Below are 972603 nucleotides of genomic sequence, written 5' to 3' on the forward strand. Positions count from 1 at the left end.
GTTGTGATCTGAACCCAGAAGCATATAAAGAAACGGATCATTACCTTTGGTGCTGGAAATATGAAGCATTCACCAATGATGGCATGTTATACCTCCAGCTCTCTGCTTTTTCTCAGTTGTTCCAGCCTCATCTGGACATGATTTTTCTGCAGGGTTTAATGGTGGTGTGGTGGATCAGAGGCTGCCTCTGGGAAATGCTTGGAAGTGATTGTCCCCTCTTTCTCAGGTGCTAGATCTGCTGAGCAGCCACAAAGCACAATCTTAAAATTTAGACAAACTCAGGATGGAAGTGTGGAGCACCCAACAGAAGCTTGGCCACATCAGGTAGAGAGGACAGACCTTCAGGGAATGTGGGGGATGCCCAGGTCTGTGCACGTCACATGAGAGCTGCTGCAGGGACAAGTGCAGCTCTTGGGTTTCAAGGGGATTAACTGCATGGGAGCTGCGGGAGTGTGTCACGGGAGGGTGCTGCTGGCTGGTGGCTGTTCAGAGCTCGGCAGGACAGTGCTTGCTGTTGGAGCTCGCTTTTACAGAGGCTGGATTGGCAAGCTCAGAGGTGCTGGGGACTGATCTCTCATCTTGCTGTTCTTGTTTGCCAGCTGTCTGGATAGAATATTTGTCTTGTGGAGCACAGTTCATTTCCATGGCTAGTATGGTACTGGCTTTACTGATGCTGAAGGTAGCAGATTTGTCAGCTTTGTGAGGCGAGGTCTTCTGTTTAAATCCTGAACTGGTAAAGCTTGAAGCGGGTATGGCTTAAGTGTCTGCCCTCTCCTGGAGAGGACCCCTGGCTAAGTGCAGGCAAGGCGTTCAGTCCTTCTGAGACAGCTTAGTGAAGGGGGTGAAATGGCAGCCTCTGTTACTGAGACATTTGCATCCTGAGGGTTATCACCTTCAGCTTATTCCATGTGGGCGTTGAGAATAGGTACCTGCTGTTCCCTTCCCAGCTGTCCTTGGAGCTGAGCTGGCAGGGTCTGAGTTAGCTCACAGCTCCCCTGAGCCATCTCATCCGCCTTGTTTAATCAGGAGTGTTGCTGTCTCCTACCCAAGCCCTCTGTCAGGGCAGCGGTGGGCTCCACATGCTCTCCCTGTTGCTAGTTGGACAGTACCTTGCTTTTTGCTGAAATGTCTGGAAATAATCATCGGTGCCTCCAAGAAGCGGTGCTCATTTGAATTGCCTAAGCTCTAATTCTTTCCCAGTTTCCCCAGCCACCCTCACTTTCTTTTCTCACCAGGCTCAGCTGGTGGGAACTAGCTTTGCTTGTGCCTCTAACCTCCGCTAGCTTGGCCCTTGCTCTCCCCCCACGCCCACCCAAGGGCTCTGACCTGCTCCCTGGAGAGAAATGAGTGACATCGGAGCTTCCTCGTTGAGCATCCTTAGATCTTTCTGGCTGTGTTTAATTGTATCCTCTGTCCAACCCCAGCTGCCCTCGGACAGCTGCCAGATGTCCTAACTGTCACAGGTTTAGCTGAGGATTCATGTCACTGTTCCCAGTGTTTGCTTCCCCACACAGCTTTGTGCTACAGTAAAACAGCATCCAGAGACTATGCATCACTCCTCTGGGGGAAGGCAGCGATGTCTGTCTGAGGTGTCTGTGTCCCAGGTATGGGTTGTTTGGTTGGCTTTTTTTTATTATTAGGAAAAACACAACACTCCCATTCATCTCCCTCAGGCTAATGCTGATGTCACATGGGCTACGGTGTGATTTGGTGTCATCATAAAGTATTTATACAGAAAGGATCTTTCGTTCTCTGTGTTCTCCCGAACAGTAAATAGGTATCACCAAGATGCAATGTTGTACTGCTTATAACATAAGGGACTTTCCTTCTGCTTTCCATCCACAGCTCTTGAAACCTTTTTCTGGCCCTATTAAAGAACTGTTGCTCTGCATTAGGTAGGAACCCGAGAGAGATAGTCACACAAATTGTTTAAAGACTCATGGCAATTTGGTAACTGAGATGGAGTTAAAGGATATCTTAATCCCTTGTCTGTTTTTCTGATCTTCTCCCTCTTGACCATAAGCATATTAACGTCTGTCTTTATTAGTGGGGAAGTATTGGTGGACACTGAGTGGTGGAGGTCAACATAGCTCTATTATTAGGTTTTCTTTGATAAAGGATATTGTATCAACTTGGTGAGACATTTTCAATAATGGAACTTCATTGCAGTTCTCCTGTAATTAAATACCAGTTCCCTATTTTTTTCTATAAAAGCCTGAGGCCTTCCCTTATTATGTCACTCTCCCACCTATTGTCAAGCTGTGATTTCAAGAGATGTGTCTGTGCTGTCAATGTCAGCTTAAAATGTGCCCACCCCCCTGTTTTTTCCTGCGCTGGCCTCACAGCACATTGCCTCCTGAGTTTCTGCCACTGCAATTGTTGGCGTGCTGTAAATCTGATCAGGGAGCCAAGCTGGTTCGAACAAGTGCGTCATTGTTTTGTTTTCGTTTTTTTTTCCCTGAAAGTGATGTTCTTCGCAGTGCTGCTGCAGGAAAAAAACTGTGCTGGCACAACTGCGATAACAATGTGAACAGGGCTAGGTGGGGAGGCAGAGGTTCTGCTGCCAGACCGTTCATCTGCTGAAAACACAACAGAGTTGCTCAGCAGAACTGCCTTCTGACTGTCAGAAACCCTGTCAAAGTGGTTCCCACCCCATCTCCACCCCCAATAAGTGATCCAGTAGGCATTGCTAAGCTTAAGGGACTGTCAGTGTTATCCTTTTGCTTCAATTAGATCTACAGTCTCTGACCTGAAAGATCAAGTGAAAAGTCTGTCCTTGAAGGTGCTGTCCACTGAGCCTGCAGGGAAAGACAGAGATCATAGGAACCATTCCCCACTTACTCCAATGTTACTAACACTCTGGGACATGAAATTCCAACCTACCTTTGGTTTAGAGATCTCATGGTCAGGTCAGGTGTCCTGTTGTCCCTTTCCAACGCAAACCGACCCCTGTATTGGAAGGGTTTGGCATTGTGACTGTGGCTTTGAGCGGAAATGAGCTGGCCGATTCTTTGTGTTTGAAACCTGCATGATTTGGTGTTGGTTGGAGCCATTGGTGTCAAAGACAGATGAAATCCAGTGCCTGAACATTTTTGCCAATGTGTTTTCCTGCCGAGGTTTGTGTATCGTAGAACCTGTTTTCTGCCGCCTTGTGCCACTGCTTTTACTCATGCAAGAATAAGTAAAATGCTATTAGATCAGACGAGCAGCAGTTTCTCCACGTGATAAGAAGTGTCACAAAAGGTAGACAGTGGAGGCTTAGGCTCAGCAAGTTAATCCTTGAACTTTTGACCTAACCTGCTGCTTGCTTCATTTCTTTTAGAGAGAAGCAAGAACTTGCTGAGAGAGGCAGAGTGCTTTTGTCCATCTTTGGGTGAGGTTTCCACCTCAGAGTTCAGCCTCAGAGACTTCAGCTCCAATGAGCTTTGTAGCACCACAGAGCTCAAGGTGCTTGAAGGTAAGTGTGGCTGGTTCCAGCACCCTCAGGATCTGAAGAGCCTAGCTGGGTTTTCTACAGTAATGCAGATGATAGAGGTCTGTAGAACCTATTTATGTCTGCTGTTCAGGGCATTCCAGAGGTCATACTGATAATTTGCTGTGCCCAGTTTTGCTGGTGGGGCTGCGTATTAGGCAGCTAAAGGCAGGAAGGCAGTACAGTTTGGAGTAGTGGCCTAGCACTATGGCCACAGTTAAAACTTTGCTCTGAGAGCACTATTGCTGTGCCAGGACAGAGGTAACATGTGTGTGCCTGTCTGCTCTTTCATCCTCCCTCCCCATCTAGTGTCAGGGTAATATAAAGCTGCATGTGAGGGCCAATTATGATACTTATCACTTCCTCTGACAGTGCCAAGATACCAGTTTTTAATGTGGCTCCATTTTTGTTTTGGTGCTGACACACAGCCAGTGAGATTAGGAAAGTGAAAATTGCTCACTTCAAGAAGGTTTGTCTCTCAGCCTCTTTATCCTTTTGGATTTGTGCCTTGCTTTTAGGATATAAAACCCCCTTGTGTTTGCATTAACACTTAGCATTAAAGGAAATCAGGAACAAAGGGCTAATGTTCCTTTAAAAGAAGAAAATTCATGCCCTACTTTAGTAAGATGCTTAAGATTCTTGTGAATGGGGGCTGTAAGGCATATTAAACTGCCCTGTGTTCTGTTTTTCCAATTTACTAATCCTGTTGATTCAGACTTTACTAGCAAACCTGCTACAATTAACCGCTTTGTAGATGCAGTCGTAACATGTCAGGTTGCTGTTAAGACAATGCCTAAGGAGTCTTCAGGGCCCATCAAAGGGTTAAGTTTTTCTCTTTAACATTTCTTCTGAAGCACATGCCAGGTCTCCTATATAGGGCTTTACCAATCAAATGCTCAAGTAGTACCCCTCATTTAATAAGAAGAACCTAGCTACCTGTTGCTTAGTATTAGTAGTAAATATTTATATTGTAGTAGCATCAGAAACCCTGACCAATACTGCAGTAGGGGCACCCAGTAGCTGTGTTGGCAGCTTGCTAGGACACTTGGGACCATGATTCACTTATATGGGCACCTATTTTTATTTGAACTTACATAGCTTGTGAGGATGCTTGTTGGTGTTTCTCCGTTTCAGTAGAAGATGAATGAGGATGTTTTTGTATTAGAATTTGACGCGGATTGCAGTCCACGCTGAACCAGCAGTGCTGGAGGGGGCTAGACGTAGGCTGTCGTTTGTTCTTAGGGTTGGCATATGGGGCAAGGAGTCTGGGGAAGGCTAATTCCTTGTTCTATTGGTGTAGATTGTAAAGATATAGCTCCACGCTGTGTTTTGAGCTGGAGGAGAGCAGTGCTAGAGAAGAGGCTAGAAGTAGCTGGAGCGGATGACTTCAGCAGTGACCTGTCTGAACTAAAGCTGCATGACCTTTAATGTTAACTAAAAGATGCACTCTTTACTGTAGGAAACAAGTAAAATATGGAAAGGATATTGGCTTCCCTAGGTGGGCGAACTCTTCTTGACTTGTTTGTTACCTGGATTTACCAGAACTGGAAGCTATGACTTGTGGGGCTGACCCAAGGGAGGCAACTCAAGGAAAGGAAACAGCCATTTTGAGAAGTCATTCACAGACCTGCCCAGTCCACACTCTGCCTGAGACCTGAACTGTTGGCTGCCATCTCATGCTCTCATGCTTAGACCTACACCTTATACCTTTACAACACAGTGCTGTGTATTCTCTTCTTTCACCCCAGGTGACAGACTGATGGAGGGCCTGATTTGTGGTGCATCAACCAGCTTTTGCAGTTGCCGGCTGGCTTGCAGAGGGAGAGATGTTGTGGTGCTTATCTGCAATGGGGGGTTTCCTCCAAGGTCAGAGAACTCCTAGCTGCAGCCCTTTGCTTCAGCCCTCTCCTGTGGGATGAGCTGTATGGTGTGGTCTTCTGAATTCTCACTTGGTGGACCAGAACAAATTGAGATAATTTTGTGTGTTGTCTGTACTAATGCCTTCAAATGTTTTTTTTCCCAAATATACTGCAAGTTTTGGGTTATGTTGGATATTGTTTAAACTGTTGGCTAGCTAAACCATACAGCTAGGCTTAGATTGTGCCATTTCGGGAGACTCTATATGTGGCAAGAACAGAACAGCTATGGACTGACCATAGATTTACCCTGTCTGACAAGACCCAATATGGAGCAGCTCACTTGACAAGTGTTGGTAAATTGCTTCCTCTTCTGTGGCTCAACACAGGCTAAGAAATCTTGTTTTTTGAACAGAAACTTCCATGACCACCATAAAGGGGAGGTTGCTGGGTTTGTTTTATGAGAATAAAGTGCCACAGTGGCAAAAAAGGGCCTTGTGAAATTTCCTAATGTGGTTTGGATTTTTTAATTTCATTTTCCTCTGAGAGAACTTGATTTTAGAATTGCTAGCTGGTGAAGGGGAAGGCAGGAGCTGAATGAATGACACTGAGTTCAGAAAGCCTTAGAGTATGGGGAAAGAGGACAACTGCCTACTTGATGGTGAAGGCTTTGTAGTCTAGTGGATGGGATAGTGCAGGAGATCGATCTGTGGCACTCTCTTTGCTGCCTGCTTCTCAGTCAATACAAAGGACCTTGGGATGTGGCACAGAGTCAGGGATGCTGTAAAGGGGGCCCAGCAGAGCTTGGTTAGGACTGGTTTGAAATGCAGGCAGAGACTGGTGGTGCTGAGAGTAGCAGTAGGAGTCATCAACCGGAGGCTTGAGCACGGATCAAGACAGGACACAGTGGCGGAGGCTGCTCCTGTGACCTTCATCTCATTCCGTTGCATGAGCTGTGGCTTTTGCTTTGAAGACCAGTCTGAGATCAGTTAGTTTCCCCTCTCCAGCGAACAGCTGCTTCCCAGAGTTCAACTCTGCTTCTTAGAGTGGACCTGAATGTGTCAACAGCCATTGGCAGATCACGGCTGGGATATAAAAGCCTGCTTGAGTGGCTTGGGTCTGACTGAAGCTGAGCTGGAAAGTGACTTGATGCATCCAAGAAAGAGACTGAGCAGGATGCAAGTGACCAGTTGTCTGTCACTCAGTGTGGGCCATCAGGTTAGACTCTGTAAAACAACGGGAGCTGTTTTCCCAGTGCTTCTCTCAGCCCTTTTTGAAAATGAGTTCTCTTTCTGTTAGCCAGCCACAAATAGTATTGTGCACAATTGACTTCCACCTACAAATATTGAGATCCTTTTAAAAAAGGTGAAAATTCTTATCCTGCTCCCAAGCTTATCAGTAGGGAAATGGAAGCAATGATCGTGTTAGTGGCTTGATCAGTCTGTGTGATCAGAAAGCATAGCCAGGATTAGCACAAAGGAAAACTGCTAATTTTGCAGTTGTCCCCAGTAAAACCCTTCTCAGTCAGAATCAAATGAGTGCCTAAATCTGGCTGAAAGGCATGTTCCAGAACCCATGAGCCTTGTCTTGTTCCAAGCAGAACCTGTAATTTAGCATTGAAAGCTTCTGGAATTTGGACATAACAGCAAATTTTTAAGAAAATACTGAACAGGGCTGACTGCTCATCCCTCTTCTTACAGCTCCCAAGAAAGACCAGTGTGAAAGGAAACACTCTAATGCTTGTGAGAGTCATCCTGTAGCAACTGATGTGTTTAATTTCAGAGCAAAAGTACTTCTGAAGGAGAGAGGATTAAAACAGGGGAGGGGAGAAGTTACCCTGCGGGAGATTGTCAACAGATGTTCCATTATAGTTCAAAGAGTGCTAGCAAAAGGCTTCTGCTGCAGGGATATATTAATTCTGGGCAGTTCATCACAGGGAGACCTGTTTTATGACTGGGAGGATACCTCTGGTAACTTAGCTCTTTATTTGAACTGTGGGTGGGGGATTGGGTCTACCTGTAAACAGAGAGGGAGCTGAACAGTAGAAATAAACACATACTTATTTTCTTGCAGCTGTGACCACTGTCCGTCTGATCAAGATCATGCTGGTTTTGTGGTTCAGGGAATTATTTGGCTGATGGGTCTTTCAAAAGAAAAATTATTACAGAGGAACTGAGGCTAACCATTGTTAAGCTGCTGGTGCAAGTGAAGCAGACCTGTGTTGAGTATGTCTTTTAAGTGTATTTATTAGGCAGGAAGTGGGAACAAGCACAAGGAAGGCTGTGCAGGCTGTCAAGCAGATGACTACGTCGATCCCTTTGTCTGTAAAATGCACAAATCTATCAGGTTTGAAACTGTCTAGCACCCTATCTATGCTTCCTTCATGTAATAGTTAATGATTGCTTATAAAAGCTTACTAAAGTTGCAGAATCAGCTATGGTGGGGGATCTAGTTTGCAAGCTATGTATCACCAGCCACAATTAGAAGGGCCTCTTCTGGGCAGGTCTAATTGCTTTACCTTCTGAGACTGTTTTGAAGTTGTGCTTTGGGTAAAGGTTGATTTTTCTCAGATCTGTGAGGAAACACCCCCTGCAACATTAGAGCAGGGAAGAGTCTTCATTCAAATGTGGTTGAAGTTTGAAGACCTTGATTATCTTACAAACCTTGATTATCTTACAGACCTTGATTATCTTACAAAGTTCTGGGGGATTTAAAAAAAAACCCAAACCCAAACGGTTTGGGGGGCCTAATACTCATGGAGACTTTTGTATTAGCAGTCATGGTCTTCCAGCTTTGCTTATCACTTAGCTACATATCAGTAGGACCACAGATTTGGCTGTTTTATGGACAGGAAGTGCATGATTAATTTTTTCTTTGGGGGGGTGGAAGGGAGGATTGGAGAGAAGATCCTTCTCTCACTTCTGCTATGCAGTGAAGCAGAGGTAGCAATTAGATGGCAACATCCCTGGCATAGGCTCAGGAGGTACACTTAGAAAAACTCTCCCCCTTCCACCATGACAAATCCACATTTATACTGAATTGAATGTTGTTATAGAAAATTGAGTAGAAATAATGGGGAGGCGTGTAGTCTCCTGTTTCCTTCCTAGGTGTCTGGGAAATGACAGTAGGCATTTTCTGTTCTCCCCTGGGTATGGGAAGAACATTGCTTGTCTACTGGCTAAAAGCTTCCCACGTGATGCATCATTTCATAGCCTTCATTACTGAAAGTTTACTGCTCTGCCTCCCTGGCTTGCTTCTGCGCTCCTGCTCCCTGGATCAGTGCAATTTCTCTTTTGTTCTCCTTTAAGTGGTAGCAAGCACAGGGGACTATTATCCATGGGAGACCCTCATGAGTTTGTTGGTCTTACCAGATCCACACACTGCCTTGTTCACTCCAATGCTTCTCATGGCAGTTTCTCTGTCTCTGAACACTGTCTGTAGCCTTATTTACAGACTTCCAATGTGACATGATGGTGAAAATACAGAGTCCAAAGCTAAACTACAGGCACTGAGCTATGAAGGACAACTGAGTGGGCAGAGAACTGGCATGTAGCACAGGTAGCCCTGCCCTTGGCACAGCAGCTCTAGCGCTGTCACTTTTAAGGTGCTCAAATCCCCTTCCCTTCAAAACATGAGTCTGGAGAGGGGAGGAGGGGAAGGCAGAGAAGGCAGGTGGGTCTCAAACTCTGCTTTTCTTTTATCTGCGTTTTTTTGCCTCCTATTTATCTTTAAACGTGATTTGATTGATGCTGGTCCCCTTGCTAATTAATAATATGATTGTGCCTTACCCTAGGAGGCATTAAAACTAAGCCTCATCAAAAGTGAGAGCTGGGTTCAAAGGGACATGCAGAAGTTGGCAACAGTTGTTTTCTGGTTCTATCAGTGTGCCTTGCTGCACAGGAAAGATGAAGCCTATACAACTGGCCCATGGTCCATCTCCAACCCTGGCCACCTCAGAGATTGCATCACCTGGCTGGGAGGTCAGAACTTGGCTGGGCAAAAGCAGTAAGCTTCGTGCCTCCCGAGGGTGGCTGCCTGCACAAGCCTGTCCTGCTGCTGCCTCTCCAGCTAATGCAGATCTGCTCTGTGCTACCTCTCTAACAAGGCAGCTCAGCAGTTTGTTCTGCAAAGAATGAATCAGCTCTGAGTGGGGTTGGTGGTAAAAATGCAGAACAGAGGAAACTCCGACACAAACCGCCAGAATAATGCTGACGTCAGACCCGAGAAGACTGGCTTAGTTGTAGCATGTTTGTTCTGTTACTTAGTTCTTCTGTTTTGTGTGGTTGTATGTTGGGACAGGACTGAAATCTCTGCAGGGTTGAGAGTTCACCCCCAAGTCTTCAGATTACTCAGCAAGCACTTTGCTAGGTTAAGAAGTCTTTCTTTGCTCTCCCTTTGCTCTAGATCTTCCAGGGATTTGCTTTTCTAGATTTGTTGTGGGAACTCTTTCAAAAACACCATAAGCCCAATGACCACGTAGTTTCACTCACCGTATTTTGCTTTTGCAGTAGAAAGTCTTGTAACACAAACAGTCTATGGCATGAGCTGGATGATTTTGCCCAACTATTGTAACAGCTAGGAGAGACTATTAGCTCTGGAGAGACTCTTCATCAGGTCTGTAGCAAGAGCTGGGCTTTTGAAACAAACCATGAGTGCTTACCTCCCTGTGGGTCTGAGCTCCAAAGGGAAGAGTTCAAAACAGCTATAAAGCTAAACAAAAAGAAGTACGTGCCTTTCAATTTGCTTTGTCTTCTGTACTATAGAAAGAAGCATGACAGATGATGCTACTTAGGTTTGGATTAGGCTGGCTTTCAGGATATTTCTGTAAATAGAGTTCAGGGCTACAGTTGACAACAGATGAAAATAAGGATATCTATCTTCAATCAGAGGGAAAGGAAGAGAGTCTAAAGGTGTATGTTACATTATTTGGTCTAGTGTGTTTCTCTAAGACAGATTTCATCTGATTTGACCGTATAGAAATTAATCTCAGTCAACCCAGACAGGGAATGACCCTGACAAGAAGCAACACAAGCAGGGGGTGGTGTTATTCTGAACCCTCTGAGCTATGATTTATAGCCGTCTGGCATTTTGACTGCTATCAGCTCTGTGCGTCTTCCTACCCCAAACTGCTGCTGTTTATCTATCACAGGATCCATTGTGATCTACAAAAGCTTTTCAGTTAGATGTTTGCAATGAAAATATAAGGACCAGGACACCTTTGGCATTTGTAACTTTATTGCAGAAAAAAAATCCACTATTAACATATTTTACAAAGAAAGTTGCACTTTGGTGTTGGGTGAGTTTTCTTCCTCACCCCTTTCCCCTGGACAGCGATGCATGGGAAACCAGAACAACCAGCCCCTGCCCTTTCAGTTGTGTGCAGAGACACTTTCCAGCTATGCCAGCCTGCACCAGTTCCAGCCAGGATGGAGTTCTGTTTTCCACCACTAACTTGCCTCTCTTTGTGCCAAAAAACAGTAGCACCCTGCCCTCCAGCAGGGGAAACAAGCCTGTAGCTAGGGAGATTGCTCTGTGCAGACAATGCTTGATACAAAAGCCTTGGAGTTGTGACAATTGCCCTTTAGTTTTCATGCAATAATAGTAGGAGAGAACCAACCCTTCTTCCTTATTTTACTGGGCATCCTTACAATAAACAGATGCAAGGCCAAAGCCAACAGCTGAACCCAAACTGCACTGCAGTCATTTGTCAGCCACTTCGGAAGTAGTAACGCAGGAAGGAGGAACTGCGGCCTTACCCAGTTCATCTATTTGACCCAGACTGGTTCTGCTCCATCTTTGGGCTTTGCAGATAATTTCAGCCCTGCTGATGGGGAAATTCCCCTTTCCTTGCTAAGACAAGCAATAACAGCACTGGAAAAAAAAGGTACTTTTGCTAGTGAGGCCTGGTGTCTGTCCTTTGTGAGTGTTGCTACTGAAAGGACAGGAGAGACTGAGGCTTGTAAGAGCAATGTGGTAGATAATCTCTAGCCCTTGCTGTATCCTGAGGGAGCAACTGGCTTAGTAAAAAAACAAACACTCTAGAGAAGGCTTGTGTTTCTCTTTACCTCCAGTCAAATATGAATTAAAAAACAGGAGCAGGTGTTAATTACATGAAGACTTTCATGTCATGCGCACTCCGGTCCTTCTGAGGCGACGGTACCAAAAGACCCTCAGACTTAGACTCAGAGGCTCTGGTTTGTAGGTTTCCTTGAGGGGCCTCAAGAGCCTTGGATGCAGTCTACAGCAGTGATATTTTGAGGCAAAAGTGCAGATTCTAATCAGCCTAAGATCTAGAAAGGGAAGGGGAGGAAGGCACCTACAGCCAGGATCTGTCCTCATGACAAGACGCCAGTTGGCTCAAAGACCAACATTAGAAGGTAAAGGAGCTTTGACCTTGCATTAGCAGAGGAGGGAGAGTGCAGTACTAGTTTTGTACAACAACTTCCAGCGACCAGATGCTAGCAGCAAAATGGGAGGTACCTGAGGAAAGGCATGTGTCAATCCAGGCAGGGAAATGGACTAAAGCATTTACTGGGCCTGGGCAAGGAGTTTATGCATATGCTGAAAGCATCAAGTACGGGAGACACAGTTTCCTAATTTTGGTGAGACCAAATTAGTGTGTCTAATTGGCAATAGACTGAGTCTTATCAAGCCCTGTTAAGCTAAAATTATGTTCATTTTCCTCCCAGCAACTTCAAAGCAACATCAAGTAGCAAGGGCACTTCTCCAGTGGCCACAAAACTTTTCCATGGTTAAAGAGAAAAGGTATGCATGTAGGAAGGAAGCAGAGCGGTCTGTCATCCTCCTGGTAGGTGTTTCAGGATGGGCAGCGCCAATCCCAGGGCTAAAGCTGAAACAGGAACAAAAAAAGTGCAAGGGGGAAAAAAAAAACAAAAAAACTGAACAACCTTAAAAATACAGAACAAGAGGGAGCCCGAGAGAACTGATCGCCACATCCTTAGCACCCTCAGAAAACAGCAGTCTCCTTTACTAGCACTGTGCTGACACCGCTAGCGTTAAGAGCTCTTGTTTGGATCACTTGCCCACGTCCTTTGAAAGCAGCAGCCGCCAAGAGGGACAGAAGAGATCCATGCAGAACATGATGGCAAAGGTTGTCTTGGCTAATTGGTCACCACACTAAAAGGAGGAGGCACCTCTTCAGGCCATTGTTTCGAGGAGAGCCTGGAGGAAAGGGACAGACTCGGGCTCTGATTCCCAGCATAAAAACTTCAACATTGAACTATTTAAAATGTCTAAAACCAAAAGCCATCTGAAAAGGATCTTTCAGTTGTGTGCAAATCACAGCCCCTCATTCCTCAGCAGATCGTCTGGGACCAAGTCCTCAAGGCCTTCTCTTCTGGGAGGTTCAGCAGGCCAGGCAGAAGACAGCCTGGTTGCTTAGTAGCTGTAGAGTGAGAGAGGGGTGTCCTCCATCATGTCATCCTAGAAGCAGAGAAGAGCGTGCTTTAATGAGATGTCTGCACGATGGCATACAGCCCCAGCCTGCAGGACTGCTGTGCAGGCAGCACAGCCTTCTCATCCACACTGTCACAGCGTGGCTGTCTGCCCAGCAATCCACCCAAATGCTGTCCTTGTGCAATTCCTGGATCTTTGGACTGTCACTTTCCCCTCCTGCTGCAGGTTTTGGAGAGAAGAGATGTATGCTGGAAGAGCCTGCCTGCTGCAGGGATGTGGAAAACCCTGGCTGTGGAAAACTCCGCTCAGCTTGAAAGAGCATCAGCTTGCTTGCTAGCTGCAGAAGGGAATCGGTACTCCTCTGTCCCAGAAAGCGCAGTGAGTTAGTTGCAGCTTCCCCAGAGCTAATCCAGCCTCTGAAACCCTTACATCTTTTTATATCCCCAAAGGGTCAAATGCAGACAGACAGACAACCTCTCCGCAACAGAGCACAGAATCTGCTCTGTCATAGCCACAAAGCAAATACATCACAATACAGCAGGAGAGGCAAGGAAAGTGTCATTTCAGGGGAAGTCTGGACGGAGCTCCCCTTCCTCTCTCTATTTAACCTCTTAGCATTCCCCTGCAGAGTGAGGGGAAGGCAGAGAGCTTCTTTAGTGGTCAACCTTGAGACTTGCTGTCTTGATTCAAACCCTGGATGGAAGGAGAGGGACCTAAGAGGGAACAGGAGTTGTGATCAGCATTCTTGCTGCTGCAAATGCCCAAAGCATTGCTAATGTAGTAGAAGGGGAACTGCAAGCCAGTAGCAAGCCAGACCATGTCAGGCTGGGCTGAAGGCATTACTCACCATGGGCAGGTCCTGTAGGCGCCGGAACTCCATGCGGCTGTTGTGCTGGCGGTATCTCAAGAAGCCCACCAGGCCTAGGATGCCCACCATGACAATGAAGACGGAGATCACGGTGATTACCAAGGGATCAGCCCTTGTTGTATCAGCCAAAGGAGAACTGGGTAGCTCTGCAAGGATACCAAGGAAATGAGGCCAAAGGAGAGTCTTCAAGGGCTGGAGTAGCAAAGCCTTGTCTTTTCTGGTTCTGCTCAGTACAACTGAGAGGAAATTTGAGGTGCCCCCAACCCCTTGCCATGTTTTGCGAGAGCAGGGACAAAAGCAGAGCATTTACCTGGATTTTTGTCATCACCAACATCCAATACAGAAGCTTTCTCGTGGATGTGCTCCAATGGCTGCTCCAGTGTAGGGCTGGTGGGGATGGCAGCTGTGCTGGTAGACGTGGAGCTGGTCACAAGGGGTCTCACTGTCACAGTACTGGAGGCGGTAGCAGAGGATGTGCTCCCTACGGTGGAGATGGGAGCAGAGGAGGTGCTGGGCTCCGTGGTGCTCTCCTCTGTGGCACCTGCAGGGCTCGTTCCTGGCCTGGTTTCAGACCCTTCTGCTGTGGGCTGCACGGTGTGCCCATCAAAAGGGCCCAGCTGAGAGCTGTGAGTTGTTGCTGCAAAATAGGAACAAGCCGTTATTTCAAAGGATAAAGTGCAAGCGCACTGTTCTGTGGGACTGCACAAGATGGAAGCAAGGCTGTAAGGAAGACTGCCGGGACTATAGGAAAAGCAGCTTATTGACAACCCTTTGGAAAACAAGCAGATCCTATAGCGCAGCCACAGCTGAGCCATGCTATAAGCCACAGTGCTTAGAAAGTCCTCTTGGTTTTCATGTGTGCCGATCTGCAATGTCAGCTGACCGCAGCTGGGGACAAAGGACAAGCAGAGAAGCCTCAAAAAGCTCTGCACAGAGCTGGGGAGCAAAAGACTGGGAAAGGTCTCTCATCCCTCCTTACGGGGAGTAAAGGGGGCTGCCCAGGGACTGCGTACCAACATCCCCTGAGGCTGTGTCCTTGTGTCACATAACAGCAGGATCCTGTGACACAAACCAGGGCGAAGGATGCGGTTGTGCATGAACACCATACAAATTAATGGTCAATCAATATCTGCCTTGCAGGGGTGTATGACAGCCTGGCAGGCTCCAAGGTGGGCGAGACTGGGATCGCAGACCCTATAGCCAGTCCCCACACTGCCCAGAGGAATCTGAAGGTGAGGCAGGGGTTCCCACAGTTGCCGAGGGATGGGTGGGCTGATGCTTGTGCCTGCCCATCTCCATGCTTTGTGTTAAGGGAGGGTGCGCTGCCCTGTTCTGCAGGCAGCAGGGAAGGCTCCTGTCAAGCCCCCAGCCCTGGTGCAGGAACAGCGCAGCTGGGCAGCACTGCTGAAGCACATTGTTTCAGATGAGATATATAAAGGACTTCCCTGCACACAATCAATGTCCTCATCAGAAAGCAGCCAGCACAATTAATACCATAATTAATGGGGTTTGCAAAGAGGATGCTGAACTAACAGCACCTCTGCAAGTCAGTCCCACTGAACTGGCCATGCTTAATGGCTCGTTCCCCTTTTCCCATGAGAGTTCACAGAAGTTCCCAGGTTGTGCATCCTTGGGGCAGGACTTTCTACACAGGCAGGAAAGGCAAAACCTCACCCGGCACACTGTTCAGAGGAGGCATGGAGGTCGCACTGCTGGCATCATACATTTCTTCAGTTGTGCTGAAAGGCTCTGTGACTTTGTGGTGGTGCTGGTTTTCTTGCAGAGTACTGGCAGTCGGGGTAGGGGAGGGGATTTCAGTGCTGCTGTTGACTGACAAGCTCATGTTGTGGTGCTCACGCTGTGTAACTGTGACATCCCCAGGGCTGGCAGTGGTGGAAGCCTGCAGTCTCTCTTCCTTGGTGCCTGCCATGGGGGTGGTAGGGATGGAGGCATCCTCCATCTCTGTAGCGTGGACTCCAGTGGTGTTGAGTGTTGCAGCAGTCAAGTTTTTCTCCAGGCTTGTCTCGGGAATGGTAGTAGTCACTGGACTGAAGTCAGAGGTTTCCCTTGCCTGATGCGAGGTTAGCACTGTGCTAAGAAAAGGTGATGGTGTCATCAAGGTCTCTTCTGTCTTCTGTCCCTTTCCTACAGAAAAGAGTTAAGAAATGCTGAGAATTTTGTCAGATATCCCACACTGAGAGGAGAAACAGAGGGAGAGGCCAGGAATTGAACATCTCCATCCCCTTAACTCCAAATCCAGCACAGGTTCACATTTGGGGAAGGCGTTCAAATAGCTCCTCTGTCCTCCTGGCCTCTCTGAGGCAGGGACCTGCTCTAGGGGACCTGTCTTTACCCTCCTCCCCCACAAGCCTTGCGCTCCTCTTCTGTGGGGTCAGCATCACTAACCCCTCTTTTAAACCTTTTTAGAGGATTTGGGTTTTTTTAAATAACCACCTGAGACCTGATTCTGTGAGAAATGTAGACAAGTCTTCCTTGGTTCATTGAGAAAGAGTCAGAAGTGGTGCAGAAGAAATACAAGTAGGGAAAAAGTGGAAGTAGATCCTCTTATCTTCCCTGGCCCAATGAAGTGTAGAAAAGTAATGTTTAAGAAGTCTGTGGCTGGCAAGGGTAAAACGTATATTGCTAGTCATCTTAGTAGTGTGGGCTTGCTGCTAGAGGGAAAAGTAAAATGGGTAGCAAGAGAGTACTACAGCTAAAACAGAGCTGGCGGTGTACTTTGGGAGCTGCCTTCATGAGCTATTTATGAACATATCACCGCCATAAAGTGTGACTGTTGTCATAGAAATGGGGAGCTACTCAGCCTCCCACGGCAGCAAACAGAGCCAGCTTCCCTCGTAGGGAGGGAAGCAAAGAGCAAAGATCCCCCCCGGATCCACAGCCGCTAGACGGTGTGACAACATGCAGGAGGAGGAAAACCACAAGGCTCTTGGACTGCCCATTCATAAACACAGATCCTGCGAGGGTTTTTTAAGGTGTAAACAGGAAGAAAACAGAGAAATGTAGCCACATCAGGATGGACTCTCCGGCCAATTTAAAAACATTGCATGGTCAATATTTTGATGATTTCTGTTCAAGTTTCTACCCAAGCCACAGAGGTGTGATGAGCCAACAAAAAAAAAAAATAAAGGTACTGAAGAAAATCCATCTTCATGCCCACTGTCTCCACAGGGAGAAGCATCCCAGGCAGATGTCATAACCAAGAAACATTCATCCACCAACAAAGCATCCCACGCTCGTACTAAGGCTTTGGGGAAACCTCAGCAGTTTTTAAAAGCTCTTCAGAACAGACACAGTTATCAGAGCTCTTCTCCAGCTACAGCACTTAACAGTCCCTAAAAAAAGACACAATACGTCTCTCTCAGGAGACCTTCGCAGTACCCCAACCAGCTGGAGAATTCAAAACCTCGAAGCAGCCTGTCGGAGCTGTGCTTCCCTGGCCGGGGGCCCCAGTCCCGGGAGGGCTCCTGCAGGGGATGCACAAGCAGGCAGCACAACCCCGCTCGGCACATTCAGAGAACAAGCTCTCAACGGGAGCCCCAGCTGGGGCAACTTAAACATGAAGACTGAGGCATAAGTGATACTCCCTTTGGCCTTGCCTGGATCCAGCTGTCCGTGGCCAGAATGTGCCTCTAAACAAAGCAAGCTGCTCTCTGAAATGGAGCTAAGGTGTAGGATACGGTTATGCCAGTAACACCTGGAAGGAAAAGAGCTGAGCACTGCATTTCCAAAAGCTCACAGCTCTTCATGCGACAATTTCCAACCCTAAACCCAGCATTGCTATTTCTTACGCTGCCTGCTGGGTGAGATCCCAGCAGCTCCAGAGCCCGTGCTGGGCAATGCTGAAGGATCCCGGCTGGGCATTGGCAGACGTTCGCTCTGTAAACACCTGACTACCTGCTCCTACGCAGCAAGAGGCGCACACAGAGCTGAGCTGTCACCGTGGGGTAAACAGGAAAGGTGGTGGCCAGGTGCCCGGCCAGCGGCGAGCCTGGCTATGTGCTGCTTTGAATAGCTGGCCTGTGCCCGGGACAGCCTCTCACGGGGTGGCAAGGCGTGATTGGGGTCATGCAGAGGAAAGACTTGGGGAGAGCTGTCTTGCACAAAGGCCTGAGCAACTCTGAAACAGTCGTGCCAGTTTCTGACTAGGAAAGGCAAGCCAGGGGGAAGGTGGACGAGTCTGGGCCCTACACGCCAGGGCACCTCCCTGCAGTGTCAGGAACTGGCATCCCTGCTGTGGGGCAGGAGGGTTTGTGGGGACAAGCAGCTCCCCTCACCTTGCGAATAAGGACGGGCTGCACACACAGCTCCCCTCTGTCTGCAAGAGGGAGAGCTAGCATGAATAGTATTTCCCTAAGCTCCTCTCTCTAAGTAGCCACGCGGCTCCTTCCTGCAGAATTGCCTGGTGTCTATGACTGCCAAGGAAGCGGTGCCTGGGTGGATGGGCTGCTCCAGCCCCGCATCCCACAGGAACATAGCAGGACCACTGCAGAAAGGATTGTGCTGTAGCGGCAGCCAGCCCGGCTCTGGCATAACACAGCACTGTGGTATGTAAAACCTGGTTTGTAGAGAATCGCAGAAGAGAAGTTAAAATTGTCGGGTATGGAGCAGGAAGGGGAACCTCTCGGGGAGCAGGGACCCCCTCCGAGGCCTTTGAGCACGGCAGGTGTTGATGGCACCTGGATTAGCAGGTCATCCAGCCCAGCACATCACAGCACACCCAGCTCAGGAAACAAAGGAGAGCCTGAAAAAAGGGAGAGCCTCAACCAGGCTGACACAAAGACTCAAGCCATTAAGAGATGATGGTGGGAAGACAGAGAACAAGGCAAGAGCCTTAAGATGGGCAAGGAAACAAAAGACAGCGAGTAAATCCTGATCACTCGGGGACAGACAGATCACCATCACTGGCAGCTCCTAAGGGATAAGGGCACATCCAAAGCCAGCACACAGTCACCAAGCAAAGCATCTGGGGAAATAGCCTATAGGTGCAACTTAGTGCTTGTGAGCAGGTGGGTGTTAAGCATGCAAGCACTAATGACTTTTACTTTAGTTTTGTTTTAAAATAAAAATACTGCCCCGCGGGGAGTATTGCCTTAAGATTTGCTACATCGTTGCTGCAATGCCACAACTTTGTTTCCCCCAGTTTTATCACCCAAACAGGCAACCCATTGCCACCCGGCTCCGGTGCAAACCCTGCACTGGGGTAGAGCACAGCTCTGCTGCAAAGCCGCTGCGGCTGGCTGTGCTGGACGAGACCCAGCAAAGCCCACGCCAGCTGTCATCCTCCAGGGTCCAACCACCGTGGTTTGCTCTGGATCCTTGGTGCCCGACAGGTCGGAAAATCCCCAGCTCCAGCGCTCTCGCTGCTGCTCCAGTCACTGAGCGATGATGCTTTTAGCTGTTTATCAGTTACTTAGAGATGCAAGTCAGAGCTAGTTACTCTGGCATCTTCCTGGAGGAGCTCTGCTTCCTGCACCCCACGCCAGGGAGGCTGTGGCTGCATTGCCTAAGGCATCGCCCTCATCGGCTCCTCCGGAGGAGGGAACCATGCCCCTCTTGTCTCAGATGGAAAGGGAAGGAGTTAGTGTGGATGCTTCACCTTCTCTGGGATCCTCCAAGGCCTGACAGTTGCAGCACCCCAAGACAGCTGGGGAAGGTGCAGTCACCCTTGGATCCATAACAAAGCAACTACTACCGTACTGCAAGTGAAGAAGCAGGACCAGCTGCAAGCAAAAGCTCCGATAGAACAGCATCTCTGTTTCCCTGACGGGGAACCAAGGGTGGGTTTGCTTTGGTTACGCTGCAGCGCCTGCTAAAGCAGAGCTGGCTGGTGGTCCCCTGGCTACAGCTCCGCTCCTGCCCCGCGTCTGTGCTAACCACGAGGCTCAGTCTGTGTGTGGTGAGAACCAGCGATCTCAGACCACATTAGGGCAGGGCTGGTGGATTTGGAGCGGCAGCTCCCATCAGACAGTGCTGACTGCAGTGACCTCTGTCTGGGAAACAAGAGGGGCGAAGGAAGAGAGCGGCCCCAAGGGACGAGGGATGCAGCCAGCAGAGAAGCCCCTGCCTTGGACAAGGGTGGGAAATGCTCCCTGCTCTGCGAGGGAAGGGAGGGCTCTGTGCATCAGCCCACAGCTTCGGCCCCTCTCCAGCGCTGCATGACGACACCGAGGGACCTCCATGCATCAACCCGAGCTCCCACCAGCTCCAGAGCAGACATGGTATAAATATGCCAATAACGGAGAGGAGTGAAGGAAGCCAGCTCTGCAGGAGACGGGGCCATTCCTGCTTTGCGCTCCCTGCCCAAGTTTCAGGGCTGGGGCCAAGCCGAGGGCTGAGGAAGGTTTGCACAACCAGCACAGAGCACCACTGCCATGTCAGGGCAGCCACGCAGAGTGGGGACGTCTCCTCTATCCTCTCCCACAGCAGCCACCGCACCATCTATTTGCTTCTCAGAATAAAACAAGGCAGCAAAACAGAGAGGGGCCTCAGCTGGACCAACCTGCGGATGAGCTCTTGCCACAACCCTCCTGCCCAGCAGTATCCTCTGCACCCTCCTTCCTATCTCAGCCAGAAACAGCAGCCTGAGCTCCCCGAGGGTCAACACAAACCCGACTCCAATCCATAGGCTTTACCACCATTTCTAAAATCCTTCTTAGGGTGAAAGGTAGGAGAGCCACATAAGGTAGCCAGCGGCAGGCTGGCTGCTGGGGCTCGAGGGAGAGCAGGGCAGCGGGGTGCAGGCTGCAGTCACCGCTGGAAGCCAAGGCGCACAGAGACCCAGGCAAGAGCTAAGTACAAAGGCAAGAAAGGATCCACCCAGGATTTCAGAAGAAGTGCCCGTGGGAGCAGGACTCCCTGGTGCGGATGTATCCTCCTCCACAGGCTGTCCCAGTCTGTGGATAGCACCTCACTTCAATCAGCTTCCTACAGAATGCATGTCAAGCCACTACTCTGATTCATTGAAAAGGCACCCAAACCCTTCAAAAATGCTATTTTTGTTCACTAACTGGAATTCAATTTCCATTTAAGTGTAACAGCTCAAGTCACAAACAACCTAGAAAAATGCAAAATTAATATAATGCTTTAAAAGTAACAGCATAAGCTGTAACTTATATGTATTTAAGCAATTATATTATATCCTCTTGCTTAGCAAAGTACTCCATTAAGTGTAGAAATTATCTTTTGTTGCCAGTTATTACATTTTTATGGTTACCAACCAACGGTAATTAAACAACCTCTTCAAGGAAAAAGAGCTTGAGTATAAATGCAAATAAGACCATATAGTGGGATTTAAAACCAAGGCTCCTCATTTCATTTAAAAGCAGAATTGGAGTAGCTGCTGATTAGATACCAGCCGAGCCTGACCTCTTCTTAACTCAGAGCTTGGAATAAAAAAAAAAACAACAAGTGACAGGAGAGCTTTCTGGAGTCCTTCAGGTAGATGCCAGATGCACCCAGGGATGCTGTAGAGCAAACACCCTCATCACGACGAAGCGAGGCTCAGAGACACAGATCCGGTACGAAGGGCAACTCCGTTGTAAGCTCAGCTCCAGTTTGATACCTTGCAGGACCTCGATGGAGGCAGGATGCCATTGGGCTGCATTTGCTGTGGGCTCCAGCGCCCTCCCTGCCAGGGCTGATGCCGGGACTGTTCCCATCCCCGTCCCAGCACAGAGAGGCTGAACAGGCTCTGTCTGCTGCAAGGAGTCCTAGCACGGGGCACAGGGACTGATGGGGCCTCGCAACCCGCTCAGGGACCACAGTGAAGCTCTTGTGTGGCAGCAAGTTAATTCACCGCACCCCACGTGGCCTCTGCGAGCTGAGCTGTGCCCTGTTGCACAGGCAGCAAAACTGGGGGAGGTCTGAACTGGGGGTGCTAAGTGCCCAGCGCGGCCCTGAAAAGCTGCCAGGCCAGGCATGCTGCAAAGCAAGGGCTGTGGTAAAGAACAGGAATAGAAACTGGGTCTCCTGACCGAGAAGCTCCTTCCAGCCTGATAGGCAGGTGGCCACGAGCTGAGCATGAGACGGGGCTCAGATTAGATATGGGGTGCCGAGCGAGCACAGTGCTGGGGAGGGCCAGCCTGGCACCCAGCCTGCCCGGGCAGGCAGGAGGACGTGTCCCCGGGGCATCTGTGGATGCCGGGCCTCAAGCTTGAACCCCTGGGGAGCAAAAAGGGGAGCCAGGAGTGTGCCAGTGCTACCGCCCTGTTTGGTGGCACCACATTTGGGATGGGGACAACCAGCCCATGGTGGCATAGCAGAGCCAGGCAGAGCAAGAGTTGCAAGAGCAGAGACGAGCAGCTCTGGAAACAGCCCAATAAATGCCGAGCACAGGTTCTTCAGTACTAGGAAAAGCCATCAAGCGGCACAGACATGCCCAGAGCATGCAGCGATGCTGGAGCCTGAGCTGGGGAGGGGGGCAGCGCAGCCCGAGCGCCTGCCTGCAGGACGCAGCACCCGGGGGTGGCATGCTCTGCCTAGCCCTGCCACGTGAGACCTTCCCCACCCAGCCGGGGTGGGGAAGAGATGCAAGAAACTGTGCTTTCCCACAGGTTTGCATGAAGCCCCATCACTGATGCCCCATTTAGAGGCAAGGGGGCATATCCTGAATTCCCCTGGCAGGGCAAAAGAGGAGAGCAGGCTGCCTTGCTCAGCCACCACTGTCACACCGGCCAGTTATTTTCCACTGGCTGCATGCAGCTATGAAGCACCCTGCTTGGCAAGAAGGTAGCCAGGAGGCTCCCACATTGTTTGTTTTGTTCCTCGGTGGAGGGATGAGCCGTGATGAAGACCCCTTTGCCCAGTGCTGGGAACATGCATGGCACCCAAGGGCTGGGAAGCCTGCCCTTGTCTAGGGCTACGTAACCCCCAATAATAAAGAAACAGCAGGGAGCTCTGGCATCAGCCAGTCCTGCGCTGCTTACCTTGGAAGTCACAGCTGCAGTGGAGGAAGCACTCACGTCATTAGGAGAAAATTAATTAGCCAGTTGCCTTAATAGCAGCCCCATGTCAGCAGGGAGCCTGGACTCCAGTGCAGTGTGGCATGAGGTGGAGTCTGGATGTCAGGAAATCTGCCCAGCCCCAAGCAGCCCCCAGGACCTTCCAGCTGTGTGGCTGCTGGTTTCATGGGCCGTGGGGCTTGGAGGACTCATCCTGCCCCAAGCAGCTGCAGTTTGGGTCGTGCAGGGTGAGCATGTGCCCTGGCCCTGCCCTGAGCAGCCCTACAGGGCTCAGGACACGGCCCCAGACCCCAGCAGTGCTGAGCCTCACGGGAGCTGCCCCACAGAGTGGGGACAGCCAGCGTCACTGCAAGGCGGCCCTATGGAAACCCCTGCAGCAAGAACTGTGCCTGCCCACCCAGAGGATCCCAGTGGAAAGGAAGGAGGGAGATGGGCCTCCATGCTTTGGATCATCCCTGCTCCCCTTTGCCTGGAGGGATGGGGCCAAGGGAGCTGAAGGAGGCGAGTGCTTTGCCCCTGCCCAGCAGGTCAGGCCTTGGAAGGGCAGCAGGGAGCCAAGATCCACCCCGCACCTGGGGCTGGGGGAAGAGCACGTGCAGAAATGGCATCGAAGGCTGATGGGCATGACATGATGGGGCTGCCTGCAGGGTCGGTGGTTACCCCACACAGGTGGAGGTACCACCCTGAGGAGAGGAGCGAGCTGTGGCTCAATTCTGGGTGCAGGAGAGCTGGAGCCATCCAGCCAGGGTGGGGTTGGGTCCATCCACTCCCCCTCACCGTGGCCAAACAAGGGGAAAAAAATCATGGCAAATCGGCTGTGGGGCTCTGCAAGTGGACACACTGCCCGCCTGTGTGCACAGCCCCAGGCGCCGACAGACGGGGCTTTATGCCCTCATGCTGTTCCCGGCCCTGTGCTGTCCCCTCCGCTTGCGAGGCAGCTCCGGGTGGGAGGGGGAGGCAGCAAAATGCCCAGACCAAAATTACTCGGGGTTTTACTTGTAAGGCTAACGGTGCCGGAGGAAGTGGATTTCCACAGGCGGCGAAGAAAGGCTGCATTGAGAGGCCGGGGTGGGCAGAGCGCGGGGACGGGGCAGCCCGAGCCCCTCTGCGGCCCCGCAGCAAACCCGGCCGGGGAGCGGGAGCAGGCGCTGCCGGACAGGGGGGGCAAAGAGGATCTGCAGCGGGAGCAGGGCAGAGACCAGCTCATGGAGCTGGGACAAGCCCAGTTTTGGGTGGGTTTGTCTAGGGACTGTTGACTTTGGGGCCAATCTCCGGGCAAACCTTTCCCCTCCCCCATCACAGTGCTGCTGGGATTCTCTGGTGTCTCATTAAGGGTTGTGCTTGCCATGGGGCACTTTTTTATTGCTGGCATCTCTTCCATGCCATCTATTTTCACAAAACATTTGCTTTCTCAACTATGGCTGGGATTAGCTAGCAGATCCAAAAACTATGAGAACAAGGGCCAGGCCAGCTGCATAGGTGCCATTTCCTGAGGCTGGGAAGGAACTTTAGGATTGGGACACTAAGCATGAAAGATCCCAGGAAAAACCCAGCACAACCTTAATTCTGGTACATTCCAGCAGTTTGAGTCTTGGACTTTGCAGCAAGAGGGCTCCTATGAGCCAGCTGGGACAGGGGGCTCCCCGAGGGTACCCCAGTGTGCTGGGTTAGGAGACAGAGGGCCAGCACAGCCAGCAGCAGCCCCATGCTCCTCCTCCTCTCAGCGATGGAAATCCCGAGTTGTTCCTCTGCCAGCGAGTCCTTCCTCTGCCAGTGGCCGGTCACCTCCCCGCACCCCATCACAGCGCCGCCACCCTCACGCGGGGAGCGCAGCATTACCCAAGGCTTTGCCCACATAAAGGGGTCTGGTTTGGGACTGTTTCCCCATGCTCAGCCTCAAACTCAGCCAAACCGCATCCGGCACCCAAAACCTCAGCCTGAGTGAGCGCTGCTCTCATTGCCAGGGCTCAGCCCTGCAGGCACCTACGCTAGGGTTTTACCAGCCCGATTAGCTATTATAAACTGAGTTTCCATGTATCACCCCTCGGTCTCTCTTGCTGCTATCACTGTGCTGTGATCTGACCAGGGTCTGGCCAAAGGTTTTTTTCTCAGCCGCAAAGAAGCAGCAGCACATTTGCTTCCCGAGCCCCAGGCAAGCCCCTAGATGCCGGCTCAGACTTTGTCACTGCCAGGGTCGCGGGGGATGGCGGCAGCCCCCCGACTCGGGGCGCGCTCCCAGCCAGGCGGCAGGGCTCGGTGGCATGTCGGTGGCGTGTCGGTGGACGGGGCTGTCAGTGCCACGCCGCAGACTGCGCCTGCCCACGTGGGGACGTGTTGCTCGTGGAGGCGAGCCGAAACACAGCCTGGGAGCGGCTGCCTGGGGCCGGGGTCTGGCTCCTGCTCCGTCCCGGGCACCGGCATCGCCCCCCCTCCCGCAGCACGACGGGACGGGCTCCCTGTGACTGCGGGGAGGCGGCAGGGCTCGGGGCTTTGTCCGGGGTCCCCTCGGTGGGAAGCTCAGCAGCGGCTCGTAGGCACCCAAGAGGCGCAGGGTGGGAGACGGGGGGGCTCGCAGGGCTGGATGCTGGTGGGCGAGCGCCTCCGGGCTCGCCGCTCCCCTCCCTGCTCATCCCCTCGGCTTCCCCGCTGGGCCGGGGAGGTGAAGCCGGCCCGGCTCCGCCGGCGGGGGAGCAGCCCGCGGGGCGAGCGCTGCCTGCAGCTGCCTTGTATGGGCAAGGCCGGGGCGGGCGGCCTCGCTGCCGCCTGGAGCGCGGGGCTCGCCCGGGCCCCCCCCCGAGCATCTCTGGGCGACCTTACCTGCGCGCCCGCCGGGGCGACGGCGCCCGGGGCCGGGGCCACTTCCCCCGAGTTTCGGGGCCAGGCCCGGGGCGCTGCTCCCCGGAGGTTTCCGTCCCCGGGGAGGGCTCCCCAGCCCCTCCTCCCCCAGCTCCGCCAGCGGGCGGAGGAGCCCGGGCCCCGGCGCTGCCCCGACGGCTGCCCCCGGCGCTGCGCTCCCCTCCGCGGCGAGACCGGCGGGACCCCCCCGGGCCGCCCCCCCCGCGGCCCCGGTACCCCTCGGGCGGCCGCTCCCGGTACCTGGCAGGGCGCAGAGCAGGCAGCAGGCAGCGGCGAGGCGGAGCAGGGCGCACCGCGTCCCCTCCATGCTGGGCCGATCGGCGCTGGCTCCGCCGGCGGCACCGGGGCGGTGCCGGGGCGGGGCGGGCGGCACGTGGTCCGGCCCCGGCCCGGGAGGCGCGGAGCGGGGGCTGCTGCCACCCCCCGCGCTCCCGGCACCCCCCGCATCCCCGTCCGGTCCGGCCCCGGCACCCCCGCTCCGGCCCCGCACCGTCCAACCCCCTCCCCGGTCCGGTCCCCGGCACCTCCGTTTCGGGCAGGGCGCTCCCGGGCCGCTCCCGGTTCGGTCCCCGGCACCCCCGGTTCGGGCAGGGCACTCTTGGTCCAGTCCTGCACCGGCCCCGGCATCCTCGGACCGATCACCCCTTATTCGGGCAGGGCACCCCCGGTCCGGTCCTTCCCTGTCTCGGGCATCCCCGGTCCAGTCCTGCACCACCCCATCGCCCCATGCTGGTCCAAGTGACCCCGGTCCAGGCCCTCACCATCTCCCAATCTGGTCCTGCATAGCCCCTGGCACCCCCAGGTGAGCCTGACACCCCCGCTTCTGCCCCATACAGGGATGGGGACAGCAGCCAAGCCCAACATGGGGCATCGCCCTGGGGCCCCAGCATTGTTTCGGGGCACCTGGGTCTGTGGGCACAGCCGGGTACAGAGCTGCTCCAAGCACCCCTGGGTGCTGCCCTGGCCAGGGCTAAGCCGGGTGCTCAAGATGCCACAGCTGGTTTTTCACGGCAACCTGAAGCCCGTGGGGCACCCACTGGCCCCACATCCCTCCCAGCCAGCCTCCTGGGGGCTGGCCAGCCCCATCCAGGCATTGTGAGGGCTGCGCCAGCAGCAGAGTCTGACCGCTCTCTCCTGGTCGGCATTTCTGAAGAAGAAACCCCATTATGAAGCTGGCGGTGGCCAGGCGCCCAGCCAGGCACCCTGCGCCCAGGCTGCTCTCCGGAAGGACCAAAAACCCCCTTGCAAATCCCTTGTCACAGTGCTTCCTCCCAGCCCCAGCCTCATGTGGTGCAGCTGGCCTGAGCCCTCCTGTCCTGCCCCACCAGCTCGCGCGGAAACAACGGGAAGGTTTGGGGCTCCTGTGATCTGGGAAGCTGCCCTTTGCCTGTAAGGTGCAAAGAACATGGGGCCTCGGAATCATCCGAGGACCCCACATCATGGCGTGGTCCTTGCTGACCCTCTCTCAAACTGCTTTGGCAGAGGTGGGACTGTGGGTCCCCTTCTCCATCCCCACACTCGTGTCTGCGGCACCATGGGACAGAGGAGGAAGGTGGAAATGGATATTTTTGTTCCCTGAGAGGTCTTGCCTTCCTTCTTCAATGTGGGGCTCCTTGGTAGCTCTTGCCCTCCGTTCAGAGGCAGGTAGAAGAGACCAGGGCTGATCTGATGCAGAACTGATCACCTGATCACATCTTTTACTGGGTCTTTAAAAAAAAACCCTAAATCTCAGCCCCTCATTGGAAATGTATTTCTAGCTGCTTGCTACTTATTGCCACCCAAACTAGATGTACCATTTTCTAGCATCCTGTTAACGCAGAAGTAATTGGGCTTGTACAAATTTCCCAGTTCTAAGGGGAATTATTTTAAGCATATTAACAACTTTTTGGTAAGTTATAAGAGTCTTCCACTGCCCCCAGACGCTGCAGGGCTGCCTGACAGAGCAAAGCCTCCTTTGCACCAGACAGGCTTTGGCTCTCGGTGCCACAGTGTGCACCACCCGACCCGGCACCTCGGAGCCTGCCAGATCTCACCAGCGAGGGACCAGGGCGTCTCCGCCCCCCCGGCACCCATCCCTGGGGAGGACACGAGCTCCGGGGGACGTCGTCGCTGCTGGCTGCGACCGCGGTTCATGAGTACGTCCGATGCCTGCGAGCTTCTGACTCATGTCTCTCCTCTGGTCTCTCTCTGGAGACGCTGAAACGATATCCATCTCAGCTGGCTTATAGATAGCGGCTCTCAGTCGTCAAGGTTACCGGTCCCTCTGCTTTAATTAAGCGTATAGACACGGCACAGGGGTATCTTCAACAGCTGGGTGACAAGGAGAGCATTGGGCTGGCACTCTCCAAGGGGTTTGTGAGCAGCACGATAAACCTGGGCAGATAAGCCCCCCTGCAGGTCACTGCTATTACTTTAGCTGATCTCTGCACTCATTAGGATTATGACTAACACACTAATGAGGCACCTTCGGCTCACCATAGCACGGAAGGGGCGGCTGGGAGTGAGAAAACTGACCGCATCGGCGTAACGGTGTCTTTGCAGTGACGCTGCTGCTCTCCCACCCTGGAGAAGGGAGGAAAAACAAGAGGCACATTAACATCCTGCTGGTGCACTGCTGTTTTCTCATGGAATGAGCAAAAATATTCCCCTCGGATATCAGGCACCAGCCCCCTGTGTCTGTGTGGGCTACACAGGGGCTCTGACTCGCTCAGGGGGTAGTCGCCCTGGGCTGTTCTCGAGGAGGACTGAAAACATCCTTGCAAATCCATGCAGCATGTCAACCAGACAGGTCTGGGTAGCAACGAGAGAGTTGAGGACTTCTTAGAATAACTTCTGAAAGAAAGTTTTGTGTTCGAAAAACATGGCATTGACTTCTGCCAGTGTCACGCTCTTTCTTGCAGTGGCTTTATTTAGCTCCTGTCCTTTTGTTTCTGGCTGGCGGCCAAAGCACAGAGCAGGCAGAGATGATAATGTTGATTATGTTAATTTAATAGGAAGAAGCAGATAATAGAAAACAAGTGAGTGGAAAACAATGGCAGCAAAAGGGCTGAGGGGAAGTAAGGGTATAGGTAGGCGGGAGGGAGATGTCGGCCCTGGGAGAGCTGCGTAAGCTCAGTGCCTGGGCTGTGTCCCCCAGCCTGGGCTACGAGACGGGTTGAGCATCCCCTGAGCGAGCAGAGCAGCGGCGCAGCTTTGGTCCCGCTGCTGCCGTCACCCCAGCATGGCCCCTGCGCAATCTGAAGAGTGATCACCTCTTTCACACGGCCCAGAGGTGAGCGGTGGCATGAGCGGGAGCCCTGGGCAGAGGGGTGGCAGCTGTGGCCAGCACTGCTGGGACGCGGGTGGTTCACCTGGGCTCTGGGTCCATGTAAATCATCCCATTTCTTGCACTTCAGCCTCTCTGTCCGCTGCCCTTTGTCACTGGGCACCGGGAGCACCGCTGGTGCCCATCTCACCCTGCCCTTGCAGAGAGCTCAGCGGATCCCAGTCTGCCCCGTGCCGCCTTGCAAACCTGCTTTTTCAGGGGGGCTGGGCATGATCAGAGTTGGTCTTGGGGCAGACGGGCCAATCCATCACCCCCAGAGGGCTGCTCTCTCACCTACCAGAAGCACTTCACTGTGGGATGGAGAGAGGGGCTGCTCTCAAAGCGACACGACTCGGCACTTGAAGGGACTTTTAGTTCTCAAGGGAGCTGGTGGCCAACCGACTGGAGCAGAAGAGCTAATCCAAGGTGAGTCATTCCCCACCTCCCCCCCTCCAAGGCTGAAACATTAAACCAGTTTTTTATGAAAGGCAAATTAAATCCCACAAGTCAGAACCAAGAAAAAAGAATTTATCGAAGAGCAGAAGATGCTACTGGGTGACTTGCAGACAGACAGAGGGAGCATTTGCTCAGCAGCCCGGGATATTACATCTCCTCTGTTGCTCCTCCAATGCAAAGAGCACTGCCATTCATCTATTTTTAATAACAGTGACGCAGGCAGTGAACCTGACTTCAGGGCTGGGAGCTTGTCTTCTTCCCCCGGCATATCTGTCCTGACTCATATTCCTTTCCAAGGGCCCTTCACAGCTTTGTAACTCAGCGAAGGAAGAAAGGAAAAACAAAACTGAAGAAAAAAAGCAGATCAGACTGCAAAGCATTGGAGACAGAGAACTGTTCTGGGAGAGGAATAATAAACACTGGGACTTTGCTGGCTCAGGGAGCCGGGGAAAATGAAGGGGCTGGGAAACCTGCATGTATACAGCGTCATGCTGATCCGAGAGCGGGATCTCTCAGGCAGCCGAGCAGGGATCCGGTAGCAGCTGGATGCTTGTAGGTCTTGAAGCTCTGCAGAAAACCCAGGCTGGAGGAAGCATGGGCAGAGCTGACAGTGCCCAAGCCCAGGGTGGCTGGGGGTGGACAAGCTGAAGATCTCCGCTGTGGCAGAGGTCTCTGATTTTGGTGCCACAACGGGTCTCTGTGCTGTTGTGATTGCAGAGGTAAGGGCAGCAAGCGTGAGGAATGTAACCAGAGGAGGGGAGGTTGCTGCACAGCCTGGGGAGGCAAAAAAACGTGCTTTCATCCCAGAGAGGAGCTGGCTTAGCTGGGGTGTGAGGACGGTGCACCAGACGATGCAGGAACCCTTTTGGGCCTTGGCATGGGGCAGGAGAGGTGGGACTGATGGCCATGTGGGCTGGTGGCCTCAATGCTTAATAGGGCTGTGCGGTCTCTTTAGGCATCCACTATGGTCCAAGCTGGTGCAAGTTTCTGCGCTCCAGTGGGTGTTACTATGAATATACCTTTGTCAGATGTTTAAGGTTTTCCCCTAAAAAATTGGTATTTTGGTATCAGACAACCCAAAAACTCAGGGGCTGCTGAGAGGAGCTGTGCCCCAGGCCTGCCCTGAGCACTGGGGTCTCACCCTTTGCCCTTCAGCTCCTAAGGGCTGGAGCATGGTCCGATGGGCTCTCCCCAGGACCAAAGCCACGCAGGCACAGTGACACAGGGTCTGTCCTGGCTCACCGTCCCGGTGCTTGCACAGCCTCACGGCTGGGAGCATCGTGGAGCAGGCTGGAGCAAGCTGGCCGGCTCTGTGCCGCTCCATGCCCATGGTACCGCCAGGAGCTTGGCTATAGCCGTTCCGTGGCACCGTTGCGGTTTGGACAGGCTCTGAGTTGAAGCCAGGACAGCAGATGGCCGTGATGAGCAGGCAGGGGAGCACAAGACCATGGCACTGGTCACAGCACGGCAGCTGCCTAAATGGGAATATCCATCTGCCCCAGCACAAGCCCTCTCTGGTTCCCGAGGCAGGGTGTCTGGCGCTGCTGCCGGCCTCCTGCCTGGGCTCTGCCCAGCCTCCTGGAAGAGGAACGTCGAAGATGCTCAGACAATCCCACAGTTGCCAGGTTGCATGCAGAGATGCCCAGTGCCAGGTTTGGGCTGACGCGGCAGCATGGCTTTGTGCACAAGGACGTGCTGGTTGCCTCATCTGCACCGGTGGTGAGACAGGATCGTTAACCGTGTTCTTCATCAGCAGGCATGTAAATCCGCGTCCAGAGGACAGCATGCAGGCAGCCCCCAGGGAGCCCTCCTTGCTGCCAGGAGGATGGTCATGTCATGACAAGGAGCACGTGGTCCAAGCACAGCCCCAGCTGTGCCTTCCCCTGCTCCGAGCGGTGGGAAATGACCTCTCACCCATGACCAAACCTCACCTTGGTCTGCAAAGGCCACCTGCAAGGCTGGGTGAGGGAGGTGCGGGTGGGAGGATGTGCCTCCAGAGGAACCTGTTAAGATGCTTTTCGAAATCTAGGGGTTTTGGTGTGTGACAGAAAGCCTAAAGGGATCATTTTTCATGGCTGTCCTGTTAAATGTCCACCGAGGACAGGGTCTAGAAAAGGGACAACATGGACATTAGACAAGGGCAAATTCCAGGCACTCCCACTGGGAACCTCTCCTCCGGCTCCCGTGACATGACTCCAGATCTCCACTGATGTAAATCAGAGCAGAGTTTGACCAATCCTATCTAAAGAAGATGTTTTTCTTTGACGGGTTTCATTCCATAAAGTGTTTCATGGGTTATATCACTAAAATGCCCAATCTTGTCACAGTGCTGTGAAGTCGACCCACTGTCTTCGTCCCCTGGGAGGAGAGAGAGACAGTCCCTGTTGCCTGATACTTATTTAATTTTGGAGCCCACAAAACCTCTCTGTTGGGGAAAACACCTGCTCTGCTACAGCGGAGGCAAAAGTTGCGTGGCTACATTGCATCATCTTTCTCCTTGGGAAGGAGAAATCTCCCAAACTTCTCTCCTCCGGGGCACTTCCAAAGCCAGGAGGAAGGGAATTCCCCCTCCTGCCTGCTCACACCCAACTTCTCTCATATGTCTATTTTTATTGCCATTCTGTGAGTTAACCCTTGGCTGCTCTTTTGCCAAACCGGTTACATTTAAAAAGCCAAAGCGATCTGTCTGGGGAAGAGTCGGTCTGAGAGCAGAGAGGAGGAAACCGCAAGCCACAGAGCCGTTTTCTGGAGCAGCTGATCTTTGCATGGGGCAGCAGCCCGCGGGCAGCTGGAGGAGAGGGGAACGCTCGCCGTGAGCAGGGCTTCCTGCCGTATGTACAGGCTGCGTGACCCTTCTGGGGTGCAAGACAGAGATCGCTAGAACGAAGTACGCTGTGACATCTGCAAGACTTTGCCTTTGATGAGTCTCTTTGATGAGTCTTCTAATACAAAAGTTCATTTTCCTCTCGCCGGGAAACAGAGGAAGACTGCAAAAGCCACTTGTCTTCTGCAGATTTTAAGGCCACAGATTTGCTAGGGCAGCTGCGAGGAGGGACGGGGGACTTTCTCAGACAAAGGTTCTGCTGCTGATGTGCGCACACACGTGGTCACCAGCAAAACACGTCTTTTTCCGCTTTCAAAACACAGGCCTTGCCTTTGAGATAAAGCCATAGGAGGGGTCACAGGACTGTCTTATTTCCCTCTCAAAACAGGGACCATCTATGACGTACATCACAGGACCTCGTGCGATGTTAGATGAAACACAGCATGAGTGTTTCCAACTGAGATTTAACTGTACGGAATCACACTGGCATATTTTAAGGATGCTACTTTGCACCAGCCCATGGGATAAATGCTTACTCCTGGATGTTACCAGTAAGACATTTGCAGGCCAAGAGCAGAGACAACGTATATCTTGTTTGGGAAGCAGAAAAGAGGAGAAGTTTATGATGTGGAACCTGGGAAAGATGGACACATTTGCTTTGGTGCTGGGATTAGCTCTCAAAAAGAGAAGTAATAAAAACCTACCACCAGATGTCATCTTGAAGCTAACTAATGGCTTCCACAACAGCAGGGAGGAGGGATACTGGGGGAACAGTGGGATGAAAGGAGAAGGCACGGGGGTTTCTTCAAGGGGGCACAAGGCCGCAGGGACCCCTGCACCCTGGCATAGTGAATGACCACGGAGATGGGGATGTTTCAGAGTTGGCTTTGTAAAGTCTTTTACACTTGCTTGGATAAATCCCAGCAAAATGCACAGCATGGAAATCTAACTTTAAAAAATAAGTTCTAAAAAATGAGTCTTGATGAAAAGCCCCATTCTGGAGCTCAGTTCTGCTTCGGTGTCAGAGAGCAGAAGACACTGACGGATCTGAGTAGTTCCATCTGCTTCGTTACTGATTAAAATATGAGGGATATGATAATAATTATTTAATGGCTTAATTACAAAAGCTTTGCTGCACCCTGTGTTTGAGCTGTCATTACAATAGATGTTTGCATATGGTTGCTATTTAACATTTGGGAGTGTGGGAAAATTTCCTGTGAAGGAAACTGAGAAGGAAAATTAAGAAAACAGAACAACTTTTTTCCCCACACGAAATACTTTTCATCTATTACCTGTGCAGAAATTATTACATTTTTTGCAGTTAAATTTACAGAGAAGGTTTCACTGTAGACTTGGGTGAAATTCTGAGACTAAATTCAATCAATAAATTGCAGAGCAGAGATTTTAATCCAACTGTAAGGGTAAATCTCTGTTCAGTATTATTTGTGAAGTTGGTGCTGATGTTTCCAACCTGAAACACCCTCAAGCACATTTTGGATCGAGCTGAAAAGATTAGATGTAAACTTAATGACAAAAGATAATGAGAAAACATATTACTAATACGGTGTGGCAAGGTTGAGCGATGTGTTCCTGTCCAAGACCCTTTTTAGTTACAGCTCTGCTGTTTTTAACTGTTTGGGATACGGTTATTCTATCCAAGACTCTACAGCAAATGAACTTTGTGTTTTGAAGAGTTTCAGTAAAAATAGCTCAGCCTTTGCCAAGGATGAGGTCAGAGAAAAAAAATCAATCCCTTGCCAATGTAAAACAAAACCAAAACCCCCTTACAACCATTTAATGAGCTGTTCTAGTCCCGCCGTGCTTTCGTATGGATACTTGAAGTTTGGCAGCGTGTCCTAGCAGGAAGAAAGGTATCTTTTTCCATACCTGTTACAAGCTGCCTACATGCGGGTAAGTTATAGTTTGAAAAATAAGTTTATATGCAAAAATCGCAGACTTATTACAGCTCGGCAGCCAAAACCTCAGAAAATTTGAGCTGCATTAAGCCGGCCGAGGGGCTGAGCGGGACGTTCCGTGCAGCGTGCTCCTCTGCTGTGACGGGCACCGCCACTGGGGCACAAGCAGCTGGACAAAAAAGGGAAGAGTTTGAGTAAAATGCTGAAGTCGTGAGAGCCGGAGGGAGGAAGAGACCAGAACAAGGGATGAATCCTGTGGGAAGCGTAGCAGGGGGGCAGATAACGAGAGGCAATAACAGGACGGAGGCCGCCGCGGAGCCCAGTTAGGGCGACTGTAAAGCCGGGCGTTGCCCCAGCCGCGTGTAAATGGCCGTCGGGGTGGAGGGGTGAGGGCTGGTGCCGGAACTGGCTGCGGTGCCGGTCAGGCTTTAGGGCGAGGGGCCGGCGGAACCTGCAGCACGAAGGCCCGAGCTGCGCGGCGAGGCCCCGCCGGCCGCCCCTCTCCACCAGGACGGGGGCTTCTGCGCTTCCCGGACGGGCAGTCGGTTACCCGCCCGCCCACACCCCCAGCCCCCGCCTCAGCGGTGCGGGATCGCAGGGCCTCCGCCGGCGGCGGCGGCTCTCCCCAGCGCCCCGGGCCGCCGTCGCCATGGCACCCGGCCCGAGCCCGCTGCCCTCCGCGCCCGTCGGGGTGCCCGGTCCGCTGACAGCTTCATCGCCTATCGCCGCCTATAAACATACGGGGATTGGCTCGCCCGCCCGTCCGTCACCACGCGCACCACACTCCTACTGGCCAACTCTCTTATTTATAACCCGCCCTCAAAGGCTGACCAGTGACAGCGAGGCGCCCCTAGCAACGCCCCTCTCTTTTTCCTACCATTGGCTCCCGCTCTTGTCTCGGGAGTTGTTGTCTCTCGTATGGTTGGTCAAACTGCCTGCCTCTCAAGTGTCTCCCGACCAAATAGAAAGGGGCACTCACGTGGACTACCTGGGAGTGCCTCCGCCCGGCTTCCCTTTCTCCATTGGCCGAGCGCCGCCGTCCATCCAGCCTCGCCCGGCGCCGATTGGCTGCTAGGGAGGGCGCTGTGGGCGGTGCGGCCGAGGCCCTCGCCGCGGGGGGGGCGGACGCGTGAGGCGGGGGAGGAGGCGGGGGCCGCAACCGAGGGAGGAGGAGGAGGAGCTGTGGCGATCGCGGCTCCGGGTCCCGCAGCTGGGCTCCCTCCTCACATGGGGCCCCCTCGCTTGCCGCAGCGGCGGGGCTAGACCCTCGCCGGGTTGCTGAGGGGTTGGCCGCGGGTGGGGTATGCGGCCATGAGGCCCTGCTGGCGCCGCCGCTCAGGTAACGGCCGGCGCGCGCGCGGCGGTTGGGGGCGCGAGCAGGGAGCGGGGCGGGGGGTGCCCGCGTTTCTGCGGGGTGGCCAGCAAGGGGAAGGCCCTTGGGGGGGGGCGGGGAACCCTCAAGGCGGTGAGGGAGGAGAGGAGCCGCTCCGGGGAAGGGCACCCTTCTGGTGGAGGGGAAGGGGCAGCCGGTGGGGTCCCGCCGCTTCCCCCCCGCCCCGCCCCCGGCAGCGCGGTGAGGCGAGTGATGCGTTTCGGTTAGCAGGTGCGTGGAGGGGCTGCCTTCCCCCCGGGGGCGAGGCGTGAGGGGGAGCGGGTGCTGCAGGACGCCTGAGAGCTGGCTGCGGGGAAAGCCGGCTGCCGAAGCCCGTGCCCTGATCCGGGGGCAAGGGTCTGCCTGAACACGGGTAGGATCTTTGCCCAGCCGCAGGATTGCCTTGAAAATGGTCGCTTTGCCAACAAGCGTGAAAGCTTGGCTCGGGTTTTGCTATTTTAAGTGCTACCCTGTAAGAATAGATGAATCATGTTATAATGACAGGCTCAGCTGTTCAGGTGTGTGTGCATATATGCTTGCTTTATGGCCTTCGGATGAAAAGTGCTGTATAAATGCAGCTGATCACTCTTAATGTTGCATTCCTTTGAGGGTGGGAACTGTATTTGCTTTAAGCACGGGGGGCTTTCCACTTGGGTAGTCTGATAGGTGGTACCTTGATAGTTGAAAGCTAAATTTTAAAGAGTACTGAATGGAATTTTATTTAAGTTTATACTTTTCTGTTTGTCCCATCTAAAAAAAGTCTTACGGTTAATATTTAGGATAATTTATGAGAAGCCTTTATGCTTCAACTGAAATTATTTTTTTTTTTTTCGTAGAGATCAGAGTTCTAGTATATTTTATTGTCTGCAAAATCAACAGACTTAGAGTTCTAGGGACTTAATTAGGCAGTGGAATTTACAACCTAAGATAAGATTTTCTTATGAGAAACTCATATGCCCAGTGGACTAGCCATAAACCTTTCCCTTTAGTCATCATCTTTGGAAATTATTGTTGCATACCATATCCTGATAGGCCAATAAAAATGTCATTTTCTGACTCTTGCAGAAGTATGCTGTACAGCTGTAGACATGGCTGTGTAATTCCGTTGTCCATTTTGGTTTGTCTTCTTGTAAAACTTGCATGCAAAACATGAGTGGCTTGAACTGAAGGCAAAGGGGTGTGTTCCCTGTACCTGCTCTCCTACGGTTTTTGCTTTGAACTTGTTTTGTGCTGTTTTGTTAGGATGAACAGCTGGCAGTAGAAGCGGAGCAGGAGATAGGGACTGAGCAATCCTTACTTCAGTACTTAATATTTTTGTGACTGTGGAAGGAGAAAATTGGTCCCGATGAGGTGTTCCTGGTGGTAGAGGACTCCTGTAACCTAGTTATACCCTCCAATTCTATACATTCGTGCTTTTGCCATTGTAATTCTTCATGCAAATGACTTCACAAATTCATGAAAGAAACGGAGGGTTAAAGGAGGGGACTGTTGCTTCTGTGTCTGCTGCAGAAAAGAATGAAGCTTGTGGTTCACTTGCATCATAGGTTCCCTTTCTGTATTCTTCCTATAGCCGAGAACCATGCATTTGCACAGTGGCAAAGCTTTTTATTGTATCCTTGCAGCCTGGAACAAAAATAAGTGCTCCTCTAGGCAAGATCAAAATATGGTCAGTGTTCATAAAAATTTTTTAAGCCATTTTCCTGCTTATTAGTTCCCTAATGTGTTCATTTGAAGTTGTGTATTTATCAGTAAGTACATCGAATAATTGGCAACTGTATCACACTGGCTCCATCTGTTGTCTGTTGCCAAGTCCTCTTTCTGACTTAAATAGTAAGCTTCTTTTCGTATGGCGCTCTCGCTTTTTCTTAAGTTGAACACATTTCTGGTAGTGGCTAAGCCATTTTTTGATATGAGTGTCCCCTTGGTTGCATTGAAGAACTGTAATAGCTCTTGCAACCAGGAGCGGAGTTAGTTGAAATAACTTTGCCTTTGAAGGCTGGCTTTGTAACACTCCAGGTCTGTCTGTGGCTCACAAGCTGTGAGTTACATGTTTCCCCTTGGTACCCAGGGTGCTTCAGACTGATATGTAAACACCGGCAGACTCCAATGTCTCCCATACCTTAACAACAACAGATTTGGGAAGCCCTGTTCTGGCTTCAAAAATTCATAAACAAATTAGTCCAGGCTGTGTTGCTGTTCTGCTTGTGCAGCTGGTACCTGAAGTAAACATGGTACTGGGTGTTTCAGGGTAACATGAAACCAGTAACACAGACTGGTGTTTCAGCTGTATTTTAAGGGTAGATTACAGAATGTGTTTAAATATTTGTGGAGATGATACTTTTAGCAGGAAAATACATCATCACACAAGACAGTCAATATTTGTATGAATGTAAGATTTTGTTCAAGAGAGGTCAGTCAGGTATGAAAATCAGCCCGCTTACTTTATCTTACTCCTCTTTCAAGCATTCTTGTTCTCTTTTTCTTGCCTGTGCTGTGCTGGGTTGTCTCACTGGCTGCATCGAAACAACCAAAAGTTGCTTCTTGTCTCCTGTGAACCCCCCCAGTGCTAACAGAGCTGTCAGCCCTCAGTCATAAACCTGGCACAGAGGCTGAGGGGGAAACTGATTGATTATTGAGATGTTACAATACCTGTTGGTATCGGAAGGCTTTGATGTCCTTTGTTTTTCTCAAGAGCTAAGCAAGTGTCAGCCTGCTGACACCTGGAAGGCATGAGCTGCTTCTTAGTGTCTTTACTGAGCTCTGTTTTGTTAGGCAAACATAATATATTAAAATTATCCATTTGAAGCAGCAGCTGTGTATTGTACATGGTCTGCTTGAGTGATTATTTAACTCTAACGATGCTCTGTAACTAGGCTAGAGTCTGTCTGCACTGTGGCTTGGAGTGACTAAAACCAGGCTAGGAGATGAGTGGATTTTTGCAAGGTCCTTCTATAGAGGTTTAGTTTTATATTATAATTGGACCCTAGAAACTGTTGGCAATTATACTATGGGTATAAGGATCAAGTGGTTTTCTGTTTGTTTGTGGGTTTTTAATCTTCCCCCACCCCCAGTTCTATTTGCCTTCTAAATATGTGCCAGAATTTATGCCTATGCTTGATGCAAATATTTTTAAACCTACAGCCTTGGCCCTGAATCCTGAGCTCTGCAGTAAGTTAATGGCTAGTCTCTCTTACTGGTTTCAGACTTGGCTACAGTCACAAAATAAATGAACTGGTTTTTTTCAGCTTAGCCTCTTGTGGAGGTTTGTTTGCATTATAAAACCACGATGCAGTTTAGCAGACTTCCAGTTTCTGGAGTGGTGTAGTAGGGCTAATGCAGGTCTCTTCTGAGGAATGTCAGCCCTAGTTGTGGGAAGCTTATGCTATGACGGTACTAGCTAGAGCTAGGAATTATCCCCTGCAGGGGTGATGAAATTAAAGCAAAATGTTACCTAAATGAAAATAGAAAATGGTGGGATTTTCACATTCGAGTGTAATGTCGTAATTAAGACTTTAAACTGGACCCTAAGACTTAACCTCATAAAAGTAGTAAAAAAGACTTCAGCTTTAGGATGAACTGGGCCAAACATAGTGCAAGCTCTGGTACTTGTAGCTACCTTGTCTGTAAGTATTTGGTATTATCTTTCTGCCAAAGACAAGAAGCTAAATTAGGGACAAACCAAGAAACTTTCCTCTGTTAGGAAAGTGGATGATGGCAGTTGAGAACAAAATTGTGGAATGCCTGGTTCTCTTTACCTGTTTAGTTTGATTTCTCGTGTTTCATTCCCAAACTCTGCCCCCCCCCCCCCCCCCCCCCGGGCTAATGACCTCAAAGTCAATTCAGTCTTTGGAAGATTTTGTTCTTTACATTCCTTTGAAGCTTTTCTGAAGTGAATTCTTCCCCCCCCCCCCCCGTTATTATTTTGTTGAGTGACACTTGCCAGCATAATTCCTTCATGTTTTTGTAGTGCTGGGTTTTGAAGCTACCTCAGACTATGAGTTTAAATAGTTAACTCTTGGCAAATGACTTATGTCAAAGCTTTGGCATTTTGTTCTTCAGAAAACCTTTTCAAATTAATAACATGCATCCACCAGATTTATTGCTCTCCAGGCTGAATGCCTAGCGACAGTCTTCTGTGTCTAAAAATGGTTGTTGTTGTTAAGGCCATCTTTTAGGAAACTGTGAGTTTGACATTTGAGTGCAAATATGCACATGTTCTAAAGATACTGGGGACAGAAAAAGTCTTAGTGATGAATTGAAATGTTTTTTGGAAGGATCTTGTTTTATACCCTGAGGCATTAAAGAGATGCTACTAAAGTTGAGAAGCCTTACCCATTTTTGTGTCCATGAAGTACAAAATGTTAAGTACTGGCTAATATATGTCACCTGTTAGTTTTACATTGATGTGTGGGGTATAATTTGATGTGCTATTGTGGGGTTTCCATCTTTAAATATTTGCAGGCTTAGGCATTGGTTTTGAAAGCCAAATGTCTAATTAACCAAATAAATGCTGATAATATTTGTATTTATAGTAATTTCTAAAATTAAAAAAATCAATGCGTTCATACAGTGGAGAAACTGATCTTAATATATTAACATGGATAATTTTTTTTCTTCAAGGTTTGTTTTTTAAACCAAGAAGTTAAAACGTGGTAGGGCATGAAACATTTTGAAGTTGTGCTATTCAGTAATGTAATAAATGGATGAGTAGGGCAGGTATACATTTTGAGAGGTGTATTTCTAAGTGATTTTTGTCTTGGCAGAGTGGGGTGCATTTTTCTTGTATAAGGATGTCAGAAAAATTCGTCTGAAAGCTGAGAATTTATTGGGAAATGGTTTTTAGAGTGTTTAGTGCCTTTTTTTTTTTTTAACGGCTGTTGAGCACAGCTTAAGAGTTTTTAAGCTGAACTTTAATATGAAAAAAAACCACCCAACAACCTTTCAGTTGTTTGCAGGATTTGCAGGATAGTCTCGGATTCTGTTCAGTGCACTTTAATTAACCATACCAGGTAGTAAATTAAAGTACCTCAGACTGACTTGACAGTCAATTAAACCTTGGTTGATTTCATTGAGAATGTGATCATTAGTGTAATTGGCCAAAATGACAGGAGGCCTACTTGGAATTGTGCCCACTTGAAATTTTCCTCTAATTCTGTGTATGCAATCCTGGGCAGAAAACTAGACAAATGGAGCTCTATCCTAATAATTTCCAAGGATTTCTTGTAGCTGTCTGGAAAGAAGGCAAACTCTAACAGGCAAAAATGAAGGAATGGGTTACTTGGGAATCCAGATGGCCACACCTTTTAGGGTTTATGTTGTGTGAAGTACTTTGAATCTCTTCTTTCATTGTGGGATTTGTATAGAGTTTTGCAAAGTTCACCATGTGATTTCAATCAGAAGGACGTGTATGTGTGAGGGAGTTTTTTTGGTTTGGTGTGGGGTTTTTTTTGGTGTTTTTTTTTGTTTTTTTTTTTAAATAGATTGAGAGACTATGTGGAGAGCTGATCTTTTGGTAATGGTATCTGGATGCTTAAGACAGAGTTAGGCCTTTCCTCCTGTTTAAGGTTGCTTACCTAACTTGGTATCTTCCTCCAGTTAAGAAAACAGCAATCTTCCCTATTTCGTTTTTGCATATATCTTGCTTTGCCTGAGAACTTAAACTAATAGTCCTGATTTACAGGTTGCTTTAGTTTGCTGGGCTGCAGTGTGGCTGTGTTGTTTCACTAGATTTAGCAGGGGTGTCTACAAGCTCCAGGGTCCATCTCATATGGCGTTACTGTGATACTGGAGTGTCAGATTCTGCATTTCTGGGGCAAATGCTTGCTCCCTTCCTTGGAAAGTGTCTAGTGCATGTGGGTACTACTCTGATGCAAATAAGTTCTAAAAAAATTGTTTCTTCAATTACAGCAGGTTTTCTGGTCAGTCTCCAAAGATACTTGCATCTCCTGTTCCAGAAAATGAATTGTTAGCACCATAGTTTCCTGTCTGTCCTCCTTCCATAGACAGTTCTTTCTTTATCTCCTTGAAAAGTAACCAAATGATAGTTTGTCCCTTTCCAACCAAAAGAAATTATTTAAGCGTGCCTTGGAAATTCCTGGGCATCTTCTCTAGAGCTGAGGAGGTTCTCTGGGCTATTTTTTTCTCAGCTGGGGACATTTAACAGGCTTTATCTTCCCATGGTGCTTCTGTACCATTTCCAGACCCTCAAGGCTCATGGGGCAAGAATATGAGGTCAGAAATTGGATCCTGATCTTCTGTGTGGCAGTCGGCCACACCGTAACATTAGACTATGTAGTACTATCATCTGAAAAGTGCAGTAGGCTCATGAATGTGGGAGTCTGCATATAAAATTCTGTAGGAATACCACGACATGGGATTTGATAGAGATTAGATTTTCTTAATCAGGCCCTGGTAAGACTCTCTTATACCCACCAACTCCCATTTAGAGAGGTAAGTGTTAAGATATTTGAAATCAACACCCTTAAAAATACGAAGGCTTTTTTTGTTCTTGTTTTTTTTTTTCTTTTTTGGAGGGGACAACCTCAAATTAATTCTATGCAGTTCAACAGAGCTTACTTCTGAAGGCAGGGAAGGACTGTGTTTTTCTGATGTGTTGGCACAGAGCATCTCTGAAAGATACACTGCATACAAAACATGGGCATAGCAGCACTGCTATATATTCAGAGGACAGCTGGTATGCCTCTGTTTTTGAGATGCTCTTCAAATTTAGTGTATTGTTCAGGTTCTGTACATCTGTGTAAATAGAAGTATAATTGCCTGGCCTGCTCCCTGCTTTGTAAACTATTTTATCCACTTTTTTTTTAATTTTACTGTTTCCTTCCCCTCCCTCCAGTTTTTCATTCATGATCAGGAAAAAAAATGAGGGAGAAAGAGAAATCTATCCTCTTTGTGACTGCTCACTTTGTTAAGGTTTTGTAGGGGTTCAGCAAATTGCTGTAAATGAACAGTTAAGTGTGGAAAAGAGGAATAACCTCCTGAGTCTAAGGTTTAAAGAAAAAAAAAAGTAGGCCACCTGTCAGGTTTGCCAGTCCAAGCTGAATTTGATGGGCTCCAGAGTCATCTTGATTACTTCATCATCCTCTTAAAAAGAAAAAAAACCTCCCTTACTGTTGTTCTCCCCTCCTTTTTCTTTTTTTTCCTTTTCTCTTCTCTTACTTCGCAAATGGAGCTTGTTTCCTGTGTTTTGAGTTCAACTGAAATTAATATAGCTTTTAAAAAGTGTGTTTGTGGGGAGAGTAGTTCTGGCAGTTTCTTATACGAATACTTTGTTTTTGTAGCAGGATTGTTGATGTTTTTATAAATTTGGGGGCTAGATCTTTAGTGGATATAAACTTGCGTTCCTACCACTTAAGGAACTGGTCTTGGAACGTTCATATGTGGAAGCTTTAAAAACAAAGGTTTTGGTGCTCCAGCTACTGTTACTGACAGCTAATAATTTTCCTTATGTCAGCTAAAAGTTGATGTGTTTTTTATAGTTAGGGATCCTTTGTTCAGTCCCTAATGTGAAATGGTTTCTTGCAATAGCAGTAGCTTGGTCACCAACTGCTACTGAAGTAGAATAGAATGTTACATTTTGTGGGTTTCCTCCTGCTTAGTTGCTTGCTTTAGCAACCAGAACTTAAGTAAAAAAGAAAGGGGTGGGGGGAAGAATGAAAGTTGTTTGTCACCAGTTAAATTTTGAGTTCCAAACCTATTCATTGCATAATAGCCAGAGCATAGGGTATTTCCAGGAATCTAAAGGAAAAGTTCATTAGATTGTCTGTCTTTACTGATGATGCTGTGTGGTTGGTTGTGGTGGGGTTTTTTTTCTTTGTTTTTTCATGCTCCTAGTTGGATATCTTCTGCTTTTTTTTCTTATTCCCTTAAACTGGTGTAAGCTGTGTTGGAGTCCTAGCAAACTTATTAGATAGGTTTATAATAATGGTAATCTCAATTTCTTCTATTTTAGGATCCAACAAGAGTAGAGAAGACAGCAAATTACTTAAGATGTGAGAAGTTCTCCCTTAGCAAAATAAAACCTTGCTTTCAAGATGGACCGAAGTAAGCGGAATTCAATAGCAGGATTTCCACCACGCTTGGAGCGCGCCGAGGACTTTGATGGCGGTGCTGGAGGAGAAGGGACTGTATCCCAGATAGGAAGAGTTTGTACCTCTTCGTACAGAGCCCTGATAAGTGCCTTTTCCAGACTTACTCGTCTTGATGACTTCACATGTGAGAAAATTGGCTCTGGTTTCTTCTCTGAGGTGTTCAAGGTGTGTGTTTAGTTCTTTCCTCTCTCCATGTTGATTGCTTCATGTTTGGTGCCGAGATTGCACGAGGGTATCAGCAGAAGTACTTTTCACTGAAGTCAACTGTTTGTTCTTGTATTTGCTTTACTCGGGATGAGTGAGTGATGAAGAACTTGCAGGTCTCAAATATGTCCTCTGTCACTCTTCCAGCTGCTTTTTATCACTTGTAATTTATTTGGGGAGTTGCAGAGGCTATTTGGGAGAAACAGTAAAAGCTAAAAAAATTGGTTTATCTTTTGGTCTCTGCCATGTATTTTTGCATTCATGTAGTGTATTAAACACCAATGGCCATTGGTTCTCTCATAGGTAAGTGTGAAGGTCTTTAATTTAGCTAGTTGATTAGTTCTGTGGGGTTATACTCTTTCCTTTGGTAGTCTTTGCCTCCCAACACTAGATGCATGTGTTAGGAGATCTACACATGATTATTGAATTTGAAACCACAGAATTTATTGCACTGAAGTTACAATACAATTAGCTGCTCTTCTCTGTTTCCTTTGCTGCTTGTTATGCTATGCCTCTAATTCAAATAATCAGAGATTGGTTTGAAGTAAATAGTATGAATGAGAAAATCTGATCTTGTCAGTGACTTGCTGCTACGAATCTGGGAAGTGGATAAGATCTTTGGAAAGCAATTTGTGAAACCATACAGGCAACCCCAGTTTTATAGTGCTGGTGATATTTCTGCTGTTCTGACTGTTCTGGTAAGGTTTATCGTAGAGGAGTAGGACATTGAGTTGACTTCCAGGCTTTCAGGCATTGCAAAAATAATTTGTTTCCTTGTCCTAGTTCCTGACTTTAAACGAAGCCACCCTCTAAATTATTTCCATTCCAGTGAAATGCCAGAGAACCTTATCTTACAATATATTATGCCCATTCCATGACACTTCATGTGGTCTTTTCTTTAAGAGGTTAAACCCAAAACTCTCTTATCCAGCTTTATTCTGTGAATAGCTATGTGACTTAGAAAATGAAAATTATTTTTATGTTGCTTTAATACCCAAAGTGTTCAGATCTCCATATATACCTCTCCTCTTGTGTAAAAGCAAGTCACTCCACAGAAGTTGTTCTGTTTAGCTAGATATATGAAATTTAATTTCCACTAACACAAGTTTTTAATTCTTTCAAATGGATGGATATGAAGAATTTTATTTGGGGTGTGTAGGAGACTTGGTACAGATCAGCCCTTTCTAAAGCCAGCTTGTATACCAACTGAAAACAAGGTTTTGTTTTTGGCTTTTTGTCTGTTTTTTCTTCTAATTTTCCTGTTTGGAAAACTTTCTGTAATGCATTTTGTAGCAACTGTCTTTGTATCCAGACATTTCTTAACGTGGAATGAACTGATTTTTACAGTTCTGTGTGCCACTGGAACTCATCTTTACAGCTTGTATGGCGAAGCTGCTGTGAAGTGTGTAAGGGTACCAATAGACTTGGGTCATCTCTAAGTAACAGGGGAATAACAGACCTTGGTTTGTTTGTGTGAACTTCAGAATTCATGATTTGGAGTAGTTTTGTCTTAGGTTTATCTCCATGTTGCTGATTAGACATTGTCTTTTCCTATTCTGTAAATTCAGGATTTTGCCCTCTTCAGTACTTAAATTTTCCGGTGCTTAGATTATGAATTTATACTGTAGTGGTATTGGCAATCATATTCATGTTGGGCCTTCAAAAAGCTTTGTAGTCAAATAGCTACATACTTAGTGAACAGACTTACTGGGTGAAATAGCTATAATATTCTACCATGCATTGGTGAGGAACATCATGGAGAAGCGACCTGAGGCAAGGTGCTTGCATATCCAGCAGAAAGGTACGGTGTTATTGATTGTTAGGAAACGCAAGTAGGTCAGGGGAAAAAAGTGGCTAAAAGGTAAATTTCCAGCACTCATAGTAATTGATTTATTAAGAATATCTTATTTTAAGAGAGCAGTTGGCTTAGTCAGGTAGTGGCATACAGAGGTAAACATCTGTTTGAGAACTTACGTTGACTGAGAGAAATCCTTGATATCCAATTTACCTTCCTGTGCATAATTAAGTCTGCTAACTCTTTAAAAACTTTCTCCTGCCATTCCCCCTTTCAGTAAGCTGAACTAGACATCACGCAGTGTCAGTCTGCAATCAGTGGCATTACTCTGAGAGCGATGGTAGTAGTCTGAGTATCTAGTGTCTGTTTTCCCAGAAACGACTGCAGACCTCCTGCAGGGAGACAATGAGTGATTAAAGCCTTTTCTTTCACATCGGTTTCAAACAAGGTCTCGCTTCAGTTTTGGCACAAAGGGGTGAGAATGCATTACAACCTTATATTAGATGCAGTTCCATACTCATTTAGGCAGGTTTCTGTTCTGCTAGTTTATCAGCCTGACCACCTCTGTCATTAATCCTACTGTGCTGATGATCAGATTTCATGCAAGAACCTTGATGTGCTTCCAGGAAGGAGAGCCTCATGGTTTCACACAGTTAAAGTTCAGTCTGATCTGCAGGCTTCCAGCTAAATGATTGAGCTCAGAAGAATCTAGGATAGTTCTAGACTTACTGCGTAAGTAACTTTACAAGAGCAATAAAGCCTTCCGTTTAAATTAACAGAGGTGTCTCAAAAAAACCCATGTCACCAGAGCTTTTTCGATTTTGTATGTCTATTGTTTTGTGAGTATCATACATTGGGTTCACTCAAGTGATTTAGCAAAGAACGTTCGGACTGTTTTGAGGGTCAACTGACAATTGTTTTCAGTGATTTTTTCCCCTCCATCCTTTTCTGTGGAAACTCTTTTTAAATATAGTCTTTCACAGTGGATAGAAATCTTCTCTTAACCTGGGAATAGGAGTGTGTTTCAGCTTCAGTGTATATATTAATGGTCTTATGTGCTATGAATGATCTTTTAGCACTTGTAGTGTACCTTTATTCATACACAAATTAAACTTTGTGGTTTATTCAGTATAAAGTACTAAACTAGCATTTTGATTTTGTTAGCCATCACTATAACACTTCAAATTCACATTCACCTGAATACTAAGTATTACAGAAACCAGTTTAGAAAAACTGAACTTTGTCAAACTATTAGCAATCTCGTTTGAAGCAGCTGACTGACTAGTGCCCGTTCTAATTTTCAACAGCAAGTGCGGCACACTGAGGTTTGCTTTTAAGACCGAGCTAGGCAGACTCTTTATGTAAATGAACAATGCCCAGCCACGATCCCAAACCTTTAAATTCATAGCTGGTAAGACCAGTAAGGGCTGATGGAGCTATAAGTAATTGTGGGGGAGATAAGCATCATACTGAAACTAAAAACCATATTTGGAAATAATACTATTCATTATAAAATGTGCATGTTGAAACAGCAGTTGGACTAAAATCCAGGATCTTTTTCTATTAAAATATACCTTCAGGTTCAAAGCCAGTACTAAATATTCAAGTTGCTGTCAAGTTCCTTCGGGTGTTCTTGTTGGTTCTGCATTCTGTAGCTGAACTTTTGAGAGAGACTGGAAATGCTTCGACACTTTGGCTGAATGTTAAAAATGGACTTTTTGCACTTTATAATTCACATATACATGAAAACAGGGATCATTGATCCAACATAGAATTGCGCAACTTCAGTGTCCTGTGTGTTTGCATGTTGGGAAGGTTGTGTTGCTGTACAGGTGTGGTCACTGGGGAATTTGAGGGTTTTGACTGTTGAGTAATGATGAAGTCTTTTGATATCCGAGGAAGAATTCATGGTTTTGTCTTGGGCAGTTCTGGATGCTAAAATAGCTGTTTCACTGCAGACAGTTCTTCTGTGCCTAGCCATCTAATTACCAGTGCTCTCAGAAGATAATTCAAGAGGAGGAAAACAATATATGTTCGGGTCACTCTGATTAGGTCTGTAGTGCAGGGACAGTTCACTGCTATTGTAATGATGGGCTTAACTTGAAAGCTCCCCCCTCCCCAATAGCTAGAAAGTTGACATATGTATAACAGGGAGAAAAATAATTTCTATTTGTCAGGGAACATGCTCTGACAAAACTGCTAAAGCTAGTGCAGCCTTCCAAAGATTATCTTTGGGACAGGCAGAGATCAAATTTGAAGACAGAACTCAAGTCAACAAGACCACAGTGTTGACCACTTCGAACTGTGCTTTTAACCTTGTAGGAGTCAAGAGATTTACTATTAGAAATTAGTCATCAGAGGAAAAAAAATCCATCTTATGAAATACTCTAAGCAATATGTCAGTATCTTAAGCATACACCTGGGAAGGTTATTAATGTGAGCAGTGAAAAAGGTGCATAATACCTTAAAAAAAATCAGTTAATGAAATACTTGTTTAATGGTGGATGGGCAAAGACAAGCTGTAAGACCTCCTATTTGAATGGAATGATGGTCCTCAATTCAGCAATTAGTTGTTAGTCTTGATTTTGTATGGTCAGATTTATGTGCTCTGAGTTTCAAAAGTGCTGACTGATCGGGGAAGGTGCACCTGTCTAAATACATACCTTGTGCCTGAGGCTAAGATCCTGTTTCTTGTATTTATTTAATGTCTTCAAGGTGCCCTAAAGATAAGCAGCATACAGCTGTCTAATGTGAAAGGAGAAACAGGGCTGATGTGGAGTTGTGCTTAGGGGTAGTGTGAAAAAACACTTACATATAATTCTTTTTTATCAAATACTTGTAATGTACTTAGGATAAAACCAGTAGTTCCGTTACCTCTAATGTACAGTATCTAGTATCCTTTATGTTTTGTATCATTTATGATACTATGTGTCTCGGGCACATTGTCATGCTGGTGGACTTGATCTCTGGAACGTCTGACTGTGGTAGATCTGAGAGAGAACTCCTGATCTGGCTTTCCCAAAGTGACTCATTGAGAGCTGTCTTTTGTTGTGCTTTATGACTTGATGACCATTCTGCTTGATTAACATCTCTCTCTCTGTTTATCTACAACTTTGCAGGCCTTGAGGAGTCCAGTGCAGAAATGTTTGATGTTAAACAGTAGTCACTTTCTTCTTTTGGCCTCTGACCTAGGTTTGATAGAACTTGCTAACTAGAATAAACAGTGAGGGTAAGAACTGTACAATACAGTAAGTGAGGGACTAACTCATAGGACGTCACACAGTTGACCCAAGAAAAAAAAGTATCTGTCTTGGTTAGCATGAATATCTATTTTCGTGTTATACTTTGCCATGTCTCATGGTTAAACTATATGCTTAAAAATAAAGGCATAATGGGCTTCTCAAACAATTAAGGTTTGGAAGGGTTATTAGATCATCTCCACACACACTGCCACATAATCAAAGGTCATTATATTTTACTGGTAACTGGTATTTTGTCTACAGCATATATTGGCACCATATACAACACTGCTTTTTGCCCCTCTTCTTCCCCCCCCCCCCCCCCCCCATGTTTTTTTAATTCAGTTCTGAACTGAAGACCTCAAAAACGGTACCATGCATTCCAGTGCTCAGTGTTTTATCTCCCTGTTGTAGATTTGTACCTAACTTGAAGTCTCTGGACCTGCTAGTCCACCTGGTTGTTCTTTGTATTGTTTTGGCTGGGCCAGCATCTTTTCAGTACCTGTTCTTTCCTCCCTATAAAACTTGATGTACGCTATCAAGTTAGGTTTTGACCCTTTCGGTGTGTTAAGTAGTCTCAATTTCTGTCTCTTTCCTGTCCCACCCCGACTCTGGGAATGACCTAGTTCTTGCAATATAGGTTTAAGTCTTTCCAACATCTTTTCCAACATCTTTCTCTTTTTAAAGTGGACATCCCAACTCAGAAGGTCCTAGTTTTGTTCTTAACAATGACATGTAAAAACTATCCTTTTGCTTTGTGTCATACTCTTTTGTAACGCACACCAGTTGTTGCTATCATAGCACATTAGTACCTTATGTTTAATGGGTGTGGGTCTCCTGTAGCCTTCAGTCCTTGTTTGTAGTGAAGTTTTTCATTTGGGTATGTTAGTTTTTGCTCAGATGGACCTAAGATACAAAGTGGCCTTCACTATTTAGTGAAATAATGAGAACAGGGCAATGCTATAAACTTAGAAGTTTCAGATTTTTCTGAGTGGCAATTTCGATCAGTGAGCTGGAAGTGAACGCAGAATATTGAGTAACAGGAGGCCTAGCTCAGTTTCTCAGAGTTCCTCAGTAAAAGACTTCCCTATCTTATGCTGCTTTGTCATGTAGAACTGTACCTTGAGCTATCATTAGCCAGGCTTTAATGTAGTTGTAGCGGGTTGTGGCATGAAGTCAGATGTCTTACAGAAGTCTGTGTGTTCATGTACGTATATCGCTATTGTAAAACATTTATACGATTACCTTAATAAATCTTATCACCTAATTTTAAAATTAATGTAAAGCTGGGAAGGGATGTTATGAGAACTACTACAGTATCCTTAGCTGAGCCAGGCTCAAGTATATGTGATCTGGTCTTGGCAGCTATTTTCGGCCTGTCCTTTAAACTTCCATTACGGAAGATTCTAGAACCTCCTTTGGTGTACCCAGGCCATATTTTATTATTATTATATTTTTTAACTAGCCTTTTATAGCTAGACCTTCCCAGTTTGAGTTGTTTCTACAGCTGGTCCTGTCTATTTGCTTATTGACTCTACTAGCAACTCATTACTGACAGAGGGTTCAGTTTTCCTGTGGCATTTAGTGATATATCATGTCAACGGAGGCCTTCTTCCAAGAGTAAAATGTCTGTGAATGTGTGGAAGGAGGGAAGAAGATATTTGAGTAGTTTTATAAATGAGCATGCAGAGAAGGGAATGCCAGTTCAGATTAAAAGGATGACTGCAAAAAGGACATGGAAAAGGTGCAGAAAAAATGGCAAGAGAATCTGCATTCAAGGCAAGGGAGCTGCTGCTTGGTTTGCAGCCCATGCTCAGCACAATCCCACTGGAGAAGGTGTTGGAAACCAGTGGCTCAGAGTTTCCAGACAGCACTTTCCAGAACTGGAATCTTTATTAATAAAGTTGGATTTTGGCAGATAAGCAGGCACTGCAATATTTGAACTGTCAGTGTGTTTTAAATCTAAATGCGAGTCTGTGCATTATTGCCAGTCTTTGCAGGATGGCCAAGAATAGAACAGGTATGGATCTCCCTCTTGCAGGACAAGGCCCCAGCACACTCCCAGGACTCTACAAGCAAGTTCTCACTGTCTCCTCTGTGTGCACCTGTTCGCCACATAAATGGGGTGTCAGTCTTCAGGACTGTCAAACTGATACCTTCCCCCTGAATTCTTTTAACGAGAAAGGGGTTAAATGTCGGCATAAATCAAGGAGATTCTGGGCATTCCGACTGGAGGCAAACTTTTCTTAATCCTAACATACTCTTTGATTATTATTTCAAAACTCTCAATTTGAACACTGACAACAGGAAAACATTCATTTCTTTGTTAATACCAATTTAAGAGATGAATTTGGCTCTTAGGACATCTCTGGCTTTTGCTTTTGAACAGTTTCATTGCTTTGTCACCAGACTTTAGGCCAACATTATATTCTTCAGGGTGACATTAATATCTCCATAAAATCACTTAATTGGGCAGAATGCTTGTGTAGTTTTTATGTGGAGGACGATAGGAAGATTAATTGTGTGTAGGTGTTTTTCTTTATGGTAGCCGAACTTGTATTGCGTCCCCAGACTTACAATGCAGTAACAGGAGTTTTCCTCTTGTCATTAGTAGTGTACTGGAGATAATTGCACTTATTTTTTGTCCTGGAAACTAATTCTTGCCCAGTAGGCATAATTGCTTTCTGCAAGTTTTGCTTACGTCAAGCTTTGGCATTTTTATGACTGTTTAGGCCTTTCTACCACACTGTACATCTTTTTGTGTTTTTCTTTGCTTTATAGATTTGTGGAGTCAAAAGCATAGGGTTGGAAAAAATTTCATGTCATCTTGCTCTTCATCCTTTTGTCCCAGGTCAAAAGTAGCTTTATCTGTCGTTCTTCATGGACATCTCCTTAACCTATTCTTTAAAGCTGATAGTAGAGACTACTGCAATGGAAGATACTGTCTCCCAGGTATCTCTAAAGAATCAATTTTATTGAGCAAGAGAGGAGTGGTTGCGTCATAAGCCACACTGGACTAAAAAACCTCCAGCAGTAGATTAGGCTACTCTGACTTCCTGTGAAGATGATGTGCATGAACAGCCCCTTCATCTGGTTGAGCTGGGAGGGCAGAAACTCTTGGCAGAGGGATGGTAAAAATCTACTGAGGAAGTGAGAAAGCACCTGGAAGATTTGCTTTCCATCATCTATATATGCTTTCCTCATACCTTCTCTATTTAGAACGATTGTCATTTTGTCTTAAGGAACAAAATAGTAACGCTGTCAATTTAGAAATGTGAAGTACAACAAAAATATCTTTCTGCATAACTCATAAGGAAGTATTTCTGGTATTCGGGTTAAAAACATTCTGAAGGCAGTACTGAAGTAGAAGTCAGCTGATAGTGTGAAATTTCACAGGAAACCTCAAATCTATCTCATGCTTTTTCTTTGTCCTTACTGCTTCAGTTTCAAAGTTGTCTCATTTTCTAATGTGTTGTTTTGAACATTTAGTGTAAGGTTTGCACTAGGAAAGGATCCGCTTTGATTGCCTCTGGAATTAGCAGCCTGATCAGGGGCCTGAACAAACGTAGGTGTTCTTCAAAAACTTTGTAAAACATTAGAGATGAGATCACACGGTATCTTTGATATTTGTGGGACTATTTGATAGCTTAAAAGGTATTTTATTTTAGTTACCCTATGAAGTATTTGTAGGAAACTGTCTAGTTGTATGTACTAAACACCTTTTCAACATTGGATATTTGATTTTTCTAGCGCTGGAGAACTGTAACACTTGGTGTCAACACATAGGGAAAAATAAACAATAAAAATTGGTTCAATAACTAGAAGAGTGATTTGGTGAATGACTTTAGTCTTAACATGTTTGGTGTATAAAAATTGATGTCATTACAGTGCATAAACAGTCTTATAATGAGAAAACAGTTGTTTGAAGGTACTCTTTAGCGAAAAAAAGGCATAATAAGGCCCAATGGCTAGAAGCTGTAATAAGAATTGTGCTTATTTTTAAAAGTTAAATGGCTGTGGGAACAGCCTCACCAACTGAAATTGTCTTCCCTCTCCTGTTGATTCATTGGTGATATTTGTAGCCATCCTGGTTTTTTTTAGAATGTTCTTGATTAAGCTTGTCAAGGTGTTGAGAAACTTGTAGCTACCAACAGTTTAAGGCCACCAATTTTGGAAACTAATGGTCTAGACAATTGAATTTATTTCTTTTTTTACTGAAGTGTTTGGGTTTTTTCCCCTTGAGATTGGTGCTGCTATATCAGGCAAAATAAGATACTTCAGGCTCTGCTTATGACATACAGTGGCAGAATAAGTCCTCATAGGTTGGAGAATGAGTAGGGAATGAGTAAGTGGCTTATTCTACATATTGGTAACGTAGATCTAATATTTGGTCTTGTAGGCATGGGGAGTATATCTTGTGACTGAGAAGTGACACCCATTTGAGCAGTGTGTGTCTTCCCTCACCCAGGTGTGGTGCGTTGTTCCTCTTCTAAATTTCTTCTTTCATTCTGACGCAGTGGGATAGAGCCATTGCAGTTGTTGCTGCCCTCCCTGTGTGAGGGAAAGACAGACAGCAAATCTTCTTGTCCACATGTGCCTTTTGGTCTCCCTTCTTATTTCAATGGGATTCAATTTTAAGCTGAAAATCTTCCCCTTTTGACTAGTGGAGGAAACTTTCACTTTGCTCAAGATGACAGAAGCAAGGTATTTGAGGCGTAAGGTCTCTTAGGCGAAGTTACAGTGTTAAAACACGCCACTAATTGTTTGGGAATACAGTCACCCTGTGTATTATATAAACTGGCCAAGAAGGCTAGAATGACTTTGAAACGTCATTTCATGCTCTTGGCTTATATCAGCTAGGTGGTTCTAATCAGTCTCTGTCTACTCTTAATACTTGTCAGGAGTAGGAAGAAGCACCATTCTGGAACTGGGATGAGGCATAAGTCCTGAGGATGCCGGTGCTTTCTTAGTCAAAGTAGAAGTCTTCTAAGTTTGATTTGTCTCACACTGATGTGTGAAGTATCAGCCTTTTGGAACCCTTCTACTAACTGCTAAGATGATTTGCATGGTAACCACTAAACCAGACAGTTGTCTTCCTCTTGCTAATGATTTTTTGGTTATTGAGGTGCCAAGTCGCTGTCATCCTAGTCCTTGTCACTTAATTAGCCAAGGCTTTTATAGGGCATAGGCTGTGGGGAGAAGTAGTAATAAATAGGCCTTACTCTAACAGATCATTACTATAGGAATTAAAAAACCTCATCTGTGTTGTTATTCTTTATGGATTGCACAACGGGGGCAAAATACTCACTTCATCCCCACTCATGTGTGAGTATCATTAAAATTCAGAATTACCTGTCTGACTTGTAGGGCAGTCTTACGTTTAGCAGAATGAGAATGCTTTGAAATACAAAGTAGAAATGAGGGCTAGAACTGGAACAAAAATCACTGAAACAAACATTTGTTATCTGAAATAAGTCCTGACTTTTATTTATTTATTTTCTGGCTAAAAGTCTTAAGATATGCATGTTATAATCACCTTATCAGCTGAGGAAACACTGGGAGTGACTCAAAAGCTGTCACCAGGTAGGAGATCTAATGAAAGCCTTGCCTTTTGTAGTGGTGTTGAAAAATTTTAAGAAAATTTTCAAAATCATACTTCTGTAATACTTTTCCTACAGTTGTACTTGGCATCACTACAAGTAAAGTCTAAAACTATACTGAGTGAAGCAAATTAACAAACAGGGGAAAGAGAGTTTTGCTTAGACTATGTTTCACTTTCTCTGGTTTGGTCAGCCAGCTTCTCTGCTGAAGAAAGAAATCTTTGGAAAATATGGCAGAGCTATCATTATACCCTGACAGTGAAGGATTTGTTTCTTTATTAAAAAGCTGGAACAAAAATCACTGAAACAAACTTGATGCTAAAAGAATACTCAGTCAAAAAAATGAATGTAAATTAATGTGAAGTTGTCCATTTTGAAATGTACTTATCATCTGTTTGGAAACTTGGCCTCTTCTAACTCTTGTTGAGCAGCTGATGTGTTGAATGTCTGAGGTAAATCTTTGTTGTCGTCACAACTAGTGAGAACAGTGGCAAATTCCGTTAACAATAAGAAGGGCACTTTGGTGCTGTAACAAGTGGGACCTTGCAGTAAGAGATAACCCCCTGGCTGGATTTTGTGTTTAGCACAGTGACTTCTGTAGTTCGGAGTCCTTTGGATCTTTGATTTTCTTCTGGAAGAAAAGCTGTGCCGATCTGAGTATCATTGTGCAGGTTCCCAGGGGCAAAGCAGGTGGCAACAGAAATGTTTTGGGGCTTTTTGTCTTGTTTTCAATAATAATTTCTCAAGCACAGTTAAATGATCTGTTTCGTTTTCTGTTGTGGATGGAGATGTGCTGGTTTGGCAGCTCTGGGATTTTCTGTGCTTTGCCAGCTGGCAAACATGCACATTTGTGTAAGCTCATTCATAGCTGATACTGAGAGACAGGTGCTGATTTACTGTTCTTCAAATAACTGTGTTGGCATATGTCCAGTATTAACACAACTGCGCCTAGAGAACAGAGTGCATCGCTTAAGATCATTGTGACGCACCTCTCTGGACACTTATTTGCTGGTATTGGGGGGGGGGGGGAAGTTAAATATGTTTCAGTGATGGGTTTCGCTGTCTGTGTCTGGAGAACATGCGTGTAATGGTAATACATGTGCATGTGTTACTGACTAATATGAAATCTAAAAATGAAAAGTGCAAATTATTATTGATGGCAGTAATAGAAAGAGATGCTGTTTACAGTCTCAGATCCATAGGGAATGCTTCCTCATAGCCCCTTAATAGCTATTGGTAATGATTGGAGAAAGGAACTCCAAAATCTGCATGATATGGCTTCTGTTAGTCTTTCTTCTGTTAGTCTTTACTTCTCCAGCTGTTGGGAATTCTGTATGCAAGTCATCCAAGATGTCCTGTTCGCAGTAGCTGCTGAGGCGATATCCAAATCGTAGGCACTCCCTTCTCCTCTTCTTGTAAGCTGCTTGGGTCTGGGAGTCCCCACGGCTGCTGACCGGATCTCTCTGTGCTCGTCACAGCCTGAGAGCGCTTTGGGGCGGCTGCGTGGCCCTTCGTGCTGGGCCGCAGCAGCAGCAGGCACTGCTCTGCATGGGTGGGGCCTTCTGTTTGATGGCCTTGTTGGGTTAGGGGTTGAGGAGAGGACAGAGCTATGAAACATCCGCTGGAGGAATCGATACTGAGGCAGCATTGCTTTGTTAACTAATCCAGAGCTGACAATGTGTCTAACACTGAGTCACTAATGACAGTTTGTAACTTTCACATCAGCTGCCTGCAATTAAGTCCCGCAAATCCAACTCTTGTGCTTCCTAGCCTTTACTGACAATGAGGAGACACGTAAGAAATTGCATGGTATATTTAATTAGCTACTTTTTTGCTAGGAGAACTTAATTCTTAAGAAGAGCAGTTCCATGAAGGCTTAAATAACAAGAAACTACTTAGACCTTTTGTTTTTTGGCTATAGCCTGAAAGTTATTAAATGTAGCGATTTATAAAAACCTAAGTATCCTCAAGTAAGGAAAATGTACCTCCTTTATACTCCCTGCTCTCTTCTTATTTGTGGTTGTGGTCAAGTCCTAGTGCTGCAACTGTGATTATAGTAGCAATAGTTGTATGCCAGCAGGCTCTGTTCTGAAATGTGAGACTGACTTCCTTACTCATGCACGGTAACATTTATTTGAAAGATTTATAAAGGAAAGGTAAGGAAATTATTTCTGCCCAAAATAAAACTGTCTCTCAAGGTTCCCATACAGATTTTGAAAATGAACCCAACAAATGTGTTTGATGAATAGCGATGATGACATCATTGGTACAGTTGGCGGGACTGTGTGCTCAGTATCAAACTGTTAATATACTGTAAAAGACTGAAGGTGCAATTATATGTCAGGAAAACTCAGCCTGAACTGGTTTTTTGCTTCAAAAGCATCTGCAGATTATGTAAATACCATCATCTTTCATACAGGATAAACCTATAGTAAAACAGGAAATATTTAACCATAAGTATTACAAATTAAATAGGAAAATAAAGACAAAGATACAGTATCTGATTACGTATTATCTTTGGATGTTACAGTAGTAATTTGCTGAAGTCAAACTGCCAGTTTCCCTGGCAGGTAGATAGCAATATCACCTCCATTTTATAGATACAGTTAAAGAGATAATGAAAGTAAGTGAAGTAGCATGCCCAGGGCTGTTCAATGAGCTGATGATAGCTAACATTAAGAATAAGCTCCCAATTGTGTACTATAAACTCAATATTTCTTTTCCATTCCAGGCTATGACATTAGACTTGTGTATAAAGTACATACTTGAGCTGCATACTGAGGTTGTGGTATAACAATGCTCTTCTGCATTTTCTTGCCTGGTACTTAAGAGGTGTGTCCAGGTTCCTTCTCCTGGATCACAAAGGGAATTTTATATGGTTACATTCTGCTGACAGAATTAGTCAACTTCCCCACCCAGGCTGTGCCTGTTTATATCTCATCTCAAACTGAGAAACAATAGTCCTCTGGTTAGTTTGTGCTTTCTTTCAAAATAAGACTGTAGTCTCTTTTTGCCTTTATGATTTGATTGAGATCAAGTTAACTGCAGAGAGATATGCACAGATTCCTATCAATAAATGGTTTCTTTAAAATACATGAATGCTCTATTTGGGGCCCTGGTTCTACGTTACAGTGGGCAATGAAGAAAAACAAAATACGAAAGAAATTGAGGGGTTTTTTGGCACACACAAATGGATTTACAAAGTATCAATGGTACTGCTGTCTCACTAATTATAAATTCACTTTAGTTTGGCAAAAAAAATGGAGAGCTTGTTTGACTGTAGGTGTGGAATATGCTGTAGTAATTGAACTTGCTACTTTGCTGAATTGGTGATGCTAGAAGTTACTAAAGTTACTGAAGTAGGATCTTTCATGACCAATACCAAGCCTTTGTACTAAAGGGAAAATGGTAAAGGCTCCATCTTTTTCTGTGTATTTCTCACAACTGTTTTTAGTAGCAGAAATTAGTGGAGTCACAATTACTGTCAGGCTTTTGAAAGGTTTTCGTTTTTGTTTTGTGCCTAGTTTCTGTACATCTTCTGAACCTGTGCAAAGCTCTCATAACACAGGCTGACTAGTTTTGTTTGGCAAAGTTTTGTTACACTTGGCAGGCTTCTCTCTTGCTACAAGAAGTTAGAGTGTAATGTCATTATATACTACTACTCTGAAAACAACCACAACCCAATCTGACTCCCTAGCAGCAACATAGCAGCTTAATATCATCTGGACTAATGTATTTCTTTAGGCTTCTATTTGTCACTGCAAATTTTCTTAGTGACATGAGATTTTTTACTTGATATAGGCATCACTACTATGAATATGTGTATCTGACTGTGGGTACATTTTAACATTTAGAAAAACATTTGAAATTCCAGTTTTACAAACACTGGGATCTGAGCTGAAAAACAGGTTTGTCTTCTCAATTAAAGGGAGCTTTCTTCAATCAAACATAGAGTTATACTATATAGCATAGTTAGTGCAAACAGCCTAGAAGGGTAACTAAGGTAATGTCTTTATCTCTTGTCATCACGAGATAAAATACTCACAAATCAGATGAAGACACTTAGACTGTTACAGAAAAGAGATTGATAGAAGGTGGCATACATAAATAAAAAGTCATTTGACCTTTGCTATATATGTCACTAACATGAAGGCTGCGTGTGGAGGAAACGTTTGAATTGGTGAGTGTAAGGTTGGTGAGCCAGTATAAGTAAAAATATGTGCAGCATTTTTGTGGATAATACAGTGAGCTCAGAAACAGGAAGCAAACTCAGAGAAGGTCATCTATTGGAACTAGAGAGGGCTGCTTTTAAAATGGTACTTTGGACACATGGCAGGAAAGGCGAAGGTGAAATGGCCAGATGAAGATTGAGGTGTGTAAAAGAATGAAGAAAGAATTGGTGTGGGTGCTAGAGATAGAGAGGCAACATGATTTTATGTAGTATGCTGTATAAAATCTGTAAATAAGCATCGAGGCTGGATACCAGAAGAGGGAAAGGTAAGGAAAAACTGGAAAGCAATTAAATGCAGTTTTGGAAGAGAACAGTGACAAAATACTTCCAAATCATCGTTATGTAGTTGGAAAATAATGAAAATGCAGTGAAAAACTAGGGGCAAAGCTGAAAGTTGTATTGGCAGATTTTTAACATCAATATTAGATGTTCTTCAGATGCTTATTCCAAGGACACCTGGCAAGGTACGGTTAATAGTAAAGGTCAAAAAGGCCTTATGAAAGATGAAATCAGGGTAGACTTCAGCTATAGCTTAAATGCTTCTCCCTCTTCAGTCCAGGCAAAAATTGAAGTAATATAAAGGTTTGGATTGTCAGAAAGCCCTGACATATCTGTATGACTTAATAAATAATTATTTAAATTATATTTAGGGTTTTTTTTTATAATAAAGAATTTCGTAGCTAAGCAGCAAGCTGAAAATTAAAACCACCAATTTTTGCAGGATATTCCTCGTGTGCACTCTGTACAGCATTTATATAGTGACTAGTTCTTTTAAAGGTGAGGCCTGCTCAGTCACTATTATGAGATTTCCTTCCAATACATTACTATTTCTGTACCTGGATCCATGACTTCCTCTACTTCTCACCTTCTTCTAAAGGAAGCAGTAAGGTCCAGGATCAGAACATGGTTTGGAGACACAGTGAGCAGGCAGGCCATGCAGCTAGCCACAGCCAGGTCAAAGTACTTGCAAAGTACTTTGATCCTAGAAGAATCAGAGTGCGAAGAGACAGTTTAACTGCCTGCCAGCAATAAAACAGGGAGGCAATATCTAGTTACTCTGACCTCGGAGATGGAGACACATAGGTAAGCAGACTGACAAGTCAGAAGCGCGTGCAAAGCAGCATGGGAAAGCAGCTGTAGGATTGTCAGAATATTTCTAAGCAGAGACATGATCATCCAGACATCACTGAAAGGTTACTTGCTCTGATATGCAAGGAACCCTAATTAATAATAATGTCAACAGCTTTAAAAGCTTTACAGCAGTCTGCTAGTTGCATCAGTGAAAGGTTTGAATTGCATGAGTGAATCACTGCTTATGTTGAGTATACAGGCATATGCCTAAGGCAAACTGTCTTGTAAGCAAACGTTAAATTAGATCAGCAATATTGCCAAAATATTTACTAGTTTTCCTTCTGGAGTGGTCAGGTGGTTGAAACATCACTTCCATTATTTTGTTGCACAGAGGTGGCCTGCAAGGAGATGAAGGATTAAAACTGAACAGCTTGGTAGGATTTTGGCAAGGGATGCCAAAATAGACTCAAATTTTGTCTAGGGTGTGACTGCCAGGTGAGTAGGCACAGAGGGTAGTGTAACTGATAGCTCCTTCTATGTAGATGATCCGGAGCTTGACCGAGACCTTAAAGATAGGACCTGTCTGTTCCCTGTTGGCAGTCCATTCTTGCCACAGAAATACTGTTTGCCAGCAGTGATTCAGAGGAGAGAACACAATTAACCTTATGTATATTCCAAGTGATTAGCATTGTGTGCCATAATATATAAACTGGTATTTGATTTTATTCATAATATTGGGTATTGTCCTCTTGAGAAGATGTCCCTCCATCTTCAGTTCTGCTTCTTCCTCCTTGCTTAAAGGGTAGCTAGCGAGAGCGGAAGAGTCCCTGTTTTCCGACCTTTCCTTTGGTTTGATTAGGTAATTTGCTGTTCCATCAGATTTGGTAGGAATACACCCTCCAACATCAGAACAATATACAGAAGTTCAAATAAAATCACTGGTGTTACCTTACAGTGTCCTTTTAAGTGAAACAAAGCATAGTGCAGTGTTGGGTGCTGTTTAGAGACCAGTTATATGGACAGAATATGCTATATATGCTAGAAATCTGAGCTATTTCCAAGCATGGGGAAAATGATTTTATAAAACAAATGAACGAAAAAAAAACCAGGCCTCACCACTGAACCTTGTTCAGTTTATCAAGACTGAAAAGACTCCAGAATATCCTTCTGAAATGGAGGATGAAAAATTTTGACTTTGCAAAAGCCGCTCAATTTCTTCTGGATGTGGCATTAGTACTGTGGACAGTCAGACCTTTGAGGTATCAGACCTGAAAATCCAGGAAGCATGCAGGACACAGTGACCCAAAAACTTACCCACCCTCATTTCTGAGGTTTCCTTAGCTGAAGAAGAGTGGTCAGAACAAGGAAAAGGCAAAGAACAAGGAAGAAGGTCCTATGATAGGTTCTACTTTTACCTCAGAGTTGAGGCAAAAGGACTTGAAATTTTGGCACGGAACTGAGTGAATTATAGAAATGAGCAGGAAATTAAGAGGAAGCTAGCAGAGTTAATGAGAAAGCAAATACTGCTTAAGACCACACTCCATCTGAGTTCTTGCTCACCTTCTACCTCTATTCATTCCCTGTTGGCAGACCTTGAAGCTTCTGTGTTAGTGGAAAGCTGATTTCTGAGGAAGTTCTGTTGAGAGCATCGCTCTGCCTATAGGAGTTAAGTTCCTTCAAATTCTTTCCTATTCCCTGCAAACCCCAAATTACTCTGCCACAACACCCAAGATTCCTAACCCTCCTCCAGAGGAAGTGTGCTGATTTAGCCACTGTGTATAGATTCAAAGCTTTCGAATTGTCCTTTTTTCTTAATTTAAATTTGCATTGTTGGAACAAATCTTTGTTTCTTAAGTCTATGAAAGCATTTTTTAAATTTTTTTGTTCCTCAGCTAACGCATTACTGCTAACAAAACTAATGTATAACTAAAATATAGATTTTTAAGTCTGTATATAGACATTGACCTGTCCAACTTACCTCGTTCATTCAAATTGGCTGGATATACAAAAGCTGCATAAATAAAAATTAATGAAAGCACACAATAGACACAAGAAACCTGACAAGTAACAATAAACCTCATCAACTTAACATGCAATCATCCTGCTTAAAACCAATAAGCATGCCAAACAGGCAAGACAGGTTATATGCAGAAGGATTCTAGATTATCTTGTTATAATGCACTAAAGCTGTAGTTTGACCAGTTTTATTTTAAAGCCAGTATTGCCACTGAATGGGGGAGTCCCATGCTTATGAACTCACTGTTGGTTTCTGCTCTCAGTGCTGGTTTCTATATCCTTCTCCACCTCCTTTCTCTGATCCTTCCTGTACTGGGATTATGGGGTGACTGTGGGTGAGGCAGCTGAGGAGCTCATGGGCAGGGGTGGAAGCAGGAGAAAAAGCATCTGCGGGCTATATTTCTACTCGCTCAGTCCCTCGATGTTGTTTACCACATTTCACTGCGATGTTTCCAGTGCTACCCTATACTTCAAACTAGGGCGGGAATAGGCGACTCAGAAGTGTTAAGCCAGGAGCACGTCTGAAACATGACAGCCTTTCCTCCTAGTACGTCCCTGTGCTGAATTCATGGTGCTTTGTGTCTAGGTGAGAATGTTTAGCTGAAATATGCCCCTTGTTCTTGAGGATATGGTGTGCAAATAAAACTTGAAAATGGGTATCACTTGCTGCCTCAGACACACCAGTGAGTCTCGCCTCCAAAAAAACCATACGCAGCGTTTTTCTTGCATCTGCTTATCATGAGTTCAGCTGTTCTTTCTGTAAGTCACATGTCACAGCTAAAGAAGCCTTTTATTGGAAAAGATGAGCAGAGTCCTCCAGAAGAAAAGGAGGCAGGCTGCCATTGTTTAAAATATAGGTATTTTGTATGTACCTACATCATAATGTAGATTTCTGTTTTAAATTGGAAAGCTGATGAGAGTCTTAAATTCTTGCATCGCAGACTTTTCTAAATTTTTTTCTAATCTCCATAAACATGAATGAATTTGCCATGGTGGTAGTTCAGTGCTTTGAGAAGTACGCATTTTCTGCTTATAAGCTGCAGGTGCTGATGTAGGAAGAAAATAATGGGAAGACAATTTCCATGAATACTGCTGATGTGCATGTGGGAATGCTCAACTGCAAAGAAATTCTAAGGCTTGGCAAGTCTTGCGCTATCGTGACAGCTCCTGTCTGATAGTAGTGCGCATCTACATAACATTGGTCTGTTTGCTGGTGACAAATAGGCTAGTTTGAGAGTATCAAGTTAGAAATGGCCACAATCATGCATTTCTGACTGGGGAAGGTAATTCTGAATGGTGCGCTGGTTCTGTGCAGTTGCTAGAGAAATCCTCTTTTTCATGCTGATGGTCTGCAGCCACTACTGAACATCCTAGACTAGGTGATACCATGTCCAGTAACTTCTCTGCTTTGCAGCAGGGGTTGGTATGAATACTTTCTGTTCACTGAATGTATAATCTGGTTCATGGTCTTGATTCAGAAATAAACATTGAATACCTCTGAAATCTGCCCGGTAGCTGTAATCAGCAGGTCCTCTCAACACATTCTGTGGAACAATGACACCAACCACTGCAGTGGGAAAAGAGAGGTATGGGTGGAATGAAGGTGAGTTTCAGAGGTCTTGGAGCAGGAAACTTTCTCTCCCTGGGCAAATAAGTGGCTTCCTTCACTTGTACTAAGAAGCTGATAATTTTTTTTTTTTCCAACTTCTCAAGCTTTCTGTCATCACCAGTTGCAAGAGAACAGCAAAGTACCTTTTCACATTTAGATAGTATGCTTATAGAAAGTAATCTGTGTGATAAAGACTACAGAAATCAGAGTATAGATCAAGTCGTTTGTCATGAAGGATCTCTAAGTTGTAGTACAACATTACTGGGTTTTCAGTCTTGCGTCTCATATCCTTATCATTTTTTGCTTGTATCCTATAGGTAAGGCACAGAACTTCAGACCAGGTAATGGCTTTGAAGATGAACACACTGAACAGCAACAGAGCAAACATGCTGAAAGAGGTTCAACTTATGAATAGACTCTCACATCCAAACATCTTAAGGTATATTGGGTTTTTTCTGAATCATATAGAGTTAGGTTGTCTTTAGTAGAGCTTTCCTATTTCCAGTTTGTGGTTTTTTTTTTTTTTTTTTTTTTTTTTATTATAGCTGTATCTGTTGGGAATGCATTAGGATCAGCTTTTAATTTTATGGAAGAAGGGGAGGAGGAAGAAAAGACTCAAGCAAATTGAAAATCCACATGATTTTGGTATCTGGAGTTTACCAGTAATGAGTAACTTATTTCAGAGAAAAACAAGTTTTCACATTATAAATTTCTGATGAATCAGTAAAATGATATGAAAAGTGAAATTTGGCTTCTTTTCATGAATTTAAATTATTGCAAATTTAACACCATTCAAATAATCTATGGTTAATCTTGCAGATTAACAATGCAAAGTGCCATAGCTTCCTCATATTTTTAGGTTTGTTTTCTAGTTTTTAGCATTTTCTTATTGTAATATTGCAAGGTGGGATAAGAGGGACTGAAGAAAAGAAGCTAGAGTTAAACTAGTCTGATTTATCTGCTCTTGAAAGGAAAAAGGTAGTTCTTGTTTTGCAATAGATTACTGGATGCAGATCTAAAATGTTTCAATGTGTATCTTGTTATTCCTTGAATTTTTTCAGTCTTGGTTACTCTTATGATGATGTGACAAGCAGTTAACATAATTAGCTGAAGCCATAACATTAAGAAGTTTAAAGGTGTGATGACAGTGCACCAAATAACTGGTTCTTCTAAACTGCTGTTGCACAGCTGGGATCCATTTTGATAGTCTCAGGCAGTACAGCTCTTTCTGAAAAGTTTTGGAGACAGAGTGAACTTTAAGTAACCTAATTTCCTCTTCTTCACCAGACTGTTAAATAGTACAGACATAGCACTGATTCCTAAAATCCTTTATAACCAGCTTTTCTGATCCTTGAAATCCTGGCTCAGTGTTCATCAACTGATGTGTAACAATATTATCTTGTTTGCTTCCTTCAGTATTTATGAGGAGACACATAGAAGCATTTGGACTATCTGTAGGGAGCATTCCATTAATTCATGACTATTTCCTATTTTTTTTTCTTAAAACCCCAAAAACCTGTGAACTTAGAGAATTTTTACTCATAGTAAACTGTATTGCTTTTATCACAGTATGCTTATTCAAGTGTTGTAGTAATCTGGCCCTAATTAGAATTCTTAGTCTGTTTTCTCTGCTCCAAGGTGAGGTGAGATCCCAGCATCTCCTCTGGCTCTTTTGTTTGTTTGCTTTTTAAATTATGTCAGATATCTGGCTTTTTAGGTTTCAGGATCATTAATTGTTTCTTATATCTATCCACCACTTCCTTTCCCTCAGAATCCTTAGATAAGCAGTGTATGATCCTGGGGACTGATGCAGCTGCTTTTTTAGTAAGGTTTGTGGAAAGAATAACTTCATAGGATTGGTATTGTCAGAATCATGAAGTCAGTACACTTCAGTTTCTTTATCAACTTCGTGTGGTTTGTAAATCTTATTTTAAAAAACATCTAGCTTTACAACTCTGTTCAAAATAAAGTATTTAATTTGGGCTGGAGTGAGGGAAAGTAGGAAAGGGATACTGTGACAAGCAAAAAGCATTCAGCTGCAGATTAATGTAACACTGCTCCCCCCGCCAATGGAGTTACACAGGTGTTGCTGAGAACAAAAGTTATTGTGCTCAGTTCTGAGTAATTGCTGAAATTTAAATGCCTTGCGATGTCTAAGAGATCGTATTGATGATATACCTGTCCCCTCTGGCCTTAGAGCCTATGAATAATTTGAAGTCAGTGGTGTTGCACAGATGGTCCTGAAGAAAGAACAATAATGTATTGATTTATACATGAAGCAGAAAAGGAATTCCATTTGGTCTCCCAGTTATTACGTAGGATTGAGAGAGAAATCTTTTTTTCTGTGTGCTCAACTAAGCAGTTATGAGTGAATACATAAGAAATAAATTACTTAAATAGAAACAGTTTATCTTTGCGTAATTTGTTTTGAAGAATAAACAGTTGCTTTATGAATTGCTTGATTTGAGGCTTCTTCAAAGAGAGTTCGTTCTCTGGTAAAAAATATTGCAGTTTTCTTATGTATTAGGTAAGTACCCTTGCTGCAGGGAGCAAGGACATTCCTACAGAAAATGCAAATGAGAAAACCATATTTAGTTTTAGTTCTTTTATTCTTTTATTGAATATATATATTGAATAATACACCGTAAAAACTATTCTTTTTCTATAGCAGATAACTTGGTGGTTTTGCGTGTTAGTTGTGTGTCATTTTATTTTTGGTTTAAAATCATTTACTGCAGTGTTTCCAGTCCCTTTATATCTGGGACAAGATTTTGCCCTTTTTAATTGTTACCTGCCTATGTGTCTATATATACCTATATATATATACACACACATGCATGCAAACATCCGTATTTGTGTTTCAGAAGCCTATAAATCATTGGTGCTTCTACTAGTGTTGTAAAAATTTAGTTTAGGACCTGTTTCCCACTTTAGAAACACAGTAAAAATAGTATTTGGTAATCATTTGCTTTTATAGTAAAGTGGTGAGAGGTGAAAATGTCATGTTTTCAAGTAAGAGCAGCTGGAGTAGTATTGCTGAGAGGTCACCAGGAAAATTTTCTACAACAACGTGTTCTTGCTGAACCATTTTCTGGGATTATTTTTGGAAATTTTAAGCTTGTATTAGTATTTAAAGAGAATGATCCTCTTCTAAGAGGTTCTAATGTATAACTTCCCCTTTCCAGGGACTATGAGCTCTCTGTTTGCTGTTAAATGTTATTTTCTTCACTTAATTTCTGTCCTTTGAAGTTCTTCTTCTATATTACTAAGCTGTTTTGTAACTAGCATCAATTATTTATCAATTTATAATTATCAATAAATAATCTATCAATTATTGATTAGTCACTGGATCTCCTCCAGTTGCCTTGAAGGTGTACTCTGATTTTATGTAATATATACATCTGAGCTTCTTCATCCTCTGTAAACTCTAGGATTACCTACTGTTAATTTACGCTGTAAACAAGTTACATTCCTTAGTGCTGATCTGTTGTTTGCCAGTAAGGATACTAGTGGGTTCTTAGGCTGAAATGTTGAGGTCATGTGCAGTAGTTAATTGTAGCAGGTAGAGGGCTGCGAGGTGCTCTGATATCGGATGGCTTGTAAAATTATGAAACTGGATAGATACTGGCTTTACGGCATCCAAAGTCTGCTCTCAACCTGTTTCAACACGTGCAATTGAGTCAGTGTTTTAGAAAGTGAATGTCAGATTCAGCAATGATGCATTTATTTTTGTATATTAGAATCTTCCTTAATCTGGGCATGGTTATGTTTTTGACCATCCTGATGCTTGAGTACCTAAAATTTGTAACTGAATCAATGTTTTTGTCCTAGAACTCTTCCCTGGTTTATATGAACTAAGTGATATGGAGGAGAGAAGAGATTCCTCTTCCTGGTGTATTTGATAGCCCAAAATCATTGTTATCCTTTGGATGATTAAAAAACCCATCCCTTTGCCAGTGTTCCAAAATACATAGCAACTTTTTACAAGCTATCCATCCTGATGTGCCCACAGTTAACTTCAAGATGTTATTGCAAAGATTCTTGTATTTTTGCCATTGGTTGCACAATGTGAATAATAAGTATTGCTATTTGAAACTGCTTTTTTTCTGTGTTGTCCATGTCAATTCATTTTCACAGTTACAAATGCCTTTTGAGGTTTTTATGGTGAAGTTTTTTTTGAGGTGTTTTTGAGGTTTTTATGGCCTGCAACCACCATTCTGGAGTGTGAGTTTGTCAGTACGTGCTGACTTTCTTCCACTCCGTAGCTTGGTAGAGATTACCTAGAGGTAGACCTGTGTTCTTACCTTAGTGATACTTCTGTACTATTTTAGGAGATGGAGTTGTGTCACTGTGTTTCAGTTTCCCTGCTTCTAATGCTTGGTGAAGTATCAGTCTGGTTATTTAGGCTTTAAAAAGAACTCATGTTGCTGGGCATGGAGTGAAATGCTAACTTTAAATATCCCCACTTATTTCAGTGTTTCTGTGCTCAAATTCTGCTCTTGGCCAGCTATATAGATCCGTCTTGATCGGAAGACTGATGTAAGTGAAGAGCTTAGTTTTCACTTACCAAGTCCCCAGTAAGTATACCATCCCCATGGTAGTATCACGAAGATTTTAGTGGTCAAATATATACATATATATATAAAATATATTAGGAAAAAAAATTAATATGTATTTTCCATCAAGAAAATGAGAAACTGCCCTCTATTAAAGGGATTATTTTGGCAAAAATGGAACCTCTTTGTCAGTCTGTTCAGGATATTTTGGAAGAGAAGACTTCAGCTCTTGCAGCTACATTGGCATGATGGTAAAAAGTAAGGGGATTTAGAGGGTTTTTTCTTCCCTCCTTCTTGCTTCCTATTGCCATTAGCAGATGTGATTCCAGAGGCAGAGTAGATTTTAACTGTAACATAGTAATGTTTTGTTCAGTCACTGTCTGGTGATCATAAGAAACTATATATGAAAGATCTGCTTTTTTTGGTTTTGCTTTTTTCCCCAGGGACCAGCTTAGGGACATTTTAGGAGTGGATAGGGCAAAAGCAGACAAATGGTGTTCATGGAGTGCTCTGCTCTCTTTCTGCTATCAACCCCATCTCATATTGTCTCCTATTTCCACCTCACTCCTGCATGCAAGCTAAACATGGAGGCCTAAAAGCTTTTCTGCCTCTGATCTATACTTCTCCTTGCCCTGGGTGTGGGATGTGCTGGCTTTATCACATCTTCCCTCAAAACAGATGGTAAGAGCAGGAGTGGAGAAGTGAGCTGGAGTTCTGGTTTGCACCATGCAGTGTTTACTATAGCTACTTTAATACAGGTTGGCTGATACAGGGTAAGACTGTAATTGCTGGGGTTAAGGGAACCAGAGGTTTGAAGCATTTCTTAGCTTCCTTACTAGCTTGTGTCCCTGGGTTAGATCTGGTACCAGGGTTATGAAAGGTCTGGTGTATGCTTGTAAATGTTTTTCACTGCTTTGCTGCTTCTCTAAATGCAGATGGGCTGCCATAGTCATGAGTTTTTACCCAAATCAAGCTGAGAAAATAGGGCTGGAAAAGAGTCAAGAAATTTCTGTCCTTGTGTCTTAGGCTGGGAGCCTTAGGGCTGCAGCCTGAGAGAACTGATACCTTTTCATTCTGGTAATGTCTTACAGGTGTGTGTTTCTCATTTTCACAAATGAAGTGGTATACTGACACAGATTCTCCATCTCCTGTGCTGTCTCTTAAATTAGTGTATCTTCAATTTTGAGATAGAATTTCAGTCTTTAGTATCACTACTGTTTGCATGAAAAAGTATTTCTTTATTTGCTCTGTACCTTAGGGACTTCATTTAAAACATTCTGTACACAGAAAGCCTTAGCTCATGTCTTAAGTGCTCTCATGGGAGCACTTGGAGATATTGCTGTGCGTTTGGGAGTGAGCGTGCAGGCAGACTGACTCATTGATTAAATCCACCTTCTTGTGTGCACGTGCACACACACCAATAAGCATGCAGTGTGCATATTACATGAACTTCTGTCAAGGAGAATTTTATTTCATCTCCTTTCAGACAAATCTAGCACCCTGGGAACACAGTACCTTTTTTTGTGTGTGCAGTTTTCTCCTGTCAAACCTTCCTTTTTGTGAAATTACTTGTGATTGACTTTGTTACAATAGGCAGGATGGCTTTTGTTTTTTAACATCCTTTGTCCTGTACTGAACAGTGCTTTAAAAGAAAAGAAAAATACATTTACTTCTCTGTGTAATGTCGTTATCCAAAAGGAGTATTTTAGAAACGCTGCGCACAAGACGGCAGAAGACAGGCTGTATGCGTTGTGTATAATATGTTACAGAAGGGATAGATAAAATGCCTTACTTCTATGTCTTGAGTCAAAATGCAAGTGTAGGAAACTTAAAATACATTTTTAATCTAGCACAGTGCCTAAAACATTAAGGACGGTCTTAATGCAGACTTAATATTCTTACTCACCCTCTTTGTTCTCCAACAATCAGTGCAATGAAATAAGCATTTGTCTTTTGACCTTGTTTCTCTTTGTGTTACTGAGCTCATATGAGAGACTTTTTTCACTGGTTTGTTTGGTTAGTTTCTTATTTTTAATGTTATAATCAAACTGCTGAATTTTTTCATACAAGCAGTAGATTTCAGAGGGCATCAATTTATTATGTTGGACTGTAGCTGTCCCAGGTTTATCCACAGAAGAGGAGCATGTCCCAGTGAAGTTCTTTTAATGGGAAGCGTGTGTTCAATGTCTAGATGTCCACAGTGGCTGTATAATGTGGATATTAGTTTTGTTTGATTTATCAAAGAGGCAAAGATTGCAGGCTGAGGCTACAGCTCTTAGTTGCCTCCTTCCTGTCCAGAATTTTCTCCTTTGCAGTCAGACTGAACTGAAGGCAGTTTTGGTAACTGCTGTTAATGGACTAAGAAATATCCAGAGCACCTTCTCTTGCTCTTTTCTAGGAGGGCAGATATTCCAGATTGATAGAGGAATAACCTGGTCTATAGAAAGAGACTTCCAACATCTGAACGTCGCTGACATTTGTTAGAAAGCATTTTGTGGTGGAAATGTGCTGCGCTGTATTTAGTAGGTTGGACTCAAATAGCATCCTTCATATTTGCAGCTTCTGGGGAAACTTTTCCAACCACTAGTTGTGATTTTGGAAGTGCTTCAGCTTTCCTGATAAGGCCAGATACACTGTCTTGAAAATAGACTTCCTTAAATCTGCAAATGGTCTCCTGTTTTGGGGATGACTGGCTCATTGAAGCTGCTTCCAACCAGAAATGCTTATAGGAAGTGTAACCTTTGGCTGACAAGACATTCTGCTGAAGTTCACCTACAAGCACATTTTGGCTCTGGAGACAGTGTGTCTAGCCAACAGGAATAATCTCAGCTGTACTGGGCCAGCATGTCAGCTTCCTACCCACAGAACTTGGAATCTCATCTGGGGCAATCTCAGAAATTGAAATCTTATGTTAAGTCTTGCTTGGTAATTTTATTTCCTGGTAGCAGCTGCATGTATTATCTTTTAGTGAAAATGCTTTCCAACAGTGCTTTGTAGCAGTGCTTGGCTTAACCAAGCAGCTTATTATTGCTTGATAGAGCAGCTAAGGAGAAGTTTTGCAGGAATTTGGATCACTAGAGGTCTATTCTATCAATCTATTTTCCAGAGTCTGAAAACTGAGATTCTTGACACAAAGTTTAAATGGTTTCAGTATGTTGCTTGTAAACTCATTAATTCTGTCTTTATCAGTGTATCTGGTTTCTCTTTTCCTGGGTAATAACTTCTAAATGTGTGGTGTTTATAAATGTATCTTTTTTTTCCATGAGATCATGGTATTGAGCTTTGTTTTTAATTTCTGATTTAAAGTTAGAAATGTGTGTCTGTTTCCCAGTAGAAACCCTAAATGTTTAAGAATTTTTGAACTGTTACTCTTGGTAACTTGAGCCAGTGTGTCTTTTCTCCCTTAAGTGTAGGTTCACAAAGGTAATGAATATGTTTCCATTGAAACTTCCCTCGACCAAAACAGGTTGGCAGAAAAAGTTACGTTCTACCAGTCTTTGGGTGACAGTGATGTTTTTCCTGTTTGGTAAAGATGAGACAAGAAATTTAATTTCACCAAAATCTTGATAAATTCTTAATTGCATTAATATTTTAGAATTAAGTCAAATACAATGAATTCCTAATTTGAAAGTAACGTAATACACTTTTGCAAAGGAAGAGTTGATATACAGATGAAAACATTATTTTTAATTACTTAGCCTTCGCTTTTGTTGAATGAAAATACTGCAGTACTGGGTTAACCTTGTGTCATTAGCATGTTTCATAAAAGAGACAACTTTTAAAAGTTGTCTAATAGTGGAACTGATATCTTGGATTTTCTTCCGTTTTTGCTTGTGAATAAAGCTATCAGAATGCATTAAGGAAGAAACAGATTTCTGCTCTGGAGGAGTCTGGATTTCTTAGTTTCAGGAAGCTTAATTTGTCAATTTGTTTACAAAATTGTTCATATGTAATTGCTCTATGAAGTGAAACTCGGAACAGCAATGTTTTGAGTAGATGGTATGTCTAAAAGAACCCTTCTTCCCTTTCCCCTGAGTACCTCGTCGTACCCTATTGTTCTTCATTAAACAAGAGGAACTGGATTTTCACTGTCTCTCAAATTAAAATCTGCATATCTAATTCAGGGAATATTATTTGAGGTGAGAGCAGGCAATAGATGTTCAAGTACAAGTTCTGCTTCTTCTTTGGTTATAAAAACAGATTTCCACAGCTCAGCTTATGCAAAGGATCTTACCTATATTATTTTTCTTTGGCTGCTTGTAATTTACCAGTCAGCTGTTAGACAAGAGAACAGTGAGGATCATTCATTTCTTCAAAAGCAGCTTAGCTGAACTAGTACTACATGTGTCTTGCATCATTTTGTTTTTCAATTTGGAAGTGTTTGAGGATATAAAAGGTCCTTTTCCTTCAAATTGTTCTCCACAAGATTCCCCTGTCACATTTAACTGAAATCATGCATTTCTACCCCTTGCTTGCAAAGTGGAAATTTCTGAACATTGTGGAAATGACGGACAATGTGGTTTTGCTTGTTGAGACCAAAGACTGAAAATTAGTTAATCTAAAAAGAACCAATACTTTAACTGTGCAGGGAGGGCTCTGAAGTGCATACAATTTAAGTTTTACTGAACTTTCTCATGTGAGATGTTTACTGTTAATATTAATTTGCATTTTGTCACTTTTAAGTTCAGCTTGTATGGTGGTAAAAATAAGCTTTCAGTTGTTCCTCGTGCGTTAAATGTATGGCACGTTCTCTATCACTTTCCAGAAAAATCAAGGGTGACAGTCATTACCGTTAACAGCAGGAGTTTGAACGTTGTGCAGCGTAGGTAACTTCTGTGGAATGGGTGTATACTGGATAGTATAGAAACTTGCTTCGATTCAAGTCTTGGAAATAGGGCGTTGGGGAGGGGAAGTATACTGCACGTATGTGCCTTCCTATTCCTGCGTGGTTAGGAATGGTAGGAAGAAACAGCTTTATCCTTAAGCAGCAAAATGCAAAGGGAAGTAATTTTCTATTTATGCAGACCAACAGTGGATTACTTGGCTTAAACTTCCTTAAAACAGAACTTGGAGACTGTTCCTTTCTGTATAAATCATTACATACTGGCCTTTGCTTATAGTCAAATTAGTAACTTTCCGTCTTGAGTTTGAGCTGTCTCCTGTGCTTTCTTGGAACTGCTAATTCAAATTCTATTGTAGCGTAGTCACATGATTTTGTTTTGTGCTGAGATGTTTAAATAATCAACTTTGAGCTATGCAGTATCCGTGAAGCTGAATTTTTTTCTTTTTCTTTTTCCTTCTTTCTTGGCATATCCACTACTTCTTATCATCTTAGTTTCTTTAAAGAAAAAAAAAAAGAGGGGGGGGAAAAAAGCCCAAACCACTTTTCTTTTCTTGTTTCTTGTAGGTTTATGGGTGTCTGTGTGCATCAAGGACAGCTGCACGCACTTACTGAGGTAAGACTATTTCATGATATATGTACTCAATATGAAACAGTTCTCAGGCCAGATTCTGCAACTGCTGTTCACCTTGAGTGATAGTTTCTTTTATGCTGACTAGTGAGTTAATCACACGCTACTTGCTACTACGCAGTGGGAAGACTGCAGAATCAGGCCTCAGAACTGTACTTTGCCCATAGCCCTTATATGTCTTTTCTCATTAGAAGCGCTTATTAGGATGAAAAAAAATCACAGTAGGAACATAACTTTTCACTGATTAATATTCTAAATGAGATGTGTGGATTACCATTGAGCTGCCCCTAAATATTATGTGTTTCAGTGACATTGCATTGTATTTAAGTCTTATTTATACTCCATTGTGTGTACGTTTCACAGGTGAATCGGGGACGTTTCAGCTGGGTGATATTAGTGTATTCAGTCCCTACCCCTTCCTTATTTGGAATAGCATCAAGATTACAGCTTAATCTGGGTCCCATGAAAAAGAATTATTCCATTGCTATATATCCTGCCCAAGATCTGGGTATCAAATGCAAAACTGAAGTTTCCATTCATGTGAGTCTTCCCACCAAGTTTTACTGGGTTGTGTGTTTAATCCCCCTGTAAACTGCTCAGGAAAAACAAGAAGGGAGTATTCTCTTGTTAGGAATAGCATTGCCTGTTTTGAGTCAAAATCAATTAAATGTTTTTCCTGCTGTTTTAGTTTGAGTACAGATGGAGGGGAAACTCATGTTTTGTAAAGTTAATGTTTCTTATTTACTTCCATTTTGTAGGAGCTGCTCAATTAAAAGATTAACCCTTTCCCACCACCCAAAGACAAGTATATTATTAATTAGCAATTAAAACAGGTTCCTGGTATGCTTGCCAAGAACTACTGTAAAATGAGAAGATTGGATAGCTGTATGCCAATTATCAGGATACGCGTGGCCATCACTTTCTGTAACTCTTGTATGCAACTCTGAAGCAAAGATGCACATATGTTGGCAGTGAATTTCATCATCTTCTGGGGTGACAATCCTGCAATTCTAGTTCTAGCTACTATTAGAGTGATGCACACTAGCTCACAGTGGCCGTATTTCTAGTGTAAGAGCAAAGGTAAAGGCACTTCCAGAAATTACAAGATATAGCATGTGTGAGGGGTCCTTTGATATTAGAGGGACAGTTTATTTGATCTTTTCTTTTTTCTTTCCTTTCCTTTCCCTGTGCTCAGTAGAGAAAAAACGTTTCTAAGATTTGGCATTAGATGGCTGATCAAGTCCTTCAGAGGCAGGCTTTGCTGACATTATTGCCAGTTTCTTTTGGACCTCTGATCAGTTAAAACAGGGAGGTTTCAGGCCCTTCCACTCACTAAACACGTCCTAGGAGAGATGGAGCTTTATAACGCTTCGTTGTACTAAATCTTGGCAGATCTTCCTCAGTGTGGTTTTTTTGGTTTTTGTTTATCTGTTTTTTTTCCCCCTTCATCCCAGTTGTTTGCCATTTAAATGTACTTCCCCACCCAGAAAGCCAAGAAAATGAAACCAGCACAGATGCTTCCTCATGGAGAGCTAACTTTGTAGCTGCTCGCTTTGTTCAGCTATTTTTGAGTTCTTGGCAAGCAAATAAATCTAAGAAAGACTTCAAAGAATAACTTTTTATAGTTATAATTCAGAATAACAGAAGAGATTCCTGAAACATCTTGAGACCAAAGAGGAAAAGTTTTAGTCTAAAGAAGGTTGCTGCAAAATTTTGAGAAACACAATAGCTTTAGTGACCTATTATAAAAGTACATGTAGTGATCACTGCTTATCTTATGTGGACCAAGGTGGGCATTTAATGCCTTCAATAGGAAAAAACACAACCAGAGGCCATCATAAGTTGATGTGGTAGGGAATCCACACACAGTTTTGTCCAATACAGTAGTAGTTCTTTGGTTTTACAGAACTTTTAAAAGTGAAGAGCTGTGTATGTTCCAAGTGGTGGAATTAGTTGTGTTTTCTGGCAACAGTCGTGGCATTTTTCATCTTGAAGTGTATGTAGAGTAATAGTTGAGTTCTGAAGACTTTTGGAGGTTAGAGAAGGGGGCTGAAATGGCTAGGTGAAGAAATTATTAGTAAGACAGACTTGGTGAATCAGCAGTTCAAATATAGCCCAGGAGGATAAACAAATCAGCCACTGTCTCATGGCTTTTTTCAGGTTGTGGTCCAAGAAGGTGGTCTCCTAGCTTCCAGTACTCAACGTAATTGATACTAGCCTGACGCTACTAGCACTCGGAGAACTTCTGCCAGGGTTTCACTTCTTTGGATATGAAACTGTTGATTCAGAGGCCCATTGCTCAATAGGTGTCTGAGTCACTGCAAGGAGAATCCTCTCTTGCACTAGCCTATGCTGGGCCTGTTCTGTAAGGAGCTTAATTATCCCTTCTCGTGTTTTGAGAGTACAGTTGATGATATGCCTAAGTAAAAGGGATACAGCATCACTTAGAGCTTACGTCTGAGGGGATGATGGGAAACCATGTTTATTTGTTTGTATATGTTTCCATGATAGAAGAAGTTGAGAACTTGTGGCAAATGTTCAGTGAATGGATTTAGACGAGTTGTGCTTAATAGCCTCCTGCGCTATTAACAGGCAGGGCAACAACCACAGATAGTTTTAGAGGAGCCTTGAGGATTTTATAAGCCTGTTAAGGGGCTACATTAGTAACATACAGCACTTCATTATTGGAAGGCAGAGTCTGAAGTGTTACAGATTTCTTTTCTTGCATGTTTAGACACATAGGAGGCTAAACAGTGGATCATGCAGAGCAGGTTTTTTGCTTGAGGAAGGTGCTGATCGTATGTAGGCCTTGGGTTTTTCCCTTTTGGCAGCATTTTACATTGTTTTAATTGTCCTCTCTCAAGTGGCTTTTGTTTTTAAAACTGTTGGGCAAGAAGCAGTTTCTGTTTGTTTTGGTTTGGTTTTTTCAAAATAAAAATGGAATTGTTTAATTATAGACTGCACTAGGACTTTGGCCTTGTTCTGAATCTACAGTCTTACCAGTTTTGAAAATCCAATCTTGTTTTCAAAGTTCTGCTCATGCCAGAAGCTATGGCATATGCCTCTTCTGAAGCAGATCAGTATCTATCCTTAGAGTCACAGAATGGTTTAGGCTGGCAGTGACCTCTATCTAGCCTTGCAAGCACATAGTTAAGAAACATTTAAGGAAAGTGAAGTAGATGCTTTAATAGGTGTACCATTCGGATAACTTGGCAGGCGTTAGACTGCCTCAGTAACTTTGAGCTGATGGGCACAGATTTGGTGTGCTCATTTTCTGTAAAACCAGGAACTGGGTATTCCTTTCTCAGTGTTCAGCTCTAATCTGTAGCTAGTGGTTTGTTTCTGTAGCTACAAGACTCTGCAGGGTTGCCTGCTGTACTTGTATGCCTCTCCAACCTAATTTCAGCCTCTCCTTCAAGCCTCTCTCTGTTTTCCGGCCACCTTCCTAATCTGACAAGTGTCTGTTCGCTTCCATTTCTTAATTTCCTGGCACGCAGCATCCTCAGACGTGGAGAAACTTGCATCATAGTACAGGCTCTGGTGTCAGTTAGCATGAGATGCTGCTGAGCACCCAGAGACCAGGTCTGAGCCACTGCCAGGAGGTTAGCAGACAGCATACACTCCAGGGGGCACAAAGCTCTGAGCCAGTTAGCGTGGAGCAGCCATGGCTTAGTAGCAATAGCGTACAATCTTATCCCCTACGCGTTTACCATGGAATGGATGCATGAGCAAGCGCCCGTTTTAGATGGGAGGCAACCAAATTTATTTGTGTGTTGCAGGTTCTATAGGCCTATGCTATTACACTGAACCAGGTAACATAGCATGCAGTCTAGCATATAAAAGCCACTTAACACCTTTTTGCAGATCTTGTTGAACTCTGTTAAGCAGGTTTATCTGAATTTCTAAGAGAGAGGTTATAATTAGATGCATATATATGCACAGAACAAGTCATGCATCTTGATAATTCCTTCTTGAAGGAAATGAAACCCCTGACAGCTGTGTGGATAGAACATGAGGAAGGAAGAGTTATTATGTGTTGATTGGGATATCTTGAAATTGCAGTGCTTCACAAGGAATAGCTAATTGTTACAACAGAAGTTTTATGGCTATTAATTCATACTGGATGGTAGTAAAAAAGTGCACAAATGCTCTGCTGCCACAATCTGAAGCTGTAGCTTTACTTGCTCAGTGCAGGATCTGATATGCATTGGAGCTTTCTCAGGTAGGGAGCGGGGTCGTGACAGTGTGGTAGGAACACACGATCTGTGATGGAGGGGTGGACAGTATTCTTTCAGCCAGCAGCTGGATCTGCTGTCTGCCTGACATGCCTCTCCCACAGTCTTTGTCTTTTTGCCGGTGTACTACCTAGTCTGATTCCATCCCAAGTATCTGGTGTGGTATTAGATGCTTCATGGCTCTGTGAGTATACTTGGGAAGCCTTGGTTTTAAGGTGCTGTATACGTGGCATTGGAACAACGGTGAGATAACTGTAAGGGGCGAGCTGGCTTTTTTGTGTGCCTGGCTCCTCCAGTGCATCCCATTCAGGGAGTTTTCCTTATCAGCTGCCTCACATACTGCACCTTACAGGTGCTGTGTGCAGAGGTGCGTTAAAGTGCCTTGAAGTCTAAAAAGTGTTTCCTGGGTGCTCGGAGTGGTGTTGTCTGCAATAATGCATGCTGACAATGTATAGTATGGACAAGAGAGTTTAATGCAGATGTACGTGGCAAAAAGTGCTGTAAGAAAAATACCTTCACTGCTGCTTTACACTTTTTTTTTTTGAGAATCCACAGAATTCTTTTAACTTGTGCACATTTTCAGTTCAATTAATTTTTTTATAGCTGTGTTGTAAACCCCAGGGAAAAAAAATACTACGGAAATCCTTCCATACATGTTAATTTTTAGCTTGGGCAAGATAATTGCTATTGGACAAATTTTGACATGTTGCACTGTAATAGCTTACTGAATTTGACACTGCTGTTTTTACTATCAACCACAACTCATTGTTTTGAGACAAGAATGCTGTTATGTAGCAGTTTGGAAAAGATTCCCCCCCCTTGCACAGTGTATCCCTTTTGTACTCCTAAAGCTCATCTTAATGAAAGAGCTTTTGAAGAGAGAGAGGTTTTTTTTTTTAATAAGTTCCTCTGTGATAACTGAAAACTTTCCTTCTCTGCTTTTTTTTCCCGACAGCAATAATTTACGTAAACTATAAATGCAATTAGTGGAGTTTCAGGCCTTTGGAGACCTTCCTATTTTTAGTGTTTTTTTTGATAGCACTGACTGGGAAGAAAAAATATTAAAAGCTTAAAATTCTAAGAATTGTTACAATTCTGCTGAATTATCCTTTAGAAGGAAATGAAAGTAAGTTGTTTAAGAGAGAAGGTCCTTCTGATATACAACTTTCACAAGCAGGATGTATCATTAAAAATGTTTAATTTTCCTTTCTTCCTTCCTCCCCTCAGTTTTAAGGCACCTTTCTATAGAGAGTCTTTGATGCTGGAATGGAGAAAGACAGACATCACTTAGGTGTCCTCTTCTAAACCTTTATGCTACAGCAAAAATTGTAGGCGTACATTGCCTTCCAGATGGCAACTGCACACTTGCGAGAGTTTTAAAAAGCCTGGGAACACCATTTCTTCCTTGCTCCCTCCTCCCCCCATCTCCTGTAACACTTGCTAATCCCTAGTGTTATTACACCAGTGCGATTCATATTGTTTGAGTAACTTTAGTTTTACGCCTGTAGCACTGCAAATATTTAACTCGGCTTTGGTGACGACAGTCTGGAGAACTTAGTGTCTTTAGAACTGTAGTTCCTATTATCAGTCATTCTACAAATATTCCATATGGCAAAGGAATTGCTCCCAGTTTAGGTGTTACTGGTTTACCAGCTGAGGTTTAGTACCTGGATAAGATGGCTCTCTGGTGGTTGTCCCTCAAAAAGAGAAAAGCTGCAGTGCTAAGTTGATTACCCTGAGCTTGGAGACAACCGAAGAGAAGATGAAAGTTGTGTTAAAGATGGCACCAAGTAGGAAATTAAAAGAAATGAAGGGACTAAACTTTATCCTGTTAGAAAATGTTACTCATCTGCTGGCTGCTGCCATCCAATTTCTAGCAAAAAAGCAATTAGAGAATTATTAGGCAAGCCATTTACTTCATGTAAGAGTAAAAGTTTAGGTATTATCTAATGTGTACAGTCAAGCCATAACGATTAGAGACTTACAGATCAGTTTGTATCCTTAATAACTTGTGTTTTTCATTAGCTACCCTTGCTTATTGAAACCTTCCTTAGGTACTTTCTGTAGTCGTTCTGACTGTAGTATTGAGAAAAGAAAACTCAAGAGGATGAGCAAAAAAAGCAGAGGGGTGGGGAAACTAGAGATGTTTTGGTCCTCTGTCTCTCCTCAGGTTTGGTCCCTAACTCTGGTCCAATTTGGTCTCATTTGCGTACATAAAACTTCTTAACTTGAGTGTGTCAGAGGTCTCAGGCAGTATGTCAAGTTATTTACTTTATGGTCTTGTGGAACTAGCAACTGCTGTGACTTTCTGGAGGAATTAAGTGAGCAACTGTGCAAACTTTCTCTTGGATGTTTTTGCTGACAGATCTGAGAATGTACCTGTTAATTCTAAATGTCTTTGTTTTAGCGGAATGAGTCTGGATACAAAGTAGTGTAAAAAAGATGGAATTTACTTTGGAGCAACTTTAAAAAAAAGATTAGCATGCTATGATAACAAAGGATACCTTTCAGATGACTTTCAGCAGCCAACAGCTGGCATTTTTAAACTTTGTAAGAACTCTAAGTATGTGTAAAATTCTGCAGATTAAATTGATCCTTATGATCTCTCAGCCAATGAATAGCATGACCCGTGGATTAATACTGTAATAAATCTCTACTTGTGTGCTTTATTCTTTTTGTCCTTAGTTCAGATATTTTTTTGTAGCATTCGTTGGAGCTACAGCTTCATGTAATGTACTTCCTTGGGAACAAGAAGAAGAGGAGTTCTTACAGTGGTGCTGTACTGAGGCCACTGCTGGAAAGTGTAACGCGTAGGGGCAATCTGGGCATTTGAAGGTATAAAACCCAAGTACCAGAAGTGTAAGTTTAGCCTTATGTCAAGTATGTCGGAGACGCTGGGTCCTCTGCTAAACTATGGTTACTTTGTACCCTTCCTGGTATGGATTTGGGTATTAGAACTGAATATATTTAATTCCAGGAAGGTATGGTTTGTTGAAAAGAATGGTATAAAACTAGTGTACTTATTGCTATTATTTGCTTGCCTCTTTTGCCGCCTTCATGGTAGGACTGGAAGTCCGGCCAGCACACATCTGTTATTTCCTCTGTTAATTTGGTTGTTTGGGTTCATTAGCATCTCCCTTACAGGAGTCATTAAGAGTCAGGCCTTGCATATACTTGCTTCGGAATCAAGAGAATATAATTCATCTGGACCCCAGGGATTTGACCGCTAGAGAAGAGTAATGGTAACCTTGTCTGATGCAGCAGTAGTTGCACTCCCCCTTAATGACCAGGGACTGTGTGAGAAGTTTGCTGTAGGACCTGAGGAGAAGAGTAAGGGTCATGGCAGCAGAAGTAGGGTTTAAAACTGAGCAGGAAATAACTCAGGTGTTAGGAAGACTAGGCTAGTCTGTAATGTAAAGGTGAGAAATTATTCCATTTCATTGCAACTGTTTTTTCCAGCACTAAAATAAAATTAATGCATCACATAAGATGTCTGTTAAGACTGTTCACTGTCTGCATACTGCTCTATGTTTCTGTTCTTGAGAAAAAGCACTTATTATCTCACCACAGAAAAATTGTTGCAAGCTAATAGATGCTTTGAAATATCTAGTTAATTCTATCATTTTTTGAAAAAACATAGGACTGTGGACTGTTTTAGTTTTTACTTTGGGGAATAGTGTTAAGGTGAATCTACAAGACGCAAAACCTCTGTTACCATGTGCCTGCTTACTGGCACGTGTGAATATTGGCTCAATCTTTTTGGGTTAAAAAACCAACCAACTGAACGTGGACAGAAAGACAAGTCTATTGCCTGCGCTTTCTACTTCATTGCGCATGAACACCAGGGCTAAGTTATGAAGAACTGAAAGTAGGACCTTTGTTGTCGCATACAGCAGCTATCTTGACATAGGTAATAGGAATTTTGGTTAGAGCCAAAAAGTTAGGAAGTTTCTGTTTATATTCCAAGATTAATGTGCTTATAACATGGCAAACCAAGTTTCTAGCAATATAATTTTGAAATTTTAAAGATCCTGAATTTTAAAGTGATAAGTCTTGGTATGGGCTTCAGATTTCTTCTATCAAAGTATCATTTCTAGCTTTTGCTTAAATTATTGTGACATTAAAAAAGAGAGATCTATAAGTTTGAATATTAGGTACTCGCATGTGTGTATGTATCTGAAATAAGTTATTTTAATAGCTTTGTCCAGGACCACGTGTACACCTTGTGCTTTTTCTTGTTCCTGTGTAGCTTGCAAAATGATTCCTAGTACATCTTCGATGGTTTTGAAATGCAGTTATAATTTTTTTTTTATAAACTTCTTTCAGTGCAGACACTTCCCTTCATCTCCTGGTTGTTCATAACAGAATTTTAAAAATACTTGTCAACACTTGAGCCATATTTGGTCTTAGTTTTTCACTCTTCACAGCATATGGACTGTCAGTTTCAGTTTTGCTGTAACAGTTCACATAGGTTCTCAGTTTAATTTATAAAAAGTGGCTGAATGTACTCTCAGCAAATGTAGATTGATGCTTGATGACCAGCTCTACCTCATTCTTTCTCTGTGCTATGGAAGGCATCATATTATTTCATCTCCAAAGCAGAGTCCTTTTTTTTCCCATGGATTCGTTCTCTTTAGAGGAGTATAACACGTCTGTCTTCAACTTGAGAGATCCACAGATGAAAGGCTTAATATATCTGACACTTCCCAGCTTGCAGAATTGAGGAGACCCATTCCTGTCCCGTTGGTCCTTGTCAAGAAGCATGGGTAGCTCTAGAAGCAACCATGCCCTGATGCAATATGAACTGGAGAGTGCTAGACTAACCAACTGTATTGGTTTGTGGGGAGAGGTGTCTGCCCTAATTATATTTTTTGAAAGGGGGCATGAAAAAGGAAAAAAAAAAATTAAAATCGCATTTCCAGTTATGATTCAGTCTAGATTATCAACTCTAGGAAGACTGAGTGAGGGTTAGAAGGATGTGAGCACCATCATGCTGTTTTGTCAGCTGAAGATGTCTCATTTTTGTTGGCAATAATGCTGTAGGCACTTGTACTGAGCTGAGATGATTGGTTATTCCAAGAGCTGAAGAGTTGCATGCTCTGGTACCTATCACTGTACCTTGTACGTGAGATTTGAATTGGGCTGATTAAAGGTAGAAGTAAACCTGACTCATCTGTATGCACTAGTGGATGCAAAATTAAATCTAAACGTGGTATATGTAATAAGTAAATTAGACTGTACAAAGTAAGTAGAGTTTAACAAGCTTGTAGAAAAGGGAGGGTAGTGTTGGTATTTGGAAAATGCCACACTGTTTAAACCTTATGCTATAACTTTAAGGCTTCATGAATTATTTTGTAATACAAAAAGCAGTGTGTCTTAAGACAGTGAAGTTATTTCACAGAAGTTAAGACAAAGTACATATTCTCTACTTTGTTCATATTATTTTCCTTGGGAACCAAATATTTTTATGAATTAGTTGAAAGGAAAAAAGTCTTCAGTCCCAAACACAGCTTGATGTGCTGCACATACCAAAAAAGTCCATTTAAAATCACACAAGGGGGCCTGGCTTTCAATGACAAGAGGCAGGAAATTTAGTGTTCTGGCTGAAATTCCATCTCCAGTTCATACTCTTGCAGCCTGATGTTGTGGCATATGTGGTGTGCTTGACCCTTCAGTTCTTTCTCCAGCAAAAATGATACAGGCCTCCACAGGAGTTTCAGCTAAGTCTGTCTGATTTGTAGCTTTGCAATTTTGAGTGCTTAAATATCAAAAGTCAGGTTCTTGGAAGGCATGTTATTTAAGTTAGGTGATCTTTCCACTTTTTTTTCCTACATCTGATGGCTATTTACTTTTTCATGAGTGAAAGCTAACCATCTTGTCTGATCGCAGTGATCAAAGACTTAGGGTTTCCAGAAAAACACTAAACAATAGAGATTTTTTTTAACTTAGTTTTTGGGTTGGTTATACCAAGTTAGCCCCACAGAATGCAGGGGCCCCTGTGGCATAGCTTCAGTTTGATAGGAAGTTAAACGCTGCTGTACCTGGTTGCAAAACTTGTTCTGAGGACAGGAGGAAGCTTTAATTACTGAATTTGTGTTTTTCCTGTGGCTGTATACCTGATATGATTGGACCAATTCCCCCAAAATGCATCTTTTTAAAGAGAGTGATCTCCTATCATGTACATGTGCAGAATTAGAATAATAAGTAAGAGAGGTTCAAGTGGGTCCTTGCTTTACAGAAAGGTGGACTTGATGCTCAAACGGCTGCAGTAAAAAGCTCAGTTGGAAGAAACAGCTGACAAAAATGTTGGCTTACGGAGGAGCTGGCCTTACAGGCGCTCTCTCAGGAGGGAAGTGCTGGCAGATCGGTTAAAGGAGAAACCTACTGTGGGTTGGTGGTGACAAGGTAAATTAAACACATTGGGGACAACTCTACAAAGAAAGTCTCTTCTTTTACCAAAAGCAGACAAGCAATGAAAGTTGTGAAAGCACTCCATTGTGCTGAAGGCACAGGGAAACTGCTAGATGCATTTGCAATATGTGGTTAGGTGAGGAGAGAAGGGTGGGTTCTCACAGAGAAGAAAGTTCAGGCGTAAAAAGTATATAATCAGAGACACTAAAGAAATGCTTATGTAAAGACGGAAGCCCAGACTTTGAAAATATGAGTCTAACTTCAGGCGCACAGTCTATATTTATGCATGCAGGTGCTAGATCAGAAGTGATGAGCAACCAGTTACTTCAGTGAGAACTTCTGGACATGCAAGCTTTTGAATTCTAGTCGTCGTCTTAAATGCCTGTGTATGAGCTTAAGAGCTCATGGTTAAACCTCCTTTTCTCCCCCCATTCCTTCTTTCTCTTTCTTCCTTCTCTTTCTTTCTCTTTTCTTTCTTCCTTCTCTTTTCTTTCTTTCTTTCTTCTCTCTCTTTCTTCCTTCTTTCTTTTTTAATCTCTTTTTTTTAATCTTGGCTACACGGGCTATATATTGGATTTAATTCTTTTTTTTTTTCCCCTCTTGTATGAGGATGATTGACTTGTTTCATCACTTCAGAGCCTGTAATAGTGCACAAGGAATGTTTTTTATTTATTGTTTAAATTGAGATAGATGCATCTAAGTATTTTGTGTTCGAGGAAGGCTTGCTAAATATCTTGCTGGTGGTAACCTCTTCCTCCTTCTTAGAATGTTTCAAGGACAGAAGAAAGTAAGATAAGAGGGTGTCGTGTGGGTTTTTTGGGGGAGGGATTTTTACTATCAGTGTTTTGACACTCATTGTAAGCCTACTGGACCATTTGTCATTGTCTCAAGCAAAAAAGAAAAACATTCTTGAACTGCAACCCCTGCAATTCTTTTATTGTTGCTTTCTGATATGTCTAGGTTAATAAGAGCGAGAAGATGCAAGCTTCTCAACTATTATGGTATGAGAGGAAGAGGGAAGGAGAACTGAATACTGCCTTGAGGACTAGATTTTCCTGTTACTTGTGTGTATGAAGAGATGCAGTCCAAATAGATACTGTGATGCTGACCCTTTCACATTTTGTCTGGGATTTTTTTCTTATATATTTTCCAGTAAATTCAGTTTGTTTGTAGTGCTTTCTCTTCCTTCCCCCTCACCATGCTTCACCCTGGACCCCAGGAAACATACTCTTGAATTACCAAGTGTTCTGTAGTTTCACTTCCTCATTTCACTTTACTTATCAGCCATCCAAACCATTCAGAAACTTGAGTTGTACAAGAAAATTCCTTTAATGTTTGCCTTTGCACACCACTATTAACAGGGGATCTTGGTGCATTCTGCAGTTGCCAATAAAGTGTTTGAGCAGCCTCAAATTAAATGGACATTGTGGCACAGCTGGAGTGTTGAGGCTTGGAAAAGCAATCTGAAACAGCTCAAAACCAGTATTCCTTGTGCAGAATTTAAACAAAGTTTGTACTATGAGAGATGTTTGTGTGCTATAACTTTTGCGCTCAGTAGATCCTTGTAGCTGTTTTACAGATTTCAAAAAATGAAGTAAACAGGTTATTTATCTGGAATCTTGCAGACACATAATCTGTGGGCTGCTGCTGCTGGTATCTTTGTGGGGAAGGTGAGAAAGACCTTATATAAATAAGAGGCTCCTTGTCAGGGGCTACAGCTTGCTTCTAGGCAGAACTGAGTGTATAGTATGTTCAAAATGCTGTCATTATGGATAGAGCCTTCTGCTCTTAACAGAAGTGTTATTGTAGAGATGCTGTTTCTCTTGCCTGTGTCAGCAACAAGGTACTTTCTCTTCTGTGCTGTGTGCTAATTTATGCCATTGCTAGGTTGCCATATCCCAGATTCTTATCTGCACTGAAACTAGGCTCTACTTAGAATCCAAATGGTTGTGACTTCAGATTATTAATGCAGGTTTTTTGTTAGACCTTCTTTGCTTTCTGTTTTTTCTACTAATATAATTACAGGAAAAATGGTTATCAGGGTCAGTTTGTATAGATACACTGGGAGTGTTTTCCGGTTCCAAGAAAATAAGCTTATTTCCTGAAGTGTTTCAAACCCTTCATACGTATGGGTTGCAATAGTGCATTGTTGCTATGTGCCTGCAGTTGAAGCCTTACTTAGAGTAATCTGTTTCTAGCAGCCGGCAAGCAAGTGAACATTGAATTTTGATTGAATAGAATGACAGGAACGGGATAAATTCAGCATGCTGACCATAAGAGCTGTTGGATGTAGAGAATTAAAGGAAGACAAATCTTGCCATGTTCTTTTCCATGCCAGCACTTAAATGTTTGGAATGCAACAAATGGTTTTCATTACAGCTCCTTCCTGAGTTAGTGCATGCTAATTCTTGTTTGCCCTTATAGAATAAGCCATGCCTGTAAATGCCTTTTTAGGAGGAGGAGCCAGTGAATCAATCAATGCCACAACTGACACAGAAGAAGAAACCTGGAAGCTTGCCCTCTCCTCTATGAATAGCTGACACTTTTTAAAGGAAGATTATTTTAATCCTGTGATGGTTAACACTTTTTTAAAGAAAACACCTAATTTTTTATTAAAGAACTGAATTGTTTGTATTGTTCGAAAAGCAGAAGAGAAATTTACTTTAGGTTACAGACTTTTTTCCCTTTGGTTTTCAGCAACCAAGGAGCAGGAAAGAAAAGTGGCCTTTAGAGGAAGACTCTTGGCTTTTCTTCTGTCCTTTCAATCAGGCTATTTTTCCTAGCAACTTGAGCCCTTATGGTGTCTCATGAAAAATTGAGTTTTGTTCTGAAATGTGCTTGCTTCACCTGCATGTTCTGACTCTTTCAGTACTTGTGGTTTGCTCCCTGGCAACATTAGTTCACCTGCTGTCCAAAAATATGCTCATACAGCCCAAATTAAACATCCAACTTGTTCTGGTTTTAATGTTTAATTTATTTTGTTTGGTGCAATCAATGTGTTAGATATTTAATGGAAGGTTACTGCTTGGGTACTTGGGTGAGGTGGTTGTGTAGGTTTTTAAACTTTTTTTCTTTTTATGAAGTGGAGGTCTATGAACTAACTTCAAAAACAATTCAATTTAATCTGGTAGTCAGTCTCAGTGTATCAATTTGTAGCATCTCATATTGTAGTTTTGAACATCCTGATACTATCTTTCTTCTCTAGTTCTGCACAGTTGAAGCTAATGAAAACAGTTAGGGGAAATGAGGAAATTTCCAGTCCTTCCACTGTAGCTAATTATGCCAGTTGTGGCAGAAGGGTACATTGGCTTGTTGTCTTGCAGCCAGGAGCCTTCAAAGTAGTCACTTAGAGTGCTGAGTGTGACAGATTACTGTTAAACATAAGAGAACTGAAGATTGGGTTGTGTCCTCCTTGAAATGGGTGGTTCAAAACTTCTTTTTTTTAAACTTCTGCAGGAAGTTGAATGAGTGAAAAGATCACAACTTTCTTTCATTAGGCACGAGATTTACCTTCTTACTTCCAGCATTAGAAATGATACAAATATGCAAGCTCTCTCTCTTTTGCCACTGCTTCAATGCATTTACCACCAATGTCTACAATGTTATTTTGCTTTCCAGGTCTCCCTTTAGAGTCCAACTACGTAGTCTGGCTTGGCTTTTGCTCTGACATCTCTTATGTCTCCACACTGAAGGTGCTACAGCCACGATTCTAGTTTCTTTTTCCTCCTGCTTCTCTGCCTGCTTTCTTCATTGGGCTTCTCCAGTATATTCCTTCATTGCTATCTCAGTGTTTGTCTTGTAGTCTTCTGGGTCCCAGGAGCTCTTATTCTTTACTTACTTCCTTTGGTCTGTCATCCTAAGTGCACTCTCCACACCTACTTTTCTTAACCACGTAATGCGTTGCCTTGCGCAACATTTGGGCTACCGTATAGGGGTGTCTTGTTATTGCTTTTTAAATGGCAAGCAGTGACATTTAAAGCTGAGTAAATAGCAGGCCAACTTTTTTCTGGCTTTCCTGTGCAGTATCTGGTGGCTTATTTATATTAGACCTACATATTGAAACAGCATTGGTTTTCAAAGTAGCATTGAAAACTCTTTGCAATTCCCTTCAGTCTTCCCCCTCAGACTTGGCAATATTTGGAGTCTTTGTTTTTACGCAATAACTGCTGGAATCATCTGAATCTGATGTACCTTTTCTTTAAAAGCTTCTAGTTCTCATATTAGTGTGTTCAAACCTTTATTTTTAATTTTGAAGGCTAAAATCTGACAGCTGAAGTTCAGCATTAGTCTCTTGAAATGAAGTATGTAATGCTATGTGTAAGTACCATTATACGCTGAATTTCATGGCATTCCTCATTTCATATGCTTGAGTCTGATAATGTGACTGCAAGTGTCTTGCAAGGAAGCGCTCCTACTATCCTATTCTTCAGTTAAAATAGCATGTTTCCCTATTCCCCGACTGTTGTGTGGGAAAGGGTTATATACTGCTGCTTTTGCATTTCGTAGCCTTAAGCTGTAATATCAGAAGCCTCCTCGGCGCTCTTTGATCCAGAAAGCACCTATGCTTAGCTGAGCTTCTGGGTAACTTGTCCTTCAAAGAACCTACTGCCCTCTTTCCTCATAAGGTTCGGGAGAGGTGTAACAAATAGTTTTGCTGAACTTCCATTCTAGCAACAAAAGCATGAGCTCTTACCATGGATAAATTTAGAAGAAAAGAATGAGTGTGCAATTTGCTGTGTTAAGTTGTAGTAAATGCAAAAATAAACAACCTAAAGCAGTTACTTTTAGACTCTGGCAACCAGATAAACTGACTGTTGGTGTCCTGTTACATGACAAAAAGCTAGCAGTAGGAATAATGGGTAGCTGTTTCACTGCAACTTGATGATACAGAGTTTGAAAAGGTCTGAACACTGCTCCATTTAGCTGTGAGGTCTCTTTATGAAATGTAGTGTCCATTGCTTTCATTGTCATAGCCTGATCAGATCTCTGCTCCAATTGCTTGTACACTTACGCAATGGCTGTTGTTGTTGTAGTAGAATAATGCTTTGAGATGATGTATGCACTGTAGCCTTAACTGTACTAGCACTGAAATGTTTCAGGGACAAAATAAAATCCAGTATTCTCTTTGGGAGAGGTGCACTCACTATGCTTAGGATATTCTTACCACACAAAGCTGGTTTGTGCTAGTAAGAGATTGAGAAGAGGTATTTTTCTTTCAGTTGCATTGGCAATTAGGAAATAATGTACATAATTTTGTATCTATTCCAAAAAGGCATTGTTGAAGGGCTCTGAAAAAAAATAGGCCATCAGGCTGGCTGTTTGCATTATCAGCCTGAATGACCGGAAGAATTGGATTACTTATGTGACACTGAGGGAGCACTGAACTCTGCCTAGTGCTTGCCTTAGGTACAATTCAGGACTCTGCATGCAAATATTACCTGCTGGCTAGCTCAAATCTGAGATCAGCCAGAGTCTTAAAGATGTCTACAGGAAAATCTTAGTTCAGTTGTTCACTTGGTGATTAGCCTGCTGTGCTTCATAGAAGTATGCTAGAAATTAGAGCCAAAACCAGAACACACGTTTCTAATAAATGAGGTCTGAGCACTTGCCAGGTGGCAGTTTGGGATAGGAGGCCTAGAGGGTTTTGTATATGTGCTAGAGTCAGGTATGATTCTTGCTCTTTCAGCTCATGCATGCTGCGTCCTATGTGTGTGTCAATTTTCACCCAGCCTGTGCTAGAATCCAGTCCTTGCAGTTAAGACAGGTAAATGACCCTGCAAGCCAATTTGACTGGAAGGGTGCTGGGGGAATAGATGTATTAGATGCGCTTAACGAATATTGCAGCAATGGATCAAATCAGTAGGCTACTTTATTGAAAAGGAAAGCATGAGCATGCTCAAAATAGTAGCTAGCTATTGTCACATTTCCATATGTATGTCAATACTCTTATGGGTTGCTTGTTTTATTTTATTAGTATTTCTGGAGCAATTACTGCCATGGTATGGCACAGTTTAACCCTAACCAAAATAGAAAGCCAGGCCAGTGATTCCCTTCCCCCTTGCATTCTCTTGCCAATGAATTCAAGTATGGTAGTGCTATATGGATGGTGTGTTATTGCCCAGTCAGAAAGATGAAATGGTTTGAGATAACTGATAAGTGTCACTTTATAATTGGGTTATTGAGCTACATGCTTTAGTGCCTTCTGTTCCAGGCTGGTCAATACTGTTCTGATTTGAACATAACTGGACGAGAAGTGCTGTTCGCACTGTTCCAAGGAGGCTGGGAATATATATGAAGTTGATGTAGAAATCTTATTCGGCATTTTTTCCTTAAGCATGCTAGCAACTTGTGATTTTAAAAAAGAAAAAAGAAATGGAATTATATTGAGCAATGTTTTTTTTCTTGAGTGCTCTATAAGGTCATCTAGCTCCCTTAGGGGTTCAAATAAAAGCAATGAGAAAGAAAGATCAAAGTTGGAAAAGCTCAAAGCAGCTTTGTTTCCAACATTAAGTCAGGTTGGCTGCAGCTCTGTTTAGTTGAGTCTTGAAAATCTCCAAGGATGGAGATTGCATAGCCTCTGAGTGACCTGTTCCAGAGCTGCTCCGCTCCCTGACACATGAACTCCTAGTGTAACGCACAGGTTGTTCTGGATCTCAGGCTTGCACCAGCCTGCAATTTGTAGTTGCCAGCGTAGTCATCTCACCAAGTCTTTTTCCCACTGGCTGCAGTGCCTGGGCTACAGCAGTCCTAAACATTTGATTGTTATCATTGGTGTGTTAAGTCTTGTTTGCCTTGATTTTTGGAGCAGGCATTTTATTTTGCAAAATGATATGCACTAAGCACAAATTTCTGAGTAATTAAATTATCTTGACTTCAGCACAGAAGAGAACAGTTTGATAGAAAATTATACTACTTAAGAACAGGACAGTGCATTTTAAAATGTCGGTCAGATTACTCTCTAGAGTTCAAGAATTTTCCTTGCCTAATTGTAAAATATAAATACTTTTTTGCCTGTTTGGTCTAGAAATAGTTAATACGAGGAAGCATCCTGTTTCTCTGTACCTTATTTTGAAATCCTTCCTGTATATCATTGCGTTCTTTCTCCTGCTGTTAGTCTAATGCAAAAGATATGAAACAGCATCTTGAAGTAGTCATAAGAACATGAAATTGCTAAATACTGGAGCATTTCCTAGACTCAGGCACCTTTTGTGGGATTGCCTCCTTTGATATGAGAAGGTAGTTGATATCTAAAATCTGGCCCAGATTGGAGCTAATTAATCGTCTTTGAAGACCATTTGAGTACAAAGAAGTAACTCCTGTACTCACCCTTTGCCTTGATTGTTGCTCAAGGACAACAGGTGGATGCACAGCACTGTAAGCAGGCCAAAGGTTCATATTTAAAAGGAGAAAAGCAAATGCTTAGTGAGAATGCTTAGTGCCTGCTGTGTCCATGTGTGGCATGTGTACTTCCCGGCTTGTCCAGCCAGTCAACAGAGCTTCTGGGGGAGAGAGGGGGGGTCCCATCCTGGACTGCCAGTGAAACGTGCTGCCGTGCATGGGCTGGGATGAACCCAGTTCCCAGGGGATGTGCAGTGGTGCCCCACGCTGCTTTGTGGTGCGCACTCCTGGTAAGCTTTGTAGCAGGTAAAATTGGGTTTGTGCCTCATCTGCCCGAGCAATTTAGCCTCGTTAAATAGTTACTTGTGAAACTTGCTTATCTGCTGAAAAAGTTTTTCAAAATTAACTGATGAGCTCAGAAAAAGACAGGGCTTAACTGTAAGGAAGAAGCTGTTTTTTGTAGACTGTTCAGGAGGTCAGCCATGACCCCCGGACTTACTAGTAGAGTCTGGCTTACGTGTGCCCTTTCCTTGCTGTAGCATAGTCTGAGGAGATCAGCTACCTCTACACTGCATGGTGTGTTGTTCACATCTGCCTTGTGCCCCAGGCTCCAAGACACAAAGAAGCCCAACAAAATACAGGCAAGTTCAAAGTTACTGGAATAACAAGAGCTGCAATTACAATTTTTATTTTAACATGAGAATGGTGGCATATTTTGTCTGGGTGAATGACACAGGAAAGTGCAAAGCCTCTTGAGAGAGAGTTGGAGAGCTGTCTGGCACAGAGGAGCAAAGTTGGTGCAGCCTGCCGAAGTGTTACATGCTTGGACCAGGCTTGGGAGCAAATTATCCTGTCTGCTTTGCTTGGATTTTCTTGAGAGAAGTCACTGCACTGCTGCCAGGTTTTCCTTCTGGAGTGAGCTAGTCTTTTTGCTTTGTCACTGGTGAGGGGACTGGGGCTGGGAGTGAAACAAGAAGCTACTCAAACATGGTGTAGCTGCTGTCATGGTATAAAGGGTTTATACTCAAAGCATAAGCCCAGTGTTGCTGTGATGATTATTTGAGCGGTGGAGCTGCCATGTCTTAATCCTGGGTTATATTACTTAGCATCGTTTGGGTGCTGCTTTATTTCACTGTCTCTTGTAGCATTTATCTTGCACTTAATGCAGGTTCCTTTTCATGAAGGCTACCGTTTGATGGGGTTGATGTAGTACTGACCACAGTGGGAATCAGATTGCTGATTAGGACTTGTAGATACAGCAGTGAAAAAAAGTAACTTACAGCAACATGTTGTAATATTTTTTTCTTTGATGCTGCTTAAGTTTAGGGAATTGATATCTGGGAACTTGATCAGGCTCCGTGACCTACACTTGGATCCTTAGCCCTCTCTTTGTTGACTTATTCTGTATGAGAGCCAGCTCTTCATCCTTTTTGCCCTTATTTTCCCCACACTGAAATGAGAGGGTGATATATATTGTAGGTGTTTCTGAAGGATCTATTTAAATACCAGTATTTAAATACCATAGAGTTAATGCAGTGGTGGCTGTTGCATGCATCCTTAACATAAATGCATTGGTACAGGTGGTAAAGGGAGACATTTTCAGCCTCTCTAGATGTGCAAACTTTGTTCCTGCCTAGCCCTTAAGGAAAAAAAAAATGTTTTTAATGTGTAGCTGAGCTGAGGACACTTGTGTAATGATGAATTTTACATTCCTGATCATATATGAAGTTAAATAATTGATTACAAGTGTTGCTTTGTCTTTTCAGTACATCAACTGTGGGAACCTGGAACAACTATTAGACAGTAACCAGCATCTGCCCTGGACAGTGAGGGTGAAACTGGCATATGACATTGCTATGGGAATCAGTTATCTTCACTATAAAGGCATTTTCCACCGAGACCTTACATCCAAGGTACCGTTTAAAAAATTAAGGGAACTTTTTAATGAAGGTACTATAACTGGTTGTTTGGCTCTTTCTCCTTGTCCTGGTTTCAGCTGGGATAGAGTTGATTTTTTCTTCCTAGTAGCTGGTATAATGCTGTGTTTTGGATTTAGTATGAGAATAATGTTGATAACACACCGATGTTTTAGTTGTTGCTAAGTAGTGCTTATACCAGTTAAGGACTTTTCAGCTTCTCATGCTCTGCCAGGTGCACAAGAAGCTGGGAGGGAGCACAGCCAGGACAGCTGACCCAGACTGGCCAAAGGGCTATTCCATAGCATATGGCGTCATGCTCAGTCTATAAACTGGGGGGAGTTGGCTGGGGGGTAGTAATCGCTGCTCAGGAACAGGCTGGGCATCGGTCAGCAGGTGGTGAGCAATTGTATTGTGTATCACTTGCTTTGTATATTATTATTATTACTATTACTGCTACTACTGTTCTATTTCATTTTACTTCAATTATTAAACTGTTCTTATCTCACTTTCACCCTTCCAATTCTCTCCCCCATCCCACTGGGGTGGGCGGAGTGAGCGAGCGGCTGTGTGGTGCTTAGTTGCCGGCTGGGGTTAAACCATGACACTCCTCCTTCCAGTAGAGAACTGCTATTATATAAGGTGTGATCTAAGACATTTTGAGAAAAATCAAAATACAGTTTATAGGATTAAAACCTTCCTCAGAACATGTTGATAGTTTGTATGGGAACTGAAGAAATAACTATCCTGAAGAAAGGTCATTCCTTAATTGAGTTCAGATTAGGATTTCTCAGAAAGCAGCTGCAGAGTTTTTTAGTTCTGAATTATGGTTCAGTAAAGTATTTAAATCCCTGGATAATTAAGCATAACAATCTAACATTTGGAACAGGTCAATCATATAAAGAACCCAAATTGAGGAGATTATTACAAATGCACTTTTAAAATCTCCTTGTTGGTTTTGTTTCCTCATGTATTTCACAAATCTTCAGTAGGAAGAGTGACCTTTCATTACTAATTCAGCATTAAGTGTTGTCCAAAATCCTGGTTTATATTTCTTTCATTTCTAAAGTCAGTAAGTTTACCTAAAATTTTCAAATTTCAAAATTTCCTCCAGAATGGTATTTCAGTGGCAGAGTTTTCAATGGACATAGATTTTTTTTTTTTTTTTTTTTTTTTTTTTTAACTGCTTTGGTGACAACTTGCATGAATTAGTTGGCTGAAATAGTGAGCTAATTCAAGCTCAGCTAGAAATATTGACATAGAAGCAGTACACTCTGGGAACAAATTGCCCCAGTATTCACGCTGGGTCTTGCCATCCGTTGCAGCCTGTGCTGAGGGCTTTGCTGTCCTGTCGGTGCTGTTGTCTGGAGCTAATGAGCTAGTTTAAGCTCACTGGGGACATGCAACATGAAAGGACTCCAAAACTGTTCTTGGGAAGACTTCATAATGTCACTTTAGTCAAAAGCATCCAGAAGAATGTTATCTTAGCCTAAAAGGAATTATTTTTTAAGATTAAAACCAGCTTTGAAAACTAAAAACATAGCACAGTGTGTTTGCAAATGCAAGTGACTACTAGTCCTCCATCCAGTTTTAGCTTTTTTTTTTTTTAAAGCTACCTCAGTGCAATGTTCAACAGATGAAGAATGTGCATTTTAACTGGGGAGGGGCAGGAAGTTCAGCTGGTAAGTGAAAGAAGTATTTTGGCGAAGTCATAAAATACTGCCTTGGGTGTCCTTTCAAGTGAAAGGTGCTGAATTCTGCAAGGAAAAATATAAAATTTATGAAAAATGCCCAGACTTGGAGTCATGTCACTTTGACATGATACACTCAGAAAGTTCCATTTCAGTCACCTTGGAGTGTGCAGATAAGAGATGCGTAAAAATAATTGAAAAGATAACTTGGTGTTCCCCCCCCCCCTTTTTTTTTTTCATTCAGGATGTATTTTAGTACATTTAAGAGTGGGGAAGTAGAGTTACTGCAAGGAACCAAAGTAACTAAGGAGAACTCTGTGCCTGCAGCATTTATCGTAACACATAGTGTGATGGCTAGTCATACGAAAATCCACTTCCTGAGACCTCTGTGAATGCCTTTGTTCAAAGCTTTACATAATCGTATGTCATTCTCCAGAGCTGCCCTACCAATACTTCGATGTTATCTATTGTTGAATGTCAGTCATTTAGAGAACGCACCCGCTGGGAGGAATGCATGATTTCACGGCAATAGCAAACTCATCGGTGGCCACAGGAAGTAGTCAGGGTTATTTAAAAACAAACACCAAACCAAACCCTAAAAATTTACTAGCAGTTACACTATATTTGGGTGGTTCTTAGCACTAAAGGTATAGTGTCTGTGTAGATCACATTGGAAGCTGTCAGGATAAAAGTTTAAGTCAGCAGCTATATTCTGTATTTTCCAGTTTCTTGGTTTTTTTGGGTTGGGTTTTCTTTCTTTGTTTTAATTTAATTTTTTTAATTTTTTGAGGTGATGTATGCACTTGCTTGTTCTGTTTGGGAAAGGAAGTAGATGAAACACCTGGCCTTAAATGCCCAGATACTTGTGAATTTTATTAGTTTATTTTTTATTGATGAAATATACTTTAAGATAAAATCTGATGGGCGATTGACTCTCCTTTTGGGCAAATGTTTGTCCTGCTGGCTGGCTAAGTTTTAAAGAAGTCATTTTGTTCCAAAGCAAAAAAAATTAAGATAATAACCATAGTAAAAACCTGTCACCAAAATTTTCAACTCTGCTTAAGGAGATGCCTTGTATTTTACCAGGCTGGTGCTGGTGGTGGGATAAGTAGTCTTCATTCTTACTAGTAAATAGTCAGTGTGTGAGCAAGCTGAAGGAAGGTGTGATGGGCTCTTTCCTTGGGGGAGAACTTGTGATCTGAATTGAACAAGGGCAGATTCAATACTGTTCTACATTGTCCTTCTTTCTTTGGTAAACTGCAGTAATTGATGTGATGGCTTTATTAATCAAATGAAGGCAAAGACTAGGATTTAGATGTCTGCAAAAGTCAGAACAGACACTGAGTTTGCAGGATGGGAGAGTGAGGTATTTTTCCAGGAAACTTGCTGGCTTTGACTGAACTATGAACAGAATGAAACTGAGACTTTCTGTGCAGGAATGTCTCCATGCTTTACCTATTATACTTAACACAATAGCCCACTGCAAATTATCCCTCTAACATGAATTTTACTATAAAAATTATTTGGGATTAATTTAGACCCATACTTCTGCCTTTCTTCTTCTGTTTCTGGCAAACCTCTAATTCCTGCAGCTTCCTGGAGCAGGTGGAGTGAATACATAAAGTTTATTCTGTCAGTTACGGCAGCAGAGTTGTCTTGCTCTGACAGTAGCATTATATGTTTCTATGTACTGGATGCATAAAAACTCAAAGAAGGAGAAGTTCCTGTCCCCTGCCAATCTAAGACTGAAAAATAAGTGGAGTTTGACAATTAGTATACAGCAGAGTGATCTCTCTTCCTAATTGTGCCATGTGGAGAGTAGCAGGACAGCATTGATCCTGCAGAAAGCCAGAGGGAAGAACCGTAGAGAAGAGTAGATGTAGGTCATTATCGTCGATGTGGCAGCCCACAGGGGATGTCAGCCCTTCCCGCTGCCCTTCTGTCAAAGAGAGGGGCAGCGCTTGTTAGAAGAGAGTGTGCTGCCCAGAAACCTGATACTTACCTGTGTTGTGAGCAGCTCAGTGCCTGGGTTCTGGGCTTGGGCTGCTGTAGCTGATCAGGCTGATCTGCCCCGATCAACAGGAGCAGCCTAACTCGAATCTGTCAGAAGGTAAGAGGGTTCGGATTGGCTGTTTCCAGCCTGCAGATAGTAGGTGTGTGGGCAGGGTGACTTGTACATTTTGGAAGCCAATAAATGTGGTGTCCTCACTTTTGACTTGTCATAAAGAGGTTTACACAGAGATTAAGCCATAGATGTGTTATGACAGTCAGCCTCATTGGCTCATTCCCTGTCCCCTATCCATATCACTGCAAGCCCTGTGAATCGGTTTTGATCCGGGGCTCGTCGTAATGTGCACAAGGAGGATTTGCATCCTGGAATCATGAGGATTTTCTTCGTCTTTCAGTGATTCTCAAGGAGATCTGCTTATGAATTTTAACTCTGACAGTCTTAGTCATAGAAGATGCAGTTCTTAAAACAGAAATCATAATGTGAAACACTGGAAGTGTTTCAGTAGGCGCCAGTGGATTGTGATAAAGTTTTTTTCTTAATCTGATTTGTTTTTGCAGCATTCTGTCTGTTGTTACCTACAATTAAAATAACAGTGTTTGGGAAGGCACAGGGAAGAAATGTCCAGCCTGCAAAAAGAGTATAGCAAAATCCTTTTGTACCTCACCCCTCAAAACAAGTATCTTACTAGTACACAGAGAGTTCCTTCAACACCTTGTTTACACTGTATTTGCATTGGATTCAAACCCTGCTCTGGAAGCACTGTTGATTTCCTTGGCAGCTTACACCAGTGACTGCCCTAATATCAGCGAATTTATTCTTACAGTATCTCTGAGATGAGGGAGATGAATAAACTCAGCCTTACCAGAACAGATTAAAAGCAAGAATATTGGTGAATATTTGGTATATGTTTTAAGACTTTGTTTGGAGTATTTGGCGTTTTACACGTGTTTAAGTTCAAGGCAATGTGCTCACTGACCTCCGGGGCAGTTGGAAGCATTACAGCACTTATAAAATAGTCAAGTTTGACCCCTGGAGGCAGAGAAAGCACAAGATCAGCAACAGTCTCTGAAGGATTTTGTTAAACTAGCTTCCTTGTCACAGAATCCTCCTGTGATGCTGAGGAAGGCCAGAATCCAGATCCTGGGGCAACATTACAATAGTCTTAACCACAAGACAGAAGACCTTCATTTCCAGCCCAGCCTTTCTTTTTCATCTCTTCCTAGCCTTTCTTTCACCCTGCTGTTTCTTGTGGCAAGAGTGGCCAGAGTCCTGAAAATAGTGGTCCAAGTGTTTTAGGTACAGCCCCAATTCACTGTCACTGTGAATCCATTGTGTGCACTAAAAGACACGGGTGCCAGGTGGAAAACTGTCTGTGTGATCATGTAATTAAGGAGTTTACCTTACTGTGTATGCATAAGGGGAAGAATGAACATTCTTACAGGAAGTTTTACATCCCATCTTTTGTGCAATATTAATTTTTTGATGTAGTGTATGTTGTGTGCAACACACAAAAAAAACCTGGAAAAAACCAATGGCATTATACACTTCATTTGCAGGGTTAGAAGCTTGAGATTCATGGCAGAGGTGTCTGCTGCTTTAGTTAATACAGTAACTAATACATGAAGTATTTTTAATTAGTATTTATTGCTACTGTTAATTAGTATTACTAATACACATTGCCTGTTTTTGCTATGGAGCAGGAACAGACAGAGGAACAAGAGAGACTCCTTGGCAATGAGAAGCGAACATCTAGGAGTCTGCCCATTTTTCCAAGACTGATCATACCTGCTTTGTGACTGTCCAGTCCTTTCTGCTAGCGTTCAGTGCCAGCTTCTGGTCAGGCTTTTCATCCTTGTTCAAAGGCTTTTCCTCTTCTTTTCGCTCCCAGTTCCTGCCCCCCAACCTTATTGTTCAATCTCCTTTTCTGGCAGACTGCAGTTACCCTCTTCCTATTGCTCCTGCTTGATGCTTTATCCAAGCTATCGTTCTGCTTTCTGGTCTTTAGTATGTTTAGCTATTTCTAGCTCTCCCCCGTTCTGCTGCTCCAGGTTAGCTCTGTTTCCCCACCACCAGCACCTGTTTGCTACGCCTGCAGTTCTTATGTCCTCATAATAGTCTTCGTTTTTTTTTTTTTTTTTTCCCTGTCTCAAGAACCTAGCTTAAGACCCTGGTCTTGGTCCTTGCCAGCCCCTATCTTGGACTCCTGCTCTGGCTTGTCACCTTATTCACTCTTTCAAGTTCCCCACACAGCAGATATCGTGTCCCAGTCTACTTTTTGCAGGGGTGGCAAAAGGTCTTGTCATGTTTCAAGTTGAGAACATGCCAAATCTGGGTAGGCTAATATTTTTGAAGATTTTTATTTTCATTGTTTCAAAATTTGCTTGCAACACATGTTCTAAGTTTGTCCTCCCAAGCAGCTGAGCTGTCTTAGCTGAACACCCCCCCCCCCCAAAACCCACTACCAAAGCTCTTGATTAAAAACAAACAAAACAGGCAAACCCCCAAACAAATGCCTTTTAGTTTTGCAGAATTATGTCCAATTGAAAACAAGGTCTTATAATCAATAGTAGGTTGTGAGCATTTTTAGGGAAGATTGTGAGCTCCATTGATGATAAAATCTATGAAGAAATTCTAATCTCTAGGCCTATATGCACACACGTGTGTGTGTGTATTCTTGCCAACATATGCTTTCACTTCACAGTAAATGTGTAATGGCTCACCCTTCTTTCATTGAGAGGAGTAGTCTCAGTTACTAGGGGACAGAATCATGCATGTAAACAATTCCTGTAGGTTATCTGATGTAACATAAATTCACTGCCTTTGGGCTTGAAAGTGACATACCCTGACTTCCTAGCTTGTATGCTGTTTGCTTGTTTAACACAAAATAAAACAAATTAAAACCCAAGCAATGAACAGAACCTTTGTCTAATGAGTCTCATACTTGCTGCTGTGGTTTTAAGGTCCCCTTTGTGCTAGAGTAAGCTCTTGCCTGGATATTTTGCACTGCAGGGGAGGGCTTGCACTGAAAAAATTAGCTGTTACAGATGATTATTTCTAATGATAGTCACAGTACTAAACTTTTACTGGTACTTTGGGACCCAAATGGAGCCTGTGCCTTAAACATAATGGTTTTAGTTTCAAAAATGTATCCTAGTATTGTAAAGTTCCCATTGTACATTTAATTGTCAATGGTGTTTCTCCTAGGAGATAGCACTTTAAAAACAGCTGATACATCTTAATTGGCCTTTAAGTATTTTAATTCAGTCATCAGAGGGTTGCAGATGACACTGCAGTAGCGTTCCTGTATTTTCTGGAGTGCAATAAAATCTCTGAGGAGTTTAGCTTGTATGTCATATTGTAAAATAAAATGATGGGGTTTCTTCATCTGAGCAACTTATTTTTAACTCTGAAACTCTTGAGTCTATTTTCATTTTTGTTTATGTAAAAGGGAGAGTAGAATATTGCATTCGTCTTAGTAGGATTATGCTGTGCAAAGCAGATGTTAAGCTCCTGTAACACACAAAGGGGGCTTTATGTTCTTTCACATCTGTCTCTGCATAAACAGCTCTGTTAACTCTTTAGGGCTCATGTACAGAGCTCCTTGCTTCTATTAAGAGACTGACTCAGGAAGGACTGACGGGGTCCCCATTGTGGGGAGAGGAAACCTCGAGAACCCAACTGAAGACAAATACCGCCCTCTTTGACCGTGTGAGCTGCCAACAGAAAGAACATCCCTGTCTGTAGAGGTTCAAAGAGAAAGCTTGGGAAGGTCATCATGTTATACTGCCTTGCAGCTTATACAAATAGTGCAAGAGGGAGTCGAAAGCATTTTCATAAAGCCTGTGTTGTAAAGCTGCTTGGCATTTCATCTCATAGGCAGTTCTTGAGAGGCTCTTTGCACTAGAGAGGGGTTTGAACTCTTGTGTCTCTGTGCCAAAATCCGTTAATGAAACTTCCTCATACCAAATTGATACACGTGTTTTCTTTTTTGTAGAAACTGAGAATTATCACTTTGTCAGTAGAAACAGTACAGTTTGCTCTATTGTACTTTTCCTACTATGATACCACCTCTAGCTTAAATTTAAAAGCTCTTTTCTACCTTTTAGTCTCTAATGAAGCTTTGTCCCTTTTTTGATCCTGATTTATCTTGGCAGTAGTATGTGAATGCTTAGAAATCTCTTTCATTCAGTGCACATGAACTACCAGTTACTGTGGGCTGTATTAAGTCACCTTTTTATGAATTGCATCTTAAATCTGGTAACTAAACTATCTGTGCTGTGGATTTTGTGCAGCGTTGTGTAATGGCTTTATGAGGGTGGGAAGGGTGGAGAAGGAGTATGGTGGTGCTGAGGGTTGGCCTTGAACACTTGGAGAATCTCAGCACAGAATGAAGTATCGCCATCTGCAAAACTTTGTCCTGAATGAGCGGTACAGGCTTGAAAGGTGACATCTGACCACGCTAGTGTCCGTAGAAGGGTTTTACTACTGATTTCGGTAGGCATAGGCTTCCATCCTTTCTGGGTTCCAGGAAATTCGTGCTTAGCTACATCAAAATTTGTACCAGTTGAATTAAATCAGTTTAGTTTTACTACAGTGAGCATTTGTAGTGACACTGACATTTTTTTTATCTGGTGCATGTCACGTGCCCATGGCTGATTTAAGTGTGAATAAAAAAGTCACTCTTGTTCTGGAATATGTATCCTAATGAATTTAAATTCACACTCAGCACTTCATCATATGCAGACAAAATACAGGCTTCCACTAATGAGAGAGAATAGTGTAGCTTCCTTCTTTATGTCATTTAACATTGTGCGGCCCACCACAGTAGAACAATTGATCAGTACTTTATAGCAGAAATGTAGCCCTAGGCTTTCCCCCATTGCCTTGTCATGGTGTACGGGCCTCTCCTCCAGGACCTCTGGACCCTGCAGCGTTGGGGTGTCCGCTCTGCTTGGTTTCTCGAAAGGCCTGGGCTGAAAGGGAGCCTAGCTTTGCTGCAGGCAGCTCCTGCTCATCTGGGAAGGCACTCAGAGCTGTCAGGTAGCATTACTTGGCAGCAAGACTGGATGTGCTATTGGTTTAGTTTATGATTTATCTAGGAATAATCTACTTCTATAATAGTTCAGTGCTGTACCTGAGAGCTGAGACCGCCTGGGGCTTGGTGGGGAGTAAGGTTGTTCATCTTCAGTTGGTGATGTACTGCTGTCTAATGGGATGTGATGGTATACTGCTAAGAAGCTGAAGGAACATTTGCTGTCAGGATGATGTTGCATTTAAGCCTCCTTTTGGTATCAAAGCAGCCCTGTAAATTATTGCAGATCTTAAAGTCAGTAGAAATGTTGCTACAGATTTTTAGTTATGTTGAAAATAGTTCTTAGTCTGGATTGAAATGTTCCCCTGAAATTCTGGAAACCAGAGGTTATTGTAAAATAACCCTAATCCACAAAACCCAGAAGGTAAAATGAACTACTGCAGTCTTGCTACTCAAAATGAAGAAAATATAATGCAAGAAGGAAATCTAGATCTTAAAACTAGTTCTTTTATGAATCATAGAAGTTTTTTTTTTTAACATGTTGAATCATCCTTAATTGCTGAGAAATCCATGGCAGAAAATAACCTGATATTTTGCTGCATAAACTAGTATCAGCATTCTTGTACACTGCAAAATCTTTGGTGTCCTCATAGGCTTGTTTCTGTGTGGTACACAATGAAATTCCACTTGTCTGAATCATTTGAGTAAGATTTTTCAGAAAAGTTTTATCCTTCTCAGTTTTAAGTCCACTTATAGTGACCAAATGTTTAAACAGAAGCAAGCTGAATGAATGTGCTCTTTGATAAAAGATAACAAAGCCCATAACTGAGAAGCTTTGCTGCTCTTTGGGCAAGCATGGTTGATTTAACTTGGTACATGTTTATGAATCCCCAAGCTAACTGTACTTAGTATACTTGAGTCATGCTAAACAAATAAAACTTTGCATCTTAGGAGCCCAGCATGTGTTTCAAGAGGCTGGCATGCGTTTTCTTTACGTGATCGCAGGAGTGGCTTGCTTAACCTTTTAATTGGCAGGAAGAAAATTCACTTCATGGCCTGAGCCACAATCATCTCTGAATAATGTAAACAGCGATGACCTGAACTTGATCTTTTAGATAAGGGACTCACTTTTCTTGGTAGCTGCATTATACAGACAAGCTAATGCTCTGGGGTCAGCAAGGGGCTTTTGTACATCCAAGCACAATAAAGCTAGAAAGTGTTTCCTGCTGTTTAGCTAATTAATGCAGGGTACCACTCTGTAGGAGTCGGCAGTGGTTTTGCTGCCTGTCACTGCTATTGTACTGCCTGCAGAAGGATATGGAGCAAGGCATGTGGTAAGGGAATGAGTTCTCTGTCTTGCTCTACCTATTGCAGGACAGAAAAAAACTTAGGGAAGTCAGCTATCGATTCATTGGGTGAGAAGGAAAAAGATGTGGTACTGGAATGGTCAAAGCATATTTCTCAGAGTTGCAAATAAATAACAAAAATAAATCGATAATACTCTGCATGTGATGTGATGCTGCCAGACCAGAATTATCTGTGTGTGTCCTCAAATTGCCCTCCCTCCTGACACTGGAGGGCACATCTGAGAGGAAAAGATTGACAGCTTTTCCCTATTAGACTTTTCTCTTAAATCATACTTTATGATGCACTGTAGAATAAAGAATTTTATTTGAGACTTTGAAAGCATATATAACTTTGTTGTATCTTGTATTTTCTGATGAAAATTTACTGCAAAGCAGTGAGTTCCTTTTCAGTAGTTAATGTAGCAAAATATACAAAGGCATTTAGAGTCTGCTCTGATACCATATTCCAGTCAGGTACAGGCAAATTGTAAAGAGAAAATTTAAGGTGTTGTAGTGAACAGCATGTCTTGCATACTTGAGCAGTAAGGGAGCTAAATCATCTTAATTCTTGCTAGAACCTAGCTGGGTATGTGCTGCCTGTGGCTGCCTGCTTTCTCAGCAAGTTTTTAAGTGGATTATTAACTAAGTGTAAGGCCGTTTCCAGCATCTTAAGTTTGATTGTGCGGGGCGGGGGGGGGGGGGGGGGTACGGGAAAAGGGTGGTTGCTTTCAGACAAAAGCTTCTCATAGATGAATGTCTTCCAAACAATATCTTGTAGTCTTGTTCCAGATTAAAAATAAATAAAACAAATGGTATATGGGTTTCATGCCCAGACAATAACTCTTCTGGTTTTTTTGTTCTTTTTTCCAGAACTGCTTAATAAAACATGATGAGAATGGATACTCAGCAATAGTGGGAGACTTTGGTTTAGCAGAGAAAATTCCTGATCACAGGTACGTGAACTAACCAAAATACAGCGAGAGCTGCAGTGTGATGGCAGGTCAGAAGCTCTAATGAGCTGGATCCCTGAGGCCATTATTGCAATCTGAAACAAAATTTGCAAAAAATATCCTCAGTCTTCATTCTAGAAGTGCAGGCTGGATGACCAAAATGTTCCAGCATTAATTACTGTCCATTTTGATAGATTTAGTGGTGACAAATATTCTTCAAAAATGCTCCAGTGAGTAGAGGATTTACTCAAGCTTTTCAGTAGATCTTCTAAGCAGGTACTTGGGAATTTTGGTTTAAAAAAAAAAAAAAAACAACAAAAACAAACAAAAACACACACAACAAAGCAAACACAAAAACTCTGGATTGGGATGATTTTGTAATAAATGTCCTCTGTTGATTCTAAACAACTCGAATTAGCTTCTTTCCATTTTCATAAACAATATTCAGTGGCATTCCAGTAGTATTCTCTTTCACCTCTGGGTTAGTTGTTAAGATCCAGGTTTATAACAAAGAGATATTAAAATTACTGTCTAACAGTAGCTCACCATTTTGCTCTCCCTAGGATGAAATTATAATCTTAACTCATTTGAGGAATGCACAGGTGACTGTCACAAGCTATTGTCACAATTGGAAATAGTCCTTTTGTCATCCCTCCATTAGGGAGATCAAGGACAAGGATTTAATTGTTCTCCCTGTATATTGACTTGGGTATTTCAGAGTATTCTGACTGAAATGTGCTGTCAGATTTTCTCCAGTGTGTGCTTCTGCATAAAATAAATAGAAGCCTTCCAGCTCTTTTGGCTGCAAAGAAAACAATAAAAGTTGAGCTTAGCTATGCACTGTTTTTAAAACTGCACATACCCTAAAACTGTATCTTGGGAGGTCTGAAGGCTTGCATTAATGTTGATGAAATATTGATCTCAAAGCTTAACAAAGTGAACATCTTAATTTCCAAACTACTGATAAGTACAGCCAATGTGTATTGTGTACGCTGCTGTGGAATCGCTGCCCTTTAAGGTGCTGAAAGCTTCAGCTGTTTTCATATGAACCCATCACAAAATCAGGAAGGCATCACAGGTGCCTTAAGGTGTTCTTAATACCCAGTTTTGAGATGCCCTGAAAACTGAGAGTACAGTAATAGCTAAAGATAAGGTAGATTGATACTAAAACAAACAACATAATAAAATTGTTACATTAGCCACCATTTTGGTTTAATCTAGTCTTACCTCCATTTTCAAATGCAGTTTTGTTGTTTCCAGCTTGCTTACTAGGAAGCCATGCTATTTTGAGGCCTTCAGAGGACTTTTTTTTTTTTTAATAGGTATTCCTTCAAGCTCAGCTGGGTGGCAAGCTGGGCGCCTTTCTTAAGGCCCCAGAATTCAGCCATATGGAAACGTTGCAAACTTTTCAAATTGGCACTATTCTGATTACTTTAATTTTTCCCTATTAAAGGATTCATCTGGTCAATCTTGACTTTTTTTAAAAAATACAGTTTGCAAGCAGGCTGCGCTGAATACTGTCAGAGCTGCTTATTGGTATACATGTAGGGATGGATACTTGCATGTCTTGCTGCATGAATGGAGAACTTGGCATCTAGCCTGAAACTGATGTCCACAAACCTTTCTATGTATAGATGAAGGAGCCAACTCTGCCAGGAGTTTGGAAACCAAAACTATTGAACAGCCATGACCTTAAAATAAAATAATTTTTTTTTAAAGTGGCCAGGCACTTGGAAACTGGAAATAAAATATGAGTAATTGATTGAAGCTTTCTTTTTCTTTCACCTTCTCCTCCTGCTATCGAATGTTCCAGTGACTCCGGTAGGAAACCAGTGTAAAACACAGTATGTTATGGAACCTACTTGTATAGACTTCCCTCTAGTGAAAGTTTCTGCAGATACTTGGAGTTATGGAAAGTTAGTAGCAATGCCTGAGCATTTATTTAATGGTTCTTCTTTCTCTCCTTCATCCCCTTTCCCCCTTCCCCACCATCTATCCCATATCGATATAGTGAGAAGTTACCAGTTGTGGGTTCACCCTTCTGGATGGCACCAGAAGTTCTCAGAGATGAGCCTTACAATGAAAAGGTAGGTACATGATATAAATGGACTTTAGTAGTCAGATGTTTCCCTTCAATAGCTGTATGCAAGATTTAGAATTTCCATAATATTAAAATTATTATTTTCATTTGTGACATTTCTGTACTCAGTAGGTCATTCAGACTAGGGCAGAGCGTGAGTTGAATAGCTAATATTTTTAATTCATAGTGTGGATTCTTATACAGAAATAGAATTACTGTTAGCATAATTAACTGTTACGCTATTTCCATTCTGAAACACCCCACATGCAGAAATATGGTAATGGCTTGTTGACCTAACACAACTTAATTTAACCAAGTCTCATGAGAAATGTAGTGAGGTTGCTTCCCTGACCATACATTAGTGAAATCTGGGTAGAAATGAAAGGTCTGTATGTAAACCTGTACAATTATTTTAATTAAAAAAAAAAAAAAATCAACATTTCTCAAGGTAAGATACCTTGATAAAAATGTTCTCCTAGGTATTTCTAAGTTTTCCTATTTGTGGCATTGGGAAATGTTTCTTTCAGAGGAGGATCAGATCACACTGGATCTTAGAAACAGTATTTTCAATTAAGCTCTTCTTTACACAGGATTTTCTTTCCCACGTGCAACATAGTCTACTTCAGCCCTGCAAGTGCAGCGTTTCTGTGATAAAGCCCACATCCTGTACCTTTTTATAGCTAGTAGTCAATAATCTGTTTAATTCGTGGTACTTTTAACTTGCAGGAAACAGTGGCTACCTCAGTAATGAATGTAATAATTACCATTTCAAAGCTCTTTAAGAGTTCCAATTGACCTAAATTAATAATGAAGTACCCAAATCTATGGTGCCACATTCTTCACTAACTCTAGGGCATGGAGGACTAAAGAGGAAGCAGGTCTCATACCTCATCAGCATGAAAGGTGACATATAAGCCTGCCTGATATGTAAGGGATGAGGGATGCTGGCTTCTGCTCTGTAGACTTGTATTCTATGTTTTTTTAAATTTTATTGCATGATAAATTCAGGTGGGTGGAAATCTGAGGAACTTTGCAGTTCCAGGGGTAGTCAGGTAAATGATTACTAAGCGTCATGGAAATTTCAATGGAAATTGATGCTGGTATACAGTGTTACTAGATATCTCAAGCTTTGGGAAAGACACTGTTTTCTCCAGAGGTACTGAACTGTGGGAAGAAAAAAATGTAATTTTTCTTAAAAACAGCATTAATGTTCTGAATAAGCTGTGATCATGTGTATTCTAAACCCGTCTTTCTAACCACAGTGATATATAGGCATGTCATGTTTTGGCTATGTTTTTAATTACTCCCATCTGTAAGACATCAAATGCAACTTCACCATTCTTTATGCAAGGAAGGATTTTTTAATTTTTTTTTATGCTGCTTAAGAGTTGTTTAGTGTTGTTTTTCTTTTTTTTTTTCTTGAAAGAGTTTTAAAGTTATCATTGCTATTTGTGCAACAAGAATGCTTTACTGTGAGCATGTGTTTCTTCACATGGAAAATGTTAGCTATAATGCAGTTGCTTAGTGTTGTAAGGCTGTGGCGTTGGTTTAGTTGTTTCACGATAACCGTTTGGGGTAAGGAGAAGCTCAGTGGCAGATAAGAATGCTGAGTATTCATAGCTGAACCATGTGGCTATTTATTTTTTTTCTCTCTCAGGCAGATGTGTTCTCCTATGGTATAATTCTGTGTGAGATTATAGCAAGAATACAGGCAGATCCAGACTATCTGCCTCGCACAGAGGTAAGTGGTTACGTTTATAACATTGGTGGGAGGTGGTAAGTATGCCATGATAATGGCTGGCCTTTAGAACTTCTGGCACTGCTGCCAAAGATACGATGAATAGGTGTTACATTAAAAATAGCCTGTAAAAGGCTTTTGTTCTTCTGTGCTGTTATTGTAAGAAGCTCCATTGAAGACACTTTCACAGGGACTTTGTCCAGCTGCAGTCCTCCTGGGAAATCCTTTCTGGCCCTGACTGGCAGAACATTGAGAGCATTACAGTGACCTTCCTTTTGTAGACTGATAGCTCATGTAGACTTCTTGCCAGATTCAGAACAGAGCACTTTTGGCACACTGCATCCACTAAGCAGCCCCTCCTTGTGAAGGGGGCAGGAGCTATGTTAGCAGCAGCTAAAATAAGCTCACGCTTATTTTTGCATAGACTGTGCTAAGCGCTGTGATCTGAGCTAGAATCGACTAGTCAAACAAGATACTTCTTACTTTCTTCAGTTGCCTTTTGGTTGAGTCCCATCTGCAGGGCAGCTTTTGGCCCTCTATGAGGGGGTCTTCCAAATTGTCTATCCCCCTCTGGTTCTGAAAATGCAAAATTGCTTAGGTCTTGAACTGCAGTAAGAAAGGGATCCTTTTGTTTCTCTGCCCTTCAGATTTTATAGAAGTGCATTTAAGGAACTGCATAATTTGTATTACCAGTCTACCATCCACTGAAAAATTAACCATTTTAATTGATAAATTTTCATCATAGTGAAGCCTCTGGTTTTATAGCAGGCTGTTAATTTACACTGTGGTGAGACACGGGAGTATAAAATACTGCTTCCAGATCCACACAGACAACATTTCAAGTGCAATGGATTGCATTTGAGTCCAGGAAGAAGGATGGGCTTTGAAGTCAGCTCATTCTCTTACAGGTATCTTGTATCAAGCAATCCCCATTGGTAATGCTGCAGTTTGGAGCATGCATGAAGTTTTCTCAAAATCCTCTGTATGTGGCTGCTGAGAGATGGTGTTCATGGTTATTCCTGATAACTCCACGTAGGGACCCCCTGAAAAGAAGATGGTTTGGGCCAGATAGCAGACCTCATTTATCTCTCTATGCTGTGTTTTTGTTTGTACAGAATTTTGGATTAGATTATGATGCCTTCCAGCACATGGTGGGAGACTGTCCCCCTGACTTCCTCCAGCTGGCCTTCAACTGCTGTAATGTGAGTATCTTACTTGAAGCGGGGAGGCCTAAACTGGAGTTCTCTAAATCCCTCTGGCTTTTGAAGATACAGCTTAAAGCATTTACGGAAGAGACTTGAAGAGCCTAGCTATAAAAGCAGCGTACATTCTGATAACGCACAAAGTCCCTTGCAGTTTTTATAACCCTTCCTTTCCCCTTGCAAAAAGGTCTATCTTGTATTTTTGCAATTCTGTGTTCTGTCATGCCAAACAGGTCTGGCACACTGAACAGCTTCTTACAGGCTGCTCAGGCTGATTGTAACCAGTTGTATGCTATTGACACTGGCTGGCCCTCGGGCTGACAAAATCCAGCTGTTATTGTGTACAGACCTACTGAGCTGTGAAGAAAGAATTCTGAGTTGTTCTCACAAACAGAGGGGACAAACAAATCAAGAGCAGGAGCTAAACTACTCTAAGGTTTCTGTATGCTGCCTTTTGGAAAGTGGGATAAGCCTCCAAATCCCTAGCCTGTGTTCCAAAAAAACAAACTTGGATCCAAATGATTTAATATCAGAAAGGCTATAGGCAATGAGCTGTATGGAGTAAATTTTCTGCCAGTTATTCAAGTAAAATTGTGATAGTTGGTGCTGGATACCTTCATGGATCCTCAGTGTGAAAAAGTCCAAGGAAGTAGATCTCTTTTGTGGGTTATCCCATAAGAGAGGTTGCTAGTACCTTTGTATAGTAAACTCGTTTATATGAAGTAAGAGAACCTGAGTTTCCACCAGATTCAGCTGAAGCTGGGAATGTCTAGTTTGCACAACTTAAGTTGAGGCAACTCCTGAAAATTCTATTGCACAAAACTTTGCCTGGGACTCCACAACCAGGCCATGCTGAAGCCAATACCAGCACTGTGTCCAAGTGATTGTTTGTAAGAGAAGTCTCATCCCGCCATGTTCTTGATGCTTATTTTTGTCCCGAGCTCTCTCTTTGCTTTGTATTAGTACAAATGCACATGCTCAAGGGGAGAGCGATATGAAGGTGAGGATGTGAGCAGGTGGGGGTGACTGCTGCTCTTGACACAAGATAGCATAATGTAATTCTAAAAATGTTTGTGGAACTTACTCTGGACAAGCTGCTTCACTCCTCTGATTTCACCTTAGTACAGCAGAGCTTGCTTCAGCAGGACAATGGTACATCTGACTCATGTTTACGAAGTGTTTTGACTACATAAGCGCTAAAGGGTTTGGCTAGAGGTAGGATTTGACTTTGGAAATCTCAACTCCCACCTGTAGACTCCAGAAATCATACTGCATCCAAACACATGGTGCATGATTCAAAGCAATTTTTCAGCACAAGTGAAATTCAGAGTAAAGGTACTCATGAAAAAAGGGGAAGTGACTGATCTTATATTCTCGTGTAAGAATCTGGTGTATTCAAAGAACAAGGACTTTCTCCTACTGATTATTGTCAAATGCTGCCTCCTGTATAATAAATGTCCCTTCCCTGAATTGCAAGTGGAAATTACTGTCTTGTGATCTAAGCCATTAATATGCTGATTTCAGTGTGGAGCATGCTGTAATTCACTTACCACTTACCTAGTAGAAGGAAAAAGCTGGTGAACAGATAAGGCTTTCTTATATAGAATCGCAGAATCGTTTAGGTTGGAAAAGATCTTTAAGATCATCGAGTCTTCCTAAGCATGCTGTGCTTCAGTAATAGGTGATCTGTGTGATAATTTGCTCTTAGACATGGACATTTATGTAGCTTTTTATTATTTAATAGGTCAACAAACAGTGTAAACTGTATAGCTCAGCTGATTAGCTGAACTACTGTGCAAAGCCCTGGGGTTTTCTACAGCCAGGAAACGTGTTTTAGGGCAACCTAAGAAAACCAGTAAAAACTGACATGTATAAGTAGTGGATTCAAATTTCTTTAATTTGCTGTTATAAAGTGTTTTTTTAAATAAGTATCTGCAAGAAAGTCTAAAACTTAAGGCTCCCCAACAACCACGAGCCTACTTGTGTGAATACTTATAGACATAATCGTGTATGATCATGCAAAAAGCTTACCAGCATGAGCTGAGCTGTGGTCAACTGCTGCCTTGAGGAAGAACCTTCTATTCCATTTGAGCAGAATCTGCACTGCTCAGGGATGGAAGAGGCAAATGTTGCTCTGAGTCACTTTTCCATTGCTACTCTCATCCTAGGTCTTACCTAGCACAAATTAAAATAGCCAGAGAGCTCTTCTTACCTCCCGTAGCTTGCAACAGCTCCCTAAGCTTCCCAAATTAGTAAATTTGTCAGAGTACAGAGTGTATGCTTTGGTGTTGCCCTTGCCCTACTGTTTCAATGAAATAGGGAAAGCAGACAAAGATGTTTTCCTATGCCAGGAAATTCCAGCTGCTGCATTAGAACAACTTTCTTGCTGCTCTTGAGCTCTTGAAGTGTGATTTGTTTGTTTGTTTTCTATTATTGTACATATGAATTTCTAGCCCTTTACCCTGTCTTGCTAGGAGGTGTTTTGCATTGCTGATCATACCAGTTCTCTTCAGAAAGATCCATCTCGTAGGACCTGCAAGGCAGTATGAGGGAGGTCTTTGGGGTTTTTTGTTTACAAAGCACCACGGTTCCCTTTGTAATAGAGGTAGGATCGGTCTGGGCTTGTCTGCTCTGAAAAAGCCTTCAGAGGGCTGCAAACAGGAATCAGGTCAAGCAGAATCTTTTTTAATAGTGTAATGAGGTTAAGTTTCAGCTGCTGAATTAGACATTGCTATGTACAGTAGTTAAACCTGTAACATATATGCAGGGTCAATGTTCAAAACGATTAAATGCCTTCTGAGTTACTACTTAAATTAAGCTGCTTGCCCTCTAGTACAATTTTAGTGTTGGAGTTTGTTGAGAGATCCATTTCTACTCGGGTAAATAAATAAATACATACTGATAAATACAAACTGAATCCATACTGATGACTGCGGGGGGGGGGGGGGGTATTTTGTTTGGACAAAGATGGATTTTTTTTTTTTCTGTTGTATTACTTTGCCAAATTATATAACCAATCTTGCTTCCTCACAAGACAGACCAGTACACCGAGTGGTAGGGCTAATTAACAGATGGAAAGATACAACATTTTAAACTATAAAATCATCAGTGCCATTTAGGTGGGTTTTAATTAAAGCCACAAGGACGTGATGGAAGAATTGCAGACTTTTAAAGAATGGCATAGCCAAGTTGCTCTGTTTAATCCTTATTGCTTCAGGCACGTTTTGAAATAACATTGATATATAATCTCTGACTGATAACTAGAGTCCAGAAAGAAATCCTTGAACTATGAAAGCTGTTTAAAACAAACAAACAAAACCCTCTCTGAAGCCCTGAATCTAACAGCTTCCTACCTTTTCAATTTAAAATACGTCCTCATCATAGAATGTTTACAACTTGAGAATTAAATGTGAGAGGTATAAGGTACATAAACTGGGACAGAATACTACTTTTCCCCTGCTTTACTTAGGTTTTTTGCAATGACAACACACTTCTTAAAACTGTCTTGAATTTCCTCAGTTTGTCCCTCTGTCTGTCCACTGTGTAAGCAGAATAGCATGGACAAACCCACATGAACTTATTTGTATTTGTGTGCATTCACAGATGGATCCAAAGTTGCGTCCTTCATTTGCTGATATTGTCAAAACACTGGAGGAGATTTTAAACCGCCTGAGAAATGAGGACTCGGAGAGAGAGAGGAAGTTTTTGAACCTTGACAACAATGAAAGAAAACCCAAAGGTAAGTGTCTGTAATGTACAAATGTTGCTGCAGGCTAACAGCAAGAGGGTACAATGCTTTGTACTTTGAAGACTGGGATTTCAGCTATATATGGTATTATTTACAGCTTATGAATGATTTTACTCAAAGCCTGAAAATGATTCTGGAACAAAGTTATATACTTTGCACTGCAGAGTGTCCTTTGGGAAAGAACAGCTAACTGTTTCTTACAGTGTCTCAACAAATTCTGCCCACAAGCTCTTGAGGGGAAATTTAGAGTTTATTTGGGAGTGGTTTTGTAAGTTGCTAACAGTGTATGAAAATCCATCAACTTTTGCTTTGTCCCTGCCATACTTAGTGCATATACATAATTTCTTTGGTGTATGTTACATGTAGCACTTAGAAGCTTCTTAAATTCCTTCAGGAGGAAGAGCAGAGAAGATGCAAGAGTATTATAAAGTACCTAGAAATACTCTGAAAGACTGGGGAAAAGCTGAATCCCAGATCTGCTTGAGAATGCCTGCCTTGAAGGGCTTTCTCTAAAGCCGTCTAGTGCCACCTGGTGTGGGGAGCAAACTGCAAGCAGTTCTTGTAGGCTGGGGCATATTCTGACTTAGATATCTTTATTATGTTAGTAGACTTCTGGCATTGGAAACCTAGAGTACAGTAAAAAGTTTCTCATATTGTGTATATATAAATACACAATATATATACATATATATCTATCTGTAATATGATTCTAGATTGAAATGAGTTCTGTATGGCAAACCAGATGGAGTGCATGCGTGTGGTAGTTCTCCCACACCTGGAAAGCATCTAAAAGAGGTGCGAGTTAAAAAGGAAAATTTTTTGTTTGGTTGGTTTTTTTTGGTTTTTGGTCCCCCCACCCCATTTTCCTGGCATTCTCCCTTTGGAGAATCAATCATCTCATTTTGCATCTTCTCGGAGAAGTGTTACATGCAGTTCTTTGACCTGTGTAGTCTTTCCTAGGTGGAGTGACTACAGTCTAAACTGTGGCAGTATTTAAAGGGAAAAGTGGAAATCCATATGTGCTTATTCTGGAGATCGTAATCAAAAGGAGATATCACTTCTTTCTATCCATTTGCTATTACTCTACCACAGCTCTTCAGAGGTACCTTGAGAGCCAGTGGCAGATGCGTGTTCCAAACGCTCAAGGAGTTAGCATTTTTTCCTAAAACAACTACAATTTTCCCATCCTGTTCTAGTGATACAGCTTTTATTTAGAGAGAGAGATGTGTGTGTGTGTATGCACATGCGTGCAAATAAATACACCCCCCCCATATGTACAACTTTTAAACTCCTATTCATTAGATTCAAGTTCTCATATATCGCTAGTTTCTGTATTGGATAATATACTCAATGAAGGCTGGGATGGAATTATTTAAACTCTTCATGGTGTCAGGAGGGGCATTTATTTTGGTCTTAGACTTTTCCTATCAGGGTGAAAAAGTCCCAATTCCTTTTGCAGCTATGTTTTGTACTTGCTCTCTTTTATGGTCAATATCATCAAGAGATCTTGGGTAACCTCTGCTGGAAGCCAGGATGATAAATCTAGAAACATGCAAAATTGTTCTTCTCCAAGACCACCCTGTGCCATCTCTGCTGTGTCAGTGTACTGGCAGCGAGGAGGTTTGAAGGGGCCCTAAAATACAGGGTTTGGATAGAAGAGGGAGAGACTTCTTCATTCCTACCAAGTATTTGTGCAGTTTCCTTTCCTTTGTTTTTTCTGAAGACAATATTGTCTGGCCAAGTCAGCATCCCCCATAATGAGGGTGGCAAATTTGATCATAAAATGATAAAGAAGCAGTCCAGTTTCACTACCTAGGGAAGTAAGATGGCATTAACTGAATTTGCATTTCCTCAAGTCTTCAAGATGACTTTTAGCCTGAGGCATGAGTAAAGAGGAGAGAATAGAGAATATTTTAAATGTAGTTTTGACTGCCTTACATTTAAAAGGTCCTGTGGACAGGGCTGCCAAATCTCCACTTTTGAAACCAATAATACACTGAGGAGAAGGGAATGGTGTCCTTGTGTTTGTTCATGAACTTGTAAGGAATGAGCAAACATATGCTTATGGGAGATACTTTGGGACATCAGAAATGCAGCTTTTTCTTTACAGTTGTCATGAAGGCTCTGTGAGTGAGCAGACATGCAGGCATATAGCTCCTTTAAGCTAAGAGTATTTCTTTTCTTCTACTCAGGGTCAATTGAAAAAGGACCAGGAGTAAAACGTTTGAGTTCCCTGGATGATAAGATCCCACCCAAGTCACCCCGTCCACGTCGGAATATCTGGTTGTCACGCAGCCAGTCAGATATCTTCTCCCGCAAGCCTTCCAGGAAGATAAATGTGCAGGATCCCTACTATACGCCAAACAAAGGGTTAGGCCGGAAAGTTAATCCCTTCAGTGCCCGGGAGGACCTCAAGGGGGGGAAGATCAAATTCTTTGACATGCCAAGCAAGTCTGTGATCTCCCTCGTGTTTGACTTGCATTCTCCAGAGGCAGGGGGAAGCCTGAAAGCCAGCCAGTCCCAGTTCCGGCAGGCGTATAGCACAGACTGGCAAGAATTTTCCCTTCTTCCTGGGAGGAGATGCAGATCACTTCCGCTCTCTCCTGAATTGCCGCACAAGGAATATGGCCTGTTTGGGGGACTGTCTTCAACTGTCAGCAGGTGTGACCCAACCCAGCTCAGTGCAGAGGTTCGGCAAAAACTCCTGAGTAGCAGTAAATATGGTGTGTCAGAGATTCCCCCCTTTCAAGCCAAGCCTCACAGGCCAGAATTTCTTCCTGTACCAGGACAAGAGGAGGATATGGACTGTTCAGATGGGCCAGTGGCCCAGGAGGAAAATGGGTTTTGCCCTGTTGAGAACACGTGTGGGGATCCAGCATGTAATCAACCATTAGTGCAGGCCCAGCCTGAGCCACTATCTTACAGAAAGCTCCCAGTTGAGAATTCAGTGAACTCTGAGGGACATGGCTCCTCACAAGTGTTTGTGGGTTGTCTCCCTTCTGAAGAGATGGAGGTGGAAGATGACCTGCTGAAAAATGCTCCACTAGAGTCTACAAAGCCTCTGTTCAGTGGTAGTCCTTCCACTGAGCTGAAGAGGGAGGCATGGCCCTTCAGGGAGCAGGATGGGGACAGTCCTGCCCTGCTGTCTCAGACCTCCTCCAACATCTCAGCAAGTGGCAGCACGCAGTCAACTTGTGACGTATGAAGAGAGGGCTCAAACTGAATGTGTCCTTGAGGGAACAGTAGTTCCCAGTCACTTAAACTCTGTTTTTCTATAGTGCTGGGCTTCATGTTCAAAAGAGACTCGGCAGATGGTAGAAACTGGCTGTCAAACAGATAGCTGCAGACAGTGTCTGGAGAGACTGATGATTTTAACTTTATTTCAAACTGTGCTTATTCCCTTCCCTGATTTGCATTAGGAGGGGGAACTACTCCAGCCAGAATGGCCATGTGGGCCCCGCAGACCTTCCAAGAGGCAGCAGCCAGAGCAGGCACTGTGTGAACAGTTTGACCTGGATTCCAGCATGGTGCATTTCAAGGCCTTAAGCTCCATGTTAGGTAGAAAGAGCAACCCTTAGGTTTTTCCCGCTTCCTCTGACTGACCAGCTGCTCTAAACCACTGCAGATTTTGCATTAACATTCTGCAGCAGTACATGTGAGTTGGAGCCTCCGTTTTAGAAACGGGCAGAGAGATCTTTCAGAGCTATGTTGAGCAGATAGGAATGCTCTCTGGTCCCAGAGCTGCTGTGAATGCTGTTGCAGCATTAAACAAGCTCTTCTTTCAAAAGCAGCAAAAACAAAACCCTCATGCTGGTCGCAATTTGCAGGCTGAATCACATGACAAGTACTTTGCAATTAACAAGAAGAATCTGTTCCCTGGTCTTTCATTTTCCCTTGGGATTTGGTAATGGCGTGTAATACATTAGTGCAGGAAAGCAGGATGCAGTAAGCACTGCTTTCCTCCTTGCACAGCCTTTCATGTACCTCAACCCAAATGTGGAGAAAGATTTGCCCAGGGCACAAGAGGAGAGCCACATTCCAGGCATTGTCATTTCTGGGCTTCTGGAGAAACTGCCAGTGAAAGTACCAGTTGTACTGAGCTTTTGGGGGGTGTGGGCTCTTAGCTCTGAAGAGCCAAATGAACATCATGATCTGTTTCTGCAGAATAGCTAATTAAATGCAGTATCTAGATCACAGTTGACTATTACCACTAAGCTAGAAGGGTCACATTCACCTTCCTCTCTGGTACAACATCCCATCTCATTGATATCACTGCAGTAATGATGGCTCCTTATATAGAACCAGGCTGCCTGACAGAGGACAGGAATCCCCCGCTCAGGGGAAGCTGCCAGCAGTGTTGCAGGCACACAAATGCTCTTGGAGGAGGATAGACAGTAGACCCACAGAAGGGGCTTGAATTGTCAAACTGAAGAAAATTAGCTTGTCCCAAATTAACTTTTTTTCCTTCCGCAGAAAGAAGCTGTTGTCTTCATTGGCTTCTCCAGTCACTGAATAGGATGATCTTTTTTTTTTTCTTTTTCTTCTTCCCTTCTCTCCACCAGCAGGTACATGTGAAAGAAGCAGCAGCATGAGCTTTAATGCTGCTTGCTGGAACCAGCATCAGAGATCCCCGCTCTGGTATGTGATGTACAGGAAAGCTTGTTCTGTGATGATGTTTGTGCACCATCCTGCCCTTTTCCACTATTGTTGTCCCAACAACACGGGATTTTAAAATTTTTTAATTTTTTTTTTAACCTATATTATCATTCCTAACTGAGGTATGCATTGCATGCCTGCTGAGCAGATGGTGATGCAGTGGAGACCAGAATTTCACCCAGGTAGCCTGTTACACTCTCTTCCTGCTCTCTTGTAAGGGTGGAAAATGTAAGCTAGTCTCTGATGGAAGCAAGACTATTCCTACTCTTTTCCCATCTCAAAGAAAGAAAGGATGAAGGAGAAAGCCTTAGTTCGTTCTTGGCTGAGATGCTTATCTTTCCAGAGGTGTAGGTAACTATTCTGTGAGTTATAATTATGACTTTCTCTTGTGAAATATGTGTTACCCTGAGCAGCAGTTATCCCTTTGCAGTGGCTGCAAAGAATTAAATGAGAAACCCAGTGTCACTGAGTTACTGAGCACAGTCCATGCCAGATTAAGCAGCTGTTAGCAGTTTGAAAGAGAAAATGCCTATCCTTACCAAAATCACCCCTTTTGGCCCACACCTCTCTGCCTCTTGAAGGTGCTGATCTGTAGAGCAGTCTGTCTTGTGTATGCTGTCTGCAGAGCACAGAGCAGCTTGTATGGCTGGCACTGCCTGTGTGTAATTTCCTTTGAGGACAGGGAAACAGTCAGCCCAACTCAGTTGCCAGCTAGTTGCCTGCCCGGTGCCTGCTTTTCCCCCCCCACCCCCTTTCCTCTTTCTCTTTTTATCTTTTATACAATTGTAATCTTTCAGGAGGGAAACCATCAGCACCAGCTTCTGTTGTCACAAGATGCATTTAGGTGTGTGACTTCAGACAAACAAGCAATAATAAGGAATAGTTTACTTCTGGATCACCAGGCTGCAAGGAAGCTGTCCAGCATCCTACAACTGCCTGCAGCCTCATCGGAGAGCACACTCACGCCTCTGGCGGCTCTGTGGCTTGCATTAGCCCTTGTTGTCAGCGCTGACACCTCATCACGAAGCCTGTTGCCCCCTCTGACACTGACTGCAAAGCCTGTGCAGTCAGGCTTGGGGTACCTATATGGCACCCACTACAGTGACCTCATCTGTTTTCTTACACCACTGTCTCTTAAACTGTTTCCCTGCTCTCTTACAAAGCAGCATGGCTAAAATTTTCTTTTCTTAAATGTGCATCCTAAGCACAGCCAGCTGACATGCATAGGGCACATCTATCAACTTTTCTAACTCTTTATACTGAGTTGGAGATGTCAGCAAGAGAAATGCTAAGGAGTAGCAGCTCAGGCCTTTCCTGGATTCATGGTCTGCATGGGAAAAGAGGCATGTGTACAAAACTGGAGTAAAAGGCCATTTTAAAATAGCTAAGTGCTTGCTAAAACCCAGTGTTTCCAAGGGTCTGGATGCAGTTGGCACTCACTACGTCTCATCCCTTTGGTTGTGTAAAGCTGAATCTAGGTTGCACCTAGTAAATACTCCTAGGTTTTCTGCCTACCTGAGGGTGCTTTTCTACTGGGGGCCATTTTCTGACAGCCACTGATGAACATGAATACGAACGTGTGGTCAGCAAACTCCTTGTTTTATAGTGATGTGACGGAGTTTTATTGTGATTGGATTTTATCATGATTTTTGACTTTCTTATGGGAGCAGTTCTTGCTCTTTTGAAACACTTTCTACACATTGCTTAGTTCCCCGGAGAGATCAAAGATATTTTTAATTCACTTTAAATCTTTCTACGTTGAATTCATTTAAATGTCTGGTATAAGCTATTTTTGTTGAGGTTGCAGGTTGATAAAATGCAACTAAGAGAATGCATGTGAATTACTGCCCCTCAAAAGCAGTGCAGACAAGGGGCTGTAGTAGACTTGTTGGAGAGGCATTGATGTATTACGATGTGTAACAGAACATTGGTATTTTTTGCCAGTACAACTAAAGACACTTGAATAATTCCTGTTTGCACTTAATGCTATTGTTTATATTGCATGTCACTACATTTCTATGCAAAAGAAATAACCTTTTTTTTTTGGGAGGAGAGGCAGCCAGATATTTGATTAAGTATAAAGATCTTTGCGAGATGATCTATTTTCGTATTTATGAAGGAGTTTTACGTCTTAATATTTTGCAGTCTGTAAATAGCTCAACTTGTAATTAAAGGCTTAGGAAGAAGTTTGTAGCCTGTGTATAATAGTAAGTTAACACTGCCAGAAAAAAAATCTTTGCAAAACAACTTTTCTAATATTGTGGATATTTATGAATATGTAAAGAAAGCACGTCTTGTTTTTATGTTGATTGACCTTCTGACTTTTTTGAACTATAGAAATGGTGTATGTTTTATCGGAATTGCAATAAGAAGTAACCAAAGATGAATCCAGTTAAATATTTTCATAATTTTTTCTTGGTCAGGTTTTGTAAACTTTCCCAACTTGCTTTCAAAATAAAAATAAAATCAAGGCCTGAGTCTTGTGATTAAGAGGGAAACTCTAGGTTAAAAAAGCTGGCACAGATGCTTACTTAAGCGATGGATGACATTAATGCCTGGCTTGAGATCGTATTCGCTACTACTCGGTGCTGAATTATCAACAGGGAGAACAGTCATCCTTATTCAGTGTTATTTCACTCCTGCATCTTACTGAAGTGTTACACTATTAAATCCGTGAGACTCGGACTCTTTCTGCTCTGCCTTATAGCGCTCTGAAGAGTAGGCAGTAACTTGTGACGTACAAGACAAGATGGCTTTTGATAGCACTCAGCCTGCAGGGAGCTTGCCATTGTGGCCGCTCTGTTCTAGCCCTACAGAATAGCTTCAGTAGCACAGCAAGCAGTGCAGTGTAAGAGGACCACATCTGGCCTTAAGTCCCACTGCATCTCCCCTTACTTAGAAGTCTGAAGACCGGCTGTGGCTTGGTTCTGTAGGCAGTTAGCCTGCACTAGAATCGGCTGACCCATTTGGGAGGGGAAGCTTTTTCCTCTCCCTCTCTCCTGTAGGAGCAAAGGTCTTGTCTATGTATGCTGTAACCAAAATTAAGGTAAAAAGTAAAGTACAAATGAAGTGGGATAGCTCTCCCAGGGGCATGTTCTAAATGAACCATGGCCAGTGTCTTTTTAAAAAAAAAAAAAGACTTTTCTTTTTTCCCTTCTTGACTTCCTTAGAAAGACAGGAAATAATTATGAGGGTTATAGGGAATTACCCTACCAGCAGTGACTGAAAGCAGTAACGCTTCACTAAACATTCATAAAAATGTATGCTTTGCCTGAAGAGCTAGTCTGCTTTCATCTGGCATCTGGCAGAAGCGTCACATCTTCCTCCAGTGACTGTTTATAGCATTTTCTATCGAGCTGGTTGTATGAGTCAACAGCTTGGAGCTTTCAGATGTGTTTTTGTAGGTAGACTTTGACCTTTAGCACATGCTCCTTTTGAAAAGGTCTCTCCCACCCTAAACCACCAGGTTAAGTCACAGCATGTAGTGAGGCTGTAGGTGCAGTAAGAATAGAGGCAAGATCTGGGAGGAGGCTGGGGCTCTAGGAAGTTTAAGTGGGAAGCTCTGGCCTCTGTCTCCTCTTGTTTTCAAGTCATTACCCTCGTCATCTTCTGCAAGAAGTGAAACGCATGCTGAAGTAGCTAGCATATGGCCTTCCCAAAAAGGCAACCCTAGGTGGTTTTTTTTTTTTTTTTTTTCAAAACCCATTTTGAGTGCAGAGCACTAAACTGAAACTTGCAGGCCTGGGTGCAGTTGGAGAGGAGCATTTTTCCCTCTCTCTTCTCCAGCCTCACCCCTGCCTTCACAGCCTAGCATGCCACTAAGGAACAACAGGGGGAACTCCAATTGAGAGCAATTTAATCCGTCAGAAGTTAAAACAAAGACAAGAGTAAGAAACCTGCTCCCCTTCCGGTCAGTTCTTGATGGAATAAAGAACTTCAAAAGTTGAGGGGGAAAAAAAGCCCAGTTCAGTGAGGAGTCCTCTAGCTCTATCCACTGGCCCAGGCCAACTTCATCTTCTGGCTATGAGCTTTGGAAGATTTAGAAAACAAGCTCTTCACTATTTGAAGTGGCACCGATTTCCCACTGAGGTACAATTTATTGTGGCAGTCTGGCAACCAGGGCCTTGCACCACCGTCCGTGTTTTTTCCTTTCTTGAGCATCCAGACATAAGCCATGATATAGCCAGTCATGAATGCATCAAAGCCCGCTCGGTGCGTGCCCCCCTGTGAGGGTGGACCATGGGTTTCCTTTTCTGCAGCACATGCTGCTTCAGTCTCAGGGGTGTCTGGGTGATTGACTGAGCCCACCCCAGCGGGAACCTCTGACTTCCCCTCCACTTGGTCACTGTCAGAGGCGTTTCCCTTGGCAGAAGGGCTCGCAGCAGCTGCTACCTGGGCAGCAGTTCCTTCGGTGCTCCCCAGATCCTCTTCCCGTTGTGCACTGGTGTCTGAGCTGACCTCTGGTTCCATGTCTGTGGAGTTCTCCTCCAGTGGCCTGCCCTCAGTGTTGGGTGTGATCTCTGCCAGCTCCGTAGCAGCTGCAGGCTCATAGCAGCTCTGTTTTCGGGGCGGTCCCTCCTCCCCATTCTGAGCTAGCTCCGTCTCTTTTCCTGAGCTTTCCTGTTCAAATGCCTTTGCAGGCTCTCCTGTGTTCTTCCGACGTTTCCATTTGTGCTTCCGTTTCTTCCGCTTCTCCTCCCAAAGCTTGTCATCCTCATCAATTATGAGGTCAATATTATGAGACTGTGGACACTTTACCCCTTTTGGACACCAGCCATAGGCCTAGGGAGAAAAAGAGAAATCTGTAGCCACCAGCCTCCTGGTCAGAGCAGCTTATCCCCGTAACGTGGAGCAGAGCTAATTATTCCCTTGTGAGGCTGTATCGGGAGCGCTGTGTCCAGTTACAGCCCCACAACACACAAGAAAGGCACTGACAAACTGCAGTGAGTGCAGCCGGGAGCTGTCAAGATGTAGCATGCAACATATGAGGAGAGGCCAAGGAAGGTGGGTTTGTTCCATGTGGAGAAAACGAGGCTAAGGGGATGGGGATATATGGGGATATAGTTGCTGTCTGCAGCTACTTAAAGCAGAGGTTATAGAGAAAATGGAGCTAAGCTCTTCCGAGGGGAGCACAGGGAAAGGTGACGTGGTAACGGTCAGGGGAATTTCTGACTAGGTATAGAGGAACGAATTTTTCACAATGAGTGGTCAAGCACCGGAACAGGGGCCTGGAAGGGTTTTGTAATCTCTGTCCTTAGAGATTTTCAAATTTCACCAAACAAGGCTCTGAGCAATACTGAGTTGGTGGTTGGATGAGAAACTTCCAGAGGTTCCCTAACCTATGTTGTTCTGCGACAGTACAGTGCAACACCTGGAAGAGTTCCTTTTCTCCCTGAAGCATCTGAAACCAGTCATGATCTCATCAGATGGGCTCTTTGTTTACAGCTGTAGCAGCACCACAACTCGAGATGCTGTGGATCACGCTGTGCTACAGTGCCAGAAGCTGCCGACAGGTAATCTTCTTTTATATCTCATCAAGATACAGGAGAGGGAAGAAGCAGCATTTCTTGCTCAGAGGACAAGTCAAACTAATTTAGAACTTACAGCCCTCCCAAGACAGCAACAGATGCTGTGACTCACACCATCCCGCTATTTAGGGCCACATAATCTTTCTGAATCTTTGTGTCTAATGTAGCCTGTGGAATTCACAGCCTCCAAACAGAGCATGCTGTTGCCCTTTCCCGTCATGAAGTCACCTGAAGCCTGAAAATCTTCCTTGTACTATGAAGCAAGCAAGGTGCTTTCCTACCACTTCCCGCTCTGGCCACATGTGGCTCTTTCCGTGGAGCCAGGAAGGAAGCAGGGATTCATGTTACTTACCGAAAATTTCTCACAGACAGGCACCTTATTTCCCCCCTCCACATTGTGGCTTTCTTCTTCCGGAGAGCAGTGGCGATAGTCGATGTAACGGGACATGTTGGCAGGGTAGTTGCAGAACTCCACGGTGAGGTGCTGGCCGCTGGAGTCCTTCAGCTTGCAGTTCTCTCGTTTGCTAGAACAAAGACGAGTACACCGTTACTGCGGTTAACTCACCAAAGGTACCACAGCATGGAGCTGGTGCAAACACGCTGCTCTCCACAAGTCTCAGCTCCACTAGCTTCCCGCTCTTGAGCTCTAGCCCCAGTTTTAAAGAAACTGCTGGAAAGAAACTTGGTCCCGGGAGAAGAGCTTTAGTTAAGTAGTTGCTTCTGTGCCGATTTAAAAGCTGGTTTCTCTTATGCCGACAAACAGGCAGGGACACCAGTGTCCCTAGTGAAGCTATAGGAGAAGGTGACACATAGCTCGGTTTTAAACGTTAAGGGCACTAAGATATGCGTCAGTCCTCATAATGTTAACGGACAAAGAGGAAATGCCCCAAAATGAGGTGTCACGTAGAGTATCCAGCACCCGCCGCCCAGACCGGGCGACAGAACAGAATGTAGACAAGGAAATGTTTTCCATCTATCAGAAAAGAACTGTTTTGTCCCAAGAGCTGGCAAAAAGGCCCCAAACCTTTGGAAGTCTCCACATAACTAGAATTGTGGGTTAAAATATTAAGAAGTCAGTCAAAAAAGTATTTTTGTCTTGTCAAAACAAAGCACTCTCATGTTTGAGAACAGCCATCTTTAATGTTTTCAGACCTGTCAGAACGGCATTTCCTGATATAAAACAGTCACTAAAAATACCATTTCTCCTCCGCACAGAGCATGACTTCAGTTTAATGGAGATTCAAGGGGCTGTATCACTGCCAGGGGCTTGTTTAGATTGTGTGGGGAGTGCAGAACCAGGGGCCAGACTGACATACGAAGTGGACAGACATCTCTGCTTCTAGCATGTGTCTGCCTGCCTGGAAGATATCCACGAAGAGCTGGGGGCAGGAAGCAAGACAGGACGCCCTGGAACAAGAGCACAACATTTGCTTGGAAGGAAAGCGATGGGAGCTGTAGCTGGCCGCACGGGAGTGTCACGTGCGGGACGCGTGACAGGGCTGGTCAGCGTCAGGAGGTGCAGGGAGCACTCGCCCTTAGAACTGCACCATCTCTTAGAAAACCGAGTTATAACTAGCGGACCCCGCAGGCACAGCCCTGTTTTCACCTGCTCTCTGGCTGAGTTTTAAGGGTCTCTCTTCTGTGTGCGCTGCTGCTGCGGCCCTGTGGCGCTGCTGGACCAGGGCCATGCAGCGAATCACTTCTTTTTCAGTTAGATCGGGTCACTCTGTGGTCAAAGCCACTGCCAGCAGAAGACAGAAATCCTCTTTCAGCAGCTGCCCACCGAACAGATAAGGCGTATTACAAAATGCACCCTTATGAACTCGGCACCCATCCTAGAAATGGGAAGGGCACGGGGCAGTGTCACCTGAAAAACACCTTTCTTCTCTCACTGGGACAATACAAAGACCCAACTCCCTTGCCTAGAAAAACAAACAAAACACTGACACTCCCTTCGCCTTTCCTCTTGTAAGCTTTAAATACCAGAGCGCCACTCACCATTTCTTGTAAGCGTACTCCAGGTAGGATGCTACAAAGCGAGTCTCAAACTCTGAAGCGTATTTGGTGTCGTATATTCCTGCTGGAAACATTTCCGAGAGGTCAGCGGTGAAGGTGCCGAGGCTGTCTGGGAGGTGAGCATAGAAGCACTGGTACAGGAAGACCAGATCGATCAGGCCGTTATGGAGAATGAGAGGCTTCTTCGCTCGTATGAGCTCCAGAAAAAAAGTCCGAACGCTCTGGCTCTGGTTCTCATTGCCCTGCAAGAAGAAGGATTAGTCAAGGAGCCTTAGCGCCCTGACTTGACGTCACCCCGGGAAGTCCTCAGGGCCTGCTGGAGCGGAGCCCTGCCTACAGCTATTTCTTGCTCTCACCAAACAGAGGCCCAAATATTTGGAAAAGCAACTGCAATGAGTGACAGCCTGGATGTAAAAGAGCAGGGAGGTGAAAGGGATAATGCTGCACCCAAGACCCCAGCGTGAGCCCAGCTTCCCTCAGCAGCTGCGTGAGGGAAACGCCGGGACCGGGGGAAGCCAGCGACCTCCCCAGGAGCCTGGAGCAGAGCAAGCTGGGGTGTCTGAAGGAGAGCTGCTTTGTACCTTGTCGTTGCCCTTGTGGTAGGGAATCCCCTGGGAGTACTGCTTGTTGAAGTCAAAGCCGTGCTGCACCAGGAACTGCACCGACTGGGGTTCCACAATGTAATCCTCCATGCAGAGGAGCGTCAGGTTGTAGATCTGGCAGAGGTACGTGTTCTCCGACTGCGAAGCGACACAGGGACACCTGTCACGGGGAGCTGCCGAAAAGGCCAGGGGCAAGTCCCCGGAGCACGGCTGGGTTGAATCCCATCTCCCAGCAGAGCCCCGGTGCCCGCTGCTCCCTCGGAAGGCGGGAGCGGGGGGAAACGGCCGCCCGACGGCCGGCGCACGTACCTTCTCCGGGAGCTGCTTGAAACAGGCGACGCCGAGAGAGAGGACGGAGCGGGTCCTGGCCGCGCTGCAGACGGCCTTGTACCGCTCTTCGATGCACCTGGGCGGCAGGAGAAGGGGAGCTGGCGGCTCCTGCCCCGGCACCCCCGCCCCTTCCCACCGGCCACCCCGGGAGAGCTAAACCCGCAGCGGGAAGGGAACCGTGCAACCGGTACCGAAGGGACCAGTGAGTTCGGCTCAGCGACACCCCCCCACACACACGCGCACACGACCGGGGCACTCACGGGCTCAGCAGCGACTTCCTGGCGCCGAGGCCGCTCAGCTCCTGCGGGGAGACACCCGTCAGCGGGCCCGGCCGCCCCGCCGGTCACCGCCGCCCCCCGCCCCGCCTCGCCTCACCGTGTCCACGGCGACGAAGGTGGCGGTGCGCAGCGCCAGCACCATGGAGGGCCACAGCTCCCTGAAGTTGTCGCTCTGCACGTCCACCACCGGCACCCGCCACCGCGCCATGGCCGCCCCCGCCGCCGCTCCGCGCCGCTCCCGGGGCCTCCGCCGAGGCGGCTGCCCGCCGCCTTGCCCGCCTCCGCCGGTCGCCCTGCCCGCCCCCGCGCCCCGCGCTGCCTGACCGCGCGAGAGGTTCGGTTCCTGTCAGCCGCCAGCGGGATTTTTTTTCCCTTTTCCAAAAGCCGTTTTCCACCGAAATTTGTTTTTTAAGTAAACGGGCGTTTAGCTCGGGCAGCCCGTTGGGGTCCTTCTAGCGCGGCCGCTGGGACCGGCGGGAGAAGGGGCGGGGAGCTCATTTTCTCCCCCGGAGCGCTGATTGGCTCCGGCGCGCCGGGAGGTCCCGCCCCCTCCCCTGGGCGGCCTGAGGACGGGGGAGAGGGGGCGCGAACCCGCTCCCCCGCCGCCTCGCTTCGATTGGCTCCCGCGTGGCAGGTGGGCGGGGCCGCCCGCTCTGATTTGTCCCCGCGCGGGGGCGGGGCGCAGGAAGGGAAACATTTTCCCGGGAAAGTTTCACGTGGCGCCGCGCCGCCCCTGGGCCCCGGCCCGGCCATGAGCCAGCTCCGGGCGGCGGCGGCTGCCAGGGGTCTCCGGCGGAGCGGCGGGAGGGCGTTCCCGCCTGCGGGGCGGAGCAGGAAGGGCTCGTCGCCCCGCGGAGGTGCCCGGTAGCGGGGGGGCTGGGGCGGGGGAGCGTGGGGTGTCCTCTCCGGGACGTGGGGCCGCTAGCCTGGGCAGCTCCCGGTGCTCGCTGCGTCCTCGTCAGGCCCGGCGCTCGGTGCTCGTCCACCCGCCAGCGGCTCTGTCGAGCTCCCGCCTCTGGCCCCGTGGTGCTGCGGTCGGGCCCCGCACCGCTTCTCCATCCGTGCCCTGACCCCGCGCCCCTCTCCCGGCAGGGGCCCCAGCTCCAGCGCCTGCCCCGCCGCCCGCCCGGCATCTCTTCAGCGACCCGGCTGAGATCGAGGCCCTGCGGGGGAACCTGCTCTGCTGGTACGACAGATGCAAGCGGGACCTTCCCTGGAGGGCGCTGGTAAGGGGCGGCATCGGTAGGCGGGGGTGCCATAGCCGGGAACCGGTCCCTCTGCCTTCAGGGGGTGTTGCTGAGGTGACCGGGGCGTCTCTCCCTGCGCGATGCATCCCTAGCTGCGTGGAAGAGGGGGTTGGAAATAGGAGCGTGCCCCCAGCCGCGCTGCCGTGGCGGGGGGGCTGCAGCCAGTCCCCAGGTACGGGGAGTAAAGCAGGGCACAAGGTGAAACCGCGCTTCTCAAGCACAGCCTCCAAGCCCGAGCGCTTTTCTCTCGTAAACTTAGTCCTGTTGACCTTTAAACCTGTTTTGTTCCTGCTTCTGTGGTACCCCGCAGCAGCGAGCGCGGCGTGGAAAGCTGTTCCGCTTCAAGCCCGCTGAGCGTTGTTACTGGAGCTCCTGCTCGCTCTGTGCTCGGCCTGGCAACAAGCGGTTCGGCAGTGCCGGGGTGCTGAGGCTGGGCACCGGCTTTGCAGCCACCTCTGTCTGAGCGGTGCTGGGAACTGCCTGGCCCTTCTGCGGGATTTAAATCTACCTGCCGCTTCTTCCCGCGCAGAGGGGCTCGGGTCTGAGACAGCTCCTCTGGTGGGATTTTTTGAACCTGGGGGAAATATTTTTATGCAGGTTCCTATGCAGTGTTCAAAACACACCACAGGTAACTTTAGTTTATACGCAAGTCCCCTCTGCGGTGGGGTCCTGTGTCACCCTGTTTCTCTCACTCCATCTTCTTCCCCTTTCAGGCAGCAACTGAGCCGGATGCCGACAGGCGGGCGTACGCAGGTGAGGAGCAGGGACTGTGTCCCAGTGTGCGTGGGGCGCCCTGCTGCGTGTTTGCCCCTGGTGCAGATGGGCGACGTGGCCTTGTGAGGAAACCTGGCTTCGGTTGCCACCCTTGGAACGAGCTGCCTGGGGTGGCCGTGAGAGCCACTGACCCCACTCGCAAGGCTCTGGGGGGGTGGTCTGAGAGCCCACTTTGGGCCCGAGGGAGCTTCCGTGGGGAAGGAGGCGGGTGGAGAGGGGTCCTGTGTGTTGGATGCCACTGCAGTGCTTGTAGCCGGTACTAACATGGCCATGGCACGAGGCGTGGGTGGCGTTGGTGCCTCTGCTCTGATCCCTGCCCTGCTCCCTGCAGTGTGGGTGTCTGAGATCATGCTCCAGCAGACGCAGGTGGCTACAGTGATTGACTACTACAACCGCTGGATGCAGGTGACTGTTCCCCACAGAGTCCCGTGCCCACAGGCTGCCCCTTTTGGAGACCTTGTCCACTGCCTGTGGCAAATCCCCAGCTGCAGAGCACGGCTCTGCTTGTCCCTGACTTGTCCCTTTTCCCTCTGTACCGCAGAAGTGGCCGACGCTGCAGGCTCTGGCGCAGGCATCCCTGGAGGTGAGCGTTGCTGAGGCCGGGTGCTCTCCCTGCCCTCATGGCTCTTCCCTCACCCCATCTAACGCCGCACCATGTCTCTTGGGGCAGGAGGTGAACGAGCTGTGGGCAGGACTTGGCTACTACTCCCGAGGGAAGCGTCTGCAGGAGGCAGCAAGGAAGGTGCCCTGGTGTTGGGGTGTGGGGGGCATTTCCAAAGCCCTCTGTGGCCCGTGGGTTGGTGCTGGCTCCCATTTGCTCTGCCTTGCTGGGGCTGTGTGCTGCTGGCACAAGGCTACGGAGGCTGGGATCCCAGCTTACCGTGGGTAAAGTGGATTGCACGCATGTGTCCCGGCTGCTCCCCTGACCTCAGCACCCTCTCTGCCAGGTGGTGTCCGAGCTGGCTGGCCAGATGCCCAGGACGGCTGAGGACCTGCAGAAGCTGCTGCCGGGAGTGGGCCGATACACAGCGGGAGCCATCGCGTCCATCTCATATGGGCAGGTGAGAGCTGGGCATCAGTGGATGTGTCTCCCCTCTCTGCCACCCAGCCCCGTTCCTGCCAGGGTCCTGCTGCTGGGTCTCACAAGCGAGGGGCTCCCCAGGGCTGTGCTTGGCTCTGGCTCTCCCCTGCTTTGTGGTGCATCTCACCCACCGCCCAGCTTGGCCTGTGGGTTGGCCTCGTGTGTGTCCCCCCCCTCCATCCTGGGAGCACCCCAGCTCCCTGCCTTGCCAGGAGCACAGGCATCTCCCAGTGTGGTAACCCCAGCTCCTCTCCCAGGCTACTGGTGTCGTGGATGGGAATGTGATCCGAGTCCTGTGCCGCCTGCGGTGCATTGGTGCCGACTCCAGCAGCCCAGCTGTCATTGACCGGCTCTGGTAAGAGGAACGCTCACATTCCCACTCTGAGCTGCGGCAATCATGGCTGTGCTTGTTGGTGGCCGAGGGCAGGATCTCTCAGGAGCTGTGGGGAGCTGAGCCTGGGAAGGGAGAGAGGCGTGGGGTGCGGGAGCTCTTGGGAAGCTGGTGCTGCTGGGAGTGGTGGAGAAAGGAGCCGTGTTGCCTCTGCCTACCTAGGAGCATCCCCCCTCGCAGGCAGGAGGTGGGCAAAGGTCCTGGGGCCCTCTCCCCGCAGAGCCCCGTGCCACTCACTGCTTTTTCTCCCAGGGACATGGCCAATGCCCTGGTAGACAGGAGCCGCCCAGGGGATTTTAACCAAGCCCTGATGGAGCTGGGGGCAACTGTGTGTGTGCCCAAGGCCCCGCTGTGCGGGGAGTGCCCCGTCAAGCAGCACTGCCGAGCGCGGCGCAGGGTAAGTATGGCCCCAAAATCTTTCTCCTCTCTGCCTGCAGGCGGCCAGGGGCTGCCAACTGTCCCAGTGGGGTGGCAGAAGGTCACCCCAGCTCCCCTCTGAAGCTTCTTGCAAGCCATCCTTGTCCCAGACCAGTGCTGCGAGCCATTCTTGGCTGGGCATCACATCCTGCATCCTCACCAGGCTGGCGCTGAGTGGTCACCATGCATGGGGACAAGGTGGGCTGGTGGGTGAGCCTGTCCCCGTTCCTGTCCCCCCTTGCAGGTGGAGAAGGAGCTGGCCTTTGCCTCCCAGAAACTGTTTGGAAAACCTGCCCCAGTGCCTGATGTTGAGGACTGTGGTAAGCGCCTGGGGAGATCCCTGTTGTGGCTCCAGCTCTGGACCCTGCAGCGACTGTTACGTCGGTGTTTGCAGGTGTTGGGGGCTGTCCCCTGTGCCCCCCAGCTACGGAGCCATGGGACAGCAGCCTGGGGGTGACCAACTTCCCCCGGAAAGCAGCGAAGAAGCAGCCGCGGGTGGTGCGAACGGCCACGTGTGTGCTGGAGCGGAGGGGCTGCCATGGGGCCCTGGAGTACCTCATCGTGCAGAGACCCAGCTCAGGTAATGGGGCTGGGTGGGAGGGTGGCAAAGGCACCACACGGCCCCTTCCCACCTACACGAGGGACAGAACAGCCTGGGAGCAGGGATGTGATGAGACTCGGTGTCCCCAGATGTGCCTCTTGCCAGCTCATGTCCCCATTGTGCCTCCTCCCCAGGTCTCCTGGCTGGGCTCTGGGAGTTCCCCAGCCTCCCACTGGCTGAAGGTCTGCAGGAGGAGAAGCAGAGGGAGGTGCTGGCAGATCACCTCCAGGCCTGGATGGGGCGGCCTGTGGCAGCTGGAGGACTGCAGCTCATCGGAGAGGTGAGCCTGGGGCCAGAGGCATGCAGCGTGAGGCCTCTGTGCTTGGCCATGGGGGACATGGCACGGGGGGATGAGGCTCCCCCTTCCCTGCTGTCACCCCTCCCAAGCCCTGCCCTGCTCCACGGAGCCCTGGCAGACTCGGTGCACTTGTGAGGCAGCTGAGCAAGCAGTGCATCCCCTGATGCCTGCCCATTTCTGTGTCTTCTCATCCCCTTGGAGGTCATCCACATCTTCTCTCACATCCACCAGACATATGTGGTCTACTCCCTGCCCCTGGATGGGGACGTGACTCTAGACCCTGCCTTGTCGCCGTCCCGCTGGGTGACAGAGGAGGAGTTCCACACCTCAGCCGTGTCCACGGCCATGAAGAAGGTACCGGGGGGACCTGGGCCTTTCCTCCTTTCCCTCCGTCTCCCTGGGGTCCAAGGCATCCCCCCAGTCTCTGTGGGCTGTTCTGGGTCCAGGACGTGGCTGCAGTTCGGCTCTGGGTTCTCTTGTGCTTCCTTCAGGTGCTGAAAGCGTGTGAGAAGCAGCGTGGGGAGAAGAGCAGCCCTGGCAAGGTGGGCATCGCTGGAGGGTGCGCAGCCCTGTTGCTGGGGGCCAGGCCCCGGTGCGCGGTGCTGGATCCCCCCCGGGCTTTGGCGTCAGGCCAAGGAGCATTCCTAGCCTGGGGCAGGGCTGCGTCTGGGGGATTTGCTTGGCTGGCTTTGCCCCTGGATGTCCCCAATACCAGGGTTTCTCCTTGCCTCAAAGGCAATCCCTAGAGGCCATGGGGGCCCTTGGGATTTGGCTTAGCCCCAGCCTGTCTCTCCTGCAGGGCTCCAAGCGGAAGCGGGGGGCAAAGCTGCAGGGAGCAAGCAGCACTCACCCTGGGACGCAACTCTCCGTCCGCGCCTTCCTCCGGGTGCCCACCTCCCCATGATGGCACCTTTGACAGCTGAGACCGCTGGAGACCTGCACTGCAGTGAGTCCTGCCCGCGGCGTCAGGATGGTGTCCCCTATGCTGCTGCGTGCCCGGCCCACAGCCCTGTGTAATGGTCTCCCACTCCTTGCAGAGTCCACCGGCTTCCCCAGCTCTCCTGTGGGAGTTGTGTCTTGATGGGGCCAGCATGGTCCTGGATGTGACCCAGAGCCAGGCTTGCCCTCCCTGCTCACCTGGAGCCCTCCTGGGGTTATTCGGTCCTACACGGCCACCGCTCTGGCACTGCGGACTCGCGGCAGCAGGGCTTTCTCTCCGGCAGCAGGAAGGCTGTGGCCACGTCGCTCCTGCAGCCCTGTCCCCAGCTGCCCACCTGCACCTCCTCCGCCACCCGGTGATTGTGGATGCAGCTGTACCCTTCCTGGCCTCCAGTCGCCCTTTTTATACACTTGTTTTTACTGAACCTGAGCCATGGGCTTTCTAATAATAAATCTCCTAAAGTGTGTGGGTTTTTTTAAGTGGCTTTCTGCCTCTGTTGCACCGTGCTCAGTTGGGGGGGGGGGGGGGGTTGGGCAGCCTGTGTTTGAATATGAGGATGGCCAGCAGAATCCCTACAGCTGGGCTGGGGACAGCAGGGATTTCTTCATTAATGCACCCGTGAACGCCTCAACTGAGCATTAACTGCTGGTGACCCCAAATAAGGCACCGAGAGCACCCCCTCCTGCGAGAGCAAGGATCAGCCCCCGGGGGCTGCACAGCCCCTGCCTGCGGGCTGCTCCTCTGTGGGGCCGGGCAGCCCTGCCCTGGGCTTTTGTAGGGTTTTATCCCCCTTTTTTACCTTTTCCATCAGGCTGTTGCCCACTATGTTCATGCTGTGGCTTTCCCTGACGGCCGTGCGCAGTAGCACCCTTGCAAAGGCACAAGCCCGGGAGGCTCTTCCCAGAGGGCTGCCGAGGGTTTTCCTCCTTCCCCAGGCTTGTGTCCCTGCCTGGGGCTGGCAGGGACAGGGGCCAGTCCTGGGGGGTGGGCAAGTGGCCTCAGTTTAGGGACTGTAGGTCTGGGGACAGCCTGCCTCAAGGGGTGCAAAGGGCCCTTTCATCCTCACCTGGCACTCAGCAGATCTTAAATGGGAGGAGAAAAAAACCAAAGCAGGGCTTGTAGGTTAATTCTTTAATTGAGGGGAGCAAGAGCCCATCACTTGCCCTGCACAGGGGCTGGCTGTGCTCTGGGTGGTAACTGTTGACGAGCTGTGGCGGCCATGGCCCCCGGGTTATCCACTCCCCTCTGTCAGCCCCTCATCCCCTGCTGTGACAGCAGCATCCTTGGCCATGCTGCAGGAACAAGTCCGATTAGATCAAGATGAAATTAAGGCAGAAAATTCTTCATGTGAGGCTGATAACTCCCTAGGAATCCAAGGAGGGGCAGAAATCACCCTTCATCTCTGGGGATGCTCAGAGCCCTGCTGGGCCTGGCTCCAAGCAGCCTGCTGTCACGCTGAGGTTGGCTCTGTGTTGACCTGGAGACCTCCCTTGGTCCCTGCCATCCTGGGTCATGCTGCAGGCACCCGCTGGTATCTCTACAGCGGTGCATTGCCCCAGGGTTGGACCGGAGAGGACGGGGAGCTGAGGGAGGAGGGTTGCAGTGTTGCCACTACTGCTGCTGGTCCATATAGACCTGCACAGCTTTCCACAGTGCCCGTATATTGCCTTCCCCAAAGCCCGGCGCTCCCCGCCGGTCAATGAGCTCCAGAAAGAAGGTCTCCTCGGAGAAGATGGGACGGGTAAAGATCTGCATCAAATACTCCTGTGAAGGGCTCTCTGTGGCATCAGCACCCGTCCGGCTCTTGTCCCCGGGCACCGTGGTGTCCAGCAGGATGCCCAGCTCTGCCAGCGTGTGGGGGTCCTGCCCGGCCCCCTGGATCTCCTCTGCTTTGCCCCCCTGGCTGTAATAGGCGGGGGGGGGCGTGAAGAACCGCACACCCCCCTGCTGCAAAGCCCTGGTCGTGGTGACGATATCGGTGGTGCGGAGGCCAACGTGCTGGATCCCAGCTCCACCATGCTGCTCTAGGAAGGTGTCAACTTGGTTGGTGCCGTCCTCGGAGAGGGACTCGGCGAGGATGAGCTTGCAGCCATGCGCCAGGGCGCCCTGGGCACTCTGCAGTGCGAGGAGCAGCATGCCCACCCCCTGCCCACCAACCACGTACCCCTCAGCTGGCCTCTCCCGTGGGTTCAGCAGGAAGCGGTGGAAGCCGAAACAGCGCTGGTACCAGTCCAGAGCCGCCCGGGTGCCACCCCGTGGGCAGACATACGTGATGTGGTCGAAGTGGGTGATCTCAATCCCGTCCCCCATGGCCGAGGGGGCTCCTTGGATGGGCTGGAAGCCGGGCAGGAAGGGTCCCTGGTAGCGGGATCGGTCCAGAAGGGTATGGCTGATGTTGCCCACGATGGAGCTCGCCACCCCGTAGGTGACAGAGCCGCCATCATCCCTCACCTCGGTGGGGGGCACCAGCAGGGAGCATCCCTGGGTCTGCAGCCGCTTGCAGAGCCCTGGCACATCATCCACTTCGAAGCAGACGTTGGAGGCTGTACCCAAGGCAGGCCGGGGGTCCACATCATAGAGGAAATCATGGGAGGAGGCACCGGCGGGCCCCGGTGCCAGGCGCTCGTTGATGAGGAAGACAGCGGATCCCCGTCGCAAGGCCAGCTGCCGGACCCACGGCGTCTGTCGCACGGCCACCGGCTGGAAGCGAAAGGTGGCGGCCAGGTCCTGGGCCCAGCGCTGCCTGTAGGGCATGTGGAGGGAGATGAAGCAGGGGCGGCTCAGCGAGGCTGCCATGGCTGGGCAGGCTGCGGGGAGGATGCACGGGGTCAGGGGGGGGCTTGCTGGCTGTGGGAAGGAGCCATTCCCCCACCTTGCATGGAGCCCGAGTATTTGCATGCACAGATGCACACGCATGTAAATTTGCACCCCTTAAATGTGTGTATTTTAAATAACTGGGTCTCACAAGCCGATACGCACTGTGCAAGGGACCTTTGGGACCAGCTGCAAAAAGCTGCCCAAGGATGCCGAGCCATCCTGCCACCCCTTTGCTATGCTGCCCTGCCCCACGGCCGCGCCTGGGGTCACACAGGAGGAAAGCCCTGAGCCTTGGCCACAGCGGGTCCCCTCTGGAGCCGTGTGTCCCTGGAGGGGGCTGCAGGGAGGTTAGCAGGGAAATCCAGGTGAAGGAGGCGGGCATGCATGTGTAAGCAAGACTATGGGGACAAGGGTTGTGGGGGGGAACGTCCTGTACCGGCAACCAGGAACATGGAGGTTGGACTGGTAAACACAGAGCAACTGCTGGTTACAGCTAAAAGGCTCCTGTGCCGCCCCAGCCCTTGTCAGTGGGGTCCCACAGATGGCAGGGGGGAGCAGTGGGGTCATGGCAGGCTGATGTGCCCTTCCCCTCCCCAACAAGGACAGCGTGGAGCTACCACGCTCCCCACAACAGGCTTGGGGCAGTGACCTTGCCCTAGGGGCAGGGAGGGTGAAACAGGAGGGGCACTGTGGGAAAAGCAACCTCCCCCCAACCCAAATACCCGTCACACTGAAGGGGGAAAAAAAGATCTGTCCAAAAACCCACTCGGTGTCACCTCTCAAGAGCACCCCACTGAGGGTTCCTGACCCCGTGCCACGCACCAGCCACCCTGGCTGGACCCCGCAGAGGTGCACTGGGGTGGGGGGAGACCGTAATCATTCCTTTCCACCTGCCCCCCCCTGCCCCCCCCAAAAAAGAGCTTTGCACTGAGCCTCTGCCAGGCTGGGGGGGACAGGCTGCACTGCACCCAGGCACCCCACCTGCCATGGGGGAGCAGGGGGCCCAGCAGTGCCCTGTTGGGACCCCCAGCTGCTCCACACCAGCCCGGGGAAGGGGGATCCTGCCTGGGGCCCCTGCCCCGGTGAGCACATGGGCAGGGGACGGCGCTGCCTCCCTCCCTGCCCTCCTTCCCCGCCGCTGCGCCCCGCGGGATCAGCATCGGTCCTGCTCGCGCTCTCCCACCGCACCGCCCCGTCACCCCCAATCCCGCCACCCCCTGTGCCCGTGGGGGCCTGCAGGGCCCCGGCTTGCCCTCGGCCTGCGGCTCACCGGGGTCAAGGCTGCGGGCGAAGGGGATGCCGGGCCAGGGGCCGGCCCCGGAGAGGCGGTTCAGTTTGCTCCTCCCCAGCATGCAACAGGCCATGGCGGGACGGGGAAAGGGGTTGGCGATGCCAGGGAAGCTGCAAAGCAACCTGCACCGCCATGGGGAAGCCTCCCCGGCGGGAGGAATCGGTGGGTGCCGTCCTGGGCAAGGACGGGACTGGCACACGTGGCGTGAGGCCGTGCCGGTGTGGCATGGGAGCTGCCCCGGCACGTATAAAGCCAGGGATGTGTGGCTGCCAGACGCTGGAGGTGCCAAAAGCTTGTGTCGACCCCAGAGGTGCTGGGTTGTGTTTGCAGAACAAAACGCTGCCCAGGCTGATAACCGCACCGCAGGCACCGCAGCTGCTGGCTCAGGGATGAGCAAAGGGAGGAGACGAACCGGCTGGCAGGCGGTGGCTGAGGGTCCCCTGGGACCGGTGATGGAATGGCTCATGTCTGTGCTGGGTCATTCCCTGCCAGCCTGAGTCCCATCGGGGCAGGGCATGCCGCGGGGAATACGTGCCCCTGCTCAGTGCTGGGTGCTTCACGTTACCCAGGGTACGCGGCGGGGACTTGGGGGGAGCAGCGTGCAGATGGGGGGTAACAGCTCTGCGGCGGGTCCAGCGTCGGTCACAGGATGGGTCTGCTCCAGGCTGACCCCGCACAGCTGCGCCTGCTCCCCGATCCCAGCCCATGGCCCCGTGTTCTTGCTGAGATTCCTGAGCCCCTCCAGCCCCGCAGCAGCGATCCCCTCTCTCCCTGCTGCTTGTGGTTGTTTTCGGACAAATCCCCCCCTCCTTCGTGTTGTCGCTGCCCCAGTTGTGTCTGTGTCTGCTCCCCTTCCCTGCCTTATCATGTTTTTGTACAGAGCCCAGGTACGATAAAGTGCTCAAATATTTGCAGAGATGTCCACGTGCGGCCAAAGTGTTGAGCTCCTCTTGTTTGGTTGGGGGGGTGGAATCCCCCGGCGCTGTGATTTCCCAAGGGAGCCCCGGCTCCACCACAGCCCCCCGGGCGCAGGGCTGGGCAGGAGGCACGGGACTGGACACCGGGGCTTGCTGTGGGGCCAAGCACGGCCCAAAAGTGGCCGTGGCACCACGCGGCAGGACGGCACAGCCTTTGGGGTGGCACCCTGCAGGGCAGGGAGCTCCGGCATCCCAGGGGTGCGGGGCAGGCACCTGTCTTTTTGGCTGTAGGGTGACAGAGGCTGCACTGGCAGCTCCCTGGGGACCTTGTCCATGGGTGGCACTGTTTGATGTCACCTCATGGTCCTGCAGCCCTTTGGTGGAAGTGGTGCTCCTGGCAATGCTGCCGGCTCTCCTGTGCCTGTGGGGGGGTTTCGAGTGGCCGTGCCTGGCTTTTCCCCGTGGCACCGCCTGTCACCCCCTGCGCCAGCCCAGCACCAGGCACCGCTTGCCCGAGCATGGCTCGGGCCGGGCTGTCGCAGCAGGACCCCGAAGCTGCGTGGCACCGAGGGGGACAGTGCCTGCCTTGTTGCCGTCCCCCGCGGCAGGCAGTGGTGGCCGGGCCACAGTCCCCGCTCCAGCTGGGCTCTTCTCCTCCCTCCTGGGCGGGGAGAGTGGACAGGAGATAAAAGGGAGACGAGGGCCAGCTGGGCATTGCCAAGAGCCGCTGGGGCTGGGAGCGAGGTCTGGCTGGAGGACGACAGTGAGGAGAAGTGCGGTATTGAGGGCTTGTTCTCGCGAGGGAGAGGGCTGGTGATTGGGGGTTCGTCCATCCATCCTGAGCAGACCCCACAGTCCCCTGCTACCTCTCCACCTCCCTGGATCATCCCCCCCAGCCCCATGTCCTCCTCCTGCTCGTTAATTCTGGAGGGATCTGTGTCTGGAGGGTGTATCTTGGGATGGGCAGGGTTAGGGGGCTGTGGGAAGAAGGGGCTTCAGGCACATATTGGGGGCAGGGGGGTTAAAGGCTCTGTGTACCCCTCAAGAGCTTTGTGGGGCATCAAGGACTCTCAAGGTGACCTGAAGGTGAAACCACCCCTGTCCCACTGACTCCCCTCCAGTGATGGGGGCTGCACCCCTGCCCACCCCTGGGGCAAAGACAAACCCTTGGCCGTGGCTGGGTGTGACTTTTGGGGTTGGGGAGGTGGAGAAGGCCCCTGGGCGGGGTGGGACCTTTATCCCCTGATGCCTAGAGTGGGTGCATTGCCTCTGGGGGAGACTGGGGCACCCTGCAGTCACAGCGGGTGCCCATGAAAGCCAGCAGCAAGGGTGCTGTGCTTGTCAGGAGTTGGGCACCCCAATCCCCCCACCTCACCCCCTTCTCCTCACCCCGCTGGTGCGGGTGTCCTGGCTCCCAGTGCAGTACTGGGACCAGTATGATACCGCCTACCAGTCTTTGTCTGCCCCAGAGGGTTGTGTGGGGAGGCAGTTTGGGGTTGCAGTGGGGCTGGGAGGACCCCATCAGGTTGAGCCCCAGTGCAGAGGGGACACTAACACCCCATTTCCCACTGCCAGGGCCGGGGGTCTGGGATGGGGCTGGTGGTGCTGGCCCTGGCCGCCTGGCTGGGGCTGGCCTCAGCATCCGAGGAGGTGGCCAACAGCAGCCGGCTCTGCCGGGAGGCACCGGCATGGAGTGTCAATGGCTTGAGCCCCATGGAGGGGGCGGCGGGGCAGGTGACGGTGGTGGCCCTGCTGAAGGCCAGCTGACACTTCTGCCTGCAGCAGGCCCACAGGTGAGCCCTGCTCCCCCTACCCCAAACCCAGCCCTGCCACCTTGGGGGATGGCATCGTGGCCCCCCATCCCAGCACCCCCCATCCCAGCACCTCCTTCCCCGCAGCCTCGGGGATCTGCGGGAGAGGCTGGCCCGGCAGGGCACGGTCGATGTTCGCTACATGATTGTCAACGAGAAGTCTCCGCTCTCCCGTGCCATGTTTGGGGAGCTGGAGCACCAGGCCCCGCCAGGCGTCCCCGTCTTCCAGCCGGAGCCGGAGGAGCCCGACGTCTGGCAGGTCCTGGGGGGTGACAAGGACGACTTCCTCGTCTACGACCGGTGAGTGTCCCCCATCTCGGCTGTGGCTTTCCTGGGGGCTTACGGAGCGTTTGATGGGCTTCCCAAGCTCACCCCAGGGCTGGGCTGGGGGGACCCCAGACCTTCCGCCTCGAGCCAGGCCACGGCTTCTCCCTGCAGGTGCGGCCGCCTGGCTTTCCACATCCAGCTGCCCTACAGCTTCCTCCACTTCCCCTATGTGGAGTCGGCCATCCGCTTCACCCACAGCAAGGACTTCTGTGGCAACTGCTCCCTCTACCCAAACACCACCCAGGAGGTAAGGAGCAGGGATGCTCTCCAGAGCGGGGCTCCCTTCTCTCCTCTGGCATTACACATCAGGAAAAAAACAACCTTATCTTCATGTTGGGGACAGGCTCTGGGTTGGCAGGTGTCCTCGTCCATGGTTGAGAAGGAAGGTGATGAAAGGTCTAGAATAAGGAGAGTTAAATAGGTCAGAGCTTTCAGGTTGAGAAGGAACGGACTAAAGGGGTCATAGCCGAGGTCTGGAAAAGCTAACTAGGGTAGCTGGCTGTCCTGATACAAGAAAGGAGCAGGCAATGGACCCAGAGGTGGTAAGCTCAGAGCAAAGAAAAGGACGTAGCTCCGGGCTCAGCAGGCGATTAGTCACTTTCTAGGAGAAAAATCCATCTAGAAATACTAAATGCAAAGTCCCTTTCCTGGCTCAGAAAATCCCTGGACCACAGACAGCTTGAGCCAAGGGATGTAGTTACAAAGACTTGTGCTCTATGTGCTCTAGTCTCTCCTGTCCTCCCTGCACCCTGGAGCTGGGGCTGGAGAGCCTTTGCTTTGACCCACACAGCTTTCTGCATGACGGATGCTGGTCTGCTTCCATCCCAGCTCATAGGCATGCTCGCAGGCTCGCTCTGGGGCCATGTGTGCAGTCACATACCGCACCAGCCCTTGTGTTACTTTCCCCAGGCTAACAGTACCACGGAGGTCCCTGTAACCCTGAGCCCGCTTCCCGAACAAGAGGGGAAGGAGTTGGAGACCCCCATCCACCAGCACAACCCCCTCCATCCTCACCACCACCAGAAGGTCAGCAGCGAGAGAGCCACAGACCCGAGTGGGGACCGTGAACCTGCCACCCATGCTCACCGCCACCATGGGGACCACAGCCAGCCCCATCACGAGGGGAAGAAGCAGAAGGAAGGAAATGAGCACTAAGCCAGGCTGGGCAGCCTTGCGGAAGAACCCAGTAGTGTGCAGACCACGCCAACTCGCTTCCCAGAGGCATGAAAGGACTCGCTTTGGGCTGCTGGTCACCAGCAGCGTTGGTATAACAACCCCCTCCAGCATCCCCCAGCTGGGTCGTACTCCCACGCTGCGACCAGGGATGAAAATCTGCCTCACACCCCTCGAGGTGCTGCATTTTCAGCCCCAGAGCTCGGTTCTGAGCCTTCCTCTGCTGCCGCCTGCCTTTCCGTGCTCAATGAAGCCTGCCGTGCAAACTGGGAGGTCCCCGGTCACTGCTGGCTGACACTGCACAGAGCAGCAGGGCAGGGGTGGAAGGGCCAGAACTGGGATGGGAGCAGCACGGCCAGCATGCCCTGGGTGTCTGGGCACCCCTGGGTGTCCTGTCCGGGGAGCGAGGGGAGGGACAGCGTGTGCCCCGCAGGACCTGATCCCAGGGGATGGGGGCACCAGGACCGCCGGGAGGTCGCAGCTCCCCATGGTCTAAACCCTGTACCCCCATAGCTGTCACATCCTGGGGACCCTCCAAGCCTTGCGCACGGGTATGTGCAGTGGTGATGGGTGGCCGCAAGATGGTGGCCTTGTCCCCTCTTGGAGACCGAGGGGCTGTACCCAGGGCCCACAGCCCTGGGAGGACGGGGGTGAAGATCCTGGGGTCTCTCCTGGGGAGAAGTGAGATCGGAGGGCAATGCAGATCCAGAGTACGAATAAAACCTCTGTGAAGCGACCCCTGCTCAGCTTGGGCTCTGGTGGGACCCCTTCCCCAGGGAGGGTGGGAGGCTCGCTCAGCGCTGGGCTGGCCCTGGGCATTTCTCCTGGCACAGGGAGGGACTTGGGGCTGGATGCCGACCCCATAAAGCCTTCTGTTCAGAGACTGGACGGTAAAGGGGCTGAAGACCGAAGAGACCCCATCTCTTCATACCTTCTGGTTACCTCCTGCCAGGATGTGAACCCAGGGCTTAGTCTTCCCCAGGGCAGGGCATTAACCCTGCACTGCCAGGAGGACGTTAGGCTCGGCACCTGAATCCCTGGCTTGTAGGTGCAATGTTGAGGTGCCTGCCCTGAGCTGCTGTCGTGGGGCTGAAGTTCCCACATGCAGTCCAAGGTCACCTTGGGCATCTTGTTCCCAGTGCCCAGCCTGGTCCCCATTGCGCGCACGGTGCTGGGGGCTGCCCAGCACTCAAGCAGCTGGGTGCTGCATCCCTGGCAGGCAGCTGTGCCTGCCTGCACCCCAGGCCACCCCCACGCCTGTCTCAGCCCCGCAGCCCTTCACTCCAGTTCCATCCATCATCCCACACAGCCCCATGCAACGCTTCCCCTGAGCTCTCCACCTCCTCTTTGGGCCCAACAGCCTGAGTGGGGAGCACAGAGATGGTTTTTCTGCTCCGTGTTATGCGGTGCCATGCTGCGGTGTGTGTCCTGCTGATGATGCCCTGAGCTGACTTTCTGCCCCACGTCCTGGGAGGCTGCACTCCTCCGCCCTGTCTCTGCGGGGGGATGCTCTGCCCAACGACTGGGGCAAGAGCCAGGGTGAAGAGGAGCTGTTCCTCCTGGGGACAAGGGCAACGGGATCAGGTGGGTCTTTCTCACCAGCCCATGGGAGCCAGCCAGGCTCTCCCCAGGGCGCTGGCTGAGACTCTGCTTCCCCTCCTCCATCTCTCTTGCTCCCTCCCTCCTCCTCCTCCTCCCCCTTCCTCCTCTACCTGCTCCCAGCAGTCCACAAGGGCACCTCTGTCTGCTGCTCCTGCCATCAATATTGAGGTTATCTTTTTCTTCTGGCAGCTGCTGTAATTGAAACAAAGCAGGCCGGGCCTCACGGGCTCCGCTCCTCTCGCTCATTTTGCTGGTGCTGCTGAGACAACCAATTCATCTTATCGATGCGTGGTTGGCCTCTTTTCCACCAGATCCAGGCAGAGCCCTCTCCCTACCACAGCTGGTGGGAGCAGTCTGTGTCCCTGCTGGGTGCTGCTCTGACCCAGCCTCTGGTCCTCAGCTTGCAGCAGCTGGGTGCTGGCTGCCAGCAGGAGTTGCCAGGGGGGGAGAGGTGCAGACTGGAAGGATGCTGATGACTTTTATCTCTTTCTTTTGCCTTCTGATGCTTTCTCAGCCCTTTCATTGAATTTCACATCCTTTCCTTGCACAGATCCTAAAGGTGTCCCTGGCAAGTAGGTGACATTGCAACGAGTGGGGCACACACAGATTTGCATTCCCTTGCTGATGGCCAGATCTGCAATTAGCAGTGGCAGATAGAGGGATCACGTCTGGTGCTGGGTGGGTAGTCCAGTGGCACCGTGCTGCACTGCTACCGTTTGGCTACCTCCCAGCAGATGAATTTTTAGCCCTGAAGATTTGGGTTGGTATTTTGCTTTGGGTAGAGAAATTGAGGCATGGAAAAGAGCGGTGACACTGTTTGGGTGAAGTCCTGCATGTCTGAGTAATGGCCAGGGTTTAGGGTGAAGTTGATGCTGCTCCATACATTATTGTCCAAAGGCCTGAAGGGTTTGGGGGTGCTGGGCTTCGGGCCCCCATGGCATTGCTCCCCCCTGAAAGGTGCTGGAGACCTGGAGCTCTTCAAAACCTGTGTCGGTGTCTACGCTTCAGCAATGCTGAGGCAGAGCTTTGCTCCGAGCAGCCTGGAGGAGAGGTATTTTGGGGGAGTTAACAGGCTCTTCACATCGCTGATGTCTGGGGGAATAATGCTGTTAGTAGGAGTCAGAGAGCTCCAAGGAGTGCTCAGCAGCTGGGGGGCTGGCTCAGCAGGGGAGGGTCCAGGGCAAGAAACTGGGGCTGATTTCAGGTCCTGGCAGTGCTGCGCTGTGGTACCCTGGTGTCTGCGGCTGTGCCACCACCCTGGAGGAGGATGCACCGTGGTACCCTGGTATCTGTGGCAGTGCCATCGCCCCAGAGGAAGATGCACCATGGTACCCTGGTGTCCGTGGCTTTGCCACCGCTCCAGAGGAGGACAGACCCCAGTCCTACATCACACACAGCCTGCTGCCTTGGCCCTGTGTGCTGCTCCTGCCGAGGGCCAGGCAGAGCCTCTCAAGAGAGGGGGAACAGCCAGTCCTAATGTCAACAGAGGCCTCTTGTGCAGTGATGCTGTGTCAAGAAGAGGAATGGGTCCCTCCTCCTCCGCCCATTCATCTGGCAGCCGGGGCTGGCGTGCTGCCAAGCCAGGCTGCTTTGGAAATATTTCATTGAGGAGGCAGCTGAGCCTAGGAAAACAGAATGAAAATACACAGAGAGATCACTGTTGTTAGGCAAAATAAATGCAGGCGGCTGCATTTCTCTCCCCCAAGTCCAGCACAGCCAGGCCTCTCTTGCTTCTATGGGGTGAGGGTGAACGCTGCTGCCTGGGGATGGCAGCCATGTGTCCCCATCGTGGGTTAGGAGCTGGGGAATGAGGGCTACAGCAATTGTCCCCAGCTTTGGCCAACTTGCTGACGTCCCTGGTGAGTACGTCCAGACTCATCTTGCTGTAGCATTGCCCAAGGAGGTGGGACAGAGCAGAGAAACAGCTGCAGAAATCAGCCAGCCCCAGTGTCTCGTGTCCCCTGCATGGCCACCAGTGCTGGAGGCTGGTGAAGATGGGGCTGAGGAAGTGCGTCAGATATTGGCCTCGTTCATTCCCATCTCCCTCCCCAGAGTCAGTCACGGGTCCTGGCTGGGCACAAGGCCACCAGTGGGACAGAGCCCAGTCCCCGCGTTTTCAAAGCCCTGTTTCTCAACATGCCGCATCTTTTGTCTGCTGATGGAGAAAGAGCAGAGTCACCCAAAAGCAGTCCCCAGGGACAGAAGGTGGAGGCACCTCTCTGACTTTTGAGCAAAGGTGCATTCAACAGGTTCACCTTTCCTGTTGTTTCCCCCATAACCTCTCTTCTCCCTCCAAGTCTCTCCCTGGCCATTTGCTGACCTACAAAAGACCCATCTCAGTTCCTTCCCTCCCTCCTGGTGGGTCTGGAGTGGTTGGGGGGGGTAGAGCTGGAGCCTGGGCCCCATGGAAGATCAAGGCTCTCGCCCCTCCACGGGTGCTCTCAGTGCCGCTGCAGCACAGCTTCGCGTGGCTTCACCTCCTCGCTGCGTCCACCGAGCACAGTCTGGCCATCACCGTGCAAGAACAAACCAGCCATTTCTCCCCGCTGCTGGCTTCTAGCTCCTACCGTTGTTCACTGTCGATGGACAACGACATGGAGGGAACAATTTGGTTCTGTTATGATTTTGATCTGAGGGTTGAAAGGAGCCCAGTGTGAGCAAACAAAGCCCAACCAGCACCCCAGGAGAGACACATCTCACCAGCCCGACATGTGTGGATTTGCAACACGGAGATAGCCACGGCTGAGACTGGATCCCGCGCTCATCCCTGCGTTTATAGGAGCTTTATTAAAATTCAGGCTCCCTCCTCTCACCCTCCCACCAGGAAAGCAGCTAGCAAGCTACTCCTTTTTTGCTGCCATGCGAGGGGAGATTTGCCACGTCTCTCTCCATCTGTGTCTCCTCAAGACGAGCCGGGCGCGACACCTGGTTTCCAGTCGAAGCAAGGTGCAGTGCCGAGATGCTGTGTCCTGCCTGCATTGGGTGGCTTCAAGCGGCGTAGCCTCGTGCCAGGACTGCCGACGTCTCTGCCGAAGCTTTCCCGCTGTCTGCTGCCGGCTCCTACGCATGGAGAGACGTGTGAGGACATGCCATCCTGAAGGGGAGCTGGGATGGGTGGGCTGTTAAAGCGAAGATCAGCATGGCGCAACCTTCCCTTGTCCCACTGAGCCCCTGCTGACCCACGCTGGGGGCAGTGCTGGGGTCTGGCCTCATGAGTGGGTGCCCGCGTGGGGACCTGCACTGCCGAGGGCTGAGGTGTGTGAGCATCCATCGTGGGGAGTACACCTTGTAAAGGAGCCGAGGAAGAGGATGAACCCAGGGAGCAGCCTCTGAGAGAGAGCACTGTAACGCCTACCGAAAAGACCCCAGTCGTGAGCTGGGGTGGGCGGTTCCCCAGCTACGCTGAGAGCCCTGATAAAGCTATAAAAGAAAATCTGAGTTAATGGCATTTGTTGGGTTTTACTATAGAAGAGATTCCAGGCTGGAGCCTTTTTTTTCTACATGGATGTGCCTGTGGAAATCCCTCTGGAATAAATTGTTGAAATGGATGGTAAGGAATGACCCAGACCAGATGCTCCAGGTGTCCGAACTCCGGCTCCTGAAGCCTGCTGCTGAGCATGGCCTGGGACGGTGGCCGACGTGACAGTGATGGTCCTAGCGGCGTCTGAGGTAGGGCTGGCAAAATGGTGCAGACAACCGTAAAGACCAGCAGTACCATGAGGAGGAGGACTACAAATGGAAACGGTCCGTCTTTCGTCAAAGCTGCGTTTTATGTTTTGTTTTTCCCTAGCCACCCAGCCAATCAGCATGCAGTAATAAGCCCACTCAACCAATCAGCATGCAGTAAGAAGACCACACAGCCGACTAGCACCCAATGATTGGCTAGCCAGCCAATCAGCCCCCTGGCACTGTACCCTCCCAGCCAAGGAGCCATTTGGCATTGTAACCTCCCAGCCAATCAGCCGTGGGGTATTGTAACCTCCCAGCCAATCAGCTGAGGGGTATTGTAACTTCCCAGCCAATCAGCCATGCGATGTTGTAACCTCCCAGCCAATGAGCCATGGGGTATTGTAACCTCCCAGCCAATGAGCCGTGCAGTGTTGTAACCTCCCAGCCAATCAGCCGTGCGGTGTTGTAACCTCCCAGCCAATCAGCCGTGCGGTGTTGTAACCTCCCAGCCAATGAGCCATGGGGTATTGTAACCTCCCAGCCAATCAGCCGTGCAGTGTTTTAACCTCCCAGCCAATCAGCCGTGCCTGGCGCGGCCATGGCAAGCAGCGCGGCGGCAGGCAGGCCTGCCCACCCTGGGGGAGCCTCTCCCAGCCGGGCCGGCAGCCGGTGCCGGGGTCTCACGCCTTCGCCTGGGACGGGCTCCACCACTCCCTTGTTCCCCACCGTTAATTGCGCTCCGTCGCTAAGATTTTGTAGCTTCTCTTTGAGGCTGAATTTGTCCAGCTTCCAGCCTCTTCTGCGTTGTTTTTTAGCTCGTGGAATCTGTACGTTATCTTCTCTCCATTACAGATTTTTTCCTTTTTTCCTGAAAAAGTTAACTTGGTTCAGTGTGTTGTTTCCCACCGCTTTAATTTGTTCCTCCTCCCCTAGAAGACCATTCCCCACCCAGAACGATCTACATTTTAATTACTACTTGCAAAGTGTGTTAAATGCAGAGGGTAAAAGGCTGGAACAACACGAAGGGGCTGTCGTGTACCCTGCCCTCGGTTCTCTGCCCAAGGAAGAGGAGCAGGACCCTGGGTGACGGAGGACAGAGGGACAAGCCCCAGCCCTGGCCTGACTCCAGCTTCTCACCCGGCCAGACCCTGCAACCCGCTCACGTCTCCGAAGCCAGGGCAGACCCGATGCAAAAGGCTAACGGAAGCATTGTTTATGCTTTGCTTTGCCATCATTTATTCATGCTCTTGTAGCCTGCAAAATGATTCCCCGGTTATTTTAGCGTCTCTAATTAACGGGAGGGAGCTCCAGCGGCTGAGAGGGGGGCGATCGGCCGGGGGGCTGCTTTCTGCTGAGCTCAGTGCCGTGGCAGCCGTGGCAGCCGTGGCAGCCAGGATGGATGCTGCACTCCGGCGTGGGGCTGAGTAACTTTCTGGAGCGCTCTGTGCTTTTAGAGTCCGTGCCGGGGAGGCGAGAAACAACTCTTTCTCTTGGAAACGGAGGGTCTTCGCCCAGCAGCTCCTCTGGGCCTAATTGCTGGCCTGCACAGCAAATGCATTTGCTGGAAAGGTGCAGAAATCCCCATGGCAAGGCAGAGGCTCAGCACTTTGCTAATCTTATGGGGGGCTGGAGGAAGGCAGCCCTGGCAAGCCAGAGGTGTAATGTTGTGTGTGCGGGAGAGAGGGAACAGCAGCTCCCGACAGCCCTAACTCTCTGGTTGGGTGTGAAGGGGATTCTGGGTCTGCCCGATCCCAGGCTGACACCTGGTACCCAAGCACCTCGCTCCAGTTTCCTCCCTTCCTTGCTGCTGCTCCAGACCATCTCCTTGTTCCTCCCCCCCTCTGCTCCTGGATGCCCCCTCTCTAGCTGCACGAAGGAGCTTTCCAACCTCCACCCTGGCCCACGGACCCCATCCCCACAGCAGGGCTCGCCGGCTTCCCCCACTCACAGCCCCCCAGCCTCCTGCCGAGGTCCTCCAGGACCCCCAGCCCTCCAGGTCCAAACTCCCAGAGCCTGCGGTGCACGGCAGGCAGAGGCTCTGTGGCATGGGGTGCCCTGGGGAGGGCAAGGCATGGTGCTGGGTGCAGGCATCCTTGATTATGGATCAAGGACGGTCTGAGGTTTTTCTCAGGGATTGCTGTCCCCTTTGGCAATAGGTGAAGGGCAGAGACGCTGCAGCACCCTGAGCATCCCCTGCTTTAAACTTACGCATCCCTGAGCCGATACAGAGACATACAGGCAAGCAGAGCTCTTCCTGTGCCAAAGTGAGGGTGAGAGCAGCCATCCCGCACCTGATCTTCGAATTCAGCCCATGCTTGGAAAGGGGAGATGGTGTCTTTCAGTCGTGCATTTCTCTTTTGAGTGCACAGACCATTGCAGTCAGACCTGAAGGAGGTCCCTGAGATTGTCAGTTCTGGAAAGTTTCATAAAATAACTGGCTGGCTAGTAAAAAGCAACTTCATTAGAGTCCCTGCTGAAAGAGGAGCACAGCAATAACTCAGCACTAATGAGTCAGTGGAGAATCCACAGGGGATTCAAGCAGTTTGATGGCAAAAGACTCCAGCTAAAGCTTACGCTTTGTCGGAGACCTTACTAGGCACTGGAGGATCTAAAAATGGGGCTCAACTCCACAATCTACCAAAGCAAGGTATGGCTTTCCCTTGCTTGCAAAGCCAAATATTTCGTAAGGCAACACTCTCTGCCCCTTCCTTGACATTGGATCCACAGGAATGCTAAGGAATAACTGTCCTGGGCAATAGATCCCTCTGCTCCTGAGTCCATTAAGGCAGGGGAGCTGCAGGCTGCGTTATTCCCCGTGTCCTTTCCCTCCTGCCTCTGCTCTGAACAGCAGCAGAAACATGGGAAAGGCAGAAGCCACCATGCTTCCAGTGAGTACCTAGGGCTGGCGGCTGTAGCAGGGAACTTGGCTGCTGATAAGCCTGGCTTCGGCTGTTTCAGAGCAGCAAATCCTCTGGGTAGCCGGAGCAGGAGCTTGGTGGCCGCCTGTACTCTGCTGTCTAGCTCCTTTCCCATCGTTAATTGGCCATAAAGCTTCTGCTGCTCTTGTATATCTTCATCTGCCATCAGAGGGCTTCCTTGGTGCTCACTGGGTCTTGCAAAGTTCTGCTGTCCTCTCTGCAAAGCTCAGTCAGTGTTACCCATGTTAGTGGGGGCGCAACATTTTCTGTTCACAGTCAAAGCAATGTCGAAGAGGCACGGGAGCATCCAAGAGAGGGGAAGATGCCCAGGGAAAGGCAGTCTTTCTGCTCCGGATGGGGTTTGGACATGGTGGGGAGAGAGGAGAGCAGCTACATGAAGGGGTGCAGGTGGGAGCAGCCAAGGAGGTGGCATCGCCTTGGACTGAGATGTGGCACCTACCAGCGCTTACCCTGTCTGCCACAAAACAAAGCACAGGTGCCAGGAAACCTGCAGCGAACATCTCAGCAGCGTCCTTTTCCTCTCTCTTTGTTGGAGCTCTGGAATTTAATTTCTAGCAAGAAGAAAGCAGATTTCTTGCCCCACAGCACCTGCAACTTAAAGCTGGACTTCTGACAGAGCTGGCACCCAAAGAATTTCTCACGATATTGCATTGCACTGCTGCCTAACTGCAGTGTAGAGCCATGGGGGCTCCAGCCCCTTTGGTCAGTAAATTTTCTAGCCAGGGACTCAAAATAAAATATTTTCTGGGGCCAGCACGAAAAGTCAGCCCTTTGTGAATAACACCAGCGCTGAGGCCAGAACGGCTGGAGTTGGTGGGTCGCAGCACGGGCAGACCCTGACCAAACAGCCTCGACAGTGGGAGGGGAACCAGGGCTGCCAGCGGTAGAGGCTCAGCAAATGGCCGGGCTCAGGAAAGCGTGCAGTGAATTATTGATGTACCTGGTTCCAGGCTCTGAATGAGCAGCATCAGGGGCTGAGCGGGAGGCTGACATTTCGCATCCTTCCCCGGAGAGAAGAGGTCTGTCTATGTTCTCCAGGAGGAGGAGAGTTCCCCCTTGCGAAATTCAAGGCAGTAATGAAATGGACAGGGAGAGACGGAGAGGATTGGGGAGCAACAAATGTTCAGATGAAGAGGGAGAGGAAAAATAGATTGATTTGTCTTTGAAATAACATGCTAATCCCCCAGAGACAGGCTGGCCAGCCACTGCACTGACCTTGCTTTGATTTGAGTCTGGATTATATGTTTTATGCAGTGAAAAGTCAGCTCGTTGGGAATGAATAACATCCCTGCTCGAGCTGAAGTCTAAAATCCTCTTTATTGGCACTGTCTGGGGACGACGTAAGTAAGGACACTCAAGGTTGTCACTAGGTGAGCTCTGCAGAGACTGGCGACAGAGGGACCGGACAAGCTGGGGTGCTGTGTCCCAGCTCTCGTGCAGGCTCACCCTTGCCTGAGCAGAGCTGGTGGCTGCGGGGACACGGGTGCTGGCAGAAACTCACGGGCAGTCGGGCTGCTGTAACACCGGAGTCCGCGGCCTCCATCATCATCAGAGCTTAAGATCCTGCGGACTGGTCTCTGCCAGGAAGGCATGCCCTACCTTGGGGCAGGAGGGTGCTTTGGGGTGGCCCTTTGAGGTCCCTCTGTGCAGCCAGGGAGGGGCAGAGGCAGACGAAGCCCTTCTCATCTCCCCAGGTCCTGCTGCGGCCACAGATGGGCAAAATGCTGTGCTCGCAAGTGCTCCCTGTCGTAACAATACCTTAGGGAGAGCAAAATGCCTTTCGGGGTTAAAGAAATGGGGACGTGATCCCTGGGGAAAACGTAAACAAATCTGTGTGTAGGTGCTGCCCCCCGCCAGGCCCTGCCACCAGTTACCACTGATTATCTTGAACAAGATGAGCGGCAGCAAGGAAGACCTCAGCCTTCAAGGAAAACCTCTTCCTGACCTTCATCGATTAGCATGTGGCTCGTTCTCTAAAATGGAGATCTCTCATTGCAGTAGCTCTGCCTGCTCTCACTACCTGCCTGAGATCTGATGCCTTCCCTCCGAGTCCTGCAAGGGAGACCTTGGGCTTGGAGGTACCTCGTGGCATAGCAAAGGTGCATAATTATTTCCTGTTCCCTAATTGCATCGCCCTGTTATTCCAGGAAATGTACTCCTGCTCTGGCAGTAAGAGCAAATAGGAGATCTCTGCAACAAGGGAGTAACCAGTAATGCTCTGGATGTGACTGAACTGCAGATAGAAAGGAATCGGGCTTAGATTCTCAAAGCGCTGAGAATAACAGAGTAAGAAGCCCAAACTCTGAGATCTGTGAGCTCTGCTCTTCATCAGGGGGTCTGCCACTTAAAATTAGACAGGACAAAAGGACGGGAATGTATTTCTGGGGAAAATCCTGGGATGGTGTCCTGCTGGACACGGCAGCAAAGCATCCAGCCCCGGCAGAGCAGCAGCACTCTCCCCATCGGCCCCGTGCTGTGCTGGTCCCAGGGGTGCTGCCATCACCCTCTGCTGAAGCAGAGGCGGGTGAGGAGTTGGCTCCCTGGATTTTGGGGTGCCGACTCAGGCAATATGTGCTGAAGGACCTCGCTTTAATGCAACCCCACCTAAGAGCACAGCAGAGCTCCCTGGGAGACAGCACTGCCTGTGTTTCCTCATCTCCTCTCCCAAAGGCTGAGTGTGCCCCAGGGCCCGGTATTTTCTCTGCCCCCGAGGATGCTGCAGTGATGTGTGGGATGAGCATCTTTACCGCAGGGCTTTAAAAGCAAAAGCAAACCTTGATGCCCGCTGAAGGGTAGGGCACTGCTGCCTGCTCTGCTACCCGGCGTAAACCCGAAGGCGATTTATGGGTTAGGCTGGGTGTTGGATTTGCGGGTTGGGCTGGGCGTTGGGGAGGCCGGGTACCGCAGGGCCGGCAGCAGGGGCCGTCCCCGGTTCCCGCCGGACGCCTGGAGGGAGCGGTGCCGTGCCCGTGCCCCTTGGCGGCCTCTGACTCAGCACAAGCCCCTTGCGCTCGGCGGGCCTGGACCCCCCTCGCCCCCCAGGGACGGGCAGCCGCGGGGCTTCCCCGCTCCCCCGCTCCGGGCACGGGGGACGCGGGGTCGCCCGTGTCCCGCCCCCCCGCCCGGGGACACAGCCGGGAGGGCACCGGGGCTGTCCCCCGGGGCCACCCCCTCCCCGGCCCGCCCCGCCGAGCCGCCCCCCGCCGTCCCGGCAGGTGCAGGCCGGAGCGGGGGTCCGGCTGCCGCGGGCGGGGGGGGCCGGGGGCTGCGAAGCGCCCCGCCCCGGCGGGGGCCGGCTCCCGGCCGGTGGGACCACCCCCTCCAGTCTCCACCCCCGGTCCCCCCCCCTCCTCCCCGTCTCTCCTCCCCTCGCCCGGCTCAGTCGGTCGCAGCCATGGCGGAGGGAGGAGAGGGAGAGGAGCTGCTCCGCCCGCCGCTGCCCGCCGGCGCCCCGGGCCCCAAGCGCTTGTGCTCCCGGGCCTGCCCGGCGGGGGGCACCGGGGCCGCTCACCCCCGTCCCGGAGCCGCGGGGGCCGGCGCCGGGCCGGGCGCGGGGGCCAGCGGGGCTCCTCCGGCGCTGGCCGGCTGCTGCCCCGCGGCGGCGGCGGGGACGGCGGCGGCGGGGGCGGCGGGGACGGCGGGGCCGGCGGCGGGGCCGGGGGGCGGCGGCGGCGGCGGGGCGGGCAGCCTGCTGCAGCCCGAGTCGCTGCTGGACGCGGCGGCCAAGCGGGTGGCGGGGAGCTGGGCCTTCGAGCGGGTGGAGGGCCGCTTCCAGCGCATCCCCGAGCCCGTCCAGCGCCGCATCGTCTACTGGAGCTTCCCCCGCAGCGAGCGGCAGATCTGCATGTACTCCAGCTTCCAGCCCGGCCGCGCCGCCGCCGCCGCATCCCCCGCCAGCGCCGCCGCGGGGGGACCCTCCGCCGCCGCCCCCGCCCCGGCCGGCGAGGAGAGCCCCGCCGCCGGCCCGCCGCCGCCCGCCGCCCCCGCCGCCGCCCCCGCCGCCGCGCCGCAGGGCGAGGGGCTGCCCTTCCGCCGCGGCATCCGCCTGCTGGAGACCGGCGCGGTGGACAACGTGCTGCAAGTCGGTGAGTGCCGGGACGGGGCCCCTGGGGGCTTCTCTCCTGCGCCCCCCCCGCCGCCATCCCCTCCAAACACTTCAGCCTTTTGTCTGGCGCGGTTGTGGTTTGACAGGAAAATCCTGCCCCGGGGGCAGGGACCGCCTGTGCTCCGCTGGGAGGGTGCCGGCTTTGGGGCTGGGGAGGGCGAGGGGAGGGCTGGGGGTGACCCCCCCTCCCGTTGAGGGGGGTGCGTGTGTGTGCCCGGGTGTCAGCGGCAGCTGCCCGCGGCGTGGACGCCGTCCATCCAGCCCGAGTGGGAAAATAAAGCCAGACACCCCCCCCCCCCCCCCGCCCCCAAAGCGCCCGTCGGGGATTTGTATGGAGGGCACGCAGCCCTGCCGCCCCCCCGCCCCGCAGCCGGGGTCCCCCCACCCCCGAGCAGCCACGGGGGTCCTGGCCCTGCCACCGGGAGATGGGGTTATGAACATAACACATCTCTCTAGCAGCTCTGAGCGTTTGCCTTTGTCTTCTCCATCGGGGGCTTTCCCCCCTTGGAAAATCTCGGGGGGGGGGGCGTCTGCCGCCCGCTTTCCCCTTCCCAGCGCCCTGCACGGGCGCCTTCGGGGAGGCCGGCGGGCGGAAAACGAAGGGAGCGGTTGGGGTGACAAGTTGGGTGGACTGGTGGGTACCACCGGCGGCCTGGCGCGATGCGCGTTTCGGGGATGGAGGCGCGCGGCCTTCTCGCTCTCCTTCGGTGACGAAGGGGCCGTGGGAATGATGGTGGGAATAATGGCATCGTGTTTTCTCTCCATGGGCAGGTGGCTTTTGTGTGCGCTGGCGGAGCGGGATTGTCGGAGAGGAAATGTTGTTCCTCTTCCCTCGTCCCTCCAGTCCCTGTCCCCATCCGAAATCCACCTCATATCTGTATATATTTAAAGAGAAACAAATTGTGCTGTTTTACATAAAAGAATCCGCTCCTGGGTGTCACTGGAAGTGATTGAAATGCGCGTTCCCATTTAAATGACATTAGGCTAGAATTTGTTTTGCAAATGCGAAATGTAAATTAATTTTGTACCAGGGTATGGCGTGAATGAGTGAAGGGAGGGTGGTTTTTGTTGTAAGGAATGGTTAGTTCGGCTGTGTTTATTTAAAGAGCCCTCCTTCCTTTTGGGGAAAAAACAGCTTAAAAAAAAAAATCCCATTTGGTACAGTTTACATTCAGAAGAGCATTATCAAAACATTTTCCGTTTGAGACGTGAAAATAGGAGACAGCAGAAGAATTCTCCTTCCACCTCTGAGGATACGCAGTGAAAATTCCTGTAGCACAAAAGGTTTTTCTCTGAGGATATGATTATACCCTTTTTTTTTTTTTGGATGAATTAATATTTTCTCAGGGCTGCGTTAAGATGATTAATTATTCTAAGTCTCTGTTTAAAACACTTTGAAACTCAAAACCAAATAATTTTTTTAGAAGGAGAGGAGCAGCTCTGCAGGAACTTTAAAATTAAGAGGGGGGAGAAATAATAGCTTATTGTGGGTGATGCTTTATTGACCTGCCCACCGAGGTGTGGATGCAGTGAGCAGCTGGCGTGGGAGTGGGAGATGGCAGTAATGGTTGCCTGAAACCAGGGCTGGTTCTGTATGAAGGAATTTTCTTTTTTAGTGAGGCTTTTTAAAATTTATTTCTCTTTGAAGCATGGCTCTGACGAGGTTTTAGCCAATGCTGTGAAGGATCTGGGTGGGTGAGTGCTGGGGTCAGGTGCGTGCGGGACACGCCGAGCGGTCCCATCCCAAAGTGACGTCCAGCGCTGGCATCCAGCATCACGCGTGCCCCATCTCCCTGCGCTTCCCGCTGCTGTTTTGGGTGAGCCAGAGGACGAGGAGGACGGTCCCGGCTCTGGTGTTTCATATCCCCTGACAAGTCTAAACCATCTCCCCAGCTTTGAAATCGGAGCCCGCGCCCATTGTCCTCCGAACCGTCAGCTTTTTAGATGAAGCAGCATGTTCTGGAAGCGCTCGCTGCAAAGTCGTCGGGTGATTTATCTCTTGTTTTTACAGCCCGAAAGGGGCGCGCGGGATGCTCGCCGTGGGAGTTTGCCTTCGGAGCAGAGGGGTTCGGGTGGGTCTCGGCTGTAGCGCGGCTCCTCTTCGGGTGGCAGCGGGTGGGTGATGCAGGGTCGGACACCTCTGTTTTTGTCCCCGGAGCAGCCCCGTCACAGCAGTCTCTTGCAGCCCCGAGAGGGAGGAGGAAGATTTACATCAAACAAAAGGCTGTGAAGGGCTGCGTGTTTATCCGGTGGATGGGAGGCATAGCTGGGATGTCTTCTGCCAACTTTCCACATCCATCCTGCGGATGCTGCTGGAAGGTGAGGTGGAAGAGCTCCAGCCACTGGAGACACAAACACTTTGTGGCTGCATGTGTGTGTTTGCAATTAAGATAGGAACTTGGTTGTCGGCTTATATGGGAACCATTATGTCTTGGAAAAAAATAAAACCCCAACACTGGCTTACTTGATGCTCACCAGTGCTAAATCAAAACTACTGTTCCCTTCTAAGGATCTCTTTAATGGACACCGCCAGCTCCCGGCATCGCAACCTGAGGTTTGCACAGTTGAGATTTGCTGTTAATAAAGATCAGATGTTTGTACAGTCATGTTTCTGACTCAGACCTGTGAAAAAATAAGAATTGTACGGACGTGAAATTCCTTCTCCCTGTGGTTGGAAAAATCTCTTTGAAAAACTGAAAGCCAAAATCCAAGAGGAGTGGTCTTCTGGAGATGGAAGATGGTGTGGAGGGGTGAGGGTTGTACTCGTAGGGGCAAACTGCTTCGGTCTCTGGCTCCCTCGTGCTTACAAAGCTGGCAGGTCTGAAAAAAACCCATATATGTCACATTATCAACCAATAATTCCTTCATGCTTAGTAAAACTTAAACGAGGCTTAAACCCTGATCTCACTGGAGTCATTAAATTGATTTTTTTTTTTTTTCCCCCTGCTCAAAGAAAGATCTTGGATGTTGAACACAGGCATCTTTGTCTTCTTAAAAACTGCTTTATTATTATGTGTACAGATCCTGTCTTTGTGTGTGTGTGGTGTGTGGGTTTTTTTTTTTTTTCCTTTTAATTTTTAGACAAATGACAAAAGCATGCAGGAAAGGAATGCAGAAATGCCAGGCTTAATATAAAGCATGCAACTGCACTGCATGCCGGGAATCCTAAAGGATACAAAACCTTTAACGACGGCGGTTAATTTTTAACAAGTTCACTCGCATAAATATTTATGAACAAAAGTTTTTACACCATTATCTCTTGGGTTCTTGGAGAGAGAAAAGACCTTTGGTGGATTCTGACAGTAGGCTGTGATCCAGCAGAACAAATTCACGTTTCTCGCCTGCACGCCCCAGTCCGGTATAATACGGTTTGCCTTCGAGTTGTCGTGGCTGCCGATGGGTGGGCGAGTGTCTGGGGCAATTTTAGGTGGGAATTCTCCCTTTTCTGAAGCGTCAAGCTTTGTGGTGTTCTTTGCGTTGTAACCAGCCACTTAGGAACCTATATGGTATGTGCTGCCTATGGCTCCTTGCTCACAGATAAGCCTTTGTGCCCTGCTGGGGAGGTATGCGGTCCAGCCATAAGTACATAAGCAGAATTTACTTTTGCTGTTAGAGTAACAATGAAGCAGGGCTTTAAAATGCACTAGCTTTTAAACACTTGGAGGGAACCTGTTTGTTTTTGGTTTGTGTGTTTTTTTTTTTTTTTCTTTTTTCCTTTCAAACCTGCAATTAATCCTCAATATTTTATCTGATGCTTTGCTGGTCACTCCTGGGTACCTTGCCGTGGTTCCTAGTCCCGTGATTAAGCTGGATGTCCAGGCGCGGGGGATTTTCTGACCCTGCTTTAACAGTCTTCTGCCTGGGCAGAGGTTAAGATAGACCTGATACCTGTAAGTAATACCTGTAAATGCCTTTGGCGTTTTAATTGGAGGAGTTTTGATTTGGAAGCTTTTTGTTACACTGTGATTTTCGGCTTCTGTCGGTCTATATTTGTAATGATGCCTGTTGAAATGCAGCTTCAGAGGTAAAAATACCGATGGGTTCCTATGCTCTTAATGTGGTTGAAACTACTTTTAGGTTTTTTTCCAAAACTACTTTTAGGTTTTTTAGATTTTTTTTTTTTTCCTAAACATGCTCCCTTTTAGGTGAGCATTTGGTTTCCCTCCCCTGTGACGTGGTATGGGGCAGAGTCTAAATTTGTATGCAGTTGTTTTTAAAAGTCTAGGTGGTATGCTGCTTTATAGAGTTGTTTATTTTGGGGAAAACACTTTGATGGGGCTCTCTAGGGCCAATTGCGGTTGCTTTTGTTTTGTGTAAAGATCGGTCTCCTCCTGGGTCTGGGTTTAAGGCTGTATCCAGCGGGAGCAGGTTTGGAAGGAACACCATGGGTCATGAAACAGTGGGTTTTTTTTTTTTTTTTCACATTGAAACCCAGTGTCCCGTGTCAGGGTGCTGCTAAGGGAGTTTAGTTTTTCTGTATCCTCTTAGTTTTTGGGTGGAGCAGTTGTACAACATGTTTCCAATTTGCTAATTAATTTTTAATTTAGTTTTCTTTATGGGTAGATTACTTTATCCTACCATGTATATTAAAATACTTTAAACCACATAAAAGGGGCCGGCAGAAGTTCATTAGCCCTATCATCATGGAAACTGTTGAACACGTTAAATATACATTAAGCCCTTTACATTTCTAATTATTTTTTTCTTCACATACATAATTAAAAGGAAGGATTATTAGGTATTAAAACTTATGATCTGTTTATTGCTGCTCCCTCATAGGTGAGATATTTCTTGAGCGTGTTCTGGACTGTATTACAGAAACTGGAATTGGAGATGATGAAAGCCACCAGAGTTCCTTGCTGGTCGTGCAGGGAGAGCTAGGAGAACTTTGACAGCTGGGATTTTAACTTTTTTTTTTATTTTAAGCACATTTATTTATTGGCTTTTGAGTCTTTTTTAAGAGTATAAACAGACCTTCTGAAGCTGGGATGTCTTTTTAACTGGGTGGTTAATTACTCCAGGCAAAACGATGCTAGCTTAAAGAGGCTAGAGACCTGAAAAATAAAGCACAAGAAATTAAATATTTAGTTTTGGCTTTAAGAACAAATAGGTTTGAAGTGTTTTTCAGGGAGGAAGTGTGACAAGTCCTGGTTTCTGGCTTGAGCAGGCAATAGGAGTTTGTTCTCAGCTTACCTATGCTTTTATAAAGCTTAGCCCAGGTGAGACACTGGCTTTCTCTGCTTCCAACGCACGAGTCATTTACAGCAGATTTTAATTTTGCTCACATCTAGAGGGAATCTTTCAGGAAATATTTAACTGTGCTAAAGCTGCAGTAACATAAACCACATGTGCCTGCGTGCTTTGTTTCTGAGGCTTTGTGCGAGGGAATGTGCTTTGCTGTTATTTGACGCTTGCTTTGATGTTAGATGTTTTATGATTAGTCCCTCTAACCTCAGATAGGACTTTTGGAAAACTTAAATGAGTTCGTCTATCCAGTTGCTCTGTAAAGTCACATTCAGCTGTGAATCGTCTCTTGTGGTGTGTCAGCTTTTAATTTTCTTTGGAAATATATATGTTAAAATCTTGGTAGCATTAGGGTGGAAGAGAGAGTTCATGGGCTTATGTGTTTCCTTGGCATATATGTGAACCTAGCCCTGGAGGAGGACCTGGTCCACGGGGGAGGCGTTGAGTCTTTGATGGTTTTGGGGTTACGTCCTGCTTCCCTTTCCCAGCGGGAGACCTGCTCCCGTCTGGGGTTAGCTCAGATGAATGGTATGGCCAACCTTGTGCTTGCATTTAATTTTTAGGGTTTTTGCATTTAGGTTACATGTGTTTAGCGGTGGTGTAAGTTTTGCATCGCCCCTCCTGCCCTTGAGGCTGGAGTAGCTCATGCGGGTGAGGAGCTGAGCAGGGATTTTGAGAGGAGCAGCATCTCCTCACCCTCTCAATGCAGGTGAGCCTGGGGACTTTTTCAGCAAGAGGCCAAGGCTTGTTGCTGCATGACGATGCTTTGTGCTTAAAGCAGGTGACTTTCCTTCTGGAAATGTAGGGGTGTTGGTGTTTCTCCCAGCGGTGCGAGGCGTTGATTTCTGTTCCTCTGGCCATGCTTTGAGGAGCAAACCTTGCATAAGGTCCCGGGTGAGGTGGTGGGGAAGGAGTCTTCTCTTGCTGCCCCGTCTCTTCACACTGCTTGTTTCTTCTGGTGGGGCCATGGGTGAGATTTGCTGGGGACCTGGGAAGGTGGGTGCTGGTGCTGGAGTCCTCTCCTGGCTTTGCTCAGCAGGAGGCAGGTGATGGTTCATAGAATCATAGAATATCCTGAGTTGGAAGGGACCCACAAGGATCATCGAGTCCAACTCCAAGTTGAACCTGTGTTTCCCCATTGATCTCCCCATCTGCGGCTGGCATGGATGACTTCATTTTGCAAGGAGTTAGAGGTGTGGAATAGCTATCTTGAGGGTATTAAAATGAACTTCTAGTACATCCTACCTTATATTTGATGCTGTCTTGATGAGGTTATGTCATGGGGTTGTCATACTCATGGTCCTCTGGGGATGAGAGGAGAGGAGGAAAGCGGCTCCTCTGAGTAACTAATACCTGCCTTTGCTGAGTCTTGGCTTTCTTCAGCCTCAGCATCAATAGAAATCGATCCGTTTTCCAGTGAAAACAAAAACTCAAAGACACCAAACCTTGGCTACATTGATAAGTGCTGTGAGACAAGTCTACCTTTTGGATGAAGCCAGTTTTGGAGCCAGGACGTGTGATGGCGGCGGGGAGAGCTTGGCAGAGCTGCCAAGGCCCTGAAGATGCTCTCCTGCATGCTCGGAAGAGCAGGACTGAGACCCGCTTAATTTTTGACCTGGCTTTCACAAGGGTAGGGTCTGATGTACAGGCTTGACCCCTGACTTCTTGTGTCTTTGCAACGGGAGTTGGGAAAAGGCCTGACAGCATCTCACAGAGAGACACAGGTCCTGCAAAACCACTTCTTGGGCAACGTGTGGCGGGGAAGCGTCTTCATGGTTTTATGACGAAATGTCCCAGGAACAAAAATTCGATTTTGCAAAGGCTTTTTTTTAATCCTGATGTTTAAACATGAATAGATTCCACTTGGTTGGTGCGGCAGGTGTGTTTTATTAAATGCCGAGGATTCACCTGTGCACGACACCGCCACATTTCTCTCCAAATGGATTTTCTAGTGCCGCGTTTTAAGAGCATTTGCTTTTTTGTCTCAAGCTTACAGCTTAGGATTTTGTGCAGGATTGGGGTTAGTCCTTGTAAAATGGTGCATTTGAAGTAATGCACAAATTAATTAAATCCTGGGCTTTTACTTGTCGCATTCTAGGTGCATGTTGCCAGGGTTTTTTCTTTCTCTCTCTTTTTTTTTTTTTTTTTTCTTTTTTGCATTTCTCACATCATTAAAAACAGAGCCACGAATGTGCTTAGGAGGCAGATCTGCTGGGATGCCAGCTCGGAAAGGTTACATGCAGATATGTTGGTCCAGCTTGTCGCCTGCAAATGTCCTGCTGCTGTCGCCCCTGGGTTAAAATAGGAGAGGGGGGTCTGCATCCCGCTTGCGATGCCCCGCTTATCGCTGGATGCCCATAACGAGCTGCCTGCACCTACGCCACCCAGCTCGTTTGACCGGGGGCTGCTAATCGTTATTGAGGTTCGCTCAGTGGGATGTGGTGTGGTATCTGCCTGGCTGCTGTCTTTGCACCTGGAGACGGTGCCCATGCCCCACAGCTGCCAGCGGGGAGGGATTCCCTGTGGGAACACGGGAGACTTGGCGTCTGGGACCTTGGCAAGGTCAGGACAGGCTGTGCCTCCGCTCCGGATGCCGTCCGGTAGCCCTGGCCTCTATCCTGCAGCTGATGGCGACGTGTGAGCGACTGCTCGGGATGCCAATAATAGCCTTTACTCATTATTGGTGTTATGTGGTCTTTAAAGGCAGGGATCGCAGGAGGTGCCGTGTGCCACTGTGGATGTGCGGCTGCCTTGATGAAGACGAGTGCCCTGTCAAAGGGGTGGCAGAGCAACAAATGGGTTCCTGAGATAAATAAAATTTGCATTAATGAACTACAATGGCTTTGGATGCCAAATTAAAAGAAGTGTGTCTGGAGGATGAAAAATAAATGTATTTTCTGTCTCACTCTCTGGTTCTCGTCTCTTTTGATTTTCTTTATCATCAGAAAGAAATTTTTAATTTTTTTAAAGCCAGTTGTGTTTATTTTGGTAACAGTTCATTGACTGCTCTGTGTACAGAAGCTTTCTCTTGAAAGTATTGAAACTATATTAAAAGTGCTTTTGGCTGTCATCTTTTATTTTGCTTCTCCTTCATTCTTTTCCCAAAGCTGGGTTGTTGCTGTATCAAATGCTCTGAAACTGTCTGGTAGCGTTTTCCCTGCGGTGCTCTGTATAAACTGGAAATAAAAAGGGAAGAAATTGCAGGATTTGGATTTCTGCAGCTTTTTTTTTTTTCCTCTGTGTGTGTGTGTGTCTCCCATTGAAGTCTGAGCAGCTGTCTATCCGCACAGCCCGCCGATGGCATGCACAGATCTGTTTCTTGTGATTAAAAGGAGAAATAATACCCCAGTGTTCAGAGAGGGGCCGGGGGGGGGGGGGGGCAAGCGAGTGCCCAGGGAGCAGCGCTTCTCCCCTCCTGCCTGCCCATGCCTGCTTGGCCCAGGGACCAAGGGAGCTGGCAGCCTGGCTGCTCCTCCCTGCATCCTTATGGCTTTATACCCCCGCGAAAGAAGCATCCCATGCCATTTGCAGAGAGCTGCCCCGTTGCAGCATCTCCACCCCGGGGTGGGCTCCTCCATCCTGCACCGGCGACCTGCAGAGGCCCCGGGGTTTTTATTCTATTCTAAGGATGTCGAAACATTTCGGTGGCGCTGCAGCCGCTCGCTACCGGCGCGCTTTGAAAAATACCCAGCAAGTGTCGAGCATCTGTCTGTGAAGGGGGAGGAAATCCCCCCCGTTATTATTTTCTCCCGATTGTCCTCGCTTGGTGTGGCTTTGGCTATTATGGGTTTGTAAAATAGAACTATATATGACCTTTTATCTTACAAGAAATAGGTTAAGCCATTTTTAAAGAAAGTGGTGGAGTCAGCAGTGCTGCTGAAGGAGCTGCTTTCGCATGGTTGATAGGCTGTGAAGCCGTTCAATGGACTTTGGTTTCAGAGACAATATCTGTTTAAATTAATCTTTGTCAGATACATGCCACTGCAGACAATTCAAATTCCATTTGCTTTCTGATCTCATAACAAAAAAGCACCTTACACTGGTTCTTTTATTGTAAAATTAACTTTTGTCTGTGTGTCCTGGAAACAGGGGTGGCATAAAATCTAGTTAAAAGGCTCTGTTATAGGAGGATTCTGTTTCTTTGTACAAGGCGGACTTTTTTTTTTTGCTTCTTTCCCCTGCGTGCATTTAAAAAGAAGACGAGTGTTTGAGATGGATTAGGGAGAATGCCAGCAGATGGACCAATTCTGTTGTTGCTGCTGGCAACCATCTAAGCAGCCATTTTGAACAATGCTGATACCGGGGTACTGATAACACAAAGATGAGGATGGGATAAATATCCAGCTAGTCCCTTTCTCCCCGCCTGCTCCTCCTCCCTCTCTTTCACGCCGCCGCTGCAGCCGTGTTATTAGAGAACCTGATTGTTTCCAGAGAAATGCTTCATCCTCTTAGCTTGGGTGGTGGATGTCTAGTGTTGCTTATTGCCTTGATTTTCCTCATGGTTGTTGGAGACGCTGGCAAATCGGCCTCTTCCAGGAGTGCCCACTACATGGGTCCTAAGGGGAATGTGATGTTTGGGTGCTTTGCAGTCGTGATGCTCTTTCCTCTACCCTAGTAAAGCATGGGGTGTTTGGTCCTTGCTGTGTAAGCGGAGACAATTTCTTTCCCTCCTTGTGCACATTTTAAGTGCTTAATTACAAAGTGTGATGGCATTTCGTGGGCGGATGCTAGGATTTCAGGAGATGCACTGTGACCTAAATGAGTTTGAGATCTCCTTTATGCCAAACGGATTAGTATGGGGCTGTGATTGCAAACTGAGGGTATCCCCTTTGCCCGTATACTGGTCTCTTCCCCTTCTCCCACTCATGTTGTCTGCTGGCTCTTGTGTATCTGGGCCATGTTCATGTCCTCGACCTGCTGCTCTTCGAGCTTCAGGTACTGATACCTGTTTGGACTGCTGGATTTTTAGCACTGGAATCAGTGGCCTTCTATCTCTTTGTTTTGTTTCCCTTCTCTAGGGAAATAACCCTTTCATGGATCAAGAAACCCTAAGTAAGCTTCATCTTTTCCTAGCAAAAGACAAAAAGGCTGTTTTGTGTTTTGGAGGAGGATTTGGGCCAGGATGAGGATAGGGTTGTTCTGGGAAACCTTCTGGGCTGTGCCCTGAGCTTGCTGTAGCGTAACATGGTCCTGAACGTGTGACCCGCAGGGCTGGTCGGGGGATGCTGCGTAGCCTTGGCTGTTTGGTACAAGAGCATCCATGGGGTGTGGAGGAGCTCAGTACAGCTGTGGAGCATCTTCGATGGGAGAGGTGCCTTTGGGATTTGGGGTTCAGGGTTGCTGTAGGAAGAGCAGGGGTGGTGGGGTGGGAGATGGTTAGTGGGTGGTCTTCGATTGCAGTTTGGAGCCTGAACACACTGTCTGTAGGAAAAGCCTGTCCCCAAGGCCTCCCTAGGCTGCCACGTTGTCTGCTGCAGCTCCTCTGCAGCGTTTCCACCATCTGGGAGTGTGAAGTGGCCCAGGTTGGGGCTGAGCCAGGCAGCCAGGGCAGGCACAGTGACAGGAACGCCATGCAGCGTTTGTCTTGCTGCCTCTGGTTCTTGGTGAACTGCTTTGGGTCAGGGGTTTGCAACTGATTTTCAAATTGCAGGTCTTTAAAACGTTGCTGGAGCTGCCAGGCCCTGCATGGGGAGCTGAAGGTGAGCAGCGGTAAGCTGGTGTGTTCTTGCTGCCTTCCTTACACAAGTCTTCAGACCATGGTCTGAAACCTTCGCCTATTTACATTGCAGCATCTCTGAGACCTTTATGCCTGAGGTGATGCTATTCTTTCTCGAATAGTTGTTCTTTTTTCAGTTAAAATTTTTTTGGGGTCAAAAACTGTACAGATAAATTTCAAATAAATCTCTACGTGTCCAAAGAAAGGCAACGAAGCTGGTGAAGGGTCTAGAGCACAAGTCTTATGAGGAGCGGCTGAGGGAGCTGGGGTTGTTTAGTTTGGAGAAGAGGAGACTGAGGGGAGACCTGATTGTTCTTTACAACTACCTGAAAGGAGGCTGTAGCGAGGTGGGGGTCGATCTCTTCTCCCTAGTAACAAGTGATAGGACGAGAGGAAACGGCCTCAAGCTGCACCAGGGGAAGTTTAGGTTGGATATTAGGAAAAACTTCTTTACCGAAAGGGTAGTCAGGCCCTGGAACAGGCTGCTCAGGGAAGTGGTTGAGTCCCCGTCCTTGGAGGTATTTAAAAGACAGGTAGACGTGGTGCTTGAGGACATGGTTTAGTGGTGGACTTGGCAGTGGTAGGTTAACGGTCGGACTCGATGATCTTAAGGGTCTTTTCCAACCTTTACAATTCTATGATTCTATGATTCTGTATACACATATATCTAATACGCAGTATTACGCTGTAAAATAGCACATGTAAGAATTAAAAAAGGAGTTGGGCAAGCATTTTATGGTTTCCTTTTTTAATTTGTCCCCTGGGTCTGTTGCATTTTGAAGTAAATCTTATGTTATATTTCTTTTTTTCCTGTTGGGAAGTATCTTCTCCCTCTTGAGTCTCCCCTCTTTTAAGCCTGCTTTATTTCATCCATAAGCTGGGGACAAGCCATATTTTACATACTTGCTAAAATAAGGGGCATCCGACCTGAAAGGTGAAAAATCAGGCTGTAAACTCCACTTTGTAAATGTTATGGTGCGTTGGAAAGTTGTTGAGGTCAGCTGAGCTCTCTGAAGACTTGGACTGAGGGACTGGGGGTCTCAGCAGGTTGGCTGTCTCTGAGGTCAGCTGGCATCATTGACAGATGCTTTTAGTGCACTCAGAGAGCTTCAGTGCCTGGTGTGGTCCCCAGACACCTCCTCTTGTGGTGGCTCCTGCTGTGTTGCTCGACAAGTTGCATTAGGAGATAGATTCTGGAAACTGGAGGATGGGTGAGGGAAGAGTGGGGAGGTACCTTCTGCTTTGAAAGGTGGCAAGTGGGACGATGAAGCGTGCTCTTCTTCCCGTTTTTGCTCATGATGAGTTTGGACCTTAAAAGCTCCTGCAGGTTTTGATGGAGAGGAACTGTGACCAATGTGTGACCAAGCGTGATGGTGAGCTCGGTGGCTTCTGGTGTGTTGCTTCTGTTCGCTAGCTTCCCACTGTGGAAAATATTACTCACCAACAGGTGCAAAGCAGGTGGTTGCAAGGATGACCAAGAATGAGCAGTGAGATTTGGAGTGCTTTTAAGCTATGCCCTCTGAAATGGTGCAGAGTGGAGCTTAGCCCCTTGGCTCTTTTCCAGAGCCCCTTAGGTGGCATGGAAGCGTGCGTTGCCTCCCCTTCCTAGAGCTCTCTCCACCTCTTACTTGTCCTGAGTTTGACTCAGTCTGCTTTAGCTTCACAGACCCCATCCTGCTACATAAAATTCAGGTTCTTGATAGTAGCCATTTTTTTTTGAGATCGAGGAGTATGTTCAGACAGTGGTTTATGAGGTTGCTGGTTTCAGAGACAGGACACAGCACCTTGCAGTTAAAACTTGCCCACAGCCCTCTGCAGTGCAAGGACAATGGCTTCTGAAACCATCTCACCAGATGGATGGTGAAGAGCAGCACGCAGCCTTGCTTTCTGCTGCTTGAGGGTCAGGGTGGATGAGGAGGTGATTGGCAAGGTCAGGCTGTTCCCATGCAAGTGAGATATACTGGGAGCAAATATTTGCTTCCCAGTTTGGAAGTTACTGGTTATTTGGGAAAAGATGGTTTCTGGTCACCTCCCAACCATGTTGCTGGGGGGATGTGGAAAGAGTGGATATCTGCAGGTGCATCACTCTGTCCACTTTGAGTCACAGCTCTAATACAGCACAAGCATCCATTATCTCTAAAATTCAGCACAGTGACTTAGTTTGAAAGATTCCCATGCCTTGTGCTTTGCTTAAGCTGGAGGTTATTTGCTGGTGGGTCACGGTGGGCTGCCTTCCCCATGGGGTACCTGAGGGACAGAAGGGGAACTGGAAGTGTGTTAAAACTGGTGCCGTGCTTGCTGAGAGAGGGGGCAGAGGGAAATTTTGCTCTGTTGCCTGCCTTTGTGTTGTGATAAAAGTTTGCTGTTACCTAGGCCCTGGAAAATAATAAAAACTTAGAAAAACTGGGCAGGATAAAGATGAATGATTAGGTGTTCCTAGCCATGGCTCAGCTCCTTGCCTTCCGCTGTAGAAGAGGGGGGGGTGATGGGAGGGAATGACTTAATGAGATTGTCCAAATTTGGGGCTTTTGCTTGAAAGCACCAGTTTTTCAAGAAGGGTAAGCTTCTGGGTACCGAGGGCTCTTCCTGAAATGACTGATGATGCTTCGTTATTATTTTGCGCTTGAGTAATGCATGTGAAATAGGTCTTAGGCAAAAAGGACCAAGCCAAATGAAGTCAGCGCGGGGAATCAGAGTTCTTATACACTGGAAATCTGCTCCTGGGCAAACGGAGAGTTCAGATGTCGCATGCTCCTGCTGCCGACGGCATCGTCACCCGGCGCTGCTGGTGCCACCCAGCACCCCTGGGGGTTTGCGGAGGGGCTTAGAACTGGCTGCTCCTCACGTGGGGATGCAGTGTTTTGGCGAGCATCCCGAACGGGAGATTGATGCTTTCCATGAGCGATCATTCATTCTCTGCATTCCCTGTATCTGAAGGAGGCACAAGGCAGTGGTGAGGTTTTCCCTTGCCTGCCTGCCTGGTTTTTGGCTTGTTTCTGGTGGCTCCTAGCTCAGCCCAGAGCCTGTGGTTCAAGCGCTGTGGGAAGGACTGATGCCCGAGAGGGTTTTTTTTATTCCCCACCCATCCCCACACCCACACACTGCTCAGCCACACTAAGGTTTCCTGGACTGTGAGGTTTGATGAACCATTAACCTAAAAATGCCCTGAGTAGGAAGAAAATGTTTCCAAGGTCTAAAAATCTTGCAAAGCTTCTGAAGTGGGAATGGGAGCGGTGGTTTGCCTTGAGAGGCTTTTCTTGCTTCTGGCTCTGCTGTGACCTGGCTTTGCTTTGTCGGGTGCAAGGGTGTGTTTGGGATCTTGCAGAGACGGGAAGGCAGCCCCAGGGCCGGGTCAGCCGGAGGGGCCGCCTTCCAAGCAGATGTCCTCTTGGCATGAGGCTCGGCAGGTTTAAGACAGGATGTCCCTGTACTCCGGAGGGCTGAAAGCATTGAAATAAGTAACAGGCTGGGAATGTCTGAATCCAGCTACGAATTCCTGGGGAAGAGGATTTGGCAATGGCAGGCTGTATTGGCAGGCACGCTCCGCATCACCGGTGGAGGACAGCACCTTGCTGTCCTGTGGACTCTGCTGGCTGCTGAGCGCAGCATTAACAGGGCAGCATGGCTGCACAGGCCCCTTCCCCTTCAGGGCAGTGCCAGATCTGGCTCCAGCGCTGCAGGAGACCACCACCATCCTTGTCCCATGCTTCTCCTGTTATTGAATGAGGGGAGAAGCAACTAACTCTAAAGGGTAGGGACTCTTGGTGGTGTCAGCCGGATGCTGCTGTGTAGGGCTGCGGTTGTTAAGCCATGGTTGCGATGCGGTGGTATAGCAAAGTAGGGGTCTGGTGGCCATGGGGATGGCCCAGAGGAGGACCTGGTCAATGCAGTTGTGTGTGAAACTGGAAGATGGGGTTGCCCAGGGTGGTGGGTGCAGAGACACCCAGGTGGGAGGAGGTTGGTTTTACTCCAGAGCGGGGTTAGTGGCTGTGACTTAGAGCCTGTCCATCATTGAGTCCCTGCTTGATAGGCTTTCCTAGAGCTGCCTCTATAGCATGGGTGATGCTGCAGCTCAGGAAGGAGCTGACAGCAGGATCCTGACCCTATTTTCATAAATAGTAACAGCATCTCTAAAGGCTTCAAGGGCTTGGTTGGGAACAGAGCGGCTGGATTCCCCTGTGTCTGGCAGTGGTCAGCAGCAGATGCTTGGGGAGGAGATTAAGAAACGGGGCCAGAGCAGAGGGATACTTCCCTGGTTGTGAGCAGCCTCTTCAGCCAAAGGGCTGCCCTGGCCCTCAGCTGTGATCTGGATGCAGAAGGAGATGGCTTGTGACAGCAGCCCTGGCCCCACGTCTCCTGCAGCACCGGGATTATCCCCGAGTCTCCCCGGGGCGTAGCATCCCTTCTGCGCAGGCGGCGGGATGGCCGCTCCCCTGGCAGGGACTGTTGGCACCGCTCTGGGAGGCAGCAGTGATGCAGAGCTGGTGGGGCTAAAGAGACTTTTGGAGAGACCAGCACTTCTCCACCCCACTTCGATGCCGTCCTGGAGCCGCAGGCTGAGGTTTGGGAGAGGGAGCGAAGCTATTAGAGCTGTGGATTTAACAGGGTAATGTGCTGTAGCACCAGACTCCAATCTTTTCCTTTCCCCATCGCGATCTTCTCATCGGTTTGACTTTGCTAAATATTTTAACGCTTTTCTACTTGCAGGCAGAGTTAAATTCCCTGTGCTAATATTTGAACAGGGTTAGTGGTCTGGAGGCAGTGTCTCTCTGAAGGGCTGTCTCGTCTCTGGGGGTCTGGTGCATTGTCTGGCCCTCTCCTAGATGCCCGAGGCTATCCATCCAGGAATAGCCCCTTGTGTAGGGATATTTGCTGGAAAGATGAAGGACTCTTCATCCTCCTGGCTGCAACTTTTTACCGTGTGGCTTGTTTGCTGTGGGCTGCAATGAAGGAGTTCATAGCCTGAGGTGAAAGGTGTGTGCAGAGGATGTCCCTTGGACCACGCTGGATGAAACCCCTGCTGCTTGGTAGCTCATGATGCCAAGTCTGCGAGATCTCTTTGCAACTTGTGTTTTGGGCAGCGTTTTTGCATTTGGAGCATGCAGCTGTTATCAGGAGGCTGGGTGAAAGGTTTTCCTCAGAGGTCAGGAGAAAGTGTTTATCATTTAAAAGGGTAGCTTGGGGTGAGAGAGAAAGAAAGAGAAGCAGCCTAATCTTGCAATTTAAATATATTTAAAGATTCCCTCTGTTCGAGTTTGCTTCCTAGCCTTGATCAGAAGGAAATGCTGTTAGCTACAGAGTGGAATAAATCGAGGGCACCCTTATCTGTGCAAGATAAATTACTATTGTTTAGGAAAGACACTCCAGGGATTGCAGAATTTAATTAAATACACAGGGATTATGAATATGCATGTAAATTAGACAATCTAGATATGACATGGCTACAACTGCAGGGAATTGTTCGAACTTAAAAGTGTAATCATTCTTTTTATCAGGATGTGGGGATGGATAATAAATGAGAAGATTCCCTTTCCCATTTGCCTCTGCCTCAGCTGGTCTCAGGTCATTAAGCAGTGGGAATTACCCGTTGCGGATCAGCCCTTGACAAGCCCGCAGAGATGATGTGCCGGAGCCTTTCTCCACCCTAATGAGCCGCCTCAAGAGCCAACGGAGAAATGAGGGTTGCGGCGAGGGGCTGCCACTGCCCTGACCCAGATAAGGGATTTGGGAAGGTGGGGGGATGCCTTCTGCTGAGAGAGGGGAGGAGAGCGCTGCCGGCAGGGTGCACGATGCCGGCTCGCTGCCTGCTCCCCTGGTACCGCCACCGGAAAGGAGGATCCTCTCCGAAGGACTTGGAAAGATATTTGCTGCAGTTTCAGAGCACCTCCCTAAAAATCGAGGAGGTTAGGAAGTGCAAATACCAATTGATTAGCTTGTCTGCCATTTTTTGGTGCTTTTACAGGGGTGCCTCCCTCTGATTTGATCCCTGCCGTTTAGAAAGTCCAGCTTAGAAATCACAAAATGCTTTTTTAGAAACTAATATCTAGATCAGCGTGAACAAGAGAGGCAAAATTGAAGTGTTTCTTAAGACTGAAGGCTCCCAAGAAATTCAGAACAAAATGTGGGAATGTGCTTGTGCTGCCCTCCCAGTCAGGTCTGGGCTCTTTGTAGCAACCTGGTGTCTGTGCTGAGCCAAGGCAGGTTCTTCAAAGGACATTAACTGCAATATATGATGCTGCCCTGAATGTGTTTAATTTGCAACTCTTAGAGGTGACATCTAATAACAATGCAGAGAAATATTTTTCTTTTTTTTTCACCTGTGTTTCCTTTGTTTGACTTCACCTCCATCTGTGTGGTTCCATTGTTCTGCTAAAATCAGATTTCTCTATAGCTTGAGTCCAGGACCTGCAACTGAAGAAATAAATTGCTACGAGCCCCCCACCCTGTGAATTATTTTTAATTCTTAAAAGAGGCAGCGAGACGGGGACATGATCTGACATTGAACTTGACTAGTCATTAAAAAAGAAAAATTAAGGAGAGACTGGATCTTGATGAGATATTTTCCATTTTTTGTTGTTGTTTCCCCCCATCTTTCCATTTTTGCTTTTCAGTCAGCTGGAGCTGTATGAGACGGACCTGTTCTGATGGGGGGGTTCCCATTGGGGCCCCCGTGGACCAGGGGCAGGAGCGGAGCCTCTGGCTGGCTTCCTTGGGGAGCTGGAGGTCGTCTGCAGGGCCAGGAGGTGATGCTGCCCTGGGTCACCCCTCCATGGGGCATTAGCTTCTCCCACCTCCTCTGCCCCCTCGAACTGAGGGCTTATGGTAATTGAGAGCTCGGTCCTGTCCTGTCCAAGCCACGTGGGAGCAATCCCTATTTATCACTTTGAAATGTGGATGATTTTCCAACCGCTGGCTCGTGGGTTCTGATTAAAAAACCCAACAAGAAAAAAAAACCCACATCTGAAAACGTGAAATATCTAAAGCCTCCATAATGCACATTTTTTCAAAAACCTTGGAAGACCTGCTTTTTTTTTTTGTCAAGAAAAAATATAATAGCGGGAGAATATTTGTATGAGTGCACAAGTGCATGGAGACAGGTTTGAACATTTGTAATAAAATATTTCTAATAAAAATTTAATGTCCTCAAGACAGTGTTATGGCAGCTCATTACTATTAAAGGTCATTTGAAGAGTATTGATCCTAAATGTTACAGCCGAATGTAAACTTTGACTGTTACAGTTATTAATGTATATTTATGATCTATGGGATATGTGTAAAAGGAAAATGAGAATATAAACGGTATGGTGAGCTCATTTGTTTCAGGATTGGCAAAGGCTGGGTTCACGCAATGCACCTCAGTTTTAAGCGTGTCTGTCTTCTTTGTCTTACATCGATTGAACCGTATTTATTTTTATTTTTTTAACTGGCAAAAATCTGTTAGTCCTGCCTGAGAAAGGGAACGTGTACTTGAATTTCTGGTCATGCCCATGTCATGGCCTGAGCTCTGTGTCTGTTGCTAAATGTGTATCAGGTCGCAATATTTTGTACCCAGCTTCGATGCAGACCCAGAAATACGAAGGACTGAACTTTGTGTGTGACCAAATTGCTAGCATAATTAGGAGCTCTGAGAAGTATCCATCTACTCTGAACGTAATTAGAAGGTTATGCTAGTAAAAAGCAATTGCGTTTTTTTAATTAAATTAATTAAAAATGTTAAGGTTGTATAGTGAGAGAGCAAGTGGTACTATATTTATATTTTTGCTCTACTGTAATGCACCTATGTTTGCACATTTGAGGCAGAAGGGCTGTATTCACAATGAATTTTGAGGCTCTTTGTATTTTTAAAAAAAAAAAAAAAAGAAAAGACAAGAAACCTGTGGTGGCAGGAGGAAGATAAACGGTGCTTGTGATATTTCAAAGTCACATTAATCTTTCTTCCTTCTCTTTTTTTTTTTTTTCTTTTTCCTTTTAATGTATGACTTTCTCCAGGGAAATTGTCTCCTCATTGACTGCAGTGGATTAATGTGCACAGATCAGCTCCTGCATTATTTTTCTGTTTTGACAGAGTGGTGATTTTTATATGTGCGTCCCTTTCTGCCAAGATTACAGCTCATGTTCTTGGAGTTTGGACGAGTTCCCTGCCAACAAATGGCAAGGAATGGGAAGCCACCTTTCTGATGCACAATCCTAGGAAGAAACTCTCCGTGGGTGTGGAGGCTGTGGTTTTGGTGGTGAGGATGGGAGCCTACCAGAGGCTGGTGAGGGTGAGTGCTTGGGGCAGCCAAATCCTGGTGTATGTGCTGGGACTCGTGCTGCAGGGTGCTGTGCATGATGGCATGAAGATGCTGATGTGGGTGTTAGCCTCCCGGCAAGGGTCCGGCACTGGTAGTGAGGTGTGGGCATCCGGTAGCACGGAGGAGCCAGCTTTGGGTGGGCTTGTGACTGCATTGAGAGTCCTTCAAAAGATCCTGCTGTTCTCCAGGCTTGTTGATGTCAGCTTATTTTATTCCAAGTTGCAGTTAAATATGCATTTTTCTGGTGAGCTTTCGTAAAGCTCCCCTTAAACAAAAAAGTGACAGCTGAGCCAGCAACCTATGCAAATGGGACAGATTTGGCTTTTTCTTCTCTCCCCATGGCTCCCGCTGTATCTCTGGGCACAAACTTGACGTTGCATTTCTGATGATCATTGCATCCTGTTTTTAATGGTTTGTCTAGACAGTGCTGACATAACTATGAAAATAGTTTGGTGACCTAGTCTAGAATTAGTGTGCATAAAGAAATCAACCCTCGCTTCTGATGTTTGCAATCAGTTTAAATGACTATATTGTAGCACAACTTAAGAGGGAGGCAGATTTGGAGTTGCTCCAAAGAGCAAATCATGAGCAAAACACATCCAAACAAACCCGTGTGGTAAATACGCAGTGGGTAGGGAAAATGCCTAAATGCAGGTTAGCCAAGGCTTGCTTTGGGAGCTGTGTGGTAGGTTTATGGAGTCTGGTGTAAGGCTGGAGTTTCCCCCTTGGTTGGCCCAGAGGTTTTCTGGGAAGCTTGTAACCCAAACTCTAAACTTGGTGCATGTGATGTTGTGCTCTGTATTTGGAGAAGCTTTGTCAGCATAAAAATAATGTGTTCCTTGCAAACGTCAGCTGTGTTATTGAGGGTGCCTTGGATTAGGAGTTTGTAAACTTTGGGATTGATGGTGTGTCCTGTCGGTTAGCTCAAAAATACCTGGCATGTCAGTGCTGGTAACCCTCAGCAGCGTAATCGTACTGAACTTCTACTCTGGTCCTGGATTTGAAGCCAGTTTCTACAGCACTTGACCACTGCCCTAAGGAGTGTGTGACCTGCCTGCTTAGATTACTAATCCCAGGTATTTTAAGATAACGTAAGTCGCCTGAGATGTAGGGACTGTGTGGATGTCTCTACGGACCACCTCCCTCCTGTCATGGGGTTTGTTATTGTGGTGATGACTTGGGCACCCTGGAAGAAGGGTGCGATTTGAATTTAGGTCCTTGGTTGTAACGTAGCAGCAGTGAAGCTTTGGGACAGCTTCAGTTTTGGTGAGGGTATGTGGAGTGCCGTCTTCATTGGGTTTGGTAGCCTTTGAGAGCTGGCTTGCTGCCCTTGGAGGGGACAGCAGCACATCCCCCCATTCCTGTAGTGAAAACAGAGGAAAAACGGTGAAATATGAAAAGTTGAGCTCATTTGCAGGGAAATAAATGTCGTGTGAAAGGGAGTTGTCTGACAGAGCAGTTCAGTGGTTCTGTGCTTCATGCACAGCTAGATAGCACTTGGAGGCACTTCCCAGATGTGTGAAAACTGACCTCTGCCCTCAAGACCTCCCGGTCTGTGTGGGGGCGGGAAGAGGTTTCCAGGCAGTGTGAGCAGAGGAGGAGGAAGGGGACAGGCAGGGTGTGTGCAGGGGTTTCACTTTAGGGTGGAAGGAGAGAGATGGCGTTGCAGATGGAGCCAGGAGCAGCACCTTGTGCAAAGGCTCTTTGGGGGCTCTTGGGTTTGTAGGCACTTAGGATGGAAAAGTCCCCGTAGGTGGCAATGCAGCTGTCCATCCTGTCAGCCTAAGGCTTTGCTTTGTTTGCCCAGTGGTAACTTTTATTCTTGGATTGCAATGTGGAAAACACTAGAGCTGAAAGCGTCTTGGTGGAGAGGGGTGAGAACAGGAACCCATGAACGAGGCTGCCCCGGGCAGCGGGGTGGGGACAGGTATCTGCCTGGTGTGCATTGAAAGGTCTCCCCTCTGGTGTGCTGTAGGATTTATTGGTGCAAACGCCTTAAAATGTTCGTCTTCCTCTTCTTTCCTCTGGAGAAACCCCAGGGCAAGCAAGAGCAAGGAAAAGATGGCCAGTGAAACTTGTGGATGTGACCTAAATCTGGCATTGGGGAGAGCTGGGAGGGTCTCCCAGGTTGATACCTGGAGTAAAGAACCGGCCATGGGCGTTATTGGGGAGGGCAATTAGGGATTTGAACAGCTTTCTGGAAGTGGGAGACCTCTCCCGCTCCTGCCGTGGGTGGATGGGAATTGCGTGCGTGGGGCAGTGCCGATCCCGTGTTGCGCAGGGGGATGTGGTGGGTCCAGGACCCTTGGCCTGCTGCCCTCCTTGCCTGCGCCGGCTGCTCCCTGTGCTGGGGAGAGGGCAGTGGGACGGAGGTGGTGTGCAGCTGCGTGCAAGACTGAGTGTGCAAGGGCTTGGATGCCTGATGATGGCGCGGTGACTTTTCATGCCCTTGAGCCTTTGCAGAAACACAGTCGCGATAACCAAAGGGAACCGGTCATGACATTTCCAGGCCAGTGGGGAGCCTGGCCCGCCTGCCTGCTGTCCTTGGAGGAGGTGTTTCATGACTACCATTAGTTAAGTGCTTGAAGAGGGAGGAAACAAATCTTTACTGAATTGGAAACCTTGTGAAAAGGTCACACTTCTGAAAAGCTGTGCATTTTAAGACTGCTCAGCTCTGCAAAGCTGCCTTTGAACTGGAAGAGTGGGAGTTTAACACCCTTGCCACAGCTCTAGGCGTATTAAACCCACAAAGCGGGAGCTGGAACCAGCCCTGAAGTTAACTCTTGCCAGGTGCATGGCCTCAGGAGGGGAGAGAAGCCCTTCTCTGGCAGGTCTCCAGGGGAAGTCAGCATCAGTGTGAACCCAACCCTTCTACCAGACACCAGAGTATCCACTTGGGAGGGAGATGGTGCAGCTGGGGGAAACTCCTCTTGTTGCTCAAATTTTGTGGACATCGAAGGGCCATGTGAGGGAGCGGTTCCTGGGGAATCGTGCTTCCCCAGTGCCTGCTCCTTCCCTGTCCCCCTAAGTCACCGACTTGTCAGAGTGCCAGGATCATCTCTGTCTGTGTCTTCTCTCCTCTGCAGTGGCAAGATGAAGGTTTGCTTACCCCGATGAACATTGGTACTGAAATTGGTGTTTATCGTCTGCCCTGCTATTAGCATAGGTAAAATCCCTTCATTACAGGCTATTAGTTTGACATCATAGGTGCTAATGGCCCCATTCAGGAGAGCACCAGGCACTTGCAAAATCCCGCTGATGCGTAGGAATTGATTGCTATTGATCAGTCCCTGAGCACCGGCTGGATGTTCTGAAGAGGCTTATAGGGCAGCTGGTCTCTTGTTATCTTTTGGACCTTTTTGAAGCTTATAGATCAGGAGCCCAGGTCCTGTCTGCCCATGAAGCCAGGACCTGGTCAGACGTGCCTGGGCATGGGTGCCCTTGCCCTCTCAGCTGGAAAGTTGCCCTCTGCGCCTGCACTGGGAAGCACAACAGGTAGCCTAGCCCACCGCTCAGGGTCTCCTCACCTCGCACAGGGCCATGTATGTGCCAGTGGACACGTCCTGCATCCCAGCCAAGGGGATGAGACTGTCCTCAGCCACCCACATTCCCTGGGTTGCTATTCTTTGTCTGCAGTTCTAACATAAATCAAACTGGAAAAGTGCAGGGAGAACATTTGCTGCAGTGGATCTGGGCTGTGGTGGTATCTGGAGAACTTGGTCTTTTGTGATCATGCTCTAGCTGAAACTGGTCACCTGCTCCTCATTGCTGCAGGTAGATGCTTTGGGAATATGACACGGTTTCTCTGGATGGATGTTTCTGTGCAACCCCCAATCTGTAACTGAGCTGGAATCAGGCAATGAGCCCTCAGATGGTTTGGGTTTTAGGAGCAGTATCTGTGGGAAGTGGGAGAACCTGCAAATGCTTAACTGACTGTTTGAAAACCCAGAGTGTATCTTGTTGACGCTGGTCTACTCAGGTGCAAAGGCTGAGTGCTCTTTCGCAAATGCAGTCCCATCTCTGTGGTGTGGCTTTTACTTCCATGGCTAGTCCAAGAGAGATTTTGTTGGGATTCCCAGTGTGCATAAAACATTCCCTGCAGCGCAGAGAGCAGTGCAGTATGGTTCCTTGCAGCTGCTGTGCCCTTGCTGTTACTTCTCATCTGGGATGTGGTCCTGAAGGAGTGGGACAGGAGACACTGCAAATAGGACATGATGCTCCCAAGGTAGCCTGATGGCTTATGGTGTTGGCGAGAGCTCAGGGCATTGGGAAGAGCACATGGGAGGGTGTCTGAGGTGAAGACCTGCTTAAAACTAAGAGGAGGGAAAAGCAGGAGCATGGATGGAGTCCAAGCAAGTTTGACCTCTGCTAGTCTCTGCTCAACATCTGAGCCACTGGGCACCGTGTCCAGAGGGACCTCCGACTCCTGCGTTGTGAGCTGACGTCATTTTAATTAAATTGTGTCTACCTGGCTGGGTTCCTGCTGGCGTAAGGGATTTTTCTGAAGAGTCAGCTGGGCTGCATAGGCACTGATCTCACCGCTTCATGTATCCAGCACAGGTTTTCCTATAACACGTTTTCATTCCCCCATCATTTGCAGTAGCCCTATCTTTTCCTACATCCCAGTGAGTGAGGTGGGAAGCAGATCTGGGGAAAGGCAGGGTGAAATGGTGGATTCTGGACGCCCCAATAACCACCAGACCATGGCTGTAATGCGCTTGTGTCTCTGTGTGAGGGCCAGCCCATGGTGGGTGAAAATTTCTAGCAAGTTAATAAATCAGTCAGATGCCTCTCCAGGCTGCATGGCATGAGCTGGGGAGGAATTCTTCGCGGCGATGAGTCACCTGTTTGTGGCCCGTTGGCAGACGGACCGCCGCGCTGCCTCCAATCTGCAGTCCTCCCCTGTTCAGACACCATCGGCTGGAGAAACTGCTGATGTAGCCTGCAGTGTCTGAAACGCGCCGTTGCCATCTGCCTTCCTGACGGAGTTGAAGCAGCTTCTTTTTTTAACCTGAGTTTGCTGAGTCTTGGCTAATTAGCTGCCTTTGGAATTTGTAACATAGAAAAACGCCTGCTAAGTTTGGGATGGAGTGGGGGTGCTAGGGCAACAGGTTTAGTTTTAAAAAAAAAAAAGTCTAATTTAGCGAAAACAGATATGCAGTAGTCTGATGTGCTTCATTTCTAAATTTGAACTCTGATGGCTTTGCTGTTTCCAAATGCAGTGACAGTAGATGTTTCTCTTGGTTGCGACCTTACCCAGTGCAACAGCGTGTTTTCTTAGGGGAAGGAGCTGTAGGTCCTGCTCTCTTGCTGGTCTGTGGGGTGGCACTGAGCTGGGAGAGCCCCGCAATGTGCCAGTTTGAAGCAGGTTGGCAGCGTGATGGGATGGGTGGGAGGTGCATGGGGATGCTCGTGGTGGGTTCATGGTGTGTCCCAGGTGAGACCTGGCTGGAGACTGTCTTGGTTCCCTTTGCTGAGGAAGGAGATGGGCACTTTGGGGGTGCTTTGACTGGAGAGGGTGGGTGGATGTGGAGCTAGGACAGAGGGGGTTGTTGCTTGAGTCCAGAGTAGGACAAGGTGAATCCCAGCTGAAGTGGCTCAAGGTGGTTGATCTTGGAAGACCTATCTGAATGACCCATGAGGCTTCAGGAACCCATCTCAGCTCCACTTTGTGATCTCTTCCTATGATCTTCAGTAGGAGTTAGTGATTTGGAGTGTGGTAGGGATGTTTCTAGGTAGGGTAAGAAGTCTACTTTCTGTAGGAAGGGAACAGCATTCACTGTGGTGTTGGCCCCAGGGTCAGGTGAACAATATGCTCAAGTAGCCTTTATTGCTTTGGAAGGAGTTCAGTGTGTGAGGTCCATCTGGCGCTTTGAACAAGTACATTTATTAAAAAGTGAGCAGGTTTTTTTGATCTTTGGGGCTGAATCACCTGCTTGGACCCGTAATGAACCTTGGCGCTCTATCCCATTTCTCTAGACCTGCTGCTGCCAGTGGCAAGGAGGGCATTTAAGACAGGGAAGGTGATTGAATTAGTTTTCGTTAGGTCTGGGCCTCCTGTCTGCTCTAGACATGCTGCCAAGAATTCATCCAGTCTTATCTTAACACAAACCTTCATCTCGTAAACTGGAGTGACAATTAGATGATGCCTGGGTAGCAAACCTAATAAGAGGCCAAGTAGAGCTGATGTTTCACCCTTGCTAACTGACTAGCAGACTAGCTGAGACGCATCCCTTCTCTAAACAATGTTGGCATTCAGACATTTCACAGCAGCTAATACAAATAAGATCTTCTCCATTTTGTCCATCAGAAGAGGTCCTTGCTGTGCCAAGGGAGGTATCCTGGAGCTTTCTTCCCTGGGAGAGCTGGCTGTGAGCTGCCTGTTAGTGGCTGATGCAGATCCCTGCTTCTTTTCTTGCTGCTACAGCATGCAGGCAGAGGGAGGGTGCTCTGCCCCACTGAAGGCTTGAGAAGGGGAGAGGAGAGGAACACTCAGTCTTCAGAGGACTGTCCTTCTCTGCCTGTATTGACCACATTTCCTAAGGTTTCTCTTTCTCTGTTTTTTTTAAGAAAAAAATCTCCTCCTGGATATCTTTGAATAACTTGTTCCATTTGGGAATGGTCTCTGAATGTTTGTCCTTCTGTTTCTGCCTTCTGGAATTGGTTTTCGGGTTCCCCACTGAGCCTCCGTCTTGCGATCATGACCCTGTGTTGCAAGGCGATCTGTTTTGACGTCCCTCCTTGCCTGGCATCTCAGGAGACTCAAGGAGTGGGAGAGCCTGGCCATTTGCTTTTCTTAGCACTTGCCTGTTTGCTCTTGTGAATCTCCTGCAAGCAGCATGATGAAGGATGAATTGGTGGGATTGGTGGAGCTCTGTGCCCTGCTGCTCTGGGAGGGTGCCCTGCTGAAATTTATGGGGGTTATCAGGGCTTGGGGTGCTGTAGAAACCAGGCTCCTTTCTGATTTAATGCTCATTTGATGTTCAGATGTGTATTATTAATTGCAGCCACCGAAGAGTTGAGAGGGTGGACTCTGCCCTCTGGGGTTGGGATATTTGTGCTGTTGGGACTAATTTCTTCGCACACATGGAGCATTGCCTCCCTGTCTGTGTCCGAGCTGCTTTCTTCCCTATCAGGTGAGTAAATAGGATGGGAGAGACAGCCCATTCCCCACAATCCTTAATTGATGGATTTCGCTCTGGAGTTACATTCTGTGCCATTGGACAAAGAAAGGGAGCCTGTACAATTGCTAGGTGAAAAACTTGTCTCCTGCTATTTTTGAGAATTTGCCTATAATTGTGTATCCCTGCTGTGGCACATTAACTTAAACAAAACCTGCACCTGGCAGGAATATTACAAGGGAAGAAGTTGCAAATGCCTCCAACATCAACCTTCTGCAGTACCTTTTAGCTTGGCTTGTCAGCTGTTGACTGGCAGGAGGTATCGGAGGAATGCAGACGTGTTTTGCTGATGCTCTTGTGGCAGGGATTTAGTATCCTTCCTTTCTTCACTGGTATTTTTGTAGGTTGTCTTCTTTTCCAAATTCGTATTTTTTTTCCCCTGGCCTTCCTTTTCCATCTTTGCCATCTTTGTGTCTCTTCTCCTGTCCCAGTGGCTGTGATCTGAGGGCCTGGAGATTAGAGCAGTACCCTAAAGGATCTGCAAAAGTAGTCACGCTAAGAAAACCCAGCCTGTTTTCAGGAAGCTGATGCTCATGCTGTGGGGTTGCATCTCCACTGGGAAAATGTGTAGAGATCTGCAAACAGAAAAGGGTTGAAGACATTGTGCTCTCATCTCTTTAGCTTCCCATGGTGTCCAGTCAAGCCGGGTAGTGCAGAGAATAGCTCTGTTGCAAAATTGGAAGGACATGGGCAGTGTAGCCTGAAGGAGCACAGAGGATGAAAGTATTCAGCACATGTGATATGCAGCAAGGCATTTTTTCTGAAATCATTGTGCTTTAACTAAACAGTGACTCCCTGGGCCAATATATTCTTCAAGCTGGAGAAGCTCAGAAGATGACAAAGTCTCCAGTTCTAGGGGATATCTGGATGTAAGATCTCAGGGCTACAGGAGAACCTCAGTCCTGTTTTGGCTCATGGACTATGCACCTGATTTCACCCCATGATGACTGGAAGAAGTGATGTGCGCCGGTGGGATGTTGCCTCCCCAGGTCTGTAGTAGAGACCAAGGACTACATGTTGAAAGGAGTTGAGTTCTCCAGGGCAGTTTGTGGAGAGCCTCTGTGAGTCAGGTTGGGGCTCATGGTGGCCACTTACTTTGGCAAGGCTGGTGGTAAAGCCCGTAGTGGGAATGAAGTGTAAGATAGCAGCTCCTCCTTTCCAAGCATGCCGGTATCAGGTTGTTGCAGTTCTCAGGATGCCAGGAGCTTGGCTTTCTACTTGTAATGGTTAATTCTGCTGTAAAAATCACATTCTTGGTCGCTTGGGAATTGTGCTGCAGAAGTGTCTCCAAAATAATAAATGGCTTTCAAACTCAGAAAGAACAAGTGTTATGGATTACACTTCTCCCCCACTTTCTTCTTTTTGTCTAAACCAAATTCATATTGCAGAACTTTAAAAATATACAGTCTAATCTCCCTGAAACCTAAAACCATTGATCTTTCCTGTGGGGCTTCATGAATGTGTTTCATTTTTGCAGTGTAGCTGTCATCTTGAAGATCTGTGATTAAAGTAAGGCTTTATCCCCTCAAAACCCATTTTTATCTGCTGGTGAAGCTGTGGTGAAGCATCGAATTGGTGCAAGATTCATAGCAACTTTTGTATTAGGAAGCAGAAATTACTAGTGCTTGTTTGCCACCAAGTACCTACTTCACCATCAGTGCCCTTGGTAATGTTTAGGTTACGTGACCATAATGTTCTGGGATTGGGAGAAAGAAACACTTTTTGGGATGAAAAAAGGCTTGGTTGCAGATAAATAGTTTTGTTGTGTGTTTGTTTTTTTTGTTGTTTTTTTTTTTCCTGAAGCCCATCCAAACAAAATCAATTTTCAGGCTATTTTGGGCTATGAGAAAGTGTGCTCTTCTCCTGCAAAGATATGGATCGTGTGTTACAATACTCAGCTAATGTCTTCTTTCCCAGTGATTTGGTCCCTGTGAGGACAAGTCCTCAAGCCGATTAGATGCTGAAATGAAAAATCACTGGAAGGAGAAGCTTTGCCTGCGTGTGGTGCTGAACTTCTGTAAAATATTTAGAGGTGTACTGGCAAACAGAGAAGGATCCCACCTGGGGGTAGAGGAGCTGGTCCACGCCATTTCCTGCTGTCGGGATGTCGTCACACATGCGCAAGTCTGCTCATATGTCATAAATTGGCCTGTTTGAACTTTTTTCTTTCCAGGAAACTAACCGAAAGCATGTATCCTAACTGCGAGCGGGGGAGATGTGTTTTCACAGAGTTCTTGTTCCAAGGTTCTTGTTCCACTCATCTGAGCGTGGCCCTAAGATGTCTTTTGGCGAGCTGCTGATCTCTGGCCACTCCACTGCTCCTCACGTAACTGAAACCGTGCAGGGGCTTGTTTCAGGGTGGGAGCATCGGGGTCTGACTCGTGGGTGACAGTGCCAGCAGGGCTGTGCAGCATGAAGGTGTACAGCACCATGTCCTCATAGCATCAACAGTAGAGAAATCTTCTCCAAAGGAAATTGTTGCTTTCGAGTACCCTTTATACCTTGGAGGCCTCTTGCTTTTGCAGGAAGGAGGTGACACCAGTCTGCTCTGCATCAAAAGCTGCTTTAGAGGCTTTACTAGGAGGTGCAGCCGAGGCCAAAGTGTGATGTGGGATCTCTCTGAATTCTTCTTATTGAGCATTTCATATGTACAATAGACTTGGTCTTAAGTTTGCACGTTTGATACTTAGCATCTGTCTAGCATACAGCATGGTTGTGTAAGGTGTCCTGGTTAATAACCAGTGGGGAGAGTACACCGTGCTAAACTCATCCTTCCAGTCTCTTGGGAAGGAGGAGGGACATTTTATCCCAATAGCAGGCATGCTTGTGTTGGGTAGCTGCAGGGGATTTCTTGTCAGAGCCTGTGCTTTTAATGTCAGGGCAGAAGTTTGTGAAACTTACTGAAGAAGAATTTTGCTTTGTTGTACCCTCTGCTCGATCTTCAAGTAGATACCCAAATTATATGTGTGAATGAGGATTTATAGTACAGAACTGGAGAAGTGCTAGGCAGGGCAGGTAGGATGCTGGTTAAATTGATTGTAGTGATCCGTAAATGTAACCCTGCCTTCCAGGTATTTACATAAGTAGAAATCAGAGTAAATATTTGTTTTAGGATAGACACTACCATTATGCCAGTTGATGTATGGATTTGGGAAGAGGTGATGTCACCTGCCAGAGTCATCTTGGTAACATAAGTGGAGGTGAATGTTCCTATTTACCATCTAGGTCTTGGGGTAGATTTCTTTTTTACATGTTGTTGAATCAGTTGAACATGGGGTGTTTTGGGTTTTTTTTTTCTTTCAACTTTGAGATCAGAGTTATTTGCCCTCTAGATTAAAACCCAGCTTTCAAAACCAGAGTGAATTTATGGAGTGTGGTGCATTTTAATTAGAACATTTAATTAGGAGAGAATTCATGAGTGGGTCTTGTTTTAAAACGATCAAAGATGTTAAATGAAAACAAAAAGGAAAGAAATTATGGAGAAACATAAAAGATCATTTATTTTGGGTATCTTCTCTACCCATCAAAGGAGATCACTTTCTGTCCTGTGCTTTTTGTTCCAAAAATAGCTAAGGTGCTGCCTGATTTCTGCAGGTCGATGTTGATCTGTCTTTGTAATTAACTACGAAAACAAATTGCACAGTTGGGAGAGGAGAGAAGTGAGTGTCGGCAGGCTGCTGAAGATAGCTCAGGTGTGTAAAATGGCTACTCTGTCTCTCCACCGATTGCCCTGGAAGTAAAGCCATGGATTTCTTGCTTGTGTTTAATGTCTGTGTCGTCTCCTCAGCCTCTTGCTGATGGTCATTTTGCACACATGGCAGATTCATCTTCTGAGACTTCTGCCCATCTCCTCTCTGAGCTCAGTTAACATCTCCTTGCTTTTGGTATCAAAGCATGAGCAGCCAATGTGGGCATCGTATTTTTCTGAAGGGCAATGAAGGAAGCAAGGAGGTGATTTTCCTGACAAACTGCTTCTGGTTTGCCGCCTCCAAGCAGCAGATCATGCTTGGTACTGATGCCAGGGTGAAGGACTAACCTAGAGGTCCATCAAAGGGTTTGTTCTCCTGATTCCTGCTCAGATACGTGCCTTCCCAGAGATTTCTGTAGAAGCTTAAAACCCAGCATCCCTTTGTGGACCTAAAATACAAACCCATATTTTTAGTACAGAGCAAGATCTGATGTCCTCAGGAAATGAAGTCACTGACTTTACTGCATCACCCGTTTCTGCCATGGAAACAGTTGGTGAATTAATGCAAGTTTTGCACAGGTTTAACAGCCATCCTCCTCTTCAGAGCGAGGGGTGGGAGGAACATTTTCTATTAAACTCAGAATTGTTGTCTTCAGTTATTAATTCCTTGCATCCTAATGTATTTATCTCTGGCTGCAGTGAGGAGTGGAGAGCTTTGAAATCTAGCTAGCTGAAAGGATGCTTTCTGCACCAGAGAACAAAGAAGAAGCATCGCTTTAGTAGGACACTGCATGGATTTAAAGGCTATGTTATATACAGTGTATGAGCAGCATATCGGAGCCTTGCTGCTGGTTTTGAGGATGTGCAGGTCCTTGCATCCTTCAGGACGTGCTGTGTGTAGTGGTAGGGGTTCTGTGTAAATGGAGTGTGCAGCTTCTTGTGCTTCATCCAGGTGAGGTCAGGACCACCACAGGCAGTCACCAAGTTGTCCCGGCCGCTTGGGATTGAAACAAAATGAAGAGGGACTAGGATGGTGGCAGTGGAGGCTGTAGACCCTCCACACTGCCATGCTCTCCTCATCTGTCTTTCCCAGGTGTTATAGCAAGAAGGAGAATGATTTGTCCTAAAAATCCAGACTCCAGGACCTGGTTTTACCAGGAGCAGGATTACATTTGGGATATTTGTGACTCTTAAATGGTTTTTGCACTTGGTTTGTCTCTCTGACAGATTTGCAGTACATCTCCCTTGATAACCCTGGGTACGTAGGAGCACGTTGGAGGGTGCAGCTTGTGTCCCAGGCGAAGCACTCGCCTGCCCGCCATCCGTGGGGTGTGTGGGTGTGAGCTGCAGTGATGGGGTGCTAGTTTGGCCACGTGGCTGTAAGCACCATCCCCTTTGGGTTCTTTTCAGACTGTGTTGTGCAGTTGGCCAGGCTTTCTGAAGCTGTTTCCATCTCCAGTTCCTTGGGCTTGCTCTTGGCCAAGAAAACATCAAGTTCCTGAAATTATAAGCCAGGATCATACTATTTATGTTGGAGGAACAGCGCAGTTTACATAGACGGGCTCTTTGCAAAATCAGCTTACGTTGGCTTTTAGCAGTTGAACTGAACAGCTGTAGCAAGTTAGAGATGTTGAAAGAGTGTCCAGCTTGAGAGCGGTGTGCTCCTCCACCACGGCAGCGGGCTCTCGGCAAGTGGCAGATGACTCCAACCGGGTTTCGCTGGGGTTCAAAGTGGTTTGGGACAGGGGCCAAGTGCCACGCTCCCCGTGAGGAGCTGGGATCCTGGGAGCCTGCTGGGTTGTTTACCCCTGTCCCAGCTCCAGGCCCGGCGGTGAATAACAGGCAGGGCCCCGCTGCCTCCATCCGGCTCTTGTTGAGCAATGCTGTGGCACTGGCTTGACATTTTTGGCCTTGCTGGAGACCAAATCTCCTTGGCGTGGCTTTCTGAGCTCTGCTTTTCCCCTCTCCTCCACTGTGTGTGACCCTTGGGGTGGTCCCGCTGCCACCCCAGCCTTGCACCCCACCATGAACTGGGAGCAAAGATGAGTTTCAGCTTGAAAATCCCTGGGAGCGAGTGGGGACTTGGAGGCCAGTTTGGGTGTGGTGGGGGAATCTGGGAGAGATCAGGCTCCCTTCTGGTCTTGGCCCTGGTCTGAACAGGTTTTGATGCACTGGTCTGGTCTGCCAGCAGGGTCTGGAGGGTGTTTGGGACATCCCTCTCTAGGCATGGCATCTGGCAATGTGTGGGAAGGTGACAGATTTCTTGGACCATGGGACAGCTAGAAAAAAAGACAACTGTTAGGCAGATGTGTTCTCTCTGAAGTGGCTTGAAGGGTCTGTTGGCCCTCAAAGAGGGAAGCTCTCTCTAAATGCAGCTGCCTTCTCTTTCTGGATGCGAATGGTCCCAAAACATCAGTGAGTTTTTGCAGAGTGAGCTCAGGCTCCAGCACCCGGACCCTAAACGGGCACCAGCACTGCTGGAGGAGCCAGTTGCCTCCCGCTGCCAGAGCTTCCCATGGCCCAAGGGCTGGAGGAGGCTCTCACTCTCCTGTCCCTTCCATCCTCGGAGCCACTTGGGACAGGACTGAACCTCCACATAGTCCTGCTTTTCTGCTGACCCCTTTGCCTGGCATCGGTGGATGCGTTGAGTAGGGTACTAGTTTCTCGTACCTGTTGGCATGTTTTCTCTGTAGAAACAGCTTCTCTGTTGGACACCATATATGTGTTTGTAGGGAGCAAGCTGGCCGGGGTCTGGAAATAAGCATTTTTAAGGCAGCAAGGGAAGGAAGATGTTGCAAATATGATTAATGGCAGTGGGTCTGCAACTTAAAACTTCTTTTTGTTGTTATTTGATCTTTCTCCTGCAAACTCAGCAGCTGACTTCTGCAAAAGATAAACACATGGGAGGAGAATGGAGAAGGGCTGTTTGGTCTTCAAAAGCAATTAAATGTTGAACGTCTGACTTGAGACATCTTGAAAAGGCCCAGATTTAAGCAGGAGGATGTTCATCCTTTTCTATAAAGCAGGCCTCATTTAAGGGCTGTCAGGTGGACAGCAGCAGTTGCAAGTTACTTGGGCAAAGTATGATATTTTTATTTTTTCTTTAATGGCAGTGGCTGCATGGAGCTGTGCTGGTCAAATGCAGCTCACATTGGGGCTATGTTCTGTCATATAATCTATATTTAGGTTGTGTTTTGCATTCATTGCTATTGCTTTAAAATAGCTTGAAGTATAGCTGATGTTGCTAGAAGTTGATGGGTGTGATCAGAGGTTTGGGTCCAGGTGTGAGGAGATGTTGTCGATGCCACGAGGTTTCTGAGAAATGCTGAGTCAATGCGTCGTGTTTTTCTGGCATTCAGGAAAGCAGATGAGTCTGGCCACCAGCCTTTCTGTAGCACTGAACTGGCAATGGTCGGCTCCCAGAGGGCAGGGGCTTCTGCTGGTGAGCTGGTGCTTGAGGTGTTCTGGAGATGGCCCTGGATGAAATTTGGCATTCCTTTGAAAGGCAAGGTGGCTGCCACATGCTGAGGTAGCTGGCAGGAGGTCAGGGCAGAGCACAGGCCAGAAGATGTCTCTGCTTGGCTGCAACCAGTTTCTGATAGTGGGATCTGGCCAGAGATGCTGTCTGTCCACGTGGGCTTGTACGGGCTGTTTGCCCTTTCTGAAGGGGGTCCTCCCATGTCCTGTGCTGTCACACTTTGTGGTGGTCCCCATTGTTTAGCCTGATTTGAAAAGGGATCTAAAAAGACTTACTAAAGCAGTGACTGAGTCCATCAGCTGCATCTCTGTGTGAAGAACAGGCTGAAAATCATCTCAAGGGACATGGAAGTAGTTCTTGCTTGACTGATGCCATGTGCAAGGAAGGTGAATGGGGGCTAGGCTGCAGCATCCACTGAGACCCTATGCCCTCCAGTGTCCATGCAACAAAGCAGTCTTGACTTCAGTCAAAACTGAGGAACTGGGCAAAGTTCAGAAAGAGGCTCGGTGCAGACTCTTGTTCCTGGTCCAAGGAGCACAGTATCTGCTTCTGAAAACAGCCAGGGGCAAATTGTCTAGGATCCAAGTCGGAGGCAGAACAGCGGGGCCTCTCACCGGTGCCAGTGAACTTTTGGTATGCTTACTGGCTGAATCCCACATTTGGAAGGTAAATCCTGGGGGGAAATTGCATCTATTACCCAAGCAAACGCTGTTTGAGAGGGATTCCTCTTGCCTGCTGTCTGCCGTCTAAAAGTTACGTGTATTTTTCAGTATAGTCCTCCAAGATCTCTATTAGTCACTGGAGAGACGGGTGCTCCCTGGAGGTGATGCTAACCTGGTCTTTTGGGATACGTATGTGATTTTATTGCAGTTGATGGTAGAGGAGCCTTGTCCACTGCCATAGACCCTCAGCGGGAGGAGATGAATCCCACCATCAGCCATGCAAGTGGGAAACAGACTGCTCCATTTTGCAGTGGATTTAGCTAAAATGGCACACGATTCCCATAGACATGAGTTCTTCTTGCTGGCTTGGCACCCTGAGACCGGAGGAGATGGCCCTGCTACGTAAGGACTGTGAGGCCAGTTGAATCGATGGCTCCCGTTTGAGTGTTGGTCATATGCTCTGTAACACACATGAACATTAGCATGAGCGAACCTTGAGAGCATGAGATCTTACAGAGGCAGGGGATGTGCTGGGAAATCTGGAGGAAGAAATGGGTGGCTTATTCTTCGGGAATGTTTTTTGGCTCTTCACATCTCTTATTCTGCCTTCTCCTGCCTTTTCTCCCCCAAGTTTGCACTTTGTCATTAAAACCAGGAAAGAAAAATCCCAATATGCATATGACATTTTACAAAAGTGCTCTCTGTGCTCTTAAAATCCAACAGTTTCACTGCACGACATTAATCTGTAATCAATTAGAAGGTTTTCCGATCAACAGAAGCTGGAGGTTCTGCTCCCTGGAGCTTAGTACTCTGCACGAGGATGTGGGATTGCCTGGCACTCAGTCTCCTTTCACCTGGAGAAGGAAATTGGAGCAACAATGAATGAAACTCAGTGAGGCAGAGATCAAAAAGCTCCAAACTTGCTTTGTTAGCGCTGTTCCAGCCCTATTTCAGTGTTAGACGGTGGTATTAAACCAGATGGTCCAGATGCGGCTTCCAGCTCAGGAAGTTATGAAGCTGCTTTTGCCAGAAGCAGGGGAGAAGCTCTCACTGTGTCTTCCTAGGGGTTGTCAGCCTCTGCCAGAGACAAGATAGAGGTAAAAGCTGTGGTCCAGTGCAGACTGGCTCGTTGTTTTGGGGTCCTCTGAGATGTGCTGCCAGTGGTAGGATTGGGACCTTGGGTACTGAAATAGACCTAGCCTAATTCCACCCCCAAGACTCGTGAGCTGCTCATCTCTCCCTCCTGAAACCAGCCCAGTGTTGCACAAATGCCTCATTATAATCTACGGGAGCAAAACTTTTGGGCAACAAAACTGCTTTCATGCTGCCTGAAGCTTGCTCTGGTTCCTCTGCAGTGTGGGGACTTCCACAAAGGCCTTCATTCCCAGTTGCCCCGTGGGCTTTGGAGATAGCAGTGACTTGGCGAAGGAGAAGAAGGAAAAGAAAACTTAAGCTAAATATTAGGAGGAAAAGAAATCTCTCCAAGTGGGGATAAATCATCTGAGTATTTGACTTCTTAAAAAGAAGGACTGAAACCTGCTGAGATGTCAGAAACTAGGTTGGACCAAAACTGGGACATGACCATGCAAGGAGGGATTGGTTCTGGATGTTCTCGGCCACCAAAACAGGTCTCTCTCCTCCACGCTCCTAGGAGAGCTGGCTCCGTCGGAAACCTGTCCAGGGCTGGCTTCAGCTTCGCCGCAATCGAGAGCAGCAGCAGAAGCATCATCCTGTCCGATGGCCTGAGCGTCGGGATGTTTCCCTCCTTGGAGGGGGCAGGGGCATAAAAATTACAAATAAAAGGCAGAAGGGCTTTTGAGAGGGTAATAGAGTATAAGATGGAGTATTAAGCCCATCTCCAACCATAATTAAACCTGCAGTTGGAGGGTCTGTCACATTGCTTCAGACCCTTGGAAAAAAGAAAATACTCAGTTGCTAGCTTCATTAGTAATTAAATGTCCAATTACTGTATGTAATGTTTCTGCTTTGCTGAACTCCACAACTGCATTCATAAACAGCCCTAAGGAAGGCCTCTAATCTGTGCCATTGTTCTTCAAGTGGTTTGCACATGCAGAAAAAGAAAAGAAAAATCAGGCAGACATCTATAATATGGAAAGGAAAGGGGGAAGGGGTGGGAAGAGGAGGAAATCAAATCAGCATCTTCCACCTCCCTCCCCCCCTCGAGGTAGGATCTCTGCCAAGCCCACAGAGAAGCCCTCAGGCCCCTCGAGCATGCAAATGTAATTTTCTATCCAGACAACACACTTTTTTTTTTTTTTTATATAAAATGAAGTCCACCCCCATCCCCCCGAAAACCTCCTCAAATCCCTGAATGCACAACAGAAGCAAGAAGAAAATTACAATGAAAGGAGGAGAGACGGGGGGGGGGGAACAACAGCAGCAGCCCACAAACAGAAGGAGAGATGGAGGGAGAATTGAGATGAATATGCAGTGTCCAGAGTTTAAATAGACATAAAAGATAATGAAGGTGGGGAGGGGGGGGAGGAGGGAGGGGAGATTGTAATCAAACAAAATGATTTTGGTCCTCTTCAATCATCCCTGGTTTGCAGGCTGTCATTTTATACAAATTAGAGCCGGGGTAATTTTATGAATATTCACTGGGATTGAAATCACGTTCATTAAAGGGAAGGCACCCTTCTCGGGGCCCACTGCGCCGCTCGGCTTTTGTTCGCCTAGAACAACAGGAAAGCCACTCGCGCGGTAGATGAGCGGCCGGATCCATGCCCCCCTCCCCTCCTCACCCCCAGCGGGGCCAGGGCTGGGGTCCCGGGTGGATGCTAGAGGCGGCTGGGTGCTCCGAGGGATGGGTTTCCCCACCCAGGGCAGGGTGGCCCTCGCCTTTGGGGTGAGAAGCATAGGACCGGGTGGAAATGCCCTTCTGGGGGATAAGAGCCGTAGCCTGGGAAATTGGCTCTTCACCTCGTCTGCAGGGGGGGACCGCAAGTGCTCCAGCCTTTAATTTCCAGGCAAGCCCTTATTGAACCAGGAATAGCTCAAAACCATTCGGGATAAAATAATTGCCACATTTTTACTTTTTTTCTTTTTTTTTTTTCAGCGTGGCTGCTGAATTGAATTCTTCTTCCTGCTCGAGAGTCCAACCCAAGTCTGTGTTGCACATGTCTGGCACCACGCTGGGGACGGTTCCTCTCATACATAACCAATCAAAGATGTATTCAGGGCCGTTGTGAGGAAACCGGGGATGATTATAAGTCGAGAGATCTAAGCCTTTTGCTGACTGCTCACCCTCGCATATTATGAAATTTCTCTTAGAAAGGCAGACAAAGCCTTTTGAGCCCGTGTGTGGTGATGGCCTCCCTTGGATGTCTGGCTTTAACTGCTTCACAATGTCGGCCTCTCCTTTCCGAAAAAAGGCAAACGTATCCTATTGTAGCATGTCAAGTACCCAAACTCCGCCATTCAGCAGCCTGGCGATGGCTGTAACCCATCCTTGGGTTGTCACGGTAATGCAAGGAGATCGCTCTGCCACTTGGTAGCTGCCCGCAGGAGGAAGGCGAAGCTGACCTAGAGAAGAAATGTTCATTTAAATATTTGATTGCGTCTTAGCCCGCCGGTGAGATGGCTTGTCCCTTCTCCAGGACAGCAAGCGAAATCAGGGTTGACGGGGTGTTGTGTTTGGTTATTGTTGATGAAGCCATCTGTAATAAATGGCGGTGCTGCGCTGGGGTTGCCCAGGGAAGGAGATGTGATGGCTGCGGGGGTTGGGACTGTTTTTCTGCTGCTGGTGTGAGCAGGTTCTCCATCAGCTTGGTTGCTGGCGGTGCTGTACATCTGCGTGTCAAATCCAGGTGAGAGCAAGAAATCACCTAGTGTGGACTAAAAGCATTTTTTTCTTTTTAGAGCATATCATTTTTTTTATTTTTTTTTTTTCCTCTTTAGATCTAAAAAAGATGAATTAAGATCCAGGGAAGCCAGTCATGCCAATGTGCACTTCTATGGTTACACAGGTAGTCACAGAGTCTAGCTTCAACCTTACAGTAAAAACAGCTAACTTAACCTAACCAAAGGGAATGTTTGGGTTTTTTGTTTGTTTTTTTTTTTTTCCTGAATGTGGGAACATCACTGGGGCAGAGTGCAGAAAAGTGGTTGCACATGTAGTCGCAGAAGTTTCCTTCTGGAAACGGAGCGACTGTAGCATCTGCCTGCGCTGTGGAGGGTCCTGCCTTCTCCAGACGATAAACCAAGCGCAAAGGGCTGACAGATATTCCCTTGGTTTAGTCAACGTTTTCCCAGGGCTCAGCTGAGGCTGCAGGGGTTTGGTCCAGTAGCACTGACTCTATAAGACCAGCCCTGGTAGAGCAAGGTGTTGGGTTCTGCTCCCAGCAGTGGGTGTGTATCAGACTGGGACATCATCTCAGGTCCCTCTGCCTGCTGCTGGGCCAAGTAAAACTTGGCTTGCTTTCTTCTGTCTGTCCTGCCCAAACCTTCCCATTGAAGATACCGCCCCACCAGTGCAGTGGCTATTCCCCAGCCTGGTGCTGTTAGTGGCAGGGCTGGCCAGGTCATCTCCACCATGAGGGGAGGCCATGTATACGCTCCTCATAGGAGCCACAACGCTATCTCTGCCTGCCGTAATTCAACACAGCTTCGTGTACAAATAATCCTTCAAGGCTCTGATGTGTGAGGCTGTGTGTGCTCTTCAGGGTTGCCGGGCCATGTGGTTCCTGGCTTAGCACCCTTGCTGGGGGTCCCTGTCCCCTGGGTGCTTGGAGGCATCCTCGGCTTCCTGCAGGCCTGATGTAGAGCAGTAAAGCTGCTCGTCTGTTTTTTATCCAGGGTTTTCCTGTTCTGGCAACATGTTGTCTTTGAAACACATCTCAAACCCTCACAGAGAGCCCCCCCGTTGAACTGTGAGGCGCTGGGGGTTGTGCTTAGGGAGCTGATTAGGATCAGAGGCTCCTTGTGACGCCAGGGGCAAAGAGGAAGAGCGGGCTGGTGGCCCGGAGACATGGAGTGAAATAGTTCCCTGTCTGTTGTTCGTGTCCTTTTTGCTTGGATGGGTGCACGTGTGCTGGCCAGACCCTGAAGACCCCAAAGCCCACGTGAACTGGAGCCAATGCTCTCTCCTGTGTGATGGGGGTCCCAAGGGACCTACAGGTGGGTGTGAAGCTGAGGTTCTTGTAAGGGGGAAGGATGTAAAGGTCAACCCTGTAGGTAGCCAGATGGCAGCAGCATCTCTGCTCTTAGATCTTGTTCTTTTGGGGTGTGTGCGTGTTGCATGGCTTGGGCAAGAGCCTCTTGGGCTCTTCCACCAAAAATAATTTTGCCAGCCAGGCTAGGCTGGTTTTCTTCTCATTTGTATCCAGGGACCTTAAAACTTCTGAAGTGTATTTGAGCTTCTAGAGACTATGATAAACTCTTTCTGACCACCAGGATGTATTGGTGAGGAAGCTTCAGCCTGGAGAATCTTGGTTGCTCTAGGGTTGTCTAAATTGGAGATGTACAAGGACTTCTTGAGTTGGGGTAGAGGAGAAGTGGCTGTTTGTTAGGGTCTGTGCTGGGAAGCCTTTTTGTACTCTACACATAGGAAAACATAAATGTTGTTGGTTTTTTGTTTGTTTTTTTTTTTACTCTGAGCTCAGCACTTGTTTGTCATTGTCCTAGTTTTTGAGCAAAGTCAAGAAGAAAGGTTCTCAAATGGTTCAATATTTTGTTATGATACCAGGAACGAGGAGTCTTTCCAACAGAAAAGATAATCCCCTCTCTCATTATGTTTATGACTTTAAAACTCCTGCTGGCCATTTTCTGTGGGGACCATTTTCTGAGGCAGCTTCTTGGGTTTTGAATGGTTTCATCCCTCAGCGCTTCTTTTGAGTGGAAAGTTTAAAGATGCGTCATCTTGCTCGAGCAGGGTGATAAACTGTAAAGCAAATCTGAAGAGCCTCAGAAAAGGGCTGTACAAAATGCAGATGTAGGGGATTAGAAAACAGAACTAACAGAACTGCATTACATCCAGCGATAAGTAAGGTCGAGCTCAGCAGTTTCTGAGCGGTCGCACCAGGGAGGAGCAAGATATGATTGCTTTTTGGCTCCCAGCGGCAGGAGCAGAGGCAGAGAAGTATCTAGTGTTGGCTTGCACCTTGGGTGCTGCGCATTGCAGTGGGGGTCAGCAGCGTTATCCTGTAAGGGTTGGGGGCAGCTGGGAGGTGAATTACGTAGCAGCGTGCTGTTGGGGGCTGTAATCTCCACCAGCCGTTAACCAGACAGGACAGAGCGATAAAAACATCCCACTGGTTTTATCAAGTGTTGTATGCTCCAAAATGGTTGGCATTTCCATGGATGAAATATGGCTGCTGGCAGCTATCTATTGCTGCTGTTTGGGAGATACAAAGGGAGAGGAAGGGCTTCCAACCAATAATGATGCTTTCAGGTAAGGAAAATCCAATGCGTGGCTAGCAGAGAGTGTACCCAAGCTGCCAGTCTTGGAGGACAGAAAGCCCCAAACCAAAACCCAGAAGTATGTCTTTGACTGGTGACTAAGAGAAAATCAGCTCCTGCCTGGACACAGGACCTCCTGGAGCAGGGCAGGCAGGACGGGAAGCCCTGGCTCATGGCTCTCTGATTTATTTTCTCCCATCTCTTTTGACCTAATCAAGGCTCAGTTTTGCAGTTTCCCGAGGGCTCAAGTTGCTTTCTCCTGGCTGAGGGCACCACACACCTTGAGTTTGTTCCTGGAAGGCCTGTGTTGCTGTTGCAATGCTGATCATCCCCTGTCTGAGCAGCTTTGCAAGGTTTTTGTTTTGCTCAGAAAGGAAGCTCCTGTTGAATATTCAGCCCCCACCTCTAGCTCAGGGTTTCCTTCATGGCCCTTTCCCAGTGAGCTGACTTTCATGCCTTCTCCTTTGGCTTGCTCATCTTGCTGGAGAGGCAAAGCTGCCGTCAGTCCCTTGTGTGCTGGGATAAGATCTGTTGATGTATCCTGAGGCTAGAGTTACTTTGTGTTTCCAAGTAGTTCCCAGGGCACAGATTACAAGTGCTATGATAAAAATGTTGAGTCGGATGTCTTTAGTTTTTTCTCCTGTGATCAGGTCTTTCATCACTTGCCTCTCACTAACCAGGGAGCTCTGAGAGTTGGGTGGATTTCAGCATTTCCTTCTACCCCAAAAGCTGTGTAAATTTAGTCCAATGCAGTGTTTGCTGTTGCCCCAGCCTCATGAAGCTTGAAGCTCTCCAGCTCCCTTTGACTTAGGGAGTAGCTGTGCTGGCTCACCATCTTGCTGGAGCTTGGTGGACTAGAGCAGCTTCAAGATGTGCTTTTTGCTTGAGACGAGCCTGTATTTACATTGACTTCAAGCAAGATCAAAGTTGCAGCACATGGGTCCACTTGATGCTTTTCCCCCCCTAGCACGTCTTGCCACTCATTGCTGCCATAACACGTGATGAGAACATGTCTTGAGTGTACAAAAGAGACAGTGTGAACAAGCCGCGGGGGAAACACAGCTCTGTGAAGTAGATTCATTATAGGTGTAAAGCTGATGAAAGGGAACGTTACGCTCTCTCTTAAGAAGCTGCTATATCTTCTCTATCAAGGAAAGTGTCTTCCAGGAGGTCTGGGGGAGTGGAGACTAGTCTCTTGAGTGATAGATGGGATATCCTCTTGCTTAGGATGCCTAGGGTGCAAAGACCCCTGTGTGCCCCATCCTCTTCCTGCCAGGTGTGTCCCGCCAGGATGGGAAGCCATGGATGTGGGTCTCCTTTCCATTTCCAGCTTCTTGTGGGAAGGCACGGGGAACCCTATAAGACTGTTCTGCTGGATCTCTTTTGCTGTTTCTTTCTCCTAGTTTCCTTTCTGAAGACTATCCAAAGACATGACTATTTTGTGATGGACTGTGAAGGACTTGAGATTGAAAGCTGTAAAATGCACATCAGCCACTCCATAAATGTCAGAGATGCTGCGCAGAAGCACGGCTACTTGAGTTTAGCCAGTTCTGTATATCAAGTGATCCCTGCAGATTTATTAGATGTTTCAAAATGGATTTGAAATAACCGGATTTAGTGTTTCTGGCGATTCCTTGAACCGTCTTGTTTTGCAGCCAACTTGCATAAATGTGCCAGTCATGGGCTGCGGTGTATCAGCCAACTTAGCAAATGGTTTTATTTATAGCCGAAAGAGTGAAGCCAAGGAGTATAAATCCTGAAAAAAGTATAAACTGTATCGTGGAAATAATAAACTTCAAATTCATGGAATTTCTAATGTTCCACTGATGGCTAAAAAATCTGTTTAATGGCCGCTGAGTGATATTTGGCTGCAAAGCAGAAACCCCAAAGTTGTCTTAACTCAACAGTGATATTTTTTAGTGTTTCTTTATGTGCTGGCGCTGAGTCTCTTTGCTGAATGATGGAAAGTTGACCTTCTCCACTGCATTTCTGCAATGACCAGATAAGATTTCAGATCACAGCTTTGCTTTTTCTGTTGATGATCTATGGCTGTAGCCCGAGTCTCGCTGCTAGATGTCAGGCTGTTTATCTGGAAGATCGGTTGTGTGCCCAGCTGACTTTGGGAGCGTCAAAGACGTTCAGTGCTGAAAGCAAGTGCAGGGCAGGGAGCTGATGATCGGAGAGTGGATCCTGTGCTTTCGTGGCAGGGCTGGCCAGCCAAAGGAGGTCCAGCCACATCTTCGGAGGTGCCAGTACACGTTGGACTTTGAGAGCTAAGAAGATCTGGACTGTTGAAGAGGCATCCTCCTCCTTCATCTCTCCTCTCCATTGAAATCGCTAATGGTAGTGTATTTTTAAGCTGGTAACTGTTGTATTGTTTTTTGAAGGGTTTCATTAAAGTTTAAGGACCTGGTTGCACATCCTTTCCTCCTAGGTCAGTGTCAGGGCCTCCTTGCTACATGGATTATTTACGTGGGAATGTAGGACCTGTGTGTGCATTCAACAGCTGCTGCTTGGCAAATGTGCATGTAGGTGCATTGTCCTGGGCAGCGTTGGTCGGGGCTTGTTTGCAACAGCCTGAGCTTGGGGTCCCCTTCCTGGGTTGGAGGTACGGAGGGAATGGTGACAGCAGAAACCATCGAGGCTTCATGGTCCCGAAGGCAGGGGGCTGCAGCCTGATGTTTTGGTGCTGCTTCATGACTGCAGTGAGCTTGGGCTGCTTGTGTGGCTGTTCCACCAGCCCAGCTGACCAGTGCCAACATACTCCATGGCAGCCATGGTGTGTCTGTGCCTGCTGTACCTGCAGGTGGTGGTCAAGTCACCTGCCTGGTCGTGGGGTCCCTAATGGGTGGGTGCCCCCTGGCCCCAGACAAGAGCTCTCCCAATATGCCAGGGTTGTTCCTCTTGGTTGCTCATCTGTTCTTGTGCTTTGTCAGCCTGGACCAGCCGGGCATTTCATGCATGTGGCTGCTACTTCCCATTTGAGAGATGGTCTCTAAAAATCTAGTTCTGTTTTATTTATTTAATTTTATTTAATTTATTTTAGGGCTGAGTTCAGCTAAGCAAGTTTTCAGTTTCTCTGGGTTCTGGTGATTGACATTGTGTTTGAACACCACATTCAAAGCTAATACTTCTTGCAGATGCTGAGATAAGTATCTGTAAATCTTTGCATTTACCATTATCCCCAATTTTCTTGTGCAGTGCCTGCTGTCACCGTATAAGGGTATTTATCCTGCACATAATCTGATTGGAAAATAAGGCTTTGAAACAGAAAGGAAAATACACATTTCAGGTGGTGTTAGAAATGTCAGTTGTGGATGCTTAAACAGTCCTGATTGCCTCCAGGCTTTGGGGCATTTGGGTTTTCAGCCCCCTATTGTTAGATCTAAAGCTGCTTATTGGAGTCCGAACAGGTTAGAAAGACATCTTGTTCTTCAGATCCTCAGAAGTCTGCCTTTCCCCCACCACGGGGGATGGCCTTCTTACATCCCAGCCAGTCAAGTTTTAACCCTTGGCTTAGACGGCGCGGGGCCAAACAAAGAACCGCTGCTTTCAGATGGAGCAGAATAAAAAGCTATTATTTCATAATAATACTCTGCTCTTCCCCTCCAAGGATTTCCTAAGGACTTTACAAATATTAAGGCCTAGGCAGTCACCCCCGTGACTGAAAGCTGGAGAAATGGCTGTGTGTGGGCATCTGAATGATTGAACACGAGGCGTGACCTCTGTGCTGGGGTGGTTTCAAGCCTTGAGGTTCCCTGTGCACTTCATACCTATAAGAGGCCAAGGAGTGGCAGGACAACGAGGGCATTTGGGTCCAGGAGAGCCTCCTGATTTGCATTGCTTTGTACTCATTTTCTTAGCCTTGTTCCAGCTCCTTGGCCCTTTCCAGTCCTTGTTGGGTCTTCCATTGAGCTGGTGGCTGTGGTATCAAGGATGCTCTCTGCACAGTCCAGATGAACTCCTTCATGCCATCCCTCGAGCGGGAAAGAGGGAAAGATTTCACTGTTCACTTAGATACCACTATGAGGTTGGTGGAAATCCAGCTGATGTTTCCTGGGCTGGTTATGATGGGGTGGGATTGAAGTATCTTTGTACGGAGACAGGTGCTCGCAGCCCCATGTCCCATTGGTGGGAGGAGAGATGGGGGAACAGGAGGTCTTCCCTCTAATATCTGGTCCTGTCATTGAGCAGGTTAGACCCCATCTCAAGTTAAAGATGGGAACACCTCTTACCAGTGAGATCGAGAGTCTTTGCTCTCTCATCCATCCTTTCCTGCCTTTGTGCTCCTCTAGGGCACAAACAGGAGCTGTTTAGGTTGTGGGGTTTTCTTCCCCCGCATCCTCTTCACTTGCTCCTTAAAATTGCCACTTCCAGGGATCTTGTGGACTCTCAGCTCGGTGTCTGACACTTTCTGCCCAGCCTGGGGCTGGCTGTCACTGGCGGTGAGCAGCAGTGGGTGAGCGATGCTGAGGACCTGCTGTTCCCGTGGATGTGGGTACCACCGCAGAGGGAGCATGTGGTGCTGCCCTCTTTGCCCACGTCTTGTCCCTCTGAAAAAGCTGCCTCTGGCTGGCATCCCAAATGGGTGGATGGATCAGACGCCATTTTCTCCCTCAAACAGTGGCAATAAGTCTCTTTCATTTGTGGGCACGATTAGTTTCTTTGCAAGAAGTTTGGTTGGAATGGGCTGACCTCTCTTCGTGGAAGGAGAGCCCTTGTCCCTTGTGTCCCTGGGAGAAGCCGCAGCATAGACCGTTTATGTTTTTTCCTTTTAACACAGTGACGGCGGCTTTGTTTTCTACATTTGGTTTGCATCTAAGACCAGGACATGGCTCATGCTGTGTCCCTGATCCAGTGTTTAAAGCTTTGCTGTGACTTAAGTTTGGCCTGGGCTCTGCAGGGTTTAGCTTAATTTTTAAAGCTCTCAATGTGAATAATTCCTCACTGAATGCAGATCGCAAGAGGGGATATTGATTTAAAGCTTTAAAGCTGGTGGTTATGGATTAAAAAAAAAAAAAAAAAAGGAAAGAAGGAGATTTACTGTAGTCAGAGCTGGTTGCCTAAATGTTAGTCCCTTACAGACAGGCTTCTGCTGAGCTACATGTGGGAGCAGCAAGGGAGCCCAGTGAATTTTAGCTTTAAATTGTTGGCTGCTGAGAATCAGCCCTGGGATACACTCAACTGCAATCCCACGTGCCAGGGGAGCGTTTGCTGTAACTGCTTAGCCTGGACTTCGTGTGGGTACAGACATTGCTGTGGGGTTGCAGCAGCTGACCTGAACCCTTCCCCAGGCATGGGGGACCGGGGGGAGGATGCGCTGGGTTGGGACAGTGCTGCTGTATGTCCGCACGTAGGGGTCTAGCTGGGGCAGCAGGTGGGGAGCAGTCAGCAGAACAGGGGTGTAGGGGCTCGAAAAGAAAATGATGAGAAAGGAAGCTTTGGTAGAGAAGATGCTACAGAAGACGGAGCGAATTAAAGGCAGGGAGTATGTCCAGTTAGCAGGCAGAGCTCTGAGGTCAATAATGCTGGTTATTTGGATTTCAAAGAGGATCCTATTAGCCACTGTGGCGGAGAACTATTAATCAGTGGGGCGGGAGGCAGGAGCTCAGGCTGGCTGGAGAAATCAGTTTCCAATGTCCTTGATGTCCTGCCGGGCTGGCGCTGCAAAGCTTCCTGCACAATGATGGGTTTGTCTCGGATGAGACGCTTCCAGCCAGAGGCACCGGCCGGGATGGGGAACGCTAAGCCCCTCTGCCTGTGATCAGCGGAGGGGTACAAGGATGTTGTGTCCATGCAGACCCCTTTGCAAAATCCCGTCTTGCTGCTGCTGTCCCGGGAGGTGTTGCTGAGCTGCTCTTCTTAACGGGTGCAAAAAATACATTACTTATCTTTGGCAAGCACCCCATTAAAAGTTTCTTGCTGTCACTATCCGACAAGCACTAAATGGGATTTGGAAGAGGGTTTGGGGAAAAAAAAACAGCGTTTCCAGGTGTGACTGTTTGAGATGCCTTGGAAATAGAATCTCTGGCCTGCCTTTTTGTTCCGATCAGGAGTTTTCACATGTGCCCAGGAGCCATTCCCAAAGGAGCTTTAAGCACAGGACCTGAAGTCACACTGAAAGTTTGTGACTTGAACTTGTAGAGCAGCCTTGTTCTCGAAGCCTGGTGCTAGAACTGCTTTAAAAACCTGTGAAAGAAGCCTCTGACTGGTTGGAAGAGCCATTTGCTGTAGAAAGATGTCATAAATAACGCAGAAAGAGACTTGTGAGTTGTCAGAGATGGGGTCAGAGAAGGGTTGCTTACATAAAATTAAGATGTGGACATGGTAGTTGAGTCTGGAACAAAATGGGTTTGGTGGTTTTTCCCCAAGAAAAGTGGCTGAAACCTCCTTGCTTGCAATATTGAAATTTTTGCCAAAACCTCTTTATCTGGGATTTGATCTAACACTTCATTTTTATTTAAATCCTCCAAATGCCATTAGGAGGAAGATATTCACCAACAAATGTTATATCCAAACTCCAGAAAGCCCAGAAATTTCTTCATTTAGATTTAACCCCCTAGTCTGACCCATTCAGACTTTGTAGGGAGTGATAAACAGAGCTTTACAAAAAAAGGGCAATAAAAATGGTCTTGTGTACAAATAATGGCCATTGCTCCAAGAAACTTTATAGATCAGCAAGATCAAGTCTCTGGCTGGACTGAGTATGCTTAAAATCCCGAATTGTCTGGCTTTTTGTCTGCAGGATGAATTTATAAGAAAAAGGAGAACCCAAGCCTACTATTTCAACACCCCTGGAATTCATGAGTAGAGCTGGGTTTCAGAGACTCCCCTGTCTTGTTTTGGCTAAGTCCTTAAAATGGAAAGCTGGAGATTAACATGGTAGGCCTGGGGTCATCTCGTTGCAGAATATATAGTCTCACACACACAAGATCTTTTTCTTCAGACATCCCTTTCTGGTTGCGATGTTTGAGCCTTTGCTTTGCTCCCTGGCTAAGAGCAGCGTTAATCATAGGACTGGAATTTGTGACTTAACCAAAGAGGCGTTTTAATGCTTTTCCTGTCATCGATCAGCGGGCTGGAAGCCACTGTCTCAGTAGCGTTGTCACGTTGACCTCTGTGATGGTGCTTGATGGGTTCTCGTCCTCCTGGGTGCCTCCCAGCCCAGGAATGCCTTCCAGCATGCCCGCCTTTCTCCTTTCGGAAGGGATGCTCTGAACTTGGACCTCCCAAAGACAGAAAAGGGGCTTTTTGTGCAGCCTGCAAAGGGCTCTTCTGTCTGCAGCAGGGCACGGCAAGAGACCTTCCTTCTGAATCTGTACTGCTAGAACAAGAAAAAGCCCTTGCATCAGAACTTGCTATTTATATTTCTAGTTCTGAGACTCCTCAGCTGCATTATTAATGAAGCATTTACCAATTAAGATAGATGAGTCTGCTCTTGAGGGTGTTTGTTAAGGTAAGGTACCTTATTAGCATATCTGATAGATACAGTGCCAGGTGCTGATTAAAACCTCATCAACTCCCCAGGGACAGAAGTCTTGAGGAAATAAGGTGGGGAAAGTTGTCCCGTTTCCTGGCTTTGGCCATGCTGGGAGCAGGAAGAGGAGCTCAGCACCCCTCCCCAAAGGCACATCCCGGACCTCATGAGCAGCCCGAAACGGGCATGGGGAGGAAATTAATCAGCCCAGATCAGAAATTCCAATAGCTGGAGTGATGCAAGTGTGATTAATGCCTCCTGAACGCAAGAGGTGGAAAGACGCTGGGTTTGCTGCTCTTGCAAGGCTAGCAGTCTGTCAGGCGAGGAATTTGTTTCCGACGACCCTATGGATTTCGGAGGTCTGGAATTGATGCTTGCCTACATTACAGGGTTTCAGCAGCTCGCTAAATTAGGTTTGCAGGCAAAACGATGCTGCGAGGTGCAGTCAGCCCACATATGAAACCAATTTCCCTCTGAAATAGCACTAAAGAGGGCGACCAGAAGAGAAACGAGATCATCGTTAGGTCTCTCATGACCTACAAGAGTTGAGAAGTGTGTATTCGCTTTCTGTATTTATTATAATATGGCAAAGGAACTATATTGTAGGCTTTAATGATCTGCATGTGAAGAGCATCTTAAAATAGACTTAAGATCTTCTTGGAACATACATATGTGTTTATAATTTTATGGCTATAAAAATATATATTTACTGAATACATGTACTTTGTTTCTCCATCTGCTAAATATAGTCATGTATGAAAGTTATATAGAAAATGTAATTTTCCCCTAAATTATCCTGCTGTCAGTCTGCTTCAGTTTCAGCATCAGCAGAGGCGAGGATTGAGTTGAGATGGGCGCTGCCGAGCGGGTGTCTGGAAGCAGTTTGCCTGAGGATGGGGATTACTGGAGGCGGGGTTGGTGGCACCAGCACCAGCACCGCTAAATTATTAAGATTTGCATGAGATAAGACCCTGTTTTCTGTTTTGTTTGTAATTTTGTCAGGGTTTTAACCATTCACGCTTTCAATTTCCATGCTGGATGTCTGCCTCAAACTGTTTGATTTGGGGGGGGGGAAGCATAAAATGGTCCTGCCATTTTGGAGAGCAAGCTTGGAGAAAAATGTTGGTTTTGCCCTGCTGAAGAAGTCCGAGGAGCTTTTCTTGGAGCCTGCCGTCCGTGAAGCTCAGTGCAAGAGGAAGGGGGAGGAGGTGCCCATTTTGCGAGATATCTTTGCCATCCCTCTGCAGACGTGGCCAAACCAATGAAAAGTTGGAATTTGCATGTACTCAGCAGAGCCTTCTTTGATTCCAGCGGCTGGTAATTACCCGAGTCCCTTCACAATGGACAAGGCTCCTTCCCACACGGCTCCCTGGGGAGGCAGGGCTGGATGCCGGCCATCCCCAGCCAGTGACTCCCTGGGGCTAGCTGCACCAGAGCAGGCTTTTTCTCTAATAGTTGCTTTTGGGAGCAGGCATGGAGTGGGGGAGCTTGTCCCTAATCACAGCTGGGCAGGCAGGTGGGACTGAGACTGGCAGGGAACACAGAAAAATAGAGATACTCTAGACAAGGGCAAAAAATGGGAAGGGTTTGGGTTAGCAAACAGAGGAGGGAGACCTTCCAGGGCCAGGGAAAAGCATGGGATGGCATTGTGCAACCGGGACACACCAGGTCAGTTTGTCTCACTCTGATATTTCCTAACTGTGCAGCTTGAGTAACGGCCCTTTGCTGGGTGCCGTGTCTCCAGCATGCAGTCCTTGCAGAGGTCTGCAGAGATGCTTGCGCCACGTTTGGGAGATCAGCAGATGGTTTCTCTAAAGAGAGCCTGAAATGTAACTGTTGCTAAAATCAGTTTTTACAATAACCGCAAATACTTAAAAAAAAACGGATCGTTCCTCTTGCAAACTCCAGCTCAAATAGTCACTTTAAAATAAATGCACTTCTGTAGCATCTGCAGTTGGGCCTGGCTGGAGAGCCTGGAGTCTGCCTCCAGAAAGTGTCACGACGCTAGAGTTTGGTTTTGTTCATTTTTGGAGTGTTGTTGAGAAGAAAGGAGCCAGGCAGCCAGCAGAGTAGTCCCTGGGTAGGATATGGGATGGGGGACTCCACCATTCCTGTTTCCGCTCAGCCAGGCTTGGAGCAGGAATTTGGAGAGCCCTGAGAAACCAGTCACCAGCAACATGTCTCCTGACAAGAGGCTGTTGAAGAAGATGCTGTCTCTTTGTTGTTTATTTATGTGTGCTGAGCCAGGACCCCATCACTGATGGATGTGAGGGCTCCTGGTTCGCTTCTGCCACAGAGCGAGTGGGTCAGTCGAGCTCTCTTGGACCTCCTGCTTCCTGACTCGCTGGTGTCCTGCAACAGCAGCGTGGCAGGACATGCCGCTGTGTGCGGCGATGTGGGAGGACACCATTGCAGATGTGCTGAAGCTCCAGAAATGACCACAGTCGCTGCAGCACACAGAGGGATGTTTCACGTTTGCATCCCTAAATGCCAAGGAGGAACCCGCCTTTTGGATTTGAACTGATGCGTCCAGCTGCCAGGGTAGAAATTTATAGCCATGGGGAGTGCAAAGGTAGCAATGGACCGACTTTAAATGGTGTTGGTGGGTTTTCCTTTCAGAACCATGATTGCTATCAAAGGAGCATCGCGGCAAAATGCTGCTTTCACGCTGCTTTGGCCCGCCTTCCCCGGCCACATGTGCGCTGCGGTGGGGTTGGATGCTTGGGGAAGCAGGAGCAGGTGGATCCTGTGTTTGGGACAAGTTTTTTTCCTCGAAGATATGATTTACTGAGAGACAGCAGGAAGAAGAGTTTGTGGAGGGAAGCCTGCATGAAATGGGACCGCATCGTGGTCTTCCAGCTCTCCCTGTGGGGAGCTGGGTGGCTGCTGTGCTTGCCAGTGTTTTCAAGAAGGATTCCGTGTAAGCGCTTGAGGAACATTTGCTCTAAATTCACAATTGAATTCTTTCTTCTGTTGTACAAAAATGCTACCAATGAAAACAGACAAGCTCTCTGGGTCATTTCCAGATGCCCTTAGTGAGACAGAAGTGTTTATTTTTTATGGGCCAATTTTTGTAGTCTACCAGAACGTCTTGTACTGTCTAATGCCGCATGGAGGAATAGCTCTGCAGAGTGTGTTTAATAAGAGCAATGTGCTCTCAGGGATATTCAAATCAGAGTTAGCTTCCTCGCATGTACGCGCTCGATAGTGTGTGTTATAAAACATCTGGGTCCAAAATTGCACTAAAGAAATCAAATGGCCAAGTCAACCTGAAAGTCATACCAGGGCTCTACCTGGGGAATCACTGTGTGCAGCCCTCTCCTCTGCTGCAGGGACCTTGAGCAGATGGCCTGGCTTTTTTTTATTCCTTTGCCTCCTCCTCCTCAGGATCTGCAAGTCAGGAGTAAAAATCAGCTTTGAATTTTCTGTCAACATGAGGAACTGCAAGTCAAAAAGGGGCTCTCTGGCCACGGTTCCATGGCTGCGTGGGAGGTGAAGAGCCTTTGGCTCTCCTGTCTTTGCATCTGCCCTTCTCCTCCTGCAGTTCTTGGCTTTACCTCCCAGGTCTGGACCGCCCGTTGCTGGTGGTGCTGGAGCAGCGGGTGGCTGATGTAGGAGGACGTTGGCAGTGGCAGCTCCACCACAGCATCCCGGTTGTCCTGCGTGCCTCCAGCCCAGGTTCCTGCGTCTCGGAGGTGTGTAGTGCGATGCTGCTGACTCTGCCCTGCTTTGGGGCTTCTTGCGCCTTCCACCTGGGCTCTGACCTGCTGGGCAGGTAGCTGAGTGTCGTGCTTCCAAGGTGAGAGCAATGGTAGGTGTCTAGGGGAGAGCATACGCGCAAGGAAAGCCTGCGTAGATGCTTCCCCAGAGCCCTCAGTGTGAGCTCTCTTGCCGTTGGATGTACTCCTGGCAGGGCTTTTCCATCAGCCCCATGAGGCATGGGGTTGTTCATCTTCAGAAGGACCCTTGTCTGTCCTCTCTCCTTTTCCTGGGTTCTCTGCGCATTTACCGTGGGAAAGGAGAGCAATGTGACAGGCAGCTGTTGGAGGACTGTGCTGCTGTTTTGGGTTTAGCAGTCATGGCACCAAAGGCTGGGACACAGTCATTTGGATGAGCATGTAGGGGAACGATCCTCAAGATTTAATCTTTCCAATAGGAAATCTGTTCAACAGTGACTTTCATCAATGGCTGCTGTCCTTCAGTAATGTCCCCAGCAACTCCATGTCCCTGTCTGGTGTGAGTTGGTTAGAAGACTTTGCTGGACTTTGCTGCAGCGATGGAAGAGGGCTGTAAGCAGCTCCATCTTGCTGAAGGAGCTGGCAGAAAAAGCAGCTGTCGGAGCTGTGGTGCTTTCTCTGTCTTTGCTATGTCAAGGGAAACAAGACCAAGAGCTTGGCTTTAAGGGTTTCTGAAATTACTCTTTGCAGACTGGGAGAACATCTCCCCCTTGGCTGGGAAAGGCAGCGGGTTGTGTTGTAGATGAAGCCTGTTCAGTGTGGCTGGCGTTGCACCGCATTCAAGAGGGAAACCAGCTATCTCCTATTTTAAATATGGATGGGAGATGCAGTAGGAATCGGCCCTGGAGCAGGCTGCTTGTTCTCGGCGTGGGCAGTTTGCCTGTGAAGCGTGTCAGCGTGGGTGAGGGAGCCAGGAGGGACTGAGAGGCTCATGTCCAACGCTCACATAAGGTTGTTCCCTTGGTGCCGCAGCAGTAATTTGAATGACATCTGAATTACTTGCTGTAACCTGCTTGCGGATGCTGTAAAGCAGTGCTAAGCCCTTTCCAATGTGGCTTTCTGAAAGGACCAAGTCCCGAGGATCTGGAACCCTTCTCTTCACGTTTGCTGTATACGCTCTCAAGCTGTGTCTGTGCACATGGGATGGGCTGTGTCTGCAAAGAGCTGGGCTTAAGCCTGAGCTGCTACAGTCAGTGCTGGTAGGCTGGAGACCCCTGAAGGGGTGTCTCGTGCTCTCGTACATGCTGTGTGTGCTTCATGGGGTGCTGAGAGGAGCAAACTGAAAACGATGGGCTGACCAGAAAAAGCATTTTCCCAGAATGCCACACCTGGGTTCCCCCACCCCATGCCTGATGTGCTACAAACCAAGAACCCTTCTCTGTGCTTGTACATCCCAACTGCACTCTCCCCATTCAGCAGGAGAAGGAGATAAATCAGGGTCCTGCTGGGGAAAGGAGGGGAACTTGCTGCTGAAACAGGTCCCTGTACCAGTACAGTGCAACTCCAGACTGCACTGCTTTGGTCTAATTAATAATATACAGGTGGCACGATGGACCGTACGCAGCACTGCTCAACCATGCAGCTAGGTCTGCCGTGTGCAGTGGTGGAGATGGGTCTTTTCTTGGCCTTGCAGCTGATAGGGAGGAGTCCTGCTGACTCCTTTGAAGATGCGAGTCTTGGTGGGACTGCCCTGCTTGGGAGGCGAGCCCAAACTTCGGTCTGATCCACTTGCCCTCACGTCTGTATGGACTGTCTGCAGGAGCAGAGGTGGTGCAGAACATGGGATGGGGCTGGTGTGACAGCGAATGTCCCAGAAGACTTTGTGCCCCTTCCAGAGGGGCGTCATGCTCACTGCAGCAAGAGACTGGGCAATACATCCCCTGCTTGATCTTGTGTAACTTTTTGTACAGCTCAGGTGCTGTGTGCTGAAGCTAAACTCAACATGGACAGAAATCATACGGGACATGGTAAGACCATGCTTTACCATGCAGTGTAGGTACAGTCAAGAGCTTTCTTCAGGAGCTGGATGGTTGAATAACACTTGAAGGAGAAAATGTTTGTGCTGAGCCCTGGTGCTGGATCCCCTGTTCTGAACACGCCTTGCAATTGTCTTTATTTTTTGTATGTCTGTCTGCAGAGTGAGAGCGATAATTAATGCAGAATTGCTCTCCTGGGTTCTGGCAAAGCCAATATGAATTTTCCAAAGTCAGCTCAGAAGTACTGAAAGCGCAGTTTTAGGCAGGGCCGCGGGTTGAACGTTTCTCCATTTGGCTCACGCTACTTTGATTGTCAAACATCATCTGAAGCTTTTCAGTCAGCATTGAAGTGAGAGCATCAATTTAAACCAGGGAAGTGCTGGACATCAGATGATTATATGTTCCAAAAAATTACCTTAGTTTCACCTTGGAAGAGGGGGATGGCCAGCATCAGATTTATATATTTTTAATGTGGCTTTTCATTTTTAACTTCTTTCAAACAGGCTTTTTTCCTTTATAGATCTGTCTTTCCGCAGCATTTTGCAAATGCACTGGTCATTTCCTAACGAGCCAAACAACTTAAGCCTGCGTCTTAAAATAGCCCAGTGAGGCCCAGAAGGGACGTTATCCCAACTTTGCAGTCAGGGAAACCAAAGCCCAAAGAGGGCGAGAGCTTCGTTTCAGAGGTGCCAGGCAGTCGCACTCCTCATTACAAGCACTGGAAACCGGGATTGTTTTCAGCGGCATTGAGTCTCTGGCCCCTGTGAGCCGGGCAGAAGACCACAGGCGTTTGGAGGGCTGGAGCTCCCGTCTGACCCAAGTGCTGTTCGCCAGGAAAATGCTCCTCTTGGAGAAGCACGGGGGGGTTTGGTGAAAGGGACCGTGTCTGGGACTGAGGTGGGCTGGGTGTGTTGCTGGCACGTCGCCTCCCCGGTGGCATGGAGCGAAGGCGGGAGGGATGCTTCGAGGCAGGATGCTCGGAGTCAGGATGCTCGGAGGCTGCCAGCCGGTGGGGCCGGGGAGAGGTGGGTGCTTTAGGAGGGGACACGGGTTGTTTGACAGAGCAGAGACCACACAATGGCTGGTGGTTTCGCATGTGTCTCTGGAGCAGAGGGGGGTGATGAGATACATACCGTTCGCATGCCTGTGCTCTGGCTTGATGTGGTCTCGCTGAGCAAATCAAAGCTTTTGCTTTGAAGGCGGCGGAGGGGGAAGGGACCGCCTTTGTTCTGCTCTTTGGAGAGCGCTGGAAATCCTTCAGCCCAAAAGACTACACCCTTCATTACCCTCTGGGTTATTGGCCCCAGATTGGAAGTATGGCTCTGTCATGTGAAGTATTTGATTATTTTTACAGTTAATGTTTAACAGAGTTGGAGTATTAGAATTAAACAGGGGACGAGCTTCCAACTTTGCATGGTTAAGGGCTAATAAAACTTCTCTGATCCAGTGTTGTCCTTTCACCAGAGGGGATTTTTTTCATTAGCTTTGGAGTGTTAAAAAGAGATCTGTATTTGAGGCAGATTGATCTGTTGGCTTCAGACAACGTGAACGTGCAAAAGTGTCAGCTTAAATATCCAGTCGGCGCAGATGCGGGCAGCTGAAAATTTAAAGGTGACTTTAATTGGTGACTTCAATGGCAGTAGCTGGGTTCAGCAGCCTCCGCCTTTGAGACTGGGTGATGTCCGCCGCCCGCTCCGGCTGTGAAGGAGCAGAATGCACACTGGGTGAACAATGGACTGGAAGGTGGAGGGTGGCAAGAGGCTGGACTGACCGGCGTTGGCTTTTCCGCTTGCGCCAGCGTCCAACGCACTGTTTCAGCTGTCAACTCACTGCAGGACAGCCTGGAAATGTCAGCTGGCGACCCTTCGGTCATCGCATCTTCCAGGGGTGTTGAGCTGGGATAGTGTTTCCCAAGTGCTTGGTGTGGGGATTGCAAAGGTGTGCCTGGGGCAGCCCCTGGGGCTGGTGTGGTCCAGGGGACAGTAAGAGAAAGGGACAACGGTTAAGGCTGCCTGAGCTTGACAGAGCCTGTGATGGGATTGATGTAGCAATGGGTTTGGGTTTAATTTCTTTTTAGTTTAGTTTACTCAGACTTATGGGTCTGGCAGTGTCTCCCCCAACACACTTGATACCCATTGTGCCTATCCAGCAACATCTCTTGGTGGCACAGAGCTCTCAAAGCTGCACTTCTTACCAATTACGTGATTGGAGATGGTGAGGATGCTAACGTGGGTTTTCATACCTTCATTAAGGGGAAGGCTGAGTGATAAGGGCTTTGTGGTGTCTTAGAGGTCCCACAGGGTGGAGTGGTTGCGGCTGCCCCAGAGGTTTCCTCAGTGCTGTTGCTCAGCGTTGCTCACTTAAAAATCAGGTTGATTTCTAGCAAACCACCAGGATGGAAGGCAGCCATGACTGCGAACTTGCTGCTTGTATTTTAGGTGTCCTGATTATCTGCTGTGCGTTTTCTTTCCCTCTTATCTCCCATGCACTCCTGCCTGCACAAATGCTGAGTATACTGGGAATGTAATTTGCTTCTACTTTGGCCTGGTGTACTGATGCGATTGATAACTCACATTGTGCTGACAACAGCCATTTTTAATCCTTTCCTTACGGTTGGAGAAACAAGGGGGGATGTATGAAAGCAAGGCTGTTGGAGCGGCCGTTGCATGGGTGGAAGATCCACAGATGACGTTTTTGCTTTTGCAAATGCACGTTGTGAGCGTGATGGGAACTCTGCTGCTCATTGTCCTTCCAACCATTTCTCCTTATTGTAGATGATGTGGGAAACTGTGCTGAGGAGTTTCGTGCCTCCGGTTCCACCTGTGAGCATCACCTGCTTGTTGGCTGAATGGCGCGAGACTCTGCTTTCAGCTCTCCTGAGAAGTGTTGGTCTGTCCATCCATGATGAGTTCATCTCTAGGTTTAACAGAGTGGTTTCTCTAAACAAGGAACTGAATTGATTTTAAAGGAATACACCTCTTCTGTAAGATGTCAAGGTCATGATCCATGAGAGCAGCCTGTAGACAGATGTGTTCATCACTAAGATGCACTTACCTTTTATTTCAAAATTTCTATTTTTATTTACATTTCACTTGCTAGGTCCCAAATTTGGTGCTTCCTCCCCTCGAAGACGGCTGGGCCTCAACCTGCCTGTGGAGTTTCCATCTCCTGCGGAGGAAATGCATAGTGTGGAAATTGGTTCCTAGGGGAAACAGCAAGTGGAAAGTGTAATCCAGCGTAGAAGTATTTATTTTTTAAAGACAAGTGGCAACCTCCTGTCCCTCTGCTGCCCCGTGCGCTCCCTGTCTATTTCAAATTTTAATAAATTTCTTGTTTATGTTGAGGAAGCAAATTAATAAGTAATGGCAATTGCTCTTTAGAGAGAGAGGCTGCTGAAGGTTGCAGTTGTTTTAATTTGGTGTGTGTTGTCGCAGGGACTGTTTGCCATTGAGGCGGGCTTATCGGTGTCAGGGATGGTAAAATGTGACGGTTCCCCGCACACACAAGCATTGGCTGTAGTCTTGCAAGTAAGTCTCTGAGCAAGGGTGCCCGTGGCTGTTTGCACAACGGGGGAGTTAAGCTGGTCTTGCTGGGAGCTTTGGGGCTCCCGTCTCCTTTAGCTCTGCGTAAGTTTGAAACCCGTCACGACTGGATGGACACATCTTCCCCACGTATTGCCAGGCAATGCCCAGCATTGCTCTTCCAGGTGAGCATCATTGTTTGGTGCGTGGGGCCGATCAGATCTCAGCCCTCTTTGTACACCAGAAATCCACAGCTGCTTCCTTCAGACACCCACCCGAGGTGATGCTGTGTTCGGTTTGGAGGTGGCCTGGCCCTGGGCACTGTACATACCCCTTCTGTTGGGACACGGAGATGATGGTGGAGCCTGGCTGTGTCTGCACCAGGGTGATGTTAACATCGCTGAACAACTAAACCTGAATGCTCAGAAGCTCTGAGCCACGACGAGAATGATTAGATCTGCTTAAAATGTTAGGAGCCTTGGGAAGAAAACTGAGTTTAATTTCTGCACCTTTCTGTGTGGTTTCAAGCTCATGCTTGCATCTCCTTGAGGTGCCTGTGATAGCCAGGCTTCTCCCGTGACCCCACAGGTTGGGGCTTTTCAACCCCAAATGGTCTGATTGCTGTTACTCATTGGCGTGGGCTGTGGGCCAGCATCCTGGTGGGGGCTGAGATGGCACCTCTTGGAGGAGAAAATGGCCTCTTTGTTTTATCTCCTGGCTGTTCCTCGTCTGCAAAACGTGAGCATGAGGGTGTGTAATGCCTGACGCACAGTCAGTGCAGCAAGCTGTGGGAGTTGTTAAGCAGCCGTGGGAAGCGGGGTTAGAGCATCCAGCGTCAGGGCAGGACGGAGTCCACCCACATGGATCCATTTTCAGGTGTCATCTTGGCGAGGATGACTTTCCCAGCGTTGGCCCTGACCCCTCTCATTACAGCAATGTAGTTTGCAATTATGTGCCCTGTTCAGCCCAGCGGCTGCTGTTCCTGGAAAGCCCGACCACCACAGGAGTTTACCCAACCTTGCAGATATTCCAGGTTGAGCCCGAGAAGGTCGCCTGCGGGGAAGGCAGGGCTGGAGGTTTCCTTCCCGGGGAGGCAGCGGCGGAGCGTGGGCTCATTGCATCCCTTGCTCAGTGCTTCCCAGCCGGCTGTCCCGCACCACTCGCCGTTGCTGCCAGCCCCTGCTGCCTCGGTTCCTGGCTGCATGAAGAGGGACCCTGCTCCTGGCTCAGCACAGGGTGGGGAAGTTGGTGGGTGCTGCTCTCGGGGGAGATCCCCAGCGGGGTCCAGCTCCCCAGGTGCGCTCTGCTGCCTGGCTGGGTGAGAGACCCCCAAGCCGGGATGTGTCACCCACGGTGTATGGCTTCTCCCCCTTTTCTGGGGGTGTCTGTGGACCCTCTTTCAAGGGTCAGGGGAAGATTTCCCCCTCTGCTTTTCAGTCTCTAAGTGGGAGCACCATGTAATACTTGGGTTATGTGCTGATTAGGGCGATTCCTAAAACCCTTTGCTGAGATTGTGGGCAAAACCGCCTTCTCTCAAATTACCAGCTTCCCTTTTCAAAGGGAAGAGAGGAGTCAACTCCCCAGTCGCTCATCTGGTTTTGCTTTTTACTTTGTTTCTGTCCCGTTATGCTGAGCTCACTGCATTTTTGGTTGCTTCCAATTCCAAATTGAGATAAATCTGTTGATAACCCTCTGGCACACGTGGTGCCTGCTGCCAGGGAGCTCTGCCTGGCTCGCCTCGCAGAGGATCGGGGCAATCCAGGAGCAGCAGGAGGCTGCAGGCATGGGGTTTCACTTCAGTGGGGCTTTCAGGTTGTACTTAAGCCAGCCAGCAGATAGTTGACTGGGATATTACAGGACTTTTTTCCCTTTTCCCTTTTCCCTTTTCCCTTTTCCCTTTTCCCTTTTCCCTTTTCCCTTTTCCCTTTTCCCTTTTCCCTTTTCCTTTTCATAAAGGGACTTAATTACTGAAATAGGACTGTGGTTAGAGGAGCTGGAAACTCTCCATCCACTGCCAGAAGGACGTCATGCCACATAATGGGAGAAAACCGCCACTAAATGGTCTCACGTCACACTTTTCCCCTTTCCCTTCAGTCCTGTGTATTTAGCATTAGCTGCACAACGTAGATTTCCTTTTGTTTTAATTGTGACAAATTCCAGAGAGAAGGAATGGATCGCTCCCTCGTTTTTCTTTCTGCTGTAGCCCCAGCCATTCTGATGACAGATCTTGTCATTACGCCGTGTCGTTTTAGATGTTTGCATTGCACCAAAAGCAAACGGAGGAGGCTGCAGTCTAGCCTGTGTATTGAATAACAATGTTTTTCCAGAAAAAAAAAATCTGTGAAATTCTTAATCAGAAACACGAGTTTCGCAGAGGCAGCCTGTACACCGCTGCCTACCCAACGAAGCAACGGCTTGCATCTTTCTGGGTATCAGCTTTTGTGTCCCTTTGTGTTTCTGAATGCTGCGAAGCTGTGGAGTCATCTTGAATGTGAAAAGCTGGAGGGGTCATATTTTCCCATGCGTGGTGGATCCTCCGGGACAGCTTTTCAGTTGCAGGCTCCTTGCTAAAGCAGAGGTTTGTGATGTGCGGCTGGAAGATGCTGGGGACAACGCGTGTCCGGAAGGGGCAAGGGTAGCGCCGAGGGGTTTAAAATCATGGCACAGGAATCTGCGTCTTGTGAAATGCCTGCGTGCTAAAGATGGTGAAAACTGCTGATGCAGGAGAGCGGAGCATCTTTGTCAGGCATCTGTCTCCCAACCGCCTTCCTTTCAAGCAAGGAGGGCTGCTGGGGAAGTCTCGGCTCCACAGACCTCCTGCTGCCTTCCTGAGTTCTCAGAAGGGTCATGTGAAATCTAATGTGATCAAAAGGGGTTTTTAAGTGTTATTTAAAGCATGATGACTGTTCTGCAGAGGGTTTTCATTGTGCAGAATTGGGCGATTTGACTGCTCATCAGCTGTCACCCCAAACTTCGCTTTGGGGTCTCACCAGAGAGGAGATACTGGCAACTGAGAACTTGTATGTGGTTGCTTCACTTGGGTTGTTCTTGTTCCTCTTTCATTTTTCTTATAGTGCCTGAACACACTGCCTTGCTGTTGCCCTCTGAAGTGCGTTGCGCTTTGTGGGCAGCAGTGGACAGTGTATCAGGCATCCCTTTTGTGATACCATTTGTGGGGCTTGGGGAAATGACCGTTCCCAGGAGATGGCAAGGAGTCCAGCTGCTGTGGCACAGTTTGTGGGCTCCATGGAGCTGACTCTGTAGTTGTCTGAGTAATTTTGGGCATGACGTATGGTTTGGTAGGACAAGAGGACACCCAACAAAAACCTGATCCTTGTGGAAGAAGCAGAAAACTCATCCACCAGCAGGCTGAACTGGGCTTGGGAGCTGCCACAGCACGCTTGGATGCTTTGCAGGTCTCTCCGCTGTCAGATTTGGTGCTTCTCAGATACCCTCAACACACTTCCTACACATGATGGATGAAAACCTTGTGACCCTCTAGCGATGCACTTAAGCACTGCCATCCCTCCTGTGAAGGGCCAACAGGGGATGGGGGACCCCGATGTGCATGCAGGACTCTTGCAGGAAGAGCGCAGAGCCAAGATGGAGATGTGGGAGGCACAATGTGACAGCAAGTGTTCCCCCCTCCAAACTGTGGTCCTGCTGGAGGTCCTCATGTAGCTTACCCTTCCCCGGCTCTGTGCAGAGATCCCAGGGAGAGGAATCATTTGCTGCTTTCCCCAGCACCGTGGGGCAGATGTTACACCTCATGATGCCAGGTCCTCCAGCCTCTCACTAGACGGTTCCTCACACTTTGCAGCTTATGGGTTGAAAGAAAGCTGGAAAAACATTTTTTTTTTTCCCCACATGAAATCAAGGTGTGTGCCTGCCTTTCAGCTCAGTTTTTGCTGGACATTGAAATTCAGCATCAACGTTCCCAAGCTTGACACCCTGCCTCATCTCTTCTTCTGGGATTGCTCTGGTCAGGGATGTCACCAAGGGCTGGTGACCAGCCCAGCCACTAGTGTGCAGCAGTTATTTGAATGACTCCCTGTCCTGGAATTAAAGTCCCTTCCTTCAGGAATAATTAATACACTCACAAAGTTTCCCAAAATTATTCTGGAATAAAAAGTCCATAGAGGAGCCTGATCTGGAATAGCAATTGCTGAATAATTTATTCTGCAATGACTAGTTAATTTCCCTATGTGGAGCAGCCCTAATAAGCTCCAAAATTTAAGCTTTATTGGTTTGGGGTGGGGGGAAAGGAAACCACTAAGTTTTTGTGAAACTACTGAAGTGAGCTAAGCTGTTTAAGTATAATAATATTTCTACAATATAAAAAAATGTTTGGCTGTGGTTTCCTCCATGAAATGCAATAGCAAAAAAAAAAAAAAAAAGGTGGGTTTATTATAAATGGGGGCTGTAAAAGTTGTCAGGAGAGGGGGGTCGTCCTGGTGCCTGCTCCTGGGGTCTGTGACCAACTCCCGAATACGGGGTGGAGAGCAGAAATGGCAAAACGGTGTCATCTCAAAGGTTTTTCTACTTTTGGGGGAGCAGTTTCAATGCAGAGCCCTTTTCTGTGCTTAAAAGCGAGGTTTTCAGAAGGAAGTTAATTGACCTTTTCAGCAAATCTGTTGCTGAGGCCATTACCACAAATGCTGTTGAAACACTTCGTAAATATAACGTTCGTTTAACAACGTTGCCAATAACTTAGAAAGTCAGACTTTATCCTCCCTTTAAAAAAAAATAGAGCTATTCTTAGTGGAAAAAATGTCTTTTTTGGGAAGAATTTGGAGCAGATTTTCATACTGAATCTAGGCTGCCTCCTTCCCTCAGAAGGCTTCAGAGGGCCAGGAAAATTATAACTAATAGCTTTCCTATAAATTGTAGAGCTGCTATTTTAAGGTCTGGTGTCTCAGGGAGGAGCAGGGTGGTGTCCTGCTTCCCTCCATTGCTGTGTGATGACCTGGTTTGATTCTGATCTTTGTTAGGCTGGCTGCCGGTCCTGCCCCATGCAAAACAAAAATGTGGGAAGAAAACAAGCCAGGAGGCTCTCAGGCTTGGTTTTGCTTTTGGTTTTCCATATTGGTGGGTTGAGTTTGGGTTTTGGTGTGGAGGTGGCCCGCTCTGGAGCTGGCTTTAAATTGCAAAATATGCATTGAATGCAATTTATCTTTGTGTATTTGGAGACAAAATCCAAAGCTGATCCCCAGCCTGAGGCCAAGACGTACCTGAAGAAGCTGCCAACATGGGAGGGAGGCCACATCTTGGAAAAGCAGGTCAGCAAGGGGAGCAGATATGTAGAGACAAAAGGATGTCCGTGGCTCTGGAGCAACTTCTTCCCTGACGAGAGGGTACCCAGGAATGAGCCCTTAAGCCAGGAGCAACAGGTTAAGGGGTCTGGCATGGGAGGCACTTCGCTTTTAGTGGTCAGGATTATTTCTTTGTGGGGCTAAGGGTTGCATGAATTGCCACATAAAAAAAGACGATGGAGGGAAGAGGGCTGCTCCACTCGCTTTTGACAGCGGTGAAGATCAGTGATCCCATTGTAGTGACACTTGCATGGAAGCATAACAGGCATTTCCTAATTAAAACCCTTTTATGTACTAGAAGCCAGCTTCTCAGCTGTTGGAAATCTGGGTGACTCCATTGAAGTCGGGAGATGACCGCAGCTCAGCCCCGCATGTGAGTTTTGGCATCTCCCATCCGTTTCCTTGAGGCAGCCAGGGTGGTGACAGCACGGGTCTGGGTCTGCTCCGTGGCAGCCTCGACTGATGGGACACGTGCGCCAGCAACAGTGAATTTCCTCCCCATGGATATTTTCTTTCATGCTTGAAAAAAAAAGCCTGCATCTGTTAAGAAAACACCTGACCTATGACAAGGAACCGCGTTGCTCCTTGTTCAGACACAGCCGCTCATGAATGCAGAGAGAAGAGGGATGCTTTTGGGATGGTCACAGAGATGCGTCGCTTTTTCTCCCTTGACGTAGAGATGGTGCGTTCACCACTGCTGCCAAAAAATGTACTGCACATCCTTGTCTTTCTAATTTCTCATGGTTTTAAGAAAGCTCTTTATATTCAAGCTTACCATAAGATATACTGTAGCAGTAAAGACCAGAGTCTTGACAGCATTTTGCCACCAGTTATTACATGAGCAGCACGTTAGCAAAGATGCGGCGAACGCTTCCGCTCTTCAAGCTCTTTCTATTGCTTGTGCTGCTGCAAAAATGGCATTTGGGTTGGTTTGTGTTAAATCTCAACTGCTAGCGGAGGAATTCAGCTTGCAGGGCTGCACGTTAGCAGAGGAAATCAGTCCGAGCTTTAAAACTGGTTGTATTTTTTTCTTCTTCCCCCAAACCATATGTCTTTGGAGCAAGGGTTGCGCATCTGGGTAGATTAAAAACCCGTTTGTTAGCAAGCGGCAGAAGGATGTGGAAGGTGATGCTGGGAGGGGTGGTCTTGGCTTTAGGGCTGGCAGCAAAAATCAAAAAAAAATGGGTCTTCAGGTTTGGATGGGCAGCAAAGAGCGCTGTGGGCTGGGGGGGAAATGGGGGAACAGTTCTGAATATTTTAGGGGAATGTTACAGAACGGGAGCGGCCTGCTGGAGCACGGTCTTGGTCCAGCCACCCCCTGAGCTGGGTAGGGGGAGGGAAAAAACCTCCATTTCAGGCTCCTAGATAAACAAACACCAGAAATCTCATAAGGGTAATAATGGAAATCACTGGGAAATTGAGTTAATACAAGGGCATCTGTGTAAGTGAATGCTCGGGACAGGGAAACGGCTTTGTCCTTTAACTCTAGTAATGCTGGAGCAGATGGGAAGCACGGTCTGCTTCACGCATTAGCTGGCTCAGATAAAGAGCAAGGCAGAGGCTGGTCCTCGTGGCTGATTAGAGGTTAACAGGGATAGAAACCAGCGGATTGACTCTTCATTTGAAGGAGGTGTTGTGGGATCAGAGCAGATGGCAGAGAGAGCGTCCCTCCAGCTTACTCAGCTGCTCAGAGGAGCTTACAGCTCCCTCCAGCACAAACAGCCCCACTTGCATCTCCTCTGTTTACAGCTGCAGCTCGTGCTTCTTCCCTGGCCTACCCAGAGACACAGTATTTCTCCAAAACCTGTGGTCTGAGGCTGTAGGTACGTGTGGGGACACTTGCAGGCACGATGCGTCCTCTCCAACCCAGCCGTATCCCTTTGTTACGGCTCCTCCAGCGTCGGCTCAGCTGCGGGCACAGCCTTGGTGGGGGCTATTAATGGTCTTCGTTAACTCTGCAAAGCCAGAGGTGCTTTCCAGGAAAGCACAGGAGCATGGTAGGGACTGGGGAGGAGGGCTGCGAGGGGAAAATGTACAGCAGAAGCAGCACAGCTGTGTTCTGCTGGGGCAGCATCCTCCGGCCAGCCGTCGCCTGCCTCCTTCACCCCTGCCAAGGTCTCGCTCAACGGCAGCACCTTTGCCTGTGATCACAAAAAGAAATCGCTTTGGGGAGGAGGGAGGATGTAAACTCGTACCAGCTCTGCTCATTGACTCGCTGGAAGCCTGGATTCCCTATTTTGCGAGGGAGAAATGGCAATTGATTCAGCCTTACCCTCTTTCTTTTTGTCTGCCAGTGTTCTGAAAAGGCACATTTTATCTGTGTGTGACAACACCTGCCTAGGGTGCCTCTCATTGAGCCGCGGTGAATCAAAAGAGCAACAAGAAAAGTGGGTTTAATTGCACACATCTTCAGCGGAGTCTTTCTTGCACTGGCAGTACAAAAGGCCAGCCCCGCGCTGGTTGAATGGAGCCCGGGAGGGCTGGGGCACGCCGTACTCTCCGTTACTATCGGAGGCAGATGATTCACTTTGCAGGAGCATTGTCATGTGCAAATGAGTTCATGAGCCCATCTCCTTTCCAACTGCAAGGTCAGGGACTCAGCAGTTGTCATCATCAGCCCGCTGGAGGAATTGATCTAGAGGCTGGAAAGCTTTGGGAGATTTTACTAACCTCCGCTTCCCGCTGCGTGAGCGCACCGACACCTTCCTCCCACGGGTGTTATCTGCATTACAAATATTGACCGATTTTAAGTTCACGTTTGGAAAGCTGCTGTTTTGAGGCATGGAAATGTGACTGAGAATGGCTTATAAATAACACTCGGTGCAGCAATTATTATTCATTGCTAGTTATGGTTTTCACACAGTGGAAAAACAAATGGTTTTTCCACTAGGAGCTGGAGCTGCAGTCCATTTAATCACTAAAGAGCTTGGAATTGCTTTAGTTTAAAATACCTTTCCGCTGTGGTTTGGAAATTTAAAAAAAAAATATTTGGGTCATGTTAACCTAGTGTATACGACTTGCACTGAGAATTTCAGTTTACCTCGTCTACATCTGCTGAGCCCCATAAATATCCGTGTATTCATTCCCATTTGGTTTCGCAGAGCTCCTGTCTGCCTGAAGGCAGAGCTGCCCAAACACAGACCTGAAGTGGGGTTTGTCTGATTAACAGTGGGTTCCTAGGAGCTCAGCACCGGGTGCAAGAGCTGAGCCACTGTCTGCCACAGCCACCCCTCTCCGGCCGGGACACAAGAGGATGCGGCTGGTGCTCTTGGAAGCTGCGTGAATGGACTTCCCATCACATTGCTCCTAGCGGAGCCTGCCCAAAATATCAGCCTCAGTTACTAGGAGGTCACTTGAGGTTTTGGCAGCCAGATGTGGGGGTGAGTTCCTTATGTACAGCATCTGGCTGCATCCCGCCAGTGGTCTTTGCTCAGGGGTGGATGTGGTTGCATGTTTCCCTCTGCAGAGCTGTTCCTTGCCCCTCTTTGAGGTTTCCACAAAGACTGAGAAAAACCTTCAGAGGAGGCAGAGGAGCCACAGTGACGTGAAGAAATGCTCCTTGCGTTACCCGTGCGTTACTGGTCCCCATCCTCTTGCGCAGCAATGCCAGTGCAGCAACCTCAGATGGTCTCTGCTGGTCCAGGGTTAGGTCCTAGAGATGGCTGCTCTGGCGTGAAGGCTGCCTCCCTGGCAGGATTGCGCTAACACTTCGTGAAAGGCAAGCGAGTGCCATGCCTGGGAAGAGTGAGCTACTTTTTCCAAATGGCACAACTTTGTGAATGACAACTGTGACTTCTGCCTGGGCTTGCGGTGTGAAATCTGGAGGATGGCTGTGAGCAGCAACTGCCAGAGGGAGCAGAGCTGAGCTCTCGAGTTCCTGGCTAGTGTTGTAGCTGTGGGGTCTTCCTCTCCTTGCTCCTCCTCGTGGTTGTTGGAGGGCTCTGGATGACAGTTATGAGAAGGGAAGGAGTTAAGCCTCAGTTTTGCTTGTTTCTGGGGTTTAAATTTCCACCTGTGGTCTGCCCATCTCCAAACTTCAGGTATTTCAATGTAACCAGCTTGCGTAATGTCTTTACCTTCTGTGGTTTGCTGGAGGAGCCAAGACTAGGGGTCTTCACAGCTGGCCTGGTGGCGGGTTGGAGCTGCAGGACAGGCTGGTAGTCTCTCCTGATGGGTGGCTCGTGGACATCTGGGTTAAAAATACCCAGCTGAAAGACTCTGCGTGCCTTTACAGAACTGGAAGGGTTTGCAAAGCTCCTTTTGGTTGAGTAGGTTTAGAGATCAAAGAATTATCCATCTTGGTTAAAGATACTTCTGTTCAGGCCTTAACGGTCTTGTCTTGATAGCAAAGCCTCCTGTGCTGGAGCTCCTGCTAAAGGCTTGATCCTTCACAGCCGTTTCAGAGTCCAGCGATGTTTTGTGGGTCTGCATTCCTCCCAGCCTGCAGGGTTTATCAGCTCCAAAGAGGAAAGTGTTGCCTAGCTGATGAGTTTGGAAGTGCCATTGGTGGCACTGGTGCTCACAAACTCCCAGGAGACATTTCTAGGGTTGGTTTTCATTTAAATCGGAGGCACAATATACTACGACAGTAATGCAACATCAGAGCTGAGACTCAGGGTGGGGGAAAAGGTCCTTCCTTTGGTGTTTTGTCCCCGTTTGATGGGTAATTGGGATTAGGAAGGAGATGTGCTCATCGTGCCCTGTGTGCCTGTGAACATTTGTGGCACCTTTCTGTGCTCTTTCTGGGACAGGTATGAACACTTATCTTTTGCAGCCTGGGTCACAGGGGCATCCACTGGGAAGCATCCATGGTAAAAGTAGGGGAGGCTGCTCTGGGGCAGGGAGGAGGCGACGTTGTTCTTGGGACAAAGCTAGGCTCCGATGGTGTGTAATGAGTCTGTAGTTACAAAGATGATAATTATTTCTTTTCCATGGTTTTCAAGCCCTGGCACTGTCGCTTTGCTGGCAGCAAATCAAACATCAAGTTAGCTTATGTTAAGGAACAGAGGATGAAGTCCTAGATAAGCACTCAGCTGTAGGAACGTCTTAAATTGAAATGTGCAGGGGGGACATGGAGGAGAGTATGTTTTTGCTCTCAGCGCTATCCAGACCCTGTGTCTGCGGCCAGGGCTGTGTTTGTCTCTGCTGGAGTGCCGGTGTTGCCTGCCCCACGTGCTGCTTGGGATGTGAGATGAGCGCCAAGGAGGGTGCAGTGACAGCCGTTCTTCTTCAGGGTGACCTGTAGCCTCTTGGTGATTGTAGTATCAGGGTTTCATGTGGACCAGGAGTGAGTGCTTTGACGGATGATGGAGTAACCACACCATAACCCTTTAACCACCACTCTTCTTTAGGACAGTGATACCCATCACTGCTAAGCTGGCGAAGCCATCTCTCACCCATGGATGCTAGGGTTGGCGCTGGGTGCAGACCTGGCCGCGGAGCAGGGTGCAGTGTGGTAGCTGCTGGCTGACCTCCTGTTAATGTAAATAGTCCCAAATAATGCCGCTGTTCCTGCCAGCTCCTCTCTCTCCCCCTCTTGCCGTGTTTAATTTCTAAGCTTTAGATAAACTAGAAACTCTATACAAAACATTTATCTTAAACAGACCTGCTGCCACCACAGCTAAAATCTAAACCGACGCTTGCCTTAGGGCTCAAGTGCCAGATGAAATTGGCAGTTGCTGATGCGCTGATCGGTCCTGTTCGACCTGTAGACCCCAGCTATGAGTTGCGAGGACCAGCTTTCACAGTGGATGGGGGAACACGATGTGTGAGAGCAGCCTGGGAAGTATCTGGGCAAATCTCTCTTGGGGGGCCGGATTCAGACCACGGTTGATGTATTTTCAGACTTACCCCTGTCTGAAACAGGTCGTTTGGTTAAACAAGTTCATCTAGTCTTATACCAGTTAGCCCCAGGTGGGGTCTGGCCCATGATCCTGGTAAAGTAAGCATTTGAAGGCAGTGTTTATGGTTAGTAATTTGTCTTAGAGGGTTTTTTATATATATGTGTGCATATGTGCCTATGTATATACGCACATATACATACATTATTGCTCAGGAACATAGTTTCCAATCCTTTTAACTTGTTAAAAAAGTAAACTAGGGAGAAACTGGCAGCGAGTCGGAGCCGCCTGCCAAGCATTGCAGACCAGAGAAGTGGTAAAACATAAACACTTTGGGGTTATCCTTGGGATTTATATAGTTTGGCTGCCGGGGGATGGACTCGTGCAGAGGGGGGCTGGTCAGCCCCTGGCTGCACTGGTCCCGTGATGCCAAGCCCGGCACCTCCACAGCCATGCTTCCACTCTGGCAGCGTGCGAGCGAGAGGGCAGCGCAGGGTTGTCTGTCCCTCCCCTCCCGCTCTGCAGGCTGTGCCGGGTGGGTTTTGGGCAATGGCAGCAGAACAGGTCTGCTTCTCCCTCCCTGCACTAAAGTGAAAGCAGACCTCCTTGACGCTTAATCAGATTTGAATGTGGTTTTTGGCGTGGCTTTAAAGAGACTGGCAGTGAATAGCTGGTTTTGATGCCATTTATTAAAAACCTCTGGTAGAATTTGTCTCGGAAAGCCTTTGTGAGAGCTGGCAAACGCACAAGGGTTTGATGCAGTTAATGTATTTTAATCTTCACCCCCCCACCCCTTCTCCTTTTCTGTCACTAATTGTAGGGCTCTCAGCTGTCTGCCGCCTTCTCCGGGGGGACGGCAGGCAGGCTCTGCAGGGACCGCTGTACAAACACGGGCTTAATATGGTTGCAGTGGCACGGAGAAAAGTGAGCATCCTCTTCGGGGAAGAGGGCTGGGGTGGGAGGCGCAGGGTACCGGGTCCCAGGTACCACGCCAGGCTCTGACACGGGGGCACCTGGTGGCTCTGGCCACGTTAATTAACCCCCTGGTGCAGCCTTGTTCTCCTTGGAGCAACGAGGCAGACGGATGGGGGAAACAAAGATGTCCCTTTACCAGGAGGCTGGGCAAGTGCAAAGTGTTGGTGTTGGACCTCCTCAGCAGCTGGCTCCTGGTAAGGGCTCCCTGGGCTTTCAGATTGAGGTTAATGGGCATCCAGTCTATTCTCGCTGACTTTATCCCTCACTTGCTTGGTGCATTCACCTTCCTTGGACCCAAGGGACCTTCTGAGCCCATTTCTCACTCTTCACCCATGTTTGGGACTTGTTGGGACTTTTTTTCACGGTTTGTGTCAGAAGGTGCTGCAGCCCCTCGCAATGCAGCGGGGGCTATCGGGAGCACCATAACGTTTGCCTGAACAATTTGGGCTGTCCCTGCAGCCCGACACACAGATTGCACCGATGAGCAGCTGGCTTCCTGGCTGCAGTATTTCGAGGAGAGCTCAAGAGCTTTCAGGGCAGCAGCAGATATTGGGGAGCTCAAGGAACAAACAGTTTCCCCCCCAGCCCGCTGTTCAGGCTGTGCATTGCTCCCATCCCTGCTCCTTGTTCCTGCTGTGTGGAAGAGCTCAGAGCTGCCCTTGAGTGCTCTACCTGGTTGAGGGACTGAAGTTGGAGTAGTGTTGCATTTAATTTGTGGGTTTTTTTGTCTGCCTCATCAAAGAAAAGAAAACCTGTCCTTTTTCTGCCAGCCCTCGCTCACGTGAGTTACAAATTCAGCGAGAGGGAGGCGTGGATGAAGATGACTCCCAGGAGAGAAACAGTCTGAGAGACTCTTAAACAAATGGGAACTGAGCAGCTTTGCTCGTCCCCTGAGGGTTTGGCTGTTAAATAAACTCACCAAAGAGTCTGGCTGCACGTGTGTGTTGGTGCACAAGTGTGTTTGTACGCAGGCTGGGTGTTGCTGGGTGTAATCCACCAGGATGGTGTGCATTGGGTGGTGCGCTCCTTGACATAGTGATGCGTAAGCGGTTTTGGCTGGCCCTGTCCACCTTCCAGAGTTTGCATGGGTGGTCATGGTCAGAGAGAAGCTAACGTTTTCCTCTTCTTTCCCTCTCCAGGGTTCCACCTCAGTGGGACAGTAACAGAGCCAGCGACTGCAACAGAACCAGAGATGACCTACAAGGTGGCCATCAGCTTTGACCGCTGCAAAATCACCTCAGTGACATGCGGCTGCGGGAACAAGGACATTTTTTACTGCGCCCACGTCGTGGCGCTTTCACTGTACAGGATCCGCAAGCCGGACCAGGTCAAACTCCGTCTTCCCATCTCAGAGACCCTTTTCCAGATGAACAGGGACCAGCTCCAGAAGTTTGTTCAGTATTTGATCACGGCACACCACACCGAGGTGCTGCCCACTGCCCAGAAGTTGGCTGATGAGATCCTGTCATCCAACTCGGAGATTAACCAAGTGCATGGTAATTCCTCATCCCTCCCTGGGTGGCTCGGCACTAATTCACTCTGCATTTGGGGCTGGGGTGGTGGTTTCACACTGATGGTGGTGACCTCCTCTTTGCCATGTTCGTCTGTTGCTGCACAGAGAGAGGTGGCAGTGTCAAACTGACGTTAATGCGTGGGTGTTGGGACAACACTGATGTTGGCCATGCATCCCCATTCTGCCCTCTGTTCTTCTTTATGTGTTTATCTGTCAAACAGTGGCTTTAACAGGCAAGAAAAGGCAGAGCAGGCAGGCTGGCGGTGCACAAGGCACAAGTAGGATGGAGAAGCCAAGGGTGGAGGAAGGGAGCACGTTTAGTCTCCAACGCAGAAGGACGTGGTGCTGGGACCCTGGGGAGCGGGAGGTGCAGTGGGGACGCGGCTCCTCCAGTGTGCGGGGACATGGTGTCAGCCCAGCCCTGCACGTTGCTAAGTCAGATGCGGCTGAGCTGGGAGGAGATAAAGCTTTAATCTCCATGGGCGTTAATTTGCTCATAATAAATGAGCGCTGCTGTCCTGACCTACTGCACAAAGGCAGCGGAGATGTGTCCTGGGGCTTTGTGTTTGCAAGATGCTTTTGACTTCCTCCCCTGGAAAGCGCTGGCTGGGGGACGGTGCCCATCCCAGCCCTGCTCCAGTTGCCCATTGGCCCAGGAGGTGGCCCAAGCCAGGTGCTTCATCAGCCCAAGCCAGGTGCTTTCGCTGTGTCTTTCCAAGGAGCCCAAGAGCTGAGGTTGCCCAGGGTCTGCAACAATGAGCTGCTCCCCACCGCGCCTGTCCCACCAGCTGTAGAGCGGAGATAATAAACACTTATCTGCCACGGAAGGGTGTCAGGGGGATTAACACATGCCTGTTAAGTGCTCCGAAGATGAAAAGCCCCATATGCAGCCTAAAATAGGATCTGAACTGGTTGAATCCACATTTAGAGGTGAGGCCATGGGTCCACCTCCACTGTAGGGGTGATGGCAGCTCTGATCTTGGATATTTTCGCCTCCCGTCCCTTTAGCTGGTCGTTCCTGCTTCTACCTTGGGAGAGGCTTTTGTCTCCTCTGCTGGGCCACATCTGCTGCGTGTGTGGTTGTGCTCTAAATTACTGGCTGGGGGGTTTCCTCATTGTTTGGCATTAAGAAAGAATGAGGAGCTGTGGTACTGCAAGAATCTGGTGAGGTCCACTCCCTGCCTGAGCTGATCCACTGAAGCTGAGGTTGGGCAAGATCCCTTCTTGGCTATTGTTTGAGGCTGCTTTCTCCTAAGCAGATTGAAGAAAAGCTTTTAAAGCCCCGAATATTTATTGCTCTAGAGTCAGCAAAAGGCTGGTGATTGAGAGTCTTACAAAGATACAGATGTTGGCTCTGGTTCAATATCTGCCTCTTGTTTTTACAAGTGGTTTTAAAAAACAAAGCAAAAATTCTCTTGTCCCTTCAAACCTGTGCAAATCCATGCGCTCCAGCGTGTGATTTTGAACCAACAGAGATGCGTTGACTTACCCAGCAGAAGGTGACACCTATCCGACACCCGTGTGGCTGCCTAGCTGGGGTCACAAGCAAGTGAACACCTCTACAAGCAGGACTACAGCCTGATGTCATCCTGGGGAAGGATGCAGATCAGCCTTAAGATGAGGTGATCTAAGATGATCTAAAACTCATAGATGTCGCACCCTGTGAAAAGGAAGGCTCAAAAAAACTCACATTCAAGTTCAGAGTGATGTTGTCCAGGGCTTTGGCTCTTGATCCTGGACAGTGTTGCAAGCTTTGCCCTCCCCGTCCTGCCAGTGAAGCACAGCCGCAGTGCAACTACATCGCAGAGCTACTTGAGCAAGGAGCCCAGGGCGAGGACAGGCTGCAGGCATGTGGGGCTGCCTATATGAGAGCAATTTGGGGGCTCCAGTTGAAGGGGATCCAAATTTTTCCCTCATCTTGCCCTTCCCTGCTGCAGTTCACGTGTTCATAGAGGGTCCCTGATCCAGGGATTTGAAATTCTTCAAGGTATGCTTTATGTGGAGCTTTACCGGTTTATGCATGCATTTCTTGGCTGTGTCTAGTTCAGACCCTTGGGGTCACACCTTCGTTCATCTCTGGGTTGAGGCCAAGCTGGCTTTGGGCACCTTCTGCATCCCAAACAGTAACCCAGTGTGTGCGCTGGACACCCAAGGTTATTACACCTTGGAGCAAGAACAGCCTCTCTGGAAAAATCCTTTCTTTTTTTCCCCCCATTTCTTCTGAGGAGAGGTCTGTTGAGCTTCAGATCAGCATGAGGCCTTCCCCACCTGCCTCTGGTCACCCAAAGGGCTGCTCCTTCCATGTTGATGGTGAGCACATGGGATGGCGGAGCCGATTCTGCACCTCGGGAGCACTCCAGGCTCGCTGGGGAATGGCTCTTGTGCAAGGGGATTGTCTGGTTTTGTAAAATAAGGCTTTCAGGGATGCTCCTTCTCCCCCCGCAGAGCCTGAAGGGCAAAGAAAATGACAGGCCATTGTCTGGCATGCTCGTCTCAGGGCGTCGGAGCTTTGTTCCTTGCAGGAGTCTGTAGCCGCAGGCTGTGCACCGCATGCCGATCTTCCCGGCTGCCTTCCTAGAAGGAAATGCAAACTATCCAGTAATGATGGAGTCTCGGAGCGCAGCCAAGGCGCTCGCGTGTTCTCGAAGGATTCAATCTGAGCAGAGAGCCTAGGTGTGCCTGCCGCTCTGCTCCCCATTTGACCTCTGCCTGCTTAAGTGGGTCACGTTTCTGCTCTCGTAGCTGGCTGCAAAGGGCAGCGCGGTCACAGCGAGAGCGTCTCACGTGTCTGACACCTCCACGCTCGGCATCTGAAGTGGCAGCTGGAGTGAGGAGGCGGGAGTGGGTTTCAGTGCTGCTGTGTCCCCTCCCCAGGTGCGTTCCTGCTTGGGGACAAAGTCAGTGGCGTGACTGTCCGGCACAGAGCAAGGCTGCAAGGTTGTCATTGCGCCAGCAAATGCGACTCGTGGCTGCTTGGTCTTTCCTGGTGGGGTAGCTGCTGGGGGCAGCCAGGACCTGCAGCTGGAGAGCTTGGATCCAACAGCCAGGCCTCTGACAGAGAGAGGAGCATCTGGTGGTGGTCACCGTGGCACCCTGCGCCCTTCGCTCTTCCCAGAGCATCAGCCCAGGGCTTGCGTTGGTTTGCTACGGGGCCAGCCTGACTTGAGGAAATGCAAGCTGAGAAAGTGGCTCAGGGCCACCAGCTGTGGTGGGACGTGCCGGGGATAGGTGCAGCTTTGCCGTTTCAGGCAGATCCATGCTCTACCACCATGAACCATGGGAAGGATATGTCCTTCTGCGGTGTGAATGAGGAACAGAGAGCGATTGCTTTGGTGTGCAGTAAGGTATTGCAGAGAGGGCCAGGAGGTATCGGAGAAGGCAAGGCTGAGAAAAAGAGCTGAAATGGGAATGGCAGGCAGAGAGGGAGATTTCAGAGGCAAAAGCAAGCAATACAGAGGAGGAAGGACTCAGAAGCACCAATGAGTCCCGACAGCAGCGCTGGGTTTCCTGCTCTTGCAGCGTGGATCCAACATCCAGCAACAGCGAGTCCGCAGGGTCCAGGTCAACCTTGGGAGGGGGCATTCATCTCCTCTCGCGTTTTGATTCATGCTTGTAGGGGATGATTTGAATTTATTTTAAGAGGAAGACCGGATCAGTGTGGGGGGTACAGGAGGAAAGCTGCTGTCTCAGATACATCCTTACAGCCTGATTGGGATGTCTGGGCTTTGGAGGCAAACGTTGGATTCTTCCTGAGGGCAAAAGCAGTCTGTGGCCAAGGAAGGAGAGGAGGCTGGTGGAGACTACTGCAGGGACAGAGACAGTGGTCATTAAAATCTTTAATTAGAAGCTTAAAGACAGGAGAGGCAGCTCTGAAGAGTGAGAGTGCCTGTGGGCCCAGAAGATTTGGGGCTTAGAGGTATCCTTCGTGCATTATCGGTGAAGTCTCCCCCTTCCATGGGGGAGGAGCAGGAGGTTTTGGCAAGCCCGGTGTTTGCAGCTCGGTAACTCGCCCTGCATGAGCGGTGCTTGGGCACGGCAGGGAGAGCTGCTGCCCTCAGCCCAGGAGACGTGGTCGGGACGGTCTGTCTGCCCCACGGAAATGCCAGAGGGTGACACAGTGTCTGTGGCGCTCAGCTGATGCCATTGAAAGGCTTGGGATGCTCTTCTCAGCCAGAAGTGGGAAAAGCCACAAAACCTCTGCTGTCTCGCAGTGCAGGGGCAGCTCCCTCCGAGAACAAGCCAGCGGAGAGTCAGTGTGAATCACCAAGGGGCCTCTGTGGTCCTGCAGGGTCTCAGGAGCTTTCTTGGAGGAGAGGACCTTCAGAAAACTCGTAGTGGGAATGGTCCCTCAGGCTTTGGCCTGAGAAAACCAGATCTGCTCATGCAAAAGCCGTAAGGAACCCTCTGCCTTATCTTCTCACTTTTGTCCCAGATGTATTCTTGACCACCTTGAGCCCTTCCTTCAACTCCTGGGCTAGTACTGTCCTTCACCCATTGGCCTGTCTTGCTCCTTGTGCACATCAAGTTGGCTGCCAGGTTGGCCATGTGGGAAGTCCCTGCCTGCTTGTCCTGTCACACTGAGCCAGGGCTAATGTTTGAGGAGTCCGCAGGAGGTCTTTAACTTTAAGGTCATCCCACGACAGCATCTGGAGGGCAGCACCAGTAAATCTATTTGAAATTCTGCCTTCCTGCTGGGGAGGAGGAGAAGGTCAGGTCTCCAGGGGATTTGTGTTCCTGGTTGCTGAGCTGATGTGAATTTAAGAGAAAACAGTACACCTGAGTGCTCTTCCCCCGTGTTTTGCAGAGCCGCTGGGGCTGCTGAATCACAGGTGCAGTGCTTGACAAGGGGCTTCAAAGACAGCCGGACCGACGCTGGTACCAGCTGGACCAGAGAGCTCCTGGCCATCGTGCTGGGAGCTGGTCTGACTTCACTTGCCCCATCGCTGTCAGATGGGTGTGAATGTTCAGGCTGCCCTGCAGGCTCCATCCAACCTGCGTCCGCTTGAAAACAAACTGGGAGCCTTGGCAGAGCTTGACTCCTCACTTTGCTGCTATTTTTAATCCCTTGTTAGAGTCAGTTTCCTTTCTGGTGCCTGGTTATTTTCTCTCCAAGGTTTTCTGCTGTTTGTTTATTTGTCCGTGTCCTCCCTGCCCCGAGCTGTTCCTTCACGTCTGTTTTCTCTCCGGATGCCAGCGAGGCAGCCTGGAGGTGTTCAGCAATGCCACCACATGCAGTCATGAGATGGCCCTTGTGAACTGCTGCCACGATGGCCAGCTCTGCTCCGGGCGGCTGTGGCTCGGCCAGCTGGCAGAGCCCTCCCCAGCGCCATTGACCCCAGGGCCAGCGTGGCCAGACCCTGAGGGTGCTGGGCGTGGTTGGCCGAGATGACCACGAGGGAGATGCCAGGGCGGCCACCTGCATCCCTGGGTTGCTTTTACCATCAGTTTACCAGCTCCAGGCACTGATTAAAAATAACAATTATCCGTTTTTCTTTGTGTTGCCACTGCTGCTCCGTTTGAGATGCTCTGGGAGTGCTTCCCACACCGCCTGGCTGATGTAGCTCCCCATCTTGTGTTCATGAGCTTGTGTCCAGGATGTGCTGATGCCTCAGCGTCGGCGTGAGCCACGAGGTCCCACCACCTCCTCAGCCCTGGCAACCTGCTGCTTTCTGGTCCGGGAGTGGCTTTCATTTTCTTCATGTTGGGCAGCTAATTTCTGAGCAAGGCATTGAATTTTCCATGCCTGGCTTCGCTCTATTTTCTAATTTGTAGGTTTTTCTAGTCCTTATTTCTCAGTCTTTGTATCCCCCTGGAGCAGTCTTGCTTGGCTGTCAAACAGTTAAACCCTGAGTCTGCAGCGAGGGGGGGGTCCTGCTTCTTATTTGATGGGTTGCGTTTTTATCTCTGTTTCTACAGCCAGTGTAAATGGGCTGGTGAAACCCTCTTTCCACTCAAGATGTGCGGTGGTGTTTCCTTAAATCTGAACCTGGCAGGCCCAAGATCCAGCACATCTGAAACAGGGCTCTTTGGAGCAGGAATGCTGCTATATGAGAAACGTGTTACGCAGGCGCTGGGCTGTTTTACATGCCGTTCCCTGCTCCTTTGGAGCTGAGACATGGAATCGCTCATCAGCTGTGTCACGGCATGCTGCTGCTGAAGCCCCCACGGTGTGAACATTGGCAAGGGGAAGTGGACAAATCCTGCCATTAATATTTAAACCCGGCACAAATCCCGTTGTTTGCTCTTAAATGTTTATCCAGCTCCCCAGCGTAATTGGGCAGCCCGTTATCTGCCGGGTTGTGTCGCACGTGTGGGAATCTGCTGTTACAACCCTCTCTCTGAATCTTTTATAGGAGAGCAAAATACATTTACAAGCAAATTCGGGTTTTGTTTGGAGGCACGTTACTAATTTGGCTGCGGCCCGAACCCCAACGTGTGAAGTGCTCAATGTGTTGTGTGGGAGGAGGAGGTTTTATTTAGCTGCATGCTGGTTTCCTCGCTTCCTGGGCTTTCCATCACTAACGCTATGTGTGAGCAGCGAGCGCCGAGGGTAGTCCCGGGAACCCCACGAAAATGCAGCCGCTTTTTGCATCTTGCTGACTCCTCCACCTTTATCTGTCACAGCGGCCTCGGTGAGGGACCAAGGATGGGCTGAGCTTAGGTGGCGTGGGTCACCCTAGGCATCCACACCCTCCTAGTCCCTATAGATGCAGCCAGGTGACCCTATAGAGGCAGCTGAGACAACCTAGCTGCAGCTGGGAGCAGCGGGTGTGATGGTGGGGAGGAGCATATTAAGAGTGCAATCATCTGGGGTACCTTGGCGATGGGGCTGGATAAGAGCTCGTGGTAGACAGATTAGTCATTGGTTCCTGATAGGGGATAATCGCTGGCTTGTCTGCTCTTTATCTGCAAGATAAGGATGGGGTTGGGGGAGGGAAGGAAAAGACACAGAAAAGCTGAGACAGCCAGGTCCTGGTGTGGTGGTCCCTCGTGGCTTGCAGCAGGGCTTGGCCATCAGCAGCAGGGGAGCAGGATCAGGGCATGTGCGGGGCTGTAGCCCTCATGCTCATCTAGGGGCTGTGATTTTCTTTCTGCTGCTTCAGCTCCTGTCCCAGTTACGTGGTTCTGTCGACTATAAATTATTCTACGGAGGGACCAGCATCCTCTTCTCCCTTCAGCACAGTGCAGGCTGCGCCTAGAGCTTACTGGAACAGCTCTCGGGCAGCGACTGTTAGCAGAAATTAAAGAAATTTTGTAAAGGACATTAAATACAAATAGCTGTTTCATATTGGGTCAGGAGCATTCTCAGCCTTTGCCTGAGGAGCAAAACTCCTCGGGTTGATGTCCTCTTGCTTACAAGCCAAGAAGAGACAGTTGCCCTGCTGAGAAGGCATCCTGGAGCTTGATTTTCATGAATTGCATTTGAGCTCCTGGTTCAGCAGCCCACGGGGCTGGGGCGTGTGCAGCATCCCGAGCTGTCTCCGTGTGAAAGCGATGTCTGCTCCCCAATCAGATCCCAGTCAAGTGGGGAAGACATCGTTAAGATTTAATTGGGAATGTGTTGGCTACAGCATCCCTTGGCTGTCTGTGCAGTGCCTCCCTCTTCTCACACAGACCCCCTTCCTCACTCAAGAGGGAGATGAGATGGGAGAAGCAGACCACAGTGGAGCAGAGCATCCTCCAGCTGCACCAGTCCCTCCTTGGCACTGGTTTTCACTGAGGGGTTTGTGCAGAGCAGGACTCAAAAGCAGGGAGACGAAAAGCTGAGTTTCTGTTCCCTTCTGTGCTCCTGGCTGCTCGCTGGAGCCGTGCTGCTGCCTGCTCCAGGAAGCCGGGGACATTGCTGGGAGGTAGGGCAGCGCTCGTGGGGAAAAATGGGAATGGAAAGGGGCAAGGCAAGGGGAGGTGGATCCAAGCTGTTGCTTAAAGCACTTCTGGTTTTTTTTTTTTCTTTTTTTGTTCTCTGGAAGATGAAATACAGCCTGTGAACACACATGTGTGCCTGCCAAAGGCCCTGCTCTGGTCACAGTTTGCTCTTTGAAGGATTATTGATCCTTTGCTCTTTCCAGCGCAGGGTCTCTCCCAGGCAGGTACACTGATGCACAGGGACTTGTCCACTGTCCTAAAGCAAATGAGGGGCAGGACCAGGCATTTAACCCAGGGCTCTGGAGCCCCTGTGCAGTGGTACCTCTGTTAGACTGTTCCTAATGTGGGGAAGGGCCTGCAGGAATTGGAGTTTTACTGATGTAAGCATCACAAACCAGTGATGTGGAGCAGGAGGAGGAGCACCCCGGGCGATCCTGGGAGCGAGGGAACACTCCAGGCTCTGCAGCTGCCCTGCCTGCTCCCCTGGGGCTTTAAAGGAAGGCAGGTCCCTGCTCTTCCTCAGCCTCACTTCACGTGGGGCGCAGAGGGAGAGGGGCTAGCTAGGCATTAGCCCTGTGGTCGGGATCCCTCCTGACGGCTGCTGCCACCTCCGTGGAAGGAGAGCATGACACTGTCAGCTAGGGCTCACTGCCTGGTTGGTTTTCCCTCACCTGAGCTGATAAAATAGAGGTGGGTCCATATAAAATAGAGGTAGGTCCACTTCTTCTTGCTGGTGGGACTGCTGACGCTGCTGCTATAAACATGGTTGTCTTTTTTCTCCTCCTCCCCATCCCTGTAGGTGCTCCTGACCCCACTGCTGGGGCCAGCATCGACGATGAGAACTGCTGGCACTTGGATGAGGAGCAGGTCCGAGAGCAGGTGAAGCTGTTCCTATCTCAGGGAGGGTACTACGGCTCGGGGAAGCAGCTCAACTCCATGTTTGCCAAGGTGAGGAGGAGCCGTCTGCTCTCTCCCCTCTCAACTCAGCGCATCACGTAGCCGGCAGCTCGCCGGCTGCCCTGGCAGGGTGCCCGTCACAGCTGGGAATCTTTGCTCCAGTGCCTTCTCGCCCGGTCGCGGAGCAGGCAATTGTAATCCAGGCTTTGGGTCAGGCCTGGGTTGTCTCACCCGCTCTCCTGGCAGGTCCGTTCCGCCCACGCAATGGGCTTGCCGTGATCCCTGCGCGAGGGGGGGCTTTCCCCCATCTCCCCATCAGCACGGTGGGGGGAAAGTCAACCCTGCAGAGCCTACCGAGACCATGGAGAGGTGGCACCAGCCTGCAGGCTCTTCTTTTTCTTTGCAGAAGGGCCTTGTTTTTGTGTTCTTGATTGCTTGGTCCTCTTCACAGCCTAGGCTGTGGCTGTAACTCAGCTGGACTCCAACCAGCCAGGTCACAGCCATTGCATGAGCGTTATAATGTATGACTATACACGTATATATGTATATATTTATAGTCTGGACCCCCAGACTGAGGGAGCTGTGGGTTGCCAGCCAGGTGACCATGTATTAAACGCCTCCAGGGGACTGTGGTTTGTCTCACAAAGGACCTTCTCTCTGTCCTTTCCAGGTTCGGGAGATGCTGCGCATGAGGGACTCCAACGGGGCCAGGATGCTGACGCTGATAACAGAGCAGTTCATGGCTGATCCTCGGCTCTCCCTCTGGAGGCAGCAGGGGACAGGCATAACGGAGAAGTGCCGGCAGCTCTGGGATGAGCTGGGTAAGGGTCAACGCCTTGCAGAGAGCAGTAGCAGGGTTGCTTGGGCTGCCAGGCCAGCAGACATTGTCTCAGAGGCCTTTGGGGCTCTTTTTTTTTGGGAGCAGAGGCCCCGAGAGATGCCAGGAGCTTGCTCTATCCCCTGCTGGGGAAATCCTGTTGGGATAGCTGGATCAGGCCCCAACTGTACAGTTCAACACCTTAAACCAGCCCCTCTCCTGCAAAGGAGTCAAGGATGACGGGTGTGCAGAGTGTGGCTGGTCCCATACTTGCAGCAGCCTGGTGTTGGGTGTGCTGCGCCAAAGCCTTTGCAAAGGAGGGTGCAGGCTGGTGAGCCCCGGGGCTGGGCGTAGCCTGGAGATGTGGAAGTGCCATTCCTGGAGGAACTGTGATCCAGAGGGGAAAAGGCAGGTTCTCAAGTCGCGTCCTGTCTAACAGATTTCTGCATGCTCTAGTGCACGTTTCCAGGGTGAGGGGGGCAGAATGGCCGGCGCAGAGCCTGGCTTTAAGGGAAATGCAGTTCTGGGTAATTCTAGCTAAGCACCTTAGACACCGGCTCAGCTGGCTGACACCATAATATCATTAGAATAAAACATTTAGATGACGTGGGCCCAGGGAGGTTGGTTGTGTGGTGGAGTTAACCCAGCAGTTCTGGGCTCTCCTGGACATCTGGGATCTTGGGTGAATAGTTTGACTTGTGCCATAGTTTCATGAAGAGTGAGTTTGAGCTCCTCTGCAGCCTGCTGGTGGGAGATGCCGTGTAAGGGCAAGGGCTCACGGGCTGGGACCAAAGGGATGTTGTAGAGCTGGAAGAAGGTTGAGGGTGGCCCAGGGTCTGGAGTACCTGAAACTGAAGCTGGGATCACAGACCCTCATACCAAGTGCCCAACAAATGCAAACATAGCTGTGAGACCGGAGAGCCTGGCCAAACAGCACAGACAAGGGCTGAGCCGGGTGGGATGTCTCGCTTCTGTGTGAAGTTCCCTAGATGGAAATAACCGCGCCGGGTCTGAAGAGCTCATCTGTGCTTGCTTGCCAAGAACGTATTTCCAGGATTTTGAGATGCTGCAGCTAAATGATTGGATGAACAAGGATCCCAGAGAGGTGGCCAAATCCAGCAAGCCAGAATTTCCACATGGAAGAAAGCAAACACATTGGTGAAATGTGGATGGATGGGTGTCTAGGCAGGCCTGGACGCAGGAAGCAGTTTGCCCAGAATTACAGATTATTTGGCCAGACTTCAAACCTGCTATCCAAGCCGAGAGCCCTCCTTCCCTTCCCACACACATGAGGCGGGAGCGGTTGGGACTGAAAGTCCTGGCTTAACCATGCAAGGACCAGGTCTGTACGCATAGTTTTGGTCAGCAGAGCGGGAGGAGGCGACAAAATGTCCCCATCAGCAGATGGCAAGGTGGCTAGGGAATGTCAGGGCCCTACCAAGGCTGGATCAGCGTGACAGCAGTTGAAACGTGGTGCCAGCCAACGCACGTCAGAGCAAGCAGCTCGCCTGGCGTAGGCACGTCACACGGGAGGGATTTGGGCATCTCCATACTGAAGAGAAGCCCCTGCAGAGGATGCGGTGATGGTACAAGAAGTGGCTCCAGGGCAGGATGGGCATGGACTATTCCCCCCGTGGGCAGGGATTATTCCCCCCATCTTACAGAAGCCTTTTGGATTTGGACCTGGGCAGCATTTGCTGTAGGAACAGAGCATCCCTCTGAAGGAAGGGTCCAAACCTTGAGGGACCAGAGCTGCAGTGAGTTGGTGATGTTCACCAGTAACAAATATCAGCAATGCAGAGAGACACCCCAAACCATCGCTGGGCAGGCAACGGTAGCCAGGGCACATGGGGTGGTGAAGGCACATTGTCTGTCTGCCCGTGGGCTGCGGATGCCAAAGCCACCCGGCGTTACCACTGCTGCCAAAGGGAGGGATGAGGGGCCTGGTGCTAGCTGCTGCGGGAAGCCCCAGCACAGACTGCATTCCCCTGCCATGTGGAAGAGAAAAACAGGCCTCGCAGAAATTATTTCAGGCACGTGTTTAATAATTAATCATCGATTTTAGCAAAGACTGCATCATAGACTTGCGTGGGATTGGAAGAAGATCAGCCTTAAAGAAGATTGTGGATTTATGCTGGGTAAAATGTAAAGGATTTTGAGGATTTCAGAGTTTTAAAAAAAAAAAAAATTAAAATAAAAAGGGCATCGTTTGCTTGCCTGTGTGCTGCCAACTGAACATCTATTGCCCCGTCTGCTGGGGAGCGAAAGGAGAGACCTGCTGGATGGAGAGCTCTGTGGCGTGGGAGTATTTGCCCTGGCGCATTAGTACTTACGATTAAAGCCTAATTACAAAAAATAGACGAAAAACCAGCTGAAGTGCAGCCTGACCTTAATCTGCCTGGAGACGGGTTTATTTATCTCAGCCACTTGTTTACAGTGGGGAATTTTAGCAGATTAAGCTGGGGAGCGACCCTGTGGGAAAGGGGAGAATTTCTTTGATGGTTTAGAAACTTGGGCGCGGGATCGGAGTGCCTGTCCTCTCCGGGGCCAGCAGCCGGGACCTCTGGGTTGGGAAGGCTCTGACCCCCCCCATCCCTGCACCCAGTCCTGTCATCAAAAAGCATTTTTGTTTAGAGGCTTAGCTTAATCGTGGTCTGCCGCTTTGTTCCCCACTTAACCTTCTGCTATCGGAAAGTTCAGAGGAAGGTTTCTGTAGCATGTGAGCAGACACGGAGTCTGACCCAGTGCGGCATTTCAGCTCAGGACAGGAGTCACTTGTGCTGTCAGCTCGCGTCACTTGACCACAGGGCTCAGAAAACCCCTCTCTTCCATCTCCCAAATAATTGTCATGGCCAAGACAGATGTGAATCCCTCTTCTCTCCTTGTCCCCGCCTCCTCGCCACGTCTTCCCTTCTGCAGGAGAGCCCAGGGGCTTGGAGTTTTGGCAGGCAAAGGATGCCTCAGAGGGCTCCCAAAAATAGGTTGCGAAGTCATGAGGCTTCCGAAGATCGCATCTTAGCCGAAATGTGGGAGCCAAAAATCCAGTGGGTGCATCCCGTTCCTGGGGGCAGCGGAGCCGGAGCACCAAGCCTCGTTACCGCCTGTCAGCCGAGCTCGCTGTCAGAGGCGTGAGCCAAAATCACCAGAGGCCAGAGGCTGCTTTTTACACAAGCAGCTCTGGAGCAGATGAAGAGGGGCAGCAACAATGGGCAGGAGTGCTGGTGGGAAGGGGATATCCAAAACCATTCGGAGCCCCGGGATGCCCAACACCAGGACCCAAGTGCAGGATTTGGCTCATGGCCACCCAAGGAGGTGGGGAGTTTCATGCCCTCGGGATGGGCAGCAAGCAGGCACCCACCACTCAGCTGAGGGCAGTAACCAGAGCCTTAAGGAAGACTCATTTTCCAGAGCTGAGACCTGATTTTTTGGAAGACTCTGTGCCCGTGGAGCCTACAGGAGCCTGGGAATGAGTGGCATGGACCTCCTCTAGGAGGGATGGGCCCCAAAAGCCCCTAAGGAGTCAGCTCTTCTCTTGCATGTGCATTAAGCACTGACGTTGCAGCTCAAAAGTCTTATTCCCCCCTGTTCATCAGAAAGGAGTGGGGTTTCGGTGGGGTTTCCCGAGAGCAGCGGAGCTGAGATGCGGATGGAGCTGGAGGGCTGCTTTGAATATTTGCGGATCTTCGGTGCCTGTGGTTGCTTTTCCCATGCCTGTTCCTGGATGCGATGCTGCTGCCACCATCTGCGTTGTGATGCTGTGACGTCTCTCCTGCCAAGCTGAGCTGCTCCGAGGAGCCAGACGCGCACAGCCTCTATGCCTTATCAATGTCCACAAGTCCCAATTAGCAGAGGGCAGGTGGCGGGACATGTGCTCCAAAAACACCACCAAAGCTCAGCGATAACCCAGAGAACTGGGGAGATACCGGAGTGGAGCCGGAGTCAGGACATTGCTGCTCAGCCTGGTTTTGCCTCGTGCTGCCTGGAAAAGGGACCGGCTGCTCTGGCTGCCTGTGTCGGAGTCACAGCCTCGCTTGGGGCTATCTGGCTCGACGGTGCGGCTGTGCAGCTGGGGAGCTGCCGCACAAAACACAGCAAGCGGGAGACATGGTTTGGGTGCCTGGAGGAATCCCCTTGCCGCGCAACAGAGATGTGTTGGGCGATGTTGTCCTGCCCCTGGCTGTCACTTTGGGAGGAGAATTTTGGCTCTGGGAGTGATGGAGAGCTGTGGCAGAGCAGCTGCCTGGGTGGGGAGAACGGAGGTGCAGAGAGAGAGGCAGGGGAGGGTGTTTTTGTGAGAGGCTGAGCTGTCCTGGGTGTGTGGAGGGATCTGACCCAGGCAGAAGGAGGAGCAGCACAGGCTGCTCAGCCCGGGGGTATCCCCGGGGATGCCGTGCATCACAGCTGTGCCAGCACGCAGCCATCTCACCCCGCAGGGCAGGCACAAGGGAGGGAACATGCTGCATCCTGGCAGCCTTGCAGGGAAATTTGGGCAAAAATGCAATTAGCTAAAGGAGAATTCATGGTTTTGCACTTATTTGGGTTGCTGCAGCCCTTTTCAGAGCAGTGGGTGACCCAGGAGAGTCGGCAAGGCTCAGTTAGCAGCACCAGCGTCAGCCCTGTCCTATGAAATGATGACAGATGTCCTTGGGCCTGGTTCTGCCTCTTGCGCAGCAGACAGCATCGTCAGGCCTGTGAGGTCCTGTGGTTGACTTGGAGGCTGTCAGCGTGTGTGTCCTACTGATGGGCACCTCTGCTTGCGAGATCTGGAGGGCTTCCACCTTGGAGGGCTCGTGCCTGTGAGACATGAAGCCAAGCTCCAGGTTCCTCTGTTGGTTCCTCTGCAGGCTGGCGGCTACTGGGGATTAAAAAAGAAAAAGAAAAAAAAAAAGGAAGAAAATACACCAAATCTCCTTTTTAAATAGTTGAATGCAAATGGCCTGAAGAACAATGGCAGATGAAATAGCATTTGGAGCGGGCTTTAAAGTGCTTGGAACGTGGGTAGGATCAAAATCAGGTTAGTCTTTGGAGATACAGACTCTGCAGCTTGCCAGGGTGTTTTTAAGCATGCTTTGATGTGTAGTTCAAACACTAGATTTGTCCTGGCAGACAGAAGCACTCACAAATTCATACACAGCCGCTCTCTCCTTCCCTCCTCCCCACTGTCCCCCATCTCATGAGATTATAATTTAGCTTTATTACAGAGGAGTTTTACTTTTATTTAAAAGCTGTCTAAATCCCCCTCCTGGGTCCGTGCATTATGCTGAAATGAGTTTATGGATGCTGATGAAACCTTGCAGGCTCTCACGACAAGCGCGGCAGCAGAAGAGCTTTGCCCCGCGGGTGTGGTGGTGGCACCTCCTTGATTTCTTGGCTTTGTTTAGGGGCACTGTGGGTGTGCGTGGTGTTAAACCCGCACTGCAAGCTGGAAGAGAAATCCTGCTGGCTCCGGCAGCTGCGCAAGTGGGGCGAGATGGATGTCTGTCCCCTGGAAGATGGTAATTACGGTAATGAGCTTCCCAACATCACCAACGCGCTTACGCAGAGCTCCGGTCACAGCCAAGGTGAGTCTGGGCAGGGGGTGGAAATCCAGCCAGTGGCCAGAGGGGTTGGGTCAGGGTCAAAACTCACCCCAAAGTTGAGAGACCTCAATTCACTTGCTGGTGATGTCTCTGGGAGGCATGGGAATACAAAACACTTCTCTTTACAGCTTCTGGTTTTAGATACACTTGGAAGTGTTTGGCTCTTTGCGACATCTTGGGTGAAGCCACCTGTGTTTTGAGCATCAAATCATTTTCAAAGGCCATTTTAAAGCAATTTGACCACAGGGGAGTTTGGACTGATATGGTCTGTGCAGGTTTAGGTATGGAGTTTTACAGAAAAACAGTGCTGCTTGAATCGGAGCGGAACTGAGCTCTGAAGCCCTGGCTGTAATGTGAGAGTGAGGAGTTGGAGGTGGTGCAGAGCCCCTCACCCAGCCCTTAGGTCTCACTTCTGGGCTTTGATTCAGATGGTAAATAAGTTATTAACCAGGGATGTTAAACTCGGTTCAAGTGCAGAGCACAAGTGGAGCAACGTAGTTATGGGGTTGTTCCTTCATGCTAAAATATTTTCTCATCCCCTGACAAAGCATTTGATCCCTTTAAAGCACTTTCTCCTCTTCCTTTTGCCTGAAGTAGACATTAATTGAAAGTTACTGCTCTTACCGTGCCCCATCTGCTGTGCTGGAATTGCTCTTTGGTGTATTACGTGTGGCCAAAGTGGAACGAGGAGAGGGGGGCGGCAGCCATGCCATGAAGGAAACGTCACTCTTCTGGGTGAGCCCACCCTGTCGCTGCCAGGACCATATGCCCCAGCTGCCTCCCCGTGCACATCCTTGGGGAGCGGCTTAATTTAAACCTGGCCTTGCTCCATGTCCCGAGCCAGCCCCGGGACTCCCCCCTGGTGTTCCCAGCTCCGCTGAGGATTCGCTCCGGCATTCGGGGCAGGTCACTGGGGCTGAGCAAGTCACGTTTTTAGACATGCAGGGAGTTTCCAAAGTGTGTGCCAGGGATGTCCCCTTGTCCCTGCGCTCCTGCCTCTCCAAGCAGGGGACTGAAAGCAGCACAGACCCTGGAGGTGTCCTGGGGTTAATGTCTGTGCATATGCAAATACTGCTGCAAATTGTTGTGAGCCTGAGCCTCTTTTATTACTGAAAGGAGAACAGCTGATTCCTGAAATCCTTCCTGGTAAAGTGAGCAGGCTTGGTTCTGTGCGTAAGAACACCTGTTTAATTTCTCTCCACCTCAGGGTGCCTGCAATGTTCGGGCTAATTGCTTGTTGCCATCGTTTCCAGATTGTGTTTATCCAGCCGCCCTGGATCAGCTTTGAGCAGTGCCTTTTGTTTTCCCCTCTCATTTAACTCGGCCCATCTTATGGGTTGCAGGACCTAACGTGCAGCACTGCATCCCCTTTGAGGCTTCCCGTTTTGCAGCCCGCTGGCTGCGTTTGACCCTTTTGCTCCAGCGTGGCTGGAGCAATAGCAGGATTGCTCTGGATGGGCATTTTCCTCCCGACAAACCACTTGTCTGGTCTGTCTGGCCAGAGTGAAATGCTCATCCAGCATTCGATAGCTTTGAAAATATCATTGTAGTTACAGAGCAGGTCTGAGGACGAGCACAGACATCTGCTGCAGGTGGGGTTTCAGACGATGCTGTCCCTTCCCTTCCAGCCCTCTCACACAGCCAGGGGAGGTTGCTGGAAGGCGATGGTTTCCCCCATCGCCCATAGGCAGATGAGACATGCTTGTGTGGTTTCCTTCTTGGCTTCAGGTGCTGCTGATCTAAGCAGCTGTGGTTCAGTGAAGCTGGGGCTTTGCGTTGGAGCAGAAGAGGAGAGCTCGTGGTACTTGTGGGGCAGTAACACTGAGGAAGCCCAGTCCTGACCCCCAGCAGCTGCCTGCACTCTGAGCATCACAGGAGTGGGAATGCACCGCCACGTTTCAAGGCATCAGCCTCATATGTGACAGTGGACTATCGTCAGAAAGCTAATGGCAGGGCAGTCCCTGCCTCTTTTCTCACCTCTCTGGCCAAGGCAGCTATTCTAGCAAGTTAATTAGCAATGCCGTCCCAGGAGATGGCAGTCTCCATCAGAGACAGGATGGGCACAGAGGTATCTAAAGGCAATCTGCCACAGTGCAGGAGCCAGAGCCCCTGTGCTCAGCTCCTAAACGGCTGGGGTGGGACCAGGTGGGGCTTTGCTCTCATTGTAAAGACACTGCTCTGCCCAGGGAGGTCATGTCTGGGGGCAGGAATAGGCTGCCCCTGCCCCACTGAGGCACTGACAGTTTTTCTCTTTGCAGACTCGCTGGCCAGGCCCAGACGAACTGTGTTCACCCGGGCGATCGAGGGCTGTGACCTCCACTGGCAGGACAGCCACCTGCAGCGCATCATTAGCAGTGACTTCTACGTGTCTCCCTCCTACCAGCGGGAGGGCGAGAGCCTCCTCTTCAACTCCCAGGGGCAGCCGCTGTGGCTAGGTGAGCATCCAAACCAGCAGCCCCTTGCAAGATTCTGCATCCTGGATTGAAATTGCCTCCCTGGCCCTTAGCCTGAGGAGTAGGGCAAGCAGAAGAACTTGATGCCCTCCCACACCCCAGCCACAGTCCTTATAGCAAGCCCCACATCTTTACAGTCCAGGTTCCCCCTGGGCAGCTCGGACCAGGCTCATCGTGTCCTCTTTCACCTTGCCAGTGTTTGGCTGTCCCCAGTGCAAGCTCTCACTGTTCCCAGTACAGGGGGACTGGACACTTAAAGTCCCTTGAAAGTTGCCTGGGGAGCACAGCTGTATCTTCTGGATTTTTTTCTTCCCTGCTCTCACCCTATTTTTAGTCTTCCCTTAAAGGCAATTAGCAGGCAGTACAATTAAGCCTTGTATGAGCTTAAGGCATACTGGGCCAGTCGAGCCCAGTACCTTCCTGTGTTGTAGACTTTTAGTCCATGTACCTCAAGCCACACAACTTCTCTACTGCAAAGTCATGACCCTGGGCAGATCTGCAGACCCTCGACAGCTACATGTCTGGGATGAGAACATGTGAGACAAAGAGCTTGGGGGGCACCTGATGTGGCTGTCAGCCCTCAGACTGACCCCAAAATGGGAGACGCAAGCCCCCACACCTCCAGGAGGGTTGATGCCTCGTCTCTGCAGCCCAAGAGGTGAATGTATGGACATGGAACAGGTCAAAACCCACCACTGCACTGTCGGCCACTCCAGGAGCCGGGGTCTGCCGTCACCCAGCCAAATGGGAAGAGAAAATTTAAAGCCATCCAGAGATGTGGTTTGTGGAGCAGCCGGCACTAAGTTGCTATTAAGGCCAGGAGATAAGTTAAAGGCTGCTGGTACACCTCTGCTGGCTTAGCTGGAGCAGGAGAGGACATTTCTACTCTGGGATGAGTTCTATGTAGCTGCAGGCAGCAGGTCTCCTCCCCGCGCAGCCATAGGCAGTGGTGGTGGGTTAGTGCTTCCATGGACTCCATCTAGCAGGGGTGTGGGGGCCACAGCTCCCCTGTCCCTAGCATAATCTGGGTTCTGGTGAGCCCTTCGGCCCAGCTGGTTGGTGCATGTTATTTTTCTAATGTATTTGCCATGATTTTTGGATTTTGCGCTTTCGCTTTCTTGGCACCCCTTCAGGGACTCAGTGCTGGGAGAGGAGTGTGATTTGTCAGCAACTTCCAGTGATGAATTCAGTGAGAAGCTGAATATTTCATCCATTTAGCAAATGAACAGAGGGAGCAACAAGAAGCTCTTTTACAGATGTGTTTGTTCTGAAATGTTTTCCTCCTGTATTCCTTGCGGGTGACCTTTGGGACGTGGAAACCCCATTTGTGGAGGTGGTTGTCTGCATTTCCAAAGCTTTCTGAGCTCTTCCAGGAATAGAAATTATCCCTCTGCCATAATTTGAGATCTTCTATGTTTGCCTTTTTTTTTCCCCCCTCCTTCCCCCTTGGTAGGACATTTTGCAAGAAAATGGGATTTTCGCTGCTTGTTATGCGGCATGTCATGTCATCTGCTCCCGCTAATTTCTCACTCAGTCATAATCCTCTCCACAGTTGCTTGTGATTTCAGGTGAGCAATGAGCAGCAGGAGCAAATGAATTCCTGAGCAACTGTGAGTCTTGGGTGGGGGTTCATGCAACTGTTCCTAATAATAAAACACCAGGTAGGAGAGCTGCAGAAGAGACGGGGTATCTGCAGAGCTCGCTCCACGGAGGCATTAAGGAAGCCGTTCAAAACATCACCCCAGATCTTCCAGTGCCCCCAGCGCAGTGCCAGATGCACAGCCTCACCCCATGTATCATCGCCTGTGTGATGAGAGCAGGGCGAGTTATTGGAGGAGATGCTAAGAAGCATTTGGGAGAAATGAGAGGAGTCACTATAAGCCGTGCAGATTTTAGGAGAAATGAGTGGCGGGTTTGTAACAGCCTGTGTTTGGAGCCATCATATTGCAGCAATGCTGTGTTGGAAATGCTTCCATTAGATAAGGTTTGTGGAGGTGGGGATTTAGGTACCGACGTGAGTGCTGTGGGTTGAACATGGTAGGAGTCCCGTTAGTATTCCTGGTAGGCATCCCTGCCAGGAACAGGGAGAAAGGGATGAATTCAAGACAGGGAGCGGGAGTTTAGCTGGGGCATGGGGAAGATCAGTAGAAGAAAATGCCCTGAAGCCTGATGCCATCAGGTTCTCTACCCCCATTGGTACCATACCAAGGATTTCTGTGCTCCTCTGGCTCAGCCATGCCCCCATGTTTGTCCTTGCCTTGCAGAACATGTCCCGACAGCCTGCGCTCGGGTGGATGCCCTGCGCTCCCACGGCTATCCCAGAGAAGCTCTCCGACTAACTGTTGCCATAATCAACACCCTGCGACTGCAGCAGCAAAGGCAGCTGGAAATATATAAGCATCAGAAGAAAGGTATGAGTAGAGCTATGGGAGAAGTGTCTCACGAGGTCTGGCTTGGGTGCCCCAGCTGGTTGAGAAAGTCTTCTCCACCTCAGAGAGTAGCGCTGCCCCATCAGAGCAGCAGAGGTTGATGGTGGGCAGCATTGTATGGGATTACTCACACCCTAAAAAGACAAACTGATGCATCTGATTGCTTGAGCCAAACTGTGTTGATACCCACATGCTAAGGACAGAGGTGCCCATGTACCATCTTCGGGCTGCTGGAGTAGGGATGTTCTTGTTCCCACTGTCACCGTGTCTGGTTGCCTGTAAGGATTGCACAGGCAAGTGATGCCTGCATTAAAGAGGAGCTGCTTGTCTGCAGAGCTGCACTAACTGGCTGCGTGTGCTGCCTCCGCCTTGTATTTGCTGAGTAAATTGTACCAGGAGGCAAGCCCGGTGTTTCTCCTTTTGCAGTTGCAGTTGGCAGGGAGCTGGGGTCAGTTACTGCAGTGTTGCTGGTGGTCAGTGACTCCTGGACCTTGCTACCTCAGCCAGCTTAAGATCTTCAAAAAACAGAGCTTTTAAGACTCACTGGGAGTCTTTCTCATCTCTGGAGAGATTTCTGCTTGTGTTTCCAAAACATTCAGGCTACCATTGCAAATGAGTCCATACGCTGCAGGTCTGACTTTATAGACCCTATCCTGGGACTCTGCAGTCCCTCGTGTCCTCCTGGAATGGAACAAGCCGCTGCATCTTATGTGGCCTTAGGGGCACCTTTTCTTGTTGTGTGCCTACTCCCTCTGATGTCTGTGGCAGCGTGCAGGGTGGCTGCTCTGAGCTGCTCCTTGCCCTTGTGAACTACCATGCCAGAGTTGGCCCTGGAGGTCCCTCCGTCCCAGGCCATGGGGTAAGAAAAGGCCTCTGGTCTCAGAGACCCCTCAGGGTGCAGAACCTGTCTTTAAATTCCTCACTTTTAATGTCTTTCTGTTCCATTTTTTGCAGAGCTGCTGCAGCGAGGAGCAACAACCATCACCAACTTGGAGGGCTGGGTAGGCCACCCTCTGAACCCCATAGGCTGCCTCTTTCTCACCCTGACTGAAGCATGTAGATTAGAAGAGGAAAATTGCCTTGAAATTTCAGGTACCGAGCATTCCTCCTGGCTCCCTTCCCAGTGGCTACGGCTGAACCGAGCCCAGCGGGCAGACCCCAGGTGCAGGTCTGGGGCTTGGGACTCCTGGGCTCCAAATCTGCCCTCTCTGCACCTTTGCAGGAGCAGTCAGGGCAGCGCTGCAGTGCAGAGAGGGAAAGTTAGTGCCCTGAGTTTTCCCAGTGAGGTTTCCCAACCCGGTTTTTCTGGTTTGCAGCCAGAGCAGAGCAGGAGACTGGCTTAGCAGAGCTGGGCTGAGGCATGCTGGCCAGCAGGAAGGCTCTGGTGTCAGCTGTGCACCCTGTTGCACAGGTCTCAGGTCTCCTGCATCTCCTAGTGAGAGCAGGAAGGAGGGCGAAGCCTACATCTCCTGCAGGGAGCTTTTATCCATCTTCTCTGGGTAACTGAAGGCAGGCAGCAAGGGAAGCATGGGTCTGGCTTCTGAAGTTGAGAGGTTTTTCTCTCTGCCGTGGTTCTGCCATATAGGAAGGCTCTTCCAACCTTGCTGCATCTCTCCCCCTTCTTCTAGATGCCGGGGACTCCAAACCCCCAGTGTATCAACATGTGCCCGTCGCGACCAGCAGCCAAGACAGCAGCGAGTCCTACCTGTCCCTGGCCTTAGAGGTGGCCCTGATGGGGATGGGTCAACAGAGAGTGATGCCTGAAGGTCTCTACGCCCAGGACAAAGTGTGCCGCAACGAGGAGCAGATCATTGCCCGGCTGCAGGACCTGGAGCTGGACCCGGTGCTGGTGCAGACCCTGCGGAAGCAGTGCATCTTGCTGCTGGAAGGTGGGCGCTTGGTTCTTCTAACTGGCTTCTGTGTCTTAGCTGGGCGTTGGTAACATCTCCAGGGTGCCCTTCCCAAGGTTTATGCCTGGCTGACCCCATCCTGGCTTCTTCCTCTGTGGGTGTGGTGCTCAGATCTGTAGGATGGCTGCTCTGCCCCATCATCTGGCAAAGCAAGGGTTTGCTGACATCCCTGGACTGAGACTGCCTCAGAGGCATTATGGAGAAGGGTGCTAAGCATGTGGCCTTAGTTTCTGAGGGATTTTGACCTGAAAGGGTTTTTGGAAAAGGAAAGAGCAGTCCTTTGCCCTGGATCCAGCTTGAGTAATGCACTGGGGAGCTGCTGAGCAGATCTTCAAAGCTTTGGGGTGGTGCAAACCGCAGCCACAAATCCTGCTGTGCTAGTTCTGGCTGACGGGCTCTGCTTCCGCCTAGGTGGTCCCTTCAGCGGCTTGGGAGAAGTCATCCACCGTGAGAGCGTTCCCATGCACACCTTTGCCAAATACCTGTTCTCTGCTCTGCTGCCCCACGATGCAGACCTGGCATACAAGCTGGCTTTGCGGGCCATGAGGTTGGTGCTTGTTTTATTCCATCTCTGCCCCCCATTTTGCCGCTCTCCTCTGCTCCGCTGGGAAGCCGGGATGCTTTACAACCCTAGAGCAGGGATGGAAGTAGAGGCAGGCTTAGAGCTTGCCATTCCTGGGATCTTCCTGTGCAACGTGTAGAGCTGCCCGGGCACCAAGCAGCAGTGCAAAGAGACTCTTGCTCTGTGTTTGGGCAATTCCTGGTTTTCAAGCCCCATCAGTAGGGATTTGCATGGGCCTGCTAATGTCTGCTGGTCCAGCCCTCTGCCCAGCCCCTCGCCCCAGGCTGGACCGCCACCTGCCTGTCCTGGTGCCCGGCGTCCTCCGCTGGAGCAGGTCCCAGGCACGAACGGTGCTGTCATCTGTCTTGAGTCCGCCAGGCCTTGGGCACCCTGCAGCCCTCCCTGTCTGCAGGAAGGGCTGTTATCCTGGCACAGATGGGCAGATGATTGCCCCGGGCTCCAGGATGTTGCAAAGCTGGGTGGAGAGCACAGTTGCACTCTGTTCTCCATTAAATCCAGCTCCGTCTCTGGGACTGGGGACATGGCCGATGCTGAGAGCTGCCCCATCTCCCTTCCCAGTGTGTGACACTCCTCAGACATCAGTCCGTGTACTGCAGTTTTTTGGCAGGGGCTGGATGGGTCTTGAAAAGGCTGGAATTTCCCAAATGAGTCAATGCTTGAAGGACCGTCAACTCCAGAGCATCCCAGTGCCCTCTCCCTCTGACAACATTAAAAGTCCCAGCCCAGAGCATCATCTTTCTTGCGGCATTTCCTCAGTGAAATGGGCCATCTCTCCCCAACACCGGGGGAAATTTTGAAATCCCCCTGTCCTGGGAAGAGCTGCTCAGGAGGACAACCAGACCTAAAAGAGCAGCCAAGGGCCTCTGCAGCGCGTGGGGACACCATGCCCCACCAGACCTAAGACCTCCAGCCACCGAGGAGGAACAGGACTGAGTGCCCTGGGGGTGCACGTTGCTTCCTCGCCACCTGTGTCAGTGCCTGGCCCCTGCTCCCAGCTGGGACCCCCTGTGTTGGGGTGTCTCTCACCTGGGCTGGGAAGGTTGGACTTCTGCTGCCCCATAGGTACCCCAAGCCTGCAAGCAAGGAGAGCAGAGATGGTTGGATGCTCTCCATGTCCAGGGGGACAATTTCCCTCCTGCATGCTGTGGCTGGCCACCGAGTTAGTGACACCAGGGACCAACTCAGGGGTTTAAGAGCCGACATGGTTTTGTCACCATGGCTGGTGATGTGAGACTCCTGCTCCCCTTCCTTAGGCTTCCTTCTCCCCTGGGTTTTCCAGGCTCTTAGATATCCCCACACAAGCAGGTAACCCAAACCGGCTGCAGAGGCCCTGGGGAAATGTGCCGCTGCTTCTGATCATAACCGGGCATTTTAAGAAGAACCAGATGATAAAGCCAGGAGTTCTGCCGGGTGCTCTGACATGAAAGGAGCAGGGAGGGAGGAAGGATTTTGCTTTCCCCCCCCCCCCCCCCCCCCCCCCGAGGCTTGTGCTTTTCCTTACAAGTTTATAAATCACTTCACGGATCATTCTCCCCCTTTCAAGTCAGTCTCAGATTGATCCCCATGCCCATGTGTTGAGCATGCAGCCTCAGGAGCCCCCACACGTGCACAGCAGCAGGATGGTTTCAAAGGCGGCGCTGCGGGCAGCTGCCTGCAGGCAGCCCCTGCCTTTCCTAGCCAGCACCTTGGGGAGAGGAGGTGAAGCTGGGGCTGCTGTGGCGAGGTCTAATGTTGCCTCCTCCCATTTACTCTTCAGGTTGCCCGTCTTGGAGACCACGGCACCGTCCGGCGACGTGACTCACCCCCACCACCTGGTCTCGGTGGTCCCCAGCAGATACCCACGCTGGTTCACCCTGGGGCACCTGGAGTCGCAGCAGTGCGAGCTGGCCTCCACCATGCTCACGGCAGCCAAAGGTTGGTGGGGGGCCGGCTCTGGGATGGGGGTGATGGGACGGAGCTGCACAAGAGCGTCAAAGGGATTTTTCCTGGAGAAAAGAGGGAGCTCCTGCTTCTGCTCTCTCAAGCACGGGCAGAGACCAGGCTGGGCACCCCACTGGCAGCCCACCACGGGCAGGGCATGGTGAGCTGGCCTTGGAGCAGCCCACTGGAGTCTGGGATCTCCGGGCCTCTTGTCCCAAAAGGCACCAAAGCTCATGGTCTGTCAGGGCGGGACGGGAGGTTCCCAAGAGGTGCAGGCAGCCCTGCAGGGATGCTCACCACAGTGCTGTGGATTCTGGGTAGTGCCCCTGGGTGATGCTGGACCATGCGTGCCCTGCAGCATGGTCAGCTGCCAGGTCAGCAAGCCCTGACAGACACGTTGCAGGTTCATGCCATGGTGTAGTTTGAAGCTGCTTATCCTTTTACCTCTGCTTTGTCTCTTCCTGCCCTGTGGTAGTGATCTTGCACAGGCTGTAGGAGGGAGAAGACCTCCCTGTGCACCAAACCATGTGTGGCTTTCGGCAGGGTTGGAGACGGGGACAGCTGTGCTGGGTGGCACACCGGGGTCCCATCCTCAGGGGGCTCGTAAAACACCTCCTCACTGGTCTCTCAGGCCTCTTCAGTTCCTGCCCAGGCGCCATGGTGAAGGCGAGCATGGGGTTTTCATTAAACATCCCTCTGTCCAGAAACCAACCCCACCAGGATGGCGAGCACCTTGTGCCCCATGAGGGTTGGCGAGCTGAGCGGTTACCGCTGCCCGCTGCTGTCCTGCACAGTCTGCAGCAGCCTCTGGCCCCCGGTACCGCCAGCCTGATGGGGAAGGTGCTGCTTCCCTGGCGAGGTGGAAGGTAAATGAGCTGTCAGAAAGCTCCAGCCTCGCTGCCTCAGCAGCCTCTTCTTCCAGCTGTCCTCCTCTTGGCTGCTTTTCCAGGGCTGATGGTGTCCTGCCCCTGCCTTGCAATGCCCTGATGGAGAGCTGGTACCTGGCTTATCCTTTAGTTTCCTCTCCCTTCCAGTGCCTAATGGGGATGAGGTTTTTATGCTGGGGGTGTAGGGCCACTGGATTGCGTCTGTTTTTCCCACCATCGTCTTCCCCAGGTGTTCCCCCGCCGCAGCATGTCCTGATATGATCCTGCATCCTCACAGCCTCTCTCGCCCGCGCCCCCACGAGCTGTTTTAGGGAGGCTTGAGTTTTGGTGGCGGTGCCAGCAGCTGCTGTGGGTGGCAGGCGATATCTTTAGCTATTAGTCACCCAAGATGTCTGCGTGTGCCCAGGTGCAGCACTAGGTTTTTCATGCTTCTGTGCGTTATTTGGTTTTCTTTGCGTGAGGCAAGACAGTATGTGTACAGCAAACAGCTTTTCTTCTTTTTAATGTTCATAAATGAAGACTGACCTTTCTGCAGCCGTTCAGCGCTGAGCATCTCCCCAAACCCCTCCTTTGTTGGGAAAAGGCTGCCTTACAGCTGTGAAACTTGAGCCCAGGGTTGAACATCCAGGTGCCTGGAGATGTCTGCTAATGCTCCAGGACGTGTCTGGGATCACTCAGGGTTGTTTGTCCTCTCCATGAGTGGATGGTCTCAAGCGAGGATGGGCGCTGTAGGATGTGTCACTGCCTGGGGAGGACACCCCATTTTGCTGTTGGACTGAAGAGCCTGATCCAGCATCTCTGTGCATCCCTCCATGTGGACGCCCCAAGGGGCTGACCATGCTGAAGGGGCTGTTCACCACCCGGTGCAGGCAGGAGATGGGGCTCGGGGGCAAGGTGGGGGGAGACCAAGCCATCTGACCATCCTTTCCTGCACCCAGGGGACATGCTGCGCCTACGCACGGTGCTGGAGGCCATCCAGAAGAACATCCACTCCTCCTCCTTGATCTTCAAGCTGGCCCAAGACGCATTCAAGATTGCCACGCCGGCTGACAGCAATTCAGACACAACCCTGCTCAATGTGGCGCTGGAGCTGGGGCTCCAGGTACAGGATGGGGGGGGGGGATGCCGGTGGCCCTTCTGCCCCTCATGCTGCAGCATGATAGTCTTCCACCAAGCGGATGACCCCCTGGGGAAAGAGTGAATTCGTCCCTGCATGGTCCTGAGTGGGGGAGCTCAGCCCCAGGAGGCCCCTGTGCCTGCTGAGGAGGCGAGACAGTGCCGGGGAGCCTCGCGGGAAGCTAGTAGCCAGCTGGGCCAGGGGCATTTTTGGGGAGGGCCATGGTGTTGGGTGGCCTCGGTGGAGCCCCATGGGGCGGCCAGTCACCCCAGGTTTGCCTCGCAGGTGATGCGCATGACCCTGTCCACCCTCAACTGGCGGCGGCGGGAGATGGTGAGGTGGCTGGTGACGTGCGCTACCGAAGTGGGTGAGTGCCTCGCCACGTCGAGCAGATCCGGCCCGCGTCTGGTGGGAGCCCGGTGGGCACGGACATCCTGGGGTCGTTCATAGCCCTGGGTGTCTGATCTCTCCTGAGTCTCCCATTTCTTCCTGGGTAACTGGTTGCACTCCCAGAGTGCCAGCTGGCAGGGCTGGGGCCACAATGGTGGCCGGGTTTGGGACTGGGACAGGTCCCTTGTACCCCCAGGCCAGGCCAGGCCAGCGGTGTTCGCTGGGCCCTGCAGCACAGCCAGCCTCTGCCTGTCCCCCTCCGCCCTGTCCCTGTTGGAGCAGAGGCAGCAGCTCAGCACTGCCGCAGGCTGGCTTTGCCCTGGCTCCGGGCACCTGGGGACTCGGAAGAGCCCCGTGGTCCGAGCCAGGCTCCGGGCTGTGCCGTGACCCCAGTGTTTTCTTGCAGGGGTGAGGGCCCTAGTGAGCATCCTGCAGAGCTGGTACTCGCTGTTCACCCCCACGGAAGCCACCAGCATTGTGGCAGCCACGGTGATGTCCCACAACACCATCCTGCGCCTGAGCCTGGACTACCCGCAGCGGGAAGAGCTGGCCAGCTGCGCCCGCACCCTGGCCCTGCAGTGCGCCATGAAGGACCCGCAGAACTGCGCCCTGTCCGCCCTGACCCTCTGCGAGAAGGACCACATTGCCTTCGAGACTGCCTACCAGATCGTCATCGACGCCGCCTCCACTGGCATGACCTACACCCAGCTCTTCACCATCGCCCGCTACATGGAGCACCGGGGCTACCCGCTCCGGGCGTTCAAACTGGCCTCGTTGGCCATGACGCATCTCAACCTGGCCTACAACCAGGACACGCACCCAGCCATCAACGATGTGCTCTGGGCCTGCGCCTTGAGCCACTCTCTGGGCAAAAATGAGCTGGCGGCCATCATCCCGCTGGTGGTGAAGAGCGTGCACTGTGCCACGGTGCTCTCGGACATCCTTCGCCGCTGCACCATGACGGCCCCAGGGCTGGCCGGCATCCCCGGCCGCAGGAACTCGGGGAAGCTGATGTCCACCGACAAAGCCCCCCTGCGACAGCTGCTGGACGCAACGATAAGCGCCTACATCAACACCACCCACTCCCGGCTCACCCACATCAGCCCGCGGCACTACGGGGAGTTCATCGAGTTCCTCAGCAAGGCCAGGGAGACCTTCCTCCTGGCGCAGGACGGGCACATACAGTTTGCCCAGTTCATTGACAATCTCAAACAAATCTACAAAGGCAAGAAAAAACTGATGCTGCTGGTGCGGGAACGGTTTGGGTGAGCCCCGGCCCCCGCCACGCTCACTGGCAGGGTCCGGCCGCAGCACGGGGACTCGGGAGAGAAGAAGGAAGGAAAGCGGAGATCACCTTCCCCCCATCGGCAGAGGCTGCTCTGTTCTGGTCTTCTGTTTCTTTTTTTTTTGTTTTCTTTGGGTTTTTTTGGTTTTTTTATTTTTTTCTTTCTTGGATTTAACCATTTCACACACTGAGAGGATCCAGAGATTCCTTGGGCACAAACCAAAAGGCAACCACGGGGAAAAAGGATGGTTCGCTCAGCCCCCTGCCCTCCCTTGCCAATACCAAAAGCTAACCTGGAAATCTAATACCTCTTTCCTGAAGGAAGCGGTCGCTGGAGGGATCCGAAGGTTGCAGAGTGCAAAAATCTTTAAAATTACATGGGGAATTAAAAAAAAAAAAAAAAAAAGAAAAGGAAAAAAAAAAAGAGCGAGCAAAGAAACCCGCAACACTAGAACCTCATGCGTCACCAAAAGCGATGGCTTTGCAGAGCGCTTCTCCCGCCCGCCCGAGACATGCAAACTCCTCTATTTGTGAAGATACTTCAATAAAAACAAGTTAAAGTAACTGTTCTCAGGGATTGCTTACTAAAAGTAACACAAAAAAAAAAAAAGCATTTATGATACTGTAAATACTATAGTATATGTGTCAATTATTAAATTGTAAAGTTATAATTATTTATAATTCTGTCTTTTATTTGGGGGATACTTGAAATTGTCGTGGGCTGGGGCGATTATTTTTATTATTGCTATTATTATTATTATTATTATAACTATTATTTAAAAAACCACACAAAACAAAACCGCAGACAAAAAGAGGAGGAGGCACGCGAACATTTCTCAGGTTCCCATGGCATCGTCGGCAGCGAGAAGGGTGTGGGGGGAGGCGAACGTCCGCTCGACTCGCAGCCCTGGGATGGACGGACGGACGGACGGAAGGAGGAGTGGCAGCCCAGCGCTTGAGGACAGCAAAGGAAGGGACTCAGGGCGACGCTCGCTCGGACACGCATGGATGCTGGCGACGGAGGACAAGAGCCCATCGCCTCGTACGCGGCCGTCTCCCAGCGGGCCCAGGGGTGCGGGGTGCCTGGGCAGGCGTGCGGGCACCAGGGCTGCCCGGCTCCCAGGGAGGGAGGGGGGCAGGCATAGCCGTGCCGCCTCCCCGCACCGTTCTGCTTCCCAGCTCCGTGGTGCGGCTGACGCTCAGCCCTTCCCGGCTTCGCCCCGCACCCGGGGCAGACTCTCCAGCCCTGGGCTGGCGGCTCTTCGGTTTTGGTTCATTTCTTTGCCAGCGGGTTGGGAGGGCTGAGGGGGCCCAGGGCCGGTCTGGATGGTGACTTGTAGTTAGAGAACGTGGGCTAGTTATCTGCTGTCTGGTTTGACTTTTAATTTTTTGGCAAGTGACTTGTGTCCGTGCTCCGGCCAGGAAACCAATTGTACTCGGTCTCTGTCGCCACCGAAATAGCGGTCTTCAACCAGTCCGTTTCTCTCTTTTTTCCTTCCTTTTTTTTTTTTTTTTTCTTTTTTTTGCGTGCGTGCGTTGTATGTGTGTGTGCGACCTCTTCATCTGATGTTTAATAATAAAAGGGATGAACGTTACTGCCTGTATCTCTACTGCCTTTCTCTGAAGTCGGAGGGGTAACCGCGCTTGCTGGGCAGCCTGGCGTTGCAGGCAATGCAAGCAGGGCAGAGCCCCGGCGGGGATGCGGCATTGCTGCAGCCCCTTGGTACCCAGCTCCTGCGCCCCAAGGAGGGGGACGGAGCAGTGGCAAGGCACCCTGGCTGCTTCAGGGTGCAATTCCCTGCCACACTCAGCGTCAGCAGGTCCCTGTCCAGCTTGGGCTGCTTTCTGCAGGGTTTGCTGAGCCCCAGGCAGACTTGGCCCGCAGGATCAGAGGAGATGGGGATGTGGGCGGGGGGGGGGGGAATATCTCCATGACCGGTGGGATGGTCCCAAAGAGGCTCTGGGAGCTGGAGGAGGGTGACGCTGATGCTAAGGCCATAGCGTCCCTGCCACCATCCCAGCCAGTGTGGCAGAGTGCTGGTGGTCCTAGTGTCTGGAGGGCTCCCGCCATGTGGCCAGCTGTCCCCCAGGTAAGTCCTGCTGGGTCTCCCACCTGCTCAGGGATGCCCTGGGTGGATGTCATGTTGCCTATTCCCACCTGAGCAGGACTGTGGCACGGCTCACCCTGAGCCTGTGGCAGCGGTGGGCTGTGAGCTCCCAGGCTGTGACGCTGCCAGCGTTGGGCAGCTCACCTCCCCTAGCAGGGCTGAGCGCAGCCATAGTGCCAGGAGATGCCTGTTGTGCTCTGGGCTCACATCCTCTCTCACAAGCCCTCGGCACAACACTCTACAGCCTGGCAGGGAGAGGCATCCCCGCTTCCCCATTCTGACCTGTGGGACAGGGCGCAGGGGCTCCCCCCGACTTCACATGTCCCACTGCCAGGCTGCCATCACTGCCCATCTCCTCCAGGGCCATCCAGTTCCCTGTCCCCCCAGCCAGAGCCACACGGCTGCTGCGGAGAAGATGCTGGTTTAATGCTGCAGCCTAGCATGGAGCAAGCCCTGTGACAACACACTACTTGGGGTGACTGTGCCCAAACCAGAGTCCTGTCCCCAAGCCCCCAGGCTCAGCTGTGCTTGTTGATGTGGCGGGAATGAGTGTGCACGGCCTCCACAAAGGCACCCACATGCTCGGGGTTCATGTCAGGGTAGAGGCCGTGGCCCAGGTTGGCGATGTAGCGTTGGGTCCCGAAACCCTCCAGCATCTTCTTTACCAGCTCACCAATCTTCTCCTGTAGGCACAGAGGGAAACCGTGTCAGCCCCATCCAGCCCGGGGTACTCCACCCCCACCAGTCCCCAGCCAGCCTGGGGGACTGCTGGGACACGAGCCAGCACTGCAGGTGGGGAAACTGAGGCAGGAGGCCTTTAACACAGGCTGGAACTAGCGCCCATTGCTGGCAATGGCCACGGCTCACCTTGGGTGCGTAGAGGGCACAGGGATCCAGGTTCCCTTGCAGGGTGACATCTTTCCCTGTCTGTGCACTGCAGCAGGGAGGGAGCAGGTGAGTTGTTGTGTGTGGTGCGGAGGTTGGGGGCAGCCAGGTGCCTGCAGCCCCGACCACAGGGCACACGGGACCCCTCAGTGCGGCCCCTGGTTGCTGTGAGCTCCACGTAGCGTGAGGGCCCAACTATCCCCACCTCTGGAGCAGAAATCTCCAGGCCTGGGATGGCTCAGGGCAGAGGAAGAGGTCAGGGTACCCGGCCCGGGGTGCTGCCCAGGCACCTGAGCGCTCTGCCAGACTCTTACCGAGCTTCCTGGGGCCGGATAGTCCAGTCAAGACCGACCACCTCATAACCGGCGTTGGCCAGGTCACGCAGCGCATAGTGTGCGTCCTTCGCAAAGATGATCTGGGGAGGGAGGAGACAGGTAGTAACTCCGCTATGGGTCAGGCCCCTCTCTATGGGCTAGACTGGGGGAGGCAGGTATGAGGGGATGCACCCCTCTCCAGCAGCCCCCCAGATACCAGGGTCAACCCAGGCAGCCCCAACTCACCATGGGCACCAGGGGCAGCGCCTCCTCCTTCAGCTTGCTCTTGACAGCCTGGGCAACGTCTTGGATGTAAGGCAGGGCGAAGTCCTGAAACTGCTCCGGGCCCAAGTGCCCCGCATGGGACTCAAACAGCTGGAGCGCCTGCCAGGGACATGGGGCTGGGAGAGCCGCACCTCAGTCCCTCCTCCTCCTCCTCCCAGAAGCTGGACTCTGTCTACTCCCTGTCCCCAGTCCCTGCCTTCCTGCGTGGCCCTGTCCCCATGCCCCAGGACACACCTGCGCTCCAGCAGCCACCTGCCCCACTAGGTAGTCAATGATGACATCGGCCAACAGCCGCAGCAGTTGGTGGCTTGCCTCGGGGTGACGGTAGAGCCAGCTCTTGGCCTTGGACATTGTAGTGGAGCCTCCACCTTCTATCATGTAAGACATGAGCGTCCACTGTGGGAAGAGGAGTGGAGTGAGGGAGGGTGATGGAGACGGAAGAAGACACAAAGGGCCAGCCACAGTGCTTGAAACTAGGACCTGTGAGTACCCCAGAGCCTGGGGCACACCTGCATTTAACATCCCCCACCTACACACTCCTATAACACCCACAGCTCTGGGGGTGTCATGCCTGGTGTCACCCCAGAAAAAAGAGCAGGGAAGCCCACGTGGAGGAGCCACATCACTTACAGGTGCCCCGGAGAAGCCAATGAGGGGCACCCTGCCCTCCAGGCTGTGTCGCGTCAGCGTGATGGCCTGGAAGACGTAACCCAGCTCTGCAGTCACGTCCACCTTCTGTCGCAGCTTCAGCAGATCCTCCACCTCCTTCAGGGGCTCTGTGAACGTGGGTCCTTTGCCGGGGACCATGACAACCTCCATGCCCAGCGCCTGGGGACAAGGGAGAATGGAAGAAGCAGGAATGGGGTGGCCCCGAATCCAGCCCCATTCCCAGCTGCTGCTCCCCACCACTGGCCATGGCTCTCACCTGGGGCACCACCAAGATGTCAGAGAAGATGATGGCAGCATCCAGGGGGAATCGTCTGAGCGGCTGCATGAGGGGAAGAGGCAGTGTCAGTGAAGGGCTGGGACCCCCTCCCCATGGAGGACCCAGACAAGCACATGGGGCAGCGGGTCCCCAAGGGCTGCACAAGTTACTGGGGCCACTCGGGGTGGCCAGACCCAAGGTTTCACCCCATCCTCATCTGGGTGGGGAAAGGTGACACACAGATCCCCCAGGGGATGCTCACCTGCAGAGTCAGCTCACAGCACAATTTGGGGCTCCGGCAAGTGGCGAAGAAATCCTGTGCTGCCCGGGTCTCCCGAAACTCTGCAAGGGACCAGCACAAGCATTACGGGGTGCATGCTGGGCCCCCCTCGCCGTCCTCCCCCGCAACGCCTCTGCCTGCTCACCGGGCAGGTAGCGCCCCGCCTGCCGCATGCACCACACCGGGGTGTGCTCCGTCTCCTCCCCGCGCGCCGCTCGCAGGAACGTGTCATTCTTCAGCTTGGGGAAGCCCTTGGGGCTGCAGACGAAAGAGCAGATATGGGTTGTCACCCACGAGGGGTCCAGGTGCCCTGCCAGATCGCCGGGGCAGTGAGTGCCAGGGCCAGTGGCTCGTCCCCACTCCCCGGCTGGTGACTGCAGGAAAGGGCTTGCTCCCAGCTGTGACAAACGTGACAAATGCTCCCCATCAGGGCCCAGGGCCTCTTCCTGCCCGGGATCGCAGTGCCCTCCCCAGCAAGAGGCGATGCCTGGCCCAGGGCCCCGCGAGATTAAGTTATCAGGGCCAGCAGTTGCTCCCGCCTGGAGAGATTTGGGGCCAGTGGGGCGTGGGGACGGGCAGCCCCGCCACTGGCGTCCCCGGCCCCTATCTCTGCTCTGCAGCCCCCCGAGGCCCAGGTGCTTGCGGAGGTGGCAACCACAGGTCCCCAACCTCCCCACTGCGGTGTGACCGCCGACGGGGATCCCGGGCAACCGCGGGGGACAGCCAGCTCCGTCCTGCTGTGACAGGCAGGGGCCACGGGGACAAAGTCCCCAAAACCTCCAGTGTGGGACCAGTGACTTCGCTGCCACACCAGTGGCCCTGCTGATCCATCCCGGTGCAGGATCAGTATTCCCAGTAGCTCACCCGTGCGGGATCAGCCCCTCCAGCGCTTCACCAGTGACCCCAGTGCAGGACCCTGGTGCCAGCACCGTATCCCCAGGGCCACACCGGTGCCTCACCAGTGTCCCCAGGGCCACACCAGTGTCCCCAGTATAGGACCCCAGTGCCAGAGCGCCGTCCCCAGGGCCACACCAGTGTCCCCAGTATAGGATCCCAGTGCCAGAGCGCCGTCCCCAGGGCCACACCAGTGTTCCCCGTGCAGGCCCCGGTGCGTGCTCTCCGCCTCACCGCACTACGAGTCCGGGGAGGGCGGCGGGGCGGAGGGGGCGCAGGCCTGCGCCCCCGCCGCCCCGCCGCCCTCCCCGGCCTCGGTTACTCACAGGAGCCGCTCGCCGCCTTCCATCCTCCTGCGCCGCTCCCCGGCCCCTCCGTTGCCTCCCGACGCGACCCGTCCCGCCCCCGTCCCGCCCCGCCGGCGCCGCCATCTTGCAGTAGTCCCGCCTCTCCGTACGCCTCCATCTTGCCCCGCCCTCTCTGTACGCCACCATCTCGCCCTGCTCCTCTCTCCACCGTACGCCGCACGGGCGCCGCCATCTTGCCCTACGTCCGCCCCATCGGGCGCCGCCATCTTGCCTTGTCGGCGGGCGGGGTTTGCCGTAAACCCGCCAGTAGCGACCTCGCCGGTGCGGGGCTCGGCCGCTGCCCGCCGTCCACGGTAGCCGGTACGCGATGCGTGCGGGCGGGGAAGCGCCGCACCAGGTGCTGGGCCGGCTGCGGTTCCTGCTGCAGTGCAGCGAGTGCTTCCGCCGCGCCCAGGCGCTGCCCGCCGCGCTCTGCTACGTGCCGCGGGAGGTGCAGTACAAGATCTGCAAGGACCCCGCCGCCGCCGCCGCCGCCGCCGCCGCCCGCAGCCTGCTCAGCGTCTGGGACAGCCCGGGGCCGGCGCGGGGCGGCAAGCGGGCGGCCCGGGCCACCATCGAGGTGCGGAAAGGCGGCTGCCTCCGCGCCACCGGCGAGGAGTACTGCAACGGCGCCGGGCTCTGGGTCAAGCTCAGCAAGGTAACGGCGGAGGGGCTGGGAGGCCGCCGCGGCCTGCGTTGCCCGCGGAGGGGCCTGCCCGTCCCCTGACGGCCGCCGCCTGTCCCCCGCAGGAGCAGCTGGAGGAGTACCGGAGCGGCTGCGAGCTGGAGGAGGGCTGGGTGCTGGTGTGCAAGCACGCCGATGGCGGGGACCGGCTGGTGCCGGTGGAGTCCACGGAGCGGATCCAGCGGCAGCAGCAGCTCTTCGGGGTGGACTACAAACCCGTCATCAGGTGCGGGGCCACCGCCCTCTCCCCCCTAGGTCGCCGTCCCTGGCTTCCCCGGCTGCCCCTCGCACGGCAGAGGGAAGGGCAGCCCTCACCGCCCCCGTTCGTCCAGGCACAGCGGCACCAGCCGGTCCTGCCCTGGACTGAGGAGCCCCGGCCCGCTTGGCTGCTTTTTCCGTGGAAGTGAGGCAGCAGGGATGCTAGACGTGGAGTTAGCCGGGTTTGGCTGGGTCACGGCGCTTGTCACCTGCCTGGTGGGGGGTGGGCTGGAAGCGGTAGAGATGGTTGGAAAGGAAAGGGCTGTGGATGGGGCTGGAGGTGATGGAGGATGGGGTGCAGTGGGGCTTTAAACCCCAGTCTTCTCCTTCCACCTACTCCTCGACCACCAGCTCCTTATTTCTAGTGGGATTTTCTCACTCCCCCCCCCTTCTCTGGGTTGTTTCAGATGGGAGCAGGTGGTGGATCTGACGTACTCCCTGCGCCTCGGAGCGAAGCCCAAGCCCATGGAGCAGGATGAGGCCGCAGTAGAGAAGCTTCGGTATGAGCTGTTTCCCAGCTTCTGCTGTGGTTGGGTACAAGCCACTGTCTCTCCCTGGCTGCTCAGACAGCTGCCTCCTGCAGACCGGGGGGAGAGGGGGGAAGACGGGCAGCAGAGAACAGCTCTGCTCGGCACAGTCTTGTCTTAGATAAGCCTGCACAAAGCAGAAAATAGGGCAAGACCAAGGCAAGCAGGACATGGACCTGCCTTCCCTGACCCGTTAGCCTGGCTGCCCCTGGCTCTCCAGACCCATTAGTCCCTTTTTCCTGGTAGGTTTGTGCCCCCAACGTGGACTTACGAATGTGACGAAGATCTCGTACATTTCCTGTATGATCACATTGGGAAGGAGGATGAGAACTTGGGCAGCGTCAAGCAGTATGTGGACAGCATCGATGTCTCGTCCTATACGGTGGGTTAAAGGGACAAGGCTGCATCAGCCTCCCTGTGCCATGGGGCTGGGGAGTGTAGATGGTGCTTGGTGTGCTGCTCTGGGTTGGGTTGTGTTTGAGGATGTGGGAGAGAAGCCTGGGAAGCGTCATGCAGCATATTGTGTAATGTGGCCCCTGGAGGGGCAGTGGTTTGAGAAGCAAATGCTAATATTGGCTGCTAAGCTGATTTTAGGGAGGGTTTGATATTCTGTGCTGTGTGTGTGACCCCAGAGCACCTTGGAGGGTCAGCACCAGTGTCCTGTGCTCTCTGTACTCCCTGTGTCTACCCACAGCCCAGCAAAGAGAACCGGCCAGTTTGACACCCTCTGGCTCTAAGATTCATGACAAGAATAACCACTAAGTGGAAGTTAATCCTACCCCCATCTGATCTTCCTTTCGTTCACTGCCCTCTTCCAGGAGGACTTCAATGTGTCATGCTTGACTGACAGCCATGCCGACACGTACTGGGAGAGTGACGGGTCCCAGGGCCAGCACTGGGTGCGGCTCAACATGAAGAAAGGCACCATTGTCAAGTGAGGCACCTCTCCCCTGCGCGCTGGCTCACAGCTGGGGCGAGCCCTGCAGCCCCTGCTCTCTGCATGAGTCTGTCATGGCCCAAATTTGCCCTGCGCTCCCTGTCTCTCAGCCCTTGCTCTGGCTCTGACTTGAAGGGGTCTTAGCACTGTCACAGGTACCTGGGGATCCCAGCACCAGCTGCGTGTGCTTGATAACACCTGTGACCAGGCAATGAGGGGGAGCAGCAACAGGTGTTCGATGCAGTTACCTTCTCCTCATTTCATGCTTCCCTTTACAGAAAGCTCCTGCTGACAGTGGATACCACCGATGAGAACTTCATGCCCAAGCGGGTCGCTGTGTATGGGGGTGAGGGGGACAATCTGAAGAAACTGAACGACGTTGGCATTGATGAGTGAGTGGATGGAGGTGGAGTGGGTATCATGGCCCTTGCAGGAGCTGGAGGTGCTGGACACCCGGACCCTAAGCAGTCATGCCAGCACCAGCCTGGCTTAAGAGGCCCAGCGCCTTGGGACAGGCATCTTCCATCTCTGAGCTGTGGGTTCACTCTGCCTACAATAGCAGATGGCACAATCATCAGGGCTCTCCTGATCCGATTGTGGGACCCATCGGGATCATGTCGCCTGGACCTGAGTCACCAGCAGGTTCAGGCATTCAACACAGGCCATGTTGTAGGCAACTACGTCTGGGTTCCTGCCACAGGCTCCCGTTTAAAAAGATACAAACCCTCTTCCCTTACAAATGGCCAAGTGGATTTTGGTAGGATGGGTGAGGGAACAGCTCTGCAGCCCTCGTCTGTGCTGTGTTTGCAGGAGCTACATTGGGGATGTGTGCGTCCTTGAGGACATGACAACACACCTGCCCGTCATTGAGATCCGGATTGTGGAGTGCAGAGGTAGGGCTGGGTGTTATGGCCACATCCATAATGCACCTGTAAGATACTATACATTAAGAGTTTGTTCCTGTGGCTTGCATTTCTTGGCCCTGTGGGCTGTCTCAGACGAGATGCAGAAGAACCATGGGAAACTCCAGGGGGACCTAGAGGTTTGCAAGCTCTCAGCTTTCATCCTATCTTTCTCCGTCTTTGTTTTTTTTTTTTTTTTTTTTTCATCTGTAAATGCCTTGCTGTTTCTTCACAGAGGTATTTCAGGCTCTCAGTGCCCAGCCCCAGTGCTGCTGGAGCTGGTTGTATTCCTGGTGCTTTTACTTATAGACCTCCCACGCTGGAAGGCTTGCTTTCTCATGGTCTTAGTGTATCATCCATGGTCTTCCTTGGCAGATGATGGGATTGATGTTCGCCTCCGAGGCATCAAAATCAAATCCTCCCGACAGAGGGACCTGGGGCTCAGTGCTGACATGTTCCAGCTGCCCAATTTAGTGCGCTACCCTCGCCTAGAAGGGACAGACCCTGATGTGCTGTACCGGCGGGCCGTGCTTATTCAAAGGTACTGTATGGAGGGGGGCAGACAAGTGGGGTGGCATTGCCTGCGGGGATTGGTGCCATCTCCAGCACGAGTATGGCTGGAAGCTGTAAAGCTGTGTGACTCCCCTTGGGACGGGCATCCTGGACCCTGGAGAAAATAGCAGAGTCATTTGGGAACAAAATGGGCTCTCTGGGGTAACTCCTGTACACTTTCAGAGGAATTTTGCAGCTCAAGTTCGCAGTGTCTTGTGTGTCACAAGCGCAGCATATCTGTGTGGTGTGTGGGGCAGGTGCATTCAGAGTCCCTTGCAAGGGGTGCAAGGTCCCTGCAGTGCCCAGGGAGTGGGAATTTGGTACCAAAGGCTCTGTGATGTAAAAGACCATGCTGGGCTGGGTTCGGATCAGTTGTTACTTTTCTGCTTGTGTCTGGGGGTGTCTGGTCTGGAATAGGCTTGTGCAGATCCCTGTCCCTCCTGTGTTGCAATACCTTCTTCTTTGGGATTTAGGTTCATCAAGCTCCTGGACAGTGTCCTGCATCACTTGGTGCCAGCCTGGGACCACACTGTTGGCACGTTCAGCAAACTCAAGGTGGGCGATTCCCTCTGTGTCTTGTGGGGCCTCAGTCTGGCAGAGTGATTGCACTTGGGCTGCGGCAAGGGAGGCAGTTGGTGCTTGTTGCCTTTAAAGCAGCTCAAGGGAAATACCTGGCTGAGCTCAGTTCATTAAAGCTGTGAAAGGTGATATTGTTTAGAGCATATTGTTTACATGTTTCCTCATGTGATATTGTTTACAAGTTTCCTCATCAGTGTTTTAGCGGGAAATAATAAATATATTTATTAAATATAAATACTACTATAGAAATTCTATTTAATAAATAATATTTATTATTTCCTGCTAAAACACTGATGAGGAAACATGTAGCTATGGGGTAACAAGTAGAATCAAACCAGAGCGCTTCACCCTGAAAAGGACTTGGACCATAGCAGCACTGGGCACGTGAGCTGGACGCACATCCCCTCTGAGATCTCAGCCCAGGACACTCTGTTCCTGCGCTTGCTGCCAGCAGCTTTGAGCTGGCTGTGTCCAAACAGCAAGGCTTTTACCAGTAACTTCTTTCTGGCTTTAATAAGCTTTTGATTTCCATCTTTCTCATAAGACTGAGTTCGTCCCTCCAGGAGTCTGTTTTCCTTACATCCTCTCCCAGAATACATGTGCTGGACATTGCTGGGATAGCCCCATTCTGTGTGTTTCCAGGCCTGGTGTCAGAAAGCACTGTAATTCCTGTGCCAACTCAACGTAGGACCCAAAGTGGTTGAGGATTCTTGTTTGTTTTGAGGAGCTTGCTTTGACTGCAAATAGGAGGGATAGTAAGACCAATGTTCTGGTGAGAGTAAGGGTGAAGGAGGGTCCAAGCAACACTGGAGTGTGAGCATCAGATGACAACTGATGGAGAGAGGACTGGGCTTGGTATCTCCCTTAAGCCAGAAAGCAAAATCTGTCAGAGGCAGAGCAAATATTGTCAAGGAGAATGCGTCTGTGTGTGGAAGGCAGTGGTGCTGGGAAGGGGAGCGACCTGGCAGTGCAGTGGCTTCGGTAGGAAGTAGGTGACATGTTTTGGACAGCGGGCATGTCTGACATTTTGGACATACCTGTTGGCAGCATATCAAGCAGTTCTTGCTGCTCTCCAAGAGGCGTACAGCTCTCATTACCCAGTGTCTGAAGGACTCGGAGACCAGCAAGCCCAATTTCATGCCACGGCTCTATATTAACCGACGCCTGGCTATGGAGCACCGAGACAACCCTGCTCTGGACCCCAGCTGCAAGAATGCTGTCTTCACCCAGGTACTGTCCCTCCTGGAAGGGTCCCCGCTCCTCTGGGGGAAGTGGGGCATCCCAAAACCAAAATGAACCACATAAAGGTGGGTGGAAGGGACAACTTGGAGCTGGAGATACCTGGAGTCCTCAAGGCCTCTTCACATGACTCATAGGCTCTACAGTTACATGTGCCGATGATCCCGTATCCAGGAATAACATCTAGGAGGGATTTGGGATCTCTGAGTTGAAGTCTCTATCCTGGATGCTCTCTGTGGCATGCAGAGCATAGCAATCTCATTACACTAAAAGGGCAGCAAAGAATTCTTGTGTGACAACAATAATGCAGCCAGATACAGTCCTGTATCGTGGTTTTACAGCAATGCTGATCTTCCTATTGTCATTTCCCCCCTGCCTCCAAAAGATCTATTTTGCTGTATTTGTGCACAAACGGCCCAGACTGCTGTGAGGTTTAATGTGTGTTCAATGTAACTCTGAGGCCAGAAAGCTCCATACAGTGGTTAGCACTGCAATTTATGTTCCCTTTCCAAAAATGAAGGGTTCCTACACCATTTAGAGATCAGCTTCAGTCAGTATTTAAAGGTTTGGGGCAAACCAGATTTCTTCCAATTTCCTGCTTTCACCTGGCACCGGTTCCCCTGGAGAGGGGATACCAGATTTGGTCTTCTCTGCTCATTGCAGGTGTATGAAGGCCTGAAACCCTCGGACAAGTTTGAAAAGCCTCTAGATTATAGGTAAGTGGTGTCTGGGGGAAGGAGGGGACCATGCAGTGCCGGGAGCTATGTCCTCTGTCACAGCAGGGTGTTTGGGAAGCCTGTGTGCGTCCTGTCCTCTGGAGAGGGTTTGCTAGGGCAGGAGCCAGCTCAGCCATGGGATCAGGGCCTGTTCCCCAAGGTGTCACCTTCCTACTGAGGATGCAGCCGACTCTGGAGATTGAGATCGTGTCCTGTCCTAAGCCCAGGCTGGTACACCCTCGTCCCCTGGTGTCCCTGCTGTGCCTGTTGCCTCCCCAGCATCTCCTTGGCTTTGAGCAGCACCTCAGGTGATATCTGGTTCTCTGCAGATGGCCATTGCGTTATGACCAGTGGTGGGAGTGCAAATTCATCGCAGAGGGCATCATTGACCAAGGTAGGGGCTGTGCGAGGCAAGGGCTCCTCTGGAGCAGTCGGGGGTTGATGGGGTGACTCTGTTGCTGTAGGGGCTCTCATTTGCTCCCAGCATTACTACCCATGGAGGAGAGAAGGAAGGCAGGTTGCCTTGTCCTGCCACCCCCAGCCATGTCCTGGATAAGGAGTGCTGCTTGCTGGGATGGGGGCCAGACCTCCATTAGTCACTAACAGCAGCTTTTGCAGTGCCAATGCTCCCTCTGGCTGTCCTTCACAGGCCAGGCAGAGATGTTATTTCTCCTGTCTTATTTCCTCTGGTGCCATAAGGCTCTGACGGGAGCCTTCTGCTCAGCTCTGGGCCAGGTTGGACCAGAATTCCTTATCTTTGCTCCATAACTCTGAGGGTCAGCACATGGGGAGTTCACATCACTAAAAATGCCCTTCTTTTGGGGTTGCAGGTGGCGGTTTTCGGGACAGCCTGGCGGACATGTCAGAAGAGCTGTGTCCCAGCTCAGCAGACACCCCTGTGCCTCTGCCCTTCTTTGTGCGCACGTCCAACCAGGTGCTGCGGGTCGGGGTATTTGAGGCAGATCTTTCTGTGCCTGGCAATGCAGTGCTGTCCCTCTCCCCCTGCGCGCCAGGGATATACCTACTTTTGCTGGTCCAAAGCTTTTCCTCATGAAGGGTTGGGTAGATTGCTTTGTGGCATCTTGTTTCAGGATATGCTGACAAGTGCCTGGATACTTGTTTCTCACTAGAAATATTGCTAAGGAGGGTGGCGGGTTTAGCCCACTTCTGTTGTGAGAAGTGCCCAGAGGCACTGCAGGAACTGAGTTTGTGGCGCTTCACGTTGCGCTGAGATCATGACTTGGAGTTTTGCCTCTCACTCTGTAGGGTAATGGCACTGGAGAAGCCAGGGACATGTATGTCCCCAACCCCTCCTGCAAAGACTTCCCCAAGTATGAGTGGATCGGGCAGATCATGGGAGCGGCTCTGAGGGGCAAGGAGTTTCTGGTAAGCTTTCAACCTCGTCCCTGTGTGGAGTCGTCAGCTCCCTTCTGCAGCCTGTCCAACAGGAGCATGGGAGGGCTCTGTGATCACATACTGGGACAAAAGGTGTTTGGCAGGATTTGGGGCTGAGGGGTTAGGAGAACTCACAGCCTGAGTTTTGGGAGATGCTGTTGGAAGCTTGGGAGAGGGTGTCTGGTCTCTGCTCGGCTATGATGAGCTCTGCATGTGGACAGGGGGAGCAGGGAAGCTCCTTTGTGTCTGCACTGTTGAGCCCTATCTCTATCTTTGGGGATGTTTCCTTTCACACAGACTCAGCAAAATCCCTGTTCTCCTTCAGGTCCTAGCTCTTCCTGGCTTCGTATGGAAACAATTAACAGGGGAGGAGGTCAGCTGGAGCAAAGACTTCCCTGCTGTGGACTCCGTGCTGGTGAGAGGGACTGGGAGGCTGTGCCTATCCTATTCCTTGTGGCACTCAGCAAGGTGGTGATTTGTGTCCCTGTCCTCCTTTTGTACTTGCTTCCTCCTGTGGTGTGTCAAAGAAACATGCATTTAATGCATCCTATAGCTAATACAGAGATGTAGCCATGCTGACTGTAGCTTCAAGCATGCAATGCCCCAGGGTCTGCTAAACAGGTCTAGCGCAGCATATCCTATGCTGTGCTGCTGTCGCAGTCACTCCAGCCCTTGTCTGGGACGGGAGGAGATGGGGGCTCGGGCACACCACTGCCCCCTGGGTATCTCTCTAACAAGCATTCATCTGGGGCCTGGGCAGGTGAAGCTCTTGGAGGTGATGGAAGTCATGGACAAAGACACCTTTGAATTCAAATTTGGGAATGAGCTGACCTACACGACAGTGCTGAGTGACCAACGCATGGTGGAATTGATCCCCAACGGCAGCAGCACCGTGGTGCGCTACGAGGACCGCAAGGAGTTCATTCGCCTGGTGCGGAAGGCTCGACTGGAGGAGAGCAAGGAGCAGGTAACGCTGTCCCATAGCATCAGTGGTCGTTGAGTTCTCAGAGACGTACCCCTGCCAGTCTGCTTCTGGTAAAATGCATCGTGGTTAGTGTCCCTGTGCTCATTAGTGCAATAGTAGGCAGTCCTCTTTGGCGAGGTCCTGGAGCCCGTGGAGTTGTTGAGAAGCAAAGTGGCTTGTAGCAGCATGGCAGACATGGGGTTTTATTCCCAGCTCTGACACAGGCTTCCTGAATGAACTGGGATGCATCTCTGTGGGATCCTGTGCCCTTCTTCAGGTTCCTTAGAGCATTTGCTGAGCAGTCACATGGCTTGTGTCCAGTCAAGTCCCTAGGCTCAAGCACGAGCCAGGGAAATGGGCAAGACATGCTGCTTAACTGCCCCATCTCCTTTTCAGATCATGGCCATGCAGGCTGGGCTGCTGAAGGTGGTGCCCCAAGCTGTTCTTGACCTCCTCACCTGGCAGGAGCTGGAAAAAAAAGTCTGTGGAGACCCTGAAGTCACAGTTGATGCCCTGAAGAAGCTCAGTAAGTGAAGGGCTCTGCTGAAAACTCCTTCCCTGAAAACAAGACCATCTTCTCTCTCTGCTGGGACAAGGAGAGATGTGGGAGGCCGATATTAGCCTTTATTACAGTGGGAATGTGGGCCTGTATACTTCTTGCCTTTAGCTGGGTGCTGATGGGGGCAGGGGTGTCCCTTGTCTCCATGCTGGGCCTCAGTAGAGGCTGCGGCATCCCTAGGCTGCCAGTATCTGAGTCTCTGTGGAGCCGAGATGTCGATCTGGATGTGCTTTCTGGGAGGGGCCTGACTGCATGTGTCCCTCGCACCTTGGGTCTATGTGCTCACACCCTGCAGGCACCTAGAGGTTTCTTCCTGCGTTGGCAGAGGACCTGCTCGTAATTTGTCCAAGAGGAGCTTGGATCTTTAATAAACTCCTTTTCTATATCCTTTCTCCCAGCCCGGTTTGAGGACTTTGAGCCATTGGACACCCGTGTTCAGTACTTCTGGGAGGCACTCAACAACTTCACCAATGGTGAGTGATTTGCTCTGTCCCTGCACATCTTGTGCCATGACAGCCCCTGCATGCTGGCAGGGAACTGAGAGGGGAAACCACCCTCATTGCTGCCTGGGGAACAGATGGGAGTCAAGAAGAGGAAGCAGCTGGGCTGAAGGAACTGCTTGCTAGCGCCAGGGAAACCTGAAAGTGCCTGTACTCCATCTCACATCCCTCTAGGGTCTGCTGATGTCTTTTGCTTTTCCTTCACAGAGGATCGCAGCCGCTTCCTCCGATTTGTCACTGGCAGAAGCCGCCTTCCAGCACGGATCTACATCTATCCAGACAAGATGGGGTGAGTCCATTCTTCTGTAGACTGCAAGGCTGACAGGTCCCACACCAAAGGGATGTGTGATCTGGTCTCTGCCTCACTGGCCTGCTGGTTCTGACCAGTTTGTCACCTTCTCCCCAAGCTCTGAGACAACAGATGCTTTGCCGGAGTCATCCACCTGCTCCAGCACCCTCTTCTTGCCCAACTACGCCACGTAAGTTTTGGTGCTTCCCTACACCTGGGGGATTGTGTGTCTGGGCTCTCTTCTTACCCTTGGTGCTGACCCATAGGGCCCTATTGCCACACTTACGTCCCCCTTGCTGTACCGTGTGGCTTCTGTGATTCTCTCTGTGAGCAGCTGGTGAAGCATAGCCTCCATCTCGGAAAGCATCTTGTCCTCTCGGCTGGCAAATGCAGCAATGGCAACTCCTCCTTGTCTTTTTTTTTTTTTTCCCCTCACCTCCTGCCATCCCTAGAGCCAAGGTATGTGAAGAGAAGTTGCGCTATGCCGCCTATAACTGCGTGGCCATTGACACAGATATGAGTCCGTGGGAAGAGTGATGTTGCAGCCTGACCAAGCAGCATGGACAATCGTTGGACAAAACTGTGCAGTGGGAAGAGATCCCTTGTCCCCCCAGGATATGTATATATATATAATAAACATATAGGTGTGAAGCCTGGCTCCCAGCAGTGGTAACCAGCACCTCTTTGGACATGGATGTTTGGGTCTTCAGCAGGGTGGGAGCTAGCTTGGAGCGTAAATGTGATTGCAATAATGAAACCCTGGCCCAGCCCTCATACATCAGAAAGGTCTGGTAGGTTTTTGTAATGAGTTTCTTCTCCACACGTCCTTGTTGCAGCTCTACAACTCTCGCTTCTCCCAGGCTGTGCTCTGCTCCGAACAGAAGTGGGGTAGGGCCACAAAGCTGCACAGCAAGTTAGAGCACAGGAGGGAGAACTGTGAGCTGCCCCTGAGACTGCAGGGATGCTCAGAGATGCTCAGTGTGTCCTAGCCTGCGTGTCCTGACCCCATTCCCTTGCCTTGTTCCTGCTCTCACCTGAGGTCATGGAAATGAGATCATTCATCTAGATTTAAGAAGAAATGGGGCAGGCTGGTGGCAAGTGCTGCAGGGGTGCCGCTGGCCACCAGGTGTCACAACAGACCTGCACAGCAGGACTGTGGGTGCTGTCAGGAAAGGGCTCACATGCTCTTACATCGCACAAATTCCCATTTCCTCTGACCACCCGTGGTTCCCTGCACCCCTTGCACAGCAGCAGCTGCTGGGGGAGCTGCTCCCCTACAGGAGACAGGAACTGTCTGCTTCCCTCCTGCTCTGTGACCTTCACTTCTGCATCCGGCATGCTGGTGGCCTAGCAGCTGTTCTCCCAGGCTCTTTGAGCCTTGGTTTTCCCCTAAAAGCCAGTATTACAACTAATCTATTCTAGTTCTCATGGAGATGTGCAGGCGGGGCCAAGCTCTTCTCCCAGACAGCAGGGCTTAGAGCAGCGCTGGGATCTGGTCCTCTCTGCCGTGGGGAGGTAGGTGGAGGTTTCAGGTGGACAGGGAAAGCCTGGAAAGCCCCAGGGGAGCAGAGAGAATGTGGGTAACAAGCATTGGAGCTCCTTGAGCAGATGGACACGCAGTGTGTGAGCAAGGAGCGGGCAATGTTCCTTGCTCTTCCCAGCCCTGGGCAGGGCTAGTCATTGCCTACCACTGTGAGCTACCAGATGTCAGCCCACTTTTATACACCCAGCGCCATCTTCAGCCTGTGTGGTCTGTTAGACCACCACTGCTAAGAGCTATTGAGTCACAGGGGCTTCACTGGAGTGGGGCTAATGCTGTGAGTTGGGATTTATCCTGTCTTAATGCTTCATGCCTTTTTTTCCTCTGTTGAAGGAGTCTGTCATCCAGAAATCACTTCCAGGTGTAAACAAAGTCCTTCCCTTCACCAGTTTCCTTTGAAACTGCTGTATTCCCAGACCTGCTGAGGGGGTTTGTACTAAAGGGGACACAGGACCAGGAGAGGGCATGTGCTGCCATCTCCCATCGCGGTGAGTGGAAGGAGTACAGGGTGAGCAGGGAAGCCGTTTCTGGCAGCCCTTGCCTGCAGCAGAGCCTTGTGTGCTCAGCTGGGTGGGTGTGAGGTCCCGTCTGCTGGAGGAGGCTTTTTGTAAATCCTAGAGTTATCTCAGAATTGACCTCTGTGGCTTTGTGGGTGATTTCAATGACCAGCATGGACAGGAGCAGAGCCAGTGTGATACCCTTCCGTGCTGGTGGTTGAGTCACTTCCTAGACTGTCTGTTTTAAATGGGCATGAGCGAGCTAGTCAAAGGACTTTGCTCTGCTGTCTTGGCCTCGGTCAGGAGTGTTGGTGAAGGAGTCTTCAGCATCAAGATGGGATTTGAAATGAGCCATCCTAGCTCCTTTCTGGCCACTGAGATTTAGGTGGAATCGATCCTGCTTTTTCCAGCCTTGCCCACTTGTCTCTAAGGGAGATCAGCAGGAGGTCACATTACTTACTGAGCAGAACTAGAAGGAGCAAGAAAAATTGACTCCTCTCTGGTGTTTTATTGCCGGGCAGGGGACGGTTGGTTCGTAAGTGGCTCAGGGCAGGATGGATAAAATGGCCCTAGTCTTTGGTGGAGGCTGAGCTGATGTCACCTGTGGGAATGGGCAGGCTAAGAGCCAACTGGGGCTGCTTGGGGTGACGAGCTGTGGGGGAATGGGCACCTCTGGCTGAGACATCTCCAACAGGTGACCACTGGCTCCCCTGGCCTTGGTGGAAGCAACTGCAGCTGACAGAGGGTAACTGAGGTAATTACAGAGGTACCCAGAGCAGCTCTGTTTTCTTTCTGAAGGATGAGATGCTTGGACAGCTCTATTCCCTCTCATTGTCCATGTACACAGTCCCAGCCCCCTGTGATGAAGGGAGAGCTGCTGTGCAGAGCAATGCTGGGAGCAGAGCCTGGCTGAAGCGGTGGGATCCTTCCCTAGAAGAATTGTGGCATCTCCATCCTTGGAGATGCTCAAGACTTGTCTTACAGCCCTGGGCAATCTGGTCTAACTTCCAGTCTTGCCCTGCTAGCTTCAGGTCTAGGTCCTCCCTCACCTGAAGGACTTGATGACTGTGGAGTTATGGAGTCTAGCTTTTCCCACATTTCCCACATTTCTGTACTCTTCCTCGCAGCAAGGTCTTTTAGCCCCTGACCTCTCACACCCTTGGGTTTATTTCCTGCCACTGAGAAAAGAGTGCTGCCCCAGGGCTTGCTGGAGCTCTGGTGTGAGAACTGGAACTCTGGGGAAAGGATCTAGCTGGTGATGGGGATTTCTATTTAAAAAATACTTGGCAGTAACAGGACCCTGGCCCTAGCAGGAAGGCTGCAGTTGGGAGCTCATCCAGGGTGATCTGGGTTTAACCCTTACAAGCATATTGAGAAAAACATTGGTTTACCATATATACCATGGTCTTACTGTTCATTTTGTGTTATGGCCATATATGTGTTGGAGAATGGCAGCAGCCACTGCTGCAGTGTTATACTGGGGTGTAGAGACCTGTGAAAGCCCTTCCAGGTGCAGGAAGAGCCCATTGCTGCAGCGAGGTCTCAGCTGAGATCATTTAGTGCATGGTCAGAGGGTCTGGACAAACGTGGCTGCTGGGCAAGGATGCCAGGATAACCCACGGATCATGCTGTTGAGTTTGCTGTGCAAAGGTGAGCTGGGAAGGGGGAGCCGGTAACCCGCCTGGATCTCCTCCATGTGGTCCTCGGTCTCATCTGTGGTTTTTTAAAGCCAATCACAAAATGAATTTCTCCTGTGACAGCCCAGCAAGTTGTGGAAAAGGTCAGCCTGGCTCAGCTCTGTCCAATCTCAGGGGCCCAAAGTAGGTGTTATTTCAGCGCTGGGTTATGTTCCTTCTCCTCTGATCTCTAAAGCTGCAGATAGGAGCTGTCTCCTACCATATTTGACAAGACACAAGTCAAGTGCCCTTGCCCTGGACTCCTGCTGCACGTGGCCCGGGGCGAGGGAGCCCTCCTGGGCAACCAGGCTGCACGTTCCCCACCCAGTCTCAAGTTGGTCGCGATTGATTTTCGAGCCAGTGCCGTCCTGAGGAAGGTGCTGGTGCCTGTCTGCTGCTGAGAAGAGGAGGCACCTGTGTGTGCTAGAGCTGCAGCTTTACAGGGTGGGACAAGCTGGGGGAGGCACTGATGCTGTGACGGCTCTGTGTAACCACTCGCTCTTTCCTGACTTCAGCTTGCTGAACTGTCATAGAATAGCTTCAGGTGATTAATAACGCACGTGTAGTCTAGCTGTTCTTGTTATTCCACTAATACCCTGGAGTATGATGAACTATAAATAGTTTGACAGGATCTGTCTGTCCCTACCTCATGTAGGATCTAAAATAAAGCGGACGAACTTACTGCTCCTGGCCTTCCTGATGGTTTGTCTGGCCTGGCTGGGGCTCCTGCGTCCTCCTGTTGGGTTAAACAGCCATGGGGACTGGTGTCATGAGAGGCAACTGGAGGTGAAGCGAAATTGGCCCTGTGATACCCTTCGCACACAAAGCGGCATCAGGGAGGTGGCTCAGAGCGTTAACTGGCTCAACCCTTAGCAGCAGCTCTGCAACCAGTTTTATAGGGTGACGTGGCTGCGGAGGGAGGGCGCGGCACGCTCCTGGCTGCGGTGGCTGCAGGTAGGAGCAAGGCAGAAGTTTGCATTTCTCTCGCACCGTGGTCCAGGGCACTTTGCTCCTGGCAAGGCCGGTGACCTTTGAGCTCTGCCAGCCCGGTTGTTTCCTGATGCCTAAACGCGGCTCTTTGTGCCCAGCCTGGAGAAATTCAGGTAGCATGGGGTGGAGCTGAATTGCTCCCTGCCACCGCCTCGCTGTGGTATGCGACAGGCAGGCATGACGTGGGGTGAACACTGCCAGTGTTCTGGGGTGGTTGGGTGCTGCTGGGCGTCACGGCCTTGTTCCAGCTGCCAGAATGCCATTGCTGGCTGGGATAAAGCTGCTCCTGGCCAGGGAAACCCATCATCCTCCCCAGCGGGTGCCTGGAGCCTCCCCACCTGCTGCAAGCCTGCCCGGGGCAGGAATCTGTCCCCCAGCCAGCCAGGAGCCGGCTCTCCCCACAGCAGGATGCCCACTCCCCTCTTTTCCCTATCCATGCCGGAGATGCAGCCCTGTGGCCTGATCCCTCTCCGTTTGCAGGGATGCAGGCAGCGGCAGGGACGCTGGAGGCCAGGAGGGAGCGGAGTCCTTAAGCCACGGGGCGAGGGGGTGCGGGTGACCCGAGTCAGCTCCTGCCGGGGACCGAGGGACCGGGGTGGACGAAGCTGGGGTGACGGGGGCACCGCACCCCGCTGGGGAGCGGGGGGACTGCGGCCCCCGAAGGGCTGGGGCGTGGCGGGGCCACGGGCGGAGCGGCGCCCGCCCCGGGCGGAGGCGGCAGCCCGGCAGATAGGGCTGCCCCGGAGGGCTGGGCCGGGCCGGGCCGGGCGCGACCGGAGGCGGAGGCGGGCGCGGCGGCAGCGCCGGGGCGCCGCAGCGGGACAACCCGGGGCACAGCGGAGCGGGCAGCGCCGGGGCGGCGCGGTGCAGGGAGCCCGGTAGCCGGTACGCGATGCGTGCGGGCGGGGAAGCGCCGCACCAGGTGCTGGGCCGGCTGCGGTTCCTGCTGCAGTGCAGCGAGTGCTTCCGCCGCGCCCAGGCGCTGCCCGCCGCGCTCTGCTACGTGCCGCGGGAGGTGCAGTACAAGATCTGCAAGGACCCCGCCGCCGCCGCCGCCGCCGCCGCCCGCAGCCTGCTCAGCGTCTGGGACAGCCCGGGGCCGGCGCGGGGCGGCAAGCGGGCGGCCCGGGCCACCATCGAGGTGCGGAGAGGCGGCTGCCTCCGCGCCACCGGCGAGGAGTACTGCAACGGCGCCGGGCTCTGGGTCAAGCTCAGCAAGGTAACGGCGGGACGCGGCCCACGCCGTGCAGCCGGGAACGGCCCCGGGGGGTCGGGCCCCGAGCGCGGCGACAAGGCGGGGCCTGCTTTCAGGAGCAGCTGGAGGAGTACGCGAGCAGGCATGACCTGGCCGAGGGCTGGCTCCTGGCGTGGAGGTTTGGAGGGGGAGGAGATAAGTTGGTGCCGGTTGAGTCCGCGGAGAAGATCCAGTGGCAGCACCAAACGCTCGGGGTTGATTACAAACCCGCGGTCAGGTATGGCCCCGGCCGGCTGCACCCCGGATAGGGACCGGGCTGCGGGCGCTGGAGGCGCGGGTGGCCGGTACCCACAGAGGACGTGCGACCCAACCATCCCAAATCCCCTGGGCGCGTCCAGCGCAGCCCCCCTCACTCCCTCCAGCGCGGGTGGGACACGTCGCTGCCGAGCCGGCTGCGGGCAGGAGGGTCCCCCCTCGTAGGCTAACCCTGTTTGCTTGTGGCAGCACCTGCGCAGGATAAAGATTATGCTAGGGGGTTTCTGAGGCACTCGGGTTTGGGCTGAGCGATGTCGCGGAGGTAATGCAGTGATGAGAGAGCTCGTATTTGATTTTCATGAGGATTCCCCCGCTCTGCCCCAGCCTGCACCTGGGTGCAGGGACACTCTCATCCCTCCCGCAGCTGTTCCTGCAGCCCCTGGGTGCCATCACTGGTCCCCCACCACTGCTGCCTCCACTCCAGGCTAAAGCAGTAATGCTTGGGCACGCTGAGCACTGACGCATCTTTTCCCTTGCGTGACTCCTCTGCTGGTGCTTCTCCAGCTGGGAACAAGTGGTGGACCTGACGTACTCCATGCGCCTGGGAGAGAAGCCCAGACTCTTAGAGCAGGACAAAGCTGCGGTGGAGAAGTTTCGGTACGAGTGCATCTCCTAGAGCGGTACTGCAGCACCCCAAGGGGCAGCTGGCTGGGCACTGGACATGCCTGTGGGGCCAGGATTGGCTTCAGGGTCGGGAGTGGGGAGGATGGGTGCCATGAGATATCTTTTACATTGATACCGTTCGACACTGCTCAAGCGAAGATGGCCTTTGCTCTGTGGAGCATCGGAGCAACCACGTGATGCTATTCCCACTGGGCTGGGGTGGCAATAAACACCTGTTGTGGTGGTGATGAGATACAGCCGTGCCATCTGCCTGCAGCAGGGACAGCTGCCTGGCACCATCCTGATGCGGTGACCATGAGATGCTGCGGCTGATCCGAGCTGTGGCACCTGCACAGTGCTGGTGGGCAGGTTTCGGGCGCAGCCTGGTCTCCCTGTCGTGTTAACACGGAGCCCCCCTGCAGGTCCGTGCCCCCGGGCTGGAGCTATGAGCATGACATGGAGCTGGGGCGCTTCCTGTACGATCACAGCGAGAGGGAGCTGCAGTGTGGGGACTGGACCAAAGAGCACCTCAGCAGCGTCGAGGTCTCCTCACAGGTGGTGCGTAGCGGGGCTCCTCCGTGGCCTAAAATCAGCATGAGACACACAAGCATCGCCACAGCTGCAGGGAGGAGTGGCCGGCGGTGGCTGTCCCCTCCGCGAGGGGCAGGGGATGGTGGTGGGGTTTTGCTGCTCTAGGGAAGCTATGAGGAGTTGGGCATCTGGAGCAAAACCCCATTGTGTCTCTGGGGTGTTGTGAAGGGTCCATGGCCACGCCCAGCTTGCTCTGTGCAGGAGCCACCATCCACCTGCAGCCCAGTGAACTGAGGGGCTGGCCTGGTCCTGAACTCCTCTGGCCCCACAGGACCTGTCCTGGGGGTGGCCATGGTGTGCCCAAGGATGCTCAGCTCCCTCCCTCTGCTTGCTGCACTCTTGCAGGAGGACTACAGCGCAGCCCATCTGACTGACAACCAGACATTCACCTTCTGGGAGAGCAACGGGCTCCTGGGGCAGCATTGGGTGCGGCTCAACATGAAGAAAGGCACCATTGTCAAGTGAGACCTCTGGGTGTCCCCGGCTGCTCCTAACTGTGCCAAGGATGGGCAGGGTGTGGGGAAGAACACCATCTTCCTCTTGAAAGCAGCTTTCCCTGGGCTGCAGCCAGGGGCTTGGGGTCAAAGGGGGGGCAGCTGCTGCCAGATGCACCCCAGGAGGACATAATCTTGCCCCCAGCCCTGGGACATCTCCAGGGGCATCTTCATGTCCAGACAGCTCGGGAGGGGAGGACAACACTGCACATTGCTCTTCTTGTCCCCAGGAAGCTGTGGCTGATGCTGGATGGGCAGGTCAGCTCCTACATACCCAGGCGAGTGGCCGTGTATGGCGGGGCACCGAACAGGCTGCAGCACCTGAGAACCGTCCTTATTAGCGAGTGAGTAACGAGTAAGGAGCAGCCTGGGTCCAGCTTGGGCCAAACACCCAAGCTGTCTCTGCATCCCGAGCAGACACTAAGGAAAGGGCTGCTGGGGTCAGTCCTGAGTGACCCAGCGGTGACAATGGCTTTCTGCGGGTCCCTGGATGCAGGTTACGTCTGTCCCCACAAGCGTGGTGGCCCCCCGCCTCCACATGCCAGTCAAGCACCTTCATCTCTACTCCTGCTCCTCATCTGTGCTGTGGCAGCTGGGCTCCAGTGTGCTTCCTCCTGCTTGGTGACTTTGGGGGTCTTTCCTCCTCCTCCTGCTCCTCACCTCTGGGGACACACGTGCCACTGCTGTCTCCTTTCTGAGCATCTCTGCCATGCTGTAGCCAAGAAGTCCTAGGGTGCTTCACTTCTCCCTCTTTGCTCTGGCTCTGCAGCACCCTTCTCGAGGCAGGCAGGGATTTACACAGGGGTGTGAAGATCTCCTCCTCCTTCCCCAGAACTTGCCTGTTTGCCTTTTTTATGGCTGAGCAGTGAGATTTGTCCTTGAAGAAGCATCTATGAGACTGCCGAGGTCTCTTCCCTGGTGGCAGGAGCCAGCTCCTCTCTGTATCTGGGCAGTCACAGTGGTTTTTCCCCATGCTCCTTTACGTCTTTGATGGGACCGTGCCAAGGGCTTTGGAAATACAAGTGAATCACTTACCAAATTGGTCATCTCCACAAATCTGTTTCCTTCAAAACACATCACCCTCATGTGACCAGCTTGGCTTTAAGTATGGTTGTGCTGACGTGAGATGCGCCGGGACCCTCTGGGAACAGTGACATGCTCTCAGCCATCACTTCTCTGTTCTGCTTTGAATTTATGCTCTTTTCTGGCTCTTTGGATGTGGCTTCCATCTTCTTCAGGATGTCTCTGTGCCTCTGACAGCCTCTTCTCTCCACTTGGTCCCCTCCTGCCGCAGCCCCAGTGGGGCAGGGGGGCTTTTGCCACGGGTAGCAGCGCATCCTCGGCTGGGGAGCCAGAATGGCCCATGCCTTGCCTGCCGCCTCGCTGGTGTCTGTGCCTCGCAGCTCTGCCATCTCCCTCCGTGCTGTGTGCAGGAACAGCTTCCAGGACGTCTGCATCCTCCGCAACATGAAGACCCACCTGCCGGTGCTGGAGATCCGCATCCTGGAGTGCCGGGGTGAGCCTGCGCTGCCGGACTGGGGCTGCCAGTGCAGCCCAGTCCTAAACCTGCAGCTGGTCCTGGCACCTGCGACTCCTCCTGCCATGCCAGCTGCTTTTTTGGGTCCTTTGGGGGAAAAGCTAGGGAATGAGCTTCATTTGGGATGCCGCGGGCACTGGGGGCTCCTTGCCCCCAGTTGCAGCATCCAAGCCATGCCGGCTGCACAGCTGCAGCCGCACATGCAGCGTCACTGTCCTTTCTTGGCAGACCAAGGGTGCAATGTCCGCCTGCGAGGGATTAAGATCAAGTCCTTCTGGGAGTGGGACTTGATCCTCAACACTGACATGTTCCAGCCAGCCCGGCTGGTGCGCTACCCTCTCCTGGAAGGGGTGGACGCTGATGTGCTGTACCGGCGGGCCGTGCTCATTCAGAGGTAAGGCACCAGGATGGCACCATCCCCGCAGCGAGCCCGGACCCCGAGAAGGGCCGTGCCCTGGCCTCCAGCAGGACCTTGCATGTGTCTTGCTTAAAGTCTGCCAGCTCCTTTCCCACGTGCAGCAGGGACTTTGGCTTGCTGCTCCCCATCTGAACACGGCTGCTTCCAGTGCCTGGGGAGCACGGTGCTGGCACAGGGCAAGGGGAACCTGCAGTGTGGAGTCTCCCATCCCACTGCCTGCAGGGCAGCCCCAGGCTGGGGTCAGCACTGGCCCCACAGAGAGACCCTCTGCAACGAGTCAGCCGCAGCGCTGTGCTGTGGGCTGGGCTGCCCTCGTTTGCAGCTTTTTCTTGGGGGGTACAAAATAAAGCACCTGGCTAGGGGGTGCTGGTTGGGTGCTCCCCTTGGTGTGCCAGGGTCCCTCCATGAGGGAGCGCAGTGGCCGGGCTTGGTGTGTGCCTGGGGCTGTCTGCAGTGAAACACCGTGGGTGTATTGGACTCCACATGTCTGTCAGCCCCCTCGCATCCTCATGCTGCTCCTCTCCGGTCTCCAGGTTCGTCCAGCTCCTGGACAGTGTCCTGCATTACCTGATCCCCCTCTCTGAGGACGGCATCGGCACTTTCAATGCACTCAGGGTAAGCATTTGCTGGACTCCCTGGGGATGGTACAGGTAGGAACATCTCATCACGGGCTTGGCTGGTTTCCCCGGGGATTGTGGCATGTCCCCCTTGATCTCATGGGGACAGACTAGCCCAGGGCTCATGCTGAGAGCTGCCGTGCTGGGCATTGCCAGAGGGATGGGGGAGCTGAGCATCCCCTGCGACATGGGGGACTGTGTGCTTGGGGAGGGGGAAAGAGGGCACACAGCAGCAGGATCAGGCCTCTAACCATCCCTGCTCATCCCCTGCTAGAGCATGAAGCCATTCCTGCTGCTGTCCAAGCAGGGTGCAGCCCTCATCGCCCACTGTCTCCAGTCCTCGGAGAGCACTTGCCCTCAAACCATTCCAAAGCTATACATCAACCGGCACCTGGCCCGGGAGCACCGTGCCAACCCCGCGCTGGACCCCAGCTGCAGGAACACTGTCTTCACCCAGGTACAGCAATGCCGTGCCCCACGCCAGGTACCTACCAATGCAGCATCGCTTGCCCCAGCTGCATCTCATCCCCTTTCCACTCTGCTCCTCTCCAGCTGTATGAAGGCCTCAGATCTTCCAAGAACAATCAGCCCCTGGACTACAGGTAGGTCTTCATGTCACATTTGTGGGGTGTCACCTCGCCGGAGCGGGGTGCAGGGGGATGCCGGGTGCTGCTGGCTCTCTCAGAGGAGGCGGGTGCATGGGGCTGTTGCTTCCCCACAGGTGGCCCCTGACCTACAGCCAGTGGTGGGAGTGCGATTTCATCACCGAGGGCATTGTCGACAATGGTGAGAGCGCTGGGGCTCTCCCCTGGGCTTTCTCGTGCTGGGGGGCAGCTCGGTGGGTCACCCACTGCGGTGGGGTACCCACACTTTCCCGGCTGCTCTGCAGGAGGCAGCCCAACTCTGCACATGTGGGGTGGCCCCTACATCTCCCCTAGGCCCCCAGTGCTGCTCCTGCCCCACAGAGATGGGGGTGGCTTGGCCAGATCCTGTGGCTCAGCATCTGGTCCCAGTGTGTCAGGCACTAGCCAGCCTCTGTCCCCATTGCAGGCGGCGGTTTTCGGGATAGCCTGTCAGACGTGTCGGAGGAGCTGTGTCCCAGCTCGGGTGATGTCCCCGTGCCCCTGCCCTTCTTCGTGCGCACCTCCAACCAGGTTTGACATTGCGCTGTCCACCTGTCCTGGCCCCAGGGGGAAATCCAGCAGACCCTGGGGGCTTGTCCCTCAGTTGCAGTATTTTGGGGTGTTAGTCCTGTCTCAACGCTTGCAGGGCTGTTGGCCGGGGGGGTTGCTGTGCTTGAGGCCAGGTGGTGGAGATCTCCTGGAGGGGTGTAAAGGGCAGGAGAGGCGGGTGGAGGAGTGATGGAGGCTGCAAGAGGGACCATACTGGGCTGGTCACATCTGTGTCCATGGGTCCCAAGCCTCTCTCCTGCAGGGTAACAGCAGCAGCGACACCAGGGACATGTACGTCCCCAACCCCTCCTGCAAGGACTTCCCCAAGTACGAGTGGATTGGGCAGCTGATGGGAGCAGCCCTGAGGAGCAAGGAGTTTCTGGTGAGCACAGCAGAGCCTCCCCGGCTGGCGAGGGAGCTTGGTGGGGGCCACCATGTCTCAGGCAGAGGGGCTGCCCTCGGCTGAAGGAGGAACATGGAGAGGACTTGCATCTCTGCTCCCTCTGGCAGATGCTGTCTCTGCCGGCACTGGTGTGGAAGCAGCTGGCAGGGGAGGAGGTCAGCTGGAGCAAGGACTTCGCTGCCGTGGACTCGGAGCTGGTGAGCAGGGCCGGGGGCTGGCAGGGCAGTGCTGTGCGCTCCTGTGGCTGCTCCGGCTCGGCCGTGATGGCTTTTGCCCATTGGGGTTGCAGGTGAAGCTGCTGGAGGTGCTGGAGGGGGTGGACAGGGAAGCCTTCGAGTTCATGTTCGGCAGAGAGCTGACCTACACAGTGGTGCGGAGCGACCAGCGCATGGTGGAGCTGATTCCCAATGGCAGCAGCACCGTGGTGCGCTATGAGGACCGCAAGGAGTTCATTCGCCTGGTGCAGAAGGCTCGGCTGGAGGAGAGCAAGGAGCAGGTGACTGGGGTGTCTCTAAGGGGACCCTGCCCCTGTGGCAAGCCCTCCTGGTACCTGTGGGGTTGGTGGCTGTGAAAACGTGTCCCCAAAACCAGCTCCAGCTGGGCGGTTCCCCCATGCATCCCATGCCCAGGATGTCCATGAGCCCCGGGGACCCCCTTGGGGGTCCTGCAGTCCCTGCCCCCAGTGCCGTGGCTGGCTGCCCTGGGCTCAGACCCATTGCAGTGATGTGGGACCCCTCCTGTGCCTCCCCCAGATCGCAGCCATGCGTGCTGGCCTGCTCCGCGTGGTGCCCCAGCCTGTGCTGGACCTGCTCACCTGGCAGCAGCTGGAGAAGGTGGTCTGCGGGGACCCTGAGATCACAGTGGCCGAACTGCGGAGGTTCAGTAAGTGCCAGGGCCAGCCCAAAGCTGCTTCCAACCCCCCACGTGAGCAGGGGCTCCCCTCGATGATCCTCATCCTGCGCACGCATCCTGCCCCATCCTGAGTCCCTGGTTGTGAGGTGTCAGGGAGCCTGGGGGAGGATGAGGCAGAGGGATCCTGGATAGGGCTGGGATGCTTCAGGTTTAGCTGCAAACCCCACCGGTCCGCACTCTGGTCCCTCTGGTCCTTGGCAACTGTAAGCAGAGGCGAATGGCCACCCTACAAACTGGGACCCCCATTTCTCCACCTGCCTTTGTGCAGGGTGCCGGCCCCGCTCAGGGTGCCAGGGGCTTGCAGGGACTCACGGAGAGTGGAGGGTCTCCTCCTCCTCTGCCTCCACTCTGGGCTCTTGCAGAAGGGCGGAATGGACATGTCGCGTGTTAATTTGCTTTGCTGGGAGTTTCTAATGAAGCTGTTCCGTGTTCCTCATTGCAGTCACGTTTGAGGACTTTTCCTCCGACGACATCCGTATCCAGAACTTCTTGGAGGCGCTCAACAACTTCACCAGTGGTGAGCGACCCCAAGCCTTTCCCTGCTCTTCATGTGCAGTGAGGTGGGCCAGGGGACGGGGTACCCACTGCCCTGCGCCCCAGGGATGCTCAACAGGTGCTTTCCTGGGATTTGGCTGGGGTCGTCCTACCTGGCCCTTCCTGGGATGCTGAGAGCATCCCTTAGTTCTGCCTTGCACTCCCGGGATGCTTCTGCAAGGGCAGACCCCACTGCGATCGCAGTGACTGGGATGGTCCAGTCCCTGAGACCTGAGCCCTGTCCTTCTCCTCAGAGGATCTCAGCCACTTCCTCAAGTTCGTCACTGGCCGGAGCCGCCTCCCGGTTCAGATCACTGTCTACCCTGAAACAACAGAGTGAGTCTGTCCGTCCTGTGCTGTGCTGGGGTCACTGCACCGTGCCGGGGTCTGACTCTCTTTCCTTTCTCCCAAGCTTGAACGCATTGGACATGATGCCACAGGCCTCCACGTGCTCCTGCACCTTCTACTTGCCCAACTATTCCTCGTGAGTCGAGCTGGGGACAGGGGATGGGGATGTTCTCCCCTCCCTGGGGCTGGTATTGGGGTCCCCTCCCAGGCTCCCCAGGTCCTGGCCGAGGGGACCTCTGGGCAGGTACGGGGAGGGAAGCGTGGGGCTCTCAGTGCCCATCATGACCCAGTGTTCCCCGCTCCAGGGCCAAGGCCTGTGAGGAGCTGCTGCGGTACGCCGTGTACAACTGCATGTCCATCGACACTGACAGGAACACCTGGGATGAATGAGGCCCTCCAGGCGCCCCGTGCCATGGGAGCTGCCCACCCCGGTGACACCGGGTTCAATAAAACTGCAGGGCTGCATCCTGCCATCCTGCCCCAGGTCCTGTTTGTGTCCGTGCTTCTCAAGGGCTGGGACTGGAGCGTATTTGGCCAGTGCTACAACTCGGGGGGCCAGCATGGCACTGTCTGCTGGGTGCTGCGCTGGCACGGGGTGCTGCCGGGTGGAGAGCAGGGCGTGCGTGCAGGGGCTGTGGGTCCTGTCCCCTCCCTGGACACGGTGTGTGTGGGGAGTGCGGCCACAAACTGCCCCCCCTGCCGTGCACCCTGCAAACTGCCCCCAATGCCCCCTGCAAACTGCCCCCCCCAAAGCCCCCTGCAGACTGCCCCCCAATGCCCCCTGCAGACTGCCCCCCTGCTATGCACCCTGCAAACTGCCCCCAATGCCCCCTGCAAACTGCCCCCCTGCAAACCGCCCTCCTGCCATGCACCCTGCAAACCTCACCCTGCAACCTCCCCCCCGCGCCCGCCCGCAGCCCCACCTCCGGCCGCCTGGGGGCGCTGAGCCCCCTCCCGCAGCCGGGCAGGGATCCATGACTCGGCGCTCCGCAGCCTGGGATCCTCCCCTCGGTGTTCTTCTGGCTGCCCTGGCCGGGAGGAGCCGATCGCAGTAAGGCGAGGCAGGGGATCGAGCCTATCGGCGCTCTACCGCCGCTGTCCGCGGTTGACACGCTCGGCTCTCTGCGCTCATGCGCAGTGGGCGCCGGCGCCGCCATTCCTGTCCTGTCAGTGAGGCGCTGGGAGCCGGCGGCCGCCAGAGCGCAGGTAACGGCGAGGCGCGGGGAGGCCCGGCGCCTCCGCGGGGGCTGGGAGGGGCGCGGGGAGCCGACTCACGCCTTTGAGAAGCGCTGGCGGCTAAAGTTGGGCCAGGCTGAAGCGAACCGGTCTTAGCCCGGCCCGGCTCGGCTCGGCCTGACCCGGCCCGGGCCTGCTCGGTTCTGCCGTGGTTGAGTGAGGCCTTGCCCCTGTGCTCTCTCTGCAGCATGGAGTTCCAGGCCGTGGTGATGGCGGCGGGGGGCGGTTCCCGTATGACGGACCTGACCTCCAGCATCCCAAAGCCGCTGCTGCCGGTGGGCAACCGGCCCCTGCTCTGGTACCCGCTGAACCTCCTGGAGCGCGCCGGCTTCGAAGGTGAGGCACGACGGTGGCTTGAGGTGGGGGTGGAGACGACGTGCTTACCCTGGCCTCTTCAGGCTTCCCGCGGCCACCTCTGCCACTCCTGTTTGTGTCGTGTGTGTGTCCCCTCGTTGTTCTAACGTCTTATCATAGATGCTCTCTTGATCAGGATGGGTGCTTTAGCAGGAGCTCTCTTTTCTGCATCGGAGCTCTGCTGTTGGCCCGTGTCACATCCTCTTCTTAACTGTAGGCTGCACCTCCTGTGCCTGCGCCCTCTTCCCCCTCTTCTCCCCTCATGAAGGCTTTTTCCATCTATATGCTTTTCCCAGCGTTGGTGTCTTTACCAGTGTTGTTAACTGGGAGTCTCTCACTTATTTCTTTCTCTGAATCATTAACGAGAGTGGCATGAGAAGTGTGTCAGCTCTCTTGGGATATCGTTTGGTTTGTTGTTTCAGTCTGGCCTGAAGTTCAGGGTTACTTGTTCTGTCTGAGGCATTTAGTCCTTGTTGTTGCAGCACAGAACCAAGTGCTAGGTTTTGGACAGAACGGGGCAGGGGGAAGTGGCGGCCTTGGAATGCTCACCTGTGGGCCTTGTTTCATGGGAGGGCTAAAAGGTATTTCGTACATAGTGAGGTTATTTAGTATTTTCTGGGTTTAGGTTTTTGTTTACTTTTTGAGTGGTGGACCAAATCTTTCTGTGGTGTTCCCCCTGTTACTTATAAAATGTCTTCCTCACACCTTTCATTGCTCTGTTTTTTCATGTTTGTAATTTTCTTTTGCATTTCTGCTTTCTGTTTTTGCTTCTCCTGAATGACTGTGTGATTATTCTGTACTCCATCCCAAGAACGTGGCGGTTTTCCTGGCTGCTTCTTTTGTCTGTGAAGATGTAAAGATCAGCTTATGGTTATTCATGTCAGTCTCTTACAGTTTCAGCGTGAAGGAACAAAAGAAAGAACAAACTTAAGACTTTGTCTTGATTTTGTTTCTTTAAGAAATCCTTAAGAAATCCTTAAGAAATCCTTAAGAAATCCTTAAGAAATCCTTAAGAACTTTTTTCCCTTGGGATTGCTTTTTGCCTATTGTTTGTTGAGTTTGCTTTCTGAATGTCCACTTTTTTTGGCTGTTCTGTCTCTTTTTTTGCTAGGATCATACTTTTATCCAGTGACATGGGCATATCGGTAGCTAAAAGCTTTTCTGTAACCAGTCTTGTGCTCTGTGTGGCTCTATAACTATTCAGAAATAACCATTTCCACTTGATGCTCTTGACCACTAGTAGGTGGTGTTATGGTCAGATCTTTCTCCTTTCTCACACGTAGCTCTTCAGCTTATCTATCCCCTACAAAAATTTGGACATGCAGGGTTATACAAGCAGCTTCAGTAAGCAAGCTGCCACCTTCCTGCTCCTCTCTTGCTTCTGCCCCCTGACCAAGCTGTGTTAATACTCAGTGGCATGAATTCTCTCCCTGGTTCGTAATTCTAAGTATTACAGGAGGCTTTAGTTCCTCATACTTGCTTATATTAGTAAGTAGGCGTTCCAGAGTCTGATTCACTGCGTCCCTTCTGTCCTAAATGCAAGTGCTTCCTCTCTCCTAATAAATATTAGGAGACCTTTGTCCAGCTCACCAGATTTATGCTGAACTGTCGGCTTATAATTTCCACCTGACACCAGTTTCTTCTCCATCGGTTAATTCTTTCCCCAATTCAAGGTGTGCTTTCAATCCCTTTCTCTAGGTTCTTCAGCCTGTTTTGAATCCAAGTTGGCATCTGGTATGGGAGTGGGAGGGGAGCCCTCCTGTGTCTCTGGTACCAAACTGCCACACGATTCTCATGTTTACAGTTCCTTCCTCTCTTCTGTTAACAGATTCAGGATGAGTTCAGTTTTGAACGATACAGATTTATTCTTAGTGTGTTTTGATCTTGCCCACAGAAGCTTCCTAGGCTGAGGACTATGTTATCTCCCATACTTCCCTATTAAAATTCCATATGGAATATGATGTTACAATGTTGGGGTTTTTTTGAGGAGTGGGATATTTTAATTTGAGGGTTTGACTCTTGCTTTTCCTTCCAGTTCTTGAGGCCAGGGGAAAAGGTTTCTTGCTGGTTTGTTTTCTCAGTCTTTTCTTTGCAGAGCTTCTGTTCTCACATTCTTCGTTTTGAAAAATACGCTTTCATGCCACTGTCGATATCCTTCAAATGTGTATTTACCTTTATTCTTTTATAGATGGAATGAGTTTGTTGCTCACGTATTACTTCCAATTCCTTGCCAAGGTGGTGCTGGGAAGTAGTTTAACGATTTTATTGTATTACTGTGGTTGGTGGTGTTGTCTACAGAGGATTATATAGGATCAGGGAGGGCAAAAGACAAAGCTCTAAAGTGTTGGTGACGTTAATGCAGGGTCTCATTGGACTGTTTGAGGATTTATGGTTTGAAGGCACTCACTAATGACAGAAGATGTTTCTGTTCTGTCTTGCTATACTTGTGCCACTCATGTGCATGTGTCCCTTTCAGTAACAACCCTCCACCCACACAAAGCAGGAGAGATTGTTTTCATATTCATTCAGAGTTTAATTCTCTTCTGCAAAACTTACTATTGCCAAAAGAGCTTGGTTCATTGGAGAACCCAATTATGTTACTCAAGCCTTTTGACAGTTCTGTCAGGCTTTGTAAATAAAAAGTGAGTGTATCCTATTTGTGATGATTTTTTTTTTTTGCTTGATCTCATCCCGCTTTCCTCTGTCCTAGAGGTCATTGTGATTACAAGGAAAGAAATCCAAAAGATGTTAAACTTGGACACAAAAATGAAGCTGGATTTTGTGTGCATCAGTGACAACATGGACATGGGTACAGCGGATTCACTGAGGCATATTCACCAGAAAATTAAGGTATTACTGTCTTTTACTGAACTTGACTGGAAGACATTTGTTTATAATAATTTTTTTTTTCATTGTGCTTTAAGAGCTGTTCCAAGTAATGATATTGCGGGTAACTGAATTTCCTGATCTTCAGGAGAGCTGAATTTTGTAAAGGTCACCTCATGGGGGACCTCAAACAAAGACTCTAAATGACTAGAATTGACAGCTAGGAGGGCTGGAGCAGATCCAGGCTGGGCGTTGGCTGCTTCTTAGTCAGCGTTAGCTTTCTGGCAGGTTAATTAAAAGGTTGTATGCGTTCATACAATTTTTGATATGGCCTGTGACAGCTGTTGTCCGCATAGTGCTTGGGGAAGTAGTTTCGCACAAGTGTTAATTGTCGTCTTAGCTTAGGCAATACGCTGATATGTAAGGAAGCTTACGTTCAGTTCTTCACCCTGCCACAGGATTGCCTGCACTGTTAGGCAAGTGACTTGCTCTGTGCTTCAGTTTTCTGCTTTTCCTATGCTTTTGCTGGCTCGGTCATATGGTAAGCTCTTTGATAAACAGTGCCCAAATGTGATAAAGGGCTGCTGTTCTAATAAAAATGCCAGTTTATAGAATTTTAATTTCCAGCTGCACAATTAAAACACTCCCATGTAAGGCAGAAATGCTGCTCGGAGCTCTTGCCACGATCTGGGATGGAATTTTGTTTTTGTCGTTGTCATACACTTAATCTTTCCAATTTATTCCCTGTCTGTTTAGGCCATCTTAGCCAAACTGGCTGTTTAAATAAAGTTTGCAACAGAACATCAATGGACCATTTAAGTCCTGAGGTGCCTTTTTGTCTTCAGGCTCTTTTTGAAGGTAATAAACTGCAGTATAACAGCTGTGTACTCCCAAGAGAGAGATTCTGGTTGAGACAAGATGAAACTTTCCGGGCAAATATGGGTGGTGCAATGAGAGATTCTGCAAGGCATTAATGCACAGGCTAGAATAATTTAGAGAGCGAAGAGAAGATATGAAGAGGAAAAGTAAAATCAACAAAATCAGTTTAACTGAACTGCATGTTTCTGTCATGTGGAGAATCATGCTCTGTTGTAACTCAGTTTGGCAGTATTTTTTAAATATGTGCATGCAGTAAGGAAATATCTCTGCACTGCAAATTGTGACCCTGGCCTTATGGTTTTATTGCCTGATCAGAGCGATTGGTTCGGCTGTCTGGGTGTCCCTCTTTTTGGTAATCCAGGCGAGTTTGCTTAGGGGGAGGCCTGGGAGAGAACAGTAAAGCATGGGGGGGGTAAGAAAATAGACTGTGTCTTCGGAGGCGGCAGTGTTGATCTTCTGTTTATTTTTCAGAAAAAAAGGCTTAGAGAAGATGTGAGGTAGTATTGAAAAACACACAGCTTTTCTTCAGTCAATTGCTGTGTACGAAAGGCAGCAATTGCTTCTGCCCTTTTTATTCCGTGTCTTGCTTGTCTGGCCAGAGAGGACAAAGTGGTCTCTTATTTGAAATAAGCCTATACTAAGTTCTTGAGCAGATTGCTGCAGTGTGTATTTTGGAGTCATTCCTCTAGTAAATGCATACCACCAGTACACTTCTTACAGGCCATACCCTCTCCTGTGTGATATAGGTGAGAGAACTACACAGTAGAGGTAGCTGAAAAGCTGCACTATGTTGGGTACGTCTACAGTGTAGCAGGAGAGGAATCTTGCTGAAGAATGCCCTGGTGAAAACAACAGCTGCTTGTGGCCATAGTTTGCTGGCAGGCTTTTTGCAACCTATGCCAAAAGTCTGATGAGGAGTTTAAACTGGTTGCTGAAACTTCTATTTGTCGCAAATTGAGTTAATTGCCCACAGACAGAAGAGCAAGTATGCTCAATAAAAACGAGGTAACATGGCACCGTATAGACGACTTGCCTGTGTGCAATGCAAGTGACACGGAGTAAAGCCAAGATTATAAATGCACTGTAAGAAACACGTCTAAGGCTGGCTGATCGCAAATCCTGAGATGCGTGTAAATGTTGAACCGCTCTAAAGCATAAAAATCTCATGAATTTCTGCCTCATCTGGCGTTTGACTGAGGGAGTTCCAGCAGTGCAGCACTGCTGCTTGCTGTGCCTGCAGTTGCAGGCCTTTTTGCTGTGTTGCATCTTGGTTAATGAAGCTTGGTACTTTAAAGATTAGATATCAAGATTAGATACACAGAATTGCATTCAGTAGTAACATGAGAATACACATGTGCAAAGCCTGTAAGGGCTGAGGGAAGGTAGTTTGCATTGTTGTTTTATCATTTTTTGGTACTGGCGTTTTTGGGGGCAGGCAAGACTGACTGTCTTGGTTCACAGTAACAAGCAGCTGACTCCACCAGTCTTACTCTTTCCTGGTTGTTCAGAAGTTCATGAGAGCAAAGGAAGCCTGTTCAAGTTTTTGTTTGCTGTTCACCCACTCTACACACAGGATTTTTTTGACATCTTTACTTCAAGAGTTGATATAGTAGATGCACGCTCTTTGCTCTACTGGAACTCTTCCTGTTATTTTTGGCTGTTTCAGCCTACACCTGATTGACAAGGTAGCAGCTTCATTAGTTTTTTTTATATTCGTTACAAGTCTGAATGTATCCTTTTCTTGGGTCCTTCACGCAATAAAGATATAATGCTAAACTTGATTCCTAAAGGCACCTGCTTGAGAAGTAATGAACAACAGAGAACTTGGTTCCCTAAGTTCCACTTTTTGGGTTCCTAGGCCTGGGTGTCAATCTTGCCTGTTCTTTACCAATAGTTCTTTAATTGACTTGTGTGGTGGGGTGTTTTTGTTTGTTTTTATTTAAACGTTCAATTCTGGTGTCTGAGTAGCTAACACCATTGACCAGTTTGTCTTCACAGCTCTATGGCTGAGAACTGAGGCTTAATGAGGTGAAGTAATTTACATTAAAGGAATTTGTAACAGTACTGGAAACTGGACATCTGTCCCAAGTCTCTCATGGTTTTATGCACAAGATCATCTTTTTATACTGTGTGTGTATTGCATACCCCATTTCCCCACCTTGAAAAAGTCAGCAGGACAAGAGATTAAACACAAGTTGAAACTATTTTAAATGGAAACCACAGAAACAGAAACTTCAGTAGAGCTGCAGTCCAATTTCTGAATCACAAGTGTTGAGGGTTTTTTTCAGTGTGTGCTAGATTTACGACTCTAAACAGGTCCTCAATTTGGGAATGCCTTGGTCTAAATGTAAGTAACTGAAAAATCATTTTGCATCATATGAAGTAGAAACTGATAGGGATTTTTTTTTGTCTGCTTTTATATTATTTTTTTTAATTGGGTAATATAACACTTATTGATGTTTTACACTAAGTTATTAATGTCCAGCACTTAAAATGATGTTGTCAAAAAGCAAAAGGTGCATATAGGAGATAGTAATTTATTTCTAAAATGTTTCAGTTTATGCAGGGATATGAAAACAATTTGTTTAAGGACTTTGTTGCAACTGTCAATCGGATCATTTAATTGCTTTCCTGTGGACAATCCCAGCATTTCACTAGAATGCTGTTGGTTTCAGGATCCTGCTATAGTCTGTGTACTTTATGGCAGTTTCCCTGGCTATTATTTTAACATCCAGTCTTTGTTTTTTGATGTACTTTTAATATCATTGTCAATTTTATTGTTTTGGCCCTTTTAAGTTCCTAGTTTTCTGCTCATCTTTTGCAGGACTGATAATGGGTGGCTTTTCAAAATATGAAAATGAAAGTGAAGCTGCAAAGTCTTAATTCTTTTCTTGTTTATATATAGAATTGGAAATGGTGGAACATAGACTATGTAGACCGACAGTTGATGGTATTATTATAATGCTCTTGTTGAAACTGCAGCTTTACCACCATAGGGGCGTTTACAGGTCTCTGTGTCACTTCATGATCTAGCCTGAACAGAGAAACAAGCCAGCCTTCCATGCCTGTAGGTTTGGATTTATGACCTTCCCTGGTCATGAAGAGAGCTCCCCTATTCCAGATGGGGCCTTGGCAAGAGGATGGTATATACAGGAATTTAATGTATTTTGGAAGATGAAGGTCTCCTTCTGTAGCTGAGTAAATTCATTACAAGAACATTGGTTTTATTTATTTATTTTAAATGCCTTCTGACTTCCATTTTCTTTCAATTGTTCACATACACATTTATACTAGAGTAATTCTGAAGTGATGTACTTAGTGAAAACTTCAGTACTTTTTGAGTTACTGCCTTACCCGCAGCATGGAAGTGAGACAGATCCAGCAAGACTTACAAGATACAAAAAGAGGCACTACCGTGGATTTCTTCGGCTGTGTGCCTGTCAGCTTTTGAAAAGCTGTGCAAAGTAGTGGAAAAAACCTTTCACTAAATCTTTTGAAGACAATGAAGAGCTATGATAAACCAAGCAACTTTGATGGATTGTAACAAGCAATGAATCAAGCAATTATATCCTTAGGTTACAAATCTGTTAAAGCAGTACTCACACAATTTACTCAATCCAGTATCTTTATGTTGAACTTTTAAAATATTGCTGTATGTTCATGTCTGTTTTCAAGAATCATGTCAATAAATACTTCGAAACTTCAGAAAATGATTTTTATAGATTAAATAACAAAGCTCTCTATAAGTCTGTAATATGTAAATACCACCTCATCCAATGTACGTTAGTAAAAGCAGACTGTGAGCTCTTTAGGGCAGAATCTATGCTTTCCTCTGTCTCTGAAGGACATATGTTTTAGTCTCCTCCTTTGGCTGGAGCCATGTTGCTATTGTCTTAATCTATTATTTGCATTAAAGAATATTCTTGACCTGTCAGGGAGTGCTTGAAATAAAAAAAAAAAAAAATTAGTTAGCATAGGTGTAAAAAAAATTGGTTTTGTATGAAATGTATACCAAACTCCCTCCTTTATGAAATCTTGTTTTCCACATCAGTTTTTTTTCCTGTCATTTTCTGATTCTGCTCTCTTAAGATATCTTTCCTACTTCATCAATCACATAAGCTGTTGCTCGTCACTGTTTCATCCATTAGAGGCATGGGAGGCACGTAGCCTTTGCATGCTTTGCTAAAGAGTCTGTAGAATTTCTAAGGGGGAAGAAATAATTTGCTTTCTTAAGAGTCAGATTCTCTAAAGGGTAAACTTTCATTAGGGACAAATGAGCAAACAATTTGGATATAAGGATGGCTTTATCTAGCCCTGAGCATGAACAACTGAATGCCTATTCCGTAGATGATGAGAAAACACTAAACTTGCTCTGGATTTGTCTTTAATTTTCTTCACACATGGTGTTTCAAGATTAAGGGGTTTTTAAATGAGTTCAGTGTTTGGCATTTTTAGTAAAACAGTATGTTCAGTATGCTGCTGTAAATTAAGGATGATGTTACAGGTGTGACAGAGCAGGTGCTAAGGTGTAATTTGATAATTTCCATGTTCCTGTTTTTATTTATTTTTATTTAGCATCCAAAGCTTGCTGACTGCCAGGAGCAGTGTGGAAGAGGGCCTCTGTAAGAGGTGTGGATTTTCTTTTTTCAAAATCATGTATAATTGCTTTCTCCTCAATAACTATCTCCAGTCCTTGTTTCCGGTTTTCATTGGTAAGCAGCACTGGCTGGAGCATTCAAATTACTTCAATCTGAATAATAGGGCAATTAGTAAGAGTCCTGGCAGTTTCAGTGGTGATATCTGATACGCTCTCTAGCAAGAGAAGGGATGCAAGTGCTGTCTGCTGCGTGCTGTGGTAGGAGATGATGCAGTTTTGTTTTGTAGGCAGCTCATCTTTCAGTGGTGATTTTTTTTTTTCTTCATAATTGTGGGCAGTAGGCGGCCTTTTTAAAAGTTAACTTCTTTTGATGTCTCTTGAAATTTTATGTAATGAAATCTCCTGGCTCACTTAGGGAGGCTTTTCGTTTGTAGCTGATGCTAGTGGTCACGCTTTTTTCAGGTCATCATGTAAAGTCTCCTGGTATGTCCGTCGGGGCTGTCTAGTGGGGTCATTCCCTCCAGTGTGTTGCTCTGTGACTTCTTCAGTCCAGATTTATGTCTTCATTTATTTGACTTCTACCACCATTTGCAAAGGCCTTCTCTTGCAATTTGGATCTGCTTTGGATGATTCACAGGACCAGTATGCAAAATATATGTGCCATGACCTGCTATGTTACAGCACAGTAATAGCGTCAAGACTTTTGTTGGTAACACAGAACTCATGATTTTGGGGATTAGTAACAAGAAATTGTAATAGGAACTAGGAGCCCAAGAGTAAATTGCGATGTCTCAGAATGTACTAGTTGAAATAGGGTGATGGTGAGCAGCTACTCTGATGGAGGACAGAAAGGTAAACACAAGACTAGAATGTATCAGGTAAAGTGTTTTATTTTTTATACAGATGAGAAATTAATACTGTTGCTTAAGGCAATGGGAAGATTTTTTGTCTGGAATACTGCACAGGTGTGGAACTCAAATGCATCAAATGGGGAACGAACACTAGAAAAGGAGATAAGATATTCAGAGTGGAATATAATTGTGTTTCAGTTTACTGTGAGAAGACATAGGCTGAAAATTACAGAAAGGTTTTAATCAGAGCAGAATAGGATTGTGAAACAGTCTTCCAGAAGGAGTAATCAAGACAAAAATCCCCTAACTTTATACTGGAGTGAGAAGCTGATTTTTTGTTGTGGTTCTTTTGTTTGTTAGTTTGGTTTCTTCTAAATAAACTAAGTAATGTGATACCTGGAATGGCAGGAAGCTGAACTCTGACTTAAGAAACCTCTTTGAGAACTATGTTTCTGTGGCCTTCTGCTTGTACCGTTCATCAAACTGGTGCAGACCTTTTTGTGGGTTGTAGATCATTGTTGATGGGGGAAAAAAAAATAGGTGAGGGTGTCACTGTAGTTTACAAATGAGTTCCTCTGAAATTTAGGCGTCTCTAATATTTGACCATTTTGTTTCTCGTGCCACATTTTACCAGACCCACACGGCTGCTGTCTGGCGCCACCTCCCAGGCTGGGGCCTCTCCAGGCAGCAGGTTGAGAAACCTGGTTAAATCATGAATCTGCGTTTCAGGCTGAAGCAGGAGGTGGATTGGGTGTGCCTGGATCAAGCATTTGTCTTCACTGAGTGTATATTATTTTCATCTTCTGTTAAGCATTTCTCTCCCTTGTGTCACTCAACTATACTCCAGCCAGTGATTAAAATGTGGCGTTCCAGCAGAGTAACAGCAATGGAACAATTTCACATTTTCCTTCCTTGATGAGCCCTTAGTTGTGTTAATGGAAGCCCTGACTAATATGGTGTGAATTAATCAGCATGTCTTCTGCTGCTATCACTGGTGAGTGCTTGCATGTGAAATGTTTCGTCTCAGGTGGTCCACCTGGCTTTCTCGGTTTCGAAAAATAAGATTTGAAAGTAATACAGCTCTTAAAAAGCAAACCAAAACAAACCCTAAAAAGCTACCAAAAAGAAGAAGAAAAACCAACTTTCTTTGAACAAATAAACAAAGATTGAAACTCCAGATTCTCTTGGTATGTGCATCTTTGGGAGCCATGTTGTGGAAAGTGTGATGTCACGGTGGTGGTCTGTATGCTGCTGAGGGTCACTGATCCGTGGAGTCTTGGACGGCATGGCTAAGCGCTTCGCTTCCTCTGTTGAAAAATCTCCTTTCCAAACACATGATGTAAGTAAGCTTGCTGTAACGGCTGGAAGGTGGAATCTGAATCCTTTTGGTACAGCTGAGCGGAGTTTGGTGAGCATGGAAAGAAAAACTTCAGTCCTCATAATGTATAGTTATGTATTTTTTGTACTGTCAGTGGAAATAAAAAACAAAACAAAACAAATGAAATTCATTTGTAAGAGACAAGGTCTCTCTCTATATGAGCAAGACTTAACTAGATATTCTGTTCGTCTATTTTGAACTAGTAAAAAGAATTTAATCAGTTTTTTCCAGCAGGCCTGACAGAAAATACTGTTTACTTGAGTGTCTAAAATCCAAACAAAAGTTGCTGTCCTGCCATTTTTTCTGATTCTCCCTTTCACAGTATTGTTAGTTCTGCGTGGGAAAATCGGATATATCAGATGGCAGCTCACAGAATATGTAGCATCTTTTTTCCTTCTCTGCCTCTGACTGAAAGCTGCCACTACTGAGGCACTAGGCAAAATTTAGTACGGATTGCATGCCTAAGTCCCATTCCCAAAGCACAGCTGATTGTCTTAGTAGAAAGCAGCTATACTGGCAGGTGCTCAGGCTGGCGATGTTGCTGGGGGGGAATGATATAGCACTGCCTGGCTGTGTGCTTGATGAATGTGTTCAGGACTTTGCTCTGATCTTTATTTTTCCTGGCAGGGTAAGAGTTAGAGAATTCAACAGTTGTTGGTTGTTGTTGGGGGTTTTTTTGGTTGGTTGGTTTTTTTTTTTAAAGTTACTCAGCTTTAGAAGAATGTAGCTAATTAAATTAATTATTTTACTGCCAGGGTTTACTATGGATCAGGGCTAAAACACCAGAAGTTTGAATGAGGCAATTAGCTCTGAAGGTTAGGATCAAGAGTGGTTATTAGGGCATTTGCTGTTGTGCAAGTTGTCGGCTAAAGAGGATGCCTTCCATTATACACACAGGCAAAACCTTAGGTGTTTTGCAAGAAGAGTCATTGACAGACCTGAGATGCCTGTCTGTTTTAATTGTTGCATTTCTCACTGCATGTCCTTATCCTTTTCATGCTCCCGGCAACTCGAGGCCTGTGCTCGTTATGTTAATGAATACCTCTTGTTTCCATGTAGAAGTTAGTTGTCGGCATTTCTCCTGTATTACAGTATATGTTTTCATTTAGACCCTATGTGGTTTCTGATGAATTACACAAATTCAGCCTATTCTAGTTGTAGCCCTAGTAAGCTATTTGCACATGTATATAGCTGAAATAATTTGTTTAAAAGTGTCCTGGTAAAAATCTTTTCCTGTTTTTATGAGCTACTACTAGTTTTCATTTTGGGGGAGTAAACAGAAGGTAGTGTTCATTTTTGTAAATCATCCTTCATTTTTCCAACTTAAAGTATATACAGTTGTCTTGTGTAAATAGCTTACTGTGCTATGTGTTGAGGGAAAATTACAGCTTCAGTAAAGGTAATCTCAAAAAACATGTTGCACTTTTTGTCTTTAACAGCACTTTCATGGACACATGAAGGCAAAGAAGAGTTAAACATCCTTTATTATCAGCTCTTTTTGTGAGGCATAAGAAACCTTTTACATTAATAAGTCAAACTCAAGTTTATAGTTTTCAAAAGTTGTTCTGTGATGAATGTTCAAAGAAATGAAACGTCTGTGCAAAATGAATTTGTGCATTTTATTTCCAAAGATAGAGTAAGATTTTAAGAATGTGGGGGGAAAAAAAGTTAGTGTCCTCCAGCTGCCATTTTTCCTTGGTGCTGTCAGTGTGAGAGGGCAAAGCCTTGTGCCACATATGCGCCTTGAAGACGTAACTGTCACCTGTGCCTGGGTGAGGACATGAAGGGTGGCATGAAGGCATCACTGATGTCCATGCCACCCTGGACTCCACAGAGCAGGAGGAGTAGTGTAGGGCAGCGTTCGGTGTTCCTCAATGATGTCCTTGTTTTGAATGGTAAGTCACCATCTGGTCTGATGTTTTAATAATTTTTTGTTTGTAACTTCCAATGTCCTTGGCCTTTCCCCATGAGACTCAAGGCCTCCCTGGCTTCAGGTAGGGTGATACTTGCAAGGAGCCATTCACAGGCTATTCGTACATTTTTCTGGAATAGCATTCCTTCCTTGCTGTCCACAGCCTTTTTACTTTGTTTCTAGCCTGCATGATTTCTACTTGTGTATTTTCCCCATGTCTGGATCTCAACAGCCGTTCCCTCATAGGAGGTTGGGGCTTTTTGTGGCAATTGTGGACTGTACAGCTATGACGGTTACCCTGTTGCGGGTGACATTCCTCAGTGAGTATTCATCCCTTGAAACAGAAAATGGAATTGTTTAGATCAAACAGAATTGTGTGTGTTAGCCTAAGTACATAGTTCCAGTTATTGGGGAATGTGGGAGGGAATAGATGCCAAACGTCAACCCATGGAGCTACTGTGCTAGAGAGGGTTTTTGCAGCCTGGTGCAGTAGTGTAAGATTGATAATGGGAAGGTGGTGCTGTGAACAGCACAGGCTGTCCCAGAGGCTGTCACTTTGCTCAGCACTGTTGAAAGCCATGGGGAAGATCAGTGGACTTGTAGGATGCTGCAACTGAATTTTGCATTTTTGTCACGTTATGTTAACTGGGAAATCCATGTAGGTTATGTAGCTTTCCCTCTGTTCTGTGCTGAAAAGGGGAAAACAATTGTGTATTCCGATTTTCTTGAAGCAAATTTAGGCATTCTTCTGTAGTATAAATCCTGTTAGCTCCTTTGGGAAGATAGGAAAAATTCTGGATGTAGACTAATAGTGCTGGAAAAAGTGGAGGTCTTGAAGTTTTCATAATGTGTTTCTTATGACACCAGTTGCTGCAGACCAAATATCACTGGGAAAATTGGAGAGGTGCTAGAGGAGAAAATAGTATTGCATGGGGGATAATGTCGGAATCTACGGTTCAAAACAGTACTTTTATGTAACATAGCATGATTCGTTTTTACGGGGAAAAAACACTTGAGGGAAGCTAATCAGGTTTCACACGTGTGGACACTCAGTTCAGTGCAGGCTAGTATAAAGCGGCAATGCCATGGAGCTGTGTTTCACAGTGACTGGTTCTGTTGAGCCTGTGCTTTGTGGAGCAGATTTGCGTTTGGGGTTTCTGTTGGAGCAGAGTTGAAACTGGGTTTGGTGTAATGAGTCAGTTTGACCTTGGAAAGAGTTGCGCACCCATTTTTTTTAATTTAAGATCATGCTGATACTAGCTGTGGGATGGCAGAATGATTCCTGAGGACACGTGCTGTACATGTCTTGGTTTTCATGTATAGTTTGGTTTGAGACTGCAAGGAACCATTATGATCCTCTAGGCTGTAAGGGAGTTTGCACACTGTAATTAGGGCTGTTAGCCCCAAAACTTATGTATGACTTAGCGAATGTGTTTCTGAAAGATAGCAAATCTTTATTCATACATTCTAGTAGATGAAGAGTCTGTTATATCCTTTGGTATTTTATTCCGGATCATATTTATTCTCCCTCTTAAAACACTTTGCCTTTTATTTCTACATTGAACACTGATTTCTAGCTACTAAATCCAGTCATGTCTGATTTTTGTTTTGTTGCTGAGAGATCTTCTGCTGTTTAGGTAATTGCGGGCTGTGGGCTTCTTTCTCTTCAATAAGTTGAGCCGGTTGAGCTCCATTAGGACTACTTTTTATTATTATTGTTTGTATGGCTACAGCACCTGACTGCCTAAGGCCCTGCTTACATTAAGTGTTAAGCCTGGGCTTGAGCTCTGGGCTTTGGCAGCAAGCCTGCTGCGCTGCTGCTGTTGAGATTGGAGCCTGACTGCTGCGTTCTCCTTTCTGTTCATGTGAGGCAGAGTCCAAGATCAGCTGTGCAGCAGGTCTGGTAGTGCTGCCGTCCAGGTAGTCCTGGAAACCTGCCTTCCAGGAATAGCAGTGATGAGGAGAGCGCCATTTGTTTCTGGAGTTCTCCTGCCTGTGAAGAAGGGATCTGTTCATGCAGTGTGTTGAGCCAGGGGAGAATTCAGCTTGCCAGGCTCACCCTCTGTGAACTGGTGAATTCAGGGCCTGGGTTGTGGGGTTCTCTCCTGAGCTTTAGTGCGCATGGTTCTCGTGAGTGATGGTGCACGCTTTCTGGATGCCTTTAGATGGGGGAAAAACAGTCTCCTGTGTGGCATGCTTAGGATCTGGACATAAACCCAGGAGATGACGCCTGACCTCAGATAAATGAGAGCGCCTAGCGAGACAGGATAATATGCGTCAGTGTATATCAGTCCGGTGCCCCAGCGTACTGATAGCCTGATAATTGTCAGTTTTCTGTAAGTGTAAGAGTAGCAGATTTCTTTTATTAAAAAAAAAAAAAAAAAAAAAAAAAAAGAGAGAGACAGCAGAGCTTAAAACCACATCCTTCAGAAGATACAAGTAGGTAATAGAGCTGGCATCCTTTATTGATGTAAGGCAGAAGTAGACTTGGTAAGTGAATGGCGAGTGGAAGGGATAGGCTATTAAAAAGAGAGTAAACAACTTGTGCTTGATATGGCAGAAAATGGAACCAGTGAAGAAGGGTGATGTGGTTGGAGGAAGAAGCTGGGAAAATGATTTTTGGAGTACTGTGTGAGTAGGACAAAATTGCGTTAGTTGGAACCAGAGAACGTGGATTGCAAAGCTTATGTTCCAGACCAGGTTTAACATTCAGTGTCATAAGATCAAAGTCCTGCTCTGAAAACATTCTCAATAAGCTTATGAACTTGTGTTCATCTCTACACTTCTGCTTTTCGTTGCTGATAACTGTAAATTACCCTTTTCCACCCCATGTGTCAGTTTGAGCAATAGGTAATAAGACTTCCTCCTGGGAGGAGACAGGATGCCTTCCAGGCTTGAATAGCTTTCCTCTTCCTAGCTTATATGTATGTAAATTAAAAAATATTGATTTTGGATGGTAGCTCTTGAGATACAAAGATAACCTAAAATGGTGTTTTCGTTGTATGATCCCATCTGATACAACGCATAGGATGAGCCATATGATGGGACCGGGGTTAAGTCTTCTCCCCAGCTTCTGGCATCTTTCTTCCAGCTTTCTTTGAGAAGATAAACAGTGATGCTGACAGGTTACGTATGTGAAGGCATTCACATTGCCTTAAGATATCCTCACCTGATGAATTCAGGGCCATCCAAGAAATTAGAAGAGACTCCCTTGGCTCCCGCATTAGACTTTTCTGTTTTCTTTTTTTTTTTTTTTTTTAAAAAAAGAAGCCTCTTTCACGTTACACATTGTCTTTTAGAAAAAAAAAGTTTCTCCATCTTTTAATGAGGAGAGATTGCTGCTGGATTTCAGATTGAGGGACGTCCTGTCCTCGGAAGAGTTACGAAGGTGCTGGTCTGCAGCTAACTTGCTGCTGCAGGGTGAGTGCACAGTAGGGAAATGCTTCATGTCTGCTAACAAAGTACTAAATTGTGATTTTTCTTCTGAATCTTGCTATCAAGGACATTACAAAAGCAGAGTGGGAATTCCCAGCCAAAGGGAGCCATTTCAGTTGGTAGCTAACAAGATCCTACAGACATCAAAAAATAAATGAGGTTCCCTGCTCCAATTACCGCAACTGCCATAGAGCTTCAAAGAGGTCACAGGTGTGGAAATTGGAGGACTCTTAATGGAGACTGAGATAAAAAGGGACTCTCTAAAGCCTTGGATGTAAGTTTCTGATCTGAAGAGTGGTGAGTAATGCAATTGCTAGGAGGTATCTTTGGCTTTGCCTGGAGCATGCTAACAAGCAATCAAAACGCTTGCCCACAGCCAAACTGTTCTTTCCCTTTCCACTCTTTAGAATAATAAAAGCATTACACACAAACCCCACTGTTAATGCAACATGTGGGTGAAGTTCCAGGCTATTGTGTATAAAACTCTCAGTCTTAATTCCAGCAGTAATTATAACTTGTTCCTCTCTCCCCTGTTGTATGGTGACACCACAGGAAATGCTGTGAAGTTCTCTGTTTGTGCATGTGTTAACTTAGGCTGAGTGTAAGAACAGAGTCTATCTAATCTCTTGATTTTTTTTTTTTCTTTACCTGTCAAAATCTCAGCTGTGATACTGTGCAATTGGAAACTTTTTGCATTTAACTTCAATGTTTTGTTTGTCTTCAGTTCTGTTAAGAGCTGGTTCTACTGCTCATGGATATTTTGCTACTTTTCTGTTTATAATGCAATCTGACATTTGTTTTCCTCTTTCTCTTGAGGCTGATTTTGTTCAAATTAGAGATTTCCTTCAACACATGTTTTCTCATTTTCTAGTCTGCCGTTTTTGAGGCCCTCAGCAGTTTAGGCTATGAGGTCCTGCCCTTGTCTATACTTGATAGAAAAAGCATGGTGAATACCACTAAAAATTCATCATTTGCTGCCAGCTATCTGTGGTAACCTTGATATCTCCTGTTTGAACAGAAGGGATCCAGCAATTATTGCTGAATATAAATGAGTTTTTAGCATTGCCTTTGTATGCAGGGTGTGAGAAAGTCCAAGGCTTTTTATTTATGCTGGTATATTACGCCATATAATTGCATCTGTCTTTTGATCTGTGGTATGAACTAGTTCCATTGAAAACATGTTTTCTATTTTTAAATCAGCTGTCTTGAACTGAGTTCTTGAATCATTCTGCTTTTTGGTCTTGTTTTTGTGTAGATTTTCCATATTGTGCTGGGTTTATTATAATTGTCGACATGTTGGTTTTGAGTTTTTTTTCCTTTACTGTTTTTTTTTCTCTATTTTGTATAAATCTCTTGATGTTTTATGTTACAGTGTTGTGTTTATCCAGATTGAGTAAGTAAGTTATCTCATAATATCTGAGCATCTCACAGTTCAGAAACATGTGATGGTGAAGTGCTATTAGCCACTGTCCGAAAGGGAGAGTGGAGATTTGGAGGCCTTAAGTGTGGTGTTTCTGTACTTGACTTGACTGAACAGTCTGTGTTCAGCGATGGCTGGACTGGAAGCCCAGGGCTCCATCTATGGTCAGTAGGGATAGAGAAACATCTCCTTGAAACTTGGATCATAGGCGGGATGATCTCTGCAGGCCCTTGTTTTTCTCCACTGACCAGCAGCTGAGTCTAAATTCTGAATTTGAGTGCGTAAATTGCAAATCTGAGGTTAAATGGGATTACTGAGGCCCAAGTGACTTTTCCAAGGAGTGTCGTGTTCTCCTTGTCTTTTCTGTGGCTCTTGTGATGCTCACAAAAAACATGAGCTGTGCTACCAGCAAGCTGTCCCGATGCCTGAGTAGCACTGCAGGGCTTCCTTGTGTTCCCCAACCCGAAGTCATTTGCTGTTCTCTTCTGTTGCGCTTGGTGTCTGGTCTGTACAGCAGCTTCTGTGGTAGAGCCCTGGTCTGCGCTGAGGGCTCCTCTGTGTCATAAAAGTAGTAAACATGGCACATCTTATATTTTACTACAAAAGTAGTAAAAATGGCACATACTAAGTTTGGCAGAGCGGGAAAATGCCAGAAATTCCAAGCATTTGTTTCATGCCCCATCCATTAGATGGTCCTCCTCCAGTTAAGACTCTTGCCTTGTCCTTCCTGCAGTTGTAATGAGTGTTGAGAGGGCATTTGTGCATGCGTTTGTCTTCCTTTGCAGTGGTTCTGTTTGGGGTGTGTGCTTGCTGGGTTTTTTTAATCAGTTCGTGTTGATTCTTATCGTGTGTTTGTATAATAGTTTGGGGTTGATGTAATCATTGTTACATGTATTTCATTAAGAGATGTATGTGTGCGTGTACTTAGGTGTTTGCATAATTCATGAAGTCAAGTATGTTCACATACCCCTTGTTAGCACATGAGTGCATGTAGTAAGTACGTACTTCTCTTCTCCGTATCAGTGGCTCACTGGGAAAGGTGCACTGTATTTATTTGGCATGTATATATGTAAAAAAACCCCACAAGCTCTACCATTTATTTTCTTTCTTCTACACCCACCCTAAAAACGTAAAGAAAAACACACACTTCTGCTAGGGTTCTAGGATAGTTTATTTTTTCATTCAGCCATTAGTTTATTCGTTCAGGAGTTGTACACTGGAAAAAAAGTGCATCCATTAGACAGTGAGGGCTTTATTTATGAGGGGGGTGGTGTTTCAAAGGGGAGGCTGTCAAGTCCCAAAAGAGCCTTTCATGGTGTATTCTCAGCGTGCTTCTGAGGCCACTGCTCTGCTCATCAGGAGGAGAGGCAGAAATGTGGGCTTTACAGAGCAACTGTGTGTTTCACTGGTCCCTGTGCTCACTGACGTTTATTTACATATTGGGAGAGTAAATGGGTAGAACAGATGGCAACCAGACATTTGGTGGTTCTGTTCCCGTATGCTCCTCGGGGGTCTTGCATTCAGTTTTTGCAAAAAGCTTGTCTTATAGTGAGGAGAAAAAACCCAGGAGCCCGTTCACAACTGTGAAACGCTTGTTGGGTTTTTGCTATAGTGACTGATTAAAGCATTTAGTAAAATGTGAAATAATTACAAGGTTCGTTTTAGAAGTCCGGATACTTGTTCCTTAGGCTAAGTGCATTGGTGTGTCCGTCTCTCTCTTTTTAGTATTATTTCTTATTTTCACCACTGGAGTGAATGCGTTTAGATTTGAAGGCAGCAATCTCTTCCTTCTACAAACTGATTTTGGAAAGTACAGGTCTATTTACACAGGTCTTGGATACCTTTCGGCCTTTTCTTCAAATATTGTAACTCATTTGTGCTCCTGTAAAAACACAAGATCTGAAAACTTTGCAGGATTTTCCAAGATATTTAATATATGTTTCTTCACTATTTACTGTTAAGAAGCAGGAGATTTACTTCCATACCAAGTTGAATTTTTTTCTTACTTTCTTTGTACACACTGGAATGTTGGAGCAGGGCTGTTCCAGGGTGCTAGGCAGCTTGCTTGAGTGGTTTGGGTTGTTTCGGTTTTTTTTCCAATGTGTGCATGTTGTTTGTTTTACAGAAGTGATAATTAAAGCACTTCTCCTGAGCAAAACCGTAATATAAAATAGACATTTGGAAAATACGTTAAAAGGGGAGGTGCAAGTCAGGTTTCGAACGTGTAAAACTCTCAACCTGCACATTGTTCCTTCCTGTAAAGCAGCCAGGTGTTTCTCAGTAAAGTGGGGAGAAATCAAATGAAAATTGAAGAGCTTGACCTTTTGCACAGCATGCCAAATCAGCAGCTCTAAGTTTGTGACATGATGAATTCCAATGACTTATTGGTAAACACATGAAACTGCCTAGCATTTGTAGGAGAACCTGTCAAATAATGTAAATACCAGACCTCAGTTAGCCTCACCTACAAATGTGGAATCTCCTAGTACTAGATAAAGTCTGTAAAGCAAACCTTTCTGTAATAAAAGGTCAATGGTGAACTAGTTCGCTTTGAACTAAGATAGTTTTCAAAAGTAAAAGTAGAATTACTGATCCTCCATGGGTTAATTGACTCAGATTTTGCCAAGTATTTTCTAGTGCCCTTCTTATTAAATAATGTCTTTTAAAAAGACAAAACTAGGAAGCCATGCCACGCTCTGCAGGGAGGCTTACCACAGTAAAGTAGTAGCATGGAAAGTGAAAATGGTAAATGTCAAGAAAGAAACACTATCTTCTTGAGACACATTTAGAAAGTTGATCATTAACAAAAAATAAAGTGGAAACTTGCTACTTTTCTGTAGGCCATGCTGCACAAATATTATGTTAGGATTAGTTTAAATGAAGATAATTGCCGAACTAGTAGATTTTTGGCAGTATGTTCCGCAGCCCACGTGAAATACAGAAAATTGTTTCGAAGTAGGAGTTTTCAGCCAGAGTATATTGATAGTGTGCGTGGTTAATGAAGCTGCTACGTCTCACTCAATATGTGACAATGTTTCTGTGATATATGCAGCAGTTCTCTTAAATACTTTGTGAGGCACTTTGGAATCCTTTGAGATCAAAATTAAATACAAGCCTGTTATTAAATAGGACCTAACTTCCTCCTCTTTTTTTTTATATAGGGTATTGCTGGTTTTAGGAAATGTATTTCTAAACTGAGCCCACCATCGCAGTGCAATTACCGAGTAAATCACATCCTAGATAGTCTTTGCTTTTTTTTCCCCCGATAAAATAACATAGTTTAAATATCTTTTCCAGTGGTTTGCAGCCAGATGCAAAGTCAGCTAAAAAAGATTTCTTCAGAAAGATTTCTTTTCTACATCATTATGTAACTAAAAGTAGCTGTTGTAAATACTGCAGAATTTCATGGCAGTCTTGAAAGCCATGGCTTCTGTGTCCTGGTTCCTTCCCTTAGGAGCAGATGATGGCAGCTTAGATGCTCACATATTCTTTATGGTTCAGAGCTGGATAAGCATTAACCAAATAACTAATTCAGTAACAGCAGGACTCACGAAAAGTGAACTGGTAAAATACAGTAACTATTTTTGGCAGAGTATGGCAGACTCTGTGTTCTTTAAATAAAAAAAAAAAAAAGAAAGAAAAAAAAAGTTACGGGTGTATGTGTTGTTGAGTCCTCAAATGCTAATCCATATGTGGTCATTTGTATCTCTGAAGGGTTTTGGTTTTGTTTTTTCTTCTTTGACAGACTGATGTCTTGGTGTTGAGCTGCGATCTGATCACAGATGTTGATTTATATAAAGTTGTGGATCTCTTTCGGACACATGATGCTACTCTCTCCATGTTGATGAAGAAAACTCATGAACCCACAGAAGTGGTACCAGGACAGAAAGGGAAAAAAAAGCCAGGTATGTAGATAGGAATACATATATTTATTAATAAATGATAGAGAAACCACTGGTATGTATGATATGTTTAGTTATCAATCCCAGAGCGAAAGAACTAAAAAAGGTACAGATACCCTATTTTTCCTCAGATTCCCTGGTGGGGGTGTGACTTGTTTTTTTCCAGCTCAGAATTAAGTATTAGACTCGTGTAATCTTGCAGGCTCTGATCCAAAGCTCACAAGAGTTAAGGGAAAAGCTCCAGGTGACTTCAGTGAGTTTTGGATCAAACCCTAAATTTTTGTTACATATGAACATTAAAACCGTTAGTTTTTTCAAGAGTACTAAGCATCAGCCAGATTATAGCTGGGAATTTTACCGTTGACTGTAGGGACCAGCGTTAGATGGGTAACGAATACTTCTAGAAATTCTCTCCTCTCATGGTATGTACTGAATTAGTCTTCTGAGATCACATCCAGGAGCCCTTTGTTAGGCAAAACTCCCACTGATTTCAAGGACTTGGTTAGATGCTTATCTTGTCCCTCTTACCATAATATCTTAGTTACTGCCTTGTAATCTTTAATGTATCTATTCTCACAACACTGCTGTAAGGCAGGGCAGGGCTATTATCCCCATTTTACTTATATGCTAAAAGTACTAAATACCATATAGTTGTTCCCATACCATACCTCTCATTTTCTTTTAATGATATCTGTTAAATTGCTGAGGCTTGATTATTGCCAGCGTAGTGGGTCCTGGCCCATGAGTAAAGCTCAGAGGCACTACAGTAATACGAATACGAAAGCGTATCTTCAAACTGTTTGAGAAAGGAGTGAAATGCAAGCCAACTGTTGGACTACGTGTGTGTCTGAAAGTGGAGGAAATGTGTTTTTAAAAGAAAGCTGCTTAGACTCTGCATGAAAAGATTTTGTGGAGCAAAACGTAAGGATAGTAGGGCTGAAAGCATTTAGGACTTGGACTCTCAAACAGCTCTAAACCCCCCTGCTTTTGAAAAGGCAATCTAAGTGATGATGGCACATAAAACATTGTCAGGAGCACTACTGCAGCCACAGACGTGAGGATTCAGGAGTCATAAACTAATGGGTCTATGGTTAAACGTCACAGAGCTGTCCCGTATGTGAGCTCTGAGCACGCAGCGTGAGGGTGAGGAAGTCTATGAGGATAAACAAGGACTCTTCGCAAACGTAAACGCATCAGGTTGCACATGCATTCTTAATTTGCTTGGTTTTTAATGTCTGTGTGCTTGACTTTGTAGCATTACTCTTCCTACATGACTTGTTAAAATTTGTGTACGATTTCTCAGATCTGTAAAAGGCCAAACTTGAAAACATTAAAATTCCATCATGTGGAAGTGTTTTGACGCCCACAGTGTTTTTCTGTGGGGCTGGATGCTAAGGTCTCCCTCTCAAAGCTATTCTACTTGAGCTTCATGGCCAGCTCTAGTAAGTTGTTTTCTATGAACTGCCTTGGATGAGACATGTAGCCTACCAGACTCTTTTCAGTCATTTGCTAAAAGCAGGGGAGTGCCGAGACAGGAATTTTGGATTCTCCTTCAGGTTCTGGAGAGGGACAGTACATTTTAGGGAGCACTGGACCGTCCTACCTTTCATTCCTACTTGACTGAATGCACCCTATTGCTGTCAACATTGTCCTAGCTCATCCCTATCTCTTTTCCCATGCTGGCTTCTTGCCACCACCAGCCTCCATTCTTGTTCTCTTTGCTTAGTCTCCTCCTTCAAGGATCCTTCTCAAAAGTCCACCTTCTCTTTCTCGCATATTACTCTCTTCTTTCACTACCAGTCCCATCCACTGTTCTACTTCTGACTTCTCATTTTGACTTGCTTCGTTTATCTGCCCATAGTCACCTTTTTTCTTCTCTTCTGATTCCTGTCTCTGTGGTCCAGTGTCCTTTCATGGGCAGTCCCAATTGCCACCAGTTTTCATGGACTACTTTCTCTCCCTTCCAGTCTGTCTTGCAGAGCCCTCATTTTTATGCTTTCCTTTCCCTTCACCCTTGTGAGCTTATAAGTTTTACTTTCTTGTAAAAAACAGGTTGCAGAAACACAACAGATCAACCTCTTTCCCCTGGAGCAGTCATCACAGCATGGCTATGGAGCCTCATGGCTTGTGTGCTTTGCTTGTACCACCTGATGGTACAGAAGACCTTAGATGGCACCTGCTATTTGATACGTTCTAGGAGCTGAGGAATTGAAACAACCTTTCCTTAAGAATAAAATATGCAGAAATTTTTTCAGCAAAAATAGAAGTCTTGAAAGAGCACAGAAAACTGCAGTTTTTCAAAGATTTATGGTGGAGTCAGATGGCAAACAGTACACTCCTGATACACAGGTCAGCAGCGCTTACTGAATGTCATGCTTCTCTGAAGAACTGGAATACCAGAGGTTTTCAAGGAAAGGGCCACCTAACTGTTTAAGCTTAGGCTGAACACTTTTTTTTTTTCTTTAGCCTTAGAAGTAGCTGAATTGGTTTTTGATGAAGTTTTCAAAATACTCCTCTTAAGGCATGCACCCGGCATTGGAAATTTCATCCCAAACAGTTAAAATTTTATTAAACTTATAAGTAACTGAAGACAAGATACTAACATGGAATGTGTTAGGCAGCTTTTCATAGTATGTGGCATTATTAGCTCCTTCTCTAAATCGTGACACTTTTTAATACTGATGAGCCACTAGATATATTTGCAGCTTTATTGTTTCACTGTTCCTACAAATTCATTCATTTTTTGAGAAGGAGCAAGAGGACTTATTTTGCATATGTCATGGAATCTGATACAGAGTCATTGCTTTCGGGATATTATTGAACATTCAAGAACTGTGATATAAGGAACAGTTTTTAAATTAGCATGAATTGCAGTGTTAAGCAGCTATAAATTCATACGGATGGTTTCCTGAAATGCTTGACATAACTCAGCTGCAAGTTGCAGGGTGAAGTTAATTGGCTTTTATGTTTAGGGGAACATATATTGACAATAATCATCTCATTGGCTTTTTTTTTAGTTGATCAATAAGAGGCATGGCAATAAAAAAAAAAAAAGCAGAGTGCTAGTGAATGGTAGTAACCCAAATAAACAGAGTGTGTCAGGAATTCAGACACCCAGAATGGAGCCATGTGCTTAAAGGTGACCTGCAAGGGATTGAGTGAAAAAGAGCGTCTGAACCTTTCTGTGTATAAAGAAAGGCAGAAAAGATGGGGATGGTGACTCTTTCCTGCTTGTTTTTCTTGTCTTGAAAGCAGCAGGCATGTCATCACTGGTATTCCCTGTGTTTGCCAGAAGACCTCTTGGTGGTCTTGCAGGCTGCATCGTGTGAATTCTCTCCCTTTAATTGAAAGGGTGGGGATACTGAATCTTAAACAAAGGTATCTTTTTCCCAAGTGTCAATTAATTATGTTTGATTAAAAAGCATTTTAGAAAATCTGACTGAAAATTATTTCTTCTCATCACTGAATTGCTCAACTCCCATTCTCTTGTGATGTCATGATTTCTTTAGGTCATTAAAGCCTTCAAAATTGATGGGGATCTAATTTCTAAGGTAATTAATAAATTGCAATAGCTGTGTCAAATCCTTATTTATCTATCATGAGGAGGCAAAACACATCCTACATTCCATTTTTATACTTTAAATGATTTTTTTAGTTACCATCACTGCAGCTTTAACACTTTTTCTCATACTTTCCTTGCAGGGGTTTTATAAACTAGTTATGTATTCATTCTTCCATTTATTTTTTCCTCACTAAGTAATGCCAGTGTTATTTGAAACAGGACTCTTACATCTCTGGGTAATTGATTTTAGTAACAACTTTTGTCTTTTCTAAATTACAAAAGTAATGCTATTTGTTGCCAGTGTACAGGGAAAAACCTAACCTGACCTGGCATCTGCTACTGAAAAAAATATAGTGCTCTCACATCATTTCGCTGTCTGTTTCTTACCTATGACACAACCAAGAGAAACTGGTTTGTTGGCAGTCACACACCTGGTCCCGTTTTCATCAAGTTTTCTTTTTCCCTTTTTCTTACTGCATAAAGCTTTGCAATATCAGTGTAATATGCTACTGTAGGAACAGTCAGGAGATGGGCAGCCACGACCTGAACTTTGAGAGAAAATCTATCACTGTTGTGTTTCTAGCCTGTCAGGAGACCTAGGTTAGGTGGCAGTGGTGATGGTTGGTTAGCCCCTACTCTCAAACTTCATCACCCTCCTTAGCATGAGAATCGGCACTGCTTTCAAGACTTATTTCTGAGTTTTTACAGCAAGTGAGCTTTATCCTAATTGTACTTCATTTGTAATAGTGTTACATGTTGAGGCCTATTTTTGTATTTCTCTGCTGTAGATTCATTTCTAGAGGGGATGGGGGGATTTCTGAAGAGGGTATGCTTGATTGCTTGGATCAAAGGCTGCCAGTAGGAGAACTTCCAACAGCTGTGTAGATTTGACTATATTTTGACAGTGGTTATTGCTATGGTAACTCTTGAAGGAACAGGTAAAAGGAAAATAAGGAACAGGGCTGAACTGGGGAAAATAGGGTTAAAAATAGTTTGGCTGAGGAAAGATCTTAGAGAATTAATTACTTACAGAGTGTGCTGTTACTCCAGTGTGGTTAAAGGCTTAGAAATTGGGAGATTGAATATTTGCCAGTTTGGCCCAAAATAATAGTATTTAGTGGGAGAAAAGAGGTTTTTGTTAGAACTGTACCATGGCATTCTTGTACAGCCTGTGTTCCTGTAAAGATCAGTGTATGATTGCCACCAGAGTGATGGAACTTACTACAAAGTGCAAGTTAGAATAAGCTGCCAGCACTGTATTCAGATGTTGTGGAAAACTGTTCAAAAATAAATGTTTTACGTTTCAGTAGACCAAAGTCACTGTTGATGCACAGTCACTGATTGCAGGAGATGGGAATTGCCACAATAGTATATGTGACTATTAGGTATTCCTGGTTGGCAGTTTTATAAATAGATATTTAAACCAAGTTAAACCACCCAGAAACATCAATTGTAGGACTCTTAGAATCTATACTTTCATGTGCGTTTGTGTATGTGATTTAGGTTTTCTATTGCTATCAGTATTTCTCTGAAATAAGAGATCAGTTGCAAAGTAGTTATGTCTTAACTGAAATCATAATCCTCTCCAGACCACCAAATTCTAATAGCAGGATTTTTTTTATTTAAAAAAAAAAAAAAAAAAAAAAGAGAGAGAGAAGGAAAGCACAACCCAAGATGAAGTGTTGCATGTCAGGACCTGTAGTTGGCATCTTCATTAAAAGGATGCAAAAAGCTTGCAGGGCCAGTGTTTTGAATGTCATGATATGTAGCAGCTACCCTGACTGAAAAGAAGTTAATAAATATTGTGGATAACTTTTGCAAATTCATTGATTTGCTGGGTTAGTCTGAAACCTAGTATTTCATATTTCGGGGGTGGTCGGTGGTCCCATTTGTCTTTCCAGCCTGCATTAAGACAGGGTTATATAATGACTGTGTTTGATTTTCTACTTCAGTGGAGCAGCGCGACTTCATTGGAGTGGATGACACAGGAAAAAGATTGCTCTTCATGGCTAATGAAGCTGACTTGGATGAAGAACTTGTCATTAAAAGATCCATCCTTCAGAAGTAAGATTGAGTCCTTCTAATAGAAACTGAACTTGGGATGGGGGAAAATAACTGTGGACTAGGAGTGATGGTTAAAGACAAAATAGGATGAGAAGGGAAGGGGAAAAGCAGCTTTTTCAATATTCAGGGAGCAGTATTTTATTATTCATTACATCATTACAACAAGCTGATAGGCTTGTCGGATACCTTTATTGTGAAAAATTCCAGGGAAAAAAAGGAATGGTGCAAAGGTAACTCTCCTTGAAATGAAGCCAGTTTTGCTATAGTTCAGATACAGATTAGATTCAGAGATTCAGAAGCCGTAGACCTATGTCCGTAAATGAAATTCTAGTCTCATTGGCTGAGTCCCAGACGGATTTACAGAGTATCTGAGAAGGGCTCTCAGGATTTCACAACGCTCTTGTGCATATAAGGCACAAAACCTCAGCTGTGTTTCCAGGCCCAAAAAGATTCATTAGAGAATCCATGTTATATCCACCATTAAACTGCACTGAGGATTTGGATGAATTTATTAAATTCACCAGACTAGCTGAGCTTCCTGCACAGCATAATTCATATCCATTAGTAGAAGAATGAAAGATGGCTTGTTGCTCTTTATGCTCTTCTGTACAGTGATTTTAGTTTTCTCGGACACACATTGTCTGACATTTTCTGTGGAAAGCTCTGCTGGCTCCTTCCGACCCAGCCTTTGTAGTCTGTCCCAGGCTGACAGTCAGATTTTCTCCTCTGTGAGATTAGACACCTGTGGGGCAGGCATCTGAGAGCTGGGAAATTCATCCATGTGGACCTTGTAAGTCAAGGATGAGGACATCTGGGATCTGCTCCCAGATAATCTCTTCTGTGAAAATGCCCCTGGTGTGTGCTGTAGGCCACAGCTAGGTGTAATCTTTCCTTGAACATCCTGCTACCAGATGCCAGGGAGGTGCTGTGTGCCCATGGAAAGATGACTCCTCTTCTGCCTGAGTTTAAGGATTACCCTAGAAGGAAGGTGGTCAAGAGTGAGCCATGTGTTAACTGCTGCGATGGAAAGAGCCTGTCTCAGCGTGTTCCCACTGGCTTTCTCCTGGGTTTTTCCTGGACGTGGCAGGGACCAAGCTGCAGGCAAGCCTTCTGTACGCACACAGCAGCTGATCTGCATAGTGTAGGAAATTCAGCACTGGTGCATTCTGTGTTTTTGAGCAAAGACTAATAGATCTATTTTGGGCTAGGGAAGAATATTTTATCTACTGTTAGTCATAGGCTTGTCTTTTTGGCTTTCTCCTAGCACTAGCGGGTGGCTGTGATATAGCAACTTAGAAATTGCTGTAACATGTGTGATCTTAGTTGACCTCTGATTTTACAGGTTCATCTAACCAGAGGATTCTCATTCCTGTTACCCTATAGCTAAATTAATCAGGCTTTATCCTGCGGGCAAAACTTTGCCTTCAGGAACACCTGTTCAGATACATTGTCTTCAGCAGATCTTCTTGAGCGTAACTGTTTGGGATTTGGTGCATGTAGTGTTGGGGATATACAGATAGGATAAAAATCTGTATGTCTCCCTGTCTTTCTTACATTTCCATGTGCACAGCTATCAAAGCTAATGTAAAGTGTTAACCACCTTCCAAGTAAAGCCCACAGATGATAGGATAGTCTAGAAGAACAAAGAGAGAAGGTCTGCTAAGTGTTAAAAAGAAGACAAAAAAAATTAAGAAAAAGATGCTTTCGAGAATCAGGCCAGTATCCACCTGAGTGAGCCTCTGACATCTAACATTGGGCCAGTATCCACCTGGGTGAGCCTCTGACATCTGAAACTGCCTGCTGTGGATGCTCATGGGCTCTCTGTTTTACAGCTGCCATCTTGGAGCAACTCTGAGGGAAGCAAAAGAGCGTATGGAAATTGTCAAATATTTTCAAATGAGGCAATTCCAGGGTAGCAACAACTGTGGGAGCTCTAGGAAGACAAAGTGTTGGCAGCTACTGATGTTTTAACCACTGTGTTGTCTAGACCTGCTCAAACCCTGACTTTCTCATGTGAGAAACAAAAGCGACGCTTAAAATGATCTTTGAAGTCTTTTTTTTTAATACATCATAGTAAAGCAAGGAGAGGGAAAAAAAAAAAAAAAAGAGCAAGCCCAATCTCGTTTTTCTTCATGGATCACTTGATGTGACTGACTTTCAGCTACCATGTTGGCCGTTTCTTGATCTCTGGACTTTGTTTTGATGAAATAACAGACTTTGTGGCAAGATGGGAGAATTTCCAGTACACTCATTCGTTCCTCTGTAAAATACAATAGATGTTTTGAGGGTGTTGCTTTTGTTTGTTTTGCTTTTAATGGTCCCTTTGAAGGGCTATGGTGGTCTTGTTACATGAACTCTAGAACTCCTTTAGTGCTTGTTTTGCTCTTCAGATCCTTTTCTTTTTCTATTTTCTTTTTTTCTCTCCCTTTTTAAGGAGGGGAGTGGAAGGAGGGACAGGGAGGGAGTGGTGAAAGGAATGGGAAGAGGGAAAATGAACTTTTCTTTAAAGCTAGGAATCCTATTACTGGTAAAAATCTAGATCCCATGCAGAAATGGTTCAAAGGACCTTTGGCTTCCCCTCCTCACAGGAGGGAAGTTGTGTTGACAAAACATCCAAAGCTGTAGAACGCTAATTTAAATCCTTGAAGAAAAACCTTTTTCCTGACCTTTGCCTTCTTCCTATCACTAGATTTCACGCTCTTCACTTTCCTGCTATAAAAGAGCAGCTGGTGGGGAGGGACAGGGGAAAACACACATTCTCCTGAGTACCTGTTGAGTATTAAATATTTATTTGCTCTTGACTCAGGCATTTTGTAATAACAAAAGTGTTACAGAGTGAAACATTTTAATAGGATTTCTAAGTTTATGTGTGACCTGTTATTCTCTTTCTCAGTTTGGTTAGGATTTCTTTTCCAGATCCGTTGTTTTGATTTGTTTTGGGGTTTTGTGAGTTGTGGATAGCCATTTTGGTTTTGAGAATGCCTCTCCTTGTTGCACCACAGAAAGGAGCCTGGATTTTGCTCCTTTGCTTGCCAGAGCAAATCTGGCACAGCTTTCCATTCAGCTGTTAAAATTGTCTCCCCCCCCCATGCTGTTAATCACCCTGATGACAAGTCCCACAGGTAGGATCCTCCCTCCAGTAAACAAGTGCAAAACAGTATCAAATACATCCATCCAGGCACGTTTTCGTGTGCATCAGGATGAGCTAGGAGACAAATTTATTGGTGGTGCCTAGAGAGACTAATGCTGCTGGAGAAAGCATTTTCAAGGAAATGGTTCCCTGTTTGGGTAATGAGAGCTTATAAAAAGCCATGAACAGCCTGTGCATGTCATTCACTTTGGCAAATAGCTGCAAGATGAGATACTAGAATGAAAGAAATACAGTTTGGGGAAGTTTCAGAGCCAGCTTAGGGCCCTTTGAAGAGAAAAAAAATAAAGTTATGTGCTCATCCCTGGAGCCTGGTTTTACCGGTGACATCTCTGACTTGGGTCTTGGCAGGATGAAGGAGTGAGGAAATGATGAGAATTCCATAGCTGCCACCGTTGCTTTCGGAGGGGGCAAAGGTATTTGTTTTCAAAGCACGATTACAATGGACAGGGAGCTTTTTGCTCCACCTCTGATATTTATGGTCATGCAAAGTGAGACAGTAAAAGACACCTGTTGGAGCAGGTCTAAATTTGGAGCATTTCCTTTTAAGATCTTGTGGGCTGTGTAAGGGTGAGTTCAGCCTTCGTGGGTGTTCTGTCTGCACAGACGCAGGTGCAGGGCTTCTCCTAGAGAATATGTTAATAAATCACCATGACAATTCCAGCTACTTATTACCTCATGTGCTTCAGACAGAAAGGAATACCTCATCTATAAATATATACAGTACTAACATTAGTAACCTTGAAGTAACAATACAGATCTGTTTTTAAGATATTTTAATAAAAAGAGGGGGGTAAGATGGGGGAGGGTTTTTTCTTCCTTTTCCCCTTGCATCATGAGAGTAAAAATGAATGGTGTAGTATAATTTTAAAAGTCAGCGTTGCCAAGTGGGTAGGTAATGGGAGTTCAGGAATAGCTTTGATACACTTGATTTCCTTTCTGTTGCCTTGGGATATTGCCTTTTTTTCTGCTGATAATTTGTTTTAAATAAGTGGATCATATATAAACACACTGCAACTTCCTTAGTGTTTCTGTTCTCTGAAACTGCCTTCCTTGGGAAACTGGCATGTCTGAAATACTCTGCCACTCCTGTGGTGCTTCTTTTGTGTTTGTTTTTTTTTCTTTTAAAATCTACTTCCATGAGAGAGGCTGGGAATGACACAGGTATAGGCAGATGCACCACTGTGTAAAGCATCCTAAACTAGATCATGGGCAGATGTCCTCTTCCAGATCCAGCTGTGCTGGTGAAGGGGGCCACCACCTCCATCTTGCCCCCAGCTGGATGTATGATCAAGTACTTCATAAGCCACATGCATCAAAATGAGTTGCACTACTTTTAATAGATTAAACAGCAGAACTTTGATAACTTGGTTCTTTGTGCATTAGGGAGTGGTCCCCACAAGCAGTGCCACTGGCAGGGAAGGGAGGGATGCAGTAACCCAAGTCAATAGGAAAATTCTGAGGAGCAACTCAGGGCAGACCAGAGAGCAAAAACTCTTTGCTGGGCTCAGCTGTCTTCAGGATGAATATACATGTATTATCTTTGGTGGTGTTCCCGTGTTGGAAAAATCAGTAGTTTTTACTATTAGCAAACATTTGTTACTAAGTTTCCTTTGCATTCAAGTGATATTTTGAGGAATGCCATGGAAAGATGTTGGATATATCTTTTTTTCTCTAAAATGTGACTTTTGGAGAGTGATGCATAGATCTTCATGTCTGTCTTGTTAGTCCAGATCTGGTCTTGCAGTTATTCCAGATCTGCTCTTTTCATAAATAAAAATAAAATTTTCTGACTAGCATCCAGAAAATAAGTCAGGTTCTTTTTGGCTCCTCCATCACAAAAATAGAAATTGTATGTGTTGATTTAGGTAATAATCCTTTTGCAGATGCACAAGCCAGAAAAGAATCTGGTTCCCCTTCCCAGAACTGAATTGGTTTCACAGTACTAGTAAGAATTTAGAAAGTTGTAAAAAGTTATTTTAGCCAGTAAAGCAAGTGGATCTGACTCTGAATCAAAATAAGGGAACTGGGTCTATTGAATAAGAGTGTGTGATTTTTACACACTAACTTCTCGGACTATAACCACACTTTTAAAATGTTGGTGTAGCTTTAATCATATTTCTTTACAAAAGAGGATTTTGCTGAACATTTCAGAAAAAGATACTGGCCTGTGAGTTGTTGTTTGAGCTGTGAGTTGGGAGTAGACGTTCTCAAGATGCCCTTGAAGGTCTTGCTTGCCTGTTTAGAAGTTTCTCAGTTCACTAGGAATAGCTGCTGTAACTAAAAGGCATTCATTTTCTCAGAAAGTTTGCCTTTTTTATTATGCATTTAAACTTTGCTCAATTTGCTCTGCTTTTTCTGTAAATATGTTGGGGATGAGTGTAGCCTTCAACTTCAGAAACGGAGTATTTTTTAAATGATTTATTGTTTTAAAAATGGATGTAGCCAAATATAAGGAAAACATTTTAATTTGGTGTTTTTATGCTTGTACAATAAATGTGAACATACTATCAAAGCAGTTTGTGAGACATCGACTTTATATTTTAAAGAACATACTTACATATACTTACATACAATATTACTGATATTACTGATATTTTACTGCTATTACTGTTGCTTCCACAGGATTTTATTGTGTTTTGCTGCTGCCGTGTTATTTTATTCATTCACTGGGGGGGTTGAAAGGAATGTACAACAGATCCAGGTCCTATTTATAAAAGAAAGGTCATGCCATGTCTTGACAGCTTGTACAGGTAAGAGGTCATGAATCTTAGAATCTGGAATATTAGCAACAACTTCTGTTGAATGTAGCTATAGAAAGACTTATTGGCAACGGATTTAATTTTACTGCAAGATTCTTGCCAGCGTTACAGTACGCATAAGACTAAAAGCAGAGAGCGTGAGGCTCAGCGTTTGGTTTCTAATCGTCAGTAAATGTATGTTGCGCAGATCGTGATTAGTCATTTGTCTGTCTGTCTGCTGCGGTCTCAGACCAGCACTTAGCCCGTGATTCAGTTTTACTTTTCGGAGGTTTCAAAGGAGGAAGAGCTGACTGTATTGCTTGGACACCCTTGAGTCCATGTGACTTGGTAAATGCAGTGCTCTGAGTGAGTCATCAGGTTGGACAATACTGAAGTTGAATCTCGCTCATTGTTACTGTTAGCCAGGCTTGGGTCTTGAAAAGATGACAAATGCTCTGCTCCTTTCAGAAGGATGTCTTAATATTTTAATACAGTTGCCACTGTGTAGTTTTTAGCAACGCTGTGAGTTAGTTTCTTTCGGAGAGTTGATGGGAAATGCAGCCATTACTGGTTGTTTCTGTGACATATTTACCTCCATTGATCCAGATGTAACCTGTATGATCAAAAAGTTCCTCTGAACGGTCTGGTTAGGGGCGAGATGCAGAATGATCAGTTATTTGCTTTTAATGTATGTTTTCAGCCATAGTGTGTATTCATTAGAACTGCCTGTTGAAATCCGAGAGTTTCAGCTTGCGTCCAGCGATCCCAGAATGACCAGTATACGACAGAGGGGCACAGACTCCTTATTGTGCGGTTGGGATGGTACAGAGAAAAAAAAAAGCCAAAGGTCAGAGGAGTTATCCCTGCTTGTGCGAGCGCTGTCAGGCTCTCCCCTACTACATGTCCGCCATGTGTTCCTCATCAGCGGGATGTGGAACTCCATGACGCAGAGCAGACTGGAATGCGGAGTTAGTTAACACCCGCCGTTGGGGAATTTATCAGCCAATGTGGAATATGGGGGGGGGGGGAGGAAACAGCCTAGTTTAAAGCAAAGTAAGGGTGAAATGAGGCATGTGACTGTTCCTCTTCAGTTAAAAGGTCTGATTCTGCTTGGGGCTGAGGTCCTGGCTCCCAAGCCCAGCCAAAGCTTGTGGTTCCCTTACTGTTCCGTGTTACTGATTTTTTTGTTTGTTTGGTTTGTTTTGTTTTTTAATCCTTTAAATTGTCATGCTTAGCAGAAGATTTTTGCAGGGGGCTGGAGGGAAATACCCTTGGGATTTTTGTAACGAACCATTCATCTAGTTTATTGTAAGAAACCTGGACTTTGAAGAGCCTTTCCTTCATCCTGGTTGTTGAGATCCCAAATCACTAACTTGCAGGGATACATAAAAGCGATAGCCTCTCCGTTAAAATTAGTTACACTTGGTATCAATTGAACTGTAGTTGCATAATATTTTTAGTGCTGATTTATTACACTTACTTCATGGCTACTGTGAACTCTAACCTGGATGATTTACTGTGATGTTTAGCACTGCTAAGAATATTGTGAAAGTCATAATGGGAAGAGTCAGAATATAAAATTAGCTGGCTGAAGGTGTGTGTGTGCCCACGATCTTTATTGGGTTCACATTCTACTTTACTCGCAGCAAATATATATCTTTCAAAATGTTTCCATTCATTCAGAATACAATGCTGAATTCCCTCTTGAATAGCCGTTGTGTGGTTCTCCCCAAACAGCATTGTGCTGGCAGTTTCTGGAATTACACAGGAAATGAAGAGCATAGCAAACTTTCCTTTCTCTTGCTAAGACATGCTCCCCGGGAGTTCTTCCAGTAGATCGAGTAAATAGCAGAGATCTATTCCTACAGGCAGCATGTCCTCTATGTTTCTGCTTTGAGAAATCCTCATTTTTGCTGGCTTTAAATCCTTCCTTTCTTCATCAAATTTATTGCACCATTTCCTCAGCTAGAGAAGATTAGATAGAGCTTCCTTTTACATGCAGTAAAACTTCTTACCCACTTGTCTTAGAGATTTCTTATAGGACTCTCCCCTTCCCCAGTCACCAAATACAAAATACTCTGTTAGGAATTAAGAGGAGATGTCTATTAGACCTTGATATGTAAACTGGCAATGCAGAATGCTATATCTTGCACAATTACTCATTCTAAGCATAATTTACATGTACCTGCATATTGACCAGCAGTAGCTGTTGATATTACTTGGGTCAATCATCTTGAAATCCTTTAACCTTTTAAAAAAATATAGGGGGGTGGTATTTATAATTCAGGTTAGTGGAAGCTCAAGATTTTGAAAAATCTGGGTCAGTCAATAGAGAGAGATTTTAAAAGGGAATAATTTAGGGCCTTCAGACAGAAAAAATTTGGCTGATGGACTTTAATTAAACTCCAAGGGTTGGAAGCAAACCAGTGAGGAAGCAAGGGAAATTCAAGTTAAAGCTCAACTTCTAGTTTTTCTGTGTATAAATCCTCCAGCAGCTGGTGATATTTGCGAGAGCACAAGAGACTGTCTTTCAGTATTCCCTTTGATTTTATTTTTTTCCCTGTGCTTTACTATTCCTAAGGTGTAGCATTAAATACCATTTCAGAAGCTATGTGTGTCCCTAACTTCTCTGTCCCATCCCTGTGGTACATGTGTTCATAAATGTATGCGTGCATGTGTAATATATAGCTGCTTTGTTCACTAATGTATGGGTACAGCATTTCTAGAACTAGGTATTTATTTTTGTCAGTTCCCCCCCCCCCCCCCCCGAATAAGCTACAGCATTTCTGAAAATACCTCTGAAATTCCCACTTCTGTGACTTTGAGCCTTAGCCAGGTAGAATAGTAATAACAGAATCACGGCCAGCAGTGCCATAAATTTCAACTAAAGTATCGGGCAAGAAGGCTGATTTCTGTTTGTACTGTTGTTAGAGATATTTATGCAGGGCAGGTCTTTCAGCAAGTGTGATTATTTTCAGAGAGGCCCTCTCTCCATTCTTGCATTAGAATGTGCTGGGGATGTGTGCGGGGAACGGCACCTGACGAACAGCGGCCAGACACAAGGAATAAAATCCCTTGGGAATGAGACTTCTCTTTATGGCCATTTTTCACTTCTAAGGCCACTTGAAAAATATTGTTCTTCAGGTAGATCTCCTTCCTAGATCCCTGGGTTAGCATTTGGGTGCCTGCCATTTTCCCAGACCAAGGAGCTACTGAAGACTTAAGCTTTTCAAGTAGGAAAGTATGCGAGCACATATTTTGCCGCACCAGACGCTATTGAAAGAATAATGGACCCTTCCCACATTCAACTCCATTCTTCTTGCACTCGCTCCCAGACCTCTGGAGCCACTGTGCTAGCAAATGATTACATTCTGCCTCTCTTCCGTAACTCTTCCTAAACAAAATGTTAATTGAGATGTTGATTTGTACAATTTAGATTCCTTTGTTAAGTCAGTCTAGTTAAAAGTAGCCTCTGGCTATTGAGGGGATAGATCAGTGAGACAAATTAGTGCTTGCTGGTATGTTTTGCTGTGTCTTACCCTTTGAGAAAATAGTATATATTTCAGATTTAAGGAATATGTCTCTTGCATGTGTTTGTTTTAGATGTACCCCATGATAGTGTAGCTCTAGAACACAGGATTCTGTGTGTTTTCTGATGTACATTATTACATGAAGGAAGCAACCTGGAAAAAAGTAGACTTTAGCATTTTTTTGCTATGCCCTTAATGTTTGTCAATTGAAAAGAAGGGGTTATGATACTAGGGATGTTAAATAGATTCCAGGCTTTTGTATGTGACAGGGATAACCTTGTGCCTGGGGTAAAAAATGACTTCTCATGTCCTGGACAACTGTTGACTTAAAGGGTTTGCAGAAAAGTTGTCTGACCTTACCTCTCAGTAATCTATTCTTGTCTTTGGAAAAAAAAATAGAAATGTTAATCTGTTTGGTTGTTGTAAAGAACCATTGCAATAAGCAACCTTTGTGTTTACAGAGGAAGAGTTCTCTTGTTCTATAGGTGATCTGGTGCTGGAAAGGGTAAAAGTTGAACGTGGGAATTGATGTGCTATCACCTGTTTGCATTAAGAATGTCTTGTAATTAATATACAGAGAGATCTCACTTCTCTACTGGGCTTTGTGGCCTTGAGAAGTCCACTGAATGTTTGTCTCATACGTTCTTTGCTTTTTAAAATGAACGCAATATTACTTTCCCGTCTCATAGGGGCATAACTCATGAATGTTTACGTCAGTGCTGTAAATGTAAAATGCTGCTCTGAGTACAGGGTATTAACTGTTGGCTTTCCTACATTTAGAATCAGAATAGTAGTTGTTCAAACGACCTGCAGGAAGCAGCTGATAGAGCACTGTGTACAGCACGAGCTACAGATCGTGTTTAAACCTAGATCTTCAGTTTCAGCCCTTGCATTTCTGCACGCCAGACGCCAGTAGTATTTAAATGTATTATTGTGTAGTTTATCATGCGTTACATTGTTATGCGCTGCTATTCTTATCACTTCACTGTCTCTAATTTCCTTTCAAGGTACTCATTCTCCAGTTTTTCATACAAAAGCACTGGACATACAGTGCAAAACGAAATATGTTTTCTTTTGCGTTAACAAGCCACTGCTCCTGAGCGTACACGATCGAATTTGTAGATAGGCGGTTCCTTGCGTGCGCACGAACTGGTTTCACAAACGCTGGCTTGCGCCTGGCACAGCTGGCAGCAGCGCACCTGAGCTAACATGCGAGCGGCTGCGCTGCTGCCAGGGCCGGGCGCGCAGAGCAGCTCCTGAGCTAGCGAGTCCTGCGGGGGCTCAGGGCACGCCGTGGAAGTACCAGAAGGACTGGGCAGGAGCCAGTTCTGCTGCAGAAATAGTAGTATCGTCTAGGCTTTCTCAGGTCCATATCACTCTGGATAAAGGGGAAAAAGTGATGCTTATGTTTCTTAATTCTTGCGTTTGTCTGCTGCTTTCCACTGCAGTTTGGCCACCTGATGGCAGCTTTTAAATTCTGAGATAAGAATTGTGGGTTTGTTACCCGTATGTCCAGCTTTGGTCAGCACTTTCTGGTTCCAACAAAATGCAAATAATCAAACATGAGTTGATCTTTTATAGTTCTTCAAATAGCATACTTTTCACAGTAGAAAAGTAATTCCCTTTAGAAGGTCATTAGTCCAAAGACTAATGGCTTTCATTTCTCCTAAACGTTTTAAAAGCATGACAACAATTTCCTATGAGTGGGCTGCTTTAAAAGATCTGAGTTGATTTGGGCTTCTGTGTGTGATCTGCTTCTTCACTTTTTTAATTAAAATTTTGTGCATGAAGAAAAAGAGTTGATTTTTTCTGAATGACAAGTTCTGGTAATAAAACAAGGTGATACTGCCCTGCTAAATAGTGGCCTCATAAGGGTCACATGCATAAATGGAGATTTAATGAATGTGTAATTCAAGAGTGCCACGAACAGCAGAAATGCCAAACAGCAGAGCTGAAGCACAGCTGAGTAACCTGCTGCAAAGAAATCTGTCACTTCACCTGTTTCTGTGTTTTGAAGTCATGACTGACTGATTCACCGTCTTGAAGGCAGTAGATGCAAGGATATGAACTTGTGCATCTCTGAAAAAAGTGTTTAGTCCTGAGCACGAGTCTTCAAGTGACAGAAAGCTCGTAGCAGCCTGCAGCGCAATAATGTAAAGGCTAGCTTTGCTTGATGCTCTTTCTGTCCATTGACTTCTTAATTTTCCTAAAGGAAAACATGTTGAGTCCCCTGTAGAGGTGACTCACAGATTCTGTTGAGGACTTCTGGAAGGCTTCAGTCTTTTACCTGCCATGTGCCTGCATCACTACTGCCAATTTCGGCTCCTCCTACAATGACAATAAGAAAACTGGCTGTAAGTGCTAATTCAAGTCTCAGTGGAAGTATCTTAGATATCTTGGGATACTGCTGTTTCCTAAGGTTTCTAGATATGCTGACATGTAGCTGATGAGTGTGTGTCATTATTGGTTAGTGCCTGAAAAGTTACCGTGTGGTGAACGGAGCTGTTCAGCATATAAACAGTTGAGATGAATGGGGATTATGGGAAGGTGTGCTGCACCGTAGTGGCTTGAGGCCACAACCAAAAGTGCGCTGTGCATGGGGGGGGGGAGAGTCAACGACAACTGCAGTGCACACAAGTGAAGGATGTTGGAGCCATATCTTTGTAAAGGCTGATCTGATTTCTAAATGTACATCTACTCCTCTAAATTATTGATCCCTGCTTGCTTCAGGCTGGGTAGAGACACAGGTATGGAGAATTAGGTGAAGTTATAGGGTGGAGAGAAATTGCTGAGCTTCGGAAGTGTTCCTTGCAGGTAGGCACTGTCTTGAACTTGTGTGTTATCTCCAGAAGTGGATAATATAATCTTATTTACACTCACAGTTAAATATTTATTCCCCAAATTCTGGGATGTTTTGGCTTTTAAATCTAACATGAGGAAGGACAACCAGAGAAAGTGTACTAATGTGGATCAAAATACTGTGAAAAAGTGTACGAGAACCCATTCTTAGTAGTCCTGTTCGTTACCTTTAGCAAAAATGTCACCCTCGCTGTCACTGTGGCCTGAAGAGAATCCTGTGCTCACATCTCTGAGGAACTAATTTTGTCAGCTGGTTGAGTAGTAAGACTCAAAATTGAGATTAACAGTTATCAAAAAGTAAGAAGCAAGTGGTCTGCTGTTACTTGATCATTTTGTGCTTACTTGCTAAGCTGAGATTTTCACCAGTTACTGTTTTTTTATGATTTCTGAGTATTGTTCATTAATGTAGTTATTTCATTGCTGAATGACAGAATATTTTTACACACTGCTGTCGCTTCTAGCTTCATTTCAAAAGGAGAGGTAATTCTTCTTTCCAGAAGTAGAACTGTTGTGCTGTACAGTTCGTACTTCCAGAAATTCCTTCAGGGCTTCAGTTTCTATTTGATTTTTGGCTGGTTTGCAAGAATATATGATCCAATTGATCCATTCACATTTTTAATCGAAAACATACATAGTTTGTATACATTAAAAAAGGATCATTTGCATATAAGCAAGAGCCCATGAAAGTGTGTTTGAGCATTCCTACCTGCACCTGGGCATAAAAAAATTTAGCAAATTATTTTGTGTGTATCCATTGTATATTTGTTTCTTTTTTATCAATGTACGTCAGAGGTCCGAATACAAATAAAGCATGCTATGCAGGCTAATTAAATCAATGCCTCTGTGGAAGAACTTAGTTTCTGGAATTGCTCTTGTAAATCTGGGATGTAAACAAAAACCTAGTTATTTTTATGTCGTTTCCCTTTGCCTCGTGTATGTGACTCTGGAAGTTGGAGAGTTATATGTTTATGCCTCTTTTTATAGCAGAATATTTGTGTGGCTGAATTTTTATTGAAGCATAATTCCTGGTTTCCTTAAAGCTGAGCAAGGCTACTGTACAGTGGGAACACACATTAATTTGAGTTGCTGTGAAAGGCTGTTCATTTTAAAGCTTTCAAGGCAGCAAATTGTCCTCAAGTGTTTCTTCATTAAGAGTTGTTTGCTGCTTTTGTAGAAACGGCAGCCACGGAAAGTAAATTGGGAGCTTTTCCTGAAAGAAGGATGTGCAAGAAACAGCATTTAGGCCATGGGATCTTACTGTCCTTCCTTCTCCTGCCCCTGCTTACCTGGGGTGATACAGGCACCACTGCATTTTATTCTGTTTTATTTCAGCTGCGTGCTGAGATGAGCAGTCTCCAGAGGCTCCATTTATCTGAGGTTGGCTTTAGTTCGTTCTTTCTTGGTTGGTTTATAGCTTCCTCATAGACTATGAGCTCATTGTGCTGGTTCCTTTAAAATGTAGAACACAAAGATAGTACCTGTCTGAAGAGTTTAGAGTCTAAATGGACTGTACGATTATGGATATGGCCCTTGCTCCCATTAAATGTGAAATTCCAGCTGTTCAGAATAAACGTATTTTTTAGTGAATTCCAATCTAATAATAAAATCTTCTGTTTGTGAGGAGTGCAGCTTCCATGGTGTGAATAATCAGGCCCACTTCTGTTGAAGTGCAAAAACTCCCTCTTATTTTTAATAGCAAATTATTTTGAGAGCAGAGCCCAAAAGCACGGGATTTTTAGAAGTAAACTAGTTTTTTAAGGCTTCCTGTTCATTTTGGATTTGGTTACGTCTCTCTGTTTTTTTTTTTTTAACTGTTCTCTGCAAAAGCAACCATTGTAGACTTGGCCCTTTTTTATATTACTAATGTAGTCTAGAGGGTTAGCACAGGTCTTTATAGTTACAGATTGTTTCTAATACATTTTTTTCTTCATAAACTAAGGGCAGGACTGTACACGAAATCTCTGTTATTGTATTTGTGCTTTGTACTCATGTACTTGTTGACTGTTTTACAAGCCAGTAACGTAGTAGCCACAGGCTAGGAAGCTTGCCCAGAAATCTGGCATATTTAATTAGTGCTAGTAAACAAGCAGAGTTTCAAATTTAATTTTTCCTTCTTTAATTCCTATAAACCTCAAGCCATTTAAAACTTAATTTTGACACTAGTTTCGTTTATGCAGTTGGATAATACTGAAACAGTCCACAACCACAGATGGAATAGTCCCAGTCTCTTCCAAGCAAGAAGGGAATAGAAGTTGTTTTGTTTTAATAGTATTTGAGGTTGCCGTAAAACTGTAAATGATAATCTTCAGGTCATCCACTACCCGTTTTCTTTTTCTTTCAGTTAGGCTAAGTGTTTCAAGATGAGGAAATTGTCCTACCATGGGTTTAGCCTTGTAAAGGAAAAGGATTGGATTTGCTGCCATTCTGGTCTTTGTACAGAGAGCTGCTCTAAGAACAAATTGTGGAAGCATCTGAACTCTGTTACTTGCCATAGCTACTTTATTGCTTCTAGGCTGTGAGGTTTAACTCGCTACCCCAGGTGGCATACGCAACGGAGGCTTCAGTTGCCGTCTTCTTTCTTGCTTTTCAATACCAGCTTGTGATCGGTGGTGAAAATGGTTCTCTGCTACTGCTTTCACTATTAGGGACCACTGAAGTCTAGATGAATTACATTTCTCCTATCTGTTTCGTTGCTGGAGCCACACTGTCTCCAGACACGTAGTGTGCTGGTGTCTCCTTATCACAGCAATAAAATACTTGCTAATTTTGGTTAAAAACCTGGACTTTGTAACTGTAGCTAAAAAAAAAAAAAAAAAAAAAAAATTAGTATTTAAATTGTGGAAATACACAGATGAGCAGTGTCTTATTAGCTGTCCAGACAGCTTTTCCTTCAAGAACGTGGGTTTTTTGGTTTTGTGGTGGGTTTGGGGGGGGGTTTTGGTTTGGTTGTTTTTTGGGTGTTTTTTTTTTGTTTGCTTGTTTGTTTTTGCTTTTAAATGAACAGTGACTGTCTCCTACTTATTCTAAAAGCAGCTCCCACCTACTGCATGAAGTGAGTTAGCATATGCTGGGCTATGTGGAACAGCGCTCTTGTTTGCGTGAAGTTTCTCAGTCAGCAGTAACCATCCCAAGGAAGGAATTTAACCTGCTGCTCAAAGTACCATCTCACTGCATTGAATTTGCCAGGATTTTCTTCCGTCCTCTGCAGTATTCTAATTGTCATAGTATCACTGTTCAACAGGAGTGAAATTCCTCCGGCCCAACCTTAAGCTGTTATTCAGGTCCTAGTAATGGGTGAAAGATGAGAAAGATTTTTGGAAATCCAGCTCTGTCCTCAGTGCAGCGTACGTTTTTGTTCAGTTGGGCTTAATGCTGTAGTGCTCCAACTTTAGCATCCTCCTGAAAGCATTTTAGGTGTAAGCTCAGTTTCTTATAGTAATATGAAGCAGCAACTTCTGTTATAGCTATTAACAAATATGGAAATTTAGAATCATGAGTAATCTGGTCTAGCCAGAAACTAATCCAGTGTGGTTATAACCACTGTAATTACTTGTTTAAAAAATGCAAATTTGGACTTTGGGTGGATGTTAAGCTCTTCTTGTGGTAACAATAGATTTTTCTGTGTCTTGTCTTTTTTTCCATTTTTTTTTTTCCCCTGATACTTATGTTCATCATCCCATGGTATTTCTAATGGCATTTTTGTAAAATGCCAGTTAGCTATTAGAAGAATTAATCATGAAGTTCTTCAGGGTTGAAAAGATGAGAGATGTCTGCAAGTGGCTTCAGTCTGACTTCAGTTCTCCTTTGGTTTTTAATTCTCTTGTCACTCTGCAAAAAGAATGCTACATCATTTTAACGCTTTGTTTTATTGAAGTTCTTATTTGATACTGTCAAAACATTAGCTGATAAATTAAATAGTATAAATTCCTTTAAACTAGAAAAGAACGCAAGTATCTCTCGATTTCTTGTGTGATGTTCCTATCACTTGGCATATTTCTTCACTGCAGAATTGGGCTGTACTCTAATGCTGATGTTGCCCTGAGCCCTGACGGCTCTGTGTGTCCCAAAATCTTGTGGCTCAAGATTTGATGTTGCCCTATATCCAGGCTAGCATGTCTCTGAGGATGTATCTGAATACACGGGCTGAGTCATGACTTCAGTGTAGCTGAGTCGGGAAACCCCTCTGGTTTTCTGTAGGGAAGCAGGATTCATCAAGTCTGAGTGCTGATACCTCAATGTACTTTCCCCTAAAGTGTCTTTTTCTTCTCTGTACCCATTCAGCATTGCCGAGATGTCCTGTGTCCTGACAGTCACAGCCAGGCTCCCTCTGCAGTGGCGGCAGAGCCAGGTTCTGTGCCCACTTGAATTTCTACATGAGATAAAGCTGTTTTCATTAATTGATTAAATATTTGACATTTAACAATTGTTGGGGTCTTGTCAGGATGAAGTGTGGTTACTGTGTTACCAAATGCTGAAGTGTCCAGGTTTCAGTGGAGTTGAGATGTAAATAGGTACGACCGTAAAACCTTATCGTGAATCAGAAGTGAGGCAGAAGCAGTAGGTTCCAGGGGGAAACCAAAGGAAACACAGGTCAAAGCGCCAGCTGAGGAAGCTACAGACCCTCAAGGAGCAGGAGCTAAGTGCAATTCACTTACAGTAAATGAAGGAAATGAGCATTGCCAGATTTACTGCAGAAGACATCCTACACGGGATGGATTTGGATAGGTTTTGGTAATTTAAATGGTAACAGTTGATTTTTTTGCCTCCTTTGGATTCAAAGCTCGTGTCTTCTTGCTTTCTAGACTGTTGGGGGGAGCCAGACGCTGCTTTGTCTAACACACAACATGTATTGCTCATTTCTTTCTTCTCTCCCTCTGTTCTTCCTTCTAACCCTAATGACCTGCTATCGGACTCTTGTCAGGCTGTTTTCCAGTCCCACGAAATTTAACTGTTTTGAATGCAAATATCTTCTCAAGAAAGACTCTTAAACACACACCTTCTGTCATAAGACCCCATTTGCTCATCAAGCAAAGATCCTAGCAAAGGAAAATTAGTGATCGGGTATGGCCTATGCACAGTAACAGGTTTAAAGAGGGGAATTTTAATTTTAATAAACTGATGGTGCAGAAGTAGCTGGTTTTCATGAGGTACCTGGAAGGCTACTCACAATGGGAAGTCCAAAGGTATGTGTGACAGCTTCAGCTTGTCCTGCTTCTGGGCCCTGTAAAATAAAAGGAAATGCTTATAATGCTTATTTCCACTTTGTTTTTTCCACTTCTGCTTTTACTTGGAATTTAAGGTCAGGAGAGGGGGGGATTTCTTTTTGCCCATGTGCTTTAGTAGTCCAAAGGTATGTGGTTACCTTAAATCCCCAAATCCTGCAGATCAGAGATTTTAAGTTCTAGCCACTGGTAAAACCCGCCTCACCTGAGAGGCACAGAAGGCCTTCAGAGCCTCATCGAGCGAGGCTGCGATCAGCCAGTCACGCTGCCGAGTACCATTTTGTTTGCTGTTGAGTCTAGGCCAGTGACATAAAGAAATTGTGGCAGCCTTGCTGTGTTTAAGCTATATATTGGTAGTGACCTACAGCTTTGACCTAGTATTCAGTTTTGCTGTTTCCCATGCATTTACTGTAATTATTTGATTTAAGAAAATATATCATATGTCTACTGCTTAGCCCTTTGGGAACTGGCGTGGGAGGGATCAGCAGGAGCTGCTGTTCTTCGGTAGCCTCTGTACAACCCTCCAGCTTCAGTTGTTTGCTTAAAACTTGTTCCTCTTATGTTTTGTCATCCTTTCAGCCCTGGTGATTTTAGGGAACAGTTATTTACTAAGGTGGATTTCCACAAAGCAGGAAGCAAAATGAGCTGAAAATTGGAAATTATTAGGGTTGCCAGGTGCAGACTTTTAGTTCTTTCTCCTTCTTTAGCAAAGAAAGCATTTCACAAAGCTTGATTAAATCTCTCAAACCACAGTTTAGCCCAGCATAAGAAAAATAAGCTCAAATACCAGATCTGAACCAAGGGACTAAGCCATGTCCCGTTGTGTTGGAATCGAATTGGTTATAGTGCACAATAATCTACTTTATTGTCATCCTGGCCTTAACTGTAGCATAAGATGATTACATTGAATGTGTATAATAATAAGGCTTACACTTTGTATATACTGCTTTAAATATTTTGGCACACCATAGAAAGAACCTTTACGTGCAAGGCTTGATTAATCCTTTTCCTCTGTGTATAGAACAAGTAGCTGCCAGAGCTCAAGGGTAAAACCTATTAATAATGTCTCTGGCAGTCCCTGCCCTCCTTCGCAGTGTATTCTCTTCTGTTCACACCAAACTCCGCACTTACTATCATTTTGGTCTCTCTCTTTTGCTTTCCCAGTTTCTACATAGGAATTGAGGTATTCTAGCAGATTGAGTCTAGTATAAAAGTGTCTAGTATAAAATATGTGCATTTTCTCTTTATTTTCAGTGGAGGACAGGGAAAGAGAGAAAGGGGCAGGGGGGTTGTGGGGAGCCCGGCCCCTGCTTTATTTCCTACAGCTGTTAGCACTCACTATGGCAGAGAAGACCCTTAAAACCAAGTTTAGGGAAATGCTTTCCCCAGCAGCTGTGTCTGGTGTGCTCCCGGGGGGATGCACGTGTGTCCAGTCATGTGGCCGTGCACCCCCAGGGAGCGCTCCGCAGACTTGGGGTGGGTGAGGAATTACTGTTCTGGTTTTCCTATGGGGAAGCTGAAGCAGGGCGAAGAAAAACATTTTACATAAGGTCACGGGATGAGTTGGCTGCGCAGCCATCAGCACCTTTGCTGTTCAGCGTTGAAGTCAAGAGAGATGTTAACGTTAAAGCATGGTGTTGGAGCCAAGATAATGACTCTTTTCTATGGGAGGTCACAGTGGCTTATTGTAAACCATTAGTGACCTTGAACAAATAGTAATCCTGAGTTCTGACTGCTGACCTATACTCTTTATACTAGAGAAAATGATTTAATCTTTGGCTTTCAATGAAAGTTGGTTCCTTTACCAAGAAGTTTTCAGCATGTTTTTGTCAGAAGCAGGTTCATAGTTTGTGTTAGAGTCTCATGGGTATATTAATAATGTAACACAACAAAGAAAAATGGCATGCGGTGAAGGTTTTAAATGAAAAATATTTATTATTCGGAAGGCTTTCAAGCAACTTAGGTCATTAGATCAATAAAACATTTTCATTTGGAAAGTACTTCCCATTCCTGATGAGGTCTCTGTTTAGAAGCAGCGCCCACGGATGGGTGGGTGGGTGGGTTGGGTAGCTACCAGAGCCGCCGGCGGGCAGCTGATGTTACGCTGCAGATGTGGTGTGGTCCTCAAGGGACTAAGGTGCGTCTTACCCTCCGGTCTTTGTAAATAAGGTTGTTACAAAAGTGGAGGAAGGGAAACGGTAAGGGGGTGCCTCTGCGCTGGGAAGCGGAGGTCAGCTCTCTCACATCACCGAGGTGCCCCTCATCGCCAGGACCCAACCAGTTGTTCCACCCGAGCAGCAGCATCCTCTCATTAAACTCCGCTCCCCCTCCTCTGAAGCCCGGTGCAGGAGGCCCCGCCGGCGGGGGGGTCCCAGCCTGCGCCGCTACAGCTGCTGCGGTTCAGCCCGGAGGTGGCAGCATTTCACTGGTGGGCAAAGGAGGCCTGGGGTACAGCGGGGACATTCATTAGGCTAAGTGCTTTGGGAGCTTTTTGGCCAAAAGCAGCGTGTAAAAAAAAAATTAAGGTCATAAGGTGTCTGGGATTTTTGAAGAGCCAACGTAACAGTGGTCTTTTATTATTGGTGAGTTTACAGCCAAGAGCTGTCCCGTAAATGAGCAATGCGATCTACAGATTTTTTTTTTTTTTTTTCCTTTAAAAGTAGGAATGCTTGAGACATTAAAGGTGGTCTGGCAGCTTTTGCTGTGAGACTTCTCTTCGTGTGGATCTGTACGCTGGCTTTGTATCAACGTGAGAGCACCACCTCCGTGCAGACAGTCCAGGGTCAGCACTGTGTCTTTGAACTGGATGGCACGCTTCTTCACACAAGAATACAGCGTGTAGCCTGGGGGATACGGAGAACGTGGTAGACTGTTTGGCTACACGGACTGTGAGCTACATGCAATTGATTAGAAAAGAAATGAGTGTGGAATGCATAGTTTGCACTTAGCCTGCTTTTATTTTTTTATGTATTTTGGAGGGATGGGCAGGAAGATGAACTAACACCCCGTAAGCCCACAGTGGACGTCATTCAGATATCAGTTCAGGAGCCAGGTTATTAGCAGGTATGATTGGCTTTTTACTGTGTCAGTGCTCGGATTAGCGTTAGAGTACGGACAGCCTCAGGTCCTTGAGCTTATTTAAAGACCTTCGTATTTTCCATCAACAGCTGTATGAAGTTAAAGGGAAAGAGGCCATGGGATTTCTCTTTCTCAGCTAGTTTATTTGTGAGGTGGTGAGGTTAATGTGGCAATATCCCATGCTTAGTAGAGAGGCTTTTTGGCTTTAAGCATTGTGTGTGCTCCCTTCAGATTTATGATTTTGACCCCAGCCTGGCATTATCACACTGTCAGTGGGAGTGCAGGACTGGTTTGAACCTCCAGCTCTTGGTGGTAATCTCTCTTAATTAGTTTACAGTTGAAACAATTGTCCGTCTTTTTTGCCTTTAAACAAGGGAAGTTTGCTCTATCAGTGGTTGATTTCCCTGAGGGAGGAAGTCCTGAGAGAGGTTATCAGGGAGAAAAAAGCTCCAGGCTCCGCTTTCAAAGCAATGCCATGTACGAAGCATGCATCAATCCTGTTAGTACTGCTTATTATTTCACAATGGCGTGTTAGGAATTACGGGCACAGACCTTTCTAAGGACTCTTGCAGACCTTTATGCATCCTCATCCCGAGTCAGGATTTTGTGGAATTATGTGCTAATAAAAGCTAATTTTACACATTAAATTGCATTCTTTGAAATTGCTCTTTTAATTGCTGATCTTTCCCTGACTTCTCCACAGATCTCTCCGAGCCTCCTCATTGTCGACTTTCTGCCAGGGAGCCCTCCACGCCTCATCATTAGGGCTAAAATCTCCCATCACTTAACATAACACACAGAGCTTACAACTGGGAGCAGCCCCCTCCCTTGCATGGGAGCACAGACAATAATAGACACTATGGTGGCAGCGCCAATGGGAGTTTTACCATGTATTTTAATGACTTGTGCTTGATTACATTTGCTAGATTGAACCAAAGTTCATTTAGTAATTGGTATGACTCTTAGAGGGTTCACATTTGACATTCCTCGCTCGTTAAAGAGCTCCAACAATGGCTGTTACAACTTTCATCTCAACGGTGACCCTCTCAGATATATATCCAGTCTTTTTCTTTTGATAAACCACCCAACCCGGCATTCATTAACACTTAACCATCTGCAGCCAGCCCCTCCTAGTACCTTCTCCCTTGCTTTGATGATATAATTAAAAGCCTTCTGTATTATCTCCCTCAGAGCGATAAGTCTAGGTGCGTCAGCTCTTGGCACATGCATTGTTTGTTATTCGATTCTCTCTGTATCAGCTGTTCCTCGCGACGGGCTCATTTTTCATATGTTGTAAAGATTAGCTGATGGAGTGGGAGATCAGAGGCATGGGAAGAGAGTGTGGCTTTCGATATTAGTAACCAGATGCTCATTTGAAATGGTGATGGAGTTTGCTGTTATCTGTTAGATTATTTGGCTCCTTTGCTTTTACCTGAAGATAAACTGGTTTAAGCACTAGTCAATGAAAATTAGCATCATCTTTAGTGGCTTGTTATGATAAGAGTGCTCTTATCAGTCTGGTTTAGCGTGGCTATTCTCTCCTTGAATCTGGTTTACAGAAATCGCAGCTTTGTTTATGCATGTGCCCAAACTTGCCTGTTTGACCTTTGAAGCTGTGATTATAATATTAATCTATGGGACTATTCTGTTGCAAATCACTTAGGTGGTCTGTATTTCAGAGGATTTTCATTGCGGGACCTCCCTCTTGTCCAGCATGATGTTCCATTATTGTTAGTATATTCTACATTGAAAGCTAACTCAGAGTGGCGTTTCAGTACATCTTGCTGTCTGGCTGGTCTTTGTGGGGGTTTTTTTGTGCGGGATGGAGCTGCAGCTAGGATAGCGCTGTGCTACTGTCTGCCTACTTGCACTGACTTTGTATAACTTTGTTATAAAGTTGCTTAGCTACAGAAAAACTTGGTACAATACTTGCATGCAGATACAAACTTCAGCCCACAAATCCTCAGTGTCCTGCGGTGTAGCTAAATAGTGTTATTCCAGTTTGCAGGTGGGGAGACTGTATGTGTGACAGCCGCACAGACACTGGCAACAGAACCAGCATTTATTGAGGAGTTCCTGTTTTAAGCTCTTCTGCTTGATGTCTAGCCCTTGCAGCCTTCCCCTGCCTTGTGTTTAAGGGGGGTTGTGGTAGATCTCGAATAGGGAGAGAAGAACCTGGCATTCTGGCGCTAAAGAAACTGTGTCCTGTTTGTCATCTTCAAGCTAAGAATTGGGTTTTTTCCTCCTATTTTTCCCTCTCCTTCCCATGTTGCATCCACTTCTGTTTTTTTAATGTGTTACTTGCCTTGTTCCATTGTTTTGTTTATTTTCCCAGCTTTCCTCTCTGCTCCATTTCTTTCCATTTGTCTCTTTCACCCGTTTCAATAAACTATTATATTCATTATATAAATACAAGGGAGCCCTTTTTCTCAGAGAAGATATGAAAATTCTCCCTCTCATGAATATAGAAAATGTGGAAAACATCCTCAGGATGCAGGAGGGAGTCTGCTGACTTCCAACTGCAAGACCTCATTAAAATTAGTGGATTCCCTATCCTCTTTGCATAAGGAACTTTGCTATTTGGGCTGACTTCCACAGCAACATCTGGGCCACTGATAACATCAGTACTGGAGCATTGCTAGGTGAGCTCATGTTTTGTTAATGAAGTAATCTACTGAAAGTGCATATATCATTTTTTAGTACCACATACTTTACTGCAAAGTGTCGTACTGCTACTACAGGAGCTTTCCTTTCTAAGTGGGACTTAAAGAATTTAGTTATAGTTAATAGTATGCTTGGCTTGAATTGAATGGCATGCTTGAGAAATGCCACCTAAATTATCAAATTTTAAGACGGAAATACTTTGGGTAGTTCAATGCATTAATTGAGAAATGCACTGAAAAATGGCTTGCTAGAACACCTGATATTCTTGGTAGCTTTGGTGTTACTAAATATTCAGTGTGCTAGTACAGGTTTACTATACACACACACACACATATATATATATGTATGTATGCCCAAGTTGTGAGTGATTCCTCTGCTGAGCTAACTAAATAATAAAAGTGATCATGATCACAAACATCTGACTTTAGCCTGTTCTGGAATAAGCGAACAAAGGTTGGATGGAATACGCTGGTAAGATATGTTAATTCAAACTTCATTATGAAATTCAGGCATCAAAGGAGGAAAAAATTAAAATGGAGACAATTTCAGGTGTGGATTGAAATTTCTCTCCTTAATAGCCTCTGCACTGTGAGTGCAGTTGCAGATCTCTTGAACAGCCCAGGGTAGTCTCTGACTGTTGTTGTGTTTTGTCTTTTTTAATTTGCACACTAAATACTCTTCTGGCTTTTGTGTCCTGAGAACTAGTGGTGAGTGTTCAGACAGCCAGAACACTCTCAAATGAGGCTACAGGTGTGTGGAAGGGAAAGCAATACTGGCATAAAATACTGGCTGCTTTGAGACAGGTTCCAAAAAGGGTTTCCACTAAGAGCAGAGAATTCATAAAGAGAAGTAACAGAAGTAATCAATGAGCCTTTTTGATTTACAACTTTGTTCTTAAAATATTGAAGCTATTGGAGATTTCTGATTTTCTAAAATATTAACCTGCCACTGGTCTGAAAGCGAAGACTTCCCTGTTTGCCATTGTTTGGCTAATGATGAGATGGAGTTTTACTGGTCTTTTCCATCTTACTGGGCTGGATAGGGAAACACTTTGTAATTGAGCTGCGGCAGGCATTTGTAATGTGTAGTGTAGGAAAGGTGAGCAGACCCCATCTCCTTCCCCTATTCCCCTCCAGGAAGTGTTGGAAAAAATACAGTAGTGTTGTTGTGTTTGCTAGCAGAACATGCACAGCCTTGCATATTAAGGCAGGCACTTAGCCAGAAGCTTTGAATTATTGTACCCTGACATTACCCACTGTAACTTTTAGCACTCTGGGCCCATTACCTTGGCTTCCTGCCCAGTAATGTGCAATTTCCACTTACATAAGAAGATGTAGCAGGAGTAATGACTCCTTGGAGGAGGTGTTTTCTTTTGCAGCAAATCAGCCCAGGGCCAGCAGGTGTAAGTTTATAGACACAGTCCAATAATGGCAGCATGCACTGTTCTCCTCTGTTAATCCAGCAGTAGATGGAAAGGAACAGATCTACCTTTGCAGACTTTTCACTATCCACTGACTTAATTGCAAAGCTAAGCTCTTGTAAATGGCCATGCAAAACTCTGATTTTCCTTTTTTTTTTTTTTTTTTTCTTCTTTTCCAGGCACCCTAGAATGCACATCAGAACAGGGCTGATGGATGCCCATCTCTACTGTCTGAAGAAATACGTGGTAGACTTCCTTGTAGAAAACAGGTAAGAAACCAAGCCGTACACAAGGTAGTAGGAGGTGTTTGCATTGACATATCGTTCGTACCAGAGCTTTTAAAGGAAGATTTGTTTCATTAAATGGGAAAGCATAAAATAGAAATGTAAAAGAAATGAGTTTTCAAAATGCTTTAACTACACTAAAAAGAATGCCAAGCATTATGTCCGAGTTTCTTATTCAGACCTTTTTAAAAAAAAAAAAAATCTAATAACAGCATAAGTGAAAGATAAAATTTTTGCCTCTTTTCTGCATCCCTTGTTTTCCTAATGTATCTGTGCTTTTTGGCTGCTCATTTCACCAGGGCTCCCCCATTGTTAGGGCTGTGAATACATTTCTGACCTTTGATTTCCCCCACCACAGTCTGTTTTGGCCCTTGCAATCACCTTTTTTCTCCCCCTTCACATCCACCACCACTGCAGGTGGGCTAGCTCTGTAGCATCCTATGTTTTTAGCTTGTGATGTTCCTCCGTCAAAACTCCGAGACCACCCACTGAGAGTAAGAAAAACATCCATTTATGGAAGTGGAGAAGGATCTTAGCTATAATATTTCATGAAACAGACCAAAAAAAACCCTGTTTATCTTTAAAAAACAAACAAATGAACAACCCCCCTCACAGTAAGTAGTTCAGTTTTGGACTGATGTCCCATTCCTAGGCTTTTTGTAGCGCTCTCATGCCCATTACATATATTGAATGCTCACTGAGTTCTCAAGAGTTTTTCTCTCCTTTTAAGTAAGATGAAAGATAAAGGGGCTGACTGAGTGTTGTGTTCATAGTGCTTTTCCTTAGCACATAAACTGGCATGTGAAAAAGCGTTGGGGGGCGGGGGGATTTGTGGTAGTCTTGACCATATACAAATCCGGTGATGCAGTTGGATACATGATTGAAGGAGCTCTTCCAGATTAAGGTTCTGTGAGTGAGTTAAAATTAAGTGGAAAATCTGTGTTAACCCCCAGGGCAATTTCTTACCAGGCATAAGAATAAAGCTTATCCAATACTCTGACTGGCACGTGGGGGCATTGTACAAGTCATTTTAGTTCCCATTTGCGTATAGGAACGTGTCTGACGGGTGAGAAAGCTTCAGGAGCAGCAGATGCTTTAAATCTGGAATAACCCATTTATTCAGTGTATTTTAGAAAGTCGGTGACAGTTTAGACTTCTTGTATTTCCTGTGGTAGCATGACGCAGCGGTTACGCCTTTCTTTTGTCATAATACAACATGTAGGACTCATTTCTTGAAATCCTCTCCATCTAGTTTTGCTGGGATTAGACATTTCCAGAATATTACATATTTCACACATTCAGTTCTTTTTTCCTTGGTATTTCATGCTGTTTTGAATTTAGATCATTAGGTCTGTGGGACAAGGACGGTCTTTGTCAGACATGCCACAGTGCGTGACACAGTGAGGCCTCTAAGCGTAAATAGTGGTAACTTCATATTTCAAGGCTTTATGCTATTTCCATTGAAACTGGTGAGATCTTTGCCTTTGTCAGTGGCAGTATTTTACCTTGTATTAACCAAAGCCAGCAGAGTGAAATCCTGCTCTGAACTCCTCCAGTTGCCCCCAGGTCCCCCTAGAACAAGTCTACTGACATTTTGCAAGTATGACCAATTGTTTTTGTTTCCTATGGAGAGGTCATTCCCTGTCTTCACTATTTTATGAAGCTGTGCTGCTTTTCTGTGACACTTCCATGACAAATACGTAATTACAGCAGCTAGAAAAGCATTTCTTAAGACCTGATAGCAACATCTGGCTTACTAATGGCAGGTAGCTGCTTCGTTCTCTTTATTACACGCATGCTGCTTATTCAGTCAATTGAGAGAGAGAGTCAATTGCAAGTAATGTGCTTAACTGGCAAATCTGTGGAATGGGACTGTTGCCATGAGGAATAACTTGGGCTTTCAGGCTCCTGACATTGGTGGGCATTTGCAGCTTGTTTTTCTTCTCTGAGGAAGGGGAGGACAGCGCATACCCAAAGATCTTTCCATGTTTGGCAGCAATGTGCCAGGACTTTTGAAAGACCCTGTGGAATATTTTTGCCTCAAAAGTACTGACATATACATAATTGTTTGGGTTTGAGGATTCTTTTTAATACTTTGGTTTTTAGCCTAGAGAGAACCTACGGTGAGATTTTGCCTCTCTGCAATTCGGCACCAGGACTGGAGAAGCTCAGATGCCTTGTTTAAGCTGTGCGTGTTTAAAACTAACAGCAGGGACTGAAGTGAACAGTGAAGCTCTTGTACGGTGCCAGGAAGTACTGACACAGTGTACTTCCTCAATATTACAATATTTACATTGTGTTAATATTTTAACAGCAGGGTTTGATGGCAGGCAGAACACCTTTTTTCATTGTTTGTAGCTCAGTGAAGCATTTACATTTTTTTCAAATTTTATTTTGACATACAAAAGCAGAAAAGATGTTGCCCAGCAGTAAAAAATTCAGATCCTACAACTGGCTATAGCTCAGTCTTTTCCAGAGGAAAATTATGATTACTTCCAGGTCAAAGAATTACCTGAAAACTAATGTGGTTATGTATGTGGCATCTGTTGCTTCAAATGGGATAAAAGCCCAGTGTAGTCCCAGCTTAGCTGCAAAGATGTGGGAAGAACAAGCTCTCTCCAAGTCAATGTAGTTTGTATATAGCTGCACCTGTAAGGGTAAATTGCATTCCTCCACTTCGATTGGATTAATATATGCATTGTGTGTAAGGTCCAAAGCCACTAGCAACTAATATGAAAACAGGGAAAAGAGAACGTGGAATGGCTGAACCTTTGTTTTGTATAAGCGTATGAATCTTGCTTTAGGATTTGGGACAACTTTGTTACATGACACCTGTGGAAAAAGGCTGGATTTATTGTTCAGCTCCAGAATGGAGTTGCGATACCAAAGCTGTATCATCAGCTCGGCCACTGTCTTGCTTTGTGGTGCTAGACAGGTCCCTTAATTTTTCTATGAGCTTGTTTGCTCTTCTGGGTGGGATTGTTTGGAGAATAATCAGTGTTTGTTTGGCAGCAGTGAGATTCTACTACAGGGGATGCGAGGAGAGGTCAAAATACTGTTTGGTAGTCTGTAACTCAGTTCGTAGTTCTTTAATACATTTTTATGAACTATTTTAAAAGGACTGAATAGTAGGTTCTCTTGCCTGAAGTTTTATTGCACTGTAGCAAACCAAACATATTCTTGAGTTTTAAAAAGCAGAGATCGCTAGTGCCTTTGAATAAAAGTCAGAGGAAATGGTCTGTTTATTAGAACCCCCACAAATATGTATGTCCGGACAAAAATAAAAAATATCACGCCCCTAATGTTGTTTAAACCTGGGGAATTTATTTTTAGGGGAATTAAACTGCTTTCTCTTTCCTCTCCTAGGAGGAAAAAATGCATTTTGGCAGTTAAAATCCCCATCTCTATCTGTCTCTCAGCCACTAGTTCAACACTGCATCTTAGTGAAATTGAGTCTTCAAGGGTATGACAGTCCTACCCTGTCCGAATTTACCAAAGGCAAATGCTCGTGATTCCACAGTGACGTGGGGAACAGCTGAAGAAATTCTTGCCCCTAGCAGTTTGCTATTCCCTATGGCTGGAATTTACACCCTCCCTTCTCTCCACACTCCGGCATCACCAGGGCAGGGCTGATGATGTGAGTGCTTCTTAATCACCTCCAGTGGGCTGGCAGCCTCTGCCCAGGGGTGCCAGCGGGAGCACTCGGAGCTCCGCCCTGGGATGGACATCTTCATCCCCGCACCCGCAGTGGCTACCTGGCGCTGACGGCTTCTGGGTCTGTTCCCACTAGATTCACAAGAGGTCATGGGCCATACCCTGCTACCAACCAGATTTATCCCGTCTGAACAGGGACTGTGACCTCAATGTGAACAAGCAGCAGCTTGTTTGGGCTGAATTTTCTGCTGATTTTTAACTACCCTGGGTTTTTTTTTTTTCTGCAGAGACCTTTGGTTCTTTCCCAGGTTCCTTTCTGCATCAATGAAGTTCGAGTTGCTGAGGTTGGTCTTGGTTTGGCAGATGTACCGAGTCTGCCGAATTGCATCACATCTTTGCACGGGAGTTAAAAATCTGATCTCAGGAGGGAGGTCAGTTAAAAATCTGATCTCTCTGTATTCAGGCGAGAGCTTTTCTTTCCTGAACGTTTCCTTTTTCGGAATCAAGCTAACCTGAGGGTCTTATAGGTGCTGCACTTTGTGGCATGGGGAAGACAGGCGAGCCACTGGCAGTGTGCGTTGCAGGAGCTGCTCTGCCAGCACAGGGCAGGGATAGTTGAAAGTGAACACCTGCACCGCATGATGAACTGCACAATATTGCTTTTCTTAAAACGACCATTGCACGAGCTGAGCCAGCAGGCTAGACAGAAGCAGAGGCTGTAGCTGGCTGGGGGCACGGCTCCACCCCACAGCTGGCGGGCCTCACACCCCTGAGGCCCTGGGGTGGCAGCCAGCACAGTAGCCAGTCCCTTTTTTGGCACTCTCCTGAGTGCTAGGTTGGAATCCTGCCTCGCTGCTGCATTCAGGGCAGACGGAAGAAGAGAGTCCTTATTCCCTTTCCCCTGTGAACTTCATCTGTAGCTGAGGGCAGGATCTAGGCCTGTGCTTCGTGAGCCCAGAATGTTGCACAGGCATGCACTGATACTACTTTACTGCGTGCCGACAGTTTGCTTGCTAACAATCCCAGCAAAGCTGCTAGCAGAAGAAATGTGATCAAAGTGAAACTGCATGGTAGTTTGTGTTCTGTTTTTCCAGAATATTTCTAAAGCTCTAGCCTGGTGAAATAAGATACCTGATTTGGGGGAGGGCGAGAAGGGAGATAGATAAGCAACCCCTTCCCCTGTAAAGTTTTAATGTGGAAAATTCAAACTTGTTTTGGAAATTTAAGTGTTGAAGATGTGTGTCTATATAGCCTGTGTAGAAGCTTAAAAGCATATTTAATATGCATTTATAATATAGGTATGCATGAATGGCATTGTGCCCACAGTCAGTTGTGCAGGTACAGATGACAACATTTGTTACATGTGTAAGGATTCCACCCTGCTCACAGGTGAAACCTGTAGACACGTGGAGGCTGCCATTTTCACCTCCCATTGAGGTAGACCAAAAATCTGAAACCAGATCAAGACTGCCAAAAACAAAGTAGTATATGGTCCTACTTACTAAGTTACCTCCCAAAAATCACTTTTGTCAAATTTCATCAGTGCAGAGCTTGTCGGGAATATGCCAATCAAACCTTAATTGGTTGGGCACACAAAAAGCTACATTTAAAAATACTAACTTTGCAAAGTTAAGCACTTGGCAGTTAGGAAGTGCCACAGCTGAGGCTCCCTGTGCAACCTTTTTCTTCTGTATGTGCCACCTATTATGGTACAGTCTCCAGTTACATGACTCTGTACTTTTTCTTCCCCTTACTTGCTGCCTGCTGTTTAAACCCTGTTCTGAAGATAAGGTCAATACTTTCCTTTTGGATTCTTGGTGCTCATCACTGATATTATAATGCTCTGCACACACTTCGTTAACTGTCTTTCCAGCACCCGGATGAGTGAAGTAGCAGTCTTTCCTTATTCTGAAGGGGGGAAACTAAGGCACACAAAAGCTGAAGTTTGAAGCATCTTTGTCTTAAGTATGCCATTTTTCAGTCCTTAATGTTATACAGAGAGTTCTTAATGTTGAAAGAATCTTTTCCATTGATAATAGCTGTCACAGGGTGACACTGATCAAATCGAAAGCACACAACCAGCAGCAACCTGCAGAAATTAGATTTACGTTCTGCATTCAGCAGCATCTGTAAACTCCTCTGACAGAAAGGAATTAAAAAATTAAAAATCAATTCTTCAGGCGTCATGCATTCACCTTAAATATTAGCAGTTCTTTTCTCCTCTCGCAGCCCTCTGCCTTGTACATTTAACACACATGTTCTAACAAATGAGGCAGGCATTCTTCTGCCTCATTACACAGCCTTGATTCATCCCCAGGGCATAGTCCATCTTTGCATTGGGTGAAGAAGAGATCAAGATCGGGGAGAGCGGAAAAGTAGATGAGTGTGTTTTTAAGGATTGTGTCATAATGTGTACACACGAGGTCTTAATTAAGATTGTATAAGCGACATAGTTGTAGCTTTTCTTAATGTGAGTGCCCAAACTGTTGCCCTGATGTTCTTCTAAGTGCGTGTGTATATATATTTATATATGTGACACTTTCAGAATTAATCAGTGGGGCTACTGTGACTCTTGTTAATGGAGTAGCTGTTATCAACATAGATTTATCACCTTTCAGGTCAGCCACCAGAAGGAGATGGGATGCTCTAAACTTCAAAGAATATCCAGCTCAGCCTCTGTAACCTTGGCCTGGAGCGTACTTTGTTACTCTGTGGAGTAGTGCATGAGCAGTCCAGTTGCCTTGCAGAAAGAGAGAGAATGGAGCATGCCCAATGTAGAAGGACTCGAAAAATTTAGCTGCAAAACAGGTGTCTTCCAAGCATGTGCAAACTGTTTTTTCAGACTTAGCTTGATGTAGTATGGGCACTTTTAATGTTTACAAATGTAATGCCCTGATGAAAAGACAACCTTGTGCCAAATTGCAAGCATGGAAGTGCAAGAGCTTTTCAGCAGAGCAGTTGAAATATTTTTAACATGGACAAAACAAAGTATTTTTCCGTAATTTTGTTCTCGGAAATAGCTGAGACATTTTTGATGAAGCTATCCAAAAAAAATCAGCTTGAGGCAAACACCTGGCATGGGTAATTTCAGCCAAAATAGTTAAACTTTGGCAAAGTTTACAAACAGATGAAGACAGAAACTTACAATAGGAAATGCTGGGCAATTTATCTATATGCACGCCAATTGCACCACCTCTGAAAGCCAGTCATCTCAGTTTTTCTGAAGGCAGATGACACTGTGTGTTTGCTCAGATGTTATGGCTTCTCTGTTATGCACCAGCGGGGCAGCTGCATTTTCTAACATAAGGAGATCTTTGGACTTCATTTCAAAACACTGTCTGTATATCTAAAACAAAGCTGGTAGCACACGTCTTCCTCTTATATGTTAGAACGTTTTATGTACTTTTGTGGTGTCCTTCCCCCTTCCCCCCTCCCGTCCTTCTAAAAGCAAGGTAGATTTTTTATTGTGTTTAGTAATGTGTTTTGCAAATCACCATTTTGTCCTAAATCCAGTACTTCTAAATTGTTGGGTGTAGAAAAAGCCACCATTTCCATTGTACAGTCACCTGGGAGCTGGGCAGCTCTGTTTGTGGACAGGAGGAATGATGCGTGGTACTGGAAAGGCAAGAATGATAAACAGCAGCGCTGTGGTCGCTTCAAAAGGTCCGAGTAAGGGTTCGCAGCGCCTTGTCCTGGGAACGCTGAGTGCTAGCGTCTTGCCACCAGGGAAATCCACTTACCCTGGGGTGTCCTCCTCTCAGGGTGCACCCTGCAAGAGGCTGAGCTGGAGCTAAAGAAACAAATCAACCCTTCTGCAGTTCTTCCAGCACTGGCTGGAGAGCTGCCTGCCAGAATTCGCCAGTAGAGAAACTCTTCTCTGAACTGAGCAAATTTGCAGTAAGCTTTATAGCCAAAGTCAGTATGATTTGTTTGCAAAGTTAAACATTGGGTTTGGTTGTTTTTGGTTTTGTTTTTTTTTTTTTAACTGCTGAAATAAATAAGAGCAAACCGTGTGAGGTCATAGCACTCTGCCTTTCCAAACTGCTTCAGCTGCAGTCCCAGAGCAAGCTTCTCTTCTCGGCTCCCCTCTGCTCTGTCCAGAAAGCCTCTGCTGGGCCAGCATGAGGAGGGGAGAGGAAGGTTTGCTGTCTCAGTGCTCTGTGCTCAGATCTGCAGCCGTGAGAAGAGCTGCAGTGGATCCACCCTTCTCCACCCCGACAAAAGGCAGGAGCAGTGAGATCTTTGAAAACTGGAGGTGCGAGTGTCTGGCTCTGAAGCTCCTGCTTGGATGGCTGTGTGCTATGCTGTACACAAAGGGCCCTGCAGGTTTATATTAAGGTGCTGCCCAGACTAAACCAGTGCATTTTTTCTTTTTCCCCTCTAAATGCCTTTTTATCATTCAGGCTGTCACCTGTGTTTCCTGGCAAGGGCTGCTGGCTGGGGGAGGTCTGGCAGAGCTGAACACCCAGCTTTGGTGGTCTTTGTGTGGCTGCCTGAAAGATGGCTTAAAACAGAACCTGCTCTGTGAATACCTGCGAGTTAACATGTGTCAGCCGTGTGGCTGGAAGGTTTCTCCTTTGCTGTAAAGAGAGATTTTATAATGAATACTTCCCTTGTGATTAAAATGGGTAAATAAACAAATAGCTCCTACAGGAAGTATACTGTGTGAAGATGGAGCAAATAGATTGTAGCTTTCCAAGCAAGGAAAAGAAAAGGGGGGGAAAAAAAAAACCCACAACCAAACCAAGCTCCTCCTTAGTGCATTTAATGTATTAGAATGTGAAATGGCAATTTGTCTTTCCCATTTCCTTTCCTTGTCAAACATATCCAGCTGTTGGAGCTTTCTCTGCTCCTTACTAGAAATGCCAAGACTTGAAATTTGTTGATGTCCTCCTCCTCCAGAGTATCATTACCTCTATCATCTTTCCGTGGTACCAATCAAGCTCACTCCTGAAAACCTCAGGAGAAAAAACCCTAATGATCCAAACTAGGTTTAAACAAATTACGATTTTCAGCAAATCAATTCTGTAATAAATAAAATTCCTTTTCCTGTTAGCGGACTACCTGGGAGCAGACATATCTCTGGATGCGCTGAATTGGAGCTGATTAACTTCATGAATAACTGCAAATCTTTCTTTATGAGACCACAATATGCCATAGTGGCCATGTGCCTGAGGTACTCGAAGCATGCTTGGTCACAGCACAGTATTCTGTGCATGCAAGCTGCTCCTAATGCAAATTTTTGTGAAGTAAATGTTAAAATTTGTTAATTTTATCCTCTAACTGTTATTTACAGCATCACATAATGACCCTTTGGATTCCCGATGAAAAGTGAATGTAGGGAGGCCATGAAAAAGGTCATTCAAATGTCAATGCCAATATTATAGAATCATAGAAAAATTTAGGTTGGGGAGGGACCTCTAACTGTCTCTAGTCCAACCTCCTGCTCAAAAGTAGGGCTAAGTTTTGTGTTGCTCAGGGGTTTTTTTGCAGTTGGGTTTTGAAAATCTCAAAGGATGGAGACTGGGCCTTGTCCCAGGACTGTACCACTCACTGAAAAGTTGTTTTCTTTATGTCCCAACTGGAATTTCCCTTGTTACAGCTTGTGTCCATTGCCTCTTGCCCTTTTACTGTGCACCTCTTGGAAAAGTCTGGCTGTCTTTTATATTGCTTCTTTTTTAGCAGTGGAAAACTGTAATCAGATCCCCCGGCAGCCTTCTCTTCTCCAGGCTGAACAAACCCAGCTCCCCCAGCTTCTCCTCCTGCATCATGTGCTCCTGGCCCTCTTGGTGGCCTCAGCTGGGCTTGCTCTGATCTGATAATAAACATTAAAAATTGTTAACTATTTTGTTCACTGTTTCATGCAGTGGCAGTTTCTTTGGGTAGCCTTCAGTCAAATTGACTTTTGTCTTCATGTGAGAGATGGATTTTGAACCAAGGAGGAATGATGATTCTTTTATCCATCTATGTGTGCTTTTTTCTTTTTTTTCCTTAAACCATTGCCACTTGGACAGCATCACCCTCAACATTCTTTCGTCAGTGCAGTACATTTTCTTCCACACGGCACTACTTGCATGTAAGATAATACTTGGGGTGAAATGATTATCTTACCTTGCTGGACATTTCCCTGTAAGGATAGAGTCCATATATGTGATACCATGGCATATTTCTCTTGCAGTGGAAAACATAATATATTCTCCTATATTTTCTGTTCTGTTCAGATGATCTGAATTTCTCCCCAAGATTGTGAAACTTTGAAGAATTTTCGGATAATGTTTTCCTTTGTTCCCTTTTCTGGTTTGCTTCTAAATCTCTTTCTCTTCCATACCACTTCACTCACTGACTGATCCTGCTGAAATGCTGAGAGTCCCCTTTTACTCACGAGTTGAATTTTTGGGAGAGAAAATAGTGATTGTTTCCCTACTATTCCACTTTTCATGGTTTTTGTACTCTAGGTGTTAGTTCAATGTCAAATTTCATTGTGCCTTAGCCAGTCAGATGAAACATGAACAATAATAAAGATGCCTATAGCACTGTTGCCAGCTTTATTATTGCATTGAATTACTGTGATGGGAGACTTTTCTCTCTTCTATATGCAGAAAGTTAATAAATGCTACTAATGATCATAGGGCACACATGCCTGAATAGAGTTGCTAAGAGGTATCTTCATTAAGTCAGTGAATCATCAATAGATAATAACATTTTAAGTTTCATTTTAAGTAGCTAGAGTATGAGGTAAGGGCTGATCTTAGAACACAGTCTTGAATCAAAGTGGAGCAACTACACCTTGCTTCACTTAAAGTGAAAAAATAAAAAAAGGGAGTATAACATTTTAAACAGCCACAGGACAGTCTATGAGATATGCTGAGTGCTGTCTAGTTAAGTTACCGGTTTTGAAGAAATCAAAGACCTGAATGTGGAGGAGGAGTGACATTTCCCTAAATCAAAGACGCAGATATGAACTGTAGCGCACACAGCATTTTCCACCAAACCTTGCTGGATGAATACCACCTGGAAAGAACATTATGAATAAAAGTAGGCTCGTGACAAGAGACGGGATTCATTGGCCAAAAAGCTTCGTCTTAAAGTTCTTCAAGAAAGGGTGAAATCACAAAAAAAGTAGTTTAGTCTTACCGCAGGACAGTAGAACACGTTGAAAATGCCACGGCAAAGAGAACAGAAGAGTTGTCCTGCAGGGAGGGGTGGAGCAAGGATTAGTAACCAATAGTGAGGATAGGAATTAATTAAGGTAGAATGATTGCTGGGGAGAAGGATGTAGAATTGAGAATGGGTCCTTTTGATTGCAGACCACCAAGCACGGTGTCTGCATGGAGAAACAGAGCGAAGTGACGGGGACATCTACGGTGCCTTTAATGCAGCCTCAGTGGAGCAGGGTGAAAGGGCTTACCCATGTGAAGCTACAGCCATGTCTATATTTTTTGACATGTTTTATACAGACAAGTCTGAAGCATTTATCTATCTAAACATATACTTGTGCACCTAAAGTTTACGTAGTTCATCAGTTTTATGGATGCACGTCAACTTTATCAAATGCATCATATGCGTGTGTTTGTTTAGGCATAGTATCAGAATGCCTCTGTTCGATGCACTTTTCAGAAAAGGAGCCTAATTTCAAAGGCATTTAGAAAAGAGTTGGTAACTCAGACACAGATGGCTGCAAAGGCGGAGGTGGGAGAGAACAGGGAAAGATGAGTTCTGGCAAGGAATCACATTTGGTGCAGGTGCGCTTGTTTTAGAAGAATGGGATGCTGTCTGGGAATGAATGAGATCCATTCCTCAGCAGTGTGTACAACCTGCCAAACACCCTGGGTGGCCTCCGACGGCCTCAGAGACTTTTGGTCAGAGAGTAGTTCTAAAAATGTCTAAACTTGCTGGCATTCCCATGCAAAAGCAGTATTAGTCGGGAGCTGTGGGGCGTTCCTGGCTGTTTGGCGAGTGGGCAGAGTTAAGGTTACTTAGATGACCCAAGCTGAGGGCGCGCACGCTTTCAAAGGATTTGAGTATGTAATTGAGGAGTTTTAATTTCTGTGGTCAATTTTTCAGAAAGCTGCCTTGTTCCCCAAAGGGTTTTTTGGCAGAAGTGGAAGTTAGATCCCTGCTCCTTTAAGTGCATCCAGACTTGGTGGAACTTGAGAGCAGCTTTTTATGTGGTTTGCATCCATACCATCCCTTCCATACTTTGATCTGGGTCCTCTCTGCATTGTGGTGTCTCTGATTGTCACTTGCGTGTCATCTTCTGCTTCCCCTCCATCGTCCAGAATGCAGGGATTTCGGTGGTGATGCTGCGGTTTTGGGAAGTCATTCATAAACTTGAGCCTGCAAAGCAAAGCTGTGCAGTTGTATCGGCTTGCTCTGCAATGGCTTTTGAAATACTGTCACGCACGCTCTTATGAACGTTGGGAGTAGGCTGCTGTCAGACTTGAAGGTTTTGGGGAGAAAATAGCATGGAAAGACAAATGAAGCACAAATGCAGTCGTGTGGAGTTACCTTTTAGTAGAACATTTCTCAAAGTTTCCTTGCCTTCTCCATAGGCTCCAAAAGTAATAAGAGACACTGACAAGTAAGTAATTAATATGAAATTGGGGGGGATGAGAAATATATTTACTCTTTTTGTGATAGAAATCTTGAGAGTAGAACAGGACAAATAGAACATAGCAAGAAATAACATCTGTTTGATGCTATGATTGGTGTTGCAGGTTATTGAATTAGGCACAAGTAATTGCCTGGTAGTTTATTGGCTTGCCTGGTTACTTTGGAGTTTTCCTTTATTATAATTGGTCTCGGGTACACCAAGCAAAGGCAAAAAGATTATTGCAAGATACAAGAGCAGAATTAGCCTTCTGCAGGGAGGTGGCACACCCTATAAATTTATCATTTGATATTTTTTCCTTTTGTACGTAGTCCTTGTCTGCTTTCTCCACATTCTTAGCATGTCTGAGAAATTCCAGCATTTTTAGCAGTGAATCAGTGAGAAGAAGGGGAAAAGGCCTGTAATTGCTTTTTCCATTGTGCTTGTTAAAACCGCATTGTGGGAAATGGACCCAAACACTGTCTTTTAAGTGGTGTTGAGTATGAGGCAGGTGGTATTAACTCAGGACTGCATTAACTCTTTTCAAATCTCTTTCCTGTTTCCTTGAGGAAACATGCCTGGTGTATATATGTGGCAAGGGCTGTTTGCCTGCCTCTTGCATTGACATTTTAATTTGGTCCATGATATAAATATCATTTCCCTAATCCCCCTTGCCCTGACCCTGTTTTGTCTTTTCTTCAAAGTGAGTTGACTTTTTTTTTCTCTAAGGAGGGGGGAGGAGATGGGAATGGTGGCTGGCTGCTCTAGTTTGGAGCATTAAATGCTTGGGGAAAAAATCTCAGAGTAACTGTTGTTTCTTTCTTTGTATTCACATGGAAATTTTTAATCTCCATCAAAGGATCAGGAGAAAATAACGTTGAGATTCAACAAGAGAGCTCCCAGCTTACATGGAATTTTTAAATGTTATTTGGCTTTATCCTTTAAGCGATGAGAACCATGAACTATGTACCTACAGGGTTCAGAATTAACTTTTCTCTTTCTTCCAACACACCCTCTTTTTTTTTTTTCTTTCTCCCTCCCTTTTTCTTACATCTTTATTGTTCTGCATAAACATGCAACTTCTTTTTGGCCAAAACTATAAGTGCCTTAGGATTTGTTTAGTTGTATTTATGTATACATTTCTAACGTTAATTATGAGCACCAGCCTGAAATACAGCCTCATGTTCTCCTTTTGATGTGATCTGAAGAATCTCTGTTGAAGGCCATGGAGCTAAGATCAGAACCCAACCCACTGTATACTTGCATAGTTGTACAAGAGCTAACATTATCCTGTTTAAAAAAAAAAGGGGGGGGGGGGAAATAGGTATAAAAGGGCTAATAATCTGCTTGTTTGTAGTGGGGAATCACAAATACTATCTGCACCTGTAGATGTAGCTGATTGTGCTAATAATGATAGCAAGGGAGACCCCCTGCAACTAGCCCATGGAGAATAACAGCAGATTTCACAGGTGGGTGCTGACAGCAATGGTAGATTTCATGCTTCATCACAGATTAATAAAACAGGGAGGATATTAAAATGCTAATACTCATTAATACCGTTTTATGGTGTTTAACATTAAACATGGAAAATGAAAATGAATGACAGCCGGTAAATGGAACTGACAGTTGTGTTCAGGGTGTCTGAAGCCAGTAAGAACTAGCTGTAGGAAATAAAAGCTGTGGATGCTCCCATTCCTGCTGTCGGTCAAGCCAAACAGCACCTCCTGGTACCTAGACTTTTGCAAGGTCACATAAACTTAGATTTAAATAGGCTCTTCTATTATTATAAAATATTTGATGACATTTTTTCTTTACCAGCACTGGTGAGATCCATTATTTTCTGTGTCATATGAAAGACAGAGTCTTCAGCAATACATATGTCTAAGAGCAGAAATCAGAGCCCATTGAAGCATAATTGTGAAATATATATTTTTTTAAGTTGAGGTGGTCAACATTTGGTTTTTTTCCCCAAAACTCTTCTTGTGTTTCAGTTGGCTCCATTGTTTCTCATTTCTTACTAAAGTTTCAATAAGCTTCCCTTCATCCCAGAGGCAGCTGCATTTCAGCAACAAGTAAAAGTTGGCCCTCTGTGGGCTGTAATGTATGTAATACAATATAATATGATATAATACACATAGATACAAACTTAATTCTGCCGTATCCCAGACTGTTCCAATTTCATTTGTGGTTAAAACTCACTGAAAACTTCTGCGTAGCTGTGTTTAAATAGGAAACTTAAAGATCTATGGTATTTTCACCTAATGTTCTTCACAAGTAAAAATTTTTAATTTAGCACGAACCTTATCTGTGCCCTTGCTGTCATGCAAAAATCCCAGGAACGCTGGGAAGACGTCGCAGTGCACAGGGTCCCAAGGATAAAGGGATTCTAAAGGCACGGTACTGATTTCTCTCTGATGGTGATAGTACGTGGTAAAGTTACAGTTGCTTGACCAAGTATCCATTTTTATACCTTAACGTTTTAGGTTTTAGATAAAATTAACCTTGAATATCCTAGGTTTATAATGCCTAGGTCTGAGTCTACAGTCTGCAGAGCTGACTGCAAATGACTAACGTGTGCTCTGAGCTACTAGGTACATTCAATATAGACTTTTCCAGGGGGTTCCTTTGTTTATAAAAATTTATCTTCTCTTGAATTCCCAGCTGTTTCTTGGACGTGCACAATGAATTTCAACCGCCCTGTTGTCTTCATTTCCCCCATGTAGGCACTGTCTGTTGCCAACATCCCCCTTTGTTGTGACGTGCTGTGTGAATGGAGGATTCCATCCCAGATATAATTCTAATCTTTATATGCTTAAAATGTGATCAGAATTGACGCCTTTCAAAACTGCTGCCATCTCCCATTGTTCTCACAGGACTGAAGCCACATAAGATGCTCCAGGGATTAATCCCCCCTTCCTTTACAAGCAGCAATTTAATGGCACTTTCAATCTTTAACTGTTTAATTGAAAACCTACTACTTTCTGTCGAGGTGAAAACAAACAGATATCGCTTCAAAATCAAATTTTGGGGAATGAAAGATCATGAAAATGCTCATCACTTGAGCTGGAACTTATGAAAGCATGTTTATTTTGGCAAATGTTTCTCAAAAGCAGGTTCATTTTTATCCTCTCTGCGGTCTGGATTTTCCTGTGAGGTGTCAGAGCATGGTTGCTCTGATTTGGCTTAGAACTGGATTTTTGCCAAAATTTTGTGTGCCTTCCTCTCCTTCTGCCCACTTTCCCACTTTCGTTCTCCTGGTCATAGGTTTTTCCTTATGTTGATCTCAGTGGGTATTTCATTCTTACTTCTTGGTGCTAAAGAAAATAACAAGGTTAGAAACCAGGGTGATGCCAAGTTTTAAAACCTGAAGAGAATAAAAAAAGACTGCTTTCTTCAGCATACAGAGTCTTACACTTATTTCTACTTAATATAGGCATGTGTAGTTCAGGATTTGATTATAAGAATTTTTAACACACTAGACCAGAAGCCTTTCTGGTTTGTTTTTTCCTGCATCTAGGTTACAGGCTAGTTGGTTCTCCAAACTGCTGCTAATTTTTTTCTCTCTAGATGAAGGGCCTTCAGTCCTATCCCTCCTTTGATTTAAATTCCTTTCTTAGTCCCAGCCAGATGTTTGGTTTCCCGTGCTGTTGACAGTCAGATAATATTCTCACGCTATCACTTCGTATATCCACATTTGCAAGATCTGTCACAAAAAATTCCCAAATTTTTGTCACTGAGTGCCTTACTGCGTATTTTTTAATACTTTCCAAAGGCAAATTCCTTTAATGTCACATATAAATTCTGCTTAAACAGCAAGCAAAGGCAAACCTTCCTGTTTTTCCTTTTCCAGTAAGAAGGGTGTGTTTCTGAGCCACATCTTATGGATGACCTGGAGATTTACTCCACCTTTGCTGAAGGAATGTGGCTAGTACTTCAGAGAATTGCAGGAAAGCTTCAGGAGTTTGGCCAAGAAAGAGTAAACCATCGAAAACCAGGCAAAACTTTGTCTTTCCCCTTTCCACTGCTTTCATTTCCTACTGTGTTGTGCTGTCCTCTGCATCAGACTATTTAAGACTGCCAAATACTTGGATATTTTATAGGTAATATATCTTATAAATGCCATGGCCAGCCTCTGAGGGAAACACAGGATTGTCGGTTTTGGATGGAGTATAAAACCCAAGCAGGAAATCATTGCTGAATGGCACAGCTGCGGGCAAACATTGTAAGCTAGTAAACTGCCCATCTGCACAGCCACACGTGTGTCGGAGCGCAGGGCCAGGACGGCCGTGGCAGAGCACGCCTGTAAGTGGTTAGCAGGGAGAGATCTGGTGATTAAAGAATGAAGTGTTTGGCTTCTTTAGTTCCAGAAATACAGCTATCTGAAGGTGATTATAATCTTATTTTCAAGAAGGACGAGAGACTGAAGACTAGAGCTTTTCCTTGTCTGTAATAAAAAATAAAAGCAGAATTTCAGATCTGGGATGGGTTAGATCATCCCACTGCAGGACGGAGGATGTGACACAACCTATGGTTGAGGACTGAAGGAAAAGTTTGTCAAGAAAAAGGAAAACACTGTATTTGTTCATAGGGCTGAACTGGTAATCACATCTGAATCTTCCCGTCAAAGTCTGAGACAGGAAAGACTGTTTTGGTCCTTTTTCTGTTTCACTATCATTGACCCAAAAAGGAGCCTGGATGGGTTATGAGCTGTATGTTTCTTAAAGTTTGAACTGTTTAAGATCCCCCTTTGCTAGAGATTTTGCCAACCAAAATCACTTTCAGGAGACTCATTCTAGTACTTTCCTTTTTTAATTTAACCTATAGTTCGTTCCTAGTTTTGCTGTCTTCCATGCTAAATAACTCCTCTTTCTTTGCGGGTTATCATTTGTTGAGTTCCTCTAGCCAAGCTCTCTGTGTTAGTTCTCCCAATCTTTCCTCTGAAGTTTAGCACTTCCTCTTATACATGCCAAGTTTGAGTTCATTTTCTGCATGATTTTCCCAAGCACTATTTTAAATAATCCACAATTCAGTAACTAAATGCAGATTGTAAAAATAATGAAACAACAACAGTAAAGCTCTTTTAAGACCACATCTCATGCTCTTCAACTTTAAAAACTATTGATATGGGATTTTTTTCCAAATACTTTATTGAAAAATAAAATTATCTTCTAATAGTCAAAATTAAATTACCAGGGTTATAATTCCATTGTACAGTAGATATTTGTCTATTGGGGAGGGTTTTTTCTTGATTCATTGTAATGTATAAATCAGTGCAAGAGGAAAGATAAGGGTCCTTGTTTAAGGCATAGGTGGCTTGGGGTCAAGTCCCTGCTTTATCACAAATCTCTCATGTGATTTCTCTGCCTCCTATTATTGGGGTGTCAAAATGAGTATAATAAAAGTTGAAATCTGTATGCAGGGAAGATGGGTGTATTGCCAGCTGAAGTCTTTGGAAACTTTCTGTTGACTGATGTATTTTGGATTGGGGCACCTAAAGACCGTGAAACTCTTGGGATCTGAACTTGTTAAAATGTATTGATTTCTCTTTGTTAGAGAACTGAGTCTTTAAAATGTTCTTGATGTTTCATGTGAGCAGGAGGACATCATTAATGTCTGTGTCATAAATATTTTAATTTATATATCAGATATTTCAGATGTCCTTGAGTATTTCCCTTTTTTTTTTGTCACAAAGAAAAGGAGCTGCTGTGTTTTTTCCTCTATAGGGACTTTATTCTCCCTTTTCCTGTCAATTGATGCTATTTTTAAAGCTACTTAAAGTGGATTTCAGTTGTCATTAGGATGTTGGTACTATTCTTCATTCCATCTGCACACAAGCATGAATTGCAGGGTGATGCCATATTAAATTATAGGCATCTCTGTTAAAATATAGGGGAATTAGTTCTGAAGATGAAGCTTTTTCCTTACTTTGAATCTTCCTTATATTGTAATGCATTAAGGAAGCATGTGACTAGTGGACATTTTCTTAGTGCCAGATATCTTGGAGTACCTGGCATTTTGATGCATTCTCATGAAAAATGTTCAAAATGTCTCATAATGTTATGCAAAGAAAATGAAGACATGTAAGTTTTAGTGTTTATGGACTGCATGTGTGCTTCTCCTTCCCCAGGACAATCACATCTCTCCGCAGTGAACTGATTCCACATCTGGTTAGGAAACAGTTCTCTTCTCCTACATCATTGCAGCAAGGACTAGACAATAAAGAAGAGGACCAAAAGAAAAAAGAACAAGCATGCCTAGGTCAGTACGAGTATCAAAGATTTGATGAAGGTTTTAAAGCCCATACGCTACAGCTGAATTATAGGGTAGAGTACAGAATTAGCCTGGAACACTAGTTTGGGTTTTTTTTTTTTCCTCTTATACTTCATGATAGCAAATATTATAGTACATTTCTTTTTCAAACACTACTGTGCATTATATAAATATTCTTGTCCTCCCTTATTTTGATGTAAATCGAGCAAATCAGCTAGGTGCTCTATATTTTTTCTTCTGGAATACAGTACAGGTAAATGTGCTTTTGAAAATGTAATTTTAGGAGCACGTTCCTAAAATTGCATAGGGCAACAGACTAAGCCTTAACCTCCCTGCACTGGGAACTGGACAGGATCTCAGATCTTGGAATTTATTTTTAGCATTTCCGCTGTCTCCTTGTGTGACCTTGGGCAAAACATTGCATCTGTCCTGATCTCTTGGTTCCCACCTGCGGAATAAAAATAAGCACTTACTCACTACATGTGATAAAATCTGTTAATGATTGCTAAGTATCTAGCCATTCAGATGAGATGAGGCAAAGATTTCCCTTCCCCAACAGTATTTTAATAGTATTCCTCTTCAGAAAGTATTTCATTAAATCCTGTCTAACTTCATGCATGTGTGTGTTCTCCAGACATTTATAGCTTCATAAAGGAAGATAATAGCTTGCTGAAACCTGCTTCAGATAACTCTTGTTGGAATGATCATAGAGGAGATATGAATGAATCTCTCCATGAAGGAAAAGTGCGCTGCTACGTCCATATAATGAAAGAGGGACTGTGCTACCGAGTGAATACTCTTGGGTTGTATATTGAAGCTAACCGACAGGTGAGAAAAATACAGAACTGCCACATGGGAATACAGCAGTAGTTTATGGGACATTTTATCCTCCAGGAGTGGCTCCCAGCGATACAGCTGAGAAGTGTGTGGGAATTGAACCAGTGCCATGTTATCTAGGCACATCACCCTACTGGTTGCTGGATAGGGACGTGAGGCTAGGAAACAGTTCTGTCACTAATTTACTCCATAGCTTTGATTTAGCTAAGAAAACCCCCACCCCACACATACTTCTGTTTTTTGGGGGTGGCAAGACCTGCAGCCAAAGAGCCAAGAAGTGTGGAAAATGAGGCTGGAAGTAGCTTTGCTAGATCATCTAATCAATGTCCACCATGTCCTAAAAGCAAGATCACTTCTGACTGGACTCTTCCTAACAGATGTTTATCTAAATGATAAAGACAAAGGTTATTAAAGATTTGCAGGAAGACTTAAACTACCCATACATTCAAATTGCCTAATGCTTTCCATTATGAAAGAATTGTTTTATGAACAGGTTTTACTACAGTGGCACTCCAGGTAAACACAGAGGTGAAATGTTGATCTGTTGTAGCTTTCACTTTCACACTACTGAGAATTCATAAAATAAAAGATCACAGGGGACGATTAGAGAAATCCTGTACTAGCTAATGAGTTGATGATTAAAAGCTTTTAATATGTTTGGGGGGTTGGGGGGGGTTTACTACACTGGCTGATGCAATGTACAAGTTCTCACTTCACTCTGCTAGTGATGAACTTTGTTGTTATCAGGAGTGGACAGTTTCCTCTAGTTTTGACTGATACGAGTGCAGTAGGGAAAGACTCCAGATTTCTGGAAGTGGGGCTGGGAGAGCGATAAAGTTGTATTGGGAATCCTGGAAGTGATCACTGCCTTGCCTTTGTTCTCAGATTGAGTTGATTTCTCTTTAATAAAATGAATGGATGAATTTATGCAAATTATAATTGCAGCATGGCAGAGTGAGTTCACACACTGGAGCTCTTTCTCCTTGGTGCCTGTAGAGGAGCATAGAAATAAAGTGATTTGTTTTGCGGTTAGGGACGTGAGGAAGAGAGGAGGGAGGCAGCACTGCTGTCAGAAAAGAAGAACTTTCCCCAGGAATATCAGGAACAAGTGTGCCCAAAGGGTTAAGGGAGAACACCGCTTGCTAGGGGAAGTGTGCGTGTACATTTGGCAGCAGCCACTTCAGTAAAAAGTTATTGAGTTGAGCCAGTCAGACTCCATGTGGGTTTTTTTGTGTTGTTTTTTTTTTTTTTTTTTTACCCTAAATATTCTACATTTTGGTCAGTTCAGGAAATGTGTTTGCTCCTGGGTGGTACATAGAATTAGTGTTTTGAAATCACATTGGGGCCTTCAACGTTGGAAAGGATTTTCTTTGAATTTTTAACTTTTCCAGAATGGTAAAATTTCTAAGGAAACTATGTGGAGGTAAAACATAAAATGGAGCTTAATGAGGGGTTGTGAGAAAGGAGTTCCTTTTTTCAGTGCCACTGCATTTTGTTTCTCTTGCTAATCCTCATAAAAGATACACATTTAATTTTATCGGCTTTTTTTTACTTGTTTTGTTGGTCTCTAAGGAAGGCTTTTGGTGTCTTGTTTGCTCTTACCTTGGTCTTCACAGAGCACATTCTGATTCCCTGGCTGCAAAGCCGGGACCTATAACTTTGCTGTCCAAGAGGACAGACTCACGGAGCAGTAGCAGTCCAGTCCAGTAGCCGTGGGAAGGAATGGCATCCTAACCCATTGCCCTTCTGGTGAGGAAACGCTTTACTCACATCATTTCACTTCCAGCTGGGTTTCTGGATGCCTGCAGCCTGTGTGTGGGCAGGTGGGTTCAGGAGGGAGTTATCTTCAATAGCAGGAAATAGTTTCTTTGTAAGATGAATTAAATCCAAACACATCTTAAACCTTCCCTTGACCCAGGCACTCCCTCTGACTCCTGCCCCCTATCTAACCTTCCTTTTCAGAGCAAAATGCTGGTAGCTTTCTTGGGTCACCCCTCAGGCTGCACTATCATTGACTGATTCTAATAAGGGCTTTGCTCTGGCCAGTAAAATCCTTTATTTATTTCACGACACCACCTTTCCACTGAGGAGGGCAAGAGCCTTTCCTCATTTCTTTCCCTTCCCACAGAGCAACACTGGATAGTAGGAATCTTTCCAGCCTACGCTGTAGGTATGCTTTGGTATGTGTCCTCTCTTGGATCTGTCTGTTGTGGCTGCCCAGCTATGTGCCAGGTGAGGACAACCTGAAGTTTTTAGGAAAAACTTCTTCACTGAAAGGGTAGTCAGGCACTGGCACTGGCTGCCCAGGGAAGTGGTTGAGTCTCCATCCCTGGAGGTATTTAGAAGAAGGGTAGACGTGGTGCTTGAGGACATGGTTTAGTGGTGGACTTGGCAGTGATAGGTTAACGGTTGGACTCGATGATCTTAAGGGTCTTTTCCAACCTTAACAATTCTACGATTCTATGGACATCCCTTCACCAAGCCAGCATCATCCAGGTGGACTGGCCTAGTTTGTGGTGTTTTGGTAAACTGGTGGGTTTCTGTAGTGCCTGCACCTTGGACTGAAGGATCTAACCTACTCTTGTTTTTTAAAAAACAAAGAAAACACAAGTCTAGTGGGAAGGACCATCTTCAATACATAAAGAGCTACAGATGTGGAAATGTCTACTGGGGACAACAGGGAGCCTGAAATGATAGCTCAGAGGTGTGTGCTCATCTGAGCTCATCTCACTCATCTGAATGAAGCATCAACTGTGAAAATTCTTGTCATATGAAAAACAGCACTATTTATCCATCCTTGCATGCTCAAAGGGAAACGGGCTGGTCATATTATGAATATCCAAACAATTGCCTGCAAGTATCATCTCATTTGAGATCTTGAGATACTTTTTTCTGATCTGATCCCAGCTTCTTTAGATCTGTGGGATCTGCTTCTTGAGGTTCACTCCCTAGCCATCAGCTCTTGTTATCCCAACTTTCTAAGGAGGTCGTTTTACACGATTGTACTGTACAGCAGCTGCTTTATAGCAGCTTTGGAAATTGCTGGCAACTCTCAGCCAAGTTTAACAGAGCAATAGAGATCTCAAAGATAAGCTTTCCGAAGAGTTTTGTAAAAATAGGTGCCTGGGTAGAGAAAAGAAAGGCTTAATGAGTGCCGCTTCCTTCCCTCAGGCAAACCCAGTTATACCATCACTGTGCTGAGAGTCCAGTTGACCTCCCAGATGGACAGCCAGTGCATACATCCTGGCTGGCCAACAGCATGTGTGGAGCTCTGCACCAGCCCGGCACACGCTGCCTCGCACTCAGGCATATGATCTGCCATGACACAGACCTCTTAGCACTCGGGCATCACTTTGCCACCCTCTGTATCTCCCGTATTTCTTTGACCGCCGTCTCTGTCCTACCAAGATGCATCATACATTGCATCACCGCTGCAAGTAACTCTGTACAGCACTGTGTCTGTGCATTGCTCTGAGACTCCCACCTCCCCTGAAATCCCCATCCGTGCTGTCATCGCCTCTTCTGTGGTGTGTGACCTTGGCCCCAGCCTGACGCCAGGAGATGCAGAATGCCTCAGGCTGCTCTTTCACCCAGAAAGGGAGGAATGATGGAGTGATATCCCATCCTCCTACAACGCTGGCTCCCCTTTCTTTTCAGGAGCCAGTTCAGAATTGCTCTCCATGGATTTCTTCTTGGCTACCTCATGGGCTGTGTCTTTCTATATTACCACTGCTGCTTTGTCTGCTTATCTAACACCTGCCTTCTCTCTGTCAAGAGCCTTTTCTTCTGCAGCTTTCTACCATCTGGAATAGCCACTTGATCAACTTTAGTTTCTTTCTTCTTAAACATCCGCAATACTTTTTTGTTGCCTGTACCTCAGCATGCTACCTTATTGAGTGGGCTGAACATAGTCACCTTTTTATGCCAGTTTACTGGTTTATATTTGATATTACTTGCTTCCCTCTCTTGCATTATGAATGATGTAAAACACGTTGACTTGCATTTGAAATGGCAGATGCTGGACATTTTAGTGATGTACGGGATGTCACTGTGTTCAGCTGGAGCCAGCCTGCTTGCTGATGATGATCCACTGCTTCTCCACAGGTGGGAAGCTGAGTTGAGAGGAGACATGCAGTGCACTGCAGTGGAAGTGTACCTGTCTCCTTTACAAAAGGGGAAGATGATAAATCACACATATCTGGTTGCAGATTTAAAATGCAGGAACCTACGTTTTCCTTTAAGTTAAAATGTTTATGATAGATGCACTAGTGCAATGGAAACCAAAGCCATCTTTGAGCTGTTAATGTAACATGCAGGTACAGCACTGTCGTGTTAACTTGTGATGTGGGTTTTTTCCATCCAGGTTCCCAAGCTGTTGCTTAATCTGGGTCTGGAAGAGCCACTGGTTCATGGGTCTGCACAGATCACTGACAGAGGCATGGTAAGTGTTCCCTTTCCCCATCTCTGCTCTTTTAATACAGTCTGCACGCCCTTTGCTTCAGGAACTGCTTCTTAAAATTCAGTCCCACTGTTGGAAGTGAAGCTGAGTTCTGAAGTGTGGAATTACAATATAGGTGATACAGCCCAGAGTCTCCTCGTAGGCTCACCCATGGGTTCCTGCCTTTTAGACTCTGTCTTTAAAAATGTTTGGTAAAAATTCTGTCTTACTCCCAAGTCAGACACTGCAGTCTCTTGTGCCCTAATGGCAGTTCATGGTAGTTGGGCAGTTTTCCTCCCAAAGGACTCCAAACTCAGAAGGGGTCAGTATTTTAACTCTGCTTCTTGCTAAAGCATTTTGGTTGAATACCAGCTTCAAGCCTCCTTTTCACCGGTCTAACTAGGCAAACCTGATAAGTGAAACCAGCGAGTACCAGCAGGACTATTCTTACCGTGCTTACCTTACTGCATAAGGCCTACAGAGCTGGACCAGCTAATGGAGTTTTACCAGGCTAATGGACCTTGGGAAAACTGTCCAACTGTCTGCCTATGGGCTGGACCCCAAATTTCTAGGTCTTTCCTCTGCCAAGGATCCCTAAGGGTAGAGCAGAGTACACTTTGTTGATGAGTACTTGAGACGTGCTGTTTGGAATAGGAATAGGAATAGGAGAACACGTATCAGAGAGCTCCGGGTACTTTTGCCAGTTTTGGTTCTTTTCTTCCCTAGGTTGGATCGGACAGCATCATTGGGTCATCCACACAAGTGGGAGAGAAGACATCCATTAAACACTCCATCATCGGCAGCATGTGTACCATAAAAGACAAAGTTAAGATAACAAACTGCATCATCATGAATTCTGTTACAATTGAGGAAGGGTATGTCACCTCTGTATCTCAGTCCCCTAAATTTGCAGTTTCTTTTTCTAGATAGATTCTGAGTCTGTAATTTTTGTCCTGTAAGCGATCCTCAGCCAGAACAGTTGATCCCAGGGGGTGTGTTTCTAAAGACCGAGGCAGAAATAAGTCTCTATGAACAGACTACAAATGCACAAGCGAAATGAATTACTGAGAGGGCTGCAGTCTTGGAACATAAATTTCTTCTTTTTAGAGGAGATTATATCATCTTCAGAATGTGTGAGTAAGTTAAGTGGATGTATGAGTCTGTCTGAGCTTGTGCAGACAGACTTGTCCTTGTGCTTGTCCTTCCAAGCTTTATTTTAGTGGCTGGGTCTATGAGTATAACTAAAACATTTGAGGCAGGAAACATATTTTGAAGTGGTACACTTACCAACTAGACATATTCTGATCACCTTTGAACATTACAGCTTCACCTAAAATGTCATTTTCTTTGGCCCTTTTTTGTCATCTTGCAGCTTTACTTGACCATTGCATATGCTGAGTAATAGAATAAATGAATAAACTTTTCAAAGAGAAAATCTGCCAGCTAGTAGAGGTTTCCTATGCATTAAAGACACTAACTAAATAGGTAGCCTTGAGCTGTTCGTTTTCAAATGTGGGAAAAGTGGCCTATCTGTAATTCTTGATGTCTGCATGCCCCCATCTTTCCATACATGCTGGCTTCCTGTGGATGTCAGTGGAAAGGAAACTGCTGACTGAGTCTGTGCAGGCCTGTATAAATTCCCTGCTCCTTTGCTCCTTCATGGCTTGAGGTTTGCTTAGGACCTCAGGAAAAAGGCCAAACTCTTGCCAAGTTGGCTCTGAAAGTTGCATATCTGAAAAACAAAAAACCCCAAAGGATGTGGGGTCTATGGAGGATACTACTGTTACATAACTAAATTACAGGTAAGTATGGTACCTTACTGCCAAGTGTTTGTCTTTAATAGAAATCCACAATAATTTCAAGCACATCATAAATCAGAATTCTGTTGAGTATAGAAAATAGCTGGTTTCCAGTTCAATTGCAAATGGATCCAGTATGGCTGTATCACAAGCACTGCTGTCATAAGAAGTACCAGAACCTCTCTTGTTTGATCATGAGACCTTCTGTCATTTTGATTAATGAATTGATGCCATGGTCATAATGGTATGGTTTTGCATATGAGGTGAGCAGCTCTACCACTAAATCAGAGAGGTAGCTAAGTATATAAATAGTGCTATTTTTATGAAAAGTCCCAAAGCGGCTTGTGTTTGTCTGCACTGGTATATAGTAATACTCTCTTCTAAATCCTAAATCGAGCTCAGAGTGTTATGTTAAGCATTCCACAAAATTCCATAAACATCATAAAGATGGTGATTTTTTTTTTTTTTAAGAGGGAAAAACTAACTTTTGGGGTAAAATTTTTGTGAATTTCTGGAAAACAATGTCATCCCTGGTCACTCTCAGTGAAAACAATGAGTGAATTGAGTGAAAAACCTCATAGTCCCAGGGGTTTACCCCCTTAGCTGCTCTATGGTTGCTGCACACTGATGCACTGGAGTCAAATTTGTAATTATTCCTCTCCAGCCAGAATTACAATTATAGACCATGGAGCTTTATTTCAAAACATATTGTAAATCATATTGTGTAGATTTCCACAGATACTGAGCTGATAAAGTATTTCTTATTGCATCACAGTAAGTCTTAAGATTAGAGGGGTATGAACTTATATGTAAACAGGTAGTGAGATACAGGAATATTCTAGCTGCTGAGTTTTGTTGAAAGAAGTTTTGCTTGTAACTTAGTGAAGAATTTCTATGTATTTTAACCCTCTTCCATGACTTTGATTAAATCTGATAGATTTTTTGTTAAAATGCTAATGATGCTTACACATCTTGATGGATCCATTTGCAACAGGTGGATAAATTATATGTGGTTTTGTTTTAAACTGCCCGCAATGGACAACTTCTCTTTACAAACATCTCTTCTCCCAAGTGTCTCTAAAATAACTCAGGTGTTATCTAATCACCGACTTCAGAAAACATCTTAGACTTTAATTGGAAAGTCAGTATATGCTGGCTGAGATGGGTCAAAATGAGCATAATAAAGTGCCTTAACAGATCTAATTCATTTTTTTGTTGCATAGCAAATGTCCGACAAGTAAGCCAAGTTTAACACCGTCTAAGGTATTGTATATTAGAAAGTTCTGGAATTGCACTGAGGAGTGGATAAAAACTGTGTCATTTAAAGAATATACATTCTAATGCTGACAGGAACAGCTCCACCACACTAATGAATGTTAATGCCCTAGTCAAATGTGAGTGGTAACTGAAGGCTAGTCCCAGCAGTGTTCCTTGCAGTAATACCAACTGAGAAGGCTGCAGTAGGGCACATATTATGGAAACGGCAAAGCTGTTTAGATAACTCAGAGAAGAAAGAGAGATGGGGTAAATCATTTCTGAAAGTTGGGAGACTGGGAAGAACTAAATGCAAAAATTGCTCCGCATTCTAAGTTCATTTATCAAGAGCTATGATTATACATGGCACTGCCTTGGTAATTCCCTTACCACTTCCATCACCTCTAGCTTCTCTGGGTTGAATCTTACCTTTCTTTCTTTCTTGTTTTTTGTCCCATCTCAGCTGCAAAAATGATCAGCAGCTTCAGTTCACTATGTCAATACAGAAAAAAGGAAAAAAAAAAAAACCACCCAAAAAACCACAAAAAACAGATTAAAAACTTTTATCTCTTGATGGTTTTCCTGTAATGTGATTTGAAGATCCTGGGCCATAGTTCCTGTGGCTTCAAGATCCACAAATTACATCTCCAAACCAGAAAAAAGTTTTGAATAGCCTCACCACATTTGATACCAGCTTCTGAAATGGGTAAATAGATTCTTTCTGGGCAGATGGGAACACCACAAGGTGCTTAGAACAAAACTAGGTTCCTATTGTTAGGCTGTGGTTGGCTCATTTTTGGAGAAACAGAGGTTATGACCTAGATGATGATGAACTTCACAACTGAATGAATGAAGGAACTGGGGTTAGCTTGGACAGTGCCATTGCATACTGTTTGCAAATTATGATCCGTTCTCCACCGATGGCTGGTATGTTCGATACTCTGGAGGACCAGTAGCAGACTTTTTTGTTTTCCCTGGTTTGTAGGGCTTCTGTTACGTTATATATGTCTCCTGTGAAGTGATTTGAGTAGATATGAATCCCCCCTTGGAAGAGATTACAGGGGATTAAAGAAGTTAGTAACACGGGCAAAATAATTGGTAGTCCTTTCTTAATGTGTTTCCCACTGTGCAGCTAATTCTTCCATCAATGAGACAATAAAATAGCAAAGATTACATATGTGCTGAATGATGGACATACTTGACCAAGCTGGGAGGGATGTAATTTATACCACAGCACAAGTGCTGAGAGATGCTGACTGCCCAGGTGACAGGCTGCAGCGGGGAAACGGTTCTCGTTTCCCTCTGGATGGCTCCCCAGAGCTCAGTGACAAACGACTGCACTGAGTTACATAGTTGGAGAAAATCTACTAATCAAGCTGAAATTATAGGTCATTTGAAAACTGTGTATATCTGAATGCTCCTGCAGTAGCTGTACGTGTCCTCCGTCTCTATAGTATCTTGAGGCTGCCCCTTCTGTTTGTTCTGTTTGCATTAGAGGCGGTGCAGTACAACAGGGTCCCTGGGTTCCTGTGGCTTTGGTGCAGGAGTCCCCTCGTTACAGCTCACTTGCAAAGGAGCAGTCTGTAACACTGGCAGACTGACTGAAGCTGGTTATGTAGGGAGATTGTGCCATTTGCAAATGAAAAGTGATGTCTCTGATACATTAACTCCACCCTGATATCTTCATACAACAGAAACTACTGCTGTTGGGGCTTGCAGATGTTCTCACAACTAATTATGCTGACCTGAGCGTGATAACTGTGTTTTATTTGGTATACTCAGGCACACTTAGCTTCCTTGAAATGAGACCTAGATATGGATGGATGAATTCAGCTTCGGGTTCCTGGTTTAGCTTTTGTTTTGGCAATTGGTGGTTGGTTTGTTGGGGTTTTTTTCAAACATTGGCTTTATTTTTACCAGCCTTATAGTTTTACTTAGTTTGTTAGCTTCTGGCAGCAGGAATTGTCTAATTGCTTGGGTCATACAGGACCTTGTGCTGAAGTGCTCTGAGCATTACAAATAATATTAACAGGAAAAGCATGTTGAATCCTTTATTCCATCCCTGCAGACAGAGATTTCGAAATCTCTTGTTTGTTAGTAAAACTGTCTCAGTGTATACACTTACTGAAAGGAGCTTGGCCATTTTGTCATGTGCACAGTATGTCTTTCTTCCTTGGTCGTGGAAAATGACCGGGGAAAGATTCAAGAGGTGCGACTGTAGTAGGGGAAAAAAACCAAACTGATCTTTGGACTACGTAGAGGTTAGTTGAGGAGGCAAGCATGAAAAGCTCAGATAAATATCAAGTCCACAGTAAGCCATGCTTTGAAATGGTCTTGCTGACATGCTGGTAGTCGGTACCATAGGGTCCATGTGGCAGATTTAGTCTCTGAAATGAGGTATTTTTCTGCTTCTCTTTTTTCAAGGAAATGTAGGAAAGCAGTATGCTTCAACCAGTGTTTTTATGGAAATCATAGATAGGCTGCTGTGATTATCAGAGGGGGTGACAGCAAGATGCAAAGAGCTCACGATTTGCATCAAGATTTCACCTCCACAGCTAGGAAGTACCAGATCTTCACAGAGTAACCAAGGAAGCTCAACCCGTCTCACTTATAATTTTATCAGAAAAACTGTTCATTGGGGATGATCATTTTTGGACAATGGAAAAGATACATGAAATATCTGGTTATCTGCCTGGCACAGGCCAGAGAATTTTAGGCAGTACCTGCTGAGTTGAACTCAGCACCTGTTGACTTTAAAAGATGGCAATCTTCTTTGAAAATCATGAACAATTTGAGGTCTATCGACCACGTTGGAAAGCTGTTCCAATGTTCATTTTCGTCTCCCTAACTATTTCCATTTTTAATGTATAGACACACACCTCCGATCTTGAGTGTTTTACAGTCTGCGGTCAAAGATGCTTCATGCGGCACAGGGACTTGCCAGCACAGGTATAGTTCGTGGGATGTAGAATTGCAAGCTCTGAAGGGCAGGTACTGCCTTCCTTTGCTATTTGTATTGCTGATGTTTAACAGTTCTCTGGGTGGAACGCTGCAAGGTTCCCCCTTCGACTGTACAATGGTGTCTTTATCCTGGTGTCTGTCATGTGGATATACTTTGATGTGACGTCTCAAAAGATTCCTCACCATTAAACTCCTCAAGCTGTATCCCAAACTGTGAACAGCAATGGGAGGAAGAGAGCATTCCTTCCAGAAAGGAGTTTGCAGCAGACAGTTGCCAGATAGCGTGATGCAGTGGGCAGTCTCAGTTCAGGAACTGTACGACTGGGATTGCAGATGGGACTTTGTGTGTGTGTGTGCAGGGGCAGGAACTACTGAACAGTAACCTCCTCTCCTTGTGTTTGTAAAGCTTATAGCATGTTGTTGGTACTACATAAAAAACATACTACCCAAAGAGAACTGGTGAAATTCCCCATAGGACACACTGCTAAGGTTACCTTTTGGAAAGGGAAGGGGTTAAAAAGACAAGCAGATACGTTTTGGGTCAGGCTGCACATGATGGCAGCAAACTGCAGAGTGTTGGAGCATCAGGGAACTTGGAATGCAAGGGAAGTGACGCTCAGCGGGTTAGGAAAACTGCAGGGAGGTGATGTGAATATTGAGGACAGAGGGAAAGTTAGACGAGTCCCACGGAGAGATGTGGTAAACCTTGGGGAGTTCTGAATCCCTGGGCAGAAAGAATAGGCTGGATTAAAAATTTGTATAAAGGACTGAAGTACCCCGATTTTCGGAGGAAGGACTGGCACCGAAAGTGTTGTGTCAGCCAAAACTAGCATCTTCCTTGTTCAGTCATACGAAGACAGTAAGTTATGTGTTGGATTTTGTTACAGCTGTTCTGACTACCTGTGTCAAAGTAGATGGCACAGATGCTGTAATGTTACTTAGCGAGGGGACTGGAGAGAGACCACGTGTGACTGGTTAAAGGATACTCTAGTTTACCACATGTCTCCAATTTATTGCTACTTTCTATGAGAAAATGTACAAAGGAAGAAAACAACAAGCAAGCCGAGCTGGATTGACTACTAACTGCAGATTGATTGTGAAGTTTATTGGTTGTTTCCTCAATAGTGCCAAATCAGCACCTGATGTAGCAACAGTCAGCGGTTTGAAGAAAGTTCTAATTAAAACCAGGATGGAACTGAGCGTTTATAGGGGTTCAGCGCATAAGTAGTCTTTTTCCCCTTGGATAATGGCAGTACAAAGGAATGATCCTATTGCCAAGGCAACATTTGTTGAAATTGTAAAATATATTTTACAGCACATTCCCTCATGAGAAGGAATGAGGAGATGAAGTTGTTTCCAGCACCATAGCTTTCAAAGCTGGAAATAAAGATTTGCTTATGCTCCGATTCCCAAACATTTTGTATCTTGAACCATTTTTTAAGATAGCTCTTGTCTTCTGGGCACTTTGTCTCACACCACCAATTGCCCCCCTGCCCTATGCTAGCCCTAGAAAGAAGGATGAGGTTAGAATAGATATCGCAAGAAAGCACATGAAAAGTGAGAACTTGATTCAGAAAAAGCACATGCTCAGCTTCAATATATGGATAAAGTGTACATATAGATAAAGTAGATCATGGATATGGATAAACATGAATGTATGAATAAAGCTAGGTGTAGTCCTTGCCTGTAAAAAGGGCTCTTACTTCTCTTGATTATGTAGCAATTATGTTCTGTCCTTTCTGTCACACCTCCTGGGTTTAAACTGTAAAATTTTTGGTCAGGAACCATAATTCCCATTCTACTATTTAATTCAATGCACATGCTGTATAAGATACTGAATAGAGACAACCCCTGGCCTGCAGAGTTGGCTTTCAGGAAGATAAATTGAAGAAGAGAGGGCAAACTAGGAAACCAGTGAGCAGGAAGCGGTTGAGCTACTTGCAGGGCTAGTTTTCAGTTACTTGTAACTGAAGTCCAATTCCACTGTATCTAATGCATTTAGGATATTTCTCATATAGTACCCGTTATCTTGTGAATGTCTGAACCATTATTACTATCGGCTCCTCAAAAAACGTTTTCTTCTGGCTAGCTTCCTGGTACATCAATCTGTCTTAAATAAATCACCTGTTCTTTAATCTCAGATGCAGATGTTTCCCTGATAGTGCAGGGAGCTCTTCCCAATTTTCCAAACATCTTGTACATCAAATGTTGAACTTAAAGCACAGATCGGCTCTGAAAAGTGGCATTTAAAAACATCTCCTCTCATTCTGCTGATCTGCTTCTTCAGGTGGCCAGGGTTACGTCTGACTTCAGAGCTATAAATAAGCTTCTGCCTCCTGCTAGCCACATGGGTCTAATGGAAGAGGGGTATGGAGATTTTCACAAGCAACTGATTGCTGTTGGGTTTTCATGGGAATCTGGGTGCGAGTGCCTCCAGCGCTCTTGAAAATCTTCCCCAGCCTGGCTATAGAAAAAGAAGAAATTATCACATTGTGCCAGAATTCTGCCTGTAAGTTCCGTAGGGGACCATGGGGTTGAAAAAGTTCAGCTTAGCTCTAAGAAGCCAGGCTCAGTTTGTAAGGGTGACATTTAGAAAATCCTTTTCCTTGTCAGCCTAGCCTGTATGATACGGAAGTCGATTTAAGCAGTAATGCCCTACGGAGGGCTGCAGCTCTCAACCCAGAATTGCCCTTGAAAAACCTCAGAGAAAGTGTCTTTCTACTGTATGTGCCAGTTACCCCGCTCCGTCTGACTGTGCCAGCTAGCGAGCAGGTAAAGCAAACCCAGAGATGGGAGCGAACATACAATTTTTCCGCTTTGTTACCTTCACATAGAGATCGATAGCTTTTCCCAGGCATCAGCTGAGTGTCTGTAAAATTGTGCAGGACATGGCCCTCCCACTCTGCGGAAGAGAATCTGGAGGGAGGTCAGTTTTCCTGCATGTGGGGTTTTCTGGTGTAAAATTCCTTGCAGCGTACTTTCGCTGAAGCGTGCAAAACCAGGCTTGCAGCTACATAAAAGGCCACCAATTTGTTTGTTCCAAGATCAGCTGGATTTAACTGAAGTTTCAGAGGTGAGGCACAACCTTCCAGGCGACCTCCCCCTGCAGCCTAAGTTTCACTTAATAAAACGCATTAGGGTAGGTTTGAGGCAATCCTTTAAGGTCAGTTGAACTTTCACTGGAAAATACGAGTGCTGGCAAGTATATGCAATATGTAATGCAAAATGTTTAGGGTGTGGGGAAGAAGTGTAAAGGAGCCATACCACAGTGATGAGCTTGGCTAGAAAAGAGACATGAAACAAGCTCCTTAGCGAAAACACCCTCAGAGACGGATGAAGAATTTAGGGGGCTTGGTAGAATATTTTTGTTACCCCCAAGGGGAAAAACAGGAGATCAAAGCCCAAATTCACTTAAGAATGCTTGCTTTGAAATGTATCTATAAATTATAGCACGTACTGCTGGCATCTGTCGTAGTCTTTGGTATTTACTTGCGTGTATAACGTGAGATTCACAGTGCCCTGCATTCACTTGTGTGTAAAAGTGTGTGGGTGTAAAAATGTGTTAGTGTGTAAAGCGTGTTGGTGAAGGCAACATTTAGGATTTTCCAGTTTCCCAGTAGTGTTTTTGCCTCTTCCCTGTTATCCCATGGTTTTTGTGTCTCATTCCCGTGTTCACGTGTCCCAGCCACTGGCTAACGGGGGATTCCTTGAGGGGTTGCTGGTAGGTTTTAGAGCTCTACCTGCCTTCTTGCCACCTCTCAGCGTTATTAAGGTGCCTGTTGTGGCTGTTATCTTCTTGGTGAGGGCAGAATGGGATGTTGCTCCCAGGGAAATCCACAGCTGTTACCTCTCAGTCAGCAAAGGAGCTGCCGAGGCATGTCACCCTTTGCTTTTAACTCCTGAATCAGTCTCTCTGTTTTGTAGCTCATCTGGAGGAGCAAGAGACCTGACTTCTTGGCACGGCGGAGCATTACCAACAGGCTGTCCTAAGCTTTGTGCTTCAGGCTCTTTCTTCCTCATGAGTGTGTAGTTTTAAGCGTTGCATTTTAGACAGCTCATTTGCTTTGCTGCCCAGCAGAGATTATGTCGGGTTTTTGGCACAATTGGATTAAACTAGCAGACCTGGATAACTTCCATTGGCATTTCACGAGATTTGCTGTAAGGCAAACCTGTGACATTCATACCTTCCTGAGCTTGCACAACTAGGGCAAGAGCTGCAGTTGAGGTCTTGACCTCAGTTACTTAAGCCCCTTTCTCCCAGGAACGTTCATCACTTTAATCACAGAGTCCTAAATAATCAGTGGGTAGCCTGTAATTAGGGGGCTGTGTCTTGGACTCCTGCAGCCTGCTCCCGGTGTGCTGAGCACTGCGTATTTTGATTTCCCGTTCCCCCAAAGGATGTTTGATCTCAGATTTACACTTTAGAAAATTAAGAAGGGTACGGCACCTCAGTCCCCTGGCAATCTTCCTGCTTTCAGCGGTAGGTGCCTTGCTTTTCCTAAGTATCGCAGTGCTGCAGCAATTGACACACTTGATTTAAGAGTTTGATTTATAGACTGATACTCAGGCGGAAAGTCAGCAGTTCCAGGGCTGCGTAAATCAGCCTGTCTCTGGGACTAATACTTCCTTATTTATAATTTCGACAGGAGATGGAATTCTTTCTCAATTCTTTACATTTCTTTCAGATGTAATCGACCACCCTGTCCTTTGGTTTAAAGCTATGTGACTTTGCCACAAATAGAGGGAGGGGAAAGTAAGCCGAGTCCAGGAATTGCTGTGCTATAAAAGCTCCATATTGTATGCTCTTGGACTTTGCTTTCTCCCAGCTTCCTTCAAGCCCACACAAGAGATGGACTTGAGGTTTTTTGGCTTTCTTCCCCTCCCCCCTCCCTCCATACATACGCTGACCTTTTAGAAAAATAAATAAAAGATAAAGAAGGACCTGGAATGTTGCAGAATGTGTGTACATTTTGCTCTCTGTTGTTTTCTGCTGGGATTAGTTGTTTACAATGGGGGAGAGAGGGAGGGCAGAGGAAGGGAGGTCTGTGGCCTTAACTGAAATTAGTGGCATTTCAGAGTGATCTTGTTAGGTGGTCTGCAGTTTAAAGACCTAAATCCTTGTAATCCCCCCATGCCTCCTTGGCCACTACTCCTTTTGCTCTTGTTCTCTCACTTTCAAAAAAAACCCACCCCAAAGTCAGCCCCTCTGTCTCTCAGATACAGGCACATAACATACACGCACGCTCTCTCTCATATGCTTCCATTCGCACGTTGTACCTGTATAACAAATTAATGTCTTAGCTACATCTGTTCCCACTACAGGACTGGGCTTGTAAAATGCTCTCTCTAGAATGCAGACGCACACTGAATATTTTTATTTATTTTCTGAAAAACACCCAGCTGCCAGACTTTCAGTTTGTGATTACACTTAAAACAAATTCAAATTGAAATTTCAGCCATAAATCAAATGCCCCAAATTAGTTCCTCTTGTGGGTTTGAACATGCTCTTTGGATTTTAAGGTCAGAAGATATCCGTTTTCACCGTGCTGAAAAGTTTAAAAATATACTACATTTTAGGAAAAAAAAATAATATGGTTTGGATTATAAAGCAGTACATCAAATGTGCGCGTATGCACACACACAACAGCGTAAATGAAGCTGGATGCTGTCGGAGCACCTTTGAGGACTAATAGCACCTAGTTGTTAAGCAAGGCAGGAACCGTGGTGGCTGTTTAGCCAAGGAGAATACAGCAGAGTGCCCTGAGATGTGATATTTACCCTGTAACAGAATAAAAGTTTATTCCTTACTCTTCAACTTAAAAAAATAGTAAAAATTAAATAAACACACAAAATACTTCTCTTGGCAGGCTTTATAACATACTTTTTTTTTTTTTTTTTTTTAAAAAAAGGCATTTACAAGTGGTTTCAAAATGGCTGTGTTACATCTGTCAGTGGGTGAAGGGAACACCCACAAATTGTGGTTTTATCTCTTGAAGTTTTGTTCCACTTGAGCAATAAAAGCCAGATTCGCTGCTGGTTTGTGTGATTGGGGTAATCTGAGCGTTGAGTATGGTTTTAAAACTTCTGCTGTTGGTTGGGTTTATAAGTTTTAAGAAACTCCTGGGGTGGCGGAGTTCTTGGGTTTTGTTTTACCCTGGCACCGGGGAAGGGTTGGTTTGCGAGCACCTGGCACAGACAAGTTCAGCTTGGTTCCCTGGCCTGTCCCTCCCAACAAATGGTTTGGCAGGAACACCCCTTATCTTTGATGTTAATGTCATCAGCAGTTTCTTACAATGCTATTATTTCTCCGGGAGTTGAAAAACTATCCCGAAGTAGGCTCTGAACACACATCCAGTATTCTCCAGCCTGAACTCCAGAGCAGCAGCTTAAATCCCCTCTCCGTTGGGGAATATCCTCCTCCGTGAGGATAATGCCGAGAGGTGTAGTGTATTCACGGCTTCTGTCGTGCTCAGAAGAAGTGATAGATGGTGGGAACCTAAAAGTTTGCAGGGGAAAGCTCTCATCTAACTGTCTCGAAGCGATGAAGGAGGAGGTATTTTGGAGTATGCATTTTGGATAGGAGCCATTTCAGTGGGAAAGGAGCAACCTCTCCCATCGCCTTCGCCAGTGCTGTTGAAAGCCAAGTCAGGATGGCAGCAGTGGGCAGTCCTCCCTCCGCCGATTCATTCCCTTGCCCGGCTGCAAATGCAGAGTTGCCCTCGCTCTCAGCGACCCTTGTCGCGCAAGACGATGGCCGGAGCCACCGCGCAGGCACGCGAAGCTATTGGAAAGGAAGCAGATCGTGACAGTGTGAGAGCAAAGGCAGGCGGGGGTCTGCTGTGTATCTTTGCCGCTTTTTATCTTATTAACATGTTAGTAAAAACCTTGCCAAGGCAACCTGAGCTGGTTACTTGTAGCATAATTGCTCATATTGCCTCCTTATAGGTCAGAGGAGGGGGAGTTCAAGCGAGTTAAAAGAATAATTGTGCAGAGGGGACAGTCTATTCAAGGGGGGGTCATAACTGCTAACCACTGCGGCTGAGGTCCGGTTTTATTGCTTTTACTCCTGCAGAATTAATGCTGGTTTTGTAGGGCAGATGGTTTCTGCTCTGACTCACACAAGCAACAGTAATATGTTTAATGGCAAATTCTGTATACTCGATAATAGTGAAGTGTAAGCAGGAAAATACTAGGAATTAATTTTAGGATTGGCAGTCTGGAGTGGGGACTGATGTTTCTCTCTTCTCCTGAGGACCACAGCTGCCTAGCTCTCCATTCAATGCAGAATTGAGGCTCAGGGCCTTGACCTGATACCAAAACCCCTCTATGCTGTTAGTTCAGACTCCAGGGCAACAATTCTGTCCACGAGCCAGCCTGACCTTGCAGGGCAGCTGTGTTTCACTAGTGCAGTGAGTAGTGGTGACGCCTGTGACCAAGGTGGGGAATGGCTGCAGGTCATTAAACTGTGGAACTCGCCATGCAGAAAGTCACTGAAGCCAAAAATTTCAGGCAGAGATCAGCTGTTTGACTGAGGATAGCAAGAATATCCACAGTTGTTGTAGTTAATATTAGCAGAAATACTAGGGAGAAGATACGAAACGCCATGGTTCACAGTAGGATTAATATGATGGAGCAGATTACCTGCATCTCTCGGGGGTTATATATCTCACTTACACCTTCCTCCCAATGAGCTGGTTTTGATGTGTGTTAGACTTAGTATTTTTGACACTTCTTAGCTAGGTGCCTTCAAATTTTCTGTCCTTCAATGACTTCTACCTATCTTTGCACATGTGAAAATAAGGAAACAAATAATTTGCATCATAGCTATTTTTTTCCACTGTAGCTTTGAAAGAAACTACATTTAATACAATTTAACACTACTCATGATGCTGAGTGAACAGCATTTCAGGACATATCACAGATACTAGTAAAGATTCACAACTTCTATTTTACTGCATGGAGGGGCTCTGACCAATGCAGTAACTCACTCAGCATCTCTCAGCAGAGGAGATATGAAGCCAGCACTCGGACTCTGAACTTCTTTCCTATCTGGATAATCAGATCAGCAGATTTGAAAGCTGGTTATCACAGATTCAAATACATTTGGGAAGAAGGTGACTTCTATTAAAGTTCCATCCTATGTAGCATTTCAGACTTTGTGGTGTCAAAGGCTACATCAGTGTGAAGATGTCCAAGGCAGGTAGAGCAGATCCAGTGTGGGTTTCATCGGTTCAGTACTGCAGAGTAATCACGTTTGTGTGCTTGAATGTAACATGAACAAAGCCGACTGGCTGAGGTATTGATCTGCCCCTTCTCGGCACCCTTTCTTAGAGCCTGACAAGCTGGAACATATGAAAATTCTCAGCAAAATTCACAAGGAAGGACTGGGCTGCTGCTCCTCTTTTTAACTGGGGAGCTGAGCAGAGAAGCCACCCCCACAGTTACCCAGACTGTCTGTGGAAAATATGAGACCTGATCCAGGTCCCAAGTCCCAGGCCAGTGTCCTGTCTATGAAATCCTCTGGCAGTATTTATTCTGTTAAGGAAATAGAGAGGAAAGCTGTTCTAACAGGAGGTAAAACTGGAAACTCTTTTTTGCAAACCCATTCTGACAGCTGGCATTTCAGTTTTTCCAGCAACTGGGTGTGAGGATCAGGAGAAGAATAGTGGAGTTTTTGAGAAAAGAGCAGAACTGAACCTACGTACAGGATCATGTCACAGGCTCATTAGATATTCCAGTAGATACCTTTGTTTTGTACCTGTCATTTTAAATTATTTTCTTGCTTTACTGTGTGTTTATGTTGTAGGTGCTGTCTTCAGGGCAGTGTTATTTGTCATAACGCCGTGATAGAGAAGGGTGCAGACATCAAAGACTGTTTGATTGGAAGTGATCAGAGACTGGAAACGAAAGGTAAGTACAGGAGGTGTATTTACAGTGCATTTGTAATCATTTTCAGTATTTCTTCCTCGAGATTTTACTCCTGCTTCTTCATGAAGTGCCAGTAAACAGTGGCAGTTCTACAGTGCCGTGTCCTATAATATTAGGATTTGTTTTTCATGGAAAGTACAGCTTCTTGGCATAAGACTAGCTCAGGGACTTGCTCCTCTGAAGTTGGCAGAAAAGCTCTGTTGTTGTTGTTATAAAGAACGAGATTGGGTGCTGAGACAGTCTTTTCCCAGAGACCACAATTAGATCAGCCTGAAGTTGTCCTCAGCAGAAGGACAACTAGTAATCTTTGTCAGGGTCAGGGGTGATGCAGTCAAATCATTGATCACACAGACATCCTTCTCTTTATAGATGCTATCAACCCACGGTGCCAGCGTGCTCCCATTCACCTTGCTCAAAGGAAAAGCTCAAGGTGGAATATCATACTAGGAGCTGCCGTGCTCAGTACTAAATGCAAGGGCAGCTACGTTCAGATTTGCTTTACTGCTATGAAATGCTATTTTCACAACCACGTGGCCCTCATTTGGGCAAAGTTAAGCCGTCCAGTGGAAGCGTGCGCGGCGAGGGCTCGGTGGTAACCGCCTGAGTGGAACTGTTGATTTCCTGCCCGAGGAGATAATGGGCAGGAAATGGCTGTCTCAGTGACTGCATCCCAAGCAGAGGGCTTTTTAATGAATATTTATAGTTGGGGTTTGGCAGATCCCTGCTCTAGGGTGTGGACTGAGGACAAAAGTGAGTTCCTTTGCAGGCACCATGTGAAGTTATTTAGTCAGATCAGGATTTGTTTGCTCGCTTTGTCTTTATGGGTGGATTCCCAATTGTAAGCGTCCTGACACAGAGCAGGGTTTGCACTTCATGTAGTATAGCGTAACCTATTGTCAGCTATGCATATGACAAATTTTCCTTTAGATTGAAACTAAAAGTAAAAAAGACTCGTGAAAACAAAGTATTGATCTTGCAGTTGCAAGCCTCAGATACTGTAGGAAGCACTCAGTGAGTGTTCCGTGCGCTGTGGTCTTGGTCCCTGTATACCAGCGTCTGTGCCTACTCATGGCTTTGCCCGTCACATCAGTCTGAATCAGTGGCCCTTGCGGTTTCATTGCCTCCCAGTCACTGAAGATTTGTACTATTCGTGATACTCCTCCATCTGTGTCCTCCCCTGAGCACAGAATCACAGAGTCATAGAATCATTTAGGTTGGAAAAGACCTTTAAGATCATTGAGTCCAGCCGTAAACCTAACATTGCCAAGTCTACTACTAAACCATGTCCCTAAGGCCCACATCTACACATCTGCATGAATCACGAGGAGAGCTGAATCAGGTCACGTTTGGCTGTTAACCTGCAATGTGAACTATGAGGAGACGGGGTGTAGATTTAGCTAATATTTTAGGAAATAGGAATATGTTTGATTTCTTTAGTAGATTATATCAAACAGAAATATCACCCTTTGACCTCGCTCACATCTGCTTCAGTAGTCTCTTCCAGGGTGCAGACCCTAGTCTGGTTGCTTTTAGTATGGAAACTGTTCTTTCTTCTTGATTGTCTTTGTCATTTTTGTCTGAATATTTTTCAGGGTCTGTAGATGCATTTGCAGGGAGAATAACAGAGCTGTAACCCATGGTTCATTTGCCTATTCTTGTAGACTCTACTGCTCACCTTTCCGAAGCTTAAACCCACTTCTTAATGAGTCTATGAGCCCCCTAGTTAAACTGTTCAGAAATGTATGATTGACATTGCCAAAGACACATTCAGGTAGATTATGAATACACCATTATGCTGAGCAAGAAAAAATAATAAAGCCTCAGTTCATTTCCCTGCCTCAGTTTCCTAACCATTCTGGAATTTCTTTGGGCTGGGGGTCAGGTTCTCCTCGGTGGTCTGGGATCTGTCTGCGAAGTTCATGACTTATTTCCTGAACTGTGGAGTCTTTCCAGCCCAGCATGTCTCTTCTGACCTTGGCTGGTCCCGTAGTAAACTGGGCCCTCTCTTTTTTGCTGTGAAAGCATGCCATGGCTTCCTTTCCCCTGCCCAAGACTTCCTGTATCTTGTGCCAAGCTTTTGGTGTGGCCCCGTAAGTCTGTTTCCATATTCTCCCTTTCATCAAGACTTTGGCCGTGTTGTTCTGTTTGGTAACTTTTCCTTCTTCAAACTCAAGCCTCCATGGCCAGGTTAGAAAAAAACTAATTCTCTTGGGTTGGAGCCACCTTTTGTTGCAAGCTGATCACATTTCAGGAGACGTAAGCAGTAGCAGCTGGCTGTTGACCCTAGTCTGGGAGTTACATGCTAGAAACCTCCTCAGCAAAGCTGTATACACCTTCCCAGAAACATTAAAAAAATAAAAATACAGCAGTCCCTTATTCCAAAGCATCGGCCAGGATTCATCAAAGGTAGAAATATCCCTGAATCATCCTACACAGCCCCAAGTAAATCCCACAGTTGACTTTGCTGCAGAACTGGCTGTGTGCTCCCTGCTCTGCCATATGAGTCCTGGCCGCACTGCCCAGGTGGCTCAGGGTACAAGAGCTCTTTGAGCCAGTGGTGCACTGACCTCCTTTCATAAAATGAACTCCAGTCCCATGCAAGGAGGATGGCAGGAGAACAGCTACCACAAATGATAGGCAAACGTAACTCAAACCAGCTCTCATCCTTTTCCTTCTGCGGAAGAATATGGGCATATTTAGGGTGGTCCAAATGGTACAGCTGGGAGTAATGGGATTGAATTAAACACAGTTTAGGTTGGCTATCTGGAACGTTTTCCTAATGATGTGGTCTGGTAGGCTGTGGGATAATCTCCCTGGGGACATGGTGGGAGACCTCATCACTTAATAATGGGCTTGGCAAAGCTCTGGACACCTAAATAGAGGGAACACTCCAACACTGGTTACTGGGGTAGATCAGATGCAGCCTATTATTTTCAACCTGAAAGGAAAGTTAGAGACACAGGAGGGCCAGGTAACTCAGCAATGACATCCCAGTCCCGCGTTGACTTCAGCCCTATCACAGCACTGCCCAGAGATGGTACTTTTAAGTGCCTCTTAAAGTCAAGGTATGGAGTTTTACTAAACTTCTGGATTGTATTGGGGCCGGTCCTGTTCAATATCTTCATTGATGATCTGGATGAGGGCATTAAGTGCACCCTCAGTACGTTTGCAGACGACACCAGGTTGGGTGGAAGTGTCGATCTGCTGGAGGGTGGGAAGGCCCTGCAGAGGGACCTGGACAGGCTGGATCGTTGGGCTGGGGCCAACTGTATGAGATTCAACAAGGCTCAGTGCCGGGTCCTGCACTTGGGTCACAACAACCCCATGCAACGCTACAGGCTTGGGGAGGAGTGGCTGGAGAGCTGCCCGGCAGAGAAGGACCTGGGGGTGTTGGTTGACAGCCGCCTGAACATGAGCCAGCAGTGTGCTCAGGTGGCCAAGAGGGCCAATGGCATCCTGGCTTGTATCAGGAATAGTGTGGCCAGCAGGACCAAGGAGGTGATAGTGCCCCTGTATTCGGCACTGGTGAGGCTGCACCTCGAGTACTGTGTTCAGTTTTGGGCCCCTCACTACAAGAAGGACATCGAGGTGCTGGAGCGTGTCCAGAGAAGGGCAACAAAGTTGGTGAAGGGTCTAGAGCACAAGTCTTATGAGGAGCGGCTGAGGGAGCTGGGGTTGTTTAGTCTGGAGAAGAGGAGGCTGAGGGGGGACCTTATTGCTCTCTCCAACTACCTGAAAGGAGGTTGTAGCGAGGTGGGGGTCGGTCTCTTCTCCCTAGTAACAAGCAACAGGATGAGAGGAAATGGCCTCAAGCTGCGCCAGGGGAGGTTTAGGTTGGATATTAGGAAAAACTTCTTCACTGAAAGGGTAGTCAGGCCCTGGAACAGGCTGCCCAGGGAAGTGGTTGAGTCTCCATCCCTGGAGGTATTTAAAAGATGGGTAGACATGGTGCTTGAGGACATGGTTTAGTGGTGGACTTGGCAGTGATAGGTTAACGGTTGGACTCAATCATCTTAAGGGTCTTTTCCAACGTTAACGATTCTATGATTTGCAAGCCATGCCTCCTGAGAGCCATACTATTCTCTTCCTACTGCTTTTATTACCATGCTTAGGAAGCATCCACTTTCCTTCCTCTTTGATACTTTAATTTAAGGAATTTGCTAGCAGGGAATTAACAGATGGGCTTTGTGAAAGCTACCTCACGCAGATAGCAGTTTGAAAAACATGTTGGTACCTAAGAAAAAGGAGGTAATTATTAAAGGGATAGGAAATGGCAGGCAGCAGTTCTGAAAGAACTTAATTGCACGGAGCATTCAATCACCGTTTCAAAGACAGTTATTAGGATCATGCTCCAGCCTTTTTGATGAACCTATTTTTAAAGAGGAGCTCAAAAGCAGCACGCACACATTGAAGTTGGACTGGAGAGAGGGAGTGCTGGTGGTGGGCCAGTCAAGGAATCAGATGAGCCCCAGAGTCAGTGAGTTCAGTTCCCAAAGGAATCTCTAGGCCAGATTCAGCAGGGAGTACGTTATACATCTGGTACAGGTTAGCCAGGAAGAGGCATATACAGTAAAGTGGCCTAACCTTTCTTCAAAGCAACAGCAAGAGCAGAGATGGTAAAGACACACACATAGGATAAAACTAGCAAAATTTACACAAAACTCACCATCGTATCTTTTGCCTTCATCTCTGTTGTCGTTGAGGCAGGAAACTTTTATGTGCGTTTGATATTAAGGAGCCAATGTTGTTTGGGAACAGCTTGAGTCATTGCACACCCAAAAAGTGCATTACAGCAGCGTTGCTGCCACAAAGCATACGTCCAGAAAGGGAAAAAATACTAGCAGCCAGGATGCTGATGTAATCCTAGCTTGGTATCCTAGTACATACTTAGTAGTAGCATTATCTCTGTGACCAGGCTGTAGACTAAGACTTCGCTGTGCTTGTTCCTGTGCAGTTTTTTTGCCACCATATATTTTTATTTTCCTTGGTGTCCTGACACAGTCAACACCGAGAATGAGCAGTACTTGCTGAATGTGGGGGGTTTCCATATGCCTCATTTTCCTGTCTTTTTTCAGTTTGTGTCTGAAACCTTAATTACACTATGCAAGAGACAAGATCCTTCCTTTCTGTGGCCTTCCAGCAACATTTGTCATCTTAATGCTTCACAACTGTAAACAACCTCATTTGCTTATCCTCAGTATGAACATGGTTGGGTTTTCCTCCTATTTTACAGAGACCTGAAAGACAGGGAGATTCTGATCATCCGCCCATTCATTTGGACTGGCCAGCTTAAGTGCTGAAGTTGCATGTTACACGTGGCATTTCCTAGCTATTAGAGACTTGACATTTTAGCCTTAGCATTTGCTTTGTAAATGTTGGGAGGGAAGGTTCAGTCCACTGAAAAAAAACCAGTTTTATTATACGGGATGATGTTGTCCCTTGCATGGATCCTTAGCAGTGTCAGAAACTTGAACTTCATTGTAGAGCTTTCTGGTGCTTCAGCTGCCCCATCTGCAATGGGACAGGAGAAACTCTTTGCCAGGAGGTTTCACTGATGCCCATGGGTGTCAGCAGCCCTGAGATCCACTCCTGGTGCTGGGAGGAGAAGGCTTTAGTTACTGTAGGCTTTACTGCTCCTGCCCCCAGCATCAGCCATTGGGCCCCAGCTATATCACCTGTGTCCTATGTGATCCTGACTCCTGCTTCACAGCTCCCTGCTATGGCTTTGTCCCAGGACCAGTCTCATCCCATTCCCAGCCTTCTCTTTGTTTTTTCCTCTAGTCTTTGTCCCACAGAGATTCTTGTTTTTCTCTCTTACTTGGTTATTCCCAGACACCCACCTGACTCCTCCTCTGGTCTGACCGTAGCTACTATTTCCAATCCCCTTGCCTAACAGTCCCATGCTCCATTTCCCATCTGGCACTTGCTCCCTGACTGCTTTGAGTCAGACTGCATCCCTTTCCGTACCACTGTCGCCGTCGTGCCCGGGCAGGATCATTCTGGGCACAGGAGGGAAGCAGTTCTGTGCCGAGTGCTGCACTGCTCCGTAGGGCAGGGATACAAGCGTGGGGGAAGCCCTGCCTTCCTCCTGCGCTTCCATGGTCGAGAGTGCTCACTGCAGACGGAGTCTCTGGAGCTTTTAGCTGTCCTCCTGAGAACATGTGCAAACTGAGATTTTTTTCCCAGAGGCTTATCACGTAGCCAAAACTGTGTGGTTTCTCACAAGAACAGAAAAAGGCACATATCCAGTAAGGACTGGCTCCCGTTTCCAATCATTTTCCAAGTCCTGTTCCAAGCTTGGAGTCCTAGGACTTCTCAATGAAACAGAGTAAGATTGTTTTATTTTAATGAGGGCCAAAGAGCACATTTTTCTCTAATGTCATCCTCTGAAGGCAGGTACAGTTTATGAAACCTCCACATATGAATGGGTGACTGCCTGTGAGGACGCTTCGCCCCAGCCAAGATTTAGCAGGATAGGGACAGGAAGGAACTGAGGGACTTTCTGATGCTCTCGCTGCATTCAAGTAGGGGCGAGCATCTGCGCTTGCAAGATGCTGAGTACCTCCTGGTGAAGTCTTCAGGAAGTGAAAACACTTAGCACGACACAAGGTCGGGATCAGAAAGCATGCTGCAGTGCAGATGGGAGTTATGAAAGCTTGTGAAGAACAGACACAGACTAAACAGTGCACACATGTACATTGTGCACTAGGGTGCAAGATGAGCTGGAGATGATGTAGGAATGGTGTAAATTCACAGCAAAACTGAGAGGTCCATAAGAGTTGCTCCCTAAAGTAGTTTAACTACTGAGTGTCCACGACAAAGGTACTGCTGGCAGTTAAAACAGGCATCTCTTAAATAGTTGTCATTTTTGTTTCAGTGACTGTGCAGTGACTACATTTCTAACTGATCCTAGTAAGCCTCTTTTCCAAGCTGTATAAAAATGGTTTATGAGTTCTGGCCTTAGCAGTGACATAAAACTTCCCTAGCATATCCATCCAGTGACGCTTTGTCCTCCCCTCTGCCGCTGGGGACTGTCGCACTTGTGCACGCTGTCATTCCCAGCCGGGGAAGTTCAGGCTTCCCAAGTGAGCGGGTTAAACGAGCTGCCCCATTCGCAGCGTGTCGATTGTGAAGTCTACCCATAAGGCAGCAGTTCGTAACCTTGTAGAAATATTTTTACGTGCTCCACGCAGAGAAAATAACCAGTTGTGCTCTGCTAGAGCTCAGCCACATGAAAGAGCCAGGAAGAACACCCCAATAGATGCTGAGAAAGGAAAGGAACCTCTACTGGCACCCAGCGCAGCAGGCAGCAGTGTCCAGGCAAATATGGCATCTCTGCCACCTTAGCAGGAAGCACGGACAGAGTCTTTCAGACTGACGTTTCCGAGATCCCTGCTCGCGTTTGCTGTGAGGTGGTGATACCCCATGGGAGCACATCGATCAGTACAATCCACTCCTTAAACACTTTGCTAGGACTCTGCCCCAATATTAGGACTCCAAGTGTGTCCCCCTCCCCAAGGAGCTTGCTGTCTTAGGCACATCCCCAGCTCTTGGTCTCCTTTTCCCTTGACTAACCTTTCTCCTAAGACCCTGACTGATCACTTTCCCATACACCTCTCTTTCCAGTTCCTTCACTCCCCCATCCATCCGCTCCAAGCCACAGTAAATTCATCTCTCTGCACTGAATTCAGCATTGCCTTTACCTTTACACTGCCAAGACACATCTATTCCCCAGATGGGTTTGAGGGCAAATGGGTTAATACTGGTTGAACTATGAGAAATGCCTCAGCTGAACCAGCTGAGCACCAGCACTGTGCACTGGTGGTTGCTCAGGGTGAGTGTGAGGCAGGAGTGAGATCTTCACTGCCCGCCTGTTCTGGGCTGGAGGCCCCAGCTGTGGGCTAGAGCTGATCTACCTGAAGCTACCGCCAGCCCCATTCCCAATGCCCCTGGGGCGCGTTGCACATCCCACCCCTGGGAGCAGCTGGGCACCCAGCTCCTGGGGAGCATTGCTCCTGGAGACCTGCGGGCTCAGCTGACGGCTGCACAGCGGGGCTGACGTGGCGCTTGGGAGAAACCTGTGAGACGCTCCTGGCCTTTGGGGCCACAGCGTGGTCACCCCTGATCTCCAGCGATCGCGTAAGTAAAGCGTGGCTGGCAAGAGAGCAGGCCTTGACTGGAAAGCCCCACTGCTCTGTAAACACAAACAAATCGGCCCCCATCACCTGCTTCCCTTCTTTATCTCTACATGTAATTTAAAACACCCTCCAGCCTCCCAAAGTCAAGCTTCAGCTGCTTCCCATCCCCTTAAGCCCCTTTAGTTCCTCTCCCCCCCCAACCTGGCTGCTTTTCCAGGGCCAACCATCACTGCAGAGACAAGTTGCTCTTCTCTCCCACTCTCTGATCCTTTCTGTCCTGGGTGAATGTGGTAGGAACCACCCACAGCGTGTTTTCGTGCATGCGTTTCTGCAGCCACCCCTCCCCCTGCCTAGTTTTTTAAGTTAAACTATCTCTTGCTTTAAAGAGAGCAAATACACAGCAGTGGCTTTCATCACTGCTGTATAATAGAGCAGTAATTCTGTGCCAGGGACTGTTTTCTATTTTATTTTAAAGGGTTTATAAAACAGTGTATGTAATTGAGTGAGTAAACTGAACGTTTTCTGGAGCCCCTGAGGGCTGGAACTTCGTGGTGGTCCTGGGCCTAGGCCCTAACCTTTTTTTTTTTCCTCTCTCTTCTTTTTTTTTTCCCCTCCCTTTCCCCTCCTTCCCCTCCTCCTTTACAACCCAGCGTTGCCACCAGCAGCAGCAGCAGCAATCTGTCTGGGGCTAATTGAGCAAACAACAAGGAGATGCTTTCACATGGCTTTTAAAGGAATGCTCCGGCATCCCCTTTCTGTAAGCAGCTTGGCAGGAACCTGCCAGGAAGGCTGGGGAGCGCTGGGTCCCCGGCCCCCGGCCCGCTGGTGGGGTTTGCGCTGGGCTGCGCAGTCATTTCCGCCCCTCTGTTTATTTGCATTACAATTTGTTTTTAGCCAAGCACCAAAAACTGCGCTGCTCCCCAGCTCTCTAGTTCTCCTTGCCTTGTGCGTATGTTTTTAAGGGGCTAGCATACAGTACGTGTAAACAAATGTCTTCCAAAGCAGGAACGCATATATAACGAGTGACAGGTTTTTGATTTACACTCAGTAAAATCTCTGTGGACGCTCGGTTCAAGCACCCAGGCTGACTTCAGGCTGGGCTGCGTCAGCAAGTGAAGCAAAGTGCTAATCAGGAGGTTGAATGTGTTGATCAGCTCTGGATTTGCTTAGCACCAGATGCTCCCAATCTGAGAAGATCTAGTTGAACATGATTTAAGGTTGCGGAGTCCAACTCTAAGGCTTTCTGAAAGTCCTTTCTCTAATCCCTCTTCTTTCTCTGTGGGCTGAATGCATCTGTAACCCTGCCAGTGTCAGATAAAAGGCAGCCTGGTAAGAAATCCCTAATGGGGAGCTGGGGAAGGAGAAGGGAGCTGAACAGCAAAGCATGTGAGGTACTTCGCCCTCCTCCCCCAGAGTTTCAGGCAGAGTTTCTGCATGAACTGAGCTTGCTGGTACCAGCCAGAGCCACTGGCAACTGGCAGCCACGGCTGATAATGAAACGCTATCCGCAGCTCAGCTCTCTGGCACACACAGCGGAGTCTGAATTCCCTTCCCTCTGCGACGAGGGCTTTGGGAAGGGAAGAGGGAAGCAGGGTGAATCCTTATCTGCCTATCGCATCCCCTGGGGGTGCGGAATCGGGCTTTGTTTCTAGCAAAAGCGTTCCCTTTATCACTTAAAAACTTTCTTGGGGATTTGAGGCAGGCACATTCATGTGTTTTCTTTTAGCCTGTACAAGGAGAAATGAGTTTGGTGATTTCATGCAAGTCTCTGAGGTAGTGGTGACATACCAGGCAGGCTGTGTGTGACCGCTTTGGGGAATCTGGGCCACACGGATCAAGGAGGAGACAAAACAGGCAGAGGAATGGGAGATGAGGGAATGCATGCTCTGATTTCCCGTGTGGCTTTGGCTACTTAAACTCCCTCAACTCACTGCCGCTTCAGTTTACTCATCTATAAAATGGGAATGCTCCTATTTGCCCACTCTGGAAAAGCATTTTGAACTCATCAGGTGTAAAATGCAAGATACCATAAGGCAGCTACAAGCATGTCAGTGCAAAATACAAATAGTTGGTACCACCTCTGCAACAAAGTATGTGACCGGACCCATCCCACGTCTGCTCGTTCAGGACAGTGCAGGATGCTGTCTGAAATGAAGCAAGAAGTTCGTTATTAAAAAGTATTGCTACAGATAACCTATATATAGAACCATAAATTGACATGGATTTTATAAGCCTAGATGAAGGCATGTTTAATCTGCAGAGGCATAACGTAATTACTCTCACTGGAAGGTAGCCAGGGTCTTATTCACATCACAGAAATCAACATGATAGGTAGTCTGCTTGGAGGAGGTTCAGGAATGGAGTCACAGGAGTTGCTACAGGGCCTGTTTGAGATATATTGGGAAAGTTGTTGGGGGTGAGGAATGTTATAGCAAGAAGTGCTGCAGGTTGGATTTGAGGTACCTTGGCAAAGCTGTGTGGGGTCCAGGACGGGAGGAGAGAGGCGCTGAAGGCTGGACTTGGGGCTATTGGCAGAGCTGTGCTGGAGAGGTTGTGTGGTGCTACCTACACCACACTTGCCCCTGGCACTTGTACAGTCAGTCCCTCATTTTCCTGAGCCCTGCATCCACCTCTGCTCCTCCTGCCCAAAGTGCTGGAGATTGGGCTCCACGTTCCAGCTTCGAGCTTCAGCATGAGGCTCCAGGATTCAGTTGTCGCTAAATACCCTGAGCAGAGAACTAAATGACTCGATCTGATGCTGAAGATGAGAAGCAGCTCCTTGGTCTCCTTATTTTTGCCTTCATAAAGCGTCTCTGAAAGGCGGTCGTGTGGCTAACCCAACTCTGCCCCCCAGGTTGAGGAGGCAGCAGGATCCATATGATCATGGGGTCGGGGTTGTAGTGGGAAATTATCCTGCCACAGTCCAAAACTCCTTGAAGTTTAGAGAGCAGTTTTTGATCAAACCTTTTCTGGAGCAATGGTTTGCATGGTGCAAAGGTAATGTCTTGAATTTTAAACCAAGAGAAGCGTCGTGTTGGCCCGGCCAGTTTGGGGATTGCCAGAAATTTTTTCATTTAGCCAAAGGTGGCATGTTTGTTGCTTTGCAGCAGTCTTGCAAAATCCACTCCCCTGAGGGGAGGAGTTTTAGGTGGATAAATAAAACACAACTCGTTATTTCCATCATCCTTGGCTATCCACCCCCACTGCTGCGTAAGGTGTGGGAGACAACACAGCCTCCATCAGTGTATCCCAGCACCTCACAGTCCTCGATGCTTTATCCCAGGCCCCTCAGCTGATTGTTATTCCTAATGTGCAGAAGGGGAGATGGAGAGCCTAGGGGCATGGGTCAAACCACCTGAGCTCCACCTCAATAGGTGTCCAGCTCCCAGAGAGCAATTTAGATTCACCGCCTCCCCCCATGGTACCCTGAGGACACCCACTTTGAGCACGCCGGCTTTGTGTCACGCTCTGAGGCCACATGCTTGGGTTTTTTAGGCACAGGGCTTTCAGTTGCGTGTTTTTATTATTTTGGCTTTAGATCCCTTATTTGCAGTCCTTCCCTGGCAAGCTGCTTTTGCATTTTAAAGGGAAGGCTCTTTCAGTACAGTGCATTAACAGTGCTGGGGCAGGGACTGGCACGTTAATGTGTCCACTGGGGCTGTGCAGAGCTCCTGGGAACAGGCAAAGGAGTGACCTTGTAGAAATCACCCCTCCAACAAATTTGCTCCACGGAAGTCTGAGGTGGGCTGCCCACCGTTACCCTCCGAGATGATAACTGTGCTCAGAGACCTTGCTTCACGTGGATGCTTTTGGAGAGGCTCCATCCAGATTTTTCGAATCCAGGAGGGACAAGTCAGGTTTAAATTAAAAAAAAAAAAAGCCCTTTTTTTTAAGCTGCCAGGGTAGAGTTGGGATTGCTGAGAGGATCACACACTGCCTCGGTGATGGCCCCCCGACGCTGAGCAGCCCCTCTCCTCCCCAGTCTCCATGCAGTTTGAGGGCACACAGCACACTTTAGGGTCAGGCTGGATTACTGATCTTTAATTTTATGTCAGATCTCCATGTTGGATGTCGATGGTTCTTTGCCTCGACCTAGGTGTACACCTGTCAGCAGCAGCTGTGACTTCTGTCGGGCCTCTCTTGTTTAGTAGTGACACATACATGTGAAAACTCTCATTAGAGAAACCTCCTGATGTTTAGTCAGTTGTTTAGGCTTTTGCCATATGTGTGGGATACTGTCGGAGAGACGCTGGAGTCCAAAGAAAGGCAGCGAATCTGTATTCGAGTTCCCCAGAATCTGCTTTTCTCATTTGTTTCAAAGTTGCAGATTTGAAAAATGCAAGGTCTGAAGCACTGCTGCAAAACTCAATTCCTCTTCTTTTCCTCCCGCTCTCTTTTCAGCCAAACATGTTAATGAAGTCATTGTGGGCACCGAACAGCTGATGGAGATATAACCCGAGTAGGTTTTAAAGATGATTTTATGGAAGCCAGCAGCAGAACCAGATGTTCAAGCATCATAAGATCATCCGTACAGATCAGTACTGGCATGGTTTACCCTGTCATTGCTCCTTTCCTGTTCAGCTTTATATTTATGTCTTAATAAAGAAGTATTTACAGAGCGGTGTGTCCGTCAGCCCCTCCCCCCTCATTGGGATGCACGCGGGTTTGTGCTGGGTAATATCGGTTCCTGCGCACCCAGCGAACGCACTGTACTTTTCCAGCAGAAGGGAGAGCGGGGACCACACAGACTGTGCCCGCTCCAAAGAACGACTTCGCTGCCCTCCCTGCGATGTAAACCATGTCCCTGCGGTCCTGCACCACCATCCCCGAGCCTGGGAGAAACCACTCGGGACGCTGCTTGTGCATCTCATCGACGCGGCAGGTGGGCAGTGAAACACACCGGTGATGCGGGCTGCTCTTTGCAGCCCAGCAGCTTTGCCAGCCTCCTCCTCCTCTCGCTCTCTCTCATGGTGCTGCCCCATAGCACAGAAGTGTTTAAGCCGCGCCTCTTCTGTAACGCAGTTGAGGAGTTTGGCACCTGTTTCCATCAGGGCTGAGTTCGGTCCGTTACTTTGAATCCTGCCCAAGAGCAAGTATGTGAGAGGGCTGGAGGGATGGGGGAGCGGAGGGGAGCTGGGGCGTAGGCAGTGGGTGCTCTCTGCCTTATTCTGGTGGTTCTTTCGCTTGTCGGTCCGCTGATCCTCATCCCAGACAAGAGGTCCCTCCCCACATCGAGATGATCTGTGGATGACTATACCTACGTCTGTGAGATGAGTCGAGCGTGCTAATGTGAAACGCACAGCCTTGTGGTCAGGGGTTGTGCCAGGATTGTAAAGCACCTGGATGGGATTGAAACACAAGCTGTTCTTTAACGTTTAGAAATTGGACACAAGTTCCTACCTAAAAGCTGTTTATTAGAATCTAGTAGGATTCAATGGGACATTTATCTGCCCCAGCAGTTTGACATCCAGAGGTGCTTACAGCAACTGGCCGAGATGGTATTTCATTAACTGAAGTGATAAATGTGTGCTTCATAGGCACCAGTGTCCCCCGAGGAAAATTACCGTTTCCTAGCTAATTTGACAGGAGAGAGATTATAATCCAGACATGCCCTGCGTTTCATAAACAAAATCCCTCCTTTAAAGGACCAGATTGGAATGGAAAGTATGGGTAAGGATGAGCTTCAAGGCCTTTGACAAGCTGCAGAAAGAAGAAACACGCTGCAGTTCAGCTCCCGCTTCGTGCTAGAGGTTTTGCCGTGCGTATGTGCGCAAACATGTTCCTAAGGTACGAAGCCTTTTTCATCCAAGGATCGCAGAGGCTTTACAAAGGTTAATTAAAGAGAGTTCTCGTCTCTGTGTGCGGCAAGGGAGCGAGGCATCCATTTTGGGTGTGTAGAAACAGAAGCAGAGTGGAGCGTAATCACCTGGCTTTGCATTTTACCAGAAGGCTGTGGCAAAGCCGAGAGAGGTCCGCAGGGACTTCGACTCCCGGTCCTTTTGCTTAAACAAAAAGCCTTATCCCTCTCTGTTTTTAGGATACATCTTAACTTCTGAGAAGTCCGCATCCCCTTACTTAACAGCTAGAGCTTTACCTCCTTGTGCCTTAATTATATGTTGAAGTCTCAGTCCTTTTGTTTAGCTAATTTAAGAAGAGGGCGGGGGGCTCTTTACTGTGTCGGTTAGAATTTAGCATTAATTTAGTGTTCTCTGACACTTGAAAACCTGGCTGGGATTTGAGGCGTTTTCTTTTCCTTTTTGCCTTTTACGACCTGCAGGTGTTTGGTGTGAGATAAAAGTAGATCCCAAAGTGAGATTTCACAGCACAAATTATCAAAGTGAAGATTCACTCTTGATGTAGTCTACGTGTGTGGCAGTAATTATGAAAAATAATTCAGGATAATAGGGCCTTCAGGAATCCCAAGGCGGGCACTGGGAGGTTAACCCTTCCTCATCTAACCTGGTCTCCACGCCGCTGTCATCATCAGGTGAGCAGATGATGGGGTTGAGTCAGGCAACTTTACAAAGCGAGTGAAACATTACGGTCTTCAAGAAAATCGGGGAGACGACCAAGGAAAGGAAGTTCTGTTCCCAGGACGTTTTGGATGTGACTGTTTGGTGCTAGATCATACAGACCTTTGGGAAGGTGTTACTGGTACGGGCTGCTCACCGGCTTTGAGGAACAGGTCGCCTCTCAGCAAGTAAGTCTCCTTGCTTTGCTGCTCTGTCACACCCAGGCGGCTGAGCGTTACAGGCCGTGCCCATCACGGTGCTCTTAGCACCAAGCCGGCGCTTTATAGGCAACGTTTCTCTGAAAAGGTGGAGCTTCCCAGCTCTGTAGACACTGGTGCTTCCTGGACAGGCTTGTCCCGAACGCTTCCTTGGCAGCTGTACAGCTGGGGTTGATGCGAGAAGGTTCTTGCGGTGGCATGTCACAAGCTGCACCTGCACTTGGTGAAGCAGAGGCTTGCCGTGATGCCCAGCGAGGTCCCCAGCTGGCAGCACCTCCGGCTCCTGGGCTTCGCTGAGCGGTGTCCTGCCAGCAGCTCCTAAAAGGCTTTTTCTGTGACCAGGGCAGCAGGTTGGCGTGGGTGCGGAGCCCAGCGGCGGTGTGTGCACACGCCTGGCCCGTACTCCTTCCCGTGGGTCCTTCACCCACTGTGAGGGGGGCACCTGAAGCTCTGCCCCCTTGCCCAGGCTCCTGTGAGCGGTACGCACCACTTGCAGCAGCTCTGCAGCGAGGTCCTTCCTGGGATGTGTGCAGCCAAGCCCATTTGCAAGACGCAGATTTGGGAACAGCGTTTGCTGGGTGGTTACAGATACCCAGAGCCGTGGCGCTCCTCCCTCAGCCCTTCGTGTTTGCTTTGGTAGGTGACTGTTGTCATCTTGCAGGAAGCGGCAGCAGCTCGTCTGCAGTCAAACCGGAGTGGATGGTTCCCATCTTCCTGGCAGCCTTGGAGTGGAGCCACGAGAGGGGGAGGCGAGCAGCCAGCCATTCCCGGGGACAGTGGGCTTCCCACCCCAGCAGTGTTCAAAGGGACACAAAACCTTCTTTGCGCCAGGCTTTGATCTCGCTTTTGGGACAGTTTTTTAGCTCATGGACAAGAAGGGGAGAGGAGTGCGAGGCTGAGCGGTCATATGGCCTCAAGTCTGCAGGTCTGGGTCCCCCGTCACCTGTCATGTTGACGCTGTGTGTGCAGCCCTAGCAGTAGGATGCTCCTGAACCTCTTGGAGCTGGGCATCGCAAGGACTTACCGCTCTTTTACTGCCTCCAGTCCCCAAGGTTTGTTGTGCAGAGCCGTGTTGCTCCTGCTGGCTTCCTTGCTGGCTTCTGCACCTCGCTTTCCTTCCTCTGGCTGCCTGGAAAGAGTGGTTTTCACCATGCCCTGCCCATCCTTTGGGCTTTGCTGGTGGGACCTTCTCAGCCCCGGGAGACCAGAATTTTCCTTATAAAACCCTGCAGGTCTGGGGAACATCAGTGTTTTCAGGAGGTGCTTTGCTGCCTCCACGCCGGCCCAAATCCGCAGCGAGGGCTGGTGGCTGGCTCTGGTCCCTGCCTTGGTGCCTCGCTAGGGGCAGGGTTAGATCGAGCCCCAGGTGGGGCTCGCAGAGGAGCCACCCGTGCCAGCAGCGATGCTGTGACAACCGCACGTTGCACAGTGCACGGTGTAACCCGCTCCCCGGGTACCGCCGGTCCCCGGACACCGCGGTGGCCATCAGTGCTGCCCTCCTGGCACATGTGGCCATTCCTGTGGCCTTTGGTCACCTGTTTGAAAGGACTGAAGGTTGCAGCGGGCAATTGGGGCTGGGTCCGTTGGCATTACAGGCTGCCCGCCATGCCCTGTCCCAGCCCCCCAGTGCCATGGGGGGAGCGCAAGGGTGCGGAGCCCTTCTTGCCGGGCAACCCGCAGGATTAATTTGGGGACGTGGAGGTGCCCTCACCAGGGTCCAGCGCCCAGCAAACCCCCGAGCATCTCCGCCGCAGCCGGCCTGCAGAGGCTCGCTCGCTTTCAACGGGGAGGCTGATTTCTGGATCCTGTCGGTTTTCACTCCATCTCCCGGGAGCCAAGGTCCACAGCCGCGCCTGTGCCTCCCAGACGGGCCGGCAGACGAGAACTTCCTTCCAGGCCCTATAGACAGACATTTTATATACGTTAAAATACGTGTGTATATAAATACGGAAAGCAAGAGCTTGGGAGAGCTTGAGTCTAAATAAACTTGTATGTTTAAGGCTTTTAAAATGCTAATGTTGAATTTCAGGGGAGGGGGGACGCAAGGGGATTGTTGGACTGAGCACCAAGACAGCTGATGAGCTTGGATCGGTGCCTTTACAATTCAAGGAAAAATGGCATAGTTTGGGAAGGAAAAAGGGATTTTCTTGTTTTTGTTTTTAGTAGAAAATAAAAGAAGCTGCCTTCTTATTTGCCTCCCTCCCCCAGCGCCAGAGCAGCAAGCGACTGGTGTTGTATGCATAAGCTATTCCTTTGTGCAACATCTAAATGGTTAATTGTGTTTGAGGAAGATGTACGGGCGAATGGAGGGACCACCCAGCAAGAGACAGACAAGAAAGAGAGATCTCTGAAATGTTTAACCAGAGAGAGAGCAAAGTTGTTTAAAAATATTTAATTTACAACATTCCACACTGCTGATTATAAATTGGCCGTCCAAAAACACTGCTGCATGTGGGGAGGGATCCAGGCAGCATGAAACAAATTCTTGTGATTGTTTTTCCTATCTTCCTCCCTCCTTTCCTTGGGGAGTTTAACCCCACGGCGGGATGCGGATCGCCCCAGGCAGGGAAGGTGGCGGCTGACCGCTGTCCCCCGGGACCGTGGTCGCCGGTGTGAACACCTGCACCCGGGGCTGGGGCGCAGCCGCCTGCCAGCGCTGGGAGAGCTGGAAGGGACGGTGATGACCGACCGACCGGCGATGCTGGCGGTGGTGACGGGCACATTTGAGATGGCCGGTGGGTAACGGCCCCGCAGCCCCTTCCCTCTGATTTTCACCCCAGCACCGGGATTCCCCCAAAGCATCCAGCTGTGCTCCCAGGCAAGGAAAGCTGGGAATCCCTCCACGATGGTTTGGGAGACTCAGGGAGCCAAGCCCAACCAGGCTGCACCGCCTCTGAGAGGTCCCTCACCACCGTGATGGTGCCCACTCTTTGGGCTGATGGTGCTCGGCCACGTTGCCCAACCATTCCCTCCCAGCGGCACCGGGAAGGAGCCGGGACCTGGGCCCTCGCAGGGTTGTTGAGCAACAGCAGCGTCTTCCCCTGCTCCGGCCTTTTTGCAAAGGGGGCGGTTGGTGCCGGGTGCCGGGAAGAAGGGGTTTGGCCACGCTTTGCTCGCGGCTGCCGCTGATCCACGGCTGGCTTGGATGCACCCGGCAGCCCTGGCTCTGCTCCCCCCATGCGAGGAGCTGGGGCTGCTCTGCGAGGAGGGACAGTTGCCTCTGGGTGGTGGCCAGGCCATCTCCCCCATCACCTGGGGATTGCTCCTGCTCCCACCACAATGTCCTTTCCAATATGTTCCCCCCGTGGCGAGGGAGGTCTGGGAGAGGAGGCTCCTGGGCTCCCCCTTCCCCAGCCAGCACCAACCCTGCCACTGTCCACCCTCAGGGATATCACCCAAGGGTTTGGAGAGCCACCATGCCCGCAGGGTGCCAGGGAAGGGGGGAGATGCACAGCCCCCTCGCCAGCAATCCCGCGCTCCAGAGGGGATCTGAGCGGAGCTGAGGGACGGGGATGCAAGAGGAGCCAGGATCTGAAAGTGGTGGCTGCTCTCGCTGCAGATCCCTCCTTGGCATCTCCTTGCAGATCCTGCCTTGGAGAGCAAAAACCTGAGTGCTTTCACACCTCTGCTGTCCCAGGACCATGCAGCCAGCCCCCTGGGAGCCCTGGGGACACCCAGCCAGCAGGGGGGGCAGGGGTCTCGCCTGCTCCTACTAGCTCTCCTGGCAAGAAGGGGGCATGGGGAGGGCTGTGGGGCTCTTTGCCGGGGATTCCCACAAATTTCCTAACCCCTAATCAGCCGGGAACCCTCGCTGGCCACCTGGGCACTTCCTCGCGTGCAGCGAAGGCCTGTGACAGCCCCAGGAGCTGGGGTGGGTTTGGCTGCTTGCCCCGGTGGCGAGCTCGGCTCTCGGTGGCTGAACCACTCCGGGCCCTGCCAGCCCCAGCCGGTGCCGGGAGTGAGAGCGGAGACAAAAGAGCTTGTGTCCGCCTGCCAGCAGCCAGCCCTGCCGAGCGGCCGCCCGCCCAATTAAACCGTGCCCGCTTCCCATGCAGCAGGGGCGCCCGGCGGGCTCGCTGGCCCCCTCCCACCAGCCCTGGGGGACCCCCACCCTGTGGGGCCTCCCCTACCTCCCTGCAGGCGCCGGCGCTTCGGCAGCCCTTGCCGGGCACAAATACTCTCCCTCGGTCCCCCAGCGAGGGCATCTCCAGCAGCTCTTGTTGGAGATGGCTCACCCCGTCCCCAAGCATCTCCTGTTCCCCCCGCTTTCCTCGCACCCCAGGGCTCACAGCACCCGCCAGCACAGGTAGCAGGGTGCTGAGCATCCCTCCCCGCTCCCGCTTCCCCCAAAGGCCGGGTCAGGATGAGACCTGGCAGCAGCAGCCACCGCCACAGGGAGAGCATCCCTGCGCCCCGTCCCAACCCACAGGGTCGGTGTCACATCCACTTAGCCCGCTCCGAAAATCCCTCACCCTGACACCTTGTTAAATACCCACCAGGGGTCACAGTTCCTGGGTTTCTTTTTCCTGCTTTTCCTTTACCCCGCTGAGACGTTTCGGTTGGCAGGAGCTCCCCCCTGCTATTAGGTATCTTTTGGGGAACAAGAAACCTAGATCACTTACAAATTAATTTGGAGCTAAACCTACAGAAAATGAGAAACATGCTGCTTTGCAGGAGAGAGCGCTTGGCCAGCGATCAAGAAAAATACATCCAAACCGCCCGATGCGGCGCGCTCGGCGGCGGCCGGGGATGGGGGCTGCGCGCTCAAGGTAGCCGTCAACTGCACTCAGGCGCGTTTTAATGGGGCCGCGGCCTTTCCTCCCAATTAAAACCGTAGCAAACGAACAAAAGGGAGAACCTGCTCCCCAGCGCGTGAGGAGACGCGGGGAAGGCTGAGGTGGGGAGGGAAGAGGTGTGGGGTGCAACGCTGCGGCACGGGGGTCTGCCTGCCCTGGCACCTTTGCTGGCCTGGATGGGGACTGGCTGCAGGCACCTCTTGCTCCATGGCGTACAGATGGCTTCGCACTGACATTCCCCCATCACTGCGTCCCCAGGGCCACAGCAGCTTGTGCCAGTGCTTGTCCCTGAGCAGGGACACTGCGTCCCCTCACCCCACGGTGCCTTGTTGGCCTTGCGGCCAACAAGGCGCCGTGGGGTGAGGGGACGCAGGGTGATGCAGGGGACCCCAAGCCCCCTGACAGGCAGGTGGGAGCAGCCCCCCGTGCCGGGCGCTCCCGGAGGGTCGCGGACGTGGGGCCGGCCTCCGCCATGCATTGTGTCTGCGGCGCGAGCGGCTGTGCAGGGAGGGGGCCGCGCGGGGGAGGCCGGGGCGGCGGAAGAGCAGTGATAAGATAAAAGGTCTGCTTTCCCATGCCGAGGAGCCGGGGGGGAACGACGCGGGGCGAGCGCCGAGGCCACCCAGGTTTCAAGCGCTCGGCCTCGGCGCCTGACCCCAGCACATTCAGAGAGCACTTCCTAAATTTGTCTCCTGTGTTCCTGACTCACAAGCAATTTCCTCACCCATAAAACGGCGTCGGCATGAAAGGACTGGCCGGGACACCAATTACTTGTCACCGTTTTACCACCCCACTGCTCACCGGTTTGCAGCCCCCGGCGGTGCCCGGCCAGGATCTACGCCCTCCCCGCGGAGCCCCTTTGCCCTGCGTGGCAGCGGGGACGGGGCAGTCGGGGTCCCCTGGACCGTGGGGAAGGTATCGTGGGGTGGAGAGATCCCCAGTGCCTGGCATCTGGCAGAGCAGACCCAGGTCTCCAGTGTTCCTGGGTGTCTTGAAGGCATCTCCCAGCCCAGCCTGCAATCAGGGAGACATTGAGCATCCCCAGGTCCCTCAGCCCGGTGCTGGTGTTGTGCTTGTGCTGGCATTGTCCCCGTGGTATTAAAGATGCCCCTATGTGGCTGCATGGGAGGGAACAAGGCTCCATCATCACCGCTGTGGTGGCACTGGGCTAGTTGCTGAGTGTGGCCAATGGCCCTGCCATGAGGCATGCGGACCCATGCCGGCACAGGGCATCACCATCCGGATGCCTCCACGCCCTGCCTTGTCCCCGCTCCCTGTGCCTGTCCCCAGCACTGGCACATCCCCAGCTGCTCCCATGTCCAGGGGATGGGGACGGGCTGGTGCAGAGGGGCTGGGAGTTGTGGGGGTCTCGGGAGGGTCTGAGCACAGCCAGGATCCTTGGGAAGCCCCCATCCACCTCCCAGGAGTGGGGAGATGCTGTGTGCCTGCAGCCGCAGCCCAGCCTTCCCCAGGAGCGATTACCCACCCTCTCCGCATCAAATCGCTCCCAGCTTCGTGCCGGCAGCGGGCGAGGTTTGCCCAGGGCCCGGCAAGAGCCACGGCGGCTGCTAAACGGGTTTTATGGTGGGATTTAGGGACTTTTCTGCCGGGTAATTGATTTGCCCAGGCAGTAAAAGATCAAGGCAGGAGCTCAGGCGGTGGCTCCTGGCATCTGCCCACCAAGCAGGCCGGGGCACAGGCGGCTTGGGGCATGGCCGGGACCAGTGGTCCCCAATGCCACGATGCACGGCGTGGGGTGCCGTGGCGCCACAGTGATGGGGCGAGCCCTGCGGCTCCATCCAGGAGCCCCCTTGCAGCCCCCCCCCCCCCGCATCCTCGCACCCCCCTCCCCAACCCCACCACAAAACAGCCCCCAAAGGAGACAAAAGGAGCTGTTTGGGGACCTGCCACCTGCTAGTCCCCATCCTACAATACCGCAGTAAAGAGGCACCAAACAAAGGCCTTAAAATCCTAAAGGGGCCCATTCATTAGGGTGACAAAGGGGGAAAGAACTACATTATCATAATTAATCCCGGTGCTGGCGGTGGGTGGCAGGGCCCTCTGTCTTCCAAGGTGGTGTGGGGACGGCCGGTGTCACCACGTCCACACGCTATTGTGCGCCGTGGCCTTGCGGGGCTTAGGCGGTTTTTAAGCTCTGTAAACACCGCGGGACCCCCCCACGGCTGCTGGGGATGCCGTCCTCTCCCCCAGCCCCCCCCAGCCCTGTCTGTTTGTCTGCTTGCTGCAGGCCCCCCCAAAATCCCGGGGCTGGGATGGGTCCATCCGTGCCCCCTCGGCGCACCTGCCCCTAGGACCGCGGGGGACTGGGGAAGCGGCCGGACCCCGGGTCCTGCTGGTGGTGCTGGGCTGGGGGCTCGCTGGCCATGTCCCCTGTGCCGTGTCCCATGGAGAATTACCTCAGGTGGGATGTGGCAGGGACCCCTCTGCTCTCTCCCCGGGGCTTTCCCTGGCCTCGGAGATGGGGCTTTATCCCTTCCCTGCTGCCTCAGCCCTATCTGGGGGGGACCAGCTGGACTCCGACTTGGGGACCAGCCTCTGTCCCCTCCCTTCAGCCTCCTGCTGTTGGGGAGGTGCAGGGAAACTGAAGCACAGTGGGGCACACCGAGATGCGCGGGGGTTTTAAGGGATGTTAATGCCCTGTCTCTAATCCCCTGTGGTGGATGCTGCCTCCCTTCTGCACCCCTTGGGACACAGCATCCCTTTGGGACACAGCATCCCTCGGGACACAGCATCCCCTTGGGACACAGCATCCCTTTGGGACACATCATCCCTCAGGACACAGCCTCCCCTTGGGACACGGCATCCCTTTGGGACACAGCATCCCCTGGGACGCACCCGGTGCCGGCTGCGGCAGGGGGCACCCCGACACCGCTGTCCATCCGGGGGGCCCTCCCTGCACCTCCTCCTCTCCGGCCACCCCAATGGGGTCCCAGCGCTGGGTGCTCTGCAGCCCCAGGGTCCCCGGGAGCCTGCGCCTGGCTTGGGGCCGCGGCCCGGCGGACTGTGCTGGCGCTTGGGAGAGCACCATCTGGTTTCCAACTAACAAACGCCCGGCGCTGGCTCCCGGCAGAGGAGTTGCTGCTGCGGTGGCGGCTGTTTACAGCGCGCCAAGGCTCTGGCATGTCCCCGCCAAGTCCCCTCTGCTTTCCCCCTTGGCCGCAGGGCTCTGGGGCTGCATCGCGGCCGTGCAAAGCCCAGTTCCACGCCCCAGCCCCTGCCCAGCCTCTGCTTGCCCGGAGGATGCCGCTGCCCGCCAAGGCCGTTGTCCCGGACTGCCCATCCCCAAGGAGTGCCCGCTGTGGCGTGGCTCCTGCCCGCAGGGATTTTCCCACCCCCTTTGCTCGATGGGGTGGGACACGCAGTACGGGGACAGGGTGGGCTCCCAGGCCACACCATCCCCTCTCCGGGCGCTTGGTGGGTGCGGTGCCCGGCTCACACCGGCATCTCCCTGCAGCAGGGGTGAGGGTGGGCAGAGCCCCCGAGCGGCCCTGGCACGAGGGCGAAGCCCCAGGCCCCCGCCTCACACCCGCGGCTCTCGCAGCCACCGGTGCCACAGAAACACTGCACAGGGTGGGGGCTGCGCGGAGCCATTTGCCTTTAATTGAATTTATTTGTTACAACCCCAAACAATGTAAAGCAGGCTTCTCCCAGGCTCCAGCTGCCTGCCTGCCCATTAAAATACCATCTAGAACAGCAAATCCCCCCTCCCGCCTTGATATAAAACAGCCGGTCAGCAAGAAGCGGCAAGCAAAGTCTCCCTGCGCACGAGCCGGTCCCCTGCTCCCCATCCCGCTCCCCCAAGGCCAGTGGCCCACAGGGCTCCGAGTCCCCTCCCGGGTGGCTCCAGGGGAAGTAGGGGTCCTGCAGGGAGACCCAAAGGCCCCGGCTCAGAGGAGACCCACTGTCTGGGAGCCCATCGCTGCGGTGTCAGGGCAAGGACAGGCTGAGCCCTGTCCTGCCCACAAGCGTTTTCCAGTTGGATTTTCGATCCCCATTGGCAGGGCAGGATCCGGCCCTGTCGCTGGGGTTGTCACCTCCCCCTGCAGAGCGTGGGAACCCCAAGCTGTCCTTTTGCTGAGCCCCACACCCTCACCCCCAGGCCCCGGCAGACGCCAAGGGGGTCTCCATCGGCCATCCCACGGCTTTTCCAAGGACATGGATGCCGTTTCCCTGCCTGCAGGGTACCAGCGGGAGAGCCCCAGGTGGAAACCCATGGTGACAGAGAGGAAGCGGATGGAGAACTGGGGGGAACCAGCGGTGCTGGAGAGGAGGACAACTTAGCTTTTTAAAATGAAGTTTATAAAAAGCAGCAGCTGCCCAGCAGTAGTGTGGGTCCACCGAGGAAGAGGAATGGTGGAGCTGTTAATAGCAATCAGGCAGCAGAAGTGCTGAATAGCCGTTTCCCTTCTGTATTTGGGGACACGCCAGATGCTACAGGCCTATCGCCGGACGAGGGAGAAACCCTTTACGTGCCGCTAAGGCCCAGGAGAGCTCGGCGGCAGCGGGTCGGGCTGGCGGGGGCCGTGGCCGGGGGGCGCGGAGGAACCGCCCGAGGACCTCAGTTTATTTATGGGGTTTTCCCCCATTTTTGGCCAGCAAGGGGACGCCAGGATGAGCATCACCGTCATCGCTCCAGGGCAGCAGGGTGGGCAGTGAGGATGGGGACGCACGTGGGGTGGGGGCTGCTCCATGTGGGTTTACCGACCCGCCTGGGTGCCCTCAGCAGCTCTTCGGGGCACCGTTCCCAGTGGGAGCAGCACCCGGTCTGCCCAATAAAGACCTGAGAAGGGCATAAACTGAGCAGAGAAATAGTCCTAATTACCCCACAAATTATTGGTGGCATTTGCCCCTTGCCCTTTTGCCAGCCCCCTGCCCCATGGGGCGTTGGCTGGGCTTGGCTCCCCACGGCAGGGGACGGGGCAGCACTTGTGGGCACACCCAGAGAATGGGGTGTCTTCCCGCCCCCCCCCGCCACGGGCCTGGGGAAGTATCTGGCCCTTGGGGAGTGCAACCAACACTGAGGGTGGGGGGACGCCCTGCTCTTGGGGGAGGGGGGCATGTTCTTGGGAAAAGGCATTGGGGGGGATAGCTGGCCCTTGAAGGGGGGATTCCCATCCCTTGGGGTGGCTGTAGGGAAGACGTCCAGCCTTTGGGAGGGGGCTGCCTATCCCTTGGGATGTGGGGGGGGACTGCCCAGCCCTTGGGGGGTGGACATAGTGGGATATCGAGCCCCTAGGAGGGCTGCCTATCCCTTGGGAAGTGGTTATGGGAAGATGCCTGGCCCTGGAGGGGACACCTGGCCCTTGGGGTGGCTATGTGGGGGTCTGCCCCGCTCACGGGGTGCCCATCCTTGGGGGAGAGCTAGGGGGGGCTCCCTACCCTTGGGGGGTGGTTACAGGGGGGTGCCCACCCCGAGGGGCGGCTGCGGGGGATGCCCTGCGGCTGGGGTTTGCTGTGGGGGACCCCCACCCCCGGGGGTGACAGTGGGGGGTGCCCACCCCCGCGGTGCGGCTGGGGGGAGGGGACCTGCCCATCCCGGGGGGTGTCTGGGGGGGGGGGCTGCCGGTCCCTGGGCGGGGGGTGCCGGTCCCGGGGGCGGGGGGTGCCGCTGCCCGCGGGCGGGGCGGGCCGGACCGGGCCGCCCCCGGTGCCGCCGCCGCCCGCGCGCTCCCCCCCGCGGCGGGGCCGGGCCGGGCCGCGCGGAGCGGGGCGGGGGGGCGCCGCCGTGTGTGGCCGCCGGCGGCGGGCGCGCCGTTGCCTAGCAGCGGCGATGGGCGCTGCCGCGGCGGCGGCGGCCAATGGGAGCGGCGGCGGCGGCGCGGCCCCGGCGCCCCCCGCCCCCGCCTCCCCTTTAGAGGCGCGGCGGGCGGCCGGCGGCACACAGCCCTCCGCACCGGCACCGCCGCCAGCACCGGCCCCGGCCCCGCCGCGCGTATGGGGGCCGCCGCGCTCGGCCCCACATAACGGGGGGGTGCCCAGCCCAGCCCAGCCCCGCCAGCCGCCCCGCCATGCCGGCCGAGCCCCCCCGCTCCGCGCCGCCGCTCCGCGCCGCCCGCCGCAAGCCGCTGCCTGAGGTAAGGGGAGAGCATCGTCCGCTCCCGGCCCGGGGGAGGGGGGGCTCGGGCGGCGCGGGGGTGGGGGGGGGGGGGGCGGGGGGTCCCAGCATCGCGGGTGCCGGTCCCGGTCCCGCTCCGCAGCCCCGCGGAGCGTGGCCGCCGCGGGCATCCCCTGCCCGGGCCGGGGCTCCTCTTCTCCGCTCCCCGCCTGATCCTCGCCCTCTCCCCAGGGCAGGGCCGTGGGCCAAAGGGCCCCGCTGTGGCTGCGGGCCCGCTTTCAGGCGCTGCTCTTCGCCCTGGGCTGCCGGATCCAGCGGCACTGCGGGAAGGTGCTCTTCGTGGGGCTGCTGGTGTTCGGGGCGCTGGCCGTGGGGCTGCGGGTGGCCTCCATCGAGACCGACATCGAGCACCTCTGGGTGGAAGGTAAGCGCGGCCCCACGGTCGCAGCCGCCCGTGGGAACGGTCCCGCTCCCGGCCGCGGCTTTGTGTCCCCCCCCCCGACCCCGCGGGCGCGGAGGTGCGGGGCCGGCCCGGAGGCAGGTGACAGCGCGGGAGCGGGCGGGAGGAGGAGGAGGATGCGGAGGACGCGGCTGCCGGTGCCGCCGCCGGGACTCCTGCGTGCCGGCGCCGTGGGATGCCCGCGAGCGGAGCCCCCGTCGTGCGCGGGCTCGCGGCGCCGAGCGGCGAAGGCAGCCCACGCGTGTCGTGTCCCCGCGCGGAGGAGCGGCGGCGTCCCCGCGCGAGCGGACACGTGCGGCGGGGACGGTGCTTGGCGCCGGCCGAGCGCGCGTGTCCCCACGCGTGGGCGCCCCCCTCCCCGCGCTGCCGCTCTCCCGCCGCCGGCCCCTTCCCCGCGGGAGGAGCCCCCGGGGCCGCTGGCAGCCCCGCACCGGGGCAGAGCCGGTGCCGCCGGTCCCGCCGCGGGACCCCCGCCCCGCGGGGCCGGAGCCGCGGGCAGGGTCAGGCCGGAGCAAATCCCCGTTCCCGAGTGGAAGCGGCTGGTTCCCCCCCGCCTTTGTCGCTAACCAACTCCAGCGTGGGTTCTTCTCTCCCCTCTCCCTGCAGCTCCGCTCCCCCAGCGCTGGGATTTGCTTTCCCCATGCCTCCCTCCCGCCTCGGGGCCCCGGGGGGCAGCGCCCCGCATCGCACCCCCGGTCCCTGCCAGGCCCGGGCCGGGGGGGGTCTCCCAGCCTGGGGTCCCCGGCGGGGTGCTGTGCAGGGGCAGATGTTGCTCAGCGGAGGGGTGTCAGCCATCTTTGTGCGGGAGCGCTGCCTCCTCCCCCACGCCCCGCTCCCTGTGTGGTCCTCAGCTACTCTTGGATTTGGTTCAACAATAGAAGCAACTTTGCTCTCCCACCCCCTTTTTTTTTTTTATTTAAAAAAAAAAAAAAGCCCTGCGCTCCCTTGCTACTCGCACACAGATGCACGCACGCACCCCTGCCCAGCAATGCCCGGCGCTCCCACCTGCTCCCTGGTCCCGCGGGGTGTTTGTCCCCCCGCCCCAGGTCTCGTCTCCATCACCCCTTTCCTCTGCAACACGTAGTAGAGAAATCCAGTGGTACCTCCCGGTCCGGCCGGCGCCTGAGCGGTGGCTGCTGGAGCAGGGACGCGCTCCCTCCGTGCTTGCCTTGCTCCGGGTCGTGGCTCCGGCTCCATTGGATTTTTATTGTGCTTTTGGGGTTGCAAGGAGTTGACGTTTCTTGAGACCGTGGCCGGAGCCAGGGAAGTGGCTGCGGTTGTTCCTGTTGGGGGGGGGGGAAAGGGACTTGCGGTATATTGGGGTGGAGAGTGGGACGGGGAAGGGGCCGAGCCTGGGGATGGCTGGAAGTGCCCAGACACCCGGCTTTTCTTGCACACGCGTTTGTACCCCACTGTGCTTCCCTGCTCGTGTGGGTACGGCCAGGAGGCACTGCGGCTGCTGTTAGAGGACATTCTCCCCACTGTGATGTGGCTGTAGCACGGGTGCCAGGGGCCTCTCTGAGGAGCTGTCTCTTTCTCGTGGCTGGGGCATCTTCTCTGGTGTCAGGAGCTGGATTTTGGGTTTTGGTTTCTTCTTTTTTTTTTTTTTTTTTTTTTGTGTTACCCCACAGTGGAACACTGCTGACCTGGGGTGTCCTGCCCCTTCCCAGGAGATGGGTGTACTGGGGTCTGGACACACCCCCCGCTCCAGATCTGCAGCGCCTGGGGTGGAGATGGCATGTGATGCTGGGGTGCTGGGGGTGCTGCTCGGGCACCCCCTTGGCCTTCCTGGGAAGGCTCTTCCCCCAGGAGCGTGCACTTGGGGCAGAGCCCTCCGTGCCTTGCTCCTGGGTGGCACGGCCCCAGCGTGCTCGGGAAGGCTGTCCTCTGGTGTTGGCACTACCTGCAACCACCAAGGGCGATGTGGCCGGGGTGGCTTTAGTCCTGCGGGGTCCCTGATGGGGTTGCGTGGGTCAGGACGTGGAAGGTTTGCAGCATCTCTTTCAGTCTCATGTATCAGTTGTGGGGCTGCCTCCCTTCCCCATAACCATCCACGGGTGCTTGCCTCTCCGCTGGCCTCTGCTTCTGGATTTTCTGGTGGGATCAGAGCATCCACTGGTGTCCTCGGGTGTATCCAGCCCTCCCTGATCTCTGGGCCCCATCCTGGTGTGGGGGTGTGTGTTACTGGGGGGCAGGAGGCCCTGGGGAGCAGGATGCCGTTTCCCAGACTGCGTGGTTGGATCCTGAGCACTTTAAGCTGCTTCTGGATGCTCTCAGCCACCACTTTCTCCCATCTCCGGGTGTACGGCAGGGTGGCCAGTGTACGTGTCCATCTGCAGCGAGCCTGGTACCGCTGTGCCAAGCCAAGGCAGCGCAGCCCTTGCCCCCAGGCTGGCAAAGCTGGGTGCCCCCATCAGCCTGGCCCCAAAGCCTTGGGATCCCCAGGGTGCTGGGGAACCCCAGCTCCTGCCCTCGCTGGGTATGTGTGGGGAGATATCTGCAGGAGCACAGTCCATCCCAGCCCCGAGGCAGTGCCGTGGGGTGTTTAAGGGGCAGAGTATGTGTGCAGGGAGCCCTGGTCCTATCGTCCTAGGCCAGTAGGTCCCAGCCCATCCCTCAGCTCAGAGGCTGGGTGGCTGAGGATCCTGGGAAGCCTCTGATGACCCCCTGAAGCTGGGCTGTGCCTGCTCACCTGCCTCTGCCCAGCCAGGCTGAGGGATGTGGGTTGGTGATGCTCCAACCCAAACTGCCTCACCCAGGTGAGGTCCCAGCCCCGCAGGAGCGGAGCATGACCCTGTGCTGGGCTGTCGCCACTGCAGGCTGAGCTCAGCCCTCCAGGAGCCGGGGACCTGGCGGGTGCTGGTGGGCAGGGGAGGGAAGAGAAGAGAGCTGCTTCCCATGGGAGCGTTTCCTGAGGGGAATAGGGTGGGCAGCCCTGCTTTGGCCCCATGGCTGGGGTCAGCGTTGGGGCCATGCCAGTGGCAAGTCCCCTGATGGTCCCCCTGAGCCTGGGCTGTGACCTCTGCCACCATGGGAAAGCGCAGGGTCCCCTGTCCTGATTTGGGGAGTGTCCTTAGGCCCGTGGGCTGGGGGCTGGCTGGGGGATGCTGGCAGTGCCCTGGGGTTGTGCCTGACCCGCATCCCTGTTTGGGAGAGAGAGGGAGGCTGTGTCACCCCATAAATTGGACTCGACTGTGGAAATGTTCAATTAGGCTCCTCCGAAGCAATTAGCCACTCAGAGGCTTTGAAATCCTGGCTAGCAGCGAGTGTTGAGTTACCTCTAGACACCTGGCAGCTGTTCCCGGCTCTCCCAGGGCGTCTGCAGGGCCGAGGGGCCGGGGTGGCCAGCTCCGGGCAGGCAGAGCCCTGGGTGGTGAATGGGCCTGCCTGATTTATAGCGCCGAGAGCTGGTTCAAAGGAAGGCCGGGTTAATTCCTAACCGGAACAGCCCAGTGCCCTGCGCAGCCGTCGCGCTCTCAAAGAGCTGCTGAGTCTCCGCAGAGAAGACCCCAATCCTCTCCTGGAGCAGTCAGGGATGCCCCGAATGTGCCAGTGGGATGAAATGGGATGCGTGGTATAGGGGCAAGGGGAATTTGCTGCCTTGTTCTCAGCTTGGGGCAGGAAGCCAAGACACCCCCAGCCCCCTTGGCAACAGGGTTTGGTTTTTTTTTTTTGTCCTTCCTTGACCTCTGCAATAGGAGTTTGCATGGGGTGTCCCCTCCCCGGCACCCAGGGCAGGGCTGGGGTGCAGCCCAGGGGCTCCCCCTGCAGCAGGGGCAAGCAGGAGAGGAGACCCTGCCTGGCTCCCTCTTTGCAGAGAAAGGAGCATCAGGGATGTGAAAGCGACAACGAAAAGCCAAAGATGGGGATTCAGTGCCCTCCCTGCCTCTGCCTTGGGGAGACCGTCTGTGTGGCCCCTCTTCCCAGCCCCCACTGCATGTGGTGGGACCCACGGGGGCCGTGGGGCAGCAGCTGTGGGGGGGAGCAAGGTGCTGTGGCCATTCCTGGGTGGGCATGGGGAGAGGTGGGTGGTCTTGCTGCTGCTGGCGGGTGGGTGTTGTGGGGTGAGATGTCGGTGCAGGGGCTGAGGAAGGAGCGGGTGAAGCCAGTGTATGGGGCTGGGGGGCTGCATGGGGCTGGTACCGGCAGCATGGAGGGCTCTGATGGCAGCTCGTCCTTGCGGTGGGGGCAGCGAAACGCCTGCTGGGATCTGGCCTGAGCCGGCCTCACGCCCAAGGGGTGGCTCCTGGTCTGCCACGTCCCCACTCTGCCCGCAGACAGGCGTCCTGTGGGGACAGGGCCCCCGCTCCTCTCTGGGTGCGGCGACACAGGTATTGCCCCACAGGGAGGCAAGGGGCTGCCCGGGGTCCCCAGCGCTGCCCTGGGGCCCCCTCTGCCTGGCCTGGTGGGATTTGTCCTTCTGTGCAGGATCTGGGCATTCTTTGGGACCCTGTGCCCCCATCCTCGGGGCCTTGGAGAAGCGAGGGGCAGCTGGGGCGTTGCTGTCGTGGGGTGCCGAGGTCCCCGTTATCCTAAAAACCTGCCTGCCCAGCTGTGCCCTCTGCTCCGAAGCACCTTCTTCATTGCAGCCCCGGCTGGCTCTGAAAGGATCTTTCTTCTCAGGGGGGAGGGGGGCTCACCCAGCAGCCCCCCGCCTGCCCAAAGATGGGGCACAGGCAGTTCGCCTTTATTTATTTATCTTCGGGAGGCGAGCGTGAAACCTCCTTGCTTTTCCTTTTCCCTTACTTGACAGCTCGGTTGGCTTTTTTGGGCTGGAAAATTTTGCTAATTAACCCAAAAAGACTGGGAGACTCTTTACAGATGGCTGTGGCTTATCTGCCCTTATCCATTTTGCTTTGCCTTTCAACTTATATTTTTTTTTTATTTCCTAGAAAGTGGTGTGTGTGGTTTTGTTTTTTTTTTTTTTAAACTTAGACATATCCGTGGACATAGGGAGGGGGCTCTTTTTTTGCGTTTTAAATGTTATTTGGTGGCTGGGAGGGGGCAGCGCCAGGGCCCAAGAAGAGGGTTTTATTATCTGCCTCTCCCTCGGGCCTGGAAAAGTGGTCTGAGTTCAAAAAATTCATTTCTTGCCTGAATGAAGCCAGCAATGTGGAAAAATTTCACCATTCAGAGGGGGATGAATGTATGTTTCAACCACACATTAAGTGACATTAGCAAGCAGTGGAGTGCCTAATGTGGCCATTTTTCACAGCAGCCAACAGAGGGGGTGATTAGCATAATTAGTACAGGCAGCCCTATACATATGGAAATGGCAAATGCCTAAATGCCAACACCAGTGGAAATTTATGTCAATGCTGACAGGAGTCTTAGCGGTGAATAGTTCCCAACTGAATCCCCTCTCCCCTTTTTTTTTTTTTTTTTTTTTTCCTCCTCTTTTTCGGGGGTCGCGCTGTCCCCTCAGTGCCGGCCGGGGCGGTGCGAGCTGCTGGCTGCCCCCCCCGCCCGCGCTGGGAACCGCTGCCTTGCGATTTGGGGTAATAAAGACATTAATTTAGCTTCACTGTTAAACAAAAGGGTTTGGCCGGGGAGCTGGCCTCAAACGGGCCCTTTCAGCCCCTCCACTGCTGGCTTTTTGAAGGCATCCCCCACTTCTGCTGCCCCTCTTGACTTAGCTGGGTGATGGGAGCCCCTTTGGTGGGGCTGGGTTTGGCTGGAGGTGCCGGGGCAGTGGCGAGCCCACGTTCACCCCTTGGCGCTGCTGGGGACACCCATCTGCCACGCACCCCCCCTTTCCCTGGGGCCAGCCCCGTGCCGTGGGGTGAATGTGGCCGGCAGGACGTGTTTTGACAGGACGGGGCCGCGGGGCTTTTGGCGAGGCCGGTGGTAGTGGCCGGGACAGGTAAAAATGGCTCTTTCAGCGTGCCCTGGGCGAGACTTCCTCCGGAGCAGCATGGGTCCTTTCACTGCCTCCCTAATCCAGCTAATCCGCCCCACAACACTTTGAAGGTGGCCTCCAGCTTGCACGCCGCTCGGCACGGGGAAGCGGCTGGCCGAGAGATGCTCGGGGCGGTGCCTCGGGACCCCCTCCTGCCAGGTTGCGGGATGCGGGATGATGCCAGCATCTCTCTGTTGCCCCCGGGGGGCTTTCATCACCCAGGGGTGGGCATATCTGCCAGTGTGATGTGCTCTGTCTGTGCCGTGGGGAGGCTCAGCGGTCTGGCATTCGCCCCCGTGAGTGCCCCTGGTTGCTGCAGAGAGGGGTCCCCATGGCCATGGCTTTTCCCAGGGGTTCTCAGCATGACCTTGCCTCCCCCCCCAGCTGTGGACTTGAGTGGGGATTTCTAGCCCTGGCATTGGGATGTTGCGCTGTGGAAAGGCGGCTGCTCCCCAGGGGATCCCCCCCTTACTGCCCCCAGCCTTTCCCTTGCTGTGGGGCACAGCTGGAGCTGGGGTCAGGGCTGGCCTGGCCCTGGGGCTCACTGGCCCTGGGACAGGGCTGCAGCATCCCCTGTGCACCAGCCAAATCTGGGACTCCACACGTTCCTCACAACAGGCAGGAGGACAGGGCCTGATTTTTTGGAGGCCAAGCAAGGACGTGTACCCAGGCATGTTCCCGCCCTGCCACCCTGTCCCATCCGGGTCACCCAAGCGGTGGTGACAGCTGCTGGTGGTGCCCAGGTCCCATCTGCAGAGCAGTGGCACAGCTTCCACCCACCCTGGAGGGACACAAAGTGGTCCTTGCAGCAGCATGTGTCTCCATGGCTCCCAGCACCTCCCCTGGCCCTCCCTCGCCTCCAGCCCCTTTGCCCTTGCCAGGCAGGGAGGGCTTGGTGTGGGGCTGGCAGCCTGCCCCGACCCACTGCCCTCCCAGTGCTGCCCGGGCACGCTGCCCCGTGGGAGCTGGGGCTCTGTCCTGGCTGGGAGCAGGAGCAACCCCTTTCCCCTCTGCCACAGCCTGGGGCTGCCCATGGCTGGAGGGTGCAGGGGGGACTGGCATCGCGCAGGGGGTGCTGCGGGCCCTGCACCCAGCGGGGCAGACGAGGGCACAAGCTGGTCCCGCCGGGCAGGGGCGAGCCGGCTGCAGCGCCGGGGCTGCGGCTGTGGGCCCTGTGCCAGGAGGGTTTGGGGAGCGGTGTTGGGGGGGCGGCTCAGGCAGGGTGGCCGGGAAGGGGGCAGGGAGGCTCCCGCCCTGCTCTGTAATTTTGCGGCGGATGCTGTAATTACGGGGAGGGCTCCCCCAGCGTGGCCCACGGGCGGGAGGCAGCCGCACACGCAGCCGCCCTCGCTGCCGGGGACCCCGTGCCCTCCCTGCTTGGGCACGGTGGGGGCCTGCTTTGCACCCTGGGTGTTTGGGGTGTGGGTGGGCATGGGGTCCCATCCACTCTCTGGCCCATGCTGCTGCGTGCCTGTACCCTGTGACCCCCGCAGTGTGAAACCCGCGGCCAGTGGTACCCAGAAGCAGTGCTAACCCCAGGGAGGATGCTCACGGAAGGCACGGCTGCCTCCGGGGACCGTCCTGCCTCTGGGGACTATCCTGCCCCCAGGCCCCGCTGTGAGGTTTTGGGGGGCGTGGGGGTCCCTTTGCTTGGTGTGGGGGTCCAGGGGGGGTGGGGGCGAAGGCAGCCCCCCCTGGGGAGTGGAGCGGGCTGTTAATAAGCAGGACCAGGGCGCCTGATTGGAACCAGAGGGCCCTTTGCATGAAAAAGCCGAGGGCTCCCTTTGTTAATTGGACTAAAAAAAAAAAAAAAAAAAGAATTTACATACAGTTCCTCATTAACGTGCTCATTGTTGGTATTGGGGTGCCCCCCCCGGCCCCCTCCCCGGGCCGGGGGGCTGCGTGCGGTGTGGGGCGTCTCGCCCCGCTCCCGGCCCCGGGCTGGCCGGCGGGCGCGCGCCCGTTTGAAGTGTCCTTGGCAGCCCTGTGTGCGCTGCCTTGTCTTTTCATGTTGCTCTTTGGTTAATTAGGGTGTTGGAATTTGAGGCTTCCTCACGGCCTTTGAAGCTTGCTGACGGCTCGCGGTGCCCTGTTCCAAATTAACACTAATTACAAGGGACGGCTTTTTATTTTCTCTTTTTTTTTTCTTTAATTTTTTGGGGGGCTCCCGCTCCCCCCCCCCCCCCCGTTTGCAGATGTGCGGCTCCTCCCGCAGCTGTGCTCGGCAGAGATGCCCGCGCGGCGCAGCAGGATGCGTCCCCGAGGAGCGGCGGCGATGCTGGGCACCCCCCATTGCCGCGTCCCACCGCTCACCCGGGTTCAGCGTGGGTGGCGCGGCTGAGATCAGAGCAGCTCGGTGCACCTCCTGCCCGACCTCCCAGCCTGCCAGGAAGGGGACGGGTGTCCCCCCCACCTCCGGCCTGTGACACCCACCCTCCCTGTGTCCTCGTCCCCTCGCCCCGGGCGCCGCCATCCCCTCTGACACACATACAAAGGCCGCAGCCGTGTCCCCCCCTCCCCGGCCCTGGCACAACCTCCATCCCAACTGGCATCTGATGGACACCAGCTGCTCCCTGGCCCAGCCAGGAACAATAAAGACGGTCCCCCCCCATTCCCAAAAAGGAGGAAAAAAAAAAAACCCAAAAACACCAACCATATAATAAGTCATTAAAAGGGAAGATTCTGCTCCTTATTTGCGGTCTCGCTCTGGCCTCCTCGGCGCTGGCGGGGGGCCAGGCCCGCTGGGGCCCCCGCCTCTTGCTGAGGGAGCATCCCAGCGCAGATGAATCCTGACCGCTCTCCCCTTCCCCAGCACCCGGGGCTGGGCAGGAGCTGGCCTCCCCCCCACTAGCAGTGCTGCCTCGGATGCGCCCTGATGCCGGGCACCCTGGGGCATCCCTGGTGGGTGGCACTGGGGTGGGGGCTACATGCAGCATCCCCTCCCCTGTCAGGGGGCTGGGAGGAGGGCGGCTGGGTGTTGCACTTAGGGGTCTCAGGATCAGCCTCCTGCCCTCCTCCAGGCTGTGTCGTATCCCCTTCGCTGTGCCAGAAGGGATGGGAGCCCCTTGTTTGATGGGGATGGGGACAGCTGTCCCTGGGATGCCATGTGAAAGGCCACTCGGGGTCTGAGCTCAGCCTCAGCTGTGCTGGCGGGGGGGGGATTTCTCTTCTGCACCAAGGCAGCTGCAAATAACGTCGGTGGCTTCTCCCAGAAACCTCGGCCCTGCTGTGCTTGGAGCTCTCCCGCTGCTGTCGGGGGTGGATCCCAGAGCCTCGGTGGGAGGAGAGGGGTCCTGCAGAGCTCCCCAGCACTGTGTCCCTCCCCTGTCCCCAAGCCCTTCCCGGGGCAGCCCGTACCTGTGGCGGTTTGGGGGTGCCCACCTCTCCCTACACCCATCCCCTGGCCGAAACGCTGCCTGCCTTGGGGCGCCAGGGAGCAGCTGGGCAGGGATGGGGTGGGGTGTCCCCAGTTGTACTCGCTGCATCGGGGTCCGGTTGTGTTGGGCATCTGCGGCACCCACTGCAGCACATGGGTGGGAGTGGGCAGGATGCATCCCATCCTCTTTGCCAGCTGTCTGTCTGTGGGGTTTTTCCAGGGAAAGCAAAGCCGACGAGCCACTCTGGGGCTGGAAATATCCGTGTCGGTGGGAAGGGGGATGCCTGGTCAGGCAGGGGTGCTCCCTGCTTGGGTCCCCTGGGTGTGAGCGCCCAGAGGATGGAGCAGTTGGGGAACCCTATGGCAAGAAGGCCCCCCTGGGTTAACGTGGCACCACCTGATGCTGCGGGGCCTTGCTCCTGCCCATCCCCTTCCCTGGGCATCCTGATGGGCGGGACAGGTTGGTGGGATGGGGGCTCTGCCAGCCTTGGCACTGAGAGGGCACGTTGCGGTCCCCTCCACAGCGGGCAGCCGGGTGAGCCAGGAGCTGCGCTACACCAAGGAGAAGCTGGGCGAAGAGTCTGTCTACACCTCCCAAATGTTGATCCAGACCCCGAAGCGGGATGGGGAGAACATCCTGACGCAGGAGGCCCTGCAGCTCCACCTCGAGGCGGCCCTGGCCGCCAGCAAAGTCCAAGTCTCGCTGTATGGAAAGTGAGTCCGGCTCTGGATGGGGGGAAAGGGACCCCCACCGTGTCCTGCGTGTCCCCCACACCCCTTGCTGCGTCCCCCGTGGAATGATGCCCATCCTCAGCTCCTCCTTCTGCCTTTCCAGATCGTGGGATTTGAATAAGATCTGCTACAAGTCGGGTGTCCCCATCATTGAGAACGGCATGATCGAGAGGGTGAGTGGCAGGGATGGCGTGGCTCCCAGGGAACCCCCGCCACGGGGGATCGGTCCCCCAAGAAACGGGCAGCAGATGGGCCACAGTGGGGATGGGGCTTGCCAGCCCCGGGCACTGCACAGTCACCACCAGCTCCGTGCGGGAGAGCGCAGGTTTGGGCAGCCCAGCAGGGCTGGGGGGGAAGCAGGGGAGGCCTGATCCATCCCGGCTGACCCCTCGCATCTCCTCCTCCCGCAGATGATAGAGAAGCTGTTCCCCTGTGTGATCCTGACGCCGCTGGACTGCTTCTGGGAAGGTGCCAAGCTGCAGGGAGGCTCAGCCTACCTCCCGTGAGTTTGGGGGGCTGTCCTGGGGTGGGGGGGGCTGCAGGTGGGAACAGGGCCTGGGGGGGCTGCCGAGGGGCTGTGCGTGTCCTCCCCGTGCAGCCTGGTGCTGCTGGTTGTCCTGCTCAGCCCCAGGATGGTCCACCACCATTGCTCATCCTGTTGGGTCAACACCTTGGGGACATGTCCCTGTCCTTGTCCGCCTGTCCTCGGTGGCACGGGCAGGGCTGCACCACTGCCTTGGGGGCTGCAGCCCATGGGCAGGAGCTACCCGTCCCTGCCATGCCATGCTGTCACGCCAGCCAGGGATGGGGACACGGGGACAGAGGCCATGCCACAGGCAGATCCCTGCAGGCTGCTCCCCACCGCAGCTCTTTGTGGGTGCCACGATGGTGAGGAGGCACCCACACTCCTGAGCTGTGCCCAGGGACACAGAGGGCACAGAGTCCCCGGGGTGGGTGGCGGGTAACTCCTGGCCAGCTCCCCACACCGCGGCGGTGGGGCTGGGGACCCCGGGCCGGGCGAGGGGAGCCCCCCCACATTCCTTCTGTTTACGCGTGTGTTTGTCCGGGAGAGCCGGGCGGCTTGTGCATTGTCAGCAAACGCAGCCCCACGCTTTCTCATGCTAATGCTGCTCTGAAAGCTGCCCCTTGCCAAACAGATGAAATAGTGGCCTTATTCAGGCTGCTGCCGGACGGGAGGAGGGGGAAGGGGCCGCAGCATCCCTAGCCAGGACTGGGCGACCAGCTTTGCCCCCCCCAAGTCCTCAGGTTCTCCCCATCCCAGCCTGGGGAGCAGCCGGGAGCGGGAGCGAGCAGGGCTGGAGTGGCCGTGCTGAGCGGGATGCTGGTGGCATCATCCATTGGGATGGGCAGCATCCTGGTGCTGGGGTACGTGGCAGGCAGGACGGCACCCGCAGCAGCGGTGAGACCTGGCTCTCCTCACAGCCGGGTGAGCGGGTGCCCGGGCGGGCACCCCGGCTGAGCGCCGGCCAGCCCATGGGGACTTGTCCCCCTTTGCTGAGGGGTGAGCGGGGAGCGGGGCGGGAGCTGGGAGAACAAAGAGCAGCAATCTATGGAAAGACAAAAGGATTTGCCCTGGCTCAGTGAAGCAAGCGAAAGCAGATAAAAGGGGCTCTCTTTGGAAGCAGCAGCAGCTCCGGTTGGTATGTGGGAATCTCGAGCGGCCGGCTCCGGCCCAGCCAGCCTTCATGAATTATTAGGCTGCGTTTCTCCCCAGAGCCCACACTCGCTCAGGGCTTTTTCTTCCCCTCTTTGGAGTGCGGGCTGGGTTATTGGCTTTTTTGTCTGTCCTTTCTGTCTTAAAAAAGAAGCCGAGCAAGGCTGGGAGCTGGCCCCTGGCACCCTGGGCTGGGATCGAGGGAGCAGAGCATCTGCAGGCAATGGAAAAGCCCCTTTTCCCGAGTGCCCAAGTCCCATGGGGTCCTGCTGGACCTCCAAGGACCTGGTCTGTGCCCAGCTCCCAGCACCATCCTGAGCACCCAGAACCTCTGCTGAGCCCCAAAACCTCCAGCTTGGGAGGGAGATGGCAGGAAGGGCTGGAGGGGATGCCGGGAGCCCTTGCCTGCCTGCTCCCCTCTATCAAGATGTTAGCCCGCGGGCAGTAATCGGTCTGACTGCTCGCACAAAGCGGGGCCAGGCAGCGGGGCTGGCTCCCCCCGCTTTGTCCCAGCCTAACAGGATCAGGCACGCTACTTGACTCAGGGCACGGCCCGCTGCGCAGCGCAGGGCACGGGGGATGCTGCAGGCGGCCCAGGGAGTGGGTAGGGGATGCGCTGGGGACTGATGCTGCTCCTCTACATCCTCGCACCCTGCCTTTGAAGGCACCCCCGGGGCCTGCAGGCACGACCCCATGCATGGGATGGGGTGGCAGTGGTGGTGGTGGTGGTATTGCATGTGGGTTTAGGCATCCCTCATCACCCCGGTGCCTCTCTCCCCCCAGGGGCCGCCCGGACATCCAGTGGAGCAACCTGGACCCTCTGCAGCTGATGGAGGAACTGGGGCAATTCACGTCCCTGGAAGGCTTCAAAGAGCTGCTGGATAAGGCAGAGGTGGGGCAGGCTTACATGGAGCGGCCCTGCCTGGACCCGCGGGACCCCCAGTGCCCCCCCAGTGCCCCCAACAAGCAGAGCCAGCAGGTGGGTCACAGCCCGTGGGGAGCAGGAGGGGTGCGGGGGCTTCCTGCATGGTCCTACATCCCTGATGCCTCCCCTCTGCCTGCAGAGCCCCGACATCCCGGCCGAGCTCTCAGGGGGCTGCCACGGCTTCTCCAGGAAGTTCATGCGCTGGCAGGAGGAGCTGATTTTAGGTGGCACGACCAAAGACTCCCAGGGCAAGCTGCTACGGTGAGAGCCGCCGCGGCACGGGCATCCCCAGGCACGGCGCAGGGGCCCAGCCATGGCACTCCCCCCTGGGATGGTTTGGGGCAGGGTCCCCTCACCCTTATTCTCATCCAGTACCCATGGGAACCCGCCCTGGCTGCAAGAGGGGCTGTGGGGCTGTCTGGGAGAGCGTGTGAGGCTGTCGAGTGTATGGGGCTGGCAAGCTGGGCAGTGCTTCAGAGCAAGGAGGGGGGGATGGGGTGCAGGATGCCTGGAACCTCTCCCAAGTGTCCATGGTAGGGCTGGGAGCTGTGGGGTGGGGGACAGACCCATTCCCGCATCCCGGGGCACTGCAGCTGGTCCCAGCAAGGTGCGTGCCTGTCCCCCAGCGCTGAGGCCCTGCAGACTATGTTCCTCCTCATGAGCCCCCGGCAACTCTTTGAGCACTTCAAGGATGACTACGAGATCCATGACATCAGCTGGAGCGAGGAGAAGGCAGGCGCCATCCTGGAGGCCTGGCAGAGGAAATTTGTGGAGGTGGGCACCGGGGACAGCCCCCATGCGGGGCTGGGCAGGGGTGAGCCTGTGTGTGGCATCCTCCTGCACCCAGGTCTTCATGTGGCCACAGGTTCTGGCATGGCTGTCTTGTGGTCTGGTGGGTCCCTAGGGACCCTCAGTGGTGATGCTGACACCCTGGGTGGCTCTGGGGGGCATGTACTGGGGAGCAGGGGGGTTCTGACTCCTCTAACGGGGTGAACCTCTGACAGCTGGCGCAGGACTCCATCCCACCCAACGCCACACAGAGCGTCCATGCTTTCTCTACCACCACGCTCAACGACATCATGAAGTCCTTCTCCGACGTCAGCGCCATCCGGGTGGCTGGGGGCTACCTCCTCATGGTGCGTGTGCCCCCTCTCTCTCTCCACCACCGTCCCTCCCTCACCCCCCCCGTCCCCACTAACCCGCTGCGCTCTTCCAGCTGGCCTACGCCTGTGTCACCATGCTGCGGTGGGACTGCTCCAAGTCCCAAGGGGCCGTGGGCCTGGCCGGGGTCCTGCTTGTGGCTCTCTCTGTGGCCTCTGGCCTGGGGCTTTGCTCACTGTTGGGTATCTCCTTCAACGCAGCCACCACCCAGGTACGTGCTGGGGGAAGAGCTGGGTACTGTGGGGCTGGTGGGACCCTGGGGACTGTGGGGTGGCTGGGTGGCCAGGTCCCCTTCTGGGCAGTGGCCATGTCCCACCACTGACGCTGCCTGCTCTCCATCAGGTCCTGCCCTTCCTGGCCCTTGGCATCGGTGTGGACGACATGTTCCTCTTGGCTCACGCCTTCACCGAGACCAGCCAGCACATCCCCTTCAAGGTGAGCACCGAGCCGTGCCCAGGGGCTACATGGTCCTCTCCCGCCTCCCTGCGGCCCCTCTCATCACCCGCTCCCTCTGTCCCTGCAGGAGCGGACGGGCGAGTGCCTGAAGCGCACGGGGACCAGCGTGGCTCTCACCTCTGTCAGCAACATGATTGCCTTCTTCATGGCAGCCCTGGTGCCCATCCCTGCCCTGCGCGCCTTCTCCCTCCAGGTTCGGCTGGGGTCCCTCTCCGGGGGGCGGTGGGGGAGGCGGGGGGCGGGAAGGGGTGACCGGATCCAGCTTTGACATGTCCCTCTGCCCACAGGCTGCGGTGGTTGTGGTGTTCAACTTCGCCATGGTGCTATTCGTCTTCCCTGCTATCCTGAGCCTGGACCTGCACCGCCGGGAGAAACACCGGCTCGACATCCTCTGCTGCTTCTACAGGTATCGGCGCTGGGCTGGCCAGGATGGGGCTGACCCCATGGATCCCCCCCCAGAAGCATGGAGTAACTCTGCTCCTCCCTCTCAACATCTTCTCCTCCTTCCCTCTCTCCTTCCCTCTCTCCTCCTTCCCTCTCTCCCTGCAGCCCTTGCTCCTCGCGGGTCATTCAGATCCAGCCCCAGGAGCTTGCTGACGCCAACGACAACCACGCCTGCCACCCCTCCCCTTACGGGCACCCCAGCGTGGCCACCAGCACCCAGATCACCACCACCGTGCAAGCCTTCACTCGGTGCGACCCCTCAGGCCACCACGTCGTCACCGTCCTGCCGCCCACCTCCCAGGTGTGCACCTCACCCGCTGTCCTCCTGCCCCCCACTGACCCCCTGGGCTCGCAGGTCTTCGCCCCGTCCAGCTCCACCCGGGACCTGCTGGCCCAGCTGGACGAGGCCAAGGGCGGGCGGGAGTGCGTCCCCCTGCCCTTCTGCCGCTGGAGCCTCGCAGACTTCGCCCGGGAGAAGTATGCCCCACTCCTCCTGCGGACCCGGACTAAGGTGAGGTGGGGACAGCCCCGGCGGTGCCACCCAAGGCGGGTGGGTGGCACGGGACCCCGCCTGACCCCCTGCTGTCCCCACAGGCAGTGGTGGCGGTGCTGTTCGTGGCGCTGCTGGGGCTGAGCCTCTACGGCACCACCATGGTGCACGATGGGCTCTACCTGACGGACATCGTGCCGCGGGACACCAAGGCACACGCCTTCATCTCGGCCCAGTTCAAGTACTTCTCCTTCTACAACATGTTCATCGTCACCAAGGGCGGCTTCCACTACCCGGGTGCCCAAGCCGCCCTGCTCAGCCTGCACCAGGCCTTCAGCACTGTCAAGTACGTGGTGCGGGAGGGCAACCGTGACCTGCCCAAGATGTGGCTCCACTACTTCCAGGACTGGCTGCGAGGTGAGGGACATTCCTCTTCTCCATGCCCTCCCAAACCTGCACCCTCCCCACTGGCCTGGGAATGCCTTTCCTGGCGTGTGGCACCCTGGGGAGGGTGGTCCCATGGTGCCTCCAAAGCGCCCAGCAATGCCAGGCTGATCCCCGGGGTTTCTGTGTGCCCGTCCTGTTGGCACAGCATTTCCCGGGGTGCACGGGATGCTGTGCACGGTGGTGTGCCCCAAGGGATGCTCACCCCTCACCCTTTGTCCCCAGGGCTCCAGGCCACCTTCGACAGGGACTGGCAAGCTGGGCGCATCACCCACGACAGCTACCGCAACGGCTCTGAGGATGGGGCGCTGGCATACAAGCTCCTAATCCAGACCGGCAACAAGAAGGAGCCCTTCAACTTCAATCAGGTGTGTGGGGACGGGGCTGGGGTGACCGGACTGGGGATGATGCTGTGCCCACTGCCCTGCTCATGCCCGCTCCTGCTCTCTCCCCGTAGCTGACCACACGGCGGTTGGTGGACGAGAACGGCATCATCCCCCCTGACACCTTCTACATCTGCCTGACGGTGTGGGCCAGCAACGACCCGCTGGGCTTCGCCGCCTCCCAGGCCAACTTCTACCCGCCGCCACCCGAGTGGATCCATGACAAGTACGACACCACAGGCGAGAACCTGCGAAGTGAGTGAGCACGGTGGGCTCCCCACAGCCCCCTCCTGCCCCCCGGCATCCCCTTGCAGAGGACCCTGCTCCCTGCACCTTTCCTGCCCCACAAGCATCCCCCCAAAGAGAAACTCTCCACATCCCTTGTCCCGTCAGCATCCTCCAGTAGGGAAACTTCCCTGTGCCCCACGGCTCATCCCCCTGCACCCCATGCCCTCAGCATCCCACTGTGCACTCCCCCTGCCCTTCGCCCTCCTGCCACAGCAACACCCCTGCTCCAGTCCATGAGCATCTCACTGCAAAGAAGCCCCTCTGCTCTGTTCTCCCTCTGCCCCACAAGCGTTCTCCTGCTCCCCATGACACCCTACCCCACAAACATCATGCTGGCAAAGAAACCCCCTCCTCCTTGCCCCCATTCTGCTCCTTGCGTGCTCCCCAGCCCCATGGTGCCCAGCCAGGCATCGGGCTGCCTGGGCTGCCCTCAGGCTGGTGTGGCTGGGGTGCCCACATGCTGCCTGCACTCCCATGCTGCCCATACCCCCATACTGCCCGTGCTGCCCCTACCCCCATACTGCCCGTGCTCTCCTCCCCAGTCCCAGCAGCCCAGCCGCTGGAGTTTGCCCAGTTCCCCTTCTACCTGAGCGGGCTGCGTCGCACAGCTGACTTCGTGGAGGCGATCGAGAGCGTGCGGGCCATCTGCCGGGAGGCCGCCCAGCGCCACGGGGTGCTGAGCTACCCCAGCGGCTACCCCTTCCTCTTCTGGGAGCAGTACATCGGCCTGCGCCACTGGTTCCTGATGGCCATCAGCATCCTGCTGGCCTGCACCTTCCTCGTCTGCGCCCTGCTGCTGCTCAACCCCTGGACGGCCGGCATCATCGTGAGTACGCACCCTGATGCATGGGGACGGGGGAGGGGGGGTGACCGGCCGTGCTCCCATCCTGCTGGGTGGCCCTGCGTACTTGCTTCATGGGGATGGGGCAATGGGGTAGCCAGGGGTGCCCTGTGGGGAAGGGACACCCATATGGAGGTGGCAGTGGGTGGGGGACACCTGTATGGAGGGATCAGGGACATCACTTATGAAGGGAACATATGGAGGGGACAGGGGTCTGGGGACATCTGTGCAGAGGAGTGTGGGGGGAACACCCATACAGAGGTGGCAGCAGGAGGGAAACCCATATGGAGGCATCAGGGACACCCCTTATGAAGGGAACATATGTAGTGGGCAGGGTTTGGGGACATCCATGCAAAGGAGGTTGAGGGCCACCCCCAATAGATGGGACAGAGGGACACCCCAAATAGAGGGGAAAGAGACAATAGGGTGAGGCTGCCTTATGTGGAGGGGTAGGGTCGGGCATGCCAGGCAGAGGGGACAGCTGTGCAGAGCCAGCCCTCACTGACCCCACCATTCCCCAGGTCTCCATCCTGGCCATGATAGCAGTGGAGCTGTTTGGCATCATGGGGCTGATGGGTATCAAGCTGAGCGCCATCCCCGTGGTCATCCTCATCGCCTCAGTGGGCATCGGCGTGGAGTTCACCGTCCATGTGGCCCTGGTGAGTGCAGACAGACCCCTGCCTGGCCACGGTGCACCGGTTCCCACTCCCCAGCACCCTCACCCCCTCGGCCATGTGCCAATGGGTGGCCACGTCACAGGTGGCACACGGGGACGAACCCCGCGTGACATCCCCACCCCACGCAGGGCTTCCTGACGGCCGTGGGGAGCAGGAACGTGCGCTCGGCCGCAGCGCTGGAGCACACCTTTGCCCCCGTGATGGATGGTGCTGTCTCCACCCTCCTGGGCGTCCTCATGTTGGCCGGCTCCGAGTTTGACTTCATCATGAGGTGAGCACTGGGGAGGGGTAAACCAGCCACTTGCTGCCCCCCAAAAGCTTTGGTGGTGGGGGCTGGTGAGCGTGGCAGCCCCCCTGACTGGCAGTGGGGATGTGGGGCAGCTGGCGAGGATGTGTCTTGCTAGGGGCACCAACCCCGTCTTGTATGGAAGCTGGGGAGACATGGGGGGGCTGGGGTGTGTGGTGTGGGAAGCATGTTTGGGGTGGGACGGGGTTCGTGGAGGCTGTGCCTGCTTACCCCTTCTGCCTGCGCCCCCCCCCAGGTACTTTTTTGCAGTGCTCACCATCCTGACACTGCTGGGGCTGCTCAACGGGCTGGTGCTGCTGCCTGTCCTGCTCTCTGTCATTGGGCCACCCCCCGAGGTACAAGACCCCCATCCCGCCTCTCCCTGTCCTTCCCCCATCCCATACCCACCTCTCTTCATCCTCCATTGCCCCTCACCCTGTCCCCCCTTCACCCTATACCTATCCTTGCCTTGCCCAGTCCCAACCTCGCCCCATACCCGCCTCAGCCCATCCCTCACCCTGTGCCATCCCTGCTTTACCTTTCTTTGCACCATATCCAACTTACCCCATACCTGCATGACCCCACTCTTGCCTCACCCCACTCTGGAGCACCCCCATCCCTCCCTGACCCATTTGACCCCATCCCTGCCTCACCTCCTGGCTCCCCCACCCCACACAGCCCTCGCCCCATCCTCACACCACCTCCTACTCCCTGCCACCCCCTGCTTCTCCATCCCTGCATGTCCCCGGTCCCTCTGACGCCGTCCCCTCTCTTCTCAGGCATCCCTGGTGGATAACGGCCCCCGCCTGCCCCCTCCGGAGCCGGTGCCCCCATGCCTGGGCCCTGGGGGGCTGTACGTCCGACGTGCCCCAGCCTGGCCCGCCGCCTTCCCTGACCCCTCAGACACAGAGCGCTACACAGAGGGTGTGGGGCCAGGCACCCCCCGGGGACCCTTCATCGTGCCCCCCGCCCCGGCACACATCCTGCTGGAGGCTGGCAAGGACCCCAGCTTCCCCCGCATCACCGTGAGTGTCTCTGCCCGCCATGGCATTGCCGGCTCCCCAGCATCCCCTGGGAGAGGGTCACGGATAGAGTTGGGGGATGGGGGCTCATGGGTCCCCTGTGACCCTGGCGGGGTTGCTGGAGGGATTCTCAGCACGGCTGGGGCCCCTCACACATCGTTTACCCCCTCACCAGGTGCTGAAGCCCTACAAGGACAGCCCGGAGGTCCAGGGGAAGAAGGAGGCTCCCAGCCCACAGCCTGCGCCCTCCCTGCCCTTCGGGGAGCCGTGCCCCGTGCCACCCCGAGACTACCCGCAGCCCTGCCCGCCCGGTGCCCGGCCAGCCCCCCCTGCAGCCCTGCCCACCTACAGCACCCACCTGCAGGGTCCCGCCGGCAGCTACACCACGGTCACAGCCACCGCTTCGGTGACAGTGGCCTTGCACCCCACATTGCCTGGCTCCTACCCCAACTTCAGCCCCGAGGGCTTCCCTGGTGGCGAGCGGGACTGCCTGGAGGAGCCCAGCGTGCCCAGCACCGGTGGCACCACCATGCCCAGTGCCTTCGAGATGCAGAGCATGGGACGCCACGGGGCAGGCGCCCGGCACTAGGTGAGCCTGGGGACACGGGCACCCTATCCCGGGGCTCATGCACGGTGGCTTGGGGCACGGGTTCAGTTTAGAGGGACCCGGCTGACCCCCTCCTTTCTCTCTCCCCACAGCTTGCTGGCTCCTGGGCAGAGCATCTCCCCAGCGCCTGGTGGGCACAGGAGGGTGCAGAGCGGGGTCGCCCGCATCGTGCTGCTAATCGCCGGAGCGGCGATGCCCCCCGGTCTCAGCCAAGGAGGACCGGCCCCCCGTGCCCCCTGTAAAGGGGCTCAGCAGGGCAGGCTGGCACTACTATGCAAGCTGTGTGCAGGCCACGCCGTGCCCGCGTGTCCCCAGCCCGGGGCTGTGCCAACAGTGCCATGTTCCCCGTGCAGGGTTTGGGGTTACCCTGCCCTGGGCTTGTTGCCCCCCTTCCCCCAGAAATGGAAGCACTAACCCCCCCCTCTGTTTCTGGAGCTGCTGGCAAGGTGGGCTTGGTGCTCTGCCAGCTCCCCCCCTGCGGGGTCACTGCCTGCTCCCCATCACCTCCTCCTGGGACCCCCCCCACCCGGGCCCCATGCTGGGGTGCCCCAACAGGGTGCCCTGGTAACCCCCATCCCAATAAGGGGGCAGCCCCAGAGCCAGCTGTGCCCTGGGGTGCTGTGGGCAAGGCCTGGGGCGGGCACTCCCCCACCTTTATTTATTGCAAAGGGAAACTATCTATAGAGAGATATATATTTTTAAGCTTATTTTAAAAGATTTATTTCTCAGCCTGCGGCCTCGCCCAGCTGCCCAGGGTGCAGGCAGGGAGGGGGCAGACCCTTTGCCCATGCAGGGCTGCCCGCTGGAGGCAGCAGGATCCCAGGACAGGGGCACAGACCTGGTTCATGCCCCTGCTCCACGGGGTGCTGGGTGGCCACGGGCAGCTCACCCCCTCCGACACGCTGCCCTGTGCCTCAGTTTCCCCGCCGGTGAGCATGGGAGGGCTGGCGATCGGGAACGTGCCACGGAGCCAGGGAGCCTGTTGCTCCCACCACACAGGCAGGGTTTTGGGGGGGGTCCTTGGGGTGGTCCTTGCTGTGCCAAGCCCCTGAGCTGTCCCACGGTCATGGCCCCTCACGCAACACTCGTGCTCTGCCCCGGTAACAGCACGTGCTGGTGCACACCCACGGCAGCGCAGGCTTACGTGGGTGCCCGCGGTGCCACCGGGCACATCTCTCTGGGAAAGCAAATTTCTCACCATGTCCCCGTGCAGTGGGGCTGTCCCCGAGGCCAGCCCCTGTCCCTGTCCCTGTCCTCGGCACTGTCCGCACCGTTACCCAGCACTTTAACTCCAGCGGTGTTTGCCGTGCCCGCGACCCCGGCCCCCCCAGCCTCCAGACACTGCCGCTAAGCTGGGGTGGCCCTGGGGACCCCGTCCCCGTGCCAGGCGTGGGCACGGTGGGCAGCCCCTCCCCCCCCCAACACGCCATCTAAGTTATTTATATCAAAGAGAGCAAAGGTTTATTTTTGTAGTTTGTACAGGCGGTAGTGGGGACCGAAGGTTTATTTTTAAAGAGTAAATATATATATTATATATAAATTACCTGCCATGTCTGGCCCTCTTTCTTGGGGGGCACAGCTGGGGCAGGGGGCATGCTTGAGACAGAGCCAGCTGCGCGCACACATGCGATGGGGTGGGTGTGTGTGCACGCTGTGGAGAGGTGTGCGCGGCACATGGAGGGGCTGGTGGCCTGTCCCCCCGCGCCGGGACCGCGAGGGGGTCACTGGCGTTGGTGCAGCGGTGCTGGGGGGGTGCAGAGATGCCGGGGCCTCCCCTCCCGCTACGCCGCAGGCTCCCCACCGCGCTCAGCCCCTTCCCCACCGCTGCCGTGGGGCGGAGGGCCGTGCCCCTCCCCAGGGCCGGCTGCTGCAGCAGGGCCCGCGGCCGGCGGGGGGCAGCACGGCCCCGGGGACGGGCCCCGGCACAGGGCCCGGCTGCGGGGAGCAGCAGCGGGGCTGGGAAAGGGGAGCTCGCCCTGTCCCCCCCCATCCCTCAAGGGACCCCGCAGCCCCGCCACCCCTGGGGTCACCGCCCGGGCTGCTTGCGAGCGCCGCAGCGCCTGGGCGTCCTCACAGCTACCCCATGGCCCAGCTCCAACCCCCTCAGTCCCCGCACCCCTTTTTTTGGGGTGACCCGGGCATCCTGCCCTGACCCCAAAGCCGTGGCATGGGGCAAAGGGCTTTGCTGATGCTCTTGGCTGTGGCAGCTCCTCTGGCACCGCAGCCTGGCCCTCTGCAGAGCCCCCGGCCAGGGGCACTGCCACTGCCCGAGCCCCCCGGTCAGGGTGGGGGGAACCTCGGTGTCCGGCCCCTACTTGGCGTGCGGGTCCAGGTGGCGGTGGTGGTCGCGGGGCCGTGTGCCGCGCCGGGGCCTGCAGAGGCGGGAGGGCACCCCGCTGCCCTTCCTCAGCGCGTGGGAACGCCAGGCTGCCGCGATGCTCTCCACCTATGGGGACAGGGATGGGGATGGGGGCATCAGCATGGCCACAGCGTAGTTCACCCCCAAACCCAGCCCTGCAGCATCCTCCAGCCCCGGAGTTGAGCCGGGGCACCCCGGGGGGAGGCAGCAGCTCACCGGGATGAGCAGGTCCCGCTGGTTGTGGCTCTCCAGTGTTGCCAGCTCACTAGGTGCCAGCAAGGGCAGGCGCAGCTCCTGCACAGGCAGGGCGGCCACCTCGGGCACGGGGCGCTCCAAGACGGCCTGTGAGATGTGAGGGATGGGGCCAGTGGTGCCCCGGGTACCAGGGGTGTTTGGGGGGGGGAAACAGCCTCTGTGCCCATCACACAGCCCCAGGCTCAGGGACAGGGCAGCTGTGTTCCCTGCCTGGGCTGGTGGGGGGTTTGGGCACCCCTGGGTGGCTCTGCCTGGGGGCGGCAGCCAGGGACACCCCTCCCCGTCACGGCGGTATTGCACTCACCGAGCTGACGTGCGCCCACTCCCGCACAGCCTGCACCAGGTCCAGCTCGTCCACAGCCAGGCGGTCGCTGCGCAGCACCCGTGCCAGCACCACATCAGAGAGCTCGTGGAAGCCCTGTGTCCGCACCACTGCCTGCCAGCACACCACAGCACCAGGGCACTGGTACCAGGACCCCCACCCCCACCATGGGCCATCAGACCCATCCTGGCACCATCCCTGCCTGGCACCCCAGCATCCCCCCACCTGGATCCCTATCCCGTGGCACCCCAGTTGCCCCAGCCAGCTTCTACCTGGCACCCAGCATCTTCTCACCAAACACCATTTGCTCCCTTTCCTCCCCAGCCCACCCTCCAGCCACCCCATTCTTAGGGGTCCCGCTCCCCTGCCTCATGCTGTGTCCCCCCCAGTGTTTCCCATGCCTCATGCCCCCCATGCCCTGGGGTACCCCGTGCCATGCTCCCCCGTCACCCGCAGCCGTACCGCAGTGCAGCCCTCGATGAAGGCCAGGCAGTGTTGCTGGAGGTCTGTCTGCCCATAGGTCACCGCAGCCTGTGGCACAACACAGACACCTGCAAGGGGGTCCGGGACAGGAGGCACCCCCTGACCCCCTGCCAAAGCCCTACAGAGACACGGGCACTCTCGGGGACCCAGGTGAGGCAAGCATCCCTGTGTGTGGGTGCCATGGTGCAGGTGTGGTGGGGAAGGGGCACCAAGGTCCCCTCCTTTCCTGGCCTGCCTCATGGCAAAGGGTTTGGTGGCTCTACCACCCACAACAGCCACCCAGCCCCGCTGTCAGCAGGAAGCACTTGATTTTCTACTGCTCGGGGACGTCACCCAGCCCCGGGCGGGCGAGGGGCCCTAGCGTTGCTCTCACAAGCCCAGACTGTGGGGACACTTGTCCCCAGCGCGCCTTACATGGGCACAGAGTCAGCTTAGAACCTCCCACATGTGCCCCATGCCCTGGTGCCAGCCCCAGCCTGCCCCATAGCTGCCATCCCCCACTGCAGCAGGAATTTGGGGTGCTGCCATCCTCCCCTAGCCCTACCCAGCGATGCTCACCCCAGGGCTGGCACTGCCCATCTGGGCACCAGGAGGACTCGTCCCTGTCCCCCCGTGGTGGCAGCCCCTGCATGCGGGGTACTCAGGACCAGCACAGGCAGAGCGAGCTTCGCCTCCCCCTCCATCACGGCAGGGGACCAGCATTGACGTAAGCGTGGAGGGAAGGCAAAATGTTTTCTTCAGGTTTGTTTTGTTCTGGGGTTTTGGGGTTTTCTGTTTGTTTCCTCTGGGCCAGTTTTAGCTCTGTTTACACCACGGTGGTCTGGCATCATGTCTGGTGAGAGCTTCTGTGCTCTGGGGCCAGCTTCTCGCCCCAAGAGCATCGTTTCGGCCCGTGGGAGATGGAACAAATCCCCCTTCCCCGGGGAGCAGCCGTGGTCCCACCAACAGTGTGGCAGCGCCATTGCCCCCGCCCCCTCCCCCCCCTCCCCGATATTTTTAGGTGCCCCTACTCTCAGCAGGGTTTTTGGGACAGGCCTCAAAAATATGAGAGCTCCCAGAAACCCAGTGCCTCCCAGTCTCATGCAGATGATGGCAAGGTCCTGGCACTGGGGAGCTCTGGCCAGCCCTGCTCAGGGCAGCATGAGGACATTTCCCTGCCAGGCTGTGGTCGCCCCGGTGTCCCTTGCAGCCCTGGTACAATGATGTGCCCAGGAGCTGGCAGGGCAGCTGCTGGGCCAGGGGTGGGTAGGAAATCCTGCCCCACCATCCATCCAGCCGAGAGCAGGAGGGTCAGGCCAGCTCCTGCCCCAAAGTCAGACAGGTTATTTTTAACCCTCTGTGACCCCACTGGGGTCACACTCACCTGCAGAGCCTCGCAGACCTGCTCCACGCTCAGTGTGTCCTTGATGAACTTGACGCAGAGCTGGAAAGCAGATGGAGAGAGGGCGGGCAGAGCCGGGGCCCAGCCCCGCCACCCTCTCCCATGACTCTCAGCACCCCTTATCCCCCAGGACGTGGGAGGTGGGGTGGAGTCAGCTCCAGCCCCGCAGGGTTTCATAAGGCAGTGATGGGCCGTGGGCAGGCAGCCCGGGCACTGATTCAGCCAGGGACCAAGCTTGATGTGACCAAACCCCAGCCAACCTCATAGCCCCAAGTGGATCACCTAACCCTGGCCACGGTCACTAGCTATATCCTGCCACGGGGGATGGCCCTGCTGCTGGCTGCAGCGCTGGGTGACCCCAGCTTTGCCCAGCCCTGTCTGCCAGCTGCTCTCTGCCTGTGACTGTTGGGGGACCAGCATCTCTGTCTGCAGCCCAAATGTGGGTGATGTACGTGGGACGCAGCCAGACGGGCATGTCTATCAGGGAGCAGGACGTCCCTCTTGCCCATCTCAGTTGCCTCCCACGCAAAGGGGTCAGAGCCCCCGGGAAACCCGAGGGGATGTGACATGCAGGGAGGAGCCGTCAGCTGGAGCAGAAGGGCCCTGAGTCACTGGCGGGAGGGAGATGAGGTCACCCTGCAGCTGGGGACACAGCCACGGGCTTCCCCAGCTTCGCCTTGGTCAGCCCTCTCCCTCCCACCCTCCTCTATGGCTCTCCCCACTGCAGATCATCCCCCTGAGGATGCATTTGCTGGCTGGTGGGGTGGGATTCATGTGGCTGGGGCACTGGATCCCCCTTTCTGCAACACCCCTTATGTCCCTTCCCTGCCCAGCCAGCTGTTTGACAGCCCCGTGCTACATCTGGGCTTTGGCTGAACTCGTCCCTATGGGGTGATGGGGCAGGTCCCCTCCCGCTGCCCCGGCACACAGCAGTGCCTCAGCAGCTCAGCAAGGTCCTTCACCAGCACAGTGGGAAGGGAGGGGAAGTCCGCGCATGAGATGGCAGGTCACGCGATCGGCCTGGCTGTAATTCAGGAATCGCTCTGATGACGTGGCCTGGTCGCCCTCCCCAACACCAAGCAGTTCCAGCTCCCTGGTCCCTCCTTGTCTGGCTCTCATCCCTCCTTTTTGCTCCCTGCTGCCTTCCCAAAACCTTCCTGCCTGAAGCAGCACCCCTGTGGTAGCACCGCAGCTGGGGTGCTGAGTGCTCCCCAGGACGGGGGCTTTCCCTACAGCATCATCCTGCCAGATGACCAGAGGGCACCTGCAGGCAATGACATAGGGGCTTTCCTGCTGCCCTTTGCCATGCAGGAGACATGAGGCCCCATGCCCTTCCCTGGGATTCCCCGGGCCCATGGTGCTCCTGGATGGTGCTGCACCCCATGAAGGGGGATCCCACCGGAGAGACCCTCCAGGATTGAGAAGGAGGGGCTGAGCCTGCGATGGACCCAGGTGATGCACCACGGTGCCGTCCATCAGAGCCACCTCCAGCCAGCAGCCATGCAGAGACCATCTTGGGGTTCTCCTCAGCACAGGGGCACTTGGGGACCACTGCCCCCAGTCTAAGCAGGGCCATACCTTGCACAAGTCCTGCAGGCCGTACTCCACCGATGAGGTCAGCACCTCCAGTGCCTGCAGGCAAGAGAGACCTTGTGAGCATCGGTGCACAGGGCCACGGATGGGCATGGCAGCCCAGGGGCCAAGGCCACGTGTCCTCCTGCCTCTGTGGGAGCTCCCCGGTGGGGCATGGAGGGGGAAGGAGTTGCTGCATGGGAGCATATGAAGGTGTCCTGCTCTGGTGTCCCTATTCCCAGCAGCCAGAGTGTGCACAGCCAGCTGTCCCAAGGTTGGGGCAGACACATGTGGGACAAGGTGCTCTGGATACCCCACTGTGCTAGGCTGAGACCCCACATGCTCATTGCACTGTTAGCCAGCCAGAAAGCATCATGCAGAGCACCCCCTCCACCTTTGGTACCCCAGGAGCTGCAAAGCACCCCCTACCCTGCACCCACCGTCTTGTCCCTCCCATGCCCATGGCCCCCACCAGCCCCATCCCCACTCACAATGTGGCTGTTGAGGGTGACGCTGTTGGTGTAGAGGAACTCGATGACGGCCAGGAAGACGTCGGGCTGCACGTTGCCCAGGATGAAGGGGCCCTGGGGTGGGATGCTGCCCGGGGGGTCCTCGCTGCCTGCCAGCCCCTGGCCGAGCATCCCTTGGAAAGCCTGGCAGCGGCATGCCAGCACACAGCGGTGCGCAAACACCTTCTGCCGCTCCCGGCCCACCACGAATGTCACGTCACTGCGGGGGAGAGGGGACCGTGAGGGATGGGGTGCCTTGGGAAGCCAGGGCACGGGATGCCCTGGGGCTGGGACAGGGCACATGGGCAGGGACCAGCTGGGTGCCCATCCTAGCAGGGCAGTGCCCTTTAGTTTTAAGCCAGGGCTTTTCCCAGCAGAGGCACTGAGTTCTCCTTGCTGGTGGCTCCTTGCAGCCATCTGAATGCTGCAGGCGGGGTGAGCAAGATGGGTCCTCTGGAAGGCACAGACAGCCATGGGTGCCAGCACAGATGGCCATGGGTGCTGGCACAGAGCAGGGCAGAGAAAGGCCTGGGACAGCTGGAGAAAGTGGCTTTCTCTTTTGGCACAGCAAAGCCAGGGAAAGCGCAGCTGCCACTGGGCTCAGCCTCCTTGACTCACGGGCACTGACTCACGGGGTCAGGGATGCGAAGCCTCCAGCATCTCTGCCAGGGGGGGCTGGCAGAGAGCCTGCACTGCATACTGGGGCATGGATGCCAGCTGTCCTGGTTCCCCCCAGCATGGTTTCCCGGCTCTGCAGCCCCAGGAAAGGGAGGCAGGATCAGAGGAAAGGGAACAGGCAAAGGGCAGGGAGTCTCCAGCCCATAGCCCATCCATCCCCTCTCTTTCCCCACCCCAGCAGGAGAGTGAGCAGAAGACATGTCACCCAAGCTTTAGCTGCCACAAGGCCATGCACAAACCTACCACCCAACCCTTGCAGTGTCCCACAGAGGCTGTGCCCACCAGAAGGAAGGGCACCTGAGTCATCCCACATGCATATCGGGATACAGACGGCTCGGGTGTGCTGGGCAGTGTGAGCAGAGCTCAATGGGTCCTCTGCGACTGGTACTGCAAGCGGCACTGACGAACTTCTCCGTGGCTATGGTCCACAGGCCAAGTGGAGGAAGCAGGGTATGGGATGCAGGCTGTGAGATGTGGGATGCCAGCTTTGGTTATGGGATACAGGTTGCAGAATGAGGGATACAGGCTGTGGGATGCAGGGTGCAGGAGGAAAGATGCGGGGTGAAGGCTGATGGATGCAGAGCGCAGCTTGCAGGATGCAGAATGAAGGCTGCAGGATGTGGGTTGCAGGATGCAGGATGAAGGGTGCGGGATGCAAGATGCAAGTGGCAGGATGTGGGCTGGGGTGGCCAGGCGCTGGCAGCCGCTTCCCCACTGCCTGACGCTGTGGGTAGGGAGTTTTCACTGGAATTTCTCTTCTGGGTAGCCAAAATTTCAGCAGGGATGGGGATTTCCTCAGAGAGCACTGGCATTTGTGCCAGGCCTCAGCATGAAGTGGGCAAAGAGGACCACTGGCAGGACCTGTTGTGTCGGTGGGGGGTGCCCGAGGCAGTGGTTCTCTATCTCTGCTCCGGGAGGAGGTGTCAGGGACACCGGGCGCTGCAAGTGGGGGCAGCCAGGCTGCTACCTGCCCTCCGGGGTGTGGGGAGGTTGGAGACATTGAAGGAAAGCACCAGTGAAGCTGGGGTGGGAAAGGAGCAGAGGTGGCTGCCCCTGGGGAGCACAGGGGCCGTGGTACCCCCACTCCTGGCAAGGGCAGGAGCCCCAGCGTGGGATTTAGTCCGGGACACTGCCTTGCCCTGCTGGCACCATGCCTGGGGACAGAGGGGGTCTGGGCACACCTGGGGACCTTCCCTCCTCCAGGGAGGCAGTGGCCATCCCATGGGGGATGCACCCGTGCAGCCCTGGGCTCCCACGGCCGTGCGGATGCGAGTGGAGCGCTGCAAAAGCCGTGCAGGATGCCCCAGGGTGTGCATAAGCCATGCCCGCCTCACCAGCTGCCCGGGGCTCCCCACAATGCCCAGGGGCCCAAAAACCCCCCCGGCAGGGCTTGGGGCCATGGGAAAGCAGCACGGAGCAGGCACCAGAGGGCTTGGCATGGCTGGGGGGGTGGCAGCCCCCCAGCCCCTCACCTGAACTGAGGGTTGTTGACTAGGGTGCGGAGGGCAGCGGTGAAGGCGGCTGCTTCGCCCTGCAGCCGCGTCGAGCAGGGTCCAGCCATGGGCTGCCGTGGGGAGGGCAGTGGAGGAAGGCGGCGCACGCAGGCGGGAGGCAGGCAGCAGGCAGGCAGGCGGGAGGCTGGCTGGCCTGGGGAGGCCGCGGGGAGGAGGCCGCTGTGCCGTATGACATGGCCGGCCCATTGCTAGGGAAACCTGGCAGGCGGCGCTGGGGCCAGGCAGCCAGGCTGCCGGGGAGGCAGCGGGAGGGAGAGAGGGGGCGGCGAGCAGGGAAGTCCACCCTCGCTGCCGAGGCAGCTCTGTCCGGGTGTTTGCCAGATGTGAGCGGAGCTGGGAGGCAGGCCTGCGTCTCCGTTCAAGTGGCATTCCCCACCGCGGCTCATGGCATGGCCCCGGCACGGGGACCTGCCCCCCAGCTGGTGGCTTTGCTGCAGAGGAGCCCGTGGATGGGGGCGAAGGGAGGCAGGCAGCTGGGATTTTGGAAAAGGCAGCACATGCACAGGTTAAAAGCACAAAGATCACCCCACACACACATGCACAGCCCCCATGGAAAGCCACTGGGCATGGCTGGGTCCCCAGCCCCAGCAGTAGAGCAAACTTGAGTCCAGCAGCGAGATCTGCCCCCTGAAATGGCAAAAGTCTTCTCTCCTGCCAATGTTTCAGGCCAAAGCCCTGCAGCTCTTATGTCTGCATAGGACACAAGTGATCGCAGGCAGAAAAAAGCATAACCAGCCTTGCCCAAGCCCAAAACAAGTGCTGTGCCCGGGGATGCCCCATCCCCTTTCTCCCAAGCCTGGCTGACCCCAAGCAGCCCGTGGACGGGGACGTGGGGAGGGAGTCCGTGGAGGGACCCACCTTCACTTGTCAGCAGTGGTGGGAGGGAGAGGGAGGAGCAGGGCCTGCAGCCGATGGCAGCACCCTGAGGGAACGGGGTCCAGCTGCCAGCGTGCTTGGCAGCGCTAGTCAGTGGCAGGCTATAAATACCTCTGACGGGAGATAGAAACACAAAAGCCGTCTCCACTTTCCTCAAATAGCTCGGCAGCCAGGCCAGACAAAGGCGTATTGACGGGTTGGCTGCGGCGTACCAGCTGGGCTGGGCTCCGCCAGCGGAGAGAAACCCTGCTTGGGGTCAGGAGCCCCAAGCAAACGTGCCCTTGGGCCAGGGCATTGCAACAGCAGGGCCCCTGGCACACGGTGGGGCTGTGGTCAGTGGGTGCCCACCCACTCACACTCTCCCTTGGTGCAGGGTGGGGGATAAGTACCCAAATGATGCAAACCTTTGGCTAAAATCAAGCTGTTGGATGTCCCAGCCCCGGTGCAGCCCATAGTTGGGGTACAGAGCAGCGATCACAGTGGCTGTTCTCCATCCTCTGCTCTTCCTTTGCACAGTCAACACCAGCAAGCATTTTTCGGGCCTGGCAGGGAGCAGCTGAGGTTGGAGGGCACGTACCTGGAGCAACCATGTCCCTATGCTGGCACAGCTAGAAACAGAGACAGGGCAGGAGTGAAAGGGCACAGGGCTGTCACGGGACCAGGAAACAAGGAGTTACAGGAGCCATGCCCCAGAGCAGCCCTGGAGAGCTGTACTGTCACATAGCAACACTTCACGCTCCAGGAGAACAAGGGGTTTGGCCCTGCTCACTGAGACTTGCAGGACCAAGGTTGGTCCTGGGCATCCGGGAGCACAACATCAGCTGGAGACAAGTCCCCTGCGTTTGCCCCACTCCTGCCCTGCTGGGATTAGAGGTAAGTGTGGGACCAGATGCAGGCAGGAGGGCTGGGGAGGCTGGAGGGGAAGGAGCTGCTCACCCACGCCGGGGGGAAAGGGTGGGGATGGGAGAGCAGAGGGCTGGATGGACTGGATCAGTCCCAGCTGGCTGAGGCTGCTGGGGACGGAGGTGCTGGAGAAGGGACGGCAGCTGCCAAAGGTCCCCCCAGCCCCTCTGCATCCAGCCACGCAGCAACCCTCGTGCTAGGAGGCGTGGGATTTGCAGGGGGCAGGGAGAAGCGGAGCAGAGAGGTGGTGGGATGGAGAGGCTCAGGGACAACTCACCTGCCCCCAACACTCAGAGCCACATCTCCTTTCCAGGCCACCCCTATGGCTGAGCAGCCCTCCCCAGAGGTGGCCCTGCCAGCCCAGGTGATGGCTGTGGACAACACTGAAGCCCCTCCGCTCCAGGCCACCCGCCGCGGCTCCCAGCCCCCAGCCCTGGCACGGGGCATCGAGGAAGGTAAACCGCCGCTCCTGCCCTCCCGCCGCAGCTCCATCCTCAGCACCCACCCAGCACCCCTGGCCAGCCGCCGCAGCTCCATCCTCAGCACCCACCCAGCACCCCTGGCTAGCCGCCGCAGCTCACTTGGGGCAGCCCCAGGTGGCAGGCACCCCTCCATCGGCCCATGGATGCTCCACAGCCGTGTGAGCTTCTCCGGGCTGCCCCTCTTCCAGCCCATCCTCAAGACCCGCCTCGAAAACACTTACAGGATGCAGCCAGATGAAGGTTGCAAGTTTGACATGGGACGGGTGCAACGGGTGCTGGAGGGGACCCTGGCCAGCACCCTGGGGACTGCAGTCTACAGCCCCCAGGGCAGCGCCCCACTAGCCCAGAGCCTGGCTGAGCTGCTGCGGAGCCGGGCAAAGGAGGTGGTGCCACCCCGCTACAAGCTGGTCTGCCACGTGCTGCTGGGCCAGCAGGGCCAGCAGAGCCTGCTGGTGGCCAGCCGGGCACTGTGGGACCCTGAGAGTGACAGCTTTGCTTCTGCCACCTTCTCCAATGCCTCCCTCTTTGCTGTGGCCACAGCGCATGGGGTCTACTTTGAGTAGCACCTGCCTCTCCCTCCACCCAGCCTTGTAGGACTGCAGGGGGAGAGCAGCTGAAATAAAGAGGTTTGCTCCAGCTGTGGCTCATGCCTGGTGGCTTTGGCCATGGGGCATGCAGGGAGCAAGGCACAGATGCACCTTAGTTCCGTGTTTGCACACTACAGCGCCCAGCCTGGGCTCACACCCATGCTGTAGCTTCCACTACCACAGTTTGCAAAAAAATACAACCCAAAAGACCGCATTACCCTGGAGCAGGCAGCTGCCCGAGGCCATGCTACAGGGAGCAGCCCAGACTGCTTCAAACAGCACAAGCTGCTCCCACGCAGATTGATTACACCAGCACTGGGCAAGGAGATGACAGATCACCTTCAAAGCAAGCTCATGGAGCAGATTAAGTCCCTCCTCTTTCCTGGCTTCATTCCCAGTTCATATCCCATCACACCAGGTGTCCTAGTGTAAGGACCCAGGCAACCCACCCACCCCCTGGGCCAACAGCTCCTGCCTTCTGCAGCTCAGCAGAAGCATGAGAGCAGCTGGGTTTGGTCCAAGGGCAGAGACAGTTGGGAATGAGAGTTTGGCAGCAGCAAGGAGAAGCTGAGGCAGCTCCAGGGCTCCACAGGCATCAGCAAGAGCTAACTCTCCCCTTCCTGCCAGCCCTGGGAAGGGCAGTGGAGGTACCACATGGGCTCCTCACCCGAATCCTGTCTCCCTGACCTTGTCCCCCAGCAACAGCCACTGTCAAGAGGGGTCTTGCCTTGCAGGCAGAAGCAGCCCTGGAACAAGGATGAAGATGAAGCCCTTTTGTGACCAAGGCCCCAGCTCCAAGCCAGGTGGACAGTTTGCCCTTCCACAAATAAATTTTTTATTGAGGTGAGTCAGGGACAGGGGAGCTGCACATGGACAGACCAACAGGAAAATAAATAAATCCATATAAATAAGACATAAATAGTCCCACACGGCAGAGTGCCTTGAAACAAGAAGCCTCCCCAGGTCCCAGCAAGACAAGGACTTCCCCAGGCAAGCCCTCAGATCCCACCCTCCCCACCCTTTATCAAACCTCAAGTTGTACCAGACAATTCACAATTTGGGAGCAGACAGGGCACAGTTGGGCCCAGCACAGCCCCCTCTTTAGTGTAGCAGTTGTGGAGCAGCACACACCAGCCCACGCAGCCCCTGGCAGGGCAGGCATCGCCCTTCACCCCTGTCTACCCCTGGGAAGGGGTTTTCGCTACCCCACAGCAGCCAAGCCTTGAGATCAAGGCTGTGCCAGTCCTCTCCAGGCTATGGAGAGGGTCTATGCAACTGGTGCATCACCTTGGGCAGGACAGCCTGAGCCCCCACTGCAGGCAGCTGCCAGCCAGGGCAGGCTGGAGCACCAGGCCATGAACAAGGCACAGCCAGACCCAAACCTGGCTGCAGGGCACTCACCCACCACCTCCCTGTGCCACCCCAGTCCACTCCACCAAGACCAGCACAACCAGAGCAGGAGCTGCCAGCGGGAAGACAGCGATTGCCCAGAGCCAGGGAGCAGCAAGGATGTCCAGACCTGCTGCTGTAACCACATCCATGTGTTTTAGTCCAGAGTCTAGCTGAGCACCAGGATACAGGGTGCCCAGGTGGGCAGCCAGCACCACAACATACCTCCCATCCCACGGGAGGGCAGGGGGAGACCTCTACGTCCAGAGAGGGTTCCCCAAGGTCCCACGCTAGGCCTCAGCCCGTTCTTGGAGGAGCTTGAGGATGTATCTGAGGCGGTGGTGGAGCTCAGGAGAGCAGCCCAGCTCCTGGATGCTGCACAGCTTGTAGGTGTAGGAGTTGCGCTCCCGGTTGATGTAGGTGACAAGGCAGGAATGGTCAGGCTTGCTAATGATCACCTTGGTGTGGTCATTGTAGAAATTCACCTAGGATACAGGTTGGACTTGGTTTAAATCACAGTTTCCGCAGCATGTCGGGAGCCAGGATGGAGCCACGCTTCCTGCCTCAACCCGTTCCTCCTCCCTGACTTGCCCAGGAGCATCCCTGGCTCCATGCCCCGTGGTGGGAACGCACCAGCCGCAGCACTGGGGCAGATGGAAGTGACCGACTGAAGCATCATGTCCCCCACGGGCTGGACAAACTGGGACCAGCAGCTCCAGGCATTGGAGCAGCATCCTGCACCCATAGCTGTTTTCACAGCTGGACCTTGCATTTGGGCTGTGGCAGACAAGATCTAACAGCAGCCAGGAGTCCCCAGCTGGCCTCCCCACAGGGGTCTGGGCATCTCCACTGTACGCCACACATACCTGGAGGGTGCCACTGCTGAAGAGCATGAGCAAGGCTTGATCAGTCTTCACCCACTGCAGGAGGAGCAGGGCTGGCTGCCCAAGGTCATCTATGCTGGGCAAGTCACCTCCCTTGGAGAGAAGGGTCTGCGTAAGCCACTGATCCCATCCACGGGAGCACTGTCACCAGCACACACACACCCAAACCTGCACACGCTCCCAGTGGGATCCCCATTCCCACAACACAACTGTTTGGCTGTCCACCTCGCCACAGCTTGTGAGCAGGGAGTCCCCACAACCCCAAGAGATGTGGTCAAGCCATGACCCGCCATCCAGCCTACCCATGATCCCATCTCAGAGCCCCAGCGCTCACCTTCATGAGATGCTGCTCCATGTAGGACGCAAAGTAGCGCAAGACACTCATCTGTCTCTGCAGCTGCTCAGGGATGGCGGCCACAGAGAACACGAGGTGTTTGCTGTTGGTTGGGTTGTAATGCACAGTCCTGGGAGGGAGCAGAACATGAGCTTTCGGGCCACCCAGCACCAAACACACCCTGGCACAACTTCCCCTTGCCCCTTCCTACCCAAGGGGCTTCCCCAGAGACACCAGCCCCTTCCCCACCACTTACCTGTGGTTGGGGGAAAGCGTCATGTGCGTGCCGTTGTTGAAGAGGACCCCGATGCTGCGGTTGGAAAGCTGGTAGCCAAAGCCATACTTGTTGGAGTAATCCACCCACTTGCTCACCCAGACAAAGTGTTCATGGCGGGCCAGGGAAGCCGGGTTTTTTTCCGCTGGTGGAGAGAAGAGGGGGTGAGCAGAGCAAGCAGCCAGCCCCTGCCCACCTCACCTCCCCAGGAGGGAACAGACACCCCACAGCAGGCTCTGGCAGCATTTAAGGTATCCCAAATAGCAGCTGTGCCTTCATCCCATGGGGAAGGGGATGCACAGCACCCTGTCCCATCCCAGAGCAGTCCAACCGGTTTACCTGGGGGCATGGAGGAGAGGCAGGTCCGCAGGAGCCGGACAGCCGACTCAATGATGGCAGAGGCGGTGACGCAGTCTTCAAAGGCTGCGGAGAGAAGATGACAGGCTGAGTCAGCCAGCCCCGCTATCAGCCAGGCCAGGAAGCTCGGGGCAGGCTGGGGTGGCCTGGGCAGGTATTGCTCACCCTCACAGCTGCTGGCCATCGTCCCCCGGATGGAGGGGGACACAGACTTGTGAGATGTCTCCTCCATCACTGTCTCCACCGGGCTAGAGCTGGCACTGCGGCATGATACAGGGGTGGCCTGTGGAGAGACCTGGCTTTATCAGTGTCCTGCCTGCTCTCCTGAAGAGGGGTGTGCACAGGCTCAGGGATGTTCTCACCTCATTCCCTTCCACGGTTTTGTAGCTCATCTGCCGGCAGAGCGAGGTCTTCATCAGCCCAGTGACCAGCTTGGAGATGTCATCCTTGTCCTCTGAAGAGCCCTTCTTGGCTGAGAAGAGAGCAAGCAATGAGCTCACTGCTAAGCACAGGGGATGAGGACATCTGGGTCACCCCTCCCAGTAGCTCAGCTCTCCCTCATCTGCTCCCATGCTCACGGTGGTGAGGACAGTGTTAGGCAGCTGCCTCCCACTTTCACTTCCCAGTTCTCATGCAACACAGGGCTTCCAGGAGGAACTGCCCCCACGGGCTGCAGCACAGCATCCGCTCTCCAGGCGCACACCCATGCCAGGCCACACATGCCAGAAGAGCAGGGGCAAGCTCAGCTTGCACTGGCCCCAGGCAGGGGGTCCACAGAGACCCATCAGGAAGTCTCCCCAGGAGATGAGACGCACTTCTCCCTGGAGGAAGGGTCACCCAGAGGCTCTGGGCAAGTGCAGGGACTCACCCTTGGGTTTCTTCTTCCCAAAGAGTGTCTTGGTGACTTTAGCAAACAGACTCTTTGCTGAGTTGGGGGGACTGAGCTCTGGAGCCATCACGCAGCTGCTGGGAGGGAGCTTCTCAGGCGTGTAGCCCTGCAGAGAGGTCAAGGCAGAGGTTTGGTTTCCATAGCCCATGTGCTCCAAGCAGAGCAGCTGCCCTGGGCTGACCGCAGTCACTCACAGCCCTCCTGACAGCCAGCTTGCATTTCCGTCAAGCCTTGGCCTTGCGACCAGCATCAATACGGGAAACAGTCTGTGCTATGGGGACAGGGTGGGAGGAGCACACCAGATCCCTCTGTTTCCCTGGCTGGCATTTGGGCAGGACAGTGGCTGCTTCCTTTGGAGGCCTGAGACTTGGGCTCCAAGGACAGCACCCTGCACAGCCCAAAAAGCTTCATCCCACCTGGAGAAGGGTCAAGGCCACACACCCCACCCACCCACTCACCTTGAAGAACTCATGGTCCAAGATCTCCTCGAGGGTGAAGCGGTCCTGGGGGTTGCGTCTGAGGATGCCGGCGATGAGGTGCTTGGCGGGCAGGGAGAGGAAGACAGGGAGGGTGTACTCCACCTGCTTAATACACCTGTAGGTCTCCTTGAGGTCGGAGGTCTCGAAGGGAGGGTTCCCACACAGCAGGGTGTACCTGGGAGGGGACACGCGTGCCACCATCACATTGCCGCCAGGCTTCTGACTCAGCAGCACTTAAAGCAAGGAAGTTATTGGCATTTGGCCGGCCACACCTGGCTGGAAGCACCACTTCCAGCCCGGGCGGCCGCGCTCACATCCGGCCACGCTTCCTCCTAGCAACTGTTTAGAGCAACAGGCGAGGAGCCCTGGGGAAGGGGAGAGGGCTGGCAGAAGGTCACCCCACTGCCCCTGCTCCCACCCCCTGCGCGGCCACCGGGGCGGAGAGCGGAGGCGGAAGCTTGCGGGCAGCAGCTGGGCGAGGGGCTGGATGCACCGAAGCAGCACAGCGATCGCTCCCCAAACAAACAGAGCAGCAGCTGCCGCCAGCCACCAAGATTTTCCGTTGTTTATCAGGTTCACAGGGCAGTCGAGCCTGCTTTGAACCGGAGCTAAGCGCAGCAGGGGAGTGCCTGCCCTTTGCAGTTCCCGCTCACACAGCCCCTGAGCAGCATCCCAGGACAGCTGGCAGCGCCCGCTCCAAAGCAGGGCTGGGCAGGATCCGGCCACTTCCTCCCCTCCCCCTGCCTTTCGGCAACCGCTGCAAAGCCACGAGGCAAAGCGCAAGAGGACTTCCTCATCCTCACGGGGGCTGCTCCACAGCCCGGCTCTCCCCAACCCCACGCAGGCAGGGCTGCCCAGCCCCCTCCCCACCCAGCAACACAGACTTACATGACACAGCCCAGAGACCACACATCTGACTCCGGCCCATGGCCCTGCCTCAGCAGCACTTCTGGGGCCAGGTAGTTGGGGGTCCCACATATTGTCCTGTGGGGCAGAACGCCAGGTCAGTGCATGCTCTGCATCCCCTTGCAGACAAACTCCCCTCCCTCCAAGCCCTGGGATTTAGCTTGCAGCCTGTCCTCCCCCCCCCCTCCATTTTGCTCTTTGTGGCCCAAAGCCCCCCTCCATCTACAAGGAGCCCCATACAGGCTCCCTCCTCTCCAGCTCCTGGGGCTCAGGAGCAGCTGCTCCTGGGGAGCCGTTGGGAAGAGCTTGTCCTAGAGCTGGGGAGGAACAGAGCCTTTGTGTGCCGGCCCGCACAGCCGGCAGGGCAGCCTGGCAGGCACAATAGCAATAGTCAGGACATTGTTCTCCCCCGACGGCTGCAAGCTCACTCCTGAAGGAGCCACAAAGCCCCCAGCCCCCTCGCCTTGCCTGCAGCTGGGGCAGGAATCGCTACCCCAGCCCAGGAAGGGGCCCTAGGGCCCTTCCCCTCCCCAGGCCAGGAGGGACCACTCACCCCTCCACCCTCCTGGGAAGCCACAAGAGGAAGAGTAAAACCTCAGAGGGCTCTGGAATAGGGAAACCTCAGACTTACTTTTTCTTCTGGTCAGAGATATCCTGGCAAGCAGCTAGACCAAAGTCCCCCACTTTCAGCTCCATGTTTTCATTGATGAAGAAGTTGCCTGCAAGTCAAGGGCGATGCATCACCACAAGTCCCTCTGGGGCAGCTCGCTCCCCACACAGCGCCCTGCGCCGACCGCAGCACTCACCGAGCTTGAGGTCTCGGTGCAGGATGCCCTTGAGGTGAAGGTATTTCAAGCCTGAGATGATCTGTTTGAGGTAATAGCGCACTTCAGGCTCCAGCAGAGTATGGCGGGCCTTCCAGATGTGGGCCAGGGACTGCAGAGGGAGAGAAGGCAGCTTGGTGATGGCAGGCAGGGAGAACAGGCAGTTCTAGGCAAGACTAGGCAAGGGGCAGGCAGGGTCAAAGCCAGTTCTTCCAGAAGTTGCACATCCACAAGTAATCCTTCCACAGCCATGACCTCAGCAGACTCCCCACGCACAGCTGAGGTTGCTCAGCACAGCCATGGGAACCACTGGATTTATGGTGGCCCCACCAGGAGCTAAGGGCTGCCACCATGAGCAGGCAGCCCGAGTACGACAGGCAACCGGTGGCATCCCCAGTGCCATGTGAAACCACACGAGTTATGGCTGAGCTCAGAGGGTATGACAGAGCAAGCAGCATGGCAGCCCAGGAGAAGGAGTGTGCTAACAAAGCACCTCAGATAAAGCCGGCTCCAACCAGCCACAGCTCTGTTTAGGAGATCCTTTGGCAGGGAGGCCACACCAGCGCTCACCTTCCTACTGCAGTGCTCCAGGAAGATGTAGATGCTCTCCGCATCCTCAAAGTAGTGGGAGAACTTGACAATGTGCTTGTGGTGCAAGTCCCGGTGCAGCTCGATCTCGTTGGTGATCTGAAAGGGAGCAGCAGTCCCTGGTGAGCGCAGGGCCCCCGCTGCACCCCACCAGCCCAGCACCCCACCAGCCCCATGGCACCCACCTTCTCCCGCTGGTGGGGTTTAGCCACCCGGCTGTGAGGAATGACCTTCACGGCATAGGTTTTGTTGCTGGAGAGGTCTGTCATTTCATAGCATCGTGCAAACCCACCCTGCGAGGGAAGAGGCGGTTACGGATGGGTGAGAGACAGCTCTTCGCCCCTGCCAACGAGCCTCCTCCTCCTCCATTCCCTTGCAGCGCAGCCCGGAAAGCGTCACACGCTCTCTCCTGCTGCGTCGCCCACTAAGATCTGAACTATGATGCTTTCAAGCAGGGATTTTCTTCACCCAGTTCCTGTAAAACCTCCAGGGCGTTTTTCCTCCCACCATGGCCGGACTCCGCATCTTTCCACATGACAGATCAACCTGGAAAGTCCTGCGCAGGGCAGGGAGCCTGAGAACCGGAGGCCACCGAAAGGCAGCCCCATGGAGACAGGTTTTTCCTGCCGTGATGTCAGTCTCCAATCTGCACACTCAGCCGCCGAGCCCGCCCGGGCCGGGCTGGGAACCGGCACCCGCCTCCCACACACACCGCTGGCAGCAGGAGGAGAAAAGGAAAAAGTTGCGTGTGTGTGGCGGAGCGGCACCCCTGGGAACCGGGGCACCCGCCGGCCCACGCACACCCCGCGGGGCGCCCCGAAACCGATGCCGCTCCGATAGCCGGCGAGGCATGCAGCCAGCCCGGGTGATTCACAGCTTCCAGCGCCGCTGCGGGCCCGCCGGGAGAGGCGGGGAGGGTGGGGGTGGCGTGCGGCAACCGAGGGGCCGCATCCAGCCCCGGGCCACCCGGGGGAGGGGGGGGATCGAGCAGGCTCCCCCTTCCCCAGCCCCGCTCGGCCCGGCCGGCGCCCGCCCCCCCCCCCCCCCCCCGCGCCCCGTTCCCCGGTACCTTTCCCAGCAGGCGTCCCTTGCAGTAGGAGCGGCCGGAGATGGGGTCGGTGATGATGCGGGTGGTCTCGGCGGCGCGGGGCGGGGGCGCCGGGGCGGGCTGTGCGGGGAGGCCGGCGGCGGGGAAGGGGGGGAAGAGGCCGGCGGGCTCCATGGCGGGCGCGGCAGAGCGGGGCTGGGGCTCCGCGGGGCTGGGGCTGCCGCTGCTCCGCCGGGCCCCGCGCACGTGGCCCCACCACCGCGCGCAGCCGCTGCCGCCCCGGGAATCCCGCCGGCTTTATCAATGGGCGCGCTGACGTCACGGCGGAGCCCCGCCCCCGGGCGGCCCCGTGCTGGCCTTAAAGTGACCGCCGCACGGTGAAGGGCGAGTGGGAGGGGGTGGCGGCGGCGGCGGCGGCGGCGGGGTTTTACGCATTCGTCAGCACCTCTCGGCCGGTGGGGACCTGGGGGGAGTTCGGCTGCGGCCCTGCTGCCTCCGCCGCACAGGGCCCCCTCCGACACACACACAGCCCCCCCAGACACAGGGGCCCCCCAATAGATGCATGCCCCCTCCTAGACACAGAGACCCCCATAAGACAGGCAGCCCCCCCTAGACACAGGGATCCCCCATAGACACATTGAGACCCCATAGACACGCAGAGCCCCCTCCTCAGCTCCCTCCCCTCTCTCCCAGGACACGCAGAGCCCCCTCCCCATACACATCTGTAAATGCACCTCCCCGCACCCACTCACAGGACGCCTCCCCTCATGGGGGTGACCAGCCTGTGCCACACGATCCCCTGGGGCCTGACACCCCAAACCTACACCCCACAGAAAGGCCATGGCCAGGGTGGGATTTCAAAGCCTATGTGTTTGCCCTGGGCCCTGGCCACCCCAATGCCAAACCTGGATGCAGGCAGGGACCCCCCCCCGAAGCACCTCACTCTGTGCCAGGGGCTGGGGAGGGGGGTCACAGCCCACCCCAGGTGGGGCACTGGGGACGTAGGGGACAGTGGAAGATGCAGGTGAGCTCCCTGGCCGGGCTGTCCCCTGGGTAGGTGCCCCTTGGCCACCCTTTGCCCTGGCTCCAGCCCAGCTCCGTACCCCAGTGGCCCTCAAACAGCCCCGAAAGGTCAGTCCCCTGCAGCTGCCCACGGTGGCCAGTCCAGGACTGGGGACCTGCAGGACTGTCCCACTGGGGATGTCCGTCCTCATCCCCTGGTGCCTGGGGACCTGGTCCTGGCCTTCCTGGGAGCTCTGGTGTTGTGGGGTGGGCCTGGCTGTGCTGGTGCTGGTGTGTGGTGGTGTCGGGGCAGTGTGCCATAGCGGTGCTGCTCTCTAATGGCCATGAGGAGGACACGTCTCTGTCACCCAAAACAGGTCGTGGGAGGATGCAGGGCATCTCTCCCTCCCCACAGGCATGGGAGCTGGTACGGGTGGCCGCAAACCCACAGCCTCCTCACGAGCCTGGAGCAGCAGCATTGTGAGAGGCCCTCAAAAGTAGATCCTGCTGCCCTTCCCCTGCTCCATACCACACACAGGGTGACTGCGTGTGCGTCCCTTGCTCCGTGCCTCAGTTTCCCCACCCTGTACCCCACCTCTGCTTCCCCGGGACATCTCAGAGCTCTGGTCACTGATGCTCGATCTGCTCCTGAATATGCTGAGGGTTTTGCACGAGTAGTCCCAGCCAAACAGCCCCGTGCTTCACCACATATCCCCTGTGGGGAGACTGAACCCCCTTTTTTTGCTGCAGGAAACCTGAGCAAACCTGCCTGCAGGAAACGAGCTGGATCCGTCTGCTTTTTTCTCAGGTTTCCAGCTTTTGCGGAGGAAATACATGCAAACCCACCGCCCGGCAGCAAACACGCTCCAGGAGCAGGCAGGGAGGCTGCTGCCCCTTGGGGGAACGCTGCCTGTTTCCACCAGGGCCCCAGGGCTCCCTGGGGCGTGGGTGGCGTCACGGGGCAATGCCGGTTTTCCGATGGAGGCCCCAGCTCGGGGCTGCTGGGAGCTCCCCGGGCAGAGCTGAGTCAGCGTCTATAGGCAGCTCGTGGGTGGAGGCACCCAGGGGCGCAGGGAGGCCCCAGGGGACCTGCCTGGGGGTGGTGGGATGACTTATACGGGGCTTGCCCCGGGGTCCCCCACAGAGGCACAGTGGGAGCCAGCGAGGGATGAGAGCTGCCAGCTCTGCTCCTGCTCCCCGCTGGCTCCGGGCGAGCTCTTGGGCTGGGTTTGGGAGCACGGACAGACCCCGTAGCCCATGTCCCACCAGGGCTGGGGCACCTCCTGTCCAAGAGGGATGGAGCCCGGGAGCAGCCCCCTCTCCACCTGCAGCTCGGGTCTGCGGCGATGCAGAGCATCGCAGCCGGGGGTTTTCCCATCACCGAGCCGGGGCGGTGGGAGGAAGCGCGGTTTAACATCAACAGCCTGCCCGGCCTGGGGAAGGGGAGGCTCTGGGGTGATCTCCCTGCTGACTGCAGCTATTTAGATGGAGTTATAGGAAAAGGGAGCCAGGCTCTTTGGGGAGGTGTACAGCGAAATGAGGACAGGCACCTGATGGAAGTTGCATCAAGGGAAATTCCACCTAGACACTAGGAAACTTTTTCCCCTGTGAGCATGGTAAAATGTTACAGGAGCCCAGAGAGTCTGTGGGATCTCTGTCCTCCACAATGTTCAGACCTGGCCTGGTCCCCTCCAAAGTCCCCCCACCCTCACAGTATTCAGTGATGCTCAGCGGCATCAGGAGCAGTGAAGCTGAACCCAGCTGCCAGCTTTCCTCTGCGGCGGGGCTGCCTTCTTGGGGCAGCTACACGGGCAGCAAGAGCAACGCCAGCCAAGCACCCACGTCCGCCCACAGCCCGGGGTGCAGGGGAGCTCCCTGGGATTGGGGTGACAGCCCTGACCCCCTCGGGAGCGGGGTTTTCTGCTCCGCTGGCATTCTCACCCCGTGAGCTCCTGCAAAGCACAGGGCTGCAGCCACCAGGAGGAGGGAGAGGGTGGCTTGTCCCTGGGGTGAGCAGGGGAAAGAACCACCAGCTCCAGCACCAGTTCCAGCACCAGCTCCAGCACCAGCAGAGGCCAACCTGCCCCAGGGGCTGGCTGGGAATGTGCAGAGGGGAAGTTGCAAATCTGGGCAAAGCTGTCTGGAGGGAGAGATGAAAGTACCAGGATGCCTCTGGATTAAGGAATCACGTGGATCTGGGGTGGTATGTAAAGTGCTAGTGCTGGAAGGTGCCCCCTGGCAGGCAGGATCCGGCCCATGGAGGCTCAGGGAGTCCTCTGAGATCTCCTGCCACGGGCTCTTACCTCAGCTGCTGCCCCGGAGCCAGGGGAGCAGGGGAGGCTTTACCCCAAGCAGGGTGTTAGCAGGCTCCGGCCCATGGGTGCCAGCTCGGGGCTGCGTGACCCTGTCCAGGGCACACCAGGAGGCAACTCTTGCCCCCCAGGCCAGCGCGCTGCCGGCACCTCCCTTCCCGCCAGGGCCCGAATGGCCGTTTCCTGCGTCCCAGCCCAGCAGCCAGGGCTCAGCCGGCTCCACTTCTCTCCCTGTCCCATCCCATCCCTGCTGCCCAGCAGAAATCCCTGGTGCAGGGTTTGTTGCTTCGGCATTTGCCACACAGTGCAAGGTGCTGGCACCCTGAACCCGCTGCTCACGGGGCAATGCCCGCAGCAGGACAGGGCTGCCAGAAACCCACCCCTCTGCCGGGGTTTGTGGGTCTGGGAGAGACCCAAGCAGGGTGCAGGGGACGTGGGTGATGGGTCTGTGCCAAGGGGAGCTGCTGCTCTCCCACTGGGGGCTGGAGTGTTCCTGAGCTGAGACGTGAGAGCAGCACCCGAGGTGCCAGTTTTGAGCCACGAGTGATGGGTGACGTCAAGGAAGGAAACTCCTGAAGCCTGGTGCCTTCTCAAACTCTGCTGCATCCTGGCCCTTGCTCCCAAGGTGCACCCTTGGGATAGCATGGGTGGCCCAGGGAAGTCTGAAACAACCCAGCACTTATTACTGGTGTGCTGAGCTTGCCAGGCCTCTGAGGCACCCCAGATGTGCAGCATGTAGGGTGTCCTGTCCCTCTGCACCCCGAGCCAGGCTGAAGAGTGTCTGCCAGAGCCCTGCCCCGCTGCGGTCACCCTGCTGGGCTCTGGCACTGCAGCACAGCCAGATCCTGTCTCACCCATCTCCACCACCACTGAAGCAAAGTGCCCTTGGTACCGCGCCACATGCCTCGATTTACCCAGTTCACGCCGCGGTGAGTGCACACACACTTTCAGGGTGTGGAAATACAGCTCCCCTCTCCAGCACTGCTTTCCCTGTGGGTTGTGGAGCTCGTGTCCAAGCCCAGCTCCTCCTTCCCAGCCTGGGACTTGTGTGGGATGGAAGGACGTCGTATGGGATCCAGTGATGGAGAGAGAAGCTGGCCCCTTTGGTCCCTATCTTGCAAGCGTGCCCACCCTGCATCCTGTCCCTGGGGGGCTGGGAGTCACACCGTGCACGGAGGTGGGGACCAGCCAGGCAGAGCTCTCTCCCCATCCTAGGAGCGAGGGGAATTCAGCAGAGCCCAGCCTGGGGCCTTTCCAGGGGCTTGGGGGGCTGAGGGTGGAGTATGGAGGGGAGTGGAGGGAGATACGGCTTGGGCGGGGGGGTAGAAACTGGGAGAGGCTGGGAAGGGAGGTTGGTTCTGGGGGATGGAGAGGGGAGGGGTGGGGATGGGGGGCTGTAGGGGCCGTGGTTCATGGCGGGGGTCCCAGAGAAAGGTGGATTGAATGTAGGGGGCTGGGCGCAAGCATATTCTGGGGGGTGCCGCGGCGCAGCGCGGCTGGAGGGTCCGCGGCTGGTGGGAGCCCAGCGAGGGGAGGGGGCGCAGGGGGCCGAAGGGAGACCGCGGCCCGCGGGGCGGCGGGGAGCAGCGGGCGCGGGGCGAGGCGGGCCTGGGCCGGGCCGGGCCGGGGCGGGCGGCGGCGGCGGGGCCGCCCCGCGGCGAGGCGGAGCCGGCGGCCGCGCCCGGCGGGGATCGCGGCGGGGCGCGGAGCGGCCCCGGAGGATGGGGCGAGCGGCGGCAGGTGAGGCCGGGGAGGGCACCCCGGGAGGGGGCGAGCGCGGCCCCGGGGGTCGCTCGCTTGCCCGCGGGCAGCCGGCCGCCGCAGCGGGACGTCGGGTGTGAGACAGCCCCGGGCTGGCGGGGGGCGGCAGCCCTGGGAGGCGGCTCCGGGGGGGGCTGCGGGGACCCGGGTCCCTTCCCGAGGGTGAGAAGCGGGGTTCACCCCCGCCCCGCGCCGTGGCGGGCTGGAGCGAGGGGAGCGGGAGAGCTGGTCCCCCAGCGGGGTCACCCGTCCCCTCTGCTCTCCCCGCAGGCGCTGGGCTGGGGACCGTGTCTCTCTGGGGCAGCCTCCTGCTCGCTGCCGGCCTTGCCCTCGACCCAGCACCGCAAAGCTGCAACTGCACGGAGCCCATGGACTTCCAGGCTTTCCGGGAGGCTCCGCTCCCCGAGAGCTGCTGCCTCAACTTTACCAGCTCCAACATCACCCACCTGGACTGGGGCGCACTGGTAGGGGTGCGGGGGCTGCGGGAGCTCTACCTCTCGCACTGCAGCATCACAGCCATCAGCAACGCACAGGGAACCCCCCCTGCCTTGGCGATCTTGCACTTAAGTCACAACCTGCTGGAAAGTCTCCCTGAAAGCTTTCTGGAAGATGCTCCTAATTTGAGGGTCCTTTATCTGGACAGCAACCAGCTTCAGGAGCTGCCCAAGTCCTTCCTGAAAGCATCGACCCAGGTCCAAGAGGTCTACCTAGGCTTCAATGCCCTGACCTTCCTTCCCGCCAGCCTCCTGAAACCATCTCTGCTCCAGCTCCAGCTCTCCAACAACAGCTGGGACTGCAGCTGTGCTTTGCTCAGCAACCTGGAGGGTTGGCCCAGCCTGGTTGCTGAGGTTACCTGCCACACACCGGAGCGGTACCGTGGCATGGACCTCCAGAGCATCCCCCGGGACGAGTTGTGCCACTCGCACAGCCTCACCGCCCTCTTCATCTGCCTGCCCCCTCTCCTCATCCTCGCCAGCATCACCTGGTGCTTCTGCAAGCGGAAGAGAAAGACCAACTACAGCCTCCAGAGCAGGTCCCAGAGCCACTTGGCTACGGCAGAGAGGGGCAACACGCCAGTGCCTGCGGAGCCCCACCACTATGTCCCCTACGAGCTGCCTGCCGCCCCCTCTGGGACTGAGAAGAAGGTGCTGCTGGGGAGCCAGGTCCTGCTCCAGCCCTCCGCGGACCTGCTGGAGAGCAGCAGGGACCTCTACGAGGAGGTGGAGATCCAAGTGGGATCCCCCAGCAGTTCCCAGGTGCCAACCCATGAAGGGCAGCGGGGCATGGGGCCAGGGAGGCAGCGGGACACCCCAGCACCGAAGGCAGAGGAGCTGGGGGGCAGCGAGCCAGAGGTGGACACCGTCAGCGTGAGCGAAGTCCTGAAGGACTCTGCCGACCGGGAGAAGATCTACATGAGTCAGTCAACCAACTATTACAACCTGGTACCCGGCATCGAGCTGGAAGACTCGGACAACCTGGAGTATGAGAACATTGACCTGCACTGATGCCGGGACTTGGGCTGTGCCTGGGACACGCTGGGAGGATGGCAGGGGCCGAGTGAAAGCCAGCAGAGCAGGAGAGGCACAAGCTGTCCTGCCGTGGCTTACAGTGGCTGTTTGCAAAGCTGCACCGCCAAATTCCCATCCCTTCCCTTGCGCTACCACATGTACCCCTTGCTTGCCATGTGCTGCAGCTGGGCAGGGGGTGCGAGGGTGCTTCGGGCACTGGGGATCCTGCTGCAGGCTGGTGGTGTTTGGGGACGCATGGGCTGGCAGTGCCCGAGGAAGGATGTGGAGAGGAGGTGCGGGCTGTCTTGTCTGGTTTTGGGGACCAGGTGACAATACTCTGTGTGCCAGACCCACTGACCAGGGCCTCCATCCTCTCTTGCTGGAGCCAGATGGCATCTGGCACAGACCTGGTGCTCCTCAGCCCACAGATAACAGGGTCTGGGGACATGAAACGGGGCTGGCTCTGCCTACGTGGTCTGCAGGGGCGGGGTCACGCGTGGACAGGGGAGCCTGGGGTGGCCCTGTCTGCTTCCCACCCCACATCCCACTGTGTCCTGCCATGTGGCACAGGGGCTTGAAACAGCTGGTGCACATGTGCTGCTGTGCACACGAGTGTGTGTGCACATGTGTGTGCGGGGACTGTGCACGGGTGGGCGTGAGCGGGTGTGCGAGGTGCAGACGCACGTGCGGAGGCACCGGAGGGGGCCCCTTGCAGCCTCTCCTGCCCGATGTGCTGCCAAGCCCTGTAGGATCCAGCTCTCAATAAGAAATAAATCATTTTATTCCTGACAGCACGGCTCCACCCCTGTGTCTGCATGGTTTGGGGTGGTGGGGAGCCAACCGACTGGACATGGGGGAGTGCAGGGATGGGGGTCTTCGCTCCTACCCCATCTCCCGTCCCATGCCCTGGGTGATGCCCAGCGTGGGTATCATCCAGCAGCCCTGGGGCTGCTTTGCTGGCCTGGCAGAGCAGAGCTGGGCACCGGCTGAGGGTGAGTGGAGCCTCAGCGTTGCACCGTGATTTACAGCCCAGCCGAGGAAGGTGTCAGCCTGCTGTAAATGCTGTGGTTCCCGGCCAGGGCAGGGACTCGCGGAGCTCCTGGGAAGGGGGCAAAGGCTGGGAGTGCTGTAAATCACCCCCCTGCACAGGCACGCCCTGGCAAGTCTCACCCATGGGTTCTCCAGCCCTTCTCTGGGGATGGGGGGATGCAGGTGCCCTTGAGCCCTGTCCCCCCTGCCCAGAGGGACATTTCCCAGTCTGGACGCCCCGGTGGCCACCCCGCTCCGCACTGGAGCCGGCCTGGGCTTGGGTCGGGCGCTGTGCCCGGGCAGGAAGGGAGGGAGCCGGGCAGGGCAGGACACGGCGCTCCAGCCAGCAAAGGAAGTGGCGTTTCCTGCAGAGCGCAGCATGGCCTCCAGCAGCCCATGGCAGGGCGAGCCACGGGCCCCGGCTCTGCTCTACCCCAACCCTGGTTGGGGACGAGGACGGGATGATTTCCCTGCATGTCTCGCTGTCACTCACGGATGTTTCCCACTGTTTTATGTCCCACTGGGATTTTTCCCTTCCCACTCCCTCCCAGGCCCTGGGAAAGTGGCCTGGTGCCAGCCTTTAAGATGCCTCCTTCACCCCCTGCCAGGTACTGCAGCCAGGGCATCCCAGCATGCCCCAGCTCATGCCATCCCCAAGTCTGTCGTGGGGACACGGAGGGACCAGGAGCTGCCACAATGCTGAGACAGGACAGGCAGGGGTCAGCCAGCCGTCCCCAGGGGCTGCAGCCCGGCCCACAGCCGCAGGCGCTGCCTGTTGCTGGCAGCGAGGACGCGGGCAGCAACGGGTGTGTTTTTCACCCATGCTCCAGAAATATCCCACAGCCTCCCCTGGGTGCTGGCTCTGCCCGTGCACCCCGGGGTCCTGTTCCCAGGGCTTCCAGGAGTAATGCAACCCTCTGTCCTTTCCCCTGCTTCTCACGGAGCCTAAATTCAGCCCCTGTCATTGCAAAGGGGAACGACCCAAACCGCCTCACTGGGTCTTGCCCAGTCCTGGCTCCGGCACCTGCACCCCCCCTCCCCCAAATCTCTGACCATGGCTGGTGGCAGGGAGGTGTGACCGACTCAGAGTTCCCTGTTCCCTGCCTCTGACAGCCCCAATCCATCACGGGGAGGGCTCGGCGCTGCGGGCCTGTGCTGGGGTATTTAGGGGGAAGAGGCACCGGTGGGACGGGTGGGTGCAGGCAGGGAGCAGGCAGCGGCTGTGGCAGGTGTGGGGAGGGCAGGGCGGCCGCGTGGGTGATCTTGCTGATGGGCCATAGTGCTTGGTGTGGGAGCGAGTGCACGTCCCCAGGCCCTGCAGCCTGGACAGCAGCGGGAACCCCAGTTCTCCTCAGTTTAGCCGGCAGCCAGTGACAGAAGGATTTTTCCGCTGAGGTGCGGGGTTGAGCCACAATGACCATCTCCTACACGCTGAAAGTCGCTAACTCTCGTTTCGGAGGTTTCTCCAAGCTGCTCTTCCGCTGGAAAGGCAGCATCTACAAGCTGCTGTACAAGGAGTTCATCGTCTTCATGGTGCTGTACGCCATGCTCAGCCTCGTCTACCGGTGAGCGGGGTCGGTGTGTTGGTGTCCCTCCCTGCTGACCCAGCGGGATGTGCAGAGATGCCCCACTGGTCACGGACTGGGGTCCCTGCAGGGAGCGGAGAAGCCCAGGGGGCTCCCCCAGGGAGGATGGGAGTGGGCAGGTGAGGGCAGGGGAGGGCAAGGAGAAGGGGAATCAGGCAATGGCTTTTTGTGGAGGTCCGAGGCGGTGTCCCAGCTCCACCACTGCTCACCTCTGACCCTGCTGCTTGTCCCTGACCCCACTCCGTGTCCCTGACCCCAATGCATGTCCGCTGCAGGCGGCTGCTGACTGAGGAACAGAAGCGCCTCTATACCAAAGTGGCTCAATACTGCAACCGCTCCACGGACCTCATCCCCATGTCGTTCGTCCTAGGTAGGGGTTGCTTCCCGGAACCTGGGAGTGGCGGTCCCCTGCTTCCCTCGGCGCTGGTGGCTTGAGGATGCCCCACTGCCCATCCTGACCACATGCCAAAACATCCCTTAGACACCATTGGATGGGGGATGGAGGAGCCTGGCATCCCGGGGACGGCACTTGGCTCCCAGACCCACTGAGCATAGCTCCCTGGCCCTGTGGATGCCAGTCGGAAGCTGTGATTTCCCCTGGCCCACTCTGCACCCTTCTCTAGGCACCTTATCTACTAGAGATGGCTGTCCTGCCCTGTGCCACCTGTGCCCCAGGCAAGGAAGAGCTGGGGACATCCCCATCTCCATCCCTGGGGAGGGCAGCCCAATGGGAAGCACAGCGTATGCTTTATCTTCCAGCCACACAGAAATCTGTCACCCCTGGAAACATGGCAGCTCTCCTGCTGTGGGCTGCTCCTCGCCTCAACCCATGAACCCCCATGTGCTGTCTCTTTGTGCAGGTTTTTATGTCACTCTGATCGTGAACCGGTGGTGGGCCCAATACACCAGCATCCCCCTGCCCGACCAGCTCATGTGCGTCATCTCCAGCAATGTCCACGGCAAGGACGAGAGGGGCCGGATCCTGCGGCGCACCCTCATCCGCTATGCCAACCTGTCAGCGGTCCTCATCCTGCGCTCTGTCAGCACCAGGGTGCTCAAGCGCTTCCCCACCATGGACCACGTGGTGGAAGCGGGTGAGGCTAAGCCCTGGGAGTGATGGCTTGCAATGTGGGGTGACAGCTGAGGGCCACAGGCGTGTCCCCGTCACTGGGAGGGTGTGCTGGGGGCCAGGGATCCTTGCAAGCATCCCTGCCCCCCACTGCCCCGCACACAGGGTAGCATCCTTGCACAGATGTTCACCCCCAAAGAGCCCCGCCTCCCCTCTGCCCAGACCTTGTCTCCAGGGGCTGTAGTTTCACCTGGAAAACCCTGCGTTCCTGCTGGGGACAGCCCCCAGAAGGGCTCTCCCCCACCAACACGGGGGCCGTGGCGCTGAGCCTCTGCCTCACCACAGGCTTCATGACACAGGACGAGCGCAAGAAGTTTGAGAGCCTCCACTCTGACTTCAACAAGTACTGGATCCCCTGCGTGTGGTTCACCAACCTGGCGGCCCAGGCCAGGCGGGACGGCCGCATCCGCGACGACGTGGCCCTCCGCCTGCTCATGGACGTGAGTCAGTGCCGGGTGCGTGGGGGGAACCGGGCGCAGCGGGGGGGGCTCGTGCAAAGCCCGGGTCACCCGTCCTTGTCCTTTCTGCCCAGGAGCTGAATCTCTACCGGGCCAAGTGCAGCATGTTGTTCCATTACGACTGGATCAGCATCCCCCTGGTGTACACGCAGGTGGGTACCCCCGCACCCTCCAAGCCCAGATCCCAGCTCCTTTCACCCCACAATGGCAGAGGAGCCCCACAGCCTCCTCCCTGCACCCTGACGGGGAGTACTTTATCCCCCCTCCTAAAAACACATTACTCCCCCATTGAATCTGGTACCGGATCCGGCATGGCTGCTGGTTCACAGCCCCACAGGGGTGTGCAGGAGCCTGGGCAGCGGGGCAGTGGGGTTTAGCCTTAAGCCCACAACAGCATCAGTGACTGGCCGAGGCTCTTGCCTCCTTGCTGCCCCTGTGCTGAGCATCCCCCTCGGCTGCCACCCTCGCTGCCGGCTGACCCATGCTCCCGGCAGGTGGTCACCATTGCCGTCTACTCCTTCTTCGCCTTCTGCCTCATCGGGCGGCAGTTCCTGGAGCCGCTGGAGCCAGGGCAGGAGGGGGACCTGGACATGTATGTCCCTCTCTCCACCCTCCTCCAGTTCTTCTTCTATGCTGGCTGGCTGAAGGTGAGATGCGGCCACACAGCCGGGCTTTGCTTTATGGGCTGGGGGTGGCCAGGTGGCCCTGAGCACCCCCCTGGGCTGGGGGGTGGCTGGCCCAGGGCATGGCACCAGCCACGTCACTGCTAATTGCCCCTGGGGACACATCCTCTGGGCTCGGGCCATCACACCGGGATACCACGGAGCTCCAAGTCTGCATGTTTCATGTACCCCACGGGTAGACTGAGGGATGGAGAGCCCTGTGGGAAGGTGTCCCTGTCCCTGATCCCCTGTCTCACCTGGCCCCCTCCCTCCCCAGGTTGCAGAGCAGATCATTAACCCTTTTGGAGAAGATGACGATGACTTTGAGACCAACAAGTTGATAGACAGGAACCTGCAGGTGGGTCCTGCCCCAGGCTCATGTGTGGGGCTGCTGCAATTGGGGCACAGGGACGTCCCTGCCCCCTGTGCCCTGCTGGCCCCCATCCCTGCTCCTGGCCACGCAGGTCCATGTCCAAAATAGATTCCCATGCAAGGAAGCAGGGCTGCACCTTGTCCCTCCCGCCCTGTCCCTCTGTGTGTCTGCTCCCCACGGCAGGGTCAGCACCCCGCCAAGGGACGCTCAGCAGCCTGGCACCGCTGCTCAGCCCCTCACCTCAGAGAAAAGTGTTCAAAAGAGGAAAACCCCAAATGCAGCCAGGAGATGGGCCTGGAGCCTCCCTGGCCCCTTGCAGAGCCCAGCCCTACCCCTGCCAAGTTGGCGCTGGGAGCAGCATCTGCAGCCACCGGCCCTGCTCATGTCCTTGCAAAGCCACCCCTGTCCCCTGCCTTTGCTGTGCCCAGGTGTCCCTGCTCTCCGTGGATGACATGTACCAGAACCTGCCCCCCGCCGTGAAGGACAAATACTGGAACGAGTCCACGGCTCAGCCTCCCTACACCATGGCCACAGCTGCTGAGACCTTGAAGCCCTCATTCCTGGGCTCCACCTTCGATATGCGGTGAGTGCACGGCGCAGCCCTGGGGCTGGAGAAAAAGAGGACGAGTGGTTCAGGGTAGCAATAGCACAAGCGGGCTTGTCCCCCCCGGGCCCAATTACAGTGAGCAAACAGCAAATCCGCACTGGGACTGTGTTGCCCAGCCCCTGTGGGGCTTGGGGGCTGCACTGGGTGATGGATGAGCCACTGGGGCAGGGACATGGCTTCCTGGAGGTGCTCCCTGCTTGCAAATGCATTGGGATGGAGGCGGTGGGTGGTGCCAGGCATCCCTGTGGAGGATGGCAGCCTGTCCCCATCACCCCGCTGTGCTCCCCCAGCATGTGCGAGGACGCAGAGCAGAGTCAGCCAGCGGAGGCCTCACCGAGCGTGCCGCGCATCCAGACGCCTCTGCTCAGCCGCTTCTTCACTGCCGCATCCCCCGCCATCAGTATCAAAAACTTCGGCCGGGGCAACCGAGGTCACCCCCACCTGCGGCGTCCCCGGGTGGATGGTGGCTTCCCCTCCCCTTACCCCAACCGCTCCGAGGACCCTGAGTCGGTGGCCCGAATCGAGGAGGAGGAGACAGAGGATGAGAGCCGGGCCAGCGAGCCCACCATGCCTGGTGGTTGCCCAGGGGGGACCCAGCCGCTGGAGACCTCCAACACATGGAGGAAGGAGCTGCCACTGATCCAGGTGAAGGCACCATCCAGTGAAAGCATCGGGGCTGACCAGCCAGAGGCCTGGGAGCCCTGAGGCTGCCCCAAAAGCATCCCTTTCCCAGGAGCAGAAGAGCTGCCCCCACCCCAAGGCACTGCCACCGCCAGCCACGAAGCTCCCTGTCCCCAGACACCCCCCTCGGACCCCCTGTCCAGAAGCAGGACATTGCCAGGCCTTTTACCACCCAGCCCTGAGCCAAGTTGTGCCCCCAGGTTGATGGGAAGATCCTGGTGGGTTTGGGATTGGGCAAACAGCCTTCACACTAGCTGTTAGCCCCAAAACTGCAGGATTCAGCCCATCTGCGTGATGATGCTGCTGACTTGCAGCTGGCCAGGCTCACTCCCTGCTCCCGTGGCCCAGCGCAGGGGACAGGGGACAGCCCGGACCCCAGGCAAGGGATGGGACGAGGGCATTAGTCTTGCAGAAAACCAACACCGTGATGGAGATGTCCCCTCAATATTAATAAAGCTATTGCCAACCTCAGCTTTGAGGTTCTTCTTTGTCGGTGCAAATCATCCCCAGCAGTGAGACAGCAGGGGCATCATGTTTATCCAAAAAGTGGGTGAATTTGGATTTTGTCAAGGAGTGCGCACGTTCTCCTGGTGCAAAAAGGGCACAGCTCCATGGACTGACACCAGTGATGGTTGCGGGGTATTAGACCAAGTGATACAGCCAGAAAAAAAAAAAAAAGATACTTTCAGCCCCTGTAGAAGGGTTCCCGCAGTCAGATTCGTTTCCCCCGAGATTATTAGCAGAGCTGTTAAAAAACACCCTTTCCTGCAAGACCCCCCCTTTCCCAAAGCCACCTTTCCTTTAAAGCTCCCGTGTCCCTCCAGCAAGCCAGCCCCGCTCCTCCTCCGCTACCCTCCAGGCCACTGCTGGACCTGTTAAAGCATAACCATGAGGTCATTTTCTGGGTTGGACCGTGTCCCATGAAAATACCCCAAAGTTAATACTGCGTGGACCTGAGCGCGCCATTCAACAGCGAGGAGCAACACCCAGGATGATGAGTGACCTTACTTGGGTTATGCTGCTGGCTGTTCATCGTACCAAAAGTAGCTTTTTTAAAATTCAGCCCTCGCAGCTATCTGCAGAAGTGGGTATGGTCCTTAGACCAGGCTTTGGCACCTCATAAACCTACCGAGACTAAAGCTGTGCTTAGCCCCAGCCCCTGCCCATCTCTTTCTGGCTCAGTGCACGGCAGGCTTGCCTCCTCCCCGGCAGGTTCATCCCCGTGCACACCCGCAGGGCTCTGCCTAGGCCAGACCAGGAGCCATGCATCCTGCGGCCAAGCCGCACGAGGTCCCACAGCCTGTGCCACCGTGGGAGCCAGCTGCCACCGTCCCGTTCCCATGTCACACCTACAGCGCGGCGCCGGTGGGCAATGGGTGCTGCTTTCATTCCCACGGGCCCTTGCCCTTGCAAGCTGCGTTTTTCAGAGTAATAACTTCATAAACAGCATGCACTGACGAATTAGCCATAACCCTGCTCATCAGGGGCCAGGTTTACAGCTCCTGCTCTGACACCAAGTTGGCACTTGCTCCGTAAGCCCCAGTTTCTCCCTCTGTACAAAGTCCCCCAGAAACACCCTGAATCCTGTTTGCACTCTGTGGAGGGCGAGAAGAAACACACTCGGAGGAAGCAGCCGTGACGCATCGCTCCCAAGGGCCCTTTATCGCCTCCGCCCCACCTCTCTGGAAAGCAGGCGTTGCTGGAGAGCAGGTAAAGTTTACCCCAGATCACTATGGAGAAGGAACGTGCTTGTGCAAACGTCCCGCCCAGCCAGGTCCCGTTGCCAGGGACTCCAGAAATGCAACCGGTCGCACCCACCTGGGCACAGCTCTGCTGTGGCAACGCACGCCCACCACACCATAACCAACTGCGCTGCCACCACCGCCGTGCGGGTGACAGGTACCATGTTCTGATGGGGTCGGCACACCTCTTCTGCAGCAGGGACCCACCCTCGCATCCCTGCCAGCAAGGCAGGGGGACTCCGCGCTGCCCAGGCCACCCGAGCCCACTAGCACCTCCCGCTGCCATGCGCAGCAGCCGGCGCAGAGCGTCACAGGAAAAGAACTAAAAATAGCAAGCACAAGTTATTTGTGGGGCAGGCAGCCCGCGTTTTAAGGCGCTAGATGCGGAGATCCATCACACCGACCTTCTCTAAAATCAGGAGCCCGGAGGAATGATATTTCATGCCCCAAAACATCCAGCAAAGTTTTTGTTTACCACAGCTTTCCAATTCCACCACAAACGACAGGGCAGAAAGCTGGAGTTTGTACCCAGCTTTCGAAAGGGACAGACCATGACGAGAGCCTGGCCCTTCTGCTAGAAGGAATTGATCTTGCACTGGAATGAGACCAAGGAGGTCAGGGCAGGACCAGCTGGTCACTGAGCAGTGCAGCCAAGTTAGATTCAAACAAGACACGGGACCCTGAGGGTGATCGCACAACCGGGCAGGAGGCACCAAGCAAGGGCGAAAGGGGCCGAAGCAGAGGACGCGAACGCAGGTGACCTGGGAAGCGGAGGCAGGAGGTACCAGCTGCAGAGGCCAGAGGTGCAAAAGACAAGTCTTCAGCCAGACTTCGCGCAAAGGCGGAGCCTGAGGAAAGCAGGACTGCAGCCGCAGAGCTGCTCCCTGGACAGCCAGCCCTCTCCTGAGGCACGTGCTGACCCAACGCACCATGGGAAAAGCGGGGACTCGTGCCCAGCCAGACCCCGGCAGCTCCCAGAAAGCCCCAACTCTAGCGGGGATGGACATTTGCACCTTCCTCCTGCTCGCAGCTTTCCTGTACTGGAAATCTTCCACTTGAGCCAAGTCTGACAACTCTTTTGCACACCCGCTTGGTCCACGAAGTCCCAGAGCCCAGGGAGATGTTTTAGTTGAGAGCACGCAGGGCCAGAGCTTGCCTGAAGACACAAAAGTGCTCAGGGATTCCAGGAGAGATCCTTCTTCCTTTCACACTTTACAGGCAGGAGGAGCCACGCAAGCCCCCTCCACCCCACACACGCAAATGAGCACACAACCCCTTTACTGTAGTAGACTCTTGGTTTTATTCGTTCTCTCAGCAGAATAGTTTTCATTCATTTGCCTTTTCTGGCCTTGATCTTCCTCAAGTAGAACTCTAATTCCTTGCCTTCCAACACGTAGCCATCGGCTCGGCCACACTGTCCAGGTCTAGAGGCAATGCAGGCTGCAAGGAGAAGTCATCCAGTTAAAGAAGTTTAATAATTCGCTACCCCAGTACATATGAACACTGCACGCAGTCTCTCCGCAAAAGCGCGGACGAGCATGTTACCGGTAACGGACACGCCAGTTTATGTGCTGGCTTCAGTACCTCCCCCTAAGGTATTGTGCTCCTGACCCTGCTCTGCAGGACTGAGTCCCTAATGAAGTCCTCCTCAGATCTCCAAACTGTCATCGCTCAAATTCAGTAGCAGAACTGGACAATGGTCTCATCACCAGAAGACTTCAGAACACTGAACTGTTCCCCAGAACTTGAAACTGGTCAAAGCTGTTACATGTTCACAGGACATTTTTCTGACCCACAGCGCAGCCCACGGGCCTTTGCTCATTCTGCAAGTCTCAAGCTCCATCATTTCTCTGCCAGGCCGCCAGGAATGATCAACTCCAGGAGCCTTGCTGGGACACGCGCCAATTCAGGCTCCAGAAATAATTTTCCCCTTCCTGCCAGGAGTGGGGTATCTCCGGAGAAAAGAACGAGTTACATTTAAGACCCGGAAGATACTCCTGCAGATACAGAGAAAACCCCATTGCTTTCACCCTGCAGTTAGCTTTATCACAGCGTGTAGAAATTTAAATGACCCCAAGACCAAGAATAAGATCTGGCCTGGCACCCTCTTTGTGCCCCGACTCCCTTACCCCCACCCACATTTAACACCGCCAGGGACTCACCAAGTAGCTTTCCCTGCTGGAACTGCTCCTCAAGAATACTCGCTATCTTGGCATTCTTCTTTCGCTCATCGTATTTTTTCTGGATCTTCTTTGAACGCTTCTTGTTCAAGATTTCCTCCTCTTCAGGAGTCTAACAACAAGACCGTAAGCGAAGACAAGGTTAAACATACGGCCACCTTCTGCTAGAGCAGGTGGTCTCCACTAACATCAAGGAGACTCTGGTGTTCTCAGAGGTACAAATACTTCAGCCTCACAGAACCAGGTGCTGTTTCACTTCTGAGGCCAAGAAACGCGATGTCGCTAACGAGAGTCACCGCTGACAACAAAGCACAGGGCCTCAGCGAAGGGTGCTCTTAGACAAATGACACTGCAAAGGTTTCCTTGATTAATTAATCCTCCTCCAAAAAGTGGTGAATACTCTTTCCGTCTCCAGACATAACGAGAGCGCCGGGGTGTGGCGCAAGTCCTGGCAGACAGGTTACCAGCTCTCCCCCTGCTTCTGAACCGCACAGCGCTCAGCTAAAAGTGCTTTGTTTCTAATGCAAGGAGACAACCCTAACCTGAGTGCTACACGTCGGGGTTTAAATACCTTCTAGCAGTCTGGGGTTTGCATCTTGAACAAAATTAGAGATGGCAGGTCTGGAGAGCTTAAAGGCACTTAAGAGCAATCATTCCCCAGCACAAAGACCTGATCTGCGAAGTGTTCCTCCACACCATAATGTCATCAATCCCCCTTCAGCAGCACCAGCTGGATAAAGGTACCATCATTAGAAGACCAAGAGATCGACAGGCACGTCCTTGTGCACAAATGGGCGCGATGCCTCAGAGAGAGCTCCGTGGTACTGAACGCTCTGTTAACAGAGCCGGACTCGTCCTGGGAGCTGACAGAATGTAGCCCAGATAACCACTGTTACCACGGACGGACACCCAAAGCTATTCTGGCAGGCACCATCCACTCAGAACGACAAACCGCCTCTAGCAGGGCAGACTCTACTCTCTGCAAGGAGTCAAAATGACAATGCCAATCCCAGACATACCAGTTTGGCACCCTTCTTGCGTCCAAGGGGCAAGGCATAGTGGGCTTCATACCACTGCCGGTACGGGGTGCTGTCAATGAGAACGATGCAATTCTTCACCAGGGTCTTTGTCCGCACCAGTTCATTGTTGGAAGCGTTGTAGACGACGTCGATGATTCTGGTCTTGCGAGTGCAGCCTTTCAAAAGAAGAGCATGAATTCAAACCTACAGGGATCAGACAACTGAGAATACAGTCCGCGGCATCTCACACATACCCTTAAACCACCTCACGTTTATCGCTCAATCAAATATCCTCCAGTTTCCCTGGCAATGACTTAAATTCAACGGAAAGATGTATCTGGTTTTCATCAGTCCAACTTTCTGTTCCTAGGACAGAAAATGATTCGGCCCAGATGAAAAACTGGAATCTGTGGCCTCACTGGAACTAATCTCAGATAGGACTGAGTAATGCTAAAAAATAAATTTTGACTGGAAAACGCCTCAGCAGATGGCAACTAACACTGCACACAGGGCTCAATCCTGGATGTACTTCCCAGAGTTACTGAAATAAGCTATGTTGAACAGGACTGCTCTGCAACACACACTAGAAACCATATAGGTGAGGGTTTACAAGTAAATTGAGAGGAAGCTGGTGTTTTCACCCTTCAAAACCCACCTGAAGCATTCAGTGTTAAGCTATGAGATTTGACTGTTTAGCAGTTGCCTGCCCTGGAGACACAGCCCTCCACATACGCAAAGGCCAGGCACAGAACAGATTTTCTCCTCTTTGCTCACGTACCTCACCGTTGTTCTGCAAGGTACGCTCAGTCCCTTCGCTTCTGTAACACTGCCTGTGAGTGACAGCACTTAGCACAGTGGGGACAACGCTCTGTGACCACTGAGGAGAAAGCACGTCCTTCTGCCCTTACACCTCGCCAACTGCTGAAACACCACTTTCCTCCCCACTGGCTTTACCATCACGCTGAGTAACATTGAGCAGGCTCAAGTTATACGGTTTTCGGTTTGTAATTCAGAGAAAACCCACCTTGCTCATGGGAAACACTACAGACTCCCCTCTCACTAACGTGCTTCCTGCTTTTGCTTAGTGGAGCAGGAAGCAAACTGCACGTGCTAAGGCAATGTTGTCCCAGGGCCACGCCTTCGCAGCAAAATCCTCAGCTTTCTCTGTTGTACAGGATCACCTAACTTTTAGTAAGCGTTCATTGACAAAAAAAAAAGTTGCATTTATGAAGAAGTACCCATATTTAGGTTTTTTACCCCTCTGTAGTTCTCCCCGCCCCACTAAAAAGGCAATGCGAGCATGTCGCTCAGTGTAACTATGACACCCCAATCACCGTGAACTTCGCAGACATCCGAGTCTCCTAAAGCCACATAAGCTCAAAGTTACCATCACTATGCATGCTGCCTCAGACCCAGTACTTCAAGCTCCACGATGCTCAAACAAACCCAGCCTACAAAAATCCTCGTTTGCATCATCATCCCTCTACTCTGTAGCAGTACCAGGGACCAGCAGAGCTGTAAACGACTTTTCTGTTCCAACACATGAGGGTTATGATGTACTTACATTCCGATCCCCAGGAGAAGTTGCCAACATCCAACCGAAGGGCACGGTATTTCTTATTTCCACCACGAACCCTCACTGTATGAATTCGGCGTGGGCCAATCTACGGTCAGAAACAAACACCAGGGTGTTGCTGGTGCTGGAAGGCTGCACAGCTCATGCAGGAGTCCAGCCAACTCCTAAGCTCAAAGGCAACGTGGTCAGTGTAACTATGACAAACCCCAGCATCGGCAGATACGGTAAGTGACCAAAACGGTCTGTTGCATCTACCTAAGGTGTAAATTTCATCACTCCAATTGCCTCTTGTCACAAAAAGATATCACTGCTTTCTACAGGCATAGAGGAAAACATCACCTCTTAAAGCAGCAGCGACAGATATTTAACCGCTCACAAAACACAGCAGATATTTAAACCAGCAACTCAAGTTTGAAAACACAACTACCGAGCAGCCTCCCCACATCACCCACCTTAGTGTTGGCAGGAGGTCGCCCCAACTCATACTTCCTCTTCTTGTGGTAGGGCTTCCTCTTGCCCCCAGTCTTGCGACGCTTGTGCCAGTTGTCCCGGGAGATACCTGAATGGAGAGCAGCGTGGTCAGAGGACGGCACGGAGCCCACCTGGCCACGGCAGGGCACGGTTCTGAGTCCTCAGCTCTCCAAGGTTGGTATCTGCACGGTGCACTCGGCCTTATGCAGCAGTCAGAGAAGCTTCATCATTGATACTCAGATCCACCTCGACCTCCTCCCTTCCAGCAGGGCCGTACAAAGCAGACAGACTCCCCCCACCATGCCTAACGGGTGTCCCCTTTGAGAAGCAGCCTCCCAACCTACCTCATGTGCTGGGCACCTATGGGAAGTGCCCCATTCCAAGCTGCCAGGCACCCTATAGGAGACACCCTATGTTATCCTCTGGGTCTGATAGATCATCTATAGAAAGGAACCGCCATCCCACCCTTCTGCTGGACCCCTGAGAGACACCCCAACACCCCTTCTCCTACCCAATCTGCCGGGTACCCTGTAAGGACTATCCCCCCATCGTACCCCATCTCCCGTTCCCCCTACAACCCCCCCCGCCGACCAGCCAGGTACAGGGCCACCCCCGCTTGCTGGGTCCCCTACGAAAGCCGTCCCGCCTCACCCGCAGGCTTCCCTGCGGGAAACACTCCCTCCCCAGGCCCTGAGCACTACGGCCACAGCGCCACCGAGAGCGAGCCCAGCACTCGGGGCCTGCGTCAAGGCAAGGCGAGACGAGGCCGTCCACACCACCCCCCCCCCTCGCCCGTCGCCATGTTGGGCCTGGTCACCCTCCCTCCGCCAGCAGCTCGGCGCCGTCGCGGCCGCCCCCAATGGCGGGCGGTGCAGGCTAGCGGCAACCCCCCCCGTCACCCAGTAAGGGGCCGGGGCGGCCGGCGGCGGCGCGGCGAGCGGATGGCGGCGGATGGCGGCCGGGCCCGGCGGTGGCCCCACTCACCCATGGTGCGGCACTAGCGCAAAGAGGCGGGGCCACGCCTCACGGGGCGGTTTGGCGGGGAGAGCTCTCGCGAGGCTCTGACGTCACTGCGCCGCCAGCGGCGGGCGCGCGCCGTTGCCGTGGCGACGCGGCGGCGCTGGGGGGGGCGGCGGGCGACGGCGGCGGCGGCGGCCGCTGCCGGGGCCGAGCCTCAACGGCCCCCGGCTCCAGCCCGCGGGCCCGGGAGGGAGGGAAAGCATCGTCGGGGGGGTCGTCTGTCCCGGTCCGTCCTTCCTGCCCCGCGGGTCCCCTCACCAGCGCCTCCCGGCGGGGCCGGACGGGCGCAGCAGCCCCCGCGCCCCTGGGCTCCGGCCGTGCTGGGCGCTGCGGGGCGTGGGCGCCTCATTAGCATACGGCTCGTTGGTATTCGGGCTGATTTGCATACCCAGGGTGCACCGCGGCCTCGCGGCGCGGCCCCCGTGGCGATTTCCGCCGCCCCCGCGGGGCCGCTCGGTCCGGGAGCGGGGCCCTGCCCCTGTGCGCCGCCGAGGGGGCCGGGCCGGGGGGGTGGAGGAGGGAGCGAGGTGTCCGGCGGGGGTCGCCGTCTCCGCCACAGGGACACCCGGGAGGCGGCCTGTGCGCGGGGAGTAAAGCTCGCATACTCTGGTTTCTCTTCAGATCGCATAAATCTTTCGCCTTTTACTAAAGATTTCCGTGGAGAGGAACAGGCACGAGTGTCGAGCAATTTTTTGAGGCTCCATTTCGGTGGAGCTGCTCCTTTTCCTGGTCAAAAACAGAGTTGTTTCGGAAATAACGGTCACCCCGCACAGGGCTCCTGCGCGGGCGGCTTACGTCCCTAGGTGGGGACAGCGACACGCGCGATCGTCATGGCTGGGGGCGGAGGGAGGCGGGGGCAGGCGAGAGCCGCCGCGGGCCCGCACCGGCCGCCGCAGCGCCGCCCCCGCTGCCCGGGCCGCTCCGCGCCGCCCCCGCCCGGCGGAGCCGCCGCCCCCCGAGCCCGCGCCTCGGCACCGCCCGGCCGCTCTGCATACCCAGGGGGCAGCGCGGCAGCGCGGCGCTCCCTGCCCGCCCGCCGCCCGCCGCCGCGCCCGCTCCCGTCGCCGCTCCGAGCCGCCGGGGCCTGCGCGGCTGCTGCGGCCGCGGCGGGGCCGGGCCGGGGTCCGCGGGGCCGGGAGCGGGCGGGCGCCCGTCGCCCTGAGTTGCGGGGCGTGGGGCAGGCGGGCGGTGCGGCGGGGGCGGTGCGAAGGTCATGCTCCGGTTTCTCTTCAGATCGTATAAATCTTTCGCCTTTTACTAAAGATTTCCGTGGAGAGGAACAAGTCTGAGTGTTTGACCAATTTTTCGAGGCTCCATTTCGGTGGAGCTGCCTTTTTTTCTGGTTAAAAGACAAAAAAAAATAAAGTATTCTGACGGAGGCGCCGCGCTCCTGTCGGGGCGTTCCGCTGTCCTCATAACCGGACTCCCTGAGCCCCCGGTGCGGACTACGCATGCGCGCTGCCTCGCCGAACTACATCTCCCAGCATGCCCCTCGCCCTCGGGGCCGCGGCGGGCCTTCCCCCGCCCCCCGGGAGCCGCAGTCCTGGGCTGCGCCCCGGGGCACGCCGGGAGCTGTAGGCGGCCGCGCGCGCAAAGCGTGCTGGGAGACGTAGTCCTCCGCTCGCCGGTGTTTCCCGGTAGGCCCCGCGGCACGCCGGCGCGCGGGGTTTAAATCGGCGGCGGTTGCCCGGGCCTTCGCTTCGCTGCTGGGAGGGGAGGTGGCGCCGCTGCTCTCCTCGCGCCCCCGCCATGGACTCCCGCCTCTACCGCCACATCTGTCCCGGCCGCGCCATCAACATCCAGCGCAGCAACGGTGAGGGGCGGGCAGCGGGGGGGGGGTCGCGGCCCCGCGGGGCGGCCCCGGGCGACCGGGCCCTGGGTCTCAACGCCGGCCTCTTTCAGGCTTGATCCACAAGGCGGTGGTGAAGACGGTGAACGTGGGGCGGTCCTCCGTGTCGGTGGAGTGGTCCGAGGACGGCGCCACCAAGGGCAAGGAGGTGAGTGAGGGCCCGCCCGGGCCGTGCTCAGGCCGCAGCCCGCTCCTCCGCCCCGCCGGCCGGGCTCCGCGTGAGCAACGCTTTTCCCTGCAGCTGATGCAGTTCTGGGCTTATCTTAACGTTGTGTGTGGTTAAAGCGATGAAACAGGCGTGTAAGGGGACGATGTGAGAGTTAGGCTCGCTGTGGGCCCAGCGGAGCGGTACTGAAGCGGGGTCCGAACCGTTGAGGGCGAACAAGGGGCTGGATGGCGGACCTCTCGCTCGCACTGTTGGCTAGTGATTTTGAATGCCCCAAAGTCCTCGTTTTCCCAGCTCCGGGGGCTGTCTGTTGGCTTTTTGTGTCTCTAGCAACGGCCTTCAGGCTTTCCTTAAGGCTTCGTGTGCCATTAATAAGGTGCTGTGTGAAGAGGGCTCAGTTTGATTTCCAGTCTCTGTGCTGGTGTAAAATAAATGCTCTGGGAGGTTCTCAGGAAGGGAACCTGGGGCACTTGAGGCTGATGTGGCTGAAGTCCTGACACTTAACAAAATCTCCTTTAGTAACGGAGCAAACCTGCTTGTCCGCTCTGTTTCTCTGGTAACCTGTACTCTAGAGTTTAGTTAAAAATCTTAAAGTAGCTCTTGGCTGGCTCTTTGAGATTGGATCTCATACCGTTCCTGTGCATGCTGCCTTCAAATATGCAACATTTGCACATTCAGGTATAATTGGCTAAATTGTATGTCCTATAATAGTAAAACTCTATGAAAACAATTCAAAAACCAGCAAATTTTCTTATACACCGTTAGTATGTATTATATTGTCCACATACATGTGTTTCTGAGCTAATTCACTTTCTGATTAGATACTTAAAGATTCCATATAAATCAAATTTTATAGATTACTTTTCTTATGTTAGAATGTGGTATCTCCACATTTTACAGACGTTCACCTACTTGTTTTTGCTCATTTTATCGACTCTTGTTTTATTTAAGTAATTTAAAAGTTAATTGAGAACTCAGGAACTTCCTGGAGTGGTGCTTGTGTTGCTTTGTTAGGTGAATTCCAGCGCAAGCTGCTGCGATACCAGAGTTTTTGTGTACCTGTGCTTTCAACCTTTCCTGCAGGGTTAGGTTTGAAAAACTGAACTGAGAGCGCTACTGCCTTTTTGTGCTTGAGCCTGCCCTTGGCTGCCTGCCCCCCTCGCTCCCCCTGCCCTGCAGCTGCCTGTGCCAGGGCGCCGCAGAATGCGGTGGAGGCAGGATTATGACTTAACTGGAGGGCCAGGCAGGAGACGGTAGCTGGCCCAAGGTGAAATCGCTTGCAGTAGCAAGTGAGAATGCAGGTGAATTGACTTGTGGATTAAATGCCGAATCCTTCATTTCCCAAGGTCTAAGCAGCTCTTTGAAGTTTATTTCGGTAGGTGCAATCGCACAGTAAACACTTAATGCTCTCCTAGCACAGAAGTCACAGAGCAGCTGAGATTTACTAAGATTAGCAGTAAGAGATTAAAGCAGTTGATGCCAAATGTGCTTTGCCCATCTCTTCGGAAGTGCTCTGGGGCACCTGCAGAGCTGCATGGTGTTTGGCAGATGAGGGTAAATGGCTTAACTGGCACGTTTCTTCTAGCATATTTGGACATCTGAGACTACTGAAAGGGAATATGAACTACTGTCTTGCCCTTCCAGGCAATTTTAACTTAACTTTTGGCAGGCAGTGGGTGAGGTTTGTTTGCCTGTACTGAAAGTCAAGGTTAAAAAAAGAAAAAAATGCAGTAGGTGGTGGCAGCAATATCCCACTCTCTAACATCCTGCCTTTGCTCTTGTAGATTGACATTGATGATGTGATAACAATAAATCCTGAGTTGTCAGAAGAACTACCTGCTGCAGATGTGAAAGAGAACCTTCCTTTGCAAGAAAATGTAACTGTACAGGTAAGTGCTTTAAAGTGATTTAGTCTCTCCTAAGGTACTAAAGTGTCAGCAGCATAGGTCTTGTTATAAATAATACCCTCAGTCTTACAGTTTGAGATCTCTAACTTGTCTTTTCTGTCTCATAGGTAGACTTGGGTCAGAAATCCTTGCTGTATCAATGTTGTCTTCAAGTCTGTGCTAGGTGTTTGCAGCTTATTCCCAATTGCTTACAGCAGTTATTGTTTTTCAGAAACAGAAGCGTAGAACAACCCTTTCAAAAATTCCTGCTCCGCGGGAAGGTGAGAAAATGTTCTTTTCTCTGCTATATCCCTGTGAAACAGTGGTGGTCTTCTAGCTGAGCGCATCATAAAGCTGCTTATTCAGGCAATGCTAATAAAGACCGTACTGGTTCATACCAATGCATACTTGGACTCCTGAGTGCAGAAACTTTGCTAACAGCTTGCTGTCCTGTTCCTGTGAGCTGGAGTTTGTTGATGTGTTGCCCTTTTCCGCAGCATTGCTGTAGTTATTCCTTGATTCTGCTTTAAATGTCACTAGGCAGTTACTGTTGCAGTGAGTTTTAAAGTTTCGTATGGAGCTTTGCAAATGCCACAAACAAGAAAAGGTAAGTGGCAGTTATTAAGATTAAAAGTGTCAAAATGAGAGTGGAAAGGGCAAGAAAGAAATAGTGGTGACAAATGGATGTCTCCTCTGCAAGCAGTCCCCCAGACAATAACTAGAGCTTTATCCTTGGAGACATTTCAGACCAGGCAGCCGAAGTGCCAGCTGGTGTGCCCTAGCTCAACGCCTGTATGTCAGTACGATGTTTTGAGCAAAGCCAGAAGAGAAGATAGAGATGTCAGAGTGTGGGATTGCTGAGGAGTTGTTTTTCTTGAGGTGTCGGGAGTTAGAAAACTCCCACGTATTCTGCCTTCTTTTAGCTTATTAGTTGACTCTTGGCTTTTTGACTTGCAAGCGGCAGCATCACAGGTTTGTGATACACTTGTGTGATGCTGAGGCTGCTAATTTAATGATTCTCTTGAAGTGCATAGTTAGCCAGAACTTGTGCTTTTCCATGCAATTGATCTGTAAACAAAACAGCTGGGCTTGTCTGGCCTCTGTTGCTGTATGTGGTGCAAGACAGGGAAGCTGGTACCAGAAGACAACAGAACAAATGCCCTTGCATTGAAGAGGCAGGAGTAGTCAAAGCAGCTTAATATGTCAAAAGCTGCTCTGTACTAGAGAATCCTGATCTTCCTTGAATCTAGAGAACTCTCCATAACTTTTGTGAATTGGCAAGCCAAATGATGTGCTAAAATCATGACTGTCTCTAGACAGGTCAGTTAATCTGGATAGCCAGCTGGAAAAAAAAAAAGGTGTTTTAATCCAGTCACTGATTGATGAATAAATGTCCTCACAGAGGTCATGGCTTTCCTGAAGCATAGAATCTAATTGCAAATCTGAAATATTTGTTGCCTTTCCTATTGGCACAGTCTTGTCACTGAAGACCTGCTCAGAGTACAAGAGAGAAGCAGTGTTTTCAGTATTCCTCAAATATTATCTGTTGTTATAGCTAGCTAAACCCCATGAGTGTCAGTGAGTATCTGTCCTGTTGCAAACTCTGCACTGTACCAATTGGAAAGCTCACATTGGCTTCAGGTTTTGGTTCTTAGACTAAACAAATTAAAGAAGATCAGGAGGTGTCTGTCTCCATCTCATTCAGGGAAGTGAGAGGAGCAGTGCTTTTGGAATGAATTAATTCATTGAATGAATTAATTCATATTTGGAATTTATATATATTTAATATATATTAAATATATTATTTAATATATATTTATTATTTAATACATAATTAATTTGGAATGAATTAATTCATTAATTCATAATATGAATTACACAGATATTGTAATTGCTAGAGGTAAAGGCAGTTCTAGCTTTCATATCATGCTTCTATTTTTTTCTTTTCAGATTTGCTTTCTTTACAAATCTGTTAAGGTGCATGTTGCAATCCTTTCCCCAGACAACTTGGTCTCGGTGAAAGAAATACCTTGGCATGTGACAATGGAGACTGCCTACAAAAGGACCCTTTCCAAAGATTTACTATTGTGATTACATAGCGTCTTTTGGCTGAATTTAGTGTTATCAAGCTCCCACTCCACTGTGCACCATGCACACAGTCTGTGCGTGGGTGCTGTGATGGTGGGCATGGTGCTGCCCACGACCGGTTGCCAGACTGCAGTACTACTGTTGCCATCCAATGCTTAATGCACACAGCCCTGCAAGTGTGAAGCTTCAGAGGATTTCCCAGTTCCCTGACTTGTAACTTCTGCCTTCCTAGGTATTAAGGTTCTAGAACTGCCATATTAGTGAATCCTTAGTAATATCTGAAGGAAATTCACTGGACCTACAAATCTGGAGCGAACTGTTTGCTTTTCTGTAGTGGAATACTTCATGATCGCTTTTCACCCACCTGCACTGCTTTGTCCCACACTTTGCTAATGCATCAGAGATCTGAAAATGGTCCTTTTAACCACGCCTTGTTCCCCACTGTTCTGCATTTTGTGAGCACTTGATTTAATTGCAAATGTCTGAGTGTCTGAGGCATGATGCTGACCTTGAATTCGTGTTTCCAAAGCTGTTCCTGGCCGTTCCAGGATGTCTGTTATCACAGAATCTCAGTGCAGCCTCCAGGAAAATGAGATGAGGGTGGATCCCCGCACTTCTACACAAACCAAAACCAATTCATCAGTTCCTGGTGAGTGGAGAAAGAGCTCAGTGAATTCTTACTATGAAGCAAGATGCTTTGGATGCATTTAATTAGGTAAACTGCAAATCCCAGGGGGAAGAGCAACCTCTACCCCTTCGTGTATAAAACAAGAGAGACCTAGAGGTCTGCCACTATGTAAATATCCAGGGGTCCTACCTGAAGGAGTTCTCAAAGGACTTTGGAAACAATGTTGTTGAATAATGATGTGCTTTATTAGCCAGAGAGCTGTGGTTGTGCGTGTGGGTGGACGTGATGTCTGCTTAACAGCATAAAGTGGCATTCACAGGGCTAGAGTGGTAAGAGAAGTGCCTTAATACTGCTGACAACACACTCTGTAGCTATACTGGTAGTAGTTTTATCTATACTGGTTGAGTAAAGCAAGAACTTGAGCCTACTTGAATTATGAAATTGTAGTTTTGTGTCTTTACCAGACCTTGCCTATGAATAGCTGAGGGCATACCTTGTGTATTAAGTTCTGCACAGACATCAAAATGAGAGGCTAGATAGTAAATTCTTATCTAATCGGTGTGGCCTTGGTTTGTAGCTTTGAATTAAAGCTGGTGATCAGCAAAGGATTTAAAAAAGTATTTGCACACTTATCACAGGTTTTAGCTAGTTCTCTCTCCTGATCCAGAATCAGAGTTGAGGAATGCCTGTGGTCTGTGAGGCTTTACAAATGACAAAATTATTCTTGATCTTCGGGATCTAATTATTGGGTTTGGTCTGGCTTCCTTTTGCAGCTGGCCGAACCAGGACTAGCAGGCTGAGCTGTGCTCCAGAAGCCTCGCTGACAAATGTAAATGGAAATGCAGAGGATCATCTGCCTGCTGCTAGAATGAGCTCTTCAGTGAGCCCAGGTACCAGGGAGCAGTGGGTAAGAACTGACTTGCCAGTCAGCAATGCATCACTATGTGATTGCTGCTTTGCATACTCCAAGACTAAAGCTTTGAAAAGGTGGCTTTGGCAGTAAGACCGAATATCTTGAGCGTTTTTTATTACAAATGTATAATTCTGTTATAGTGGTATCTCCTCAGAAATGCTGCCTTTAGAGTGGCAGTGGGGTTTGCTAGGTAGTTTGTGGTAGGTAGGTAGATCTGGTTTGGGAAGGAAGTGCTGCAAAATTAATGACCATTCTTCTGAAGACGATTGTTTCCTGCACAAGTTAGTCTGTCAGCAACCTGGAAAAGTTGAAATATTTGTATTGTGCTTAAAACCTAGTATGAAAATTTAATCCAAGGTAATGTTTTTGTTTTATCTAGTTCGGAGAGGATCTAACATCGTGAAAGAGATGGAGAAAATGAAAAACAAGAGAGAAGAAAAGAGAGCTCAAATTAGTGAAATCAGGGCAAAACGTGCACAGGTGGAGTACTCTACAATACACCAGGAAGGGGAAATTCTATAGCATAGTGCATCACAATAGTTGAAACTAAAACATTTTGGACAGGCTTTGTTCTTACGAAGCCGTACACAAGGATAGATTGATTCTAGTTTCAGAAAGTTCTGAATCTCGTGGCCTTTAAGTGAAATATTTCTAATTGTGTACAGCTGATTGCTTAGTACACTTTGGGGTTTTTTTGCTGTAACAGGTTAGTTACCTTCACATCCATGGTTTTTCCATGCAGGAATTTGACAGCAGCTGTCCAAACTGGGAGTTTGCACGGATGATCAAGGAATTCAGAGCAACTTTAGACTGCCAGCCAATATCTATAACTGACCCAGTAAGTAAATACTGAGGCTACTAACTGTAGCCTGTAGACAGACTACTTTATTTTGTACTGAAGATTTTGGCATACGAGCAATTTAGTGCATCACTGCACCTTGGAAATCCTCTGAGCATATTGTGATCTTGAGGCACCTGGCAGTATGTGTGAGATCACTGGCCTCCCCTATTTAGGGCTAAGCTGCCTTGCATTACTTTGCATATGTCACTAGTGAAGAGCTTGCACTTCAACAATTACCATGCAGTGATCTGTGTGATAACATCAGTATTTTTTCAGTGCTTGTAAATGGCAGAGCCTATTACATAGTAGCTTAGCTTGTTGTGGGTATAGGTATAATTTAAAATGGACTGTTGCCTTATAACAGAAATTGTTATCATATGTAAGTTATATTAAATAATGTTAAACTAGCTCAAAAAGCAGAGGAGCAAAAGTAGAGGTCAAAAACTAGAAAAAATCAGGCTCAGTTGATATCTTCAGCAATTATGGAGGTAGAATACCTGAGAACAAGTAGTCCTTGTCTAGTAAAAGCCTTGTTATGGTCAGTGAAAAATGACAGCATTTAAGTTCGAAGAAAAAAAGTACGTGTGGACTAGCTTCGAACACTAGGTGGTTTGTGTGCCTGCATCCTCCGGGGCTGACACCCAGCTGCTTGTGTATGTATCGCTGCACGACTCAAGAGGAGTTTGTTGTCTTCTGCTTTGTGCCTTGCCCCATGGAACATGCACTTTCCCAAACTCAAGTGACGTGTAGCTGTGCTGCACAAATAGCTAAACTTACTGCATCAGTAAAGAACTCCAGGTCAAAAAATACCTCTGGGGTAAATTAAAATAATAATTTGCCTGAATTTGGCCATAGTTGCAGTATTGATATCACAGATTTTGCTGGAAAGCTGGCCAAGGACTAAACTTCTTACTAACTCTGATACAGAATATTTGGGGCACTTTCTGTAGCATAGCAGCATTTCTACCTGATATGTTGGAGCACGCTATGTCAACATCAATTTTTTGTAGTGTTTCTTTTGCACTGAGGGGACTTGAAGACTTTCATCCATCCCTGCATGAGTGGGTCTGATCCGTAGCAGAGGCAACTGATCAGCGTACAGAAAAGTAGATGTGAGGGAGCATTGCATCTTTCTCTCTGTAATATTAAGTTGGTGTGGGTGTAATTGGGAAATTATTACTTGTTTTCTTACTTTTCTTTTAGATAGAAGAACATAGGATTTGTGTCTGTGTGAGGAAGCGCCCTCTCAATAAACAAGGTGAGTGTACTGACAAAGCAGCTCTGTCTTGGAGCAGTTTGACATTGCTTATTCTTGTTAAAACTGAGGGTCTTTTTCTGTCAACAGAACTTCTAAAAAAGGAATGTGATGTGATTACTGTTCCGAGCAAGTGTGTCCTGCTGGTGCATGAGCCAAAGCAGAAAGTGGACCTAACAAAATACCTTGAAACCCAGGCGTTTAGATTTGATTTTTCATTTGATGAATCCTCGTCTAATGAAATGGTATACAGGTAATGCTTTCTTCTCATTGGGAATGACTTTCAAGACAAAAGCATGGCTAGATGGCATCCTGGCTTAAAGAAACTGCTACCTGAAATTAATATTGAAGTTCTTTTTGGAGGGAAACAAAGGACTGAAAAGTCTAAAGCTTATTTTTGTCATGGTCTTGCTGATTTCCTAAGGATTTGTTTTTATTTGCTTTTTTTTAAGGAAAACAGATGAAGCAGGGTGTGAAATGCTTGCCTTAATTGTCTTTTACCTTCTGAATATCCAGGTTCACTGCTAGACCTCTTGTAGAGACCATCTTTGAGGGTGGGAAGGCGACATGCTTTGCATATGGCCAGACAGGCAGTGGCAAGACACATGTAAGTTTTTCTCAAAGGTCTCAAATTTTCTAGCTTTCTCTAAAGTATTTTAAGGCTCCTTGATGTTGATAATGAGTAGGATTGTATAAGGAGTCTGGATCTTGGTTTCACTGTCTTAAAGCTAATACTTTGAGTTGTTAATCCTCTTTTTCTGTAGTTTTACATATTAGCGGGTTTTCTTTGACGTTGTGAGGAAAATCGTACTAAAATCCCCCCCAGGTGGCTTTTTTAAAGACTTAGGATGTCCTGACATGTTAGTGTTACCCATGGCTATTCCTTGCCTCAAATGGCTGTTGCTGCTGAACTCCAGTCTGCAAAGTGGGGCTATTAGCCTACACCTGAGACAAAGGCCGTTGTCTGTGTTGTGTTTTGAGCTTGGAGGCGTTCCAAAGACTTTAGTGATTATGTAAGAATAAGCCTCTTGTTGCATATAAACATTTAAGTGATCTGGAATTGTTTGTGAAGTGGGCAAATTAGTGCGTTCACTTTCTAACTATTCCTTCCAGTCTACCAGTTGCAGTTTCAAGAGACCTGAAGATTGTTTTCTATCTCAAGGGTAATCTGCTCTAAATTTTCAACTGTGTTGTCTTTTTAACATTTCTTCTGGAAACTATAGGGAAGGAAAGTGGGGAAACTTCCCTCACGGCATGATAGTGGAGTCAAATCTGCTGTTTTGTTGTTCTGCAAGAAGCCTTTATTTCTAACCACAGTGATCTGGACTGGACTAGGCTAGCCTGTCAGTTTGAGTAATCAGACAGTTGCTGTCATTCTAGTCTTCGAGGCAAGTTTTAGGCTAGGATCTCCTATCATTAGTGCTATGTAGTGACCTGTAGATCTCTTCCAGTAATCCAGAAGGAAATTTGGAAGTTTACAGAAGTTTGTACATAGGTTGCCTCCATTGCACTGGCATGGGCAGAGAAACCTGCTCATCTGAGCATCGTTACAGGAATACAACTGTGAGGCACTAAAACCATAGGCAATGAAGTTACTTTCCCTTCCTGATCCTGGGGTGCAGAACTAGTGCAAGGACAGTAGCTGTACCCTGAGACTGGAGTGTTGCATATTCTGGTAGATTGAGAATGTGTCATGGGATTGAGTTGTGTTTTAAATAACTGACTCTTTCGTATAAAAGTGGTAGAGCAAGTCACCAGGATAGCACCAACTGAAAATTTTGTTGGGATAAAAGGTACCTTGGTCAATGGGGTTAAAGGTATTGTCTGCTCTAGAAGTTTGATGTGTTTCGATATCACACGTGAGCTTTTGGAAGTAGCAGTGAAAACGTTACTCAACCTACACCCTAAAAAGTGAGGCTTTGTTTCTTCCGACCAGAGGCTATTTGCCTGCACTGTCACGGCCATGCGTTTCCCCTTGGAGGAACAACTGCTTTGACTCTGCACTGCAGAGCCTTACAGGCATTCAGCTGTTGCTTTGCGTAGTCCAGATCTTTCTGAACTGATAAGGAAGCAGCAAACTAATTTTATCCTGAATTGCACTGTGTTCTAATCATCTCACTGAGATCACAGCATATATATATATGGTAACTTCCTAGTATGGTCTTGGGACTAAAATCAGGTAGCCTGACTTGTTTGTGCCACGCTCTACCTCTGGCCTCTTCTTTTCACAGACTATGGGCGGAGACTTCTCCGGGAGAGCACAGGATGCCTCAAAGGGCATATATGCTTTTGCATGTAAGTTGATTCTTCTTTAGATACGAAAATCAAATTACTGCTTGTTTTTCTTAAATAGATAAGATCTGGTTTTGTGTGGTTACTTAAAATAAATGTTTCCAGTAAAAGATACATGAAGTATTTGTGTTTTCAGTAATAAGTAGCGGTGTTGGTTGCAGGAGGTATAAGTATTTTTTTAATCAGTTTCACAAAATATTTTCCATCCAGCCTGTGAGTTTCTAGATCCACACTTAATTCACCAGCAGGTATTTGTGTTTGAGGCAGAGAGATGACATAGTTCTGAGTTTGGCATTTGCTGAGCTGAACCATTCAATTTGGATTCTTCTGCTTTGCTTTTTGTCTCATACTAAGGATGGTGTTTGGAAATACCTGACTTGAATGCAACACAACCCTACCCATTTCTGATATAAAGCTTGTTATACAGAAAGTTTATGAATGTATGTGTTATGTTTCTTCTCGTAAGCATTGGATGCAAAAAACCTAGCACATACAAAATGATTTCAGAAAAGAGATGCTTAGAAGTTCCTCCTTGATATAATGCCTAGAAAGCACCACGAGTCCTGACTTCTTCTACCTTCCCTTTAGAAAGGCATATTGTGAAACTAGTCTCTGTGTGTGTAGCAAGGCAGTTGAAAGAAGAGCAACTATTTGCTAGTCTCTGAAAATTAGTTATGACTGGCCCTGAAGGAAAGTCTTTGCTTTTCAGCTCAAACTCTTTTCAAAGTCTGAAGCCTAATTGTGAGAAGCTGCACTGGATCCAGCCAAAGGGTCAACTAATCTGGTATATTTTCTCCAAGCAGCAGCAATGCAGATGCTCAGGGATGCATGTTATCTAGGCTTTCCACAAGAACCACTTGAAACACAAATACATGACTTTGTTTCAGGCAGTCCTGAAACAATGGCCGATCCTAGTGTTCCCCCAGATCAGTAAGGATTGCTGTCTGTGGGTGACATTAGCAGCAGAAATTTCCGTATCCCCATGTTTTCAGACCCTGGATGAGGATGCTGCTGAAACTGTTCTCCAGCACAGCACTAATGGTTCCACTAGCATTTGTTTAGCATGACTGTCATTCATCTGCTAGACACTGCCTTATGGCTGCGCAATATTTGAAAGCAGATCAAGTTGCAACTAGAATATATGTGTGTATATATATGTGTTAAATAAACTCCTGCCTTTCCTCACTAGCACAAGATGTCTTCCTCCTTCTAAACCAGCCCAGGTACAGGAGTCAGGACCTGGAAGTCTATGTGACTTTCTTTGAAATATACAATGGAAAGGTAAGAAGACTTTTCTTTTTTTAAATCTTGACCTGATGACTTTGGCTGCAACTTTTGTAAGTATCTGAGTGAAACTTACTAGTTTCTATAGTTCTATATAGTGTATTCTTGGTGTGTTTGGAATGGAACTGGAAGGCTGTAAAGACAGCACGAAGTACTTACAAGGAGACCTTGTTCAGATTTGCCTTATCTTGTTTCCTGAATATAGGTGTTTGACCTCTTGAATAAGAAGGCAAAGCTTCGAGTCCTGGAGGATGGCAAGCAGCAGGTTCAGGTTGTTGGCCTCCAAGAGAGACAAGTTGGCTGTGCTGAGGATGTCATCAGAATGATTGAGATGGGCAGTGCCTGCAGGTTTGGTGCCTTAAAACTAATAAGAAGTCCTGGTTTGCCTCCGTGTCTACAAAAAATATATAATGTCTGTAGCTGGTGCTTTGAGACTTAAACAGGAGCTTGTTGTTCCCAGTAACAGGCAGGCACTGAGCAGCACCTCTGCATGAATAGAGGAAGATGTTACAGAATAAAGGGCTAGCAGGGATGGGTTTAGCCACCTTTCCATAGAGCAGGTCAGAGTTCATAGTCCATATGTCCTCATGTAATTCCAAGAATAGAGAAAAAAATCACATGAGGAGATGGCTGCACTGGTGCCACAGCTAAACTGAGCAGTCTAGCTGCTTTCTAGAAGTATCAGCTAGTTTACAAGGGCACAAGTAGCTCCCTGTGGGCTTGTAAGATCAAGGAAGAGCAGCTGGCATCAACCTACAGTTGCAAAAATGCTTTTGCTTAACTGCAGGCCAGATGAGCTATTCCAATGGCAACAAAAATGCTGCATGTCATTTGGGGATCTTGCTAAAGAATCCTTGAGAGCACATGCCAAGGGACAGCTGTAGGCTTGGCTCATTGTCCTGGCAGGAAGGCTGTGGTCAGGGCAACTCTACCATTGTACCGGTATCTGTAATCAGGAGCCAAAATCTGTGTCTTATCTGCCTTGGTTAAGTTGCACCTGCTGTGGAAACATTACTAGGCAAATCAGAACTCCTTGGCTTCTGTATTGCACTGCGTGTGCAGATATGCACATCCTGAAAGCTCATTCAGGACTCTGCTGTGCATGCTTTTTTGGCTGACAGTTCAGCCAAGAACTGTTTAACATTTCAGACTCCTGCCTCACTTTTGGACAACCTCCCTCCCTTTCCCCCAGCAGCAGGGATGCAGGTGGGGCAGTGAACCTGCCAGCCTTCTCAGGGAATAAATGATGGTGAAGGTCACAGGGAGGTTTATGGTAACTTGTAAGACTCCAGTCTGTGTCTTGCAGTGATGGGGCAGGTGCAGTTGCACAGCAGAGGTAAAGTACGAAGCTAGCTTGGCTGGAGAAGGGGATTTAATGTGATTGTAACGTGCTAGCACAGCTAATGCTGTTTAGTGGGGAGCTTGACTGAGCTTACTGTGTGACGGCAGATGCATTAGGAGAATGACATGTGGCCTGCCCTGAGGCAGGGAGGTGCATTTGGAGCTGGAAAACATCCCTTCAGCACTGCATGTAAGGCATTAGCAGTCAGAAAGGCATTCTGCTGTAGGCTGGCTGAGTTGAGCCAGGCAGATTAAATAGCCTTAAATCTCTGCAACTGGGGTACAGGTTCATATTTTTTACAGCAGTCCTTCTGTACTCTTATATCAGAGGTAATTCCATAATTCATGCAAACTTGAGGTATTAATGTGTGGGATAAAACTGGGGAGGTTAAACAACTTAATTGAATGGCTGCAGGTCTTGTCTAGTGTTGTTGGGACCTGTTGCGTCTTCTGTGACACAATTCTAACGCTTGTTTTCATCTTTGCTGTAGGACATCTGGGCAGACTTTTGCGAACACTAGCTCTTCGCGGTCACACGCCTGCTTCCAAATCATACTACGCCGAAGAGGGAAACAGCTTGGCAAATTTTCCTTGGTGGATTTGGCAGGAAATGAGAGGGGCGCAGACACATCTAGTGCGGATCGGCAGACACGAATGGAAGGTGCAGAAATCAATAAGAGCTTGCTGGCTTTGAAGGTGAGCTATAGCTCCAGGAGCAAATAGTGCTAATCAACGCATGGATTCTGTTCAACTCAGGGGTTAACTGTTCTGTTTCTTTCCAGTGCAAGGGAAAAGAACAGCCAAAAAAAAAAAAAATCCTAGTTTGGTATGTTAACAACCCTAAAAATGGTGTATACTTCCATTTAGAATGTTTCCAGGAAAGCAGTGCAGTCTTCTCAGGCCAGACACTGGTACAGCCATTTCAAGCTTTGTTCAAGTTGTCTTTTTTTTTTTACATATAATGGATATACTAGCTGTCCTGTGACAGTCAAATACCTTGAGTATATTTAAAAGGCTATGAAATATTTACAGAGCAATAGAGATGGCCGTTCTCCAGCCTGTTGCATTTACCAGCAATTGGTGGTTGATAGCTTGCAGAGCTGTTTGAGAAGAGATGCAGATATTGCATTCACAAGACTTGTCTTTTCTCAGGAATGTATCCGAGCTTTAGGGCAGAACAAATCTCATACCCCTTTCCGGGAGAGCAAGCTGACGCAGGTGCTAAGAGACTCTTTCATAGGAACAAACTCAAGGACCTGTATGGTGAGTGTGCGCATGGCACAAACACACATGCTGCTTATGGGTTCTGCAATTTGACCAAACAGCTGCATGCCCTTCTAGAGTGAGGGGACCTTGAAGTCGGAAAGCTTCAATTCTCTGCAAAGAAGTCATACAGTTTTCCTCTTCCACTCACCCATGGTGACTTAGATCAAAAACTGGTGAGCTTTGCCCAGCCCCAGTAGAAGCAGGGCTGCAGAAGTTACTTTCACGCAGTGAGTCTGCAGCAGAGCCTGGTGTGCTCTCAAAGGGCTTTGCTTCCTGTGGAGGGTGCAGCACAGTGGGTGCACACAAAGCCAGTGGAAAGCTGGATAGAGGGCCACTGGCATGTCCTATAGAAGTTGCAAAGAAAAATGGACTTGACAGAATGTCTCAACTCTGGCCCTTTGCTTTAAGATGTCCCAGCTGCCTCGTGAGATCTGTAGGACCATTATCATGAGCAAAAGTCAGTTGTGGGAGTCACTGAGGTATTTTGTTCTGTTTGCAGATAGCAATGATTTCCCCAGGCATGAGTTCGTGCGAGTACACCTTAAACACGCTGAGATACGCTGACAGGTAATGGCCTTTCTGACCTGGGGATTCTACTCTTGTTGCAGAAGGAGTTTTGGCTGCTTTTATTCTGACCGAAAGTTCTCTTGTCACCGCCTGTAATGGCAGTTTGGAAGTTGTTTGTTAGCAGCGAGTGATCTTAGAGCTGGCTTATGAAACTAACCTGGTTGTTCTCTGTGTGAGACATAATAGAGATTGTATTAAACTGTGACTAATGTCTCCTTTCCTCAGAGGAGGCTCTCATGCTAGAATTCAGACTGCCCTGGTTTCTGTAGGGAGTCTGCTCTGTCCTGAATGGTTACCTCTGTGCCCTTTACTCTTTGTAGTACTTTGGGTCCCATCTGTAAGAGGTGTGCTAAGAATGTGTCCCTGACATGGCCCTTGCAGATGACACAAACCACTTGGTGTTCTTGATGGACTTTTGATATGAACTAATAGGGTATGGCACCTTGGAGATTTTGGGCAAAATCTGAAGGACCTGGAGAACTCAAATGCCTTGAAGCAGATGGTGGGAGTGTGTGTTTTGAGTGCCCCGTGGTTAACCTTGGCTACCTGCAGGGCAGGGTAGATTTGCAGGGACTGAGCCCCAGGTTTCCCTGGGGGTCTTGCTGATACCTGGAACCTGTGCGATAGAGCAGTGAGTGCCTCCCGGTCTCTGCTTTACATGCCTCTACACCTCTCCGGTGAGGTGACAAGTAAAGAGACTGTCACTTTTGTCATATGTTAACAAGATGACACTTGCACATTTCAGGCTTGGTAGCTTTCCTTCATTTAGTTCACAAAAGGCTGCTTGGTTCCTTCCTGGAAAGCATTCCACACTCTGAAAGGATGTATGCTAATTCTTGTCGTAAGCATTCAGGAACACCGTGAATCTTGGCAGATTCCCAGATTTGGTTCTGGACTGAAGTTGCATTTTTTTCTTCTGGGCGACAGTCATTTCTGCTCACCTGAAAGTACAGGACAAAATGCAACATCTGACTTAGCGTGCTTCAGTAAGATTCTAGTCTTGAGTTGGGCCTATTGGCTTCTTAGCCAGTGCACACGGCAAGTTAAGCTATAAGAAAGGGGGTGTGAGGCTGAACCTCACTGGAAATATGAAGCTGATGCTAGTAACTGGAATGAAATGCCCAGCTGGTATCTGACAGCTGCCTCTAGGACCATGTCATCAGCCATGGCTTTTATCCTTATGATAGACCTATTCTGGCACAGTGGGTCTCTGGGGAAAAAAATGAACCTTATTCCTTTTCTTCCCATATTAAGTTGTCTTAGTTGGTCATGACAGACCAAGCAGACATGTGGAAGACGGCTTCTGTGAAAGGCGTTGCTGGCAATGAGCATTACGTACTTGGATGTTTCTCTCCAGGAGGGGTCCTAGATTGGGCATGGAGACAAACATCTCTCTGCTTTCCTTCCCACAGCCCTCTGAGGTTTCTGCCCACGTGAGCTTGTTCTGGGGGTGGTAATGTGCAACTCTTTAAATGCAGCTGAATGTTTCTTGCTGAGCACTGACTCACTGCAGTATTTGTTTGGTGATGCTGTAGCCCAGAAACTGCTGGAAGAAGAGTTTGAGTGACAAATCTTCTTGTTGCAGAGTGAAAGAGCTCAGCCCTCATAACGGAGGTGGTGAAACACAGAATCAGATGGAGACTGAGAATGGTGAAACGGAGACCAATGGAGAAGGCTCAGGTCACAATGTACGTGTGTGCAGTGGGGCTGAACAGATCTCAAAGCTGGGAACAACTTGCTATTCTTACTTGGGCTGTTTCTTCTAGCTCTCCAAGTATGAGGAGGAAGATATCTCTCCCCACATGTTCAACTTCCGTGAGGCTATGACTCAGATTAGTGAACGGGAGGAGAAGGTTGTAGAACAGCTTAGAGACCTGAGACAGGTATGTGGAAGCGGCAAGCCCAGCCCAGGCTGCCTTCTACGTGCTGATAGCACCTTGCCTTGTCTGAGCCAAGTGCTGCTGGGTGGGCTGGGGGCTGTACTGCAAGGTGCTGTCGGTGGTGTTACTTTTTCCTCACTGCCAACTTTTTCCTGTGGTTTCCTGCCCAACTGGTTAAACTGGGGCATTTTGGTGCTTGTGGCCAGCTGATCCCCCTTCCCCTCCAACTAGCAACCTCTACTTGCTGCTAATGAGCACTGACTGGTACCGGTCTGTAGAAGCTCAGCTCTGTTGGTTGGTGTGCCAGATTTGAAGAAACTAATTGAATTTCCAGAAAGTCCATTTCTCATCTTTGTTATCCTTGTAAATATAGAGAATGATGACTGAACTTGACTACCTCCTGGGAATCACAGAGCAACCAGACTATGATCTCGAGACCTTTGTGAGCAGAGCTAAGCACTTTGTAGGAGAGAGCTCAAGAAACTTCCTTAGTGTCAGAGGTATGTTAATGCCTGTCTCTGACTAGCACTGTCACTAATCTTTCTTAAAGACCTGAAAGTAACACCAGCATACCTGTGGGGGTTTGAGCACCCACTCCTCCTGCAGAGCTTACGGTTTGGATCACTTTCCTAGGTGATCATAGGAACAGATCTGAAATGTCCTGTTGTCTGCACTTTCCAAAGTTACTAGTTTGGCTAGTAACTTCCACTTGCTTTGCATTGCCATATAAAACTGCCTTCCCTTGAGCAGAATGCAATAACCACCAAGAGCAGATGAGTGCAGGTCTGGCTCGTTGGTGTTATAGTTTACTGTTTGCCTTGGCCAAAAACAGACTTTGAGAAATAGGTCCCAGTGCCACCTTCTAGGGATTCATAGGGGTATGCCCACTGTTTCCACTCCTCTTTTCATGGGTATCAGGCCTTAATGCCCATACGCTTAGTACAAGCGTCTGCCTGGCATGTACTGAGATGCTGTGTCTGCCAGGACCTGTTTGGCACGCCTGTGCCTTAGCATAGGGTGTTACTTAATGTGCAACAAAATCCCTCCAGCTGTTCAGTTCTGACCCGGTTGGGAGACTTCCCAGCTCTGTGCAGGTGGATGTCAGCTGCCTGGCCCCTGAGCGCTGCCTGACTTTGTTTGGACCATGCCAGTTGAAGCGGTGGTAGAGAGGCAGGAAGGCAGATGCGTGAGCTTGGCTGAGACACGGTAACAGAGTGCCAGGTACATTGGCTGCCTGACTGAGGATGGGGAAGCGATGCTGGTAACTGCTACTTTTCTGCCACTGTTGCAATAACTTGGGTGTTGATTGCTCCTTGAGCTATTACAGCTGGTGTAGTCTGTGCCTCAAAAACAGGGCTGTGAGGGTTTTTTATTTTAATGAGGCTGAAGATTGTGGCATCAAAGTGAACTGTTAAGACAAAAGTCACTGCTTCAGGTTAAACAGCCCTGGCTGTCCTCCCATCTCAAATGCAGCCTGATAGCTGTATCCCTCCCTTCACCTTGGAGGGGTGGTGACAAGATAACGAGAGTAAGTGCCCTGCTACCCTCTCTGCCTTACAGGCCAGGGAAATCTGGCCCTCTGGGATGGCTGGATTAGTGGCATCTAGTCTGAACTGCAAACTGCAGGCTCGAGACTGTTGATGAGTAGAAATGAACAAGTACAGCTGAAGAGCTTTGTGGGACCAGGCAGGATTTGATGTTGGCTGAGCAGTGCTTGCCCAGTTCCCTTCCCTCTGCGGCCCCTGCAGAGCCCTGCTGAGGGGGACAGCTGGGCTGGGCAGCCCAGCTTCCAGGTCAGTCACCCTGTCACTGTCTTCCTTTACAGAAACACTGGACGCCCTGGGGGCTGCCATGCAACTGGAGGAGCAAGCCAGCAAGCAGATGAGCCGGCAGAGGCCTTAGTAAATACAGCAAAACCTGGTTCACAAGCAGTCTTCTGTATGTCTTGCATGTTTGTCAGTCGTTTGTGTAACTCCTGTTTTAAATGTGGTAGAGTGTCTGCAGGCCATGCGTGCCTAAGGGCAGCGAAGACAGCAGCCTCTCTCTCTTCATGGCCTGGTGTCAGGGTACTCAGCAGAGTGCTAGAAACACACCCCTGCAAGGCTTGGGGAGGGGGGCCTGAGCATCTGCGGGATGTGTCTGGCATCTGGACCTTTGCTAGTGACAATGGTCGTCTCTAATAGAACTAGATATATGTGTATAGTTTTCTAGTGTACATACAACCTTTCCAGATGTGCTTGGAACATTGCAAAACTGTTGCAAGTCTGGCTTTTCTAGAAAGAAAATGGACTATAAGTAACTGTAAAAAATCAGTATTTTAAGAAATTTGATAAATAAATGTTGCTGGATTTAATTATCTTCTATCTTATATATTTCTTGCTGATTTTGATGAAGTCTAACAGCCCCTAAAGACTGGCTGGTGTTGTAGAGAGAGGCTGATTTCTTGGATGAAGTTTCTTTTTTAAAGTCTACACTTGTAATGTTTACATAAAAATCACTCAAAATAAATTTTGTCCCTTAATTTTGAGATCCTGCTGTGTAAAACTTGCCTCGCAAGGGGGAAGCTGGTTGAGAGGGTACCCATCCTGCACCTGAGCAAAGCTCAGTGTGTAGTGAGTGGCTCAGCTCCTATGATGTGGGGTAAGTAGGAAGGCCCCTGTGACACTCCCTTGTACTACTGGAGTTTACTTAGGCTTTGAAGATAGCCCTCGGGTGTTACTTCACATTTTTTCACATATATTTCCCATGGGTGACATGCCACAAAATACACATGTTCAGTAGCCCACCAAAATCTGTATTTGAGGGCAGAAGTGCAAAGCTGGCCACTGGCTCAGGTGCAGCAAGGTGCTGCCGCGGCCCTTGTGTGCGACTTGGGTGCAGGTGGCTGCCCACAACCTGTCCTCTGGGAAGGAGGAGGCAGAGGGGCAGGGTGGGGGAGGACAGATGGGAGCCATGTGCTGCTGCCCTCTGTTTCCTCTTTGTTCAGCTCGCTCCAGGGTTTGTCTCTGAAAGGACAAAACAGCCCTGTGAGCTCTGGGTCCAGCAACACAGGATGCAGCTATACAAACATCAGATTACAAAGGCATCCTTCCACTCTTACTCCCTTCTGCCCTAGACCCCCACCCTGCTCTCCCGCTTCCTGAGCTGCCTTCTCCCCCTGAAAGTAAAGGGTGTAATTTAAGTGTCCGTGCCCCCAGCTCTACACACACCTGTGGACTGCATCCTTGCCATGTCTCTGGGGACATCTACCATATTGGAGGCCAGTTTTTCAGCCTGGACTGGATCCATTTTTGTGTACCAGGTCTCGGGACTGTCCTGGAAAAGGCAGCAAAAGAGTTAGGATCTTAATGGGATTGGGCCAGCAGCAGTGACAAGCAGCTAGAGCAGGGATACTTCAACCCTGAGGGGATCCTCCCCCACAGCTGGGGCACTGTGTGATCAACAGTTTAGGTGCTGGAAGCAGTGTGGGGCTGAGCGCTCTAAGGGCCTCTGAGCTGTCAAAGCTGACTTGTTCCTGGGCCTTCCCTGCATCACGTTAAGGTGGCACATCCAGAGTAAAAGGGCTGTTATGCCCTACTGAGTTTGGACTAAAGCAAGGCAGTCCTGTTCCACTTCAGATGTTACTGTACTTGGATTATCCAGCCTTGCCCAGTGGTGTCTTGGGGTGAGTAAGGAGGGACCTGGGTGCAAGGAACAAGATGTTGCCCCTTGTTTGTTCCACCTTCCCTCCCTGGACCTAACATTGCTTACTAATCTGTATATCCACCCCGGGAGCTATAGTGAGGAGGGACCTGATTGGGAGGAGCTCAAGTCACGTCTTGCCTCGATGGCCCTTCAGCTCACACTTCTGACATCGAGTTCCCACTGTCACAGAAGTGGCAGTAGTCCGAGATCCCTCCTTGCTCTGTCTCGGGGCTGAGTCAGAGCAATTATCTTCCTGAACACCGAGACTGAAGATGAACACTTCTCAAAGGGTGGGTTGCTTTATTCCTGGGCTCCTAGGCAAGACTGGATGCCTTGCGTAAGACAGTCCCTACATCCCTGCAAACCAGACCAAGGTCGCAGGGCCGCTAATAAACCCCGTAAGGGAGGCATGTTTACCATAAAGCGCTGGAACAGTGTGTGTCCTAGTGTCTTCTTTACGCACTCCTCCACAAAGGGAAACGTGTGGACAAAATACTGCAACAGAACAGAGAGCTGGTGTGTAGGGAGAAGGGATGCGAGCCTTGTGTGTAGAGGGTAGAGCTGCATGGACGAGGTAGCTCCAGATAACCTGTGTCGCATGCCAGTGAGTCTCTGACCCACCTCCTGTAGCGCCGGTGCTGCTGATGGCACTTCACGAACGCACCGAGAGGAACCTGTGGGGCGCTGCTCAAGCCTCACCTTGTTCCCCCCTGCCCTCCCGCAGTGCCAGTTCCCACCTTCGCTGACAAGAGGAGGGAGGGTGTTTCAGTGCTTGCAGTGCAGCGGTTGCCAGGGGGTTCATCCTGCTGTGCCGTCGGTGCACCGACCCTCTGCATCACCATGTAGGTTTGTAAACCCTCTTTCAGCCCGAGCAGCCTGGTTCTCGGCCGCCACTCATTCAGCCCTTCCCATCTACTGACAGCATGGTCCTTCCCTGCGGCTGTTACACAGGCAGAGCTGTGCTGAGGCAGGCCAAAACTCTTTACCCAGCACCAGCAGGAAAAAATAGCCTGCTTATACTTCTGTGCCAGTGTCTTGCTCCAGGCACATTGTCTTGGTTAGCCCCTTAGCCCTGTCTGTGCTTGCTACCCACAGCAGGCCCGGGGGTAGAACAGAGGTGTGGGGACCACCGTTGGCTCCCCAGCACCCTACGTGTGGTGGGTGGCAGGAGCGAGGCAGGCAGGAGGGGAAATACGGCTCTTTCCTGAAGGAAGTGTCACTTCTGCCTTTGTGACACTTTGTGAAACTGTGTCTGCCGTGCTTGGGCAAAAAAAAACCCCAAGGTGTAGGGAGCGTTTCTGCTCAGGCGCTCCGGGAGCAGACCCCGTGCTACGATGTGCGCTGCCGTGTACCGCCACGCTCACCTCCAGGGAGACGCTGGCATGTCGCTGGCTGGCCACGTGATCCAGGTTCCCCACAGCGACCATCAGGCCACGTACCGCGTTCAGCTGGACCAGCTCTTTGGCCACTTCTGTGGATTCCTTGGCTAACACGCTGCAAGGAGACAGGCCATCAGCACCTACCCCGCGTGGGGGAAGCAGCACACAACAAAGTGAGTCTGGGCCTCTTGGCGTGACCCCAATGGAAACTGGTGTGTTCCTACCCTGCCCAGCAGCACCAACGGACAGGAGAGTCCCAAAATAAACAAGAAATGTTTGGCTGTGCATGGATTAGCCATTCTTTAATGTCTGGGCTTACTGAGAACCAATTCTTTAATGACTGGCAGGAGCATCCTGGTGTGTACTACAATCTAGCAAGTTTCTTGTGTGACCATAAAGAACCCAGGACTCAGCCACCACCACCATTACTTCCGTGAGCACCTCCCTGGAAGACGCTCCTGTATGTCTCCCTACCCACCAAGGGTTTTCTGTCATCGGCTTTTGCAGGAAAAGTGTTCTGATAGCACTATCTTGTGGACACTGCAGGAAATTCATACTGAATGAACCAATTTTAGCACAAATTTCCTTAAGGATTCTGCAGTCAATCATAGGCACTAGATTCTTCCATTGGGCGGCTGATGTTAAATAAGGGTGTTTCCCTGCTCACTGTGGCTCCCAGCTATGGGGAAAATGCAGTGGCCATGAGCAATACAGCACCCTTCAGCCCTGTGCTGCGGCAGAGCACGCGCGTTGCTTCCAGCCCAGCCATAAAGGGGACACTGTGACAGCAGACAGGGCCAGAGCGGATGGGACTCCACGTCTCCAGTGCCAGCAGCAGGCGGGGCTGAGCACCGCTACCTGCAGGCGGCAGCTCTGCCCCGTTCCTGAACGCACCCCATCTCCGAACAGCCTAGCACCGGAGACTTGGCAGAGCTGGGGTTCTCAGCCAGAGAGCAGCGCCAGAGGTGGATGCTCCCCGGGAGGAATGCGTCCTGGTCCTTCCCTGCCCGGAGGAAGCCACTTCTCTAAGGTCCCTTTTATGCTGCTCTGGGTTTTGCTCCAGAGTTTCTTACCCAATGACTTTTGCGGCAGCTGCCTGCTGAACATACACCAGCACGGGCTCCCTCGGGGAAAGTGCGGTTGGGTCTGCGTAAGGAACATTAGGAAGGTGAGAACGATGCTTTGAAACACTTCTAAGGTGTTAGAAAGGAGGGGAGGTGGAGTTACACTGCTAGCATGACAGGAGGATGTAGTTTTTCAGGAAACGCGCCTTAGGGAAACCCTGGGCTACGTATCGCACGTAGCACCCCGCAAGGATCTGTGGGCATGATGCCCACAGCTCAGAGAGCCTGGGGCGCCGCCGCCTGCTCTGCTGAGTCAGGGCGGGAAACACCCGGGCCGGGAACTCTTCATCATCCTCGCCCAGCAGACCCCAGCGGGTCTCTGGCGGCCCCCGCGCTAGCGCCGGTGCTGCAGGCAAGCACTGCCTTGACCCGGGCAGCCCTCGCTGCTGCGCCCCTCGCCTCAAGGGGCGACGGCAGAGCCCTGCAGAAGGGGATGAGGGACCTTGGGAGAACACCCCCTTGCTCGCCCTGTCAGGCCATGGCCTGCTGCGTGCCCGGAGGCCTCGGGCAGCTCTTTTACCTTTGGCGGTCTCGTCGCGGAAGGTAAACGCTTTCTTCCCGGGTGGCGTCAGTAACGCGACCAGCCCCTGCAGCAGGGCTGGCCGCGCCCCGCGGGCCAGGAGGGCCTTCAGCAGCTGGGTGGCTGGGGGAGAGGGGAGACCCTGTCAGCAGAGGGGGTGGGAGCAGGGATCGGGATCTGCTCGTGACGGCGAGGGCTCTGCCGGCTGCGGCCACCCCAGCATCGGACCTTGAGGGACTCACAGCTGTAACTGCGGCAACCGCCACCATAAAGCTCGACCTGTTTTTAACCAGAAAAAAAGGCAGCTCCACCGAAATGGAGCCTCGAAAAATTGGTCAAACACTCAGACTTGTTCCTCTCCACGGAAATCTTTAGTAAAAGGCGAAAGATTTATACGATCTGAAGAGAAACCGGAGCATGACCTTCGCACCGCCCCCGCCGCACCGCCCGCCTGCCCCACGCCCCGCAACTCAGGGCGACGGGCGCCCGCCCGCTCCCGGCCCCGCGGACCCCGGCCCGGCCCCGCCGCGGCCGCAGCAGCCGCGCAGGCCCCGGCGGCTCGGAGCGGCGACGGGAGCGGGCGCGGCGGCGGGCGGCGGGCGGGCAGGGAGCGCCGCGCTGCCGCGCTGCCCCCTGGGTATGCAGAGCGGCCGGGCGGTGCCGAGGCGCGGGCTCGGGGGGCGGCGGCTCCGCCGGGCGGGGGCGGCGCGGAGCGGCCCGGGCAGCGGGGGCGGCGCTGCGGCGGCCGGTGCGGGCCCGCGGCGGCTCTCGCCTGCCCCCGCCTCCCTCCGCCCCCAGCCATGACGATCGCGCGTGTCGCTGTCCCCGCCTGGGGACGTAAGCCGCCCGCGCAGGAGCCCTGTGCGGGGTGACCGTTATTTCCGAAACAACTCTGTTTTTGACCAGGAAAAGGAGCAGCTCCACCGAAATGGAGCCTCAAAAAATTGCTCGACACTCGTGCCTGTTCCTCTCCACGGAAATCTTTAGTAAAAGGCGAAAGATTTATGCGATCTGAAGAGAAACCAGAGTATAACCTGTTTTCCCCCCGCTCACAAACCCACCACCGGCTGCCGCCCCGTAGCATACGGCGACCCTTCGTCCCCCGTTCCACCCCCCCTCCGCGCCCCGACACCGGCTCGCCGCGCCACCGACAGCCCCGGCGGGGCCGAGCTCGGCGGCCCGGCCGGCTCGGAGCGGCGGGCGGGCGGCCAGCGGGCCCGGCGCGCGCGGCCCCGCACTGCACCCTGGGCATGCTAATCAGCGACATGCTAATGAGCGGCCCGCCCCGCCCCCGCCGCAACGCGGGAGGCAGCGCTGGGCGGGGCCGCTCGGTGCCCGGTCGGGGACGGGGCGGCGGAGCGGAGCGGAGCGGGGCGGCCGGGGACAGCGAGCGGCAGCGGGCACGTCGTCCCCGCGGGCAGCGCCGCGCAGAGGCGGAGGATCGGCTCCGGGAGGGGCCGCCGTGCGCCCCCACCGCCGATTCCGGACCGGAGCGGGGCGGGAGCGTGGCGCCGAGCCCCGGGCGGTAACGGCTGGGCCCGCCTAGGAGCGCCGCGGCGCCGGAGCGGCGGCCCGGGCGGGGCGGGAGCAGCGCTGAGGGGCAGGTCCCAGCTAAGCGCTTCTCCCGGAGCCCGAGCCGCCGGCGGGCAGCGGGCAGCGGCCCCTGCACGGCCCGGGCCGGGAGACGGGGCCGCCCCCGCCCCCCCGCCTTCTGGCCGGACAGGGGTAAGAAGGCGGCCGCCCCGGCGGGGGTAGAGGCGGTGCGGGGAGGCCGCAGCAGCAGCAGTGCCAGCGCCGCGGCAGCCGGGCCGAGCGCGGCTCCGCCCGCAAGACCGCGCAGCCCACCGCTGTTTCTCCGGGGGCTCCCTCAGCGTTCACCTCCCCCCACACCGCTGACCTCTCACTCTGCTTTTGACCAGAACAGGAGCAGCTCCACCGAAATGGAGCCTCAAAAAATTGCTCGACACTCGTGCCTGTTCCTCTCCACGGAAATCTTTAGTAAAAGGCGAAAGATTTATGCGATCTGAAGAGAAACCAGAGTATGCCTGCGCCCCTCCCCGCACACGTACCCACCGCCGGCTATCGCCCCGGAGCACACGGCGACCGTCGCCGCCCTCCCGTCGCCCCGGCCCGGCCCGGCCCCCCCCGGGGCGCAGAGGGGCAGGGCCCCGCGGCCTGGCTCCAGCGGCCCCGGGGGAGCGGCGGCGGCGGACAGCGCTACCGGGGGCCGCGCCGCCTCCCGCGGTGCACCCTGGGTATGCAAATGAGACGAATGCTAATGAGCCCCATGCTAATGTGGCGCCCCGGCGGCCTCTCCGCCCCGGCGCCCTTCCCCGCGCCCCCGCCCCGCTTGCCCAGGCTGGGCGGCGGCCGTCCGCAGCCCCGGCCGCCCCCGGGCCCCCTCGGCCAGCGCCCAGGGTCGCAGGACGGGTCCTACCTTCGACCTGGACCTCCAGGTGCGCCGAGCACAGCGCGCCCAGCACCGGCTCCAAGAGGACGGAGGGCGCCTCTCCCACCGTCTCCTGGGGGGAAAAGGGCAGGGTGGCCGGGACGGCCTTCCCGCAGCACTCCAGGTCGCCCGCTTCCCAACGCCAAGGCGACTGGCCCAGCTCCTGCCGGCGTGGGAAGGACAGACGTGGGCGCTCACGCCGCTCTTCGCCCCCAGCCGGGCCCGCTACCCACCTGCACCACCCGGAGGGTCTGCAGAGCCAGCTGCTGCGCGCGGGGGGAGGCGCAGGGCAGCAGGGCAAGGAGGCCCTTGTAGACTTGGTTCTGGTACTTGGGATTGCCGCAGCCCAAAGAGCCCATCAGCGCCTGCGTGTCTTCTTGAGCCTCTGCTGAGCTGCAAGTGGCCAAGAATTCGGTGAGGGATCGCACCCCTGCGCAGAGAAAGAGGTGCCAAGTTGTGCGTCTGGATGAGGTCGCCCATCTCGGGTGCTTCACTGGCACCCCGAGAGAAGCCAGCGCTGCGGCCCACTCGCGGCACAATTCAAAGAACAGAAGCCAGGCAAAAAGTTCTTTGTCCTTGTCAGGAGTCACACCACCAACTAGAAAACCAGTCGGCAAAATTCTCAGCTGCAGGAGGTGGCCAAGGCCTTTCTGCGGGCGTTTACCCAAGCAGAGAATGCAGCACTGGGATGCCAACAGTGCTGCTAAGGATCCCTCGGCTGATCCTGCCGCTTTGTCTCCCTTGGAGGAAGCTGTGACGGCAGGTATCGCCCCATGGCCTCTGACAACATAATCCCAACTACAGAACAACTAACGGGGTTTGGCTTCCACTGCCCAGGAGAAAAAACAGGGAAAAAAAATGTTGTCATGCTCTTTCAAAAGATACGAGGTGCAAAAAACCCTCCCACCCCCAGAGGGGAAGTCTGGGAAAGTTTGCAGCAGGTACAGAACGCTGCAGGTAAGAATGGAAACTCTTTCGTGGTTTAACTGGAGCAGTTGCAAGCCGCAGGACAGCAATATCACATCAAAAGAAATGACTGTAAAGAAAGTGAGCTCACTGAAAACTGAGAGAGGGGATGAAATGCAACTGCTCAACAATAGCCGAGACTCTGAACTCCTTCCAGCCAGAGAAACGCTGCGGCAATCTGCCGTCCGCAGGTGGAGGGAAGGGAGCGGCTTAGCGCTGCGAGCGGCCCCGGGGGCCAGGGGTCAGGGAGAACATCCTCGCCTGAATTAAGAAAAAGCACGGATGGACACGCCGCCTACCGTAGCTTTCACAAATGAGCTCCTTATACTTCCTGCCAGCGTCTGCGATGAGCTGCAGCAGCTTTACAGACTCCCTTTTGTCCTCTTCTTTCAGGTGGTTCAGCCCTAGTATTTCCAGGAGAATCAAGACGCCTCCGATCTCCAGAAATTCAATAAGGTATCTGCGTCTGCAAGGATAGGGGGAACAAAGCCAAAAGCGTCACCTGCCTTGGAGCCCATCTTCCTCTGTCAGCACGCCGTGCCCCTGGGAAGCATCACCTCCTGCCTCGCTGCAGCAGGTGCCCGCTGCCCGGGCAGCGAAGACAAGGAGGCTCAGCCTGGGCCGTAGGGGCAGGTGGCCACCAGCAGCACGCCTTGCTGCCAGCGGGTCAGCAGTCACCAGCTCCCATTTTACCCTGTGCTCATTTCAGATATTGAACCGCAGGCGCAGAAAGCCCTGTCTCCGCCCTCAGACTCCCACCACACTCCTTCTGCATCGTGTCAGTGACCCGGTGGCTCTGGAGACACGCAGAAGCAGTGGATTTCGTTTTGAGAGCATTTGAAATTCCTACCACAAGCCTCGCTGGGGCCTGCCTTGTCTGAAATGCTCACACAGCCCTCCAAAAAGACTGCCAAGGACTTGTTATTTTCTTTATCTACTCACCCGCGTGTGCCTTCCCCACGGCACCTCTCACACAGTGACATTCTATACTCACCCGCTTGCAGCAGATAAGAAGATGCCAATGGACTTGAGCAGCTTGTTGAGGCACGTGCTGTACATGTAGCTGTTTGACAAGGCTAAGGAGAGGTTTACAGACCGACGCGGTGTCCCCCAGACGGCCTTTGGCAATGTGGAGGTCTGACACAGGTACTCTCTCTGCAAGAGAGCACGGACCTTCCTCTCGCAGGCGTGCAGAGGCAGCACGCTCATCCCAATATGAGAAAAACCACTAATTCTAGGTCCCTGAGAGACAGGTTACATGACTTTCCCTTCAGTTCCATCTTTAGATACCCAGGTTCTTTTTAACCCTGCAGAACACCGCTGGATACGGATGTCTCCATACAGAAGCTTATTCTTTAAACGAATTTTTGGTAGAGAACTTTCCCTTCCTCTCCACCCCACTACCGCATGCCACCTCCAGCTCTCCAAGCAAAGAGATACGTCATCCTGAGCCACGCTGCTAGGCGAGCCAGGAACAAGCTGGCTCCCTGGGAGAACTCCAGCTCTAGCTCTGGTTCTGTCTTGCCGTCATTGCCTTTAATGAAGTTGTCCAGGATGCGGCTTCGAGTGACTCTGTGGGCGCTATCCCATTCCTGCAAGAAAACCATGAGCTTCCTGATGGCTTCCTGCTCTTTGACAGAAGTCATGATCTCTTCTGCCTAGGGAAAAGTGAGAAAGAAGTTAAGAAAGGGCTTTGAAGACAGAAGAAATCTGTACCAAGGAATTACCACCAGAATCACATTTAAAATCTCTGGGAAATAATCTTAAAGCACTTACTAGCCATTAATTTAATCTAATTTTCCTTTATACTCATTTCATAGATAGGAAAACTGAGGCAAAAGGAGAGTTCCCGGTACGTCTGAAGCTGCACAATGAATCTGTGACAGACTTGAGATTCAGGGCAGGTGGCTTCACCACAGGAGCTCTCTTCCCTGCTCTGTTAATAAAGTCATTTTGATGTTACCCATTACCCCAGCCTTGGTTTCTCGCTAGCCTCATGATATGAACACTGCATCTCATATCTGACCTGCCAGAGAATAAATAGGGTGAAATGAGAGCACAAATAGGTATGGATTTATGGGAAGTGACAGGGTCAAGGGGGCTGTAAATGCCTGTTAGCACAGCGGCGCAGCATGCCCTCACTCACTGCTGGAGCGGCAGTCATTTGGACTGGGCCCACATCCACTCCAGGAAGATGTGCTTGGCCTTGGCCGTGGAAGAGCGCTTTGGGACCCTTTGGCACGACAGACTTTTGCTCTGTTTTTTTCTTATTTCTATGGCACGTTTTTAAACAATCTAAGAAAACCTGAAATGATAGGAACTCTAGGCAAGAAGACAGAAGCTCCAGAAACATCCCTTGCCTGCACTTCCTTCCATCCGTTCACACAGGTGTTAAATAAAGCAATCCGTATTTTGCCAAATTTCTTTGGCCCACTTTTGGCTTGGTATGATATCCCCTGTTCCAGCTGGACAAATGTGAAGGTGCACTTAGTAGGGGGATGAAACGTCAGAGGATTAAGCTCTCTGTTCATTCCGGTAAGTGAGAATTCCACTGGCATGTATGCGTTTGGCTTTAAGACGCATCTCAAGGAGCCTCGCAGTTAAACATCAGCATCTGTGTACATACACAGATGCAGAAAGACGGACAAGGTCACAGGCAGCTGCATTAACACAAGTGTGTTGTCCTCCAGCAAGCTGTATCAACATGCCTGCGGATAAGAAAGGAATTCACACCTTGTCTAATACAGTTCTTGGGCTTCCTACATAAGCAAAGCACCATTTTAGGCTTTATTTAAAGCGTGTTTTAAGAGAAAAAAAGTTAAAATGACACAAAATCTTTGGCTTTCAGAATAAGAAGCTTCTTTCAGTGTAACACAAGTCGCCAAGATTACCAATTTCCTATCTACAAAATTCTTAAACCTTTTCTCCTGGAATCTGGAGCAATATTCCAAATGAGTTCCAGAATATCCCCAAGATACCTGCTCAAAAGTCTGTTGCTATTATCTGAACCAAACTGAAAGCAATGACCAAGAGGTGAACATGTACCTCAGTGCCCACAAACAAACAAACAGTGTCTTCAAAAAGCTGGCTAAGAAACAACATTTGAGAATTAGGATGAGATGAAATTTCATTTGGGAATTAACGGTCTGTGCTCTGTAAGGAGTCTGTGTCCTTGGCAGGGCGTTTTCAGGATCTCCTTTGCAGGAAAGCAGGTTTAAAATAAATCCATTTTCCCAAAATAGTTGTGATTGAAAATGTTATTAGCCATAACAAATGTTAGTGCTGACAGGAGAATGGCCTGTTAGGGGCCTCTGGTGAAACAGTCAAGTGAAAGTCATATTTCACATTATTGCGAGCATTTTCCTGTGATTTACAGAATATTTGTGAAACATTACTTGCAAGGCATATGATTGATATTGAGAGAACAGCTAGTGTGTAGGGGGAATCTGTATTTCACAGAGACTGTTTGCATGAAATTTACAGTCCCATAAAGTGCTCCTCTGTCCTCAACAGAGATCTAGTTAAAAGAACTTTACAGTCTGAAACATCCCAAAATTGATTCTAAATTAACGTTTCCATATTTATGTTTAAGATGCTGGTGGTGTAATGCTATCCTATTTTTATTACAAAGCTGCAGTAACCCCCCACTATTCAGAAATACCAGCACCAGCCTCTGGACGTGAGGGTTTTAGTGACACAAAGGGCTTGTCTATGAATCAATGGCAAAAAAAAAGAAGAGTTTGAAACAATGATCACATGAGGCTTCTGAGGTTACAGCGGTATCTGTCCCTGGCTGCTATCATAACAGCATCTGCTGACGTAGTAGTCTTTAAGCCGACATTGCAAAGTACCCTGAAAATGTACATGAATATTTTTATTATGACCATTTTACATATGGGAACATACAGACACAGGGAAGTTAAATGACTTGCCTGAGTCGTTTGTCAGTGCTAGCATCAGCACATAACTCCTGTTTGTTGGCTTCAAACTCTGCTCTCAACAGTGCTGGGCTGCCACCCCAGCCCGTTGGACCTAATAATCAAAACAAGACTGGGTCAGGGCAGTGCTTTTTTCCTGCCAAGGAAAACACAAGTGATTTAGGAACTGGCTCTGGCAATTCAGCAGTTCTTTACATCCAGAGTGCTGCCAGATCATCAGATTGAGATCAAAAGGCAGGCTGGTGCTGCGTCAGCCTCAGTCCGAGTGTGAGGTACCAGGGACTGATAGCCTTGGACTCATGGAAGGACAGAGTGACAGCGATTTCGTGTTACCTTTGCATCTTGCAACATTAAGGTTGTGCCCAGCCTCAAGCAAAACTTAGAGCTTCTGTTTCCCTAGCAGGTTTCACCCTCTCCTGGCATACCTCGTCCCCCACAACCCTCCTCACACACAATGCACCTTCCTCAGCGTACCCCAATGCCTTCTACCCAGCCCCTGTCAACCCGCAGTCCCGCTGGCCCCTCTCTCACCTGCATGCCCTGCCTCCCAGCCCCACTGCTAACCCCAGCCACAACCCCAAACCTAGCCCCTGCTCTCCCCTCACCCCCAGCCAGGCCCTGTGCTGACCCCCACATCCATCCCAGCCCCTACCCCCCCCATCTGCTGCAGCCTCAACGTTCCCCGCCCCAGGCCCACCCATCCCCCCCCGGCCTGGTCCAGCCCAACCACAGGCCCTGTGCCCCCCCACACCCCAAACCCCCCCCCAGGCCCTACACTCCCTCACACGCTGCCTGACGCCAGTGCCCACCCCAGACCCCGTGTCCACCCCCCCCGACCCGGTCCAGCCCACCCACAGGCCCTGTCCCCCCCCACACCCCAAACCCCCCCCCAGGCCCTCCACTCCCTCACACGCTCCCTGACCCCAGTGCCCACCCCAGACCCCGTGTCCACCCCCCCCCGACCCAAATGCCCAGCTCAGGACCGACAACCCCCTCAGCCCCCACGCCCACCCTATCCCCCAGCCCCCCTGACTGCGTCCCCCGCTCCAGGCCCTACAATTCCCCTCATCCCGACCCCCCGGGCCCTACAACCCCGCTAAGCGCAGCGCCCGCCTCAGCCCCTCACTCCCTCTCACCTTCCCCGAGGGGGCGGATACCCCGCAGAATAACTGACACCGCAGCCGAACCAATCGCGACCCGCCTTTTCCCCCGCGGCCCAATGGGTGAGCCAGTTTCCACCACCAGTGGGCGGGGCGCCCAGCCCGGGCCGGGTGCTAAGGGCGCGTTGCTAAGGAAGTGGGAGGTGGGGAGGGAGGGGACAGAGAGCGAGGTGCGGTGGGCGTTTTTCCTTCCCATTGGCTGCGGGAGGGACCGGGGGCGGAGCTTCCGGTGGGGAGAGCGGAAAGGCCGGTGGGGTCTGAGGCGGCGGTGCGCGGCCATGGGGGCCGGCGGGCTGGAGGCGGCGGTGGAGCTGGCGCCGGGGGAGGCCCGCGGTGCGGGGGCGAGCGGGCCCGGGGGCCCCCGGGGTGAAGGGGGGGCGGGCGGGCGGGCCCGGGGGACCCCAATGACAAGAGGGACAGGGGGACCCCTCAGGGTGGAGAGGGGAGGACCGGGCCTGGGGGACCCCCGAGGGTGGAGGGGGAGGACCGGGCCTGGGCGGCCCGTCAGGGTATGGGGGGAGGGAGCCGTAGAGACACTTGTGCCGTACCGGATGTCTGGTAGTTCCCGGAGGACAGGGCAGGACGGTTCCCTTTCCCCCTGGAAGCGGGCAGCAGTCTCTGCTGCCTGCCCAGCTCCCGGGAGGCGTGAGAAGGGGCCCTCTGCCCCCCGTAGCGATCTGCACGCCGCTGGCTTTGCATCGGCGGAGAGCTTTGGGAAGCTGCAGTGATTGCAACTGTGCTGTCCTACTGAGCAGGTAGTGAAACTGGGATGAGGCAGTATTCGTAACTGTCCAAGAAATTAAGCTAATACCCACTTCACCATTACCTTTAAACTTTACTAACTGGGCAAGTTGCCATAAGTTCTGATTCTGGTAGACCGGAGGAGGACAGTTCTTTTAAATCTTGTGATTTGTTTCAGAGAGCAGTACAGAGAGAGGCCATGCAGATGGTCAGCCTGTGGTGATCCTTCTAGGTTGGGCAGGCTGCCAAGACAGATACCTGGCCAAATACAGCGCAATCTACAGTCAGAAGGTGAGTAGCTTATTTATATCTTTGTGGCACTGTCATACAGCTCTCTGAGAAACTGCCTCTTTTCTGCATGTTGGTAGTGTCGCTCTAAAGCCTCTCTCAGTCTGAAGAGTCATTGGGAGTGAGTGGCGAGTTCTCTTGTCATTGAAAGCTCCTTGTCTCTCGGAGCCCAGGTAGCGTTATCTAACAGTTGCTGATGTCATCTTTGTGCATGCAGCTGAGACAAAAATACTTCCTTGGAGAAACTTTCTGCTATTGAGTGAATCACTGGAGTATTTTAAGGCTTTTAAAGTTGTGAGATTATTCAGGAATGACATGAACTGTGTTGGCCTTCCAAACAGGTAAACATGGGGGGAAAGATGATGCTTGCTAATAGGCCACAGCACAGGCTTGGTGAGGCCAGGCTGAGGGCTGACAGAGCACGTCAGCATCTGTCATTCCTTTGGCTTTTCCTTCCTGTGAGGATGATTCATCTCAATGTTGTAATCCAAACTCATTTTATCCTGTCTGTGAAACAGGCATCCTATGATAGTCATATCTGCTCACTAGGAACTCCTTGGGTTTGAACTAGAGAGGTCTGTCTGGTTGCTACTTCCCTAAGTTATGATATTTTCCTTTCTAATACTGTATTTTACTGGAATGACCCCAGCTTGTAGTGTGGGGATCCCATGAAACATTAGACCTTTTTTTTTTTTTTTCTTTTGGTCAGCATACAATGATCTTGTATTGATCCAAATCTGTTTCAGCTATAGGTGGCAAAGTTTATACATTAACAAGTCTATTGTTAATGTGTAATCCAGTGCAAGAGTCATGAATTGGCTTACTGTAGTGAAGAATTGTTAAGTGACTCTTGTGACTAAGAGATGCTGCTGAGCAGATGAGGAGCACGTTACATGGCAGCATGCCAGCTTTTTTGAAAATACTTTTCTATAGGAAAGATGATAGGAATGGGAAAGGAGAGAAAGGGTTTTCTTAGCTCCCTCATGAGGAAGTGGCTGCAACCATGGCAAGATGGTGTAGAAGACTTTGATTTAAGAACTTGATACCTTCTTCCTTGTTTTCTGTTTAAGGAGCTCGGGGTGGGAGGGCTGTCTTGGTGGCTTTGCCTTGTGTTTGTCAGTGTGTAATGTCAGTGAGTTTAGGTGATAGAAAAGATCTAAAGCATTTATAAATGTAGTTCCATCTACTCTACTTAGAAACTCCTTCAAGATCCTGTTTCCCCATCGACACTTAAATGTAAGGCCTTAACTGTAAAGGCAATTACTCAGGCGTTCTGGATCTCTGAACCAGTGCTCTTCATTTGCGCAGCTGGAGTGTTTCGGAAAGGCTTATGAAAATCATGCCAGTTTTGATTCTGGGTGAGTCTTAGAGACAGCTGCAAACAAGTACTATCCAAGGACAGGAGGAAGTTCCTCCTCCTTCTTACGTTTGTTTCAATGTCATGAACTGGATGCGTACCAGAGCAGGCCCTTCTTACCAAAATGGCTGATACTGAAGGTTTGTGAATGAGGGAGATGATTTTCTCTTCCTGGGTGAAGATTAACACTGATATAAGCTTGGGTGGCAATGTCCCCGGGGGCTGTGCCAGGTAGCACAAGATTTGAAAGGATCTCAAACATCATCAAATCCAGGCCTCTGCTACTGCAGAAACCTTTTCATAATACTATGTGCTGTTATGATTATATTAATCCAATATATTAATATTGGTGCCTGGCTGCTGACACTAAAGACTTTCCTCTGGCCCTATGGTTTCTGTTGGAAACCTGTCCTGAATTTTCACGTTCTTTGTACTGATGCTTGCCTACTCCATGCAGTTTACAGCACAGCCTAAATGTGTGTGGGGTCTCTTTCTGTTCTTCTTAGGGGTGCACTGTCATCCGCTACACGGCTCCATGGAAGATGGTGTTCTTCTCCGAGACCTTTGGCATCAGATCCCTCCAGACCCCAGCCAGGCGACTCCTGGAGCTGCTCTTTGACTACAGCATTGAAAACAGACCGGTTCTTTTTCATGTTTTTAGCAACGGTGGTGTCATGCTGTACCGTTACATCATTGAGGCGCTCCACACTCACAAGCCATTTAAGAACCTCAAAGTAGCAGGCACCATTTTTGATAGTGCCCCTGGCAGAAGAAACTTGAGAGGAAGCCTTCGTGCCTTGGCAACTGTCTTGGTATCCACCAATGTGCTGCTCAAGTATTTCCTCTTATTCGCTTTTGCTACTACAGCTGTCGTGCTGCGGATCTTGCTGTACCCATTGACCCGCTTCATCCACGAGAGCCACTATGATGCCCTGCTGAAAGCGCCCTCGCGCTGGCCTGAGCTTTACCTCTATTCCCAAGCCGACGCCATCATCGCGGCCAGCGAAGTTAAGCACATGGCTGATGCCCGGCAGCAGCTCGGTGTCTCTGTGAAAGCTGTAGACTTCTCGGATTCGGCTCACGTCAGCCATATGCGGGTGTATCCCACCTATTACAGCAACCTCTGTACGACTTTCCTGTCTGACTGTGTCAGGGGCTCACCTCGTTAGTGGTGTAATGACCTCCAATAATTGCCTCTGCTTTGCTCAGCTTGTATGGGAAATGTCACCCCCTTTGCCTTTGTGTCTTTGAAGGGAGGAAAGTAGAGACTTCTTAGTTGTGTTTGGTTTTTTTCTCCCCATCATCTACAAGTCTGAAAGCCTTTGGGCCAGCCACATTATAGCAGAAAGTAGATGCGGATTAATTTAAAGTACTGAATGTGAAATCCTGGCATTGTTGAAGTTGATGTGCTTTACCAAGGTGTCACAGACCAGAATTTCACATGGAGCGTTATTTGTTTCTTCCTGTCTCGTGTTGTTCTGTGCTGTCCTTGTTGTCTCCTTGTCCCTGATGTCCAATGCGCATGTTCTGTTGCTTTGTACTGATTTTACAATACAGCACTTCAATGTCTTTGTTGTTTTTTTTCCTCTCTACCGTTTATTTTATCTTGCAGTGAGCAAACAGAAGCAGCTCTGCAGGACTTCTGTCTTCTCTTGGTGCATCTCAGCTCTTGTTCTACTCCCTGCTGGAGATTAGGCCCAGAAGCCAAGTATAAGACCTGGAAAAGGCAGGGCAGTACGACCAGACTGTCATCTGGTTCCATTAAATAGCTGAGATAGATAGAGCAGTCAAAGCTCTAATCCTTGGTAGGAGCTCAAATGTTTGTGATAACTTTTGTGTTCTTCAACCAAAAGACTTAACCTTTTTGAATGTGTCTTGTGTTTTGTTTCTCTTCAAGTCTCTTCTGTGTTCTCCCGAGTAGTTTTGCTTTCTTGGAGAACTGCTCATTTATTATTGTGTGTCTTTGAGCCGCCTATATTGTGCATCTGGAAATGCAGGGAAACTGGCACAGCTGTAACCCAAAAGACCTCAGAAATAGAAAGGTGGAACTGCAGAGAAAAATGAAACCATCTCTTGGAGCTATGATTTATACCGGGTGTTTCTTAAATCGCTTCCAGCCCACAAATGACCACGAAATGCAATGTTTTTCCCCATAATGTTCTCTTCAGGTGATCAGTCTTTGCTGTCCGTGCAGCGTGTACTAGGAATACAAGAAATTAATTCCTTCCACCTAGTGAAAAAGCAGCTCATTGCACCACGCTTCAGCCATGTTTGGTTCTGGGTTTTGTTGTTTATTTTGGGGAGAAGCGAGGAGAAAGACAGAGGAGAGTCTGCTAATAACATGTTTACACCATGTCACAGCATTGCAAGCTAATTAATAATGTGGTGGATAGGATGAGCCAACTTCAAATTCCCAGTCAGAGGTCGCTGGGAGCAGGCCCTGGAGGGCTGTGGGCCTGTCCGAACAAGAGGCAGGAACAGAAAAAGCACGAGGATTTTTACAGACGTTTGCTGCCTGCGGGCCCCTGTGCTTGTCTTGCCCGCCCTTGGGGTGCCGTCATCCACAGTTAGAAAGCACTTGCTGTTCTGAATCGAAACGCAGAGAGGGGGGGGTCTCTTGGGAAGCACTAAAATAGTTTGGAAGTTTAAAACGAGAACCCTAACACCTCACAGAGGGGGAAGCACAGGGAGAGTGGTCAGCGGCCAGCACAACTGTTCTTAGCAGGCTCCTGTGGCAACGCTTATTTAAAGCAAAGAATTAACCCCACGTTGGGCGTGGTTTTAAAGGGTGGACTGGGGTGTATAGGATAGGTGAGAATTAACTGAAAAGGGGCTGATGGCCTGGTTTGTCTTCAGTTCTTTTAAAGCGAAAACTGGCTCCAGGCACAGGAGCCCCTGTTGCTCCGGATCCACTCTTCTGTAGGTGTGATCCCAGTTTCAGCTTCCACTGTGAAGATGAGCTGTCAGGGCTGCCCTGCAGTAAGATAGCCTTCAGCCTGCCGCTTTCCATGAAGAAATTCTTGTTCCTAGGGTTTGGACCTGTAAAATCCAGGCATGGTCCCCTATCCCCAGAAAGCCCAGCAGAGATCTCCCAGCTTTTTAAAGCAGGCCCCTGATTTGCGCTGTCAGTGCCGTAACTCCCGAGCTGTGATCTGTTTGCCTGCCTTCCTGGGGAGCTGGGCTGCGTCCTCTGAGCGTCCAGCCTGTTTGTGGCACTGTGAGAACTCTCAGGGAGCAGAGGTGATAAAGGTTATTTAACTAGTACTTGCCCTCATGCTGGTTTCTACGGGTTCAGTATTTACAGAACAGTTAAACACTCCATAACAGACACCTCTGAATTAATACCGTTGTGCTGGGCTGGGTATCTGCTGTTCCTGTTTATTGCTCTGGGTGTTGAACTTCTGTTTAAGGACCGGGGCTGTTGCGGAGCGTGGCTGGCAGGAGCTGGAGCTCAGCCCCCTGTGCGATGGGACGGCAAAGCTCCCCGCGTGTCAGCTACACCCTCCACCCCACCTTCGCCTCCCCGCCACGGGATTGCTGCTCCCCCAACTCGGCCCAGCTCTGCTCCACCTCCCCGCTTTCCAGGGCAGCAGGCAGGGAGCAGGCGCTCTGCAGCCGGAGGTGCCCTGTGCTAGGCAAGTGGGAACTAGCTCACGGGCATTTCCACTGCTGCAAGACTGACTTGAAATTCAGGGCTAATTCGTGTACACACCTCTGTAAGAGCAGGGGGGATCTCGGGCGAGCCAGCGATTTACAGAGGAAGCCATCAGCACCAATCTCCTGGGTGGGTTTCGTTTTCCCTGTCCCAGCAAGTTTTAATGATTATTATGAGCAGTGTGTTAAATGTATTGTGTGATATATTGCCCTCTTCTTTCCTATACAGCATGTATGCTTGCCCCCCCCCTTTCTGCCCTGTTTATTTCCGTTGCTTGTTATTTGAAACAGAAGGTTAATAACTTGGAGCCTGAAGGCACACAGCCAAGAGTGGATCCCAGCACTACTGGATTTTAAAAAAACCCAGCCTCAAACCCTTAATCCTTGCTAAACTGTCACAGTTTGGTGCAGCCTGCGTTTCTAAAGGCTTCAGCCTGAACGCTGTAAGCCAAAGGCTGGGATATCTTGGCAAATCCAGGTGGATCTCTGAGATGAGCTATGGGAGGGGTATTGCAGATCTGCTCTTTGTAAGGAAAGACGGGGCGTCCCTGGGCTTGCCTCGTGGGTAGGGAGCGGGATGTGGCAGCGGCGATCTCTGCCTGGGGAGCCCGCAGCTCGTTTTCCTACAATTCGGCCCTCCTGCGCAGATGGTGGAGCAGGGTGCGCGAAACACCAGCGGTGGTGGGAGAGGAGGACGCCCAGGGGCCAGCTGCTGCTGTTGTGCATCTCCCAGCCGGGTTCATTTTGCAAGAGAGCGAATTAACCTTTGCTCCGCAATGAAAGCCATTTGTGAGTGTTTCTTGCGAGGGACCTGGCTGCCAGCTCGCTCCCCTCTGCTGCCTTCTCTCCCCAGGCAGCGGTGATGTTACAGGAAGGTTTTTTTAAAAAGAAGAAAAGCTGCTCAGTTAGCGGTCAGGGTGGTCGTGTGCCTGGGCTGGAGGGTGCTTAGCTGCTGCTGACGGGCGGTGGGAGGGTGCCTGCGCAGCCAGGGTGCCTCCGCGGCGCTGGGGGAGACCTGGGCAGACCGGGGGCATGATCCAGCCCAGCCAAGGGTCGTGTTTTGGAGCAGGAGGGCAGCATCTTGCAGTGCCAGTAGTGCAAACCAAGCCCCTGGGCAAAGACTGACCTGTGCCCACGCCGAATAAAGGTGTTTTAAAAGTCTGCTCTTGCCTTTTGTGTGTTGGGGCAGCAAGCGGGCTGAGGCCCCGTCTTCGTACGCGTTGGGAAGGCGCAGGCGTGCGCGTGAAGCCGTGCCGCCGATGGAAAAGCAAGCATGGACGGCTGGAAAGGGATACGAGCAACCCAGCCCCGTGTTCTGCTTCCTAGAAAGAGAAGGAGGGGAGGTGGTGTGAGGCTGGGCTCCATCGCGCCGCGGAGGTGATGGAGGAGGGAGCCGGCCCAGGGCGGCCGTGCCGAGCTCCCTGGCCGCCGCAGCGTGGGCTGCTCCGTGGAGCAGCGCTCCACGAGGTGGCAGCAGGACCCCTCTTTCCTGCGTGGAGAGGTCTCTGGTTTAAGGAGACAAGCAGAGCAGACGCTGGAGAAGACCGCAACGGTGCAGCTCAGCCCCGCGCTTCTGCGCGGTGCCTGCGAGCATCCCCCACAAAAAGTCCCCTCTCCAGGCCAGGAAAAAGACCAGCGAGAAGAAACTCCAGTGCCCAGAAGCAGAGATCGTGAGTTAATATGGAAGAGCATTTAGCCCTAGAGCTGCCGACCCCTGGAAGTCGTACTAGATCCTATTTCTCAGCTTTAACGAAACATTAAAACTGGAAGCCTAACGGCAGGAATAGCTTTACCGCCCTTCCCGTGTCAGCAGGCCAGGTCGCACCACTTCCCTCTCCGTCACCCAGAGAGGGCCGCCTGTCTTTAAGCACATCCGTAAAATATTGTGGTTAGACAGACCATGGTCCAACTTCATGGGGCTTGGTGCCAGGCCCTCCTGAAAACCCTGGTGAACTGGGACTGTGGAGCTCCCTTGGGGTCCCTGTAGCCCCCCGACCTGCTTTCCTGCTCTCTGGAAAGGCTGGCAGGACCCCCCTGCACGTGGGGCTGGGGGCTTGAGGGGCAGTTGGGAAACAGGCTAGCACAACTGGGGGCCACGGGCACTGTCTGAACCCCGCAATTCACCCCCTACGCACAGGTCCTGCACCCAGCCTGGGGCAAGGGAGGCAGGGGCTCACAGGGCAGCTGCTCGCTCTGCCTGCCCAGTATCTCCCCATCCCCTTCCCTTTGAACTTGAGCCCCCGTCCCCTCGTCTCCGCAGCCTCACATGGCTGCGTACCCACCCCAGCACTGCCAGCCAGAGGCAAGCCACTCGGGCAGGGCTGAGGTGGGCAGAGGGAGGCACGGCATCCTTCAGTCACCCTCCCAAACTCATGGGGGCTGGGGCAGGGAGAGCCTGGGCAGCCCCTGCCCTCCCCAAGTGATGAATGAGCTGACAATAGGGTATTGATAAGGAATTAACCTTGAGCCCTTCTTGCTTCAGTGTCAATAGAGCAGGAGCCAAGTACACACGTTTGATTGGAAATCTGTGTTTGGCCTCTGCTGCCTCTGTGCCCATCGATGTGCCGGAGAGACAAGAGGGGGATGTGAACAGCCCCGCTGCCCCCTCCCCGGCCCGGATACCCCCCGTGGGTCCCTCTTGGCTCCCCTGGCCCACGGCTTCTAGGGTTGACCATGGGCACCCGGCTCTATGGGGCTGCAGCAGCCTCTGTGCACCCCCCCCGGCATGTGGGGGGCTGGGTACTAGGGCCCCCGGCTCCCCAAAAGGCCTGTGCCCATCCTGCTCCAGCCTCCACTCTGAGCAGTTTGTTTAATTAAGTGTTTTGCCTAATGGGATTGCCTCATTTCCATAACAAACTGGCGGGCTGTCATTAGGTGGGCTCCCTCATTCATTACTGTTAATTAGATATGGATCCCCCAGAAGGCGGTGCAGGGTGATGAACGAGGCCCCTGACACACGCTATTACACATTAGCATTTTCTCAATACATCCGATACATCACGGCCCTCCGCTTCCTAAAGATATTTTAAATAAAATATTAGCAGCCCGCTGCAGGGTGGGTGGAGGGGGAGGGAGGGTTCCTGCCCCTCACCCTGGCCTCAGGCCATCTCTGGGATGAAAGTGGCCTGGTGAGCGGATGAGATGCTCTGCTGCTCCCAGCCAGCCAAAAAAGCTGCCAAATCCACCCCTTTCCCCATCCTTGCCACTGCAGATGGAAGGAGGTCCCTGACATCCCCGCTGCCCCCCTCACATCACCCTAGGGACCCCTCCCAGCACCCCATCCCCAGGGGATGCAGCCGTGGGGAGAGGTTAAACACCCCATCGACCCATCTGTAAAAATGTTTGTAAACCAAAAGCATCAGGCGCCAGCCCCACGCCGGGGGGAACCCGACCTCCACCCCCCCCGGCCCCGGCAGCCTCCTGGTCCTTGCTGTCGGGGGTAACCCTATACCGTGCCAGTGGCCCCTAATGCAGGACGTATAGATCTGTTGGGGCTGGGTGCCTCCTGCCCCCAACTAATGCAGCCGATGAGACTTCATTATGGGGGGGGGTGTGTGGTGTGTGTCCCCTGAGATGTAACCTTCGCCCTTCCCTCCTGGCTCATTGGGGGGGGTGTACAAGTTGGGGGACCCCATTTGTGGTGGGGCAGAGATGCAGCATTGCAGGGGGATGCTGGGGCGCCAGCATCCCCCTGCACCTGTTCCTGCATCCCAAATAGGACCAGGGTTCCCCATTGGGACATTACCCACATCCAGTGACTGCAGCATGGAAGGGGGGGGGTGTCTCCTCCGCTGCCTCTCGCCTGTAAAGGGAAACACAGAAAGGCGGGAAGCGCCCGAGAAGATTTATACTTGTTTAATTAATGTCAAATGTAGTTTACAAACGGGAGTGACAAGTACCTCTTTGTATAATATACACCGACACACAATCATCGACACACCGGAATATCGCTTTGTGCAACTGGGATTCTTTGGGCAAAGATAGGTAACTCTGATATTTCATTTTTTTTTTTTTTTAAAATCATTTAAACTCATTACAGAAGAGGGGAAGCAGCAGATGCATGTTACAAACCGGGGTGCCTCTCTCCCCAGCCTTCCCCCTTCAGCCCCCCCCTCTTGAAAACAGGAGATGGCTTTACAATTAAAAAAATAATAAACAAACAAACAAAAAAACCCCAAAACAAAGAACCAATGCCTAGTTACATATGGTTTTACACATACGTACATAGAGCACACGGCTGGTCCACAACACTGCCAGAAAGCCTGGCTCTCTCCTGGGGTCTATTTCCAAGGAAGGGCTGGGGCGGGGGGTCCTGTCCTCTCCCCCTTCCCGGCTGCCTCTCAAACCCACCCACTGCACCCTCTCCAAGTCCACCTCTGACACCCCAGTGCCGGCACCCCGGCATTGCAGCCTCGGCTGGGTGACACTTGCAGCCTAGCTGTGCCTCCCCCAAATTTTTCCCCCTTTACAAACCTGGACCAAAGTCCTGCGTGCCTACCCTTCCCCTGCTCGAGTGCTGCTGGCCAGAGGGTTACCTGGCAGTGACAGCCCACCGCTGCAGCCCCTTCCCCTGCCCGCAGCCTCCCCAGGGAGGCAAGACCCTCCCGGGGTGCCCCGGCTTCCCCTGGTCCCCGGGAGCTCTGCAGGGATGAGCCCTCGAGCGGGGGAGGCTGCAGCTCTCTTCGGTCAGAGGCCACCACGCTGTCATGAGCTTGGAAACCTGGGAAACTCTCAATTAGGAATTGTTGCCTTTTGCCGAGATGCTTATAAAATACAGCTCCTTCAACTTGGTTTGGTTTTTTTTGAGTGCAGTGGGATCCTTCTGAAATCACTCGGGAGAGGCCGAGGACAGCAGCTGCTCACCGCAAAACAGCATCAAGCTCAGGGCAGAGGAATGGTGATGGGACCGTCACCCCTGGGGCACCCTGCCTCCCCAGCCCTTCCCTCTCCAAATGGCCCCGGCAGCCCAGCAGCACTGGGCCCCAGCTCCGGACTCCTCATCCACTGCTGTTTCCAGACTGTCTTAAAATGCCCCAGTCACGCTGTGCTGCCAGGTGGGATCTGCTTGGAAAGACCCTGCAGGAGCAGGGGGAGATGAACTTCCCCATCTCCCCGTCTTCTGGCTTCGGGGAGCTGGCACCCCGCAACTGCCCGGGGAGCCGGGGCAGGGCTGCACGGCGTGGGGCTGGGAGAAGTCAGCACACAGGGCATGCCTTCGCCTTGGGAAATGGATCAGTATCTGTTTCTTGGGTCCTGAAAATAAAAGAAAAATCAACAAAAAAACAGGCCAGATGGCAGCTTTGGTTAAGGCTGAGGATACGGGAGACAGGAACAAGCATGAGGGACTGTGTGGAAGAAGCTGGGGCTGCGGGGAACCTCTGGCTCCGGCTAGAAGCGTCACTGCTCGCCCCAGCCTGTGGGCAAGCCCTGGGGGTGGCCGTGGGGACGAGACAGGGCTGGGTTGGCTCTCAGCCCCAGTGCCAAAACCTCTTTTGCAAAACGCAGGCTCCAGGAGAGCGGGAGCTGGGGGCAGCCGGCACAGGGCAGGGCTGGCTCCGCAGGGCTTGTGCATCTCTGCCGGGCCGCGCCGGGGCCCGCTGCAGCCAGCACCGCGAAGGAGCCGGCCCAGCCTCTCCGGGCAAAGCCACCAGCGGTGCCCTCCGTCCCCTGCCGTCCCTCCCCGTGCCCACCGCTTCCCCGCCGTCCTGCCGCAGCAGCGGGCACCGGGAGCAGCTCAGGCAGCCTCCGCCAGCAAACACTGTCCGGAGGGGAGGGAAGCAAAGCAAGGCAGGGGCAGAGGCAGGGGCAGGGGCTACAGCCCTGGGGGAGGCAGGAGGGGGTCAGCCGGACCCTCGAGCAGGCGCTCCCGGCCGGGGGAGAGGGCAGCGCTCTGGCGGGCTGCCTCCCTCCAGCTCCGCACCGTTTGCCCCTTCCCCAGCTGGGAAAGGCAAAGGGGGCTGAGCCAGATCCCCCGCCCTGCCCGGTCCCCCGGCGAGGAGTTAAAAGCCGTGTCTTTCCGGGGATAACGATTCTATTATAAATAGCCCCATTAGCTACAACTAATGACAAAAATCCACCTCCTCTACTCCCCATAAGTTCCGTAAGTTATGGGCAATGCTACAGCCATTACTAAAAGCTGTTAACTTCATATCTGAATGAGGAAATATACACCACAGAACATTAAACCATTTATATTATATATATGTATATATATACTTTTTTTAAACTAATGACTTTAATGCCAAAACTTTGCTGAACCAAGAAAAATATGGGTTTAATGTTCTCTGCTCATTTTTTTTTCTTCTTTAAAAAAAATACAACCCAAAAAAAAGAAAGGGAAACTTATTAGTATGTAATGTTTGAGTCTATCCCATTTATACACAACATTGTAAACATATATAATCTATATTACATGTGCTTCATTTCTGCCTGGGTGTGTTTTTTTTTTCTTTAAACCTTTTTTTATCACTAGAACACCACAAAAAACCAAAACAGAACCAAACCAAAAACCAAACCAAAACAAATAAAAACAAAACAAAAAAAACTGAACAAAGAACACAAGTTACAGGTTATTTAACATCTTTCTGTCAAGGGTCCCTTCCCCAGTCTCCTGGGGGCAGAGTGGTCAACAACACAGTCCAAAGGAGGGCTCACGAGCCATCCGCGATGCAAAGCCAGCTCCAGGGAACGGGTGAATGGGGAATACTGGTTTTAAAAAAGGGGGCTTCACAACAAAGGGTTTGGTTTTGCCCGCTGCAGATGCTGAAGGAGGTCTCAACACGCGGGACCTGGGAGCTGAGGCTCCCCACTGCTCCTGTATCCTCGAGTCCATGTCTGGAGTCTCTGGTTTGTTGTTGGTTTTGTTTTTGTTTTTGTTTTTTTTTTTACATTTTAAAACGTCTTTTTTTTGTTGCTGTCGTTCTTCTCCCCCTTGGTGTGATGAGCTGAGCCGAGTAGCTGGGTCCCGCCCTCCCGCTGGGTCCTTCATAAGTAGATGCGCCGAAGGTCTCCGGGAGACGTGATGGTGTTACACTGGGGACAGAGCTTCTTGGCACCCTGCAACCGGCAGATGAGACGAACAGCGTGAGAGAGTGAAGGAGGACAACCCGCGTGACCCTGCCCTTGGCCTGGGATCTCACGGGGAGCAGCACGGGAGCAGGGGGAGCAAGGCCACCCCCCTTCCCCTCCAGGCAGGGCCATGCCCTCCCAACAGCAGGCACAGGCCGTGAGAAGGGGGAGCCCCAATGCCTTCCTTGACTGCCCTGCAAGACCCTCGCCCCACTCCAGTCCCTGGCACGAGGCGGCTGAGCAGGCAGGAGCTCTGCAGGAGGCTGAAACCCAGAGCCAAGACACATCACCAAGCTCACCGGCTCCGGGGAGAGGAGTCTCTGCAGACGGATTGGCCTGAGCCCCCGTCCCACCGCACTGTTGTCGCTGGCTGCCAGGCAGATCTGCTCCTTTCTGCTTCCCTTGCTCACCTGCAGCCCCCGATGAGCCAGTTCAGGTCACCGAGCAGGCAGAAAACCAACCCAGCCAGAACAAGTGCAGTTTTCAGCCGGGATGACCGAACCAATTCATGGTGGGGTTGGGCCATCCCTTCCAGGGCAGCACGCTGGGGGACTGCCGCGGCCATCCTGCGAAAGCCGCAGAGCTGCTGGCACGAAGGAAACCCCCGTCCTGTCCTCCCCCAGCTCGCAGAGATGCTGTGGAGACGAGTCTATTCTGCCAAGGTGAGCTGAAACCGGTAAACTGTGAACTGGGGAGAGGTAATGGGCGGCCGACATGAAATAAAACAAGGGCTGATGTGCCATCTGTTACCAAGCCTGACAGCAAGAAGGTGTTAATAAGCCTCAGAATCGGGGTCAACCTAAGTCGGTCATCATTAGATTGGCAGATGTGACAGACAGTTGATGGGGAAAAATGACAGAAAGATGGCTCTGCGTGAGGCAGCCTCCCGTCTACAGCAGCAGCAGTGCAGGAGATCGGGATGCCCTGGCTTTCAACACCGACCGCAGCCTAAACATAACCTCCCGCTGCACAGAACTGAGCACAGACTCTGTTCGAGCACCCCAAGTTTTGCTCGCTGCTGTCAGACAGGCCCTTCCAGCAGCTAATGCCCAGTGCTCGGCACGACAAGCGAGCTGACAGGGATGCGACGTGCCATGTGAGAGCCTGCCGGCTTGCACAGGGCTTGCTGGTGGAACTGAAGCCGTTCAGTTCAGTGATGTCGCTGCTCTCCCTTAGCAGGGCTTGTTTCAGTACCTGCAGCAGTGAGTGTGGCAGCTTGCAGGACATGGACTGAGCAGCAGGGCAGGACCGTGACCTGCCACACTACTTCAGTACTGCTGCCTGCATTTGGGGACATCCCTAGCTGTGATGGATGTGCTGTGATCCCTAGCACTAAATCAGGATTCGTGACACTAGCAGAGGAGCTGGCACTGCTGCTTACAAAAGGGAAGCGTCCTTTCTGCTCTGTGACAGCACCTGCAGAGAGAGGACAGGGGCTTTCTCCCCTGGAAGCTCCCCGGACTAAGGAGAATCTGGAGGAGGGAGTCCCAGGTACATGGGTGCAAGAAATTCACAGGGATGTCGCTCCAAAGAGGTGCAAGTCATGCTTGCTCTGCAGTCGTGAGTACCACTGAAAAGCCCCTACAGGCCAGCCTCGAACCAGCCCCCTCCCTGTTCCCAGTGCACATTATTGCTGGCAGACGTGGACTTTGCACGCTTGCCGTTCCCTGAGCTTTGGACTTCTGAGCAATCAGGCTCCCATTAGATACCCCTCGCTGCTAGTGGCTGAGCTGCTGCCCCGACACATGTAGGAATCACAGGCACTTGCACCTGAGATCAAAAACAGCCAGACAGAAAGTCCTGTGGAACTAGAGTTGAATGAAACACATAATGGGCACACAAGATGCCTTGGTCATCACTCTCAGGGTGAGTGACAGTCTGGCAGTGGCACAGACCACTGGTGGTCTGGATGGTGCATCTAGTTCTGGTGCTGATGCCTGTGGGCACGTCCTTCTAGCTGCCTGGGGCTTGACTTATCCCCTCCCTAACTACCGTGTCTGTTTAGATTTTCAGTGTTCTGGGGCAGGGACCATCTCACTGTGCCTGTGCAACGCATCGAGCAGCCCCACGCACCAGTCTTCACAGAGGGGACTTGGCATGCTGGATTCCGGGAAGCACAAGCACAACCACAACTGGAAGGAAAGGCTTAAAACCTTGATGAAATCAAGGAGTGAGTGCACTGGACTTTAACAGAGCCTGTTTATACAACATGCTTCTTCGCTTGTGCTCAAGACCAGAGCTTTGGATCTCCAGCATTAGAAAGGGGCAAGCTCTAACCTTGCATGTCCCAGTAAAAACTTCCTGCAGCAGCTACGACAGGTAGGAGAGAAAAATCTAAACATCTGCCCCTTCTGCCACCTTTAAAGCCATTGTGGGATGGGCTACATAGCAGCACTGCGAAGGAGTGGCTCACTAATCTGGATGCAAATGCCACAAAACAGCCTGTTTCAATTGAGTTCCCGCTCAGGCCTGCATTGCCATGTAGCTCCTTGGTCCTCAGAGGCTCCTGTTGCATCTGGTTGGCCTCTTGGCATCGTCTCTGTAGCTGTAGGGTCCCAGGGGAAGCAGCATAGAGGTGCTGAGGAATTAATTCACAGCATGTTGTCAAAGGGGCAGCAGTTGGCAGCTGCCCGTTCGAGCTTTCCTGTGTGCCCTGACAAGCAGAAGTAAGTGTGCATGGGGACTTTAAGGCATTGCAGATGCGACTACTGCACACATCTGTGTCCATGCTGTCCTTCCCAAGACAGGCACAGCTTATTGGCAAGAGGCAGCAAAGCATCCAACCAAGTAGCTGGAGCTTCTGCCTCTCTGGACAATGCACCAGGCAGAGGTACCTTCTGCAGGACCAGTTTCCTGACCCATCAAATGCCTCAGCCTGCCTTCAGTCTGGGGCAAAGAATGAAGGAAAGTGCTTGCTGCCACGTAAAACCATGCCCCCCTATTCCTTAAGTGCTCCTGTGCAAAGCCAAAAGCACTTCAGCAGTTATTTTCCTTTAGCTCTGCTGAAGTTGGAGATGTTTGGCTGTAGGTGAGTGGGGAGGAGCACTGAAGCCCCTTGAGTTCATTTTTACTAAAGGCAAATCTCAGTTGCTGCCATCTCGCTGTCTTGTATCTCGTGCTCTGTTCTGGGATTTGGAGGTGGACTGAGACAGCTGCAGGCAATGTGTGTGACCCGCAGCGAGGGCAACCTCGCTAACACAGACTAGACAGCTCAATATGGGTCATTTCGGAAGGACAGATTCCTGGAAAGCCACCCTGCCCAGGTCTCTCCAAAGGCTGTGCAGGTGCTCACTATAAGCACAAGTCCTCCGCACTCAGCCCACAGGATGGCAGAACAAGCTTGATTGATTAAACCGACTGCAGCTTTGCTCCTCTCTTCCGTGGCAAAGCAAGGTCAGGTATGCAATTCCTTTATACCACAGGGAAAGGGAAGATGAGTGCATTTATCCTGCCGGACACCAGGATCTCTGTCCTGGAGATCTGCTTTCTGCACCACATGCTGATGGCTTTAGGGGGATCCACTCTCCCCACCTAAGGCTGAGAGCTGCACATGGGCAGCCAGGGCCCAGTTTTCGACCATACCGGAAGGCAGAACCCAATCACATGTAGCTTGACCCATTTTCTGCAAAAGCTACATGACTGCAGATTGATTTAGGGCAGTGGTGGATGTTGCTTCACCTGCACGTGGGAAGGGCAGCTCATCTTGAGCTCTGAAGCCCAGGTACGCTGCGGGGAACAACGGCATCCTAGGGACCTTCAGCAGTCTGGCCTGAATGCTGCGCAGGCTGAGTGCACGTGGCACGCTGGGCCCAGGTCTCTGGGTCTCCCTAGTACTTATGCTTGGTATTAAACAGTTCAAGCAAAAATAATGACTTTGGACCCTTGGGGAAGCCTTTTTCTTTTTTCTTTTTTAAATAAAACTGTCATCCTCTGCACACATAAGCATGTGTGTTATATTCAGAACTAAGTCCTGATTTTTTCTTTTTAGATTGAAATTGCTTAGAACCTTGTTCCTTACATCTGACTTTTTGGTGTAGGTGTACAACATTTATTGGCACTAGCATTTAAGCTCTCCTCTCTTGTAGAGAGGCACATAAGCTTGTACACACACACATGCTGGCACAGGCACAATGAAAAAGCATTTGCTCCCCCACTGCTCACCTGCCAGCTGGGGTTACTAAACTTTTCCCTTGAAATAAAAATGCTGTGGAATAATAAGTCCCACCTGTCAGCCATTTCTTTTTTCTTTTTTTTTTTTTTTTTTTCCCAGGTCCTTCTGCTCCTTTCATCATAACTTCATGGAAAAGCCTTGATGTGTTATAGCTGCGTGTGCTAGAGTAAAGGCCACCTCAGCTTTTCCATTATAAACCCCAGTTTTGAGGGGTTTATAAAACTCTGCTGCAAGAAGTTTGCTCCAGGGCTGTTACAAAGCAAAGAAAAGAGGCTGGAACCAGGATGGAGTTTATTTTTTCTCCTCCTTTCTTAATTAAAATTTGGCAAGTGATTGATCCACAATAGAGGCTAATCACTTGGGGTAGTAGTTTGAAAAATACATTAACGAGAGCTGAGATGTTGAGAAGTCGTTAGGGCTCACATGGTGCCAGGAAGGATTGGAGTATTTTGTCTTAAAGTTACCTCTTAAAAAAAAAAAAAGGCATGATGTCTGCTATAAATTGGCTAAAGCAAGAAAACTCAAAAGGAAGGATTTAGGCACTTCCTGCTGTCCTGTGGGTCTAAAAATGGGCAATTTCCAAGCAGAATATGCTACCAGGCACAGAGAATAAAGAGACACACACAGAGAGCAACTTTACCTACACAGTGCCACCATCAAACCTGGGCTCCAAGCTTGCCTATTTTATAGGAAGGAAAACCAAGGCAGAGAGATGACAGGAGGGGCCCAAACCAAGAGCCAGTTTCTGCCAGGAGAGGAATCGAACTCCCAAGATCCAATTCTCAGCCAAGGCGACAGCCCCCTCTCCCCACGCCTGCTGCCTGAAGCGGCAGCTTCTTCTCTGCAAATGCTAATTCCCAGAGAAGCAGCCGTTCACCACTGCCGTTGTGGGGTACCTCCAGTTGTCAGGTAATGGGGTTAAAGCAATCAGAAGAGAAACCTTTTTCACAGAGCCTCCTCAAAGGGTGGAGCTCACCCCCACAAGTTGTTGGAGGCCAAAACTGAAATATGTTAATAAATAACCGGACAACCTCATGGCAGATAGGAACATCATGAAAGATCCAGTGCAGCATCCTCCAGGCAGCTGCTGACTCAGGAGGCCCCTATGTTGCTGGAAGCACTAAGGAACCACCCAGAAGGATTGCTATCTGCGCTGTTTCTTACACAAATACTCCAGCCTGCATTGGACATATGGTATTACAGCCTAGAAAAAGCGACAAGGCTAAGAATGTAGTAGTGTAATCTACCAAAGATATAAATACGTCAACTGCAGAGCATACATATCTATTGATGGATCCGCTGGAAGCATGTTCTGTGATGAAGAAGGCTTTTTAGAAGTGATTTTTTCCTGCTCGTGCAGTTGTCATTTTCAAATAAGCCGAAGACAGGCAAGTACAAGCCTGGGGTCAGCAAATACACATAGGAAATGCTGAATCTGGCTGTACAGGTGATGGGGGAAACTCAGCAAACTGCACCTGCTCAAATAAACCTGTGCTCTTTCAGGCCGTGCACGCCTGCACCCACCAACAGCTCCATCACTGGCAAACAACAACCTGACTTAGCTTTTAACTCGATTTACTTCATAAGGAAGGATACCAGGGTTTGGGAGATCACAGAACCACAGCTCAGAGGGACGTCAAGAACTCACCGACCCATTCCCCCAGCAACATCTCCTCAACCTGAATTTCTGCTGATGGACACGCATCAAACCTGTTCTCACAAACCTCCAAGGATGGAGGCTCCAAACCTCTCCAGCAAAGCACTGCAGCAGACTGCCAATCTTTACTGTCAGAGCACTCTTCCCAGGAGAAGGAAAACATGAATCTCACCCACTAGTAGCTGTAGGGTCCCTCTCGGTTAATGGGGAAGGACAGAGAAGGGGCAGGAAAACCTCTTCTAGAGGGAGATTCATCCCCCATCACCCAGTGACTCAGGGCTGCAGTCCAACAACCAGTTGAGGACGGACACCTGCCACGAGGACGCTCGACGTTCAGGGAAATGAACCCCACCACCTGCTGTCCAGGCTAAGCCTCCCTCCTGCAACACCATTTCCCCTCCTGTCTTTGAAGAACCTGCACGTGTTTTCAGCGGTTTCCAAAAGGGATCACAGGGAAGTCACTCCAGGCTAGTGTCCTAGTTCCTGCGTAACTTGAAAATATCAACTAGCTCTCTGGGTGGATGGATGGATGGATGGATGAATGAAAAATGTCACGGTGTTAAGCACCCCAGACAACCAGCAAGTAGGGAGCAGCAAGCTCATTGGTCTGGTTTGACACAGCAATACAAAACCAGCAGACAAACCCAGCTGACAAAACAGCTAATATGATTTTCTGGGAAACCAGGCATGATCACATGGCATCAAGCAACATGTTCTTGTATCCCTCTCCCTGTCTCCATTCCTGTTGTGCCTACAACCACAGAGCTGCCCACAGCGTATGCAGCATACAGCACAACTTTCGCCTCTGGCCCCTGGACCACAGCCCTCAGGCAGACCGGTTCTGCTCACAGAGCAAGTGGAAGGAGAGAAAACCACTCAACTCATCATGTCCTGATGCTGAGAGAAGGGACGGTGCCTCCCTTTCTCCATGGCCACCCTGAGGAGGACCGCCTAACCAAGCAGCTTCTATTGGCACTGAGGTGCTGGGTAACTCAGCGAGCACCACGATCTAGGTTCTCTTAAGCCATCTCCAGGGTCCCTTTCTGCAACCCCAGCCTTTCCTTCATGTTACTCCAACACAGCAACAGCAGATAGAGATGGAGTCTGCTCCGGCGGATGTTTCATCCCCAGAACTTGGAGCCAGTTTGATGCATTGAGCTCTAGTATAATGGTACCTAAGCAAGAGAGCCCAGCAGCCTTTTGGAGAGTTGGTTAAAAAATGACTCCCCCTCTCCCTTAGCCACAGAAGAATTGTAATTTGAAATTGGACATCAAGAGCCAAAAGTCCAAAAATTATATTTTCAGAAAGCCTAAGTGCTTCTTTAAAGATTCAATCCTCATCAGTGCCCTAGACACCATGGAAGTCAGAGGATACTAGAGATGCTCAGATCCTTGTAGCATCATATCCTAGAAAATGTTGAAACCTTAAACCTTTTAAAAACCACTTCACCTCCTCTGGTCCATAGACAGACGTAAGCACCAAATTTCACCCCATCTTCAATACCCTGCAGAGGTTTAGAAGTGCTCCCAGGCACTCCGAGCCTTCAGTTCCAAGGCCTTGTTCAGTACAGGGTCCTCCCTCTCTCTCTCGCAAACACACTCACACTCTAATTTAATATTAGATCTCGGCTGGGCATATAAACCACAGGCGCACAGGAGAAAGGGGACTTTTCACCAGCAGGGATGGCAGATCTCCAGAATGTTCAAAAGGGGCCGGAAGCCCGACACGACTCGCCCGCCCCAACTCCTATTAACTCCAACAAATTGTTTATTGCACAACAGAAGAAAAATGTTGCCCCTCTCCCCCAGCCAAGTCTTTCCATGTGTGCTGCACGCGCAGGCTCCCTCCTCCTGCCCCCGCCGGGGAGCCAGCTTTATACCCAGGGAAAGGTAACAGCAGCGATTATTACACACACTATCCCACAGCTCCTCGCTTGTTAAAAAAAACAAGAGTCTCTTTTGTGCCCGAAATAAAAGGAGATACCTTAATTAGAACAATGCAGGTTGGTGAGCATTAAACACTGAGCCCAGCTGCTGTATGCCATTAAATTCATAAAAAAGGAGGGGGGAAGGAGGGCAGTCTTAACGAGATTACACACATTGACTTTGATCAAGACACAAAAGCACCAAGGCGTTCCAGGGTTTTTATTGCTGTCTTCGGGCTACATTTTAATGGTTACATTAGAAACATGCGAACACAGGCTGGGAGATTTTTTTTGAGACGGGAGAGGGAGTGCAAGCATGCCTTGTGAAAAGGCCTGGTTTAATAAATTGGGGGCTGCAGGGAGAGGCTAGGACTGGGGAACACATGAGCAGCCACTTATTAATTGCTTCCCCTATGCAAGTGCCAAGTCCTAATACGATGTCTTGCTGGACTACTCCCATCCCGCCTGCCTGGTCGGCAGAAGAGTGTGTGGATAGCACACAGCCAGCTTGATCCCCACCTTCCTCACGGTTACCTAGAGGGGAGATGGCTCCCCCTCTGCAAGGCTAAATGCTAACCCCTGAGCACCTGGAGTGGGATTTCCCAGTCCTTATGAGCAGCCGTGACCGCTGCATGTGAAACAAAGGGGCCTGACTGAAGTTGAACTAAGTTGCTGCTGAGCCTAAGAACAGCCTGAAATCGGTGCCACAGATTTAGAAGATGACTTGAGTCTGCTGGGAAGAGGAGAGGACAAAGACTTCAGAGTAAAGAAAATGAAAAAGAAATTATGTGTTTTATCCTCCGCTTGTCACACCGCTGAAGGACAAGATTACACTTAGCAAAGGTGGCAGAGCACACATTCATCCAAACATCTCACAGCTACATACCCACATATGTGTCTTTTATAACACACTGCTAAAATGTTTACAAAAGCTTGTATAATCTAAATAGTGACGGGGTGTAGCTGAAAAGCTATAAAATACAGCCCGAGGAATAGCCAAGTTATTGAGTTGCTATTAGCACTCAAGCCCACAGGCACTTTACCGTCCTGGTAACTTTTCTTGGACAAGACTTTTAAAAGGCAGGATTTAAAGGAGCATGATCGGCTTAATCGTAATTCCAAGCACACAACGTGTTCTATAAAGTAGATTTTGCAATGCCTTACAGGAACAGTTTTCAGGAGTGGCATTCCCTTATGTTTTTTGCAACCCAACACTGTATCATCTTGCTAGCAAGAGAACTAGAAAGCACAACTGACTATTTTCCACTCCCCAACCTGAATGAAATGAAAGCTTGAAAATCAGCTGCACGGGGGAAATGAAAGGCTGATTATAAAGCCCACAGCTTTAACAAAGGAAAGGAAAACACCTTACTTAATAACACCTTGAATTTTAACCTGATGTCCTTTAATACATGTATAAATTACTACTGCATTGGGTCACCTATGCAATATTCAAGGTAGTCCCAAATTTTCCAAACAGAATGGCATATGCTTGAAAATGGCACAGTGCTATTTCAAATAATCTGAAATAGATTCATATTCATAAAAGCCCCCTTCCATATCATCTATCCTGAAGATGATTCCCTTTGCTTCAGGGGAATATTAGGTTTCTCAGAAGCTACCCATTCCATGAATCTCAGTGGATTTGGCCTCCACTCTCACAGTTTTACCTCTCTGCACGGGTGCCCCACAGGAAATTACTGTAAGGCAAGGTTGTCTGCGGCACAGAGCTCTTGCATGAGCAATGGCTGTCCCCACAGCAGCAGAGGAGCAAGCAAGGGGCAGGACTGCACTTTGGTCACGATGACTCAAACGAAACTCACTCAAGTCAAAGCTAGAGTGGGGTGTTAAACAGCAAGGCTTAGGAAGTCTGCATGCACAGCACTCACATTACTTAAAATAAAGCAAAAAGCACCTTTCCCGTGGTGATTTAAATAAAAGTAGCCCAGAAGAGAGGAAAAAGTCTGTAAGTCAACAAGAAAGTAGCCAAGAGCCTCACCAGAGTCCGCAGCCAGCATTCTTCACAGTGCACATGCCAGCACTGAATGGAAGTCAGGGGCATTGTGTACGAGTCCTGAGGAGAAGAAGCAAACAGGTTATTTCCACAGCAGGGATCTACTGATTCTTTGCTCCCAACCCCATCACAACACCTTTCTTTGTGGGTAACATTGCCTTGTACTTTGTATTAAGAAAAAATAAGCTTGTGTAATACGTAAGTTTGTATTTTTGTAATGTTTGTGTAGTAGAGTCAGAAAGTCTCCTGCAGTCCATTTTTCTGGCTTCCCAGAACTCCTGTTGGAAGCCCATAATCCACTCAAGTAGTGACCTGGCTCAGCATAGTTATCGCAAGAGCATCTGAAGTTGCTGTGGCCACCTGCCATTATTCCCATCAGAAAGGTCACCAGATCATACAAAAACCAGTGACAGGGTAAGATTAACCCTTATCACAATGCTTAGCTCTGCAGGAACAGCTTAACTACATCCCAAGAATGCTGCTGCTATTTCAGCAGACATGCCTTCTCTTCAGTATTTTCCATCATTGCTAATAAACCTCTGGAAATCAGCAGCAAGCTTTTGTCCCTTTTGTGGGATGAGAGATGGGGACTGCACCCCCACGCCTACAAGTTGTGAGCGAGGAGAGAGAGCACCACGAATCAAGCAGAAGTTGCAGAGGGAGCCCTTCGCCAAGCAGAGTTTTCCCCCACTATCATCAGAATAAAAACCTAACGGGAGATGCAAAGCTTTGCAGGCTCAGACCATCAGAGGGAGCTGCTGCCCTTCTTTAAGGCCACAGCATCACCACAGAGCAAGCAGGACATCGACAACTTTTAAATGCTCAGGCAACGTTCCTGTTCCCAAATCATACGGTGGGTCTCAGATCGCACATTTTGCTCTCTCCTATGTATGCAAATCTACACATGCAGGAAGAGGATGTTGGTATCTGGGAGTTTTCTATAGGAAGGCTGAAAGTCTTCCGAAGCTGGGGCTTTCTTGCCCCTGATACAGATAGACAGCTACAAATACCAGTGGAACAATGTAATGCATATAGAAATTTCAATTGCTAAAAAGACCTAGCACCTTCATTTGGAAGGCTAATTGGTGTATAGGGACAAAGATGAGTTCCCCCCCTCCACCCAAAAAAGGAGAAAAACTTCTCCCCTCCTCAGCAAAGATACCAAGACATTTCTGATTCACTACCACAAGTGGAGTGCTACTCACCATGCAAATGAGACATTTATAGCGGTCCCCACGGGAAAGCTGCCTTTCTAACTCACGGACACGAGCCTTTAACGCTTCAAACGTTGTCACTGCAGAGTCTTCTGTAATTCTGCAAAAGACGACGGAGAGTGAGCACCACTGAGCACACAAGATTGTGAAGAGTTTAGGGGAAAAAGGATCCCACAACAGGTACCGCACAGGAAATGGCAACATTCGAACTAATATATCCAACTTGGGATGAAGAGGAATTCCTGAAAAGCCCAGTGTGAATTCTTTGAGGTGTCCTCCTAAACACTTCCCAACACATCATGATGGAACACAACAAGGCTGGGGTTGCCAACTTTGGACAGAGCAAGTTTCCGCGAGACACGGACATTTAAAGAACAGATTTTTGTTTGTTTTCTGCCTCTTTTCTTGTCTCCCTTAAGAGATTCCTTAAGACCAAATGCTTTGGACAAAGTTCTGTACATTGCTCTAAAGCTGGTGAGGTAACTTTCTTTGGGCAACAGGAGCTGCTCTTCCCCTTAGAGAATGGAGGTCTTTGCTGGCCATCAACCTTGTGAAACACAAAATCAGCTCATTACACAGGTCAACGCAATGCTTTTATATTAAAGAAACTCCTAGCTTTTTGGGTTCTAATACTGAAAACAAGGAGAAACCAAAAGCAATGGACACTGTGCCAACAGGGTGGCTATAAAAGCGGCTTTATGACCTCTGCTTTCCCATTTCCTAGGGTCATTTTTGATGGGCAGCATTATCTCTTTTGTCACAGAGGCGCTGCGCTGAGGGCAGGCAAGTGTATTTTCATGGTTCTGCGAGGCTGGTGAAAAGAGCAACTTGCCAACCTAAAAGCAAGGGCAGACAGCAATGCTTAGCAAATGAGATGCAGGGAGCATTATAGACAAGGATGCGTCACTCCAGCATGCTGCAAAATCAGATTTCTACACAGTGCAGACATAGGGAGGGGCCCTCAAGCACTCCACAGAAAAGGTTTAGAGTATTGCATTAAGACTTTCGCTCTTGCGAAAACCCAAAAGAAAATAGCAATTTTCATGTATGTCCGTGAATTTCAGGCCTGTCCAAGCAGACTCCAGCTCAGAAGAACCTGAAGAGTACCTCGCCACCAGAAGCTGCACCGATCACAACATAACCCACAGGGGCACCTACATGTTCTGCCTTTTTAGAGGATGATTCATCAACAGGTGGCTAAAACATGGGTCTAGTGGAATTACTACAACCAATAAAGCGAGCTGCGATGTCAGCACTCCTGCTGCACGCACACACTCGCTCCTTTGTTCGTTAGTCACTTGTCGCCGCCATGCAGGCAGGGACCTGAGGTATCTCCCACGAGGTGATTCTGCTGGCTTTTCTCAAGGCTCTGGAAACAGAGCTAGTCGAAAAGATCTTGAGTGATTTTTCTAATTGTGACACTTCAGAAGAAACTGGAGCTGCAGGAGTGCATATGGTTAAGTACCAGTGTTATAAAGCTCCTCCAGCTTTGCTCCTACCTTTGTACAGATCAGACACTCTCTGCACGAGCTAACCAAGGAGAGTCCTTCATCAGAAGGAGATTCACTGCAAATGACAGTTGCAAGGAAATAGTAACATTTTTAAAACTGCAAAAAAGGCAAAGAAATATACGTCCCGTGATAGCCTAGTGGGTGAGGACTGCCTGGGGACAGGGACACTGTGGATTCAAGTCTTGGTATCAATAAATATTCTTTAGAGCAAAATGAAAGAGCTTCAGTAGGAGACAGCGCTCCCTGCCGTGAAACGCCCACTTGTTCCTACTCATTGGTATAAATTATTACCATCTTCCAGTTTGGGTTCTCACTCTCAAGGAAGAGTTGTTAGTGTTTTCAAAGAAAGTCTAGAAAGGTGTCAGTTTTGTCCAAGGAAGAAACAGAATTATTTATTTATAGCTTGAAGATTATTGTTGGGTGAGAAAATTGTTTCCCTTCCAGTCTGGCCCATCAAGAAGCTGATGCTGGATGAAGGCTGCAGTTGAATTTGACTTTCTGTAATCCATTTCTCCTTCCTGTGTGCACGAGGGCACTAGAGTTTTAAAAGGCAGTGAGTGTGGCTCCTGCCCAAAGCGAGTGGCAAGCAGAACCTCAACCCTTGCGGAATTCTCCTACTACTATCCATGGAGCTATCCGTTCTCCTCTGAAGGGCAGGCGACTCAGCAAGGAAGAGTGGAATCTTTGAGCAGATCCAAGCAAAGGCCAACTCGTCCCCAGTCCCAGCCCAATAACAGTCAAAGCTTGAAAAGGAAAAATTTGCCTCTGCAACAACTAGAGGAGATAGAAAATGGCTTGTTTATAGAAGTCTAAATGGCTGACCCCCATCAGCCAATTTTAGAAAGTCTCTGAGATAATCGCACCTGTCCAGTAATAAACGAATGAATCAGAAAAGGAGGCTGAATAGAGGTATAAGCAATAATGCTCAGAGGCTGCCTGATACAATGGCCAATCAATAGGAGGGCTGTAGATCAGGGTGCTAGTTAGCTGGAAAATTACCGCACCGCTGCGTGCGTCACGCTGTAGGGATCCTGGACAATCAATGTGGGAGGTATTGATTTAGTTATTATCACTTCATACGCTCCAGACATTGTTAAATATACATTTATTAACAAGACTGGGGTGCATTGGTAAGAGAGGGCGCTTTAGCCACTGCAATATCTCCCAGCGCTGATCAAAGCTCAGCTGTGACAGACTTTAAACTCCATGTTCTCCCTGCCAAGCGTGCTGTCAGGACAAATCCTGGCGCACAGCATAGTGCCAAAGACGCAGCTCTTATCTCACAGGAGAGAGATTTTGGCCACAAATGAGTATTTTGCACTTGAGATTTCAGGAAAGCCTCCCAGAGCAGCAGCAACCAGGGACGTGGCGGCCAAGGGTCAACCTGAAGTGAGCGATAATTGCATGGTTGCTTCCGAAAAGCCGGAGGAAATGAGGTCAAGGGAAATAGGGAGAACATTAGTAAATAAAGGAAACTGGAACTACCTCCAGGGATGGAATAAAGACGAGAGTCACTTCCCATGTGTCTGGCTCCCGTGGTGTCCAGCACACTTGGGACACATGCCATTCCATTTAGTGACATTTTACCGTCAACCTGCTGCTTGTATCCTAAAGATAAGCATCGCTTAGGAGCAACTCTTCCTGCAGCAGCAATCTCGGGAACTCCCTCAGGCTTCCCTCTTGCGTGCACACCTCGTGCGCGCTTGCCTGGACACAGCTGGGAGCAGCCCATGCAGTATTTTTACAGGGTAATGCTGGGGTGGAGTGAGGGTCAGAAAGCCAAGCTCCATGGACAGGGTAAGGTTGTGTACAAGTTACCCTGCCAAGGAAGGCAGAGGGAATTACAGAGAAGAAGGAATTGGCTTCCACAGCCCTGCTCTCCCCGCTTTGCCTTGACCTCATGCTGGGTGTGGGAGGACTCTTTTAACAATTTTGCGCCTCAGCGCTCTGATTTGACGTGTTTGGATAACGTCATTTATCAGCCTCCAGAGAGACCTGCTGAGCACAACTGCTGCCAAGAGCAATGCCTCAAGCTCCAGCAGTGGTGCTTCTCCAGCCACGCAGGTTGTCAGCAGCCTCGCTGATACCTGCGTTGTCCTCCCTGGCTGAGGACGCATCAAGAGGGCACATCCGCGCTCTACTCACTGTGGACCTACATCACCACAAACAGGGGAGCCTGAGCAAGAACGTTTATACAAGAGCAAAGACACGAAGGGAGGGCTCCTTGCAGAGGAAGCTTGGTCCTGCGCTTCTCCCTGGACTTTGTGGACAACTCTTCAACGACTTGGCAGTCGCAGTTAAGGATGCTGGGTGCGAGGGAGCAAGTCTATGAGACCTGGCAGACAGCACGTGATAGTTTTCGGCCTTTGTGCCCAACACGTGCTTTTCTACTGTTCATAGCATTTTGCCCTCAGCACTAAAAATAAGAACCGACTTTCTTCCTTTGAGCAAATCCTTGCTTTGTTCAGGTAAAAGGCCAGCAGAAGGACATAAAAATACCATGTAAAAGGAAAAAGGACCTATCTGTAGTGTTGAGCTGTTACTCAGCAATCACCTCCTGGGAAATCTCCCCTGGGAATCGGCTGCCCCTCGCCTTTGCAAAAAAACTTTAACCCAAACGCTGGTTATTTGTCAAACATTAGCATGCATGTGATCTTTGTTTCTCCAAATTAAATCGAGCAATTCCTACTCGCTGTCCCAGTGGGCAATCACAAGCAATTCCGTTAATTAAATTATCTCTGATTCTGCAGCTCTGGAATCTCTCAATTGACTAAGTCTGTGCTTTATCATCAACAAAATACTGGACCAAAAAGGAAACAAAAAATGCTGATGTCAAAGTGATTGGCTTCAGTTAACCCTTCCCAGCTGCATATTAAGGAGTGTTCAAGAAACTGCTAGACTGGAACAGGCCCAAGAGCAAGAGCCTCGTACCAGATATACCAGCAGCAGCTGTTCACTTGTGCTTCCTTTCCATGGTACAGAAAAAAAAAAATACATCACTGCATCCAGCATCCTGCCTATTTCAGAGCCACAGAAAAATGCAAACTATTAGCTGCTGAAGAGGCAGAAAACCACCTCAAAGATCAGTCAACGCCTGCGAATACCCATTCCTCCCCTTACCCAGATCTCACTTCATGTACCCCGCTGTAGAGGAGTCTTCATAAAACATTCCCCTTTGGTTTGTTTCAACTGGATATAAATTTTCCTTTCTTCATAAACGGCCACACTGTACACAGCATTCCATAAATTTTTACAATTCCACTGTTTGTATGTACCCTGTAAAAAATGCTTAGCACTGATTAAATGCACCACCAATAAAATTTCATGGGCTACTTTTGACACTTGATATTCTGACCTTCCTCTCTCTTCTTCATACATTTATTTTTGGTTTTGTATGCCTGTAAACAGAGAGTGGCAGAGGGGAAAATGTACAGTACCACTGACAAACCCAAGAGTGATGTCTTTATTTTTAAACAAAGCCTTTATCTTCCCTTGTCTGAGGTGGAGAACCTGGTCCCAGCAGAACATACATGCCATTTCCCCGCACCAGGGGCAGAGGTCAGGTCGCTAGCAGCTTACATATCATAAATATTAGAAACAGACTGGTCGATGCTTTGAAGGCAGAGTCAAGCTAAAGTAAGATTCCAGGAGCAGAGAAATTGCTCCTGGCCATATCCAGCCACGGCCGCAGATGACAATTAACATAACCACTACTACGCTGCACAAGAGAAAGCCTACTACAGTCCTCGCTTTGTGGGGCACAAATCTTAAAGACTTGATAAAATGATCCAAAAAATAACCCCAACATCAGTGCACAATCATTTAACTGCAAGCCTTCTCTCATAGCCAATTTACGTTTGGGTGAGAGGGCAACTTTTTCAGAGAAGAGACCACGTTTTATTAGCCTGCAACATGCTGCGCGTAGCTGCTGCGACACCGGTAACACTGCGGAACGGCGGAGCACAATGATGCTGCCTTGGCTCTCGCTCACACGTTGTCTTCAACACAGCTCCCTCGCTATCTGAGTTTCAAACACTAACTAAAAACAACCCTAAGTTTTCTGGGACAAGAACTGCTTCTGTTTTCAACCTGGTGAAAGAATCCGCCCCCTCTTTCAATTTAGCGAGCATCACCTGCAGCAAGTGCTAGGGCTAATAATACGGTGAGTTTATTTTGGCAGATGTGGGTGAGCACTACTGAAGCCAGTGTGAGATATACAGACACAAAGGCCTTTTGCACTTACTGGAGTGCAAGCACGTAACATAAAGCTGAAAACAAAGTTTGCTACTAATAAGCAAAACAGTTAACTTGATAAGTAAGTTTTTAAAAGAAAAGTCACGGGCAGCTTTAAAGGGAAACGGACACAGCTCAAGCACTGTCAGTATGTTAAGTCTCCGAAAGAACTCCAGTCTGAGGCACTGGTGGCAGATTGACTGTGAATCACCCCAGAACATGCAGGCTACCGGACTGGCACAATGCACTGCGATTTTATTTCACTAGATGAGCTGCCTATGGCAGAAGGGGCCAGATCCCTAGCAGTAGAAAACTGCCCAGCAAAGCTGTTTGCAGCAGAGCCGTGTCAAAACACATCAAGTGAAGTTTAGACCCTCAGTCTGTGAGATGAGAACGCCAGCGCTAAAAGCAAATCTTCTGGCAAGACATCAGCGTTTTAGGAGCTGGCTTCCCCTTTATTTAGCTAAAAATCTCATTTATTGGGTTTATTTGTTTTTAGACTAACCTCCTTTAAAAAGGCTGACTTATAATCCTGTAAAACATTGTCACATGTATTGAGGAAATTGGCAAGGATGCTAATTTATTGTCCTCTAGAGAAAAAAAAGCCCTCTTTCCTTGATTCATGTATGTTTTTGTATTGTAAGATATTAAAGAATGTTGCTTCACCTGTAATTATAGAGAATAGTTTATTTTGGCAAAGTGCCCTGGCTTCTGGTTGCCAAGTTATGAATAATGCAATGTTCCCCATTCTAATTTCCGTGTTCTAAGTTGTGAATTTGGAGCGGGGTGCATGCAAGGGCACACACACACGACGCCGAGGCACTCTCAGTCACGAGCGCCTCTATTTTATACTTGCTTGCACAACTTGTTAATACCGGCATCTGCTTGCCAAATTCAGAGTTTGCTTCTGACTAATTTAATCTTGATGCAAACCAAAAATGTTGTCTCTTTTTTTCCCCACAGAGGAATTATTTCTCTTACACTTGCATGCACCGTCGCAATACCACTGAGGGGAGCTTACCGCTGCAAGAAGGCGTTTTAAGCCGCATTTTGTAGGGACTTGGGTAAAGATTCCCTGAAGAATTTAATGACAGAAGAATTCATTATGCTTTCATATCTCCTCCGCCTCTGTAACACAGAACCCAACAATGTCTTTACAGAAGCGGGAAGTAAATTCAGGCGCTGGCTTTCTCTCTCTCTTTTTTTTGGCCCGCGTTTTGCTGGGACACATGTGCCCAGCCCCAATCAAAACAGAGACAGATGGCACCGCTGATCATTCAGAATGGAAGGAGCCTCGGAGTCAGCATGTTTAGATGCATTTGTAGGGCTACGCAGTATCTGCTGGCCACTGGGACTGATTTAAAAAGGCGGCTAGTGAATGTCTGAGCTTGCGCCAAAATTTTAAATGTGCCATTTGAGCAATTATGGTTCGACATGAAAGCTGGGAGAAAGAATGCCTGGGTCATTCTGATTTCGATTTAGAGACTATGTCTCCTGTTCCAAAGAGAAAATAAATGCAATCCCATTGCTTTACTGGAGCAGCTTTGGTGATAAAGTAAAAAGCCATGCTACGGAAGAGTATTTTCCTGCAGCAGGGTTTTGTTGAGGCAGCACAGGCCGAGTTAGAAAACGATTCTCTAAACAAAGTTCCTAAATAGAAATAATTTCACATCTAATGTGTTAATATCTCAGTTCACTTTTCAAATGTATCCTTCATCCTGGTGACCCTAATTGTATTCCTAACAGGTCTGTGAAGGTGCATCATGGTCTCTATCTTAATACAAGCCAGGGCCACAAAAGGCAGGCAGTGGAAATGGAAAATGCAGCTCCTCTCCAGGCTGAGGCACACGGGTTAGAGGTTCCAGCCTACTGAAACTTGCCTCCATCCACACGCAGACATGTTTGGATTATGACCAAGCTCCACGTATAGCTAGGCAGGTATATTTTTCTACTGGAAGACTTATGGCAGCTGTAACCTGTCATCTTACTGTGGCCTGGAGGTGGTCTGGGATTATTGGTAGCTTTGGTTGGATGATCAGGGCACAAAATTATAAAATATCCCCGAAGTGACAGAGGAATAGCAAATTCCTGGGGCTGAAAGGTGTTCAGAACGCTGGACATGCAGCCGAGTCTTGCAGCCAGCCTCTGTGCACAACGAAATGCCTTCTACTCCCATGGCCTGCATCCAAAGAGCCGAAACAAACAGGAAATATCTATGTTACTACAGCAGCACTTGGATTCATCTGCAGCCTTTTAAGGGCTTTACCGCGGAGGTGATATGCTTTCCAGAACTTCCATTCATGACCGCTGATTGGAGGTACACAAGGGCAGCGCGATAACACATCCTCCAGACAGCTTCCTACAACTGCTGCTGCCGCCGCCCTAGAACTTTTACACTGTTGCTGTTTCCTTTATGGGGGGAAAAAAAAGGATCAGAATTAGCATCATTTAAGGTAATCATGCTTCAAAAAGAAACATGAGGCTGTTAAAGGAGGCCACGGCACATCAGTATCACATAACCAACTGTGGTCCCAGAGCTGGAAGAGGAAACCAGCAATGCAGAGGAGGGACAGGTCATGAGCTGGCTAACTGAGGGAAAAGCAGGAACGCTTATGCAACTGACTGGGAAACAGCGGCTTTTTGGGGATGGAAACCGTCAAAAAGGAAGAAAGCAGAAGTGAATGGAGAAATAGGATGAAGCGCCCACAGTGGCGGGGAGAGGGTAAGGTTAAGGACAAGCATTGACACTGAAGTGAGGGCAAAAAATCAACACGGATATTAAACTATATTAATTACATTACTTGGTATTCTGTCAAGGCAGTGCTGGGTTCTGTGTTACAGAGGCGGAGGAGATATGAAAGCACAATGAATTCTTCTGTCATTAAATTCTTTGGGAAATCTTTACCATGCTCCAACTAAATGCAGCTTAAAACTCCCTCTTGCAGCAGTAAGCTCCCCTCAGCGGCACAGCAATTATGCATGCAAGTGTAAGAGAAATAATTACAGACTCTACAGTTGTTCCAGACATGGTTTAGTTAGAAGTAATACAAACTGGGGTTTTTTTTGGTACTACTTCATATTTATACTTACTAACTATAGTCTAAGGAATGCATAAACTACCAAGAGCCATAATTACAATCATCCTGTTGTCATACAGCAGCTGGCACAGCACAAACACTTACTGAGTCCTGCCACAATAGTCAGTAAGTGCCAAAGAAAGCAGTAGCCCTATTAACGCCAGCACGCAGACAGCCTGCGCAGCCAGGGCTGCCCTTCAACAGATGCACAAAAGCGACAGCAAACTGGCAGCCGATGGGGCACAACATGATCCCTTTTCTGCTCTTCAAAGGAACGTTTCCATCCAAACAAGGAATGCAGCCTACGTAAAAAATAATTGTTACTTTTCTCTTGAGAGCATCTGGGCACCATACAAACATTTCCCCCCTCCAAAAAAGCAAAAAAAAAAAAAAATCAGGCCCTGCCTCTTAATTCTTGCAGTGTAGGTAAGGGATGTGAATAAACAGTCACATCCTCAAAATATTTTCAGAAGGAACACCGCAGGATCTACAATGCTCCATCAGAGACATTGTTAAACACAACAGCCTAATTTTAGGGATGAGGCCTCTCTGACAAGCTGCTCACACATCTAAGGGCAGAATTTGTCTGCTAGAAGGCAGCTGTTTCGTGTTTTATAAGCTAAAGTTTCTCTTACCTATGGAATAACTCCAATATTTCACAGGGAATCATCATCCATCTAACTGAAGTACCCTCTAACGGACCATCAGCCTCATATCCCCTTTGAAATAGCACAGCTGAGCACTTGCTGGGCCACGATTTATTTTTTACCTTCTAAGACATCTTGCTAACTCTATAGCTCAATAGTGACAGTCGAATTTCACACTGCGATAGCCCCTCATCGATTTTTCACTCCCAGGAAGCAACTCCACAAATTAAAGTTAACAGCATTTCTGAAACTAAGGAAAAAAAAGAAGAGCAAAAAAGAAAAAAAGGGCCTGGCGAAGAGACACGAAGGGCACGATGCCCAAACTGTGCCCCCAACATAGGAATAAAATACCTTCCTGGGATTTTCACCAGTTATGGGTCAGGGATGCTACTGCCCCTGAAACTGGCAGCCACCTCGGGTTTACAGACTCTTCATCTCTAAAACATCACAGGTTCAACAGACAAGAGTCCCTCCCTATATGAAGATGTCAAATAAGTGTCTATAGAAAACTGCCCCAAGGCATGAGAATTAGACCAAACCTCTGGACACAGCTGCATGAAACAGAGATACCACCTCCCCCCAGGTCTGAGCTCGTACAGTCGGCCTGCCTCGCTGAGCTTCATTAACTGCTAGTCTATGATGAACCACGACACTGATACAATTTCAGTTGGCGCAGTGGTAATAACATTTGAGACCATCATTGGCACATGCAACTTCTACTGAACGGTTAAAAGAGGGAGCAGAATAAAGAAACACAGCCCAGAGCGTTGCTCTCCACCGCCGCGACCTAAAGGATGAAGTAATGCCAAAGTCTTACTTCATAAAGAAATGGAGCACCTACCTATGCACCCTTCCAATGCTGAACACCAGTATACATTACAATCACATACAACACACTACTGAATTGCTGAAAGGAAGGAAGGACTAAAAGCTAATGAAGACAAAAATCTGGACGCAAGCAGCGCAGCCCAGCAGCGCTCTCTCAGCCTGGCTTTGACAAACCCAGGCTTCAGTTCAGCTTCCTGGATCCTGTCTCAAGTTTACGAGGGCTGATCTAGGACTGGACCCACCAGCAGCATCATGCTCTCTCTTAGCAGAGCACAAAGGGTTAGTTCATTTATGACTCAAGTTAATTTTTTAATTCTCTCTTTGCTATACAACGTTCTTGTCTCTCACCAAAGCCTATTAATGGTGTGACACTATGGAGAAGGGCTGGGGGGAGCACTTATCCTCTAGTGTGGATTCACAACAGCTGCTGTTTCCCTCTGACACACCAGCTTAAGCATGGCTCCTTCCCTTTCAGGCCTCTGCTAATCCTCTGGCTCCACACTCGCTCTGCTCCCGTCTCGACCCGTCTGCCTGGGAGCAGCGTCCCTGTGGCAGACGCTGCTACCTCCCCGACTGCTCTCACACGCTTGACTCTTTGCACAAGGACCCCAACCTAAACTTTGTTTAATTTTAACTGATGCTCCTTCCTGTGCTGCCGCACCAGAGCCCCTCTGGAGCTGATGCTTTCGGAGCAGCTGGATTGGAAAGAGGTGAGGTGGGGGGGGGAAGGGGACGAAAGAGGAGACAGGAAAAATAAATACAATTGCTTTTTGTCTCTAAAACTCTCTTTTTAACCCAACGAGTGTCTCATCCAATGAAGCATGATGAGCATGAAGTGTTATATAAAGAAGATAATTATAAAGGGATTTAATGCTTGGCAGGCTCGTATCGCAAGGTTTATAGTGGAGGTAGCACACTCACTTAAACAGCCTTGTGTCCGGGTTTGCTATTATGCGGGCAGCGCGGCTGGGGCCAAGCTGAATCAGAAACAAGATTTGTTTTACAAAAAAAAAAGAGCACAGCCCCCTTCCCACTGAGGATGGCAGCTCCAGTCCCACCTCCTTCCACTTCTGTCCCATCCCTGATTAATGATGTTGTCTGCCTGATTTATGACCCACCTCAACAGATTAGAGTTTCCCTCTTCAACCTCCCCCCCCCTTTTACCCCCCCAGAAGGCACAGCCACACTCCACTGGAAATATTAGAGAATTATTAAATAAACATTCATACGTCATGTCTCTTCCCATACTGAGCTCATCGTAGTCAACGCTCAGCGGCCGGGTCCTGTTTGCTTTGGGGCTGACACCAAACAGCTGGAGTGATTCATGGAGAGGCTGGCTACAATGCTCTGTGCCATATATCATGCTCGCAGCGCTCCCTGCCCCGGCGGAGATAAACTGATCAACCACAACGGGCTGGAATGAATTTATGACAACACAAAATTGAGGAAAACAAATGGGAGGTGACCCAGTGGGCCACTAACCCAGACTCTCTCGCTGGCCTGCAATCTAGTCTGGTGGCAGAAAGCAAAATTGAACATTGGCACTCTGAATTAAGATGCTGGCTTTTAACCCCAGGGAACCTCAGTTTCAAAATGGCACCAGACCCTCACAGGCGGCATCTCAGGAGGGAGAAGGGAGGAAGACTTTTTGCAGGGAAGGTGCTTTTTGCAGCTCTCTGTGCGCAACTGCGCTTTGGCTGAGAGTATGATGTTGGCGACGAGTCGGGGAGGATGCCTGGGCAATTAGGGACTGGCTGCTCTCTCTGAGCAAAGCTGCATCTTGAGTGGAGGTAAAGGAGCGTCGCGCCAGCTGAAGACTGTCTGCTGAAGACCCCAGCCACCACGGTGGCAGATGGGCAGAGCTCAGCCAGTGCGATGCTCCTTTACCTCTCTCCATGAGACTTCAGCACCTCAGGGTGTCTCCCAGACACGTCACGTTGGCAAGATTAGAAACACTCAGCAGGGCTGAGACACCCCGCAGCGCTAGGTAGAGAGGTGGGACCAGCACCACATCTCTCATTACCTGTGGCTGCCATCTGAAGTTCAACACAACCCAGATGAGGTCAATGGTGAGAAACCTGACCGAGCTATCAATGACCTGGCATGGCTGCGAAGGAGAGCTGGGATCAGGACCATGTCTCTCATTACCTGTGGCTGCCATCTGAAATTCAACACAACACAGATGAGGTCAACCTGCCCAAGCTATTGATGGCCTGGCATGGCACAAGGAGCGGGGCAACAAACACAGACTTGCCCTAAGCCCCATCTAGTCGTTCTACATGCAAGAGACTCCTCCATGAAAACCTGAGTTTAGACTAAATTAACTTGCTCAAGCAAAGAGCTTCAGCTGCATGCCAAAAGGAGGACCGCTTGCTGTACTGTATTAATGGGTTAAAAAACAAACAAACAAAACCACACCGCTCTCCTTGCCTAGACTTATTTTTGGAAGAGGGGAGGGGGAAGGAACGTCGTTCTTATGAGAGAAGGATCAATACGTGGATCGCTGCTAACTCTATTAGCCGCTGCTCTAAACAGAGAGCACGGCTGACACAGGTGGTAAGCCATGTGCTTCTGGACACTTTTAAAAATGCTAATCAGATGCTACACAGGGTCCAACACGCCAATCAATAACGCTCAGATTTAAAGGCAAAAGTTACAAACAATGGAGTAAAGTGATGCTGCCAAAAACTTCCTGTAAGCACCACCCAAAACAAGAAAAATGAAACCAATTTAGCTCCAGATTAAGAAACAGGAACTAGAGATGAATCAATTTAGCCTGTTGGGCTGGGTCACCATATATCATAGCTCAGCAGTGGAGTGGGAAGCAGCCAGACAGTGTGAAACCCTTCCCCCTCCTTTTCTGTAGGCTTCTAGCTCTGATCCCTGTTATCAATTAATTTAACAGAACCCCTCTACACAGACAAGCACACAGAGCATTCAGACTCCTTAAATGGCAGGACAGAAACTATTTATCACACACAAATCTCAAAGGAAAGGAGGGGGGATAAAAAGGCAGCTAGGAATTCTCCACCTGAAACACCATCTTGCTTTCTGAACCTCAGTGAAATACAGCACCTTAAATAAAAAGCTCTCCCTGCTACAAAAAAATCAACATTATCGGAAAGACTCAGCAAGACACTTGAGGCTTTTCCTGTAATTTCTATTGGGTTCTGCTGACTTTTCACACCTTTTGCAGAACCGAAGCTTTAGCGGGGCAAGGTTATTGTGGAGCAAGGTGCGCGTGCACACACGTGCATGCACACACACGCTCCCCCCACTTCACGGCGGCATTACCGTGAGTGTTGTTTGGAAAGGATTCCGGGATCCTTCAAAAGGTGCTAGCTAAAGCCTCTCTGATCAGATTATTAAAGCTATGTCAATTTTATCACTTGAGCTCAAGTGTTCTGGAAAATGTCAAATCCTTTCAGCTCCTGCAGTTTAAAGATTTTCAATAGGAGTGGATCTGGGAGGGTGGAGGGCTGTTGGGCTGACAGGCAGGAGGCCCAAAGGGAAGCGAAGCAGTGGCTGAGACAGAGGCTGACAGATTAGGGCAGAAGGGATGAGTCCTTGCCACCAAGACGCAACGGTTGGCTCACTCTAAGGACAAAGCTGCTTCTGCGCTGACCTGCGAGCTCCCAAACTCAGTGGACCTTGGCCAAAGTCTGCTCACCGAGAAGCATCGAACAGCAGACAACTCACGTTTGGGACATGCTAATAAAAAGCCTTGTAAAAAGGAAAGTGCCAAGACAGCAAAGCAGTGTTGAAGTTTCCTCTGCAGCAGGGAGTCTCCCCAGTTAACTCCTGACTGTGAACATAGGCTTTGTCAGGCTGCCTGAAGTGTCAGAGATCCTGAAATGTGCTAAGGACACAGCCTCTCAAGTCAGGACCAGGGCAGGAGGAGAACAAACTACATTAAAAAAACTTTCTGTAAAGTCAGCTTAACGCTACCACCAGATTTTTTCCCCAGCCCAAATTATCAATGGACCTCATCCCCAAAATGTAAATGCCGCCTGTTTAAAACCCACAATCACCTCATTGCTTCCACCTCATTCAAGCTGTTTTGTCTCTCACTTGATCTTGGGGCAACATTTTATGTCAGGCAATAATCAACTTCAAACACTGTCCCACCCCACTTAATGCAGTCCGTGGCAGCAGTGAAGAGCCTGTATTTTAGGCGTGGATTGTCAAATCTGCCTGAGCAGTAAGTCACTCTGGCAGCGTGTGGAAGGAGGCTGAGGAGGGAGGTTGTTACTCAGACGCACAGTGCAGATAAAACCATTTGACTGTATCCCAGGCTAGGCTGCAGGACATCTGGCGAGCAGAAAGGGACAGGGAAGGAGATGGCCACGAGCCCCTGCACTACTGTATATTCAAACACTGGGACTTAAACTTCTGAATCAGCTGGAAGGGCTGCAGGTAAAAAACTCAGGAACTGAGATATATTTTCTGTTAGCAACCATACAAAGGTGAAATCTGGATCTTAAGGGAAAAGAAACTCTCTCAGTGAGGCTCCTGCCAAGTTACAGGGCTGCTGTGATTCCCTTTAGCTGGATATGGAGAGAGGAACATGCAGGTACCATGGAGAAAACAGAATAGAGACCATGTGAAGGGGTGCCCTCAAAAACCAAGATGCAACGATAAGGTAACTTCTCCAGTAAAAGTAGGATCCCACTACACTGATAGCAGAAATCTTGCAGGGGGAATAAAAAAAAACAGAGTACAGCTTGACAAGCCAATTGCTTTTGTCAGGTTGAAGTGGGTTTGAATCTTCACCTCCCATCCAAAGTCCCAGCTCTAGTCTAGGCTGTTATGCACCACACAACATACGTGAAACCCCACCATAACTAGAATATGGTGGGAAGCACAGATATATCTATTTACATATTTTAAAAGAAGGCAATTTGCAGTGGAGAAGCCCTTTGGAAGCCGTGCTCAATTCCTTGTCACTGGGTACCTGCTCACGCAGATATCTGGGGGAGAACTTCCCACAGGCCCTCTATGGACACAGCACCTCCAAGTCCGGGCTTCATGTTGGAGCAAAACTTCCCTTCTCAGTGGTAAAAGCTTCAAATATGCCTAGCCTCAGACTAGCAGTGCTTCTAGGAACTCCAGATGGGACACTATGGTTCCTTAAAAGAAGAAAAATGAAAGCTATTCACTTTACACTTACTTTTCAATGTCACTGTTCTTACAGGTCTTCTGCATGGTCTCCTGTTTACTGCTTTCACCATTACTCGTTGAGGGCATTTCTGTTGAGGGAAGAACAGACAAATTAGTAAGAGAACATTTGATCGTTGCAATGAAATAGCCTGAGCGAGTTACAGTTTCAGCAGCAGAGGACTCCGATGAGTCATTTTCATGTCAATTCTTGGAAAGAGACAAAAAGAGACCAATGCCACATGTCCCTGTCTGGCAGGGAGGCCCTTTTTCTGAGACCCCTCAGACACAGACAGGGGAGAAAAATATATGCCAGGTAACCAGTATGATGGAACAGTCTGTTCATAGCTCTCCTCCGCCAGCAGTCCCATGGCTCCTCCCAGCACCGGAGGGGATGTGAGATACCAGTTGGAGATGAACGAGATGAACTGTCCTGGGGCCAGCCCCTGGGCTGGAGGTTCAGCACCGTGGCTGCAGGTAAAATGTATGAAGAAAACAGCTCATAGCAAGTGCCATCAGGGCTGCTTCCTCATCACTTCTGCGGCTGTAGTTACTGAAGCTGAACACACCTACAAGGGAGTGCTCCTACATCACAGAAAATAAATGTGATTGCCTATCCCACAGAAGAAAATGCCTGTGATAGATATCCTATGTTCTCCACTTAATCATCATGCCCTTGGCAAAACTGGTTCTACCCACCCCCCTCCCACTGGCAAGCAGTTATGTCTCGTAGGTACTTTCAAGGTTGGCAATCAAATGCCCAAAGCATTACAGAAACAGAACAGGGAACAAAATCATTGGGACAAGTCTCTTCAGGTCGCTGAGCTTCAGTTCCCTTCCTAAGGGAGCTGGAGCAGTACTGCCCAGCTCTGGAAATGGATTTGGCATCTACAGCTGGAAGGCGCCAGTTTTTATTATTCTCATATTTCCATTAGGTTGCTGCTTACACTTCCACTGCTGCTGGCATTAAATAAAAAACCCCAGAAGTCAAATGGGTTTAATCCCCCGCCCCCCCACCAAGGCTATGAGCTTTTAAATAATACATGCAAAGGTACAATTTGACATTCACTCGTTTGCTCTGGAGTCTCAACTACAGGTCACAAAGTAGGACAGATCGTAGAGTTCCCACTCTAAAGGTGCAGGCTTCAGATCTGCAGGCTTTTCTTGCCATACAGAGGCCAGCAAGGACAAGACCTACCCAACAGATCATGATACAAGCCTCTAGCACACCCTTTTAAAGAAGGGAAGATAAGAAAGCAGTTTAAAAAACCCAAGTAACAGGCGCCTGCGTAGTTTAAACCTCCAGCAGCTGAACACCACCATCACACAATCAAGCTCTGATGGCTCCCTCTGTCATACAGCAGTTTGTCTTTTAGTGGCAGGACAGCAAGTTAATCCAGCCCCTATCTCTTATCACCATACCAGTCAAGGTTGCATTTTTGGGAACTCCCTCAGATGCCACTGACTAGAGTAAATTGTGCTGCAAAGTTTCAAAAAAATAGCGTGAAACTATGTGCTGGTACTGCACAAGAGCATTTGTAACTATCATTTGCCTAATTACTGGCAATCAGAAGACACAGAATATCTATCTGCCCTCCTATAGCATCCAAATTAATAATTTACATGTTTAACACTCACCGTCGCTGGCCCATTTGGAAAACTCCGGTGTTATTCGAGTACTGGGTGTGCCACCACTAGAAGAGAAAAGGGCAGGATGCTAAAGGTTAAATGTGGAAAATTTTGCTGCTCAGGAAAAGCTAGCTCTTCTACCCACCACCTCTCTCTCAATACTTCTATCCATCAGTCTAGGCATCAAATGTGAGCAGTCGGTCTGCTGCAGGAGGTATTTTTGTGCTAGTCCACATCTCCACCAGTGTTCTCTCCCAACCTGCTCTTCTAGCTGTGACCTCTGCTGAACCACATGGAGGTTGTGATGCTGAGTGAAGGCTTGGAATTCAAACCGCACCTGTGACCTAAGGCTCATTTTTGAATACACAATTTCAAAGATTAAGACCTTACTGGTGAACAGAAATCCTTTGTGTTGCAATAGCTTCTCCCTTTAAGAATAACTACACCTTCATAAGCCCCATCTTTTCCATCTTCCCATTTGAAGAACAGCAGCATTGAAGTACAGACAACTCCTAACCCTGTCCATTCACTTGCAAGCCAGTAACAGAGACTGCAAGAAAAAGGAATCCCCTGAGCAGGCTGCATAACATTTTAGCTCTATGTGCTAAGACAGTTGCACTCAAAAGGCAACACAGGCTCACGCTTCATGGCATCAGCTACCCTACTGCATTTCTACGGAAATTTGTCAGAATTTCAAAGTGCTTTTACAAGCAACATCACCTCTCCTGTTTTAGAGATGGGCAAACAAGTCTGGGAGACATGCAAGGACCTTGCCCAAACAGCAAAACAGTGTGTTAGGTGCAAGCCACACGAAGGAACGGGGTCTCCTGGCCTCAGGTCCTCAGTCGTCTCACCAAGTGCTCAGTGTCCACAGACACTGATAAGGGATACCTCGATATTCTCCTGCTACAATACCACTTTCCTGGCTGTGAAGGAGCTTCAGCCTCTTTGAGGCCCTGCCTATGGACTAGCATGGTTAGCAAAGTATCGAACGGACCAATGGTTTGGATCCAGTGTGGCAAATGCCACTTTTCTATGGAGTGGAACCTAATTTTGAACTAGTGTTTGTGACAAGCTAAGCAGTAAGAAAACTTCATTTCACTGCTCTATCAATCACTTCAACCTTGACCTCACAGGACCACTCAGTGAAAGAGATAGAGGGGTAATTTAAGCCCTGTTTTATGCAGGGCAGAGGGCTTAGAAAGCAATCCTAGCTCCCTGTTAAGACTCATTTTATTTGCCTGAAATGCTTCCCCAAGTTCCCTGAACGCTGGTTGCATACATTCTCCACATATGTATGTGGGCAAAGCACACATCCTGCCCAGCCCCAGAGCCGAATGCAGAAGGATTAGTTTGTGTACCCCACAACACATAATGGGACGCAATGAAATCGTACCCTGGGTGCCAGACTCCTAATGTGCCGAACAAGATTCGGATGGCATCACTTTATACTGCTAAGAGGCCACGTTTCATCATGAAGCAAGATGATGCATAAGGCCTTAGTACAGCACAGTTTCGCATCTCCAGAATTCACCTTCTGTCCAGCACTGTTCAGGGAGAAGACGGCACTGCCCAGGCAGTGGGGCAGTTAAGGGAGACAGAGTGTGCAGGGAGGCTTTATGAGGCTGCACAGGTAGAAATGGAGACCCAACCGTCACACCATGTTTCTTTGTAAGTCTCTCTCATTGTGACCCTTGCGCTCAAGTGAACAGGTATTTTCCACAAATTGAGATTCCCCAAAAGTAATGAAAGTGAATTGGAAAGGCACAGTACTTACTTTAAAACAGCACCTCGGAGCGCCTCCCTCTCTTTGGCTTCACCTGGCTCTTCTCCAGTGCAAGGGATAACGTCTGCCTCTGTGTACCTGAGCACAAGGGGTTAAGGAACGTACAGCCTTGCTGCAGACAGCAGAGACTTTTGAGATGGTTGGGGCACTATCTGGGATACCGAACAAATTCACTCCAACTGGGAGCACCTCAAAAGAAGAGGGGCCGGTATCCATGGAGGGGCTGGCTTTTAAATTTTGGATTAAAGTTTTGTTTTAGGTGGAAAGAAACGGAAAAGTCCTTTGACAGCAACATGATGCCACAGCCTCTTAGAAGGGAAAAAACAATTCCTCAACCTCTGCAAGCCTTTCACCAATTCCACTACTTCTGTTTGAGGTACAGAGATCTTTTACCAGCTAAGGGCTGGGGCTTCAGTCTTAAACCCTGGCTCCCAAATGGAGAAGTTCCCAAGAACTGCCCTTAATGATAGTTCTGCCCATGAACTGTCTAATGAAAGGAAAAAAACCCACAGTCTCTTACAGTGGCAGGTGAGTAGTGCTTGAAATGTTTACTGCACAAAAGCCCTGAAAACAAAAGCGTGTCTTGTGAAAAATAAACTCAATTCCTACCCATCAAGCAGGAAAAGTTATCCATATGGGAGAAACGTGGATGGAGACAATAGATTGCTTATGAAACAGAATAGAGAAACACTAACTTTGATCTCCTGCAATGTCTCCTACAGACTTCACCAACCAGGTCTGAAGTAGTGCTGCATCAACAGAAGGATCTCAAAGGGAACAACTGGGAATCCTCCTAGTTCAAATAGCATGGGAACTGGGGAAGGCGGTGTCATTTCCAGTAGGGCTGGGCACAGATTATCCACCACTACCCAGGGCAGTGCTGTTTGAAAGCTAGCTGAAGATGCAACTCCAGGTTCCCCCTCAGTAAGAGCCTTTAAAAAACGATACTGTGGTTTCCCGTATTCAAGTGTGTCGTCTCCATCCACATCCAGGTCAGCGTCGCTGTCTGGATTCTCCTTGCCGCTGCACATGATAAACCCAGAACCTGGAAGAAAATAAAACACGTGGATGAGCATTTGAATTGGAAATTAAATGCAGGAGATCTCCTAAGGATGGTGTGACAGCACCAGTCTGCAGGCTGTCCTTTACTCTTAACAGCCTCACAAAAGGTACCATCTCCAAACACAGCACAAGAACAATTTTCAGAAGACTGCACAGAAAACACTCACAGAAATGCTCTAACTTCCTGAATTTTATGCTCTAAAATGCCTCTCAACACTGAAAACGAAACATTCTTGACCTTTTGCTCTCTGCACGAGTTATTTTAGAGCTGAAGGCACTGGAAGAGTCTCTCTCAAAGGCAGAAAAAAATTGAAGCAAAATAGGGAAGACTGATTTTTCATAGAAGTGGTTAACACAAAAACTACACTACTAGCAGATAAGAGAAGGCCACAGGAACGTTCTGAATTAGTCCTTAATTCAGATGCAGAGGGCAGGCAGAGGCTAAAATACAATTAGAAATACCTTTTTCTTTTTTAAATGCATTTAGTCATGGCTTAGATTTTTACAATATAAAACATTTAAAAATAGCAAACCTCTTTCGCGGAGGGCGGGGGGAGAGAAATCAGATTCCACAGTCGTTAACAGCCCCTTACAAGCACTTCTTATGTGAGCAAATTCCAGTGCAAGTCAACAAGAGTCCTGCACTTCCAACAAGGGTGGATCAGGCACGAGCCCAGTCCCAGCTCCAGCAGGAAGCAAGTCTATGCAGTTCTACCTGAGACTGAACCGCGTAACAATTGCCACTTTCTAACAACATATACATTTATTTTGGTTCTCAAGCATTTTGTTGTCTGTGTTATTGCTGATTGTAACCAGGCTTCTTTTAATTGAATCTGCACGCAAACACCTACAAAGGTGAACCTTCACATGGTATTTGCTGCCTGAGGTTTATTAATAGAAGGGAAGCTAAGGAAGACCTATATTTACTCTTTATGTGATTTAACATTGGATATGCTCTCTCCCGTGAGACTGGAAATTAAGCAAAGATTTCCTGAATCCTAGGGTGGTGCAAAGTCCTCATTCACGTTCGATTCTGTAGCAGATCTAAGCTGTCTGGGGACGTAAGCTACACAGATAGAAATTTGCTCACTCTGGCTGCCTCCAGTACGCTCCTTCACTTAGCATCCCGCTGTCCAGACAGCAGACCCGGACACCTGGCTCACAGACAGAGGGTACCTCCTGGAGCCTGAAGGACCCGGCACATCCAGATGGCTGGTGACCTCAGTCTGTGGCTAGACCAGGGAGCACAGCCCACCAGCAAACACTGAAAGAGTAAGGTAGACATAGCCTTGGCTTCGCACAAATGCCTTCAAAGTGGTACATTTCTGCACTGTGAACATGGTTCTAACTGCAGAAGACAGGCTAAAATTAACGTAGAAGCACTGAATATAAGATGCACGGCTGAAGAGTGAAGACATTCCCAAGCATGAGGGTAGCCCTTCTAGTGCTACAGATGCCTGAGCCTGTTTACGCTACTGGGCTCTCGCCAGCACATTTACACAAGCTCACGTTGTCAGCAGCAAACTTGCACTTCCCAGCCCAGAAGAGTGAGCTATATTTCTAACAGTCTGCATCTGTGCAGAGAGCAGGGCAAGGCGAAGGTCTCATTTCCAAGGACAGCATGCAGACGCAGTTCTTTACTGTCGCTCTCTAGGAACGGATGCTCTCGCTGATTCATTAAGCCCCCAATAAAATTTGTTTATATGGATTTGATATTTCTCTTCCCTGAATATAAAGAAGGTCCTTAACGAGTGATAACTGTAACATGACAATGATTTTAAGACTAACCTTTCCCCAGAAGCATAAACTACCTTTTACTTCAAAGTAATTGCCAGCCTTTATTTTCAGCAGAGGCAACAGAACTAGCATTGACAATGCAGCATCCACCGTCTGCACCAGGTACAGCAGGAGCCACGCTCGTAGGTCAGCTCTGCAGCATCGCTGGGGCAGCCCTCTTCCAGCAGACCCCTTATGAAGTGTTTCACATACTGGCTGCATGCTGCCAGCCAACCCATGCCAGGAGCTGCCTTCTCTTGCTGCAATGGTTCATTTAGTAAATCTTGAATCCTTCAGTTCATCACAATGTTTGGGAGAAGATTTAGAGGAGTAAGAAAGACCTGTCAAAGAAGCTGGATAGTCTTTCAAAGCTGCCTTAGAAGTCACAGTGGGCAATGGGGTGGTAATTTACAGGTATGGCATTTAACCTGCAGTAACACTGTCCCTGCACCTGGCATTACTTTAGCCCATCACTTCTCAAAGGCCATAAACTTTGGACACACAGGTCTTCATTTTTCTTGTAGCTGTGGGAAACACAAATCATGCAAAGCTGGAGCTGTGATTTGGCCAGTCCCGGAGGTGATCTGAATGTTAGCCAGACAATGAATACATGGAGCAAGTGCCTTGGGGGGGGGGGAAGGTGTGCAAAACAGTGAATGTACATGGGCCTGCTCCCCGAGTCCCTCCCTCTGCAAGGATGCCAAGCACACAGCAAACGTGCACCTTTCCATCAATTTTGTTTCCAAGTGACTCAAGCCAAGTAGTAGTTTATGGTTAGAGCTTAAGAAAAGAAGATCTGCTTACTGCGATACAATTTACAAATATTAAGGCACCCTGACTTCAGAATCCTGGTGTCCTTGCTCTCAAAACCTTTGTACTTAAGAAAATCCCTTTTAAGTCCATAAGGAAAATACTCCACAGACCTTTTGCTGAATCTGGCTCTATAATAGGAACCACTGCATTCCCAGCAGAGTACTATCCCCCCTACACAGGGAGGGTATGGAGGAAGGGTTTGGAGAGTACTTGTTATGATGACAGACAGACACCGGGATGATCTGATACAGCATTTCAGTCAGAGAGGAAGGCATAGCAGAGAAGTTCATAGATTAAGATGAGGGGCAGGAGAAGGGCAAATTTTCTTTTCTGATCAAACAAGGACTCCCAGGCCAGGGCCTAAAGGAAGCTGCAATAAGCTGATCCAACTCTCAGATTTTCACCAAACATGGATTTGGAGTTTTGATTTTTTTGTTGGTTTGTTTTGGGTTTTTTTTGGGTTTTTTTGTTTGTTTGTTTGGGTTTTTTAGCATGACCAAGTGCAATCCATTGCAACACTGCAAAAAAAATTATACAGAAACTGTATGCTAAACAAAGCAACCACCATGTATCCAAAACAGACTCTGAGCACAAGCTGTGCTATCAGCTTCACAGAGGCTGCTTTAAAAGGAAAACCAAAATCCACAAAATATGTTTTTAATGTGAATCAAAAGGTCCATAAATCCCACTACTGCCACTGCATCCAAGAGAACACCAAAGAAGAGGAAGCAAAGCTCGGTCCAGCATCACCTGTGGAGTGAACGGCCTGCCACTGGCACCCTAACGCCCTTTCACCTGCAGCAGGGACGGATTTTGAGGCCAGTTCTGGCGGGCTGGGGTTTGGTGCCACAATTTCGACCTGACCCTCCTTGTCTAACTTCCTGGGTTGCTTCCATGCACAAAGCCAGTGAAAACACCCACGCAGCTGTTCAAATATTTGATGTCTGAACGGCTTGACATTATTCATTCATCTCAGGCTCATTCAAACCAGATTTCTGGACAAGTGCTGTTATAAATGGATTAAGAGGACCACTAAATGCAAGGAAGGCCCGATAGGATCACACCTGCTTCTCGCTAACTCAGCCCAAATGTAAAGAAGGCTCAGAACTTCCAGCTCATACCAGCAGCGCATTGCCATCCAGGAGCAAGGAAAACGTGAAATGGAGCGCAGAGGGTGTTGAGCAGAATAAAACGGCCTTTGCAACGGCATTGTTTCGGACCTGCTAGAGGAGAACGTGAGCTTCCAGAAGAGCCCCTACCACTACACTTGGTTGATTTGCAATTCAATAGCATGCACTGGGAACAGGGAAGGGTTCCTCCAGCAAGGCTCGGCTTCCGAAGGTCGCGCAGTAATTCACGGCCATCAGCAACACTGCCTAGAGCAGACCTCTAAAGCCAGTGCGACTATCCAGAGGTCAATGCTCAGGACCAGAACTGTATCCCAACGTGTTAATAAAGTGAAATCCGACAACTGAATGTTAAGTTGTGAGTTTGACCTAGGAATTCACAAGAGACATGATCTGTTATTCACAGAAGCAGCTGCAACTCTTACAAGGAGAGTACCTAAGGCCTGAGGAATGTAATTCCACATGTGAATTTGAAAACGCTGCTTTCGGATGAAAAAAGAACAAAGCCAAAAGCAGACTCTCCTCTCTTTTTCCCTTTCCTTGTTGAAGAATTTTTTGCTCTTGCCGTGTATTTGGTAGGAGGCAACTGCTTGTCATATGCTGCCAGCCCCGATACAATTAGCCTCCTGATGCTAAAGCAGCACAATCCTCTGACAGTCTTAATCCCAGCTGCCTCCTTAAGGTCCAGACAAACAGGAGTGAGCAGGCAGGTCAGATGCCGGGGCCATTAAGCAGAGAAAAAACAAAGTTACAGCTCTGTCTCCAATCCCCATTGCTCTTGTAGCCAGGTGCTCTGACAAGCAATTTCAGCACTGGTATTGAGTGGCACCTCTATAAACCCTGTGACAGTTTGGGAGACAAACTCCCCCATCAATCAGAATGTACCTATCAAGATCACTTACCTAGAGCGCCCGCCACCCTCCAAGCACTGTGTACACAGCTTTGCTTGGGCTGGCCTCGGAGCAGTCTGCCTGAGCACCAATTCAAGGTAGTTTCTGAAAAATTTAGGTACTCTACACAAGCAACAGTGTTTCTGAAATACTGATGCAGAGCTCTGAAAAGCAGAAAAAACTCACATGTCTCCGCCGCCGCCAGGCTGTGGTACTGGCAGGCTAGAGGAATCAGCTGAGCTTGAAGGAGACTGGAAAACACTTCCCACTTTCTTTCAGATGCCTATTAATAATGGCTGGAGATAAATTTCACCAGAAATCCTTTCCTTAAGTTTTCAGAGCACTTTGCTTTCTCCTAAGTCACCGCCTATGCCTAAGCATCCTCTCTGACCCCTGCACTGCTTCTCAAATCTCACCTCCTTTGTGCAATCCCCTGATGGCCGGTCACCTCAACATCTCTCAAGTGAATGGTGGCTCAAGCTAAGATCAAGAGTCATTAACATGATATATAAGCAGATTCATAGAGCAGATAAAAGGGCCTCACATTCAAGTCCCTCCTTTTCTCCATCATGTTCAGTGGCAGATGGTCAAAGTAACAACATATGCTGCTTCAGGTGTCGGCAGCACTGCCGGCTCCTGCGCAGGCATGAGCTCATGCAGAGACTGGTGGTCTCAGGACTAGAAAGGCAAGACAACCAGACCAGTGCAGACCCAAACGACCACAGCCAGATTTCATCAGCACAGGTTAAGCACAGACCTACTGTGCCCCATCTCTGCTCCTCAACTCCTAGCTGGGCAGATAAGTCAGTTCTGGCGGCCAGCTGTTTTGTATACATTTAACTATCACTCCAAACAAGACTGAGGAACAAAACTAAGATGTTAGTATTATTATTTGCACCACCATTATGAATGCAGCTACTAGATGCTGCTCATGCAGAAGATCAAACTCACCTGTTTAACTAGTATTTCTCCTGTTTGACCCCCAAGGAATGGGGCGGGGGGCGTCAAATCTATAATGGAAATATTCTAGAAATCCAGAATTTTGTGTAAGTTCCGTAAGTGGGTCTAAATCCAAATCCATCTCAGGGACGTGCAGCTCTACTGGAGCCTGTTTTGGCTGGGAAGAGGCATTCATTCTCCTTGCAGGTAATTTACACATGTTCAGGAAAGAAGAAAAAAGGCCTCCCATAAATCTCCAGAACTGTAGCCTTTGCTAATTGCACTCCTTGCAGTCACCCCCTTCTACACAACCTCCCTTTCCAGCACGTTCACTCTATTTTCTTAACGAAATGTCACTCGCTGGCTTCTTGGAGAGTAAAAACAATGAAGGCAATAAAAGTAGTTTATGCAGACACACGGCCAGGCCTCACACACACTTCCCGAGAATGGCTCTAAACTGGGTTTATTTCATCAGCTGCTGAAGTATCCCAAACCAGTACTAAGAGGATAAGGTGGCACGGATACCGTTTTATTTTAAAAGGCATTTGGGAAGAAAGAGAAAGCCATTAGAGATTCTCGAAAACAAGAGGAAGGCAGAGATGAGGCCATCCTGAACAGCAGTCTTTCTGCAGATCTGTAACACTTCCCCAGCCTTATTTTTGGACAGTGAAATTGTTCCACTATTTTCTCCTAGCATAAACAGGGATAGAATAGTTCTTCTGGTGACTTCCCAGCCTGTTGCAGGAAAAATGACATTCAGAGGCCATGAAAAGCTGCTTGCAGGACAAGGGTTTCATTTCTCTGGAGCCAGATCCGTTTCAAGCAAAACAGTTATTTACCTGGAAAACTGACACCCAACCGTGTCGTTACAGCGTACACCTGAAATAGCACATGCATCCATCTGATCCTGTCTATTAGCTCCCACAGAGGCACAAATGGGCTGACAGAGACCTCACTGCTTACTAGCGTCTCGGAGGCGTACAACGATCTTTGCTAACAGATCAGAGGAACAGCTGCCTTTAAAGAAAGGGCCATATAATTTTATGGCCATTAACATCATTTTGCAGCAGTGTGCTGAACAAAGGGCAGGCAAGCTCCGCTGTACAGGATAAGAGCCAGCTGCTGCAAGGCTCGGGGAAGAGGCTTCCCCACCCCTCGCAGCACCAAGGAGTATTCCAGAGATTTCTTTTACGCCTCTCCGTAACCCATGAGTTGCGGATCGTGGCTGCAGAGGGGAAAACGCGCTCTGACCAAGGGTCTGATCTGGCGTGGCCATTCACGTCTGGCTGCCTCCTAGAGCCTCACGCTGGCATGATGCACTAAGGTGAGAACAGTCTTATGTCTGTCTCAAAGGCTGCTCTTCAAAACCCAGAGCTGAAGTACAAAAGCAGCAGCAACAGCCACAGTCTTTGCAGCTACGGCTCGTTTTCCACAGTCAGGGAGAGGTGGATCTGAAAGCTTTTGTTCCCCTGGGGAGAGGGTGGAAACAAACAAAAAAGGAAGAGGGAGAATTAAAGTAATCTTGAATCACTAAGCAGATTCACATCACTGGATCAATAAGCACCACTGACAGGGATCACAGGAATGTCGCAATTTTGCCAATAATAAAGCAGCACAGCAGAGCTTGGAGGATGACTTTTCTAAGGCAGCCGAGCATGAAGCAGCGAGGCTGGTGAACAGCTGAAAGTGACACCCTGGCTTACCGCGGGCCGCTGCCAGTGGCGGGGCTCGATGCAGTTTGCTTTAAATAATGATGAGCACAGAGATTGTATTTGTAGGGGAAAGACAACCAAGGACTGGAAAACCAAGGGCTAAATTTCACAGGCCAAACCCATATATTCCTCCCCCCAAACTAATTCTTTTCTAGGCTGGAAAGAAGAAAGAAAAATCAGTGCTAATTTAATCAATTGATCAGCCTATTGATTGCAAAACTGGAGCTGCTAGTTAGCCATGTGCTGTAATGCCCTCAACTCTGAAACCACAAAACACACCATTGATTTCTTCACTTTCAGCTCCAAAACAAGAAATAAAGCCAGGCTTTCAGCAGGAAAGCAACTTCAGGGAGAAGATGCAAGCAAAGAAGAAGAGAGGCCAGGAAACAGGGACAGCCGCATCTTGCGAGGTTCAAAGTGAAATTAGTTACAGATGCAGTGACGGTGTCTTGTGTAAACTCTATCGATTGTGTGGCTGACAGTCTTGGGAGCCTCCATACCAGGACAATCAATCCGGCTGCAGTGTCACCTGCCACTTTGCTGAACAGTTGACAATGCAATTATCCAGTGTGGAGGCAGGGAGTTGGCGTGTGTCAAACGCAGTTAGCCACTTTCCGGGCACTACTCGATAATGCGTTTCACCACCGAGTGGAAGAGACGACATGCGGAGACAGGAGCTGTTTAGAGCCATTGAGACCCGTGCTCCCTTCTTCCTTTAGAAAAATCTCACTGCCCCTGACTTAACAACTGTATTCTAAAATGCTATTAAAATCACATCAATCAACTATTGTGTGCTTAAGACTGAAGTTTGACCCGAGTGTCCAAGAAGTAGGTTGCAGTTCTAGCAAAACTGCAGACGCTTGGAAAAAAAAAAAAAAATCATCAAATGACTGTCTTAAAGCCTGGGACTTTCAAAACCAAAGCAGACAGACCACTAGAAAAATGGATTGCAGAGAGTAGCTAAGCAAGTGCAGCAGATGGGACTGGAGGATCTTATGCTGCATGTCTGAGATCTAGGAAAATTGAAGTTTAAAGGGATGCTGTCAACTTGAAACCCAGTCAATTTCAAAAAATTGAGTAGTTTCAGGTGCTCTACCTGCTCCCTTACTCCCCCTGCCAATTTTCATGGTGTTACAACTGCATTTTCTGTTTTCTTTTTAATTAATTTTTTTCCTCCTTCCTCTGTTGCTGGGTGACAGGCATCCCTTCTCCTCCTCCAAGTACAATACATAATACTGTCAAGTGGAGAGAATTCCCCTTCTTCCCACAGAAAATCTCTTCCTGGTTAGAGTGGCTGTCGGCATTACGTAAATCAAACAGCAAGGTTTAGTTGATTGTGCTCCTTTCAGCTAATGCGTTCTGGCAGTTTGAGCATAAAAATTAGGTTCTTACATTTTTGCATGTGTTCAAGTTAACAAAAATGTACCATCAACAACCATGACTTCTAACAGCTATAAACACCAATTTCTTTTTTTTCCAGTTAAAGTGATTTTTACTTTGCCGAGTCCCATTGATTACTTTGTGCTCCAAAATGAAGAAAACACTGTTCCTTGAAGCATTATATGAACTTTAAACACACATGATATCGAGCATCAATTACATGGTGGGTCATGATGGCTTTCGTATGTAAGGCAGGAATTCTGATTTTTTTTTTTTTTTAAATCACATACTATTCTCATCTGTTTGTCCTGCTTACTAAGGTGAACTTCTGATATTAATACTCAGTACAATACCCAAGAGACATTTATTAGCCACAGAATCCCTCAAATTCTATATGTGAATACAAACTATGGAGAAATAGTCACATAGAGCCCATCTGATTATTGTATATAAACACAATGTAAACATATCTGAGCATTTTTAGGTCAAGTATTACCTTATGGACGAGTACTTGCTCTCAAAGGAGAGAGGTGCAAACATTAAGGAGTGCTCGGGCTACTCCATCAGACAAGTACAACGTACCATCCTTCAGCAACAGAGGGATTACCAGGATTACCACCATTTTACACAAGGGCTGAGGTAAGGCGTATGAGCGCTCTGGGACTGAGCAGCCCTCTAAAGGGGGGATAAAACATAGAATAAGCACTTGAGAAACATGAAATTTATACATCTCACCCACTTGGAAGCTTACAGCAGGTGGAAGTGACCAGCAGAAGGTAGTAAACCAAATATAGAAAGGCTAAACCACCAAGACTGAGAGTCTGAAAAGGATGCTCAGATGTGTAGATGCATTCATCTCGGAGACTACGCAACGAGGGACACCGACACTGGAAATGTGACAGAGAAAGGCACTGAACTGAGCTCTTGCTAAGTGGGAGGAAGATTAAGAATTTCATTATGGCAAAGACTCCCTATACTCTTACCACAGACTGCTCTTGCACCCAAGCTGAAGTTTGCTTTAGCCTGCCAGGGCAAAATGAATGAATTCTGACTCATCTGCACAGAAATGGGGAAGATGATTCCAGTTACTAGACCATTCTTCCGAAAGGCCTGAATATGCCAGTGATATGTTCTATTTCCCACACAGTCTCTTAGGAGAAGTCACGCTTTTACTGTTCAGCTCAAATTCTTTTGCTGAATTGGAGTAGATCAGTTAGATCTCTTACTAGTATGATCTTAAACGCAGCCTGAACCTCCTGTCATGGAAAAATGGAAAGTCTCCTCGCCTCCTGAAGCTTTCCTGCATGCCTCATTATATTTTATCTGAGAAAGAGGGCACAGCTGGCTACTAGGTGAGATTCTAGAGCAAGACTTTTAAGCTCTGTTACCAGCTTTGCTACTACCTTTATAACATTAGAGAAGATGCTTCTCCATGCTTCAGTTTCCACATACATGTCAAACACAGATTTTGCGGAGCTTTGTTGTAGAGTTCAATGTTCATGAAACTGCACTGAGAAGCGCAACTGAGTTTTCCTCCTCTATTTGGAGCTTTCTGCCAGGCAGTTACCAGACACAAGCAAAGTCACCGTGTTCACAAACACCTGCTACTGAGGCAGGAGAATTGAAAAGCATCTACTTAGATTTTGAGGACCTTGCACTTGAGAGCATGCTTCTAATGTTGCACATATTTAGAAGGAGAACAAATTGGAGGAGCATATAGCTATTGCCCCAGTGCTCTTTCTTGGACAACCAACCCATGCTGGACGAAGGCTGGCCTACAACATTTGCTGCTCAAACTGAAGCACATCTTGATTCTGCAGAGATAGAAAGCTGACAGTGGGACTGCAGCCATCTGCTGGAAACTTTTAGACATTTTAATATAGTCCCACTTTCCAGGCAGCTGCCCTAATTGTACATGACTGAGATCCAATGCAAAATGGGCACCCAAGGATAACTGTAGTTTGTTACAGCTTGTAAGGCTTTACCGAGTCCCTCTATGCATACACTAAGTTGTGCTGTTTTTCCCTTGATAAGAGATTAATGAACAGATACAAGCCCTTTGCTAGCTTGGGAGGAGGGCAGCATAGAGAAATAAAGAGAAACTTCAGAGTTAAGTAATCCTTGTGTGCTTCTCCTTCTTCAAGAGTATCGTAAGCTATCAGACAGATCCTTGTCACGTTGATCTCTCTTAGAAAGTATCCTTCCCTGAAAATGCCCTGCTTACCATTTTAACATTTTCAAAGTCTTTCTCTCTTCTGTGCTATTTTTGATGCAACTGATCTGCTGAAGGAAGAGAGACCCAGAAGAGCACTGGTGACTAGCTTGCTACTGTGCCTGGAGGAAGGCTTTTTGGTGGGGGAGCTGGAGGGGAGAAGAGAAAGACAGGGCGGGTGGAGAGAACTTAGCTACAATTCTTCAATTCTTTCATATCTAAAGAGGACAGCAATCTCTGTTCTATCAGACCGCACGGTTCGTGCTTTAAATGGTACTTGCTGCTAGCTTGCTTTCCCTGTCTCTGCCGCTCTCCCTTTGAAGCAGACTGGACAGCTTCCTCAAGCTGGCGTTATCACTCCCTCTAACCACTCTTGGCAGGCAATCTAATTCCCCCTGAAAAGGTCACCGCCATTTTAACTGCCTTTCAATCACATTAAGCACGCTGCCGCTCGTGCTCAGAGCGCTGCGCCTGCAGCTCTCCTGACTGAGGTGCGATCGATAAGCTGACATCCCGTCCCCCCACCCCATCTCCCCAACCGCCCCATCTGCCGCTCGCCGCCTTCCCCTCTCCTGAACAAGCCGCCTTCCCAGAACGGACGGCGAGAGACCAAGTGGCAAAAACCTCTCCTCAAATGTGAAACAGCAGAAGGGAGCCGCTAACCTGGCATTTACTAATCTTCGTCCCATCTGCTAAAAAACAGAAGGGTGCAAGCATCCCCCACTCCCTCCCTAGACCTACAGAGGCAGCGGCTTCACAGGACAGTTTGCTCGGGCACCGGTCCAGGCACCTTTGAAGCTGTGTTACAAAGAACAAGCCTCCCTCAAGCTTCCCTCAATGCAATCATTACCGTTATCTCTCCCCCCCGTGCTGCCTTTTTTTTTTTTTTTTTTCAGTTACGAGTTATGTGTTCCACCCATCGATCCCTGTGTAAGACACTGTTTTAAGTCCTCTTGCCTTTTGACTGTGCTAAGCCGTTTAAGAGATGACAGCGGCTTCTATCAGTGCGAAGCTGATGCGATTCTTTTCAGATAAAGCACTTTTTTTTCACTCCCCCCCTCCCTTTCCCTTCTTTCAAGTAAGAGACATACACACAAAAAGAGACACTGAATCTTTCAAAGAAAAAAAAAAAACCTTTTGAACTTCCCTCAGGAATTCTTTAAAGGGATAACCTTAACAGTGTAAACACTGAGGGTAACGTGCATCCATTCTGGAGAGGGAACAGAAGAATTGCTACAAATATGTTCAGCGTTTAAAAAAAAACCATCAGAGAGTGAGCCACTTGATGCTTTCACTTGTGAAGCTTTGTTGGGTTCCTAAACACAGAAACTCATTAGACAAAGATGGCATGAAATAATCCCCTGCAACAAAGAGCTTCGGAGAGGGATGATCCAGAGATGCGGGGACAGACGGTTACTGAATGTTCAGGTATTTCAAGAGAAATTTTAGTCTTGAGACACTGTTCTAAAATAGGGAAATATTTGATTATTACACCTGCATAGCTTTTCACTTTGAAGCACAAACTTGATTTAAACAGCGCTCAGTATTTCATGCTGGTAGCCTTCTGTACCCATCCCAAACAGAAGCAAGAACTCTCCTGCTGCAAACCCCTACTTCAAGCAGGACCTCTGCTGAAACAAAGTGGTTCTAAATCCTATATAATTGCCAATAATCTTAATTTAGTTCCTGCAGTTTTGGGTAAGCAAATTAAGCGCTAGCAAACGATGCTTTAAGAATCCAGAAGTACAAAATATTTCCTGATTGAATGCCTTCACCAAACCTAACAGCTGAAGAGACAACATACTGATCCCAGCACTTCTCGGTTACGTCATATTCCTACTTGCTGCCATCTCCTGTTCCTTCCACCTGCTGCCTCAAGCATGCCAAGCCGTGGCAGGCAAGGTGTGCTTTGGCTCTGCTGCACTAGACCCAACTGAGGATTTGCAGCTGCAACACTGACACAGAAGACACAGAATTTCCACCTTCTAAGACAGCCCCTCAGGTGAGAGGAGCAAGTTTTCCCTGCAACCCCTTTGGAAGCAAGAAAGCTTCGTCCTAGGAACCACACAAGTGAGAGTTTCAGCCTGTGATTGCTCACAAGTATCAGACCACCTTCCAGAAAACCTGAGCAGGGCTGTTTGTTTCCCTCACCTTTCTGTTTCCAAGAAGAAAAGCCCCAGGATTCTCCCAACCTTCCCGCACCCGAGAACGTGGCAGGATCTTTCATACAATTAGCAAAGAGTTTTCCTCACCTTTAAAGTGTTATGAACTTTGTCCATTAACGAAAAATGATAAAAAGAAGAACCCAGGACCTGTGTTAAGTTTGAGTCCCTTCTGTAAGGCTGCCCAATGGTCTGACCGACTCGTGCAATACACGCTGGTCAGAGTGTCCTGCTCCCCCTTCGCCCAGCTGTGACATCTCTTCAAAGCAACCCACCATTAAAACCGAAACTAATGAGACACAGGGACATCTATTTTCCCCTCCGGTTTTACATATTTCCACGTCATCTCTTTAGACACTGGTGACATCCCTGTAGCCTGGCAAAAGCTGTCTGGCATTATAAAAAGCCTTTGATTTCCACATCGCTGCTACTTCTCAGCAAAGGGAACAGAGCCAAACACAAAGCCTCGGGTGACGGGGGTTAACAAGGGCCTTGCCAACTCCAGACAAAGCAGTTTTAAGCATTGGAAAGCATCTCCAAAACGTTGTGCTGTGCTTCAGGGCTCTAAATTAAGAATTCTGTCCCTAAACCAAGGCAAGAGCCAATGCCGGCAGAGAAAGGAAAAAGACAAGTCACCTTAAGGTCACCTGAGAGTGCACAAAGCAGGCCTGACTTACGGAGACCTCTGAATGCCAGCAGCCAGAGACAATACGAGAAACACAAAAGGAAGCATGAAAAAGTGTAACTTGCTTAAAAAGAAATACCATCAGCCAGCTATGGGAGATCATTCCAGCTTTGCTTTGGCTCACAAATTTTTCAGAAACTTCTTGCGCAGAGTAGGTAGGTACCCTGCATGTATTATCCACTCATCCAAAATACTAGGTATAAAGTTGGTGGCAAAAAGTTCCTCTGTTTAGGGAAGAGCACACCTCTCTAGAGGAGCACGGCAGCTGTTGAATCCAGCTGCCAGCAGAGGTGCGATCCAGAGGAGGAAGGGCAGGGAGAAACACATGTGCTAGGGACCTGCCAGCTGCTCAGGTGGAGTCATTTCTTCAGCAGTGGCTCTGCCGCCTAAAGCTGCACAGAGAGGATGCTCCTCACCACAAATGCCACAGGGAGGTTCCTGTGCTTGTGAGCTCATCTGCAAGACATCAGCACCACAAAGGGAAAGAGTCTAATCCAAAAGCCTTCCCATCAGGGTAATTATGGAGGGTTTCAGAACCGCATCTAATTGTGCTCTACTCTCCTCCTAGTCTTCTGATCCTTTACTGGATCTGTTCATGCAGCTAAACACTCTTGAAGGTGTCATGAAGGTCTCAAAAAGGAAAGACAAGACAGACCTCATACTTCCTGATGGAAGCAAGGCTATTTCTAAGTATGAAATACAAAAGTACCTGTCCATGCGTGTGCAGCCGTCTTGCAGAGGTTACAGCCCTGACTGTTGCTAGAATCTGTCTAGCCTCTGGCGGAGGAAAGCAGTTGCTCTATATAACGCAAAGTAATGCATTTGAGAATTCCTTAAAATAAGGAAGAAAATGCAACAAGGAGCAAGTACTTTGCATTTACATGGCCTAATCACATCAGTTACACACATTTTGTCCACCTGAAGCCTCATTTGAAAGAGGGTCTCCCACATGACTAAAGCAGTATGAAAGGTTCAGACCACACTTCTGTGAGTTAACTCAAAACCAACGGGGAATGTTAACCAGGTGAGGACAGCACAATGTCCACACCAAAGGAAGCAGAAGATTGTGCTCTCCTCAAACTCAGGTGTTCAGTGGGGGTGAAGGAAGAAACTATGTATGCACAAAAAAAAGGCAGAAATGAACTGAGTAGGTTTTTCTGATCAGGACTATCAGTGACAACAATAGAGGCCCATAGACATACCATGCGTCCCCGCTATGGATTGCAGTAACTATACTACATAAACATAGCCTAAGGCCCTGCATAGTCTCATCAGACCTCTACCTGGAATCATGTACAGACTCAACCCTCCATGTGGGCACAAAAAAAGTTAAGGTAGGTAAGGCTACAGACAGAGGAAGCAACAGTGTCAGCTTTCCTGGGTAGCCTTTAAAACCCAAAGAAGCTGCTCCTTCACCTCTGTGCTCCCGATCATCTGCTCTGCTACAACCCAGCTACCATTTAATTTCAGAGGAGGGTAAGTGCAGATCAGGAGTGCCAGGGTGTCAGTGAGCACACGGCTTTTAAGTCCAACTCCCTTACGTAGTAGCCTTTCCCCTTGAGATATTTTAAATTAAAATCCAAGCTGATATAGGAAAAGATCACATCCCCATCTTCTTTATTGAATGGAGGGAGCCAGCATTCCTCCTCTCATTAGGCATGCGCTATGTGGATTGCTTGCAAGAGACTCTTCTTAGTGCCAGAGGTTCATGCCAACGAACAGTTTAGTAAATCCTCCTCTTTGAGGCCAAAGGGCTGAATGTAAGAAAGGGGCCAGGTTTCTAGCTAAAATTACATTCACCAATAAAGCTCACAAGAGGTCAAATTTTGCCATAACTCACTCTCTCCTCAGTAACTGATTTCCCCGTCACCGGGGAAGGAGCAAAAGAAGGAGGAAAAATAAAATGTGTTTGTCTGGGAGCCCTAAGGGCTTGCCGTGCTGGAGGTGCAGAGCAGGTTCCTGGATTCTCATTTATCAACCTTAAAAGGGATGGAGTGATAAATGCACAACCGGCCCTTTAATATTTTATGCAGGTGCTAAAGCGACTTAGCTGTCACCTTCAATACATCACCAGAGGCTGATACACCAGCTTTCGTCACTCCAGGCTGGGAATTTTTACAATTTCATTTCTATTTCCCTCTCTTCACATATTTCCATGTATTTCTTACTATGTGTAACATATAAAAAGCTATTTTCCCCAAATGATCTCCTCATTCTACCCATTCCTACTCATTCCCTCTTCAGCCACATTTCTCGAGCAAGAAATAACGCCACACTTTTGTTCAAGATTTGCACAAATTTTGACTCTCGTCATTCAAGAGAGGCAGAAAGCTAAAATCACTTTACATTCTGGCAAAGGCTCAAGGTCCTGCCCTTTGTGAAAGGCAAATCTCTAGGTCCCTCCCTTTAAAGACAGACAATGATCAGCTTCCACAGCAGAATGATTTACAAGGGCCCCCAAAAAACTGGCGCACCTCGAAATCCTCCCTCCAGGAGAGTAGTAGCCCGTATCCTCTTCTGCCCGCACCATTCGTACTCTTCAAAGCGGTTGCCGTTCTCGTTCTCGATGTCCACAGAGTCATCCTCAGTCATGCATGAACCTTCTCTCTGCACAGGGTAAAGCAGGGGCAGAGCGTTGAGATGCATGAAATAGCTCTTTGGGGTTCATAACTCAGGGTGGGATGGAGAAGAAAAGCTTGACTGTTCCCAGGACAGCTAAATACAGAGCAGACAGCAGCATCTACTCCCACCCCCATTCCCAGTGATCTCAATCTATAAGTAAATGCGTGCTGGAAGAACTTGACAACCTTAAGATCAAAACAAGCTGCAAGGTTCATCATTTTTACACATGGAAATTTAAGCTCTGGTTCCTACAACAATGCTGGTGTGCATTTCAACATACATTCCCCTACCTTGCATGCACAATTCCCCTAATCATGTAAAACACAGATTCCTTTGACCTGCAGCAAGAATGTTCTCTAGAGCATATTTTTTGGGACACACTGATCAAAAGATACCTCTCTTTACACCATGCACCTCTCAAGGCAACAAGAGTGAATCTGTTATCTCTTTTGCGGGCTTTTCCTGAGAAACAAGCACAGAAAGCTCTAGGACACAACTCTCTCTCACCCTCCCCTAGGGCTTGTTCCTCCTTCCTTGCTGTCTTTGGGATGAACAGCAAGAGAACAGTTCTGCTCAAATGCGCTTCCTGGAGTAAGATGGTCATGCAACATTTACAAATGCCAGTCTGTTACAAAAGAACCCAACAAAAAATAATTCACATCTTGTCAAAGGCAGAGATCAGAAAGAACTATTCTTGCTGTGCTACACCGGAAGCATGAAGTCCTACAAAAGGCTTCATAAACTTCAACAGCTCTACCTTTACAGTCTACAACTTAGACTTCAGTAACAGCGAAAGGGTGCACGAAGTAAAAAGTTACTAATGCAACACAGGAGAAAAAAACAGAAGAATCCATCTTCCAAGACAGAAAGAAGTGACTACAGATCTTAGGGAGACATAGTTAGCGTTGCCTGTAAGCTCAGCAATGTTAGTTTTTGCCCCATGTTAGGTCAACTGCAGACAAAGCCGGGAGTAGGGAGAAGGGAATGGCAGCTGGCGATCCTGCTGCGCCTCTACCTTTGCAAGGCATTGTTCCACATGCCTACTCATCTCCTCCTCGGATCCTGACAGAGGTCGGCTGCAGAGGGGACATACCTGCCCTTCGTCTTGCTTCCTCCGTTTCATTTTTCCAATCCGAGCTGCATGGAGAAACCAGGGAAAGAAAACAAAACAAACAAACAAAAAAAAGAAGACATGTCAAGTTTGTAGATCCACTCTTCTCTCCATTTGCTCAGCTCCAAATAATAAACCCTTGGCAGAAACGTTAAGATTTCACACCAGAAAATCCCATTGCAACTCCCTATTCTGATCTCCATAAATAGTACAGAGACTGTTACTTAGCACTTTCCAGATTAAACCTGTAACCTGTGGCTGAGTACAGCCTGATTTCAGAAAGGCAGCTACTCACGATTTAAAAACTAGGAGAGGGAATACCTGCTGCACATCCCCAGGTAAGTTACTCAAATGGTTAAATACTTTTTCTTGGAAGCCTGAAATTGTTTTCAAAGTTAAGTGATCAAGCCACTGAATGCTGTTCTGGATTTTGCCTTCTAAGTCTGAGATCCATCCACTATCACATCTATTCTCTATGCAGGAACTTGCTTAGACCATAGAAGGATGATGTAGCACCCGAAAAGCCTTGGACAAAGTACATAACAGTCACTTCCAGGACCACAGAGTCTCCTGTACACCTTGAATAATTCCTTCCCAGAATATCACGAACAAGTCAGAGCAGCATCTTACTAGCAGGTAACATTTATGGAGAGAAAAGATCTTTGCTGTGAAAAACGCAGCACCTATGCTAGATAGCTTCTGGCTCTCTCTGTCATTTTTATTTCACTATTTTCATGTAGAGGAAAACTGAGGACTATACTGCCTTCTTGAGGGCACGCTCTGGGAAACAAACATGTTAGGAATCACCATGATTAGAAAAAGCAGCCAAGGTAGCCTGTTGCTTAATCCAATCTCTGGTTAATTTGAGCCATCATTTAATGTGATCAAAACATCTGGAACCAAATCATTTGCATTAAAAAGAACTTCTGTTCTTTATTATGATGGCTTTAGGCAGGTATTACTGAATAACTCAATCACTGGCTGCAGGAAAGTCGCTGTTTAATTAAGAAGGAAGGTCAAAATTCTGAATGAGAGACAAGGAAAAGCCCAAGGAAAGCCCATGTGATAATGAGAGATGACACCACCAAAAAGCTGCATTAACCAGAAATCGTTACTGACATTGTGAGCGCTGCAGCATGCTCTGAAAGCCTTCATGCCTGAATACTGTGGGATCAACAGCTCCCTGCAGCCAACAAGTCAGAGAAAGCTGCTGGAATGCCAGGAAGAGAAGGACTGGGGTACGGGAAAGTTTCTGTCAATCATTTTCTAAAGCGCATCCATTTATAACTCACTTGGTGGTGTGGATGCACTAAAGTTTCATCTGGACACACCAACACAGACCCAAAAGGCCTCTTTCAGGGCTTTCTTGTTGGCTTCCCTGGACTCGGGACTCTCTGGGTTATGATATACTTTCCCACAATCCAGAATTAGGAATATTCACTATCCCCTACACTCTGCGATGCTCCAAGATTAAGGCGGCTTCAAATTATTCCCTGGGCATTGCTTTTCCTCACTGAATGAGACAGATTTGTAGGAAAACTCCTTCTAAAACAAATCTTCCCTCCTGGCATCATGAAAAGGCTTTTGCAAATGTGATATTCCTACAATAAGAGACAGCAACTTGAGACCACGACGAGAGTGGTTTTGAGACCCGGCACTTTGAGCAACAGAGACTGTCAAGTAAATGCACATCACTTTCATCAGTCATCTAAGTTTCATTTGCTGAAGCTCCACAACCCTCTCTTGTGTTGGGTGCACCACACTGACAGCTCCACAGGCCACCTGCCTCTCCACACACTTCAGGTACTTCAGCATTCCTAGTGGGACGTTTTAATAGTTTCCCTTCTATTTTGTCTGCTTAAATCTGTTATTTTACCTATACTGTCAGCTCCTACTCCACAAGGTAAACCGCTTGAATTCCAGTCAACACAGAAGCAAACATCATGAAGTATTACTGCTAATTTCATTGTGCCCAGATGAATTATGTTCCACTTTTAAATAAAACAACAATCCCCAACACGTCTTCTGTGTTCTCTCCCCTTCCTGAACCCCACAATGCTATCCCTCCTCCCCCTTCAACATCATCCAGCCCTGTTACCAGAAGTAGTCAGAGTTAAGCCATGCACTTTCTGGTTTGTACTTCAGTGCACAAGAGACTTCTGAAGTTCTGGTTTAGTGAATACTTATATCCTCCAGTATGGCTCTTTCGCATAAGTTTAGGATGCTCTTTCCTTGCCTCGCTAGTGCTGCAGAGCCAGCACAAACTGGGGAGGAGGCTGGAATCAGACATGACTTGAGCATTCTCTAGCAACACCTATCTGACCAGAGAAAAACACAGGACAAAGCCTTCTCTATCCTGATCGCAGACACATGTTTCTCTCACCTCATCCTGTTTTTAAACAGGGAAACGTAAGGAAGGATTATTATTAATAATAAATATTAATTATTCTGGTAGGACTTCCCGTGGCCAATCAATTCAGCTAAGTCAGTCTGCCTGGAGAGTTTTAGTATTTTTAACTTTTTTACTGCCATCCTCCAGCCCATGCACTGTAACAGTGACAGAAGGAAGACAAATTGTTTTAGGTCTTGCACTTATAAATTCTTGGGACCATTTTGCCAGAACAAGCACCTGATCTACTATTAAAATGTTAGTGCAGAGCTGGGAACAGAACCTCACTCTGCTCCGGCTCCACGCAAGACTCAGCAGACAGCCCCTATCTTGGCTCATTGAGCTCCGCCAAGAAGCAGCCCTTTAAGTTCTAGTGCCACAAGTGAAAAAGCTACTGGAAGAAAGAGGTGTTGAAAACAAATCCCCCTGCCATTTCCATTCCGTGGTCATTAGCAGCGGCGGTGTTGTGCCCACGGAGGCCCAGGGTGCCCCTGGTGACAGCAGAAACGGAAAGGGAACGCTGCAGCCTGGAAAGCACATCCCGAGCAGCGCTGTCCCTACACGACGCGACACGCAGCCTGGCTATCACTTCCAATCAGCGCAGAAGGGACAGAGCGGCCCCAAAGGCAGGGGGTGATTGTGGCACCATCCCGAAGGGGAGCAGCTCAAAAGAACACGCAAGTGAGACCACAGGATTGTTAATTAGTGTTGATAGATGCGATCATTTCTAATTAGCTGACTAATCCCTCTCCCCCTTGCTCCTGACACAGGAGCATGGTGGGGGGGGGTAGGGGGGGAAGGCCATTCCCTCTTGTAATTCAGGAAGATAAAAATGCAGCCAGCAGAGGACTGGAAGCAAGAGGACAGAGCTCAGGGAAGGAGGTTTTTGAACAAGGCTGACCCATTCATATCTCTGACTGAACAAAGACTCTGTAGTTACTATTCCAGCCTTCTGTCAGGAGGTGAGGAGTTCACTAATTTTTATTAGCATTAATAATTATTATTAGGCCATCAGAGGGCTTCCAGCACCTTTGAGGCCTCTCTTTTAACGGATGTATATTACCCTACACAATGCTCCTGCTGCATGTGCATGTTCTCCCTCAGGTTACACTAAACCTTCGGGCAGCCAGGGAGTTTAAGTGGCCATAGCATATGAATGAGAAAGTCGCACATGGAGGCGAGCAAGAATTGGGACCCTCTGCAAGGGCGGGGGTCTCAGTTACGGTCTCTGGCTTAACTTTGGAGCTGTGCTGGCTAAGGGAGCTGCTCTTCCCTTTCCTAATACGGGAATATGGGGTCTTTTAGGACTAACACAAGGTGAGAAGCTGCTTGCACTAGGGGAGCCAAACTGTACTTGACAAAGCGTCTGCTGCTGAGGGTACACTGGCCCCTGCCTTCCCACGGGCACAGAGAGAAGGAGCCAGCCCACCTCCATCCACAGACACTGCTGCCGTATGGGCAGAAGAGACCAAGGATTTTTTCTCACAACAGGCTCTCCCCATCACGGCTAAACCTTATTAATGCCTAAAGATCATGTTATTCTCTAGCCCAGCAAAACTTCCTGAGAGAAAAGCTAATGGGTTTTAGTTTTCACTGGTACTCCCCAAGCAAAAATTCACCTTCAGGACAGGGCACTAATTACCTCAGAAGTGCTCTTACATATCATCTAGCAGTGGACACTATACAAACCTCTACTGCAGCATCAAAGGAGATGATTAAGTTACTCGCAATATCTCTTATGATTCCCTCCACCAGTTTGAGTGGTCCCCCGAGTGCCATGCAGACATCATTAGCAGCTCCTGCAATGGCAGGCCAATCAAATTAAGTGGAAACATTTTTGTCTCCTTTCCAGTGAAAATCATCTAGCTTTATTCCTCCCCCACCCATCAGCTACAAAAGCACACGACATGCTGGTGGTGGTTCAACAACAAACTGCATGGTGACCACCTCCAGAGAGGTCTGCCCAGAGAGGCAGGCTTATGGTCACCACCAATACAGGAATCAGCTTCTCGGGCAGGTGCAAAAGGAGCTTTCTAAGGACCTATTTTACAACTCTACTGAGAATGCCAACTTTGCAAATACCCCTAAATTTGAATCAAAGATATTCAAGCACAAGAGTTAGCACCTGCTCTCTGCAAATCTACCAGAGGAGTCTTGAGGAGCCGTTATACCTATTTTTGTTAGGCCTATCACAAAAAGCTTCTGTGGCTGATCAACTTATCCAAGAGCACCTCATCCAAGGGAACAAAGGCAGCAACGGCAGAGCACAAAAAAACATCTCAAGAACAAGTTAAAACAAGAAAACAGATGGTCAAGAATGAATCTGTTTCAGACCTTATGTACAAGTTGCCGCTCATCTGCCTGAGAGAGAATGTTAAGGGCCAAATTCACAGAAGGGTCTCAGTGGGGCTTTCACATTTGCATGGCCAAACTTCCAGACGGATGATTTTCAGCAACCTTCAATCTGACACTATTCTCCAAGGTTGGCACATACTTAACCTGCTGAATCCATGTTCTGATACGCTAACCCATAACTTTGTGCCTCTAATTTCAAATGACTACCTAACCTGCTCTGCACTGCTAAACTCCATAAGCATCAATTTACAGGGTGGCTTAAAGTTTCCAGTTTGGCAACACTGGAAATAAGGCAAATGGAAGAGATGCCTTCTTTATCACATGGGTTCATCAGGAATCAGCACCTCATACTCCTGGGTTCACAAGGACACAACCTCTGCAAAGTGAGTTTAGCACAGGTGAGAGGTGCGAGATTAACTCACTGAGGCTGACAGGGAAGTTCAGATACAAACACTCAACCGAGAGTCTAACAGACAGAACATTAATCTCCTGCTCCAGAGCTTGCAAATGCATTCACCTTACTTACAGTTCAATTTAGGTCAAAGGTTTGACTTACAGAATTAAAATTCTGGACCGTCAGGTACCTGCAAACCATGTAACTATCAGGACCTAATCATGTTGCAGCCAGGCCAACAGCAGCTCACAGAAGACATCTTCCTCTCTACCTTCTCCTTCCTTAGCTTTTGTTGCACTTTCCCAAGTGACCACAACAGGATGGAACACATCGAGGACATCTGACAGGATTCGGGCACAAAAGGCCCTGGCAGCTGAGATTTGAGTCAAGGACTATGTGGAAGAAGAGCAAACGTCGTGGGCCCCTTTTTATGGGAGGAGTTTCCAGAAGTGATTCTGGAACTCAGCTGGCAAGAAGCTTGACAGATATACCAAGATAAACTGGTTACAACAATATTAAAAAGTACACTTAAAACATAATAAAAACAAACAAAATAGATTTTTCTTTGACAGATAGACTGCATTTTGTATATCCTAAGTTTCTTCACTGTGTCAATAAGAACATGAAACAAAAAGCCAGATGTCTTTGGACAAGTCCTACATAATTTCTGTCAATGTAAACTAACGGGGATAAGGAAACCATTCTCACAGAGCAAGCTATAAAGTTGCGTGATTGATTAGAAGCTCATTAGAACACAAGATATAGACAAATAAGCATTTTTTTTTTCTGAAAGCACTCAAGTGTTCTCCATCTGGAGCAATACTGCTTAAATAACTGTTTAACAATAATGTGGCAAAGCTTACGAATACCACAAAGTTATTTCAGTGCAAACAAATGTGGAGGAGGAAACAAGAAAGCAGGCTGAGTTCAGCGGTCATAAATATAAAGTCACATGCATAGAGACGAGCAGTATAACCTACCCAACCGTCCGGCTGGATACTAATGTAACAGCATAGGACTGAACCAGGCATCACTACAGGGATGTTCTGGGAACAGTAGTAATCAGTCATAAAAAGCTAAGGTCAGGAGGAACCAGTTCTGATCTAGTTTGACCTTCTTTGTGACCCAAAGCCAAAGCACTTCAGCTAGTATTTCTGCATCCAGCTTCCTAACGCCTGGACCTAGTACTGTTAGGGTGTACAACAGAACAGAGAGGAAATACCAGCGTTATAAGGGCACTATATAAATTAACCAAATGTCCTCATTTGGAATATGGCTGTCAGTTCTGCTCACTGTACCCCGAAAGGTATATACAAAAAGAGTAAAAGGTTCAGCAAAAGCAACGCAAATGCTGTACAAAACTAGCAGCCTCCCTTTAGATGACGAGCCCAGGTTCACAAAAACATCTAAGAACAGGGCGCAAGAGGAGTTCCTAGATAGCAGCCTACACAGACTGTGGTGCAGCCCTACTTTAGGCTAAAGTCAAAAGCATAAAGCTCTACTGAGCCAGTTCAGCAGAGCACACTGTCATCAAGAGCTTTCATTCATACTGAAGGACTCCACAACACCAAGAACCTCACAAGCCTGCCTCAGACTTTTTTTTTTTTAAATTTAAAATAAGGTAACTGCACATTGTTGGCCTGAAAAAAGGTGGAAGGTGGGAGCTTAGCCCCAGCTATCCAAAAACGATAAAGAAACAGTTTGACATCACTGACTCCAGAGACCTCTGTCACACAAAACAAGTCACTGCAGAGCAATACCTCAGTGCATTTCAGCCATCTGAAGTCTCCGTGTCAGGAAAAGGTTCTACCTGCCAACGCTGGCGGCTCACTGCACTCATCTAGGAGTGCAGATGTGAGCACACCTGCCAGCAGTTACCTGTAATTGATGCAAGGCAACTCATCTTTTTGTTGTATGGCTTAACAGACTTTCAAGAGTTCACAGGTTTTTGGCCCTCAGGGCTGATATTTAAAAGTCTCCAAGCCAGCTCCGAATTCAGTTATGTATAACTTAGAAGTTATTGGGTCAGTAACTTAATTCTATTTGCCTATGACTGTGCTGAACATGTAGTAGCACTTCAAATTCAAGCAAACTATTTTGGTATCAGTACACTCTAAAGCCTTTTGCTATTTTGTTAAAGTATCTCCATCTTTTTCTAAATAAACTGCATCAGCACAATATCACTGGTGTTACCGTAAACTATCACAGCAGGAAGCTCAAAAGTAACAAGCCTCCTGATAGCCCTAACAATCACATTTTGACTAAATGGTACATATTAGAGCAGCTATAAGCAATACAAAATCAGATGACAGAATATTGTTACTATTTAAATGGTAAGTTCTGACTTCTCTGAACTTTGGGAAAACAGTTTCAACTTCTTCAGCTGAAGCTAAAAAAAAAAAAGTATACTTTCAGCTTTTTTTCCAATTTACAAACACAGAGATGGGACTTGCTCTCTCTGAAATAAAGTGACCTCTGATTTGTTTTTTAAGTACCAAGACACTTTTCACTAGAAATACTTGTTTACTTGTTGTTAGGAACGCCCAGAAATACAAGAATAAAAGTAACACACCGGCACCTGTGGGTTTGAGAGAAAAAAAAACCAACCCAAAACATGACGTCAGATGCACAGACGCTCAGACTGCTGGTTTAAAAGTTTACTGCAAGATTCTGCCATGTGAGCCATGAAAGCGCAGCAGCCTGGCCCCATAATTTCAAATACAGGATTCAGGGCCTACTTATAAGCTCGCTGGCAGGACCCCGGCGGCAAGAAGGGCCTCCCCCGGGAGGCCAGGGGTGAAGGTGGCGAGTCTCGCCCCCACACACCCCGCGCCCCGCCAGCTGCACGCCGAGGCCCAGGCGAGGCAGGTCGCAGCTCCCGGCCCACCGCGGCGGGTGGGTTTCACACAACTCGGCCCAACTCTGGGAAGTTTTCCGGGCAGGGGGAGAGGCGCGGGAGGAGGCCCGGCGGGGCGGGGGCAGGCCGGGGCACGGCGCGGGACCGCACTCACCGTTCAGCCGGGTCTGCCGGTTCGCTCGCACCCGCAGGAAGGTCTGCAGAGGGGAGACAAGAGCGGAGAAGTGTCAGAGCCCCCGGCCCAGCGTAAACAACTCGCCCCCCGCCGGTAAACAAGGCCCGGCCCGGCCCGGCTCCTCCCGCCCCGCGCATCACCGGGACAACGCACCGGGACAACGCACCGGGACAACGCACCGGGACAACGCACCGGGACAACGCACCGGGACAACGCACCGGGACAACGCACCGGCCCCGGGCCTGCCCCCCCCCCCCCCGGCACCCACCTCTTCCCGGCCCCCGCCGCCGGGCCCCCTCCTGCCGCTCTGCATAGCCGCGGGTGCCGCGGGCGGCCGGCGGGGCAGCGGGGCGGCGGGCCCCGGGGCGGACCCCCCCGCACGGCCCGGGATGCGGGCGGATACGGCGCGGCCCGGCAGGCGCCGCCGATCAGCCCCCAGCGGCCGCCGCCATGTTGGCCCCGGTCATGTGACCCGCCGCCGAGCGGGTGAAAGTTCACCAGGAAACCGGCGGGGAGAGGCGCGAAAGGAGGAAGTTCCCATGGCAACCGACAGGCGGCAGCAAGGCCCAGCGAGCCCCGGCCAATCAGGGCCCAGGGGCGGCTGGAACCCAGGGGCACCTGGCCAATCAGAGAGCAGGGGTAACTGGGACCCAAGAGTGCCTGGCCAATCAGGAATCAGGAGCCACTGGCACCCAAGGGCACGTGACCAATCAGGGCCGAGGGGCAACTGCAAGCCAGGTTTCCTTGCCCAATAGGGATTGGGCGTCCTTTAGGCCCAACAGCACTAGCCAATCAGGGCCCTGGGCCCAACTGTAACCCAGAGGTGCTGGCCAATCAGGAACCAGGGGCAACCGCTCCCCAACTCTTCTTGCCCAATAGGGATTGGGGGCCTTTGAGGCCCAAGGGCACCTGGCCAATCAGGGCCTGAGGGGTAACAGACCCGAAGGCAGGTGGCCAATGGGGGCCCAGAGGCCCCTCCACGGTCCCAGCCCCGCCATGGAGCCCTGGGCCCTGCCTGACCCAGCCCCTGGGGGCACCGGCCCCGGGGCGAGGCCAGGCCCCGGGGAGAGGAGCCCCGGCCTCCCCGCCTGTCCCGCAGGCTGAGCACGGCCTGAACGCCGACCCCAGCTGCGCCCCGAGCTCGCGGGTCTCTTTCCCACCTCTGCTGCACAGCCGTGGTGGGGGACGGCTCCCGTGGACCAGCCTGAGGGGAGGACAGAGCCAGGGGCTAGAAACTGGGCAGCGCAGGCTCCTGCACAGGTTAAATCCCATTTGTTCCCCCCTCCGCAGACTCCCCAGACTTTGTTTCTTGGAATCAAACCTACATCTTGGGTCTTCGCTCTGGCACCTGACAATCTGCCGCTCCTTCTTCAGAGGGAAAACAACAACAAAAAACCCCCCGATATGTTTTGCTGTATCAGAAGACGATGGGTGGTCAGCAAGTTCAGGTGCTGGCTGGTAAGCTTTGTGCAGCGCTGACCTGCATCGTACATCCCAGCTGTGTCTGCAAGCTGAAATGCAGCTGTATTTTTGTACATGTGCTTACTTACAAAATCAAAGCTGCTGATTGTTAGTTTTACCCTTTTAATTAATTAAGCTGTCTTTCAGGAGGCATGCTCACCGCTGAGCTCAGGTGGAGGGAGGTGAGCCTTTCCTGGAGAAGGATTTTAGGCTTTCGGATATACTTACTCCACATGTTATTCAGTCACAAATATTCTGTGGGCTCAGCTGACCCACGCAAGGTGGTCTCCCTCCAAGCCTGAAATGCTATCTTTGCAGTACAGTGAATGACTTACAATTTGCTGTTGATTTTTCCGCTGGGGATTCAGGGTTGTATCTAAATCCAGCTAAAACGGCTTTATTTTTACTCAGAGCGCAGGAAAAGCCCCAACTGACAAGACATCCTCATCTCAGAGGAGCACCCACCACGAAGCTGTATCACAAGGTCCTGCACTACAGCAGCTGCCACCACCTCGGTCTGATCGGTGTCCACGTACCAAACTCCTGCAACCAGGCTTGGCAGAGGGGAGGCAAGGGGATCCCCCCTCCCCACGTCCCGGAGCCGCCCCACCGCCTCCACTGCAGCTCCCTCTCAGCGCAGTCCAAGCGCTGTGCAAGCCCGTGTTCCTGTAGCGCTCCTATTCATAAATCTCCTTCTTCCCTAAATATCCCCATGGTAAATAAGCATGAGGACTAAGAAAACCAAGCCACAGAAATTCTGAAAACCTACACGCCAATAACTCACGTTCTAGCATGCTACTAATACGCTGTATATTCACGATTAGATCACAGATAACACAAGGGACATTCATAACTCCAGCACACCTCTGCATATGGAAAGCTAAATTTTGCAGCCCTTAAAGTCACCACCATGAGAGTCTTCTGCTCTGCTTCCTGAGCATTTTACTTGGTAAGCCGGGAAGACTGACGTCTCCTTCCTATTGTGGCTTTATTAAGGATACGCTGAGGCTTTACACAACCCTGGCACCCACTCTGAGGTCCCTTTACACTGCCAGAGCAGCATAACGCAGCCAGCACAAGCGTAAATGAAAATCTGGCCCCAGAGGTCTTTTCTCCCTGCAGTGCAGACTTACAGCTCTCATTACACATTTGCATTAAGGGCTGCAACCCTCCATAAAATACTCTCACAAACTTAAAACACATTAGAGACTAGCTAGACTCAGCACATAGAGGGGGCTTCTGCTGAGAATATTTGTCCTCACGTATGACATAATAAAAATTTTTAGGAACAGAGGACTGCAAGGGACCACCAATTTCACAGAGACTGAAGTCTGGAGGAGCAGGAAGAGAGAGGTGTTTCCAACAAAGGGGGCCACAGCAGAAGTCTCTTCCACACCCTTTCAGAAAGAACATGATTTATTTATTAGCCTTAATAAACAGGCAGGAAAGAGAGCAGGATTACCCGATTCAGGCATTTCTGTATCTTCTGCAGGGTTTTGCTTCTCTTACTTTGTACCAGGGCTCATTGTTCATACAAGGGTAAAGTGACTTGTGACCCCAAGTTATAACTGAAGGCTACATGGGAATACGTAGCAAACAAGGGAGGATCTGGCCCATTATTTGATTATATAACCAATAAATAGGACAGAGGAGAGAATAATGGGCAACAAATGTACAAATCTGCTACTAACGAGACCTATCTTCAGGAACGCATGCTTTAACTGCTCGGTTAGATTCCCAGCACTGGTCACCAGCCTCTCCCTCTGCAGATCCAAACGCAGACCTGGCACGCGCGAAGTGGCCGCTGCAGGAAGGCCTGGCTCTCTGCCTGACCCTGGGCGCAGGGTATCGCTGCAGAGCTCTGCAGGATACAGGGTGACAGGCGCATGCCAAGTTGCTACAGCCATGGCCCACCCAGCCTGTCCACACAGCAGGTAGAGCCACGCTTGGGGCTGTGCTGAAGAGTACCATTAATTTATCTGCTGCCTTTCAGAGCTTACTTGAAGCCAGTGGCTGAGTGCAGGCTTGCAGCCAAATCGTTTGGATGTGTGTTGAGTTGGAGTCAAGTGTGCCAGCCCACCCCAAAAATACAGACAGAGTTACGACAAGCAAAGTTGTACTTGTGCTGCTGCCTTTCTCTTCTTTTCTTGCTCCATCTCCCTCAACTTTTACTCATCGAGTCACAAGTCAAGACCTGTGGCTCCTCTGGGCAGAGGGTGTTTTATAAAACATGCTGGCATGGCTGGGGATGATCCAAAACCATTTCTGTTTTGGGTGGGAGTCACGAGTCAGTTTGCTGGGCAGTGGCACACCAGTGAAATGGAGAATTTTGGCCTGCTGCAGGCTGACATCATTCACTGTTCTACAAAAAAATCACTTCTCTGAAAGCGTCCTGGTGGCACAGGGTAAGTAACAACAAACATAGCCATGGCAACGACCGAGATGACGAATATAATGCAACAGAAACCTCTACAAAGATTTAAAGCGGTTTTGCATGGCTGTGGTTTAACGTCGGAGCTGGGATGACTCTGCAGACAAAAGCATGGCTTTGTAGCCGTGTGAGGGACCAAGTGCTCACGTCCCCCCGCTGCAGGCAGGTGAGCTGGGGCACCGGTGCAGAGCCGAGAGCCAGGCTCTCACACACAGAGAGCTGCGGGCACTGGGGCAAACTGGCTCCTTGCCTAAAGCCGAGACCAGCGAGAGCATCCACCTGCTTACCTGGTATCTGTCCGAGTGATGGATGTCATCTGAGGAGTGGGGTGATGCTGTCGGAGAATCTCCTTCCCGCTTGATTGAGGCCGACAACAAAATTGACTGCAAGAGAAAGGAGAAATTCATGCTGTGAGCGTCACCGAGCTCTCTGCCCCTCGCTAAGCTGCCCTCAAAGCCACGGAGAGCGTCTGCCGGGCTGGGGGGCTGCACTGGGACAGACTGCCGGGCTCTGGGGCTGGCTTTGCTCTTCCCGTGGGACCGTGCCCCACGAGGGGACTGGGTTGCAGGGTCTAGCCAAGTGCAAATACATCCGGTAACAAAGGGACGGTCATTTTGTCCCCAGGTCTGGTGGCTGGGGGCAGAATCAGTCCCTGCTGGAAACGATGCGTCAGGACCACACCAGAAATTCACACGGTAAGGCGAAGGTGTGCTGACGTGGAGTGGTGCTAACGCACCCTCGTCCGCCCCTCTTAAATGCCACTAAATCTCTCAATAGCTTTGTAAACTGCACTAAAGCTCTCAGCACCTTTGCAGCGCAACTACCTCTTCCTTCTGTAATGATGCTATTTATTTTAATAAGTAGCACAGAAAAAAAGGGCCTTTTAGAAGGTTAAAAAGATCAGTGATATTTGAGACCTAAGAAATCACTGATAAACTTCAAGTCAATAGTAGGTAAGTCTAAATTCTACACACAGTGAACTCTAGCGGGAAAATTACTGTGGGAGTTTGACAGCATCTAAAAAAATGTACACCGAGTTGCAAGTGAACTTTATTATTAGAAGATTTTGAGGGGAAAATGCAATTTAAAATTCTAATTTCAAATATAAATTAGCTAAGCTAGGCTAAATATAGCCCAGCACATTGTAAAAAATGTACAGCGGAAATGCAGCTCTCCAGATGTTTTTTTCTGAGAATCAGCTGGCGAGATTCGACAATAAATGACTGCTCGGAGATGTGTGTGTTTGCGAAGGGAAGTGTAGATATCATCTGAATTGGACAGGTCAAGTGTGATGACAACATTATTAAAAAGCATAATACCTTGGAGAAAGGCAAGTATTCCAGAAACATTTGCCTCTGGGCTGAAATGAAACGTGAAAAAATGTGCATTTTTTGGAAAGATATGAGCAAGTCGAAAAATGACTCAGCATACAAATCGGTTCAGTCAGCAGGATGCGATCCCCCGGGCTTGGACAGCTCTCCCGGCGAGAAAAGCATGGCAGCGCAGTCAGCGTGGGCATGGAGGGAGGGCATGCTCGGGACGGAGGCGGGGGAGGAGGATTTGGGATGCTGGGTTCAACCCCACAGGCATGAGCTGCCAGCCCTGCCATGAGGGCAAGAGCCGCATCCCTGTCTGCACTGCAGGTCTCTGCCATAAAACATGGCTGTAGGGGCACGCAGCAAGGGCTGGCCCAAGAGAGCAGCCTCTGCTTCCCAGGAGAGGGACGGGCAGAGCAGGAGGTTCTCCTGCCTCATGTGTTGGCCAAACCCAACTGGCGATCGGTTTTGGTGAGTGGCTCATTTATTTCTGGAGAAGCCCTCTGATAACCATGCAAAGCTGAGTGCAGACCTCAAGCTCCTGCTGTTGTTTAGTTTCTTATTTTCTAAACAGAGAATGAGGACCATTTCTGAAGAAGCAGGATTGCACATGTCCTACAAAACAGAGGGATAGGGGCTCAAAGCCTTCAGTTGTGACTCAGAACAACAGCCCTGACTGCAGCGGTGCTAATGCCCTTTCCCTCCTCTAATAAGCCAAGCACCCCAGAGCTGGGAGGGTTAAATCCGTTTTGTCTTCCAATGTATTCTAGAGAGAGGGAAAAAATACCCATCTCCCCATTCCTCGGCGACAGACAGACAAACCCTCCCCGCCTCCAGCTCCCCCCTCAGCTTCTGGTAGCTCTAATCCAATATTATTATGTGAAAAATGGTTGGGCTAGCTATGGAGACAGTAAATTAAACGTTATGTATTAGTTTTTAGCGTGTGGTCCCGGGAAGAACGCCGGCCCCATTTATTCCACAAACCTCCTGAGCACCATGGCGATGACCTCTGGAAAAACGCAGGGCTAAACTAATCCCAAAGATGTCAATCTCGAGGCCTCTTCTACATACACTTGCAGTTTAGATTAATAAACTGTCTATTTTTAAATTGTGTGCAAGCACTTCAATTCTAAATACCTCGCCGGCATGTTAAACACAGCGTTAGAGATGCCAAGTCACACTTCCCCTTCACTCTTAGGAAACTTGACTTCATTTGTTTTTCTCATTTCTGTGCGCTGTGCCACACTTTGCCTTTCAGGCAGCCATGGGGGCAGGCAGGGATGCAGGCTCAGGGGCTAAGGGATTAGGAAAGGCACTCGCCATCAGGGTGACTTTCATTTCTGCATTAGGCCAGCCCCTCTGCCATCCCAATTTTGGCCTCTTTTTTCCCAAATCGTTGTGTTAGGGCTGTTTCTCGATGGCTAAGTGGCGAGGATGCATGGCCACAGCACACCAAGCCAATGATTTGCAGCCCCCTGCACCCACACCGCTCACTCCCAGCCGGGTCCCAGCAAGCAGGGAAGAGGCAGCGATATGATCCCCATCCCTCTCTTGACTGGCATCTCGGAAGATGGCTGCAGAGAGAAAAGGCGGCTTTACACATGGTCTCCCAGCCCTCGTGCGTGCCCACGCTGCAGGGCAGACCCAAATTCTGGCTTCCCACCCCAAAAACGCATCGCTGGGTGCTCTGTGTGCAGGCAGGCGTGCCGTACGGCTGTGCGGAGATGCTCCCTACCTCGGGAACCAGCCTCTTTGGCATGGTGGGAACAGGCCTTGATGCTGAGATGTCCCTGTTCCCCCTGGGGAAAGGCCACCAGCCAGCTCATCCCTGCCTGGTTGCCAGTTCAGCCCAGCTCCCCTTCAGGGTGCGTCTGAGAAGGGCTATTGGGGGGAGAGCACCCTCCTCCCTCCCCGGTCCCTCCTCCCCTGGCAAACCACAGCTCCCAGCATCAAAAACAGAGCAAGGGCCTTGTGAGAGCAGTCGTGCAGCCTCGTATTTCTCCCTCCCCTTTAAATCATCTCTCCATTGGGTAAAGGCACTCTCTGCGGAGGTTATAAACCCTGAGAGGATCAGCCTGAGCGTTACACCTGGGGCAAGCTAAATAAAAAAAGGTCACCGGCGCTTTTTAAACATGGACAAAAAAGCAGTAAAATGTGTTTGGAAAAAAAAATCTGGCATTAAATCATGACTTTTTGCCTGGCTTGCCTCATTAAAAGTGGCCTTTTGGAAGGTAAAATTATCATTGTAAGTGATAAGATCTTTAAGAAAATAATTCACGGCTTCTTCACCCTTTAATATGATAGCCGCCACCGGCTAATTTTTTTCTTAATGGCAACGAGGCCATCAATCTTGTCCAAGCCATGTATTCCCTCCTTCCTCCTGCCCCTGCTGCCGTGCTGGGCAGCCATGGCCCCGCTTGGCATTTCCTTCCCACCCCTTGGAGCACAGCTGTGCCGTGCCAAGGGGAAGAGACGTGTCTGGGTGTACGGCTTTACCCGCCTATGTCCACGGATCCGGGCTCTCCCTGGGGATGCGGCACCACAGGAATCAGAGGCCGCGTAAGCCTCCCTCACGCTGCGAGGTTCACACCCTGGTAGCTCCCAACACCCTCCATGGACTGTGCAGTTCTGCAGAGCTGGGTTGCAGCACCTGCAAGTGTTTCAGCGATCTCATTGCAATTAGGAACAACATATAGTTTATGTATAGAAATACACGGGCAGGTTTGGCATGAATCAAATATGCATCATGCAGCTGGTGTGCCTGCTGCTGTGATCCCAGTCCATCGCTCTCCGGACCTGCTCCTCCCTGCTCGGGTGGAGGAGCCACGGGCAGCTCCGAGGCGATGCCGGCAAGGGCATGCGTGCCAATGCGCCATCAGCTCCTGACCTACAGGCACTCGAGGCGCAGGCCCAGGGCAGCACGAGGCGAGGGGACGGGTGTCAGGGTGCAGCCGCCGGCCCGAGGAAATGGATGGAAATTGCCGGCACACACCGCCCCCAGCCCTAAGCGCTGCCTCTCGCCGGCAGCCGGGGCAGGTGTCAGCGCTGGGAGAGCCCAGCCGGTGCCGCTGACATTCTGCTGCCTCTCAAGGCCAGTCATTTGAGAGTATTAAAGTGCTGGACTCCTGCTTTCTGATAGCCCTGGAAAAACACAGGGAGTCTATTTTTCTTAAACAATCCATCACAGCTGCTGTCAGCAGAACAAATACCCTAACCCCGCTTTTTATGTATCTATATGGTCTTTTTTTATTTTTTTTTATTTTGGCACAAAGTGTTCCCTGCTTGATGCATTCAGCTTTAACTCTGCCGTCTAAATAGGTACTTATCACTTAACATGGAGGTGATGGCTTGACATGTTTTCTGTCTCCTGCCCTCCCCTCCACGGTAGGGAAGCCGTCAAAGTGTTGCTAATAGCTGTTATCACTTGAGAACTGTAACCCGAAAGCAATGAGTGATACCAGGCCTTGCTGCGATTTTCCCCCTTAACTCTGCTAGCCATTTTTTATGTTACTGCTGTAGGATCCCTGACACAAAGATGCTACTATTAGAGCTGAGTTTCTTAGAAGCTTTCGGAGGGTCCACATTTGCTCCTGGGAAAGTTAGAGGTAAAATTATCTAGTGGCTTTTAGCTGGCAGAGATAAAGGTGGGATGGAGCTGGGGATGAAAGGCTTAAATGTGAGAAGGGTGGGAATAGTGAACAGAAATAATGGTATCGGCAGCTTCTGGACTTCACTGAAGGATTCCAGTGGTCCGCAAGCAGAATAAGCTTACAGAAATGTGAGCTGCTGATTTATTTCTGTGCATGTACGGTCACACCTGGGATTGCAATCGAGCTCTGGGTCCCCTTGGGTGAGACACCAGCTACATGGTGGTGAAAGGGGCCCCTTCCAGCAGAACTGCCCGTTGGGGATGGAGGGGGAAAGAGGTCTGGCCAAGGTCTGCCGGGGTCTGCCAGCCCATCCGGCTCCCCTCCAGGACCACATCCCTCTCCGCTCCTCCTGCTGAATGCAGTGGTTTCCCCTGGACTAATGGAAGGGCACAGCTGTTCAGCCCAAGGGGAGCGAGGGGCTTTGTTTGTTCATGGGGTAATTTGTTTTATGGAATAAAACCTGGCAGAGATTTTTTTTGGAGTGGCTCTGGTATTTATCACCCCGAACTGGCAGGGAGCACATTCAGCCGACACTCATCCTAGGTAATTTCCCCTCCTTCACGTATCTGTGGGCTGTTCTCCTATCTCCGGCTTGGTCATAGCTTTGCCACAATGCTCAGATTTAGCTTTCTAATCTTTCCTTGTAAATCACAGCTAGAGAGGGAGGGGGCACAGATACGGTGAGTGACTTCTCCAACCCCCCAGTGAGTCAGTGACACAAGAGAAGGAGTTAAAACCCTGGGGCCCTAACACCCGTCCCCTGTTCCTACCACCAGACATGATACGGAGAAGTTAAATGATTGTGCTAGAAATTTCATCTTGAGCAAGGCAGCTGGGAAGGGCTTAATACAGACATTCTGTCAAGGTTTAAGGCTCCAAATCTTACTTGCTTCAAAGCTCTTTTTCCTTGGAGGGCTTTAGTGGTCAAATTTCCCTCTAGGTGCTGTAATTCTCTCTCAAACTGCTCGGTGAAGCTGTAAAATCACGGGGGTGGGTGGGGGAATCAAAGGGCTCTGGCACTGCGGCTCGGTTCCCAGCTCCGCCGGAGGTCTTGGAGCAGCGTGCTGGCTGCCTGCCTGCGGGCACCCTCCGAGGAGCTGGGTACACACCTAAACAAACCAGCCGCAAGCATCTGCTGGGTGCGGGAGATCGATTTTGTTCCTGGCCGCTCACTTCAGTGTTGGTTTGCAGCGTGGGCTGGACCATTAGCGGGAAAGGCAATTTGCAGTCATATATTAGGAAGCAGCAGTGGAAAAGGAATGCTGAACCCTCCATGAGAGCTGGGATGCTTCACAGAGCCCAGGCTCTTCCCCTTCAGCGGTCAGTACCAGCACTTTCAGAGAGGATATAAGAAAGTTCAGTGGATGCCATTAGGTGACAGGTAACAGTCTGCAGCTAATATCCTGAAATTTAGCTGTTGACATCTCTCTGGGCAGAGATGCTATCCCACTAGATGATAGCCTGTGGAGGGAGAGCCATAGGACAGACAGGCAGTGGCATAGAAGTGCTCTTAGGTAGCTAGGAGGGCCTGGGGACGCTGACTCTCAGAGTTACTGCTGGCTGCTCAAGGAAGAGCAGGAACAGTCGGACTTAGGCTGCCTATACATGTCACCAACATGGGTTCAACTCAACGTGTTCTCCTCTCCTGCACAACCCCTTGCAAGAGGCAGCCAAGGTGAGAGGGGAAAGGTAAGGGGAGAGTGTGAAACCCAGGAACAACGCCTGGGGGAACTGCATGCTGCTGACAGCTACCTACAGAGACCCCTGGGCAGCCACGAGCCTGGACGGAGACCCTGGTATTGTCTGTACACCTCTGCAAGACATCCTTGATGCCTGGCCTGCCTGAAACATGGCCTCTGGCCATGCTGGGGAGTGCTGCAGGGAAGCTCTGGGCTCACAGAGGTCTGGGGCATGGCTGGCTCGGACACACCTTCAGAAAGTGCCCTCCTGAGTGGCTCTGGTGTTGGGTTTCCCCATGGTGACCCAGGACAATGGTGAAATGTTAGTGAGCAACGCTCAGCCCACACTGGTGAACGGGACCATGGAGTTGGGGTCGCCAGCTCAGCAAGAGCAAGGACATCCTCCACCCCTTCCCATGGGTGTGAAGCATCTGTTCCCACCAACACGGAAACTTCTTGGTGAAGAATTTCTTTTCCCACCCCTCCTCTTCCTCCTGGTGTCTCAGATATGTCATCAGAGAAGGATGCTACAGATGTCCAGGACTCTCCTTGGAGTCCAATGCCTAGGAAGACCTTTCCCAGAGCAGGGCCACTGGGTGTGCTTTCTGCAAAGGAGATGGGCTTTCAGCACCTTTTTGCACCTTTGCCTTCTGCAAAGCACAGGCACGAGGCAGCCCGGCAAGAGCAAGCTGTCACCTTCAGATGTGGGGGTTCAGTGGGCTACCTGGCTCTTAGCAACATGAAGATCAAGGCACCAAAGGCTATCACAAGCCACGGGGTAAGCATCCAACCTTGCAATCAGGGACAGAAACTGCAGCTGGGAGAAGACAGCGCTGTTCCCCTTGCTGTCCGCAGGCCACGGGAATTCCTGAAGACACCAAGCAGCTATCTCAGGCCCTTCTCCCCAGCCAGAGGCTGGCAGAGCCCAGCTTGCTGTCACCAGCTTTCCTAAGTAAGTGGCAGTCAGGGTTGGATAGACATCTTACCCTGAGGCTCACTACACATGTTTGTCATCTGCTTGTCCAAGTGGCTTGTCCACACCGGCATACCACCATCAATCGGGCTTGGTCACTAACAGAAAGCAAACAAGGATCCTGGATGCTGCAGAGCTATTTGGTGCTCAGTGCTGCCCTTTGAGCTGCCTTCGCAGAGAGGGAGGCCAGGCAGTGAGCAGACATGTTGGCCGGAGCCCCCCAGCTCGCAGCCCTCACTTGGCCATCGCTGCCTCTGTCGGCTCCGATAATAGAAGAATCTGATACAATAATCCTGCATTCATCACATCCCATGTTGAGTGATTGGATTTTCTTTGACATATTGCCATGAAAATTGACCCAGTGCAGTGAGTGACAGCTCTTCAGGGGCAGGAAAGCGGTGAGCGAGGAATATGCGTTTACATCTGGGCTTTTATTGCCAGGAGAGCCGTTTGCCAGGGCAACGGCAGGGAAGGGATGGGAGCAGAGCCAGGAGACAGAGCATGGGGGGAGTTAAATCCCTTGCCCCCAGCTGCACCCCAGGAAGAGCCTTAAGCCAGCACAGAAGCAACGACAGTCCATGATGGTATATGCAAAGGCCCTAAATGAGTCCTAAACTGGTCTTAAAGCCACCGGTGCCCACAAAGGTAACACCTTTGGTAACACCAGCCTGCACCCCACCCCAGTTCCCATGTCCCTCAGTGGAAGCAGCCTGCCCCTGCCCGTGCTGCCAGGGGATGCTCCCGAGGGATGGGGAGGTGCAGTCCCTTTCTCCCACTGCTGAGCTGCTGGAGCTGCTGGCCCTGTTGTTGGCACCAGGAGAAGGACCAGCCAGGAAACCTTGTGTCAGTCCCCGTGACTCCTTCCACCAGTGCCCAGGATGGGAAGAATGACACGGCGCAGGTCCCAGCTCTTCCCAGGCAGTGCCTGCCAGACCTCCAGTGGTGCCTGGGTGCCTGGGCATGGGCTGCAAGCCCAGCCGGGGGTCTGCCCCCCGGGAGCCCTGTTAAGGGTGGCCCAGAGGCCCAGCTTTGTCCCCAGCAGGACTTTCTGGGAGGAACTTCACATCCTTATGGGCTATTCCCACCCCGTGTTGCAGACGCTCAGTGGGCACAAAGGGAAAGAGCAGCCTTCATCTCCCCACCACCATCCTTCTCAATCCCATGCGGTTACAAAGGAGCCTTTAATACCAAGCTCAGGTGAAGGTGACAGTGTGTGCCTTCCCATGCCACACAGGACTTGTCTCCCAGCAAAAGCCACCTAGAAATAATGAATCCTCCTGGGCTGAGAGGCTTTCAAGCTCTCTGAGAAGGGAATGAAAGATTTCCTGATTTCACCCTCTCCCTCCCTGCTCTCCTGGCTTCTTGAAGTTAATGTTCTTAGTCCCAGACGTGACGGGCAAAGGGAAAAGATCCATGTGGTGACAGGGGACGATTGATCTCTTTTACATAGAACTACGCTCCAGTCCCAGTTTAATCCCCTCGCTCAAGGCAAATGGGATTCTTTGTCAATGGAAACTTCAAAAGCCCGGCCCTGCCGCGAGATGGACCTTCTTCTTTATCTGGTCTCTGTCAGTCACTCGCTGTGTTTCCCTCCAAACAGCTAATCTGTCTTCCTAGCCATCCTTCTCCCTCGGAGGCGATGTGTTTGGGACCGTTGAGTTATCTACACTCAGACCTGACAAGGAGGGGAAGGGAAGCCTGCAGAGTCCAGCTGCTTTCATTTTGTGGGTGCCCTTTCCAGCTCCTTCAAGACGTCCCAAGGCAGCCTCACACTCCGTGGATTATCAACAGCGGGTGGGTTTGGGGATTGCTTTCTGCTCTGCTTGTTTTTCATGGGAGAAATAGTCAGGTCTCCAGTCTCCTCCCGATCTCCCCTGGGACAGGGCACGAGAGACAAGGATAGTCATGCAGGAGATGGGAATGCCAAAGGTGTGGATCATTACAGAGTATCGCTATGATCTTTATTTTCTCTTGTGGGGTTTGGGAAACTGTTGGGTTGACCCAGGAGGTGTCCCTGCCTGCCAGAAACTTGGGTCAGCACGGTGGGTCCCCAGCCCCTCGCTTGGTGGAGTAGATAAGGTGTTTATGTGCTTGGCAAGACACTCAGCCCCAAGGGGAAAACCTAGAGCTGAAATGTCAATCTCCATTTCTGACATTGCATGCCAAAAACGACCCAAAGCTTCCAGTAAAAAAAGGGAGAGTAAGACATGAAGCTGATTCTATTAAAACAAGCACAAAGACTTCTCCTGGAGAGATGCCCTGCACCTCCCTGGAAGCCAGGAGCCCCCCTGGCTTGGACTGCATGCCCAGAAGTGTGGGAGAGCCTGGACCACTTTGCTTTGCCCACCTTGGGGAGCACAGCGTCGTTTTCAGAGTTTATGCAATGCCCAGCTGCCCTGCAGTGTTCCTGCCACCCACCTGCCTGCCCAAGCTGTGGTCCTTCCCATCACCGTATCATGAAGTCCAGCTAACAGTACTGCTAATCAGTAAATGATACCCTTTGCAGTGACACCATGACGCTCTGTGCATTTTCTATTTTTGCATTCTGAGCCAAGGGGATGGGAGGTAGGTCCTGGGAAGGGGAATGCAGCTGAGACAGGGTCTTTTAGTGATTTGGGCTCCTCCTTGGGTGTGCTTCACTTCCCCTGAGGCAGTCCCACTCCCTTCTTCCAAAGCTGGCATATGGCTCTGGCTCCAGGAACTCCCGCACATGATTTCCCATGCTGAGCTCAGCCTGCATGTGATCAGCTCTCATTAGCTGTCATTAGACACAATCTGGAGCCCCGGAGCCCGCCGAGTCCTTCAGCTCCCCCATCCCTCTGCTGCACGGGGAACGAGAGAGCCCCTGTGGGGACTTGACCACTCCAGCTCAGCAGGTGAACGGGGACAGCAGCATCCCCCAATGCTGGCTGGCCCCCAAAGCACGACCACCTTCCTGGGGGACACTGAGTAGCAGGACAAGTGAGCGGGCTGGGAAGGTGAGGGGATGTAAAGAGCATCCCTTGGCGGGGGGGAAAGTGTGCCGAGTTGTGCTCACTTACCTTGGGGGTGCCCGCTGCCATGGCATCCTTCAGGATGGAGCTCTTGCTGCCAAGAGAGAAGAGAAGGGGGTCAGAGTCACAAAACCGCTGTAGCGGGGGAGCGCTTCAAGGGATCTCAGGAGGTCAAATAGCAAAGCACATGGCTCCCCTTCCTCAGACCAAGGAGAGCCTCCTCACCCTGACCGGAGGGGCATGGAAAGGAGGGCAGCGCCAACTGTTTCTCCAGCTGGAATAAAATGGTCCTATGACTGGAACCCCCCAAACCCAGACACACGATGCAGAGTCAAATCTCAGACTCTCCCCCTTCTCGGGGGCTTGCACAGCTCCTCTCCCAGCCCTGGGGAGAAGTGGGGAGCAAGCCTGCAGGGACACTGGGAAGAAAGCCAAGGAGAAGGGAGCAGAGGTGGCAAGCCCTGCATAGGGTCAGGCACAATAAAAAAAAGGAGGGAAGGAAAGAGAAGGCGATTAAATCGGTGTAAGAGCAAGGGAAAGAAGATCTCCCCTGCTCCAGCTGTGCCTTGGAGGCAGCAGCTCTGCCGGAGGCTGGAGTGATTTGTTAATTCAGCTTGTTCCCCATTTAGCAGGGAAGGAGGAACCCACCACGGTGCTCCTCCTCGCCTGCCCTCGCCAGCGGGAGATGCTATAGATTTAATAACACCTTCCCCCCTCCAGACAGGTTAAACTTGAAACAATTACATATCAAAGCCGACATGGCGGGGAGGCCTGCACTGTAATTTTTTGGTTATTAAAGTAATCTCTCTCATGTAAATTCTCCTGCTAACATGCTGCAAACAGCATTAGGAAATAAATTATTTCCCCATGATTCGATTTGTCAATGCAAAGCACCTGCAGCAGGCAAAAGGCTCTTGAAATATGTTGCCAAGCCCAGTGCCTGTGCTTGTAAGTGCACGCCAGTGGGGCGGCTGGCTCCCAGCTCCCCACAGCCCCGGGGAGATGATGGATGGGTGGGTGGAGGGGGGAGGTTAGCAGGGGGAGGCGGAGGTTGGGGAAGAGGGGGGAATGGAATTGTGTTTAATAACAAAATTTGTATGCAAGCCTGCATCCCAGGCTAAGGATGAGTGATCGGCAGCCAGAAAGTATTAAAAAGCCTCGCTAAACAGATGCTGACAATAGAACAAGACATATCAAATCAGATCTACTTCAGAAACATTAATATACACACGCACACACGCTCGCCTGCGCGCGCGCGCCCGGCTCCGCACACCCGCGCTCCTTTCTTCTCAATCACAGCAATATGGGAGACATCAATAAATTTTTATGAGACTTTTAGAAGATCAACATGGTACTAGATGTGACAAAAAAGCAATGTGCCTGTCATGTTCGCTTTGTCGGGGACACTTTAGCCCCAGATGCCGAGCTGCAGTGGCAGCGGGGAGAAATTGAATTTGGCTGGCTTTAATCTGCCTTGATTTGGCAGATGGCTGGGTGTTATGAAATGAGCAGGGATGGAGGAAGGTGTTTTCTCCTGGGGCTATGGCCCCCCTCCTCTCCCAGTGCCACCGCCCTCGCCCCCCACCCCAAAACAGAGGGAAACATGCCATCGCCATCAGGTCACCCCAAACGCCGCAGCTCCACTCCCAGAGCAAATGGCTGTGGTTCCTGGGGACCACTGATCGATGGGCTGGGGCATCGCCTCCCTCACAGCCCCCCTTTCCTGAGGGGATGCACTGCTGGGGGGTGCAGGATGCCCCTCATGCCCCGTGCCCCAGCTCTGCCCCCCCTGCTCTCGGGGGGCGGTGGGGAGCAGAATCAGTCCCTGCTGCCGCCGGAGATGCAGCCCTGGCACCACCTCCAGCCTGCACCCCAATGCGTGCAATGGGAAGGATTTCCACCCCCTCCCCATCTCCTGCGCTACCTTGAATTTCTTAATCGCCCAATGTGTGAAACAACTTTTTTTTCCTTTTATAATCCAAAGCCAGGTTAAAAAAAACCAACTCATTTCCTCCCTTTTCTTGTTAAAGGTGTTTAAAATTATTCCTTTTTGAGGGAAAGAGGAAGAATCTCATTAATTCCTCCCAGAAATGGTGTTAGCGCCAGGAAACTGCAGTTTTCAGGACGAGAGTCTCTCTGGTCAGCCGAAAGGCCAAGCCTCTGCCGTTGGGACTGACGGGGAAGGGAACGGATTTTGATAAACTCTGCCAAGTTTTTTTATTCTTCATTTGGAGGATTATCAAGAACCACCTCACTCCTTGCAATTTAGCCCCACTCTATTGCTAATAAAAGTTTGCAATTTGTTTTTATTTATTTCCAGAGATGGGACAGGAATGGACACAAGCCCTGATCATCCAAGTCACAAGACCCTGCAATTTAAGCGTGCTTTCTTTCATCCCGCTAACCAACCCCCTGAAATACAGCGGCTGCAGCCCCCCGCGCCTCTTAAGGATGCCAGCAACGGGCTGAGAATCGAAAGGCCGTCAGCAAAGAGAAACCTTCCCCTCCATAAACACTGCAGACAAATTAAAAATGGTAAAAGGGAAATCAAGACCTTTAAAGTTCAAACACTTTTCGGTGCCTTTTAAAGTTTTTTCGCTCTAGGCCCTTGCAGAGAGCACAATCTTTGGAGACCTTGGGATTCTCTTTAATCACCCAGCCAGGCTGCAGTGGTCTGAAATGATTACACATTTACATAGTAATAACCCCAACACTCCCCACATTATTTCATGGCTAGCATATTTCCACTCGGCGAGTGATCCATGTGTTTTAAATTATAACCTGTACATAGGAAATTAGTTACTAAGTACGATATTCACGGGCTCGTCTGACACTTCTAATTAAGGTGATTTACACAGAATTATCCTATGAAATAAAAAAATGGTGTTTTGCTAGCTAATAAAATATAATTACTACCCGCTTTTATAAGTTACAGTTAGTTTTAATCTATTTGGGGAATTGTTTATCTAGTTCATTACAGCAAAACAACTTCTTTCCCTTTTAGGCAACCCCCCCAAAGTACCAAAGAAGAGAAGAAACACCCTGGAAAGACCCAGCGATTTGGGCAGCCTCTTTCTTTCTCCCCCGACGACTTTGCATTTCCAAGTGATAGAGGCTGCTTCCTAGCCGGTTCCCTTTCTCAGGGCTGTGGCACCAGTTCTGGCAGTGCATTTGTGCATCCCCACGCATACGGTTGCCCTGCACCTCTGTCGGGACAAAATAAGGTCCCTGCTTTAGTGCTGCTGGAAGGCTCTACCCAGCCCTGCAGCTGTGTCACCCATTAACGTTAACAGGAGCTGCACGGCCAGGTCCCCACGCACCCCGGGGTGCTCACCGGGGACCCATCGCTCCTCTGTATTAGGGCACATCAGCTTTAAGAGGAACATTTACTCTCAGCAAGGCCCTCCACAATGAAAGCAAGACTCAGGCTATACCACAGATGTGCAGATGTCTTTTAACGCTAGGCAGGGATTTGGTTAGGAGCATCCCCAGATGCAACTGGGAATCCCCTGACATCTCCCTGAGAGAGCCCCAAGGGGCTGTTCAGAGCCAACGCTTCAGTTGTGGTGTCCCAAAGGGCAGCTCAGCACACCAAATGCGTGCCCTCCTTACCCGCAGTCTTGGGGTTTCTCTGCCCCTACCATGGTTGCTGTTACACACAATGATCTTCAGGTTTGTTTGGGTTTTTTTCTGTTACGGTCCTGCCTTCTGGAGTGTGCTTGCCATAGGAAAAAAAAAAGCAATATGCAGGGAGTGGTTCCTTATCACCCCTATGAACAGAAGCTGCTGCTTCCCGTGTGGAGAACCCAGGGCACGAGATGAAGGCTAAGTGATCTGATCGCCTTTTACCACGAGCAAGGTGGTACTTCTCCTTTTCCTTTAAGCCTTTGCTCTTGCAAGCTGTTGTAGGAATCTCAGCTTTCAGAGAGAAGTTTTCTGGGTGCCTGAGTCAGGAGACAAGCAGAAGTCCTGAAGACTTGCTCCCCACGGGAGATGCCTTGCCAGCTGCCAGGCAGAGGACCACGACCCTGGTGCCCAGAGCCCACCAGATGCAGGCAGGGCTCTCGCTGACCCCCCAGCCCAGGCAGCAGCCTGGTGCCAGGCAGCCACCCCAGGGAGGCAGAGCAGGAGCCCTCCTCCTCCGTGCTCACCGCAGCACACACACTGACTGTGCCGGCACCAGGGCATTGCCACATCATCCTGCAGCAAGGCTTGGAAAGCTCTGTTGTAATTGTAGCTACGGTTCAAACATTTGCCAACGTAAGAAGACTGAGAGATAGAAATGTGCTCAGAGGGACAATTTGGGCACAGAGTGGTGACAGGACTTGCCTGAAGTCTCAGCACAGCAACAACAGGGCCAGGAACAGCCCCGACACTGTGCTTCAGCCTACCACAGCTGCTTGAGCTCCCCAAGCATGCTAAACAAGATTTCTGCAGAGCCCCCAGCCAGGGCAAGGCAGGGCTTATGAAGAGCATCCGTCAAGGAAGGGCTGAGCTCCGCACCTGGCACGGCAGCCGCCCCCCGGCTGCACTCCCCACACGTAATTAATACCAACTGCAAGAGAAGAAGTTCCTTGAGCTCAGGCAGCTACAGTTGTTTGTGCTCATCCCTTAATGACATTGCAGCCAGAAGAGGTTTAAAGAGGTGGTAAGAGGGCTGCTGCCATGCAGCTGGGGTCTTCCAGCTCTGCAACTCTTCCACAGAACAACTCTCAGCAGCCCTCTGAATTTGATGGGCATCAGCCAGAGCACATGTAGCTCCCACATGAGATCCTGCAAAGCCAAAAGGTTTCTACAAGCTGTGGCCAACTGATGTATTTCTTAAAAAAAAAAAAAAAAATTACAGTGGAAACAATTTATTTTTAGCTGCAGGACTTGCAGCTCAAACACACAGCCTTGGGATGGGAGACCCAGCAGCAGAGCAAGCTGCCTGCAGAGCTGTGTGGATGGGAACACCGGTTGTAAATAAGCAGTCGCCGGGTAGAGAGGGAGGGAATTGGATTTTTGTGAACGCCAGTTTACGTAAGTGGAAGTGTCACTTGAAGCCTAAATAAGGAAATGGAAGTTTGATTTTTTCTTTTTTTTTCATAGAATCATAGAATCGTTTAGGTTGGAAAAGATCCTTAAGATCATCGAGTCCAACTGTTAACCTATCACTGCCAAGTCCACCACTAAACCATGTCCTCAAGCACCATATCTACCCTTCTTCTAAATACCTCCAGGGATGGAGACTCAACCACTTCCCTGGGCAGCCTGTTCCAGGGCCTGACTACCCAACTACCCTGACTACTTTTAAAGCTACATGAAGCCAAATCCTCATCTAGCCACAGGTGACAACGCCAGCACAGCCGGGCATGACCCGTGCTGTTAGGGGAAGCATACTGGGATTTTTAACCTGCTGTGGCTCTGCTAGTGGCACCTGCTCCAAGTGCTGCTTAGAAGATCTCCTGCATCCGATGATGGGGAAGGGGCTGAGTGATGGTAAAAATTGACAGAGATCCTGGAGTCAGGACTAGAAGCGCTCTGCACATACAGTCCCAGCTGTGCTTCCCAAATACTCCCTCAGTCAGTATTTGTGAGACCTCAGTGCCCAACATGGTCAGCTGTGACAAACATGACCCTGCAGGGCAGCCACCCGCCTCCTCCAAAGAGATGATGCTGCAGCAGAAATGCAGCAGGATCATAAAACACTGTGGCATGACCTGATGACACTAAAATCCCCTATTTGCTCTGTCCCATTCGCACCTCTGGCTCTTTCTCCCCTGCCGGGGTTTCTCTTTATCAACCCCTGGTACCCCATGCGCCTGCCGGGAGCCCCGCTCAGAGCGCGTGAAAGATTTCTGGGTGAAGATGTGATGGTCCATGTGCGCGGGGTGAAGCAGGAGGCTGGGGTGGGAGGGTTGCTTCATTTCTCTCCCACTATTTGAAAAGGAGGTGGCTGGAAAAATAAAGAGAAAAGTCAGAGGGAAAGGTCATGCATTAGATTGATCTGGGGGGCTCTTTGCTACCGCGGCTGTAATGACTGTTTAATTATTCCCAGCTCACGTGGCAGTTCAGAAGAGGCTCCGCAGAAGGCATGCATCGCTTCAGGGCAACTAACTGACCGAAGATTTATTTCTCACCCTTGGGTTTCCATGAGTTGCTTCCCAGGGCTTCTGCTGCCCTGGGAGTCAGCAGCAGAGGAAGGCTTTGCCCGCTGAGGTCCCAAACCCCAGCCTCCAAATCCATGCCCTGGAGTCAGGGAACGGGCTGTGGGTACCGTGAACCTGAAGGCACTTCAAGGAGCGTTCATAGCACGTTCAGAGCATTGCATGACCGAGGGGTTACATGACCCACAAATTTTCTCACCTGCTGTGCTACCGTGGAAGCCCTGGCCCATGAGAAGTGCTCTCACCCACGGATTATGGGCAGCACCCAGCTGCTCTGCCTCCCCTGGGGTCTGCCACGGGAGGAAAGGAACGGGGCATCTCTAAGCAGGACAGGCAGCTGTATGGCTTGTGCTCTCTCCGCTGGAGAAGCCGTGGATGACGGGTCCAGGCTGCTGTCATTGCCACCCTCTGAGTGCACGGGAGGAAGCTGGAGGGTCTCTTCCCTTTCTGTCCATGATTAACCTGCCACAGCGAGGGGCAGGGACACAAATCAGAGGGGGGATGAAAGAGGATAAATCCACGGTATCAGCAGCACCACATTTGCTAGATAATAAACAGACTCCTCTCCTCATAAATTTCTGTCCGTTCCCCCATGGTTCCCTGCCACTGACACTGGCAGACATGGTGCTGGGCTGATCCCGGTTATTCAGGTGTCTCGGCCAGTGGGGAGAACCACAGCTCTGCCGGGGAAGCCTGGGACCCTCCACCCAGGCTGGCACCCTTCACCCCCTGCACACACTGGGGTGTAGCGGGGGCTGCAGGATGGCAGAGCGAAGCCGCATCCAAGCTCGTAGGCAATGCATGGGACACCTGAGCTGACTCTGATGAGGTGATCCATACCAGCGTGTGAAGTGGGTGGGAGAAGCACTAGAGACACCAGGCACTCTTTTAATTTACTTGGTATTTCCACTCTCCATCTCAGTCCCCCTCAGGCATGGCTTGTTCTCTCTCCCTGCTCTGACACAACGTCGTTTCCTCACTCCTCATTTCGGCAACAGCCAGCTCGCCCACTTCTCCACACGGGGACGTGACCCTGTTACCAGCCTCGTGGTGGCAGGTGGCCCTGCTTGGGTCAGATACCTGCTCGGGTATCACTGAGAAGCTGACACTTCCAGGTGGGTTTCTCCAGTGACGGAGTGTGTTTAATTTAAATCTGGCAGGAGTCACACTGCCAGAGTGAGCTGCAGGTGATGCCACTTCCCACGCACCTGGAGATGCATCTGTGCCTTGAATCCGGAAACCCATGACCGTGGAGCTGAGGTCCCACACCGAACACCTCTGCCGTGGGATGCCCTGCTGCTGCCGTGGGGCAGGACCCACTCCCCGGGGGACTCGGGGCAGAGCAGAGTGCGAATGACCCCTCCTGTGCTCCAGCTCCCGGAGCAAAGCGGTGGCTTCCAAGCACTGGCCCTGCCCCAGCGGCTTGGTTTTGCTGGAGGACATTGGCTGCGGGGCAAACCCTGGATGCTGCACGCGCTGCGGGAAGTGGCCGTTCGGGTACCGGGATGCTCGGTGCTGAGGTCGGGTCTCTCCCTGGAGCAGCTGGGCTCGGAGGCTCATGCATGCCGCGACTCACACACGGGGAGAGCATTGGGGAGACGTGACAGATAATGAACTGCTCAGTTGAACACCGGTGCCAGGGCCCTCCAGGAAAGCCCCAGGGAGCCCCGGGCTGGCCGGCCGCCTTCCTCACGGCCTGGGGAGAGGGTGCTGCAGGGGAGGTACCCAGTCCTGCCTCGCAAAGCACTGTCAGGCACTTAATAGTACGTGTCCCCACCATCTCCCCGGCCTGGATTTATGCCTTGAGGGGTCACCTCTGGCGAGACTCTAATAACATGACTTTATTAGCTTTCTTGTTCCTTCTTTAAGATACAGTAGCAAGGGGGGAGGAGGGCAGCGGCACCTCGGGAAGGAGCGGGGGGGTGTAGGGGTAGGAAGCAGCTGCCCCCGCGATTCCCCTTCTCGGTGACAGGGGGGAGAGGGAGAAAAATGATGCTCCCTCGAAATTTATCATGCACCCAATTACAATGTTAATTGGCAAGTCCCAGAAATCAATTAATTCGCAAATTTTTTTCAATTAAAAATTAAGATAAATCATAAAATGTTATTAAGCAAAGGCCAAACTCCGTGAACTTTTTTTTTTTGTAGGCATCTGGGTTTTTTTTAATTTAAATAAAAAAAAGAGCTGTGTTGCCAAAGCCCGATGCCCTTGAGTGCCTTTGCTGAAGCGCAGGGGGCTGTCATCAGCAGGACTGGGCTGAAGACAGATAAAAAAATATCGACCAGTCGGACACACTGCTTCTGCTTTATTGATCAGGCGGGAATTTAACTTGCTGTGCATATCCACCGTGTCAGCAAGGGCCACGGGCGAAATTAAAAGTACTTGGCTTGGAGATGTCGCCTTGATACTGGGGGGTGGGGAGAGAGGGAGGGAGGGGGAAGAAGAGGGGGAGAAAGGGAAGAAAGGAAAGAAAGAAGAAGGTGGAAAAAGAAGAGGGGAAAAGAAGGAAGGAAAAAGATAGAGAGAAGTTGAGGAGCAGGAGGTTGCAATGCCTGCTTTTCCCTGGCTGCAGTCTCACTTGTTGGCCAGCGCTCCTTGCCCTCTCTGGAGCGCTCCCAGGCGTCTACCGCATGCAAGGAAGGGAATCAGCACGTATTTCGATGGGACTTTGGAAAAGGAACTCTTCTCACTCAAAAACGCCTCTAATCTCACTCAGAGGCTGGGGGACCTGCAGTGTTTGCTGCACAGGAAGTCTGGGGAACTACCTGGCCATCAAGTTAAAGTCCCCAGGCATAAATCAAGGAGACCTGAGGCGAGAGCCATGACCCTGATGTGACACATGACAACAGAGCTAATTCAGGTTTTACACACTCTATTTATCCTGCCGGGCCTGGCAGTGCGGCCACTTGCCCTTCCCAGAGCAGCTGCCTGCGCTGGCCCTGAGAAAGTCTCCTCCAAGGGCCCTTTGGGACAACACAGCGTTCAGCAGATCCCGCTGAAATGAAGCAAACCCTTGCCTGTGGCAGTGTGAGGAGCAGCCGTATTTAAACACAGAGTTCCTTGAGCAGGAGAGGGGTCAGAGCCACGTCTCATAACTTGCTCTGGGTCCTTATCCTGACACAGAAAGCCCCTGTCATTTGGGCGTGCAGAGACCACAGGGCTGGTGTGCTTCTCTCCTCGTCCATCAGCAGGAGTCTCTGATGCTGACTCTGGGGGGTTAGCACGGGATGCCTTTAATCAGAGAGATCACAAAACACTGGGAAAGCAACCTGTGAAAGGATGTGAAATCCAGGATGCGTCTCCAGATGCCTGGAGACATCTCTCAAGGACAGTGACCCTGCCTGGAGTGACCGGGCCAGCTCCCAAGGTCCCACAGCCTTCATGTCTTAGCTATATTTCCAGCTTCCTCCATATTCCTTATCCCACCAGGCCTGAAGCTGCTGCTGTCCCCCAAGGAGAGCTACCACCGTGCCTCTCTGCATAAAGAAACCTTGAGGTGAAGCCCCCCCTCCCCAGCAGGGTGAGGATGCTCAGTGCGGTGCCAGGAACTGAGGCAGCACTTTCTGCTTCCACCTCAGCTGCCAAGGGAGGGAGGATTAAGAAGAGTGGAAGGAAAAGAGTACATGTGCAAACGAGGGAGAGGAAGCTCCAGAGGGATGCCGAAGGAAGATTTAAGCCTGGGTAGAGATGCACTGAGAGCTTCTCCAGGAGCTGGAGCTGCCACAGTCCCATGGTTGGCTCTTTTCCTCTGACATGAAGCAAAGCTAGCTCCAAGAGTCAGGCTAAATCCCCTGTCTGGGCATTTCACCTGCTTTGAAACAGGACTTTCCACTGCTCTTGCTCTGCCCTGACACTATTTGTTTCTCTCTCTGCAACAGCATCTTTGAGGTCACCAGAAAACAGCCCGCAGCACTTTCTATTTGCACCAAGGTGAGAGACCCCGGTGCCCTCTGTGTTCTGGAAAATGCTTCGTAATCAGAGAATCAGAAGAGAAATTATTCCCAGACACACCAGAAAGGTCATTAGGGGGAATCAGTAGCTCCTGAGATGCTGGGTGCACAGGGATGTCTCCCCATGCTCCCGGTGCAGTGTCAAGGAGCAATGAGAGCTGCTAGCCCAGGCTGGGGACAGCCAACAGCTGGGCATGGGCTTCAAAACAGAAATATGCTCAGATTAAGCATTCAATGAGAAGGAAAGAAAGGAAGAAAAGTGAAGAAGGGGAGAGTTTGCACAGCCATGGGGCACTGTGAGAGCAGCATCACCCCCCATCTGCCCACCCAAGCACATCCATCCCTGGAGGCACCCACCGAGCACCCCCGGGGTGGGTGTTGCATCGCCACGCCCAGCCCCAGGATGCCATAGCACAGGGACCGGTAATATTACAACATGGCATATATACTGCTGGCTACATCTGCTAAGCTTAGAAACCCCTTTAAATAAGGGGAAAGAGCTGAGATAGTCCTGTCTGAGCTCGCACCGCCCTTCGGCTGCAAAAGCAGGAACAGAGCCAGCATGGTCCAACTCACTGCTCCGCCCTCTGGACCGTTCCCCAGCTATAATGATACACCTCATCCTTTTGGGAAGGTGAAATCACAGCTCTGAAGCATAGGTTTGCTGCTGGTAACGCAGGGAAGAATCTGCTAGCTGTCACACAGGGAAATAAAAATGCCCCTTGCCAAATAAATTTTTTAAAAAGAGCACTGTGCATTCAAGAACAGAGCATCATGTCATTAAAACCACTGCATCCAAAGGCACATTCCCAACCTTCAAGTGCTTGACTCAGCAACTGTAATATTTGTAATGTGACTTCCTAAGGTTTTTCAAATGGCCAATAAATGCCTCTTCCCCAAACTCCAGAAAGCACCGTGGACCCATCGGGGACCATCAGCTGAGGCAGGTTCCACAGCTCCTACTGCCTCTCTTCTGTCCTCAAATCTGTCTTCTCTCTCACCCCAAACTCAAACCATAGCTCCAAACCTGCCCCTTCTCCACCCAGCCTCCCCCATCATCAGCAGGTTGTCTTCTCCGGTCACTGCCCGGGGAGCAGCAGGCAGGGTTTAAGGGTCCCCTGGTGCACTGTCACCTCTGCTCATAGTATTTACCTGCAGTGACATACGCAGCGATGCACTCATATGCACGCGGGGATGTGTGTGTGTGTGCCTGTCCTGAGGGACGCCCGTGGGTGCTGCTCTTAAACGTTGTGCCTGCCTGCACTCCCCGAGTAGCCCTGGGCTGGGGAAATGTGTCTGCAGCCGAAGCTTGGAGTTGGGGCCACTGACAGCTCCAGAAAGAGTCTCACATTTCAGTGTGCTTTATTGCAAGCCTTTAATACGGATGAGGTGTAAAACAGGTGAACATAAATCGAGTGAGGATAGGAGACCTGCATCTACCGCACAGATAAGCTTCATGCACTCAAGCCAGGAATATTCATGTGTTCTGCAGCGACCAGCCTGGCTGGGGCACAGGGCATCGGCGTACACAGAGGGTCGCTGTTATTATTTCGTAGTTTTACCTTGGTGGTACTTAGCTGCTCAGCTGGGGATTGGCACCTTGTGCTCTCTGAGCTGTACATGCAGAGCAAGGAGAACATCCCTTCTGCACAGCACCGTGGGGCTGCTGCTCGCCCACCTCCCACTCTCTGCTGCTTTTTGCTTGTGCTCTGCAAAGGTGAGCTACTAGGTAATTTCTCTTTGGAGGAGGAATACCAACAGTCTTGCCTGGCAAGAGTTAAACCCCATAAAACCAAGGCTTGTAGTTTTGTTTTCTTTCAATTTATACCCTTCACTTAAAGGGGGGGGGGGGGGGGAGAAAGAAGGGGGAGAAAAAAGAAAGCCAGGTGACATATTCTAAGAGGGAGCACCGAAAACGTGTTAAGCACTTCAAAATCTCATATATTCAATCGGCCTCTGGCAAGACATCTGCCTAATGTTAGCGCTTAAATATCCTTTTCCATTTTACATGCATTCAAGTCTCATTTGAGCGAAATGAAACGGTATTATTAAAGGGAGATTTTGCACAAATGGCCTGAATTTGACATGTCAAGTTCAATGAGGCTGTTACATATGTAACACCGAGAAGGGCTCGGAGGCTGCCGGCTCTTGAAACAGCGCCAGTGGCTCAGAAATGAAATTTGCATTCAGAGAGCCTTGCCTCGCTGTGCGGAGCTGTGCACGGGGCTCGTCTGGACCCGTGCAGGGTGGAGGAGCCGTGGGGCGAGCACAAGCAGGTCTCTCCCTGTGCTTTGGGAGACTGGACACACCAAGAAGGCAGCAGAACTAGAAAGTCAGGTCCCTCATTCCCACCCAAGTCTGCTTTTTCAAGGGAATGCTTGACCTTGCACCAGGGTTTGATCCTCCTGAGCAATGTTCATCACCGGTTCAACAGCCAGTGTCAATCCCCTGGGCACACACAGTCCCTTGTCACGGGTGGGTGCTGCCCTGTGCCTCAGCATGGCTCCTCCTGCCTTGCCACGTGATGCTCTAGCTGGGTAGACCTTGAGATGTCCCTGCCCTGAGGCCAGGATGGTCACATCGGCACTGCCCATGGGGAAGAAGGGCTGTCCCTGTCCCTAGGGGATAGCAAACCCCATCCCCGCCAGCTGAGCAAGGAGTGCATTGGTGCGGGTGGGATGCAGCCCCAGGCTCCTGGTGAGCTGGGACCATGGGTGGCATCATGCAGGTGGCTCCTACAGCTCCCTTATATCTCAGCCCCAAGAAGCTCCTGTGATCAGCTGGAGGAATCCCTCTTCCTCCTTCCCTTCCTCTGCCCTCCTCTGAGCCATGCCAAGCTCCCTACCTGGGCGATGCCCAAAAGCCCACGTGAGCACTCAACGCCCAGCGGTGGCAATGGCGCGGGGCAGCCCCTCCACCTTGCTTCTCCACCAGCCTCTCCCCTCCTCTTGATCTGGCCCTACGGCAGCATCTTGGCTGGCTCACCCCGCTACGCAGCCCTGCGGCCATGCTGTCTCGGGGGAGATCCCGGCACACGGGGAGCCCCAGTGCCGCTGTGGGAGCTGATGGGGTACCCGCCAAGTCTCTGGTGCTGCAGGCTCAGTGGGCAGGAGGGTATCTGCCTTCCTAACCCCGAGCACTGGAAATTTATGATTTTGTTGCAAATCATTAAGGTTTATTAAAACTTAACAGCACAAGCCATGATTGGCTGCATCCTCTTTAAATTAAAAAAAAACCAGACCCTTGGAAAGCAGCCCCCCGGTTCGCTTCTCCCCATCAGACTGATAAGTAACAGCTGCTCAGCCATTTCGGTAACGAGTCAGTATTGGCAGGGAGCGGCCAGGGCTGCCGGTGCCCGTCACGTTTATAGGCCTACATTTTATTTTTATGTTTATTGGGTTATTTGAGATCATTATTAGTTTCTCTCTCCTCTTGTTGATATGTTCTTGCTCCCGGCTCCTCCAGGCGGGAAAGGTGGGGGAATGGGAGATGGGGCCACCCGCTAGACTAAGCCACCCCGCGGGAGGCGGGCAGCTCACAGGAGCTCGACCCGCTCGCATCCCGCTGCCCACTGTTGCTGCCCACCCTGCCTGCTGCTGCCGGCTGCTGCCGGCTGGCCCCTGCATCGCTCCCCTCCAGGACTGGGAGAGACCGTCCCTGTGCAGAGCTGCTGTGTTACAGATTAGCCTCCATTGCCTGAATCCATCGACTAGATTGAACGTTATCTATCACGCTACGGAGGGAGTCGTTATTTAATAATTAATAAAGACCTCTGATTCTTCTTTGCCGCCTGCGTGGCCGAGCGGAGCGGGCCAGGGAAGCGAGGGCAAGCCGGGGAGAGCTGTCTCCTCTCTAACTGCTGCTGTTATTTAAAGGAATAATGCCATTCTTTTTCATTTGTCAGCTGGCCCACAATGGCCCTTGTCATGCTTTATGATTTAGGGTTTCCTTTCCTTTCCCATTAAACGCCACCTTCCCATCACCGCCTCGCGCCAGCCAGCCTCTGCTCCTGGCTTGTGGTTTCAGTTTCACTCTGATATTGGCCCAACTTCTTTGATGGGCTCCTCCGAGCACTAATTGCTTCTGTTCATTTAAACCTGTTCACTAATTTGCAGTGGCCCTTTATTAAGTTGGATGCAGCCCAAATTACACCATAAATTACACTTGCAAGGGGACTGGGTGTCGCGGGGGATAAATGGGCTGCCTGTTCCCTGCCCACCCCCCTCTTCCCCATCTTCCTGTGCAATGCGTGGGGGATGCGGGTCTCAGCCTGAGGCTGCGGGTGCCAAATTTGGGAGATCTCAACCTGGACCCATTTGGGGAGGTCCCTCTCTACCTAAAGCTCCCTTCTTCTCCCTTCATCTGCAACAGCTATTGTTCAGTTGCAAAGATCCAAGCTGGGCAGGGATGGATTCTGCATCCTCCACACTGCACAGCCATGTGCACCCCCTTGCCCTGGCGCACACACTCACTCACTCACACACACACACACACACACACTGACACATGCGCTTTCCCTCCTCTCCTACCACCTGGTGACGTAACTTTGCTTCTAGTCGGCAGTTTGATTCCTTTCCTCACCTTTTAATGACCGGGGAATTCATTAATAATTGAAATAAACACGCTCTTTTCCAAGGCTGCTGAGTTTTATTAAGGCAGGGGCAGGGATCTGCCAACCCTTGGCTGCAGCCATTTCCTAAATAACTGCCAGCAGTTAAAATGCAATTATTATTATTATTTTTTTTTAAATCGGGGACTTTGCTGTGCTGGGGAAAGCAGAAGGGAGCTGAAGGCAGCTGAGGGGCAGTGCGCACCGTTGCTGCAGGCCTGCTCCATTGTGGGACGTGAGCAACCTGAGAGCTGCTCACCCAAACACACATCCCTGGGGAAAGGGGTGTCTGTGCCCTCTGGGAGGCATTTCTGCCTGGCTTTATGGTGAACCCCAGGGAAATGTTTCTGCCCTGCTGGCTAGCACTCAATATCCCATATCTGGTAGCTGTGGGTACCACCATCTCCTCTGCCATCTGCAGGTGCCCCGGCTGGCTAACTGGGGCTGCTGGTGGACCCCAGGGAGCTGCTTACCTGATGTTCAGCTGGGTGAGCTTCTCCAGCTCCTGCTCCATGTGCTCCTGCAACTCCCCAGGGCGAAGGAGGACCTGGCAGATGGGGCAGATCGGAGCCTGGCTGTCAAACAAAGTTGCTTTCTTTTTGCCTGTGAGGAGGAAAAGAGGGGAGAAAGCTTTAGCTCTGATCAGCTGCTATCAGCATCACCTGTGCTCTGCCCTGGTCCCTGTCCTAGCTGAGGTCAGAAACCTGGGGATTTTCTCCCAGTATAGCCCTATTCCTCTCTGCATCCCACACTCCCTGGGGCAGGGACTGGCTCTGTTCTGCAGCGGGACAGCAACTGGTACGAGAGCATCCCAGCCCCGGCCATGGGCCCTCCAGTCTTACAGGGAGAGCAGCAACAGACACGTTTCGGGAGTGACCCTGTGCAACCCCAGCTTCCCCAGTTTGCAGTGCAGATGGCGTGGCTGGGGGCAGACGGATGACACTGCACTACCCACTGTTCCTATTAACTAATAACAGTAAAGTAAGACCTCCTCGGCGCTCCTGAAGTCGGGTGGGTCAGGATGTCCCCCCTGAAGGGCAGAGCGATTCTCCATGGGCGCACAACAGTTGGGAGGCAGAGGAGACCCCACGGCGCTGGGCTGCGGATGGCAGGGAGCAGGTCCGGATGCTCGGCACTGCTGCCCCAGTGCTCACCGGGGGTTGCTCACCCCGTTCCTGGGCTGAGATGGGTCCCCTTGCCGTTCCCGCACCACCAGCAGCTTCGGATCCCACATCTTCTCTCATTCTGAGCCCTCTGGGGCTGCATCATCCCTGGGTGAGATCTGGGGGTGCCTGCGGACCCTGAACCCAAGCTGGGCTGAGCCCTGGGGCTGCCCTGGAAGCAGGGCACTGCCTCACACCCTCCTCACCCCAAATCCTCCCTGCCTAGCCACATCTCCCTGGTTCACTCCCTGCTCCTAAGCCAATTTCCTCCAGCTTGGAAACTTTATTGCCCCCTCTGTAAGGAATATACAGCGTCTATTTAACATAAAATAAAACTCTAAAGCAAACAATGAAGTTTCAATAAAACAGAGAAGCCTGCGGGTCTCCAGGCCCCCCTCTCCCAGCTGTATTAGCAGCTCTGCTCATGAGAGGGCGTGCGGAGCCTGGCTCAGATGGCTCCAGCGGGGAGAAACATGCTTTATAGCCGCCTGTTGTCATCTAACGTGAACCCTCCTGCTGGATTATTTATTTATGTATTAGACATGGATCAAATTGGTTAAATCCGAGTGAGAGGCAGTAATGCACAATAAAGCAGCCGGCGCTGGATACGAGGGGGCTGCGTGCACTGTGGCCTTCCAATCAGGAGCCAAGAGGTGCCATTTTATGGCTCCTAACGATGGCAGAACCCAGTTAAATGAATCCCCATTAAAGGAATAGACCTTCTCAAAGTATAAAACATTGGTGTGAGCGGCTTTACTGGGTCCCTGCTGCTCACTGTATAACCGCCTCGCGTAGGCATTTAACGAGAGGAAGGGTCTGAAATAAGTTTGAGAGTCACCTTGGCTCATCCTTGCCTTCCAGAAGGACATAGCATACGTGCCTGGAGAGAGTGGGGCTGTCACTGGGACATTGCCTGCCCTTTTCTTCAGCCTCCCTATAGGAAGTGGGGGAAAGTGAGGCATGAGGGATGAGTTGGAGCAGGCCAGTGCTATGGGGCACCCCCTATCCCCCCAGCTTCTCCAGCTACTGGGAACACTCCTGTTTGCAGAGCCAGGAGGAAAACCCAGCTGGTCTCTCCTCTGGACCTGAGCCGCTCCTGACGGCTCCTGGACAGAGCCCCGCCAGACCCCAGGCACCTCGGCTCCTCATCCCCACCACCCTTCTGCAGGGGACGACAGAGCACGCAGCCGGGAACATCTTCCTCTCTCCTCCTTCCCTTGCATTTAAATAATGCCCAGAACCCAACCCAAACCCAAACAACCAGGTCCCGCTGACCTTTGTGGGAAAGGTCGGCATTTCAGTAATTCCACCTTCCTCTTGGAGCGTTTCCACTTTTGTGTAGTGGGGGCCCAAAATAGCCCAGGAGCGTCCCCGACCACCTGCTATTTATAACCCCAACTTCGCAGCAAAACAATGGAGCTGTCTGAGTTTCCCTCCCAAAATAAACAGGCAGCCTTTGAGCGGACGGGAAATCCTGCTGGATCCCTGCTGTGGGGTGTGCAGATGGGACGGGTAAACAGGCTGCCCTCCGCCCTACCGCACCGCATTCCCGCTCCAAGCCCAGGCCACCACTGTGGGGCCCACGAGTCCTCCCCGCTTGCCACCCACAGCTTGGGTTGGTGGGACAGGGATGCTCTTGGCAGCACCAGAGGGTGAATGGGAGGTTGAGCATCCTTGGGTCTCTGCTCTCCGGGGAGCCCAGGGGTGTTTGTTTGCTGGGAGGGGCGATGGAGAGCGCTGGACCGCAGTGCTGGGATGGGCAACCTCGCACCAGGAGGTGCAGCTGAGGTCCTGCCTGGGGACCAGCTCTTTTGCAGAAGGCTGGTGACTTTTTTAACCTCTTGCACGTCCAGGTCCTTGCTACCTGCTTGTTCTTCAGGGCTTTTCCATGGGGTGCATGTTCCTAAGCAGGGATGACTTTGGATTTCAACAGCCAGGGCAGCCGGGAGGGATCTCAGGCCATGGGAAGGAGCCTTGCTGCCTTCCGTGGCCATTCCCAACCCCAGCCCAGGCCAGCAGGAGAAATGAGCAGCAACAGCCTTACCCACCAGCTACAGCAACGATACAGCAATGAATTCACGCCAAGGACAGACGTGACAGCTGTCACCCCACATCCCTGTGACAGCAGGGGAAGATCCCCTTGCTCCAGTGAGCGTGGGAGGTTGGTGCTCGCACTGAAGCAAGGGCTTCCAGAGGGGTAGGAGAACAGGGACCCAGACATGCAGCCAAGTCCCTGATGTACAGATTGCAAAGCAGGAGACAGAAGGAGCCCTGGCTCCTGGCCCAAGGGGCTGACAACCGTGCTTTTGCAGGACCAGGGTTAAGTGCGAGTGACAGGCAGAAGGGAGGGATCATCTCCCGTGCCAGCAGGACACCTACGCAAGCCTCCCCAGGTCTGCAAAACCTGCTGCCTGCCTGGCGTGCCACAGAGGCTGCCGGCAGGATGCGTCTCCCCAAATCAGCAGTGGCTGCATCCGCAGCGTGCCCCGGAGCCCGGCACACCCCCATGCTGTAGTGCCTTACGCCGGGCAGTGGTACGCAGCTCCGTGGCGTGGGACGTTGGGTTGTGGGGAGGGAGAGGATGGGCATCACGAGTCCAAAAGGTTTTGTTTGTGAATGCAAAGGTAGAGGGAGATGCGCACATCCCGCCTCTCCTCTTCGCAGCAGGGGCATCCCGGTACTCATGAAAAAACAAAGGATGCTGCACTCTGTGTGCAGCTGGACCATGCTGGGTAGATGCCTACTCTGCTTGAAGGAGCAGAGGGCATTGATTTGCCCAGGGCAAAACGAAGGGTCCAAATCCCGAGCAGGCTGGACGCGTGCCTGCCCCAGCAGCAAGTGCTCCCCACTCTTCCCTCCCTGCCCTGTGCCAAACCCGCTCCTGAGAGACCCTGAATGGCTCTTTTCAGGCTTTTGTTTTTTGGCAGCTGTGTTTTTGTTTTCTTTGCCCCTCTCTCTCCCCTTTGCTCTCTGGTTACTCGGTAGGCTCAGCTCCAGTGTTTACCCTCCTCGGCTCTGCTGTGCTTTCCCTGCTGCCGACCCCCCACTCAACAGTGCCAGAGAGATGAAAAGGCAGAGCCTTGGTGCTCCTGCTGTTTGCACGGTCTCCTGGGCTCCGCGGAAATGTTTAACTCCAAGTGTTGAAACCGAATATTTCCTGCTCTGAAAGCAGAGGGCTCAGTGCGCAGATGCACCCCTGTGTGGAGGAATTTGTCCACGGGCTCCGTTGGAGGGCGCCTGCAAATGGATCCCAGCCCAGGTGGGGACCGAACCGAACCCTCCTGATCCTGCTGGAGATCGAGGGCCAGATCCTGCCCTCATTTACACCAGTACGGATCCAACATAATTCCCCTGAGTCAGGTCTGATTCACCGTGAAGCAACTGCTAACGGGACCCATGCTCCGGGCTGGGAGCTGGGCTCAGGTACTGGGGATGCACACGTGGCACCGAATAGGCATGAAGGTATGAAGCCATCACCACTCCCACCCTGCATCTGTGCCCTGGGATGCAGGGCTGACAGCACCCCGAGGCGTTTGCAGGCCAGGACTGGGTCACTTGGAAGGGAGAGCTTTCCCCTCACAAGCAGAATGGGAAATGCTGTTCTGGAGAGTATTTAAGTGGGAAAAAAGGACCCAGCCTGCCAACAGCCATGACGGCATGTGATGTATATAGCCCCTCGTCACTATGCAGCACAGAGTAAACGATGCTCCCAAGTCACTCTGAATGAGCAAAGCTTACAAGGCGTGAGTGCTCGCTCTGCCCAGGAGCTCAGCAAGTTGCCAAATGAATGGAATGAATTGTTTATAATTCAATTGCTGAGCTCTGCTGATGGCTTATTGCCCAGCCAGGTGCCTCCCCAGGGACTGCAGCAGGTAGGGAGCACTGATGGGGGCATGTTCCCTGCTGGGAATGCGCTCGCTCTTTCCTAAAAGGGCCCCTCACTGGGCAGACCCCAGGACATCTGCCCAGGTTTCAAGGCATCTTCTCCCTACGCTGTCCTTCCTCGCGGCCATCTGAAACTTGCCTCTGGGAGGACCAGCTCTTCTCTCCCAACTCCTGATTTCTCCTATCTCAAACTGTTTTCCACTTGTCTGAGTACCAAACTCCCCCTCCTCTGAGATGCCTCCCTCCATCTCACCCTCCCATTTCCTCTCTCTCCCTCTTAAACACTCCATCATTTAAACCCAATCAAAGCCAGTTGATCTGAAACTCTTCTGAATAGAAATGACCCCATGCTGGGGCCCCGCGGCCCCATGCGCCGCTTCGGGGGCCGCACTGAAACCAGGTGGGTGGTAATGGAAGTGCTGACACAGGCTCCTTGACAGCATCGCCACTGCCAGCGCCTGTAATAATCCCTCCCGGCTCCCCCGCAGCTCGGTTTCCGAGGCGATTATTTTCCATTCGATGATGGGCTTGCTGTTATTTGTGTACTGATAGCAGATATCTCGTGTGACAAGCCTCCTTTCCTTCCAGCTCAAAAAACAATAATTCAAAGAAAGCCCCATATTAGCTTGGAAATAGCCAAACGCTTGCTCTTCTCCCGGTGAGCCCGTGCCGCAGCCGATGAGGCTCGCAGAGCCCTGACAGTAAGTGGCAGCCACGGGGCTGCGCCGCAGCCAGGGGAGGATGACAACGGTGGGGCAAGGAAGGCGGAGATCGTTCGTGTGTCAGTGCAGACCACCCCGGAATAACAGCAGAGGCAAAAAGTATTTGATGTGAAGTGAGGGAGACTGACTAACATTGTTCATCGCTCTCCCATCTCCCTGTTATTTACTGGTGTGCTCCCAGTACCATGCATATAGGGCTGCATCCTGCCTGCTGGGTGCTGCCTTGGATCCTGCTGGTTTTGACTGGGGCCAAAAGGTAAGTGGCCCCCAAATATCTGCCCAGGGGGGTGGCTTGAGGTCAGGGCATGTCCCGCTCTGTACAGTAGGCCTTTCCCCTCCCTCAGGCTCCTGCCTGGCTGTGCAGGATGCAGATCCTGGCTGTGTGGGATGCAGACTTTAGCTTGTTGCCTGGGACCAGGCGCCCTGGATCTGGCCCCTCCAGCACTTGCTCTGCACAGGGCGATGGAGAGCCAGGTGCTGGGGACGGCAATGGGCAGTGAGGTGGCTCCAGGTTCACATGCTGTGGCTCAGTTCAGCATCTGGCCATAACTGCATCCACAGCACGACCTAACTCTGCAAACACCCCACAGTGCAGCAAGCGCGTCCAGATCACCGAGGAATCACCCTGCACCACGCAGACCTGCCCTTCCCTGGAGAACGTGCATTTTGGAGGTCTGTGCATGCAGGAAGGGAGCAGGGGTCTGGAAACATGATTTTTCATATAAGAAAAGGCTTTTGAAGAGTCACTTCTCCACTCCTGCATCACAGCGCAAAGCTGCTGCAGGGCACCGGCAGAAGCTGGACTCAGATTGTGGTGGACATGGCATGGGCACATGGCCACTCCTGCCTTGAACCCAACAGAGATGAGCGCAGGGGTGGCTGACAGCTGGGGTAAGAGAGGCACAGAGGGACCAAAGGACCTCTACAACCTCATGAGGAAACTGGGGCACAGCGAAAAGCTGAACTCAGCCCCCTGCATCCCCGCCAAGGGCCTGATCCCCAGCACTGCTCCCTGGTAGGGTGCCCGGGCTGCCAAGCAGCTTAGCAAATATACCTGCTTCTCCTGAGGCTAAAAACTACGGAGGGATCCGAGGCAAAAAAAGCTTGCTAAAATATTGATTTCCTTCCAAATAAAAGAGTTGCTCTTGTAGCTCTGCCTCCAGGCAAGCTGGATACTGGAGAGGCCTGGTGTAAACTGGCGCAGTGCTGCTGCCAAACACCAGCTGGGGATCCGGTTCCAGGTGATCCCATGGGTTGCTCAGGAAAAATGTGTGTTCAAGCAGCACCCTGGGCTCTTCAAAAAGCTGTTACATGTCCCGTCGGGTCCGGCACCACGTTTCTCATGGGAGCTGCCAGCCCAGCAGCAGGGAAAGGCGAGGAGCCCCTCCGAGCCTCCGACCCCACCGCTCGTGATCCCGGCCCCGTCTCTCCATCTGCGGAGATCACGGCTGCCCGGCGTGGGGCAGAGGAAGATGGATTGAGCTGGGCAATAATTTAAGAAACTGAGTGAGTCTGTACATCCAATCACTTTACAAATCAGGGGAAAAGGAGAGAGGAGGAAAGGCAGGAGGGGGGGGAGAAGTGAAAAGGCCGCGCAGGGAAATGCATCACAATTACTGTCTCGGCTCTAATGAGGAGCCTGTCATGAGGCTGTCATCCTGCGGAAAGCCACCTACTCAGAAAGATTCAATAAAAAAGTAGCAGAGAGATAAAAAAGAGATATATTTCAGCCCTTGCTAATATTCTTTTCATTTGTCCCAGCACAAAATAAGATACTGCACTTAACCGGCTCGGTTAAAATGAAAAGGGGGGGGGGGGCGGGAAGGGAGCAGCATTGATCAATACCACTAAAAGCCGGGAGACACGGTGATGGAGTGCAATTTTTTTGTCTGTGCTGAAGCATAGCAGAGGCCCGGGTGGGGTAATTTATGATTCGCACGCATGCCGGCTAACTAGAGGCTGACAAGACAATGAATCCTCAGTGAGAGGGACGCGGGCCGCCGGGAGAGCTGGAAAGGGAGAGTGTGACAAGGACCTGGAAGGGAGAGGGGAAGAGGAGGGCTGGGACGGGCTGTGGCCCAATCTCTCCATAGCACTGCTCCTGGGCTCAATGCGGCTCTGCAGAGCAGAGCAGAAATGCCTCCCCGGGCTCCACAAGAGAAAAACAGAGGAATGCCAAGATCAAGTCAAGGGGCTGCACTGCCTCTGTTCCTGCCCTTCTCCCTTGTGGCTCCCGGCCAGGCAGGCTGCCGTGCCAGCTTCCCCCAAGGAAGCACATCGGTGCCTGGCTGTAACCTGCGTTGGGCTGGAGATGGACCAAAGCAAGACAGTGGGGAACAGGGACAGAGACAGATGATCCCTTCTATGCTCCAGCTTCTCTGACGGGTGCTGGTATGAGTCTGGGCAAGCTTGGCACCACAGAGCTGGAATTCCCTGCTGCCACACATCCTCTGCCCTGGCAGCAAAACTGGAGCCTGCTCCAACCCACTGCCTCATCTCCAAAACACACAAGTCCTGGGGAGCAGCTGGGTCTCCCCAGCATCAGTGGGGTCCCTGGCTTCAGCAAACATGGCATGGCAGAAATGCTCCTGGGGGCAGCCTACAGCTCTGTCCCTCCAGCCTGGGGGACCTTCTGGAGCGTGATGCACCTCCTTCCCCCACATCCTTCAGCTGCCCTCCATCCCATGGATCTTGTCACGCCACGCAGACAAGACCAGCCAGGCTGTGGACAAGCCACTAGGAGCCACTGGGACCCAGGGAGCATGCATGCAATTCTGCAAATGCTGTGGCCCACAGCCAGTCCTTCCACAGTGGGGCTTGCGAAATGAGGCACTGGGACCCAGCGCGCTCCCCAGCAGGCAGGCAGCCAGGCAGGAGACCCCAGGGCTCTCCTGCTGCCTGCACCATGTGTGTAGCCATGGCTGGACTGAGTGCAGGGAATGGCTCTGCCTTTATCCCTCCTCTTCCTCCTCGGCAACCCAGCATGCCTGGGGTTGTGCACCCAAGGGTAGCAGCTGGGTGACATTCATTGACAGCCCTGGCCTCTGGCCCTGTTTGCTGTTACAAGGGTCACTTTTTGTGCCTTGCTGAACTAGTTCCCCAAGCTGGGGTTCCTGCTGGGCCCGTGAGAGAGGGCAGAGATGAGGAGCTGCATAGCTGCATTGCCAATGCGTGCCTTGATTATCCATGCTCTGCATCAGTTCTTCGGATGGAAAGACCTGGAGAAAAATACCTTCTTTAGCTGCCAAAAATAACAGCAGTGGGAACTAGAGAAGGTGGGAGTTTCACAGGAACATCCCTGTGTCTGGCTGGGAGCCCATAAGAGAGCTGGGTCCAATGTCTCAGACACTTTTGGGGTCTGCGCCATGCCCTGATTGCTTCATCCATACCAGAAACCGGGCTGCAGTCGTGAGTGGGAGCAACAGCCCTGCACAGAGGCTGGGGGAGCACTGGAGGGGCTTCTCCCTCCCAGCCTTATCCCACCACTGCACATCCTAGCTCCCTGCAAAACCCACAGGACAATCCTCCACCAGGCTGCAGTTCTCACACGCCCCGTCCTCCTGCTCCTCTGGGTCCTCAGCAAAGGATCTGGCTGCAATCCAAGAGACGGGATCAGCCTGGAAATGGGTATCTGCCTTCACCATTGACAGGAAAACAAGAGCCTGAGGACGACTCCACTGCCAGCAGGCCGGGAGCTTGCTGTGGGTCCCCCCACAGCCCAGCAAGTCGCCCTGAGAGGGGCTCCAGCCCCGTCCTGTCCTCGCAGCAGACGCTCTCAGGCAGGCACGCGTCTCCATGCCCTTGACTTGGAGGGCAGCCTGTTAAGTTGGTGATATACTGATCCGTCTATAATTCGAAGGGGTGATGGGGTAGAGTCTTTCCCTGCCTCCCACCCACTCCCTCCCCCCCCACTTTCCAGCTCCTCTCCTCTCCTCCCTCGGGGGTGTGTGGGGCACATATCGAAAACACAGATATTGAACTGTCAAAACTATTTCCTACAAGAAAATAGATTCATCAGCTTGCAGCACGCAGGGTCATTGCCACATTTTCCCCTCGCGCCAGCACCTGCACATGCCGGCGCATACCCAATGCCTCTTCGCAGCACCGGCACTTTAGCTTGTAGCTCAGGGCCCTTAAGTGACTTTGAGAAATGGATAATCGATTATAATTCCACGGGCCTCTCTGCAGATTTATCCGGAGAATGTATAAAAGCCAGGGCTTGGGAGAAGCGGGTCCTTCTGGCCAACACGTCGATTGCCTGCGCTCTCCGTGCCCAGCTCGGAAAATCGCATCCCGAGCACGACTCTGTTTAATCCATCAGTACACAATCAATGCACTCTGTAATCAACTCTTGATCACTTAATTTTACACATGTTGGCTGAATCCCTTTGTTTAATCACTAGATCAGGCTGCCTTGTTGCACTGCCCCCTCCCTGCTTAACCCTCCCTGACCCTCGTGTCCCCCCCCGGCACCACCAAACGCAGCCTGGAGCCTTCATTTCACCTTGAGGAAGAGCTCCCGTGAATTTAGAGAGCCATGAGATGGCAAAGGAAGGGCAGAAAGGAAAACAGAGGGAGTGAAAAAATAACACCGGAGAGAAAGAAAATATTTTCCCTTCCTAGAGCTTGTCCTGGCCGTTTCCACCCACATAACGGAAATCTCCGCTGGGATTTAAAAGGGGGCTGGATGTTGGGATGTGCACCCTGAAGGCCTGCAGTATCCCAGGGAGAACAGGCACATCAGGGTGTTGCTGGGCAGATGCACCGGCACACGATGGGCACCCATCACGCAGCTCCCCTGGCTGCATCTGGCCCCTCCAGCATCCTCCCCACCCCGTTATTATTTTGACTGTTTTAGCAGCCGAGGCCATTACGAGCATGGGTTCTTGATCTTTCCCTCCCAGAGGCATCCTTGGGAACATCGCTCCCATCTCGCCAGGGTTCATCTTCCTTTTTATGGCAAGAGCACGACCCTCGGGTTGCGAATGCATGTAAACGCAGCCATTTGGCATTTTTAGCGTGATTTGTGTCGCTAGCCTGATGCCACCTCACCCTTCACACGTGCTCCGCCGGCACGCCAGGGTCAGCGTCCAGGGGATGCTCATAGGTGGAGATGTCTGACTGCACGACATTGAAATGCACTGGGATTTTGCATGCGTGCGCCTCATCCTGCTGTCGAATAACCCTTTCCAAGAAGTTTGTGGCATTTTAACTGTGTGCTGAGAACCTGGAGGCTCAGAGATAGGGGGACCATGTACTTGCAATCCAAATGTGGACCGTTTTGACCAGCTGTGTAGGTCACGCAGCATGTTCCTCCTACCCGAGCAGCACAGTGGTAATTCGTAACCTGGTTAAATCTTCCTTTTGAAAGAGGACTTGATGCCGCCTTTAATTTGGCACGTGGAGTAACTGCTGCTCATGCTTGCAAGAATAAACGATAGGATATGCTTGAACAAGAGGGATCTGGAAGCGCAATTGCCAGGGGAGCGTGCAAATGTTAGCTTTGCACAGGAAACTTGCACAAAACTGCGTGTTGACACCAAGAGGCCAGTTGTAGGACAAAGCAGGCGCGGATGTTTAAAGAGAATTCCAGTTGCTATCCTATAGCAAATAGTCTTCAAAGAGCCCCTGGAGCTCTCGGCTTCTCAGCATGGAAAGAGGAGCTTGTACAAGATGAAACGCAAATAAATAGTTTACCATAGAAAAGATATCTAAAGCAAAGAGTGAGATGCAAGTTTTAGATCTCACATTAGCCAGCTGGGGTTTTATTGGTCCCCAAGTAAAAGCTGTAAATAAAATACAAACCTAACCTGCGTATTGTCAAACTACATTTAAAAAAAAAAAAAACAAACAACTTAATTGCACTCAAGAGCACCAAGGGGCGAACTGGTGCACGGTGCATCACAAGGCAGCCCGCAGAGCTGTTAGTAAAGTGTAAATCCAAGAGCTGGACAAGTGGAGCCTTTTACCTTGGGATCTGCTGACAGGCACAGATTACTCCGGCTTTGCTAACATAGCTCATTCCTGCCTTAGAAACTCTTGGTAAAAACAGAGCGCACAGAAAGCTGTCTCCTCTGCTCACACTGACATGGGTGCCAGGGAGGAAGGATGGGTGGTGGGTGGGATGCTGAGACCCCGTCTCCTTGTTTCCAGGCTCCTGCCTGGCCATAGGGAGTGAAGGCGATGCTACGCTTCAGGGAGGCACAGCCCAGGTGACAGGGACACCCGCTGCAGGGAATGGGTGAGCGACCAGAGCGTCTTCCCCTCCTGTCCTGATTGCTGAGGGCTCCCAGCGGATCCTGTGTCAGCCTCTGCAGTGCTCCTGGGGAGTGCCAGAGCAAGGACAGCTCTTCCCTCCGCATCAGGCTCTTATCCCTCCTATGCAGAGCTTCGCTGCTCTTTCCATCCACTTTTCCTTTCCACTGCATTCATTCTTTAAACCTTAATATATGCCGATAGGTTGACAACATCAAAACTAGCCCACCTGTCTCAGTTTAAGGAACCGCTCTTCCCAGCAGATCTACGCTTGGGATCTGGTCTGGGCTTCACCTGACCACAGTCTGCAGAGCTTTTCCCCAGGGTCTGCACTTGTTTAAGGTGGTCTGACTTCCATGGGAACAGGCAAAGCCAGACCAGGTCACTCTGTCCTCGGAGTCCCTGGCCAGGGGATCAAAGGGTCACCTCGCCTGGGGTCTGCCACCAAACCAGAAAAGGGACAACTTGCTTTGGCCAGGGGTGATGCTGAGTTGTACAACAGTCGCTCTTCAGCCAGCCCCTTCTGCCCATCCCTACTCCTGCTCGTTATCCCCTGGCACTACGCGCACTGTTTGAGTTGGGGTCCTGCTGTGCCGGAGCAGGGCAGGATGAGGCCTTGCAGTCACGTCCAGGGGATGAGGCAGCATCTCTCCTGCCAGTGCTGCTGGGGAGAGGGTTGCACCAGCCAAGCTGCCCTCACATCCCATGGAACAAACCCTTCCCAAGGCCTGGCAAACCCCACACAGATTTATTTGCTGCCTCCAGACCACTCTCACAGGCACATCACAGGCAATCAGGGATGATGCCCTGCCCCGGAGCGCTAAGTGCCCAAGTGGGGCGTGCAGGGGGGGAACCCAGGCAGAGACGGGATGTGCCCAGGTTGGGAGAAGAAGATAGCAGCAAAGCTGGGGATGGCTTTACAAATCCTGGCCCAGCAGCAGCGAACCCTCTAGGAAGAGCAGGAAAGACCTCACTGCAAGCCACCGTGGAGGAGACCGAGCACAGGGCCAGAGGGGAGCCTCCCCCGCTGTCACCCACATGCCGGCACAGGCAATGACAGTGTCACATCCCTTCCGCCGTTTTCAGGTGGAGGGAGGGAAATAAGAAAAAAAAAAACAAAACAAAACAACCTGCCAAGGACTAATTAATATTTAATTTACTGCAAAATGTACTTATTATTCCCAAGTAATTGGCCGACTGCACAGCTGTGACCACTAATGAATAGAGGGGGGACAAGATGCAGGGACAGGAGGCGGGCGGGGGGAGCGCAGGGGTGGTGGTGTCTTTGATCAGACCCTGCTGCCTGCCTTTAATGTGCATAATAAGTAAACTTAAACAGCTTTGATTTTTTTTTTTTTAAGATCTAAAAACAGCCGTGATGCCACTAATGGATTGCGTTTAGCTTATTGCACTGTAATCGCCCTATTATCGCTGCAACTTTAACGAGGGGGGAAAAAAGGACTTTCGAAGATGGCATTTGCAAATAGGTTGTTGAATAACACTGCTGCTAAACACTGAGAAAACATGCGAGTCCTGCTTATTGTGATTCCTCGCATAGATTGCCAATACCTGAGGCACTCAGCATCCCCGTATCTATTGCCGCTTTTCGCTCCGTGATTGAACTATTGGCTCATTTAACTCTAAGGACGGGAAATATTTTTTTACTTGCTAATAGAAGTGTGGCTCGGCTGTGGCCCAGCGTAGATTTTTAGATCAGTTTTTCTTGATGGCTTATTCTGCAGAGAGAGTTAATTTCACCCCAGTGCAGAGTGCTTAAGTGGGATTTAAGTGGCACGCGAGTCTTTCGCTGACCCCTTTGCACAAGGTGAAATCTGCCCTGAGAGCCTCCCCTCCCCGGAGAGGGATGCTCAGCACGAGGCGGGGACACATCCTGACACTTCAGCCTCTTAATCTGCTGCTGGGATCTGGTGTTTCACACACAGTCCTGACCTGCACAGGCACAGCTTCTGGGGACAGGGACGCCCTCGTCCCTGTGCCCTGGGGTGCCTCAGCTGATGCACAAGGAAATGCGCCTTTGCTAGGCAGAGGGCATGTGGAGGAGCGTGGGGAAGGGATTAAAAGTCCTGGTTTCTCCCTCTTTCTGGGTCCTGACCTGCTCAGACCCTCGCTGTTCCCTTCCACAACAGCTGCAGTCTCTGTAGCCATCACTTTTTCCCCAGGATGCCAAGAAGACCAGGGCTGCCTTCCCCTTGCCCCGAGCCTCACCCCTCTTCTCCTCTACCGCATCCCCCACCCCAATTAAAGGCCTGGCGGTGGGTCTGAAGGCTCCCTCAGCTTTACGACGGCACCAAGACCTCGGGCCAAGTTCCTGTCCTGCTTCCACGGGTGTAAATCCAAAGCAACTTCATGGACTTCAACGGCGCGAAAGCCAGATCAGCACTTGGCACCTCCGCGCCTCTCGGCATCCAAGTCTGTCGAGCGGTGGGCCGGGAGACGTGCCGTCACGGCCGCCCGCTGCTCGCGCCCCGTGGCTGGCTCTTCCCTCTGGCTAAAGCAAACAGCTCATCAGACACCGTCCCAGGGAGGCTGCGCCGTGGCAGGCGGCCGTGGCAGGCGGCCATGGCACACAGCAGAAGGGGGAATGGCCCCAGCAGGGGAGAGGTGTGAATCATGAGAGCAAAGAAGAGACGGAGCGCATGCACCCTGCGAAGCTATCGAGCGTCTGGATGGAGATCAAAGAAGGGCGGTGGGAAGGATCAGGGGTTGGCAGAGCTACACCTGCAGCTCAGTGGAGCGAGGAGCGATGCCCCCGATCTCCCGTGGGCCCCACATGTCTCTGTGCAGGGACCTCGCGCTGAGACGGTGGCCTGACGCCTCTCCCTCCTTCTGTAAGGGACCAGTGCTGGTGGCTTTCCTACCCGGTGGGGACAGAGGCAGAGCAGGTTGGTGCATGCAGCTTTCAGAGGGGTTGGACCTGCTCTGCGCAGTCTAATGTGCAGATGCACAGGGAAAAAAGCAGGGTTGAGCTCGGGAAATGCATCCCCATGGGTCATGCAGCCCCTCTGATGGAAACACGTGGGCATCTTGCTGCTCACGCGTGCCTAAAAATGGTTGAGCAGGGCAAAAGGAAACGCACAGCTGGGAGCACACGGCTGCATGTAGGTTCTCCCATCTGGAATAAAAATATCTGCATCTCCTGCAAGGAGGGCAGCTGTGCTGGACATGGTGCTGGCAGAGCTGGGATGAACTGGGACCATCACCCCCAGCCTGGGCAGCACAGGCAGGAGCTGCTGATGGTGCAGCTGCAGCCAAGATTAAAGGGTGGCTCTTGCTTCACCTTCCTTTTTGCTTTATTTATAAATCACCCTCTTTGAATCTGCTTCAGCGTGGAGTTTAGCTTGGACATCTTCTTTGAACTGGGAAGAGAGTTTTTCTCTGAAACATCACATCACTTATTAATTTTAATAAATGAATTGTTTTTTTAAAGAAACAGCACAATAAGAAACTTGGGTCTGTTTGTAGGGCCGTGGATGTGTAGGAAGCCATGCAACGCTCCCTGCCTGCGCGAGGGCAGAACCCTGGCGTCAAACTCCTTGGGGATTTGTGGACCAGAAGATGGGCTGGAGGGGCTACCAGCTCATCCCTATCACCCATGAGTGACCACCACAGGCAGAATCGGCGGCGAACAGCTCCCCCCTGCAATGCAGCCCCAGCTGATATCCAAAACAGCCACCTTTGGCTTGAAAGCAACTCCAGCTCTACTTTTTGACTACACGTTGTGCGTTATCCCCATAGTAAAACCATAATGGCAGCAGAAAACTATACGCTAACCCAATAAATAGTAATAGGCCCCCTCGGAGGCATTAGAGGGGAGCGTGTCAGCACACAGCCAGCTGTCTCAACGCCGAGGGAGCCACACAGCCAGAGGACACCGGGGGCTGCACGGCGAGGAGCAGACCGGGCGCAGCAGGGTTTTCAGGGAAGCCCCCTCTCCCTGCCCACCCGGTGCCTGCTGCACATCAGACCGGCTCATGTGGCTCCTCTCGGAGGGTGAAATTCAAACCGAGACACCGGGACTGAGCCAAGAGCGTCGGCGCCGTGCCAGCCCCATCCCCGCTCCGTGAGCCATGTCGAGGGTGCTGAGCTGCAGGCAGAGGTACCACCTCTCTTCCCAAGCTCTCCGTGCCCATCTCTGCCTGATGCCCAGCAACTTTCCATGTCTCTCTCAGGCTGCCCCACTCCTTCCCTCTCCCCTCCGTCTTCTTGTGCCAGCCAGACCAAGAAACAGGCACTGCAAGAAAATCCTCCCCCAAGCCACATTTCTGCCTTGCTCCCAACCGGCAGATCTTGCAGAAGAAAATTTGCCACCAGACGTTATAGGGGAAAAACAATTTTGGTTGGGCACTTGGCAAGCTGAGCTGCTATTTGCCTTGCGCCGCTTGGTTTTCCTTGCTGGGTGCTGCCTCTCCGGGATCAGGAGGAAGCTGGCTGTCAACCCATGGAGTTTTATTTTGGATTTTATTAAACCTGATCAGAGAGTTGCTGTTTTTTTGGTCCTACCTCAAGGCAGCACTCAGCCGGCCCTCAGCATCTGCCAAAATAATAATTAACATGTATTTGATTAGTGCCTTGTGTGTGGGGAGGCTGATGCTTCGTAACCATGAGCGGCTGCTTGGAAGCGGGTCAGCACTATCCCTATTTCCCAAAAAACTGCTGCAAAGAGGGGAGTATGGTCTTGTGGCCATGACATGACACAGGGACTCGGGACCAGAGACCGCCTGTCTGGTTTCACTCATTTTCCCATGCTTTGAGCCCTCATTTCTAGAAATAAATTGTTTTTCCCATATTTTGGGTCCCTTCTCTGTTCAGCCCTCAAGCTCAACGGGACAGGGACTGTGCACAGTGCTCTGCCGCTATAGGAGCCCCGTCTAAGCATAGCCTCAAGAAAAACATAAATAACATTATAAATAATACAACAAAATACTAAAAGAATATAAATAATAAAAATATAATATAAATAATGAAAATCTCAGTCTCTGGCTCCCAGTCCTCTCCTTGCCTGACCCGACTTTTGTCCTCCTGCTCGCTCCTCCCTGCAATGCCAGAGCCGATGCTCAGCAGCAGATTCCAGGCCAGCCCCCCCAAATATCCCCAATATCAGCATTGCAGCTTGGACACAGATACAAAAATCCAGCACAGGCAAAAAAAAAAAATCAACAAAACACCCCAGGGAATTTAAAAATCTGACCAGATAGGCACTATTAATGGAGAAATATAAACGGTGCTATTTTGGTGGCGGCTTCGTGAGCCCTAAACCTAAGCTGCAAAGTGGATTGTTGGGTTCGATTTGTCAGACTGGGAGGCTGGCAAGTTTGGGCAGCTTCACAGACTGTGTTTTATGGAACCTTTCAGGAACCCTCAATAAAAAATGTATTAGATTAGTAATTTGAGTCCCAAATGACCAATTTGAAGCGATTGCTTTCTTATGATTTTTCTGAAAGTGCCTGTTTCGTGAGAAATTGCTTGAAAAATCAGACAGAGTTTCTAGAGACAATTGTAACAGCACACATGAGGGCTGGGCACGACGGGATAGGAGAACATTCGTTTAATTGAGAAAGGGAAAAAAAATCTTATGTAATGCCTCCTCTGTCTTTCTCCAGCTTCTGCATTATCATAACAAGGTCTAATTCTTAAATACTTCTCCAGAAAGGAAAGTGCCTTATTCACCCCCATATTGGGGTGGGAAGAAGGGAGGCGTGGAAGGGAGACGTGACTTGCCGAGGCTGCACATCCCGAGCGGAGCTGGGACAGGAGCCCCGTGCTGGGTCCCCAGCAGGTCCCAGTTCAGGCAGTTATGGCTCCTTCCCAGCAAACTGGTTTTCCTCCCCTCTGCTCGGCTCAGAGCTGCCGGTGTGGGACATCTGCCATTGCAGCTGGGTGCACCGGAGGGGAAAGGGGCAGCCAGACTCTCGGGGGAGATCTATACTTCACAATATGGAGATGTATAGTGTATATAGTTCCCACAAAACTACGAGCTATGTTTTATTAATTTTATTACTAAAAATGCTAATGAAAACTGCCATTTCGGTATGAGATGCACCAGAAATTAAGTGTACAATGACCTCCCGAGGTCCCTTTCAACCTAAATTACCCTACAACTCCACAACCCTGTGATCATCTTCTTCTCTGCCTTCTGGTCTCTACACTTCAAGGACCCTGCTCACAGCACACATTCAAGCTTTCTGCCCTGACCACAGGACTCGAAGCATGTCTTTGCTATTTATTTAAAGGAAAACTGAGATTCTTATATCACCACTTGATTGCAGGGGCTGAAACTTTAAGGTGAAAAAAAAATAATCCTGAGAGTCTTATGATAAACTTGTGAAAATTGGCAATCCTGAGAATGAATCACCCTGGGATATCACTACCTGGAAGGTATTAAGGAATTAAGTATACAGCCTAATTAGGATTATTAGTCAGGGCTGGGTTGGTTAGGAAAGATGCAGAATTTGGAGGAGAAACAGGAGAAGAAGGGCTGAACTACCCTCCATCCTCTTTCCTTTATCCTGTCTGGTAAATCCTGCCTTCATACTCCCTACCCTCTTTCTTCTCTTTCCCCCATGCTCCCACTATGCCACCTATTTCCCTCAGTTTCCCATTCCTGTTCTGAAAGGAGACCTCACCTCTTTTCATAGAAAATACAGAAAAAAGAGGGGGGTCGTTGGCCCCTTGGTGCGCAGCATCTCCAACCACTGTGCATGCAAACTGCATCCCTCCTGCCTTATCCTCCGCCCTCCGTCCCGGGAACTCCCTGTGACAGCAGCATCTCCCCAGGAGTCTGGTCCAGCATCCCCCATGCATAACTAGGGGATGGCATCCCATTAGAGTGATCAGCTTTAACTGGGACATCTGGACATGACTCCAGCCCAAAGTAAATTAACTCAGGTCCCAGTAATAGCAAATAGCTTTTGCAAATACATAGCAACTGTGTATGTTTTGATCAGAGGTGAACCCCCAGGCAGCAGGACTGGGGCCATTTTAGGGTACCTCCAGGGGTGAAGTGATGGAGCAACCCCTCCAGTATTTGTGTCATTCAGCTTATCATCAACTTGATTATTAATGAAAATGCAAAAAACCAGATCACTGAAATATCTTTACTCTTATTCTCCTTAATTGCTCCTACTGAAGCAGTATTTTTAAGCAGACCATTTTTTAAGACAGGAAAACACCAAGTCAGTAGGTTTTGCATAAATGGCAATTTGCAAAACTGCAAAGGTGACATTTTTGACATGAACGTTTAACAAAAAATTAGTATTTTGTCTCTTTAATAAATGGGTATTTGCAAGAGAAAATCCATTATAAAAAGGGAGCTAACACAAGGCTCTTGAAGCCATTTCCATCAATTGCTATAAGATTTATATGTAAATATGTTAATGGTACTATTAATAATTTAATGGGGGCATGGCAAGCTATGTTTACATAATAAATATGATTAAGTGTTTCCTTCGAATGAAGTTGCTGAACTGTCACGCTACCCCAGGTTATTATCAACATGGCTTTAAAATGTTAATCAGACAATCAGAAGGAAATAGTCCCCATCCCCGTCGGACCATCCGTGTTGTTTCAAATACAGCTCCCCGTCACTGTGCCAGCCGGTCCCAAAAAACTCCCATGATCACTTAAGTCCTACTAGCGGAGGCATGGAGATTTGCTAAAATGCATGGATGACATTTTATCTGATTTTATTTTTTTCCAAGGGTGGACTAACACCATCCACTTGAATGGAATCACTTCAGATTTACTTGCGTGTAATTGAGAAGAAAATCTGGTCTGAGATAATTAAGTCACTGAATATGCTTATCGCTCCTTAAATCCACTGCGCACGGAGCAGGGAGAATCGCACAGTGGTGGTGGGAACGGAGCAATTTCTGGGACGACAGGGGAGGCTGCAAACTCCAGCAAAGTCCTACTTCTGTGCTGGACCTTATCCACCTGGAATTGCACTATCCTCCTTCGCTCGAGCATCACTGTCTCTCTAGATGCTTGCCAGAGTGAAGTTTTTTGACAACTTAGACAAAGCTGCTCTGAAGCTGCACACCGCAGAAGGGTCGTGGGTGCTGCACCGGAGTCCCAGGCTAAGCCCCTGTGCAGCCACCCCGGCTTGCCCATTAAGCCTGGCTTGCCCGTTAAGCCCAGCTTGCCCGCTTCCAGCAAAAGCCTTTAGTCTGAGCCGGCAAGGGACAGAAAGGGTTAATTTAACCGCAGTGCAAGGCCAATCACGCTGAGGTGTCAAACTATAATTTTATATTAGGGCCTGTAATAGTTACTAGAGTTTTACTACAATAACTACATGTCCAAGCAGAGTTTAATGAGAAAATCTATAGTTTTGCTATGGTATTTTCTCTTAGTTTGCATAATTCCCTGAATGCAACCCAGTAAAGCTTTTGACCCGAGATAATAAAAAGGTGATAAAAATGGGCTGTAAAACCCAGCATATACATACATATATATATATTAAACAGCCACTACAAAATTATGGGTAATTTCCACAAGATAAGATGACACAAAAAACCCTCTTCCGACGCAACTAATTCAGGGGAGAACAAAACTGCATTAAACTGGTAAATTTAAACGACAAGCAACCCCAGAATTGTGGGTCATGGACCTGATCCTGCCTGAGCTCAGCCTGGGTGCCTGAGGGACAGGATCTACCCCAGGGAGGGCAAAGGGCTGGGTGCATCGCGTGTGCGGGCACGGGCTGTTGCTGCACATCACGGAGAGGGGACGGGAATTTTCCTGTGGATGGGAGCAGCCCCCGCCTGGAGTGCTAATTCTCAGAGTTTAATTCATACTCTATGAATTAGAAAGCGGAACAGTCTGGAGCACAGTATTGATAGCTGGCCAGACAGACAGACGGACAACAAGATGTGGCACGGTAGGCTTTTTTCCCAAGGACCTGCAAATTAATGGGCAGTCTGTTTAGATACTCAAATCATGCCCGCACCACTCCAGGTTTCATTTAAGGCAGATTACATCTGTCTCATGCATTTCTGACTTACAAAGCACCGTCCGGTGCTCTGCGGATGACAGGTCTCCCTGCGTTAGTGTCCCTTCCTCCCAGCTGGAAACACTGGGGTGCAGCTAAAGGAAACCCCTTGCAGGGAGACGGTAGAAAAGCTGGAAGATCAGCTTTTAAACCCGGCCTTGGGTGTGTTAAGAAATATATATGGGGAAATTGCTGCTTGTTCAGAGCCCAAATGACAGGAGCGCCTGCAGGAAGGTCCCAGCCAAGGGCCACGCATGGCCGGGCAGGAGGGAGCCTGTTCAACACCACCACTAGCTAACCAGGGAGCAAACCCGGCCATTTGGCTCAGGCAGGTGCTTGCAGCTCCCAGCAGAAACAGCACCAAGTTTAGGAACGGCCCGTGGGCTGCAACCTGCCTGGGGAAACACGTCTGTCTGGGTGGTAAGAGCTGGTGAACTGCATTGGCTCATCCCGCATAACCCTCACACTGAGCTATTCCTATCAGCTAGTTATTCCCTACAAATATCAGGTGCAGATTTACTTGTTGGTGGCAGTGAGCTCTCATGAGCCCCCATCTGCCCCTCCAAACACCATAACCTCTCTGAAAGCTAGTGGGAAACCCTGTGCCTGGCCCAGTGAGGTCTGGGGACCCTTTATTTCCACAAAGACTTTACCAAGGAAGATGCAGGTCTGAGATGCAGGTCTGAGACACAGGACTTTGGGTTCCTGCTCCCCCATTTTAGGATGAGAGGAAACGGCCTCACGCTGTGCCAGGGGAAGTTTAGGTTGGATATTAGGAAAAACTTCTTCACCGAAAGGGTAGTCAGGCACTGGAACAGGCTGCCCAGGGAAGTGGTTGAGTCTCCATCCCTGGAGGTATTTAGAAGAAGGGTAGATATGGTGCTTGAGGACATGGTTTAGTGGTGGACTTGGCAGTGATAGGTTAACGGTTGGACTGGATGATCTTAAGGGTCTTTTCCAACCTTAACGATTCTATGATTCTATGATGCTATGATTTTGACCTCGGTTAAACCTCTCCTCCCGCTCCCCTTGTCTGTGTGGGTGTGATCACTGAGCCGGAGCCTGGCCAAGTGCGGGTCGGTGAAGGAGGGAGAAGGCTCCTTAGCTGAAAAGCACACGAGAAGGACACATTAAATCATCACACACTCTCTCCGCATTTCCTCCTCCACCCTGCGGCTGGTTACGAGGAGGTTTGGATTGTAAATACAGCAGTAACTTTCTCCATAAAAGTCAGCCTCTTCTCTCCGCTGGAGCCATCAAGGGATGGCACAACCCAGTGCTTGGGATCTAATAATAACAGCATCTTTCACTGCTATGGCATCTCCCGCCCCAAAGGCTACTGAAGGGCTTCACAAGCACGCTCCGCACATTTGGATTGCATCCTGAAATGCACCCGCTTGCAGGGACAGGCAGAAAAAGTTATTTACAGGAGGAATTCAGGGAAGGCAAGGCAGAGCAAGCTGCACTGCCACCCATTTAGGACATGGTGGCGAACATGAAATATGCCTTGGAAATTTTTATGTGCAAAAGCAGTTTTGCTTTAGATTCTGCATCACCCTGAGGATGGGACGTTTCGTACATCCGTACCCCGAAGTGCCCGCCTCGCACTTGGAGCATGGCTGGCAGCTCCCCTTCCCACCTCCCTCCCTGACCCAGAGGGTCTCAGTGCGGGGGAAGATGCCCGGGCTGGGCTGCTGCCTCAGGGAGAGCACCAGGAGGGAAGCGCAAGGTGGGTCGGACATGTCAGGCGCCGCATGCCCCGACCGGTGGCCCCTGAGGTTCATCTCCATTGGGTCCGTTTCTCTGGCAAGCTCCTGGCTCTCTGTCACCCTGCCAGCTCCGGGCTGTCCCTCTCCCGTTCCCCCATCAATCACCCACAACGGGGATGATGTGTTAATGTTTTTCCTATAGACAGACACATTATGTTTCCACACTGCCTCTGCACACGCCGTGTTTACGCCCCTTCTCCCTCCGGGGAGTAAATCAAGCAAATTGATGCGAGCCATGATTAATTGTGTATCTCGGACCAATCTTTTACCGAGTCCCTCACATGGGCAGGTTGTTCCCCCCCTTTCCCTCCCCGGCGAACAGGGGAGAGGAGACGGTGCTCCGCTCGCTCCCTCTCGCGCAGTTTGACGGATAGAGCCTGCCCGGGACGCGGCGAGATAAATTTGAAAGGCCTGCGCCGGGCTGTCAGCGTTAAAGATGATGAATGTGGGAGGTGAGGCGGGAGGGACCCGCCGAGCTCGGCGTAATGGATAGGGCTCCTCGGGAATGGATGCTCGCCCGGCGATTCTGCGTTAATCTCCGGGCTCCGCCGAGGTGCCGCCGACTGATAACAAGGAAATAGGAATGACAACAATTTTTAGCCGAGAGATTCTTCACAAAAATGCCAGCCTGCTGGAGGTCTGACAGGCCCTGATTGAATGGGAGAGGGGAGGGGGGAGCCTGCGAGCACCTCTTGACTAACATGCAAAAGATGGATCATTTCATTCCCCCGCCTGACCATCCACATTTATTATCATTTCCCTTAATTCTGCCTCGCTTAGATACCTGTCAGCACCGTTTCTCTTCCGAGGGCCGGCTGATGGGATCTGAGCAGGGCCGGAGCCCCCGTCCCTCCGGCACTGGAAGCAGGAGCATCCTTGCTGCAGCAGGCAGCATCACAGACACGGCTGCCCTGCTCTTGGCTCACCTGGACGGATGGGCAGGTCACCAGGACAGGCTTTGCTCCCCGAGGCGGGCTCACGGCATGGCCCTGCTGCTGCTGCCCACACTGCCACGCCGGCACCTGCGTTCCCCTGTGTTCTTGGGCTTTCCCTGCCTGGGGGCAGGAGCCACGGTGGGATCCCCGCTCTCTCCTCCTCTGACGGCAGAGTGTTTTCTCTCTCCTCCAGCCGAGGCTTTCCAAGCCACCCCACAGCAATCACAAGGTCAGTCTTGCACACTGAGAGTGCTTTGCTGGGGCTCAGCCTTTGCTCACCCACCCCAGGCACCACGGGCTGCCCCTTGCTGAAAAAGCCCCAGGTCCCTCACCGCGCCGTGTTTAAGCCAGTAGCTTTGCCCAGGCTCAGCAAAACACCTCTCTGCATCACACTTTGCTCAAGCAGCGGGAAACCAGAGCTGGAGGAGGCAGAGCAAGGTCTCACCCAGCCAGCGCACAGTGGGGTGGGATGCTGCTGCTGCTGAAGAAGCTTCAAGTCTTAGAGGAGCTCTTTGCTCCTGGCAGGAGACATCCCACCTCACTTTTTTAAGCTTTGTGCCAGAGCCTGTCATGGCCACAGCATCAGCATTGCTTGCTCCTGTGCAGTGTCTCAGCCAGGCGCCAGTGACCCCCTGGCTGGCACCGCAGCGGGGACTGGAGGGGCTGGGAGACATGTCCCTGCTCCTGGGTCGGGGATGCACCAGGAGGAGGGAGCAGGCTGAGACGGCAGCAGGATGGGGAGAGGCTGATGCTGCCCCCCAGCTTCTCCTGGGACAAATCTCTGGATCCAGTGTGGTCCGAGATACCTCCTGGCTTGGCTGATGGTGCCTGGAACACCAGCCATCATCTGGGTCCCTGGCCACCCTGTGGACTGCCTCACAGGGTGCTTGCCCAGGCAAAACTCTGGGGAAGGGCTCTTTTGATCACTGAGAGATGCTGAGGTCCAAGAGCTGGCTGGAGCATGGTATGGAGAGGACAAGGCTGTGAGGTGCCACCCCATCACATCCCCAGCCCTCCTGGCCATGGGGAGAGGACGGGGCTTGCTGAGCCCCAGCACTGCAGCAGCAGGTACTGATAGCAGCCCCTCACCTGCTCTTTGCAGCCCAGAGGCCACGTCAGAGGGGCACAGCAGTGATGCTAAGGGAAGGGTGACAGCCTCTTTGGATCCAGCTGCACCGCATCAGGAGGAGAAAGAGAATCCCTGGAGGGAGAGTTTCCAGAGCCTCAAGGGCTGCACAGAGGAACCTGGAGGTGACAGCGTGAGCTATGGCACTGACCAGAGTGAGGACAGCCCCAGGGAAGCCAGGCGGGACAGGTACAGGAATGGGGACACTGGAAGGCAGCTAATATGCACCAGGACTGCCTTGCAGAGGGCTGTGACGGAGGGGAGCCTCCCCGGCACAACACGCAGCACCCTGAGGTCAACCTCCCATGTGCCTGGACTGTCCCCAGGTCACCTGAGCACCCGCAGCAGGAGCTTGGCAATTCCAGGGTCCTTCATAGCTGCATCAGAGCAATAAGGTGGGGAAATCACCATCTTCACCAGCAAACAGCCAGGCATGCCAGGCTAGGCAGCCACAGCACGAATTTCTTCCTTGGGGTTAGGTGGGACGCAGACACCAGACTGTCCTCAAATCTCATCCCTTCTCGTGTGCTCCCAGGTTGACCTGCACCCTCTTCCCCTCCTCATGTCTCTCCCTCTGTAGACAGCACTGGTTCCTTAATGACCCTGATCATACAACTATTTTCTGGCCACACATAAATGCTTTCATTCCCCCCGCCTCCTCACCCCTGACTGCCATCGCCGTATTAAAAAGCAACCCGCTGCTGGGAATACATTAGTGACTTGCAGCAGATCCTTCTTTGCAAGGATAATTACAAAAAATAGAGGGACAATAACTATTAATATTTTATTGCACTATTTAATGAGCTAAAGCAAATCGTCTTGCACTCCACTGGAACGACATGCTTTGTCATTCTTACATTCCCTCCATCATTTTCCTCGGCTCCCCATCTGAGGAGCCCTCCCTGCTTTTAAGTCCTGCTCACTCAGTGCAATTTATATTTCCTCTAAGCTGCTTTTCTCCAACTTGAAAAACGACTTTCCTACTTTCTGGGGCTGGTGCGCTCTCCCTGCCAGCAGTTCAGCCTCCAGACCCATCCACTTCTACTGGTCGAGTCCCGGGGAAGAGCAAACCCCTTTATCTTAGCAGAGAAAAGCTGTCCTTTCATCTCAGGTGTTTATTGTCTCCATTTCACATGCAAGGAAACGGCTTCCACAGGTTAAAGGAGTATTAAAAGCACTTTGGGACTCAGAGGGACTTGTGTCCTCACTTTTGAAAGCCCTGCACGGTGCAGGTCACCTACGGCTCGAAAGGGAGTCAGCGGCCAAGCAGGGAACAGAGACCCACCCCGGCTGTCGGCCCCGTGCCCTGGCCGTGCCCGAGTGCAGCAGCACCGCTGTGCGTGTTCAAAGCCGGGGCCAGCCGGGTCTCGCTCACCCTCAGGACGGCAACCAGGGCCACTGCCATCAATGGGCAGTGACGGTTCCCTGTTCTATCTGCCGAGCTCACTCGCGAGACCGCAGACGTGCGGAGAGACAGCGGTGGAGCCCTGACCCCTAAGCATGGGGCAGGCTTGCTCCCACCCAGCAAACCCACAGTGTGCTAATCCCCACCCCGCTGCCAGCCGGTCGGGGACACGGGGAATGTGTTTTGGAAGGCTCGGTGAGGCTAATTGCTCAGCATGGCTCCAGTTTGGGTTATCCTCTCCGGGAGCACAGGATTTCAGGAGCGCTCTGCAAGGGACCCAGGATGCCAGGGCAGCCCCGGGCATCCGCACCTCTGCGCACCAGAGACCTCCCAGCATCCCCCTCTGCCGGGCACGGACCCACGGCATGCACCCACCAGGGCTCCCCTGGGGAAAACACCAAGATGTCAATGTCTGCTTTTGTATTTCCCTAAATTTCTTGATTCCTGCTTTTTGATCCATTCTGATAGAGGAAAAAAATGCCATACAAATAGTTCTATAGGCTCCTATATACTGGTTCTATATAATATAATAGTTCTATATTATATATAGAGAGTTGTATGTTGTATATAGTCCTGTAGTTCCTATATAGAGTTTCTCTCTCTCTCTCTCTCTCTCTCTCTCTCTCTGAGCCTATATAATAGTTCCATAGGCTACTATATACGTCCCAGTGGTCTGAATCCAAGGAAACTGTGCCCCGATCATTTAAACTCTTCCTCGTGCTCAACCATCCCTCCCTCTCTGCTGCAAGTTCATTACTTTTGAAACCCACACCAATCCTTGGAGCTGCCCTGGCCCCCCAGGCAATGACCATTTGTGTCCCAGCCACCTCCTGGTCACTCCCCTCTGCGGGTAATGCAAGCTTGCAGGGGCAGGGCCCAGAAATACAGAGCACAGCACCTTCTCCAGGATAGCAATAACCCTGGAAAGACCATTAGCATAAAGCTCTGTCATCTTCTCAGTGTCGTTTCATCCTGCCGTGCTGGCCGTGCACCGAGCAGCAGGTTTAACCCACTGCAACGAGAAGATGCTCAAGGCACTATTCAGGCGGAGGAACACAAAGCCGAGCCGGTATATTCGTGTACCCCGACAGATAATGTTACCACGTGCGTAACGCCTTGTCGCACACAAGCCAAAGTCAATCAGACTTCAAGAATGCAAGCAGCCCTTAAAAAGTAGCCAACCCAAACAGATCTGAAACAAGACAATTTAATTTTAAAAGGACTCAGTAAGGTAAAATAAAAGTTAGAGTTGTTATTGGCACAATGACCTTTACCCATGAAAGTGGGAGTAACAGAATATCTTTCCCTGAAAAATACTAAAAATATCTTATGGATACATCCATGTATGTGCATATATGTAACATTCACTCAAACCACTCACGGCGTGCTCAGAACAAGGATAAAAAGGGAGATGGAGCTGAGCAGCATCACTGTCCACGAGAAGCACAACACAGGAAGCAGCAGCATCGCTGGTAAACCCGAGGGGGCTGTATTTGACTCTTGCACTGGTGAAAAATCCAAGGCCGGGTGCTCAATGGGGATCACTTTGATGCTGATTTACATCAGCTGAGGGGCTGAGCCAAGGATTTCAAGCTGATGGGACCCTATTAAGGTGTGCTCCGGCTGGTCATTGCAGTCAACAGGCAACCAAATAGCAGGAGGGTTCAAAACTCTTTCCCCAACCTTCCCTCGCAGATGGCTGGGCTAACGGGACAGGGGACAGGGGGAGCAGCTTCCTCGTCCTCCAGAAATAACTAATCACTCCCCCAGCCTCCGTGAGCAGAGCGGAGATTTAATGTGCTGACAGCCTGCATTTTTTACCTTTAGTCAATACAAGAAAGGCCCCAAGACTATGATTCCCAACATCTGGATTCCATCAATATGTGATCTGTCATGATGTATCGGCATCCCCCCCCCCCTCCAGATTGAGCAATGCGGCTGGTTTTATTAATATGTCAAATACATTATCCGTGTAATACACTTGTCTGCCTCTGCCCTCCCGCTGCTCCCACACAGCAGATTTGAATGTATGATGAATCAGTTTGCATTACACGTCTGTACGTCATAATTTGTCAGGATTAATAGAACTGTGTGCGTGTGGGGGGAGCGGGAGGCAGCACGTCATGTGTGTTTAGTGCAGAGATGTCTGTATCACTTATTTATCTCTGCTCAGGCCGCTGGGTTCCCGGAAAACAGCCAGCGCAGCACGTCTGGGAATCGCTGAGCAACCTGGAGCGCTCTCGCAGGCGCAGCCCTGCCCACCGGCCGCTCCAGCTGAGGAGCCGCGGGAGAAGGGGCGAGGGGGGTATTTTGGGTGCCTCTGACACATTGGGGTTTCCACGGCCCTGTGCACACGGTCGAGTCACTACAAGTGGTCAGGCACCACCAGCAGAGACACAAGGAAGGTGACACAGGGCTCCCGGTCTTCATCCTGGCTCTGCCAGAGCCTTGTTATGTGACCCTGAAGCACAACTCCTTGCCTCAGTTTCCCCATGCAGGACATCTACCTCTGCCCTCACCACCTATTCCCTGCGTTACTTGCAGAAAGTCATTTATTTTCACTTTGCAAATGACTTTTGGTTTCAATTGCTTATGGGGAAGAGGCACTGGGAGCCGGGAGCCATGTGCAGGTGATGAGCATATCCAGAGCCAGAGCCAGCCGGTGCAAGCTACGCTCTCCCTGAGACCCAGTGAAACATGCCCAAGAAACAGGTCAGGGCTCGGCGGGAGGCACTGGTGCCGTCTCCCCTTTGCATACAGAGCATTTGTTTGTAGCTCTGCAGCTGGACTTTGGTTTGCCCCTGTAAAACACCAATTTCAGCTATAAACTTTATTTACAGTATATTACACAGGATTTAGTGGGACCCATAAAGGCCAGAGAACAGAACTACCCATGCCGTTGCTTCCCAGCAGTGACCCAGCAAGACCAGCGAAAGCAGCCTGCAACAGGCATGCAGGCTTCGCCGCCGTGTCGCCCAGCCGATACAGAGAACCGCTACCTACGTCCCTTGAGACCCTGGGGGCTGCCCACCCCAGGGTCTGACACCCTGCCCACAGCATCATGTTAGATGTCTCTCAGCTCGCTCCTAATGAGCTCGTACGTCCACCCAGGACAGCCCAGTGCCGTGCAGAGCTCCTGTCTCGTGTCCTGGAAGCAAGATAGCCCTGTTAGCGCAGTGCTATGCTCCATCTCATTAGCACTGCCTCTCACCAGGGCTAATTATCTCAGCTGTTAGTTTGTCTCTCTTTGCCCAGCATGGCATGGCCAAGGGGAGGAGGCGTGAGGTCTCCTCACTGTTCTCGTGCTGGGTCCTCACCCCAGTGCTGACGGGAACATCACTGAGACCGCAGCATCCAGTCCCAGATGGTTCCAGGCGGCTGCCCGTCTCGATGCACTGAAATCAGGGATTTGGGGATACGGAGCAGGGACCACCCGCCTCAGCATCTGTAGGAGCTGAAGTCGGGTCAGACGGGAGAGGGTGGCGAGCAGATCCCAGCATACCAACATGCCTCCTTGCTACCCCCAGCACTTCTCCATCCCATTTCAGTTCCACTGCATGAATTAAAAGGTGGCGAGTGACCACCTTAAAGACCTGCACCGTCTGAATACAATGTCAGATATCAGCGTTACGGTTAAATATAAACTGTCTTGAGTGAGACTTTACTGTGTTGTCATTGCTGTTACTTTGCTTGCAGCTAAGCTCAGCAGAGATGTGGTTCTAAAATACTCATTATGGTGCTGACGACAGCATCTCGCCACAGTAAGACCCCCTGCAAATGGCTCACGACCCCCCCTGCAGAGCGTGTACCCCACAGCAGAGCACCCCAAATCCTGCCTCTGCATCAGTGGGGTTTGGTAACCCCTAGGGACAAGGGTTGCCCCCTCTGCCCCTAACCAGGGCCCAGCAAAGAGCCCTGGCTACCCAAAAATAGCGATGCTGTCCCACACCTTGCAGGGGGGTCTGCAGAGCACCTCTCAGCTGGCCCCACCATCCCGCTGAAAGGGTTTTGTGTGGGCAAGAAACGGGCTTCTCAACCAAAGCAAACAGGGACTTTTTCATCAGAAAACTGAAAAAAAGCCCATGATTTCCCCCTTTTACTTCTCCAGAAGGGCCAGGGGAAGTCCTGGCTGAGCAACCTCTCCTACGTCCAAAACCCAGACCCTGCTGCAAGCCCCAAACCCACCCCCTCTGACGGTTCCTTGGGGGGTCTCAACCTGCTCTTCTGTGTGGAAACACAAGCCATGTCCCCAGGGGTCCCCACGGGTCCCCAGGGCTTCATTTGCTGGGGCCACTGCACAGCCCATCCACACCAGGGCTGGTGCCACCCTCCCTCTGCTCTACTCCGGGGGACACCACGGGTCTGTCCCCTCCCCGTGGCCACCGCGGGGCCAAGCCCTGTCCCCCTCCTCCTGGTGCTGCTTCCCGAGCGCGGCTGGAGGACGTGACGTCAGGTTCCCTTAATGGGCAGCAGTCACCTCGCTTTAATAACAGCTCCCAGAAACAATTGTACATTTACAACCCAGCGAGCGAGCTTGGCACGCTGAGCCCGCTCCCCTTCCAAGGCTTAATTTGATTTTGACATATTGGCTTGAGATTAAAGGGCTCTCATAAAAAAGAAAAGAAAAAAAAAAAAAAAACCACCAAAAAAACCCAAACACACACACGCGTCCAGCCCCCCCACCGCCCCCTTTTCAGAGCTCAAGCAAAAGTGCTAACATTGTAATATTTTAAGTAGAGAAAATCCAAGTGTGCTTTACCCCCTGCTGGCTCTTATGCTGGGCTTATAAAAATTAAGTGGAAACCTACACAGCTGTAGGCTATAAATCCTTTGTCGCTAACACAGCCAGGCCTGGTACCTGCCTCCAAAAAAAAAAAAAGAAAATAAATGCAAACTCCAAGAAGCGAGCAAGCAGCTGAAAGAGATGCACGGGGCTGGCCGGGCTGGGCAGGCTCGGGAGCGGCTGTCGGGGCCCTGGGGATGTCCCCGCGGCCAGGGGGCTGCGGGGAGGAGGAGCGGGGAAGGGGGGAAAGTGCCGGAGCATTGGGGAGAGCACAGCAAAGCAGTAAGAGCCCTCTCGGCTGAAGATCAATTAGCATCAATTACTGACTTCATTTAATTGTCGTAGAAGATGAATTTGTCATTTTTAGTCTGGAATTAATGGGAGACCTTCAACTTTCCCTTGGCAGCCCCAGCAGGTCACTGAGTATTTTTTTCCTCCTTTTGCACAGGGGAGAAATGTGGCAGCGGGGAGGAGAGGCGAGAGCCGCCGATGCTGGCCGGGTACCTGTCCCCATCCATCCTCACCCATCCCCGGCTGTGCCAAGCACGGCACCACAGTGGCAGCCAGCCCCGGCAGCTGAGCAGCACAAGCAGCATGGCCGTTGCCAGTGCCCTAGCCAGCCCTTGTGCCATGCCCAGCAGCACTCTCGCCACCACCTTTCGTGTTTTCTCTCTTTTTTTTTTTTTTTTTTTTTTTTGGCACCTTCCACTTTTTCCTCCCTTTTCCCGTTTTCTGCCAGAAATTAATTTTGCAGCCGAGGGCTGCAAAGTGTTTACATTTTCTCTGGCAAACAGGCGACAGTAAACAATGAACGCTCGCAGATGAAATTGAATTTATAACTGCATTATGGGGCCAGATAACGCCCTAAAATAATACAACGATAAGGAAATTCGATTTGATTGCCGCCACGAATCAGCTTGGGCCCATCTGCAGCCGGAGCCTCCCGTAATAATTTTAAATTGGGTTTGTAAACCTTATTTGTCCTTAAATATTTCTGTCATTTTTCATTGCCGGAGACAGATCCTTGGGTGTGAGGCGGCGGATTGGCCCCGCTGGAGCCACACCGGTGTGCAGGCGGAGGGCCGGCGCGGGTGCCCGGTGTGCCGAGCGGGCGCCAGGGCCGGCGGTGACAGCCGCTCATCCTATCCATCACCATGTCGACAGCCAGGGAGGATTCTCGGGCAGAAATTGAGTTTGCCTCACAGGGGACAATTGAACAAATTAATAGACCATTAGCCAAGCGGTGACCTGAGAAATGAGGGTGCTCAGGCTCCCCCCGGGTTTGCGGGGAGGAAGGGGAGAGGCGATGGAAATCCCATGGTTGTTCCCAAGGGGACAGTCCCAACGCCCTGGGATGGGATGGATGGGAGATGCGGGTGGGCGGCTGCGCTGAGCGTCCGTCGTGGCTCACTTGCAACCCAGCACCGGTTCACCCGAAAACGGCTATGCCAGTGTGCTGGCGTGCAGTTGGCAGGGCAGGAGGGATGTGGGGTTCTGGCGGGTGGGAGGTGGTAAGAGGGGCTGTGAGGATGATCCACGGTAATATAGAGGGATGGTCAAGCAGTGGTAAAGGGAAAGGTAGGGAGAGGAGGAATAAAAAAACCGTATTTCTCTTGTTTCTGAGAAATCTCCTGCAGAAAGCCATTGTACAGAACTGCTGCACAAAACGGTGCTGCGGCATGCACGGGACGGCTCCCAGGTCCCCAGGGTGCAGGGGCACAGGGCACCCCCCAGTCCTAGTGGGTGACAGGCTTGTAGTTACCACCAGGCAGGACACTGGGTGTCTGCATTGATCCCTGCCTGTCTCAGCCCTCTTCACATGACGGAGGATGCTGAACTGGGAAAGGGCTGGGCAACCCCTGCATCCCGGCCACCAGCCAGAGCTGTAGGGCCTTGCGGAGGGTCGATCCCAGGGAGGACACGGTCCTACTGCTTCCAAACACAGCCAGGTGCCCGCCCTGTGCAGCATCTCTCCTCTGCAACCTCCCCTGAGCTTGCCTGTGTCATCACCATTCATTATCCAAATGACTATATTTATTAAGTCCCCTGCCAAGGCATTACAGAGTGGTCTGTAACAGAGATTAAAAGCAGAATAAAACACCAACGTGATCTTTTTTCAAGTAAACAAAACGATGAACAGCCTCAGCATCAGCTACAAGAAACACAAGCCATGGGAAGGATGCAGAATTCATTGCTGCCACAACACGAACATTTTTAGGCCTGCAAATGCCCCACTCTCAGAGGTGGGGAAGCAGCCCCACACATGTGCTTCTGCTTGTCCAGCTATTCCCTGCCCCAAAGACCCTTCAGGACGGTGGGGAAACACCTTCACCTGCGCTGCCCCAGGCAGCTGCCCTGCACCACCCCACCTCGGCCGGGATGCTGAACCCCACGGGAACGTCCTGCCTTTCCTCTGCCCCTACGACTTGTAGGGCAGGGACAGCTCAGGGACGCTCCTCTGCTGGTATTAACAGCCTGCTGCAAAGGCATGCATGAGCCAGGCTGGGTTGGTGACTGTCCCCAAGCGTGCCAGCGCACCGACCCCCATGACACCAAGGCACTACAGCCTAGGGCAGCAGACAGATGGACCACCACGCTCCTGGTGGCATTTGCCAATGGCTAGGGCTGCAGTGGGATGCAGCAGGGAACCACAGCTCCTTGCTCCTGCCCACTCGGGTCTGCAGAGCACAGCATCAGCCCCTGCAGCAGGAGGCTGCTTGGTTCTTATTTTCAAAGGTATTATTTTAAGTCTGTGGAACGAGGTGCTTTACGAGGAGGCATCAGGTTTCCTTTGTCTCTGCTGGAGATAATCAGGTGCAGATAGGATGTATATTCTGTAAAAACATACACTCACTTCCACTCACCGGTTACCTTTTTTCTGAGAGCTGTAAGGGTTTCAATTACCGGATTCTGGGATTTAGCGCCCAGGGCTTTTTGGTGTGCGTTAGATTTATTAGAAGGTTTAGTACCAGCGGAGGATTCACGCATTTACTCCCAGGAGCCCAGCTTCCGTTCACAGACCCTAAATCACGAGCCGAGATGGGCTATTGTCACTTACGACATTAGCATGGTTAACGTACACGGGGATGATTAATAGCAATACACATGCAGCCTCCCCCTCCTCCCCAAACGCCATGTCTCTGCCACCTCTGCCTGTGCCGGGGGCTGCGAGGGGCACAGCCAGCGCGCCTGCCTGCATGGGGAGAGCCACGCCGCACCCCCTCCCCGGGAGCTCAGCACCACCCCAGCACCAACGGTATTACTGCTTTACACTGTATTTTATTATTATTATTTTGAAGATGAAGCGTTGAAGGCATTTGGGAGGCAGAGGGCTTTCTGCCGAGGCAGGGCTATGGGAAGCCCCCACAGACACTGGCTGGGAGAAGGGGAAGGCATGCAGGGGAAGAAGGTGGCTGGAAGGAGAAGGATGCAGGGTGGCAAAACCTGCAGGAAAAATTGTTATTCTAAGAGTAAACCCAGCCTTCCCCGGTAGGACCCACCTGTCCCTTGCTGGCTCCTTCTTCCCAAAGGAAACCTCAGATCAAATCTGCTACTGGAGGGAAGAGAAGAAGAAGGTGCCCTTATTAAGCAGGGAGCAGTTGAATAAGGCAGCCCCTCTGATCCAAGCAGATCTCCCCTTAAAAATCCCATGGGATTATCCCACCTATCTGCCCGGCTTGCAGCAGCAGAAGCAGATCCACACATTATGGTCCCCCCATCACCCCAGGAGACTAGTGACAAGGCTAAAACTCATCACACAAGTGGTCTCCCAGAACCTCAGGGATGCAGCAGCCTCTGCATCGCGGGCTCTGCGTCTCGCAGCGGTGGATACCCGAGGATCGAGGCAAGCCCTCGGCCCTGCTGCACTCCAGGGGAGACACGACCACGCTCCTAACAAGCAAGATCCTGATGGCTTTTGTCCTTTTTCCAATACTGTGTTACTTACATTCCTTCTTTTTTAATTAAAGCAGCCCCAGCTGATTTTACAAGCTTGCCACTGCTTCTCTCCCAGTCTCTGTGTCTCTCATATGCTTGAGTGCTAGTATTAATTATTAGAGCCAATTTACTGTTTATACTCTGATGTTTTAACTAATTACCACTAATGGCAGACACCAGTGGGCAATCAACTTCATTTAGTTCCCAGTGCAAACCACTCATTACCATCTGAGAGAGGGAAAGAGAGTGTGTGGGAGGGATAAACAAAGACGGAGCTACATGGGTGGGTGCCTGGGACTGGTGGTGAGCTCTGGTGCTGGGGGATGCTCCTGCTTCCCGCTGCAGCCCCTTTGGCAGGGCTCTGGGGGAGGATTTAAAGCCCCAACATGTGTGGATGGGCAGCAGGGGAAAGCCCTTGTGCATAACTGCTCTGCAGGGGCTGTTAGATCGCTGGTACTTCACACCATGTGCTAAGCCCTGCCTTGCCACCAGGGAAAGGCTCTAAGCCTGAGACAGTTACAGGGGAGCAACATGTCTCTTTCCTTGCTTGGCAAATGGCTCCTTTTCCCTGCTGGGTTTTATCCTGGGATTCATCCCTGGGGAAGTGCAGCCCCTGCTTATGTTCTTGGTTTGGTGCGATGCCAGGCGGAGCCAGGTTTCCTGAGTCCCAGGTGCCTCTGGTGTTAATCCTGCCATGAAAGGTACAGTGGGTGATGTGAAGTCAAGATGAGCTGGGGCTGAAAAGCCCTTGAGCTGGGCTTCCTCCTGTCTGGAGCTGAGCTTTAAGCCTAGGCTAATGAAGCTCAGTCATGGAGCTAATTTAGCTGTTTCTGTGTGTAGTGATATTGTTGACACTAATCCTTCCTTAACATGAGCGCATCCCTCAGCGTAGCTCACACCTCTGTCTACTTGTTCCCTCTGGAGACCCAGGAAAGCCACCAAGGCACGCGTTTATCCCCCTGCACCCCAGAACCAGCGCAAGAGCCCACGATGTTAAAAGCATATAACCTTCAGGCGATACAAGTCTCCTGGCTGTGCTCGTTCTTCTCTGTTTTGGACCAAGAAACAAATCCATGCTGCAGAGAGGGGCCTACAAGGAGGGGTGATGGGGCAAGATGACTCCACCAGAGCTGGGCTGGCTCTGCAGCTCCAGCAGACCCCTTTGGTGGGTGCAGCCCAGAGCAGAGCACGAGGGACTGAGCTCCCGGGCGTCCCCAGATGTGGCTGAGAAATACCTCTAGAAAAAGTGATGTCCAGATCCATTTGCCTCCTACGGCGAGACCTGTTAACCCTGACCTGGGACAAACCTCCAGCCAACTGCATTTCTGGATGATCTGGCCTCCTCCAGCACTCAAGCATGAACCGCCGGGGAAAGAAGATCCTTTCCAGGGGACAGATAGAGCTCTAATGACCTGCCAGCTCATTACCAGTAGTGGGAGTCCTGCCCTAACAAAAGGGACCGCAGTGTTTTCAGAGTTTAGATTCCACCGATGTGATTTTAGCGCGGTGATGCTGTAACGGCTCAACTGGGAATCCCAAAACAGGGGCACGAGCCCAGCCGCAGAGATGGGGCTGGGTACCACCTCTCCAAAGGGATCACCAGTCTCTCTCTTTCCCTTTCCCCCTTTCTCTCGCTTTTATTCCCTGATTTCCTCTGTTGAAATCCTGCTTTTGAAAGGGAAACATAGGAGGGGGTTGGAGACCTGCTCTGCAGTGGTGGGGACGTGGTCACCTGTCTTGTGGAAAGCGGGGGGGTTATAACTATGCACACATCTGAAATGTAATTGCTGTCAGCTCTCTCCATTCTTGCAGCACGAGGCCTTTAATCTCTCCCACCAGACCCATCGGCCCTGATATTGCAGCTCCAGAAAGGCTGGTTTTATGTACTTTAACCCTGCGACCTTTACAAATCCCATCATTCCAATCAATACGTCTCATTAGCGTTAGGTAAATGTATGGGATGGATGGGGAGCTGTGCTGGGAGGAGCCCGCGGAGGGTGGGGTGGAAAGTGCTCCTGCCTGCCCGTTCTCGGGGGGTAGCACAGCCCCACCATGCTCCCCGAGCTGCTGGGGGCATCCTTCCCCCCTGAGCATCCTTGCCCCCAAATATCCTTCCCCCCAGACACACACCTTGGTCCAGCTAGAGAAGGGGGCCAGCTAATGCAGAGCATGAAACAAAGTCCCTGCAAAGCCAACAGCGGAGTCAAGAGCCCAAGCTGTTAACTGGACCAAGCTGTTGGAGTCATTTTTTTTCTCTCTCCTTGGGAAGCAGACATATGTTTTACAGCTTTCCCCTATGTCGACTAAATGAAAACATACGGGGCCTGTGGCAGGTGATGGGAAAACAATGTGGAGCGTGCGTGGGGCTGCCTGCCATCCCTGCCTGTCGGGCAGGAGAGCTGCCAAGGACGGCAGTTACTGCGGATGGCAGGACAAAGCCAAGGAGTGGCGCGAAGAAAGAAAATCTCTGGCACTTCCTGTGAAAATGAAGGGCTTAATCCATGGAGAAGTGTGAGTTTACACCAGTTTACACCTCACCAGCACAGGAACGCTGGCTGTGCCAGGTGGGACCGACCCATGGGTTCACAGGGCATCGATCAACCAAGAATGCTTCAAAAAAAGGATGGGGCCAGTCCTGCCCTTGCGAAGGCTGGGGGTGGGATAGTGTTGCAATCTGGTTTTTGCTGGGGAGAGGGGTCCCTTCCCCCTGGATCAGTGCCTCAGCCAGCAGGGCTGTAAATACTATTACTGCCCATAAAACTACCCAACTCTCCTCCAAATCCTGCTCAAACACTTGACTCGGGCGACCCACCAGCAGCAGCAGATCCCACAGGAGCGGGTGTCGCGGGGGCTGCTGTTGCCAAGGTGTGGAGTGGCTTCCCGGGGGACCACAGGACAAGCGGCCTCCAGACCTCGGCGCTGTCGGCTCACCTGCGCCACGTGCCTCACAGCTCTGCACCGTGCCAGATCTGCGTCTCAGAGCTTGAACTGAACTATCCCATGCTTAAGCAAATTCATCCCTGGCAAATGCAGCTCCTCAAAAGAAAAGAAGATGAGTTTAAGGTCTTCTCCTCCCAGCAGGGCAGGATGGGGTGCAGGAGGAGGCGAGGGTGCCTTCCTCACCCTCCCCAGGCAGGGCAAGCCTTTTAATTGGCATCTGCAGCCGGGTTTGGTTTCTGAGCTCTGCTATCCCCATCTGCAGAGCCAGCATGTTACTGCAACAGCACTCAGCCCCGCCGGCTTCGGGCTCACCCCTGCAGTAAAAGCAGCCTGATGAATACAGAGCACAAAATATATTCGTATGCATACATCAATTTCTGCAAGAGCCTACAAAAGCAAGGGCTTAAAAACCATTTTTCACATTAGTGAGGTTTAATGAAGGTGTTTCCATGAGGTTTAAACTTAGAGCTAGGCCAAATACACCTCTCGCTGGAGAGTGGGACAGCCAAATTTGTCTCCGTGCTGGAGGGGGTATGTGGAGCTGGGTATGTGACGTTCCCATGTGGGAACCCCTGGTGATTTGGAGACCCAGCTCCTGTGCTCCCCCCTTTCCCAGCACTGATGCCCGCTCCCCCCATCTCCCTGCTGCTCTGTTTGTCAAAGCTCTTTGGCAAGACTTCGGACTTGTTGACAAGCACTAAACTCCGTGGCGGCATGAAAACCATTTAAGCGCTAAGCCCCCCTCGGCTTTAGCGAGATGACTGTGTGGCGTGGGATCTTAGCGCAGCCCCTGGCAGGTGGCAGAGGGAAGGAGAAATGAATAAATCCTCCGGCGGGGCCAATTTCACTCGACCTGACACTGCTCCTCCTGGAATTAAACGGGCGAATCCCCGAGGTGCTTCTCCGGAGCGGTGGGCTGCTCGGCACCACGCCAGCACCCCTGCGCACCGGCTCCCCGGCCACCAAGCTGGAAGCAGCCAAGAAACCTGTGTCTGGTCTGTGATAGGAAAAACCAGGCTGTAGCTTCAGAGTCATCCTCTCCAGCAGAACAACTGTCGGGGCCGATAAAGCCCCCGCTGTGCAAGTCCCCAGCTCTGTAGTGCTCCAGGGTGCCTCGTCCTGGCTGGCAGCCCCCAGTGGCAGGGCACTTGTGCACTGGGGGCTCACGGGATCTTTTGAGCGTGTTTTTATTTGGCACCAACAGTGTGGAGCCAGCAACAAAGCCTCCGCAGACCCTCAGCAAGCCTTTTAGAGCAGCATTGCCCTCCTCGGCACTGCAGTCCCTGCCTGGCCATCCCCATCTGGCAGCAGGACATCCCGCACAGCTGCAGCAAAGGGGAACAGGGAGAGAGGGCAGAAAGCTAACACATCCCCCAGTGCCCCCATGGTTATTGGAGGAGGACAGAGCAGTGGCCTTGCTGCAGGACCCTGTTTAACCTTCTTGAGCTTGTCTGCCAGGGGAAAGCTTAGCAGGAGGAGAGATATTGTAGATAGACAGAGAGATTGGTGGGTCCAGAGATGCAGGGGACTGCAGCAGCCTTAGATTTTATCTGCATCTCTGCACGGCCAGACGACCTTGGAATCCCAATCAACAGTTGCTAATAAAACATAGGGGAGAAGCACAAGGGGTTAAAGGCAGAGTGTGCTGCAGGGCTCTGGGGGAGCCCTGTTAGAGCTGAGGGCACTCGATGCTGCCACTGTCTAGTCTAATACCGCCTGGAGCAGGTAAGCTTACTGGCTCCTTTTTCCATTGGAAAAGCTGCTTTTGGACACTAATGGGAACAGAGGGAATTCCCAAAGGCCTGGAAAGCCCCCCAGATCCCCGTCTGCTCCACAGCCCATTGGCTCCTGGGTGCCTGTCTTGTTCCTGTGCTGCACCCACCTGAAGGGCTGGGGCTGAGCCCAGCCCAGGGGGAGGTGCAAAGAGGCTGAAGGTGGCTGCAGAGGTGGGAGCAGGAGCTTCCCGGTTCTTCCTTTCACTCCTGGTCTCTCTTGGCAATGTTCAGCCCTCTGGGCTGCTCTTCTGTGTGCCCCTTACCCCCATGTGTGGTCTGGATCTGCTGGACCCATTCCTTCACCACATTTCACCTGTGTCACCAGGAGCTCCTCTTCCTTGTAAGGAGCTGGGGAAGGAGACAGGGCAGCCCTAAGGCTGGGAAGGGAAGGGAGAGCTGGTTTTGGCCGTCCCTGGAGAGAGCAAGCAGGTGCTTGAAGCGCTGGGGCACCATCCCAGAGCCACCGCTGCCTCCCTGCTGCGCCCCGTCTCCTCCTCACCTCCGGTCACGCAGAAATCTGGCCCTTACTCAGCCCAGCATTTCAGTCCCAGCCATTACAATGACAAGGATGATAAGAGATTCTTATCACAGCGCTCAGAATCGATTTGAAGCTGAGCCCCTTCCCCGTGCTCCACCTCCTCGCAGCTGCTGGAGCAGTGGGTCGGCGCTGCAGAGGGACTTGGGAGCGGGGCTGGTCAGAGAGCAAAGATGAGGGTTCGGGGTTCAGATCCCTCCAGTGATATGTCCCTCCAGCCTAGCAGCTTCAGGCATATCCTCCCGCTGGAGACAGAGGCACGGGATGGGAGCCAGGACACCTGGTCTCCTTCCTGCCACCCTCTGCTGGGAGACCCGTTCCCGTGTCCCCAGGCTGCAGGAGGGGCAATGCAGCTCTGCATCCCTGGAGGGCACTGTGAGCCTCCATCCAGGGGGACCTGGGCAAAGGGCTATGGCCTCCCAGCTGAGGCAGGAGTTTGTTCTCCTCCTTGCATTAGAGGGGAAGCAAGGAGAAAGTCCTGCTGACCCCACAAGAGATGGGGAGCAGCCTGCAGTCCTGGATTCCAAGCCTGGGGCTCACTGCACCCTTGTTTTACTCCAGCCCTCCAAAGAGCTGTCACTTTCTACAGCTCAGCGTTGCCTGCCTCCACTCCGATCTCCCGATCTGCCCACCCACCCATGCTTGATGGGGACAGATCCTGCCCTCCCATGTGTGCCTGATGGGGGCAGATCCTGCCCTCCCACGCGTGGCTGATGGGGACAGCGCTCGGGAAGGAGACACCTCCCACGAGCAGAGCCGGGGGCTCCCAAGCTGGAGTGGGTGTCTGTGAGCCCCGGTCACATCACAACAGACAGCATCGCCCCTGCGTCACTGCAAGCTGCTGTCACCTCTCCTGCGGGAGGCTGTCTGGGTGTCTCTCATGAGGAAGCAGAAACTGCACACAAGTTTCAGTGAGGTTAGGGCTGATTTAGCACAGCTGCCCAGTCTCTCACTCTCTCCCCGCAGCTACCACCTCCACCACTTACAAAAACTCAGTTCCTCCCACCACTGGCCTCAAAACATTGCCAGGTCCCTGCTTGGAGCAGTCCTCAGAGACCCCCACAAGTCCAGGCTTCCACCTTTCAGTTTCACCCTTCTCAGCTCTGGGATGGCCAGCGGGATGTTGTGTGCCCAGGAGGGAAGGCAGAGGAACTGGCAGCACAGCTGCCTGCACCGAGGCTGCCCTGAGTGGTCGGCACTGCAGCTCCCCAGTTCTTGGGGGTGCCTTGGCTCAAATGCACGCACCCACTCTTTGCAGCACATCTGCAGAGGCAGAGCAGGACCTCAGTCACTGGTGGGGAAGCTGAGGCACAGGTGGGTTGTGGGCTTGCATAGCCGCACAGCAGAGCTGCTGAGAGGACCAAGACATCCCGATCTGGAGCTGCCCAAGGAGCCCTGGCCCCCTCAGAAGCCTTGAAGCCCCAGCAGCTCTGGCCGTGCAGATGTTGCAAGTCCTCCCTTTCCTCCCAGACCCGTCTCTGGGAAGAGCAGAAGCACAAGGCGGTGGCAGGGGAAGCATCCGAACAATTGGGGCTTGTGCAGAGACGAAGAAAGGCCTTTCTTGTTGGCGGGTGCAGTTGGGGTGAGCCCGGGGGCATCGCAGGATGGCACCCCAGGTACCCCAGCTGTGCAGACTCTCCAGCCCAACAGAGAGGGGGCTGTTGTGGGCCCAGCCCCGGCACAGGGTGTCACCGCCTGCCTTGGTTAGCGGGGATGCTCTCTCTTTGTGCCTGCTGGTTTCTGCTCTGCTGACCCGCTTTGCTCCCTCCGCCGGCACCATCCATCAGCTCTGGCAGCCCCGTCAATTCCAGGGCTCTGCAATGCCATTCCCCAGGGGCAAAAGCACTTTTTTTTTTTTTAAGGGAAAGGAGAAGTATTTTCCCCCCTGGCAAGCTACTATGCTCCCTCCCTCCCTCCCTTCCTCAGAGACATCTAATGCTCAACCCAGCCCAGGGACAGGGACACAGCATGTGCCTGGGCTTTTCATTCAGCCTTCGGGCTGCGGTACCTGGCCAGATGTGCAGTGTCCCCGGGGCAGATGTGCTCCAGCTCCCGGCCTGCCCCTGGGCCCTTGCTATTGCAGGTACCAGGCAGGCGGTGGCAGCCTGACCTGCAGCCCGCAGGTCCAGCGGGTGAGCAGCCCTGCCAAGCTGGCAGGAGCTGGGGGAAATCAGCCTGGCGATGGCCAAAGGCGCCCGGCCCTTTGCACGGTGCCTTGTCGGGGCTGGCCCCAGCAGCAGCAGCTCGGGGAAGGTGTTATTGCATATGTCCCGTGTCCCGCTCACCAGCCTAGCAGGCAGCGGCGGGGATGAGCCAGGGATGCCGGGGCAGCTGCGTCAGGCTCGGGAGGACAACACCGCTGCCGGGATGAGGATGGGGCTGGGTGTATTCCCACCTCCGTCCCCAAAAGCCCTTCTCCAGGAGATGGTGGGTTTGAAGCATGCACTGGCACGGTGAAATCTCCAGAAATGCCCCATGCCTGAGTGCTTGCAATGAGGCTGCAACGCTGGGGACTGCCTACAGCTGAGTGGCAGGAAAAAAGCAGGATCCTGCAAGCAGCCTTCATCCTTTCCTCCCTGCCTCCCTAGGCCAGGGTCAGCCCCACAGCGCTGGATGTTGTCCCAGCGCTCCCCAGCCCCAAATCACTGTCCCAAGGTCCAGATGTGGGGCAGGGACTCAACCATTATCAGGGCTTTCTGCCTCTGCCCCAGCAATCCCACCTCGCCAGCAGAAACATCTGCCTCACCTCTTCAATCAATACTCAGCTCTTAATAGTCCTGACAATTCGCAAGAAAACAGGGGCATTAAACGTTAATTATATCTATTTGGATTCAAAAAATTTTATTACTTGAGTTAATTATAGCCGGAGTCGTAAAAAGGTGCAGAGCAAGAGGCGCTGATGCTCTATGGGGCGAGCAGGGCTGAGCATCCCCAGGCATCCCGAGCCGTCGGCCGGGCAAGGATGGAGGGACGTACCTGCCATGAGCGCGGCCACCTGCCCCGCACACGGCCGGACCCTGCCCCTCAGGAAGGGGCTGCTGTGGAAAGGGGCTGCGCAGGGGCTGTGCTGGTAGGGGGGTGCAGAGCCGGCGGCGGGGTCTCGGGGCGCACGGCAGGTACTCGCTTAGCTGTTGCGCTGGTGGGACCTGGCCTGCCCCAGCCTGTGGGCTTCTAATTTACTGCTTTCCTTTTACCGTAAAACTGAAAGGGGAAGGTGCACCCTTTAATCACTGCCTCCGGGGCCCCGCCTGAAACCACACAGAGACCGAGCGAAGGCTAGGAGTTAATGCTCCTTCCGACACCTTTTTATGATTCATGGGCCTGACCTTGAGCCATAAACCGCTCAACCTCTCCGCCACACTGGCAGTATTTACAGCCTGCAGGGGCCACTGCACGCAGCCACCGATGCAGATCCGCAGCCGGGGCCGCGCACGCCAGCACAGGTACGCAGCCGGGGATGCAACAGGTACGCAGCCGGAGATGTGCAGGCTGGGACGGCTACGCAGCCGGGGATGCCCACACGGGTGGGCAGCCGTGGACAGATCCTAACGCAGCACATGGAGATGCACGTAGTGCACTGATGAATCCATGTTTATGCACACCCGTACATGCGCACAGGGGCACGCACAGGTAAACGCGCTAAGATGCTCTCACCAGGGAGCACCCACGAATGCATGTAACAAGCATGTTTGCATGCAGGGAGGTGTGTGCCCACATGCTCACTGGCTGGGCATTTGCACCCAAGCACTGGATCGTGGTGAGGGGCTTTCTGCTTATTGCAGCAGGATGGAGGGACATGGCCCCACAGGGAAGGGCCAGGCTGAGCTGGCACACCCCAGCCCCCCCGCAGCATCCCGCAGCGCAGGTCCCGCTCCCTGGCAGGAGCAAAGGCTGTTGACACACAAACCGCCTCGGTGGCACTGCGGAGGCAGGTCCTGGCATCAGGGTCCATCCCGCTGCATCCCACCAGCCAGGAAGCCCCAGGTCTTGCTCCCCAGGTGAGATCCATGAAAGCCTACTCTAGTCCAAACTGGAACAGGGTGAAGTCCACTGGTTAAAGCAAAGAGTACCCCTCTGAGTAGGCTCAGACCATCCAGCTCCTTGCTTTATGCCTCAGTTTCCCCACCGCCGCAGCAGGAAAAAATAATCCTGACCCATCGTGTTTGCACGGCAAAGCTTGTTAATGTTTGCGAAGTGGGTTTGGCTCCCGTGATAGAGCAAGCCAGAAATGTGAAGGTCATTATTATTAGCAGGATTAAAGCAATTTAACCCAGCAGTGAGGGGGTACAGGTGAACGTAGCAGCTGTGCTGTGCTCAGCAACAAATTGCACACGCACGCAACCTCAAAATAGCGACGAATGCTACAATTATGGCTCATTTTAGAAACACTGAGCAGACCTAGAGGGTTGCCAGAGTGCCCTCTAACACTTCTACCCCAAAAACACCCTCCCTGAAGGCAGACAGGACTGAGGTAGGCTGTTCCCAGAGATATCCAGAGCCCGTACGAGCTGTCAGTGCCCACTCACCACATGCACAAATCTCCTGGCACGGGCCCATGTGCATCACTTGCTGGCACAGACGTCCTCACACGCAGCCCGCTTGGTCCTCGCCAGGACCAGGACCATCTCCTCTGCCCCCATCAGGCAACTTATCCGGAACAAAAATCTCCCTCTTTTTTTTAAGTTTACAGGTTGTCGAATTTTTTTCTTTCCTCCTTACAAAACAAAAGAGGGAAAAAACATCCTTATCTCAGAAAGCAGAGTTCAGGAAAAAGCTATGGGTCTTTTGGACTCAGTGAGTCCCCATTGGTAGCCTCACTTGTCATGGAGAATTTATCAGCCAAACACAGCACCGGTATAATGCACCATATAACTAGTGCATAAACAAACTTCAGCATGATAAATGCCCTGCTTTGAAGCCATAAAGTTATTAGCTAGTGGCTGTTAGCTACTGCTTAGCATGGGACATGCTCCTTCCGTTAACCCCTGGGTGCCTCATCCATGCTCAGAAGCCCACAGAGATCTCTGGAGGGCACCTCCATGCAGCGGGAAAGCACGGACGGACCTGGTGGGCAGGGATGCTTCTGCTGCCACTTATCTCTGCACATTGCACCCACTGCAAGGAAAAGGGTGAACACTGCAGGAGGGAAATGCTTGCCAGGAATGGGGCTCTGAAGGCTGGCACCCCCTCCCTGTCCTATTTGACACCTTCAGCAGCTCCTCTCTCTCCCTCTGCCCCCCAAGAGGCAAAGGCAGAGGGGAGCAGGGCCAGGGTGATATCTACGTACCCATGGCTCAGACCTTCCTGGGCTGTACCTGTTTCGGAGATGGGCTCAGATGGGGCTGGAGGAAGGCAGTCACCCCTCCAGCGCTCAGGCCACCTCCTTTAGATGAAGTGCTGCTGAGGACTCTGAAGCAAAAGCCCTAAATTTTTCTGGCAGCAGCCAGGCTGCAAGCTCCAGTGAGGTGTTTAGAGTTCCCTCTGCTGCCTGCAGTGCACGGCTGCCTGCAGCTCCTGATGAGCACAGCTTCATCAGAAGCTGGGAGATGCTGGAGAAGCACAGCCGTGCCCCAGGGCGAGCACCGCTGGCCAGGAGCCGCTCAGCTGGAGATGGCTAACCAGCATCAGCAGAGCCAGCAGCCAGCCATGCCAGGGCTCCTGCCAGCATCGGGCCCGGGGAGCACCCTCCACTGCAGAGGGCCAGGCTGTGACACCCATCAAGGTCCTCTGGTCCCCCAGGTCACCTCCTGCCCCCATCCCATGCTTGGGTACTGGTCCGAGGCAGGGAGCTGGGTGTGCTGGGGATGGCAGCAGGTCTCTGGCGCTCAGCCCAAGGCATGGACAGGGTTACACAGCAGCGTGGCAACTTCTTGGCCACGCAGCCCAGAGCCCCAGAGCTGCAGTGGGAGATGCTGGTGGCCAGGGGCTAACTCCCATCCCTCTCCCAGTAAAACCATCCCTGCAAGGAGGCAGGAGATGTCTCAGCAGGGCCAGCTGGGAGGCAGCGAGACTTGGGGCTGCCTCAGCACCTGTTCCTCATTAGAAGCCCAGTGTTGAAGAAACTTGTAATTAGAGCCCTGAGTATTAATTAATCTCCGTGACCCTCCTCTCATTCTCCTTCCCCTGCTCCCACAGCTCAGGAGGTCAGCCTGGATTATTAACATGTGCACGTAGAGGATGGCACGCTCACCAAGAAGGTCGGCAGACCCTGGGCCACATCCTCATGTTCAAAGCAGCCAAGGGTGGCCTGTCCCTCCCTGCCAGCACGGCGCCCCTTCCCTGCTTCCTCTCCCTCATGGCTGGGGACACATCCCATTTGCTTGGGCACAGTCAGCACCTTGGGGACAGCGCTTATATGGGCTGAAACACCCCAGAATGAGCAGAGCTGCTTTTATGCTAACTCTGCCTGCGCAATCCCTTGCAGCGTGGCTGAGAGCAGAGCTCTGCATCCCAGGGGCCAGGTTGAGCCTCACTGGAGATGTCTACCCTCAGAGAGCTCCCAGCGTGATGGAGCGCAGAGCAGCCAGTCCAGCCCAAAACCACCGCCGAAAGGTCTTTGAGCATCCCATCTCTGCTCATCCAGACCTTGCTTGGGTCTTTAAGAGCCTAGCACTAAGAAGGCAGCCCTGGGGCATGGAGGAGACACGGAGACCTTTTGTGCAGCATGGCCCTTCCATCCCAGGGCAGTCCATGCAGACTCAGCCACTTGGGGCACGATCGTGGCTCCTGGGAAGGCCACGCTCCCTGCCAAGAAGCTGCCCAGGCGCAACCTGAGGACCGATGTGCTACAGAGAGCTGCCACGAAGCAAGAAAACAAGATACAAAATAAATCCAAACTTTTCTGACTCCCTGGTAACCACCAACTGCTTCCCTCATCTGATTTTTTCCTTTTTTCTGCTGCAGCAATAAAAAGGGGAAAATCAACATCCAAATGATCTTGTTTATGGCGACTAAATAAGCTGCATGTGCTTAATCCGTTAGAGTTTAATGAATTTACGACTTGCTTTGGAATTTGACAAGGGCTGTAAAAGAGTAATTAACATTTATCAGTGTGTTTTTTACACATACCCCGCCCTCCTCCCGTCTCCCTTCCCTCCTCCTGCCTCCTGTCGCGAAGCAGCACTGGGTATCGGGGGGAATATAAAAGTGATCAATTAATTCTTAATAATCTCAGGGAAAGATTGTAGAGTCGCAGTATGAACTCAGGGAGTGTCAATAAACGTGCCAAAGGTTGGTCCCCCCCTTCCTGGCGCTGCTGCAGAGGAATGTGGGTGGCCGGGGAGGGGACGGGGCTGCGGGGGCGGCGCTTTGGTGGAGCAGCCCTGCACCCCTTTCCTTCTCCATCACACTCCACCGGCCTCCCGAGCAGCTTTCTGTCACCAACACCGTGGCCTGTGGGACAGGAGGAGAGCAGGCAGGGGGCTGGTGGCAAGTGGGGTCCCCATCTAAGGCAGCAGAGGTGGCAATTTGGAAACGCAACCCCAGTCACTCCCTGTGCCAGCCGATAGCTCTGTCCTGACAGACCTGAACCTGTTGAGAGTGACCCCAAATCCTCACCAACATGACCGCAGGGCAGCCAAACGTCTGCTTAGCTGGAGAGTGCAGCCAGCGGCGCTGGCACCTGCACCACCCCCGCTGTCACCCCACTGTCACTTGGCGCAGGTGGCTGCCGCTGTTTCAGCTCTATTAGTCACGAGGGGGGACATGAATGCTGACCCCTGAGACAAGTGAGGGAGCTCACACCTCGCTTGTGCCTGGCCCTCCCAGCTGCTCAGCTGCTGTGGAGTGGGGCTGGAAGCAGGGATGCAATTTGGGGGCTGTGGGGGGGATAAGCTCAGGCTCCCCTGCCACCAGTCCTGGGGCAGGCAGAATGTCATCTAAGGATCCAGGGGGATTTCTGTGCTGGGAGCCCAGCGTGCCCTGCCCTGGGCCACCCTCCTTGGTAGCCTTGGGGAGTCAAGCCAGAAGGAGCCACAGCCATCACCTTCCCAGTAGGTAGGACACGTCTCCTGCCGCTGTGACCACAGCATCCTGCCCCCAGCAGTGGCCTTTGCAGGCATGTGTGCGCAGGGAAGCCTGCATGCCTGGGCATCCATGGGGGAAGAGAGGGGTCAGCGCTCCTGGGGGGCAGCAGGCTCCGTGGAGGAGACAGAGAAGCATCTGGGCTGGGCTGTGGGGCAGAGGGTCCTGGAGACCCACAAACAAAAGCTCAGGATGATAAATCCTCAGAGGTTTGAGACTGTCCGGGGATCTGCTCTGGACAGAAACAAATTCTCCCTGTCGAACATAATGGCCCAGAAATAAGCAATGAGGCAGGGATGGAGAGGGCTGGACCCAGGGGGTCTGGAAAATCTCCGCCCAGCCCCATGCCGAGCATCGGTGGTGGTGGGAGGTGGAGGCAGCGATGCCTTCCAAGCAGGCTGGGACCCCCACACCGGGCATGCACCCACTGGCTGGATGGGGCAAACTTGGGATTTCTTGCCAGATGGGAGTTAAATTTAACCCAGCCCTAGCAGGATGGGTGCAGGACAGGCAGGGAAGAGAAGGGGAAAGTAATGGTATGAACTTGCCTTTGTTTTACCTGAGCTATGGTTTGAGGCCAGCTGGCTGGCGTGGGCTGCAGGGTCGGGCAGGGAGCAGCGCCCAGTGGGGAGCAGGGCTGAGCCCCCAGGCAGGGTGAGGAGGTGAGGGAGGGGGGCTGCAGCGGAGGCACTCTGCATGGCCAAACTATCGGAGAGCAGCAGCTCCCAGCAGCCTCCGAGCGAGGGTCTCCAACCTTGGGCAGGCTTGTGGTGGCAGGGGCTGCACAAAAGTCTGCCAATCCTGCACACGCGCATCTCAGAGGGAGAAATGGAGGCACAGGGAGGGGTTTCAGGACTGGTCCCAGCACACCAGCATCTGCTTTGCTCACTAGACAGCAGTTCTGAGTCTTCATTGCATGAGTGGCGCAGCAACATCTATAGCCAAGGCTCCCAAAATCCCTCAGAGACCACTCGCTGGTGCCAGCTGCCCTGCCTGGTGCTCAGAGTGCGGTGCTCCTGTGGCGCTCCACATTGCCATCCAGGCTCCACCACAGACCCCCGGCATGACCTCAGGATCCCTCCTCTGCCGCAGAGGAGAGGATGCTGCGGGGCGGTTAGGGGGTAGAGAGGGGGCTGCGCTCCCCCCAGCCTGCGCTGGCTCAGCCGCTCCCGTGTCAGCCTGTCTAAACAGCACCTCCTCCCGCAGAGACCTCGCGCTGGGGGTCGGCAGCTCAGCGTCTCTGGCATTTGTCACAGTATCGCTGGAGTTATCAAAAAGCAGCTTGGACCAGGCATCCCAAAGGGTTGGGTCAACCAGACCCACCAACACCCAGCTGCCAGGAAAGCAGCTTCTGGGGCTGAGGACATGGGTGGGATTCAGGTGGCATTGGGCTGGTCCTCCCTGGCCACTGACACCCTGCCTCACACCAGACGCACGGCTTCACCTCCGTGCAAGGCTGGAACCTCCCCGCCTCACCTCGGCATGCGAGGCAGCGCTCGTTAGCGAAGGAGCATGGCTGTGATGGCGCGATGCTTGGCCAACGCTCGCTGTTTTGCAACGGCACTAATGGATCGGAGGCAGCCCAGCCATGCCCTTGCCTTGCTCCGCTCGGGCGCTGCTGACGGTCGTAACAAAGAGCATTTATCCAGCTGCATTCCCAGTTTCTCCCTCTTTCCATTTCCCTTTTCTGTCGCTCAGGTGTGACAATTTTAATATCCATAAATAAGGCGGATGGTAAGCATAACAGTACGTGCAGCCCTGTGTCGGCTTTTCTCCGTCTGCAGGAGACCTTGGGTCACGCTTCAGATGGCAGAAGGGTTAGAAGGAGTTAACAGGAGACTCCCAGGTCCCCTAAGCATCTTGCCCAGGGTCTTAAGTCCATAAGCAGTGGTGCTAAAGATGATTTTAAGCCATGATTATAAGAAATCTATTGATCTTTTGGACTCTATAATGACAGATTAACCATTTTAATAAAACACCTATTAATCATGCATTAACCCTTCTCAGCTATTTGTACATTGAATACCAAATTGACAAGGGCATTGGGATTTCTAGGAGGCTTTTTGGAGGGGGGAGGGAGGGGAGCTTTCTTTAGATAACAACAACAACAAGAAGAAAATAATGCAAACTTACAGAGGGGGAGAGTTAAAATCATACGATGAGTGGCAGTTGCAGACGCCTGGGGGCCTCTTTGGTTGTCGCTTCTATCTGGCAATCAATTGACAAGAAATTGAGATTATGAAACATTGTGCCTGTGATCAAAGGAGGTGGGCATCCTTCCCCCATCCGAGGCCAAATCTCCACTCCCCCACGGGAACCAACGACAGCGAACGTCAGCAATTTGGCCTTTGGCAGGTACCGGCCAAGGTAACGTCGGCACGACTTTTAGTATGAATGTGTCCACCAGCCCCACGGGTCTTTATGGCAAACTCTGAGCAAGAATGCAACATCCTAAAGGTGGATCCTACTGGAATATCTAGATTCTCGTGGGTTGTGTTTTTTTTGGAGAGACTTGCCTCTAAGAGCGAGTCATCTGGAGAGGCAGAGGAAAAAGAAGGGGAAATGGGGAAAGCAAACACTCCACCAGCTCAGGCCAGCTGGGAATGGGCACAGGCTGCTCACCCCCTCTCCCTGCCCACCCTTGACACCCACAGCATCGGCGTGGGACAGTCCAGCTTGCGGACCGGCACAGCCCGGGGGCCTCTTGTGTAAGCGCTGGGGAGGTGGGCAGGCGCCGCTTCCTCCTGCCCCGGCCGTTGCAGCCTCAGAAACCACCAAGTCCCCGGTGCGTTAGGAACTGCCTGGAGGCCGGAGCTTCCTGCAGGTGCCCGGCACTCATGAATCACACCTTGTCAGGGCTCGGGGTGCCCAACGGCTGGGAGACCGCCGAGATGCCCGGGGAGCCCTGCCCCGGGATGCACCCACCTCCCCACCACACCATCCCGGCCAGGCGAGGGTTAAGCAAGCATTAATCACACTGTTTGAGAGACATTTCAAAGCCTCTTCCAAATATTATAAAAAATGTCTTTAATCATCTAATAGCGCGAACTCCGCTCATGATGGATGGAGAGAAGTCGCCTCTCTCCTCCTGATCCTAAGAGATGAGGCTGAAGAGCTGCTGCTCTGGGGGGGGGGGGGTGAAGTTGGGGAGGGGGCTGAGGGAAGAGAAGGACATTTCTCAACCTCCCACCAGAGCAGTTATAAATATGAGGTCATACAGCAAGAGATGATAACGCATTAAGGGCTCTTGAGATATTAGTCTGTCAGCCTCGTTAGACACAGCCTATTTGGGGCTGACTGCATAATTAGAGGCTGGGGTACCCATAACTCATTGGTGTTTATATGGTAGGAAGGGGCTACGCTCACCGTCACCCTCAGCACTCTGAGAAGTCATCTTCAGCAGGCGTCAAATCCCACTCCCTGCTGCAAAAATAATCCTCCTCTCCCTGGGAACAACTGCTCCTGCTCCCCACCTCCTGCCCTTCCCTCAGCCCCGGGCCCGCTACATGCTCGGTGCACCCACCCTCGCCTCTCCCCTCCCCTGTGGGTGGGAAATGGGGTTAGAGATGTGAATGACTTGCCCAAGGTGCCCCAAGGTACTTTGTGACCACGCAGAGAAGTCCTGGCTCCCAGTCCCCCTGCCCATGGGACGATTTGCTGGGGAACAGCCCACGCCCTGCCCTGTAAGAGACTGCATCCCCTGAGCCCCCCAGGCTGCCTCCACAGCAGGTTTGGCCCTCCTGTGCCCTCTGCCTTTCCAGGGAATAGCTCCAAGTTGGGCTGGAAACACCTTGGGGAGGTGGATATACTTGGACAAAGATGGTCCTGGGGAAGCCTGAGCAGAAATGAGTCCAAGGAAAGGCAAAAATATGCAAGCGCCCCAGGACAACTTGACACTCCTGCCCTGCTGTGAGCATCCCCTACTCCTGACCTGCTGTCCCTCACCTGCAATGTGCACCAGGGACCCCTTTCTAGCCCAGGATGCTGCCCTGCGTGGGCAATCTCCAAGAGAGAGGGCAGAGCACCCCCAGTGCTGCTGCACCCAGCTTTCTGGGCACTGCTGGTCTGCCCCAGGGGCTGGGGGGGGGGGGCACTGAGCGTGGGGCAGCCAGGGACCCCGTGCTTGGTGGGGAAGCTGGAGAGGAGCCAGGCTTTCCAGGTCCCCTCCGCTTTCTCTTCTCAGTTCTGCCTAGGTGGCGGTGAGCACTAACACGGAGGGGCACTTCCCAACCAACTCAGCCAAAAAATTGAACAAGTGAAACAGGGAAGGGGAGTGTTTCCCTTCTGCAACCATGCAGAGCGAGGGCACCGCAAGAGCTGGCTCTTGCTCGAAAGGGAACAGAGAGGGAGCAGCGAGCAGGGGGAGGCAGGTGAAAGCTGGCCTGAGCCCTGTGCACCCAGCGGAGCCGGCTTTGCAGCCCAAGCCTTCCCAGCAGCATGTCCGTGTAAGCGCCAAAGTCCCCAGCATGGCCACCCAGCCACCTCATCCCCTCTCCCTGCTCACCCGCTGCAGCCAGGGAGGGGGCAAGGGGTCCACGGAGGAGGGGGCAACCCCATGGCTTCCCAGGCTGAGGTAGGATAATGAATCCTGATGGGGGAAGTGACCTTTTCCAAATGCCACATGTCATTGGATTTTATATCACACCAGGACAGTGTGCCATGGGTATTAAAATCGTTTTTCCAATAGAAGTGTGTGTGTGTATGTGTGTGTCAAAGAGAGATGTGAGAAAAATAAAATTAAGACATGAAAATTAGGCTGCCTCTAAACATAGCCTTTAGTAAAGACTTAGGTCCTCACAGAGCAGGACTGGCAGAGATGATCCATGCCCTTTGCTCCTGAGATCACAGACGATTTTGTCAGGGGAATATGACTTGTCCAAACCCCATGACAGAACTAGGGAAAAAAAGCGCAGGAGTCCTGATCCCCATTTCTAAAGTCTTTGCAAGACTTTCACCTCTCCAGTCTCCCCTCTGCTGTGGGGGGACACCTCCAGGGCTGCTCTGCCCACAGAGGCATGTACAGATGCATGCAGAGCACAGATCACCTTGCATGTGTGCTCCTGGACACCCACGGGTGTTAGTGCAGGCTGTGCACGAGGAGAAAGCAAAGTCCTGCGTGACAGCCAATGTCAAGTTACTTGGCCTCACCTGGGCTTCAAAGCAGCCCGTATTCCTGTAGGCCAGCCCAGAGATGTGTGTGGAGCATCCATGGAGTTATCCATACACACGGGTACGGACATCCCCCATATATGCCAGGATACATTCCCATGTGAAAACACAATGTAAAAAGGGAGGTGCTGGAAGCCAAATTCACTTGAACTCCAGCCTGTTCCCTCAATCTGCAGGGCAATTGTCCGGCTGAAATAACAACTCTAGGACAAAAAAAAAAAAAAAAAAGGGACAAGCTGTGTTTGTTTATTCAGCTTCTTTCTCCCCCTCTCCTCTCGACAATGCCCTGACACCGTGTCCTGCTGCGCCGGGGCTGCAACCCCAATGGGCTAAATTTATCCCAGCTGGAGCCCTGTTTACAAGCCTTGTCCTGTTTACAGCGTGGTCCATCCTGCTCAGGACCAGGCAGTGGCCATCCCTGGGGTGAACAGTCCATGTCTCCCCTTCCTTGGCCTCTGCCATGCCCAGGCTGCCTGTGTGGTCCCTGGAAAGATGCCTGAGGCCCTGCGCTCTCCATGTGATTGCACACAGGGCAGCTTGCGGCCCCCTGTCCATCTAGGAGATTATTGGGAGATGTAGGCATGCATCGGCTGCTGCTTGCCCAGCATGGCTCAGTGGTAGCCCAGATGGTCACAGCCTCCATCAGTGCTGGCCAGTGGCACACCGTCACCCAGGAATATGTTGGCTGCAAGCTCAGCAGTGAGGGTGCAGCACATCCCATGAGAAACCAACCAGCCAGGGACAACCATGCTCCACCATGAAGGCATTAATGGAGCTGCACATCTCATGCAACCACGTGTGGGTGCTTTGCTCCCGCATCTCCCACTGCAGTACCACAGGTCTGGGCCACAGGCTCAGGCTGTCACGCACCTATCCTTATCACCCTGATGGGCTCATATGGGCTGGGAGGACAGAGCTGGCAGAAGCTCAGTCCCCTCTTCCACCCAGTGAGAGAACTGAATGTCACACCAAGGGTCTGAATGGTTGAGCCTAGCTGAGACCTATGGGTCGATGGCCTTGTGTGAATATACATTAAACACTGGGGACGTGGCGGAGGGGTGCTCACTGCCAGCACCCCCCTTGCACTCTTCCTGCACTGATTCCCATCTCTGGTGGGAGGCACCGGCCACAGTCTGCCAGGGAGCAACGGGGGCTCACCTAGCTGCCCCTCACCATGGGGGTCTCCTGCGGTCCCAGACTGCCTCACCCGCAGGAGCTGCCTTCAGCAGGGCTCAGTTGGCAACATCCGGGCTCTTATTTGCTGTTTAATGAGTCCCAGCTAATGAAGCCCAATGCATGAAAGCTTTTCATTAACCGTTTGGCTTGCTGTCAGCATTGGCCACCGGTCTGCAGAGGCTGGGAATCACAAGAGTGGTTTCAGGGGTGACTGCAGATCCTCACCTATTAGCCTGCATCCCACCTTGTGCCCTGCCACCCTTTTCCTGCCCGTGCCCGGTCTCAGTGGCTGCAGAAGGGACACCAGCACCCTGCAGATGTGAAACAAAGCAGCTGGTCCCATGCTCCCTCAGTATCCCTCATCAGAAGCAGCTAACAGAGATTCGCCTTCATCTCCAGTGGCAGGGCCATTGCTCAGCAGTGATGGATCCCTCTTTGCACCTGCTTGCGGCTGCATGTACTTAGCCTTAATGAGTGAGCAACCTCTTGGCATGCTGACGATGCAGCCCTCTTCCACATGGTCCTGGTCCAAACCACTGCCTGCTGTTGCCTCGGGAAGCCTCCTGCTTGAAACCAAGAGCTCTGGATCACATCCCGTGGTAAGGGACACCTCGTGTGCACATGGAGGGGAAAGAAGGATCTCGCAGAGAGACCCAGACCTGTGTCCAGCTCCCAAACTGGACAAGGGGCTCAAATCTCTGTGCCTGACACTGCCTCTGTGCAAGGAAGGGTCCAAGAGCAGCTGAGTCTGGACCAAGGCTCTAGTTGCTGCATGAGGTCCCCGGCTGTGGGTGCAGGAGCATGAGAGCGCGCTTCCAAGGCTTTCCTGTTGCCCAAGTTTTTTGGAGACAAGCAAACTGTCCACAGCAATGCCCATGGTGGCACTGTAATGGTGCAGCAGAGCAGTGGCCATCTTCCAAATGCTTCCTCGCCCCTCACTGCCCACACCTACCTCACTTCTCGCCTCTGGCCCAGTTTGGGTTTTGTTTGTACCCTGGGCGGGGGGAAGCCTTTCTGCACCGCATGCCCCAGATCTCACTACCTGGTGAAGCAGAAGCTCCAGGGAGAGCAGAAGAGGGGTTGTCCACCCCTGCCCAGTTCCTTGTCCAGAGTTTTGGATATGGTCTGTGCATGATTGTGGGTGGGGGTGAATTTGAGCATAAAGGCTTGTCTACACCAATTACTGCTCCTGAGAAACCCCCCCATGCTGGGCATTTCTTATTCAAAAAATAATAGCTTGCTCAAGCTCATCAGACCCCCTTTCACTCTGAAATACAAACGGAGCTTTTGGGGAATGTTTCGCCAGTCTGAAAATCACCTCCAGCCTTCATTCACATTCATTTCCAAGTACAGGCAAGACATTAAGGGAAGGGCTAATGGAATGGCACATCTGCGCACAAACACGTACGTGTGTGCTCCTCACACGTGCGGCTCCTCATCTCCGGAAGAAGATCTTCTCGTCAGGAAGTCACGGCCCTGATTACTTTGTCTTCCACGTTTAAGAACATCCCTAACTGCTCCTTGGATAGCTCAATTAGTAAAGTGAATATATTATATAAAGTCTAAAAGATTAAACTATCATAGGCAGCCCATAATTTCATGAAGAAGTCAGGGGAGCATATCCCTCTTATTAACTCTATAACAAATGTGATGAAAATGTTCAAATAGAATGTTAATGCAATGTTACGTGTAATTTTCCCAGGCGATTTTCTGCTGAAATATTTCTTTATTAATAGTAATTGAGGGTATAAATTATGAATGAGGCGATTTTCTCCTTTCACTGGGAAAGACGTACTAATGGCAATAATTCTTTATAATAATTTTTTGGGGGGAGAATGGGGAGGGAGCTGGGGTGAGGGGTTTAAAGAAAAAAAAATCTTTAAAGGGATTGCAAAATATATAGACTAGCAGTGCATGTTTTATTGCAGGGCGCTGTATTTTATATCCGTGTGCCGGGCATCAGTCCCGCGCGGGTCTGCACTGCGTGTGCACTGTGAGCTTTGGGCCTCTGGCGAAGGCAATTTCCTTGCACTTTCTCTATTCTGCATGTGTGTAAAGCCTTGTGTCAGGCGAGGGGCGTATGACAGCACCGATGCTGTGGGTCTGCAAATGCTGGATTCCTCCTCTCATTTCATTCTTTGAGGGAAAGAGGGGCAGTACCCACACTATGAGCTACGGGTACTTTTGGTTAGTAGACTCAAGGATGAGCAGGTTAGTGGTACAAGCTCTTGCCGATTTAATGCAGGCTCTGACAGCTTTCCATGTCCCCGCCACAACCAAAGGCACTTCTTCGTGCTTGCGTTGGGATTTTTTTGGGGATTTGTTTTACCAGCAATGCAGCCTGCTGATCCTGACCCCAAGCACCTCCAGCCAGGGAAATGCATGGCAGAGAGCGAGGCTCGGTCCTACAGCTGCTGAACCTTGCACAGCCTCAAAGCCAAGGGGAGCGGGACTGGGGGTGACGCTGGCTCCCAAATGCCACCCCTTCGGCGCGGGAACACGCACACGGCCAGCCCAGGGCCGTGCGCTCGCACACCATGGACAGGCAGCACCGAGCAGCGCAGCTGCTCGCGGGGAAACAAAAAGTCCTTTTTGCGATGCCAGAATGAAAGAGGCGTTTTACAAGGATTTCACAACTTGCTTTCCTTCAGGTTTGTATGGGGATTTTTCGACAGACCAAATGACTTCAAAATTTTTCCACTCAATTAAAAAAAATGCCAGTTTGAGTGCAATTCTCAGCCCCTTCTTGCACGCATCTCTCTTCTCAAAGAAAGATAAAAGGGAAAAAAAAGACGGTATCCCTTAAATTTCCATTACACTTCAATCAGCTGAAAAAACCCTCTGAATGGTTTAAAACTTTTATACCAAAGAATCCACTTTCCCCCTATTTTATTTAAAACTTTTCCCAGGAAGGAAACTTTTTGAACAAACTCTAGTCTACAACAAGCATAGGAGGAAAAATCTCCTGACCCCAGGCCTTTACCGTACAAAAAAGCATCCTGATAGCTGCTTAAACAAGCTAAAAAGCACCTCTGGTAATGGCTTGCACCGAGGGCGGGCGGCACACACCGGTATGGAGCAAGGGGCAGAGGCCTCAAGCACCCGTACACAGGTGCAGGTGGGTCCCACATGGGTGCAGGCGTGTTGCACTGAAATCTGGGGAGTGGGTGGCTTTGCTCTTCCCCAGGGGCAGCTCTTACACCCCCCATTTCCACCAGAGGATCCCCCTTGCTTGGGCTCTCCCTGAGCTCTCTGCTGGGCTGGAAGAGGAGGCAGAGCTGGTCTTTCTGCCGGCAACCGGGCTGTGCTACCCCGTCTCTCTCCTTCTCTGGAGGCACTGACCCTCAGGCCCTGCCCGCGGCTTACCCCGCACAGGCAGGCTGCATGAGAGGCTGCAGAAAGGCTGACAAAATCAGTGTGATCCGTCACCGACCCTCCTCAAAATTAGGTTAATAATTTATGATGTTAAATGGGACAGTTAATAGCTGGGCCAGATGATTCCTCAGCTAATCTAGAGCACGGGCTGAGCTGCAACGAGTCCTCTGAGAGTTCATTACACTCCCCAGCCCTCGGCGCTAGTGCTTTTTGGCTCCGCCGATACCGACGGGAGGCTGTGGCTGGTGCCGCTGGCAACACGCCGAAGACTTGCCCCTCATCAATTAAGAGAAATAAGGAAATCGACAGGAAAATTAATTTCCAAAGAGACAATGCCTCTGACACCTGCACTGCCCTCGGAAAGCCGGAGGGTTATCTGGGAAGCTGCCTGCCTGGGGAGGAGGTTGCGTCTGCCTTCTTGCTGAGCGAGGTCAGGCTGCTTTCCTCAGGGCTGGGAGAGCAGAGAGAGGTGTAAGCGACTGAACAGAAGATGCTTTTGCTCCTGGGTCAGACCCAAGCAGGCTCCTTACAGGGGGGCTGCTCAGCCACATTTGGGAGGAGACGTAACACCCATGCCTGCTGCTTAAAGCCCCCCCAGCATCCCCTCCCTGGCACAGGGTGGCTCACCAGCAGCAAGAGTTTACACCCTGATTGTGCACATTCCCAAAGAAACCTCAGAGATGAAAGGTCGGGATGAGAAGTTCCAGCAGGTCTTTTCCATCAAAGAAACAGAGCAGGGTCAGCTGCCTCAGGGACGAGGCACTGCCAGAGAGCTCCCCAGGGCCAGCCCTCATCCCAGAGCACGGCGCTGCATGGACCTTCAGCCACTTGCCTGTCTTATCTCTCTAACCTCCCCAATTCTCATGCCACCCTCTCACCCGCAGATCAGATTGAGCCCGGCCACAGAAACCAGGCATTGGACATAACAGCCTCCCCTCACCAAGACCGCAGCCCCTCTCCATGCCCTGAGCCCTCCTGTCCGGCCACAGCAGGGAAATGCAAGGAATTACCAAGAGTACATCTTGTCTGCGTGATGGAGGCTTTCCATCCCTATCCAGTGTAAGCAGACTGACTGAGGTTCATGGCACCTGGAGGCAACAAAGACCCTCTGGTACTGATGGCACGTGAGTCCCACTCTGCTAATCCTCCCTCGCTTCTCTCTGCAAAGGAGATCTGAAATCCTTCACTTTGCACCAGGGGCTCTGTGCTGAGAAGTGCTCAGCCTTGCAGGACTGAACCTCAGGGCAGGATTTCTGCAGAAAGCTTGCTGGCTCTGGGACTGTGCTCCAGGGGATCAGAAAGAAGGCAGGGACCCACCTCACTGAGCCCAACTGCACGTGGAGGCAGAAATCAGCTCCTTTGCTCCGGCATCTCACTGGGGGATGCTGCAAAGCAGTGCCAGCCTTAGGCAAACCTGGAAGAGGGTGCCACATACAGGCACTCTCCTTTCTAGAAGAGCAAGTGATGGGTACCCTGAAGCGTGCTCCTGACAGCCTTACTTTCTTTCACAAATGGAAAAGCTAAGGCAGAGAAAGTCTGTGTGACCACCGCAATATCAGCAGCAATATCAGGTGAAGGGAGTGATTTATCAGCCTAAGGTTCCCTGTCCCGGGGTGTCCATGCCCTGCCCTCAGTGGGAGCCTGAGACAGACCAACTGGGCTAAAAAGTGACCGGCTGGGCAACCAAACGCAGGCTGCTGCGGCCAGATGTGCACTGATGACTCGTGCAGATGTTGGCCCGGCAGCACGTCTGGGCAGTAATTCCCCTTCTTCTTTCCACATTCCTGCTCTGCCAAATTCAAACCATGCGCAGTGCGGGGGGGATTACCTGCAATTACAGCTTTCACACGTCAGGGCCAGTTTTGCACGGCTGGGGAAGGGGGGGAGAGTGGCGAGAGGTAAGGGCATCCATATGGTGGGCTTCTGCAGCCATTCCCCCTGCCTGCGTTAGAAGCAGCCGGTGCTGTCTCACCCCTCCAGCTCTCTTCCCTCCTCTGAAGCCCCCTCCCAGGTGGGAAGACTCCTGAGGGGAGTCCCAGCCCGAGGCCGGTGGCAGGGCCAGTTTTCCTTCCAGCTTCTGCCCAAGTGCATACGGGAGAGATGACAATTAGGGGGACAACAAATGAGGCTGCCGGCCCCTGGGGGGGGACATGTGCAGTAACTTGAGGCTGAAGCGGAAATAGCTCTGGTCGACCCACTTAGAAAATCATCATTACTGTAGAATTTATGGCTGACATGAGCTTGTCTGATAGATATGACTATTTAAAGGCAGCCAAAGCCTCCATTTATAACAATGTGAGGGAAGGGGGAGTGGAGGGAGCTGGGGCAGGTTTGAAGATCAAAGGGGCACCTGGGAAAGGAGAGGGGACCGTGTCAGCCCCGATGGCGGGGGTGAAGGGACGGTGGCTTCGGCTAGGGAAAGGGCTGGTGTGGCGGGGCGAGGGGGGCTGTGCTCTGCGGGAGGGGAGCAGCCCTGTGCCGTGGGTCTGCCAGCCCCCGACCCCTGGGACTGCAGCATCCTCCGTGGCCCCCGCAGCTGCTCCTGCCCTTGAGGCTGACAAAGTGCCACCGCCTGGATGCCGGCCATCCTGGGCCCCTGGCACACAGGTGAGCCCTTCTGGATTCAGCTCCATCCAGGCAGCGGTGGGCACAGACACCGTCGCCCACTCAGGATGTACTGCAGTATTCACCGGGAGTGTGCTTTTAATTAGATGCGAAGGAGAAAGCAATTGCTGAGGCTGGGAAAGAAAAAAAGCAGTGGCGGGTTTGGAGGACAACAAGCAAACACCTGCAAGGTTCAGATTTTCATTTTTCCTTAACTTGAAGGACAGAAAATGACTCCTGGGAATGATGGGCCATTGCTGTACCCAGCCCCTTAGCTGCCCTCCTCACCTGCACACCCCTTGGGGCTTTACAAAGAGGATAGTGCAATCACTCAGCAGCTTGTTAGGGGAGCACCTCATCCCAGCAGCAAAGCCAGGAAAAAGACTGCCAATTCCTTGATCCAGGCTGTCTTTCCTGGCAAACCTTCACCTGTGATCAAACAGAAATGCTGCGAGTGTGCTGGAGGCTGGACCCTGGGGATGCCCAGCCTGGCTGGAGACACACCGCATGTCCCTGTGTCACTGTTCCCTACGGATGCATGAGGGAATACCACACCCAGCGGTTAACAAGCTGGAAATGAGCACGGAGGTATGGATGGGCTCTCCACCAAGGTGCTCCCGGAGGGCTGATGGATGCAGAGCAGCAGGCTGCAGGGCAGCACTTCATGCCATCCAGAGCAGGGAGCAGTCCCCGGAGGGCACCCTGCCTAGGGACAGCAACAGAGCCAGTCACCAGCGTCCCCGTCCCGGGCTCTCCTCCCCAATCTGGCTGCTCCTTGTCCTTTGGGGATGGTGGCGGCTCCTCACCTGATTGAATTTCCAGGCCATCACTTGCTCTCCCTGCAGCTGCGAGGCACGATCGCCCTCCCGGCAACCCCATGCTCACCCCGCAGAAGGAGGGGCTAATTCAGTTAGCCCAGTGGCATTAGCTGCCATGAAGAATAACCCGCCAACAAGGGCCTGCGAGCCTGACACAATATTAAAGACCCCACTGCCCTCACTTGGGGCAGATTAAGCTGGGCTCATTGCTTTAATGCTGCACTCCTCGGCCGGGCTCCCTCCAAGGCTCTGCACCTTAACTGTATTACCCCAGCACCGATGTGCTTGACCTGCCGATATTGCTCCCACTGATAATTCACCTCCCAAGAAACTTTGCCTTTTTGACCTCCTGCCGGAGCAGGCTCTAACCCCACAGAGCAGGACTACCCCTGCATCCCACCGCCCATGGGGGCTGCCAGCCGCTGCCCTCTGCTCCCTGCTCGCCTTCCCTCAGCACTGTCCCCTTATCCCGTCCTTCCAGGGGCCTGAAGGTTCCTTCTTCTGCCAAGCTCAGGCAACCCATCTCTGTGAACAGGTCACTTTGGTGATCCCAGGATCCCAGTCCTTATCAATGAGTGCGTTGACATGCACAATGAACATATGGCCATGGGATGGGAGTGTGTATGTGAGCAGAGGATGGAGACCGTTATTTACGGTGCCAAGGATGTACGGGGACATCCCAGCTCACCAACTTCATCTGGGGTACCAAGGCTCTCCGAGAGTAACATCCCAGTAGCAACATGTAGTGGTGCACAGAGGGAGCATCAGGTTCCTCCTGCTCCCAGGGAGACAGATGTCTCAACTGACCTAGGGAAGCAATCAGGAAAAACACCCAAATACCAGCCCAGGGGGAGTCTGGGCTCCAAGGGAAACTCAGCAGAGCGGCGTGGGAGCAAGAAACAGCGTCATCATTCCTCTGCTGCTGCCAAGCACAGGCAGTGCCAACATCATCTTGGCCTGGCAGCAGCCACTACCTCCTCTCACCCACACGCTGTCAGCAGCTGTCCGGCGCTCTACCCCTGCTTTGTCCCGCGGCCTGCGAGTGATACGGGGAGCAGTCCTTGAGATGCTGTCTGCTAGGGTTGCTGACTCACTCAGCCTTGCTTTTCATAGGAAACAGCAACACTGCAGAATCACTTTCCTGCTTGGTCAATACCAGAGGGCCGGTATATCCTACAAGACTCCAGAATGAAATTTTCAAACACAGAAAAGCCACCTTTTCTGAGCAAAAAGTAACAGTCTGACTTAGCCAGCCTATTCACTTCTCCCTGCCTCACCAGAAAATCAAAATAATCTACACCAATCTTTTCCTCTTACTTTTAGTTGGCCACACTAGATATTTTTACTGAAAGGAGTTTGAGCACCCCTGCTGTCTGCTCTGCCAGGTTGCTGCAGGCTGACAGCTCCGTCTTGCCTCCTCAGAAAGGAGCAGGTTTGCCACAGTGAATTATAATTCCAGCTCCAGACCTGGAACATGGCGCCTGCTCCCCGCATCTGCTCCCCTGCCTTTGCACGGGTGATATTTATACTTGCCTTGCAGTGTTAGCACTTGGGTAGCGTATATGAGGTTGGAAAACTAGTTATGCATGTTTATGTAACTAATGTATATTAGTTATAATGTATATTAGTTATGTAAACGTAGCTCTCCTGCAAAGCTTGTGCTGCCTACGAAGGGGCTGCACGTTGCTCTTCTAGGGACCAGGCACTGCTCACAACGAACAAACCCTCATTTCGGACACATTTTGCTTCCTTATTTTCTGATTTCACTATTCAAAGGTGTGTTTCCTTTTTTTTTTTTAAGAAACAAAACTAGAAAAAGGAACAAACCTAAACTTCCGCCCAAAACTCAGACCACAAGTCTTGGGGTTTTTCTTAATATTAAAAGCCTTGGTGAAGCTGCGTTTGATCCGGCACTCCTGGCACAGGAAGCAGAGCGCCCACACGAAAAGGCTGTCGCAGAGCAGTTGTGAAGCCGTGCGGTTTGGCGGCTGTCGGGACAGAGGGGCTCTATTTTGGGCTTGGCCGTCAACCCAAAGTGTTACCCTGGGGAAGGGGCCGCACCTCTCCCTGTCCCTGATCCCCTCTGCCCTCCTCTGGGTGCATGGGGGCATCAGTAGGTGCGGGAATTTGCTGCTCCCTCTTACCTGGGGCAGAAGGAGCTCTCACCTTCGCACCATGAAACACCACCTGGCAAAATCCTGTGCAGTCTCACATACTGAATTTGAGGGCTGGATCAGTGCTCCAGAAACTGTGCTTGTCCCCAGTGGTCAGCCCAGAGCCTGGCCAGACCTGGGACCTCTCCTAGCCTGATGTAACATCCATGCTGAGCCAAACCAGAGGCAGAAAGTTTTCAAGTATCGCTGCTCACAAATTAAGCCTACAGACAGGAGCAGAGCTGGGACGTGTAACTACACAGGAAAGGCTTATTCCTTCTACTGTACTCCTGGAAAGGATCCCTTTGGCTGCTCGCAAATATATTGCCGACCGGGGACTCAATCCTGTTCCCCCTTATGCTGGGTGTGACGCGGCTGAGGGCGGGAGCAGACCCTGCCCTTGGTGTGCAGCCAAATGGGTCGGAAACAGGGAAGGGTGTACGGCTTTTACGAGCCTTTCTTAAAAAAGGTAGACAGTGTCAGGGTAGAGTCAGGCCCCAAATTTAGGCTTGGGCAAAGCAACAGGAACCATTCCCCGTTTTGCAGTTAGCACGCTTGGGAGGTGAATGGAAAATGGTCGATGTGAACACTTTTTCCTAAAGGAGTTTATTTGTCTAAGTGCAACGCCTTAGCACTGAGGCAGCTGCTCTGCTGCGGGACCTGAGCTAACCTCACACCACCGTGCGCGTCTCCAGCTCCAGCACCACCCCTGTGCCGTGCTCCTCTGCAGACGGGCAGCGCCCGCAGGCACCGGCAGCCCACAGCATCCCCGCCGCTTTTCCACCCGCTGGTCCAGAAAGCGACTGGCCAAGCCAGTAACATCTGCACAAAGGGGAGCCACCCATCCCATCGTGGGGATAGGGAGCACCTACAGCACCAGCAGGCAGGTGACATGGGACACTGGGCCTCCTGCTTCTCACCCTTCTGACGTGACCCCTCCTGTTAGGGAGAGATTTAAGGTGCTCTTATATCTCCCTGCTGTAAATGGCCTCATAAAAGTGACAGAAAGACGTTCATATGGATGCTTGTTAAAATTTTATTACTAATCACCACCAAAGTTAGCTGCTATATTTAACCCAGGCTGGGGGAAAGAGGGGAGGGGGGACTGCCTGGGCAGGATGGAGAAATCAAGATCAGAAAGCGAAGGGAGGACAGGGTGACAAGTGGCCCTGACGCAGCTCACGGACACAGGCAGGGGCCTGCTGGAGCAATGGCAAAGAAAAACCCTAGAGCCTTCAGCCTCCGCTTGTCAGCAGCAGCCACAACCCTTTTACAAGCCCTAACCCAAGAGCAGGGAGGGCTTGTGGTGGAGCATGAGCCTACGGATCAAAGAGACCTCAGCTGAACTCCGACCTCAGTCGCAGCCTCCCCAAGGAGCCCTGGGCTCTTCCCTGCATGGAAGCTCCTCCTGTGCAAAGCGGATGCGAACAAAGATTTAAGGAGACAACCAGCTCTCCAGGCTGGGGAAGTCTCTCAGCGGCATGTGAGCGCCTGGCAGTCCTAGGACACACACTTAAGCTTCCTTTCCTGCTTCAGTCAGATCTTGTCCTTGCAGGTAAAGAAGTGCTTAGGGGAGAGAGAAGAAAGCCCAAGGACGCCAACTGTCTTGACGAAGTGGAAAGTTCAGCAGTTACAAAGGTATCACAGGGCACTTCCAGACTTGTCCTTGCTGAAGCATCAGTGGGAAAGGACCAGTGAGGAGTTCTGCTCTCCCCAGGGTGCCAGATGAGGAAGCAGGGAGAATGGTGAAAAACATGGAGCATGTACAAGGCATGGGCTCAGCTATCCCTACCGGACCCACAGATTGTGGTCACCTCCCCAAATAGAAACACAAGAAAAGGATGGTCCGGCTGGCCACGAGGGCAGGTCCAGAAGGACCAAGAAGATGGTCACCTGTCCTACTGTGTCAGTGGCATACACAAGGTTATGCCCCACTGTGTGCGGCTGTGGGCTGGCAGCTGGGGCAGGGACCACTCTCCCACCTCGGCGTGGTGCACCGAGCAGGAGGGGACCTGCTCTGATCAGATGCTAACAAAGCATCCTTCTGCAGTGGGACAATGAAAAAGCCATGACGAGTTTTCTGCTCTGCTGTCTGTCCAGCGCTGGGAGCGGTAGGAAAATATTCGATTGATGCAGCGAGGAAGGGAACAGAGGGAGAAAAGTCTCATAGTGGAAAATAAACAGTTTTGAGTATCTCCTCAATTTGATAATGGCATTCAGGTGACTACAGGATTCCAGAGCATGAAAGACAAACTATTTCTTCAAAGACTTTGTCTGCCACTAGACCTGCCTGACTGTACCACAGAGGGGAACAGGAGAGGGAGACATGCTCCTCTCTGAGGATGCTCTCAGAAACCTCCCTGGCAGCCCCCATCTGCACCTCCTTCCAGCTTTACGGCACCCCCAGCTGTTTTTGGCGGGTCCCGACATCCTCATCTCCCCTCACACTTGCTGCACTGAAGCATCCCTGAGACCACTGCCCCTTTGGCTCCCCATCACCGCTTCCCAGGTACTCCGTTCCTGGCACTCTACAGGAGCTGCTGTCTGTCTGTCAGTCCTCACATCCATCTTCAGGGCCTCTGTATAAATCTCCTAGAGGCCTCTTTGCTCCCTATATATCTATCTAATTAATGTTAGTATAAGTAAAGCACAGCCTTTTCCCCTTAATAAGCAGAGTGCTGACTTTATTACAGGTCTTTTTTTTCTCTTCTTGCTTCAGTGCTTTAAATCATGCTCAGGAAAGCGCTTACGAAGGGAAAGGCTGCGCGCCGCATCTCGCCGCGCCTTCGCCCCGGCGCGGCCGTGGGGGCCGGGGGGGCAGAGGGCAGCGGGAGGAAATTGGACAGGATGCGTTCAGAGCGGTGCCAAGAGCTCTGCGCTGCCAGGTTAGCCGGGGTCAGGGGAGAAGTCAAAGGCCATCGATGTGTTGTCTGGCTGAAGGCAGAGTCCAAGCAAAACAAGGTGTTAAATGTCTTCTAATTAGAAGTGTCTAAACAGGAATGGAAAGGCAGGCATGGCTGCGGAGGGCCTGGAAACGTGCTAAGCGGGGCTTGGTGGAGAGAGACATGAAATCCTGGGGCTCCGGGTGACGCTGCAGGTGAGAGCGGGAAGGTCCCTGCAGCGGCGTTTGAGCTTTTCTGACTTTTTTTTGTCCAGAAATCCCGAATGTGAGATGTAAAGGAGATGGGTTCAGAGGACAAGGTCTGTCCTGTGTTCCTACAAATTCTTAGGACTGTAAGAAGCAGAGAAGAAGATTTTATAAATGTGTTATTTCTCTCCCTTTCAGACACCACTCCCCCCACCGGTTTTGCTCTCTGTCCCACTGGAAGCGTTCATTCTCCCTTCCTGCGTCTCCCATACCAGCCTCAGGCTGCCACAAACTGGGTGCCCCCTGCTCTGCCTGCTTCTGAGCGCCTGGGGCTGCTGCATGAGATGGTGCAGAAGAGAAGCCCATAGCTCCTAGGCTCCTGAGGCTACACAGTGAATAACTGGTGGAGAAGTGATGGAGGAAGACCTGGCCTACAGGCTGGGCTCGGCTCAGCTCTGCAGTGACTCTCCGTCCCTTTGCCAGTTGCTTCTACTTGTGCATCACACGGTGCAACGTCTGACCGTAACCCACCCACACAGTGTGCCACGAGCACCACGTTGCAAAGGGCGGTGGGAACCCCGCTGGAGGGGACACCGTGCATACGCTTCTCACGCTCCCGGTGGCCAACCACATCTCATGCACATGAGAGCATGTGCCATTGGATCCCTGGAAGCCAAAGAAACACACCTGGCCTCCAGCAAGCCAGGCATGGGGAAGTGAAGCCTCACTTCTTCCTACCGCTATGCCAAGCCACAATCCGGTCATCCCCCAATCCAGCGCCGGAGTCAGAGGGCTGCCCTGAGAGGGTTAATGCTCCCCCTGCTCTGGGTGCTGGGGTGAAAGGGTTACCCGTGTCGTGCTCAGATTCTTTGGCTGTAATGTGATTTCTTGGCTCTCGTGTATATATGTATGCAGTTTTGTCCACACTCCCGTCCACTCCCCCCACACGGTAGCTATTGATCAGGCTAATGGAAGGGATCCGATTGCACATGCTCTGATGTGCTCCCACACAGCCTCGCCAACTCTGGCCCAGCCAATCAATGCTGTGGTGCCCCCGAAAATTTCCCATAATCTGATTTGAAGATGTGTTATCACTTAATAAAATCCACACTTGCCCTTCCTCTTCCCCCCCTACTGAAACGCATTTGCACTCCGGCTCCCAGGCCAGCTCCTGCCATGCCCCTGCACCCTGCCAGCCTCTGGGAGAAGGACCATGGGGCGGCCAGGGGCTAAAAATGCCCTAAGTGGGTAAGGGAGGGATGGAGAAGATATCTGGCCTCTGCTGGGTAATCAGCACTGCCCAACGGTGCCAGGACACACACACGGTGACATGAGCTGGATACCTGCTCCCCACTCCCTTTCACGGTGCGGTGGCTGTAAGGGTGGCAGTGAAAAAAGGGGATGAAAAATGTTCCTCTTGAAAATATGGTGAAAAATGCTATTGGTTTTCTGTAGCCTGTCAACACGCATTCCCATGGTCTTTGGAAAACAATTCACAACAGCGTATGAAAACACCAAGGGTATTTGTTGTGCGAACGGGTATCTGTTTTCTGATCAGCCCATGCAGCAGTGACAAGAGGAAAGTCCTAGCTAGTTGGGGAAAGATGCCAGTGGGGTTTAAATGAGATACTCCCTGTCACTGTGTCTTCTCCAGGGAGGTTTGTTTCTGCAAGAAGAGCAAAGTCAGATGTTCCTGCTCTCTAAGCAGAATAATTATTGTCTCTTCCTGGCCCTCTGCTCCAATGGAATATCTTGGTGCTTCGCACACCTCTGCTACCTCAACGGCACACCTCTGTTTCATGGGAGGGAACATGGAGACACACAGGGCTCGAGGCTCCTGAGCAGGCAGGCCAGTCATGAACTGGAAGCTGGCCAGAACAAGTCCATCCCCTCCCGTCCCTGCCAAATATGAGGAGGACGATGGTGTGGGATGCACACAGCAGAGGCAGCATGCTGCCCCTCGAGCCCCAGCCCTAAAAGATGGGGGTCTCCTCCCATGGCAGAGCAAGAAGCCGTGCACGCAGGGAGCTACGGCTGCCTGGGGACCTGGGGACAGGCATGTGCCAGCAGCAGGCTGAACCTGAGCCCTGCTGATCAATGGCGTGCCTCAGAGCCCTGCGCGTGCGGGGCTGCTCCCCGGGGCCCGAAACCCAACACCGAGGTTCAATAATTCAGGGGGAGAGCTATCAATGGCTTCTCAGCTCTTCAGAGAGGAGAGCAAATTGAAAGGCTTGTCAGGAGTCAAAACAGAGCAGGGCAAAGCCAGGCTGAATGTCAGAGATTAAACAGGCAGAAAGCCACAGGGATGGGGACAAGATGAGCGGGGCGGCCACGGCGTTTTATGGTTCACTTCAGCAACCGTAAGAGGAGCCGGATTATGGCAGAGCGGAGCACTTTCACAGCAAGATGGGTGATGAGTGCTCCACAAAAGCTCTCCAAAAGACAGGCAGGGTTGTGGCGGCTCCGGTTGCTTAGGCTAAGAAGGAGCCTGGTGGCATGAGGCTCCTTTCAGCTTAGGCAAGGGGTCCCCAGGCACCTCTGCGGTGTGACCCTCCTGCCGCTGGGCTGGTGCGGTCGGGGGCCAGGGCAGAGGGGACCCATGCCAGGGCCATGTGTCCCATTTCATACAGTGCCTTGCGTGGCGAGAAGGACGGACCAGCTCCACGGTGGTCTCCAGTACAAAATAACTCTTCCAGTCCCAGGCGGGACACTGCACCAACAGTGGATGATAAATAATGGTGATATTTCAATAGACACAGGTATGATAATGAAGAGCTATCCTTCTTTTGCAAAGATCACTTGTAGAATTAAATATTTATAAATGATATTTAGACTCCCAGTCCTGTAAAATGCCTTTTTTACACAGATAATATATGTTGACTTGTTGGAGAACCAAACCAGTTTGACATGATTAAATACAGAGCCGAGTGACATGATTCATGCCCTTTCTTCACCACTTGCCAGCCTGTATCACATGCAAGACTCTCTCAATACATTTTTACAGACTTTCACTTAAAATAAAATGAAATAAATAAATCCACAACCATTCCAGCTGCAAAATACATTGAAATCCTCCCAACACCCCAAACGCCTCTATCAACTTTGCAGTGTCTGGCTTGTAAGACATAGTATTTCGCACCACACCAGGCAGCTTTTTTATGGACAGAGTTTAATTTGTGCTTTACATGCGACTTATATCCAGCTCTGGCGCCTGACCCTGCAGGCCCTCGCGTGGGGAACGAGGGGCTGAACGGGCAGAGATGAAGGTGAGCAGGGATACAGTCCTAAACCCCTCTCTCTCTCCCTTCTCACGCTTTGGTATCACGGTCAAGCACGTTGTGCTTGAACGATCATTTGGTTTGAGAGAGATGTGACCAGGGGTGTGTGTGCCTTCCCCAGCACCTATCAGTACAGACAAACATTGCTGCACTGGTTTCACATCTTGAAAGTACTCTCCATAGCCCCAGGGGCTAAAAAACAGAGGCGGAAAGAGTCAGAAGAAAGAGGAAGAGATTGCCAAGCTGGTGAGGACACCTGCCCTGCACAGCTCCCCCAGACCTCAGTGTGATCACAGCATGGAGCCTTCATTTTGCAGTTTCATATGTACGAGGAAGAGAAAACCGTCCATCTTACAGAAAAGAGGTGAGACATCCAGCCCAAGGTCTCATAAGACAATGGAGGAGCTAGAAGGGGACCTGACCGGGGCTGGCTGCGGCACTGGAGAAGGGCTCCTGCTCCCGCACGGGGCAATGCTGGCTCAGGAGAGGTGGGACAGAGGCCAGGGAAAATGGGGAGAGCATCCCAAGCCAGCCTTCACTCATAAAAAGGACTAAGCTGAACTCTGCCCCATGATGTCTAGAGCGGCCAGTGGGGCTGTCGAGTCCACCTCAAGGATTGCTGCAAACCAGGAGCAGCTCCTGGTGAGTTTAGGCACATGGAGGAGCCCCGAGGGGCCGTTGCCAGCACCACCTCCTACAAGGGATCTAGCTTCATCTTTTAACTAGCTGGACGTTTTCTTTCTCCTTACTCCCTCCTGGGAGGCTGTTTCAGAGACTCCCTGCTTGTAGAGCCAGGAAACGCCTTCTTAGCCTCACCTTAGATATAATCATAGCCTGTTTACACCACAAAGCTCTTGCACCAGTGTTCGCCCCTGCCCTAAGAGCAGCAGGGCTGGTGCAAGGGTCCCGGGAGCCGTCTCCACCCCGAGAAGCGAGGCTGGTTTCCAGCCCTCAGAGCACGCAGTCGGACTTGTTAAACAGCACAGGCAGCACTATTGGAAGGAGAAGTTTCCATTAATTTGCAGGTGCTGGGGGGAAGCGGGGGAAGGAGAGGCCAGGTGCTTTCTGGACGCTGCCCCCAGCAAGCTCCCCCTGGTCCGTTCCCATTGTTCCACAGCCGTCCCACACGGCCCCGCCAAAGGGGATAACAGGCTCAGGAACAGGCTGAATGACAGCAGACACCTTATAAAATGCCTCGCAGAGTGGGCCTGGCGCCTTGCTGCAAGCAGCGCACATGCCCGCAGCCCAGCCGGGCTCGGCCCCCGCACGCAGGTAGCGAAGGGGGAGGCTCACATCAAAGGCTCCGGTTTTGCAAGGCTCAGGACGCGGGAGGGCGTGAATTATAGACTTTGATGTCGGAGCAGCGGCAGAGGAATCGGCGTGAAGATCGTTTATAAATCGCTATTTACGGTCTCCACTAAGTGCCAGGGAGGCCCTTAAAGCAAGGGATCAGGTTTAACTGAGGGCTGCTGCAGAGCACGGCTGCTGGAGGCTGGGCCAGGGCTCAGGCTGGGCTTCGCGTGGGCAGGATGGTTTTTAGATGCTCTCCATACCAGACAGCTGAGTTTGACCCTGAGATCTTCCCAGCGAATTTCCCCAGGGATTCCCCCCTGCCCTCCAGGTCAGGACCCAGTTTTGGGGAGCCCCAGTGTGGGAAGCCGGCAGTGCCTGTGGGGCAGCTGTGGCTCCCGGAGAGGCAGCCCTCTGCCGCAGGATGGCAGGTTTCGCAGCTCACACGGGGCTGATCCTGGTCCCTGCTAAGAGGGAAAGAGGCAAAGGCGGAATCTCAGCATCCTGCCTCTGCTCCTAAGGGGTCTAGAGCACAAGCCTTATGAGGAGCAGCTGAGGGAGCTGGGGTTGTTTAGTCTGGAGAAGAGGAGGCTGAGGGGAGACCTTATTGCTCTCTACAACTACCTGAAAGGAGGCTGTAGCAAGGTGGGGGTCGGTCTCTTCTCCCTAGTAACAAGTGATAGGACGAGAGGAAATGGCCTCAAGCTGCGCCAGGGGAAGTTTAGGTTGGATACCAGGAAAAACTTCTTCACCAAAAGGGTGGTCAGGCATTGGAACAGGCTGCCCAGGGAAGTGGTTGAGTCTCCATCCCTGGAGGTATTTAAAGAACGGATAGATGTGGTGCTCGAGGACATGGTATAGATGGACTTGGCAGTGATAGGTGAACAGTTGGACTTGATGATATTAAGGGTCTTTTCCAACCTTGATGATTCTATGATTCTATGATTCTGGCTTTGCCTTGCTGCTGACTCTGTTGCCTGATGGAGTTTGTGATAGAAACCAAGCCCAGGTAGAGCTGCTTTTCTTCCCTTGGCTGAATCCATGCCACCAGGCTCCAGCTGCTGTGTTCCTCTTGAAGCAAGGCTGGGGACACAAACCAGGCAGCTCCGCAGCAGAGAAAGGGACAGCACTCAACCACCCTGCCACTCATTTCTGTCCGTGGTTAGCAGTCGGGTCTTACCACACACTGTGAAGAGTACCTGGCTCTCTCTGAGGGAGGGATGCTGCTGCCTACAGCACATCTGGGTGTGCTGATGCTAAGAGATACTCAAAGTTGGAGGTCAAAACATCTGAATCCTGGGAATGTAAACCACTCAGATTTAAATCCACTGATCTGGAACTGTCCTGTTCCCATGGGCTTAAGCCCGAACAGGACCCAACTCAAGAAACACCTGCTTTTGGGTTCTTCTTTGTCTGATCTGAGAAGAACTAGCCTGGTGGGATTTCTCCCATGGGATTTGCCTCCAGCCCCTGTGGCCAGAGGTCAACAGGCAGGTGAGTCCCATGGGAGCTTGCCTGGGGCTGGCACACTCCTGGTGAACCCCACAAGACCCAGCACCCCTGAATGTTTCCAAAGGCAGCAATGGGCCCATAGAGGTGGCTGTGTCCTCCTCGTCCCTCTCCTCATCCCAGCCAGAAATACACACTGCCTTGCACAAGGAAGTTACGTGAATACTGAGAAACACATCTGGGAATGCCACGTGCTATCCCTACACCTGAGCATCCCCTGCCTAGCGTGCACTGTCCTCTCTGCCCTGACACTATTTCTTTGCCCTCAGTGGTGCTTGCAGTTCCCTCCATTGTAGCATCAACTATGAATTCCTCCGCATGGCCTTCACGTCCTCTTCAGCATCACCAATGCAGACAGTGGCTTAGACCAGGCATAACGCCAGCCACTGCCTTTCTTCCTGAAGGGATGCCATCCAAACTGTAATCTATGAGCTGATCTGATTTACAATCCATCAGCCAGTTCCGAAGCCACTGACTGCATTGCTCCGGGATGCACAAGGATCCTGGCCCAGGCACTCATTGCTGTTCAAACAGCACAAAAGGCCGTTGCTAACAGAACTGCATTTTCCCTCTATCTTCAATTAAAAGTTCACTTCCAGCAGCTGCACCAAACTTTTCAAATGCAGCTGCTATGTTTTGGAGGTCAAGACAGACCATGCGGGATTTTCCAACGAGTTCCAAACCCCGAATTCAATTCTGGCCCCCCAAATCAGTGGACATTTTTGCACACTGACTATTAAAGCAGGAGCAGACAGACAGACTTTCCCATTGTCCTGTCCTTGCCTTACAGCCTCTGGCGGTAGCTGCACTCAGCAGGCCTGGTTCTGCCCTTGCACATGCACGTGTGAACTGTAGATAAGCACATATTTCTCCTTGCCCCAGCCACTCTCCAGGACTTATCTCAAGCAGGACGGGTAACCCTCCATCCCAGCCCAGATTGATCCCTCCTCAGACACAGTCATTGTTATGTCCAGAAATATTTATATACTTTGCACAACCGTTGTTTGCAGAATCTCTCTTGGTGGCTTCCACACTTTGCGGCAGCCTCTGTTTGAAGTTGGACCAGATGGGAGCCTGGACCAAGGATAAATAAACCAATCAAATCTGGGAAAACAAGCCCCCATCCCTCCTGCCTCCTCCTCGGATCAATGTGAAGATCCAGCCTGGGAGAGGGGGGCAGGCTGTGCTCTGATGCTCGGACTGCTCCCTCCGTCCACCCTTGAAGTCCCTTCCTCCGGGCAGAGTTTGGTATGTGCTGTTTGCAGGGGGCTTGTTTTTCTAACATGGTGAACACATGCTCTCTCCCGAGAATCATTTATTTTACATCAGAGATCCTGGGGCTCCTGACCCAGAGTTTTGCAAGACGGTTTTGTACTTTCCCCCACGAGGAAGGAAGACACATTCCTCCAGCTACCACTGCAAGAACGGCAGGTCCCGGATGTGTCCTTCACAAACCGGGCTCTCCCTCATTTCCCTCTCAAGACAGAGGTTAAAGATGACACACTGAGGTCAGAGGATGCTCCGAGGGTCTCCATAAAGGTCTCCCAGGAAAAAAAAAATCCTGTTTCTTTTGCTGCTAACATTCTTCTGCTTGTGGGGCCCCAGTAGATCAGATGGATAGATCAGATGAGTAAGGAAAGATGGATCCTGGTTACACAGCAACCAAAGGGGCATCTTACAAGATTATCCACTATTTTGACTGTACCCCAACACTGCAAGCCTCAAAGGGAGGCACAAAAAAGCCCTGAGGACATCTGCTTGCCATCAGGGTGTCTTCTGAGCCACTGATAGCCAGTGCAGTAATTATAACAGCCCAAAGTCAGACCTACCTCCGGTCCCACCAGCAGACCTGGCTGCTGCTGTGACCTGCAGCGAGTTGCTCTGCCCTCAGCACCAGCCGGGCTGCATCGCATGTGGCTGGAGTTGCTGCCTTGCAGGACCAAACTCACCTTCCAGCCCCAGGGTGCAGAACAGCCAGTCCTCCTCTTCTCAAGGGCGAGAGTCCCCTGAAAAGCCCCGCTGTGGATGGACTCCAGCACCCACCTTCCTCCCCTGGAAGGCAAAGGATGGCGAGGGAGAGCAATGCATCTTTGCGTAACCCGATCCGTTAACACGCAGCTCCTCTGATGTGGGCAGCTTGTGCTTTACAGCATTAGAGGAGCAACATTTCATGGAAAATTCAATAAATACCCCTGTACAGCCAGACATCTGTAAACAAAGGCTTCCAAATTCAATCAGGCTGTGGGCTCAGAGCAGCATTTATAGGCTACAGCATGGAATATTATATAGGAAAGCTAAAAGTAGGGGGAGGGGGCAGATTCCTGGAAAATGAAAGATCTTATAGCTCTTCGTTACCCCAATGAAGAACAACTATGTCTGTGCTGGACCACCGTGGCCCTTCTTGAGCGGCTGGGGCAGCCTTGCCATTCCCAATCTGCTAGCTCCCACATCAGTCTGTACTGGGCTCTCAACTTGCACAGGCATCGCAGTAAAAACTACAGCAAGACTGGCTGCATGCAGAGCAGTGCCGATGACTCCAGCAACTGCCAGCCATACCAGGAGACTGGCTTTCAGGATGCAGGTCTGAAGATGGGTCTGAAGCACCAAGCCCTGATCCAAGGGTAATTGCTTTTAGAGCCTGGAGGTATTTACAGTCAATGCTCAACTCAGAGTGGGGTTTGGGAGCAGAGGATGGTGTTTTGCTTGTCTTTTGGGGCTTTCCTGGGCCATGCCATCTCCCAGCAGGTGATGGAGCCACATCTATCTTGTCTCTTGTCCTGTTCTATCACAGCCTTGGTTCACATTTGTATCAAACCAGCTGAACTGGGCAAAGTAAAATGGGAATGTCCAGTCAAGGCTCTGCTGGGCCCCATGGCCGCTTACTGCATTGAGCAGCAGCAGTGCCATGACCCATAGCTATCCACACCAGATGGCCGCTGACACTAGTACAGAAGATTTGCTCCCAGTGTTGAACAATACAGGACCTGTGACACACAGCTAAGTGCTACTGGGCAGGTTTCTGTACACTTGCGCACAGATACACACACACACACACACAAGCCAGTACAGCACCCCAGTAAAAACCCCTCTTCCCTCTTGGGCCAAGGTTTTGTACGGACAACCAGCTAACCCCCACGCAGAGAGGTGTGGATCTTCTCCCTGCAGCATGGTAACTGTAAAGGTCTCCAGCTCATGAAAGCGGTGTTGGACAGCATGGGACAAGGGTACCTGCTAACCTCTGCCACCCTGACTAGGTTTTTTCAAGCACAGTGCCCATGCCTAGCCCAAAGACTTGCACTGGCAGGAGATCAGAGCGCTGTCTTCCCCACAGTAACTGTCCATCCATCATCTGAAGGCGGACACCTGCAGATGATTTTGGTCCAGGCTACATGTAACTATCATTTCAAACAACCCCAAAATGCTTTGTTAGCACCCAATGGATACAGCACCTTGCAGGCTCTGGACTCAGCATCCCCAGCCATGCTGGGGACCCATCTGCTGGCTGCTCCAAGCTGCACCTGCATGGTCAGGGGCCTCAATTTCTCCAAGCTGGACTTTGCAGATCCATGCAAAGGGCAAGCCACCAGCTCAGACAGAGCTGCTCAGGTCCTGCCATGCTCCTGCAGCCCTTTGGGCCCCTCAGGGATGGTGACAAGGGCAGGACGATTGAGGTCCCCTGCGGAGGACAGCTATCAAGGAACAGCTTTGTGTGGCTGGGGCTGTGTCTGGATGACCGCCTCTAACCCTCTGGCAGCACCCACAGAGGTTATAAGCCCATATTTAGGGCAGGCCAAATCAGGCATTTGTCTCCTTCCCCTCGAGTGCACTTTTCCTTACAGCTCAATCAGGCTTTACGAACACACCACCACACACAGAGGCCAGTATAGATAACAAATAGAGCCTAGCTCTGAGGGCAGCAGTGGTAAACTGTTGCCCAGGGGACAGGAAGGTTAGTGGGATTGTGATCTAAAACCTGAGGCTGGCAGCTCTTTGCTCCCCCGGGAGAGATTTCCACAGCTACCGCGAGGAAAACAATCACCGTTTTGGTTATTACACCTCATTTATTGGTTTGTTCAAAGATCACAGCCAGGTAGGCCCTAAATTCAGGGATGCTCAGAGCAGGGGTCTCCAGCCCCCCCTCTCTGTGGTGGGGTCCACGGGGCTGCCCTGAACCCCAGAGTGCCCTCCCAGCTCGTGCCCTTCCCTATCCCAGGACATCTCCATCCTGGCTGCCTCTGTAAGATCCCTCCACCACGACCAGGTGAAGCACAGGAGGGGAGCTGACCCCGAGGAACATGCTGTGCATTGGGAGAGATGTACAAGCAAGACCTCTCACTGATGCCTACACAGTCCGATGTCAACACAAGAGGAAACAGCACACACGCTCCAAGGGGACCATCCAACAGGCACACTGTTGGGAGTGTATTCGCTTCCCAGGAAGCATCTTTCCTGTTATTTGAGAAAATGTGAGAAATTGTGGGCCGGAATGGGCTCATCCACACCTGTACCTCAGAGGACAGAGAGCAGGATGTGAAACTTGCTGCTCCTCAACCGAGCATGGGCACTCAGGCAACCGCTGTAGGACAGACATTGTCAAGTCCACCCAGCTGGGTCTTTCAACAGGCACTTTGAAGCCCTGGGAAGAGAAGTGTGTCCAGGCAATGAAAAGGTCTCTGGAATGGGCCATGGGCACTGCTTTTCATGGTAGCAGCACAGGCAGGAGCGATGCAGTGACCAGCTGAGGCTGCTTCAGTCACACAGATCCCAGAGCAAATCAAAGCAGCTACAGTCCCTCCAAGATGCAGAGAAGAGCACTGGGTCACGGTTGGGATTCAGGAAACATGGGGTGCTTCCCTCACTGCTCCTGAGCCAGCTGCCCTGGAAATGTTCTTATAAACTCCTATTAATTAGTTGACACTTGGGCTGTGCAAACAGGCTGCCCCCTCCCTGCACCCCCCCAGGAGGCAGCGCTGGAGCAGGCCAGCATGGGGGCCAAGTCTTGGGCACATTCTTCCAGTTAATATTTCAGCCCGCAGTTGCCAAGGGATCGGGGCTGGCGTTTCCCCCCTTCCTCCCCCTTCCACCTCCCAAAGCGCCAATGGTGAGCGGATAGCCAGGTTATTGCCTCCCCCTCCCTTTGCAAGCAGATGTATGGGAGCCAGAGGAGGAGATTGATGGGGTTTATAGAGTCTCCCTCCTGACCACCCACCATGGCTCCAGCTCCCCTGGGCCTGTCCACGCCACAGTCATGGCGATGGCTCCGCTGGTGTCCACCATACAGAAAAAACCAGCCTGGCTACATCTGCTGGGTAGGCTGGGTCATGCTTGCTCCTTTAGAGTACCTTCCTTTGGTCCCAGACACATCAGCTGAGATGGGAGAGAGCAAGCAGCTCCTCCCCAGCCACACCCATGCGGTGAAGGGAACTCAGTGCAACCTGAATCTCAGTGAGATCAGGTCTCTTAACTGCGCTGGGCTTTCACAGGCTGCACAGAGCAGACTCCAGCCCTCTGAAAGCCTTCAGCAAGTCAACCTACTGCAAAGCGTGACTACAGAAAGGGCTGCAGAGCGATTCTGGATGGCACCATGATTGCACATGGAGGCTCTCCAAAGAGCTGCAGCAGTCCCTCCTGAGCACGCCAAGGCCCTGGCAGGTTCTGGGAGGCACAAGGGTGGGAATAAAAGCCAAGCTCAGGGTGCCCATGTGCCAGGACAGGGAGCAGGCAGCAGAGTGCAGGGAGGGGGTGATGGACCCCAGCACGGGACATGCAGTGGGGCAGGCAGGGTTTGGTGGAAAGGCCTGGGGAGAAGCCTTGAAAAAAAACCCCAGCTCTCACAAAAGTGCTGGTGCTGACATTCGGTGTGACTGGCGTCACTGCCATCAGCAGCACGCTCAGCCAGGGGCACCGCCCGAGCAAAGGCTAGCTTGAAGGACCATCTTGGGGACAAGGCCGGCTGCCATTACATCCCACAATTTCCAAACAAAACCAACCACCCCCTGCCACCCCCGAAAAGGGAAACAAATCAAGAAAACTAGACCCGTTGGTAACATTTGGGCCATTTCCTGTATGTTTAACACATTTTCTATTAAGCCCACGACAAATGGTGAGGGCTCCAGGCGTAGCCATAAAGGCTCCCTCCCGCAGCAAGCCGAAGGGGCTGCAGGCAGGGAAGGGAAGGTGAGCCGGCTGAACGGGCAGATGGGAGGTGAGCGCGTAATTCACAGCAGATCCACGATTTGATTAATTTCCCTGCTTTTCCTGCTGGAGAATTCCGGGTTTTATTGGCCGTTAAAAGGCACCGTGCCGCCTGATTTCGGAGCGGAGCCGCACTGGGGAGGGAACGCGACACGGGGGCTGGCTGTGGGGACCTGCCGGCACGGGAATCAGGTGCGCGGGGTTAGGGCAAGCATTTCGGCGTTGGGGATTCCCTCCTGGAGGATAATCCCCCTGCCACACATTTTCTAGAGACTGGCTCATCCTGGGGACCTGGCTTGGTGGGGAGGGAGGCAGCCGGCCCAGGACAAAGCCCCTCTGCAAGCTGAGGGGACCCTCGCCCAGCCGATTTCTCCCTCCCCTCCTTCAGCCACTCTCCCCCATCCCTCCCCCTTACACCGAGCTGTTGGGATCGGCCCCCGCAGGAAAAAAAAACCGCCCAATTTGTCATGTCATGTCCAGCTGTTAACCTCCCGTTGCCGAGCCATAGGGAAGACTTGCTTTCTTCTATTTATTTATTTGCCACTTGGACAATGGAAGGCCCCAGGCCTGCTGAGCTCTTCATAATAACGCCACCAACGATCCCCCCCTGCGCGCCTCCCCCCACGCCAGCAGCACCAGCCGGGGAGCTGCAGGTGTCAGCGGGCATTAACCCGTGCGGGGCTCCCGGCTCCCTTGAAAGGCCCGGCCGCTGCCGGGGAGGCAGCCGGCAAGGGCCACAGCCGGGGCTGGGAGGTCCCCCGGGCCAGGCTCACGTGGAAAGCCCCGCACAAAGGGGGAGCGGAGGGAAAGGCCAGATGATAACCATCGCTCCGGAAAGCTTATCGTGCCGCTTCGGGGATGCTTGGCCAGGGGGAGAACGGGGCTGTCCAGCCACCCAGCGAGTTTTGGGGGGGGCCCAGGGCTGGCATAGCCACTGTGGCTCCAGGGACACTTAGCAACTGAGTGGAGGGGATGGCAGCTTGGAGGCTGGTGCCTGCTGGCCCAGCCGAGCCCTGCCAGCACCCAGGCTGGGGGCTGCTTGATGGCTTTGCCCCCCGCCAGGGTTATCCCTCTGGGCATGGCCGAGGGCGGTGATATGGCCAGGTTGGGGCCAGGAAAATTGCTCCAGAGGCCAGGCTGTGTCCTGGAGGGGAAAGGCACCAGCCCCTGCTTCACCCTCCCACCCAGGCCACAGCAAGGAGCTCCCCAGGCAAGGCCCGGAGCTGAGGGCCCTGCTTGGGAAGCTGTAGGGCTGTTTCCCCCCCCAGGCAGCGGGGCTGAGGGTACGGAGCCCCCTGCCCAGGGACACTTGCGAAGCCTGGGGGAAGCTCCACGTCTCCCATCGCCCGCTCCCTCGTCATGGGTGGGAGGCAGCGGGCCGGCCACCTCCGCGGGGACACAAGCCCACGCGCCTGGGGCACCGCGGGCTCCCCGGCCTCGCAGGCGGCGCGCTGCCGGGGCTGCAAATACATCGGGCGACTGGGTTTCGTGTGCGTTTGCTGCGCTGACAATAAAACGCCTCTCGGGTTACTGGGAAGGTAGCGGCGCCGAGCAGACGAGGAGGGAGCACACGCGGGCCTGTAACTCCTTCCTGTCTGCCCGGCTGTCTGTCAGGCCTTCCTCCCCCTGTCAATGTCACTTTATTTGCTGCTGGGGTGGCGATAGGATCACTATTAAAAGCACAAGTAGTAGGCATTAAAATGCATTTCAGTTAGTCCGGGATAATAAAGGCGCACGAGGGGAAGGGGGGAGGTGAAAAGAAGGAAGTTTTAACTCGCTAATAAAAATCAAATGCAGGCAGTTTGCAGGAGCGAGCGGCTCGGCGCTTCGCCTTTCTCTTGTTAAGGGCCCGCTGCCATAAATAACTTCCCTGAGCGAAAGCAGAGGAGAGCGGGAGAGCGAGGACGCAACAACACAAAATTTTTCATTTTTCTCCATAAATCATTTCAGCGTGTGATAATATTTGTTTTTTCTAATGAGTCTCCTGTGATCCATTCCGGGAGCTAACATCAGGGCCTGTCAGGGCGTGATGTGTGGGGCACTTCAGCACTTTACAAAAACTGCCGCCTCTACAGATTCCCCCCTCCCGCCCCTCACTTATGCTCAGGACGAATGCGGCCAATTTTTTTTTGCTCTGGGATTTCAGAATCTCTCTCCTTTTGCACAAAGTTCTTCAGCATTAAGCCCTGAGAAGCCACCTCCCAGAAAAGCAAACCATCCCTCTGGTTTTCTCTTTGTCCTCCAGAACAGCGAACATCCAGGACGGTCAGCTCTCGGGGTGAGAAAAAGCTGGATGCAAATGGGAACAAACCAAAGCGAACGCTAGCAGTGAACCCCCCAAGAAAGACTGGCAGAAGGCAGCTCCCCGGAGATGGTTTAATGCCTGATGCCCACCACACTTGCCCTGCCCTGTGGGCAGCCCAGCACATAGCCTGGTGTTGATCCAGGTCTCTCTGCCCCCACCCCAGGCCCATCAGCTGACTCCCCTTCACCTTCATGAAGTTCCTGACACCCCCAGAAGCACTACGGTGACCACAGGGGTTGTATTTCCACAGAGCGCATGGCCCGTCCCCCCATACAACATCTTCTTTTGGTCAAAGCCCAAGAGCTTCGCAGCCAGGACTTTCTAATGGAAAGCCTCTGGGCAAAAACCTGCTTGTTTCTGAGATGGAGCTCAACACACTTGTGGAGGTGACTGCATGCCACAAAGGCCCAAGAAGTGGGGATGAGGTTTCATTGAGATTCCTTCCATTCCTTCACCTCTGCCGGCTCTTCAGTACTCATTGCTTCAACCCAAAGAGCAACCCCAACTAAGTGAGACACCAGATCTCAGACCTGGAGAGAAGAGAGCAGGCTGGGTCCCGAGGTAGGAATGAGACTGTAGGCATTTACACCCAGGTGACCAGACTGGCATCAGCCCTGGTTATGACAACCAGAAATTATGACTAATAGCTCAACAAAGTGCTGGGCACCCAAGCTGGTGGGTTCAGCTGCTATGGGCAGGAGTACAGCCCCATGGCACCAGGTTCAATGTCCCAGCAGAGCACCAATGGACCATGGAGACCGACTTCAGTCTGTGCCTTGGTGCACATCTGAGTCACGCTGGCAGGAGAGACAGAGCATGCTGCCAGTGTCTTGCAGTCTAATTTAAATGGAAAGCCCCTACATTCAGGGAGGTCTGTCGATCATCAGATACGTGGCTGGAAGACAGAGACCACCTCAATGAGAAATACAGGGAAAAAGAGAAAGTGGGACACAAAGTATGGCATACAGAAAACAGAAGATGAAAGGAACCCAGAAGCAAACTTCAGCTGAGATCACTCTCTCAATAGCCTGGAAATCACCAAAGACTATGAAGATGCTTCGCTCTGAGCATCACACACCAAGAGCAGTTAACACACCGTAATCCTGTGCTACAAGAAAGCAGGATATCACTGCAGGGCTGGAAACCGAGGCCAACCCTTGCTTCTCTGCAGCATGACCCAGGTGACAAAGAGCTCATTCTGGCTCACTCTGATCCTTCTCCTTGCTCCTGCAATCATCACCATGACTGCCAGAGCCAAGGCTGCTCCTAAGCAGGATCCTAACCATCATCATCAGGGTTATTATTATTATTAACATCATTGTTATGGTGTTTCCAGAGGAGGCTCTTAACTCCGGTCGTCGGGATAAAGGCAAGCTGGTGGCATCTTCAGGGAGTCATAATGGTACGGGGCCCAGCTCAGTGTGTGTTTACTCTCTGCCAATGTATGTGAGAGAGAAAAAGAGAGAGAGGTAGTGAGATAAACACTGTCATGGGCCGCTTCCATCATCTACTCACAAGAGCATAATAAAGCCCTTGTAATATACTAGAACTTGTGTGGTCCCGGGGTCTAATTTGCATACTAATTACTCAGTGCAAATGGGAACGAGAGGTGGGGGAGGGCGCGCGGGTGAGGGGGACTGGACTATTTGCTCTGCCGTTTCATATCATGCTAACAAGCTAATCCGGCGTGCAGTTAGCTCCTGATATATAACTGCTCATTAGTATTATAATAAAGTACATGAAACAACCATAAAACGTTATATACTGCACAAGTGTTGTTTTCTTGCCAATTATCTGCGGGCGGATTTATCACCGCAGTTGTTGCAAATTCCCCTTGGTGAGGTTTGGGTCGAATAAAGAAAGGTGTTGGTGTGAGGGGGGAGTGGGGGGGCTGCTTTCAAGGGGGAGAACATGTGTTTTCTTAAGTAGCACTTACCGATGCGCCATTTCATATGAGAGAGAGGGTGAATGCTGCATCCTTAGGAGGCTGAGAGGGGAAGGGAGCCCAGGGCTCCACGCTCAAATCAAACGAACTTCTGTCCATTAGGGCAATGGGACCAAAGCCCTAAGGATGGACTTCAGCCCAGCAGAAACCAACCGAGGACAGGGCAGTGTCTTTTTCCCACTGCCTTCTTCTAAGGTAGAAGGACCATAGCCAGTCACACGAGATAGAAAAGTAGCTCCATTTGACACGGAAAGGGCATGCCTGGCACGTTTGCCTGCAATGAGGCAAATTCCTCAGAAGAGCCAAATCCAACCCAGAGCCCTTCCCCAAATCCTGCTGCATCTCCTTCTCCCCACCGCTGCTGTGGGAGCCTGTAAGCACTGACAAACCGCAGTGCCCAGCATCTCTCAGGTCTGTGCACTGCTGCCTGCCCTGCGTCTGATGTTTCTGCCCTTCCAGCCCTCAGCACTGCCCCAAAACTTGCTGCGTGGCACAGAGGTGCTGAGCAGCTCTGTATTGCAGTGAAAATCATGAAAATCAGGTGGTTCACTGCTCTAAGTGGCTGGTCAGAGGACACCATCCCCTGCCCTCTGACAGGCACAGGGGCAGTTCCGAAACTCTTTGACAGACGTAAGCAGAGCGCAGTGATTTGCAGCCTGTGGTCTGTGGCCCCTGAGGGTCCATGGATTACTTCTCAGCTATCTAGGAATCCTGAACAAGAAAAGCAAACTGAGGATCAAATACCGCTCTGCATGTGGGCTCTGCACCTCTGCTGGAAACCCCCCTGGGGTGCCACAGAAGGAGAAGAGGCTGAAAGGTGCTGGGAGGGTGTGGATGGCAGATCACCCGCAGTGGAAGGGGGCTGGATGGAGCTGCCAAGCTGCCAGGAAAAACTCCTGCACCCGCCAGCAGAGACAGGGCACCGTGTGCCAACCCCTGCTTCAGCCCAGGGAGGACGGGTGACACATCCACGCCGCGGCCTTCCCAGGGCACATGCAGGAGCACAGGCTTGGGGTGCTTCACTGACGTTCTCTCAGAAAAGCTGTGACAAGACCATGGACCCTTCCTGCGCCGAACAAGACATGACGCACTCCCTGCCCTTGAGGGCTGCAAGTCCTCCTGCCTTCACAGGTGCTGGCAGAGCTTGCCGAGTATGATGGGCACTTCACCCATGCCCAGTCTGCGTCTATGCTCAGCCCTTTTCAGAGATGCTCTGTGCCCAGAAAAGCACGACACCTCCCTGAACCTACTGCGTTGCGTGTTCCCAGCACACGTGCATCGCAGCCAGGCCCACATGCGTATGCAACAGGTACTTTTAAAGCTTCGACCAACCTCAGCATCCCACTGTGTCCTCCCAGTGAAATACCTCTGCAAGAGGAACCCCCCAGCTACCTCTCCTGCCGACGCAGCCTCGCAAACACAAACTGTATACTCCCCTGTGCTGGCACGCTTTTACCCAGATGTGGACTGCAAGGTTATGTTTCCAAACACTTAAGCAAGGCAATACGAACACACACGTTCTCTTCCATGGAGACCCAGCGGCATAAATCCCACCCATTTTCCCTCTTACAAACAGGGGTTACAAATGCAGCTCCCCCACGGGTATTCCACACACAGCCATTCTCCCTCTCTTTCACACACACACACACACACACACAAACACACAGACACACAAGCCCCCTTGCTGTGAAGCATTTGCTTATTTATGGCTTGTTTTTGTCAAGCGGAGGTAGGACTGACAGCTCTCAGTGGTGGGGCTCTGTCTGTCTAACTCCGTAATAAGACGCATGATATCCATTCTGCTGCCAGCGGGGAGTGAATCACGCCAACCCTGTCACCCCCTCCCCGGTCCTGCCAGAGCCCTGCTTCGTCTTGACAAACTCCGCAGCTTGTTAGCATCACAATATTGGGAGCAAAACGTGACCCCTGCGCTGCCATGCCCCCTCCTCCCTCGGTCTGAAAAGAGAGGGGGAAACACACACGCTCACATCTCGACACCCAGGGAAGGCACAAATCCCCCACAGGGCTTTAAAAGGACTTAAAACCATTTTAATAAACTGATCGGAGAGGAAACACCTCCCTTTGGGAGAGGGTCGCTGAGCAAATGCCAGCACTGGCTCTGTCCTGCTCTGCCTGTCCCGGAGCTGTGCTGGGGCACGGGGAAGGGGCTTCCCTGGACCCTCTCTCCTGCGGCCTGGCAGCATCTGCCTCTCACCTCCGCTGCCTAACGGGACGTGGCAGTGGCAATCAGCATCCCGGCCGAGCGGGGTGAAAGAGGGCTGATGGGACGAGCGGGGTGAAGGAGGGCTGATGGGATGAGCGGGGTGAAGGAAGGCTGATGGGATGAGCGGGGTGAAGGAGGGCTGATGGGACCCATTTCCAGCCACCGGCATCCCAGGCTGGGCCAGGAGGAGTCCCCGCAGGAGACGGTGCAGGAGCACTGGAGGACCCCTCTCCAGCCTCCCTCCCCAAACCCCTCCGGTGACCGGGAGGGGAACTCCTACTTACAGCTTGTTCCCAGGAGATAAATAGACCTCAGTAAAAAGATTGCTACATCCTTTCAATAAAGATTTTTTCCTCTTTCCCAGACAGCTTGTGAAATGTTTTAAAAGCTTCTCACATTTCCAGTGAAACCCACAGAGAAGAATTTTGCTTGTTATCAGCCCTGGAAGCCCCTGATAGACGGATGATATTTTTCCCCCTCCTTTTTCTCTCTCTCTCACTCTCTTTTTTTACAAGCTGAAAAGAGAGTCACAGTGTGTTTTATAACCGGCTCTCTGCATTTCAAAAGCTCAACGAGAGCTCTCTGCTAACCCCGATAAGCCCAGGGCTCTTAGTGTCTTAAATACCTTTGACAAGCTATACATTACAACGCTAATAATTTGCCAAATTTGCGCCCATAATATGATATCTGTAAAACGTCAAGGGTGGTAATGCGATTAGCGGCCTCAAATGAAATATCGAACATTCAGCGTTTAGGCCCTGAATAGGGGAGAAAGGAAAGGAAATCAATTTCAAAAGCAGGAGGGAAAGAAGCGATAAGCGTGTAATAAAAAGGGAGCGAGGGAAGCACGGGCAGGCCAGGAGAAAGAGCATCTTGTTTTTCATTCTTCCCTTTTTAAGATATTCAGGCCTTAAAGGGCGGGGGGGGGAAGGAAAAACAAACAAGCAAACAAACATCTCTGAATTAAGTTGGTTGCAACTCTGCAAAATAACATTTGGCCACCCTAACAACTCCAGGCTTTGGTTGGTGGTGAAGGTGGGGGAAGGACTTGCTGTTTGCTCTCTGATCCCCCCCATCCAACTCCCCGCCCTGAACAGTTCGGGTCCATAAAACACAGGATGTGAAATTACAAGTAGTCTGAGGGTGGGCTGCCCCCTCCTCTCTCCCCCACTCAAGGTGGGGGAATCGTAATGTACTAATTATCTGAAACCACTCTGAGTAGAAAAGAAACTGTCACATACCAGGCTGTAGACTAAATAACAAACATCCCACACCTGCGGCTTTATGAGCGCTCGCTGGGTAAGGCGGGCAGGGGGAGGGAATTCCCTGCTCCCCACCAGCACTGCGGACAGGCTCCTGCCAGGACGGGTACCGGATGCTGCGACCCGGGGCTGAGCAGGAGCTGGGCCCTGCGAGCAGCCCGAATCCGTACGCGAATCTCATCGCCATTGCTGTGATGGGCTTTGCATTTGGTTTGGTGTGAAAACAAATCTTCTGCCAGCGTCTGGATGGGAAGCAAGAGAGCACCAAGACAACCCACCAAAGGAATGGGACCCACACCGGGGGCAGGAGGGGGGAAGACGGGGACAGTCAACAGTGTCAGCTCTGTCTTCCAGAAACAGTCAGATCTGTCCTCTGATCCCCACTGTTGTGCACACAACCGGCCACTGTTGAGACAGTGAGGGTGGGAGCAGGCTGCTGCAGACCCTCAAACCAGCACAACCAAGGAGAAAGTCCATGGAGGCACCGGAGGAGCCACCAGGCAATGACCCTGTCTGTCTATAGCCCTTCGCCGCAGCTGGAGCCCGGAAAACATTGTGCCTGCACACAAAATGGCTTGTGGGTACTCAGCTGTGGTGCTCTCTGCTATCTAGGCTTAAGAGAGACTGAAGCAGTGCAGCAGGGTCAGCCCCCTGCCAGCCCCATGTACTTGGTGGGGTCAGCAGCAGTCTCAGAGGCTGCAGAAGAGCCAGGATACACGCTTTGCACGGTGCCAGCTTTATTCTCCTTGGCCCTTCTTGGGCTTCAGCTTCTGTGCCAAAGCTGACAACAGGGGGAAGAGCAGAGTCCCTGCCACTATGCGCACGTGCCACCAGAAACTAGGTTGGGGCCCACCAAAACCCTCCCATGGAAGATTAATGATGGTACTTGGACAGCAGAAAAGCCACACGAGCACCATGGCTACTGGGCACCACCAAGTCAGCAGGAGGCAACTTTCAGTCAAGGAAACATTGGCTTTGATTTTCCATGCAGCCAGGGGATATAAACCAAAGTATATTAGTGAGTGGGACAAGGGCTGGAGGGGAATTAACCCCAAACTGCCAACTGCAGCGTACTTAAACTCTTCCTGGAGTACTGAGATCCACTCACTGTTGCAGGGAAGGTGCTGGATTAAACAGATCGCTAGTTTGCTTCCCAGCAGGACACGTCCCATGGCAATTCACCTTTCTGAACAGAGCTGAAAATGGCCAAAGGGGCAGGCTTAGACAGATGCTGGGTTGACAGGATGGCCCCGGTCTCTACAAGCTGCATGAAGGGTGCAAGGTCCAAAGCAGGGACCTTTCTGAATGGAGATCTGTGGCAGGCTGGTAGGGACAAGGGGGACAAATGCCATCACTGCCTCTCAGCTGCACAGTAAGAAGGGCTGTCAGCGCACAGCCACGCTTGGGAGTGCTTGGTCCCACGCAAGTCCCAGCAGACAGGCCTGGTGCTGGTGTCCTGGGGCTTGGTCACCCCTCCAAATGAACATAACATCCTCACTGAAAACCCAGCTCCCAAGCATTGAAACAGCCAGGACTGTTGCTCCAGGGTCAGGGTGCTCTCCTTCTCCCTCCCATTACAAGCAGTAGGTCCATGCTCTGACTTATGCTCCTGGGTCTGCAACCACAGCCCAGCTTAGCCCGCACCTCTGAACCCACCTCATGCAGGGAGAATTCATGCTAGCCCAGTACTGGTGATGGGTAAAGCAGAACCAGAACAAACACCTGGATGGCCACGAGAAGCACACCGTACTGCAACCTGCAAATCCCCAGACCCTTCCCGAAGGTGCTGGGGTCTCCAGGTGGCCCCGCCTGGGGCAGTTCGAGAGCGGAAGGTGCCGGTCCCCGCTGGGAATGAGAAAACACACCGGTGCAGGGCCAGAGCACGCGCCCCTTGGCCAAGCATGGAATGGCCATTACAGGGCCACTTCTTGCGGCATCACGAGTCATTAAAGCCAAGAGCACTTGGGGAATCATCAGCACCAGCCAAACGACTTCCCCAGATGTGGCTCATTCTCAGGATGTGGGAGCCCCCACGGACACCCACCTCCGATCCCAGCTCCTCCAGACAAAACATTCCCAGCATTGGAGTCTCCACCCAGGACCCCGCTCACAGGAGCTTTCTAGGCCATTTAGCAGGAGGCACTGTTTGGTTTTGAACAGATGTTGCCTTCCCCCTGCCCCCAAGGTTCCCAGCAGCTCTGCTGCCTTTGAGCTGGGAAGGCAAACGAGTTTTGCACACTTGTTTAAGGTCAGTCAGGTGCATGCGCACAAGCACGCGCATTCACACACACACAGACACGAGCTCGACAGTGGGGTGGGCAGAGAGGCACCCCCGAGTAAAGCAAAGCAAGCGCAGGGAAGAGTTATGGCTATGCTCAGCCTTTCGTGTTAAAATGACTTCCCTTCCCCGCAGCCAGCCAGCGGCACAGGCGCTGGCACTTTGCATTCCCATCTCTAAACTGGAGTTAAGCATATTCTCCGTCCCCCCTGGGAGATGTGGGGACCTGAGACAGCTGCTGGGCCACGGAAAGGCCCTCTCCAGGCAGACTACAGCAGTAGGTGATCGGTGTGGGCTTGGTGGACAAGGACAGAGCTTCTGTGTCGTGACTCTCAGCTGCCTAGGTTGAAGAACAGACAACTGCTTATAGCTTAGAGGAGAGATGCACGTATTTATTCCTAAAACGTCGCACCAGAGTGGGCCACCTGGAGTCTGCAAATTCACCAAGCACCCAGTGAGCCCAGGTTACCCTCCCGGACCGTGGTGCACCAATTCCAACCCAGCTACACAAGGAATGGTGTTCGCTGAGATTAGTCATTTCTCTGCTCAATCTGGTCCAAATGACTATTGATCCCTTAACACAGAGGTGTAACAACAGCCCTCAGGCATTTTCACTGAGAGATCCCACTTTAAGCTCCTTGTCTCTTTCAACCTGTACTACTGCAAATCTACTGGTTTCGTTTTGGTCAGAATGGGGGCAAGACATCTGTACAAGCCCCCTTTGGCTGTTCCCATGGGATAAATGTACATGCTGGGCATCCAAGCTGCCCCCTTGGGGGTCAGTCCTTGAAGAATATTGCCCAGCTTCTCCTGGATGATGGATATGGCGAGCCTTGAGCTTATTAACTAGGCACACTTAAAGGTCCTAGCGTCAGGAGAGTGAAAGAATCACGACCTTTTAAATGAACAAACAAACACACAGACACGCATCCTAATTCAACACCTTTTTGCCCATAAGGCCAGCAGCGCTTTGTGCTAAATCCAGCTTGAAGACAGAGGAATTTGTAACTCAGTGCACTCCAGAAACATCTAAGTATCTCCTAGAACAGCTTTGTGATCCAAAGTGCAGTGATGCAATTTGTCACTGAGCTGTCACAACCATGCGTGTGATAAGCACGCTTACACCATGATATGCACACACTTTTTGAGGGCTCCTGCAGGGTCTTGTACAAGTTTGGGTCCCCATCCCAAGCAGCGTATATAAAACCACGCAGACACACACAAATGCTCGTGGTGCCACACTTCCAAGCTTCTCTTTGCAGTCACACCTCCAAGCCTGTGGCCGCTTTCTGGCTGAAGGCCTTCAAAGTGCAATTCTGCAGTATACAGGCTTTCATTAGCACACACTGCTATTCCAAGGGAAAACAAGCTGACTAATACATATCGAGCAAGAAAATGTGCAAGGGAAGCTGCAGCAGCAGGGAAGAGCTGGGTGATGGTAGAGGACATGGAGCTGGACCTCAGCTTGCACTGTGATATGGCAACACAAAACATGCAGTGTGGTCCAGGCCTGCAAAGGAATCAGAGCTCAGACCAGTGTTTTACTCTGGCTGGTGCTGACATGGCCGTGTCAAGGCAAGGACGTTGTCCCCTGGGACAGCAGTGCTGGAGAGAGGCAGAGACGATCTGGAGCACAGCAGCAAGAGATCCTGGGGGATAATCAAGGAGCTGGCTAAGGCTGGGGGAGCTGTGGCTACATTCTAGGAAGGAAGTTCATAGGGTCCAACGATGGGTAAGATATGGTGCTCTCTGAACACCTGAGCAAACGTTAAAGGAATTGCAATGTCCTGAGGGCTAAGGGGATGGCAGTGCAGCCTGCAGACACAGTGCTGCCCTTTCCCTGGCTCGCTGGACGTACGTCCCTTTCACTGTCCTCTGTGTGCACGGGCTCTTACAGCCCCTACAAGGGGAGATGGAGAAAGGTAGAAGGGATCTCACTCGGTGGTGTGGACGGCAAGGAGAAATAGATACCCTGGCCCACAGCCCCTCTCTGCTGCTCTGGCTTCTGCACCCTGCCGTGCTCCTCACTTTCCTATACCACCAGCCTTGGCACAGCTGAGCCTCGGAGAAATCTCGGGGGGGGTCCCCATGTCCCACCTCTCCTGAAGGAGACTTCAGCAGCGCCAGCTTTCAGCATCTGACCCAGTGCTTTAAAAACCTGGGTGCCGTGCAGAAGGCTCTCTTGTTCAGGGACCCGCATTCTGACTTTGATTAAGTGATGGACATGAAAACACACACAGACACAAACACAGTGTGAGGCAACGTCCCCAGAGGAATGGGAAAAAAAGAGAGATAAAAACCAAACAGCCGTTTTCACCCCCTAAACCGTATAATTTTGTGTAAATTTTTACTTTAAACATCTCTTTTTTTCCTGAGCCGTGATATAGGCCCTGTCAAAACCAGGGCCAATTACTGCCATTAGGTTCCCATTATGTCACTGCTTCTCCCCCCATTATGAAGGTCTTCGGCACACAGAGCTATAATCTTCACTCACTCTCGCTCCATCACTCCCAGAAGGAACAAAATTGTTTAAAAAAAAATAAAGCCTTTATTTTGCCCCTGTCAACTCTGAAAAGGAAGGAAGGGAAAAAGGGAGAGAAAGAAACTGGTAAAGTTTTTAACTGTGAGGTTGCCAAAAGGACCGAGAGAAAGTGTTCAGCACAGACGAGGCGTTATGACACCAGGGCTGGCAGGAGGACTCTGCGGGATCACTGAAACAAGTCGCTCTCCTTACCCCTCACTGGGGAGATATTTGCTTCCCCTCCCTTCTGCCAAAGCAGACCTGTGGTAAGCCTGACCCTGCCACTGGGAACAGAGAAACAGAGAATGACTGCTGGGAGCAGCACACATGCCAAAATTCATGTTCCACATCACACTCCTCATGCCAGGGGTTACAGTGATCTGCTGCTAAAGCACCCACCCCGTCTGCTTCCAAATACCAACCAGCCTCTTCACCCAAAGTGCTGGCATCGAGCCTGGAAGTGATCTGAGAGCGTCCTGGGACACACACGGACCTGACATCTGCTGCTGTCAAGGCAGAGACCGCAGGATCATGCCCAGGAAGGATGACTAGCTGTGGAGGGCTGAGATGACCATGCTCTGAGTCAAGACAAGAACAAGAGCCCGCAAGACCCACCAATGAATACATCTGGGAGCGGAGCTCAGCATGGGTGTCAGACAGCTCACGAAGGATGATGATGGACAGGCACTTGAGGGGGCTGCTCACTTGTCAAGGTAAGAGCAGCCCTGGTCCAGGGGCTCAGGAGAATGTATCATCCCAAACACATTCACACTTGGCCACAGCTGGCCAAGACCATGTGCTTGGACATCAGAAGAGGGCTACTAGGCATGTCCTCAAAAGCTCTGCTGGTGCTCTCAAGTCCTGCTTCTCCCTGGGATGCTGGGAGAGGGAGTGCAGCGTCTGCAGTTGTCTGCAGTGTGCTCAGCGCTCAGGCACAAAGTGCAGTGGGTGCCGATTCCAGGGAGGCAAAGTCTCTGCCCCATCGCACCCATCGCCACATGTCCAAGCACCCTGTGTCTTCCTTGATGCTGTTCACTGCTTTTTCTTGATCCCACTATCCTGCATTTTGTGCGAGCTTCATGTGAAAGCCAAGGAATGGATCTACCCCAGCTTGCTATGAGAGCTGGATATGGTCAGAACAGCTCCAATAAAATGAACGATTAGAGACGTTGAAATGCGATACCTAATCCATCTCCCTCGGTGCCAGTTAATTCAGTCCTAGGGCTCCATTTTGGTCAAGACTGGAGGTGGAAGCAGCATGGGAATCTGATGCAGTATCAAATTAACAGCAGAAACTCAGACCAAAGCATTCAGGGAGAGCCACTGCTCAGCAACCACATGGAGCTCATGGCCCCAGGATGTGAGGAAGGAGCACATGTCCTTTCCACCCAGCTGCACTTCTTCCCTGGGCCCTTGCTCACATGCAGTTCCCTAGACACTGACTACAAATCTTCCAAACCTTTCTCTGTTCCCCCTTGCATCCCTGCCTCCCATTGAAAAGTGCTAAAACCAGCAGCTCCCCTCCCAGAGTCCTTCCTCTCCCCCCGTGGCTCCCGCACCCCTCTCTGGGGACCCCCTGCAGATGACAGCATCTGGCAACTCTGGAGCCGCAGAGAAGGGGCACAATTTGCCCCTAAACAAAGAAACATCATCTCTGCTAAAGCGATTTCCACCCTCAGTGAGACCTCACAGAGCCATCCTCCCTTTGAATGCAAAGGGCTCGCCCACTCCTCTGCAGAGAGAGGGAGGGAAAGAAAGGGAACAGCAAAAGAAAAGGCATGGGGGGGCCAGGGGGGGACACACAGTGACAGACACTTTGGCTTTCCCGAGCGAAAGGCTGAGCCAGTGCAATGAAAGCGCTCAACAGCGGCCCACTGAGCTGTCACTTATGCGAGCCTGTGTGTGCAAGACACAGAAGAGGGCCTGCGCCCGCCAATCGCCCCGCTTTCCACCAAGCCCCCTTTTGTTTTTGTTTAAATCAAATCAAGGGCTGCTTTAAGATGTGCAGCAAAGCAATTTGCTGAGTATTCTTCCCCCCATCATGCCAGCAGCAGCCCCTGGTAACTGGGAGGCTGCCTGGGTGGAGGGGGAGACCCGCGGGCTGCTCTCCCCGGGGAGCTGCGGGCTGGGGAGGGAGCCCTGCGAGGGGGCACGGTGAACGCAGGGCAAGCGGGCACCAGGACGCTGCTGCAAGCGGCAACTCTCCCTGCTTGTCTGCTAGCCTGAAAAGTGACAAGCTTGAGCTGTGCTGGAGGGCTTGGAGGGACCCGCACGCCCCAGTGACCTCCCCTCCTGGCTGCAGAAGTCAGTGGACTGGAGACACTGGCTCAGGGGGAGGGCATTTTTTTTGCTTTGCCTGGTCTTACCCAGCTGCGTGAAACAGGTCTGAAGCAGAGATGCAAAGGCTGCAGTGAAGCTATGGCTTTGCTGTCACCCACAGCCACCTTGTCCCAGCTTCTGCTGAATGGGACAGAGCAGCCTGGGTCCAAGGACCACCTGGATTTGCTCTGATGGGAAGCAAAGGTCCTCCCTCCCTGGCCTCCAGCTGGATGGAGACCTGGAGTGTTCAACAGCCAAGGACAAAGACTGGGCCCAGGCTCTGCACCCACCCCTCTGCCAGCTCCATGTCCCCAGTAAGAGCACTGGGAGCACAAACAGGCACGGGGCCATCCTCGTGGGTCTTTCCCTGAGGTCACTGCTGGGGGAAAGTTGCTACTGCTGTGCTGCAAGTGTGGGAGAAGAGAACTTACTGAGGAGGAAGGCTGAGGAAGAGGAGGGTGTGGAGCTGGGAGGGCTCAGGAAGGTTGCTGAATTGCTTGAGTGGGGAGGCAAGAGATGAGCTGGAGGAGCGAAAGCATGGGTACCTCTGCCTCTGTGTGTGCACAGCACATAGGTTACAAGAATTCAAGTTCCCAGGCCCAGGGGAGACACAAGCCAGGGGATGTGGGAATGACAGGGCTGGATATCCTCCTGAACACCAGCAGCTCAACTCCACTAGAAACAGGGAGTAGCCTGGATTTCCAGCTCATGGACCAGACTCAGCCATGACTCTGGTCACCTGGTGATGCCTCTGGTGAGTCCCTTTGCTTCCTCATGCTTCATTTCTCCTTCAAAATAAAGTACTAACGAGGTTCATCTCCCTTGTGAAGTACTGGGAGTCCTAGAGCTGTAAAAGGAGCTTATAAGAGCAAAATAGTACTAGGATTATTGCAACCGCTAAGCCAGAGGACTGGAGGGCAAAACATTGGTAATGTTTCTCAAAGAGGCCAAAAAATGGCCGTAAGGATTACAGATGAGCAAAGCCCTGCTTCAGTATCAGGCAAATAGCTGGAAACAGTTCCAGAATTAAAGACTGTATTCAGATGGCCACGATTTAACACACCCCAAGCAGGGAGCCTCCTGCAAAGGCAAATACTCTCTTCTCCGTGGGAATTGTCCGAGCGCCTCAGCTCAACGACTGGCCGGCAAATTTTCTTGGGCTTTCTAAATGCCTTTGACAGAGGAGCTCCCAAGTGAGCACCTAGGACAGCTAGAGTCATCAATGGGAAAAAGGCAGGATTCTCCCCCAAAAAGCCACGGTAACGGCAACCCGGGAGACATGCGCGTGCATCAGCAGCCAGCAGCAGGGATGTTGCGTCCCACACCAGCCCCCACACCTCTACTGCAAACGGGAGCGTTCACCTGAGCCACAGCCACCATCTGAGGTCGGGAGCAACCTTTTTCCCAAGAGAATGAAAATACCTTTTCTGGAGAGGACAAATAAAAATGATCACAAAGGACATATACAAAACAAGGAGGAGAACAGGAGTAGTTTTAATAAAATAACACCTACTACACCTTTCCTTGGGTAAAGGAAGAAGGAAGGAAATTAAATGAAGGAGTGAAAATGAATGGCAAAAAACCCTTACAATTGATGAAAAGGCAATAGTTATAGACAGTGCAGAGTTAACCCCTGGACTCCTTGCCACAAGATAGCACTGAGGCTACAATCAAAGAGAGGAAAAGCCCCACTTAAACAGGATAATGAAAACATCCTAGGTTATATCAACAAGAGTAAACAAAAACTGCCATTGTCATTCTCTAAAGGAGTACACACTCTTTCAATTCAGCAAGAAAAAGTTCCCCCGTGGCCCATTTATTCCCAAATGACATGCCTTTCCGAACCATCCCCTACCTCAGCCAGCATGTCCTGCTCCAGGCGGGACACTGGGCTTCACGGACACTGTCCTGATTCCAGGTGTGTGTTTTCACATGTGCCCTGCCCACACTGCCCCTGCATCCGATATCCTCCCCATCCCAATGGCTTCCAAGGGGTTAAAATAAAACTTCTCCCCAAGAAGAAGAAGAAGAAGAAAAAAGAGCCAGAGAGAGAAAGTTAATTGAAAATGCTGTTTAATTTTTCAGCTCCACTGGATTACACTGTGGCACAGATGGTTCATCAAGACAGTCTCTGTCTGTATCACTGTCCGTCCCAGTCTCTCCTCCCATCGTGCAGAAGGGAGGGGGAGGAAAAAAACACAGCAGGCAGTGGCTCAAAAAAAAAAAAAAAAAAGAAAAAAAAAGGCAACTTAACACAAAAGAGCATTCTGTGCAGCTCTTTTCAAGGCGCTGGGACAATGCTCCCAACTTGATCCTTTCATAAAGAAAACGTTTCGGGGTCAGAAAACAGGACACATTAAGCCCAGAGAAGCACATTGGCCATTTTACCGCTGACTTTCGTGGCTAGCTAGAGGGCTGCACCGGAGTTGGGTTGTTTTAGTTGTTTTTAAAGGCACAATCGCATTTGGGGTTTGGGGTGGCCTCGGCTCTCACCCGCCCGTACCACCCCGTGCTCCAGCGCAGCTCACCCATCCCTCTCTGCTGAGAAAAGTCTAACGGAGATGAAAGGCAGCCTCTTTAACTGGATTACCCTAACAAGCAACCAAACCAAAGAGACTAAGCAACAGCTAATTAAAGCTGTTCAGATACACAGAGCAAATCCTTCCTCCTGCTCGTCCTTCTCTCGCTCGGCCCAATTCATTTGTATTTCCCCTTATGCCTTATTAATTACTCGGTCGGTGCTCTAGGGGACAAGGGGAGGGGGAAGGGAGGCAGGTGGGGGGTGTGAGAAAGGGGACCAAACCTATCCACGGGTCAGATTTTCAGCATTGATTTGACTTTTGCCACGGCTACAACCCATTGATTCTTAAGCTTAAATTGATGATTAGCACTTTCTGATTGAAATAACTCCTGGATCCTTGCAAAGTAAAAAAAAAAAAACTTCTTTTGTGTAATAATTTGCTCTGCTAATCAGGCTATTTTCCAGACACCCAGGGAAGGTAAAACTCTCTCATTTTTAATTCCCGGTAAGCATCGTGTCTCTAGCTAAGGCGGGAAGAGGGGGCAAAGCAAAAAGTTGAATTTTTGCACATACCAACTTCTCAGCCAGGCAGCTGTTGCACTTGGGGTAACGACCCAATCTTAACTCCTGAGCAAAATTCAAACCAAAGCTTTTTCAAAGACAGCATGCATCTGGGGGATATTTTTGGTTGCATTTTCCATACCGGGTAGGTAAGATACAGAAAGGCCAAACCAGAAAGGTCTGATTTCAAATGAGACTGAACATCTCAGAAGACTCCTGGCCAGGCATCCAGGAAAAGGCTGTGGACTCCTTTACAATCAAACCTCCTTTCTCTGTTTCCTCCTAGTAAAACAAATAATTGCCTTGGCTCCAACACTGCTAGCAAGGCATGGAGAAAGGGCTGTTCACCTGCTCTGCATCAGGCCAGCTCCCCGTCACCCCATCCCATCACGCCAGCACACACTGCACAACCAGGAAACTTCTGACTTTCCAACTGGAGGAGGTTTCTCCAACATGAAGGAGACCCGGGCACTCCAGAGGAGTCCACAAGGCCATATCAATGAGCAATGATTTTTCTACAACCAGAGATTAGATGAGAAACTGCCACGTTCGTTTCCATTGCCTCTGGACAGAGGAGAGACAGGAGGCTCCGTAGCAGATCTCTGTCCCTCTGGTATAGCACTTTCTGGATAGTTATTAAACGGAGACTCATAATCAGGCAGACTGGGGGCAATGGTGCCATTTCACAGCCTGGATCACTGAGGTCCAGGAAAACCAAGCAGCTTTGTCAAGGTCACAGGAGCAGCCCGGCGCAGACTTGCAGTGCCACACAGGAGCTGGATTGGCACTCAGCTTCACCCCCCTCCGCCGAAAATAAATCTCAGAAGAAAGCAATTCAGATGGTTTCAGGCCGAGGAGGAGCGTACGGGTGGGAAAAGAGCCGGGTCAACTACTGGGGCCCTGGGATGACGGATGCACCCACTGCGGCCGCCCTACTCTGGGATGCTCCCATTGTCTGCAGTGCAACCACAGCTGCCTTTCATGATTAAGAGGAGGGAAAGGGAAGCTCTACCTTAGAAGGATCACAAATCCACGTTTAATTACTCCTAACAAGGTAATTATTGTGTACGGCAGGACGACACAAACACTCCCCAGGCCCTGGCACCTTGGGAGCTGTGTTTTAAAAGCACACCTGCCTCCACGACCTGCTCCCTGCTGCCTGCTCCTCGGCACGTGCGGCACGTGGGCAGCTGCTGTGCCACTGCCGGCAGGCGCGGGCACCCAGCAGCATCCTTAGCTGCTGCGTGCGTGGGTATCGTTAGCGCTATGGAAAAGCCATCATTATTCTTGGGTTGGGACATGTGCTTGGGATTTCAGGCTGAAGGACATGCCTGGCTTCGTATAAGAAGGTACTTTCCACCATTATATTTTTTTTCTTTGCTTTTGAAGAGGACCTGCCGGCTTCCCGCCTCCCATCTCACCTGCCGTAAACAGGGCGCTGAGAGGTGGATAGAGCCGGAGCGTCCGAGAGGGAGAGGAGGCTGGAGGGGGAGGGGGAGCAGAGATGACTGGAGGGAGGTCGAGAGAGGAACGAAGAAAGAGGAAAGAAAAGAAAAACCCAGCAGTGCACCATGTTGCATTGTTCACGCTCAGACCTTCAATTTGCTCTCTGCATTCTCCTGCAGCGGGGAGAATGTTACGCTGGCTTAAGAGACAAATCGGACACAAAATAAAGACCAAGCACTCAGCAGTAAAGCAATTATCGCAACATTTTATGCCGGGCCTGTTCCTTTTGAAGGCAGCCTGGTGCTGCCCGCATGTACCTTAACCCGTTCCTAATAACCATAAAGTCACCATTATTTACGGTACAAGACATTAAATAAATAATGAAAAAGCTGCCGGCGACGGAGCGAGGCAAGTGGGGGTTGCAGGGAATCTCCCGAGACCAGAGCTGGCACTGGCTTAACCTGCGCTGCAGGAGGCAGAGGAAAACAACTTTGCTGGACCTGGGGAAGGGAGGATGCGTTTTTATTTTGGAGTGGCACCTCAGGTCCTGGAATCCGTCAGAGAGTAAAAATTAGATTGTGGGGTTTTTTTCAAAGAAGCGAAAAGCAAAACAGAGTTGCATGGGACTCACGGGCAAGCCACAAACCAAAAAGGTTCCTACAAGAAGAAGGAGGCCTGGCAGGGCCAGAGTCTGATCTCTGCCGTGCTGGTGTAAATCTTGGCATAATGCTGCTGGAGCCAGGAGCTCTGGCAGGCTCGCAGGGTGTAACTGAGGCCAGAAGTGAGTCCCCTATGAGGAGATATCCACTCTCTTAAACATCCACTCCACGTCTCCCTCTCTTAAATTGAGAGGTAAATAGATAAAAATCAAATATGAACGTAAGTATGGGTCACGGCAGGAGTTCCCACGGCCATGGTTCAGGTTAATGTACAAAGACAATATATCCTCCTTGACTTCCAACTCTTGCCACCATATCCACACAGCCCCACCAGGAGCCAACATCTGCCCTCAAAGGTCTGATGACTAGCTTCATACACAGACATCTCAACATCTCTGTTTTCAAGGTCTAGCTGCTTTCCCCCAAACCTATTGCTCTTTTGAACCCCTCCTTCTCTTGACAATCTCCCTCTTCTGAGCAGCACTAGGTCATGCTCTGGGTGCGAGTGGGTTTGGCCACGCCACCCTGCCCACCCTCAGCAGCCTGGGCTGGTGCAGGCACCTACTTTGCGCCCCAGAGCCACACCAGCCTTGTGTCACCACCCTCAGGGACTTGTTCCACAGTGGTACAGCAGCTCCTACCCTGCATCTTGTGCTTCTACAGGTGGTGACGGACACACGGATGGAAAGCAGGACACTGTACGCTACCTTCCCCAGAACCTCGGGTCATTTCCAAAGTTCCTCATGGTGAGAGATATGAAGCACCTGCAGCAACCAGCAACACCTGCCCAGCATAGGAGTAGACTGCTTTCTTTGCAGGCATGTCCTTGGGTCACAGTGAAGTTCCTGACAGGGATGGCGAGTCTTCCCCATCCACCAACACCTTCTTCTTCTGACTGATTTCTAAAACAGACCCTTACGGCTCCATATGGACATGGTGAACATGGACACCTCCATACCAGACACCAGCTGAAGATGCTGGGCTTATATCAGAGACTGAAAGCCGGAAAAATTCGATCATGTCTTTCTGCACCAAGCACACAGTGACTCTGAGAAGCCGCTTTATATCTCTCAAGGCAATCAGTATGAATTTTGATACTGTTTTAAAGATGAAGAAAACTCTGCACCAGGTAGAAAGGGCACATGACAAGACTACCCTAAGAAATATGATTTATATTGTGCATTTTTACCTAGTAAGTACTGTTCAGGGGCAAAGCTCAAGTATTCTTAGAAATGTATAAACACAATACGGAATGATAGAAGGACACCTCGCCCCATGCAGACCGTGCCTTTGCATGGCTGCTGGCATGCTGCTGGTGAGCTCTCCTGGGCTGTTCTCTGCTGGGGTTTCATTTGGCTGCCCATATTTGTTAATAGACTCAAATAACTTTAAAAGAAAAATTCAGGATGAAATGAAGCTCATTTCAAACCATGCTTTGTGTTGTGGAAATTCCTCCCAACTTATACTGAAATACGACTTGGGAAAAAGCGTGGCCCCTGGGGCAGGACTGAAGTTCTGGATCTTCTGACTTTTGAGGAACAGAGATGGGTTCTTTATATTTTTAGAATATGAGACATCTCCATTTGTAAAAGCTCCTGACACCCTCTCATCTCCTTGCTCTGCTGCTTCTGAAGGATCCACAAGAGGAAGAACCTATTTCACTGCCAAGGGCACACTGGTCTGGCAGCACACACATCTCTGGGACATAAAATGTTTCTGATCAAAACCCAAAGGTTGTTGGTTCTATTTTCTTTAAACCAGGAATGTCCCACTCTTTCTATGGCCTGAGAATCAGGACCTATGATCTAGAATTCAGGATTTGTCTCAAAAATGGAAAATAATCACGTGAAACCATATTCCTTCTCTTTCCATGAGCTCTTCCACATTTTTTTACTCCAAGTTTGTCCCCCACAGAACTACAGCAACCAGGAGAAGAGGGCAGTGTTGGAATTTTAATATCAGAGGTGTGCATCGGCCCGTGTTAGGAGAGCTGAGATCTGCTCTTGGAAGTGCGGGTTTGTGTTTTTAAGTCTACTCAAAACAAAGGAAAATAAGCTCTTCTGCAGCTGAATGGGAGAGTCGAACACAGGCACACACAAAAGAGGAAGGGCCATCTGCACCATGTGATACAACCATGGAAGATGGTACAGGTCCTCCCTGCCACCGGGCAGACGGAGGACAGGAGCCACGCAGCATCGCCACGTGCAAGAAGGACACATTACTGGAGATGACGACAAGCTGGAATGAGTAATGCTCTTCTCCCCCAGACCTCTCCCCGGCCAAGCCTGGCCATGCAGAGAGGGTAATCCCCTGTCGCCTGTGTGCTGGGAAGGGGGTGAGCAGGGTGCAGAGGGAGGTGAACCGGCTTATGGAGGTCTCGGTGGGCTGCCCTCACCCCATCAGGGTACTGCAAGATTGGAAATTGCATGGCGCCCAATCGAGGGGTGCCGCAGCATCCAGCCAAACAAGCCTTTCCAAAGCCTGCACCATGGTGGCAGCTGTGGCATTGCATGGGAAGAGCAGACCCGAGCCCTGCATCTTGGGGGGCACCGGGCACCCCATGCCCCCCTCTCACCCTGAGGTTATAAAGCAGAGCGTGGGGCAGGCAGGCACGGGGGCAGAGGCAGCTGCTCCCTGTAAGATCTGCTCCATTACACCTCTCAGAAAAGGGGAGAAGGGGTGGGAAGGGAGGGAGGAGGCGGATTTCTAGGCATGGGTGGGTCCATTCTTCACCAGCTTACGCAAGTCAAAGCTGCCACCGAGGTGGGGGGGACAAGCTAGGCGGGGGGTGGCCAGTGCTTCGTGGGGACAAGCCATTCAGGCAGGCTTGTGTTTCACAGCCGGCACTTCGGATGGACATGCCCGTCTCGGAGCTACTGAGAAAGCAGCCGCAGCACTGTCCCATCGTCCCCCCGTGACACCCTCTCCATGTGCCTGCCAAATAAGCAGACTCTGGGATGACACTTTTTTTTGGATGCCTAGCCCCAAAGCCAAACTGATGTCATTAAAGTGACTGCCCCCCCGCCCCCTCGCCTCCCCAGCGCCCATCCACCAGGCTCAGCTGAAATGTAAACCTCCCCTCCTCTCCCCGCAACAAAAGCCAAAGGCTTTCAAAGCCAAACCTGATTGAAATTCAAAAACTTTTTCAGCCCCTTTCCCTCCTCCCCACCTTGAAAAGAGAGTGTATAAAACAGGGAGACAAAAGCCTCCCCCAGCCCACCCTCCGCATTGTCTGGCCGGGGCGGGTTCGGGCCAGCGACAAGGGGCACCCAGCCCTGTGGGGGCCCTGCTCCCCGCTCCCGGCCGCTGCTCGCCCTCGGCCGGGGGGGCCCTCACCCGCCAAAACACACCCGCATGCACCAAAAATAAAACACTCCCGGCCTTTGTGCGGCGCACAAAGAAGAGCCCGGCGGTGATGGAGCTGGGCGGTGTGATTTACTCACCTGCCTCTCCAGCCCCCCATGGATTTCTATGGGCCGAGGGCGAGGAGAGGGCTGGCCTTTGGTTTTACACACACACACACCCCCAGCTTTTGTTGCTGTCCCCCCTTCTCTTGAGCCGGCATCTTCTGGGTGATCCTTAACCTCACCACCAGCTGATGTCCCTCCCCTCCACAGCAGTGCTGGGTGTCCCGTTCAGTGCTGATGGTCCAGACATTGAGTCCTGCAGCTCCCTTCCCTTTGAGGGAGACATTTCAGGGCCCTCCCTTTGACGTGAGCTCTCCTCTACACATCTTCAGCTAAATGGTTGCTCTCTGTTTCCCTCTCAAGCTCCCTCCCTAGTTTTGTATTCTCTTCGCAGAGAGAGATGTCTTCCCTGTAAGCCCCACTCATGCCTGGTTGTGTAAGAAGCCAACTCCACTAGCTCATCTATCCCTTGCAGCCAAGGCAGCATGTCTCAAAGGCTTCAGAAAGGCAACAACACTCCTACAGCCTTGCTGGGCTTCAAAGCCTCATGGTGCTGACCCACCTGGGTGGTCCCCATCAGCTGTCCCCATGTGGCCAGCAGGGCAACTGAGATAGAGAGGCTTTAATGCCCAAACCGCTCCGCAGGGCTGCTCAGATGTGTCTGATGCAGCTGGGTACCTGCACCTAGTAGAAGAGCAAAACTGCACTGACTAAGGTGTGGTTAAGAAAGAGGGCTTGGCGTTTCTATCACCAAGTCTTTCCAAAGCTACTCAGAGGCAGCAGAGGATGCAGGGATACAACTTGTCCCTTCCCTTTAAGGAATAAAGAAAAGAGACAAAGTAACTGTGGGTACAAAAGTTTCTTCCCAGTCCAACAGCAGGGCATCTCTTGGGAAGGGGAGATGGTACAGCCTAACGCACACTGACAGCAGGCCATCGATTCGGTCTTTCCTCCTACATTCTCCCCAGCACCCCTGCTGCTGCTCCATTGCGACACCTCGAGCCTTTCCATTTTCCCTTCGATACAGCTCCTGCTGCCTGTCTTCCCTCCCTAGACTGGAAGCAGCGCTCCTCCCTGCTCCGTGGTCTCCTGCAAAGGAGCCCTAGTCCTAGCAGCAAGTCATACGGGTACCATCACCATGACCCGGCTGCACACACTCCCAAGCTGTCATCCCTAAGTGACACTACGTGGTCCTGTGCTCAAAGGTGACATACTCCCCCAAGATGTGACCTTAAAATGCAAGTTGCATCCCTCAGCAGAGACATGTCCTAGTCCAGATGCTGCTTCTGTGTGATAATCCATTTTTAAAAATCTTGAGAACGGCTGATGTGATGCATAAACAGGAACGAGAGAGTGCAGACATCAGGTTCTCCTCTACTACTACTCTGAGCACCAGCCTGGACAGCTGATGCCTTTCTCTGGGCCTCACTTTCCCCATCAGTAAAAGGGAGGCAGTGATTCCAGCTCAATCCTTTAAACTGCTCTGAGACCTTATGAGTGAAACGAAGTAGGTGGACAAAGTGCCAAGTAATAGCCCTGACTCCAGAGCTGGATGACAGACCCGCTCCTGACTCAGCTGCCTGCCTGTACAGCTCCTTGGCTATCCAAGACAGACTACTAAATTATGCAAAGCCTTTGAGTGAGCCTGGCTTAATTAAGTTTTAATTTTAGTAAATTACCAGTGTGGGAGTGGTTGAATCTGCGAACCATTACTCCTGCTTGTTTTGGATTTTATTTGGAAATAAGACACTTCATTACATCTCTGTAAACAAGATCTACTCAGAAAGGAGAACTGGTGCAGAGGATCAATACAGAAGTGGGAAGAGGAGGTGAGGGGACAAGCAAGCCAGTTTGCGAAAGTGTGATTAACCCAGATCTTCTGGAAAAACTGTCCGATGGGAACAAACCCCATGTCCTTGGAGCAAGGTGATGTGAACAGGATAGGCTCTTTGCAAGTGCGCAGCACTCATCTCCCCGCAGTCACCATCCGGTATTGGAAAGCAATGCAAGCAGCTCATAAAGCCCAGCAGGTCCACGGCACCAGCGCTATCATAACCATCATGAGCTCATACTGCCCATAACCCAAAAATCACTTTCCACTAAAATACTACCACCAGACAGAGGCAAGACCTGGCAGTACCTGTGCCCCTTCTGGCTGGCATGGGAGAAGCCATGAGCAGCACTGGGACATGAACAGAGGTTCCACACTGGAATCTTGATCTGCTTTGCCCAGGACTCCATCTCTGTCGTCGTAAGTCCCTAATTGGTATAAGAGCATGGTGATACCCCACGGTGCTGCAATGCCTTCTGCTGTCACCGTCACTCCCGAGCCCACTGCTAACACCCAGCAGCAGCCACGTGGCAGCACAGGACCTGGGTACAGCACGGAGGACAATAACCCAGGCAAGCAGTGACCTACCCTTCCGAAAACCTGATGTTTTGGATGCAAACCAGATATGCGTTTTCACAAACAGGACCTATTCCCAAGGGAACAGACCTAAAAAGTTACTAATTTGCTGTGTCTGGTACTTCAAAAAGTTATTTCTAAGATATCAAATCTAATTTTTAAATCGAAGGCAGCTCAATATCTTGTTAGTCAAATGTTACAGTGTTTATAACTTAAATATCCATTCAGAGAGAAATTATGATGCTTTTATAAATCTCCTTCAATAGCTTAAGTTAAAAATAAACTAGCCAATCTATCAATCAGCCTTATTCATTCATCTCAGCTATTGTGGGAAGAAAAGAGCAACATACGCAAGAAAGAAGCAAATGGTCTGAGAAGAGGCAGCTGAACGTATTGATCAGAGTCGAAAAAAAAAAAAAATGTTAGAAAAACCAAGACACACGTCATTTGGTTTAATGCAGCCCATACAAACAGCTCCAAAAGGCCACAGCTGCCCGCCTCGAGCTTCGCTCAAGTTGGTTGGTGCCTCTCACCCAAACGATAGCCCTCCAGAGCAGGCAAGACCTCTTCCTGCTCCTACTACTTTAAAACTACTCTATCTTCCCCGGAATAAAAAAAAAAAAAAACCAACCACAAAAGTCAACATTGTATCTTTAGGGCACCAAAATAATAAATAAATAAGCAGGAATGCTTGCAACCCACAAAGTCTGACAGCTTAAAGTGTGCGCAAAGAAAAAAACGCTGGTGAAAGAGTGAAAGCCATCCTTTGAACTCCCGCGCCCGAGCACTCTCAGAGGCGACGGATTTATGCATCTGCTCCGGCATGCCAGTTCAGAGAGACCCTTTCTATACATCTCACCCTGATGGGGCTCTCAGAAGTCATTTGTGGCCTTCTCCCCCACTTTTGGCTTTTATTGTTTAAACTTTCGCTGTTTTCCTGCAGATGAAAAAGGGGAGAGAATCACCTTACACTTCTCGGGTTATTTCGAAAGAAAGGGAAAGAAAAAGAAAAATATTTTTTCTCTCCTGAAAGGACCGCTTTCGTATTATTTTGAATTTTTTAAAATTTTTTCTTTTTTTAAATAACCTGCCTGGGAAGGCCCCGGCCCCCTGGGCTGGAGAGGGAGCTTCCCATCTCTCTCAGCCTGTTGCATTCAGGCAAGGTGAAGAGGCACAACTCGTGTTAGGCCGATGGGAACAAATCTCCTCTTTTGTTCCCTGCAAAAGGCTTTGCTAATTGCCGTTGGCCCGACTCTGCCTTATCTGCGATTGCTCCCAGAAGGGGAGGGCATAGGCAGGTTCAAAGAAAGGAAGAAAGAAGAAAAGAAAGGAGAGAAAGCAAGAGAAAACGTTCCTTTTCTTTTCTCCGGCAGCCAGTGCAAGGCAGAAAACCAGAGGGAAAGAAAGAAGAGGGAGCGTGAAAGAGAACAAAAAATAAATAAATGACCTGAGGCTGCTTGGAAGACCCTCTTTCTCTCCTATCAGCTTTTACAGGGGGCAATACATTTTATTCATTGCCAGGTCTGACTTATCGCAGCCTTGTTTTTAATGAGGTATAATAAGGGGAACATTTTGTAACAACACGGTTCCTCTATTTTATCCGACAAACAGCTGTGTCATGGCCGTCGCTGGGAGAATGAATCATATCTCCCTGCCTGCATATGCTAACTCCCATGTAATTACCCTCGCATCTTAAATAAAGCAGGCCCTAAACCTGTCGCTCAGATTACAAGCAAACGGTGCAGACCTCGTAACTGGGGCCTCTATCATTACAATTAATTTATCACAGGAGCGGCTGAGATTAGAGACTAGAATTAAAACGCAGAGCAGGGAGGGTGCCACAGGACTGACAGGGAGAGAGGGAGAGGAGCTTTATTGCAGAGGCTAGGCAGGCTAATTCCTTAACTGGAGCAATCCTGGATATTTTTTTTTTCCCTTTAAGTTATTCGCTCAGTTATTTTACTGAGGCTACAGCAGGACATTTTTCTCTCTGGAATGTCAGGAAGCAGAAAGCAAAGGGAACTTTGCCCTGTATTAAGCCCATTCAATAAACACAAATGTACAAAGGCCCCAGTCTGGGTGCACGTACATGCGTCTAGATAGGTGCATGCCTGCAATTTTACGGAAGACACGCATGCTGTGCTTGTATTGGATATGCCAATGTACGTACGTTACATGCACGAAGAACAGGTAGATGTGCGAGAGCATCTCTTATTCACTGCTACACAGAATTGTTTGAAACATAAAGTTTTGCCTTTTCAAAACTTCTCTGCTTTAAATACAACTTGCCCAGCAGAACAGCCCCTTCCTCCTTGCAGCTATCCCCAGCACCAATGCAACACAGGTTTGCTGCAGCACGAGCGCGTCTGCCACTGCAGGGCCACCCTTACTCACTGCCCCCACACTCACTTGGTACAGGCTTACACATCCATGCTGGACTCCTCGCACTGCTCCTTCTTCCTCCTTGGAAGAAGGCAGAGGCAACCAAAGGCGCTGAAGAGAATTCAGATATAGACCTTGCCTACAGAGAGCTTGGGTAGCAATACAACTGCTTTGTTTGAAGGGCACATGTTTTACCAAGAGCATTATATGGGTACCCCTGGGTACCGCTGCTCTCCTGGGAACTTGCACAGCTCGTTTTCCCCCTAGGACGCTCCTTTCCATTGCTGAGCTGTGGCCTCGCTGGCGATGCTGCAGTGCCCAGCACAGCAACCCAAACAGATGATTTACAGAGCTGCGGGGCACCTCCAGCCGAGAGCTTCCCATCCCTGCAGCCGTCCTTGCAGCCCGCCAGCCCACGCGCAACACTGCAGCGCACGGCAGCCTGCGTCCTGCGCGAGGCCATCCCCGCGCTGCTGGGTCCCTTCCCAGGAGGACAGCCTGCCTTAGGGCCAAACCCATTTACTCAGTACTAATATAGAGCAGGAGAAGGAGGCAGGAAGGGGAAAAGCCTTTAAAATCAGTCCCTTTAAGGTTTTTTTGCATTCTAACAGCAATTTTCGCTTGGTGTGAAGACTTTTCAATGCCCTCGCTGTCAGAGCCCCTCCTGGCAGCGTACAATCTTTGGCACGAAAACCGCCCCTCCTTAGCCACGGGCTATCACTGATTACTTACAATATCCAGCAAAATAGCAAACACAAACAAAGCTGATGAACGCCTTTACATCCACATCAGCCCCATGCACTCCTGCACAAGGCAGCTCGCAGTGTCCTGCTTTTTTTCCAGGACCACTCTCCCCAGAAGGTCCCAGACGCCACAATACTTGCTCTACCTGTGGACAGGCATCTTCAAGGAGAGGAGGACCGTTTCATCCCAAGACATCAACTCTGCAGCTAGATGTACAGAGGAAAAGACTCTACAGACAGCAAAGGCTGCCTGGAATCAGAGGGAGTAAGATGATTCTCAATCATCAGCTGCATCCAAAATAGATCTAACTGTAGGATCAGGGTCTAATTCAGTAAAATAATAAAGAAACATACTTTGATTAAAATCATATGTATTTTTTTTAAATAATCTCTCTATTTTTTTTTTTAGAAACTTCTGTGATTCTTGCACTGGGAAGAAACATGAAAACCTATTTTACTTTCTACTATCAGGAATCTGGGCACTTTTATCAGTCTGCATATTGAAAACAGCTTTCCTGTCCTCACTTTTGCTTCCAGTCGCTCTGCAGTGCCTTATCTTTCAGAGTTTTGTGCAAAAGCTGAATACTGCAAGGCCTCAGCTCCGAGATGAACAGATGAAAGGGAAGAAGGAAGGTTGGTTTTTAAAGGATTAGTGTACATATTTATTTCAAATTACAGTTTGTTTGGTTTTTTTTCTTTTTGAGGTTTTGTAAATATTATTTCTTACCAAAAACCGAATCTGAGACCAAATGACATAGACACATTATAGAAAAAGCTAAACCACTTAAATCAAAGCGTGCCGGTCTGTCAGCAGCGCACTCCAGCCAGCAGGAAGGTTATAGTTTTATGGGCACCAGAGCTGTCACTTGTGGGCAGAAGAAGTGACCTGTGGTCCTTCCAGCCCAGTGTGGTATCTCCAGCAAAGGCCAGACCAGATGCTTCTGTAAAAGATCAAACGAAAGAAGACAAAAGGAAGATACCACTGTAAACAGTTACAGGGCAGCCTCAATTCAAGGGAAGTTTCCTCCCCAAAAGCCGGCTGCTGGCATATGCTCTGTTCTCATGGCAGAAGGCATTTAGCAGCATCTTACAGGATTAAGCCCTAAAACTCCACTCACCAGTATCAATGGAATTGGAAAGCTGGAATAATAATAATAATAATAATAATAATAATAATAATAATAATAATAATAATAATAATAATAATAATAATAATAATTTATTATTATTTAAAAGCACAGCTTTTTGCTTCTCTTTTCTACCTGCTGGTGCTTGCTTTTATGATGTGTTTGCTAACCAGGTCCTGGAAATACAGAGCTTTCGGACTGAAACCCTCTGCTTCTTACCGAGTGAGCCAGCATGGCCAATTTAACGCATATACTGAATGTGTATCTAGATAATACCTCAAAGCGTATCCTGCCACTATTTCCTTCTTCCCTGAAACTCCATCGTGGGACGGAGCCTGCCGTCACGGGCAGATGGGTGGATGGCACCGCGCGCTCCCTTTCCCGCAGCGCCGGCTTGGCTGCCGACGAGCGGGGCCGGGGGGATGCAGCCCTGAAGGCAGGCAGCGGACATGCCGCTTTTTATTTTCTGCTCACAATTGGCAGTTTCTTCCACCCACCCAAACAGACCCTGCAATGTTTTTTAAAATGCAGTCAGCAGCTGGAAACTAAGGCAACTTCTGTCTCCTATTGAAAGTCTCCCAGCAAAGCCGCAGCCTTCCCTGGACCACCCTGGGTCATGTAAATTCAGCAGATTATCCATCCCTAACTCTCCTCATCTATCACCCGCCTCTGTTATCGATCTGCTCCTCTGAGTAAGCGGGGCCTGGGCTGTCCATTGCTGAGTCCTGCAAATCTGGCCAGACGCACGTGTGACTGCCTGGGAGAGCGAGGAGGACAGGTTCAATAATGCCGGGTTACTGCCACCGTGCAGCCTGAGCCGAGCTGATCTATGGGCTCGGCAATGGGAGGATTCAAAAGCAGAACAAGGCTTGGCCGTAATGCCACAGGACTCAATCTAATCCCATGACACTCAGCTTTAAAGGCAATATTGCCAGCCGCCAGCTGCCAGCCAAGGCTGGGAAGTCACTTCCACCGCCCAGTGGAACAGATTAAATGCCTTCTTTCCATCCATAAGATACCGACAGCACCTCAGCTAACCGTCTGCTCCTCCATTTTGCAGATGAAGGCTGGGAAGTGCCTATATCCCCATACCCTATTCGAGCTCTTTGCCAGAATCACATAAAATCCCAAGACTCAGGACCATAAAACTCTCCCATTTCAAACCCAGCCGACTTACAGCTGAGCTAAATTCCCCTCTCAGTTTCACCCAGGCAAGCCCTGCAAAGGCAGTCCAGCTGCAAAGCTCTGCAGAACACAGCCCTCCACCTAGGGTCAAAGCCCTAAATATTACACACATGCCACCTGCACCGCCGATCTTAATTTTCCTTAGGAATAAGTTCCTGTGCTTTAATTTATAAATAAAACTGAAAGATGAACCGAGTGTAATCGCACCAGCGGTGTGTTTCTCCCCCTGTAAAGATCTTGCTATAACCGCACAGCAAGGTCTGCCGCAGTCGACTCACCCCAGTGGGGTGCTAATTCTGGGAGCTGGAGATAACCACTGAAATAGGAATACTGTTAACAATTTCACTGCTGATCTTTCAGCAAATATATGTATCCATGATGCTTATTCATAATCTTAAACTGCTCTCCACGTGTCCCAAAGAGGTGACAAAAACCTTACGCATCTATCCAGCTGCCAAAACCTCCCACTTCCCCCTGTTTCTACAATGCAGCTGAGTATTGTTAATATGAAAATCTTTGGCCTATTGATCACTCAAAATATGAGGGCGACAAAAATGCATTGAATTTAACATAAAAATAAACAACTCATGGCTGCTGTATTGACTGTATTATTCATATTATGTTTTAATTCATTCGCCTCTCATGCAGCAGCTGCAGATTTTCACTGGATATGTCAGATCGCTTCCAAAACCCAGACCTGGGAGCCCTCACTTGCTGAAAGCAATCGGGTCTCCACTCCAACACTACCAAAGCAAAGACATTATAGATGGAGAACACCACCCCACACGGTGCAAAAACTTTAAGCAACGTGTGGTGGTGATTCTTTTTGGACACTAACCAGTATTATGGGACACGACTAAGCCCAACTTGATTTCAAAGTCTGAAAGAATGAGAAAGCTAATCCATCCTCTGGAAGACTATCCAAAGGCCTAAGAGATCTCAGGATGACCAACCCAAGCCTAACCCTACACTGACGGTTTGGCTGGGCATTTATAACATGCTCATGATACTTGTATCTCAGCCTGGATTTCCCTAAACTCTATACCATTACTACACAGCACACGCCAGATCATCTTTCTCCCTGCTAATCCAAAAGGCCAAAAGCTTTGTGCATGTTAGGGGTCCCAAAACTTGCCCGTGGACGGGGTGAACAGACAAAATTCTGCACCATCTCTCCGGTCCTTCTCAAGGCACTGGAACAACAGGGCCCTGGGGAAGAAAGGCCTGACTTTAAATGGAAAGATGGGGTTGGGACCCCACCCCGTGTCACACCAAGCACCACTAAAACCAAAACAAACCAGGCAGCCCCATAAGTTGTAAGAATTAAAAAACCAAAACAAACCAGGCAGCCCCATAAGTTGTAAGAATTAAAGGCACGATTCCCCCTTTCTAACGATGCTTTTACAGAAACCGTTCCACTGTAAAACTTTATGATTTGAATCTTTATAGCCGCCAGCAGAGCACATGTTCACTGCCTTAAATTATAACTTAATCTCAGCAGAATTTGTGCTTTGCAGCGCTCTGTGGATAGAGCGACAGACAAGAGGCAGAACTTCATGCCTGCTGCCCACCTGCCTCCTTGGACCACGACCTCCAGAGGTACGGCGTGCCGGGGTGCAGCTGCGAGCCCTCAAACCAGCTCCCATCTGGAGACGCTCTGCAGCACAGGTACTTAAGCAACACCTTACAGCAGAGGGATAGAGGTGCCTGCGGGACACCGTTACGGTGCTGTTTATCACCATGATTGCTAAAGCACTAAAACGGAGCAATGCAGATATCAATAAACACAGCAAAAGGGCCAGTGGAGATATGACAGCAGCATCCCAGCCATGTTTTGTGGGGTCAACGCATCCTCCTTGGGAGGATCCCACATGTCCACTGCTAGTGGAAAGTACCTGGGGCAGTGAGGAACCCTTCACTCATTCAAAGAGTAGAAAAGGACCAGATCTGCAACTGCTGCTATCACAGATTCAGTGCGTAGCAGTCCCCCAAAGTACAACACCTTCCAGTGGACGAATGTACATGGTCTGTCTACTAACACATTTGCTCCCAACTCTGCTCTCTGCAGCAGAAGTAGTGCTGGCAACGCCGTACTTGGGCTACAGTAAAGCAGAGCATCCTCCTGTGGTCTCTGACCTGCTTTCCCCACACAAACACCTTGCTCAAAATTATCATGCTGGTTATTGCTGGCTTTTTTAAAACCTTGCTACACATATCCAGAAGCAGAAGTTGCACCGGCAAAAATATAAAGCGGTGTGCAAATGTGAGTTTCAAGCATATCATGCAATACTGGAAGAAGCCCGTGCCTTGCGTGCATGTTTGCACATAGCAAGATGGTAGCAGAGGAAAATGCTGGAAGGAAACTGCCAGCCATCTGTAGGGAAGAGTACTTCAGTTTGGTGAGGGAATCGGAAGCATTTTTCTCAATTCCTTCTCATCTTCAGCAACAAGGCAGAAAAGACCAGTCAATCAATACAACAGTAAAATTTGTAACCCAGGTAACCTTTACGCACTAAACAATGTCATACTAAACTAAAACAAACTACACAAAATCTCAGTTAGGCATCGAAATCTCTCTGGGTCAGCCAGACTAAGAAAACAGAGATAAAAGGCTTCAGCATCCTGCCATACCGAGCCCTGCCGTCCTCTCTGCTGAGTCCTGGGTACCTGCGAAGGGGTGGTCCTCCTCAGGCAGCCAGGCACCGCAGCTTTGATTTTGTGAGTCCTCTGGACAGGTGACCCCACTAGACGGCTGGGGACACTGTACTCCTGCAGCCCTTAGGCTTGAAAGATATAAGGGCCATCTCTCTAGCTGCACTCCCCGCTTCCAATCCCTGCACAATTTGTTCACACTTTTCCCCTTTGCATCTTCTTTCCTTTTCTTTTAGAGGGGGGAACTGCTTTCTCCCTTCTTCCAGTTGACCATGTGCTGATAAACTTACATGGAACCATTTTTGCTGCCAGCTGCTGATCCTGCACTTTAATCTGCTGTGTTTCTTGTTTATTAATGCATCTCCCCACCCAACAGGTTACCTCAATATTGAGCTCCCACAGAAACTGGAGTGCATTTCTAGGAGAGCATCCAATGCTCCACACCTTGTGTCTGCACAACACTGGGAACTTGATACCTGGAGAATCACAAAATCATGCAGAAGCAGAAGGGTGAACGAGAGGTTATCTGCTTCTTTCTGTCCAAAAGTGGAAACGGCTAAATTTAACACATTCCTGAAATAATTCTGCTTAATTTGCTCCTAAAACCTATCAGTGCTCCCCACTCCCTAGACAGCTTTGTCACCCCCATTCTAGAAAATACCAGCTGACAGAAAAGCTTCAGTTTAAGCTCCAAACTCCTTGCCTTATCTGCAGTTGGCCCATCTTCCTACTACTCAACCTGCAATGCCCACCCGACACGCCATCCTCAAATGAGGGTGGATTTCTTTTCCACCCTCCTAAGGAAAGACCACTCCAGCTACCCTCTACATCTTTGTTTTAGGTAGGCTATAGCTGAAATGGGCATCAACAAGAAGAAATAAGAAAGGGAATGGCCCTCCATTTTCTGCAGAACTAGAAAGAATTTATGAATAAACCTGGTGAGCCTTTTAATTTCTTTTTTCCTGGACTCTAATCTTCTCATTTTTTCGAAGGGAGGGGGATGCAGAGCTCCCGTAGGCAGGGTAAGAGACTGCTCTTTGGGAGCTGAAGTTTGTTGGTTCCAACTGGACATCTCGTACCTGGCAGACCTCACCTTTCACAGAGCCACATGTGACTAAGAGCTTCCCTTTGATGCTTTCTCCTCTGGTTCTTTTAGGCTGCGGTCCAGTAACTTTCCTTCTTTAAAGGAAGGCTGAGGCGATTTTGTTTCCTGACTTGTGAAGAGCTTTTCCTCTTCTCTCTTTGATCTGTGTAGTGAATTTGATCTCCCAGAAGAGCGGGATGAGTGTGTCTCCTTGCAGCCCAGTTCCGGACAGTCAGGATTTGATTCGTTGATTCATTTATTTTTATTTGGCTTTTGTGTTTGGCAAGCTGAACACAGGCTGCAAGCAAGGCTCTTTCTTTAGGTCCAGGAGAAGGAAGGTGTTTCCCTGAACCTGGCTGAGTCCGTGCTTCCCAGGCTGTGGGCTGGATGCCAGGGCATCTCTGGAGGCATTTCCAGCATCTTCTCAGGGATGCAGGGAAAGAAGCTCACCTCTCCCTCCTGCTCCATCATGGGACTGGACATCTAAACAGTGCGTGCTGATAAGATATCCGAGTCCCCCAGGGAATCCCCTGCAGGCAGCGCTTCAATTTCCATCTTGTTTTGTGGCAGGCTCTGGGACAGGCGTCTGCTGACCTTTCATGCTCCCCGCTGGCCTGGCAGCCAGAGGAGGGATGAAGAGGAGTAAAGGAGGGGTCCTAGCCTCTCTGGGGACGGAGAGGAGGCTGTAACATACCAGGCACTCCAAAAAATCGCCCTATTGAAGGATGAGCTGAAATTCTTTTAGGGTCTTTATCTCAGTGACTGCCCTTCTGGGACTCCAGCACTAGTCTGAATGCTTCTTCCAAACAGCAATGCATGGTGAACCCCACAGCAAACCTCTCCCATACCTGCTGGCATCTTTCCATCCCAAGAGAAGGAGACGGAGATCCTCATGTGCCCAGACCAGTTCCTGGCTGGAGGTTTAGAAGACCTGTCCTGGTCAGGAATCAAAAAAGGCTGGGAAAAATAATCATTTAGAAAAGGTGCTCTGAAGTGAGGTGATCGAGGAGGACAGAGCCAGTCCAACTGGTCAGAGCCCTCCTCCAAGGAGCCCACTGGCAGAGCATCCTCAGCTGCATGCCAAGACATGGTTCCTGCCTATGTTCCCGAGCACTCGAGCCAGCGTAGGACAATTCCTGCTCCTGGGCTGCTGCCGGGTCAGCGGATCAGGAGTCCTGCTTGCAGCCTAGCCCACAACTTGAACCTGTCGTTGGGCATCAGCTCACGGCTGCACCGAGATTAGGAGCAAAACGAATGCTTGTGTGGGTGTTACTGAAGTTTTCAAGCATCCTGACTGACCGGTGTCGGAGTTGGGATAAGGACAGGAGCCTCTTGCTCCCAGCCCCGAGACAGACAGCAATGCTGTATATTCAATAAATAACTGGGGTATTTACTCAAATGAATGACACTGAGCCTATTCCAAGGAGTTAATTTAGTGCTAACTGACTGGATGAAGATGAAAAGGTCTCATTTTACATTAAGAATGATCACCTGACAGTTTTACTGAATATATTATGACAGGATTTATATGGCTATATAATTTTAGGGTATATTTGGAAGATTATTATCCTGATTTAAATAAACACGATCTCAAGAAAATCAACATGGCATCAGGAACTTTTCACACAAGTAAAAAGGTAAGAAACTGGCTCAGAAGTGAACTTCAGTTGTTGTATCTTGTGCCTTCCACCAGCTGCTGCTTTGTAAACAGCAGGATCCCAGAGTTCATAGTAAGTGGCAGAAAGAAGTCCTCAATTCTGCTAACTTGCACATCACTAATGAGCACGGCACAAACTTCTTACCCCAAATGTCTTATCTTTGCACTGGGAGGGGAGCAGAGAGGGAAGCCGTCAGATTGTGTGGGCTGGAGGGAGGAGGGGATGGAAGGAGGCAGGAGGAGGAGGCTTGGGTGTCAAAAGTGCCCCTTAAAAAAAATGTTGCTTAAAGGCTCTTCTGCAAGGAAAAAGAAAAAAAGTGAGGAATCAAAAGCAAATATATTGTTGACTTTGGTGAAGGCATCGCTTTCATGCATCCTATTTTCCAGGGGATGTTCCCATTCTCCAAACAGAAATGGGGCACAAAGGAGACTTTTGGGCACTTTTGCCGCCTGTGCTCAGGGGCAGCTGGCAGGCTGCAGGCTTCTGGTTCACACAAGGGCAGCCCTGAAACGAGGCTAAAATATGCCCCATTGCACATAACCCATAGGATGGAGGAAAGGCTGCACGACGCAGCATGCTCCTGTCGCATTCCCAGCAGGTCTGCAATACACCGGCGGCTGCAGCCGGCGGCGGTGAAAAGCCCTTTGGCCAAACCCGTGCTGACGGGGCACCAGAGCTACTTTCCGCGAGGCTGTGCCCATCTCCTCTCCAGCTTCCACAGGCTGCGGTGACTCGCGTGAAGGGGCCTTAGTGCAAATAAGCATCTAGGACACAACCAGCTGCCTCTTTCAGCCTCCCCAAGTCCTGAATCCCCTTCCTCCTCATCCTGTGTCTCTAAGTGTAATTGTATACAAGAAAATCCTTCTCTCTAAGTGTAATTGTATACAAGAAAACCCTTCTCAAGGCTTGTTCTGTTTTACAGACTGCCTGATGGGATTATCTTTCCTGTCATTTTGAAGCTTGTATAAGCGTGCGACTTACACCACTCAAGCTCAATCACACTCAAGGCACTTTGTCTGTCTAAATTGTTTTGAGGACCAAGTCATTTATTTACAGATCATGTTATTTATTTAGTAAAAAATAAATTTAAAAAAAGAATTCTAAATGAAATATAAGTAGTAGGTAATAAGGACATTGGAGTCAAGTAGCAATATCCTGTGGAGCAGATGAGTGCCAAATAGAAATGATCTTAAATACGCTGAAAACTGCACTCTCTGGTCTCAAACCACACAAAGAAAAGGCAACTTATTTGGCCAGGCACAGCCTTCCTGGGAGGTAACACTCACTTAGATATTGCAGTGATGATAGGCAGCCTAGACATATCCAAGACAGGTAGATCGATTATTCCTGTAGCAGTAACCGTGGGGCAATATTTGTCTGTCATAACCCCAAAGCAGATCAACTAACATTTAGGGACTAATCTGATACCCAGTCCAGTCAGTGCAAATTTTTCCATTTATTTACTTCCACGGCTCCTGGATCAGACCTTTTGGGACTGCAAAACATCATATGAGCTCCCGTTGCCACTGGAAGAGCTATAAATGTGCAAAGAGCAGAAGCCAAGAACCGCCAGGTGGAATGTGGTCATGGGTTTATTAAGTAACAGAAACATCATCCAGAGCTGGAGGGTGTCAATGCCCAGAGCGGGGGTCAGCGACACACACGAGCCTCTTCACGCGCTTGCTTTGCGCGTGGTGAGGGCGGGCTTGCTACAGGAACACACCTAGGAGCACATCAGGTACGGGGGGCACATCTCCACCTCCACGCCGGGAGACCGGTGGCAGTCACAGGGTCACCTGGAGCATCACTGCCCCACACCTACGAGCAGGGATGTCTTTCAGAGAGCAACTAGATGAGGCCAAAGTCTGCGTGCATTCCCTCCAGTATGGATCCAAGTGCCAGAGCTGACTTTCTGGGGTTTATTCTGGATTTAAGTGGGTGTCAAAAAAAAAAAAAAAAAAAAAAAAAAGGCTCATCACGGAGGGGACTGCGTGTTTTCAAGTACTGCAGCAGGCTCTGAGAGTCCACTTATTTCTGAGTGAAGATGGATACCTCAAGAGGTTCTCCTCACCAGTAAATAATTCATAAAAAACAAACAAGCCCAGGTCTGTTTGAATTAGAACAAAATATTTCTTTAGAAAAGTGAAGTGATTAAGCACAGGAGGAGCTGGAGATGACAGCTGGTGTCTGCAGCTCCTGATGAGTCACCTTCACTCGCCAAGGCCCTTCTCTCCGGGAAGTGCTGCTGCTTTTTTTTTAACCCTTTGAGATTCCCAGGAATGATTTGTCACTGGGGTTATTAGCATTTCTCCCTTGATATCGACAGCTTGTCTTTCCTCCTTCTAACCAGTGAGTGATTTCTTCACACGCTCGCCAAATATAGCCAAATCACCATGGTAAACGTATCGACAGAATCATATTAACAGCTGCTGAGCATTTACAGGGCCGTAAGTTATACAAAAAAAGAAGGAAGGAAAACACACATGGAAATAAACCAACTCTGATCAGCAGTGACAAGCATTTATTTAGGAGTCACTCGATGGAAATATTTTTTGTGCTTTAATTGCTAATTATAGGCTCCTACAGAAGGGTGGCTTTGGACAAAATTATCTCTTTAAACTGGAGCATTAAGCCAGCGTGGAGCACGTCCTACCTGGATGTATCTTAGGGAAGCAGGGGAAGAAGGATTTATTTTTAAAGTGCTGCCCTCGTTTAAATCAAGCCCAAAGTTTGCAAGCCAAAGTTACATCTCTCCTGACTTACCAGCCAAGGACCTTTTAAATTTAAAGTCTAGGTGAGAGCTGAAAACGCATGTATATAAGGAAAAGGAGGCTTTTTCAAAGTCCATTTGCTGGTGATGCCTCAGCCCTGGTCCTCCTCTCCCAGCTGGACACTGCAGGGCTGGGTTTCGCCGCCTGTGTGCTCGCCAGCCACCCTGGATCTAAAGCAGCGCTTCTCCGAGTGCGGGTCACGACCTACTGAGGGTCACAAAAGGGCCCAAAGGGGCCACCAGGTAGCGGGCAGCAGCCGGCAGCATTCTCGCTTCTCCGCTCGCAGCCACCCCGACCCCTGGGCAGAGCATGGGAAGACGATGATGCAGCCCACGACACCCGCGTTCAGGCAGGGAACTGCAAACTTCCATCCATCGCCAGCGCCAGGCCAGACCGTCCTGCCTGGGACAGAGCATAGCTGTGCAGCTGATCCTCACCCCTCCGCCATGCAGAAAAGAGCTGACACTAACTCAGAGGGCTGTTCCAAGTCAGATTAGCCATGGAGGGATGGCATGAGACAGGCTTACATCAGCCGCAGCACTGCATCACCCCATAGCCCTGGCACATCGCCTGGGGACACGCTCTTCGCAGCCTCTCCTGCACCTGCGACCACATGATAACCTGTGCCAGGCCACCGGGAGAAGACAGCCTTTCTTCTCCTGCTCGCCTTTCTCATCGCCTTCAGGACACACTCACCATCCCCTACCTGCCTCCTCATTTGGGGGGTATGCTTTTATTAGGGACACACAACAGAGACGTGTAGGACTCTCAATACTTCCTTTGAGCCACCAAAGGTTCAGGACTGTTTCTGAAAACAGTCTCAGGCTGCGACGGCAATCCCCACCAGTATTAGCCCTTTCACCCCTGTTCCCTTTTCCTACAGATGCTCCCACCACCTCTGATGCTCCAGCACCCAATGCTGATGTCCTGAGCCGCTCTTCTTTTGCAAGCTGTGGGTATTAAGTCCTTTCCATTTTCCCTGCAGGCTGCTGCTCCTGGTTTTCTCTGCACTGTTAATATCTTTAGGTATAAACGCAGTGTCTCAGGGGACAGAAGAGCAGTTTGTTTCTCATCCCCATGTCATGAACAGTGAGACAGTCACTGGTGACAACATGGAGCACTGCGAATTCATTTAACATAAATCAGCCTGTTTGCGTACACCTACAGCATCTCGGGCTAACGCTCTCTCTTGACTGGTGAATGAGGGGAAGGGGGTAAAGAGAAGGGGAAGATCATGCTAGGTACAACTCAGAAGTGCCAGGGTTTTTTTACCCTTTGAGATTCCCAGGAATTCCTCAGGAGCATTTCAGTCCAAACAGCTGATGACTGGTGGGAATTACTGATGAGAAACCGGCACCCCCTAAAGCTGCCTCCACACCACCCTGCACAGGACACGGGACCTGCTGTGCTCCCAGGGAGCCACCCACCTCCCTTGGGGGCTTGTAAAAGTAAAACTAACTTTCTGTACAAGGCCAAACGCACCAGGAGGGCAGCTTGCATTGGGCAAAGAGCACAGACCCACAGGGAACTCACTCTCAAGAAACTTGGATGTAGAATAAAAAGGCTGCTGTAGCCAGACCCCCAAAGCAGGCATCTGCTGGGCCGTGGACTTGGGATGACAAGGGAGAGGGGAAGAGGAGATGTAGCATTTCTGCTGCATGGGGACATTCACGGTCCCTCCCACAGGCATTTCACCAAGGTGCCTGTGTGAGCAACACCGCGACACTACAGTCCCTTCATGATCAGCAGAGACAGTCTGGATTGTGGTTGCACTGCTCACTGCAAGGGCCCAGGCTGCCCAAGCCACATGAGGAGGGCAGGACTGGGACCGTCCTCGCCGAGCAGCACCTTCAGGTGCAGCACAGCTTGGGAAGCAGGGCTCTCCTTGCACCAACTGCTCCCATGCAATGCATCTTCATCCAGCACGCAGGACGACTAAGCCCGAGATAATGCACTTCAGTCAACAACCACAACCCAGCCGGCATCCACAGCCGCTGGACAAGCACCAAACCAACCCTGGCATCATTTTTAAATGCACAGTTTGGGCATCTTGAGTAGACCCCTCGCTGCAAGAGTTAACATCTAATAGCTGCTACTTCAGGATTTGCAAGGACTGGCCTGCCACTCTAATATTTGAAGCAGCCCTGAAGGACAGTGCCTTGAGCTCTCTCATTGCTTCCTAGAGTTAACAGATTTTTTTTAAAGCTAACTATTAGTGTAATGGGTTGTTTTTTCTAACCACACTTGGGCAAGCCCTCACAGAGTTGCGTTTCATGAGCGTTGTACTCAACTGTGCAGCTTCCTCCTGTCAAACACAGAAACGGGATGGGGTGGGGCCTCAGCACCATTAACATCCAGAGAAATTTGCTGAGACCCCAAAGCCGGGTGTGCCTACTCATCCTGCTCTCTCTCCCGCAGCATCCCCTAACCTCGTTAGAAGTCCAGGGGAGATATCCTTGCAATTAGCTGCTTCCCAGAATCTCCTCGTGCCAATGCGGAAAAAGGAAGGATGGACAGGGAGGCTCAGGTATGGCTTGCTAGCTAGCAAAGCAAAGACTGCGAGACGGGGGAAGGAATGGGCATCACCTGAGACACAGAGAGAAGAATTCATGCCCAGGAAAAGTGCTTATTCCAATCCCACCTACTTTCCTCCAGCATTTTTCAAGCCAAATTGATGGCTTGAATCAAAGTAACTTCTCCTGCCTCTGCTGCTCACACGTCTCCTTGCCCTCTTTGGAAAAACACAGACTGTACTACAAACTGAAGACACAAAAAGTTAGCGCAAAGCCTTTCTTTAAAAATTAAATGAAAAATGTGCTTTAGTTCTCCATTTCTTCCCTCCAACCACCTTCCCCATTCAGCTCCTTACCCTCACACATGCCCTTTCCTTCCCCAAACTCCTTCGTTCAACAAAAAACCAACAAAAAGAAAAGCTCCCACAGGAAAATATGTGCTGTCCTACTCCATCTGTCCTTAATTTCCCCCCAGCTTTGCCTCTCTGCAGCCCTCTTTTAAAGCAGCCCAACCGCCAGACAGTGGGGCTGCAGAAGGATCACCCCAGCCCTGCATGCCAGGGTCAGGGTATTTGAAAGGCTGAATTCAGCTCTCTGTGAACTCTGCTATAAAAACTCTCCGGAGAGACTCCGCCAGCGTCTCTCTGCTTTCTCCTGCAGAAACTCTGGCCTTTCTCTTTTCTGCACCTAGGCTTCCTCGTCCTCCTTTCAAGCTGTTAGTCGGTAGGTCCACAGAGCTGGGGAGGGGCAGGGTAGGTCAGTGGGGGCACGAGTGAGACGAAAAGCTAATTAAGCAACATCCAGCCCTTGCCTAGGGAGACCAGGAGAGCAGGGAAGCATCCGAGGAGCAGCAGCTGCACCCGGTGCCAGCACCATCACCACACTGCATCTCTCCCACGCTCCCAGGGATGCCCATGCGAGGAGCAGAGCTGCTGACAAAGCTGCGGCTCTCGGCAAGCAGCGTGCCGGAGGGGAAAGGACCCCTGCCCTCCATCCTCTGCCCCGGCCCCCAGCCCAGCTTAATAAAATAAACTCCTTAAGGCAGGAGCTGCAAAAGAGAGAGGAGTCCCCTCTGTCCCCCGGACTGTTAAGCCTCTTAGAATGGGAAGGAAGATGGACAGACAGACTGTGCCAAGCAGCTTAGAACAGCCCCAAGAAGAGACTGGGCTGTGACTGGGAAAGCCTGCTCTGGCTGGCGGGCTGGATTTCAGCTCCCAGCTTCTCCCGGCCGTGCTCCCTACAGGTATGCCCAGGCTGGATGAACCTCCCCTTTCTGCTTTTTGGGGTGGTTCTTTTTTCACCCGGGACCAGCACAGTGCCAGCGGCAGGGCGGCTGCCCTGGGGAGAGAGGCTCCCCAGCAAAGACACCGCCGGCCCCCCAGCAGTGAGAATGCCACCCTCCTGCCACTTGCTGGGGCAAACGCAGCCGCCCTGGGGACCCAGAGTGCCAGGGAATGGGATGGAGGAACAGGGCAGCATCACCACTCGCAATCCCTCCAGCTTGACTCCAGCACCATCGAGCTGTTCCTTTGGGCCCACCGTTCCCAGATAGGAGTTTTCTGGATGCAGGAAAGAACTGCACAGTCCTGCTTTTATTCAGTCCCCCTTTTAAATGACATCTCAGGCACCGTCAGCTCTCTAAGACCTCTGCCCCAGTACTTCAGCAAGTTTCTCTTTCACTCCGTTAAATCAGTGGGTGGCCTCGAGGTGCAGAGCTACAATTGCTGCCTCTGGAGAGCCACATCCCCGCTGCCCTGCTGTGGCGGGTACACAAGGCTACAAGCTCCCTGTCAGCTCATTCACACCTCTCACTGATGCGTTGTGGTGTCCGGAGACAGGCTGCCCTGGGGCCCGGCTGGGAGCTCCTGCACCCACCGGGAGCAGGACCCGTGGGATATGAAGGACTCACACCAGGTCAGGGATGGATCTGTCCCTGCACAAGGCAAGCATCCCTGCGTCATCCACCTGTGTCACCTCCAGCATCATACAGCTTCCAGGGAAGGAAATACCAGTTCATCTAACCCCAAAACATCATAGTTTTGTATTCAGGCAGCTGGACCTACCCTGAGGAGGATGAAGGGATGTGAAGCCATTTAACAGGAGAGACCCAAAGGGAGCAACTGAGCCACCCCAGACCAGCACATAAATATCTCTTTAGTGAATCAGCCTGCTAACAGCACCCTCAGCAGCCAACAAAAGACTCTTCCCCACCGAGGAGCCCTTCCTCCTCCCGGCAGAGCAGGGACCAGGTGCCTGGCACCCCAACAGCCGTGACTTGTCCGCGAGGTGTGACGGTGCTAATAGGAGCAGGAAAAAATAGAAGAAATGCTATCGCCAGAAGAAATCTCCGTCAACTTCCACAAGGAGCAACCTCTGGAAACTGAGAGAGGCTCTCGCTCTGGCCCCTGCACAGCCGGGAGCGCAGAAGTTACCCACAGGACTTCTCCAACTTTCCGTGCATCAGCCCAGGGAAATGTGGTACCCAGAAGCGCAAGCACAGGATGCAGGAGGCAGAAGTTTGTTAAAGATACACACGCTAAAAGCTGTTCAGGCAAGCTGTGCCAATAGTCTCATTCTTCATGTAAGAGAGCTCCCTCTAGGTTAAACACTCGGGTATTTCAGAAGCCATTGCTCATTTTGGAGTCCGCGTTCTGTCCTGATGCCTTTATCTCCATAGAGGTGTTTGTCAGTCGGAAAGCCTGCAAGCACCCCAGAAAACACAGGGTTTGCTTTCTGCCCGCAACCGGGCCTTCCCGCTGCAGGCACCAAGCACCCGCGGCTCCGGGCGTTACATGCACACGCGTGCGTGATGCACGTGCCCTCGCCTGTTCCCCTAAACCACAGGTCCTCGGTATTGCACCCGTCAGAGCTGCTCTGACGTCTTCAGCTGGAGATACACCAGGGAAGGAGCCAACGCGCAATTTCTCCAGCCCCAAACCCAATCTTTACCCTGCTTTGCAACACGTATGAATTATTCCACAAACTGATGAGTGGGGGAGTCCAGCAGAGGCTTTCAAATTCACAAAACTAGAAAAATCAGACGGAAAAGACTTAATGCCGGAAAATGCAGGACCGTTCCCCGCAGTGGGATCCCAGGAGTTTTGTGCAAACTACTTTTAAACCTTGAAGTCTTTAATACAACTTCCTGTTTTATTTTTATTTTACCTAGACTGGTATTTACTAATAAATATGCAGCTCGCTGTATACAGAACAGCAGGTAGCTCCCATTTACAGCTGTATATAACTGACTGCAATATTCAACACCCTTACTCTGCTATGCAGTATAATACTCACAATAAAACACATACCGTATTTGCAACTGTGTCCATGCTACTATTCTGGTACGTGACACACATTAAGAAACAAATTCAGAACGTAGAAAGGAATTTACCATTTACACAAAAAAAAGATGTGTTGGGATTTTCAATAAGTTCTAGCATAATACAGTATCATTTTTATATCTTGTCTGCTCCCTTGGTCTTGCTGATTTAATATGTCTTTTCTCTCTATAACCATAAACCTATAGGTTGTATATAGATTTTTTTTTTAAACATAATATACAGTGCCAGTGTGTATTTATAAAACTTTACCATAGAAATGTAAGAATTGTCGGAATGACTCAGGCCACAGGCCATCCAGGCCAATATCCTGCCGCCAACAGTTTTTTCCAATTAATATGGATTAGGCAGACAATACAGTTTACTACAGCCTCGTTTTATGACCATGTTAGTGATAATAATAATACTGCCTTGTGTGTAAATGCTTATAGAGCACAGTGGACAGGGACACAGCATCATCTCCACAGGGAGGGAAACTGAGGCAGGGGAGATGGGGATTATATATATATAACTTATTACATATATAACTTGATGGAGATTATATATAACGAGGAGCCATCAAGAGCCCTGGCTAGCACCACCACCCGCTCCAGCCCTTGCATCCTACCTCGCAGCCCTGCCAGGCACCAAAAGATGGGCCACAAGCCCCGGGGATGCTGCCCTGGGAAGAGTTAATGGTGGAGGTCTCAAGCCTGAGCGCTGCAGGTGTCTGCTTTTAATTCTTTGCTGCTCTTCTCCCAAACAGCCCAAAGATTTCCACCCTCCCTCCTTCTCCTTCACAAATGAGTGTTTAGCATAAGAAGAGAGGCAAGAGGAGCCAGGGCAGCAGGGAGATCTCCTACAGCCCTTTCTAGGCAACCTGAGCAGGCGGGAAAAGGCAGCTGGCAGGAGCCCAGCGAGAGAGTGGGGACCATGGGATGAGTCTTTTCACATCTGGTTAAGTACCGCTAAACCCTCCGATGAGCTGCCTAATTATTACAACACTTCTGCCGAAAAATTAACGTGCTTGGCCGGCTGCACTGGGGCAGAAAGGGTAGGAAAGCAGCTGTCAGGATGCAGGCAGCGATGGGAGCACCAAGAAAAGAGGTTTGTGGCACAAGAGCACAAGAGAAGGGCAGGGAAGCTCTGCCTGCAGGGATCCTGCTGAGAAAACAGCCTCCTCCCTGCTTCTTTTGCTGCACGGCCCCCAGGAGAGGACAGTGCCAACAGAGCTGTTACTCTAGCCAGGGCAGCCCTTGCAAACAGCTCAACAAAGATGCCCTGCCTACCAAAATCAATAGAACGACCTGCCAGCATCCCCCAAAATACATGATTATCCCGAGGACCCAAGAGCAGGGCCAGGAACAGAACCCAGGGTGCTGGGCTCCCCTCTGCCCAGTCTCTGCTCGCCTTTCCTTCTGGCTGAGCCCTCATTTCAGTAACTTCCAAGCCTGGCACCTTATTTCTGTAGGTCTCTATAGGTCCTATAGGTACGGTACCACTGAGGGAGCATCAATCATATGCGCATCTCCCTGCAAAACCTGCTTAAAAAGGGCTGCAGAAAGGACACCAGTAGCTCCTGGGTACTGCTCCCCCAGGGTGGCCGTCTCCCTGTCAGGTTATCACAAGCTTGCTGGTGGGTAAGCCTCTTTCTGCTACAGCTGTGGTGGGTTTAATCTCTCTCCCTAGACAAAAAAAGTGGGCTTATTTCCCGAGAGGTGTCCAAGTACACCCAGAGAGCTCAGCAAAAGCAGCAGCCCGCTGGGTGCCTTTTACCCACAGACATTTGATGAAATTAATGACACAAAAGTGAGTATAAAGGCTAAGACAAATAGAACTGGCAACAACTTGAACCTTTGGCCTGTCCTTTGAAAGTCTCTGGCAAGTCTCAAATCTTCTTGATCTGCTCACTAAAGGGATGACTGTCCCACAATTATTTTCCAAGCATTTGTTGGCAAGTTCTGGGAGGAAAAAGGCATTTCACCGAAGCTGTTAGTACAAAAGCTCAGCTCCAGCCAGGGCCCTGGACTCCGCTTCAAATTATAATATTTTAAGTACCTGAAAATAAATATTTTGTCAGCTGCTGAGAATTAAGAAGTAGCTTCGACCTTTCAGAGAGGGGAACCCTGCGGAGAGCGGCGAGCCTCAGAGAGTTAGTTGCAAAACAAGTTTTGCCCAAGCCATTCAACCTGTCTAGCACACACACAGCCTCCCCTCCCGCACTCCTGGCTCCTTGCACGCTGCCCAGAGCCTGCCGGGGCACGATGGGCTCTCGTGCACCCAGCAGCTCCTTCCCAGCTGGGCAGCGTGCTAACGAAAGACACTGGAGCGGCGCTGTACTATAAACTGGATGCTACGAGTAAAACGAGCACCCCTGAGACAGCACCAGCGGCACGTCAGGGCTTCCTACTAAGAGTTGCCAGTCCACTGCCGCGTTGCTCATTGGTGCTGTTGTTTCATGCCGTACCACGCACAGTCCAAGGAATTTTATCCACAAGGATTAAAAACACTCACTTTTCTTTTATAACATCTGACTATGACCGAGCACCTGGATGAATGTACCGATCGCCTCTCAGACCTCTGAGCCACAATGAACACTGTTCGTGCTCCAGCGATGGCAAAAGGAACCCGCACAAAGCAGAAGATCTCTGGTTTTCCAGTAGAGCTCAAAGAGTTAAATCCCTCTCCCTTCCCCCCAATCTTTCTGCCTTTGGCCTTTAGATCAGCCCTGGTTGCCAGTGAGGACTCATCGAAACACCACGAGGCTGGGCCTGTCAGGAAGGAAACCAGCGCGTCCAGAGTTTTGTTGTTCTAAAGACTTTTTTTTTTAATTTTATTTTACTGCTCAGGAAGGAAGCCAGAGCCTGCGCTTCGACTCCAAGAATGTCGATTACTCATCCTTCCCTGCATTATTTCTTTTATCTCTCACTTTTATCTACCTTACTCCAAATTTTTCCCCCTGTTTCTTTCTCTACGGTTTCAGCTGTTCATCCAAGTTTCACCCCCCAAAAAAATCTGGCAACTGTTTCTTCAGAATAAATCCCAATTATAATGTTTATTAAAACAAGCCTCCATCCCTCCCCCCCCACAGTTTTCAATCCTGGTGTAACCATCCAAGTACCACGGTTATAACCACTGCCCTAGGACCCGAGCACCTCCGAAACGTGAACGCAACCACCCTCAGCATACGGCTGTGCTACGAGAATGTCGTAACCCTTGCTTTAAAGACGGGCGATGAGAAATGGCTCTGCTTGTCCAAGGTCAATAGAGTCCACAGCACAAGCACAACCTACGCTCAGGGCTTTGCCCAGGCAGCCCTTCCCTTTTCCTGCTCAGCGTGGCTGCGAGGAGACGGCACGCTCAGCTCTGCCAATAAACGTGCCCTTCATCTTCAATACCCCCACGGCGGTCAAGCTAGAAATGTGCAACAAAAGTAAAATAATCGGTATGTGACAAGTTGATGACACATTTCCTTAGCTGCAAAAAATGTGGGTCCTGGATCACCCGAACGTCAGTGAGCCACCTGAGTACATAGCAGAGGGACTATCAGCAAGTGGTGTCTAACTGCCTTCTCCTCCCAGGGTCTGCAAAATCCATCACACCACCCGGGGATTTCCTTTGCTTCTTTGCCCAGGTGCAGCTAACAACCCAGACACGACTGGCAACATCTGTGAGAACAGACCCAGATGTTTCTCATTGACATCGTAACCTTCCCCAGCCTTCGCCAGGGCATGCCCGCTCCCCGGGGTGGGCACCTAGGTGGGAGACGCGCATGCTTGAGGGCAGAGTTGGGTCCTCACAGTGTTCCTGAAGAGGTGACCAAAGGCAAAGCATTTTTTTAATTTAAGGGCCCTTCTTCCTTGAGATGTGCCATAAAACCTGAGGCCTGATCCAGACCACACCATACACAGCTTCCCCAGGCTGCAACACCCACAGCATCTGAGTTACAGGCAAGTAAGGCCAGTTCGAGTTCTCTCTGTCCAGCTCTGTCTTGCTCTAACACAATCCTCCCCTGTTTCCACAGTTAACGTGTTGTTTTCATTTTAAGAGGGGAAAATAATGAGATGGTGGGAACATTACTTCTGGCTAATGGAGACAGAGATCTGCAGACTTTCATGGCTTACTTTTTCCAGTATATCCCAGTCCTGATCCAAATATCATCATACTTCTTTCAGTCCTGGACCCATCATGGGACTGGACACAATGCATTGGCCAAATTAAGACAGAAATGACTTGTAGCACTTTTCTACTTCACACTCTCTCAAAGACCTCTGGCTGACATTAAATTTCTGGTCTGCAGACTCCCTGCTTCCCCCACTACTGAATTTCCAAGCGCCTTCAGCACAGCTTCCCTGAACATGTTAGCCCCAAATCCTGAGCGAAGACAGGCTGCTGATCACCATGCCTCTTCTGTAACTAGAACAACTCTTGGAGAGCAACACTTTTGTGCATGAACCCAAATATGCAGAAAGGAGGGAGCAGCACAGACGGTGGTAACCAGCCCCAGGAGCGGACACCACAGGAGCAACACCAGCAGTCCTGTACAGGGCTGTGCACTGAGCAAAGTGCAAAACCAAGGGCGAAGAAGCAAGGTTATAAGAGTCTAGTTGCTCATTCTCCCCTTCTCGTGTCTAAGGGGCAGCTCCTGATGTATGAATCTACTCAGGCTGGCAACTTTTTGATTGTGACCATTAAGTTGTTCTGCTCGTGCTCCGTGCAGGGTTACCCAGGTCACTGATTGCTCCTTCATCTCCCCAGTAAAAAAAAAAAAAAGGCCAGTGGTCAAGCTGCCTTCTTGGGGAGGCTGAAGACAAGAGCTCAGGAAGGAAAAGCTGTCACCCTGGCTAAGGACTTTGCTGAAGGCTCACCTCCAACCTATAGTGCTGGTAATGGGAAGTGAAACTGGTTTGCAAGGAGGAGAATAAAGAAGGGAAGGAAGTGGCCTTCTGCAGCCCCCTCAATGGTGCTGCAGCGTTCTGCCCACATCCCTCTGACCTGCCCCGATACCTGGTAACCAAGATGGCACTTTCCACCCATCCACAGCCATCAGGACCTCGCAAGATCCTCCATGCTGCAAACAGCGATGAGGAGACAAGGTTCCAGCTAGCCTGCATGGGCCAAAGGTTGGCCTGGGTGCAGGGTGGCTCTGCTACGACACGGCCAGGCCATCCTGGTAAGGCTTTCGCTCACGCAGACCGAGGTACGGCACCCAGGATGCCGGTCACCCCCGTGAGCCCTCCTCCCTGCTCACTCACAAACACCCTCAACTCGCCTCCGGCACAACTCCAAAAGAAATCTTCAATACTGGAAGCAAGCTTGGAGGAGAAGGCAGAGCTGTAATCTGGTACCAGGTCTTTTCCCATCCCGGCACAACTGCCAAAGCAGGCTGTCTGCAATGAGGGATTGTTATCCTATGCCTCCTTATAGTGAGGGATGTTACAGGACAGAAAATTTCACATACTAAATGGCTTTGCAAGTTGTTTCTTCCAGTGCAGGGAAACAATATCATAATCAGATGAAAAGGTTGAGTCTTTTTTAATTAAAAATATCTTAATTTGAAACAAAGTACCAAAAATCTCAACAGAGAGAAATGGGTCCGTCAGGACAGTTCCCTGAGTTTCACTTTCTGCTCTGTTTACAAAATCTATTGCATTTGGTGAGCCTTTAGCCCAGTGGCATGCTGCTCGCCTGCTGACTGACACCCCAGTGCTTTCTGCTTTAGTTTTCATACAAGAGCCACAAAGCACTCCACCTTCCTTCCAAGAAACGAGTCCGTGCTCAGAAAACCAGCCGTGCCAGCGAGCCCGGCATCTGCAGCTGGCCGCGTCCTGCCGCCCTCACCCTGCTCGGGGCTGCAGCATCACAAATGTGCAAAGCACAGGCAAGGCTGCAGGACTATACCAGCAAAAACCTCCCACGCAAAAGCTCTTGGGTCTTTCCAAATTAAAAACTTAATGTTGTTACTCTGGTGAGAGCCAGTTACTAAGAATCAGTGCTGTTTGGGGAAAGCAAGGACACGGTTTCCAGCTCTTCCTTTTCGGGGTATCCAGAGACACTTTGTGCCTTCCTTTTCCCATTGCAGAGCAGCCCGGTGTTGACAAGAAGTACAAAACATATTCTTGCTCTGCAATTTGGTGAGAAAGCAAATCTCAGCCTCGAGGTACCAAAAAAGGAACATTTTAAAACAATACTGATTAGAAACATTGTCCCAAGTGAGGAAAAATACTATGAAAGTGTCCCACACCTGAACTCAGAGACCAGTTTCACTGTCACCAGGACTCCCTCCCCATGTTATCCACGTTTAAGACAATAAATCTCTCTTTGCCCCGCTCCTTCCCAACATTGCTTTTCCCCCTCCTCTGTTGCTCCGGGTACTGCTGCAATTCAAGACGCCAGCGAACGGTTGAAGGAGAGGAGAAAGCGATGGCTAAAGAACGCCAGGCTTATCAGAACCACCATCCATGTTTTAAAAAGACAGGACAAAGAAGAAGGGCCCAGACAGAGATAGCACCAAAATCCACAGTCCTTCTTCAGCCAGAGCCTTCACTGACTCCAGGGCTAGGTCCCAGAGAAGGACTGCCAGCGTAGCCAACAAATACCATAGCAGCGACAGGAAAATACTTCAGCACTAAGATGTAAAGAAAACTGAATTCAGGGCAATGAATTTGCCCTGAATATCTATAACCTGCAAGTTCATAAACACGGGGATCGCTCAGGCCAGCAGAGCCAAGCAGGCAAGCAACGAGGTTGCATGAAAAGGGAGAAAGACACATATACAGATTACATGTGTAGATCTACAAAAGAATACAGATGCCCTTTTTCAGAGGACGCTGTATAGGAATCTGATCCCACATGAAATTTCCCAAGTAGAAATCCATTATTCCCAAAGAATTTCAATTGCTTTGCATAGCTGAAAAATGTCCTCAGAAGTCCCCAAATCTGCTATTCCATCCTGAAGAAGAGAGGTGAAAAATTCATAGACCATCAAGCAAACTGACATGATCGAAGACCACCAGTGACATGAACCGCGGGATAAAAATTGTCACAATTTGCTTTCAATGGCTGCTTTTCTTGGAATATGGTATTAAAAGAAAACAATGTTGCCCCCACTATGAATTTGCATTAGAAATCCATAATAAAAATAAAGCTTAATATTATACAAATGGGTACAGTTCTCTATAGTGCTCCTGATGCAGATTAAGGTTAGGCAGATTTTAGATGACAGTTATTTACCTCAGTCTAACACCATGTATGCACAAATGGAATTTATTTTATAGCTGCGGATATTAGCCAGAAAAGGAGATGAGAGGAAATCTTACAGTCTCATGTAAAATATAATTATGTCTGTTTTCTACCCCTTGGAAGGCAAACAAAGAAGGAAAAATGAATCCGCTGCTAGCATTTAATGGGACTTGTCTAAATGATATCAAACAAATAACAACCAGCAACAATTCACAAACACCTTCACTTTTATTTTTTCCATAGGGCAATTCCAGAAACTAAGACCTCGTTGCCTTAAACACTTTCACTCCTACAGAGCAGGATTAGGCCCATGCCTGAGTATGTCTCCTTCCTTCAAGATCTTCAAATTATCAGAGAAAAAAAAAAAATAAAATCACAGAGGCACCAATGCTTATTATTCTCTCCCTCCTGAAATGTACACCCGTTCCCCCCCCCACTTCTCCCAATTCCTTACGCAATCGCCACCGATCAACCAGGAAACTGTTGCTAACTCTTGAATTTTGCAAGTTAGCAGGTAAAATAATAAAACAATGTTTTAACTGTCAGAGATCCTGGCTCGCAAAGTGCACTTTGGTCATTTCCTTTAATAACTGTAGTTTAGCGGTAATGATTTATAATGGTTCATAATATTCTACTAACTGTACTATATTAATAATACTAATACTTTGCCCTTGCCTGGTGTCTTCTGTCAGGAGATATCAAAGCAGCAGACGCCGCCATGAGGGAGGTATCACTGTATCCCCGTTTGGGATCGGGAAACTGCGACTCCGAGCCGTGCCCACGGTCGGGATTCCCGGTCCCCAACCCAGCACGGCAGCCACCAAGTCTGCCTTCACTTCTTCTGCCGTAGTTTTGTGACAGCAGTCGAGTCTGATCGATGGGACTGAAGATGTAATGTGATTAAATCCTTCTCGAAAAGCAGGGTTTGGCCGGTGGTTTGGGGGCCGTGGTTTTGATGGGAAATACCGAGCGAGATGGGGAGTTTGCCCTGCAATTGCACAATAAATACACTCACGCCAGCATTCAGACGCACGGGGCAAAAGAGGGGTGATATATATTTACTGTGCCCGTGCCCGCCTCTCCAGCAGGAGGTGGATAAATATGACATTTAGGTGTTGCTCGGCGCAATGAGGATGGCAGTTACGAGCCCCAACACCAACTCTCGGGGAGTCCAAAAAGGAAGAGAAAGGGCACGAGGCATCGCTGGCATGGCCGAGCTGACATGAAAGCTGGCCGGATGGCAGCGGCTGCGCGGGGAAACATTTTGGAGGAGAAAACAGCCCCAGCCCTCCCCCTCAAACGATCAATTAAAAGCCATCCTTCTGCCGAGAGCCGGACGAGGACAGCAAATGAGGGCTGCGAGCAGAACAGCCGCCCGGCTGGGCTCTGCATGACAATTGATGGGAAGGGGAGGCCGGAGGGGGCGGCGGGGGGGAGGCAGCCCCATCCCTCCTCTCACCATGGTGATTAGGTATTCCGAGTGCGCCAGATAGCCCCAAATAACAGAAAGAGAAATATAAACTGGAGACCGGCAGATCCAAGGCAGGCCAGATGGCCCTGCAGCCGGCAGGGGCTGCTCCCATCCAGCCCTTCCCCACTTTAACTGTTCAAACATTTCTTTATCCCGACAAGACAATTAAGCCGAACAGCATGGAAAGGAGTCTCGGCAACAGTTTGCAGAGGGAGCAGGAAGGTTGTTGCCAGAAAAGCAGAAAAAGGAGGTGATGGCTGCATACTCCAAGACCTCCTTCCACGCAGCGCACCTAGCTCCATGAGGACGATGCGTTTTTGGTGGTGAGACAGGGATGGATGCGTGGCCCTCACCTCTGCTACTGCCCATCTGCCTGCCCACCTCTTCCGAAAATCCCGTTGCTCCTTCACTCCTACATCACGCAGGGCACTGCGCGATGGAAAGCAAACGTTCCGCTTGATTTATTTCATCATTTCAGAAGCAATGTTAAGCTTGCAATTTCTCATGGCCACGGCTGATTATTATTAGCAACAAAGCGTCACTTCACGTTAGACCCCAAATTTTACCGTCCTCTTAAGTGGTGCATCCCAGCAGGAAGAGTTGTGAGAGTGAGCGATGGATGTGCGCACGCGTGTACGTGTGCATTCCCCCTCCAACCCATTGTTCTGCCACAAAATACAACAAGAAAAACCTTCTTCCCCTCTAGCACGTGCACGTATGTACACACGTACATCTCTACATAGGTCCCAGCCTGCAAACACAAAGCCCAACACGCACATGTCTGATGGGGTGGGTGACTGTAGAGACAGTCCTCGGCCTGATTTTCAAAGCACTACGTTATTCAGGAATTCAAGCTGTGGTCATCATAGCCCTGACTTACATTTCATCAATAACGAACCAGTTGTTTCAAAAGGAAAACTAACTCCATGCTAGAGATGTTCTTTAAAACCCTAAAGTGGAACAAAGAGCTCACTAACACAACGCACAAACTCTCTTGCAGGAGAGAAACCGGTTGCAGGACAAACAGACTGTGTCCAGGTAACCAAGGTTAAATATGATTATAAAAAATAATAACCAAAATAATGTTAGTAAAACTACCCCCACTTTACCCACCAGCCCCAAGAGATGAGTGAGGACTGCAGTGTGCTCACCAACTCAATCGCTCATTCCCAGGGCACACCAGGAGCTGGGCAAAAGCCACCAGCAGTAGCAGGGAAACTGAGGCTAGAAGAGCCAGTGGCCAGGATGTAGAAGATCACCTTGACACATCAGGCCGTGCTCCACCAGAAGTCACAGACAACAGACGATGAAGACCAAGCAGCAACAGGAAACCATCTTCTGTGGACCAGGGAGGCGGGGGATGCGGGCGGCCTCGCAGGGACAGCAGAGGTGTCTGCTCTGACAAGGGCCAGCTCTTTGCCAAGAGATCCCGGCTTTGGCATGGACCTCTGCCTGTCACTTTGTGGGAAAGTGATGCCATGGTGACTGGGTACAGAAGGCCACTGGGACAGATTTTATTAGAAGCAAAGAATAAAACCAGGGATTTTTTTTTTCTTCCTGATTTTAAAACAGGGCTATAGATCTCTTTTGCAGAAAGGAACATGCCATTTATTTCCACTCGTTCTAGGAATCTCAACTATTGTACGCTTATTAAAGGAAACCCATAAAATATGTCTCCTGGTGTCTTTAACACATGCTTTACAAGAAGCCCCTAAACTCTAACAAATGGCATTATTTTTCTCAGTAAGCACCTAAGAGAACGGGCCCATCCAGCACACGTTACGTCTGCTTCTCCCTGGAAAGACTCCGCTTTTCTACGTGCTCCCTGTACACTCCATCGCTCCGGATCTCCTGCGTACCTGCATTTTACAGCAAGAGACAACTTGGCCAAATGCAGACATCTCACACCAATTTGCTGAGTAACAAGGAGCATAATCCCACCCAGACGCACCCCAAAGGAGATGCTGTCCCTTCCCGGGATGCGCAGGTATGGGTACCGCTGGCAAGCAACACTCTGCTTCTTTTAAAGTAAGGAAAGGTTCACCCAAAAGACAAAGCAATCTCTGCAGCATAAATACATATCTTACAGGGCCAGGTGCTAATTTGGGTTACACCAGCACATATCCCAAATAATTTTACTGAATTTGGAAAATTTCCTCCACTGGTGAAAAAAGGATGAGACTTTGCTCCCATGATGCAGAGGACTAAATAGAGCAACTTCCAAACACTCCTTGAGATGAAAATGCCTGAGTTTGGATTCTCCTTTTGCTGCAAAGTATCTCAAGCAAAAACCTATTTTTCAGTAAAATTACAACTCAATGCATTGAATTCCTTTTTTTTTTTTTTTTTTTTTAAAAAAACAAGTTTCTTAGAAAATCACCGTTTAAGCTATGGGGTAAAACAAACATTTTAATGAGCTATTCAAAAACGGTTCTTGTGCAGTGGAACAGAAGAATACGCAGTGCAATCACAGTAATTCACCTTCCATGTAACACAAACCCTTTCAGGAATCTGAGAAATACAACTGGAGGATTGAGCTCTGCAAATCTGAAAAGCACCCGTTAGACACGTAAAGGTGTTGCTGATCTAAGAACATTTTACAATTTTTGCTTGCTGTTGTAGAAAAGCCTTATTACATTTTTGCCTCGAATCTACAGCCACCTACCTGCAACAGATTCTCCATCAGGAGCACAGGTAGGCAGTTTTTACAAAGGGTTATATATAACAATTACGCAAGGATGCCACAAAACTTCTCAGAGACAACCACCCCCCCAAAGTATGCATTTATATAGCAACTCCAAATAGACGCATGCAAATGTCAGTGCAAAACAGGATCACGATTATATCTGCAAACTGTGATCTCTCAAATTCCTCATTGCGGAAGTTTTTCTTTTCTGATGGTCAACATCAAAGATCATTAGGATCCTCTAAAAAGCTCCACCGCTTGCTCTCTCGGCCTCCAGCAAACACACCCATACGTGTGTATGCACACACCAAATAAACTCGCTGTGTTAATGGAGAGAAGTTTCCATGGTGCAGTATCTATATGTGATGGGAATATGATACAGAGCCAACAGACATATTTAGTGTACACTGTCCTGGTAGTTACAGAAGAATTTTAATGTCGATGAAATATCAGGGATGTTGCATTTGCTCGGCTCTACCATGCAGCGAAGCATCTTAAAGAAATTTAACAATATAGGTGAGAAAAATGACCAAACAAAACACCTTCCACTTCTGCCCAAGTTTTCAAAGCTGCCTGCAAAGTTTTTATTCTGCTTCCTTTCGCCAGCAAGTCCCTTGCCGCAGCGCTGGCGGTGGGGGAGCTGGGTGTCACCGTGCCTGCCTCTTGCACACGCCTGTGCAAAGCCCCGGCTGCTCCCGGGAAGGACAGAACCCACGTTGGGCACATGCTGTTGGCAGAGGCAAGGCACAGCGGTGGATGTGGATGTGTCTGTCTGTCCACAGCTGCGCTCCATGTGGTCTAATTCATTTAACAGATTTACTTCTTTAAATGGGGTATCTGACAGGATTTTGCTAGCAAGATCTATAGCAGCTGATGCGCTCTAAATTCATTCAGCCAGCGGACTCACTCCTCTGCCGCTATCGCCCGGAGTATTCTTTCAAGCAAGCTTCATTTCCACAGCCAGGTGATATCGATAAGAGCATCGACAAAGATGTCTCTAAGCCTTGCCATCTCACCTGCCTCCCCCCCAGGATAATTATGTTACCGGCTTACACACATACACATCCATACGCGCTCCCACCTACAGCCGCTTCCCTTATGGACGCAAAAGGAGGGAGAGGAGATGCTGAACAATGAAAGGAGCTTACGGCACAAAAAGTAGCACTGTCGGGGGTGGCTCAGAAGGAGAGGGGGGAGACAGATAAGAGATCGCATTTGTAGTGCAAGGAATACACGGCTTCTACCTTCAGTGGGAATCATCCTGCCCTCGCAAACGCCGACACAAAAGACACACTTGCAGCATATTTCAAAACCAAAGAGCAATGGATTTACAAGGCAGGTTGATTTTATGATTACTTTTATTGAAAAGGTACGCTGGGTTTGGGCAGATGCCTTTTAGCGCCGGTAAGTTAGCACAGTGCCTAATTCAAGGAGACAGCCTGAGGAAGCAGCGCCGACAGGGAAGAGAGAGCCACAATGTCTCTATTACTCTCCTCGGCATCATAAAGGGGAGAAGAAAAAAAATCATGTCTGAAAGGGAGAGGAAGGAGCGGGGCAGCAGGTTTTCCTTGCAAAAAATATAGTAATAACAACAACAACAATAATAAAATTCTTTTCTAGGAAGAAAATTCAACAGAACAAAGGAGCCCACGTGAAAAGCAAACTGTTCGCTCCTTGGTCTATACGTCTGGCCTTAGAGGAAAACTCTAATCGTAAGTTAGCGCTCTTCTTCGGGGTACCACACTGCTGGCCCCAGACCACTCCCCATCGTGGGTCACCTCCCAGCTCAGCAAACGTGGAAGCCTGTCCTTCCCGGAGGACAGCTCTGCCCCTCTGCGTAGGCAACGCCGCAAGGGACAAGGTGAGGGGGGAGCAGGGAGTTACAGTGAGGAACACGCGGACCCGTTTCCTTCAGTCCTACCGCCGATCTGCAAAAGGGCACATCGCCTTTCAACGGCCACCAAAGGGGGGAAACACTCAGAGAAAGCACACGGCGTATGTCGGGAAACAGCTTATTGGATTGTAAGAACACATTTGGGTTTATGTCTCGAAGAGGGAGCTTGGTGGCCAGAAATACTCAGAAGTTAACCAGAGGAAAAGGCACTTTTGTCCTAACCCGAGGCACAAATCCTGAAGGTGATGCATTTGCTCTAAGAACGGTGTGCATGAAGAAAAGGTCAGAAAGAAATACCTGAAGAAGCAGGGGGTACGTGTTTGCTGCAAGCTCTGGGAAAGTTTCTGGCTACACACTCCAGCTGAATACCTGTTTGCACACATATCATCCCTGTTTACACACATATATGTACCAGCTCCTGTAGCCTCCCGCTGGGGCACGGACAGCTTTCTGCATGGTCAACATTGTCTCTCCAGCCATGTGCTGGAAGACAAGTTTCCTTCAAGAGCACCTCACCCTAAAATCTGTCCATGTGCATTTAGAAGAGACGAGGCAATACTGCGTGATTGAGCTCGGCAGGCAGGAAAGGCTGGTTTTCCTCCGCCATCAGCAAGAACCACAGCACTGCGGGACAATCACCTGTTGAGGATCTCAACAAGGCGCAACTAAAGAAGAACGAACAAGTCAACGGAGGTACTTACATCTGTCACTTCGGTCTTCAGGACTGGATGAGGTCTCCCGGTCAGAAATGAGGCCAGAAACGGCAAAGATCTTCTTCCCCGTCTCATCAACTTTGAGGGAGCCGGGGGAGCTGGAGGGGAGCTGCGTGCCAAACTCGTACTCCTTCCCATCAGCGTCCGAGAAGCGCAGATGGGGTGAGTCAGTGTCATGGCAGTTTTTCAGGCGCTTGGCCGGCGTAAAGGCTGACTGGTAGCTCTCCCGGTCTTCAGTAGATGCAAAGGGGCGGAAAGCCCCAACGCCGCTGTGGTTCAACATGCTGATCGGGGTGCAGTCCAGGTTGGGGGGTGCAAACTGGGGGTGGAGGTGAAGCAAGGACGGAGGAAAGTCACGGTTTGCAAACGCTCCCGGCACCCCACCTTGCCGGTGATACATAGAGGCGAAAGTATATGAGCCATTGGTAAAGGGAATATGCACGTCCTTATCTGCTGACACAGGGACCCCAAAAGGCCTCGGCTGCTGGCAGGGAATGGAAGCATCGCGGCTGGCTTCGGCGGTGGAGGCGAGAACCATCAGTGCTGGGGAGGCCAGCGGGTTGGGGAGGTAGGGTGAGTTCTCCATCTTGAACGCTGCCCGGTGTAAGTCCATCGGAGTCTCTTTCCTCAACAGGATCACAAGCAGAACGATCTTCCCTGGAAGGAAAGCACAGCGATGCCTGGGACTGGAGCGGGGAAAATTACTGGAGCATCATCACCCTCCAAACGCTGCAAGGAAACAGAAAAGAAAAGAAACCACAACCGGTTAGGTTTCTGCGTTCATCTCCCTGGGACGCTCCAGCAGCAGGGTGGCCACATGTGTTACAACCCACCGGCCGGCGACGCGCCACTGTTCTCATTCAAGAAAATCAATAGACAACTTCACACACTAGTGGAATCAGCTCTGGCCCTCCAGGTTAAAGGGTATCATCCAGTGCAGATGAATGAAAGGCAAACCAAACGTAATAACACGCAGATTTAATAACCTACTAATAAACAAGGTTCAGTCTAAAATTAAGATAGTAACTCCAAATTATAACTGGAATTTTATATGGCCAAAGAGGCATGTACATATAATTGCAATAAACTTGAGAATGCCCACACGTACACACACCACTAATTTGCTGGGGGGGGGGGGGAGCATGTGGCAACGACATAAAAATATCTATTGCACAGAGTTACCCAAAGAACCCAGCATACAAGGTTATACTGTACACGATGCCTAAGATATGCATTAACAAACATGTATTTTCCCTCACTCTCCCAGTATATGTGTGTAGGTAAGTACTTGCAAACACAGTACTTGATACCATCATAGATAGATAGATAGATAGATAGATAGATAGATAGATAGATAGATACACACACACACCCCCCATTGGAATGTGGGACTGTGACTGTGTATGGGTGCGTGTGTGTAATACACAAACACCCACGCGCGCACACACAGTCCCTGTTAGCCAAAGGAGAAGAGACTTCCCCAGTAAAATGCCTGGCGTCTCTGACAATATTTAAAATCATAATGGGTGCTTCTGCCATCTGATCTCTGCAAGCGTCTGCCTTTCGGGTCGGGGACAAGAGAGAATGGATCAGTAATTTTAGTTCCTAATGCACTCACTCTTAAGTAGATTTGTAAACTGCCCTGGATGTGCCATTAACATTTAGAGGAAAATGTTAACAAAATTTCTGCCTCGCATCTTGCCGAGCCTCCTCGGTTGGCTGCAGCCACCCAGCCAGCCACGACCCCCTCCCAGGGTGAAAGAAGGGAAAATGCTCCTTTCTGTATCTCCCCCAGTTCGCTCCGGCTTTTTGTGGTGTTATTTTCTCCCCCAATCAATCTCGTGTCTTTTCTTTTAAGCTTCCGCCGCCTGCCATTCAGGCCCCACAACCCAGCTTAAAATACAAGGACTATAACTTTGAAACAATATACTAGCCGCTGGAGCTCAAAGGGCCAGAAAAATCATATAATAATAAAAAGCTGTTACAAATTGTGCCTCTTAAATCCAGAGGGTCAAACATCTCAAATAAAACTTAGTGAAAGAGTGTCTCCCTAATGGAGTGCCTTTTGTACTCCATGAATGAGGGAGCCTAGGTTAACAAAGTGTATGAAACGCAGTCTGTGGCTTTAATGCAGTTCAGTGATAACATTTCCTCTCTCCCATCCTGTACCCAGCCGCTCCGCTGACTGTTATTAATTGTGAAGATGAGTGGACATCATCTCTCCGCTTCCTCATTTGGCACCCATCCTTACAGACATCATTGCTAAATTACCAGATTATGTATCTCGCATTAACGGATTTGCTCTCTTCCAAATTTTAAATAACTTTCCCGTCGAGTTCTCGCCACGGAGAGCGAGGGGGAGAGGGAGAGCGAGGGATGCCAAGGGCATCCTGGTCAGCGCTGCGGTCCTGGGTCCACTCGCTCCGCTGCTTCACGCCAGGCTGATCAAAAACGGGAGGTCAGGAAACTGCAGCCACTGGCAAATTTGGAGATGCTGGGGGTTTATGCAACCGGGTAAATATATATATACACACACACACACACGATTATCTATCTAAAGAGATGCATGCAAATAAGCCACCGTTCTCAGAAATAAACAATCATTAACATGGAAGTGAAGCTGAGCAGTCACGGGAAAACACAGATTTCCAGGGAGGAAAAAAAAAAAAGCAACCACCTCTGCCTCCTTTTCTATTTTTACTTGTGCTATCACCCCATTACGTTAAATGTATTTCATAAATTAGTAATCTGGCCGCAACACTTGACACTCCTGTAGGATACTGTGAATCACTACGGCCGTTTATTCGTTTGCAAACTTCATTACACTGGGAATAAATCAACACATTACAATATCTCGGCCAGCCAAATTTAATTTTTTTTCAGCTCCCACTTCCTTTTTCGTTCTCTCTTGCTCCTGTCTCGCCCAGCACCTCCCCGCCCCCCGCAACACGGAGAGATTAGACTGCGGCGGACCAGTCATTATGAAAATCTATCGTTAATACACTCCCAATGTCAAAATGTCATAGGTTTAAATACAGAACCCAAAAATAAGAAAACTAACTGACCTTCTTAATTAAAAAAATATGGATTGCAGGGTAATCAGCTGGAGGGAACATTTGGGTGCCGGGAAGGCAGTGGGCACAGGCGGAGTGAGGAACTGCTACTTTTCTGCCTCTATGCTGATTTTTTTTAATTTAGCACCTCGCGCAAATCCAGATTAAAATAACTCCAGCTATTGATCCGAGCAGTGGAATTGACATTAATTTTAGTTCACTTCTCACTTTGCAAAGGGATCAATAGGAAGTAATAACAGCTGACATCCCCGCTGAAAGGAGGAGAAAAGACGGGCTAGAGACAGAAATCGAAAAGCAACCAAATAAATCAGCAGCTACTTTTCCACGGCATCAGACAAACTCCAAACAGATTGCAAAAAGTCTTTGTTGAATTAACTAAACAAGGAGCAGAGGGAGGGGGGGGTGGAGATCAATCTATGAAGCTACGTAAACTGTCTACCAAGTATGAAGGTTAGACGGACAGACTGAAAACAAAGTCTAATTTTTTTATGATTTTTTTTTTTCATGGCTACTTATATGCATATGTACTGGTTTTTAGAGCCACCCTGCTTAAGGTGTACACAAATTACCTGTGTAATCGTGTATGTTACTAATAACAAGGCTAAACATGCCACAACCCAGACAAACTGAATCAACAGCCTTTAGCTCCGAACCATTAAAAAAAAAATAAAAAAAATTAAAAAAATCTCTCACCAAAGAACAAGTGGTAATCGGTTATCTCTGGCTCAGTTTTGGTTCCTCTGCTTATGAAGGCTGTAGCACTGTGCTGAATTAGTTAAGAGGAAAGTCTGATAAAAGTAGGAGAAGCCATGACAGAGCTGGATTTAGCAGGCGTCACGAACACCCAGCAAGTGGGGAAAACAGCAGTGACCACTGGTTATAAGCGTAAAACCCACTCGCTAATCAGCTTGCAAAGAAACACAGGCACATGCAAGCACATGCACGCCCCGTACGCAGCCACCAGAGCTGCAAATCTTTTACTAAAATGTTACTCGGAGTTCCTATTCCTAAATCACCTCTCTGCCATCGATTAAAATAAATAAAACACACCACTCTGGTTTCTACAACAGGTTGCATTTTTGTGGTCCCTCAACCATTTCCAAATGCCAGAGATTAAAATAATGGGGCAAATTAACATTTTTCTCCCTCCAGAAACAAAGTTTTCTGGAGGAAAAAAAAAAATTAATTAACAAGCTATGGGGGAAAAAAGATTAAAACAATAGGAAACCCAGGAAAATTGATGATGCATGTAAATTAGGAAAGACCCAGAAAAAAAATCACAATATCCATTTACATTAAAAAGTTTTTTCCCCATAAATGTCAAGTAGGAATTTAGAAATATGCTCTGCGCAGAAAAGCCAAAGATTATAAAACAAAATAATGCCAGCTGTTTGGGGATTTAAGTGCTCAAATGGATTATATATTTGAACCAAACTGGATTTCCTTATAATAAATAAAACAAATGCAAGCTCGAAAGCCAACAAAGGAGAGCTCTCATCACTGGATTAAGATACAAAGGAAAAACAGTTAATTTTTTTTCCAACGCGTGAAATATGCCAACTGCAGCCGCACACCCGGGCAGCTGCTGTGAAAACCGGTTTAAGGGGAAAAGAAAAAAAAAAAAAAAAAATAGGGGAGCGGAGGAGCCGGCGGCGGGGGCGGCTGGAGCGGCCCCGGTCCCGGCCCCGGCCCCGGCCCCGGCCCCGGTCCGGGTCCGGGTCCCGGTCCCGGTCGGCTCCGGCGGGCAGAGCAGCCCGGCCTCTGCCCCCTCGCCGCGCACTGCGCGCCCGCTTTTGTTTTGGTGCAAACTTCTTTTCCCCCCGCTAAAAAAAGAAAAAAAAAAAGGAAAAAAGGTGGAAAAAAAAAAAAGCCCCCGGGCGGAGAGGGTGCTCCCCGCGGCGGCGGGCTGCAGGGAGGGAGGAGGCGCCGGGGGTTTTGCAAGAGAAAAAAAAAGAGGGAAAGAAGAAGGGAAAAAAAAACCCAACCCCCAGCCGGGCGGGGGGCTCTGCCCGCTTCGCCCCCGGCCCGCGGCCCCCGGCCCCGCTCCCGACTTGGCGAAATCCGAGCGAAAATCGCGGGCGGCGTCGCCCGGGGGGAAGCCCCGCTCCGCCGGGCAGCGCGGGCGGCGGGAGCGACCCGGCCCCGGGCCCCGGCCCCGGGCCCCGGCCCCTCCGGCAGCGCCCGCCTCGGCGCGGGGAGCCAACCGGGCTGGCACCCGCCCGCCGCCCCCTTTTCCTCCCGCTCCCCCATTTTTCTCCCCCGCCCGGCGGGGGGTGTTAAATAAACCCAAATAAAATAAAATAAGAAGGGGACGAGCCCCGGGCTGGAGCCTACCGACGCCGCCAAGCTCCGCTCTCCCCGCCGGCAAAATTAAACAGGTGTTTGGCGGGGCCGGGGCTGCGGGCACGGCTCGGCTCGGCCCGGCCCGGCCCGGCCCCGCGGTCCCGCCCGGCCCCGCCGGGAAGCGGCGATCGGGTGGCAGCCGGGGCTGCTCCGCTCCTGCCTCCTCGGGAATGATTCACTCCCGGGAGAGCGGCGGGAGCGGGCCCCGCCGGTCCGGTCCGCACAGCCCGTTAAGTCGCCTTCCCCCCCCCCCCCCCTCCTTTTTCCTCCTCCTTAAACCCCAAGTCACAAAGATCATCAAACGCGAAGATGACCACAGTTGTTTGGATTTATTGCAACAATCACTTACCATACACATTTCCTGTGTGGAAGGATAAGCATTCAATACAACTCTTTAAGTAGACAGTTCCTAATGATTTCATTGTGGTCAACCAGATGGTTTTTATGTATTTAGATCTGAAGGTGAAGAATTATTTTCCATGCTTTCAACCTATTTACAGACTTCCCTGGTCTAGAGCTGGGGTTGTTGGTTAAAAGAAAGAAAATCCTGCCATTTCTCGATCGCATCGCTGGATGATCCAGAAAGTTTTCTAAAGGACCTAAAGCGAAAACGCGGATAATTCCTTTCACCTCTTCTGGCTTTCCAAGCTACGCCATTCACATGTGGAGTAATTTTAGCCCATTCGTTGAATAACGCTGCCAATTTAAACCGCCTCTCTACCTTTGTTTTATCTGCAATAATAAAACCAGAACAACACCGCATGTGAGATCCAGGCGCTCGGTTCCTACCTGAAAGCGGTCGGGGGGCAAGGGCGGCAATCGTTTGGGGGGGAAGGACCCGAGGAGGGGCGAGGATGTTGGACAAACTTCAGCCGCGTCCAGAATCAAGCCCAGTGGCGACCGAACAACGCGCCTTGCGAAAGAAATCATTCGGTCCTCGAGCGGGGATCGCGCATTTTGGGTACGGCTCAAAACTAAAGTTCACACGGGGACTGCAAAAATGAAAGCTTCGGAGTAAATAAAATTACTGGCTGTTCAGTGTTTCTGGAGCGCACAGAAACCCCGGCGGGTTTTTTTTGCAGATACTTTTATTGCAAAAGAAAAGCCTCAGTTTGTGTATTTGGGGAAAACCAAACAAAACAACACAACCCTGGGTGGGTGGGTGCGTGCGTGGATCTGCTTATTTCCTTTGAAAAAAGTTTTTGTTTTGCAGCCGCTGGGAAATGAAATTGTCGCTTCCCGGAGCCGCCGCGGAGAGAGCGAGGTCCTGGGCGCAGCGGAGGGAAGCGAGGAAATACCTCCCCGGGCTGCCCCGCCGAAAAAATAGGGGGGGGGGGGGGAGAAAAAAAAGAGTTAAAAAATAATATATATTTCGGAGCGAGGGATCTGTGCCGGTCGCTGGGTCCGGCCGGGTCCCCCCGCCGTGCGCGGTCCCCAGCCGGGCTGCCGCGGCGGTCCCCGGCACCTGATCCCCCCGGTGGCTACCGGCCCCCCCCGGCAGGCCACCGGGGGGGAGGATCCGGCCAGCTCAGGGCTCGCCGAGGGTGCGGGGGGGGGGGCGCGGGGGGGACACCCTTTTATCTGCCTTTCCCCTCGGCATTACCATGCCGATCCCCACCCACCCGGCCCTCCCCGCGGCCGGCGCGGCTCCCCGCCGCCGCCGCCGAGCCGGCCGGCTTCCCCGGAGCTGGGGAGGGAGAAGGAAGGGGGAAAGGGCGCGGGGGGCTGGGGCGGAGGTGGAAGGGGAGGCCGGGGGTGAGGGGAGAGAAACTTGCCCTGCAAAGTTTGCGTGTGGCCGGGCGGCCCCGGTGGCCGGTACTCACGGTGCGGCTGGCGGCGGGCGCTGCGCGGAGCTGGCGGGGAGCGGGGAGTCCCGGGCGTGCTGGCCCCGCTGCGCGCCCGCCGCTCGCATGTAGCGGAGCGGGAGGCGGCGGGGGTGCGAGGGAAGGAGCAGTGCTGCCTCTCAGTGCCGGCTCTCATCAGTGAATGAGCCTCCACTCTCCGAGGGACTCCTGGCTGCACACACACACATCCACACGCACACACACACACACACACGCACAGGCACACACTCGCACACGGAGCCAGGCTGAGCACTGCATACATTAGGGCACTCGGGCAGTATGGGAAATGCAGTCCAGGACGCCAGGCGCAGCCCCCGGAGTTGCCCAAATGGGGCGTCGGGGGGGCTGCTCCCCTCCCAGGGCCGCCGCTTCCCCCCCAGCCCCTCCGCACCCGCCTCGCCCGCCCGCCGTTAGTTCCTGGCACCGGACATATTTTCCACCGTGCAGCTCCCTCCCAAATTGCAGCGGGACGCTGCCGAGTCCCCCGGGCGGCGGCAATCCCCCCCGGGGCAGCCCCGTACCCCTCCAGCCCTGGGGCAGCCGGCACCCCTCGGGATGCCCAGGGGCGCGCACCTTCCCCCACGCACCCCGCTGCGTCTCCTCCTGGCGCTCAGGGGTGCCCAGGCATGGGCAGGTCGAACAACATCCCCAAATTCGCCTTTGGAGAGCCGCAACAGAGCCAGAGAGCAAATTAGGGACTTTCACACTCCCAGTGTTTCTCTAACTGCAGCACGCACGCACGGCACACACATTGCTATTTTAATGTTTCCTGGATGCACGTTGCAGCTCTGCACGAACCCTCCCGCACACGCGCTCCGCCTCGGCCGCAGGCGACTCCCCTGCCAGCCCTAGGATTGTCCCCAGCAAAAACTGCCCGCCGTAGGAAAGGGAAGAGCCAGTTTTAGACGGGGGCTCAGATGAAACGCTTGTCTCATTGTTTCTCGTGAAGTACACCAGGGACTGATTGGAGAGACTTATTTATTCCACCCAGGAGGGAACCGTTTTGGTTTTTTCTTCAACTGCTAAATAGTTTCACGTTGTTCTTGAAAATAGAGTACGGGCAGCGTATTTTGGCTCTTATCTAACTCCGCACTGGCATTCTCAAAATGCGACCATGCTATAGACATACACTGAAAAAAGAAGTCCTCTCCATCAGCATCATCAACCACTTGGGCTATATCCTCTGTGTGTGTGTGAGAGTAAGAGGCATGACATGCTTTTGTCATCCAACAACTTTTCTGTAAGCAGTGACTCATCACTAAAGTATACGGGCTGGTTTTGCCTGTCGCTCCATGGGGATCGCGACTGCACCAACCCCTGTAGAAGTGTTCGCAGGCACAGTAAAGAACGTGGCCCCAGGCCTTAACTGGGTGCGTTGTGCAGACCGTAAGGGTTTGCTTCTCTGCTGGGCTGAAGCTCACCCAGCCTTTCTGCAACACTTCAGAGACAGGTCTTACGCAGTCAGAGTGCTTGTGTGCCTCGTGAATGGTAAAATCTTTGGAAATGGTAGTAAATGTAGCAAAAAAAAAAAAAAAAGGCTTTCTTATTTTCACACTTAAATTTCGAAATAAAACGATGTGACATTTCAAGCTCCTCCACTCTGGAAAGCACCTGGGTGAAGGAGCTTCATGTTCTTTCTTTACATCAGTAGCTCTGTTCCCGGCTCTGACCTGCAGCTCAGCCATACAGAGACTGATGATACTCAACAAAAAGAGCATGCTTCCCCTTCAAGGCATCTGCTCCGCTGCTGCTTTCCTGAGCACCATTTGCGGGAGCGAAGAGGCCGGCAGGGTAGGCAGCAAGCGCTGCCTTCTTCCATGGATCACCCGTGGCATGATGGTAAAGGTGAGCTCGGATTCCCGAGCTTCTTTTCTGCTTCGCCTAAAAACTGGCATTTAGATATTCCAGGTAAAAATCTCTCACAATTGTGAGCAAACGTTACTGCGCATATATTCTGCTCGTGAATAGCATCTTGCAGCTCCACCTTGATTAACCAAAGTTATGATTTTTTGGGGCTGGTCATTTCTAACACCTTTTTGGAAATAGCTGCCCCACAGGCTGCATATACAGACCTGCCCCAAGACACGAGTCCTGCTGATTTGTGTGGGGGCGCTGGATTACTTGGCACCACACACATTTCCAAGGCACTCATCCTGCAGCATGCTCAACACCAACAGGACCAACCGGTTGAGGACTTCAGTAAATATTCCATAGGGTAGTATAGATGAGCCACATTTTAAATAACATCAGAGTTTTGACACACTTCAGGAAGCCACATCAAAAACCAGCCCTTATCTCCCAGGGATCTGGGGGAAAACATTCAGCCACAGCCCAGCTTGTGCTACAGGTTCACAGTCGCCGTTACAGAATTCTGGTTAAAAAAGTGCTCTTCTTATAAAGCCGTATTTTCAGTACCTACAACATCGCAAAAAATGATCCCTCAGATATAAACTTATTTCTTTTGTTCTTAGCCAAAACCCAATTTATTTATTTATTTATTTATTTATTTATTACTTTTTCACTTCCTTAGTATGGAAAAAGGGATCTGAATCCTGCGCCGGTGTCCAGTTTATGCTAGCTGAGAATCAAGCCCTGTGTTTTGAGGCTTGAAAAAAAATTATGCAGCTTTATTTAACTTTATGTTACTGCACCGTTACACAAGAACTTAATACAGTTTGGATTCAGGGAACAAGTCTGGCATTTAGCTAGCTTCTGTGAGCAATGTCTTCAGAGGAAAATGAGAAGATACACTCAAGTTATTTATATTTGTAATTACCATTAATCTGTATTACTAATGAGGATTTTGATCCTGAAAATGGATCCATAAACATGGACTCCTGCACCACTGTGGAGCTGTGATATGCACAGAGGCCCATAGGAAAAATTTCCACTGAAATATATTCTACACTGATAATTTGGACCCTAAAATAACTTTGAACATCTGATTTAACTTCATGCGTATTGCTCATCTCTAAGACTAATAGGGGACACCTCAATTTCTATTTTTTTTTTGCACTTAAGAGTAAAACAAAATTTGAGATTGTTATGGGCTATCACAGTGCCATACCTTCTCATTGCAAATGCTGTTCTAAATACTGAAGTCTAAATTAAATTAATATATACAATCCTGAACCTACAGAGTTGATTAGATGCACTTAACTTCACGCATACAGATTTCAATAGGATTACCAATAATACATAAAGTCAAGGGTACGTGTAAATTCCACCAAGAATAGTGACTCTGACTGTAAGCCTGCTGGATTCTTAAAACACCAACGTGGAGTTCTTAAAACAAGAGATCCCTCACTCGCCATTATGTCCTCTAGCTGCTATTTTATAAAATAAGATTGAGAAATATGATAAATGACAGCAGCGGCTACAGAAGGCATGGGGCAAGACTATCGTACGTGTACTGGCAGCGCATTGGGATCCCATGATGGTGCATTGCATTTGTTGGGATTTGCCCTGCTGTGATGCTGTGGGTCCCCCGAAAAGTGGCACCCCGAGAAAGCGCTGAAATTCCGCAGGTATGGGACTGCGTCCTGAAGTCACTGGTGCTGTCACCTCTGCTAGACCCAGGCCATCCCTTGCATCCTTTCATCTACAGTATGGGTAGAGGAGGGGGAAATGGCAAATTAATTAATTAACTAATTAAAAATAAGCTTTTTTATCTCAATTAGGCTTCAACGCGGCTGTGGCTTCCAGCGAGGTGTGGGTGGCTGGCTGGCGTGTGTAATCTCCATGCCCTCTGCTGGCTACAGCCAGCGTGTCTCAGCAGCGTGCCACCACCACCCTGCCCTCACAGCTGGGACAAGGACCACTCGTCCCCTCTTGGGAGAAGATGCTGGGAAGTGCTGCCAGTGGCTGTAATCCCCACTGTCCAAATGTTTTTGTTCCCTGGTTTTATCAGAGCCATGGCCCTGGTTTAAGCGTCGATAAGCTGGTGGCTACACTCCAGGAGGACAGGAGCTTGGAGCCTCTGCCGTTAGCTATGTCTCACTCTCTGATGCTGTTAGCAAGGGCATCTGAGATGAAGATTGACCTATGAATTTGGGAGCATTATTCTGGTCTTAGCAGCTGATCTGGGCTTTACTCTAATGATCGGTGTAAGGATTGTCCCGTAGCTCAGGAGAGTTAATATGGGATCTCTTCGTCTTCTGAGCCATCTGTGACTGCCCTCTGCCAGTTCCCTCTCTCTTGCAGAGGAAGAATCTGGCAGAGGCAGGGTTGAAATCATACTATCTGCCAGAAGTTTGAAATTTAGAGCTGGCATACTCTCAGTGACTAGTCCTCCCAGAATGAGAAAACAGTCCTTTAAATGACTTGTTGACTCATAGGACTAGTAGCGAGAAAATTTCTTTCAGCCTAGAAAAATTTCCTATGGCTGACAGATACGTATCTCCCTTTGTCATCATCGCCATCACCCAGACCTCTTCCAAAATCTGCTGAGTAACACGTGAGAGCAAGGGGAACCTCCTGGTTCCGCTTCTCAGGGCATGCTGCAAGATGCCACTTTTCTTTTAAATCTTTCTCATCACCAAATCTCGACAGCAAGGGTGAAGACCATGCCCAGGATTTTGCAAATGACTGCTAGGTGTTCTTTATAAACCATTGTCCTGCAGTACAATTTTCTACGTGACCTTCCCCTTGGAAAATTCCTTCTCCAAAAAAAGAGGTTGCAGACTGGGTGGCAGACGCCTGACAAGTAACTATATCAACTGTTTCAGCAGCACTGCTCGCAAGTGAACATGAGCCGTATTATCATTTCCAAAGCTGAGGTCTGACCCAGATGCTTAGGCTAAGATGTCCAGAGCCCTAAATGAGGCACTTTTGGGACACTCTGCTCCCGAGGAAAGTTGTCTCCAAAACTTCGGTATCTGAAGTTGTGTGATTTAAGCACGTGCAGCATGCAACCTCCTTGCCTATCGATGATTTCTAACTTTTGCTGTTAGAGCACTGGCCACTTGTTTTCTGTACAAGCATCCACTCTTTTTTCAGGGCTTTTTTGAATCCCTCTCTGAGCAATATCCTGTTGCTATGAGTTCCACAGGCTAATGGTGTGGAAAAATATTTCCCTGTGACAAGAGCTACACCTGTCCAACCCCCCTTCTGTGCACCATCCATCACGCTGACAGCATAGGTAACTTGCCCGGGATCATGTCAAAGCGTGAAATAGCTATAAAGGCAAAGCATATGTGTTTGTCATTTTTGTCATTAATGGGATCAAGTAAAACTAAGGCAAAGCTATTGAACTGTGCCTTGGAACCCGGGGGAAGCTGGAGCCGTGTCCGAGAGCAGCTCAGAGCGGCAGCTCCTGCTTTGGCCCATAGAAAGCGCACAGGGTGAGCAAGGCTTTGCTCTTATTTATTTCTTGGTGTTTGCTGTGACTGCACCTCAGGGAACACGTTGGGTTTGCTTTCGGGGCCCAAACAGGCTGCACAGCCTGGTGCAGGGGAAAAGCCTGGAGAGGCATGGGGCTGCACCCACCTCAGATATGGGGCTCCCCATTTCAGCAGGGAACCCCAATTCAGCAGAGAACTGGAAACGACCCCCACCTTTCCTTTTAGCCAGGCAAGCAAACCCAAGCAGGACAGATCTAGTGAGCTTTTAAGGCAGCTCTCTGGTGTGATTAGTTAGAGCCTAACATGAGATAAAATCAATTGGAAACTTGTGTGAGTTAGGGCTGCTCTCATCAGTCAGAATTTGCAGCAGCCAAGTGCTGCATGATTGTTATTAATATCTGCTACAGATATATAAGCTGAAATGGTGCTTTACAGTAAAAAGAAAGACAAGTTGCTCTTTCCCAAGAACACACAGGTTGTGGATCTAATTCAGAGCTGTGCTGAGCACCCCGCACGTCTGTAGTAATAGGAACTGGCTGTTCTTAGGAGGAAATATACTGGTGCCTCATACGCACGTGCATTTTCTCATGATGCTACGTAACACAGAGGGATGCTGTTTAGGAGTTCAAAGTGCCGAGTATTACGATGTTTGCGGTCCTGCCCAGGAACTGCATTAGATATTAGCCAGCTCACACGCCAGAGGTGACTTAAGACAAGCCTATGCTTTGTGCCTGCCTTCTCTCAAAGGAAAATGCTTTATGCCATGCAGTTAGTCCTGTGTAAGGCTGGACCTCAGCATCAGCTGTAGTGCTCACAACTGTGACTGCTGTGATAATTCCCATGCTGCGATACAAACGGGATTGCACCATAAACCCACACACCTTAGCCGCGCTGATGGCCAAGCCTACATGATAGCCCAGTGCATTGGTGCTAATGATCCAGGGTTTATGGTGGCCCACAGCACTGTTGTCATGCCAACCAGACGGTATTCCTCCCTAGAAAAAATAATAATAACCAAATAAATAAATACTTTCTTTCCCTAGACTGATCTGTCTGTTTAATAGGAGTTGGAGGTTAAATCTGAAGGGGGAAAATCCAGGCTGAAATAACAAACCAGCCTCTCTTCAGAGGAGAGCAGAGTGAAACATCTTCCACCCCCTCCATCCCCCCTGCCCTTTGCAGAAGACTGTGCAAAACCTCCTCTCCAGCGAAGCAAACCCCTCCTGCGGGCAGGGCAGGGGAGGGGAAATTTCTGCCTCATCAATCCCTCCCTGGGGATTTGGGTCAGGCCAGAGACTTCCACGCAAGACCCCCCTGTCCTGGTCCCACAGCAGCGTGGCTCCAGCAGAGTCATGGCACAAGGAAAGCCTGTCCCTATTGCTGCCATGCTGCATGAGCGTCCAGCAGCCTGCCTAGCCTGCCTTCTGCTCGGCCCCAGCACATCTGCTGCCCCAGCAGAGATTTTGGATGCTGGCGTACCCATTGGGGTACTCGCAGGAGCGAGGGTGCTGCTATGGACCCATCTGAGCCTCGCTTCTCCTCTGGATCCTCCCTTCCCTTTCTGAGAGGGTGATGTGCTCCAGAGCTCCAGCTCTTCCTTAGCTCGGTCACCAAACCTGGCTTCAGAGATGATTTTCACAATCTCTTCTTACAACTTTGGATAATTTTTGGTTTCATACTGACATAGACTCCTGCTGCTGATTTCCAGGACTTAGTGCCTCGTTCTCACTATTTCCCTCCTGGGACATTACCCATCTTCCTCAGAGAAACACGTCTCTTTCTACCGGTCTTTTTCACAAGTCGCTTCTCACCTGCATTTCCAATCCCTTTTTCTTGCCCCTCTCTTGTCCTTTAATCCAGCTCACATTACTGTAGCAGTAAATTATTTAAAGCAGGCAAATACACGCAACAAGCTAGCTTTCTGTCAGACACGAGCCAGTTCAGAAACTGATACACTCAAAATTTCTTTATCTTGGCCCAGCTTTCTCTTTAGCTAGCTTTTTCTGCCATCCAGTCAAAATCCCCCATATCCCATCATCCAGTCCCAGTGCCCCATACCTCACAACACTTCAGATGCCTGCCTTGATTGTTAGAGGAGCGTCTCATCGCTTCTGCAGTTTTCCTGTGGACCTCAAGACCCTCCCCCAAGGAACCAGTAAGGCAGAATTTACTGGAATTCACAAAATGGTTCAGATAACAAGAATAGCTTGAATTTTAACAGCAAATAAAAACAATAAACCTTCGAAGGGGCATAAACCCTTACACTACCGGTTGGACCAGTAGCTGGCTTGAAGAGAAAACTGGCCCAAGGAATGGCTTGTCCTGCCAGCGTAGTTTTCCCTTGCAAGGTTTCTTGCACGCCCACTGTGCCTTTTGGCAGTGCCACTACCAGCAGGGGCAAGACATGGATTAGGTGAGCTCTAGGTCTGGTCCATCTCCAAACTCCTGTGTTTCCTCCTACAACTATAGTTAAAATCGAAGGGAATGAGGGATACTCAGGATTCAAAAATTCCACTACAATACCCCAAATTAGGCACGTCAGAGTTGAGAGCCATCGCCTGCACACACCACCTCACCCACTCTCTTTTGTTCGCACTGAGACAGTGAGTTAGCTAAGGCAGACAGACCGATTCCCACGCGCCTGCAATGCATCATGCATAGCTAGCGAGGCTGCATGGGAGTCCATATTAATTTCTCCCTGTTGTATGTGAAGTATGTGAAAAGCCACTTCTTCCAGTCATGTGTTCTTCCACTGGTTTTCATGAGACTCCTTTCCATCCATCCTTCCATCGGTCCATCAAGCCACCTATGCACAGCAGTGTTCTCCCTCCCTGAAGGCTGTGCCAGCGAGAAACAGTCGTAGGGTTTGACCAAGAGATGTTAAATAGACCTGACAATTTGTGTGCTCTTGTAGGAAATCCTGAGCTTCAGTAGCACCTGGGTCTTTCTCCCATTGATGTTCTTGAAGCTGAGTCAGGTTTGAATTGTCCTGGAGATGTTCAGGGTCTGTCTCCTATGTCTTCAGAGTGTGTGGGTAGTTGACCCTGTTGGGTAATGTCGTCTAATTAGACAGAAACGCATGTCCATTGAGATAAGGATGAGGTGTCTTCCAGAAGGAGCAATAGGTTCGAAATCAGATCTCAGTCTTTCTCTTACATGTTCATTTGGTGTGACCCCCCCTCCACTGAAATCCTGCAGGGATATATTTCAGTGGGCTAATTATAAATTCCCTCTGTCTTGCATTAGCTGGATACAGCGTGCCTGGTGGCATGAACCTCCCCTCCTTCATTCGTGTTGTGCACCTCTCTTGCTGCAGGCAAAAGTAATTTCCCCAGCCTGGAAATGTGATTTAATTTGACCTTGTTCACACAGATTCTGCATCTTTTACATTCCCACCCCCAATGATAAAACAGGATCAGAGGAAATTGCTATGATTCACAGGGATGCTCTGCTTCAGCATCCAGTTCTCGTTCCTTCCTCTCCCCCCATCCCCTGCTCTGCCTACCCACCACAGCTGTTTTCCTTACAGGGTACTTTTGACTGTAGGTGGGGGATGTAAGAGGGATGTGAAGATGTGAAACCACACGCTTGTGTCACATCTCCACTGCCAGGAGAGGCAAAGTGCTTGTCTTTCCTCATGAGCCGCTTCAGGAGTGAAAGAAAAAGAAATGGAGAGCAAGAGTGAAGAGGGAATATTAACAGAAACAAGGGGAGTGCTCTAGCACTCTGTTTCTCAACCGGTTTTCTAGCAGAGCCTTACTTGAGGGAATGGTCCGCGGTCCCTGCCTGCCCGGATCTGCTCCTCCAGCCCTCCACTGCCTGCCCCAAGGCTGCTGTGGGGTGCTCACCTGCACCTTCCTTCCCCCTGCCCAGGGGCTCCTGCTCCCTGGCCTTGCCCTCCATACAACTCACTCCTCTGCCAGCGCTGCTGAGATGGTAAGAATAAATTGTCTAATGTAAATACCTCAGCCTTGGGCTCCCCAATGGTCTCAGAGGAGCGTCTGTGGAGAGCCCTGCGCTCTCCTTGCAGATCTCTCTCTCCTTGTTCAGATCTTGTCTGTGGGACTCCCTTTCCCTTGTCCTGTATTTGATCCTCAACGGTGAGACTTAACAGTGGCTTCTCCAGTGAAGACTGTCTCTTTAGCTGTGCCAGAGGAGTATTTATAATCCAGTTGCTTCTTCGAAGAATCCCAAAGCATACAAGATGCTTGGAGAGGCACGCTCTGGCTGTGCATCAGCTGCCTCCACCAGTAAACTCAGGCATGGGAACAGCAAGCTATTTTACACCAGCTCACAAAAACCGTAAGCCGTGACAAGAAACACTGGCTATCTGTAGCAATAAGCTGCAGAGCGCTATGGAAGCATGCTTACAATATTTCCCCAGTAATGGGGATGGCATCAATTGTCAGCGAAGCAGACAATCTGGCTGCACGTGTCATTCAGACTTGTTAATGCTCTGCCTCTCGTCTGCTGGCTTTGCCTTTTGTGCTGAACTGTTACTAGAGCCTTGGAAAATCTGCTACGTCCACTGTCAAATCGTGTGGATCCTTTCCCTCCAAATGCAAAAGATTTTCATCTCATTTTAGGTGTGTGGGACTGTTATTCTTTACAGCAAGTTTCTGAAGGGGATGAGAGATGTTTGAGATCCCTTAAGAAGAGATCAGAGCTATAGTCGATATTGCAATAGCTTTATCTATAGAAGGTCATACTTGACTTTCTGTCTCCACTTCAGCAATTTACATCAAATGGAATATGGTCTAAACAGGTCATATCCAACCCCAGGTTGTATTGGGGTAGCTTGGCCAGACAGGAAGGACCTCAAGTGGTCTCTAAAGGACTGGTAGCTGCAAGTGTGGAGCTTTTGCACTGAGAAGAGAGTGGGAAGGGGCAGGATGGAGGAGAAGGAGAATATGTCCTCTCATCAGTACTCTGTGAAGTTGGGAAACACCTGCCAGAGCTGGAGACCGCAGTGGATAAAGGGCAAAACACTTGCATTAATGTTTTGCCCCCAGTTTGTACAGAGTTAGAAAGAGGAGAAGGCTTTTGGCCTGGGGAAGCCGGGTGAGGTCCTCCTCAGACTTTAAGGCCAGAAGGTTCAATTCTGAGCATGGGGTGGGTCGTCTGCATGTTGACGGGCTGAGCAGTGAATCAGTCCAGAGGTCCAGAGGATGGATGGCTTTGCTTGCTCTCCATCAGCTCAGCCCTTTCTCTGTCAACCAAAGCAAGATGCCTTCTTCCCTGGAGCCCTGAAATGATGGCTGGTGCCTCTCACGTGCTGGCAAAGGGCCACTGAACCTGAAAAGCCTACCAGCCTGGCTTTAAGGAGTGGCAATAGGAGCTCATCCGCAGTGAACTGGATGTTTGCAGAACGCAGCGTAAGACTGCCCGGTGACTCAGTGAGATCCAAGCACTGCCCACTGCCGAGTAATGTTTTTGTGAGTAAGAGACTCATATAAGCCATCCACGGTTTCTATTCATTTTCCACCACCCCCCCAGGCAGCTTGTGTGAAGCTGAGCAAGTCGCTTGCTCTCTCTGGCTGCATCTAAACTCATCTTCATTACTGCACATTCTGGCTCGCTTTCATCCTCTCCTCTTCTATCGTGAGGAGTTTGCCTCCATCCTTCATCTTCCAGCAGGCATGAGCATCCTGATGCTCCCCTCCATCCTCTCACCGTCTCTTGTCTATTTAAACTGTAATGTTTTAGGAGCAGGGACATTAACCCTCGTCTGGATTAGCATCACTCTAATGTAAATAATATTAGTTACATTATAGATGTTTCCGTAATTAGAGTTCCTATTTCTATAGGCATTTAAACACCTCGTCTCCTCATTTGACAGTTATGTTATTTGATTTGTGTTCTCCTGATGTGGAGATCGGTACAGAAACCCTTTTATCTTTTCTGATGAACAGGTTTAGACTATGATTGGATTTGATTTTTTTAGAACTGTGTGTAGGGAGGAGCCCACAGATACCAGGTACAATTTGTGTAAGGTGGGATACTGCCACAGAATTTGAATGGAGGTTAAATAACATGGCGAGAAGCAGGGTTTTAATCAGTGGTTTTTTTCAAGGAACATGAGGCAAGGACAAACCTTTTCAAAAGCAGGCAGAAAAAAAAAGAGCTGGCCTAGGCGGTGAAGCCTTTTGGGAAGAAAACTTGGCCTCCCTGTTCCCGTTTGCCTGCCTTTTGAACCGGACACATCAGTATTTGCCAGTACTCTGAGGGAAGCCCACTCATGAAAAGGTTTACCAGAGATGATTTTATCAGAGAGGCTTGTCTTGGCAGATGGCTGTATGTTTTAAATTTAAACAGAGAGGCATAAATAGTAGGAAAGAAAAGAGGGTAATAAGAAAAATATTAAACTGCCCAGTGCAAATCCTTGGGGAACTTCTATTGCAATAACTGACCTCCCATATAGCACCATTTATTTCATACGCTGGCAGCTTTATAGGTGCTTGTACAGCTACAGACGAACACCAATTTGCCAGTGCAGTTTGTTTTGATAACTGTTGTTTTCAATAAATCTATATTAAAATCAAAGGGAAAATTAAATAGACCGAAGTCAGTGGCACTAGAGATAAGGTAGCACATTACTACACTGGCCTCTTCAGCAGCAAGGAGCTGTGTCTTACCTCCAACATGGGTCACAGGTGTGATGAATTTCAGTGGTCTCAGCTGTGCTTTTTGGTGGCAGCCAACGTAAGTGAGAATATCTGGGGTGGAATGGAGGGGAAGGGAATTTTGACATTTCAAAGCTCAGCTGCTTCAGGGCTGTAACAAAGAAGGAGGTTTGGATGAGGGTGCACTACTCAATCTCACAGGCTCTTTCTCTTGGGTTTCAAACAACACTTGCAAGCACAGAGGCCAAGGTCTCCAGCCTTTGTACCCCTCTGTACTGTCTCCCGGGACCCCTTACGTGTTCCCATCCCTACACGGCAAGACACACAGCTGGTGCTTGAGGACTGAAAGCATCAGGAGATGCAGAAGCTGCAACTGGTCCCCAGGCAAGGGGAAACTGGGATGTCAGTGTCTGAGGCTTGTCTGGACAAGGCATCTCCTTCTCCTCCCTACCCCTGGCAGAGTAAGTGCCTCTGGTGGCAGAAGGGGAAGTCCTGGTGGAAGAGAGGGAGGAGGGAAGAGAGAATAGAAACTCCAGGGAGAGAGCTGAGGAGGAAGGAAAGAAGAAAGAAAGGAAGGAAGGAGCGAGCTGGGGGAAACGATGGGAGGAAGAGAGAGGCTGGAAAAGGAAGAGGGTCTCCAAACACTGCAGAGGAAAGACAAAGAGGCAGAAAATAGAATAAACAGAAGGGGAGACGATGGGGAAATTAAAGCAGTGTAGACAGAAGGTATGTGAGAGCAAGGGTCTGACTCTCAGCCCCTTACACCAGGGAGTAACCCCTCATGCACCTCCCGGCCGGTGAATTTAGCCGTGCTTTGGAGGTGCATGTTTCTGGAGAGAGAGGCGAGACCTTAGGTTTGGTGAAAGGAGACGCTTTGGCCAGGAATTTAGGAAATACTCTGAAGACCTGGCCTCTGGACACTTGGAGCAGCAGTGGCGAGTGCTAGCCAGGTAATTATTTAGTTTCTATGGGGCAGTTTAGAGGATTTTTGGATCCAGGAAGTTTTGCATAGCACTGAACATCACGGCAGAGTCCAAGCAAATAAGGAACATAAGAGATTTCATGGTAGAGCAGGTCAATTTTTTTCCAGCAGACCAGTTTTCTACCAGAAAACATTGCTTGGAGTAACTGGAAGCATTTCCTAGGATGTATCAACATTATGCAAGCTTTTGCTGAGTAGTTATCCAAAATGTTCATATGTTTTTTTTTCTCGTCTCCTTCTGACAGTATTGTTTTAGTCCTGTGTTACACGTTTTTACCCCTTTCGGTCCAAGCGCTTGGCCAAAAACATGGGGTCTCCTGAGCTGAGGGGGAGCCAGGCGCCCTCTGGGTACAATATTTTTCCTTTGCGAAGTTTTGCTTCCCTGCCTATGGTAAGAATCAAACCACCAGTGATGATGGGCTTGTGCCAGGCTGTTTTCCTGCCAGCCATCAGCCTGAGAGCTAGTTCAAGGTTTTTCAACTATCACGTTCCCTGTGCTCGTTTGGATTGTGCTGGGCGCTTCTCCCCGTCTGCTCTAGTCTCTTATGTCCATCTCTTAAAAGCACATTTGAAAAATAGTAGCCAAAAACCCATCATCCCCCTGGCTTGGGGCAGGCATCCTTGTCATTCCTGATGTTCGGTTTCGTGAAGAAACTTAGCTGGTTTAATAGGGATCTTAAAAAAGGGTGGAGATTATGCCTGTCAATGTAATATACAGTATAAGGAAACATAACAGTGTGGTGTAATGGATGGTTTGGACTTCTAGAATTATGTAATAATAAAAGAAAAGAAATGTCAAAGTGGTAAAGTGAATAGAAATATACTATTTTTATTTGGGAATATGTCATTAAATGAAAAAAATCAGAGAGCTAAACTTTTTGTCCCAGCTTAGGTCAAAAATCATATTTTTTGAAACCTCAGAATTTCCCAAGGGACGCAAATTCCTTTATTATTATTTTTGGCCAGCTGTCTTCCATATGACTGCCCGTGAAAAGTATTTTATCTCGAGTTAAAATCCCACACATAAAAATGTCTCTCTACCTTCCAGCAGGTGTGCTTGTCCTATGGGAAGATTTGCTTTATCAGCAATTTGTTCCTCCAGGAGAAACGCTTAATTTTTGATGTTTTTTCCATTTACACTTAGAGTTCAAGACACTTGAGCAGCGGCTCAGTATTGGGTGGCCTGTGCAGGCGTCAGAACCCTTCCTTTATACACTGCAACCCTATTAGCTAAAATACTGGCAAAGAGATTTTGGTGAAGTGGGTTTTTTTAATGTCCCATTAAAAATGTTTAAAATGTTTAAAAATGTCCCATTTCACTGCTCTTGATGCCCTCACTTTGAAATACAGCTTTCCCATGACGACATAGCTGTAAAACACATTCAACTTTTTATTTTTTTAATTTTTTTTTACTAGTTAGCAATGGAGTTTTGCTATAGCCATTAAAATATAAAGAATAAACTGCACCCAACTGTACAATATTTTTTTACCAGCATTTATAGTGACAATATAAACTGTGAGGGTTAAGCCTGAATTTTTTTGTGGATGGCATTGGAATATCAAGATTAAGTATACAGTGCGAGCACAAGGGTTTTATGACATACAATAATGTAAAAAAGGTTGTATTTCTTTAGAAAATTGACATCACTGTTTGTCCTTCTTTCTTTGTACTTCTTGGGTCTGATTTTTAGGAGCGAGAGTTGGAAAAGGCATGGTAGATGATTCAGTGCAGCTCCCTTGAACCGGAATCGGGTTGGCACCGACGGGACGTTTTATGGTGCTGTAAGTGGCTGGTTTCATGGTTCCCATCGCTCCTCTCGGGAGGTGATCCCACAATTTAATGCATCGTAGCCTCAGGAAATTTCTCCTGATGTTCAGCCTACGTTTTCCTTCAGTCAAACCTCTTGTGGTAATGCTCTGCTGAGGGGTCGTTTTATTTTGTGCTTCGGTGCGGATGCCTTCCTGACACACATAGGTAGTTTTTCTGCTCATCCCACATACAAAGCGGGGGCAAGGGGCAAAACCTGGGTTCACTGGGCACTTTTCACCCTCCCTCCTTACCCAAGCCACCTACCCAGGCGTGCTCCTGCTTTCTGAAGCATGTACGTTGGTGGTAGTTTCACATCCAAGCGCTGTGCGCCTGGGGCGGTCGCACCAGTCCCATGCAGAGGGGAACCGCGGTCGCGTGCAGCCCAAGCTACACAGTTGTTTGTGTTTGCTTTGGATTCCATTGCATTCTCTTGTGCTCTTGAATAAGGGGGGATTTGTTGGAGACGGGACCAGCCTGTCTGGCCAGCTTTGTACAGCGCCTTACGTGTTTAGTCAATGTGAGGTCCGGCAGGGACCATCGTGTCCAACCCAGCAAAGCCAGGCTAGAGAAATATAATGCTCCCATGCATCAGACCCCAGAGCTTTGCCCAAATCCAAGCTACAGCAGATCTCCTACGGAGACATCCCCTCCTGATCTGAAATGTCCAAGACTCCCTGGTCCTCTGTTAACAGAGCCCAGTCAATAGCCACTTTCTGGTGTCCTGCTATGTTTTTCTAATGCACGTTATTTCCTAGCCTGCCAAAGGCTGTCCCTCTCACCTCTGTTTTAACTGGAAAAGGATTTCCACCCCATGGCCCTGATTCCATCTGAATTAATGGTTTTTGAACTGAATCAGCACATTTGAAGTTAAAACAGATCCCCACTGAGTCTGTACATTTTTATTACTGTGCAAGGAGTGCTTAGGAAAATAAAAGGAACAAGAAAGCCCTGAGAGTGGACCACCCTGTTGAGGAGGGAAATATAGAAATCAAGCATGTTTATATGAGTGATATTTATAGAGTCAAGTGACAAATATTGTACGAGGCCTTGGAGCCCAGCTCGGGAATACCACGTACCAGTGTGGGCGCTTGTGCCCAAGAAAATTTAATTGAAACTGGAGCAGGTGCAGAGGAGGTCTGCTAAGATGGTGTGGGAAATGGAAAGCCAAAGTGGTAAGGAGACACGAGAATAACGTGGTTTGTTTAGCCCAGCAAAACAAACATGACAAAGATGACCGGGATCTGACAGCTGCCTATAGATACACCAGGGGAGGGAAAAAAAACCCCACCAACAAGTTAAAGCAAAGGACCATTTTGCCAGAATGTAAACTAGCTGTGAATACATTTAATCTGAGAATTAGAGGAAGTTTCCCATCTATCAGGCAGAGAAGACCTGAAGAAGCCTTCTACTCAGGTTAGCATGGGCAATCAAACAAACATACCTGAAGACAGAGGTTGATAAATTTACTGGGATGTTGGATGGGACATTACATTACAAGATGGAGGAGAATGGCTCAGTATCCCTGGGTCTCCTTTCCTGGCCTATACTCCTACATGCGGATTGCTTTTGGGATCTGAAATCCTCTTTTGCCTTTCTTTTGCTAAGGACATCAGCACCTTTAAAATCTCCTGTCATTATCACCCAAGAGCCCTGTGCTGCATCTGCAAACCTCCTGGCCCCACAGAGCTGCTGTTGCTGCTGCTCCCAAATTTGTCAAGGGGGTCACTGTCAAACAATGAGACACGCTTGCTCCCACCGGGGTTGAATGTGCTGCTTTCTTTCAAAACACCCTTTAATTGACAGCTAGGAATAGCTTTCCATGATGACAAGCTGTCATTAATATCATTCATCAGATTGATACCCCAGTGATAGCATATGTGTTTAGAGGGAAAGGGAGAGAGAAATCCTCTGCAAACAAATGTTTCAACAGCATACACGAACTGAGCTGTGGTTTCAAGAATGACAACATGAATATAAAAATGTACGTTGTGAATATTAGTATTCCCTTAAATATGTGTTCACGTTGGTTAATGAGTCCCACCGGTGGCATTAGTAACTGAAGGATTTGGGTTGGCACGTTATTAACTTGTTAAGTAGAAAACAGTGATACAAGACTACTTGTCATGTGTATTATAAGACATTTAAAAGTTGCATTCAGCATAAGCAGCTGAACAGAACTAAAGAAGTCGCCTTTAAAATGAGTTGATGTTTCTTTGTGCTGTAATCATGTAAAATCCTATTGCTTTTAAAGGAGCTGTGCTCCAGGGGCCCTTGGGAAGGAGGCACCGGGAGCAGGGCTGGGGAGGCAGTCGGTGGGACCCTTCCTCCTCCTCTCTGCTGACCCAGCGGCAGGCAGCGACCTGATACTTCATCTTGGGCTAGGATGGGCTCAGCCCTTTATTCACAGGGAGGATCCCCTGGAGCTGCCACACGGGGTTGGAGGGGGTTGTGTTTCTGTATTTTCTGCCTTATCCTGCCCCACCAGTTTGGTGCCTGCTCATAAAGCCCTATCCATCCGTCAGCCCAGAGGTGGCTGCACATCTGTGCTGGATGAAACGATGCTTTGTTAAGAAACTGTTGGGTTTTTAAAACAAACAAAACTTACAGGTAACTGTAGACCAGACTGCTGCATCTGCTGGCGGCAGCACAGGGGATCCAAGCTGTAGGAGAGGGGTGCACAGCTGGAAGCTTCGAGCTGCCCTTTCCACCCAGGGTTCGAAGATAGTCCTTAGTGTAAATCAGGACAGCCCAGACACCGCCCCAGCATGGACCCTATTTCCTCTGGGCTGCTTCTAGACATCCCAAAATCTCTAAAGTAGGACAAGCAATTAAGACACCAGAGCTGTTCCTGAAACACACTCACTTGCTCTCGGACTGACAAAGGGCTGATTCTGTCAGTCCTGAGGCAGTGGAGTAGCGGGACTGGCATGGGCTGTGCTACCAGGAATAAAGAAGGTGCTACCAGGAATAAATAAGGTGACTCTGATCAGCAACTATCAGCCCTTTTGCCCACTTCTCCCCACCTCCATGACCTGGTTTCTCAGCATTGCTTGGCCAGGGCCCCATGGCAGTTGTCCACCTTTGCATTTCATAGCTCTGCCACTGACTGAGTCCCCTGGGGAGGCGAGCTGTTCCCAGTGAGGATGCTACAGGGACCATGTGCATTGAGGGGGAGGCCACAGGATATCTATTGATCACCCTTGTTCATTTTTCCTGGAAGTGAGCCAGATTAATCTGTAGGTGACATTTACAGTGGCCTGCAGTGTTCATTTGAGACATGCACACTCACATAAGACAGGCTCAGATATGAACACTGCAGAAACAGTGACAATATTTAATAAAATATGGCTATCCTCAAACTGGTTTGGGTGCCTTCTTCGGCAGCTGATAGCTGTGCCAGAAAAAAGGACCTCTTTGGAAGTGCAGTAGCTGAAGGGAATCGCATTGCTGTCCTGCAGTCTTTGGAGGACAACTTGTACAGATCTCACAAGGGTCACTGAGGCTGGCAGAAGCCAGGATGTGGCCCCTGGTTATTGCAGATGCTCAGCTGGCAAAAGGGGTTCCCTCCCCCAAAAAATGGGCAGGAGGAAATCTCCTGCCTGCTGTGCTGCCTGACAAACCTGGGAAACAGCATGAGGCTTGGCTGATGAAAAAAGGACATGCAGACATCTATGAGCCATTCATTGTTTGTCTAGACTGAGAAAAAAATGATTTTTTACTGCAAGATGCAGAGGTCAGCAGTGAAAAGGCCTCCTCTCTCTCATCCTCCTAGAAACACAGGCAGGCTGTGAGCCCTAAATTTCAAGCTTTGGGGTTGCAGCGTAATTTCAAACACGTCTCAGCCAGTTTCAATCCCTGAGCAGGAGGGGCAGGGACAGATCGCTCAAGGAATGCCACAGCGCAAAGGCCCTCAATTTGCTCTCCTGGGCTCCTGGCAAACCATACATCAGTCACCAAAGGCTTGACAAATCACAGCGATACAGCTAAGCTTAGAAGTAAAACTTCACATTATCCTTGCTTATGTGGGTGGGAGGCTGAAAGATGCCAAATCTAAGAGGGCTTAAAGGAACTCTTTCTATTATTAAATGGTTTGCTGATGGTATTTTTATAGTTCTGACATGCTACTTCCATGATTCAGGCCTCCCAAGTTCAAGGCTGCATACAAACAGAGCAAAAAGATAGATTCAGCCTGAAGAGTCGGTGGTGCAATTAAAGGCAGGGGCACCAGGCAGATCCGGCCAGGCAGCCAGGGAAGTGCGAGCAGCCTGCCTCGCGCGGAGCGGCAGTCAGTGATCTCTGCACCCTGGTGCTTACGTTTGTCCAATATTTTTAGACAGCCAGAGAAAGGCTTAAGGGATGATTTGAAGAGGACAGCAAGGTGACAGAGAGGTAGGACTGCTCCCGCCTGCAGGCAGAGGATGGGTGAGGTGACCTCTAGGATCCCTCACCGTCCTATTTGTGCGAATCAGTGACTCTGAGTTTGCTCTTCACACACGCGTGGAGTATCAGGGACGGTGCGAAGGAGCCGCTGGCTTGAAACATGGAGGCGTGAGTTAATGTGGGGGGCAAGGAAAGAAGCAAAGTGGGGAATGGCCCCAGCTAGTACGCTTGTTATTGCAGCTGCACTTTGCAAGGGTTACATACGTGGCAGTAGGTTAAAGATTAGGTATCGTTGCAGGTAAGATGTGAGCGTCCTGGCTGAGGGTGCCAGCCGCGTGCGTGGGGAGGAGATGCTACAGCTTAGGGGTGTCTAGTAGAGACTGGGCAAGGTCTAGACACAGGTTTAGGATCAGAGAGATGCATGAACACGGAAAAACTGAAAGCCGGTGACTGATGTCCAAGTGAGGAGGAGAAAAGACAGCCCTGGGCTTGCTGAGGGACCTGACTTTGACTCAATCCAAACCCAATGGAGGGAGGAAACAGCGGCCAGCATCAGCTGCGGTTACTGGTGCAGCCCGACCCGGGCACCGTTAAGCCTGACAAAGAGTTACCAGCACCGGCAGCATCGACCTGATCCAGAATGAAGTGAAGCGGCACCGTGACCCCGGCAGCACTGGGGGCGAGGGGAGACCCCTGCGGAGGGGTCCCCGATGAGACCCACGCCCGCGGGCAGCGCCGCCCCAGCAGGGGGGACGTGGTCTCTCTCCGCTGCAGCCAACGTGAACTCCACGCACGTGTGATATTACATTTACAGCTGACGCCGGGTTTGCTGAAGGCCGGAGCTGCTGGGGCCCGGGCTGAGCACAGAGAGGGGAGGCCTCAGGGGACGGGGGGAGGTGGCACTGGGGGACACCACGGGATGGCCCCTGGGGACACACCACGGGGTAAGGGGTGGCGCCGGGGGACGCGAGGCAGTGAGCCCGTGGGGAGGGGAAGGGGTGGCCGAGGGGCAGGCAGGGGGGCGGCCACCGTGGGCCGGGGACCCGGGGACCCGGCGGGGCCGGCGCGGCGGTGGCGTCGAGGCGCGGCCACGCGGCGGGGCAGGGCGAGGGGGCGGCGCGGCGGCGCCGAACTACAAGCCCCAGCGTGCCCCGCGCCCCGGCGGGCGGTCTGCGCCTGCGCCAGGGGGCGCGGCGGGGAGGAAGCCCCGCCCCCGGCGGTGGCAGGCGGCGCTGCGGTTGGCCGGCGGCGCTGCCGCTCAGAGCGAGGTCGGGGGTCAGAGTGCGCGGAGGTGAGTGGCGGTGTTGGGGACTCGTGGTGCGGAGTGTGTGCGGGGCGGGGGGGGAGGGGCGGGCCGGGGCGGCCCCCGCCGCGGGGGGGGGGCATGGCACCGCCGGGCAGCGGGCGGCGGCACGGCCGCGGCGGGGCCCGGCCGGCGCGGGGGCCCGGCAGGCCTGGCGGAGGCGTGGGGCCGCCGTGGCCCGGGGCGGGGGGTGGAGGCCTGGCCCGGAGCGGGGGGGGCGGCGCGGCCTGGCCCACCCACCCCCCCTCCCCGCGGTGGCGGGGCCTGCGCCGGGGCGGAGGCCGGCGGCCGGCGGCCGCGGGTGTGGAGCGGCGAGCCGGGCTGCGGGCCGGGGCGGGGCGGCGGCGGGGGTGTGGGGAGGCCGTTGGGGACGCGGGGGGCGGCCCCGGGCCGAGGGGAGGGCGCGGGGCGGCGGCGGGCAGGCGTGGCGGCGCCTCGTCCGCTCGACGCCGAGCCCCGGCTCCTGTCTGCTGGAGCGCGGGGCTGGCGGGCCCTCCGCTCCCCGGGCTCTGCCTCGGGTGGGCGTCTCGAGGGCGGCGGCGGCCCCCCGGGTCCCAGCCGGAGCGGGGTCCGTTGCTGCTAGGGCTGGGGAAGGGAGAAAACCCAGGGAGCGGGGGGCGTGCGCGGGGTGAGCGAGAGGCAGGAGCAACGAGGGTTTTTCATGCTCCTTTTGGGATGTGGAGGTTTGTAGGCAGAGGTGATGGGGGAGTAGGAGGTTTGAGGGGGTTTTTTTCCCCTATTTTTTTTTTTAATCCTGTGAGGTTGAACTGGTCACCTGTCTCAGATCTTGAGACTGAAGTAAACTTGAGAAGGCTTAGAAGTGCAGGAGCTGTTTACTTGTTTCCTGACTGGCAGTAGGAATTTCTTCCCCTGTTCTTTTCTTGCTGCTGTACTGTTACAGGTGTTTCTTCTAAACTGAGATGTATGAACAGGTGTTGTCATTTACTCCTTATGTTCTGTCTTTTACAAGTCCTGTGTCTGGTGGATTTACGTGGTCGTTGCTGGCCTGTTTGCTAATAAGTCTGACATTTGTTTTACTACTTCTTTACTTATCTCTTTTCCTTATTGAGCTTTTGGTTTCAGAAATGGGTGGATTGACAGCTGCTGCTTAGTCTAAACTCTTAATATTCTTTCAGCTGTGATGCAAGGGACCAGCAGGTTTTCTAATAGGTTAATGCTTGCACTGTGCCTTGGGAAGGATGAGGTACAGAGGGCTCTGGGCAGGTACATCTTGAAGGCACTTGTCCCGTCAGATGCTGTTAGACAGTTGTTTGAGGACTTTTTTTTTTTTTTAATGGTAACTTGAGTTTATTTTATCCTTTAGTTACTCTTTGCAACATTGTAGCATCTCTTATCACTTCATGTCAAAGTTGGCATCTGAACTTTTGTTTCGATAAATGAATTATTCTTAAACTAAGTAATGTGTTAGAAGTCCGGTTGGTTACTCTTCATGGTGTGGGCTTGGGAAATTTGATTTCAGATATTTTTGTTTCTCTTTTCAAGTACTGAATTCTGGCCTTTGCAACTGAATTTTCATGTTAATTTATAGCGTGGACTAAAATGCTTGTCTTGTTTCAAAGAGTGGCCCTTTTATGGTTCTTTTTCCTCTCAGACTTTGGGTTGCTCTACATGAATGGTGTGTTGTTTTTGTTTTGTTTTGTTTTTTTAAAAAGTTTGTGTATAGCCAGACAGATTGTTACCAAAGTCCAAAAGAAGAAACCCATTAAAGCATTAAAAAGAAAATGCTCATGTACTTGATGCTAAATAAACAAGTCCTTGCATGGAGTATGCACTGATATGACTTAAAGTTTCTGCTCTGCAGTTGAGAAGTACTTAACTTCAGTCTGATTCCTTTAGGATGCTCAATTACAGCTGTTTCGGTGCTTATCTTGTTTTGGCTCTGTTAAATTTGGTAGGTCTTGATTTTTATTTTTTTTTTAATATTATTTTTTCCCCACTTAAATTTTGGAAATGGAGTTCTGGAAGAGACTTAAATGTGTGAAGTTTTTGCACTTGGCTCTGCTTCTGTATTGATCCAGTAGCCACCTCCAATAAAGGGCAACGAGGCTGTAGAGTGCAGGTCTGGTGACTTTCAGGTAAACGGTGTAGGACCGGTCACTGTGGCTGTACTTACAGGAGAACACTGAAGGCTATTAAGCAGCTATGCATTTGTCACAAGTCTGTCCTTGGATCTGAAGCACGTGTTATTGCTGGAAATGGTCATCCTGAGACTCCTGGTGTTTTACTCTAGTAGTGCTGAGCTAACATACCAGCATGGTGCGATGGCAAGCAGGGGAATGAGGGGAGAAGAGGACAAGTTGTGGCTCTCGAAGCATAACCTAGAGCAGAGGTGGTGGCTGTTGCTGCTAGATACCATTTGGCAACTTTTCTCTCCCCAAGTGAAGTTACCTGTGCTGGCCGAATGCCAGCTGAGAAGTTGTATTCTCTCCAGGTATGTTGTGCAGGTGAAGATACTTCATTCCCAACCAAAAAAAAAATTATTTTTTTTTTATTTCAACTGTGTTTGTTACAGTTGTTATTTTTTCTGTGGTTGAATATTAGGGTCAACATCTTCCCTGGCTGGTTTTCTGGGCTCACTGAGAGTGGGTTGTGTGGAAACCATGCCCCATTGTAGTTGCTACCCTGCTTGGAGCATTCGCCTGTGTACCAGGACAGAGCTTTGGCAGACTATAGACTTTCTTTTAACGCTTCTGGAGTTCATTTGTGAAGATCAAAAGTGAACAGTGTATTGAGCAATGCAAGTGTTGTCTCCCTGAATCCAGTCTGACATTCATTTGGAACTCTCCAGTGTTAACCTTCAAGTTCATTTTTCAGATAACGAAGGTGTGTGGCTGTATAAGTCGTTTGAACAACTGTAGCATTCATGTGTATGAAAATGAAGTAATTATGCATGCTAGATTCCATTACACAAAGGGTGGCCTGCTATGTCTCCTTTCCACTAAATTAGGCCAATATGCGATAGTAGCTTTTACTGACTAGAAGTGTAGTAACTACAAATCTCTTACTCCTGGCTCTGGGAGCTCTGCTCTGGATTGAGGGCGCTGAAATGCCATAAATTTCAGAACTCGCTCCAAAGACCAGGGCTGGGAAAGTTTGAATGAAAACTAAGATGTGTTATTTTTTGACAGCAAATGGATTGACCATTGGAGCAAGCTGTCTGAAGGTAGTGGGGAGCCTCCATACTGATGCTGCAATTCAAGGCCAGAAACTTTTTCTGAAAGATGTTCAAGCCTTTGGGCTCAATTCAGGAGTAATGAAGTGGAAACTTTATGGCCAGCATTACGTGAGGTTCAGACAGGATGGTCCGATGGGCTTTCCGACTTCAAGTTTTATGTGTTTATGCTGCTAGAGCCAAGATACCTTCTCCGTTTCCTGCAAAGTGCCACACCATCCCAGGTGTACGTGTCCTGGTCCAGACCAGGTTTGGTACGTGGTTTGGTGAGTGGCTGAGCCGACCAACAGCTCCCAATGGCTCATCTCTCTCCTGCTGCTGTCAGTGTGGGCCCATCCCCTCCTTTGAGCTTTGGCACTCATCCAGCCTGGCCTCGAGCTGATTTGTCTCACTAAACCAGCAGGAAACTATCTTGTTTTAATTGGGTTTTATTCTGGCTGCATTAGCACTTTTATAGGTTCCTGTGGTTGAATCGGCTCACAGAGGGGCCAGAGAAGCTCAGGAAGTGGTGTAAGGTAATCAGCAGGAGAGTAAGACCGAGAAGGAAGGACAGGCCTGCCTCCTTTTGGCCTCCCAGGACTACTGGCTTGTTTAACCCCACTTTGTGTAGCTTCACCCTGGTGCATTTTCTTATGGCTCCCACGGGGAGGCAGGAGACTGGACTAGAGGGTTCTTGGTCTGATCCTTTGCAACTGTTCTCTTCCTTAATACCAAACCCACTCTTCCACTGCGGCTTTCCAGTCTTTTGCTGTATGCACCTCTGTTGTTGCTGCTTTTAATTTTTGTTGTTTCCTTCCTCTACATTTCCTCTAAGTGACCAGTCCTTTACTGTGTGGAACTTCTTCAGACTTCAGCTTAGACCTGTTTGCCTATCCGCAGTTACTCTTGGAGAAGGTTTAAAAACACACAGCAAAGCTTTTCTTAGGAGACCAGTCAAGGAGCGGATGAAAGTGGGTTGCCTAGCGGAGGTGGCCTAATAAAATTGGAGTGGAATTGTACGTGCATCTTTGGGACGGCTTCTGGGTGGTCTGTTCGGATGAGTTCCTACTGATGTGGAGTCTCGTACGGGTTTCACTGCGTTGTCAAGTGAACTGAGATGTGTTTGTTTCCCAGCCTCGTAGGGTGCAATAGCCCCAGCAAGTGCTTCCCTAAGTAATCAGCACCTTCGGCCTTGCTCATTGTGATCTCACAAGCCATCGCGTCTGTGATGTCACAATGGAAGAGATTCTGGTGCGCTGACATATCTGGTGGTGCCTCTGACATATCGGCCAAGGAACGCAGCGGGAAGAATGAGCTCAAGGAACGGGAGAGATCTTCCTTAACCCAAGAGTGCCCTCCATCCTTTAGTCAACCCTTTCTGTGTTCACTTATCTCTTCCATAATGCCCATATGGAGGGAAGTTGGTACCTATATAGAGTGAATTATTTTTTTTAATTGAACTACCAAGATGCGCGTGTCTCCTGGATGAGCAGTTGCCTGACTTTGCTCCTGTAACCCTCATTCTTCTCTGCTGTTACCCTCACTTGTTGTATTGCATCTAATTTTAGACTGTAAGTTCTTGAGAACAGGGACCTCTTCATCTGTAGTGGGAAGAGACTGGGTGCAATTATGGAGTGCTGTAAAAAAAAAAAAAAAATTGATGCCAAGTTGTATCTGAGCTGAGTAATGATGGGACAGCGTATAGGCATCCCACGGCAATGCTTTGGGAAGGTTAAGTTACGAATTTTCCAAAACATGGGCTTGGCTGTCTAGCAGCGCCAGAAACAAACCCAGCCAAAAGCGAAGGGAGTGCAACCATGGAAGTCTACTGGATTCATGTTCAAGGGATAATACTGTGAGGTTAACAAATTAAAGAAGCAAATTTGCCTGTCTAAAATGATGTTACATTATTAAAACGGTTCTAAAATCTTTGTGTTTTGTTGTTTGCTTTACTTTATGTATTTTTTTTTTTTCCAAATTTGGATGGTGACAGTGGATAAGCTGATTTTGTTCATAGTCTCTCGTTTCCTGCCTCGCAGGCTAGCCAGGTGCTGTCATTTTTGGACTGTAGTTCTTCTAATGAAATATTTGGGTTTAGGTTAAGGTTGATTTAGAAAAAAAAAAAAGGGAGTTATCTCTATTGTTCTTCAGTTATATCTTCACACAACTGAAATATGGGCTCACATTTGACCTCTGAGTATGCATTTGAACAGCTACCAAAATGAAGTCCTGCATTTTTTGTCATACTCTGTTCCAGGTGTTGCTAAATGTATGCAATTTTGTTCTACAAAAAGCATCTTTATTACCTTATCTTTTTACTCTTTATAATTTAATAAAATAAGACACTATAATAAAATAAGACAAACCTGACTTACATTTCGGATTGGTTTTGGTTGCTCTAGCCTTGAGTTCAGTTGTCTGTTGGAGGCCAGGAGTCACAGCTGCCCCTGCCCAGGCTTTGCACAAGGAATATACTGAAGCATATGATTCCCAAAGCTAGCTTGCTTTTATTTATTAATTTTAGTTTGTCTTGTCCTTTAGATTAGTGTTGGGGTTTTTTTGTTTGTTTGTTTATTTTTAATATGGTGGATGGCCATATTGCCATAACAAAGTAATTTAACATGTAGTTGGAGGCTCTCATAAAACATCATTTCTTGGGTTGCCCCTCCAACCTGAACTTAGATGTTTGTCTTCTTGCCCCCCTCCTTGCATCAGCTTGTGAAACTGGACAGTGAAGGGGAATGTTTTTGGGTTAAAGGCAAGCTGTTAAAGTTATGCCTGCTCTTGCTGCCAGATGATTTTAATTAGATATGGTTGTAAAAAGTAAATATTAATGTTATGTGCAAAGAACCCATTAAGCTCAAGTTCGTAGGCTAATTTGTCTCGCCATTGATGAATGCAGCTTGGCGTGGTGCACATCTCTGTATGTGGCTTTGGGGCTGTCCCGCAGGTGGTGGAGAGTGCTTGCAATGCCCTGCTGGCTTTTGTCACCAGCCTCCTTCACGTGGCAGAAGTTCCCCATCCTGTTCCTTGCTGCTTGCAGTTGCCACTAAGTGGCTTCCCTGATAGGAAGCCTGGAGCGCGGCAGCCACTGGTGCAGATTCTCCGCTTCTTGCTCGGTGGGGCCCCTGGCAAGCCGGCAGCTACAGCTGGCACTTGCCTTTCTCCTGGCTTTCCTTGCTTGCTGCTGATCAAACTGTCGTGCTTTAGCATCGTGTGCTTGGACCACTAATGAGCAAGAACTGTGGTCAGCCTGAGCTTGTCCTGTTACCTGTGGCTGATGTCCAGAGATGAAATTTTTTCAAATCATTTTTAAAAGACAGTTGCTGATTATAGACAGTGATGTCACGTGTGGCACACGCTGTTACACAGCATGTAACGCGAGCTTTATCTTCCAGCTGAAACCCACCACACATGGCCATTTCCCATGTTATTGGGTGTTGCAAATGGAGAGCGCTGTCACGTTTTCCTAGGTCTGTGTACAATCTGTCAAAATAATTCCTGAAGTCCAGCCTCAGTTCATGGTCCCATTATGTTTCATATGTATCTGTGTAAGGAATTGGAGCTGTGTGATATGAAATATTAAACTAATAGGGTTGAATGCCAGATGTAACAGCTTGCACTGTCTGAGATTATAATCTGACCCTATGTGCATAAGAAATATATATGTGGTGTTTTACGTAGGTTTGGAAATGGAATCATTGAACATGTGGATTTATATGGATAGAGCTAGGTTTCCAATTTTTGAAGCTGTGTTGCTTGCATTGTTGTCTGTTGGAAAAAAATACGGGGTAATTACTAGTGCTTTGCATTGTCATAGCCGTTATAAATGCTTTACATGACTTCTAATAAAGTGTGTTTGCTCACCAGCTATCTTGTGCTCTGAGGCACTCTGACCTGGCCAAAGAAGATGATGTGGGGTCTTCCCAGGGCACCTAGAGCAGTGGCTGGGTAAACATGCAGTTAAAACTTCATTTGGCTGGAAGTGCAGAGTTTGCAGTGGGGTTGCTCTTATTTGTAAGCTGTCTGCATAGGGGAATCAGCGTGCAATACCCCACTCACGCACCTTTGTTCAGAGCATTGCTCCCTCTTCCCATGGAAGGTTGGGAGGGAGGCTGCTTTTAGGATGGGGAGCCTGATCCTGTCATTAGAAATGGACCACCTGCAGAAGTTGTTGGTGTCAGCAGGCACTGGATGTTAGCTGTGATTTCCCTCTGCTGATGTCCCATGGTACCTGTGTGACACAGACCAGCCGGGGTCTGGAGCGGTGCTGCCGTGCCTGATTCCTGCCGAGACGGCCCGTTTATCTTTGCCGTGTGGACTCAGTGGCTCGGGAACCTCTGCGCCGCTGTGCATGGTGCAGGCCAGCCTGAAGATTCGTGGGGTTCATGTCTGGTGCCCTAGTCTTGCCGGTTAAGATGCATTAGAGAAGTACTAATCTTGCTGCGTGTGGGTGGATAATGTATGTTTTATTGCCAGTGTTTGATATAGGGGTTGGAGCCTGCCTGCCTCCCCCACTCCAACTGTACATTTTACTTTATGCAGTAGGCTAAAGACCAGGTTTTACTGCAACTACCTTACAAGCTGCTTTATTCTGAGATATTATATTTGCTGTGATGGGCCTTTAGATTCATAGTCACTACCTTGAAGATTTAAAGCACGTATACCTTAAATATCTCTTATCTGGGGCAGGTTAGAAGTGAATATAACTAACCTCTGTTTGGCTGTAATGCATTTATTAATGACAGTAAAAGCTGTAGATGGAAAAGCAATAGGTAGAACTGAGCCCTTTAGGATAAATGCAATGTTGGGCTCTTTGTTATGGTTTTATAATTTGAGTTTTCAGTTTTCCGGGTACCTGCTGCCTGGCACACTGCTTTAATAAAGCAAGCAGCCCCCCAAAACATGAAAGCCACAAAGCGGTGATGCATTTACGCCACGGAATCGGCAGTGCGGGCGCTGGCTCCGTCTTAAACATCTCAGCCCCTTTGATTTTTTTTGCCTTTCACTCAAAACCTTGGAAAGGGAAGGTTACCAAATGCATGTTTACTCGAAGCACACAACCTGCTCAGCCGCAATTATCTCCTAATCTGGTCCTTCCGAGTTTCTCTGGTCTCGCAGGTAAATACAGATTTAGCCGTTATTCAAGGCATATTATTTACCTCATTAAGTGTGTGTTTTGGCACGTGCATTATTTACCTGACGGACTAACGGATGGGAGAGAGCAAATGCTGTCTTTTGTGCAAACAGCGACTTTGTTCGCGGGCGGCGAGTCCTCCGTTCCGCCTTGCGTGTTTCAGCTCTGTTTCTCACGGCGGGCGCTTCCAGCCCTTCATGGCGGAGCGAAAAGCGAGCGCAGGCGCGGGGAGGCTGCGCTCAGAAACCGGGCGGGTGGGTGGCACGTGGTGCGACGGAGCTCTTGCCCAGAGCCGCGAACAGTCGGACCAACCGTGGGGATGGATTTTAAATCTTTATGCAGCAAGGTGTGTGTGTATATATATAGTTAGAGGGAGTACTCATATCCTTGTTCAAGAGGACTGGGTTGTTGCAATTTGCCTGTTTTGCTATCGGGGACTGTAACCCAGCTATGTAACACCTCCATGAGCTGGGCTTGAACTCTCATCCCAATAAATCTATTAACAGCCCCAAGACTGGCCTGCCTTGGGCAGTGACAGTCCTGTCAGTTTTTTCCTGCTACATTTTAAAAGAAAAAGGGTAGGGGGGATATCCAGGCAGTCTCACATGGATAATGTAATTTATTAAATAGCATTTGTTAAATAGAAGCATCAGAAGGTGATGGCTGGGTGAGGTATTTCTTTGGGAGGGAGACTGTAACCTATAGAGCCCTGCTTGTGTTTTACAGTTCCTGCAGTCCCTGCAATTCATGTGTGGGTTTGTTGAATCAATATCCTCCTCTGAGAAATACCTGAAGTAAGAAATCAAGTGTAGCACTAGAATCACATCTCTGAGAAACCTCATACACAGAGCAAATGAGAACTTCCCTGGGGAGGAGCTTTCCTGCCACCAGGCGCGTGGATTTGTAATGGAAGTGGGAGGTTTTGGTGCGACTAACAGGCGTTTCGGGGCCAAGATGTATGGATGGGTTGTAGTGTTGATCTGTGTATTGCTGTATTTAATTCCTGCCGTGTTTCAGAAGTTGCATTGTATATGAAAAGATGAAAGACCTCCTCAGAAATTTCAATGGGGTTTAGATCAGATTTTCTATGTTAAAGTGGTTTGTGTTGTGTTCTGCTATGTGATAAGGTTCAGCAGGGGGGTGTGGTCTGGTGCCTGGAGCCATGACTGTTATGTGTCTCATAGTTCTTAATTTAGAGTTGTTTGCAGAGGTTAATTTCCAGTTGCCCATGATTCTGGACACCTTGAGCTCAGCCCAAATGTCATCTGTGGTGCTTAGAGCAGGTTACTGTGTTATTTCAGGCTTGCGATGCTGGAACCTCCACTGGGAAGCACAGAGAAAATCCCTGACAGAGGAGGCCAGTGAAGAGATACTAGCAGAGATGAGATGTATGTGTGCATGAGTAACGTGAGTCTGTCTTCAGTTTCAGATGCCTCTGGATGTTCAATGATAGCACTCCTCCATACTGGAGCAGCAAAGTTTCCCCAAAACTTACTTCCAAGGGCAAGACAAGCTGTGTGCTCCCTCCTCCCGGCTGGTGTTCTCAAAGGGTACAGCTCCATCGTAAGCAGGAAACTGGCGTCCCACGGCTTTGGAGCTTCCATGGCAGCAATGTCATCCTTCCCTCCACAGAGATATCACTACTTCTTAGTGCTGGATTTTGAGGCTACATGTGATAAACCACAGATTCATCCTCAGGTAAATAGTCAATCCTGTTAATTATCCCCTTGCAAGTTGCTGCTGCTGTTCTGAGAGGTGGAAGGAAAAAGCACAGTCGTGGCTCACTCGTTTTCTCTGGTTTGTCCCACCTCCTTTCTGTTGCTGGTCCTCCAGGGCTCTTGCCAGTCACCTGCCCTCTCAGGAGCAGTGCCAGGACCGTTTGGTGGGAATGAAATGAAGCAGCCTGATTTCCATCAAGGAACTGATAATTCATTTGTTGTCAAAAACATCTTTAAGTCATGTATGCTTGTCATCTGCCTGAACTGGGGAGGGTCTAAAAATTTTTGGCTGGGACCCTGCATTAGTGGAGTACTTATGGCAGCCTTGTTTGATTCTGCAAGGAAAAAGGCTGTTGGTAGTCAACAGCTTTAGGAAAAAAAATAGTTTGAATGATATAAATATGTGCAACGTAATGGTGTTTCTAAGTAGAGAAGAACAATAGTTTGGAGCTCTCTGATCTTGCTGAAGTTATCTTGCCTGGGTGTTAACTCTGGAGTGTAATGAGACAGGAAGAGTTCAGCTTCAGAAATTTTCCAGTGCCCTGCCACTTGAGACATACAGAAATCCAGATGAAGTACAGAGTTTTTTCTGCAGAGAGTTCTTCCATAGTAGCATAGAGCATATTAGTAAATACATTTTGTCAGCAGGATGGGTCTAGTTTTTCCATTTAAGTTAGAAAACCATGCTAAAAAGGAAAAAAAACCCAACCTGATATTGGGTTGGTAACAAACAAACAGAATTTCTGAGTCTGTAAATTGAACTTGGACTTCTCGCCCTCCTCTGCCAAGCAATTGGCCTCTTACGGGTATTGCTGGTAATATATGCATTGGGTCAGAATAACTTCCGTTTGCTTTGTTTTGAATATACTAAAGGCTAAGTGGTTTTCAGTGTGGTGTCTCATTACTGAAGTGGCTCAATACCGTGCATTCATTTCCCAGTGCAGCTGTGGTTTCCCTTGAGCTTGTCCTGTCAAAGGGATGCTGCAATTTGGGATCAAACTTGACTCCTCTCTTCCCCAGTAGTGCCTTGGTGAGTGCTGCCTGCCTTTCGTGTTTCTTGAAAGATGGACAGCAAATTCTCTGCTCTTTTGCTGGGTCTTTGTGGGAGGCTGTTGTGGCTCCGCTTCCAGTTCTGATAGCAGGGCCTTAAGCGCTCTCCAAGTGAGATGTCAGGCTATTTCCTGCACGCTCCGCCTCGGGTGCACAGGCCTGTCAAAGCTGTAAATTGGATCTACCTTGTCCCTTTGGATATGGGTTTGGTCTGTGCACATTTTGATGCAAAACCATGATGCATGTGGAGCTAGTTTACAGCTGGCAGTAAAAAGGAGCATGAGTGGAATATGATTACTACTGTTTTAAGGAGCTTTGTCCCCAAGTCCTTGCCAGGGAAAGTAATGGTCTGGGCCAATGCAGATCTGCTATATATTTTGTTGGTGAGATAGTACCTTTAAGGTGGAGATGTTCTTCAGTGTTGTTTTTCCAGTCTGCTGTGTTCGGTGTCTGTCTGCATCATATTGTGTGTGGAAAGGGCTGTCAGTCCCTCACATCCTCGCCAACAAATTAATTTGACAAATAGAGAAATGGCTCTTGCTACATGGGAATCAGTGTAGCTGGAGAGGCTGAAGGTGCCTGCCAGAATTGGGCAACTTTATAAAATGAGACTTTAGTTGATGCCCCTGCCTACATCTTACCTTTTTGCTCACCAGCATGGCTTTTGTCCTTTTCACTGCTGGGCTGTATGTCATGGTGAGCAAACTGTGCTGTGTATTTCAGCAATATTTTGTGCAAGGTTTTAGTGGCAGGATCTTTCACTGGAGCAGTGGCAGACAGGTTGTGGAAGTTTGGTCTGAAGACAGACCTGGGAGCTAGGAATGGTCAGGTGCTTATCTTCACTGTGATCCTGATCCTTTTTCTGCTTTTGTTTTAATACCTGCAAAATAGAAGTCTAGATACAATGAAATGCAAATGCATTGGGATTTGACGAGGAGGCTCCATGTACAGAGCTAAGCTGTGATCCAGGTTAGTTTAAGTGGGTAGGCATAGCTCTAAATTTAGCCAGCTCAGCCTAAAAGTCTTGCAGAGAGCACTTGCCACCATGCAGCACACTTCACATTTCTCACTATCTGCTCTTCAAAATATTCTGGCTTCTTACCAGAAACTGCTGAAAGAGCTATCTTTTTATCGACACTAAGGTGTGTGATTGCCACATCTGCTCCCCCTCCCACTGTATTTACTTGTGCTCTTCTGCAACCAGCAGCTTTGCTGGCTTTATCCCTGGGGAAGTCCTTCATGCTCATTTGGGAGCCCTGAAGATTCCTTAATTTGCATTCCCTTTCATGCTGCCTGATCTCTCTCCGAGGTCTTGTGGTATGGCCTCCATAATGGGGATCAAGGAGGGTGAAGGACGGTGGTATTCCCCTGGGAAGCTGTCTGCATCGTGGCTGCAGTGGCTGGGACCACTGGCTGAGTGCCTCGTGGCCGCTGCCCTTTGCTTTACCACTTCTGGGTTGGGCCTGGAGGGTCCTTCATGTTCCCTGCCCTACACCCACAGAGGAACGGTAGCATCCTTGCAGTCCTGACTTCTGATGGCTTTCAACAGATACGCCCCTAAATCAAAGTGCGTGTTTATATGCACAAAGAAGCAGCTTAGCTTTATGGCGTTTTTTGATATATCTATGAATAATGAGACCATCCCAGAGAGAAATGAAGGTGGTGGAGTTTAACTGCATTGCCCCAGATGGATAGATGGGAAAACCTGAAAGAATAGAGAGGCACAGTCTGTGTCATGTAGTGTTTTAGCCAGCCAAAGGTCAGTAGGGGTTGGCCATAAGGGATGTTTATGGCTGGCCTCTCGCATCTCTTTAAAGCTTACCTTGTGCATTTGGAATTGGATCCAAAGCCCAGTGGGGTCAGGTGAGAGCTGTTATTCTGTGGAGGTCGGTGGACCTTGGACCACGACGGTGGTAGTGTGCTTCATTTTTCAGCTCTAACTCTGACTTTCTTTTCCTTTACTGTCTGCTAAGAGTTTTTAAGTACCTGCTGCTTTTATACGCTGTCAGCCTGTAGAGCCAGGTACATATGGTGCTTTAGCTATAGAAGAGAAGATGCATTAATAAGTGGGAGTCTCGCTCTTTTGTCCCCTTGTCCTTGTATACACCGGTGTTTATGGTGGTCAGTGCTTTCAGTGACTGTGTTAAGGAGCTCCCCAGGCTCAGATTCGTGGCTGCCTGTAACCTTATTTTATTAATGCAGTGAGTGGGTGTGCCTCTTCTGGTCAGCAAGCCAAGTATCTTGCCTTCAACTTCAGCAGAGTGGAAGAAAAGCAATGATTTTTTAAAATGTAAAAAGTCTGAAGGTAGAAATCAGATCTGTTCAAAGCTGACTTTGAAATTATGCTTCTACATAGGATGTTAATCTCTACTGTAATCTATTAAAGCCACTTAAATGAAAACCAAATAAAATTCAAGCTTTGTATGTCTGCTGCTTGGAAGTGTAAAAGAGTATCAGAACCCTGACCTGGCAGAAGGAACTGGACCTAGGGGTTGCTAAGCTGCTAAATGAGCTTTTGGTAATGATGAAGTTGCTTTTTTTCATGTCAGTTTTTTCAGGCACTTGACTTCATTGTCTCAGATTCACTCAAATTTAATCATCAGTTGGGAATTAGGAATTTGCCTCTTCCAAACTCTTCGTAAGAGAAAGGTATGAAATGTTCAGATCTTCTAATTGTTGAAGGATCTTGTGACCAGATGCAGAAGAATAAATTGTTTACAGTCAATACTTTCCTTGTTCTCTTAAACAACACATTTTAAATGCAAAAACATTTTGGTATTTTTCTTTACTGTATCCTACATATTTCAAGTTTGTTTAGCATGCACTTTGATTGTTATTTTGGAGGGGTTTTTAATTATACTTGCTGTCAGATGAAACTGGACATACTAATACAGAACATCACTCACCATTTCAACATAAAACCATAAACACTGAGACTATGAATAAGCATATGTTCAGTTACTAATTTATTTTTAAGTGTACAAACAAATCTGGGTGATCATAGTACATTTCCTGATTGGCAAAAGCATATTAACAAATGGGAGCCAGTCTTTCTGTAAGATAATATTAAGTACAAATGCACGACAAGGTTAAATTGGGTTCAGGCTGTGTTCCCTTGAGTGCTGGTGTAAAAGAGCATTAAAGGCGTTTTCCCCTGAACATTTGTCTTGCGGTTCTGGCTGGCAGTCGCGGGCAGGTGCAGCTGGAGTGGCTGCAATGATCGCTGCCTTTCCGCCGCCCGTACCGCTCTACCCGTGGTCGCGTTCCCATGGCAGGGACAACTGAATGATGTGTCTCTGCTCCTGAGCCACTGTGATTTATAGACTGACCTTGTAATGGGAATGGATGTTGATTTCCACCAAATTTAGGCCGTAGCAACAGATGTGCAGTCCCTGCCGAGCTCCCTGCTCAGCGTGAGTAGATAGGGGATAGGCGAGCCGTAGCTTAGGCTCAGAGGACTTTCTAGGAGGAATATGTCCCTGAAATCACAGACCTGCTGTGGGAGGAGGTTATGGAGGGTCCACTGGGAAGCAGGCTGCAAGGTATCTTCTGTGTGCTTTTCAAGCGGTGCTCTGTGGAGCCTGTATCCAGGCGATCCTAGCTGAAGGCCAGGGTGGGAATGCAGAAGGTGGCTCACACAGTCACGGAGATTGTCACAATCCTACCCAGAGGCAGATAATGGAGATGTGCCCGTGCCTACCTATTCTATATAGACGCTCCCGCGTAGCAGCTTTCTTCTTGCACGGTTTTTGTGTGGCTGTTAAGCTCCGTGCATTAGAAATCACCTGCCAAAACCTTTATTAAGGATGATTGTGAATTGCTGAAAAGTGAAGAAATTCAGGCTTGTTTCCCATGGCAACTTTAACTCGGCACTCTTGTGCATAAGTATTACAGTGGAATATTAATCTGCAATTACCTGTCTTCATGCAGCTTAGGCTTGGGTGTAGTTTTAAATACCTAGTTCTTAATTCAGCTTCTCACAATGTTGTTTCTAGAGGAACGCCGTTAAAAATGCATGTAACACAGTGACTTAGTATTTTCTTTTTTTCTTCCTCTTTAATAAAAGTAATTAAAAATAAATATGTATTTATGATCTCTTTGCCAATTATGGCCGTTGTTATGCCATTCTTATGTCAGAATGCTTTAAGTTCCTAGAGTGGCAGGGAATAGTTCATATAAAAGCTGTTTCAGGTGGGGTTTTCTGTTCACATTAATTTTTGAACAATCTTTTGAAAAAACTTTTTGAGGCCTTGTAGCTGGTTCCTCTGAACAGTTAAAAAATTTTGCAAAGAGCGCATGAATATCCATACCTCAACATCCTACAAGGTGCATCTGAAATTAAAGCGATGCCGTTCTTTTTTAATCCTATTTTCTGTATGTTATGTGCTTCATTGCAATTCTGTTGGACTGTTGTGAAATCTTATTTTGACCAATATGGAGAATAATGTCTTTATTTTATAAAGATGTAGAGAGAAGACCAGTGTTTCAGAGGGGCTTCTGCAGGGTCTGAGACACCAGGTGCGGTGTAACCCTCAAAAGCCGCGTTCTCCGCGGCAGTCATTTTGCCTTGGAGACCTCCCTCATTCTCCCAGTAAGTGGGGACAACCTTGCTGTGACCCATATGAATCTGACAGGGCAGGTTATGGCTTCAGGCAACGGAATTAGCTGTATTTATTTAAAACCCGATGAGCTAGAGAACATGAACAGTTACTGAACCCAGATCTCGTGGAGAGCGCAACCACAAGACCACCAGGCAAGACATCTGATGTATGAAAAGGAATTCAAAGCAATTTCTTACTTAAAGATATAAACCCAGCATTATTATAGCGACAAGCCTAAAATACCAAGGCGCTCAGGTGGCCAGTTGCTGCAGTCCTAACCTGACCCAACCTGCGTAGCTTTCGGCTGGTTATTGACAGGCCGATGAGATGACTACTTTAAAGCAATCAGTCATGTTGCCCTTTCCCTCCCAGCGTGCGGAGACCCCACATCAGTTATGCATCCCGGCGTGCAATTCCACACCTGTGCTGTTTGAACACTGTATCCTTAGCTGTGCAAACATTACACATCATTTAGGTGACAAGTTGCAAAGTTAAGTAGACTTGTTGTTACAGCAGAAAGTAGTTGAGCGGCAGTCACCCTGAAAAGAAAAGATCCAGGCTAGCTCAGGAATTTGCAAGTCCGCTGCATTGCGTTTAAAGGTTTCTTCGCCTCTTGGTAAAGCCACTGATGAGGGTAACGTGTGCCGCTGGAAATGTTCACACCACATGCGTTTCTGAAGCGGAGGGAGCGGATGCCACAGGTTGGTACGTTCGCCGTGCTTGTCCTGATGGGTGCGCAGCCCTGTATGGTCGCTGCTGATCGGTGCGTGCCTGCTGCTGTTTCGCACCCTCTGAGGCACGGGGGAAATTTGGATCCCTCCCAGCACGATGTTTTAAAAACAGGCAGTACTCTTCCGTGGTGTGGCATCTGTCTAGAGTGCTGCAGGGGGATGCCGCTTCTCAGGCTGCTGTGGTTCCTGGGGAACGGTCTTTGCTGCACTAAGGTGATCTTCTCTTAGTTTTGAAAAAAACCTTCCTGGGGGAAGGAAAGTGCAGCTCAGCAATTTTTGACAAGAGGGGCACAGGACATGCCGAAGTCTCGTGTTTTCTTTGCCTTTGTGCCAAGCTGGCTGTGCAACCACCCCTGTGTTCTCTTTGTCGATCTGTGCACTTGTTAGCTGGCAAAATAGCTCTTGGTTGTGTTATTTAGTTCCTCTCTGCCAGGCAGAAATGCGCTGTCACCAGCAGCTGGTTGTGTAAAACCCTGGGTGTTCATATACATGCACTAGCGTGCCCTTTCTACCCATCCCAGATGTTTTAGTGTTGCTGGGAACATCGATCGTTTATGCTGCTCAATATCAGGTGAAGAGGTTGGGTCTTGAAATGATTTGATAATTCTGCAACGAGGACTGCACAGGCTGGTTGCCTGCGGTAGAAAGGAGTGGATGTGAAAAAGGATATAGTGTAGTTGTCATCTTGCAGTGGAAAGGTAATATTTGGAAATGTGCATGTGCTGTTTGTAACCCAGTTCAAGTACTGAACTTCCCCCAGACGGTCAAGCTTAAATTGTTGTTGGCTGTGTCGGTGGAGATTTTCTGGGTGGTTAAATGTATGTCGGTAGTGCTTGGAGAAACAAGTTGAAATGTTGGTGTCTCTGGGACTGTATTTCTCATCCCAGGTGTGGAAAGAGGAGGGAGGTTCTGCCTTATTCGTGATGTCTGGGTGCTGCTCGAAAGATCAAAATAGCTTTGTGGGTTTTGACAGGTAAGCTGATGCTGATGTTGAGAGGCAGCAACCGGCCTGGGAGCAAATGACTACCAAAATTTTTGTTCAGGATGGCAGGACAAGGGTCGTGAGCCAGCTGTTGAGATTTCAGGTACAATGGCAAGTATGAAAGAAGTCCCAAAGACCACAGTGATAAGTTTAGGGGGAAAAATGTCATTTGTGAGACAGGTGGATCCTCCTTTTCTTGGCCCTGTAAGAAGAGACCTCAACTGGAGAAGTGTTTCACTTTGGACTCCGTACTTCAAAAAAAAAAAAAAATTGAGACCATTTCAAAAGCGTCCAGAAGAGAAACAGTGAGTGTGACCAGGGGTCTGCGAAACACAACCTGTGAGTGCAGGCTGAATGGCGTTGGGGCTGAGTTTAGTGCAGTGAAGAGAGAGGTATGTATGATGAGGTCTTCTGTTACAGAAACGAGAAAGGCAATGTTCTGGCTTGTGTCTGCTGTGGGTAGGAAGAGCAGTCATGAATTTAAACAACAGCAAGGGAAATTCTGATTAGACATTAGGAAAAACTTTCCAATGATAAGACTAATGAAAGAGGAGGATAGAGTGCCTGGGGAGCGTGTGAGTCTCTCTTATTGGAGTCTGTAAAAACAGCCTAGACAAAGTCAGAAATGATTTAGGGGGAGGTGATGCTGCCCTCGGGCAGGTGCATGGACTAGATGTCTCTCTTAAAGCTCAAGCTCCTGGAGGCATGTGATTAGATGGGAATTTCATCTTCTATTAAAGAAAGAGAAATGGTCCCTCACCCTCACAGTTGTAAGGAAGCACCTGAAAATCAGAGCCAGGTTTGATGCCAGTGCAGAACCCAAAATGCAACTCAAAATTTTATCTTTGAGGAAATTCAGCCTTTGACATTGGGCTCCAGTGCTTGAGTGTTGGGAGTAGGCAGTGAGGTTCACCTAAGAGCAAGGGGAGGAAGAAACTTTGGATATTCAATGATCAGGCAGCAGAATTTGTCTTCACATCATCTTATCCCAGTGTTTCATGATCTTTCCATATTTCTGCCAGTTCCCTTGTGTTTTGATTTTGATGTGTATTTTTGAATTTTTTCCCTTCACACTTTTCTGGGATATAACAGTTGTTTAAATGTATTAAATTGTTGGGTGTGTGCAAATATGTGCTTTAAGCTAGGTAATGATGGAAAAAGAAATTTGGGGTCAACTGCTTCCCCAAAGACCTTTTGGCAGGGTTGATCAGTACACTGAGTAACTTAACCGGGACAGAAGCGCTGAGAGACTCCTCGCCGTGTGTGCAGGTAGGCATCCTCTGGAAAGTCAGCATAGCCCTGATTCAGCAGAAGTCCTGCTGTCTCCCACTGCAGAGGTGTTGCCTTTATGGTACTTGTTTTGGTTAGTTTAATAAAAATTTAGAAGTGGGGAAAAGACCTATGAGGTCATCTTGGTTACTGCCCCTGAGGGCCAGTGCAAGGCTGCTCACTTGGAAACGGCTTTAGTTAAAATAATAATTAAGGCAGAGGATGGAAGCTGGGGAGGCAGATCTGTTAGGCTAGTGCTGTCCTTACTATGTCCCTTTTCGATTTTAATTGCCTTGGAAAAAAAGGAAAATCACAAGGCTTTAAAACCTCTGATTCTTCCTGCTTTTCACCCCCCCCGCCCCCTCCCGATCTTGGAGGCATCAACTCTCATCTGTCAAAGTGTAAATCAGCAATTAAAACACAAACAGCGAAATGCCAAAGATGACCCGAAGCACAAAGCAACTGACAAACAAGTCCGGACAAATCGGCGGATAATTTATAAGCATTGCCCTAAAATCTAATTATTTGGCAATTCGAATTTGCAGCCGGCCAGGGCTGTGCAATAAATTTAACCCGCCATAAATTATTTAGGAGCAGCCCGTGGTGTAAATCAAAAACACGAGTGTTTGTTTAAGAAATAAGCTCCTTGCGCATAAAATGACTTTTTTTCTTTGAAGGAGGAGGGGGGAAACGTCCCTCAACAAAATGAGCTGGTGCTGAGCTGTCCCCTCTCCACAGACGGTCCCTTGCCTCTTCTGCCCTTACATTTTTTGAAGGTGTAAAGTGGTCTTTTGGTAGGACGTTTTATGCTTTTCCTTATCAGAAAAAATCCCTTTCTCTCAACGGCCTCTGCTTGTTTTTATTGCATTTTGAACAGTCAGCTCTGATTTTTATGGGCATCTTTTATTCTTGTGTTTATTAAACTTCTTCACATGGGGGTGGGCATAAGGGATAAATTATTCTCTGGTAGTTTTTGAACTGAGCAGACCACATGGTCTTCCTCAAATACATAAATCAGTGTCCTGAAGTGTGCCCTGTCCACTTTGCACGTGGGCTTCTGGATTAAAAGGTTTTGAGAGCTGGGAAGTTCTTGCTGGGCACTGTATTCTTTTCGTCTAATGGTGTTAGTGCTCCCCGGATCCAAAATGATAAGCAAAAAGATTGCTTTGTGGGAATTAGTGTAACTTCAGGTGCTTTCTTCTCTGAACTCGAGATCTCTCTGTTACAGGAAGTTATTTAGCGAGTATAGTTGTGTGCTTGTTCATTTCTTTTACTAGCAAGAAGATCAAGACAGCTGAATTCGTGCCTCCCTGCTCTGGTGTTAAAGGGAGGGGAGTTTCATTTAGGATGGGTGGGTAGGCGAAGGCTGGGTTTATAGCAGTGCTTTCACACGCTCTTAGGAATTTTTCAGATCTGTTTTGAAAGGAGGTCCCTAGCCATTCCACAGTTACCCTGCAGCCTCCTGCTGCTGCTCAGCCCACTGGCCTGGGACAGCCAGATTGCTCGGGAGCCTTGCACCTGGGACTTCTTTTTTTGGGGGACTTTTTTTTTTTTTTTTTTTTTTTTTTCTTAAAAGGCAAAAATTCTGAGCAAGCTGTCACACAGATTTGCTTGAAGTACCATGAAATCATAAATGCAAGATTGTTGTAAAGAGAGTGGACCTGGTAATGGATATGTATAAGCCTCCGGCTCTGTAGGTTCCTATTGTTACCATGTTTGGGGGCGCAGCTGAGGGGAGGGACAGGGTGCCGATGTCTTTTTCTTTAAGCGTGTTAATATTGATTTTAGAAGGTCTGTGTTCCAACAATATAAATGCAAATGCCTTGTAATTGGGAGCCGCGTGCAGAATTTCTCAACAGAAAACATGTTCAACTTTTCATGACAATGAAAGGAAAATAAAAAGCCGCTTATTTATTGGTGGTGGTTTGAATCCTGGATTTCCTTTCAAGTTACTTTGCAGTGCTAAATAAAATACCTAATTGCAGTGCTCACAAAATTCAAATGGGTACATTTGTTCTTCTGGTAGCTTGCGGCTATTTGCAGCCTCTGGACACCCTCAGCGTTATTTCAGCACATCCATAACTTCTGGTTGCACTGTAAGGAAAAGCTGGGGGGGGGGAAGACTTAGAAGCCCCAAATGCTGCTGGCACGAATCACCGCTCAAGTTGGAACGTCTGCTCAGTGTTGGAAATGGAAATGGGCGAGGATGTCAAGGTAGCACTTATGGATGGCCAGAGTCTGATAAAAGAAAGGAGGTGTCAGTGAACCTCTTCCTTTTAATTCCCTTGTGCTGCCCACCTCCACCTTTCCCATCTGGGAAGAAGCAGCGAAGGTCCTTGATGGTGGAGATGGAGCTGAGCGTGTTGAGCTCACCGGGCTGCCGTCAAACGTGAGCGAGCGCCCGGCTGCCTTCCTGCATCGCGGTCTGCTGGGGGGTTGTGTGTGTGTGTGTGTATGTGTCTGAGTGCTCACCATTTCATAATAATTACTAATGAAATTCTAGATCTGTAATAACATTTTGGATATCTAAAACAAACCATATGCTTGTAAAAAAAAAAAAAAAAGAGAGAGGAAAAAAAAGTGGAAACAGATCAACTTTAAGCCATAAATTCTTGGTAATAGAGGCCTCTTTTTTTTTTTACCCCCTTTCTGTTTATGTTTGATAGATATTTTTGTTTCTGCAGGAATGTCAACTCTTAATTTCATGATGTATCATGGGCTTAAGAAAATTGAATTTAATAAAGGCAAAAGATGAATGGCACCTTTAAAGGTCCCAACACTTGTCTTTATTAGCAGGACAAACTGCAGGGTCTCCAAACACTGCTTCTCTCCAAATGAAAGTTTAAATGAAAAGTACAGCAGTGTCACAGGTTAAATTTCATTGCAGGACTGGCTAACGTCGTTAGTGAGGAGTGGGGCTGATTTCATGGGGCTGGTATCTGTTGCCTTAGATACCAGTGGAGCAAACACTGCCAGAGACTGGAAAAAATCTCTGCTCTAGGAAGCGTGCAGATAAACAGCCTTTTGGGAAAGGTCCTTTACCACTTGCTTCAAAAACTGACCAAATAAGCCCAAAAGAGCGGCTGCGCTTTCTCCTGAGACGCTCAAGTCACTCCTGGGGTTCCATCCCCGCTTTTGGCCGCACGCTTCCCGCAGACCTGCGGTAATTCTGGATATTGTTAAATTTTCCACATTTTTTTAGTATGCCTTTTTATTTCCTCTGTCTGTCTTAATCCGACCCTCGTGGAAGTGCTTTTTGCCTTTGGTTCTGGAAGGCGAGCGACGCCTTTGTGTATCAGATCAGCGGCAGGGCTGTCTTTCAGTCTTGCTTTGCATCCAGCCACTTGATGTCCCCTGAGGATGTTTCTGGTCCCTTAGGATGGATCTCGGCGTGGCAACGCAGTCCTGCTGTGAAATCCAGCCGGTGCGTGTCCCTCTCCGGGAGGGGGAATGCTCGTCTTGCCCTGCCATGGGCTTGCCCGCTTCCACGGTCACCCCCCGAGTGCAGACCTAAGGGGCAACGAGCTGCCCCAGCCCAGTTTGAAGGATGGGGTGGTGTTGTCCTGGGGTTGAGCCTGGCTCTGTTACGACGTCCTGTCCATTGGCTTCAAACTTTGCAGTCCGTTTTCCTTCTGAACAGAAACTTGCTGCATTCGGAGCCTATCTGTGGTAGCTCTTTTGAAGGGAGGATCAGCTGTGTCCAGCGTTTCTTAATCAGATTGAGTTTCTCGCGTTTCCACGGGTCCTCCTGTGTGGCTGAGGCTGGTGAGTTTGGCTGCACCTCGACAGGCAATCTGGGCAATGCTCAGGTGTTTTGCTTCTGTCTCCTCCTCTCCTTCCAGCCCATGGCTGGAGTTTCGGCTCTTTCCTGGGGAAACTTGGTGACTCCCGGCAGGGTGGCATGGCCATGGGGAAGGATGCGCCCAAACCTCTGCTCTGCTTTAGCCTACACGGCACGTGCCGAGTGTGGCACAGCCAATCGTGGGGAAGTGGTTAAGCCCTGTGTCCTCTGCAGCTTAACTGCTTGGTGTCTACACCTGGGCACTGTCAACACTTTATTATTTTTTTTTTTTTTTTTTCTAACTTTCCATCTCAGTGGCACGTGCTCCCTGTGTGCTCTGGTCTGGGCTGTGTGCCTGCTGCTCCAGGGAGCTGCTCCGCTGCGGCCAGGGGCTCTGTCCACCATGGAAACTGGGTGTTTCTCCTGGATATTTAAATTATTTGTTGTTTCCGTTTACCCACCTAGCTTCTTGCCTTCCCTTTGCCTGCCGGGGTGGTGATGTCATCAGCTTATATGTATGACCTCACGATACTTTCCGCCTGCGGGTCATGAGGGTTGCAGCCAGGGTCCAAAAACTGTGTTAGTTCCTCTGCAGCGGCTGCGTTTTCCACATGCTAATTTTACTCACAGGAGTTGGATTTTTTTTTTTTTTATTATTATTTCTTATTTGTCTCTTCCAGATGTTTTCAGGCAGTTTTTTTTGTTGTTAAACTAATTCCATTCATGTTTTAAAAATTTATGAAAGCGCTAATAAAAATGTCAAAGTGGTAAAAATGTTAGCTTTTGCTCTGCTTTGATTAAATTTTGCAAACTGTTTTTGAATATTAAAAAGCAATATTTTTTTTATTCTCTCTCCCTCTCTCTGTTTTTCTCCAGAAGTGATTTGAGAGGCTTGTTGCATGGATATCACTCAGCAGGCTCATTTGCACTCCAGAACCTTGGTGCCATGCATCTCTATTAAATAACATAGACAAATTATTCTTTAAAGACACCAAACAAATTGTCACTTCTCCTCTTACATTAAACTGGAAGGAGGAGAGGGAGTGGAGAAGGAGGGGGGTGAACACAAAGGATTTTATCGCTTTTATTCAGTGGTCGGCTTTTTTAATTTCATGTATATTTTTTCATAATTGAGAAATCCATCGCAACTGGATTTGTTTAAACTTCTTATTAACAGGTCCATGTAAATTTTTGATTGCTGATTATTCAAATAATTGAACATTCTTCTGATGAAGGAACATTTTTATTTCCCTATCAGCATAAATTGGCTACAAAGAGGAAAATTAAGCAGGGTTTGCTACTGTGCTGTATCCCATAGGGATGGATTTGGGGGGGGGGGGGAGCTTCCAGCTCCTCTCCTTGCTCTGTTGGAGCAGAGCAGTGCTCCTCAGCTTCTCCTGGGAAGGAGGTGCTCCATGCAGTAGCTCCTGTTGTCTGTCTGGTGGTGTCCTCCAAAAGGACAGCAAGGTGGAGAGGGTGGGACTGGTCTTGGGGAGGGCACAGCCCCTGGGGTGTCCTTGCTAAACAGACGTGAGCCCGTTGCAAGTCTGTCTCCATGTTCCCTTGGTGGTGCCAGCACGTGTGAGTGGTGCCAGACCCTCTTCCGTAGGGTCGGCTTAGGCGGCGATGTCTGCGGTTGCAGCGCTGAGCACAGAGACATCCCTGCCGCCCGTCCCAGCTGCGATGAGCGTCGGCACCATCCTCCTCCGCGCTCATGGTGTTGGATGTGCTCTGTGCTCTGGCACCGCTTTCCCCCTTGTAGTGCAGAGCTTCATGTCAAGCTTGTTTGTGTTTGGGGTTGTCAGGCCCAGCTTGCTAGGCAGGATCATTTCCAGCTTCATTTTTTGTTTGTTTTAAATGAACAGCTGCTTTTTTTTTTGCCCTATTCAGGAAATCATCGAATTCCCTATCCTGAAGCTGAATGGCAGGACGATGGAGATCGAATCCACCTTTCACATGTATGTTCAGCCTGTGGTGCATCCCCAGCTTACGCCCTTCTGTACAGAGGTAAAGTGCAAAGGTTCCCCGGTGCTCCAAGACTCTCCCTGGGAAGCAGGTTTCCAATGCACCAGGGGCTGGGGTCGCCTCTTCACGGTGCGGCTGCAAGGCAGCGTGTCATGCCAGCCTCTAGCTAAGGACAAGGGGAATTGTTTTTTATCATTGCAGTAGCATGTAAAGACCTCAGTTTGGATTCATAAATAACGCTAGCTATGATCTGCTAATTAAGATCAGTTGTCCTTACAAGTAACGAATGTCTTCCTGGGTGATCACAAAATAAAAGCTCTCATGTTAGCTGATGCTCAAAATCCTGTAGCCTCTCTCTGAGCTCTTCATGATTTTGCCGTGCTGCTCTGTGGTGGGGAAGGTCAGAGAGAGCATGGTCTGAGGGAAGAAAGTGTCGTACTGCTGCATGGTTCAGAGCCTTTAAATGACTCTCCTGTGGGCCTGCCTGTTGGGATTTGATGAGCCCTTCAGAGTGGTAGGGTAACCCAAGACTGTATTTGTAAGACTTTCTTTTTGGTGTCATGCTCATGGGGCCCTTGAAATGATTGCTGGAGAAGTGGCCTCTTGTCACTTGGTTACTCTCATTGCTGAGGACAGCTGCTCTCGAGCTGCGGCCACCTTTCCTCAGATACAGATGAGAGGATGAAGGTGGTAAATGTGATCCCTGATGGTTCAAAGGAATAGGGGGGCAGAGGTTGTTTTTTGGTTTTGCTTTTTTTTTTGTTATATTTTCTTCATTCAACACTAAGTTAACTGTTTCTGCAAGTGTGTTCTTCCTCCCTGCTGTAGCCAGTAAAACAAAGTTTCTAAGTTCCTTTTGCTTTGGGCTTTTTTCCTGTTACTGTACTGTTTCGATATTGGCCAGCTCAGTGACTGAAGTACTGACTATGGGAATTGAGGCATCCAAGTTCTTCGTTCTGTCCTGGTCTCATCCGGGATCATCGACACCATGGTGTGTTTTATCTGACCTCTGTGGCTGCAGGTTTGGGTCCTTGAAGTGCTTGTCCCATGTGTACTAACTTGATGAAAAATGAGTCCTCTGTGTTAGGTGGAGTCCCCTCCAGGACCAACCAGCCCCCTCCATATTTGCACATTGTAAAAACAAATACTTTTTTTTTTTCTCTTGTAACTAAAAACCAGCTGAAGGTATTTTATTTAAACTTAAAAAAAAAAAAAAGACTAAGCACAGAAAACATTATTCCCAGTAGAGGAGCTTTCAGAAAGCTATAAATGTGTGAAAACGGAGGGCTATAATGGAAACGATTTTGCAACCTTAATACTAGAAGGCTGGACAACTACTTTGGCTGTCCTTATCCCCATGAGACTTGCTGGACATATGCTTGTACAAATGTGATAAATCTCACAGCTTGCACCTGATCTCTGCTGAGAGCAACGTCATCTTCCAGGGTAGAGCCCAAAATGTCCATTTTGCACGTCATCTAAATTCTAGAGAGAAGTCGTCTCACTTACTAACTCCCACCAAAATTCCTTTTTCTGGAAATTCCTCTGTTGCGTCCTTCCCCCAGCGGCTAAATGTTGCAGCTCCGTTGTTGCACGAGAGTCTGCATGACTTGCTTGGTGCGGCTGTTCAGGCTGAACGGAGCCTCCAGCCTGCTGCAGCCTGAGGACATTGGGAGGTCCTCTGGACACCAAGCTTGTGACAGAGACATACAGCCCATCTAATGCTCCCTCACTGCGGTGCCAGTTTCTCTGCCTTCTCTTGCTGTCGGGAGCCTGGAGCAGCTGTTTGTGTCTCTGCAGGTTCGTGACTCCTGTGTGGAGCCCTTCAGCAAGCGAGGCTGTGTGCGTATGCTGGCTGTGCATTTGCAGGAGTCCCCAGAATGGGCACGGGCGTCCCAGCTGCAGCGTTGCGCTGCAGCTTCTGCCGCTGACTTTGGTCTGGTGTCTTGTGTCCAGAGTTGGATAAAAATGGGCAGTGCTGAGGCCAGCAAGCAAAATGATTGCAGAACCCCCACTGATGTCTATCAGTGGCACAAAATGGTCCAACTCGCCAGGTTTGGCGAGTTCTCTGTTATTAACAGTGTGGGTTAGGTAGCTGGTTTTAATCCTAGCCTGGAAGCTACCGGCTCCTGGGCATCCCCCCCACCGTGCCCATGCTGCTGGGTGCACAGCATGGCCCCTGTCCCTCCTGGCTTGCCAGTCCCCCTGCCTGTTGCAGAGGCTGCCATGAGGTCCAGGGAGTGGGATCATGCTCGAGGGGTAACTGGGCTTGTCCCTGGGCCCTGTATCTGGGACTGGCTTTGAAACTCTGCCCTAGGAGCCACAGGTCAGCTGGTCGTACTGAGGACCTTACTAAACAGTTGCAAAATATCCTTTCGTATTTGCAGCCACTTTTTTTGTGGAGGCTGTAGTGGCCTTGTAGAGGCCTGTGGGGTCGGTGGCTCCTGCTCGGCAGGCGCAGGGGTCAGCCCTGTGCCACTGGTGTAGGTTCCCCTGGGACCCCGGGGACACAGCTGGGGCGTGCTGTGTGGCCAGCTCCTGCGGAGCCACTGCCTGCGGAGCTCCAGTGTTGCCACTGACTTTCAGCTGTTTTATGTTTTCTGAAAAATACCCATTTTGCTAAATGCCGGTAAAGGGCTTTGTCTAGGCACCTCTACTTACAAAGGGTGAGATTTATTGGCCTCTTTGTCTACAAAGAAAGACCAGGCCTGATTATCAGATTGTACACCAGAGACAAGTGCTTAGGTAATCAGCAAACTGTCTTGGAGTAGAAATACGATGGTGTCCCAGATAAACTCTGTAGGAAAAGCAGTGGTGTTGACATAACACGGGAGCCTGTCTGCTGTGCTGCTGCTTTCCCCTTTCCCCTCCGCTGGCTGCCTTTGCCGGGAAGCATTAGGACTGCTTGGTATAGATTGTGTGTGGGAGGATTACCAGGGTTGCTTGACCTTGGGTCTGGAGTACCTCTCGCATCCCTCTCCCTTCTTGAAGAAGACAGCACAGCACGGGAAGGGTGTCTGCAAGGGTGGAGAGCTCATAGTCACCCTCAAGGCGTCCCTTTGCTTAGCTTTTGGTGTGTCTGTGCTCTCCCCTGGCTACAGGAGGTTCCTCTGACTCCCCACACCAATGGCCAGGAGCATGTCTTCCAGTGCCAGCTCACTCTGTAGCTCTCATCTGGTCCCCTTTCTCTTGACCTGTTTCTGTAAAACAGCAGGTCATGAGGCTTGGTTATGATGAGGGGTGTGCTGAACATTTAGGCAGAGAAGGTGGAAAGTGCTTGCAAGTGGTTAAAAGCTGTTGTTAGGTGTATAAAGCTCATCATGCACTTCTGGAAGATGCAAGTGGTTTGTCTGATGCCCAAGAAAGTTCATGCCAGGAGCTTAAGTGAAAGGTTCCCTCTACACAGAAGGTGCTTGTGCAGGCTTTTTCATGGTACTTTGCTCTCTTTTTATGATTAATTTTTATTGATTTTTTTTTTCTTGAAGGAACAGACAATAAAAGTACAAAAAGATAAATGCCTTATAGCTTGTTTATGTTCCCAAGTACCATGTGCTTCTTGGAATCGCCAGTGAAACTTTACAATTGTGCAGTTTTATGTTTTCATACTTTATCAAAGCTGCAAGACCAGATAATGCTGCAGAGACCAAATGCAGTAGGTTGGGTGTTACAGATGGATGTAACTGATAACCGAAAGGATCAGAAACGGTGAGAGAGTAGAAATCTGATCGCTTTTGAGCACTCTCTGACCTGTAATGAAATGTACCCATGGAGCAGGTGTATCTCTTTGTGTGCGATTTCTGCAGCATGAATCTTGCATGCATGTGTGCTTGGTGACGTGTTCTTGTACGGATAAGTTGGTACTTCGCTTGGCCTGGCAGGGAAGGAGGGAAGGAGTCTTGGGCAAGATCAGGCAGTGACTCTTTGGTGGGACCTCTGCATCCACCTTCCCGTCCCTCCCTCCTCCTGATGGGAAATGTCTGGGCGAGGCCATTTCACCCGGTCCTCCTGTGGCCATCAGGGATGCGGTGCTGAACAGATGCAGTCCTGAAGGTGCCTGGAGCGGCAGAAGCCATTTACATCAGTGCTGGCTGTGATACCGAAAGGCTGCCTGTCATCCTTAGTACAGGAAAGACATGGACCTGTTGAAGTGGGTCCAGAGGAAGACCACAAAAATGATCAGAGGGATGGAACACCCCTCCTATGAGGAAAGGATGAGAGAGTTGGGGTTATTCAGCCTGGAGAAGAGAAGGCTCCAGGGAGACGTTATTGCAGCCTTTCAATACTTAAAGGGGGCTTATAAGAAAGATGGGGACAGCCTTTTTAGTAGGGCCTGTTGCGACAGGACAAGGGATAATGGTTTTAAACTAAAAGAGGGTAGATTCAGACTAGATATAATAAAGACTTTTTTTTACGATGAGGGTGATGAAACTGGAACAGGTTGCCTGGCGAGGTGGTAGATGCCCCATCCCTGGAAACATTGAAGGTCAGGCTGGATGGGGCTCTGAGCAACTTGATCTAGTTGAAGATGTCCATGCTTATTGCAGGAGGGTTGGACTAGATGACCTTTAAACGTCCCTTCCATCCCAAACTATTCTATGATTCTATGATCCTTTCCCAAAAGCTCATCTTTCGGCCACTTCCAGAGGTTTGATTTGAGCTGCCCTCTGAGAGGCAGAGCCAGCACTTTGCAGTAGGTGAGCTCTCCACCTCTGCCACGCGAATTCATGGAGAAGAGGGCAAGAAAAGCAAGAAACAAGCCAGTGAGCTTTAAAAACTGCTCTAAAGAGCCGCGTGTTAATCTCTCAAATCCATTTGCCTCTCAGAGTATGGGAAGTCTGTAGGTAGCAGCTGTTACCCAATTAAAATACAGATTAATATAAAAACAGTTTCTGGAATGTAAAAGAGTGTCTGTGTCCCTCCACTTCCTTAAAATTCTACCTCATAATGGCTTGATGAACTTGAGAAACCCACCTAGAGGAACTCTGCATTCTTAAAATTAAAATACTTTCCCTAAAAGGTATATATTACCATTCCATGGAAGTCACTATGAGAAAATAATCTTTCCACTTACAGCTTATTCAGTGAGTCAGGTATTTGGTATTCATTAAATGTAATTACAGTTTAATTGGAGTTTAATCTCTTTTTTTTTTTTTTTTTCTCCTTCCTCTGAGTTCAGTGCTGTAAGCCAAGCAGCCAAAGAAACGGAGAGGTAGAAACCATTGAGCTTCTTTCAGTTGCCACACTTTTAATAAAGCAGAGCCCTGTGGTTTGTGAGAGGGCTTATGTTTTATGAGTAGATTGAGCTGGTCAGCGCAGAAGAGTTACTCCTGGGTGGTGGTGGGGCTGTCAGCACCTCTCGACTGGATGCTATGGCTTCTGGAGGCTTGGATGCGTGTGCAGGCAGCAGGGCATGCTCCTAGGCTGTGTTTGACCTTTATTTTATGAAAACGTGTGAGACGTGTAGCTTCAGGAAAGTGCCATATGAAGTGAAATCCTGTAGTGTGCACTTGTTTTAATAATGATTTTTTTAATTACTTGGGTGCATTGATGGCAAGCTACTGACCTCCGATATTCAATATGTTAAAAGACAGTTTTGTCAGTTAGAAGGCAGACAGAAAAATTATCTATTTTCCATGGGCCTCAAGCTATCCTGGGCAGACACAAGCAGAGGCCCATGAGACTGCATCTTTTTATGCGTGTGTCTAGTTTTAAACAGCCAAGCAGTCCGGATACAGTCAGTAGGGCTGTCTGTTGTCAGGACCTGTTCCTAAGGAACCTCCTGAAAAACAGAGTAGACCAGGGTTCTGGAAGAAAGTGGTTTTCTTCAGATTTCATTCAGTTGTTTTAAATACAGTTTTGAAATGCAGAGGGATGCTGTGATGGACTGTGGGGAAGCACACGTGCTGGCTGCCCTTGACTGGGTCCACCTTGAACCACCTTGGTCCACCTTGACCCATGACTGGGTCCACCTTGGGTGTCACTTACCGATAGCAGTCTATTCTCTTCATCTAACACTGTGCCATTTTGGTGTCACTGCAGTAGCAGGGGAACGACCAGAGACCCCAGTAGTTACCGCTGCCTGTGTAAGTCAGGGCAACATCAAAACTGGTGAAATGCATGGTTGAAAAAGGGCAGCATTTTGGGCATCGTGCTGGTACACGAAGCAAGAGGGCACCACTGCTCCCCAAGTGGCTCCTGCCCTGCTGAGAGTTTGCTGTTTTATGGTGTGGGTAGGAGCCCCCTTACATTTTTGTGTTTGGGCTGAAGCTGTGCCCTTGCCAGTGGCTGTGGAGCTGCCAGGGTCGCTCTGCTGTGGCTGGCTCCTCAGCAATGTCCACGTGGGTCACAGGATGTTTTGATTGCAGTGAGATGGACAGGAGAGGAGACCTCTCTAATGATCTTTTGAGTGCTGTTCTGACGCCTGCCTTCTGTTTGTCTCTTGTTTCAGCTGACTGGGATTATTCAAGGCATGGTGGATGGGCAGCCGAGCCTCCAGCAAGTGCTTGAGGTAAGCAGAGTAACCTTTAGTTCCTGAACTCTGACCTCTGGTCCTGTCGTCCCCTTTTCATCTCTTTCCCTGCACACTCCCCTTGCTGAGAATCGAACCGCGTAATTTGACTATGATTACAGCTTCATTAGAATAACATTTGCTGTCACGTTGGTGACATGCTGCTGAGAGTATCGAACCATTGATCTGTCATCTCCAGCTGTTCATGTCAAGGGTGCTGACAAGATATCCAAACTCCTGCCAGTAGATACGAGAAGAGGCGATTCTTGCTTGAGCCAGTTTTAAACACATGGCTTGAAACCATTCACTGCTCTGGGAGCCTCCGTCTTCGTTTTCTTTCCCCTCCCTCAGCACTTTATTAAATTAATTCTTTCTACCTATTTAAATGCTCAATAATACATGTAGTATAGAAAGAAAATGCCTCTAAAATCTAATCTGGAGGATGTGCGAATGCAGATATAGCCCTAATAATGCCATCTGCTTAATGTTGAATTCCTACAGCATTTAGGGCTTAATTAGCTTGGAAGTATTTTTCCATCAATAGCTTTTGTTGGTAGTCAAATAGTGAAGGAAACCTCCTCAAGCAGAGCCCGCTTGGGCTGCAGGTTGCTGTTCGATGCATTGTCTCTGTCAGGATTTCCACTGCTGTGTTACCTAATTGTTCCTAATCAGAATAATTGCAACAATTGCTTATGTGAGGAAATCAAATTAAAGGCTTTAAAATCCTCCATGGAGACAGCGCTTCATGGGCGCTCACATCAGGGAGTTTAGAAAGGTTAACACCGCTGTCCCTCGCTCCGGGAAGCCTTGCGTGGGGCTAGCTGTAAGATCCCAGCAGCCCAAGGGAGGCAAAAATGGGGCTGAGAGGTTGGATGCTGCTTTGCGGAGAGCTTTACTCCAGAGGGACATTGTACAATCGGTCGCAGAAAGAAGCGCCATCCTCTGCTGGAAAGTCTGAGGCAGTGACACGAAGCCAAAGACGGTGCTCTGCGGAGGTGACATCTCACAGCCATGCAAACTCCCAACTCTCCTCGGTCCCTGGTGCTCTCCAGAGAGCACATAGCGGTGGAAACATACAGCAGCATGTTTCTAGGTTAAAATGAGATTCGGGTCAGGCAGCTTCTGGGGCATGCTACTTTATTCAGGAGCGGAAGGTGTCAAGTGAGGGAAAAGGAGTGATTTCTCTTGCTGAAGCACTGGAAATGCTGCTAGTGAGGCTGCATAATAGCAGCTGATTGCCTGTCACCTGCCACCAGAAGATTTTGGGCACGTCATTTGCTAGTTCTAGCTGGAATAAGTGTCTGTGCAGGGGTTTTAGTCTAGGTTATTTCCTCCTGGTTAGTCCCCAAGGTGGATGTGCATCCTCCAGATTAACGTTGGCCCGTTTCTGAAGTGGATCCAGAACATCCGTCCCTGTGGGAAGCTGATCAAGAATAGTGGATTCACTTTAAATCCACACTGTACCCTAAACAAGCATCTCCTCAGAACTGTAAGGAGGAAAGAGAGACACAGCCTGGAGAGGAAAGGGATGTGTGGCTTTGCTTGTTACTGCCACACAGTGCCTGTGCGTGCCCAGCCCTTCCATTTCACCCCCTTTCCCATGTCCCCTTGGAGCTGTATGAATTGGAGCATGTGAGAACTGTTGTCGGTGAGGGATGCCGTCCCAGGATGCCCGTGTTTTCTCCTGACTGGAGGGAACACAAGTTGCACTCCCTGCGAGCCCATTTGGTACAGGGAAAGGAAAAGTGGAGGAGGAATGCCAGGTAACAGTGCAGTTGTATCATCCCGTTAATGCTGCACAACTTCCATCCCTCCACAAGCAGAGCTGCTGCGGTGTCTGATAAGATCACCTCTGCTCTGGTTGCCTGATGTCTCCTATCGGAAATCTTCAAAGGTCCAAACGTGCTGTTGTTGAGATGGCAAGCAAAGAGAGAAGAGAGAGAGGGAGAGGGTGGATAAGATCACAATTTTCTTCTCTCTTGATTGCAAGCAGCTTATCTGAGTTTAACTGTTGTGGCTCGGCCTGTCTCTGCAAAACTCATCCCCTTTTCTTGCCTTCCTTTCAGAGGGTTGACGAGTGGATGGCGAAGGAAGGCCTCTTAGATCCCAGCGTCAAGTCGATTTTTGTGACCTGTGGAGACTGGGATTTGAAAGTGATGTGAGTATGGAAGGGGAGGGAGATTTTTCTGGGCTTTATTGCTCCATGCTTGCCTGTAGTGTGTCTTTGTCCTTACAAGCCTCTGACTGTCCGTAGTCTTTGTTTCTTAGGGAAATTTTTGTTTGCCATGCATAATTGGGAGTGAAGGGTTGTTTAAGAAGACAGACAGGTGGGTGCTTGGCATAGTGCAAGATCACTGCCTAGGATATTCCCTATAGGGAATGAATCCTTTCAGAACTCCAGGAAAGGTTTAAACTGGAGCTTTGCAATGTTTTCCCTTTTATCCAATATACTTTCCAAAGGACTGGATATTTCTGAGCGCATACGTGGAACTCTGTTTCTGTACGCCCAAATCAAGCAATGGTCCTTACCTGACTTGGCATCCAAGGCTTTCTCTCTGTCATCTTGGCACACTAACTAGATGTGAACCACAGAGTAGTCTTTGGAAAGAGAGTACAAGCCAAGTCTGGCACGGTTCATCGGTGTTCTTATCGTTAAGGTCATCTTCATCAGCTGGGCGACTGTATCTGGAGAGCACCAGGTGGGGACCTGCACCAAGATCTGCAAGTCTCAGTGTATGTGCATGTTTTTTTATGAAAATAGCTAGGCCACCAACCTAAAAATGTTATTTAAAAAAACTGAGTTAAATGTCTAAGAATTAGATGAGTCTGATCTGTAAGGTGTTTGCAGTTCAGTGTCATATTGTGCTGAATTCACTTGGATTCCAGTAATCTCGCTTCAGCTTTTTGTTTCCTCAGAGCACTAGGTAAAGACTCCTGTTGTTATCACACTGGTAAAGCATGGGCTTGACACATCCTGTGCTAAACTGACATCCACAACTCGTTAGTCGTGTTACTTGGTTTTCCATGTGACATTGGTTCCCCCAAGTCGGAAGCCTAAATAAACTGCACACAGCCTCGGAGCAAACAGCACCAGTTCTTCCCTGCAGAGTGGTCTTTGTAGAGTGGCAGCTCCTTGCCTCTTCTTGGTGTGATTAGTGAGACGTGAGATACGAGGACCGAAGTAGCAGCACAAGCGCTAGCGGAGATGAGAAATTTGCCATGCTCTAGACAGAAGTGTGGTATGTGAGCTTTTGAGTCAAAATCTGGGTCTCTGCTGGGGCCAGGTCCAGAGCTGGTATATATTGCCAATTCCTGTGTTACTGGTTTAAATTAAGAATGAGGCTTATTTTTCTTGATATATCATGTTTAAACCTTTATTAGAGACCAGCACCAAGACAGCTGCAGGGATGTGCTAAACTTCTGTTTCTCATCTGTTCTGTTTTCTCAGTTCTTTACTCCTGTACTGCTGTTCTGAGAGTCCAGTTTACTGCTTTTGGTGATGGCTGTGAGGAACAAAGTTATCTGTGCTCAAAGCCCATCTTTCCATCGCTTTCCCAGTGGGTTAACAAGGTTTTCAGATAACGACATCCTAACTTGGTGTCTGTATGGAGTGGGCAACCTTCTGGATGTTTGGGGTTTTTTTTGCTTCAGAGCTCTACAGTGGGCAAATAGAGGTAAAGATGAGCCCCGTTTCTGGTGAGTCGTAGGGGTTGTGGGGTGAGCTGGCTCAGCAGGCCGTGCAGTTCTGGAGCAGAGATACTCCATTCGCCATTTGCAATGGTCTCTCGCATGGATTGTGCCTCACTAGTCAGCTGGAAAAGAAGACTCCACTCCTGGCCATGAGGTTGCAATGAGTGGTTCATTTCTCCTTCTTCCTTTTAAAATTTTTTTTTAAACCATTAACTTCAGAATTCAATCCTGAAGCATCTCCAGGGCAAAGCAGAAAATACATTTCGTGCTTCCAACCACATGGATAGCGTGAGTCTGGCTGCAGCCGCTTGGTGAGTAGCGCATCACGCCGCTCCGTCGCCGATTGGGTGCAGCAGCGTGTAGCGTCACATCTGATTAGCGCCGTGCCAGTGAATGAGGCTTGAGTGAGGACTCCCTGCCAGCTCTGACTTGTCTCATTTCCCATTACTTTTATCCGTCACCACAAATGCCGAGTCTCCCTCCTGAACTAATTAAGTTTGCGTGTGTTTAGACACATTGCCAAATAGGGTTTAGCAAAGCAGAACTGAGCATCTCTTTTTAAAGAGGGAAGGCAGAAAGCTGAAACAAGGCTGCTCAGACAGGGAGGTAGAGCCTCAGAGATGTGGAACATCTAGGATGCATTCCAGGGAATCACCCCGTGCTTCCCTACAAGACTTGTGGCATAGCTGGTGTCCTTTGCTACCATGTGGACACCACACGCTGGGCACGGAAGGCACTGGGGCAGTGAGAAGGCAGGTGGTGCTGCTTGTCCACATTTGGAGGAGTGTGTTGGTGGAAGCGTTGCGGGGTGGAAACCCCAGTGGGTTCCAGAGGAATTCAGGACAATGAGGTGAGTGCAGTGCTTCCTGGCTAAGGGAGCAGCAGTTTGGGGCAGGTCTGTTCCCAGCTCTGCTGCTCCTTTTCTTAGCTTCCTTAGTAATGATAGCTGCCAGCACACCTGCCCGTGAAGCAAGCTGCAGTCCTCTTACTCAGTGTCTCATGTGGTTCGGAGTTCCTGTCCTTAACTCGGCTGTTGGTGGGAAATCGTGAAGCCTTGTTCCTGGCTTCACCAGCAATGACCTGGGCATTTAGTTTGGCTTCTGTCTGCATGTGCTGTTGAATTGGTGAGGCATGGTATCTTCTGGACAGGCCTGTCTATTCTGGGTGTTTCCAGCGGGTGCCACTAGTAGGTGCCAGGGCACTGGGAGGCACAGTGGCGTGAGCAAGCTGCGTGGGGGGTAGCAGCTGGAGCAAAGAGGAGGAATATACAAGCCTATCAGTGGTGGATATGGGGGCACGGTGAGCAAATAGTCCTGTCAAAGCCAGGAGCTGGAATATGTGTAGCACTCCTAGCTCAAAGAAACGCGCCAGAGTAGCAGTTGTCAAGGTACTGACTGTCTGCTGATGGTGTCTAGCGCTATCTGAGTCTGCAGGATTCAAGATGGAAACTCAGCTGCTAAAGGACCTGCAGAGCCTCTGCTTGGCTCGGGGATCTTCAGGGAATATGTGGCTGCAGACTTGATTTCTCTTGAACGCTGGAGCTTTCTTGGAAGATCAGAGAGCTGTTTGTCTGGCTTCCCTCTGACAACAGGGAGCGCTAGTCACAAGGAGCTGGGTGCCCAGAAGAGGACACCAAGCATCTGGGAAGGGCTTATGGAGGTTCAGCATGAGTCAAGGTCCTCGGCCATGCCACCAAAGGCTTTGTCATGGGCGCGGTGCACCATCAGAAGGAGAGTCCTTGTTGGAGGGATTTGGTTGCTGCCGGAGAGAGCCCATTGCATGAGGGGGCTCAGAAGTGGAGCGCTGATCTTCTACTGCTTGCGCTTGGATCAACCGGCTCTCAGTGCTCGGTGTGTGTGAACCAGGCTGGAGTCGGGGAGACAGCAGCTCTCCTGCCACCCCTCCCCTTCCCTCTTGTTAAGATGCAATTTCTTTAATGAGGAAAACCTCTTGAGTAGGAACATCACCTTTCTGAAGGCTTGTCCTGACAAGGCAGTTCAAGCCGACAGAGTCGCATATCAACTTCAGCAAATATCAGTCACTCATTACAGAGACTCTTCTCCCCCCCCAACCCCCCAGCAACACTCCTCGTTCCCAGACAAGGGAATGAATCACACTCCTGCTCTTGAATACATCATGACAAGTAGTGGTTCTAATGAGAGAGGGCCATTCATTCTGGGTGGAAAGTTCCCTGTGTCGACACAGAAATGTTATTAATTAAAGAGAGCTACCTGAAGCAAAAGATGAAAGGAGCACCAGACCTGCCAAGCTAAAATATGAGTGGGGATACAGCCTCGTTAGGCACACGGTCCTCAGGCCTCCGAGTGCTCAGCGGGAGGATTCCTTTAGCCTGTTGCAAGGAGCTATCCTCCAAGTTTAACAGCTCCAGGGTCGGATTCAGACACCTGGTGTAGTCTGCTTTAGTGCTTGGGCCTCATCCTGCACCTAGGATGGAGCTGTCACTAGTGATTAGGCAAGTCGCATTGATGCAGCATTGGGTGGTGAGGGTAACATGCCTCTGAAGGGCTGAGGGAGCTGCTGACTGCAGGAGACGGTTTTAGTGGAAAGAGGGTACTCGGTGTCTGCCAGGGTTGAGCCCTTGTAATGTAAGCTCTTCAGTGGTGGTTTATCTTCTCTGAAATGTCAAATTGCCTCCCTCCATGTATGGAACCGGTTTACCTGCTCTTAAGCACAACGCGAATTAGTCTCGCAACCAAAGAAGCATTTTTACTGTGTGTTCATAGCTACAGGGCTGAGATACGGTGAGGTTAAGTGATATGCCTATGGTCGTGCAGGCAGGCAGAGGCAGAGAAAGGAGCTGAAGCCACGTGTGCTGAATCTCAGACCTGCATCTTAATGTCAAGAGCATCAGTTAATCCTTCTCCTTCCAGTTTTGGATCATTCTGCAAACACATTCAACATAGGTAAACACATATGTAGGCTTTGGTCTGTATACCTCCGACATGAAGATGCTTTTACTGTACTTACTGTGGCTGATCAGAACATGCTAATTTATGTCTTTACAGGAAACTACTGCTCAGAAGTTTTTTATTTTCTTAAATAAGTGTTAAAAGGCAAGTACTCTCTAATATAGTAATAAAACACAGTGAAGTGTCTTGAAATGTTTATAGCCCTTGGTGCTCTTCCTAGGTTGCATATTAGTAAATTCTGAGCAGTAAATTATACCATTGCTTGATTTTATCTTACTGTTTTAATTCTTTCTTTGCAAGTTACACAGTCTGGGAGGATGCTTGCCTTCTCAGACCAGCTCCAAGTGTGGCAATGGGTTGGTCTTTCCAGCCTTCTGTCCTGGAGGCTTGGTTTGAGATCAGCCTTAGGTCATGAGTGAAGAAGGATTGATGGTGTTAGTGTCCCCTGTGCATGCTGTTCTTTATCACGGGACCGGGAGGGGGTTGGTAGCCTCTGCCTGGGGGAGAAATTGCAGGCAGCCACTGAATGGAGTGAGTGGGACCGCTTGGGTAGCCGTGGGGAGAGGCAGGAGGAGGCATAGGGTGGGCTGGTTGGGTGGCAGCCGGGCAGGAGATATGTTTAGAGGGTGGCTTTCAGAGTAACAAGAGCGAGCTGGTAACAGAAAGATAACATAGTAATCTGCATTTAAAAATACTAAACCAATTCCTTTCCAGCTAAGATCTTTGGATTAGCTTGTTGTTGTTGTTGTTGTTGCTTTTAGTGGGGATCATTTTGCTGACCAAGCCTATGGTGTATCTCTTCACATGGTTATATTGGCTGAAGGAAGAGGGTGGTATGAACTACAGTGCAGGGATGGGACTGAGTATCCAGGGTCAGGAACCTTTCGAGTCAGCGTTGCTGATGGAGTCGTTCATGTAATTACATCCTAAAGTGCTTTCCCAGAGCTAAGCAAGGCAGCCTTGTGAGCATGCTCTTCTCTAGCACTTACAGGGAGTAGCACTGACCCCATTCACTTCTGTGACCCTGCAAGTCCAGCTTTTTGTTTTTAAAGGAAATGATATCACTTATGCAAAATAAATTTTGGATTTTAAGGTTCCCACTCTGTTCACTCTTATTGAAAATTAATATAGCACACTTGACTCGTTATCCTTCTGTAGTGGTTCCCCTGGCTGTCTCATGTTCTTGCCTTTGTTTGAAATCCATTGGTTGCATGAGCTTCTGCAAGTTGTGTTGTCTGAGATGTGTGAATCTGGAAATGCCTTTGGGTTAAGCTTTGGACATGAAATCTTTGCATAGGGATCATCATGCAATGGACTATCACCTTCAGGTCTGCTACTTGTCTGGCACGTCATAGCAAAGACATTTGTCATAGTCACGGCCACAGATTTATTGAGCTGTGGTGCTTGATGCACTCTGGGGAGCACGGACTCTGCTGCCTGGGAATTAGGACCAAAGAAGTTGGAAACAGCATGAAAGATGGTGGAGAACCTTGGAATAAATTTACAGCGTGGGGGGAATGAGGCAGGCATTGCATCACGTACTTTATTTCCAGCACTGAACCGTTGGGATGGGGTAACGAATGGAGAAGGTAGATTTTCCATCCCTGGGTAGCTTAACTCAAGCCGTGGTTGGAAACAGCCACACTGAACTGAACGCAAGCCATTGGTCTCTGTGTCATCTGCTCATACAGTAAGGAACCATAATTCCCTCTGCAGCAGGAATTGCTAAGGTGAATTCTGTGTCCAGTGTTATAATGAATTCGGGCAAAATGGTTTCAAAATCAATGGATCTATAATGGATATTTGATAAAAAGCACACCCTGGCCTCTGTCTGTGTGAGAGAGCCCACTAATAGCAACTCAACATCGTGGTTATCCTGTGCCCGGGGCAACTGAAAAGCTGGTTGGCATGGGGACTACAGAGGATAAGCCACTGGAGGGCTGTTTGCCATCTGAGTTTTGTTGTCTGCGGCATGTGTGAAAAATAGGATTAGCTTCACAAAGTGTGAATTTTCTTTATTACTTCAAAAAGCTTAATTTTTCTAGCATTAGGCAGCCGTAGTGTTTCATGCTGGGGCCAAAATGTCAGCTGTCTCCCTTTGGATCCCAGCTCTTCTTACTTCCCAGCCGAAGCAAAGCAGTTGTGTGTTGGCACCAGTGCTGCCCTCCCAGTGGCTTGGCTGGGAGTGATGCTCTCATGGCTTCTCTGCTTAGAGAGCTCTGCTTGAAAAATACTGCCAGCCTGGGAGCAGCATCCTTCTCCTTTCACTTGCTCTATTCAAGCCTTGTGTAAGTCGGTAGCTTTCTTGAAGCATTTTATTTTGTTTGCATGTTTGTTTCCTGTTGGGAGCCATTTTCCTGGATGGGTTCAGTCCCTTTTCTCCTGAAGCTCCTGGCTGGCAAAGACCTACTGGGCCATCTTGAGGTCATCCCTGGTATTTTCCCTCCAGCATATTCTCATGCGCCTTGTCCAGCGACTCTCCGTATCCTGAGGAGCAGATGTCTGGGTGTGTGCAGGACTCTCAGGAGGATGCCGGAGCTGCAGACTAACTTTTTGAGCTGAGTCCGTTCCACATTGGAGTCACCTTTTTCTGTGTGTTTGGCCAGGGTGCTGCTGTCAGCCTGGCACCCCAAAGATAGTGTCTTGTGCTCAGAGATTGCTCTGGACTAGGCATTAGCAATGACATGAGGCATGTGGAGGTAGTACTAGAAGAAAGAGCAGAATGGACGAGTTTGGGGAAGAAGACTGAGGAAGAAGTGCAATATGCTGGCAGGGCTGTGTGTGGGAAGCTCATGCTACCCAGGAGTTTGTCCTGCCTTGGTCCCACCAACTTTGTCTGCCTCTCTTCGAGTGGGTCTTTCTCCTCCCCTCTGCCCAACACCTATGCTCTGGGACACCCTTCGTCTTCCCTCTGTAGGTGCCTCCTGGCCATCTCTAATTTCCCTGCTTCAGTTTTTCCGTCTGGGTGTTGAGCCAGGTCTCGGTGCTGACTGTTGGCCAGCGTGACGGAGGTGTCTGGGCACTGGCTGAGTTAGCTCCTCGTCCCTGCCTGAAGACACGTGTGTCCCCTGCAAACCAGGCGGAGGGAGGAGGCTGGTAGGAGGTTGCCAAGACCTCTCCTCCAGCTCACTGTGCTCCCAGCTCTGAAGAGAACTGTTACATTTTATGGACCATTTAGCTTCCCAGTGGTGATCCTAATTCTTCACAGCATGTATGTGGCATTTCTTGGTTATTAAAAGGACCCCTGAAAAGGGGCTGCCCTCTGAGTCAGTGCTCTTCCATGCAGTTAATTGCAGAAGGGTTTTGCTTAGGCTGTGAGGCTTAGTATTTCCAAACTATCCCTGTGCTAAGAGGGTGAATTAATACCCAAGTCTCCCTGCGGCTGCAGGGACTGACCCTTGTGCACCGTCAGTAAGCAGGCAGGGGAAGAACGCTTCTGCCGGGAGTAATTCAAACTTTGAATTGCTCTGGAGGAAGTCCACTTGCTTTCTGCATAGAGATCAAGGGCGCTTTAAGGGCTGGCTGGCCAGATGTCTCAGTCTTTCATCTCTATATCCTTATATTGTGTCACACTTCAGGTACCAAAATAGCTTCCATTCCTTGGGAGCCCAAGCAAGCTCCATGCTTACTGGGAAAGGAGTGATTACCCTGGACTGACAAGTTAGCCGAAGGATGGATGGCTGTGGTTGCACAGCAGGTGTGAGATGGATGGAAGGGAGGTGGTTCAAGGGGAGGTTCTTCTCAAGTCACTGTGGTATGTATGAGAAAACAGAGATGGCAAGCCATTAGGCTATGTATTTCAGGTGTGGGGAAGCTGCCGAGGCCCCCTGGCATTACAAAATGCCAGGTGAAATGTTACAGCCACGCAGGGCGCAGCACTGTGCCGGCATGAATGAGACTGGTGTAGGGAGAGCACACGTGGCTGGCGTGGAGGGTTAATGTGTGCGAGGGTGATAGGCTTAGGCAGGCTTTTGTCATCAGGGTTGCCATGCTTGGGAAGCACGGTCTAATGGCAAGACCACATGAAAGGAAATTGGAGCTTACAAGGAGAGCGCTAAAAGTCATCAGTTGCCAAAGTTTTTTTGCATTTGCTGCAGGCCTGAAGCAAATCGCTGGCTTAAGGGGCTCTAAGCACCTGGGTCTTGCACTGGATTCACAGGTAAGGTGAAATTAGGAGGAGGCTAAGTAATTAATTCCTCTTGCTGTGACCAGGACGGGAGATGATTCTGACTTGCCACTTCTCCTCAGAAGTTTCTTCAGAAGCTGGTAAGGACTCTGGTTGTGAAACCCGGGAAGCAAAGAGGATCCCTGGGTGCCTGACAGTTCCTTTTCTCTGCTGGTTCTTTCTCGCAGGCAGCCTCGGGCTGCCTGTCTCTTTGTTAAGAGAGTGACAGCAATGTGACACCGTGAAAATAATTACTAACAAATCACGGTGGTGACTGCAAACAGCTCGCTGTCTTCAGAGGCATGTCAGGGAGCATTAGAGCAGGGCCGTGGGAGCGGCAGAGCGGCTAGGGGCTCTTTCTCTGCTCTAGGCTGAGGGAAGATCTTCGGAGACCTTTGGCGCCCGCCACCCCCACATCATTTCCTTCTCGTTGGCTTTTTCTTCCTTTCCTCCCTTCCCTGCCTTTGCCATCAATAATTAAGCCCATTAATTGCACAGTGAGTTCAGGAAAGCTGAGAATGGTAAGAGCGGGCTTCTGCCTTCCCTGGATTCAGCAACCAGCCACAGAGCAGCAGAGGAATTTCTGGAGGGGTATCGTGAGCAGAAGCACATCCAAGCTGTGTTTCCTGTCTTTCAGCCCTTGTGTGTTGCCCAGGGCAGTGATGTTTATTAGCTGTGTGCCCCTAGGAGTTCATGGGCTGCTGGTACAGTTGGAGAATGGCCTGTGTCCTTGTTCTTAGGAACCTCCAGTCTCAGTGAACCTGAAAGTAGGTTTGTATTTGTGTAGAGCATCGTGGCAAATGTGCACTCGACTGTTATCTCCAGCAAAACAACGGGCAAAAGAATGAGAGCTCCTTCCAGGATACAGTAGGGATGGTGCCTATCAGCATGGCTGAAGCTGCAGGTGAAGGTGATCATTCAGAGAATAAACAGTGGACAGGTCACAGGTGAAGAAGGTGGTTGGTAGCAAACAGAGCAGCTGAGGGAGTCTCTTCAGGGATGAGGCTGCTCTGGCCGTGTTGGAGTAGGGACCCTTCTGCAGAGCTACACGGACAGAGTCTGAAGGGAAGCTCTTTATAAAGCCTCTCATTATATTGCTATAAAGCTCCCTCTGAAGGAAGGGTCTAGCAGAGATACTGATAGGAAACTGGAAAGCAGCTGCTGGCTGAGGTGTCCTTCAGCAGCATTGATAATCAAACCCCTGGGCAACCTTTGAGAGGGGAGCTCCCAGCCTCGCCTCCTGGTTCTTGGTGGTATTTCGTCCTCTGGTTTGAGAACAGGCCATGCCGTCTGGCAATTACCCATGCAGAGGAGCACCCTGCAAGGGGAAGCAGGAGGTGCAGGTGGGAGCCCGCTCCCAGGCGCCTGCTCCACCGAGCAGCCCTCTTTCCCATTCCCCTAGTTACTCAAGTGATTTTCCTGACTGTCACATCTGTAAATAATGTTGCTGGCGTATCTAGCTAGATGCAGAGTGGTGATGGAGGGGGGAGGGCTGGCGCTGAGGGTGGCTGTAACAGCCCCTCTCCCCGACTCATACAATATTTATGCAGGGCTGGGAGTCGGCGGCACTGACCTCCGGGTCGTGCTGTTAAACAGCTCCTGCAGCCCCTGCATCCTAATTGCTGCACTTGTCCTTTGCTCTAGAGGATTCGCTGCTCCTTCTCTCTGGCGAAGCAAATACTAATGGCAGCTTGTGCTTGGAGGTGGGGAGCAGTCTCTTCCCCACAAGGAAAAGACAAACTTGTTTCCCCTTGTGCAGATGTAATTTGCAGCTGCACAGAAACCTGTGCTGAGACCCTGTTCGGCGACGTGCCAGGCTCCCTGCTGCTGCCAGCCTGGAGGCTGTGCCGAAAGCCCGTGGAGCTGTTGTGCATGTAATTTTGGGTTGCGTATCATCAGAGGGGACAGGGAGGGGGCTTACCTCTGGCTCCTTATAGGATTTCTGTCTTCCCCTTAGTGGGGAGAGGCAATCACAGAAGTCAGTTCAGAGAGTAGACCTGGACAATGTAGTACCAGAGGGCAGCAGAGACAGTGCCAGGAAAGAAGAGGGGTTCAAACGGTGTCACAAGACAGAATGGCATATTTTCTTGTAGATAAATGATCCACTTCAGTGAGTGGGAAGAGAGGTGATGCAGAAGGCTGGAGACTCTCTGTGTGGGTGAGGGACTCCTGCCCCCCTTGCAAGCAGTACAGCCATGGCTGGAGGTGGAGAGGTTTTTCCCCTCTCTGGCAGGGGCTTTCAGCCAATTCAAGTGGTTCAAGAAAGCCCAAAAGATAAAGCTCTTCGATTGCTAGAGTTGCCATGGCTTTCCCCCATGCCGTTCAGCTGGGTTCCTCCTGCTTGGGGCTTCACGTCGTGTGTCTGCGAGTCCAGTGACCCGACTGGCCACCCACGTCCCTTATCCTGCCTTCCTGAGTTGGCAGGTCCCCTTTGTGACTGGAAAAGTGCTGTTTAGACTGGAGACTAATGGCCTTTAAGTGACATGATTGTATTATGTTAAGCGTCTATAGGCTTTGCCATTAGGCGCTAAGCAGTTTATGACTCATAGCAGAGAAGCTCTTGTCCTGAAGAGTTTATAAGCTAAACGGTCTGGACAGGCAAGGCATGGAGGAGGCAAGGTTTCCTCCTGCCTCTAGTACAGCGGGTCTAAGGAAGGACTGGTACAGGACGTGTCTTCTCAGTCCTAGAGCAGCTCCTTGCTCTAGATCTTGCATGCTCCGGTTTCCTGGGGAGAAATACTTCTGCAATAGGAAATGTGCAGTGGGAGGAGAAGCACATTTAATTTTAGCTTAGTTTTTGTGCATGTTTTGGTTTTGAGGGGGCTTAGACGCGATGCGTTGTGGATGCATCCCTTGCATCAGATATACTCCCTTACTCAGTGCGCAATTACAGTATTCTGCAGCAGGAATCTGAATGCTCCCTCTTAAAACAGCTGGTATGCGGAGAACCAGGCGATTCCTAAATTAGCGTCTGTATGAAAGACTTCATAAGAGACCATATAGACGGAGAAGGGACACGCTCTGCGTTTGTAATCAGACTCTGCTGCAGTGTGAATCACAGAATAATTTAGAGGTCTCTAATCCAGCCCCCTGCTCAAAGCAGAACTAACTTCAAACTTAGATCGGGTTGCTCAGGGTCTTCTCCAGATGAGTTTGAATGTCTCCAAGGGAGGAGATTCCCCCACCCATCTGTTCCAGTGCTTTATTATGTGCATGGTGAAGAGTTTTTCCTGATGACAAATTGGAAGTTCACCTGCTGCAGCCTGTGGTCATGACATGGGTGACTTTCACTGAGAACATGCCTGTGTGGTAGATGTACACAGTATCCAATTTTGTACACTCCTATTCATAAGATGCTGTATAATGTCGTATTTAGTAAGCAGACAGACAGTCACAGCAAGCTGGTGTGTTGAAATCTGTTTTTAAGGGTTTTTCATAGTGGGCAACCTCAGTCTTGGAGACTTTCCAGTTTCTCTTTCCTTGGGAGCAACGTGATGCATTGCTGATGTCAAAGGAAAGTCCACCCAGTCATCCTCCCTGTCTGGAAGGGCTGGTGAGAGCATTTGCTCTATCCCTTCACCCATCTGGAGGGCTTGGTATGGAGGAGTGCGCAGCTTCTGCCTGCTGCACTCCTAACCTCAGCTGAACTGTGGAGCCAGCAAGCTCTGGTTTCCTGCATGGTAATTAAGTAGTTATTTAAAAATCAAAAGGCTCAATTCTGATCCTGCTCTCGCTGGCTACTTACTAACTCCAGGTAGAGTTACTCCAGATTTACTCCCTCATGCATTAGCAACAGAATCAGGCCCAGTAAATAGAGCTATGAATCTTTTTAAGAGAAGCTGTTAGGCGGTAGCACATAGATTTATTGTAGCATCATGTGTGTGCAATTGTTGATGAACATCTTCTGTTGGAGGCTGAATACCTGCTGTGTTACAGCCTTGCTTTTAATGTTGAGATAGCATCTCTGCCAGCATCTAGCTGACGCACAGACAGATACCCATAAAAGGGCCAGATCTCGCATGGTGTTAAATGCCTTCATGTTTCATTAAGGTTGATGGCAGTGGAAGGCACACAGTGCTTTGCAGGACGAGCAAGTCACGATGAGCCACTTGCCCTGTGTGCTTTTTGTGACAGAATTATTTTCCTAGCATATACATTGCTTTGGTTGCAGTCTGGGGTAACAGCCTTTTCCATTTGCAGGCTAGCTGCTTGGAAAGCATGGGTGTTGAGATTCTCCCAAATTTCTTAGTGCCCAGCAAAAATTTAGAGAAGAGGGATCTGGCTGTTAGCATGTGATGGGTGGTGGGTGTTCAGACATTTCAGCCAGTGATGCTGTGAGTCCCAAGGCTTGCAGCTTACCTTTTAGGCTTCCTAGGCAGGAGTATGCCTGGTACAGAGAGAAAGCAACGCTGTCCAGAATGGGCATCACAGAAAAAGAAAGGAAGGTCTGAAAGTACCAGGTATTAGCCTCACTGCTTAGCCTGGGTTTTTTGGCCTCATTGCAGTAATCCAATTAAAGATTGGTGGAAAAAGATAACGCACACTCCAGTGAAGGGGTTTGTGTGGCAAGTGCTTTCCTTCGTGGGCAGCTGGAGTGGCCCTAGTTATCTTGTGCATCGCCATACCTCCCCGGGCCCTGCAGACCCACTGGCACCTCCACATGCCGTGGTGTGTGCTCTTCTCCTGCATCGTGTCTCTCTTATTACTAATGGAGCATGGATGCATTTTAGCTGCTGGTCAGCCCTCATTAATATCCAGAGATGACAGGTTGACATTTGTAAAGAAGACTTGCATTGACCTTCATGTTGTGCATCGGTGCGGTTGCCATGCGGTGCCCTGTGCTGGATGCTTCTTCCTGCGCTGCCTCGGGAATGCATTTGTGTTAGCAAAGGGACAGGCTGCTCTGTAACCCTTTGCTGCTGCTGGCAACGCAGGCCGCGCGTCTGGATGTCTCTGCATCCCTCTGCCCATCCCGAGGACCATTCCCTGTAGAGCCTCCATCCATCGCAGTGAATGGGACTGGGGGGTGTTCGGGTTCCACTCGTGGCTCCTTGTGGAGGTTGTTATTTAGGTACCGGGGCCTTAATGGAAGACAGCTTCATGCCAACGGCGATGTCCCGTCTGCTTCCTTTTCCTGGCTTCTGTCTGGGGATACAGCAGAAGAAAAGGCTGTGCTGCCCAGGCATGCTGAGCGCTGTCAGTTGCCTGTCTCTCCCCCGACCCACCCCATCCCGGCTCGAGGACTGCTGCAGCCCACTCGGCAATGACATTTATTAACAGAGGGGGCTTTGAAAAAAGGCAGACTGCTCCTGCAAAGGCTCCTCACTGTAACTCCGTCTCCTCCTCTCGCCAGCCCGTCTAAGGCAATGGCTGCTGGTGTTGAAATTCATTAGTGTTTCCTGACAGGCGATGGAGGCTTGCTCTGTCTGTTCCCACTTCCCTGCTCTCATGTCCCTGCTTCACGCATGCTGATATTTAAAGCTGATGTGTGGCTTGTAGGCTTGTTGCACTGTGACAAGTTTGGGGGTGGTGGAGAGAACTGAGAGGGTGGAAGGAAAGCAAAGAGGGAGGGAGATGGGACCTGTCTCAGGGTTTCTGTGAAAACCCAGGGCTTTTCAGACCCTCTCCAAATGTATTGTCTTTCCACAGCTACTGCTTGTGAATTTTAAGTACAGCCATGCTGGGGTGGTTTGGCCTGCAGTGATGGGGGACAGCGAGGAGCGGCACCATGAGCGTGCTCGGTGAGAGTGGGGTGCAGTCACCTGGCAAGGGTTCATCCATCGGGAAACAAGGGCAGGCAGGCTCCTCTGGCCCCGTGGCAGGTCCGTGGGGCTGAGGAGCATGTGAGTGGGGTGCCAGAGGTCTGGCAGGGCGTTCGTCCCTCTGTGCTTCACTTTGGACAGGAGCATGAGGGGAGACAGGCTCAGTTCTTGCCTCTTTGCACTGAGTGGCATAGTGACTCCAGGGCTGGGGAGGAGACATCTCCCTGCCAAAGCTTTGGATTACGCGGGAAAGCTGCTGCACTCTAACTTGAATTATTGGGATGGGGAAGTTGGGGTTTGGGGTTTTTTTGAAGATGTGTGCCAGCATGCTTCAATTTCCACAGGCTGTGGCGTGGCATGGCTTGGGCTGTGCTGCGTGCCCAGGACGCTCTGCTTGCTTGCGGGTGCTGTGGCACTGTGCTGTCAGAGCCCTCCTGGCCCGGCATGGTGGTTTTGGCAAAGCCCAGCCAGGCTTTCTGCCCCTCTGTGGGATGCTCCTACAGCCTCAGCACTTTGGAGCAGGATCTCACCCCTTTGCATCCCCAGGCCATTGAACCCTGCTGGCTGGGACTTACTGTTTTAACCAAATTTGGATCAACCTAAGGCTGCCTCTTTGGGAGGGTATGGGTTTGCTGCTTTAAATTCCTAGCTTGGCTCCAGCTCACGCGAGGTTCAGTGCAGACAGATGTGGCTTCGCCTATCATGGTGCTTGTTTCTCTGCTAAAACATCTCAGGTGCCTTAGCACCGCTAGCTTTCTCTGTTAAGAGAGGGCACCCAAGCTTTCCCCTTGGCCTGGCAGACATCCCACCCTACATCAAAAGAGAGCAGCACCTCTGTGCTGCATGGTCCAGAGCGACGCCTTGACCAGCCTTACTTTGAACTAGGGTGCAAGGCTGAGACGGTTTGACAGCTCCTCTCTTTGGCTATCACCTTGTTGCTGTTGTGTGCTGTTGCGTCCAAGCAGCTTCATTCGGGCTTTCCAGCCCTCCTTCAGTGAAGGATTTCCAGGGCAGGAGCCTGCCTGCCCTCTCCTTTGCAGCCCAGTGCAGTGGGGCTGGCTGGGACACAATTAAAATGTTCTGCATCTCTTACAACTCAAGGTCTCCAGGGCATGGATTTTCTGGAAGGCTGAGACCAGGTCTGTAAAAACCAAGATTTAATGTCCCTTTATCTTTCCCATAGAGGAACTTGTTCTTTTAACTGGCTTAATATCAATACCCCCAGTGTGTAGAAAGTGGCCCAATTTCTTTGTCTCCTGACATCCTGAACCCAGAAGCAGATGGACGTTAACCAGCTCTGATTAGTTGGGAGAATCAAGCATTAATTTTTTATATGCCAGGACCACCTGAGTGACGGAAATCAATTATGGCTGCCCCTCCCCCTTCCATATTAATGTGGTGGCTCTGAGGAGAGACCGAGGAACCTGTTGAAATGAGAAACCCCTATTTCTTAGCTTGACCCCCTAGATAATTAGGGTTAAATTGATATGCTATCGCACTGGTGACACATTTTATCTGCCTCTGTTTGTACAAGAGGATACAATAGTGGAGGAAGGACCAATTTGTGCCCTGCGCTAGCTAACCAGACCGAGATAAAAGGTGTCACTAGTACGATAACGTTCTTGCCTCATGCTCCTTTATTGTTGCTCAATTTGCCTTTTTTTTTTTTTTAATCCTGTTCTTTTTCTTTCAATACCCTTGGTCATATTTTAACTCGATGCCATCGCATAATGACGCCCTGCTAAATGTGTGTGGAGATAGGCAACTCTGGCTGACAGCCTTCCCTGATAACCGAATTCCAGCCCATCCATCACTAGGCTGCTCTCCTTAACTTAAGGAAAGTGATAACTAAAGCAAGGCCGTTTATCACCGCCGAGCTGTGCGCTTCTTGCTGCCTTGGAGAGAGCCAGCTTCAACAGGAGAAATGCAGCCATGTCACCTCGCCTCCTATTTGCATCCCGTTCATCTCCAGGCCCCATTTACCCTGCAGAGTGGAGGAGCAGGGCTGGATGGAAATCAGAGCCGGGGGTGATGAAAGCTCTCTGAAAATGGTGCAGAGCTGCCACTGCTGACCACAGTCCAAGGGGGACTTGGGCTGGCTTGGCTGGTAGAGGAGAGAGTGCTACCTGATGTTACTTGCTCTTCTGCCCAAAGGGGACCTGCATTTTGGGAGCGGGCAGAGGTTGTGGGCTATCATCTCTGCTGCTGGGAGGACAGACTTTACCAGAGCTGCATTGGAGGCTGGAAAATCCCACAGCCATTTTCAAGTTTCTCTCTATCAAGTGCAGTCATACCTGAAGCCACGGCGTTTGGCTGATGGGGTAGTTTTGAGAGCCAGCTTCCTTCCCAAGGAGTGAGAGCTTCAGTGTTTGGGGAGGCAGCAAGACCTTGTTCAGAAGCTGGAAGGACCATGGGATGTTGAATGCAGTGAAATGTGCCATCATTTCTCTTCTCTCCTACCTGAGGGAGGGCCGAATCCCAAGCTCTTTGCTCAAGCAAAACTGCCCCCAGTGAGCAAGGTTGACTCTTGCAAGAGCAAGAAGCTGTACTGAGCATAAGAGCATGTTTACCAAATGAGCTGCTCAAGTGAATGGTGGCCCTGATAAACACAGATACTTCCTTATAGGGCCTGGCACCTCTGTTCCCCAGGAGAGCCACAGATGTGCCTTGTTCACTGCAACCTGGAGAAGATGCTGGAGAAACTCCTGCCTGGTCACCAGGCTGAGGAGTGGAGGGACCACGGCAGGTGATGAGCTTGGACGTGGGGAAAAGACGTTGCAGGGGTGTTTTCCTTCCTGTAGCTACCTGGGGACCTGGTTTCTGTGCAGTGAGAGCCCCTGGTTCCTTGTGCTGGGGGCGCTGCGTACCCAGACTAGACCAGACCAGACTCATACGGCAATCCTTTGCTAAAGGCAAGTGCTTTGAGTGGCTGTATCCCTGCTGGCCTGGAGCCTCCAGGCCTGCATCTTCCAGCTTGGGTCCATGCTGCTGACAGCCCGCCCAGGTTATAGCATGAGAATAGGTCTTCTAGTGCTTGGACAACTTGGTGAGGTCTCTCTGGTGCTAACGTGAAATGAGGGGAGCACAAGCAGAGAGGGGGAGGGGGAATGTCCTTAGGTCACACGGCTTCACAGGCAGTTTCTGGGGTTGTTACTTGTTTGCAAAAATGGGTCATTTATTTAGTTGACATATTTATTTGGAGCATTTATTTTCTCCAATTAAAGACCCACTGTCCAGCGCCCAGGGCATACTGCCATCAGTCTCAGGGTGGAAGCAGAACCAGGCTGTCCAGTTTGCTGGGCCTTTTGGTCCCACAGGGATGGAAATGCTTTAGATGCCATTCATTGCAGAGGGTGGTTAGCTGTCAATTCCTGTGGCTAACAAGAACAATGCTGTACTTGCTTCTCCTGGGCCCTATGCAAATGTTAGGTGAATTGATAATTATTCCTCTAACTGGAGCTAGGCTGAGACCTGTATTAATGAAAACCTCTTGAGTTGCGAGGAGAAACTCAGCTTTTAGTAACATACCTTTTGCTAACTGCTGTCATCATCCTCTCTAGCTAAATGGGAGCAGTCTAAGAGAGGCTGAGCTGATAATGTGTCTGTATTTAGGCTGGTCATTTGTTTTAGATGGTTCCTTTTCTTGTGATCTTTTTTGATTCGGGCACCAGTAGAAAGCAGCTTTCCTGGAGAAAGAGCTTTCTTAGCCTGCTGGTTGGGGCTGGTGGGGTCTGTTCAACTCCGGGATGTCATGGACATATGTGTAATGGCTGTAAAATGCATGGACCAGGCTGCTATTTATGTGACGGCTATGCAATTGTGAGGAGTGACTCCAGGTGGTTTATTTCAGCGCGATAGTGCTAGCATCAGATGAGCCGTGCCCAGAGATGAGACCGTGCTGTCAAGTCACATTGCTTACCCTGCAAATCGCCATAGCCCTGCTGCTTGCAAGATCGTTCTTTTGACAGGCTTCCTGCTCTCAGAGAGATTCCTCTGGACCTCCTTATTCAAATGTGTTTGTATGACTTAAATTATTGCTCCTAAATGATGACATGTGCATCTTTTCAGGACCAGGCATTTGATTTTGGCACAGGGAGTCTGTTCCTTTCTTAGCCTAAGCAGGGCTCACAAAGCCCGTACACTGGTGGGGCCCAGTGTATGCTGGCTCCATCGACCACATATTCCCAGGAGATTCCCCTGGATATGTTTACCAGCTTCCTTCCTTTTCTTCCCATGGAAATGAAGGCAGCACCAAAACCAAACCACTCTGGTACTGCACTACCTTGAGACTCATACTATCTGCAAGTACGTTATCGGTGTCCCTCCTTCATCCCCTTACTTGGAAAACTGCTTGTAGGTCTGAAGAGATGCTGCCCTGTTCACCAGAGGGTTTGGAGCTGGGCTGAGCACTCAGGTGTTGCATGGGGTGCTGATGGTGCACCCCAGCTCAAGGTTTGTATCCACCTCTGACCAGAGCTTGTTCCTGAATTTCAGCCTTGAGTCTGAAGTCCCATCTGGATTATTCACTCTTTCCTCTATGGAGAGTGGGAGAAGACTTTGCCCTGGACAAGGTCTGTGTTGGGATGTTTGAGCAGCTGATGCTGGCACTCGCCGCTCTTCCCTCCTCCCCTACAACCTCCCCCTACAGCCCGCAAGTGCCTGAGGAAGTTGTGAGATTCCCCACCCCCCTCTGTTTGCAAAAGCCGATTTCTGGGGTTGTGGCTTTTAACATGCACAAACGGCTCTAATTTAGTCATTTATTTAGTTGACATATTTATTTGGGATGTTCCTTTGCTTCAGTTAAAGATCCTGTGACCAGTGCCCCAGGCGTGCTCAGCAGTACGTGAATGAACAAGATCCATCAATTACTCTTGATCAGATCAAACCGGCCGAGGAAAACTCACATAACTCATCTCCCTGCACAGGCTCGGCTGGAGCCGCACGGCTTTGCAACTCAGCCTTCCCTGTCTGAGGGGCACGTCGTAGCTCCCCTGTGAACACACTGGGGTCGGCACAGTGTGGGAGAAACAGCTTTCCAAATCCTAGGGTCCTGCTGTCCCTTCAGGCAGTCCACCTCCCTTACCGGTGCCGTTTTGTTTTGTGAGCCCTATTCTGGCGGCTCGCCGTAGGAAGGGAGAGGTTAAATACGTGTGCTCGCAGCTCTGGCTGCTGGTGCTCCGACCCATAGTAAGACACTGTGCAGCACCTTGCATCTTCAGAGTTGTGACTGCTCTCTTCTTCCAAGCACCTGCTTGGAAAACAGCCTCTGCTTTCTTAGCCCTAAAACGTTGGTCCTGCAGCATTACTACCCCAAAAATGAATGCATTGGTGCTTCTTTCCCTCCCTCGCGTCTCATTCGGTGTTTTAACCGTAAAGGCTGAATGGAAAAGCACCAGGGCATGACAGGTGAACTGTCAGTCCTTCTGTCTGCCTGGTAAGCCGCTGGCTGAGCGGGATGGTTTGCAGAGATTTGTGATGAGTTCACTTAGCTAAGGACAGCCCGAATGCTCCAGTCGTGTTTGTCTGTTAGCCACTGTGGAGAAGAGCTGCATGCTGCACTTGCACGCAGCTCCTGTTGAAACTGTTCAGTCTGAAAGGTGCCAGCAGCCTGGATGTGGCTGGAGGTATATACGTCTTCAGCCAAGCTGTGCTCTCGTGAGATTTTTTTGCCAAGAGCTACAGTCCTTCTGATGTGCAGCATGTTACAGCAGACTTGAAGGTCTCTTCCATCTCGGAACAAAATGCACTTAAGAAAACAGAGTTTGTGTTGTCAGGACACTGATTGAATCAAACCTGCTCTCTCTTCTCTCTTACAGGTTACCAGGACAATGCCAGTACTTAGGGCTGCCGGTTGCTGATTACTTCAAACAGTGGATTAATCTGAAAAAGGTACTTTTGTGCAAACTGCCATAGTCCCCGTCTCCCTCTCTCCCCCCTCCCCTTGTCCTTCTCGTTTCCGCTTTAAGGAGGTGTCTAATAACTACTGCTGTTTTGCATTGAAATGAGTTATTTTCTCAGAAGCTGGGCTGAGCGAGTCCTCCAGTTCCCTATTGTATCTCCCCTAATAGAGTCTTACTGTACTTGATGGGATGTGTTCTGCAGCTGGGGAGAATCCCATTGTGGCAGGCACAGTGCGGTGTCTCCGCATAATAGTGGGACACTGTGAGGCCCCTCTTCAGCGAAGGTTGTGCTGGCCCCAGTGTTGCTGACTCTGTTTTGTTTTGCAGCCGTATAAGACTCCTAGGAGCTTGGTTCCCTTCAGATCAAATTCTGGTTGATAATCATGTGGAAATATTCCCAAATAAAAATCAGTATTTCCATTTGTGCTGTGGGGAAGGGGAGCTGTCTCAGCAGCACGTCCACCTAAGAAACCAGTGGTCACTTTGCAAAGCAAAATACCTTGGACTTTACTGTCTGGTGCCTTGTGTTGTTCCACGCATTCTCTGGGTTGTTAAAGAGCAGCCTGCTGTGCATCCACAGGGTCTCCTGGCACAGCTGCTCCATCCGCACAGAAAAATGTGGTGATGCCATAAGCCGCAAATCAAAGTGGGAAGAAAAGAACAAGTGTGATTACAAGCAGTAGTGGGGTGAGGGGGGAGGCTGGGGTCTGTGCACAAGAGAAACTGGGGTAGCTCTCCTGGTTAAACCTTTGGATGAGTAAGATTCCCTTCCTCCATCCAATTTAATGTTTTATTTGGGTTTCTGCACCTTTTCCTGATAATTAGGGGTCTCGGTAAGTGGAATTTGCTTGTAAACAGCTCGTTGTACTTGTGGGCTTTTCTTTTGTTCTTTTATTTATTTATTGTTTTAAATGGAAGCATGAGTGACAGGCTGAGCGGCCGCAGAAGGACAATTTGCATGATCTGTTCCGTCAAATAGGGTAGAACATGAACTTAACAAGGGATGCTGGCAGCACATTCCTGGCTGAACTTGTCAGAGGGTCTTGTATTTCCCTGCTGTCAGAGCAAATCTTTTGGCTGATTGCTGGTCCTTGGTAAATGAAATCTGAAAGCACATTGGGGCATTCTGCAGTTCAGTGACCATTAATGATCGCCATTTGAAGTTCACTAAACTTCCGGTGAATGGATAGCAGCTATATAACCAGCAGGTTGATGGCTGCAGAATAATAATATTAAAAAAAAAAAAAAAATCATCCCTATGTACCGTGATGTTTGCTAAGAAGTAGGTTGATCTAGCCGTGCTCTTCCACTGGGCCTCAGGATGAATACGGCTCTTTCCCATAGTTCGAGGCTCTTGGATTTAGCGTGTTAGGAGCTGTGATTCATCATAACATGAACATCCAGGCAAGTGGCTGTTCTTCAAGATGGGCGTTCATGTATTGGGCTTCAGTAAATACTGTGATACTAAGTTGAGGGCTGGTGAGCATCCGTGAAGTACCAAGCACAGAGCTAAAGGCAGGAGGAGGAGGGAAGCTGTTGCAGTCAAGTCTTCCCCTGCCCAGCTCTCTGAAGGGGTAGCAGGCTGCGCATGTAGGATGGGGGCATGTGGGTTGGGGTTGTCCTCCTCTGCAGATGTGTTACTCAGAAAGTAAGGCTCTGATCTCCCTCAGATCACATGGGGAGGGGACGTGTGGGAGAAATGTTTATGTTCCTCCAACCCCTCTAATCCCTTAAAAATCTGTAGTTTTTCTCACTCTCTAATATCTGATGCCCTGTGACACACAGGTTGGTTCCAGGGTTCCTGCGCCCCTCTGGGAAGTGACTCAGGTTGAAGAGGAGAGCAAGGACCTCTTCTGTCCTGTGGCTACAGAGCTGCCTCCCCTGGGGCTTGCGCTTACCCCAGGGTGAGGATCTTTCCATGCCACTCACTGCCCCGCTCTCTGGGGGTGCTTGTGGGGGAACTGCCTGTGTGTTTTCACGAGAGAGGATTTCCAGCCTAGATAAATAATTCTTCCCAAGCAGATGGACCCAATGGGACCTCAGTCTCTTTTGAGTGAGCTCCCAGTGAGAGACATAAGGATGGACAGGTATCTAGCCCCTGGATCTTCCCTGCATAGGTCAGGTGGCCCCTTTTCCCCTCCCTCTGGCACGTTCCTGACTTAGAAGTACCTTCTAGGCTGAGTCTGCCTCTGACCTGATCCATGAAGTGAAGGTGTTTGGAGCGGTGGTGTGAAACTGGTAATTTCTAGGTCATGGATAATGCAGAGACTTGCATGTTTCAGATGTCGATAAAACAGTTCATGTGAGTGTAAATGGCATGTGTGACCGAGAGCAGTCTCCTGCAGGATGGCCCCACCTGCATCTGCTGTCTGTCCTTTGGGTCTCTGCTTGTGAGCAGTGATACCAAGAGGACCCTACTGAGTTAGGGAACTGCTGCTGCAAATACAAGGCAATGCAAAAGAGTGGGATTAGATATGGAAAGGTGTGTTCATGAAGCAAGTGTGTTTGTGTACCTGTGTGTAGTGCAGTAGCAACAAAATATGTTCCAGATTCCCTCTGCCCATGCACACATGGCTTCAGCTCCTCTTTGTCTCTGTTTTGTATCATCTGAAGAAACAGTCCTTGTCTGCGCTGCCTCCGCCAAAGCACAGGATATTCCAGAGCTCAGCAGTCCCGCTTCCCGAGGTGGCGAGACAGTCTTTCCCAGGATTCATTCTCCAGTAAGCTTCTTCCCTTGTCGCTTCTGTGCTGCAGGAGCAGTTGAGGTGAGCACCCTGTGCCTCCAGGCCTCTTTCAGAGTATCCAAGACATGCCTCTCGAGCAAGCTGAAGATGGGAATAAGTCCCCGCTAGCTGCCATGCTTGCGTTGCCCCGTGCAAACCTTTTTGGATTGATATGGCCATGCAGGTGGTGGTGAGCTCCACACTTGACTGCTGTGATGGTGGCCAGAGTGTCTTGGGATCTGTGAAAAAGCCTTCTGTGGAGGACAAAATGAGAAAAGCTGCCTGTGCACTTGACCGCTTTTGCTGAAGTTTTACCTTGCCCTATGCCCCCCCCAGCCTGCTAATGCATCCCTTCCATCAAGCCTGATCGGTGTTTGCTGACATTTTTAATGTCACTGAGCGATCTTGTATCTGTGGTGAACTGTCAGTGTAGAGCTGACTTGGGGCAGAGAGTTTATCATGTTCTTCACTTTGATTAGCTCAGCCTTGTGGGAGGGCAGCAGCAAGCAGAGGAGGCTTTCTTTGAATGCTGCAACATTTCAGATATCCCCCTAAACCATCTCGATAGAGAGCCACCATCCCATCTGCCAGTTCTCCTTATGTTCCTGTCATGTTGATCCACAGAGGCCCCGTGGGTTAGGACTGAGGTGCAGCACCTGAGCTACATCGTTGGAGCTGGATGCTCAGGATGTAAATAGCAGAGAGCGCTTCACATCAGCAGCTAGGGGCACCAGTGGAGAAATATGTGCAGAAAGCAGGAGGCTGTGGGTCAAGATTTATGTGAAAAGGAAAGCTGCTGCAGCTAACAAGTTACAACCAAGCTGCTGCCCCAAGTGTATCCTCAGGTAGCCTGAATAAATTCATTAGTGCTTATTCTAACACAAGGATCAGCTCTCGTTCGTGCTTCCTTTGCTCTTTTGGGAGCCTCTGTGGTTTATCGTTCCAGGTCCCACTTGAGTTAGCAGCATGGTCAGTCCCGTGATGGATCCTCACCCTGCAGGGATGGAGCCAGTGCTGTGTTAGGCCAAGGACACGGTGCCTGCGATCACAGGGTGGCCAGGAGCCTGGGAATGGGAAACACGGCAGGCGGCAGGAGTGCCAGCACCGCCAGCTTGGGAGCACATCACGGAGGGGAGAGTGGTTTGATGGAGGGAGGAGGTAGAAGAAGGGCGGCGAAGCTAGATTTTCTTACAATTAGCTTGCGCAAGAAAAACATTAGAAGGATGATGATGGTGTGAAAATGGCCAAACCAAAGGTCTAACCCAGGTCCTCTCCGTGCCAGAGGCCAGTAGTTGATGCTTGCAGATGTGTCAAGGAGACCATGATTCCAGTCAGCTTTCTCTGGTTCCCAGCAATTGTCTCTTCAAGGATTGAGAGCTGGCGGCTGCCTCCGGACCACTGTGTCTAGCACCCACTGTTTTTACCATGTCTGTCTACCAGAAACTTGTCCGTCCTTTTCTGAATCTGCTCATGCTTTCAGTTTCTACAGCATCCTGCAGCAATGAGTTTTGCTATTTAATTATGCATTAATTATACTCTGCTTATTCATATGTTGTGTGAAGATGCAGGTCCTTTTGTTTCTTTTAAACCTACTGTTGGATCATCTTCTTGTTTCCAGTTCTTCTCCCTTGTGTTATTCTTGACTTGAGACCTCTGCCATACTCTTGCTTCATTGTGTCTCTTCCAGTGCAGCGTAACTTGTCAGAGGGCTGGCACAAAGGCACTTGTGGGCCCTGTGACTCTAGAATGGCATTGTCAAAGCTGTTTTTAACGCCGTATACACTATCCTGATCTTCCATTGCTTCTCGGGATGTTATGTGGTTAAAAGATGAGTGTTTTATGTCACCACTAAAGGTTTGTTTTATTCCTTGTGTTTTGAATGATATTTTATTAATTTTTAAAAAATACAATCTTCATACCCATCACAGAGCTGCCCCTTTCTCAGGACAGCTGTCCTGGCATATTTGACCATCTTTGATTCCTGTTCACAGAGGGCAGCATGTCTTTAGACACATTAATAGTGGTTGCTTTAGAAGTGACAGAAAACTGGTCCTAGTTTGACATCTTCCTGAAGTCCAGGAGAATTTTTATGAAAGGCAAGGATTGAGTGATGTGTGTGGAGGAATGCAACTTTCCTTCTCTGGGCATCATGAAACAGAGTTGACGGAGCCTTGGGGAGCACAGCATGACCATGCGGGGGGTGACATGGCTGTGTGCAGAGCTGGCCTTTTCCAGGCCCAGCCTTTATTGATCTGTAGGTACTCGTAGTTGGAAGCAAACTGTTCATACACATGCACAAATGTTTTGAGGTCACCTACTCACATTGTGAAATCTGACAGAGGAAGCATGTAATAGGATGGTTTTTTTAATATTTGGCAACTAGAAATAAACACATCTTAAACAAACAAAGATTTGCTAACAGCTTTTTGTCTCTCCTCTGAATTAACAATTCCTTGGGGTGGGAGGAGGAGCTCGGAGCACTTCTCAGGCACTTGGGGCTGAAGTGTCTTGAGTGCTTTGAATGAAGAACGTTGAAATGGGTCAACTGAGAAATGGTATATTTTTTGGCCAATATACCTGGAAGTTGCTTTTGTGAGATCTAACTTCTTGAGGATTTACTGTGATTGTTACTAATTGCCTGTTTAGTGAGTTACTGGCTATAGGGAATATAAAATGCCTATTAAGGTTAGAAATGGCAGAGGAGGACTCCTCAGGCAGAGCGCTTCATGGCCAAAGCATCAAGCACATGAATAGATGGCTGCGAAGAGCTGCGCATATACCCACGGTGCTCAGTGCTTTGCTGGTTTGCAGCATGGGTGAGTGCTCTGAGACCCTCTCACACCTTCCTTCAATGGGAGCTGTGCTTTCCTGGGCCCCTCGCCCCCGGCTGCGGAGCTCTTGGCTTTGGAAACTCTCAGAAGGCAGGAACGGGAGAAGTTGTGAAAGGAAACGCAAGGAGAAGCACGACTCCAGGGTTAAGGGGAGTAAGAGGGTCTTTTCCATGGAGATTAGGAAAGAAAAGTGTCTGTGCAATGGCATTGGTTCATAGTTGGAAGGAAATGGAAGGAATTGCTTATAACAGCAAAATGACTGTGTTTAATAAATACTTTGCTCTGTATTTACAGAAAGGCAGAGGATGCTGTATCACTGAGCAAAAGGTTTGCTGTTACAACACAATTTTCTGATAAAGTTAAGTGGTGGCTTTCGGTTGGCATTTTGCATAGCTGGTTTACAGGAGTTTTAAAGAGCTAGCTGAGAAGCCCTGGACTGTTAATAAGTCTTTGAACATGGGGGAAGTTCTAGAGGACTGGAAGAAAGCTAATGTTGTACCAGTAATTTAGAAGGGCAAATGGGATGACCGATGAAGTAATTATAGCCCTATCAGCTTGACATTAATTCTGGGCAAAGTAATGAAAAGCCAGATATCATAGTTGATTAATAAAGAATGAAAAGAAGGTAATATAATGCCAATCAATGTGGATTTATGGAAACTAGGTCTTTTTCAAACTAACTTGATATTTTTTTTATGAGACTACATGTTTGGTTGATAAAGGTAACCATGTCAATGTAATATACTTCTGGAAGGCATTTGACTTGGTACCTTATGACATTTTGATTAAGAAACAAGAGTGATACAAAATCAACATGGCACACATTACATTGATTAAGAACGAGCAAACTGACAGCTCCTAGCATTTAATTGTAAATGGATAATCATCATGGAGTACATGTCTTCCTAGCGGGGTCCCACAGGGATCTATTTCTCAGACCTCTTGTATTTAACACTTTTATCAATGCCCTGAAAGAAAACATAAAAATCATTTTCGATAAAGTGTGCAGATACTGCATCCAGGAGGCGGCTGCTGTTGGATTTATAAACAGGCAATGGTAAGTAGGAGCAGAGGGGCCGGATCATCTCTTTCTTTGGGACTGGTTTGACCAATATGGGATGCTGGGTCCCATCTCTGCATTGGAAAGCATTCTGGAAACTTGAAGACTGGACGAGAACTGCAAGACCCATGGGAATACTCGCCATGCAGTAAAGACCCTGGGAGCCATTTAGGGTACCAGAGAGAAGGGTAAGGGAGACTTGGCTGTAGTCCCTAAGTATCTAAAGGGAGAGCCAAAATGTGGCGAGAGGCTCCTTCAGCCTAGCAGACGAGCATAAGCAGTTCCAGTGCCTGGAAGCCAAAGCGAGGTAATTCAGGTGCAGATTTTTACAGTGAGGGTAATTAACCATTGGAACAACTTACCGAGGGCTGTGGTGGATTCTCCAGCTCAGGAGGGAAGGTTTTTTCCTAAAAAGATCAGCTCTGGTTCAAACAGGAATTAAGTTGGGGCAGCCTCGTGGCCTGTGCAGGTCAGGCCAGCCGATCGCAACAGTTTCTTCTGCCGTGATAATCTTCAACTGTCTGTTTTGGCGTAGCTCTGGCTGCTCCGTTCCCTTGCGGTGAGAGCACCCTCGAAGGCTCCTGACTTGGGAGAGCGTGGGTGGCACGAATGCCACGAGGCTGGGGATGGAGGGGACGGCATCCCGGGGAGTGCGGCACCGCTGGCAGGGGAGCCCTCCTGCTCCAGGGGCTGGAGCACGGCAGCCATCCACGACTTCTCCTTTAAATCTGTCGTGCAGCTGTCTGAACTCTGAAATTTCTTTCACTCTCTCCCTCGCCTTGTTAACATGTGTTGCCTTTGGGGTAATCAGGGAAAAAATATTATGTCCTTTTACAATTACCGGGTTTTGGAATATTAAAATGTCTCTCTGCATCGGCAGTGTTATTTTGATTGGTATTCTAACCTTTGACTAGCCCATAAAGCGAGCCGCTCTTCAAGCCAATATTGCAGGACTGAAATTTAATTCCGAAATGATTCCAGATAATAGGGAGACAGATAATATATGCATGAAAGATATTATGTTTGGACTAAATGCAGCAGGGCCAGGGCTTGGGAGTTGAATAATAGCCCAGAGTGAGTTATAATCTGTGGGACAGAAATACCTTACTGTCAGGGCCAGGAGAGGAACTCTTAAATCAAAGGGAGGGAGACGAGGAGGGAGTCGAGGATAGTCATCTCAAAGGGAAAGGGCATCCAGGAGAGGCCTTAAAGGAGCAGCCCTCTCTGTCCCGCTGCAGAGGGACCTGTCTTCCCTTTCTTATTTAACAAGGGGTGAAAACACATTTCCAAGGAAAACCAGCAAGCGGGGGGTTGTGCTGGGAAGGAAGGGTGAGTGTCTGCAAGTTCTTGACAGTCTTTTCCCTTTCCTCCTCCTCGTCTCATTGGAAGGGGATACAGGATGGGTTGATGCATCAGACTTCTTTGCCTCGGTTTCCCTAGAAGCTATAACCGGATGGACCGAGGGGTTGTTGATGTATAGGTTTGCAGTATGCGCCAAGGTGGGGTGCTCACATAATGCAGAGTAACCATTGGGGTTGGTTTTGGTATCCACCTTCACATAAAACAAAGGAAGCAGAGGCACGGCATGTGGGCTGCGTGGCCAGTAGTTGCTCAGGGCTCTGCTCTCCCCTCCTCAGCCTAGGACCCCCTGGCAGGCAGGGTTGTCTCCCTCCTTCAGAGCTGCTGCCCAGGCTGGTGACTGGAGACACAGAGTAGGAGCATCCTATGTGACGGCTATGTGCAAATTCAGTGCCCTTTAAATACTGGAGGCTTTAAGAAGCAACACCCCGCTCTGGGCTCTCTGCCCAAGGGAAGGAAACTTGGGGTTTTTGCTATTTGCTCCTCTGCAAGTGGCACTTTGTGCTTTGCCAGCAGCTTCCCAAGCATGGTGGAGCAGTCAGTGTGGTACTTTTCACTCTGCAGTGGCTCAGGCCTGTAACTTTAACTTGCTGGGCGAAGCATTGGGCGTTTTTCTGTAGCTAGATTTCACAGAGCATTGCGGAGTACCGTGCCGGCAGCTGTCCCGGGAGGAGGGGAGCTGAGCAAGCAGAGATGGAGAATGATCTCTGCTGCTGGGGTGACACAAACCCATGTCGATATAACAGGCTTTGGCTCAGTGGCACGAGCTTATAGTTTCAAAGTAATGATCCCAGCCTCGCATTTCATTTCCTTTTCTTACAGTCTCAGGAGCTGGTCTTGCTACAGCTGAGAGGGGCTGTAGATGCAGCCTGGAGGCTTCACTGGTTTTGCATGACTTGAGCGGTAGCGTACATGCCCATCCCAGGAGGGCAGAAAAGAGCAGTGTCCATCTTCGCCTAAATCAAATGGGTTTGTGTGTTTCCCTTTCCTTTGTCTTTTGTTGGTGTTTTTTTTCTTGCATCTTAAAAGCACGGGAGCAATTTTCTGTGGAGCATGTGTCTGTGTGAACTGTTCTGGGAGCAGACAGGAAAGATGTGATCCTCAGAGGGCTAATGTAAGTTCTTGGTCTTGGTTCACCAGAAAGTAGCTGTGTTTCCTGGCTTGCAAAATAGCGGATTAGTTTAGTAATTCCTTTTGGTCATAAAATCCACAACTACGTGAAAGAGCACCCTTCTCGTTGCCAAACTCATACCAAGCATAAGGCTGTGGGCTAAGTACATGCAGCCTGTTCCTCGCTCACTGCCATTTAGACTCTACTGGGTGGGTAAAGACAACCTCTGACAAGGTCCTGTTAATGTGGAAGCCATTTAGAGCTACTCCAGTGCAAAGGGGACACATCATATTTTGGTCCTAATAACAGCAGGCTCTTCCTGGAACTTCCTTCCGTCCTTCCTTTCCGTAGCTATCCTGCGTGTGTTTTAGCATGTGTTCATCTCACGGCATCTCACACATGGATTAACTTCTTTACCATCAGGGGTTCTCCTACGCTCTCTTTTTCTAATACAGATTAAAATTGCAGTAGGCTCATGTTAAAATCTCAGCTATTTTCCTAGACAAGGTGCTTCGGAGCCTCATTTTAGCCTTTGGAACAAACCAGTTTTGCGTACTGCACTCAGGGAGGACCTGGCACGGGTGGAGAAAGCCCAGAAGGGAACAGAAGAAGGGTCAGAGAGTGGGAAGACATGACCTCCAGGGGAGGACTGAGGGATGTGGGATGTTCAGCTTAGAGAAGACTAAGCAAAAATCATTTTTGGAGGGTCGAAAGTGCTTAGAGGAGGGGAAAAATTTATTCTGGGTGGTTGTGGTGGACAGCTCTTGGTCATGTCTTTACCTGCTGTAAGAAGATCAGTAAACAGTCTCTGTGGGTGAGGGCAGGGATGTGGGACCTTTTAGCTCTTGAGATTTTCCGAGTTTAGAAGAATATGGTGGGGATGGTTTGGGTGGAGCTGGTCCTGCCTTGAAGCAGACAGTGCAGGTCATCACTTCTCCCTTCCTACCCTATTTGCTGTGACACTTTCTGCTCCCTTGCACTTGGACATAGGCTGTCTGCTTTCCCTGGGACGCGTCGCTGAGACTCAGAGTACCTGAGCAGGGAAAGAAGAGGTGGTTGCCTTGGGTGCCGCATACAGTCTACACTCCTCTCCAGATGCCATCTGCCCAGATCGGGGTGTTTGTGCTGGGGAAATCCCAAGGCAGCTTTTATTATTTGGCAGCACCTTCAGGCTCCAGCAAGGACCAGGGCCTCCTGGTGCCACGCATGGTACAGAGGGCTCTCGCATAAGGCAGGAAGGTGGTGATTCAAGAGAAACTGAGGAACACAATTGTCTTACTTGGCCCCATGCAGCCTGCAGGTACTGGACAAAGCAGAGAGTAGAATTTGTTGCTTTTGTGCTTTGTTTAACCAGTGCAAAAGCTTTGTCTTCTAGATGAAATTGTAAGCAGCGGTTTGCTGAGTGCACTGCACTGGTTGCTTTACTGAAAGCATCCTTGTCTGTGCAAGTGGTTGGAGGCAGGTTGGCATTTATGGTTCTTCTACTTGCACATCGCCCGTAGCCTGCAGGCGAAAGGCGGAGAGGCAGCTGCTCAGACCTTGCATGCTGCTCTTCCTGCTGAGTGCCATATTGCTCAGCAGCACCTCGCTGTGACTGCGCTCCCCTTGCTGGGGGATTTGAACATCTGTCCCCTGCACTGAGGAGCCTCCTGGTTCCCATCTGGCTCTGTGTGCACTGCTGCTGAGGTTAACCATACTGCTCAGACCTTTACACCATGAGTCTGGTTGCTGCTTGCAGGTCGAGGAAGGAGCCATGCTGGCTCTCCTGGTCCTGCCTGTTTATGGGGCAGTGTGCTGTAGGTGCCAAAGTTTTGGAAAGAGCATTCGAAAGCAAGCAAAATAACCCATAATGAAATCTAAGCAACTTGTGCTTTTGATAAGAAATCTTTCTGCAATGCCAAGGTTATGCAGGCTGAAGTGGCCTGATGGTCCCCATGGTGGGGTCTGGACAGGCAGGGAGTTGCTGCAGGGCTGGTTATGGTGTGACTGGGACCTGTCAGCTGGATGCTTGCTGTAGCTGGGGGTAACGGTGCGTACAGTGTGACCGCAGCATGGCTGATGTGCCGCATGCTTGCATCCAGACTTGTCCTGTAATGTGCCCTTGGCACAGCACCTCAGGAGCAAACCAGGGAAACCATAAGGATGGTCAGAATTAGGCCCTCAATCTCCCAGCAAGTGGGTGTCTGTCTGGCACAGGTCTGGTGTTTCACACTGCGGCTGTGCCTGCAGGGCACCAGTGCTGTTGGCAGAAGCTGGGGGCCTCCAGTCTCTCATGCCTGCTTATGCGAAGGTGTGGGGCAGCCTGTGTTTTTCCATGTCTCATGCGTACTGCAGTCAGCCAGAGAGGCTGGAGCCTTCTGCATGCCCTGGTATTCCAAGAGGCAAGCCTGACCCCAGGCCTGACACAGCTCCCCGCAGTCAATACCAGAGCAAGGCAAGAGAAGGGATTAGAAGCAGGGCATGTTTTACAATAATCCTGCAACGTGTGCTGCATTCCAGGCCAGGAGGAGCTGGAAGGCGAAGGCGCAATGCGTGAAAGATGGCCTTTCCCAGAGTCCCGTGGGTCAGGTGAGGGGCAGAGCATCCCTGCATCCCAGCCCTTCAGCTGGAGCTTTACATGGGTACCAGCACAGCTGTCTAGTTCCTGGGAAAAGAGTTGTGTCCTCTTTTCTCTGCATTTTAAAAGACAGGAGCTCCACGTAGGAGCATGAAAACAGCTCTGTGTAGTTCTCTGGGGAGGAATGAGAGGTTAATCAGATTTTCTAGCCTTGGGGATTAAAACATTAACCGCTTTAGTCCTCATTGTCCTACCGAGCCAGCATGGCAACAAGAGGGAGAGTGACTGCCTGCCACCTCCACCAGCAGCAGCAGGCTGGTTTATGGTAGCCATCAACTCGGCAGTAAGCGGAAAGAGCTTTTTTTGTATGAGGTGTTCCTGGTGCCCTGTGCTGAACGTGATGCGCTATCCTGCTGAAAGGGATGGGACTTTGCTATTGCTGTCTTGGCTGGGAAGGTGTCGGTGTGCAGCCTCTGCCCCATTGCACATGCATACTGTGGCTTGGCTTTTGCTTCTCATGGGCTTGATATAAAGCAGCAAGAGATGCTGAGCTGGGAGGTGGGAGATACCGTAGTGGAATTTGTATATTAATAACATACAGTGCTTCACACTCATTAAATGAATTAATTATATCTCTTGGAACCCTAAGGCTACTAAGCAAGTTGATTTCAGAGTTGGGATTAAAAATCGCCTGCCGCCCTTCCCCCATGCTGGTGCAGCACTTCTGGTTCCATCCTGGCTTTTGCTCTCTCCACTTGCAGGTTTCCTTGGTTGAGCTCCTTGCCTGCAGCCCATGGATTGGATCTATCACAGTGGCTTGCTAAGAACTGCCCAGAAAGTCTGCAGATACGGTCTGCTTTTGTTTAGGAAACAGCCCATCCTTTGCCCTCATGTACGCATAAACTTCTCCTGTTTTGTGGCCCGTTGGGGAGGGCAGCTCTGATCACTCTGAAGCATGAGCCCTGCCAGAGGCTATCTCATAGTGCCTGGTTTTCCCAGTTGCCTGGGCACTGTCTCCTACACACCCGGGACCATCTTCTCCTTGGGTGCTCTGACATGAATGTTGCTGCCAGCTCTATAGGGCATCAAAGCTCCTGAAGAAACAGCCGTCCTGAAGTCGTGGTCTGGATTGCTGCCCTGCAGCCTTCCCAAGCTTGCTCAGTACCTGTCTAGTTCTCAATCCACCTCTTCTGGGTGTTGGTAGGTATGGAGGCAAGAAGCTTATATTTGCTGACAACATGCATCTTCCCTTTCTCACGTTGAATCTCATGTTGAAAAGTCTCATAATGATGTTGTTTGGTGTTTTCTTGGGCATCTTATCCACAGATGAACATGCAGTTCTCACTCATGGCTGATGGATCAGCTCCACCTCCCTCACCTTTCTTTGAGCCAAGATACTCCAGCATTTCTGCATTGCACTCAATGTACCTTAAAGTCACCAACTTCCATTAAGCCATGTAAGACCAAGTGTAGCTGAGCTGGTCTCTCCCCTGTATGCAGTGGTCGGCATCCCCAGCAGGTTTCAGTGGCATGGAGATGAAACCTCAGTACGCTATTCTGCCAGCCCTGCTCCTGCATGCATCCTACAGATGCATTTTTAAACAAACTGGATATTTAGCGTATGGTCCTGTGCCAACCTGGGGAGAGTTTGCTCTCTGCGCTCTCCCAGTGCTGTAACCTCTGTCGGCCTGGCTCTGATTGATGCTATTAATATTTTAGAGATCATTTAGGATCTCCGCTTTGGCCGTGCTCTGCGTTCAGGGAAGAGCTGTCCTGTGTAGATGCCTGCAGCTGCCGGAGGAGCATGCTTGCTGCCTGCTGGTGTGTTTTGGAGGAGGCAGGTCTGCAGGTTAGCAGGGCCAACCAGGACTAATGGGAGCACAAAGCCTTCAGAAAGGTAATTGCTAGCCTCTAGCAGGTCCAAGCTGGTCCCTTCTGTAGGTGAGGGTCTTTCAGCTTCCCTGGGACATTCTCTTCTGTCCTTGCCTTTTGGCAAAGGGGACAGCTTCCCTCTGGACGTTGTCTCTGCAGACTGCATTTGGCCAAGGTCCTTGCTGTGGAGGGGTGTCCCTATGCTCAGCCCTTTCAGTTCCTGGAGCTGGCCTCAGCAGAGCTGCCAAACCCAAAAGAGCTATGCATCTCTCCTGTGTTTTGGGTCTCCCTTTGCTACCACACCTTGTATGATTTGGCCCCACAGAGTTGGTTCTGCTGCAACCTTGCCTGTGGGGTCAGTCAGGGCTGATCAGGAGGTGACTGACATCTTCCAGCGGTGCTCTGCCACGTGCTGTCTCCAGCTGCCTCTCAGGAGCTGCACATGGACCCATCCTGCACCTCCCTGCTTGCACTCTGCCCTCAGTTTGCTCTAAACAGTGGAGCTGCGTGGCCGGTCCTCTTGGTGCAGGAGAGCTCTGGTGATGCTCTGCTTGCTCAGCCTTCCCCATGGGGCCCAGCTAAATCCAGCTGCGGGTATGAGGCTGACGTGCTGCAGGGATGGGGGCTCCGGCAGATCCAGGAGACAGTGAAGCCGTGTGGCTGAATCCCAGACTGTGTTTGCTCTGCCTAATTATCAAAAGTATGAGTTTGTTCTGCTAGGTGCACATTATGCCTTTACTGTGGTGTAATTATGCCAGCTGCCTATGTTTAGTGTCATAAAAAGGAATAAAATGCCCATTACCCGCCTAAAGAATTCTTCTTGTGGGTTTTTTTTATTTTTATTGCTCTGGAGTACACAGTGGGGATATCTTTGATCGGCAATTCTCCATGTAAAATAGCTAGTGAAATACTGTGCCTTTCAGAGAGCTCCTCCAGCCAGCAGCCTGCGAAGGCAGCTGGCCCCCCAGCCTCACCTGGCGCTGCCTCTGCTGCTTACTGCCAGCCCGATCTGGTGGTCAAGATGGTGAAGCCACCACACTGCCACCACGCTGCCTTCCCCTGCAGGAGCTCGGCTGCTTTCTGGCAATGTTTCCCTGCTGCCATCCAGGTCCCAAAGCTCCCTCCTGCCGACACAGCACCTGAGAGGTGCAGGGTGCTTTCCAAGCCTGGGAGAAGATGCAGCCCCTCTACCTGCAGGAGCTGTTCAGAAAGACGCAACAGTGCCTGCATCTGGCTGAGCTATTTTTTGGACAGAATGATGTGTCAAGGAGTCCTGTGCCCAGAGGAAGCCCGTAAGGTAGTCGAGGGAGCAGCACAGAGCAATGTGTGGGTGCGAGCCACGTGCTCCTTCACCCTGCCTGGGCTGCAGTGCCGAAAACACAAGCCAAGCGGCATGAACCTGCCCAATGGCCTGGTGGTGCTCTTGCAAGAGCAGGGATGCTAAGCCTCATCCCCCAGCCAACCCACGGCCCCTGTAATTGGGCTTTGGCTGCTTTGGGGTTTCGTTTCTTGTGGCGTCTAAATATCTGGGGCCGTGTTCCTGTGGTGGTGAGAGATGCCTCGGAGGAGCCGTGTTCTCCCAGAGCTGAGGTTCTGTGCAAACATCAATTACTGAAACACATACTCCCGCCAGGGAAGAGTGTTGGGAGGCTTGCTTTGTGGGGGCATTTTGGTGATGCTAGATAATTTCTGATGGAAAAAAACAAACAAACAAACAGAAAACCCCGAATCCAAACCCCACATCTTTAGAGATTGTTAAAAGCTGCCTCTCCGCCTTTCCTTCTTCTGATAGTTTCAGTCTCTAATTGGAAACGGACTTTATTAGCCCCATTAGGAGTGGTTAGTGCTGGCTATAGATAGCTCTTAAATTTATGGTTTCAGTGGATGGTAAATCTGTTGGTTTAGTTGGCTTATTTTTCAACTCGATGATATTTTCAGCAGGTCCCTGGTCCCCCCAGCCTGGCTGTGCCACAGATGCTTTGCACAATGTCCCTTTTAATTCCCTCCGCTTATTTTTTACGTCAGGTGTTCCTTGAAGTGGCCTTCACAGCTCTCCACCCTTTCAGCCGACGACTACGTCAGGGGAAGATGGACTTGCACCTCCCCGCAGCTTCATTGCATATGCACATGCCGTCTGCCCCGGCGGCACGATTGCCTTGGTGAAGAATCCAAGGGGCTGCTGATAGCAATCATTGATTAAGAGGGTAATTGTCCTGAAAATTCAGATTGATCAAAAGGCAGAAATGATAACTTGTGTAACTGTGTTTAAAACCACGTCCTGTCAATAGGGGAGACTGAGACGTGGCGAGCAGAAAGCAGGGAGAATTGGATGTGCGAGCGGGTGAGTGTGCCTGTGGTTCGGGGAGGAGGGGGAGCCATTCTTCCTTGGGGTCCGTAGCAGGATGTTTCTTGTCACTGATGCTGGGCTATTGGAGATTCAATCACTTTTATCTTCCCCTCTCTCTCAATCCAAATGCCTTTTCATATTAGAAAATTAGAATCAGCTCTGCTCATGCAAGATTTATTAGCTCTGCTGAGCAATACCACAGAAGAGTAAATGATGTCGCATTTCAGGGGCTTTTTACACATTATGACCAAACTTGCAACTTCTTAAGTATTCTTCCATTGAGCCACTGCAGGGTGTGAAAGGGTTGGGGAGACAAACTTCTCTCTGGAAATAGTTCTGCACCAGTCTGGATGTCTCTTCTTTATTATTGGAATGATTGGATTTTGTTGCTAATACGGATCTTTTCTTTGGGCTCAGTTTCTGCGCTTATTGGTCTGGAAATCAAACTCTAAGAATTGAGCCTGTTTATAGCATTTTTTTCTTGGTCCCCTTTTGTCGAAACACTTTTCAGCGCTAAAATGTGTGCCTTTGGAGCTCTGCTGCTAGCTGGCACTCATTTACATCTGAAGAAGACAAATCCTGTTTCCTGCTCAAATGTTTTCCCTTGTGTTTTGCACTGGGTGGCTGAGTTTTAAAATGCCTTCTGACCTTGTGTCATACACGGCTCATGTTTTACGTAGTGACGGTCCTTTGGTCTTCAGACACTAGATGCTAAAGCTCCTTAAAGGCGTGAATGAATTTCCGCTCATAACACTCAATGGATATTATTCTGGGGATACTGAGGCACGGGTGAGTTGGAAAAATTTTCCTGTGAGTCTGTGTCAGAGATTGGAATAGAAATTAGGTCTCATCTCTCCTGCTCCTGGGCTTCAGCCACAAGGCTTGTTTGTGAGGCTTCTCACTTTCAAATTGCTTTGCAGGCATTAAATCCACGCGGCATCCTTGTGGGCTGGCGGCGCAGGAGGGTCACTCAGCCGCGAGAGTCAGAACAAGTGGCTGTTGGGAGCCCCTGCCTGAGGTGCTGTTCAGAGTCTTTCTCCCCCTCTCAAAAATTAAGACGTTTGAGATTCACGTATTTCACTGATGATATACAAATCCCTGGTGCTCTGCAGCACTCCGTTCCTCTCACAATGGGCATTGTGTATGTAGCCCCTATACAAAAATAGTGGCTGTTGTCAAGGTAAACATCATTTTTCTGCTAGTTCTGGTTTGGAATATTCCCAAAAGGGAGTAAATTTTTCTGCAGCCATCATTATTTAGGAAAGCAGACAGCACCACACAGGGATGCTGCTACCACTGCTCAGTGTCTCACACCAAAACCAGCATTAAACAACAGAAGCCAGAATCAAGCTGTGGAAGGGAATAGTCTGTTCATAGCTTCATCTGCTGTCATCCTTGTGCAGTGGAGCCCAGTGCCTGCAGCTGAGCTTTTGCCAAGCTTTTGTCTATTTGGGTCTGACTTTTCCTTGACGTGGCCGAGCTGCTGGGAGGAATGCAGTGCAGACAGCATGGAGGAGAGGTTGGGGCAACCCATCGGCATGGCCAACACGGGGCTTCTTCATGGCACATCATTGTGGGTTGCAAGGGTTCAGCTGCCTCTTTTACTTGGCAGCTTTAAAGGGACTTTATTACCAGGCAGTGCTGATTACATTTAAAACACCACCATACTTGAACCTGTCCAAATGCCTGTCTAACTTGGCGCAAAGTTTTGCCATTCATCTTAGCAAAAGGCATTTCTGAAGAGATGCTTAAAGCTGTGGCTGGCTGGCAGGGAGGTTTCTTGTTGAGTGTCAGTGCTTGGGAGGCGGGTACACTTGACAAGCAGAAGGACTTGACTTTTTCCCCTTCCATGTACAAGCACTATGTATTATTCAAGGTCTTCTTAAGTCAATGCTGGGTTATTAATCGGTCGCTTCTCTGCATGTTAAATTTGCCTACTAATTTCAAGGCTCTGGAAGAGGACTGCAGCTATGAGCTTGCATAGTATTTTCCCTCTGTGAGTTTCCGTACACCCGTGTGTGTGTTCTGGGGCTGCTGCAGCCCCTTGCCTTGAGTTCAGATGACGTGGTGCTGCCTGCGCGCCAGCCGCACGGGGAGGTGAGCTCCATGTTCTTGACTTAATGCTCCCATTTCCAGATGGTCACCGATGGTGGGGGGGAGCAGGGGCAGGGCCAGAGCAGTAAAAGCCTTCCCAAACCTTGAGGGGCCAGGTAAGGCCCCAACAAGCCACTTCCCAAGGAATGGGGGCAATGCAGTTCCAGGTTGTCACCCTAGAGAGAGAAACAGTGGCACGCAGGTCTGGGGCAGACGTGCATAGCCCAGGAGGTGTTTGCTCTGTGAAATACATGCTACCCACCTCCCCTTGGCTCCTGCTTGGTTTGCAGGCTGATGTAATGAGTTATTTGCATCTGGTTTGGAGACAGCCTCTGCCTCTTGGGGCTCTTCCTCCCCTGTCCCCCAGCCAGGCCTCCATGCTCTGGTCTCCTCCTCTTCCACAAACTCTGGCGGTGATAGGCAAGGCACGCGGGCCAGCAGCGCCTGCACGTTCCAGGAATCACGTCAGCTGTCATTACTTACATTACCTTGATTGGGAACAGTCAGTTATGTCACCGTCCATCATCGCGTCTCTCCCGGGAGACGCTGAGGAAGGAGGAGAGGAGCAGGAATTACAAAGCACTTCTGCGGTGCTCTGCCAATCCCACCGCTCTGTTGGCTGAACATCTGTCATCAGACAGCTTGAAGAGAAGGTGCTTTGTCTGATGGATCTTCCCATTGTAGCTCCACAGGGAGGAGCCTCCTGCAACACCAGGAGTGCCCCAAGGGAAGAGCACTGGGGGCTTTTGCGCAGTTTAACGTGAAGGGAATGATGCTGCTGCCTGGAAAGTTCGGTGGGGGACCGCGGGAGAGCCTGCTGGACAGCTGGGGCTGCAGGCTGGGCTATCCTGGCTGGGGGCTGCTTTGGAGACAGGTAGAGTTACCAAAACTGTCTCCAGTCCAAATGAGGCAGAGCTCAGACTTGCACGTTGTCCCCACACGTGACTGCGGAGGATTCCTGGCCATGTCTCGGGTGGGAGTTCATCTTCCCTTTGGCTGGGAGCTCCAGATTCTCCTAATGAGAATGCTATTTGGCTTTTGATGAAGGAATCTTCTTATTTCTAATGGAAAATGATCTGGAAAGTTTCCAGTCCTCTCTGCCCCAATTGATTTGGGGCTCTGGCTCCAGTTCCAGCAGCAAGTCTCCTCGGCTGGGGTCCCCCTCGCAGGCTGGGGGACAACACATCGCAGTAGCCATGTCCATCTCTGGTGGCAGAGCCCATGGTGCCACAAGCGGTGGGGAGGACGGTTTGTCTGTCTAGCTTCCTCGTGTGAATAAATTTGTGTCTGAACTCAAGGTGGGTTTGAGAGGGTAGGCAGGAATGGGAGCTCCGCGGCTCTGGCTGGGAGGTGCTCCATGGCCCTGAGTCCAGGTTCCCCAAGGCTTGTGTGACCATGTCTGTCATGGCTGAAAGTGAGCAAGAAGCACACATCACCCAGAAGGACACGCTAAGAAGCAGGGAAGGCAGTAGTACCTGCCTCCCTAGCTTTCTTGCTATGTGCATGTTGGTCCAGGCACTGTGACTTTGGCAGGAACATTATCTGTTAAGCACAGTGCTCACATTTTAATTTCTGTTAGCTGGGCAGGGAGCGAGGGTGGTCTGGCAGCAGCTGGACCTCAGTGAGTCCCAGAGAGGTGGGCATTCAACCCAGCTGGGACCTGATGGTGCCTCTCCGGAGATCAGGCAGCTGGAGGGAAGGAAAGCCAGGGCAGGAGAGTGCTGCATCCAGGGAGCAGTGGGGAAGAGAAGTTTCATGGTTCTGTATGTTTCTCCTTGGAGCAGCTCCATGAAAGGCAAGAAGATGGTTCAACGGGAGATCTTAAAACACACAGAGGAGCTGGCTGGTGCCAGCAGTGGCACACGGGTGCTGCGTAGGGTTTATGTATGGGTAGGTCATGGGCGGCTGAAGCAGCCTGGTCTCAGCAAGAGCTGTTCAAGGCATCTTGTGCAAGTACAGCCAGCAAGGTCTGACCTGTAATCCATCCTGTCACTTAAAGAACTTGCACTACACAGAAGTGATGCTTTATGTGAGCCAGGGGCATCGCTGCTGTTCCTCTTAGCTGAGTTTGAAGAGCTCTTGCTGTCCCCAGCTTTAGGGGTAGGCTTTGTTGTGCTGGATGGCCCAGGTGCCTGGAGCTTGCTCAGCAAAGAAAAGATTTCAGAGGGTACATGGAGCAGAGGAGAGTCATTCTGGAGATGAGTTTCCATGGTGGGGGGATAGCTAGTGAAGGGAATAAGTACGTGCTATAAACATGTTCAGAGGATCTCTGCGTGAAGAACCCAGCACAGCCTTTTTGAGTAAATAGAAAGAGAGCCCGGGTTCAGTTCATATGTCTGTTTTCTTTTCTTTTCTTCTTCTGGTCAACTGTGGCTGTAGATAAGAGTTTTCTATTTGAAGTTCAGAAGGGAAGGGAAATCCATTGTTAGAAGAGGAGACTTTCTTTTTGCTTGATATCTATCTCTAGCGACACAGCAGAGAAGGAAAAGATTTGCTATGATAAAGGTAGCTTTAAAAAAAAAAAAAAAGGCACATTGAGTGTTGCTTTTCTCTGTACTTCAAAGCCTGGAGTAATATGGAATAGTGTAAAAGAAGAGAGGAAAAAAAACCAACCTAGCCCAGCCTCTGCACGGGGGCTGTGAATGCAGAGCCATAATAGAGCACCATCCTGGCCAGAAATCCAGCGCTCTGCCCCAGCCATTCGTCTGGGCTTGGCATAGTGTTATTCGGTGTGCACAGCACCTGCCAGGAGTCCACGGGGATGGGCTCAAAGGGGGATGCTCATTGTGGGGGGAGCAGAGGAAATGTTTTGCAGGTGTGCATCCTATGGAAGGAGTGAACCAAGGGAATTCACTCACTGGAAAAAAAACCAGGCAAGTCTGGAAGCAGTATGGGAAAAATGTGCCAATAAACATTTAATTATTAAAATAACTCGGAGATTGCATGGAGTGTTCAATACGGCGTGGCAGAGTGAAACAGCTGAACAGCGGAGCTCCAGTGAAGACTGTGGGTGGGAAATGGCTAAACGTCTCCATCCATGTGCCCCAGAGCCAGTGGGGTTGTCTTTCTGGGGTCCTGGGCTGTAGGATCAGCTTTCCCTGGGGCTCCGTTGTTTCTGAACAAACCAGAACACAGGAGTGCTGGGGAGGGGGTGCCTGTGGCTGCCACCCCCTTGCTTGGAGCAGGCACGGCTGAGCTCCATGAGCATACAAGGGGGGCTCCAGCCTCAATGATCACCAGCGGGACTTGGGTGTCCCAAATGTGGGTCCAGGCTCTGCAGCATGGGCAGGGATGGGAGGTCCCTGCCAGGGGACGAGGCAGGGGGCAGAGAGGTGCAGCCTGGGGAGCCGGGGCTTGTGACACCCCTGTTGCAGTACAGCTGTGTCCATGCAGGCTTCCCCATGCAGGCTTCCCCTTTCCTCTTGCCCCGTGGGTGCCCACCAGCCAGACTGATGGTGTGGGGCCCCACATCTGCTATGCTGCTGTCATGGTTTTGATCTTCATCCCCATCCCAAGCTTGATGCGTGGTCCTGGCTTCTGGGACACCCCTTGCTGTGCCAGCCTGAGGGTGCTGCTGCTCTGGCAGCGTGTCTTGGGCTCGCTGAGCTGCTGGGACACCCCTGGAGTAGACACCGGCCGAGACCCCCTGTTCCCCTCCGAGCAGCTGGTGCAAGTAGAGGAGAGAGCAAGTGTGTGCTGGAGGCTTTGCCTCTGCAGCAGTCTGGGGAGGAGCAGGACGAGAAACCAACAAACTCATTTTCAACGCTGACCTGAGCGGAGGCTGGAAGTGAAAAGATTTCCAGCAAACCTGGGCTGGTCAGGGTTGCTAACGAGCCTTTCCTTTGAGCAACGTTTTACATTCTTTAAAGATCGCAGGGAGCTCTTGGGGAGAATCTGCTAAAGTAAATGGCAGAGTCAAGTGTGCCGGCTCCTTTCTTTCCCTTTTCTTTTCCCTTTTTTTTTCCTTTCCCCTTTCTTGGTTCTCTTTATTATGTGGAGTTGCTCTGGCTCTTTCTCTCACTTCTGTTTCTCCTTTTGTTCTCTCTTTGTCTATTTATCACACTGTGAAGGTTGAAAGAGATGTTATTAATCTGGGAGAATGAAGGCAGGATTAGTGGTATGAATCGGATTTTGAGAGCTGTAATGATAGAAAGACTCGCTCTGCTGGCGGGCTGCGTGAGTTTGATAAATGGGGAGCACTCCAAACTGACTCGCGCCTTCCTCCGCACTGCTCGCTTTGCCCGCTGGGGCGTGCCATGCTCTCAGATCTGCCAGCCATCCCACACCGCTCCTACCTGAACCAGAGCAAAAAGCCAAGGGTAAATCAGAGACAAATATCTCCCATTGCACTTAAAGAGATCATTTCTTTCAACATCTTTTTCAAACAGAGTCCTGTCAAGTTCTTGGACAGCCTTGTGTGGAGGTGGGATCCTTCCTTGGAGTATGGCTCGGAGCCACGGCCATGCATTATTGTCTCCTGCCGTGGCTTTGCAGAGAGCAGCGGGGAGTTAGCGTGGCTGCAGCAGAGCTCCCCTCCTGCAAGGCACAAAGAGGCAGGATCATCTCTGTAGGGCTGCACCCTGCTGCGTTTGCCTCCTGAGGATTGCACCGGGCTTCAAAGCCCTGTGGGGCTGGGAGAAGGCAGGGGGTGTTTCATCAAAAGTCACTCTGGGGTCTTTGCCCTGAAATCTCCTGAATGAGGCGGTCCTGCCCTTGCATAACATGAGTCACATCCCCTGTTATCAAGCTGGGGGGGGGGGCAAAGCGGGCTCTGGGGACAGCCAGGCAGAGCAACAGCCCCCAGCTATGGGGCAAAGGAGGACTGTCTGGACCAGCATCTTTAGTGAGTAGGGTCCTTTCCTGGGATCACACCACTGCACGCTCACCCACTTGAACCCTTCCTCATCCCCACCCTTGGCTGTGTGGTGGTCCATGTTGCACCCTACAGAGCCAGAAAAGCCAGGGGCAGACTCGTAGGTGTAGGGTATGTTGCACTTTGAAGCTGGTTCATAAGCACAGAGCTCACTGCCCTGTTGCGGTTGTGCCACCAGGCATTCATACATGGGGACTGTGCCCTTGTCCTGGGGCGCTCATGGTGGTCCTTACCCCAGCCTGTGCTATGGCGTCTGCTGTGGACATTTTGGGCTCGCTGCTTGCTGTCATGGCTAGGTTTGGGTCTTGTGGTCCAGCCTGGGAGTGTGCATTTGCTGAGGTGAGATGTGGTTGCATGAAGGCCATGTGCAATGTGTTGGGAGGGTTTGGGGCTTCAGTGCCCCTCGCTCCAGGGGCTGTGGGCATGGACTTGACCCTATAGCCCATCCAGGGGAGCACCGAGTGTCTGGTGGTGGGTGCAGGACCACCCGCTAGAGCAAGGTTTGCATCTTGCCTGTGTTGAGCAGCAGATTATTGCTCAGTACAGGAGGGGGAACAGCGGTGTGCGGGAGGGACCCTGCTTCGAAGAGAGAGTCAGACCACGGGCAGCCCAGAGTTGTCAATGTCCCTTTAACTACAAGATAATGGACGCCCCCACGCTCGGGCTGAGCTCTCCTCCTGCCTTTGCAGGAACGGTAATGATTGTCAAGGTAGAGCTAATGAGACGTGCACATCTTTAAAGGATCGTGGCTTCTGAGACAAAATTAAAAGAAAAAAAAAAAAAAGGAAGGGATGGGGGAAGGAGAGAAAGTCCAACTGCACTGCCTTGGCCAGTGAGGCATCCGTCTATCCATCCTGCCTGTCCCTCGGCAGGATCACCCCTAAATGACTAGCAGGGTCTCTTTGCTTGCTGCTGCAACTCCCGTTTCGCTCTGGGAGCCTCTTGTCTCCCTGAGGCCCCCCCACAGCACCTCCGCAGGCTCTGGTCCCCAGGGCAAGGGAGCAGGGCACCGCTGGCCATGCAAGAGCGTGGCGGGCAGCACCTTTGCTGGGCAGGCAGCAGGAGGGCAGGCAGCCCAGCCGCTGTATGGCATGGCTGTGGGGACGGTGGACCCAGAAAGTGGAATAGGAGGAAGGCGTGCAAGGAGATGAAGGACACAGGAATGTCCTGTCCTGGATCGGCTGGAGATGTGGGGATGGTGGTGCTGTCAATCCTGGCTGGCTCATCCCTCTCTCCATCCCTTACTCCCAGGTCTGGGATGCTGCACTTGGCACTTCCAAGCATACATAAAGGTATTGTCTGGATGCCAGGGAGTTAATGATCCCCCCAAATGCCTGTCACACAGCGGGAAGGAAGAGCTGGCTCCCCTTTGGTGTTGGGAAATGCTCCATGGGCACTCCTGGTGCAGGAGAGGCTGTGTGGATCAGGCTGAGCCAGGATCTGGCCCTTTGGGAAGAGCTGGTGGGGGAGCTGGGACATTGTGTGCAGTGCATGGCGTGACTGCCTGCATACACGTTTCCTCCCGTTCTCACTATTTCAACTTCACAGGTTGAATTGGTTCAGAGCAGCCAAACTAAATGAGGAGAGAAATGATCAGTCAAATATTTCTTAAATCCTGTCTTTAAGAGCTAAGTGCTTGGCTGGAACTTTAAGGCAGGTAATGAGGCTCTCTTCAGATCAGCTTGTGATGTGGAAACTGCGAGATTGACCAGGCTGGAACTGGAAGAAAGCTCTGTCACAGCCAGGGACGGTGCGGCACAGGACTCCCCATGCCCCAGCACTCTGCACCAGCCTGCTGCCGCCCACGGCTCCCTGCTGCCTGTGCCCGTCTTCCCCCTCGTCCTGCAAGGAGTAAAATACAGCTGGGAGCTGGGGGGAGCAGCCTGCTTGCACAAAACTGGGTGGCTGCCGTCTGCATAGGGGAATGTGTATGTCAGTCAGTGCTTTGGAGTCCAGCCCCAGTTTGCTCCAGGCATGCGGGTGAGAGCTTGGGGTGGAGGTGGCGACCCAGGGGACCCCTGTCCTTCCAAAGGATTCTCAACGGTTTTCAGTTTTAAGCTGACAGATTTGTTTTGCTGCAAAAATCAGAGTGACTTCAAGCCTTGCAGTGGCTCCGTGAGGTGGAGTGCTCTCTGAGCTTTGTCTCTAGCTGGTGCAATGGGAGAAAGAAAATAATGACATTCTTCCAGCAGCCTGGTAAGGACGTGTTGGTAGGATTGGTCCTTCCTTTTCAAGACACCATCCCTCCCTCTGCAGTGGGGCACCAGCAGTGCTTGTCTGCAGCAGGGCGGCACCTTTGCAAGGCACTTTCTGGAGCAGGGGGGTTGGTTTGCTGGAAAAGTGGCAGTGCAGGAGCAGCAGAGGAGAAGGGAGCAATGCTGGGCAAGGTGGGACGTGTCAAGTGTCTCCTCCCAGCTCCAAAATACTCACTTCTCCTTTAATCCGGGATGGGGGAAGAATCTGGTCTTACCTGGCTGTTCTGCACAGTGCTGCTCGTGCAAAGCTTCTGTGCCCTTGCTACTTGTCATTGCATGCCCACCTGGGCCTCACCATCCTGCTCTGCTCTGGGCCTCTCCCAGGCAGGAGCTGGGGACCCTCTGAGCTTTCTGCTTTATATCCAGGTTTTTTAGGCCTTCTGTTGTTAATTATTGAGATGTAATAATGTGATTAGTGCACTATTAAAAAAATCGCTGATATGATTACCATGGATTTAATATCACATGATATATCATTACATTGTTACATGGTGACAGATGTAATTGAAATACACTTATTGGAGCCTGGGGTCATGTTTCATTCAATCACAGCAGCACCTCCGGGGGGCAGAACAGAAATGGCTAAAAAAAAAAAAAAAAAAAGGCATCAGGATTGGAAATTGTAATGAAAACAAAGAAACTTGCAGCCTGTTCAAGTCTGGGAAAGCTGCTTTGGCTTTTTCTCCATAGGAATTTAGAAAGGTATAAGTCAGGAGCACTGTCTTGTGGATCAGCTGGAGGAGATAGGTCAGCCAAGTTGAAATTGTCTGCTCAGGGGATGAGCAGGAGGACTTGTGGTATGGACCTGTACCCAGAAGGCTTCCAGCCATCTTGCATCACCTGAACCTGGGCACTGTGGACACTATACCACTGACCTTCCAGCCCCTCTTGGCTCCTTTTTAAAAGGCAGGTGGACCCGAACATGGTACCCATTGTGCTGTAAGAAAGCCAGCCAGCAGCTCCCCACCTTCTGCCTAATTATGCCATTTTTGGAGTCAGGGATTGCTCAGCTGCCTGTGTTTGGCTCCGGCCGTGCTGCACAGGGCAGGGAGGCAGCAGTGAGCTTGCCTGCAGGACTGCAACCTCAGTCGTGTTTCTTTCCATGTCAGTGAGAAGAGGTGACATCTGTCTCTGCTGCGTTATCCTCAGGAGGATCTGCACATGGGCTCTGGGCAGCTGGGGCGAGGAGAGGAGCAGCTATCATGTACCCTCTGCAGAGGCAGCCAGCTGAACTGGAGCCTGGGCAGGGAAGGGACTCTGCTCTCTCTGTGTGTGGGACTGGAGCAAGGCTTGGGCTAGAGAAATGTGCCTGCAGGAGAAGCACGAAGACCCTACCTGCTGCTGGCACAAACCTGCTACTCGTCCTTCTCAACATGGTGGTGAACAAGAAGGTTGTGGTGAACATGGAGGTCTCCTTTTCCTCCATCTACTCCAGGGGACTACCAGCTTCCAGGGAAACAACTCTCACCCATCCTCCCAGTCTCCCCCAAGGCAAGTGATAGTTTGGGGTGTTGCCCTGGGCAGGATGGAGCTGTGGCAAAATCTCAGAGATACAGCATCACATGCCTAATGTGCATTAATTGCTCTGATCGTCACCAAGTGCTAAGTCTCCTTCTCCTGTAAAGGGAGCCAGTGAGGGGATGTGGCCTCCCAGAGCTGTGATTAGGACTAGAGTACGCCTGTCCCCAGCCCTACTGCAGGTCCCCAGGGTTATTTTATCCCTGTGAGATGGCGTGTAGGTGACTTTGAAACTGAAGGTGCTGTGCTTAGTCTCAACCTCATCCAAAACAAAGGAAGGAGGACGAATTTGTGGATGGAGTGAAGGCAACTTTTCCAACCAAGAGGGGAATGGCAGTGTGGTGAGCTTGAGACATCTGGATGTTTGCATAATGATGCACCAGCATCTGGCCCTGCGTTGATAGCTCGGCATTCACACACTCGGAGCAGCATCACCCCCTGCTCCAGGGCATCTGTCCCAGGAGCTGGGTTACAAACCTTGCTGATGCTTGAGGGGTCATTTCTGTTTCAGGCTTTCGATTGTGTCCTCCCTCCTAAGAGTGCTCCCACCCCCTGTTTGTGGAGCCAGCATGCCCCCCTGGAAATTTTCAGCATTCCCATTATAAGCCCTTGTTTTGCTGGGAGCTGTGGAAATTCATTTCCAGCTGGTGTGGGAGTGCTCTGGCTGGGAAGGCTCTGGCAAGCATCTTTCTTTCGAGGTTAAAAACATAATTTCAGTCTGACCTCTGAGTTTCAGAGCTTTTGTTGGTTTTCTCCACCCCCAGATGCTTTTTGTGTGTGATTTTAAAATAGCCTTCTTCTCTTGGTTGAAGCTAGCTGATGCGTCCGCTTCTCATTCGAGGATTGTTGTGTTTTATTAATGCTGTTATTATTCCATTACTGTCATTGTGCTCTTTTATAGCAAATAGCTTAATTTAGTTGAGATACACAGATGCTGAGAGTTTAAGTGAAATCTTCAGCACTTGGTATGCTGGGCACTGAGCAGATATTCCCTAAGCACTTTGGTATAAACCTTTCACTTAGAAACAAATCGGCTGCTGGGGGAGTGCTGGGTGGCAGGAGTTTGGGAGAGGGGAGAAGGGGTGGGGGAGTACCTGTTTAGCACCCCAGGGAGGACCGCATAGTCAAACGTGACTATAGGTGCTCAGGAATAAAGCTCCCACTGAGGGTTTCACCCCAAGATGGGCTGTGATGGGGCCTTCTTCCCTACAGATGCTGAGGGACAGGGGGAATTACACCACCAGCATTGCTGGGTTGCTTTGGGTTGGGTTTTTTTAGGGGTAGGAGGGCAGAGTGTGCTGCATTTTCTGCAGCTGAAGCTGCATGGCTCCTGGGGAGGTGGGGACTGGTCATGGTGTCACCCCAGAGCAGATACAGTGCCATTGAAACCAAATTAATCTGGTTGAAGAACAACATGTCTGCTGGAAAGTTGGACTGTGCTGTAAGTAGTTCTTGGAGTAGAGGAGAGGGGTTGAGAAATAACGTTGGTGACAAGATGACTTAGGGGCCAAGGGTCCTGTTGTTAGAAATGGCTTGGGTGCTTAAGCCTCCCGGGAAGTTGGTGCAATCGAGGCTCCAAAGTACCTTAGCTACTTTTGAAATTTTACCTCTTATTGTTGACAGATGTTCATCTGAAATGGATGCTTCTTGCTTGGTGCCCCTGGGCATTCATTAACACCAGCGATAACAATTCCAGATTGTCTCCTACACCTCTTTCCCTGCCTCCATCCCTTAAAAATTACAAAGGTAAAGCAAAACCCTGTTAGTGCCACATTATTTGTGCACTTAACTCTTACTGGCTTGGCAAAACCTGCTGGTCTGGGTGCTATCAGTGCCAAAATTACTTCATGTGGGGCAAGGAAAGCCAAAAAGGGAGTAAAGTAAAATGGAGCAAGGAGGTGCTGTGCAGGTTGAGATGGTGCTGATGGCAGTGTCAGCTCAAGTGAAGGTGTCCTCTCCACCTGGCCATGGTGAGGAGGGAGCCATGTCCCTGCCGGACAGTCTTTCAAGGAGCAGCCCTGTGCCTTCCCCCTCTCCCACCCGCAGCTCTAGGACACCCTACTCTTCCTGGGGAGGACTCCCCCTCTCTCGAACCCTTCAGGGGCAGCCTCTTTGGGGTGCAGCTGGAAAAGACTTGCTTTCCCCCCTTTTCCCGTGGCCGAGCGAGAGGAGCAGCTCCCTGTGGTGCGGGGACGGGTCGGGGAGGAGAAGCACGCCGGCCCACGCTGCCTGTCCCCGGTGTGCGCTCATAATAGCTTGGGGGTCTGTGGGAAGTTGTCGGAATCGTTTTATCTCCCTGCTTTGAGACAGCTTTGTGGCTTTATCTGGCTTTCGAGGTGACTGGGGTAGCTAACAACATGCACAGAGCATCCTCTGCAGAGGAGGCCTGGCGCCCGGTTTTGCTAGAGGTCTGGTTTACCACTTATGAGAAACGAGTTAACCTCCCTTTGATCTCAGTTCACGGCTAACCCTTTAACAAAGTCCGGGATGTGCGAGGAAATCAATACTCAAGGCATTGAATTTAACACCAGCCATCAACTCAAGCGTAACACACACACTGACTGACTCCGATTACAAGGAGCGGGCTGGTTTGAAGCTCGTTTGCCAGCTCTCTGGGGTGGTGCGGGGCGGCAGCGGGGAGGGCAGGCACGCTCGCACGGCTTGCTGTTACTTGGGGGGGGAGTGAGAGGGACCTGGCGCACTCTGCCATGTCCTCCCGATCGGCTCTGCCTCCTGGTGCCCCTTGTCTCTCTCCTTACGCCTCTGATTTGCAACCCCGGCAGCTGTTCCCCGACACAGGAGCAGGGGAGCTTGGATGCTGTGCGCAGTCGCTGAACGCCTGTTTGTGTACACACATAATTGCTCTTTGCTGGTGAGGAGCTGTGGCAGGACTTGAGGCTGGGCAGGTTCTGCTGAGCCGGACAAAAAAGGTACTGCAAGTTAAAAATCTGAAAAATAAAATGCTGCAGGCGGGAAAGGTTGAGTGTCTGGTCAAGGAGGCAGCCGTGTCATTTCTCCAGCTCCAGTCCTCCCCGTGGAGATCTAATTAGATCAGTGGAGAGCTAATTGGGACATCTTGTTCCATACCAGCCACTTGCTCTTTGCTGGCACGTTGGCAGGAGGCGGCGGGTGGGCTGCCTGGCATGGCTCTGTGGCTGGGAAAGCCAGGTGATCCACAGCCAAGCACTTTCTAGACAGCCCTTGAACCTCCTCGTCACATCTCAGCCCTCCAGCCCTCTGCTGCAGACCAGCTCCCCCCTGGGGGGGACTTTTCTTCTCACTTGCTCTTCTTGTTTCCATCAGCTGTAGCCAGAGCTGAGACAGCACGTGTAGTTAGGGACAGGTTCATGGAGCAGCTGAAGGATGCTGAGAGGAGTGGGGTGAGCGTTACATGACCCCACAGCTCTGTCCTTGTGCTGTGACTGCATGGGGGCTATCCCTCTGCTACTCACGCTCCATAATAACTCTGTTGGGCGTGTGCTTCTGGGACCTGCTCCTCAGGTCTCAGATCATCAGCAGGCAGCAACTAGGCAAATCCTAATAGCGTTTCCCAGGTACACTGGCAGGGAAGGGTCAGCCGAGATGCTGAATCCAGCCCTCGGCAGCGGCAAGGCAATGATGCCTCCTTCTACAGGGAGTAGGGCCCAAGGGCATCCATGTGGCTGGCTGTCACAGCCCTCCCCAGCGCCTGACTACAGGCAGAACTGCAGGCACAGCTAAAAGCCATAACCAGAGAGTGTCACATCTTGCCCAGTAAGGAGACCTTGGATGGCTGGCTGCAAGAGAGGGTGGTCGCTGCCTGTGTCCTTGCAGGAGCCCAGCCTGGTGGCACCACAGAGCTGTGGATGTGCTTTCGCTCCCCTGGGAGACATGAGTTGAGGCCATGGGCACCCGAAGCCCTTAATTTTCTATCATCCATGTCATGATCTCCCCTGTGACCTTCTCAGCACCATGACACAGTGGCGGTCCCCTCTTCCCAGTCCAGGTAGCCAGTCCTGCCCCCCACTCCTGCCTGGCCGTAGCTGCTGCAGTTCATCCCCCCATGCCTCCTTTAATAACCTCTTCTCAGGACCTTGCCACGTCCTCCTCTCCAGTCCCTTTATTCTCTGCTTTCCTGACCTGTCTCCAAATCGATTCTTTTGCAGCATGCTACCTGGTCCCTCGGACCGTCTCCTTCTGTTTGCTCTTCCATCGAAACTGGGGACCCTCAATTTTGCCACCTGCTGCCCCGGTAGGTTGTGCTGGCTGGGCCTGCCTGCGTTGCCTGCTTGCCTGGTGTTTGTATCCATCATAGGTCTTAGAGGTGCCTCTGCTTTAACCTCCTCAGTCTTAACCCTGACCTGAGTCAACAATCATGAGGAAGAGCTGCTGCTTAGATATCCAGTGTAAACTGTACCTTTGATTAGACAGGTTATCATCCCCAGGCACCGGCGCGGCAGCACCTTGTTAACTTTCCTCGGTGTTCCCTCACTGCAGCCATGAGAGCCTCCGACGCGGGCAAGGGACATGGCTGCTACCCTCGTAATCTTTATTGATCTTTTTTCTGATGCCTTGTGCATTGTATTCTCTTGCCTTTCTCTTGCTCTTCCAGCTGCCTCTTCTCTGAGCAGCTTTGCATCTTGTGGGAGTGCTGAGAAACTCTATTTCATTCGATTCTTGCAGAGCAGTAACACTCAGAGGCCCTGACAACTCTGTTGGGTGGGTGCTGTGCCAACTACAAAAGATTGGGTTTTGCTCCTGAGAGTCTGCTGTCTGGGAGGAGGAGGTACGAGGGAGCAGGGCACATGTTTCCGTGCCCCTCTGGTCTGTCCTATATGGGCCAGTTACTCTGCATCATGCCAGAGGTGAGTTTTGGAGAAGGTCTTGGATCTGTCCCAGGAAGGCATGGTGGACATGAGAGTGTGGAAGGAGTTGTAGGATGTGAACAGAGGGAGAGGTGTATGTGGTAGGATGTGCAGGCAAGTGAATAGAAGTGGTAAGAAGGTCCTACAGGATCAGTCTCTGATTTCTTTCCCATCCCTCAGGGCCTGGGTTTCAAGAACAGATTATGAAACTGAGATGTGAACCTGCTGGTCGCCCAGCATCCTTCCCTCACTGCCAGCCTGCAAGCACCTAACCTTGAACACGCCAGATAGCAAAAACCAGAGGGCTGAATTCCCTTGTCTCACACCTGCAATGTAAACAGACATGCAGACGTGCAGTCGTACAGCACCTCCCCTACGCTTTTCTCTTGGTAACCTGTCTGTGGGTTTCTGCCCTTGGCAGTCCCATCCTCCCCTTGCCCGGCGTGTTTGGGCACAGCAGACAAACCGTCACCAGATGTGTCCCTTCCAAAAATGTCCCAGAGCACCGTGTGCTGAGACATGCCGTGCGTGGTGCAAAGGAGCGGTGTGCCTGCTCTGGACAAATGGCTTTGTCTTGCACTGGAAAAACTGGAGTCAAAATGTCACGTCAGTGTTTCGCACAGGAATAGATTGCTCCTTTCCAGAGAGCGGCATTTGTGTCACTGGGTTTTACTTCGTGGTTCCCAAGCAGAACTGTTCCCACAAACGAGACAATATTTTGGCTTTTCCATCCTGGTTTAGGATGAAAGACAATGTCAGAGCATCGGTGTTTCAGCAGGGTGGACGTGGTTTCCCAGCCTATTAGAGTAAGAGCACGCTCCTTGCCAGGAGGTGAGGATGAGTCCCGGGGATGTGCTGCTTCTGCTTCCAGCACGTTTGATCCAGCCCGGCTCTTTCAAGGTGTGTGGAAATGAGCTACAATCTCATCATTCCTGCAGAGGCTTCTCGGAGGAGATAGCGGAAGGGTCACAGTGCCTCTGGAAATCTCCCTTCAGGTGATGTGCCGTCGCATTTCACGGCAGACAGACAGAATAACCTTTAGGGCATGGTAAGAGGCAGCGTTTTGAACTCTGAGCCGGGGAGCTCGGGAGCTCATTTCTCTGACACATCATCTGTGTCCCTGCCGCTTCCTGCATCCCCCTGAAATACCTTTGTCCTAATCCATCACTTCCTTAGCTGGAATTAAAAAAAAAAAAGCTGGGGACTTGGTCCCTTGCGTGCTGGCCGCGCAGAAACCAGCCTCCCCTGCGGGAACACACGCAGACCCTCTGCCATGGCCAATTTTGCCTTAATTTGAGCCATTCTCAGCCTGCATGGAGGTGGGGGGCTGCCCTGCCAAGCCAGCCCCCGGCAGCAGCATGGCTCCCCTGCCCTCTCTCGCCTTCCCCGCATCTCAGCCTCCCTGGAGAGGTGCCGTACTTGGGTCCTGAGCTGGTTTTTTTTCCCCCAGATTTATCTGATGCGGTCGTGGGGAGATGTGCAGGCTGGAGCCGGGCGAGCTGGGGCTCGTGCAGGCTGGCACGGGCTGCCCTTATAAATCGGAGGCTCCCACGGCAGCTCTGCGCTGTGTGTTACCGGCTGTGCAGCACTGAGAGGAAAGCGCCGGCTCTCCCTCCTCCCCTCTCCGGAGTAAATAATGGTACTTTTTATTTAGCTATTATTTCCCAGTGGCAGATATCTCCTCGGCTGTCTGTTTAACTATCTTTATCTCACCCTCCTTCTCTCTTTGATATAGTTATAGATAAACAGATAGCTACCTTAGTAAATAACATGTTTTTAAGAGACCAGTGGTATGGTTAACATAGTGCAGCAGCTGTTGATTTGTCTTTCACTGTTGTTTTTTTTTTTCTTAAGGAAATGCTTTAAATAAGGGATACTTCATCTATTAAAAAAAAATACACTTGTAGCAGCTGCTAAGCCCATCCATAAGCCTGCTTTACGTTGTATTTGTGATGGGACTGACAGTGCATGGAGGAGCCTGATTATACACAATTCCATTTTAGCAAGCCCTGCGATGTAATTTCACAGGGCGATCAGTGTTTGAATGTAATAGCAGCCTGTGCTAAGGTGTCAGAATATTAAAGGCGCTAATGGAAAAGCTCCCTGGTACACAAGGGGGACAGCATTACAGGAGACGTCGCAGATGGCTGGGCACTAAACTAATGGGGCAGGATCCAAGAAGGGAAAAAAAACCTAGAGAAGGGAGAGCTCACGGGAGCACGGGCACCTGCTTCCCTCTCACACGGAAATTAAACAGCGAGCTAGCGGGAGGCGAGTGTGTGTGCGTGTGTGTGTAAAAATAGAAATCGAGGGGGGAAAATACCCTTTTGGAAGGGCTTGAAGGTTTTGACAGCGAGCCTGGCGCTGGCTTTGCTTGGGAAAGGCATTGAGTTAGATTAAAGAGGTGCGTGTTTGGGGGACTGTGGGGCACGTCTGAGCATCACAGCTGTCATTCGTGGCCCCGGAAAGAGAAGAAGGGTGTGATTGCTGGGTACTGTTACCCATCCTCGTGTAATATGGCCAAACCACAGCTCTCTTTGGTGGTTGTTAATCTCCATCTAAATCCAAGGAGGGCGAGGTGTGTCCACCTCACTGATGCCCCAGCAGCTCAGTTCTGCAGCATGGTGCATCGCTGGGGCCCCGTCATGCTGTTTTCTGTCCTCATGTATCCAGGGGCTGATGGTGGGTCTGATTTCGGGGCAGTGCCAACATTTGCCTGTTTTCCAGTGCCATTGGAGGCATCTTCCCCCTGAACGCCCAGTTTCCCCAGGAGCAGCCAGAATCAGACTGGTCTGTTCTTGTCTGTGTGGAGAGGCAACGGTGGCTGCAGTGAATCATCCATGAAGTGTGTTTGTGGGTTTTCCTTGGTGTCATACCCGGCTTCCCTGCTCTGCCTGCCACCGTGCTGTGGTGGGGAAAGGCTTAGCACTGCTTTCCTGCTTGAATTGGCCCCTCAGGCGCTGGAAGAGTCCCTGGGGGATGGCACCACAGGACATGAGCCCGTCCTTCCCAGGGCCGGAGGCGTAAATCAGCCGCATGTGAGTACTCCCTGGTAGCTGTTTGCCATGTTGCTGTGTGTCTCTGCCTTTCAGGTGCTAATCAGGAGCTGCTTGTGTACCTCAGCATTGGGAGCTGATTGCATACATCAGCATAACCCAGCTTGGGTCTTGGTTGCCCTGCGGTGCAGTCAGAAACACCGGGACACCACGAGAAGGCAGCTCTGTTCAAACAGACCTGACCTGCGGCTCAAGGGCAGGGCCACTTGTCCCGGACCAGGAAAGGCACTGGACATGCATCCTCCAGCCCCTTGTCTCCGCATCAGCCCCTGGGTTCCTGCTGTGATGCTCTGCTCAGCCGCCTGATCCCAAGCCCAGACCCCCTAGTCCTGCCAGCAGCCCCCATCCTTGACCTGCTTTCTTGGCGGTTTGTGGCTCTGCTTGTCCCCTCTCCTGGGCCAGTGCTGGCTTGTGCACGCCCCAGTTGTATTTCCTAGCCCTCCAGGGACCCAGACCTGTAGCGTTGTTTTGCTTGTGACCAAACCCAGGGCTTGGACCCAGGTCTCCACGGCATTAACCTAGTGTGTCGCCAGCCACAGAGCACACAGCAGTCGAGAACATTATATCCAGGATAATCCCTAGCCTGGGAGCAAGGCAGAGACTGTTCTTGTTCAAACACAGGGAAATGTGAAGCCTAAACCGCTTGGCACTTTGACACTCTGGAGTCAGGCACACCGGCACGTTTCTATTGCAGCCTAAGCCAGGGCACATGCTAATCCTGCACAGCAGCAGGGCCACCTCCCCGCTGCCCGGCAGGGTCACGGCGTCCAAATGCACCCCGGAGAAGGGCTGTTGGTGGCTGCAGGGTCCATCCTGCCTCTCCTGAAGTTAAGAGGGGTTTTGACAGTGAATTTGCACAGCTGTGACTGAGTAGGGGTATTGCCGGGACATAGGCAGGCTGAGGCCGCTCAAGTGTGTGTCTGGGTGGGAAGAAGGGCAGGCATGAGATCATTGCGTGCCTCAGTGTCCTTTTTGCAGTGCTCCTATGGACAGAGATCCGATAGCACGGGCTGCTTCTTTTAATAAGGAGAAAGCACGTATAGTTACGCCGCATCCTCTGCATCTTATCTGACACCTTGCTGCCTTCCCTTAAGCTTGACCTGTCCTCCTCCCATGGACGGGGGGCACCTCGCCTCTCTGAAGCACTTCCCAAAGGTGGGCAGAGCCAGGCAGCTCCTGTGTGCCCAGTGCTAACCTTTCCAAAAATAGACTGTTCATATTTTTATTTGTTTAATTTACTGCCTGACGTGAGGCATAAAGATGTGGTTGTTTTAACAACCATCTTTGCAAATGGATGGAGGTGGACACCAGCTGGGCTTGCCAAAGGTTGCTCGGCAAGGCCAGGTAGGGCTGGGAAGGTGACTTGTATGCTGAAGGCTACCTGCTCATCCAGGACATGTAAGAGAGTGGCTCTGTGGCACTGTTCTCCAAAAAACCTTCACATGCCATCGCCTGAAGAGGGCAGAGCACCAGGCAGGGTCCCAGCACCTTTTCAGCAACGTGGGAGGTTTGTGTCCAGATCCCATCCTCGCACTGCAGGGTGTTGGCAATGGCAGGAATTTCCAAGGGCAGCACTTGCTTCCACCTAAGTGGGGCCAGACCCACTCGTGGTGTTCCAATGTTTGGTTTGTCAGCCCCTCTCCTTCTCCCTGCAGCTCTTGTGGGGTTTGTGCTCCAGAGAGGGATGTTTCCTGGGAAAGAGCACCGCTCGCATCTTCTCCTGTGTCCTCCCATGTCCAAACCCCAGCTGAACCACCTCCTGCTTGGTGGCACTGCCGATTTATTTGGCAGAGGACAAACGCCCTCTACTCTCGTCACCCCCACCCCTTAATTATTAGCACAGATGTTTAATCCAAGGCTTTGGTGGGTGCCACGTTGGGCAGAAGTTGTTTTCATGCACCTGGTGCCACTCACGAGTGTTTGGGGAGCTCAGTGCACCGAGAAAAAGTAATTAAACGTGAACAGTGTTAATGCTGTACCTGGTCAGTCTGGAGGCCCCTCTTGCCTCTGCGCTTGTAAAAATTAAATGCCTCTTATTAGTGGCGCAGCAGAGATCTGTAATACGCGTGGACAGAAAGGCAGGGATGGATGGAGTTGGTGTCAGGGCAGCAATTGCTTATCATGCCTTATCTGGGAATATGAAACTGTATTGCATGACATCCAGAGGCAGGCTGAATAGATATGCCAATTCATCTCGAGCCCGGGCTTTGACAAGCTAGACTGCCCTTGTTGAAAGGCATCAGTCAAACAAGAGCTGCTGGCTGCTTTTCCCTTTCTTATACTTTCTCTCGCTCCCGCGCTCCCTCTCCCTCTCTCGCCCTCTCCCCTCCCTCTGCCTTTTTTTTTCTAAGCTTTTTCCACACAAAATTGAAAAGCTTTGGAAATAATAATAATAAAAGCCCCCCAAACTAATACCGTTTTAAGTACACTCCCCTCCCTCCCCAAATGGGATTGATAAGGAACCCCAGTGTATGAAGGCATGTTTAGATAACATTGAGAATATTATAGCGGGTGAGAGAAAGTAGGGGGAAAAGCTTCCTGCCGCGTCTAAGCCGGGAAAGGCGACGGCACCCTGGCTAATACGAGTGTTTAATATTTGATGTGTTGGGATAAAGCAGGATCACCTTCGAATTGAATTGAGTGTCAGAATGAGAATCTATTACTGAAATTCTTGTGTGATTTGACAGCAAAGCAGACGATGTTATTCTTCACTAGTTACCGCAATCTTCTCCCCTACATCACTTAAATATTTTTTTCTTTGCTTGAGTAAACACACATTATCTTTTTTTTTCCCACCCCCCTTTCCTTTTTTCTCTCCCTCTTTTATACTTATTTTTTTATTTTTTTTTCTTAAATCAAACCTGCCTTTCACAAGGCTGATGGAGTAGATTGTTATTTCTTTATTTGTCCTATTAAATGGAATTCCTGATCGTTTAATCCTGCTTTTGTAAGTGATTTAAAAATACTTGAAAAGCTGTGAATGCGGCAGCACTTCTGACTAAACTGCTTAAAAGGGACATGTTCCACCCGGGTTTAGCTCCTGCCTCCCGACAGCCAGCGAGGGCAGTGGGCTCCAGCGCTGCCGGGGCTGAGCCATCCCAGGCTCCGTGCCTCTGTCCTGCTGGACAAGCTTTCCTCCATCCCTTCCCTGCAGCAGAGGAGCTCTGCCGTTGTCAGCCGGTGCTTGGCAAGCTGCTTATTCATTACCTGCCTATTCTTTAATTGCATTCAGCCCCGATCCAGCAGCTTTGCTACTAAATGATTTGGCGTTGGGGTCAGGCCCTAATTGTCATTAGATTTGCCTTGTGTCGCGCCAGAAAGTCTGCATGGCAAGAAATCCCAGCAAGAAATGTCCACATCCCATCCTTGAAGTGGGCTTCAGGTGGCACGCAATTAAAATGGGATGTCGAGGGACCACCCTGGAGTCTCCGGTGTCCTGGGTGCCGTGTGGTGTTGGCCTCAAAGACGCCCCCAGCCCCAAAACCTTGCGGTTACTCGGTGGCACTGAAAACATTTTAAGCTGCGTTTAAAAGCCTACTTAGTTGCAGACATGACCTGTTTTTTTCTTCCCACCATACAAAGTAATATAAAACCTTGACATCTCATCATGGCAGCAGCGGAATGAGGGGTGTTAGAGGGAAATGCTTATTTTGGGCGGACACGGCACACAGCTGACATGACAAGAGGAGGAAGATGCTTTTGCTGTCGCGAAGCCATTTTCTCCATTGCGAAAGTGTCAGGGGGGTCAGCTCTGATCAGCTGGCTGCTGTGCCCGGCCTGATCCTGGGGGAGCACAGCTGGCGCCCGCTGCTCGCCCAAGCCGAGGGCAGCTGGGGAGGTCTCACGGCCGCTTTCTATCTGTTTAAAAACATGTTTTTCTCAGGAGTATTTTTGAAATTCTTAACAGAAACTTTCAGCAAAAAACACCACTTTTTTTTATTCCTTAATACCGACATGTCAGCATCTTCTCAAACCGCTGAGCCCCTTTGCTCCTGGGAGGATTTTTTTCCAAAAGGAAATATTTTCTCCCTGCCTGAAAGTGTCCATATTAATATTAAAATTACAATTAGCGGGTGAAACATTTAAAACCTCTTGATGGGACATGAAAAACGACAGGGTTGCCGGGCTGGGGAGGGCAGGATGGGGGCTCTGTGCTGGTCCTGGCAGTTCTTGCTGCCGTGGTTTGTGAACATGCTTGTGCCATTGCAGAGCTCCCCTCCTGCCCTTCAGCTAAAGCACCCAAGGTGGTGCAATGCTGGCAGCTTTAGTGGAGGGCAGAGGGGCTGGGAGCTGGCCGTGCAGGTCACGGCATCACCACGTGCGGAAGGGACGGGGCTGGCTCTGTTGGCGTCGACACGTTGCCCTAGCAGAGCTCCGGCAGCTCCATGAGGACCGGCCCAGTCCCTCCCTGCAAATGCGGGAAGGATTTGTGGAGCTCCCCGTGGAAGTGAGCATCCTGACCTCTGCGCAGGTGCCCTGTTTGCATGATGCAGGACGTTAAATCTTGCCTTAATGTGACTGCCGAACACCGGTTTTTGTGAAGTGTGCCGGGCACTTCCCCATAAATAAATGATGGAGCATTATTCAGTCCACTTAGATCAATACATCAGCTTGACAAGTTCCAGTTCTGGGAATTTTCTGTCCCCCTGGAACATCTTCTCTGCAGCTGTGCTGCTCATAAACCACGGTGTGTAGCTCAAACAAGCTCCAGGGAGCAGGGCATCAGGATCTGGCTGTGTTGGCGCTGCCACCTTGCTGGTCCCCGTGTTGCTGGGGACTGGGGCTGGTTTGCACTGGGATTGCAGCAAGGGCAGGCAGGGTGGACTCAGTGCCAAAGTGGGCACCATTTTCACAAGAACTAGACAAGTCTTGTGTTCTTCCCCCTGCAAGCAGCGCCGTGGCACTGCCCAGCATCGCTGGTGTGCCCTCTGTGCGCTCCTGTCTCAGCTGAGAGGACCATCTTTACTCCCAGCGCTACTAGAAGTGGTCCATGGAGCTCTTGTTTCAGGCACTTTGCAAATTGAGGCAGATGCAGCATGGCCACTGGGAAGTTTTGTGACCTGGTGCAACACGAGAATGATCCCAGACTTTCTTTGCTTTATTACAAAGGCAGCCCCAGATGCTGTGATTCTGTGCACGCAGCATCTCCCTGCCCCAGGCTGCTGTACCCCCATGTCTTATCCCCTAATAGCTCCCCACCTTTGTTTTTTTGATTTTCTGCAGGTTATGTGAGGTACGGATTACCTTAGGACTTACCTCCCCATGCTGACACTTTTAACAGGGTGTGGATCCGTGGATTATCCGTGGTGCTGGCTCTATGCATGGAAACACAGTATGTTCCCAATCTCCTGCTGCTGTTAGCTCACATTTATCACAGGAGTATCTGCTTACCTTTGATTTGAGATCCCTACATAAGGGACCCAGGGTGGTATTTGTCTGTGAACTGCTGCGTATGCCTATGGGATTGTATAAGTAAATAAACATAATTAATAATCATCTGACTTCAGAGCAGCATTGGCAGAGAGGTAAACGTTGCCTTCACAGAATGAAAAACAAAATCAGGAGAAAAGGGAGACCTTTCTAGGAGCCGGTATGAATGGAAATAATTGTGTTCAAGCTGCTTCAAAATTATTCTGCAAACATCGTTTGATGGTTTTTAGCAGATCAGAGGCACTGAGTTTATCTCTAAATCAGAATTTTGACCAAAACCATATAAAAATAGCTTTTTTAAAAGATGCCTGCATTTTTTATCAGTTAAAATGCAGATGAAAATAAAATGCCAAGGGTCCTGGCCCTGCTTCAGTGTCTGACCTAGAAGGGAGCAACCCAGTCCCTGCAACACGAGGACTGAACCAGAGGGAGGGACAAATTAGTGTGATTTCCTGGCAAAAAGGGTTTCATGGCATTTTTTTAAATCCTTCAGCTTGCGAGCACATCAGGGGCATCTCGGACTTTCTCATGGTTTGCCATAAGGATAAGCGCTGAAGGGGCAGGGGTCTGTGCTGCTGCCGGCGGCCGTGCGGGACTGGAGCGGCGGAGGAGCCAGCAGAAGAGTGGCTGCGGATGGCACGGGCTTCCCGGTTTCCCGGCGGCTGCGGTGAGCTGGCAGCGAGCCGCCGGCCACAGGCACCCCTGCGGACTGGGGAGCCCTGTGTCAGGGAGCCTCCGGCACTTTCTGCCTCACTTAAACAGTCAGAAGAAGAACTTTCCTGTTTAAAGATTAAACGTTGTCTTTAAATATTAAACAGCAAAGCTCCTCGCTCTTGATTGCGTGGCTGCTGCCGGCAGGCGTCTCAGAATTGCCAATTTTAATTAAAAAACTTTGTTTTCCAACGCAGCCCAGTGATGGCTCCTCCTCCTCCGACCCCACCCGGGGCTGGCTGGCCTCTCCCCTGGCCTGCCTTCATCTCTGCCTCTGTGCCTGCATTTCCCTCTGCCTGCAGCAAAGTGACGGTCCCTGCCAGCCCCGAAGTGTGAGTCTGGGACTGATCAATGCCCCTGGCACTTCCTTCCAAAACCCCAGGAAAAACAATTAAAACCTGATCGATCCTGCAGGCAGCTTTGAATATGCATAAGTGCACACTTGACCTTCAGTGGTCAGGCCAACTTCCACCCCGGCTGCTTAACTAGTTTGCTCAGGTATTGCGGCTGTACCGAATGACCTTGATTAGGAAAGCAAAATGCGATGCAAAGATGGCCCCGGTGCTGATCCTGGGGCCGGGGCACGCGCCCACGGCTCCCTGCTGATGCTGCTGCCGCAGGGCTGGGGGAGGCAGGCAGGGGTTTGCACTAGCGCCCAGCTATCAGGAGCTTTCCAGAGCTCTCCCCATGGCTTTCCCAGGATCCTGCCAGCCTCCCACTGTGCTCCCTTGGTTCCTCCTGGCTGGGGTCCAAGGGATGTGTCTGGGCTGAGAAGGCAACCTGCGATACGGTAGCTCAGAGCCTGCCTTCCCCCAGTGCAAGGACAGCCCTGCTCCCTCCCTGTCCCATGCATCCTCCCTCCGAAGCGGGCGGGGACACCCCTTCCCCAGGGATGCCGCCCATTGCTGGCAACCCCGAGCCTGGATCCACTGGTGCTGAGCGTGGGGACCTTCCTGCGCTGTGCCTGGACTTGCTCTTTGGGACAGAGCCCAGGAGAGGGAGCCACACGCGGAGCCGCCGCTGCCGTCACCCAGGGCCACACGGCCGGTGGGTGGTGGGGTCCCATCCTGCACCCTGACCCCCAGTTCCCCCCTGCCCCGCGGCCAGCCAGCCTGCATCCCAACCACGGCAATGAAGATACCAGAGCATGTTTGTTGAAGGCAAAGGAAACCTCCCTGTTGTGTACACAAAGTGTGATTTCAGTGAATTATGCATAGACTTAATTAGGAGTTTTAATTGCTAATCATCTCCCAACAGGATTAGCAATGCTGTCTATTAATTATCTGTGGAGCCCCCTGTTTTGCTAAGGCAGGAGTAACAAAGCAGCATGAATGGTTACGTAGGCCAGTAATAAATTAACTCCCCCAAGCCCCGTAGCTCCCGGGGGGCTGCTGGCAGCGGGGGCTGCGTAGGGGCCGACCCTGCCCGCGCTGGGCAGAGCAGCAGGTAGGGAGGGCAGAGGGGTTGGCAGCAGATCCCCGTGGCAAGGTAGTGGGCTGGTGGGGGGAACCGCTCAACTCTGCTCATCCAATTCAGCCCCGTTCCCGCTGCAAAGAGCATCTCCCCTGGCGTTCCCAGTTGACGGAGGGTGTCGGCAATGCCCCGCTGCACCGTGGCCGTGGTTAGCGATGATCCCCACTGCAGGAGGGAGATAGGGGCTGCTGGATTGACCTGATCTCATCTGGGGACAATGGCCCTCACGGCAGCAGAGATAGCGCCGATGTGAGCGACGCTAAGCCCACGCGCCCTTCTTACTGCTCACAATGCAGCGCTGAGCTTAATTCCTCAAGATGAAGAAGATACGTGGCTGTCAGGCTGTAATTACAGCCGTGCGTGTGACATGGAGGCCTGGCTGCTTTCATGTTTGCGTTGTCCAGTGGATTTTTGTGCTGCTCGGGCTCCTGCCTGCCTCACTCCTGCTGGGAGCCCTGCCAGGGGACGCGGCAGAGATGGAGCAGGCTCCCTCCGGCCAGGCTGCGGGCTCTGTGCAGTGGGGTGAGCAGTGCTGGCTCCTGGTGATGGAGAGTCCCAAGGCAACTGGGGCTCTGGGGATGGAAAGGAGAGGGGAGGCTGGGAGGGCTGTGCTTGCCGGAGGGGAAGGGGGATGCCAGCCAAGCCAGCCTGGGCACGGGCACCCCTTTCCAAACCCCCCTGACTCCTGGTGCTGGCCCCATCCTTGGGAGGATGACGTTGGAGCAACCCAGGGACACGTGAGACGAGCTTGCAGCCCCTGGCTCGCCCCAGCATGGCAAAGGTGGCCTCAGGTGATGCTGATTCGGCACAGTGCCTAGCAAACCTCATGAGGGTTGTCACCCATACAAGGACAGGCCCTGGACACCTCTGCATCAGGTGGGACAGGCCAGGGTGAGGGTGCTTTGCACAGGCGGCTCCAGGAGAGCTGCTGCCAGGGCAATGCGTGGGTCTGCACTCAACACGGCAAACACAGACCCACGCTGGCCCCAGGAGCGGCCAGGCCTGGGCGAGTACAGAATGTGTCTGCACATGGGCTGTGCACTGGTCTGACCCTCTGCTTCTCTCTTCCAGGCGTACAGCTTTGCCATGGGGAGTTGGCCAAAGAACGGGCTCTTAGACATGAACAAAGGACTGAACCTACAGCACATAGGGAGGCCTCACAGCGGGATAGGTGAGTGATGCTGCCCTGCACCCTTCCCATCCCTGCGGCTGCTGCTCCGGGTGCGCGGGACGTGCCTCGGCTCCGAGAGCTGGTCCAAGCTGGGGTGCTGAGAGCCAGCCAAAGGGCTGCGGTGTCTCCGGCTGGTGGAAGGGACGAAGATGTGTCAGGGCAGGATGGGCACACAGGACGAGCTCTTGGTCCATGGCACATCCCAGTGTGACAAACACAGCTGCCTGTCCCTCTGGCCAGGGATCTGCTCCCCTCCTCGGTCACTCTGGCAGTGCTCGGGCTGGGGGTGGATGTGGGCAGTGCCAGGGCTCGCATGGTGCCTGGAGCACAGGGCGGGAGTCCCCAGGCTGGGCGGGATGCTCTCCCTGTCAGGCCAGTCCTCCAGCTGCTCTGGATGCTGCGTTCGTCCTTGGAAAGGAGGCTCTGCCAAGCAGTGCAGCTTCGGGAGCTGGCTGGAAACACGCTGCAGAGTGAAGATGCGTGGCCCCAGCTGGAGGACTGAATCATCGTCCCGTTTGCTCACACATGTGATGAGTTTCATGGTCCCACAGCCTGCTCCAAGATAAACAACTGAGACTACCATGAACAGTGGCAGAGCTCCATGTTTCCCCTAGCTCCTCCGCACCAGGGATCAAAGTGATATGAGGAGGGAGACCTGGCCCAGGACACTGAGGCCGTATATCTGCCTGCTGCATAATGCTGGGGGTGGAGAGCTGGAGCAGCAGCAGGCTGCACTATGGGCAGGAGCTCAGATTTACTGAGCCTTAGGCAGGGCTGTAACTCAGGGCTGCATCGCTCTTGCCTGTCTTATTTCTGTGCGGGGTGTTGGATCACCTCTTGGAGATCAGCGATCAGGTGTTCCCTCTGTCTCCCAGCCCTTCATCCACGGCGACTTGTGAGCATTAAAGTTTGCAAGGAGGTAAGATTTACTTGGAAAAGTCACCAGCTACCTGGGCCTTGAGGAGGCTGTTTAATATTGTTTCAAGACTCTAACCATTAAACTCTCCAATCAATCCAAGTTAAGGAGATGAATTATTTAAAGCTCACCAGCTTTTAATTAGCAAGCTCCTTTTGAACTATGGATCTGGTTGCATTATTGACGGAGGTAGCATTAAAATTTGCTTCCTTGCCTGGGAGCAGATTTGCCTTGCTTGTGTGCCATGTTGGGGGGATCATGGGGAGGGATCGGGGACTGCAGGAGTTGTGTGTGTGTGTCCTGCTCTGGGGGCTTGGGCTTTTCCTAGGGTCTCCTGGGGGATGCAGGGTTGGTTTGTGCCTCGTCTTTTCGCATTTTATTTATGGCAAGAGCTCTCTGTTGCTGTCATCTCTTACTCTGACAAAGTGTCCCCAGCTCTGGAGTATCATCTGTCTGCCGTAGGTTTCTGCCCGTGTTTATCTCAGTGCTGTTGTCTTGCACAGGTGTCTCTGCCTAATGGAGTTCAGAAGGATGCTGTTCATGTCCCTCCCGACTCCAGTCCTTTGGGAGGGTTTCGCTTCTTCATTTCTGCCAAACTTCCTCTATGAGGGAGCATTCCCGGCTCTCCCCGGTACAGGGTGAGCCACGGGCAGATTGCCCACAGAGAAGCAGCATGTCAAGGCCCAGCAGCCAAGCTCCCTTCTTGCAGTGCTCCATCCCAGTAGCAAACCTGCCTTTCACACACTGTTGGGGAGGAGATTTACATGTGTGCTGTGAAGGATGCCAGGCCAGCAGTGTGATGGTCTCCATCTCCCTGGCACTGCCAAGGATGCACACGTGCCCTGTGCGTTGCAGCCTGCTGGCTGCTCCATTTGGGCTGGGTCCAGAGCAGCCCTGCCCTGGATGTCTGTGATCCTCTGCCTGCCTGCAGAGGCAGCGGCCGCTGGCACCCTGTGCCTGGTGGCTTTACTGCAGGCTGAGCCCCTGGGAGTGAGCTGGAGGCACAGCTCATTGAATGGCTTCTTGGGAGCCCCAGGCACAGCTGCTGCCTGCGGTGTCAAGGCTGCTGGCTTTGGGGCTTGGTAAGCCAGCGTCCCTCCTGGGAGAAGGCTCGGGGCAATGCTGGTATCTGGAGACATGCCTTGCTTGGCATTTTGTCAGGGCACCAGCCTCCTGGGCTTCTGGCCACTTCATTTCCCAGCCTTCTGGCTTTTCAGGTCCTAGTCATGGATCAAGTGACAGCCTGAGAGGTCCCCAGGCCAGGGGCCGAGGAGGGGCTGCTCATTGCAGAAGTGGGCTGGGCTGGCTTCCTTGGGTCTGGCTTTGCTACCTCATCCTGGAGCAAGTGTCAGTCCTGCACAGCCGAGTCCTTCAGTACCAGCCACTGGGACTGGGCACGGTCATCCCAGTTGCTGACGGTTGCCCTGTGACCTGAGCAGTCTTCATCGCTCTCCTTCATGCTCTAAACTGCTTTTGCTTCAGGGCTGGGAGGAGCCATCTCTTTCCCTGCCCAGGGCTGTCCTCCCCTTCCCTCCCTGGCTGAAAGGAGCCTTGCTCCTGCCACAGCCCTGCCCACTCAGCTGCATAAATGACCCCTTCTCAAGGACTGCTGCTGGAGAAGAGAGTGGAGAGCGGTGAAGCACGCTGCCTGCCTGCCTCTTGCTGCCTGCGGTGAGACAGGAGCTGGCTGTGGCTCTGGGGATGCTCCCATGCGGTCTAGAGCCTCCCTTCTCTTGTGGCTGGTCCCAGAGTGCAGCAGGGTCAAGTGAAGTTGGGGAGCTGTGACAGGGGTCCCCAGGGCTGCCTGAGGTGGGTGTAAGCAGCGTCAGCCCCTGACTTTCATGGGTTGTTGATGTCCAGAAGTCTGCAAACCAAAGCCTCAGCTCGCTTATGCAGGGATGTGCAACATGGATATTTCCCTTCAAATCTGACAGAAAAATTGCAGTGGATGGCCACTTGTTTTTGCAAACAATTTGCAAGGAATTTTGCCGTCTCGCCTGATCGGTTGTGTATTGCTTTATTTTCAAATCACTCTCTGATTCACTGGCTCAGCAGATATCTGCTCCAAATCCCTGCACTTGGCATGCTCTGGGACCAGTCCCACTCCTTGCTTTATCTCCTGTCCTTTGTCTTGTTCAAAATCTGGCGAGTTCAGGACGCTCGACACCCTGCAGGGCCAAGGCTGGATTCTGGATGGGATCCTCACCTTTAGCAGCTGGTGCCTGCAAGCACGAGGGGCTCGTGGTGGAGCAAGGTGGAGTCTCACCACATCCCCCGGGACATTTGGCTGCACATACAGCAAGTTGCTGAACAGAGCTCACGTTCTAGCTTTCATCTGGTTTCTACTTGCGAACAAGTGAGCTGCGAATCTTGTTGAAGGGTTAGAAAAGCGATTTGTGTCACCAAATACACCAAAGTGTATTTGCATACACTGCAAATACAGCTGCCTTGGGGTGGGACGGGTAGGGGTCTGCTGCAGTTGTTTCACAGGAGGGAAAAGGCAAAGGAAGGGGAAAAATGTCAATATTTCAGCTTGCTGAGGGGTGCTGGGCAAAATAAGGAGGTTGGAAAGTCCTGCCTCAGAGAGTGAGGATACAGAAAATCCTTGGGAGATGGAAAAGGAGCAAAAGGAGAATGAAACCTGTTCTTTCATACCTTTTCTTGGGTTGGTATTGCAGCTCTGAGGATTTCCTCTGGGCTGAATGTGGCCCTGAGGACCAGAGGGGACTTTTTTTTGCAGCTTCCATCTCTCCCTGAACATGGATTAAATGTGTGTCAGCTCTAGCATGGGCTGTGGGATCCTGGGGTGAGGAACTTCTTTTTGTCTGGTGTTTTCTTGACCCTCAACAAATGAAGTTGAATCTTGCCAAGAAGTTACTCATCTTACAGACGTGTGCACATTGTGGTTCTTAAAACACGTGTTTGAGGCGCTGCTTGCCAAAAATGAGCTGCAGCTTGTAATAGGGGTCTTGGCACTCTCACACAAAGACCAGGATTCGCAGGCTCCATGCTAGTGGAGCTGGGTTCTTGTGTTGGGGTCTCTCTACTGAGTTTCAGGGACTGATATAAATCAGAAGGATTTCCCAAGCTTTAGTTGTGACTTAAATCAGCCAGCCAGTCACCTGGATTCAGTAATTGATTTTCTTCTATTTTCGCCCTTTTTTTTTTACCTGTTTCCCTGAAAAAAGGTCAGGTTTTACTGACCAGCACCTATCAAACCAAGTGCAGCTCTCCTTACCACTGCCCAGTTGTTAAATCTGGTTATTCTTTTATTCAACAAATGCCCCATATTTGCTACCTTTATTTTGGTTGATTACGTAACCTAATATGCCTTTAGTCTTTGTTTTTAGATATTTGTTACATTAGAAAAATGGTGAATTACTATTTGTTCTTGAAGAGGGAGTGATTAAATTATTACTCATTATTTGAGTTGTGGCTCTTTTGGATGAAAATTGGAATGCCATGTTAAAGTACCCCAGCAGTAGTTTGAATTGGTTTTATCAGTAAAATCCCGTTTCCCTTGCATGTACCCAATACAGAAGGAAAAGTAAATTTCAGAATACCTTTTAGTTAAAAACACCTGGTGCATGCAACCAAAGCAAGAAGTGATGGTGAGTTGAAGGAGTGTTTCTGGAAACCACCTTTTCAAGATTTTGGAATTAGTACATCTCATCCTCTCCCACCTTAGTTTGTTGGTTTGTTGGTTTCGCTGGTTATGGAAAAGATAAAAGGCATACCTTCTTTTTTTTTTTCAGTCCTTTGCTATCTCTCAGCTCTGAACGAGCCAGTTATTGAACTGAAAATACACCGAAAAAAGTAAAAAGTTTCCAAATCTGGAGAAGTAGCTGCTGCTGGGAAAGTTTGTTTCTCATTTGTCAGCTCTGCTTCTACCTCCAGTTCACTGACTCTCTTTAAAACATGATGTTACCCCTTGCTACTGGTCTTTTTTGAATCTGATTGAATTTAATAGAATATTTAAAGTTTAGACTTTAGCACACAGATTATTATGATTTTAGATTTAGTTCTAAATGCCTGGTTTGTTTGGGTTTTTTTCTTTTTTGGGGGAAGAGGGTAGCCAGGCTGCTGCGTCTCTTGCTAACGAACCTGCAGTACCCGTCCCAGACGACCAGGAGATCTGGTTCCACAGTAGCGCCTGTCTTGACACGATGCCCTCGCTGGGCTGTTTTACACCAGCTGGCCTAATCCCATGAGCCGTGAGCCTCTGCACGGGGCTTCACTGTCTTCCCTGTGCCCACAGTCCCCCCGGCCAGGGCTGCGCCATGCTCCCTCCGTGGGGATCTCTGCCGTGCCAAATGGAAAAGCCCTACCTACCTGGGCAGGTTAGCAGCCCATGCGGTGAGTGACCGAGCAAGCCACCATGCCTTCCCGGCTCCATCTCTCTCTTTTCATTTACTGATTGGAAATCTCGGAAGGTTAGGGTGTGATATTGTTCCTGATCCAGAGCATTAATTAGGCCTCGGAAAGAAGAAGAGGAATTGCGTGTTTTTAACAGTGAGGTTAATGGGATGCTCGCAGAGTAGACAGTTTTAATGAGCTTCAACTCGATGTGCAGTGAGTTTACTCTTTGTGTTAAAAGGGTCACACTGCAGTAGTTTGATGTGGATTGTCTCCTGGCCCCCAGTGTCATAGGTGAGCGTCTGTCAGAGTCCAGTCAGAGCGCATTTACTTAGTGACACGATTCTAATTAACTACCGCAAGCTGCCACCGCCGCGGGGAGCCGGGCCAGCGCCTGCCGGGGGTGCCTCCTGCCCGGCGGAGCCATCCTTCTCCCCGCGCCGCTCTGCCTGCTCTGCCCGCTTGTGTCCCGACAGCGCCGGGCTGCTCTCCACGCTGACATTGAAGGAGAGGGCGGCGAGGGCCTCGCTCGCTAAGTGCGGTGGCAGGCGGTGGGCCGCCCGCCGTAATGGGTGCCTTTGGCTGTCAGCGCCGGCTCTCCCCCCGGGAGCTCAGCGGGGGCTGATGAGGCTTCGCCTCACCCTGTGAGGTGCTGGGAGCTTGTGGTCCTGGCAGCTTGCTGACTTTATTTCAGCCTCCTCTCATTCTTCCCTGTTTTCCTTTCCCGTCTTTCATTTTCCTGGCTCCCCCAGGGGTGCAGGGAAGCCTGCAGCCCCCCAGCATCTGTGGTATCCCCGGTCACCCTTGGTGCCCTCCTCTGCAGTGGGCCAGGGGGAACAAGGGGACAGGGACAACACTTTGTGAAACTCCCCTTTTATTTTTTTCACCACTTTCCATCCCAGCCCACATGGCTCTGGCTGGCAGAGCCGGTCCCACCCTCCCCATCCCTCCCAGGGGATGGGAGAAACCCTGAAGAACCGCGTGCTCCCCCAGAGCAGGCAAACCCCGTTCTTTGGCTCTTTGTGGTGGCACGCAGCCGATGCCATGCCCAGGGGCAGCGCCGTTTGCACCACACCATCTTTTTGCCGGGGGATGCCGAGAGCAAGAGCTGAGCCACGGGGCTCACCGCTGTGGATCCGGGCACGGGGCTGCCTTGGGGCCGCTGCCCTGCACACAGCGGCCCCAGCCCAAGGCAGAAGGGGAAAGACTCCAAGTTAAATAATTAAAAGAGACTTAAGTAAAAATCAACAGAAATGTCATCAAATGAGCAGTGTCATCTTGAATTAGCGCTTGTAAAGGTCAGGCGGATCCCAAACAGGTGCAGCGGCTGTGTGCCGGGTGTCGCGGCCAGGCAGCATGTCCCGGCACCCAGGGAGGCAGGGTGCAGGGACCGGCCCCGCCGCTCCGGGGCACCCGCTGGCCCGCGGGTGCGGGGACAGGGCGGCGGGTGGGTGGCAAGGCGTCCTGCCGCCATCGCCGGGCCCTGCATCCCCAAGGAGGGGTGGGGAGGGAGGGCCAGCCGGGGCGGCCGGTTAGAGGACGCGCGTCTGTCAGAGTCCAGTCAGAGCACATTAGCGCGGTGACATGATTCTAATTAACTACCGTGAGAGGTGTCACAGCTGGAAAAGCAGTGAGCAGAGACAAGCTTTTAAAAAAAGAAAAAAGCAATGTGACAGTCTTTTCCCCCCCCCCCCTTTCTTTTTCTTTTCTTTTTCTTCTTTTTTTTTTTTTTTAACTCTTGTGTGCTCTCTCCCCTCCATGTGGGAGTGGATCTAAAGATAATTAGGATGTCTGGCTGCCTGGGAACCTGAGCCGGGGCTCTTTTGCTTTCAGTCATGTAAGTTTTCGACATCTCTCTGAAGGGACTTGGTGGCGCAGTGGATTACTGCGCGCCAGAGTGACAGAACACTCTTCTAATCGTAAACCCTTTTTAGAAAGGATTCTGCTCTCCCTTTTTCCCCGGGAGCAGCGGGGGGTATGTTCTGATCACTGCAGCTCTGTTCCCATACACGCTACAATGGGAAACTCAAGGTCTTTCAGCTGTTTCCTGCAGTTAACAAAGGAGGCACAGAAGAAAGAAAGGAAGGATGATTGAGTGTTTGTGTTGACTGCACTCACCCCTCCGTCCTACCCTGCCGAAAGTTGGTCTCGCGCCCGCTGGGGTGGGGGTACGCGCGCTCGCCCGACCCCGCTGCCTGCCCAAGGGGTGTGATGGGTTCCTCGCACCTTGCCCCTCGCCTGTGGGCTCCTGGTCCCTGGAGAGAGCGACCTTTGGAGGGGAGGGTGAGACGGGCTGCCTGAGAAAAGGCTTTGGCTGCCTGAGAAAAGTTGGGGTGCCGCCGTGCGCTCCTCCCAGCCCCAGGGCAGGCAGTGGCAGTGCCCGCTCGCTTGGGATGTGCAGAAGGTAGGTGCGAGCCCCTCTCTTCTGGCTGGAAGCAGTTACATTTGCAGCACCGGTGTCAGGCTGAAGATTTAAGAGGGATTTCTGGATTATCTGCTGTTTGCCGTGCCACGATACCAGGGAGGTCCAGCTGCAGATTGGGGCAGGTCTGTCTCAAGCCCCAGACCTTGCTGACCCCCAGCAGGACAGTGCTGCTGTCGTCCTGGAGCTTGCATGACTGCTGCTGTACCCCCCTTCCTTTGGCTTCTGGTTTTAGGCTGTCCCTGGCCTCATCCTACCAGTGGTAGGGCCTGTATCCCTTGGCAAGAAGAGCAGATCTGCTCTCCCTCCTTCCCTCCCTCCCTCCCTCGCCAGTTGTGATCCGCAGCCCAACACCTGGCCCAATTCCTTTCCCCAGTGACAGATGAGAAACCTCTTAAATATGTTTTTCATATCACTCTAAAGTGGTGTTGGCATACTGGGAGCACGGTTAGAGGCTGATGGTGTGTATTATATGTGCTCTGTCTTACTAACCAGCCAGTCCCAAACCCAGGAGCATGCAGATGTGAACTGATCTGTACTAGAGAGACCCTTGCACTGCCTCGGACCCTTCCCGCTGTTGGCTATTTGTCCAGTCCTGTTGCTGAGCCTTGCAAAATATCCCACGCACACTGCTGGAACAACCCTTGCACTGACTAAGCCCTGTCCCATGTTGTGCTGGGTGGGTAAAACATGTTTGCTAGCACTTGTTCTCCAGCCCCTGTAACAAGCAGCACTTCCCATGCACCGTGATGCATCCTCCGACACAGTGAGACACATGTTAGGTGAGAGGCGTTGGAAGATCATTAACTTTCTAGAGAGCTTTTTCTGTAGAAAGTAGCGACGTAAAACACCAAGTGACATTTTGATTTCCCTGTGGATTCTTTTGGTGCCTTGGTGTCTCTGCGATGTGTCCCAGACGAGGCTAAATGGTAGCGTGTCTTCCCTTACCTGCGAGGAGGGGAAGAGTTTCCTGTTAATGAACATAAACATCTCAATTAAGAGCACGGATTGCCTTCCCTGCTCTGCGCCAGACTCCGGTGGAAGGTGTCTTTAACGTCAAGCTGTCCTGCAACAGCAATGTGTCCCCAAACCTGCCCTTCTGCACCTGCATCCTGGGGGATCATGAGGGTGCTGCTGTCCCTCTCGGCTTAGCCCTTGTCTCCAGGGGTCAGGCATCCATGTTGTCCCGGCTCTGGCCTCCCTGGGCAGTGCGGGGCTGGTGGCTGTGGGCACCGCAGTCCCCATCTGCGAGGAGGAGAGACTCCTGCCCAAGTTGTACCGAAGATCTGCCTGTAACAAGAGTGGTGGCAGAGGTACGGAGCGAAGGCTGTGTCAGCGAGGGATGCCAGGTTTAAAGCTGCCCCGCTTCACCTAATGAGAAATGATTGCGAGGTGCAGGAGGGGAAGGGGTAGCAGCCAGCCGGAGAGACTCCACCACAATTTAACAAGTTTCCATTCCCCTGAGTTCCCTGACAAGACCCCCCTCTAAGTCTGTACAGGAATTCATAAGAATAGGATAATTAGGATGTTTCAAAGCTGCGACCCTCAGAGGAGTCCTTGGATTAATCTGTTTTTTCCCTTAAAGACATCTGTAACTACAATCTTTGTTTCTCTCCTCTTCTCCCAACCCCCCCCCCCCCGCTTCTTTTCCCCCCTTGTCTGTCTCTGTATCTCCTGTCAAACCGTTGCAGACGTAAATGACAAAGAAATCAGAAAGAGAGATCAATGCAGTCCAAATTAGCACTTGGAGATAGACTGTGCTGGAGATGTCAGAGCCTGACCCCGGTTGATCTGCCAGCCTCCGCCGGTGATACTATGCAAATTGCATCCATCTGGCAGAGCCCAGCGAAGGACTAATGGGGCAGGGAGGGGGCTGTGGCCGGGCGCCTTTGGGAAGGGGAGAGAGCTGGGGGTCTTTGGGGAGGCGGGGGGTGCCTGTGATCGATGGGGGAGATAAGGTACTGCGTTGGCTTCATTTGCGCTCCTGGGCGGATTAAAAACCAAACTCCAGATAAGAGATAACCAAACTTCATTTCGCTTTTTATTTTATTCCTTATTGCTACCCACACACAACCTAGTACCAAAAAGAAGGGGGAAAAAAAAGATGGTTCTTGGTGCTCTTGTTTCCTGCACGTCATTACCACTGATGGCAGTTTGAGGGGAGAGACAAAGTTGGGGAAAGAAAGCAAAAAAAAAAAAAGCTAGCTGCTTAAAAGACTACTGTAATAGGAACATGGATAATAGAAATCTCAAATTACGGTGATCGCCTTGTTAAGAAGTTTGAAAATACGGCCAGATTGTCTTTAATGAGAGAAATATGGCTGTTAGTTAGTGAAGGAGGAGGGAATGGACCTTGTTTCAAGATCTGTAGCTCGCCCATCAAAGAGGCACCGGCTGTTTCATTTCAAAATCCTGCTCCTCTGCCTGATATTAAAAATAGTTGTTAAAGGCTTTGACTAGCAAGACGATTCTCTTTGGCTTCCTACTCTCTCTCCACCTCCCCCGAAAGACTTCGCTAAGAGAGAACTTCTGCTTTAAAAAATGGCCAAGCAAAGAAAGAAGGAAAGTTTTGGGCTGCGGGGTGATGCTGCCCCTGGCACCCTGGGGTGCCCGGGAGCCTCAGGCCAAGCGCCGCCGGCACCGTGGCCGTCCCTGCCGCAGCAGAGGGGAGCTCCCTCCGTGCCGTGCGTCCAGGATGAGCGCTGTGACATGGTACAGTCACTGCTCTCCTCCTCCTGGCAGCCCCAACCCAGGCACGGGATGGCAAAGGCTCTTTTGGCATCCAAACCCCCATTCAGTGCCGTGGTGCTGCTTTCCTTTGCTCTTCCCGCTGCCAGCGGGAAGCGACGCTGGGCCAGGGCTGAGGCTGCGGAGAAGGGCTCTGACAGAAGCTGGGTCTGGCAGCTGCCCGCCGGCCCCCGCCTCTTGTTAAGAGCTAAGGGGCACCTCTGTGCTGTTAGGCTCTGACCCGTAACTCCTGCCTCGCCGCTGCGCTGACAGTCCGCTCTTCATTCTCCCCTGAAATCAAAGGATCGCATTAATTGGTTTAAGGATCGCTGCCCTGTGTCCTGAGTGGCCTGTTTAAGATAACGAACTTGGAATGTGTTAATAGCCAGTATAACTCAGCAGAGGATCTAGGGACGAGGTCCGGATGGGGAAGATGCTGCTGGGTGGGGAAGATGGGCACCGAGGCATCAAAAATCTGTCCAGTGCTGTTTTTCTCTCTGTCCTTATACAAATCAATGTAATTCCCCTGCTCCCAAGTTGCTAACATGTTGAAATCCCAGAGCAAAGGACTCTGGCAGGAGGGGAGGGCTGTGCCAGCCAAACTGCTGCCCTTTCCCAGCATGGCCTCACTCGCTTTGTGGGTCTGCAGTGGGATCAGATGGGATCTGCTCTCCGCTTTATCCTCCGCAGCGTGAGGTTGTTCCCAAAGCCACAGCCGCCGCTATGTGGGCTGATCCCGGCTGTGCCATTAACCACCCAAGCTCTTGCTTGTTCCTGGTCCTGCGGCAGAGCCCCATGGCAGGCACGCACTGGGATGGCAGTGTTTCCCTCTGTCCCCGAGAGTCCTGAGACAAACCTGCTCCAGCTGGAAGCTGGGTTCTTCAAACCCATCGAGAGCCCGAGCAGCTCCTCCTAGCCTGGGCCCTGAACTGGGTGCTGCTGGTGTGCAGGACCTGGAGGGGAGGCAGGAGGAGAGGGGTCATGGTCACTGCTAAGGGTGGGCCGGCCAGTCCATGCTGCTGGGACTGAGGTGCCGTGTCCAGTGCTGCAGTCTGACATGTCTGCCCTGCGTGCGCCGAGGTTTCTGAGGGGGTGGCATGAAGCAGGGGCTCGAGAGCTCCTATCAGTTTTTGGCCAGGTGGTGGCCCAGAGATGCAGCGGGATCAGTGGGGCTGGGCTGCTGTGCCGGGTGGGCTATAGGAGTGTCCTGCCTCATGCCCCTGTGGTGCCGAGCTGATCTTTAACCATGGAAAAACCTCTACCCAGTGTCGTGATGCAAAAGCCCCCAGTGATGGAGAGCACCCGGCAGCCCTGGGTAAGTTTTCCTGCTGTAGTTAGTCTCGCTGTTAATTACATATAGGCTTGTAATGTACAGGGAAAGTCACCACCCGGCCAGAGGGGCTGTCTCTGTGCAGACCTTCCTGCTGCGCCCCAGCCCTGCATTGCCCCTTGCTTTCCTGCATTGCCCCTTGGTTTCCTGCCAGCCCCTCGGCAGCAGGCACAGTGCTGGAGCTGCTGGTTGCCTGTGCTTACTAGGGCATGCATGTCTCCCTGCCCGCCGCCACCGCTCAGCCTGGCCCCAGCAGGCGGGGGACCCATGCCCCGGCACTGCCGCCTCCGGAGCCTTCCCCAGGGCTCTGCGCATGGGGTGAGCCCACGGCAGGCAGGACCCCCGGCCCTTTGCTCTGTGGAGGGCACAGCAGCACCATTGTGCTGGGAATCCCACTCCAGCCATTAGCTGCAGCTGGCCGGGGCCAGCCGCCCGGAGCCCAGGGTACCGGGGCCGGGTCCCCTCTCCCATCCTGTGTGTTTCCAACCAAGAGCCTGAGATTTGGCTTTATTTGCGTGCCCAGGGGACTCAGAGCTTGGCAGCTGGGCCATCTCCAGCACCCACAAAGCCCTCTGCTAGTGCTCTCCCCCCTCCAGAAGTACGTATATAACAGCCGAGAGAGGCAGAGAGGGAGAGAAAAAGAGAGACAACGGCTTTGCCTCCATGCTCCCATCCAGAGCAGTCTCCTAATGAGAAGAATATGGCTGCTAGTTAGCAGAGGGGTGTGTCCTGTAGGCTAAAATGAGATAGTTACACTGCACTGATTGAAGGTTGAGGTTAGAGGGCAGCACAATTATGTTCAGGAGATTCAAGGGCTCTGTTTGATGTGGCAGTTCTAAGCTCCCAGCCAGTGTCAGTAGTTTAGCTCAGGGTTTCTTTTTTTTTTTTTTTTTTTTTTTGTGGGCTAAAGACAGGAAGGATAAAAACTATGGGAATGAGTTGTTACTATTATTATAAAGTGGTGTGAGTTTTTTCAAACATCAGTTCACCCCCCTTTTGCTTAACTGTTTCCTGATCATTATTTTTTAAGCTGCTTGGAGGGAAAAAGAGAGCATCCCCTTCCCCCCGGAGAGTGGCTCTGAATTTTCTCCCAGGCGGGGAAGGTGATTTTTTTGTGCCTGCGCTTCAGCTCAGTTCTGTGACTGTGGATCAGGAAAGCAATTAGCAGTTCAAATTATGCCAAGGCCAAATTCTTTGTCTCAAAATCGCGGGTTAAGAGTTGCAAAAGAACCTTAATTGCCTGGTACTGAACTAGGTATTTTTTCTGAGAGCATTTCCAGTGCTTAGGGCTGTTTATGGGTGAGTCTCTTGTGTTTCAAAAGCCATGCAGTGGCACTGCCTTTTCCCCGAGCCTGCAGGAGTGTCCAGGCACCGCACCTGTGTCCAGGCACCGCAGCAGTTTCCCCGGCCTCTCTCCCACCAGCTGCACAGCCGTGCTGCCCAGCTGCCATCTCTCATCCATCCCAGGACAGTCCGGGTCTCCATCACCTTGCTCCTCTTACACATCTGTAGCTCTGGGTGCAGCCTGCCTGCACCCTCCATCTGCTGCCCGCACCGCAGCAAGGTGAGGACCCCTCACCCGGGATGGCAGAGCACATGGCAGCCCCGTACTGCCCATGCAAGGAGGCTGTCACTCGCTTGGCGGCGGCTCCCAGCTCTGCTAGCCCAAACATGAGGTGCCAGCCCGCCTGTGCCAGCCATCCCACCCAGAGGGATGAAGGAAGGGGCTCCTGCCCCTTCCTCTCCCTGCCTGCTCCCCAGGGCCAGTCTCCCCAGTCACATTTGTGTCCCAAGCCCACCCTTGGTGTTGCCGTTTGATCCGAGTGACAGCCTGCTTTATTTACTCTAATGGTTTTCAGTTTTAAATGTTAATTCCTCCCTGAAGAAAATGTCTTTTCAGGATGAGTTGCCCATCAGCAGGGCTGTGGAGGGTGTGCTGGTGTCCCCAGCTTCTGTGCAGATCCAGGCGTTAACCTGACGGGCAAGAGCCCCGTGGGTGTGGGGGGCCGTAGTGCCCAGGGAGCACCTCAGTCCCTGCTGCCACCGTGGCCGGGCTGTCCCAGGGACGCCGCATCAGCGGGCAGGGCTGGCCGGGACAGATGCACCCCTAGCATCACGGCTCATCCTCATGCAGCCCTGCTTGGCACAGTGCCACGTGCTGCCACCATGGCCCTCGTCATCCCGGCTGCAATTAGGGCTTGATGGATTGTCCCTGGGCCGGGGTCTCGGTACGGCCCCCCGAAGGGGACACGGCACGCACGGAGGCGGGCAGGGGCCCGCTGGGCTGCCGCCGTCGAACAATTTCTAATCTTGATTGGAGAGGAGGGCGGTGGGCTGAGGGGGGGAGGAATCAGAGATAAATGTTAGCTCATTTCTTAAGTAATTAGTTACCTCCTCATCCCCATGTTGTAATTGTGAACAAGCTGTAATGTTTAATTAGTGTGTAAATGAAACCCCAATTTCATAATGGCTGCGGTGACAGCGCTAAGTGAGACAGGCACAGAAGGGGCTGCATTGTTTCAGCGGGAGATGAAGCTGTCGCCCAGCAAGCCGAGCGTCTCTGGGAGAAAATGGAAATGATAAACGAAGTGAGGCTAATTAGCAAAATCATACAGGCCCCACTGATGGTTCTCATCAAGGGGAGGTAATGAAGCGGGCGGGCCAAGCTGAGGGGGGATTAATTGGAGCTGATTCCTGCACACATACAAACGCTGTAGAGCAGCCGATGCAGGGATACAAACTTTCCTGCTTTGCTTCTCTTGCCCTTCCCCAGGACCTGGCCGCAGGGAGAGCCTGGGAAGAGCAGGGAACAACGCTGGGAGCTGGTCCTGGAGCAGGCAGGACATGGGTGCAGGGGGATGCTCCCTGCCTGAGGGTGTCTGGGCAGAGGCACGTGGGCACCCACCCTGTGGAAAGCTTGGTGCAAGGGCTCTGAAACATCAGAGAGCCACTGCAGGGCTGGTTTATAGCCCGAGAAGGGTTATAACCCTCCCTTATCTCCTTTTGGGTCCCTCCTCTGCTCGCTGTATTTTGAGCATAGATGTTTGGAGAGTAAATAAAGCACCTCTGTGTGATGGCTGCTGGGGAAGGGGTGAATCCCCCCTGCTCACCCTCTGGGCGGGGGTCTCTGCAGACCTGATGCCCGTGGCAGCATGGTGCGGCGGCTGAGCCGGAGCTCGCTGCAGCAGGGGAACCCGGGACGTCGTGGAGCTGAACTTTATCCTTCTGAGCTGTGTGAGAAATGCCATTTCTACAGCTGCTGGCACACAACCCTGATCACGTTGCATTACTTACTGACATTTCAGGGAGCGTGTGGAGCCCCGCTCCCGGTGGGCTCGGCCCCAGTTGCCCCATCCTGCCTGCGGACCAGGCTGCCCCCGAACTTGCTCTTTACCTGCTGCCAGCTCACCCATGGGGCGCTGGTAATATCAGGACCGAGCAAAAGCCTTGCCAAGCAGAAGAGAGGACAGCAATACCTGTCTGTCTGGGTTTGCATCTGTCTGTCTGTCCAAGCAGGTTGTTCTAGCAGTGACAGCCCTGCACATAGAGCTGCAGGACCATGAGCAGGTGCTTCCTGTATCTCAGCCTCCTTTTCTGCCAGAAAATGGCAGGGTGAGCTGTCTGCATGGGAAGTGCCAGTGCCTGGGATGTCCACTGCCTGCCCAGAGTCACTGTGTCCCTGCCTCGTGACATCTCTGAGCCCCCCGCTGCCTCTCCTGCTGAGTAATGAGAGATTTCCCTGGGCCTCCGAGGGCTCTAAAGAGGGGCTGAGCAATATTATTTATTCAGTTGTTTACAGAAGCATTTGATCGGGAATAGTTCTTCACTGCCAGCCTGTTGTGTATTATTCATTGCAATAATCTCTGCAGATTGTGATAAACTGTAACTGCGGCGGGGCAGCGCGTAGCTGGGCTGTACTGCCACCGCTGCCTGCACCGGCCTCTAAAATATCGGCAGCTGCAATCATAAATCTCAATTTACAAGTGGGACTATTGCACAGGGAGTTATAGTTATACTAATGATTACTTCTCTGTCTTATTTTTCATGTTGCAACAGAGTAATAAATTTTTAAGAACAGCCTGGGCAAAGCGTTAGCGAAGCCTGCGCGTCCTCTTGCCACGCTGTCGGCGGAGGGCAGCGTTGCTGGTCTCCCACAGGCATCTCGCCGGCTGGGCGCCTGCCCCACTTCTCAAGGAGGTGCCGCAAAGGGGCAGCTTTGTGTCCCCACACCAGGAGAGGTGCAGTAGAACCTCGCTGCAAGCAGGGTGGAGCAGCGGGCTGGAGCGTGGCTTCGCGGTCAGCTCTGACGTTTGCTGTACTGGAGAAGAGACTTCAGCTCCCTGCATCCGTTTCCCTGCTGGGAACGGGGGCTGAGACCCCTCCTGTGTCACTGACCTAGTCTTTCTCAGTCAGGCTCAGGACATCCTGGGGTTGATGAGGCCAAGGAATGGGGATTTGATGACCGAGGGTGGAGCTGGCGTTTGAGGGGTGTATCCTGTCCCTGTAGCTCACTACCCTCCCAGCGCCGGGGCTTTTGCAGATACCGAGAGGTGGAAGCTGCCTTTTTGCAGTCAGTGTGCCCAAAGCATGGAAACAGGCTGATGGCTTGGCTGGTCCCACCTGGAGGAAAGCCCCCCTTACTGGGGGACAGCAAGGGTCAGCAGGGAAGGCTAGGAGGAACCCAGACCCTGCTCCCATCCCCATCTCTGATCAGCGATGCATGAGTACCCGGTGACATCCCTCCTGGAGGGGTCCCCATGGGGGCACCCCCCCAAAGACCAAGTCTCTTCCCCAGAAGGCAGCAGTGGGACATGGGGTTCAGCAAGCATTTCCCGAGTGTTTATCACAGCTCCGAGGTCTGTGATGTGAGGCCTCTGACGGATGCCTCCATTCACAGACTTGACATTATGATGTACAAGGAGCCTAGAGACATATAGATTTTCAAAGTGGCCACTTTGAGCATAATTATAAATATCCAGCCTCTTTACATAGTGAATTGCTGCCAGGAAAAGAAGGGCCCTGGGAGGGCTGAAATTCTGGCATCCAAGCTTTCTTGAGAAAGGAGCCTTTATGGAGGTTCCCCACCCATTTCAGGGTGCCAGGAAGGGATGGGCATTAAGGGATGATGCCTTTCCTATCCCATACCCCCTGACAGCTCCTCCCCTGTTCCCCGCGGTGCTGGCAGTGTCTCTCTCCAGGGGACATCTCCCAGGCGGTGTCTAGGACCCTCTCCTCCCCTGCTTGACTGCACCAGCACACTGCAACCTGATTGTAACTGCTTCTCAGTGGCTGGCCCCCCTTCCAGATAACAGCACAGAGCATCAGGGGCATCAGGGAGCTGGGAGCAGGTGCTCCCGGTCCCTGTGCCCGATCCATGGCCCCAGGGACACAGCAAAGGAGAGATCTTCCCCTAACTCACGGCCAGCTCATCTCCTTCCACTTGCCTTTGGAGCCTCCCAGCCCACAGAGGGCTGGGGCTTGGCACCAGTGTTCAGGTGGGCAGAAGAAGATCCCTCCAGTGGTATGGGTGCTGGATGCAAACCTGGCAGCTGAGACCCAGGCACAGTCAGGAGTGCTCCCACGTGCCCCCTTGGACCCAGAGGCTGCTAGAAAAAAGGGAGCTGTCCTGGAGGAAACCATCTGGAAGTCCCTTTGTCATGCTTTTCTCTTGTGGTGGTTTGGATGGTGTCAGAGCACCACCGCTTCCCTCTCCATGCCGAAGCCGGGGTGAGCGTGCCTCTGGGAGGGTGTCTGTGGGGGCAGCGGTGTGTCTGTCCCTGTGACTGAGTGTATAGGCTCAAACAGGCATTGGTCGTCGCCTTCCCCAGCCTGGGACTGGGGCATGCTGGAATATTGCAGGGTAAAACCAAGGGGATGTTTGAGGATCTGTGTTCTGTTTGTGAGCGCGGTCTAGAGGAGAGAAGGTCAAAGAAGAAAATTGGAGCTGAATTGAAATCAATGGCAGGTAGAGATTAGAGCGGTGCCCCAATTAACTGCAGCGAGCTGAGGGGAGGCTGGGGGAGGGCTCTAGCTCTCCAGGTTAGGACCCCCCACCGGACCTCGTGTCTGCTCTGTGGAGATGTGAATGCCCCACACCAACAGGGACCGTGGCCGGGGGCCTGGGATGAGGACATTGGACCATGGACTTGCTGGTGGGCAAGGGCTGGAGTAGCCAGAGGCTGGGGATGGTGGCAGGAGACCTAGGTGGTTTGAGGTGGATTGAATCCTACTCCGTCCTTCCGTCTCTGCACTTCTTGCCAGGCTCAGTCTCCTTCCCTGTCCCCATCCCAGCTCTTTGTCCTTGTTTCCTTGTCCCGGTCCCTTCCCCCATTTCTCTGGTATCATCTCAGCTCCCCCCGCCACCAGCCCCACTAACTCCCCGTCACTGTTTCCTCCTGCTTCGCCTGCCCTCCGACTCCCGCTCTTGTTGGCGCAAGTGTTTCAATGAAGCAGTTTCCTCCCTCGCGCTTCCTGGGGAAGTCATCGAGCGCCCGGAGAGCTGGGTCCCCGCTCCCCACGCAGGTGCCTGGAGCGGGTGCTGGGGGGTTGCAGCAACTGGGAGCAGGGAGCCGGCCTGGGGCTGGGCGCCAGCGCACGTGCAGCCGCCCGGGGCCGCGGGCAGGGCTGGCTTTGCCCAAAGTCGGCAAGATTCCAATGGGAAATCCAAAACGTTCCCTGGCTCCAAAATCACCTTCCCAACAGACTTCAAGGCTTTGTTCCAAAACATCTGGGCATGCACAAATAAAACCCTCAACAACAAGTAGCTGGAATTTAAGGGAAATAGCGACATAGTTTTCATTCTTGTTGATGGCAATGTATTAACGGTTCAGGCTGGAATTTCCTGGGAAAAAATTCAGCATGAGTCGGACATCCAGCATGGAATACCTCAGCCAAATCGCTAAACTTTTGGGAAAATCAGGGTAGGTCGTGTCAGAGCAAGGGGAAGCCACCAGCCCCTCTTTTTCCCCACACACCCCACCACCACATGCTCCTGGGTCCGGGGCAGCTGGGAGCCCAGCTCTTGCGGCCCCAGGCCCACAGGGATCGGGCTTTGCTCTCTCCGGCAGCCCTGTGCACTGCAGCATGTTACACATCACCCAAGGAACATTAATTAACATTGCTGGAAGATCTTAGGAAAGGTGCAATTTGAATGATCTGGCACCGCAGTCATTCAGATGCTGAGTTAATTCAATCCTTGCACACAGTGCTCCTACAGATTGTTGGCTTTAAACAAACAGCAGTGACAGATTTGTTGCTGCGGAAATGTGGTCATTAAGTCGGGAGCGTGTGTTTGACCTGAAAGCGATTGAGTGATGGATGCAAGTCATTTTAAAGCTGCAGCAGCCAAAAGGATGCTCCTTTTGGAGAGCAATCTTGCATCTGAGGAGTGTAAATAATTTAAACAAACAAGTAAAGTAAGGTGAAAGCACTACTGTTGGCCGCTCTATTGTATTACAGCACTAAATGCAAAGCGGGGCAGTGCTGCCGGCTCTGTGGTGGAGGAGAGCTCCTTTGCGCGGGGCTGGCGTAAAGAGGTGCAAGGCGCCAGCTTTGGGGGTGTCCCCAGGGAAAAGCGGTACCAGCCGAGTGCGTACCACTTAACAGTCACATGCGGGAGCCGCACGCCTGCCGCTCTCCGAGTGCGGGCAGCGTGAGCGCCGCAGGATCCCTGAGGAACGGGGACCAAAGCGGCTCAGTGGAAGTCACCCTGATGTCCTGGCGGAGCAGGACCCAGGTGTCCTGCAGTGTGGGACTGTCCCACTCCGGCCACTCCTCTCATCCAGCCGAAGGCGACTGATATTCCCTTGGCTTCCAGACCCTCAGGTTTGGCTCATCTGGTCCAACAAGGGTGCTTTGGGGAGCCAGGAGCTCAGCACGCTGTTGGGCTGCTGCTCCGCGCCAGCCTTGCTCTGAGCCACCCTCTTGCTGCTGTTGATGATCCTCTCACCCATGGGCTGTGAGCTGGGAGGGAGCGTTAGAGCCGTACCGGTCACGTCGCACGGGTCTGCGCCTTCCGCCGCTGGAATTGGCGTCCCAGTAATGAGGCTGGTAGTTACTGTGCATTGGAAGCAGCCATTGCTTAAGCCTCAATATCTCGGCCATTTAATTTAATGGGGTTTTTTAAATACCAAAAGCAATTAAGTTCACATTGTGAGCTAATCGCCTACAAAATTTCATTTCAAAGATGCTCAGACTGTTTGTGAGAGAATTGCTGGAAAGAGACCCAAATATGCCACCGTGTCCATCCGTTTGTCCTTCTCTGCCTTCCCTCTCTCCCAACCAGAGCCAGGCAGACTTCTCGAAAGGAAACAATCATGTTCTCAGTCTCCTGCTTTTCTGGCAGGTTTTTCCATGGTGTGAATTTTAGATGCGTAGAAGTTAAATGCCAATGATATTAATGATGGTTGTAGTGCTTAGTTGGTACCGCAGGAGTGAAAGACAGGGCTGGCTGATGGGCGAGAGCCAGGTTGCCGTTGTCGGGGAGCGGGTGGGCGCGCAGCTGTGTACCTGGGCCAGGAAGCGGTGGCGGGAGCTCGCCCATAAGCGCATGTTACCTGCTGCCTTCAGGCCCTACGTCTGTGCTGCTGTCCCTGGGGCTGTGAGCGGTGACTGAGCAGGGGCACCCAAACCGTGCACAAGCCCTTTTGCTTCGGAAAGGTGTCCCGGGCGAGCTGTCTGCAGCGTGTCCACCCCATCCCTCGGCGGCTTGCCCCATGTGCCTGCCTCCCCGCTCCTCCTCCTGCCCTCCGGCCCCAGCAGCCCCAGCCTATGGCATCCAGCTCCAGCAGCCCCCGCAGGGGCCAGCTTGCCTGTAGGCTGTAGGGCTTTATCGGATCGGAGAAGAGCCAGAGGTCTTTGCCAGAGATTACTTGTTGTCCTAAACAGCCGTGTTCCTGAATACGGAATAATCCCCCCTCGACAGCCAGCTGGGGGGTTCGTTTCCTGCACTGCTGCTGTCCTGTTAACGCTCTCTCCTTAAAGCACCTTTGCCGGCAGAGCAACCCACGTGCTGCCCGTCACCCCGCCGGCACGATGGGCAGGGGCACACCCTGCACCGCTCCCTGCCACGCTGCCTGCCCCCGGCGCGTTTGGCTGAGCCACGCACCGCCACTGAGTTTCGGAAAGTGGCGTTGCCTGGACCAGAATCCCCTTCCCGTCCTTCCCGGCCGGTTTCCCTGGCCGGCGGCGGGGAGGTGATTTATGGAGTCCCACACGCACCCGGTGAGTCCAGCTCTCTGTGTTTCAGGGAGATCCATCGCACGGGGAGGGGAGGTCACTGCGTTGCAGGTTTGCTAACCTTGCCCACTTATTAAAAATGGTAAAAGCCTCCCTCAGGACTCGTGAAGTATAGATCCAGAGAGCTCCATATGCTGTTCCCCTTAATGAGATGTCTGCCTGAAGAGCAATAGCAAAACACACCATCCAGTTCAGGGTCCCTATAGCTAGATGGCCTGGCTGTAAACAGAGCCGTCCGTCTTAATGGGCTATCGTGTAAAAACTTCTCCCAGTCAATAAATCAAAGGGGCTCCATTTATATCATGTGCTGCCTTCGCTATTAGGCTGCCTCGGGATGGCATGTTCTGATACAGAGCTCCTCGGGACCGCCAGGCGAGGCCAGAGGCTCTAATGGGCATTTAATTTAGGCTTCCCCTTGCCGATACCCATGCAGAGCTCAGCAGCTGGGGCTCGGCAGGGGATCCCCCGTGGTTTGGGATGGCCCTACCGTGCGGGAAAGGTCACCCGTGGATCGGGACCTGGCTGGCATCACCTCCCCTGCCCTGCTGGGTAGGAGCCTCTGGTGTACAGGGGACAGCTGGGGAGCTGCCGGGGACCAGACCCCTCCTGGGAAGGGGTGCATGGGGGCTGGCGAGCACCCCTGCTTGTCCGGGAGCAGCAGCAGCAGCCTGGTGCAGGTATTTATTTTTCATTCCCTCCGTTGTGCTGCTCGGATGCCACCGGAGGGAAGTTCCGCTCCAGCCACCATCCCAGGCAGAGATATTAGTCCTCATTACTAATTAAAGGAAGCAGGAGTAATTGACGGATGGTGGATGGCGGGGGAGCTGGTGTGATGAACGGCCCCTGTCCCTGTGCCGGGGATGCATGCTGAGCGCTACCTGTTAGCTACAAATAAACAAACCTGATAAATAATAAATAGTTTGAGAAGAGTGGCCGAGCATTATTTAAATTAATAGGGATTAGAGGGAGAGGCCTGAAAGAGCATTCCTCCAGATGAGCTATCCCCGGACGGGCAGGGACTCATTTGTTGCAGACTGGAGTAAACAAGGAGATGGGGAGGATTCATCACAGCAGGGCCTCGCGGTGCTGCTCAGGCTTGTAACGGCATGGCCGCTCTTTTCCCAGCCACCCCCGCGCTGGGGCTCCCCGTGTCCCCACCGCCTCGCCGGCGTCACCGGGCTGTCGCACCTCCAGTGCGAGGCTGGAGCATCGGGTGCAGTGGGGGAGCCAGGGTGCTGCAGCGGAGCAGTGGGGAGTGGATGCTGGGCTCCAGCTCTGCCACGGCCCGGCTGCCGGCAGGGTCCCACACCGCAGCAGGGCACCCTGCAAGTTTTCCTGGCTAACTTGGTGGGCACCTGAGCTGTGCAGCAGCTGCTGCCTGCCTGCGCCCAGGCACTTGCTGCCAGCCACAGTTTGGTCCCAGCCAGAGAATCCAGCTGCCAGGGGGTCTCTCCTCACCCCCTGACATTTGGATAACCCCCTGTCTGCTGAGAGCCGGGAGGCTGGGAGTGGTGGAGGGAGGAGGGATGCCGGGGAACAGAGGGAGAGGGGAGGGCGAGCGCTCTGCTCGCTATCACATCTACTCCATCTTATCGCCACGGTAATTTGATGATAAAAAATAATCCGTGGCTGGAAAGGAAACATGTGTAGTGGAGTAAAGATTGAATGTAGGTGGATTGTGCCCTGGGGCGGCGGCTGGGAGATAGAAGGAAATGTCCTTCTGTTTGACATACTGCCGAGACGCGGCCCTGCGCCCCCCACCTCGCCGAGCCCTGCCCGCGGCACGGGGAGCCCGCTGGCCCGTGTGCCGCATGGTGGGCAGGAGGGTGCCTGCTGCGGCCCCCTGCCGCCTCCTGCCCCTCTGCCGGCACCCCTCGTGCCCCCCAGCACCCCATGGCGTGCTGCCCCCCACCCGGCCGCCCCACGGCTTGCTCCCAGTGCACTTCTGATTTTTTTTTTTTTTTTCCCCCTTTGGTTATGCTTCACAACTCATTTTATCAGCTGTCAGTAGCCAAATGTCTTCTTTAAGGAGTGGGTTATAGCCACTAATGTACTGAATGCTATTGCACTGGCTGCAGTTAGTGTTCCACGGCTAAATTACTATAATTAATGTTCCACTAGAACTGTTTGTAACAGGCGGCTGTGGGAGCCCCGGGTCTGGGCTTTCACAGCCACTGAATTATCTCTCCTCCCCGGAGAAAGAGCCTCTCACAAGGGGAGGGCCGAGGTCAGCACCGGGACAGGCAGGCACGAGTGGAGCTGGACTCTGGCGGACGGGGGGCCCGAGAGCCGTTCCCACGGCACAGACCCCTGCGTCCCCCCGTCTCGGCTGCTCTGCCCCGCAGGAGCACGGCTGGGTGCGGGGTGGGCTGCAGCGGTGCTCCCGGCTGGGATGTGCCACGGCACCGCCGCATCGCCCGCTGGCCCCAGGGCTTCACTCACCTCCCTGCGCGAGTTGTGTTATGAAGATGAAATGCAGCACTTTTAGAGAAAAGCTCCCCAAAACTCGCAAAGGGCAGTTGGCGGAGATGTTTCCCCTGTGCCAGACATGGCACCTCTGCCCATGACATGGCGAGCGGGGCAGAGCCTGCACCCACAGCAGGGTGCCCTGTCCCGGCTGCCGAAACCATCCCTGCCCTCCCTGTTCCCCCTTCGCCTCCCAGCAAGGCCAGAGGCGCAGGGAAAAAAAATTTGCTCCGCGGGCAGGGAGGCGCACACACACCCCTTGTTTCGCTAAATGCATTCGTTCAATACCTGCAACAAACAGATTAGCCGGGGCTTTATCAGGGACAAGAGAAGGGAGAGCAATGTGATAATGGTTTTCAGCAAATCCTCAGGCTGTCACAGATTAGAGCAGCCACGGCAGGAGCATTATCAGCCCTTTCCTCCTCTCCCCATCGCCTCCCCCTTTGTCTCCTCTCGCCATCGGATTTCTCCAGCCAATCTATCCTGGCGAGAGCCGGGCAGATACAAGAAGAAGTCGGTTTCCATCTGCTCCACGATTGGTTTTTCCCGGCAGCCGATCCGTGTCGTGGCATCGATCCGTGGGCCCCCCCCCGGCGCTCGTCACCTTGCGTGTCTGGAGAGGAAGGTGGCGGAGGGAAGGGGGGCCAGGGGGAGACGCTTTAAACTTGCTGCGTGCCATTGATCCGCAGGCGGGAGCACAGCCAGGCCGGCCCCGCCAGGCAGGAGGGGCGCGAGGCCTCTGCCCTCATCAGAGGAGTTTAAATGGCTGTGACCTTCTTGTTAAAGGAGAGGAATGGCTTTGGAGGGTTGGCAGGAGGAGAGGGCCGAGCCCTGGTCCCCGGGGAGGGTGGCCGGGAGCTGCGCAGCCCTCACTGTCCCGCCGAGGGGCAGCTTGGTGAGACTGGCACAGGGTCACCGGGAGCCTGCTGGGAAACCTCCTCTCTTGGAGGGGACAACCACATCCCCATTTCTGCTCCACACCGCAGTGTGGCCGTGCACAAGCAGGGCCCCCCCGTCCTGGCTCTGCAGCTTGCCGGAGCCCGAGCGAGAGGTGCTGTTGGGTGGGAGCTGCTGGGTTAACCCCGATGGGTGGGCAGCTTTCTGAGGAGACATGAAGCTGCAGGGGGGTCGCTTTCTCCTTCTGGAGGTTGGGGACAAGGCTGCCTGTCATCCTGATGGCTACAGCCAGGGCCTGCTGAGGGCTGCCTGCAGGCAGAGAGTGGCTGCAGGCACGAGAGCTTGTTGAGACACCTGGAGATGCTCAGAGGCCATTGCCCGATGGGCAGGGCAGTGGTGCTGTACCGGGCAGAGCCCTGCATCCTTGGGGACAAGCTGGAAAGTCCCGGTGTGACCATCTCTGCCGCCTGCCACCCCCCTGTACCCCTCTGTCAGGCTCCTGCCAGGGCAGAGCTGTGGCAGCTCTGCCTCGTCTCGCCTTCCCTGGCTCACCCGAGGGACAGCGTGCGGGTGGGTGGGAGGGCAGGAGGGGATATAACAAGTAATGGCCCCAAGTGTGGAAACAGTGTTAATAAAGTGTATTTCACTTTTAATTTTGACATATAATGTAATGATCTTTTTTAAGGCCCTATCATATTATCTGCATGACTAGATTATTGAGTCTTCATCATCTCCAGATAAATTTATGACCAGGATGATGCTTGGAATTTATTATCAGTCAATAGAGCTCAATACTGTAACAAGGCGTGTAATAAGATATACATATTTAATGATCCGGAGTAAAACAGCCCCGCTAATGGGCAGGATGAGACGGAGGCTGGAGCGTTAATTTCCAGCCCCTGCCCCTTTCTGCAGGAGCCTGCACCATTCAGACGGGACGCAGCCCTGGGGTACCGCGCATCACCTGGCGTGGGCTGGGAGCCGGGACCAGCTCTGGGGGATGCAGGGGAGCACAACCCTCGTGGCACTGTGGCTGTCAGCACGTGCCTGCTGCACGTACGCGTTAGCGGGAAGGCACATATGTCAGCCCATCCCCGCAGGCGATGTGCAGGTCTGTCTCAGGCATAGTGCATGAGTCTCTTTGGTGTGGCTTCATAGGTCTGGCTGACATCCCTGTCTGCCCCGTGTACGGGCCTGGCATGCATCTGCCTCGTGTGTGGCTCCCTCCGGCCCAGCAGTCTCGGAGAGCACTGCACAAAGCTGCCGCTCCAGCAGCCGCCAAGATGGCTGGCAAAGGCCACCCGGTGCTTTTCGTGTTTCAGAGGCAAGCCTGAAATCCTGCCTCCGGGATGGTGCAGGGCTCTTCGGCTCCACAAGAGGAGCCAAGCCGTGGAGCCAGGGTGGATGGATGGACTCCATCCCCACTGTGCAAGGATGCCTCTGGCCCAGCAAAGCCCTTGGTGGGGACGCGGTCCCGTGCGAGCTGCGCTGGCGGTGCCATAGGGGCAGGGTCCCCCACGCCCCCGCTCGCCTGGTTGCGTCCCCGGCAGAAGAGCAGGCAGCGCCGGGGCGGTCACGCTGCGGGGAGCGGGGCAGGTCTGCGTGCCCAAGCGCCCCAGCCCTGCGTGCAGCCGCCCGCAGACGGACTCGTGTCGAATGGAGGCCCGTCTCTCTCGCCAGGCTATATTTTGAGCTGCCGGCGCTGATTTTTCCAGCCCTTTGGGATGTTATTAAATTAGTTTCCTAGGACTTTTAATAAGCACTTTTGATGCCTTTGAAGCATGCGGCTTTGTGGGAAGATTACAGTCCCGCATCCATCTCGCTGGGAGAGAAACAATGGCAGCAGGGCTGGCGTTTGATCTCTCCTCCAGAAGGCGAGAGAGGGTTTGTGTGAGACAAAGAGGTGAGCTGCTGATTTGGAGCTAATGTTTAAAAATAGGTAGGTCTCCCTCCAAGATAAAGAGACCTGCCCTTCTCTGTGTAATCTCCTGCCTCTGCCTCGCTGGACCTGCAGAAACACAGCTCGCTTTATTTGAAGGCTTCGAGTGCGGCGCTGCGGTTTGATTCTGGGTCCTTTTAAAGCAATAACTAGGCCATCTGACCAAGCTTTAAAGAGGAGGAGAACTTTCCATTAGGACTCACCACACACTCTCGCCGGCACTGGAATTGCATCCTTGCCTTTTATTTCCTTTCTCTGACATCTCGTGTCACTCACAGGCAGGAGAAACTCAGCTTTATAAACTCTCATTTCTCCCTTGAAATTTGTCCCTAATTAGGGTCCCAATCCCAGCGGTGGGACTGGGTGTCAGGAGCTGGACGTGGCAGGGAGCCAACGGCCGGGCGGTGGCGGGGGGCTTGTTGGGCTGGGAATGCCCTGCAAAACCCCAGAGCGGTTTGGCCTTCTGCCACCCTAAATAAACCCTCTGTCAGAGCAGGGCATGGGAGAGGCACGGCAGCACGCGGAGGGGATATGGGAGGCAGGGACACCTGCACTGGTGCTGGGGATCAGCGGGAAGGCAGACTAAATTGCACCCTGCAATGTGGGGACCTCCTGGCCCCCAGTGGCATCAGTTGGGCAGGGAGACAGCATCTCCCACGTCCGTCTCCGCAGCTCCCACGCAGCAGAACCAGAGCCACCGTCCCTGCCATGGCAGGCATCCGCTTGCCAGGCCGCAGCGCTGTCTCTGGCAGGAACCATCGGGTGAGTTACACACCACGAGCACCCGGCTCTGGCCAGGCATGCCTTCGGCACGGGGAGAAAAGGTGTCAGGGGAGCCAAATTCTCTTTATCTGTGGATAACTACGGCTGCCTTTAATAGCCTGGAATAAACTAGCCATAAATATCATGATCATAAGTGCTTAGATATGGCAACTTTACACTGAACAGAGGTTTTAACCTTCCCTGCGGAGGATATCCAGCTCTACATCACTGACTGTTTCCCTCCAGCTGCACGGCCAAAGACAAGCTCTAGGTGAGCTGCTCGGAGCGGCCGCACCAGCTACCAGCCGGCTCTCAGTCCAGTCTAGCCCCAGTCCTTACCCCAGTTTTGGGGTAGGACCTCCCTCCCTCCTGCTCTCAGGGCCTGGCTGCTGCTGCCGTGTGTCCTGCTGGAGAGGCCAGGAAGGAGCCATCCCACTGTACGCTGCCTGCCTGCCCTCTGCCTGCTCTGGGGAGCTCACAGGGAGAAGGGGCGATGGGGCAGCCCCCGGCGCCCTGCCTGTGGAACAAAAGCCCCACCACCCTGGCAGGGCTGCCTGCTCCCACCAGCACCCGCCAGGATCCCCAGGGACCCGCTCCAGTGGCAGCGACAGTACCGGCTGTGCAGGCAGGGCAAAGGCAGAGCCGCAGTGGTGACAGCCCGTGGGCTGGGAAGCGTAGCTGCAGCGACATCCCATCTCTCACCCATCCCCTGGACTTCTCTCTTGCTCTGGTACTGGTTGGACTGGACACACCAGCAGTGCTGCTGCTCACTCACCTCCCCTGCCTGCCCTGTCCCCTTCTGGCAGCTGCCTGCAGCCCCACAATCTGCCCAGGCTAGTCCAGGAGATGAGGCTGTTGCATCTGCTGAGCCTCCTCGTGGGGGGCTCCCAGCCATCTCCCTCACTGCACTTCGCTCTGGTGTCTCTGGCTGTGTTTGAGCAGCGCCTGTGGGCAGGGACCCTCCATCCGTGTTGCAGAGAGGGGCAGGCACCAGCCTGGCCATCCCTGGCATCCAGCATGGCCGGGAGGAGCAGGTGCCGAGGGCGTCTCTGCCCTGTCCTGCCCCCAGGTCCAGCTGGGTGTCCCCAGGCACCCCAGCCCCAGCAGGCAGGAGTCCTGCTGCCCTCTCCCCCCACTGCCATCCCTTCCTCCTTCCTCCTCTAAGGAAGCACCAGCATTGGAGCCTGTGGTTTACTGGGCTCCTGTGGGGACCCACCTCCCGTTCCCATTCCCACCCACAGAGCCCCAGAGCGGGGTCCTGAGCCACCAACTTCTGCGGGAACTTGTCACCGTCACCTTGTCCCCGAGCCCGGCCAGGGGTCCTGTACCAGCCCTGGAGCAAGAGGGCAGCTTGCATCCTCCCTGCACCTCGCCAGTGCCCCAGCCCTGACTTTATTTTGCACGGCGACTTTCAGGCGAGCTGTAAAACACTCGGACGAGTTAAATAATACACGACAGTGTACGGTATAAATTACAGGAAGCCAGTGGTGGAGCGACATTGTATGCTGAATAAATTAAAGGCTGCGTGACTTACTTACAGGCAAGATTGATCTCCTGCCGAGCATTTTGTTTAGTGACGTGCTTGTCATAAGGGAGAGCTAATTACAGGCGCAGAGGTGCGCAGCTCCGACGCTGGGGAGTACGGTGCAAACTGGGCTTGCGAATGTCAGCAGGGTCCCACACTTCCAGGATTTGCTCTTTCCGAGGCTGGCTGTGTACCAGGCCCCTGTTAGCTGGGTACCAGCTGTGTCCCTGGGGACATTTCCAGCTCCGCCGCAGCCTGGGGCAAAGGACTGTGCTGCCACGGGGAGCTGCCGGGGTCTGAAAGTAGATGCCCCAGCTCGGGGGACAAGCCAGCCAGCGGCTGTGGGGTCTGCCCTGGGTGAGGGTTGGTGTTGGGGATGGAGGTGCCCCAACCCCAGCCTATTCCCAATGGAGCAGAGCCATGCAGGAGCGCATCCTTTGCTCCTGTGGCTGGTTGGAGCCGGCACTGCCTCCCCTGTCCTCGAGCCCTAGCACCGCTCACAAGGTGACACAGGGACCTCGCTGGTGCAGGGGGACCCGGGGCTGGCTGAGCAGCGGAGCTGAGCGCCGCAGGGCTGATTCGGGGGCTGAACAGTACAAAAAGGCAAATCCTTGCTGGAAATTAGGTAGGGATCTTGTAATAGCAGGATGCTGCTATGAGCCACCAAGGGAGGGGGGAGTCTTCTTGAGGGCATGGTTTGGGCTGGATGATTTTGGGGAAGATGTGCTTTACCCATGGGGACATGGGAGTCGGGTGAGAGGCTGGGGTGCAGCTGGGTGCCCGGATGCCGACTTCAACCGCCAAACTCAGGGCCAAGTTTGCAGGCTCGTCCTGCTAGGCTCCTCCTGCGGGCAGCAGAGCAGGGACGGCTCCTGTGCGGCGTCACCCCTGCCAGGAGCTCTGTCCCCCCCGCCTGCACAGCCGAGCCATGCCAAGCAGGCGGCCTGCAGCCGGCGAGGCCACGGCAGAGGCTGCGCCACGGGGCCGGCGGAGGGGAGACCTCCCCGGGCTGCCACGAGGGTGCTGGTGGCTGGAGGCCGTGCTTCGGAGCGGGCTGGCCGGTGGGATGCGCTCCCCTCCGGCTCGGCCGGCTCGGCGGCTGTCTGTCACTTGGCGGGATTATGAGTAGTGAGCGTAATGCATCGGCGTATGAATAGGGTTGTCTGGCTGATGGTGATGTATCGTTTTTCATTACTGCCTCTCAAGCCCTCCCTGCTCCACGTGTGGAAATTCTATTTATTCCCTAATTTGTAAAAATTCCCTCCTTATCTGATACCAATCAGGGAGGGGTAATTGGCTCTCCAGGGCTAGCGGCTGGGGTCCTGATGAAGAGATATGTGTGTCTGCTCCGGCTGTCCAGGCACCCTGCCCTGCTGCACCAGCGACACGGGCCACAATTAATAATGATTTGCAAATGGCAGACAAGCAATAACGCAGAAAGATGTCCAGCCAGCCTCCTGCCCGCCCCTTAATTTCCTTCTGTAATATAAATGGCACGGGAACGAAAATCCAGCGCTATAAATTCTGAAATTAGTTATTCACCGTAATAAATGGTTCCCTTTTTGGTGCGCGTCCCCCCCATCCTTCTCCCCTGACCCCCCCACTCCCTCCTCCCCTCCGCCCCCCTCGCCCTCTGCCTACTTCATTTGAGTCCTAATATGCAAATGCTGTAATTTAACGGGATGGTGAAGTTGATTTTCATGTTAACTTAATTACTTTGATTTATGAAGGGCTGGGATGCAGACACGGCTCCATCCTTACCCACCTCCCACCCTCGCCCCTCTGCGGTCCCGCTGACCCGCCGCCTCTCTTCCCCTTGCCTCCGTCCTCCCTGCCTCTTCTTCCCCAAGTTTAGTGTTTTATTAGCTGCCTTTAAGTGGACATAAGTCCTCGCGACAATCGCATGATGCGGAGGACAAATTCCCCGTCCTGCCTTGTTTAATCGTGCCTGGATAATGGATGTATAATTGACTCATTTGAATGCTTTTGCCTACAGGAGTGCAGAGCATTAAATGTTTGATTGCCTTAATTTCCAAACAGATCATTATCCCCTTCTTACCCGCTCTTAATAAACACTTTATGAGGATTTTTTTTGTAAAGGAAAAAAAATCTCCATTCCTCGTACTTCTCTGAAGTGATAAACTCTAATTAAGTCTAATATTTAAAAATATGGTAATGGTGACTTGTTTGAATAAGTGGCCTGCATTTCCATAATTTCATTATTACGTAAAACACGCTAATTATTTGAAGTGTGCTTATTACTAAAAGAGAAATCTCCATCTAATAAAGATGAAATTGGCTTTTTTCCCTGTATTGCCACGCACACTGCTCCCCTTCCCTCCCGGCCGGTGAGTGGCTGTGGCCGGGAGCGGGGCGATGGCGGCGCTCGCTTTGTTTGCCCGGGGATGCTGCCGGCCTGCGAGGATGCTGGATGTGCGGGGACAGTCCCAGGGGCTGGAGGATAAACCGAGGGCTCTGTGCACCCTGTGCCAGCCTTGGCCCCAGCAATGCTGATGCCCTTCGGGCTCGTGGGCCCCAGGAGCTGCTGGGGATGGTGCGAGAGCGCTCAGCCCCAGCTGCCCATCTCCTCCAGCGGGGATGTCCTCATCCCGGGGTCCCCCTGCACGGCATCGCCTGTGCCAGGCCATCTGGCAGCCTGTGGGTGTCTCGGCAGCGGGGTGTTTTGTGATGCTGTGTCCCCGGCCACCCAGATCCGGTCACCCCTCTTCCAGTCCCCAGCACAGGGGACAGGAGGAAGCGGCCTATCACCCTTGGTGGCCATGGTGGCCAGCCCAGGCAGGAGGAGGCAGGTGCCTGGGGTGGCAGGTTGAACGCTGGGATGGGTCCCCTCTGCTGCGCTCATCTGCCTGGCTGCTTCCCCAGGACGCCCAGCGGTGTCACCTCCCTGCAGACCTGCCAGCGACGGGCCCTCCCCGCTCCAGCATCCCTGCTAGGGCGATTTGGAGGCTTCACTGACCCTGGTGTGCAGGGGGTGGGACCGGCATCCCATCCCCTCGGGACAGGGACAGCAACAGGTAGGGAGGGGACGAGTATTCACTGTGTCCAAACCCTCTTTAGAGCCTGTGCGAGCACTCAGTGGTGGGGCAGACAGGGGAGGCACTGGGATGAAGTCAATATAAAACTAATTTTCTTTTCTTCGTGAAGAAATGAGGTGTGTGGCAGTAACGTAATTGCAGATAATGAGGTAAGTTATTCTTAATATTCTGCGCGTCGCTGTCAGCTCCACCTAATATACCTGCCGGCTGTGTGGGGCACGCAGAGCCCCTCGCCCCACGCGCAGGATTATGAGGCCATTCATTTGGGAGCAACCCGGCCCGACTGTCCCCAGTGTCCCCATGGCTCCCTTCAGGCTGGGAGCTCTGTGCTCTGCCGTGTCCTTGTCACCGCTGCGGCCGGGCATCCCAGTGTCCTCTCCTCGACCGGCATGTCATGGTGGGGATGGATGCACACCAGATACAGCTCCCTCCCGGCTCTGGCACGGACAGGGTGAGCAGCCGTGAGAGCCTGGCACACAAACGCTGTCGCTCCTTGCCCCTGATGGCTGTTCCCTCCTGGGGACGCGCGCACTCATGGGGAGCAGCAGGGGTGGACGCAGCACCCGGCGCTTCCCTTTGCGATTGCTGGGGACACCGGCAGCAGTGCCAGGCGGTGTGGGGACCGCACGGCTCCCGCCGGTCACAAGGCCACCTGCTGTCAGCCAGGGTCAGCAGCGGGGAGACGAAGGGCGGTGGTGGCCGGGTGGCCCTGTTTCCGCTTTGCAGGGAGCTGTTATACAAAGGCAGCAGTGATATTATTCATTAACAGGGATCTGCCATTAGAACATTGACAAATGGCCCCTCGTCGCCTGAGCATCAGTTCTTGTACAGCCCATAAAGCATGGGGACAGTTTAAATATGGACCTGCTCAGCTCGGGCCGGGGGTGATCCGTCTTCCCGGCCATAGCACAGGTGCGGTGGGGCTGCCTCCAAATGAGCACATTTAGGGGGGCCCTGCACTCCCCCAGCCACCCACAGCCTGCCCGGGTGGCTGCCGGGACTGAAAAGCTCGCTCCTTGCACCGCAAGTGTCTCGGCCTGGTGCACGGCAGTCGTGGCAGCGCTCAGCCCTCCAAGCCCCCATGGCGGTGGCATCCAGGTGGTCAGGTCCCATGGGGAGGTGGGGGAAATGCCGGCAGGGTGGCAGGCATGGGGACACGTTCCCTTCCCTTCTCCCCCGAGGCTGGGGTGGGTGCGGAGCCTGGCAGCCCATTCCTGTGGTGCGGCCGCATCGTGCCCAGGCTGCGGGCCAGCCTCCTGCTGATGAAATCCTTGAGCTCGTCCTGGGTTCGCAGCGGTGCGGCTTTGCAGCGCACACCAGGAGGGCACGCACCGGGTGGAGGGCGCACACCAGGCGGTGAGCCCGGCACTGCGGGCTGAGGGGTCTCTGCCTCCCTCCTGGCAGAGGAGCGCGGTGGGAACGTCTGTCCCCCTCCAAGGACGAGCGCAGCCAGCGATGCTGAACGGCGGCAAGCTCCAGCCCTAATTAAAAGAGGGTTCCCGCCGCCCCGCGCGTGTGCACGTGCCGCTGTCCTTGGCCATCACTGTGGCGAGAGCTTGGCAAGACGCGGAGAGGGCCAGGACGTGGGTGTCGAGGCGGCGTGTTGTTGCAGCGGGTAATGCTAAAACAGCGGGTAGAAGGGTTAAAACGCCGCAGGGCTGAGCCAGCCAGGGCGAGGGGAGGCCGGGGCGGCACATCACCCCACGCCGCACTGGCAGCCTGGCCAAGGAGGGTCCCAGAGGCAGCCGGGACCCAGCGCCTCAGGGCGAGCTCAACCCTGGCCATCCCAGGGCCACCACGGGGGGACGTGGGGCGACGCTCGGAAGCATCGCGACGAGGCGCGACGAGGCGAGGGGCAGGGAGGCAGGGCAGAGCTGCCGCTCTGTTTGCAGGAGGCAGGATAACCCCGGGCTGACCCCTTTCACACACACCGCACAACACCCCTAAATCAATTGCATCTTATTATTACAATATCAATATACAATATTCCTACAATAACACCATTGATTTTCTACTCAGAGGCTGCACCTAAGTCTGTTTTAAAGAGGAGGGAGTTAATAGTGCCCTCATTAAAAATCTATAGATTACCCCCCACCTCCAAAAAAGAAAAAGCAGTTTATATTCATTAGGGCTATTGAATATAAAGTAATATGTTTGTGTAGGACATTGGAGTAATGTGATAATCCGTCCGCATATCAGGGAGAAATCCACTTAGCAACCCTGTCAGCTTGACAAGAAAAATGTGCCCATAAAGTCGGGAATACATTGAGGGAGCGAGCGCGAGGAGAGCGGGGGCGCGCGTGCGTGCGCGCGCCTGTGCGGCACCCGCAGAGCCGTGCCGGCCGGCGGCACATGGCCACCGTCACCCCGTCCCCTGCTCAGGCCTGGGGACACAGGCGGGCACCCCGACGGACCCTGGAGGTGCCTGGGACCGGGGCAAGGCGGGTGCGCCGGGATAGGGGTCGTGGGGGGCTCCGCACCCTGCCAGCCTCCGTGGCCCCAGGCAGGGTCACCCTGATGGGACAGGGCTGGTGGGGGCCAGCCTGGGTGCTGGGGCAGCCCCGCCGTGGCCGCGTGCCCCTGGGGAGAGCCGGGCTGTGGGGTGCAGGGTGGGCAGGGCTGCCTCGGACCCCGCTCGTCCCCTGCCCCGTGGTCACCTTTGCGATGGATTAGGCACTGAAAGAGCAGCAAAGCAATCCTGTTCGCGCTCTCTTAGGCTGTCAATTGCCATTTTTGTAATAGAAATTCCTTTCACAAGGTAACGACGGCCAGATTTAGAGGATTTCATATCGCTAATAATTCCCCAAACAGCCATCTGACTGTGTTGTTTTAAAAGCCGCTTAGTTTTTTGCTTTGGAGTTTATGAAAATCTCCCACTCTAATATCCCGAGAGCCAGCCTATAATTGTGTTATTAAATCAATCGGAGCGGATTACATTGTAAAATCAATAGATGGCTGTAATTGCATATTAGAAAGTTGTTCTGCTGTTGTTGATTTTTTTTTTACATGGATAATTATAATAAGCGTGTTTACCTTAGTGCTGATTTGGAATGAGTCTCACTAAATGACTTATGACGAGCTTGGCGCTCCCGCTGCCAGGGGGCCGTGGCATCGTTTGGGACGGCGAGGACAGTGCTGCTGGCACAGGCGTGTGGGTGGCACCGAGCCTCTGGGGTCCCACCGGCTTTGCAGGGCGGTAGCCAGGAGCCCAGGGTGGCTCCCAGCACTGGCACCCAGTGTGAGACCATGTCAGGGCTTTGGGGAGACGGCTGGGGGGGCTTGAGAAGCAGCCGGTGGTCCCAGAGGGCCTCCCCGCAGACCAGCTTGGGGGTCCCAGGAGGTGCCGTGGGGTCTCGCTGCCAGTTTGGCCACTCCCCAGGTCTCTGCGCAGTTTCCCTTTCAGCAATAGGGAGCAATAGCCAAGTCGCGGCAGCCCACACCGGCCCCTGGAGACCCACACCAGCCCGGGGCGATGCTGCGGGCAGGGAGGTGGGCAGCGGGATGCCTGGGAGTGGGGAAGGGCAGCGGCCAGGGCTGTGCTTTAAAATCCAAGCCGCTCGCCTGCCGCCTGCCTGCCACAACTGAGAGGCCGGGATTTGCTTTGCTGTTAGTTTTGGGGGGGACCAGGCCGGGGCTGGCTGTGGCGTGGGGGGTACTTTGGCTGCAAACAGTTGCACTCCCCCTGCCTCGGTTTCCCCAGCTTTCAAGGCACCGTTTCCCTGTTAGGTCCCACTGGAAGCTGGCTCCAGGGGCAGGGCCGGTGCTGGTTTCCCAGGGGCTCAGCTGGCCGGGGGGTGTGAGAGGGATGGAGCAGGGGGTCCTAAGGATGGTGAGGGGCTTGCTTGAGCAGGAACAAGTGGCAGCGGGAGCTGGCACTGTGGCTTGGCTGAGCATGACACCTGTCATCTCCAAGGCCCTTCTGGAGCCATCGGTGCCACCTCAAGCCTGCAGAGAGGACAGAGGCGCAGAGAGGACAGAGGCACAGAGAGACGGGCTTGTCTCTGCCCCTGCGCCAGCCAGTGGGACTGGGGACACCTCTCCTTCATCGGGCTGTCCTCATGCCCGGCTCCCTTCCCTGGCCTGGCACACCGGCGAGGGGAACGTTGGGGGGACGCTCGGGAGGCACATGGCTCTGATGGGGATGTTACCTCTCCCACTGCCGGCCATCAGCCGGGAGGGTCCCCGGCAGCTCAGGGCAGTCCCCCGGGGAGCTGCGCGCGGCGGAAGCCCCCTGCAGCTCCCACCGATGCTGGGGGACGGGTGATGGCTGGGCCACCAGGTCGCCGGGCGCAGCGGGGCTGGGCAGGGCTGCTGGTCTGGCAGGGAGCGGCCAGGCGGCCTGGCAGCCCCGTCCCTGCAGGCAGGCGCCCGGCGGCGGGGCAGCGCTGCCCGTCTGCGCGGGGCCCTCAATCCGGCATGCAGCACTGTCAGCAGGCAGCCTGCTGTCTCCTAGACAGTGAAATATGGCCACAATTAGCCCGGATACAGTTCAATTATGATAAACAGCGTTTGCACCCTTTAAGCCGTGATTAAAAGGCCTCCTCCCGTTGATAGAGAGACCTAATTTCACATTATTATCGCTGTAGCTTGATTATAAAGCACTCCCTGGATTTACAGTTAGGAGATGGATGTGGAGGCTTCTTTATCATTTACACATCAGTAATGATGCAGCCTTCCCTCCACCACAACATCCATCCAGCGGCGGCGGGGAGAGGGGGCCCTGCCTGCACCCCCCCTCCCGGGGCACCCTCTCCCCGTGTCAGCCGGGCCCCGCTGCCACACGCAAGTGGGCAAAGTCACCCTTACGGTAACAGCTTGATAAATGGGCGGGCGGTAATGAAATGGAGACATCAAGGCGTGGGGCGAGGAAGAAAGAGTGGTAATCGGAACGAGTGGAGCTGTCCCGAAACGGAGGGGAGCGGGAAGAAGGATCGCCTCTGCGCCGTGTGCTGTCAAGGGAGAAATTACACATTTACTCTTGCTTTTTCTTAAGGAGACGGCCCTCATAGATCAAAACATGGATTTACAAGCCAATTTTCAACATGAAATATAGACACCAGGAATCAATTTAAGCCCAGCTTCTATTTTAGCAAACGGTGCCTGCGTTTAGTCCCAGGTAAATAACACCAGCCGCCGGAGCCTTCCCCCTCCCTGGCTCACCGCCTTGCCACAGCTCGCTCTGGTGGCCACGGTGCTGCCGGCCAGACCCCGGCACCCACTTCAACCACGGCCCTGCGTGGGGGACAGCTGTGGCTCACTGGCCCGGCCACCCGCTGCTGGCCAGCGTGGGGCCAGTGGCCATGGGGCAGCACTGAGGGCTGGCTCTGGCGGGGACGGGGACGATCCCGAACCGCGGTGGCAAGCAGAGCGAGCCAGGTGCCACACAGGGCACCCGAGGAGGGCGAGGGAAAGGAGAGGACCTTGCTTGGCTGGTGAAGGGCAGCTCCGGCGTCACCTGCCATCCCCATCCCAGTGCGGGGACAGCCCCTTTGCTGGCCAGTGCCACCGAGGGACAGGGGCGCTGGAAGAGGAAGCTGGGGTGACCGGCACTGGGCTTGCAGGGAAGCAGCCGCTAGCCAAGAGTTGGGGGCCAGCATGGGTCCAGCTTGCAGGAACGCTGCCTTCCCCATCCACCGGCTCCCCATGGGCTGTGGGGCAAGCACCAGCCTGGAGGACCCAGGGATGTGTCAACCAGCAGCCTGGGCGTGGATCCATCCCAGTGCAATGCAGGGCCGTACCGGGATGCAAGTGGCCAGTGCCGGGGAGCCCGTGCTTGCCCCACACCACTGCAAGGCACTTGGGACAGAGTGCCTGGACCGGTGGGGATACAGGCGCTGTGCCCGGAGCCGCACGGCCCCAGCGTGGGACTCGGAGCTTGCTCCAACAGCTCCCAGTCCGATCATGGCTCTAACCCGGCATCTCTGTGCTCTCTCCGCAGACGACTGTAAGAACATCGCCAACATCATGAAGACACTGGCCCATAGAGGCTTCATCTTCAAGCAGACCTCCAAACCCTTTTGATCCCCAAGGCAAGCCAGGCAAGGGCTGCATGCGCCCGGCGCCGGCGAGGCGGGGAGGACGGGCTCCAGCATTAAAAAAAAACGGCAACCGAGGCCAGAGGAACCGACACAAAAAATCTCAATTTCAGCTGTTAACTCCAGTAGAGGTTGTATATATGGGAAGGCAAATCTGTGTAGACCTGATGTGACTCCCTCTCTGGGCTGCTCCGGACATTATGCCATGCTAGCGGACAGCCGCGTAGGGCGCTTGCACCACATTTTAGACTCGTAGTTTGTTCTTTTTCTTTGGCTCCCGATTTCCGTCCCTCCCTCCATATCCCACCCCGTCCTCCCTCTCCCGCCCCGTAGCCAGAGCATCCCCCATCTCCTCCCCGGCATGGGCCGTCCCCACCTTCCCTTCTTCTTTCTTTTCTCTGGTTTTATGTTTTCAGACCTCGACGGCTGCTGCAGCGAGGCCAGCGCATGCCCGCGCCCGGGCAGTGCTCACGGAGGCTCAGCAGTGTCGAGACGGCCCCTCGCCCTCCCCGCCAGCCCCCCCGCCTCTCCCCCGAGCGCCTTTTCCCCTTTTTGAGTCAACACTAACCCCTCTCTGACTCCTGTATGTGACAAACGCGATCCGTCTCTTTATGTTCAAGGTGAAGTGCCTGTATTCTCCGCTGCAGAGCCCCTGGCAGCCCCACCGCGGGCTGCGGGGCCCCGGAGGGCTCCCTTCAGTGGGGTGGGGGCCCGGCGGGCAGGCAGGCGGCAGGAGGGAGGTGACAGTGTCCGCACGGAGCCGCGTCCCATCCCATCCCCATCCCGTCTGCTCGTGCCTCTTGCGGGGCTGGGTGGGATGCCCAGCCCTGCCCCGGCCCCGCCGACCGATTCCAGCTTCACCGGGGCCAGGCCCACCGCAGCGCCGCGTCCATTGCCGGCGGTGGACGTGCCAGCACGCGCTGGCCCCCGGCCCAAGGTACCCAAGCAGGGGAGCTGCAAACTGCCCCAGGCCCCTGACCCCACTCCCCTCCGACCCCGTCCGGCCTCCCTCAGTTCCCGAGCTGAGGCTTGGCCCCCCACATGCCCACGGTCCCGGCGGGCCGTGCCATGTCCCTCGCAGGTCCCCGTGGACGCTCAGCAGCAGCTGGCTTGTTGCCTGAGAGAGTTGCCGAGCACATCCCCTCCGGCTGGGTGGGCTCCCGGCCGGCCAGGGCAGTTGGGGGGCAGCCGTGGGGCAGGCTGAGGGCGCACGTCCCCCCAGTGTCACCCAGCCCCAGGGCCCTGCTGAATGGAGCCCTCATCCGGGTGCTGACCTGCAGGGAGGCTGCAGCCCCGGGCCCGTGCGTGCATGGCCTGGAGCGAAGCCGGTGACGGCAGCCAGAAGGGCAATACAGGCACTGAACTTGGCGGTACATGACTGCATGGTGTGTGGTGTTCCAGTTAAACCAACCGATAATGCAAACCCAGCATTTTCATTGTCTAGTTATTCCAATCCTTGCTGTAAATGTGCCACATGAATAAAGTTTGGGGGTAAAGGAGCCCAGGCTGTGCCCATGCATGTGCGAGTGTGTGTGGGGGGCGGAGGCGGGGGTGTGCCACCTGGGAGCAGGTGCCCCACCAGTGGGGCTGCCCTCACTGGGGAATGGCATCGCAGCACATCCACGCTCCCCAAAAAGGCAAACTTTTTGGCTGTGAAAGGGAGGTTCAGGTTCCCTGCTGCTGGGAGCACTGCCTGCTCTCCAGCACGGGCGCCACGGGTGGGCCCAGCAGCCTCCCCCACCACCTCGGGTTTGCTTGCGCCCCAAGACAGCACTGCCCCAAGGATGCCACCAGCCCATCCCAGTTGGGCTGCACCCACGGGTGCACCCCAGCGCAGCCTCCTGCCCAGTGCAGGGTGGCGGCCACCACCACGTCCCACTGGCAGCTGTCATCCCGCCCTGCAGCCTGGCACGCTGTGCCCACACGGCCGCTACCGCGCTTAGACCATCGCCGCTACAGGCTGGAGCCCGCGTGGCTCTGCCCAGGGCGCCGAGGCACCTGCTCTGCCCCGGGCAGCAGAGCCAGCGCGAGCACAGCACCACAATGCGCAGGAGCCATACTGAGCCCTGCAGGAAACGGCACCACATCCAGGTGCCCAAGGGACCCTGCCCTGCACCGTGGTGCCGCTGGGTGACAGGGACGCAGCTGTCCAGCTGGCACCCAGCGGGCAGCTCCCGCAGGGAAGGGGCAGCCCCAGCCCACTTGCTCCAAGCAAAGGTCACAGGGGTTTTAATGGCTCCCTCTGTGCAGCCCCTGATCAGCTTTATTGACCTATTTTCAATGGAGTCGTCTAATTAGTTTTCTATGAAAACTAAGAACTTGGCCTTTGCCCTTTACTCCTGCAGACGAGAATGTGACTCAGAGGACGTTGTCACGGTGGATCGATCACCAGTTACACGCGAAAGGCAGCACGGAGGGGACGCGGGGCGGGCAGGCGGGCAGCAGGGCAGCAGCCCAGAGCGGGGCACACAGCTGGGGCCATCCATGCCTGCAGCAGCTGCAGAAGCAGTGCACGAATCCAGGCTCCCATCCCTGGCATCAGCGATGCCTCAGCCTCTCCAAGGCCCGGCAAAACATGGGGTGCAGGGACCAGGGGTCCCTCTCACCCCAGACTGAAGCCAGAGGTGTCCGCCTGCCTCGGGCAGGGCAGCGGGAGAGGAACTGGGCCTGACAGCGAGTGCTGGGGACAACACGAGTGTTTCCTGGCAGGGGCATCCCCTCGCCCAGGTGAGGCGGTGCTTGCAGGTGTGGGGCACGCGTGAGCCGTCGGAGGAGAGCCGCTACACAGGGACTGGGTACGCAGGAGCTCCCCAGCCCGGTGCAAGCAGCGCTGCAGCAGCCCGGACAGCTCACACCACCTCCTCCCGCTCTGCACAGGCTCAGCAGGGCCAATGACGTCTCTGCTCCAGTATAAGTGACGGGTTCTGTATTTACAGGGAGGCTCACAAAAATCTGGCGTGTAAAAAAAAAAACAAAAACAAAAAAACCAACCCAAAAATCCCCCAAAACCCACCAGAACAAACCACAGCTAATGCTAGCGGCCGTGGGGCAGCCATGCACAGCCTTGGACAGAGCAGCAGCCACTGGCAGAGCCCTGCACAGTCCCGCAGCCACCCTCCAGCTCCTGCTGCAGGTGTCCGGAGGTGGCACCGCTCTGGGGGTCAGATGGGGCTGGGGCCGTGGCGCTGGGCAGGGGACAGCTCCCACTGTTCTCTGGAGCACTGCAGAGTTTGCCCCAGCAAGGCCCCCGTCCAGCCCCAGCGCTGCTGGCAGCCAGCTGTCCCCGGGGGCTGCGGGACAGGACGGCACTGACCCTGCACACAGCTCCGCACCTCTCCCCGCCCAGCGCAGGGGGCTCACGGCTTCTTCACCTTCTTGACAGAGGAGGAGCTGGAGACCGACTCCCTTCGCTTTCTCTGCTCCAAGAGCAAGACAGGAAACAAAAGAAAAACCAGGGTCAGCGGGTGGGAGTGCTTGGGTCACACGGAAAACCCAGCCGCCTGCCCTGGAGTCGGCCACGGGGGCTCCGGCATCACACCCAGCAGTGCCCAACGGACCACGCTGCCATCTGCCCAGCTGAAGGCAGAGCCAGATCCTTGCATGATGGGAGGGACAGAGCTAATCCAGCAGTGACAAGGGGCTGGGATGGCACCCTTAGAGGGGATGTCACCTCCCTGACATGGACAGGGCTTTGGGATGATCATCTTTGCGGTGCAGGGTCTGGGAGTAAGCAGGAGAAAGGGGCTGCGCTCTACAACACTCCAGTGCTCCCAGGAGCCCTGACCAAGCAAGCTGGTATGCAACAAGCCCTAAGGAGCAGAGCCTTGAGAGAGGGACAGAGCAGCTCCACACTACAGCCAACTGTGCCGGGGATGCTGAGCACAGGACAGGGCAGAGCCTGGAAATGCTCCTCCACCATCCAGACCTGCCGTGAAGCAGCCCAGGAGCAGAGCAGAAGGCTGACAGAAAACCACAGCTCCTCAAAAAACCCACCTCTTTTCTGGGCAGTGCACACCGATTCACCCGAGCGAGACTGGCGGGCTGGGGTGAGCCTCGCCCTTCACAGACAAGGTTTCAGGGCCGAATCTGGCCACAGGAAAGACGGGGCCATTCGCACCAAGCGGGGAACGTGACCCTACCCCTATCACTGCATTGCAGTGAGACTCACTACGAGGCGCTGCACAGACGCTATGGCCAAGACGGCGGCAGGTTCAGCACCCAAAGCCGGGCTCCGTGTGCAGGGTGCCCCAGGCACGCCAGAGCCACCAGCTACCCCACGCACTGGGTGCCGTAGGGACACAGTGCCAGAGCCCTGGGGGCCCCGCTGCACAGCGAGAGATGGGGTCCACTTTGCGCAGCGCAGCACACCACAGGCACAGTGACCGCAGTCAGGTCCCCGCTGTGCCCAGCCCCGCAGCCATCCCATCCCCAAAGGCCTGCAGAGCCACTGCCCTGGCTGGCAAGCACCCAGGGGATGGACGAGGCAGCACCGACACGCTCTCCAAAATAAGCCAGGCCTGCCCGTCCCTGCTCCTCCAGCCCTGCCGGTCCCGGGCGCGTGTGCTCCCGGCGGCAGCACGCGTGGTGGGAGGCCCTGCTGCCTCCCTCGGCGGGAAGGCGGCCCCCAGTCCCCCCTGGGCACTGGGCAGACGGCAAACAGAGCATGGAATTTGCACGGCTAAAAGTTAAATACAACACACACACGGATTTCGTCAGAGGCCCTGGCACGGCTGCCTTTGTGGGATCCGATTAACGGGGAAATAAAAGGGCCAGAGAACCCACACAGCAGTGTGAACAGATGCCCTATAAAAATCAAATACATGGTAATCAAGGGGACCGAAAAGTACATTTAAAAAAACAAAAACCCACCCTGGAAACAAAGGAACTGGGCTTTGTGGCTTTCCTGGGAGGGCTGCGGAATTAATGGGGAAGAGCACATGTGTTTGATAATCTTTATATGGCAAAAGACCCATCTTTCAAATATGTCACAAATTCATATTAATCACCTTCCTATTGCCTTCTGTGGCACAGCTATTCCAGTTGCCTTGGGCAAAATTGGGAACTGTCTGGTTAAAAAAAATGTTTTACATTATAATTTACAAGAGCCTACAAGTCTAGTTTCTTTTAATGGAAAGAACGATTAAAAAAAAAAAAAAAGAGAGGAATATATATACACCCTGGTATATATACACTATATATATATATATATATATAAAAAAGACAGATATTGTAACTCCATCTGGAAAGAGAGAATGTTTGATCTTAACAATGTAACTTCTAGCTTTCAAACAGGCTCAGAAAACAAGAAGTCAGCAGGAGTTCAGATAAAGGAAGCTTAAAAGTCAAATAATTCTGACTCTGAACCCGAGACTTCTTAGACTTAAGGTCCTTTCCTTTACCCATTAATGGGCTGACTTGTGAGCTCAGGAACAAAGTGCTGCAATGTGAGGATTTCTGAGAGTCACTCATTACAGATCACTGAGTGGAGTCTGAGTTGCGGAAATCAAAGGATCCAATCTGGAGTAACTGGCTGAACTTCTGCTTGGAACTAATTTGTTCCGAGTTCGGCTCACCTTTCACCTCCCGAAGGCCCCCGAGTAAAGTCCCTACTGGGGTCAGCGGCAGACGGCACTGGGGGGATCCCAGCCCGGCTTTAATGGTCAGCGATGGGCACCGCAGCCCCTAGGAGAGGGTGGACAGGCAGCCCGGTAGGAGGGATGCGGTGGACACGGCAGGGCAGAAGGGTGCCGGGCTTCCTGCTGCCCCGCGGGGTCTCGCTGCTGAGACAGGCAGATGCCTCTCCGAACCTGGGCTAAAACGCCCTGTGGAGATGTCCCCCCTCCCCACTGCTGGCCAAGGGGGTGGTGGCAGCCAGCTGTTGCCACAACCGGTATCTCAAGACCCTGGTGTGCCTTTGCCCATCCGTTCCAATTCCTGGAAAGGAATCCAGGCATGCCAGGCAGGGCTTGGGAGTCAGGACTCCTTGTCCTATTCCTGGCTTTGCCACTCACTCCCTCCAACATCTGGAACAAGATACTTCTCTCCAGGGAAACAAATCTGGCTTCAGGGGAGCAGCTGGTTTGGAGGCTGAACTAATCCATGCTTAATCCAACACATGGAGTGCCACGGACGGGCAGTGCTAGACAGCACAAAGGGATTCTCCAACTCAGAGGAATTTGAAGCAGGGAGATTAAATGATCCCCCCAAGGGCCCCGGCAGCTCAGTGGCAAAGCACACGCTTGAACTCAGGAGTTCAAGGCTGGTGTGGCAGGGTTAAACCGCCGAAGCAGCCTTGGCGAGGGGAAAGGCAAGGTGTCACCCACAAGCGCGCACAGCCAGGGCTGCAGGAGGCAAGGGAGGGAAAGGCTGCTGCAAAGCACTGCTGCGCTTGCTCTACAGAGCTGCTTGTTTGCACTACCGATATTGCTACCCCTGCTGCAAGCGCCCCAGGGCAAAGGAAAAGCTCCATGCTTGCAGAGGCAGACTGCTTTCTCAGCACCATGTCCTGGGCCCACCACCTCCCACACTGTCCCCGCCTCACCAGGGCCTGGGACACCTCAGGGTCATCACTGTGCAGGGTGGGGACACATGCACGCACTCCACCAGCCCAACAGCCAGCGACTGCCCCAGCCACCCCCCTTCTCAGAGCTGAGCCCAGCCCGCTGATCTTCCAGAGGCCAATTTTAGCCATGACACTGAGCGAGAGGCACTGGGGCTGCTCCTGCCAGCTCTGGGCAGGGCCCGGAGCATCACCAACACACGGCCTCCACCCAGCTCAGCCCATTCTTGGAAAAGCTGGTTGTGGGCCGCAGGTCTCTCCCACCGCCACATTGCCCAGAACCACATGAAAGGTTCAGGGCAAGCACAGTGCCAGGCCCTGCCTGACTCTCCAAACATACCCGAGCCAGGCAGAACATGGTACAGCAGCCCCATTCCCCTCCTCTCCAAGATACCCCTCCAGCTGGGATGTAATTTTTCCCCCCCTCGAAAGGTAGCATAAAATGGTCACAGTGTGAATGTGCTTGACCTTTTGTCTTGGACTAATCTAATTGTGTCGTCTTTGTGTAATCAGCCGGTAAAGGTCAGTGCTGTATTTAACATGGGGGCCCTTTAGGTACTGAATTTGCCTTGCAGTGAATTAACTTGATTATATTTCTTTCAAATATGTCAGAGAGCAGGTCAGTTTAACCCTCTCTGTGCTGCCTGGGCCCACCCCTTTGTTTCCAATTCCAGGAGGTGGCACTGAGGAACAATGTGGTCAGAAACACACACGTGGGCTCCCTCCTCCTGCAGCCATGGTCACCACCACCACCACCTCTCCCACCTTCCCAACAAGCAAAGTCTCAAGGGAGAGCAAGTGCTTAGTGAATCAGCCCACAAAGTTTGCAAACCAGGACACTCCGGACCGCGGGGAGGGGTGAGATTTCAGATTGAATGCAGCAGAGGGGAAAAAAAAAATTCAGAAGACTCCTTTGCAAACATGAACCTGTCTCAGTGGAACGCTTCCTTACGACTCCATATTGTCACAATCAAATAGGACATTACTCAAGTCCAGATTAACGTGTCGCCTCTGCCGTTGACAGACAAGGTGTTCTCAATATCCTGCAATACATTATACATTTCAGAAAGTAAAGGTCTGTGCCACTACCAGGGGCAGCATGTCTGAGGCGTCGGGGATGCCACTCCGTGGAGATGGGCAGCTTTTATCAGGCAGTTCAGCTCAGCTGTGCCAGGGGACTGCACAGAGGGGAAAGCAACCTCAGCCAATTCCCAGGCATGCCCTTGGCCCTGAGGCAGTGGTGAGCAGCTGGGCAGCCCTCAAGGAGGCAGGGAAGAGAGGCTGGTGATTCGCATCCTGCAGAGGTACATGCACAGGACATTGTCACAGGGCTCGCAGTGGAAGAACCCCTAGCTCTGGCTTTCCTTTCTCGGCACTGGAAGTAGGGTATAAACACACCCCTTTGCTCTTCAAACACCTCTCTCCTTCCCAAGCCTCCTGCTCCAGGCAGGGCTACTGCTTGACTCCAGGGACTTGGGCAGGTCATGGCTCATCTCAAGACTGCTTTCCCCACTCGCTTCCCTCTGCTGAGCAAGCCTTATGGGGCTGTGTCTAGAAGGAAAACGCCTCAGGCCTGCAGCTGTACTGGCATCACTGTTGCTGCCCTAGTGCAAGCTCTCGTCACCCAAAGCCTTGCTGCTTTGGTCCACGGTGGCACCCACGTCAAGCCATCTGCCTGCATGCAGGATGTAGAAAGCCCTGCTGACCCCACCTATAGCACCAAGAACACTGTCCAGCACAGGAGACAAGCCCAGAGAGCAGCACTGGGACTTGGGGGGAACAGGCGTGCTGTGCTCCCTTGACGCGCACGCCTGGAGGGAAAGCACGGCAGCATCCCCAGCGCTTGTCAGGGCATCTGCGTTGGAGACCTGAGTGCTCCCTGTTCCACCCCCGCAACCTTCCTTCTCACCGAGTTGGGGGTCAGTGGTGCTCCTACTACATCAATGATCTGGTCCTTGGCATCTCCCTTGCCCTCCTCGATGCCGAGCCCTGCCTGGCCATCTGGATGGGCGCCTTCCGCACTGAGGGGGCCAATACTACCAGCTTTGGCCAGAGCCTCATAGCGGTGCCGTAACATCTGCAGCTCATATTCACAGTTGGCAAAGGCTTGCTTCAGCTCATAGAGCAGCACCAGGTCGCTCCGCAGCTCGTTGAACATCTGCACGATCTCCTCTGTGGGCATAGGGTTGAGATCTAGGGAGAAAAAGGGGTTCTGTTAAACACCCAAACCTGCAACCCTACAACAGAAGATCCCTAGAAAGGTCCTGACTGCCCATTTACTCCCACAAAGATACGCCAGAAGCCTCACTCCCCTCACATGGATCTTTAGCAACCGGCACCCCTAGGAGCTGGAGACCTGAATTTCCAGGCTGTCCTTTGGCTCTGGCCAAGGACTAAGGGTAAACCTGCAAAGTCCAGGACTCAGGAAGTGAAGGATTATGGAAGACACAGATCAGACCAGATGACTGAACCTTGCTACCCACCAGGTCATACGAAGGGAGCTCAGTCTTGGGAACAAGTCCTCACACACTGCTGCAGAGGACAGAAGAGCTCCTGCTGTTCCCTACACCTTCACCAACAAGGGATGGACAGCCTGAGCTCCCTTGCCTCTCTTGTTGCTCCTCCCAGGGTAGGATTGAGGCAGAGAATTGCTCTGGTGCTGTGTTACAGACGTGTGTTAATGCAAACCTGAACTGCCTGTAGCAGGGGCTGGCAGATCGCCTCCCCACACCACGCATTCTGCTGCAGCCCATCACACACGCACACAGAGCCAGGAAGAGCTGCATGTTCTGAAGAAGAAAAGAATGAAGCTCTGCGCATTTGTCCCGATACACAGCAGTGGCCCCCTGTCCGCAGGGCTGCCCACATGACCCCTTCCTGCTAGCACTGTGTTCACCCACACAAAGCCCAGGTGTGTTTCTGCACTCTAAGGCACAGCAGGGCTGGAGCACCAGGAGGCCCTCAAGATACGTGTTTTGTAAGGCAGGAGTGGGGAGTCAGGAACCCCTCCTTACCCTCGTGGAAAGTGAGCTCTAAGAAGCACTCACGTCCTTCCCCAAGGCCTCCCTAGCAAGCAAAGATGGTAACTCCCTTAGTTTTAAAGCAGAAAGGGGAAACCACCCTGGTTGAGCCGCTTTCACCAGCCGCAGGAGGCCTTCAGAACTGCACAGTCTCTTGAGACAGCGTATCAAGCCATAAACCAGTTGGCCCAAAAAACTAACAAGAGTTCAGTACTGGGAGCAGGCTCAGTAATCTCTTGTAAATCACCAATAAGGCTTTTTATTTTCCTCCTTCTTTTTTTCTTTTTCTATTTTTAAAAATCCCCCCAGCCACAGTTAGGGGAAAAGGGTTCATTCAGGTGTCTAATCAAGGGGCACTGCATGCTGGGACCTGTAGCACCTGCAAACTGTACCCACTGCATGGAGGGCAGCAGCTAGCCATGGGCTACACTTCTTCCCCTCTAGCTACAAGCGGGTATTGTACATGTTAAGTGAACCCTTCTTTCTGCTGCTAAGACATTGGAGTTCAAGAGTGAGGGATGTGTGTTTACTCGCCTTTCAGCAGAGATGCTCCAGATTTTCACACAGCATGCAACCTATAAAGGGGGGATGAACAGTCCCAGACGCATTTTGGACTTGCCACTGTGAGCAGTAAATTAAGAGGAAACGAAGCTTGAAAGCAAGACAGGGCAGCCCTGAACAATGCGCGTGCCGTGGTCACTAACACACTTAGAAGTACCTCTCCCGGCAAGGCTGAGATTTGCCTTCCTAATACTGTGCTGCCTCTCTTGATGGTTAAAAAGGCCCAAACAAGAGAGAAACAAAGGCTCTTTTAAAACATTTTTCTACTGGGAAGAAAAAAAAAAAAAAAAAACCCTGTGCATCTTGTTCTGGCTTTTACCCTCTCTCTTTTTTTATTTTTTTTTTAAACACATAAAATATTTTAAAAACCATTCACATACTGTTATTCAAGAAACTGGCTGTATTACTAGGGGAAAAAATAGCCCATCTCGAGAACAAAGGCTAGCTCTGTGTGTCTCTTTCTCTCTCGCGTGCCCCCTTTACTCACCTACTCCGAGTTCCATCAGCATCTGCTCCAGGGCTTTAATCTTCTTCTGTCCCACCGAGCTTGGCAGTTTCATCTGGAACACAAAGGTAACAGAGCCACACAGCTCAGAGATAGCCCTCACTCACAGCCGTCTAGTTCAAAAGGCAAGAGAGCTTTTCTTTTTATAGTGCAGGGGGAACAAAAAAAGAAAGGGAGAGAAAGGAAAATCAAGTGGTAAGAGAGGGAGACAGGGGCTGAAAGTTTTCAGACTAGGTCCGAGGGCAGGTATTGAAAAGCCCGGTCGTGAGGGCTTTTATTTTCTCTCTCGTGTGTGTGCAAGACACGCTGTTTTACAGTTTCCATGTGTCACTGAATTAACAACAAAAGTTCTTCTTGGCTTCAAACCCTCTCCTGCGGTGCCCAGCCCATCAAAGGGCTCATTTACACAGCAGCTAATGTGCAACGCTGCCCTACTTTATTCGCTTTAGCCGGCCTGATTAGACTCATGCGCTAACAGACTCACTTCTCCTTTTACCTGCTGAGCCCCAGACCTGTGGGATTCATTTACAGAGCAGGCTTTATAACAAAGGGGAGAGACAGAGAGAGCACAGTTACTTGACTGGCGGAAGTGTGAACACACATTTACATCGGAGCTAAGGGGCTAGGTGAGAGAGGAAGCATCAGATGTGAGCTATGAAAGGGAATTGGAGCTGGCCAGGAGAGGAAGAATGCATACACTTAGCAGGGTCCTTCCTCTGCATTCATTTGGGCTCTAGCAGGAGTGCTAGCTGCTCAGACCAAGCATTTATTAGATTACAAGCAGCACAAACGCAGCTGGCACAATATGGCAGGGAGAACAGGTTTCCAAGCCCTGCGGATATATCCAAGAACGAATGAAAGCACTTTCCTTCCTCAGCGATGCTAGAAGGCAGACCAGGAAAGAAATGATTCTCAACACCGCAGTGTCAAACACCTTACTGCACGCAGTCGTAGGCTGTCCCTCCACATCCAGCCCTGGGAAGGTGAGCTCACACCTCCACCCAGGGATCACCATCACCAGCCCGAGCTGCCCAGCAGGCCACTGAAGAGCCGAGAGCATCCTGCAGCCATCCTGCACGCCACTCACTGATCAGTGGCCCCAACCTTGGCCGAACCAACCATGAGCCTGCAACACTGGGCTGGGAATGACCTGAGGGAAGAGCCACTCTTTACTCCACCTTAAAACTGGCCTCTGAGGTGAGCTCACCGGAGGGTCCCATCGTCACCTTACTTCCCATAAGCCACAGGCTGAAGGTCCCCAAAACAGACAGCCCAATGTCAGTCTCCCAGATTAGTCCCATCTTTTCCACAGTGTTCACTGCCCCAACACAAAAATGACAAGAGACACCATCTGGAACTTCTTAATCCCTCTGAAGGCAGGAACACTGCATGCACATACCCAAATGGTGAAAACGCTAACCTTAACTCAGCTATGGCTGAGTATGTCCCACCAGCAGCTCCACAACCCCAGTGCAGGACCTGCTGGGAAAACCTGCCTTCTCCACCACATCATTTCAGCCAAGAAACCAGAGTATGGATGACACAGAGCACTGCTAAGAAGCACCTAGTCCTTTTGTAAGATATTACCACCACAATTAAGACTCCAGGAAAGGACCAAGAGGACTATGAGGAGAAGATTTTTAAGAAACCAATCTGATCCAGAGGATCCAAAAGGAGCACTAGGGAAAAAGGAAAACCCACCCTTGTGCAAACAGCCAGCACAGGTAAGGACTAGAGGACACCTCTGTCCTTTTTTATACCCTGAGGGTCTTTGGCTTTAAGCTGGGGTTTCTGCATAGCAGTGAGTTTCGTACTTCAGAGACTGAATCTTTACAGTTGACCACAAAATTATTGTTTTAGCAGAAGAAAGGCTGCCAAAGGTATCAGGTATATGGATTTTAGTCAAGTCTTTGGTCCAGAGTCTTAACTTGAGCAGAACCTTACTAAAGTAGGTTTTCCCAGGAGCTCTGCTGCACAGACTACCTGCACAGGCTCTGCTGAAAAACAGCAGGACAGGGTAGAGCCCTAAGATAAGGCAGCCCAGAGCACTGGGACAGGAGACGGTTCTGTTTATTTGGTGCTTAGCAGGAGACAGAATGGTTAGCCTGGAGCATCGGGAAGACATTCCTGAGAGCAAGAGGCCTTGTTCCAGAAAATTGTTCTGCCCCACGAGGACATTTAAGTCCTCATAGAACATTTAAGATAGGCAACATACCCAGCTCTGCCTCAGCTGGGGTATGTATGGGCTGACCTAGTCAGACTGTGCTATCCTTAATTTGTAGGACACAAAGAGTTAACAGAGCCCAGCATCTCCTCATTGAAGACCTCTGGACACACAATACTTGTGTGATTATCACAGCCCTGAGAGTCTGTCTTCACCCCTGCCCTTAACATCAACATCATGGTCTTTCTAGCTAAAGGCAGGATCCCCTTCTGTTAAGCACCAGCTGGCAAAAGCATGCTGAACTTCAAGCCGGCTTCACGAATGAAGGACAAGAAATAGGAAAAGTTCATGCTTGGCTAGGCTAGGTGGAGAGACAGGAGGTCTTGGTTTGTTGGTTAGAGGAAGAGCACAAGCTTTTCCCCCTGGAAACTTCCACTAGCTCAAGGAACTACCGGCAACACAAACGATTAACCTGGCAAAGCCTTCAGCTGTGCCGCTGTATATGTCCTGCTCACGTCCCACAGGAGTCTGGTCAATGAATGCCGAGCCAAGGTCTTCACTGACACTCCTGAAGATCAGAGGATAGAGCAGGGAGAGGCACGACAAACTAATTTAACTTCAAAGAAAGGAACACTAGAGATCCTCAGGAGGAGTGGGGCTGTGAGTTTAGTTTAAAAACACATCAATTAAGCTTCCTTTTAATTCAGGCAGGAGGATCTGGCCTGCAAGCAGGAAGGCTTCATTGGTTTCTCAAAGCAAGAGTATATTTTAATTTTACCATCATTAAGAAAATGTTATGATTTATGTGGCTGCTGTCGGACTAATATCTTTAGAATTTAGCTGGCTAAGCCAATTCATCTCTAAGACTGATGAAGGCTGATTGCTCTCTATGCAAAATGTATTAAAACTAAATGAGCAGTCTATTACTCAAATGCTGCTGATAATCTGTTAGCCAGGGTCCGTTAGCTGGGCTGCCTTGTTGCAGGAGAGAAACCTTCATGCCCTGTACAGCTCTGATAAGTCCAAGCTTACTTCAGCAAGCCCTTCTTTGTTTTGGTCTTTTAAGTAGATGTCCAGAGATGCACTAGAGTGCTGGAAGCGGTATATCACCTGCCCTCATTCCCGAGGAATGAAGCAATCTGCAGGGACCACAGGTCCCAGGCAACGGCACAGAGAACAGCTCTCTTGGCTTGAGATGTGTGCGCTGGGATATGTGGTTTCTGCAGGCCGTATCTCCACGTTAATGAAAACGCCACTCAGGGCAATCTCATTGCTTACACCACAGCTCCTGGGATGTTCTTGGTGTTGTCATGGATTGAGTTCTCCGCAGGGGCTGAGGAAAATTATGTTCCTCGGAGAACTCCAGTGAGCAACCACAGCTTCCGAGGTGAATGGCATTTGCCCTTTTCTTTCCTTCCTTATACTAGACTCTTATTGTTATTTATTATCTTTAAAGTCCCCATATAATAATAATACCTGGGAAACAGATTGCTCCCGTCAGAAAACTGATTAGCCGGCATTTTTGAGGTTACTATATTTTGGATGCTCTTCTCCTTTGACAGCCTCTCCCTACAGCCCTCTTTGCAACACCAGCCTGCGCTTATAATTACACCAACGTCGCTTTTGATTTAAGGACTGTAATCCTTTGTCCTTGCTATAAACAACCTGCATTAAACACATGAACTGCATGTACCAAGAGAAAAATAAATAAAGAGCTACAGAAAATTGTGTGAATCAACACCATGAAGCCACAGTACCAGAGCCTACCTATGCAGAGAGGAGCCTTGCCTGATCCTGGGATACCCAGCCTCTGCTGGCACGCGCTTGGCCCGAGAGGCACGGAGTACACCGGTATGGCCCAGTCTGCTCTCCCCTGAAGGAGGAGGGCATTGCTCAGGAATTGGGTCATGCAGCTTAAATAGATGAACAGAGCATCCGCTGCACTTTCACAGCAGGGGCTGAGAGACTGAGGGGCGGCCCTGAGCCGTTCAATTTCTATGGAGGGTCTCACTGCAGAGTACCCTTGAGGTTTTGAATGATACAGGGTTTTTATTTAATGTTCGAGACATTCCGCCAACAAAACCTTGCTAATTCACACTAATGACTAGGAGTCCTACTGCAAATTAATTGCTAATTGGCAAAATTCATTAAATGAACAAACATGATAAGAAATAACTGAAGATATAGCCTCCCCAAACAGACTTGCTTCATTTATTTTTCTGCGCCATTCAGTTTTCATGATTTATGCTAATACTTTTAAGCATAGTTGTAAATGTATTTGAGTACGTTTTGGAGGAGTAATGAAGTCTAAGTAATAGCAGAGCTTGCAGCACAGCCCCCTGTTATGTCTTACAGCATCAGCACCTGGCAGGTAGAGACTTGTCATAGGGATCTGCACTAGGAGTGGAAGAGGTCTGCAGGATCTACAGACAGATTCGGCTAGGTTCCACATGCGATTGTATCCATGTGGTCATCTTAAATGTCCTGCTCTCAATTTATCGTTTTCTTCATAAATGTTCCATTTCTGGTGCTCACAACTTTAAAAAAAAAAAAAAAAATCCCACTTTTGTGCTGAAACCTTTTGTTTGGTCTATCACCAAAATACAAGGTTTTTAAAACTAATCTGGTTATTTGGATATTTCACATGTACCCTCCCTGATGCCGCACTTCATTTTAATTCAATTTTGAGACCACCTTTTCCTTAAACTCAACCTTCCCCAACCCTAAACAATCTGACTGTCCTAAAACTGTTAATCCTGAAAACTCCACACATCTGACCTGTGTCTGTACAGCTATAAACTGGTTTTATGCACCGGTATTGTTGTTCAGCATTATAATACAGCTCACTGACATTGAAAAGCACCTTCTTCATGGATTTCAGCAGCACAAAAACTTTCTCATTAGGCACTTTCTTCATGGATATCTTTAGAGTACTGAATTGCTTAGTGGGTTTCCAGGAAGGAGTGCTAAAGTTTCAGATGAATAATGTTTTTTGCATTTTCTGGCTTAAGATGGGGAAAGAAGGTCAACCTTTCCCCAGCTGCATGGCTCTACTCTGCAGGAGCAGAAAGCCTCCACTCCTGCACAGTTTTAAGACGCAAGGAAGGAAAGAGCCATATTAAGTACTTTAGCCTTAGAGCTCTGGAATTTAAAAAACCCCAACAAAGAAATTCAATTTCAGATATAAGCATGCACATTTCTGGAAATTTGAAGTGCTTAACTGCTCAGAACTAAAGTGCTACAATGGAAGGCAGATGGGCAATTGCAATGGATATATGCAAAAGTTAGAAAAGTTTGAAATTGCAGAGGTATTCTCCGCCTCAATGAACATACATGCTTTGCCCTGCCCCAGCTTACAGCCATGGACCCCATTTCTTACGTCAGTGCCTGCTGATCTGCCAGACTAAGATTTAGGACAGATAAAAATAGAGAGTTATACCACCATGCCATCTCTACTATGCTATGTAACACATTAAACACACAGCGATCACTCCAGGATGGCACATGACCATCAACTTGCTCCATCAATGAGGCTTAATGCTAAATAAACCAATCTTTTAAGAAGAAAACATTTCTATGTTAACTTATGTAAATGGTTATTTCAGGGTTTTTTTGGACCGCAGTTAGACATACCTCACAAATTCCCAAATCAATTGTGCAAAAATATAAATTCTGTACTCTAATCCTCCTAGTAAATTAAACGAGTTGTACTTGTTCAAGGAATATACCTAGTGAAAGCTTCGTCAAGGATGAGGGAGGCCAACAGATCGCGGAGAAACACAGGACACTCGGGCATACGGCAAAGTAGCAGCTCATTGATGCTATAAACAATGCCTCCTTATGTATCTATAGCACTGATTCAAGGGGTAAAGCTAAGAGACACTTCCTAAAGAAACCGAAGGTCCTGGAGCATCAGTGTCTCAACATGATGGGTTTTCACCAGTGCAGGTAACAAGGTCTTCGAAGTTTTTATACTCTCCCACCCTTTTTTCCCTAGGAAGGGCATACAGATCGCTTTGACCCAGCACAAATGGCCTAAAATGAGAATGACTTGGAATCCACACAGATGATGGCTGATAACCTGGCAAGAGTCAGCTTTCTCCCAATTTGACATACAGGTTGTGACAAGAAACAAGACACCTGAGAAGGCAAGAAGAATTCACACCTTGCCAGGACTGCCTGCTATTTAGAAGACGGTCATCTTCTGGCAAGCAAAGTATTATCTGCCACTTACCAATCCTGAGATTTCCTTGCCCTTAAATACATTTTGCTTTAAATACAGTGCAAACCTGTAAAACAAATGCAAAAGGACTACAGGAAGTGTTTGCGTAGGGAAAAACAGTAAAATACATGGTGCAGAATAAAGAACTGCAGAGGACGTTTTTACTGGAGGGTGTTTTATGTTAAAAGCACATTACCAGTATGCCACCATAGTACTTTGCTTTAGGAGGTCTGCCGATTCCCAGATAGTCCTACCCCTCCCCCTGCCTCTGACTACAGGCACAGAAACCAAGCTGAGACCTGCAGAGGTGGCCGCAGGAAATGGAAACGGCTGCAGCCTCTGAGCTGCATCTGACTGAAACAAATCAAGAGCACAGAAGAGTGTGCTACGATCACAGGGCAGGCCCTAAGACAGGCCACAGGAGGGGGAACTCTGAGGACAGTTTCACATAGTACAAGAACATTATGTAAACTTCCAGATCAGACACAAATCCAAGAAACTGTAGCAAAACGTGCATTTAGTCTTGAATTGATGTTGCCTTTCTCTTAACTAATTTAACTGAAACTATACTTACACAAATACAAAAAACCCACAGTGACTAATTACACTCCAATCATTATATTGGTTACGCTAATGAAAGAAAAAAGTAATATACATGGTGCTCTGCACAAGTTACATACAGTCAGATGAATGACACCTAAGACTGTGTCACTATGGGCACACAAAGGTAATAAAAGCTTCTCCTATCGGTCCAGGACTGGCAGATAAAGGCCCCCGAGGCCTCGTACTGCACAGACACGGTTTGGTACCTGACAATTCAACAGAAGCAGCAACACGGAGTGTCCTTTCCAGAACTACAACTTATTTTACAAGACCCCATCACTGTACCCAGAGTGCTCTCTTTATACCCGAGAGCCTACTAAGGCTTTGTTCCAGATGCGCTCCCACACCGAAGAGCATTTTCTTTCAGAAATTTAACATTAACTGCCTTTCAGTTTAGCTAAGAATGAGAACGGAGGAAGAGAAGTGTTGGATTCACCTTCTCTAGTTCATTCAAGATTTTGTATCCTTTGCTGTTCTCTTTAAAAATAAACACTCCAATATTTTCATCTTATTTCATTCTCTACAGGCAGGAGTTTGATTAGGAAACGCACCAGCACTCTCTTGGCCCTAATTAAAGGGCATGTAATACAACAAATAGATGGCAATGCCACAATATGAATTCGATCTGGCTCGCGTCATTTGTTCATAACTTCTATTCACAAAAATGAGACTACCACTTTCCTTCCACACCTCTGTCAGGCTCCCCATGGAAATTACTCACATCCACTCTCCTGTAGAGCGCAAAACATACCACTTCGCTAATGAAAAAATGCTAGCAGAAGCAACAAGCACATCTCAGCTAACTAATCCATGGGATGTTCAGATCTGGAAACATAAACTTTCCTACCTAATAAGGGTGTGCTGATCTCCATCAGATTGATGCCAGGATGCCTTGGAGTGCAATCAATACAAAACAAATAAATTATTAATTGCTCCAAGTAATTAAATTTATCAAATCCAAATAAAAATAACTGATATTTTATGGAACTGCTTCTAAAGCCGAACCTCTGAAGGGACAGTATTGATCACAGGAGGACAGACAGATGTTTCCCCTGTTCACAGCCGATGAGGTCTGGGTTTGCATTAATGACAGGGAAGGAACAGAGCCAACAGCCTCCGATGCAGAGTAAACAGGCGGCGTGCTTGGCCATTTAATTGTGGGTCAGATCAAATATGGAGAATAAACATGTCTAAACACATACATACAACCCCATCTTCCTCTAGAAATATCATTCACCTTGGAGCTGTAGTAAGCACTCAGTTCCCACTCCAAGAAAAAAAAAAAAAAGGAAGAGAACTCACACACACGCATTGCCCCCACAACCACAGTAAATTCTTACTCATTAATCAGTGCTAAAAAAATGCTCAGCAGGCTAGTAAATATTTAAAAGCTGGTGAGTGTGAATATTTGAATCAATGGGTACTAAAGCTGTACTTGTAATTTTCCTCCTCTACTTCTTTCTTAATTGGTCCGACTGGCAAATTGTCTACAAGATCCCAGGTAGCAGATGGAGTCAGGCTGCTGGCTGGAAGCCTTTTCTGAGGGGAGGTGGCCAGCTTTGAATGACTAAGCTGGAGCATCCCTCAGTCCTTTCTGCAGACTGAGATCTCTACAAACTCCTTTTCATCCCCGAGTTTTGGTTTTTTTCCAGATGAGACATCAAATTTCTTCCAGTTCCTTTGCTTTCAAACCCATGACAACAGAGCAAGGACACAGACTTATACCTCAACATGCAGGAGTGGGGACAAACATCCACCCTTTTCCATCCATCACCTTCCTTCTTAAAAGTACTGCTGCAGCAATTCAACAGTGTTAACAAAATCATAACTTAACGTTCGCAGATAAGGCTGAGAGAGAAGATGAGCAACTTAAAACACATTGAAGAGATGTTCATTATGCCAAAGTCAAGTGCTCTGAACACAATAAAGTCAAAGACAAAGGTTAAACTTAAAAGAAAGCTGAACATGACATGGTACAGAAACACTGTGGTAAATTCAAAACAAACTCAGCTCTGCCCTACAGAAGCAACATGATGCCTAGATCACAAACATGTGGTTACTGTTGGTTTGTCTGGGTCCTGGAAAAGATTCAAGTTCAACAGCTCCCATTTTCCTTTCCTTCAGGCAGATCCTCAGCAAAGCTTTCCTTCCTCATAGCTCCCTGCTTTCCCTTTAGACTCTTCCTCTCCTTTCCCTGTACAAATTCCCTACCCATCTCTCATTTCCTCTGGCTCTTTGGCCGTCTGCCTTCCCAGCTGAGCAGACCTGGTATAACAGGAAGTTTTCCAGAAGTAACGCTTAAGATTAATAATACATTCCTGGTGTTATTTTCCTAACACTGTTTTACTAACAGCGAAGGCAAAGGTCTAAAATTCCTTTTCAAGAAACCCATGAAAGGCTTACCCGCTTCCAAAACATCTGCTACCGCCTCCTGTTCTCAGTGGCACCAAGGCAATACACTGCCTTGAATTAAGATGAAGCTTTTCATAACGCCCAGCTTCCTACTGCCTTAGAGAAACTTGCAGTCTGTGCTGTCGGGAGGCAGAGGGGAAATCCCATGCAGAGTAAGGGCACGGGGGCTGTGGCCTTCTTTGCCCGTGGCCACAGTCCCATGGAGAACAATGGGAGACTGAAGCCATTGTGATAGAAGGCAGCTTGTCGAACTCACTGGAGATTACTCTTCAGTGTCTGCTGAAGGAGAAACTTTCAGTTATGAAGAATAATGGTCATAAGTGGCCATTAATCCTAGGGGGGGAAAAAGTCTTCAAATTCAGCCTGCGCGTAAGATTTTGTAAGCTTTAACGACGGGGAATTTGAAAAGCCAGGACTATTGTCATGAAAACTACTAGGAACAAATTAAGTTGAATACAGATTGCTAACTTTTTCTTCAAGGACTCATTTCTACAAATTAATTTTAACTCAAGTTTTCAGACTAATTGTAAATCCTCAAGAAAAAAAAAAAGAATATCTCCTATTATCCTGGGGAAGACATGGTACATTTTTCACACGTGACAGAGGTTGAGTCCCTGATCTCAGTGCAAAATCCAACTTTGCCTAACTATGAAGGCGTAAAGCACAGTAGCAAAGTACAAAATAAAGGAAGACAATAGAAACCTTTAGGTGAGGAACCCTTTAGGTCCTCAGGCAAAAGAACTTACTGCAGGATGTCACAAGCCTTTAGAAATCATTGTCTAATGTGCTCAGGGCAAAACATCTTATGCTGGATGTTGCCAGAGTACAAGTTTCCAGCACAGCATCCCAATTCCTCACTTAGTCCTAGTCAGCTCCCATCCTTATCAATTCCACACCACTGGTGTGTAGAGGGTTTGCCACATAAATCCCACAAGTAAAATAATTCGGATTAGCACAGATTGTCAACTCTATACCACTCAGCACTTCAGCATCTCACCAGTTCAAAAGGCCCGTACTGACCTCATGTAATTAATTCTCCCCATCACCCATACGTGAAGCAAGTGAGTCTATTAGCTCCCATTCTAAAAACAGGGAAGATTTGAATAAGGAAGCCAGGCAACTGACTAAAAGCTATAAATGAATTCATTTTGCTGGGTTGGAGGCCGGTTTCACATTTCCAAGCAACAAAGTGTTGGTTTTTCACCTAGATCAGTTATTTGCAATCTTTTTAAATTTGCAAACCACCGGTACTTCTAATAACAGCATTTATCTCCTTAAAAATTTCAAGCAGAGCACAAGAAGTAGCTCTAGGTCATCCCAGGAGCGTGGATACTGCAGGCTGAAAGTTGCTGAATCAGACTGCCATGCCTCAGCTTATCACTGCATTTTGTGAGCATTAAAGAGAACAGGGAGAAGCATGCAGCACCCATTTTCACAAAGGCTGAGACTTGAATTGTCTGTTTGGCACACGAAAAGCCTGCTGGCTTTGCCAGATGGTTCCATCACTGACAGGTTATTGCTCAGCTTCTCTTTCAGGGGGGGTAAAAAAAAATAGAAAAGATCAACCACCATTTATTAGTTTTCAAAATCCAAATCAATCTCCATAAATTACTCTATTTATCTTAGTGCCGGAGAACACATCTGCCACATCTCCATAAATCTCAACACATGCACTGCAGTCTTGCCTGTCACTTGCTTGGATTTTTGACTTCCTCAAGGCTGTAGCCCCTCACTCATACAGGTAGCCTGCAGATGGAGGCACCTGTACACTAAAGGGGTCCCCCAGCAGCGACCTTGCGGAGGCATACCGCCTCTAATATGCACATGCACCCGTATACTGAAGCAGCACGATCCCAAATACATTTCTCTTAACAGCCTCAGGGTGTTCCCAGCAAGATCTGAAACTATTCTGACATCAAAAGAACATCCCATAAAACAGTCTTTAAAAGTGACCTAGAAAATTACTATGCCCAGTGAGGGTGCTGGGCAAAGAACCTAATTCTCCACCTTTTCTACAATAAAGCAACTAAGGATTATTTTATTTGGCTAGGAAAAAAAAAGCACTTGTACTGGGCAAACAGGATTTTGCTCTCAAAACCCCTCTGAAAACAGTCAGTCAGCCAGGCAGGTTTAACTTACTCAGTATCCCAAAACCTGTCGCTAAGAGACAGGCGTCAAGTCTTCCAGATAAAACAGCAAGAAAGTTCTCTTCTCAGGGATACCTGTGCTACAGAATGAACAAAGGGGCTTTTCCCAAAAATATTTTCTGAAGATAATGGAAACAGGAAGGCTAAAAATTGTATGCATTTATGCGTGTCTCCTTTTTTCAAGTCACAACCTGAACATCCAGTTCTTAAAAGCACCTCTCATCTGTTAACACACATGCTCTAGGAGGCCTATTACATTTGGCCCTGTGCTCTGTTCGGACTAGACAGCTCCATTTGGGTCCGTCACACGTGTCTTAACAGCAGAGCGGGCACACCAATAACAAACACTACCAAGTTCAGGTGCCCCTGCAAGGCAATGATCTGGCTTTCACAGAGCCAGCATTCCAGGTTTCTGAGTCTCCACATTTATGGAATTCCTTTCCTATTTTAGAGGCAAGAACTTGACTTTCTTTAGCTATAAAAGGAGAACAGATGAGGAGACAGACAGGCAGACAGAAAGACATTAAGAGAGGTCCCAAGGGACCAGGACAACAGCCTACCCTCTGGCTTCGCAGCGTGACACCTGCAGATTTGAAGTCAGGAAACTTGATGCCAGCAGTCTCAGGAACAGCCTGAAAGAGATCGAAACAGGATGTGTTGATGGAGGAAACACAAGAAACACAAGATTTCATATTGAGACTACCTGAAGGGGAAACACTGCTTCCTATGACAGAGGACCACCTGCCACAGCCACATGTCAGAGCTGAGGCAAGAGGAAAATCCCAAGCAATGGGATTCAGTGGGAAAATCCCAAGCAACTCACTGAGGAAAACACTGCAGTTCAAGGTATCTTTGGAGAGCTCAAGCATTTTTGCTTGGCGGGTTTAAATGCAGAGATGCTGAAGGACAGCAACTCCATTCCTCAAGTTCCCTGCCAATGACTCTCACATCTCTATCAGCTATCTCTGTGTCTTGGCCTTGAGGTGGCACCTTGCAAACTGCTCTGGGTGGCCAGGCATTAAGGTTTTTTTTCAGTTATCTGTGGTCAGCCCAATAAACAGAGGCCTCAGGAAGAGATTTCTAAACACGACCATGGTGGAAAAACTATTCTCTAACTACCAACAGGGCTCATGAATTTGTAGGAAACACTTTGATCTTTGGTAGGATGTAGCCTCCCTGCATGGGTTATTAGACAGAGAGCTGCAATCAAAAACCAACCCTCTCTGCTTCCTTTGGATGAAGGCTGGCTTTCAGACTCCCCGAACTCTGCCCTCCCGCCTGTTGCTGAACACCCTGACACAAGCAGCGAGGGTAAATCAGCATCGTTGGCTTCGCTGAGACAACTCTGACTGCACTCAGCGCATAAGCAATTAAATGGGTTCTTTTGCCTTGCGTGCCTGTACACGCTGTAAACGCTTCAACCTCAATTGACTCTTTGGTAAATGATTTTCCTTTGTTGAAATGATGCTGATGCAGCTCCCGATTCAAATTCTTAGTTAAAATGCAATTTTTTTCTTAACATTTCCTGGCTATAGTTGGTAATTGACTCCTAATGGACTCTGTCATGGTTGAAATGATGCTAGTGCAACAACAGAAACTGCTTCTCTGCCCACCGTGGCGTGCCTATCAACTATACGCCTGCAGACAGGCACCAGCCAACAGGCAATATTTAGGGCTGGACTCCCTCACCTTGGCATCCTCAGCATCTTTCCAGCCCCATTCTCCATCACCACCCTTTTTTCATTACCACAAATGACGAGCTGCTTTCTTTAGAGGGAGATATGCCAGCCATGGGTGAGCTTTAGAAGATCAGCCCTCAAGGGAATTCAATGCACAAGGTGCCCACTGATACTATATCCATTATGTGGGGAGCGAAAGAAAAAAAAAAAAACCAAAATAAATAATTAAAACAAAAAAAATTTAACACATATTTGGGGAGGGGGCAAAAAAAAAAAATTTAAAAAAAATTTAAGGAACTGGTGGCCATTAGGTACACTTCATCAAGCAATAACTGTCTACCATTCACTGCTTCTCTCCCCGCTCTGCACAGACCCTTTTGGAGGACGATGACACAAGTGCTCTCTCTTCACAAGGCGGAGGGACAGGAATTCCCAGGGACTCACTGGAAACATCTGAGATTTTGTAACAGCCCTTTCCTACTGACGGTGCTGAATTTATTTCAGTCCACGCTGTCCTCTTTCCAGAAAGGGAAATTGAGGTAACATCAAATGTGAATTGAAACCTGTGTTCTGGGCTCCTTAAACTTTGGCTCAGCTCAGGAAAAAATAGGAAGCAATAGCTTCCAGAATACAGGAGTCCCCCAGCAGGGCTGCTCTGATTACAGCTGAGGATCAGAAGAGGGGCATGCACTGAGGTTGGGGAGATGCTGCTGAGACCCAGGAGTGGGGAAGGAAAGGGAAACCTGGACTAGAAAAAGAAGGCAGGTGAAAGACAACAGGTTTGTGGGACAACCCTGCACAGCAGTACCAGAATACAGTTGGGAAAAGCAGGGCGACAGATGCTTCTCCCTGCCATGAAGCATGAATGGCTGGCACCATTTCATCCCATTTCTCAGGGAGGGAAAGGGAAACAGCACTTAAACCAGCATTTTTCAAATGGGAGAGAGACAGAGAGCACACCAGAGGACTCTGACAATGGCTGCCTTAGACCATTCCGCCTTCCAAAAGACATAACCAAAACCACATCTGCCAGAAGGCAGCCAGCAGCCACTTCCCCCTAAAAAGCTGAGGGCCTGATCCCACTAGGATTGCTGAAGGGAAAACATGTTACCCAGCCAGAGCACAAAGCAGGGGAAAAAAAGAGAAATCTTTACAGGCTTCTCTGTCTCCTTTTTCTGTGGCAGCTTCTTCTTGGGAGCCTTGCGCTCGGCGCGTCTCTGCTCAGTGGTGGTGTCAGCAGCTGTGATGAGTTTCTGCAGGTCTTGGGTTCTCTTTTCTCTCTCTTTCTTCCTGGTTTCGATTTTGCGGAGCTCCTGGATGAGGTATTCTTCTTCTGCCACCTGCAGACCAGAGCACGGAAAGGCAATCAGAGCAGCAGAGGAGGCCTAGCAAGGCAAGGGGGCCATCTACCGATAACAACTCTGCTCTGGGCCAGCCTGGGAGTGCTTTTAAGCTCCCCTGCCTAATACCCGGCAGAGGACTTGGATTTGCAGAGCACATTATCTTCCATAGCCTTACCCTGCATCCATGACAATGCCAGTCTACAAACTGCCAGGTACTGTGTTGCAGCATCCATGATGCACCCTTCAGCAGCATCCATAAGTGATCAATCCCTCCTCCAGACAAGGAGGCCAAGAGCACAGATAGAAGGGTGAAAAAGCCCAGATATACCCTAGTTGCAAATGCAGTGCTGTGAAAAGCTGGCTCCCCTCCCCAGACACAGTATGTAGAACTTAGAGCTGCTATGCCTAGTATCAGCACAGCTGCCAATGTGGGAAGGACAAGCAGAGTCATTACACATCTGAACTTGTGATTAGAGGGAACTACTAACAGAAAAGGATGCTCTCCCCCAGCCTTTGGGGAACACACAGTTCCTTAACCTCTAAACCCTGGGGTCGTTACACAGCTTCAACAAAGAGGAGAACTAAACATGCAGATTTACAGTCTTTGAAGTTTCCTGGCAAGATCTTTACTCTAAAGGAAATAATTCTCTCCCCATAGGACTCAGGGACTCATAAGGACATTGACCCGACAATTTGTTTCTATTCAGAGCATTAGCACAGTAGGTATCACAGAGAAGGTGTTGACAGTTACCAGAAACCATAACTCTGCTCATCTAGCCCTCTCTCCTGTATAGTCAGATTTCTCAGTTATTGTCTTTTTGTATTCCTTAAAATGACATGAACTCAACAACAAAAGCTAGGTGTTGCTCTTTTCTCATCCAGTCTTTCTTTCCCTTTCCCACCCTCTGGCCTATTTCATCCATGTACTGATTCAACTTATCATAAATCTTTTGGAGCCGTGATGCTCTCTTCCCCCAGTTACCTGCTCTGGTGTCCTATTATACAGCCTTTCCAGTTGTTCCTTCCTTCGCCTCTCATGGCCAGCATCAAAGACTGGGATTTTCAGGTCTGTGCCCGGAGCTGCACGAATATTAGCCAGCTTGGCACAAATGTGGTAATATCGTTCCTTCAGGTCCTCCACTGACCTTTTCTGTGGAAGACATCACAGGAAGACAACATTACGAAAGAACCAAGCAAGACCTTGTGCAGTAGCCAGCAAAGGTCCACCAGTTGAAGGGTGTCAGATAGGGTATAAGACACAGTGCCTAGGAGGAGCCCTGCCAGTCCCAGTGGAACCACAGGGAAGGGGGAGTTTCCCAGTGAACTGCATCAATTAGCTGTCATGGGTTCACAGCTGCTGCTTTAAAATCACCCACCAGAGGGTCCAACATTATAGCCGAGGGTTAGAGACAATACAGCAGTGAAGCACTCCCACATAAAAGGATGCAAGGATAGCTGTCTTGAGAGAAAACCTGTGAACAGGAAACTGTGACAAGCATACTGGAGGGCTCCTCTGAGCTGCTTCAGTCAATGGCTATTCAAGCCATAACCAAGAAGGTATCAGCTGCAACAATTCACTGCAATTAACACGCCCATCATTACATGGAGTCTAAGCTGTGCTCCCTTACTCCAAACACCAAAGGTGTTCGGGCTGCCCAGCTGGGCAAACTCTTGTTATTCCACTTTGCTACAGGCTCTTCATGTGAGCCTTTCAGAGGGCAATAAAAACCTCCAGCATTTGGAGCTGTTCTGTAGGAGTCGCATCATTCCCCCCTGTCACCAGGAGGCATGGAACCAGCAGTTACAGGAGATTTAGGATCATGACACCAGGGTTCAATCTTCAGACCACTGATGGTCCGTGGTTCACAGCAGGAATGACAGAAGCCTGCACCAGTTCAGACCAAAAGTCAGAAGCAGCATTAGGGAAAAATCCCAATCCCCAGGGACTGTTACCAGACCCCTCTCCCAGGGCCTAGACTGGAATCCAGGACACCTATCCTGCTCAGCTAAACAAACTCACCAGCTGCCTTAACTTCAAGGAACAATGAGTTGTTCTCCTGGCAGGGACAACCCTTCTAACTTTCTAATAAAACACAACAAGGAATGAGCACAAGTCACAGCGGATTTAATTACAAACAAAGCAAGCAGCAATGCCCCATGCTGGAAATTCAATATTCCTTGCTGCCAATAATTCATTATTTTCCCCTAATTAAGTTGATATAAAGGGTAATTTGGTCTTTGCAGTGCAGCAAGCCCTGCACGTGCCATAGCAGCAGGTTGCTAGCAGCACCTTGGCCCCCGGGACTCACCTTGAACTGCTGGTGATCATAGCGGTCATGAATCACCACAAAGCGCAGATCAAAACGCCGAGCCAGGTCAAAGAGGTGGTCTGTCTCAGCTTTGGTCCACGCATCATCATGCAGATACATCTGGTACTCCTGCTCCGAGTAGACAGGTACCTGCACTGTCTATGCAGGGAAAAGAAAAACATGGCAGCTCTCTTGCAGCACTTCCCTTCTCACTCTCAGCTGGTATGGGCCGAGATACTTGAGCCAAGAACAAGAGCAGCGCACTGACAGGAGGGGGCTGCCAGGACCCTGAGCAATGCGTCCTGGTAGGAAACATGACAAGCAGGCAGGGGACTTGATAAAGAGCAATGTGTGATCTCAGGTCTGCAGACATGACGTTCTGGGGAGCCTACCAGCCTGGGAGGGTGAAACCTGTTTCAGGTGGTATTTTCAGTATTTTCTGACACAGGCAGAGGTCAGCAACCCACATCCTGACAATAGGTTTCAAAATTATCAGGCTAACATGACAGTGAAACCAAGGTTCAGCCAGCCTCCCTGCATTCCTCCCACACAGCAGCACCAATACCTTGACATAAACTGCTTCAACAGTCAACTCTTTACTTGGGTTGGGACATGCTCACTTGTACGGGAAGAACGGGAAAGGCAAGAAGCGGTGGTTCCTAGCCTTTAGCACACCTCCTGCTTTGATACGCTACCCACTTCTTTCATGTTTGGTGCAGACAGTCCTGTGAAGATCTGAAAGGCTGAGTGCTGTAGAATTGAGGGCCATAAACTTGGCAAACAACTTTGTCCCTCCCTTCCTCATCCACCCTTTCTCCAGCAGAGCCACAGCGCCAATGACAGTCCAACTCTCAGAGTGTCCCCAGGCGCCTAAAAGGCCAAACCCACACCACTGTCCCCAGCCTGGAACTGCTCTGCAAGGGCTCTATCCAGAACACAAGTGTCACATGAGTACTAAAGGAACAGTAAAAATACTTACTGTATTCGGGGAAGTCCTAGGGCACGGTAAAGCAAAAGTACAAACAAGTCTGCTTTCCTCCCTTACCCCCTCCCACCACTCCTGCAGTTGAACTGTTCTCAGCCTGAGGCAGTCCTGCCTCCACACAAAAACATGGTGTGCATGTGAGCAGCGCACATGCTTCAACACATCTGTGCCCTCCTGAGTCCTACACCAGAAAAGTCATCCTCATGAGGATGCATTTCTGAGCCTCCACATCACAGTCTCTTTAGGTCTACCGCCTTTCATCCATCACTTAGATACAGAAGTGTAAAGGTGAAGCATATCTCCTGGGGACATACTGCACTTCAACCTTCAAGTACCACTTCCACCAGGAGAAGCACCATCCTATTAGACACCGTAAGGATGCCCTATGTACGTCACAAAAAAGAAAAAATTGCTAGAGTAGCATACATACATGAAAAGTGCCAGCAGGGCCCTCTGCAGTGGATGGAAGGGAAGGTGGCAGATGCCAGGTCAGAGAACAGAATGGGACAAGAGCAAAGAGCAGTCCCCAAAACACTTCCTCAGCCACTGTCATGGCTGCTCAGGTGAGAACTGCTGAGAAGTGAGAAGGTGAAAATTCATCAGATGGGAAGCTTGAACCGACCACGGGATGACCATAAGTTCAATACAGCCATGAAAATGCAAATATGACCCCCAGAGAGGGATTTCCAGCAAACTGGCAGGGTTTCGGTTGCACCACAAGACCTTGCCGGGGATATCAACTGTAACTCTACTGACCCATGTTCAGGAAAGATGAACTGAAATGGGAACAAGTACAGAGAAGAGCAATGAGGGTGAGTAATGGGGTGGGGAGCTTGTCTTCCCACAGCAGACTGGAAGAGAAAGGAGCCTAGCAAAGGAAGTCTGAAAGGGAATCTGACTGCAAGCTTCAAGTACGCTAGATGGAATGAAAGGAATACCCACAGGAAGAAAAGAACAACTGAAATAAGGACAAAGAAATTGGCTCGCAAAGAAATGCCACTTTAACATGGCAAATTTAACCTGGAAATGAGAAATGGAGCAGAGACAGTCTGGAACAGCTTCCCAAGGAAGTACATGGGCAGGAAAATCCAAGTGCTTTTCAAAAGGAACTTGATCAGTTTATGAAAGCAACTGGATGGTACAGGATCTGAAAGAGCCAAGAAGAGGATTCAATGGCCCAGAAAACCCCTCTCAGCCCTACATTTCACACAATAAACTCACACAATGATGGGCATTAAATTAGCTGAAACCGCTCAGGAAAGATCCTGGGAGCCATGAGACAGTTCTGTGAAAACATCAGCACAATGCCCAACAGTAGTGAAAAGACAAACTGAAGATTAAAAATTATCAGAAAAAAAAACACAGAGAAACACAGCCAATGTACAAACACGCCATACTTCCATAAGTGAAACACGAACCCTAGTCCACCCATTTCAAAACACAGGATATTTGAGAACAACAAGCATGACACAGGGCACAGAAGGGCAGATGTATGTCAAATTATGGAAAACATAGCAAGGACAATTTACTACATCATGTAACACAAGATCTCAGAGACACCAAACAGAACACCAAGGCAGGAGGTTAAACTGAATAGAAGAAAGCACCTTTGCACACCATACAAAATTAACCTGCAGAACTCATTATCATGGGATATTCACAAAGCAGCTTTCTACCCTGAATGTACCTAGCAAGAATTATTAAATACAAATTCCAAGTTAAGAAATCCTTAAGCCACAGACAACCAGAAGCTAGAAAGAAATTACCTATATTTGCCCCATTCTCATGCTCTTTCTCTAAGCCTTTACTAATGGTAGCCAGAAACAGAATATCAGCTGAGATGGGCTTTTGCTCTGACACCAGTGAAGCTGCTTTTATATTCCTATTTCACACCCTGGATCAAGGCTCAGTGTACACTGTGAAACCTAAGTTTACATTTTGGATTTCACAAAGAGGAGGGATTTGGGTAGGAGACTGGGAGCAGAGAGAAAAGGCAAAGCAACTGGGCAGTGACACAGGAGCCAGGTTAAAGAGCCTGAGTGACCAGTGGGACAAACTACACAGGAAAACAGGCGCATGCCAAGGGGAGTAAGAGATTCAGGCAGAGGTATCAAGTACGTAAGAAGGAATCATAGAAGAAAGCCACAGAAGAGTCTGGAAAAGTAAATAAAATTCCTCTGACATAGCAAATAGCTGCAAAACTCCTCATTGGTGCCTTCTACCCTCTCAACCACGGATCCACAAGGGTAACAACTTGCTCCTAGTATTATGTAATTGTGCATGTGCAGATGGCAGAGGTCCGTACCACTAATCTAAAGGTTGCAGCCTTGCTGAAGGCTCTTCTGTCTGTCAATTCACAGCACATGATAAAGTTAAGGAAACAAGAATCATATAATTACAACACCCATGTGTGGTCCCCTCTGATAAACTCAGTTGAACTCAGCCAAAAACTGTTACAGCGGTAGGGTCTTAGAGACAATTACGCTCCCAAAGTTTCACTCAGACAGCTAGGTAGGTGCCTTGACTAAGTGAGTCACACTTCAGACTTCCACCCTAGACATCAGAGAAGAGATACCACAGGAGGCTCTTACCAGTGTCCCAGCAAGAGGAAAAGCATCAGTCAGAGCTTGAGCCTTCTAACATATAAGGTCAACCAACCACTTAACTCTGCAGGAAGCCAGGCTTTGCTAGAGCTGATGCTCTGTGGGTTACAAACTTAAAATGCTGTATACAGTTATAGGCAAGCAGAGCTTTTGTGGAATCATGTTATCACACAGGGTTGGTTTTTTTTTTTTCCCCCCTTCAGATTTGCATCATGAAGGGAGTTAAATTACATTATGGAGGTACCCTAACACTGCTCCTTCCTAACTTTGGAGGTCCTGACTTTGAAATATAAATCTTGATGTAGTTTTCTTTGTGCATGCACATGAAAGCCCCAACCACTCAAAGCAGATACATCTGGGACAAAAGACAGCAGGAGATTACAACAACACATTGTGACAATTTAATATAAGACGCAAAGAACAGGGTACTGCACCACACTGATACCACAGGAGCAATTTCAGAGGCAATGCAACGTAATTCAGCATCTGTGCTGGAATCCGGCCAAGAGGCTACAAGCCAGCTTTTTGGCCACAAAGCTCAAGCGAATTTCTTCATACTGGGCAAAATAACAAGACTTTAATGTCTCACTCAGAATAGAATATCTTTTACTACCCAGAGCCTGTAATCAGGGAGAGGGTGTTGGTTAGGAACTGAATTAGATGGTGCAGTGCCTCCTTACCAAATCAATGACTGCACACCTGAAACACAGAGGGCTCTAGCAAGCCCTGACCACGTGCTGAGCCCACCTAGCTTAAAGGATCTGGAGACATCATAGTCTGAGTTCACACAGCTACAGGCCACGCTGCAATTTAAAATGCAAATGCCAAATCTAAGTCAGCTTTCACATGTTGAAAGAACCGACTTCCCGCCTGGACATTCAAGAAGCTGACCAAAGGGTATTTTCCAGCTGCTATTTATATGCTTTTGTTTGAAAGTGCTCCCACTTACTTTATTAAACCTGGCAAAAGGGTAGTCCTTTCCTTCCTCTGCTGCTCTCCTCCAGTGGTAAAACATCGCTCCATCTTTTCTCGCTGGGTTGGTGAAAGGCATCCACTTCCAAGGCCGGACTTTCTTGGACCCCAGTTTTGCTTTGACTGTTCGATAACCCTGAGTTGTATCACTTGGCAGCAGCGGAGGAGCATCCCTGTGGTGGAGAAAAGAAGCGGCTGATGAGAAGCAAGCAGCAGCCTAGGACAAACCCAAAGAGATTTCAGACTCAGAGTGGGATCTGCCAGCAATGTCTAGGGTGGGAAAACCTGAGTTTAAGCTTTATTCCAGGTTTTGCACTTCCCAGACTGCAACGCTTCCCGCATCAGAGGACAAAACACACAGCATGGATGGGTTTGAACAGAACCATCTGGAAAACAAACTATGCAGGAGACTTCTGGGGCAAGGGCACAATCCATAACAAGCTAAATACAGGCTGCAGCAAAACTTTTTGCAGAAATAAAAGGAGGTGCTATTCCCAGTTGCAAATAAAAGAGAATTAGATACAGAAGGACAAGAACACTGCCTTGTCTGCACTAGACTGTTGTGCCTGTACCTAATACATCTCCTACACAGAGCAAACCCCTCAAATTTAGAAGAGAGAAGACAGAAACTGTCCATGACTGTCTAAGAGAGAAGGACACAAGCATGGGCCAAGCACAAAGGGGAATCAATCTGGGAAGCGAGACTGCCCAAGATTTCAAGAGGATGCTTCCCTGCCACCAAAAGTCCAGGCTACTCCACAACCTGCACAGATGACCGTAAGCTCTTACTTTTTGTCAGAGTAGAGGAGCGCATAAACTTCTCTGTGCATTCCTTCCGGCCTCTTAAATGTCAATGTCTCTGAAGATTTCTTGGATTTTTTCTGAAACAGAAGAATTGCATTTTAGATTCAGAAGTAGCAATCCCTGAGGGAACATTTCACTACATAAGCTGGTGCCCCGTGATGGTTTTCGCTTTTATCTGTTGTTAGGCACCTTGAATTTCTCCAGGAAAGTGCCTGTTCCTGGTGAAAGACACTGACAGACAAAACTTGCCACTTTCAGTGATAGCAGACACCAGTATTCAGACACTTGTTGTTGCCGATAACACACACTTAAATTCCAAGTTGAACATCTGGCTGTAGTTTTCAAGGGCTGGTGCGCTAAGCCTTTTTTTTTAAGCACTGTCCTCACGTGAAGGTATTAATGCATTTAATTAAGTGATTCTCTACCTTTTAGAAAAGATAATAAAAATGTCTTCCCACTCTCTCTTTTTTGTTTTTGTCACTTTCTTCTGCAGCAACTTCAGTTTTTACCAGTTGTGATCAAGCCCTTGCAGTAGCCCCATGTCAAAACTGCCAGTATCATCTACAAAAGTAACCCCCTGTTCCCACATCCACTCTCCCATTTAAGCAGGAAAGAATTTTTTTGACATGGTTTCTTCATACTAGGAATTCAGCTTAGACGACTCAATCTGACCCCTAAAACTTTGTCAGAAGTGATGGTTTCTAAGACACATTCCACCTCATATCACGTACACAAGTTTATAAAGTAATCAGCTTTGGATTCAGGCAGATACAATAACAGCCCCATTAACAAAGTATACTTTATTTAAGTGGGACAAGTTTACTGAGTAGTCCAGAGCATTTGGTCTAACTGTACCATCTTTATAACTACTAGCCATGTCACTACTTTTAAGTACTTGTTTACCATATCGCTACCAACTTTTAAATCAGAATATTTTGCAGTAGTAAAACTAACACTGTATCATAAATTGTACTAAATCCATACAGTCATCTTTATCAAGCAAATTCAAAATCCCATTAAAAAAATAATAACCTATCAGCTTGGACTACAACTACTTTCCATAAAACTTCATGACAGACATTCATTTTTATTAGCACCTTTTCACTCCTAATCAAACACCTTTCTCCTAGCATGTCCATCACTTTGCCCAGGAGCGATGTAAGGCCAACGGAGGCAGTTACCTGTGGGTCATCACACACCCTGTTTGAACACAGGCTTCTGGAATGCCCCCAAAGTTCCCAGATTTATTAAAAGTTAATATCAGCAGGTCAGAGATCACCTCAGCCAGCTCTTTTAGGAGCTGAGAATAAATTAGTCGGTCCTGCTGATTTAAATGTTTTTATGCCTAGCAATTTTTATTTTAACATTCTCAGTCACTAATGGACTGAAAAGTACTTCACGGTTCTCTTGTGATTTAAAGACATCAATCTGCTTCTTTTCTAATCGAGAACAGATCTATTTCCTGAGCAAGTGCTGCACCGTTATTAGCAATTTTGTGCTCTCCATGCAATAATGGCTTATACCTTTGGTTTGACTTAGTTTCTGTACTTTGTAGAAATTCAGAATGTTTCACTCATGGCCACAAGTGGCCTCCTGCGCTCCTCCCCAAACCTCTCACTGCACCTCCCCTTCCTCTCTCTTTCCATCACAATAAATCTGAGGAGAAACCCATCTTATTCTCTGCTCCAAAAGAGAGACAGACGGCCACCAGTACTCCTTCAGCTCTCTACTAGCTAACAAACGCATCTAAATCAAAGAACTAGGAACTCCGAACACTCAGTGGCACAACATCACAGGCTGAATCCAGCCAACAAGCTGCTCACCGGACACACTATTCACCAACACAGCTGATAACTGGTGATTTTAACATTTCAGACTTTAAACTACTGAACCTCATCAGTTTTCTATTACACGAATTATACTACGTGTCCCATTCCCAGCAAGGCAGTCATGAAACCACTGCGCTTCTCTTTAGAGACAAACGTTTCAGTGGAGGCAAACAGACGCTCAGGAAGTACTGTCAAGGATAGGGTCGTTGTGTGTGCTTGTTTTGTTGGGTTTGTTTTTTTTTTTCAAATAAATACAGAGGGTTTACTTCAAATCAGACCATCTCTTCATCAGAGAGCTCCTGGGGATTTCATCTCCGCCAGCTCATTTCCAAGCACCTCCACATCTCACAACTACTCGTGAACTGGCCTCCCCAACACCTTGCAAAGCATGGGACAGCCAAGACCTTGCCGGAATTCAAAATACAGAAGGCAACAACATACTGTAGCATATTACCATAAAACGCAGCACATGACAGCGTACGTCCTTAACAGAGCTTACTAACTTGCCCACATTCCCACAGGCAACACATCCCAGTTCTCCCAAACCCCAGCCACACGCCTTCCCCACACAGGGACTGCTCCTGTGGTTTGAATACATTTACCGTTCAATCAAGTCAACGTTTTTTTTTTTTTTTCCTAAAACAGGACTGTGTTATACTATTTCCATCTGCTTGGGGGGCTAGATGGTAAACACACTTCACACTTACTCCACAAAATAGGAATTTTAGAGACAGCTGAAAATGTCCCGGCGCCGGGCCCAGCTCACCAGGACACCACTTACACAGCTCCAGCTTAAATATCCTCCCAAATGCCACAGCACAGTTAGCTAAGAACACCAGGAACCCAGGAGCGGGGCCCTCCAGGCATTGCCAGATACTCCTAGGAAGCCTGAAAATAAACGGACTATGGTAGGAACGTGCTTTATTCCATCTTTTTTTTCCAATATTCACCCCAGACACAACACGCAAGGTCTGTCAGCGCCTAGAAAACAAGCAGCGGCCCCTTAGGGAGTCGCAGTTCACCTTATCCGAGTTGATGATGTCCTTCTTGTTGATGGTGCCCGTGTTCTCCGACTCCACGCCGCCCAGCTCCAGGATGTCCCGCACGTCTGCGCCCGTCGCCATCTCCCCGCCTGCCCGCTGGCCTCGCCCGCCGCCGGCCCGTCCGTCCCCTCCAGCTCTGGGGGGGGAAACCACGGGGCTGGGGTTAACGTGCACCTCCCGCGGGGGCTACCCCATACATACACAAACACGCATATACGTATATATACACACACGCATACCTACAGACGTACGCGGATATACGTACACACACACCCCTCAACCGCCCCCCCACCCCCCTCAGGCCCAACAACGGGGCCTTGTACGCGGCCGGCGGCGGGGGCCAGGCACGCCGAGCGCCACGGCGGGGTCCCGGGAAGGCCGCGGGAGGAGGGGCGGGACGAGGCTCGGCCGCGGGGACGCAGCAGCCCCGGGGGAAGCCGCTCCCGCGCTCACCCACCCGCGCCGGCTCCGCAGCCACCGGGACGGTGCAACCAACACAGCGACCCGGGCAGCGCCACTTCCGTTCCCGCCGAGAGGCGCCCGGAAGTGCCCGGAGCGCTTTAGGGAACGCACCGCGATGTCGGGGGTGAAGATGGCGGATTCGCGTCCCGCTCCCAGCGGGCGGTGGCCGCCCCGGGCCTGGCGCCGCCGGCGCTGCCTCCCCAGCGGCCGTACCCGGGGACCTGCCCGGGTCCCACCTACCTCCTTCCCCGCTCCGGGCGGAGAGCCCGCTGTAGGCGGGACTCGCTCCCGCGCCAGGAGGTGGCAGCACAGCCGTGCTCGGCCCGGGCCCGACGGGTGTCTCCGAGCCCGGCGCGGGGCACCCCCTACCACACGGGGGTCGCCCCGTGTGTGGGAGCAGGGAGCTGCAGGGCGCCCGGGACCTTCCAGGGTGCTCCCTTCTTTCCCCGGTTGCCCGAAGCGGCAAGCTGCGGCTGCCCCTTCCCCCGGGGCCTTGGCGGTGGGTCCCTCGGCTGGGGACACCGGGGCTGTGGGGCAGCTCTGGGTCAGGCCGCCCCCACCGCCCGTCCGACACGGTGGCGGACGGCAGCTCGGTGGCATTGCCCTGCTCTCCCCAGGGTCTCGAGGCTGACCCCAACTCCCCGCAGAGCTCGTAAGAAGTTTTCCTATCTCCTCGCTGGGTCCCAGCTGTTGCAGCTTCCCGCTCTCCCCGCCAGCGGTGAGCCACCCGTGCCAGGTGGCCACCTGCCAGGCGGGCGCTGCACCATTCCTGGCTTCGTTTTACAAAGTGTATGCTCCTCGCCTTCACATTGGCAAGGAAACCCTCGCAAAGTGCTCCAGAGCCGCAGCACTTACCTGAGGCCACAGGCAGACAGGAGTGAAAGTTTTATTAATAGGACTGTCCTGTTTCCTCTTCCCTGTAGGAAGAAAGATGGAGGGAGAACAGGGAAGGGGGAGCAAACAGCAGTGTGGGGCCAGGAGGGACTTTGAAAAATCACCTTCCTGCTGCATCCAGCCAGGAGCAAGGCTGCCTGGTGGAGGTTTGTCCGAAGCAGAAGGTTTCAGCATGGGGCACAGAGATCCACGGCAATCTGCCAACCATCTCGGACAGCCCGGGAGAGGGGGTGCCCCTGAGGGGATCTCTTGAGTGCAGCTGCCCCGAGATGAGCTGAACCCCACCGTGCAGGGGTGACTTGGATGCACAGCCCCTCAACGCCAGCCAGGCGGTGCTGGAGTTGCTGCTGTTCCCATCCCACTGGTGATCTCTTCCCACGGGAACTGGTATGTCACCTCCACACCAGGGCCCAGCCTGTGCCAGTATGCCCCAACAGCAGCTGGTAACACCCCTGGAGCGTCATCTATTGTCCCCAGGAATCATTTAACCCCTTTTCTCTCCCCTCCTATGCTGCCAGGGATGGCTTTTAGCATCTTGGCCCTTCCTCCCACAAGCACCGAGCCGGTCCCCAGGGTTTCTCCTGTCCTGCCCGTTTGCTCTCAGCTCTGCCACATCCACCCAAGCCCTCTGCCTGTCAGCGTGTGTGGCCATTCCTAATCATTTCTAGCATCTTTCCTTGCTCTCTTGCCACATCTGGCCCGCAGGTGGTGTCCACGCTCCCCCGAGGTGGGTCTGCAGAGGGAGAGAGGGCTTTGCCCGCACTGCCTTCCTCTGCCTTTGCTGCCACTGTCACCCCTGCTCTGCCTGCCTGGCACTGCTGCTCCAGGGAGAGCTTTGTAAGACCAGAGAAAGAGGATCTTGCTCTTCTCCCCCCGCTCGCAGGTCGTTCACAGTCTGTTCGTGTTGTTAAACAGCACTTAGAGAAAACACAACCACTCCTGAAATAAAATCCAGAGAGAGGTGGCCATTCCCTGTCCTTGGGTTTTGATTGTATCCCCCACTTTTAGGCTTGGCCTGACCTGCTCAAGCCCAGCTTCCAGCCCTATCCCAGCAGGACTCAGCCCAAGCTCTGCCCCAGTGCAGGGTGATCAACTCACTCCTCTTCAACCAGCTAAGCCCGCAGCACATTTTGAGCTCCTCTCCCCAGGGCAGCAGCTATTTAACCTCATGAAAGGTGGAGATTGTGGGCAGCTGGGTTGTGTTATTCACAGCCCGCCTCTCCTGCACCTCTGTGAGCACGGGTGTCACTGCGGGGCTGCGTCCCACCAGGAGCTGTATGGACCTGCAAGCAAAACACGTTAGCTGGGTGCTTCTGCTAACCTGATCAGCAGTGCAGCAATTAGCGCTGCCTCCAAAGGGACCCAGAGATGATGTTTCTGGGCAGCAGCCACTGCATCCCAGAGCTTGCGCAGCCTTCAAAGAGCAAAGGGGCACAGCTGGAGACCTTGGTCAGCCCGGACACCCCAGTGCCATCGATGAGAGTCCTGCATGGGGAAACGTGCCCAGGTCCGTCATCTCCCCGGTGCACTGGGGTCCTGCCTTGCTGGGGCACAGGGAGAGCCCAGGGAATGCAGCGGGTCAGGCAAAGCCAGCAACGGCGGGGAACCCAGTGCTCCCGTGCCCCAGGACTTTGGCAGGGGGACAGCAACAGCCAGCATCACTGTCCTGTCACTGCAACCCCATTGCCCGTCTCCTGCCATCCTGCGGGCACAGGGTGCCAACCCTGGGTGACCTCATTGCCACCCAGCAGCTGGGGGAGGGATGTCCCCTCACATTTAGCCCTGGCAGGAGGGCAACGCTGGCCCCCTCCCGGCCAGCCGCCTGCCCACCCCAGGTCCTGGGGGAAGGATGCTCCCTCCTCATGCCCTTTGCCTGTGCCGTGGCTGCCAGGCATGGCCGTAGGTGGCCCCAGGCCAGAGGTGTGCGTGCCTCCAGCCTGGGCTCAAGGTGTGTGTGTCTCCCGGCCTGGCACCAGCGGAGGAGGACAAGTGAAAACACTGAGGCCAGTGGGGTGTGAGGAGGTTATCTGGGGCCCGGCAGTGGAAAAACTCTCAGTGTGTGACTAAGGCACGATAGCAGCAGGTGTGGGTCCAGTCAGGGTGAGCGAGCCGCGGAGTTATCGCTTCCCCATGGGTTCAGGTGCCTGAAGCCAAATGTTTCCTAAGGGTGCGGTGACAGCCACAGCCCCGTTATCACGGCGCCTGGCCCACCCCAAGCGGCGGGGACGTGGGGACAGGTTGCTGGACCTTCCACCCCCATGGCAGGGATGGGACACTAACCACCGCCCCGCTGGGAGGGGGGACACCCGCCCTGGGAGCATCCTCCAGCAGGGATGCCCCATCCCTGGGGACCCGAGCTCCTGCCTTGTGTTGTGGCAAGGAAAGGTCTGTGTCAGCCCCTCCAAGCACCCCCAAATCATGCCTCCCACCCCAGAGCACCCAGGCTGTGTCCCACTTCCAGCACCCACATCCCCTCCCCAGCTCCATGCCGTCCCCGTGGACCACAGCAACCCCAGGGTCAAGCCCTGGGCAAGGAGCCCTCCCAGACCTTCAACTCCCCTTCTCCCCATGGCCTCGCATCCCCAGGACGGCTCTGTGGGACCCGTTGGCTGCAGCACGGGGGACCCCCACAAGCTGGGTCACCCCCAGAGGACAGAAACCCACCTGAGCTGCTCTTTTGCCCCCCCTCCAGCCATGAAACCCCCAGGGCCCCACTCCTGCTGGCAGGTGACTGCAGGGTGCCACGCCATGCTGCGGCCATGACTCACCCCTCTGCCAGGAGGTGTTTCTCCATACCTCGTTCCTTCCCTTCCCCACTTGCCTCCCCGCTGTGCCAGTTCAGTTGGGCCCCAAAGTCGCAGGGTTGAGCTTTAAGGTTTGCAGGGGGGCTCAGGGGCTTGCGGACCTCTGCATCACCCACCACCACAGCTCCCAGGGACCTTTTTGCCAGGAGGTGAGCAAGCAGAGAAAGGAAGACCAGGCTGGCAGGCAAGATATGTCCCAGAGCGGGGTCTGCATGGCCCAGTGTGAGCATGGTGGCATGGGCACGGCAGCATCGCCCTGCCAGACAATTTTCACTCTGCACCATCACTGCAGCAGCTCAGTGTGTGATCCAGGACACCAAGACCTGCCCCACGCTGGGCCAGCCACGGACCCAGGGGTTGTACGTGGGTAGATCAGCCCTTCAGGAACCAGCCTGGCTTCTCCGGAGCACCCCCCTCTCCTCTGGCACAGGACACACCGTTAGTGCCACATCTCCCACAAAGCAGGGTCCCACCCAGTTGACTGGCACATTTTGGGTCCCCACGTGCCCCTGCCAGGCTGGGGCAAAGCTCTTTCCAGCTGATAGCGGGTGCACGGACCACAGGCAGGGATTGTGCCCCAGCCCTGCCTTCCTCAGCACAGCCCAGGGTATTTTCTTGCTGCTCTCATCACTTTGCAGGGCAGGTTTTGCTGGGGATGGGACTGGGCTCCCTCCTCCAACAGAGAGTGCATCTTGGCCCAGGCAATTGGAAGAGGGTGTTTTTTATTAACAACAAATTAACTGTAATTGCCATTTCCACTACAGCCACTCCTCGTCCAGGCAAGATTCCCAGCCATGCTGGTCCTTGCCACCGTTGTGCCCCATCTTGTGCCCGAAGGAGCGCCTTGCCCCTGGCCTGGGGGAACAAACATGGAGCGGCTCTGCCCAGAGAAGGAGCCAAAACGCCTTCCCCTGCTCTCTCCTCCATGTAAGGCAGCAGCAGCAAAGCCAGGCCTCGCTCCCGCCCCAGCGCAGCGATGATGAAAGGTGAGGAAGAACTGGTTTGTGCTCTGATCTCAGAGCTGAACCTCAAAACAGCCGCGGACCGTCACTCCGGCTCCCAGGATGCTTAGGGAGGACAGGACAGCAGAGCCAGCCTTTCCAGTGGAACGGGATGGTTGGAGAAATTCATCGTTCCCCTGGAAATAAAAATAATAATCATAATAAAAACACAAAGCCAGAGATTACTTATACGCACACAAACACGCAGGCACGCACTCTCTCCCCATCTGGCTTTGCCAGCCTGACTCATCGCTAATTCAAACAGCCCACACCTTTCCCTCTTCTTCCATGTGACGTTTTGAACGAGTCTCCGGGGAAGAGGCAGCAGTTTTGATCCAGCCACCCCACCAGCATCAGACCCTCGCCCTTGGGTACCAGGGGTCCCAGGAGCAAGACACCCCCGGTAATCCATCACAGGTCACTTGTGTCCCAGCGTGGTCACCCCCATGCAGGCACCTCTCAGAAAGTGGGGCAAGCAGAGGGCGGAGGCAGCTGTGGAAAGGACAGGTGATTGAGCCTGGTGGATCTGTGACACCTGTGGATGCAGTCCCATGGTCCCATGCCCAGGCCTGCAGGCAGGACACAAGGTCCCAAGTTGCTGCCACCCTGCCTGGAGACACCCACGCTGTCGTACCTGCTCAGGGCAGACCCCGTCGGCCCCAGGACACTCAGCCTGACCCCAAAACACTAGCCACCCCTCAGCGAGGCATCAGTCCCACTCTGCCATTTCTATCTCTTTTTCCACCTCGACTCTCTGCAGCTGCAAGCAGGAAACAGGGAAGGAGCGGGATCAGCCCTGCCCAGCCCATGCTGGCAGCACAGCTACATCCCATTTCCTCTTGCGGGGCAAGGAGCCCCAGGGCATCCCCCAGCCCTGGCCATCCGCCGGGGCTTGCGGCAGTGAACACGGGAGGAAGAAGCCACCACCACCCTGGGCCAGGGCACCGCTCAGCCCATACGGCACACTCCCTGCGCTGCCAGCATGGTGTCAGGTCCAGACAAGCCCTGGCCTTCAGAGGGATGCGTGCATCACGGGTAATCAGCCGTGGGAGGGAGGGAGGGAGGGAGCCAGACCTGCTTGCTGAGCTTGGGACCTGCCAGCACACTTGTGCTGAGTCACCACCTATTAACGCAGGGAAACCTCAGCACCCGAACCCCACCAAGCTGCCGGGCCACCTCAGGGAGGACAGCACACAGGGCCAGGCAGCTGCCACTGATCTCCCAGTTGTGACCACAAGGCCAGTGCCGCAGAGCTCCTGCTGCAGGGGACAGCGGGATGGAACCGCTTGGGAAGACAGGACCAGTGAGGCTCCCGGTACGGTTTCGGCTGCCATTCCCCTTGGTGGTGACTCACCACAGGACCAGTCACGCCATCCCAGTGCTGCAATTGCCCCATCTGCAGATTAGGGAAACTGAGGCACGGGGAAGTGGGGTGACTCAAGAGCTGTTGCACAGGAGATGCTGCTCGGATGCCGAGGCTTGGGCGTTCCCCATTGATCCTCCACAGCTAACTTAAGCAGAAATGAACATCGATATAAATATTTACTGACAAGCGAGCCCAGCCTCACCCTCTCCTCTTAGATGAAAGCTTTAAAGTAAACTCTCCTGGCTCTTTCATGTTTACATCTTGTTTATTTATTATACAGCAGATCACAATATTTCAACAGTTTGCATATAAAGAAAAGTAACATTTCAGAGGGCGAGAGACCTAACGTGCCCAAGCAGAGAAATGTTAATTAACAATATACACAGACAGGAACAGTGCACTTCCCAAAGCCGAGACTCATCTGTGTTCCCAGCTGGAAGAAAAAAATATATTAAAAAAAACAGAAACATTATATATTACTGCTTTGTTTAATTTACAACTTGCTTTGCAGAAGCTGCACGTAAAAAGACTCATTTTCTTCTGAGTTCTCTCTTTTTTTTTTTTCCCCTCTACGAAAGTTTCAAGTATAGCAGAGACCTGGGCATTCATAGCTGGACTCACTGTCCTTTACACACTAAATTTAAAAAAAGCAGCATGGGGAAGGCAGCTGCAGCAGTACCTGGTGTCGTCCTGAAGGGAAGAACAAGACAAATGAAAGCAGACAAGAGCCAGGAGAGCCATTTTAGGCTCCCGAGTGGAAAACTGTGGGAATGGCCAGGACCAGACTGCCCAGCGGGGTCCTAAGCTGGCAACGGCAGCATCCCCACTCCCTGTGCAAGGTGACGCTGCACTGCCAACCCCTGCAAACCTTTACAGCCATGAGCCGCAGTCAGGTCCCACCCTCACCCCATCCAGCCTGGGCTTCTGGGTCAAGAGGTTTGTTTCAATGGCCACAACCGAGAAGACTGGCAACACACTTCCCAGCGCCCTGACCCACGCACCCAGCAGGTGCGGGTCTCCAGCCAAAACCTGGCTGGAGTCAGCCACCACAGTCCCTGGAGCCATGGGGGTGCCAAGATCAGAGAGGGAGGAAGGTTTTTAAGCTGATGCCAAATACAAGCCAGGAGCTCTGGGGACAGATCCCTACTGCACCAGCCCCCCCCATTCACTGGGTGCCTGGCTGGGGGGGACCCTCCAGGTGTGGGGAGCTGAGTGGTGGTGCCTGGGCAGGGGCTGGACACATTTCTTGCAGCTTTGCTCCCCATCTACATCCCAAAGCGGCCCTTCCCCACCACTCGGCTGGGCCCAGCTCTCACAGCGGGGGCAGGAGGAGAAAACTAGTTATCAACTACAAGCGAAGAGGGCTGGGCAGCCGGGCTGCTCCCCAGTGCCGTCCCCAGCCCGACGCTATTTACACTGTGAGCTGGCTCTGGGGACGAGTCCGGCCGTGGCCCGCCGCTCACATGTGCCGCTTCATGTGGAGGGCAAGGTGGTCGGAGCGGGAGAAAGCCCGCTCGCAGAGGTGGCACTGGAAGGGCCGGTGCCCCGTGTGCTTGCGGTAGTGGCGGGTCAGCTCATCGGAGCGGGCAAATTTCCAGCCACAGCCTTCCCAGGTGCAGTGGTAGGGCTTCTCGCCTGCAGAGGAGAGGGGGTGTCAGTGGGCTTGGTGGTCCCCGTCCTGCCTATGCCTTCACCCCGGTGCTCCCCTGCCCAGCACCCCCTTTTTGGGAGGGATCCCTGCCTACCACCCTTAGGAAAGGGGAGCCTCACTGGTACTCATCCCCTGCACATCTCTGCCTGACCCACCTTTCCTTTTGTCCCCTGTTTTCCTGCCCTTCCCCATGTGCTCCACTGTCCCATGTGCCCTGCATGGGGCTCGTCCTCTGGGCACCCCTGCCCCACTTCACACTGTGGGTGCTCCCCTGCCCGTCCCTGCTGTGAGGCCGCACCATGTGCCCTGTCCCAGCTCTGCCGGGGGGTCTCACCACACACCCCCACTCTCTCTTCCCCCTCCATGTGTCCCCAGACTCTACCCCTTCAGGCACCCCTGGGCCCCAAGGCCAGGTGTCACATGGGCGGTGTCGCTGTGTGCCTTGGTCCCCGTGTGCCCCTGCCCGACCCCACCACGGGGGCACTCCCGGGGGCACCTCCACTTGCACCCTGCCCCACGCAGGACCCCTCCATGCAGCCCCGTGCCGGCTGCGGGGGTGTCTCTGGGTGCCCCCACCACGGGGGGACCCTTCCATGCACCCCCGGCGCCCCTCCACACCTCTGGGAACCACGGAGCGGGCTCACAGGTCTCACCGTGTGCCCCGCTCCCCCCACCCGTGACCCCTTGCGCAACCCCCCCCACGCGTGGCCGCTCTCCCCGGCGCCCCCTTACCCGTGTGGGTCCGCATGTGCGCCTTGAGGTGGGAGCTCTTGGTGTAGGTCTTGCCGCAGCCCGGGTATTCACAGTTGTGCGTGGCCGTCCGCTTGCGTGCCCACGAACGGCGACCACGCTTGGGCTTGCAGTCCTCGGGAGGGGCCCCGGCCGGGAAGTACTCCAGCACCGGGGAGTTGGGCGGCGTGACCAGCAGCCCGGGCAGCCCCGCCGGGCCCGGCCCCGGCCCCTTCAGGGGCTCCCTGAAAACACTGAAGTGTCCATGAAACTGCGGCGGCGGCGGCTGGGGGGCGAAGTGGGGAGCGTAGCGGTGCGGGCCCACGGCGTAGTGGGGCGGCAGGTCGGCCAGGAGGTGGGGGTCGGCGCCGGGCAGCGGCTCCTCGGGGGGCCCCAGGCGGCCGTGGGCGAAGCCCGGGTAAGGCAGCGGTGGCCCCGGCACCGGTCCCGGCCCGGGACCCGGCGCCACGCGTGGCTTGTGCTCGCCGCCGGCCGGCCCCAGGTACTCGGCAGCGGGCAGCCCCAGCATGCAGGCGCGCTCCTCCGGCTGCTCCTTCTTGATGCGGGGCCCGAAGGGCTGCGCGGGGTCCAGAGGCAGCGGGCAGGCCAGGGCCGGGTGCAGGGGCGGGTGGTGATGGGGGTGGTGGTGGTGGGGTCCGCCGGGCACCCGCAGCTCCGTGTACTCCCTCCGTTGCAGGTCGCAGTGGCCGGGCAGGTCCGGGGTGAGCAGCTCGGCCACGTAGCTGTGGCCCTGGCCCTCGGGGTACGGCGCCGGGAACTTGCCCGGAGTGGGGTAGGAGCCGTCGCTGTCGTAGGTGGTGCCGCAGCTCTCGGGGGTCTCGGGCAGGGGGTAGTTGGGGCCGGGGCCGGGCGGCCCCTGCCCGCCGCTGCTGGTGTGCGCCAGGATGAAGTCCAAGTCCACGAACTTGCCCAAGTCGTCCTCCTCCCGCTTGACGGCGGCGGCCCCGTCCTGCTGCAGCATCCTCTGCGGGGAAAAGGGGCGTCAGGACCGGAGGGGCGACGGCTTCGGCGGCCCCCGCCGCTCGGGCAGCGCGGCCCGCACCTCCCGCTCGGGGCGGCGGCTCCCCCCAACCCGTCCGACGGGTCGGCACCGCTCCGGCTGCGCCGCCCCCGGGGCGCCCTCCGACGGCGGGCGGGCGGCCGCCCCCACCAACCGGGCTGAGCCCCAGCCCGGGACGCTCTGCTCCGTACCCCCCGCCCCCCTTGCCGCCCCCTCCCCAGTGCCCGGTGCTTACGTGGAGCATGTCAGCGGGCCGCTCCTCCAGCGGCAACAGGTTGGCGAAAGTGGAGATGGAGGGCAGGGTGCTCTCGTCCACGGCCGCCGCCATGGCGGGCCGGGCGGGAGAACCGGGGCGGGCTGGGGGAGCGCGGTGCGCGGAGCCCGGCACCGCTCCGCTCCCCGCGGCGGCGGCAGCGCTGCTCTGCGCCGCCCCGCGCCCCTAAGCTGTTAACAGCATGGCTGCGCCCCTATTGGCCCGGCCTGCATTGATATTCACCGCCGCCGCCTCCTATTGGCCGTTCTGTCCCCCGAGCCACGCCCCCTCCCGTGGGGCTGTCCCGGCGGGCGGGGGTCGGCGGCCGCCTCTGCCCCGACGGCGCGGCGCGGCGCGGCGCGGCGTGGCGGGGGTCCCCACGCTGCGAGCGCGGGTTGCGTAGCCGGGTCCACCCGCGCCCTGCCCCGCGGCGGGAGAAGGGGTAAAGGCGCAAAGCCCAGGGCCCCTCCTACCCGTCTCCCGAGACGTGAGCAGGGCAGCGGTGGCCTGACGCCTTGCCCCACACCGCGAGCGGGGAGGGGCGGTTGTGGATCGCGGAGCCGGGGGTCCCCCGGCACCTTGCCCCGAGTGGGGCAGGGGCAGTGGCCGTGTCACACGCCAGCGTGCATGGACGCAAGCAGGAGCGTGCCGGGGAGGTCTGTTGCGGGGTTGTAACTGAGAGCACGTCGGCCGGCGAGCCAGCCACGGCGCTCCTCATGGGGGACGCTGAGCATGTCAACGAGCAGAGGTGCCATCCAAACGGGTGCTCGTGCCAGCCGGGGAGCTGGGCCGGGGTGGCTGAGCCCCGGTGCCCCCACCCCACTCGCTTCATGTAACAGCACCCGTGAGGCCGCATCCCCCCCCCGCCGGTGCTGTCGGTGAGGCAATCAGCAGCCCAGTGCTCACCAGCTCCCATCTGGCCGTGCTCCCGGTGCGTGTGCGAGCTGAGATAACTGCCCAGCAGACCCTGCTGGGGGGCTGGCACCCTGCCTGCATCGCCTCATCTCGCCCCACAGCCCCTGCAGGACGTTTGTCTGCCCTGTCTGGGGATCGGGGCCATGGCAGAGCCTCCAGCCACCCTGCCGTGAGGGGCATGGGCCGGCTGGCTGACCCTGCCCACCCTACAGAGCTCCCAGGACAGTGCTGTCCACCGCAGGGCTTCCCACAGCGGGGGACTTGAGGGGACCGGGATGTCCCACCCCGCAGGAGATGCCCGGGTACCCTACTCCGTGCCAGCATGTCAAGACATGGCATGGAGACCCGGGGCGCTGGGCAGGCCTCCCCAGGGGCTCTCTGCCACCATGTCCAGCTCGTAGCAAGACCTTCTCCGCTTGGCCCCCATCCAGCCAGTACCAGGAATGGCCCAGCTACTGTTGCGCTTGTCAAGAAGCAATGGCCCTTATCTCTTGGAGCCTGTCTCCCTGCTTTCTGGGGCTTTCCATCCTGAGATACCTTTCTAAGAACCAGGGCTGCTGCCTGGACTATCCAGAAGCGAGGAGTCGATTTAAAAAAAAACAAATATAAACACCAAAGGTGAGGTGCGCGCACACACACGCACACGCTGCTTCTGGATCCAAAGCTACTCTACCAGTTGCTTTCATCACCACACTTTAATTATAAGGGTGGAGCATTGCAATAAATTATTTCAGTAATCCAGTGGAACAACAACGATTCAAATCTTCCCCCTTTTACCAAGAATCCCTGCCCTGGTTTCCAGAGCACACACTGGGTCGCTGCCTGGGTCCCGCGTGCCTGGCTGCCGGCGTGGGAGCGGGTTTATTAATGCCACCCACCGGGTCAAAACACACGGGCTGCAAAGTCCTTCCTCGGAAAAAGTCACCTCTGAAGTGGCAAAGAAGCATGGAGGCATCACTCAAAATCCCTTTTAGCCTGGGCCCCAGAGTAGCTTATTTAAGTCACCAGTTAATCCCATTATTTGTTTCTTGGCCAAATAATAATTAATAGCAAGGCAGTTCCTGCCCCAAACTTCTACAGATAAGTGAGAGCAGATGCCACAGGAGACAAACACTAATTCCACTTGGATTTCCCCTTTTCCAGGCGGTTTTGGCATCTGCACCCATGCAGCGCTGGCTTATTTTAAGAGAGGCGTTGCCCGCAGATCGGGTTCATTTTTACAGCCAATAATTCTTGCAAATGTGGGATATTCCCCAGGAAACTCTCATTACTGATGCTACGGTGGGAGGGCCAGCGCGGAGGGGAGCGGCACCGTGCCAGGCACCGCACCAACACAAGCGCTGCCAGCGCTGACCGCGCAGGGAGCCGGGGAGGGCAGCATGGGAGGGATTTGCCTGCTTGTGAGCACGGGGGGTCCCCACCACAGCCCTGCCAGCCCCTTGGCCATGGGAGCCTCCTCCAAGCCAAGAGGGAGGCAAGCAGGAGCGGCCGGTGCGCGCACAGCCTGCTGTTGACAGAAGCCCATTTAGGAAACGTGGATTATCTCCCGCGCCACTACGGCAGGCTGTAAAGTCGCTGGCATCCCAAGAGATCAAACGGCAGCCCAGTGGGAGAGCAAACAGAGGGTGGGAAGGGCTGCCTGCTCAGGCGATGGCCAAAGAGGAAGGGGTTAATGGTTATCCCTGCTCTTGGCACATCTGGCAGTGGAGAAGCATGCCATCCATGGCACTGTGGCACCCTCCCCATGGCACACAGCACGTGCAGTGCAAGCAGAGGGGCAATGCCCCACAGCACTGCTGAAGACGGCATCAGTGCCCGGGTTGCCCAGCAGGACCCCCAGTAGACCCAGGGGAGTCCTCTACCCCACAAAACACCGGGCACTGAAAAACACCCGCACTGTGTGTCCCCCTGTGCTCCATCAGCTGGAGCTGGGGGTCTGGAGTAAACCTGGGGACTCGCCTTCAGGGCATCTCCGGTGCCCCCTCTCTGATGGGAACCGTGGAGCCCCTCCAACACGGGCCATGGTGTCACAGCCCAGAGAGCTTCTGCTTCAGTGGGAGGCAAACCCTGAGCCCCAAAAGCTCTGCAGGGGACCCCATGGGGAGGTGCCATGGGGACCCATGCAGCAGGACACCCCAGGCTGCTGTGGCACTCTGGGGTTACGTCCCTGAGAGCAGAAAGCAGATCTGTCTGGGTTTTACTCTCTGTCCTCCCCTGTGCAGGGGGCTAGCCTGCTTGGAGAAGGGTCCAGGAGCCCCCAGACCTGCCCACACCCCCCCAAGCCCCCTTCCCCTCCTGAAAAGAAAAGAGGAACCGAAAATGAAATTAAAGCATAATTCAATCCGGAGCGGGTCCAGAGTAAAGTCATCTGCTCTTATCGTGTGCTGGCAGGCTCTTCCCGCTCTGCAACAAACACAATGTTATCAGGGCACAGAGGGCAGATTCGTTTGCACCGGCTGAGCGAGCTGCTGTGTCCGCCCTGCCTGCCCCAGGCCCGGGGAGCACCGGGATGCACAGCCGAGGACCGGGGCTGCTGGGGGCTCGGGGACGCAGGGCAGCGCCCCGGCAGGGAGCTCGGCCCTGGGATGAGGTGCTCTGGCTGGGGGCTACATCCAGGCTCCTCGCACAGCTCTCCGGCCGGGGGAGCCGGCTCAGGTCCCTCCTGGTGAATGTCACCATGGAGTAAATGCTGAGGAGGGACAGGGCTTGGGGGTGATGTCTTTGCCTATGAGAACGTACATGGCCCCATCTCCCATGGGTGCTGCCCAGCGGCCTGCCCAGGGACGCTGCCGAGCCGGCAGAGCTGGGCACCCCGACCCCCGGCACGGCAGCATGGCGGCATCCCCAAGACCCCGCACACGCTCTCGGCCCCACTGCGCCGCCTGGACCGCATCCTGCTTTGATCTCTGCCTGCTGCCTGGCTGTGCCCCGGTGGCTGCGGGGCCAGCGCAGCCCTCTCCGTCCTTCTTTATATACCCCTGTTATTTTTAACTCTGCCTACGCAAATCCCGAATCCGGAATGAGCAGCGGCCAGGGGCCAAGGGGAAATGGACATGGTGCAAATTTCCTGCCCTTTTTACCTCTCTTCCTCTATAACATACAGCAACGTTTTTCCTCCACTGCTTAACTTTCACTGGTACAGGAAAGCTGAAAGCACCGGGCTCTGCACAGAGCCACAGGGTCTAGCACCGCGATGGATGGGGTATCCCACCACTCGGAGGGGACAGCGCACCCGGCACGGTGCCGAGAGATGTCCCAACCCATAACACACGTTGCAGCCTCCATTGGCAGTGCGACGTGCTCGAGGCGTCCGGCCAACCCTCACAGCAGTGGCCTCAAGTGCAAACACGTGCGCTCACGTGGCAGCCCAGGGACACATCCTGCCCCCCGGCCCAGTGAGCCCCCCCGGCCCCGGACACAGCAGCCGGGTCTGGACCGCGGCCGTGGGAGTCATTCACTTTGGCTGCCACCTACAACAGTGCTGGAGACGACCTGTGCCACCCCAGCAGCTCCAGGGGTAAAAGGAGGAATTGCTGTTTTCTGGTTTCTTGTGAGCAACAGAGAAAGCTGGGAGGAACACAGGGTGTTTTTCCCAGCATCTCTAGTTTAATCTTTAAAAAAAAAAAGCCCCAACATGCAGTGCCAGCAGGTTGCATGGGGAGTTTCTCAGTGGGCATCATGGTACGGCTGCACAGCACAGGGGATGTGTGTGTTAGAGCCCTTCTCTCGTGCGTTGGGGATTAACAGCTGTACATCATGTATGAGCAATTCGACTACAAAAGTTTCAAATAATCCAGGTAAAAATCTCTGCCACTCTTTTCTGAGCAGCCTCCATCCCTCCTCCCCAGCGATACTCTAAGGTATTCAGCCTCCAATGAACCTGGACTCTCAGCAGGTGGGAAAAAACTCCCCTGCCCGTGCACAGAGGACGGTAAAGTGCGGGCACCGAGCCCAGCACTGGTCAGCCCTGCTCCACACAGGTCCATGCCATTTTCCAGCCCAGAGAAAGCCCGGCTGGCCCTGGAGGCTGGGCACCAGTGTGGCCGTGGTACTCGGGGCACCGCTGCCCCAGTGGGGGAATGACTTTCCAACGGGAGCTGTGGTGTGGGGCTGAGTGAACGGGCTGTGCCACAAGTCACTGGCACCCATGAGGACACAGCCCTGGTGTGAGGCAGGAGGGGACAGCCCAGGGGACAGCAGAACAAGCAGGGAGCCGGGGAGCTCTCCTGCACCTTGTGGAAGCTGTTTTCCAGGACATCCAATTTTGTTATTCCTCCCATGGAGCTATCTGCCCGCAGCCACCTCGCTGGTGTAAATCTCACACCGTAGAGCATTGCATGGAAAAGCCACCCCGCCGCCATCCTGCGCCCCCGGGACACACACTGCACCGAGGCCACCCACTCTGGCACGGGATGCCAGCCCCGGCTCACAGCTGGCCACATGCAGATGCCGCGGTGCAGTTGCATGCACGCAGCCCATGAAAGTGCATCCTCCCGCCTGCGACACATGCAGCGGTGTCTGGCAGGAGCAGCGGCCGCCCTGAGTCGGGAGCAAACCCCTTTGCGCCGGCGTTACATGAAGCTGCTTCATTCTGCTCCAGGAAGTGGCATTTAATTAGCCAGCCTCCCTGGCAGTAAATAGGTTTGCAACACATTACAAAAGGCTGTATTTTTTTTTTTTCTCCAACCCTGCTCATGTGCTGCGCCAGTGAGCTCATCCCCTGGGAATACCGGCTCCAAAATAGATTCGCTCCGTTGTTGGAAATAATCAAATGGGAATCCAAGCTGGCCGAGCCCAAGCCCAATTCCTCCCTTTGTTCTGGGGCTCCAGCAGCGAAGGGGTTCGGAGTGGGGCGACAGGAACTTGCCTTCTCTTTAATTGACCTCCGATGATGAAACAATCAACCAAACAATTTAGAAATGTGCATCCAGTGAGATCATCGGGAAAACTTCTCCGGGAAGGAGCCTGGGGAAAGGAAGGTGCCGGTAATCCACCTGCTCCAGCCGCTTCGGCAGGCCTTGCTGCGTGGCACAGCATGGCACGGCACGGGCACCCAGCACCTCTTGGGCCACCTCACTGCGGCTTCACACCAGCAGCCACCTCGCCGGGGCCAACACCAGGGAAGGGGGCAGTGGGCCCTGCCCCAGCGGGGTGAGCTGAGCAGGGACAGGGGGTAAATGGCACCGCTTCCCAGCCACCACGGTGCCAGCACCACTGGCAGGGTCACAATGTCGCCAAGCCCATCCCAGATGCCCCCTGGTCCCAAAGGCAAGGGGTGGCCAGAGCCACCTGCTCCCAGTGGGACACCCGTCCTCCTTGTTTCCAGCCCCAACCCGTCCTTAGCTGCTGGGTGCCCATTTATCCCATCCCAACACCGAGTGGCAGCACTGCCCGTCTCCGTCCCCAGCTGTCCCGGCCCCACTGCGAGTGCTGCCGCCCCAATGGGCATTTCTAGGACAGGACCTGGTATTCCAGGGTGCTGCGGAGGGAAAACCCTCCCGTCCCCACGAGGGCTGCCTCCCTGGGGATTTCCATCCCTGGCACCCTTTCCCCAGCTTTTCACAGCCCAGCGGGAGGGCAGCCACCCGGGAAGGACTGGCATGGCTCCCTGGCCCCGGCTGTACTGCCAGGGCTGCCCTGGCTTCCCCAGCCCGGGTGAGAGCAGGCTCCAGCTTGGCATGCGGCAGGGGCCAAAGGGTTTCCCTTCAGCAGACTCTGCCGCCAGCGTGGTTTTGAAGACAATCTTAGCCGGAGTCTTCCTTCCTCAGCTGCCAGCGACCTGGAGCCGGGCTGGTGTGTTTGTGTTGTGTGTGCATGTGTGTGTATCTCCAAACCGCAACAAATACTTCATATTCATTTTCTTTCTTTCCCTTTTTTTTTTTTTTTTTCCCCCTTCGAGCCCTTGGCTGTGGTATTTAAATAGTAGGTGTGGTCCCGGCACTGCGTGCCAAAACCAACACAAGCTCCGGAGCAGATAACCCTGTGAGCAAACGCAGCAGCAAAACCACACTGAGCTGCCAGGAGAGCCGCGCCAGGACGGGCAGCGTTGCCGGCTATGGCCACAGCATGGCCCCTCAGGCAGGCAGCAAGCGGGTGCAGCGGCCATGTGGCTCCCTGACCCCCTACACGAAGGCTCAGCCGGAGGGGCCAGGGTGGAGGGAGGAGGTGGTGGAGGCAGCGTGTCCGGCTGCAGGGCCACGCACTCGCTGCTCACTGCGTGCAGCCAGGAGCTGTTTGGGATGGACCCGGATTGTCGTCTTTTTTTTTTTTATAAATCAAGACAAAACATTTTGCTTAATTGTCTATTTTCCATGCTATAAACAATCAAAAGGATTTTTTATTAAAAATGCTACTTTTCTCCCAAAAAAATAGAATGTGAGCAAGTGGAAGGAGAAGTCCCTCAAGTATTTTAAGAGCAGCTCACAAAGAAACTTTCTTACGCCCTGATGTTTTTCTCATCCAAGCCAAAAGCCCTGAAATATGGTGAACGTCATGTACTTCAGCATGAGTCACTCAGAGGGAACCAGCTGCTGCACCTACCCTGGCAGGGCTGGCGGTGCTGGCGTGCACTGGGGACAGCGGGGACAGTGGGGATGGAGGGGACCGCTGGGTGCTCTTGGTCCCAGGGTGGACAGAGGCAAATCTGAACAGGTAGGAAAGGGGTGAAGAACAATCACTGCAAACCCAGAGGCTGAACCCTTCCCTCCCTTTTGCTGGGGCTGGAGCCATTTCTGGGGATGGAGAGGGGTTGCCTCGCAGCACCAGTCAAGCTTTGGAGCTTCGTGGCATGAGCATAATCCCCAGGAAGCTCGCAAGCTCATTTGCAAGTGAATGTGCACACGTGTGTGCAGCGCTGGTGGTGCCCCAGCCGGTTGAGTGGGAGCCACAGCACCCTGGCTCCAGCAGACCCTGTGCCTGGCTGCCAGTGTCCCCCAGGGCAGCACCCACATCCGAAAAGATGGAGGAAGATCCTAATTGCAGCCTTCAATCCCCGAGCATCCTCTGGGGCTGGCCTGGCAGCAGGTTTCTTGGAGGGTAGACTCTCGCAAGCTTTTGCTCCCAAGGGGACCCGGTGGCCATTCACAAGCCGTGGGATAGTGGGGCAGTCCCCCAGGGGAGGGATTAGGGGGAAACCTGGCTTTTCCCAGCCCCAGAGCGCACACGCCACTCTCCTCCGCATTCCCTGGGTGGTCCCGATGTATTAGCCCCAGTTTGCTACTGCCCTAAGGCGGTGCCCTGCGGGAAGCAGGCAGAAGGGGTACTGCCATCCTGCAAGCGTGGTCCCAAAGCAGAGACCACTGCCCTGGGGTGAAGGGTCCCTGGGACTCCCAGCTTCTGGAGGCGATGCCGCAAGATGGGGATGCTCCTCTCCACCTGCTCCAAGGCACTGTGCTGCCGGGGCTGGAGCCCAGCAACCTGCCTGGAGCACGCCTGCAGAGAAGTGTCCTCTGGCCAGACAGTGCCCAGGGGTGGCTGCGGACTGCTTGTCCCCGAGCTGGGCTGGTGCACAGCCACTGCCAGGCATGCAGCAGGAGCAGCCAGCGCTCCCCTCCCTGCCCCCCGGCCCCGCAGTGGCTGCTGCGCTGGAGCGGAGCCGGCCAGGCGTGCAGCACTTCGCCAGCAGCACAAGGTGCACAGCAGGGCCGGGATCCACCCAGCCCGTGGCAGAGTAGGAGGGTCCTTGGCAGATGAGGTGCTATTTTGAAATCCACAGCCGAGCAGGCTCCCTGCCCGACCTCAGCGTGTGTTCAGGCTACAGGCAAACAGCCCCGAGCCCAAACCCAATCTCTAGTGGCCTCCATTTTCCCCAGTTCCATCTTCCCCGCTGTCCCTCGGTCCCGCTCCACCGCTACCTCCCACGTGCCGGCGAGGGGCTCAGTGCGGCCGCAGCGTCCCATGGCTCCCCGGGGACCGCTCAGCCCCGCTGGCGCGTGTCCCAGCACGGAAAGGAAAATAAGGTTCGGATGTCACCTCCCCAGTCAGGAGAGGAAAAATCTTTCCAACAAAACACGCTTTTAATTCCTCACTGTGTGTAGCTGGCATTGGAGTCCCCAGCCCCCCAGCTTCCCAGCCAGACGGGGAATTTTCCACCTACATCAAAGTAGAGCCACGCGGTTTTGCAGGGACGGACACAGAGGCTGTGTCCTGTGCACCTGCCCGGCTGCCTCCTTGTTTTGGAAAGCAGTGGTGACTGTGAGCGAGTGACCACATAGGAGGACCCCAAGGTCCCCTGCTCCCCACCATGCTAGTTCAGCTCCTCCTGCTTCCCTGGCACCCTATGCACTGTGGGATGCAGGGGACCCCGGGGGACTTTCCCAGGGCTGATGGCTCTAAAGCCATCTCCCCTCACAGACATGTGGGATGAATGAGATCTGACTGAACTTGTGGCACATGTGAGGGCGAGGAGGCTGCTGGAGGGGGGTCCATGGCATGGCCATGCCCATGCCATGGGGAGGGCAGAGTCTGGAGTGGGGAGAAGGGATCTTCCTGGGGGTTGAGCTGCAAGACCCCCCTGGCCCCACTGCTCTCCTTCATGCATGGCCCCACATCCCTCCTGCTCTGGGGCTGAGGCTGCTGGGGGGCAAGGGGAGTTTCTATGAGGCTCTGTGGAGCTCTCCATGGAGCTGGGGGACTTTGTGGGGCTGGTTTTTTGGCTGCCCCCAAGGCAGCGGGTAAGGAACTGTGCAGGGGGGACCCCAGTCCCGCATCCCAGGCATTCCCCACACCAAGCCATTTGTGGAGCCTGCCCTCGCAGGCTTACAGCCCAGGGGCGGGGGTAAGGAGCCGTGGGGAGACGGGCAGCACTCCCCCCACCTGAGGGAGAGCCCACAGCAGCTTAGGGGACAGGTGGGCTCTCCCTGTGGGGTGACAAAAGGTGGGGTCGTGGGGTGGCACAAGGTGCCCCAGAGGCAGTAGAGCAGCACTGGGATGGTGCTTGGGAGGAGGAGAAGGAAAGCCTTCCTCACTGCCCCAGGGGGCTGGGGGCTGCCACATCCCAGTGGGGACGGTGGCCTAGCCTCGCTCCAAGCGCTTGGGTGGATTTAGGGAGCTGGGATGCTCCCAAAATGACTCAAATCCACGGGTGACCCCGTGAGTCTGCTCCAGCTTACCTGCTGCAAATGGGACCACAACAGGCACAGGGGCTCGGGGTATGCTGGGGCTCAGGGGACACCGGGGGACACTCCAGCCGTGCCTGGTCACCTCCCCGGGACCACCCCAGCCCTGGGTGGAGGATTGCCTCCCCCAGCCCCTCTGGGTGCGGGTTTGGTGGATGCACCTCCCCATTAGCCCAATCTGATGCACTTCAAAGCTGGGAGCAGAGCCCAGCTCCAGGCCCTGGGGCAGGAGCTGCCTACCCTGGGGACATTAGTGGCAGGCAGGGGGACATGCGGGCAGCCCGGGCTGGTGGTGGGGATGGTAGGAGATTCCTCCGGGAATCTGCACTTCCCATAAAGGGGCTGGTTCCGGGAAAGCATTGAGGCTGCGATGCCCCACACCTGAGGCATCAATGGGGCCATTACGAGGCCACTCAAGCCGCCTGGGAACCTTTTTGTCTCTAGTCAGGTCTGCTTCCACCCGACGGTGATTTTGGGATTCTTCTCCCCTCCAAGTCCACAATTGCAGGGTCATTTGCATCTAAAATGGGAGCTGAGCCCTTTAGCAGCTTGTCTGCTCCTGATAGCCAGGGCTGGGTGCCTGCTCGGGCACTAAACCCGCTAATGCAATCAGCGGGGCCCGAGGCTTCTGCATATCAAAGGTCCCGGGCTCTCTTATAGCAGCCTCCCGGCCACAAACCTCCCCTCCGCCACCTTTCATCACCGCCGGGGTGGCTGTCACCCCACTCCTGGGAGCCCCCGACTGCAGGGGAAGCCCAAGGAACAGGGATGGAGAAGGGCCACCAGCCCTCCCTGGGTGCCGGGATGGGGACACCGCTGCACCCTTGTCTGCACCCCTCTCTGGCACCCCGCTGCTGAGGTTTCCTTCCCTGTAGGGCTGCATGGAGGAGATTTTGTCCCCATGCAGGTCATGGAGGAACGTGGCTGTGGACAGGCTGGGAAGGGGGCCACAGCCCCCGTCGCCCACCTGGGGGTAGCCATGGGGCCAGCATGGAGCAGGAGCACCCACAAACACCCCGACTCAAGTGCAGGGTTACTAACAACATCTGAAAGGAAACTGTCTGGGGCAGCCCTGGCCCACATTCCCTGCACCAGGGAGTGGCACCGTCCTCATCCTGCTGTGAGGTATCCCTAGGGAAAGGCCCAGTGGCCCCGGTGCCACATACCGGCAGGGAGAGCACAGCTCGGCATCCGCCTAACGGGGTGCCAGGCGCTGGAGGCTTGGCTGGGTGGGACGGCCAGCACTCCTGGGGTGGCCTGGCTGTGGCTGCTGTGTCCCCAGAGGCATGCTTGCAGATCAGCCAGCATCTCCTCCTCTTGAGAAAGTGCTTTCCTCCTTGCTCATCCTCTCTGCACCCCGCAGGGCTGCCCCCGAGCACCTTCCCTGGGTGTAGAGAGGACACTGCGCCATGGCCCAAGGCAGCATCATGCTGCACCTGCAGGCAGGACAAACCTGAGCCATCTCTGCATCCAGAGGGACGTGTTGGGTGCTCCCACTCCGCAGGCTGGTGGCTCTACGCCTCCTCCTCAGGAGGACCCCAGAGCCCCCTTGGGTCACTGTATAATCCTCACCAGAGGCAGCTGCTGGAGACCAAGCCCTGCCTGGATGAGCTCTCCTAGTGTCCATCTACAGCGGTGTCCCAGGTCTGCTGGAGGGACAGCATGGTGCTTCTGGAGGGACACGAGGACACCTACACAGTGGCACAGGGGTGCTGCCTGCGCTGGCTCGGCGACGTCCGGGGTGCTGGCCCACAGCTCCCGGACGGCAGTCGCCTCTCACAGCAAACACAGCTGCTTCCCCATCCTTTTCCGTACCTTGCTGGTGGTGCCAGCGCCAGTGGCAGCGACTGTTGCCATATGGCGCTGACGTGTACACAGAGCCTGGGTAGGCACAGCATGGCAGGAGTGCTTGCACTGGGGGGACCCAGCACCCCCCAACTATCTGCACCCTTTTGCAAGGAGCAGGGTGGGGGACATCAGGTGCCTGCACAAGGGCCGGGGCCCCACCGCTGTCTGCCCCACACCTAATCTGGCCTGCTGGAGATGGGCATGGGCTCCTGGCATGTCCAGGAGCCCCCTGTGTGCTGGGGAAGGAGCCCTTGGAGCAGAGGAGTGGGTTTTGCCGTGCCTGCTGGTTGCTCGGTGCTGGCTGGTGCGACCGGGGAGCGCAGTGGGATGCCGGGCGGCTGCGGCGGTCCCACCCCAGCAGGGAAAGCTGGCAGTGACTCACCAACCTCGCCGGCCCTGCCTGCTGGGCGACTCCTCCCGCACCCTGTCCGTTGGCTCCTGCCAGCCTCTGCGCCCTCCCCGTGGCAGCGGACACAGGTTCAGATCCTGCGGGGCGCTGTGAGGATGCTGGCGGGGAAGGCTGCCACCCACGGGGGACATCCCCTGGGCCTGGGGATGGAGGGACCCCACACCCCAAAGACTGCACCAGTCCTGCAGCTGGGCAGCCGGGCACCCTTTGTCACCCTGCTCCCATGCCCTGGCTTGGTGGTGCCAGACCCAGGATAAGTGACAGAAGAAAGTCATCCCCCACCCTTTTTTCCCCCCCTCTGGGGGCAATACGCATCCAATCCCTCCCACAGGGTCCCTTCATCCCCTTGATCCCAGCTGGTGCACAGGGCAGGGAGAGAGGGAGCCCTTTTGGGGCTGTCACTGTCCCCAGAGCAGTGCCTGGGGCTGAGCCGAGCCCTGCGCAGCCAACACCTCACATGGCCGCCCTGGGGCTCGCAGGGGTGTGCACATCCTGAAGGAAGGCCGCAGGCAGCGTGTGCACCCATCCAGGGAGGATGGAAAGTTATGTCGGGATGCATCCATGTGGGCAGCCCCCATTTTGGGAAGGACCCTCTAGGTCGAGGGGGCAGGTAGGGATGGGGGCAGCAGCCAGGAGGTGGGGAGGGGACTGTCTTTGGAAACCTCCCCAGGAGGTTTTGCAGGGGTTAGCTCCTCTGTGCGGCTGCTACAGCAAGCGGGTGCCTGTCTCAGTGCAACTGCCTCTTGCAGCATGCGATGTGCTCTGGTCTTGCCATGTCTGGGGTGGCAGCAAACCCAAGAGCAGCCCCTGACTGCGTGAGACCCAGACCCCTTGCGCTGATGGCAGCAGGGAGGACATGGGATGGGGAGATTTATGCCCAGGGTCTGGCAGCAGGCAGGCACGGGGCTGGCAGAGCAGGGGCAGAGCCCTGCCTGCCCCAGCCGTCCCACACCAGTCCTGTGGGCACCTGAGCGCCAGGGGACCTGCACCGGCTCCCAGCTGGCAGCCCCAGGCTGCAGGAGCGCAGCCATGGATGCACAGATGCTTTGCTGCTCCCTGTGTTCCCATGGCTAAAGATGGGTCGCGTGAACCAGCGCACAGAGCCAAGGACCCCAAAAACAGTGCTCCGGAGGGGTCCGGGGCACAGCACAGGTAGTGGCAGGGAGCTGCAGGAAAAGTTGGGGTTAGTGGGGGCTGGCTTCTGCAGTCAGGCCCGAGCAGTCGGCCCCCGGCTCTGCTGGGTGGTGCTGCTGGGGGGGGTTAGGTGGCAGTTTGCATTTTTGGGGGTTTCCCTGCAGCCCCGCTCCATCCTGGGGGCTGGGTACAGTGAGGGGCAGAGCAGAGGGATCAAAGGGGCGGGGAAGAGGAGCAGCTCATGAGTTGTGGGTCATTATCTGTTATTAACATCTGTAATCTCCCGGAGAGCAAACTGAGATTTACAGGCTGTTATTAGGCTGTTACTCAACCTGTTGTGCAACAGCTCAATTTAAAAAAAACTGAATGTGATTAATAGCCCGCTAATAAGGGGGAAATATCTCCTATTTAATTCAAACAGCCTCTGCCTGGGCACTCCAGGAAGGTATGGGCTCTCAGCCCAGGTTCCCAGGCTGGCTGCTGGGCTCCTGCTGGGATCTCCCCGGGATCCCCCATGCCACAGGACACCGGCACTGGGTGGGGGTCCTGCGTGGCAGCAGGTGCTGCTCCCCTCATCAGGTCTGGGCTCCGGGGTCCCAAAGGCATAGGGATGCAATTGCCACCTCCTCCCAGCGCTGGCTCCACGTGAAGGGGGGGTCGCAGCTGATCCCTGTGGATCCCAGCTGGTCCCTGGCCATCCCCCATAGTCACCCTCTGGAAGAGGTGGAAACACTGAGTCAGCTGCGGTTCTTATCCGAGCATCTCACCTTTTGTTTGGCAGTGACTTGCACCTGACTCACTTTGACCCCACAGCTTCCTGCCCTCCCACCTTTCACTGTCTGTGGTCCGGAGGGTGCCCTCTGCCCCCAGATGTCCCTACCCCAGCTATGGCTTCACCTCTTGGCTCTCACCCTCTTTTCCAGGCATTTGAACCAGTCTTGCCTGTAAACACCTCCCTGGCCCCAAGACCACCACCCTGGGAGTGCTCCCTGGTTCCTGAACCCCTCTGCCCCTGGGTCTTCGCCTTTCCAAGTCATTCCTTGGTGGGACAAGGACAAGCAGGCAAGTGTCACATGGCTGTTTCCCAAAAATCAAATCACTGGACTATTTTCATCCCACCTGGACCCCAAGAACCTGTTTCTGGTCCAGAAGGGGGTCGTCAGCACAGTCATGGGTGGAAGAGAAGATGCCAACAACCCCCTTGTGCTTTGCAGCTTGGATTCGGCCTCTGCCGTGCATTCTGTCACTGGCCTCACTCAGCCGGCTTTTGACCCGATGACTGAGCGTTGGATTGCAGCCGGCCCCGTTCCTGCCCCTGCTGCCAGCCCGAGTCCTGCCTGCGCTCCCTGGATGCTCCAGGAAAGCTGCCAGCTGGGACCCACCTCCCTGCAGCCTTTCCCTTTCCCTGCAGCATTAAATCCCTCAGCCACTTCCCTTTGGGCACGCACTGGCCCTGCCCAAAGGGACATACAAGCTTTGCCCCGGGTGGAGAGCGCGGGTGCCTGGGAGCTGCTCCTGCGGGATCTTCTCCATCCCTGGTTGAAGGCAACATTGCCTGCAAATGCTGGTGCTCCAGGTCTTGCCAGCAATAGCCAGTCTCCAGGGCCATCCTCTGCCTGTTCCAGGGTGGCTGGAGGCACCTGGGAGCGGAGAAGCAGCTCATGCCACCTCCAAATGACACCTTAGGAGGACTGGGGCGTCCCTGGGCAGCTTCTTCCAGCAGCATCAGGTCTGTTTGGGAGCAAACACACCTGGGGAGAGCTGGGGCTGGGCTGAGGGGGCTGGAGGGCAGTGGGGGCACAGAGAGCATCCATGGGCACCAGGGCAGCAGCATGTCACAGTGGGACACACAAGCCTGGAGCTGGGCTCCCCACTTCCCACGCCCCACCACCCTGCAAGCTCAGGCAGCTTTTATTCACATGGCCCAGCCACTGGTGATCACCGGTGGAGCTGCCACCTGCCACCGTCACCCAGCGCAGGGCTGAAGCAGGCAGGGGCTGAGCCCATGGCCCCTGGGCTCCCAAAAACATCCCAGCCGGCTGCCACTGCCAGCTGGGCAGGTGGCCGCACCGTGCCAGCCTGCTGCACGGTTGCTCAATGCTGCAGAGGAGGGCGAGCTGAACCCGTCCCGGCCACCCACGCACTTAATTAGGGCCTTCGCGGCGCCTCGTCAGCAGGGCGCACTTGCTGCCCCGGCCGAGCGTCGCTGTGCGCAGTGCGGTGCACGCGGCGCTGGAGCCTGGCCGCGCTGGCAGGCCTGGCCCTGCCTGCATCTCACGTGGCATGGCGGCCGAGCTGCATTTTCCACATTCCTCCTGGTTCTGAGTCACCGGCACCTCCACTGCCAAAACCTTTACCCGCGCCCAGCCATGCCGGCAGCTTGTGCCGGCTCCAGCAGCCGCGCATGGCTCCATGCAAGGCGATGGGCGCCTGTCCCTGTGTGGACCCTTCGGGGTGCCCTCCCCTTCCCCAGGGTTGGGTTTCCCACCCTGAACCCCACAGCACAGGGCAAATCATCCTGCCCTGCCCCAGGAAAGCTTCGGTGCTAGAGGTCCTGCCCCCTCAGGGGAACTGGGAAGCACCCGCCCTTGTCCCCTTCACCCCAAGCAGCCTGGGGAAGGGGTTTGCATCCTCTGCCACTGCTCCGGGTCACAGTGCCCTGGCTCTGGGCCCTGCACGCAGCCTCGCTAACCTCCTGCTGCCTCCTGCCCTGGCTCGCTGTGCCTGACTCTTTCGAAGAGCGCAGCGGTGCTGCCAGCAACCTCACCCTGCCGGCAGCCAGCCCGCCCCAGCCCCAGCCCCTGCTCATGGCCACCTACACTGCCCCGCATCCCCATCCAGGCATGCTGGGAGTGCCACCCCCCGGCACCAGGCATGGCCCGGCACTTGCAAGCATAGCTGCCACTGAGGCCTCAGGCACGCAGGAAGCGCTTGGCTGGTGGCACTGGGTGCCAGGGAGCCTGCGGGATAGGGTGCAGAGGGAAGGGGCACAGGATGCCTGGTGGGGTCAGCATGGGGTGAGGATGCTCCCTGCCTTCTGCCCCGCTCCAGTGACCCGGCTCTGCCACCTGCCCTGCCTCCTGCCCCGGTCGAGGGCTGGGGGTGGTCAGGGTCTCCTGGCAGCCCCCTGCCTGGTGGGATGCATGGGGCCCCCACCCTGCATCCCCCCCAGCAGCCCCTCCGGATGGCTCGCTGTCCATAAGGAGTGCACATGCCTCTCCCACCACCTGCCCGTCCCTCCTGGCACAGCATGCCCCAAATCTGCTCTGGGACCCAGCAAAACTGTGCCAGGGATTGCCGAGACCTGGCTCAGTGCCAGGGCGAGGTGTGACCCCTCCCGGCATGGCAGCAACTCCCACCCTGTCTGCCCTCCCATGGGACCGTGGACTCATGCCAGTGCCAACGTGTGCAGTGGCTTTGCTGGGCCATGGCCGAGCCCAGGGCAGCATGGCCACGTGGGTGCAGGCCATGTGGGTGAAGCATAAGTTTGAGAGGCGGGCATGCCACAGCACCTTGCCAGCCCCATGCTGGGACAACTCCGGGGGGAGCAGCTGGGTAGGGGGTCAGTGTGCATGGGGGACGTACAGGAGTGTGGAGATGTGTGGTCTGGGGGTGTCCGTGGGAGTGTGCCATGTGTCCATGTCCCCAGGCAGCGTGCAGCTGCACACGAGCCTGAGCTGAGCCGTGGGGCAGGGGGAGGAGTGAGGTGATGGGGTTTGTGGGCACGTAGGGGGTTTGCATGTGTGATTGGTGTGCACATTGGGCATGGGGGGCAGAATCCATGGCGTGGGGTCTGGGTGGGCTATGCATGGACGTGGTGGGAGTGTGTGGTGTGTATGTGACGTATGCCTGTGTGTAGGGCATGTATATACGTGTGCAGGGTGTGCATGCGTGTGAGGGGTGCACATGCGTTCAGATGGGGGCATTTGCAGAGGTGCATGTGTGTATGGGGGATGCTGATGTATGTACGGTGTGTTTGGGGGGGTGTGTGTGGGGAGGCCTGTGCACGCGTGTGGGACATGCAGAGATGTGCACAGCGCCTGCGGGGGGGTGCATGCATGTATACAGAGGGGTGCACACTGCAAGGTGCACATGGTGTCAGGGTGTGTGTCCGTCCACCTGCGCCGCATGCATACACGCACAAGTGTCCCCGGTAGCAGTTCCTGGCGCGCAGCGGTGTGCCAGTGAGCACCGCCAGCTCACTCAGCAGCGGGCTGGAGAGCTCTCGTGCGAGCAGGTGGCTGGGGAGCAGCCCTGAGCCCTTCCTGGTGCCTCTCCCCAAAGTGGTGGCTCCAAGCCGTGACACAGGGGCCAGGCTGTCTCTTTCCGGCTGTTTCCCAGCCTGTCAGGCCAGTCATGTCAGGTCTTGCCGCGATTTCCCGGATGGCTGCTTGGCACCTGCCTCTTCCCCGTCCGGATGGGCAAGTTCCTGGAGCACCAAGCTGGGGCAACACATCTCCCTGACCCCTGCCCTGCCTCCCCGGCTCCGTGCCCAGCTCTGGCATCCCGCCCCGGTGCCGGCTGGCTCCCTGTGGTACCACAACCACCCTGCCTGGGTGATGCTGGGCTGGCGGTGAGAGAGTGGGGCTGTGAGCGCCAGTGATGGATGGGCACTGAGTCACGCTGGGGCCAGGAGGTGCAGGGAGAAACCTGCCGCCCCTCCGCCAGGTGGTTGGGGCGGCTGGACTGGCTGGGCGAGTCAGGCCCGGGCGGGCAGTGCGGGTGCCGTTCGTTTGCCACTGCAGCTGGAGGATGTGCTGGGAGGATCGGTGCTGGTGGGGACAGGCATCTCCCGGTGCTGGAGCCCAGGGAGAGACACCCACCAGGGCCAGGCAAGAGGGCAGAGGCTGCCCGGGGCTGGGAGCTGGGCAGGCAAAGCCGGGCTGGGATGGCTCTGGTAAACCGGGCTCTCCCTCCCGCTACACAGGATGGTACAAGCCACAGAGGGATGCTCGCCCTTGAGGAGAGGCCAGACCTTTGGCCAAACTCACGCTGTCCATGGAAAACCCCTTCCCTGCCCAGAGCTGCCCACAGCTTGGCGCCGGGCATGAGGATGTGGTTTTGAGCAGAAGGTGTAGCCATGGCCGCAGGCGGGTACGTGGGAGCCACTTGCCATGCCGAGCCCTGCTGTGCCTCACTGTCCCCGCAGCCTGCCCAGGGCGATTCAGGCTGTGCCACCGCTCCTGCCCTGGCAACAGGACAGCTCGTGCGCCCGCTTGCCCACCCCTCCTCTTGCACATGGGGAAACCGAGGCAGAGAGCATGGCGGAAGAGACGTGTTGGGTTAAGCCCTGGAGAAGCCACGGGAACCAAGCCAGCAGCCCTGCCCAGCCCTGCGCAGTCCCAGAGCATCCTTCAGAGAGAGATGGAGTGTGGAGCTTGCGTACTGTGCCAATGCCAGACCGTTTCAGGGTCCCCAGCAGCCAGGGGACTGTTCTGGGGACACCCCCCTCCAGGCCATGCTGGGCTGTGCCTCCATGCCCTCCTCCTGGCCATGCCGGGCAGGATGTAGGCTCTTAGCTGGGGCAGGGGAGGTGCAGGCCCCTGGGCACCCCGACCTGCTCCGTTTATTCCCACAACTGGTGATTAGCATTGCTGCCGGGGTCTGTAATTACCCGCAGCTCTCCCTGCCTGGAGTAGGGGCCGCCTGGGAAGCGCAGGGGCAGTCAAGGTCCCAGTGGAGCAATCTCCTGGCAGGGAGACAAGGGACCCCCGGGCTAGAAGCCTCCTCTGGTACCCCCGCCAGACCCAGGGGCTGCATCCCCACTAGAGGGATAGAAGGTCTCCCTTCATCCCAAGCCTTCCTGGAGGCCCCTTGGGTGCAGTGTCCTGGTAGCTGCTGTGCAGGGTGCTGGGTGCGAGGGCAGGAGGTAAGTGATGGGGACACTGCTGGGGCAGCCCATGGGATGGAGAAGTGGGGCTGGCCAGCCTCACTGCTGAGTCAGGGTCTCCTCCCTGAGCAACCGAGGCCAGATCCTGGCTGGCAGAGGAGGGATAGAGCCCCGCAGTGCCCGGAGGCTGGGCCCTTGAGCTCTGCTCTCCATCCCTAATGACTTCCCTCCCATCCTTACAGTCTGCCATCTGGTTAATGAGCCCCATAGCTCCTGCTGGGAAGGTGCTGGGAACCAAGTCCCGCTGCGGCTGTAACCCTTCCAGGCCTCGGCTTCCGCACCCTGCCCTGTACCCTTTTCTTGCTGGCACCCAGAGGGTGAGAATGCACCAGCCATAGAGACCCAGACTTCGGGGCCACTGACGAGTCCGGGTGTCCTGGCAGAGCCAGCATGTGCCCAGCTCGCATGGTCCCATCCAGCACCATGAGCGTCCCGGGGAGTGGATCGGGGTGGGGGAGTTGGGGCGGCCGTGTTGGGGAGACCCAAGAGTCGCCATGGTCCTCACAGCACAGCAGGGTGAGGGTGCAGGGACAGGGGTCAGCGGGGTGGAGGTGCAGGGATGGGGCCATGACAGGGGCCAGGCTGCACCCCGGAGTGGCTGTCTGGGGGGTGGCTCTGCCCACCGCAGCCAGTGGTGGTTGCATGGCAGGGCCAGGACCTGCCATGGTGTAAAGCAGCAAGCACATTGCCCTGGATGGGACAGTAGCAATTTGCACTGCTGGAGAAACCTACTCCTGGGTGTGAGAGGGTGGCAGAGCCTGGCACACCTGCACACGCATGTGCACAGGGCTGTACATGCCTGGCACACACAGGGACATGCAGAGCATGGGCCGATCCCCTGCAACAGCATCTGGGCAGCATCTGCAGCCCCTACCCTGGCTCTAGTGCCAGCGGATCGCAGCAGTGTCTAGGGCAAGGGTGCTGAACACCAGCACCCCAACAAGCCCACGTTGTTCCTGTTGTCCCCCATGTTGGTCTGCCAGGGCCCTCACCCAGTGAGCGATGCTCGCCCAGGGCCAGGACAGGTAGAGCAGGAATCCTGCCCCAGCCTATCATTTCGGCTCTAATTGGATCCCCTGCTGTTCCCCTTCATCAGGGGTGAATGAGGGGCTGGCTAAAGAGGGGAGTGTGATTAGCCGGGCAGGGGGCTGGCTCTGGGCACAGAGAGGCTTCCCTGATCTGGGTAATGACAGGCTTTTGTCCCCTCTGCTCCTGCCCCCGACAGAGACAGGTGGATGAGGATGCCCCAGGCAAAGAGTGGGTACCAAAGGACTGAACTCAGCAAGTCCCTGCTGTTCCCACCCCCCCGCCGTGCTGTGCTAAGGGGATGCCTCAGCTGCAGGAGCCTTGCTGGGGATCCAGGAGTCCTGGCTCCAGCTTGGCTGCCCAGCCCCAGTGTGTTGGCTGGGGGGACATCCCCAGCACTGTCATCCCCAGGCCTGGGGATCCTGGTCCTGGCTGGGAAACCCATCCAGCCATCATGTCCTGTCTTGGGACACCACGTTTCTGGTGGCCAGGGTGTACTCAGCACGGGACGGATGCCTGGACAGCAGGCTCCAGCCTGCATCAGCCCCAGGCCAGAACAGCATGGGGTGCAGCGATGAATGGGGCCAGTTTCCCCCCACCCTGCTGACCCATGCAGGGGCCAGCACAGGGGCACACATCAGCCGGCACCATTGGGGACACATATTCGAGCCCATGGCTGCTGGAACCCAGGTACAGGGTCTGGGTCTGTGTGGGCTGAGCTGGATGCTGTACCCAGGAGCAGCCAGGCAGAGCAGGGAGAGGAGCAGGACTGGCTCCTGCCCTGCAGTAGGTGCTGAGGTGCTCTCAGGCCTTTGGGAACAGAGGTGCAGGTCCCCACTTTAGCCAAGCTCACGCAGCCAGCGCTCAGACACGCTTCAGCCCTACTGGGGTCCTGCACCCTGTGAGGCTCCAAGGACATGGGGAGCCCAGGCTGGACACAGGGTGTGCACAGGCAGGACCCTGCGGTGGGACCCCGGTGCACCCAGGACACCGGGCGGGCACCGTGCCTGCAGCCTGGCAAGCAGGCGGGTGGAGAAGCAGACAGATCGCGTGTGACGGGCTGGGGATAATTCGCTGCTCCAGAGGAGAGAAATTCTTCACCTGGAAAGGAATCTGCCCCCCTCCGCCCTCAGCCCAGGAGGCTGCAGTGCCCGGAGGGGCAGGGAGGGGTGTGCAGGTGGGCTGCTGCACTGTGAGCTGTGGGAAAAGGCTGTGCCAGGCAGTGCCAAGAGGGCTGGGAGCCGGAGCAGCTTGAGTGCTCTTGAGGATGGTATAGCCTGCGTGCCCCAGCCCATCACCACTGCGTTAGGGAAGCTGGCTGCGTGGCAGGCCCTGGCATGAAGAAGCGTCTTTGCTGAACACCTCTCTTGTCTTAGCATCTCCCAGGGGATGCAGCGTGTTCCCCTGCGGGTGTCCCAGCCCTGGGGCTGCCGAGTGTGCACAGACACGTGTGTGCATGTACATATATGTATGAGCATGAGCATATTGATTGCGCACGTGACACGTCTTCAGTCGGGGCTAATTAGGTAGTGAGCTAATCAGCAAGCAACCTTCCCCCGTTGGCTTTCTGAGGACAGCAAAGGAGACAAGCAAGGATCAGTGGGGACACAGGTCACCCCCCAGCATCCTTCCCAGCTACCACTGAGCCACAGGCAGCCTCACACCAGAGTCAGGGATAGATGTCTCCTAGGGGGAGCGGGGGGGCTTTCCCCATCTTCAGCCAGGTACCCCCATCCCATCCCCTCCGTCCCCGGGTCCCTACCTCCCTTGGGAACAGACTGAGTTCCTGAGGACAATCGGCTGGTGAGGATGCTGGAGCAGGCTGCCGGGCTGAGGGAGGGTGATGCTGAGCCTGGCCCCATGCAGCTCGGTGACCTCAGCTCCCTGGGGTGGATGGACACACCAGGGGCTACAGGGACACACCACTGAGCCAAGGGCATGCATGGCCATGCTAGGCAACCTGCCTGCAGCAGGCAGGACTGCAGTGGCATGTGCAGTCCTCTCCCGGGTGCAGCCACCCTCCCCTGGCAGTCTCCATGTCGCCCTGCCATCCTGCCCCACACAAACATTCCCTCACTCCCAGCCACAGTAAATATTGTTGCAGGGCAAACAGTGAATCAGCCCCCTTTGTTTGAGTGCTGCTGGCACCCCCGGCTTGTTCGACTGCTGTTTAATGACCCTCCAGTTGTGTACCCTGGAGCTACTCATTAACCCCAGGCTGCAGATGGTGAAGAGGATGGATTCAAGCCAGCCAGGAACAGTTTGCCAGTGCTGAGGACCAGCTCCAGGCAAATTCTGGTGACCTTTTACCAGGTGCCGATGTGCCAGAGGTTTTCCCTCACACCTCTGCAAGGTGCGGCCAACCTGCTGTCTGCCCAGCGTGCCCACAGTCCAGCAGCCACCCCACAGCACAGCATGGCACAGCTCAGTGGGGCTTTGCTGAAGGCAGCATCCCCATCAGAGCATCCCCCTCCAGCTCAGCCCATGCTCCTGGCACAGCTATGGGTCATGGAGGAGCTGCTGACTCTCGCAGAGGGATGCTTGAGCCCCTGTGTGCTGCAAGAGAGTTGGAGAGGGCCCACGCTGGGAGCCATGCGGCAGAGGGCTGTGCAGCATGGCTTGGGCAGGTTGGTTAGGACTGGGTGGAAGTAAGCAGTGGGAGACCCTGAGAGGTGCAGGGTGCGGGACAGGGGCTGGAAACGGGCAGTCCAGGAAGGACTGGGAGGAACTGGCCAAAAGCGTGTCCCGGAGTACGGAGATGGGGCAGGTGGGGGCATGGAGCTGCTGCTCTGGCCTTGATGCCATCCCATGGGCTGCAGAGAGGCTGCACATCCTACAGAAAGCCCTCATTCCCGGGGACACCCACAGAGCCCCAGAGCTCCCTGCTGGCAGAGCTGTGAGAGGGTGAATGCACCCAGGTATGCACAGGCTGGTGCCAGCATGGGGTGGCTCCACAGCAGCAGTGGTGGAACACTCCTGGTGGGCAGGCAAGGCCCCTCCTGCCCCTCCCAGGCTGCTCCTGCCCCTCTGCCTGGTTCTCACACCCCATTCACGTGGCCCTGGCTCCGCCCCAGCACCTCCAGCTCCGCCCCACATTGTAGTCTGGCTCCTCCCCCTATTGTGGTCCTGCCCCCGCCCCTCATTGTGGCTCCTGGCTCTGCCCCACCATGGCCCCATGGTGGCCTGTCCCTGAGGGGCAGTGCCAGCACAGCCTAGGTACTCCTCATGCACCATCTCTGGGGCTCGGCCAGAAGTGCTTCAGGGTCCCAGGGCCACAGCAGTGGTGGCACAGGTCCCCAGGGTGGTCCCCAGGGTCAGGTGGGTTCCAGGGTGCCAGCACCACTGCCCCCTGACCCCAATGCAAACCAGTTCCCAGGGCACCAAGCAAACAGGGCTGGCAGCAGGGACAGCACAGGGGCTGGGGCCATCCCTGCTCCCACGAGCAAACAGCCACGGTCAACATTTCCAGAGGGGCAACAGTGGCTGCTGGACCTTTTCCCCTGAGGCCCTCGTGGGATCAAGGCAGGGCCATGGCACAGAGCAGGACCCTGTCCCCCATCCCTGTCAGGCAGTGCGGGACCCAGCTGTGCTGCTGGCAGAGGGGACAGCCCAGGGAGGACTGCGAGGACTGCACGGGGTGCCCGGCACGCTGGAGCGAGGCTGCCAGGAAGGCCTGATAAACATCTAGCCTTTCTGTTTATTTATGACTGAGGATATTTATACCACAAAGTCCTTTAAATTTAGCTGGGGACACACCCGAGCACCATCCAGTGCTGATGGCTGTGGGGGAGCTGCCGGCACAGCCAGTGTCAGCACGGGTGGTGGGTGCACCAGCGGCACCAGATGTGCCCCAGGAGTGGCACCCCCAGGACTGCCACCCGCCGTGGGGTGTGAAGCACAGAAGCACGGCTGTGGGTGCTTCTCATGGGGGGGCAGGATGAGGCTGGCACCCCGGAGGTACAGGGCTCCTGGGGATGATGGCACAGGCTTCATGCCCATGCAGTGAGGACGTCAGTGCCACCAGTGCAGGTCCACATATCCCTGACCCCAAAGCACCCTGGGCCAAGCCGGCACCTTCCCATCCCGGTGCTCAGTGCCGAGCTGGGCTGGCTGCGGGGTCAGAAAAAACCTTTGGGCTATGTCCCGAAATGACAGCTCAGAGCTCAGGCACGGCTGGGCCCCTGTCCCCTCCAGGCGCTGGTCCCGGGCCGGAGCATCCCCCGCCGCCGCGGCTCGCCCCGCCGCGGTGTCTGCCTCCCTCTGCCGGCAGCGGGGCACCCGCCGCTCCCCGCTGCCGCTCCCTGGCTCTTGGAGCTCGGGGGTTCTCAGTCCCTCAGCCCCAGGGCAGCGCTCCTGCTGTCCCCTGCCAGCCAGGCCCGCTGCCCCCTTTGCCAGGTTTGGGTGAAATGCGGCATTTTGTTTCCCACGCAGTTTCCGGCTGCTCGCTGTGTCGCTCTGTCCTCGGCGCTAGGGCATCGTCTGCAGAGCTGGGTCTGCAGAATTTAATCAGCGGTGGCTTGGCATTGCCCCTGCCCCTGTGGTGAAGTGCAGCCTCCAGGCACCCGCAGGCCTGGCTGCCCCATGTCCTATGTGGACCCTCTGCAAGGTGCTGTGGGTGCTCACCTGAGCATCCCTCAGCGCTTGCAGCCCTGCGCTGTGTGGACGTGCCACCGTGCTCATCTTACCAGACCACTTGCTGGTCTCTCCGGTGGCTTTATCAAGTGAATTCCTTGTCTCGGAAAGGGACCCAATAGGTTTGGACAGGCGAGGTCAAATTTCCACGAGGCAAAGGCAACATGCATTTGGACGTGCGCTCAGTCTTTATTAATTAGATCCCATCTCAGTTTCCCCTGTTTCTCCAGGACAGATGTGATGCCCACCAGCCTGTGATTGCCCTTGACAGCTAAGACAGCCCTATGTCCTCCCATAAATGTGCTGTGCCTCATCCCACTCTGACACTAAGCCTTTCACCTGCTGCTTGTCCTAAAATCCCTGCCTCCTGGACCAAAAAAAGTCCTCAACGACTCTGTCTCTGAGCAGTGGGAGCTCAGGGCTGGCCAGCCTGAACAGGGTCTGCATGCCCATCGCCCCAGCATCCCACCACACCCCACAGGGACCATGCACCCGGGTGCTCCCCTGGCCTGGGCCATTCCTCCCAGCCTTTTGCAGCTGTCCCCTCTGTCCCCTGCTTCCCTTACTGCTGCCATGTCACATTAAGAGCTGCAAAGCCGCACAGCGGGGACGGCCAGGGTGCATGTCCCGGGGACAGGCAGCTCTGCATGGCAGAGCCTGGCCATGCCCAGAGGCTGCCTGTGCCTGTCCCTGTCCCCGGGCATTCCAGAGCTTGTTTTCAGGCTCGAGGACACTCTCAGCAGCACAGGGCAGGGATATCTGGATTTTATCTGCTGTGAACAGCTCCAAAGGGAGCCATCCCCCAGCTTTACATGTGGAGCTCCTGCAAACTCTTCCCAGGGACACGCGAACCGTTCTGGGGACGATGGGTGCCCGGCTGCAGGGGAGCACTGGCACACACGAAGCATGGGGCACCCCAGGAGGAGACAGCCCTTGTCCCTGCCGGCAGCGGGGGAGCAGGGGACCCACGCCGGGCTGTCCCCACTGCCTGTGGGGGACAGTATCCCTGAGGGTGCCGCAGGAGCCGGGCAGGATCCGGCCCCGGCTGCTTTGCCGGCGGCTGCAGTGAGCGGCAGCTGTCCGCAGAGGGAGCCCGGCCCCTTCCCAGCCCTCCCGGTGGCGGGGGGGGACACCCTGGCACCCGGCCCTCCTCCTCCATCGCCCCGCTCAGGCCGGCAGCTCCTCTCCGAGCTCCGGCCCTGCTACCCGTGAGATGAGCGTGTGGATTCTCAGCACCCGCCCGGTCCCCCGGGGTCCCTCTCCACAGAGTGGGGCGAGCAGAGGGGTGACCCCCCCCCCCCCGGGCACTGTTGGGTCCCACCGTGCGGTGTCCGTGCGATCCCCCTGCCTCCATCCCTCTGGACCTGCGCTGGGGAGACCCCCCAGCTGCTTAGGAGGTCCCTGGCACTTGTGTCTGTCCGTGCCTGCAGGCAGCAGCCGTAGCACCATGCAGATGATACCAAACTGAGTGGGAAGTAGACACTCTGGAAGGGAGAGCCACCCTGCAGGAAGATCTGGATAGGCTGGAAGAGTGGGCTAACAAGAACCTTATGAAGTTTAACAAGGATAACCGTAAGGTCTTGCACCCGGGAAAACATAATCCAGGAGTGCAGCTCAGACTGGGATCTACCTAGCTAGAGAGCAGCTCTGTGGAAAGGGACCTAGGGGTCCTGGTGGACAACAAGACCAATATGAGTGAACAGTGTGCTGCTGCGGCCAAGAAGGCCCATAGGATGCTGGGTTACATCAAAAAGGGCATCGCCAGCAGAGATAAAGAAGTCATTATCCTACTCTACTCAGCGCTTCTCAGGCCACACCTGGAATACTGTGTACTCTCCCGTTATACAAAAAAGATGTGGACAGGCTGGAGGGGGTCCAGAGAAAGGCCACCAAGATGATCAAAGGTCTGGGAAGCCTGCCATATGAGGATAGCCTGAGAGAACCGGGCTTGTTCAGCCTTGAGAAAAGGAGGCTTAGAGGTGATCTCATCACCATGTGCCAGTACTTAAAGGGGAGCTACAAAGAAGATGGAGACTCCCTTTTTACAAGGAGTCACATGGTGAGGACAAGGCGTAATGGGTACAAGTTACTCCCAGAGAGATTCTGATTGGACACGAGAGGAAAATTTTTCACAATGAGAACAGTCAACCGTTGGAATAATCTCCCCAGGGAAGTGGTTGACTCCGCTACACTGGACACTTTTAAGACTCAGCTAGGCAGTGTGCTGGGCCACCTCATCTAGACTGTGCTCTTGCCTAGAAAGGTTGGACCAGATGATCCTTGAGGTCCCTTCCAACCTGGTATTCTATGATTCTATGATCTCCGCCAGCACCAGGAATTTTACCTGTCCTGGGGTCCGTGGACCTCAACCACTGAGTCCTCCAGTCACCCTCTCCCGCTCTGTCACCCCCACTCCAAACACAGCTGGTGTTTATTTTGCCCCAGGACGTGCTGGTTTGTTACAATCCCAGTGAGAAAGGCACTCAGGCTCTTTAAGTATCATTTAAAATACTATTTATTAGAGCTCATACTATAGAGAAACTACTACAAATAATCTTAGACCCCTTCAGATGCTGGGAACCCTGAGCAGCGTAGCATCGAACAGACCTCCGATCCATGGGCAGCATGCTGTGCAGACCCTGTCGGTGGAAAGGGTTTTCCCACTGCGGTCATTTGAGCTAATACCAAATTTTGTTAGAGGAAAACAGCTCTATTCATTATTTCTACTGCCAAAAAGGAAGATGCTCACATGAGCACTTCTTGCTGCTGTTTTAGATAAAGACACAGAGACACATGTGGCAGGTACCAGGTATGAGCTCCCTGCAGACTCCTCTGTTACAGCCTGGCTTCTAACCTGGCTGAGCTTACCCGCAGCCAAAGGATGCCAACAGCGCAGGTCTGGGCCTGCTCAGGTTTGCTATTACACAGGCCAGTAACTCCTCGGTGGATCACGGTCTCCTGGCCAGGACCACGGCAGCACCCTGGCTGGAGCGAGGTGTCAGAGCCGCAAGGAGCTGGGCTATTTCCACACCATCACTGCCTTCCCCACACTGCCACGCTCCAGCCCCGGGGACACTTGGCTGAATTCCCCACAGGGAATTCCAGCAGGGGTCAGAGGCATGACATGGTGGAGGATGGGCGAGGGGACACTTCTGCGTGGATGGTTACACCATGTGCGTGCCCCGAGGGGAATCGAAACCCCTGTGTCATGCAGGATGGAGCGCTTCGGGGTGAGCTGGCCAGGCAGCACCTCGTCCTCCCCGCTGCCCTCGAGAATGCAGAGGACATGGGCTCAGAGTCTGTCTCTGGGGACCTGCATCGGCAAATGTCCTATGTGGGCAAGTGCCGGCTGCTGCTTTGCGAGGCTGGTGCAGCCGTTGTCCCCTGTCCCTCACCCCCGTGCACTCTCTGTGGGAGGGCCACAGCCCCACACCCCAGGGATGCTGCCCAGCCTGGCCCCAGCAGCCAGGCGTGATTTACACCCGGCCGCCAGCCTACCCACCGCTCCCAAAGGACACAGCACTGGCCCCAGGCATGGCAGCAACATGACCCCCTTTTACCAGGGCCCAAGAGCCGGCTGGCCAGGCTGGGAAGGGGGACCTGGTGGCAGAGAGATGCGAGCCTGGTCCCTGTGTACAGCTGGCTCGTGGCATGGCAGGGACAGGGGGACACCCTGCGGTGCATGGCTGGCAGCCAAGTTGCAACAGAAGCTGGGAGCAGCTCTGCCCAGCCTCTGGGCACCAGCTATCCCCATCGCGGAGGCAAAGGTGGGTTTGCAGAGCCCCAGGGCTGCAGCCACACACCCTCCCCGGGCAGAGCACCCATGGGTGCACCGGGGCAGGGCGGTGCTCGGGGGAGACAGTCCCTGGGGTGATGCTCATCCCAGCCCAGGGTGCTCAGCAGCCAGCAGCCCGTGGGCGGTGTGCTGAGTGCTGCAGCAGGATGGCAGCCGCCTCCAGCTGCTCCAGGTCCGTGGAGTGCTGTCATGGGATAGCTCCCAGCTGCTGAGCAGCAGGGGGAGCGGGGACAGCTATTTCGGGCAGCCCAAGGCACCCCAGCTGTCATGCTCACTGCAGCACAGAGCCAGGGCAGGGACCCGGGTGCTGCCCTGGGCAAGCATTAGGGGAGGTGCATGTGCTTTCCATGGGGTCCCCAACACCCTGCTGCCTCCTGCACCCAGAGGTGAGCCATATTCCAGGGACAAGGCAGCCTGCTGTGGAGCCAACATGGGTGATGCTGAACCCATCCAGACGGCTCTGTGCCTCCCAGCCTGCTGTGACCAGGGCAGAGGGAGGAACAACAGCCTCGGGACCTGCAGCCAAAATATGAGCTCCCAGCAATGGAGCCCTTGCCTGTGCCCAGGGCTGTCCCCACCGGCCACACATGTCCACGGTGCGAAACATGAACCTTGTGCTGCAAGCTGAGTGCTGTGTGTGCTGCCGAGGCGGGCTGTGGGGAGGGCAGCATGGGGGTCCAGCTTCATCCCCTGCAGCTGCTGGCCCCAGGACACTGAGGGTTTGCCGACTCATCTCGCTGCCCATCTGAGCCAGAGCTTCCCCCAAGCTGGCTGAATCCTCCACAAGGGACTTTTCCCAGGCCACTAGCAGGCACCGGAGTGGAAAGTCCCCAGGAGCTGTGCCTGTGCTGCTGGAGACGCAGATCCCTGTGGCTGGGAGCAACGATGCCCACAGTGTTTCCTCCCATCCCCAACACCACTCGTCTGCCCTGGCACTCACCCAGGCCACAACACTCAGCCGAAGCCTGGAGCCGGAGGGGGTGTGAGCTGCTGGCAAAGCCCAGGGCAAGGGCATGGCAGGGCCTGGGGGGGAGCCGAGCCCAGGGCTGGGTGAGGGACAGCCCTTGGCACAGCAGGGACAGGGGTCCCAGGATGCAGGGGGGTGCCAGGGCAGGAGTATGGCACTGCCAGGTGCCCCAGGTCTTTGCTGGGGAGCAAGGTGGCTCTCACGGAGGTGGCTTCAAATTGCTGGCAAATCAGGGACAATTTTAGGGGCTTTCCAAGAGCTCTGATACCATCACGGGAGCCATGGGGTGGGAGATGACGTGCTCTCATGAAACAGTTCCTCTCCCTGTGTGCCAGGCAGGATGAAGAGGATGCGCAGGGGAGAAAAGAAAGATGGGGAAGCTGGAAGGGCAAAACACAAGCTGCTGGCTCTTGCCTGGAGCTTCCCCTGCTGCATTGCGGGGTCCTTCCTGATAATGCAGGGGCAGCTGTGCTATCCCCAGAGCGGGCGCATCCAGCCTGTGTGGGGACTTCTACCTCCATCCCCCCATCCTGATGGCAGAGGGTATGCCCTGCCAGCCTGCTCCCTCTCCAGGTGCCAGTACTCAGGTGGGAAGCTGGGGGACCGGGATGAGGGTCACCCCAGAGCGTGTGGTCCCCTAGTCTCTGCAGCTCCCCAAGCAGCTTGGTCACCTTTGGGGCTCACCCACAGCCTGGGGAGCTGGGAGCTGCTTCCAAGAAGCTGTTTTAAAAGAAAACTGGTTGATTTTGGTGACATACCATCATGCCAATACCAAACTTTGCCCTCCCCCTGCCTCCCACCCCACGACACACGCGAGCACTGGGGGTGTGATCCAGGGTGGGGAGGGCAGGGAGACCCTGGCTCTGCACACAGCATCCCGCTGGTGGGGAGACCTTGGAGGCAGATCCAGACCCAGCGGCGCTGGGGCTCACAGTGTTTGGGAAGCAGGTTGGGTCACAACCCCAGGGTCTCTCCAGGGAGGTGCACAGCCAGCCCCCATGCCAGGCACAGGGGAACATTAAATCCTGCTGCATTTGGTGCACCCCCAAACTCAAGGACAAGCTCTGGATCACGCCAGGGCTCCGAGCACTCAGGAATCTCCATGGCCTGGTGCCGCACGCCTGGCACATGGGAAACCTCTGGAGATCACTGGCATTTCGGCTGGCCCAGACCTCTCTCAGGTGCTGGGAGCTGGCATTTCCTCCCTACCTTTACCCCTCTGGATCCCTGCCCGCGTTTGCCTGCAGTTTCCCAGGCAACAGCACCCATGGAGATGGGAGAGGAGAGGCTGTGCTGCTGAGGAGGCAATGCCACCCGCACCCCGACCCATGTCCGCCACAGAGATGCCACAGCCAGCATGAGGTCACTGCACCTGCCCTCAGCAGGGGAAGCCACCAGCCCCAGATTTGAATGGAACTGGGGAAGGGGTGCTGTGGCATCACCCCCACCACCCTGTGGGGACTTGGGGGACACTGTGACACCTGCCAGCCTAGAGGAGGGATGGTGAGGAGGGAAGGAGATGGGTGCCCCAAAGCAGGGAATGGGGGGATGATTGCTACCAGGTGGGGAGAGGTGGGCGAAGGGGGCACAAACACAGGCTGGAGGCTCCCACCCATCCCACATCCCTTTGGCACCGCAGCCTCCCACCCATCCCACATCCCTTTGGCACCGCAGCCTCCCACCCCATGGACCACATTTGGCCTCTGCCCCTGCTGCAGCTCTGGGCACCACGAAGCCCCGGGGAGGTCCTGACTGGCGCAACAGGACATGGCCAAAGCCATGGGTGCACAAAGTGCCCAGGCTCCTGGGGAGGAGGCGTTTGCACCCAGGTGCAGGGTGCTGCAAGAGCACTGCAGTGTCTCGGAGGCTGCAGGGGGGCAGGAGCAGCCTCTCGCTGACTTGCCAGGGGCTGCCGGGGCCCCTCCTCCTGTTTCCCCAAGTCGAGACTGGGGAGAGCACCCAGAGGAGATGCACAAGAAAGGGAGCAAGATCCTGAGGAGAGGGGTTGAAAGCACGAGTTTCATCCAGGAAAATCCATCCCTTGGCAGTCAAGTCTGCAATTCTGCAGCTGGCAGCTCCTCTCCAAAGCCCAGCCCCTGGGGCAGGGGTGCAGGTTGCAGCTGGCTTCTGACTCTGACGCAGGACGCTGGGCGTGGGAGGCTGGATTTGGGATGCCAAATGTGGGATGCTGGATTCAGGTGCTGGGTGCCAGTTTTGGGCTGCAGGGTGGGGTGTGAGGCCACGTGCAGCTGGGAGTGAGGGTGCAGAGCAGCCATGTGTGGGTACTGGGAGGACGTGGGAGGACCTGAGCACCAGCCGGTTTCGCTGCTGCCTTCCCCTTCCTGCTATGGGTGCCCTGGCTCAGGCTTTACCACACTTGCAAAACGAAAGCACTGTTGGTGCGTGAGTGAGCCGGCGCCGTCTCCCATCCTGCAGCCCAGCACCCCGGCGAGTCTGCAGCAGCGGGGCCTGCAGTAGCTGTCCAGACACCCCTGAGGCACCCACCCCATTGCTGCACCTACCTCCACCCCATCCCGTGCTGAGGATTTCCTTAACCAGGCAGCAACCCACAGGGACAACGGGGATCCATGGAGAGACAGGTAAGAGGTGCTCCTCAAGTCGGCTGGAGCACCGGAGGGTCAGCCCTGGGATGGGGTGCGGGGTTGCAGAGGCGGAAGGGACCAGAGAGCACCCAGTGGGATGTGGGAAGGGCTGTGCTGTTGGCGCACTTGGGGTGCTGGGCTGTGGGGCACAAGGCCCCCACTGCACCCCTGCCATGCTCCCCACAGCTGCCCCAAGGCCCCGGTATGCAGCGTGCCCTGGGAGCTGGGAGGGATCCAGAGGAGAAGGCGAGGTGCTGGGGTGCCGGCACCCGTCTCGCCATGTGGGAAGCCCAGCAGGAAGGGGACAGGAAGAGGGGGAGGCCTTGGCGGCGAGGGGCCAGGCGAGAGGCGGCCCCCGACACACCCGTCATGCATTACTGGAAACATCTGGCCTGCGGAGGCGTGCGCTGGCTGCACACGCATGTGCGCACATGCACATGGGTATGGGGATGCACACCTGCACATACGTATTTATGGGTATGTGTGTATCTGTACATGCATCCACACCTGAGTACGCTCATGTTCAGGTGCAGATACGTACTCATACCTGTGTACACACATACACAGGCACGGAGGCTTGCACACATACATAGATGCCCACATACACATGTATGCATATAGATACAGACATGTACACTTACATGCATACACACACGTACACGTGCACCTAAATACATAGGTACACGTGTAGAGATTTGTATGCATACACAGGCATGTGCGCATGGCCCCTCACATGTGCAACAGACACATGCCCACACACACGCGTGCATGCATGTACAGCAGCCACACTAACCGCATGCAGCCTGCCTGCAGCCTGCGGCTGTCCCCCTGCACGGGTTCGTCACGGTGCTGCGCCCTGGCAGTGTGAGCCTATGTGTGCAGGTGTTCCTCTGCGTGCGCTTGTGGGTGTGAAAGC

General features: G+C 50.9%; 25 protein-coding genes, 1 long non-coding RNA gene and 9 other non-coding genes across 88 annotated transcripts; 16 read left to right on the forward strand and 19 right to left on the reverse strand.

The window, feature by feature from the left end:
- Positions 1-10545: 10545 nt before the first annotated feature.
- Positions 10546-25802, reverse strand: LOC148052110 (uncharacterized). Its single transcript, XM_087732385.1, has 5 exons — positions 25690-25802; positions 15287-15757; positions 13923-14249; positions 13592-13758; positions 10546-12771 (listed from the first exon to the last, which is right to left on the reverse strand). Exons 1-5 carry the CDS (start codon positions 25754-25756, stop codon positions 12727-12729), a joined length of 1077 nt encoding a protein of 358 aa, XP_087588511.1. The 5' UTR covers positions 25757-25802; the 3' UTR covers positions 10546-12726.
- Positions 25803-27439: 1637 nt separating this feature from the next.
- On the reverse strand, positions 27440-34907 carry LOC148052111 (uncharacterized). The gene is made up of 3 exons (XR_015698613.1): positions 34827-34907; positions 27925-28011; positions 27440-27645 (listed from the first exon to the last, which is right to left on the reverse strand). It is a non-coding gene; the product is annotated as an uncharacterized LOC148052111 (long non-coding RNA).
- A 163-nt stretch (positions 34908-35070) lies between these two features.
- On the forward strand, positions 35071-116129 carry TESK2 (testis associated actin remodelling kinase 2). 3 transcript variants are annotated; one of them, XM_087730817.1, is made up of 11 exons: positions 35071-35288; positions 43291-43594; positions 63512-63633; positions 73158-73206; positions 92972-93118; positions 104072-104154; positions 106163-106238; positions 107889-107972; positions 109085-109171; positions 112775-112910; positions 115112-116129. In XM_087730817.1, the coding sequence occupies exons 2-11, from the start codon at positions 43373-43375 to the stop codon at positions 116122-116124; spliced, it is 2019 nt and encodes a 672-aa protein (XP_087586943.1). In that variant the 5' UTR covers positions 35071-35288; positions 43291-43372; the 3' UTR covers positions 116125-116129. The 3 variants fall into 3 exon arrangements, with proteins under 3 accessions (XP_087586943.1, XP_087586944.1, XP_087586945.1); XM_087730818.1 differs by lacking the exons at positions 35071-35288; positions 63512-63633 and having other exon boundaries at positions 43395-43594; XM_087730819.1 differs by lacking the exons at positions 35071-35288; positions 43291-43594; positions 63512-63633; positions 73158-73206 and adding an exon at positions 73650-73761.
- A 1309-nt stretch (positions 116130-117438) lies between these two features.
- MUTYH (mutY DNA glycosylase) lies at positions 117439-132557 on the forward strand. 9 transcript variants are annotated; one of them, XM_087730824.1, is made up of 17 exons: positions 117439-117557; positions 122934-123088; positions 127422-127555; positions 128290-128329; positions 128682-128755; positions 128892-128933; positions 129021-129092; positions 129298-129411; positions 129689-129786; positions 130075-130219; positions 130484-130559; positions 130634-130819; positions 130975-131120; positions 131340-131492; positions 131630-131680; positions 131938-132084; positions 132176-132557. In XM_087730824.1, the coding sequence occupies exons 1-16, from the start codon at positions 117508-117510 to the stop codon at positions 132040-132042; spliced, it is 1641 nt and encodes a 546-aa protein (XP_087586950.1). In that variant the 5' UTR covers positions 117439-117507; the 3' UTR covers positions 132043-132084; positions 132176-132557. The 9 variants fall into 9 exon arrangements, with proteins under 9 accessions (XP_087586950.1, XP_087586949.1, XP_087586953.1 ...); XM_087730823.1 differs by having other exon boundaries at positions 131938-132557; XM_087730827.1 differs by having other exon boundaries at positions 131370-131492; positions 131938-132557.
- TOE1 (target of EGR1, exonuclease) lies at positions 121415-126658 on the reverse strand. 2 transcript variants are annotated; one of them, XM_087730821.1, is made up of 7 exons: positions 126427-126658; positions 126312-126352; positions 126031-126127; positions 125701-125859; positions 125102-125361; positions 123456-123627; positions 121415-122357 (listed from the first exon to the last, which is right to left on the reverse strand). In XM_087730821.1, the coding sequence occupies exons 1-7, from the start codon at positions 126535-126537 to the stop codon at positions 121563-121565; spliced, it is 1635 nt and encodes a 544-aa protein (XP_087586947.1). In that variant the 5' UTR covers positions 126538-126658; the 3' UTR covers positions 121415-121562. The 2 variants fall into 2 exon arrangements, with proteins under 2 accessions (XP_087586947.1, XP_087586946.1); XM_087730820.1 differs by having other exon boundaries at positions 125701-126127.
- A 656-nt stretch (positions 132558-133213) lies between the features above and the next one.
- HPDL (4-hydroxyphenylpyruvate dioxygenase like) lies at positions 133214-136229 on the reverse strand. Its single transcript, XM_087732757.1, has 2 exons — positions 136166-136229; positions 133214-134885 (listed from the first exon to the last, which is right to left on the reverse strand). Exon 2 carries the CDS (start codon positions 134872-134874, stop codon positions 133690-133692), a length of 1185 nt encoding a protein of 394 aa, XP_087588883.1. The 5' UTR covers positions 134875-134885; positions 136166-136229; the 3' UTR covers positions 133214-133689.
- A 1515-nt stretch (positions 136230-137744) lies between these two features.
- Positions 137745-141150, forward strand: LOC104015545 (selenoprotein Pb). Of its 3 annotated transcripts, none has more exons than XM_009468317.2 (5): positions 137745-137876; positions 138679-138896; positions 139002-139214; positions 139353-139488; positions 140151-141150. In XM_009468317.2, the coding sequence occupies exons 2-5, from the start codon at positions 138694-138696 to the stop codon at positions 140394-140396; spliced, it is 798 nt and encodes a 265-aa protein (XP_009466592.2). In that variant the 5' UTR covers positions 137745-137876; positions 138679-138693; the 3' UTR covers positions 140397-141150. The 3 variants fall into 3 exon arrangements, with proteins under 3 accessions (XP_009466592.2, XP_087588812.1, XP_087588813.1); XM_087732686.1 differs by having other exon boundaries at positions 137812-137881; XM_087732687.1 differs by having other exon boundaries at positions 137842-137866.
- Positions 141151-152018: 10868 nt separating this feature from the next.
- On the forward strand, positions 152019-254260 carry ZSWIM5 (zinc finger SWIM-type containing 5). The gene is made up of 14 exons (XM_087730808.1): positions 152019-152709; positions 223387-223743; positions 232426-232574; positions 233194-233344; positions 238722-238901; positions 241178-241354; positions 243637-243783; positions 244756-244893; positions 245430-245690; positions 246123-246258; positions 248051-248208; positions 250040-250203; positions 250504-250585; positions 251015-254260. Exons 1-14 carry the CDS (start codon positions 152019-152021, stop codon positions 251875-251877), a joined length of 3654 nt encoding a protein of 1217 aa, XP_087586934.1. The 3' UTR covers positions 251878-254260.
- A 146-nt stretch (positions 254261-254406) lies between these two features.
- UROD (uroporphyrinogen decarboxylase) lies at positions 254407-258026 on the reverse strand. Its single transcript, XM_087730810.1, has 10 exons — positions 257911-258026; positions 256836-256948; positions 256673-256752; positions 256411-256473; positions 256116-256313; positions 255720-255881; positions 255447-255584; positions 255201-255301; positions 254869-254935; positions 254407-254684 (listed from the first exon to the last, which is right to left on the reverse strand). The coding sequence occupies exons 1-10, from the start codon at positions 257931-257933 to the stop codon at positions 254520-254522; spliced, it is 1110 nt and encodes a 369-aa protein (XP_087586936.1). The 5' UTR covers positions 257934-258026; the 3' UTR covers positions 254407-254519.
- Positions 258027-258117: 91 nt separating this feature from the next.
- LOC104015550 (E3 ubiquitin-protein ligase HECTD3) lies at positions 258118-272432 on the forward strand. Its single transcript, XM_087730809.1, has 21 exons — positions 258118-258589; positions 258682-258842; positions 259282-259374; positions 259648-259783; positions 260220-260335; positions 260617-260730; positions 261149-261231; positions 261616-261781; positions 262266-262347; positions 263419-263601; positions 264274-264326; positions 264656-264720; positions 265157-265260; positions 265593-265712; positions 266047-266136; positions 266482-266688; positions 267082-267211; positions 267643-267717; positions 267952-268033; positions 268152-268223; positions 268486-272432. The coding sequence occupies exons 1-21, from the start codon at positions 258260-258262 to the stop codon at positions 268568-268570; spliced, it is 2547 nt and encodes an 848-aa protein (XP_087586935.1). The 5' UTR covers positions 258118-258259; the 3' UTR covers positions 268571-272432.
- Positions 272433-273532: 1100 nt separating this feature from the next.
- LOC104015551 (E3 ubiquitin-protein ligase HECTD3) lies at positions 273533-282358 on the forward strand. Its single transcript, XM_087731721.1, has 21 exons — positions 273533-273955; positions 274048-274208; positions 274751-274843; positions 275272-275407; positions 275786-275901; positions 276165-276278; positions 277368-277450; positions 277700-277865; positions 278423-278504; positions 278781-278963; positions 279059-279108; positions 279228-279292; positions 279557-279660; positions 279941-280060; positions 280189-280278; positions 280371-280577; positions 280834-280963; positions 281436-281510; positions 281782-281863; positions 281940-282011; positions 282181-282358. Exons 1-21 carry the CDS (start codon positions 273629-273631, stop codon positions 282263-282265), a joined length of 2541 nt encoding a protein of 846 aa, XP_087587847.1. The 5' UTR covers positions 273533-273628; the 3' UTR covers positions 282266-282358.
- A 386-nt stretch (positions 282359-282744) lies between these two features.
- Positions 282745-391269, forward strand: EIF2B3 (eukaryotic translation initiation factor 2B subunit gamma). Of its 9 annotated transcripts, none has more exons than XR_015698817.1 (15): positions 282745-283081; positions 283299-283447; positions 286176-286315; positions 304509-304668; positions 310180-310291; positions 335133-335222; positions 339179-339322; positions 353609-353739; positions 354386-354579; positions 358952-359029; positions 359753-359901; positions 373847-373950; positions 386828-386988; positions 387752-388806; positions 389498-391269. XR_015698817.1 is itself a non-coding variant. In XM_087732105.1 (13 exons), the coding sequence occupies exons 2-13, from the start codon at positions 283300-283302 to the stop codon at positions 386899-386901; spliced, it is 1524 nt and encodes a 507-aa protein (XP_087588231.1). In that variant the 5' UTR covers positions 282745-283081; position 283299; the 3' UTR covers positions 386902-387199. The 9 variants fall into 9 exon arrangements, 2 of the variants coding, with proteins under 2 accessions (XP_087588231.1, XP_087588232.1); XR_015698816.1 differs by having other exon boundaries at positions 387752-387893; positions 388384-391269; XR_015698818.1 differs by having other exon boundaries at positions 387752-387893; positions 388594-391269.
- An 8359-nt stretch (positions 391270-399628) lies between these two features.
- PTCH2 (patched 2) lies at positions 399629-421360 on the forward strand. The gene is made up of 24 exons (XM_009468323.2): positions 399629-399727; positions 399940-400132; positions 409968-410157; positions 410279-410348; positions 410586-410677; positions 412634-412829; positions 412915-413036; positions 413402-413549; positions 413780-413911; positions 413992-414147; positions 414279-414371; positions 414460-414585; positions 414680-414798; positions 414942-415347; positions 415431-415743; positions 415996-416138; positions 416228-416408; positions 416984-417267; positions 417804-417941; positions 418088-418230; positions 418502-418601; positions 419025-419270; positions 419443-419856; positions 419967-421360. Exons 1-23 carry the CDS (start codon positions 399662-399664, stop codon positions 419854-419856), a joined length of 4071 nt encoding a protein of 1356 aa, XP_009466598.2. The 5' UTR covers positions 399629-399661; the 3' UTR covers positions 419967-421360.
- Positions 421361-421438: 78 nt separating this feature from the next.
- On the reverse strand, positions 421439-429132 carry BTBD19 (BTB domain containing 19). 3 transcript variants are annotated; one of them, XM_087733614.1, is made up of 8 exons: positions 428906-429132; positions 426738-426975; positions 426253-426306; positions 424657-424716; positions 423273-423341; positions 422793-422920; positions 422450-422575; positions 421439-422320 (listed from the first exon to the last, which is right to left on the reverse strand). In XM_087733614.1, exons 1-8 carry the CDS (start codon positions 428992-428994, stop codon positions 422281-422283), a joined length of 804 nt encoding a protein of 267 aa, XP_087589740.1. In that variant the 5' UTR covers positions 428995-429132; the 3' UTR covers positions 421439-422280. The 3 variants fall into 3 exon arrangements, with proteins under 3 accessions (XP_087589740.1, XP_087589741.1, XP_009466599.1); XM_087733615.1 differs by lacking the exon at positions 428906-429132 and adding an exon at positions 427677-427801 and having other exon boundaries at positions 421443-422320; XM_009468324.2 differs by having other exon boundaries at positions 421446-422320; positions 422793-422924.
- A 1916-nt stretch (positions 429133-431048) lies between these two features.
- On the forward strand, positions 431049-431771 carry DYNLT4 (dynein light chain Tctex-type 4). Its single transcript, XM_009468161.2, has one exon. It carries the CDS (start codon positions 431049-431051, stop codon positions 431769-431771), a length of 723 nt encoding a protein of 240 aa, XP_009466436.1.
- A 1547-nt stretch (positions 431772-433318) lies between these two features.
- PLK3 (polo like kinase 3) lies at positions 433319-440268 on the reverse strand. 2 transcript variants are annotated; one of them, XM_087733772.1, is made up of 15 exons: positions 439789-440268; positions 438905-439012; positions 438702-438818; positions 438114-438243; positions 437939-438026; positions 437290-437385; positions 436381-436576; positions 435902-436028; positions 435396-435505; positions 435199-435328; positions 435016-435099; positions 434659-434821; positions 434403-434532; positions 434051-434161; positions 433319-433669 (listed from the first exon to the last, which is right to left on the reverse strand). In XM_087733772.1, the coding sequence occupies exons 1-15, from the start codon at positions 439939-439941 to the stop codon at positions 433475-433477; spliced, it is 1938 nt and encodes a 645-aa protein (XP_087589898.1). In that variant the 5' UTR covers positions 439942-440268; the 3' UTR covers positions 433319-433474. The 2 variants fall into 2 exon arrangements, with proteins under 2 accessions (XP_087589898.1, XP_087589899.1); XM_087733773.1 differs by having other exon boundaries at positions 435199-435316; positions 439789-440265.
- Positions 439107-447141, forward strand: LOC148052113 (uncharacterized). 2 transcript variants are annotated; one of them, XM_087733775.1, is made up of 2 exons: positions 439107-439584; positions 445113-447141. In XM_087733775.1, the coding sequence occupies exon 2, from the start codon at positions 445211-445213 to the stop codon at positions 446345-446347; it is 1137 nt and encodes a 378-aa protein (XP_087589901.1). In that variant the 5' UTR covers positions 439107-439584; positions 445113-445210; the 3' UTR covers positions 446348-447141. The 2 variants fall into 2 exon arrangements, with proteins under 2 accessions (XP_087589901.1, XP_087589900.1); XM_087733774.1 differs by lacking the exon at positions 439107-439584 and adding an exon at positions 444739-444821.
- Positions 447142-448792: 1651 nt separating this feature from the next.
- Positions 448793-452899, forward strand: BEST4 (bestrophin 4). Its single transcript, XM_009468326.2, has 9 exons — positions 448793-448944; positions 449241-449335; positions 449826-450059; positions 450380-450534; positions 450627-450704; positions 451047-451199; positions 451492-451572; positions 452016-452170; positions 452485-452899. The coding sequence occupies exons 1-9, from the start codon at positions 448793-448795 to the stop codon at positions 452897-452899; spliced, it is 1518 nt and encodes a 505-aa protein (XP_009466601.2).
- Positions 452900-455137: 2238 nt separating this feature from the next.
- On the reverse strand, positions 455138-455267 carry LOC148052114 (small nucleolar RNA SNORA35). Its single transcript, XR_015699374.1, has one exon. It is a non-coding gene; the product is annotated as a small nucleolar RNA SNORA35 (small nucleolar RNA).
- A 626-nt stretch (positions 455268-455893) lies between these two features.
- On the reverse strand, positions 455894-460898 carry RPS8 (ribosomal protein S8). Its single transcript, XM_087730561.1, has 6 exons — positions 460848-460898; positions 459845-459951; positions 459381-459480; positions 457817-457992; positions 456780-456909; positions 455894-456057 (listed from the first exon to the last, which is right to left on the reverse strand). Exons 1-6 carry the CDS (start codon positions 460849-460851, stop codon positions 455948-455950), a joined length of 627 nt encoding a protein of 208 aa, XP_087586687.1. The 5' UTR covers positions 460852-460898; the 3' UTR covers positions 455894-455947.
- On the reverse strand, positions 456261-456332 carry LOC148052115 (small nucleolar RNA SNORD38). The gene has a single exon (XR_015699364.1). It is a non-coding gene; the product is annotated as a small nucleolar RNA SNORD38 (small nucleolar RNA).
- On the reverse strand, positions 459572-459675 carry LOC148052116 (small nucleolar RNA SNORD46). The gene has a single exon (XR_015699365.1). It is a non-coding gene; the product is annotated as a small nucleolar RNA SNORD46 (small nucleolar RNA).
- LOC148052117 (small nucleolar RNA SNORD55/SNORD39) lies at positions 460018-460102 on the reverse strand. Its single transcript, XR_015699363.1, has one exon. It is a non-coding gene; the product is annotated as a small nucleolar RNA SNORD55/SNORD39 (small nucleolar RNA).
- A 586-nt stretch (positions 460899-461484) lies between the features above and the next one.
- On the forward strand, positions 461485-461599 carry LOC148052118 (U5 spliceosomal RNA). The gene has a single exon (XR_015699356.1). It is a non-coding gene; the product is annotated as a U5 spliceosomal RNA (small nuclear RNA).
- A 497-nt stretch (positions 461600-462096) lies between these two features.
- LOC148052119 (U5 spliceosomal RNA) lies at positions 462097-462212 on the forward strand. Its single transcript, XR_015699354.1, has one exon. It is a non-coding gene; the product is annotated as a U5 spliceosomal RNA (small nuclear RNA).
- Positions 462213-462376: 164 nt separating this feature from the next.
- Positions 462377-481502, forward strand: KIF2C (kinesin family member 2C). 2 transcript variants are annotated; one of them, XR_015698623.1, is made up of 22 exons: positions 462377-462696; positions 462786-462880; positions 464683-464787; positions 465017-465065; positions 467402-467521; positions 468274-468390; positions 468793-468893; positions 469156-469251; positions 470458-470512; positions 470600-470762; positions 471026-471116; positions 472741-472804; positions 473991-474082; positions 474291-474433; positions 475918-476122; positions 476579-476689; positions 477192-477259; positions 478845-478947; positions 479026-479142; positions 479513-479639; positions 480189-480360; positions 480965-481502. XR_015698623.1 is itself a non-coding variant. In XM_087730552.1 (21 exons), the coding sequence occupies exons 1-21, from the start codon at positions 462633-462635 to the stop codon at positions 481039-481041; spliced, it is 2163 nt and encodes a 720-aa protein (XP_087586678.1). In that variant the 5' UTR covers positions 462378-462632; the 3' UTR covers positions 481042-481502. The 2 variants fall into 2 exon arrangements, 1 of the variants encoding a protein (XP_087586678.1); XM_087730552.1 differs by lacking the exon at positions 480189-480360 and having other exon boundaries at positions 462378-462696.
- Positions 477269-494426, reverse strand: ARMH1 (armadillo like helical domain containing 1). 9 transcript variants are annotated; one of them, XM_087730553.1, is made up of 12 exons: positions 494336-494426; positions 493190-493293; positions 490702-490915; positions 490256-490324; positions 489561-489727; positions 488529-488725; positions 487744-488368; positions 485847-485969; positions 485276-485348; positions 484188-484317; positions 483241-483318; positions 477269-478200 (listed from the first exon to the last, which is right to left on the reverse strand). In XM_087730553.1, exons 3-12 carry the CDS (start codon positions 490905-490907, stop codon positions 478030-478032), a joined length of 1839 nt encoding a protein of 612 aa, XP_087586679.1. In that variant the 5' UTR covers positions 490908-490915; positions 493190-493293; positions 494336-494426; the 3' UTR covers positions 477269-478029. The 9 variants fall into 9 exon arrangements, 7 of the variants coding, with proteins under 7 accessions (XP_087586679.1, XP_087586681.1, XP_087586684.1 ...); XM_087730554.1 differs by lacking the exons at positions 493190-493293; positions 494336-494426 and adding an exon at positions 482349-482454 and having other exon boundaries at positions 478041-478200; positions 490702-492482; XM_087730560.1 differs by lacking the exons at positions 477269-478200; positions 493190-493293; positions 494336-494426 and adding exons at positions 481933-482144; positions 482349-482454 and having other exon boundaries at positions 488284-488368; positions 490702-492482.
- On the reverse strand, positions 486150-486265 carry LOC148052120 (U5 spliceosomal RNA). The gene has a single exon (XR_015699355.1). It is a non-coding gene; the product is annotated as a U5 spliceosomal RNA (small nuclear RNA).
- LOC148052121 (U5 spliceosomal RNA) lies at positions 486763-486877 on the reverse strand. Its single transcript, XR_015699357.1, has one exon. It is a non-coding gene; the product is annotated as a U5 spliceosomal RNA (small nuclear RNA).
- Positions 487775-487889, reverse strand: LOC148052122 (U5 spliceosomal RNA). Its single transcript, XR_015699358.1, has one exon. It is a non-coding gene; the product is annotated as a U5 spliceosomal RNA (small nuclear RNA).
- Positions 494427-494577: 151 nt separating the features above from the next.
- Positions 494578-501560, forward strand: TMEM53 (transmembrane protein 53). Its single transcript, XM_087734279.1, has 3 exons — positions 494578-494692; positions 495279-495391; positions 497252-501560. The coding sequence occupies exons 1-3, from the start codon at positions 494638-494640 to the stop codon at positions 497912-497914; spliced, it is 831 nt and encodes a 276-aa protein (XP_087590405.1). The 5' UTR covers positions 494578-494637; the 3' UTR covers positions 497915-501560.
- Positions 501561-504238: 2678 nt separating this feature from the next.
- RNF220 (ring finger protein 220) lies at positions 504239-732092 on the reverse strand. 4 transcript variants are annotated; one of them, XM_087731539.1, is made up of 15 exons: positions 731384-732091; positions 643581-643655; positions 593663-593792; positions 578529-578574; positions 568157-568252; positions 563957-563999; positions 555712-555833; positions 554549-554681; positions 538265-538361; positions 537308-537394; positions 535540-535595; positions 533915-533993; positions 518440-518548; positions 517220-517294; positions 504239-507455 (listed from the first exon to the last, which is right to left on the reverse strand). In XM_087731539.1, exons 1-15 carry the CDS (start codon positions 732006-732008, stop codon positions 507384-507386), a joined length of 1845 nt encoding a protein of 614 aa, XP_087587665.1. In that variant the 5' UTR covers positions 732009-732091; the 3' UTR covers positions 504239-507383. The 4 variants fall into 4 exon arrangements, with proteins under 4 accessions (XP_087587665.1, XP_009466440.1, XP_009466439.1 ...); XM_009468165.2 differs by lacking the exon at positions 643581-643655 and having other exon boundaries at positions 555790-555833; positions 731384-732092; XM_009468164.2 differs by lacking the exon at positions 643581-643655 and having other exon boundaries at positions 731384-732089.
- A 26883-nt stretch (positions 732093-758975) lies between these two features.
- ERI3 (ERI1 exoribonuclease family member 3) lies at positions 758976-894909 on the forward strand. Of its 5 annotated transcripts, none has more exons than XM_087730316.1 (8): positions 758976-759084; positions 768829-769103; positions 783428-783544; positions 789951-790010; positions 792077-792168; positions 812374-812446; positions 855643-855742; positions 893314-894909. In XM_087730316.1, exons 2-8 carry the CDS (start codon positions 768852-768854, stop codon positions 893394-893396), a joined length of 777 nt encoding a protein of 258 aa, XP_087586442.1. In that variant the 5' UTR covers positions 758976-759084; positions 768829-768851; the 3' UTR covers positions 893397-894909. The 5 variants fall into 5 exon arrangements, with proteins under 5 accessions (XP_087586442.1, XP_087586445.1, XP_087586447.1 ...); XM_087730319.1 differs by lacking the exons at positions 855643-855742; positions 893314-894909 and adding exons at positions 815071-815177; positions 816127-816157; XM_087730317.1 differs by lacking the exon at positions 758976-759084 and adding an exon at positions 759093-759110.
- Positions 887348-929841, reverse strand: DMAP1 (DNA methyltransferase 1 associated protein 1). 9 transcript variants are annotated; one of them, XM_087730311.1, is made up of 11 exons: positions 929150-929617; positions 928909-929015; positions 926284-926375; positions 925472-925667; positions 920935-921093; positions 919608-919775; positions 918437-918622; positions 916164-916235; positions 904038-904110; positions 901879-902162; positions 889013-891824 (listed from the first exon to the last, which is right to left on the reverse strand). In XM_087730311.1, the coding sequence occupies exons 3-11, from the start codon at positions 926322-926324 to the stop codon at positions 891432-891434; spliced, it is 1572 nt and encodes a 523-aa protein (XP_087586437.1). In that variant the 5' UTR covers positions 926325-926375; positions 928909-929015; positions 929150-929617; the 3' UTR covers positions 889013-891431. The 9 variants fall into 9 exon arrangements, with proteins under 9 accessions (XP_087586439.1, XP_087586437.1, XP_087586434.1 ...); XM_087730308.1 differs by lacking the exon at positions 928909-929015 and adding an exon at positions 929744-929841 and having other exon boundaries at positions 889015-891824; positions 929150-929306; XM_087730307.1 differs by lacking the exon at positions 928909-929015 and adding an exon at positions 929628-929751 and having other exon boundaries at positions 889015-891824; positions 929150-929306.
- A 4194-nt stretch (positions 929842-934035) lies between these two features.
- Positions 934036-939626, reverse strand: KLF17 (KLF transcription factor 17). 5 transcript variants are annotated; one of them, XR_015698940.1, is made up of 6 exons: positions 939334-939608; positions 938081-939062; positions 937113-937332; positions 935686-935842; positions 934604-934823; positions 934036-934468 (listed from the first exon to the last, which is right to left on the reverse strand). XR_015698940.1 is itself a non-coding variant. In XM_087732872.1 (4 exons), exons 1-3 carry the CDS (start codon positions 939424-939426, stop codon positions 937157-937159), a joined length of 1251 nt encoding a protein of 416 aa, XP_087588998.1. In that variant the 5' UTR covers positions 939427-939606; the 3' UTR covers positions 934036-934468; positions 937113-937156. The 5 variants fall into 5 exon arrangements, 3 of the variants coding, with proteins under 3 accessions (XP_087588998.1, XP_087589001.1, XP_087588999.1); XR_015698939.1 differs by lacking the exon at positions 935686-935842 and having other exon boundaries at positions 939334-939607; XM_087732872.1 differs by lacking the exons at positions 934604-934823; positions 935686-935842 and having other exon boundaries at positions 939334-939606.
- Between the last annotated feature and the right edge of the window lie 32977 nt (positions 939627-972603).

The sequence above is a fragment of the Nipponia nippon genome, unplaced genomic scaffold (genome assembly GCF_047370975.1).
Source record: "Nipponia nippon isolate SJK-2023a ecotype South Korea unplaced genomic scaffold, ASM4737097v1 scaffold_5, whole genome shotgun sequence".
Classification (NCBI taxonomy): Eukaryota; Metazoa; Chordata; class Aves; order Pelecaniformes; family Threskiornithidae; genus Nipponia; species Nipponia nippon.

Coding starts and splice junctions, on each gene's coding strand:
- TMEM53 (XM_087734279.1), top strand. CDS start 494,638: ATGGGGGCCGGCGGGCTGGAGGCGGCGGTGGAGCTGGCGCCGGGGGAG. Junction 494,693..495,278: donor GGCGCCGGGGGAGGCCCGCG/GTGCGGGGGCGA, acceptor GATTTGTTTCAG/AGAGCAGTACAGAGAGAGGC. Junction 495,392..497,251: donor GCGCAATCTACAGTCAGAAG/GTGAGTAGCTTA, acceptor TGTTCTTCTTAG/GGGTGCACTGTCATCCGCTA.
- ARMH1 (XM_087730553.1), bottom strand. CDS start 490,907: ATGACTTCTGTCAAAGAGCAGGAAGCCATCAGGAAGCTCATGGTTTTC. Junction 488,369..488,528: donor AGACCCTCCGGGTGGTGCAG/GTGGGTAGCGGG, acceptor TTTTCCCCCCAG/GAGACGGTGGGAGAGGCGCC. Junction 485,349..485,846: donor CCGCGACGAGACCGCCAAAG/GTAAAAGAGCTG, acceptor TTCCTTACGCAG/ACCCAACCGCACTTTCCCCG.
- MUTYH (XM_087730823.1), top strand. CDS start 117,508: ATGAGCTTTAATGCTGCTTGCTGGAACCAGCATCAGAGATCCCCGCTC. Junction 129,412..129,688: donor CGTCCATCTCATATGGGCAG/GTGAGAGCTGGG, acceptor CTCCTCTCCCAG/GCTACTGGTGTCGTGGATGG. Junction 130,820..130,974: donor CGTGCAGAGACCCAGCTCAG/GTAATGGGGCTG, acceptor CCTCCTCCCCAG/GTCTCCTGGCTGGGCTCTGG.
- TOE1 (XM_087730820.1), bottom strand. CDS start 126,537: ATGGCGCGGTGGCGGGTGCCGGTGGTGGACGTGCAGAGCGACAACTTC. Junction 125,362..125,700: donor ACCACAAGGGCAACGACAAG/GTACAAAGCAGC, acceptor TTCTTCTTGCAG/GGCAATGAGAACCAGAGCCA. Junction 123,628..125,101: donor GAGTACGCTTACAAGAAATG/GTGAGTGGCGCT, acceptor TCTTTGTTCTAG/CAAACGAGAGAACTGCAAGC.
- TESK2 (XM_087730817.1), top strand. CDS start 43,373: ATGGACCGAAGTAAGCGGAATTCAATAGCAGGATTTCCACCACGCTTG. Junction 109,172..112,774: donor TGGCCTTCAACTGCTGTAAT/GTGAGTATCTTA, acceptor GTGCATTCACAG/ATGGATCCAAAGTTGCGTCC. Junction 112,911..115,111: donor CAATGAAAGAAAACCCAAAG/GTAAGTGTCTGT, acceptor TCTTCTACTCAG/GGTCAATTGAAAAAGGACCA.
- RPS8 (XM_087730561.1), bottom strand. Junction 459,481..459,844: donor GACCTCCTGCCAACACTAAG/GTGGGTGATGTG, acceptor TTCTGACCGTAG/ATTGGCCCACGCCGAATTCA. Junction 456,058..456,779: donor CCAGCAGGGAAAGCTACTTG/GTGAGTCCCTGG, acceptor TTCTCCTTGCAG/CCTGCATTGCCTCTAGACCT.
- DYNLT4 (XM_009468161.2), top strand. CDS start 431,049: ATGGCTGAGCAGCCCTCCCCAGAGGTGGCCCTGCCAGCCCAGGTGATG.
- KIF2C (XM_087730552.1), top strand. CDS start 462,633: ATGGACTCCCGCCTCTACCGCCACATCTGTCCCGGCCGCGCCATCAAC. Junction 462,881..464,682: donor GCGCCACCAAGGGCAAGGAG/GTGAGTGAGGGC, acceptor TTGCTCTTGTAG/ATTGACATTGATGATGTGAT. Junction 467,522..468,273: donor AACCAATTCATCAGTTCCTG/GTGAGTGGAGAA, acceptor TTCCTTTTGCAG/CTGGCCGAACCAGGACTAGC.
- PLK3 (XM_087733772.1), bottom strand. CDS start 439,941: ATGGAGCCCGCCGGCCTCTTCCCCCCCTTCCCCGCCGCCGGCCTCCCC. Junction 436,577..437,289: donor TGGTCTCTGGGCTGTGTCAT/GTAAGTCTGTGT, acceptor GTCCCCTCCCAG/GTACACCCTGCTGTGTGGGA. Junction 436,029..436,380: donor TGGACCATGAGTTCTTCAAG/GTGAGTGGGTGG, acceptor ACCTCTCTGCAG/GGCTACACGCCTGAGAAGCT.
- BTBD19 (XM_009468324.2), bottom strand. CDS start 428,994: ATGGCTGGACCCTGCTCGACGCGGCTGCAGGGCGAAGCAGCCGCCTTC. Junction 424,717..426,252: donor GCCTGCAGGACTTGTGCAAG/GTATGGCCCTGC, acceptor TCTGCTTTCCAG/CTCTGCGTCAAGTTCATCAA. Junction 422,321..422,449: donor AGCGGGACCTGCTCATCCCG/GTGAGCTGCTGC, acceptor CTGTCCCCATAG/GTGGAGAGCATCGCGGCAGC.
- BEST4 (XM_009468326.2), top strand. CDS start 448,793: ATGACCATCTCCTACACGCTGAAAGTCGCTAACTCTCGTTTCGGAGGT. Junction 450,535..450,626: donor CCCTCCGCCTGCTCATGGAC/GTGAGTCAGTGC, acceptor CTTTCTGCCCAG/GAGCTGAATCTCTACCGGGC. Junction 450,705..451,046: donor TCCCCCTGGTGTACACGCAG/GTGGGTACCCCC, acceptor TGCTCCCGGCAG/GTGGTCACCATTGCCGTCTA.
- LOC104015550 (XM_087730809.1), top strand. CDS start 258,260: ATGCGTGCGGGCGGGGAAGCGCCGCACCAGGTGCTGGGCCGGCTGCGG. Junction 261,232..261,615: donor CCGGATTGTGGAGTGCAGAG/GTAGGGCTGGGT, acceptor CTTCCTTGGCAG/ATGATGGGATTGATGTTCGC. Junction 264,327..264,655: donor GAAAAGCCTCTAGATTATAG/GTAAGTGGTGTC, acceptor GGTTCTCTGCAG/ATGGCCATTGCGTTATGACC.
- DMAP1 (XM_087730308.1), bottom strand. CDS start 929,251: ATGGCGACGGGCGCAGACGTGCGGGACATCCTGGAGCTGGGCGGCGTG. Junction 916,236..918,436: donor AAAAGGAGACAGAGAAGCCT/GTAAAGATTTCT, acceptor GATCTCTTTCAG/GCTGTTCCTGAGACTGCTGG. Junction 891,825..901,878: donor CACCACTGACCCCCAACTCG/GTGAGAAGGAAG, acceptor TTCACTGTCTAG/GAGACAGCAGGCTGCCTGCT.
- HPDL (XM_087732757.1), bottom strand. CDS start 134,874: ATGGCAGCCTCGCTGAGCCGCCCCTGCTTCATCTCCCTCCACATGCCC.
- ERI3 (XM_087730316.1), top strand. CDS start 768,852: ATGATAGCACTCCTCCATACTGGAGCAGCAAAGTTTCCCCAAAACTTA. Junction 769,104..783,427: donor AACCACAGATTCATCCTCAG/GTAAATAGTCAA, acceptor TGCCCTATTCAG/GAAATCATCGAATTCCCTAT. Junction 783,545..789,950: donor TTACGCCCTTCTGTACAGAG/GTAAAGTGCAAA, acceptor CTCTTGTTTCAG/CTGACTGGGATTATTCAAGG.
- LOC104015551 (XM_087731721.1), top strand. CDS start 273,629: ATGCGTGCGGGCGGGGAAGCGCCGCACCAGGTGCTGGGCCGGCTGCGG. Junction 280,061..280,188: donor TGAGGAGCAAGGAGTTTCTG/GTGAGCACAGCA, acceptor TCCCTCTGGCAG/ATGCTGTCTCTGCCGGCACT. Junction 281,864..281,939: donor GTCTACCCTGAAACAACAGA/GTGAGTCTGTCC, acceptor CTTTCTCCCAAG/CTTGAACGCATTGGACATGA.
- PTCH2 (XM_009468323.2), top strand. CDS start 399,662: ATGCCGGCCGAGCCCCCCCGCTCCGCGCCGCCGCTCCGCGCCGCCCGC. Junction 410,158..410,278: donor CAAGTCTCGCTGTATGGAAA/GTGAGTCCGGCT, acceptor CTGCCTTTCCAG/ATCGTGGGATTTGAATAAGA. Junction 413,550..413,779: donor GGCAGAGGAAATTTGTGGAG/GTGGGCACCGGG, acceptor AACCTCTGACAG/CTGGCGCAGGACTCCATCCC.
- RNF220 (XM_087731539.1), bottom strand. CDS start 732,008: ATGGACTTACACCGGGCAGCGTTCAAGATGGAGAACTCACCCTACCTC. Junction 554,682..555,711: donor TGGAACAATGCCTTGCAAAG/GTAGAGGCGCAG, acceptor TACCCTGTGCAG/AGAGAAGGTTCATGCATGAC. Junction 507,456..517,219: donor AATGCTGGCTGCGGACTCTG/GTGAGGCTCTTG, acceptor TGCCGGTTGCAG/GGTGCCAAGAAGCTCTGTCC.
- UROD (XM_087730810.1), bottom strand. CDS start 257,933: ATGGAAGGCGGCGAGCGGCTCCT. Junction 256,474..256,672: donor GCTGTGAGCTGACTCTGCAG/GTGAGCATCCCC, acceptor CCCCTCATGCAG/CCGCTCAGACGATTCCCCCT. Junction 255,882..256,115: donor TTGGCTTCTCCGGGGCACCT/GTAAGTGATGTG, acceptor CTCTTCCCACAG/TGGACGCTCATGTCTTACAT.
- LOC148052110 (XM_087732385.1), bottom strand. CDS start 25,756: ATGGAGGGGACGCGGTGCGCCCTGCTCCGCCTCGCCGCTGCCTGCTGC. Junction 13,759..13,922: donor TGGTGATGACAAAAATCCAG/GTAAATGCTCTG, acceptor GTATCCTTGCAG/AGCTACCCAGTTCTCCTTTG. Junction 12,772..13,591: donor GCCTACAGGACCTGCCCATG/GTGAGTAATGCC, acceptor CTCTGCTTCTAG/GATGACATGATGGAGGACAC.
- EIF2B3 (XM_087732105.1), top strand. CDS start 283,300: ATGGAGTTCCAGGCCGTGGTGATGGCGGCGGGGGGCGGTTCCCGTATG. Junction 283,448..286,175: donor GGAGCGCGCCGGCTTCGAAG/GTGAGGCACGAC, acceptor CCTCTGTCCTAG/AGGTCATTGTGATTACAAGG. Junction 310,292..335,132: donor AAAAGATCCATCCTTCAGAA/GTAAGATTGAGT, acceptor CTTCTTTTCCAG/GCACCCTAGAATGCACATCA.
- KLF17 (XM_087732872.1), bottom strand. CDS start 939,426: ATGGCGGCGGCCGTGGACGAGAGCACCCTGCCCTCCATCTCCACTTTC. Junction 939,063..939,333: donor GGCCCGCTGACATGCTCCAC/GTAAGCACCGGG, acceptor TTTTCCCCGCAG/AGGATGCTGCAGCAGGACGG. Junction 937,333..938,080: donor GCACATGCGGACCCACACGG/GTAAGGGGGCGC, acceptor TCTCCTCTGCAG/GCGAGAAGCCCTACCACTGC.
- ZSWIM5 (XM_087730808.1), top strand. CDS start 152,019: ATGGCGGAGGGAGGAGAGGGAGAGGAGCTGCTCCGCCCGCCGCTGCCC. Junction 232,575..233,193: donor TCAACTCCATGTTTGCCAAG/GTGAGGAGGAGC, acceptor TGTCCTTTCCAG/GTTCGGGAGATGCTGCGCAT. Junction 233,345..238,721: donor GCAGCTCTGGGATGAGCTGG/GTAAGGGTCAAC, acceptor GGCTTTGTTTAG/GGGCACTGTGGGTGTGCGTG.